The sequence below is a fragment of the Polistes fuscatus genome, unplaced genomic scaffold (assembly GCF_010416935.1).
Source record: "Polistes fuscatus isolate 324 unplaced genomic scaffold, CU_Pfus_HIC Scaffold5, whole genome shotgun sequence".
NCBI classification, from domain to species: domain Eukaryota; kingdom Metazoa; phylum Arthropoda; class Insecta; order Hymenoptera; family Vespidae; genus Polistes; species Polistes fuscatus.
Window position 1 is genome coordinate 11,918,512 of NW_025113129.1, and position 1,125,868 is coordinate 13,044,379.

The 1,125,868-nt window shown below is 36.7% G+C and overlaps 40 protein-coding genes and 10 long non-coding RNA genes across 132 annotated transcripts; 28 read left to right on the plus strand and 22 right to left on the minus strand.

The window, feature by feature from the left end:
• Positions 1 to 4,422: 4,422 nt before the first annotated feature.
• On the minus strand, positions 4,423 to 134,486 carry LOC122522554 (peripheral plasma membrane protein CASK). 13 transcript variants are annotated; one of them, XM_043643729.1, is made up of 22 exons: positions 134,195 to 134,486; positions 124,032 to 124,144; positions 123,443 to 123,548; positions 122,488 to 122,565; positions 120,499 to 120,677; positions 114,691 to 114,777; positions 110,761 to 110,936; positions 110,494 to 110,616; positions 108,528 to 108,717; positions 108,306 to 108,427; positions 106,922 to 107,101; positions 23,785 to 23,976; positions 23,288 to 23,452; positions 23,062 to 23,130; positions 12,056 to 12,085; positions 8,917 to 9,154; positions 7,605 to 7,661; positions 5,445 to 5,564; positions 5,214 to 5,330; positions 5,020 to 5,127; positions 4,774 to 4,949; positions 4,423 to 4,671 (listed from the first exon to the last, which is right to left on the minus strand). In XM_043643729.1, exons 1-22 carry the CDS (start codon positions 134,251 to 134,253, stop codon positions 4,492 to 4,494), a joined length of 2,865 nt encoding a protein of 954 aa, XP_043499664.1. In that variant the 5' UTR covers positions 134,254 to 134,486; the 3' UTR covers positions 4,423 to 4,491. The 13 variants fall into 13 exon arrangements, with proteins under 13 accessions (XP_043499664.1, XP_043499663.1, XP_043499675.1 ...); XM_043643728.1 differs by having other exon boundaries at positions 23,056 to 23,130; XM_043643740.1 differs by lacking the exon at positions 114,691 to 114,777 and adding an exon at positions 116,525 to 116,596.
• Positions 128,047 to 130,021, plus strand: LOC122522556. The gene is made up of 3 exons (XM_043643742.1): positions 128,047 to 128,123; positions 128,218 to 128,725; positions 129,043 to 130,021. Exons 1-3 carry the CDS (start codon positions 128,060 to 128,062, stop codon positions 129,716 to 129,718), a joined length of 1,248 nt encoding a protein of 415 aa, XP_043499677.1. The 5' UTR covers positions 128,047 to 128,059; the 3' UTR covers positions 129,719 to 130,021.
• A 368-nt stretch (positions 134,487 to 134,854) lies between the features above and the next one.
• LOC122522557 lies at positions 134,855 to 138,268 on the minus strand. Of its 6 annotated transcripts, none has more exons than XR_006305096.1 (4): positions 137,679 to 137,858; positions 137,324 to 137,467; positions 136,785 to 136,870; positions 134,855 to 136,705 (listed from the first exon to the last, which is right to left on the minus strand). XR_006305096.1 is itself a non-coding variant. In XM_043643745.1 (4 exons), exons 2-4 carry the CDS (start codon positions 137,352 to 137,354, stop codon positions 136,492 to 136,494), a joined length of 327 nt encoding a protein of 108 aa, XP_043499680.1. In that variant the 5' UTR covers positions 137,355 to 137,467; positions 138,247 to 138,268; the 3' UTR covers positions 134,855 to 136,491. The 6 variants fall into 6 exon arrangements, 5 of the variants coding, with proteins under 5 accessions (XP_043499680.1, XP_043499678.1, XP_043499679.1 ...); XM_043643745.1 differs by lacking the exon at positions 137,679 to 137,858 and adding an exon at positions 138,247 to 138,268 and having other exon boundaries at positions 136,785 to 136,866; XM_043643743.1 differs by having other exon boundaries at positions 136,785 to 136,866; positions 137,679 to 137,846.
• A 1,897-nt stretch (positions 138,269 to 140,165) lies between these two features.
• LOC122522559 (autophagy-related protein 16-1) lies at positions 140,166 to 514,796 on the plus strand. 2 transcript variants are annotated; one of them, XM_043643748.1, is made up of 13 exons: positions 140,166 to 140,639; positions 140,879 to 141,131; positions 141,256 to 141,418; positions 141,492 to 141,580; positions 142,384 to 142,437; positions 143,352 to 143,490; positions 145,730 to 145,835; positions 147,282 to 147,424; positions 490,956 to 491,076; positions 497,060 to 497,239; positions 498,066 to 498,150; positions 498,256 to 498,402; positions 514,147 to 514,796. In XM_043643748.1, exons 1-13 carry the CDS (start codon positions 140,510 to 140,512, stop codon positions 514,241 to 514,243), a joined length of 1,707 nt encoding a protein of 568 aa, XP_043499683.1. In that variant the 5' UTR covers positions 140,166 to 140,509; the 3' UTR covers positions 514,244 to 514,796. The 2 variants fall into 2 exon arrangements, with proteins under 2 accessions (XP_043499683.1, XP_043499684.1); XM_043643749.1 differs by lacking the exon at positions 142,384 to 142,437 and having other exon boundaries at positions 140,168 to 140,639.
• On the minus strand, positions 145,314 to 204,316 carry LOC122522561. Of its 2 annotated transcripts, XR_006305099.1 has the most exons (3): positions 204,161 to 204,316; positions 196,454 to 196,531; positions 145,314 to 145,816 (listed from the first exon to the last, which is right to left on the minus strand). It is a non-coding gene; the product is annotated as an uncharacterized LOC122522561 (long non-coding RNA). The 2 variants fall into 2 exon arrangements; XR_006305098.1 differs by lacking the exon at positions 196,454 to 196,531.
• On the plus strand, positions 189,647 to 208,951 carry LOC122522560. The gene is made up of 2 exons (XR_006305097.1): positions 189,647 to 190,446; positions 208,919 to 208,951. It is a non-coding gene; the product is annotated as an uncharacterized LOC122522560 (long non-coding RNA).
• On the minus strand, positions 294,905 to 353,106 carry LOC122522651. The gene is made up of 5 exons (XM_043643884.1): positions 352,707 to 353,106; positions 338,928 to 339,129; positions 304,177 to 304,513; positions 302,579 to 303,244; positions 294,905 to 295,519 (listed from the first exon to the last, which is right to left on the minus strand). Exons 1-5 carry the CDS (start codon positions 353,104 to 353,106, stop codon positions 294,950 to 294,952), a joined length of 2,175 nt encoding a protein of 724 aa, XP_043499819.1. The 3' UTR covers positions 294,905 to 294,949.
• Positions 514,797 to 520,529: 5,733 nt separating the features above from the next.
• Positions 520,530 to 555,573, plus strand: LOC122521861. The gene is made up of 6 exons (XM_043642569.1): positions 520,530 to 521,244; positions 548,268 to 548,473; positions 550,586 to 550,721; positions 552,615 to 552,748; positions 554,939 to 555,170; positions 555,396 to 555,573. Exons 1-6 carry the CDS (start codon positions 521,160 to 521,162, stop codon positions 555,470 to 555,472), a joined length of 870 nt encoding a protein of 289 aa, XP_043498504.1. The 5' UTR covers positions 520,530 to 521,159; the 3' UTR covers positions 555,473 to 555,573.
• Positions 543,911 to 550,480, minus strand: LOC122521862. Its single transcript, XR_006304940.1, has 4 exons — positions 549,697 to 550,480; positions 549,447 to 549,615; positions 545,086 to 545,641; positions 543,911 to 544,986 (listed from the first exon to the last, which is right to left on the minus strand). It is a non-coding gene; the product is annotated as an uncharacterized LOC122521862 (long non-coding RNA).
• Positions 555,574 to 556,335: 762 nt separating the features above from the next.
• LOC122521863 (prefoldin subunit 5) lies at positions 556,336 to 557,476 on the minus strand. Its single transcript, XM_043642570.1, has 2 exons — positions 557,152 to 557,476; positions 556,336 to 556,812 (listed from the first exon to the last, which is right to left on the minus strand). The coding sequence occupies exons 1-2, from the start codon at positions 557,354 to 557,356 to the stop codon at positions 556,532 to 556,534; spliced, it is 486 nt and encodes a 161-aa protein (XP_043498505.1). The 5' UTR covers positions 557,357 to 557,476; the 3' UTR covers positions 556,336 to 556,531.
• Positions 557,477 to 560,910: 3,434 nt separating this feature from the next.
• LOC122522569 (muscarinic acetylcholine receptor M5) lies at positions 560,911 to 591,596 on the minus strand. Its single transcript, XM_043643759.1, has 5 exons — positions 590,648 to 591,596; positions 581,261 to 581,439; positions 566,365 to 566,573; positions 565,980 to 566,168; positions 560,911 to 565,661 (listed from the first exon to the last, which is right to left on the minus strand). The coding sequence occupies exons 2-5, from the start codon at positions 581,356 to 581,358 to the stop codon at positions 563,359 to 563,361; spliced, it is 2,799 nt and encodes a 932-aa protein (XP_043499694.1). The 5' UTR covers positions 581,359 to 581,439; positions 590,648 to 591,596; the 3' UTR covers positions 560,911 to 563,358.
• Positions 591,597 to 598,810: 7,214 nt separating this feature from the next.
• LOC122522131 (aminopeptidase N-like) lies at positions 598,811 to 609,719 on the plus strand. The gene is made up of 22 exons (XM_043642943.1): positions 598,811 to 598,854; positions 600,246 to 600,299; positions 600,372 to 600,527; positions 600,634 to 601,274; positions 601,356 to 601,437; positions 601,529 to 602,219; positions 602,441 to 602,631; positions 602,720 to 602,887; positions 602,967 to 603,113; positions 603,219 to 603,294; positions 603,386 to 603,511; positions 605,566 to 606,155; positions 606,275 to 606,724; positions 606,802 to 606,985; positions 607,074 to 607,233; positions 607,299 to 607,380; positions 607,465 to 607,847; positions 607,939 to 608,216; positions 608,306 to 608,496; positions 608,597 to 608,908; positions 609,013 to 609,094; positions 609,188 to 609,719. Coding segments are annotated over exons 1-22 (5,280 nt in total). The 5' UTR covers positions 598,811 to 598,852; the 3' UTR covers positions 609,422 to 609,719.
• Positions 609,720 to 610,374: 655 nt separating this feature from the next.
• Positions 610,375 to 613,937, plus strand: LOC122522132 (thyrotropin-releasing hormone-degrading ectoenzyme-like). The gene is made up of 11 exons (XM_043642944.1): positions 610,375 to 610,874; positions 610,955 to 611,410; positions 611,496 to 611,679; positions 611,750 to 611,906; positions 611,991 to 612,072; positions 612,163 to 612,575; positions 612,644 to 612,924; positions 613,032 to 613,222; positions 613,284 to 613,583; positions 613,667 to 613,736; positions 613,800 to 613,937. Exons 1-11 carry the CDS (start codon positions 610,375 to 610,377, stop codon positions 613,935 to 613,937), a joined length of 2,772 nt encoding a protein of 923 aa, XP_043498879.1.
• A 1,147-nt stretch (positions 613,938 to 615,084) lies between these two features.
• Positions 615,085 to 616,259, plus strand: LOC122522133 (aminopeptidase N-like). The gene is made up of 4 exons (XM_043642945.1): positions 615,085 to 615,569; positions 615,661 to 615,844; positions 615,938 to 616,094; positions 616,174 to 616,259. The coding sequence occupies exons 1-4, from the start codon at positions 615,103 to 615,105 to the stop codon at positions 616,257 to 616,259; spliced, it is 894 nt and encodes a 297-aa protein (XP_043498880.1). The 5' UTR covers positions 615,085 to 615,102.
• Positions 616,260 to 616,368: 109 nt separating this feature from the next.
• LOC122522134 (aminopeptidase N-like) lies at positions 616,369 to 618,134 on the plus strand. The gene is made up of 6 exons (XM_043642946.1): positions 616,369 to 616,728; positions 616,825 to 617,102; positions 617,173 to 617,363; positions 617,436 to 617,738; positions 617,825 to 617,894; positions 618,003 to 618,134. The coding sequence occupies exons 1-6, from the start codon at positions 616,446 to 616,448 to the stop codon at positions 618,132 to 618,134; spliced, it is 1,257 nt and encodes a 418-aa protein (XP_043498881.1). The 5' UTR covers positions 616,369 to 616,445.
• Positions 618,135 to 618,625: 491 nt separating this feature from the next.
• LOC122522135 (aminopeptidase N-like) lies at positions 618,626 to 623,563 on the plus strand. The gene is made up of 11 exons (XM_043642947.1): positions 618,626 to 618,711; positions 619,431 to 619,867; positions 620,027 to 620,485; positions 620,577 to 620,760; positions 620,834 to 620,990; positions 621,060 to 621,141; positions 621,220 to 621,614; positions 621,707 to 621,984; positions 622,077 to 622,267; positions 622,338 to 622,640; positions 622,722 to 623,563. Exons 2-11 carry the CDS (start codon positions 619,443 to 619,445, stop codon positions 622,969 to 622,971), a joined length of 2,724 nt encoding a protein of 907 aa, XP_043498882.1. The 5' UTR covers positions 618,626 to 618,711; positions 619,431 to 619,442; the 3' UTR covers positions 622,972 to 623,563.
• A 1,125-nt stretch (positions 623,564 to 624,688) lies between these two features.
• On the plus strand, positions 624,689 to 635,393 carry LOC122522136 (putative aminopeptidase-2). The gene is made up of 32 exons (XM_043642948.1): positions 624,689 to 624,740; positions 624,792 to 625,200; positions 625,278 to 625,433; positions 625,529 to 626,000; positions 626,083 to 626,321; positions 626,405 to 626,763; positions 626,828 to 627,108; positions 627,207 to 627,391; positions 627,487 to 627,660; positions 627,743 to 627,895; positions 627,971 to 628,200; positions 628,283 to 628,667; positions 628,738 to 628,890; positions 628,985 to 629,465; positions 629,555 to 629,793; positions 629,869 to 630,230; positions 630,311 to 630,588; positions 630,662 to 630,795; positions 630,876 to 631,037; positions 631,125 to 631,271; positions 631,396 to 631,474; positions 631,547 to 632,091; positions 632,193 to 632,351; positions 632,425 to 632,715; positions 632,789 to 632,969; positions 633,104 to 633,206; positions 633,377 to 633,528; positions 633,637 to 634,295; positions 634,416 to 634,583; positions 634,677 to 634,829; positions 634,906 to 634,984; positions 635,077 to 635,393. Exons 1-32 carry the CDS (start codon positions 624,689 to 624,691, stop codon positions 635,326 to 635,328), a joined length of 7,872 nt encoding a protein of 2,623 aa, XP_043498883.1. The 3' UTR covers positions 635,329 to 635,393.
• Positions 635,394 to 636,038: 645 nt separating this feature from the next.
• LOC122522570 (aminopeptidase N) lies at positions 636,039 to 657,913 on the minus strand. 3 transcript variants are annotated; one of them, XM_043643763.1, is made up of 17 exons: positions 657,808 to 657,912; positions 644,364 to 644,722; positions 643,839 to 644,260; positions 641,799 to 642,171; positions 640,503 to 640,801; positions 639,555 to 639,713; positions 639,137 to 639,436; positions 638,803 to 638,986; positions 638,544 to 638,700; positions 638,391 to 638,472; positions 638,135 to 638,318; positions 637,867 to 638,074; positions 637,506 to 637,783; positions 637,212 to 637,411; positions 636,825 to 637,136; positions 636,661 to 636,742; positions 636,039 to 636,580 (listed from the first exon to the last, which is right to left on the minus strand). In XM_043643763.1, the coding sequence occupies exons 4-17, from the start codon at positions 642,156 to 642,158 to the stop codon at positions 636,431 to 636,433; spliced, it is 2,955 nt and encodes a 984-aa protein (XP_043499698.1). In that variant the 5' UTR covers positions 642,159 to 642,171; positions 643,839 to 644,260; positions 644,364 to 644,722; positions 657,808 to 657,912; the 3' UTR covers positions 636,039 to 636,430. The 3 variants fall into 3 exon arrangements, with proteins under 3 accessions (XP_043499698.1, XP_043499696.1, XP_043499697.1); XM_043643761.1 differs by lacking the exon at positions 643,839 to 644,260; XM_043643762.1 differs by lacking the exons at positions 643,839 to 644,260; positions 644,364 to 644,722 and having other exon boundaries at positions 657,808 to 657,913.
• On the plus strand, positions 648,986 to 653,602 carry LOC122522572. Its single transcript, XR_006305102.1, has 3 exons — positions 648,986 to 649,223; positions 653,208 to 653,273; positions 653,520 to 653,602. It is a non-coding gene; the product is annotated as an uncharacterized LOC122522572 (long non-coding RNA).
• Positions 653,609 to 655,634, plus strand: LOC122522571 (organic cation transporter protein). The gene has a single exon (XM_043643764.1). It carries the CDS (start codon positions 653,742 to 653,744, stop codon positions 655,437 to 655,439), a length of 1,698 nt encoding a protein of 565 aa, XP_043499699.1. The 5' UTR covers positions 653,609 to 653,741; the 3' UTR covers positions 655,440 to 655,634.
• Positions 657,914 to 710,887: 52,974 nt separating the features above from the next.
• LOC122522184 (lachesin-like) lies at positions 710,888 to 857,931 on the plus strand. Of its 7 annotated transcripts, none has more exons than XM_043643019.1 (9): positions 710,888 to 711,421; positions 711,509 to 712,514; positions 724,135 to 724,262; positions 767,751 to 767,914; positions 851,158 to 851,368; positions 853,137 to 853,196; positions 853,880 to 854,030; positions 854,323 to 854,483; positions 857,621 to 857,931. In XM_043643019.1, exons 3-9 carry the CDS (start codon positions 724,160 to 724,162, stop codon positions 857,728 to 857,730), a joined length of 960 nt encoding a protein of 319 aa, XP_043498954.1. In that variant the 5' UTR covers positions 710,888 to 711,421; positions 711,509 to 712,514; positions 724,135 to 724,159; the 3' UTR covers positions 857,731 to 857,931. The 7 variants fall into 7 exon arrangements, with proteins under 7 accessions (XP_043498954.1, XP_043498957.1, XP_043498955.1 ...); XM_043643022.1 differs by having other exon boundaries at positions 710,888 to 711,138; positions 711,273 to 712,514; XM_043643020.1 differs by having other exon boundaries at positions 710,888 to 711,134; positions 711,273 to 712,514.
• Positions 737,870 to 744,059, minus strand: LOC122522182. Of its 2 annotated transcripts, none has more exons than XM_043643017.1 (6): positions 743,987 to 744,059; positions 741,224 to 741,486; positions 740,832 to 741,101; positions 740,114 to 740,244; positions 739,766 to 739,931; positions 737,870 to 738,442 (listed from the first exon to the last, which is right to left on the minus strand). In XM_043643017.1, exons 2-6 carry the CDS (start codon positions 741,482 to 741,484, stop codon positions 738,041 to 738,043), a joined length of 1,230 nt encoding a protein of 409 aa, XP_043498952.1. In that variant the 5' UTR covers positions 741,485 to 741,486; positions 743,987 to 744,059; the 3' UTR covers positions 737,870 to 738,040. The 2 variants fall into 2 exon arrangements, with proteins under 2 accessions (XP_043498952.1, XP_043498951.1); XM_043643016.1 differs by lacking the exon at positions 743,987 to 744,059 and adding an exon at positions 743,571 to 743,670.
• An 11,004-nt stretch (positions 857,932 to 868,935) lies between the features above and the next one.
• On the minus strand, positions 868,936 to 931,204 carry LOC122522185. 7 transcript variants are annotated; one of them, XM_043643031.1, is made up of 9 exons: positions 931,053 to 931,204; positions 930,681 to 930,815; positions 930,427 to 930,602; positions 908,742 to 908,923; positions 884,632 to 884,842; positions 884,381 to 884,434; positions 876,522 to 876,685; positions 875,471 to 875,627; positions 868,936 to 869,145 (listed from the first exon to the last, which is right to left on the minus strand). In XM_043643031.1, exons 4-9 carry the CDS (start codon positions 908,901 to 908,903, stop codon positions 869,033 to 869,035), a joined length of 861 nt encoding a protein of 286 aa, XP_043498966.1. In that variant the 5' UTR covers positions 908,904 to 908,923; positions 930,427 to 930,602; positions 930,681 to 930,815; positions 931,053 to 931,204; the 3' UTR covers positions 868,936 to 869,032. The 7 variants fall into 7 exon arrangements, with proteins under 7 accessions (XP_043498966.1, XP_043498963.1, XP_043498962.1 ...); XM_043643028.1 differs by lacking the exons at positions 930,427 to 930,602; positions 930,681 to 930,815; positions 931,053 to 931,204 and adding exons at positions 919,002 to 919,570; positions 929,674 to 929,991; XM_043643027.1 differs by lacking the exons at positions 930,427 to 930,602; positions 930,681 to 930,815; positions 931,053 to 931,204 and adding exons at positions 919,002 to 919,570; positions 925,393 to 925,825.
• On the plus strand, positions 873,435 to 879,568 carry LOC122522188. Its single transcript, XR_006305001.1, has 2 exons — positions 873,435 to 873,501; positions 879,518 to 879,568. It is a non-coding gene; the product is annotated as an uncharacterized LOC122522188 (long non-coding RNA).
• Positions 931,205 to 931,270: 66 nt separating the features above from the next.
• LOC122522187 lies at positions 931,271 to 931,707 on the minus strand. Its single transcript, XR_006305000.1, has 2 exons — positions 931,407 to 931,707; positions 931,271 to 931,311 (listed from the first exon to the last, which is right to left on the minus strand). It is a non-coding gene; the product is annotated as an uncharacterized LOC122522187 (long non-coding RNA).
• Positions 931,708 to 931,871: 164 nt separating this feature from the next.
• LOC122522351 (DNA helicase MCM9-like) lies at positions 931,872 to 934,831 on the plus strand. 4 transcript variants are annotated; one of them, XM_043643409.1, is made up of 13 exons: positions 931,872 to 932,086; positions 932,163 to 932,304; positions 932,372 to 932,533; positions 932,616 to 932,741; positions 932,819 to 932,925; positions 933,011 to 933,227; positions 933,333 to 933,408; positions 933,494 to 933,651; positions 933,751 to 934,130; positions 934,202 to 934,264; positions 934,349 to 934,408; positions 934,481 to 934,632; positions 934,725 to 934,831. In XM_043643409.1, the coding sequence occupies exons 1-13, from the start codon at positions 931,992 to 931,994 to the stop codon at positions 934,775 to 934,777; spliced, it is 1,791 nt and encodes a 596-aa protein (XP_043499344.1). In that variant the 5' UTR covers positions 931,872 to 931,991; the 3' UTR covers positions 934,778 to 934,831. The 4 variants fall into 4 exon arrangements, with proteins under 4 accessions (XP_043499344.1, XP_043499343.1, XP_043499346.1 ...); XM_043643408.1 differs by having other exon boundaries at positions 934,202 to 934,408; XM_043643411.1 differs by lacking the exon at positions 934,725 to 934,831 and having other exon boundaries at positions 934,486 to 934,577.
• A 481-nt stretch (positions 934,832 to 935,312) lies between these two features.
• Positions 935,313 to 938,504, minus strand: LOC122522077 (secretory carrier-associated membrane protein 5A). Its single transcript, XM_043642884.1, has 8 exons — positions 938,285 to 938,504; positions 937,590 to 937,934; positions 937,334 to 937,397; positions 937,135 to 937,263; positions 936,902 to 937,058; positions 936,713 to 936,814; positions 936,484 to 936,610; positions 935,313 to 936,357 (listed from the first exon to the last, which is right to left on the minus strand). The coding sequence occupies exons 1-8, from the start codon at positions 938,339 to 938,341 to the stop codon at positions 936,193 to 936,195; spliced, it is 1,146 nt and encodes a 381-aa protein (XP_043498819.1). The 5' UTR covers positions 938,342 to 938,504; the 3' UTR covers positions 935,313 to 936,192.
• Positions 938,505 to 938,557: 53 nt separating this feature from the next.
• Positions 938,558 to 941,196, plus strand: LOC122522076 (NAD-dependent protein deacetylase sirtuin-2). Of its 4 annotated transcripts, none has more exons than XM_043642879.1 (6): positions 938,558 to 938,790; positions 939,768 to 940,016; positions 940,087 to 940,443; positions 940,517 to 940,712; positions 940,792 to 940,984; positions 941,059 to 941,196. In XM_043642879.1, the coding sequence occupies exons 1-6, from the start codon at positions 938,652 to 938,654 to the stop codon at positions 941,131 to 941,133; spliced, it is 1,209 nt and encodes a 402-aa protein (XP_043498814.1). In that variant the 5' UTR covers positions 938,558 to 938,651; the 3' UTR covers positions 941,134 to 941,196. The 4 variants fall into 4 exon arrangements, with proteins under 4 accessions (XP_043498814.1, XP_043498815.1, XP_043498816.1 ...); XM_043642880.1 differs by lacking the exon at positions 938,558 to 938,790 and adding an exon at positions 938,859 to 939,200; XM_043642881.1 differs by lacking the exon at positions 938,558 to 938,790 and adding an exon at positions 938,860 to 939,046.
• A 10,063-nt stretch (positions 941,197 to 951,259) lies between these two features.
• On the plus strand, positions 951,260 to 952,185 carry LOC122521978. 2 transcript variants are annotated; one of them, XR_006304962.1, is made up of 3 exons: positions 951,260 to 951,763; positions 951,832 to 952,063; positions 952,156 to 952,185. It is a non-coding gene; the product is annotated as an uncharacterized LOC122521978 (long non-coding RNA). The 2 variants fall into 2 exon arrangements; XR_006304961.1 differs by having other exon boundaries at positions 951,832 to 952,176.
• An 802-nt stretch (positions 952,186 to 952,987) lies between these two features.
• On the plus strand, positions 952,988 to 954,646 carry LOC122521956 (cleavage and polyadenylation specificity factor subunit 4). Of its 2 annotated transcripts, XM_043642712.1 has the most exons (5): positions 952,989 to 953,337; positions 953,548 to 953,751; positions 953,830 to 954,019; positions 954,123 to 954,466; positions 954,557 to 954,646. In XM_043642712.1, the coding sequence occupies exons 1-5, from the start codon at positions 953,163 to 953,165 to the stop codon at positions 954,559 to 954,561; spliced, it is 918 nt and encodes a 305-aa protein (XP_043498647.1). In that variant the 5' UTR covers positions 952,989 to 953,162; the 3' UTR covers positions 954,562 to 954,646. The 2 variants fall into 2 exon arrangements, with proteins under 2 accessions (XP_043498646.1, XP_043498647.1); XM_043642711.1 differs by having other exon boundaries at positions 952,988 to 953,337; positions 954,123 to 954,646.
• A 178-nt stretch (positions 954,647 to 954,824) lies between these two features.
• Positions 954,825 to 957,804, minus strand: LOC122521955 (drebrin-like protein B). Its single transcript, XM_043642710.1, has 5 exons — positions 957,367 to 957,804; positions 956,875 to 957,043; positions 956,554 to 956,786; positions 956,309 to 956,486; positions 954,825 to 956,228 (listed from the first exon to the last, which is right to left on the minus strand). Exons 1-5 carry the CDS (start codon positions 957,447 to 957,449, stop codon positions 955,464 to 955,466), a joined length of 1,428 nt encoding a protein of 475 aa, XP_043498645.1. The 5' UTR covers positions 957,450 to 957,804; the 3' UTR covers positions 954,825 to 955,463.
• Positions 957,805 to 958,013: 209 nt separating this feature from the next.
• LOC122522356 (BLOC-1-related complex subunit 8 homolog) lies at positions 958,014 to 959,315 on the minus strand. 2 transcript variants are annotated; one of them, XM_043643418.1, is made up of 3 exons: positions 959,231 to 959,315; positions 958,908 to 959,039; positions 958,014 to 958,748 (listed from the first exon to the last, which is right to left on the minus strand). In XM_043643418.1, the coding sequence occupies exons 2-3, from the start codon at positions 958,960 to 958,962 to the stop codon at positions 958,279 to 958,281; spliced, it is 525 nt and encodes a 174-aa protein (XP_043499353.1). In that variant the 5' UTR covers positions 958,963 to 959,039; positions 959,231 to 959,315; the 3' UTR covers positions 958,014 to 958,278. The 2 variants fall into 2 exon arrangements, with proteins under 2 accessions (XP_043499353.1, XP_043499352.1); XM_043643417.1 differs by lacking the exon at positions 959,231 to 959,315 and having other exon boundaries at positions 958,908 to 959,224.
• Positions 959,288 to 960,490, plus strand: LOC122522355 (translocon-associated protein subunit beta). Its single transcript, XM_043643416.1, has 4 exons — positions 959,288 to 959,375; positions 959,703 to 959,847; positions 959,918 to 960,232; positions 960,316 to 960,490. Exons 2-4 carry the CDS (start codon positions 959,704 to 959,706, stop codon positions 960,430 to 960,432), a joined length of 576 nt encoding a protein of 191 aa, XP_043499351.1. The 5' UTR covers positions 959,288 to 959,375; position 959,703; the 3' UTR covers positions 960,433 to 960,490.
• Positions 960,491 to 961,169: 679 nt separating this feature from the next.
• Positions 961,170 to 968,666, minus strand: LOC122522380 (nuclear pore membrane glycoprotein 210). The gene is made up of 15 exons (XM_043643455.1): positions 968,440 to 968,666; positions 967,964 to 968,235; positions 967,661 to 967,881; positions 967,421 to 967,561; positions 967,027 to 967,325; positions 966,664 to 966,954; positions 963,819 to 966,576; positions 963,397 to 963,732; positions 963,102 to 963,320; positions 962,775 to 963,027; positions 962,456 to 962,697; positions 962,239 to 962,385; positions 962,039 to 962,165; positions 961,907 to 961,963; positions 961,170 to 961,829 (listed from the first exon to the last, which is right to left on the minus strand). The coding sequence occupies exons 1-15, from the start codon at positions 968,637 to 968,639 to the stop codon at positions 961,642 to 961,644; spliced, it is 5,751 nt and encodes a 1,916-aa protein (XP_043499390.1). The 5' UTR covers positions 968,640 to 968,666; the 3' UTR covers positions 961,170 to 961,641.
• Positions 968,667 to 969,022: 356 nt separating this feature from the next.
• LOC122522385 (glycerol kinase) lies at positions 969,023 to 981,484 on the plus strand. 4 transcript variants are annotated; one of them, XR_006305043.1, is made up of 12 exons: positions 969,023 to 969,266; positions 973,314 to 973,607; positions 977,874 to 977,956; positions 978,351 to 978,609; positions 978,722 to 978,939; positions 979,066 to 979,278; positions 979,408 to 979,518; positions 979,622 to 979,878; positions 980,062 to 980,267; positions 980,372 to 980,683; positions 981,122 to 981,347; positions 981,406 to 981,484. XR_006305043.1 is itself a non-coding variant. In XM_043643469.1 (12 exons), exons 2-12 carry the CDS (start codon positions 973,358 to 973,360, stop codon positions 981,217 to 981,219), a joined length of 1,926 nt encoding a protein of 641 aa, XP_043499404.1. In that variant the 5' UTR covers positions 969,023 to 969,266; positions 973,314 to 973,357; the 3' UTR covers positions 981,220 to 981,484. The 4 variants fall into 4 exon arrangements, 3 of the variants coding, with proteins under 3 accessions (XP_043499404.1, XP_043499402.1, XP_043499403.1); XM_043643469.1 differs by having other exon boundaries at positions 980,372 to 980,515; positions 980,597 to 980,683; positions 981,122 to 981,484; XM_043643467.1 differs by having other exon boundaries at positions 981,122 to 981,484.
• Positions 981,485 to 982,268: 784 nt separating this feature from the next.
• LOC122522384 (E3 ubiquitin-protein ligase CBL-B-B) lies at positions 982,269 to 1,022,285 on the plus strand. 2 transcript variants are annotated; one of them, XM_043643465.1, is made up of 8 exons: positions 982,269 to 983,915; positions 1,013,053 to 1,013,199; positions 1,013,308 to 1,013,580; positions 1,013,730 to 1,013,952; positions 1,014,195 to 1,014,368; positions 1,019,566 to 1,019,830; positions 1,019,909 to 1,020,649; positions 1,020,787 to 1,022,285. In XM_043643465.1, the coding sequence occupies exons 1-7, from the start codon at positions 983,368 to 983,370 to the stop codon at positions 1,020,643 to 1,020,645; spliced, it is 2,367 nt and encodes a 788-aa protein (XP_043499400.1). In that variant the 5' UTR covers positions 982,269 to 983,367; the 3' UTR covers positions 1,020,646 to 1,020,649; positions 1,020,787 to 1,022,285. The 2 variants fall into 2 exon arrangements, with proteins under 2 accessions (XP_043499400.1, XP_043499401.1); XM_043643466.1 differs by having other exon boundaries at positions 1,013,730 to 1,013,949.
• On the minus strand, positions 1,007,893 to 1,011,530 carry LOC122522386 (probable phospholipid hydroperoxide glutathione peroxidase). Of its 3 annotated transcripts, XM_043643471.1 has the most exons (6): positions 1,011,409 to 1,011,496; positions 1,010,031 to 1,010,135; positions 1,009,174 to 1,009,273; positions 1,008,836 to 1,008,945; positions 1,008,301 to 1,008,392; positions 1,007,893 to 1,008,126 (listed from the first exon to the last, which is right to left on the minus strand). In XM_043643471.1, the coding sequence occupies exons 2-6, from the start codon at positions 1,010,095 to 1,010,097 to the stop codon at positions 1,007,911 to 1,007,913; spliced, it is 585 nt and encodes a 194-aa protein (XP_043499406.1). In that variant the 5' UTR covers positions 1,010,098 to 1,010,135; positions 1,011,409 to 1,011,496; the 3' UTR covers positions 1,007,893 to 1,007,910. The 3 variants fall into 3 exon arrangements, with proteins under 3 accessions (XP_043499406.1, XP_043499407.1, XP_043499405.1); XM_043643472.1 differs by lacking the exon at positions 1,010,031 to 1,010,135 and having other exon boundaries at positions 1,011,443 to 1,011,530; XM_043643470.1 differs by lacking the exon at positions 1,010,031 to 1,010,135 and having other exon boundaries at positions 1,011,409 to 1,011,528.
• A 1,603-nt stretch (positions 1,022,286 to 1,023,888) lies between the features above and the next one.
• LOC122522383 (peroxisome assembly factor 2) lies at positions 1,023,889 to 1,027,056 on the minus strand. 2 transcript variants are annotated; one of them, XM_043643464.1, is made up of 7 exons: positions 1,026,734 to 1,026,789; positions 1,026,481 to 1,026,666; positions 1,025,932 to 1,026,408; positions 1,025,636 to 1,025,862; positions 1,025,155 to 1,025,560; positions 1,024,753 to 1,025,052; positions 1,023,889 to 1,024,689 (listed from the first exon to the last, which is right to left on the minus strand). In XM_043643464.1, exons 2-7 carry the CDS (start codon positions 1,026,539 to 1,026,541, stop codon positions 1,024,070 to 1,024,072), a joined length of 2,091 nt encoding a protein of 696 aa, XP_043499399.1. In that variant the 5' UTR covers positions 1,026,542 to 1,026,666; positions 1,026,734 to 1,026,789; the 3' UTR covers positions 1,023,889 to 1,024,069. The 2 variants fall into 2 exon arrangements, with proteins under 2 accessions (XP_043499399.1, XP_043499397.1); XM_043643462.1 differs by having other exon boundaries at positions 1,026,481 to 1,027,056.
• Positions 1,027,057 to 1,027,164: 108 nt separating this feature from the next.
• Positions 1,027,165 to 1,034,512, plus strand: LOC122522381. Of its 6 annotated transcripts, none has more exons than XM_043643461.1 (15): positions 1,027,165 to 1,027,730; positions 1,028,127 to 1,028,316; positions 1,028,422 to 1,028,626; positions 1,028,806 to 1,029,002; positions 1,029,121 to 1,029,352; positions 1,029,441 to 1,029,597; positions 1,029,677 to 1,029,911; positions 1,030,010 to 1,031,015; positions 1,031,095 to 1,031,870; positions 1,031,961 to 1,032,124; positions 1,032,209 to 1,032,625; positions 1,032,720 to 1,032,895; positions 1,032,997 to 1,033,244; positions 1,033,392 to 1,033,655; positions 1,033,756 to 1,034,512. In XM_043643461.1, the coding sequence occupies exons 2-15, from the start codon at positions 1,028,177 to 1,028,179 to the stop codon at positions 1,033,928 to 1,033,930; spliced, it is 4,392 nt and encodes a 1,463-aa protein (XP_043499396.1). In that variant the 5' UTR covers positions 1,027,165 to 1,027,730; positions 1,028,127 to 1,028,176; the 3' UTR covers positions 1,033,931 to 1,034,512. The 6 variants fall into 6 exon arrangements, with proteins under 6 accessions (XP_043499396.1, XP_043499391.1, XP_043499393.1 ...); XM_043643459.1 differs by having other exon boundaries at positions 1,027,166 to 1,027,730; positions 1,030,007 to 1,031,015; positions 1,031,961 to 1,032,130; XM_043643460.1 differs by having other exon boundaries at positions 1,027,166 to 1,027,730; positions 1,030,007 to 1,031,015.
• A 2,508-nt stretch (positions 1,034,513 to 1,037,020) lies between these two features.
• On the plus strand, positions 1,037,021 to 1,039,418 carry LOC122521947. The gene is made up of 6 exons (XM_043642698.1): positions 1,037,021 to 1,037,200; positions 1,037,317 to 1,037,561; positions 1,037,649 to 1,037,971; positions 1,038,045 to 1,038,288; positions 1,038,389 to 1,038,669; positions 1,038,852 to 1,039,418. Exons 1-6 carry the CDS (start codon positions 1,037,119 to 1,037,121, stop codon positions 1,039,087 to 1,039,089), a joined length of 1,413 nt encoding a protein of 470 aa, XP_043498633.1. The 5' UTR covers positions 1,037,021 to 1,037,118; the 3' UTR covers positions 1,039,090 to 1,039,418.
• A 1,036-nt stretch (positions 1,039,419 to 1,040,454) lies between these two features.
• Positions 1,040,455 to 1,041,879, minus strand: LOC122521948 (protein lethal(2)essential for life-like). The gene is made up of 2 exons (XM_043642699.1): positions 1,041,696 to 1,041,879; positions 1,040,455 to 1,041,146 (listed from the first exon to the last, which is right to left on the minus strand). The coding sequence occupies exon 2, from the start codon at positions 1,041,086 to 1,041,088 to the stop codon at positions 1,040,564 to 1,040,566; it is 525 nt and encodes a 174-aa protein (XP_043498634.1). The 5' UTR covers positions 1,041,089 to 1,041,146; positions 1,041,696 to 1,041,879; the 3' UTR covers positions 1,040,455 to 1,040,563.
• Positions 1,041,880 to 1,043,912: 2,033 nt separating this feature from the next.
• On the minus strand, positions 1,043,913 to 1,055,068 carry LOC122522662 (D-2-hydroxyglutarate dehydrogenase, mitochondrial). 3 transcript variants are annotated; one of them, XM_043643940.1, is made up of 8 exons: positions 1,054,980 to 1,055,068; positions 1,046,794 to 1,047,058; positions 1,046,374 to 1,046,571; positions 1,046,056 to 1,046,249; positions 1,045,804 to 1,045,972; positions 1,044,987 to 1,045,288; positions 1,044,741 to 1,044,909; positions 1,043,913 to 1,044,644 (listed from the first exon to the last, which is right to left on the minus strand). In XM_043643940.1, exons 2-8 carry the CDS (start codon positions 1,047,053 to 1,047,055, stop codon positions 1,044,376 to 1,044,378), a joined length of 1,563 nt encoding a protein of 520 aa, XP_043499875.1. In that variant the 5' UTR covers positions 1,047,056 to 1,047,058; positions 1,054,980 to 1,055,068; the 3' UTR covers positions 1,043,913 to 1,044,375. The 3 variants fall into 3 exon arrangements, with proteins under 3 accessions (XP_043499875.1, XP_043499874.1, XP_043499876.1); XM_043643939.1 differs by having other exon boundaries at positions 1,046,794 to 1,047,068; XM_043643941.1 differs by lacking the exon at positions 1,054,980 to 1,055,068 and adding an exon at positions 1,052,784 to 1,054,031 and having other exon boundaries at positions 1,046,794 to 1,047,068.
• On the plus strand, positions 1,052,647 to 1,060,369 carry LOC122522660 (polyhomeotic-proximal chromatin protein). Of its 13 annotated transcripts, none has more exons than XM_043643927.1 (15): positions 1,052,647 to 1,052,772; positions 1,053,802 to 1,053,901; positions 1,055,462 to 1,055,896; positions 1,055,986 to 1,056,240; positions 1,056,324 to 1,056,620; positions 1,056,695 to 1,056,896; positions 1,056,980 to 1,057,209; positions 1,057,364 to 1,057,667; positions 1,057,759 to 1,057,943; positions 1,058,076 to 1,058,355; positions 1,058,452 to 1,058,706; positions 1,058,901 to 1,059,017; positions 1,059,102 to 1,059,249; positions 1,059,355 to 1,059,538; positions 1,059,796 to 1,060,369. In XM_043643927.1, exons 3-15 carry the CDS (start codon positions 1,055,513 to 1,055,515, stop codon positions 1,060,021 to 1,060,023), a joined length of 3,069 nt encoding a protein of 1,022 aa, XP_043499862.1. In that variant the 5' UTR covers positions 1,052,647 to 1,052,772; positions 1,053,802 to 1,053,901; positions 1,055,462 to 1,055,512; the 3' UTR covers positions 1,060,024 to 1,060,369. The 13 variants fall into 13 exon arrangements, with proteins under 13 accessions (XP_043499862.1, XP_043499872.1, XP_043499873.1 ...); XM_043643937.1 differs by lacking the exon at positions 1,053,802 to 1,053,901 and having other exon boundaries at positions 1,056,324 to 1,056,348; positions 1,056,418 to 1,056,620; XM_043643938.1 differs by lacking the exon at positions 1,053,802 to 1,053,901 and having other exon boundaries at positions 1,056,336 to 1,056,348; positions 1,056,418 to 1,056,620.
• Positions 1,060,370 to 1,061,869: 1,500 nt separating this feature from the next.
• On the minus strand, positions 1,061,870 to 1,062,901 carry LOC122522665. The gene is made up of 2 exons (XR_006305125.1): positions 1,062,390 to 1,062,901; positions 1,061,870 to 1,062,033 (listed from the first exon to the last, which is right to left on the minus strand). It is a non-coding gene; the product is annotated as an uncharacterized LOC122522665 (long non-coding RNA).
• Positions 1,062,902 to 1,062,941: 40 nt separating this feature from the next.
• On the minus strand, positions 1,062,942 to 1,071,415 carry LOC122522664 (dysbindin protein homolog). Of its 9 annotated transcripts, none has more exons than XM_043643948.1 (7): positions 1,069,381 to 1,069,463; positions 1,066,457 to 1,066,547; positions 1,064,218 to 1,064,452; positions 1,063,850 to 1,064,139; positions 1,063,612 to 1,063,767; positions 1,063,388 to 1,063,528; positions 1,062,942 to 1,063,307 (listed from the first exon to the last, which is right to left on the minus strand). In XM_043643948.1, exons 3-7 carry the CDS (start codon positions 1,064,271 to 1,064,273, stop codon positions 1,063,219 to 1,063,221), a joined length of 732 nt encoding a protein of 243 aa, XP_043499883.1. In that variant the 5' UTR covers positions 1,064,274 to 1,064,452; positions 1,066,457 to 1,066,547; positions 1,069,381 to 1,069,463; the 3' UTR covers positions 1,062,942 to 1,063,218. The 9 variants fall into 9 exon arrangements, with proteins under 9 accessions (XP_043499883.1, XP_043499881.1, XP_043499882.1 ...); XM_043643946.1 differs by lacking the exon at positions 1,069,381 to 1,069,463 and adding an exon at positions 1,068,883 to 1,069,245; XM_043643947.1 differs by lacking the exon at positions 1,069,381 to 1,069,463 and adding an exon at positions 1,067,101 to 1,067,890.
• LOC122522666 lies at positions 1,066,211 to 1,067,007 on the plus strand. The gene is made up of 2 exons (XR_006305126.1): positions 1,066,211 to 1,066,350; positions 1,066,471 to 1,067,007. It is a non-coding gene; the product is annotated as an uncharacterized LOC122522666 (long non-coding RNA).
• LOC122522659 (serine/threonine-protein kinase pakD-like) lies at positions 1,069,489 to 1,076,631 on the plus strand. 4 transcript variants are annotated; one of them, XM_043643925.1, is made up of 10 exons: positions 1,069,489 to 1,070,245; positions 1,070,466 to 1,070,566; positions 1,072,222 to 1,072,673; positions 1,072,745 to 1,073,028; positions 1,073,169 to 1,074,320; positions 1,074,436 to 1,074,845; positions 1,075,263 to 1,075,400; positions 1,075,500 to 1,075,665; positions 1,075,729 to 1,075,830; positions 1,075,918 to 1,076,631. In XM_043643925.1, exons 2-10 carry the CDS (start codon positions 1,070,473 to 1,070,475, stop codon positions 1,076,255 to 1,076,257), a joined length of 3,138 nt encoding a protein of 1,045 aa, XP_043499860.1. In that variant the 5' UTR covers positions 1,069,489 to 1,070,245; positions 1,070,466 to 1,070,472; the 3' UTR covers positions 1,076,258 to 1,076,631. The 4 variants fall into 4 exon arrangements, with proteins under 4 accessions (XP_043499860.1, XP_043499859.1, XP_043499857.1 ...); XM_043643924.1 differs by having other exon boundaries at positions 1,073,169 to 1,073,760; positions 1,073,845 to 1,074,320; positions 1,075,263 to 1,075,665; XM_043643922.1 differs by having other exon boundaries at positions 1,075,263 to 1,075,665.
• Positions 1,076,632 to 1,078,698: 2,067 nt separating this feature from the next.
• LOC122522663 (uncharacterized protein C1orf198) lies at positions 1,078,699 to 1,081,035 on the plus strand. Of its 3 annotated transcripts, none has more exons than XM_043643944.1 (4): positions 1,078,699 to 1,079,137; positions 1,079,417 to 1,079,455; positions 1,079,542 to 1,079,841; positions 1,079,920 to 1,081,035. In XM_043643944.1, the coding sequence occupies exons 3-4, from the start codon at positions 1,079,551 to 1,079,553 to the stop codon at positions 1,080,499 to 1,080,501; spliced, it is 873 nt and encodes a 290-aa protein (XP_043499879.1). In that variant the 5' UTR covers positions 1,078,699 to 1,079,137; positions 1,079,417 to 1,079,455; positions 1,079,542 to 1,079,550; the 3' UTR covers positions 1,080,502 to 1,081,035. The 3 variants fall into 3 exon arrangements, with proteins under 3 accessions (XP_043499879.1, XP_043499878.1, XP_043499880.1); XM_043643943.1 differs by having other exon boundaries at positions 1,078,699 to 1,079,135; positions 1,079,409 to 1,079,455; XM_043643945.1 differs by lacking the exon at positions 1,079,417 to 1,079,455.
• A 5,920-nt stretch (positions 1,081,036 to 1,086,955) lies between these two features.
• LOC122522138 (cadherin-related tumor suppressor-like) lies at positions 1,086,956 to 1,109,339 on the minus strand. The gene is made up of 21 exons (XM_043642951.1): positions 1,109,328 to 1,109,339; positions 1,108,704 to 1,109,057; positions 1,104,652 to 1,104,888; positions 1,101,972 to 1,102,361; positions 1,100,649 to 1,101,062; positions 1,100,168 to 1,100,500; positions 1,099,696 to 1,099,873; positions 1,096,184 to 1,096,364; positions 1,095,847 to 1,096,100; positions 1,095,299 to 1,095,729; positions 1,094,873 to 1,095,217; positions 1,094,472 to 1,094,801; positions 1,092,915 to 1,094,030; positions 1,091,439 to 1,092,831; positions 1,091,070 to 1,091,351; positions 1,090,683 to 1,090,987; positions 1,090,341 to 1,090,606; positions 1,089,810 to 1,090,253; positions 1,089,357 to 1,089,726; positions 1,089,073 to 1,089,288; positions 1,086,956 to 1,088,989 (listed from the first exon to the last, which is right to left on the minus strand). The coding sequence occupies exons 1-21, from the start codon at positions 1,109,337 to 1,109,339 to the stop codon at positions 1,086,956 to 1,086,958; spliced, it is 9,885 nt and encodes a 3,294-aa protein (XP_043498886.1).
• Positions 1,109,340 to 1,110,040: 701 nt separating this feature from the next.
• LOC122522630 lies at positions 1,110,041 to 1,110,590 on the plus strand. Its single transcript, XR_006305111.1, has 3 exons — positions 1,110,041 to 1,110,065; positions 1,110,316 to 1,110,403; positions 1,110,484 to 1,110,590. It is a non-coding gene; the product is annotated as an uncharacterized LOC122522630 (long non-coding RNA).
• Positions 1,110,591 to 1,125,868: the final 15,278 nt, after the last annotated feature.

Genomic DNA, 1,125,868 nt, shown 5'->3' on the forward strand with positions numbered 1-1,125,868 from the left:
ATTTTTTTTTTTTTTTATTCTTTTTCTTTTTTTTCGTTTATTCATTTAATTTTCTTTTGTTGCTCTTCTTTGTGTCTCCCCATGCATGCAAAACACTATCATACCGACGGGCTAATTAAGTAAATCTAACTTTTCTTGTTTTCTCTCTTCTTGCTCTTTTTCTCCATTCTTTTTCTCTCTCACGCGACGAATCATTGACGTTTAAATAATAAGACGCGTACACATATATGTTTTTATTCACATATGTACGATCCTACGAGATCTGTTTCGTTAAACACCTTCGACAATTTCTCGTGCGTAGACTACTTAAAAAATGTTTTAAACGTTAAAACTTCCTCATCGTCTTCTCTCTTTCTTCCTAAACAACATCGAAGTACCTGAGAGGATTGGATTTCGACTTATTTTTTTTTTATTTAATAAATAACATGATCGGATCCCCATCGAATCTTTTCTTTAGAAACGATACAATCTGTGAGTAATATAATACGAGCGTAATTCTATTAAAAATTGCTAAGTATACGCCAGTTATATTATTCGTATTTATATTAGGGTTGGTCGATTTATTTTCTATCCGATGAGAGTGCACCCCCTCCCTTCTTCTCCAGTTTAGCTCGAAATGAATAATAACAAATTATCCTCAAATTTCAATTCTCGTGTCTTTATATTGATAAAGCGTGTCCTAAGATTACACACACTTTTATTTATATTTTAAATAACATTAAGATTTTAAATGCTTTGAGAAATATTATTTTGTAGAAAAAGTAATGGAAATGGAACAAATTTGATTTCTGTATACAAAATGTTCATGTTCATTCGGGGTGCATTATACGCTTTTAATATTCTCTTAGATCTAATAATGATATTTCATATCGATAAACATAGATGGAATTTTGATTTAAAATCAGATCTCAGCGATACATATTACGGATTGAAATTTTAATCGTATCGCTAAAAGTTTTCCTGATTTTATCAAAAGAATAACAATTCGATTTTTATATTCGAAACAATGTATTCCGAATATACATTGAATTTGTATAGGAATAATTAATATCACTTCGCGTTTTAAATCATCTCGATGTTTACCGATATGAGATATCGTTTCGTGATCAAAAATAAAAGAAAATGTTTAAGATAAAGGATTGTAATTCGAAGAATGATTTATCTTTTTATTTATTTCCAGCTGAATAATTAGAGGGGATTCACTCATCAGATACAAAATAACACGACTACCCTAATGTATATTTTAGGAAGAACGTAGGAAAACGAGCGTATGTGCGTATATTTTATCGAGATCATAAAACACAATCACGAGTACTTTAACGTCGAACGTATTCGAAACAGAGTCGCGCGTGATTTTAAATATTTATTCCCTTTTTTTTTTTTTAAATGACTCTCTTTTTTTCATAACTTTTTATTCAGCAATACTCCTCCTTCTAACTTTATTTTTTTTTTTTAATAACGACGCTCTTCGTTGTCGCGGATAAATAAGATAACCGCGCGTTTTCGTCGCTTCCTCGACATCGATTTTATTTTTCCATATGTATTTATGTATATATGTGTGGTACGTATGTATGCGTGTATGTATAAGAGTTTGCGAATCGCATATTTTCTATTATCTCTCCTAATATTTCGTATTAATTAGTTTACACAAGTCATTTAAATCGCTTGCAATTGAATTTCACTTATAAATCTTTGTCCTCGTGAAACGTGTGTCTGTGTAGATGTGTGTGTGTGTGTGTTGTGTATGCGATATCGATGGGTAATAGTAATACGAACGTGTTATTTTTTTTTTTAATTACATACGTGCGCATTATTTTTCAGCGTGTTTCGCGTGTAATTTGTTTATGTGTGTGTGTTTGTGTGTGTGTGAGGGGAGAGAAATAGAAAGAAAGAGAGAGAAAAAGAGAGAGAGAGTGAGAGAGAAAGAGAGAGCGTGTGTGTCAGTAGCGTGTTAATTTTTTTTTTCATGTAATTATTATTTTCACGTAGTTTGTAGAGACTATCTATTTTTATTAGAGTTTACGTTTTTTTTATAAATATCTTATAATTAAGATGCGCCGCCGCCTTGTTCGCTTTAAACATCCTTCGATCGTGCGCTTTTTTGTACGAGGGGTGTTAACGAGAATATAACCGAGAAAATACATCTTGCGATCGACGTGTGTATGTGAGTGTAAGTGTGTATGTGTGTGTGTGTGCGTCTACGTGGCTGTTGTTGGGTGTTCGACCTAACGCCTTCGTTAGTTTTCTTCATTTGATTTAGCGAGGGTAAAACGATCGGCAAGGGTGATTCATTGGATACGAACGAAGCGTGAGTTTACAAGAGGGGTTTTGAACGAACAAACGAACGAAAGAACGAACGAACGTACGAACAAACGAACGGAAGTGGATTGTTCGTCGTGTCTGCAAGGCTTCTGCTGGGAAAAATAAAAAAAAGAAAAGAGGTGGTAAAACAGGGTTTGACAGGGTCTGAAACGGGTTCAGGTATAACTAGTAAAAGCTCGAACGTCGCGGAAGGAAAAAGTGTGAGCGGGATGAGAAAGGAAAGAAGCAGCAGCAGCTGAGTGCCACCACGCGCTTTATATTTTCTTTCTGTCCTTCGTGAATAATCTTTTTTTTTTCTTTTCTTTTCTTTTCTTTTCTTTTTGTTGGCGAAAGAGGCCTATACGCGTTTAAGATATTGGAAATATAGATAACTAGAGGAAACCGATCAAGTTTAATCGATCTACTGCTTAAACACTATTTGGTAAAACGATCGATTGAATCAAGGAGATGATTCAACGATTTATTTTTTCTTCTTCTTCTTCTTCTTTTTCTTCTTCTATAAGTTACTTTTTTTTTTCTTTCATTCTTTCATTCTTTCTTATTCTTTTTCGTTCTGTTTTCTTTTAAGGATTGTACGAACGGAACGCTTATTTTATTATAAAGACGTATTTCGTAGACGAGAATTCTCGTATTTAATCTGTCCGAATGCGTTCACCTTTCCTTCTTCCACAATTTTCTATATTTCTTCTTTCTTTCTATTCGTTAATGATTATCTTAAAGAAAAGGAAGATAGTGCGACAGTCAGCAAATACGAGCCGGCCAAATCGATTAACAGAGATCATTGTTCGATATTTAATAGTCTGTAATCTCGTTAATTCATTCGACCGATAATACGTTTTATATTTAATTCATCTTGTTAAATAGTATTCCGTGCTTTTTTTTTCTTCTTTTTTTTTTTTTCTTTTCTTTTAAATTCTTTTTTTATTCCCTTTTATTTTTTTTTTATTTCGTAGTCTTTGGTACCCGTAAAGAGGTCCTCGTTTGATAATAAGTTTGTCTTTTCCGCATTGACGCCGTGCGAAGAGAAATATGTGAATTAGTGTGATAGAGAGAAAGGGATGAAAGTAGAGAAGAAAATGGGAAAGGGATAGGGGAAAGGGATAGGTGGAAAAGAACACGGAAGAGAGAGAGAGAGAAAGAAAGAAAATGATAGAAATATGTATGCAAAAGGTATTAGAGTGATGATTTGCGGAGGAGTCACGTTAGTTCCGAAGGATAATAATTCTTTCGACGAATTAAATTTATTAGCGAGTTCGCGAATCGGTAGGCTTTTTTCGCATATCGCGAATATGTTAAAATATTTATGGGGGCGTGGGAGGCAGGGGTGGGAGGCAGAGAGAGGGAGGGGTTTTACGGGGGATTCGAGTGCTCGCGAGGAATCGAGTTTCGGATCGAACGAATTCGTCGATGTAAGTTACAGAAGATCGGAGATCCGATAGATTTCACCATAGACGTCCCCCTCGTATAGACGATGATCGGATAAGTGACTCGTTTTTACACGTGTAAACACTCATTCATCGAGAGAATAGGGGGGTTGAATATGTCTCTCGATTTGACAAAGCTACCGATAAGGGAGGACGTTCTCTCTCTTTTTTTTTTTTTCTTTTGATCGCTGCTTTCTCTTTTTTTCTTTAATATATATTATATTATATATATATATATATATATATATTCTATACCTCCGTGACCGATAAAAGAGTACCGTCGAATGTCGAGCGACGCTCATATATATTTTGAACACTTCACAAAAGGGGCGGGTGGTGGGGTGGGACACGGCGATTACTTCGTGTAAATTCGTAAATATAGTTCGTCTCGATAGATCCGACGATTAAAATCCGCCGCAGTTGTTTGTCATCACCATATTTTGTTGTTCCCTTTCGATTATTTGAAAAACTCGCTCGAGAACGTTCGATCGCGATCTCGATCACGTTTATCACGACGTTGTTCTTGTTGGTTGTTGTTGTTCTTGTTGTTGTTGTTGTTGTTCTTGTTGTTATTATTATTATTAATATTATTATTAATAATTATTAATTATTAATTATTAATTATTATTATTATTATTATATTATTATTATTTTTTTATTATTATTATTATTTTTATCATTGCTTCATTCTCGAGGAGCCATTGCAATCAGCGCTGACAATCTGTCGAGATGGCGAGGTCCTCTGTCAGTAGACCCAAGAAACCGGTACCCATTGTGGCGTCGTGTGAACTCGTTCGATCGCTGCCTCCAATTGGGCGATCGTTTCCTCAATGTCGTTGTTTACGATGGTCAGGTCGAAGAAATGTCCATACGCGTGTTTCAACATGTCCGATTCCTTCGCCAACCGTTCCAGGCTACCGTCGTACTACAAAATTACATTTTATTAATAATTACGAATGAAAATGTTTAACATACTTCTACGGGTAATATCATAAAATGTTTAACAATAGTTTATTGTTATACGTACGTCGGTGATGTTTTGAAGTACGGGTGCTGCAATGAAGACAACGTACGGTGCAAACTCGGCCGTACGTAGGACTTTCAACGCTTGCGGTTCAACATCCAATATCGCCATTCTTCCTTCTTCGTGAATCTTTCGAATAGTTTCCAATTTCGTTCCGTACATTGCATCCTCGTGCGTTCCTGAATATATCGTTCAAATTCATTTATTTATTTATAAGAGAATGTTGACTATTAATAATCTGATACTAACCATATTCGAGGTATTCGTTAGCAGCTATGTCAGCCATCATCTCGTCGTGCGACACGAAATAATAATTACGTCCGTTTTCTTCGTCGGTTCTTGGAGGCCTCGTTGTATCTAAACGAATCGTATTAACATCAATTTTTATTTTATTCTCTCTCTCTCTCTTTCTTTCTATTTTATCATTTTGAAATAATACTCACGCGGAATAGGATAGGCATATTTGTCGGGATGTTTAGCGATAATCGTATTTTTGATATGCCGACGACCAACACCGTGTGCTCCTAATAGAACCAGAGTCTTGCGTTGGAAGGCAGGATCTGTAAAAGAAAACAAAAAATATATATATATTATATAACATAATCATAGTATTTTCTTTTCTTATATTTCAAGTTATATTTCAATGTAAAATATTAATAACAATTAATACTAACAGGGAAGTTTGACGACTTCCTCGTAAGTGACCAGGTCCAGCTGATCGAAGACTGCGTTATGTTTCGCAAGATACTTGTCCTTGTATTGTTTCTTCTTACGTCCAAATATCGAGCAATTCACTGTAAAACAAAGATCAACGTTAACCTTGTTTGTAAAAATACAAAGTGACAGCGTCGACGATCTTATTTAAAATTAATAATAACTTTAACGGTGTATATCTGTTTCATTCGTTAATGTGTGAATTTAACAAACTCAGCCAGTATTATTTGTTTTTTTTTTTGTTGTTGTTGTCATTAATTTGTAAAAGCAACAAGTCAAGCTAATTCACAATGGTAAATTCTAAATAAAATCATTACTATGATAACAATAATAATAATAATAATAATAATAATGATAATTCTGCAAAGAGTATTGTCATAAAATGCTGGTACAGTGGAACTCGTGCAACTAATAAATTACTTTGCGAGCATTCGAAGAAAAGATCTTTAAAAAGCATACAATTGCGGCTTCATTTTCAGAGCCAAGTGTAAATCGATTAAATACAGTGTCTTATTTATTAATAACTTTTGTTTTTAAAGGAGAAGCTTCCTCGGGGTTCAGCTTTTTTCGGGCAGCTTGGTTGACTGTTCGATATACCCGCCGATGATGTTGAATGAACGAAGATAGAAACGCCGGCCACTCTAATTTTCCTGATGAACGTGGATAAAATGGGAAAATGGTTCTTCCAATAGAAGTGGATGATACACGATAAAGGTACAAATTTTCTCGTTTGTTTCGATTGATTGAAATCCTAATGGATTCGTATCGAGTCATCTTCCGAACGAGATCATTGACTCTTTTTCGATATAAACGAATGCTTAATCTCAATTCCCCCCTCCCCGCCTCCCCCAGCCCCCCCCAAAAAAAATAGAAAAAGCCAGTCAGTTCGTCTGGATATTTAGTTGAAAAGAAGCTATAATCGAAACAGGAGATGGGAATTCCCATTAAGAGGAATGTTCCAGCAGGTCGCAATAATAAAAATGTCAAGGACGATGTCAACAGGGGATAGGTCTCTCTTTTTTTATGCGTGAAGTTTCGAAAAGAAATGTCACAATCTTGTCTGTGTGTGTGTGTGTGTTTGAAACGATGTGCGCTTGTCGGCTTATTGCTTGTTAGTTAGTCAGCGAGAAGAAAAAGAGGAATTGTGCTACATAAGCGTTAAATGAAGTGCGTGACACGATTTGCTTAGGAGATATGGCATGCATCCCTTTAAGAAAGCAATACGTCCAACGGTTCAAGGATTTCGATGGTCTTTCAATATGTTGAAAAAAATATAAATTAATCGTCATTTTGTATTTTCATTTAATTTCAACGAATTAAAATATCATCGAATATAGTTAAAGCGAACCGTCGGTAATATCGTTTCTTTCTTTAATTTTCGTGCGTCACGATAAAGAATGAACGAGAGAGAGAGAGAGAGAGAGAGAGAGAGAGAGAGAGAGAAAGAGATAGATTTCAGCAAAGTGTTTTTGCGTTGATTTAAAAACACGACGGTTAGAAGTTTTTCGTGTAATTTTACGTTTTTCTTTTTCCTTAATAAAATCTAGAGAAATATGTTATATATATATATAAAAAAAAAATAAAATAAAATACAATATGTGTGTGTGTGTGTGTGTGTCTGGATCGAGTGAAAAAGATATATATATATATACTCTCGTGTATAATAAATAATTATTGAAAATAATTCTTCTCTTTTCCTGCAAGGTAGATATAAAATTGGTTGATTTAAGTGTACGCTGAAAAATGAATATGTTAATTATGTTGAATTTGATGTTTTCGGATTAGACACGAATGTGGTAAACTCGCGTTAATGGATCTCGAGTAGAGTGTTATGATTATTTTTTGATGAGCTAATTAAAAACAAGATTGTGATAGAGTATAAATATAACTAAAGCCCATATTCGAGTCGTTCACATCTCGGCTGTGTTATCTCTATTTCTGCAATAATTATCGAAGAAGACGAATATAAACGCGTGTGTTGGAAGCGTGGGAACGATATATATGACATAGTGTTTTTTTTTTGTTGTATTTTTTTTTTTTTTTTTTTTATTTGTTGTAGTTCATGCGACTACGCTTTCCTACATGACTCTACGCGTATCTACCTGAAGGCAGGGTCATACCTGTCGAACCGTCGCAGCCTTCGGTGTGAGAAGAACATCCTCCTTCTCCTTCAGCATCTAGCCCACATAACACAAAACAATATGATATATCATAGCAACCATCTATTACTTTTTTTTTAGTTGCTATCTTATCAGACTTTATTTTCCTCGATCATTATTCATCTCTGAATTTCTCCATTGCATCGTTGTTCATTCATTCATTCATTCGAATTTATTACTAATTGCAGTAACACGTCGTTTCTTTTTCTATTTTTTTTATTTATTTATTTGTAAGAACGATTATTTGTTTTCAGCTTCTCGCAGGTGCGTTTCCTCTTCTTCGTCATCGTACTCTCCTCTCCTTTTTTTTTTCTTTCCATTTTTATTTGATTATCGAGATAAAGTAGTTGGTAAGATAATGAAGGATTTCATGGAAAGGGGGTGGGGAGAGGGTGGGGGACACAACGACGATCGAAATAATAATTCGTCTTTATATATTCGTATCGATAGATAATCCTGCGATCTGCTGGAACTTCCGTATTTTAAAACGCATTTTATTTTTTATTTTTTTTTTGGTGCGTGTGCGTGCATGCGTGTCTCTTTTCGCCGTGTTTTTCTTTTCCCCCTCTCAAAAACACGGGGTCCGCGCATTTTCCTTATCGTAAAAAAAAAACAAAAAGACTTATTCTAAAATGTCATTCGATCTAGCCTAATTGTCATTGTGAAAACGACTCGCTACGGATCTCGCAATGATATTATTATATACGTCAATAAAATTCAATAACGATTCTACGCATCCTAAATATAATTATAACTCAGAGCATCAATTCATTGCTATACATATAGATACACACATACCTACATAGTATACACAGAACGTATATTTACGAACAGCTGTGGAATATATATATATATATGTTATCGATGAGATAAATTTATGCTTTGTTCGATTATTACGTATTCTTTCTTTCTATTTTAATTTAATGGTAAATTTACAAAAAAAAATAAAAATAAAAAAAGGTAGGATCAAGAGGAATAGGTGTGAGGGGTAGGGGTAAACGTAATCACGAGTGTTTCATATATCTTACGGTGGAATTTTGTTTTATCCCTGGAAAATAGCGATACGTGATACGATATTACGTATAAAAATATCGTAGCACAAATATTCTAGCAGCATAGGGGGAGAATTTTGCGTGCCAATCCACGAACGAAAGAGTATAATATATTTGTCAACTTTTTGTTCTTTTTTTTTTTTTTTTAAATTCGCGTGATAATAATAATAATAATAATAATAAGGCTTACAGAATGAAATAAAGAAAATAAAGGGGATTACCTTGTTCCTGTTTATTCTTTTCTATTGCCATACAAGCGATACGCCATTCCTGAAGTTCGGGGGAAGGTATTAGACCAGCGGAACCAGCCGCGTTGTCCTTACGTGCTTGCCACCAATGATGATCGTCCTTGCTAATTATTTGTAGTATGTCGCCGGTTTTAAATGCGATGCCGGCCTGTGCGCACGGTATTAGATCGTCTTCTAAAGGATCGTAGTCAAATTGCGCGCGTACGAATATCTGCGAATGCACACAGAGACAAAAAATATCGTTACGATGTTTTATCATTGGAGGAGATTGAACGAAAAAGAAAAACAAAACAAAAAAAAAGAAAAATCCAAACGAGGAAATATTTCGAATCGAAAGGTCGATCAACGGAAATAAATTAAAATTTCATGGTAATTGAAAAGAGAACAAACATTTTTTGTTGTTGGTAATAAAGACAAAAGAAGAAGAAGTAGAAGAAAATGACGATGATCGATCGATCGATCGGGTCTTGGATGAAATGTTAAAAAAACCAAAAAAGTAAAAAAAAAAAAGAGAGAAGGTAAGTAAAACAAAAAATACAAACATAAGGGCATTCTCTATAGACCGCAAGCTATGGTGATAAATTAAATCGGTCCATTGATCGTTCGTTTCGATCGCTGATGAGATCTACTATAATAAAGTGGTTGCAAAACTAAACAAACTATAAGTAAACGTATTTATTTTTTTGTTGTTCTGTTTTATCTAACACATAACTTCTCTTTCTTTTGCTCTCTTGTTTTTTATATTTTTTTGGGGGGGATTTTTATTTGCTAAGGAAGCAAAGTATGCGCGCGCGAGAAAGAAAGAGATAGATAGATAGATAGATAGATAGACAGATAGAAAGAGACAGATAGACAGAGTGAATGATAGAGAGAGAGAGAGAGAAAGAGAAAAATAAAATTGCAAGCTATCAGCTAATAATTCTTGCTAGAGTATGAAGCGTACGGTACGGATCAATCGTTTCCGTGATGGAAATGTTTGGAAAAATGATCGTACCGTTTTCCGTTAACAAACACGAAAAATATTAATCAGCGATCGAGCCGTGATACGACTTCGTCCTGTATAGTTATCAAACAACAAATAGGAATGGATAAATTATCAAAGAAATAGGGATTCAAATGATTGTTATAATTAGCAGCACTCTTCTCACAAAAACGAATCATCCATTGCGAGATTTGTGACTTTTATTTTGTCAAGTAGTATCACTGGCTTCTTATATTAATTCTTTTTTCTTTTTTTTTTTGTTTATCTTTCAATCATTACAATTGAGGGAGGGGGGTGCACTGCAAGGCGACGATGTGGCGAGCGGGATGAGGTTGATGATTTTTTTTTTTTTAATAATAATAATAATAATAATAATAATCAATCGATTGCATTGACAATACATTTACAACGAGCTACTCTCGTCGAGTGGTCATAACAAAACGGATCTATTTGTTACATAGATCTTGTTTAAATATAGTATCTTCGTATTTTACTTTTTTTTATTTTTTTTTTGTTTTGTTTTCTATATATTTGCATTTAGCCCACCAAAGGAAAGACGTCTTACGCATTAGCTACGCCAAAAAACGGATTTTATATTAGATCGACGTGCGTCTAATTTAGCGCATTAACGATAAAAGTCCTCTAGCGATAATGCAATATTTATAAAAGGACGAATACAGTTTACGCTTTTTTTTTTTTTTTTTTTTTTTTCTCTTTTTTTTTTTTTTTTTCCACAAGAAGCTGAAGCACTAGGTTGTTGCACATATTAAATATGTATGACGTATAAAAAACAGAGAGGAGACAAACGTAGATAGGCACACACGCAAATGTATGTATAATATATTACAATAAAATAACGCGCGCTGCAGAAATGCATTTATTCGGGCTCTACTTTGGCGGTGCGTGTAAATAAGAAGAAGACGTCGTTGTTGGAAATGTACCGGCGATTTACAATAATTTTTATCTTTTTTTTTTTTATACGAATAAAAATATATATGTATATATATATAATATATTGTATTACAAATATTCAATATTTCAATTCAATTTATTTTCTTTATATATATATGTACATATATATTTGTATATATGAAGGGAAATATTGTGCCTGGCCGGTAATAGATGATAAATCAGGTAAAGGTTATGAAAGGGATGCGAAGGTGCGATTCGATTTCGTTGCGAGCTTGCGGATAACGAAGGATTTATTAAAAAAGAAAAAAAAAAAGAATAAAGAAAGGATTATTATTACAGGGACGAAACGTTTTTAAATTTAATACGATATCGTTTTAAACGACATCATTACGATTTAGTAATTCTATTAAACAACAACATTTTTCTTCCCAGTTGAAAAGAAAATTCGTAGCTCGTAACCGGTGAGCGACGAGGAGATACAAATAAATTATTATTTCAATGAAACGAGAATGGAACACACGCAAAATTATGCGACCGCGCGTTGATCCACGGGATTGCGCGTACGTACTATGATGGTTGTCATACTTATTACGAATGAAACTAAATTAAAACAATAGATCATCGATTCTCGCAATCGATAAACGCACTCGCGCGTTTTCTAAGCTCGTATTTTTTAGAATCTACGCGTATTTTTATATTTGCATTTAAAAACCATGTATCGCGCGACAACAAAACAAAAAAAAAGAAAATAATAAAAAGAAAAAGAAAAAAAAAATATTGTCGAAGTAATGAAACAAATCGCGACATTCAATAACAACGGAATAGGTAGAAAGACCTACTTTTCTGCAGTGGCGTATGAAACGTGTTATAAGATAGGTGGAAAGAGAAAGATAGAAAACGCGCGAGAAAGAGAGAGAGAGAGAGAAAGAGACAGAGGGATAGAGAAAGAGAAAGATATAGAAAAGTAGAGAGAGAGAGAGAGAGAGATAGAAAGAAAGAAAGAGTCGAGGGTATCAGTCGAGTGGTGGAATAAGTTCGGAGGGATGGTAAAATGTGCGTGTGCCGGGTGTGTGTGTGTGTGTATTATTTAATGTAGAGACTTGTGTTATATAAATGTAGTATGTGTGTGTGTGTATGTGTGTATGGGTAATATGTAATAAACGCATAGCCTTCTAACTACAGCAGTCCAATCACACCAGATCAAGTGGCGGTACTTACTAACACTGGCAGAGGCTTAATCCTGAACAACTAGAGCGTTGAGGAAACAGAAAAAAGGAAGATCGATTAATTTTGTAATGTGTCGTTCAAGTCTTATCGAGAGAGAGAGAGAGAGATAGACAAATTTTTGTTTCGTATCATTTGGAAAGAATTTTTTCTGTTTTATTTTTTTGTTTGTTTGTTTGTTTGTTTTTTTTTTTTTTCCGGGTTTATTTTATATCTTTTCCCTGCGAGTTATTTATTATCTCTCGCTCTTTTCTTTTTCTCTTGTTTTTCGTTCTGCGTTTTATTTTTTTTTGTTTTAAATTGTTTTTTTAAATCGTCTTTGTTTTTTCGTTCTTTTTTTTTTTTTTTTTTTTGTTTGTTTTTATACGTATCCTTTCGTTTTCTTTTTTTCTTTTCTTTTTTTTTTTTTTTTCTATTGTTTGTTATTAACGAAAACGGAAAATGCACAAAACGTCGCAATTGAAATCAAACACCTATAAACGTTGTTTGCCCATACACGCGTCAACGCTTTCGAGATGCACGACGCTTGCTTGCTTGCTTGCTTGCTTGCTTGCTCGTGGTTGTTGTTGTTGTTCTCTTCCAGTGCATGCAGATTTTGAATTTTTCTTTTTTTTTTTTTTTTTAAAATGAAATTCCGTTATCCCTTTTTTCTTCGGGTTTTTTTTTGCTTTTGTTTTTACTACTTATTTAGTCAGTTCATTAATTAAGCACACAGATGAATAAAATGGGTCTCGTACGTTGTGGTACGAATTTTGGCGAGGGGGGGGAAGAGAAAAAAAAAAAGAAGAAAATCCGTGCTCGCAGTAGTACCGAACATCACACGCACACAAAATAACGTTATACACAACGAGCTATTGTAGTTTCACTTGCTCGGCACTCGTTCGAGATAAATCGTTAAGAAAATATCCCCCATACATTTTTTGTTTTTTCCCCCGTAAAGAGAGTAAGAAAAAGAATATACGAGAAAGTTCGTAAAATGTGAAACTACCCTCGTGTTCTAACGAAATAAAAATCGAAAATAGAGATCAAGCCCCGATTTTTCTCGATCGATCGACCGAGCAAGATTTACAAACTATCGAGAAACGTGTTTATTACAACACACCTTTTCGTTTCCATAAAAAAATCGTCTCTCGCGATGATCTCATTGCAACGGTACGTTTTCTCTTTCGTTTTCTTATTTGAATATAAATTTTGTATCGAGAGAGTAGATGATACGCGTATTAGTCGTTGGAAAGAAAGAAATGATTAGAATGAAAAGACAAACGAAAATACACGCAATGCAATATTGTCAACACGAGGAAGAAGGATAATATTAATTAGGATTATCAATAATTACATTCACGCGCGTTAATTTAGAGAAAAAAAAAGAAAGAATTAATAAATACAACTTATTTACAAAAGAACAATGAAGAAATAAGAAAAAATTACGTGCTATCCATGCTTAACGTATACAAAATTCAAATGGAACCAACATTTTTCTTTTGGAAATGTATGTATACATATTATCTCCGGTTGTTGTTGCACCGTTTCAACGAAATGCATCACGCGAATCGTTCGGTGTTCCAGTTTTTTCTTTTTCTTCCACAATAAGATAACAAAAGGATATAATGCATGATGATACGTGTGAAGGTCGGAACCATTTATATATATATATATATGTATATGTATATAGTTTGCTTTACGTGCATGAAAGAAGAATTCAAAACTTGACTACGTAGACACGAGGATTGAGAAAATGTGAAGGTAACGACAAACTGTATAAACGCGATCGAGGAGAGGAAGAGAGAAGGGAAGGAGGGACGGAAGGAAGGAGAGAGGGAGGAATTTTGATGAACCTTTAAATAGGGTAATAGATTTTTGGCATGGTCGATGTTGGAACAGCTGAGAGCACTCTCTAAGGTTGTAAAAAAAAAAGACAATTTCTAGAAAGTGATATATAGAAAGAGGTACTGCGCGCGTTATCGATAACTCGTCTGGTGGATTGACTGCTGCTGATGCTGCTGAATCCTCTTGTCGAATTTCCATTAGAAGGACTGGCACTCTCTGTATATTCTCGGGTCCAGAAAAATAGCAAAAGGTATTATATATATATATATATATAACCATCCTCCTCTCGTTGTTCCTGCTTTTCAAAATATCTAACACGAACGAAGGAACTTTCCATAAAGATGGATATTTATCGATAATGCAAAACGTTTCTTTTTTTTTTATGAATAATATTTTTTCCAGCCCCGTACCCCGCACCCACTCTACCATCACTACGATCCCACCCCTTCCCCGCGTTAATACGAAAATTTCACTTATGGTTATTCCCAAAACACTCTCTCTTGCCAATTTTGCTGCTACCTTTTGTGGAACGTCTCTTCGAAGGTGTGCCGTGGACTTAACCGGGTCCCAGCTGTTGACCAGGGTTGGTTTAATGATCGGATAATAATGACGATGATATTCTATCGAACAACGTTTTGCATACGAGGATAGGATGGCGAGGTTATTACAAACGGGGGATGGGGGCCGTAGAACACAGAGATATAAATTTTACCTACTCAATCATCCACGCTTACTGCAATAACATTTGTGTGAAGTGGCTTTGTAAGAAGTGAATTACAAAAAGGGGGAGAGAAATAGAAAGAGAAACGGAGAAATAGAGACAGACAGACGGATAGAAAAAATGATAGAGAGTAATAGTAAGAGAGAGAGAGAGAGAGAGAAAGAAAGAGAGAGAGAGAGAGAGAAAGAAACGAGACGTGGTTTGGGAATAACGCAAGATAGACAATGTGTATACTTCTGTAAAAGAAAAGTTAGAAAATTAGATTCCTCCACGGAGAAATACGGAATCGGATGCACAACGAGAAAATAATTAGCGAAAGAAAAACAAATATGAAGGTTAGCCATTTTTTCGAATGTCGGGTGGTAGGTATTTATTGCGCGATTAAAAACGTCGCAATGATAATAGAAAGGATAATAGAAAATTTGTATTTCTTTCGATAAATATTGTTCTTCGACGAAGAAACAAAATGATTCGTTTACGCGAAGTTTTAGTAAAACGAATGTGTCTATAGAATATAGTGTTTTTACTCGCGCAATTTATACGTACAATTGGACAACAACAAAAATAGTTAAATATATACATACGTACGGATACGGATGCGTATGTGTAAGATAAAATTGGAATTATTGGTAGTATGCGTTACTATCATTGATTTTATTTGTTTATTGCAGGCACACAGAAATAATGAAAGAAAGAAAATAGAAATAGAAGGAGAGAATGATAAATAGTTAGACATAGAGAGAGACAAAGTGAGTGATAGATAGAAAAAGAGAGAGAGAGAAAGAGAGATAGAGAGAGAGAGAGACAGAGAGATAGAGAAAGGGATCACGTTTATATAGAAGTTTCGTGTTACGAGCCGTGATGTTCCAGCAATTTACGCTTTATTATGTCTTCGTACAATATGCTGTCGTAATAACGCCGCCGTTGTGTAGCTGCCGTTGCGGTTGCTTGTTCTCTCTTTCGTAAATTTCGCATACACATTAGTCGTAACGGAATAGACGAATAGACAGACACGTCTTGTTCTTTTATATTTTTTTTTTTCTTTTTTAATTATTTTTTTTTTTGTGAAGCGACGTAAGCGAGATATATATATGTATATGTTCGGTCGAAGTCGTTTAAAATTAAAAATTTGTCTACGTATTTAAATAATTATATAGGATATAGTGATACGTATAAGGATTTGACGCGTTAGAATTCATAAGAATATGTAATAATATACATATATGTGTATATGTAATAATATCTCTATTATATTTTTGTTATGTTCGCTTATGCATTATTATTTATCATTTGTGTCGTGATAGTTTATCATTTGATATTCGTAGCAATATCATAATTCTTCGTCGCGAATAAAAATGAAATTCCTATGAGATATTCGCGAGATATAATCATACATACATACATATGTATATATATAATGTATGTATATATGTATATAACGAATAAGAAAATGAAAACAATGATAAAAGGGTAACTTCGCCCGTTGCCACCCTCTTCTCTTGTCATCCGATACGATGGAATGTAAACGGATAGTTTGTTGAACGCGATCTAGATTCGCGAATTCGCTATTTTGAATAATGCATCTTCGCTATATATAGCTAGGCCGGCCAAGCAGAAATATTTCATTGCATTGTCCTATCGATACCGTCGAAATGTTCTATCCCTCTGTGAATAATAATCTTTATATATATATATGTGTATATATAATACAATATAAATAGGTTAGCGCGTGTCGCATGATAAATTTGCTACAATGTTATATTTTTCTTCGCATCTAATCGAACCGATGTTGATTTTCCCCCTTAAAAGATCTGTTCTTCTTCTTCTTCTTCATCTCCTTTTTTTTTTTTTTTTATTTTCTTTTTTCTCTCTCACCGCATCGTAAATAATTCTCGGAGAGCGCAACCGCAATGTGTACGACAATAAAAAAGCAGAATTATTTTAACTTTTTAAGTTACATTTAACGCTCGATAAACTTCGAATCTCGTATAACATATAATATATTATATAGGCAACTTGTTATATTATAACTTCAACACACATCATATCGCTTTTATAAAATTCAATCAAGTACTCTTCCTTCCCCCGCGCCCCTTCCCACCCAATCCCTCTACTATATCACACGTATAAGCGCTATATATATTTTAACACGTACATAGCATACCGCAAAAAGGGTGAAGATGGGTGATACGTAATATATATATATATATCGAATCTAACTAAACTCGTACGTTCGTTCGATCGATCGATATATACCATCGTAATACATAGCTGGGATGATCTACAAAAGTGCACCATCGAACAACAAACTATAATCTTGATCATACATTACAAGTATGTGTGTGAAAAATGAAAAGAAAAAATATATAAATATATATATATATATACATATGAATATATAATATATATGTATATAAATTATTTAACACAATCGATAAATATTTACAAATCACAAGTTGTTGTGTTGCTCGATATATTTGACAGTGAGATTTAAATAAATCAAAATAACTAAAACGTTAAAAGGAAATAAATTGAAACACGTATACGAGAAAGGAAAGTTTTTACGTATTACCGCATATATATATATGTATATGTATATATATATATTTTTTTGACTAGGGACGACTAGAAGAGGATAGGTAAATACTGCGGCGGAGTTATTAACAGCTACACTTTTTTTTTTACCAACTTATTCGAAGTCCACGCAGTATAATTCGTTCTAGTCACGACGAATCCGCGACTTATGCGTGTTCACTTCGATTCTTCCACACATGAAACGGGAATTAATAATAATAACGATTAAATAGAATTCCATGAGAGGAAACGGTTAGGCCTGAAAAAACATAACTCAATAATCGTAAAAAGTAAAGAGTAGTAAGTCAAAAATGGAATTTGTTTAATTATTTATTCGCGTTTGTTTTGCGTTTACCCTCAGCAGCATGTTTCATAGAGAAATTTTCGCGTATGGAGTTGAAATAAACAAAAAAAATAGGAAGAAAAAATAGGAAAGAAAAGAAAAAAATTAATTGTTAACACCAAATTTAGGAACCAAATAAAAAAAGAAGAAGAAGTAGAAGTAGAAGTAGAAATAGAAATAGAAGTAGAAGTAGAAGTGGTAGAAGAAGAAGAAGAAAAAGTAGAAGAGTAGAAGAAGTAGAGTGATATATTATACACGATTAAAAAGAATAGAACGCTGTTCCGTTTTATGAATCATGTTCTTAACGAGCAATCAAGCTCCTACATAGATCGAGAACTAGCGTCGCTAATTAACGATAATGGAAAAGGTAGGTAATTCAGGTATCACGTATCGTATACCCATCGCGTATATAAAGCGTGCGAATATGTCGCAGAAAAAAAAAAGATAGAAACGAAAGAAAGAAACAAGATATAATATATATAAAACATTTCGAATAACAAAAGAAAAAAAAGAAAAAAAAAAAGATCGATCGAATACCAACGATCGAAAAATCACAATGCAAAATAGGGCTAATAATATCGAGAGAAAAACGAAAAGTATTTAAAAGCTGTTTCAAACGAACTTACGCAAAGATATGTTTTTTTTTTTATCCTTCATGCGGGTGAGGGTAAAAATGAGGGGTGTAACAAAAGCTTTTTTTTTTTTTATAATATGTATATATACGACAAAAACACAAACAACATTCCAAATAACAATATGTCGAATAAAACGTAAATATATATATATATATATGTACATATATATATATAGTGCATTCCTTATGTGTCTTTCCAACAAAATTATTTGCTATCGATAAAGAAAAAGAAAAAGAGAGAGAGAGAGAGAGATGTTCGAATCAACGATGTAAAAGAAAAAAATAACGATAGATTTAGAGATAGAAGAGTGGTGGGGGGGGTTAGGCGGGAACGTTGATATTTGAAAAATACAGAAAAAGAGATGAGAAAGATTCCTTCAGACAGATCACGTAGAAATAGATAAATAGAAACGGATAAACGAAGATAGGAGGGAAATGATTAATAGAATATAAAAAAATATATATATAGACATAGAGAGAAGAGAAGAAGTAAGAGAAGAGAGAAAGAGAGAAAGAAATAGAAAAAGGGGAATAAATAGAAAAATATTAAAGGAAAGAGAAAGAGTTAGAAAAAGGGGGGAAAAATAGGATAGAAAGAAAGAGAGAGACAGAGAGAGAGAGAGAGAGAGAGAGACATGCACGCGTCGTGGACTCGAAAGCGCCGACCAAAGCGTTTGTTACACCGCTCGTACCGAATTAGCGCTTTTTTTTTCTCCTTTTCCTTTTTTCTTTCTTTTTTTTTTTCTTTCCATTTTGTCTTTCCTTTCGACTTCATTAAAAAATATACTCGGTGTATCACATCATAATTATCTTTGACAAGTTAACAATATTGTCCTAGATGAATAAATTCGTTGCTTCACATGATGCCATATGCATTATTCATTTAAACGAGACAGGTCATGACGACTCTGCGACTCATTATTTCAAATTTTTATGCCATTGGACAAAACTCGAAAAAACTCGCATTTTAATCGTATTTTTACATAACGCGGCAAGAGAAAAACTATGCGATTGCTCGATAATGTGAAAAATCGCTGGTTTTAAGATTAATTTCTTTAATTTTTTTTCCTTTCTTTTTCATCATCATCTTTCTTCGAATGGGCAATTATTTGCCCGAGGGGGGAGGGGGACGAGCAAAAGTGGAACAAAACAAATAGTAAATATTCGATGAAATTTATCTTGTCAAATTTCGCAGCGAATTCATCTGCAACGGATTTAACAATTTATCGTTAATAATGCGAGCACTTGCATATCCCTTGCAACGATATCTCATGATTCATGCACACTGCAGTATCCAGCAATATATATATATATATATATTTATATATATATACATATATGCATACCCTAGAATGTTTTTTTTCAAATCTTTGCATTTTACTCTCGTCGCGCGTTTACTTTATCTCAATTAGTCGTCGTGTATATATTATGTTTAAATTATGTAACATAGTAAAATATTATCAAAGAAAATATTAACCGGGAAATGTAAAAAAAAAAAAAAAAAAAAAAAAATATACTAAGATACATAGCTCTCTTTTTATTTTCTCGTGGTGTGCATCGTGTGCATGCATCATACTAACAGGCATCATAAGATCCTGAAGGAAGTAAATAATCGATCAATAATAATTCTTCATCTTTCCTGGAAATTGCGTATCGAGCACGATACAGCTTTTCCAATCGATATTTATCTATATATTAAATCTATAGTAATAATAATAATAATAATAATAATAATCTTTCTACGCCTTGTTTTTGCAGAATTTCTAATAAACTATTGATCTAAAAAAAAAGAAATAAAAAATACAAGGCGATAACCTAAAAAACGGTTATTTTCTATATAATAAAGATATAGATATAGAAGCATGTTTCTATTCTACTGGTTTCGTAGGAGAGAAAAAGATATATATATGTAGAAAGAGAGGGCGAGAGAGAGAGAGAGAGAGAAATAGATAGAGACAGAGATAGTTAGATAGATAGAAAAATATATGTAAAGAGAAATAGAAATAGGATAGGATTCTTTCCTTTTCGAGGAAGCAATAAAATATAATTTGGATTAGAGTGTGAACGTTATACGGGTTAATAAGAAATTTAAAACGCGAATATGTACTACGGGTCCGTAATCGAAAGAGAGAGAGAGAGAGAGAGAAAGAGAGCGAAAGAGGAAGAGAGAAAAACAGGAGATAGAAGAGCGAAATTTGAAATAGTATTCGGTTTTACATATACATACTAACACATACGCGCATATTTACTGACCGGAATGTCCAAATCATGGGACGGATGAATTAATGGGTACGCGAATGACATCGGGAAAAAAACGTAAACGTTATTGTTCGAGGGGAAATAAAAAAAAAAAAAAAAAAAAAGGAAAACAGAAAGGCAGCAAATCCTCGAGCAAATCGACGAGCGGTTTGCGTTGGCCTTTCGATTATTGCGAATATCGAATAGTAGACACGACGCGCGATAGTACGAGACGTTATATACTTCGTGACGGGGAATTAAAAAAAAAAAAAAAAAAAGAAAAAGTAGGAATAATAATAATAATAATAATAATTAAAAGTATGCGAAAATGAATCGAACCGATAAATCGATCTCGTTTAGGATTTTATCGTCGTTCTTTCCTGAAACCAAGCAAAAAAAAATCAACAAATCGGTTTTCTACCTTGGATTATCAATTGGAAAGCTTAAAAGTCGAATTGATTTTTCATTTTGATCATTGAATCAGTTCGTTTTGTTCGTAGATGTATATATATATGTGTATATATATATATATATGTTTATGTGGGTGTATATATATATATATATATATACGTATATACAGCGATTTATCGAAACTCTACGTATATTTGTGGGAAATCGGTGAAATATTAGCAGCACGCTCCTCCAACAAACCGTTTTTCTATGGCACCGCAGTGAAAGGTAATTCAATCTATTGTAATATCGACTAGTATGGGATACGTGTTTCGTTAAAAGATTAGAAGACAGAGTATAGTGGTATTTATCTATCGATTCTAGAACGATAGATAAATCTGTGAGATAGATAGAGATATTTATTGAATTTTCTAAATAACTCGAAATATTGTAGTTTAAATAGTTAGTCGAAGAAATATCAGACGGGGATATAAATAAATTATTCTATTTATTATTATTTTTTAATGTAATAATAATAATAATATTTCTCATTTAAAACGATGATCTATATTTATTTAATAGAAATATATTTTCTACGAATATTTTGTAGATTATATTATAAACATTCGATTTTGTGCGAAGCAACGCTTTTTCCGAGAGACAATGAAAAAACTTCTAAAACTCGTCCATCCAACTAGATAAGAAATTTTCATTACTCGAACGTTTAGTTTTTAATAATTTTTCTAAGCTCATTAGAGAACGAACGTGTTCCAAGCTCAACGTTCTTAGAACATTCATCGACTGACAACACTTTTAATAGATTTTATCTAACATCGTGACAATCTATTTAGAATGAATTCTTTATCGATAAGATTATTAATTAACTAAAACACCAATGTAAGATCAAAGTCATCAACAAAGTCGCGAAATTTATCATCACAGAGGTTTATATAATATTCTCAATAGACACTAATCGTCTAACGAGTAATTATATTAACTTTTAATTACGAGCCGCTTTTATGTGACTACGCTGAAAACCCTGATAGTTTTATTACTTCATAGATTTGGTTTCTTTGTGACTAATAGTATATTATACGATAAGTAAAGCTTTTTGACTAGTAAGTGTTCTCTAACATTTAATAATTAAATCTAATACTGACTGAATCTCGGCAAACTTAGTTTCGGCCAGGATTTTCGAGTATTCAGGTACGTAAGGACGTAATAAGCAATGCATTTACATCATCGTAATATTATTATCATCTGACTTTGCTTAAATATACCGATAGCTTTCTCTACGTATACTTTTCGTTAATATACGAATATATTTAGATTTAAGACAAATCTACAAAATCCTCCTACTTGATTAATATTTACGAACGAAGGTGTCAATATTCATCCTACATTTGAGACGTGTATCATCGATTACGAATAATTTAACGATCGACCGTTCATTTTTTTTTACGAAGATTATTATATTATCTCTAATATCTTACGAAGCTTCGCTTAAAATCAATCTCACTTCCTTACAAGTAGATAAAAGGAACAAAAATATACTGAGAAAATAATAAGACCCGAGTGTGGTGGATCGATCTCGAGAGAGAAAAAAGTTGGGTGTTGGGGGTGGTGGGTTGGGGGGTGGGGAATAAATGGTATCGTTGAAACTTTCAATCCGAGTTAACAATCCGAATCTATCGAAAGAAGATAGATAAGAGAAGAAGAAGAAGAAGAAGAAGAGGGGGTGGGGGCAGAAGCAAAAAGCCATTATCGTTGTATTTTACGTATTGGCTGCTGATAAGAGGAGTCACAAAAGCTAGCTGACTACTAACCTATCTAGAAAAGGCTTAAAAAGTTGTCGAAGAAAAAAAAAAAACTATCGAAGAAAAATCGGACCTTTCCCCCTAACCCAATCCCTCCCCCCTACGCCCCTACCAACCCGAATAAGAAAATAGAGGATTTAAGATTTTCGCGAACGAAGTGCCGAGAGTGGATTCAATCGACGTCTCGGTGTACTTTCGGTCGAGGAGGAGGCGCTTTTCGATTTTGAAGCTTTAGAATTCTTCGAAGATTTATCTTTGCTCGTTGTAGAGGAAGGTACGTTGTTGTTGTTGGGGTTGCCAGAGGGCCCGGTTAAATTTTTCACCGATTTCCCGGATTTGTTCGCGACACTCCCGGAACTCGAGGTGCCCATAGAAGGCGTACTCAAAAGGTATAGGATTTTTGTTCTCGGTAGTTGGATTTTGGGACTGGACACGGATTTTGGGGCTTACTTGTACCTCGCAGGGGGGTGGCGCGCTCCTGTAAGATGGCACGATCTTGAACGTCACCGATCCTCGTGCTTCCCGCTGAAACAAAACGCGAACGTATTATTTATCATATCATCACGTGTAAAAAATGGGAGAATAAATTATTCGTTAATTATTATAATATGAATAGACGTATAAGAATTATTTGAAATATTTGATTGAATTAGAGGTGTGGGAGAGAGATGATCTTACTTACAAGAATTTTTTGCAAGGCATTAACGGACTGATTGGCAACGGGTATTCCATTGATTTCTCTAATTTCATCACCGACGTGAAGGGTGGCTTGTCTATGGATCATCCCACCGTGCATAATTCGTGCTACTACACATTTTCCATCTTCGTTCATTTTCAAAGTTATTCCCTGGAAACATATAATAATGAATACGATTATTATTCCAATATATTTACTAAGCGTTCGTCGATGTAAATTAATGTATAAATATATACAGTTAAAACCTCCTATAACACGGTAGATACGTTCCTAGAAAATACCGTGTTGTATGTTCATTATTCCTTCGCGTTATTATTTTATGGTAATTTCAATTTTAAATATGTTAAGCAACCATTGTGTTGTCCAGTGCTGTATCAACATTTTCGCAATATTTTCTTATCGTGTTAGAGGTAAACCGTGTTATAAGAGGATTACCTGTATATCGAAAATAAACGAAAAATGAGAAAGAGAAATAATCTTACCATAGGTTCATCCGTGTTCTTCTGGAATTGCACCAATCTGACACGGGTTACGTTTTCGAGGTCAAGATCGCCATTCTGACCGTCGAGGTCATCGCCACCATTCAGATACGGAAGTAACGGGGGTGGTGTTACTCTCGTAGCTTCCTCACCGTAAACCTCGTGGCCAGCCACGTCGTGAGCTTGCAACAATGCCTGTAATCGAGCATGAAACGAAATCATGAATGGAAACGTTCCAATCGAATGAGCATCGACGACTATGGGGGCAAAAGATATCGATATTATTTTCTATATGCGCTTATTTTGTTCGTCATCGGTATGGTGGGTAAAAAAACAAAAAAAAACAGAAAAGAAAGAAAAAAGCAACGCAACAAGGGAACAAAAACGTGTAGCAAAAAAAGTGATCTTTCATTTTGCGATCTCGACGTTGAATTTGAATATAAAATAAATAAAACGTTATTCTGAATTTCTAACGGAATAAAATCATACGATTGTAGACCACCCACTCCGCCCAGACCCCACCCTAACACGTTATCTAGCGTGGGACTAATCGCACACGCTAGGATAACGTGTAAACGTAGTTAAACTCAAAGGAGTAGAATGCTATTTACTTAAGCGTCCGGCTTACTTCCAAGCTTCGTCCCATTTAAGTCTCAAATATTAGCGGACACATATCGCAGGCCCAAAGTTGGCTAACGGTTTCTCTTGGATTATAACCGAATTCGCGGTTTAGTCGTACGGTCTTTGAATTTCCGTTTCTAATTAGTACGGATTTCGATTGTGTCGAAAAAATCAACAAGAGAAAAAGTACAAGATCGGATAGTTTAGAATTAAAATCAATTTTTAATCGAATTGTAATATACATTTTCGAATATTTGTATGATCAAAAATGTTCTTCGATTCGTTAAAAAGAGAATAAAAAAAAAAAAAACCTTTTAAGAAGAACATACAAGCCAAATGACAGTTTCAGCGAATCATTTTATTGTTAGCGAAGATTAAAAGTGGATTGAAAGACGAGAGGAAGAATTCTCGAAGAAGAAGAAGAAGAAGAAGAAGCAGAAGAAGTAGAAGAAGAAGAGGCCAAGCCTATCTTTATTCTCTTCAACGCTTTTACACTTAACGGATTTTTCTCATTCTCCCACGTAAAAGAACTTCACGAAACTACAAGTCTAGGAAGTTAAAAGGTATACTACCCCGTTGAACGGATCCAACTCTTCGGCAAATCTTCAATCGAACATTGAAAGTATAGAAATGAAAGGGGGAAAAAAAAAGAGAGAGAGAGAGAGAGAAAAAAGAAAAAAGAAAAAAAAATAGTCAAGGAGAAGTGTAAAGGAAATAAAGATGTGCACTGCTGACGATATTAACAAAGAAAAAGCAAACTAAAGCAAATACGTCTCGCGAAAGTAAACTGTGTTACCAAAGCTCGTTATTATTTGCCATTGCACGTGAACCATCATAATAATATTCGATACTCTCGAATAATGCCTCTTTTCCATTTCCTTTTTTTTTTTTGTTCCCTATCATTTCATTTATATATACATCAGTTTCCAGTTAGATGAGATGAGTATAAAAATTGGTTCCTTCGGTAGCACAATTCAAATGGTATGATATAAAAAAATAAATAAAACGCGAGAAAGAAAAGAAGGGAATCATAATGTCTGGGGACTCGTAATGGGTAGGGAATCGTAATGTTGGTAGGTACTTAAATGTGGATTAATATATTATAATATATAGTATATTATTAATATATTAGTATATTATTATATTATATTATATTATAATATAACAAAATAGATAAGACAAGATTTTCATCTTGTATACGTAATTTGTAACGTTTAACCTGTTATTTTTGTAACGAGTGGTGTACTCTCTCTCTCTCTCTCTCTCTCATGGAAAATTTAAAAGTGAACGTAGCACCACGTAGTGGAATAGGGCGATAAGGCATGTCGAACAAATAAGCGCCCTGTGAAACATCGAGATAATTCGTTGGCTAGTCGCCAATTGTCTGAAGGGTTCCGTCGTTCAGTCCTTAGTAGTAAGAGCGAGAGAGACAGATAGAGAGAAAGAGAGAACCTTCTCGAAACAGACGAATTTATGTGGACCATGTAAAACGCGTGTGCTTTTCGTACATTTACTTATTCACGTACACAACACTAGGGAGAAGGAAAACGTAGATGTAACAACCGGCTGCTCGCTCAGAAACGACTACGGCTTATTTGAAACGCTGCCAAACTCGTCACCTGCTTCACGTTGATAGTCGACTCCCTTTCTATTTCCTATTTTGCGTATATGTAATCTATATGTAAATCATACGTGATGGGTAAAGTAAATGCTGAATGAAAAGGGGACCACAGAGAGAAAGTAGATGTGTGTGTGTGTGTGTGAGAGAATAAGAGAGAAATAGAGAGAAAGAGAAAGAGAGAAAAAGAGAAAGAGAGAGAGAGAGAAGTTTGAGTGATAGCGTGCAAATGGTAGATACGGTATTGTTGCTACCGGAACAACATAACGAAAATCGTCAGACCGTGAATGCTATTCGACGGAACAAAATATTTGATTTATGCTAATACATCTGATTTATGCTATATTATCGAGATAGAGGGGAAAGAAAGAAGAAGAATGTAAAAAAAGACGAGATTAACTCAGTTTGATCGGTGTTCGAGTTGTTGGTTGAGCTACAGTTAATTACATCGAATCCATTGGGTATACCATTAATTAGAATCCGTTGTATTATCCGTCGAGAGCAGTGGTGACGTTCATTTACATTATTTTTTTCGATTTAAATAATATATCTATACGTGTACGCGTGTGTATATATTCGTGAATATATGTAAATATACGCGAACCAATGAAAATGTATAACGAACGGGAGAGAAAGAGAGAACAGAAAAAAATGAAATAAATGTTCATTATTAAAAACTTTGAAAATGTGTGTTTTGAAAAGCAATTACGTTCGGTTTGAAAAGTTAATCATTCTTACAATAAAATTAATGATCATTATTCGAGATGAAAATAAACTAACGGAACGCGGGAAACGTCTTACCGAATTAAACATAGAAAAGTGGTGTAATATAACGCGAAAGTTATCGAATAATTTCTCGATTTAATCGACCTGGGGTTACCGAGTATATGGTGGGGGGGAGGTGTGTGTGAGGTTTCAGAGAAACTTCCTAGTTTGGGTTATCGATGAATTGAATTTGAACGAGACAAATCGGTTGGTTTTAGAGGTAAGGGATATACTTTTTTTTTTTTTAAATACTTTTTTTATACTTTTAATACTTTTCTGTCGATAAAACGAGAGACGGGGAATATTTGGGTGATAGTTTGAATGATAGTACCTAAAGGTAGGGTATTAACGAAAATTTTGATGAAAATTCGATCGTGGAATCGGTACGTTTCTCCTCTCTCCGTTTACATGCGATGAACACACACACATACGCACACATACACTGGTTCGTGGCTTTCTGGATGAAATAATAGTACAAATCCGAGAGAAATTATTCTGCGGTGTGTCCAATGTAGCGGGCATGGGATCCGGAAACGAATTCATTTGGTTGAATGTTAGAATAGTACTTCTGTGGTTAGCAGTAACTACGAGAGGACCACGAACGAGATCGCTATGATCTTCGATTAATAGAATGGTTATACTTATATGAATATATAATTTTTATTTTTCATATTTTTTTTTCCCTTTTTTTTTTTTCTTTTTCAGACAATAAATTATAATTGCATTCGGATTTCTGTCGGATCATTCCGTGGCCAACGGAACGGTGGGGGAGGGTACTACACAATTTTTTTTTGGGGGGGGGTGGAAAACTTTGTTGTTTTACGACCATCAACGTTGATTGTACGATCGAGTTATGGTTGGCAAAATAAAATAAAAAAAATAGAAGAGAAAAAAAGATAGATAGATAGATAGAGAGAGAGAGAGAGAGAGACGCAAGGGAGGGGAAGATGATGTTACGGAGGAGACTCGTTATTCGCGAGAACAAAACTCGCTTGATTTATATTATACGACGTAACCAAATTTGTATACACGAATTTCCATAATCTGGTTGGATGGCACATTTCGTTGCTAGGTGCGCGGCGTTGTTCACTAGATAACAAGGATAATGAAATTTTCTGTGATTAATACTCGAAAAAAAAAAAACAAAACAAAACAACAAAAAATAAAGGAAAATAGAAGAACTTCATAAAATCGTTTAGGTACATGTAGAAACATTTAGATTGTATAAGTAATCTTTTTTAATAGAGTTAATATTCTTTCTCTCTTTACCGAGAGAGTTAGATTTTGTGATATCATCGAAGCAAAGATTCGCGGTTGGGAAAAGGTGTAAAGATCAGAACGATTTATCATCTTTAAAATATATCTCGACGTGTAAGACGACATCCATCTGAATCTAAAATTTTCAACGCACGGAAGCCACGAAGGATTTTAAAGGAGTGACTTTCTCATATATCTATGTACATATACATATACATATACATATATATATATATATATATATATATATAGGTATATATTTCATACATTATTGAACGTGACCGCGTGTTCGTTTAATGTATATATGAAGAAGCACACGCAAGAAAACGGAGATTCGTACACGTGAGAAAAAGGTACAAAGATGAGTGTGCTGACGTGAAGGAATTCGAGATAGAAAAGTAGTGATCTAGAGAAAGAAAAAGAAATAGAAGAGAGTCGAGAAAGAATGTACCTAGTGTGTCACGTTGATGTAAGTTTGTATTATCGAACAAAAAGAGAGTGATCGAAGGTGATTGCAATCGGTGAATGCATCAGTTTATGAAAGTTTCTTTGTGATTTCAGATTTTTAATAATTGTATTATATTCGTATTTTCATTTATAATAACTAATTTGATTTCGAAGGAATATTCGTTTAACGACAGATTGAAGAAAAATTAAAACGATAAAAGATTATCATAAGTTTCAGGGATGACTGTTCAAGAAGATTGGAAACGTAATTCAACGATAGACAAGTAAGTAGATAAGACATCTATTTATATCTCGGTTGGGTTGTTCTAAAGAAAGAAAAAAAGCAAGAAAGAAAGAAAGAAAGAAACGAAGGAAGAGATAAAAATTCGTGGAGTACTTTTTCAGATGAATTTTTCCTGAGAGGTTTCGTGCTACGGGGATGGTTTTACGAATGTAAACGCGCATAGTAAATATACGAAAACGTTTATGCACTTTCTCTCTCTCTCTCTCTCTCTTTTTCTCTATTACTTTATCTGTTCTGTGGGAGTTATAGGATGCCATCAAAATGCAACACGTTTCGTACTTACTCTCCCCGAGTATTTCCTTTTCGCTAAATGTTAAATTAATTCTCTTCTTTTTCTTCCACCACGACGACGACGACGACGACTAGGACGACGACGACGAGCAACGTTTAACGCATTTTACAAAGCCGGTGTTTAGTTAACGAAACGAAATAACGTTTCGCCACCGGGTTGTACACCCAGAGTATGAACCGATCGATTTGGTTAAGCTTTCATCCCGTTAAATAATTTACTAAGTATTGGCTAGACTCGACAAATAGCTTTTCGTATAATCGCCCATTCCCTTTTATCGTGTTTATAACGCGTTTATTCAGCCGATCCAGAACGAATTTAGATCGGTTTCAATCTAAATCAATTTATTTAGTCGTTAAGACGCTTAAGTTAAAGATTACGAAGAAACATAAATATATAACAACAAATTATTTTCATTTTCAAATGTGATCGCACGAAATATATTTTCCATAATCCTTTCCTGTCTCTCTTGACCATTTTGTTTCCCCCCACCCCATCCCCGCACCCACAATCATCGTGTCTTGCCTCGACGAGGAAACTTCATAGCTGGTGGCTTTTGTCTTCGTACGTAATTGCTGAAGTAGTTAAGGGAGTTTGTTGGAGAATGATAAGAAGAAGAAGAAGAAGAAGGAAGGAAAAGGAGGAGGAGGAGGAGGGGAAATAGGGAAGAATTCAAAATTGCTCTTTTTTTTGTCTCCCTTATCATTGAAGACATCTGAACCTCTTTCCAAAGGAAGGATAAATTATTCGAGGATCGCATGAATCTGATGTAAGAAATCTGTCTTTCCTATATAATTACTTCTCTTTGCGCCAAGTAACAGGAAGTAGCTTTTTGTGGATCGAAGTGACAGAGAGAAAGAGAGAGAGAGAGAGAGTGAACGAAGTTTGAAGATGTCGTTTTATACGCGGGAACTGATTCGCTTGCAAAGTTATGCAAATAATGAGAGGAAAAAGTATAGAGAATGATGGCGTTTTAATTGACCACTCGACGATTTAAAAAAAGAGATCGACGGAACGGAGATTTTATTGTTCCTGTGCAATATGTGGGTGGGTAGGTAGGTAGGTGTACACATCTCCCTGTTTTTCTCGCTTTAATGGTGAGCATTATAAAAAAGAGTACCGGACAAGTGGAGAGAACGGTGATAGAAGAAAAGGAAGAGATAGAAGGATAGATTAAATGGGTGGACGGACAGGGGGGACAGGGGGACGGGGGCAGGTAGGAAGGAAAAAAGATGGACTACCGCGGACAAGTGCAACGTGCATTGTCTCTCGAACTCTTCAGCTTTGGTTCATCATCAGCTGGACCGGATTAAAGTTGGACGTGCAATTTAAAAAAGTCGACGATGCATTAGAAATGTTTCATTGTTCGAAATATTACGAATTTCTATATCCCTTCCCCGTCTTGTCCAACCCTTTGTACAAGGTACCTGCTGTCCCTTTTTTTTTTCTTTCCTACTTTTACTATTTTTTTTTGTTTTGTTTTATATTGTCTCCCCCCTCCACGTCGATCTTTCGAGTTTTTTCTGTAAGGGCACTTCACGAACGAGTATCGCTACTCGATGTTTGAATCTAACGATCAGAAAATTTTAATCCATCGGACGAAACGTATTCTCTCGGATTTTTGCTTAGAATTATTTTTTTCTAACGTAGAAAAATGTAAGAGACGAATTAGGGGATCTCGGTAATGATATTCGAGTCACGTCGTTTAATTTCTTTCCCTCGCGTATACTCGTAGAACAAGAAATGAAGAAATTTAGAATCGTAATTAAACCGTAAAACATTTGATAATGAATAATAGTATTAGTCGAAGAAAATCTCCTAAATAGTTTATCGCATTTGTCTGACTTTTTATTATTTATCTTTCCTAGTGCAAATAGAAAATATCAAAATTAATCTCACGTTTTTATTTTAGAAAAGATACATTTTGTGCACTGTATATATATACGACGTACCTTATACGTATATACTTTTTAATGGCCAAATTTGATATATTTTATTTGCGAAACGTTTTTCTTTTAGTTGAGGTCAGCTTTCGTTATATTAAAATAATATCGAGTAAATGAAAAATATGTTCTTTCGTTATTAAAAACGTGGTGCAATATTATACGAAGTTAAACAAAATATTTTCGTAATGTTAATTATTTGTTTTTTATCTTTTAGAAAAAAAAAAACAAACAAAACATCTCCCTTACGATTAACGATGCAATTATTATTATTATAATATAATATCATTTTTAATCTATCGAAGAGTAATTTATATAATGATCAAAATTTGACGATATGGAAGAAAAAAATCTCATGTCAGTAGATATTTTCTCTCTCTCTCTTTCTTTCTTTCTTACCACGGAAAGACATTTCCATTATAGATTACGTCGGTTCTACCAGCATTCACAAATGATGTTTCAACCTCAGAAAATGTCGTTGATAATCAAAGATGACCCACGATAAGTTCAACCGTTCGAATATCCGCGAGCATGGAAATCGGTTTCAGCTTATCTCTAAAATTAGATTTTCCCTTCCTTTGGTAGACACAACGAGATCTAAAATCTTCTTCTCGGGGATCATCGGTTAACCTTGAAAGAAAAGTAGGATTCTATCGCTGTCGGTAATACGAAAACATCGTCGATCAATTAACGAAGTTCGTTGACGAGTTCGAATCTTTTTTACTTCCGTTCGTTGGTTTAATTCGTCTTTCGTTATATTAATATCAAACAACTCTGATCGATAAATTCGATGAAAATTATCCGAATTTACGTATCCGTGACGGCGTAAACTGTGATTCGTCGCGTTTCGTTGCGTCGTTCGCGCTTTTTGGTAAAAGAAATAACAACAAAAAATAAATGTTCGAATTTATCGTACGAACAATTAAACCAGTACGTTATTTCTCTCTCTCTCTCTCTCTCTCTCTCGTTCTCTCGCTTGTTATTGCACAAAAGAAAAAAAAGAAAAAAGAAAAACGAACGCGACAATCATTTCTAGTCTATTTGTTGAACGACACTTTTCAACGAGTATAACTCGAATCGATGTATGTATGGGAATAAACGATCGAATGAAATTTTCCATAAAATAGAGAGAGTTAGAGAAAGAGAGAGAGAGGGGGGGGAAAGGGACGGTTGAAGAAAAATAAGAGAAAAAGAGAAAGTTATGTAAGCTGAAATTACGACTTTTCCAAGGTATCCGCACCTGAGACCAAAAATATTATACAAGTAGTTTTAGTCGATAAGTAGTAAAAGATACTATATGATCAGACACGCGTTTCTACCGTTTCTCGCACACTGAAAAATCTGTTATTTTTCCCGTTCGTACGAGTGATGTATTCAATTATCGAATTAATGTAACTATAAGAACGATGTTTATCTTTATTGCAACAAAAATATATTATTCAGTAATCTTTCTCGTTGATCTTATTAAATGCGTTTCTCTGTTTAGATTGATCGAACAATTGATCAAAAACTCATTGTTCTCGGTGACGAAAAATAATAGTAAAAATAACTAAATGTCAATATAAATGATTTTACGATATGAATGATAAAAATATATCATCCATTTTAAAGTATACAATTCTTTAAAATATATCTGCGAATAATTAATCGATAATTAACTTAAACAATTTTATAAATCTCGTTAATCTTCGTTCCTATAAAAAGAAAAAACAAACAAACAAAGCAATAAAATACAAAATATTAAAAACAAGTAGTAGAAAAGAAGCTGCAAATTCGAAAAGGATGATGGGAGACTGTAGAAATAGAAAATCGTTTAAACCAAAACAATAAAAACAGAGAAAAAATTGATGACGGATTTTTGTTTGTTTGTTTGTTATCATGGGACTCACGTAACAAAGCATCGCACGGGATTCGTCGATGAAATCAGGAGAAGAAGAATGGGCTTAAAGATGAAGAAATTGTTCGAGTTCTTTTTTTTTTCTTTTTTTTTTTTTTTAAGCGTTCTTCTCCCTTCCCATAGGCCCGAATGGGAAAAAGAAAAATCTTCCAGGTTGATGGAGAGAGAAAAAAAAAAAAAGAACAGAAAAAATTCGTTCGGTGTTCCGACGACGAGTTTTAAACGCGCACGACTAGGAGAGAACGGAAAATTAATGGGAAAAAAAAAAGAAAATAATGAATTCGTTTTAATTTGGATATGTGAGAACCGTTCGTCGCGATATATGTATAGTTTGACGAGGTAAAGTATCGTTCGTGTTATAGCACCGGATGTCACCACCGTGCTCGCATGCGGACGGTTGCTCGAACACTGACTGTGCCGCGCTCTGCTGTCGACACCGTTCAGTTTCGACTTCCCGCCAATCCCCTTACACGTTTCTTCCCTTTGCTATTCCGTTCAAACTCTTCTCTTCCGCTTTGTTCTCTCTACTACTCCTTTATCCTCTGTATATCGAATTTTCAACCCCCTCCTTCCTTCCTTCCTTCCTTTTTTTTTCTTTCTTTTTTCTACGCAACCTCCTCCCTGAGAGAAAAAAAAAATACAAAAATCTTCCATCCTTTTTTCAAAAACAAGACGATCCTCTTTTCTCTTCCACTTTCTTTTTTTTTTTTTTTTCGTTTATATTAAACGAAAGATCAAATGTATATCTTCAAACGATAGAACGGGAATTGGATTTTAATATCCTTAGAATTAAGATAAAAGCAACAAAAAAAAGAGAGGCCTGTTTTTGATTGAATTTTATGCTCCTTCGTTGCTAGATAAGTATTTCCTTTCTATTAATTTGTTATTTTTCTTTTGAACGATAACACAATAAGAAGAGAAATTAATTGCCGAGTAAGAGATACGATTTAGAAAGAAAATTGTTTTCAGATAAAATCCAATAACTCTCTCTCTTTCTCTCTTTATCTTCTGAGAAACATAATATATATATCATAGAAATATTCTCTTTTATAATTTTATCCGAGTCAAAGTCTCCCCTCCCTCCCCCTCCTCTCCACCCATCGGCTTTATAATTGTTATTCGTTTATAAGCGTGTACTCGAGATACTTTGCGATACAAAGACAATAATTTTAAATTGACTTTAATTTCATTCGAATTATTTCGAAAATTATATCTACATACGTGTATTCGATTACTAATACACGTCTATAAGGTTTTAGGTACACCCACCATTGCTTCTTCTTGTACACATACACACACGCAGTCGATACATTTGGAAATCTGACACGTGACTCCTTGGATCTCTTTACGAGACTAAAGAGCCCAGTGTTGAGGTACCGTTAAAGTAAGTACCTTTGTATATGCCAAAACGAATGAAACGTATCCTTGTGTCGTGGGTATATATCGAGAGACTGATTCAATTTCATAGTTTGTCAATGTAAAGTATATCGTTTGTACGTTTAAACGTCTATTCGAAACAATCGATTTTATTTAAATATATCTATTGTTTTAATATCGTAGAGAAATTATAAAATGTGTCAGATTAAAATTGAAAACAGAGAAAAAAAAAAATGAAGTATAGAAAATATTTATATATCGTTAAGTTTAATCGAGACGGATGAATTATTTGTAACAAGGTATCATTGATTTGGATTGAAATGTATTTAATTGAATTACCATTTGTAACAAATAGGTAAACGTGATTTTAACGAAAGACGGAGAGGTTCAGACAATTTCTACTGATCGACGACCGATTTTGTCTGGGAGAAACCGTACGATCCCTTTAAGCCATCAAGCAATAAGGGGTGTAACACGAAGTTGAAGAGTAATTAATTTCCATCGACTTGACAAAGCACTTCTAAGCTGATACGTACTACTTCGGGGGGTCAGCCTTGCTCTACATTAGAAGCATCCTTTTTAACTGCGTGTAAATCAAGATTTATATGTATGTGTATATAAATGTGTGTATGTGTGAATATATGACTACGCGAATATTTCGTGTAATTAGGATGAAGATGAAACGGACACGTAAGCAATATTCCAAAGGCTTTTCGTAAATCCCAAAGGGTGATTCTATTAGAAGACAGATAAGTTCGAGTTTGAGAATTTTCCCCATCCAAAATTCTCCGTCGGGAATTCTTGAGTAGTTCGATAACGAGTTTCGAATAAACTATTGAAAGAGACTGCGGTTTAAAAGAAGGGGGGGGATGAAGGGTGGGTGGGTACCTAAACGACAGGGTCATCTAACTCTTTAATCTTTCGACTAAAATATGATGATTATAAATGTATTTACAATTGACGGACGGAACAAAGGTGTACCGGATATACCTTGGGTGAAATTTTATTCGGAAGTTTTTTTCTTTTTTTTATACGCAGCAGTTTTATTTTGAAAGAGGAGATAAAATGAGAGGAAAGAAGAACGAGAGTAAGATCGACTTACGAATAACGCAAATTCGCAAAGAAAGCTGTAAAACGATCCACCGTCAGGGAGCAAAGCACAGGTCTGATAAGATAATACAAGAACGAAAAGAGTCCCTGTAAAAGGCATCGTGCCTGTAAGGAGATCTCCTCGTGACCACCACGAGGACAAGTTTTGTAGTGAGTTGGTTTATACATATATAGGGATGTACGTTGAGTAGTACTTATATTATATACCTTACCTATCTACCCAGGAGCAATCGTCGGCAGAAAGATCCGCTTCTTCTCACAAATTTACATTCTTTTTTAAAACTCGACGGAGCATGAAATATGCAAGGGTCGCAAGGCATATCACAGAAAAGCATGTAATACGGGAGACATCGTTTTTTCCCTTCCTTTTTTTTTCTTTTCTTTTTTTTTTTCCTCCTCTTTCCTTTTTACTTTCTTTTGCATTTTTCCACGCTTCGCGTTGGCGGAGAAAATTGTACCTACTCTTCCCTCTCGACGGAGAAGAAAAGAAAAGGAAAGAAGAAGAAGAAGAAGAAAAAATAAAACAAAAGGGTTCGTAAATAAATTAAATGATAAAATGAAAACTCGAGGTTTGCGTGGGATACGAGATAGGTAAAAAAAAAAATAATAATAAAAAATAAAAGAATTCTTTTTCCTCTACCGGAACGGAGTCAACTATTTCAAACTCAATAAATTATCCTTTGACGTAACCACGTTTACAAAACAATTTTAAAAGCATTCCCTTTTCTTCAAATTACCGCGCTAGCTTGCGAATAGCGAAAAAACAGAGTCGGGGATATATCTATTTGACTAGTGTTACAGGGGTAGTGTTTCGTCGGTAAGTCAACGTCAGAAGCGAGCAACGCGATATAGTGTCGCAAGAGGGGTAGTTTTCCCTCGGGACATCGATTTCTCCCTTGTCGTTTGAAGAAACGCTTCCAGAGTTTACGCGTTTCGTCGTCCGATGGCGCTTTAACTTCGGCGCGAAACTTGCATCCAACTTTGATGGCGCTACTGACAAAAGTGAGGTTATCAAATATTTTTGAGAGAGAGTGGGGGCAAAATGGCGACATCGGTGAGGAAAACTATAGCTAGTTATCGAAATTATTTTGCTATTTAACATCACGCTTCTTGTATTTTTTTAATATCAATATTATATATCATATTTTCTCATTATCCACACGTTTATGGAAAATGCTTCGGAAATGAATTTTATGAATCGATTAATTTCATTCGTCGATGCAATTTATCAAAGGCAAATCACATTCGTATTCGCGGCCATATATCTACGTTTACACGGTCAACAACTGAAATTGACAAAATTTTATCGTCCCATCGACGTGGGAGTAGTTTTCGATTCGTTCGAATACATCGATGTCGAACAAACGATTAGGATGTGTATATAAACGTGTATAGTTAAACGATTTTTCTGACGGGAAAAATAATATGAATTTTTCTAAAAAAATTATTATTCTAGATTGATAAAATTTTTGATAAGTGTTTTCCGTCTCGGCCAGATCGAGAATATAAACGACAATGGGGAAATGTTCACGGGGTCGGGGGGAAGAGGAAAAAAAAAAGGAGAAAGCATTTCGTTGGGGAAAAAAATGGAAATGAATCCTTTGTGGGCAAAGCTTTGTCGAGTAAATTTTGTCGAGAACGGGGAGAGGTAGATTTCACACTGTTTGTTACCGAGTGCCCCCATCCTCACGAGGCAATGGCAGCATACAGCATGCGAGAAAGAAAGTGAGACGAAGAGATAGAGAAAGAAAGAAATACCGAGAGAGAGAGAAAGTGAGATTCTATGCTATGAGGGATTTAGAACAATGGGGGAAAAAATTGCGAATTTTCTTGACTTAGAAACCGGCTGGCAGCTTTTGTTCAACGACGAGTGGCAGTTTGTCCGTGTCCGAGCGCAATGCGTGTCCCGTTGAGATCTGTTGGCCGTCGATAAACGTTAAGCGTTTTAATGAAATACGAAAAAATACGAGGCGAAAGAGATAAATTGATTAAAAAAAATTACGCATTAATGCGATTGAAGAGGAGAATCGGTGCAAGAATAATGAATCTTTTTTAACAAAAAAAGAAAAGAAAAGGTTTAATCTTCGCGACGATTCTTCCATTTATTACGTTCCCAAGCATTTCCAGCCATTTTCTTTTTTGGATAGCCGACTTTAAACGTTCCTACGTAAATGCCGCGTAAATCATACGTCGAATAAACTACCCCGCCAACATAAAATTCATTGTCCTCGGTGAGTTTACCTATCTTGAAATGAGGCGCAGCATACTTTGCCGTTTTCATGCAAGTAACATCGTGCGAAATATAACGCGGTATAAAAGCGTGTGTCGTTATGCACGTTATAAGCGAAATAGGAAGAGCTAGTACGTTCGTATGTATGCGAGGATGAGTGCAAATATTAGTTTTGCACTGGACATTACTCCAATAACCGATATTTACCGATCACCCACTACCGATATTAACTTAGGACCCATCCAATCGCAAAACCGCATAGAATCGTTTCGAAACTGCTTTAATTGATCTTATCATGTCGACCAATGCTTGTTAAAATAAAGTAATAATCGGTAAACATTAATGATCGAGAGTCGTTTGTTAAACCACCTCTAATGAATTATTGAAATAATCGTTTCGTTTAATCTATCAGTTCTTTAATACGTTTAATGTCGGATGGTTACACGCTGGATTTTCCATTCCAACCATTGTTGGTTATTTTATATTAAACGAAACATTGTCGTGAAATAATTTAGAACATCGTCAGCTAATATTATGTATAAATTAATTTTCATATTATGGGTCAGTTATGTTCTCACGCGGCGCGAATTATTTTTCAATTAACAATCGTTTCTTTTTTTTACTAATTTTTTCACTTTTTCTTACTTATTGATATAGGAAAACGGTTGTATAAAATTCTCACGGATTTATAATTAATTAACCAAGAGGTAAGAAATAATTTCAGTTATCTGATTTTACAATGTAAAATAATATTTTATTATGTGTTCCGTACAGAAACGTTTGGTACACGAGCCTTTGGGCTATTCGTTGGATTTTCTCTCAAAAGTCTGTATATTATTATATAAAATATTTATTATTCAGAAATTCGTTGGAAGTATACTAAATAATAATTAAACAATAATAATTATATGTCATGTTTTATATAAACGATTATTTATTCAGACAGATGGTATAACTCGGCGGGGGTTAATTTTTAAAAACATTTTAAAGAAAATCTAAGAAGTCAAATTTTTTCTATTTTACTCGTACACGTTGTTTTTCCCATTCGTATACACCATATGTAATTTATATTATACTTTACACCTTTCTCTCTGTTCAGTAATGATTTTATTGACATTACAAATATAATAACTCATGTTTCCTAAGCATTTACAATGAATGCAATTACGTGATCATTCGTGGTTCGTGCGGCTTGAACGGAAAATCACGTGAAGATAATCCGGCATTAAACGTATCCAATAGAACAAAAGTTGGGATGCGTATTCAATGATTTGATTAACGCTAATGTACGGATTAACGGATAAGAAATTTTTGATTGTCAATGAAATAAATTATTGGCAACTTACGACGACAAAGTGATTATTAGGGATTACAAAGAGTAAGTGCAATGAAAATTGGCATAATTAAAATTGCAGTACTAATGCATACTAGTTTTGTTTTCATTACCGCGATTACCACTTAAGTATTGCTCGGTCTAATTTCGTCGGTAGAGTGTACGAATGCACGAGCTGCAAATATGCATACCTAATTACATTTGTGAATTCAAAGACAATCGTACACGTATGTTACACATTCAAACGTAGAACGTTGGAAAAACTTCGATCGTACGAATTAAGCGTTATCAACCAAATGAAACATTTCTATCTTGTGGAATAATAGGAAAGTTTCTTTTCAAATCAATTTTCGAATAATACGTAAAATTATCGTAGAAAATTACGTATCGGATTAATGAGAAAATCGATTTAACGTATTTGATTTTGCTAACGGAGCAAAGTCGTTAGCAAAACTTTTATTTCGAATCTCGAGTAATACGAATTCGTTCTTATTCGACACGGAAATATAAATCATTGGATTAATGATATGAAGAAAAAAAAAAGTGATGATAAGTACGGCGAAACTTTTTTATTTTTTTTTTTTTTATCTATCCTTCCAAAACGAGAAAACAAATTCACGATCTTTAAATTTCTTTGGCAAAATTTATTTACGTCAAATAAAATGTACTACTCTGTAACGTATACGATTACATTATCCATTCATAGAATATATTCGTGTAACGTTATAAAATGATTTGTATCATCGAAGTATCATGCAACCGTTTCAGATTCTAATGACCGTCCATAAAAAGTAAGAAAGAAATATATTGAGAGAGAGAGAGAGAGAGAGAGAGAGACTATTTACGATGCACAACGTCTACGCATTTACGCGAATATATTTTACGTATATTCCTTCTTACTCATAGAAACCATAAAGGACATTGTGGTAGTTGATTTTTACGAGTTACGCAAAAAGATTACTCGATATACATTTAGCTAACATAAAAGAGAGAGAGAGAGAGAAAAAGGAGAAGATATTTGAGCAGTAGCTTGCGAAACTCGTAAAATATAATAGCCACTTTCGATGCCACATTTATATTCGCATACATATATACATACATACATATTTACATGCATCTGCATGTAATATATGTCAGCGTTAATTTGTGAAATTGGTTAACTCGGTGATATAATTACCTATAACATGAAATAACTATAAACTAACTAATTAAAGTGTTAACACGAAGGTAGAATTTTATTATACTTCAACTAGATAATATATATAAATTAGAAAGAGGAGTAGTCGAGGTATAAAATTGAAATATGATTTTAATTTTAAGACAAAATTAATTTCTTCGATATTTTAATTTTCTTTTTTATATATATATATATATTTTTCTCCTAAAACTTCTAGTTATTTTTGTATAAAACGTAGAATTTGCACGATTCGACTAAATAATACGATTTTAAATAAGTATTTTAATGAGATTCGTTTCGATCAGCGTTAAAGTACCGTCTGTCTCTCTTTGATATTATGGTATTATCGATATAATCTGTGCTGAAATATTCGTACAATAAATAATTTCTCATCGAACAAATGGAAATCGGTTAATTGAACGGTAAGTAGGTATGCTGTTACAGGAAAGGAACAGTGTCATCAGAATAGTTAACGTGATCGAAAGGAATAGTTGATTATTGCTAGATTCAGTATTATACTTAATACTTTAATAAGATTGAGAATCTCTTTGTGGGATAGATATAGAATGAATCCTTTGAAAATGATCGTGTCATTGAAATTGGATTATTAACGTTATTCAAATATCAAATATACAATAGTGTAAGACGAGGGTAACAAACCACATTGTCTAAGAACTTTCTAAACTTGCATTACGCAAAGTCCTGACTTACGAGAGATTAAATGTTTCGTATAAATTCTTGCTTGTATGATGATAACGTAATGCAGTTTTACTTGAAAACTTACTTTATCTACTTGCTTTAGCGTTTCTAAGTGACAAAGATTAAACGAATATCACGAGTATAGCGTAATCTTTAATCTTTCTCACTGTATTTCGATGATCAATTATAAAACATTATAATAATAGAAACTAAGAAGTTGATATATGAATATATATATAGCGTTATAGACGTGAAATATTTTCTAACATTAATCAAACGAGACATTTGTCTGTCTATTTACTATTTTAACTGTCCCGATACACAGGTATTTTGAAAAGCGTAACTGGAGTATCGTGGGTTGAAATATGCACTCGACATTTTTCATATTCCATCGATGGGACCAGACCGGGACGATTAATTGATCAAATATTTTATGTACTAACATACATTTGAATGAGATCAACACGTTTGCTATTTACGAGAGAGAGAGAGAGTGATAGGAATAAAAGAGATAGACAAACACAATTCGCTAAACCACTTTAACAAAACATTTATTAAACGAGTAGGGAGGATAGAGGAAGAGTAAGAACGTTTTACGAAGGTAACTGTTACCGATATGCCGTATCTTTATTTTCCTCTCTCTCTCTCTCTCTCTCTTACTCTCTCTGTTCGAGTCGTAAAAAGAAACGAGATCATGGTAAATGCATGAAACTCCTCCTCGTTCTCCTCTTACTCTCTCGTGGATGCCTAACACTGGTCCTGAACGAACGATCAACGAGCACGAACATTAAAGCACGAAACATTTTACGTGAAAACAGTTAGCGAACATTAGAGATCGTCGTGATTCGCTGACAGTGCAGGTGACGAATTGCACTACTGGGATAGATTACGTTCGCCGTTGCACACCAAGCCACCGTGTCTGCGCGTTTACTCGTTCATTTCAACAAATGTATGTGAATGTATATGTATGTGTGTGTGTAATATTATACACAATACGTTTATATACGTGGGAAAACACGAATGAGGCATGAATTCGCGCGTAACTAAACGGCTCGCACAAATGATATTCGCATTAATGAATTGATGCACCACCTCTTCTACCGATTGAAAATTATATTCGATTCGTATTCATTGTTGGTGGATAAAAAGGAAAAAGAAAAAAAAGAAAAGAGAGAGAGAGAGAGAGAAAATAATCATTTCGATCGAATACTTTCCGAGCGTGCTATTGACAGGTATTAATCCGTAAAATGTAGTCGTAGTATAATATAATCGAGAATCTGCTACGATTTATATTCCGTTAAAACGGATGTTCACACCGCTCATCACGACTTTTTGATATCGTTTGACGTTAAAAACGATCATTATCAGTCGTCTAGTTGGTAGAAAAATAAAAAAAAAAAGAAAAAAAATAATAAAATGACAGTTTAATGAGTATTTATCGCTTTTTTATATCAACGATAGAAATACGCTGCTTCGTTCGGCAAAAATTTCGTCGATTATTAAACAATTGGGTTTCCATTTTCGTTGTAGCCAGTTAAATGATATTAAATCGTAATATATTTTACACGCTCGACTGGAAAATACTGCTGGGTGGATTACGATCTTTTATATTCGGGATACGTCAATTCGAATCTTTAAAATATTACGAGAAAAGAAACAAGTGTATAGACATTTAATACAATCTGAATATTCTTCGTTATTACATATATAAATATATAAATATTGTTGTTGTTGCTGCCGTTGAAATTTATTTACTTAAATTTATTTTTTTCAACAGTTCTGACGTTAACTAACGAAGCGTTGCTAAATGTCTGAAATTACAGCACTTTGCGCTCCGCTGCTTAACTTCTCAAGCTTGATCTTATTTGCAAAAACGTAAACCCTTCACTCTCTTTCTTTCTCTTTCTCTCTCTCTTTCTCTGTCCCTCTCCAACTCTTTCTCCCTTATCTTCTCGGGGTGCAACATCGTTCCGGAGGAAAAGAAGAGGTCGTAAATTAAGTGCACGCCTGGATAAAACTGAAAGACCGCTTTACTTTTCTATCTCTGATGAGCGTTTCAGCTGTAATATGAAACAACGTATCGTTTTCTCTCTTATTCTCCTCATCTTCTGTATATACCCTCTCCCCTCCCCCATCCCCCTTTTCTCTTATTCCGCGTCTCGTGTGCGTAGAGTTTCTTACTTGTTACTAGAAAAAAAAAGAAAAGAAAATAATCTTTAGAAAAAAAATTAAAGCTCGAAACGTTCATTTTCTATCCATCTTTTCCTTTTTCCTTTCTTCTTATTCTTCTCCTTCTTCTCTCTCTCTCTCTTTCTTATTTCTTGTCTATTTTCTCACGTTTTCGAACAGGTTGTACGTATATATATATATATATCTTTTTGTTAATATTCGATGTGGTGTTGGTTCCAAACGAAAAGGGAATATTACCTTCGTGTAATGTCATGCCTGTTAGTAGGAAAATTTGCTTGTACGTTGTACGTCGTAGATGTCAAGGTTTTACTTACGATAACTCGATCATCGCCATGACGATGGTTCCAGTGGAAAAGCGAATTGGGTCATTGGCTGGCCCGAAGCTTTGCGAACTTCGGATAACTAAAGCTGTTCCGTCGTATTCCCTTGCTCGTGTCACGATTTACGCATACGACTTTAAAGCGTACGATTCTTTTCAAAGCGGACGTTATGACTACTACTATTACGAAAACGACGACTATGACGACGAGGACGACGACGACGAAACTAGAAAAATGGGTTGAACGAAAATCTGTGTCAAATTTTTCCGCAGTCCTAGACTTGACTACTACTACTACTACTACTATTACTACTACTACTATTCTTAGTACGTTCATTCGTTCGACTAAGAGTTAGCGCGATGTTTGTTCTACTTGGTAAAAACGAGATCGCGAGATCAAGAGGAAAGAAAGTAGTTAAAAAAAAAAAAAAAAAAAAGAAATGAAATAGAAAAAATACAAATAAATTAAACTTTTTTTTATGTAATTATATCACCTTAAAACGTCGTAGTTATAGTCATAATCATAGTCGAGCATTCTCGGACACGAGAATCGTTCGTTCGATTTGAAAGACAATAAGAAATTTTATCGATAAACGTGGTATCGATAATTTCCACGAGAATTTCTCGTCCTATCGTAAAAAAAAAAGGTTTTTAATTGCAGGAATGAGTTGCTTATTAAACTCAACAATAAAAAAGAAAAAAAAGAACTAACTCCGACAAATCGGGACAATCGAGAACGACGAAAGCGTATTTTTTTTTTTTGGCGTATGTCCAGTAGGAACGTTGCTTGTCTCCCCCCCCCCTCGTTCCTGAAAACCTCCGCATCACGTTTCGAAAGGTTTATATTTTATTTCACAAAGGGACAGGTGTGTTTTATTTCGTTCTATTCACGTAGACGATAAATATAGGTAGATGGATAACAGTTGCAACACGTCTCTCAATGTTACTTAGTTTATTATATTTTCCTTTGAGTTTTTTACGCATCAAGCAGAAATTTTGAAGAGGAGGAAGAAGAAGAAGAAGAAGAAGACGAGAAAGTCTCGAGAGGTAGAGGTAGAACCCCCCCCCACCCCTATCCTTCCACCCCCTCATAGTATATTCCCAAGGCATCTTAAAACTCGTATTTCCGCATCGTCGAAATACACACGAGGAATCCAACGTTAAATATTTAATTGGTACTTTCGAAGTTGCGCAACCGAATCTAAATCGGATGACTTACGGATTCGTGAGGTTAACGTTGCTACTGATATTGTGTCGCGGAAATGACGAAATAGGTCACCCATGAGTTTGCGTCTGCTCCCTGCCCTGCAGGCTTCAACAAAGACCCCCTCTCCCACCCTAACCACCCCGTTCCACCACCGACAATTTTTCTATACATTGACAATATGATTTCTGTTCTTATATTAGTTTAGCATTTCCCCTGTTTTTAAAATCCTTCTACTACTACCCTTTTATCAGCCCCTATTGTTTTTTTTCTTTTTTTAAATCGAACGATCTCAAACGAATCGTACTCGAATTACGATCGATTCTTTTTCTTTCTTTTTTTTTTATTTCTCGGAGAGGAAAATAGTAAAACAAAGGACAACATTTTTTTGTTAATTATTGTACCTTTTTTTTTTTCTTTTTCCTCTTTCCTTCTTTCTTTTTACATTTATCTACGTTTTCATTAAGATCTTGATAAAAAAAAAAAGAAAAATGTTAAAAGTTTTCGAACGATAAAATAAGGGCAACGCGGGGATGGGTAAAGTTTAGTTTCACTTCGATTTTCATGTATCCATAGAGAAGTAGTAACTTTAGTTTGCCCTAGCCTCGTAGTATTCTCCTGTTAGTCGAAGTTGAACGAAGCTTACGGAATAACAGGGAGACTTGCTTAGAGGAGCTCGCTTAGAAAGTTGATCATCAACATACGCGGTAAATGAGATTTAGCTAGGAGATCGATGTTAAAGATAATTTATAGTCGAAAATGAAAGATGCTATATGGTGTCTAGAAAAAAAAAAGGGTAACTTAAAATAATTTCATAAGTATTTTTCTTAACGTTTTACCATTAGAAAATTAGATATGTTAAATATCTATATATATAATTAATAAATAGATATTTATTTATTATTTTATATAATAATATTTTATATTTTAATATATATATATAATAATAATATTTTTTATAATAATATTTTATATTTTAATATATATATATAATAATAATATTTTTATAATAATATTTTATATTTTAATATATATATAATAATAATATTTTTATAATAATATTTTATATTTTAATATATATATATATATATATATATATAATAATAATATTTTTTATAATAATATTTTATATAAATAAAAAATATCTATTTATTAATTATATTATATTTATATTTTTTATTTATAGATAAAATAGAAACGTTATACATGAGTTATGAGAGTAAATAAATTATTTAGTTTAACGAATCACTATCTCTCTCTCTCTCTCTCTCTCTCTCTTAATCCCCGTCATAAAAATAATTCATGGATCAATTATTTCACAAGTCCCCGAGACGGATTGATAATTAATGTTGAAACGCGTTGTTGGCGAAGAAAGTGGGCCGGCGTCGGGGTCGGATAATGAAATAATTTAAGTTAGCGCGAAACTTTTAACTCCTACTACAACGAAGACAGACATATATATATAAAATTTAACCGTAAGATTAATCCGTTAAAAGCATCGAAGAGAAGAGGAGGGGGGGTGTAGGTAAACGTTGAGAAGAGGAAGAGAAATAGCAGTAGAGTAGAAGTAGGAGCAGCGTGTCAAAAGATAGTTGGAAGAGGATGGACAAAAGTCATGGACGAAAAGGGTTAAGAGGGGGTTGGGGGGTTGTTCGTACTTGCGGTAGAAACCTTTCGGCTTCGTGCCAGGAAATGGACGCCGAAGCGTTAGTCGTTCCCAAAAACTCCTTCTCTTTTTCTTTCCTCTTCTATCAAGCATCGTTGTTACCTGTCTCTTCTTCCTTTACCCCCTCCCACCCCCCACCATCACCACCCCCAACCCCTAACCCTCGACGTAAAGCTCTAAACTTCTGATTCGACGTTCAACTCTCTCTCTCTCTCTTTTTATTTCTATTTCTCTTGACTTTCTACGCGTTTCGATTTACCGAGGAAAACTCTTCGTTCTCTTCTTCGAATAATCCTTGTACTACTTTTCAAAATGCAACCAACCCGCATCCATCTCAATTTTCTATCTCTCCGTCTTTATCTATCTATCTATCTATCTATCTAACTATTTATTTATCTGTTCCTTTTTTTTTTTTTAAACCGAATCTAGCGTATCCACGTAGCTTTCTTTTTCTTTTCTTGTTTTTTTTTTCTTCCCTTTGTTACCTTTATTCTCGTCAAAGGGAAAATTTCATTAATTTCTTTTTTGTCTCGGAGAAAATACTTTGTATTTTTAACAGCACGTGTGCGTTGCGTTAAAAATTTGGTCTTAAATGAAATTGCAAATTTGCGTTTCTTTCTCCCTCTTTCTTTTCTTCGTTGTCTAACCCTATTGCATATCATCATCTATGATAAATTTTTATTCGTGTAATTTACTTTTACGATCTTAGAATTTAGACAGATTGTTTCTCGTTATAATTCGATCGTTTTAAATAATTCATTAGAAAATTGCCAAATGTCGAGAGAATTTGTGGGATAAATCTTCTTCGAAAAGTATCATTTAGTATCCCTTACCAGATTTTACGTAAATTAATGATAAAACACCGAGATACGCTGAAATGTTCATCATTCTTGAAACTCGAAGTTCCTTGCATTAAAGATTCGGCGAATTTCTTGGAATCTTCGAAGTTTTCTCCACCGACGTACATCGATATTGCATTAAACTAAATGCTTTTTGCATTAAATATTTGCGAGCTTTTCGGGGATAGTTTTTGTGCCCGGAGGGCAATGAGAATAAATAATTAATTAATAATATTTAAATGTGTGTGCGCAATACTCGGTGATATTTAATAAATCGTAACTATAAATAGATAAGAGAAGATAAGAAATTTTCTGGCATATAATTAATCCAAATTGAATGGATTCGTGTTTTGCTGTCGTCAAAATTAATAATAGTTTTTGTTCAAACATAAAAAACCCACATTTTCAGATTAAGATGTTATACCTACTTTATTGATAGAGATATTCAGCGTGTTTTGTGACTTACGATTTAATTTAATTTAATTTTTTTTTTTTTTTTAAACCATATGTTTATTGCTTTGAACCAATACTACTATACTACTATTATAGGACTATTATACTTTTATTTATTATTTACTATTTTCTTTTTACATTTATCTACTTACTGTGCGTTGCTACTAATATAATGATAAGTTTAATAATAATTACACAATTTTAATTTTTTTTATCTATACATTATATTGTACTATACTGTAATTAATGGCCTTTAGGGAGCCTAGGCTCTAGGGTCAATAAAATATTATTAAATAAATAAATAAATAAATTTGTTCGTTCCAGAAAGGTGATTATTATCAATCATCCGTTTGATTCGTTAATTCGAGATTCGAGATATTATAATTCAACGAAAAGATTTATATTTTATCGAAAATCTTTCTAAACCACCATAGAATTATTATCGATATATAATATCCCGTCTAAAATTGATTAAAGTCAATCGAGAAAATAAAATGAGAAAATTCGCGTTGAGTGGTCTACAAAATTGATTCTAAAATCGACCACCACCTTCGAGTATTCGCCAAAGTGGAAGGAAGCATTGAATTAGCGTCGAACGAATTTATTCGGTTCGAAAGATAGATCGAAAAAGAAAATTATCAAATTAAAGAAAGAGAGAGAGAGAGAGAGAGTGAGAATAAAATGAGAATAAAAATTTAACCTTAGTGATAAAGATTGTCCTTCCATCGATATTTATTATCATCATCGTGATAATTACTTTCGTTATGTAAATCTAGTACAATTTGTTGGCAACTAACGATCGCGAATCAAGTCACGAAAGGTGCCAAGTAATCTTACGACGATATTGCTCTTAGTATGCCAATGTTAGAAATTTCTTCGTTTTCTGTCTCACTCTCTCTCTTTTCTTCATATAATTACAAACACCTTGGTCACGTTTTTGCATGGAATGGACTGAAACACATCCAACAAACATTTTTACTCTCAGCGACGATTCTCCTGACGTTAAAAAATTCACAAAATGAACTATACAAAATTTATACGTGTATTTTAATAGTTCTATTTCGTACGAATGTAGTTCGCAATCTCGTACTCTTCTCTCCGTTTCTCTCTGGTTCTCTTTCTGTCTCTTATTTTCACTCATGTCACTCAGTAATGCGGCATTCGGCTACAGCTTTTGTTCTCGCCGTAAATTCACAAGGGTAGACGCTTCAACGCACAACGCAAACACATTACATGGTATAGGTATATATATATATGTGTGTGTGCGTATATATGCAGAGTCCTTCGTTTGGATTTTAAATTCGCGACCTAGAATAATAATGAGATAGATACGATGATGTATGGAACGAATGAAGAGAAGAAGAAGAAGAAGAAGAAGAAGAAGAAGAAAGAGAAACCAAGGGAACAAACTTTCCAAGAACTCGTGAGCGTGAAAATACGAGAGAAAGAGAGAAAGAGAGAGAGAGAGAGATCAGACGACGACAATGAACTTGCAGTTGCCTAGGTTCCTAACAAACGACGAAACCTAATGAGCGAATTTACGAAGGTACCGAAATGAGAGGGACTTGAAAAAAGAGAACTGACTACATTAGTCGGTGTTATTACGGATAGACAACTACCCAGTGGACGATTATGTTGAAGATGATAATTAGGGAGACGTTCTGTTGTCATAAAGATATTACCAGAGAAAATGAGTATGGCAAAAGTAGAATTCATCATAAGAAGTGCCCGAGAGAATTGTTAAGTACGAAGGAGGATAGATGAAAAAGTTTAGTTGAAGAAAAGTTTATATATATATGTGATAAAGGTAATGAATCCCATGGAAGGTTGGTGGATCGATCATCTCACCTAGTAACAACGAGAATTGAGAACACGGCTTTGAGTAACCGCTTTTATTACTAACCTCATCTCCCCGGATAAAGTGTGGATCATATGAGACAAGTTTCAAGGGCCGAAATACCAACGAAGAGTTAAGGCTCAGCATTATTACCTACACGATGAAAAATGATGTTTCCGTTTCTCCGGTATGCCGTTGTGTGTCGGTGTAAAATAAAATAAAATAAAAAAAAAAGAAAAGAAAAAAGAGAAAACATCTGCGTGGTAATTCCTTTGAATGCGTCGGATTCTCGTTACGTTACGTAATATAAAAAAAAAAAAATAAGAAAATTTCGTATTACAATATAACAGTTAGATATATTTTCATGGAATTTTGTCATATAAGCTTTAAACGGCAACAAAATTTCCTAATATTTCAAGGTAATAATTACCAAGTCAATTTACTTTTCTTAAACAATGGTCGATATTTCGAAACGTAATTAATAACTTTGACGTTTTGCAATGAGTAAAACGGGCAATAGACTATAACGAGTTTCATGGTGTTGACCTAATTAAAATGAAGTCTCTAGCATTTATGAGTAAGTTATGTACAGGTATGCACGTCCGAGTTTGTGTATGCGTTTAAAAGAGGAAACGAGAAAGAGAAAGAGTAAGAGAAAGAGAGAGAGAGAGAGAGAAAGAGAGACGAGTAGTCGCCATCTAGTTTCGACTTTCACGAATTGTTCCCGAGATCGTAAATAAGGTATAATGACTTCCGTACTTGTAAGAGCTCGAACTCGTTTGATAATAAACCAAGTTCTAAAGGAAATTACTTTAGAAAGTGATGTAACAACGTAGAAAATAGGATATCGACCGGGTAAAATTATCTTAGAAAGTTCATTTTTAATATAGAATGAGCATGGGGTACCCACCCCTCTGGAAAAATAATTCACTTTATTATTAGGACAAACAAAATCATACAAGTAGTATTTGAATTTAATATTCGAGATATTTTTCTATGTTTCCTCAGAGAGCAAGAGAGAAAGAGAGAGAGGAGGGGGGACGTAAAATGAGCTCTTATGAACTTATTAAGGTTTTACGAAAGTGGTAGTAGAACACAGATGAGTTGGGAAACGCGTCGTTGATAAGTCGAGAATGACATCGAGCTTTGTGAGTGCTTGTGTGGTGGGGTGAGGTTGAGGGGGGAGGGTTGGTAATTAAGAGTATGACGTTCCTAGGGGAGAACCAAGCTGCTCCGCTAATCTACGAATTCGACGTAGTTTCAGAGTCACGAAACGTATGACGAGTGTTATCCGTACTATCTCTTCTACCCAAAGGTATCAAACGTGAGGAGAACTTCATGAGAAGGGTGGATATTGCGAGCCTGAAAGTTCTTGTCTTCGATTAAGCTCGTATAACCGCATTCCGTGAGTGCTGCTTATCCTTCCGATTAATTAGAACAGAAGGGGCTAATGCGCTATGTAAAGAAAGAGAGAGAGCTTTATCCGTTGAATTATGTAAGAAAAGCAAACATTTTAAACATTGTCGCGATGAACGCATATCTTTGTTTCTTTCATCGAGACTATGGATGAATATGAAATAAAGTTTAAACATTGACACGCTCGATTAAGTTTCCCATACACGTTAAACGAACACGCGTGTATGTGTATAACGTATATACGTGTAGAAATATAAAATATATATACAAGATAATGCCTACGTATAAATTTGCTAGCACGTGTGGGCTGAGAAAGTGCGAAGAAAACGATTTTATTCTCTCTCTCTCTCTCTCTCTCTTCACGTTAACGTTTGAGAACGTTAGATAGGTAAAGGGTCGGTACGATATAAGGTGAGTAGTTCAATAGATATGTCGGATACACGATGCAAAAAGGGAGGGATAAAGTCGAGACGTTTATTTTAACTTTCAATATACATACTCGTCTGTTTCTAATAAAATCATTGACTCGTAAACGACAAGATAATTTTTAACACGAGATGGTAGAGATAAAAAAAAAAGAACGATTATATATTTGTATACGAAAGATGTTTAATTTAGAAGAAAATTTGGTTACACGAATATCGTTATCGAACATTTTTCGGCTAACTTAGATAAACGAATGGAACGTGGTATGTGTATTACAGACACGCACCACGTATATACACTTTCCTTCCCCCATGAGTTTAAGCTTATTTGCTCTTTCAGAGGCACGACCCAGTTCCCTCATTCACTTCCGCTCGCATCTATTGCAAACCTGTCTTCTTCTTCTTCTTCTATTTATTTCTAACCGACAAAGAGTTTGAACGTGCCAACGCGTTGTCTCTCCCTCGGGGATCATATTTACAAAATTTAGGAAACGCGTTTGGAATAATAAAAAAAGAAAAAAAACAAAAAGGAAACTTTACTTTTACGATCAAACGATTCCCACTATTCTAACGAATTTTACGTTCGACGAAAGTATACATTATCGAATAAAAACACACGCAAAACCCGTTTATTTGCAACGTGAGATCCAACCAAATTGTTGTTTATTATTATATCTTTTCTCGATTGAGAGTATAAACAAAATGAAAATATATAAAAACCAATAGAGAAAGATAGATCAGAGAGAGAGAGAGAGAGACAGACAGATATGGGTTTATAAATTTTAAACGTCGAGGTCTGGTGCTAAAAGAGATAAATCGAAGTGAAATCAACGCTAGATACGCGTTTGCTTTATCTAACATAAAAGTGAGCATAGCGCATTAAAGCTGAAGATTTTCTCTTTCTTTCTCATTGTCCGTCCGATTTCAAGCTTGCTCCTACGTTCCAGCACAAAGGAACTCGCAAAACGATAAACTAGAGCTATCTGGATTTCATGGGTAATAGAAGTGCTGGCAAACGTAAAAGTACTTCGTTCTTCGCGTAGAGAGAAAGAGAAGAGAGAAAGAGAGAGAGAGAGAGAGAGAGATCGATAAGAGTTACGGGTGCTATCGACTGTTCTCTTTCGTTTCTCCTTCCACCTTCACTTTTCTGACTGTTTTTCTCTCTCTCTCTCTCACTCTCTCTCTCTCTCTTTTTCTTTCTTTTTATTTTTCTCTTTCTCTCTCTCTCTCTCTCTCTTTTTGTTTGTTCACAGGACACTCGGCAACCGTTCTATCCACGTCCACCGCGAACATTTCTACTACACACTTATTGTCCTTTTACGAGTATACTCTCTTTTCGAATTCTCTAAAAAAAGAAAAGCATTCTCTCTCTCTCTCTCTCTCTCTCTTTCTCTCGAATCGAATCGATTTCATTGAAGAGGAACGTTCTCGATGCTTGATGAATACCAACGATATTTTAGTTGTTTAACGAGTGCCACGCAAACATTTCGTTAACTTTAGGAAAATAACACAAGTAGATATTATTGGACGAAAATAAGTTTAACGTTAGTTAGTTCCTGCGTGATCCCTTTTCGTTATCGATATCGATCGATCTATCGATCGATACTCGTTCGTTCGGAAATTGGGAAGAATTGAATGAATTCTTTTTTCTTCGTATTTTGTTGTTAGTTTTAACATTGCGAAATTGGTCGTATATCTCGGGAATGAAATTTTCGAAAGGAAGAGAAGAAGAAAAACAAAATAACAACTTTAATATATAATACTTGAACTTTGTATTTTTGGGGTTTTTTTTTTTTGCTAAAAAAAGTTCATTCATCTATCGATGCTAAATTAATCCACTTATTGAGTCACGTTAGTGGTTGTACATCGATGATATCAATCAACCTACAGGTAAAAATACTTAATATCGTATCATCATATTTTCACACACATACACACACAGAGAAGAGAAATATAATACATATATATTCTCACGTACGATTCGATACAACTCTAGATTATTCCTAATTCTTACAAAGAGGAAAACAAAGATTTCTAAACAATCGTTATTACCCGTCAAATTATTATCACTACAAAAATTCAGTGTCCCCAATTCCCTATACTATTTCCGTTTAACCGAAGAAGCGTTTTTAAACTTGTGGGGGTGGGAGAAGAAAAAAAAAGGAATTCTTTTTTCCTGCATATATACCACCCCTCATCCACCTATTCATTATATTCTCTAATCTGTAACCCATCGAGAATGAAAAGTTTAATAGAACGGGATAAAAAAAGGAATGAAAGAAAAAAAAGGGAAGGAACAAAAAGATAGATAGATAGATAGATAGATAGATAGATAAAGAAAGAAAGAGAGAGAGAGAGAGAGATAGATAAAAGTCGATGATATTTGATTTTTCGATGGAAAAGTCGTAGCACTCTGATTGCTGAATCGTTAGGTGACAGTGGTACAAGGTCGATGACGGGTCAGGCTTAGAGATAGATCAGTGAATTGAATCACCTTTATCGGAGTAAGCACGGATACGGCTTACTGCGCGCTAGATTGGATATCTCTCTTCCAAACGTGATTCGATCCTACATAGTTTCCCTCTTTCTCTCCCTCTCACTCACTCTCATTCTTTCTATATACATATATACATATATATGTATGGGTGCGAAGAGTTACACGACTGATTTCATTGTCGTGCAACACCGTTTCCACGTCGTTGTCGCGAATCAGTTTTCAGCTCAGTTACTTCCGATGTAATACGAATATTCTCTTTTCGTCGTCGTCGTCGTCCAATTGGTCGACTCAACTCAACATCATAGAAGAATCAACGGGATTTGTACGAAAAATATTTTCCTCGTGTATAATTTTTTTTTTTATTTCTTCTTTCTTTCTATCCTCCCACCCACCTGCTACTATCCACCTTCTATTTATTTCAATCGTGTCCACTCACGCGCGTTTTATTTTTATCTCCTTCCTCCTCTTTTTTATTTTTCGTCGTTCGAAAAAAGAAAAGAAGAGAAAATAAAAAAAAACCACCGACATTTGCGGCGGTTAGGAAGAGCAAAAGCGTCGATACGCGCAAATGAATGCATTGTGACTCTTGACTGAAAGTAAAACGCCGAGATTGTACGTGAGCTTTCCAAGGAATGAAAGAATAAGAGAGAGAGAGAGAGAGAGAGAGAACGTTTCACTCTAACCATCCGTCACATTTTTTTTTTTTTGGATATACTGCCAAAGAAGAACGTTCGTTCTCGATCCATCGAAGCTTTTCATTGCACTCACGTATCTAGCAACTCCTTCCCCCCTCTCTCCCCCCACGTCTCGTCTCGTTTCTCTTCCGCATCCCGAAGGAACATTTTTTTTTTTCGCTTACTCGGTAGAAGTAACGCCGGAAGGATAAAAGATATTCCTAAGGAAATTTTGAAGATTCTTTTCTATCCATCTTCCTTTCATTTGGTTCGTTTAATTTTTTTTAACTCTTTAAGTAGTGAATACTTTTAATTGAAAATGTTTCCCAGGGACGGGATTAGTTTATTATTAGTACGATTGTTTCCTTTGATTGATATTATTATATAATCAGATTATAATAAATTTATTTAATATAAATTATAAATAATATATAATTAATAAATTATTTAATAATATTTAATAATTGAAGTGTTTATGTTTCTTATATATAATTTTCACGTGATAAAAGATTCAAAACAATAATCTATATAAGCAAACTAATATCACATTATTTTATATTCGTATATTGAAAAACACGTATACGCTGGGAATTTTTAGCAAACGCATATATGCGTGCATAACAGTCAAAATGGTTTAAAAAGTAAAAAATAAAAAAAAAAAATAAATAAAAGGCAAGTAACGGATCGTGATAGATAACGACGTTACTGTAATAATAGAAATGCAACGTTATTAGTCGATCGATGCAGAAGTAAATCGAAACGTGTCTAGAATATGCTTGCTTGTTCGTTGGGAGTGCTTATCACGCGCGAATGAAGCTTTCACGAACAGACACAAGAGACTAGCATTATTTGTGAGTAACGGTGCGGCCGACTGCACCTATTGTTTTTAAAATCGAGAATATTGTTGGTAGTGAATGTGTTATGGGTAACGTAGATAGGGTAATAGGTAGAGAGTTAGGGAGTAGGTTAGAAACAGGGTACGTGTTAACAACCGCAAGTTAAATCCTTTGTAAACCTGTCAAGTTTCCCTTAGATACGAAATTTATCAAACATAATCTACCTAAGTGAAAATTATTCGAAAAGGAAATAAACAAATTTAACGATATAATTTATATATCGATATATATAAATTATATATAATAAATTATAATATAATAATTATACTGGAAAAAAAAGTGATTCGATATTTCGCTCTAATTTTCTTTTTTTTTGTAATACTTCTCGATTGATTTTGTTTTTGAATTGTTGTTTTTCTTTTACGTGTTTTCGATGAATCAACGACGACTAAACGCGTGGATATCATTGACAAAAGATTTTTAACTTTCACAACAACTAACTTTTTGTATACATTTATTTTGTATTTGTATGTTTTTTACGTTATTGTCGAGTTATTGTTACTGTTATACGTTGTGCCTCGCAATCGAAAGGGATGTGTCAGGCTCGTAAAGAGAAACAAAAGAGAATCGGTGGAGAATGGGGGTGGCTAGGAGAATCGGTTAGAAACCGACCATAGAAATCTGTGGACTTTATCGAGGAAAAGGGAAAAAATGAAGAGAAAAAAAAAAGAGAGAGAGAGAGAGAGATAAGAATTTTTCTACTCTCCTCTCTTGATCTTTTTCTATCTTCTCCTATCCCTTACACTTTACCCTATCCCCCAGTAATTCTTAGATTTTTTTCTCTCGTCCTAGGACGAGTTTGCAAACGAGAGAAAGAAAAATAGAAAGAAGAAAAAGAAAAAAAAAATCTTTCGAAAAGAGATATCGCCCGAAGCTACTACTACGTAACACTGAAATGAATAAAGAGAGAGAGAGAGAAAAAAAAATCGTGAGAGAGAAAGAGAGAGAGAGAGAAACTGACTTTGTTCGATGATCGTTGAATAAAAAGAGGTGGTGCGGGATACGCAAGGAACGTTCGATGACCGGCAAAAAATAGAGAGTGAGGAATAGAAAAAGAAAAAAAAAATGAAAGAAAGAGAGAGAGAGAGAGAGAGAAAAGTGACTATTCCGAAAACCGTGGTAACACGCGCGGTTTGAGATAAACGTGAGACAATGTGGAAAGTTGTAAGCCCTAGGCAAGGTATCCGTTGGATAGTGCCTACTAACCGCGAAAAAGAATAAGAAAGCCTAGGCGTGGTTAGGTGTACGCCTTTTACAATACGAGCAACGTATCGCGAACAAATCCTGTACCCCGAAGGCATCCAATGTCGCGGCATAAAAATCCAATCTCACCGCAGTCCAAGAAGGTGGAAGAAATTTAAAGAGAAGTACGTATTCTCTCCCTCTCTCTCTCTCTCTCTCTTTCTTTTTTCTCTCATGACAGAAACAGGGACAAGAAGTGGATTTGGCAGATGTTTCCTAACGTGTGCCATTGCCACTGACACGAAATCAGGTTCGGAGCAGAGTTAGCGTGTAATTGAAAGAAATGTAGAAGTAGATATAAGAGTGAGAAAGAGAGGGAAAATGCGGAGGTAAGAATATCAAGAATCTTAAGTTGAAATCTCGAATAAGATGCCAGTTCAACGAAGATGGAAGAATATTCCTTTGTTCTCATTGACCAAAGTAAGTTATATCTATTTCTACTTTACTTTTTCTTTCGAATAATATGATATGAGAGATAGAGATAAAGATAAAGATAGAGAGAGAGAGAGATCTCTTTCACTATCACTCTTAAACATTTTTTCTTTTTATCTATACTATCTATCCTCTCTATATCTAGATCCATCCAATGTTCGTTCGGTGCTTCGAGATATGCGCCTGCAGACAGGATACGAGAGTTGGCTAGCATCCAAGCAACTCTCCTACCGATTGGCTCTACCGGTTTGTTCGTACTGCAGTTCGAGCTTCTCTGGAATGTTGGCCCGCATCCCTCCGACACCGACATCGAACCTATCTTCCCCCTCCCCTACCCCTCCTACTCCCTCTTCCTCGTCTCTTTGCATCGGTGGTATCCCCCGTCTTCCATCAGCAATTAATTGCTCTTCGTATAAATTCGTAGAATCGTCGGCGTGGCCCTTTCTACCAAACTCACGACTTATTGGGATAGTTTACGGAACCCGCAAAAGCTTCGATTTCGAAACAATCAAGTCACTCGGTGGTATTCGGCCAGCCTTCCTACGAATATCTTCCCGTACGAGTCAATTAGTTAATTAACTTGATTTATCGGTAAATAAAAAATAAAATCATTCGAGTTTTTGATGTTATCTTTTTTTTCTTGACGGTTAAAATGTAAGCCTTTTCACACGTTACACGTGTCGTTTTTGTTAATCGTTTATATGTACGATAAAAATGTACGATTTAAATGGAAGATCATGGAAAAAATGTATTCAACGTAGAAGTATTTGGAAATATCTAGAGAAAAAAATGGGTAACTTTAGTACAGATGATGAAGAAGAAGAAGTGGAATAACGGTAATGAATCAGCTGTTACAACGAAGATTGAACCGCGTTAAACAGGTCGCGGCACGGGTAATGGGATTGTCGCCATTCTTCGTGAGATCGTTCGGTTTAATGAAGTGGCTGATGAAAAGATCGTACGAAGAGCTTCGTTCGTTTTCCACTCCTTGCGGAGTCGTCGGTTAATGAGAGTGCAACGGGGGTGGCAGGTATACTTTTCAACGAGAGTCGTCTGACGGTGGAAACAAGCTTGTTGTCCGCGATGACGTATCGTTAACAGAAGACAAATCGTTACTTAATGGGTTTCTCTGTCATTCCAACTTGGACATCGGATCGTCGCGAGATCGTTCAACTATGGGATTACGTGACACTGGAAATTCCATACCAGTTTACGAGATATTCAATCCGATTCGAAGAACAAATACGTTCGAAGAGACGAGCAAACATTTTGTTTTTCTTTACTTTTTCCTTCTTATTAAAATACTTTTTAGTTTTAGAAGAAAAAAAAGAACTCACGAGGTAACTAGTCGATAATTAGTTATATAAATAGTTTTCGTTATCGATCGGAGAACTCTTTTTTGAATTTAAGTGAGATAGAAATTGAAAAAGAAACAAGAAAAGAGGAAAAAGATTGATTCGAGGAAACACGGAGAAGATTTTAATGAAACCTTAATGGAAATACCGAAGGCGCCTGCAAAGTGGATCGTTACCGGTGTGCTCTGCAAGTTGTCAAAGTGTATCCTACGGTTTCTACAACTAGGTAATCGACTAAACGAGGAAAGCCACGCGCAAACAGAGAATACACAGTCGGCGCCGCGTTTGTTAATAGCCTCTGCCGCATTCAAGAGCACTTGGTATTTGTCAATCGGCGCTTCCTCGAGAATCCTAAGGATCTCGACGAGATTGTTCGAACTAACCAAACCTTTCTTCTCGCGAATAGAATGCAAAAGCACAATGTTTAAATGCTTTATCGATAAAGTAACGTCGTCTTCGTCGTCATTATGCCAACTAAACAACAACAACAACAACAACAAACAGAATCAAAAACTCTTAAGTTCGATATTATTTTTGAAGAAAATCTATTTTTCTGTTTTTTTTTTCATTAATTAATATAATACACGATCTAGGTGAAACAAACATCTTTTTACTACGTTAGAAAACATGTCGCAGTAGTAAAGAGGAAATTAAATTTCTCGTCTTATCTCGTAAAAAAAGGAAATGGAAAAAGAAAAAAGAAAAATAACGAAAGTAGCGCTACAAATTTTTTCGCTCGTCAAAATATCGTTTGTAGCAGACGGAGTGGGAGGGGGGGTTGGGTTAGGGGTAAAGAAGAGAAGAGGGAAATGTTTTCGGTGGTCGGTCTAAGGTTCCTAAGCAAAGTTTTAATCTTATTTACTCGAGAGAAGGTAAAACAGCGAAAGAGTGGGGCTCTTTCTCAAATAAAACTCGACTTTCTTTAGAAATCACCGCACGAGTTTACGAAGGACTTTCCCTAAGTCCTCCCCCCCCGTCCCGCGTTAGCAGCACGTTCGAACGAGGAATTCCGCATTGCGGACTATCGAGACCGAATTCGCACATCGGCCATATACTGGCTGATGCCACCCACTTTGATCACCCCCTGCCTTCCCCCTCACACCCCCCTTTTTTTTCTTTTTTACATCTTTCTTTCACACTCAACGCGTGATTAATTTTTCACCTATAGCAAATTTTTTCCAAACGATTCGCGTCCTAGTCTCATTATAAAAAAGTTTGTGAATTTTTTTAAATTAATATCTAATATTTAAATAATAGTATTTAAATTAATATATAATATAATATATTACTTTGGAGTAACAAACAAAAACAATTCACTATGCAGTTTGTAACACAATAAACGCACGAACTTGTGGTTTACCTTAATATTTTGTTTTTTTTTTCTTCAATCGTAGTACGTCTGTCGCATGTGTTTCTTTAACGTGAAAAAAAAAATACAACGTAAATACCTATAGATGCATTATACATTATGTAAATACTCAGATAAAAAGAAACACGGCTTGAGTCGTACGAGATTTGACTCGAACTTTAGTAAACAGCATCGGAAAATATTTTTGTCTCGATTCCTATCGATATTGAGATATAGAAACAAAAAAAACCATGAAAAAAAAAATAAAGGCTTAAACGTCGAAGTTCGACGTAATACTTCCCAGAAGGCGGGTTAGTTTATTTTGCGGAAGTGTTTCGGCAAAACAAAGTCGTTTAGAAAATTTCGAACTATTACTACTACTACTACTACTACTATTATTACTACTACTATTCTTTATATTTGGTCTGAAGTTGGCAAGGAAGAAAAAAGGATGGAAAAAAAAAGAAAAGAAAAGAAAAGAAAAAAGTTTGTCCGTCCATATCGTTGAACTCCATCGAGGTCTGGTGAAGAAAAACGATCGGCCGTAGTAAGAAAACGTATGTGAGTAAACTTATGGTCGAACAAAAGATAATCGTAAAAGATGTTAGAGAGATAGTGTAGGTAGTAGCTAGCGTGTATAAGCCCTTAGGGATACTCCGAAGGGACTTTTACCACAATCTTTGTCCATGTGACACGAAGAAGAAGAAAAAGAAGAAGAAGAAGAAGAATAGAAGAAGAAGAAGAAATCCAATGCGACTTTAGCTCTTCTTCTTTCATCGTGCTTTGTTCTCTATTTTATCATCGTTATTTGCCAGTCTCGTATCTCTCTTTCTAACGTTCAAAGTTTAACACGGGATTATTCTTATACCTTCTTATAAAATACCTTCAACAAAGTAACGTCCATATCGGAAAAAGAAATTTGATCTATGGACTGTTGTATTACTATAATATGAAAAAAAGAAAAGGGTACGACGCGTAGTGGTAACACAGAGGAAATTAAACTGGAAGGTGAAAAGGAAGAGGAAGAAGAAAACTGAAGAATAGAAAGGGAAAACGTACAAAGGGTAAAAACGTGCAGAGAAAAGATTCTCTCTTTCTCTCTCTTTCTCTCTTACCAGCATCAACTGCTTCTGCAAATAATACATTTTATACGACTTAACGAGCCCTGAAAAACCCGTATAATCCTTTTTCTTTTTTTTTTTTTTTTCTTCTATTTTTCTCCTTCTAATTTTCGTCGTCTCTCTTTTCCTTTTTACTACAACCTTCTTACCGACTTCCGTTCGACTTTTACGAAAAACTCACTACGACCATGATGAAAAGCATACAATCTAAATCGTATCACGAGAAGAACTCGACGAGTCCTTTAATTAATATCCTCCTTTCTTCGATTTTCCTACGAGTAAAGAATTGAAAACGTCGACTTATTTTTTTTTTCCTCTTTTTTTCTTTTCTTTTATCTACCTTTCTTGTTCGACAAGATGCGAATCTCGGATCGATTCATTAATCAAACTTGATTGTGTTATATGAATCACGCTAAAGTCCAAACGGATTATCAATTTGTTACGCGTGACAAATTTTCTTCTTTTTTCAATTTCCGTTCAAATTAATTGGATATCGAAGATGAATAAAAAAAAAGGAAAATAATAAAAAATATTACGGAACGAGCGTTCAATTTATTCCGAACGAAGTAACGAGGGATAAACGTAGCCAAATACCGGATGAAATTTTTCTTAGACAGATTTGTCCGGTTTTTTTTTTCTTCGAGAGAAATCCATACGAAATATTTTAAAGAATATAAAGAATTATCATAGAGAACACACACACAAAAAAATAAATATATCATATTACTCAGAAGGGATGGATTTGCTGGACGGAAAATTCGTAGGACGTGGTAGAACTGTCACGACAACATGACGACCATCAGATTAGGTTGGAAAGTTTACGGGAGCTCAGGTGGCCAACTTTAATTCAATTTATCGGTGAAAATACCAACGACGAAGTTTCATGGTAAATTTGTTTCCCGTATCCGCTGGTACACACACACACACACTCTTTCTCTTTCTCTCTTTCTTTTCCTATCTCATCATTTTTGTTTCTTTTTGTTCTTTCTTCTGATACTTTTATTCGACGTACGGTTTCATTCTATGAAAAAAAAAAAAAAAAAAGAAAAAACAGGAACAATAAGAGAATCGACAGGTCCACGAAAGAGAAAGATATTACATTCATAACCGATTAATATTTCAATCGAAAGAAGAAAGTTTCTCCCGTAATGATTTATCATCCCGTGTGTTCTCAATGCCAACGTTCTATCACGTTTATCCAAACCCTCTCCACTCGTAGAGGGTAATTCGTGTAATGCTTTGGGAAAAGAAAAATGAAGGTAGGAGGAACGAATAAAAAAAGGAGAAGAAAAAATAAGAAAAAAAAGAAGAAAGTTGTTCGTTTTCCTAAAGTACGGATCGTTCGTTTACTCGTAGAATACGTTTCTCGGTAAAACTTCGCCATTCATTGGTGGAGAAAGGAGTGGGGGGGAAGGGAGGGAAAGGTTAGTAGACGATCGGTAAGAAAAATCGCTGACTCGTACTACTGCGATGCGATTGGAATTAAAAACCAAGAGGAAGTAGTAAATTTCTGCTACATCATTTCTTTCTCGTGGTTCCATGAATCAAGCCCGGTTGTTCTTTCTTTTGTTTTTTTTTATGCTTCGAATAAAACATTTAAAACAAAATAATATATATTTATATATACTTATAAAAAGAGAATAAAAAAAAGAAAAAAAAAACGAGGAAGTAAGATAAGAGCAATCCACTTCGATTTTAGGAAAAAAAGGGTAAGCGCATTTTAAAAATTAGTCTTCGTATTTTAATCCTAGGGTGGTGGTGGTGGTGGTGGTGCTCGTATTTGGAACGAGAAATTGCAATGGAATCGGTTAGAATGGTTTACGTTTTGAACGTGGCATTCGATGTGGAAGATGAAAAGCTCGCAGGAAGATGTGGTGGTTGGTGGTGCCTTGTGCAGCCACGAAAACGTTACACGAGAAAGGTATCTTGAGAGAGAGAAAAAAAAAGAAAGAAAAAGAAAGAAAGAGAGAGAGAGAGAGAGAGAGAGAAGCGTGGGTAAATATCGCGCTGAGGAAACAAATGGGAGAGGAAGAGGAGAGACAAGGGATGTGGAGCGTGGTAAACTAGAAGGGTCAGGTGACACGAGTGAGCCCGGATGGAAGTAGATAAAGGAAAAGAAGAAAGAAGAGGAAGGGAAAAAGAAAAAGAGGAAGAAGAACTCCAGTACCGAGAGAAGATATCTCATTTTTACGATTCCCTCTTATCCAAGGAGGCCGCGTTTATTTTGTTACAAAGTGGATAACTTTCCTCAACGGGTTAACTCTCGGAATTTATTACGAGTTTTCTTTTTCGACGTATTACGACCCTTAACACGACTTTGTCTCTACTATTCTCACGCTTTACTTTCGTTTATTGTAAAAGTCTATTTTTCGAGATCTTGCTAATATTGATTTCTTTCTTTTTTTTTAAAGAGAGCTAATTATTTTATTTATGTAATTTATATGTGTTTCCACGTAACGTTAATAGATAGAAATTGTATAAATGTTTTTTTTTTGGGATAAACGTTATTCGCGTGAATACGTTAGACGTAATGACCCCGTACGGGTTCATGGTATTTGAATGTTTCAACGTAGGACCCATGTCTCGTAAAGAAAATTATCCGGATGACAAGAAATATAATGGATATTAATCCTTTGAAGACGAATCGCACGGAGGGTTAGACGGTCCATGAAATTAAATGAATAGGGAAAGGGTCTCTTCTCCTCGTGTCTTCTTACTCGATACGTTTTATCATTCACCGTCTAGAATCGCGTTTGTATGCTTGAAAACTATTACGGGAACTCACAGATGGATAAACAAACTATTCATTTTCCTTGGCACACACATTAATTAAACTCGGTAGATGTCACGAGACTTGTCTGTCAAAGAGAGATAGAGAGAAAGTTTAATTACGCGGTACAATTATCAACGAGATTCTAACGTTACTGTAAAGAAAGAACGTAAAGTTTGATACACCTTCCGTTCTCAAAAGAGTCCTTTTAGAACACCTACCTTTTCGTATTTCGACATATTTCGTAAAAGCAATTCGTTTCTGATATTTTTACGAATCCCTTATTTTCCGTCAATTAACAAACAATCAAATTACTATTAATTCCAATAATTTATTAATTATGTAGGATTCGTGAAAAAAATTAGGACCGTTGGACTTGACTGGACCGGGACTCGAACCCGGATCTTCCGCTTTCCGGGCGACTGCCTTTAACCATTGAGCTACCAAGGCCCACCGTCCAATCTCTTCACGAATGAACTATTTAAGTATTCGGCTCGGAGGTGCTCGCATCCCACAATTATAATCATTTCCAGGCTTGTTTTATCATTTCTAATTGGGTTATCGTAAAATCCGACTAAATTTGAATAATAATAAAAAGTAACGTCCTTTGTGAGAAATAAATCGTCGAGCGTAATGATATACCGGCGTTACAGGAAGGTTATCTCACAATTCATATAAAACGTAGGATCGTATATATCTTTGCCAGAAAGGTACTGGTAACACGAACTAGCATTCTATTTAATGTACGTGATATTAGCGTAGGACTGCCATTGTAACCGCGTTACCGCGTTCGACGTGCTATAATGAATTAAATCGTTTCGTATTCGTGTCGCACACGTAGGTAGGACACGTAGATAGGTACATAGCAAGAGGAGTTGCACTCGGTGCATGCAAGCCACAATGCGTTCGGTGGTTTAACCGATAGCCCGATCATCTGCAAACAATGTTACATCGACCGCAAGTTTCGTCGAATATAGCGAAAGGACCTCGTAACTGATATCGATCCAAGGCTTTCTCTAATTTCAAATGTATATCTAAGGGATCTAGTTAAAGAGTATCCCTATTGTAAATCTAGGGATTTTCGTTTTAGAGAGGACAACAAAACGATGATGATTCTTGCAATCTCAACGGAATGTGCGTTCGCGAATTGAATCGATTCGTTCGAATGGAAGAGAAATAAAATACTAGCTTCGAAACACCGTTAGAATTAGGTTCTAGTCATTTGAACTCGTTGGTTGGTATGTTGTTTATTCAAGCGGCTCATCGAGCGAAGGTCAGATCTCTGCTTTGCTAGCTTTAGCTCAGTCGACTGTTAGCGATTCCAGCAATTCAATTTTCTATAGGATGGCATTAGGGAATGCGGTGACCGAATACCTTGCTGATCGTTAGAAATAGGGGGGGAGAGAGAGAGAGAGAATGCGGCTTGTTGGTGGTCACCATGGGACGTTAACTAGTCATGCTCTATCCGTTCAATGCTCCGACCACGTGGTGTTCTTACGTATATATATATCTCGATCCAATACATAATAATTATGTTAATCAATGAGTAGCCCGCTAGGTAAATGATAATAAGTATACAATTATTTCATCTTTAAATCATACGCGGAAAGGTTCATTCATTTTTTATCCGATATACCGGATGGAATATTGATGATGATGATGATGAAAAAAAAAAAAAAAAGAAAAAGGGAAGTGTTATTTCCAAGCAGAATATTTTACAACTTATTTCCACGACGCATTTCCAGTCGATCGCTTCCATCGTCGTGCATCCTTCGACCCCTACGACGAGCCTAACTTTTTTTCCAATAAAAAAAAAGAAAAAAAAAAAATGCAAGAAAATTTCTCCGCGTAATAGAAAAGTTACCGGTGACATTAAATTCATGAATATTCACACGCGTAACATGTCATATACCGATGTAACGTTTTCCATCTCGTCCGTCCCGTCCAAAAACGAGAGGGGAATGCATAAATTTGTTGAATTTAATACGAAAAGAAAAAAAAAAAAAAAGAAAAATACGAGAGGGAGGGAAAAAAGAAAAGTAGAGAATAAAAACAAATAACCCCGGATATGGGAGATACAATAGAAATTCGTTTCCAAACGATATTAATCCCAAGACCCTATCGGATAATCCTCGAGCTTGCTAAACGAATCCTATTTCCATTTTGTTTTCCCTTCGTTGGCTCCTTTTTCGGTCGGTGAACAGGATTAAAGAATTTTTCGAGAGAAGGGGGAAGAACAGGATATATATATACGTATAGGAGATTATTTTCAACGTTTTTCCGTGTACCCCGTTGCAAATAGTAAAACACATACACACACACACACAACACTGGCATCTGTTCCGTGCATTCGCCCCGTCTCTTGTCTCTCTCTCTCTCTCTCTTTCTTTCTCTCCTTTTCTATCTTTCTCTCACTAAACCAAGAGATTATAAAGACATACGGGTTAGTGCACAACCCAGGGTTTTAAGCTCTCCCACAATACACGTACACGAGGGAATCCCCTTTTGACTCATCTCTCTTCCATTCTCGACACTCGACACGCGAGCTATCTCTTCTCCCGTTGTGTGTCTTTTTTTTCATTTTTTTTTTCTTGTTCCTTTAATATGACCCGCACGATTTGCTCAGGAATCTTCCTTCGTAAGTTTCTCCACGATAGTACTACACCCTTACACGTGTTCCGTATATATATTATACTTGGAAAATCTCGAGTGAAGAAATTCCGTAAATCTTAAGCTCTCTTTACAGTTTTAACCTACCCTACGAAATTGTTCGATCGAATTCTCGATTATAAATAAATTAACGTCGGGTTATTACTACTACTACTATTACTACTACTATTATCTCGACCTACTTTTCAATTTTCTTAAACTTTCTTTATAGATAATTAGTCTTGAAAATAATTCGATGAGATGGGAGAGAAAGGGGGGAGTACGACATTATATGACTGATGAAAAAATAAAAAAGAATAGAAAAGAAAAGAAAAGAAAAGTAAAGTGAAGGAAAGAAAGAAGAATATGAAAGAACAACAACATCGACATTTCATGCAATTATCGCGAGGCAAAGCACAATTTTTCTTCTTTCTATTCCTTTTTTCGTCAAACCTTTGCTAATTTCATCACACGAGTATGTCCTTTATCATCGTCGAAGCGGTATTAAATAATAGTACCGTTAATCGTGCCACGCTAGCTAGATGATTTGGGTCGAGAGAGTAAAAGAAAGAAAAAAAAAGAAAGAAAGAAAGAAAGAAAAAAAAGAGTACCGTTAGCAGGTAATAGGTATGAACTTTTACACGTACTACGCGTTTCAACTTTAATAAGAACAGCACTGGGACGAATTTTTCTTGTTACACGTTCATTCCCAAATGAGAACACCCAATCCGTTATCGGGAGATTACCTCCTTTCCTGAACTGAGACGAATTTTTTTTTATTAAATCTTCTCGTGGCGTAAAAACCATCTTCCTTTTTTTATTTTCTGTTCTCACATCTTTAATAAAAAAAATACGTACGTTCATTGGGGGAGGGGGGTTGTTACTCGAATGACAGGGTGTTTCGCATGATTTCAAGTTTCCAAACTTCGAAAAGTAATCGTTATACGTTACAGATGTATACACCTAATCCAAATACGAAAATGAAGATAGTAAGAGAGTGATAGAGCGAGATAGAGATATATCGATGATAATTTAGGACAGCAAGGACGTCGAGATCGAAACCATGGCAACGACGTTGTACCCTGTACTTTTACTGCTGCTTTTAATTAGGAGTCTTTTACATGAAAATTAGTACACACGCTTCCTCAGGATAGACGAGCATCGAACGGATGCGACAGTAACAAGCAAGCGACCTTCTTCTCTTTATCTATTCCTTTTTATATCTCTTTCACTCACTCTCTCTCTCTCTCTACCTATCTTTCTCTAGCAGGATAATTGACGTACACCGTAATTGAATTGTTTCTTTTTCCTTTTTTTTTTCTTTCTTTTTTTCTAGCCGAGATTTCTCGGTAACTAATTATCGCCTATCATTTGAAACCTTTCGTAGATAGACGACAGGAACAATCGTATACCATTCAATCAAATAAACGTACAAACCAATGGTGCTAGAGAATTTCTTTCTATTTCTTTTTATCTTTTTTCTTTTTTTCTTTTTTTTTTTCGAAACCCTTTCACGAAGATGACCATCATGGAAAAAGAAAAAAAAAAAATCCTGACGTTCATCTTCATAGTCGAATGTAACGTTGGTAATGGAAACGTAATTAAAATCGTAAAAAATCGTATATTCGTAAAAAAGTCAAGAATTTTGTCATTCTTTTATCGTTTATTCCGACCGTGATGGAATTTCAAAGAAGACACGAATATCTCTAATTAAACTTCTCGACGTTTTTCAAATTTCAATTTATATTATATTTCTAACAGAAATCTGTAACGAACACGTAGAGAGACCATCATATTTTATTATTATATAAAATACATATATATATATATATCTACCTACGAGAATCAATTGCAATCTCAGTGAGTATATATAGAATTAAATTATAATTGCATTTAAATTAGATTAAAATTCGTATGGGACGTTTACCCTTACCAAGCTTCTGTATTATTAAACCTTTAGACATTGAGCTTCCGCCTTCATTAACGTCACTATTAATATGAGGATCCGTAGCTCTGCGATTGGTCCAGTTGCGTGCGACAAAGATAGACATAGGTAACACAGTCATATTAACGAAGTGAGAAAGAGAGAGAGAGAGAGAGAGAATAGTGAAACGTGACTCTGAGCTTGCAGTATGTAGCACTCTAGTGTACCTTAACGTGCACTGTTCATGAATACATTTGTTCTAGACCAGTGTAATGAAAGGCCGGTGGTGGTTGCATAAATAACAGAAATGCATCCACGAAATAGCAAGCATACTAGTCCGAATCTAGGAAGCAATGCTACCAGTCACGTGATTCCACGTACCGCGTTAGACGATGTTTTTCTGTCATTTCCTACCAACCCTTCTAGTACGAAACACCCTACCCCCTTCCCCCCCCCGCCACCCGACTGTGTATTGTCGAGCTATCGCAAACGCAGCTGCGCCGTTTAAACGTCCAAAATTGCGCGCAATCCTTTCCCGAAATTGCGCCAACTCGTTGCCGACGATATACGATACTTATTTTGCTTCCAGTTCAAATGTTTAAGGTTTAGAGAATGCGTTTGTTTTCATTTTTTTTTTGTTCTATCTTTTGATCTCTATTTCATTCTCTTTCGTTCGATAATTCGTCACTCGGGATTAATTGAAATTAATGCGAGCGACTCGATAACGAAAGAAGAATATTATTATTATTATTATTATTATTAAATAGAAATTTATGAAATTTGTTTTCCGTATTTCGAGATGGAAAAAAGTAAATTAGCATCCTCCCTTTTTTGTCTGATTGAATATAAAGCGTATTATTAAATTAATTGATTAAAAGAAAATAAGAATGAAAAAAAGAAAGAAAAAACAAATCAACAAAAGGATGAAATGATAAAAAGAATTAGGCGAGATTTTCGTGCTGGTCGTTCGCGAGAAGAGGAACGGAAACGTTGGCCGCAACAGCTGCAACCATAACGACGAACTGCTGGCGTTAATTTGGCTTCTCGATTCGGGTTTCTGGTGACACAAAACGTTACCGATAAAACCTATTACTGCTGATCAGAGAACTGTGTGACCTGGATTCGACGCGATGACTCAAATTTCAAAATAATATCACGGAAGAACGGATGGGGTGGGGGGCAGGGGAGTGGGGGATTGGCACGTTACACCAACAAAACGTACAAGTTTTACATCATTCGAAATCAGGGTGAACGAAAACGAATGAGAATTCGAGAGAGAAAAAAGAAAAACACATTCCGGTACACAAACGATCGTAATGTTTTTGCGGTAAACATTTCTCGTGTACGATAGAAAGAAAGAAAGAAAAGTAGGGAAAGAGAAAGGAAGAGAAAGGCTGGCTTTCTGAATTCCAAGCGTATTTATGTCGACGCTTAACATTGAATAACGCCAATCGAGCGTAAAAGGCAAAAGGGGCGCCGTTTAGGCGACCGTCAGACTGGCTTCGAATAATTTTTACGCGTTCTTTTCCATTATCAAAGAAAATTCGAACCACTGTTTGCTTATCTATCGATCTTTGGAAAATTATTAACGCTTATCTCTACCATCACGTTTGTTTCTTATTGTAAATACGAAAATTTATCTATCGAATGTATGAATTATATAAAAGATAATCTCTCAGATAAAAATAAAAATATAAGAGAAATATTCGATTGATTTATTCTTACTATTAGCTAACTATTTATTAATTTATAAAAGTACGAGTATATAACACGTGTACGTACTTGGATGATTTTTTTTTTTTTTCTAGAAAACGCGAATGGCAAACGAATGAAAGCAAGTAGGAAAAGCAACACGATGCGAAGCTCTTTCACGTTATTAATTTTCAGGAAGGTTGGCTTGTCAACGAGAACGGCAACCCTTTCCCAACAACGTCGACCGCTGTTAACGATTTTCTGTCAATGAAAGCCACTCTCGAACAGTTTCGGTGATGCCGCCGTGGAAAACATCGACGTAAAAGCGTTACTAATGTTACCTGTAACCTAATTTTTCCCACCTATATCCGTGTATTACACTCCATTCGTAGATTTGATTTCATTTTTCTTCGATCTAAACGATAAAACAATAATGTTTCCAAATGACAAATATAATAATAATAATAATCATAATAATAGTATAAAAACAACAACAGTGAAAAAGAACAAAGATAGAAAATAAGCCAGAACATTAGATTAGTTTTCTTATTATTATGTATCCAGGGTGGTCGCGTGGGTGCACTTTGTATGCATCTCATCGGTGTTCGGTAGGTATCCACAAAACAAGGATGCACGCGTTCGTTCTAATTGCGAGACATCCCACAGAGACTCGTACAAAGACCAACAATGATATTTCGATGTACGCGGGATGCATATACCACCACCAAAGTAAACTATGCATTATCAAACAAGATATATAGAAGGACATAGAGAAGAGGAGGAGGAGGAGGAGGAGGTGGAGACCAGTGGGTGAGATCGTTCGGACAGCCTCCAGGCTTTCCCCGATCTTCTCGATCCTCGTTAATCTGCCACATTTTAATTAACGGCCAGCAGCAGCATCTCTTGGATGGCGTCTCTGTCCTCCGCGTTATGAATTAATGCCGAACGGTTCCACTTCGAAAGTGCCATCCTCAAATTTATGGCAGGCAGCATAATTCCCCAAGGTAGTACTGGCACCACCAACACCAACACCAACACCACTACTACCAGCCAGCACGCGCTATATCCGAATATCTCTAAACGTTGCACCGATTAGACGTGAAACGGATCTAAAACGGACATAGGTACCTTCCTAGGTTGAATATTATCCGGTAAATCGCACATACGTGCGACGAGATACGAAGGACCAACCCTCTAAGTAAAGCTGTTCTTGAATATTCTTAAATATATTGCATTATTTAAATAATAACGATATCAATATATATATAAATGCAGTGTCACTGTGTTTGTTCGCGATAAACTCCGAAATTACTTAACAGATCTTAATGAAATTAATATAATTATGTTCTTGAATCTTCTTAAATATATTGCATTATTTAAATGATAACGATATTTATTTATTTATATAATAAAAAAATCCAGTGTCACGGTGTTTGTTCGCAATAAACTCCGAAATTACTTAACAGATCTTAATGAAATTAATTCCATTTTGTGTAATTTTTTTCAACTCTCCGAAATTATAAGCGAATATTAATTTAACTGCATTGAAAAACGGATATAGGTACACCTTCCTAGGTTGAATATTATCCAGTAAATCGTACGAGATACAAAAGCTCCTAGGTAAAGCTGTTCTTGAATTTTCTTAAATATATTGCATTATTTAAATAATAACGATATATATATATATAAATCCAGTGTCACTGTGTTTGTTCGCGATAAACTCCGAAATTACTTAACAGATCTTAATAAAATTAATATAATTATGTTCTTGAATCTTCTTAAATATATTGCATTATTTAAATGATAACGATATTTATTTATTTATATAATAAAAAAATCCAGTGTTACGGTGTTTGTTCGCAATAAACTCCAAAATTACTTTAACAGATCTTAATGAAATTAATTTCATTTTGTGTAATTTTTTTCAACTCTCCGAAATTATAAGCGAATATTAATTTGACTGCATTGAAAAAAACGGATATATAATATATTGAATATTATCCAGTAAATCGTACGAGATAAAAAGTCTCCTAGGTAAAGCTGTTCTTGAATTTTCTTAAATATATTGCATTATTTAAATGATAACGATATAGTATATATATATGTATATTGAATAAAAGAGAAAGAGATATGTAAATGCGTGCACTATACTAGCATTATATATAGTACCTGTACTTTTCTTTACTATGTATTTTATTTTCTTTCTCTCTCTCTCTCTCTCCCTCTCTCTTTATACTCGATATATATTCTAAAACTTATCCATATCCTGACATAATACTAACACATATAGACGATATATACGTGTGTGCGATATAATACACATTGCCATGAGTAAACCCTATTCGATATCGTCTGCCGTTTGATAAAGCGTTCGCGCATCGCTGCTATCTCTATTTCAGTGAACGTCTTTGATATTGATTAACCATTTGGCGACATCGAGTGGCCAATGGATAAAGAATGAGATAAAGAGAGAGATAAAGAGAGAGATAGAGAAAGTGAAATAAGGTAGGTAGGTAGGTGGAAGAGACAGATTAGAAGATAAGGTCTCTCGAAGGTAGACAAAAAGTATCGGTTGGCTGTCAATACTGTAACGGACGACTTTCTTAAAAAAAAAGAAAAGAAGAGAAGAGAAGAAAAGAAAAAAAGGTAAAGAAAAGGTGACATATGAAGAACGTGGGTCTCGTGTAAGAGAAAGATGACAATCTTTTGCATTATCAACGTGTGAAAAATCTCTTAGGTTCTGTACAGATAGAAAACTTTTGTCATCAGGCAACGAAGGAGGGATAGGTAATAGCAAAATTGGTTCAGTAGAATAGACTTTGTTCTCGAAGAAAAAGAGAAAAAAAAGAACCTGTTTGTATCGAGTTTGCACGAGGGATTTTGAAAGTTTATAAGTTTGGAAAAAAAAAATGGGGAAAAAATAAAGAAGAAGAAGAAGATTTCTTCCTTTTATCTTAAAAAGTAAATAATACGTCTCCGTGTTCGTTGCAAGGAAAACTTCTTCCCCTTTTTTTTCTTTCTTTTTTCTTCTTTGAAAAGTATTAATCCAGCCACTAGTGAACGGACCCAACACACTACGAGTGAAACGATACAAAATTTTCTTAACAACCTCTACTTCCCCGTAGATTTTAAAATAACTTTTGAGGAGATAATTTCTTACTTTCTTCTCGTTATACGAAAAGAGTCTTCTTTTACTATTTCTAACGATAGAGAGTGATATCTATATACTTGTTCATTGGATGAGTGGCAACTTGATCACCAACGAGACATCCCCGAAGGGTACTAGCCAACTTACGGGGGATACTCGATTTCGACGAAAAGAAAAAGAAATAACAACCTCTTTCCTTCTTTTTCTGTTTTTTTTTTTTAATTCTTCCTTTTATACCGGGGTCCTTAGGTTAAGAGCCACTTAACCTATAGAATGATTCGTCCCTGACATTATCTATATAAGATGAGAGAGAGAGAGCAACTCGTTGTTACTACCTTAGAATCGCCTGTAAACTTTCTTGCGCTTTAACTTCGATAACTTTGCATCATGCAAGGTCGTAACCTGAATGCAACCGTGCAGATACATTAAATCTCACCAAACTTTTGCAACACACACACACACACATATATACACGTACACCATGCTCGTTGTAAACCTCGTTCTTGTCGATACCATCAAATCTTTCCAATAGATTCAACACCGTATTAACACTGTCTTCGGTAACAACTGATAATACTGTTACGCGAAGCTTAAGCAGCTGAGAGTAATAGAATTGGCATGATCGATAATAGTAGTATCTTGTTCCGTGTATTCGATAAAAGAGAATTTTCAATGAAAAATATGATCAAAAGCACTCAGCTAATTATAACAGTCGGCCAACCAAAAGACAAAGAGTAGGTAATATATAGAATACAGTAAATGTAACAGAGTAAAGAGTAATGTAATCTATCATATGATATATATATATATACTATTGGCCAACGCGTTATTTGAACAACGGTGTTGAGAGAATTTAGTTATACTTTAATATACGATAATACTATCAATCTCATTAGTAGAATTGAAATTGAAATAAAGAAATAGAGAGAAATAAATATATGGAATACGAAAGGAAAATAACATTGAATTTAAGTATTGAAATAAATATACGAAATAAAATAAGTTTGATATTCTCGTTCGTTCGTTCGTTCAAGGTTCAATTTCGATTCTACGTTTAGTTTCGTAAGAGACTACTGCTTTTAGTTGATTCAAGAAGTCCGATGTGGGTTGTTAAATATTTACCGAGTGGTAACGAGGCGGTCACTTATCGTACTCGGAGATTATGCTAGGAACATTGTTCGCGATAATGAAAAGGAGATGGACTTCTCTCACGTAGAGTATAACTCTTTCTCTTATGGTATATCTACACGTACAGTTATACGTTTGTGGATACATGTAAGTACATAGTTCTACATATACATATACATATATATACCTGTCTATATAGAGATAGATATATATATCTATATATATATCTGCTTTATTCCCGATGAAAAGAGAGGTAAAGTGAAACGAGCGAACTAAGAGAAAGATTATAACGACGCTTCCGGAAGTGCTTCTCTTTTTCGCTTTGTAACGACGCTAATGTATTCCATTGAGGATGGGCACCACACCAGTAACCCAACAACAAGGACCCCCCCCCACCACCAGCCCCCCACCGTGTTTTGAATAATGGACGACGACCGGTTGGTTCTTCCTCCGTAGTCACGGATTTGTGCTCGTGATATAGGATGGTATGGTGCCACCCGAGCCAAATTGTCCCGACTGCTGCACTATTTAAAATGCTAAAGACCCTTCTGGCCTCCGAAAGTAGGAGACAGCAGTCAAGAGCAAAGGGATTTAGCTCAGGGATCATTCCCAGGACCTAAGGTACGAAGGGTCAGAGAAAAAATAAATAAAAAGCTGTTACTGTTAGGAGTCAGAGGAAGAAGGTAACCCTACCATATCATAAATTTCATCCGGTTGTAATGAGAAACTTATGCTTTTACGTATATGCGAGAGAAAAAAAGGTTAAGGCAAGTAATTAACCTGTGATCTTGAGGTAATCATTGAGAATCATTTGATATTAACTGTGAAACGAAAGTTTATGAATATAAATTGGAATTTAAGTATATCGTTTCTACGTTAAATGTATAAAGTTAGGTGAAAACGTGGGCGTGCCTTTTAGTGTGTTTCGTATTCTTTAAAGAGAAAAATATAGAGTTTCTTCTTGCAATATTTATACGTATAAAGTAGTAGCACATTGCAATAAATTGTTTTTTTACTGTTATAAATCATAATAAAACAACGTCGCAACTTGGGAAAACATATAAATTTGTTAGTTATTTATTTATCCCGTTCCCATCCCTGGGGTCTTATAAGTAAAACTATGCATATGTCTTTCCAAGACACCGTCCAAGACACCCTGTCCAAGACGGCGATCAATTTTTCACATTTTCACGTTCATTTATTTTTCATGCCCGATATCGATGGCGTTTCTTCGAAAACGGAATATTACTCGACGAGACCATCGCATCAATTGTAAAAATAATAAAAAACAATTCGTATATAACGTATTTTCCTCTCGAGCGAGATAAACGAGGTCGGATATTGGAAATTGGCTCGTTCCAACGGAATCACCGCGAATAATTAGAACAACTACGACACAAACCGAGAATAAGAATGGCTGCTGGTAATCGGAACGAAAGGATGCTCGAATGGGGTCCACCAAGCACCACCAATCCTGAAATTCGCGAGCTAATAAAAGTGCAAAAAGGGAAAACGGCAACCGGAAGTCGTGGATAGCCCGCTATGAACCGTTTATCTTGGCCGTACTTCCTAAATGTAGTTCGGGCTAAACAAAAGCTAGAAAACAACAGAACCGCGAACCCCAGTCCCGCCCCCTTCCCACCTCCCGCCTTTTCTGGACACCGACTGCGACCTTTTGTCTAAAGGAAACGCAATTTAGGTTGGCAAGAAACTTCCGTATACCGTTAGAGGAGAGATAGTGGGAGAGGGGGAAGGGGGGGAAATAACATCTCGATTGGATTATCAGCGTGTATGTGAAAACGTTTGGTACACTGTTGGTTTGGACGATAAGCAATCCCAATGGAAAATCCCGGCTCGTAGTCGAGTAACATAATTGTTGAAATTGAGTTTTCCAATGTTGTGATACAATCGCATGGTATCCATTCCTTTAATACCAGGTCAGTGTCGAGAATTAAGAGCTTAACTAAACGTTTACTCGATAAATGCAAAGTGAGGAAGAATAAAAGAATGAATGAGAGAAGGTACGATTCATTCAAAAAATTATTATAATTTATTAAACGAGTGTTATCTTTTTTTTTTTTCAAGGACGTTACGTTCATCCGAGTGAACGTGATTTAATTGAAAGGTAATTTTTGTATTATATGCGATGAAAATACTTAAATAAGTATTGTTCCGTAGATTATTATATCTCGTAGGTAGGTAGTTCATTTAACGCAATTGACTAACGTAATCACAAAGACCTTTGATAATTGCAGTTTGTCTGGTTAAAGGACAAAATTCTACTGTCACGGTACACCAACCAAAGCAATTTTTGTTGTACATACCTTTTACTTTACTCGATTTATCTTTTTCTTTTCTTTTTCTTTCTTTTTTTTCTTCTTCAGTATAATAAGTATCGGATGAAAGCAAAATAAATTGCTTTTACGAGAAGAATTTTAATTTTCTTTTCACGACACATAAAGAAAGCGCGTAAGCTTCTTTGGTTAAATAATAAATATGGCATCGTAAAAAAAAGAAAAAGAAACGTATATCGGAAAATTGCGATCTAGTGTGCTTTATATTCAAAGAACAACTGATTTTGTCGATTTTATTTCAAATAAAATACCTTATAAAGTTCGAATTCCGAGTATCGAATAATCCGATATTTCGAAAACTATTACGAAAGCTATTACTTACAATACAGATATCTCTAACACACGTATACAGAAGAGGAAGAAGTAGTTTAGCAAAATTCAAAGAGGCACACACCTATCTTGAATATCGGCAAAGTAAATCTTAGGGGTAGTTACCCCGTTATAGATGATTTCGACGCTTAGGTAAAATCCGGGCGTGATTTCACGGTTAGGGAGGAGAATATATACGATGCATATTTAGATTGATCTTGGATGTATTCGGAGCGTAATGCGAGGATGAGGATGAGCAATACCTGTATCTACGTACAAAGGGTTCCTCATAATGCCGACAAAGTGTGTTCGAAAGCAGTAGCAGCACTACCAGCCCAGTATGAGAAAGTCGGCCATCGATTAAACGCGCATCCGCAAAAAAGACGCTCAAAAAGGATTGGCCGAGCGAAAATAAACTACGATTGTCGTTTCTACCTGTGATGTACCACCTATCACTCTCTCTTCCTACATTTATTTCTTTTAGAAACAAAATTCTCTGATATCGATTTTTCTTTCAAATTTTCAATGATTTTCATCGTAACGATATCACGACGACGTCTTCAATTTTCTCTCATCACGAAAATCTCGTAAGAAAATGACGAGTAAATCCATTTTCCTAGGAATCGTGATCATTCCTAATGAATAGAAAAGAACTAACGTACAACAAAGACAAAGGACGAGTAATATTTTTCAATTTCTCGTGAAAAGTGAAGAAAAAGGTGGGATGACGGGTCGTTTGGTTTATTTGCATTTCTTCTCTACGTTATGATGAGCCATTAAACGAGCAAATGATAGTACGCTAAGGTATACAAAATGAAGCGTCACAGGGTAAAATCTACTCGTAAATCATTTCCACGGGTTCTCATTTTTCTTCTTTTTATCCCCCTCGTTTTGCTCTTTATCCTGTTCCAGTTACCACGTTTCACCTCACCGGACAAAATCCACAGCGTACCATTATCATTACGTATTTTCTTTCCTTTCTTTCATTTTTTCCTTTTTTCTGATATAAAATCGCGAAAGGGATAAAGCGTATTTCGCCTTTTCGCAAATGTATGCAATAATGGAAAGCAAGTTAAGGTTTGACGATGATTTTACGAGAAAATAGTTTATAACCGTTGAATACAGCATTTCCTCTTATACTCGAGTTGTACTTTGGTTTTGACTCTACCTACCGAAGCCCATTGTATTCTAACTTGCCACGAAACGAGAGTAGAAATTGTTATGTATGTGTGCAACTATCAATGTATATATATATATACACACACGTACATTTCCGTTGTTATTACACCGTTGTAATGTATCGCACTATAAATATTTAATTAAGTCATTAGCATTATGGATAAATATTACAAATATCTTTCAACCAACGTATTCCATCTATCTCATTTCGTTCTCGTTTTGTTATCTCATATCTATCTCATTTTCATTAAAAATAATTAACAAATGTATTAAATAAAATCGCGCATATGATGCGAGGATAAAATAACGCGAAATAAAAATTTCCGTCGTCAAATTTACCAAAGTTTATTATAAAATGTCAATGTAAATTTTAATAATCGCGATCGGATAGATTCGAAATTCAACATTTATCGATATTGGATAACTGCGACGAATCCTACACATCCAACATTTGTGACAAGATGTTCTCGCGTTAAAAGAGCAAAAAAAAAATTGATATTAATACGAATACATCTCGAGTATAATATATAATATGATATGATATCTCTTTTTATAATAATATACATGTGATATAAGAGAAGATAAATCATAAAATATATAATATATATGTGTTGGTAGTATATAATATGTTGGTATAGTGTTAGATGTACAATCATACCCATAAAATCGCAGATAGCAACGTTATAGAATTTCGTTATGTGCTAATACATCTACACATATATGTGTAATAAACATAAATCGAGATATAGGACGGGGAATCGATCGATTTCAAACGAATTCGTTCGAGAGTTACGTTCTCGTATAATAACTTATATGAAAATTCCTGTCGTCTGGTTTCTTGGTGGTAGAAAAAAAAAATAGCAAAGAAAGGAGAGCAAGGAGTACGAGAAGAAGAAGAATAAGGAATCGTCTTTTCGAATGGAAAGAGGTTGGATTAAGAAAATCCAATGTTTCACCACACGTGAAATAGGTCAGATCGTAAAGGCCACAACGTGGGAGTCATCAGTGTTTTATTTTAAGCATTTTGATATGCGAAATTCAACATCTTTTTCCTCTCTTTTCGGGTGTGGAAAGGGGGGGGAAGGAAGGAAGAGTAAGATAATATTCCTAGAACACACGATTTTAGGTCAGAACTTTTATCTCCAAATCCTAGAAGCTGAGAAAAAAAAAAAACGAGAAAAAGAGGTGAGAAAAAACGCGTTAGAAGATTCGAAAGGAAAAAGTTTCTACCATTTTATTCATTCGCGATAAGATTGATAGGACAGTTTAAAGAAAGATTTGAAAATATCGATGAATAAACGTGAGTCGCGTGTAACGAATAGAAATAAACCAAATAAAAAAAAAATAAAAAAAACACACGATTCGAGTTTTAACCTAACGACCGATAATAGTCTAGATCTAATTATAAATTAACGTGGGATTATTATATACCTATAACATCGTCGTCGTTGACGTACTGTTTCATAGTGAATGCACTCGATGTTAATAGGAAGGATTCTCATCAATGACGTTAATGCAAGAGAAATCTGGCTTGATCGCGTTCTCCTATGTCTCGAAACCTATCGACTTCAAGGACGTATAATCCATATCAAGATACGTGAAGCATTTCTAACATAACTATACATATACCGACAAGAATCTATTTACTTCGGCAAATTCTAATACATGAAATATTAATCCATAGCTATTCCATACACATGATAATCATATTGACAATGAATATGAGGATAATCTCGTTTGATGCATTACATGCAACGATAATGTAAAATACACTTTGTACACACAGATTTTAAGAAAATAATACAACGACACAAGCAATAATCTCGCTTATTTCTTACACGATGAAAAAAATATTTTATATAGGATCATAATAATCGATCGATACGAAACGATCTAAATAAAAAGATATATATTTAAATTATTAATATAAATTAATAATAATTAATTTTAATTTTTTTTCTAATTTTTATTAAAATTATTTATTTTTAATTAATAATAATAAATTCTCGGATGGAAATAAGATTCTTCATATTACGATAGTCTATTGTTTTTTTTATTGGCATATCATAGGATAGTTAAATTCTTTCCATTCGAATTCGCATTATTATCTTTAAATATTCATTCAATAATAAATATTTCCGAATATTATATTTTTTTTTTATTTTATAGAAAAAATGAAAAAAAATAGTATTAATAATGAAAATTAACGTTTACGTTGAAAATTCGTTCTAATTTGATTTACGACAGTTAGTAACGGCAAAATAACATTTAATTTGTTCATTAATTACACAAAACAAAGCGTTGATTCGATCACAATACTAATACAACGTAAATATCAAATTTAACGAGCGACGAGTTATTTCTGTGTTATAAAAGAGAACTCGAATTGCGTTCTTGGGAAGTTTTTGTTCTTTTTTATTATACAACGAAAAGAAGAAAAAAAAAAAAGATATTTCGCGAATAATATGCAATAAAGTTAAAACGTATAAACGTACATACAGTTTTATTGTTAAACACCAATGTACACGTCATTATTTCTTATAAAGAATCTCATTCCTATATTTTTATTTGTAATTTTTCCGTGTACGTTAGCAATAAAAGCATATTGCGATAAGTATAAAAGTATAGCAGTTGTATTTCGTTACTCTCCTCCAATACTATTACGTCAGAGAACGCCAATCAATCTTAATCCATTTTTCTCGCGGGCAACGAAACGCTTCGAGACGGAATTTCACGTCAATTTGGAAAAGAAGTATCTCATTCGTCGCCGTAAGCGTTCCATCTCGAGAGGACACTCTTTCCTTTTCTTGCAAAAAAAAAAGAAAAAATAAAAAATAAAAAGAAAAAAAAAAAAACCGATAGCTTTCCAAGTGCCAAAGGCGTACTTGAGAAGGAGTTATATTACTCTCGTCCAGCATATGGATTAACATTTGGCAGGGACTCTCGTTCAATTGCTAACGTTATGTTTTATTCAAAAGAGAAGTAGTAATTGAGGAAGTTTGTTGGAAATCTTTCTTACTTGATTACACGTCCCCCCCCCCTTCTCACTCTCTCTCTCTCTCTTTATGTGCGAGAGGAAGAAAAGGAGAAAAAATAAAAAAAAAGAACATAGTCGAGGGCAAAATTGGTTAGATTAAATATTGCACGTTCGCGGTTGTTAATTAGTAAAAACGTGGCGGAGAGAATTTTCCAAGGAGAATATTTTAATAAGTCAACGATGTAAAACAGGGGATAAAGAGAACTAAATTATACTATAGATTATAAAGTTGAAAGTACTCGTGAGGATAAAAATAGATTTAACACACCTATTATGCACGTGAGCGAAAGTCAACGATGGCATTCGCCGTTATCCGAAGTAAGGTAACAGAGAGAAGAAAAAAAAGCTACGCCTACGCCTATGATCAGAAGGTCAAGGTTTTCTCTCTTCTCCCTTATAGCTTTATTACTCGAAGCCCTTTAAAAAGAAGGCCACCACATCCGGAGAAGAAAAAAAGGGGGATGTGATCTTTCGAGCGTGAACTACGACGAGTAAGTTCATAGAAGAAGAAAAATCTTAGAGTCTAACGGGTGTCTAGAAAGTTGTCCAAGAGGGAAAGAGAGAGAGAGAGAGAGAGAGTGAGTGAGTATCAGGATATTTACCTGATGCGAGTGATAGTCGGGAGCAGCGCCGTTGAGGAACCTGAAGCGAAAGGGACTGTGCACGGGACAGTTGATGCGGAAGGGACTCTCGGCAGGTAATCTGGGCGGCGTGTGCGAGTGGGGCCCGTAGATAACGCAATCCATGGGTATAGGTCTTCCTGGTGCGTGTTCGAGCGATCGGCAAGAGTAGTTGACGGTCGGCCTTGGGGGATGATCGATGGGTCGACATGGGGTCTGCTCGATGCCCCCCGACGGGGGGGGCGGCGGTGGTCTGGCGTGTGCATCGTGAGCTAGCCGATGCTCGAGCAATCTCGAAACGTGTTCGACCGACCTGCAGCCGTGCTCGTGGGGTCTACCCAGGTGATGGTCGTGTACGTAACTGGCGTGATCCTTCAAACGACAGGGATGTTCTATGACGCGCATAGCGTGGTGTTCCATCGTATTGCTTCTCATGCTTGCCGCCGACATGGAGGACGTTGGTACGTTTCCTAGATGATCGTGAATCGGTCTTGGTTGTTCGGTACGTATTTGATCCATCATCTGTGGCCTACCTATAGCTTCCATGGACCTGCTCGATTGTCGACGATCCATCGAGCCGGTCCTCGCCGAGGAAGGTTCCATCATCGGTTGCCGAATAACGGAATCCGCCGATCTCATGGATTCCATCGACCTCATCGTTTCGGTCGTACGCAGATCGTGCTCGATCGGCCGCATCGGCGACGGATCGGTGGACCTGCACGATCGGTCCCAACATCGTGGCACCGTGTTCGAATATCCGATGTTACCACCGGCAATGCTACCGTTGCTTCCACCGCCGCCAATACCGCCGCCGCCACCACCACCACCACCAACACCACCACCACTGCCACTAGCTGCTGCTGCTGCTGCTGCTGCTGCTGCACCAACGACACCACCACTACCTCCGACATGACCTTGAGGCACCCAACCTCCCGCATACGGATGATCCATTTCCAACGCGTCGCTCCTCTTTCTCTCACCAATCGTAACGCCACATGGCCCTATCCGGTGCCATGTCCAATTATCCTCGTTGCCCGTTACCACCCTTCTCGACGATACTAAACGCGCGAACCAACACCGAAACGCACTTAACGGAACGTACCCGCGCCGAGCTGATGACCACCGACCTGAACCAAAAGCGCGACACGGATTTTTGACAGAGGGGGAAAAAGATAGGTCGACCTAGAACGAAAAGAGACGAGACGAGACGAGACGATACTAGGGGTTAGGGACGGGGGAAATAAAGCGAGCGAAAAGTCACGCGACGGAGGAGAGAAATTTAGAAGAAATGAGAGCGAGTGCGGCAGCAACGGAAACCCGACGACGCATCGCGGTGCCGCGCTCCCCAGCACTGAGCCTCGCGGCCTCGACTGACGCGCAGATCGTCCACGCAAACCGACCCACCACCACCACCACCACCGCCACCACCACCACCATTACCACCACCATCCACCTCTGTACCAGCTATCCATCCCTTCCAACCCCTCGACGAACGGAACGAACAGGGCTATCCACATCCGAGCGCCGACCCCTCTCTTTTCTCTCTCGCTTGCAGTGGCAGCACTGGCAACTCGGCAACTCTCCTTCTTCCTCCCTCTGGACCGCAATGTTCGCCCACCATCTTCGGTTTACTCTCCTACCCCGATTTCGACCTTACTAAACTCCCCCCCCTCCTATTCCACCCCTGACCCTCTCTATTTCTCTTTCCTTATCCCGCATCATCCCCCTTGCTTCTTCTTTTTTTTTTCCTCGTGGACAGTCACAGGGACACCCGCTGCTCTGCTGCTTTTTTCTTCTTCTTCTTCTTCTTCTTCTTCTCTTATTTTCTTTCACTTCTATTCGCTCTGATAATTTCGTTCCCTTTTATCTCTCATTTCGTCGAAGATCGCGACATTTCGCGTATTTCGTTAAATATAATAATATATCTTCTCGGATCGAGAGTAAACGTTACGTTGAATTGTATTCGATGCAGAAAATAGTGCATGTGCGTGTGTGTGTGTGTGTTTCTGTGTGTAAAAATCGTGAATGAAAAATGTTTTATCGATTTTACGATGCCTAGCTAGGCTACTTCTGATAACACGTAAGAGAGTACGCAGACCTTCCTCAGACTTTCTCTGTCATGATACTTTTAATGATTATTATTTATAGATACTTTCCCCTAGGGGGAAAAATATGCAACGTTTTCGCTTTCTCACCTTCCTTCTCGCTCATCTCTCTCTTTTTTTTTCTTTCTTTTTTTCCCCGGAGAAACATCGATATCTTTTCAGTAAGAATAACATAAAAATATAATACACAGATTATAAGAGACTTTTGTAAATTAAATTGCGTTTTTTTTAATCTTTAATAAATGTCTCTTGCTTCGTTCGTTCGTTCGTTCGTTCGTTTAAATAAAAAATAATTTTCTCTGAAAAAGCGGTTTATAGTCGAGAATAAGCACAAGTGTCCCGCGTTTTATCCGTCTTTGTTTTATTACCGACTTATAAGAAGAAACGCATATTACTTCGAGCAAATTGATTCAGATCAAGAGTAGAAAAGTCACAAGCACAATCTGTTACTTCTACGTTCGTACAATGTTATATTTGCAGAGCCACAGTTTGATTATCCTTTGTAAAACTTATCTCGTAGCGGTTTCGAATAGGGACGAAGGGAATAGGGAACACTTGTTTCTCAAGAAAGCCAAGTTCTCGGTGTTTCTAATTTCTTCGTTGCCGGTTAGATCGAAACGCCCACTTGTCTCCTAGGTCTATTTCGGAATAGAAATGGAGAAAGAGAAGAAAAGAGAATTAGAGAAAGAGAAAGAGAAAGAGAGAGGAGAGAAATATGTGTATGTAATCGTGCGAGGTAGTTAGACATTGCCACGAATGTGCATGCAAATGCAATGTCGAAAACGCGTTAGTATATGATAGTCATTTCACAGATATATATATATATGTATATGTATATATATATGTATTTGTATATGTATATGTATATGTATATGTCGTGTCTTCCTTCGCAAGGATTTCTGTTTACATATGTATGTATATATGTATATGTGTATATATGTATATATGTATATATGTATGTATGTATATAGGTACGTACGTAGGTGGGTTAGGCATGAGTTGAACTATCAAGTAAACGAAGAAGAACTCGAAGTAAAACGAGACAATTGATGATCCTTGTAACACTCGTATCCTGGAGTTGTCATTTTCCGGAAATAATCCATCGAGTATATTAAACGCCATTAATTCTGAGTGATTATCGTCGTATCGATCGGTAGTACGATTGCAAAGTGAATGGTTTACAGTTCACAATATCCGCTTTTCGAGTCATTAAGAGGATTAATGCTTATTGATAATCGTTAACAGCAGCAGTAGCAGTAGAAGCAGCAGACGATAGCAAAAGGATGATGCGAGAATGGGAAACGTTCCGTCTTCTTTTGACGTTTGTATGAGGTTGTTCCACGTTCGATCGAAATACATTGAAATATCTCGTATAGTTCGTCCCTTATATACGTAACCGAGTATATATATATGTGTGTGTATTGTATCTATCCATATCCTATACATAGACATTATTACATATCCTACATAGTTATTTACACATGTATCCAATGTATGTAGATTTTTGACGAGTCGTTCTTGCATACGAAAGATACGGCTAAAACCGAAAGTAAACGGTTAGAAATGCCATACTGTATATTTCGCAAGTTCTTTTCAACAATGAAAAGCTCACTGAAAGTTCGAACTTTTCTCGAGTAGTATACCGTACTACTTTCTTACAACTTCAACTTTCATTCTAATGGTTAAGACGTTTTGCGAGTTATCTACCTTATTTATGAATAACTCTCGCGAATCTTTTACATTTCTTCTTTTTTTTCATCGTTTCGATCGGTTCGTTGTATGTATTGTAGTATAAAAGTCAGAGAACCGAGAAATTATAAAACAACGAAATAAACTTTGAAGAGATACAACAACAATAAAATATTTGCTCGCGTTGCTCGAATCCGAGTATGGTCGAGTAAAATCTAATCGATTAGAATGACGTTATTGCGTTTATTTTGCCAATTAATATACATTTTTATACTCTATACAACGTAAAAGTTTATTTTTCAGCTTGTTTTTTTGTTGTTAATAAGACGTAATCGTGTTCTGCAATAAGGAGCTTCTCTCATAATTGTCAGTTGTCAAGTTGTCCTACGTAAATTTTTAATAAAGGAAAAATTATTGCCCATTTATGTCAATGACGATTAATGAATTGTTTTAGACTATGTTAAATGAAAAGATTATGCGTATAATGTTCTGTATTCACGAGAATGTACGAATGTGTTAACGAAGTGGACAATTTTTCTTTCTTCGAGCGTAATAAATTGAAAGAAAATGTTGAATGATAGTTCTTCATCGAAAGATTAACGACACGTAGTCGGTGTGCGTGTGGGTGTGCGTGTGGGTGTGTCTGTGATCTTAAGTTTGATCAAAGACAATATAATGATGATGAATGGGATATGAATTTTAGCTAATAATTTGGAACAAGTCCAAACGCGATAACGCTAAGCGAGAAGAAAATCCTCGAAATCCTGCTAATAATTTGAAAGATGAAACTTTTCATTTTTTTATTTTGAACCGTTGGATTTGGTACAATTGGTAGTTGAAGTATTCAATAGTAACCGGCGGGAAAAAAGCCAACTACTTTAACTGGAAGTTTAAAATTCAATTGAAGAAAATGAACGTTTGTTAGAGCAACACGTATTAATCTGCGTGGAAAGAAAGAAAGAAATAATGTTTGCTTCTCGAATGTTTTCATAAAAATTGCTTTAATGTGAAATTATTTTTATTTTACGAAAAGTGGATGATATTATATTTCTGAAAGTAAATACAATTTACTTATGTTGGTACTTTGGGAAAAGTGATATCTGTATAATGTGTTATATGAAAATACGGTAACATTATATGATGCTAATTCAATTTAAGGGTTTTCTGTGTACGTTCTGAAAAGTAATAAAAAATTTATTTAAACTTCCCGCGGTTGGTTGTAACAAAATTAAAAAATAAAAAAAAAACAATTAAGACATTCTAACTAATAACGCAATTTAACAAAATGTTTCCGTTAAAAATGATTAATAACAGTAATGAAAGTCATTGATTTCAAATAAAAAGAAAAAAAGTAAAATTACATGAAAAAAACAAAAACGTTATAGGTAAACGTAATTGCCATCGCTTGCTGGCGAAGTTAATAAATTTATTGCTTCTAGCGTTATATTTTCTAATTTAATTTTTCATAACAATTTTCTTCATGCAACTGTTAGTAGTACAACACAAATTTCAGTTAAATTAAAAATTATTTAAATACGTATATTTATATATTCGGATCGGAAGGAAAAGGGTTGGATTAAAAATAATGCTAAAAATGTTTCTCTTACGTAAAAAAAAAAAAAATTAAAAACCACGATATGAAAGAATTCATAACCGGATCTGGGTAATTTCTGCCACAGATCGGAAGCTTTTCATTTTGGCTATGATTCTCCGTCCTTGGTCGACAGTAAACGAAGACGAAAAAACCTATCGAAAGTACTTCGTCAGTGCCCACAGACTTTGTCAATAGGAAGATAGTACTCGGAAATACCAACATCCATCAACGAGCACTCTTCGATCACAGAGAGGATTTCATTAAATGGAGTGTTCCTAAAGGAAATAACTTCTAGCGACTACATTTTTGATCATAACATCGAGAAACATTGAAAGTATTCAATGGGATGAAAAATTAACCGCGAGATCTCCAGTATTCCAATTACAATGAGCAAATTTAATCTATAATGGCATTGATGTGAACAATCGAAAAGAATTCAACAAAATGAAATAACATACGAATGATTATTGTCTCAAATACTTAAGTGAACAAATTGTAAGATAGTTTAACGATCAAAATTTGCACTCGAGCGGCGCCGATACGTCGCCCGGCCAATTTCAAGTGTCAACTCAACCAAAACTAATTACAGAGTGTAGTATTTATCAAAGTTTGTTTTTTTTTTCGACATATAAATGAATAAACTGATGATATTAGATTATTTCTATACGCTTGTTTGTTTATAAATGTTTTTAAAGTACCTGTAAAATGTCTACTTAATTTGGCCGAAATCGTCTCGAGTTGGTGGTTCGCGCAAGCGAAGAAGGCCTCGAGTGCAAAGGATTAATCACTGACATCGGTATGTATAATTTTGAAGAATTATTAAAACAGATAGGTGAATATCAAAAATGCAAGCGATACGAGAGCTCGTTATAAGTTACGCATCGAGAGAGGAGAGGGGGGGTGGTTTGTTTCGATATTCGATTATTGATCCGCGAGTATAACGGGGACCGGTCGTAACATTTTTTTTTAATCCGAGACAAAAGTATTTTTCCTCATTCGTTAAAATATTTAACCGATTCGTTTTATTTTTATTATTAAACACGATCGTACGATGCGAATCATCGTTCCGAAGAGAAGACGCGTTACCATTAGAAAATCTAATACCCCTATGGTCATATAGTGGTATAGTGATTTCCTCTAGGATAGTCTCGATGACCTATTTCGAAGGTAATGACGAATTTTCGACCGACCCAAATTCACGCTTATCGGCTGGGAACGTGTTCTCGTGGCGTTGCGTAATTCTTAGCTTACCTGACGGCCCGTGTACGACGATCAACATTTAGCACCTAATATAATTGGCTTTCCTCACTTACCTGAAACACGCAACACGAGATAAGATTAGACAAGTATTATTTCCATATTAAATCATTTTCATTAATCGTATACCGTTAGTAATCGAGATCGATTATCGATTAAACACGATCGGATATATAATTTCTTCTTACATTTCGAATAAATAAGGTTCATTGACGTTATCGTCGTTTGCAAAAATCCAAGGCAATATCGACAATGGCGTATACGTGGAAATCAATATTGTAAACAAGCGAACGTTAAATTCACCGTGGTAACCGAAGAGTCAACAATTGGAGCCATTGTCATTGTGAATGCCTTGCGTTTGGAATCGATAAGCGTAGGGTCAATGTTTATGCCACTCTCTCACAGTCAGTCAGCGAATCGAGGATTACGCTTTCTACGATATTATTATAAACGAACATAGTTATATATATATATAACGAATTGTCTAAACAATTCTTCAAATTGTACAAATATTTCTTCAGATAATTCAAATGATTACCACCGAGTTCCGAAGTTTTGTAAAAGCCAAATCAATATGATATCTAAAATGCAGGATATCTCGTTTAAAGAAAGCAAGAAAGTAAGTAAGTATAACCTCGTTAAATATAAAACGTACCTTTCCCATTTTCTCTCTCTCTCTCTCTCTCTTTCGGAATTGTACCAATAATTTCAAAAGTTATCAGGACTAATAAGTAGAGCACGAAGTATGGCTATGGACAACTCTGTGTACTATAATTCTAATAGCGGTAATTACCGAAGGAGCTTCGGAAAATTTCTCTTTCAATGTTAAAGGAAAATTTAACAGGCAGAAAGGAGGCTACGGCAAGTTTATAAAGACAAAGAAGAAACGGTTCAGCTTTTATATATACATACATACATATACATATACATTATATATACTTGCATACATGCATATATATATATATATATTTATCTTCCGAAGGAAGCATTTCTTTTTCTTCCTTGGCTTTACCGGATGCGACCCAGACCGACATGGCCGAGTTCCCATTTTTCTCGTAGTCCATTATAAGTACGAAGAGTGCAGAGGAAAGTAGAAAATATTAGATAGAAAACCACGAACGGGGTCTAGGTTCCTTCGTTAGTGCGGCCTTAACGGCTATTTGATATTCAAGCGAAGTATTATATGTCATTTGATATTCGTTGTACGGAACAACCTCCGGGATACACATTATTATTATTATACTAACATACACTCGACTGCTACTGCATCTCGCCGCACCACGTTCCACACACACACACACACATATATATACCATAGGGTGCACAAATCTGCACCCTAGTTTCCCCTATTAAAATCGACTTCTAATTTGTTATTACAACCTAAACGGTCGGTCGGGGTCCCACGTTGCTTATGCGTGAATCTTTCCAAACGATATACACAGCTATTGAGAGCAATATGTTGTTTTCACCCCCCATTTACCGGTATCGTCTATATAACAGAAACTCCGATACGCGAATGTTGTGTCGCAGAAAAAAAAAAAAAAGGAAAAAAGAAAGAAAAGGAGAATAAAAAAAAAGAGAACAAAAATTGGACTTTATCGATTTCTCCCCGTCCTACGCGATACAGTAATTTCTGTGCCATAAAACGTGGATACATCGATAACACGAAACAGTTCTTTATTTTTCATAGTTCTGCTATTTCTCTCGCTATTATTGTTTTTTTTTCTTTTCTTTTTTTTCTTTTTTTTTCTTCATTTCTTTTCTTTTTCCCCCTTATTTTCATTTTCTTTCATTTTGAGAGAGACAAAGCGCCGGGTAAATTACTTTGGTGAACAAATTTATACTCTTTCTTTTAATCCAAACAGAATTATTTATCGTATTAATTTTTAGAAATATTGTTTTCCCCTCGTCTAAGGGGAAATAATAAAAATAATAAAAATAATAAAAATAATAAAAATAATAAGTAAATATATAAATATAAAGTAACTATAGGACATTCGATAAATTCAAAAATACGCGTGAAATATTTCCCGTTCAATATTGTGTTTACACTAAAAGAGTGACGAGGGGCTTGTGGGAGAGAGAAAGAGAGAGAGAGGGGGGGATGATTGACGGAAGCTTTTTTCTTTCGGTGATGTCCTCGCAGAAATGCAGAGATAGATGTTTGCGAGTTTACCCCGTCGATTCCAGCAGACCTTTTGACGTTGCACAATCGACAATCGGAGTTTTTTTTGTTTTTGTCTTTTTGCGTTACTCGAATGGAAAAAAGAAAATGAGAAAAATAGGGAAGATATTTGAGGATAAGAAGGAAGAAGAGTGAATCATTTCTATCTCGGGATAGGATAGGATAGGATAAAGTTGGAACTGCCATCTGTGTCACGTTAACGGCAGTTTGTAGTAACGCCACTGAACTAAATTACCCGCCAAAGTATAAAAAAAAAAAGAAAAAAAATCAAAACATAAATATAATATAACAATTAATTATCTGGTCGATTGTGGGATTATACAATTTTTTGAGAAAACATTTTTCTACGCGGGAAAAAAAACTGTTCCCCGTTGAACGTTTAAAATTATTTGTTCGTTCGTTTGCCGTAAACTTTGATAGAAAATTTGTTGTTTTTTTGTTTTTATTTTCCAAATAACCGATCGAACGAGACACGTGCGTAATGTTCCAGGCGCGAGACAAATGGTTCTTCTCCGTCAGTGGAATACTTCAATTTTTCACAACAAGCACGAGAGCCTACGGCTTTATCGATGTTGCTAAAGCACGTTTAAGCCGATACTACACAACGCAGTCAAGCACTTCGGCATCACGAGATAAGGAAAAATCTTCTACTAAGTTTCTCCTCGACACGAAGTACCATTAAACAGGAATCTGTATCCCCATCGATCGTCACGAGCCTTCGAGAACACTATTTTTACTTATTTTTCTTTCCGTTTCTTAAAATCACGAAAAGTAACACCCATTCACGAAATGCAACTGTTATTCAAAATATCCACCATCGAGTATATAAAATTGTTCGTAAGAATAAGAAAAAATAAAAAAAAAAGAATATACAAAATCTAATATGATCGACGTTTCAATTAACCTTTAAAAATATTCATCCATAATATATTAATCATAACGTCGCGAACACAAGGTACTACGGTCTAGTCTAAAGAGCATAAAGTAAAACGAATTAGTTAAACGTTAACGTAGAGACAGAAGGGTCAGACCGCAGTAGTACAAGTCAACGACATACGCGCGCTCAACTAATTTATTCTCTAGACTAATTGTACCTAGTTAGAAAAAGATATAAATATAGAGAAAAAAAAAAGTAGATAGAGAGAGAGAGAGAGAGAGAGTCTCGGGGTTCTAATTCGAGTAATAAATTTTACCTTGACATTTTGCCGTCTGTATTCCTTGGTCTGTGCCAGGTAATACTTGTAGACGTGTTGAGGTAAAGATCTCTTAGTTTCCTCTCCGATCCATCGATGAGGAGGATCTAGTCCAGGAGGTTTCGATCTATGAGATCCGGGTGAACGTTGACCGAGTGATGCACCGGGTGAACCGAGACGAGTTGCACTAGCGGATCGATTGAGCGCATAACCGGTACTAGGTGGTGGATGTGTATGGTAGTGAGGATTGGAGGCTGGTCGCCTATCAAGGATCTCGTGACGTCTCGGGGACGGTGTTTCGACGGAACGTTGTCGAATCGGTCGATGTTCCTGTTGTTGTCCGCGTAGATCCGTTTCCTGATAGGATGTTGTTGGATGGACGAGAGGTACGGAACGTCGCAGGGGACACTGTTGCAACGGTAGCAACGGCCTCTGGCATATCGCGCACGGTGGATAAACTTGAGGGTTCCACGAGTGGTAACAGCATCCCGGCGACCTGGAGCCAAACGGGTCCCTGGTCGCAGGGAGGTTCATGACGATCTTCACATCGCCACAATTCTTTGCTTGTCCTCGCCGTTCCGGCCCCCAGCACGTCGGCTACCTCCTCCACGGCCAGGTTAATTGGTTACTCCACTACCTACATTCTCACGTTTCTACTTTTTTTCTTTCCTTTATTCGATAATTGTCTCTCGATGATATTATAACAACGAAGCCAATGGCTATCGAGTTTATTCGCGATTGATCAACGTTTAGCATATTATACGTCGAATATTTAATGTTGAGGTTTCTTCTTCATCCTTGAGATTCATCGATCGAGATACGGAGAGAGGTAAGCATCGATATTTTTCTTTACACTGTAATATTTTTCAAAGCTAATATAACCCTTTGAATTTCGGAATGAACAATTTTGGCTTTTTTTTTTTTCTCGTTCGAAAATGAACCAGCTACTAGCGAACGCAAACGAACCGGTGATATTACGAGAGAACAAAACGTCTTCTCGTATACGATCGTGATCTATGCGAAAGATGTTTTATAAGAGAGAGAAGAAGAGAGAGAGAGAGAAGGGCCGACGCGTGGCTGTGAATACAAAACAGGCTGATAAAGAAGCTTGCCGCGCCTTCGTAGAAAAGCTCCTGTCCACGTAGAAAGCTCAAAGACCCGGAACCAGTCTTGGACGCGAGTCGTTTCGAAAATGGGATCTAAAAATTTCAACATGACTACCACTTTCTTCTACTTTTCTTCTACTTCTTCTTCTTCTTCTTCTTTTGCGTTTTTTTTCCGTTTTTTTTTTGGGAGTATGCACTTGCAAAATCCTAAGGATTTCCTCGATATCTTTTGAGGAAAATTAAGCACGCCTTTACAAAATAAGATGACAGAAAGGAAAACGATTCTGAACAGAAGTAGGTACTTACATTTCGAATATTGAGAAAGTAGAACACGTTAAAATATCGATACTACATATATATATAAATATATAAATTCGTGTAAGATCGTAAAAGTAATACTTGTATATTTTTCTCGTCATCGATCCTAACGCGTGAAAAATGTTTTTGCATCTATACGAATCAATGGAATTAATAATATGCGATATATAAAGTTATATAAATTGATTGTAAATTCTACGTATAAAAATATTATTCTCAAAACGCGTTTCGATGTAATCTGTAAGAGAAAAAGGATTCGCGAGTTTTTTTTTTCTTTTCTTTTTTATTTTGTTAAATGAAGAAATGAAAAAAATTGAACGAACGTCGAAAGTTTCTTTCCTCTTAAAAATTGAATAAAAATACTTAGAGAGATAATAGTAAAGTTTGGACGAAAGATAAAGAAGATTTTTGGGCATTTAGCCATAAAACGAGAAAATGCGTAAGAAGGAGCTTAGTTTGGCAGTCATTTCTCGTTTCTCTCTTATAGTCAGTCCATCCCTCGTTTCCTTAGACTTTCTTCTACGACTGTGTGTTATCGTAACTTCGTTTCTATGCATTTCCCTACAGATGATTCCTGCGCCTTGCCCATTTCCTTAAATTTTCCTTTCTCGATGTGTCTCTCCTCGAGCAGGAAACGAACGATAAACTTTCTTTGAGATTGGCAACGTCTCAAAAATATTCACCTTTTCCTTCCTAATATGTTTTCTTCGACCCAACCATTAGTACGAAACGTTGAGATCTAAATATTTCATCGAAAAATATCATCGATGATGTTCCAACAATCTGGCAACGTAAATCAGAAAATAGATAGCCTAATGAAAAAAAAGAAAATAAAGAAAAGAAAACAATTTCCATTTCCCTTTGTTAACAACGTGAGAAATGGCGTAAAAACCTAAGAGAAAGAATGCAAAATTAGAGATAGGTATAGATAGATAGATAGATAAAAGAAATAGAAAGAAAGAGAGAGAGAGGGTGTGAGTTAAATAAAAAAAAACAAGGGAAGAAATGTATGAACGAGGTAGGGGTGCATGGTGCTTTTATGCTTGATAGTAAACAAAGAAAAGCTCGATGACAAAACGCGCGCACAGTTTCCAATGCTTGCTTACTTGCTTGCTTGCTTGCCCGTCGTGAGAAAAAAAAACAAGAACTAGTAATATTGCCAAACTCCCGGAGGGTATCACCGATCGTATGCCAGAGAAAAAGAAACGTTGATTTCGCCACTCGTTCATCGGCTTATGAGCATGTACAAACGTTGTAGTAGTAAGTACTCGCGTCTGTGCAAGCTTTAACGAAGATGTGCAAGTATTCGCGAATGAATGCTTACAATCGGGAAAGTTTTTCATCTCGAAGATAGTCTTTGGCATAGATAAGAGACGATATTCTGATAACGTTGCTAGGTAAATAAGAAAATCGTCAAGATTAGTTGCTATTGGTTAATCTTGGATTAAAAAAGGGACAACTTGCATAACCCGTTTACACATAAATGTGTATAAATTGGGGGCGGAGCGGGGAGCGAATAATAATGGTGGAGGTGGTGTTGGTGGTGGTATTAAAATCAAGTGGATCGATCGAAATTTCTTATTTAATGGCTCGGACAAATGCCGGTTAACGTAGAGAAGAGTAATCCAATGCTATTACGTATTCAGTTCGGTAATTTCGTACGTAAGCAAGCTCATTCTTCTTGCTTATCGTTAGATCGGCTTGCTAATTGATTCGCGTGGTCCACAGCCTCGAGAAATACCAACAGTGTTGGCGAGGACACACACACACACATACACATACACACAAATGTGAACGCCGACGCGCGCGCGAACATATTCACACACATACATATACATATATTTATAAAAGAGAAAGAGAGAAAGGGGTAGAAGGTTCGTTCGATTTATAAAATAGCCTTCATAGTATTTGGCTTATATTCAATTTCTTTGTTTCTACGAACAAATACGTTAAAACGCAAGAGGATTCCGTGGGCCGTTCATTGACAGCTTAAATCATTTCGCTTCCAGCGGTTATTCGAAATTTCGTTTTGCCTTTTTTATTTTTCTTTTTTTTTTTTTTTTTTTTCGAAGTCGCCCTTATATTACCCCACCAGGCGCATACCGATCTACTTGATTTAGGTCAAAGCGATTTCGCGTTGGGAATAAAGGAAACGATATTCTGCGATAACGAGAACGCATAAATATTGTATGCAAAAGGTATAGTACCCCGAATTGGAGAATTTTTAACGTCGGAAATACTCGACTCAATAATAAAATGAAAAAGAGGAAGAAAGAAAGAAAAAAAACAAAAATTACATATATAAAAAGTAACGGGGGGGGGGAAAGAATTAAAAGGAAAACGCGCAATGGCATATGGGAGGGAGGGAAGGGGTTGGGGTGATCTGACTGGTACTTCGAATTATTTCAAAAGTCTCGTCTCGTACGTTTTGAGTACTTTTTCGATATCGCGCAAACGTAATACCGTGGATTCGATAGATAACGATAGATATGTTCTGAAATAGATAAGAAGCTTGAAAGAGCTTAGAGAAATCGGCAACGATACTACTGTTCTTTTAGTTAGAAGATTATCCGTTTAAAAATAAAAACCCACCCCCTCTTTTTGCAAGCTTTATATATTGATACACTCACACACACACAGAGAGAAAATATATTGAGTGATCGTGTAAGTTAAGGATTAAGTCTTGTCATATTTCTCTTTCGAAAAACAACATTGAAGTTGGAAAGAGAACATAAGAAAGAGAGAGAGAGAGAGAGAGTGATAGATAGAATTCTCTTTTGGCAAGAACGTGATCACCGAGAGTAAAGTTTCGAGGATGAGAGAGGTAAAGAAGAAATAAAATCGAAACTTGAAACTGGAAACTCGATGCCATCTCGGCTCTCTGGCAAGCACTTTTCTCCCCTGCTCCCATAAAGAATGTGCGTAGAGGGAGGAAAATCGTGGAATGGGAAAGAGGGTGAAGGATAGTGGTGAAGAATGAATCTTAAGACTGGGCAAAAGGCAAAGAAGAGAAGTACAAGAAGAAGAAGAAGAAGAAGAAGAAGAAAAAGAGAAAAAGGAAAAAGGAAAAGGAAAAGGAAAAGGGAACGGATGGCACGGATGGGAAAGGAAGGGTGTCGCTTGACTTAGACGGCACGATTTGAAAGAATAAGAGGGTAGCAGCAGCGCAGACCCATAAAGCGGAAAAATTTGCCAAGGAAAATCGCACCGTTGGCCCACCCGGACGAATCTTCATACTTTTTTTTTTTTTTGGAAGATTTCGAGTACTCGACTCGTTTCTTTATAATCCTAAAAACCCTTCGTAACTCCTCCCACCCTTTACCCCGGTATTCCCGCGGCCCGGCTAGGTGCTGCTTCAAAAATTCACCTATCCTCGTGGTTTCACCTTTTCTCTCTTTTTCCCTTACACCCCTGTGCACCACCCCCCTCCTCTCCACCGCTCGGTCGACTCCATCGTTCCGTCGTTCGTCAGCAACCTCTCTCTCTTCTCACCCCTTCCTTCCCTTCCCTTCCCATCCCTTCTCACCCCTAGCTCGCCTGCCGGTACAAAATTCAATCAATGCGCTAACGCGCAGGTCTGCTACGACCAGCAGCACGACGGCGTGCGGACTTCTCGGTTTTCTCCGGCCTCGTTTTTCTTTCGTTTACCCTTTTTTTCGTCGAATAATAATAAAACAAAAAAATACGAAAGAGAGAGAGTGTAGGAGAGAGTACGGGAGAGAGGAGAGAGAGAGAGAAAAAAAAAGGAAACGCAAATCTTCCTTGCTCTGGCTCGCGAGTAAAATTCTCCAGGTAAAATTTTCCGATATAATAATCGTCGATTTTTCTATTTTGTCTCTTTTTTTTCCTTTTCTTAAAACACTCCACGGTTATTACACGATATTCTATATAACTATCTTTTTATTTCTACCTCTCTCTCTCTCTGTCACTCTTTTACTCTCTCTCGTTCGCTCTCTCTCTCTCTCTCTCGTCGATAACGCAATCACGCAGGATTTTTCTACTTTTTATTTTTATTTCCTTGCCGATCCGAAAATTAAATCGATTGACGTTAACGGCGCGCACAGCAGTCAGTGTTGCGCCTCGTCGTCGTGCTGCTCTGTTTACCAATTTACGTAAATCCTCGACGGTAAAAGGAAAGAATATTCGAGCGGCAATTCATTGAGAAAATTGTGCTTGGCGCGGTTACCTACTAGTTTTATCGGGTAAGGCCAAATCGAATTTTGCCCTGTGAAAACAACGTACGTAGTCGCCTATAGTATATATATATATATATATATATATATATATATATACTTCCTCGATATATTGCGGAATATCGAATAGGCCCATGAACGATGATCATTTTTTTCAGGGTTTTTGTATTGTTTTTTTTTTGAAGTTATACTTTTTTTGGCGCGTTGGGAAAAATGTAATGGGGAGTAATTTTGTTGTTCCGAGTGTCTGGAAAAACGACACCATGAAGTTTGTCACATTATTTACGACGCGCGGCAAAACGATTTCAAGTATACGACATGAGTAGTTGTCCTTCTTTTCTTCTTCCCTTTTTTTTTTCAAGCGGGTCACCCATCCAAATACTAATCGTACTCAGCGCTGCTTGACTTAAATAATCGAGCGAGAACTAATGCTGTAACCGCGCCGTGGCTGTTGACGCGTCAAGTAATTCGATATATCTCTCTTATATTTAGTGTGGACTGATATCTATATTTTGATATTTTCTTTTTCTTTTTTTTATTCTTTCTTATATATATAATAATAATTATTTTTTTTTTTAAGTTATTTCTTTTCTTTGAAGTTTTTTTTTGAAGTTATTTTTGAGGTTATTGAGGTTATGTTCGTTTTGGTACGGCAAATAAGTATAACTTCTTACGTGCATACATAAGTACACACACCAGTTTTTTTTTATATAGAACGTTGTTAAAATAACGAAACGTTTTACCGACTACCGAGGATAACACGCGTATACCAAAAATTGAAATCCCTTGCAGATCTTTCAAGATCTTCCTTCCCTTCCTTACAAACACTTCATTCAACGTAGTGGCGTTCTCGTCGTAAAGAAGGGTGGTGGTGGGGGAAGACAGGGGGAAGACAGGAGGAAGAGGAGGGTTAGAAACGAAGGACACTCTAATAACGAGACAAGATGTACTCGTCCTTCGATATATAGTACTGGGTGGCACTCTTGAATGTCCTCCTCTCGTTCCATCGAGAGGCCCGAACTACTCGAGAATGAGACAAGAGGAATTCGGCCATTAGAAAGAGGAGCTAGCACCTACTATTATATCCGTCCGTCCGCTTGTCTGTCCGTTAACTGTCCGACTGACGTTAAAAATTTAATGAGCAGACGTCATGGACACGTGCTATCTCGACTCGTATTTACGGTTTCAAACTAATTAAGAATATCTCCTACCTACTTCGTTCGTACGTTCTTTTTTTTTTTTTTGCTTTTACTTCTTCTTCTTTTTCTTCTTCTTTTCCTTCTTTACTTTTTTATTTTCATGCATTACGTAGAGTTATATAAGGTCTTGTGGTTAATCGGAATGGAAAAAAAGAAAGAAGAAGAAGAAAGAAAAAAAGGGGAGAAAAAAAGAGAGAACCAGAGCAAGACGAATAACTATCTTAACGCAGTTTCTACGTTCTTCAAGGATTCCCTCAAGATCGGCAGTTATTTAAGCTTCATTTAAAGTTACCCAATTAGAACGTCATTATATTCGTTAAGCTCCCACTGTTGGGAATATCTTTCGACGATCCGTATCGCACCGACTATAAATAAATTTAGTTGACGGGATAAGGGGGGTGGTAGGGAGGGTAATAGGAGAGAGAAAGAGAGAGAGAGAGAGAAAGAGAGTTGATATCTTCTGAGAATCATACCGAAAGCAGCTCAACCAAGTTCACATGGGAAGCAAATCTGCATGGAAGAAGAGAAGGGAACGTGCAACTTGGTAAAGAGAATACGAATACGGTTAATGAGTGAAATCCAAGGATATCATTACAATTTCCTCGATCGTCGTATTCTACGTGCATAGATATTTAAATAACGTTCGCAATAGAATTATCATGCATTTTTCGGTATTCTTACAATTACGAATTTTCGACAAATCGTATACGATATAAATAATTCAACTAAGATCTCAAATAATCGATAAAAATACTCGCATTTTAAATGGCAGACGTTGACGCGATAAAACGCGAGAGATTAATGATTATTATTATTATTGTTACAATTTGTAAAAAGAATGAATAATAATTCAGACGAAATATTCAATGACCGAGCTCAGATGCCCGTAAAAAAATTGTCCTCGCTAATTTTATCGAATATTTTTGTCATCGCTTTGTTTGTCGAAAAGCTTTTTAGTAGTGGCGACGAAAATAAAAAAAAAAAAGAAAAAAAAAAACAATAAAAAAACAAAACGTAGGGTGTAACGCGAAGTAGAAAGTAACGCGCTCGTAAAGTCAATATTTGCTAACTTTTAGTAAATAAACAAGCGGATACCGCAGAAGATGGATAAAACATCAAACAACGTTACAAATTAAAACTTTTACCGCGTCAAAAGTTACTCGCTCGTTTCGTGATTTCTCTTGTTTCGTAAAAGTGTTCGAAGGGTGTAATAAAACGGTGGAATTAGTCGTATTCGTCATTGTCGTCGCGATGAGAAAAATTTTTCATTTTCCCGACGTTGAAGATCCTTCGTACAGTTTTCTTCGGACAGTTAAGAATAAAATAATAGAAAATACGAAAAAAAAAGAAGAAAATCGGCCTTATCTTTCGCACGCGCGCGAAATATGATAATATTTAAAACTTATTTACGAGTGAAATCAGTTTTTCCCCTTACGTAAAATAATAAAGTAATAATAGATTTTTTGTTTTGGCAAATAGAAATAGATAAAAATGAACGAAAAAAACGGAGGGAGAAAAATTGTTTAATAGATCGCATTACGAGGGACAATTTAAACTAATAAAACGTTGAGAGATAGGAGAGGGGGGGATGGGAGAAGGAGGAAGAGGAGAGAGAGAGGACCGTTCTCAATTAAACGGCATCTCGCTATTTTTCCTCCAGCCAAATTAATCCTCTTAAGTTAGATCGATTGCACGCGAGAGTTATTCGAACTTTGCTCGATTGCTTCTTCCTTCCTTCCTTCCTTCCTTCCTTCCTTCATTCCTCTCTTCATCATTCTTAACTTGTACGCTCTCTCGAAATAATCTTATTCTAATTTCTAAACGTCAATCTCTCGAATTGAAACCCTATCATTCAATTTCTAACTTTGGATATAATAAATTATATAATAATTATTATATATATTATATATATTATATATTATTGTTATTATTTTTGATATAAATTATATAACAATTTATAACATAGATAAATAAATTTAGATTAGTTTATTTCGATCGAAGGAAATAACTCTCCTAGAGTGAAAGAAGAAGTAAGAATCGTTGGAAAAAAATAATGTTCCTTAATAAAACTTTTTTTTATATTTATTATAGATTACAGAGAGAGAGAGAGAGAGAGAGAGAGAAAGCTTTTCCCTATCGTCGATGAGAGAAACAAGCTAACAGGGCCAGTGTCAAAGAGCGAAGATCGAACGATAAGAGCGAACTACTCTCAGTTAACCCGATGAATCGATTATTATGACGAGGAGAGCAGTAGAGAGATAGCAGAGAGAGTGAGATAGTAGAGAGAGTGAGAGAGAGAGAGAGAAGGGATGGTGGGGGTGGAGTTTGAAGGAGGAGAGATGGACCATCGATGTGAAATATGCTGGCAATCGGTGGAAGCTTGGTCTCACGGACGTAGAATATGGTTAGGCTTCTCGAGGAAACCGCAAAATTATTGGTTTTCGTTCAGCGTACCTTCCGAACCTGTCGCGAGCAGACTTATCAGTGTGCTCATGACCACCCAACTAACGAAACCATCGTCAGAATTGTATCGAATGTGTATGCAAGAGCTCGGAGATAATTTTATTTTGCATTTATGGTTCGGTTAAAAGAAATTTCTTCGCTACGGAAGATGGAAAGACTGCCAACCAACGGAGATAAAAATGAAGAGAGAGAGAGAGAGAGAGAGAAAGGAATAAAAAAGAAATTTAAAAATAACAAGAATCATGGAATGCGTTATCTAACGATGCAACATTAAGCTCGTTGAATTCTATTGTTCTCACTGATATCTTGCTTAGTTTTCCGTTCTTTTCTTTATTTCTTTTTTTTTTTTTTTTGCGAGCGTATTAAAATTAGCATACTTGTAGAAATTTCACGATGAAACGTATATATACATATATATATGTATATATGTATATGGGTAGATCTAGAAAATGTAAAAGCAAAATGTGTTTCGAAATAGCTACCTACTAGGATCGAAAGTTTTTTGTAACGATGGAAAAATGAATACTCTCTTTTTCGTTTTACATTGGTATACACTATGGTATAGCATTATCAACACGCGTGTATATACTACTATGGTAGTATACCTACTTCTCGATGAATACACCACGGAAAGCTGCCGAAGTATTAGCGAAGAATATATAGCGCGCCCGTCTCTATTCATTTGTAGACTACTATTCGAGATCAACGACCTCGCCGATGTACGATACAACACACCAGTCTTTTTTTTTATTAATGCAACTGAACCACCAAAAAAAAAAGAAGAAATCGATTTTGACGCGCGATCAAAGATATTCCATTAAAATTGCGTTATTGTGTCTATACGATTGTAAAACTAACCAAAATTGTCCAACCCTTTTCTCAATAGCAATTGATCGAACATTCGACGTATTTGAAAAATGATTTAAGAACGATCGAATAGTCCAATCGTCGATGCATCACAGATGTTTAACTCACGATATTCGTTTAAACACATTGCACAAAAAAGTGTGATAAGATCGAAGCAACAGATACCACTCGAGGAAATTTCGATGAATAACACAAAAAAATCTAAGGGGTAATACTCGGTCGGTAGTTCGCGAGCAAACCGACGTAATTTCGCTAGTAGACTGGCTAGAAATAAAATGATAAAAGGACTTTATATTAAGAAGGGGGCGGGGAAGGGGTGGGGGCGGGGAAAGGGGTTGGTTGCAATAAGTTGAATCTTTGCCAAGTTCTCGGCAGGATTCTAGGCGCCTCCGATAGTGTCGGAACGTTAGCGACTACGTTGGTGATAAAAATAACAAAAAAAAACAAACAAAAAAATAGTTTGGAAGTACAGTAACTCGAGAATTCTATCTTCGGTTCGTAGTCATCGCTCGATATTTAACCAAAATGAAAGTAAGATAGATAGATAGATAGATAGATAGAGGAAGAAAGGGTGAGAGGGAAAGAGGTGTGTAAGGAAATATTTCCGTATCTCATCGGAGGAATCTCTCTGACAATCGTACCGGAGTACCTCTGGTGCACTTTCCGATCTTTCCTTTTCCGGTTTCCGGTCGAATGTTTCTAACACGAGATGTCGATTGAAACGTCGGGTAGTTTGATCACAAAGAAGAAAAGTAGGGATGTCGTTTGAGCACACTAATATATATATATCTATGTGATAGTGTTGGACATTCACACATATACACGCACGATATCACGCGCACACGCGATTGTACGAATGTTGTAGAAAAAAGAAGAGAAGAGAAGAAGGGGTGAGATGGGAAAGGAAGGGAACAGAAGAGAAGAGAAAAGAAGAGAAGAGAAGAGAAACGAAGGGAAAGGGAAAGGGTGTCTCGTCAGCGTCAGATGGAAAATGCTCGCGAGAGGTCGCGGTTAAAGCTCGCAAACGGTACCGGCTGTTTACCGCGTATCCCGCGCGCGTTCCACCCTCGACTGCGTTCCACCATACGCTGCTACTGCTGCTCCTGCTGCTGCTGCTGCTACTGCTGTTACTGTTGTTGTTTTTCTTTTTTCGCACGGCATGATTCCGTGAAGAAAAGAAAAAAACTCGAGTTGAAATGGGGTAGAAAAGAAACGAAAAGAAAAAAAAGGCTAACGAATTTCAGCGAGTGTACGTAAACGGTTGGTGGTGTTCCTCGCGTTTGACCGGACGTAACGCACACGTGCCTACGAAATGACGAAGACGATGATAACGACGACGACGATGACGAGTGAGAAAGGTGGTGAGAAAAGGAAGAAAGGGAAAACTGGGATGAGCGTGACAAAAAAAGGGAAGCGAGAGAGAAGAGGGTTGGAGAGAAAAAAGGGGGGAAAGAGAGAGAGAGAGAGATAGAAAGATAGAAACAACAGCACCGGTGACGCAGAAGAGGCGTGCGGAACCGCGTCGGTCTCGATCTGCGCTCTGCGGCACACTAGCTCCCCGTTGCCCTGGCGCCCGCGCCCTCGCCCACCAGGCAGACCACCCACCCCCCACAACGTCACTTCCTCCTCCTCTCCCTCCTCCTATCCACCCCTCCATCGTCCAACATGCGACACGGCGCGCCACGCCACGCCACGCCACGCCACGCCACGCTGAAACGAAACGAAACGAAACGAGCCACCCCTTCGGGGTGAGACCGCGACCGGACTCCGGTCTTGTTTCTTCTTCCTCCAGTTCGCTGTCACTAACAGAACTGCGGTTACTATCCCGGTTCCCTCGGGAACACTTACCTATACAAAACGAATCAATCGTGGTGATTCAACGGAACCGTGAACCTCGATTAACGAAGCCTCGACACTTACCCTCGAGTTTTGGCTTTTTTTTTTAGTTTGGTTCGATTAATTTTTTCTTGTTTTTTTTTTTCTCTATCCGCTGGTAGAAATATCGAGAAGGGAAAGTTTTATCTTGTCCAGTCAGTTATTCTCGACGTCGTCGTTGTCGTTGACCGATCGTTACTCCTTAAGATAAACTTGGATTGAAACAATCCTACGACACAATGACAAAGACTATCGGTAGAATCGATCTTCCAAACCGTTTCCCCACGATTTATTCTATTCATTCGGGTCCGATCATCTCAGAACACGTTACTTGCTTTACGAACTCGAAGCCATTAACCGCAAGCTCCAGGACTTCCTCTGATCCTGTATAGTTACTAACGATCAACTTGGATGGAGAAGGACCTAACTTCTGAGTAATTAACTGTCTACTCTCTTTGTAAGATACCATACACCTCTGTATCTTCCTTTATCTGACTGTTACTCCAATTCTCGGGTGATGTAATAATCACGAGATGTTATTTGTTGATCACATCATTTGAACAATGATATCTCTTCATTTTCGTTCATTGAAAATATCGTCTATTTTTAATAAGTTTAAATTAATATTTTTGTTTTTTTTTTTTTCGAAACGCATATGTACGCGTACGAAATTATATTGATTTAAAAATAATTTTATTATGTTCGCGTAATACATACTATAATATTTTCTTTCTATTTATCGATTGTTTCTTTACTCATTGTTAGTTCATAGATTTAAAAAAAAAAAATGTTCAAATATAAAAAGAATGTTGAATAATGACGAAATGATAAATATTTGTACAATCGATATAAGAGTTTAAGTTTACTCTATCTAAATTCGTTTCATCGTTTCTCGTTGGATAACTCGATACTGGAAAACAAGACGACAGAATCCATGTAGAGAAGCACGTGAGAAACCTGCTGGAATTCGTGTGACGAGTGTCGTAAAACCGAGCCTTCCGTATATCGAGCAACAAGTGTAGGCCGACGATTAACTCGTGATTTTCTAGAGAATCGATACTGACCGACCAAATGAATTTCTTCCTTAACTCTTCTTCTTATTCTTATTCTCGTTTTCACTTCCGCTATTTCGGTATCTCATTCACGAAACTGTAATACCTTTGCTCTAGTATTCCTCCTCGCAAATGAAAAACCGAATTTAATTGTTTTTAACTTTCTACGCCGAAGGAAAAGTCTATTATTCGCGAGCGTTTTAAATGCACATTTCCTCCTCCTCCTCCTCCTCCTCCTCCTCCTGCAGTACCCGGTACTAATCTCATTGTTTTTCATTTACCGATTTTCCGGACTTCTAGGAATTTCTCCGGTTGAATCTCGACGCCTCTCGTATACCTCGTAGAAAACATGATAAAACTCATTTCACACAACGATGCTAGTTATATATTCCGTCCAATTAAATTTCGATCCTAACTTTTGCACGAAATTACTTTCAAATATATATAAAATCAAAATGCCTTTTATTTTATTCCACTTTTGGAACGTATAGAAAATTCTTCAACGAATACTCATTTTCTTTTCATTTTTTTCTTCTTGTTTCCTATCTAAAAAAGTAAACAGAAAAACTATGTTTTTTTCTTTTTCATATCAATTTTACGTCTATTTATTCGATAGATCTTTCAAATGATTTCGGAGGTGGGGAGGGGGAGAAGAAAAACAACGGCGTTGATTGAAATTTTCTTCGATAAAAATAATCCTAACGTCGTAAATTATTTCCAAACCCGTTGAAAGATAAATGCGGATCTTTCGATTATACTTTCCCCCCAAAATTAAAAGTGCTAGCGACAGACACCTAAACTATTTTCGTACGCACCATTTATATTAATCGAAGTAGGGCGCCATATCGATCTTACTGGAAACAGAGTAGAATGCCAAATATCTCGTCGTTTGAAGGACGATTTAACGATACAGTATACTTACACACTCACACACACATATATATATCTTTTCTCTACAATTCGTTAACTGCGAAGATTTTTTCGTTCAACATACACCCCAATAATCGAGACCATTGCAAAATTTCACAATCGAAAATTTCTACCGTTGTTAAAAAAAAAAAGTAGGTAAAAAATGCAATTTAAAAATAAAAAAAAAAAACAAAGTAAAAGGGTATAAGGTAACGGTATTTATCTAAACAGAACGAACGAACTTTAATTTTCTACTACCACCCTCCATTTCGTCGAGAATCGATCTTCTTCTTCTTCTTCTTTTTCCTTTTTGTGGGAGGGGGAGGGAACTGGGGGAGGGTTTCTCTTTTTTGTATTATTTTTTCCGTGTTTCCCTTTTTCTCCAAAGCTCTCCACTTTTCCTGTCTTTCACGTGGCTTCTCCTCTTCCTCTTCCATTTCTTCTTTCTCTTTCTCTTCCTCTTTCTCCTCACCAATCGTAGACTTTAGCTTTCCCGCTAGTTCTATCTCGTTCTCTGTTTCTCTCGTTTTATAACCCTCCCTTTCCCTTGAACCCTCTGATCCCTTCTCGCAACGGTAACTACGGGATTTTTAAATGAGAATTTTAACGATCGACCTACATTTCCATGCCCTATTTACGGCGTATCACAGGCAATGTCAAATTACGAGGTAAATATACTACTAGTCAACCAAAAGGTACTCTTCTTTACATAGATAGAATGAACGATACAGATATCTTCTCCGATGCATCAAAGAAAAGTTACGAGAAGTGAAAGGTGTAAGTAGGTATAGGTAAGTAACCTATGCGACAAATTTTGATCATCTTCTATCTTCTGCTTTATGTTCGTTTCGTTTCGTTGAACGAACCCCAATTAGTTCCTATGAATTATTACAATCCTCTTGACACGTTGCAGAGAAAGATTCAACTTGAATCATTCAAATTTATTTATATTTATTACGATTGTTAATCGTAGATGATATCATTGATACGATTTTGATAACCTATGAACGAAAAAGTTCTAAATAATTGTACCTGTTCGGTGATTACATTTTTAAAATATATCGTAGAAAGCGTAATATTTAAATGGGTTGAATGTCTCGTCATGTAAGATATCTTTATTAATAATGTAGGATTCGTGAAAAAATTGGACCGTTGGACTTGACTGGACCGGGATTCGAACCCGGATCTTCCGCTTTTCGGACGACTGACTTTAACCATTGAGCTATCCAGGGTCCACCGTCTAATCTCCTCACGAACGCCTATTTAAGTGTTTGGCTTAGAGGCGCTCGCATCCCACGATAAGAATAATAATGGGATAATAATCGAACTTGTCAGGGTACTTACCCTCATGTGCGGCTGCATCAAAAGTTCTTGAAGTTCTCGAAGATCAGCCCTATCGATGTTTCGTACCGTCGAGTGTTCAGCTTCCCGAAGGATCTCTTCCACTTCCCGCGCACGTTGAACAGCGTCCGTTTGCGGCGCTCGGCATGGTGTGGGCACGCGACTTGAGATCCTGTCGTAAAGCTGAAAACATTTATTTCCAATCAATTCACCCTGGAGAGAAACAAATGCTTTCGTTAAAAAAAAGAAACAAAACAAAAGTTTAAACGAAATCCATCGTATTATCCGTTTGTTTTTTTATTATCAACGGATTTGAAGCATAAACGGGCAAGAAAAGATCGAAAATCGTTCGCATATAAACCATTAGATATCCCAAAACGATATTAATTATTATTAATTAAAAAATACATATTGTTTATAAAGAGAAAAATCGCAGACCGATTGAACTCACCAGAAGACCAGCGATTTCTAACAAATCGGCGGCCAATTCGGCTTCGCCAAAGAACATTAACTGACAGATATGCATCTTTCGAAATGGAACCGATTAAGATCGAAGGATAAGATCATGCTCCTTTTGTTATGGTCTCGTTAACGTTGCATTAAGTGCACGTGTGAGACGGAGATAGAAAGAGACCGACTGAAAACACCGAGTTTATTCCGCACAACAACAACAACAATGCTCGCGTGTCGATTCGATAACGCGACGACCCCCCCACGATAGTACGTGGGATTTTGTTTATCAGGGCTCCAAGCTCGGCCATCTTGGTAACGTAGCGAGCAGCGCTTGCGCCATTTTCGAAAGTTCAAAGAGGGTGGTACGTACGGGGTAGCTGCTTTTTCCCACGGGATTCAAAAGGGAGGAGAAGTAAAGGGAGAAAGAGAGAGAGAGGTAAACGGCGGTGAGAACACCGTGAAAGACGGTGGCGCTTCGAGTTGGTTGAGGAAATTTCCGAATCACTTGGTTCCTCGTTGAGATCCCGTGAAAATGTAGGGAGTAACTTCATCGACGATACGTTGGATCGATAAGAGAAGGTAGAATAGCGAAAAGTTAACTTTCCCCTTTTACGGTACACACAGTCCATGCCATGGTAAAATTGTCTCTCTCTCTCTCTTTCTGTTTTACCCCCAGGAAAATGTATTATCTACATTGTTCACAGCCGATTCGATACCTACCCTCTTCGGTATCCACCAGTTTTACCTGGTGAAAATTAGTCGAAAGTGATCGCATACACAGACAGGACACAAACACGGTTCTGTTAGCGCTAAATTTGGAATAAATCCGTGAAATCTGTTCCCTTAGTTACGACCTTGTTTCTATCAATAGAAAACTCTCCCCCTGTTTATTACGATCTCATTAGTGTTTGTTATTCGTGTAATAATAGCGTACCTCTAAAATAGCACGAAGGCGATAGTCCTCGACGGCGTGAAGAATTTCACCTCGCGTCAGTCTACCGCTTTCTTGCAATACTTCTATATCGTCGAGCGAGTCCAAAATTTCAGCTACAGCTCCTATTGCAAACAAACGAATATATATTAACGATTGATATATATGTTTTTTTTTTCTTTGTTCATTTTTCAATATTTCATAAATATACCTGTACAAACATACCTGTAGCCGTTACCTCGTCGTCCCCGACATCGGAAAAACTGTCGCCATTTGTTTCCGAGTACGGGGCGTGCCACTTTGCCGAAGACACAGCTGCTTTTACGGCATCCTTCAATTTTCGTCTAGCGTTGAATTTTTTAAGTTCTTCTATAGTGTCACCTAAATGTACCCGCGCTGCTCCCTTATCGCGATCCTGTCAAATGAAATAATTTATATGAATATACATATATAAATGATATGTCCTTCATATACATATATACACACACATACACACACACACACAGTAACCAGACTACCCGAATAATTATTCCTGTTATACAGTTATGAATATTATATGTAATTACTTATGTACGTATGTATATTATTATTCATTAAATGCGACACCTGTCAAATTTCATTTATTCATTTATACCGTACATGTATAGGAAATTGATATACCCCATCCCACCCGTTCGTTTATCGAAAAGTTTAATTGTTTGACGTACGTCCTTCTCGTTCGAACGTTCGAACACAAATGGAAATAGACCCTTGAAAATTCGACCGACAAACTTTCTGTTTACATCAGCTGCGCTTGCACACGCCCGTTCCAGTCAAAACGATCAAACTTAAATATTTGGATTAAGTAAAACGAACGGTCTGACATATAGGTAAGTAGATATAATAAATAAATACTCGTCTTAGAGAGAATGACACACTGTCGTACATATCATCGATCGGTTGGGTCCGATGTAGCATATTTTACATAGTTGCCTTTGTAATAAGGTGCGTCGTGTCAAGAAGCGGGTGTCCCACTTGGAAGGCAATACTTGCATAATTTTATCGATAAAAGTATAATAATAGAACGTGGGCTTTTATGAAGAAAATGGTGAAAAGTTTTCGCACGAAAATCTCGCCATTTGAAAGAAAAAAGAAAGAAGAAAAAGAAATAGAAAAAAAAGAAGGAAAAAAATAACGTGCTCGGCATTTCACATAGGAACATAAACTTACGTGTACGTACGTACATGAATACATAGATACATACATACATACATACATACATACATACATACATAAGTATATAAAATCTACGTAGTTTTCGTTTATAGAATCGAGCCGAGGAAAAGTAAACGATGAACGTAACGGTTTGCTACGAAGCTGCTGCCCTCGGTAGTTCGTATGAATGTGGGCGTAAGTAGGCACGTAAGTAGATACGTATGTATATGTGTGTGTGTATTCCACGAACACGCGGCAGTGTGCGAAAAAAAGAAAATGAGAAAGAAAAAAAAACGTTAAGTGGCGCGGCCAAAGGTATACTTTACTATGGTTATTTTCATTAACCGCTGGAGCTTTGCCCTCACGATAACGATCGATAACCCACTTGCACGTGTATTACATCGATACACATATGGGGGGAGGGGTATACACGTACCGGCGAGTCTTGCTTAGGTCACTGACTAAATACCGTACCTCACGCATGGTTATAACATTTGCGCACGCACCCACGTTGCCAAGAAATGGCAGACCATAATAATAATAATAATAATATCTATACCGAAAAAAAAAAGAAATGTCAAAAGAATGTTACGATCTGACGTTATTATATCCAAGTAACGTGAACGCGTAAAGAAGACGGCTAAAAAAAAAAGACGAAAATAAAAATACGCTTTGAAACGAACCAGAGACGGAAAATATATATATATATAAAAACATATTATATAAATCAGCTTTTAAAAAACACAACCACCCTGTAGATTTATTTTCCAAGCAGTAAAGTGTGATCCCTTCGATCGGAATTATTTTTATTTCATCATAGCTCTTTATATAATGTTGCCTATGCCATAGTGATTTATTATCTCTCTCTCTCTCTCTCTCCTCCCCTCTCTCTCTTTCTCTCTCATAACATGTCGATGACGTCGATCGTACGTAGAGAACGTTGTGTCGTTCCTAATGGCATCGTCACCAGCCGAGCAAACGTACTGTTGTTACTCACTCTGAGCCATTTATGATTGAGAACTTCTTGAATAGTGATCCTATGATTTACATCCGTCGTTAACATTCTCTGTATGAGATCCTTAGCTGGTTCGCTAATAGAGTCCCACAACGGTGTTTCCATCTGCAAATTCGATAGAAAATTTATCATTGAAAATAACCATGTTTTAAACATATCTTGAAAAATTAATCTCGTTGTTCAAAGCCACGATAACGTGAGTAAGAATAAAACATAAGAAAAAATAAAAGAAGTATGTGTTGGGTATACCTGAACTCGTCCCCTACAAATTGCCTCCCGTAGCCTTTCGCGAGAACCCATAAATGGAAACGTGCCGGTGAGTAGAACGTGAAGGAGAACACCGGCCGACCAAACGTCACCTGGTTTCCCATATTGTCGACGTTGAATCACTTCCGGTGCCATAAAGTGTGGACATCCAACGCGACCTGCGTGATGACCGAGAACTTCATGAGAAAATAATGTGATAGATAGATAGGGGGGGCAGGAGGGACCGGGCCGTTCGTTTGACCCCATTAAAAGCATAAAAGCGTAGCCGAAAATGATAATGATTGGAAATTTTTAGCTGTAGATTTTTTTGATCTTTTTTCTTTTTCTTTTTTTTTTTTTTTTGCAAAGTAAGCTTGAAATGCGCTTTGAGTAACGACACTGTTTATTTTTTATGGGGTTTTTTTTTTGTTTCTCGATATGCATCATGCGCATTAATACGATGACGAATGATTACTCGCCTTATGGAAATCTTATGGGGGGGAAAAATGATGATAGAATGAATTAGAAAGAGAGAGAGAGAGAGAGAGAGAAAGAGAAAGAGTAAGAAAGAAAGAAAAGGCAGACAGAAAAGGGAAAGAAGAAATTTTAAATTAATCGAAAGTGTTTCATTTTTTTTCATCGACTGAATATGAGAGAAAAAAAATGAGAACGATGATTAATGAAGAGAGAAAAATGATTAGATTATTAAAACAAAAGAAAACAACGAGAATAGTTAATCAAGAAACAATTCAATCGTGTTCTCTCCTCACACTGTGCTTTTATTAACAAAGAATCGAGCTAATTTCGAGACAATCGACATTGGTTATAATTATCGAATAGGTGACTCGAGCAACTTGGCATGAGTTCGTGTCACAAATTCAGATCGTGAAACCGTAAACAGGACACGTAAAGCGACATGAAAATGAGACACGGGGTGTCGCAGCTTTGTGTTAAATGATTACGTGCTAATGCGTGTAAATTAATGCGTAATTCGTATCGAGAAAATATTTTATTATCGATTAAATAATCGTATTAGATTCTATATACATATATATATACATATATGATTATATATTTGTGCGTAAAAAAAATTAAAATTAGTTCCTAAATGCAATTTAAACGCGTAATTATTCGCGATGAGATTATCTATTCGCGAGAGAACTAACAAATACGCATATACATGTATGTATGTATGTATTTGACGTAATATGAAAAGTTGTAACACCGGGTACTTTAATAAATAACGTATAAACGTGTCATTTTCAATTTCAACACGTAAGTTTCACGTTTCGTTGGTAGGTTACAGCGGGCGACACTGGTTTTGTTCGTGAGAATCATTTTGTTTCTTAAAAGGCCAATTTAGCTCGTTGAAGTAATTAACTCTCGTTAAGACCTTGGCATATGTTCACGGCGGTCGTACTTTTCGCAACATCAAAATGACGTGAGAACTATGAAAGAACAACGTTTCTATTCGTCGTAACTAAACTTATTTCATTTTTTTTTTTTTTCAAACATAAACGAAATGCAATATGATCATGAAAATACGATGATGATAATGATGATGATTATGATTATGATGATGATGATGATGATTATGATTATTATTATTATTATTATGATCATCATTATCATATGAATGAGAACGATAATTAAAATTTAATTAAATATAAACGTATACGTTTAATAAATTTAATTACATCTACTACACGCTTTTTGTGGACATAATACTACAAATAGACATTAATATAAAAGTGCAAGGAAGATAATATGTGAAAAGAATTAAATGAAAAGCATGAACAAAATGTCGACGCTAAAGTAAATTGAGGATTTTCATGAATAACACATTTCAACATGCAATGCTTCAAATTCACGATGATCTTATTTCTTTGTCATTATTATTATTCAAAGAAATAAATAAAATATCTGATTGATTCGATTAATTTCAATGCAACGTTGCACTCGTAACAACAAAACCAACGACGATACGATACGATACGATACGATGCGTTATGCTGTTTCAACGATAAAGCTCTCAAATAGAAATTATTTCTATTTGCTGATATGCATTAATGAGTTCGATAATTAATTTTTTCAATCACTGGAATTAATCCGTGCTGATAATATTATATACCTAATTATACCGTTCTCGAATGTTTCAATGATAAAATTCGTTCGTTTAGATGCACTATACTTTGTACTTTGTAAGGAAATCAAATAATAAAGTATCGATATACATGATAATACAGGTATAACATATATACACACGTATCTTCAATTATAAATTTCCAACCGAAACATCCACCGAGATCGTATATTATATTTCGAGAAGATTATTCAACAATTCCAAAATTATCTTCATTTATTCTTCTTCGTGAAGATTTATTTTACACAGTAAGAATATAATCTCATATCTTGAGATATATTCTTCGAATATCTCTTAATTAAGTTTTAGTCGAGTCGAGAAGATCATAAGAAGACGAACATAAAAGCCATACAAATATAGACGGACACACAAAGAGACAGGCTAGTCTATTACTACGGACAATGACGGACAATAAACAGTCCTACATTTTTTTTTATTCGGACAATTATTATCGATCGATTTCACAATTAATTAAAATTAATATATAAAAGATTTATATATAAAAAAAAAAATAAAAAAAGATACGAGAGAGAAAGATAAAAAGAAACAAAACAAAAACTATCGAAGGGTTTATTACTCGAGATACGCACACGCGTATATATATATATATGTATATATATATTACACTCACATGCACGGTATGTATCACATGCATTCCCATCCATCGATAGCACATTCCTCATACTGCACATTTAATAATAAACACGTAATAATGAAAATTATTCTAGGAAATAACTAGGACAAACGGAGATTAACGTTGTAATCGTACATAGTAACGAACCCTTCGATTACTTACAAGAGAATAAATTTATATCATTTACATAGGTTTACTACTACGACGAAGAAGCAGAGCTCGGATCATTCTCGGCGCTACAAAACGGCGTAAACGTCGAAGGACAAACGGAGGCTGAAGGGGGGGGAGGGTAAACTGAAACTATAGAAAGGATAAGGTCCTCGATATTTTATTATGGGTACTTTTTTTTTTTTCATTTTCATCTCCAACAAGTTTTAGGGCAGCTCAACGGCACAAAAAATCTGTCAACTATATGCGGCCTGCACAATGACTTTTACAGGAGGGGTGGGGGGAACACACTACCGCACACAGCTTTCAAATGGAACTTCTATAAATACGCTCGCGATATATAAGTATATATATATAGATATATAGATATATTAGATTTATTAGAGAAGCGGGTATGACCGAACGACACGGGGGTAAAAAAGAAAAGTCCCTTAGCAATCGTGATGTCAAAAGTATTCGAGAGAAGTATCGCATTTTTTTTTATATAAATCGATTTTAAAACTTTTATCACGTTCGATAAAACGAGTGACATAATAAAACCAAAAATAAAAATAATGAAATAAAATCAAATAAAATTATATAAAATCAAATAAAATCAAATAAAAAGAAATGGAATGACAGATATTCGGATAGAGAATAAAAACAGTAAAAAAGATCGTTTTTTTTTGTTTTTCTATATTAAATGGACGAATTTCTAGTGATACTATACGTAAACTAAGTATAAAAATATATATCCTAATATACGAAAAACACACTCAAAGTAGGAAAAAAATAAAGAACGTATCTTTTCCTCTTATGCTTTTTTTTACGATCGTAAACGCTGTAAAAAAAAAAAAAAAAAAAAAGAAAAAACAAGACATCGAATATCGATGTACCCGTAAACACTTTGAAATATTTTATTCGCGGGGACATAAATTAGTTTTCGTCGAGTTTCTACCCCCGTGCGTTACGCCACTCTTTAACGGAGATCTTGCAGGCACATCAATACCAATGTTGTCCTCCGTGTCGCTGACTAGCGAATCCTCGGCATCGGTCAGGTCCTCGAAAGGGAAATTGCAGCTCGGGGAGGTCAGCCCTATCGAAACAACACAGAGAGAAAAAAAAGGAGAGGGAATATGTTTACACTCCTTAGGATTATATAACGCATTTTTCACGCAGCCTCTGCTATCGTTCGTCGATTATATTTAACGATTAGAGAAACAGAGATAGAAATAGAGACAGAGAGAAAGAGAGAGAGAGAAAGAGAAAGAGAGAGAGAGATAGAGAGAGAGATAGATAGATAGATAGATAGAGAGAGAAAGAGAGAGAGATGGTTTCATCGAACATCGTCGTTGCTCGTAGAAGACCGACCTGTACGTGATGCGCCGTTCTATCTTTCTTTCTTTTCTTTAACTTTATCTTTTAACATTTTGTTCGCATTTTATTTGACATTCCTTTTTTATAATATATCACTTGTCTCTAACGTTCTGTTCGTTTTTTCATTCGATCGATACGTGGAACATTGTTTCGGTTGTATGTGATATTATCCTTCACGATTTGTCTTACTTAGTTTTTCGTAGATATTTTTTTTTTCCTATAAGGTAAAGGATAGTGCAATCATCGAGTATAAAGTTTGATAAATATATATATGACCATATATCGTGTTAATTATATTATATGTGAGAGAGTGAATGATGTGTGTGGGCCTATGAAATGCGTTCGAATGTCGCGAACGTTCGCCATAATAGCGTCGTTCACCACGTCTGATGTGTTTTATTTATAATGGTGACACACCGACGATGATATAAATATAATCATACTGACATGAATTACATCGAGAGACGTTAATCAACATTGAAAGTGGATATAGTTCAATGTACGATGGGTGAATATGAGTGTGAACGTTTAATGTGTTTAGAACGATTGTATGTTGCAATTTAAAATGTATTTTATATGATCAAACGTGAATGGGGAAAAAAATATTATGTATAGGATATTCTCAGATGCGTGCTTTAAGAATGCCAATGAGTTCGAGTGAATCATGTAAATGAAAAAAAAAAACAATAAAACTTTCTGCGATAACTCGAAAAAGAGCTGGAAGTATTTTTTTTTCTTTTCTTTTCTTTTTCTTCTTCTTCTTCTTCTTCTCTCTTCGTTTCACGGTGAAATTCAAACTGGAACAATAATGTAATGAATAATTTAAGTAACGAAATACGTTGGAATTGTGTATCTACACAAAGAGTTTGGCCGAGGCTCAAGTGTTGAATCGCGTTTAAAAAAGAAGAAGACACGAACAAAATGAAATAATAAAATGCAAGCAACGGAACAACTTTTATTCCGTTCGTTTAATTTTGCCAGAAAAAGATAAAAACGACAATTTGTATTTACAATATATAAACAAATTGTATACTTTCGTCTCGTATTCGTTCCAAATTTGGATAAGTCAAAGTAAAAATTATTAAATCAATTGAATAAAAAAATTAATAAGTACAAACCATTCTCGTTAAATAAAGCTTCGATCATGAGTGTAAGATAGACGAGATTTAAACGAAGCTCTTATTTTTATTCTTTTCGAACTTATGAACTTCGTTGGCATATTTAAAGCACAGGTTTAGAGAGACACCCTATACAGAAAATGAGTCAACATGACTGATATCGTTGGTACGCGGAAAGCAAGCAAGCAAGCAGTGGCGGCTTCTAGAATACAGTAATGTGATAGGGAGACACGGATCGGGTTAAAATGTAGCATAATACAATCTGGGTTGACGTAATAAGTATGTGTAATATATATGGCGTGATGATACAAGGCTCCAGCGGAAGTGATGATTAAAGGTCAAGCTTACCCTCGCTGTCGGCCTTCAAGTAGAGCTGCCCCTTTGGGCTCAGACACTGCCGATACTCGGTCGTGTAACATTCTGTATTCATTCAAACCAAATTTCAGGTTATCAAATAACTCTCGTAAGAAAAACTTTATTCTTTCCTTGTCTGGTATATGCTAACTATGATATAATGGAGACTATTTTTCTTTTTTTTTTTTTTATGATACTAAGATATGCCCGAGGTGTATATGTTCAGAAGTAACGTTATGTTTTTTTAAAGATAAACGAAGCCAAAGTTTTGTCCAAGTCAAACTTTCATTTTAAGTTGCAATTTTTTTGTTAACTTTCTTATTATTTGTATGGATATTGAAACTCTCTTGTAAGGAGAAAGAAATCGTAAGGAAGTTGATCTCTCTCACGATGATAAAGAATATCTACTTCAAACAACTCGGCCCGTAAGTTCGCTTATTAAAGATTTACTTTCGAAAAAGGGCGCGGCGAAGGCTAAGTGTCCTAGTTCGCGAAAACGTTCTTCCATTGGTGCCTGTCCTACTCTTATACTGTCAAATTAGTTCGGAACTCTGAAGATTGTGGATGATGGAAACGGTGCTTGAAGGGATTTACTTCCTTATATTGTCGGCCAAATGTTTCGTACAATAAAGTATCGGGCTTTCTCTCTATATCTTCAAGAAAAACTAACTGTGTCTACGATAAAATAATGTAATGAACCCCTCAGTAAGAGAATTTATTTTCTCGAAAATATATTTAATAAATTTCAATAAATCACGCGATTTAATAAATCACTGCGATTTTGGCTGTGGAAATGAAATTGGATAAAGGATTATCGTTAATTTAATTAATCATTATTTTCATTAATATAAGTAATATCATATTCGTATGAACCATGTTAAAATGAATTATTTACAACATTAATATTTAATCTTAATAGATGGATATTATTTGTTTCATTCATTTTCCTTTAATACGTTCCGAAAGCTGGCAAGCAATTCGCGATAGAAGGAGTGCCGATCAAAGTGGATTGACCGACATATTAAGGTGCACTCTTTCAACAGCTCTTAACGGCAATACAACGGCACAAACGTGTATGTATATATATATATATAATAATTAAATATATATATGTACGTTATATACTTATTTCGCGTTGAAAACCCATTAGGATTCCTAAGAAGTAATCGAAATTATAATACATATATATATAGAGATATATTTCTACGTATTTCACCGCTTCAACGTCGTCTGGGCTTTTTATACAAAAAAAAAAAAATAAAAAAAAAAGAACGTAGAGATTTTTAAATCTACGATCGTTTGATCGTCGTGATATTTATCGTAGAACGGATTTGACTTTCGTTCAACGAAAGAAATATGCTGCTGCTTCTCCTCCTCCTTTTCCTCCTGCTTTTCCTCCTCCTCCCTTGCCTGGTTCGGATGGTTCGGTTTGGTTCGATTCTGTTCGATTCTCTTGACGTTGTTGAAAAGCACGCGATATCGAAGCGGTGGAAAAAAATCGTAATAGAGAAATACCAATTGAGAGGGCTGAATATTAAGAAGCAGAGAAACTTAGTGTGTCTTTTTAAAAAGGTACAAAATATATATATAACCGATAAAAGCCGTTGCATTCTGCACACCGAACACTCAGAGATTTTCAATGTGACGACTGCCAATCATCGATCAAGCCAGCCAGCCAATGGGTTCTATCGCAGAACAGGGCATTCCCACAAAGAGAGAAAGAGAAAGAGATAGAGAGAAAGAAAATAAGAGACCATTGAAAGAGAGAGAGAGAGAGAGAAAAAATGACAAGAAAAAAAAAAGACAAAAAAAATGGAAGGAAACCAAAAGAGACACACACGCACACACATACACACACACGCACGCGCGCACATAAAATCGTGTGTTCGCGCGCAATATCTTTGATCGGATCACACATTGTCGGAAATAGAACGAATCGATGTTCAAAAATATTGCATTAGAGGTTCTACAAAGGCACACATTGAATACCATCTTCCAAAGAGATACCACCGTATATATATATATACACACACACATATATAGATATATACGGTGTCGCGCGAACGCGCTTCTTCATGCTCGATTGTTCCGATTATGACCGGTACAGGCCGTCGCGTTAATTACACTGCAATTATGTAACGTACATGATAACTCGATGCAGAAATTTAACGTCATTTGCTGGCGACGATACCGCCACCCTTTGATCACGTTCTATGCATACTACAGGAAGTTTCATTAGCCACGATGATGGTGGCCATACACGCTCGAGTAAAAGCAAAAGGAAAACAAAACGAAACAAAACATAATGAAAAAACGAAAGAGAAAAAGAAAAAATGATTGTTACTTGGAACAACGTTAATCATCATAAGCTCAGTTTCCGTGTATGTGTGTGCGCCGCACACATACAAACTTATCCAAACTAACCCGTCAACAAAACAACATACTTTCCCCGAGTCCTATCGCTTTTACGTCATTTTCTTTCCGCTGAATTTTTGAAAAGTTTTCTTAATGCAGCCCCGAAACGTGGAGAAAGGAGGTCGAACTTGTACAACAACGATATTCGTTAAGGTCGTCGTTATCATAAATAATAAATTCTATTGACCGAGACGACAGAATTCTCTTTACGGGGCGGGGTTACACAATTTTATCTTCTGGTTGGTTTTTTTTTTCCTTTTTTTTTTTATTTATTTCCAGCGATTAGACGGTGATAAGGTTGAAAAAGAAAAAGGTTGAAAAAAAAGGCGAGCGAGTGAATGTTGTTCCCTTCTTTCTTAATTTTTAATATCTATTAAATCATAACGATTACGGCATTCAATGTGCGCGCGGTGTGTACGTGTACACACTCTTTCGCGATATTGGAACGCGAATAAAAAATAACTTCGATTGAATCATCGCGGAAGATACGTAAGTGGATGACACTTGAAAAATAATTAATATCAATGCGGAACTCAATAATATTCGATAATGCTTTCCTCGTACGGAATTGGTATTAAATATTGCCTTTCAGATATATAAAAAAAAAAAAACCGCTTTTAAAAGATTAAACGTTACGAAATATATATATATAATATATATATTTCGAGTAGTTAGGCGCAGATCCGACTATAATATTGAAAAATAATAAAATATGATAAATATATTATTAGTAATATAATATTATTTCTTAGGAGAGTGATGTTAAATTAGTATTAACACGACGTTGGCAAGGTTAATATAGTGAAATAAAGGATAGGTAGAGGGTGGACGTGATAATCAATTCCCCTTCGACGAATCTCACGCAGATTTCTTTCCTTTTCTTTTCTTTTTTTTCTTTCTTTCTTTTCGGTCGTATAACGTAATCGAAAAATTCCATATAATAACAAATCCGATAGACAAAGATTGTCGCCTAACCAAACTGTTTTCCCCGTTTGAATGGAACGCGCCCGGCAAAAGTGTTTTCTTATGGATAATAAACTTTCTTCCCCGGATCCCTTAGCTTTTCGTCGAAGGGAGAGAAAGAAATCTTTGGTGTTTTCGGGAAAAATAGGACGAACGGGATTCGCTCGATAGGCATGGCCAATACATTCTTCTTCTACCTTTCCATTCTCGAGAACGAATGGAACTCGAGCAGGAGTCAATACACCCACCAACGTGAGTGGGGTACATAAGTATGCATGTATATGTACGCGTATGTACATGCATCAAGGGAGAATGGAAGTGAATGACACGGGGATGAAAAAGAAAGGGAGTGGAGTAGAGTAAAAATTGCAGGGAAGAAGGGAAGGAAACAAGAAAGAAAAAAAAAAAAGAAAAAGAAAGAAAGAAAGAGAGACAGAGAGAGAGGGAGCCAACGTCGTGCAATTTTCTCCCTAAGGAAGATAGGAAAGAGAGAGAGAGAGAAAGAGAGATAGATAGAGAGAGAGAGAGTACATTAGATAGAGAACGTGTGTGCAAACACGGTCGAATCGTAAGAGAAGGATTGAACATACCGACACCGTTTGCTTGCGAGGATGCAGGAAGTTGCACAGCGACACCAAAACCGCGCAGCTTCACCGGCGCAGAATTTTCTTTTCCTGCTAGTAGGGCGCATTGCGGCTTCAAATCACGATGGATTATGTCGTTCTCGTGGCAGTAGCGCAATGCCTCCAGGATTTGTCTCATGTAGTGGCTGGAAAATAGAAGAAGCGAGAGGATGATGCCTGCTTTAGTTTACTTCTTCCTTTGTGAAAATGTGCGCCGCGGGAGCAAATACATATATATATATATATACAGCTCTGTATATTTTCAACCGTTGAAACGCATCGCACCGAGTTAGTATGAGCTCTTTAACCCACTTGCTTTCGACCCTGCCCCCCTGCCTCCCCCCTGTCCCCCTCCTCCCTGCCCCCTCTTTCTTCTATCAACGATTTCGCGCCATTGAACTTTTTCTTCTAAATAAGATTCTATTCTTCTTTATTCTTCTTCTTCTTCTTCTTTTTCTACTTCCGTAAATGTTGTTTATCTTTATTATATTATATATAGAAACTCAACTTATAAATCAACGGATAAGTATCCGTTTGTTTCTATTTGTCAGGATGAACCAAAAGTTGCGGATAATGCAATTTGTTCGAAGTTTATAAAATGACTTGATACGCAAGTGAAATATTAATACGAATTTTTGGTTTAATTTCTGATATTTAACGATCTGAAAATAAAATTATTCTCATTGAAAATGTTCAATATAATAAAAGGGTGTAAAATTTGATTGTCAATTGTATTCGTGCAGTTCGTAAAAATCATTCCGATCAAATATCTCGAGGAAGGCAACAAGACAACAAAAAAGAAGAGATTCGAGATATCTTGGTAGATAAGCTTATCATAGATGATTTAAAGGATAAGAAAAATTCAAGTCAGTTTCTTCTATTTCTTTCTATATCTGTCAGAGTATTCGATAAGCATTTCGCCTGAAGCGAAGTCTCGTGTAATCGGCCTTGTCCAGATGAAATATGAACCGTAACTCGGAGTCTAATGCGACACAGAGTTGTCGGTTGTATCGTACTCATTCAACATTAGTCGTACCAGTAGTTAGAGGAGTTTTAATGGGGACCCTTGAGATTACAATCTCACCGGTAGAGTCAGGATTTTCTCAATGCGAACGACGACCTCGCCGCGTTGAACGTTCGGTCTCGATTCTAAGGATGAATTTATCGAAATGAGAAAGTAAATCTTTGAGTTTTAAATGGGAAAAAAAAAAAAGAAGAAGAAGAAAAATAAAATTTCCCCATTTACATTTAATGAAAAGTACAAAGACCACGCGATAAAAATGACAAATGAGATCGGGACGCGTATTGCTTAAAGTTAGAAAAGGAAACTTTTTTTTTTATATACGTCTGACAAACGAAATTCAAATCTTTAAACCATCAATTATATTCAACTGGTAAAAGGATAGAATTTTAATCGAAACGAAAAGAGGGAAGGAGAGGGGAAGAGAGAGAGAGAGAGAGAAAGAGAAAAGACCAAAGAGGATTTTAAACGTCAGTGGAGGATGGGAGATTTTTAATAACTTCCGGAGGACATCCTAGAATATATAGAACATATATGCTGTTCATAGAAGTATAGATATCTATGTATATATATATACATACACACATACTAGTGCGTTGGTATGTGCCTATCGTACAGAGTTCGAGAGTTTAACTAAACCGTAGCAACCTTGATTGCAGCGCATTTCCCGTTCATGAAAGTAAAACGACTCGAGCGTAGGAATTTTCATAATAAAGAAAATAATACAAAGAGTACAAAAAAGAATAATAAAAAAAATAAAGAGAGAGCGTATTTGGTAAAAAAAAAAAAAATATGTCTTTTATGGAAAGGAAAAAAAAAAAAGAATTATTGAAAGGAAAAAAATGTTGTGCCATATAGTTACGTTCATTCGTCGTTTGATAATAAATATTTGGACATTTAAACAATAACGATCGATAGAGTTAATTTGATCTTACCTAGCAACAGCTTCGCTGTAGACAAAACCAGCAGTCGCACGTCGAACTACTTCAAAGCACAGATCCGAACCGTCCATACTGAAAGAGAATTGTAACGTTAATACATAATTTATACTACTTTGGTTCGTTTCTCCTGTACCGTTTGTTAATTTATCGTTAAACTTTCCCCATCGCTTTTGGATAAATCAAAGGGGGAAAAAGAAAATAATCATTTATCCGAATGTTACGTAAAACGCACGACTGAAACACTCATTTCTTTCACGAACACGGATAAATTCCAATTTAAGATCCATTTACTCGTTAATCCCCGTCGCGTTTATTTTCCCGACCAAATGCCTATTTATTTGAGATATTTTAGAGAATTTAACCGCGTGTATGTGTATATGTATAGATGCTGTTTAAACGCGAGAAAAAAAAAAAAGGGAATGAAAGTCGTAGGAAGCATCTTTGAGATATATAAAGGTACGACTGCTCTGAATGGGGTTGAAAAGCCAGAATTTTTCCTGGAAAGGTTTTTTCTAAAGTGTACGAGAATGAATGAGAAAGAGAAAAAGAAAAAGAGAGAGAGAGAGAGTGGGAGAAAGAGAGAAAGAAATTATTACGTGACTCTATCCTTTTCGTTCCCCACTTTCGCGTAAACTTTGTTCCTTTGAAATCCTTTAAAAATTTGCATAGTACTTCAGTTCAACGATATACATCATCCGATGGAGCGAAACGTCTATTCCCCTCTCTCTCTCTCTTTTTTTCCTTTGGCTTCATCAACAACAACGATGATGACAGTCTGATATATTTTTCAAGTCTTTTCCACTTCAAAGAAACAGGGAAAAACTTAAAGCTCGACCAGTTAAAATAATTCTATTCGCGAAACGGTCGTGCGTAGAAATCGGACACGGTTGTCTCAACAACGTTTTACGTCCAACTCGCGTTAATTTTCGTTCCAATTCGATATACTTACTATTCGAACACCATGTAGAGCATACCCTCGGAACTGTAAGTTTCGAGTAGCTCGACGATGTGCGGGTGCTTCAACATGTGACATATCGTGGCCTCGCGTTTTAAATCTGCAATAGGAATGATCTATGAGAGAATATTAATTCGATCGAACGTATACGTTAGATAGGGGGAAAAAAAAACCCCATGTCCTCGAGCGAAGCATTGTACGATTATTTATCAAGAGAAAAATATCTTGGTCATCATCATTTGTGATAATGACAATTTCAAACATACATATCTATCCGTAACACGATATCGTTTCGTATCGTTCGCACAATGCTCGCGACGAATCAGACAAGTCGAAGAACTGGAAAAGAGCGAATGCGTGTTCGCGCAATGGGGTAAAACGAGCTTTAAAAGAAGCAGATGTATATAAGTATGTATATGTATGTACATACGTATAAGTACGTATATATACATAGGGAAAGCCGGCAAAAGGGTCGGGAATAGGGTGAGCGTAGAAAGAGAAGGGAGAAAGGAACACTGTATGTTTCCAACAGTCGGCGGAAATTAATGGCTGAGGCGTACGGATATATCCTGTAGACACTCACCAGCTGTACTCAGGCCCGGACTGGAGGTGAACTTGGCCACGTCGACGATTTTTACAGCGAAAGTCTGCCTGGTCTGTCGGTGAATGCATTTCCGAACGACGCTGAATGGTCCCCTATGACAATGGAAGAGAAAAGACGTAAGCGATAATAATTAAGCACGCTAGGATAGACGAAATCACGTGCCAGTTATAGATAGGTACACACGTACAAGCATACACAGATATATATATATAAGTATGTACGTATATACGTACATAACTATGGCTAGCCATTATTGAGCCATAAACGAGCCTGTACATCCGCGGCAGACTTGAATTGGAATCAGAGATCGAGCTGTATTAAAGCCAATAACGGTCTGGGCAATCCGACGAACGCTAACCGCGAATGCATTCATCGAATGTGCCGAACCTCGTAATGGTTCGGGCGTTATCAATCATCGTGCTCAACGATGTAGATCTTAAACGCGTCAACGTTGGCAAAAGTACATCTCGATTATAATTATTTTCAATATATATATATATATATACATATATATTTATATAAATTGATAATTATAAGGAAACAACGAATGCTGAAGTATAACTGGATCATTATTTTCCTTCAAAGATATTCTCGTGTTCTTGTTTGATAACATTATTATTATTATTATTATTATTATTAGCATTGGAATTACAATTCCTGCTATATAAATCAGTCTCCCTCGAGAATATTCCTAGAATAATATAATTCGTATCCTATTACTCCTCGTATAAAATAAATCAACGACAGTGATTTCTCAGATTGGAAGTTAGAGATCGAGTATATCGTGCAATGCTTTTCCAACTGTCGGGATTCGATAAAAGCATCATTCGCGAACCGTCTGCGAAGGAAATTGATAATACGATGTACGTAAAAATCCTCGTCGTTTTTACATTGGACGTCTGTCGATAAACAGCAAAGCTAAGATATTCGAATATCATCGATTCTTCCTCGGTGAAGAATCGTATTCGTATCTACTCCTGTCCGAGCAACAAGTATTTCTCGAGTATTATTCTATTGAAGAAAAATCGCTAACCCGACATTCGAAGATCTTTGTCAAGAGGATTGATACGAGGAGTAGACGAAAAAAAAAAAAAAAGAGAAAGAAAGACATTTTCCAAAATGTTACGTGTATCTTTAGAAAATCGAGATAAATCGAAATTTTATAAGGGACGATGAAAGAACACGCGCGCACACGTAAAATACATTTGCACGAGTCAAACCCTCGATAATAATCCGCGCACGCGAACTTGTCGTAAACATTGGCACGTTCGAGGGTCTCATAAATATTCGAGAAGCATGTAAGCGAAATAACGTGGCTAATCCGCGGTGAACTTTTTTTTTCAAGCCCCTTCCCATCCCGCTTTTAACATTACGAAAAAGTTATGAAGTACTTCATCTTTCATATTTTCGGTATTAAAATTTTGGTCTTTCTCTCTGTATTTTTTCACTCTCTTGTGATACGCCCTTAACATAACAAGAGACTTAATAGGGCAGTCAGCTCGGTGGAGAGTTACCCTCCTTTCGTAGGAAATTATCGACACCTCTCCTAGTCCGTGCTATGCCGCGAACGATTATCGTTGATTCCTTACACGCCAACAAGCGCTATTATCTTCGGCTTTTTATTTTCTTGATCTTGATAAAATAATAATAATAATAGAACGATAATAGCAAAGGTCATTTTAATTAGGGTCAGAAGGTTGAAGGAAAATCCGATATAACCGGATGTATAGTTATCGTCAAGCAGATGAATAAAATGATCAAAAATTATTATACAAAACGAGATATATATTGATAAAAACAATAAAAATTGTCTACACGTTTATCGTTATATTCGTTAAAATGACTTTTATATATACGATATAACTTATTAGATTTGATTTATTGACACGAAATACGTTTAGACACGTTTCAATATGCATTGCTAATGCATCGGAGGTTAAAGTTGGAAAAATAAAGGAGTAGAAGCACGTTGAAATAATACAGACGAAATATGTGTGTGTGTGTGTGTGTTTCTCTTTTCTGCTTTTCAAAAAAAGAAAATACGATTACGGAAGAAGGAAGTAATAGTGACGGACAGTTGGCAAGATGCCTTAAGTTCGCCAAAGAGAGTGAAAGATTTTACGAAGAAAGTTTTGTCTGCGGACTGTGTTGTTATAATTTAACACGAATTCTTACAATATGAAAAGCAACACTCGTCATCGTAAAACGAGACGGATATTAACGTTCCGTCTGTTGAGATCAGTTGTTTCCGCATTATTGGACGTACATAGACATAATAGACACTCCTGACCAGGAATAGGAAAGAAAGAAAGAAAGGAGATAGGAAATTGACTTCGGTAAATGGGATTGCGAGAGAAAAAGAAAAAAAAAACAGAGAAAGAGAGAAAAAGAGAGAGAGAGAGAGAGAGAGATTTAGAAATAAATAACATCGCTGACACGAGCTCGTTGGTTTCAGGGATCCGTTTAACCGAGTGAAATAGCACTCAACGTACCCTCCACTTTCCTCTCGAACCTATTCAACCTTTTCCTTTGTACCCCGTGTTCTTGTCGTTTCTCTCTTATCGACTCGTACATGCATCTACTACCGTCGTATATTGCGGACAGACGAAGGGAAATATACAAATGCTTAGGGATAACGATTAAAAAAAAAAAAAAAAAAAACAACTCGGAGATTATAATACGAAAAAAAGAAAAAGAAAATATAAAACAAGAGGTAATTTCAGTAAACGTACGTTTCTTATTACGAGAAAACGTCTAGCAGCAACGATTCGTTGCACACAACAACGTTATTTCTTTTTATTTTCCTTGACTTTTTCTTTCTTTCTTTCTTTATTTATTTCGTCCGTTTTGTTTATAATCATCCTAGCGCGATAATTACTACGAGAGATAAAACGAGGAAAATTCAAGAGATACCCTTTTTTTCTTTTTTTTTTTGTTCGTTTTACTCATAAATGCGTAAGCGTTCGTCGAATTTATTAGGAGAGCACAGTCGCCGTCGTCCGTGAAATAATGAAATTCTCTCTAACGTCTAAATTTTAAAGTTTCCCGATCCCTTTCAATGTTGAAAGTTTTCGCCACGTGTCTGCACATCGTTGGAACAATGGGAATGAGTATCCAGTCACGTCTGCCGCGAGATCTTTTTCTTACGTTGCCGTCGAGTGGAGTAACTCGGTTACATGGAGTCAATCTTCTTCTTCCTCCCTTTTACCGAGTTCAAGTGGATCGAAGTTTTGCCACTTCGCTGCGATCAGCTCTACGTTTGTGTCGACCTCGATGCTACTTTCTCGCTACTTCTTCGATGAACAATACCAAATGAATTTCGTCCTTGATGCCTTTTGTTCGATATCTTATACCACACATTTTGCATCTTGTTTTTATATATTCGCAAGAGACACGTTTTTCTCTTTCCTTTTTGGCAAGCTCGAAAAATTCTATCACATTTTAGATTATCTAAATGTATACTGTTAACTGTATTACGTTCAGTCGATATAATGTTTTCAAAAAAAAAAAAAAAAAATAATAGTAACGCAATCAACGTAATCGATTTTATCTACACGCTATATACGGAATTAAAGATCAATCGAGAATTGATAAGACACGTGTTATTTTTCACAAAAATATATTTTTATCGTGAGTTTAAAATTGAAAACAATTACGAGATCGCGTCAAGGCGTGCGTTAGAATTTCCTATCGATAATTTTCATCTTACTTATATTATTGTCAATAGAATGTAAAATCATCTATCGTACCGTTAGAAAACAAACATTTTACTTACGTAATGTAAAAATAATTACCTACATTATAATTCATTAACTTTTTATTTATCAATGTGTATTCGATAGAGAGAATACAATTTTAAAATAATTTACCATCTATGACTAATGTCTCGGACAACTGTACAAACTGATAGGAAATAATAATAATCATTAAACATAAGTGAACAGTATAAAACAGGAGAGACTGATCCGTAATCGTGACAACCGATAAGAGTACATCTAACCAGTATCATGCTGTGGATCGTGATACACTTTATTAATATTTTATTAGTCGCAGGGAGATCAATCGAGAATGGTGAGTATGAAATATTTGATAAATAAATATAATAATAATAATAATAATACATTTCTCAAAATGAAATTACGTATCTTTCTTTATTTTTCTTTAGAAGATACAATTCATCGAGAATTTCCAGACTACGGTTGCAACCTGTCCATAAAATATAAATATGGTGATCTTAAAGAACCACAGCCATTAATTCTAACACGAAATGGTACTGTATCGAATATACTTTATCCCAACCTAAAGGGTATGTTAAAAATGCAAACAGGTCAGTCGATTTATATGGCATGTCCGGGTGAAACAAATTTTGTCAAAAAAACTAAATACCTTAAGGAAGTTAAAGCTACCTGCGTAAGGAATCAAATATTTAACGTTAATGGTGAAAATACTAATTTTTCATCGTTAACGTGTCATCATTTACCGGAAAACATGGCGAGGCGTACGAATTCGTGGTGCTACGACGACAAAAGTGCTCACGTTGAAATTGGTTTTAATTTGACTACCGGTTTCCTTCGAATAATAGAACTATGTCGCAATGAAGAAACCTATAATACGTATTACACGAAATTTAGGATGACGAAATGGATCGATGGATACCAGAGAAGTTATCCAAGGTAAGCGACCAGTTAACGATTTTATTTGCAAATAGAAACAGAAAAAAAATATGCGGGTTAACGTTATAAAGTAAAACACGCGAATATCTATCTGCTAGAGGTAGTAGAAACGGGAACGATAAACGATAGGAACGTTCGGTCTGTACATTTTTTCCTCCCTAGGAATATTTGATTTGCTTTTAAACGTAAAACGACGAATATATTCGAACCGAGTAAGGAAAAGTTCAGAAAAAGTATGAAAATTCGATTTGACCGATTGCTGTCACGTTTCCCTGTTCGTAATTTCATTGATAATTATTGATAATCTTGTTTTCCAGACCGTGGAAATGGACGGCCGGAGATTATTTCGGAAAGATAGATATTAACGGGCAATACGTCTACGAGAGGCAACTTCAAACGCTCGCGAAACTTTTGAATTCGACAGAATTGGCTAAGACCCATTTAAATAAAACAGAACAATTTCTGAGTCGGGGACATTTGACGGCAAAGGCTGATTTCGTTTACGGTGCTATGCAATCGTTGACATTTTGGTTTTTGAACGCGGCGCCTCAATGGATGTCTTTCAATTCTGGCAACTGGGAGGAGCTCGAATGGAATGTCAAAAAGTTCGCGTCCAATCGTTCTTTAGATCTCGATGTTTATACGGGTGTACACGGTCAAATGACCATGCCGAATAATCATGGCAAACAACAAGATATATATCTCTACGTCAATGGCACAACCAAAGCCGTTCCCGTCCCCAAATTCTATTGGAAAATAATTCACGATCCGCAAACTAAGAAGGGTACCGCATTCGTTGGTTTGAATCATCCCTTTATCAAATCGATCACGGAAGACATTTACATATGCAAGGATATCAGTTCGACGATCAAATGGCTCACCTGGAAACCTAAAGATATCAAAAAAGGTATCTCCTATGCGTGTACTGTCGACGATCTACGTAAGGCCGTACCGACTATTCCTAAATTTCAAACGTTCGGCGTTTTAATCTAACAATCGATAGGAATTATTTCAGAATACATATATCCTAAAAAGTATCAAACTAAAGAGTATGTCTACTCTATTTGTTACGTTCGATTATTTCCTTTGATCTTTGACACGTGCCGATTACTTCCTTGGTTAACGTGCTTGACCTACAAATCTAATTATTCTTTCGACGTTGTTGTTATTATTATTAATTATGTAAATTTGGAATAAAAACTTTGTAAATCAATTTATATTGTATTATCGCATGCGTCGCGTCTTATCGCGATAAGATAATTATTTAGACCAAGGGGAATAAAAAGTTGATTCAGCTGATATCGTAGGAGTACGTGATTTAAAAGGTTCCTCAATTATTATAGTTCGTACGAAGAAAACACTTACAATGTGATGTGCGCTACTGTACGATCAACTAATTGCTATATGATTTATTTATCGAATTACGTATATATCGATTAATTTTGAAACAATAATTGTACTAGGAATAACAATTAATTTTTCGTGCTGTTTGCTCGGAAAAGGGAAAGGGGGGGGGAGATGATGACACCTAAGGTAACGAAAGAAAAGAAAAATAAAAGAAAAATAATACAAACAACGTGATTCGTAGTTAGTTTCTTTTATCTCCGAAATAATTGTACCTTTTCTATTGACGCTAGATCTATCAGCACAAACGGTTTGCGTCGTTTCATGCTTGGCAGCTTACCAAAGCGAGCTCTCACAGAAAAGTAACTATGCGTCGTTCGTCGTCTTTTGCGATAAAGAGTTATTAACGATGAACCGATTGGCAAGTTTGTATAACGATACCGCGATAATGCTTTCTCGAGCCAAAGATGAGCTTCTTCTCTAGAGTCTACGGGTATACCGGATAAACGAGACGTTTCGTATTGACGTCAGAAGAAATCGATTTGTTACGTCGAAAGCTGAAAAAGCTTCGCTACTACGCTTGCTTCGAACGTTTCGATGGTATATACACATACATACATACATATTACTGTTACGTATTCCTTTTAAATACGCAAGATCGCATGGAAAACTTGAAAACTATGATCGTACAAGATAAAAAGTAAAAGGAAGAAATCAAAATTAAAATAGAATAATAAAGAAAATAGAACGATCTTGATAACGTGTTCTTCTATTACTAAAGAATACTAAATCCGATGGGAAAGAGATAGCCTTATAGCGCAATTAAGTTCAAGGACAAATTCCACGAGGAAGTATTTGCCCTGAGTTTTGAAGAACGCGTATTCTGTATGACCCTTTGCAAGAATTACCAAGACGAGAGAGAGAGAGAGAAAGGGGGAGAAAGATAGAGGGAAAAGAGAAGAAAAGTAGGACGAGCATCGTAAAAGCGGTGTACATGCTTAGCCGTACCTCGTTTTATACGTGTCGACATTGAGATTTTGCCTCGTCACTATTACAATCCTCGGATTTTCTAGGATTCTCTATCTCTATCTCTATCTCTCTCGGTTACTCTTTTTCTATCTCTCGATTTCGAATTTCTCGCCGAGAAGCGTGAGGAAATTTCATTTCGATAATTTCGTTACCGATTAGCTTCCCACCATCGATCTACCTTCCCACTTTCTTCATTCCTACATTATCTATATCTTATATATATATATATGTATGTATATACCTATGTACGTGCATACACATCTATCTATTTACGTACATTCGAACAACGAGTTTCAATTTCATTCTCTCCCACTTGGATCGTTAAATTTGACGAAACGGCAAAATGTAAACATCCCTTTCGAATAAACGTTTGAAAAATTACTATTTGCTCGGCCCATTTACGAAATATACGAAAACGTGGAAAAGCAAAGGGCACTCGTTAATGACGTTCGACGAAACGTAAACGAAAAATTGGTTACACTCTACAGTACTCTCTCTGAATACATTCGTAAGAGAAAATTATTATTTGCGACAAAACGAAAATATCGACTGTGTCGATGTGTGTTATCGATTAAACGAAAAATAAATTAATGGTTTTTTTTTTCTCAACTTCGATGATCGATTTTACTACTATTATATTATTATTGTATCCTACTTATGTTAATTCTCTAATTTCTAATTTTAAAAGAGTGAGAGAGAGAGAACATTTGAACACAAATGAAATCTCCCGATCGCTTTATTGTAATACAAATATAAAAAGAGTCTGTAAGAGAAACACGATTCACTGGACCGAGCTTTTATTCTTTCATAAAGGAATGCAGTGCATTCAACCTCTATTGACCGCAACTGACAAAGAATACTTCGTACATTGCTCAATTGATGGGTTCAAAGGCGATACTCGAATGAAGATCTACGAGTCAGGGTGCGAAGGTTTCGTCGGCCGTCACTTCGAGAGAAAAAGAGAGAATTAGAGAAAGAGAGAGAAAGAGAAAGAATTAATGTACACTATACTGTACATATAAATTGTATAAAGTTTCAGATAAACGAACGATAAAGTATCTCTTCGATGTTTACGGTCTCATAGAATTATATTTTTTTTCTTTTGTTTTTAATCTCGGTAATTTTTATCTCTTACATTCTTAAGATCGATTTAATGGAATGCTAAGAATAAGGTCGATGATCTTTAAAGAGTATTCATGTGAAATATTAAACAGTCGTACTATTGAAGAAGTATTATAAGTCAAGGAATACCAGTGATATTTATCTTTTCCTGATTAACAGCCTATCATTGTGGAAATTAATACGTACGTTGAACATAGCTAATATATCGTGTATTATACCAACTGATTACTTATTATCACGTCGAGTATTTCGAAAATGTATATAATTGTATAGTTAACGATTCGTAAACAATACTGTTGTCAACAGATGCGCCTTCATAATTAAATTTCATTGATTCTCAATTCATTTCTGAACGATTTAATTAACAATACACATACGTATATACATCTCCTTGATATATATCTAATGCTATTCGATGTGATATCCTAGTTTTTTTTTTTTTCTTTTTTTTTTTTTCTTTTTATTAAACATCATTGTAACAGAAATGCTATCAATATAATAGAAAGTCACATTAAACTATCTCTTATTCGAGAGCGTAGAAGCATATGAAACTATTACAAACAATGTAGACATCTTTATTCGAATATTTCTTTGTTGTCTGTAAAATCGATGGAAATATCGAATCGTACAAGTTCATCGAGCCTTTGACTATTCATCCGTGCATGAGCAGTCGAATCTATTCGGTTAAATGAACGAATTTACCCTTGAACAACGTCTCGCTTGTTCTCTCTCTCTCTCCCTCTCTCTCTCTCTCTCTCCCACTCTTTCTCTTTCGACGATGGTTAATTAACGAGTTTAGACGATAAAAGTATTCCGGATATTTCTAAAGTTTGATCTATAATCGAGTGAACGAGATACCTGTAAGAGTAAAAGAAATAATATATTTAACGAACGGATTTAATTAGTTCATTATAAATTTTACTGGAAGAATCATTGTGAGTTAAACTACGTACGATAGACGATATAAAAATAAACTTAATTAGCGCTAAACTGTGACGCGTTGGTCTATTCTAATAACGCGTCGGGACGTAATGAAAAATAAAAGACATCGTATATTTACTATTTAAAAATAAGACATCTCCGATAAGGATGACAAATCCTACCTATCGGCATTCGATAGAAACTTGAAAATGCTTCGAAAGATGTCCAACGTCAAATACTTCGACTATCGAAATGAACAAATCGAGTTAACCGTTTGAGCTTTATATTTTATGACAGCAACATAACAGGCCTGATACCTATTGCTCTTCGCAATGTAGAAGTCTTAAAAGTTGTTTTCTCTGTTTCGCTAAACGACGTGACTAGATGAAAGATCGATTCGGTTGACGTTTCAATATACTGTCGAACGTTCAAAAAAAAAAAACAAAATCATCCTACTATCATGGGTATTAAAAGAAAAGTTCGTATAAAAGAGAGTACCTAAAGGAAGTGCTTATTAATTCATCTAATTAGCGAGGTAAAAGGGCTGAAAATATTAAAATCGAAAAAATAAAAAGAAGAAATCAACATACGCACGCACACACGCACGCACGTATATATAAACATATATATCTTTATACGAGTCTAGACTTGTTCGTGATTGCGTACGAACTTGCGTGTATGTGTGTGTATGTATAAACGCGGGGATAGATAGATAGATAAATGCGGAAAGTAAGAAAAAGATAGAAATACAGAGATAGAGAAAGAAAGGGGAAGGGAAAGAAACGAAAAGGGGCGCGCGCGATAAAACTCGTAGCACGAAGTTGCACGAGCGGACAGAAGGCAAACCTTTCGAACACACCCCCTGCGCCGTTGATTCTCGCGCCTCCGTCTTCCCTCTCTCTCTCACACACCTGAAGGTAGTATATTCATAGGAGTGTTGGAGGGCGCGTGCGCATGCGCTCGCGAGCCCACGCACGCACGTACGTACGCACGCACGCAAGCAAGAATAGCGGAGCAGAGGCACACACGCCCTCGCGCGCTCACGTTACTCACTTGCCGATAATCTCGCAGAGCTCGTAAACTTCGTCGAAGAGAACTTCGTCGTCCGCCATAGTGGCAACCAAGAGGTATAAAGGAGAGTCGACTGGCTGAATATAACTTTGTCGTTTTCTCTAAGAGAAACGACGGTAGAATCAGCTACGACAACAAATCGTACGAAAGATGGATTATTATTCGTAAAGGGCGCGTATATGCGCTGCTCTTGTTAGACGACGTCGTCGTCGCCGTCGTCGTCGTCGTGGTCGTTGTTGTTGTTGTTGTTGCTGCTGCTGATGTGTTGTTATTATTATTGTTGTTGTTGTTATTGTTTTTGTTGTCGTCGTTTCCGTCGTCGTCGTCGGTGGTGTTGTTGTCGTCTCGTTGATTTTCTTCGATGCTCGCTTCTCTATTTTCTATGATTCTTGGCTTTTTGACAAATATAACAAGATTTTCTGAACAGAGAGAAAGAGAGAGAGAGAAAAAAAATACCGGGAAGGAGCGAGACGGAAAGTACGGCGTGAACTTAGTCTCGTATAGCGTCTTCACGTCCGTCTATGGAGACGCCTCTCTCGCTCTATCACGTATTCCGTGCCGGTTAGCCCGCTCCTTTTTCTTTTTCTCTCTCTCTCTCTCTTCTCCACTCTACTCTTCTCTTTCTCTTTCTCTTCCTCTTCCTCTTCCTCTTGCTCACGCACACGTCACACGACGCGGACGAGAACGACACACGTATACGCGGCGGGATTAGATAGTGCGAAGCACAGAGAAGTAGTCGTGGCTATAATGCAGCCGCGTTGACACATCGGGATTCTTGTCGTAGATCGTTAGTTCACGGGCTCGTTCCACGAGATCATTTACGGACACCTTTGACGAAAATGTTAGGCTAACGTTTCTCTCTCCGTCGGTAGAGAAGAAGGGAGAAGAAGAATGTGTGTCTCGTTCCCAAATACGTTCGTTTTTTGGTCTTCGGATAATATATATCTATCACCCTCTCAGATCTAGCGGAAACACAACACCGACACCGCCTTTCTACGACCTTGCCTTCCTTTAGCTCGTGGTGTTTTCGAGCTACTCGCTCGACGATCTGCTCGTTCCTTCTTCCTCGTACGTTTCGCCTACGTTCTTAGCACCTTCTTCACTGTCGATATATATACATATGTATATATATATATATATATATCGTATCGTATTCGTAATGCGTTAGAACGCGCGGATACTATAACGCTGTCTCTCTACACAAGGGGCACAGCTCACAGAATATAGTTCCTCGGAACTCGATAAGGATATTTCACAAGAGCTAGGTTTTTCTTCAAATGGTTATCGCCGGAAACGTGACTCGTACTTGCTCGAATCGGACGGAGCGTAGTCAATTCCCCGATCTCGAGATACGGTATAGGAGTTGGTACGAGAACCGCACGCGCTTCCCCGTCTGTCAAAGGAGACCGGGGTAGTAGATTCGTTCGCTCCGAAGCACGACTGGTTGCATAAAACGCGGCGGGCGGCTGCGCCGAACAACTGACTCCCTCTTTTACCCCTTCCCTCTTCTACGACCATCGACGAGGCGAGTAGCTTTCGCAGAGCATGGAGGGGCGGGCGTGGCGCCTCTTCTTCGCCTGTGGATAGCCTTTTGCATCTTGCAACGACAGCTCCTTTCTTCCTCGTCTTTTCTTATTCTTATTCTTATTCTTATTCTTATTATACTACCATTATTATTACTGCTTTATATTCCATTTGTTTGTCTCTATATTTTTAATATCTTTTTTATATCTTCTACGAACGATTATAATTAGATTCTAATCAACTTTATTTGATATTTTTGATTGGTAGCTTTTAAGATACTCGGATGATAAAATCTAATATATTTTTCAAAAGGTTTAATATCGGTAATTTATAAGTTTGTAATTGAAATTGTATTTTTTAGTATCATCCTCAATGTGTTACGTTTATGTTCTCGGTATGCTACGTTCCAAGAATGAGTGACACATTTTTTTAATTAATTAGTATACAGAAGCAGATTGCATGAAGAATTCAACTACCTGTTCCACTGATACATAGAATCAATGTGGATTAGGATGTAGGATATTGGCAGTCGATGCGTCATTGCATTATAAATATTTACGTAATATGAATATTAAGTTAGTAAATTTCAATTCTTGCACTATTAGTATTTTTGTTCTATTAACTGATAAAAATGTTCTTTGAATTATTACAATAGATTTCTAATAAGTGCAATAAATAAAAAATATAATATGTGCATCTCATCGTAAAGTACACATGAAAAATATTTGTACAAACACATACATACACATGTATTTCTAATAGGTGATTTTTATTGTACCGTAAGGTAATAGTGCTTCAAAAAATTCTTGTATATCTTCCTGCATCCCAAATACTGTTAAGACTGCGATGTCTTTTCTACTCGACCATCGTTCGTAGAGCTTATGCAAGTCGAGAGCAAAATATCTGGTTTTGTTGTAAAGATATTCTAAATGCTTATTATTAATTCCTTCCAAAATGACTATCTTCTCTCTGCGAATAAAGTTTGAAAAGTTTAAGAAATATGATTCTATCGTGTACATACATGTATTAATATGCAAGCATTGCTAACCCGGATTGCCTCCATTTATCCAAGTAATAACCCATTACGCTATTAGAATCCAATCTGCTATGCAGTGCTATCAAACCACGTGCTATCTAGAAATAAAAATATATTTTTTAATTATGCATATATTATACACGATTAAAAGATTATGATTATTCATACAAGGAGATTATCGAATATATTAGAACAAAGAAAACAGATATTCTATTTCTACCACAGCTGTAGCAGTTCCTTGATCCATGTTACAACTTGTATTCAGTATAGAATAAAAAACGTATTCTAAAGGTCCGATATTACTAACATTAAATCTTTTTTTAATTTTTCTACGCTTTGACCGAGATGGAACTTTCTTCTTATTACATACTTTATATATCTTCTTCCTAAAATTGTAACACGAGTGAATTTCTTCATACTTATTTTTATATCAATTTTATCTAAAATAATTATGAGACGTGCCAAGTTTCATTGTTCTAATATTATCTCCTTTGATAATCATTTATCCACATCAATAAAACTATGACTAATGTTTTAAAATACAATCAAACCTTCTTCGCACAACAATTTTGAAATTGTCATTTTGACTACATTCTCGCTTAGAATGGTCTTCGCGTTGATGCATCAAAGCCGAAGCTTCCTGGCTCGAACACTGTTTTGTAACTTTTTTCCTTGACATCTCGTGATTTTTAATTCTGCTTATATAACGAAAAATTTTACTCATGTTATACTTTATAAAATAATCCTATTCTTCATACTATTTGACATAAAAGATTTGTACAGTTTTAAAGGTTAAGTTAGAATTTAAAACTATAGTAACAAGTATTCTAACTTTATAATTGATCATAAATACATATTTGTTCAACGATAATAAAATATCTCCTTAAAAAAACATCCACAATGTACCATTTATACGCAATAATCCATGATATAAACTGTAATTTATATAATAATAAATTGCAATAAAGATCTACCAGTAAACATGTAACCTATACCACTAACAACACTTTTGCACTTTTGAAAGGTAGATAGCACTGGTTGTATATTCTTATAAGGTAACATTTTTTAGCATAATCATTTTTCTTTAATTTAATTATCATCAATTCCTGTACTATGCTAAACGATAATATTAATAATTTTACTAAAGTGTTAATAAAATTATAAATAATAAAATGAAATAAAGTCATTAACTATATAGTTTTATAATAATTGATTGATTCGATTTAAATATATTACATACAATTATGCACAATTATCGTCGTCTTGAAATTGTTATGAATATCAAATTAAAAAATAAATATAAAAATAAAGAATTAAATAATTACAAATTTTTTTTTTTCTAAAATTATGATAAAATAAAATTAATCGTCGATATCTGTAAGAGTTTCTAATATGTAGACTATTCATTATCTCTGTATAAAAGTTGAAAGTACATATAAAAATAATTAATTTGATAAGCTGTTTCTTTACCAACCGTAGTCACGCGATTGTTTTATTTACATCAAAGAATCGAGATCCAAGGAGTAAAGAAGTACATAGAAGCCCAAAAGTCCCCTTTTTTATCTACCCAGATTAAATTAGTTACTACCAGGACCACCAGTGGGCGAAAGTAGGTACGTAACACACTATAAAAGAATATAGTATTCTTTGATAGTATGAGATATTATATGATATTATATATTGTAACAGAATTTTAAATAATAATATTTAATTTTTAATGCATAAACATGTGTATGTGCCTTCAGAAATGCATTTATACATATATTTTTAAAACGTTCAAATAGAAGAAAATCTCAAAGATTTGTTGTTAAATCTAATGATTTGAAATACTCGTGTACGTGTGAGAAGCCTGCATTCTTAAAGTGCAGTGTATGTCGAAAAAAATTATGTTTTGTGTGCCTACACGACGAATACTTTCAATTTTACATAATTATTTTAATGTTTCTGCGCAGTGATGATTACGAGGATAAAATCTTTCTGTAATGTAAGTAAAGTGCATTAGTGCATTAAAATAATTATAAATTAATCGATGCAAGTGTCTACTGTTGTTTAAAAGCACGGAGAATATGATCTATGTACCGTCCTCCTCGAAATTCACCTTGAGACTGGCACTTTCTCTTCTATGAAAATTCTTTTATTGAAAGTTGTTTATATGACTTTCCGAACGTTGCGCATGTGTATAAAGGGAATCATACACCTAATACATAAAATTTATATATGTAACGTTCCGATTTTAGAATTTTTCTCATTTTTATGTAATTCTTATTCTCTTTTATTAATTAGATGGATTATTTCCTTTATATACATACGCAACGTTCGGGAGGTCATATAAACAACTTTTAATAAAAGAATTTTCATAGAGGACAACGTCTCATTTCAACGGTGGATTTCGAAGGGGACGGTACATAAATCATATATTCCGAGTGTTTAGACAGCAATAGACATTCCTATCGATTAATTAATAATTATTTTAATACACTAACACACTCTACTTGTATTTAAGATTTTCTAAATACATATGCATTGGTTTAAACATTAAATATTTATTAACGTACTTTGTATATTAAATAACTTCGATCTGATGTTTTATTAGATGAAAATTTTACCCCACTTCCTCGGAATCATCACTGCGCAAGAACATTAAAAGAAATATACCTTTGTTGAGAAAATTACATAAAAATTATAAAAATACGAAAATCATAACGTTTTAATCTTAAATTTTATTAATTGGATGTATTATTCCCTTTATATACATGCGCAACGTTCGGGAGGTCATATAAACAACTTTTAATAAAAGAATTTTCATAGAGGACAACGTCTCATTTCAACGGTGAATTTCGAAGGGGACGATACATAGATCATATATTTCGAGTTTTTAGACAGCAATAGACATTCCTATCGATTAATTAATAATTATTTTAATACTCTAATACACTCTCTTTATATTTCAGATTATTTAAACATATATGTACTAGTATAAACATTACATACTTATTAACATACTTTAAATATTAAATTATTAAGAATTCTATTACAATATAACTATACTATATATACTATCAAAAAATATATCATATATTATCATATACTATCAAAAAATACTGTATTTTTTGATAGTGTTATATCGTCATCGCGTTAAGTACCTACTATCGCCCACTGGTGGTCCTAGTAATAACTAAGTGAATCTGGGTAGATAAAAAGGAGCTTGTGAGGTTCTATGTAGTTCTGTATTTTTTGTTCACATTTATTAATTAATCAAATATTTTATAAGATAATTAAGTATTTATTCACTATACGTTATCTTATGCTATGGTTATTTACTTTATCGACAGTTTATTGGGTAGAGCACGTGTATCTTGTAATTCGATATATCGACTTGTCGTCGTAGAGCGCTTGCATCGTATCTCTCGATATTCGTTAAAATTCAGTATAGGTGTCTAGTGTTTGGTATCTTAGGTTAGGGTAGTTGTTTTCGTAATTAAAATCTTTTACCGTGATATTATTGAAATGTCATAACGTTGTAATGAGTTATTTAAACAATTACAGCGTTTGAATATTCACATACAATTTTATAGTGAATGATTGACAGTTTTTCGCGAATAAAATTCAATGCGTTATGGAGTGAAGATAGCCAAAATATTTTCTATAACTTTTTTTTTTTTCATTATTTTATCATTATCAAAGTTTTATTAAACTGAATTGATTAAGATTAAATCAAAGGGTATATTCAAGAGAAAATGGCAACTCACGAGTTGGAATCGTCATATATGTCCAGAAATGACAATAATTGGAGGAAAAACATTATTTCACAGCTTCGCGAAAGGAACAGGATTGAAACATTTTGTTTTTCTGATCTCATCACTTTACGTAAGCATCATTTTGATTTAATAATTATGTAAAATAATAGCATATTCTGTTTTTTATCTGTACTCTACTTTGTAGAAACATATATTATTGTAATGTAGACTTCAATATGTTAATGTTTGAAAGGATTCTTAATTAAAATTTCATGTAAAAATCATCTGTTCTTTCTACATCTCTACCTTAACTATTAATGTATATAATAAAACTATATTTGTATGATTAACGATGATTTTTTTTAATAGATAATAGATTATTTGAAAACGTAAATACACTACGTTGTCAAAATATGCAGTTGACAATATCGAATGAAAATTTAAGACGTGAAAGTTGCAACAGCCCAGGACCGAGTGTCAGTTCAGTTAACGAAGCACGCCTGAAACAAACTGAAGAATTAACCGCATTACACAAGAAAAATGGAGAACATATGCAACAAATTGTAGATCTTAATAAGAAAATGCAAGAAATGATAAAAGAACTACACGCTAAAGAAGCAAGGTATCCGTTGAATTTTGTCAATCCTGTTAACCTTACGGTTATTTCTTAATAGTACAAAATAGTATATGTTTTCTTCTAATAAGTTACAATAATCGTTATAAGTATAACAAATTTTCTTTTTTAGTCTTGCGGAATGTAAGGAAACTAACAGCCTATTACGCTCAGATATAGCAAAATATCTAGCTAGAGAAAGAGAATATGAGAGTATAAATCAAATGCTTAAAGATGAACATCAAGCTTTGCAACTTGCTTTTGCATCTTTGGAAGATAAACTTAGAAAATCACAAGTATGTTTAGAGCGTAAACATATTTTATTAACTTTATTGAAATAATATTATATATGTCTTAAAATTTTTGTAGGAAGAGAATCGTCAATTGGTAGAACGGTTGATTAAATACAAAGCAAGAGATGCAGAGAAAATGAACGAAGAAAATGATAATTTTTTAAAGTGAGTAACTTTATTATGTTACCACTCATGTAATATTCATATTTATTTATTACAATTACAGTATCATAGTTTAGAAATAAAAAGATATATTTTGACGAATATTTTTATCAAATTTAGAGATACTTATTTGTAAATATGTTGATACTATATGCATTACTCCCACTTGTAATTATTTATTTTGTTTATATCTTTTTTGAAATTTTCATATTAAATATTAATCTTGAATGCTTTGTGATTCTGATAATGCATGCATAAAATTTTACCATCTTTTATAATATAATAGACAAATAATATACTGTATTAAAATATTTTCCAATTTTAAAACTTTTCAAGTTTGTTTGAAGTAATTCAATGAAGAGATTTTATGTCTATGTTGTAAGAGATAAGGTATGTAAGAAAAGTAAATTTATAGTATAATGGAGTTGTATTTTTTATATTCTTTATATTGAACATATAATATGAAATACAAAATAGAAATCAAGTGGAGAGAAATTTAGTGTAATACATATTGCTTTTTTGTAATATTTGTACTATATATATATATATATTATTATATTTATTGCACCGATTATCTTGCCTGCGCCACAAATTTTTGTTTATTGCTAAACTAACTATTCTGCTTTGCTTTTTTAATGTAATATTTGAACTATGATAAACTTTTGTGGATAGTATTTATTTTTTGATTAGTATTAATACAACGATAATAATATTTAAAATAATGGGGCTTTCACAGAAAAACATCATTTAGTTTTTTCAGAGCTTTTTAGATTAGCATTTTCCACTGTTTGAAATTTTCTTTTCAGTGAGAGTTTTACCAGTCCAACAGCCTTTTTGATGAATACCATATCTAAATTTGGGTAAGTTCAATGAAATGAAGTGAAACATGTTAAGCTTTTTGCTAAATAGCTTAAAAGGCCACTAGCTTAAAAGTATTATGTTATGAATGTTTATAATTATTCCAATGTATGTACAATGGCTTACGAAAATATTCGAACGATCGCCATTAATATCTTAAATAATAGAAATATATATGTATATTAGATTTAAGTTATTATTTAAAGTTTAAATAGCGAACATTCGAATACTTTTTTGAAATTATGTATGTATTACATAAATTTGTTTTCTTGCACAAATATACTTTATCTGCAAATAATTTTTCCTTTAATTTTATTTATTATATTGCAATTTGCATATTGCATTGTTGTACGTATCAATTCCTCTAGTATAAGGAAAATAATTATTTAATATAATTCTTATTATATATATATCTTAGGTGATCATAAACAAACTTGAAAAGATATTTACTGATATGAAATGTGTTGAAAAGTTATGGAATATTTACCTTTGTGGGTAATAATCTAATAATTGTGTGTATATAAAATATAAGTATATAAATGCGTTTCCGCAGTAATACTTTTAAAGCTACTAACTTGGGAAAAATTACTAAGAAATATTAGGAAAAAAATCTAATAATTAAATGCTTGGCTCTCTCTCTCTCTCTCTCTCTCTCTCAATATACAGTTTGCTTGTGATTCGTATGTACGTATACATACACATACATATATATATATATACACATATATTTATAAGTTTTTAAAAAACTTCAATCAAATTATAAGAAAAATGGTGTGGTAATTACAATATACAATTTGTTTGTAAACTTTGCGTTTTTGTTATCGTTTTTTGATGTGTCCAAAATATATATTGATCATATTTAAATGAAAATCTTATCTTAATGTTATTAAATCTAATCTTCTATGTTATTTTACAGAAAACGACAAGCAAAAATGCAAAAAGAGTTAGAGGATGCTGCTCGTGATACACGACCTGTTAGTCCTGATAGATCGAGTTTAAAAGAAGGTGTTGCTGGTCTTCCTACTACAGTACCAACAAAAGTGTCCGTCTCATTTGTACGTTGATTTGTACTTAAAATACTAATTATTTATGCATTATTATAATCATAAGAATTTTAGTTCATATGGCTATTTACTATTGAATTTTATATTGATATTATTATCAAAGAATGCATGCCATAAATAATGAAAGCAAAGTATTATGCAATTATAAATACTTGTTTTTAAATCACAATATCAATGTTAATACGAACTGCTAATTTTCGTGATTAATTTCAAGTATTTTGTCTTCGTTTGTTTCATATTTTTATTTAAAATTTTCAAATTTTATTTTAAGAGTATATTCTGTATATTCTGACTATTTATTAACATATTATTTAGTAAAAACATTTATGCCATTTGTTCTAGCTATGTTTGTTGTATCATACTTGATATGTGCATATTTTATATCGCACATTATCTGATACATGCATTTTTCCTTTAAATAAATATTTTTCTTAGAAGTTTAAGAATAAAAGATTTGTAATCTTATTTATTAAGATTTAATCTGCATCAAACAAAGTAAGCAAATAATTATTTGTTCATAGAAATTGATTAGTATAAGAATCTTGTTATACTAATCAATACTCAACAAACTCTGTCAATATATATACATATATGCTGTTATGTGGCACAAAGTTCATTTTTCAAATTGATATTTTAATGTGGTATGCATTTTATTATCGTTGTATTTCTTATTTACGCATGATACATTTTTGCTATAGGATAGGTCTTTCAATTTGCATGAGAAAATAATATTATATCGATGAAATTCGGAAGCAATAATTTTTTTAAATATTGTTTTCCATATATATATATAGATGATAAAAAGTTTGTTGATAACCGTAAACTTTTCTTATTTCGAAATGTTTTTTCTTAAAAATTTATAATATCTATAAGATTTTCTAGTTACATTTTTTATTTATTATGAATTATGCCAAAAAGCATAATATATTTTTGTATTTTACAGATTCTAGTTTTATTAGCTTAATGTTCTGATTTATTTTGTATAGCGTAACATAGTGAAGCGACATATACAAATGTATTCTAGAATTATGAAGAGTATATTGTAATATGTATTACTTAATATAATGTTACAAATGCTTTTCTCTTGAAATTAAACAGATTTAGTTTCAAGCTTTAAATATATTGGAAAATAATGTTATATCTAGTTTCAAGATTACTTTCTTTGAAAGATATGGAATTTAAAAGCGGGAGTTGAAACGTTTCCGAAAAAAACTGTTCCAAACTGTTATACATATCAATTCTGATTGAAACAATTATGAGCACTGAAAAAATGTTATAATTGTTATAAATATAACAACTCTCATCCATATCGGTTTCGATTATAGTTTTCTAGAATCGATATCATATTGTTTCCATTTAGAGATTTTATAATTGTTATTATTTGATCCTATATCGGTTCTATAGAATCCAAACTGATATGGGCGAAAATTCTCATATTCGTAACAATTATTATATTTTTTATCGATCATCATAACCATTTCCAACCCCTACTTAAAAGTGCTCAGTCCATATAAATTTAAAATATAAGTAATTACCAACTGTTTTGCGCAATATAGAACTATAGTCCGAAAATTAAACGATTACGATTAGATTTTTCGACACTATTTTTATTAGTAAATTATCTATAATTTTCATTTTTCATTGGAAATTATTATGATATTTGATATTGTATAGATTGCGATGTAAATAAAGTTTTATGAGAGATAATATTAATATTAATATTATAATTTTTGCTTAATTATCATGCGTAGTTTTTAGAAGGGTTTACGGTTACAAATTTTCAAGGAATATTAAGTGAACGAATTTTATTTTTACATTTTACGTATTTTAATTGGAACAAATTAGAAATAATTATCAGTACTTAATGAAACTTAATTGTGTCGAATTAAAAATTTCCGCCATATTTTCTTTAATATTTGTAAAGTTTTAATTATTATATTGTTTTTTTTTAACGAAAAATTTCAGTAGGATTCAAACGAATATATTATTTTTAACAATTACATCAACTTACTCGTTATTATGGCGGAATGTAGATTGCAAAACAAAAGGTAGAAGTTTTTAATTTTCCACGTTTGACTCGACCGAATAGAAAGAATTTGTTTCGAAAAAGAATCCCCCCTACCCCCACTCCGTTATTTGTTTTTGTTTTTGTTAGTTTAACGTTTATTCGTGCGTAATGTATGCATGAATTCTTTAAAATTTATACGCCAAGTATTTATAACCCTTCCAGAATGCTCACGAGGGAGAAGTGTACGCTGTAAAATGGTCTCCAGTCGACAGAATCCTGGCCACCGGTGGAGCGGACAGGAAGGTGAAACTGTGGAGTATAATTAAAGGTAATTGGATAACCTCTCTTCTCTGTAAAAGTTTTTGCATAAACGTTTAGGCAAGAATATCAATAATACACTTTGCCCTTTGCATACTCATTTACCTTTACATTTTACGTGAACACTTTCTATCATCTTCCGTATCTTTATAAACGCGGTAACGTTTATAGACACGAACATTGAAACGCTCATTTGATTAATGAAGATGCACGTGTTAAGAAAAACGACGATAAGTCAAAAGGGTGAAAACTGATACGTACACACGAATTCGCAGTATATCCGTATAATTTTTTTCCCCGTTTTAAATATTCAAAGCCTCTCGGCAATTACGAGTTCTCTCAAGCGTAAAAGTGTGATCGAGACCTCAACATAATTTTCTCGATATAAAAAGATTGATCCAACGTTGGATTAATTATTATCAAATGTTAGCGTAACAGTTTGCTAATACGTTTACTCGTAATTAAACCGGCAATCGATAATTTTTACCAGTATAATCGAACGAGATCACTTCTCCTCTAAATCTTTTGCAAAATTTTTGTTAGATAGATTAGATAGATTAGATAAAAAAATGATAATATACAGTGTACGCATTCATTGAAATAGCAAGAACGTCGCAGAAGTTTCGGAAACGCGTCGTCGAGTTGCTTCGCGACATTCTTCCGGAGGGGTTTCTCTATTCCATCCACTTAATGAAGTATGTTAACGAATCAACAGGTTACCTTGTATAGCGTATAGCCGTTGTGTATACCTCGGCTCTCTTTCGCCATAGGGATGCCTATTAAAAGCCGTCGGCCTGGCTGCCATTGAAACCGTTTCTCCGCGTCCTCCTGCGAAACGCTTTTGCGAAGTGCGACCGGGCTCGGATATAATGCGCCGCACCTCGCGATAATCCCCTCGCCGCGTTGCAAATTGGATGAAGCATCTGTACTTATTGTACGGCTTATACACGCTTTAGTATTACCTATACATATATATACATATATATATACATATGTCTATGTATAAGACCTATTTCCTTTCCTCGTTTTGCGAGAACGAAATATACGACTTCCTCGGACGTTTGCTTCCACCTTCGTCGTATTTCCTTTTCCACCATCCTTCTTTCCTTCCTTCCTTCCTTTTTTCTTTTTCCCATTTTTTTCAACTTCGTTAATTGGCTTTTGTGCGCACTCGATTCATTTATCTACCCATCGAGCTGTCCACCTATCCATATATCCGTCTCTTTCTCTCCTCCTCCTCCTCCTCCAGCTCTCCCCTGAACCTCTCCCTCCCACCCACCGTTCAGTCCATTCCACCCTCTAGCATTCTCTTTATTTTCTCATCTGGTTTTCTCATCGTCCGTAAGCAATTAGGGCGAGTGAGCGTAAATTTAATTAGCCAGGGTAAAGGGACTGTCTGTCTGTTCTCGGGAAGGAGAATGAGACGTATGACCTCGATACGAAACTTTTGTTTCAGGCACGTCCGAATGTAAGGGAGTGCTCGTCGGTAGCAACGCCGGTGTAATGTCGGTTGACTTTGATTCGACGGGTACCCTCATCCTTGGAGCTTCCAACGACTTCGCCAGCAGGGTATGGACCCTCAATGATCTTCGGGTTAAGGTAAGTGATCTGATGTCACGCTCTGAAGTTTCAACTCTTTTTCTTTTCTTTTAACAAAACTTTCCAATCTTTTCTTTGCGTCCCTTTTTTTTTATTTTCTTTCTTTTTCCACCATGATACGGCATGATACGGCCGTCGAAAACGCTTTTTTGATCGACCATGCCGACTATGTTGAAACTTCACGAGAATTTCGTATTACGTAGATATAATAACCATTTTTCTTTTACATGTTTTACGTTAAGATTTATTAGCGTGTATTTACGAGAAGTGTATGTTTTAATAAGAACACGAGTTTATTTATAAAGTAAGGGATACACGTCGTATAGTTTTATACTCTACGAAACATTCGATCATCTGTCTTTATCTTTATAGATGGAGAATATTACACGTTTTCGCACTTAATAAGTATCTTTTTTTTCTTTTAGTTATCCAGTAATCGAAGTGCTTACAGGTCGGGGATGTTAAATGTATTTTATTAGTTTTTATAAAAACAGGAAATGAGGAAATGATGATCGATTACGATGGAAAGGAAAAATCTTGCTTTATTCGTGATTAAGGTTTTCCCCTTTCTCGTTCTATCTATCTTCCTCTCTCTCTCTCTCTCTCTCTTTCTCTCTTTCTTTTTCTCTAGAACGTCTCGTTATCCTGACAAGGTCTCTTCAAAGTGCCGCGAGTGTATAAAGCACCGTGATAAAGTATCGTGGGAGCGCGATCGTCATCGAAACTCTACAAAGCCTTCGACTATCGAACGAGAGAAAGAAAGAAAGAAAGAAAGAAAGAAAGAAAGAAGGAAAGAAAATATTTCTCCACTCGAGTCGATTTTTAACTCGTTAATATCCACTTACGTTCAGATGAACCTTCATTAACGTAACGCGTGACCTTATATTTTTCTTCTGCGATGAAAAAAGTGACGAAAAAAAAAAAAAAAAATAGAAAAAAAAAAAACATAAAAGAAATTAAAAAATTAGGAAAGGTCGGGTAGGTAGGTACTTCGTTAAAAGAAACTTTTTCGTAGGAAAAAAATGATAGGATTTCTACGGTTCTCTCATTTACATGCAACTCTAATGCGTTCCTTGTAGCCCTACGACTCCTCCACGGTTGATACACTTTACAGTAGACGACCGATGGTGGGAGGTAGAAGTTACATTAAAACTTCTAATGAACGTCGTGCGCGTCTACCTCAACGTGGAACTATTCGCGTACCACTGTGTAATTCTACTTCACGCGATACACAAAGCCGTGCTTTTGAGCGTCGGATCTAATTTGTACCCCATTCCCTCCCCCACCCCCTCCTCCTCCTCCTCCTACTCCCTCTCTCCCCCCGGAACAGTTACGCAACGTATTTATTCGTCGGGTTACATAATAAAGTGCGTATGTGAGAGAGAGAGAGAGAGAGAGAGGGAGAATGATAAGAAAAGAGATATGTACATTACTGTTAATATATGTATATGTATAGAGAGAGAGAGAGAGAGAGAGTGCATTAAAGATAAAACGATTAAGAGAAGAATAAAAAATGATAGGAAAATAAAGTAAGTGGATAAATATTATAATATCAGGTTGAAGTAGATAGAGATTGGCCGATAGTGTTCTACTTCAAACATCGTGTATTATTTGATACCTTGTATTCCAAAGCGATATCCTTAAACTTGTTTCAAGATTCTCTTTGATTCCAAGCATAGCCACTGGCATATTTAATATCGTCGTTTATAATCTTGACGTTGACTCCAAGGGACAACGGTGCAACATGCATACTGCAACGTTGTTTGTGGATTTATCAAAAATCTAATAATCGAGTTTGTATAGATTGATCAAAACGTTGTTAAATGTTTTTTTTTTTTCAATTGTATGTTACACGCATTCGTATCATAGACGTTTTTTTTCTTTTTTCTATTTTATTCAACCATCGAGTCCCGAGTTTTCTCCTCGATTTCTTTTTCCCTTTTTTTTTATCTTTTTTTTTTCTTTTTATTTCTTTTTTTTTTGAACGTTTCACCCATCTCGTTCGGGAAACAGGCCGCATCGAGAATAGACCGAACGACGGTAGGTAGTTTCATTTCGAAGATTGGCGTGCAACGGCGTGTAAACTTACGCCGAGAAAACACGTAGAGTGATTGACACATGAGCGATTCCAGGCAGAGAGTCCCATATCATTCGGTGAGTTATCTGGGTTGGAAGGTGTTACATAAATACGTATGTATATTGGTCATCTTATATGTTCATTCCGCAACGTAGTTTCATTTGGTATAGTGTATCGATATTTCTTTTATCTCGATTGTACTCGTTGAAATATTGAATAGATCGTTAAGTTGTTAACTGTTTTCTTAAAGCATACCTACCTTTTTCTTTTTCTTTCTTTTTTATTTTTTAATATTAGTTTTATCTTACGCGGTAAGAGAGAAAGGTCGAGCCTCTGTAGGTTGAGTTCTTTGACTTTGTCTTCCTCGCTGATCGTCGGTTAACGGTACCCATCGGGATATTAGACCACACGTAGTGATTAACAGGTATATCGGGGAGCAAGAGAAGGTGTAGAGAAAGAAATGGAGAATGAGAGAAGAAAGATAGAAATACATCGAGCTAACTCGAGTCCGGCAATTAGCCAGTTCGACCGGCGTTGAAACGTTCATTTGAAAAACGCGGAGGCGCTTACAGGCGTCGTCCAATAGGGTAATTTTAAAGTAACAGAATAGGCAGAGCCAGAGGCACACACCACGATGTTACCAGCCCCCCACTATTCAAAGGCATTACTTTCGTGCCGACCCCAGTAATTACCATGCGAAATTACCGCATTTTGCATCCTTAATAGGTATAGGTGGATATAGGTAGGAATGTCAGGCATGCCACAGGAATATCGCGAAATAAGAGAAGAAGAAGAAGAAAAAATATATATATATATAAACGGGAGAACGAAGAAAGGGAAAATCGGAGAATTAACTTTGACTACTGTGCGAGCATTCGTGTCCTTGTACGTACCTACTTATGTTAGAGCTCGAAGCGGATCTTCCTAGTGAAGAACGTTGGTTGGGTATATATATATATATATATATGGTACTATACTCGGCTTGATTGGTTCTCGACTTACCTTAATGATACATCGAGAATGATAGTGAGAAAGAAAGAGAAACGAATATTTTTCATTTACGAACGTAAGAGTTAATCCGACTACTCGAGATATCATACATTTATAAGTAGAAGAACGAACGAAACTACTCTTCTCTCGTTTCACATTCTATCTCTTTCTATTTGATACTTTTATTTTTCTTTCTCTCTCTCTCTCTCTTTCTTTCTCTCTTTCTCACTTTTCCCTTTCAGCGTATCCCTTAACGAAGATGGAAAGATGGTATAGAGGCATCAATTTCATCGAATTAAGATACGTACCGGTGTACGTATGTAATCTTTACTAGATCGCAGTAACTCATACGAAGAGGCCATTTCTCTTGACAAATTGCCAAGATTTTACTTTCGTCCATGGTTACTTTGCCAATTAAACATTTTTTAATACTTCTTTTTAATTTATTTTCTCTTTTCTTTTCTTTTCTTTTATTTTCTTTTTTATATAAATGATTATTAAAATGTTTCTACGATCTTTCTTCTTTAGCTCGTAGTAGCTCGTAAACATATTTTCCTTCTTAAGGTATTCCAAGACTTCGGACTAAAGTTTTACGACTTTATACGATTACGATGTTTAAACGTAGAAACATCGGGAAACATATTTTCCACTTTTTTTTTAAGTCTTATAATATATTTTATATAGAATTTTTTTTTTACTCGATAAAAGAACAAGAAACGCGTCTTCGAGCGATAACGTTCTCTCGGTCAGGTCTTGGAAGTTCTGTGTAACGTTCATGTTTCTATGGCGTGTAAACGTTTTGGCCGTGGGCCAACACAGCTCGACTAACGAAATCGGCACGTTTATATCGAACAATGCTTTTGGAATAATGAACAACCTGTAGGACATCGTACGATGCGTTCTATTACCGTTCTAAATGCTCAACGTAAAGATAAAAAAGAAATGATGAAGGAGAAAGATAAAAAGAGAAAGAGAAGGAAAGTCTGCAATACTTTTGACAAATAATTCGAAAAAAAATCGTCGAGATACTTCGAATCGTGCCGAATAGAAAATACATGTATATAAATTTCCTCGTACCACGGATTTATCAACGAAGCTTTGTTTCTTATTACATAATCCTCACGAATTCGCACCGTGGAAGATTACCTGAGGGTACGCGTGTACGATGCCATTCGTTTAAAGAAACATATTTCATTCCTATTTTCCGTAGCACTTTAGTGCTTATTTACCTGTCTATTAAAAGGAATTATTGCGCTCATAAATCAAAGATCCGTTCGTTAGAATACGCATGGCTTACGTAAAAACACGTAATCCCACGTATCTTAACATAATATGTACATAAATGCATATATATTTATATATCTATACGTATGTAACTCTATATATATACACACCTATGAGAATGTAAATACATTACTTTGATAAAAAGGAAGGGAAGCGTGTACTTTTGCGTTTTCTTTCTTTCATTTTTTTTTTTCGTGTATTTTTATTTCTTTTCCCTTGTCCGTCGTTCGTTCTCACTCTTTTCTCTATCTCTTTCTCGTACTCGGTTTATATATGTCTCTCTCTCTCTCTCTTTTTTCGCAAAGCGAAAACGCCTCTCTCGCACACTTGTGCTCGTACAGTCGCAGCAGCGTTACCGTGCCGCGAAAGTAATTAGTATTTACGTCAGTTTCAAAAGCACGTCGGTGCGCCTTTCTTTTATCGCACGAAAGTATGTTTTAACGTGACATAATGCAGAGAGCTACGAACTTTGCCGGAAGTCTCATAAAAGCGCCATGATAGCTGGACCTCGTTTTGCCTAGGCTCGATGTATCTCTGTGTGCATGTATGTACACACATATATATATCTATGCAGGTATGCATATGTGTTCATATATTCACGTGTATACGCATTTACGGATGGGGTGGTTTGACGTGGTAGGAGAGTGAAATGCGTGTTGGCTCTCCTATATATACATTCACGAGGGTGGAAATCGTAGGCATGCGCACGAATGCATTCACGAGATCATCGGCTCTGCGAATGGGTGTTGACCGTGTTCTATATCGGTTCGTTACTAAACAGAAATTAATGCTCCGTGTTACATGCGCGTCTTGAAAGGCATTAGTGATCAAATTGAAACTGACTGCTATTTGTTTTGGATCGTTGTTCAAACGACGGCTCATTTGTCGAAGGAAAGAAATTATTCGATTGTATTCTATTCACTGAAATGAGTTTTAATAAAGATATGTATTATGTGTATGTGTATACGTTTAATTGTATAAGAAATAATTAATTGTAATTATTTTTTAGGAACAAATTTTATATAAACATTTAGATCATTGTATTGTACAATACATTGATAAAATTTGATGTTTATTATACATATACGTACTTGAAATATTGAAATTTCATTTCCTGACGAGATTACTTCGAAAATTTATTCTCTTAACGAGAAACATATTTTAATATTACGGAAAATATCGATCGATTAAAGTTATTACTTAAAAGTATACGAATAGTCTGACCTTTCTAGGAAAATTGACTTATTGTCGATAATACGAAATATTGATCTATGAATAGTGAAACCGAGTGTTTATTAAACAACTTATTTTTGTCAAGAGAATTTTATCAGCCTTTCGTAGAGGAAAACAATTCAGTTTGCTGTTAGATTTCGAAGAGAACGGTACATCGAGCTTTATACTTCGTGCTTTTAAATTATAATATACATTTCTTTCGATTAATTAACAATCAATTAAGATAAATCGAACACGGTACGGTACTCTACTAATATTTTCTATCGTTTTAACGTTCCTGACCAGTCGTGACTTTCAATTGAAAATTTTCAATTAATGTAATATCTGATTGAAATTGTTTAATATTCGATGTAACATTTAATCAAATGTAACTTAATATTATTTTCATTTTAATTGAAATACTGATTTCGATACTAAAAAAATAATTGAATAACAGGAATATTAAAGGATTTTTCAAATTAATTCTAACATACATATATATATTTATACGATATTATTACACTGACAAAAAAATATATAAAATTATGATTACATTTTAATTGTAATATATACAGATTATATTAAAACCGAGGACGTATAACGTTTATATAAAATAGAAAATCGATGATGACTCCTTACGTCTACAGACTTTGCAGTTTTAGATTGCGAACGATAATGGTTATTTGATAAACATTGAAAAAACAGTTTGTGTTATCGACATTATAGACAAATAATAGCGTTAGACCTTCTCTGGAGTATATATACGCTCCAATTACGGCGTCCAGTGGGAATCCTGTATACGACACATAGATTCGTTTCTGATCCAAATCGGATCTAGGTCCAATTCTAGAATCTATTCCCAAGAGAAGAAGAACGTTGAACGTTTGTACTACGAGAGAGTTCGTCTGCCGTTCGTACACGACGAGTAGGAGGAGGAGGAGGAGGAGGAAGAAGAGGAAGAGGAGGAGGAGTTAAGTTTAAAACGTGCCGTGACCCGTGTGCAACACACGTGGGTTTCTCATAGTAGATAAAAGGGAAAGGAATGAAATCGGTCGTAAAGCGTAAGCTTTTACACTTTTGACTTAAACTGGTGTTGTGTGTATCCTCCTCTCTCTGGCCATCTCATATAACGCCGGCGCTATGCATCTACGGCATTACATTCACGTTACATTCACGTTACATTCAGTATTCACCAAGCTCATGAGCAGCAACGTTACACGGTGCGACGTTTTATCGACGCTAAAGGCAGAGGCAGAGGTAGAGCCAGCAACATCCACTCACTCTCATCCAACATCCGACGAGAGATACAAATGGAATTAAAAGAGTACCTTTGATGTTAGCTCTTCTTTTTCCTTTACTTTCCTTTTTTTCTTTTTTTTTAATTCTCTTTTTTCACCTACGACCACACAGGGACGATCCTAGGCGTTATCGATCTAACGAAATGTAATACAAACAATTAAATTTGTACTGCGATTCGATTTGACTTTAATTTCTAACACATGAGTAGTGGGAGATTAATTATTTTAATATGAATAAAATCGTATCAGAGTGTATAAGATTGTTTGCTTTTAAAATCAATCATTTCTTTGTAATATGTTTATGGAAAATTAATCGGAGGGAGAAATTTTTTTCTTTATCATTGTATATTATATTCTTTTTAATTATAAGAAGAGATATAAAACAATTTTTCTATCGATGTTATTTTTATTTTATTTTATTTCTATACGTTAAATATAAATGAAACGAAGGTATTTAATAATTAGATCGATTGCCTTGTCGTCTCGCAAAAGAAGAAAGAAGAAAAAGAAGGGGAAAAAAATACAAATATACGGGAGTCAATATTTTATACGTTTTAATTCGAAAAAATTCAATACTTCAAATCAATTAGCAAATATTCTTTTAATACGTATCGTATAAGGATTATCATCGACCTAGATAAATTCTTAAAATTCGTTTCATTCTTTCCTCTTTCTTTCCCTCTCTCCCTCTCTCTCTCTCTCTCTCTCTCTTTCAATTCTACAAGCAATCGCTTCATTCATTATTCGTTCGTACTAGTTTACGTGCCACTAACGTGTAAGCAATAATTTTCCGAAGACCGAGATTCCTTGCTATCTTCGTTTGCGATCGGAAAGATTCCTCAAGAAAGATTCCTAGAAAGATTCCGTACGTACGAGAAGATGGAAAGCATCATGTATGTCGCGTACACGGTTATCTGATCTACGTTATTTGAATTTACAAGTTTTGCACGGACTTTAATCTATCCTTATACTCCGCGAAATAAATAAATAAATAAATAAATAACTAAATAAATAACTAAATAAATAAATATATGTATAAAGTAAGATAAACGTTTCTCTCTCTCTCTCTCTCTCTCTCTTTATTTCCTTGTTCAAAGAAACACAACATTTTGATATACCTCGATTTTTAGTACAGTTTGATCGACATCGTTGTTAGGGAAACGTAGATTCAAACCGTCGTCGTGGCAGCAAAGTGTTTTCAATCAAAAGAATTTGAAACCACGAACTGTGTTATAGTACTAGTCGAAAATCTTAAGATTTGTTATCATTCTTTCATATTTGTCTTGAATACTCTGTTAAATTATAAAAAATGGCATTCCTGTTTCTATAAGTAGGTACTTACACGATAGTTATAAGTTAAAGCTTAAATTAGGCGTTAAACTATTTTCGATTCGGTGTCGTGTCTTCTACTTGATTCTAATGAACTCCGACAATTTCGGTCGTCGAATACCGATGACTTTCTCTTCGCTATTTACCTCCCCACTCATCCCTCTTCTTCATCCTCCTCGAAAAGGAGGAGTAGTCACCGTTCGGAAAACTTCCTCGAGAGGAATTTAATTAATCGTGACACGGTTTGTATGATGTTATTCGGAATGGTATGGTCCGTCGGCACGTTGGCCTTTCTGCTCCAGATATGAAGCGGTTTTCAATGAAAAGTGTCGTGAACTTTTACCATAAAAAGAAAAAGAAAGAGAGAGAGAGAGAGAGAGAGCAATCCCTATTTCCCGAGCTAATTAAATCCAGAGCACGGTTCAATTTCTCGAATATCGTATATTGTGTATACTTAAACGTTCGATATCCCTGATAATTATTATCAACATTACCAGCATAGATACCGTGATATTATAATTCCCTTTTTGCTACGATCATTCGTTTTCGAACGAAGCCACGAATTTCATAAGGTTTTAAATAATATCGAATAGGAGATGCACCGTCGTGGTTCGATTTAATATGTTTTCCGATCGTTTACGATAGAACATTTACTTTTTCTTCTTCAAAAATTAACGCGAGTCTCTAACGTGCGTATTTTTAAAATGTTCGTACCGAGTTATTCTTTATCTTTTTCTGTTTTTTTTTCTTTTCGATGGAAAGATACGCTTTATCTCAACGATTTTAATACTTTTACGATAGTTGGAAGATTTTTTTGGTGATTAGCGGCAGACGTCGTAGTCGTCATTTTCTTTGAAAAAAATCGATATCAATTATTCTTCTTAACGGTGTCAAAGGGAAAAAATCAAAGAAGAGGTAAGGTCAGTTCGCACGAAGAATTAGCTTTCTCCCCGAGCGCGTACGGACTGTTACAAACGAACGGGGGATTTTCTTTTTCACGTCGTTACGGGGGAAAAGGAGGTTAAAAATTAAAATGAAAAAAAAGAAAGAAAGAAAGAAAGAAAAAAAAAGAAAAAAAGAAAAAAAGTAAATCTTCATTCGAACGAGATGTTCGGTGAATCTCCTTGCAAATCCTCGTTGCTATAGTTACGATGAAAGCGGACAGAAATATCGACCGAGGAACTGTACCAGACGGACTTCCTCGGCTCGGTTGGCTAAGTTGAAGCGAGAAGAATAGTAGAAAGGGAAAGGAAGGGGGTAAACTGGGAAGAGAAAGGAGAAAAAGGTAATTAGTTAATTCGCTCAAGTATAATTAAGCGAGGAACCGGCTGGCTGCTGCCACCACTGGCCCCTACTTTTTCCTTATTCTGCCTGCCTGTTTGCTTGCTTGCTTGCTTTTGTTTCCGTTACTCTTTTCGTTGTGTTTCTCTCGAATATCGACGTTTCCTTTCCAAAAAAATCAAACAAAATAAAATGTATCCCGATCACGTGATACTAGTGATATGAAATTATGAGGAAAGATTTTCTTCTTCGGTTGTTAGACTGCGCGAGAGGTGAACGGGGGGGGATCTGCGTCGAGAATAGATGAACGAACGAACGAACGAACGAACGAACGAAGGAAGGAAAGAGAAAAGGAAAAGAGATTCGTTTTCTTGCGGATTCTTCTGAGAGTAAGATGGCGTCACGGTAAGGAATGATAAATGGCTAAGCACGGGAAAGATTTGGAGGACTTCATACATTTTCTCTACGGGAGGTGGTGCCGTCGCTGCTGCGAACTCTTTGGAGCTTGCGTGATGAACAGCCCGGGGACTGGTGGATCGTTCTCGTTGAAATCACGTTAACTGGAGGATCATTGCGCGGTGCAATCCGTAAGCCGGCTTTTCAGAGAATTAAGGTCCCACCACAGATATTTCGTCGAAGAAGAGAGGTCGGATCGGTAATATGGGAAAGAGGGAACGGGAGGAAGGGAGGGTGGGTCTCAAGGCTCGTTTGGCGTACGTCGGAAATCCCAGAGAAATTGTTCTCCGGGGTACTGTGAGGCTACCTGGAAATGGTCGATTATTTTTCGTAACTTCGGAACAAAGTCCAATCACCGTTCGTCCTCGTCCTCGTCCTCGTCCTCATCCTCGTCGTCGTCTTCGTCGTCGTCGTCGTTTCACCCAGGGTAATAGCGTTTGTCGTTTCGCGAAACGCGCGTCGTTTTTCGGCGAAATCAATGGAGAAACTCGTAATACCTTGACACATTCATTCGTTCGTTTCGTTTCGTTTCGTTCGTTCGTTCGTTCATTCGTTTCTTCGTCGAAATATTTCGCCATTCGCAAAGGGTCGTCCGGGAATGCTTCTCTTTCTCCGAACGCTAGCTAAATTGCTTTGCTGCTGACAAATTACCATTTGGAACTCCGCGTGTGCACGCGTGTTCTTTTTCTCTCTCTTTCTCTCTTATACGTCGTTCCTATATACTTCGTAACTCGCGAAACGACGTATTCAACGTGCGAAAAAGAGAGAGAAAGAAATGAATAAAAAATGTCGAGGTAAAATAATTCGATGCCGTGTGAAATCTTCGTTAAGACTTTTCTAATCGATCAATGTCTACGTGATTCGATATATCCTATAAATTTACGAGACACGATTATCGCGTTTTGTGAAGTTTAGTAGTCCCGTTCTGTAAGTATAGAGAAGTGTGCGATATATATATATGTGTATACTATGGTAGAAGAAACGTGTTGGTTGGTTGGTTGTGCATGTAAGCATCGTGACTCCTTCTACCGGCACGTTGAAATAGCTGTTCTTCTTGATGCATGGCTCCCAGATGAAGTGCGTCTTGCGACTAGACTTTTCAACTACGGAAAATGATCCACCTCTTTCTCTTCTTCCCGCAGAAATTCTTTGCCAACACGTTGAAGAAGTTTGTAAGGCAAATATTTTAGCTCGGCGAAGTGTATCAAAAGCGGTAGAGGCTAACTTGTTAAACTGTTTAAAACGCAAGGATCTATTTCGCTATCCAATATCAAGGGAGTAGTCGTGGCTCGAGCGACGAAAAACCACAGCATCATAATACTTCCTTTTTCTTTCAGGATCATAAAGAAAACTACGACCGACTGAGGAATATATATATACCTATCTCTTCGTATATAAAATTTTTTTTATCAGATAACTATACTCCCGTTAAATTAGTTTTACGAAAGTACGGATTTATACCTAGAGCTTATCGCACTAAAGTTATTTTATTAAACTACGTTTTATGATGCGAGATTAAGAAAGAAAAAACCTATTAAAGAAAAATCAAAAGGATAGATTATTATTATTATTATTAACCTTTTGCACTCGAGGAATCCTTTCTCCCTCGATACGAAACTCTCAGACACGATCAACTCGAGACGATTTGTTCCGCATATTTGATCGGAATTTCGTTAAACTATTTTCGAATAATTTCACGCACGATTAAACGTTCAAACACACATTTTTCTATATTTCAACATTTTATATATCTTTATATTTCGAAAAAGGACACTTGTATTGTTAGTTTCTTTTAGAATATTTTATAAATCAATCTACAAGATGCATGTATTATTGTCGAAGGAATTCACGAACCCGGTGTATTGCTCAAAATAAAACTTAAATAAACATCGTTATCGTTTTAAATTATCTTGTTTAAACCGAGTGATTTAAACCGAGAGTAAAACCTCTCGAGGGCAAAGGGTTAAAAGAGCGACGATCTTTCGAGCTGTGTTAGCTATAATATAATGGACGCTTTCAAAATGGTCAAGAGAAAGAGAGAGAGAGAGAAATTTATTACTTGGTACGTTTATTCTATTAACCGACAACGCCATTTTGCCATCTTTTAGGAAGAATTTCGAAAGGATCGTTTCAAGTGGGAGGGAGGAAAAGAGGAAGGGGGGGAAGGGATAGAGGGTCGTATTTCGAGCTACATTTTCTTCGTCTTCTTCTTCTTCATCATCTTCTTCTTCTTCTTCTAGCTTTTCCGTGCGAGGTCAATGAAGAGCGTCCCCAACGCTATTAACTTTCCAAACCAACTGCAAACTTTGGCATCTCTTAAGAGAGACACCGCTTTAAAGCGGTACCCACCGCGATATTAACCTTTTGTTTCTTGGCGCGTGCATCTTCACGAAACTCTCGAGTTTCACTCCCCCTCGGAGAATAGAACGAAGTTGCATCCTCGGTGTCAGATTCGGTGCCGTGCTATTCGAGAACTTGGAAACCGTCCACGCGATACTCCGTAAATAGCTTGCTACTTTCTCTCTCTCTCTCTATGTTTTTGAATTTCCACGTAATCCTTTCGCATAGATAACCGTAAGGAGAAGATAGTTTCGAGCGTAAATCCAAGCGCGTGTAAAGGGATAGAGCATATTAGATTTAACGTTAGATAGGTAGACGGGTAGAGGTAAGTAGTAAGTAGATAGGTAGTTGGTAGATGCATCAATTATGCATGCATCCATCATCTAACCAGTTGCGTACCGGTGACATCGATGCTAACTGTGTCGGCATATGCGTGTAAATACTAGCGCGTGTATACTTGTCACAGTCTGCTTGCAGTAATACATATATCTCTCTCTCACTCTGTCAGTGCTTAACCGTGGTGTGCTCGCGAGTGCAAGATGCTGCGGTCAAAGCGTCAGGTTGCTTTCCGAGCTAGACATGTCTCTTTGATCATTCCACGTTCTCCAGGTTCAGGAGCAGCTACTAACGTTCTGAGGGGTGGGGTGGGGGAAGGTGAGGTGGGGATTCACGGCGTCGTAAACGTGCCTCTGTGTAATGCCACTGGAATAAAGTCGTCCGTGGTTTGCCGTCTGACTACTACCATTCCTCGTTACCTCGAATAAAGGAACGAGGAAGGAGGAAAGGAGGCTGCTCATGGTGGAAGATAGAGGTGTAAGGGAAACGCCTATTACGTTACCTGTATCAAAAGCAAGAAGAGAAGAAGAAAGATCGATCCGTGGCAGTTTACAATGCGAGGCGCTTGAGATTTCCTATCTCTTCTAGACAGCATACTTGGCTCGAGAGAATCGAAAGGCTGCCGTGAAGAGAGAGAGAGAGAGAGAGAGAAGAAGGGGTGTGAGAAGAATAAAAGAAGAAGAAGAAGCAAGCAAGCAAGCAAGCCAAGCAGGCAGAGACGTCTCGGCGCGTTTGGTTTCTTCCTTCTCCTCCTTCCTCTGTTTATTAACTTCCGTTCCGTCCGTAAGAAAGAGGAGATAAAGAGGGTGAGATAAAGGAATGAGAAAGAAAGTGAGATCATGCGGGAAAAGTATTGTCCGCGTGTCCGGGTATATTCCGATGGTAGGTGGAAGGAAGATTTTTCTCGTTTCGCCGTGTGTTATTCGCTTACTCCGAGCATATATACCTTTTTTTTTTTTTTGCTTTACTCTCAAAAACAAGAGATATTTTATCTATCTATTTATCTATCGTCGTTGAGAAATCGAAATCGACCTGTCGAGAATTTGTCCAATGTTCCACGTTGCGTCTATTAATTATCAAGAAAGAAAGAGAGAGAGAGAGGATAGAGGATAGAGTGCAACTTTGTTTTTCTTTTTTTACATTGAATATCATCGAGCACCGTAAGGGTTGGGGCGGGGGCGGGGGCGTGGGGGCCGGGGGGGGTGGTTCTAAGAAAGCTATCGGATCGGTTCGAAGGAGGGATATAAAAATTCTCGATGTTATTCGATCGAGCATGGTACGTGCTCGCGATTCAGCATCGAATCGTTGGATCATCGTACGTATGTAAGGATGCTCAGTCTTTTTATTATCTTGTCAGTAAGATGCCTTACCATTCTAACACGGACCGGAGGAAATCTATTATTCCTACCTACCTACCTACCTTTACCTTCTTAAAATGTTGAGTCACGTAGAATTTTTTTTTTTTACCCTCGAATATCATCGAATCACGATCGATATAACAGTGCGCGTAAGTTTTCCCTAGAGCTTTAGAGAGGTGTAGTGGTGATTGAGAATAACGTGTGTGTGTGTGTGTGTAGTGCTGTCCTTAAGACGAGGGCTTCATCATCATCGAAAATGAAAGTTCATCGATTGGCGTTATCGATAGAGATGAAGAGAAATGTCGAATGACGATTGTATCGATCTATCGATCGATCCCTGGCTTACACAACGCAACGATTGACCTGCCAATCCTAAGATATATCATATTTCTCTTATCGTTGCTGCTCCATTTCCTTCTCCTAACCCTCCCCTCCACCCCCAAACCCCTTCTGACATCGTAGCTTCATTTTCTTCAACGTTTCTTATTTTTCGCGTGTAAAAATCTCGACGCCTCATCCTGTTATTTATTATTTCTTCTATTTCCTTTTAACGTTCTTGAATTTTCTTCTTCTTCTTCTTCTTCTTATTGCATTAAACGTAGCTTGCATCGAGACGTGCCGAGTTAGTTTTCTACCGGTCTTAGTAGAATTTCTTCAGATCGATTTAAAAAATGAAGATAGATATCGATCGTAGCAATGGCGTACGTAAGAAAATGTTTTGGTCGATTTTGGAAGAAAAACGAATATAACATCGGATATAAACAAACCGAGAACTCGGTAGAATAATTTAACTTGCCTAACGTATTTATCAGATCCAGGGTACGTTTCTTCTTCGTGCGGGGAGACGTTCGTAAGGATAGGTGGAGACCGATTTCGTTCGTTCCGTTCCGTTCCAATCCGTTTGTACCGCTTTAATGTACGAACAGGTCGAATCCATCAAGAGTGTCGACGGTAACGTGGTAGAGAACGAAGGGTAGGCGACAGGTAAAGAAGGAATACCGTGGTTGGGAAGAGTAAAAGTGCGCTTACAGAAGGAAGAATCCGGATAAACAAGTATAAAGTAGCCGCGTGCTCGAGCCGGATGTCACCTTTTATGGTCATCGTAATATGGTTTCATGTGGCTTTCCATGGAGGCCTTTACTTACTATGGGGCTTTCTATTTGAATTTTATATCCACCTTGTGGCATTGTGTCCAAGATAACTCTCCTCCTCTATTCTGTTTTCTTTTTATTTTTTTATTTATTTTTGTTTCGGCCCCTTATTTCTGACTTTATTGTTTTTTTTTTTACCCACCTTTCCTTTTTGTAAAACATTCTCGAATTCTCGAATCATTTTTTTTTTTTAAATGATTCTAGTCGACGACTGCACGCGTACCTTGCGTTTCCGTCGTGCGTCCACTTATCGATCCGTACCGTGTGCCATAAACCGTTGAGGAGGTGGTACACGCATTCGGAGCACAACCTGTTTTTTTTTTTTTTTTTTTTTTGTATTTTTTGTTCTTTTTTTTTCACCGATTTCGTTCACTCTCGCCGCTACTGCCGGATTATGCGTTTTGTCCGCTCGGTCAACCGTATCGGGTCGCGTCGGTCGTCCGCGGTCACGAACGCAATGTTATTCGATCATACTGGTTGGCGGGTACGTTTTGTAGTTTTAGAGGAGAATTGAGAGACAACCAATGAAATTGGCATCGTTTTGCGATCGTTCCGATTGCGAGGAAGATGTTACGCGATTGAGAAAAATCGACGCATGAACGTGCATACATGCGTGGGTGTATTTATATACGTGGAAGGGGTGGGGGGTATGAGTGTGGTATGCTTGAGCGTATATTATTATTTGCATAATAATAAAATCTCGATGTTATATATATATATAGGGTGGTACGCATGTATATGCACAAACGTAGAGATAAACGTGATAAGGGAAGAGAAGGGTAGTAGGATTCGATTCATTGGTGCGGACGATGAACGTAGAACGGTAACTAATTTAGCGATCGACAGGATTGTTACCACCCACCGTCGAACAGCACGAAATGCAAATCACCCTTTCGACGACGGATCGGTTGGTACTTCCGGGGGATCTGTCTGCTAGCACGAAACGCAATTCGTCGAGGAAAATAGTTCTGCGGGCTGCTAGCCCGACACCGATCGAATGCCCTCAATCTTCATCGCGCCACTTAAGGCTTACCGTAAATTAATTCTTGAGCTTTACCATTGAAATACAAAAGACGCCGCATAGAAACACCCCCCCCTCCCACCCCGTTCTTTAGTCGAATCTTCTCTATTATTTTCTTTCTTTCTTTCTTGATTTTCATGTATATTATTTTCCTTCTATACGAATATATTTAGAGTTTTTAAAATGATTATTATTATTTGATTTATATTAGATCGTTGGATAATATTGAAAATAATCAAGATAGAACAATATTTTCCTATCGACAATTTAATCCAAATATTTTCTATTAATTATAATTTTGCGATTAATAATTATGTAATATTCATTTAATTTATCACGATCATCTGCCAATTTTCTTAACGGTAAATTAACTTACCAATTTTATGTGTATAATTTATAATATTAAAGTCTATTTATAAAAATGAAAAAAGAAAAAAATGATTCTCTCGGCAGATAGAAATGATACGTATAAACACCAGTGGATAAATTAAAATATAGCGTAGGGTTCTAATGGCGGGTAGTTGTTATTAATTTGCCTCGTACATCACACGATTTCTCGTGGTATATGCGGTCCGTAGAGCAACGTTGGTATCATAGAAAAGAGGGTGCAAGGGAAACCATAGAAGTGGATGCAGACGCGAATACAAACCTCAAAGCCGCGTACCAGTGAGCCACCAGCGGTCGTGCGAAGAGACGACGAAGGGTCGAGACGATGTAGAGGGTTGCTAAGAGAGAGAGAGAGAAAGAGAAAGAAAAAAAAAGCATGCGAAGAGAGAGAGAGAAAGTAAGAGAGAAAATTGCCTTGGTTGGAAAGCTCGGAAAATCTCGGGTAAGGTCGTCGTGAATGTTGGTGGGTGTTGCTTGGGGATCCCTCTTGTCGGTATTAGATCCGGTCTGTTTATTAGCCCATTTACGGTAGACGCCGAGTCACTGGCATAAAGCATAAAGAAACACGTCGCGTTTATATTGCGTTTGGCCGAGAAGTCGCGTCGCACCGCACCGCACCATACCACGCCACATTGGGCCAATGTATGGAACAAATGGTGAGAAATTTATGTATTCATTTAACGAACTATTGCGAGCAAAATTTCACCTATAGAGTTTCTTCGAAAGTAAAAGAATATCTGTGTAGGTTGTTGCACCGTGAAGATCGTAAGAGAAAAATAGAGAGGAGGAGGGGGAGGGGGAGGTGTGATCATCGTAATAGTAGACGTTCGTAAAGTCAATTGTCGGTATATCTATCATACGAATAAGAACGAGAGAAGTCACATTTGAAAAATATTTACCTACTCCTCGTTTCTACATGGTTAAAGTACTTGTTTCCGCGTTACGTATAACAAATCAAGAAGAAGAGGTTTGCTTCTCGAGAGATAGATTCTATAATTTACGCTCGCGTCTTCTCTTATTTGTTGGCTCGTTTGAAAGGTCGGTGTAATAAGCATACCACATAATACGTAACGCGTAGTACAGTTAGGTAATACGTAGATCGTTGCATAGAGAGAGAGTTCAATGCACCTCTTGGTGGATACACTCGTTGTGAGAATTCATTTTCTCTTTATTATTCTCAAAAAAAAAAAAAAAAAAAGGCTACAGATTTGTGTTGAGAAGTACCTTTTACCTATTCGACTGTATGCAAAACTACTGGTGTATCAATGAGACGAGAGAGAGTTTTGCCTTTACTAACTGTATAATACATGTATGTGCATATACGTAGGTTTCTCTCATTGACCAAATCGCACGGAACACGTTGTGGCTCTCAACGGTTCGTTTTCCATGAAGTTAAAGAAGAAGCGCTATTACATAGAGGGGGGAGGGAGGGAGGGAGGGTGGTTGGGGGCCAAAAGGGTAGTGCTCTCCGTTCGACGATAGTTTTTTTCTCTTCCGCAATGTTTGCTTGCGTTCAACTTGCGCTCGGTAAATTATTTAACTAGTTGGAAAGTACACACATATATATATATATATATATATGTAAGAGGGTGGATAGAGGTTCCTAAGCTGTTAGTGGTTGGTAAAGGGAGAGAGAAATAGAGAGAAAGAAAGAGTTAGAAATAGAGAAAACAGGCAAAGCACCGTAAAGGGGAGGAGAAAAAGATCCGCTTCTTCTTAGGTACCGCTCGATGTTCGCACTCTCGCATCGATCCTCTTCGTAGGAGAGTGTGCGCGCGTGTGCTGCGTGCTGCTCATTCGATTCTATGTGTGTGGGCGTTGTGAACGAACACGCTGAGAATCGCGCGAACGTATCTAACTACGTAGGTACATAGAGAGATCGGTGGTGGCACGTATGCTAGATAGGAGAGAGAGAGAATGAGAGAGAGAATGAGAGAGAGAGAGAGAGAGAGAGAGAGAGAATCCTGGCCTTACTCTCCCAACCTATCGCGCGTGTAACTAATTGCGTTTGGATTCCGGCCACGATCGGCCGCGGTTTCCGGGGTCCGACTACGCGAATACCACCAGTCTCTGCTTCCGCGAATCGGAACATCGGTTAATTACTACAGCCTCGGCAGCGTAACGACGGAATATTCGAGCGGAATTCAACCTCCCGCTATCTCGCGTGAGTCTTCTCTTCGCCGATAGCGGGTGTGCGAAAGAAAAGAAAAGACATAGAAAGATAGAGGGAAGGGAGAGGGGAAACTGAGAAGCAAGAGTTGTTGATTCTCTCCATTTCCGTCTTTCCTCTCTTCCTTCTTCGTTGGTTCTATAGATATTCTCGAGAAAACTAAGATATGCTCATCGGAGAATGAAGTTTTTCGTTCGATGTGTTCCTTCTTCGTTAAATTTCTTAAACTTCGTTGGTAAAAATATCCGACACTCGAGTCCTCGAAATTTTCAAGGTTTTTCTCTTTACTTTTTCTTTTTCTTTATTTAACTATTTACATTTTTAAGCTCTATACGCTTTTCGTCGAGTACTCGGAAACATGGTCCACAGATTACTACGATTTAAACGTCAAATCTTGGTTTATCTACTACGTACGATAGATTTCAACGTTTTTCTAGACAACTATTTGCGCTAAAGTAAATACGAAAAGGGGAGAGCTTTTTCGCGTAAGAAGAAAAGAGGATTTCTCTCTCTCTCTCTCTCTTTCTCGTAGCCAAATATCTCGAGGAAAGAAAATAAGATAAAAATAAAGGAAAAAAGGGGATGAAAGCTCATCGAAATACGTTCGGCCTGGTATCACGTTGCCTGCCTGCTTGCATGCCTGCCTGCCTGTCTGCTGTTCCCTTTCCTGCTTGCTTGCTTGCTTGCTTGTTTCCCTGCTTGTTTCCCTGTCTTGCTTGCTTGCTTGCTTGCCTCCTGTTTCCTTCGAGTTATCTCTTATTTCTTGCTAGCAAAGTTCCCTTATATACAAGCCCGAGACAGGAGAAGTGCGGCTTCACGTTTAATAGTGTGGGTGTCAGCCAGCCACACTCTCTGACGTTTATGGTACAACCTGGTGACAAATGAAATGCCACTGATAAGGGACGCCCGGCAAATTAATGCGACGCTGTTGGCAGAGTAATATCGTCTCATCCTTCTCTAGCTTCTATAAACGAGAGACTGGAGCTTTCCGAGTCTCTCTCTCTCTCTCTTTCTTTGTCTCTCTTTACTCCTCTACCCTTCTTCGTCTTCGAGTGAAGATCAACATCTCTTTGAATTACGAAATGTCTTATCTTACGCAACTTCGTTGTTCGCATTGGAAAACGCGCGTGGTGTAATTCCGGCCACCCGTGATTTCTCTCTCACAAGGGATGGAATTAAAAAAGAAAGAAGAAGAAAGGGCGAGGAGATGTCACTAGAGTGACGTGTTCGAAATTCGCGGAAGATGGCGAATGTCGATGGAGTATTGGAATGAAATTTTTGTTCAATCATTTCCCCCCTCCCCCGTTTCTTTCTATTTCTTTTTGTATTATTTTTTGATTTGGATATTTTTATTTTTGTTTTCTTCTATATTTGTATGTGTGTTTGTATTTTGTTTCAACGTATTCGGAAAAATATCCTCGCGAGGATATTCGAACGTTCTTGTAAGTGGCGAATGACAGGAGCCATGCGAGAGAAAGAAAATCTCGGTAGCGTTGTAAACTCAAATTGAACTGTCCGGTTGACAAAACGTTCTGTATAAGGTACACGGATTAACGTTCACATATACATGGATGCGTATATATTCGTATATATATATATATAAGTTAAAATATACTACGCACAGTGTACGCACACGAATCGTACTATAATATCACGTACGTGGTTTCTCTCAACCGATAGTACGGACATCTGTTTTTAACGTCATTCTTGCGTGCACACACGTATACTATACGTACACGTACGGATACGATAAAAATTTCTTATTTTTCTCTTTCTTCCTATCCCTTGTCACGTTTTTCATCGATTTCCTTTTAGCCTTTCTCTCTCTCTCTCTCTCTCTCTCTGTGTGTTTCTCTTGATTTCCTCTCCTTTTTATTTTTTTATTGATTTCTTTTTATTTGAAATTTTTGCACGAAGAACTAATTCATTTTAGAGAAATCGAAGCAATGCTTGCTATTGAAAATAATAATAAATAACGATCGGGTTTCATTAATATAAATCGACGTATAATGGAGCTGGTAGATTGCAATTGACAGTACGGTGATTGGATAAGTTATCACCGAATAAAGTACTGCATTATGCAATGCATACACGCGAGCATCAACAACGTTTTACTCCTTCGTTTATATATCAAATGTCTCGTTCGTCGTTTTATGTGTATTTTAAAATATCATCTTTGCTTTTAAATATGCGTGACACTTATTCGATAGATTTGATTATTTAATAAGAAAGTTTATCTCTTTCAAAACATTTATTTTTCCAGTCGCAGAATTTTATCTTTTTCTTTTTTTCAAAAACGTAAGTTGTTAATTTCTTTCTTACAACAAAGTTAGGTTTACCGTAGTAGAAACTTTCCGTAAAATGAACAACGTAAAATATCTAATAAGATATTTTCACGAGAGTGTATTTTGAGCGGAAATCATTTAGCTACGTGGCCATGCATAATGTAAACCTTTAATAATATAACGTAGTAACTTATTTCGTTCCTACTTCAATGCTTTGCTACGCAAAAACGGTTTCCTCAAAGATGTGCTTATGAGACTGTTTGGAAATTATGTAGATACTTTATTCTGTCAGAAAGTAGATTCCAAGACGTCACGTAACAGGATGATACGAAAATCACGTTAACCGATGCGAAACAGGACAAGAGATCAACGACGAATCTCTCTCTCTCTCTCTCTCTCTCTCTCTCTCCTTTCATATTTTTTCCTCTTACAAAGTAAAGACGTTGTTATTTACAAAGCAACCTTTTGGGGTGTATCTCTCTCTCTCTCTCTCTTTCTTTTTTTTTTCTTCTCTCTTTTTCTTTTTCTAACAGTAAGAACATTCAGAAGATTGCAGGAACCGGTTTTAAAAGGTTAAAATAAATAACGTCCAATGTAGGGCAGTTTTCCCTCCCTCCCTTCCCTCCCCCACCCCCATTCCTCTCTCTTCACCTTTTGATACGACCAACAAGAATATTCCTTTTTTCCTCCTTCTCCTCGTTTGGAATTTTTTCATATTATAAAATTATACTTTTCCCGAATTTATACGAAAACCACGGGAGGAATTTCAATGAGCGGTCGAGGAGGAGGCGTGCCGCTACTGCCGGCTGTCGAGAGGGGGGTGCCGCGAGGGGGGCGGGTGGGGTGCCGAGAAAAACCCCGTTGCCTCGGTACTCTCGGCACGGTGGTAGTAGTAGTAGTAGTAGTAGTAGTAGAGGTGCAGTAGAAAAATTATGAGAGCGATATTAAATTTCAGCTGCGATTTTAATTATGGAAAAGAAAAGAAAGCCCTCCTGCGCGGAGGGTCGGTCCCTCGCTCGCTCGCTCAGTCGATGTGTTTTTTTTTCTTTTTTCATTTTTCTTTTTTCTTTTTCTCTATTTCTCTATTTCTCTTTACGCTCTTTCCTGACGTAACGAATATCCCGGTACGACGGTACACATGCGTATACATATTTTACTTATGTATTATTACAACGCGTGTACTTTACGTATCCGAACGTGGAAATGTTTTTAGTTTGGAAATTGTTACGTGTGTTTATTATTTATGATTTGCTCGAAGAAAGAAAAAGAAAAAGAAAAAGAAGAAGAAGAAGAAGAAGAAAATAGTTTATTTGTTTTATTTAAAATTGTTCAACTATTGACATTACCTGAAAAATTTTATAATTGAATATATTCGTAAAAAATGTTATAAACATTTACACATTGTTCTAAAATAATATGGTTGACTTTTTGTCGTTTCTATGCACGAATTCGCAACGATAAAATTATCTACAATAAAAAAGAATCGTATTTCAATTGAATTCATCAGTCTCTATCTTGTTTCGATGTTAGTATGCGTGCGTGTGTGTGTGTCTTATTTTCTATCTTTGTCTCTATAACTATTTTCTCTAACGCTATATCATATACCCCAAGCATTCATCGAGATTTTTCATCTAATTTTTAACTTTGATCACGAACGAGCGCACGTGCAACGGTATATAGACGCTTTCTCAATACACGATGGACCAAACTGTGCTTTTTTTTTTTTTTATTTTTAAAAGGTGTTCTCGTACGAATTCAACCCGAGAATCTATAAAACGATTTTATTTCGTTTGATCGATTTTTGAGTAAAAACGTGCGTTAGTTTGACATGTAAATTTCGTTCCTCATTCGTACATATGTTACGTAACACATACGTATCTTCTGTAATCTCAATTTCGGCTTATTTTAAAATAAGCCGAAAATTATAAATCTCTCTCTATCTCTCTCTCTCTTTGGTAAATTTCTTCGTAAATCGACGTGATATATAACTTTCATCCTTTTTTTTTTCTTCGAATTCGTTTCTTTTTCTTTTCTTTCTTCTCATAAAGCAGACTGGATAAACGAAAAGAAGGAAGTAAGAAAGGAAAGGAAAGGAAGGTAAGAAGTGGGAAAAAGATACGACTAAGAAGAAGAAGAAGAAGAAGAAGAAGGAGCTGGAAGGAAAAGTTTGTAGCGATCAATGAAATCGTAAAAGTTTTTGCCGCGTGCGCTCGGTGGCTTTTCCACAGGGATCACTGCCGGATCCTTCCGTTTTCCTACTCGTTTCATTTTGCTTTTCGAACGAACGAACGAACGAACGAACGAACGAACGATTTGACAGTGTCGGAGTGAAACGCAGAAAGGTAGTTTGACGTTAGAGATCTTTGTGGTAGTATAGAAGATTGTGAGGGTAAAGGGGGGAGGAGGAGGGGGGGTAAGAGGTGGCTCAGAGGGATTGGTGGAGGGAAAACTCGTGAGGTTTTCAACTTCATCATTTGCTTTGGTTCCTTTTGACATTCCACGGCTATGTACCTCTATCATGTACCTGGAAACGAACCTACCTTTTCCTTCAACGAAGCACCAACTCATTCTAGCAATAATGTTGCGGTCAAAGAGTAGTGGTACTTCCTACTATTTTCTCTCTCTCTTTCTTTTTCTAACTCCTTTTCTCTATTTCTCTCTTGATTTTCTCTTTCCACCCTCTCCTTTTACGTCCCACTGGTGTAAACTCGAAAATGTAAAAGTTAACTCTGTAAAGTGTAAAGGTTTTTCCTACTATCCATGATTTCTATCTATCTATTTTCACTCTCCTTTACTTTTGATTTCTTTTATTTTCTCTATTTTGCATGACCTCTCGAAACGTAACATTTTTTATTTCCATTCGTTCGCTAGACATTCGTCTGTTGGATTTTTAATACTTACGTATTAGAATGTATTTATTATGTTCGAATTCGCGAGATTTTCTTTTTTTTTTTCATTATTTATATTTCACGCAAACATTCTTGTTTCTATTTTTTTTTTCTTTTTTATTCTTTTACTCTCTCTCTACTACCTCTTTCTCTTTTCTCTCTCGTATCATCCAGCATTAAGTTTTTTTTATCCCTTGCAATTCGTTGCTGCTGCTCTTCAGTTTTTCTTCTTCGGGAAATCGTAAATGCTTCTTGTAATCTTTTCCTCGTAAGGTTTTCCCCCCCCCATTCCCTTTTAAAAGCGAGAAAATCGCGTATTTCGTTTTGCATCGCTACTAGCATCGTTATTTTCCTACGCTAACGTTATATTCTTTTCTTCGGTATTACCCTCGAGGAAACATTAAGAGAGTTAACCGATTCTCTTTCTCTTTATTTTTCTCCACTCGAGCGTATCGATTAAAATATTGCTTTTTGCGGTTTTTTAAGTACAAAGTTTTCGCGCATTTTGATCGTGAAACAATGTCCGTTGTTAGTGCGCTAACCGTGTTCGAGATAATTCGTTTACTTTACGACATCGTATACAGGAAGAAAAGTATTCGGGATCTAACGAGGAAGAAAAATATAAACAAAAATAAATTAAAATGCACGGGTTTTCGGCCTCGATGAAAAAATAAAGTCGAATGATGGTAAAGCTTACAAAAATATAGATATAACGTTATTCATATTTTTTGTTTGTATTTTTATTTGCTCGTATAATTACTGTTGATTGCGAAGTTTCGTTAATGTTTTTCAACGCGTGTGCATATTTTACATCGAACAATGAGACTTTGTTTGTTTTTTTAATACGTTCAATCGTGAAATTTGATCAACATTATTGCGGACTAATGGAAAAATCACGTTGAGAGAGAGAGAGAGAGAGAGAGAGTGGGGAAGGGGGTGGAGAGACAAATTTTTCGTAAATAAAATTTTCTTACTTTAAGCGTATGTGCATAGTGATTGTTTTTTTTTGTTAGATGGTATTAACGTTTGCGAATAGTACACATGTTCGTTGACATGCTGGCTGGAACAAACAAGAGGGAGGAAGAAATAGACAAAGCGAGAGAGAGAGAGAACACGTGTAAACAGTAAAAAGCGTCGGGAATTGTTTACAACGGTAACATTAAACATCCTTTAGTCGACTAACTCTTTCATCCCTTTTTTAGTATGATAAATATAAAGTTTTATTATCGAATATGTAAAAAAGAAAATTATAGGCAGATATAAAAAAAATCTCTCTGTTAACAATTTAAAAACAAATTTACTTAATATTGTATTGTAATATTAATAATATTGTATTATATATTATTGTATTATTTAATGTAATATGTATTATTGTATTATATTAATAATATTGTATTAATAATATTGTATTATAATAAGTATTATCGTATATGCTTAACATATTACACGTATGAATGAATTGGATAAATGCAAAATGAGTAATTAGGGTAAAAAATTGATCGAAAGATTTTTTTTGTATATTTTGTTAGGATTCATCTCGCGTATCGTAACGATTGTTTCAACCACACGTTAGGATGTCTCTTTGTGAGTAAGATTAACGGAAGGTTTCGAATCGATTTCGAGCTGTCCTCGAGGAAAGACGACAACGTTACGAGATCTCTCTCTCTCTCTCTCTCTCTCTCGAATGTACGGAAGAGCCAGTGTCCGGTTAGGATGACAAATTGTACTTTAAAGCGCTTACTGAAAGCTGTTCCGACGCATACCCGGAACAGACCGGATCCTAAAGCTCTGTTATGGATGACAAATCGTTGTAGCAGGTGTTTGGATGAGATGCGATCTTCCTTGGGACTTATTTGTTTGCTCGGAGCTAGAAGACCGTCGTCGTCGTCGTCGTCGTCGTAGAAGAAGGAGGCCAGAGGCTTCCGAAAAAAGAACGTTTTTCTAAAGAAACTTCCGACTTATATCTACTGCCTTATCTTTCCTCTTACTTCCTAAAATTGAAACTTTATCTTATCTCGCGGTAATATCGTTTAAAAGAAAATAATCTTTCGCATTCCTCGGATGAGATAGTTGATAAAATCAAAGTAATTTCATCTTCGAATTCTGCACGTGTATATGTGTATGTGCGTGCGTGTAATATTTATTGTGTTATAAACTGCATAACGAATAGTTATTATAGAAAATTTACATTGGAAATATTAATATAAAAAATCGCACGAATTTCACTCTGATATGGGAATATTTAAAGAATTTTTCTTTGACTTTTGGGGGAGATGTTTCTTTTGTACTTTTTTTTTTTGAAGTTATACTTCTTTTGGCGCGTTTGGGAAAATGTAATGGGGAGTGATTTTGTTCCGAGCGTCTGGAAAAACGACACCATGAAGTTTGTCGATATTTAAGACGCGCGGCAAAACGATTTCAAGTATACGGCATGAAGTTGTCTTCTCTTCTTCTTCCCCCCTTTTTTTCTCAAGCGGGTCACCCATCCAGATACTAATCGAACTCAGCGCTGCTTTACTTAAATGATCGAAGCGAGAACTAATGCTGTAACCGCGCCATGGCTGTTGACGCGTCAAGTAATTCGATATATCTCTCTTATATTTAGTGTGGATTGATATCTATATTTTGATATTTTCTTTTTCTTTTTTTATTCTTTCTTATATATATATATAATAATAATTATTTATTTTTTTAAATTATTTTTTTCTTTGAAGTTTTTTTTGAAGTTATTTTTGAGGTTATTGAGGTTATGTTCGTTTTGGTACGGCAAAGAAGTATAACTTCTTACGTGCGTACATAAGTACACACACCAGTTTTTTTATAAAAGAGTAAACACTTGCTTGGACAATTCTTAATAATAATACTAATAATAATAATAATAATAATAATGTTTGCATAAGAGGTCATCGGAGAGGAATTCAGCCTGAGGTAAAAATCGGGTACGATAAAGGATGATCTAAAAGGAGTCGCGGTAGGTATGTAGCCCTTGGAAGATAAGTAGTGGTGAGTAGCATCTCTTCGTTTCGCTAGCGTCTATACTTTCGGAATGAACGAAGATAGAACGATGAGAGAACGTACGATTCTATCCAACGAAGAAAGAAGAGTAGTAAAGGGGGTGGAGTGAGCTCTGTGGGTAAAGGAGGAAAGGAAGCGGTTTTCGAGAATATATGACACGGTCGCTTGCGATAAGGGATTGAGCATAATAGTGGCTCTCGCGTACCACGGACATAGTTAGCCGAGACTCCATGAAAAATACTAATGGGACGAGGTCGCCCGGCTCGTGGAAGTAAATTTCACAGGTGGATGGCGAGAGAGCACAAAAGGAGATAAGGCCCCGAGCGTGGTGGTGGTGGTGGTGGTGGTGCTGCTGGTGATTTTTCGAAGGTTTGCAATACGTAAACCGAACCCTTATAACTTTTTCCTTCCTCCTCTCTTTGCTACCCTCTTCTTATCCAAGCAAATTTATCAATAGTTAAACTCTCAATTATATTTCAAAGGTCTCTTTATTTCAAATTCTTTCTGCTGCAACATCGAATTCCTATTAAATAGATCTACCCGAAGATATAAGGTTTCAACTTTATTATATAGATACCTGTTAACTTTTTCCTCGCAATCAATATTTTTCTACTACTCGAACGCTGTTCAACGACGAATAAGGAGTCTATTGAGAAAAGAAAAGAAAAGAAAGAAAAAAAAAGAAAAGAAAGGAGAGGGACCTTAGAACCTGGAAGGAGGAAAAAAAGTGTTTAATCCTTGTCAAGGCGGACGAACAAAATCTGGGGAATTGTAGGAAATTAATGAAATGCAGATTGCATTTAAACGCGTTTGTACCCCGTCGTACTGCTTTCGTCTCGTCCGTTTTGCTAGCGAGTAACGCTGCTGCTGCTGCTGCTGCTGCTGCTTTTCGAGCAAAGGTCGTAGCTAGGGATTTAATTAGCGTTATCCACCGTGAGAGAGATTCGAGAAACGTTTCCCCCTTCCTCCCCCTCTCCACCCGTTCCCTTTCTCTTCCTCCACCTTCTTCTTCTACTCCTTCTCTTTATCCGACCCTACACCTTCGCCCTTCCTCCCCCTCCTGACCCCTCTCATTCTCAGTCTTCGAGTCCTTTAGACATTCCGGGTTTTCATCGCTTTTCGGAAGTTGTTAATTAAGAAGTCAACGAAACCGTCATCATAGAAGTACCCTCCTGTCGTCTAGCTTGCATTTCAGATCGCAATATCATTTCCACGGTGAAATATAAGTTTGGTAATGGTAAGGGAACGAGGGGCCACAGTCTAGGTGGGCATTCATATTCATTCAAGCTGTGCCAAGCAAATCCTTCTCTTCTCCCTCTCTCTCTCTCTCTCTCTCTCTTTTTGTTTCTATCTCTCTCTTTCTCATCGTTCCTGCGTGTACCCACGAGAATATTTCACATTTTGCGTATACGTGGTATATACTTCTTCTTCTTCTTGTTCTTCTTCTTCTTAACTCACCGGCCCCGCGCCGTGTTGTCGCACCAAGCCGGAGATGGACGCCTTTATATATTTAAATTTATTAGAAGATGATATTCGAGACCGAAAATGAATTCGTATCTGCATCAACAACGAGGAGAAAATTTATCTTCGTTCGCGTTGTGGCAAAGTCGTCTAAGGTATGTATATTTCCATGCGCGAAGATGTTCGTTCGTTTCATTCTCTCTCGGTTTGCTGCTTTAACCACCAAGATTCTATTTTCATCTTGCTGCGCGAGGTCCTAAGAAAAAACTTCTCGTTCTCCTATAAATCTAATTAATTAACCGATCCGACTAAACATTCGTCTCATTCTAGGAAATTGTAGTTTTCTAATGGTTGTTTCATTTCTATCACGCGTGAATTGCACGCGTGTATTTTTTTCTTTTTCTTTTTTTTTTTTTTAAAGCTCTGTCATTCATCTCGTCGCTCATACGGTCGCTGCTTTTAATAACATTTTTACGTCGAAAAAAGCTCTCAATTTCAAAATTTTCCAATAATTTCACATAACCGACAAAAAGATTAGGTACATACTATTGATGCATTATTCGAGAAGATATCTCAATCGAATCGACAGAAACATTTTTATTTGATATTTTATTTACCATTGGTAGCAATCGTGTAGTACCGTTTTGACTAAATGACGAAATGTGAAATTGAATTAAATAATATTTTTATACGAATGAATTCTTTTCGATATATATATATATTTTTTAAAATATCATCTAGAATTGTACAAAATCAATTTCTCTCTCTCTCTCTCTCTCTCTTCTTTTCTACTTTGAAATTGTTTGTGTTTCGTTTTTGAAGTATACGCGTAATGAAAATGGTATAAAATAACTCGAATAGTTGTAAAAAGTCATTCAAAAAAAAAAATTAAAAAAGAAAAAACAGATTGAACGTTGAAATAATGAAAATTTCACTTTTATCGAGTGATATCGTACAAATAGTGGCGGGTTAATTGTAATCATATTTTTTTACCATATATCCAATATATAAATTCACGTTTAACTGAATTCGAATTAAGCGGATAACACTACGGATGAGCGCATTTAACTTCGTAGAAGCTTGGAATCTTAATACCCGATGCCACGAAATCTTGTTCGCTAATTAGATTAATGGATAATGGGAAAAGTTGGTTTCCCGTTGACGGTTTGTTGTGTTGTTCTTGTTGTTGTTGTATATCGAAGGAACATAATATCGCGTAGCTTATTTCGAAGTTTCTCTAACCCCGTAGATATCCCATCGAAGTCTTTGCCGAGAGTCCCGAGATTCCTCGTTCCTCATTAAGAAGTGACTTGGACCGATTCGAGGAGTACCGCAGACGAGTGGCTGCTGCTGAACTGTCGGTGAATAATTATTTGCGATATATTTCCACGAACGCGCTCGCGCGTTATTACGCGAATCTAACGAGTTATCTAACGGTAGTATCATCTCGACGCTTATCTTAACGATAATTAGTTTTATTCGAGAATTAAGAACCCATAATCGTTTTAATGCTCGATTCACAACATTACTCGATTTCAGAACATATTTTTCTTCCTCTTTTTTTTCCTTTCTCTCTCTCTCTTATTCTTCTTTATTACCTTAGTTAATGTATCTTTTCATATACATAGCTTAAGCGTAGTAGGAACAAGCTGCGTAGTTCGATGGTATTCGGAAAGTTTGAGATCCGTTGGGACATAAGTGCGGTCAGTGGATAGGAAAGCAAACGAAGGAGCGCTAGATAGAAGGGGGCCTCTCTCTCTCTCTCTCTGTTCTCGCCCGAGTAACTTTTGGTCCTGGTAATCCTAAAATAGTGGTACTTGTACCGGTAGAAGTATATATACGTATATATATATAGTAGCATATATTAATAAGGACGAGGCAGCTAGTAGGGTTTGTGTAAGTATGTACGTGACTCGTCGAAAAGGGGGAATGAGATGAATACTGTAGAGAAAGGGGGGGGATGAGTTTGAGGAAGAGTGGAAGGAGAAGAGGATGGACGAGGAAGCTAGAAATAGAGAGTAGGGTGTGCGCTTGAATACCGGTGGCTTCGGCGGAATAGAGGAAGGGTGGCGAGGGCGAGGGGAAGGAAAGGGGAGTGATATGAAGAGAAGAGGGTGAGTGAGCTAGCAAACGAGCAAACTAGAGAGAGAGAGAGAGAGAGGGAGGAAGGAAGGAAGGACTGGTTGTGATTCTCTTGCCAGCTGCTCACGTCCCGATATGCACTGTATTAACGGCATAATATGCCGCACCACGCTCGTATCACCCACGACCAACATATCCAAGCGAGCACTTACCACCCTGCCGAGCCAACACAACCGCCCCCGTTCACTGGCACATCGGCTTTTCTCCTTCGTGAGGGAGTAGTACCACCACCCCACCAGCGACTATCTTCCTTCGGTCTATGATGTAACTCGCATCTTTCGCCCGTCATGAAATATTTAAGAGTTCATTCCCCGTTCTTTTTTCGTTTCTGTATTACCGTACCGGGTTTTCTCTCGTCGTAACCTAAGTAGATACCCTTTTACACGCGCGTGCATGTACGTATCGTACCCCACCATCACGTAGGATGGAAACGTACGCGTTTAAGGAGAGTGAGAGATAGAATGAGAAGAATTCTCTTCCTACTACGTTTCTTTTTCGATGGATGAAGGTGAAAAGAATTTACGGAGCACACAACGACAGAATTCACACGGGGCACTTCACTTTGATACCTTGCTGTCGTGTCGTTCCTATTACTACTACTACTGCTACTACTGCTACTACTCCTCCTCCTCCTTCTCGCACCATTACGATTTTTTCGTTTTTCACGTATAGCTAGTAGATACGATACGTTCGAACGTCTACCGTTATATCGTTTTCTTTTTTCGTATTTCCTTCTCGTTCTTCACAATTACGTTCGCAGACGTCCCTTCACGAGTTTGATCGCTTTTCGATCGATCGAGCTTGGTTGGATTAGAGTCCTGATCATAGAAGATCCCTGATACTCGTAAAACTTGTGTGTAGGTTTCAACGAACGTACCGTTCTTTGGAATAGAATCCTACGTTCTCCTTTCGTTTCTCCTTCCTTTCAAGAGTTGAAGAGTTGAACAGCTACGGGAGTTCATTCGTCTCTCTCTCTCTCTCTCGTCTTCGTTCTTTGTAAATGAAACGTTAAAAGAGAAAAAGTAACTCTACTACGTATATATATATATATACACATACGTGATAAGATGGAGTCACGAATATCGCATATAGGGATGAAACATTTCATGCTCGTATACGTAACGAGGTATAGGTAGAAAGAAGGAGAGAGAAATGTGCACATTGATTTCTTTGAAGAAAAGTAATGTAAATATTCATGATACCGTTAGAAGGATAAACTCGGAAAGACTATCGGTGTACAATCTTAGTAACGTAATAGTATACGTATATATTGTATATATGTATACATATCTATATATCTCTATATATATATATAACAAACACAAACAAGCAATGTAAGCAAGCGCCCGTTTCCATTGTCTTCGAGATGCCGGCTGTGCAATCTGCACAGCTACTACCAATGCGAATTTCCGTGGCATGAAATCCTAGCAGAGAATCCGAGCACGACGTCGTCGTACCCTTAATCACACTACTCTCCTCGAGTATTACTCTCTAATCGTACCCTAGTCGTTCTCTAAATCACATTAACTTCGATCTACCGTTTAAACGTTACTGGTTAAAATTCAGGAGAATCTTCGTTAAGCATTATATATTCTATCGATCCGTCGACAGACACCTAGAAGAGAAGAAAGAGAGAGAATGAGAGAGACAAACATAGACACGAAGTTTGAAATAGAAGACGAGGAAGTAATTTTGTTTCCATGTTAGTTTTCTCTCTCTCTTTTTCTCTCTAAGGAACGTAGATTTTCTTCGTTCGCAAATATACGCGGTATGTTCTTCGGAGCTTTATACGGTAGTACATTTATTTAAGGTTAGTAAGAAAATGAAGATTTTGTTGTTGAAACGATTGATCTATCCGCGAGTTAATTCCATTGGAATCGGATATATACTTTCTTCTTCTTTATACATACATACATACATACATACATGCACACACAGATCGTTATCTTTTTCTGGTTTTATGCGATGACAACGACAACGACAACAACGAGGAGGAGGAGGAGGAGGAAACTTTTTTTTGCATCGACATTGCGAACGGATCAGAAACAAGCACGGATACGTACTTACGCGTGTACGATCCAGAATTCTTCTATAACCGATTGCAAGTTAGAGCAACAACACGTTTATATAGATAACGAGTAAAAGAGAGCAAGGAAGCAAGCAAGCACGACGATGACGATGACGTATTTGAACGTTGAAAACGTTTCTAAAGAAATAGAAGAAAATAGAATAAAACGTAAAGTGGTTTAGCTATGAAATCGACACGGGACCGGTTCGCGTTCAACGTTCACTTTTATATGTCTCTTTTCGTTATTTTCTTTCTTCCGATAAATTGTACGACAACGTGTAACGGATGGAGTCCGCTTGAAACTCGTCGTCAAGTAGTTCGAGGACAGGTATCAGAGTTATAAAGAACTCGTCGAACGCTATACCTATGCCGGATGAACGATTCGGAGACAGCTTAAGAGCATTTATACTCGATAAAGATCGTGACTCTTAAGATAATGCATGTAAGACGGTGACGTACGACACACATATATATACAAATGCATAGGAAACTCGTTATTGATGACATAGTACAAATTGCAGATTAATAACAAGTAATTACGATTTTCTCACGTTACGTCTATTCCGGTGACAAATTTTATTTCTCTTTATTTCTTTATCAATCATTCGAAATTTATTGTCCTTTGAACACACACACACACACACGAACGAGTGCCGTTTCATTTGGCGTTAAAACACGTCTCATTTTTTTCCATCATTTTTCTACCATGTTTTCTCTTCCCCTCGCCTACCCTCCCCCCTCTCCTCTCTCTCTCTCTCTTTCTCTTTCTCTCTGTCTTTCCGTGTCTCTCTTTTTTTCTTTTTCTTGCAACGCACTTAACCCCAAAAGTAATTCCGGTGAGACGAAATTGCAGCACGTCGGCGTGAACCGTCGAAAAGAAATGTCATTTCGCAGGCTCCTCAGACTTTCTTCTACCTTCAGAAATCTCTTTCATACCGGTGCACGTATGAGTCTCGAGTGCTTTCGCTCTCCCCTTATCCTTCTCTCTCTCTCTCTCTCTCTCTTTTCTAGTTTGCAAAAAAGAAAGTATCGTATCGTCGAGTACGTTGTGTGCCTACATTCGCAATTCTATTTCCCAAGTAGGTACGTGTATATAGACATGTATATATTTTTTCTTTTACTTCCCCCCTATCCCCTCTCTCCCCGTCACCCCCTCACCCATCACCACTCCCCCATTTTAAACGGTAACGATGAAAGGTAAGGAGCAAATTATCATTTATAGCAATTTACCGGGGCCCCGTTTATAATAAAACTGTAAACGAGTAACGTGGCGCCCCCCCTCCTCCTCCTTCTCCTCCTCCTCCTCTCCCCTCCCCCGTAGCTAGGTGCTCTCTCGTAACTTTCGGTATTCATAACGCGTCGAGATAAACTCTCTGTCGAATAACGAAGTATAAATTCGTAACGAAGAAAGTCCAGGTGCTAGGTTTCGTGTCGTAGGATCGTAAAATTAAGTTAGGCGATTCTTTGCGCTTTTCGTGCACGGAATTCCCTAGGATATCTCTAGGAACGAACTTCGTTTAGGATTAATAAGTTTTTTTTTTTCTTCGTTCTTCTTTTTCTTCCTCCAGCCTTCCTTCTTTCCCGTTTCCATCATTTCTCTCTCTCTCTCTCTCACTCTTACTTTTTCTTTCTTTATTTCTTTCTCTTTCTTTCTCGCGTACACACCAAGCACATGATTTCGTAGTTCCCGGTGACTGGATACTTTAATAAAAGCCGAACGACCAAAGTACGGTATGGAAACGACGTTGACGCCGGGTGAAGCTCATTTTTCTTGGCTTACCGTAACAGGAAAAGGCCAATGGTCGTTTCACCTCTCCCCGTTCCAACCTGCGATCGTAAAAATAAGCGACGCGATTATTTGCACCTCGTGTTCTTTCACGATGTACCAAGCAACGGGGGTTGCACGGTATAATATCGCGACCAGAAAAAAACCCATGAGAAGAGAAAGAGATGAATAAGGGAAATAGGGAAGAGGAGGGGGTAAGAGGAAGAAGAAAAAAAGGAGAAGGAGGAGGGGGAGAGGGATAGTCTCGCAAAGAGAGATAGATATAGAAGCAGCAGTCTCTCTCTCTCTCTGGAAATTTCTCTGGTAAGAGTAAATTGTTTCTCTCACTATACACAGTATACAACCTCATAACGGCGCATACCAAGCTCATCTCGTTACTGTTCATAAACCAAAGGAATCTCATAGCTCTCGCTTTCATTGCTCTACTGGTAATATAGATTTCGCCCTTCGTATAGATATTATAAAAGAGAGAGAGAGAGAGAAAGTCTAAAATGAGATTGGAAAAGTAGACATTTCTAGTTTGTGTTACCCGTTAAAAGTATCGGCCAAAGTTTGGACTTATTTAAAGTGTACTTACTTTCTTCTGGTAAGTCTACCCCTTTCTAGGACGATTTAAACGCACATAGAAAAATATTCTAGTTCTTTCTTTAAACCACCCGAAGCGTAAAGATGTAATAAAGGATAGATAGAGAGAGAGAGAGAGAGGAATAGAGAGAAACGGTTTTAAATGAAACTTCCTGCGACGCGTTGCTCGACATTTCCAGTTACCTACTTTATTTTTGCAGCATTTCAAAACGTGTTATATAATAATGATTTACGTAATCCCAGATGGGATATTACTTTGATGAGAATTATGAATTATGAAAGAGTTTTCACATTCGAAGGGAAAAAAAGAAATTGACGATTCGAAAAACGAACGCGAGAATGAATTTTTTTGTTGTCCGTAGGTTCGATTCAACGTCCTTGCGTTTTTATACTTGCCGTGTTATAGTTGAAACGAACGTCGTGTAATCATGAAGAGAGAAAAAGAGAGTAAACCCTTTCCATTAGATTACATTTTCTATCGCGACAATTGCCCGAGTTGTTTACATCGTCGTCATTAAGTCCCTTCGAGCAACGATCGAGGTCTATCCATTTGCCTTCCTTTAATGTGCCATCGTTAGTTCCTCGTTGAATAAAATGAAATCCGTGCGTTGTAGAAAATTTCTTCTATCGTAGAACAAGAAGGAAGGAAGGAAGGGAATGGGTACAAGTTCGATAATTGACGCAAGAAATATCCACGTCGTTCGTCGACGTCGTCATCGTCGTCCGGTTTTACGCAAATTGTAGAAGAAACTATCTTAAGGTCTAGTAGTAGTAATAGTAGTAATAGTAGTAGTAGTACTAATATTCTTCATAGAACTCTTGTCGATCCTGATCGTACTCGAATTAAGAAAATAACATGAATCCTGATTTCTGCAAAAACATCTTGTAATAGGACTCGTGTAATATGTAAGTATTTGTTTGTTTGCATGCCAGATTTTTTTATTTTTGTTTATAGGATGCAAGATATAATATAATATAATGTTCTTCGATCTTTTATTTTTGATCGGATTGTATGAAGAAAAAAGAGAAAATACACGAACGAGGTAATAATTATTAGATTGAAGAAACTTGTGTGCGAGAAAAGAAAATAAGGATAGACGATAATTACTATTGGTTAAACAGTTAGCGAATGAATAGAATGCTGATGTATGTATTGGACGTTTTCTTTATCAAATTTTCGAAATTTACTCGTTACGTGGTGATTGACAATACAAGCTGCGCTTATATATATGCGAGGTAAGGAACAGAGAATTGAACCCTAAATTATTTATCCTAGTTCCATAACCTTAAGCAACGTTGCAGTATAACGTAATGGTAGAGGAGATGCGCGCGAGTGCACATACGTAGCAGCAAACAATCAAGCAAGTAACCAGCCAGCAAGTAACAAGCAAGCAAGCAAGCAAGCATGAAAGCGAGTCAGTGATTGTCGAATCACACTCGACGCAAATTTTACGAAACTCTTATCGAACCCGAGTCAACGACAACAACAAAAAACAAACTATCATCGATTCGAAATTTCGTTATTTTTCTTAAACTTAGTCGTTGACTCGTTCGTAAAAAGATTTTCGCATTAAAATGCAAGGCGACGTTTCGATATTATTTTTCGACTCGGAAATAATTTAGTACTCTTTTTTTCTCGATCGTGTCGAAAGATAGCTGAAACGAATAGAGAAATCCTCTGTTACTTAAATTCGCGAATTATATCGCGATTTTATTTTTTATTTTCATTATTATATTTCTACGAATCACGTAGGTAGGCACCTTTTTACGGACGATCTTTCTCGAGCGTACTCTTTTAAATAATATTAGTTAAATCTGACGATAAAATATTTGAGCAGGAAGATAGAAACGAGAGTACTGTGTGCGATTCAAACTTCGTAGAATGTTCCTAGGGAAACCGCTAAAAATCTGACGGACGGTTTAACTTGGTCGTTTCCTTTGCATCTCTCTCGTTGTACTACTGGATGTTGAGCATTCGTGAACGTCATTATGGCCGGCGTAAAAGTTCTAGTTTTTTTTACGCGTTGACATTACTCGTCCCATCGCATTTACCTTTTTCTCGCTTACTTCTAGCGTCTAGCGTTTTTGCTATGTTAAATTTTGACGAACTCGTTTGGAGCTCTTATCGCGTTTGTTTTACTTGTCTACGCTTCCGTCATGAAATTTTCATGAGATCTCTAGCCTTAGAGATAGATAAAAAAAAATATAAAAAAACATATATATATATATATGTATATCTTTATTTAGGATTTTATTTTCTCTTAAGTCCCTTGAGTATGATTATCACTTTATATAACAATGGTTTCAAAAGAATAAAATTCACGATTAGATTATACATACATGTATATATATATAAACACAACGATATCTCCATTTAATTAGCATTAGTATTCCTTTGTATAATGTTCAAGATGATTAGATATTCGACGTGATCACCATTCCTTGATTAGCTCTCGTTGATACCTAGCAGGCCCGGATGTTTCCTTCTATCGATTTAACTCTCTCCTGCTTCTGCTGTGAAAGAGCAGCAGAGGTGGGTGGGGAAGGTTGGGGGGGGGAGGTAGTATCTAGACGATCTGTTCTCGTATGATCGTATTGGTGAACTTTGATAGTGTCTGCGCGTGTATGTACAACCGCAACAAACAAGGAATCTCATCTTGGAGTTTGAAGTTTCGGAAGCGTTGCTAAATAAAGTGATACGTACGTACTCACGCTTAAATAACTTAAGAAAGAATAAAATCCCTTCTCCTTTTCGGTAGAATCATTAAAATCTTAAACGCGATCCAAGAAAAGTCGCGGGAAGCTATAAAAACTATCTTTTATTTTTCCCTTCCTAGCGTTATATCGTTCCTCTTCGTTCTACGTTGCCACGAAAGGAAATCTTTTTAGATATACGTTGGTAAATGCACAATTATTAATGACCAACGTCGAGTCGGCTACGTAATTAGAACGAAAGTAACTTCGATAACTATTTTAATTGAAAATGTAATTGCGTGTTACGAACAAATGAAATTGATTATACGCGGAATGTAAGTAGGTATTTCCCTTTTTGCGTGGCATACTTTTGACCCCTCCCCCACCCCCCTTCTAACGAAATAAAAATATAATAAAACACTATAGTTTTGAGTTACTCGTAGAAGAATAGGAAAATGCAATTGAGGTGGGAAAGGAAAACTAGTGGAGATGTGTTAGTAGAGACTCGAGAAACGTAAGAATTCTTCATGGAATGTTCTTAGATCGAAAGAAAGAGAGAGAAAGAGAGAGAGAGAGGAAAAGAAAAAGGGAAAAGAAAGGAAAAACGGAATAGTAAAATGTTTCTACAAGGGAGTTTCTTGTTTTTCCACCGTTGCGCTAGACCTACTATTTTCTTTTTATTTTCTCTCGGCACTTTCTCTTTCCCCCTTATTTCTATCTTCTCCTTTTGACAGGAATTCTTCTTACGGATGTGCAAGAGAACGGAAGGGAAAGAAAACGACGAACGACGGACGACGACGACGGCGTCAGCGGTTGACATCGACAAAATACCCAAATCTGTCCTACGTCTCGGTTTATTCGTTTCTTTTTATCCGTTATTTTCATATTTTTTGTTCGATTTAATATTTGATGCTCGAGTAAAGTAATATATAGTATCGTGTTAATCTTCTTCTAACGATATTCTTCAGATTCCAAGATGCCTTCGAGCAAAGCCCCCCTTCTAACGTCGATCAATCTCTCAAAAGCCCCTTCCCATATGATTTATGAGGTATTAATTAACGTTCTCTCTATGTCGAAATTAGCGTAGAAATCATCGAGTGAGTATGTATCGTGTGTAGTGTTACGTAATTAGTATGATATATACGTGTATATATATACGTACACCCGATATATTAAATTTTCATATTTTTTCCTTCCTTACCTTCCACGTCATTCGATATATATTTATATCGCGTTATTTTAATAGATTGATAAATACGAGCTCGCGGCTATGAAAGACGCTGGAGATTCAAAAGATACGCCGTTGTTGTTATTATTTTTCATAACGTTTTGCTTATATTCATTTGCGAGACTGCCGGTAAATTAGATATATATTTCACTAATGAACACGCGCGCGCACGGCACGTTCCCTATCGTAGTAGACAAAAGCTTTTATTCGCACGACTAGTATTTTTTCTTTATTTTTCCAACGTCTTAGAAAATGAGCAGGGTGCTTTCTCTCTCTCTCTCTCTCTCTCTATTTCTCTTCTTTCACTCGTTTCATACCTTCTTTTTTTTTTTTTTATTTTATTTTCCCTCCCCCTTTTGGATTCATAGTCGTGAGAATCGTAGACCGGTTAACCTCGCTCTGGCGCATTAATCTTCATGATCTTCACTCTTCTCTCGGAAACTCGAAGCGAAATTTTATCTACAGACTTACGGAGTACCGCGAACTCGAGTTAAGTAAGTTAATGCTCATACACAACGAATCGACTTGTGCGTGTGCGTGTATTCGCGATTACGAGAACGAACAATTTGGAAAATTACGGACATACAAAAATATCTCTTTAAGTTTCACTTGTATTTCTTTAATTCGTACTTTAATCTTCCTTTCTTTCTTTTTTTTCTTTTTTAAAGTAACTACTTTAAGATTTGAAATTAACGTTAAGGGCAAACAATCGGGTGGTAATTTGTGAAAAATATTAGGTATTAGGGAAATAATCACGAACATCCGGCATTTGCATTTTATTCGCGTTGTCAATCAATACGTTGTCTTAACTAACGAGAAAGAGAATTGTAAATGGATCGAGAGCTTTAGCAGATCTACGTGACACGCGATCCCCGTTCAACTCCCGGTGAAGTTGTACTCGACACACGGGTAGCGTGTTATTGAACTTGTAGCGATATTGACGGCGAGGAAGTAGAGATAGTTAGACGGAGAAAGAGAAAGACAAAGACAACGAGAAAGAGAGAGAGAGAGAGAGAGTGTATTCAACTGCGAGCAGGTGAAAGAAGGATAGAGAATGAGAGAGAGAGAGTGAGAGAAGATATTCGTAGTAGAAATTGCACCGAGATACACGACAAATCCCACGTGACCTTAACACGTCCATATTATCAAGAAGAGATATCACTGCGTTAATTTAACACGTGTTATAATATGAAACGGTGTTGGTGTTGGTGGTAGTTGTAGTGGTATATTGTAAATGTTGATCGAAGATGATTCCCCCCGTGTCGTTGTTGTATAATATATTTCGAGCCGACTTTCCTAGATGAACGACGAATTACACCGAGTACCCAATAGGCATGTCCGTTTTGTCGTAACGTCATCCACGTATGTCGGTCACGGATCCTAGTATCGTTATAGGGCTATTACAAATACTACCAATCTGGTGGTAGTATTAACCCTCGTCATTTGCATCGACTTCGATAGCACCCCTAAAACACACACGGACACATGTACACACACACACACACAGACAGCAGACAAGCCCATATCGATTTCGACTTCGATATCGATTGACCAATAAATATGTATAGGAATCCGTCCAACTCGTCCTCTGAATTTCCCTTTGCATGTGAGCACCTTCATCTTCTATGTGTTAGTGTGAGAAATCCAGGAAGGTTCATAGTACAACACACCCGGTAGCCCCCAACTATTGCGCATGGTCTAGGTAGGTATATATATGCCAGAAGAGACATACGTTCGAGGGGGGGGGGAAGGGATGGGGGTTCTGTGTACAAGTACATTATATACCGGCGATCGAGATTGTACACTCAACTCCTCGATCTGTGTGCTCTATCTATTTCTCTCGTCTACATTACCATTTCTCCACTCGTCGAATCCTCTCCCTCCCTCCCCCTCCCTCCCCCTTCCACCACCCTTCTCTTTCACTCGCTCTCACTCGTTCGAGGTAGCACACTTCTATCGTGCCTTTGTGTTTACCCTCCGAATCAGCGGATTACCGAAGCTGGCAGCCTTCTCTACCGAGTACACCGATCTACCACTCCTTTCCTCTCTCTCTCTCTCTCTCTTTCTCTCTCTTTCTCTCTTACTCTTTCTCTATCTCCCCACCAACGGCATTACCAACTGCGGTTACCTGCAGAGTGAAATTGATAGATTCGAGCTTTGCATTTGCACCGGGGCACCCCATTTCCATATCCAAGTACCTACTTCCGCATCTGAACCTTACCCTTTCTCCAATTCCTTTCCTCATTCCCTCTTTCTCATCTTATCTGATCTCATATCATCTCATTTTATCCCATCTCATCTCATCTCATTTCATTTCATCTCATCTCATCTCTCTTTCTCTGATATCATACCACCCGGTAGCACTACTAGCAGCAGCAGCAGCAACTGCAGCAGCAGCAATGGTAGCAGCAGCGGTAGCAGTTAACCATCAACCAGCTTGTAAATCTAGAGTTCCTATTCTACTCGCTCTTCTAGTTAACACGACAAACCGAACATCACTAAGAATCTTCGGGTGAAATCCCTAAGCGAAACTCCTTCTCGACGACCGCTTATCATTTCCTTAAGCGTTAACGTCGTAAGCCTGCAGATATGAGTTGCATTGAGAGCAGATGCGACTGATCGAGGAAACCGAAGAGGATCAGGAGAATCGATTTTACTATTATCGAAGACTAGGAACGAAAGGTAGGGGGGTGGATGGGGGGGCGTCTTAACGAGAAAGCTTGCATCTGCTTGAAATCAGTCTGATCTTATCGAATTTCGATAAGGATGATTAAATTTCGCTTAATTTTTTTGTTCAGACGTTTATGGTGGTCAGCTCATTTAGAATCAAACTGTACGTTGTAATGATACGTTTGAATGATCAACCGATGATGATTTGCGTTAAATACATTAAACATATATATATGTATTCATATGTATTTCTAGTTATTAACGAAACAATAGAGAAGTACATTGAATTTGTATTATCTCGCCTAAATTGTGTTACGAATCTGAATAACAATTAAATCTAGTTTTTCTCGTCGGCCATTCTGACACCGATTGCACGGTAGGAAATTCCATTTCGATTTTCCGCGAAGTGTGTTTCGTTTAAAATAGCATCCATTGTTTAAATCGTATTGTGAATATTTTTAATATTGTAACTTCGACGATAACATTTCTGCCGTACGACGAGTACATGTTGTTGAAATGTGGCCGAGGGCGAGGGCGGGTGTGCGGGGAGGGGGGGCGGATATTGATCAAATTATGATTCTCCGATTAACGTGTAATGCTCTTGAATTCTAATCCATTTACAATGTATTAACGATTTTGGTTAAAATGTGCATTAAACATTACGGCTAATATCGTCGTATTCGTATTGGCAGAGAGAACGATCCCCCCCCCCACGCATTATTCGCATCGTTTGTGACAATTTCCTCGTCGTTGCGTACATTAATTAGCGAAAAATAAATCGCACCCGGTGAGTTTCTGTTCCGTCCGATTAGTATTATTGGAGATCGTGATTGTCGATAAATGTTATGATCGACAATAATGCCAAACAATAAAAGGATACTCATTCCCTTTCTCTCTCTCTCTCATACTCTTTCGCTTTTTCTCTCTGGAGTATTTTAATTCAATATTTGCTTGTGTAGTTTGTGTGATTTGTTCCACCAGTTGAACATAATAAACTTTATTTCTCTCTCTCTCTCTCTCTGACACGCAATCCTTTATCAGAGATAACGATCTCGTCTATTCGCGTAAAAGCATCTCTGCGAGATTTGGAATCGGGAAGAACACGGGCAGGGGCTGGTGGGGGAGAGGGGAGGAGGAGGGAGAAGCAGGTGGACAGAGAGAGTTGGTTTATTCGGAGGACATTTTCATTGGTGAATCTCTAGCTCGTGTATACTACATCTTGACATGTAGTTACACTGTCGCGCTATATTTGCAACACAGAGGGCCGGTAAAATCAACAACCTGTGGATATTTGGCAATCTGCTTTGCGCGAAAGGGGAGAAACTACATCGAAATGGTAGGTACTCGCGCGTGCCTGCCTCGAGCAGCAGGAAGGAGGGTCCTGGAGTGTTGAGAATAGGAGGAAGAAGACCACGAGGAGTGATGTGTAAAGGTAGGATTGTGGGTGTACTAGCTGAGAAGGGTTGCCATACGAAACGGAAAGAGATGGATGATGAAGAAGAAGAAGAAGGTAAAGATAAAGAGGGGAAAGATGGAACGAGGAAGCACGGACGTGAAAAGCTATACTCTAGGTATCTCTAGAACAGCTGCATTGAGGGTATATGAGATATCGTTGAAAGTGATATGGCTGCAAGCAGTTAGGAGGTATCCTACGTTTCCCAAAGACAGTTTGTCGTGCGGAGGATACAGCAATGTTTTATGAAACATGGCACACGACGTCGGAGGTGTTTCAAATATGCTCTCTTTCTCTTTCTCACTCACTCACTCACTCACTCACTCACTCAGCTACTTTTCGTGCTTTGCATTCTTACTGTCCACGTGAATCCATCGTCTCGGACGAATGTGTTGTATGAACAGCTGTTTCTCGCATGCTCATCTTGGTTTTATGTGTTACAACAGTCGACGGGAGAAGAATCCCCACCCCCACCCTCCACCCCGTTCGTGTGTATAAATGCGTTTGCCACCTTGTGTTGCTTTTCCATGCCTCGAGGAATCTACGAACAGAGGGAACAGTGTACTCTAGTAATAACGTTGCGAATACCAAGCTCCTCTTCCGCATTATACTACTACGTCTACTTCGTTTATCCGTTCTGTCGTTTTTCAGGACTTGAAATTTGTCTCCGACCGATTTTTTTTTTCTTCGGATAGGCTTCGATTACGTGAAAAGAGAAATATGAAGGGTCTGAACCCAAATTTGCGACTAGGATTTTTTCGATCTTCGTTCTTTTGCCCTCTTAAATCGCGTTCCAATGTAATATCCCTGCTTCCGTAACCTTTTTTCTTGTTTTTTTTTTTTTTTATGTTCTTCCGACCGTTTTAGAATGGTCGTTAGTTTTTTTTTTCTTTTTTATTTCCGACCCTTTTGACAATCTTTTCCGTTACAGACGATGGGGATTTGTATTCGCAAAGGAATTTTCTACGATTGTCGTATTTTCTTTTTTGGGGAGACGATCAATGTAATTCTAATAAAGTTTCTGATATATTACATATACATGTATATATTATAAATTCACTTTTATATTAAAATACGAATATATATGTATATAAATGTTTGAAGAGTTAGATAATAGAGATTTCGTATAAAACGAGATAGGTGTTTGTTTTTCTTTTAAATGAAAAGCATTACTACATAAATTTTCATGACGATAACGAGTAACAGCGTAGTCCTTTAACGTTCGTCGAAGCGAAACGAATGATCTAACGTGAGTTAACGATAGTTCGAGGACTTTGCAAGAAGACACTGACTTCTCGACACAACCGTTAAATCTCAAGATTCGAGCGTTGAACTAGGACTAAACTTGTTCGTTGCACGATCACCACCCGACTCCTACTACCTACGAATCGATTTTAACTTATATTTAACTTATACTTATTTATTCATTTATTTTAACTATTAATTTTAATTATTTAATTTATACTTATTATATTTATTTTAACTTATATATTTATTAATTTATTTTAACTATTAATTTTAATTATTTAATTTATATTTATTATATTTATTTTAACTTATATATTTATTAATTTATTTTAACTATTAATTTTAATTATTTAATTTATATTTATTATATTTATTTTAACTTATATATTTAGATATATATATATATATGTATATTATAGTTAAAATATTCTTACATAGATTGTTCTCTTATATATATATATATATATTCAATATAAGTACCTATATATTTTAACTAACATATTTTAATGCACAGAGATTGCATCGTTAATCATTGTAACTTGTAAACCGTCGCGAAAAACGTCAAGTTATATTTTATATTCACGGTGAGAAAGTTCACTAGACGTCGGGTTCTGGTTCGACGTAAATTTCTCGAAAATCCGGTCAGACGATCCCCACGCTCATATCGAGATCTCTTGTCGTCCTTCGAAAGGTTTCGGTAAATCTCTTTCAGAAAAAATTATGGCCCCCTGGTAAGTCTCGACAATGCTTTTATTCAAATTCTAATAGTCTCTCTCTCTCTCTCTCTCTCTCTCTCGCGCGCACTCTCACAAATTCTTTTGATTTTTTTCTTTTAACTTTTTTTTCTACTCTTCTTTTTTCTTTTACACTATCTATCTCTTTTTTTTTATTTTTTTTCTTCTTTTTCTCGGGCAAGTACACGATTAATATAGATATACCGTTAAAATAAGCTTCCTCCCTTTATTATATCGGTTTTAACCGACCCAAGTAAAGATCATTTTACAAAGTGATAACGATAATCTAGCTATAATAGGAGATAGCACTTTCATATGACATACACGCGGTATTAACCTTTGTCCTTTAACTTTCTCCACCTATTACCTTTTCCATTTACCTACCTAGTCAATAGAAATGAAATGCGAATTTAGTCTATTCGGAAAATTCAATGTAATTACGATTATTATACGTAATTATCATTTTATGTATCTCCATACGAAAAGGTAAAGTTCAAATTTAGAATCCTCCCCATTTATATTATCACGTTAAAACACTATCTGACAGTAATATTAAGTTTTATACGTATTCGATATTTCGATCAATTATAATACATATAAAATATGAAATAGAAATATGACAAGGATAGAATAAAATTGTCTACGAATCTTTTCTTCTCTCTCTCTCTCTCTCTCTCTCTTTCTCCATCTATCTTTGCTTTTTTTTTCTGTTGGTTTTCAAGTAAAACCTTTTTCTTTCGTTCCCATTCACGGTCGAACGTAACACCCCTTTTTCACGGTTGTCTAGGAACGTAAAAGGACTATTCGGTGGAGGCATTAGCACTGGAATGTCCCGACCGAGAATATCCATCTCGCTTGCTGACCACCGTTTCGTTCTTCCTCGCAATTAGAGCCGCAAGCACGCTTCCGTGGAATTCGCGTTGGCATCTTCCCTTTAAAAAGCGCGTGTCTCTTGAATTTAAGAGGGTCCCCAACCTCAAAGAAAGAGAACTAGAGAAAGAGAGAGAGAGAAAGCAAAGGTAATTTCAAACGTCTCGCATCGCATCCAACACCGGCATTCCCATCCAACAGAGATTCGCACTGAATCACACGACTTTCTCCGTTCCGTGTTATTTCCACACACGTATCTAAAAATATCTACATGAATTAATTGGTATAATACTTTAATATACGTAAATATAATGCATCGAATAAAATATGATTACGTGATAATTAAGAAATCACAAGTGGTGTTCGATAATCTCGAAAGATCGTTAAAGTCGATCGAAGGTATCGTTAAATTTAACGACTGTAATAATAAGAGGATGTTACGCGACATCGATAAAATAATCACGATACGGTTATTTAATCGCCGACAAAGCCAATAATAAATTACAGATCGAGTTTTGTCTCTCTCTTTTTCTCTCTTTATTTATTTCTTTTTCTTTCTCCCCCTTCCTCCCTTTCTCTCGTTTTTATTTTATTTCTGTCAGATATGTTCCGTAGGTAAGCCCACACGACGAGTATGTTTTACTCAGAAATTTTATAACCTGCTCGTGGTAATGTTTGACAAGTACGACTACGAAATAAAAGAGGAGAAGAAAAATTTGAACGAAGAAATTAGGCGACTCGTTATGCCACCCTGAGAAAAATAAAAGAAAGAAAGGAAGAGAAAGAAAGAGTTATTTTTTTAAATTACACGTACCTACTTTGTCGTTCGTTACGCTCTTCATTCTCGGTGGGCTTTGAATTTCAACAATCCGAGGACGCTTGGATGCTGCAATGTCGTGCGCCTTCTCTCTCTCTCTCTTTCTCTCTATCTTCTTTTTATTTCCCTTTTTTTTTTTTATTTCCACGATGGATGGTGGTGAACGTGCGCGTGCGCATATCTGCGTTTGTCGTCGTCGTAGTAGCGGTTTGCATGCTACCTAGAGCTCGTACCAGAGGGGTAGAAGCAAAAAAGAGTGACAACGTACACTCGGCTTCTGTGGGGGTGGGTCTGGGAGTGGGGACACGGTACATGTATGTATGGTTGGGAGGGAGGGAGGGAGGGAGGGACTGGCGAATTGGTCCAGCACCGGCAAGAGATGGAAGAGCAGAAAAATCGTGGCATCATGCGAAAATGCGCATCCATGGTTGCTCTGTCTCTTCGTGGACCAGTTTTCCCTCCTCTGGTTCACATATACACGTGACTACTATTCGTGTGCGTGTACGTTCTTGTCTGCCCGTCAGAGCTAAATATATATATATATATATATAACACATACATGTACGTATCGTTCCATATGAGAGAGAACGTTCTTTTTCGCATTTTATTGCTCTTTGAACTGAGGCCTCTTCGTCTCGGTGAGATTTTCGTCGCTTCAAAGTCATTTCTCTCTCTCTCTCTCTCTTTCTCTTTTTATTTTTTATTCCTTTTATTTTTGTTCCCCTTTTGTCGACTTTATAAAAAATTATCCACGCTGTCATATCGACACGCGAGAATATCCTCAATGGGGTATACATGAAAGAGATATTAAATCCGGAATATTTTTTATCGCGTATCAGTGAGAATAACTTTGCGAATTTGAAACGGTATCTCGTTTATTTTTTCTTCGTTTATATACGGTGGTATATATATACCACAATATATACGAATTAAAAAGTTTCTACGCGTTGTTTGTCGTGCGTGTATGTGTGTATGTTGTGTGTGCGTGTTTGTTTGTTTGTTTCTTTTTTGCGTCGATATTCATCAATATTTTTTGTCCCTCTTTTATTTCTTTCCTTCTTTTTCATTGTTGAAACTAGTTAGTAATTCGACAGTTATCGATGTATCACGGATCGAACAATGAACATTAAAGTTAACTACAAATACGATTTCAATCGCGTTTTGATGTAATACGGCAACGTCATTGCCCGAACAAAATGTTCACGGTACGAAATTCGAATTCGCATTCTGTCGTGTCGATTGTATTTATCAGAAGCATCGTCGAACGTACGCTAATACGAAACAACAGTATGCGAATTGTAGGGAAGTCTCGTGAAAAAAATGATGAAAATAAAAAATCAAAACCCTTGTAATCCCGTCGAAAACACATCGTTGCTTTAGGATTTGCATTTAGGTTACGTAAATGTAGAAGATACTTTGTACGATAATCTCGAGATCGGAGAAAAGTAACGAAAAGAAATTGAGATCCGTAAAGGTTGAAAATGAACTAATTGTACGATCGAATTCGTTTTGTTTTCTTAAACTTCGTAAACTTTGATTTAGTCGTTCGTTGAAGATCAGTTGTTACTCTCCTTAATTCTACAAATTAATTTCTTTTATTTAACGTTATTCAACGTAACAATCCATGACCATGAATATATTCTTTCAAAATCAAATTCTAATTATCACCTGTAACATATTTTACTACTTTTCCAGTATTATTCGTCATATTAAATGTTAAAAGGCAAACATTTCGATAGATTTTTTTTCTCCTCCCTCCCTATCCCTTCCAACTGGCCTATTAACGAATGGATCAATGGTTTACATTTGCTATTATATACGATAAGTTTAAATCACCTAAGATTAGCTTTAATAGGTTTAAAAAAAGAACAAAAAGAGAGATGAAAAAAAGCCACGTGGTAAAAGTGTGCACGAAGTTACCAGCCGTATATAATCAACATTAATATCGATAATCGATATTCGGTTGAGCTTATAAGCTGTATGACATCATCCATAGAGGCTCAAGTTTCGGACATTTAGGTCCATTTTAACAATTCGCACTCCCTTGATGTACGTTATGTACACATTTACGTTACATATAGAGTATATATAGAATATATATACATATATATATGTATGTATATGTGTCGCATAAATGTATACGTGTGAATTCACTCTCTTCGATATCTGTAGAAGCAGAGAAAGAGAGAGAGAGAGAGAGAGAATCGAAGTTTAAAGGGTGATGTTAGGTGGGGGTGGGGGGTGTAGGGGGGAAGGTGACGTTCACCTTCGTAGCAATTTGCGCGTTCGTAGGTCGCTAAGGAGAAATGGGAAGCTTCGCTTTTCCCCACCACCACCACCACCACCACCACCTCCACCTCCACCTCCACCCCTACTACCTATGCTTTTCACTCACACTCTCCTCTTACTGCTCCTTCTCCTTCTTCTCCAGCTTCTCCTTTCGTAAGCTTCCGAGTTTCCGGGGCCGCGACAGCTGAAATTAATTTCGGCCGATTCAATTAAAGCGGACGACGACGACGACGACGACGACGACGACGACGACGACGCGTCGCTTTCTGCGATATTCGGAGAAGCCGTCGAAGAGACGGGTTGGGGTTGGTTGGGTTGGGTTGGGTTGGGTTGGTTGGTTTACGTTCTATATGTGTGTTCGGATACCGATCAGAAAAGCGACGATGAATTTCAGAAACTGAGAGACTTTAACGTGTAACACACACACCCTCCTCCTCCTTTTACCCCCTTCCCTTTCCCACTCCTCAAGGATAAACATAGCTTTTCGTTTTAAGTTAACTATATCTACATACTTGGAGGATTTTAATTTGAACACAGCAAAATATTAGATAAATCGATGATTCAAAAAACTTTATTCGTCGATCCAATTATTGTTTTCTACTTTTTGTAAAGATTTAGAAATATTTGTATAATTTTTGATCGAAGAGATTCAATCGAAGAATTTCGAGAAAGATTAAATATACCTTTGATGGTTGACCACACCTTTCCTGTGTTTTCGTTCCGCCTATTCTATAAATTAATTCAAACCATATCGGGCAAATCTTTTTCTTCTTTTTCTTCTTTTAAGTATCATTAAATCTATCAGAAAATAATAGGTATTGGAGAGTTTAAATATCTCTTTATGAATTAATCTAAATACGCCAGAGAGGATCGGTCAATCAATTTAATAATTTAATCATTCGATCTGAGTTTGAAATGACGTGCCGCGCCACGGAAGTTGTACACCTTGAATGCTATTATCGAACGATGACGCGGATTATAAGTTATAATCTGTAAGATCTCAATCGAGAATCTTATACATTATACACTACCGTACCCTTTATTTATCCTCATTATCTGTATACTCTCCTTTCCTTTTCCTCAGTTAGATCCTTTAGTTTAATATTTTATCCTCGTTCCTACGACAACCAACTTTCTCTTTTCTATTCTTCTTTATTCCCGTTCGTCAAATTTTACAATTTTTTAATACAATTCATTTAATTTTCATCGAATATAATATATTATTAATATTATATATTAATAAATAATATTATTGAAGTTATACTTCTTTTGGCGCGTTGGGGAAAATGTAATGGGGAGTGATTTTGTTCCGAGCGTCTGGAAAAACGACACCATGAAGTTTGTCGGTATTGACGACGCGCGGCAAAACGATTTCAAGTATACGGCATGAAGTTGTCTTCTTTTCCTTCTTCCCCCCTTTTTTTCTCAAGCGGGTCACCCATCCAAGTACTAATCGTACTCAGGCTGCTTTACTTAAATGATCGAAGCGAGAACTAATGCTGTAACCGCGCCATGGCTGTTGACGCGTCAAGTAATTCGATATATCTCTCTTATATTTAGTGTGGACTGATATCTATATTTTGATATTTTTTTATTCTTTTTTTTATTCTTTCTTATATATATAATAATTATTATTTATTTTTTTAAATTATTTTTTTCTTTGAAGTTCTTTTTGAAGTTATTTTTGAGGTTATTGAGGTTATGTTCGTTTTGGTACGGCAAAGAAGTATAACTTCTTACGTGCGTACATAAGTACACACACCAGTTTTTTATTACATTATATATAATAATTATATATATATTATAAATACAAATTTATTAGCATAGAAAATATCTTTTACATTAGATGATAATAATAACGCAAACGATATAACTAATCACGATCGGGAAAGAGAAATCAACATATTTTATTTGGATGAATAATACCGAGTTCCTGTATATTTTTATTTTGCCTCAGGTACGATCATACTTTTCCTGCTAATTTCTCGTCGTCGTAGTCGTCTCGTATTAATCGTTAAACAATATCGGTAAATCGATAGTTGAACATTTATTACTCTCGGGTAACCTACCCGTTAGGTATTTTTTACGAACAGAAGAGAAGAGTAGAGAAATGAAAAAGAAGAGAAGAGGAAATAAAAAAGAAATTAAAAAGAGTAGGTAAAATAAATAAATTAAAGAGAAGCATGAAAATATAAATTCTGTTGGTTGTGGGAGGGGATGGTGAGGGGTTGGGGGTTGGGGAGGGGGAGGGGGGGATAGTTCACAAAGTCCGTTATTGCAATGCGCATGCTATCCGCGCCCATATTGATTTGCCTCCCTTCTCCGCCTAACACGAAGAGAGAGAGAGAGAGAGAGAGAGAGAGAGAAAGAGAAGTTTAAAGAGTCTCCTAACCTGATGCGCGTGTATACGCATACTTTAGGGATATCAATCGACCCTTCTTCCTTTCCCTTTCCCTTTCCCCATCTTCCACATCATCCTAATGTGTCAGCACCATTTCCTATCTCTTTCACGTATAAGTTTTTATTTCACGTTTACCGATTACCTTAAGAAACTTATATTTGATTCTTATCGTTGCATTACTACTCCCTCATAGATTTCTTAATCCTATTTAATAAGTTAGTTAAAAAGTATAAAAGGGATGATATATTTTTTTGAACAAGATTTGAGTAGATTATTTTTTTTTTAAAAAAGATCTTTTTTCCTTTCTTTCTACTTTTTTTCTTTTCCCACGGAAAAACAATGTAAGATCGTTCATTTGTCGCGTTTAATTAACGTCGGAGGGTTTTTTTTTTTCTTTTCGTTTTGTTTTTTTTTTTTTTCTTTTTTAAGGGAAAAATTTATGTCGCACTTTTGGCAACAACGACGAAACGAGCAAGTTACTGCTTCGCATTCGGGGATATAGATCAAATCGAAAAAAGGATGAACGTCGTAGTAGAAAAAGGCTAAATGGATTTCGACGGCTTTCCCATACGAATTCTCTTCCTCGCGTTTTCTCTCTCTCTTTCTCTTTCTCTTTCTCATTCTCTTTCTCTTTCTTTCTCGCACGCGTACTACTTTTTTTTTTTTCCTTTCTTTTTTTTTTTTTTTCTTTTTTATCAGAACTCGAAATGCACGACATCGATGCATTTGCAGAATGCACGCAGTACCATTTATCTACTTTCGACAGACGGTATTTTCGGATTTCCATTTTCACAAATCCCTCAAGCTGCCATGTCATACTAGCAGATAATCATATCGATCGTTCGTCACCAACTAGTTTCTGTCTTTCTCTCTCTCTCTCTCTCTCTTTCTATTTTTCGAGCTTCATCGAGTGCCACTCTACACTATTTTCATGCGAAGTATGTTTTCAAATGATGGAAAACGGTGCAGATACGGTTCGTCACTTTCAGTTAGTTCCTTATGAACGATTTATCTTTCAAATTTCTATATTATTACGGACTAATTATCTAATATTGTTAATGATTCGAATTAATAAAAAATAAAAAATAAAAAAACGAATAAAATTACAAAATAAAAGAAGTAGACGTACACACCATGGGAGGATTCATTTTATTAAACAACGAGAACGAAGAGTAAACGAAGATCATTATCCTACCACTCTGATTTATTTCCTTTTTTCTTTTTTTTCTTTCTTTTTTGTCTTTTTTCGAAACGAGATAGTAGCGAGTAGAGAAAAGTCGATGGTAAAAGTTCCGAAACGCGCTTTCCCTATCGGCAGGAGGACATTTTATAAGGAAACTTTTCGCAACGAATCCCCGTGGGGAAAGTTTATCATTTAGGACAAAGGTCTGCCGCGTGGTGGTGGTGGTGGCGTACACTCGAAGGACTCTTTTGGACTTTTCTTTCGGGGGGATAGGAATCGAAAGGTGAAACAGCAAGAAAATAGACAAAGAAAAAGAAAGAAAGAGAGAGAGAGGAAGAGAGAGGGAGAGATCAAATGAGAAAAAAAGAAAGAAAGAAAAAGAATAAAAGTAAGAGAAGGACTAAGTAAGAGTACCACCGTATGTTCTTCGGTTGGTCGGACGGTAAACCCCGGTGGTAAAGATGGGAAACGATTTTTCCCTCTTCCGATGTCTCCTAAGATCTTCTACTTTTAAGATCGTAGAAGACATTGCAGTAGTTTTCTTAAGAACTTCCTAAGGATGAGCTGGGTGTGAGAGAATGTAGAAGGAAATAGAAAGGAAGAGAACATCAGCAACATCGTTACCGGTCATCCTTGTTCTCACTGGTAGTATATTTAAACGACCACCCCCATCGTTATTTCTTTTTATTTTCTTATTTATTCGAACAATCTAGAGTATACGGTTAAATCTTGAAACTCGTAGAAAAAGTAAAGAAAAATACCATTTCTCCTCGCGCGAATTTTTCCACACGTTTTTTTATATCTAACTTTGTTACGCGTTTCGTTTTTTTATAATAAATATATTTACGTAGATCGTAGTTTCCTCATACGAGACATCATCGTTCTACGAATTTAAAATCCGTTCGGATATTTTCACGAGAGAAGAGAGAAGTCTTTCAATTTTCCTTCAAAAGTCGGATCCAACTTTACTTTACTTTCCGTTTCATCGATCATCGTATTCCATCGTGCGAAAATAATCTTCGACATTTTTCTTTTCTTTTTTTCTATTTTTTTCTATTTTTTTTTTCAATGCACCATCGCGATCATCCTTAAAGTTTTTTCCACGACAAAAATATCTTTAACGTTTCACGACTTTAGGACCAATCTTGCCGTAGTCGAAGTTTCGATTATCGTTTAGATCGCTATCGAAGAACGAGAGATAGGAAAAAGTTAGACTGTAAGGAAAGTGTTTGAAAAAAAGAAAGAAAGAGAGAGTAATTCTCGCAACGTTGTTGATAATTTGAAACTTTTCGCAGAGAAATCGAATTTTTCCAAATGAGATGAGGCAGGGGAATGGGAAGGGGAAGAATTTAGGAAGGAAAAACACATAAAAACAAATAATTGTTCCTCAAAGCTTTCATTTTCCCCAACTGGTTCACGCGTAAAAGCGAATAAACAGAAAATTCTGTAGGAAAGATATAGACCACGAACGTTCGTACGTGCGTCGGGAACTTATATGTAGAAGAAAATAGAGCAAAGGGACAAGAAACGATTTTCCCGTCGCCCAACGTTTTATCGTTCCATAAAACAATGCTACCGTGCATGACTGCAGTTAAGAAAGAAAAAGAAATAAGAAAGACAAGAAATACGTGAGAATTACGATCGAAGGAATTCAAGGTAGCCATTATTCGACTACCATACGACGAAACTAGAGCTTTCTCATTCAGGCTTTTGTAGTATGTACAATATGTGTATGTATGTACGTGCGTACGTACACATATTTATTTCGGTTCCGTTGATGTACGCGAAAGCTTAAGTAAGATTCGTAATTGGATGCTTTTCTTGTTAGAGAAGAGTTCATCCTTTTGGTGTCCTCGCGTTTTCCTTCCGAGTAAAACGGATTAAAGTAAATAACAAAATAAATATAGAAGGGGAAAGAAAAGTACAAAAAGAAATAAAAAAAAAAATAAGAAAAAAGAAAGAAAGAAAAATAGTCTTATCGAATTTCTCACGCCAGCAAAGAGAGAGAATTTTCTTTAAGCTTAGCAAGAAGTCTCGTTCGTTACGTTCTCGGAAAATGAATTCGTTTCTACCAACGATTCGATTTAATTCATTCGACGTAGGAGTATCTACGAAGACCCTTACCAAATGAGCCAGGGCTGTCAAAGACTTCGACGTAGATGAGAGCTCTCAAGCTTTCCCATAACGTAAGCTTACTCGTGCTTTCCCTTTTCTACCAACCCGACATGGATAATAATAACACGAAGCGTACGATTCCCCCCTGAAGGTTGTAATCTATTAATCATAACTCTCCTGAAGTGTAGCCAATTCATCAGATGCTCGATTCCATGAGTAGAATTCTATCTTATTTAATTAACAATCCTTGGATACAATATTAATACGCGTTGTTTATATATACGTTGTTGATACTTACGAACGATTTCGAAACACGAATTACATTTTTTCTTTTAATTTCGCTTATAGATACATTTTATTTCTTTTTAATGGTCACGAATTTTCAGTAGTTTCTTTCGGCAACTAAATTTATATCGTAGGAAATACGGAGTCAATGTTAAATCGATATATACTATTATAGAAACGTTGATTTTGCTCACAGCCGTAGTAGGGCGTGGTACTTTGAGAAAAGGGATAAAAAGAGAGAGAGAAGAAGAAGAAATAGAAAAATATAGAGGATACGAGACAAACGTCGGCTTGATACAATTCCTGGCTAAAAGAAATCACAGACGGCAAGCAAAAGAAAAATCCAATAGCCGGAGTAATCTAGGAAGAGTTGTTCCTAGTCGTAAGGGAATTGTGTCCCTTTTCGTTAGCCAAACATCTCTTCGTTTCGCTTACTTGTTCGTTCATACGTACGTACGTTCGTTCGCGTTCACGCGAAAAGGACGTACGATTAAGGAGAAAAAGGTGCAGGATCATTTTATTTCAGGCACGTACCTAAACGTTCCGAGTTATCGTCCTACGGTGAAAAGTACCTTTTTCGGAGTGAAACAGACGGATACTCGGCCATCGCGGTATCGTTCGGCTGACCCTTTTCTATTTTGTCAGTTTGGTTTGATGAAAAAGAGCAGAGAACGTGAAACAAACAAGAAAAACAAATAAAAATAGTTGCTCGAAGAAAAAGAGGAAAAAATTATTATCGGTTCTTCCCGGTTCCTCCTCTCTTCTTTTATTTCCCTTTCTATCTTATCCAACCTTTAAACCAAATTCCTTCTTTCTCTCTATTGGAAAAAAAACAGGATCCGATAGGGGTGATTTTCTACGTTAATACACATGTATGCATGTACAATACATCGGGTCCACGACTACTAGTTTTCATTTCTCTCCCTCTCCCTCTCTCTCTCTCTCATTCTCTCGTGGTTAATGCTCAGCTGTATCGCCTGTAATTGAACTCGAGCACGCGGCCACGCAACAAAAGCCGCCGTTGCACCGGATTCGAATGATGGTTTAACATGTCGTCACCAGCCGTCGTCGTGTTGTATCTGGTAGGCGTGCGGCGGGTAATCATTACGATCGTACACGTAGCCCGCGGGACGCGCGTTACTCTCTGCCGGAAAGCCTGACAAGTAGAGCAAAAGAGAGAGAGAGAGAGAGAGAGACAGAGAGAGAGAGAGAGAGAGAGAGAGAACAAGGCGCGTGTCCGCCCTCGCCATCCCTCGTCGATGTTATCGGCTTGGTCCCGTGTACTCGGCAATTTAAATCAAGTTAATTAAAATCATCGTGCAAATTACAAATGACATTGGATATATTTGTTACACAGTTACATAGATCTATCGTAACTTAATCTAGTATCGTAACTCGAATGGATTTTCTTCCCGACGTATTATTTCCCGGAATCACTCCCACCCCCACCCGTTATCAACGACAAGTTTCTTAATATTTTATTTGTTTTCTTCTCAAACGTTCTTAATTTTGTTATAAGGGAAGAAGAAATAAAGAGAAATTAAAGGACAACGATCGTTAGAGAATCTAAGATTAAAATTGTTTTTCTTAATTCGATAGGAAACTAATTCGGTGTTTCTTTTAAAGCCTTTTCTTATTCGACCATTTTCATTATCTATAATACGTGACTACGCGATCTTCCACTCTCGAAACATTCGGATTTCTTGTCTCTCGAAAGGAAGCATAGAGAGAGGAAGAGAGAGAGAGAGAGAGAGAGAGAGAGAGACAGTCGACGATTGTCTTTACCCTCGGCAAGATGCTTTGTACGATCGTACCGGTTACATACCCACCTCCATTTCTCGATCTTCTCCGGATACTCCGATCTCCTCTGGTTTAGTCGTAGCCCCACGTAGTATACGCGTTGGATCGTTCACACAATGGTAATCGCACGTAGGTTAGATGATAGTAGAGTAGAGTAGAGTAGACTAGATGCGAAACATCGCTTGGACTACGATCGTCGTGCACGTTATTAGAGATATCGTTCCGTCCCATCCGGATGATGTCGCTCTTGCCAACGTAAATTGGTCGGACGAGAGAAGGAACAAGCTACGCGAGAAAGAGTAAGAGAGAAAGAGGATAGAGTTGTAATAGTAGTAGTAGTAATAGTATTAGTAGTAATACTAGTAGTAGTGGTAGTAGTAATAGGAGCAACGAGAGAACCGGCTCTCCTCTCTAAGCCAGATTAGAGATCCGTAAGAAAAGCATTGCTCGAGAGCTTTGTTCGGGTTCGGTCTCTGGTACGTTGTGATGAGCAATGGAGTAGCCGATAGCGTCTCTCTAACCTTCTCTAGGGAATCTACGAGTAGTTGTCGGTGCTTGTGCGATCCACCTCCTACGAATTTTCCTTCTCCCTCTCTCTCTCTCTCTCTCTCTTCCTCATTTTGACTTTTCGTCTCTATCTCTTGCTGCTGCTTTGTGTCCTACCATTCTTCGCGTGTTCCATACGCAGTTATATAATTCCACTTAATTCCAACTAAACTAAACTCACCATACGCTGGCCAGTCTTCTCCCTTTTTTCTTTTTTTCTATCCTTCCACCTAACTTTTCTTTTTTACTTTATTATACATTTTCTTTTTTTTTTTTTTGTCTTTCTCTGTATAAAATAATTTGTACGACACAGTAACGATCGTGGCACACCAGGCCTGGACTGAATTCTCTTGCGTTGAACATTTTTTCTTTTCTTTTCTTTTCTTTTCTTTTCTTTTGCACACCACCGTGTGCATTCCTCATTACGATAAATTATTGACACGAAACTAATGCCCTTCCGTGAGAACGAGTTCTTCTCTTCTGGATAAGAAAAAGGACAAGGAAAATAAGTCGTGAATCGTTTCGCCGCGAAAATTTGTGTAGAATATATATATATATAAAGAATATATATATATAAGGAAAGATTTTCAGTATAGCGAGTTCGTTATCGACGTTGAACATCGACGTCGGTGAGTAAACTTCGTTATAATTTGCCTCGGCGAGTAGTTCAAGCATGTCTCTCGAAGGCCCCCTTTTTTTTTTTTCCTCTTTACTTTAATCACTATTTACGTTGTTAAAATGTTTCCGAATTTCTCAGTGCATCGATTTTAATATATTACTCGTTCGTTGCTTTCCTTTTTCTTTTTTTTTTTTCATTTTTAAACACCGAGTAGCAGTAAAGTAGTTCGCGTTGCACCCTTGGAGCATGAAAATCTGTTAGACCTTATCTCTCCCGTTGGCTCCTTTGGATGTAATATTTCGGTCTGTAATACGATTTTGGAGTTTATATACCAAAAGCCACGTCCTTGACTTCGCGTATATCGTACTTTACTTGCCTGAAGGGATACCAAGGTCCCACGGTGAATAAAAATATTTCCTCCTTCTTTTTTTTTTTTTCTTCTTCTCCCTAACATTCTGCCCCGTGCTCGAAAATCCTCTTGCCGAAGTTCCTCTACCCTTCTATTATTTCTCTCTCTCTCTCTCTCTTTTTTTCTCCCCTCCCCTTATACGCGTATAGAAAAGGAAATCACTCGGATAAATGTTTTGACGAATTTGTCTTCGTTTGTTAATAGAAGAATGTCCATAAACTACTCGAAAAAAACACTAAATCGATAACCAACCAGTATTTCATTCGAATCAATACAAATCTCGATCTTTGATTTCATCATCGGAGTCAAACAGATAGGGCAAGTTCAATAAAAAAGAAAACTTACGAAGAAGTTCTGGAAAGTCTCGTTTGTTTTTTACAAGATAGTTATCGAACGAATTATCCATTCGAACGATTCTCTAAATGTGTCGCAAAATGAATCCGAGCGTTGGTTGTTTCGTTAGAAAATCGAAGATTCGGGGTAAAGTCGTCTTCCGATGGTTTGAATGATGATGATTGATCGTAAAATCTTAGTTCTCTCCCTCTCTCTCTCTCTCACACACGTTCACCCGTGATTACGTCGCTGATGCGTACGCTTTTTCTAGCCCGAGACTCGCGTTATCGGTTTTCGCATTATATCCGCGCGAAAGGTTTTATCGCGGCGTAAAGAATTCTGCGGCCGTTCCCAGCTCGTTTACAACGAAGTGCTTTTATTTGTTCACGGCGCAATGACGTCGTTATAAAACTACGCTACGGGCGATATATACGTACACACACACACTCACACACACACACACATATATACATATATATATATCTCTCCTTTTTCGCAATTTTAGGGAGTATACGGATGAATCCCGACGTGTATGGAAACACGGCACGCGTAAAGGCATTGTTTTTAGAACGAAACCAATAAACGATATTCGGGATCCGCGACGGAGAGAGTTGGGGGTGGTGGGAGGGTGGTTGGGGGGAGTGAGGGAGGCGTGGGTGATGGTATAAGGGGAGATAGGAGTTAGAGAGGGAGGAGAATGGATACGAATAGCATGGAGGACTTCGGTCCAGAAGGGGTGATGAGGATGGGGTGGGGTGGGGTGGGGTGGGGAGGGGGAATTTGAAGGCAAACGAAACCGTAGAGCTGGCTGTCTATCGATCTGTGAAAATCGATAGTCATGGCCGTTTATTCATCCAGTCGTTCGACGAATATATTGTTTCCGCAATTTTGTCCGACATTCGATACAGTTTTCTGCTGTACCAAAATGCCTAGGATTTACGTCGTCAAGGCTATAAATTTTCCCCGTAGAGAAGAAGAGCACCACCGTGCTCGTCTCGTTTCGCTTTTGGCGTTGAACGCGCGTTAAAGGATCGACCATCGTCGAACGTTGAACGTCACGTTCTTTGTTTCTTTCTTCTTTTTTTTTCTTTTTTCTTTTTTCTTTCTCTTTTTTAAGTTTCATTTTCTCTTTACCGCGTCCCGTTTCCCATCTTTCTTTTCCATAGGAAGAAGGGGCGGAGTAGTAGAGCCTTTTTTTTTGGTCCTTTTTCCGAGTACCTAATCGCTCGGCACGAAATCTTCGGGCAAACCCGGGATAAAATTCTTGACAAATATTTACTAGTTTGGTCTAGGGATATTGCGATAACACCCAAGCTGGGAGACACCTCGGTGTTAGCCGAATTTATGGTAAAGAAGTTAGAGTAGAAGGGTCGATAAAGGATGTCCGCTTAAGGAGGGGGAAGTGTGTGTGTGTGCCCAGGGGGGGGGGTGCGTTCGCAGATGGATCGTTTTCCGAAAGTAGCGTAGAAAAAGAGTGATTGATAGTGGCGTCAAGGTTGACTCGTTATTGGACGGTGCTAAAGAAGTCGAGGACAACGTCGGCTAATAACTATCGCGTTCGAGCGGAACCAGACACCTCCTCTCTGGTAGTAATAAGAGAAAGGAAGAGAGAAGAAATAAGAACGGTGGAGTGGGGGGGAAATATAAGAGAAGGAAAGAGTTGAGAAAAGATAGGGTGGGGCAAAAAAAAGTATCATTCTTCTTATCGAAAGGTTTATGGGGTATACCACTCGGAGAGAGAGAGAGTTTCTTTTCCGTGTTTCAATATCTCTTCACTCGGTAAATTGAGACGAATTCCAACGGGGGAACGATCGTTCCGCGCTATTTAAACGCGGATTATTTCGACGTCCTCTCTTTTTATTACCCTTGGCCATTTGTTCGCAATTAACGGGGGAGCATTGTAAATTACGCGCGTTACGACTTCGTTGGCCTGTTTATGCTCGATGGTATTACCTTTAATGTTTTAATCACGGTACATATAAGGTTCCTTTTGCACCAACCAACCAACTAACCAACCAACCAACCACCGACCAAGAATTATATTCGGCATTTTCTTTCGGTTTATTGCGTCTTCGTTAACGCGCCTCTAACGTTCATAGCAACCGTTTTAACTCGGAATGCACTCGCGAGTGCATATCGTAATAATTTGGGCGCGTTTAACCGATCTTGCGGTCTAACGAAGTACCGACATTACTTCATTAAAGTTCCTATCCATCAGGAACACCGTGGCTTTCTCACGTCTTACGTATATGTGTGGGTGTGTGTGAGTGAGTGTATGCGTACACATAGAAATGGATGTTCGTTAATACAAATTGCAGTAGAGTCTTTCTCTCTCTCTCTCTCTCTCTCTCTTTGACTATTTGCGCAACAGAAGGATATTATTTTGCGATTGTGCAGGTAACGTTACGATGAAATTGAAATTACGCTTTGTCATACATAACTCAATGTGCTAAACCGTTATCGAGCATACTTACGACGTAATCTTTGTTTTAATTAATTTTCAATTAAAATCGTTTAACGAAAGGAAATATTAATTGGAAAGGTGGGAACCTAGATCCCGTTAGTAAGATAAATAATAAAATGTAGAAGAGGAGGAGAAGGAAACATATATTTTATGTTAATTTTATGAGAACGATATATATATATATAGAGAGAGAGAGAATGAGACATAAAAGACATCGAGAGTGAAAAACTTGAGGAGGGATGATGGTATGAATAAATGAAAATGTTCGGCAACGTTTTTTCACGTTAAATAAACTCTCGTCCAATTCGTTGAGTTTATTTTATCGAATTTTATCCCACGCGCACGAAAGTTTTCTCGCGTCGTCGCAATTTTCATTCGCTTGTTAGAGAAACGCATTTATCGTTTAGAATAAAAAGAAGAAGAAGAAGAAGAAGAAAAAGAAAGAAAGAAAGAAAGAAAGATCAGGCGTGTATATGTGTATATACGGAAATACATCATAACGAGTTTTCAACGATTTTATTTCGACGTCTCCGGGACATCCGGGTGGTGGTGGTGGTGGTGGTGGTAGTGAAAGGGAAGGACGAAGGGGGGTTGGTTGTGCGTTGAACGGGTGAAAAAGAGGAATGATTCGTCAACGGTGGCCTTGATTTATGGCATCGTCTCGTATTCGAAGAATTGCCAATAGATGATGGGCTCCTCGAGGGAGGATGAAATTTTGCGTGCTTCTAGCAATTTTACGAGGGCGTCAGGTAAACGAAGCGGCGTCCGAGGAGGAAGATGAGGAGGGGGAGGGGGGTAGGAGAAGACGTGAACGAAGGGAATCCATCGAGGATAGACGAGACGGTAAAGTAGCGGGCTCGGCTAGAGTGAATAACGAAGTGGAAACTCTTCGACATCAGTCATCTGGGGAAGGGTGAGGTGTGCTCGGTTGGGGGGTAGGGGTAGGGGTAGGGGAAATTTGTATTCCGTTCGACCATCTCGGATCACCGTTCTGTAGCCTTATCGTCGCTCGGTCCATCAACTTGACTCCCAGTCCGGCGTTGCGAAGATCGCCCATCAATTTCGAAAGCAAACCCTTTCCACCATGGTTTGCCCCTTGGGAAGGTTTACGAGTTGGGCGGGAAGAGAGAGAGTGGGGAGGAGAGGTATTCGCGTCTTGAGAACTTTGAACCCGGCGACCTTGCTCGATCGTCATGCACGTGCGCAAGTAGAACTCTTCTTCCTCTCTCTCTTTCTCTTTCTCTCTCTTCGTCCTTGCCTTTCTCTCGAAGCGTGTTATTAGTATTGTGTACTTACTTTTACTGCACGGTAGTAGTGTTTACCTGGTTGAACCAACGTAGAGTTCGGTCTCCTTTCTTTTTCGAAATCGTTCTAGCAAACTTCTCGATGACGATTCACCGATCGTATCTCGCATACTACTCCTTTTCGAATAGAAAAGCGAAAGGTTCTTATAGTTTTTGTCTCTTTTTTTTCTTTTCTTTCACTCGTTCCTCTCTTTTTATACGCCATACGTGGAAAAACGATATGGGCGATGTATAAACTATGTAATGCTAGGATAGTTTATCCTTAAAATCGACGTATGATCTTTAAAAAGTGATCACGCGCGAGTATCATTTTCTTGCTTTTTTTTTCTTTTTTTTTTTTTGTAAAATCGAGAATAGAGAATCAGAAATTTTCGTCGGGGGATAGGATTTTGCTTTCGCATCTATCCTCATTTGCATCTGGTAACGCTCGAGCAAACAGTTTTGGAAATGGGAATTCGAATGGAAGTGGCGAGGAAGAGAGAGAATCGTTAAAACGCAAACGAGAGTAAAAAAGATGATGAAAAAGGGTGGGGGGTCGGGGCAGGAAGGAAGGAAGGAAGGAAGGAAGGAGAAAAAAGGGAGAAAGAAAGGAGGTTAAGAGAAAAATATAAAAGATGAACTAGGGGTTTTTAGAGAGATGGACAAAATTGAAATAGGAAAATAAATAAATGATGTAGTTACGTGTAAAGGACGTGAAGACAAATCGAGGATTTAACATCCGATCCTAGTAGACTACGACGTAGTCTAGAAATAACATGCTAGAACGCTTGTTATCGGTCAGGAAGCGAACGAACGAGAGAACGTGTGTATATACGAAGGGTAATAGAAGTGAAGGGAAGGGAAGGGAAGGGGGACAGGATTGCCCTTTAACAACGTGCGAATACGCGCGACGTTGGCGAAACATCGGCGCCGGCAACAAATCTTAGGATAACGAGCAAGCATCGATCGCCATCAACGGCAGTGGCGCGCAATCAATTCTTAGCAGCTGCCCTCACTCTCTCCAAAAAGAGAGAGTAAGGGCCGTTTAGTGCCCTTAACACGCACTTCAAATCGTTTAACAGCCTTTCCTGTACCACCACCACCACTACCACCATTGGTAGCAGTAGCAATGTGTGAGACTATCAAGGATAAGATAGAAAGAGAGAGAGATGGGAAGGGTTGGGTGAGAGGTGGAAGAGAAAGAGGAGAGGAAAAAAACAAAAAGGAGAAGAAGAAGAAGAAGAAGAAGAAGAAGGGTGGGTAGCACCCAAGTTTCTTCTTCTTCTTCTTCTTCCTCTTTACGGTTAAGGCGTCTTTATGCTCGCCCAGCTATCGTTGAGCACTCAACGCGTCGTTGCATGACAGGAAGACGCGTTAAACTCTATTTACGACGTGGGTACGTGCTACCAGGGGAAAAGATAGCGGAAGATGCTGCGAGGAGGTCCCGAAGAAAAATACGAGAGAGAGGGAATAAGGAAGAGGAAGAAGAAGAGAGAGAATTTTAGCTCGAGGTTCCTAAGAAAATTGAACGAAAAGATGTTGCAATGGTTTTTTTTTTTTTTGCTTCTTTTTGAGAAAGGACTGTGCCGGATCATGAAAAAAGGTTTAAAAGAGTTGAACTAAAAGAAGAAGATCATGAAAAGCGTTAGCAGTATAGTTCACTTCGCACTGCTAGTTACCTACATACATACATACATACATACATACGTACATGCACATTTTCGTTCTACTATGAGCTCTTACATTTACACTCCAGTTCGAAGAGCATATTACCATAACTTTTAACCAACGTCTGTGTGTGGTTTGTTTCTTGCTGTCGGTATAATTAAACGTAACGCTGCGTTGCCTCGCAAATGACAATTTTCTTTCCCTTCTCTTTACGCTTTGTCGTTATTTCATCCTGCTCCGGATCCTTATTCCTTTTCTTTTTCTTTTTCTTTAGTTTTAACACTTTCTTTCTTTCTTTTCTTTTTCTTTTTTTTTTTTTGTTTTGTTTAGTCGCTCGATGCTCTTAACCATCCCCGTACTTATTTTATTTCTCGGTATCCTTTCTTTTTTCCTCCTCCCCTGCCCTCCCCCTTGCCCCCGTTTTCTTTTCTTTTATCGCCTCTTTTTCTTTCGTTTTTTTTTCTTCTTCTTCTTTATTTCTTTCTTTATTTCGATTCATTTCCATTCGCGCCACGTACGGGGGAACGCGCGATCGAATTTATATATTCACGGTGTATAATGCCGCGTCTTTGTTAAAGCTCGAGGGGGGAAAGAAAAAAAGGAAAGAAAAGAAAAAGAAAAAATGGAAAGAAGAAAAAAAAAGAAAAAAGTGCGTACAATAGGAAGGCCGATCGAACGTGCAAAGAGAAACGGTTCCGCAGCTGCGGGCCGTCCAATTATTTCGAACACCGACGTTTCGTCGTATTAACGCGTTGCTTGCATCCTCCCGTGAAACGAACCGAACTGAGTAAATTTATTTAATCCTATTTATATATGTTTATATGTGTATATGTATATGTATATGTATCGAGTACCGTGTCGGGACTTTGATTATTCTTAACGAACGATCATCGAACAGTTCGTCGCTTCTTTCTTTATCTTTATGAGCTACGTTTTTTTTTTTTTTTCTTTGTATTTTTTCCTTGTTGTTTTATTCCCCTTCCCATTCCTTCCTCCTTTATATTTTTTCTCTTTCCTCGCGAGTTTCTAACTTCGCCCATGGGAAATTAAAAATCGTGCGCCGCGAGTTGTGTTTTCACTTCGAAGATATTTTTGCGTATTACTTAAAAAGCAACCCGAAAAAAAAGAGAAAAAAAAGAAAAAAAAAAAATTCCAATGCAAAGAGGAAGAGAAAATCATTGAAAGGACTGTCGCTACTGCTGCTGCTGTGTACGTTCGAGACGAATCGACATAGAGCAGCAGGTATTTTCGTAAAGTATCACGATCTTTTCGTCGTTAGAAGCAAACAAGCAAACCAACCAACCAACCAACCAACCAACCAACCAACCCTGGAGACATATTTTATCGTTCGTCTAACTCGCTCTTTGCGTTACTCTTCTGCAATGTACCTCCTTTTTCCTCCTCCTCCTCCTCCTCCTTTTTTCTCCTCATACTTCGTCTCGACCTCCTACTTCTCTCTCTCTCTTTCTCTCTTTCTCTCTCTCTCCCTATTCTCGAGAGCACTCTCTCGACTTTATTCAAAAGTCGACGACGTTCCCAACGGAATGGTCGCGTATCTCCCTCACCTACTCGATGCGACGAATCCTCATTTGCATTTAAACGCGCTTAAACGTTACGGGATTTCACTCACGATTTTACCACTTACGATAAGGTAAGCTCGATAATGGTAATAAAGATGGCAATTTGTCTGCTCGCACGTCTATTCGACGACATCGTGAAAGAAATATGGTTGGATATGATACGATAGAAATCCATCGATTTTATATATTTTTATCGATGTATTATAAATATTACGTACGATGTATTATGATTTATTACGCATCAGTACTCATAACATTTCGTATGCCTATCATAATTGCACTAATAGAATTTCCCAATCATTTAACCATTTCTATCAACTCATTGATCCTTTCAACTAATTCATATCGTCTATTAAATTTTGTTTAAACTCATTATAGAATTGTATAACTTTGTTTCTCTTTTTTTCTCTTTAATCGTTATTATTGCTACTTATTGTATACTTTTTATTTAAATCTTCATTAATTTTGTAAATATATTTATCTATTTATTTATATTTATTTTTATGTATTTTTTTTTATATTTTAATTTATTTGTTTATTTATATTTATATTATCTTTATATTATCTTCATCTTTCAATATTTATTCTGGTTATGTAACAATGGGTAATTCTCATCAATATTTAAATAAACAAATAAACAAATAAAATATAAAAAAATATATATATACACCAGTTACAAATAATTTAGTATTTTATTGACACGTGTGTGAAATATGGTTAATCAAATAAAACACCCGAACATTTACGATAATTATCCTTGCTCTTCCTTTAACACGCACGAAAAAGTATTCAATCGTTAAGAATAATTTAGAATTTATGTTGACACGAGCTTAACATCGTCAAATCAATGGAAAGAAATAGCGAGCCCGAAGTTACGTAACGCACGCGAACATTAAGGATAATCGTCCTTTCTCTCCCTTAACACGCACAAATTACAGCATATCGACGATTGTAGGAGCGTTTGGTAAATTACGAGCGAGCCGAGGTAGAGCGTTGGTACCCGTAAGCTCGCACGACTCGGCTAACAGTTTATTATCCTTGGTATGAGGCGGCATTCCGTTCAGCCATTTCCACGAATTCCTCATCGAGGGCCCATGCAACGGGCGAAAACCATTCTCACACGGCGCCTCGGGAAATCACACATTACCGACGCGTGAACGACGAGAGTATAGTACCAACCAAAGAGAAAGGATAAAGAGAGAAATAAAAGGAAAAATAAAAGAAGAAAGAAAGAAATAATGAAACAAGAGAAAATAAGGGGTGAGAGACGATTAGGAACCGATACATGGAAAACTATTAACTTCTCCTTTTAGAGCACGGTTTACGACGAATTAAGGGGAGCTTTGAAATACGTGAGTACCTTTTTCTCTATATGGCGGCAAAGAAAATAGTCATCTCCGTCGGCGTCATCCTCGTTCTCTTCTCTTATCCTCGTTTAGTATTCTTTTCCTTCCCCCTCCTCCCCATCCTTCTTCTTCTTCCAAATCGTCAGAGGAAAGTAAGAACACAGGGAACAACACCGCATACCACGAGGATATAGTCGGCTATATCGTTGGCTCTTACTACTGTAGATTTCTTTAGCAAAACCCCTTGGCAAGGAAGAAACCCTCCTCACTCTTATCTTTTCTTCCAGAGCCCACTAATTTCTGTTTTTCCTTTCTTCCTCGCATATTCTGCCTACGGCTTAACAACGATCTCTCTCTCTCTCTCTCTCTCTCTCTCTCATTCTCCTTTTCCCTTTCCCTTTTTTCCCGCCTTTCTTTCTCTCATTTCCTTTTGTTTTGCACGTTTTATTCTCTGCATTCTCAATGTTCGTGTTCTTCGCGAATGTGTATCCGCAAAGACTCCCGGCGGAGGCACATCTCTAACATCGCTAACGCGAGAGAGAGAGAGAGAGATAGAGATAGAGAGAGAAAATATTTCGTATACGGCGTCCGTCCTTTACTTTTGCCGCATTTCAAAAGCAGCATTCCGTCTTGATTATCTACCGCATTCCGTCATAAATCTCTCGGTATCGTAGTCGATTGGACTTAAGACGTAATCCCGCGCTGATTGTTATATATTGCCTTCGATTTACGTCCCTTCTATAACGCGAATGTGAACGCGAACTTGAACACGCGCGCGCGCGCGCGCGAGTACTCGCACGCGTTACTACCACCACTTCCACGTTATATGGAAATGAACGTTCCATCCCGCGCGTTTCAACATTTATTTTTGTTGTTGTTGTTGTTGTGGTTGTTTTTTTTTTCTTTTTATTGTAAAACTTCCACCTTATTCTACCTTTCCTTTCTTTCTCGTCACTTTGCCGCTTCTTACCCTTTGGCGTAGTACCACGCCTACGTTAAGATACCATACGCCAGTTCGACATATAGAATCGAAAGGATACCTTTCCCTTTTGTATCCGCATCCCTTTCTATCTATCTTTTCTTTCTTTCTTTCTTTCTCTTTCTCGTACAAGCGATAATCAAGCAAACGTCCATCCACTCTCATCGATCTACTTCCCACTTCCTCGTAATTCTACTGCTATTTTGCGCGTTATCGTTAGTTCGCGAGGTTTAGAATCGTATGCTAATGATAGAGGAAGAGATTGAAATTCAAAGAGGGCAAAAACCGTACGAGATATTCTTTCTCTCTCTCTCTTCTTTTTTTTTTCTTTTCCTTCTTTCTTTATTTCTTTTTCTTTGGAGGAATTCACTCGTTATCGATTTGTTCCCAAAAAAAGAAAAAAAAAAAAATAATCTTTAAAGTTCACGCCCTCCAAGAGGGGTTGCGGTCGGTTACTCATTTTACTTTATTTGTTTTCTTCTTCTTCTTTTATTCTTTTTTTCTTTTTTTCTTTTTTTTTTTTCAAGACACCCTGGGAGAGAGCACGCACCAGGATTTGCATAATTGCGAGCGATTGTTTGTCCCCGTATCATGGCCGGCGCATACATGCTCCTGAGCCATGGTGTGTTCTCTTCTGATCCTTATTCATATGCAAATGGCTGGGTACACCGGCGTAGAACGCTGCGGAATTGAAGACTGACGCTTACTGGTCCACACATCTCTCTCTCTCTCTCTATTTTATTCTCTATCCCTTTCTCTATGTCTGGCTATCGTTTCTAGGATTCTAGTTTTCCACTTCCTACTATCTATCTTTTTCTCTTGCCACGCAAGCTACGAGTACGCGCCGCGAGTTTTTGCGTTCTCTCTGTGTATGTGTGTGTGTGTTCCGCCCCCCCCCTATTCTTCTTCTTCTTCTTCTTTCCAGGTTTGAAATGGTTCTTTCTCTAGGCTCGATTTTAACCTCCCGCCTAGTTTCTCTTTCTCCTATTTTCTAGAGTTTTGGTTATATTTTCAATTCACCTTTCTTCTTCCCACTTACATAAACGTAACTCGTTATATATATATATATATATAATAACTTATTCGATCCAACTTAACTCTCACCACACCGAGCGTATTTGCACATGAGCTTCTAACTAAAAGCGAGGCTCCCTTTGTTAACGACTGTATTGGAATTAGGAAGTTTCTCTCTTCCCAACGACGTTAGATAATTATTGCCACGAGATAAATAAAGTAGGTAGAGTTTCTCTGGGCATAAGCGAACGTTGTTGAGTTACTCCCGCAACGAGCAAGAGACACCCCGATATCGAACTTTTCAATGGATGGCCCTCCCGGCCGGATCGATAAGGAGGACTCTCTTTAAAGTTAAATTAACGCGTTTAGTTTACATCTATCTGTTCTAAAGGGGTTCTAAAGGCCAGTATAATTCTAAGGAAAACCATTTTATCGAGTTAATCCAAGATCAAGGGAGAGAGTGAGAGAGATGATAATAGCTAAGAGTAGGTAGATGGATACGTCCGGTCTTTACGAAGCAACCGCTTAAGCTTTGTCTTCATAGATCCGAGCCCCTCTTTCTCGAGTCCGTAAACATTGTTTGCACAATCAATGAACCCGTGAACGTTACTACTATTACTACTACTACTACTACTACTACTACTCTTCGGCTAACCCACGTTTCTTCGACACGTGCTTCACACTCTACCAGAGGACGCACGTGCTTCGATTAATAAGAGAAATACTAGAATAGTAGTGGCTTTCGTTTATCTCCCCCTGCACTCCTCTCCACCTCACCCTTTTCATTCGTTTTCTCTTTCTATCGTTTGTAGGTAGAAACCTTCTTCTTCTTCTTCCCTTTGTCGAAAGCAACGTTGAATGCGACGATTTATTTTAATTTTGCGGAGACAACCTTGCGTTGTGGTGGTGGTGGTGGTTGGTAGTAGTTGTACAGAATTGCGGAGAAAGTGACGTGGGAATATTCTACGTTTCTCTCACTTATTCGCAACGTAGAAAAGAGTCACGTTGTTGGTGCATTCGCGCTTGCTTGCTTGCTTGCTCTTGCGCGCGCGCGCGCGCACCGTACCAGCGGCTACCACTGTCCCTCGTGTCACGCTTTAACCGTGCGACTAGAATTAACTTTACACGGTCATTTAACGCGCGACGTTCGTGCTAATTAGCACCTCGTTTAAACGAACACTAGCGAACTAATATATTTTACAATTTATGGGAGATACCGTTAAAAGGATAGGTACCACCTATCGTAAAAGCGCATGCCATTACCGACCACGCGTTTTTCATTACGTACGATAATGAATTTCAATATAAATTTCGTTACATTTTCATTCGGTTAAATGTCTTTTTATAATTTAGTCGTTCGTTCGATCGATCGATCGATCGATCGTTTCGATGATATTTCTTTATTTTTTTTACTTTTATAATCTTTTATCTCAAAAACTATGCGTTATTACGTTGATTTTCATCTATAGTTGGTAGTAGTAAGTATAATAGAAAATTAGGACGCGTCGTCACGTAGTCCAACGATGAGTAAAGTACATGAAAGTCCAAAGAAGCAAGTAAGCAAGCAAGTAACCAACCAAGCAAGCAAGCAAGCAAGAGGACGAACGAAGACGATGACAACGACAACACACTCTGGCACGGTCACCCGGACATAAATTGCCAGTGGCGCATAATGAGGGTCGTTTGGCCTCGTCAGCCCTTTAAAATCCCGAGTAACGGAAGTCGCGAGTGATTACCTACGGCGGTCATAAGGTTGACTCGTGTGGTCGTCGGTGCAATCAGTGAAACCTGCCGCGAAGCATCCGCAAACGTTGCAACCAACGAAGGATACAAACGCCATCGGTCGACTAGCTCTCTCGACATTCCTACTGTTGCTACCGAACGAACGAACGAACGAACGAACGAACGAAAGAACGAAAGAACGGACGAACACGTACAACAGTGAGTATCTCGACTCTACTCGTCGTCCATGGAATTTGCAAATTCCAAGCGCGAAGGGAAGAGAATCGACTTTGCCCACAACCACAATTTCTCTTGACATTTCTGAGCAAACTCTATGCGTATGCAAATGGTATCTCTCGTGTCGTTTCATATCATCGCGTTACGCATATACCTATGTATATATGTATGTATGTTTATATGTATGTATGTAGGTACGTATCTATGTACATAAGTTCCATTCGTGCGGTTGCTTCGTAAAATAGGACATAAATACTTTCACATAGTTTTTATTATTTATTTTATTTTCTTTTTTTTTTTTTAAACCTATCGCGAATAAAAGCCCCGAAGCTTCGTTTTTTCTTCGAACCATTTTTCGATTAAAATTATTCCCGCACCAATGGTCGTCGAGCTGTGGCGTTAAGTGGACCGGTGAAACGTCCTTATGGAATGGTTGATGATAATCTATAGATACCCCCCTCCTCCTCTTTCTCCTCCTCCTTGCCCCCCCATGCCACCCGTGTAATTCTTCTCGGTGGTACGTTGAAAATCTAGAATTTCACTGCACGAATGTGGAACCAGAAGGGAAAGAGAGAGAAAGATAGAAGACCGCACACGTATTCGGTTCACGAAAGATGTTCGCCACCAATCGGCAGCACCTGTCGACGACAGGTCGAGTACTGGGAACAAATTGGGAGCACGGCATAAAATCTCACCCTTCCTGCTCGTCCTCCTTTCCTATACGAATTCTGGCTATCTTCAGAGAGAGAGAAAGAGAGAGAGAGAGAGAGGAAGAGAAAAGAATCCTGGTGCCGCTATTTTCTCACTTTTAATATTCTTCCAAGCGCTTACAGTAGAAAAGGCACGCAGCTGTTTGCCGAGATAGCTCAAACCTATTTTCTGAAAATGCACCACGAATGCAATTCTTTTCTGGTTTTTTATTTTCCTTTGTCAATTTATCACATTCGTTGATATACAGTTGATAATTTATATATGATAATTGTTTTTATCGTTGTGCAATCGTATCTTATTTCTTTCCTTTTTGTTTTTTTTTTTTTAAATAACAACAGTTACTCGCTTACGTGATTTTAGACAATTATCGTTTTCGTTGTTGTTTTATTTTCTATAAAATAATAAATAAATAGGGAGAGTTATAAGACACACAGTGGAGAAGAGAAAATTCCTCGTCCGATATCGGACCACAATCGCGCGAAGGTTTGTACGTTTGTACCGTAAGTTCGGTATTAGATGTAGACAAGATTACAATGCTGCCGATATCGTGCATTTAATCTTTTACCAATCGATGACCGAAGTAAGAATACTGCGCGATGGGTTACACGTTGTCTTTTCTCTTATCTACTACTCCCTAACATATATTATTCTCGAAGTTGTGTGTAAGCTTTTCTCGTATTCGAGACCGAGACGAAGATATTGCAGGAGAAAAAAATTAAAAAAAAAAGAAAAAAAGAAAAGAAAAAAAACAGGAAAGAAAAAAAAATTCTTAACGGCAACCGGGTACCCGTTGTTGCCGTCTTTCTCGCAATAAATCCGTCCACGTAGAATTTCCTCGAGTATCCTAAAAGCGAGCTTGGACTAACATAAGCGTAATTTAACGTCTTTCGTGGCTTTCCTGTCCTCTACGACGTTAGCTCCGCGGTTAGCTGTTTGGAACGAGCTCACCAACACTATCACCAACCGGTGGCTGGCATCGTTCTACCCAAAAGCAGCAACACCGTCGACAATTCATGCGGAGGAACACACCTTTTAACCGTTATTAATTACGTCGTATTAATATAAATGCCCGGCTTAAGGAGAATTAATGTACCCATCCGCAATTTAGTCGCATCGTCGTAGAAAATCTGGACCGCCGGATTTACGCGGTCATTCGGATCTTGTTAGGCAAATTCCATTTCGGAATAGGAAATTATCCTACGCGCATAATGCTTTATTACGTTATTCTACTACGTATTTATCCATCCATCCATCCATCCATCCAACCATCCATCTATCTTTCTTTCTAAGAATATTCATTTTCTATTCTTATGATTAACTTAACTTACGTAAAAATATTTATAACGTATAGTTTATTTTTTGTCGTATTTAATTGCATAACGATAGACGGACGTTTCTCATGTCATATTTAAAATTGTATTCTAATCTTTGTAAACGAACAAGAATAAGAAGAAGAAGAAGAAGAATAAGAAGAGGTTTCGTTCGATAAGGAGTCGAGGATTCCGTTAAGCCGTCACGAGAGAGTTGGTGGCCGGCAGTTTCCTAGGAGGATTGGCTTCGCTAGAATAACGCGACTCTGGCGGTCTGTAAATAATCCTGTATCCCAATGTTCGTGCGCGGGTGGCAACGCATATATGGCCGGCGGCAGGAGCTCATATCGGTCGGATCCTAGTTTCATCTTCCATGCCGTGGAAGAAACCGCGCGCGCGGTTTGCCGTCTTCTACTGCATAAAACTCGCGACGTTTCTAATTTTCCCTCGTGGGTATTTTACCCAGAAACTCGGCACCGTCCGTCCATCCCGTTTTCTCTACCTACTTTCCTTATTTCCTAGATTTCTTTTCATTTTACAAGATATACGCAACAACATAAACGGTACCGTAACTTATTCGTGCGTCTCGATAATTTACGTTATTCGTTCCACCGCCATCACGATTATCACCACCCTCTCTCCACGTAAAGGCTTTAAGGAATTCTCTAAGTTAAACATATAAGAGATGGATATCGAGAGAATTATAATCGTTTATAGCTTTTGGCTTCTATCCTATCCGGCCTTCTTTCTAAAGATCAATAAAATCGACGTATTATATACTTTATAGGAACTACTAGATATCTATGGGATTTCAAAGGAGATCGTAGAATCTTTCCATCGATCGGTTTTCCTTGAATCTGCCCGTTAATTGAGGGTTTCGAAAATAGCTAGGAGTACGGTGGTACTACAACAACGCGGCAGAACGCCAAGAAAGGATTAGACTCTCCTGTGGCGTAGTTTCCAACGTACTCCTATGTATCTACTACTACTACTACTACTACTACTATAATATGTTATATGTTGTTAATTACGTTCGCCGCGCGAGGCAGATCTTGGGCTATCGTGAACAACCAGCGCGTAAGTAGTAAACGCTTCGCTAAGTAGCTAAGATATTAATAAGCTACCTAACGGAGGTAACCTCCTCCTCCTCCTCCTCCTTCTGTTGCTACTTCTCATATTCTATTCTCCTCTTCTTCCTCTTCTTCTTCTACTTCTTCTGTTCTTCTCCGTTACTCGTAAGATGAACTCGCCCACGAGGCAAGACAATTTTCCTTATCCTCGAGAGACCTACCAATAATTACGCTTCTGGTTACTCCAATCAGTCTCGAAATAAAGATAATAATACATATCGTTGAATTAAACAAATACGTTTAATTAGTAATCGGTAAAAGTATTCGTTTTAATTCATTCAAGATTAACCAATACTTTGTTATCGGTTTTAATGGAAAAAATTTCAATTTATCGTTAAATAAAATAGCCGGAGGTAAGGATATAAAAAAATGAGAATAAGTAAACATCGAAATATCCGGTCGTAGATTAACGAAACGATATTAACTAGCTTCTAATTTATTATATCGTCCCGATAAAGTAAAGTATCGTTGTACGATTGAAAATCAACGAGCGTGAAAGACTAACAAAGATATTTCTTACTCTTAGGTCGAGATTCTTATTCTCCCAACAATTTCTTATTTCCTCTCTCTCTCTCTCTCTCTCTCGTCTTTCCTGCGTTTGCAAAAGGCAAACAATTAAAGAAATGGATACGCAATCGTAACCGTGAAAGCAATAAAAAGCTACATCGCAGAAGAATAATACGGATGAGGAAGAGCGCGCACGGACGGTCGGAAGAGCTTTGCGCGTTGCTTGTAAAAATTGCCGAGAACCCTCCTATCTTTTTCTTGTCTTTTCTTTTCTTTTCTTTTCTTTCTTTTCTTTTCCTTCCCATTCTTTTCTTCTTCCTCTTTCCCCCCCCTCCTTTCGCGTAGAATTTCTATGGTCGTCGTATCGGCGCACATGTATGAGACAGATAATATCTTCTTGAGGGATTAAACACACCCGCATCCTTGTGCCGTGGTGTACGGTGATGTGTCCCATGGCCCCAATGACCCCATCTGCGGACTTCCCCTCCCCCCGCCCATCCCCCTTGCCATCCCTTCGCCATCTTTCGATTCACTCCCACCCTCTCCTCTCCTCTCCTATCCTTTCCCCCTTCTCTTCTCTTCTCTTCTCTTCTCGCGCTACCGCACAGACGGTTTGCACGTATAGTTTGTTCTATGCTTCGCTGACTTCTATCTCTCTCTCTCTCTCTCTCTCACTCACTCACTTATTTTCTTTCCTTCTTTCATTCTCTTATTCTCCCCTTTTTATTTCAGTTTTATTTTTCATAATCGGCTAGCGTTTTTCTTACCGACGGATGCGCAGGAACACGCAAGAAAATGTTTCGCAGATGTTTCGGATAGGACTCTCGTAGTAAAAGAACGTGTAACACCATTATTGTAAGTATATCCACATCTCGTGTTACACGAAAAGGGAAGAAAATAGGTAAAAGAATAAGGTGTTGTTCTACGAGCATAACACAAACGGAAATGTTCGCGTTACCAACATTCGCAAGAACGTCGATTAACTTTTTTGATCGTAGCCATGAAATTTTTCGAGGTCCACCAATTGTGGATCCAAAGATCGAGAAGTTATCACTTTTCAAAGATGTATCGGCATTGGGTAAGAGGATTCCCTCGTTTTCCATACTTTAGGAGAAGGAAGAAGATCAACGACAAAGACAGAACTACTATTCTATGATAGCTTTAAGTTTATGTTAGTTGGTTTATATCGCTTGCAAATGAACTTGTGCCAGCCACTAGGAATGTTGTTCGTCGAGGGTGGCCTTTGAAGCCTAAGCACCGTTCTAACCGAATAGTTTTGCATTTATTAAGACGATAGAGAAGACGATTCTAGCCGGGTCCTAACGGAAACAACCAATTGAGCTTTCTCGAGGTATAGTGAAATCATCATCCTGAGACACGAGAGATAAGGGAGAGTCTGTTTTTCTTTGTTGTTTGGTAATATGTTTTATTTCTATTGTTTCCATTGTACTTAAAAACTGAATCTTTGATACTTAAGATTAATGTTTGTTGTTTGTTGCTTCTTGGCAATCGAGTCTACTAACAAGCAGTGGTATCTTGATCAAGAGACTACGAGCAAGTAGAGAAAGATGAAGAGAGATAGATAGATAGAGAGAGAGAGAGATAGAGAGAGAGAGAGAGAGTACAAAGCTCTAACTGTGATCCTCTTTACGGATGACAGGAAGACGAGATCGCATAGGACTTGTTTCCATCCGCTTGGTCGTCCTTCGAAGGTATTCCATTACTGTGAGACAACGTTCGAAACATCCTGAACGATCCTTCTGTTCTGAGTATCGATCGGGTTTGGTCGAAGTACTGCCTTCGGTTAAGGATTCGTTGAGCTCACACGATACAGGATAGAGAAACAGGTGTCTCCCACGGGGCGTGTACAAGGACCATTCCAATAGTTAGAGGCAGATAACACGAATTACATGAGAGTATTTCCTAACATCTTGCGTATTCCTTCTTTCTCTTCGTGTTTCTCAGTTCTCACTCATCTCTTCTTAACAATATCCTTTTCATTGGACGATTGACTTCTTCGTTGGATCCTTTTACCAATTGGTGGGTGGGTATCACTCGTCCCAATGCTAGATTCGTGATTCGTATAAGAGAATATCCTACATTTTTTTCTTATTTTTCCCCTTTTACTTGGTAAACGTGAAATATCGAATCAACGTTGCGAGTATACGTGTCTCTTTTTATTTACAGAGGTATATTTGTATTATGTTATTCTTGCGTGTAGTTGTAGTATGGCGAATGGTTCGGTGAAAAGTTATATGCGTGTGCCGAGATAGACCAAGCTCTGGGATCGAAGAAGCCAACTCTCTCACCGAGATATTCTCGCGGAGTGGGAAAAGAAATTGGGAATTTCACGCTTCTGTTGGCCATTCTCGTTCCTATGCTTTCCAAGTGTAAATATATATTTTACTTTTATATATATATATATATATGTATGTTTTCTCTCTTGTGAGCTTTTTAGCTTTGCCAGAGGAAAAAGAGACATATACGTGTACACGTGTACGTGTATGCGTGTATGTGTGTATGTGGGATCTCTCCTAATGGTCGGAAGAGGGGGACACTTCGCCCTTTCATCTTACACCAAATCACACTCTATCGTACTTTTTCGTTTCTTTTCTTTTTCCTCTCTATCTACTTTATCGATAATGTTCCACCGATGGACGCCAGTTATCTCCCATACTTCGTATGGTAAAAGGTTTTACCAGTCTACGATGTCTGCTGCTTCTGCTGCTGCTGCTGCTACTGCTGCTGCTGCTGTGACCCTGAATAGACTAGTATCTACTACGCGTATTCGATAAAAGACCTTTTTAGATCGCGGATAAAAAGATTTTTCGAAAAGGGAGGGCAGGGTGGGGTGGGGGCTGCTGGGGGAATTGAATTTCGCTCGAAGATGACGTTAATTCTATTCCAAATCGGAGACCGATGACGACGACAATGACGTCTACGACGACAGCGCGAAAAGGAATAGTAGTAGCTTGTTCGATCGAATTTTCGTGAAATTCCGTAGCACACTCGAAACCCTTCCCCCCACCCCCTACTCCCCCATAGGTTATGCATTCTCGAAGCTTATTCACGATCGAGATGGATTTAAATTGCATTCCTACCTTTTCAATTTATTTTACATATACGCTCGGCGAATAATATCGGATTACATATCGATGTAATACAGCACGAATCATTGCACATCTCAGTAGTAATACACGTTTTACCTTCCCCCCCATCGAACCGTCCGACCATTCGTGTTTTTTCTTTTTTTCTTTCCACTCCCTCCTCCCTCCTCCATCCTTCTTTTCGTTGGTTATTGAAATATATAAAAAGAAACAACGATTTTCTCGATAATTAAATGCTTTTCGATGAAATTGAGTTTTATGTATTACCTGTGAGGACTCCATTGGGTAGGAGAAAAAGAAAAAAAAAAAAGATACGGGGTAAACGTTTCTGAGAAGTAACGTAGAGAACATTCGACAGTTTGTTCGTTCCTTTTTCTTTTGTTTACCAATGTTCCTTAGTTTTTAATGCTATCAGCGGCGGAGCCTTAATTAACTTGGCAAAGTAAAATTGCTTTGGTCGAAGTACAGAGACGCTGGCCTGCCAACGAGGTTTTCTCATCTCTCTCTCTCTCTCTCTCTCATTCTTTCTTTTTGTTCTTTTTTTTCCTGTTTTTTGTTCATCTCAACAGACACTCATTTTTGGACTTCATCCTCGTCGTGAAAGGTAAACTACTATCGATCGTAATTAGCTTCGATAACTTTGAAACGCAGGACGAAGAGAGAGAGAGAGAGAGAATATCTCGAGCTTAACGACTACAGCTTGTAACTAACGTAACGCCGATTAAACGTAAGGGAATAAATAATCGTTAAGTGGCTCGATAGTAATTTAACTTTCGTCTTCGAAGGATACTTGAAAGTTCGAGGATTTCGAGAGAGTGTATCCTGGCAGCTGCCAACCAGGTGGATAAAGTTGGATATTATGGAATATTTGCAGGAAGTCTAGGAATAACGGTTGAACTTACTAAAGATATTGACTTTTTTTTTTTTGCCTTCTTTCTTATTTTCTTTCTATCGTTCCATGGCGTTAACGCGAAATGTTTTAGCAATAGAGAGAAAGAAACCAAAAATATATAAGAATAGAAAAAGAGAAAGGAAAAGTAAGAAAATACACCGATCGGGGGTTGGTGTCGTCGATGCTTGTTGTTGCCGATGATATTTCGTCTCGTATTACTCGGATACGTCGCATTGTTTCGATTATTTCTCGATTTCACGCTTTTCATTTTCCCACGAGTATCACTCGATACGACGATATATCTACTCCTCTCGTATCTTGCGAACCGAAATGCGAGGGACAGATTGGATTGGTGTACGCAGCGAAGTGACTGGAGCTGTCTACTTCACAATAGACTTCCTTCCACTCGCGTTTTGTGTTGTGTTGTGTTGTGTTGTGCTGTTGGGTATCGCCCAGAGTCGTACTCTTCTTCTTCTTCTTCTTCTCGGTGGTTTGGTGAATCTATTTTACGGAAAATACGACTCATGAATACGCGGCACAACTCACTGAGATTTCCGTAAACGCGTATTCCTTCGGGACACCGAGGACGACGATCGTGGAAAAGCAAGCCCGAGGAATGGTGGGAGAGGGGAGGGAAGACTTGCTCGATACTAGAGGGGGGAAAGGGGTCGTTTCTGGCTTGGCATTGAATTAGGTATAGCTCTGAATGGATTCGCATTGGCACGGAGTGGTATAAAAGGAAAGCACTTACTCAGAACGGTAAGTGATAAAAGAGTCTGAAAAACATGTTTGAACCATGACTGGAGAGAAGGAAAAACAGGAAGAAAGAAAGGATGGATGGATGGATGGATGAATGGATAGAAGGAAGGAAGGAAGGAAGGAAGGAAGGAATAAGAAAACCAAGGAACGAACGAACGAAGAAACGAAAGAAAGAAGGAAAAAATAGACTCCGATAGGAATCGGTGGTAGCTAAGTGTTTCTATGGAAATTTCTGAGGTAATATTCTCTCTCTCTCTCTTTCGGTATGATAAAATTATGGATTTTTTTTTCTCCGTGGATGGAAAATAGATGAAGAAATCTAGTAGATAAAATAAAACCAAAATGTAAAAACTAGAATAAAAATTGTAGTAGGAAAATAAATAAAAATTCACTATACCGCTGCATTTTACTCGCACCGTGCTAGGATCTTTATTACAATGTGCTCCTCGTGGGATCAAAAATCGTTTAACTCTTTTTCCAAGGCTATTTTTCTGCGCGTATGTCGCACGAGTACGGAAATAAAGGGTCTCCTTGTAGTTGGAATGCTTGGAAAGAGGAACTGTAAGATTTCGCGACGGTGCGAGATTTCCTTTCTCCCTTTGCCCTTTTGTTTTCTCTTATTCTTCTTCTTCTTCTTCTTTTTTTGTCTTTCTCTCTCTTTCTCTTTTTCTTTTTCTTTTTCTCCTTTTTTCTTTTTTTATTTCTCTCACCGTCGACATTCATTTTCCTTCGCGGAAGGTACTTTCTCTTGCGGAAGCATAATAAAATTTCCGCAGAGAAAACGGAGGGTGGTTAGAAACGAACGCGCCGAGTGGAATTTACTTGTCTCCTTGGGAAGATTTTCCAAGAGATGTTGTCCTATTACGCGTTTGTACGCTTTTCCTCTCCTCCCCTTGCCCCTGCCCCCATCCTCCGGTCTTTTTCCTCGTTCCACGGTTGTTGTGTTTTACCGCTATGCTATAGCGAACGACGAAACTTTTGTTGATTCCGCAAATTCATTATACTTGATAGAATTTTGATGAAGCACCGAGCAAATGACTTGTTCGAATCTAGACGAATTTACGATAATTAATTAGCCGCATTGGTGGCCGTTTCTATTTTAAGTTCGTGGGGGTTGGGAAGGGAGAAAGAGGGGGAAGAGGAGGGAAAGGGGGGGAGTGCTTGACGAGGAAACGCGCCAGAGATAAAGAGCTTCGATGCTAGGTGAAATTGCAATACCGTTTCACGGAATGCATAAAGATGAGAGAGAGAGAGAGAAGAGAGATGGTGGTAAAGATAGATAGAAAGATAGAAATAGAGAGAGAGAGAACGAATCGTTGCAGAATTAGTACTAGTCAAGCTTTCCACATCCTTTTGGTACGCGTTTGCTTTATCGATTTTTGTCAGAGTCCACACACGTAAGGGCAGTGAAACTACTCTTTACGATCGATCGTCCAACGAACGACGGGTAGGACTCTCAGAACAAAATGAGACCTCGCGTAGCATAGCATAGCACAGCATAGCATAGGTCGTTCGTACGTTCGTTCGATATACACAGAAGACCGGTAGGAATCCTCTTGGAAATCGAGAGGTAGAGCTTAATGGAACGGCGCTAGAAATCGGACAGAGTTTCAAATCGCCGTAATTACGACTATTTTCCTCGTACCTTTTCCCGATGGCAACGCAAACGATAGAGAAGAAGGTTTTTGGCCTCGTTCGCGTGCAAAAAGGTTACGTCCGTCCGTCCGTCCGTTTTGTCGAGGGTTGGAGAGAATAGGGTAAAAGGAAAAGGGCGAAGTGGAAGAAAAAGCCGAAAGGAGGAGAAAGATGTAATTAATGGACTGTAGTGGTGGTGGAGACGAGTGAAGGGTAACGATTTCCAAGGGAAAAGATTGCTTTTATCGTCAAGGCCGTAGTGGATCTCGTTGTTCCTTGGTTGCAAACGACGAATGGTAATAATGTATTTAAGTAGTAGGAGAAGGAAAAGTAATGCGCGTGCGTGCATGCATCGTGTGTAGAAGAGTAGATCTTGGCTTGTTAATTTAACGATTGCTGTCATTCATGCAACGATACTCTAACATTCCGTTCATCACCGGATACACGGTGAGTTGAAAAGAGAAAACAAGAGTTCGTCTTACGCGGGAGAATCGGAGTTAGCTTGGTAATGATGCGACCCGCAGAGTGGCATCGATCAGAAGCATCCTAGCGATTCTAAGAAGGAATTTGCATTGGCAAAAGGATACTCGATATACATATATATATATATAGATGCTATGTTCGCGGAAAAGGAGGAAACGAGGAAGCCATTGGAAAAGAGAGAAGAGGTTTGTAAATTGGAACGATCCATAAAACGAGTCATATCGAAAACGATCTGACTAACATTTCCGTTCTCTTATTCTTTCTTTCTTTCTTTCTTTTTTTCTTTCTTACATTTTATTTGTAAAAGAAAAATACTAGGATATCGTCGTTTCGTTCTTTACGCGGAAAGTGAAGATCTTGCGTTTTCTCGTTTGAAAGAATTCCAAGTGACGGTACCAATTGACAGGGATAACAAATGGCTAGAACGCGTGAGTAACAGCGGGTTAAAGATAAGATCGACTCGCCGTTACACGTCCGGCCCTTCGTCTAACACGGCATAGCCCTTTATGATAATCACCGAGTGGCCGCGTGATTGCGAGGATTTGTTAGTACGATAAACCTTCGACGCTCGGCTATGAATTAGAGTGACGAGGGGCAGCGAAGAGGCCAATATCTACGATCTGAAATTCAATAGCCGATAAATAACACGCTCCGTAAATTCTATAATCGGTACTTTGTACCTTCTATACACCGCCTCTCCAGTTGAACGTTCCACGCGTAAGAAAGATAAATATGATCGTGTTACCGATCAGTGGATCGTCATCCGGGACTGTTCCCTTTTTTTCTTTTCATAAACAATAAGGGTAATCGTATTACGATTCCACTCTCTTTGATTATCGAATACAAATTGAACAGCGACTATACACATTTTCTTTTCTTTCTCTAAATTAATCTATAAATTATATTATTTTACAAGGATCTTTAGATAATATAGAAAATGTTAGATGCAATTAGCAACGATTTGATATTTTTCTAAATTCTCGTATACACCTTTGCCAATGATAGTCATTAACGTTTTTCGTTAAAAGTCATCAGAAAACTCGTGCGAGGTCGCGAATCGTGGAAAGAAATCTTGAAAAATCCGTGCCAGTGATATTCCATTACGTTTGGCGCATGGTAGAACGTGCAACAACCGCGATAGCTACGGGAGTTGAACACGTAGGGAATTTGTGTTGTGTCACGTAGTATTGACTATCGAATAGATACCCAACCACGAGAGGATAGAAAAGAGGAGAGAAAAGAGTAGGCTTCTTTCTACCGCGTGCTCTGCTCGCGTTTCTACTTTTGTATGTGCTCGTCGTATCCCGTGCACGAACTTGATCCTACGTTTCTTATGCAAACTGGCATTGGTCCAAGTTTAGGTATTGCTAGGAGGTGTCACTCGTGTCATAGCCGATACACCAGGCAAATCCCATTGACCTTCTTATTTCGAGTACACGTTTTATTTTATACAAGTATTTGATTTTCTTTCTTTATCTTTATCTCGTTCTTAACTTTTCGCCCGTTTATTCTTCCTTATCTTTAGATCATCTTAACTGTTGTACATAACTGAATACATCGTGGGAACGAAACTTGCAAGTACTTCAAACCGAAGACGACGAGGTCAATCGTGCACCGATCGGTGTATAAATCGAAACCATGGTCTAAAAAGTCTCCAATCTCAAGCAACAACTGCTACCCGTCTCGACTAACTGTCCTGTTAACCCATTAACCCTAGCATCGTGGCCTCGTTAATCCTCTATTTCTCTTGGCCGTACGAATACGACGACAACTACCAATACGAGTTAGGTAGTTACCTACCTAACATCGTCCAGTCACGTTCGCTTTTGCCTCCGTGAGATCCGGCACGATTGGGACCACGATTGTAGATCCCTTCTGATGTTCCTTATATTCTATTATCCTTATACTCGATCGATCGTGAATAATAATCGAGCTAGTCTTGCAAATCTGTAGACAAATTTTTTCGGAATATGCTCGAATCCGCTTTTTTTCTTTCTTTCTTTCTTTTTTGTTTTTGTTCATCAACGATCTTTCCCAAAAATTTCTTTTACCTCTGGAAAATTCAACAAAAACAAAAAAAAAACAAACAAAAAAAGAACTCGGTCACGAATATTCCGCATTGCGAGCACTTTGATGCGCTTGGTTATATTTACACGAAAGAATGGAACGCGTTGATCGGAAACTCCCTGGCTGGTTGGCTGGTTGGTTGGTTGGTTGGCTGGCTGGCATCGCGAGGATTCGTAGCCGAGTACAGCTTTGCGAAGTACATTATGTAAATGGCCTAGGAAAACTGGCTAATTAAAGTACGGGAATAAACTAGAAAAGTCGGAATTCCCGAATGGAACTTTCTACCAATTTTGCAGTCCCCTCTCCCTTCCTCACCCCCCGTTGCTCCCGGAGCTCCACCTTCTTTCGTTCTATTTTCACTCGGTCGCCCATATTCCAGGGTACGAACGGTCCCAGGCTCTTTTACCAGTGAATTCGTCGTCCTTTTGCGGAATCGAAATTCGATGACGAGGAGACGCCCCATTATTTTTTGAATCTTTAATTTCTTTTCGAGTCAAGTGAAGTCCTCTTATCGAATCGACGAGCAAACGAGGAATATCTTTTTTTCTTTTTCCTTTTTAAAAGGGGGGACCAGTTAACGATTTTTCCTTTCAATAAGATTATTATTATTATTATTATCATCAAGCGAATTAATTCTCATTTTTCCTTTTTAAATCCCATCTAGACGATTATATTTTATTAAACAAACGCGTCAGTCAAATGGAAGTAAAAACGTTTGAGATAAAAGGAAGAAAGAAAAGAAAAGATCAAAATAATTAATACAAAGAAGAGTGTGGTGGTGGTGGGTGGGGGTCAATCTCTCAGGAAAATTTTCCACGTTTCTGTCCCCACGAATTGTTTCAAATGCATGACCACCACCAGCAGCAGCAGCACCAGGACCGTTGCCACGCATCTCTCGATTTCCCCGTGGGAAAATCAGCAAACGAGGCCTCGAACAGCTGTAATCCTACCGGACGAACAATGGTAACCGACGAATATCAGGCCGCGTCAAGCATCGCCGCGGACATTAACGCTCTGCAAAACACCGGGAGTATAATCGATCGGTCCTTGCGGAGGTTTCATCATTGTTTGCATTTCGAGCGGTCAGGAAGGGGCTAATTCCGTGGAACGTTGGATGCTTTGGCTCCGTGCTAATTATTCCCCAGGCTCTTTATCCGACCTCGTTTTCTCTCTCTATCTATCTATCTATCTCTATCTCTTTCTTTCTCTATCCGTTCGTCTATCTCTTTCCATCTCTCTTTCACTCTTCCCTCTACCCACTACTATTACTGGTCCTATCTCAACAACATACGTGATCTACCTATGTATTATTTCGTTGGACATTCGACGTAAATAGCGTACAACGCGTATTGAATACGTTCCGTTCTTGATCCCATATGCTCGATACCCAGACATAATTCGTCACGTGATGTTTCGCTCGCAAAGTGCACATTACCTGTATGCGTTTCTTCAACTGGATCTATCCAGTCAACGGTCTGACTTTTGATCTCACTTTCTCGTATCTTCGATATATTTATAATGTGTTTATGTGTGTAACAATTAATAACGTAAAACAATTATTAACGTTCAACTGAGGGATTGATTGTTTTACTTAAAAGGAAAGAAAATTTGTTTTCGTATTATTTGCTTTGTTTCTTTTTGTATTGTTTTTTCTTTTCCAAGGACTAGACAATCTTTTTCTCCTCTCACGACGAAGGATTAATCTTAACTCATTGATCTAAGCGCATTTTTCTGTTGTAAGCAGCAGCCCAGCTACGAAGGAATACGAATGCACTCTTCTTACCTCGGATTACGGAAAAATATATCGACGCGGAAAATCGGTACCGTCGTGAATACGTTGGGAGAGAAAGAGAGAGAGAAAGAAAAGATGAAAGACTTAAAGAGAAAGAGAAAGGTATTAAATACTTCTCTCTAAAGTGCTACGTAGAAGGAACGAAAAAAAAAACCGAATGGTAGTAGTAATAGTAGTAGTAGTAGTAGTAGTAGTATTCGTCGTTGGTTTAAGATCCTTCGTGCATCGAAGTGGCCTTTCGTTGGCTACTTGTTCGTGAGACTAATAAATATGCAATGTCGCGAAAACACGAGAAGAAAGTAAAGAATGGAATAGAAGTGTCTCACCCTCTATTTTTGTCCTTTTTCTTCGTGGGAAAAAGTGGAAGAACGTTAGGTAGGTAGGAAGAGTGGTGGTAGTGGTGATGGTGGTGGGGGGAGTTGGGTTATGGGGGAGAAAAAAAAAAGGAACGTATATATATATATCTTATCCATTCGAAAACGCCATCCCTCCTTAATTGCAGGAAAATGAGAATTTACGAGAAGGTTGGAAAGATATTTTCTTTTTTTTCTTTCTTTTTTCTTTCTTTTTTTTTTTTCAACGAATAGCCTAGGTATTATATTTTAAAACGGTCGATTTCGTGAACTGCTTTCGAGCCCTGTCGATGGCTACACCTCGATGAAGGGTACATCGATATATCGTAAATTAGTACGTCAATCGCAGCTGCGACTGGGAAAACTATTTTCCAACGTCTCCTCTTGTTGACTGACGAGAAAATAAAATCGTCCTGGAACGTTCTGGAAAAATTTTTTTATTGATAATTTACGTATAACGGTGCCGAAGGAAAGAAAGGAAGGAGAGGAAGGAAAAAGAAAAAAAAAGAAAAAAAAGAAAAAGCGAAAGAGGAGGGGGGGGAACAATAAAGGTCCAGAAATATTTGCTCGATTTTGACCGGAACGAAATATAACGGGGACTGTTTTTCTTTTTTCCCCCTTTCTCTTTTTTAATCTTCTATTTTCCGTTTTCTTTTTTTTTTTTTCACGATCTTTTTAGTTTTCATCAGGTCGCAACAGCAGGAAAAAAAAAATGAAAAAACATTTATCGCAAGGAACGAACGGAAAAAAGCTACCGCGACTATTTAATTACGCGCGGTTTTTATTTATCGATCGTAAATGTTTATCGAATAAAGAGAATAAATCACGAAACTCTCTCTCTCTCTCTCTCTTTCATGAGAGAGTTTCTTGGAAATTCTTCACATTCGTCGCAGCAACCAACCCTTTGTACGAAAAAGAATTTCTATCATGGAATTATACGAGTGGGGAAGTGGAAATCGTATCGATCGGGGTATCGATTGGGGAAAAAAAAGATCCCACTTGAAAGGGGAATCGAAAGATAAAAAAGAAACGCGAGCAAATTCCATTGGTGGGAAAAAAATCTGTCGGCTCGTGGTCGTGTACGTACGTACGAACGAACGAATGAGAACGAACGTACGAACGAACGAACGAACGAACGATCGTCGAGTTATTTGCTGGCATCGTCGCGACCGCTAACACAACACAGCACAGCACAACACAACACAACGCAACACACAGAAAGAAATAACGTTTCCACGATGAAACGAAACGTGTATTCGCGCGAGCATGCGCCAAACTATTGTACAATACAATAGATCAACGCCCACAATTTTTCGCCGGGGTGGAGAGCAACGGGGGTAGGTTTTTGATGCATCGCCGTAATATCGGCGATACATTAATTCAAGGTGAATGGGAAATATATCAACCGGCCACATAATTTTCCTACCCTCGTCTATCCTTTCCCTATTTATTTCCCGAGGATCGTCGGCCGACCGCTTTTTAAATGTGCCTCCAATGTGTCCACGTACGAACCTCTCTCTCTTTTCCATGATCTATAGTGTGTGATACACATCGTATGTACTGGTAGAATGAGAGAGAAAGAGAGTGAGAGAGTGACTGAGTGAGTAAGAGAGAGAGAGAGAGAGAGAGTAGGAAACGGTTCTCGCATAGTTCGCGGAAATCGTGCCATTATCCGCTTAAACTCCCCTGTGGCTTTTTGTTAGCGAAACAGGTATCTCCAACGTTAAAGCGTGTTTCGAAATTGCTCCATCCATCATTTGATCTTTCTTTTTTCTTCTTCTTTTTTTTTTTTTACCTTTCAAAGTCCCTGCGTAAAGCAGCCATTCCGTGTGCTTTCGTGATTTCGAGAAGAAGAAGAAGAAGAAGAAAAAACGACGTGAGAGAAGATTCGTGCGAACGAGAGAAAGAGAGAGAGAGAGAGAATCCGTGTAACGAAATCTTACAACGTTTTCTTACGTTCGTATTAAGCCACAAGTATATTCACCTAAAGAGTTAATTCTTAAACCGAGAAAGTTAACTTCTTAGTCGTTAAAGAGCCACGCGCGTTAAGAGCTCACCGCTTAGACGCGAATGTAACTGAACTTTAGCGTGCGAAGGGTTCTCTGCTAACGTAAATTGTTGGCCAAAGGTGCGCCAGGTTTTGCTAAGATCGCGCACCGTAGAACAAACTTCGTTACGAGCGGCGGCGACGGCGGTGGCGGCGGCATCGTCGTCTTCTCGAAAAGCCCATAACCACTACGATTCTACCTACCACCTACTACTTACCACCCCGCCCCTCCCCCCCACCACCACTACCACCACCCTAGCAAAGGAAACTTTTCGCGTGGAGACGCGTTCGTGATAAACCGTTCGGTCATTACGCGCTCCACTCGAGCCAATTAAAACTTTCCTCAATGATAAATCCACCGTGGGGAGGGGGGGGGAGGGGTGGATATATAAAACGGTATTAGAAATTCTCCGAGGAATACGATCTTTAAAAAGAAACAAAAATAATCGTGCCTCGTCGTTGAACCCCTTCCCCTTTCCCTCCTCTCCTCTCCCCCTTATCCCACGGAATTCTACGCTCTCCTCCACGTTTCTACGTTTTCCACGAAGAGACGTTAAAACTAAACTGAGGGTCGAGGAATAGACAATAAACGCAATGAACCGGTTAATATCGTGTTTGTTAAGGTGATCGTGAAAAAGCCCAGTCCAGTCTGTAATACTTTGTTCAGTGGCTACCTTTTCCGCTGCCGCCGCCACCGTTTTACGAGCTGCGACCAAATTACTCGTGGAAGAAATACAAGCGTTGCAAAACCTCCAAGTGCTAACACATTGCATTAGGTGAAGGAAAGTAGAGTAGTAATGGAAAGGATTACCATTCTACTGTAACTTTACTCTATGCTTTTCCTCATCCTTTCTCGCGACTCGTCGGCGAGGTAATGCTCTTTGTGATCGTTCGAGCATGCGACACATACACACACACATACACACACATGCACACACGAATACACAAATAGATATCTTGGAAGTCTTCGAATGGCTCTCATCTCAGCAATACGTCGCGTAAGATCGTATGGTATATCCTATCAACGAGAAACCCATAAACCTAGTCAGTACTGCAGATAATATCGAAAACCTCTTACCTCTCGCTTTCTATACTTCTTTTACCTCGATTATGTCTCTCTCTCTCTTTCTCTTTCTCGTCGATTTAAGAGTGGACTCGTTCACTCACTCGTTTCTTTCCACGTCCAACGAACATCTAGAAATTTTCATTGACAAAGAATTACGAATAATGGGGTTTGAAGGAGGGACTTTGGGTCAGATGAAAATAGAATGGAGGAGAAGATCGTTTCGGGACCGATCGATGTTCGTAAAATCTCTGGCGACCTCTGCGATCGGCATTTGTATGCGGAAGAAATATCTCGACAGGATGCTGCTACGTTCCTAAGGGGGCGTAGAAATTGGACGCATCGGGACTGCAAAAATATTCGCTCGTTCGTTCGTTCGTTCGTCCGTCTGCCAGAATCGATTCTCGCTCTCGTACTAGTATACTTGGGAGAGGAATGTTATGGCGATACTTATTTTCCAACAAATTTTTACTCCTCCCATACGTGAATAAACCCCTATCTCGAATCCCCCCTCCCTACCCCCCCCCTGTTTCTTTTTTTTTCTCCTCGCGAAGAAACGCGCCGTCCAGTTTCGAATACTCAACGCGATTCCCTGACGTCAACTTTTTCCATCGAGAATTTCTGCTCAACACGTCCCCCACCCCGTCTAGCTAGATGCACTTTGCCACGGTGTGGATTTACTTTTAATTCGAGCATTTTTTTTCTTCTTCTTCATCTTCTTTCTATTTCTCTCGTGCACGCATCGCATGTCGTGGTCGTGTCTCGTGTTTGATGTGCCGAGCAAAAGACCATGAAATTCTTAGATCGAAACGGCAAAGCATTATGCACTATACGCGACCTCGTTAAAGATACATACGAGTGGTATGTAAAATATATTGAATGAAAGCTTTAAAGAGAGTTATTTCTTATACGAGTTTTTCTTTATAAGCCTTTCGATTTCTTTAGCTGATCGGTTAAAAGGTTGGAGACTCAAAAATGTTGTTCAACCCCTCTTTCTCTCTCTTTCTCTCTCCCTCTCTCTCTCTCTCTTCTCCCCATGAAAAATAAAATTTTTCTTTGGAACGAAATCATGATATTACTCGCGTTGCGTTATTACCCAGCTTTATTTTCTTCTATCTTTCTTTCTTTCTTTCATTCATTCATTCGCTCGCACGGAATCGCTTTTAAAGGCAAGCAAGAAATTCCCGCTTATCTCGATTCGTGCTCGTTACCACCATTAAAACACTTTGCGTCCGTCTGTTCGATTAAATTCGTTATCGTTACTCGTGCGTCTAACCCTACCTACCTACCTACCTACCTACCTTGTCTCATCTTGAAAATTATTTCCACTCTTTTTTCTCCCACTACCACTCCGTCCTTTTATCTTACCTTTTTCTTATTTAACTAATGTTTCTTTCTTTCTTTCTTTCTTTTTTTATTTTATTTTAAATAGGAAGCGCGTGCTTCTTTCAATTTTCTGACATAAAACGGAGTCGAACTAACTTAGTTATTTTTTGTCGCGAAACCATGAACGAGCGTCTTCCTTTCAATTTCCCCTTTTCGATGAAATAAACATGGTAAATCTACGTTCACATTCTATCTACCTAACTATATATATATATGAAATTTCTTTTTTGAATTTGCGAAGAAATCATTGGCACCCTCGAACGACTCCGTTCGTTGCCCTAACGCTCGTATTTCGTTTCAAGTTCGTTGAACTCGAGTTATCCCGGATTTTCCTCGTTTTATCCACCCACGGATGATACTCTTAGCACATTGTATATTTTTCGGGGTAAGCAAATATAACAAGAAGAGGGTCCGTTACAAATTGGATCATTTCTCATAGAAACTTAGAGCATCGTCGTCATCGTCATCGTCATCGTTGTCGTCTGCTTCGTCTAGGTAACTCAAGTGCCAACCGTGAAATACCGTAGCTCGTTGTGCAGTTACCACCAGCTTGCACGCGACCCATTACTTGCGGCTTTGCAAATGGGTGAGTGCAACGCGCGCATTAATGCGTACCCACCACCAACCCCCCTCCCCCCTTCTTCTCCCCCTTTCCCTTCTATCTTTCTCTTCGTTTTATTCACCGTCTCGTGCACTCTTAATATCGTAGCAGCAACCACGCGTTACTCCTATCTCCAGCAGCCGAAACTCTTCTCTCTGTCACCCCTCCAAGCCCCTCTCCACCCCTTCTCCCCCCATCACGATCCATCCGCTTGTCACAAGTATCTCATTACGGAATATCGTAGCGACTGTTAGACCGACGAGTTATGATACGTATTTCACGTTTCGCGAGATCCATTACTCGGTAAGAGCTAAATCACGCCTACTCGAGGAGTGGAAGAGAGTCCTCTTTTCCTCTCTGTTTTTTTTTCTTTTTTTTTTTTTTTTTTTCGAAAAGATACTTTTATTAAAATGTCACGGATTTATCATAGAAAATTGGTCTCTACCTTACCTACCTACTTTACCTACCTTACCTTTGATCGAACGACATTTGATAAAGCGCTAAAATACTCTTGTTACTTCTTCGTTATTATTCTTCCCTCATTTTATACTAGGGTATGCATATTTTTCTTTCTCTCTCTGGCTCTGGATTTTCTTGTCCCTTTTTGTTGCCAGACATCAATTTCGTTCTGGTGACTAGTAGTCCGTTGCGGATTCGTAGGAACGATAAAACAACACGCGCGAGTACGTTCGGCAGGAGCTGAGAGTCCGAGATTGAAAACATTCTTCTAAATCGAACGTTTGGGTAGAATGTATGTGTGTGTATGTGAGTGAGAGAGAAAGAGAGTGGTCTTGCTCTCAACATTTACTTCCCATCGAAAAGTTCGACAATCGGCGACAAAGAGGTCGGTCGAGACCGGACCGCGTTATTTATTTCGCTAAGTGCTCTCAATCGTTCGTTACTTGGCTCTCGGTTTTTCTCTTTCCCCCCGGTATACTCGGCTCGCGAAAATTTATCACCACGTACCAACGGGTACCTAGTAACTAGCGGCGTGGAAAGGGAGGGAAGGGGGTGCTCTTGTAACTTACGCATTGGTTGCTGCCACGAATAGTAGGCAGCCATAGAGGGGGTGGGTACGGTATCCGGAGATCGTCGTGAGTTCGGTCGGCATGGAAATTTTACGAAACGTGGTGGGACCAGGTGTAAACCGAGTTCGACCGTTATCGTAAACGTCGTTGTTCGATATACTCGTGAAAATTAATTCCACTGGGTGGGTGGTGTATGTATGTTAGAAGTAAAATGTCGATAAAGATATAAAACGTTTAAAACGTTTGTAATTTTTTGTCGTAATAATAAGAAAATAAGAGAGAAGAAGGAAAGAGGGGAAAAAAGTAAAGTTTAGAATCTGTAAGAGAATTTGCGAGTTAATGCTCGTTATAAAATCTTACGGTAGCTCTGTTAGGGGTCAGAGTATCAGCATTCATCGTGGACGATGAGCTTCTCAAGGATGCCGTCCGACGTGTTGTCCGACGTGTTGTCCGACGTCCTATGTGTTGGTCGCGTAACACGGATCGACCTTTATGGCCGTCCCTAATGATCGGCAACGCGAACTGCCGACGATCGTTTTTGTCACGGTCAAGGCGCAAGATTTTCACTTAGGTGTACGCAAACGAGACCCGCCGCCGTTGCAGCCGCCGTTGCAGCCTCCGGCGGCGACGAGAGGCCTCGCAACAACGTATTCAACTTCTTTGGTACCCTCGATCTCACAGTAATATCGTACGTGTATATATGTACGTGTGCTTGAAACTATGTTCGTTTCTAATATTACTAGTTCTTGAATCTAAAATGCGAAGACCGTCATTTAGTGTAATATACTTTTTTCTATGGTGTATTCAATCATATGTTTTTCTTTTTTTCTTTTTCTTTTTTGTTTTCTCGTCAAATTTTACGACTTTATTATTCGATTTGACGTGTTTCTTTATTACAAGAATATCATTTATTTTAAATAATCGCTTTTTTTATATATATATATATATTTTGTATGGAAAATTTGAAGATCGCGTCTTTAACATTGTATAAAACATGTTGAAGATGCGTAAATTTTTCATTTCCTTGCGACCGCATTACATTGCCGGAAAGGAAGCGGACCCGAAGGTACGCAAGGATTTTGCCGGACTCTCGGAAATGCTCGCTCAACGCGGTATACCACGACATCCTGGCGCACTATAGTATATCGCGAGTATTCGCAACAGTGGTCCGGTATTTCGTAACGATCTTCCTCATCTCTCGTTTCCTCTCAACACCTATGAAGACTATCTCGCATATTTGAATTTCTCTTTAACGCGTATCTATCCGTTCAACTCATTTTCGCGAGAAATTTCAATCTCTTCTTCCTCGTCTGCCTAACGTTGATTCGTTTCAAAAATCACGTCCAACCCAGGAGAGATAAATTTATTTTGAATAATTGAATATGCAAGATTATCGTTTAAATCAATTTCTAAATTATTACCCGACGTTATCGCGATAGATAAGAATCCATTTGATCTATCTCCTCTCTTTCTTACGATTCGATCGCGAATGAAAGAAAAAGGAAGAAAAAAAGAAAAGAAAAAGGGAATTATGCGCGTCATTAGGTCTCCGCATGCGAATTTTAGTCGGCATGTCCTATTCCGTCGTACGATTGCGATCGGATCGATGGGTTTGACTATGGTAACAGATAGATATCCTGGTCCAATCTAATCTACGATATCGATCACTGGCATTACTTTTCTTCTTGATCCTTCTGCGTTCCTCGAGGCACACTCTGCCGGCGTCGGGGGCGTCGGAAACGAGCGGGGCAACTCTGTTCTACAGACCGTAGAGATACATTTGTGCGTGAAATTCAGAGAAAGAGCTCGGTAGAACGACGTAGATGGAGATGCGGTAAAGCTAGAATTACGAGGGACGTATCGATATATTATTCCCCGGCAGTATCCACCATGGACGAGTCTGCGAACGTCGGATAGGCTTTGGCACGGCACTGGGGAGCAACAGAAGAAGAAGAAGAAGAAGAAGAAGAAGAAGAAGAAGAAGAAGAAGAAGAAGAAGAACCGTAATGACCGCGAGTGCCCATCTCATTCCCATTCTTGTACACCCCATGGCGCTTCGTTCGTAGTCTTATGCTTGTTGGATTCACAGCACCTTCTCAACTGTGCTCTCGAACACTCCTCGCCCTATTGAAAGTGTGTGAGATTTATACAGAGAAAGAGAGAGAGAGAGAAAGAGAGAGATAGGTCAGCCATGGTTAAATTGTTTCCGAATGTTTACGAGTACAAGTGGTCACGCGCAAGAACGGAAACTACCTTTTATATCGTTCGATTTTTCAACCACCGTGTACACTTGTGCATGCAGTAGCTTTGCATACTCATTCGTATATATATATATGTATTGATACATGACTATATAGCAATATACGAATTATTTTGTTCTTTCTCGTTCTACCAGTAGAAAATACCGTACTAATCCAGCTTTCGATTTTTTACGGTTGACTCGCGTATCCACGCAGGTTAGCAAATCGGTAGGCTTATGGAGAGATTTTTGCTTTTTATTTTTTTTTTATTTTTTTTTTTTTTTTTTAATAGAAAAGTATAAAAAACAAAAATGAAAGGGCGAGAGGGGCAAAAGGGGAGAATATTTTTCCGTTCGATAGGAGATAATACCGATGATATTTTTCGACACGAAGGACAAGCGGTAAATCAATTCCATTTCTCTATACTCGCGAACTATTCCTGACCTTATTTTAACATTTTTTTTCATTTTTTTCTTTTTTCTTTTTTTTTTTTCATTTTCTAGATCGATAGAAAATTCGGTTGGAAAATAGGCGCGCGAAATGTTTTCGTAGTGGGAACGAAGTAAACCGAGTGGGAGAAATGGGGTGGCGGCGGGGAGAGGGGGGAGGGTGGGAGGGAGATCGATGTAACGCGATTAAGGCGGATACGAAAAGCGGATAAAACCTTGAGGCTATAGGTACGATAACGACGAAAAACTACTACGATTTTCCTTCCCTCCCCCTCTCTCCCACCCCCCCAATCCTTTTTTCTCTCTTTGCTTTTCGTTTCGAATGTACAGTCACGTTCGATGCATTCGAATCTGATAACTCCGAAGAAACATTACCCGAATCACGTTTCTCGTGCAACGTTAGAACGACCTCCGTTAAAAAGAATTGGCGGAAGGGAAAGGGATGAGGAAAAAGAAAGGAGATTCTAAAAATAGGGCGGGGGGGAGGAGGAGGAAAAATAAAAATCGTAAGGTGTGGGGTCCGCTTCGGGAAGGTTCAAGCTCGCGTGTTCGTTCATTCATTGATTTCGTATAAATACCGGTTACGGCTTAGATTCGTGGCATCGAGACGACCAGTAGGATGCGGAGGAGAGAAAGGGAGGGGCCACAGGGGTACAGAGGGAGAAAAAGGAAAGTGGACGAATTCCGTGCACGTTTCTCCAACGTATTTCATCCCTCGGAGTCAAACCAGGAGCCAGCCAGCCAGCCAGGTTCGTTCGCGAGGTTAGGAGGGGGGGGGGCTGGGCCGTTACTTCGAAAAGAGTGGAAATAGAAATAGAAAGAGAAAGATTCTTTTCGTGGAAGTTAAAGGGGGGAAAAAAGGATAAGAAGAGGAAAATGGAGAGAAAAACAAAGAAGAAAAAATCTAAAGGAACGCGCTACTTCTGATACTCTTTACCTCTCTTGACGTTATTCTACTCAATTCTATGGATCGACTTTATCGTTCTCAATTTCTTATCGACAATCATCGAATTACATAGACCTAGAATTTAGCAAGTCTCCTTGCTCCGGGCAGCCAGCGAGTGCACAACTCTCGAGATTACGAAGGAAAGAAAGAAGAAGAATAGAAATAGCGGAGATCTCACTCGTAGAGATACGACGAACGGAAGGAAGTCTTGTTTGATGTTAAGAGAGAGAGAGAGAGAGAGAGAGAGGAGGGGGAAAAAAAGATGGATATCGGGCAAGGGTTTTACGCATTTTGCGTAACGCACACCTCTTACTCGTCATTTCCGTGCGGTTTAGTTCGGTCTTTCGAAGGGCATTCTTGGTGATCGTTGTTGCATGAGAGAGAGAGAGAGAGAGAGAGAAGAAAGAAAATGGTCGGAGCAGGGTAGGAGGGAGGGAGGGAGGGAGGGAAGGAGGAATAACTCGTGCGGTTTGGTACTCGTTCGGCGTAACAGAGGATTAAGTCATAACTCGTAAGAGCTTGAAGAAGGCAAGGTAAGGCAAGGTAAGGCAAGGTAAGGCAAGGTAAGGCAAGGCTTTCGAGGTGGATCGGATAATAGCCGTCTTCAGCTTGCGGGAGATGAAACGTTAGTCCATAAGATGCGGATCATTAAATTTTCAGCTTTTCGATCTCGCGGATGCGCTGCGGGCTACCGCGAATAGAATGTTCGATACGCCGGATATAAGGTACGCGTTGATCTTGCGCCTCAGATATTGAATCAATTTCTACGAAGTATCTCTCTCTCTTTCTCTTTCTCTTTCTCTTTCTTTCTCTTCTTAGCATCGAACGAGTTTAGTAGGAGAAAACGATCTATCCGACGTTTTGAATATTTATTACGGATCTTTTTCTTCTTCTTCTTCTTCTTCTTTTTCTTTTTCTTGCTGCAAGCAACTCTTTTTATTCGGGCTGTCTTTATCGACGTGCCGTGCCGTGCTGTGCAGTGGCGTGGCGTGCGTTTAGCAATTCACTTGCACCCTTTCAATTCGAAAATGATCCCATTTTATTTCGCATTGACGAACACTTGTATAATCTATAAGACTACTTCCAATATATCTAACCAATATATATATATATATACCTTCTTTTATCCACGAGATAGCGAAGAAAGGAAATCTATCGGGCATCTCGTTCATTCGCATTACTTTTTTTCTGTTTCCTTTTTCTTTTTTTTTCTTTTTTTCTTCTTTTTTTCTCTTCCCTCCTCTTTTCATTTTTCTTCCCTTCGAGAGGTAATAACCTTTCTTGTGGTCAGACCCGTAACATCATTTTCACCGTTGGACGATACCATGGCTCTCTTCTCGATCTCGATCGATCCAACAAACCGCGTCTTACTCTTCTTTTATCCTCTTCTACCCTTTAACTCTTTTCCTTCTCTCTTTTTATTTTTCTTCTTCTCGGTTTCTCGGTTTCTCGAATTCCCCGTGATAGATGAAGACAACAAAAAAAAAAAGAACTACCGCGAGTAGAATGCGACGCACGTGCGAGGGTCGAACATGACCGGGAAATATTTTGCGATCAAACTTACGTATAAGATAATATCTCTTCTCTTTTCCCCCCACCCCACCCCACCCCTCACCCTTACTTCTTTCTTCTTTTTTTATCTCTTTTTTTCTTTTTCTTTTTTTTTTTTCTTGCTTATTCTTACTATCTAACTCTCTTCCTCGACGCATACGTGTATTCCTATCTCGAAGTGTGTATGTATGTGCTTTGACAAACACTGGGACACGGAGAGTTACATTCGCCTCACCGACGTGCAAGATTAATGTTGATCGCAATATGCCGCGAGTCGGGTTTCGTAACGGCTTGTCATTGGTCGGTTAAGGCTCGTTAATATTTATTATGTCGACACTGCATTTATCATTGGACGCGCTCTGTCTGACACGCTGTAAGACCGACGGGCGTTACGATCTTTGTAAGTGGTTCCAAGATTTTTGTCCATCCGTCCGTCTGTCTTCCCGTCTGCCCTAAAAAGCGAACGTATGTACATTCGTTTCTTTTATATATTTACGAATAAACAACAACGTAACATAAATATTTTCAGAATGATCGGAAGAATTTTGTCAAGAATTATTTTCTTAGATGAAACATCAAATGTGTAATATACATCGATTTTTTACGCATGCGTATAAACAATTTCTCTAGGAGTAATAATAAATTGTCTATTATGTAAAGAATTGAAGAAATTTAAACAGCCCGATTATTATACGTAGATATATATTTTCTATTTTATTCTAAGCTCTGTTGCATTGGAATACGAAGAAAGTTAATTTTATTTGTTACACCGTTAAAAGATATAAAGAAGATAAAAAAAGAAAGGAAAGCATCTGAACGCGATCTTTCGTGGATCTGATTACTATCGCCTTGAGCAAGTATCTCAAGTAGCAGTTTAAATCGCGTTACCGCGATTATTTACGTACTTGGCGAAAACGATGTTCTACACCATCGGTAGCGCGTATCGTATACATTATTTATTAACGGTTAGACGATTAATTATATCGATGTATCCTTAATGTCCTAAGAAATAGCGAGGAACGATAGGAAATATGGAGGGAAAATTTTCAAAGAAAGTACTTACACTTAGAGAAGACGTCGGTGATTGAGCCTGGTCAGGGTTCTTAAGCTTTTCAGTACGATAAAGACTGGCGTTTATTATCTTTTACAGAGAAACTTAATAACTGGAAATAAAACGATTTGTATGTTTAACGTACCGTGGTCTAACACGCGATACGATAATAGTACTGTTGCATACTTGAATGTTAAGGAAGATCATTGTTAATACCGAGTACCAATAGTCTACCTAACGTAAAGACCGAGTGAAATGGTTTGTGAGAAACACGAGAGATACCTTTTCTTATATCGTTAAGTTTCTACTTTGTGGTAGGGATGATAGACTTTTGAAAGAGAAGATGCTTTTTTAATAACATAAGGAAGGATTTTGTAGAAACGGTCTTTGATCATTTCTCGTTAACTTACAAACGAGAGAGAGAGAGAGAGAGAAGTTTTTTAATTATATACTTTCTTCTTGCCCCCCGTGCGATTAAATTATCGACGGGTTCGTTTAAGTAAGTCGGATCAAAAAGTAAATAAACGACTCGTTCAACAAAAAAGAACAAAAAGGGAAAGGGAAGGAAGGGAAAAGAACAGGATTCGATCGATAAATTCGATCGAACGGAAACGATATCGTGTTTCGAAACTTCCTCCGTTCTGTTTCGATTAACTTCGATCAAAGATAATTTATTTAAATCTTAAACTCTCTCTCTCTCTCTCTCTTTCTCTCATGGCCGAATCGCGACAACCTTTCGCGGCCTGTATGGTTCACTTGATAGTCATATTGCGTGCGGCTGAATCTATCCGAACGGATCTACATGCGGTGTAGTATACATCGAATTCACTTTGACGCTCGAACGGGGAATTTCAGTTGAACGAGCTATACCAGTTAACGCAAACCACGTTTCTATTCCCCCTGAATCGTCGCCGGTAGTAGTACGCGAATTAATCATTTAACGTCGCACGTGGAATATTTACTTTAAACCGCAACGTGGGCTGGATCAAAATGTCGTAATGTGTTTGACCATAAAGTTATTGTTTGCCCATAATATTGCGTTTAATTTCCTTTACCCGCGTGTCGCTCGTAGAGCAATAAATCGGCTACCTAACATTCTCGATCGCATGGCCCACCACCACCACCGCCAAACCCTGACCATTATTTACAAGAGCCTCGATCATTCTCCCATTAGCGAATAGGAAACGCGCTAGCCCTAACGTTTGCAACGTCGATAAAACGTTATCATAAATTTAAATCTACGATGACGCCTCTTTACATTCAGAAAATCTAATAGAGTACACGTGTTCCGAGTATATTCGTGTTCGAGTTGTTCCAGCTAAACCATGGTAGTAGTACAATAATCGTGGTGCAAAGAAAGGAAGCGAACAGTATCTTAGTAAAAAAAAAGAAAAATAGAAGAAAACAAAATAATCCTCGCCTTTTCCCGTTGTCTACTACGTGCTCGTTAAGGAATTGCGGATAGTGCTACTTCCTTTCTTTTTCCTAAACGAAAAAGGAAAATGAGAATGAGAACGATAAAAGGGAAAGAGAGAGAGAGAGAAGAGAAAAGAATCGAATCCAACTACGGTGTAGTAGGGGGATCGGTTTCCTGCTCTCCAATGCTTCTACGTTTACCTCATGACTTTTGCGAATGATGATATCGCGTATATGCCTCTTTGAAAATTATCGCCGTATGAGATCGCAAAGTATCATTTTCAGCCGTGCCGTACCTGTACCTGTGCCACCTATCGATGTCATGCAATCTGTACCCCTCTCTCTCTCTCTCCAAAAAGAAAGAGAGAAAAAGAGAGAAAACCTGAAACAAACTGAAGTTTAGGAATCTAGATTTGCGTGTATCGGCTATCTTTCCTTTCCACTCTTATATATTTTAGCTCAGCTATGAAAGGAAAGGAAACGAACGTCGGGACAGCCAACCAGCGAGCAAGTAGCAGCCTTAGGGTTCTGAGAAAAGAGAATAAGATCGTTCGATGAATACATCATCGATACTTTTGAAAAGAACGTTAAAATAGAAACGGACGAGGTGCTAACGTTCCTTTCGTACGAGTGCCATCGAAGTAAAGTAATAAAACGAGGAGGAGTCGGGGGAGGGCGAGGAGGAAATGAAGGAACGAACGGGGGTAGAGGGGGGCTGGGGGAGGAAGAAAGGGTGGGCCCCCCGCAGTAAGCTAACGTGGATAACGTGCCCGCTGGCGAAGTACCTAGCTCTCGGGCTTTGATTTCAAATTGGAATTCGAATTGCAAATGCGTCGTTTGAAAAGTACTTTGAGCTCGTCGCGTTCGAAGGGATGCGGCGCGGCCGTACTACCATCGGGTTGTACCATCGGTTGTACCATCTGTGGGGGAGGAGGCTAGGGGGCAGGGTCGTGTTGGGTATGGTACGAAAAGGGAATGGGAACGAATGGGGTAACGCGTTTCTCCGAAGCTTTTCGAAGCGTTCGTTCGTAGCTAACGTTGCTCTCGTCGAGTTCGTTGGTTGCTCGCGTCGAACAACCAACCCCCACCCCCGCACCCACCCTTCGTTCGTTTCCTCAGAGGGTGTCACGAGCTTTTTACGATATCTTTAGAAAGTATTTCGTTCCTCGGCACAGCTTTCGATAGCGCGTACAATTTTCATACGTAACTTGTCGCTATGACTGACGTTACTTTCTTCTTTCTTTTTTCTTCTTTCTTTTTTTTCTATTCTTTTCTTTCGCCTATTTTACTCGGTTCTTTTTGTTGCCGCGGCGGTGGAAACTTCGAGCAACGAACGAGAGAAAACCCTCTGTCATGGTTCGCGAAAAAAAAGAAGAATAAAAAGAAAAGAAGAGAAAAGAACAGAACTTTGTTAACGAAAATATTTTAACGTGGAAATTTTAATATTAGGGACAAAGCTCTTTCGCGCGCTCTACCTATTTTTAATAGCAAGTAATTATTATTTTTTGCGCTTTAACGAATCTTTCGCGTAAACCCAACGTAGTCGAATGTTACGAAAATATAAGAGATATTAAAGTTTGATATTAACATTTTTCTTGCCACTATCAACGTATGAGTAAATAATATTAGATAGATACAAGTTGTTACGATAAAATAAAGTTAATAACCCTCTAATATCAGTTTTTGTAAACTTTACTTCTTCATATTTCTCGATCGAATATCTCATCCTCCGGTACTCGCGAATATAAACGTTCCCGTTGCTTCGTATACCTCTACTTTTTCTACTTCTTCGAAATATATCCGGCCATTTTCTACTCTTTACTTTTTCCACCATCGAAAGCATCATCTCTTACGATGATACCCGTGGACGTCGTTAGAACGAACGCGATTCTGCCCGCCCACTCGAACGAGGAAAAACACGGGAGATTTTTCTTACCAGATATTCTCTTGCTTTTACCATCCCTAGGATCTATGACTATGATCGACGATCTTAACGCGCGTATCGACGTATCTATGTAAGTTCCTAGTACAACCTGACACTGATCCTGATCTTTTTCTTTCTATTTTTTTTTCTTTTTTTTTCCCTTCATTTTTCCTTTTTTTTTTATCTTATGCTCGAGATATTCAACAAAACACGAAGGAAGAAGGTACGAAAATATCGAGAAATATTATATAACCGAGTCTTCTCTCATATAATTTTTAAATATAAAATGATGTAGGGGGGTAATATTTTCTGCTCGGAGAAAATCCCGTTTTAAAATTATACGGAATAATGTATCATATTGTATGTTTTTCAATATATATTTTTTGTATCCGTGAAGCATGCGTATCTCTCTCTAATTACTTATCAGATATATGGTAAACATTTTGTTTCGTTTATGCTTTCGCGTTCGTCGTTCTCTCCGTAAATGTTTATATTTAACTTTCGACTACAGGACTTATTTTTATTACATTTAATCTATCTCCGACAGTCGAACGGTGCAATTAACGCAATACGAGAAGCTGATCGTTAGAAAATACGATTTTAAAATCCTCGCAATCCACAGAGAGAGAGAGAGAGAGAACACTTTTAATTTATTATTACAAATCTAAACTCGAATAATTTACAGTGTAAACGTACTTAATATAATTGTCAAATACGATTATCTCGAAAAAGCCCAGTGTGTTTTAAAGAATGAATATATTACTCGACAATGTTTCTTTTTTTTTTTTTACAGAATCAACCCTCCCATCTGCCCACTTGTATATATATATTAATTTAAAATAATCAATATTTTCTTGCAATATAATATTTTAAAATTCTTATACACAGTAATTTATTTTATAAGATTATTTAAACTTTCAAATTGATATACGTTTAAAAAGATTCCCACTGTCCCTATCTAGTTTCTTACTATATATACTTTCTTGGTATATATATATATATATACATACACCAACACATTTATATTATTTATTCTTACGATTTAATTTAATTTAATTTTTGTTTTGTTTTTTTTTTTTAACCATACGTTTATTGCTTTGAACCAATATTACTATACTACTATTATAGAATCATTATACTTTTTTTATTATTTACTATTTTTTTTTTACTTTTATCTACTTACTGTGCGTTATCACTAATATAATGATAAATTTAATAATAATTAAATAATTTTAATTTCCGTTTTATTTTATCTATACATTAAATTGTACTACACTATAATTAATGTCCTTTAAGGAGCCTAGGTTCTAGAGTCAATAAAATATTATTAAATAAAATAAAATAAAATAAACTAACACATAGCGAAGAAGTAGAAATCATAAGAGAGAAAACTCGTAGGTAACTCGTCTCGGTTAAGAAACGTACTTATCGAGAAAAGTCCGTTATTTTCACGTGTCGTTACGGTTTATAAGCATAGGATGCGTTCGACGTTGCAACTTGGCGGCAGCGGTGGTGGTGGTGGTGGTGGCGGTGGCTGCATAGTGGGTTCAATGCACCGAAGAGAAGCGAAGAGAATGAGCGAAGCGACTCGACATCCATCCTCCATCGAGAGATATCTCAACGATAGACGGTCATGAGAGGAAGAAGATAGAATGAGAGAGAATGAGAGAGAATGAGGTGGGGGGGGGAGGTAGGGCAGGAAGAGAAGAAGGAGGAGGAGGAGGTAGAATAAGGAGGAAAAGGAAGAAGGACGTTCGGAAGGACGAGGACGGATATCGGCTTACAATTTGACACGGACTAGGTACCTGTCACCGTTAAGTCCGCGCAAAGAAAGATTTCGATCGTTCACCGCAGACGTTCTGTCTTCTCTTTTCCATTCTTCTCTTCGTATGGCGCTCCTTCACGTGAATTCGATCGACGTACTGCCTCCCTTAAACGAAACATTCGTCTCGATTATCTTCGCCCGTCAGACCGGACGCGGTGTCTTGGAAAAAAAAAAGAAAAGAGTGAGAGAGGGAGTGCAACGGCGAAGATGGAAAGAGAAGCAACGAGAGAAAAACAACAAACAAATGAATAAATCAATAAAATAAGAGGAAAAAAAAAATATGAAAGTAGGGAAAGATATAGAGGAGGAGGGACGGACGGACGGACGGACACTTTGACTCGAAATTGTTCGAATTTTCCTTTTCCTTTTATTTTCCCCCCCGGCAAGCAAGCAAGCAAGCAAGCAAGCAAGCAAGCTTGCTATTGCGCTCGAGTTTATTTATACTTATATATAGAAGTCAAGAAAAATACGATTGAATCGAGCTTGAAAAAACACGCTTGACGCTGATCGTTCGCATTAATGAAAGTTGACTTTTTTGCTTGGTTCGTTCGTCGTACTAGTTGTCTTCCTTGAGAATGACAACAGAAAGAGAGAGAGAGAGAGAAAGAGAAATAAGAGAAAAATGATTGTCTTAGTCGGTCGATCGTAACCAATTAGCTTCGTAGAACGTCAGGTCAATCTCAAGAGCGGGTCTTCTTTTAATCGATCGTACGAAAAGAATAGCCGTAGGACGATAAAATGGGTAGCGCGTTTTGCCTGGGCTTCTTCCTTCGATGTCGTTATAAGAAACGTTTTCTACCTTCTCCCACCACCACGTCCCTCAATTTCTCTCTCTCTCTCTCTTTCTCTTTTCCTCCTATGCATCCGCAAATGCATCCCTTGGCGCATCGCTTTACGATTCGAACTGGGCAATTTACGAAATTTATAGTCCCCTGTGTGCACCTCAGTAGGAGTCGGCGTTAACGAAGCTGGATAGAAAACGGCTCGACATATTATATTATCCACGAGATCTCATTGTTGCGTACGGCGTATACGGTTCATACATTATCGTTAATTAATTATAATTCGTGGCTTATACCAACCCAATCTATTTCTTTCTATTTATTTATCATTCAGTATTTATCGTTGATGAACCACCGGCACCCACGTAAAAGCATCATTCTTCTTTTCCCTTCTTCTTCTTCTTCTTCTTCTGTCTACCTACCTGCTTACCTGCCGATCGTCGGCACGGAGTCTCCACGGACTAGAAAGGTGAATCGGCTTCTCTGAGAGAAGGATAAATGAGACCGTACGATGACGAAACGTTTCGACAGGGCACCCAGTGCATACGCTGTGATTTGTTTTCTCGCGTTATTCTTTTACTTTATTTTATTTCTTTTTTTTTTTTACGTGGACGTACACAAGATCGGATAGTATCGGCGGAAATGAGCCAGACGTAGAGAAAATAAAATGAAATTTAGAAGAAGAGGAAGAAGAAGTAGATAAGGGATAAATAAGAGAGACAACAAGTGCGAGTGGATGAGAATTAGAGAAAGACGGATAGAGAATGAACGATAGAAACGAAGATACAGGGGTGGTAGTGAATCAAGGCGCCGAGAGAAGAGGACAATGCAGAGTAAAACAGAGATAGAGAGAGAGAGAGAGAAAGGCTCGGACATAGGCGGATAACCGTGTATAATGCATAAGAGAAGCGGGAAAAGAGTAACGAACTGGCAAGGTCGAGCGTGGTAGGCCAATGTCTCGTCCTCGTAGTACGAGGTAAACCAGCGCTGCTGCGACTACCTCGTGTTACCTTGCTGCAACTCTCTTTCTATTTATCCCACTCTTTCTAGCTCAAGCTCGTTCTATTCCTTTCCTATACCTTACCGCAGTTGCAGCTGCAACGGTGCAGCGCCAAACGACAGAGAGAGAGAGAGGACTGTACGAATGAGGCTACAGCATTGCAAGGCCGCACCGCAACCGCGAGAAACCGGCTAGAAGAGGAAGTACCTAGGAGTGGGAGTGATGGCGAGATTGAATGCATAGTGCGAGAGAGATAGAAGAGAGTGAATGTTGTATAAACGAAAAGAGTAGGAAGGAATGAAGTGTGTATGTGTGTGAGAGAGAGAGAGAGAGAGGGAGAGAGAAATCGTCGTGCATCGTCATTGTTACTCTTGGCTGAAGTGGAATGCGTAAATCACGGTCTCTCTCTCTCTTTTTCTATTTCTCTCTTTCTTTCTCTCTCTTGGTCGCTTATTCGTCCTTTTTTAAGTCGTTTCTACTGGCTTTCTTTCTTTCTGCCTTTTTTCTTTCTTTCTTCTTCTTCTTCTTCTTCTCGTCTCTTCCGTACATCCGTGAGGATGCATGCGTGCAAGCGAGTCCATTTCTTCTTTTACTTTTTGACTTACCGCATTACGCAACTAATTTGACACACTCGACCTGAATCCAACGAATAAACGCAAGCAATCCCTTTTCACGACAAGCTGATATTTATATCGTTAATAATCGATGCTTTCGATCGTAATCGTATTGTTATCGTGGAGAAAAAACACGTGTCTTATAACGAGATAAGATATTTTGTTTTTAAAATTTGTTTTTTTTTTTTTTTCCCGAATTTTTTCGACGAAATTATATTTACACGTGTATCCTAATACGTTTCGATAAAATAATAATCATTTAACAATTTCTCTCCTACCATCCTATCTCTGTTAAACATATATTCTTAGTTTCGTTTCTCGGTTTATAACGCGTTCCCGTGTATTAGATATTGTTTTAACGTTTAATACAATAAAACGAGTCAACGTTACCGGGTCGGTTGTTTAATTATCTGTGTAAATCGTAGCAACATCCGCGGAATATGTCGCGCAAATCCCGTAGGAAACTTCTCATATAAATCGCATAAAATAATTTTAGCGCTTGATGAGGAACCCATGAATGGTAGGAATTTAATTCCTATCATTCATATAGTTTGCGTGCGCGCGAGTCCGCGTTTCTCTTAGCATAGACCCCCGTGTTTACCGGCATTCCTCATACTACTCTCTTTAGAATGAAAACCGCGCCCCAACACTTCCTATCCGACTACATCATAATATTGAAATTTGATGCGCGGAGTCGATGAACGTTAGCTACGAGAGAATATGAGCTTGGCTCGTTTATATGGTATTAAGCTAGGAACGCTGATATACCGACGAGGTAGTTCCATGATGCAGACAAATTCACTCGCAAAAGCCGCATTAGTCGAGCCCCAGACTCGTACCCGATTTGCGTATCTGCCGCAACCACGTGCATACTTGAAATTCATAGATGGCGAGGGTGGGCGGACGATGAGTGAGTGTGCGAATGAGAGAGAGAGAGAGAGAAAGAGAGAGAGAGAGAGAATGGGATGTAGTAAAGCACTGGGGAATACGACTTTTGTTATAATGTTGCCATAATTACTAGCGATATGCGAAATGAATTCGAATCGAATGTACCGGCTAAATTGAAAGTGTCACGAGATTGTCTCTCTATATTTCTCTCTCTCTCTCTTATTTACGTTACCTTTTCTCGTCGTAATAATTCAAGAATAAACGAGAAAGAGAGAGAGAGAGAAAAGAAAATAATAAATTAAGTAAGTAACTTTTCTCTCTTTTGATTTCGATCTCGTATACGATTTATCGCGTAAAAAAATCTCCGAATGATTCGTCCCATTTTCGATTTCGAAGTTTGATAACGGAACGGAGACGCGTTAGAAACTTTTTCACGAGTTGATGATAAACCTTTGGAATTTAATTTGGAGTTAATTGTCGACGATTCCTCGAGTTTAACCGTATCTATATCATTAGTCGTATTAGCCGATCCTTCGGTTAGATTTTCCTTCGTTTAAGCCTAAGTACTTACCTATCATTTATAAACTTACCTATATCTACCTCCCGTAGAGAACGAACGAACGAACGAACGAACGGGACATATTAATGGGCTTTGAGCAAAATCGAAAAGATATTGAATGGGACGGTTCAATGAGGTATGGTTCGCTTTGCCGATAACCGTGATTATCTTCATTATCGAATAACTTCTACACTTTATATACGTTCTATACATAGCTACTTGGAAGATCGTTGGCGAGAGTAGTTTTTTCTTTTTTTTTTTTTTTTTTAATCGAATAAAAGAGGATGGACCTTTCTTCGCCCTCCACCTTTTTCTTTCTTTCTCTTTCTCTCTCTTTTAGTTTCTCTCGCGCGTAAATAGAAAAGAAAAGAAAAAAAAGGATTGAAATAAGGATCGATGCGAATAGTCGTCCCGTTTGTTCTTATTACTCGAGACGGTGCTCATATTTTCCGTTCTGTCGAGTGCAACCTTGAGAGATCGCCGCCGATATTCGTCACGGTGCGAGGGAGACTATCTCTCCTCATCCCCCTCTCGTCACCCCCTTCCTTCCTTCCAACCCGTATAATTTATTATTACCGCGAATTCAAGGAATAGTCACGGACGGGTTCATTAAGTCCAATCCCGGACTCGGGGCTTGGATTTAATCGGATGAGCGCAGATTACGATTGATACGAGAAGGACGCGACACGTACGGGAGACGTGACGTCGAATAAATAGGAGATTGCCTGGCGCAATGTGCTTGCTCGATGCTGGTGGTGGTGGTGGTTCTGGTGGTGGTGGTGGTGGTACTTGAGGAAAATAGTCGAAGAATCAAGTACGTTCGCCAACTATACCCGACCGTGTAACGAGACTTCGGTCAGAACGAACCAAGAAGAAAAATGAATGATTGATTTCGCGCGACCATCTTCTCATAAATCGTTGACCATCCTCATCTCCATCTTCTCTTTCTCTCCCTCTCTTTCTCTCTCTCTCTCTTTCATCTACTCCTTCGTTTGTTCCTTTATTTTCCTCTTCTATCGCGATTTTCGTTCCTCGCGAAAAAGAGACAACCGAAAATGGGCAGAGTAGTATATTCTACGATTCGCATTCGATCTATCGAATTATCCCCCTACGGAATCGTTTGGTTGCACCGTGAATCGCATCTAATGAGTCGGCGAGGCGCGTAATGCAAACGCGATTGGCGTTTGATATCATTTATGATTATTAGAAGTGATCTGTTCGTGAAGTTTTTCTCTCTCTCTCTTTTTCTCTTTTTCTCTTTTTTCTTTTTTCTTTACTTCGAATCGGCTCGTTGAAAGACGCTTATCCGTAGGTGAGTCGGATTGGTGCCTCAAACGTTTTCTCGGAAAGAATACTCACCTCGAGAATAGACTCCAGGGAAATAGTAAGGTTAACGGTTGTGGTAGGGATAGAAAAGGGCTGCTAGGTTGGTTGGTGGTGGTGGTTGAAGTGACGACGTAGGACGCTGACTTTTCAGCCCTTTTACGACTCACCTGGGATTCGACCGACTGGGAACAGACTCCGATTTCTTTTCTCTTTTTCTCTCTCTTTATTTCCTTTTTACTTGACCAACTCTAAAGGATAAGAGAGAAAGAGAGAGAAAGAGAGATAGAGAGAACTTTCAAAATCGATTTATCTTCTCTCCAACGTTACGCGACGAATACCAAATTCCGTCGTTTTCTTGTCTGTCCTCTTAAAAAAAAAAAAAAAAATAAAAAAACGATAGCCTCGAGATCGATTGATTAAATTAATTGCTTTTTTCTTAGAAAAGAAACAAAAGAAAAAAAAATATATATATATATATATTCCGCCTCCGGATCTCGAGTTAGGGAGAAAACGGTCAGCTCATTAACTTCGTTGGCTCGCGTCAGCTTCCTATCAAGATAGCCAATGTAATTGTTTGAAGGCAATCCATGAGATTTTATCTTCTCGTTAATCGAGCCGTAACTTCGATGGAGTTTCGTACAAGCAGGAACAGCAGCAGCACCACCACCACCATAACCACCATGGTCCGTTCGAATCGTGTTACGATTTGTTCCACGTTGTATTACTAATATATGTTAAAATATCCTATTACAATTCCCATGATATCAAATTCTATGTGAAGATATTCGTTTCCGCCAATTTAAACTCCTTCTCACCCAATAACGTGTACACTTTAATAGTCTCGTTACGTTATAAGACTCCTCCGCCATTCGAGTTACCATTTTAAGTTTATAAATATCTATCCGCTGGTTTCTTGTCTATTTTGTTCTCTTGACACCTCGTAACGAGGCCCCGATCTCGTTTATTATACTTTCAAAGTATTTTCTATCGATAAAACGCGATCTCGCCGTAACACGTAATAAGATACCCCAACGATGGGTGGAAACAAACGGCTAACGAACGACTATAACCGAGATTTTAATGAATGTACGTACGTTGGTTCTATCATCCGGCCAATAATTTTACACATCGACGGCGGCACGATCTGGAATTCATATCACTTTTGTATTTCCTCTATTAATATCTTTTTTAAGAATTTTTTTTTCTCTTTTTTTTTCTTTTTTCTTTTTTCTTTTTTCTTTTTTTTTCTTTCCATACGACATTCATCTCTCATTGGAATACGAGAGAACAAATTAGCCGGTGCTTCGTCAACGAGAACGAGTACACCGGCTATCCACTCGTCGCATAATAGACTAATTAGCGATAATACAATAACCAATGGGTCAAGCACCTCGTATTTGCACTTTTCCGCGTGCGATGAGCGTCACATTTCCGTTCAACATATGCTCCCAAATGAAAGTGAGAGAGACAGAGACAGAGAGAGAAAGAGAGAAAAAGAGATGAAAAAGAGAGAAAGACCTTTCACATATCTCAATATCCGTGCTCGTTCGATCCCTTTGTCCTTTGTTCCTCGTTTTAGCACGCTCGCATTCCCTTTCATTCCCTCGAACTCTCATCTTTCCTCCTCCGAGCCATCCCCCCTCCTCCCCCAGTCCTATTTTCGTTTTGCGAATATTTACACCATCGCGCGTTGCCCGTTTGTTACGCGGCGGGCACCACGTAGACCCGATAATTACGTCCTGGCCGTTTGTTTTAGCACTAATAACAGCCCTCCGACCCTCTCCAACCATTCCCATCTCTACCATCATATTCGATGTTCGTGGTACAACCCAATCCCGCACACTACGTTTTCTCTCTCTCTCTTTCTCTCTTTCTCTCTTTTCGCGAATACTCTTTTGCCTCTCCCTTTCTCGTCTAATAGTTTCTATAAGCTCACATTCGTTGTGGGTTATATTTAATCAAGCCCTTCGATAATTCTCTGGCCGCCACCGTCGACGATAAGGCGGCGGCGGTGGCTTGCTATCGGATCTTTTCGATTAATAATTCATCGCGGCGATACGGGGTTAGTGGAGGCGAACCTTTTTCGATATTATTCGTAATTGATCCGTAACGAGCCACGTGGGAGCATCGCCTCATGGTTAAATTCATATTTAATTATCGTTTACGTTTTACTACCTATCGAACTAAAAACCTCCCCTCCACCTCTTCGGTTCCGTTCTCTTTTAACAATTCATTACTTTATAGAAAATTTCTATGTTAAGAAAAAAAAAATTAATTGATAACGATAAAAAAATAGGTAACGTAATCTTACTGAGACTGTTACGAGACACGATTGATCTCGTTATTATTTTACAAGACGTTTTCGTTGTCGAGACAGTCGAATCGTCGTGTAAGCAGTCAAGGTCGATTGTCGTAACGCAAAGTCGGTCATTCTCTCTCGTACGATCTCTCGTCGATGTTGGGCTTATGGTGGTTAATCGTGCTAAAGTGCAACGTGCTGTGATGCGTACCCAGACTGCATACGTCAAGATATATTTGAAACGAGCCAGATGGCAATAAGGAAAAATAAAGTTTCCTTTCCTCCCCGGAGGAGAAGAAGCTCGCTCGTACCTACCTTGGGCTACGTTTTATATCGTGCCGTTGCATCGGCTACGGTAAAAAAATAAAAAAGAAAAAAAAAAAAAAAGGGAGAGAGAGAAAAAAAATAGTACACGTCGAGAAAGAAATATAGGATTTTTATCAAATTCGAGATGTAGCCTTGCCTCCGAGGAGAAGTAGTAATATATTACGGTATGAGAGTATAATTTTTTTCTTTTTTTTTTTTAAATATATATATATCCCAATGACTCTATCATTTTGCGTTCATACTCCAGTTCTTCTTCGTCTCTCTTCTCTTTTTTTTTTTCTGTAACTTTTCGTTTTTGCTTAGATCTGCATTAACTTTGATCGCTTAGAAAGCCTTTGGCGGATCGGTCGGGCACGTTAACGCGATTAAAACGTCCGTCTAAATAGTGCCAGTCATTGAATATGTTCGCGTTAACGTAAGACGATTCATCGATCATTATTCTCTCTCTCTCACTCTCTCTCCTATTTCTATCGCAATTTCAAACTACCATTCTTATCATGTATCCACGTCTATCATCTCGAAGAGATCCTTTTTCTTCCTCGGCGTGTCTCTCTCTGCACCCCCCCCCTCCTCACCACTTTATTTCATTGGCTCGAATGAAACGAGTACGAATGGTACGAGCTAATAGTATAACCAGGATCATTCCTTTCTTACTTCTATTTATCAGATGGCTTCCAAACCGAAATGGATATCGCGTGTCTCTGGCAGCTTCTCCTCCCGCATTCTCCCACACGTAAATCCTCTTGGTAATTACTCAAACTCGAACGTGCGGGTTGTGCCAAGAGGTGGTGGTAGTGGTAGTGGGTGGTGCATTTTGCAATTCGCGTCGCGATCGGTGGCGGTGATCGTGCGCGCGAACTCGATACCCGCTCGTAAGCAACGTGTGCATCGAAGCTACGTTTTCTGTATCTATTTCTCTCTCTCTCTCTCTCTCTTTCACACACACACATACAAAGATACACACAAACTCTGTATCTCTAGCTCTTTCTGCTTTAGGACATCGTATTCAAATGTAACTACGTGCTGCCGGTGACGGCGTAATATATAAACTTGTTATATGGAAATAGATGCGTGTTTTTACTGGCTTTCCAGGACGACACGCTAACTCGACTTCGGTGCGCACTCTCGGTTTGCGGTTATGCATGTCAATTTAAATACCCTAGTGGCATCCCTTCCCGTTCCCTTCTTCCTACCATTCTGTAGGATAGACCAGCAGCAGCAACTGAACGCGGCAAGCAACCCGGCAGCTCCTCCTCGTTACCAGGTTTGACGGTAGACGCTCGCCTCGGTGCCTCGGACCCGATATCCAAGCTGTTAATTAAGGACGTTTTCCCATTTGGCCTCGCTAACGCGATTCGTTACTCCGATACCCGACCGCCAAGGAGATCGTCGTTAAGGAGCCTTTTATCATAATTCGAGATCACTCCGAAGGTAGTTGGTTTTTATTTTGCACACGAATCCACCACCACCACCACCACTCCCTCTTTACTCTTACCCTGTTTTTCTTCTTCTTCTTGTCTCGTCTCGTCTCGTCTTGTCTTTTTGGTAAACCTCTCCTTCTCTCCAATTTAACACAAGGTTATAAATGAAATAAGAAGAAGACGAAAAGAGAGAAAAGGGATGAGAAAGAGAGAGAGAGAGAGAGAATTACAGGGACGAACGTTTCTTCCTTTTTCTACTTAATTATCCGTTATGATCGGCTGCGGCCGCGCACGCTCGGCGAATCAAAGTCGCGAATGCGTTTTATAACGCGTCTCGTGTAATTAATTCGATCTCGTTAAGGTTACCACGAAGTGGAATCTCGTCAAGTTGCTTTTAGACGTAGGAAAAGGGAAAGATGCGGAGAGTAGGAGAGAGAGAGAGAGAGAAGAGGAATAGGTAGAAGCTCGAGAAAGTTAACTTTGTCCAAGAGATATTCGTTATCGATCGAGAAAACGACAAGAAGTGACTTTTTCTTCTTCTTCTTCTTCTTCTTCTTCTTCTTCTTCTCACGACGTATCTTCTTACTCCGCCCTCGCCTCCGCCCCCTTTTATTCTTTTTGACTTTTTTCTTCTTCTTCTTCTTCTTTTTCCTTTTCTTCATCATCGTTCACAGTGGGCTCCTTCTTTTTCTTATTCTTCCATTTTCTCTTCGACTGGCAACGAACGAGGGTGGAGAATAGAGTTTCATCGCGTCTTTTAGAATTACCTTAAACCTTTCGGCCGTTAATAATTTAGGAGGACGGTTTGGGCTTGTTATAAACGAGCCAAAGTAGATACGTAGAGATATCTTTCTCTTTCGAAGAGGAAGAAGGAAGGAAGGAAGGAAGGAAGGAAGAAGGAAGGTCCTGTTAAAAATGGCTCGGTACACGCTTCGATGCTAGCCAAAGAGTTCGCTAAATTAAATTTCGTTTCAGGAATCGTACCCGGTAACGGTTCTTCTTTGCGATCATCGAGATGTCGTCGAAACGGCGTTCGCGCACGATGAAATCCCTCTCCTCTTCTCTCCTCTCCTCTTTTCTTTTCTTTTCTTTTCTTCGAATCTAATACTATTTCGAAAAGTTGGAAAAGTAGTCTCTCCTAGAAAGAGAGAAAGAAGGAGAGTATCCTTTCGAGCTCTGGCCTAATAAAGAGTACTTCCATTTTTCTCCTCCTCCTCCTCCTCCTCTTCCTCTTCCTTCTACTCCCCTCCACCTTCCCCCTCCCCCTTTTTTCTAGGAAGCTGGCATGGTGCGAGCCACTCATCTCGAAGCTTTTCATTACGTCTCCTCGTTTCGTTCTACGGATAAGCAATTTCCCGTCTATTATATCCTTTTCTCTGTGACGGTGTCAAAATTGCAGCAAGACTCCTCTTCCCTTTAAATTACCTTCCCTTCCCGGTAGGTACGACAAGAAGGACCATCAAGAGCGAGAGGACGGTCTCGAGTGTCATATCGAGTCGAGAGAATCGAGGATTCTTGGAAGTAAAGTACCACTTCATATCCTCTCCTTCTTCACCTCCTCCTCCTTCTCCTCCTCCTTCTCCTTCTCCTTTTCGCTTACTACACTTCACTTCGACGAACGCAATTCCATGCGGCGCAATTTCTATGGAAAAACGTAGCCGCGCTTGAGGTCGACGGAATACTACCACCCACTCCCTCCACCCATTCCCCCATACGTACGTAAAAATACTACAATATCGTTCGTTACAAAAGATATTCCACCGGTTACCGAACAACCTTGGGAAAAAGACAAAAATGTAGAAGGTTGAAGAGCGAAGGATCGAAGAAAAAGGGAAAATAACTCTATGCTATTATTCTTTTATCCTTCTTGATCCACTTTATTATAACTGAGTTTATTTCTCTCAGGGTGCAAGTTGATACGACGAATTATCTTTACGAGTATGTTCTTTAACATCGTCAGAAAAGATAAAGATAGAGAAAGATATAACGAACGTGAGAGGCAGTACTGATTCGTGATTCGATAAGCGTCACGAATCTCGCGAATTGGGGAGGGGGGGTGGTTGAAGGGATGGGGAAACTCGTATTGAGTTTATCGTGCCTCGTTATTAACGTCGCCCAGCGTTATACTCTCGAGTTAAACGGATTATTATGCTATAATTGGTAGAAATCATTACCAAATGGATGGGCTGTCCGTCGAGGTAGCAGAACGTTTACGACATTTTAAGGACGATGCACCGACCACCGGCTTTGAGAATCTCTCAATTACCCGAACGAGAGAAAGAAAGATAGGCGATAGAGAAATACAGGTAGGCAGCAGGGACAGGCGGACAGACATATAAATGAAAAAGTGGTATTGATGTGAAGAATTTTAATAAAACGTCGAGCTGTATATTCCATCTATACGCGTATATAAATTTTTATCAAGCTTCACAATTAGAGGAAATTAATTAAATATATTTTGATAGTAGTTTCGTTTAATAAACAAAGGACGGTTATTTTTCTTTTCTCTCTATTGAAACAAAAGCAAAAAGATATGTATGGGGGGGAAGAGACGAACAGCAAAAGAAAAAATAAAAAGAGGAAGAAGAGAAGAATGATTTCGAAAAAAAACAAATAGTTGATTCTGCGAACATTGGAAAGTGCGCACGCAACTTTGGTCGGATATCGTAGTGGCACGAGTTTTAATGAGTTTTTCAGGTAACACGATCCTTCGTCGTTTATAACTTTCTTTCGTGTCTGTATTATCGATAAAGCGAAGTGTGTAAAAGAGGAGAGATATGCCTGAGAGAAAATAAACGAGGAGAAAATAAACGTTAGAAGCATTCGTATCTGTCGAGAAGAACTCGCGTATCTATTCGCAAACGCTCGCGATGTGTCGAGCAAAGAAGAAGAACCGAACCCAACCAACCAACCAACCAACCAAGGTTTCAACCTGCGAGAAACGCAGCGGGTGAAATCATCCTGGTAGATCTTCTCGCGAGATATGACGAACGTCGTCTCCACCTTCTTCGTTGGTTAGTTCGTTTCGTTTCGTTTCGTTTCGTTTCGTAGAGAAGATACCTGCGTATACGCGGAGGCGCGCTTTACTTTCCGTGCACGTATGCACGCACGGACGATAATAAATAGCATCGTAAAGGAAGGAAGGAAGGAAGGAAAGAAGGAAGGAAGGAAGATACAGGCTCGTATAAAAGAAAGAAAGAGAGGGAAAATTTCAAGGGAGAGTGAGAGAGAGAGAGAAAGACGAAGTGATCTCGACCAGCGAAGAAACCTCGTATTTCCGACACTCATTACTCGCGTGACTGATGACACGTGAATGGAAGCCACAAGAAGAGTACGGACATGGTCCGTTTTTCTACATCTTCCTTCCTTCCTTCCTTCCCTCCTCCCTACCCTTTTTATTTTTTTCTCTCTTTCAAGATTTTAACGGTCATCCGAGAAATTGGTACATACGGACACACTGATTTCATAAATCATCGTTATCGCATCTTTTGATTATCCTACTTTTTTGCTTTCCTTTTTTTTCTTTACAACGACTCGAAGGACAAAAGACGAGACGAGAAAAAGGATAGAACGATAGAATTGATTTTGAGAGATGTCAAAAATCATTCGCGTTATTAACGATCGATCATTTGTTTAACCGGACTAAGAGAAAACACGTTTTCGTTTAATAGAATGTATGAAATATTACGTTCGATCATCATCCTTCGTTCAGCATTGGTCCGTCCGTCCGTCCATCTGTCTGGCTACCTGACCACACGCTCGACCTTTACTACTTCGGCTCGGATTTTCTCGCGTGTTTAACGCGCATGTGGCATGGGCACGCTTGACCCATCGACGCAGGATCGTATCCATTAGCCTTGCCACCTAGTGATTTTAATGAAGCCGCTTTTTGCTCCTATCTTCGCACGCTCTGTCTCAAGTATACGATCTCAAACAGTATTCCAAAGCAAAGTTTGCCTCAAGCTAACTCGCCAGTGAGATAGAGAAAGAAATAGAAACGAGAAGAAGGATGGAGTGAAAATAAAAAAGAAAAGAAATACGACGAAGAGAAGAGCAGCACAGTGATGATGACAAGGACCGAGACGACGTATACCTACACACACACATATATGTCTCATTGTATGAGAGAAAATCAGAGAGAGAAAGAGAATTCGAAGCCGATCGGATGAGCTGTGAAAGAGAGAGAGAGAAAGGTAAGAAGAGGAGGAGGAGGAGGAGGAGGTCTGAGGCTATATTATAATGCAATCAGGTATAGGTGGATGCGCTCACGCGAGACCCGTAATGAGCTCCCATGTTAGAGTACCGCGATGGTTACCGGACGAGGGCGGCTGGCCATCATTGTTTACTGCACCCTCTTCTCCAACGTCTCCTTTTCTACCTCCTTACATTCTTATTCTCGATCTTCCTCCCTAATCTATTATTCCTTACCGAGCTGCTGCTGCTGCTGCTGCTTCATAAACTGGCTTATCGCGCCGAATCGAGACGCGGAGTAGAGTGGAAGAACTTGCTGCTGGACGAAAGGGGATAAGGGCAACGTTAATCAGACGTGTCGTTTTTCTTTTCCTCTTCCTCCCCCTCTCTCTCTCTCTCTCTTTCATTCTCTCATTCTTTGTCCAAGCATCTATGAAACTACTTCCTTCCTCAGCGTGCCACGTACTGTCTATAGACGCTCCAGCAATGTATCTAACTCCCATATCGTCTCCCCACCCCCACCTTCCTTTCCTTCCTTCCTTCCTTCCTTCCTTTTTTATCGTGATCGATAAAACGACTCGATCGTGCGTTTGTCAAAATCCTGCGAGCAGCTATCGCGTGCTTTGAATTCCTCGTCGATCTGCTATCTCGATCAAGAGTCGTTCTCCTACCACCTCGGTTACTGCTCTTACCTTTGCTGGTGATGCTGTTGGTGGTGGTGGTAGTGATGGTGGTGGTGCTATTGCTGCTGTTGCTGAGAGTCACGTATCGTTGAGCTATCGCGATCGAACGTGCGTCTCTCTTACTCTCCACCTCTCTCTCTCTTTTTCTCTCTTTCTCTCCTTCTTCTTCTTCTTCTCTTCCTTTCTCTTTCTACTAGTCCTTAGAGCCTTGGAAAACTTAACGATAAGGATTAATAATTTATGTACCGCTGAGAGCACTCTCCCGTGGCAATAATTAGAGGCTAAAGGGCTGATAATTAAACGGTATTAGTAAATTGCAAAATTTCTCTTCCGGCCTTATCGATCGTACGTGTCGTTTTAAAATAACTTTAACGTAATATTAGTAACGCTCGATCGGAATTTTCGTTAGATATTACGTATCGCGTTTTCAACACTTCCCCTATTTGAAAATAATTTCCATTCGATTTTTAGATATTAATTTATCATCAATAATGCTATTGTATTAATAAATAACGCTTCTTTATTTAAAAATCGTTTATCTATTATTTATCAGAAATAACGTTTCACAGTGATTGGAATGTGAAAACAACGGCGTCGGTTAAATTGATTTTACGTGTACGACAAACAAATAATGCAAGTCAGCGTGTATATTTATCAATTATTTTATAGAGTTTAAATATTTTTTTTTTTTTCAAGTCATTCTTTTTTTTTTTCATAGAAATTTTCTTTTTCTCGTTTATCGATGTGTCATGGCAGAATATAAATGCATTTAAAAAGAACAAAATTTGAAAAGTACGCCGACTAAGAGACTAGGTCCGAAAAAACATGGACTCCCTTTGTTTTCTACCCCTCGAGAACGACAGTGTTGTTGGGGGCTCCGTTCACGTGAGAATACATCGTTCACACGGAACAAGGGCAAAAGCTCGGCCTCACGCCGTCATTTCCGTGCCGAAACAATGCCCGACTTTTCTCTCTTTTGCCCAGTTCTTTGAGTCACGAGAGATAGATATGTACGAATGCGGTTAGAATGCATTGTTTGGTTGAAGAGAGATAGAGAGAGATAGAGAGAGATAGAGAAAGAGAGAAAGAAATAATAAAAAAAAAAAACAAGAAGAGAAAGAAAGAGAATCAGGCCCCCTTCCCCTCTTCCCTATTCGCCCTTTTTTTGTTTCGTCAATTTTTCCCGATTCATTTCAAGTTCATCCTCCCTTTTCTTCCTCCCTTCTTTTTTTTTTCTTTTTACCACCCTCTTTTCATTTTTCTCTCTCCCTCTCTCTCTCTTTATATTCGTTCGTACCTATTCTTTTATGTTTTTTCTTTCTTTCTTTCTCTTTTCTTTTCTTTTTTTTTTTTTTTTTTATTATCTTCGAACGAATACAACTTTTTATCCTATCGTTATTGCAAAAAAGAGTGGGGGGAGGTGGGGAGGAAATGTATTTCTTTAATTCTTCGAGAACAGCTGTTTCAATATGAAAGAAAAATGAAGATAGCAACACTTGGTCTTCTACGGGTATTGGTATTTTTTTTATCCCCTCCTCTCCTCCTCCCCCTGCCCCCTCCTCCTCTTATTTCCGTTCACGAGTACAGTGAAACATTTGTATCGATCTATGGATTCGTCATTATGGTTACGTCCAATTCGTTCGAGAATTTTTCTTTCTTCCTACGATCTCATTTTCCCATAGCCATTCGTTGCGGAATCTCATGGTAAAGTTTTTTTTTCTTTTTATTAAAAATCACGTAAGATTAGTTTCGCAGTATAAAAAATAAAAAATAGAAAAAACCAAAAAAAAAAAGAAAAAAAGAATAAACTACCAGCTCATTATTCTTTGACGTCGATTGCACTGGATTTTTCTTTCGTTGTTGTCCCGACGCAGTCAACCATAAAGGCTCATTTTTGTTAAAGAATGAAGTCGTACAACAGATCAGAACATGGAATAATGGTGGTAGACTCTCGAAAGCTTTTCTCTCATTAAATAGAGATAACCTTTGTCAGTTATATTTCATCCGTTTCTTCTTCATTTCTTATCTTTCTCTCTCTTTTTTTTTTTTTTTATCATTTTCACTTGTTCTCTTTTTACAATACATCTCCTTTCTACTACGTCATTTCAAAGTCACGAGAATTATTTTTTTTATTTACATTCAAGGTGAAACAATTCCCACGCGAATGGCATGAATCTCGATCGATATATACCATGAATATTTTCACGGATGGGACCATTTTCGATTGTCTCACGTTCACATTTTCGATTTTCTCCGATGCACCTTATTTTCCTTTTTTTATATTCTTTGATGGACTTCATGTGTCGAATATGCATTACTCATTCTATTCTCTTATCTCCACGTGTCTCTTGTGATTTGGGATATAAGTTTCTGACAAATAAAAATCACAAAGAAAGAAAGAAAGGAGCCAACGAGGAATAACAAAATAGATATGCAATAGGGGAAAGATATATAACGGAAAAAGAACTATGGGTGCATCGATAATTTGATTTTAAAAATACAATCGGTTTTTCTTACCGACTTTGAGCATACTATGCTATGAAAATCGAAAAGAATTGTTTTTAAATCGAAAGGTTATAACTCGATCGAAGAATCTTTCTCTCTCTCTCTCTGGAAATAATTAAAACGCTTTGGGAAAATAACAATATCGCTTAAAGAAATAATGAAAATTTTTAAAACTGAATTACGACTCGAGACAATATTTAGTTTCTAAACGAGTTCAAATCACAGACGCGGCAGCAGGAGTCAAAACGTCTCTCTCTCTCTCTCTCTCTCTCTCTCTCTCTTTCTCGTTGATAAACAAAGGGAAGAGAACCCCTAACAGATTCGATTCGCAAACGCGTGCTTGTACGTACCAACCGTCTTCCGCTTTGATATCCTTCCTCTTTTTCTCGTCTTCGAGTGCTCCCTCTTCTTCTCCCTTTTTTAATCGCGTCTATCTTATTCTCGAGTGAGTGCAGAAACGCAAACCTGAATTACTCGTCGTCGCGTCTTATCGTAAGGATTCTTCTTCTACTCTTCTCTTCTTCTTCTTCTTCTTCTTCTTCGCGTTCCTTCATACGATGATCTTCCTTTTTTCTTTTCTCGCGCTTGCGTTACGCCAAGAGGCTGTAAGAGGTGAAAGAAGAAAAGTTAGAAAGGTAGGAAGTTAGTATACTCGCATTGCTTGCCAACTACGCGAACGAGGTAGGTAGGTAGGTTCGTCTAGGAATGGGTTGTTCGGTATTCGAGACGAGAAAGTCGAACGAAGATGGAGAGGATAGTAAAGAGGGTGGCTCTTGAGAAACGCACCGAGTACCACCTTTGTTAGTTTCATAATCATAATAAAGTCGAGCAGAGCGTTTTAACACCGGAGGGGATTTTAGTCGTGGTTCGGAAAATAATTTAAAAAAAAAAAAAAAGAAATAAAAAGAAAAGAGGAATAAGCGTAGAGTGGAAGGAGCTACCTCGCAAGGAAATAGTCAAAGATGAAAAGAGAGATAAAGAGTTCGAGAGAGAAAAAGAGAGAGAGAGAAAAGGATGACGATAAGGAAGAAAAGACGACGAAGAAGACGACGACGACAACGAAGACGACGTGGCACGCTCGTTTCTACCTACTCTCTCTCTCTCTCTCTCTCTGTTGAACTCTTTGCTCGCTCTATTGATTCTCTCTTTCGCACCATTCGTGTTTACGAAGAGGCAGATGATACTCCGATGGTATCTATGTTGCACGTTGCATGCAAATTCGATGCAGCATCGGTAGCCGTCGTCGTCGTCGTCGTTGTCGTCGTCGTCGTCGTCTCGCCTACCTCACCTCGGCTTCGAGAGTTTAAGAAGAAAAAGGTTCAACTTTTTCCTCGCGTCCCCTTTTATTCGCGTCAGCGTTACTCGCACGGTTTCTTGCGTGAGTAGGATTTAATCTATCCCGAAGGCGGCTACGGGTTGTAATTTTTAACCGTTCCCTCGAGTGCTCGCGAGCTTCTGCTTCTGCTTCTACTTCTACTTCTACTTCTGCTTCTGCTGTTGTTGCAAGTACGTAAGTACGTACGTTAGAGTTTTGCGTCGGATCTAACAACGACTCTTACTACTTTACCATATCGAAAGATCGACTGTACTCTCTTTCTCTTTCTTTCTTTAATGAAAATGCTCGCGAATTATCGAGAAAAGAAAGAAAGAAAGATAGAACGACGGTATGTTGGTGATGGTAGTGGTAACCGGGGAGGGGGGATTGAGGTGTAAATGGCTGTAGTGCTTGATTCAACGATAATTTATTTAGCGATGACCGAGCGGGTCATCGCCATTAAATGGCAGGATATTATGACGTTGACGGAATTTAATTAATGTTTTTATACCTGCACCACGAAGGCGTGACTATCTCTCTCTCTCTCTCTCTCTCTCTGCATGCTAGCTAGCCAGACACGAGTATCGTCTAATACGAAATTAACGAAGAGGGAACGTAGTAGTAGTAGTGGTTGTAACGCGATAAAGCTGCGCTACGATGCCACCGTGCAATGTACTTGCATCGATTCGAAATATCCTTCCTTCCTTCCTCACCCTTTTCTTTCTTTCTCGCGGCCTTGCACGCATCCTCTTTTCCCTGCCCCCTCCATCCCGCTCTCCGCCATTCGTCGTCCACCTGCTTTCCTCTTCTTTCTATTTTCCTTTCTCTATTTCATCGTCCTCTTATTCCTCGTCAGCAACATCTACACGGAGGGATAGTGTGTAGCAGTTTCTCAGGGAAGATTAAATCTGCCAGAAAGTAATTGCAAACGCAAGCACGGTGTTTACACGGAACTGATTTGCTCCATTACAGGTGCGCATTCGGTCCTGAATAATTTATGCGATCGAGAACTGCTTGTGGGTGGTACCATAATTCAAGAGGGGCATACATACATACATACATACATCGATAAGCGCATACCCTAGGTGAGTTTGCTCGTTCGCTAGCAACCTTGCTTGCTAGCTAGTGTCTAGCTGGCAAACCATGCGCGAAGCGTACATTTCGCATAACACGTATTATCTATACTCCTGCTGGTGTCACTTAAAATAGTACAATGCATACTACAACGTATATTAGATTTTTGTTTGAAAATTATTTTTATAAAGAGCTTGTTTAGGATTGAGATTATTTAGAAATAAAAATACATTAGTATATATATTTATTACGTATTTCATGAATTTTAATTGAAAACATTTTAATTATATTAAATCAATTAAAATTCTTTGATTGTGTATAATAATATACCATTTATGCAATAAGAATTTTTGACTAACCAAATAATCACAATTAACTTTTAAAGAAATTCCTCTAAAAAATTGACAATCGGTCATTTGACTGGTCCTGGAAAATAATTTTGAAAGATACTTTGTCATCAACGAAACATACTTTGAAAGAGCTGTTAGACGACTAAAATCAATGCTATAAATGGACAATAGATAAGCCTGCATATCTACAAACATAATCAGCTCGAAGTCATACATAGCGTTGCGTGGAATGAACTTATGGGACACCCTAATACATCAGAACGAAATTATTTAACATTCAAAGTACGTTAATAGGTATGTAATGTTAAAACCAATGAATATGTTTTTAAAAAATCTTAAATACAAGTAGAGTGTGTTAGTGTATTAAAATAATTATTAATTAATCGATGGAAGTGTTTATTGTTGTCTAGAAGTTCGGTTTATAGGATCTAAAGTCAAGTTTAAAAAAGTCATCTCTAAAAACATAATAGAAAAATATATCAAAATTATTTTCTATTTAAAATACGTTAATAGGTAATGTAATATTTCAACTAATATATGTGTGTTAAAACAAGCTGAAATATAAGAAGAATGTATTAGAGAATTAAAATAATTATTAATTAATCGATAGAAGTATCTATTGTTGTCTAAAAGTTCGGTGTATAGGATCTAAAGTCAAGTTTAAAAAAGTCATCTAAAAACATAAAAGAAAAATATATCAAAATTATTTTCTATTTAAAATACGTTAATAGGTAATGTAATATTTCAACTAATATATATGTGTTAAAACAAGCTGAAATATAAGAAGAATGTATTAGAGAATTAAAAAAATTGTTAATTAATCGATAGAAGTGTCTATTGTTGTCTAAAAGCTAGGTGTATACGATCTATGTACCGTCCTCTTCGAAGTCTCCTGTTAGACTGAGTCATTGTCCTCTAGAACATTACTTTTATTGAAAGTTGTTTATATGACTTTCCGAACGTTGCGCATGTGTATATAACAGAAATAATATTCGGAAAGTCATATAAGTAAACGTAAATAAAAGAAACTATAACCGTCTTTCATAGAGGAGACAATGTGTCAGTTTATTGTTTGATTTCGAAGAGGACGGTACGTCGTGCTTATACTCCGTGCTTCTAAGCATCAAGATACACTATTTTTAATTAATTAACAATTATTTAAGGTATATAGAACATTTTAATTTATTCTATTAATATTTATGATTATTTTAACTAGAATATATTTGTTTTAACGTTTTTACTTAGTGATTATTTTTAATAGAAAATTTTTATTTAATAAAATATCAGATCTAAATAATATTAAATTAATTCTAATACTAAATAACACATATTTAAATAACATTGAAAAAATAATATAAGCAATTGTTTAACACGAAAAAATCAATTATTCTTTTTGTTTTTACAGTTAGACTTTTTCCGTACATTATTTTCTTATGTAATTAATTCACTTGTCATAAAATAATAATAATTTCATTTTAATCTCATTTAAATATGTAACGAAAGTATATACATATATACTAATGTTTATATTTTTAGATCATTTTTATATTTTTTTTATATTTTATATTTTATATTTTTTTTTATATTTTAGATCATTTGTGATCATCATAAATAAATTATATCAATAATTTATTTTAGCAAAAATCTAATAAACGTAACGGTTTATACGATTTTAAGTAACACTCGTTGTACGATACGTGCCTTGCCAAAATAGGATTGGCACGTATTTGTACGTGGGCGAAACCCACGCATATATAATATAATATACTTATATAAATAAGACGAGTATATGCTATCGATTCGATATATCGATCTATTGAAAAATGACGAAAGCATGAAGCTGTCACGCACTTATTGCTCGATTCTTCCTTTCCCTTCATCGTTTTCGATCAGAAAAGTGTCTACCTTATGCACGTAGTTACTTCTTCCGATCAAGAAGACCCCTATTTACCTACCTTTCTCTTTCTCTCTCTCTCTTTCTCTTTTTCTCTTTGGCTGTATTATCCACCCACTACAGAATGCCGTTTACTGGAAGATTAGCCTTTCGAAAAGCCATCTTCTTCTCTAGTCTGGTAACAATGTACTTAGTGAAACCGGTTATACTTCGCTTGGTAGAAGCGAAAACAGGGAATGCAAGAAAGTGAACGTTGGTTTATGCTACAGTCAAGATTATAAACTTCTCGTAGAGCGTAACTTACGAGGGGATAGAAACGATTGCGGTTACGAATCCTTCCCTCTTCTTCCCCTTATTATCTCTCTGTCTGTCTCTCTCTCTTACTCGTCGAGTATCTTAGCTTTAACCTCGTCTTCGACTCGGTTTCATTCTCGCCAAAGGAGATTACGCGATACGCGAGTATTTTAAAGTGATTTGGATAATGCATTATGCAATTCGATCGGGAATTGTAATTTTCGAAATACGAGTATACAATACTATTCGTTATCGGATATCTCGCACGTATGTTTCGATAGTTCCAGGAAACGATAAAGAAAATATTGGACGAGGTAACTGAAAAACGATTCCGGAAGCAGTGATTTTACGATGTTACATAGGGTGACACTATTTCAACGTTTATACAAATAAAACTCTTTTAGAAGACAAGTTAGATGCTCGTAGTGCTCGCACCTTCATTCTGGAGAAACGGACTACAATAGGATTTCGTCGTTTGGTGTAACCACAGCGTCGAAACGGTCGGTATACCGAGGTCAAACGGTGGCTCTCTGTGTCTTCTAAAGTTTCGTCCTTTTCGAATAGAAACTTCGTCTTTGTAGGATAGGGTCAATTAGACGAAATTCGTCGAAGTTTGTACGTTTCCAACGCGGTAAACGTCCGACTTAGTCTTTCCAATGTTCTCGACTTTTCCTCGGAGCGACGTGAATTACGGTTAAACTATTTTATTTACTTACAGACCTTTCTATCTCTGATCTAATCTCTCTCTCTCTCTCTCTCTCTCTCTCTTCGTTTTGTCTTGGGTTTCATCTTTTCATTTCGTAAGAGAAAGTCTTGTAAATGCATAACAAATTTCCCTCTCGTATTCTCTCTATTTAAAGCATATATACAGATTCTGTACTTGTCGTCACATTAAACACAAAGACGCGTACGATAATTAGTTTAATTAATGCTACATGCCCGTATAATTAGGTTGCCGAGCACTTTACACGTATATATACATATATATATATGTACCTACAACATATCGTAGGAAACATAAGGAAGTATCGATGACTACTAAGCGCATCCTACTATCATCTCGGTTGTTTCTATCCAAGCTTCTACTCTATCTTTATTAATTTTCATGTTTACCATTTTTTAAATATAAATATAATAGATAAAGAAAGAAAGTGGGATATCTCGAAGCAACGATCTCGCGATTTTAAGTCTCGTTAATATAAAATCGTATTTCTTATCTCGCAAAATTAATATCCATCTCTCGATTATCACTAAACATAGTAGTACGTTCTTATTATTGAATTGCATTACATTTATTATTACGAAAAGTATATTTCATCGTGATCGATAAAACGAAAGAAAGAGAGAGAGAGAGAGGATCGAAGTGAATTCCTTTTTTTATTCGAATGTGTTTTTCGGTCTCGAAAGTAAGCCGGTCGGCCCAAGTAAATCGATAGATAATCGAAAGAAAAAAAAATACCGAGTGAAAGAGAGAGAGAGAGAGAAGTTCAGTTCAGTTCGAAATAGTAGAGCAACGGAGCCGAGCCATAAGAAATTTATCGGCATCTGGATATAAGACTTATATATCTGTATGTATGTATTCCGCGAATCTCCATTCGCAAAGTGGCTCGTTCAGCCTTAATACGGCCGACGTGGGATAGATGAATCTTTAACGAGGTCCCTTCTCGGAATTTCCCAGCACGAGCGACCAAAATACTCTAGGAAAGTAGCCGAATCCTCCTGCTAGGTAGATACTACCCTTAGTCCTGAACCTTTTCAGATAAATTCTCAATAAACGTTCCTTTATCCCGATATATTTGAGAAGATATTTTACATTATTCTCAACCATCCCAATTTACTTATTATCCGGAATAAGTAGAGGAGGAGCATTAGAAGAAGAAGGAAGAGGAAGAGAAGAGGGATTCTAAAACGTAATCTGAAAAGGGCTAATTCCCACGATTATAAAGGGCATGCACGCGAGAATAAGGATAAGACCCTTGTCTCTCTAGTTCGATATTCGTGCATGCGCATCTTTCTATCCCTATCCGTCTCTCTCTCTCCCTCTTTCTCTCTCACACATACACACATACACACATATACACACACATACACTCTCTTTTGCTTTCTCACCATCTCTCTATACCGAAGAGCTAACGAAGGACTTTCATAATTAGAAGTTTTGGCTTAATTACTTGAGTCTAGCGAAGCCAACTAATAAGTCCGTCGCCTCGACCGTAAGAGCCATGAGTCTGGGCTTGGGCCTTGGTCCAGCTTTCTATCCTTAACCCTTCCCCCCACCCCCTCCCCAGTCCCCAACTTCCGCCACCTCGAATCCACTACGTTGTCGCTTCCTAAATCTGATCTTCCCCTCCCTCTCAGTTGAATCTCGTTAGACACGCCCTATCTCGTGACCCTTTTTTTCTCTTTCTCTTTCTCTTTCTCGTTCTAACACTTACCATTCTCTTCTCATCTTCTATCTTTTTTTTTTCTTTCGTTTTATATTTTATCTATATCTCTGTCTCTCTTTCTCTCTCTTTCTTTCTCGTCACATTCGCTTCGTTACATTTCGCGATAATAGAACGTAGTAGCACCGGAAAAATGCGATTTCGTTTCTCCGAACTTTGGATCCACGCAGATGATTGAGTTGGCTCGTTGCTGGTACTTCTCTACCCCTCCCCCCTCCCTCTCGTCCCTGAAGCATTTAAGTTTTCATCGACATCATTCTAGATATGGGCGAATGAACGTGGAACGCGATTAACTTGGATATATGAATTTTGTTGAAAAGTATGAAGTATATATATATTTTTTCTCTTCAAATTCAACACCCCTATCCATGGGAATCATTCTTACGTTGAAAAATACGTTATATTCGAATATAACGTAAAAATTGTATTTCCTCGTAATTTTGTAAAGAAAGAAACGAGATAATCGTTTGTTCGTATCTATAAAACAACAATATAACCGTTGACGTTTACTTTTTATTTTATTTTTTTTTTCTTTCCTGCAAAGTAATATCCTTATTATTCCAAGCTTTGTATTGTTGGTTTATTCGAGTACGGTCAACCGAGCGAAAAAAGTATCAGTCTCCGGAGTATTACCGTAGAACGAACCATTAAGTTCAGTGCACGTAGTAGCCCATGGGGGAAACGAGCGAATTTACTCGCTCGGCATACGTCAAGAGGCCAACTTCGTTTCCTTCGTTTAGAACGATTTCATCGAATTTATTTATTTTCAACCTCGACTCTCCCCCTCCCCCCTCCTCCTGTAACGATCGAATTTTCTTTTAATTAAAACAAACCGAGCGTGTAACGTATATAAATAGATAACAAATAGATAATCAAGATAATTGTATAAATTGATTAGAGAAAAAACGATTGGATATATTCTTTAATAACATACAGTTTTAGAAAATATTCGACTAACTTTAGGACAAGGATACATCTATCCATCGAACATCCAACATCCATCCATCCATCCATCCATCTATCCATCCATCCATCTATCTAGCAAGAGCTCGGTTTTGCCTCTGGCTTGCAATGGAGATCATCGCGTTCGCGTATTACATTTTGTTCGGATCACTCTCGGTTTCCGTGGTAGCATAATATAAAAGCCACGGTGCACGCGTGTTTGCGAACGGTGATTTGCGCTCGAGTGGGCGTTACGTTATCCGCGCACGAGCACTGATCCGTAGGAGGATCCGCTCGGAGACGGGCCTGATCGAGAAACGAGCCATGGTAATGCGAAACATGATTACTCACAGGGAGATAATGCGTGTAATAACAATCGCATTAACCGACCGAGTGCCGAGACTCACGGTACGCTTCGGGGTGTTCTTCCCTCTATTACTACTTGCAAATCTTTCCTTCCTTCCTTCCTTCCTTCCTTCCTTCCTTACTTTCTTCCTTCCTTCCTTCATTTCTTTTTTCGAGTATCCTTTACTCGCGATTTTATTCTTTATTCGAGATTTACAATGCTATCAACGACACCCGTATAAACATCTACGTATTTGTCTTAAATACTTTTAAGACTAATTAATCTAATCGAATGAATACGATTATTAATTTTTTACATTTCGTTATTTTTAATACAATGATTCTCTTTATTCTATTTTATTTTATTTTAGTTTTACTTGGGTGTGTTTTTTTTTTTTTTTTTAAATTAACAAATAAATACAATACACAGGCTGTGTACGGTTGTACAAATGCGCAGGATAGACACGTATCAGTAACTGTTACCAACGGTGTATAGTTGGTTTTTTTTCTCTCTCTTCTTTTTATTATATTTTGTTATAAACCAAATCATCGAACGTGTTTTCGAACGTGTCGGTGAAATCTGGCGAGGAGTACTTTGAAAATATGATGCTATACTAGCGATTTTATTTTATTTTTTTTTTCTCTTTCCTTTTTTTATTTGAAAATGATTATCTCTCTCTCTTTCTCTCTCTCTCTTTCTCTTCTTATTTAAATGCATTGTTTGTATAACAGCCATGGCGTTGACATAAATGCGCATACGAAAGCATGAAATTGATTAAACTCATAATCAGAAGTCTGTCAAATATCAGATTTCATTGTAATTATTATATTTAGCGAACAACGCGGTTCTAAGCCCATGACAGATATTCGATAAAATGTATAACGTTGGTGAACACGACGGTTCATATTGGAATGGGTACGTACGATGGGACAAGATAAACGTGAAAAAGTTGATCCTTTCGAACGTGAAATATTCGTAGAGAATTAGCGAACGAATATGTCGAAGATTCGATCGATACGGTCAGTTTATTGGTATCTTCATTTGGATTATAACTACTCACTCCCTGATGATTTTTCAATTAAAAGTCTAACTTATTTTCGTTCAATTTTCGATTGTTACATCGTTGAAAATATTATTAATTAATTGTAATGCTCGATCGTATCGATGCGAACGGGGGAAAAACAAGATTGGCCGGTGGTGGTCTCGATATTTAAAGATTTTACGAATGATAGTTGATTTTAACGATTGTGCATGATGGTGCATAAATTTTATGATATTATAATTGATTGACGTCCACGAAATGAATTCGATGAATATTAGCTATGATGCTCTACACAGTCTATAAATTACGATTTCGCGAATCGTGGAGTTCAAAGTAAATGCACTGTCGGTGGTGAGGGGGACGGGGGAAGGGGATGCTCCATGCTTCGTTGCTCTCTCGCAAATAACTTTAGTTCCTCGATGCAGCAGGAAATGACTACGCACCAAATAATCTGATTTTCGTTCGGTTCGTTGTCCGGTCCGCGTAACTTCGCATTATTGTCAAGAATATTGTCAAATCGTAGTATTCTTATCTTAAATATATAAATTTTCATATTATATTTATTCGTAATAAATATAATTTTAATTGTACGGTAGTTTAGGGGTGATATAAATTTGCCTATCGATGATTCCATACGCGTAAAATTAATCGAAAATAAACGGGAAACATATTTTCGGTATATGAGTCTCTTCGTTAACAAGACAATTTGTCTTTTATAATCCTTTGTAATAACATGTAAACCGAATTATCATTCAAATTACTTATCGCTTGTCAATATTTTCTTTTACAATATTTTATTTGATTTTTTATCGTATTCAATGCTCTAAACAATGTTTACATTTAGCATCGTACCGCATGACTTATTTTTCCTACGTTTAGTTTGTTTGTATCAGTCGAATAGCAAAGTTGACACAACGGCAGCAGCAGCAGCTGCAGCAGAAACTGAATATTACAAACACGACGATTTTCAAATCGTCATCGTCCATAAAGAAAGGTAATAGAGACAATTTTTATTTATCAATACGTATATAAACTCGAATATAATTTAATGCGAGCGTATTCCACAGATTTTTTAAATAAACAGGATTTTTCAAACAACGTGATAGAAATTATATGTTATTTATTCGATTTATTTTAACGTGTATCTTCCACCCCGAATTTTCGCAGTTGTATTTTATAACGATGCAGAAGTAATTTTTTATTTTCTATATTCATAAAATCATTTTTTATAATATCAATAAAATTGATACTATTAAATAAATAGGATCGGTTTCCTCTTTTATAATATAGTTTTGATTTTGTGTCTATTATTTTCTATTTCGTAGTATCATCCTCCCCAAAATATTTATTTATTTATTTTTATATTTACTTTTTTTTTGTTTTTTCTTTTTTGTTTTTTATTTCAACAGATGCATCTATCCTGCGTGTATTTTACGAGTACGGGTGGGGGAAAAAACATTTCTCGTTGCAATAGCAGTCTAGCGTGAGAAATTGTAGGAATAAATATAGGTTAATGCTTTTCACGAAATTATATAGGTGCCAATGCCACTTTTAAAAAATTAATTCTTTTCAGCTTGGATTGTTAACTACGTATAACCAATCATCTGCGTGCTTTTTTTTTTCTTTTTTTATGAGTTTAGTAAAATAATAAATTATTTTGTCGTTAACGCGAGTCGAGAATTAAATTCTACGAATAAATGTAAGTTAATATCAAGAGAAATTATATATGTCAGTCTCTTCCACGAAATTATGTAGGTCAATGTATCAGTATGTCTCATTCACATCGAATAATACTTCAAGAACCAAGAGTCATAAAAACTTGGAATAAGTACCGTTTTAAAAATCAGATTATTCTCTATCTTCTCGTGAATACGTGCTTCGTAATAATACATTATTACAAATATAAATTAATATTACGTATAAAAATATTCTTTTTTCTGTCTTTTAATAAAAGCGATAAAGAAGAGAAAATAAATAATCTGCAAATATTTTCTATAATATTATTAAAATAAAAATGAAATTATGCAACATATATATATATATATAAAAGGTAACATTAAACAAGTTATTCGTTGTCTTTGAAAAATAGTTTTCGTTATGAAATCTTCGACAGTTAACAAACAAACTTATCTGTTTCGAAAAGCATTTTCATCGGTCACCTCTCACCCTTGTCATTCTCTTTCTCTTTCTTTTAACTTAAACTTTACGAAAGCAGGTTGAAAACTTTGAAATAAAACTCGGGAAGAACATGGACAATGTCTTCGTCTCGGTGCCAAACTCGCGATTAATTATTTGTTCGGTCGGGGTTCGACCTAGCAGCAGCAGCAGCAGCATCAGCAGCAGCAGTAGCAGCAGCATCCCAGGAGGGAGAGAAGGGGGTGGCCCGGAAGTTCCGATGAAAATAATTATATGAGCGATAATTAAGAGAAAGAAATTGAAGGGCGGAGGGTTCAAAAGAGGGAAACAATAGAAAATCGCGTTCGTCCGTACGCTGTCTGTATGCTAATCTACGAGGTGCTACAATGGAAAATGGAATTTATCGAAAGTAATCGCATAAAATTGGGCTTTTGTTCGGTCGAAGGATCCCTTCTCGTCAAGGTTTTCCCCCCCGTTAACTCTCTTTCTCTTTATCCCCCAGCTGCCCCTGTCCCCATCCCCAACCCCTCCCTCATTCGCTTTCACAATTTCAACTCTTCTCTCTGTTTCCTGTTCCTCTCTTCCTATTCCTCTATCTCTTGCTTTTGCTACTACTATCTCGGGCCAACGATTCCGCCATCGATTCAATATCGATGCCAGATATTTCGTGAGGGGAGGGGGAAGAGGAGGAGGAGGAGGAGGGGATATAGCTCGACACAATAATTCAGTTGAGCAGGTAATATTGGCGCGGTAATGGTCGAACCATTTGGCTGTATCGTTATGCTGCATTGGCATTCGGTGCATTTATAGAGCAGCCACCGGTCCGTTTTCAGCTAGCCAGCCAGCCAGCTAGCTAGCTAGCTAGCTAGGTCTGGTCTGGTCTGGTCGGTTTCAACCACCACCACGTTAACTCTTTTCCTCCCGTCGGATCTATTCGGCATTTGCTCTTTGTTCCTCTTGTCACCTCTTCCACCCTCGTCTTCGTTTCTCGTTACGCCCATTCGTTCGTTCACACGTAACTATAGAACGATCTATAGCAATGCCACCAACAACAGAAGCATAAGCAGAAGTAACAGCAGCAGCAGCAGAATCACCAACGTTCGACCTTTTACACGGGTCGCTAATGAAACGTTATCATTGGTCGATCTGTCATTACATACGAATCTCTTTCTCTCCCCCCCCTCTCTCCGACTGGTTTACAGTTCGTCGGATTCTTGACAGACCATTTCGTTAAGGTGAATCAAAAGCTCGTACGTTTATTGTGTTACGAATTGCATAATGGATTTTGCTTTTGTAAAATTTATTTTAAATTAAACAAATCTTTTGGTTCACCCTAATGGTTCAACGCATTTGGAATTTTCATTTGTTTGAATGAATTAGTGTTCCGTAATCTTCTTCCCGATCGCGATATTATCCTTTCCGGTATTCTACTCTCGATCGATCGATTTCTTCTCGACATGCGGAGATGATTTTTTAAACGATTTTCTTTCCTTCCAGCTGGTGAGGTAAGATTTTACGATCGCACGTAGGTATATCACCCGATAACGTTGATCTTTCGCCAAATTTTCAACGGATATCTCACGATGGTTGAATCATTTTTATCAATGTATACGACACTACGTGTTATTTCAGTTTGCGGATAAATTTGCGAAATGTATTTTAACCGGCTATCAATATTATCGTTTAACATTTTCCACGTTGTTGATTCGTTGTTTTTTTTATCATAACCCTATTCTTCATTACAAATACGAACTTAATGAATTTATGAATTAGGTACGCGGATGACAAAATTGTGTGGCTTCCTATTTAACGAGAGATTTTTTTCTTTTTGCTTTACTTGTTCTCTCGTTTATAATTCACTGCGATTATCGATTCCGATTAAGAAAAAAAAAAGAAAAAAAGAAAAAAAGAAAAAAAAGTCTTTAATTTGATTTCTTTTTTTCTTTACCACGAAAGAAAATGTCTGAAATACTTCACTGTTCCAGGGAGTTATTCTACTTAAAGAGAAAAAGTTCAACGTCGCGTTCGGAGACACACCGGGGCTGGCGGTTGGTGCACGGGATAAGCGTGTGAGGTCGGATAAAAATAGTTAACTAGCGACAAAAAGACATCCGTACCGAATAGGATTAGTGTCCCGTGGGAAATCAAGGAACACCGTGGAAGCTTTCTCGAACTTATTGTCCTCCGACCACCGATAAAAGCTCAACGCGCTAATTGTCACGAATTCCGAAGGCGACCTTCGGACGATATTACTTTCTGTTACTTTAGCGATGTTAGAAGATGGACGATGGGAGGATGATGAAGGTTGAAAAGAGAGAAAAAGCATTGGTTGTTTGTACCTTAGGTTTTTATCGAAGTTAGACGACGACGATGATATAAGTTGCGGTCTCCAATTGAATGATCGAATTAATCATGATAAAACAAGTTGATAATGTGGCTGTTAAGCATTGCGTATAGCGATAGACAACACGTAGTCATTTGCATTAAACCATCGAGGATATTTCGGAAGTCGACGAGTTGAAATTGGCTGTCTGGAAAAGCAAGTTAATTTTGTAAGTTCGGATCAGCGATTAGCATAATTGGCCGTGTGTGTATGTGGTCGTCGTTGGTAGTACGTGTACGGTAATAAAATTAGACAAACTCGGCAACATCGTTATCGTTCCCATTTCGTAGAGATAATAGGATCAGTACCTGCCTCGAATATTTAATCGAACGAATCGTATCGATTCTTAGCATTGCGTTTCTTTTCTTTTATTTTATTTAATACGATCGAATAGCGAACGATCTATTTCCGTTTGTTGTTCGATGGTAAATAAGCGGCGTCACGGAGAACGCTTATTTTCATCGATCACCACCGTACCCTTGCTCTCGCGAACGTTTCCTGATACGATTTCGTACGAGTGTAACCATTGAACGCATATTGAATCTACCTATCTACCTACCTACCAAGATTATGCTACGTAAGATGGAATAGCCATTGCAGCCACGTGGCTGGCTGCAACCGCAAGATCGTTTGCAGATAACACACGAGAACTCTCGAGGAGAAGATGCACCGTTGAAAGTGCATTTACGAAACGAAGATGGACGTTTACGTTAGAAAATAAATGTCGAAGAAGAAACTAGGTACACGTAAGCGCAAAGACGAATGGTAAATGTAAAGTGGAACGATAGAGATGTTCACCGAGAAGAGAGATTTGCAAACGGTGGGCGTATCGGACGTTTAATGAGTCTGTAATTAAGGAAGATCAATAACTATACCACGTTTACCTTGGCTCCTATATGTACAGTCTGGTAAGCATTGCTTTTACGAAGAAGAAGAAGATAGGTAAAAAGAAATACGTACGAGATCATTACGAGAAAAGATTCAAATATTCCGGTATTAAAACTTTTACAATTTCATTCTTTATTCAAGAGCAAAAGGATAATGAAAATGGAAAACTAATCGCTTTCGTATGAAATTTCTAATCGTTCAAGCAATTGCAATATTTTAACGTAGTGCATTTAAACGAAGAACAAAGTTTATACAACGAAAGTAAATGATAATAGAAATGTAATGTAAATGAATATAAATAATAGTATAAAGAAAGTTGATACGAATTATCTAAAAATAAATGTATCCATGAAAACAATAGCACATTTACGTTTTTATAAATCGAAAAAGAAAAATATTATGTACAAAAGTATTCGTGGCAAATAGAAATGAGTTTTCTTATTGGATACATATCCAAGCTAGCTAAAATTCTTTTTCCAAAGTGCCAGTTGGGATATGTAGTTTGTTATTTTCCCTGTGTTTCTTCTTCTTCTTCTTCTCTTCCTTTCTACTTTTCTTTTTCTTTCTATCGCGTATGTACACTATCAGCCCCAGTTCGTTGCTAGGTGTGCAGTTCTGCGCGAAGAATGTGGCTAGAAAATGTTCTATCTCTCTCTCTTTTTCTCTCCCTCTCATACAGTTTCTTCGAAACGCTTGTTCTCAAAGATAGCCAACCGAAACACATCGAAGGAAGACGAACGGATAGAGACAGAGACAGAGAGAGAGAGAGAGTGAAGACGAAGAGGTGTTTTCTTTGGATTTACGTGATACCACGTGGTATCCAGTTCGGTTGGATATAACCGACGTAGGGAAGCCAAAGGGAAGCCAAAGGGAAGCCAAAGGGAAGAAGGATCGAAGCTCTTCGACCTTCTCCTTCACCACACTTTGCCTCCGTTTCGTTCAGTATACTCAACCTTTCTTATTTCAAGCCTCCCCCTGCTTGCATTCCCTTTTGGAATGTACGCTTTCCTCTTGACAACGGTCCTTCTTACTTTCCCTCTTTTATTTCCTCTTTTTTTCCTTCTTCTTTTCCTCTCTTTTTCTCTAACTTCCCAACCTCTCATTTTCTTCCTTTTCTTTTTTGTCTATGTCGTACAGATTCCACTCTACTCACTACTTTTCTATCCTACACCCTCGCCCAGACTTTTTCCTATCTTTTTCTCGGTTCTTTTCGTATTTCTCGTACTTCATCTCTCTCTTCCACCAACAGTTTCTCTTTCCATCTTCTTCCGGTTTCTTCCCTCCCTCCCTCCTTTCCTTCCTCTCTCCCCAACGTTCAATGCGCCCTGTTCTTCTACTCGTACCTCGACTAACAGCCATTCTCTTTCCGATACAGCGCGACATTCCGCACCCTAGGCAACAAGAAAGTAGAAACAAGTAAACGCAGAAGCAACCACCCTCTTTCGTTCCAAGCAGTCGGACACTTGACTACCTCGACGTTCTTTCCTGGCATAGCTAGTCACTCCACCACCATCACCACCATAAACACCACCACCATCACCAGACTTGGTTTAGAACCTACACTCGTTTCACTATTTCTCGGTAGCTCAATTCGATAAAACGAAAATCTTATTTTCTTTTCTCTTTCTCTTGTAAAGTTCTTTACCGACACTTTCCTTTTTTTTCTTTCTTCCCTTACTAATCCAAGTCTTTCCAAATTGAAAATCACCAATTGAAAGAGAAAAATAAATGTTTCGATTCGAAAGATAACGCAACTCTTACAACGGTCTTTTTATTTTGATCGGTTTTTTCTTTTTTTTTTTTTTGGAGAAAGTAATAGTCGACTTTGAATTGCGACAAACGTCGAGAGAAATTGACGTAAAAAGAAAAAACAAAAAACGATGCAACGAGACTACGAATTCGATCTTTCGGGAATGAAAGACTCTTATTAGAGGAGGAGAAGAAGAAAAAAGCATTCGCTGGAAAATCATTTTCGATTGGTTACGAGTCCGAGAGTTATCGTGGCGTTAGGAAATCGTTCGATGAATTTTGAATTCGTCGTATAAATCGAGGAGTACGGAATAAACGTTGGGATAATTCGAAGATAGGAACAGAATTAGGTAGGAGGAATATTGTGCTTCCTGTTGGTAGAGTTGGTAGAGATAGGAGGTAGATAATTCCGGGGATGGGTGAGGGGGGGGGTGAGTAAGAGGGAAACGTCGATAGGGGGACGTTCCTGGCGTCTTTCGACTTTTGACAAATGGCTCGCAGTGGACATCTTATAGTGGAACGAGGTTCCTATTTGAGACGACGTATAGTGAATGATGATACCGTTTGGATAACAGCGTTTCCTTTGAGACATTATCCCGATCTAATAAGGTCGAACTTCGAGAGATCAGGTAGATCGCGGTTACCGCATTGTAGATCGCATCGACATTTCGAACTGTTCGCTTTGTTCGATTTCTATGTTCTCTCTAGTGTCATTCACATTGATTCGATACCGAGTGCTCTCTTCCAAACGAACGTATTGCGAATCGATCGGGCCGAGGTGGTGGGGGAAATACTATCGCAACTTTATAAACTCTTGTCTGCTATCTCTTTACTCATCACATTTTACATACGTTCGCTTCGCGTGCATACATATGTTAGTACGTATATGTTGCAGATAAATGATAAAAATGTAGATTTGATCGAATCATGGAAAATGTTAAAGTAACAACACTGTACTGGGCTGATTTACCTAAAGAAAGTAATTCATTTCATTAAATCTCTTTTAATTGTTTTAGTGAGACGATATTTAAAAGTATATTTATTTAGTAAACGATGTATTATTAAATGTAGAGTAGATGATACAACGATAATCATTGAAACAGAAATGATTTATTCGAAAAGAAAATAGATACTTATAAGCTGATATTTTTAAAAACATAATGAATAAATAATAATGTTCACATTCATTTTTATCAAAACATTTCGTTGATTCGTGGCTTCTCATAGAGCTGTTTTTTCATCTTTTTACTAAAATAGTTAAATAATTTGATTCTTTAATTAATCACTTACTTTCTCCGGAGAAATCATCTCACAGAATTGTTATTTTAATATCTTTCGCGAATTGATCATCTACCTCAGAGATTTAATCAATTTTCCATTTTAATCATTTCCCTTCGACATACCCATATTTACATATATCTAGTTATATACGCACACATTCATATAAATTTATTTAAAAGTTTGATTACGCTCAGATAGATAGTGTAGACTCGAACTAGCTAGATCATCTAACAAATTATGCGTCAAAAAGAGAATGACTCAGGCACTACGAGCATATGAAAATGAGAAACGATAAAGTTGGTAATAGAATTCGGGTTCGTCTTAAATTCGTATCTTTCTGGATATGCGCGCGACGCGATGAGAATATCGACGCCGGATTCTCTCTCTCTCTCTCTCTTCTATTATTATTCTACGGTTCTTTCGTATTATCGAACTCGGTAATAAATTTTTAACGATTTCGATTGGATGGCTCGTTTTCGCGTCTAGCATCTACCTACAGACGTTTCACCACCCGTTAAATCGATCATGATCAATCGCGTGATAAATCGCAATACCCTTTTTTCCCTTGGCCGTTTTAATATACCTCTTTTATCTTGGATAATGCATTTTACCTGGCATTAAATTTCTAATTTGAGAGAATCACCTTTGAGTTAGCTAGGTTTTTTACGTATTTTTAGAGATGGAACGGATCATCTTCGATGATAATACTCCTCCTGGATAGTTGACGAACACCGATCGAATGGAGATTTGGCCAATGGAGTTCGTTGGTTGGGTCAGTGGGTCTTCCGCTGCGGTTAACCGTGCTGGTACCGTAATGTCTCGGAGCGATAGGTCCTTCGTTTTTCAGGTCGGTCTTCTCTCCAAAGCATCGCAATATGACCTCGCGATCTTACGTCCTACCAATGCTTAGTTGCTTCACAATCGAATAACTGTAAACCATGGCTCGTCTATAAAAACCATCACGAGGAGGCCGTATTTTTAATTGTATCCCCGTTGATAACTGTGTCACGTGAACGATCTATAAGACAAAGTTAATGAATAAAGAAGAAAAAAAGAAAAGAAAAATACTATACGCTAACCGGTATCATAATCATATATTTTCATTTTAACGATTCGTATCAAGTGAGTCTTGGGAAACTGGGATACCTACGTTATAATCGATAATTACACGGTCCATCGATTTGCAAGTTACCGATAATATGATTTCGTGACGTTCAGAGAATCTACAAGCAGAAATGATTAGCGCCATTATCTTTGCTTCGGTTCATTAACATAGTCGATAATCCTTCCCATGGATACGACCGAATTGCACACGCACGATAAATTACATTGTGATGATTCTAGATCGAATTTGGATAATTCTCTCTGTAGACATTACGTTTATTTTTAAACGAGATCGTTCCAATACAGGAAATTCATTTTTCTCGTTCGCGTCTGAGATTCAATGTGTCTCTTTTAAAATAATCAACTGTTCGATACTTTGCATATATTAAGAAGATAACGACCAGGTGTAAAATCAACGAATAGAAATATCTATGTTTCCTTATTGGAAATTCATATCACACATCCTATGATCGTATTTGCTTGAAGAAAAAAAAAAACAAATCGAAAGAACTAAAGTTGTCAGATTTGTACGCATTATCGATTAAGAATTTTTTGTATTTTGTTCAGTGTCTAGTTTGTTTTTCTCTTTATTCGATTCTAAAACCAATGAAATTTTATCAAGCCAATAAAACGTTGGTATACAACAAGTGCGGGGGAGATAAAGTAGTCATAGTTTGAAATTTACATGGCTCACTTTAAGCTCGTGCTGCACGATGCACTCGATATTGACTTGACTTGACTCGACTCTCTCCCTTTCTAACTATCGAGTTTCTCGTCGTTTCTCATGGATGCCACCGATCCTTTCTAACGAGTCACGTCTTCGTCTAACGCCACGACAAAGATCGACCATTATCCTAAGAGATTCGATTTTAAGAACAGACTAAGTGCTTCCGCTTGTCATCGGGTTGACGATCTTTATTCGAAAATGGATCTTAACGAGATCTTTCATTTTGCTCAAATTTATGTAAATTAGATGACGCGTTTTCGTCAACATCGTATACATCTAATATGTGTCAACGATTCCTACATTATAATTCTTCAATTATATATTTAAATAATATTTTGTTAATTAATTGAATTAATTGTTTCGAATATTATTTAAATATTTTCATATTTAGATTTTAGATTTATGCGTATGCGTTATGTTAGATTATTTTTATTCACTTCTTCTTCTTCTTCTTCTTTTTCGGAGGAGGAGGAGGAGGAAGTATTTCCCGTAAAATTATGTAAATTAATATGGCTGTATTTTCTAAGATAATATAGGTATGAATCAGTAAAACAACTTCATTACTATCGTGGTAATGATCGTGACGAAAATTACTCGATTGAATAACACATCGAATGATGATGATGAAAATAATTTTGTCTCGTTGATTATATATTTAACGTCATTAAAAATCTTCATTCATTATTTCCTCTCGTTCCATTTCTACTTCCTACTAAAACGATATTATTTCAAGAAAACATGAAATGTAAAGGGGGTCGTCTTTGGCTACGGAAAACGATCATTTGCATCATTTTTAATGAGAGGAAAAAGATCCATCAACGTCTCTCGATACACGCGTAATTCTTATATTATAATGCATACGCACGCACGCACGCACTCACTCACTCACTCCCGCACACATAATTCACGCCTTTCAATTCGGCCATCAGAGGTAATACTTACCGTAATAACACCTTGATTGATATATACATACATATACATATACACGAAGGGATAAGTGTTCCATCGTTACGAATGCATATTTCTTTCGAGCATATTTTTAACTAAACGGTCGACCATTTGTGATTTAGTCGAGTAATTTAGAACGTTTTTTCGTGACTCGGAACGTTCGCATCCGCCATCTTCGTAGTCGTTATCGGTGTCTTTCTCTTGTCACTATGTTAGTTCACGTAATCTTCTTCGAATGGAGATGAAATAAAAAGTGTTGGAAGATAAAAGGTTAAAGGAAGTCGTTAAGACTTCAGTAAAGTGATTTAACTCACCTGCTATGAGATGGTCCGAATCATCTCTTTCTCTCTCTCTTTCTCTTTCTGATTTCTTCTATTTTTTTTCCACATTTTTTCGAATTATCTGGCTATACGAATATCTACGCGTCGGCATAATTTACGAAACGAGAAAGACTGTTATTATTACAAGTATTACTAGTATTAATATTATTATTAACTCGGAAATAAAACGACCAGGTAAAAACCTATTAATCCCGTAGCGTTACCTTTTTTTTTCTTTTTTTCTTTTTTATCTTCTTTCTTCTTTCTCTTAATTATATCCCATTAGTAGAAAAGAGATTCTTCTTGTGCTTACCTAGACGTCACGAAGTTAGCGTTCGTTCGTTGTGAAGAATAAAAATAAAAGAAAAAGAGAAAATACCTCGAAGAATTTTCCTCGAAAAATCAACGATTTGCTGTAAACGTGAGAGGAAATTGAGAGATGGGAATAGTAGAAATAAATCGTTCTCGTTTATTCGTTATAAAATGGGCTTTATTTTCTCTGTACCATATATGCTATGTACAACGTGTATTGTTACGGTACTGACAATGTATGACGCCGACCTTTCTCGGCTATCAAGGATACGTGTCGATAGTATAAAAAAAATGACAGTGAAAAGAAAAGAAAATGATGTAAAAAAAAAAAAGAAGAAGAAGAGAAAAAAAAAGAAGGAACTAACGAAGCACACGCGCATTCGTATATTACCTGTCTCGACGAATCAATTAAATTTGTATTTCATTTTTTTTTGTTCAAATCAAACAATTGTAATTATCATATCATCATCATTATTATTATTATTATAATTATTAAAAATATAAGAAAAAAAAAGAATAGTGATCGTCGTGACAGGGAGTAGTGTTACAACGAACGAGAATCATTGGATGCTACTTGCTTCGTTGGTTCTTCTTCTTCTTCTTCTTTTTTTTTTCTTCCAAAGGTTCGTTGTTTTATATCCTTTTTTTTTTTTTCTTTTTTTTTTAATCCTCGTATCGATATAACATAGCGAGAGATTATTACATTTAAACGTAGTAAAATAAATAAGCGATTACGCCAGGTGCGCCGATAATAATGTACGAAAACTCGATTGTCGGGTAAGCTCTGTACGTGACGGTATTATAAGCGATTATAACGTTTCGGGAATACGTTTGCGTAAAATGATTATAGTATCGAGTCGTCTCCGAATTAATTGTTTTTTTTTCGTCGAATCATCGTTGCTCGAAACTCGAAGAAAATAATCGTCCGAGTTTCGTGGATGATTACGGAAGAAAAAAAAACAAAAAAGGGAGGACGGACGGACAGACAAACTGATAAACGATGATCGTTCAAACGATCATTTCGATCGGTTTGTTGTACGACCAAGAGTTAAGGAGAAAAAAAAAGTTTAGATTAAAAAGAGAGAGAGAGAAAGCAAGGAGAGTGAGAGGGAAAGTGAGAGAATAAATGCGTTGTTTTGTCAAGGTACAGAACAGACTCGAGCTGCTTTTCGAGCTTTTCCACACTTATTTCTTTTTTTTTTTTCTTTTTTGTTACTTTTCTTTCCTTTACGACGAATCATAGTCGCGCACCTCAGGCTCGAGGACAAGCACCGACGTCTCTTTCTCTGCGTTCGCGAATACTTACGAAATGAGAAGCAAAGGTATGAGAGTTAAAAAAGAAAGGGGAAGAAAGAAAGAAAGAGAGAAAAAATACCTGGGTAGGGGTTGGGGGTGGGGAAGGGTTTAGAAAGTAGCAAATGGTTGAAAACAAATGTAACGTTTGTTAAGTCGAGAAATTGTCGTGGTTTGTGCACATTGGTGGTTGTTGCTTAGGGGTGGGGGTGGGGGTGGGAAAGAAAGTAGAAGGAGTGGGGGTGGGGGAAGAAAAACGTGTTCGCATAAGCGGAAGCGACGACGCCAACTACGTCGACTTTTTTGCGCGGCAACTACCCCTTTTCCTTTATACGCGTGTTTCGTTTACAAAATGAAAGAGATGTATCATCTCTCTCTTTCTACGTGTATACATATATATGTATATTATATATGTGTGTGTATGTACGTAAACAAGAGAGTGGGAGGAAAAAAAGTAGGGAAGAAGATAATTCCGAATAAGCGCAAAATCGTCGTCAAATTTTTTTTTTCTAGCGATCGTCCTCGAGCCCAATATTATTATTATTATTATTATTATTATTATTATTATTATAATTATTATCATTATCTCAATAGTAATATTATATTATCGTTATTATTAATATTATATTATTATTATTATTAATATAATAATTATTATTATTATTATCATAATCATAATTATTATCCTCGACGCTTTCCTTTCTTTAGAATATAATTAAAAAAAAAAAAAAAAAAAGAAATAAACTTACCACAGTAATAATATTAAAGATAGTGAAATAGTTTAATCGATACATCATTGCTTGCGCGTGTTTAACTCCCATCGTATACGACGTTTAAAAAAAAAAAAAAAAAAAAAAAGAAAAGGAAACATATAAGGCGGGGAATAAGAAAAAGTAAAATTAGTTAGTTAGTTAGTTAGTTAGTTAGTTAGTTAGATAGATAAAAAAAATCTTACGGACGACGTAATAATATCGGCAGTTTCCATTGAGTTGGATCAAACTTCTCAGCTTTTTTATTCTCGCACCTTTCCTTTTTTTTGTTTTTTTTTTTTGTGTTTTTTTTGTTCCTCGGTGCGGCTGTTCGTTCGATCAAGTCGATGGAAAGTGCTCGTACCTGTGATATCTTTCTTAGTTCAGCTTATCTTTTTTTTTTTTTCTTTTTTTCTTTTTGTTCGTTATTATTTTCTTGTTTATCACTTCTCTTACTTCTCGTATATTGCTACATGATTGCTTACTTACGACGTTGACGCGAGACATTATTATTATTATTATTATTATTATTATTATTATTATTATTCCTTGTATTTTTTTTTCTCGCGAATCGAAACATTTTGGTTAGTCGTTCTTTTTCTTTTTTTCTTTTTTTGAATATCAGAAAAAAAAGGAGCAAGCATGGATTAAAAACGTAGAAATAAAATAATGTTCCCGCGTCTGGTCGTAGACCGGCGAAAGTGCACTTTGCTATTACGTGTTTTAATAACAAATAACGCGTTGGCTAAGCACACGTTCGACGATACTATTAACTGAGATATTACGTTCGTTTAATATTACCGACTTATAACAGATATAGAAATGAAGAAGAAAATTAAAAAAAAAAAAAAAAAAAAAAAAAAAATAAAGGAAACATAAAAGAAGAGAAAAATTGACTCTACCCTCTCACCACAAAGCGGATTGAATAATATACTATCTCTTGCGTTAGCGAAAAATCCTTAAGAGTTTATTCGTAATTAAAAGCGTTCTTTTGTCGAGTTGTGACGCTCGCAATTAAAAAGATAATAATTATAATGATAATTAGAAGAAAAAAAAAAAAAAGTATATAAAAACTCATTAGGCACCAGCAGTCGGTATTTTTATTTGTGTATCGTACTATAGTATGGTATATGTGGTATGTATATTATATATATATATATATATATATCTTTTTTTTTATTATTTGTTTGTTATTCTTGTTAAAAGATATACATATGAAAAAAAGAAAAAAAAGAAAAAAAGACGAAAAGCGAATAGATGAATAAGCGTAGAAGGGTCGGCGGAAAGAAGATACGTGGTAAGAAAAAAACGAGCACTTGCTGCTGCTGCTCGCTCGGAAAATTAAGCGAGTTAAATTTCACGGAGGAAGTTCGCGATCGTTATCGAGAGAGTGAACGAAAAAGAAAAAAAAAAAAAAAAAAAAAACAAAAAAAGAAAATTAAAACAGAAAGAAAAAAACCGAACTAACTAATCGTGGCTTTGCATCGACGAAAAAGAAGGGAGCTTAAAAAAAAAAAAAAGAAAGAACAAAATTTTCTTCTTCGCGAAGGGATGGAAAGAAAGAGAGAGAGAGAGAGATTTTTACGTAATATTTTTAAAACAGCCAATTAAACTTTCTCGTTGTCTTTTTTTTTCTTTTCTTTCCCTTTTCCTCTTTCTCTTTTTCTCCTTGCCTTTTTCTCCGACGTACACTCCACCCCCGCGCTTCTTCCTGTCTTCCTCGTAAATTATATATAATCCAGTCTCTCGGCTTGGCGATTGAAATCATTACCGACGGCACGAAAGTAGAAATTTATAAACGAGCCGTGACATTGGGAATACGCGTAAAGATAGAAAGAAAGAAAGAAAGAAAGAGAGAAAGAGAGAGAGAGAGAAGAAAAAGGGTTACGGACACGGAGAGACTACGTTACCCCGACGTTGAGCGTACCGGACAGGTAGTCATTATCCACGTATTCTACTGGTTAGATACATACGTACGGGAATAAACCACGAGCACGCTTCCCTCGTTTCCACCGTAGACAAACGTCAAACAGCAGAACAATTCAAAGTTCGGCTAACTGTAAGGTAAATTCCTCTATGGCAATCCGCTTTTCATCTCTCTGCCCTTCCTCCAACTTCTCCCCCTTTCTCTCTCTCTCTCTTTCTCTTCATCCTTTTCTATTATCATTCACCCTGTCTGTTTGCCTTGACTAGCGTATTCTAATCTTCAACTTTCTCGATTAATTCGATTTCCCTACCACTTAGAGAGCAACGTCGAGAGAATCGACCAAGTCTTCTCGATAAGGTTAATCGATCTAAATTTACTCAGCGTAACTACCATCGCCTATGCTGAATTTCGATTGCTTAGCCACTTTGTTTTCTCCACTCTATCTCTGGCATTCATATTAGCTTCCACGTTCCGCCGGGGTAGTTCGTTCGAAACTAGGAATTGCTTCCTCCTCGCGTTAAATTCGAAATTAGTATTGGTGCGCGAGTGTGTGTCAATATTTAAGAATTAAACATGTTTTTAATATCATTCCATTTTGCCGATAATTGTTTCTCTTATTCTTATTAGAAACAGAGACGGACAAACAGACATAGAGAGACAGAGAGAGAGAGAGAATTGGTCGGTTCAGATTGATAAGGTCACGCGTTGCAATGTAAATTAAGCCAGGCACACGGAACGGAGATGCAGGACGTGGCTAAGGTTCAGTCAAAAGGGGAGAGATCGGGGTTACGTGGCTGTGGAGGAGATGGCTATCTCCGATGTGATCCAGAGCTACCATCATCCTCCTCCTCCTCCTCCTCATCCTCCGTCTCATCCTCCTTCTCTTCCTTCAGCATCTCCTGTAGGACCACCTCCCTTCCGTTCACCGGCTGTGGGTACATCCAACCCTATCAAGCTCTACCCTGCAAGCTTAGCTTAGCCTCGAGACACCACAAGAGGCAATTAACCTTCCGCCAACCCCTTTGCGCGCATATCATCCCTTCTCAGCCACGTTCTCCCCCTTCGTTTCCCCCCGTTCGTTCTCGCTTACTCTCCTTCCGTTTCGAGCATCTCAACCAGCCGGTCTCTCACGCGCTTTCCTTAACCCACAACCTCCCATCGCTACACCCGTTGATATCCTACTCGGAGCATCTGCATAATCACGCTCGATTCCCAATGCTAATTAGAGTCCACGTTGCGGTGCCCTATCCAACGTAGCAAATACACGTCGACCTCCATCACCTTATGAGCCCTTTACGCCACGCCCGTGCGTATCACCTTGGGAACGAAGGGTTAACGAGGAGAAGCCGGTTTGTCGGAAGAAGAAGAAGAAGAAGAAGAACAAAAACAGATACCCCATCCCTTTTACTTCTTCTTTTTCTTATTCTTCTTCTTATTCTTCTTCTTTTATATTTTTTTTACGTCTTCGTGCTTCTTCTTCTTCTACTTCTTCCTTAAACCACGAAACGACCGATCGAACTTTCTTTTCGAACTATCACCTTAGCCATTCTTCACGCTTACTTCTTTCTTTATTTCTTTCTTTATTTATTTGGAGAGATCGATCGTTCGTTCGTAGAAAATTACGATAATCTAAGGCGTTACGCAAAGTGGGAGTTAGAGAAGATGCACGAGCGTAAAGTTGCACCATTGCAAATAGCGCAACTTAGATCGATCGATGGCTTGGACAGAGAATGTTACATTGAATCATGTTTCACGTACAGATATTAAGACAAAATCTATTTATTAATATCTTTTTTCTATTATCTATCCAAGCCGTCGAGCTTAATATTTATATTAAATCAGACTGCGACGAAAAATTTCACGCGATTCCCGAGTACAAGGTAACGGACGAGTGCTAAAGCGAGATAGAAAAGATTACGTAGTATAAGAAAATAATGAAAAGTAAGTAAGTAAGTAAGATAAAAAGTAATAAGGATGATGAAAACGGGGAAAGGGGTTAAAGCTAAAGAAAGAAAAAGGGATAGAGGGCAAGAAGATAAGCATTTGAAAATCGTCCGTTCGTCGTGACAAAAGTCGGGACTCGCGCTGCTTCGTGCATCATCGTTACTACTCGCCGCCGGTAGTACCTACGTGAAATATAATATATAGTTTACTACGGGAGAACGAGAGACGCGTGAAAGAGGACGATGATCGAAGAGGGATTTAATAATTGAAGAAATGAATTCGTCGGGTTCAGAAACGACGTCCGGTGTAACCAGCGTCGTACAACTTACAGAGACTGTCGGTACGAGCGGAACCAGGTGAGTGCATACCTGGCACGGATACCGATACCGATAGTGCTTCCTGATTTTTTAACATTTGTCGACGCCGTTGCCAAGTGAAGGTCCATACCGCGATTAGGGCAATTTGCGCTACGAGAAATACCGTGCCGGCTACGATTGCCTCCCCAAGATTTATGCAAACTCCCATAGACGAACCGTTAATGTCTTCGGTGCTTTCGATGAAGACGGTGTCTCGCGTTGCCGATGTGCCGTTCGACGATTTCCCTTCTCTCTCGAATCCAAACTTGTCCGTGATTTGAATTGATTGCACCAACAGTAGATCTTCTCGGCTTTGCGATGACGTTGTCGAACGACGACGACGGCGTCTGCCAAACGAGATCACCGATCTGAGCTCTCCCGTAGCCTCTTCCTGATCGCACTGCACCGGCTCGCAACTCGGCATGCACGGTGTCACCAATGCACGAAATTGTACGACCTCCGAGCTTGGAAACTTGAACGCGTCGAAGTGCGACAGGAGAATCTGAAAGAGAAAATAAAAAAAGGACGGGTTATTAACGTAACGATAAAAATATTTATGAGTAGTAGTAGTTTGTTAGAGGGGATCGTTGGAAAATTAATCATTTTTCAAAGAGAAATTTCACGATCCTTTCGAAAACTTCAACTGCCAAGATCAAGGAAATAAGTAATAATAAAGTTTAACAACCCGTACCAGAAAACGGCATAAGACTTCTTCTTCCCTTCTTTAAAACAAATCGTTAAACGAAAATCACCGTATAGAACGTTAGTCGAGTTTCTTTGAACGAACGAAACGACCTTCTCGCGAATCACGAAAAACTCTGTAATGAGTGTTCGATCGTTAATTTGTACGCATCGTAATGTTACGAAAATAGGAAGCAAAGAGAAGAAAATATATTTTATGACGTACAACGAAATGACCGATATTATCAAGTAAAAGTACTAATAAGACTAACTATAACTAATAAGAATAGGAAAATGAGTAAGAAAAAGTACTTCGTTTTTTTAGTGATTTTTCGCGATAAGTTAACGCGGTTGCGTTTATCTTTTTCGTGACTCGTAGTCGCGAAAACGCGGACGTGGAATGAAAAATAAGAAAAGAAAGAGAAGGAACGAAGAAAAAAGAGAAAAACGATCGCCGAGCGTGCTTACGCTCGTGGAAACCGTTTTTGTTGTGGGGGTTGTGGAGTTAGGGGGGGCTTGAGGAATGGGGGAGGGGGGCTCCCTCGTAATTCGTACACGCTCGCGCGCATGTAAGGCCGACCGACCGAAATAAGCTTTGTCACATTAATCCTGAAATTCCTGAAAGCGGTCCTTCTCTCCCTTTCCCTTCCACCCTCTCTCGCCCTTTTTCACATTCTCCTACTATTTTCTCATAACCGAGAAGAGTTTCTCGTTCGTAGTCCGCGAATATAACCGGTAATCTTATCCATAAGTTACGTTCTCGCACAAATTCACGAGCGTTTACTTGAAAATCTAGAATAAAGAAAAATACTTAGAGATATTAAAAAAATGCTTTTAACTCAAAGAATAATCCATTTTGTTTTTCAAAGAAAATTCAAAAAAAATTTCAAAAAAAATATTTATATATATAAATATATGCGTGTAAGTGTGCGTGCGTGCACAGTCTACGGAGAAGAATTATTGGTTGGTTACTTAACGCGAAATGAGTAAGAGAAAAAGAATGATAGAGAAAACTAGATGGGATTAACGTTTAAAACTGGTTATTCCTTTTTGTACTGGCTGTTCCGGTAGGATTTTTTGCTCTTTATTAGGTAAGGCCGTATAACAGCAATTACACGAGATTATGACATGAGAGAGTGAGTGAGTAAACGAGAAAAAGAGAGAGAGAGAGAGAAGAGCCATAACTAAATCTCGTTTTTAGACTCTCGATTACCAACGAGAGGTCGTACGTACTCTATTCCTTCCTCTCAATCTAATGATCCTTCTCTTTTATCTCGATAAATGTTTAAGCGTTTTAGTCGAGAGAAATACTTCGCAAAATTTTCTCATAGATTTAAGCTAAATTCATCCGTCGCCAAGATCGATCTATTAATCGTTGATGAAATAAATACTCGGGGATTTACTTAAAAGAAGAATCGTACCAAGGGGGGAGGGGAACTCGGATTGAAAAATGAGTTCGATTTTTCTACTCCCGATCCTTTACCGAGAAAGAATTTTCATTGAAATTGTTTCCCTCTTCCCCCACCCTAGACGGTTAAAAATTTCTATTAGAATCACTCTCCACGCCCTTTTTCTTCTTTTTATTAGTCGATTAGTCAAAAGACCCTTTCTCGAAAAAAAGTCACGAGCCTAAATGGTGCCACGCGACCTCTAACGTTGTCGTCATCGTCATCCTTATCCACTCTTTCTATCCTCGTAATCTTTGAAAACTGGTTTCTCAGCGTATTACCAAGTTCATCCTATTTACACACCGGGCAACCACGTAGCTAAGTTATCGGTGGAAAATAAGCCATTAAAATATGCTTCGTTGTACGGCGTGTACAGCTTCATTTAACCGTACTTCTTCTTCTTCTTCTTTTGCATTGCGAAAAGATGAAGGAACAACAAACCTACGAAGTTTCATTAACTGGACATCACGTTGTCCAGTTAGATCAAGCAAAGGTCTTATGCTTGAAAGAGAAAAGAGAAAGACGAGTGTGAGGGGAGAAAATACAAAGAGAAGAGGAAAGTAGAACAACGAGAGAGAGTGGTTCGAGGAGGAGAAGGGTCGTCGGTGAATTTGATGGGTGTAAAGGGAACAACGTGGATGAAGAAGAAAAAGAGATCAAGGGACACCGAGATGGATGTTAACAAAAGAAATGCCATTCCGTGGCATCATCTGGTACGAGTCGACGCTAGAGTTTGAACGCGAAGGATCGTCGACGATGACAAAGAAACCTGACGACAGGTTTCACTCGAGAAGTCCGTTCATAAACGCACGATGCGGCGGTATCATTCTTCATACGGACGGAAGGCGGGAGGCGGAAGGGGGGGGGTTGGAGTATCCGCGATTCTCGTTTAGCTGACATTGAAATTTTTTCTGCCATTATTAGCAATCATTTTTCCGTTGGTTCGGTTTTCCAGTGAATTGAGGGAGGGAGGTGGGGCAGGGGAGGAAGAGGAATAAGAAAAAGGATTGATCGGAGAATTTTCATTTTCAATCAATTTTTTGCTTCTCCAAGATTTCTAAACAAAACAAAAAACGAGTAGAATGATTTATACGATTCGTTAGGAAACCTATTCCCCTCCCCCTTCGTCTCCCTGCCCCTCCGTTTCCGTCGATCGGCGGAAGAAATGTTTTTTTATCGGTAAAAACGATAACTCGAGGAAAATACGAAATGTGGTGGGTACTCAATCATAGAGAAACTATTTGCGTTTTGCAAGTCAGCCGTACGCGATGATCTTTCGCGTTAACCGACAAATCGTTTCCAACCATATGCGACTTTTGTGTTTCGCGAATCAAACCGTACAAATCTATCGGTAAGTTCTCGTAAAATGTACAATGTATCGCGTTGGTAATATGTTAGCGTCGTAGCGAAATGAAAATCCTTGATTTATAGTTACTTTCTTTTCTTGAAAACTAACACACACACACATACACGCGCACGAACACGCACGTATTAGATCGTCGTTTTAAAAATAAATTCATCATAGATCGATTGGTTCGAACACATATCGTCGTGCCACCATTGTGCATCGATTAATCGACGCGAATTCAATTTCCCGAATGATTTTCTTCGTTCCATTTAAAGAAAACTGTCCGTTTGTTACAATCGAATGTTATTCTCGATGATAAGAAAGAAACGGTGTGGTGGTGGTGGTGGTGGTGTTGGTGGTGGCAGCGTTTTTCTGGACGTTTTATTTTGAAACCCTCCCCCTCCCCCTCACCCCTTCGCGTAAAGCAGATTTATTCTTTCTGACTGTTCGAGTTTCAATCTCGAGCTTGAAGAGAACCTCTCGCTTCTCTCTTTCTCGATAAAAGATTACGTTTCGGAAGAAAGGGTGAAAGGGGGTGGATAGGAGGAAGGACGGGGAGGGGGGACCTGGCAGCTGCCAGGCGCCGAGAAATAATTTTGTCGAAAGGTTCGTCGTCGTCGTCGTCGTCGTCTACGACAAGACCCGAAGTAGATAGAACGAACGGTTGGTCGACGCTACCATTTTTCGTCTAGGAAAAACTTTTCTCGAGATGGTCGGTGTATAACTTGCCGATTGTTTAAACAACTAAGGGAATCGTTATTATGCGTTTCACCGACCGACGAAGAAGAAAAAAAAGAGAGAGAGAGAGGATAGGAATGTTTAAAAAGACCAGATGCCTTTCTTTCTTTTTCTTGTTTTATTCTCTCTTTCTCGCTGATGGCTTTTCGATGGTCGTTGTTGCAAACAACGAACGGGGAGGAAACGGGTGGGAGAGGTAAAATAAAAAGAAATAAATATGGGGAAGAAGAACGAGAAAGAGAAAGAGAAAAAAAAGGAATTGGTAGAAAGGTTCGCAGAGAAAAAAACGTGTGTCAGACGAAACTCACGTTGTTGACGAGTTAAACGATCCTCTCTCGTTTAAAGGCAGTCAAACCTATCCGTACATGCGTCCATTACCAACTCGTAATGACGTAGCCTACGTGAAACGGCCTTGTCACGTCACGGGAAATGCGATCGTCAACGTCGCGTAAGAATATACTATATCAAAACGTCGTTGGTTAGAAATATATTTTATATACGTTTTCCTCTCGGGTCGACGTGAGCGAGATAAGCTCATAAGCTCATAAGCTCCTCCGCGGCAAATAATCTTCAACCTTTTTTATTTTTTTTTTTTTTTTTCTCTAACGTTTCACTAGTTTTCGATAAAGTCGTCACAAAGGTAAAATCTTCGAAGAAGAAGAACGCGTTGTTGCTTACTAACGTTTTCTTTCAAATTACGATTCAGCACACCGCTGGTGTATACGCGAAGAAACGAGTTTCTTATTAGATTTCTCTCTCTCTTTCTGTTACACTGCGATTCGACGCGAACGAAAACCATCGAATTCCATCGAATATCAGAAGCTCTATTTCTTGTCCTCGTATATATTTCTTTTCTTTGATTATTTTTCTATCGTCAGGAAAGAATTCTCGTTTCGTAGTTTATTATAGATACTAAGATGAAAATTATACAAAAATACATGTTATAGTTATTCTATCAACGAACTCTAAGCGCAATAAGTATTTCGCGAAAGAGGAAGACAGGCAAACAGAAAAAGAAAAAGAAAGAGAGAGAGAGAGAGGGAGAGAGAGTCCAGTCGGGTAAAAAAAAATCGATCATTAGGAGAATCGTCCTGGCATAGATCCCTACGAAGTCATTCATTCGTTGGAACGTTCGAACAACATTGCTCATCATCGATGATATACCTTCGCCCAGATTTATTTCTTACCATCGCGTTACCAGATATAAATTCACTCTTCGTTTCTACCTTAGGACTGTTATTACTTGATAATAAAGCGATATTGCGCAGATCTTGCCGCGGCGCGAGCTAGCAAATGACGCGGAACGTCGATTTAACGAGCCGGCCTGCCCCTAGTAACATTTCTTTCTTTCTTTCTTTCTCTTTCTTTCTATCTTTCCTACTCCACCTACCCACCTTCCTCCCTTCCTTGCCCACCCCCACCCCACACCCCCACCATTCACTCTCCACGCTCATCTCGTACTTTCATCTCCGACCTGTCACGATCGTAACGATACACAACGCTCGTTTTCTTTCCCGGTACATAAATCGAAGAGAACCAAAGCCTCCGCCGCCACCGCCGCCGGATCGATAAAGATCGCAGCCCTCGAGGGAGGAGAACGACGAGAGGGACGGAGGGACGATCGACGAGACGTTTGCTAATAATTTCACGAGGAAACGACTATTTACTTCCTCGTAATATGCCCCCGAGAGAGAGAGAGAGAGAGAGGGAGACCTTTATTAGCGTTTCTTTCATTATGTTACTCGATGTACGATTCCCGTGCAATTAAGACTCTACTTGCCGATGAGTATAATCGAACTCGATGTGAACCGTTAATAATTCATTTCTTTTTATTTCTCTCTCTCTTTAACTTATTCGAATCTTTTCGTTCGAACAACGGATATACCAAGATTTATTTCTTTTCTCATTTAAACCTCCGATCATTTCTTTTCCGATTCCTCATTTATCCGTGATAAATAATACGAGATTGAACGACCTGGAGGGTGGGTAGGGGAGGGGAGGGGAGGGGAGTTGTCGGCGGGGAAGGAAAAAAATTTCTGTTCTCCAATAATTCATTCTAAATTTCTCGATACGACTCGGATCGTAGAATAATTTCTACATTTTCGTTAAATTTGTGACGCTAATAATCGTTCGTACAAGCATCAAGCAAAGACTGGCTGGCTTCCTAGTCAAGGGCATGTTATCGTCGAAGCATAGACGTCGAGTTGGATGACGATGGCAGTGGCGTACCGCTCGACGCGACCTATTATGGTACAAGGAAATTGCTTCCCGTCGTAAAATCCATCGAAGTGATTGATTAGCATAAAGGTAAAGAGAGACTGGCTGACTCGTGCCTGACTGCTTCTACTCTGTCTATCTCTCTCTTTCTCTCTCTCTTACACTCACTTGCTTTCCAACCAACCTCGTCAACTCCCGTAGAATCTCCTCCGTTCAATATTCTAATATCCATATTTGAAATAAACCATCTTGTCTCCTTAAACCTGTCCTACTACAAGAGTACCAATATTATCAACGTTAATAGTCTCTAATCGTCTTGTTATAAGCGTGTACGGTATCTTAAAGCTGGCTCTTAGGTTTGTCATTTTAGTTTCTTTTTATTAGCTTAGCCTTTTATTACGATAATATTAGCATTTTTTGTTGTCTTGCTAAGCAAAGTATCAGGGATAGTTGTGTCGAGATACTACATTGGTTTCTTCTGAGGAACATAAAAGTGGCCTTTTGTATACGAGTCTATCTATCTATCTATCTATCTATCTATCTATTTATGCATGGCTTCTGTTTGTCTTAGGAGAACTTCGTTCGTAAAAGCTTCGAAAGAATGAGAAAAGCAAACGAGTTCTATTGTAACGTACTCCTAGTGATCTGACACGAGGCGTGGTCGTAACGCTGACAATCCGCTGAACGATAAGAGTCAACATTCTTGCGAAACGATAACTCGTTAAAACGAATGGCGAGCACACTAATCGCGTTTACCGAGAGAAGGAAAAAGGTGGTCTTGGTAAAAAAGCGAATGTAGAAGAAGTAGATACGAGAGCGGATGGACAAGCGCGTGGAAGAAAGAAAAGCTTGTTTACTCAGTGCTATCGTCTAAGAGACGAACGCTTCTAGATTCTCTTAGTCTTTGCGATAGTAGTAGTAATAGTAGTAGTAGTAGTAGTAGTGGTCAAGATCGTTGGAACCTTTTACTCGTAACCGGTATTATTAGGTAGTTGAAATGTGTTGCGTTGAGAAGTTAACGAAAGAAATCTATTAAGGCAAACTTTGCTGACCCACGGTAGGTTTGTTTAAACAAGGATTTACAAGAGTAGGAAATGCAATATGTTACGATGTAACAGGTAGCACTCACCTTTCCAGAGGTAGCGGATTTGTAGAGTGGTCCCATGATGACGTGGTCGGTCGGGCAACCGTCGGAATCGATTAAGACGATTTCGCTGGAGTCTACGCCGTCCATGGCTACTAGTTCTCGAACGAAAATCTCGTACGGACTGTTGGGATCTAGAATTTCGAATTTGAGTGCCAATGGGTCGCCGACTTCGGCAGAAGGGATCGCGTCGTTCCCGCTACGATCGGTGATCTTCATTGCTACGTTCGGTGAATCGACGATCACTTCTTCCGACATAGCTGGGGTGATGTCACCGTGCACACCTAGGTCCACTTCGTTCGAGACAGTCTTATTGGTCAGATCGTATTGGCAGGTAACCGCTAATCCAAGGTCAGAACTCGTCACGATCGTGTCGTGATGCTGAATCACCACGTCGTTCAGATATCGGCCAAGACCCTGCTGTCTGATGTTGCATTCTAGGTCATCGTAAGCCATGCGTAGCTCAAACTCGAGTGCACCCTTCACGTCTTGCACGCACGAATTCGGCGAACCCTTCGCATAAACCTTTCCGTAGAATAGTTTGCTGGTTTGGATTCTAGTTACCATATCCCCGGCACGGCAATCGATAGTTACGTTGTAACACGAACTCAACTCGTACGTCGATGCTTCCGCCACGTCCAAATAAGGTTCCTGAAATCATAAACGTACATATATAATTCTCCTTATAAATTATTCTCTTTTCTTTAACGGTAATACCCATTGAAATAAATGATACACTCTCTCGCGGACAGATTTTATTCGAATAAAATAAATATATTATATGTGTTTGTTCGTGAGAATGACAAGCAACATTTGTCCGGCGTATACTATAACACTCGTCACGTTATTCGTAAATTTCTATGATTATTATACCCATGAAAACGATTAGTCGCGTAAATGAAATTTTACTAATTCATATTGTTTGAATTTGTAATCGTATAGTCACGTATATCGTCACGTGCATCTACTTAAACGATGCGAATAATCCAATTATAAAAAAAGAGAACAACGATTTTATTCGTTTATTCAAACAACGTATTATTCGACGTATCGTTAAATTACATATTTTTTTGTCGGCACAGGATATTTATTTAATAATTCATCCTTTAGAGATTACTTTAAATACGAATAAATTGAATAGATTTACGTTTTCATCGTTGGTTATTTTATTTTCCAATGTTCGTGAATGCATCCTTGGGAAACGAAGTTTCTTCCCTTTCTTTTCGCTTCAGAAAAGCTACCACCTACTGCTATTGCTGCAAGGCTCGACGGACAAAGCATCTGCGGTGGAAACTAGATTTTCCGCGAATACGCTCTACGGCAGACCATCTCGATTTGTTTTATGCGTACTCGATGTAATCGGGTTTTACGGAAAGTCTCTACTGTCCATTCTCTATACTACCGTCTAACACGATGAAACGAAACAAATGGGGAAACTCGCAAAACCGTTTCTCTGTCTCGGAATCGTTTTCTATGTTTTTAGAAATTCCAATTTCCACGAGTACAAGAGTAGACGTAGAAATTTCGTTTTACACACACACACCCACACGTTAACATGTATACAACATCTACCACGTTCTTACCTGAATATCCGAAAGGGTTGCTCTGGAATGATGGCTAAGACGGCAAACCATATCACCGGTGTCACCGTAATCGTAGGAATGGCAACGGAATGGCGAATTCAAGCACAATTCGCGACACTCGTCGGTCGTACCAACATCCTGGTAAACCGAATCGACGGTCTTGAGAATACGGCCGGTAAGTTTCTTGAATTCGCACATTTTCACCGGCTCCTCGACGCAGTGATTTTCGAGATAATCAAAGTCCTTGGCAGTTTGGAATGCGTTAGAACCGGCTACCGTTAATCGATCCATATCGGATAATTCGCAAGTTTTCGTGGCATTTGCATAATTGGCGGATCTGGAAAAAAATAAAAAAAGAAAATCAAATCAAATGCAATGAATACAATTATACTTTATATATATATATATACATAGATATATAAAATATAAATACAATTTAGTTTCTCTATATCAAATGAGATCTTAATTACTATCATAACTATCGGCATTGTATTAATTAACGAAAGAGGGGGAGGGGGGAGGGAAATTACTAGAGAGCAATTAAATATATCGATCTATATCGGTTCTTATTGCGACAGAGGAGGATAGTAGAATCGAAAACGCTTTTAATTATCAAGCAAAATATAAGAGGATAACGATAAAATCTAATGCGGTAGTAACAACAATCGTATATTAAGTTTATATCTTGCGCGGAACTCGCTTAGCTAGAATCACGACCGGTTTTAAACGCATGAAAAAGGAAATTTCAACTGCGATCCTTTGCGTAACGATTCGCGAAGTCATGTGCTCAATACCCTTGGTTACAAACGATCGAGATTTCCATCGAGGGCGTATGCAGCAGCAGCATGCACCAGCATTAGTACTTCCTCAGTAGAAAGGCTGGATTAGTAGCGAGGAGAGAAAGAGAGTTCTCGGTTTATCGTTGAAATAACCGTTCTCATGAGACGTTCAAAGAAAAGAAGAAGAAGAAGAAGTAGGAGAAAGGGATAGCATAATTGCAAGGGTGACACTCGCCGACGCAAAGCGTATCATTAATTCGCGAATCTCGACTAAAGAAACTTAACGGCTATCTTACAACGTATATCCTAACGATAATGAAATGTAAATGCGTTTATAGGACTTAACAGAAAGAGAGAGAGAGAGAAAGAATTTTTCTCAGAGGTAGGAGGACGTTGTTATCTGTTCAGTCGCAGTTCATTCGAGCATTCGTGGCTTCGAGCATCGCGTGCGACTCGTTCTCGAGGAAAAAAAAAAAGAGAAAAAAACCATCGATTTCTCGAAACGCCCTCGGAACTATCGCATTTTCTTCTTCTTCTTCTTCTTCCTCCAACTAACATTTCTTTTTTCTTTTTCTTTTTACTCAGCGAAGCCTAGAGGCTAAGGTAATACCTTAACGGAATTACGTAAAGAGAAGAGAGGTCTTAGGAGGATCGTACCGGTAGGTAAATCGAATGTGCACATCGACGTGCGCCACGCGACCTAATAGAATGCATATTTCACACGTATGCACGTAATAATAATATACGCGTTATACATTACTGAACTCAGCGATTACGTTCTATTATTCTTAATTATACCATAAAAGTGTTAGTTTTACAAAAAGTCTCATTACTGAGGAACGAGATCGCAAGGTTAATTACACCTCTGAGCGTTACATAGAGAAACAAATGGTACGTACATAGCATATACATACGATTTATTATAATATATCCATTTCAATATCATTGAAGCTCCTTATCCCGGACGAAGTTTCACTAAGATAACGTATGATTTTATGTATATCGAAAGAGAATATGTTCCAGTGTGAAGATAAAGAGAAGTAGAACAGCAGAAGGCAAAGTTTAATCGTATGGATTTGAAACTTCTCAAACCTAGCGCATTGTCTCTCTCTCTCTATATATATATATATCATTCTATCCTTCTCTCTCTCTCTCTCTCTCTCTATCTTTACGTTCTCGTACGCGTATTAACTTCGTCACAAAAGTTAGTATCAGTCGTCGAATACAATGAATCAGAATACACCCACTGGTATAACGGTGTGCAAGGCCAAATTTATTCCAACGTCGCACCATCGATTTCGGATTATGTTGCCTTAAGACTTGAATAATATTCATAGGTTGCACTGTTATGATTTCAATATTCTCCAGGAGGTATCTCTTTCTTTTTCTTTCTTACGCGTTACCCCCTCCCTCTCTCTCTTTCTTTCTCTCGTTTTTCCTTTTACGAAGAGAAGAAAAATCACTACGGTCTAACACGATCCGTTCGTGATAAACCCCTCGGCTTCCGTCGAGAATATAATCTAATAAACGCAAAACCCCCAAGTTCTTCTCGATTATTGGAAACCACCCTTTTTTTAAGAGATCGACCTACGTAGGACTTTACGCGTGTCTTATTTTTCCTATTCTTCTCTCGTTTCGACTCTCCCGAGTTAGAATATTATTTTACGAACAAAATAATATGACAAAATTTGATTTATTTTTTCCATACATCTAGCGAATAATTTCGAATAGACTTTTTAATTCGATTTTATACACGCAAAAAAAAAATAAAAAAGAAAAAAGAAAGGAATAATTTGTCTTCGTTTTTACGAAATCATTAGATACGAAAAGTATATCTAAGGAAAAAGTTTTCGAGAAGATGAAAAGAGAGAAGAGAGAAACAGGGGATAAAGGCAAAGGGATAAGGTTCCGAAGTGAGATATTATTACTCAAAGCCCTTTTATCTAAAGAGAAACTAAGATACGGGCACTAAAAGCCAAAATCCATGAACTTTTGCAGTCCCCTATATTCTCTCTTAGAGAAATAATTAATGAAAGAAAAAAGGTTTGCGAAGAGTGTAATGTCTACCGCGTGAGAATTGGGATCTAACGAAAACCTTGACCGCTTTTTCGAAGGGTTCAACTTTTTTCTTAACTTCGAAATAGAGAAATATAGTAAAAGTGTATTAGAAGAAAGGATGTTTGAAACTAACTCGTCAAATGTTATCGTCGTTGAAAGATGGTACGAAAAAAAGTCTTCCTACCAATGCGATGATACCGAGTGAACAAAAAACAAAACAAAATAATAAAATATAATACAAAAATACAAAGTTAGGAAAAATCTATCGTTCGATGATAACGATTTTTCTTTCTTTTTATCTCTCTCTCTCTCTCACTCACTCACACACTTTCTTTCGTAATTTTCTCTTTAAGAATCGGGACAAAAGATATGCCGCCTTCGTCCCGTACAACTTAGAGCAAATCTCAAGGGAAATTTTAACCTCCGAAGCAGATGTTAAATGCGAAGTTAACTTCGCCGAAGTGATGTCCCCCGCCTACTATTTCCCCCCCTCCCCCCACTATTCTCTCCTTGTGTTTTCCTTTTATCCTTCTCTCTCTCTTTCTCTCACTTCTCACTCACTCTTTTTCTCGTCTTATTCATTTCAATATTCTTCCATCCCCTCCCTTTCTGATTTTTCTATTCTTTCCTCTCTCACTCTCTCTCTCTCTTTCTCTCATTCTTTTTATATCTTCTCGAGAGACACTTTCCTTCAGCGTACCTATTCCGAACAAATGGCGAGACAAAAAAGACGTCGCGGATCAAGGCACGGGTACACCGTGGATAAGAGGAAGAGAATGACGGGGGTAAGGGGTGAAGGGGTGAGGAGGGGCTGAAGAGGATGAGAAAAGTGCAAGGAGTGGAACGGGAAGGCGGCTGTCGTTGGAAAAGAATTACAAGTGGCTCGCCCCGCTGCATCTCGATGAATCTCAAATTATTCGTCTCCCATGAAGACACAAGTGTTTCTCTCTCTCTCTCTCTCTCTCTTTCTCTCTTTCTTTCTTTCTCTTATTTTCTCGTTCCCATCTTCTCTACTTCTACTTCTACTTCTACTTTTCTTCTTTCTCTTCGTGTTCTTCTTGTTCCTCTTCCGAGCGACTTCTATCAATACGAAATAAATGGAAAGAGAAACACAGCTACGGTAAACTTGGCCGTGTAGTGACGTCGAGTGCAACGGCACGAACAACGTAGTCGTACGAGCTGTACGTCGACGTCGACGACGACGACGACGACGATGGTGGCGAGTTTCGCGTAGTCGATAGAAACAATTTTCTTCGCTTGCGTGCACGCGCAAGAAGCAAAGAAGTAAAGTTAGATTTTTCTCCTTTCACGAACTTTTCTTTTCTTTTCTTTTCTTTTTTTTCTCGTTTCTTTTCTTTTCTTTTCGTTTCTTTTCGTTTCTTTTTTTTTCCTTTTTACTTTCGTGTTTCTCTTCAAACACTTTTCACCCCCCTTATTTATAAACATATCCGACGATAGAAGCCAACGGGGTGAATTACTTTTCTCCCCCCCCGAAATTGATCGGAACGAAAGAATTATAGAAAGAAATGTTAGATGGATATAATATAAGATGCATTAGATAAATATTTCGAGATAAGCGTCGCGTATGGTCAAGAGTTTTCTTTTTTTTGTTTGCTACGGGTTAACGCATATCCAATATTAACGATGATTCTTCTAACTAAAAAAAAATAGAAAGGAAGAAAGAAAAAGCGGGCTGCGGAAAAGTGCGAGGTGAAATGAAAGGGGTAAGAGGGGTAGTAGATGCGACTAATTTGCATTATTCTTTTGTATTCATTTCCAGTTGGCGTGAGTGTACCGAGCGAATAATCCCAGCAGACACGGATAAGCGTATATATTAACGATTCTCTAGCAAAAAGCGGTTGCTCATGTGATGGTGGTGGTGGTGGTGGTCATAGTCGTACGCGTTCAACCGCGTTTCATATCTGCTACATTATTTACCCCCTGTACACCGAGAGAGCGCATAATATCCAAATTAACTAATCAGCTTTAAATTTCAGTGAAGCGAGAGATCTATCTCTCTCTCTCTCTTACTTTTTTTATCATAGGATAAACCGATAAAACTTATTGTAAAAATTCGGAAGCATTGGCAACGTCTATTTACAAAAAAAAAGTAATATACTTTGATATAACAAAACGTGATCTTTCATTTCCATAATTTCTTCCTATAACATAATCGTTCTATTAAACAAATTACATCTCTAATAAAAACAAAGTAATCGTTTCGTTAGATCAAACAACCAAATAATTATACCCCGTGAAATAAGATTTAAAAAATCTTTTCCCATAGATACGAATTCGTTTGTTGCAAATACCAATCTGCGGAGATTTTCTTTCTGACCCAATTTTGTTTTTGTGCTGATAATGACGGGTATCGATAAAAAGAATTAATAAAAGATCAACGAGAGAAAAAAAACGAAAGAAGAAAAAGATACAAAATAGAGGAGAATAAAAGAGTAGTATATTTGGTGGTTTTGAAAAGAGGGTCCTTTCTATGGGAACGTGTTATTACTCGAAAATATACGTCGTCGTCGTCGTCTACGCAATCCTGTGATGCATTGCGCGTTCAGCAACGATCACCAGGCGAGACGCCCTCTCTGGGATTCGAAATTCTTTCTCTCTCTCTCTCTCACTCACTCTCTCTCTCTCTCGTTCCCTTCTATCCGCCCTTCGTTCGAGATTGCGAGTATCTACCATAGCTACCTAACCCGACTATCCTTTTGCTCTCTCGCTTTTCGACAAATGGCCACAATTACGTACATGTGCTAATACATGGCCCACACTGCCAGTTGAGACTACCTCTCTCAGTCTCTCTCTCTCTCTCTCTCTTTCTCTTTCTCATTCTCTCTTTAGAAGAGAACAAAGTGCAGTACCACGAATTGCCGTTTACTCTCGATGTTCTTGTCCAATACTGCATCCCACCATCTCATATACCCTCTCTCTCTCTCTCTCTTTTTCACTGTGTTTTTTATTTTTTTTTTCTTGATCCTTTCGTTGGATGTACCCTCGATGCAACCCCTCCCTAAAGAGAGAAAGCAACAGAAACTCGTTGCTCGTCGACGTGTTATCCACGATGGAACAAAACGGGCCATCGCTTACGAGCTGGGTCGTCGTCGCGCTTTCTCAAGCTGTCGTCGTGATTCTTTACTTTTCTTTACTTTTTTCCCCCATTTTCTTTTCTTTTTCTTTTCACCCCGCCCTTCCTCTCTCTCTCTATCTCTATCTCGTTCTCTTTCTCGCTCCTTCTCGTTCTTTGCGGCGGTACTCGCGTTGAGAAGAAAAAGAGTGCGAGAAAAAGACTAGGGAAAGATACACGGGGGTGGGGGTGGCAGGGGGTGGAGGCGGGGGGGGGAGTCTAAGAAGGAACTAAGTGGTCCGTTGCTTTTTAGAAACGCTTCTGTGTTGTTCTCTTACAACGGACGAAGGTTTTAACGTCTCGCTTTGTCGCATGCTTTTCTTACCACCGAGAGAACGAAGAGGTAAAAAAAAAAAAAGAAAAAAGAAAAAAGAAAAAGAGGAAAAGAAAAATAACAAATAATAGGAAAATAGAAAAATAGAAGAAATAAAAATGGGGAAAGAGGAGAGGAGAAAAAGAAAAAAAAAAAGAGAGAAAGAGATGAACAAACACGGAGCGACGAGTAGAAAGAAGTAAAGCTTCTACGCTTTCGAAGATTTATTCTTCGGATAAAGAAGGATATGTCTGACGATTAGCTTCCACTTTGCATTTGCGTACTTTAAATATAAAGTTTCTCTTTATATTTCTTGCTAAAGCAACAATAAAGGTAGATATAGAGAAAACGAAAAAAAAAAACAAATAAAATAAAATAAATAGAAAAAGAAAAAGGAAAATAAAAATAAAATGAAAATGAAAAAGAAGAAAAGATTCTTAATGCAGATAATGGAGATCGAATACGTTGAAGTAATCCTTTCATTCTATCTCACAGCGATCTCTGCGCTGCACCCGACGATGATTCGTAATCTCATTTGGAAAACAAAAGTGTATACTTGTTTCCACCCTCTCTCTCTCTCTCTTTCTCTCGATCCCATATGCGAATGGGAATTCGATACGCGATAGATACGTAGAACGATGCTCGTTCAGGCAGCGCCAGCAGCCACAGTGCAATAAGGTATTTGCATTCTCCCGTTTGTAATCGTCGTGTATATTACGGCTATCATAGAGCTATCATGCGTCGTTAACATGCGCCGTTACAAGAACATTCCGATAGAAACGAATACTACGATAAGTGCGTCCAGCTACCGTCCTCTCTCTCTCTCTCTCTCTCTCTCTCTCTCGTTTTCTTTTTCTTTTTCTTCCTCTGTTTTTCTCTCTTTATATCCGTGTATCTCTCGGACGTTTTTTTCTTTCTTTCTCTTGTTGTATTCTGCATCATCTCTCTCTCTCTCTCTCTCTCTCTGTGTCTCTGTTTTTCTGTCCCCCGTTTCGTTCCGTTCATTCGTTCGTTCAGAATGTTACAACAACTTTCCAAAGCTCGTTCTCGTCGCATCTCTACGTTGCTGCACCGACTTCTCCTTCGGCCAGGTTTCTCTCTCTCTTTCTCCGTCTCGTTTCCTCCCGTCCCATTCGTATCTCCAAGTTGGGAGAGGCCGATTTGCATATGCAAATAGTACGATATAAGTAATTAATTCGCAATCAGAGCGGCGTTACCGTTCCGTTATATAGAAGAGATAGATGCAATTCATTACCCATGGCGATATTTACTAATTAGAACCCGCCCTGCTTGCCTGCTTGCCGGTGGGTGGATACCTACCTAACGATTAAAGATTCAGTTCTCGTTAATTATTATTCTTCCGATCTCTTTGACTTTTTTCTTTTTTTCTTTCTCACTTTTCTCTCTAAAGTCTCTTTTATTTTTATTTTTTGTTTTTTTTGTTTTTTTTTTTTTCATAAGATATTGCCTCCGACACGTTTATTCCGATCACGATTCACGCGGGGGATTCTCGATTGTTAATAAATTTGTATTAATAGGAAAACATTCTTCGAGATATTTTAATCGATATTAAAACGAGAAATTGAAATATAATCTTGTTAGGTGCGTAAATGCATAAGATCTTCCTAAGGTGAGTTGTTATACGACAATTTCACGTTCTCTCTCTCTCTCTTTCTCTCTTGTTTGCTATTTATATATCTGTCTCTCGTAATTCTCTCCAAGTCGTAGGATAATTGTTAGAACCTAGGAGCAGGGAATAGTCAAGGAGTAAAAGCTACAGTTGCAGAGTAGCATACTCCAGCCAATCCAAGAGTAGTAATATATTTTAACGTTCTCAGATTTTCGCGCCCCTTTTACTCCTCCTCCTCCTCCCTGTTTCCAGTGTAACGATGTAAGCATTACACTTGGCAATATTCATGGAAGAACTCGCATGACGAATGAGCGCGATTAAAATGAGATAAGGGAGTGCTCGAGAGGAAGACAACTAGGAGCACCGAACCGAATAGATCAAGTTGAGCCTGGAAAACGTTTTTCTTCTTCGTCTAACAAATAGAAGAAGAACAAGAAGAAGAAGAACAAGAAGAAGAACAAGAAATGCTCGACAAAAGGAATCTCTCGTAATTTTTTCAGTTACCTACGTCCTCCTTAAGTTGTTTTCTCGTTTCGTTTTTCGAGCAAAATATAAGGAAAAGAAAGGAAAAAAAAAGAAAAGAAAAGAAAAGAAAAGGAGTAAAAAAAGGAAAAACGGAATAAGAAAACGCACGCGGGTGTACGCTCTCTCGCGTAGCAAATTATGCAAATTGAAAAGGAGAGAAGAAAACGAAGTTTGCTATCACGCACTACGCTCACTCTCGCGCAATATTATGCATGGTAGTATGGAAAGGAGACTGATAGGAGTAGGCAGAAGAGGATTGTAAAGCGAAATACTTTAAAGAGAAGAGCCAGGTAGGATAAGTCGAGAAGACCCGAGAGCAACGAAACAGACAGGTAAAGTCATGTATTAGGGAGTACTGTCTGACGTTCTTGGCAACCGTACCCATTCTCTTCAAGCTCGTCTTCGAATGATTTATTCGGATTCACTATCGTTTAAGCTTAAACAAACGCAGAAGAAGCTTGAGATACTGGTCGGTATATTCACCTGCCTCTCTCTCTCTCCCTCTCTCTCTCTCTTTCTCTGATCCTCCCTCTCTTGTCTCATCCCTTCTCATGTTTATCCTAACCAGCTGACTGACACATATCGCTTATCCATCGAGTCTTCGGAGTACCCGTAGCTCAGCGGGTGGTGGTGGTGATGGTTGTGGTGGTGGTGGTGGTGGTGATGGTGGTTTCCATCCGGCAAGATGACTACCGAGTTTTCAAGATTATTTCTCCTCTAACCCAGACCAACAACTTTAAAACTACTCTTCCGCTTCAGCACCTCTCTTTATATTCTTCAACATTATTGATGATCTTAAAAGGAATATTTCTTTGCGTCGTTTCATCGTAGGTACTATCAATATTTATCTTCTTAGAAATTATCAGGATGAAATATTTTTAAATATTAATTGTAAGTTACAAAATTCTACGAAGAGATTCCTTTGATTCGGTATTACTGAACTTTCAATTTACGCGAACTAAACTTTCGAAATTACTATATATATATATATATATATATACGTTACATTTACATTCGACTAAAGTTTAATTTTTGTTTCGTTTTAATTTTTGACGTTGATATCAAAGATAATGCGTTTTAAGGCTATCGAGAACGATCCTTAATCGTTAAAAGAAAGTAAGAAGGTTGTTATATTGTATGCTAAAAACTCGCCAAGTCCATGAAACTTTCAGCACTATCTTTTCAACGATATTTCCTTCGCCTCCCTTTTTTCGCTCCCTTTTTTTTTTCGCTCCTACTTTTTCTTTTTTTTTTCTTTTTTTTTTCCCTACCTTCTCAATCGTATTTCTCTCGCGAACACACGACCCACGTTGTTACGTCGCAAATAAACGCAGTCTTTTTCTTTCTCGAGAAGAGGAAGTCTCCACCATGGGAATAAATTCTTAAGAATCCTCGAGAGAATCACAGGGAGCGGCGGTGATTTAATAGGCGCTCCGGAGCCCCTGACTTAGGAATTTTCTTCTTCCTTTTTTTTTTTTTTTTTTTTTTCTTTACCCTCCCGAAGCATCATCCAAGTAGGAGAAATCCGTCGAGAGAATGAAAGATAGAGATAAAAGGAAATTGATAGGAAAGGAAAGGAAAGGAAAGGAAAGGAGAAAGGGAAACTCTTTGGCTGACGGGTAAAAAAGCTTAGTGACACTTTTCCAATGACAATTGAAAAAGAAAAAAAGAAAGGGGAGAGAGAGGGAGAGAAAGATTTCAATGCAGTCGCGTTTACGATCAAAGAAACTACGACGATCGGAATTGAGATTCGCGCGCAAGCAACGAGAATTACTACTCGGTACTCATTTAATCGCGTTATAATCAGCGCGTACCTCTCTTGGAATCAGTCCCATCTCTTTTTTCTTTTTTTGTCTCTCAAAGCAGACACAACGATAAGGAGCTTTCCCCTCGAAACGCCCCCCTCCCGTTCTCATTGCTATAGGGAATTAGAAAGGTAGAAGAAGGGCTGCTAATTAGCAGGCAGCAACAGCAGCAGCAGCAGCAGCACCGTATAAACCGCAGGAAGGTAGTTGAAGCGCCGACTCAGATCGACGGCAAGCAACCAGGCAAGCAACCAGGCAACCAGACAGGCAGGCAGGTTGGTCTTAACGTGCTATTCACGCGTGCCACTGTGAAGCTTAATACGCAAGGTTGTACAATCCCCCCCTCCTTCTTGATTAACGGAGTAACGCGATACTCTGGAGACGCCGAAGTAATTGAAAGCCTTACTCGAAGGATGATAGCGATGTTACGGCTAATTAACGCTTACCTATCTATCTTCTGGTTGGTTCTTACGACAACAACGACGACAACGACGACTACGACGACGACGATAGTAGAAGCGGCGTCTACGATGAGCTTAGACAGGTAGAATAGGAAAATTCTTATGGGATTTCATCGCCCTAAGGGTCTCCGTGAGCGGACATTAAATGTCGAATGCTGACAAGTAACACTGTCTCTCTAACTATATAATTTGATTCCTCTGGTATTCCAAGAGCATAAGATGGTATTAGAAAAGTAAGGAATACTCTATATTTTTCGAATCGGAGTCCTCTGTCACTAACAGTTTCCAAGAACTACGACGACTACCACCACCACCACAGCGAATCTCTCGATCGCAGGTACCGTTCACGCGCGGAATGTAATTAACGTTAGTCTGAGGAACATTTATCGGCAAAAACCTACCACCCGATTGCCTTTACTCTCCTCACAGTCCTTTCTCTCCTTTTCACCATCGCCATCACCACCACCACCACCACCACCTTCCGTTTCTTCATCTTTCTCGTGGCTGCTGCCTGTTCCTCGTACTCGCCGTCACGGATAAACTTTCCTTATTACCAAGATCTTTCCTTTTCTATCTATTTCTCTCAGTCTCCCTTACTCTCTCTCTCTCTTTCTCTCTCTTTCTCTTACTTTACGTTTCGCGCGACCGTGAGCTTCGGTTAACGCTCCCACCGTAATTTCTTTCTAATGACCCGAGAACATGGAATTTATTAGTTTCGAAAGATTTTGCCGCGTCTTAGTCGCGAAGAAGCGTTCATAAAATATGATCGATGATGCTTCACTTCGCACCTGTCTCGGACGCGCTCGCTAATTTCTCCTACGAGGATAGAATAAGGAGAGAGAAAAGGAAGAAAGAGAGAGAGAGAGAGAGAGAAAGGCTGAGATAGGAGGATAGTACAAGGACCTTTCTCTCTCTCTCTCTCTCTCTCATTCTTTCTTACCATCTCTTTCCTTACAATTGTTTTTATCTCATAGCGAGAAGTTTTCGAAGGATCGATGCACCGAGCTACTCGTTTTTTCGCGAGTCAAAGACCAGGAAGAATGGAATGGAGAATCTTAAGGATAAAGATGAAAGATATCCCGTCGTGTTCCTTCATACATTCTCGTCTTCTCGACACAGACAGACAGAAAGAGAGAGAGAGAGAGAAAGAAAGAGGATAATAACGTTAGGAAGAATAGAAACTAGAATGTCCAAGCCGCCCACCGTTCGTACATTCGTACATTCGTTCTTATTTCTCGAATGAAGAAGAAGAGCCGGTGGGAACGGGGACGATTTTCTAGCTAGTGGTCTGTTGATTAACGACACGCGAATGGCACACAACGACTTAATCCCTTTGACGTCTGTAGTATTTCCTTTTAACGCACACACGTGTACCGACCGGGGCGCCAGTGGTTTGCTCGCGCGCGAGCGCGCTAGGCGCATTCGTTCTCGCGCTGGCTAGCAATCGTCATCACAATCACCGAGAGACTCGTTTTCTTCGTGTCCCTATGAAAAGAGAGAAGGAGAGAGAGAGAGTGAGATATGAGCACGGTTTAACGTACGAGCTGACAATAGATGCGGAAGCCAAGCCGGGACGACGGCCGACGCGGAGAATGAATGTTACATGAATATAGTATACCGTGTGCTGTTGTACGAGAAGACGACGGTCCACGATTGTTCGCTTACGCGTCGGCGACCAACGCGAACAAGAACACGCACGGGAAAAACATTACTCTACGCGAATTGCCGTAATTCGCCTATACCCATCATCCTTTCTCGTTCACTTCAAAGAACGTCTTAGTTTTCTATATGTCTCTCTTATTTTTCTCTCTCTCTCTCTCTCTCTCTCTCTATCTTTCCTTTAACGGAGAGTAATCTTTTACGTTGTTCGTCTATTTATTTATATATTTACACATATACATATATGTGTGACAAGAGACACGGAAGGAAATCGTAAAACGATTTCAATATGGGATCCTTTTATCCTTACGAAAGAAAATTACTTCTCACCGTTATTCGATCTATGCAAATTGTCCTTCAAAAATTCACACCATGACAAATTTAGATTTAATCTGCAAAGTGTGTAAATTTATTCATTTCTTCTTCTTCTTCCTCTTCTACTACTACTACTACTATCAAAGTTCGGGTTACATTTCTCAATAGATTTCTCAAGCATATAGGAGAACATTCCCTACGTGTTGGGGATTGTTTTTTTTTTCCTTCTTTCTTCTCTCGATTTTGATTGGCCTGTGCGTTAAAGTGATAAGACGTTAGGATAGAATGACAAGGATTTTCCCCCTCTCCCACCTCACATCCCCGAGAAGGAGCCCACCCGATTAAGGTGCAATCATCCGAGACATCGACAGCATTCTCAGTTTCACTCTCCTCTTTTTCTTTTCTCATCCATGTCATTCTCTTTTGCTTCACCCACCACCTACCCCCTTTTCTCCTCACCTCTCCCTCCCTTTCAGTCTTCCTTATCTTTTGCTCTCCTTTCCGCTACTTTCGAAGTAGCATGTTACGATCAACCATCGTCGTCTCCTCTTTACACCACCACTGTTCGAGAATTCCTCTTTGTGACGTTCACATACGTAGGAAAAGGGTAGTTGGGAGGATAGTAGCAGGATACTCCAGGAAGGGCAGAGGGGATTCCGCATGAATTCTCGCGAAGTCGATGTCTGTTGCGGAATTTGGACGAGAGACGACGAGAGTCCGTTGGTCCTCTCCTCTTTGCTGGATTTGATCCGCTCGACCGACTTGAAACTAACGAGAAGCTCTTTTGTCTTTCACTCACTCTCTCTTTCTCTCTCTCTCTTTCTATTTCTTTTTTTTTATCTTTCCACTCCTCGATCCCTCGTTGCCTCTTTTACTCGTTTTTTGCGATATGAATTTCACTCGCGACGATTTTTTGACTCTAAGGGGATCAAAATTGTTTCATCGTTCGAAAATAAATCATTTTTTGGATTATATATCATCGCATAGTTTTTTTTCTTTTTTTTTTTTTAGGTTACAAAAAGATTACAAGAGATTACAAGAGATTACAAAAAAAAAAAAGAGAGAGAGAGAGTAAAATATTTCTTTACGTATTATATTAAATTTGTACGTATTGTTTTTCCACTAACGAACATTTATCCGTTTGTATTAAAGTCGATTAGAAATCATATAGATATTTGGATAAAATAGTTTACAAAAATAAAAGTATTTCAAAGGATATTTGTTTTTTTAGAAATATCAGTCTACGAATATGAGACACCTTTCGTATATTTATTTATAAAGAAATTAGAGCTTAACACAAAAGAAAATATATTTCGTTGGATAGGAAAAAATATTTCATACGAATTGAAAAGAAAAACGCTATTACTTTCATGCAATAAAACGCTTGAACTTGAAAACAAACACGTTGCATTCGATCGGTAGTTGTAGGCGTAGGGGGGGGATGGGATAAGTAGGCAAAGGGTCAATTGCTAGGACTCGAGAGACGATCGCATTATTTCTCGAAGGTCGTTCGTTATTGGCTCGACATGCACCTTTAACCCTCCCCCTCCCCCTCCTCCTCCTCCTCTTCATCCTCCTATCGTCGTCGTTGCGCGTTCGCCTTAAGCGGCCAACGGAAATGTAACTCGCGAAACCGGCCACGGCGAAATCGTCGAAGGTAATCGAACCAAACAGTTTTGCAGTGGAGCTCACCTGGAAACGAATGGCACGATGGAAACAAAGGAAATTACGCAGGGTATCGTCCCTACAGATCGTCGGCGTGCTGGGCCGTGCTGCTGCTGTTGCTGCTGCTGCTGCTCTTCAAGTCGTTCTCCGTGCCTCTTTATTTCAGAGCAATACTCGTGTGTTAAAAATAAGAGTATAAGAATGAAATAAAGGAAGGAAGGAAGGGAGGAAAAGAGAGAGAAAGGGTTGCAGGCAATGGGCAGCAAAATAAACAACAACTACGTACGGAGGGAGAGCAATAACGCGAGTGTAAGAGAAATCTGCGCGTGAGATTCCGTTCTTCGTTAGTGTTGTCAGTAAGGATATAGAAAAGGGATGAGATACGAGATAGAAATAAAGAGAGAGAGAGAAAATAGGGTGGTTAAAAGAAGTAAAACGAGAAGAAGCATCTCCAACATCTAGCTCGCCGAAAAAGGAAGCCGTCCTGCGTGACCAGTCTTTCCTTGCGCACGTTTAACTGACACTGATACTTTACTCAGATATTACTCTTATTCCCTCCTGCAGAGAAGTTAAATTGATTTAAACCTTAGAACAAGTTCGTTCGATGGTAGGAACATTGACGTTGAACAGTGATTTTGATCATTACACTAAGCTGAAAATTAACTAACGAACTTTAAATAAACATCTTACGGTGAGGATTATTGAACGGGGTATGTTAGTCGAATTTCAAATATCAGACGGATAAAAAGATCTAAAGAACAGTACCTTTTGTAAAGGGATGAAAGAGAGAGAGAGAGAGAGAGAGAAGATTGGTTAGTGCGGTAGGCCGGTCTATGGATCGGCAATGCACCCCCCACTGCACCTCCATTCCTACCTAGAGGGTTAGGTACCTAACGTGGCCGTTGTGTGGCTAATGCTCGTTATCTCGACGTGTCGACTATCTAATGGTCCTCCGTAATGGCCGACCCCAACGATATATTGTCCATTTCTCGCAATGCGCGCTAACTCGTCCTCCCAATCTATGGCACTATTCCCGACGGTTATTTTAGCCACGTTACCTCTCTCCCTCCCTCCCTCCCTCTTCGTTCCTCCCTTCCTCTTCCTCTACGAGAGAGTTGCCGTCGATTTGCATAGGGAAATCGCGGAACCCTCTTTGACGTTGCACCCATTGCCGATCCTAGTGCGGTTGCAGTTTACTCTCTCTCTCTCTCTCTCTCTCTCTCTTATTCTGGTCGGGATCCCTCTCTTTACCTCCCTGACTTTCATTCTCTACAATCTCATCTTCTTCTTCTCTCTTTCTTTCGTGGCTCTCACGACTTCCGCTTCGTGCAGTACCGAGGAGTAGGAAAACGATGCCGCCGATTCACCGAGCGAGGGAGACAACAGACAATGCGAAATAAATATCATCCTATCGAGAAACTACGTTTGCTCTAAGGCAAACGTTCTCTTTCTTTTCCTCTTTCGCGGTAGACTTGCAATACAAGAGGAAGAAGAAGAAGAAGAAGGAGAAGATGCGATTGGTAGACGAGCCTCGAGATGTCCTAAGGATGATTACTTGACCGGGAAATATGATGAAATATTAGGAATCGCATTAGAGAGAAAGAAAGAAATAAAGAAAATGAGATAGAGGAATAATTCGATAATGCACTTCTAAAAGAATTGGATATTTTATTTTTGCTCAATGCTACGTCGCCATCGTTGCTCATTTGATCGTTTACTTGAAAAGAGAAATGGTACGATATTGAGGAAAATAAGGAACACGGTATGCTTGGAAAATGTCTTAATTGAAATTTGGTTTAAAAATTAATTACGTAGAATGAAATTAAAATATATTTCATTTATTTTATTAAAATAACATTCGTTATTTTTGATATAAGAAATAATAATTAAATGAATAAGATAGATAAGATTCAAGTGATAGATAAATTTGTATCAATTGAAGTTTCTGAGTGGAGTAACTTTTTGTTTTGGGACTCGTTCAGGATTAAGGACGTGGAAAAGGGTCGACGAATGACTATCGTACTATCGAACCTTTCTAAAAGTAGTCCAATAATCCAAGTCCAGATAAAATAATATTACCATTGCTAAGCTTTTAGGCAGAAAATTATACATCTTACATATAAGTTTGCATTATTACTCAACATAATTATTTTTCAAAATTTCCAAAATATAATTATATATCGTATCATTATATTTAATTTGTTTTATAACCAAAACAAAATATTTACATTGAAACGAAAGATTAAAATAAATAAGAAAAGTGAGAGAAGGGGTACCTCTTGCTTAACTGTATCGAAATTTCTAACGACATTGACAATAAAGAAAACGTTTCTCTTGTTTGTTTATTGAAAACTATAGAGCTCAAGCTTTGATATAAGCTACTCAATTCGTATAAAAGCCTTTCCTCGAAACTCTTTAACTATACTACCTTCTTCTTCTTCTTCTTCTTCTCCGTTCACCTTTATTTATTTCCTTCTCTTTCTTGAACTTTGATTTTATTCACCGAAGAAAGTCAACGAAAAGCACACGGAGAGAGCGAGAAAGAGAGAAAGAGAGAGAGAGAGAGAGGGGGAGGAAAAACGGTAGTTGAAATAAAACATCTCGAGTGCGTCGGGTCAACGAGCTTTCTCACTTAGAAAACCAACCGAATTGAAGACAGGACAATATTTCTCGTATCTTCGGGTTAAATCTTAACGTCACGTAGATTTGCGTTGTATCAAAAACTCGGGTTAAAATTAAACAACATTAAACATAAATTTCGCGCGATAGAAAGAAAGAGAGGAAGAGAGACAGAGAGAGAGAGAGAGAGAGAGATAGAGAGAAGGGAAAGGAAGGGAGACGAATGCTTCTTCGTCTTTTAAGTTCGCAAACAAAAAGAAGTAAGTAAAGTGGCTTCTTCTTCTTTGGAAGAACCATAAATTATGGAAACAATGAAAACGAGTTGTCGTTACGTTCTTCTTCATTCTCTCTCTCTCTCTCTCTCTCTCTGTGTCTCTTTTTCTTTGTCTTTTGTTCTTTTATCATTCTATTTCTATACAAGTCGCGAGCGTGTTCGTTAGAGAGAACACGAAAACCCGTTACGAGGGCAGCAACGTAATAGCGCGCTAATTATCGTGTCCCTTTTTGCGTCTAGTCGGACATACAAGGTTCGACACAAGGGGGGTGGGATGGGCGGACAACGGGGGGAACAGAGGGAATCCAGATATTTCATCACTAAATACGAATTCTATCAAACGCCTTTTTTGAATAGCTATACATCATTACTGACAACGTAATATATTGTATGGTATAATAATCCACCACGACGGTGGTGGTGTACCCACGTATTATTAACGTTAATTTGGGGTTTAGGTTGTTCGGCCCTTCATTCCGAAAACGCATCAGGTATATCATCCGACAATTAGCTTCGAAACTGCACACCTTCGAAAGATAATAAGAGCAACATGAGTGTTTTAATCGACAGGGGTACCCGCGATAATCACGATATCGTGCTTCGACGAAATTCTCTTTGGTCGTTTCTTTCGTGATTAGTAAAAAAGAAGAAGAAGAAGAAGAAGGACGAAAAAAAAAAGAAAAACGGGCAGGGGAAAAAAGGGATAGAAGGGAAGACAAAAAGTAGCGAGATAAAATGTAAGAGGAGGCTATGTGGACTGAGGGGGGGGTAGGGCAAGGGATCGAACGTTATAGGAGGTCCAAGAGAGCAATAAGAAGCTTTCTGTTACGAACAACTTGCTCGTATTTCAAGCCCTTCGTAGCCTTCGATCAGATAGAAGAATGATTTCTCACGATGTTCGTGTTTTCTTTTTTTGTTTCAGGTAAGTTGCCAGAAAAATCGAGAGAGACATAATCGTCGTTCCTACTACTATTCGACAATATTGGTAGGATTACTGGGAACCTTTCGTAAGTAAATATGTTTAGGATCTAGTTGTAGGATATTAAATTCGACCATATACCTCGGTAACCACGATAAGAGTTAGTTCATGTATCCTCCATCATGAGAAAGATGCGGATGATACGTGTTCGTTTCCATCTAGCTCTGACATAAGCTCGAAACGTCGAGCCATCTGTCGGCTTTACGAGACAAAGCCTCGGTATGACACTTGTTACGCAAATACGATGCTATTATTTTTCCCGTCGCGGGGACTAGTGTCCGTTAAAAACGACTACCATACTCTCACGAACAACCAACTCTCTATATTTCTGTTTCTACGGAATGAGAACGCGATTCGTATAGAGTCGCGAGGGAAATATTTTTTGAACGGGCCCACCCAATGTCCCCCCCTCCCTCTGCTAACCCTCCCCCACCTTCCCCTTTCTCCTATAGCCTCGTTCTCTTCCTATTCCTCTCATCCAATTGCGTCACTCGGCTACCTTCAAAATTAAAATATGAGTTACGTTCGAGAAGGGACACGCACACACGCGCGCGCGCGCGCGTCCACGAAAATAATCAAGTTCGTACGAGAGAGTACGATAAAACGAAACGAAACATATTCCCATTCGTTTCCAACCCGTTGGACAAATAAAAATGATTACGTTATCGTTGCGAGCCACAGGCGTTTTATTTGGCATTTGCAAAATGCGTTATACCGCTGTGCACTATGTAGATGTAATGACTCTTGTTTAATCTTCCTACTGGTATAAATTTCTATATTTCGAGCCGAACGAAAACGAAAACTATTTTCGAATTCTCGAATTCTCGAATGACACCTATTATCGTCATCACAAACGATTCTCTTTAACGTTTAAATTTATTTTATTTTATTTGTATTCAACATCGAATCGTATTCGTTTTTTTAGAAAAGAAAATTGTAATAACGTTAGATTTGAAAATGTTAGATTTCGTATTATCGCGAAATCATTGATCAGAGAGATACGAGTCAATTAAATGCAATTGCAACGTAACGCATTGTATGACAGCCCGAACGACGAGTTCGCATCTCGTATCCCCCAATTTCACGGTTACCTTCATATCGAACGAAGCGTGACGGCAGAGGTTCGGTCCGTTTTATCTGACATTTTTCTTACTCGGCACGCGAACCCAGTCAAGCTTCTTTAATTCGCGAGATATCGATATAACACAAAATCGAATTTCCGATAATGACAAACTATACGCTTCGAAAATCATCGTATATTTCGAAATTTAACTTGTAAATACCTCGTGACCGATTTGAAATTTATTTAAAAAAAAAAAAAAAACATACACAATCGTACATTATAATACGATAAAATGATACGTACACGTGTTTCCGCGTCTATCGAAATATCTACTTTAAATTCATTTCGAAGTACACGTATTCTCTCAAAAGTTGGAAATAGGAGCGAACTATAACTCGCACCGAGCGTGCCGACCACGGTATTACGTTTTCCGACGAGATTCGTTCGGGTGTGTTTATCCGTTTGTATACTGGCAAAAACGAAAATCCTCGAGAGAAAGAGTGATAAAGTAAGGTAGAAAGAGAGAGAGAGAGAGAGAGAACACGGGCGTCGACGGCAAAACGTGAATTAACTAGAACCTGCGGAGCGACGAGCATAGAAATAGGAATTGGCGGTGAGAGAAGGAACGAGAGAAAAAGGTAGAGAAAGAGAGAGAAGTGGTTGGGGGAACAGAAACCGGTGAAAATCGCTGCTTTACGCGGATCATAAAAGTTACAAGAGGGCGGGAAACGCGGTGCTCGACTTCCCACTCCATCTTTTTTCTCTCCCCTTCTCTCTATCTCTCTCTCTCTCTCTCAAATAGTCATAGTGCGCGTAGGTCAGAGCAACGAGCTACAGCAACGGCGGCAGCGTTGGGAATAGTTTGCCAACTCGTTGAGGGAGACTCGAACTCGATAGTGGCTAGCTCGAGGGGGCCGAAGCTTCGAGTTGGTCGGTTGGCTTTGCCCGGTTAAGCTGGTTTCTCTTCTTTCTTTCCTTCCTTTCTCAATTCGACTTCCTCTTCCTCCTCCTCCTCCTCCGCCACCGCCTTCTTCTTCTTCTTCTTCGTCGCTCGACAAAACCGCACACTTGTTTTTGCACTTTTACATCAAACGTCGATCGTCCGAGGCAACTCGATATCTTCCTTTCTTCCTCTTCTTCCTCGATCCTCGTTTCCTCATCCTCTTCCCTCTGTATCCGTGACTGCGAACCAGCCAAGGAAAACGAAAGGGAGGCTAACCGAGCAGTGATTTCTACGAGAGAGAGAGAGAGAGAGAAAGAGAAAGAAACTGAGCATCGAACCCGGTAGTGATGCGGCAATCACAGGATTGTTACATATACCACCATAGTTCCAACACACAGCATCAGGCACTCGGTATTAGTTCTCTGTATTTCCTACTATTTTCTTTCCCTTTATTTCTATCCTGTAACCTTCCATCTTCGAGTTAGCTTTGCGATGTCCGCCTACTACTATTCTACTCCCTAGCAGGATACGTCGGTTTACAGCTGTGATGTCACCAATTTCTAGCGTACACGTGCCACGAATCTCGGTCAACGATTTTTCACAGAATCCTTCTCTCTCATCCTATTCACCAAGAATTCGTCTTTTTCGCGAAATGAATCTCTCTCTCTCTCTCTCTCTCTCTCTTTATTTCTTCCAACAGTAAGAAAACGACCATTTCAAACAATATAGGATTAGGAGCTAGATCCTCGAGCTTTTCTATCCTGAAAAGACGTTTTCTACTGACCCCCCTCCCTTCCCCCAAGTTGCACTACGTTCTCTTTCATGAACTATGCCAGAATAGTTTGGAAATTCTTGTGGTTTTTCTTTACCCAGACCAATTGTTCTCCGAGTATATCTTTCGCACGTTTTTGATACAATTGTCTACGAGATTTGACTTTCCACTTGAAATCTTACGTTTCTTATCATCGTAGTACTTTACGTTTTAATACTCTTTGACACGGTCTTGAGATTTTTTAACTTGAGTTTACATTATGTTAGGTAGATGTAACATCGATAAAACATATGTCGAATCCGGTCTTTACGAAAAAGGCCAAGCCGATACCGGACGGTACTCGTCTCTTTATTAGGCATACATTCCGAGGAAAAAAAATATTTGCCGGAATAGAACTAGTGACTCTGTGTGTTCAGAAATGGCGGCTACATCGGCGGTGTTATTAACGTCCAAGCAAGCGAGTATAGGCGAGTCCGATCACACATCGGCTTCGTGATAAATCGCTTCGGTTGCTTCTTTCCTAACCTCCTCTTTCACCGTTCGCCATTATGTCTTGTACGTTTCATTACAAATTTCCTTTAATGTCGTTACCCACTCTCTCTCTCTCTCTCTCTTCTTTTTCTTTCTCGATACGTAAGAGGAAAAGATAAAGATAGAAAGATAGAACGAAAGAAAGAAAGAAAGAGGTAAAGGGGGATGCGATCGTCTATATACGCATAATAAAATATGCCAGGACTTAACTCGAATAGATAAAAGGAAGAACGACGATGCGAGCGGCGAAAGAAAAAGGAAAAAAAAAGTAAGAAAAAGGGAAAGGGTCAGGAGAAGGAGGAGGAGGAGGGAGGGAGGTACGAAGGAAATGTATTTATCGTGGAGGAAACGACGTCCCAAGCGGCCGAGTTAAAAGCCAAGCGACTCTCTCTGGTTGGATCCGCGGGATATTAATTCTTGTTACTCATACTCGTATCGACAAAAAGGAAAATAAGTAAGCGAAGAAGAAGAAGAAGACAACGATGACGACGATAGTAGGTTGAAGTAAACTCTTACGATTCTTCGATTGCAAGGGTGGTGATAGACCAGGCTACCTACCTAACCTTGGGAAATACCATTGATGCTTTTAACGTGGCGAACAATAAGTCCTGTAACTTCGAATCGATGAAACTGACAGTTCAAGAGAGAGAGAGAGTGGTTCAACTTCGTTCGGTATTAACGTTTCCTTCGATTCTATCTATCTCGAATAGTATTCATCCTATTCTATCTTTCCTCTCTTTCTAACTATTTTGTTTTCTTTCTTTTAATTCCTCGTTGATCGTTCGGTACGATTCAACGACGACGACGACGACGGGACTTCTCTTCTCTCAAGCGATCGGCTATGAGCGACAACGACGTTGCCTCCCGCGCGTACACGTGCATGTCGTGAATCGTAAGAAAGAGAGGAAAGGTATCTACGTACAGGTAGAGAAAGAGTAGAATGATAGAAAATACTTTCCACCCGATTCTCGAAGGTGGATAAGCAAGCGGATGGTAGTAGCTGGCCTTAGTAGTCGTACGACGCGATTCCTGGCTTATTTACGATATAGAAACCCTCGCAGATCGTTTTCGCTCCGTGTTCGCGTTTGCGGCCCATCGCTAATCAGCCGGTAGGTCGGTTGGTCGGTCGGTCGGTCTGTTGGTTGGTTGGTTGGTTAGTTGGAACGCTATCGCTTCCTATAGTCTGCATCCTGCTGTTGCTATTGCAGTTGCCGTCGATATTGGTGCTACTCCAGCTGCCGGTGCAGCTTCTTGTCTCTTTGTAACTAAGCACTACTACTACTACTACTACTACTACTACTACAGCTATCTAGTATCCACTTCAGAAGGAAGGGGAGTGATATAGGTGTTTGTGCGCGCATATTTATCGTTAGCTAACCGCTACGATGATACACGGTTGCATTCAAGGGTGAGCATTAAGTCCTCCTTCTCCTGGCCATAGTATGTCTATACCTCCTCCGACGTAACCTGCATTATCATCATCGGATTGGTAGCTTGCTAGTAAACGGGGTATGTAGGCTATCGGGTAAAGCTCGAGGGAGACGCGAGAGGGTCAGGACGAATAGAGACGAAGGACGCGAGGAACCTAGACACGATGAACAAGAGAATGTTCTCTTCCTCTTCTCTCGCGTTCTCCCTCTCTCTCACTCTCTCTCTTCCCTAGGTAAATTCAGCCGTTTACGTACACCCCTTGGGCTTGTCATGCGGCGGCTATCGGCCGACCGCGATCGAGAGACCGCCTGTATCCCCCAGACGCCACCTTGTTCTAGGTAGCTATGTCCGATCGGACAGGCATGAGCTCTTGCCGCCGCTTACCACCACGTCTGATATCCCCATTCCGTCTGTCTCTCTTTCTCTCACTCTCTCTCTCTCTCTCTTCCCTTCCTTCCTTCCTTCTATCTTTCATTCCATACCTCGAGCACTTCCCACTACTGATAGCTTATTTCAAACTAGGTGGATAGCTGTCCGACCAAGATATCTACAAGAGAAACACGCTGAGAGTATCCTCCCATTCTCTAAAACTCTCTCTCTCTCTCTTTCTCTCGCTCGTACTGATATCATTGAAAGCGTCTAGTGAAAGGAACGTCGTTGACAATTATTCGAATTCAAGAGATTATCCATCTTTTATCGTAGATATAATGTCAACTCATTTGTTTCCAAAGATGATACTCTATCTCTCTCTCTCTTTCGCGTTGCTCGGTAATCTATCTCTATCGCATTTGATTGACGTATCAACATACGGTTCAGTCCGTAAAGCTAGATTACTGTTAACATCCGTCGAGCGTGCACATTGCTCTATCGCTGTTCGCACTCTCCAGAGCATGCCAACTCTACGTGATCCCTCTATGTCGAGAATTCTCTCTTGCTTTCATATAAGTTAGGATTCTCCTTTGACGTATCACTTGTCCAATAGTATCTATGTTGTTTTGATATTGATTCATTTCAAAATGATGATAGACACTTAAGAATAAATGTATTTTACTCTTTCATATTTTGTTTTTTCATTTTAATTATATAACAATTTGTTAAATGATTTTCTTTAGAAATAAAATCTACATGCAATTTTGATATCGAATTATTTCGTTGGATAATTTCTAATGATTAGTAAAACACTTATAAAATGTCACGTAGGAAATAGCTGATAACGCGAAAGAGAACATTGAAAGAATGCGCGGAAGTGTTTACGCTAGGGCATCTCTAATGACCACGTTCCTACATATATATTCCCTTTTCTCGTTGGTCTTATCTCGAGTTCGAATATTCCTTCGTATGTAGCATCGTTTCGAGCGAGCTAATTGCCACGCGCGAGCCGTTACTCGTTCGTTGGATTATGCGAGACCGGCCAGTGCCGTTAATTTCGTGCTTGGCTCCGGTCTTAACCGCTTTACTTGTAAACCTGAACAGAGAGAAAAGGGAGAGAGAGAGAGAGAGAGAAAAGGGGGAATTAATAAAAGAAGAAGCAGAAGTCAAGTTAGTTTAAATCGATGTTCTTGGTACTTCGTATTTTTTCTTTTTTTTTCTTTCTTATTTAAAACCACGACAAAATCTCGAATGTCCGAATGAAAATTTATCGATTCTATCGATTCTATCGATTCTATCGAGAAAATACCAACACGCGTCACACCGACGTCTTCTTTAACGATCGAGTGTTTTTTCTACGACCTTGACCTATGACGTTGGTGACTTCGTCGTCGTTTATAACGTTAAAGAAAGAAAAATGATCGATGATGGTGACGATGATCGACGAGCTCGTACCACTTAAACGCCGTGTTTCTTACAATTAGTGCCTGTCGAAAGGTGAAACGAAAGTGGATAAGAGGATATTGTCTATAAAGGAGACTTACCTAATAATCGTTTCGAGTCAAACACCTTTCGATTTTAACATCTTCGTTTGGAACAATTTGCTTTAGACTCATTTTTTGTAGCTAACAATTCGTGGATTTCAAGTTGGAGCCAATCGCGACGAATTTTAGGCCTGTGCTGGTAGCTTTCAGATATATATGTGTGTGTGTGTATGTTCGAGCTTGCCGTTAGGTTGAACGGTGGACGAATAGAATCGATAATACGCATGGTCAAGTGGTTGCGAGAGAGAGAAAGAGAAAAAGAAAGAGAAAGAGAGAGATGTAGCATCGTGAACGAATAAATCGTAGAAATCAGTCACGTACTTCTATTGGCCTTCGGAATCACCGTTAAGCCATTGATCGCGATTTACCCCCTTTTACCCTCCCTTTTCTATCCCTCTTGATTTTCCAGCAATATTACAGGATCCCAGCGTACCGACGATTACCTAACCGTGATAGAAGCTCGCGTTGCGTGCCCGCTCGTTGTCGCTTGCTCCTCGACGTTCCGCTTCGATTGAAAGCAGTAATGCGAGATGATCCAATCACTAACGAGAGAAGATATGTAGGATAATCGATGAAACGATCCCTCGTACCAATCGATTGCCACGAGCATCGACGATTATTTTTTCGTATCATTATAATGAAATTATAATATTGTAACGTTCTTCTTTTCTGTTTTCATCTATTTTTATTCAACAGAAATTTATGCGTGTAATCGGAAGCATAAAAAAAGGTTCAATGTCTAATCTAAAATTAGAATGAAAATGTTTAAGTAAAGAATAAATTTAATTAACTGTATACCGACAGCTGTTATCATCGTTGCTTTTATAGACTTCATAGCTTATTCACGAAACATGAAAGAAAACGAGTTATTCCTAGGAAGTTGTTGCTGTTACTCGTTATAGTGAAACATCGTATAAGTGTATACACCTTGTTAAACATTCTATGTCTTCAAGTGTATCCGTATTAATTTCTTCGTAATATCCCATCTCCTATCTATCCGTGTCTATCTACAACATTTTATAGATCTAATAATAAAGTAAATTAGAAGAGAAAAAGAAAAAGAAGGATCATTTAATACGACATCGTGTCACTGTAATTATCCTTAGAGGTAAGGAGAACGAACGTTCGGAAGTTGCGATTTCGCGTAAATCGATGTGCTTTAGCGTAAGTGTAGGTGCCGGTAATGGTGGTCGGCTAATGACCAAAGTCTTCGTTTATGGTTAATTCGCGTACTACTACCGCAAAGTTATTAAGTCCGACGTATATCGATGACGCTTATCAACGACGAGGCCGTTCATCATGCGTTTCGCAAACTTTTCTACTAACGCTGTTGCAAGGTACAACCACAACCGCAGCTTTCCTCATTTCTAAACTTTATCATTGCGACCTTCCCAAACCCTTTATCTCTCTCTCTCTCGCTCTCTCTCACTCTCCCTCTTTTTGTTTTTAGTTTCATCAACCTATTTGAATTTTTGACTTTCCGTTACCAAATTCTCTCTGACCTTTCTCTTTTACACTATCATACAGGATGTAGATCAGTTTCATAACCATCGCATTAGCATTAACCAGCTCGTTATTATAGTCGTAGGATAAGGGAAAGTTATTGCTGGGATTAATGAAGTTTACCGAATGATTGATCGCTTTGTACTTACCGACGTTTAAAACCTTTTCAGGTTTACCGAACCACTAGTTACTAAGTCAGCTATACGAACAACCTATTCGCATTTCTTATTACCACTTCCTCCGTTATAGTTTTTATTCGCCACGTCCCTTTTGTCCCTTCGAATGAACCATCCTTCTTCTTCTTCTTCTTCTTATTCTTTAATTCGCTATCCGGGATACTCCAAGTTTTCTTTCTCATCGTGAAAATAAGATAGAAGATCTTTATTTACGGTGCGACGTATTTTTCACATTCTCGCGTATTATATTTTTTCTTTCTTTATTTTCTCCAATTTTTCTCTCCCCATTCATATTCGATCTCGAATGAAGTTTTAAAAGGAATGGAAGGGGGAAAAAAGAAGAAGAAGAAGAAGAAGAAAAAAAGAAAAACCTAAAGTTTCGCCTTATCGCTAACGAAGTCCTTTGGAAAAAAGTCGAACGGGTTTTCTTTTTTTTTTTTTTTCTTTTTCTTTTATTACCAAGCTTCACCTGTGTCCATTTTCTTTCTTTTCCTTCGTCGTTTCTTTCGAAAAGTTGATTGCGATGCCTGGTGCCGTCGTTGCTGCTATTAGAAGCACCGCCCAGAATCGATCGGTTTTTCACGCACACGCCCCCCCGTCCCGTCCTGTCGAGTAATTCTCTTCTCATTACGTTCGCTAGACAGCTCGTTTGCTTTGTAATCGTTCGGTTCTTCCCTCTACCCCCACCCCCGTCGTTCGGGTTCTTTAACCATTCGTTCATCGTTCTTTACGAAGATCGTACAATTAACGTGTCGAGTTTCTTCGACCCTTTAAGGAGATTCGAATTTGAACGTTCCTAAGATTCTCTCGATACTTATGGTGTTTATATTTTTTGTTCTGCTGTTGTTGTTGTTTTCCTTTCTTTCTTTTAACTTAGCTTATCATACTGCCGCGCTTCTCCTTAAGTGAAATCCGCACGTGGGGGATTACGATCGACGTTGGCAGCCCACCTGCCAGAGATAATTATTACTCGTTACGAGACCACCGTGATATTTCTGGGCGGTCCCCACCATCACATCCGCCTTCGGATCCATTCTCGAATTCGAAACGCCTCGTTGTTGCAAATACACCGCCGATCATCCTTTGGTTAAATCATCCGCGTTGGTGATTTCGCGCGAGCCTTTCAGACCGGAAGTTTCTATCGAGAGAGTAGTAAAGCGAATCCGAACTCATCGTTTAGTTTTCACGGTTGTCTGTCTGTTCGATTCACATCGATCGTACGTTACCGAATAGAGAGAGAGAGAGAGAGAGAGAAAAAAAACCCCAGAGAAATAAGAGACACTAGATCGAATAGTTTTTTCTCTTTTCCGATACACTTCTTTTTTGGGGGGGAAACTAATATAAAAAAAAAAAAGAATACTCGAAAATTTAACAACGAAAGAAACTTCCGACGCGAGTGACGACGATTGACCGATACACCCACGCGCGGAAAACCGCCAATGGTTTGTGTTAGTCGTTAGTTCGTTGCGCTACATTACGATACAAACGCCGACACACTAGATGCAACACGCTTGGAAATTACAGACCATAATACGTAAAGTGGTCTCACGACGAGCGTGCTTCACTATCCTATGACCCGTATATGCAGTTCTACCCTTTTTGAATAAATAGGATTATACCCCCGGCTGATGATACGAGAACGGGAAAACGAGGGTTGATGCTGGCTCTGTTGCCGATAAAATGCTGCCCTGAACTCTCATCCGTTTAAAGTCATTCCCATCGAATTATCGAGATCGTTAAGACCACTTTTAGCAGACCCTACAGAACAATTCGTTCGTTCGTTCGTTCGTTCGTTCTCTCTCATCTTCTTTTCTTTCCGTTTAAACGCCCCATTCCCATATTCATATCGTGTTCCACGAGAGTAGAAGATAATTAGAGAATTAAACGTTGAGAGAAGCAACTATAGAACGATATAACTGTTCATATTGTGTACGTGTGTTAAACATTTTAAACCTCTTTCATATTATCTTTCTCATGTTTTTCCTTTATTCTTTTCACGAGTCTTTACATTGTACTGTTGATATCGTTGATGATAACGAAACTAGCCATCAGGGATTTCTCGAGGAGACGAACTTTTCAACACCGAGATCATTGGCGCCCTCGAGTTGTTTCACTCCATAGGTATACTCTCTAACCTACGGGGGGGTTTCCTCGGCCAACTTGGCACACGTTCAAGAACGCGCCAGTGCAAACGAAAAGCTAGAAGTGAAAGAGAGATAGAGAGAGAGAGAGAGAGAGAGAGTGTACGATGACATCGTGTACGAAAGCGCTCGAGTTACCTCCCACGTACAATGAATTTCGCACTTATAATTGGATGTGTCGCACTTATGGGCAACGATCCTAATGGTAAGTGTACGTTGAGAGAGCCGAAAGACGTGTAACCCCATTTGTTTCTCTCTCGTAGAAAGCGAGAAAGAGAAATACGACGTACGAGTACCATGTTTTAACTTCGAATCGAAAGGAAGATTAATACGATAGGGCTCGCTTTTGTCGTTATTTATTGATCAGACGAAGAGAAAGCTTTTCTCTTCTATTATAAATAAACTCTCATACGTTTATCCGACCCAAACAGCCCCCCACCACCACCACCACCACCCTGCGCGTCTTCTTCTACATAATTTAATTATATTCGTCATAAAATTTCGTGTTGACGATCCTATTTTAAACGTGACAACGTAACGACTCAACCATTCGGGGATTCGAGAGAAATGCGATAGATGATATAAATTTTTGAGAGCATCGCTGCATGTAACTCTTGTCGGTGACGTTGCGAGCACGATAAACTCGTTTGTTCTCGTAAAGCGACGTAGCGTGAATTTTCGAGCACTACCTGGCCGGCCTCTGACAAAAACGTTGTTTTGTCAAGAGCATTGCAATTCGTTATATACATACATACATATATATGTATATATATAATTCTCTCCTTTTTTGATTTCACCATATGCAGTTCGGCCGAATACGCATGTACGTACAATTGAAATGAGTCCAATTATATTCAAGCCCACCTTCCGAATCATTATTTAGCGAAGATTTTTCCACCTTGCGACGAGACGCAGAAACGCGACGACGTTAAAGCAATTCGAATAAAAGTCCTCCCCAAGGTACTTTGCTTCTTCCTTCAACGTCTAGCACTCTTCACATCGTTCCTTCTGAAATCGTTGATTCTTTTCTCTTTTCTTTTTTTCTTTTATTTTCTTTTATTTGATTTTATTTGATTTTATTTTTTCTTGAACGTGTCCGGCCGCAAGTTCGCAAACGTCGCAGTCGCAGCTTCCCAACGTCACTTTTCCCTAGTCATGGTACGTAAGTGCTTGTTCCGAGGCTTCTTCGACTTTTGCGCTTGGCAAGCGACTTTCATTTGTTGGCGCAATGTGTTCCAAGGAACTCGATTGCAATGGGTACAAAAGAAGTATCGTAGTTGGGACCGTATTAATGGTCGAAGTATTCGCGTTTCGAGGATGCACCCTTATGCGTGTATGCATTATGTTTGCGAGAGTGGGAGAAAGAAGACGGGCAAATTAAAATGTCGAGTGGAGTACGAATGAAAAAAAAGAGAAAGAAAGAGAGAGAGAGAGAGGGAGAGAAGGATTTCGTACGACTCGATGAATTCAACGACAAAAAGAATTTTACGTCGATGCTGCATTTAAGAAACTTTACCTTAAGGTAAATCGTGTATTTCTCTCGATACGCTTCTCGAGAAATTTTCCACCAGCAGTTTAATATATGTACCATCCTGGCTATTGATTCTTAAGGCTTTATTTAAACTACGACTCAAAACAGAAGGTTCATTAGCATTTCACAATGCGACCGAACGATCGAACTTATTTTAATATTCCATCGGGTCCAATTCTTTCTTTCTATCCTCGTTCCTTCCTTCCTTCCTTCCTTCCTTTCTTCTGGCATTTTCTCAAAACTCATCGAACTTCTCGACTTCATTTCTCTGCACCTCAATTTTCATCTCTGCACCTCCTCCTCCTCCTCTTCCTCCTCCTCTTCCCTTTTTTCCTCTTTATTTTTTTTTTAACTTTTCTCTTTTCTCTCTCCACACCCATTTCTTTTTTTCCTTTCTTTCTTTTATACTACGGTCGAATTTTCTCAGCATCAGAACTCCGGGTGTGTTTATACGTTTATTTTCTTAAGAACAACACTTAGATTCTCAAATTCTTTCCCTTAGATCTCAGTATTAGAGGCATATAGAACGAATACAACGTGCACCATGGGCTTGTGCAAAAATACGAAATAACCAATCGAAATCCAGTACGTGTTTCTAGAAACGGCAAAATTTCTTCTATCTTATTCTCTCATCGTTTTCTATAAGAAATACGTTCGTGAATGTGTCTTGTAGTACCACTTCTACAACCTTACAATGGCGGCAAAAGTAACGCAAACGGTGTTGAACTTTTCGTACTATAAACAACCTTCTCATTAGAGAGAAGAAACCTTATTATACTCGAAGTATAAATGCCGCGCGGGACCTTGCGACGATTACATTACATTATTGTAATTGATTGCAGCACGTGTTGTAACCTCCGCGTGATTCTTAAACAATAAACTCATTACCCGTTAACAAGGAAGTTCGATAGGGTGCCGCGCGTCCCGGATAATAACGTATCTCTTTCTCTTCGTTTCATTCCGAGCTCGTAGTAGATGTAAGATGGAAAAGATGGAGGAGGTGGAGCTGGAGGAGTAAAAGTAAAAGAGATGGCAAGAGTTAGAAGGCTTGGTTCTGTTCGAACGAAGCATACAACAGAGAAGAGTATTCGCTATTTGATCGATCGTTTCGACCAGACGATCGTAAGCGCATTTGTTCTTCCTTCTCTCACCTTTCTCTCTTTCTCTCTTTCTTTCTTTTTTCTTTCTCTTATCCCCCTTATTCTTCTTCTTCTTCTTCTCCTTCCGTATACCTTCACGTTCGTCGACCCGATGCATCGAACGCGACCTCCTTCACACACACACACAACACACAGTATTCGTTTCTAATAAATGAATGAGTTCTAAGATAAATCCTATTGAATTTCATTCATTTATCTATTTATTATTTTAATTTTACGCGAAGATTAAACTAAGCAAGATAGAAAGATAGCTGGGGGAGGGGGTTGGAGAATTGGAATGATTTATAATATTCTTTTGGGTTAACATCGAAGAAGAACCAAAGTCATTGTTAATTTAATCTAAAGATCACCGTAATCTTGATACTTGTAAGTGTAACGTGTTCTTAGGAAAAAAATCATTCCCATGAAAAGTTTGAATACGGTTTTGCCGTATTACTGGTACGCCTCTTCACCGGGATTTCTTTCCTTTCCTTTTGATTCGGTCGACAGAACGAGCAACGCGGAGCAAAGAAGGAGCTGTGCAACGTTCATACGTATTATTCTTGCGTAATATCATCGTGGCAACTACTTCCCCGTTGATTATTCGCAACTAGAGCATGGAAGACCTTCTCGGGTCGCATGCCTAAAGTCCACGGGTTAAATTAACGAGCTTCTTCCTCCCTTTTTCTCTCTCTCTCTCGTTGTTTAAAGAGTACTTCGTTTCTTTTTTTTCTAACCTCAAAGTTACCATTTACTTATTCTTATTATTATCAAGTCCCAATAACTAGCTAATTCAAAAATAACGTTTAAGAAGAATTTATAACCCGTCCAAATTTCCTGTGATATACCTATTTTAATATTTTCATTTCTGGACAAGATAAAAAATCAATTAAATTATTATTATCTTTTCTAATAGGAAAATTATTATTCGTAAGATACTCGATGAAAATTTTCTCTTCTCTTCCGTTTTTTCTCTTTCAAATTGGACGTTCGAGGAATCGTTCGAAAAAAGATATAGGGAAGTTGTTGTTGGTTTTTCTCGATCATGTTAGTTTCGTTCTTGTCGCGATCGAGACGTATAAATATGGTAGTTCCTAGATGGTTCTGCGCGTGGGTAAGGAACCTCTCGACCCTTTCCAGCTTAGGGTCAGAGTCAACGTACAGCAGCGAGATTCGTTTTCAGAGAGACCTTATGCTTTGGAAGGCTTTCAAGGTGTGCACGTGCATTCGAGAGAGAGAGAGAGAAAGAGAGTTTGACGCGTCGGCGTGATACCGCGCAAACACGAACTCCATCGAAATCGGAAGACGCGATGCTACTCGGCGTCCTCTTCCGCGTGCTTGCGCAATGAAAAGAGCATCGAATGCATCTTCTTCTTCTTCCTTCTTCTTTCTTCTTTCTTCTTCATCGTCTTTCTATTCGTGCCGCTAATGGCTTTGCAGAGAATAAATTACGTGTCGTCGTCGTCGTCGTACTCCGTCAAACGTATTTTCGACGCACGCCGATTTATTCTCGTATTCCTCGGAATTTCGTTTGACACGAATTTCCAATAAAGAGAATGATTCGTGGTACCTACCATTTCGCGCAACCCACCCCCGACGAAGTTCATTTCTTCTTTCGACAAATGAAATTATTCGAGAGAAGACTTTTCTTAGACGTTTTCTGTTATGAAAAAATAGAATCTTAGGTGAAATAAGTCGGGAGGTAATAAAGATGAAGAAAATGATCAAGCGGCGAAACTATGCCTCGTGATAAAGAACGAGATGTCCATAGTTTTCTACTAGTTGGTAAATGGAACACGTGCTTGAAATATTTCATGCTCGACAACAATGAACGACCGAGGTGGGGAAAAAAACGAATGAAAATAAAAAGACAATAAAAATAGTCGGTCCCTTTTGCTTTCTTTGTATCGTCGGTGGTGGATTTAGCTTTGAGGAAGCAAGCAGCGCGGAAGAGGTAAAAGAGTGAAACGTCGGAACGCGACCGGGAGAGAAATTCTTTCGTATCACGTGTCAAAGGAAACAAAAATGTCGGACTGGGAGGGACGTGTACCGAACGAACGAAAATATTCCTATTTTCCCGCGCGAATGAGTTGTCTCTCTCTTTGAGAAAAAATCATAAGTAAATGATACGATCGAACATCACTCGTTTTGCTCACACCTCATACATCAGAGACTACGTATACTATAACATTTCGAATACGCGTATCGAAGTAATCGAAAACGATCGATCATTTTACGTGTAAAGTTAATTCATTGAAACGTTAGTTGTTGTAATCGTGCATTTCCTTTTCTCGTGGTTTTACTTCAGCACCTTTCATCGTCGTAAATGATTTTCGCACTGCAAATGAAAAAGGGAAAAAGAGGAAAGAAAAAAAAAAGGGAAAAGGGAAATAAATATAATAGATGTACCGCATGCGAGGCGATTATGGTCGTACGTTCGTTCGTTCGTTCGTTCGTAGAGTCGGTCGGTCGGTTGGTCGGTCGGTGAAGTTTATGAAAGAGAGCAATTAAATCGGCCGCGATGCGATCGACGTCGTAAAGTAAGTAAAGCCGAGGCGGCACCGTTCGCATAAGTGCTTAAAAACATTTACCACCCCTCTTAGAAAGGTGCGCGCGCGTGGCTCGTCCTTACTATGAAAGAACCGCATCATCCTACCTACGCCTTGCGTAATTACGCTCACCAACTGCCGTTGAGAGATGTAATCGCATAAACGGCGAGCGAACGAACGAACGAACGTAGGAACGAACGAAGGAACGTAGGAACGAACGAACGAGCGAGCGCCCCTTTTCTGTCTTTATCTATCAGTGAGAAGCGTACGCCGCCGCCTGCTAACTCGCGCCGAGACTAATAAGAAAATCCTGATAGACGTTATTGCGTCTGGTTACGCGCTGTTAAACGCTACTTCAAATAAAATCGGCTATGCTATAGCTGTATAGTCCCTGGTATAGTTATCTTTAAAATTACAACCTTATCAAAGTCTGTTAACATGAATTAACAAAATCAAGTACCCTACCTGTTTCTTATTTTCTTTTGTAAAAATCGACGAAATTAAATTTGGTTTGGTTTAAGAATCAAAGTACTATTATTCGTTGCTAAAAAGTGGACAGTATCGTTATCGTATAGAAAGAGAAAAAAAAAATAAAAGTTCCACCATATAACCCGAAATCGTAGAACCGTGACGTAAGATCGTTCTTTTGTACCCTCGGCCAAGGAATCCGATAACTGAAAATAGGCGTTGGACCGTGTGCATCATCTAAGCGTTGGTTCTCTTCTCCTCGTGCTCGTCCTCGTCCTTTATATCGCGAATGGTAAAGAAAAGATCGACGGGAAACGAGAGAGAAAGATCGGTTTGGTTGATAGTCGAATAGAAAAACGGTTCTTCTTTTACTCACCGACAGAGGAAGTCCCTTTCGCCTAGGCAGAGTTCCAGACAATGTTGTCGCGAGGACGCGTTCATGGTCCTGCGCGCGTGACCCTGAAGACGATGGCCCTGTACTCTGTCGATGCACCAAGCGCGTTCGCACGGTTTCACAGCGAGACAACTCTTCTGAGCGTAGATCGTGAACACTGGAAATTGCGATTGCGAGAGAGCACCTGAAACAGAATGACGGGGTCACGATTAGAAAAAGAAAAAGGCCGAGTTGAAGAGAAACCGAGAGAGAGAGAGAGAGAATGAACGAAGGATCCAAAGGATGTAAAGGACCGTTTGAATCTTTTACTTCCGGCAGGAGTCGTCGTCCTGTCGCTCTTTTAGAAGTTATTTCGCGACGCCAAATTGTAGGAAGAGACGTTACTTGTTATATACGCGCGTACTCGGGGTAGTTCGCATTACCGTAATCAATGCCTCGCTTCCTGGGGACTTAGGCGCGCAAGACAGGTAGCACTTACTGTTATAATGCGCTGGTATTACGAGATAATGAAGGCGCCGCTTGGATACTAAGTATTTCGTATCCGACCTACGGGGATTTTATCGAAGGATCCGATAGAATTATGCGACTTTCTCTTCTCTTCGTTCTCTCTTGATACGAACTACTCGAGTCTACGAATCATGTTCGTTCTTCTCTCGTAATACCCTCGGAAGAACCGGGTATACGCTTGATCTACGCGGTACACATATATATATATATATGTGTGTGTATACGTATAGATGAGAACGCAAATTATCTACAAATTTTCATCCTTCGCGAACTCTCGTGGAAACCAATTAGAAAGCGTAAAACGCTTATTTCGATAGGCATAAAATGTAATTTACCGATTATCGTACCCGTGCCTCTTTCTATCGTTTTGCCTTTCTCTCTCTCTCTCTCTTTAATTTTTCGCCTTCCTTTTCATTCCTTCTTCGTATACCCTCAGCGACCTTGATCCTCCGCACAGCGAGTAATCATCGACTCGATCAATTCCGCTATTTTACATGTTACCATCTCAAACCAGTTAAACGTAAACGGACGAAAGATGGACCACGAAACCAACCGGCTAGATTGGTTTACCTCAGCGAGCATCGTGTTTTTCGCGTACACCTGTTATCCATAATTATTACCGCAAATGCGTTTTCCGCGAAAGTCCATTTCCTCGTGCATTCGTGCGTTCATTCGTTTATTATACGATGTGAAAGTTTTCGAAATAGAAGAGGAAAGAATTTCTTTTTTTTCATCTCCTCTCCTCTTTCTTTCTTTCTTTCTTTTTTTCTATTTTATTTTACTACAAGATCTTTGCAAATACCTCCTACATTTTTCCGTATAGGAAAAATATTGTATTCCCTTTCTTTCTTTCTTTCTTTCTTTATACACGATTCTATTTCGCCCGGTAAACTAATATCATGAATAAGTCGATTTTACCATGTGAACTGTAGAAAAAGAAGCACACTTTTGAATTCATGCCAATATTTTCAATCGGTCCTTTTGCACCACTCAGAGAACGTTCTACGTGCTGGAAGACAGTGATACGTTCTTGGGGATCGAATCTATTCGTACTACGTTTTAAGGTCGCTTGTCTTTCGAATCTTTGCATCTTCTCTGGCAACTTGTTTTACCATAGTATACCCTAGGTCTCTCCGTATTTTACTTTCAAACGTTGTACTACCTTCGAATATCACGATGAAGGTAACTCTACATACAGTTTTATGGGTCTATGCAAGAATCTAATATATGTCATTCCAATTCTTATATGTTTTTACAACATTTTTAATCCTATATTTTCTTCATGAAAATACGAGTATAATTTAATACGATTGAATTAAAAGTAAATATTAGAATAGTTCGATAAAACTTTCGTGCTCATTAAGTTACTTTTGTCGCATATCAGGTTTCTGCGTTCACCTAGAAATTAAACGAAAATTTGCTCTAAACGTTGATCATTTGATCGTTGAAATACGAAAATACCTATGAGCTTTAATAACGTAAAATAACAGACAGAAAATAAGAGGAAGAGAGAAAGAGAGAAAACGGAATAGATAATAAAAATAATGGATGCATAAAGTTTCATGCAACTTGACTAATTTACATTGTAAACGGTCTTACATTATCGATATATCGATCATTCTTTTTTTACAAACAAAAAAGGAAAGGAAAGAAGCAAAGAAACCTATAAATAACAAAGTTAAAGTAGTCGTATCAGATGAAAACGTGTAAGTTCTAAACCGAGACACGTAATACTGTCTCGTTCTGTTTTCTCACGTGATGGCATGTCTCTAATTTGCGTGCATGCACAACAACGACACGAATTTAATACACGAAACATAGAGCAAGTCGTGTTCTAAGAGGATGAGAAGGGAACGTTCGAAAAACGTTAAAGAACGGTAACGTGCAAACGTGGCAAATTTACGAAGGAACACGCACACGAGGAAACGAAAAAAGAAAAGAAAAGAAAAGAAAGAAAGGAAGGAAGGAAGGAAGGAAGGAAGAAAGACGACGATGTTTATGTAGATTCCCTTCGGAACATAGTCAACTAGCACGCAAATCGTAACGCGAAAAAGAGAGGAACGATCGAAAATAACGTAATTACTTCAAACGCTTTACGCGAAGACTAAACTGCATATATTACGTTGATCGAAAAAGTGGACGATTGGTCTACAGACGATTCGATATACGAGATAAAAAAAAAAAGAGAAACCCTTGACGAATTTACGTAATAATATAACGGCTGATGTGAGTGAGAGAAAAGGGGAATGGGGAAGTAGAGAGAGAGAGAGAGAGAGAGATAGGTCGACGGCTCGTGTGCAATTTTTTTTTTCATCGTGCGAGCTCGACTGGAAGAGTCCGAATAAAAAGAGGAAAAAAAGGCTTGCAAAAGATAGAAAAAGAGAGGAAAAGGGATAGACCATTCGATGCGTTAAAATTATATTGTAGATCGCAGAGACGAGATGCGACTCGATCGGCAGCGATCATCGTAGCCGGTAGTCGCTAGAACACAACGTGAAAGAAATAGAAGAAGAAGAAGATTGTTAGATAGATAGATAGATAGATAGATAGATAGATAGATAGATAGATAGATAGAAAGAGACAGACAGATAGACGAGAATGAGAGAAAGAGAGAGAGAGAGAGAGAGCAGGTAGTTAGGTATGACGAAGGCGATGACTACCGGGCATTTCTTGGCGAGTGCCGGGTAAGCCGTGGTTCTAACCATGACTACGCTGCTTCGGCATTTACTCCTTCGGATTCGTTGAAAGGCTTCTTGCTAGCATGACTACACGACTTTTACGCACCTGCTTGCTTCTCTTTCTTTCTTTCTTTCTTTCTTTCCGTCTCTCTCTTTCCTCCTCGCGCTCTCGATGGTTGAACGAAGAAGGAAGAAGTCGGGGAGTGATCATCGATACGCGAGAGACAACGTTCCCTTCGACTACCGATGATGCTACGTGACGCAACTTTCTTTTACTTCTTGAACGCGACGACTCAACAAGGATTATTCGGTCCGTCTAAGGTGATTCGTATTTAAATTATGAAACGTTCGTTGCAAGCTACTCTGCCTGGTGTCGAACTAACGGTTGCTTAGCCTCGTCGTCTCCTCTCTTTCTTTCTTTTAAATGCACGAACCTATTGACTACTGATGGTATTTAAAGTTTCGAGTAGCTCTTAGAAAAATCCATCGTCTGTCGAACGCGGAACTGCTCGTTACATCCAGGTAACATCAACGGCAAAGTAAAATTACCTACCCTCCTCTTTCATTATGTTATTTTGTATCTTTAATAAACTTCGAGACGAGTAGGTACTTCGATTTCTTTTTTAAAAAGAGAGAGTTAAAAAAAAAGAAAAAAAAGAAAAAAGATTTAGATAAAATATTACGATGGTACTAGGCAAAGAAAAATCCCTTGATGTGCTTTTATCTACGGCGTATGTCGTGTATTATTTTTCGAGTGTTTCTCAAACGTTCTTGAATATCCTTATATATCGAGTTGCTTTTCCTACCGTATATTTAATATACTCTTTTATGTCTTTACTATCTTTTCCGCTCTATTTTCGCTTTCTTCAGCTTTAAGATGGCATTCGAAGAGAGGAGGGAAGCAAGCACATTGGCTCGCCTCAAGGATGCAACGAACAATAACACTTGGCTTCTCTATATGTTATCACATAACACAAGGAAGCGAGATCCTTGGTAGAATCCAATAACCACAAGCAGAGCAGCCCTGCCCTGGTAACACCCTCTAGGGACCCTATATAGTCCTGTAGTAGTAACAGATAGCAAGTTCTGTGCCACGGACGACCACGAAGACGTCGCTGTCGTCGTCATATACTTCTACCCTCCTCCTTCTCCTCCTCCTCTTCCTCATTCTCCTCCTCCTTTTCTCATACTCTTGCTTCTCTTCAGCGGAAGTGCGCACGGATTCTCTCTCCCTCTCTCTTTCTATCTTTCTTCACCTCTCCTTTACTCTCTAACTAGTCGGGTTATCTCCAACTATTAGCGCTCGACTCTATGCAAATTCGAACGGGCAAGCTGCAGCAGTGCCGTTCAAGCGAACCCCATAAATTTCGGTGAACACGAGTGATCTCGGCACTCTGTTCCTCTCTCTCTCTCTGTCTCTTCTTCTCTTTTTCTCTGTTTCTTATCCTGTTCCCACTTCCAACGTAGTATTCGTGGCCTCTCGTTTAACGACACGAGGTAAACGTATACGGAAGACGCGAGTGCACGCCTCGGTTGCCCCCCACGACATCGCACACACAAGTATACATAACGAACGTGTGAACGAGTCGGACCGAGTTTTAACGCTTCGGTTTTCTAGCCGATCGTGTAAATCGCTACCTTATATGTATTAACGTATTAAACGTATCTCGCAAATAATGTTCACGCCTGTAGACTATTTTCTTTAGGATTTCGAATGAATTCATCATTGTTAGGTTTAAATTATATTCCTAATCCGGTGTTTTTGTTCTATCAGCGATAACAACAACAACAAAAAGAAAAATAATCTTAGGAAAAGGAAACCGTGTTACAGATGAAATCACGATGTAGATTTGTTGGCTCTTAGATTGAGCCATTTGAACGATATTAACGGTGGACAAAGGTGGAACGTTACATCTGTGTATGTGTATGTGTATATAATATCCATGCGACAGTATTAATGCGAATCGTAGAGACTTGTATGCAATGAGCACGAAGTATTTAGTATTCCCGAGACATCGGGCCCACGGTACTTCCCACGGCTATTTGGAATCCAGCCCGTATATACTCTGTATTCTCTCTTCCTCTCTCTCTCTCTCTCTTTCTCTTTCACTCACTATGTCTCTTCTCCTTCGGTATTCAAGCACAGTCCTGCGACCCAACACGCAATGCTCATCGTCCGGCAGACTGTGTACACACAAAAAGAGAGACACGGTTCACCTACATAAGGCCCCGGTTGATCATTCAGAGGACAAGCCAACATGATTTCTTCGAGTATTAGAGCTCACCGTGGATGGCACAATTCGAGTTTAAGTGAATAGAAGACATCGGGAAAAGATTATTATCTATGTTCGTTCCCGTTTTTCATGATCCACGTTTGCGAGATTGAAGATGATTCCGTTTTATTGTTCGAGATGGCATCGTTTTTGTTCGATCTTCTCTCTCTCTCTCTCGCGATCTTTGTTTCTTTCTTTTTTTTTTTCATTCATAAATTTTCCCCAAACGTGCTCGTGTATTTTTCGAACGCGTGTCGGAGTGTTTTTTTTTTTTTTTTTTTTTCGGGATGTTTGGAAAGTTTGGTAGGAAAAATACGTAATCTCGTATTGGTTTTTTAGCTCGATGATGAAGAGCAAAGGAATATCGCGTTCGACATCTCGAAGAATGCTGCTAGCGAATAGTATTAGTTAGCTTGCTTGGATTGTTTACTCGTAGTTCGCGACGAGAAAGAAGAGGTTTTTCGAATTGGCTCGCTTAACTGTGGTGGTTTCGCACGTTACCCATCTCTTATTCTCCTTGCTGGGACAGCCATGTGTGAAATTGACTCGTGAATTATGTGTAATTTGTCACACCGGTCTGCCAGGTTCTCCGAGGCACGGCTTCGCGGTTTTACCGATGGCTGCTCTCCGTGAAAACGTCTCGCCATGCATCGACCGTTTGCCAAAGTTGTCGTCTTCCATTCGACTACGATCCTTTCTCCGAGAAAATTTCAGCTTTAAATCTTTCATCCTGACCTCTCTCTCTCTCTCTCTCTCTACCTTACATTGTTATGCCATCGACACAAATGCGACACCACTTTCTCATACGGAAATTGTATATTTTCTGATCGATTAGATTTATCATCAGCGATTTATAGTTATGCGAGGTTACGCGTACGTGAGTTTTACCGGACACGGACCATTCTAAGAATCGCGATAAACCCTTATAATCGTCCTTCTCAAATCGATTCACGCACCACGTACATCCCGATGAATATTTCATAGATCGCCCTGACTGAGAGAGAGAGAAAGAGAACTTCCGAGAATACGTACGGTCTCCTCGTACCCATGACGATCCTTTTCTGCATCCTCATTATTCTTCTCTATGAATGAAAAAAAAAAAAAAAAAAAAAAAACAGAAAAAAGGGAAAAATAACAAGAGAGCCAGTTTCAACTGTCCATCTCTTACGATAAATCGATTGATTCCCTTTGGAGAAGTAACAGACAGATACGTTGAAATCGCATTTCAAGGAAAACTATATGAGCTAAACCTATGAGGATTTTCTCATTAAATGGAATATCGTCGTTTCTGTGTCCCTGGGATTAAATGTAACTCACTCTTGTATTTTATATGGTAATCGTTATTATGCATTGATACCGAGGGTTATGGACGTGGGGCATTTATAGTCCTCCACTGTGAATCGCAAGATCGCATGTCGGTGGTATGCGGACGGGCTCCGTTATACGACGACAACGACGACGAGAAGGAAGATGATGGCGACGTTGCTCGTAATGCAGCGGTTGACCACGACAAATACGACTCGGTGAATCGTTAAACACCTTCGCGTGTCTCATTCTTTCAGCTGTCGACCGCATTCCCTTCGAGTCCGTTTATCTACCTTCCGAATACACACGTTTGCTTTAAACTGGGTCAAAGACAAATCTTTCTCCTTCGTCGTAGACGACTTTAACGCGCGTGACCGTACATTCCAAATTCCATCAAAATTTCATAATGCTCCGAATATATGCGCGTGACAAAATTCTAATCGGTTGGACACACACGTAGCTGTGCTGAACTTCTTCATATCGTCATTTGATTTTGTCTACCTTTTTTTTTCTTTCTTTTTTTCTTATCAGAAACACAGTAGAAGAAAAGTTTCTACACTCGCGATTAGTTTTATTTTCTTCTTCTTATTCTTCGTTTTTCTCTTCCCATTTTTTTGGGCAGCTACTTATCCCGATCTTTTATAATCTTAACTAAACTTTCTTATTCCGATATCGTCACGATTTTCTTTCCCTTCTCTTCCCCCTCTCTCTTTCTTTCTTCTAAAATCTTTCGAAACGATCAGGGTAGATATAACTTTACTAACGTATATGTGTGTTTCCTCGTATATGTTTATACGTACGTATAAGATGAGAAAAAGAAAGAAAGACGAGAGAGAGAGAGAGAGAGAAAGACGAGTGCCACTGTTGGTTGCGCGAATAAAAGCTGGATAAGAGTGAAAAATGACTTGGGTCTAGAGGCTTAGGCATTTCGCATAGATACGTCTAAGCGGGCGAACCTTAAGACGGCGATATACGATGGACGGTACCTTTTGTCTCTTTTGTCGGTTCGCCATGTAAGAGAAGAAAAATTGAGCTGGATGCTGTACGAGAAAGAGAGAGAGAGAAAGAGAAAATGCGCATCGGTGAGAAGGAAAAGGAAAAGGAGAAGGCTAAGGATGAGGAGGAGGAGGATGAGGAGGATGAGGAGGATACGAAATCACAAAGTACGATCGAACGGTAGAAGAAGCGGGCTCGTAAGAAGTGGAAAATGGCTCTTCTCCGCGTACATAGTCGCTAGAGCACTCTCGCCAGCGCATATCAATTTCCGTTCGCCTAGCAGCATCATCACCACCACCACCACCAACACGGTAGATGCACTTTTTCGATTCGACACCGTTACTTTCCGAGAGAAAACGAATATCCGGTAGATCTGTGTCTCTTTTACTTTATTATAATTCTATAGAAAATACACGCCCGTGTTTACTTTTATTGAAAATAAAAATATATGTTAGTTCGTTCGTTCGTTCGTTTTCTTATTATATTCTTTTTTTGTTTCATCTCGACAAATGGAAAGAATCAGTTTTTCGAGAATAATAACATGCAGGATTTGTCTTACTAATTTGTAACGGTAGTTGTAATACTAATACCATTACGATTAATAATAATAATAATAATAATAATAATAATAATAATAATAATAATATATCGAGATTAGTCTCGTAAACGGATACCACAGGCGAGAATCGTATCTCGGCCTTTATCGTTCGACTCGGGTTATATCGTCCAGAAACTAATTACCAGAGTGGTCGTCGCCGGCACCTCGTGTGCCAAATGGTTCTTCGCGGTCTCAATGTGGACGGTAACTACGACGACAAAGCAAAGCGCATTACGAAGAAAAGCTTAGAGTAGTAGAAAGAGTACTCGTCGTATCTCTGCATTCCACCTTCTTCTTCTTCTTCTTCTTTCTCTTTCTCTTCCCTTCCTTCCTTCCCCCTATCCCCTCCCCCTTCTCTCTATCCTCTAACTCTTTCTAATTCTTTCTCTCTTTGCAACTTTGAAACGTTCGTATCTCATCGAGTAACGGGCACGGATGAGAGTTTTTCGATCACGAGGCACCTCGTACCTGTTCGTCTTCCTCCTCATCGTCGTCGTCGTCGTCGTCGTCGTTCATCCATCCGTTGTTGTTATTGTCGTCGCACGTCAAAGAACGCGTCACGTACGTACATCGGTGAAGATGCAACAACAACAACAACAACATGGCGAGCGGATTTCTATTCGTTTCGCTATTAAGAAAAAAAATTCGATTTGCGGTAAAACCTTTTTTTGGGATAAAGAAGCGGTGATCTTGGCAGTGTCGACGACTCGAGTAAAGGAAAGAGAGAGATAGAACCATTCATGAATCGATGTTGTGTAGGAAACTCCTGTCAGAACGACATCAAAGCGTGACCGGATTTGTCTCGTTCTCGCTGGACACCGGCCACGATTCTCTCCGATCTTCAATCGTGTTTCTTTTTTTTTCTCCTTCCCATTTTTCTTCTTCTTTTCTGTTTCTTTATCTCTCTATTTTTTGTTAATTTTCTTTTTTTATTCTATCTATCTATCTATCTATCTATCTAATCTTTTGCTTTTACCCTCTTATTCTTCGTCGTAGTTGTCGTAGTCGTCTTCCGTTTCCGCTATAGACGGTAAACTTCTTTTCTACGGAAACGCGGACTATGTCTTCCGTTTCTTCGAGCCAACGTAATTAAACTTAAAATCGTCCGCTTTTCATCGTACCTTATCCGAAGAGTGCGAGCTTGGGGATGGGGCTAAATGGATGGGAGGAGAAAAGTAAAAGGTAGAAAAAGAGGTAGGATACTTTGTAGACGTCAAGCTGTCACGCACAGCCGTGGCCGTAGGTCGGATGCTACGAGTCACGCTCTATCCTTGAGAAAAGTTAACCCTAAGTACAATCCCTTTTGCATCATTCTCTTCCCTTTTCTTCTTCCTTTCTTTCTTTCTTTCCTATCTACTACTACTACTACTACTACTACTATCTACTTACTTACCTACCAGCCTACCAACCAACCAATCTTCTCACTCTTTATATCGCGCTTATTTCTTTCTTCCTTTTCCTACGTTATATATCGTGCCTTTATGCCACGTTAACGGGCAAACACGATCTTACACGCGATTGGCGTTACTTGAATATCGAAACCGAGTCTCTCCGAGCTAATTGTTTCGCCGAGTAAAATGGAACGTTGGTAGTCTCGCTGTTGGAAGTCTCGTCTTAAGTGATTTAATTACCGCAACCGAGATATATTACACGATTTTAATTACACGATTCATCGAACATACGATACAGTAGGATAGTTATCCTTTTAGAGAATCGTTAAAAGTACCTCCAAGAGAGAGAGAGAGAGAGAGAGAGAGAATTCATCCGCACGATCGAGGAAGATAGTACGAAGAAATTAAAGTAGGAATCCGTTATGAGAGAAAGATCGATAGAACGGGAAAGATAACTTTGGAAATATCGAGTTTTTCTATCCTTTTTTTTTTTTACCCCATAGAAACACGAACAACGGAGCACGACTTATATAATATGGTGTCGTAGTATCTCGGCGACGTTGAAATTGGGATGAAGAATGGGGTCCTCTGATGGGATTCGTTCCGCCTATGGTGGTATCCTACTACTACGGATTGCTGCGAACGCAAAAAGAAGAAGAAGCCGCGACATGAAACGAATGCCACGGCTCGTCGATTATTTCGAACGTTCTTGCGGCATTTTTGTTTTGTCGTTCGGCGAAACGAAAAAATTCTTACTGTTCGTTGGCAAAGGGGGGAGGGGAGGTTAAGAAAGCAGTTTCGATAAAAGAATCTCCAAAAAAAAAAAAACAAAAAGAACAACGAAAAATAAATAGGATTAATGGGAAACTCTGGTAAGAAAGTGTGAACCCGTGGAACGTTGGTGGTACACCTTCGACGATAAGAACTCTCGTGTTCGTAACTTTTTAAATCTATCGTGTGCAACAATCCTCATTCTATTATTCTATCCTACCGTCTTTCTTCAAAGTCCAATACGACGGTCTTTGATCTTCGTCTTGGATCTTGTACCTTATAAGGTAATGATTCATTTTCCAAGCTAATTTGCGCAATAACCCATTATAATGGTCTGAAAAGGCTCTAACGGGCAGCTTCAAAGATTCCTATGAAACAATACCGTTCTCTTACGAAGACGTAGCAACTCATTCGTTGTTTAATTAATGCTCGCAGTCCGCGCGCTTCTCTACGGCCGGCGTAGTTTATATTAATTACACCCCGGAAGATTCAATTAGTACGCCTCTTATTACACTTATACCGGTATTCATTATTCATGAGGAACCAGTACCTGTGGTTGCTGGCAGCTGACAATGCAGATTGTACTTTTAATTCGTTTTCAAAAGAAGTACGAAAGAGAAAAGTTTGATAACAAAAATTACGAATGCAATCGGTCGGGGTCAGTGCCTCCTTCCCCGACACCTAAAACCTCCCCCCCCACCACCGTCTCCTCCATAGATTCGTTTAACAATCTCTTTACTAAACCCGACGCAAGCCATCGATTTTTTTTTACAAATGTTTTTTGTTCCTTACGCGTTAGCTCAAATTGTTTTTTCTTTCTCCCCTTCTTCTTCTTCTTTTTTTTATTTTTTTTATTTATTCATTTAACTAGAACACAAATGTTGTTTCACCAAAACGATACGCGGCGGCGAATATTCACTCTCTACTCTTCAGCAAAATTCTTTTATTTTGAGCACACTGCGATGGGCATTATTCGTGTTGTCGATAACAGGAACGTTAACGCTAACGAATTGTCGAGTACACGAAACCACTACATTTATTGCTACCATCGAGGCGCATTAACGTTTTACTCTTTCGTTTTAACGAATGCCGTAGTATAATCTCGGAAACGGGAAATCTGCGTACCACTCTACTCTCTCTCTACCTGATTTTAATGGATATTATCGAGATTTAATCTTTTTTCTGTAAACCTTACGCAAAGTCTTATCCTAAATAAATGATAGCCAAGATTAAAAATTAAAGATATGCTATCATAAGCAAAAGGGTAGTCGTAATGGAATGGAGGGAAGAATTATAAAAAACGATTCGGAGGGGATATTGCTGATGAGAAGTGCATTAGCGATTACCAAGATTCCGAGCTGTTTCTGATCGATATTCATTGGATAAAAAGAATTAACTTGGAATCAGTGTCGCGTTAAAAAGATTTGCATCGATCCCCTTTGGACTCTTAATCTAATTCCGATCACATTTTATTCAAGATCCATGCTAGTTTGTTGTAAAAAAAAAAAAATAAAAAGAAAAAAGAATCGTACCTTCGATTATAATTTTATTCTCTCGTAAAAAAGGGATCGTAACGTAAACGTTCTCTTCCTTGAAAGTAATAAAATCGATAGAAACGTTTGCTCGAAAAATTAAGTAAGTATAAACGAGTACTACTCCTCCTTCTTACTTTCCATTGAAAAATATTCGAACATTTCGACGATGAGAACAAAGAACTCGATATCAAAAAGATAGAGTGACGAATAGAAAGCAAAACAAAAAAAAATAAAAAAATAAAAAAACTCGTTAGATTTCGTTATCGATCAGATACAACGTTTTCATTAATAAAATGTTAAATGTTTGTTCTTAGAATAAACGACGATAATTATTCGATATCATTTAAACGAAATATATTCATCATTTAATTATAATAATAAATGAATTATTTTTGATATTTTTCATTCTTGAAGGTTAACGAATCGAATTCTTTGGCAGCGATAAATTAAGAAAAGACAAATATATATATATATGATGTAATACCGTATTCTGAAACGTTTTATTATTATTATTAACGCATATAATGAAATAATAATGAGCTAATGAATAGAATAACGGTGATTGATAGTATTTTAACAAGACAAAAATTCGTCGACCGTGAAAGCATAAATCGAATTCGATGGTAACGATAAAGTTACGACCAGAGAGATATTTTTCGTAAGAGTCTCGGACTTATTTACATAAGCTAACGCTCGCTGTAAAATATCGTAAGACGGTCGTTATTATTCTTCTCGCGTATCTCGGAACGCGCGACTATGTCTGACACGCGTCGGTCTCTTTCCACTTAGAACCATGAACCGCTGTCTCCGCGTTGCGTTTGCATTGCTAAGCGTCTTGATTCTCATTCAATGGAAAAAAAGAAAGAGAGAAAAAAAAGAAAAAAGAAGAGTCATGAAAGCCGTTTAAAAACGTTCTCACCGCCTACGCGCCACCACCGTCCACGCTTTGCTTATTTACTTCCCGTGATTTCATCTTTATCGATAACGATTTCTACAAGTAGAACGATAATCTTTTTATAAAGAAAAAAAAAATTAAATTCTTATCATTGATTATCAATAAATATATTTCGCGTAAAGAGAGATGTTAATTGAGTTTACTTATTAAAAAGGAGGTCAGAGCGATATTTCTCAATGAAAAGAGTAATTGAATATTATCGGATAACTAAGAAACGTTAGATATACTTCCTTACGATCCTTTCAAATGAAATTATCGCTCTAAGATGATCGTAATAACATTCGAGAATTTTTCTTTTTCTATTTACGTTTACCGCGAGTAATCATTAAACGTTACGAAGTAAAATGACCTTATACATCCCGAAATACGGTTTATCCGTTCTCCAATTCCACGTAGGAATACTTAAACAAGCTCGTAGAATATTCGTAGCGATGCATATATACATACAACTAGATATCGTCGTCGTTCTCGTCGTCCTCGTCGTAACGTAAAGTTAAAAAGAAGACTACTACTACTACTACTACTACTAGAATAGTTCGTAGCGGAAGAAATAGAATCGAATAGTAGTAGTAGTAGTAGTAGTAGTCCTCTTTGGAATCGTTGATGTTTCTTTAGTTACCCGAAGAATTTCCCTCCTGTCCCTTCTATCCTACCACGACTCCTCCTACGTCCCTTTAACCCGTTACGGGGCCGTCCCCATGGTTCGTTCGCCGACGAACGGCGTTTCCCGGTCGATAACGATTCAATCTTACCTGGATTGCTGTCGGCGTTAGAGCTGAATAGGACGCAAAGACCGGTCTCGTAGTTGACCGCCTGGCAAGAATCGTTCGCTTGACAGGTTTCGAGACAGTCGGTGAGCATCAACGTTCCCGGTATGGACTCGAGCATGTTCGTGGGCGCGGTGTATACGTAGCCGGTGACCAACTCGAACCCGACCATCTCCGGATCGCATTCGTCCGCACCGGCTGACGGTCCGGTATAATCCGGGCCTGAGACGCTAGTGGGTACCGATGCCGGGGGCGGTGGATCAGCTGCGTGAGCGGTTTCCACTGCCTCGGCCACGTGTACCACATGCCCGAACCGAATGCTCGCTTGTAGAACGAGCAATAAACCGAGCACTTGTCGATTAAAGCACTGTCTTCTATTAGTCATCCTGATTGATATTTGATTAATCTTATCCTCGGAAATGTTCTCTTATCCTCTCGATTGAGTAATCTGTAAGAAAGAATAAAACAAAAGAAAAATTTCATTAATCCGACGTTTGGTTTACTTTTAAATGTATGTGCGGAAGATAAGATAGATTGTTAGATGGATGGACGGATAGATCTAAAGAGAGAGAAAAAAGAACATGTCTTTCCGTAAAATTAAAGCAGGTCGAAGTCGCTCGCGCGAATCGAGTTGAACGAGAAGAAGAGGACGCAGAAAAACATGTCGAGAGAGAACTCGATCCGCGAGTTTATGCGCCGTAATCGACGTCCATCCGCCATCGGCGCGTACACCGAGAGTGCGTGCTAAGGACGATCGCGTGAACGTCGTCGACCTCATTCCAACCAAAGGGAACGCCTTTCGAGGAATATACCGACTTCATTTTCGTCAGCTCTGTTCTTTTAAAAACGATCGACGTAAACGCACATTCGACGTTACCAAATTTTATTTTATTATTATTCTTCGGATTCGTGTTATTTTTTTCCCGCGAAACGGTTATACGACAAACTTATGGAAAAAGGAATGAAGGTAGGAATTAAAGGGAAAAATCTTACCTACGTTGATCGTTCCCTTTTCCTACCGAAGTAGCGCACGAAATTCTTTAAACTTGTATAAAAGTATGCGTGTTTAGGTATATATTTCTACTTCGTGGCTAGCTGCGATCGCGATCGGCGTGTCTCACAGGCGGAAACTAAATTCCACGACGAAGTGTTTTCTCACGAGAAGAAGAAGAATAAGAAGAAGATGTGGAAGAATAAGAAGAAGAAGAAGAGGAGGAGGTCGTAGAGACACGTTGGAAGGAGAACGTGCGCGCAGGCGTTCGCGCGATTACACACAATGGAGAAACGGTAAAACGCGCACACTGCAAAAGTTCAAGCGCGATAGTAACGACGGAAATAGTAATAGCAGTAATAGTAACAGCAACGAACAACGACGGAAGACGATGTTAAGTTGAAAATATATAGAAAAATGGTGAAGATTTTATTCTGAAATAGGACTACCGTAGTTGGCAGCAACCAGCAGCCAGGAACGGCGGAAGTATTTGTTTATCACGCACGCGTGTGCAGCAACCACTTCGAAATCGGGTGACTCGCGGGGCCCCGACGATTTTCAATGGAAATATATATATATATGTATATCTGTATATATATATTGTTTCCCCGCGAGATGTCGCGGCTTCTTTGCCGGTTTACAAGAAGCCTAACTACGAATGAGTTAGGAAGGAACGAGCTACTACTACTACTAGCAGCTAGCAAGAAGCGAGCGAGAGGATATAACGATGTCTACCGGCTGGCGGCTCTTAGGCACACTGCGTGTCGGATACACCTGGCCGTGTTCGCTCGGGCTCCTCTTCCTCCTCGAGCGGACCGAAGACGTCTGCCGAGTCTTGCGCGCGCGCGCGGTCACGGGGGAAGGGGGATTGGGGCCTCCGGAGGGATCCGATGGGGCCCGGAGGGGGTCCGGACGAGACTCTTGGGAGGGTATCGGAAGGGGCCCCGAGTATTTCAGCCGCCACTACCGAAGGAGGACAGAACGGTACGCACAATTCGATCGCGACACCATTCAAAACATTGTGTTCTTCTTTTCTTCTTTTTTTTCCCTTTCTCTCGTCTCCCTCTCTCTCTCTCTCTCTCGTACGTTCGTTCGTTCGTTCGTCGATCACGAAACACGCGTGTCTCGTCGCTCATTGTCGAATTCCTCCTTCCTTTTCCTTGTATCTCTCACTTTGGCACGATCATCGGACTAAATTTTATCTAACGGGAACATTAATGAGAAGGTTATACCTCTCTCTCTCTCTCTCTCTCTCAACCTCGAAACCTCTTTTTCTCTCACATATTTTTTGTTGTTTCTTTCATCACTTTGCTCAGCGAGCTTTTTTGTATTTTTCCTTTTTTTTTTTTTTATTTATTTATTTTCTCTCTTATCACTTTTATTCTTCCTTATTTTCTCCGTCTCTCTCTCTCTCTCTCTTTTTCTCTCTCGTTCCTTAAAACTTTTAGCTCGATGCCTTTTTGCTATCGCTTACGTGGATCGAAGGTGTATTCGAGGAACGGTATTTTCGTTGACCGTTGTCGCATTGTTGTAACACCGCGATCACCGCAAAGATATTCGTGTCGATTTTATGCGTGGGCGTTTCGAGTTCTCTGAACTCTAATGCTTTTCTCATAGATTTGACCTCGGCAATGGACGAGGATAGTTACTTAACTGTGCGACTTTGACCGCTCATCGATTTTCCGAAGACAACGCGGTTTGCCCACACGCATTTGATTCGGATAGACGCGTGATAATAATTGTACTACCGGTCGGGGTATTATTAATAATAACAATAATTATACCGCTAATGATCTTTTTTACGCGTACTACAAATTAAACGTACCTAGTTGTACAAAGAAGAAACATCATTAAAGAAGTTATATACCTCTACGAAGCGTTCTCGCGGCGAGAGTAATAATAATAATAATAATAATAATAATAATGATTATTATCGCAAGAGCTTTATTGTACGTGGAAGCAAAACGACATGGATATTCGCTCGGTCAAAAGGGCCCTTTACAATCGTAATTAATAATCACTAGCAATCGGCTTTGTACGGAATAACAAATGACTTCAACGTCTGGCAATTTTTCATATTCCGTCTGAGACCATCGCATATCGTAGTCATAGGTACTGCATAATTCGGTGCATTCCTCTAAGCGCTACGAGCTAAGCGCTGCTTTCTCTGTTTCTCTCTCTCTCTCTCTCTTTCTCTTTCTCTCTCTTTATCTCTCTTTCTCTCTCTTTCTCTCTCTTTCCTAACTCGACCACAATGTGGCGGAAGTTCGACCGTTCGTTTTGGAGAACACCGTTGCACCGAATCGGCTGCAAAATTAATTTATTTCGCGGGTGCCCTCGGAACGTTAGCTCGTTAAGGACTTTGGAATACGCTTAATCCTGTGAAGGGCGCGCGAAATAGCTCGACATACTCTTCGCACTTACACGAGAAATAGACTAAAAGAGAATGATTTGGGTAAAAGTAATTTCTTCTCCGTGTAGTTGCTAACGATAATGCTCGTCGCTCGGCGCTTGGAATTCTAAACGATTTATAAGACAACATTTATTTACAATTGTCCTGTGCGAAAATGAAGAAGGAAAAAGAAAAAGAAAAAAATGAAAGAAAAAAAAAACGAAGAAAATCCTAAACTACTATTATTATAATAATTATATTCTCAATCTAGTTCTTGCCCACAATAATATGGAGAATAGCTATACGCCGCGGCGTATCTAGACGTTAATGATCTCTACCGTAGTGTCGATAATTACAACTTCAACTTTTCTTCTTCGTCTAACTGGTTCGTAGAGGTGAAGTTTAAAAGGGAGGAAATGAAGGAAGCCGGCCGAAGCTTCGAGGAAAACCGAGGGAAATGGGAAAGAAGGCAAAGAGAGCAGAATGTCGGATGCACGTGTGAACATTGCGACCCGGCATTAAAAGAAGAAGAGGCATCAGTGTGTCTTTGGTTATGGTCTTGTGTTCGAACCATGTGCGGCTGCCGTAGTTGCCGCCGCCGCTGCCTATGTTCAAGAGAGAGAGAGAGAGAGAGAAAGAGATAGAGATACGAAACTCATTGAATAAACAAGGAAGAAGAATGAAGAAGAAGAAGAAGAAGAAGAAATGGAGGGGGAGTAGGAAGCATAAGAAAAAGGTTGGGAAGCGAGAGTGGGAGATGGAGTGTGAAAAGGAACGAGAGAGAGAAAGAGAGGAAGAATGAAGGAAAGAGTAAGAGAAAGAGAAAGAGAAAGAGGTAGGGCGAACGGAACTCGTACCAGGTGCCTACGCCATCGCGTCACCACGACGGTTCTCGGAGTAACGGTTTCTGGATGTCCCATTGGGTTCAATTGCGATCTCGAGCTGTGGAATTTCGCCGGAAAACGATCGTTTCAATGACTTGAGCTAGCTAGCTAGCTAGCTAGGTGGTACGAAAAGGAAAGAGCTTCGGATTTACGACCGACCGCTATCCGTTCGCCCTTGAACGTCCGTTCGACCCAATGTCCTGCTCTCGACCTGTTCCCCTAGGATTATTCGTGCAAAAGAGAAATTGAAATATAGAGACACGCGTGTATTATTTTTTCCTCTTTTTGAAGTTATACTTCTTTTGGCGCGTTTGGGAAAATATGATGGAAGTGATTTTTTTCCGAACGACACCACGAAGTTTGTCGGTATTTACGATGCGCGGCAAAGCGATTTCAAATTTACGGAATGAAGTTGTCTTCTTCTCTTCTTCTTCCTCTTTTTTTATTCTCAAGCGGGTCACCCATCCGAGTACTAAATCGTACTCAGCGCTGCTTGACTTAAATGATCGAGCGGGAACTATTACTGTCACCGTGCCATGGCTGTTGACGCGTGGAGTATCTCGATATATCTCTCTTATATTAACTGTGGACTGATATCTATATTATGATATTTTATTATTCTTTCTAATATATATAATATATCGATCGATTGAAAATATGTTTCCTTCCTTTTTTTTTTTAAATAATAATAATAATAAATTTTGAAGTTATTTTTGAGGTTATTGAGGTTATGTTCGTTTTGGTACGGCAAAGAAGTATATAAGTAAGTACACACACCAGTTTATTTTTATTTTTATCTCTCTCTCTCTCTCTCTATTATTTATAATTAAAAAATGTTTAATACGAGAGCAACAACGAATTCGATCGACGACACTCTAAATCATTTTCTTTTTCTTTTCTTTTTTCTAACTCATTTTACGAGTATCATTAACATTAGCGAACTTCAATCGAGTTTTTTTTTTCTCCTCTTCCGTTTCCTCCTATAAGACGTTCTTCTTATCAATCATCTATTTTGTCATAGACAATATAAAACGGTGATCATGTTCGTTAGCGTGTTTCGATGGGATAAAGAGTATTATAGTACTACGAAGAAGAAATGGTAACTCGTTAGCTTACAGAGATGCCTTTCAGAATCGTTGAAAATTCTACGGTATTTAACGAACGCGTTCGTCGATTATTATTATACGTCGGGTGGACGTAAGAAACATAGAACGGAAGCGGATGAAATCTTTCTCTCCTGTGTGGGCTCGCTCGTTTCAAATGTAACATGAAATGGGAACGAACGCGTATCTTTCTTCGTTTGTATTTCTATCTCTTACTCTCTATGTCTGTTCTTCGTGCCAGTGAACTTTTGTTTCGAGATACGAGTAAGAAAAAAAAAAATAATAAGAATAGAATAAAAAAGAAACAAGAAAAGATCTCTTAACGTTTCCCAAGACTTCTTTTGCTGTGCCTACGCGTCGTAAAGTTTCGTTCAATTATGTGACACGAGTCATGTATATAAAAATACATATATATATATATAGTAAAGAGAATGACGTTATCTAAGTTCGTCGGACTTTTGCATTAAGGAGGATCGAGTTGCTACGCGCGCTAATCAAAATATTGTATACTCTTTGACCCGCTTGGGCGCACTACCATCACCTGTATAAGGTGATCGCTGACGTACGTACGGGCCACCGAGGTAAAACATTAACGGACGCGCAACTTATCACATAACGGCGCGGCTTAAGGCTGTTCTCGATACTGGTATTCGGTCAAGCGGATTCTCAAAGTTATGCAGAAGGTTATAAGAGTGCATTCGTGTGTGCCGTCGTGCTCGTGTAGATTCCATTGGAGTTTCTACAACACTCCTCCTCCCCCACCCCTTTCTCTATTTCTCTCTGTTTCTATCTCTCTCTCTTTCTCTCTCTCTCTCTTACTTTCTTTCTTTCTTCCTCCGTTGGCTTCTTCTCTGTTCGCTTCTTCAAATTTATGGATGCAGCCCGCATCGTAAAGTCACTTCGAGTGATTTAATTCGTACCACTTTATCGCGCCGGCAGTCTCTTAAAGGTAATCCTAAGTCTCTAAACTCCTTTGCGGATTCTCTATCGTATCAGCCAAACGAAATATCCCGTGTTTCCCCCTCCCCTCTTACCCCCGTATCGTCTGGAGTACGTCGGAAAGCAAACGGTATACTCGATAAGAGTTTTTCCTCCGGGAAGAAAAAAAAAACCATAATTCGTCCCCCGTGTCGATTCGCGGCTTAAAAATACGAACAGATTCTTCTTCTTCTTCTTCTTACCTTTTAAAAATCGATATCGAGAGTGAAGTATTAAACATTGGTGGAAAATTGAGATATAATTTTTCCATTGTTTTTGTGTCTTATATCTACGTTTTGTTTGTTTCTTTTATTCTTTTCTTTTTCATTTTCTCAAAACAAGAAAAGAGGAAAATCGAAGGAACGGCAAGTTTGAAGAGAATCGTCTCGCTGGAATCGAGTTGGTGGAAGCCTCCATTAATGGTACGTTCCATGCGGGTTCGACGCGCCGTGTGTCGAGCAGGAAAATGCGAGGAGTCGGATAACCAGGAAACTGGTTTATGCGTGTCTGAGCTCCTCGCCTTTAAGTGGTTACTCACTACCATCTACAGTAGACAGACACACATACACAGACAGACACACATGTGCGCGCGAACGATCACGTACTTTGATAGAACGAACAAACTGAATGAGAAAGAAAGAAAGAAAGAGAGAGAGAGAGAGAGGACAAGAATTATTACTACTGTGTTTCAACTTCAACATTGAATTTTTTCCCACCCACCCTCCCCCCCTATCATCAACTTCTTTTTCTCGAAGTTTATCTTTATCTTTATCTTCAACTTCAACTTCAATTTCAACTTCAACTGTCAAGTGAACTTACGAGCCACTACCTACTACTACCAGGTGTACCTACTGCTGTTACTACTCGTATTACTAACTTACTAGACGCTACCAGAAGTCGGCTTTCCACGGGATCTTAAACGGGAAGCTTACTCTCCTGATTGTTGAATGAATAGAGAGAGAGAGAGGGAGAGAGAAAGCTAGATCAGGTCCAAGGATTTCGGAGAAGTGAGAGAATGGAGATTCTGGAATTCGTTGTTCAAAACTCCACGTTCCGGGATTACGAAGTCCATATCCAAACTGGGAGGCATTGTACATCGACGAGAGTCTAAAGTTGGTACGAGAAGCTGCTACCGAAGGAATCTCTAAACGTAACATCCACTATCGTCATCTCTCTCTCTCTCTCTCTCTTCTTTGATTGTAAAGCTTTCGCTTCGACACGTCTACTCTCGCGAACAAACTGTCGCGCGACTGGTGATGGATCTCTGGACAAGAGAAGCGGTACGGTGGTGGCATACCGAATAAAGGATGAGAGAGGGTAGAACTAGGGGTGTGAGTAGAACCAAAGTAATGTGGTAATTAAACTTTGGTCGCATTATGCGAGCTTCTGTCTCTGTATTTGTATATATACATATATATATATATATACCTTTCGTGTTCTTCCTCCCATTTCTACGACACTGTCGTCGAGAGATTGATGATGGACCAACGTAGTACACCCACGTTTTCTCTATCCATTCACTCTATTTCTCTCTATTTCTCTCTTTCTCTCTCCCACTTTTACCCTCTTTCATCTTTAATACGTTTCCTTTTTAGCCGTGCACACCCTTCTTCTTCTTCTTCTCTCCTTTCTACCTTTCTCTATCTCGACCTTCGCCACTTCTCTTTTCACAGCTTCTACCTTTCGGCGAATAAACCGGTAGGCTTTATCGCGACATTACAGGGAAGGTGGCGTGTTTCTAACCGTGCTTTCGTCTGCGATAAAAGATCTTACCGTGAATAAGTGGGAGCAACATTTACGATTCTATATCGTTACGGACTTTACTCTGCGAGAGAGAGAGAGAGAGAGAGAGTTGGATTATTTGCATAGGTTTTCCTATCACCCTAGGGTCCCCTCTTATGATGATGCCTCTTCTTCATTTTGCTTAGGACCCTTGGTTCTCGTCTCTCTTTATTCTTCTTTACTTTTGCTTCTGGCGCAGAACTCAATTCGATATCTGGATCTTGTTGTAGTCGCTACCGCAAAATAATTCTTCTATCACTTTCTCTCTCTCTCTCTCTCTCTCTCTCTCTCTTTCTTTATCACAGTCTTCGTATTTATATTATATCGACGTGTACTTTGTATTCGCGTTAACTCGCACGCCTCTAGGCGTTTATTTAAACGGATTTGTATCTGACGAGAGAGAAAGATACCAGAGAAAATATATATATATATATATATGTATATATCTAGGAGTAACACCTGTTCTCCTTGTGTATTTCGTGCTCCCGATGTCTAAAGTGATCCATGTTATGAGATCTCATGTTTTAATGACTGGAAAGAAATGTTCGAGTTTCGTAGAAACCGTTTCATTGGCCTTTTCTCTTATTCTTATTCCTATTCTTATTCTTTTACCTTTATCTCCTTTGTGAATCGCGAATCTATTTACGTTACTCTTATATTTGATGCTGTGCGTTTGAAACTGGAGGGAAGAAAATTATAATGCATAATTGGGATAGGAAGAACCGTTTTCTTTCTCTATCTATCTTTCTTTCTTTCATTTCATTTGTTTCTTTTATTTCTTTTTTACATTTCTTTATCTTTCACGTGGTAGAAAGAAGAAGGAAACGTTCACGCAAGGTCGTGAGACACCTGTGGGCTGGCCTGCCGTAATGGCATCGCTCTCTGATTGTCATTACCGTTGTCTTTTACGTTTACCACCTTCGCCTTATGTCTCTGCACACACACACACAAACACACAGACAGATACCAACCGTGTTCGTGTTCGCGATCTGCAGCGGAACCACATTGGTAATGTTCCTTTATCTCTCTTTTTAAATTATGGAGGGTGGAGAACGAGCGATTTGTGTATTAGGAAAGAATACGTCTCTCGTAAAATCCATCTCTGGACATTGAAAATGAAACCTTTCTTGCCCGTGAAATCATTTAATGTCGCTATTAAAAGTCAAGTACTACGAGTAGACGTTGTTATAAGCGAGACATAAGGGACACGTTCATCTTATCCGTTCTTCTCGTGTCTCCTTGCTCGTCTTTCCCTGCGATCGAGTTCATAGCAAAAAGGATAATTAACTCTAGCTACTCGTGGGAGCGTTACGACGTAACGGTAAGAAAACTTGTGCTAGGGACAACCGACGGTTTAGGAGAAGTAAGGGGAAACGATTAACCCGTTCGCGATCAATAATCACCGCATGTTCTAGATAGAAAGAAAAGGAAAGACAGAGAGAGAGAGAGAGAGAGAGAGAGAATGAGAAAATGAGAGAGACAAGGATAAATCAACGAGCTAGTAAATCTCGCGACCGTCAACGACGACTACTTTTCTCGATCGTACCAAAACGTAAGTTCACTACGCTCGATTTACCAAAACCGTTCAGTCGGTTCCTCTTTTTCGTTAAGCGACGTCGAGGGAATCTACTACTACTACTACTACTACTACTACTACTCGTAAGAGGATGGAAACCCTTTCGTCTCTTTCTCCCTTTCTCTTCTACCTCTTTCCATTTCTCCCTGGAAATAGCTGGAAAGGTTCTCTCCTCTCTTTGAAAACTTTTCCTCGACTCCTCGTCCCGAGGAACGAGAGTAACAGTTTCGTGCTATAGAGAAATCCCATTTCTCTTGGATCGTTATATATCCGTGCTTCTTCGCTATATCCGGTCTCCCGTTAAATCCGACATTAATTAATTCGATTTTCTCGAATGAAAAGTAAAGACCAGAGCCAACCACCCACCTCCCCTCCAACTAGTACGAAGATGTGCGAGGAGGCCTGAACGAGAACCTGTGTGTGTCTGTGTCTTTTTCTGTGTGTGTGTATGTTTATCCAACAACAATGTTTCGATCAAACGCGATAAATGAGACGCGAAATGACGCACGCGATGGCCGCGCAACGAATTGCTTCGCTCGGCTAATGCCTGAATAATGTACGACCGTGAAGAGAATAACCGTTGGCATCGTTAACGTATTACATAAACCTTCCATGCAACAATGCGTGCGGACGCGAGTGGTAGGCGGACGCGTAAATTCCAACGAGGCGATAGACGGGAACCATCCGAGACACGCATTTATGCCTGTTTGCTGTCCGACGAATTACTGGGATCCACTACTTAACGCGTCAAAAGCGTCATTTAAAACTTATCCCCTTCCCCCTCCCCGTCTCCATCCCTCGTCTCCCATCATCGTTTAACAATCTGTCAAAAATAATTGGTTTTAAATAGACTTATTTCGATGATTTATTTTACTCTTTTGTTTTTCGATAAGACGATTTATATCGAAGGAAATATGTAGTTATTGAAATAACGCCAAGATAATAATACCCTTTTTTTTCTTTCTTCCCCATAGACTTTTACGTTATATCCATTTGCCTTTTTCTTTTCTACCGTCTATGAAATTCTTTACTCATATCATCCAGTAGTCGCTCAATTTTACGCGAGAGGCACGAGAGGAATTTTTCCCTTTGACATGGCCTCTGCACTTTGCGAACTCGCTCTTTCACCAACGAGCTCGCACACTCCTCTTCTTCCTCTTCCTCTTTCTCCTCTTCCTCTTCCGCGTCCTTACCATCCGTTGATGGCAAAGCTTAGCGAGAAAGGAACATCGGCATTCGAGATTTAAATATCTCCGTAAAATTTCGGACGAACGGTTCAACGACGATGCAAGGAAATAAAGCACGTCTCTCTCTCTCTCTCTCTCTCTCTCAAATTCTCTACCCGTGTGTTGTTCATTTAACGAAACTACTCTTTAAAATGGATTCTACAGAATTCTCATTTCCTTTGGCACATCCTCTTACTCTACCAAACCTAGTAGCGCGTACTTACTCGTATTTTCGAGCTAATTCGTTCGTCTTTCTGGACAGGGTGTCGCACTTGGAATGTAAGTTTATCAGATGACTTCCGTCCAACCTCTTTTCCTCCCCCAACCCCTTTTCCTCCTTTTTCGCTTTCCCGCGTGACAGGAAAAGCGGTGACTGTAAAATCGATTAAACGCGACCGCTCGTTTCTTCAGCCTGGCGAAGGAAGAAGAGGAAGAAGAATACGTGCTTCCCTCTATTTTTGCCCTCGTCACTCTACCTCCCTTCCCCTTTCTTAGTTTCTTTCTTTCTTTCTTTCTTTTTTCAATTTCTCTCATTCCGTTTGGTGCAAAAGAAAACTCGCGAAAAGATTCATTCTCTTAACTTTTGGACGGTGCAAAAGTTGGAAATGCAGCGGAATAACTTCGCGTTCACGGAGCATGAATATTTCTCCTTATACCCCTGGCTCGTCTTCCTCTCATTCGTAATTGGACACACACGCGCGCGCGCGCGCGCGCGCACGCGAGCACGCCTTGCATTTTTGGTTGACTGCATCCGCCAAACTAACGAGACGGGGCGCCGTTTCTCCGATATTGGTCTCGATGCCGAACATTTCTCTCTCTCTCTCTCTCTCTCTCTCTCTCTCTCTCTCTCCTTTCATGTAAATGCTATGTGTTCACGTTCCTCCGACTTGCTTGCTTGCTTGCTTGCTTGCTTGCTTGCATGCTTTCCTATATTGGCCACCACCGATGCGTTACTCAGGATTGTAATCAATGAAATTGCAGAAACGAAAGTTGGCTCGCAATTCTGCCGACTGACCTCGGTCAAAGACGCGCGTCGCATTTCGGTAAATTTCGCCTAATCCAATTTACGGAAGCTAAATATTTGATCGTATACGGGGACGAAATCGAGAGTTAAAACGTTCGAGGATGATGCTTCGTCACGGTGGCACCCGTAAAACTGTCCCGTTATTTCTCTCTTTCTATTTTCCTTATGCATCGTCATTGAAACTATCAAACGGAGGAATATTCCGACTTTCTTCATAATTTACTCTATGGTACAAGGTTAATGATAAACGAAAATGCATTTCCTTTCATCAAATATTTTATACGATTTTACGTGTGTTGTAAATACGAATTAGACGCTCGTCTAAAATCTGTCCTATAATATGTGTAGTGTGTACATACACACACACATATATATATATATATGTATGTAGTTTTCCTTTTCACACGTTTAATTACTCCGCGCGCGAGAAAAGGGAAACGTTACGAATAACTCGGGAGAAAGATAAAAGACCAACTGGAAGTATTTTGCATAAACTATTAACGGTCCGTTAGAGTGTAGCTCCTCCGAGCAAGATGCAATATCCCGACAGAGAAAGAGAGAGAGAGAGAGAGAGAGAGGGTTCGGTCTACCAAGATAATCTATCGTAAATTCATATATATGTATATCTCTCTCTCTCTCTCTCTCTTTCATTCTCGTTCGTTCTTTCGGTATACGAGTCCGTGAACATGTTGCGGTTCCTTCTCGCGGGTGGTAGAGAACGCGAAACCATCGTCGGCAGCAACATACTCAGAGCAAAAACCTCCCTCCCTCCCCCCCTCTCTCTCTCTCTCTCTCATCATTGCTCATAATAATTATTTTCCCATATGCGCGGACGGTTCTACCTTGTAACGAACTTACTCGCGGTAGCTAGCGGCCACTGTCCACAATGATTTATAACAATTCCAACTACGAGCCTCATTCAAGTTTCTATCGCCATTTGCCGCCTCTCTATCTGTCTAACTATCCATCCATCCGACCTTTTCTACTTCTCGTTTTCTCTTTCTCTATTATTCGTGTTCTCTCACACATTCTCTCTTTTTCTCGTCCACTCCCACGTTATGTTCCTGGTCTTTTGCTTTCTAATTCCCTCTCTCTCTCTCTCTCTTTTTCTCTGTCAGTGGTAGTCATGGTCAAGGAGATTCTCGAAAGTCATCCTCGACTCTGACGCACCGGTACGCGAGTTTTCTCTCCTTCTATCCTCCTACGCAAACTTGACTCAATATTACGCGGATTACTCTCCTTAGTTCCTCCTTCCTCGTCCCGCAGGCAAGCCGCGGAGATGTTTGTTTTGACGTAAGACTCAATGCCCAAAGGCGACGTCCTTCTCCGGTACGGAAGAGGTTATTCGTGCCTCGGGCCTCAAACGTTATTACGATGTTTCTTCTTCTCCTTCTTCTTCTTCTACTTCTTCTTCTTCTTCTTCTTCTTCTTCTTCTTCTTCCTTCTTCTTCTTTTGCTTTCTCTGTTCGATAAGATGCCGACGAGGAAAATAGTTTGTGTGTTCTTGTTGTTGTGTTGTGTAAGTATGCGTGTATGAGAAAAAGAAAGAGAGAAAATAAAGCAGAGTAGAGAGAGGTAACTTTTTGTTAAAGAATGAATACGAAACGAACGTAAATGAGAGAGTTAGAGAGAGAGAGAGAGAGAGAGAGAGAAAGAGAGAGTAATTATCCTTGTATAATGATATCGTGGAGAATATAAATGGGAATTGAAGAGGCAAAGTAAGAACGCGTAAAACGTACTACAATCTTATCCTTTAGCTGAAAAGGATATTAAGATCGAAGATCTTACCTTAAGATCACGCGCCGCGATTAATAGTTCTCTCCTTTACCTTTTGCGAGAAAGAGAAGGAAGAGATGGAATAGGAGGAAGAGGAGGTGGAGGAGGAGGAGGAGGACAGAAAACGGAATGTCACGCGATCCCATGCTCGTAACCGTAGAATTTTCCAACTTGTTCCCGTAGGATCGTACCAGGGAGAGAAATATCTATATCCGTATCGTTGACGTATCCCCGGAGAGAGTCGCGTTCCAAACCCCGTTAACACGCGATTGATGTAACATAAGCAATATATATATATATGTATATATGCGCGCAAACTATCGTAAAAATTTCTTCTCGCTTGTACGTGGCGAGTTTAACGCGAAATCGTAGAAAATATCGAATCCCAACTACGTTAGGGGAAACTCAACGAAACTTAGTTTCTTGATTTAGGATGAATAAATCGAATAAAAAAGTCGATAAGGTCAAAGGCATCGTCGTAACTTTTAAGATATCCGATTTACGAAAATATATTGTATAGCGTTTGTTGAATTCTCCTTGTAAAAGCAATGCTTCGAGAGAAAGAGAGAGAGAGAGAGAGAGGGAGAAAATGAGGTGGGTGGTGGGTAAGAGGGTGAATGAAGAAGGGAAGAAGATATAGAATTTGCGGTGATCCACTTTACGAGAGCCCCTGATTAAACGTGCAAGAGATGCGCCGGTGCTGCCGCTGGGTACTTACAAGAGCGCCGCGGTATTCGAGGCACGTTTCCTCGACACTTTAACGTCGTAGCGCCGACATTTTTATCGCCTTTAGCGTCTCCGGCACGCTGCCGCCACCGCCACCACCACCACCACCACCTTTCTCCGTTCCAACCCTCTTCTTCTTCCCAGAACAACCACCACTCCTACCACCACCACTCCTACCACCACCTACTTTTCTTTCCTCCCGTCCTCCTTCTTTTATCTTTTTCTTTCTCCTGGTATTCCCCCAACCCCAACCTCCGCCCCCGTCCCCGCCCCTACAACCTTTCTTCCACCCGTCTCTTCTTTTCCCGTCAAGCGTAATCCCTTATCGTAATTAAAATTTCATCTACGAACACGCGGAAGATCGCTTTAATGCTAACAGATGGGATAACGTCCAGCGCGCAATTTCTACGAGATTTGTCGCCGTGAAGATTCTCATTGAAAATCCTTAATCGCCTGTCGCCTACCTCTCTTCATCTTTATCTCCATCTCTCTTATATTCTCTCTCTGTCTCTCTTCCTATTACGATTTACACAGACACAAAAAAGAGAAAGTTATTTTTCCCAAAGAAATGAGGATTGTCGAGAGTTTATAATGTTTGTCTGTGTGTGTATATGTGTGTGTATGTTAGATTAACCCATAGCATTTTTTCAACATAGTAAATTTATAGATTCGATAAGACCGCTCGGAGCACTCGAATGCGTGCTTCTTTCGATTTTACGTGCTGCGAGGACGTTAACCTTAGGCGACTCGGTTCACGAAAAGACCTACGAACGTCTCCCTACGTCTAGGGAGGATTATTCATCGGTGGCGATTAAAACTCGACGAGCGCTCGTCGATCATCGGTTCGTACCTTCGGACGATCTTACAGGTATGCGGACGCGATTAGTCGTATCATCCGATCGTATAGGGTTAAGTGTTTCCCAGCTGAGAATGCGTCTTCTTCGTTTGCTTGCATCAACTTTGGCTTCCCTTCGACGCTTCATCCGCTCTCTCTTTTCTCTCTTCGCCAACAGCCCCCTCCTTCCTCCGACCCCACCCCTTGCCACCTTTCTTCAACTCTATTTCTCCTCATTCCACTTGTTTCTCTTCTTCGTTAAGATACAAACCCACGACTACTACTACTAATACTATTACTATTACTACTACTACTACTACTCTTCTTCTTCTCGTAACACCGTGTCGTCGTTACCCGAGCCATAACGATCGGTCAACGAGGCACCGTTGGATATTAGTCATCCTTGGATACTTAGTAGCACCGCGAGAATACGCATGGAAATATATATTCTTCATTAGCGTTGCTCCGGTCTAAGCGGTTGGCTAATTACCCCGACGTTGTAATGGCGCCGAAAGATCGATTCTGGTGTTAAGAGAGGAAGCGATCTCAACGATATATTTTATTTTATATTATTACGACGAATTAAGATAAAATTCTTACGAGTAGTAATGCCGTTAGCTGGGATCGATTAAATCCCCTTCCCTTCCCCCCCCCTTCCCTTTCTTTTTTCTCTTTTTTCGACTTCGTTAGCGTTCCGGAAAGTCTACAAATGTCTATAGTTTGTTTGGAGGTAGTTTGGATTCTCAAACTCGGAAATTAATCGTCTTGAGAGTTAACGAGAGAAAGAACAGGAGAGTAAGAGTAAGAGAGAGAGAAAATCTTTCGAAATATTATCGACGTTACTCTCCTTTCAACGATCGAGTTTAGGATATCAAGTAGATTGCGATAAGTATTTCTGATTCGTCCTCGCGATAGGACTGGCCAGTTTTCCTTAAGTCGATCTCGAATAAGGAATTTAAAAAAACAAGAAAAGAAACAAGAACAACGGGATTGAAGTTTGTAGGAGGAAGAGGCTCATTTTAATTCGATAACGAACATACACGTCGTCGGTGTGCACGAGCACGTGAGCGAGTGAATGAGTGAATACGCGCGCGCGCATACGTAAGGACGAACTGCTAGGAATAATTCTCGAATAAAACATCGATACGATTCGGTTTACCGTTAAAGATAACAAGAACCTTCCGTATCTTTGCGTTAGCTTACGTACGTACGTACGTACGGTTTAAACGAGCGTGCGAACTCGGCAAAACACGCACCACGGTACTGTGGCACGTAGAGGCGTGTGTAGTATTCATACCATAGTTTGCTTCGCAAAGAGAAACTGAAAATGTTCTTTTCCTAGGAGACGATTCTCTATGCTCGGACTCGGGCATCATATAACCCGACGCGAAAATATAATTTCCGTTCTGAGAAACTCGCTTGGATCTGTCTCTATTACTCTCCTAGAGCGAAGTTACATCGAACGAATGAGCAAACGCGTTAAGCTCTCAGTCCTCCCCTGCCCCACCACCACTAACACCAACACCACCAACACGATCTTCGTATCTTTCGTAAGCACGAGTAGAACGTTTCCACGCTGCCCAGAAGCTTATTACTTACGGGCGTCCATATGCATATCCATTTAAATTACCACTTCATTGGCTCCCACCGACCTTTATTGTATCGCGGAAATTATTACTTTAATGACGAGCAAAAACCGGCTTTTACTATATAATACTAGCGACGATACGTCCCTATTTTTTGCTCCCTTTATTTTTCTCCCTTCATCCTTTCCCTTCTTCTTCTCTCTCTCTCTCTCTCTCTCTCTTTCTCTCATTTAACCATCCATCGCTCTCGCCGAGCCGGTTTTGTATACGGACACCGCTACGTTTGGCTTTTACGAGATTTTAGGAAGTTATTTCGAGCGGGGAATCGTTTTCGAAAATCTCGTCGAGAGTTTCAAAGAATTTACCGCGCCGGTATAATAATCGTAGCGGTTAAAATATTTTCTTCCTTTGTTTAAAATTTAATTCTTTTTTTCTTTTTTTTTTTTTTTTATTCTTTTATTCCATCGTCGCTCGACTAAACAAGAAAGAAGGAAAGACGGATTAGAAATAATCCGATCTAAAACGTACTTAATCCACTTGTTCTAATTATACAAGACCTCCTTTCTTTCTACGTATGTCTATTTTAACGAGGAAAATAATACGGAAAATCTCTTTTTTAACGGTCGTTATGCGATACCTCGAACGACGCGTTATGCCAAATATAGAGGATCTTTTTAATTGGTTCTCAACCTTTTACAGAGAAAATATATGAGAGACAGAGAAAAGAGATCGATTCCTCTCTCCACCTCCCCCTCCCCCTCCTCCTCCTCCTCCTCCCAACCCCAGCCCTTCACCACACCACACCCCACCCCACCCAACGTCCATAGAAATTCTGCGGTAACTTTGTTGCCGCTCCCGCGGCATGCACCGCTCTCACGGGAATTATTAATTTAACGACGGTGAATCTGGTCGACTTCCTTATTGCGAATGACCAAGGTGGTTTCAAGCTACAACCAGCAATCTTGTTCCCTTCTTCCCCTCCCTTCTTCCCTTATCCTTGAGCTCTCGCACAAAGATGCTCGCGATAACGTTTGAATAACTTTTATACCTCCCTGCTTTGCTAATATTATTTATGTGCTAATATCTAATCCTCCTACATGAATTAGGAACGATTAGGTATAAACTACTAATTCTTACCCTAAACTTCGACGTAATAAATCTTATACGTCTTCTATACTTCCCTATTGGAAAATATATTCGTTCCGCATGCCCCGTAGTTTTTTCTTTTTTAATCGAAAGCTTGCAACTTTACGTGTTTTTATTTCAACGAGAAAAAACTAGACTATCTTCTTCTTCTTCTTCTTCTTCGTGGAAATCATATTGACCGTAAAACTTGTACGTCTAATGACAGATCGTATTTTCCTGTATCCTCGCGAGTTCCACTCCTATCGTTTTTCCAACGACAACGACAACGACAACGACAACGACAACGACGACAACAACAAAGCTAACGGGGTAGACGTGAATCGTGGAATTATAAAATCGGCTTTGTCGTGGTTCGTTACACGAGAGCGGCGGGTTCATTGGCTTTTCATTTCTAAGCGAATATTCTGCCAGGTACGAAATACAATTCGCGCGTTGCAAATGGTTAAACGAGAAACCAACGGAAACCAGCTTTACTCGTTTTCCCGCAAAACGCGAATGATATTCCACCATAGCTTTTATAAAAGTCAACTATCTTTATGTTATATAATTTCCTCGATCGGCAAACGATAACATCGGTTGCGACTGTTGCCGTTGCTGTTGCTGTTGCTGTTGCTGTGGCTGTGGCGGCGGTGTCGGCGGCATTTGCCGTGAAAATAACGTAAAACACTCGTAGTATAACGTACATACATATGTGCGTAGTTACAACGATGATGCTTTTACGTAGAACCACGGAAATGGATTAAAGCATTTGCGTTATTTTAACTTCTCCTATAAATATATACATATTTTTCTATATATATATATATTCGTTTCCGGACATCCAACGATTTTCTTCCACGTTCCAAAGCGAAAGAAACGATCTTTCCTGGAAAGGTCTTTAACCTTGTGACTCACACTTTATGATCCTTACACCGGTCGATTCTCGATGTGTCTGTATTTCGAGGAGAATGAAAAAGAAAGCAGGCAAACGGCCAAGCTCTTGAGGGCCGACCTCCGGAATTTTCAATCTGCTATTCCACAAAAAAAGAAAGAAAGAAAGAAAGAAACAAAGAAATGAAAGGAAAAGAAACAAAGAAAAATTCTGTTACTGTACTTTATACATCCTCCCTTCTTCAGGTTCGTTCTTCGTGATCTTCGCGCAACCTCCTTAACCGTAAAAATGTATAAAGAAAGAATAGTACTGAACTCGATTGAATTGTCTCCGAGAGAAATAAAGATAAAGATAGAGTGAGAGAGAGAGAGAGAAATATAGAAAGTAAAATACACGCACACATATACACATACACACACAGATATATAATATAAAGCTCACTAAGCGAAAAGAAGGAAAAGAATATCTGTACCTTAGCATGACAATGCCTCGAGCTTCTCGTCTCTAATGAGTTACACGATGAGAATAACAGACGGAGGAGACTACCGGTAGAAAAGGATTTGAAAACTCCCGCGAGATAAAAAGCTTCTTCTTCTCTCTCGGAGCTTTTTCTAGTATAAATTTCCATAAGACAATACCACGAATATTAATAATTATTTCTTGCTCGTTTATCCGTGACCAACATTGACAACGACAACGACAATAAATGAATATTTTGTGTGTTTGTAACATTTCGTTGAAACAATTTCTTTTTATCTACGAACGAGATTAACGTTTTTAATGGCTTGGACATAGTGTGTGTGTGTGTGTGGGTAGGTATATGTTATAGTACTTAATGCGTCCTCATAGTTCCGAGAAATCTTTGGACAAAGAAGGACTTTCAATTTTACCGTTTAAACAAAACGCTAAAGCGTTTTTCATTAACTACGAAAATAGAACGGCGGCCTTTTCGTCGGTTGGTTTTCAATTAACAAGTCGCTTAAATGTTTCAATCTCCTTTCACACGATGCTCGGAGAAGAGTCCTAGCGAGTTAATGCTCGTCCTAATGGGCGAAACTCGGGATTTTCACTCATATACACTCTTATTTTCTGCTTCTCTTCGACTAAAACGTTTTCCCCCATTTTTCGAATAATTTTTGCTTACGGTACTCATCTTTAAATAAACATCGTCGCTTATTCTTCCTTCGTTTCTTCCTCTCTCTCTCTCTCTTCTCTTCTCTTCTATTCTCTCTTTTTTTCTTATTTACCAACGCTCACACTTTTTCCCTTTCCTATCTCTTAAAGCATACTCTCATTCTATTCTATCTTTCTCTTCTATCTTTCTTCTAATTCGCATCCCTTTCAAACATTCGCGGCCTCTTCTCCCGGTAATTAAACCGAAATTGAACTTTGTTTGCTAATGGAAAAAAACTAACGAACGCAAGTGTACTCTTATCCGCGAATATTTCACCTTGGAATAACGCGTACGCTCGCGTTTAGTTCAAGTTAATTGCCGCAGAAACGTTTAGCTCGAGCTACGAATTAGAATCCACGAGAGAGAGAGAGAGAGAGAGAGAGAGAGAGAGGAGAGAACCTTTTTATATTTCGTTCGAATAAAGATAAACTATATCATTTTGGATGATGATCCAAGTGGATGATATTGAAGTCAAAGAAAAAAGAAATACAAAAATGGGAGATACGTTATTTTGCAAAAGAAAACTACGCTAATCGCACGAAGATATTTTTAAACGCGACTCGTTAACTTTCTCCTCACGTTTGTCACTTGAAAATAATATCATGGAACTTTTGAAATAAATTTAAAAAAAAAAAGAATCGTTGCACGAATTATTTAACAAAGTATATCTTAAATAATATTACAAGAATGAAATTTTATAAACGATTATTTGCCGACTGGTCGTTGCGTTACAATATACAGCAGCTAACCGTCTGGCTATTTAAACACGGTTGCTAGGGGAGACACAGAGAGAGAGAGAGAGAGAAAGTGTTAAAGATGAGGGGTGGTGGTGGTGGTGGTAAGGGTTCGGAGAGAGCCTGGAAAGCAAAGCCGACGTAAATTAATATTCCCGTAGGCACCTCAAAATCCCGGATGTCGACCTTCGCACTTGCCACGCCCCGCGAGGCAATATCGCGGCCGTGTATTTTGCAGTTACGCGTAAATACGGTTACACAAGATTAGAGAGTGAATTAGCGCATTCAATTAACGTTTACTACCGCATGTATTTAGTTCTCTCTCTCTCTCTCTCTCTTACACACATTCTCTCTCTCTCTCTTTCTCTCTGCGTGCTACCTTGCAAAGCATCTATTTCACGGTATTTCTCGTAGCGACCTAATCGTATCGCACGTACTAACACGATTCGGTATAAGACTTGGGAAACGCAAGAATGGAATGGGAAGCCATGGAATGAAATATAGTATATCTCTCTCTCACTCCCACTATGCTTACCTTTAAGACCTTAGGCAATATCGAGCGTACGTGCATACCGTTTAAACGACGATAAGAGACCAGAAAATAATTTTATCATGAGAATTAGCGCAAACGGTTTGTGTTTTCTAACGTTTTCTCATTCGAACGTTTCGGCTTTAAGTACTACCTACCTCGCATCGTGTATATTTTTTGTCGTATTTGTATATATGCGAGTAGAAAACGTCAGTGTGGGTAAATAAAAAACAATAGGTAGTCGAAATGACTCGGTTCTAAACGACAACCACTTGTCAGGTAAACCTTTTATTATAATTCCCGTGGGACGACGTTCGTACGTTTCAACTTTGGCACCCCCTACCCATTTAACACTAGAAAATCGGCGAATGACAAGGTAAATATTCCGGCAACTACTACCGGAGTATGAAAATTTCAAAATTGTATGGAATGTACGTACGAAATATGATATAAATTTGGGAATAATATTTCGTCGATCCTCTAATTAGTTAAGTTAATATCTATGGTACTCTGATATACGAGGAAATTTCATTCTCGTGGTGGTTTTTCCGTCGGATATTAAATATATCGAGAAAACTAGGATAGGGTTGTCTCGAGTCGTCTCTCGAGAATTATCTCCAGAGGTTTTTGATATCACGTTTCGTTCACCTTACGAGTGAATTATTTCACGTATAACTTGGGCGTCGAATGAAAAAACGGCAGTGAGGCAGGGGGTTGAAAAGGGGATCCTTTTACCTCAGGACTGACACGATTACCATTAGTAGTAAGAAAATGCGAATTATTTTGTCTTACTTTGCTATTGGACAGATTTCATCCGTACGTGTTCCGAAAATAAAAATATTGCGGAGACAATAATAATAATAATCGTTGACTGTTTGTTTAAATTGAAAACTTGGAAACGTCGAAACGATAGGAGGAGAACGATCGATTGCAAAAATTTGCCGCGAGCATTACGTGTTACGTATACGTATATATATATATATATATATATATATTGTGATAACCTGACGTAGTGGGCCGGTTATTCTTTATAAAACTCGTACAAAGTTTTCAATATATCCAGATTCTATCGTTCGATTGTTATGATTTTGATTATTGCGAAATATCGCAATAACAATGTAACATATTGCTACGACGCAAAAACTATAATTGAAAGTAACGAAGATAGTAAATATAATACATTATTTAGTCTAAACAATTCCTGCAAAAAAAAAGTACGAACGATCAACATTGTTGCCAAGAATATTCGGGTTTTACCTTGATTCGAAGTAAGTAATACGTAAGCTTACGGAAACGTCGGAGATTTCGCATGAACGGGTATATACACGTACGCCTACAACAATGATGGTTTAATCGAGTCGTGGTAATCTAATTCTCCAGCTTTAGAGATACCACCACCAGCAGTGGCAAAGCACGGTGGCAAAAGCACGGTGGCAAAAGCACGGTGGCAGCAAAGCACCTTGGCAAGGAACGAAACCGCCGAGAGCGTTCCTCCTTCTAAACCTTTCTTTTTTTTTTTCATCTCTCTCTCTCTCTCTCTTCATCGTTATCCTTTTTTAGCTCTTCCGTCGTCGTCGTCGTCGTCGTAGTCGTTGCTTTTCTCGCTCGTCGGAATAAAATTAAACTCGGTCCAAAGAGCAACCGTTGCGGGCACCGTCGTCTCCGAGACAACCACCACGAGAATTCCCGCACGCACGAGTGCCGCTTTTTATCTAACTTCTTTTTCTTTTCTCTCTCTCTCTCTCTCTCACTCTTTTTCTCTCTAACTCTTTCTATATTCTCTTCCTCGTTTTTTTTTCTTCTTCACCCCTCGACCATTTCCGCGACATGAAAAAGGCGACGATTCGAGGAACTTCCGACGAGTTTTAATTAACGCGACTTTCGCCCTCCATGAGTTTGTCTTTCTCTGTTTTTTTTTCCTCTTTCTCTTTCTACCCCCTCCCACCGGGTCCCCTCTCCACCTCTTCTTCTTCTCTCTCTCTCTTTCTCTCTTTCGTTTTCATTTTTTTTGTTCTTTTCTTTTTTCATACACTTTTTCTATTTCTATTTGATTCCCCTCGCACGTCGTTCCACTTACACGAAACATTTTTCGTCTTGACACTAGAGCACGTCGAGGATACCTATACGAAAATCCACTTCGATCTTAACCCCACCCCCCTCTACCCCTATCCACCCACCCATCGATATTTTTCACGACTGGAATAGAATATTCATCGATTCGGTGTAAAAGACAAACGCCTTTACCCGGTTTCCTATTCGTTCTAAAGGGGGTGCGTTACGTGCGACAGAAATTACTTGCATCGGTGACGGGTTGTCTCGTACTCGTGTGCGAGAAAGATAGAGATAAAGAGAGATAGTGATAGAGAGTGAGAGAGAGAGAGAGTGGCGAGAAACGATCGTTTCCTTCACGTACAACGTCACGTAGCACGAGAGGAATACAAATCGAGGGGTTTTCACGTGCCACGGGGGTGGGTGGTCGGTGTTCACGTGGCGCGTCGTCGGTTTATACGCTGTCCACGAGAGCGAGAAAGAGAATGAGATAAATAGAGAGAGTATGTGTGTGTGTGAGAGTGAGAGAGATAGAGAAAACGACGTGGCCACGAAGCCGTCCATTTCTCCGTGGTACGGCCGGGTTAAATTTCTGCGACTCGGGCAACGGACGTTGACGGATGCATTGCCCAAAGAAATCGTGCTTTCGAGCTCGGCTGTCCGTGTTGAACGCTATCGTTTGCATGAAAAATCAGTGCGATCCACCTTCACCTCCGCCCCCCACCTCCATAGCCGAATCGTCAGATGCCATCTCGCCAACGACCGTTCTCGAGTGTCCCTCTTCTTACTCGGAGAATAGCTACTGTGTGTCATCGGAAAAATCTCTCCGCTAGACTAAAACTGAATAACGAACTTTCACGTTAGACGAACCCAATCAAATAACCAATCCCTTTTGCGAGATGTCATTTTCAAATGGAAATTTTAGTGACTGTTTTAAGAAAGATATATTATTCCACGTTTAATTGTTTCGCATTCGCTAAAGATTTTATATATTCGCGATAGTTTAATATTAATATTATCGGTGTTTCGTTGAATCGAACGAATGAAATTGATTTATCGTAAAAAAAAAAAGAAACAAAACTATAAATTTGTATACCTACTTGAACAAACAGGAAATAATAAATTCGATTTGATTAACTTTAATTACTTCTTGTTATCATTTATTAAGGAGTGTTTAACACGGGTCGAGACATTTGGTCGAAAGATTTATTTCTTCCTAGTCGTATCGCGCGTTCGTTTAAGAATTTATGTTACCAAAGCTACTTACTCATCCGTTCGATTGGTTCAACGGGGAACGAACGAACGAACTTGTGGTACTCTTTGAAATTCATAGAAATATCTTAGGAAAATCATTTAACCAAAGGTAGGTACACGAAACGTAGTATAACGTTAATTATACTCGATAGAAACATCTCTCTTTCTATCTCACTTGTTAAAGAATTTACGAACGAAGTCAACGATCTTATGGTGGAAGAAGGAATCCGGAAAGCGTTAGGGTAAGACGGTTTACAGCTTGGAATACACGTACGTCTACCGGCGGCGAATCCCCCATAACGTCGTTATCCTCGCTCTCTCGTGATCCAGCGTGAAACCCCCCTGGATACGTCGATCGCGATCGGGGGCTTTATGGATAGCTCGGATTCGAGATTTTTCGTCGAACTTCGAAGTGCAGATCCGCAACGCGGATTACTTCTCTCTCTCTCTCTCTCAATGGAGAAAAAGAGAGAGAGAGAGAAGAGAAACTGTAAACTCGTGCAAAAAGACGGCGTGTCTTATTTCCAAGTATGTATCTATCTATGTATGTTTATATGTCTCTCTATGTATATGTATATGTGTATACACGTATGCATAAATACGATGGAAGAAGTATAAGAAGAAGAAGAAGAAGAAGAAGTAGGAGGAGGTGAATCTGACGTGCGTGCACAGGGTGCATGTAGAACCGTACTCGATTTCCGGGCCGACGTTACCACCACCAGTCCACGAGGAAAACGTATCACGGTTCTAACCTTAGAAATCGTACCGACTGAAATGTATATGAAGCTCCATTGCTGATATACTCCGTTGCCTTTATAACGTGGCCGCGGATCGTACGAATGGACGGACGGACGGACGGACGGACGGACGGACGTACGGGCGGTGCACTATCGTTCCCGGAACATGTTCCAAACGTTTGCGTTTTCGAATTCGCACGTGGAACGAATAAGAGGAGAAAGGGTATACGAGAAACCTAGTCGGTAAAACGTAACGATTTAAGACGTCATTTAATTTAATGTTTCCTTTTTTTTTATCCGTTTCGCTTAAAAAAATGCGCAATTTATATCGCTTCTTTTTCTCCCTCCCTCCCTCCCTCCCACCATCTCTAAATCTCTTTACACCGTGGTCGTACTCGTGCTTTTATTTCCTTTACTTCTTTTTTTCTTCTTCCTTCCTTTTGTAAAGAACAGAAAATAAAAAAGGAAGGATATACAAAAAGGTGCTCGAACTCACTTCTCTTGTCAAAAGCTTTTTATACGAAAGAAATTCTATTCAAATATATATATATCATTTATAATGAATAAAATTTAAAGCAGCTTTTTTTAACCCATGCCAACTCGTAGAACTCGTACAAAATTGAACATAATTTATCATATATTTCTTTTCTTTTATTTAATACACGAATCAAATCTAAAAATCAAACAAACACCGTAAAACCGAAAAAGACCGAGTATTGTCAAATAAAATTGTCAGAAAAATATGATACGATTGAATTTTAATTTTATAACAATTCCCACAGTCTCGATCACCTATTCTTGCGATCAACATTATCCATTTCTTTTTATTTCTTTTTTAAATATTGTAATAAAAGCTACCGTTGTTTCCAATGCGTTATACCACAAAAATAAAAAAAGAAAAAAGCATCGAAGGTACCTATACAGAAGATAAATCATTGGTTGAGAAAGAAAGATGTGTGCCATAGAAAAAAGCATCATTCGGAGTCTCTTAATTGAGCTTTCGACTATACCTAGAAAAGTGTCTCGAACGGAACGGTACTCGTGTTAGGAGACGTGATCGGAATAACAATGACTCCGAGTGTGACGCATCACATGTCAGCTCTGAAACGTGCGTTCACGCGAAAATGTCGTCGTATGTGGAGCACCGTAAGCATATAACGAGGCTAAGGACTCTATTTCGGTATACATATAGTTGACTCGTAATATACCGTTGTTGTTGGATCGTACACTGTCGTCTCCTTTTCCTTTTCCTCTTCCTCTTCCTCTCTCTCTCTCTCTCTCCCTTTCTCCCTCTCTCATTCTTTTCCCAACAACAATAGGCGTTGCATTTAACGCGCGAGCAAGACTTTATGACCCATATATCCATAATCTGATAATCAGGAAGCACAATGACCGCGTGAGCGAGCAAGATAACAAAGGAGCCGTTAATCTGGCCGAAGAACATCGTCGGAACCGTTTTAATCGAGCTACTTTCTTACGGTTCATGAGACCACCACCACCACCACCACCACCACCACCACCACCCCCGCGTTATACCCTCCACTTAAGTGCTCCTTCCCCGTTTCCGACGTTACTGCATCTGACGTCGCGTCTGAAACGACTCAGACGAAAATTAATGGATTATATGCGCTCGCCCATCTTCTTACGCGATTTCCTAGTATCCGCTTTGATGCTCCCATTATTCGCTTGCTCTCTCTCTCTCTCTCTCTCTCTTTCTTATGATGCTGTCGAAGTAAACTTTTATCGCTTTGCTCTCGAAGAAATATTTCGCGAAAAATCACTACGACGAATACGACGAGAGAGAAAGAAATAGATCCCTTAACGAGATGACAACTTTTTCTTTTTATCCTAATTAATTATTTAGATACCTAAATATGATCAAACTTCGTTAACCCGAATTTTTTCCCCCCAAGTTCCTGCCGGCACGGATGATTCCTTGTTAGATAAGTGTATTAAAATATAGTTCGATGGCAAAGTAGTTTGGTAAAGTAACTCGAAGCCACTATCAAAGCGTGATACCCCCATAGGTATGCGAATTTTTACGAGTCGTTTTTTTTTTTATCCCGTCCTGCGTACTTTAGAGAAGAAAGGAAAAAAGAATAAGAGTACAGGAACAAGATTGCGTAGGAAGGGGAAAAACAAGGAAGATGACTTTCGAAGTAAGGAAGAAAAAAGTTAAGAAAATGGGGCGGGGAGGAGGTAGGGAGGGAGGAAGGGAGAAAAAAAAAGATATCAAACAAAGTAGCTAGCAGCACGCTAAAAGCACTCAGAGTACGTTCTTTTGTACTTCGAAGATTTCTAACGGCGATGAAACATTTAGCGAATGGCGTTGCATAATAACAGTCTTATTTATTTTCCTTTCATATACAAAATTCGAATTTATTTCAAGTTACATTCTCTTTCTCTCTCTCTCTCTCTCTCTCATAGTTCTTTTCTGTCATAGGTTCTTTTCTTATTTATTCTTTTTTTAATCGTTTTCTCTTTACTCGAATGTTACGACCGAGCAATGATAGGTAAACCAGAAGTTTTTCTTTTCTTTTTATATCATTTCAAACAACGTATAGATAAAACATTCAAACTGTCTGGAAGAATATTGTATTCTATTCGGCCGGTTGCTTCTTTCTAGATTTTCAATCTTGAATATTTTCCTTACCCGGTTCCTTCGTTATCTTCTCCCTCTCGATGTCATGAATTTTCGATGTACTTTACCGTGGTCCGGAAATGTCTGCTCGAACGAGCATCGAGTGAAATATTCCTAAGGTTATTTTCTCCTAAATTACCTTTTCTACTGTTCGACCTTGTACTCTCTCTCTCTCTTTCTCTTTCTCACCCTTAGGCATAATCTAAACGAAAATGGGGAAAGAATATCTCGGAGTCATCAAAGGTGTATGTATGCATGCTTTTTAACAAGTTTCCTAAAACGCTAAGCAATGTTTTTCTTTTTTTAAGAGAAAGAAAAGATATAGAAAAGAGAAATAAGGAAACGCAATATTTGGTGGTGTTGGTTGTTGTTGCGCATCGACCTCGATTTGCAGAACCCGACGTGCGAGATAGGTTCACTATTCGCGTTTTCGGATGGACCATACTATTGTACAATCTTCAAGCCGGAAAACTTTTATCAGGGAAATAATTTCGTTGGGGAGTTCCGTATGAAGTTTCTTCTCACGGATCTCGGCGAATAACTGTCCGAAGAAAAAGTTTCTTCCTTTCTCCGCGTCACCTTCTCCGTGTCCCCGAGAGTAGATAAAAGTTTCACCGATTCTAACGCGTACAAAACTCACTCCATCCACCCTGTGTTCTTTCGCGTGCGTGTCCATTCCAGGCGTATTATTATCGTGGTTTAAGTTTAACTTACCTTTTCGCGAGTTAACGGGTCGTGTGATTCTTTTGGAAAAAGTTCCGAATAACCGTTAGTATAACAACGAAATATTTAAGTATTTCAGATGTTAGAAACGATACTTTTAATAATTCGATAAATAACGATTATATATAAGTATATAATAATTAGAACAAATTTTATATTTATATTATTTAATAATATAACGTTTGAAAGCATACGAGTTTGTTATTTGCTCGTTGTATTATTGACTATATTGCGGTCATCGTACGATTGACTGAAATTATTTTAGGCAACATATTTGTATAATATGTTTGTCTCATAAATATTTATAATATTTACGCGTAATAACGAAGTATATATAATAACGAAAATATCGTAAATATTATTCATCAGTCTGGAATATAATTAATAAACTTATTATAAATTTATCATATCCCTATATATATGTTAGTAATAATAAAAACCATCGATCTATTATTACTCAAATTATTATTGTTGCCATTATAAATCCTATTTGCAAGGCTCGTCGATCCAGCTTTTTCTTCCCAGCGTTCTATTGAATCTTTCATGAAACACAAGTACCCGAATAATAGCGCTTACGCTTTATAGTAAATACCAATAATTTCTAGAGTTCACATGTACCTCGGGTGCTCTCGCATAAATTCGAAATATTCGATAGTAGATATATGTCTCTCCGTATATACACGAAACGAGAGTAAAACGCGATTCTCCAAATATAAATTTGATTTTTATTCGTAACCTAGGTTCGTGATCGATGACACGGGTAAGAATAAAAATCGTGCCAGATTCACCATTATTGCACTTTCCCATTCGAGTTGTTGTATCAATCTTTTCGTTCGTCGTATTAGCGTAAATTCCGATACTTAAAACGATGCAACGATGAAAATTACCTGTCGAACGATATGTCGCTTCGATATATACGAGAAGATGCTCGAGAAGAACGGAAAAATAAAAGAATTTTAGAGAGAGTGAAAGAAGGGGGCAAGGGGGGGAAGAAAGTACATACACGTGCGGTAAAAGACGAAAGTTGTGAAAAATGAACGCTTGCAGTCCGACCTCTCTTATCCTCGTACAAACAACTTTTACGTAGGTATCGCATAATCTACCTTCGGCTTCCGTACGAAGCCGCAACGAGCTTGAAAACAACGAGTATGAGGAGAAGAAAAAGGAGGAGCACGACGACAACAACGACAACGACAACGACAACGACGACGATGCTCTGGCACTTTAGTTGAATCGCGCAGGTGTATATCGGTACGATCATGCGCGCACGTTCCTACGTGCCCTCCCCCCTCCCCCTACACGAAGTCTAACCTTAGACTTTAGTAACTTATATTTTTATATTATTTTTTATCACCTTTGTATGTATATACTTATACGTAGATAATATAATACGTAGTTATGTACACTTTTGCAAAACCTTACTCTTAAAACGCGAACTACGTCTTACGGGGTTTTGTGAGATTCATCTTGCGGAGCGCGAATAATAATTTTCTTTCCCCTCTTCACTCACTCTCTCACTCTCTCTCTCTCTCTCTCTCTCTCTCTTTATCTTTCGTTGCTTGTCTCTTCTCTTCATTTGAAGACACACACGCAAAAGATTAATTCATCAACTGCATGAAACGTGCCTCTATGCCAAGGATTTTCCTACATCTTCTCTATGCACGCTCGTTTTTTGTCGCTCGAATGATCTTTCCAATTTTTACAAAAACAATTCACTTCGTTTAACGTGTTTCGCATGCGTGTTTGAAATACATGCGTTTACATGGTAGCTATATATATATATATATTTATATTTATATACTCCACAAGGTTTTCTCAAATTGTAACATTTTTCTGAACATCGCGAATTTCTTCTTACACTTTAAACACGAAACTTTTTAGTTTAGAAAGAAAACGTCGAACGAAAATCCCAGCAACCGGATATCAGTATATAAAGGAAAAAGCAAATTGGATAAGTTTGTCGCACGAGTCAGAGCGCGCATCGTTTTACAGAGGTTGGAAACGAAAAGGAACCAACGTAATACGGTCGGATGATCAAAAGAGAAATTGTTCGAGAAACATTCAACCCATTCATTTGCTACTATCTTTTCCTATCCCGTGTTAAGAACTATATCTAATACCTACCTACACGTATACCAACTTTATTCTACGCGTTTATACTTATTTTACATGTTTCTCATGTGCATTCTCACGTATGATTTCGTATAACGTCATAGTAAATTCGTATCGCTCGCATACTAAACGTCGTCTCTCATCGAGAAATTCCTATTTTTAAAGTTTCTCGTATTTAACGTTCGTTTTCTGCAAGAACAATGTGCCGTTGCACGACGACAGTTTCATCAGTCGTACCAGAGTGTCACATCTGTTTTACGCGGTGGTATGATCTCGTAAACGAACGAGGGGAGGTTGCAACTATTTTCAAACTAATCAAGTGCCGTCAAAGGCCGCGTTATCTTTCACAAGTAAACTCAACCTAAAGTGAGAAAGAGAATGAGGTATATCTGAATTTTCGGATGATAAAGCATCCATCAACTATTAATATTCTATCCCTTTTGCGATCGTATTCGTCTCTCCCGTGGTTTACGGTTTCAAAACGTATACACATTTTATTTCCATTTCTTTCTTTTTTTTTCTCGCTCGAACCTTTTTTTTATCAATTAAATTGCCAAGAAACGGACGATGGAAACGAACGGTACATTAAATGAGTATGCATCTCCGCGGTTATACGTAACAACGCAAGGTTTTATCGTGAAAAAGAGATAGAGATAGAGATAGATAGAGTGAGAGAGAGAGAGAGAGAAAATAAAGTGTAACGTTTTGTCTCTTCGTTTAGCTCGCTGGTACACGAACAACATTTTTCGCGTAAGTTTCGATGCAAACGATGCGAATCTATAAATTTACTTTTATTTAATATCTTCTTCTTTTTTTTTGTTTTCTTCTTTTTAAAGAATAATTTCATTAAATACATTCATGCGTTCGATATAGGTTGGAAATATCGATACGATCACTTACAATTATGAACAAAAAAAATTTCAACCACTAAAAACGTATCGACAAAACCGTGTATGCGTTAATTGACAATCGAGATAGCAATGAACGTACCGCTAGTTGAACAATGTTTTTCTTTTTTTTTTTATTTCTCTTTCCCCCCTCCCCCCCCCCGTCCCCCCAATCTACGTAGGAATATCTCATGCGCGTAGCAAAATCCAGTGGCGAACGCAAGCGCATTTTACTACGTAAACGTTATCCGCCGTCCGTCCCCCCTTTCCCCCCCTCCAACCCCATTGGTGGCGTCAAATGTTGACCTGCCCTTTTTTTCCTCCGTCCCCCCCCCCAAAGCTTCGCGCCATTTCAAATTTTATCTCTTATATTTTTTTCTCTTTATATCTTTATCTCTCTTTTATCCATTTCTTTTTCCGTTCCGTTTCGTTCCGTTCGCTTGTGCACAAAACTGGAGAACGATAAATTAAGGTGAAAAATCGTCGACATTGAAGTTTGCGAAAGGACAAAAAAATCGGAAGAGAAAAAGAATAAAAAAGGAAAAAAAAAAAAAGAAAATCCGACGTACGTAATATTACTTTCCCTTTCTCCTTCACTTATTCATGCATTCCCTATCTGTGATTCGTTGTGCATCCAACGACGTGTTAAATGGTTAACCGACGTGCCTGTCAAAATGACGCATTCGCACTTACCTTTGCAAATAGGAAGCCAATTACGTCCAACGTAACTTAATCAATTGCTTAGCTACGTATTCGTGTATTTCATAGAAGTTGTTCGTTGTAACTCACGATCGGTTTCAAGAGAAAATGATTGATAAATAGACATATATTGGATTATAGTGCCTAGGGAATGATCTTGATTAAACGGCTCCGAGTGCCGGAGGATGATAAGCTCCCTTCACTTTCTCTTCTTCTTTCTCACTCTCACTCTCTCACTCTCTCACTCTCTCGCACGCTCGTTTCGTAGATTCGATTTCCAAGAGGAAGACATGCATCCTGTTCTTTCATCTCCGATTTGTATCCTTGCATCGAGTTATCAACGAAATCAATATTCGTTTCGGTATCGTTATATCTATCTACAATCTGGACGACCTTTGAAACGACTTTTCCCAGACGAAACTGAGAAAGAATATATCACTGTGTGTATGTATGTGTGTGTGTGTGGTGGTGACAGGGTTTCCTCGTTAAAGTTCGTATATAGTCGAACGGCTATACTTTTCATTTTTGTTTGGTGCATTCCTCTTGGGGTAGAAAAGGGAACAAGCTTCGATAAAACAATAGTTGGTACACTAGTTGTATATATATATATAATATGTATTTTTATATGTATATGTATATGTATATAGGTGTGTATCTGCTATCTCGATGTGGCAAAATTCACAAGCCACGAACCGATAGCGATGGGCGATGGGCGATGGCGGTGGCGATGGCGATGGTGTCCGTGGATAGGCAATAGATAGGCAGTACATAGGCAGATATCGGTTTTTGATGAAATCGGGATTTGTTTGACGTTCGAAGCGTTGAAAGGTATCGTACAGACGACGCTAGCTAGCTAGCTAGCTAGCGGCAGCCAATGTCCCGGTGCCGGTTGCACGTCAAAAATTTAATATGCACGGTGCAACGGCCGAAACGTCTCTTTGTCGCAGGACCGACGGTTCTGGTCTACCCGAGGGAGACGCGATCGGTTACGTGCTAACGACCAGAGGACAAAATTCTCTACTTTATTTCTTTTTATTTTTTCTTTTTTTCTTTTTCTTTTTTTTGCTTTTATCCTTTGCATCGTCGTCGTTGTCCTTTCTTTTTTTTTTTATATACCTTTATATATATTTTTATTATTATACTATTTATTATTATACTTTTATATACTTTTTTTTCTCTCTCACTCTCTCTTTGATGCATACCAAATCCATGTCCATTTTTATTAATCGGTCGCGTTTGTTTATTCGAGAATGGAAAAGGGCGAGGAGGTATTCGAGTACCACTACCACACCACCACTATCACCACCATCACCATTACCATCGGTTTGTCGCTTTAACGAAATTACACTAAACTTTGTTTCATGGATTCTCGTTAATATTTCATCTCGAAATAGCCGGTTCGAATAAATCCGTAGGTATGTGAAGATGGGAAACCAACCAACCCCCAACCCCAAACCAACCAAACTCATTCCTCTCTCTCTCTCTCTCTCTACTCGCCATTCTTGTACCTCCCCTGCCCCCTAATTTCGCGTTATTTCACTTTATACGACTGGAGAGGTTGGATCTTTCAACGATGGAAATTTCAGAACAATGATTTGTCGTTTACTTTTTTTTTTATTTTTTTCTTTTTCTTTTTATTTTACCGTACATGAGTCTCTGTTTTTTTTTTCTTCTATTCTATTTTTTGGGAAAAACGTTATTATCGCTATTATATCTCGAGTTTGTAACACTCCTGTTGAACATGGCAATAAAACCGTAATTTTCCACGAAACGAGAATGATAGAGAAAAATAGTAGAGAACAACGCTTTGCCCAACGGAAAGTGCACCATCGACGAAACTCGGTGAAATCTCCTGTCGGACAAAAACTGGACGAAACCACGAAACGTTCATTTTCGTATGTATATATATATATACATATATATACATGTATACGCATTTACTATTTGGATCAAAGAGTTAGATATCATTTCTTTTTCTCATTTCTCATGAGTTCCCCATAGCTCGTTCGAAGAGGCGCTTTATTCGGCGGAAAAATATGATGGACCTTTCGCGAAATATATTAATATGTCGATTCAATTTGTAAAATGAATTGGAAAATAAAAGTTTACGTATATGAGTGTATGTATGTTATGAAAACAACATTATTACTGACACTAGTTTAATGATCCTTTTTAACTGAAGTTTTCTGCATTTTCTGCAACAAAGTTCAAAATAATGAATACTACTTTAGATAATTCGTAAAATTCGTTTTAAAATGGAAAGGCTGAGAGAGTAAACAACGAGCTTACTTTTTGATTAGAACGTTTAAACTTCATTAAAAGATAAAACCTATTTACGAAGTGATCCATCTCTACAAAAAATATAATCGACTGGTGCTACTTAAAAAAATTACGTTTCATTAAAAAAAAAAAAAGAAATGGAAAAAGGTTTACGAGTATAACTTATATGGATTGATATCGAAGTGATCGATATTCGTATGCTGTTGATTGTACCAAACGACGAGAGAATCGAGAGAGAAAAGCCACTCTCGAGGACGAGTATCGTTATACCCGATATTGGACTGTGTCTCCTCTTTCGGCTGTTATTGCGGTTCGCAAAATTATTCGTAATGGGATTTAATCAGATTAGTAGGCGAGAGCGTGCGTCATACGTTATATCGACATGTTCATGAACGGAATGGTAGTAGTGGGCAGTTAACGACCGATACATACAAATTTATTCAATACCCTTCCTCTCGTTGCTATATGTGCGTGCGTGTGTGTGTATGTGAGAGAGAGAGAGAAAGAGAGAGAGAACGAGATAGCACGAAAACGTGCGCATTCGATATACGGTATGCTTGGAATTTCTGTTCGATGAAACGAACGTACGTCTCGTTACGCGTTCGAACGGTTTACCGACAATTACTTTCTCACTCTACCTTTACAAACACACATACGTACTACTAGCCAATCTCTTTTTTTCTCTCTCTCTCTCTCTCTTTGTACAACGCTTGTAAAAGTTCGATATTTTGTTTCTTTTAATACTAAACAGGATATTTCGATGAAATTGGATTATAGCGATATATTCGTGATACTATTTCATTTTTTATTAATTTGTACTATTCTATTTTTCGATATAAAAACAAAAAGAGAGAAGAGTATTTCGAAAATATGATTTAAACAAAATCTATATATATATGTGTACATATGTGCTCATATTTATAAAAGTGGTCTAAGTCATATATTTCTTGTTTCGAGTTATTTAAAGGATTACATTTGAATATTAAATGAATTCTATACAATATTAAAATAAGAAACACTATCTAACAATTCATATTTGACGATATCGTGAAAATTACATTAATTTAATTTAAAATAATGTAGTATGAAATAACTAACAAACTTATATATTTTTTTATAATATTTTGACTTTGACCACTTTCATAATTATGGGCACATATATATTTGATAAGAATTAATATTTTTATTTGATAAGAAGATTAAGCGAGAAAGTAGAGTGCAGAGGAAGCAAGTTCTCGAGAAGATTACTCGATGTGGTATACGCATGTGGGTTGCTTATTCTCGAGTGTTAATCGTTCGAACGTCCTTATAGGGGATGATGGTCGCGAGTAGGTTCCCAAGCACATCGTGTCAGCCGGTCGTACTGGTCAGTGGCATTTTATTGCTGGCTGATGACGCCTTGATAGCCACGCTGTTTAATAATGCGCCTTTGCCACCGTCTTTCTTCTTCTTCTTCTTCTTATTCTTATCTCTCTTTCTCTCCCACGTAAATTACTACCCAACGACGTTTCTCTCTTCGTTTCCTTTGCTTTTAAATCGCCTTCGAAGGAACGGAACGGAACGAAACGGAAAAAGAGAAAGAGAAATGTACCGTTACGTTGCCTTCATTTCCAACAGTGTCACGTAGCCACTGGTTAACGTTGTCAAGCGATCCAATTAATCGGTTGCGATAATTAACGTGAATTACGTTGAAATTTAGGAGAACTGGGGAGCGGTGGGGAGTGGGGGGGAGGAGGAAGGGAATCATTGCGCACGAATTCGGTAGATTTTCGGTGTAAAAGAGATCATTAGGAATTCGTCCAGTATATAATAAATAGAGCTTCCATTGAGGAATGTTCGAAATGTTAGTGGTAATGCGAAGATACAAGAGAGAGAGAGAGTGAGAGAGAGAGAGAGACATTCGCTAGGATTCGTGGAAGTTAGGATATTACAATATAATTACGAGTTTCTCCACGATCAAAACCAAACGCGACGTATTCACCTAAAATACATTAGAGAGGTATTTGGAGTATTTCCTTGTTAAATACAGAGAGTCTATGGTAGATATATAATATTAAAATAGAATAGAGAAATTCTAATATTGAATTCGTGAAAAAATGATGAAAAAGGGGACAGGTATTTTAGAACGAACGAATAATTGATAACCAACCCCCCTCACCCCCCATTGACCTAACTGTAAAAGTAAAACGGGACGGTGCATTTAACTATACGCGTATAAACAAATAAAAAAACTGTAAAACTTGGACACCTTTCTCTCCTTTTCATTGTTCTCCTCCGTTTCGAAAGAATTCGTCATTCTCTCTCTCTCTCTCTCTTTCTCTTTTGGTAGTTCTTAGGATTGGTTGGCTTCTTTAAGTAATGCGCCCAACTCGCGGCTGCCTAGCGAGAATTATGTTAACAATGCCATTAAGGTTCGCCCGGAAGTGTCGTAGTATTTTTTATTTTCCCGGCCGCCCACAATTTCGTTCACAAGCGACTAGGTGTACAGAGAGAAAAGGTTGAACTCGAAGGGAAGAAAAGTAGAAGGAAGAAAAAAAAAAAGACGTTCGTGTAAGAGGAATAAAAGGATGACTGAATAAAGAGAGAGAGAGAGAGACAGACAGAGACAGAGAAGATGGAAGGAAAAAAAAAAAGAAAAAGGAAAGTAGGAAGAATTCTCTCTGGCTTCTCGAAAATTACGGTCACAATTCTTCCCGAGACAGATATTATTACAGCTCCCGCGAAACGCTTCTCTTCTAGTAGCAGCACTCGGTGTGGCGGGCCTTCAATTACGCAGAATGCATTTAAACTCGATACACCTGCCGGCAGTAGCGTACGAAGAAGAACATGCCGGGTTGTAGGACGGTCACGGTCACGAGAAGATCCAAACACTTCTCCTCCTCCACCTCCTCCTTCGCATCCTCCTCCTTTTTCTTCTCCTTTTTTTCCGAGAAAAAGTTCTATTTCCGACTTGAGAATGGCATTCGGATGATCTCTTCCTTCTCCCGTGGCAAAATATGCCATAGAAATCAAATCGTTTTCCGAGCTGAGCCTCCCTCAGCGTTGTCGTTTGTAAATACTCGCGGCGAACGAACGCCTATTCTCTACCCTCGGGTGAACTAACGACTTGATTGAAACTCGTAGGATAAACTCTCCTCGCGCCGCGATACTAAGTGAAATTCTCTGCGAGAAAATGAAGTAGGGAGAAGAGATTTGTCGAGCAAATGATATGTAACGATGAAAAAAAGAAAAAAAAATAGGAACAAACAAACGAAATAAAGATGATGAAGAAGAAGAAGAAGAGGAGGAGGAAGAGGAAGATGGGGAGAAAAGTAAACTGTACGAAAAGGAAATGGATAAAGATAAATACGTTATCCCCTCTAGGCAAGAAATAATCCATGTTTCTTGTTAACACGATGAACAGGGAAGTTTATCATCTGTCGATTGAGCTGTCTCTTCTTCTTCTTCTTATTATTCTTATTCTTCTTATTATTATTATTTTTTTTTTTTTTTTATTCATTCTTGTTTGTTTTTTCTCTTTTTTTCATTTCTTTTTGTCTTTCATTCTTTATTCGAATGTTACAACGATTCTTGTTACTATTTGTACAGAGAGAAGGATCCAAGAATTATTTTACCATAACTCGTAATCGATTTCGCGGCGTTAGGCGTCTCAATAAATCATTGGTAATTGCTGGCAAATCAATCATTCGCGATTGGCGAGTCGTTAGTAAAAGAGAAACCTGTCTCCCTAGAGGCAAGTCCAAGTGACTATGTACGTCATACGATGTAACTATGTACGCACGTATGTTATATACATAACATAGTATCTATGTACGAAAATAAAAATAGGATGGTACTATAAGCGCGAACTTATCATACGCGTTTTATCGATGCACCACGGAGACTGGCGTCAATTTTATATCGGTCGTTGGACCGATCTATCCCACCCCACCCCCCAACCCCCCTCGTCATTTCTATATGCAACTTTGTACCGAGTACTACGTACCGTAAGAACTTTTTTACGAAATGGCTTTTCGGAAAAGAACCATAAGCGCAGCCTTTCGAGAAAAACTCATAGATGACAAAAATATAAATCTATCCTTTAAGAGACAAGATTATTATCGTATTTCATTAAAAATAACTTTAACGTTTGTACAAAAATGTCTCGACTCGATTATTAATATAATGTTTTATAGGAATACAGATACAATTTCCCATAAAGATTGTTTTCGTAATATAAGTTTTTAATAAGTCATTCATATACGATTGGTGGTTATAATCGAGGCGAATCGTACTCTCTTGAAATATCTTCTAAGCCTCGAATCGAGTAAAATCATTCGTTAGCCTTTATACGTGGGAAAGCGTAAGAAAGCGAGGTTTCAACTTGGACGTCTTAAGTCTTCTGAGAAATGGTCCCTGCATTCTTCATTTCATTCCCTCGATGAAACTCGACTGTACATAAGAGAGAAAGAGAGAGAGAGAGAGAGAGAGAGAGAGTAAGAGAGGTCTATACGCGAGGTTGCTTCGAGCCAGAAGACAAAAGCCCGATTAACTTGATCAATGGTAGCTAGTGGATACCCAATGAAGGAAACAATACATCATACGCTGTCCCAAGAAAGAGAAACAAAGCCAACGAAAGTAATGTTTTTCTTTTTTTTATTCATTCCTCGCGAATAAAAAAGAAAAGGTAGGAAGAAGAAGAAGAAGAAGAAGAAGAGGATGAGGAGGAAACGATTAGTACGATTACTTTCGAGGTTAACATTAATGGCCCTTTTGCCGGCTGGAATCAAGCAATGTCGACCATTCTTAATCCCAAAGGGCACAGAAGCTTTTACTTATATGCTGATGTATTTCGTGCGCGCGCGCACTCATCTATATATATATATATATATAGATCGAGTTATCTAGGTTCTCCAACGTTGTATCACGAATAACGCTTCCCCTTCTCGCGTCCTAGGTTCTATCCCCTTTCCTCCCTGTTACTATCCCTACCCTACTACCCCATCCCCTTGTTCTTCTTCTTCTTCTTCTTGCTGTCTACTACTCTCACCATGATATAGTTATACATTATTCGATATTGCGGCATCACGAGTTCCCTTGGGACGATCTACTCATTGTATACCACGTTGCCACACGTAGAACCGAGACCCGTACAGCTGGTCCTCCAACAGGAATAGAAGTAAGAGCTGAGTGGACTTTCGCGGACAGAAGGGTGAGAGAGAGAGAGAGAGATAGACGAAGGGAGGGAGGAAGGGACGACTGGAAAAAGCAAGAGAGAGAGAGAGAGAGAGAGTAGACTTGGGAGAAAGGACGCAGCTACAATTCAATGTACAATGTTTGAACATTACTTGAATGCTTAATGAAGTCGTGTCTTATATCGAACAATGCCTCCAATGGTTCGTTCGTTCGCATCTAAATCCCCTCTATAAACCTGGGCTGCTTCTCTTACCCCCTCGTCTCGTTTCCCCTTTACCAATACTCCTTTCCTATTCTCTTCTTCTATCGATATCCCTTTACTTGTCTCCTTCCCACCTTTTGTCTGTATCTCTCCCTCTCTCTCTTTCCTTTTCTCTTTGTCTCCTTGTTCGATTTCATGTCTCAATTCTCCTTCTCCTTCTCTCTCTCTCTCTCTCTTCTTCATCGATTCTACTGATCGATCTCATATATGCCAGTGTGTTACCTCCCTGTTACGTGGTTCCCTTGACTCCTATCTTGTTCTCTAGCAAAGAGGGTGGCAAGGGTTTTAGACGTTATACAGAAATCTATTCCCTTATAGCTCTCGTTAACGCGACCCTCGTTCGAATAATTAATTATATTAGATTTCAGGTAAACAAAAGCAACGTTTAAAACGGTTAAGTAAGTTTTGTTCATTTTTCAATACTAGTTAGATCATTTTCTATGAATAGAAGAAACACGACTCGGTCTCACTTTTCTTCCATACGATATTCGAGTTACACGTATATGTGTATATATATATACGCATATAAAAATGAGGATTTATCGATCTTTCGGGAGTACGTTAGAGAGTATCATTTTTCGCGATTGGAGAAGAAAATAGAAGAGAACGTTGAACGTTGTAAGTTAGTCGACGACAAACGTAGGATAAAGAAAGAGAGAAAGATAACGTGTACGTTATACCTAGTTATTTCATCCACGAGCAACATCCAACTAGATCTCCGAGCGTGCTGTATTTCCAATGATTCATCTTGTGTGGTAGCTGACCGACGTTGTGCGGTACACCTGTGTGCCACGACGAAGGTGAACGACGAAGCCAACAGAGAAATATATGGATAGATTGCGAAACAGAGAGAGAGGGGAAGGGAGGGGGAGGAAGTGAGTACCGAGGGTGTAGGTAACAGCTATCTCATCTCTCAGTACATCGTGGACCTTCGTCTAGGTAACAACTGAATTCACCATTCGCGTTTATCACTAGTCCTATATACTATAGCTATGCGATAATACCAGCTGATACAACGTATGAACGAAATTGTTCCTCTCTTTTTCCAGCCATCATGACGACGACGATATCATCCTCTACCCCCCCCCTTTCCCCCCACTGGGGATTCTATACTCCCATACTCTTATATTTTCTTATTCTTCTATCGTGGCATTATATTATTGTGCAAAACGAGCACTAGAAGATTTCATCTTGATAGTTGTTTGACGATCACTTGCTCAAGCTTCGATTTTCCTGCTCAAACTGCAGTATAGTTTACTCGGGATGTATATTATTACCAGAAAAGGGGGACGGATTCTCTCTCTCTCTCTTTCTTTCTCTCCCTTTAGCTCCGAGGGTTTCGTTTTCACTCCGAAATCTCGGTATTCGATAGAAATCTGTTCGTCGTTGTTCGCGGGACCTTCCCTTCCTTAAATATTTTCGACATTTCCCTTATCAAGGTAAGAAGTTTCCGATCCACCCTTTTGGATAATAAATCTACATCTCAAAGTTTCTTCATCTTATTATCGATTACGAATATTTAAAATTAATCAAATTCATTTTGAAAAATGTAATAAGTACAAATAATATATTTTCCGAATTTCGAATTTTAATCCTAACTTTTAATTAAATAATACGAAGAGCTCGAACAAATTGAAACAATAGTAATAATAATAATAATAATGTAACATTGTTTGAAAAGTAAAAAATATCGAAATAAAAGGACATTGGGGGGTTTAAAAATCCAATGGAAATTTTTCACGAAAAAAAGAATAAAAATAAGTAATTATTATCCGATTCGATTCTCTCTCTCTCTCCGACTACGACGAGCACGCTGAAACGAAATGTTTTTTTTTGTCCTTTTTTCTTTTCATCGAAGCAGAGAAACGATTTTACTAGGAACGATAAAATGCATAACATGTAGACTCGCGCGTATATTGGACTGTCATAGAAATTCAAGACGTTTTTGTGCAATACGACGATGAGAACGTCTACGATGATGAATATTACGCATATTATACGACCAACCGAATAATCCCCGAAGCGGGGCGTGATATGGTTTGTCCGTTTCGTACTTTACCGATATTTGCCATACTTTTTTTCTTTTTTGTGTCGTTGCCGAAGCGCTTAGTTCATACGTCGTTAGTTCTGGGCAGGAAACGGTGCATCGGTACGAACCGTTTCGGCGTTTTATATACCGCTACGATGTTTGTTCTCTTGTTCTGGTCTTGTCAATAACAACGTGCATCCCATTATCAAAGTAAATCATGGTTCGCATTACTTCCACGCTTCGGTGCGAGTTAATACGCTTAAGCATTTCTCGTTGAATTACCGTGATCGTGCGTATAAATTTCACGGAATGGTACCTCGCGCGAGATGCAAATCGAAAATTTCTTTTTTTTTTTTTTCTTCGAATCGTGTTTCCTAACATAAGTCCTAACGATAAAGAAGTCCAAGGATGGTCTTCCGATATTGATCAGAGTTATATAATATTACTTTTATCAGTGTTAAGATCAAGTATACATCCTATCGTGTTCAATAAGTTGGTAAACCAATAGCACAACTTTCTAGCAAGAAAGTCCCGTTTTCACACCTTTCTCCCCTCTCTCTCTCTCTCTCTCTCTCTCTTGCTCTTTACGAGCAAGCTAGAAGGTTCGTTAATAATTAGCACGCGCAAGTTTCAATTCTATGATAGAGAAAACGAAATCTAAGGTTTCTATGGTATATCAAATTGATCTTCCTGTTTCTTGTCGAAACTACAAAGATCCCATGGCACCCTATCCAACGTTCTTCGATTCCGTAAAACGATCCGCGACACTATGATAGCTTGCGAAACCGGCACTTGGATGTTATATACGCGATATCAAGAAGATAACGAGTGCGAGAGAGACGATCGAAAGATCATCGGGAAGAAATTCTCATAGATCATCGGTGTCGGTAGGGGGTCTCCCATCTCGAACACAAAGATCATAACGATTCCCGTTATGGGGGATCTCGATACTTGCTGAAATGCGAGCTGCGTCGTCTTACTTCGATGGGGAAGATTTAATAAACTTCTTTCCCCTTTTTCTCTCCTTTTCTCTCTGTAATATATATACATATATGTAATTTCAATTTCATACTCTAACTAGTTGCTTCTCGTCAATTTATATATTACCAAATATGTGTGTACTGCTAGAAAGTTATATATATAAATATATATGTATACATGTATATGTGTACATATTAGTATAATATATAAAACGAAATATATTATTAATTAGTGCATCGTTAATAAAAATGAGTATATAAAACATAGTACGTAATGTAAATGAGATGATAAATAATATCAAAAAATATATATAATAAGAAATATATAATAAAATTATATTATTAATTAGAGCATCGTTAATAAAAATGAGTATAAAACATAGTACGCAATGTAAATGAGAAGATAAATAATATAGAAAATATGTATAATACCTAAAACAGGAATAGTATCGAATACGTCTGGTCGGAAGCGAGGAAGAATAACGACTGAGAAGGGAAGAAGTGTGTAGAGGTTACACTTATCGAAATAACGATCTCTCAGTCATATTATTTGTTTTGTTTATACATAAATCCGTTCTAAGGAGAGGTATCTATATTCCAATGTTTTCATTTTTATTCTATTAAAAATCTTACCGTTGAACTTTTGGTAAATAACATTGATCTTTTTTTCGAACGTTGAGAGATACAAAAACTATATCAGTGTGTGTCAACGTTAAAAATTGTGTAATTCAGATAATTCGCAAAACAAAAACCTTAAATTTTAATCGAAATAATTAGACATTTCTTGGAAAAAAAAAAAACATATAAGAAGAATAATTTTATTATACTCTAAAAAATTATCATAGTAATTTTATAAAATAACGAGATATATATATAATATATTATTACATTTTTATGCTCGCAAAGAGGATAATATCGTACGTATTTTATTTATCATTTCGACTTGGATATTCTGAAGGATCCCCGGCGGGCCAATGCGCGACATCACCGCACCCGTTTGGTTTCGTGTTTCAAATTAGTATTCGTAGCACTTTCTTGCAGACGGAGGATAGAAGTCCATGGGAAGAAAGGAAGGAAGGAAGGAAGGAAGGAAGGAAGGAAGAAAGAAAGGGACGCGAGAGGTAATGCGGTTATCTTGTAGCCGAGCATTATTTCCTCTTTCGATATCGAAACGATGTCCCTAGACTGTTTCCTCCCTCTATCGAAAGCATCCACCCACTTTCTACGTTATACATCTACCTACCACTCCTTCTCTTGTTTCTCTTCTATCCATTGTTACATTCAGCAATCCCGGTTACCGCTAAACCATACTTCCCCGATATCCGATATTCCGACTACTACTCTGCTTGCTATGCCTTTAACTCCAAGGTGCCGATGCACTTTGAGATTCTCCGCAAAACCGCTAACGAATGTACCAAGAAATGGTAATTGAGAAAACAAAGAGAGAGAGAGATGGAGAGAAAGGGAAAACAATAAGAATATTATTAGCATAATTCCATGTTCGGTAAAATGATATTATCTCCGATTGGAATTTAATTTCACAGCATATTGTAATATTCCTCTATCATAAATCATAGTGTTGCAAGATAATTATATACGAACTTTTGAAATCAAGCATACTCGATTAATTTATTATAACATAAAAAAAAAATATGTATTAACAAAATTGAATATAATTAACGATAAACAAATTCGCAGAACGTAACTTCCCACATTCACCCTTGTTTTCTTTTTCTACGTATGAATAAGAATAATATCTTTCAGAGCGTCTCGTACACCCACGTAAGGACTTGCGTCGAATGCAGCAAGATAGAACAACTACGAGCGGTTAGTTGCAAAGGCCACTGCTATCCAATGCCTTCCTAGATCGATGAGAGATGCGTTCTCTGTTGGTAAAGTGCATTCGTGGGACTCTCGATCGTTGTTCGTCATACGGACGTGGTGTATAGATCCCCGAGTAAAGAACTTAGAATTGTGAACGAGCGCAAAAGTTATTGAAGAGAAAGATAGAAAGAAATAAGCGTGTTGCTGAATGCATAGAGCACAGCATGTTGTCTCGCGAGGGGGAGGATGAAGGAGAGTTTTGTGGAACGCGCTGAGTAAGAAACACGCGGAAACGGGTGACAGTTCGTGCCTTGGCTATAACAGCGGTGCCGTTTCTCTACCATCGATTCTCTTTCTCTTTCTTTCTTTCTTTATTTATTTCGTTCTTTCTTTCATTCTTGCCTTCTTCTTCCTTTATTTTTTCTTCTTTCTTTCTTTCTTTCTTTCTTTCTACTTCTCTATCTTCCTTCGAGTTTCTCTCTCGGCTTCCCTTTTACCGAGATACACCGGCACACTGCTAGCCATCGCCAGCATCCCGACCGATCGCGTTCTTAGATCGGTCGACGACCACGAAGATCCGATAAAAAGCTGGAACGAGGCCTCGGGTTGGCTTGAAAAAGCGCGCACTCGCGATGTATTAGATCGGGTGACCGCATCGGTACCGTTTCCTTTTCTATCTTTCTCTCTCTCTCTCTCTCTCTCTATATCTATCTCTGTCAATCTTCTTTTTTCTTTCCAAGAAGAATTTTCAAATAGGTGGGTAGGAAAAATTTATCGTTCAATTTTCTATAACGTTCTAATCCCATTCAATCTTTATTAAATATTTTCTCTCTCTCTCTCTCTCTCTTTTTTTTTGTTTCGTTCTCTGATCTCCTCGATTCGAATGTTTTTAATTAATTAACATTAACATAATATCTCTCTCTCTCTTGAATATAAAATTTCGGCAAATTTTTCTAGAAGCAAGATTTTTCATTTCAACGTTCGAATCTGTAATTCTAATGAGATTAACGTTTGTATTATTCATTGAAATAAATAGAGACACGATTAATTAGTTCAATAAATATTAATGCATCGACTCGAACCTATTGTTGTATTTTCTTATCCACGCTTTGTTGTTTTTTCTTTTTTCTATTTACGATGACTAAAAGGAACATTTAAATTCGCTTATCAACAATGTTTTCCCCGAAGGTAAAAGATCGTGCGATATTAACGTTTAGCAAATCGAGATTCGAGATATAGACGTTTTCCGGACGAGGAATTTCTACTCCGTTGAAAAAAGTAGAGCACGAACGTACGAACGAACTAACTAACTGGGTGGCAAAAAGCGAGCTGGCTGCTACGGAAGATATCCTCGTTCACGAGAAACAGAGAGACTCCGGCGAAGCTCTTTTTATCGTTGAACTCTTTGCTCCGGCAAACGAGATTATCGCGGTATCGAATTCGATGGTGAAACTACTTGCGAACGAGTGGGATGAAATTTATCGTTCTTAAGGGCGTAGAAAGCAGGAGCTTAATCGCAACCGTCATCGAGTTACGCATTTAAATGAATTTCGAGTAAAGGGTGGTATCGTATTCATCGAGACCATATACTCGCAAAGCTTAGAGACATTGAGCCGAAGGAAGTCACGCGATTCCTAGTAGTATCATAGTAAATACTTACTCTCGCACGAAATAAAGAACACGCGTAAATAGAGAGAGAGAGAGAGAGAGAGATGAGGGAAGACACGTACGATCGTTAGATATGTAATAGAGACCGAAGGAGTACGTTCGAACTACAAAATTGCACAGATTAGGAAACGTACGCCTCTGAATTTCCATTAAACCGTAGCAGCAGGAAATGAAAAGGACAGACGGAGATACGTCTCCCCGTGTGTGCATGCGTATACTAACGTAAACGATCCGAGAGTTACACAGAGGGAGAGGAAGAAATAGAGAGAGAGAGAGAGAGACTACCCTAATGCCGATCCTATCTGCGTGCAAACCATTGCTAGAAGCGCGCGACTACCGCGGCAACTAATATCTTGTCCGACGCAAAACCGGAATACCGCTCTTAGGGATTACAAGTTGTATTAATTACGGACGACATTACGACGGTCAGATTAGAAATCGAAGAGAAGAGAAGAGAAGAGAAGAGAGGAGAGGATCGAGAAAAGGGGAGGACATTTCTTCTTTCTTTTTTTTTTCTCTTCATCTTCTTCCTCTTACTTTTCTTCCTCCTTTTTCTTTATCCGTATACAAGGTATCCGTGCATTTGCCTCTTTTAATTATCTTAGAGAGACGTATGTTCGCACAGCACGAACGAAGATCCTTTTCTAAAGTGGATAACGCCGAAGGACAACGATCGCCTAGAGCAGTTAAGCAACAGCACCACCAGCACCACGTTCTAAGGATTATCGAATAATAATTTTCAACGCTTGCTATAGTCGTTAGGCGTGTGTCGCAAGCGTCCCAAGCGCAATTCTCGATAAGCATTTAGTTAGATTCCCGCCCCCCGCCCCCCGCCCCCTCCTCATCCTTCGACAAATTTGTTTCTATCGCAACGACGATTAGTTTCGCTACGAATATTCTTCTCTCTCTCTATTTCTATCACTATCACTATCTCTATCTCTATCCGTTTCTATCCTGGCAAACGTTTTCTACATGGCAAATGAGAGTAAGAATTCAAAGTTCTCTTTAAGTAAGTACAACCAAGGAATATTCGTATCTCTAGCAATCGAATTTATGATCATCTTCGCTAATAACGATTATCGAGAACGAACGTCTTCCTCTCTCTCTCTCTCTCTTTTCTCTTTTTCTCTTTCTATCTTTCTCTCTCCGTCGTGGGCGATGATAAGCGAGTCGATTTTTAACGATCTTCCAATTTCACCCTCCGTTAAACCGCGTCATCGGAATTTCACGCGTTCTCATCGCACTACTCCTCGCTCTATAAATCTCGTGTTTCGATCGGCTCGAAAAATTTCTTTCGGTCGCGTTCCACAGATATGAGAGAGCGAGTGCGAGAGAGAGAAAAGAGAGAGAGAGAGAGACTACGTGATATGCGGTTATGTATATCCTTTTCAAGAGGCCACGAGCGCGTTGGAATTCGAGGCCGATCTTGTTCACTGTGGTAAGAGAGGATAGTAATACTAAAGAAAATAGATATATATATAGAGAGAGAAAGGAATAGATAAAAAGAGATAGAGATAGTCAAAGTTTCGAGTCTCGTTATAAAACGAAGCTGCCGAAAAGCAGCAGCTAGTGATTTACGGTCGCGTTAAGTTTTTGCTCTTACAGAGAGACCCTCCCTCCCTCTTTCTCCCTTTTCACCCCCACAACCTCATACCCTTTTGGAATACCTTCGTAGAACCGTAGAATTCTCTCTAACCTTGACCGTAGATTGAAAATCCCGGAACGAGCAGAGGAAGCAAGTCTCTAATTGACTCTGCTCGCTCGAGAGGAAATCTGGAGCTTGTAGTTATATTGGGGAGGACCTACTCTACTCTACTCTCTCTCTCTCTCTCTCTCTCTCTCTCTCTCTCTGCATTTTGGGAATTACTATGAGATGACGAAGCAAGCCTTTCCATGCTTTGCTAAACCAATAATCCGTCTTTCTATCATGTAGTAGATCCCTTCAACGGATTACATTCATCGTTCTATGTTGGTTTCTCTATTTTATGTTTTTGAAAGGCACTCGAGACTCGTCTACGTTTCTTTTAAAATTCATAACGGTTCTTTTCTTTTCAACTGTCTTCTTGCGAAATGGTCAACGTTCTCTCTCTCTCTCTCTCTTTCTCTCTCTTTCGCAAAGAATACGAGAGAGAGAGAAAAGAGAAAAATAATGAAGAAGACAAAATACGTAATAATGTTGTCTCTTCCGTCGATCGTTTTTCACGAGACTTTGAATTGTTTCATCCGTACTGTCATTTCGTTCGGTCGAAAACATATATCGGACTTGTCGTCGGAGTACTCGTTTCAAAGTCTCGGGACTGAGGTACGGACGAATAAAGTCGATTTTCTACAGTCAACAGAGCAAAAGAAAGAGAGTAGGAGAAAAAGAGAGAGAGAGAGAGAGAGGGGGAGAGAAGGATTGGGTCGAAGGGAAGGAGACACGGTAGTCGGTGATTTCAATTTGTGTTGATTTGACATCGGCAAACACAGACTTTTAGCCCTTTCCGCATTTCCCGTCTCTATTTGTCTTTCTTTCGCGCCTTCTTCCCATCGGTTCATTTAATCCTACCAGGCAGAACTATTTGCAGTATTACTTGCAAAATGTTTCGTTCTCGTTTCCAACGGGATGCATCCCTTTTAAAGGGCTGCCGGCGCATGCCGTTCTTCACCGAGCTCGTACTCTCGAGCGTTCGCGAAAATGAGGACACACCTCGACGATAAACGTAATTCGCGCCGAAGAAGGGGAAAAGACAAACGTTGTGGAACGTGCAAATTTGAAAAAGGTGAGAAAAAGAACTCACTCTCTCTCTCTCTCTCTTTCTGTCCTCGAGTCTCTTCCCCTTTTTTATTCCCCGTAGAATTCCCCTTCCTCGGAATCATTCCCCTTCAAAATCTTTTCGAATGTTTGCGAAAATTGCCGTTTCAACGTTTGCAGACGAGACGAGACGAGACGAGGAGATGATTACGTCTTATCTTACCGCAACTCGCGTACTATTTGCGGTCCCTTCGTGAAAATGTTCCCTCCTAGTTTGAAATAATTATCCAAATGAGAGCACGATTTCGCTCTTCTACCTTTTAACAGCTCTTTTCTCTTTACCTCTCTTCTTTACCTTTCGGTGTAAACCGAAATGAAAGAGAGCTGTGCTCCGCCCGAAGAACGCTGGCTAATTTTTTTTTCTTTCTTTCTTTCTTTCTTTCTTTTCCCCCTCGAATATAAAAGTAGATTCTACTTCGGGTTATCTTTCTATCTTCCAGATTTTAACCGATAACTTGCGTTGCTAGCTTAAATGGAAAATTGAATGTGTAAGGGAGAAAGAAAATTCCCTAGTATCGTTTAAATATTTAATCTTCTCTCCAGTCATTGTCGTAATTTAGATCGACTGATTTTACGACGATGCTTTTTTTATCGATTATCCGACTACTCAACTATCTCTATCCGTTCTACCTATTAATTGCGCATTATATGTTGTTTGTTACAGGTAAGCACGGTCCTCTTCCTTCTTTCAATATGCATACGAGAAATTGTTGGTGGTAAGTACTTTTTTCAGAAATAACACAATACGAATATTGAAAATAATTTACAACCGTTTCAATTGAATCTCTAGATTTTCTAAACGATAATAATTAATAAGAGACAATAAATTGCGACACAATAATTATAAACTACCTATACTATTTTAATACAAATGTGAAAAAAGAATCATCTTATACCGGTGAGATTCGAAAAAACAACAACGAACCGATATTTTTCCTAAAAAAAGTTCGCGCACAACGCAACACGATAATCGCATCGACGTCGATGACAAGTTGGATGATGTAGCGCGTCGGTAATCAAAAAGGACTTTTTTTTTGTTTTGATTTTTTTTGTTTCCTTTTTTGTTTTTTGCGATTCGCGAACTGGCTAACGCGCACATCCAGCGCATAAACATAGAAAACTTTTTTCCAGGTTCCGTTTATTATTTTACGCTCGTTAGGAGATATGACATTTTCGCGTAACGTGATGGATCGCGCGATGCGAAGCGAAAAGTGGATACGGAAATGGCGAAACGGTAAACTACCGTACGTTCCGGGAATAGCAGCCAACGTTGGCCGACCCCGAGTAGTATCGTCTTTGATGACTTTTGTACGTAGATGATTGAACGCACCCGAGGCTTGCTTTACCTACCTACCTACCTACCTACCTGTATTCGAGTCAAACAATTCCGCGGAGAGGAGTATAAGAGGAACAGCCATAATCGCGGTAGACCCTCCTTTTCCTCTCTTTCCCTTCCCCTTTCTAGAGATGGTTCTTCCGAAAGTTCGAATCCTAAATGACTCTCGGCCGCAAAGAACAAAAAGATGAGAAGAATATAATAAAGAAGAAGAAGAAGAAGAAGAAGAGGATGATAACCGAGGAGGAGGAGGAGGAGGAGGAGGAGGAGGAAAATCCAGAAAATTTTCTCTCTTTACCTCAACGTGGAATATCTCTTTCCTGAACGGATTTCCGGACGAAAGGGAAGATTCGTTTCTCGCTTCTTTATTCTTTTCCTCGTCTTGATATTCCACCGCTCAACGAGTAGGTAAAATTGAAAAGAGAGAAGAAGGATAGAAAGTTTCGATGCAGTATCCCTATCCTGGTTTGTTCTCTTCTAAACATTAAAATTGAATCTAACTGCACGCGTTTGTAAGAGTCTCGATCATTGCTATTGCATTCTGGTGGTGGAAGTTTTGACGAAAATACGAATAAGATATGATCTAAGAATTCTAATAAATATAATAATAATAATAATAATATTATTATTAGATCGAAAGAAATAATAGGAAACTTAATGGAAAAACATTTATCGAGCGTTACGTAGCTTATAAAATTTCTTATTCAAAAGTTACTATATTAAAATGGTTATAGAAGCGCACAAAGTTGTTCGTGAAACGTGGGTGGATGAAGGAAGGTGGGTGTCTCGTTTCAACGTGAATCAGTCTGTGGACGATCGTGAGTAACCACAGTGGAGAGTGAGCGAAACGATTCTACGGTGAAAGATAGAATTCATGAACGCTTGCGGGAAAGAGAGAAAGAGAGAAAGATAAAGGTTAGTAGACGGAAGGAAATTCTGAGCAAGGAATCGAGAAAGAAAGAAAGAAAGAAAGAAGAAAAGGAGGTGGAGTTGGTGGGTCACGACCCGGACCGCCCGGTCATAGAACGGATGCAAGCCACCGACCAACCGAGTCTCTCACATACATTAGGAAGTTTCTCCGAACTTTTAGCCACGGGTCCGACCGTGCTAGGAAGGTAGGTGGCATGGAATCGGATAGCCGGCTAACCTCCTCCTTTCATCCGTTCATCCACGTTCTCCTTTTCTCCTCCCACCATTCTCTACTACATCTACCGCCCACGTTTCTTCGATTCACGAGGCTGAACCGTTTCTTCTTCTTCTTCTTGTTCTTCTTCTTCTTCTTCCTCTTCCTCTTCCTTAGGGAATAAGGAAATGCTTTTCGGGCCTTTTCTTCCGGACCAACTTTCATTCCGAATAACGAAAGGGTTCGGAGTTATTAACGTTTCTGTCATGAGAGATGCGAGGAGAGAAGGAAAGAAGAAGTACTGGAGTAATATCCGTGGATATCACTATGGTAAACCTGGTAGATGCGAGTAAGAGAGAAAGAGAGAGAGAGAGAGAGAGTCAAGAACCTCGGATGTGGTGCCTGCGGCTCCAGCCACAATATTTTGCTCGATTACCATCGCAGGAAAAGCGGCTTGGTCGACCTGACTGAGGTTGCTAGCTAGGAAAGAGACACTAAAAGACTTACTCGGAGAAAGAGTGAGATAGATAGAGAGAGAGAGAGAGAGAGAGAGAAAGAAGGAGGGTTGCGGGTCTGTCCTTTCCGTTCGTCTGTCATAGAATGAGAGAAAGCATGGAGAAACGACAGGCCACAGCACACTACCCTTCTTTCTTTATCTTTCTTTTCCTCTTTCTCTTTCTTTGTACCTCTCGTTAGTATGCTAATTTATCGTGGCATTAAATTTTCGCGCCTCGCCCTTTGATTCCAATTAAAATTTATGTTATTATATATAACAAAGTGAAAACAAATTACCCGTTCTGTACGAATGTACCGTTTCTTCTTCCCCCTTCCCCCTCCTCCCTGCTCCAACTACCTCCCCTTTTTTTTTCTCTCTATCCGTCTCCAGGTCATCTCATCTTCCTATTTTCTTTCGCCCTCTCTCCGTTCTCCATTGTTTTCTCATTACGTGATTTGCCTCCGGAGTATCATGTTGTTTAGACAGAAATCTACCGATAGGATGGACCGTAACTCAAAACGTAACAGGGCATTTCATGATGAGCGTCGATCGTGATCCGATATCTGTGTCACGTATCTATCTACTAGTGGCATCTCGAAACGTCGTTACAGACGAATACTACTCTTGAATCTTCATGATATTTCCTCTGCTCGATCTTTTCCCTGTAATTTCGTGAGTAGAGTAGTTTTACAAAAATGATTGCCACAGTGAAATTTTACGACGGAGAATTCACGAACGTGTACACGGGTATGCCCGATATTCGCTCTTATATCTGGGTTCCCCCAGACCTCTTACTTTCCGATAATATGAAGAAGAACTAAACGTTCGTTCGTTATATTATTTATTTATTCTTTTTCTTTTTTATTCTTTTTTTTTTTTTTGCATATGGAATGAACGAAAAATTATTTCAAGCTCATCTAGCTTCATTTTTGTATATGTGTGAATCTCTCTCTCTCTCTCTCTCTCTCACATATAGAGCTTTACTTGTTATCTTTATTTATTCCGTGCATAAATCATGAACGTTTCCGATACGTTTGGAATAAATTTTAAAAAGATGCCCGCGGCGATTTATCCCCAACTCGTCGATCGAGTTTTCAAAGCCGAAGGGTACACCGAAAAGTTTTTGTATTAAAAACACTCCCACCTCTATGTTTCTCTCTCTCTCTCTCTCTTTCTCTCTGGACTTAAATTTACGCGACGATCCATCCGTCCATGGATAAAGAGATGAACTTTAACGAGCTTCGGAATGACCCGGTTACGTGAATATTCGAAGGTAACGTAATGAACGATAAAAATGCTCGTTTTCTTGGTACGTGCACCGGTGCACGTGCATCGGTTGCTCGAAGGTATATATACTACTCGTACGCCAGTATTGCCGGAAGTATCTCTCAAGGTATTAAATAAGCGAAACGATGACGTAAGCTTAATGACCGTGGGTACCAAGGCGCGCCGTTTAAAATCGATGCATATCAATATTCAGGGTAGCAGGTGGACTTCTCGGCTTGGAACGTCGTGGGAGGTTTAAGGAATTACGATAAAAAAAAAAAAAGAAATTAGATTCATGGTTCATAAACGTCTTTCAGGAATAGTAATTGCAATAGGGCGTTCAAGAACGGGGGAGGATGAATGAGGCAGTCGTTATAATAATTCTAGACTGCATCTTTCAAAAGAGTGTGAGAGAGTGAGTGAGTGAGTGAGAGAGAGAGAGAGGAGACTGGCGTACGGCTGGATGATAAAAATTAATGAGAAATATTGACTTTTCAAACTACGTTGAAAAATTACATTTTTAATGGTGACAGAAAAAACGAAATATCGAAACGCTTAAATATTTATATTTTAATACGAAACATATCAATCGTGTAGCTAAATAGACGCGAGAAAAAAGAAATTGATAAATGTGTCAATTAATCTTTGGTAAATGAATAATAATAATAATAATAATCGTTCGGTGAGACACGTTCGCCTTATTTTACGAACGTTACTTACTTTTTAACCGTTGTTGTAATAGTAGTAATAATAATCATTACATTCATTGAATTATATCATTCGTAAAGAAATATTCTGCAAAATGTTATTGATTCGTTTGAATTGTCTAATAGCCGTTTTAATACGGATCATAAATTCTATCGAGTACATTGGATTTCTTTCCCATTTAGGAAAGGTGAGGTTTGCAAATTCACGATATTCCTGGTGTATCGACAATGGGGGTTTTGCCACGTACGTTCGTCGAGAGTCGCGATGGTTTACGGCCACTTCAAAGAGACACTATGGAGAAGAGAGGAGCTTTGCCAAGTTGGTTCTTTCTCTTTCCCATCGTGAGAGCTTCGTATGAACGTTTCCACCAACCACGGAGACTATTTCGAAATAGGGCAAATTATTTCTCTCTCTCTCTCTCTCTCTCTCTCTCTCTCTATTCAGAAAGTTTTGACAACCTGCGAAGGGACCATTGCCGTCTGATACAAGTGCCACAAATTTTGCGTAGATTTTAAATGTATCGTGGCAGTTCACTTCCCATATACACAGAAAGAGAGAGAGAGAAAGAGAGAGAGAGAGAGACGAATATACACGTAAATGTAGAGGAATAGTAGCCCTCGGGCGTGTGTCGACTTTCTCTCAACGTATTTGTAATTCGCGCACGTTCGCGCACGCGTCTGGACCCACTTTATTGTCAAAATAATCAAAATGATTATTCGAGACAGGAATAGCAGAATTTCTCTACCACCTTTTTTATTTCTCTCGAAAATATTTATGCGTATCCCCGTACCCCTCTACACCCTCTTTTCTCTCCGTTACAACCGATCATTTCACTTGTATTCGCAAAACTCCCCTTCGTCAGATATACTTTTATTATTATGTTTCAAAATCAATCCTTTGTTATTTTTAATCATATTACGAGGATTCATCTAAACGCGTATTCTATATTTGACGCTTTGTCACGATAGAAAGCAATAATCACGAGTAACACTGCTGATACTTTTTGATTCCTCGTTAAAATCATTCTCCGGACACTACTCTGCTATTCTTTATCGAATATTTCATTTCGACATTGAACGATGGGTATTGTGTATCTGCTGCTGCTGCTGCTGCTATCAGAAAATATATAAAAATTTCTAGGCAATAAAATATAAAATAAAACGTGAAAATCGTTTGAGAATCGACGATTGAAATGAAAAAAAATAAAATTGGACGTTTTACATACTTGCGTATAAACGTCGAAACCATTGTCGATACGTTAAAAAATTCGCACAACGAACGCTCCTCTCTCTCGAAACGGCAGTTAATTTTCGCAAAATACTTTTCGAAAAAAAAGAAAAAAAAGAAACAAAAAGAAAAAAGCGATGCACGATATCCGATAAGTTTATCACGAAATTGTTTGCTCGATAACCCCACCCTCCCTCCCTACCTATCTACCAACCTACCTATCCATAGGTACGATAGATAGATCTACTTGGAAAATATATGACGTGTAGAGTTAGGAAAGATCTTAGAATGCGGAGGAGGGACGAAAGGTAAATAAGAAGAACCCCACGAAATAACGGTACCCAGAGGAAAGTCTCGTCTCGACTCCTCGTGAGGCACATCTCTTTCTTCTTCCTCTTCCTCCTCCTCTTCCTCCTCCTCATCCTGTTCATCCTCCATCTTCTCTTTCTCCTCAATATTATATTCCACCCACCGCAAGGATTCCCATTATCGAGAGCAGTCACGACGTATCGTCTACGGAAGAGAGACCCAAGACGGATCGTAACGTATTTCACTTTCCTCCCCGTAGGGCTTTGCACGTCGCGCTCCTTTTCCTTACCTCTTTTCCTTATGCAGCCGCCTTTGCCCTTTCGTCCCTCTTCCTTGTGTCCCTATCACGCTCGCGCGCGCGCGTCTACTACTTCTTCCCAGCTCGAACGGATGATGTATGCGAAGCTAACAATAAGCCGCATCCATCGGGGTTCCCTTGCACCCCCTTCCGACCTTCCTTCCCCTCGCACCCTCCTCTCGGCCCCTCGCCCTTCTCTACAGGCTTAGCTCTGCTCAAGACACGAGGAGGAAGCATCGTCTAATCGAAGGCGGAAAATCGCGATCGCATTATCCCGTGCCAGCACATCCGTGCTCTTGGTTAGATATATATATATGTATATTATGTATATATCAAGGTTCTCTCTTCTTTTCTCTTCTATTTCTCTTCTACTTCTACTTCTACTTCTACTTCCTTTTCGATCTATTCGTCTTTTACGAGTACTTCAAAGAAAACTCTACTACATATTTCTGTAACTTGTAGCGATCCTTTTTTCTCGAATGGAAAGCCGATATATCAAAGAAACTCACGTGAATTAAATGTAGAAAATGTCGCCTCTCAGAGAAATCTTCGAAGGAACGAAGGAGAACGATTTTTGTTCCCTATATCGCGATCTTTTGCGCGAAAGCAAACGCAAGATAGATAGACGTGGAAAAGCGAAATGGATGGAGAATATAATATAAATAAAATTGTGCGAGAACTCTGTGAGGCTGCATTTGTTGGACCGTAGGTAACAGCAAAAGGATTCGTGTGCATTTCCAGTTTCCCTCTCTCTCTCTCTCTCTCTCTCTCTTCTCTTTTTCTTGGCTGCGGATATTCGCTTCGATGCTAGATTGGCACTTGCCCAAAGCCGCTCTTTCCGTCTGTGCCAGCGTAACCGCAGAAATTTTTGCCTGATTAACGATATAGGTTTCGATATTTTTCCGTGTCCTCGCCATGATGTTATCCACCCTATCTCGTCCACCTTTTTCCACCCTCCCTCCCTATTTTTACTTTGCCTGTCTCTCACTTTCTCTCTCTCTCTTGTTCTCTCTTTTTTTTTTTGTAGCCACAAAACTCTACTCTTCAGAAATTCTTTTCCTACGTCAGTACAGTCTTTTACGAGCGCTACTGCGGAAAATACTCTCTCTCTCTCTCTCGTTGAAAACTTACGATTTTGCTTCAGTTTAAAGCGGAAGCATTTTCAGAGGTAGCATATGTTGTTAGAATAACACAGAGAGAGGGAGAGAGAGAATGATAGAATGAGAGAATGAGAATGAGAGAGAAAGGAACATAGGCGGTGCACCACTCGTCGTGAGAAAATATTTATCCTGCGTGACGTAACGTGGCCATCTATACGAGTAGAACGCGTGACGCCGAGGGTTCGTGGAGCATGCTCGTAATTATATGGTAATAATGCGAGTTGTGTTACAACCACGGACTACACGATGATAACAAGACCGATGAAGGGACCCTGAAAGGGGACAATGCTGGACAGCGAGCGGCTGTCTTGTTCGAACCTGGTTTCTATAGTCATCGTGACGTTCTTACGCAAAGAAAAGGTAGACGAGATTTAACGAGATAAATCCCCTAGTCTACGTGTTACAAGAGTAAATTAGATTGCACCTTTTCTTTTTTATTTATATATTTATTTACTTTATTACCTTTTATTCGGCATTCTTACTTATGTTGTTGCGTGAAAACGTTTAATTACGGTGAATCATGGATTCTCGATGTTTTGACGGAGAAGAAGAAAAAATAAAAAGAAGAAGAAGAAGAAGAAGCAATGCAATGTAACGAAGTATCAACCATGTTTCAACATAGCACCGTGTCGTTATCTCTATCACTGTGTAAGCGTTTAGAAACCGTTTTGAAAATAAATACAGGAGAAAAGCCATACGTACGTACGTACGTACACGTATGTATGGTCGCGGTCGAAAAGATGCGACCGTTAGAGAATAAATTGGAAAAAGACGGAATGAGACGAGGAATGAGAGAGTAGAGAGAGAGAGAAGGAAAGGAAATAAGTTGGCGACACGCAAAGTCTTCGTGTGCTTCCGTGTCCGGTGATACTTTCTTCGCGAGACTCCGACGTATTGCAGCCGGTCGACTGCATTTCGCGCGAACCAAGATATGCAATAGAAATAAATAAAAGGTAGGAGAGGTGGTATATAGAAAAAAAAAAAAAATTAAGAAAAAGAAAGAAAGAAAAAAGAAAAGAAAAGAAAAGAAAATAGAGAAAAGAAAAGAAAATAGAGAAAAGAAAAGTAGAGTTATTCGTCGAAAGAGAGGTCGTCCCTCGCTTTGCATCGCGTTGCACGCGTTCTATGCAACTCGCGCGGTTTGTACCGTTAACCATACTCTCTCGCAGCAAGCAAGCAAGCCTTTGAATATTCTCTTCGATATTCCTTCGAAGATAGAGTCCGCGGAAGCGAGGGTCATCGTGTTCTTCGCCGATTTCGAGGCACTCCTCTTCGCGAGATCGTGCTCGGTATTCTTCTTGTTCGAACCGATCTACGGTATGTTCAATAAATTTCTCGGTCTGCTTTATCCGTCAGGTTCTACCGAACATAAAAATAATATAGCATAAAAGCTAGATCGCATAATTACATCGACATATGATATATGTACGTATGTATACGTACGTATGTATGTAATAAAAGATGCGAACATCGGGACTATAAAACATAGACGCGTGAAAATAATTGAACAAATTTCCAACGATTATAATTATCGAAGATATTTTCAAACGAGTTCAAAGTACAACCGATCCCTACTATCCTAGGTGTACCTAATACTTTCGGAACAATTTCAATAAATATTGACACACACACATACAAAATAACACAATTAACACAAAAACTCATTTTATAAACGATGTTATAAAACGAACGTTAGTACAAAATTGTATTGGTTAATTTAATAGGAGAAAAATGAAGTTTTCGTTATCTCTATGGTTTCGCGTATCACGTATTACTATGATACACCACCCTGTATATTATACAGCTCCATCGGAGAGGTGAAAGTTAACGTAACGTGCAACTTGTAATATGTCGTAAAAATGAAATATAACGTGACGACGTAGAGGACTATAAGAGAAAACATCTACAACGCGTTCCGAGGAAGGTCGTAGCATGGAAAAGCGAGTCGATAACGTTTCAAGCTTATTCTCGTGTTCACGGGCGAACGATGTTCAGATATGCGGCTCTTGCTCGGAGATCTCTCTTCTCTCTCTCTCTCTATACATATATATGTACTTGTGTGTGTGTATGTGTGTGTGTGCAGTATTACGTGAAACGGGCCGACGGATGGACGGACGTGCGCGGACGTTAACGACGGACACGGCACTAAACGCGTAATTCACGGCTACTTGGGCACCCGATTGTTATCATCTCGCTTAACGTCGTGGTGGATCGTCGTCGTGGTGGTCGTCGTCGTCATCGTCGTCGTCGTCGTCGTCGCCCCGTTACCTGGAAAAACATCCTACTATCCTTTCTCTATCGTCCTTATCGCACGCTCATTTTTCCCCCGTTTGATTTTAATCTTTATACGATACTACAACAACTACTACTATTACTCGGGGCTCCTTTATATTTGATTAATTAAGGTTTTATCGACTCATTTTTCCCGTAACTCAAGATTTATCTTACAAATATTTTGACTACGTTCGGAACGACGTTTAGAAAATTGATGATAAAATATCATTGAAAGTATAGTGATTTTGTTTTGTATTATCTTTCTCTCTCTCTCTCTATACATATATATATGTATGTATTTCTTTTTATTTTTTCTTTCATAAATGTTGAAATACTAGTTTAAACGTATCGATTTATGCAACATTATTTGAACAGTGAATGCGTTAACCATCAAACGCGTATACGATGGGAACGACTATCGATTTTCGAGTTCGTCGCGTTTCCCCGATTTTAATTTCTCCCATTGGTATCTCTCTTCGTTGGTATTTCCTCGTTGAATAACAAGAAAGAGAGAAAAAGAAAGAAAGAGAGAGAGAGAGAGAGAGACAGAAGAGCGATTCTCTATCCTACAATGTTCACGGGATTTAATAAGCGAATCAATTTGAATATTTACAAGATTTATAAATCTCGCAATATACGATCTAAGGAAGTCGACGACGTGTATGGCGTACACGTAGTCCGCCCTCCACGGACCTCAAGTGCTGCATTCGGAGCGTACGGCGCGCATCTACATATATGTAAATGTATATAGTGCATCCCCATATATACATATGTATTATATAGCTGCAAGTGCTCTTTCATTGTACGCTTACCGTACTTTCTTTTCTTACCGCCTTCTTCGTTCTTTGCCCAGCCCACGGAGTACTACTCTACATCGATGATACTTACGTTCGTTGATAGTAGAAACGCGGCCGCCAATCCTTCTATAGGTTCTTACGTACACACATATACACACAGACACGGTAACACGATATATGCATCTCAACCAATACATTTATTATATATATATATACATACGTATTCTATGTAAGCAAGTTTCGTATTTCTTCGTAACTTGATTACGTTTCAAGGGATTTGTTAGTGTTACCCGAACCGATTGCGAGAAAACTTTCTTTTTCCATTTCATTCGTCTTTATTAACGTCGTAACGCACGTTTTCATTGCCAACGTATAGATCTCTCATATATAGATATATTATTCTTTCCTCTAGTTTCGTCTTATTTCTCATCGTGTAAATACAAATGTTGTGAGAAATGGCGTGTAAACATTGATATGAAGATATTAACAAATCCATCCACCCCTCTCCATCAAAGCATATCCTTCTAATCCGCTTACGGGATTAAAAGCTCGGTAAATCTAACCAAGATTATCCATCCACTTGTTCTATTCTTCTTTTTCTTCTAACCGTCCCACCATTTTTCATTTCACTGACCTCTTTTATCGGATGAAAGGGTGAATGAAGCAAAGATTATCCTCCTACTCCTCTTTCCATTATTTCTCTCTCTCTCTCTCTCTCTTTCTATATAACTTTTTTATTAACTTCATTATCTATCGTTTGTGTACTCGTAGTTAAATGTTCGCAATTTCATCCCACTTAGATGTTAATCCGTTTCAATGCATTCGAACGTCAAAATGGTTACAACAGTACAGAATAGACACTTAGGTAGGAATACATGCATATGAGCGGGTTCCCGAAATTTACTTGGATGTGTCTGGGTCCTGGTATACAATACGAACGTTTATCGAAGGTATATATATATAGGGTTGGAGGTGTGGTTCTTCGACCCCATATTGCGCAACTACTATCGAACGGTCTCTTGCTACTCGAGAACGTGGTGTGGCGGAGATATAGGAGAAGAGGGTGGAAGCATGAGAAGGGAGGAATATATATATATATATTAGAGAAGTAGATGGTTGTGGCTGAGGAAGTGGAAGAGAACTAACCAAGAGAGAGAGAGAGAGAGAGAGAAAGATATATAGATAGGTGGATAGAAGAGGAGAGGAGAGGAGAGCTCCGTTTCATTTGTTTGGTGTTCCTTCAGGGTATTAGAGAACGTGCCGACGGTACGTGGTATATCCGTATAGACAGCACACCTAATAGAAGCAAAGCAATCTGATGAAACCAATAAGCGTGAAGGAATGCAGGGTACCTTCTTCTCGTCTTCCCTTGCCTTCGTTTCAGGGACCCTCCGGGTCGTGGCTTCTCTTCTCTTCACTTCTCTTCACTTCACTTCACTTCTCTTCACTTCTCATCTCTTCTCCTTTTCTCTCCTTGATGCAACACTTCTTCTCCCATTATTCGGCTAACTCTCCCTCCTTTTCCTTATCTCCATTGCTTTCGCGTTGCTCGAGCTAGTCCCCCCGTTCGAGGCTTCATTTCGGAATAAAAAAAAAGCAACTTGAAGATCCTACGATTTGTGTAAACTGAGAAAAAGGATAACGAGGTAGAAGATCGGAAGTGGTTTGTGTTGGTAATACCGTGTCTCGTTTGAAACGTGCCGAGCCTCGTCTCTCGCGTTTCTCGTGTCCGGCCACGAGGAATTTGGATTTTTTTTCCATTCGTACCGTTTTGACGTTGAGATCTATGGAATCCGAGAAGAAAGAGAGAGAGAGACAGAGAGAGTAAAAGATAGAAGGATAGAAGAAGGACGTATACCTTTTAAACGGGGAAAGAAAACGATCAGAGTGGATGGAAAGGAAACGTTTTATCGTGGGTTAAAGTAACACCGAGAGAGACGGTGGAATATTTGAATATGATATTTAATCGGTCGCAGACTTAAAAAAAAAAAAAGAATAAAAAAAAGAAAAGAATAGACGTCTCTTCTTTCGGTTGCTCCATCTTTTCTCGCGATATTCGCCACCTTCGACCCCCTCAACTTCTCTTACTTGAGTAATATTATTCCGAGATAGTGAGGTGTCGGTAGTAAGGAGCTTCTCACTTTATGTATATACGAAGTATACATAAAGGAGTAACAAAGATCCCAACGAAGAAGAAGAAGAAGAAGAAGTTCGGTTACCCAAAGTTACTATAGTCTTTCTATCTCTCTCTCTCTCTTTCTCTCTTTCTTTTATTTTTCTCTTCTTCTTGTTTGTTTGTTTCTTTCTTTCTCTTTCTTTCTCTTTTCTTCTATTTCGTTCGACTCCTAGATTAATCTTCCGTCTCCTTCTTAGGAATTCTCCCTTTTGCTAACCCGAACTTTTCGGTTAGACGGTAAATGCGAAAAAGGTAAAGTGTATATATAAAGAAAAGTACGAAACGAGAAAAGGGAGCGAGAAAGAAAGATTCTGGGTGAAAAAGTAAAAGAATAGTAGGAATAGGGGAGGAAAAAGACTACTACGAAGACGACTTCCTGTCTCCGATGTCTTACGAGATCCATCTTACCTCTTTATTTCGCTTCGGTTCGACACTCGCGAATGACACGAACATTCTTTTGCACGTCTATCTCTCTCTCTCTCTCTCTTTTGGTAAGATTTTCTTCGTTTTACTTTCTAACACGGCTCACTATTATTCTTTCTATTCCTTACTTTTGAAAACTTCTTCTTCTTCGCCACGATCTCATCCTCCTACGTTTATATATTGAATACGAAGATTTATTTATACCCTGCGTATGATGAAAATCCGCGAGTAAGAAACGAGATATCTGCGTTTTAAAGAAACTTCATCTAGATAGGATCGAAGAAGAAACGAAAGGAAGAAGAAGAAGAAGAAGAGAAACGATAATGCTATTCTTTCGGCATAATGTTATTCCAAGTCTGAAGAATGGATAAAAGTGGATTCTCGGTAGGTATATATACTACTTATCGAGGAAAGAAATGGTTTGGTATTGATTATGCAAGGAAGCGTCCAATAAAGAGATAGCCCAAAGGCAATGAGAGTTTGTAGCGATTCTACTATTATTAATCGTGGTGCTGGGTAGTGGTGGTGATGGTGGTGGTGAGGAGTTCACGTTCCAACTTCTTAGAAGAAACGAAACGACTGTCCATTATCGGTAGGTTCATTTTTCTAGAATCTAAATTAAAGCGAGACTTTATTTCGAGTCTTTCTCGTTTTCCATCGATCATCTCGGTTCTATCTCATCTTTCAAATAATCCACCACCTACCTTTGACAAAAGTAACTTTAACCCCCGAGAGAGAGAGAGAATTTATTTTCTTATAGAAAATAGTTTTAGATATATACCGCGGCAACGTTTTAATATTCTACTTGGAAAATTGCTAAGGTACATCTCTCGATTCGATTAATCGAATCATCGATTAAATCGTAAGACCCACGCAAACGATTATTAGATTTGAGAATAATATTTCCTAGATCCTTTCTATAAACGATTATAGGTAACGTCATCATTAAGTACACCACCAACCATCACCACCACCACCACCACCATCGGGTAGGAGATCCGGTAATCTAACTTGGAGGAGGAAGATGTTCGCGGTGAACTCTAATTGGCTGACGTGTATCGAACACAGATTAGTATCGCTCCTTTATTTTCGTAGTCGATCAAAACCGATCTCGCGATCTATCGGTCGCTTACTTTCTCCCTCCCCCCCTACCTCTTACTTCGCACAAGATGCACGTTCAAAGAACCGACGAACTAATCAAACTAATCCAAGAACATTATCTGAACGCAGAGATCGACAAAAAAAAATAGCTACAATGATTTTTTTTACCGAAAATATCGCGTAAAGATCGAAAGCATGTAAGTATTGAGGATAAACCTAGCATACGTATTACATACGTATACGTAAAAGTTTCGAAAAAGAAAGAAAGAAAGAAAGAAAGAAAGGAAAAGAGAAGTAGCCGAGAGAAGAAGGGAACAGGAACGTTGGCACTGACGATACGCAAGTACGCGCAGTGGTTTTCTTATACTACGAGCAATGGGTGTAATTTCACGGTACCGCCGGTGCAATTCGCGCTTTCGATATGCCACAATTTCAACTCGTACCGTTACGCGAATTCCACGAGACGGAAGGAACGTAGAGAAAAGATGAGAAGAAGAAGAAGAAGAAGAAGTAGAAAACGAAGAAGTAGAAAACGAAGAAGAAGAAGAAGAAGAAGGAGAAGGAGAATAATACGAAGAATAATAAGAATAAAAAGACTCTAAAGGTAAAGCAGAAGAGAGTTCAAGCGAGTAACAACGCGCGCACTCTAGACAGATGTAACGTTGAAAGTGCATGTTTACTGCGCGCTGCACTGATGTAAGCTGTCGGGTAAAGGAAGAAGAGTAAAAGGAGGAAAGGTGAGAGAGAAAAAGAAAAAGAGAGAGTGAGAGAGTGAGTAGGAGGAGGGGGGGGCCGGAGGCGAATGAGTAATAGTCTACGTACATAAACGCAATGTTGCACCAACCAAAGACCAATGCTTCGGTGAAAAGAGTGGGGGGCAGACGGGAAAAAAGAAAAGAGAGACAAGGATAGTCATCGTATATACTAACAAACACGGTTTAAAAAAGAAAAAAAAAGAAGGGTGTCGCTTCCGGCGGATACGTGCATTGTTTCAACGGAGAAAGAAATTTTACTCTCTTTCTTTCTTTCTTTCTGTCCTATCTCTTTCTCTTTCATTTCACAATATTCGCATAGTAGAACGTATCAATCGCGTGTTTCGCGATTACATTACCCTCATTTCCTGAAACGATCGTCGATGTTAACAATGACGTTCGAAATTCCGCATTTGTGAATATAACGTACGTAGAACCGTGTCATCGGAGCTGCGAGTTTTAACGTGAGAAAAAAACTCCGACGGTTAAAAGTTTTGATGAGAAAAGAAAATAGAAAAGAAAAGAAAAAAAACGTACGAATCGTCGAAAAAGTACGTTCCTCCTCCTCCTCCTCCTCCTTCTACTACTCTCTCTCGTAGTCTCCTCGCATGTTTTTCGTTCCTAGCTTATTTCAAATTGGTTTCATTTTTTTCCTTCTTCTTCTTAAATTCAAATTTAGGATAAAAAAAAAAAAGAAAAAAGAAAGAGTTAACGCAGGTCCGTTCGCGCGTGTTTCTGTATACGTCGGCAAGAAGCTCTCGCTTGACGAAGAAGGCAAAACCCGTAATCTATGCTCGAATAAATCCTTCGTTCCAGATCCGGGGCTCTTACTTTCTTTCCCTTCGAGAAATTCATGATACTGTTCTCCGCCCTGGGAATATGCTGATTTTATGACTTAGCCGTTGCGTCGGTATGCGGCCATATTTTTCGAAAATCGTCGCTGCCATAAAGTACGTAATCGCGTCTCAATTTTCACTTTGAAAGGCGCACCTAGAATCTTCCTCCCGCATTCTACGAGCTCTCTCATGTTGGTGCTGCTAGTGCTAGTGCTGGTGCTAGTGCTGCTAGTGCTGGTGCTGCTACTACATCTATCTATCTATTCACCTCTCGTCGTTCCTTTTTCTCTCGCTGTCGGATCGTTTATCCCTCCCTACTTTTACTCCACTCCTCGCACCCTTCTTATTCTCTTTAATCGCATGTATTCTACCGTCGTACCGTTATTACATACTTTACACGTTACTCTTTTCGTGCCCTTCGTACCTTCCTTTTATGTGCTTTATTAAACGACGTTTAACCGATCATGCGATCATCTTCCGCACTTGTTTCTTAAGTATTATTACGAACTGTGTTATTCGACATAAATGATATCAACATTAAATTAAAACTACAAAAAGTACACACGAAAAGAGACACGAGGAAAAACAGACAGAGATAATGCAAGAAACTGAATGGGGGATTTTCCAAAGAACAATTTACTCTGTTCGAATTAATCCGCTTTCCCTCTCGTGACCAAATTTTTTCGTTGTTTTTTTTTTTCTTTTTCCGAGTAATCGAGAAACGATTGTCTTTCGTCCACTCGTTAATGCAATTTCGTTCGCTGATTACAAATAAATACTAATGACCGTATTTCCAGTGTAAATAAATCGCCAACGGTCGAGTTGCTATCGTAGAAATTAACAGCCACATAAATTATCAACAGTTGCATCGGGACAACCCGCGCGAATGAAATATGCATCGGGAATACTGATCAGTCCAGCCCCCCCCACCCCACCCCCTCTCGTTCGTTTTTGTAAATCCGAATCTATATTTCGGGTATTATACGAGAAAGGGGGTGGGGTGGGGGTGGGTGGAGGTGGCTCGTTCGTATTGAAAATATGTCGTTCGTATGTGCAATAGACTTTTCGGTAAATGCTCCAATAATGTCGTTCGATTTCTACCAGAAAAATTGTATTATCAGAAGAGTCGGAGTAGGATCAACCCGAAAAAGGAGGGATGCAAGGATATATTCTGACCTGTAAAAGGCAAAATAATCGTTCCAGTCAACGACAGATAAGAGATGTCGGTTGGGATACGAAAAAGGAGAACCAACGTTGAGAAACGTTCACGGTTGTGAAAGACACTTTTGGAACATGTTGCCTTTCAACGTTGTCCTTTACGACTTTTTAAGAAGTCACGACAAAGTTCGACAGGGAGTTCTAGCAACACAATGGCTCGCTGCCTCCTTCGAATCCTTCCCTTCCCTTCTCTTCCCTTTCCCTAACCCTTTTCTAGTTTCCACTAGCCCGATTTCTATCGACTTTCAACGCGTTTTCGTTTTGCGCATTATTTTACTGGTCAAACGTCTTTTCAACGTTCCTTCCGTTGAGGATTCTTTTGTTCGACAATTATCCTCGGATAAACTTTCCGCTTCGTCGAATAAGCCACTTCGGAATTGTCCTCGCGCCAAACTCTATATTTAACTTTCAAAGTCTAAACTATCCTCATCTAGGAGAAAAAGAAAAAAGTATTGTTAAGATTGGAATTGAAGGAATAACAATAAAAAAATAGTTGTAACAGTAGTTGAATAAAAACTTCAAGAATTTTTGTCCATTCGCGAAAAAACTATGATACGAATAATTTCTTCTACGTTATCTTACGAATATTTGTCCCGAGTTTAAAGAAATTGTCAAAATCATTCGAAAAGTTTGGTTATTTACAAGACCAAGAAATGAAAATAAAATAAACGAAAGGTAGTACAATACAAAAAAAGAATGCATATAGTTTATTTGATTGTATTACCATCGAGTATTATGAAAACGATGTCAGTGTGTACGTACGATATCAACGAGGACGTCGTCGCCAGAGGCGTACACCACCACTATCACTAATTCAACCCCAACGAGTTCATGTTGACCGATAATAATATTCCATTACGGTAAGCTAAGGCCGTATATCACCGGTCGTCACGCGGCCCTTTCCCTTCGCGTATCTTCCTAGACCTGATAGCATCTACATGAGGCGTTAATTACGTACCGTTCTACCGCGTTACACTGCCACTCGAGATATCTTGAAATACAGGAGGGAGGGGGGGGTGGTAGAGGTAAGCTAACATAAGCAAGGAGCACGGATGCTTAATTCCCTGTGTCTCTTTTTCTATCTGCCTCCCTCCATCCCCCTCTTCCCCCCAACCGTCTCCCTTTGCTAGGTCACCGAGCGTCCTCTCCCTTTCTATTTCGATTTTCATCTTCGTTCAACGGATATATGCTGACGCAAATATAAGATCAAATTCTCTAGCTTATGCACAGACGATAAACGATGAGAGTGATATTATTCTAAGATTGGATAGTGTAACGAATCTTCGTGTAAGTGTCTAGAACGTCACCGGCAAACCGGTACACGACGTTCAACGTAACGACCACGGATCCAGTTTAAAGATACTCGAGATTGTGATAGATACCGAAATACGTCTACTCTTCTTATCTATTTATATTTCCTACGTCAAGATGAAGAAATAAAAAAAGAAAAAAAATAGTAAAGTAAAGTAAAGAAAAGAAAAGAAAAAGAAAAATCAAATACGTTCGTTATTCTAAATAAAGTTTCTTATATTATCCGTTCTATGTCATCTTAACTTCGTTAAAGATTTTTCCATCGATAAGACGAAAGGTGCCGGTCAATTATGACATTCGTTATCACATTAATTGCTAAGTTTAACGCGTGCAATAATTAAACGTAACGCGAAACGATTTATTATATTATATTTTACTCCCCCCTTTTCTACATCATCACATGTAGACGATTAATAATACATATCGCGAAGGTTATAAATTATTTACACGGTGTTGTACGTATGTAACGTACGTATGTAACTTGTGTGGCAAAACGATAAAGCAAGTTAACCGATTAATTTCCAAGCGTTCGAGTTCTCTATGCTAATAAAAAATTATACTTCGTAAATAATTTCTTTTTTATATTCGCATTAAAAAAAAAAAAATGGAAAAATTAAATATATGATCGAATAATTCAATAATATCGTGCAACGAGAAAATCATTCTCTTATTTTTTTCTTTTTTCGATACTCTTACCCGTTTATATGTCGGTACGTGATACAAATACAAATGGTATCGAGAATGATCGATAACTTAGAGATTATCTAGAAGTATATCGTTTGCGAACGGTCGCAAGAAAAGTAACGATCGAACAGGAGTAAATATAGTCGCGAGGAAAAATGAAAATGCTCCTCCTCTCTGGTGCCTGGAACGTAGTATCCCTGCTGCTGCTGCTGTTGCTGCCTGGCACGATCATAAACGACGATATAGTGTCGGTCACGAGAGAAATCAAAGTGTAGTAAACGGGGTGAAGGAGGGGGGGAGAAAAAAGTTCGTATCGTACGTCAAGATGTTGAATCGTTCGAAACAGAAAGAGAGAGAGAGAGAGAGAGTGAGTTCTTTTCGGTCAACGTGTTACGACCCACGTTCGAAGGCTCGTTTATTCTTTAAAAGAAAACGGGCTCCTGGTATGTACTAGGACAAGGTGGTGGAGGAGGTGGTGGGACTGTGGGAAGGGGGTAAGGGGTAAGATGAAGAGGGACGAGAAATAATATCTCGTCGAGACGGTAAAGTTGCGCTCATAAAGATCGTCATGGTATCAAAACGATTCGACGATCGTTGGAATACGATACGTAGAGCAGTTATCGGCTAACAGTGATGGCGATATTTCTTTACGATCTAAACGGACGGTGGTCCTTTATTGTTAGCAGAAACGACGATAAATTTTCAAACATCTTTCCTACCAACTTTGACTTGTAATCGCGGGTTAGGGGCTGACTTACGTCATAAAAGTCGATCGGGGAATAAATTCGAGAGGATCGTTTCTAATCTACTCGTCTCGTATAATTCCTCGTCGATATTATAAACGGGTAAGAAATAGAAAAATATAAAGGAAACAACAAAAAAAAATAGAACGAATATAAAGAAGATCGTAAAACGTTCGATTTTCATTGACTCACTGTGAACGATGCGTGAATAGAAGTCGCTCGCTTGTTTGGGATCTTCCTTTCGATCACTCCTTTTCCTTTTTCTACGTTCCACTTGCTACGATGACGACGACGACGAAGTAAAACGACGATCCTGCAATCACAAGAGAAAAAGGTTGATAGTAACGTAGAATATGTCGTCGTTCGAGGTAAAACGCACGAAAGACGAATAAAGGTTTCTTTTTTGATCTATCTATCTCTCTCTCTCTCTTTTATATTGTATGTCCCTTACAATTATTTGCTAAAACGTTTTGCGAGTACATGGAAAAATCAATAAAATCTTTTTATCAGTTCTATCAAGCTTAAAGCAGAAGAAAGTATCGCTTATCTGCTATCCAGTTGATTGGTGTATTCGTTTACGTTTATAAAACTAGACTGATTGACGTTTCTTTTTCGATCAGCTTCAATTTTGTACCTACCATCGTATAAAAAGTAGTTTGTTTATGTTTTTAGAATATATATATATCTATATGCTTATATCTTTAGACGCAACGATATATACTTTGCATATTGTTGACAATTCCATGTCCTTCGACAAGGATGTCGAATACAAAGAGGATATTTTTCGCTCGGATATAACACACCTTATGAATTTTAATAAAACTTTCTATCGAACGGGGAAAGATGATACCCTTTTTTCTCTCAGCGACGATTTATATCGCGTTATTCGAAATTCGATTTAGGCTCTCGAGCGAGAGCAAAAGGGAGGGAATCTTTCACGTTTTTACAGAACAGTCAAATTTTCGATGTGTGTTAGGCTAAAATAATCGGTAGCAAGGAACGAAACGGGGAAGTATAGAGAACCGTAAACATTTCTTCTTTTTTTTTTTTTTTCTTCCCAAATGATACATTGCTATTCCCCCTTGGCGTCTCTATTATTACAAGGGAATGGCACGAGAGAAAGGTTAGAATTTAAATTCCTTTTCGCTTGGTTCACGGAAAATTTACATTAAAGAAAGTGAAAGAAAGTGAGGAGGAGGAGGAGGAGGAGGATAGAAGAAGTAACATTAATTCCCAGTTCAGCGCATCTCTCGGCGGACGTACGTAAGGAGATGCACGCTCGAACGTGGTTCGAGATTCATATTCCTCGTACGTAATAGTAAAGAGGTCAAAAGGGTTTCCCTGGATAGGTTAGGACCCAAAGAACCAAACGAAAATGCTAAAGGAGAGAAAATATATATTGAAAGAGACGAATAAATTTCCATTCAGTGGGAGAGACGTTAATAGAAGAAGAAATGGAAGAACAACGCGTGGCTGGATTAATAAAGTCCACGAAGATGAATAGTTCGACAAAAGGATTGATTTTCTTTAAGATCCTAATCAAGGTAAAATAATCATTTTCTTTCTCTCTCTCTCTAACGATAAATTCGTCACATAAAAATTCAATTCCACCTTTCGTGTCGTCGTCTTAAATACGCCAAAGTCTCACTTCACGCGAATAAAATTGACACTCGAGATTATACGATAGAAAGAGAGAGAGAGAAGAAAAAACCAAAACGAATACCAAATTTACGGTTACTATCCGTGATAAATTGGTCCAGTGGAATTTAAAAATAAAAAAAAGAGAGAGAAACTAGAGAGAGAGAGATATTCGAGATCTAAGACTAGGATTTAAATCAGGTTTTCTACTTCGTTAGCATAACGCGAATGTATCGAATAGTTGGCGCGAATAGTTGGTGTTGGCGACGAGCATCGTGTCTCGTTTCGTTTCGTTTCGTTTCGTTTCCACGAACGGACTCGTGGAAAAAAAAAAGAAAGCGTAGAAGTTCTTAACAGAGGTGTACTGGTACGAGTTGAAAGAAGAGAGAAGAAGGAAGAGAAAATCGGGATGAAGGGGACGGAGGAGGAGGGGGGGGGGACACATGGTGTGTGCCAGAACGCATTCGTTGGATCGATAAGGCGTTACTTTATGAGACGGCCGAAGTCGTTCTCCTGTGGTGGCTATAACGGTAATAACCGTAACATTAATAATTAGGATCGCGAAGTATGTAACGTGCCATCGGCTCGACTAATGCGCCCTGAGAGACTCGTAAAAGGAAAACGTTACGAAATCGAGAGACGCCGTTTAGCAAGCGAAGGGGATTTATCTTAGTCTCATCTTTTTCCTTCTCTCCTTTTCAAAGACTTTCGCTAGTTCTTTTTTTGTCTCTTCCTTCCTTCCTTCCTTCCTTCTTTATTTTCTCCATTTCTTTCCTTCATATTTATCTGGCACGTTTCTCTTCCCCTCCCCCACCCGTTTCTTTTTCTCTTCCTGGCAAGCTACCATATCTCTCGTAGTAGTTTTTCTATTTTTTTTTTTTTTTTTTTTTTTCATATCCGAACGTCACTTTACTCCTTTAAGGAAAATCAAATTGAACTCTTTTCGATACAAATCACTGGAACGTCTGGGTATCACAGTGATTTACTGTTTTCCTTAAACCAATTCGTATTTTAATGTATAACGATCGTTTTTACGCAAAAAGCTGACTGCTCTGGGGTACTTTGTTTGAACGTTAACGAAGTTACCTTTTACGAAGTTATCTTCTATCTTTCTAGCACGGTCTAGTAAGATCGTACTCGATTGGAATTTCGATTCGAAAAGCCTTTGACCAACGGATTTGGACGAATGGGATAGAACGAAAGGTAAAACGAGACCGAATGGCGTTGGTAGAAGAACAATACGATCATCTCTGGTACGGCTCTGCTACGTTCTCATTCGATTTTTCAAGGTAGACGTACTTGGACTAGATGCGAAAGCTTTCAGTGAGTACGATTCGCATTAACGTGTGTGTTAGAGGAAACAATGCTTTTCCACGAAACGCATCCTCTACTCTCGGATCCAGTTTCCTTCGCTAACGGTGCGAGAAAAGACGAGATCCAGAGAAGAGTAGAGAGAAAGAGAGTTGGATAGAATTAGAGAAAAAGGATGGAGAAGTAGAATTGGCCTTCCGCACCTCGCTTGCATCGTCATTCGATGCGTAACTACATCCAATTGCTGCCGTTCCTACGCCGAACCTTTTCTAGGAATTCATCGAGCCGTGGAAACTCTAACAGTGGTCGAACGAAGTGAGAAGAAGAAGAAATAGAAGAAGAAATGGAAGAAAAGAAATATGGAACAACAAAAAGACAAAGATGAATAAGAAGAAGAAGAAGAAGAAGAAGATGAAGAAGAAGATGAAGAAGAAATTGAGGAGGCGGAGGATTGCAGCCGGTTTTGCGTGGTTTATAACGCAAAGTGCACCGAAGTGCACTCGCTCGTGCACTTGCAACATTTGCCAAGTGACATATGTTTATACGCATTCGAAGTCCGACCTCGTAGTTTGCTCGATGTAAAATCCATCGCATCGAAGACGAATATGACTGGTAAGATTTTCTGCCTCGTGCGTGACCTTGCTACTCGAAACTGACGACGTTGCTTTTTTTCTTTTTTTTTTTTACCACGCTTTAATTTTCCGATTATTCGTATGTCCTCGCTCCAATTTCTTTTTTCTTTTTTTTTTTCGACTAGCCCGAAGTAATAGACTATTTTTTTCGTTTTGTTTTTATAGAACAAAGCATTTTTCGTCGTTAACGATTTAAAACCGTTCAACGCTTTCAAAGAACGTTCCGATGATGTTCGTTACGGTCGTATGCTTGTAAATCAGGCAGATTTAGGAACTCGTGTCATCGCGAGTGTCATTTAAATTAAATTTAAACGAAGATTTAAATTTCACGCTTGTAAATGGGAAGTATTAATCGTAGGTATCGGGGGAGCCCGGGGGATGGGGGGATTGGCACGTACAATTTTTTTTATTTTTTTGCTCGAAATTTTTCGTGGTTCACGATTTTTCGCGCGGTTTACTCAAAGAATATATTAAAATTTCATTGTTTTTTCGAAACTGACTGAACACACCGACTCGCGCAATTTTGTGTGCGAACTAATAACGCGGTTATTATAAATTCTATAGTAGTAACATAACCCGTCTAGTAAAGTAGCTAAGCGTTCTCTACGTACACGTAGATAATAGTCTAAAACGAGTAACCGGCAGGAAAAGGGCGAGGTCAGCTTGTCCGTCGCATATTAAAGACAGCAGCTCGAGCATGCAGCGGACTCTGCAGCCCTAACTGCTGCATCCGAAGTCCCTGTCTGTGTGTGTCGCGCTAGAAGGGCCAAGGAATGTGCATCTAGGAGTTCCTGCCTTCTCTCTTTCTCTCTCTTTCTGTTTTCTTCTTAAGTACCTCGTATATCCGGACTTATTGCCGTGGCGAACTATCGGCGATTACACGGAAGAGATTTCTTCTGGAAGAGGAGACTTAACTATCTTTTCAATTTCCCTTTTGTTTTTTTATTTCTCTTTATTCTCCGTCTGGAATGTTTTTCTTTCCAAAATAATAATTAAAAACAGAAAAAAAATATACAAAAAGGTAAAGGTTAAGTATACGGCAAGAAAAAAAAAGAAAGAATGAAATAAAGCTCGAGTAAACTCTCTTAAAATGCGATCGAGTGTTAGAATCGTTCAGTTTCCCTTATTTCGTTTTCTTGTAATTGCTTTGTTTGTCTCACCCACGAAATCTCAGAGCTTTGAAACTTTCTCTTGCTCGGTAGACTTTACACCTAACTACAAGAGAAGAGAACGTTGTTCTTTAAAACGTATATACGTGTGTGTCGGTATAACTTGCTTGTACACTAAAACATCGTCGGTATATCCCTCACGCTGTGAAAATCTTTCGACAAATCTTTTTGTTCTTTTATCAATTTTGTTAAACTCCACTTAATCGTTCGTACACGTTCTTAACGACTATTTGTATTTTTCCGTTAAATTGAAATATCGTTAAATGAATCTTTTAATTTAATTCATATATATATATATATATATAGGGTGTTAAATTTAGAGTAATATTTAGTTTGGGTAATAATTTAGTAGGTCAATTTAATTTATGCTTCTTACCGTGTTGATTTATCTTATCATCATTATAGATCATTACAGAGCAATGATCTATATGCATAAGTGATAAAGGATCGTTATAAGGTGTTCTCTTAGTATACGTATTATCGCATATTTCTTCGCGTTAATTACACGACCTCGTCGTCTACGACACACGACGAGACACGACGACGACGACGACGACGACATACGCGCTTATAGTTCATTCTCCAAAATTCGTGCATCCCCGTTAGCTAGCAACCTTTACAAAAAGGCGTTAATGAACAACCCCGGTACAACTTTGAGGTGATTCGGGTCTGGGCAAAGTAATATACGGAACGCCTGTTGTGACACCACAATTTCTAGGTACTTCCAGCGACATAATTAACGTCACGTGATCTCCAAGAAGCACCTTAATATCGTTATCGGTCAGAGTACACTGGTAGGTGCTTTGTACCTGCCACTGGGTTCAATACCGTCGGCCGAAGTATACGTCGGCGGTTGACCGTAAAATTAGTAGGACGCCTTGCCAACTTGTCCCGAACAAACTTGAATCTCCTTTGCGAGTAGTTACTTCCACCGTTAAATAACAGACTTTCAATTAGACGATCCTCTTTGAGAAAATGTTTTACGAGTACGAACGGACACAATTTCCTAATATCCATCAATCTCGAAAAATTCTTAATTCGTCTACAGAATTTCGTCGTAACTTTCTTTCTCTCTCTTTCTCTCTCTCTCTTCTTTCCTTTCTTTGCTTTATTTAAACTATCATCTTACCGAAAGCTCGAGAAGACGAATAATGTTACTTTTGAGCTCTCTTTCTTTCTTTCTTCCTTTCTTTCTTACGAAATATCAAAGTCCTTTCTCTTTTCCCATCGTTTCCTTTTCTTTACCTTTACCACCACCACCACCAACCGAAAATTCTTCTTCCTCTCTCACCTTCTTCTCAAGCGAGATATCCCACTCATAACGCGGCCGTATTCCACTACCCCGTGAAATTTCCATAAAGAGCGCCGACCTTCAGAAGTATCCGTACAAAGGATTACTTTATGAATTTCGCGCGAGATCTATTCGGCCGAGACGTGAATAATATGCACCTGCTGCAACCGTAGAATGAGCTACGTGCACCGGTTCGTATTAACCTCTCTACATAAGAGGAGTCACGTTTCTACCGAATATTCGTCCAACTCATCTCTCTCTCTCCCTACGCCCTTTTTTCCTCTCGTCTTCCTCATTTTCCTAGTCCAAATTCGTCCAAATTCTGATTTTCCATGCGCCGGGTTCAAGTACCGTCCCGCAGGCAGGACTTTCGTTACGCGAACATGTACTATGTCACGATTAAAGAGTAAAAAGAACAAAAAATTGTTATTCTCGTCATTCCTCTAAGTTCTCTCGTTCCTTTTTTCCTTTTCTACTTTTCTCTCTCCTTCGCTCTAAATTCTTTTACATTTTTCTTGGCCTTTTTTCTCTCCTTTCTTTTTTTTCTTTTTCTCTTTTTCCTTTTAGTCATTCATTTTTTCACCGGGGGAAATGTACAATGCACTTTGCCAAAAGAAAATATTTTTCCGGATCGCATTTCCTCGGTATATTTGTGTTGTAAAATTCATATGCTAAATAAAAATATAGAACGAAATATATTTTTCCTAATGTAACTGATGTTTACGTTAAATTAAAAATGTTTTTCCTTTACTCGAAACTCGTGCATTCAATTATTACATCGCGTTTATTTATGCGTAATAGAAAAATTACAAAGTAAAACATTTAGTTTAATGATAATTATATATATATACATATAGAATAGACAAAAAAATATAGTAATTAGTTCGAAATACATTTAGAAAGCTCGAAATGAACGGTACAGGAGATTAGAATCCGTAATTAGTTGTAAGTTACGGTCGATCTAACTGCATGTATTTGATGAACGCGGAAACGACCTTGCCTTCCCACGCAAAAGCTTTCTCGATCGTGGCACGATGAAATGAATGACATTAGTTGAGCCGAGTTTGCTAGCTAACGATACGACGGCATGGAAAATCGATGGGGAAAATAAAATGATCGAAGGAAAATAGAAATGTTTGCGACACGTATTAAATAACGATTTAAAATAATTGGAGCTTGAGTTGTTAATAGAAAAAAAAAAGAAAAAAAATCAAGAAAATATTAATTACTTACTCGATGATCAACGATAAATATAGATTAGGATTATGAACGGTTCGCGATCTGTGCGTTTAAATAACGGTCGTATTCGTTGACTTGACTTGACCGCTAGTCGAACCGAACTCGTTGCATAATAAGCGGTCCCTGCGTAATCGTAAAGTGTCGAGTAGTAGTAGCAGCAGCAACAGCAGCAGCAGCAGCAGCAGCAGTAGTCGCAGCAAGAAGGAGAGAGACCAGTTTTGCTGGACGAGGAGAAGAAAAAGAAGAAGAAGAAGAAAAAAAAAAGATCAAGAGACAAGACCCGTAAGAAGATAAAATTCCAACGTATTCTCGGAACGCGACTGACTCTTCAATGCAACTTCGAATACTAACGCTATACGGGAGTATCATTAAAGCAATCATTTTTTTGATTAAAAGTCAGTAAAAAGTAACAATTCAATCAGCTGCGCTTCTGTAGCAGTAATGAAAATGAAGTTATTTCGTGGATGATACGAACGAACTATCGCTTTCACCGTGTTTATTCACGAGTTTATATTTCCCATGACACACGCGCTTCAACATTTAAACGTAAATCCATGTTTAAATTAGAATCAATATTCCAACTACGTTGAAATACATCCCGGCATAATATAACGTACGTTTTCTTTGACACTTATATACAACGATTTTTCTACGAGTTTTCATTTATCGAAAGTTAAATGGGCACGTATCTGTAGAATCTCTTAGAAAAGCGAAGAAGCGCATCGTTTAGTCGACAAGCATAGATAGATCTATTTCTTGTTTATTTTACGAATTCCGTTCGAGTAAATACGTTTGTTATTTTACCGATTTATCGTAACTTTAGAGATTATTTCGAGTTATCCACTGTGTATTATCGCAAGAACGTGGAACGAAGAGAGAAACAAAGAGAAAGAAATATGAGAGAAAGAGAGAGAGAGAGAGTCATTGAAATAAACGAACAAACAATAGTTACCTAATTGCGTATAAGAAACAGCTCACTTGCCGTTTAACTCGGTTCTGGTACGCGGGCGTATTGCTCGAAACGACATTATACCCGGGTAAACGTCGTATCGTTTAACGGTACACCATCACCATGGGCAACCATTGAACACGTTGTCGTTGTCTACCATGCCAATAGAGTCGGACACTTTTACGAGTTAACGCTTACGAACCGCGAACGCATTTTCCATACGAGAAAACTCTCGACCCGTATACAGATAATACGTATGTACCACCCTATATATATATATATATATGTGTGTGTGTATATGTATACCAAACTAGTTGGTCAGTTTGAATCGCACGCCCACGAGAAGCAAGGATTAACGAGCTTTCATTGCAAGCTAATCCGACGATCGATAGGGGGAAACGAGTGCTAAGGTCTAGTTTAACAACTCGGACTTATTTTCACCTTAGACTCGATCTTGTTACCCCATAGCTTTTTTCCCTAGCAACGTCGATAAAACGTTATGGATCGCATTGGAGAGAAATAACGGTCGGCAAGGCTACGGATGGGAACTTTCCGCAACTTTTAACCGGCCGGCCGGCCGGTTGATATCCGCCTCACCTGATAATTCCTATCTCCGTGGAAATTTCTTTAAGATAAAAGGCAAACTTCTATCTCAACTTAACTTTTTTAATCTCATATTTTCTCTTTTATCTTGTCATACTCCTCTCGCATGTATGTATAAGTATATATTCGGACACTTTCTATTGAAAAATTGTGATGTACGTAGTGTCGGTTCGAATTTACACGGTGTAGAGAGTCGAGATCACGAGACCATGACCACGGTCACGGGAAAGGAAGTCGTCGGTGGGCCCCCGTGTGAAGGTGTAGCGACAAACGAGGAAAACCAGACTAACTGGACAAACAGGAACGGTGTATGTCGTTTACCAACAGAGAGAAATATACATAGAAAAAGAGAGAGAGAAAGAGAAAGAGAAAGAAAAGACAAATAGACGGAAAACAAGAAAGAAATAAAGAAATAAAGAAATAAATAAATAAATAAATAAAGAAGGAGAGCATTATCGGGCAAACTTTAATTTCCTTAATACATCAGCCAGTTGAGATGTTGAGAGAAGCAATTAAAATTCAAGGAGATATCTCCGACTTGCTTTAACTCTTTTCTCATTCCATCCTCTACCTTCCCTGTCTCCCTCTCTCTCTCTCTCTCACACACACATACACACTCACTCTCCTTCTATTTCTTTTCATTTCTTTGCGACCTTTACCGTCTTCTACTCCAGCTCATAATTCTCTGAAATGCCACGTGGTACTGACCCGACGCGACCGTTGTCCAGCCTCCAATTTCCTCCCGTTACCTCCTATCTATACCGTTGTCGCCTGTAGAAACACACGACGAACATGTAGGGAAGGAAGGGAGGGAGGGAGGAAGAGGAAGGTAGGTAGGTAGGTAGTGAGAAACACATATACATATATATTCGCTATCCCTGTCCCTGTGTTGTATGCCGCTCCTGTTGTCATCGCTTGCGACCCGACCTGGATACAAGCGACAGGGGCCAATGGCAATTACGATTATGGACCTTCGAGAGCAATGTGCGAGGTACTTCGACCGCTAACCGTGCTCTTAGCTATAAGATCGATCCTCCCTCTCCCTCTCTCTCTCTCTCTCTCTCACATTTATCCTCTTCTTCCCACTTCTCGTCTTTTCGTCCCTCGTCCCCGAGTACTAGTTTCTGATGTAGCGAAACACACGAAGCAGTCTCCCCGTTATTTTAAGTAATTGAAGACGTACCTTTCTATATATATATGTATATATATAGTATATAGTATATAGGTGTGTATATATGTATATATATATATATATAGACAGAGACTCGATTTCTCGGATTTCACCTAGGGTCCTTTTACTGCTTTCAAAGTGAAGCACGAAGACATTTTGGTTGGTCATTCGTTACCTTTCTCCCTTTGCTTTTCCTATTTCTAATCCTAGAGAGACTATAAAGATACACACATGTTGGTTTGGTTTAGACGTGTGGAGCCTCTTCTATTTCTAATTGTAAAAGAGTAGGGTAGAAAATGTTTAACGTTTGGATCCTTGAGGGAAAACGCGGTAATCCATTAGATAATACTAGTAGGTACACCTCCTCTCTTGGCAAACTTGGTTTAGAATATTATAGGGCTCTTATCGACTGTTAAAGGTTTCACCGGAAGAACATACGGCGACGACGGTGTTATCTAGTATTAAAGTAAAGCCGTCAGATTTAAGGTAACGGATACACCACGTTACAGGGGGTCCGCTCGCGCTCGTTTAACACGAACATCACGATCAACCTTAAAGGCAACGGTGAAGCTAGCTCGTGCCAAACGATTGAGAGTGGCTATATATCCCTGGTACACGGAGAAAATTGAATTAAAGTCACTTAAGTGTTTACCCACGTTCTCAATTATACACGATGAACCCTTGCCATCGAAATAATTATCTTTTGTAGTCCGTTATACTCCGGTACACGTAGGAGACGAAGAGATATAGATAGAAAGAGAGTGAGAAAGAGAGAGAAAAAGAAAGAAAATAAAGTAATAGAGCGTAGGTCGAATCGACTCACACACACACACACACACACATACACACACACTCCTCGATATCATCTCTTAGTATTCTTTCCACCTTGTTTTTTTTCTTTTCATCTCTTGCCCACCTTTCTCATCGATATCCTTTTGGTTTGCCCATGTACGTGAAAGGACTACTACTTACGCCTACATCGATTGGGACGACATCGAAAAGATGGCACACGATATTATAACCATACTCTGCTTATCTATCGTCCATCGAACGTTACACTGACCGCTTCGGTAAATTTCTACAATGAAGTAGAGAAAGGGATAGATAGATAGTTAGATAGAGAGATAGAGAGGGAGAGGAAAACCAAAGAGGAGAGTCATCTTCGATCGATAGGAAGTACGCAGTTAACTCTGATGTAATAATTACATGATTTTCTAAGGCTCTCGAGCACTCTCGGTGGGTCGCGATCCCTTCTCGGAAGTACGGGATCGTGCATTAGGAGGCAGGATGCCTCCTAATACCAAACGAGGAACACATTGATAGAACCGAATACACGTTGGATGAAAGCATAAAGACCTCTCTTGTCTGTGTGTGTGTATATGTATGTGTGTGTGTGTACGCGAACGGTTTCGATAGAATATCGAGATTTAAAGATGGTTGGAAGATACGGGACGATATTAGTCCCTCGATTCGTTACCATCGTTTCAAGATTATGTACTTGTTCTCCATTTTACGAATAACGGTCCACTCTCCTCCTCCTCCTTCCTCCTCCTCCTTATTTTCCATCGATATAGTGTACCCCGGATCTTCGTTCTTAACTGTAAAGTCGATTCGCGAACTATCCTTTTGAACGAATAATACCGTTTCGCGAGAAACTCTTCGTTTAAAACGAAGTTATTATTTTCACGAGACGGGAGTAGCTCTCGGGGGAAAAAAAAAGAAAGAGGTGGGGGGAGAAAAGAGAGAGAGATATCTCGTAAGGATGAGAAGTAGAAAATCGGGGGGAATATCATGAGAGTTAAAGCGGTTCGGGAGACAAATATTGACTCCCGGTGACGCGAAGAGCGAAACGCTTTTCGACTTTCAAGGGAACGTGAAAATCGGTGAAATGTGGAGGGAAAAGTGTGTGCAAGAGAGAGAGAGAAGGAGAGAGAAGTAGAGGCAGCGACATACAATGAGAACAAGATGGGACGTAAAAGAGTCGAAGAAATGGGACGAGGGAACGCGTGCATCGAAAATGTGGAAAATGCACGGGAAAAGAATTCAAGCTGGGAAGATATACTTTCGTAACACGCTTCCCCGCTCGAAGGGAAAAGTCTATCCTTCTCTATCTTATTTCTCTTTACGTTCCTTCGTTACAAATGTTTCCGTCCCATCGACTAAGAGTGCCCTTATACTTTCATCTTCTTTTTCTTTTTTTTTCTTCCGCGTTCTTATTTTTATACGTCCTATCTCGTTATCGGGACTACGGTTCGAAACTCTTCGAGAATCGGGTAGATATAAATTGAATGTTTTTTTCTTTTTTTTTTTTTCTAGCCAGGGAAAAGAAAATCGAACGAAAAATTCTCGCGAACGACGAATTAAAGAAAGAAAGAAAGAACAAAAAAATTAATATATATATATATATATGTATATGTTACTTAAAAATGCAAATAATTATGAAATATGCTAATTTAACGAAAATTATCTTTATGACGGTTGTATTAATTACATTCGACATCGTAGTTTTATTTTTCTTTCTCAACGTAGGGAAAAAGCAAATTTTAAATAGAGAAAGCGCCCCATGTTAGATATATATATATATATAATATAAGAGAAAACTCGAGAGGAATAAATATCATCTCATTTTCCTTCTTATTATTTGTAGAAAGAAACGTCTAAATAATAACATTGAATTATTTATTCTGCGAAAGATGGATGGACAGAGGAGCTTAACTCCACACTGGTCTCGGGTTTATCCGCACGAGTACGTTAATGTAGGAGGAGAGGCTGTTGGCTTTGAAAAGAGGAAGAAAATGGAAAAAACGAGGAAGAAAAAGAATTCTCCTCGGTTTCGCGTTATCTCCGAGAGTGCGCATACATTTGCTCCGCGAAGCAGTTCCGTTTTCTTTACTCTCTCTCTCTCTCTCTCTCGTTCACTTACTCGGGGTATTTCTTTCTTCTTTTCATCTCTTTCGCTTCTGTACTCGTATTCGCAATACCATTCCCCGCGCGCGTACCATTCCCGACCGGTAGACGAACCTAACTGTTCCGAATCGTTGCGATAATTTCGAATCTCGCATTCAAGGCGACGAACTATCTCTCTTATATATCTTTCTCTCTTTCTCGCATCTTTCTAGTTCCAATACAACACCGCGACGCCTTTTCTACTTTTTTTTCTTTCTTTCCCCCGAACCCGCAAACCGATCTCACGTTCATTCTCATACCTTCGCGCGTACCCCCCTCCTCCTCCTCACTTCTCCCCCCATTGTGCATGAATCAGACGAATGATGCTACATTGTTATAACGAGAAATTGCACAGCAACGATATGCGACAATTTCGAAGACGAACGGAACGGAAAAAAAAGCTCGTAAAATTCGGATGGGAGAACCAATTCGCGAATAAAAGAGAGAATCGATTTTATTTCTTTTTAAGGAACGATACTCGTTCCTTATCATCGTAGACGACCAATCACATTTATCTACAACGATTTCTTTTACTTTTATATTAGCATTAACGCGCGATCCTCTTTCGGATCACCGAGAATCAATCTGAAACTTATTACGGAAATTTTTCTCGTATTGTTTATTAACGGAAACAACGTTGAACCCACCCCCTTTTAGCTTTACAAAAACGATCGGCATTTAAAAGATGATAGGGGGAAGGAAGTAAGAACGGTGGGGAGGGAGGGAAGTTGGAAAGAGATAGAGGGAGGGGGAAGTACCGTAAGCTTTTATGTTGGAATTGATCACGGAGAAAGCATCGAAGTTGAGTTAGAAGGATGAAAAGTACCCTTAAGTACCTCCATCCTTTGAGTCTTTAATAATCCACCTCTCTAGCGGCGAACTTTGCGCCCGTTACGATCTTTCTTCGCTTCCTTCGACAAACAACTTCTGAACTTCTTCTTCTTCTTCTTCTTTCCTTCTATCTCTTCTTTTTCCTCTTCCCTCTTCTATTTTTCTACTACTTCTTTCTCGGTCTTCTCTATTCCTCTTAATTCTCCACCCTCGTAACATATAATTCCTGTTACACACACGGTGGAGAGTCGCATTAACGTAAAACATCGTAACAACGTGCAACGATAGGGCGCGTTAGCCCTTTTCGTTATATGCGTGATTAAGAACGTGTAAGAACGAAGGGAGCTTCTTATTTCCTTAACAACCTAACGCATCCGCGGCATCTAACGCCCATTTTCCTTAGACTTACGAAGTTAATGACGCTATCTTCAAGAATTATACTCGTTGAGATCGTGCGTCGTACTCTCTAACACGTTTGAATCTTTCCGGTACTATTCATTACTCTTTAATAATGATCTCTACGGGTTTTACTATTTCTTTTTCCCTTTCTCTCCCTACTCTCTCTCTCTAGCATCCTATCGTTGTCGTCGTCGTCGTCATCGTCGTCGTCGTCGTCGTGTGCAACACAACTAAAACACCGCGACATTGCACGATACCAACACGATGATCGTACATAGTACGAGGGAGAGAAAACGAAACATGGAACGAGTCGCGAAAACGACGCGCTTGAATGCACTTTCGACGAAGGATCCTTACCCTTTTCCATACCTCCTCTCTCTCTCTCTCTCTCTCTCTCTCTCTCTCTATACATTTTTTCTACTTTCTCTTTTCACACTCTCCAGTACTCTTTCTTCTCCCTTTACCTCTCCTACACCACCCCCGGAGCTACCATCCGTGGGATCGTAAATATAAATCTCTGGCATGTCGTCGCATCGTTGTTGTCTATGCCTTTTATTTTCGGCTCATCTAAGAGATAAGGCAGAAAGAAAGAAAGAGAAAGAGAGAGAGAGAGAGAGAGAGAAAGTATTCGAGCGTGTCTCCCATACTCTCGAATGACGAAGGTATACCAATGCCTTTTTCATTTCGTTTCTACTTCTACGAAGTATAGGAGAAATAAGAGGGCGATTTACGAGCGCGCGAAAAGGGACCTGTCTCTCATTCTTAGGTCCGTCGACCCTTTAGGTTCTTCTTTTTCCTCTTCTTCTTCTTCTTCTTCTTTCCTTCTTCGCAGACCGAAAGAATTTCTTCTCGGTCGATCGATAACCCAAGAGTCTTATTCGCGAACGAACGAATACGTACGAAAAGGAATTGGAATCCTTCCGGTGCTGTCGTAAAATCGCGGATGCTTTTCCCCCACCCCTCTTTTTTTTCTTTTATTGGAAACCAGATGAGACACACGCCGACCAACGACGACGACATATATACTACGATATATCGACAGAAGCTGCTTTTCTTACATATAACGTAAGACTATTTGTTTCCGAGTCTCAGTCTCGAAGAAAAATGATACACGATGTTTCTCTATCGATCTTACAAACTTCGTCATATAGAAACTACGACTAAACGCGTGTCGTCTAATCTTTTACAAAATTCACATACACACACACACACATAGTCTTCTTCCATCTATCGAGTTTTACGTTTCCTATCTCTCGAATAAATATTCTTACACTGCTCGTTTCCTTCTCTCTCTCTCTCTTGCTTTCAGTCTCTCGGCTGTGAAAATCAACGACGACGACGAATATCTCACCTTCGCCAACCGCCGACCAATTTCCTTAATAAATGATCCTATTACGAGGTGCGATGCCGCGGGAAAAACTAGCCGTTAAAACGTCTTATATATCATCTTAACGTGAAATTGGATATTTATTGGTGACAGATGGGACACGGCACTTCCACGGATCACGCCGTGCGATCAATCATATCGTAACGCCACGTGCTCTTTTCTTCTCTCACGTATCTATCTCTCTCTCTCTCTCTCTCCTTATTATCGTACTCTTTGTGTTCCTTTCTATCTCACTCGTTCACTCTCCTTCTCTCTATACGCATAATGAATCGCGCGAAGTGCACGTAATAGCGGGCTACGACCTTACGATGGTAGCAGCAGCATCACCACCACCACCACCACCGTTCTCGTTTTGAAAAATAACATGTAATATTCAAACCGTTCTACTCTTGCAACGAGCGAACTCTCCATTCTCTTTTACTTCATCTCCATGACTGTTCGCGCCTCGAGTAGAAGAAGAAGAAGAAGAAGAGGAAGAAGAAGACGACTAACGTGCTATTCCTTAACGAGGGGCCACTTACTGTGCGTAATTGTCACTTTAATAACACAAGAGAAATCTACCGTTTGTGATTATCGTCATTCTCTTTTTCGAAAGTAATAGTTAAGTTAAGTTATTGTTAGTCTTACGGACTAGTCTTTACGGACGACGTTTTAATATGAGTTATTCGATTTGAATTTGTCTTAAACTTTATATATATATATATATCTCGATTATAATTATTTATTATTATAAAACACGTAAAAGTGTTAACTCTCGAGAACGAAATAGGATTATATAAATTGTCATAGTTTTCTCAGAAACGTGTGTAGTTCGTTCGTTAGTTTGTTCATTCTTCTATCTTTCCTTAAAGTTAACGTCATTGTCGTATCGTTAAAATTGGATTCTATGACAAACGCATGGAACATGCCTTTAAGGGACAGAGACGCATGCATGCTCGCGTGGGAATATATGTTCTGAAACGTGCACCCACACATTCATGGACAGATAGACCCGCTGGAGTATACGTTCTCGATTTGATATGCCAGTAGGCATACAGACAGAAAGAGAAAGAGAGAGAGAGAGAGAGAGATAGGAAGAGGATGAAGGAAGTGGAATCTTTGATCCAGAATCTGTATGGTGTGCCTCGGGACTGTTTGATACGCGTCAAAAGACAACGCGCGTGCAGTAAGATCGATATAAATATATCCTACTGGCCTAGAGAAGATAAACCTTAGAAAGATATGAGAAAATCAAATGGTGTACAGTTAAAGAGTCGTAATAATAAGATGTAATATGAAATGGACCCTGATGGGCGCGGTAGATTATACTCGTTGCTTATTAGATTTAAACTTGGACCATTGGGTATTGGTTAAAAGTCGCGAAATGCCGCGGGGGGATTGTAACGGTAACGTCTGACAAATGACGCTAGTTTCTAAGGCAAATAATATAATGTTAAGTGGAAAAGGTACTTTCGCCCGAAGGGGGTTCTTCCCCTCTTTTGATTTTTCTTTCTTCCTTCCTTCCTTTCTTTCTATCTTTCTCTCTTCCTTCCACCAATCGTCGATCGAGTTTGCTCGGTTCGTTCGAGGACGACTCGAGGAGGAAGCTTATCCACTCGTTCCACGCGTCCCCATTCGTTCTCGGGAACGACTACTAGAAGAACAAGAAGAAGAATAAGAAGAAGAAGAAATGTTGAGGGTAAAGATCGACGGAACGTAAATTATCCTGGCAAATCCTCGAACCTTTCCTTCGCGGCATCGATGTGTGCGCGCGCGCGTGCACGCGTTAAGATTTCGCGGAAGATCCAAAGCAAGAGAGGAAATCTCCCTCTCTCTTTCTCTCTTGTTGTGTCCTTCCAACTCGAAGGAGAGACATCATTAATACAAGGTAGCAATTTATTACGAGACCGTCTAACCGTCTGTCTTTTCCGACATCGTATCTCTCCGCGTCGCAAGTAAGTCGCAGACTCGTCGTCAACGAGGGAGAGACTCTCTCCTCTCTCTCTCTCTTTCTCTCTCTCTCTTTCTCTCCCTTCTCTTGCGTTATAATCCCGACGTTATCTCGGAAAAAGGAACACGACGTACATGCAAATATATACTCTATACACGTCTTTTACTGTATAAGTATGTGTACATTTGTTATACAGTACTTATACATAGAAATGTAAACATTTTCTAAAGAAGACGAAAACTTGTTAGGAAAATAAAGAAAAAAATCGAAATTACGTAAGAGACTAGGAGACTAGGATATTTGGGAGAACGTGTCCAGATACATCTCTATAACGAGAGAAGGGACGGTAGGGTTTGGAAAAAGGGACGTTAATCCCATCGGGAAGGATTATACCGTCCATTTGGTGGAACGTAAACGCGAAAGAGCAAAGCTCAACGTGTCGTCGTTTAAATTGCTGCCTACGCACGTTAAAACGTTAACCCTTCTCTGTGCTTGCTTGCTTGCATTATCCTGATCGTCCTGTCCTTCACCTGGACGAGCTCCCACGACTGATTTGGCATGCTCACGTTGCTCTTACGACCCTTAAAAGTGGGGCTAAAGTAGAAATAATCGACAGAATTTTCGTCCGTATTTTCGTACGTCGTATAAAAACTTCCAAGTATTAACGCGAAAAAGAACGAAGATCCAGTGTGGGAAGAAGAAGAAGAAGAAGAAGAAGAAGATGAAGAAGAAGAAGATGAAGATGAAGAAGAAGCTCGTGGAAAAGGCCGCCGTGCCGGTGCGCGCTCCAGCCAATTAAACGTTATTCAGCGCGAAGGTTCTCTGGGTTGTCCCCCCTCCCACCCTCGCTCTCCCTCTCCCTCGTTTTCTCTCATCCTCTTCGACTCTCTTTCTCAGCCCTCCCCCTATCCCCTTCTTTTCAACCTTCCTCTCTTTCTCTCACGCTCACCCGCGAGGAAACTCGCGGCGGATATGGTCCCGTATCTCGATAGGAAAACTTTGCTCTTCGTTAGTGTCACTGATTATCCGAAGGAGGGTTATTACGTCGTGATTTACGCCTCTCTCTCTCTTTCCCTCTCTTTTGACTACGTTTTCTTTTTCTTCTTCTTCTACTTCTACTTCTACTTCTACTTCTTCCTCTTTCTTTCTCTCTCGATCGATACAACGAACCGATACTTTAACATGTACTCCTCGAGCGTAAACCGCGTGTAAAACGCGCTCTTCGTAGCCGTTCGAGCGAAAGAGAGAAGATGGATAGCAAAAGAAGGAAAAAGAGCGAAAGAGAGAGAAAGAGAGAGAGAGAGAGAGAGAATCGTAGCCGGTGCGATGCATCGTTCGGTTGGACACTCGGCTTGAAAACCGACGTGGCTCGGAGAGTTCTTCTCCGTTGAACTGATCCGCGATAAATAGTCGTGGATCGAATTCCTTTGAGTAACTCGGCTCCGTAAAACCCGTCGCGCTCTAGAAATTCTTTCCCAGTTCGTTCGGGCAAGGACGACGATATACCAACGCGCAGAGAGCTACACGGTTAACTGTTTAAGTCTTTTTAGCCAGTATAAATATTGATACAACTGTCTTTAGTCGAACTGGCGACTAACTGTCTATATCGATCCGGTTTCTAAACGATAAAAGTAGAACGAGTAATATAAAGTATTAAAGTACGTTGGTAATAATCTTACAATCGAAAGAAATCCTTCGTCCATGTGTATGTGTATGTGTATGTGTGGTATTATTACATTTGTCTACACCTCTTTGGAAGTTCATATTTATTTATTTAAACGGCAAATGAAATAATATAGATCCGATTGCATCTAAGTTTTCTATTATATGACAGTAACCGATTAAATGGCTACCACGATGAGTAGTCGTCGGTTTCTATTATTTTATGCGAGCTTACCAAAGGCTTATTAGATACGGTTCGAGCTACGTGCAGTATTGAAACTCTCTTCTTGATGGGGGTAAGAAGAACATTCACGAAGAGTTTGTACAAAGAGAAAGAGAGAGAGAGAGAGAGTAGAGGTACCGGTCAACGCCGTCAGGTGTAAGTCGAGCAAAGCGAGAGATAGGAAGACGACGACGACGACGAATGAGAGAGTAAGAGAAATAGAGAGAAATAAAGGAGAAAGAGAGACGCACGCGCGCACGCTCGTTCTTCGCTTAAAACCTTTGCTAGAGTGCTAGAGCTTCGGGCAGGGGATGAAACTCGATACCGAATCCGCCCGTGATTAACGACGTTTCACGCTTGCTGGACGTCGGGGTTCTTCTCTCTCTCTCCCCCTCTCTCCCTCTCTCTCTCTCGGATGCTCCGCAGGATTTGCGACTCACGAGATTTTCCTGGAGCATCGACCTCTCTTCTTTCTCTTCTTCTTTATCTTCTTCTTCTTCGTGATGCCCTTCTCTTCTTAGCCCTTCTCTTTCGTCCCTTTTTTCTTTCCTTTTTTTTCTTCCCCCTCCCCCAGAAAGATCGTACCGAATGCTATTTAAGTCAAGAACTTCTCTTTCCCTCTCTTCTCTTTTTCTCTTTATTTTCTTTCTCTCGAGATCGTGTGATCGGATTAATCGACGTATCGGATATCATGATCATTTGCTTATTACTCATACGCATCCACATTCTGTTACCTTTATCTCGCATTATCCTTTCGTAATCATTTTATCGTTCTTTATTACAGACATATAACGGGCGCCAGTTTGTACGATGGAATATATGTGTATATCGAAGTTCTTAGATTAAACCGGATTAATGTTCGATATAGGGATTTTTTTTATTTTCGAGGAGAAAAGTGTCGATGCGTGGTGTACGCCCGATGAAAAAGATAACTAAATACTGATAGGAATGGTTGGGTTCTTGTTATTCGATTTTTTTTTTGTTACAAAAGAAAGGGTATATAAATCTTCGGACAATCGTCGATATTACCGTAATAAACTTTTGACAATGAAAAAAAAAATGCGAACGAGTCTTCCGGATGAACGTTGTACGCGATTCTTTCTTTCGATCAAATGAAAAGAAAAGAAACGAAAAAAATAAAATTACAATCCGTATGAATTCTACAACGAGTACAGCTTGTAACACTTTTTTGTTAACTGTTCACCGTGGACTGAAATAAAAAAAGAAAATAAATATTGCAGCATTCTCACGCGAGTATAAAAGAATTCTTCGAGACGAATATTATTCCAACAACTATCTTGACCTCGGTCGTGTCTCGGTATAATTAATGACCTTCCATTAAAACCTTTAATATCGTACGCGAAATCCTTAGGAACGTTAATCGTTCATTTTACCATCTCTGATTTCAATTACGGAAGAATAAGAACGACTAAACGTATCCATGATGCGAACGAAACTGGTATAAGCGTGATACCTACGCGTCAAACCTGTTGACACACAGTGCATTTCATTATATATACGATATATGTGCTACCAAAGTAAATCCACGAAGAAAATGGGACGCGTTTGTTATGCGTGTCACGCTTTAAAGTCGAGACACCTGCCGAACGGTATATAACTGGAACATCATTTTGTATGTCGAACGAAATACATGCAGGTACGTGACTATAACGAAACGACGAATGTGCCGAAATTCTTGATCTTTACTAAAAAAAAAATACACTAATACGAATTAAAAGCACCAAAGGAAAGAGTTGTAATTAAATTTTAAAATAAAAAATAATAGCGATGATACACTTTCGAAAGTGCACGTCTAGCTCTAGCTAGCAAAGTGTTAAAAAGAAAATAAAAAAAGAAAAATGTCACCGACTAATTTAACTCGAGAGAAAATTTTATATTTTCATTGTAGTGGATAAAAAAAGAAAGGGAGGAAAAGGTGGATTTCAGGGGGATAAAAGATTTAAAGGATAGAAAATCGAGTCCATAGCGAGGTATTAACGGTACACGTTAAGCGGTACGATTCGTGCTATGTGGGACGAGTAGTTGTCTCGGTGATATATCAGTGACACGTGGGCATCGTCAGCCAAAGTGCTGCGACCTTATTCGTTGGCTTACACGTTCGCTTACACGTTAGCAGAAACGACCGACGTATGCAAAGCGGGTTCCTAGCAGCTAGCTCGTGTGATTCACGACTTTATCGATGAGTTTTACCTTAACTTCGGGTTATTCAACCTTTCCCCCCACCACCAGATAGATTATTATTATTATTATTATTATACTCTTCTATTTGTAAATGGCACGCGCCAAAAATATACGCACGCGACGTTTATAATCGTCGCCAATCATTCTTCTATTACATGACAAGCGGGTGTCGTAATAACGAAAGATTATCGCGTTAAAATGAGACTGCAAGGGGACTACTGAGATGCGAATAAATCGATTACCTTTTAACTGAATCTATCTACTCTCGTGCATATATACCTTTAAGATAGTCTTCGTTAAGGAATCGCGTTAGATGTAAATTGTAAATGATTAAAAAAACTGATAACACTTTTCTTACAAGAAGTATTATCTTACAAGCGTGTACGTATCTAATGTATGTAATGCATATATATATATGTGTATGTTGATTTTGTCTATCTCGTTTTCTCTTGAAGTTATGTATGTAGAAATGTACGCACATTTAGGTATCGTCCCCTTAAAGCCTTATCATTCGGACGGCCGCGTAATTTCGCGTCCCGCGTGACAGCACGATGCACACTCAGAACTAGGAAATCGTCCTGGTAGAAATGGTGAGACGAAGGAGACGAAGGATACAAGTCATACATATTCAACGCGTCGAGGGTAGCCGTAACACGAGGGGGAAAAGCATGGGTGCTGTTATCGCGTCAGCAGGAAACGTCATACAGTTTCGAATTTTCGTTGTAGAGATGCTTCGTCGTGGAAGGATTTCCCTTTTCCCCGTTCAAATTGCCCGTACCGCGAATGCACACTACAAATCTTATTCTCGTTACATATTCGTTAATGATTCAACAAGTCGAAAATTTCACTTCGCAGATTTTCCGACGGGCGAATAAGAAAACGTATTTCCTACCAGCGCGAAAGAGGGTGGATCGAAGTATTTTTTTTTGTTTCTTTTTTTAGGAAGATAATGATGTAGAAAAAGAAAAGAAAAAGAAAGAAAGTCAGTCAAAGGACATCAACGTTATTAAAACGGATTCCTTCGTGGTATTTTAACGGTCTTACGGTTTTACCCTATTATGAGAAGAAACTCGAACTCGTTATATTCGGGAAGTTCGCTCGGCGATTCTTTTTTTAACTCTCGAAACGACGACGATTCGAGGACATTCTTTCGTGCTGGCCAACTTACCTACCCGGAGATTGTTGATCGCCAGCCGAAGACGAGATTTCTCGTTGCATTCCCATAAACAAGCAAGCAAGCAAGCAAGCAAGCAGAATTACGCGAATCCAGGAGTACTACTTTTATTTTAAAAACCACTTATCGGATTAATAACAGTTTAGATGCGAACGAATTTCGTCGGAGGAGATCTCATTTTACGAGTAAGGTAGTCAAGCTCGGAGTTATATACATATGAAATATTTAATAAACATGATTACCATTCTACCGATAAAGAAGTCTCTCTTAATGATGAATTTTAACTAGCTCATTAAAATGGAATGTCCGGCAGAGTCATCCCATTGGCGGGATAAAATGTTCGCTTATAAACCGCAAGTTGTATCGGATCGTTGGATAACTCGTACGAATTATCCGGTTTCGTGAAAGGTACTGGTCTACTTTCTTCGAGAAATAGGTACGCGATATGCGTGATTCGTTGTACAAATGTACGACGAATAATTTCTCTCGTGTAACTTTTTATCCGTGTGTGTGTCTGTGTGTGCGCGTACTCGTGTCTTGGGGGGTAGGGGGATGGGGGGAGGATGATAAGAGCTTGTACGGTGCACAAGGTCACCGTCCACGACTTGCTACAAGTACGACGACGACGACGACGAACACGATAAGGAACCGTCCGTGAAATAAACACTCACACAAGACACATAGAGCAAGTGCCCTTTCCCTTCCACCCTTCGCTCGTTAGAAAGGTGCACCAAGCCGTGCTCGTGTTGTCTCGCGACTCTCGCATAATCCAGTCGGTAATCGGTCGCATATCTCGACGATATAAATCAGGTAGCCCGATCGAGGATTGCCCGATTCCCGTCGCAAGCTCGTAAATTACTTCCCGCATTTCTACGCTTATATACGCGTACATATATATATATATATCTATCCCGTGGTTAGACACAAAAGTCGAAAGACCGCAAACGTTATTTCTCTGTCTGTCTCTCTCTCTCACTTAGTTTACTCTTTGCTTTTACTTTCCAACTATCCCGAAGAATATTCTTCAAAACAACGACGATTCTTCTTCTCCCGTTTTCTTTTCTTTTTTATTTTTCCTATTTATTTCTTTCTTTTGATTTCATACCGAGATCAATGACCGCGTCGATAGTAGAAGCTTTAGATAATCCCTTCCTCGGGAAAGCTCGGTTCCTTTAGCAAAAGCAACCGGCTGGCTGGCTGGCTGGTTGGCTTGCTGGCTGGCAGGCAGGCTTTTACCGTCTAGTAATCGTCTGGCACTCTCTTCTACCGAGAAAACCACTACCACCCACTTTCCTCCTCGTACTCTCAAAGCATATAATTTTCAAAATGCTTTCGTTTCACATAAATACTACGCGTTTTCGCGTAGGATTGGTGTTCATTACTGCAAGACAAAGAGACGTTTGAAATTTTTCTTTTCTTTTTTCTTTTTCTTCCTTTTTTTCTTTCCCCTTAATTCCTAATTCGGCTTTCTCTCTCTCTCTCTTTTTCTTTCTCATTGTTCTCGTCCTTCTTTACTTTTAGTCGGTTTCTTTCTCGGAGAAAATTGTGCCACCTATTACGCGGGTGTGGCATTAGAAAGAGATGAAAGACAAAACGGTACACACATTTGTGGGTAGGGGGAGTAGAGGGGGGGGGAATTAATGGCGTGTTCGCCGAGGATAAAGTGCACTGTGTGCTATGCCAACGGAGAAACGATGAAAGAGTAAGAGAGAGAGAGAGAGAATGAGAAGAGGGAGTTTGTCACGATACCCCCACCCCCACCCCCCGAAAGCATTCTCTCGACCCTCTTAAACGGAGGGTAACGCTCCAGAGACTACCAAGAGACATAACTGCATTTAGTAAACACAACGTTAAGTTACGTTCTGCGGCACACGACTCCTCCTGTGACAAAACAAAGTTTGATACTCGCGCTCGTTTCCTTCCCTCTCTCCCTCTCTCTCACTCTCTGTCTCTCTCTTTACTTCTCGACTCTTTCGTTTCCATCGTCTTTTCTGCATCATCCTCGTAGGTGTCCCTTCTTCCACGAGAGATTCTCTTTAGTAACGAAACAACCACGAATTGTGTGTACCTATGAACCCAGACTCAACTATCGTAGAACGTTACAACGCAACGGGCCTGTTTATCCGGAAAAGCAATTACGCATCCTCCTTCCCGTTGTTGAATGCTGTGGCGACGACGGCAGCCGCAACTGAATACCGTCTAGTCGCTACCACATACTTTACATTAGGAAATTTGCTATAATTTCCAATCGTCGTTAAATGATCGTAATTAATTCGGAAGAAGCAAAAAGAAAAATAATAAAAAGTAAAAAAATAAAAACCATTCGTAAGAGTTATACCCTCGCAAAATAGAGGTATAATAAATCATAAGATAATGAGATAATAATCGTAAAAATGATTTGGAATATACAAATTTGGGAAGAAAGAAAAAATGTAAGAAATAAGTGAGAATAGAATTATTCCCGTTAACAATTGTTTTATCCAATCGATTATATTATATTCGTTAATATTCGATAAAAGATATATTATAATCGTATAGTACAGTAACGTAGATAAAATTGAATGCGCCCCTTGACTATTGTCATTTTGTATTCTACGAACACGGTAATAATCCATATATAGGGTGGTACTGGAATTAACACTAACGGCGCGACTCCCTGTCTATCATTTTGTCAACGTGCGTATAATCTGATGCAGTTCTAGCGTTAAATCATGCGGGCTAGCTAGAGCATTCCTGATAATCAACACGCGGTGGCGTCAGCGGCAATAGTGGAACGTCGTATGCGGCCATATAAATGCCGTGCACCAGACAATATAATCGGGGATACCAACGATTTCGCTTTAATTTACTCATCGCAAAGAGCTCGTTTTAAACTACGCGCGCGATTAATCTTCTGTTATTTCGCGATCTTGCTTTTCTTTTTTTTCTTCTTTTTTTTTTTTAGTCGTTTTTATCCGTCACGTTCTTTTTATTTTTATTTTTGTCTAATTTGAAAGAAAAATCACCAATAAAATTGACCAACTCGATAAAGGAACGTTGTTGTTATATTCCTACGACAATTATTTTTTCCTATCAATTACTATTATTAAAATCAATTCTACCGTAAATAATATAATTTTAACAGTGAACAACTCAACGACGCGTAATTGAACTAATGGATATAAAATCTGCGACAAACAAGCTAGAGATTTCATTTCCCAAGAGGTGGAAAAATTGAAATAATCAGGTCGCGACGATAAAGTATTGTCGAGTCTATTTTTTTTTCTTTTCTTTTCACCTGTATTTCTCTCTTTAGTTCGTTTATTATCACATCGATTATATATATATATATATATTTTATAGCTCTGACTCACGCGACATATTAGTTTAATTTCCTTCACAAGTACGACAATCATTCTAATTTTTATTCAACAATTGCATGGATAATATTATGCAATCTATTCCAAACAATAATTATATACATTCAGTGTTGTTTTTCTTCCCGGTTCGGTTCCGCCGACTGGCGTATGAGTAAAACGCAGATATTTGGAATGAAAGAAAACGAAAGAAAAAAAAAAAGAAGAAGAAATAAGTGCCGAGGAGAAATGTGGATAGAAAGAGAAAAGAGTAAAAAAGAAAAAGAAAAAAAGAAAAAGGACAAGAGAAAAAGGAAAAGAGAGGGACAGTCGTATTGCGAAGGCATGCGTGCGTGGAGAGCACATTTATTGCTGGCGTAAAGTAAAATTACCAGTGTAACTGCTGTTACTACAGTAGCAATAGCTGCTGCTGCTGCTGCTGCTCTCTCTCCTTTCTTTTTATCTTTCTCTTTCTATTCCTATGGAAAAGGTACACCTCGTATACTCTTTCTCCTTCTATCGTTGTTTGTCCTTTCTCTCAATATATCCGTCTCACTTCCTTCCGTCTTACCATCCGCTTTTCTACCCTTCCGTTCCGCAATGCAAACTTCCCATCGTTTTAGTTCCGGCTGAAGAAGAAACGTTTTAGGTATGCTTTTCCTAGCGAACCAATGGCAACGAGAATATGGATACGTAATATAATATCAATTCAATATGTAAGATTTTCTAAATAATTTCTAACGTGACGTATATTATTATTATTATTATTATAAACAACACAAATCGATTGAGATTATAGTGTTTTTACGTTAAAGATATAATTGAAAATATGAAGGATTATTTTTATATTAAGATATACCTCGAGAGAATTTGTAGCGTGTTACGTGAACGTAACGTACGAGCATAATTATCATCCGTTATCGTATTACGTGCATGTAATCTTTATTACCATTTTTTTTGAAAACAAGCAATAATATAATAACATGATTATTATTTAATTATTACAAATATACGTAAGGGCGTGATAATGAAAGGGAATTTTCACGTAGATTGCCGTACGAGAATAGGCAAGGTACATTACTCCTCGACTCTTTTCTCAACTTTGAGAATTGACAGCCCTCATTAAATGTCCTCCTCTTCCTCCTCTTCCTCCTCCTCCTAACTATTTGCAAAAAGGAACGATGATGACGACGATGATACTAATATTACGGCAAGCTTTTGCCATATATTTAATTGCCTTACAATTAGACGTAAACGTCATTAAGACGAGAAAACAAGAGAGAGAGAGAGAGAGACAAACAGAGAGAATTTTATCTTGCCTTAACTAAAAACACCTAGTTATAATTAAAATACCATCTAATAAAGAGAAATTAGCACTCAACTATAGCGTCACAGGGAGTGTCAGATTGTCAGATCCGATGTGAAATGCTCGGGGAAGTCAACGACCAGACCGGAAAAACGAATGAATGAGAATGTGTGGATGCGAATGAGAGACAGAAAGAGAGAGAGAGAGAATGAAAAGTGAGAAGCAGGAAAGCAGAGTCGGCAAAAGAAACGCTTGAAAGATAGAGAACTCGTATGAAAAAGAGTAAGAGAGAGAGAGAGAGAAGAACGGCGAGAATTTTGCGTTAGTCCATAATTTCCGAGTTCCACGTTTATATTGGATGAGTCAGGGGAAGACGAATGTTCTTTTGGTAACGCGCGGTGCTCATCCCCCTCGAAAGCACTTTGATACCACCAGGGTAGAAGCAACGTCGAGAAGAAAGGAAGGAGAGAGAGAGAGAGAGAGAGAGAGAGTCCATTAGTGGAGCCATCCGAATATTTGCAAAACGCGCAAACTGGGAGCTCGTGCAGAGGTTAAAAAGATGTGTAATATACTGGCATCACTTCCACTCAGTGATTCGTTCTTCCTTTTTCCTTCTTTCTCTCTCTCTCTCTCTCTCACTCTCTTTGAAACTGTCGCGAAGCTTTAGACTCGGGCAAATACGACGTGGGAGTAACGGGACTCTACTACCTGGTCAAGAGAGCCACTTAAAACTTTATCTCTCCCCCTTCTTTGAAGGTATTCCAACTCACTCCCCGTTCCTTCTATTTCTCTTGGACTTTTCAGGAGCGTGTGCGCGTATTATGCACACGCAAGATAATTCGACGTTCACTCTGGGGATCGACGACGTCTATCTTTCCTCGTCATCGTAACGGCCGCGAGCGAGGCAAGAACTTCATCGTCCGCATCGTACCGGCGAAAAACTTGATTGCGAGGCGTTTAATAGGCCTTCAACGTTCTTGCAACGGATTGCACGCGATATCACGATGATACCGTACTCGTTCCGCTTGAAAATTTAGTTGCCACATCTTCTCCACTACTTGGCAAATAGAAATCTTCATCCTTACTTTTTATTTTTTTTTTTTCGTTTCTTTACTTCATTTTCTCATTTCTTTATCGCACAAACGACGATCAATTTTCTCGTATAAAAGAAGAAGATGAAAAAAAAGATATTAAAGAAAAGAAGATACAGCAAAGGAATGAAAATAATTTTACAGAAGGAAGAGGGGGAGGGGGGGGAGAACTCAATCGATTAGGGTCAACTCTTAATAGAATTATGAATCATTCGTAATTGCTAGACGATAATAATAATTCGTTGTTAGAGATCATAAATGAAACAAGACGAGTAGTTTGCGAATTATGGCTGACGTTTATACTCGTTGAGAAAGATCGAGGATAACTCGCTAAACGGTCCTAGTACATATATTCTCTTCGCAATACTAATCTACGAGTATCTGGAGTTTTGTTTGTTCGATGTTAAACTTGTAACTTCTCGCGCTATCGTCGGTGCTCTTCACCACCACGACCGAAAGTAAATCATACGGGTGGCGTAAATCCTAGGGTCAAACAACTTCCTCGCGGCCACCTAAACTTTTTCTTCGATCGATTTCGAATAGTCGACGGTCGTTGGTTGTCGCGGAATGAGGGGGGTTTTAAACTTTCTGCAAATTTTTCTTTGGCTTCGTTTGAAATTGGCAGGGACGATACTATTATATATGATTCGAATCAAAGAAGATCTCGACGTTCTCTCTCTCTCTCTCTCGTTCGATTGTTTTATTGCTTGCCAAGTCAAGGCGGAACACCAACCGAATCTATGAAGTCGTTAGTCACGCTTCTTGAATTCGTTCGACTCGTCGAAGCGAGGCTTTCTCTCTTCTTCTTCTTCTCCTCCTCCTTCTTCTTCTTCTTCTACTACTCTACTACTTCTTCTTCTTCTTTTTATTTTACTTCTTTGCCTTGTTATCGTTCGACGGTAATTCGAGTGTCTTTAATTACGCGTCGAAAAGCCTGGAAACTGGCTTGATTGGATCGAAAATTCGCGTTTAAGGAAGGAACAGTCGCTGAAAGGTCAACGATTAATTCTAACTACGAGCAAAGCCTTTTCGATGCCCTTCGAATTGAACTATTTCATTCTCGATGACTTTAATTTATAACGTTACTATCTAAATTCTTCTACTATTAGGAAAAAAAAATCAAATTAAATTGAATTCTACGATGATTATGATATTTGGAGATTACCTCGAGTAACACATGCGCTAATCTCTCTTGGATTATTCAAAACGAGAGAGAATACGTTTTGGAATACTATAGTTTCTTGTTACCCTTCTCAAGCAACTCATGTCTCCCGGATGCACCGGCTTATATCCCAAGTCATTTGGATCTTGTTCATCCTTCCTGCCACAAATTATTTGCAATTCGCGTCACCGATGATGCAACAGCTTAAGAAAAAAAACTCTAATTCATCCATATACCAAATTTTTTTTCAAAAAATAAACCTTTTTCTCGAAACTCTCGTTAATATCAGCGGAACACCTATTTTCTAAAACTTTATCTATACTAATAATACGCTATTGTTAAACGTAATATCCTTCTTAACCAGTATTCGCAAGGAAAAAAAATTCTTCGAGGAACGTACCTTTCTAACGTTAAACTAAAGATAACTGCTTCCAACGGCCGATAATATTACGAATAACGATCGCACATTCAAGATCAATGGGTACTTTGACGATAGGCTTCGATAATTAACGTTCTCACGTAAATTCGAGAACGGTGGCGCAGCGGGATGCCTTTGGCCGATTGCAATGCACAAAAGCGATCGAGAGAGAGAGAGATAGAGAGAGAGAGATGATATTCGAATAGCGCACGTTATGAAACATTGCATCGGATCGAAGTTACAGTAGCCACAGAAGCAAGCCAGCAAGCCAGCAAACGTCCTGCACCTGCTCGTACGCGTTTTCATGCTAACGAGCCTGTAATATTTACATCATTTCCATACATTGTTCATATCCTCGTTACGTCGGACATGTAATCGAGGGCGAGAGTTCCGTAACAAGCCAACCGATGCACCTACTTCCCGCCTAAGGTCCACGGAAACACGCGCTGTCTCCGTTTCATTTCTTCGTCCTGTCATTCCGATCTGAAATTTCGTTTCGATCGAACTCGTAAGAAATTCGTCTAACATTTCGTAACATTTCTTGCCGCCCTACCTTCCCCCCGCCCCACCCCCGCCACCTCGAACTTTATTCCCGTTGAATTCGTTTGAAAAATCTACGAACGATTGGCAATCCTGTTTTGTTGCCTTTTTTTTCTTCTTCTTCTTCTTCTTCTTTTCTTTCTTCTTCGTTAAAATCAAACGGAACTATTTAATTATAAATTCGATAAGAGTCTGTACAAGACGCCAAGTAGGAGAACGTTATAACGGTACGAGTACGTTTCTATCCCCCAATCTAAAATCTTATCAGAATCCTTCTTCTTTCTATTCGTCTCCGACCATTAGAGTCTCTCTCTCTTTCTCTATGCACCTACCTAAGTAAGTACTCTCGCAATACAGTAACGACCAAAGATATCTGTTCCTTCTTCTCATGGGTTTTAACCCATCGCGGAAGTCTGACGCGCGTGCGCTATCCGTTTCGCATAATTTCGAGGAATAAATTAAACGAAGAATCTCTCTTTCTCTCTCTTTCTCCTTGGTTTCGCACTTGTCTGCTCCCAGAGTCCAAATTCTCCTTATCCTTTCAATCCGTTAACAAGGTGACGTTGTATTTCCTCGATTCCGATCACCGAAATTTCCGGTCATTGTTTTCAACGTGGCCTATGTATATCATGCGATGAGCATGAACGTTGTTGGTTGGTTGGTTGCTTGCTTGCTTGCTTGCTTGCTTGTAGCATAAAATCCTCGTGGGAACAACTTTTTGGTTGAATCTTTCTCTCTCTCTCGTTTCTTTTGTAATTCCTTTAGCAGGTAACTGCCATGACGTAAGACTCAAACGTAATATAAGGCCTTAACGAAGAAGAAGAAGAAGAAGACCTTCTTCCTTCTTAACGTTTCTTCGACCTGACCCGATTTATCCGCGATCATTCTTTTTTTTTTTTTTCCTTTTTTCTTTTTCGGGACACGCGCCGCAACCAATCATTATCCTTTCAAATCTTCCAACGAATCCACTTTACTTTTTCATGGAAACGATCGTTCCCGAAAACATAATTACAACTCAAACCTATAGACCGTATTTCTCCCGTTTCATTTTTCTTCTTCTTTTCTTACCAGAAAATTTCGACGAAACAACAACAACAAGAACGTTCGTAACAAGTTTCCTTTTTGACTCGGTCAGTCGAGTTTATTTAAGCTCGAGGCGGGTGGTACCTTGGATGCGATCGCGAAAAACGGAATCCTAAAATGCGAGAGGCTCACTTTGTAGATGTTCTATCTTTGCCGATTATGTCTTTAAGGGAAGGGGGAAAAGAGGAGAAGGGATGGGGGAAATGACCGTATACACGACGCTCATTCATTTACCGTGTCGTTCTCTTGATCGTTCGTTCCTATCAAGCAGACCATTAATTCTTCCGCGAGTCCTATTCCACAGTCAGATATATACATACACACATATACATATAAATACATTGATACACGGACGTCGCATACACGTTTCCCTCCCTTTCCTCTTTTCTTCTATCTGTCCATCTGTCTGTCTGTCTGTTCGTTCGTTCATTCGTTCTTCCGTCTTTTTCCAAACCCACGCGTGGAGCCGAGAATTGAGCGATACCGCCGTTGAATCTTTTCTCAGTACTTTGCACCGTTAACTTCGCGAAGGTGGCTACAGAAAAAGAAATAAAGAATGAAATAAAGAATGAAATAAAAAAAAAAATAGGAAAAAGAGAGAGAAAGAGAAAGAAAGAAAGATCATGCGATTCTTTCGCACCGGCCCACACGTGCCTCTTCGCGCGAGATCTTCCCCTGTTTATTTCTACTACTACTACTACTACTACTACTAACGACCAAGAGATAAGAAGTAAAGAAACAAAATGAAACACAACGAAAGAGTCATAACTGCAACTGGGAGAGGAAAGAAAAAATATTCTCAAAACTTTTCGACCCGGTAAATGGAGGCTAAATTCTTTTTAAACGAATAAAAACATACGTTTACGAGATAATAAACTTTATGCGATGAAAATGTATCTATATATAGATAATGGTTAGAACGAAATAATAAAAATTTTATTATCGAATTCTTTTGAATCAAACGCTATAGATTAATAAAACGTTCCTTTAAAACGCGATTAACGATTCGCGTTCGATTCAATTCTTTCGATTGAAATTCGTGAAAGATCGGCCATTAATTAATTAATAAAAAAAGATTCGTTATTTTTTCAAACGCGAATAAAAACAATTAAGTGCGCGAGAGTGTGCTTTATCGAATTAGTTATGCTCTCATCCGTTAACTTTTCTCGCAAAAAAAAAAAGAAATATTTTTCAAATTCATCTTCCGAGGGAAAATAAAGAGACAAAGGTGTGTGTTACGTTACGGAACGAATAATTCCTTGTAAAACTGACTAACATAAGTAAGTCGGATCGAACAATAAATAAATGCCGCAGGAGAATTTTTAACTTTAACGCGTCAGAATGAAACAAAAGGTCCTTTGACCCTGACCAAGAGAGAGAAAGAGAGAGAGTATAGTTAATGACCGATTACACGCTACTTTCTTCTTCGTTTATTCCCGTCGTTCTTCTCGCTCTAGGTGAGATTTACATCTGTGACGACGATGCGTGCAATGTTTCACATTCTCAAACCAACAATATATATATATATATATAATACTCCTTTCGTTTTGATCGTGAAATCTTACAGATACAACGAATAATAATCCACTATCGCTTTTTCTCTCTCTTTCTCTGTCTCTGTTACGACATCCTCAATAAAATACTCCAATTACGCGCGAACTTCATAATGCTAATTAGAGTTTGAGTAGTTATAAAGATTAATTGGCATTAGCACGTGGCAAGATTATTGTGCGCATTCATTGAACCAACCTTACCTATCTACCTACCTACCTACCTACCTACCTACCTGCTAGCAAATTATCTTTGAGTCACACGTAACGTGATGGCGATTCTCGTTCGCCAGCTCGGGCTATCGTGTAAAACGGATGTTCAACTCTCCGGGAAGGTGCATAATTTTTCGAAAGGTGGGGAGGAGGGAGGCGGGGGGAGGGTAGGGGGGCAATCGAGGAAGAACGGTACGACCGAAGCAGCCGAGAGAGAAGGAAGTCAGCCGGAAAGAAGTAGTGTCCGTACGAGTTGGAGTGAGAAGACACGAGGCAGAATACCGAGAGACGAAAAAGGGAGATCGCGAGAGAACACCGTTCGCGCGTTTCCATGAGAGAGAGAGAGAGAGAGAGAGAGAAAGAAACCAGACGAGAGACTTGGGTCGAACGGGTAGGTGTACCCAGGGGGCTATTAACCGTTCGCAAACAATGATCTAGAAGCGGAAGTGGCTGTGCACTCTTCTCTCTCTCCGCCGTAACGTCTTATCAGAATTCCAGTCTAACCGAGGACTCTTGGTGGTAGGGAAACACCCGAGAAAGAGAAGGAGAAATGCAGGCTGCCATGCCTCATTCGAGAAAAGGAAGAAGGAATAAAGGACCCTCCCACGTTCTTTTACAACCTTAGAATTACGATACAATTTTTTGTTTCTCTTTTTCTTTTTTTTTTTCTGTTCCAAAAACTTTACATAATTCTAGGAAGAAATTATTTCGTCGATAAATTACATTCGCGAGGTAAAGCTTTAGTTTCTCCACGCTTGCGACTGATATCACCGCACGTTTATCACACACACACAGACACAGACACAGACATACATGGAAAAAAGGAAGAAAATCAACATAACGTGTTAAATAAAGAACGCAATAACGCGACCGTACGACGGTATAAAATGTTGTCTCATATTTCGTTGGCTCGTAGAAGAAATTGGAGTCATAAAGTTTGCGGTACATTATAATTAAATTAAAAAAAAAAAAAAAAAGAGAAAAAAAAGGAAAATAAAATAAAATAAGGGAGAGAGAGAGAGTAGAAGGGACTTAGAGAAAAAGAGAGAAAGATAGAAAGAGAAGAATTGATGCTAGAACGCAGCCCAGAGTCGTGCTTTAGCGTAAATGAATATCACCCTGTCGTAATTACCAGCCACCGCGTGCGCTTTAACGGACCACTAAACGCGATCGTGCGTTTTCGTGCGGACGAAATAGCCAGTCAGTTTCCCCCCACCTGGTCGGAATATCCTCGTGAAAGAGAAAGAGATAGAAATAGTGGAACGGGAGAAAAACGAAACGAAAAAGAAAAAAAGGAACAGAACGGTGTGAGAAATAATGCGGAAGCTGTAACTCCGCGCGTCGTAAAGCGCCATGCTAGTAGACGCCTCGCGGATATCGTCCTACAAACGAAACAAAAAAAGAAGAAAGAACAAAAAAAAAGAAAAAAAGAAAAGAGTAGAAGAAAAAAATAAGAGAGATAGAACGAAGAGAGTAAACCTTCGAGATGAACGTTCCTCGCTCGCGCGAGTACGCGCGCGTCTTGCGAAAAGCGCGAAATTCGTATATAGAATAATCCTGGATAAAGAACAACGAGAGGACGACGTGACTCAATTTGTTACTTTCTCACGCTATAATGAGAAGCTTTCTTTCTTTCTTTCACGATTACGATCGAATTCTACGAGAAGAAGAAATTTTACGATTTCTCGGAAAGCTCTTAGGAGGAAAAGGAGTGAAAATAGTAGACGAACAACGGATATTCGTTCAACGAGAGAGAAAGAGAGAAAGAGAAAGAGAGAGAGAGAGAGAAGAAGAGCCACTTGCATTTTTTTCTCTCTCAACTCCATTGAGAAGTGTTCTTCGATTCGTCGTTAATCGCATGAGTTTTCAACGACGAGCCGGTGGTACTCGTTCGAGCACGCAACTTGTTCTTGCGTTCCCGTTATAAAACGTGCACACTGACGACGACGCACACCGTTCTCCTGGTACTCTCTTTCCTCTCTTATTCCCTCCTTCAAAAGAGAGGTGTATATACCGAGCGCGCCGATGTAAAGGGTGAAGCCAGAAGAAACTCACGCTTCCGTCCTATCTCAGACAGCCTTTTTAGGTTTAATTATTTTAACGGCTACGCCTCCTCGTACTTTGTTATTTTCTGTTTCCGTTCTTTTTCTTGCCGTATAATATATATATATATATATTTATTAACGAGAAAAAGAATAAAAAGAAACGGGGGAGGGGGGCGGAGTAAAATAAGAGATTACAATTTTTATCTCACGATTATTTAACGATAACAAAATATATATATATGTATGTATCTAATATTCGTCGTTCATTCTTCTAAGTCATTTCAAACTAAACAGAGAAAAATGATGATGATACGTCGTGAGATATATGTAGATATAGGTAAAAACATAGCACCTGCAACGCTTCGGGCGTCTACCCGGAAACAATCGCGGAAACGATGGCTTCCTCGTTGCTCGTGTCGAATTAAAAAAAACGGTACACGTTTCACGCATGAAGCGACGCGCTTGTAACGTCGAATGGAAGGTGCTGTTGGTGGTGGTGGAAGAATAAGAGGAGAAAAGAAAGAAGAAGAAAAATAAGAAGAAGAAAAAGAAAAGAAATCGATGAAGGAAAGAGAGGATGAGCATCGTACCTGTGGTAGTTCGTGCTACGTTTCGTCGAAATCCTTTTAAAATTGATTCGATAATTGAGTCGCATCTTCGTGTTTCCCCCTTCCCCTCCCCTCCCCACCCCTCCCCCTCACTCTCTCGTTGATCCCCGTTCCCCTTTCCCGTACTTTCTCGTAGAACAATTCGCAATGTGCACGTTCGCGCGTTCCAAGTTCCCGAACGTTTGTAAACGTTAACCCTTCGAGGTAGCAATGCCTTCCCTCGAATGCAACCGCGTACCCTTTGTGTGCTAATATCGTGTAACCACGTCTATGTCCTAGTAGACTTATGAAAATACAAACTTTTCTGTTCTGTTCTGTTCTGTTCGCGCGCATGGACGGTCTTCTTACCAAGGACTGAACGAAAGACGGTGGTTCTCATATCGCATTCGCAGCAAAATCGCTAAAGTAAAGAAAGAATTCAGGAAGGGTAGAATAAATGTTACGTAAAATTCGAGCAGAAGATAAATTCCAAATGAACACACGAGATTTTTTTTTTTTTCAAAAATTCTTTTCCCCTTCGCAAATGACTCGTTTACGTTGCAAAATCTAGAATCGAAAATGGGAATAAGAAGAAACGGTAATAACGAAGCAGATATATAGGACACGTCGGAAGAATTCGTTTTATAAAGCTGACGTCCTAGACCGCATCTTTTCCCGTACAGTATCGATATCGAATGCCTATCGAGGTCGTACTCTTTTATCTGCACTGGCCAGGACCGTCGACGTTCGCTCGATCGGTTTGTTAGATTACCGTCCGGGCAACGCGTTACAAGAGAGCACGTCCTTCCTCCTCCTCCTCCTCCTCCCCCCCTTTCTTCCCGTCCTTCTCCTTCCCACTATATCGCGTCGATCGTGTATCGTCGACGATGCATAACGCAATAATTTACGAGCAACGCGTTCTTAAGCTGGACATAACACAGGATACAGTACCCACGCGGCTAGGAAACCCACTTGACAGGCGTATATCGTTTCGACTTTCTAATTGACACGTTAATTTCCCACTCGTAGATCGTGATCTTAATCGAATCGGTGTTCAGGCGTCGTAGAAAAAGCTCCTCCGAGTGGAGGAGGAGGAGGAGGAGGTAGTAGTAGTCCTTAATCAGGCCCATGGCGAGCAAAAGCTCGAGGGTTCCTGTGTGTTCCTGCTATATTGCTTCCTCTTGCCACTCGATACTACCACCCAGCCCTGGGCAATTAATATTGTCCCTCGTAATATCTATCTTATCGTTCTCTCGTACGAGGAAGTAAAAGTAGAAGTAGAAGTAGAAGAGTAGAAGAAGAAAAGCTTTTCTAGGAAAGGCCATTCTTACGGTGTAAAAGATGGTCCCTGGATAAGAGAATACAAGCTTCTAGTTCCTAGAGTCCTTCTATACCTCCTATCTTTCTCTTTCCCCTAGACTTCTCTATTTCTTTGGAATATCGTTGATACTCGTCGACTCGTGCTAGTCGACTACTCTTAGAACGTCGTTCCGCGCAAGAAACTACTTCGATTATTCAAAAGCGTGGAAGTAGTTGGCCATTCGCAGACTCTCGGAGTATTTCGTCGCTAACTTGGACAGGCTGTTAACCATCAAGCTAATATATTCTCTCCTGACGGTAAAACTTTATCGATAATCCTTCGCGTGGTATGGAATAGCGGAGACACGCACGGATATAAGTTCAGACGAGAGGAAAGGAAGAAAGATTGTAGGTAGGTAGGTAGGTAGGTAGGTAGGTAAATGTCTTCCGGAAGAACACGAACCTACTATCCGGCTCGTTGAGTTTTTAGCCGGTACTCGATTAACGTTAACGTCGAAGATTTTGCAAAGACACGAGAACGACGACGACGACGACGATGACAGAGAAAAGCTGCTGATGCCTCCGCCACCTCCGTCTCTACCCGGTCAAGGACGATAAGATTGATTTACTCACGCTCGCTTCAACTTCCTCCTCCTAGGGTTTATCCAAGGACCTTAAGTAATCAATATCGTACGAAAACGGTAGTAAAGCTCCAGGTAGAGGGGTAAGAATCTCATTACCCCCCACGCTACTAAAGCCATTGTGCCGTCGAACTTCATTATCCGGACTAATTATTTCAAAGTTAGTCGAACAGTTCGCCACAATGTAATGGCTAAGGAAACAGTCTTAGTACCTTTGGTAAAGAGAAACGTGAAGTGGGAGTAAAGAGAAGTTAAGAGAAAATGGGTGTAAAGGATGGAAAGGGATATATCTCGAAGAAGGAGACAGACCAAGACAAGAAGATGCCGCGCTCTCGAAGGTTTAACCCTCTACGAAGAACATAATATCGGCCGGTATGAGGGTCTATCTCTCTTTGCTTTTGTTGCCATTCATTAAGGTAATTACAGGAACCGATTTTCCCGCGAATAAGCCACGATGCAACGAACAATTTAATACCGCGTCGCGCGGAACGTTCGCTCTTCACATTCGAACTTTATTCACTTTCCTATTTCTCTTTTACATCTTCTTCTTCTTCTTCTTCTTCTTCTTCTTCTTCTTCTATGAAGATTTAGTCGACACTTTGACATGACTATTTCGAGTAGCTGCATAACGTCGGTAAGCAAAGTACCGTTATAAATTGACGAGAAAACAAGAGAGAATGAGAGAGAAAGAGAGAGAGAGAGAGAGAAAGATGGAAAACTATCAGTAATTACAGTTAACCGAGCACGGAATTTCTCTCTCAAATTGCAATTAAAAATAAAATCGAATAGACGTTAGAGAAACACGATGATTCTACTACTATTCTTTGCAATAAATGAGAACATTCATACGAGTCAGTCTCCGCAAACACGAATCGTACTAAATTAAACTATCGAAAGATCTATAAACGATCTATAAATCGATCGATTTATCGATCGTTGTTACACGGAGGGGCAAATTTTCCGTAACGCGTATTTACAGGCGTTAAAATCGTTAAACCATCTCCACCTATATACAACTTCCTGCATTTCGCGCGCGTGAACGTTGCAACCCAGACGCAACGGAATCGTCTGCTCGCTGAGGAGATAAAGACCGGAAAAACAACGGTTTTACGAATCTCACACACTCGTCTCTATTTCCATTCTTGTTCATTAAAGCGTTGTCTCGAACTTCTTTCTATTCTATTCTATTCTATTCTATTCTTTTCTTTACTTTTCTTTGCGATTAAAAAAAAAAAAGGAAAAAATACAATTCTGTTAGATTTAGCTTAGGACAAAATTTGGATGGATTTAGATCGTCGAGAAGATCGATGTTCTAACTCTCCGCTGTCGTATCCGACGTCACGCAGCAGGAAAACACACCAACGTAGATCAGAATTTGTCTGGCAAGGGTACGGTACGGCCGTTCTCTCGTTCACGGAATCGTCGAGATGGAAAATTGTTTTTCCCGACTAACCGTAGTAGTTCAGCGTAAAACGTATTACACACACGTACCTACTTGGTGTCCGATAGTTGGTTGGTAGGTAGATGCGTGGTTATAAACCGTCGCGGATGAACCTTCATCGATTTAATCGGGAAAAATATAAAGCTCGGACGAACGCGGTTCCCGTAGATGATCGTCCGTCCGTCCGTCCGTCCGTTCGGTATCCGGCGAAACGTGAAAACGCGAAATGGAAAAAAATTTGTCCTAACCCGAGATGATGGAAACGGCCAGGCCAATCGACGTTATCTATCCTCGAATACTACCCCCCTTCCTTCTCCCCTGGCCACCTCTTCTACGTGGGGAAGGATGAAGAAAGAAGAGTAGGATGACGGCAATAATCGAAATTTTCCATTTAATTGGTAACGAAAAAAAAAGAAGAAAAAACAATCTCCCCTTTACGAGATCTCGAATTTTCTCTACCGGTTGGATCTGCATTCGCGAGGAGAGAGATCCATCTACGAAGGATCGAGTTGAAGGATCGAGAGGAGGAGGAGGAGGAGGAGGAGGATCTCCTCCTCGCGTCATTCTGAACTCCAAAAGGAGCTCTTAAAGGCGCGACCCGACGACAGGTAAGAGAGAAGTCGTCGACTCTTCGCTAGGGATCTTCGCCTCCGATCGCGATCAAAGGAACGCAAAGAGGAAAGCAAAGAAGAGGAAGAGGAAGAAGAAGAAGACGAAGAAGAAGAAGAAACGAGTCTTTGCGTCTCACGATCAAAATCGATCTTCCCTTCCCATCTCACCTGTCCCACTTTGACGAAGCGTGTAACGAAATTGAAATCCCGATTGGAGGAACTCTTTCGAGCGTGGAAAAACCGATTAGAAATCGTCGAGGTAAACCGAATCGCGAAGGAGAAGAAGAAGAAGAAGAAGAAGAAGGGGAGAAAGGGAAAGGGACGACAGCGGCTCTCTTAGCTCGATCGCATCACTTTTACCGTTTATTTCTTTCTTTTTTTTTTTTATTGTCACAAATTATCCACCTACCTTATTTAAATCTTCTCGGCGAGTTGCTCCCCGTAGAATCTTCTTTCCCCAGGACGTAGGGTGAACTCGAACGAGGGTTGACGACGATGATGACGACGACGAGTAAGGAAACGGTGGTGGTGGTAGTAACAGTAGGGTAGAAGAGGAAGCCGCAGAAGACGTGTCCCACACGCAGCAAAAGAAGGTGAAGAAGAATAATAAGAATAAGAAGAGGAAGAGGTAGTATAGTAAAAGAAGAAGAAGAAGAAGAAGAAGAATAAGAGGAAGGAACGACGAACAGCAGTGGCAACAACAGCAGCAACGGCAACGGCAGCACTCCGGGAGGCCGCCCTCTCTCTCTCTCTCTCTCTCTTTCTCTCTTTCGTTCTTTCGTTCTTTCCGTCCTTCTCTTTCTTTCTTTCTTTCTCGCGTGCCCTTGGACTTGAGCCCCGTTCACGGCCACAACCAACACAGAAATGCTGGGATTGCAAGGCGTGCGGCCACTTTTCCTGCCGGTATCCACCAGGTGGGGGGATGTGCCCGGTTGCTGTTGGCAGGTGGAATGCTCAACATCACCGCAACGTACTCACGAATTATTAGTGCGACGGGACGTCCTATGGAAGGGGGAGGCAGGCGAATGGTGGTGATGCTGCTGCTGCTGCTGTTGCTCCTGCTGCTGCTGTTGCTGTTGGTGGTGGTGGTGAAGGTGGAGGTGGAGGTGGCAGTGGTGGAGGTGGAGAAGAAGAAAACGAAGACGAAGGAGTCGCGATTGGAAGGGGGAAAGAGTGCGAGAAGGAAACGGAGAAAGAGTATTGCGAGAGATCTGCGAGAAAGAGAGAGATAGAGATAGAGAGTGAGAGAGAGGGGGTAGGGGGTGGGGTGGAGAGGAAGGGGGCAAGATACGACGGCCGATTCGGCCGATCTCCACCGTGCGATTTCAAGTACGTTCACCGGTTTCTGTGTTATACGCTTGCGAGCTACGACTCATGATACGACTTCGCTTCCGCGCTTTTCGCGGGATAACAGGAGAATCCTACGGATTTCTGACCTACGAGCGTAATAATATTCTGTTCTATGTTAAGACGCGAAATGAGATCGTCGTCAGCAGAAGCAGAAGCAGAAGCAGCAACAATCGTCGTTCAACGTTTCTCTATCGAAATCGCGAAAATACGATTTATTTATTTATAATATAATATATGTATAATTTCTTTTTTTCCTAAAAAAAATAATCTTATAGTAGAAAATATCTATACATATTTGTGTGTAGATATATTTATTTCCAACGATGAAAATAGTAACTGATACGATTATTTAACGACGATTGCGAACACTAATTCGTTTTTTTTTTATTTTATTAACTCGACGTCGAATATAGATCGTGGGAAGTATTTTACCGTGATAGGAGAAAAGAACAAAAATAAATGAAATAAAAAATATAAAATAAAATAAAATAAAATAAAATAAAATAAAACGGGTTAAGGCTCGAACGATCCAAGTTTTCGATAGGGAGAAAGAGAGAAAGATATTGGCATCGATGAAACGAAATAGTTTAATAAACTGTTTTCCGTAACTGCGATCCCGTTCTTCAAGTAGTAGCCGGCTCGCGGGACGTTAAAACGTATCGTAAATTTCAAGGCCGCTTTACTCGGAGTTACCGCTACTCGAAGCGACGTCGTCGTCGTTTTCACGATCGCTGATCTTGCGAGAGAGTCCTCTTCTTCTTCTTCTTCTTATTCTTCTTCTTCTTCTTGCGAATAACGAAGAACGAAGATAGAGGAAGGAAGACAGAGACAGACAGACAAACAGACGGACAGACGTGAGATAGAAACAGAGAGAAAAAGCTTTTCCTCGCGCTCATCCACGCGCGTGAGTCACGCTCGCAAGAATCGCGACGTCGTTAATCCTTTAAGTTATTGTAACTGAGAAAGGACGACTCCTCGTCTATCTGTATACGTGTGTATGTGTGTGTGTGTACGCTCGACTCGTTTCAGTGCTTGATAGTCGTCGACCTAAGAAGTAGAAGTAGAAGAAGAAGAAGAATAATAAGAATAAGAAAGAAGAACATAGACGAGTAGAGTTATGTGCGATGCTGTACCGCTCTTTTATCTATCTTTTCTATTCTCTTCTTTTCAATTTTATTCTTCCTTCCCGTTTCACCGAGTAGAGTAACGATCAAGAAAACTATTTTCTGTCCTAACTAATATAGAAGAAAATTTTCTAAACAACTCGATCGAATATCACCGATAGCAAAAGGATTCAAACCCCATCGTAGTACGAGTTGTTCGCCCTAAGTAAAAATTATGAAAAATCTACTTGCGGGCAAACCCATCCGCCTGATCGTCCACTAACGGGAACTACTCTAGGATATCGAGTCTAACGAAAGAGAGATAGAGAGAAAGAGAAAAAGAAAGCTTTTCCTTTTGTGATCGGAACCGGTGAGGTTGCCTGTTCTCTCCCAAGAGAACAGAGAACCTTAGATAAATCGATAAGTTTCACTCGTCGATACTACGACACACGTTCGCAAATAATTCTACGCGCGTTCCACAAATTTTCTTATTTATTTAGATAAACTGTCGAGAAATCGATACGAACGGTAATAAAAATTCAATTAGAGAAACGTCTACGTTCAATTTCTTCAAATTTTCTTCGAACGACGACATCGATAATCGTTGGATTCGAGAGAAATACGAGAATAATTTGATCCTACCCCTCCTCCCCTCCCACCTCTCTCTCCCTCCATTCCTCCCTTCCTCCCTCCCGCGTTAATTGATAATAAATCAACTTTCGACGAGCAAGTCGTAATCGCCGTCGAGGGATTAATTTTGCACGTTCTCAAATCTGCTTGATTTCTAACTGAGTGTGGGGTGGGATGGGGGAGAGAGGGAGGGAGGGAGGGAGGGAAGGTATTCGTTGATCGATGCCGTAATTAGCGTTCGTCGGTGAGCTAATATAACGAGATACGTGACTTACGATACTTTTATAATGAAGTCGGTATACGTAATTGTAAGATTAAATTGAACGAGAAGGAACGTACGGTTTTAACGAGCATACTCTCCTACTCCGATAAATGATACAATAATATAACTACATATTTCTTATTCACGAAGATAAGTCATCTAAAAACCACGATTATTATCCCCCCGCATAGATCTATTCTAAATCGTTCGAGAAACATAATAAAAAAAAGGAAAAATGTATGATAACGTTAAAAACAGATGTTGCAATAAAATTTTACAAATGTTTATTTGCTATCTTTCAACGAGTAGATTTACCAGGGGAGAGGTTTGAAAGCCACCCAAATTGCTATTTAATATTGATTACCCCTCGCGTAGCTTCATTCAAATAAACGGGCTCGTATACGTCTAGCATTGTATATACACGCACTATATACATAGAACATATGTACGTCCGAAACGGGAACACCATCGGAGTTGCCAGTTGTGCGTTTCGTGTATAATACAATATAACGATTCGCGAGTTAATTTTGCAGCCGTGCGTGAGGTACGTTGTGCAATTTGCAACGCGATGCCTCGTCGATAAACGATTTCCCTCTCTCTCTCTCTCTCTCTCTCTTCCTCTTTATTTCCTTGTTTCTCGTTTTGTTTTTCTATCTATCTCTCTCTCTCTCTCTCTCTCTTTAATACATACATACATACATACATTCTCTCTATCTCTCTCTCAATAATACTAAACATATTCGTTTATGGCGATTAAAATAACGAAATTGTCTTGTTTTATTTTTCCAACTGTGGTTTCGATTAATTAAACATCTTTAAACGATATAATTAATACTCGTAGCGGGTGTTGATATTATACGTAAGAAGAAATAAACTTATCGGTTAAGTATTCAGTTTCGATGTTCTAAAGTCGTAAACTTTGTCTCGTCGTTCTCATCGTTGACGATTACGTGTAACTATACTCGTAACAACAAAATGTGCGATCTTTCTATCAAACGATCGTCGTACTATTACCACCATCGAGAAACGTAAACGAGTCCGAGCTTCTCGATCAAGTATTTCCACTTACCCCGTATAACGTCGTAGTTGCAACTTGGAACGGAAATAACAATGCTACGTGATGATGATGATGATGATGATGGTGATAATGATGATGATGATGATGATGATGATGATGATGATGATGATGATCGTCGAGTGGTATTGCGAAGATATGATGAAAGAAAACGAAAATGATATACGAAATAATATGATTTTCTTTCATAGGACGATGCATTTTAAATACAACGGGTCAATTCTTTTTACAATTATTAATATCACTTCTCTATAATATTATAAAATAATTAAAATTAATGTATAACGATAATAATGAAAAATTAAAAAGATTGCATATATACGTAGTATGCACGGAAAATGGTACTGCGATATAACAATGAGAATTCGAGTTAAGTTAGGGTTTTAACTTTACCGTTACTAGTATATAGGAATAGAATAGAAAGCAAAATACTTGCGATAGTATGAGAACGATGAAAGAAGGCGCATCCCGTTTCTCGTTTACTTAACCCGACGTAAACGATGGGGACGCGTGTAAACACCGGTATCCGAAGGAAAAAGATTTTCTACGATTTCGAATTCGTTTTTCGTGTACGGGGAACGCGTATAAAGCGCCAAACTCGAAATCACTCAAAGTTAATCGACCGATCGAAAAACAAATGTTTACGCGACTACGAAATAGCGAAGAGTTTATAAAATCATTAAGTTCGTATAGCTTTCCTGTTTTCAATTAGTTCGTGCCGAACACACAAAAGGATCGTACTGTATATACAATGTGTGCATATGCGAATTCTATTGCTTTGGCCGGTTGGACGGAATTCAAACGTGGTTGTATCGATTTTGTCCACTGGTTTTGTCTTCGCATTTAAGCCCCCTCCCCCTCACCCCCCCACCCCCACCTACCCCCGCCCCAACACCCTCACACATCGATTTTTAACTTCGTTAAATACACTGATCGTGAATGAACGCGTACAATAACCTATGATGAGCGCGAAACAATTCACTCGAACACCTCTCCCCTCCCCCTCCCACCCTTCTATCTTTCCGTTTCTCTATGTCCCTACAGTGCACATTCGTAGATCAATTTCAGGTCATCGAATTTGTTTCATTTTCTAATCGCGTATACGATTCTTAAGATATAAAATGTTTCTCCAAATCGAACGCAAAAACTAATGCTATATTATTTCACCGGGTTAACACAAGTTCGCCACTTTAATTAGTTCCGTCTCATCTACGCACGTGCAACATATGTGGCACTGTAAGTTTATGTATATTCAAAACTATTTCCATCGAGAGAAAGAGAGAGAGAGAGAGTAACAAGGGTCAAACGTTTAACTCGCTTTTTGTCGAACGGGATCGTAAGTGGTATTTATTTCTCGATATATATATATATATATATAATATACGATTTAATGCTTTTGCGCAAATTCTTAATAAGCTTGAAGTTTTTTGTCCATTCGACTAATTAAAACGTTTGAAAGCGAGGAAAAAGGAAGTAATATGGCGGGGCCGCACGCGACGCACCCTTAATATTACTTTCCGTTAATACCCGTAAGTTTATGACTAATTATAGTGCATTTAATGGTGTTCCCGATAAATAACTCGAACATCGTCGGCTAAACTTTTACGATAGGGTGAAAGCGATAAATGGTTACGTTCGAGCTTGATATTATCCATAAATATATGTATATATATATAGAAACGGACACAAACGCGAGATATTTGTTTTCGAAATCGCGAAAAGATTTCATCGGGTTGTTCTAAGGTTAGCAGTGCATTGTTAGCAAAAAACAAGACCTTCCTTATCTCTTTTTTCTTCTCTTTTATTTTATCTTCCCTCTATCCATCTTCTCGAGTGCTTTCGATGTCCGTAGAAAAAGCGATCTTTAATGGGCTTTAGCTAACTCTCTCTCTCTCTCTCTATCTATCTTTCCCTCTTTCTCTTAACAAGACCGGTCGCTACTTGCGGCCTAATTGACTCTGTTTGTAATCCTGCTTATGGATCTTTATGAAAGGGAAGGTTTACAGGCGCGACATAAACTCGTATCCCCTTGGCATCCATCAACCAAGAGAACCGTGCCAGCTAAAGACCTCATCAGTTCCAGCGACTGTAAACACGGTGTGTCCTCGTGATAAGCCTGTCGAGTGAAAAGAGAGAAAACGGGAATGGGGGATGTGGGACAAAGGGAAGACTCAAAGTGTTCGCAAAAATTCGCATAATTCTTCATAAGGGACTACGAAAAGACTTCTTCCCCCTCCCTTACCCGCACCCTACCCCTACCTCACCAACCTCATCCTCCCCGTTCGCTTGAAGTTTCTTACCAGATTCTTATCTGATTGTCGCTGGATTTATCTAACCATCAAGAACGTGCGCGTGCGAGCATTGCGACCATAAAAGAGGTCTATTTTCGAAAAAAAAAAGTCTAATCTAGTCAATCTATTATTAAGGCGAGACGACTAGCTCTAAAGATTATTCCCGAGAAATTTACTTTAACACTTCTCTCTCTCTCTTTCTTCAATTTTCTTCGTTACAAAGTTATGTGAGCACGATACTTTTATTCCTACGTTGCACGTTGTAGGAATCCGAAACTTGCAGATACTCGCACAGAGAATTTGTGCTTAATCCACGCGTATATACCTCCAAAATCTTAGATAATAAACGTTATTAACGAAACATAGAAAATAGTGCGAATACTTTCTGCTATTTTTGCTTATTTTGCTTATATATATATATATTTTTTTTTAAGAAGTACAAGGATCTTTAATTCGAACAATGGAAAAAAAGAAAATACAAAATTGAAAAAAATGAAATGAAAAAAGTTGATAAGATCTTGAGAACAACTCGATAGGGAATTTCTCTTCTACCACTTACGTTTATGAGAAGCAAGCAAGCAAGCAAGCAACCAACGACAAGTTCTCGTTCCTTCGTGCTACATCGTATATCGCTGTTTATCATCGTCCGCTTTATTAATTAGTTTCCAGCCGTCATTAAGAAGCGTCGAGAGAAGAGAAGAGACGAGACGAGACGAGACGAGACGTGCCAAGTAAATTCGTGTTCGTTCCTTCTCTCTATCTATCTCTCTCTCTCTTTCTCTTTCATTCAACGTGACACACGCACGCGATGAACGCTCGAGAATTCCACGCGGGGTGCCGTCGAAGTAATAGGTAGTGGTGGTGGTGATGTTGGTGGTGGTGTTGATGATGATGGTGGTGGTGACGATGGTGATGGTGGTGGTGGTGTTACTCCCATTCTTGGCGCTAGTGGAAGACGAGGATTTATGTATAAGTTTCCTCTGGCCCTTCCCCTTAGCGCGTACGAGCCAAAGTAGCAGTGTATCCGGAGTATAATGAATCCGAGCGCGATAATCCGAGCGAAACTTCGCCTCACGAAGGTGCTTTTCCTTCCTTGGGAAACTCCTTCGGCGGACGCGGACAAATGCGAACAAATAATTATTGCAACGCGACGCTACGCTACGCGAAAGCGAGTGTCGCTTGATTCAGGTGGGTAGTGTCCGAAATGTTCTTAAACCACATTAATTACAACTTTTCGCAACAGTAGAAAGGAAGCGTGTAAACGTAGACAGGCAGACGGACAGGTAGAAAGAAAGAGAGAGAGAGAGAGAGATAGAGCAATCTTACAAATCATCCAAGGAAGATGTCTTATAGGAATATCAACTACCGTTTCTTGACACGATAGTTACACGTACATTGGCTGTAACAACTGCTTGCCGTTGCAACCGGAATAATGACAAATCAATTTCTCTCGATAAAAGTTTGCTGCCGCGGTCGACGATCGGCTATCATCGTCATCCCCACCCCCATCCCCACCACAAAGAACTTTTCTCTACATAACGAATAAACCTTAGCTTGTGTCCACTTCCTTTTCCCCACTTTATTTAGATCTTTAGTAATTCTCTCTCCCCTTATTTTATATTTTTTTTATTTTATTTTTTTTTGTAATCGCGTTACAACGCGTCACTCGGAAATCGCCCACGCCTTTTACGCCCCCGACGTTGATATCGTAACAAATTATACTCCTCTCTTTCTCTCTTCGTACAGTCCGGGATCGAATCGATGAGCCAGCGCATTTTCATCAAGATTTTTCCGTGTCGAATGACACGACGAGATCTATCGATCATCATCGGCGACTAATGATTCTAACCGTTTGAAAAGTAAAAGGAAAAAGCACGGATCATCGGAGGAGAAATAATATTGCGAATTTAATGGTCGATCAAACGTAACGATCTAGTTCGTTCCCGAGCGAGCTTTTAAACGTTCCGTTTAGAAGCGGACTGTACGTTCGACGCAAAGACAGGCTTGATGCATGGACCCGGTATAAACCGGGACCGAGTGTCTCCTTTTTTTTTCTTCTTCTTCTTCTTCTTCTTCTTCTTCTCCTAGTCTCTTTGCGGAAAAGCTGATCTTGTAACAAGTTAACGTAGTATAATATAAGAGAACGTATTAGAAATTCTAAAGTGTATTTCTAACGATATCAGTCGTTCAGTCACGGGGAGTGTCTTAACCTTGCACCAATTTATTAAACGCATCTTCATTAAGATTACTTCGTTAACTTAATAATCTTCCCATTTTTTTCCAATATCTACTCTTCTCCTCTTTCGATATTTTTGTCTTTTCCTTTGAAATATTTTCTTAAACGCAGGATACGAGTTGAAAAGAAAAAAAAAAAACTGCGGTAAACACTAAAAATAACTCGAAACTGACTCCTAACATTGCGAGCCGACAAACGAGTTATGCATCATGCGTTCTTCTCCTCTTCTTCTTCTTCTTCTTCTTCGTACGCTTCTACCGTGAACAGGATAGAAACTACTATGGATTCTACGTATTTCTCTCGTCCCTTTGTTTTCTCTACCTCGTGAATTTTGGATAAGCTTATCTTCGTTCTCGATCGTACGCTCGCTCGCCAGCCGATCGGGTGTCACGATAAACTAAATATAATAATCGTATCCCGATTATCTCGATATACCAGCCGTAACAGAGCTATGATCTCTCGAGTATTAAAATAAGAAGTTATGTTAGATAACTAAAGCGAGACTATCTCTATCTAACGCTAGATATATTTCTTTTTAAACCACCATATTATACCCACCATCGATAACTCTACTTTTTCTTTTCTTCTTTTTTTTTTTGTTTTTTTTTTTTTTTTTTATCTTCTCTTCTCTTTTCTCCCATTCCGTCATATTTTATTCTTTTCAAAATTCACGTGCGTGCACTCTACGGTGATATAACGAGACGATGGGAAAATCTTGTTATTTACTTGCGTCTCGTAGTAATATAGTTATCGGATGAGAGAGAGAGAGAAACAAATAATTTACGCGCGAACGAATCATTTCCATTTCCATCGTGGAATCTTTTTAATAGAACCTCGACTATCGATGCGTATATCGTACGTAAAATAAAAACGAGAATAATGGTTGCTCGTCGAATATGAAAAAAATTCGTACGCGTATATATATATATGTGTATATAAAAACCTACGTATGCGCGAGCGTGTAACACGTACGCAGGTACAACGAGATGGTTTTTTTCCAATTGCCCGTCAATTTATTCCACGCCCTCAATTATCGATGTGCCATAGAATCGGGTACTACCATACACGGAAAATTGACGGGTTCGCACTAACGAGACGCAAGACTTTTAACCCTGATGAAATTTCTATTAAATATAAAAGTGACATTTGCGAGAGCATACACCTTGTTGTAAATTGCGAACGAGTGAATCAATCAATCGAAATTCACCTTTAACGATTTAAACGACGACGACCACGACGACTTATTCTTATTTTATTCTTTTTCTTCATTTTCTTCTTGCTGCCTCACGTTTGCGATGCTTGCTTTACATTATCATCCATTATTCAAGAGATCTGAAATAATACGTATCGCATAATATGGTCAGCTGTAACAATTAGCTATTATTACTATTATTGGCATATTATCTCTTTCTCTCAGTTAGCGAATTGCGTAGTCTGATAGAATGATTCTATAATGCATGTTCACCGAATTACAGTTAATTACAATGGCTTGTGATTACAATTCGTTCATTCCAAGAGAATAGACGACTCTCGAAATAGCTTTGTTTCTAGTCTCGATAGATATTAATGATACTTTGAAAAAGAGAATCCTTCCAATTGTCCTCTTTGAATCGATAATATCGTTCCAAAAAAAAAAATAAAAAAAAGAAAAGAACGTGCATTGCCTACGCGTATGATGAAAACCGAAACTCGTATTTTCATATGGAAAATAATTAACCGATTCGTAGTATATACAGGGAGTATCGTTTAAAATCGTACACCGTTACGAGGCTTAATAACAATTTTTTGTTTAAAAATTATTGATATAACGTACCTAGGATAAAAACAATTGATAAAATAAATACATCAGTATTTTACAGTATTACATATTTACTACGAATTTGATTAAAAACCTATATTTATAACAAGTGAATTAAACAAATGAGAAAATAACGTATAGGAAACGCTTGTATTTTAAAATCGTACATATTGGTATAGCAGGGTTTTTTTCATGTCTAACAATTGATCAGCTTTTGTTTTTAATTCTATTAAAATGTTTTTTAGTAAGTACCATAATCAATTTGATATCCATTAAAGTAATAGTAATACAAAGTACATTTGTTTAAAAATAACATATCTATTAATGTATCAATAAAAAATCATCACTGGTCGGAAACGTTAAAAAAATACATTAGAATATTAGACGTACCTTAAATAATTGTTAATTCATTGAAAACAGTGTATATTAATGCTTAGAAGCACGACGTACCGTCCTCCTCGAAATCTAACACTAAACTGACGCATTGTCCTCTAGGAGAGTCGGTTATAGTTTCTTTTATTTACGTTTACTTATATGGCTTCTCGAATATTATTTCTGTTATACATACATACGCAACGTTCGGAAAGTCATATAAACAACTTTTAATAAAAGTACTTTCACAGAGGACAATGACTCAGTCTAACAGAAGACTTCTAAGAGGACGGTACATAGATCGTATACTCCGAGCTTGTAAGTAACAAAAAAAGCTTCTATCGATTAATTAACAATTATTTTAATACTCTAATACCCCCTACTTGTATTTAAGATTTTTTGAACACATATGTATTGGTTTAAACATTACACACCTATTAACGTTCTTTGATGTTTTATTAGATGAAAATTTTACCCCACCACCTCGAAATCATCACTGCGCAAGAACATTAAAACAAATATACATTTATTAAAAAAAATATATAAAAATAATAAAAATACTAAAATCAGAACGTTATAATATTAAATTCTATTAATTAGGTGGATTATTTCTTTATATACACGCGTAACGTTCGGGAGGTCATATAAACAAATTTTAATAAAAGAATTTTTATAGAAGAGAAAGTGTTAGTCTCAAGGTGAATTTCGAGGAAGACGGTTGATAGAACATATACTCCGAGTTTTTAGACAACAATAGATACTTCTATCGATTAATTAATAATTATTTTAATACACTAATACCCCCTACTTGTATTTAAGATTTTTTAAACACATATGCATTGGTTTAAACATTACATACCTATTAACGTACTTTGAACATTAAATAAATTTTTTCTGATGTTTTATTAGATTAAAAGTTTACCCCACCACCTCGAAATCATCACTGCGCAAGAACATTAAAACAAATATACATTTATTAAAAAAAATACATACAAATAATAAAAATACTAAAATCAGAACGTTATAATATTAAATTCTATTAATTAGGTGGATTATTTCTTTTATATACACGCGTAACGTTCGGGAGGTCATATAAACAAATTTTAATAAAAGAATTTTTATAGAAGAAAAAGTGTTAGTCTCAAGGTGAATTTCGAGGAAGACGGTTGATAGAACATATACTCCGAGTTTTAGACAACAATAGACACTTCCATCGATTAATTAATAATTATTTTAATACACTAGTACCCCCTACTTGTATTTAAGATTTTTTAAACACATATGCATTGGTTTAAACATTACATACCTATTAACGTACTTTGAACATTAAATAAATTTTTTCTGATGTTTTATTAGATTAAAATTTTACCCCACCTCCTCGAAATCATCACTGCGCTAGAACATTAAAACAAATATACCTTTGTTAAAAAAAGTGCTAAATTCAGAACGTTATAATTTTAAATTTACTTTGTTACGAATATTATTTTTGTTATACATATGTAGCCATAGAGAAAAGTTATATAAACAATATTTAATAAAAAATACTGTTACAGATGACAACGTATCAGTCTAACGATAGATTTCGAAGAGGACGGTGCACCGAACGTATACTCAATGCATTTAGATGAAATAATACATTTTTCTTGATTAATTAATAACCATTTAAGGTACATCAAACACTCTAAAGTTATTTCGCATCTCCACTTTTGCTTCTATAAACTAACGCATCTCCCATTAAATATCGAACGATGTATCTCATACATATATACATATATTCACATACACACCATACCAACATTAGAACTTTCTATAATTTCGTTTAACTATCTATCAAACGTGAGTCGTGTTTTTATATCGTTTCATAAAATTGTATCGTTACCTTTGCTTACAAAATTTCTACACACTTTAAAAATATATATAAACCAATTATATTTGATAAAACGTACGAGAGAGAGAACAAAAAAAATTCATTTATTAATTAACAAATATAATATGATATTACTACGTAGAACGAGACAAACGTTGTTCGAGTTTCGACAAAAATAATCTTTTTACTTGCCATACGTATGCTTTTGTCGTGTCTCGACGAAATGAGAAGAACGTAAACGATTAATGGAGAGAGACCAGCTGGTCCTTTACTTTTGGTTAAAGGATAAGAGAGAAAAAGGAGAGAGACTGGTCCTTACCTTCTGGCAACCAGTTCGGAATTCGAAGGCAAACCGAGAGTAGCTTTTAAAGAAGCGGACTGGTTTCGGCGGACAAAAGCGGTTGTAGGTGACGTAAGAAGCCCAACATAACGGCACGCGGCCAGTCACGCTAACACTATTGACCCCCATTCGGTGGACCACCGAATCGTTCCACCAGCAATTTCTTTGAAGAACTCAAGGGAGCTTGCAACGGAATGCATTCCAAGCAACGTGGAAAGAGGCAGAAAGAAAGAGAGAGAGGGGAGGGGATTCTTGCTCGTAAAGGCCGTTCCGAAATGCAGAACAGTTATACTCGTAGCAACAACGTACGTGTGTTTGCCCACGATCGGTCTTCACCAATACAAACGTACTTTTACTTATCTTTCTTTTCTCGAAACGTAGGTTTATATATATATATGTATATACGTATGTATGTGTGTACATATAATACGCGTGCTCACGACTCTGCTCGTTCGTGACGCAAAATTTTTCCACCCTCTTGCTCCTTTTCTTTACCTTCTCTTCCTCTCTCTCTCTCTCTCCCTCTTTCTTTTTCTGTCCTTCTTTCTCTCGCTTTCTATTAGTTTCTCGTCTATTCCGTCTTCTTCCAACACACCTTCCTTTAACGTGTCTTCGATCGGAAACGTTTTGCACCTTGCACGGTTTCAAACCCAGAAAGAAAGAGAGAAAGAGAGAGAGAGAGTGAGAGAAGGTGTTTTCTATCAAAGAAACTGCCTCACCCGGGCGTTAGCATGTTTCTATATAACGCGAACTACAGTTCGCCTCGAATATCGTTTTGTATATAAACGTTAGACGTCGAAGGAGAGAATATTGGAATATTGCCTACCCTATCCTATTCCCTATTCCCTACCAGTTCTTACCCTTTACCTGCTCCTTCTGTTACTTTATCTACCAACCGTTTGATTACAGTTGATTTTAATTGAAAACTGCAAGAGTTGAGATAGCAATTCTCGTAATCATCAAGATTGTTATCAACTCGGATGTTAAGAAAATGATATTTATCGTGGATTATATTTAGGTACGTCAGTGCGATATAATAAAAACTCGATAATTATTATTATTTTTGTTATTCTATCAAATGAAAAATATTAACCAATGATCAATCCCTTTAGAGATGACGCGAATTTAAATTTAACGACTCCCATCGTACGTACACTCTATTCTAATTAACGTTCATACAACCACCACCCAACCCGTCAGTTAAAAATACGAGGTTACTTGGGTTCCAGCGGCCGGCACGAAGCTATTTTTCCGTTACCACTAAACTTACAGAATCGACCGAGTCCCCTAACTCCCACCCCATGAATGCAAAATTACCGTATGTACAGTCGGTGCCGTTAAAACTACTCCGAAGCCAATTTCCACCTACGTCGTTCTCAACGTACGCGTTCATACAACTAACCTCCCTTTCGTTGAATAATTTTCACCTACGTGTTACATACATAAATACGTACCTATGTGAATACGTACACGCGTACGAACGTAATAACGAATAGAGTACTCAGGTGGCTGATATCACCGTCAAATTAATCGTCCCATTGTTCGTCCGAGAATCCTTCGATAACTTCGTCGGGCCTAATTAATCGATACTAATGAGAGAAAGAGAAAGAGAAAAAAAATTGAAATAATGAATAATAATAGACTCTTAACACACCGTATTCTTATTATCAATCCACGTGATCGCGTTTGTTACAACTTTTCCCATACTAAAAATAAAAAAAAAAAAGAATAGAAATAAAAAAAAGGAAAAAAAAAAATCGTAGGAGGTAACGATAAATGTTGAGAATAAAAGTTAGAATCTTATAATATAATATAACAAATGTTAAAGATATAATCCAACGAAATAGATCACGTTAATATCATAGATCGTAGATCTGATCCATGTAAGATCTAGGAAAGAATTTCGATATAAAGCGGAAAAGGACGTAGAAACTGCGGATGTTTGATAGTTTACGTTGTTGGTTTCTCGTTTGAAAGAAAATGGTTCGCATCTCTGTAAATTTTCTCTCTCTCTCTCTCTCTCTCTTTCTGTTTGGATAGGTGTGCGAGTGCAGCACACGATCATGCGATCCACGAATGAATTTGCATTAAGGTCGGATCGTAGCACTTCCACATCGTATCGCCGTTGCCGCGAAGCTTCTGCTTTTCCGCATTACCCACGTTTTTCCTCGACGGCGATCACGCCCCTGGCATGTGGTTTCCGCACTCCATCTACTTCTCAACGACCTCACCGAGCAACGATGATACGACAAGAAGAAGGTGAATCGGGCCACGAAAGAATTCCGATTCTCTGGAATTTCAATTATGTCGACCCTATATGTGTATCGACGAGAACTTCAGCCACGAAACTTCAGAAGTTCGCTTGCGAATCTCTCTTTCTCTCTCTCTCTCTCTCGCGTGTGACCCCGTCTTTTTCCTACTTTTTCATAATCCTCTTTTTGGTATCGACGAATTTTACATTTCTCCACGGAGAAAGTAAAGACCAATCCAACGCCGATCTTTCTTTCATTTTTTTTTGAAACATAGCTAATTTCAAAGTTGTAATATTTACCGTTGCTTGTTCTCTAAAATAATTCTACGAAAAGAGAATGATGTACTAAAAATAAAAAAATTATACTCTTTGCTGGTGACACGTGGCTTGTTTTTTTTTTCTTTTTTTCTTTTTTTAAAAAAAACATACGAGTAATGATCGTAGGTGTAGAGAAGAATGTCATTGTCCTATCAACGAACGAACTCGAACTCTTCTTTTTCTCTCTCTCTCTCTCTCGTTGAAACACGTCAAGTAAAATTTATTATACTCGTAATCGTAGATCGCACGACAACGATTCACGCACGCTCGTCATCAACGTTACTTGGGATTTCGTCGCAACGAGAGAATAAAGCGTATGCGAAGCTTGCGTATCTCGTAGAGTTTTGTTGTCGTTGTTGTCATCGTCGTCAGCTCCGAAGAAGAAGAAGAAGAAGAAGAAGAAGAAGATGATGATGAGGACCATCAGCTTCGTCTATTTATACACACACCGACGACATAAATGATCTTCTGGATAAAACGGTAGAAGAGGGATGCGTCGCATAAAGTTGAACGATTAAAAGAGATTTATCGATGATGATTTATGTTCCTTGATAAGGGATTTCTTTTATAACGGATAAAATGAGATTGAGATTGAGATTGTGATCGAAAGAGAAAGAAAGAAATAAATAAAGAAAGAAAGAAATATGAAGAAGTTAAAACGTATCGCGTGTATTTAACTAAAATCGAACTATTTACACGCCATTCGCGTAACACGCGAAATTAAAGTTTTCCTATAGTATTGTTTGGTGTTAACTCGCGGTTAGAATTTCAACGTGAACAAAAGAAAAAATAAAACTTTGTTAAGTTTTAAGAAGTTTCCGATAGCAGCTTTACCACGAGCTGCCCGATATCGTACGATTATTTTTCTTTTCGCGAAAACTAAATGAATCCAACGCGAAAAAATAAAAAAAGGAAATGTATATATATAGAAGAAAAAAATAATAAAAAACACACGGAAGGAAGATATGAAAAGGAAAAAAGAAGAAGAAAGATTGAGAGGAGAGAAAAACCAAAGCCTGGGTGATTTACCTCTGCGACCGGTGGGTGGGTGGGGAGTGGGAGGGGGGTTGTAGGTATACCATTGCTTATCGATCGAACGTTAATTGTCCTTTTTAAACTCACGCGACGTACGACACATTACACATAACATTTGTTTTACCAATCTACCTCGAGCTAACAAACTCGCTCCCTCGCTCTGTATATTTACTTCTTTCCTTTTTTTTTTTTTTTTATTTTAATTTTCAAAGAAAAGTATAACGCGTTTTCTCTTAACGAAATGAACAATTTTAAGGAAAATGGCGTGCAATCGAGAACGAAAGCGTTAGTTTCTCACACTTTTGGAGTTGGTTGCTGGAAAAGGCGAGGGTCGAATTCGCGAACACCTCGAGTATTCTCATCTAATTAGAATCTCTGGTGGTTTGTTTCGTATTTTAGTGGAACTAGCTGGAATCAACGAATTTTCTCGAAAATTAGTAAGGAAAAATTAAAAGGATAACAGAAAGAGAGAGAGAGAGAAGGAATGAAAGAGTGACTGAGAAAGAGAGATATCTCGTTTAACTTACGCGTGGTACGTGTGCGGTACCGATAAGAAGAGGATCGTTCCGGGTATCATCGTCGTCGTATAAGCCTGCAAGTAACGTAGTGTACGAACATGCTCTCTCGAGAAGGATTGCGCGCGCGTGCACGACGCACCGCTGCGAGTACGATGATAAAGGAAGAGAAGAATCGGAAGGAGGAAGAAGAAGAAGAAGAAGAAGAAGAAGAAGGATGATGATCGTAGAACGTTACCTGTGCGAACGAACGAACGAACGAAGCCAGCGAACGAACGAACGAACGAACGAATACGCGCGCGTACACACACAACACGTGTGCGTGTCGAGTCGGAAACAAACTAAAGAAGTAGGAAGGTGGTATCGCGGGAGGCAAGTAGGATAAACAGAGAGAGAGAGAGAGAGAGAAAGAATAGAAAAAGGACGAAACACTCGCAGCTACTAGCAGCCGACTAGTTACACGTATGAAATAATCTATTATCTGGAAGGGGAGTTATCTGGTGCGGGCATTGAATCGCCAAGGCCGTAGAAGAGTGCCTTCGAAGAAAGAGAGCGCAGTTCTGAGCGGTTCCGAGCAAGACGAAGCGAACTCCGACGGTCAACGAACTCCTTTAGCGATGTCGACGGAAAGAGAAAGAGAATGAACGGGAGGAGGAGGTGGTGGTGGTGGTGGAGGGAGGGTGGGAGGAAGAGGATCGTACACGTATGTATGTATCTACATTGTACATACGTACATACTCGGTTAAGTACGTAGAGCAGTCGGCCTACCGTTCGTCCGTGAGTTAACCATTCCGTTCTCCATGCGTTCCTCCGACTGCGGAACAAACTTCAAGAAATGTATTTTATCTTTCGTACTTTTCGAAATGGGAACCCGTTCGAACACAGTCATGTGATTCTTCACAATTATGTATTTATATTATATATATATATTCACCCTTTCGATTATTTACTATTTCCTTTTACAATTGTATAGTGATCGTAAAGCATCGTTTTAGAATTTTTCTTTTAGATTGAATATATGCTGGATAATATTACTACTACTGTGTACCTTATTCATCATAATTAGTGTACGATATCATGGACAAAATGATGTCATATATTATGTACTACTAGGTAATTTAAATACCTCGATAAAACACAACTCGTTGCAACATTTCAAACACGCATAATCGGAATAAAGGGAGTCCCGTTTAGATCTTGTTTCGTTTTTTAATTTTTCTTTTTTTCTTTTTCTTTTTCTTTTTTTCTCTAAATTCTCCCCTAGTTCTTTGCCACGTCGAAAGGTTTGATAATTAAATACGAATACAGAGCGACCGATTAGGTCTTAAAGACGTTAATTGAATATCGATTCGAGTTATTCTTACAGCACCGTTCATTTTCCTCGTCTTTAGAACGTTTTCTTTCCTTTTTCTATTTCTTTCTCTCTTTCTTTCTTTCTATCGTTCTCTCCGTCTGATTCTTCCTTTCTCCTTAGTACGATCCGTACAATGCTTGCCAGACGCCACGTTGTAAAACGCAAGGCGCCAGAGAATTAACCTCCCCCTTCTTCCTCTTCCTCCTTATTTATCGCTGGAATTCTTAGCTTCCTTGGATATCTTCTTTTCGTTGTGACTTATTCATTATGTTAAATCGGCAAACGACATACGTTCAAGCTTCCTTCTCTCTCGTTTCCCTTTTACATTAGCAACAAGGTCGCTATCACGAATATATATATATATATATATAGAATCGAAATGAAAATGTTCAAAAATTACGTAGAAATAAAATTATTCCAAAACTATAATTAAAATTTAAAAAGATCCTCCTCTCCCACCCCACCGCAACCCCTTACGCGCTCGGAACAAATTAAAATAATACTTATGAAATGCGAGCGTTTATTTTCGTTATTTTATCAAAAAGAAAAAAATATAAAAAAAAAAAGCGGAGAAAAAGAAAACCCAAACTCAACGAGCGAGCCCTCCGCAAGTATAATTAAAATAAATTCATTAATACATACGTTACATTATCCATTTCTCTCGTATTCACTAATAATATTTATGCTCGTATGAGTGAATGATAAAAAATAGTTGAGATTTTGTGGAAACAGCATATACTGGCGGTAGACGAAAACTCGGGGAAAAAACTTGGCGTAGATGGGAAACGATAATGGAAAAATAAGTGAGAATAAATTAAAAAAGAAATTATACGGGGGTATACTACACCGATCGTTCCTCGGAACGAACTGTTTCGAGATACTTATTGGTGTTGGTCCGTTCGTGTGAGTACTTTGGCCGTGAGGTATAATAAAACTCGCTCGCATACATATCGTACGGGATAAATATTTGTGCCGTAACAAACGTAACAAGCTTGTTTTATCGTGGTATCTTGGATGCACGCAGTGCTATTATGCGAACATAATTGCTATGCTTGCGTAATGTAGGAGTTAATCTTACGTAAGTCCAAACCGTTTTCTCTTTTTCTCTCTCTCTCTCTCTTTCTCTCTCTCTTCTTTCTACCACCTGTAAAATCTCGTAGAATAAATCATTCTCGCGTCGCGCATAGAATAATGCGATGTTGATTTAGGTTCAAACACGACCCGTAACCCGAAGCAATTGCCGGAGGCGTCCATGAATATTTAGTTGTTACGTTTGACCAGAAATACAACACACGAAAATGGGATTGTTCTGGAGAGAATGCAAAAGTGAAATGCAACGTTAACGAGGCAGTCGCGCGTTGGTTCGCCCAACGTTCGAACGTCAAAATCTTCGATTATGGGAAAATTCATCCGTGTTATTTCATCCGCTTTTTTTAACAAACAGAACATTTCCGTGGCAAGCCACCGGTAACAACAATGAACTTCGTGATAATATGATTAATTATACGCAAAGGTGCCAAAGGGATTTTTTCTCTTTTTTTTTCTCTTTTTTTTCTTTTTTTTTTCCTTTTTGTTATCTTTCAAGCGAATTAATTCAAGAGAAAGAAACACACGAGCGGAAATCCTCGTGCGTGTGCATTTGTGGGTAGATGCATCTGTATAAACACGAACTAGATGAGAGAAACGAGCACGAGTTCAGATCGTGTGTGTTTCTATGTATGTGTGTGTGTTTGTGTGTGTATATGTAGCCACAGCCCCGAGCATTGGCGAGAGCGAAGTGAGAATCGCAGTGCGATGAAAAGAGAGGACGTAGAGAGAAAGCGTAAGCGCGTTTCTGTGTGTGTTTGTATGTGTGTGTGTGTGCGCGCGCGAAAAAAGGGGAACCTCGAAAGAAAGGGAAAGAGAGAAAGAGGAAATGGCCTTTTCCGCCTTCTCGACGTTGCAGCCTTGAAAATATAGGTTGACTAGGCTCCGAGTAAAGGAGTTGAAGGAGGCGAGTGGTTGAATACTTGGGTCGCGCCCAAGTATTCTTCGATAAAAGCCTCCGAAGTAGCTTTGTGTTACAAACCAACCCTTCTGTAAAAACTTCTCCTTTCGGTGCAGGTACCTACGTAATACTTTTTGCATATTTCGTACACGTGCCATCGATGATTCGACGTTGTCATTAATTCTCGATAAAAAAAAAACAAAAAAAAAATAGAAAGAGAGACAGAGACTTTGGTGAGACTTAATCCTCACTTGTCATTTCTCTTCGTCATCGTTGTTATCCTATACGAATCGTAGAATTGCAAATAAACATTTTACACGGTGATAAATGAATAACGAGCTTTCGTCATCTTGCCCGAAATTAACTTCTTCCATAACTTAATGAATTTCTCTGTCCGAATGACAGAATAATAATACCAGAAAATTCGAGACGAGCATGGGGAATCGTAAATGGTAAATTGATCGGTTAATAAGAAAAATGAGAAGAAAGTGAGCGGTCACCGTTTCTTCTTTTATTGGATTCACATGATAGGACCATACTAGATCTAATAGGATGTTCGTTCAATGAAACGTATCTACTTAACGATCGTTCCGCTACCCCGAAGATCATAGATTTGCAATTAGAATGAACGCTCGACGGATTATGTGTAGCCGTTACAATTGACGTTTATATTCGGCTAAATGAAATTGAACTGTGAAGCTTAGCAAACATCGATGTATCGCGTGGTAATTGAAATTTCAACGTGAACCCCTTCTCGACGAGTTGCTTTCGTGCAGGTATTACGTCCATGACGAAAACTTCTCCCCCACCCCTCCCCCCCACTCTGAACTCAACGTATCGCAATTATCAGTTTAGAAAAAAGTACGAACGGTTAGACCATAAATCTCGACACACAAATGCCGCAATCAGTGACGATTTTTTTAACGACTCTCTCCGCTGTTACAATAATATTCGTTTAAATATTAATTTTGTTTAATCGCGATCAATTGAATTATTCCACCTGTCGTGCGACTCATATATTTCTCGTCAAATTATTGCCTCTCGTGGTACGAACGTAACGATAAATTCGTTTGTAATGAGCCACCGGGAACGAATGTTCGAATTATTATCGCAAAATCCGTAATATCGGATAAAGTTATGATACCAATCGACGGATATTTTTCATCGTTCGTTTATCTACCGTTCATTGGAACGAACGAACAAACTCAAAAGTCTATGAATCCCGCATGCGTACTAAAAACGTATATACCAATTGAATTTGGAGTTTCGTCGTCGAAGATCCTTTGAAAAATCCTCCGGACTACGGTTGTTCGTCCTGTATCGGTCAAACATCCCGTTAGTGTCCCAAAAATAAAAGTAAAATTAAGATTACTCGCGGGAAGAAGATCGTTGATCATATACCAGTTTTAAAAGTACGTTAATTAACTTCCCAGAAAAATTCGCTAAGTCTCTTAGTATTAATCACGGTAAAGTGTATTAATTTCTTCAACGATCTTAAATTAGTTACGGTAGTTTAGCTCACGGATATATAATCATAATAAATTTCATTGCTAAATGTCAAGACGGTACGGATTCGCGACGTTCGTGATGGTGGTGGTGGTGGTGGTGGCGGTGGCGGTGCTCACCGATTCTCTCTCTCTCTCTCTCTCAACTTTTTTCTTTCCCTCTTTCTACCATCTTGCCAATGGAAGAAACGATCTCTCCTATCGTCGTAAAACAAGCAAACGTCTTTGTCAATCGGACGTAATTATAAATCGTCGTCCCGAAGCCGCGTCCAGCAGCAGCAGCAGCAACAGCAACAGCAACTGCAACAGCAGCTGCGGGCGAATGCACTCACTCGATCGTTGTGTTCCGCTTCAGGGAAAACGGTTGCGATTGCGGTCTACGCTAACGAAGTGGCAGTGAAAAACGATGAGAACGTTTATATAGGCGAACCTTTGGTTCGCGTGCAGGTACACGTACACGTTGTACTGTCTGCAAACACAGGGCATATATGTTCCTCGTGTCCTACGATGCGAAACGTTTTCCGCGAAGGTATCGGTAAACGATTGACGATGCCGAGCCAACGACACCCCATTTGCTTACGTCCTCCCACTACCTTTCTAGCTAATACTTTTCTACCTCCCCCTCACCCCCACCCCACACCGTAGACCGCCATAGCAGCTACCTCCTATGTCACCGCAAAGATTAGTTTCTACTGTGTGTAATATCCTATAGCTCTTTTATTTTTCAAAGAAAAAGAATAAGAAAATACACACAATAAAGAAAAGATTAATGTTAAACGATATATTTTCGTAGAAACTTTACCAACTCGTTTAAATATACCGTGTCTGAAACAATTATTTAATATTTTTTTTTTTTTCTTGTGAAGAAAAAGAAGATGAAAATAGAAGATCTTGTTGAAATATTTGAATTATTATATCAGTGTAATATGATTTATATTTTAATAATTATGAATAATCTAATTATTTCGTTTCGCTATTATTTAAAAACTGTATGTATTATTTTTTTTTCATTATTTCGTTTTGATTCAGACGAAAAATGGAATTTGATCTTAATCATCGTTCACCAACTGACCGCTCGTAAATTTATTTTTACAGCTTGCGTAACGTAACAACCTTTTTTCTCAAATAAAAATTCTGAATAAACATTCTATGTCAAACTAAATTAATATTTAAAATGAAAAAAGAAACGTATTTTATATGGAAAAACTTATAAAACAGCGTGGTCGTTATATAATAATGTTTGTTGAAAAGTCGCGTATGCGCTAATTTTTGACATGACATTAATTGACTTTTTTTATTATTATTATTTACCCTTTACAATGTTGCTTACAAAATGTTAGAAAAAATTGCCCTTAGAACTGAAAGAAATGCTACAACGTTGATATAAACGAATAAAGAAGGATGACAGAGTTATTCGCAAAGAGAATTGAGATTTTCTTTTTCATCTTTAAAATCATCCGAGTATTACGGTATAAAAAAAAAAAAAAACAAAAAAAAAAAAACAGGAACGATAAAGAATCCTGTCAATAGAATTCTTTCTTATTCCCGCTTATTCGCGTAATACGTCGTCTGCTTTAAGAAGCAAAAGCACCTTGGTACGGAGCTTTCTTTCAGTTTTGTTTAAAAGTAAAGTGTGGATAAACGATTTAAGTTTTTCTACTTTATCTTTATTTCCTTCTTTTACTTTTGTTTTCCCTTTGTCTCTCATCCGTTTTATAGTCGTCCTCGTCCTCGTCCTCGTCCTCGTCGTCGTGGTGCTTTTCGGTGGAGAGTCTCTTGCACTCGTATACCGTAGTCTTTAAAAAAAACTTAGCGAAACACGGTGAGTAATAAAACGTAGGTCGCTAGTTGTTTTCCAGGAAGGTTACCGGCTCCTCTCCTTCGTGCTTTTTACCGTCTTTAATTGAACCTCCGTACAACTTGAAGGATCTCGTCCATATTCCCTTTCCCTTTTCCCTTCCCCCTACCCCCTCTTGTCCCCACCCCATTATTCTCTATCTCTGGAGAACCGCGTTCTCGCGGTGAAGAAGCAAAGCTCGGAACGTACGCACTATTCACTCTCTCTCTCTCTCTCTCTCTTTCTCTCTCGATGGGGCATCGTAGGACCCAAACGAAGGAGTTTATGATTTTATTGCGAGCGCAAGACGGCCCTGGACGAGAAGAAGAGAGCCAGGTTCCTCGTAAAAAGGACGATATCAGCCACGTATTCCGTAAAACCTTGCTCCGTATCTTCCCAGGATGATGACTCTCACCGCGTAGATGCGAAATAAAATGACGGTGTTGCATCGTCCTACGACCGCTATATAATATTCTCTCTTTTACCTACGCGGAGAGGATAAAAAAGAGAATATAAAGAAACTGGAAGGAAAAAACAAAATGAAGAAAAAAAAAAAATATATACAAGGAGTGCTGGTGTTGCTGCTGCTGCTGGTGCTACTGCAAATTTATCGCGTATTAAACAACAAAATATGTCTTCCCTGTCGGTTACTATATTAACGTTGTGAGATAGTTTGATAATATTCGTCGATAACATTTTTTTTTCCCCATACGCAGGTTTTTATCTTTTTTCTTTTATTTTTATTTCTTTTTTTAGATATCTCCTCGACAACAACGTCTCATTTTTATCAGGATCAATTATATCTTTGGATGTATTATAATATTAGGTTGTCCCATGAGTTCTTTCCGCGTCACCCTATGTATGATTTCGAGCTACAATTTTGAAAATAGGGCATAATGAGGCTTCCTGAGAGATGGATGAATGTAATAGAGTAGAACGGGTTCGTACATAACACAATAAATCAACCTGAAACAACAAATATCGTCTATTGATGTCGCATTAACAATAAAAAATTAGGAAAAAAGGAACTTATGGGACAACCTAATATATATATTATAAGATACGATTCCGAATTCGCGTTTATCCTACGATTTCGATTCTATTCGAATTGATTAATGGTTATTCACGACGTCCATAGAGAGAGAGTTAAGGAAAATTTCTAGAGTAAAACTCAATGAAAAGTTCGACACCGATATAAAAATCCCAACTTTCTTTTCGCTGGTAGAAAAATAAAAAAAAAAAAAAAAGAAGAAGGAAACACGAGAAAAAGAGAGAGAGAGAGAGATAATGGAGGAGAAGGGTGGGAGGGGAAAGAGGGGTCGATTGAAAAAGCGAGTGTACCCGGCCGTTTAACGTACGCTGTTAAAAATGGATTCACCCTCGTACTTTCCACCAACTTCTCGAGACATTAGATTATGGCACGTACCCTTAGAGTTCCCGCAACCCCTCTATCTTTTCTTCCCCTTATTCCGCTTTTCTTTTTTTTTTCTATGTAAGAAGGAAAGAAAAGTTTTTTCACGATGGTGGTGGAAGCCAACCGTTCGTTCGTTCCTTCCTTCCTTCCTTCGTTCTTTCGTTCGTTCGTTCGTTCCACCCTCTCGTTTTCTCCTTCCCCCTCCTCTTTATCTGTGTTTCTTTCACGGTAAAGCCTTTCCGGCTAAACTTCCGGACCATTAATTTACATTAGGACATTTTTCACGAGCGCTAGTGCTCGACTAAGCTCCTCGTGCACCTTCAAATTGGCGGTCGGTCTTCTTTTTAACACGGTTCTCTCATACACGAAAGTACTCTCGAGTCGTTCCGTGCTCTACTACTCCTTTTCCTCCTCTCTCCCTCTCTCTCTCTCTCTCTCTCTCCTCCCCCTGAAATCCTTCCACACTTTTATCACTCTACTACTGCTGCTTTTCTCTTGTCGGCCTCGCGCTTGAACTTCTCGTTTATTAAACGACCACGACGACGAGCTTAGAAAAATGAGGTTCGAAACGTTAAGACTAGGTGTATATGTATTTCAAATCGGATCGGAATTTCATTAGTTCAAAGTTCGATCATTTTGTTATCGTCGTCTTAAATCATCACACTTATCATCGGTTTTATCGAAAAATTGATCGACTCGTTTCATTAGTATAATTAAAAAATTGGGCCGTTGGACTTGACTGGACCGGGACTCGAACCCGGATTTTCCGTTTTCCGGGCGACTGCTCTTTAACCATTGAGCTATCCAGGACCCACCGTCCAATCTCCTCACGAATGCCTATTTAAGTGTTTGGCTTGGAAACGCTCGTATCTCACATTTATATGCTCGTGTTTATGCATTCAATGTTTTCAATGTTAAGACACTCTTTCTAAGTGTTATAAGAGAGAAAATCTCATTATATATTCTCAAATAAAATATACACTTTCTATATGCACGCTTATATATAAACATTCTTAAATTGTTGTTGCATTTATCTTACGTATTTTTGTCATCGATATTATTTATTAACTCGTAAAGTGGTAGTGGATATTAATACCAATGACGTTGCTGGTAAACGTTTCCCTGTCTTCTTCTTGTTACCAACTGACGTGACGGTGAAAATAAATGAAAAGGATTGAATGAAGAGACGAGTAAAGAAAATATAAGAGAGGCGAGAGATTCTAAAGAAAGAAACAAAGGTTTACGGACAAATTTCGCGCGTATTAAATGTTTACCGTTCGCGTATGCATGCCGCCGTCGTGCTGCGAGCGACGTTTATTACACGCGTGTCATCGTACGTGCTATTAAAACGAGAATGAAAGAGGAGGAGTGGGGATAATACCACGATGCATATATCAGAGACGACGTTGAACGCCGCTGTCCGATATCATGCATGCTCGTCGCAACGACGATTCGATATGTCATCGAGATATCGATCGATATCGTAAACCGTTCTTCCATGTTTATGAGATCGTTCATATGTCGAAGCGCAGAGAGATATATAAATGCATACGTATTTACTTACAAAAACACAAGCATAAAGACATAAACAAACAAAACGTGTATAAACGCACGTGTATACGTTTTACGTTCATCTATGCAAACTTATATATATATATATATATATACAGGGTTTATCCGAACGAGTGTAACAATCTGATGGGAAGTGATTCAATACGTATTTTTAAAAATGAGTTGAAAAAAGTAATAAAATATTTTTTTTTGTTTCACTGAAAGCTTCTCCCTTATGAGAAAATTATGATTGCAAATTCTAGATTTAAAGAATTTTTGCTAGTGTCAGATTTACGATAGCCATGAAAGGAACCGTGCGAAAATGAATCTCTGCTCTCTGTTTTTACTGGAACCATTTAAAAACCAGAGTTTACATTATTCGGTTGCTGCTGTTCCATCAAAAGTTAGCAATAGAGACTGATAGAGACAATCTAAACATAGGAGAAAGAAGTTGCGCATGGTTAAAAGCAAAACGTAAACATCACGGAGTGAACAATGAATACGAAAGCGTAAGCAAAAATAAAATCTTTTTAGCTGACAAGTAATTGGAGAGATAAATTCGGTGTACGCGTATTTCACAAATTCGCAACACGAAACACGAATAAATTACATACACGCGTAAGTTGTTAAACGAGAGAAGAGACCAACAAAAAATATATATATAATCGTAAAATTAAGTGAACAATTAATTAGATTGATAAAAGAAAACAAAAATAAGTAAATGAAGTAATTTCAATGTTTCCTTTATAAATGATAAAATCTTCCGATATCGGGGTCATTGAATTCACACCGAAGGAAAGAAAGAAAGTTGAAAAAGAAGGTTCTCTCGTTTGCCGCGCAAGAAGAATAACGTTCTAACGTTCCTTTATAAAAGCTGGTCTGCTTGCGAGTCGCACGGTCCACGTTCATTTCCCATTTCAAACACGTCGATACTTGCAACCGAGTTGAAGTCGATGGTAGAAAAGGGGAAAACCAACTTATGAAAGACCGTGCACGAACTAACGAGTCGCTTTCAAAAGTTTAAAGAAAGACTTCAAATACAAAGCGTCGGCTAGCAGAGTTCTTCTTCGAGAGCACCAGCGACTACTTCATATCGACCGTATAATCGGTCTCTTTCTGTTTCTTCGTTGGTCGGTCATCGATGCCACACCTTTCTTTCAAATTGTTTCTTCAAACGATAAAAGGAACTTTGTTCTGTTCGTGAAATAAATTGTCTCGTCTCGTCTCGTCTCGTTTCGTTTCGTTTCGTTTCATGGGACAAATAGAAATGAGTCATTTGATGTCACCTGTACACCTAGGATTATTTTATTTCCAATATTATTTCGCGTTAATCTCGTTGTTTCATTCGATAAAAAATGCTTTTATCATTTCTGTTTCAGCACACGCTTACGGGCCATTGCGGTAAGGTGATGGCGGCTAAGTTTCTTGGCGAGCCCTCAAAAGTAGTTTCGGGCAGTCACGATCGCACTCTCAAAATCTGGGATTTACGTAACAAGGCGTGTAAGTTGAATAAATCCTATACGCTATGATTGTATGTGTGTGTGTTTTTATCTATTATATTATTTCATAATAATTAATCTATTCAAAATCTATGAACGCGAAAAACGTTTAACTCTTAATTTCAACTACTAAATCCTACGATTTAAAACAAGTAATCCGATTTCCGTTAGACAATTCGATACGGTACGAATAATCTTCTATCAAAGAGTTATTAATAATCCGTTTTAAGGCAAACATTTGAAATATTTCTCGACAAAAAAAATTTCATTTTCTCGAATAAACATACGAAAAATATTATTATTTACCACGTAGTAAAAAGAATTTATCGAGAATTCGATATTGATATCTTATACGTAAAATTGTTTCGACTAACTTATACTATACCATCTTATTTATTTCCATAGATGAAAATGAAATATATTTTGTAAAAAAATCTTATCTCGTTCAAATGTTCGTAAAAACTGGCATATTAAAAAAAATGACAAACAAACTACTAAAGGAATATTAATTAAAATGTGAAATATAACGAGTATAAGGTTATCAAATATGCACATACGATGTATATCATTTACGAGCGTGGACACTTTAACGACGAAGATCGAATAAAAATCACTTCATCTTGATATTTTTCATCCAACGTCGACCTTTATATATATATATTTTTTTTAATCCTCGTATGTTAATAAACTCGATAAGATTAAAATACGCGAAAATACGGATTTTTTTTGCGAACCGTCAAACCTTATATCTTACTCGTTTTCTTTTTCTTTATTTTTCTTTTTACTCCTTCCTTTACTTCATATTAAGATCTCTTACCGGTTTCCTTTCGCATCTCAAAGGCTAATTTTTTTTATCCGTCGATCCATTTTTTAACGGGTGTATCCTCATCGCGATAAAAAAATGAATTGACAATTTCCCACGGTGTCGTTGAAAAGCTACGACGTATTCTCCTTCTGTTTTCCTCATTCTTCGCGAAAAAAGAAAAAAAGAAAAAACAATGGTCGATCCCGTACTAAATTGAAAATCAATTCAAAGATAGCATCTCGTAGGTAGGATGCTTTAGCTTGTAATTCATTTTTATTTTCCACTATATGTAAATAAATTCGATGATAGGGTGAATATGCTTTAAATTTTTCCAATTAAAAACGAGATATAAATATATCCACGTTATATATTTATATTTGTAGACACGTATATAAATATATATATATATGTAGATTATACTTCATTAGTTTCCATCTTTCTCACGTGAAATTTGTTCTCACGGTCGTTTAATATCAAATCTTTATGGATGAAATTTAACGATATTAATAGAGTAAGAACTAAGTACATTGTGGATAATATTCCAAAATGCAGACGCGAAAGTATCGCGACTTATCTCTTTTCTCTCTGACAACACGGTACGTAATGAAAATGAAGAGGAACGAAGTTGGCACGATCTTTCTCGCAGAAATTATTCTTTTCAACAAGTGGTTCGCGATAACGAATTACAGCAAAAAGAATACTATCGCGTATATATATATATATATATAAATAATAGGTACACATATATATATATATATTTATATATGTATAAGAACTTATATTTTTCTTTCGGATGCGAGGCATACTGAGAGAGTAGATTTTATCTCGAAGAAGGAAAAAGACATTAAGAATGGGAGAAAAACACAAGTGCTGATGGCAAAGAGAAAAGGAAATGAATTATACTATTTGTATTATCCTAGACCGAGAGTCATTGTTTTCGCGATAGAAAAAAAAAGAAAGGAAATATAAATAAAACACGTGATAAATCAAATCGGTAGAAATTACGCAATTGAGATTTGTAAATTGACAGAGGCTGGGGTAAGGGAGGGGAGAGAAGAGGAGAGAGTTCATATACTAATCTCGTTAAATGGATATCATCTTTTTCGAAGGATACCTTTGGTGATATCGATTTAAGCTAAGGTAAACAGGTTACTGCTGAAACTTCGATCAGTCGCGTTGAAGATATTATTGACAAAGGATTGGTAACTGCAGGAGGACGATATCGGCAACGGACGACCGGCAAAACTACGCTTCAGAAGGATAGCCTCGGGGTCCTGATCCGAAATTACATCTGACTCGACTGCCACGTTCGCACCGTCAAAGTTGCACACATCACTAGAAATTAATTCTGTTAGCCGAGGTATCTCGAGTGATCGATTATGCGTCGAATCGATTAGACTTTTTGACGATATTACGTACATTTTATAAATGACACGTTGATTTTTACGATAACGGAGATTATTAAAAATGACATATTAAAGTATGATCAAATGAATGATTGAAGGGAGCCAGGAACTGGGCCGGGAAGCGGGGTGAAAATAAAAAAGAGAATTGTTTACGTCAGAGAAGAATACCTGTCATGATTAATTAATGCTAAATGTTGCATTGTTACGATCGAATTGGAATAATTTCGAATTGGAGAATCGAACGTCATTAAAACTTGTTTCAAGCGTTCCCCGTATCCCCGTCATTAATTTTTCCTGGTTTTGCGTCATATGATTATAATTTTTCATTTAATTGACAATACTACCTAGGATGCAAATTGCAAACAGGGTATTTGTTAGTTGCAGTAGTCGTGATTATTGCGGGCAATGAGAGAAACATCGGCAGGAATTTGGAACATTCAGAAGTTAAAGCACCAGTCACCGAAAGCTAGCTAGCTAGCCAGTAGCGTAAACAAATCGTTGAGAAATACAATAGATGTCAAAAAGTTACATGATTGATACGAAAACTTGTCAAGCTCGATTATTCATACGAATCGTAACGGTTTATTGCACGTAATTAGTTCGCGTATTAAATCTCAATGAATAATTAAAAATAAACAGGTATATATATCGGAGATAGTGAAATTTTTGCAATCACGATGAAATCCGATCGAACGAGAAATTTTAAATGTTATGCCAACGAGATTTAAGAACGATTGCAAGATTTGTTCTCGACAAATAAACTCTGACAAAAACTGATCGCAACACTAATTTTATTCTCTTACTCTCCTTTATATCGTACCGATAAAATATCTCTTCGATAATTCTTATCAATGACATCGTTGCACTCTCGACGGTCTTGCAAGTCTCGCACGATCGATATTTCCCCTTTTCTCTCGTTCGCCATTCAAATAATACGGTCCCCTTAAAACCTTTCACTTTTAGTGTCGTTTGGAAAATTTTCCGTACCAACCCAAAAGAAGTTTCAGTGGTAAAAATTCACGGTACTGTTGAGAAAAACAGTGAACGTAGCACTATCGAGAGGGTGGAATAAAGGAGGAAGAAATAAAAAGAGAGAGAGAGAGAGAGAGAAGGCGAAATAGATGGGTGGTGAGCAAGGAATGGTGGTGGTGGTGGTGGTGGTCGTAGTGGTGGTCGTGGTGGTATGGTGGTAAGGGGAGAAAGAGACAGAAGTACAAAAGTTTCGTTGAAATAAATCTCCGAACGCAAGGAACGGACAATGGGAGTGCGCCGTTGAAAGGGCGTTTAAGCGTGAATTATTGTTTAGCTTGCGAGCTTTAAGACAAAAAGGAAGCTTAAAGCGGATCGGGTCTTTTCTAACCGCTCTATTTTCAACCCTTCGACCTGTCCCGTGTAATTTGGAGAACGGCGTGGCACGCCTTCCCGGACGGAACCGTGCCACGCAGAGAGGAACGAGAAGCTCGATTAATTACCGACGCCACGTACGTCGGGAAGTCTGTTCCGTCGACCACAAAATACACGACGTAGATTTACGCGTGCCTCTCCTACCGTGTTAGCACATCGAGTGAGAAATTCTCAGCCCTACGTTGTTGTCTACCGTTTCGCAGCGTCGATATCACCTTTGATTTTAACTCAATTCTTTTCTGGAATAAGGAATAATTGGAATTTTTCTTGTTTTTTTTTTGTTCTTTTTTTTTTTTTTTACAAACGACGACAAACGGAGAGACAATACGTTTTGCTAGTAAGGTCTGTTCTTTCTTTTTGTTTGTCTCTCTTTGGAACTTAATAGATTACCTTGGAAAACTGACGATAACATTTAAGGAAAAAAGTCTCCTCCTCCTACCACCGGCAAATCCGACAGGTGTTACATTTAGAGAGCTACGACTTCTTCCCACGTTGGTATATATCCGTACCTCTTCTTCTGAAAATGCCGGAGACGTTTCTTACACGTTGCTAGACTACGTCTCGTGATATCTTGAGATGCCTGGGCTTAGATAGAAATTCATTTGGTCTGGTAATCTTATTCGTTTTGTCCCACCGTTTTGGTAATCCGTTTTGCACTTAACGTTCTTATTTGAAACTATGCAAGAATTAATTCATTACGTCGGTGTGATCGTCATAAGCCGCGTTTAGAATGCACGTTTGTATTATTCAACGCAGATCGTTTTGTAACTCTGCGTTCATAACGGTTCCTTGATTAATCTTTAAACGTCCATTATCGACGATTTTCTACGTCCTCCTAACATTTATCTCTCTATCGTGTTTTATCGATAATACCTTCGACGTTGTCGTTAACTCTCCCAATGGTTAAACTTTTACCTTTTTCTTGTTCAAAAAGAAAAAACAAACTAGAATCGGTGAGCAACGTAACTACGGTCATTCGGTTGTACGTTGCCGGACACTTGGAAAGAAATGTTATTACTGGATAGAAACCAGCCAGTCTATTACCTCGTCCCAGTATTTGTTTCAACGTTTTAACGTATTTTCAAAGTTCAAACACTCAAATGCGAAGTATTATTCTCGAATGTTTCGTAGACACACGTGTTACCCTAGAAATTTGAATTAGCGTCTATTTATTTTACTTACTCGAAGAAAACTAGTCGGGAATAGGGGGCATTGAAAAACTGTACTAATCGAAAAGAGACTCGTTACCGGAGGAAAAAGAGAGCCTTTGATTCTTTTCCCTTAGTCGAGAATCGAGCGTGAAACACGCGAACACGAAGGAAGGAAGGTCCTCTGAGCTTGCTTTTACTTAAGCAAATTGCTCCCAGTGCTTTCTCTCTCTCTCTCTCTCTTTCTCTTTTTCTTTCTTTTTCTTTCTTTTCTCTTTATATTTCACTTTATTTCTTTCTTTCTTATACGCGCACGCGCCCATAAACGGATATAAACTACGAGGAGATTTAATTTTTTTGAATTTCACGCGTCGCACACCTCTCGCGTGACAGAATTTATGTAAATATTTCTCGCGTGGCGCTAGCTCGATCATTAATAAACACTACCTGCATACCACACACACACCACACACCACACACCATACCATTACAAACGATATTACTTTGCTTAGAAATTTTTTTTTACAATACCTAATTTTTTCCCCATAAAAATCTATGATGTCACGTCGTAAAAATAAATTAGATGAGACGATCGATCGAACGATCGAATGAACGAACGAACGAACGAACGAGAGATTACATTTTATTTAGTTTGTATACCCTTACGTTACGTGTAGCTCGGGTAAATAGGTAATATCTATAAAAATCGAAATGTTTGTGTGTACGACAATCGCAATAGTGAAACCTGCGCGCGGAGTAGATGCCATGAGAAAACGACGGAGGCGTCGCAAGAAGGTCGCTTGTAAGCGGAAAAGCCGTAATTTATCCGGTTTGCAGTCTTGATGTTGGTCGTTTCCGTGCACCATTCGCGATTTCCAAGAGTTTTACGGAAACGAGGCGACGCGAATGTCATTTCCCGACGTAAATTAAGTTTGAAATCCTGCTTATTTCGCCACGGGGATCGATAAAAACGACTACCGTAAGAGATTCGAAAACGTTACGATCAAATGATATAACGTTGTACTTTCAAATCTATATATAACATAATATATACTAATTAAATGAAACTACGATTCTAAATAAACCGTGTTATTATTTAACGAAAACTTTTATAGGTATATCTTATTTGAATATATTCTATTTTATTATATAAATCTAATGATATCTATTGGAAAAATAACATCTGTCCGTTAACGTAGGAATTTTGATTTGCTTTCAAAGGTACGGAAACTAAATTTACTGGCTCGAGTTGCAACGATCTTGTGACGTCGGACGGTGCCGGTTCAACGATAATCAGCGGTCATTTCGATCAAAGGATAAGATTTTGGGACACCAGAGCGGAATCATCGTCAAACGACATAATTCTCGAAGGGAAGGTTACGTCATTGGATTTATCTCGCGGTAAGTAGAATCATTTTCCACATTGGAAAGGTTTCTTCTACTACTACTTCGGTCAAAATTGCAGTTTCAAATGACCGACTAGCTAGCTAGCTAGCTAGCTAGCTAGCTATTCGCGAGAGGATTTAAACCGTAGCGATATTCAATGACAATCAATATCCCGTCGAAACAAAATGGTATTTCGCGAAGGATCAGATTTTTCGGCAGGGTGTACGCGTATGTATGTGTGTGTGTGCGTGGGACGCGTTATAACAGGACGAACGTGTATACAGAAATATCACCTCGCTTTTCGACGGTATCCCAAAGCGCACCGATTTTAACTCGGAATTCACTGCGTTGATTGAAGAGCTCTTTCGAGAGACATATATTGTCCTCCCGCATTTCATTAATCTCAGTAATACGAGGATAGAAGCCGAATGAAACTGTATTGCAACGACTCTAAAATTCTGCTCGATTACATCGTATCGCTCTAATGCTTTTCCTTTATCATTCGTCGTAATACATTATGTATACTACCATTAAAGTACAATATTCCACTCGTATATAGAGGAATGCACTCGACGAAACGTTTCCAAACGCAACTGCCGCAGATTTATACGTCGTAAAATGAGATTACACGGAATGTCCCTTTCGAATCGGCTGCGGATCGTCTTCAGTCTTATATGTCGGGTATATATTTGAACTAGCCTCCTTGACTTCTATCTGAATTTATAATTAATAAATCGCGACTTCCCGTAGATTCGATTATCTCTACGTTTCATGGATAAATATTAAATTAAACGTATGCTTATTTCTTCTTCTTCTTCTTTCTTTTTTTTTGTCTTTTTAGATACGAATTATCTTCTTAGCTGCGTACGAGATGACACAGTCAAGCTGATAGATTTACGAATGAAGAAAATTATTGGATCGTTTAGGTGAGCTCTAATCGATATTATTCGATTAAATGATCAATTATCTATTATCTGTTAAAAATATTCATTTTAAAGATGAATTGACGTATTTTGTTGTATCAAATATAGCGCTGACGGCTTCAAAGTTGGTTTCGATTGGACACGGGCAGCTTTCAGTCACGATGGCCAATACATCGCTGCTGGTTCTTCCGACGGATCCGTTTTTGTTTGGTCTGTAGCGACGCATATGGTTGAGAATGTGCTAAAAAATCACGCGTAAGTATGCCTTTTTTTATCGAGTCCCCCCATGGATTATCGATTTCACGTCCCAACCACGAATGCCTCGAACGGATAAAAGTGTGGAGCTCTTTTTAGTATCGATCGGAACATGCGTTTGCGATATTAAGCTTCCTACCGTTATAAAACTCACGTATGAAAGAGATTGTTCAAGTTTATACGCTATTTTACAGCCTATTTCGGCGGTGGCGGCGGCAATGGAAAGGCTTATTAAAATCTAGAATTTCGGTTACGACATTTCGTGCCAATACCAATGTATGTTATACGACTCTATAATACGGATTATTGGAAATGTTGCACAGTCATTTTACGATTAACATTTTGTAAACCATCAAATTATCTATTATTATTTTTTATTATCGTCTATCTTACGTCCAACGTATACCAAATGGATTTTGTCGAATTCTACGTAATCGAAAGGAACGCGTACCATCGAATGAAAAAAACCAATCGTTGTTTCGAGATACGTATTCGCGTAAGTGACAAATCGTAACGCGGCAAATCTCGGAAATTCGTTGAAAGCTACTTCGGAAATGGGGATCGCGATTCTAATAACTCCGTACTGATTTATGACTCGAGTAAAAAGTACATAAAACCGAGGAAAATAATATTCCACGAAAGACGAATCGCATGAATCACTGCCGTACGTTACATCGGGTAGAAGATAGATCGGACGTTTCTTAGGACGTGGACCATCTGTCAGGGACATTTCTCGCAAGGAAAGACGACGTATACGTATGCATGTATGTATGTATGCGCGTAGCATACTCGCATACATTGCTATGTATAGGTATGCTTTGAAGCATCACCAAAATACTCGAATGTTACGCTTCGACGTGGATTTTCAGAAATACACGCGCGACCTCCTTACGTAAGTCAATAATAATTTATGAAAAATTAAGTCTTATCTCTTAGAAACGAGCAAACTCAAAACAAATATGAGAGAGAGAGAGAGAGAGAGAAAATATCAACGAAATATAACATCCCTCGTAATTTCCTCCTTTGAGTTTTGATACGACAGAAGTAGCACACGCGTTCGCATTTCTCTCAAAAACATTCGATTAATGACATAATATGACCTTACATCCACTTTAACATTTCCTCTCGATGCAACGTTTCTATCATCTTCTTCTACATCTTCTTCTACATCTTTTTATTCTTGTTTTGCATCCCTAATCTCTCTCTCTCTCTCTCTCTTTCTTTCTTTTTGCTTCCTCATTCTCCCACAAAGGGCTTTGATCATCTAACCTGATGCGAATTCAACGTTGGTTGCCCTTACGCGAACGGACTAAAACGCTCGTAATTCTAGCAGGCACCTTCGAGTGCTGTGCATACCCACCTGACACGAAAAGTTTCGAAGTACTTCGAGGCTTCGTCGTTTCGTTACACGTACTAGGTACACACACACACACATATATATACGTTAAGGAGGAGGAGGAGGAGGAGGAGGAGGAATAGCACGCGGGACAGGCACCGACTAAGAAAATATTTCGACGTCGTGCGTTTTCCACTCAACTTTCGCGCAACGTGTATCATCCTTTGCATACTTCTATATTACGTACATTGAATGTATTGTCTCTATATCCTGAAATGACTTCGCTTTATCGCAAATTTATGCGTTAGCCGAGATACCCAAAAATTTTATGCCGTCGAGAATAAAGTTAGTTCATCGCTATTGAAAATGTCATTCCGTATGAACGATTACTGTCCGTTATCAACGCGTTGCATTTTAATGATAAAAATAGAGAGAGAGAGAGAGAGACAAAGATAGATTGGAGAAATAGGAAATGGTTTCTTAAAAAAAAAAATTATGCACTTTTAACTTCTCCGAATAAAGTATTTAATACCCGTGTTTATGTGTGCGTGTGAAAGGAAAGAAAAGAGAAATAAAATTTTCCGATCAATAGAAAAACGTCTGCTAATCTTTTCAAATTTGATACTCTTAACTTTATTAAGTTTAAGAGTATAGAAAAGTTGTTGTCTAACGATGCTCGGCTCTCTCATAAATTCCAGGTTCCTTATCGTAAAGTAGTCTCTTCCCTACAAAAAAAAAAACAAAAAAACAAAAGAAAAGAAAAAGATTGGTTGCACGAATTGGTAGTCCTACGTTTGGCTGGAAACGTTCTCTTTAAGTTTCGTTCTCTCTGGCCCGTCGATCTCTTATGTTAGTCCGTTCTTCGTCATCGACCTCCTCGAGTTTTCCCAAGGACGAAGAAGAAGAAGAAGAAGAACATCACATCCCATCGCATCGCATCACATCACATCACATCTCATCACGGATAAGGAAGGAAAGAGATAGATAGAGAGATAGAAAGAAGGCTAGAGGCCGGCGTGCGGCTAAGTACCGGTCGTATCGAAAAATGGCTTAAGTACTAGTCACGTATACGCGTTCTCGTCGTTGTCCGCGCGAGCGCGTTTCACTGTTATTACTTTCACCCCGCTCGGTTAGAGAGCTTCAACCATAGAAAAGAGAGAGAGAGAGAGAGAGAATGAGAGAGTAGTCCAGGTCGTCCTGGTTGTATCTTTCGCGCGATGTGGATCGTATAATTCGCATGTTGCTCGCACACCGCGTACGAGGAGAGCGCGTTCAGGAATCCTCGCGACTAACTTAATAAGCCCCTCGCCTTATCTCCCATTGCTTTATTTTCCTTACTTGTCTCTCTCTCTCTCTCTTCGACATGGTCTTTGCTACGTTTATTTTCTTCCCTTTTTTTTCCCTTTTTTCTTTCCTTCTTTTTTTTTAACCTTAACATTAGATCTCGCGCGCCGTTCTGTTCCGAACACAGCGAACGAACGAACGAACGAACGTACGAAACGAAACGAAACGAACGCCTCGCTTAATACGTGATCATCGTATCAAGCGTTACTTCTTCAACACGTGACGGAAATTAATCTTTATTAGATAGAAATGATACTACCAAAGAATGTCGTTTCCCTTTCTACGATACTTTCTCTTTCAATTTGTTTTCTGGAACGTACGAGTAATACGACCACGACGATTATGATCATCCCCCTGTGCTGTTCGACTTATCGTTCAACTAGAATACGAAACTAATTTCGATTTTTGTCGACGCATTTAAAATCCCACCGAACGAACGAACGAACGAACAGATCACATCGATCTCTCTTTTTTTATTGATACCCACCCCGCGACGATCCTTTTTGTTTTGTAGTTTTTTTTTCTTTTTTTTTTTAATTTATAGCAAGCGCATTTCGCACCGTTCTATAATTCATTTTGAGTTGTGACACTGTTATTTTCTAACCCCCTCTCCCTCCCCCTCCTCCCTCCCGCCCCCTCTCCTATTACCTACGCGATATCTGTCGCGGTTTAAAATGCGAATTCCAGACGTTCCATTTGAATTTTGCAGTCGGGCCAACGAAGCACCAGCACCCACCGACAACACCGGCACCAGCAGCAACAACAGCACCCCTGCTATCTCCTACCCCTCCAACACTTCTTTCTCGATAAATTTATCGAACTGTGCGTCCATACGCGTTCTTTCGTCTATCCGTTGCATCGAGCTTTGAACGATTACCTGCCGCGGAAATGATTGCGGAAATAACGCCTTCCGATTTTCCCGTGGCTGGCCCGAGGAGGTTTTAAAATCGTCGTCGGTAGATTTGCTCGCACGGTCTTCCTTGGAATATAAGTTTTACGCATTTAGCTCGCGGATTTAAATCGCATTAAGCGGTCAATCGACTTAACGGAATTAACTCATCGACATCGGCCGTGGCTGAGGAAAAATCTTATAAAACCGGTCGTAGGCTGTGCTTGCCAAGGAGATCGTAGATACGCGATCGTAGTTCGATACCATTCGATGAATAATCCCTGGAATTACGGAGCACGCGCACGTTAAATGTAAATAGTATCATTAAGTGATTTGCTTCGGCTTTTATTATAGCACTACCAAAGTGGCTTACGATGTACGTACGACACATCTAGAACATTTCTCTATGACTTCCGATCTTTTTCGAAATTTTATCGTACATTCCTCCGACTATTTCTCGGTACTTCGTAGATTTTCTTTTTTTCTTTTTTGTTCCTTTCTTTTTTTCTTTTTTCTTTCTTTCCCATGTTTATATGAGAATATCGTTCGAAACGAGCTTCAGAGTTAAAGAAAGTAAAAAAGAAGGGAAGAGGAAGAAAGAAAAGAAAAAAATAAATATCGCGCAAAGCGAACGTTCAATATCCTTCCTGCTCTCTTTCTACCTGGGGAAGAAATTAAAATCGATTTTACGTCGATCAAAAGTCATTCGTTCGTTCGTTCGTTCGCTCGCTCGCTCATTCGTTCGTTCGTTCGTTCGTTTGTTCCGCAAGCATGCGTACGAAACACGCGTGTTTCGACCGATTCGGTATTTAATAAAATAACATCCGCCGCCCTAGTCCCCCCTCAACCCCTCCCACTCCCCCCTTTTCGATACGTTGAAAATGTTTAACGATTTTACGCGGCCGGTAAAACAAAATAGATTTGTATCGGATTTAAAGGTATTCCCCTCGTTGTTAGAGAATTTCAAACGTCGCAGCAATGGTGGTAGGTGTACGTACGTACGTACGTACGTGCACCACGTACTACCACGTACTCTCGCGATATTCGTTTTAATGAATCGCCACGGTATTTTGGCACGATTTCCCTTCACTGACCTTACTTGAACTCCGAAATCCGCAATTGTTATTGGCCGATAAGCTAGCGCGAACGTTTGCGCTCTAATTTGCAATCAAGCGGCAGCAGTATCCGGGCACCAGCGGCAATAGGTACGCGAGTCGGAAGGCGCGGAATTTACTGCACGATCCTGACAAAGATCAGGACGTTTCGAATAAATAGCAACAGAGGAGTCGACCGATTAAACCTTCCTCCTATGCGTAATTAGTTTAAAGTGAAGGAAGGAAGGAAGGGTGGTGGTTGGTGGGTTCCTCGCGCAACTAGACTAAGCCTAGATATGTCGCTATTATTCCATTCCACGGCAATTAACTCCTATTTCGAATACTCGAATTAGTCTTCTACGATTAATTGAATAAAACGATACGAAATAAGATTAATCTGACCGAGGGAATGGATCTTCGGAACGGATGATAGAGAAAATACTATCGGCTGTTTTTCCCGAGGCGTGGTTAGACGGCTTGATTTGTGCACGAATGTCATAAATAAATAAACGCGTAGAGGTTGGCAGAGGGGGTGAGGGGAGGGGGGGAGAGTCGTTTGTATAAACGCGAATTGCAGCATCCACTATCGTTGCTAACGGACAAGTAAGAGCTCTCCTCGTAAAGATTACTATGCCATATTTCAGTCGCGCGCGCGCACGCACCCATTTACAATTTTTCCTAACTATTTTACGAGTGGAATGTCTATTCCCCATCCTCCCCCCCCCTGCCCGCATTTAGTATTGCCACCCTTAGCGAGGTTGCTTTTTCTTAGAACTCCACTACAATTAATGTATTTCATGCGTGTAACTTCTTGCCTTGCGTGTATTCTTACGCTTCCTCGTGTTAAACTTTGCAACGTCGAGGAAGGAAAAAGAAAAGAAAAGAAAAGAAAGAAGAAAAGAAAGAAGAAAAAAGTTCGGGACAAAATTCGAGCAAGTTTCTATGAATAAACATTAACCCCCCCCCCCTCCACGACGAATCCTCGAACGAAACGAGAGAGGAAAAGATATCTCGAAGCTCATCGACGCTTACCTACTCCAAACGATTTTCCGTTACTATCCCAAAGCGATACTAACGAATCGTTCTGGTAAGAATCGAGACACCAGTTTGTTTTCACGTGTATCGTATCCTTGGGAGTGAGAGTGCTATATCCTCCTTTAGCCCTCTTTCTCTTCCATTTAAAAGCAAGCATTCGCTTTCTCTCTATCTCTTTCTTTTTCTCAACGGTGGTTCGACATTTAAATGTAACTCACCTTCTGCTCTCGTGCAGTAATGAAAATTCAACGTCGTCCTCGTCCTCCTTCTCCTCCTTGTCGTCGTCGTCGTCGTCGTCGTCCCGAGAGGAAAACAAGTGGCACCGGAGACGGAAGTAAACACCGTCGAGCAAAAGGAATTAGATTATTCCTCTTACTCTTTCTTAGTCTATACAGGATCTTTCAGGAAGCTTCGATGAAGCTCCCATCCAATGCTTTTACGTAACCGCCGTTCAAGACCGACGCTAACTTTTACGACGAACGCCTATCTCGGACGGTTATCTCGATCCAACCGTCGAACTAATTACGAAGAAATTAGTAGACGTTCAAGATGGATTCTAATTTATTTTATGTTTCTTGCGAGTCCGTTGATGCTTAAGTCGCCTCCCAAGACGCAAAGAAATTTCCTATCTTCCTTTCTCTCTCTCTCTCTCTCTGTGTGTGTTTCTGTTTGAAGTTAACTGGAGCAACGATCGAAAGATGGGTTATAATCAGAGCTCGCCATACACTCGAGCAGACTTCGTCCATCTTCCTAGAAGCTTCTAGTTCTTGTAGCAACCTGTATAAGGATAAGTACGAGCCTACTCAAGACACAGGAAAGCAATCTCCTTAGCATCATCCCCTTCTCCCTTTTTCTCTTGTTCGGCTTCGCGATGAGGATCTAGCCGATTTCATTGTCGCTCCACGCTTAACGAACCGTCCAAAGAGAAAAGTAGACTAGAACTGAAATGAGTGAGAGAGAGAGAGAGATAGAGAAGAAAGTAGACAAGGTGAAAAGGAGATCAATTGCCTGGTGACACTGCTTCCAACTTAACTCGATTTCGTTCCAGGACAATGATCGGCTGGTCCTGCACGATATTATGTCATTTATCTTCGTCGTGTCTTCGAAGGGTCGCACCGTGCCGAGCTCTTTATCTGTTTTTCCCATTCTCCTTCCGTTTGGCCCAACTTTAGCTTGCTTGCCATCGGTTCCTCTCTCGTGCCAGGAGTCACGGCTTGGTACGGATATATAACCGTTGACTACTTCGTTGTCCTCGATCCGTACCACCACCACCACCACCACCCACCCAATCACCTTCCCCCATTTATCCCTAACCATCCGTTTTCTCTCTCTCTCTCTCTCTGTCTCCTCCGTTGCATTTCACAACCAATGGGCACTCCCTGATAAAAGCTTTCGATCAAATCTGACGCGCGTATGGATTTTTCGTCCGCTTCTCTTCGAGATTCCCTCTTCTCCTCCGTTCGATCTCTTTACTCATTTTCCATCCTCCTTCTCCTACTCCTCCTATTTCCTTTTATTCGAAAGTAATAATTTTCACAGAAGATCTATGTGTTATGTGGTATAATCGAAACGATTCTATCAACGACATTTCAATCAAACCTTATACTATATATATATATGTATATATTCAATCTTTATGAATCTATATAACTTGATATTCTCTCGCTTACACACGAGAAATGATAGTCGTTTATCCAATCTCATGATCCGATTGGTTGCCACATTCAACGTTACTCTTGTACCTCGTCCGGTCTACGGGGACGTTGAAAACGGAATTTCAATCTTCATCGAGAATTGGCAGAAAATCTAATATAATTACCAGATCGTAGATAAGATAAATAGATAGATAGAGAGAGAGAAAGCGTGAATAAGAATATTACCCGGAATATGGAGATTGAAAAGAAATCATCGCGACTCTACGACGTTCATCCAGTCGAGTCTTTATTAATTCATTTCTTGTCATCGCTTTCTTTAATAGTAACATAATTGCAAAACGTATTACATCCTGGCGAAGATGCATAGAATACAAGCTTTGAGACATACAAGAAATTCCAATAAAACGGGACGTTAGGAGAGAAATGACAGACATGTGTCATCGTATACGTCCGACTATTATACAATCAACGACCTCCTCCTCCCCTCCTCTCCTCGTCCTCCTCCTCGACGTTGCCGACAACGTTTCTCCTATCTTCCAGGAAATTTACTTACATTAATCCTTAATAGTATCAACGTGTCCTCACGTGACTACGTGTTCGTTGCTTGGTACGAGATCGTTGTGTCCACACGAGCGCACACTTCTCTTTGAAGGTACACACGCTTTCGTTTGAAGAATACAGACACCATTAAAATGACACAACGCGCTTTCAACGTTGGAAAACTTTCGACTAAAGGAAGACGTCGGGGAGGGAGGGGGTGAGGCTGGGGAAAGAATCACTTTAACCCTCTCCTACCGATAAACCCGATCGATTCTTCTTCTTCTTTTTTTTCTTCTTCGTCGTCATGGCGACTTATATATTCGAGATAGAAAATAAATTTTTCAAACGTGGACACCGATGATCGGTATAGAATCTTTACATTTTTTAGAAGATAAAGCGGCCGGCGTGCAATACGTGCCGCGAACTCGACGTATAGTTACCCATCTCGTTTTGTAAATCCTCTACTCCTAATGGGAAAATGATAAAGACGAACGAGCCATCGATTCCCCCCCCCCCCCACCTCCTCCACCCTTCTTTTGATCCTCCTTTTTCCCTCCTCACTCTTTTTCTCTTATTTCGCGTTCGTTTCTACTCCTGGCGAATTGGATTAGCTGCAGCAGTGATCTCGCACGCGAGAGCACGAGTTTCATGATTTATTACGATAAAAGAGTCGAGAATAGATACTTTGCCATCGTTTTGCATCGATCTCGTAAATAAATAATATATAGGAGCTTTTTCTATGTATATATATATTGAAGGGCCTTGAAGTGGCCCTCGAACGGGTTCAATGCGTCGACGAGATATGAGATCAACGAGGAATTCGACAGGTCGAACGTTTCTCGAACGTTTCTAGAACGATATCTCGCGAACTGTCGGTCAAATGGGAACTTCGTTTGAAATAGTGAAAGTGAAGTTGGATGGAAGATGGGTAGAATAACTCGGCGCGTCAGTGGTATCACTAACTTTCGACGTGGCACACGGAGGTGGAGTAGTAGATAGCCTTAGCTAGGTAGCAAAGTAAAAGCGAGAGTTTATAGCGAGTGAGTGAGAGAGAAACAGGAGTGAAAGATATTACGCTCGTATCACGTGTTGGAAGAACTTGTACGGTGATTCCGTGTAAACGTGTTTTTTTTTTTTTTTTTTCTTTTTTTTTTTTTTTTTTATTTAATTTTTTCCCGAATATACATGGCATCTCTCGAACGGAAATACTTGTACCGAGATAGAAGAAAAAAGAAGAAAGGGATTACCCGTTGATACAACTCTACGTTTACTACATCCATTCAAAAATCAATCGTGTTCGATCGTGTAGATCAAAAGTAATAGTAGTAGACTTTTTTTCGCTTCTGTAATATCCCATGGAAGAACGCAAACAATGATCTAGGTTGTATATAGCTATACGATATCATCCTCCTCCATAGAGATAGATTGTATAACTATGTTACTCTTCTTCCACGCGTAAAGCCATTATACGTGTAAAACTTTTTCGATAGTCAACCGGCACGTTCTCGCGATCATTCGTGCCACGCAACCTCGCGATTTCTAACTTCTTACTTACTTTAACGAACACTTCTTCTTCTTCTTCTTCTTCTTCTTCTTCTTCTTCTTCTTGCTATTCGATTATTACGATGACTTCTTGTTCAAAGTTATTTTTAAATTGTAATATTCGACGATGATTTCGTGATAGCGAATTATTTGATTTTTCGTATGAAGAAAATAAAACAAATCAAAGAGAAAAATATCTGACCGTAAAAGTAAATCACATTTTTGTTTTTATTTTTTCTTTCTTTTTTCTTTCTTTTTGAAAATAGTTTAAATCGAAACATTTTGTACGTTCAAGTTGTTCGAATCTCTCGTCGTGGCAGAGTACGACGTTTCGCATCATTTGCCGCGAGAATGACGTCGATCTAATCATCATCGTTCGTATTGTCGTTTCATCTCTCTCTCTCTTTCTCTCTCTCTCTGTCAATGCAACAACGCGTTCGCGAAAGGCAGCTTTATCTTTCTCCAGTGTGTTCGCGTCCTTCTGTCGCGTTATAGAAACGACACGATATACGTCAATGAGCGTCCCATTAGGCGCCACTATTCGTCGTACACAACATGCATTCGAATGCATTTCGCTCGCGGCTACGAGGTAAGATGGAAAGAGAAAGAGAGAGAGAGAGAGAGAGAGAGAGGAATAGGAAGAGAAATGGAGATCGATAAGCAGAAATCCACGATTGTCAACGCTATTCGAGGATATTCGCGTGATCGGTGGTCGTCTTTCGTAAGAAAGATCACTTGGACGTCTCGTTTCCGTGACACATCCATGGACGCGTTGAAACGACGACTTGCTGACCGGTTACTTCTCTCTTATCTATCTTTCCCTCTCTCTCTCTCTCTCTCTTGGTATTTCTTCCGAGATAGGGAATAGAACGATAGGCTTTGCGGTAAGAGACGCTGACGAATAGACACACGCGATTGGACACGGGAATATTTGAATCCGAACGGACAGGTGGTGGTGGTGGTGATGGTTCTGGTGATGGCGATGGCGATGGTGGGATACTTACTCGTTCTGCCATATGAACGATTAATCGGTTTCCGGTTGAAAATGTCGGAAAGTAGTTAGCAGGTATGATCGATGGTTTCCGCCGTGGGAGAGATAGTATAACTAAACGTTCGTGATCCAATTTCGATTTAGAAATCCTCGAACATAATCGGAGCAGGCGATGGCGGATAATTTAGAAATTCATTCGTTCGAACTTTTAGGATGACTAACGATCGATTCGAGTAAACGATTCTAACCCCTCCCCCTCCTCCCCCCCGAACGACGTGGTGTTCTCCTATCACATCTGGCAGTTTATTTTCTCACGCGCGGAACGGCTAAGCTTCTTTCCACCACAAAATCATTGCGGTAGGTAGTGTGTCTTGTACATCGGGACCGATTATGTTCCGCATTACTTGTGTACCTTAATACTTCCCTCCCATTCCACAAGCTCCTCTTCCTTCTCCTCTTCCTCCTTCTTCTTCTCGTTTCTCGAGTTCGCCGATTTATCGCAGAGACGCGACAACCGTGTCGAACGTGTCAACAGGTGGCACTCATCATTCCTCCTAACCATATCGCGTAGGATGTGCTACCGACCATGATAAAGAATACATTAACCGGAAATGTAGGTGTCGTTGTGAAGCTCCGTTCTTTCAGGACAGACTCCCCCACCCACCCCACCCCTCATCCTTCAAATCTTTCAATTCAAATCTCTTTGACATCCTATACGATCAAAATTATTCGATAAGAGAATCAAATTAATCTAGAAGAGTTATCGCGTAATAAAGTGATCTACGTAATTTCATATTTATTTTAATATATCTACATCCATATACTATATTATAATAACGTAACAAATTCGACAAATCTAGTATCTCCTCTTAGGTATTTGAAGAAAAATTATCAAGGGAAATAAGCACGCGTCCTACCGTGGCAAATCTTGAAGAATAATCGTTTTAATTATCTCCGGTAGGTTGTAGCGAGTAAACGCTCCATCTTATTTTTCTCGCGATGAAAGAGAAAACCGTAACAGTACTTATCCCATCTTTTCCATCCTTTAAGTGGTCCATCCGCAAATCCTCCTTCTCTCTCTCTCTCTCTCTCACTCTCTCGTGGAATCCTTCCTCTTCCTGTTCCGTTCTCATCATCCCTTCTTCGTTCTTTGCAATACTCACGCTTCGCATAATCCATAGCTCCTGGCTAAGATCTAAAATCCCGCGTCGTTCTTTCTCACTCTTTATCTACCTCTTCTTTCTGTTCTATTCTGTTCTGTTCTATTCTGTTCTATTTTATTCTGTTCCGTTCTGTTCCGCTTATAACGACGAGGCTCCGCTCTTTTTCCTATCCTTTTCCTCCCCTTCTCTTACCCTTCCCCCACGTTTTTCCCGTTTTCTCTTCTACCTGCTTGACAAGGTTTCAACCCCTCCCTCCCCCTCTCTCCCCGCCAGCCAGTACCCGCGTTGCCGTTTATACGTTAACTCCGTCATTTGCAAGAACGACAGACGACGAAAATGCTTTCACGTAGCGCATTTCAAAGGCACGCGTACTCCATCCTCCTCCTCCTCCTCCTCCCCTTGCTCCCTCTCAACCCACCCCCTTTCTTTACCCCTCTTCTCTATGTTGCTTCTCTTTGCTTCTCGGTCTACTCTTATCCTCTTTTACTTTTTCGTACGGTGACTGTTGGTAAGGGGAGTTGGAAAAGAAAAAATAATCCCCGTGAAAAGTCGAGTGACAGAGAAATAAAAAAAAAGAGGAAGAAGAAGAAGAAGAAAAAAAACAAAGTTAGAAGAAAAGAAAGTAGAGAAAACGTCGTTCTGGAAAGCTTATTTCCACGCTACTTCGGTAAGAACGGATAGTTCTCCTTTATCACGTTGGCAATATACATCACATAGGTAGGTACTACTCGCAAAAGGTATCCCTTCCTCTAAGAGAAACAGGCATCCCTCCCGTCGCTTCGAGAAATATCGTCGACGACTAGGATGCCGGTGACCGAGGTCGCCGTACTCACGACGGGTGGTGTTCGTCGCGACGACGACGACGACTACGAGCTTTCATAGAGCTTTTTCTTTCGGTTTTCCTACTTTTTATTTCCCCTCTTTGTGTGTGTGTGTGTTTCTGTGTGTTTTATTCTCTCTCTCTTTTTCGTCATGTACCTTGCACAGTTGCTATTTTTTCCCCACCCCCTCCCCACTTTAACCAACATACGTATATACGTACGTACGTATATGTATTATACATATATGTATATACATTTACTTGCAAAACACATATACATACGTAGGAGTACTTTAATTCGACCATTCGAATCGTATGTCTCATTTTTATCTCAAACGTTATTTTTTTGTTTAAACCTACAAAGTACCCCCGAATTTCGGTTGCTGGACGCGCTGCGGCGTATCATCCTCTACTGTTTTCCTTTTTTTTTTACGAGGGAAATATTTTGAAGGCTTAGGTTAACTTCCTCTTTTTGTTCGTCCGTCTGATCGTTCGAAAAACTCTGGTTAAAAGGGCTTCCTCCTCCCTTCCCTTCCCTTCCCTCGTTTTTCTTCCCTTTATTTCTCTTTGTTTATCCGTACGTCTCTTTCTCTCTCTCTCTCTCTCACGCACGCGCTTTTCCGTTTGTTCCGGTCGCGGTCTTGGCGTGGTTTCGAAAATTTTCCAAATGCCCCCCCTCCCTCCCTCCCTCCCCGCCCCGTCCACATGACCCTTTTACGATTCCGCGCGTCCTACAAATCACCTACGGGAATTCCCGCTTTATAGGCGTTTTGCACCGTACCAGCAACAGCAATGCTGGTTGCACCGAAATTGCGCTGCAATGTGTTGTTTTTTTTCTCTCTCTCTCTTTTTTTTTTCTCTCTCTTTTTTGTATTCCTCCCCCCAATCGCGCGTTGATTCTTCAACGAAACGGTTCTACCTCTCTTCTCTCTCTCTCTCTCTCTCTCTCTCTTTCGAGCAAGCACCAATACATCCGATAATGACCGTTTCAAATTTGCATTTAATTTTCCATCGTTCGCTCGTTTCATCTCCAAGTTATGCTCTCGTTACATTCTATCATAGATGTAAAACCACGAAAAATTTCATATTATTTCGATTTTTTCTTTTTTCTTTTTTTCGACGCTACAATTTTCTCGCGTAATTTGTAATTATAAGTTCATCGTTCTATTTGAAAATATACGAACGGCATAATGATTTTTATAAACTAATAAAGTTTCGATCCATCGAACGTGAAAACAATGAAAATGAGCTTCCTAATTGAATTGAAATTATAATTGGTAAAACGCGCGTGTTGTATACTTGTATTTTAATAAAGCATATATCAGGTAGGAAAACATTGTCGTAGGAAAAAAAAAAAAGAAAAAGAAAAAAACAAAAAAAATTATTTACCGAACGGTTGTACGCATGAATCGAACGAAAGTGCATTTGTATTTTAGGGGTGGCGGGGGAGGAAATATGTTTTTTAAAATAGCAACGCGTTAATAAACAGAATCATCGTATACGCGTACCTACGAGTAACGCGTTTACACGTCGTATAAATTTATTTATGCGAATCGGACTATTAGTTTAATCCTCTTGTCGAGATTAAATCTTTTGAACTAGTTAAAACAGAGAGAGAGAGAATGACACGAGAGATACGAAGATATATAATAAAATGAAAGCAAATAATTTATCGTGGGGGATTGCAATGCGGTATTATTCGATCAATCAATAATTATTTGAATAGCGTTAGATATAGAAATAAATGAGCTCGTTGTAAAGCATCCGTTGTTGGAGAAATGGAGAAAGAAAATGAAAAAAAGACAGACAGACAGGCAGACAAGAGAAAGAGAGAGAGAAAGAGAAATACTATCTTTTGTAACAGTTAGTCGGTGCCACAGCAATTCGTCCGATCCATTATGGCCTGAAAACACAATCTCCGTCCATAATTACCCTCGAATTACATTCGCCTCGGCGAAATCGGTTAATGTCACCCTTGGCGGATGACGTTGCACGTAGGCTAATTCCTTACGCTCCATTCGCACACGTAATAACGTTTCTAACGGTACCATAGCGCGAGTTTCAGTTTATTCTGTAAAACATTGTCGTGTGGTAGTGTCTTTCCGTTCCAAATTTACTTTCCACGTCGTAGCGTACGTAAACCTTTCCCGCAAAGATTCTCTTTTTGCGGTAAACAAGTGGGGGGTGGAAGGGGGTTAGGAGGAGGAAACAAAGAAATAGGGAAGAAGAAAAGCTTTCTTTATTGAACTACTACTACTACTACGACTACAATTCATAGTAATCTATTTAAACTTAAACGCCTTTTAATTGGTTTCATAATTTTTCTTACCTTTTTTTTTTCTTTTGTTTTGTTTTTCATTCTTTTCTCCTCTTAAACGACGATCTTTTCGAACCGAACCTACTACGAGCTTATACATTTACGAGTGAATTACTTTACAAGCAATTTTATAATTGGCCTGTTTTTTTTTTAATTATACAAGTTAATGTCGTAGTTTAGTTAATAGGATCAAAAAATATTCGCGAGATCCCCTTTGTATTTTGATTCTGACGAAGAAGTACGAAACGTTTTGATTTCTTCTTTTTTTTTTTTTTTAATAAATTCGGTCCCTTTTTTTCGTCACCAAACGACGAGTAGACAGAACGTTGTAACGTGTCATTATTTTTGTTTTGTTTTTGAACGTTTATCGAGTAACGAAAATTCAGGAGGAAAATAAAATTTGATTGTTTTAATGACGAGAATAACGAGAAAATCCAGGTATACGTTATAAACTATTACCAAATGTCGAGCTCACGCTTTTATCCGTTAGTCTTCAACGTCGTCGTCGTACAACAACATATCTCTCTCTCTCTCTCTTTTCTATGCGACCGGATATGCGGAAGCTTGCTTCTGTTCCGCGTTTGGAACTGTGCTTCGTTAACCCTTTGATCTCCGATGTCGAAGCACGTTTCCCATCTAATTTTTCACTTTATCCTCTGTCAGATGTAGCGTAACGTTTACTATACTTCGTCGTATCGTCGTTCATTTAAACCGTGTCTCGTTGAGTTCACTTGAAATAAACGTTTTATATAAACGAGTAGGCAACACACACACAAATAAAACCTATGGAAAATTCATTCTATATTAACGACAAAATTATACGCCTTGTTTTTCTCTTTTTCTATCCAACTAATACCCATAAAAATGCATTAAATAAGAAAACACATTGGAAATCATATTTCAATGTAATAAATACGATGATATCTGTTTGTTCCCTTTAATCTGATTTCTTTTTTCAATTCTTTTTTTTCTTTTGGGTCAACGTTCGGAAAAAAAAAAACAAAAAAAACCCATACAGGGCAACTGTGACGGCTGTATCATGGCATCCACATGGAACTTTCCTAGCATCGGTCGACCGTTCGAAGACCGTTACAATTTGGGGCGACTACGTTTGATAGGACGAACGATTCAACTACGACAAACGATTGTTGTTTCACGGCTGACGACTAGCGTGTTTTATCCTCTTCTACTACCATTCCTCGATTACCATTCTCGCTTGGTGGAACATTTTCATGGGAAAAGAACGAAGTTAACGTCGGGCACCACCATCCACCCCCATCTCAGCCCCCGTTAAACATAGGGCCACCATCGAGGAAAACAACAACGACGACGACGACGAGGAGGAAGAGGAGGAAGAGGAGGGAGGGGGAGGGATAAAGACGATAACAAATATAGTAATAAAAAGAAAGAGGATTTTTTCACGAGAAGAGGAATAATCAAAATCATTGGACGATTTTGACGTTACTTATGGTTGTAAAAGCCTTTCCCCCTTTTTCTTATGGGGGATAACGTTTCGGTGAGCTGTAAAGCGCCGCGGCTAATAGCCACGAACGAATCGAGAAAAGGGCTGTAGGAACTATTGTACATAAAGTTGCACTTATTGTGTTACTCCGAGGTTGTAAAGATATCCTTTTTTAGAGGTAGGGTAAGCAACAAGAACAACAACAACAACAACAACAACAACAACTACAATTGCGCATCGTGCTCGCCACCACCATCACCACCACCAACACCACCGTCTCCTGAGAAATCCGTGAGATAATCTTGTAGTTACTATTTCGAGATTCGCGTCTGGCGTCGTTGCTTTTTTAAACAAATTTCATTTTCAATTAAATAATATTAACATTTATATATATATATATAAATATATAAATATAAAAGCAATCGTTTGTCGTTAACAAATACTACGACGATGACGATAATCTATAACTATGGATGATATTCGTTTAAGAAAAAAAAAAAAATCATAAAAAAAAGAAAGAAAAAAAATGTAAAAAAAACAAATAAGCCAAGCTATATTTTCCTTCCTTTGATTGAATGCGAACGTTCGTCCTGCACGACGATTGAAACATTGATCGTCGACTTTTATATGATTCAACGCAAATATTATATTATATTAGAGACGAAAATTAGATGTATTTTTTAATAAATAAGAAAGCACAATAATATGTTAACGAGATATCGATATGCTGATCGCGTTTTATGAGCGATTTGTATGTTAACTGTAAGGAGATAAGTATCACAGTTCGCAAAGGATAATCTAACACTAATAGATCTAATGAATTACTAAATCGTTGAGAAAAAGATAATAACATTAATAATATAAGATAATTGTAAAAATGATGATCATTGTTTCGAGATATAAGTTCATTTTATTATGTTGTTATACGTTTTGGGTAATTTCTTTATTTTTTGTTTTCATTTTGTTTCGTTTTATATTTTTACGTCACAAAAAAAGTTTATTTTTATTATTAATTATATAATTTTACAATCAAAAAAAAAAAAAAAAATAAAAGAAAGACTCGATATTAATATTTAATATAAGTAATATTACTTTTGATTATTATTAAAACAAAACAAAAAAAAAGAAGGACGAAGAGTGGAATTATAACTTACATTGTTTTTTTTTTTTTTTAGTATTTTGCATTGCTCTTATAAAATGGCAATGTACTTTCGCACACAGTCTGATATTATTTACGATTAATCCACAAAGATCCTATTTTTTCATTCTTTCTTTCTTTCTTTTCCTTTCTTTATTTCTCAATATATATTTTAATAAATATGACATGTACGAACAAACGCGGTCTAATTTGTATACCGAACTTTTAATAGGTTTTTGATGGCGTTGTCGATTTCGTCCTTCGGTCACGATAATTCGTAGGAAGGGTTGATTTAAACAAGCGGTACCGAACTATCGCCCAATAACTTGTATGTACGTGACGAGTAGTGCAAACCGCCGATTACGCATGCAAATAGAGTATTATAATGCTGCAAACTTATTACGAAAATTCATCGATCGAGACGGCACATTCTAATTTTACTGTTAAATTCGTAAACTACGAGCGATTTTCAAAAGCTCGTTTTAACCTAACGCTTGAAATGAATTTCATTTCATTCTCCGTATTATTGTTTCCATTTAACTATAGATTTTTTCTTATTTTTTATTTCATTTTCGGCCTAAAAATAAAAGATTTGTGTTAATTCGTATTTATAGAATAGCTTCTGATTCGATGAATTTTCATGAATAGCTTGCAATGGTCTCGCAACAGCGCGTCTCGAACCAAACCGATTGCGTCCAAACCTATTATTTCTATTACTATATTTACTATAATATACATTGTACTTTGTCTTAATAGAAACACGTAACACTTACACGGATAAAACAAACGTTTGTCTCATTATTCTATCTTATTCTATCTCTTTATCACACTCACTTTTTACATTTTATCTCGTTCCTTTTTATTTTAATAATGTATAGACATACATGCAGAAATAATTGACACGCCGCATAAACACACTGATTATTATCAAAATAAGAATATTGTATACATCGTGTCGGTGAGACATGTAAATATAAACGATAAGTTTCCTTCTTGTATATTTTCTAAAAATTAGTATTTCATTTTATTCCTATACGACGAAGAAATTCCATTTATGTAACTTTTTATTTCAGAATAGTATAATAATGCATTATAATTTGCAAATAAATTAAAAAAAAAAAAATAAAAGAAAGAATTAAACGAATGTAAAAATACAAATTCCAATGGACTCTCCGTGGGATATCGCAGAGGTAAAAATCATGCCTAGTGTGTGTTTCATTTTAGTTCGATCGATCTCAAAGGACTAAATCCTGTTCCTATATCGAAGAAGACGATTTCCAGGACAGAGAAATAACATCAAAACTGGTACGTAAAGAATAAAATAATGATATAACGTGTATTAAATAACAATCGTAATAGGGGAATCGACGTAGAATATTGTACAATTAAAATAAACATTATCGAGCTTATGAGATATCCTAGTTAGTAGCCTTTAACTCTCTTAATGAACTAGTCTACTCTAATCTTGTATTTCTCTGTTATCCTCCCTTGAAAACGCATATCTACCTAGCAACATACGTACGTGGAATATATCGAGAAACGGTTTACAGGAACGTTACTTAGCAGAAAGAGAGAGAAAGAGAAAGAGAAAGAGAAGGTGTATCTGACAGAACCTAGCCAACATGGTTTCGAAAGCACTCATTAGTCAGTGAAATGCGGTCACGAAGTGACAACTCGCACATAGAATATTATACGGTCCAAGAACTTCCATCTGTGTACTCATATCGCGAAGCCCGCTAGTGAGACAGCGCGTCGTTACTCTCGCGACTGTTTGTAACTTTCGCATTATACACCCTTTGTCCGTGATTCGACAGTTTCGACAGTTTCGCAATGGAACGTTAGAATGTGCCAGACCGACCAAGCGAAAACGCTTGCAAACGACGTTAAAGTTCAATCGGACCGCCGCATCTGGGTCCACCGGCAACAATTTTTCTCCCTATTTTCTATCATTTTATTCTTCACTCTTTTACCAATCTTCTTTCGATACCAACGTACGAGAATATTTTTCCTTTCTTTTATTTTCATTATTTAATCCAATCCCCCTCCTCCTCGTCCTCGTCCTGTCTGCTACTTTGTTCTTTGTATCTAATTTTGTTCGCGAGCCGCAAGAAAAAGCTTGCGTTCATATGCGAGAAATAAATAGAAATGGACTATTATTTTGCGTATAAATACATAGATGCATTGTATGTAAACGTATATGCACAATCTCGCGTGTATATATATATACAGGGTAGAAAATAAATAAATAGAAGTAGTACGAGCCAACCGGAGTTACTTATCTCGCGCTCCGTATCGTGAGTTTTAGCATGAAGGGTCCGAGATTCGCATTGTTGATTTCGTACAAACGTAGATACTATGTCATGCATATGTATACAGGTATATGCGTGTATATCGTAAGTATACCTAAGAGAAAAAATACAACGTAGAATAATTGAAAAGTTATACGAATTTGATAGAATTAACATTACGTATCTTCGATGAAAAATAAAAACCAAATCTAAGCTCGTAGAAACATCGATAAGAAAAATCCACGATATCATCCGCGTTGTCGCTGAAAGTGAAAAATCTTTGGGAAAACAGAAATTCCGTTGAACAGGTAAGAAAGTGTTTCGGTCTGGGATGTGTTTGTCTGCAGTAGGATCTCGGCCGCTTTCACGGTCTGTCATGCAGAAAAATTGACTCGGTCCAATCGTTTTGCGGGTGAATCAAGGAGTCGAAACGTTTCCTTTAATCGCATCCTTTCCTCTCTAGCGTGCACTGTGCATAGCAGCTTTGAAGCTTCATCTGCAAGTGTAAGCTTTGTAACTCGTTTAATGAAAATTTCTGTTCGTTGCACCGTTTGCACGCACAGACGCGTTATAATCTCTGTTTCTCTCTGTTTCTCTCTCTCTCTCTCTCTCTCTCTAACTAATTTTACCTATGCGAAATCATCTCTCTTCCTCGCGAAGAAATTAAAGGCCGCCCAACACAACCATCGACTCTTCCTACTTTCCGCTCATTTCTCGTATAAACCGATCAAGTTATTCGAAGGCTTCGTAACGCAAGCATACTTTGCATCGTTGGTAAATCTTTCTCCCCCTCCCCCACCTCTCCCACTTACGAGCTTTCCAAAGATCAATGAAGAAATTTCACGCGAAACTGGAACGCTGTTCCCTACTCGCCGAGCCTCGTGAAGGAAGAAGAAGAAGACGAGAGAGGAGAGAAAGGTGAAATAATCGTCGATGATTTCCTAAACGATATTTTGCATCGATCGGATTAGTCTACGTCCGGTTCACGTTTGTAAGTAGGTATGTAGGTACGTACCAATCAATTTGATCTTCCAATCAGTGACTCAACTCGACTCGACTCGACTCATCATCCATCCGGTCTCTTAATTAACTCAACTCTGTCTTTGATATGCAGATGTATCCGTGATCGACAGATTTCTTCTTTGGATTATAACGAGGTCATTGCATCTATCTATCTGTCCTATTCGATTATAGAAAAAAAAAAAAAAGAAAAAAAAAGAAAAAGGATAATGGGAAATGAAGTTAAGAGGATGATGCGTCGAGTCGATAGTCGATTTTCAAGATAAAAGACGGTTTCTTCTTGATCATGATTATTTTTCGAACAAAGTTCACGTTTTAATTTATTATTACTCTTCCGATACTTCTTCTTCGTACTATCGTAGATCTTAATAAGAAAAGAATAGGAAGAAGAATAAAACAAAAAGAAGATGAAGAAGAAGAAGAAGAAAAAAAGGGACATTATATAAGTGAACACATTCTCGAACATCGTCCGTTACTCACGATATCGAGTGGCGAAAAACATTTGATCTGCCCCAACTTCTTGATTAATGTATCTCTAACAACTAGGTGAGGCTCGACCTTAATTACCGTAATTCTCCTTGATACCTATACGTCTTCGATGGACGAGAACAGTGATTAGCGCGCTTCTTCGTGAATCACGCGTCATTTGCATCGTAACGTTCGAAAGCTTTCAAGAAGGGACGACGAAGGAACGTGCTGCAACCTTCGCTAAAGTGATTCTTAATCGTAGAAGACTCCGGGCTATCTTATTTATCCTGTCGTTTACTCTTCCTCTCGTCTTCTCTCATTGAAAACGCATATATGAAGTAATTTATTGCACGCAACAACATTTAATATAACGATCACAAATCTAAATTACACAAAAATATATATTAACATGAGAAGAATCAAATGAAAGAGATTAAAAACAAAAACGTGTTCCTTATTTCGATCATCGAATTTCTTCAAAGTATCTAAAAGTATAGTAACATGATATATCTGTAAAAATAATAGTAAAATAACATTTTGTTCGTAGATTCGATACAAAATTCATCCCTACCCCCGCCCCAACCAAATAGTATCCTTTTCTTCGCGTGCCATAGTTCCCATGTGGGGATATCAATATTGAAACGTAAAAAAGATTCAATCAGTCGCGAAGTTTCAGCGCCAATCAATCACTCCCTCCTGTCTAGCCACCCATCCGTGGCCGCCACCTCTCTCTCTCTCTCTCTCCTTCTTCTCCTCTTACTCTTACTCTTCCTCTTCCTCTTCCTCCTCTTACTCCTCCTCGGCATTTCGCTTTAGGACGCGAAAGCTCTCTCGCGCGCGCAGCCCGCACTGGCGCGCCTGATCGCAACGGCGGCGCTAAAATGGCCGAGAGGGTTTTCCAAGAGGAACAGTGAAGATAGGGGTACATAGAGAGATAGGGATAGAAAGAGAAAGAGAGAGAGAGAGAACTACCGAAGCTTTGGGGGTTGCACGACGGAGTCGACGCACTGGAAGCTCTCCGTGCTTGCGGCGGGAGCCTTCAGTAGCCGCTCGGACGTCGACCGGAAAAGCTCCGGTGCGTTACGTCGTTTGTCCCCTTTTAAACGACGTTATTCGTAATCGTAGAAAAGAAAAGAAACGACGGCATCGTTTAATCGTCGAAAGAAAAATTTCTTATCCCGATCGAGATAATATATCATCGTTCGAAGTTTTATTTTTCTCTTCCCATCTCCGTTATTCGATCGCAACGGAATTCTACGCATTTTTATATTATTTTAAAAACATACAAAAAATAAGAAGAGTTTTTCTTCGATAATAAGAGAGAAAAAAGAAAAGAATTATTTAATTTTTGGATCGATGATCGAAGAAAAGTAAATCAAAGTTGTAATAAATCTTTCTCGATTCGAGATACCAAATAAGAAGCAAAAGGGTGACAAGTGTTATAAATATATACAGTGTGATTCGAATTAACGGATGGATCGTTATACGATTGTGATATGAACGTGATATTATACGCGGAAGTGTTGTTTGAGATATGAACTATCGTCAGTGATATCCGCCAGTGTCACGGAAAGGCGCTCGCGCGTTTCTGTGTGTTGTATGTGCTATTACGACGGTGGGGTGTGGATAATTGCAATCCGAGATCTATACGCACGATGATAAGTGTCGCGAAATACCGAGCCGCGCGTCCTTCCCTTTTCGTTTCGCTGCTTTTCGTCGTGTTCGCCGGCACCGTAACCGGTAAGAAGAAGAAAAATCAGTCTCGCGCGTTAAACCCTCCAAATTCGTCGGATATATTTTTTACATCGATCGAATCGCGTTAGATCGCGATTACGATATGAACATGATAATAATAATGATAATAATAATAATAATAATAATAATGATTTTGACGAGAGATAACTCGATAGAAACAAAAAGTATTGATCTATGAAATTTGATCTATAAGGATTATTATTATAAAAATCAATTTTATTACTACCCTTGTAATTCGTTAATTGATAGAACAGAACAATCGATGAAAACTTTGTCGATCTTTATTCTCAAAGATCGTTCCAGTCCGACGGGGGACTCGTCAAATCGATTTTACGTCAAACCTTCTGTAAGAAAAATAAGGAAATGTTTTTTCTTTATTCTGGGGAGGGGATGACACTTCCTTCGATCGATCTTACACGATCGATCACTTTAACTCGGATTCGTAGGATCGAAGGATGATAACATTGACCTTCTCTTCGTCATCGTCATCGTCATCGTCATCGTCATCGTCATCGTAGTTGTGTTGTTCGATCTCTCACGAATTCGTGAGCGAGTCTGCTCTTCAATCTTGATCAATCTTGCAAAAAGAAATAAAGAAAGAAAGAAGACTTGATCGAAACGGTCGTCGCGTAACGTTGCTCGCAAGCCGAGGGCTAACCTCTGCTCCGTAAATTCCTTCCGTTAACTACCATCCTCCTCACCTCTCCACTCCTCTCATCTCCACCCCTTCATCCTCGGTACGAGGGACACAGTACACGCCGATAAGAAAAACAACCGGCGCTAACCGTACTCCTCGTTCATCGTTTTCACGATGAAAAGAACACAGTATGTCGGATATGGTGAGACGAAAGGGTCCGATTTCCTTCTCTTTGTGCGAGACTAAACGTTAGTCGTCGGATGGGATTAAAGCACTCCTTTGTATATCGATATACCGAAGTTAGCTTACCGTTGTTGGATTAAAATGAAGAGAAAGAGAAATGTAAGAGTTGGAAAATAGAATAATAAAGGACGGATAATATATTGGATCATATTCGAGTCAACGTACATTTTTATTGCCAACAATTAGATACCGCGGGTTAAATCGCGAAATAAAAAATCGAATTATTTCATATCGCGATTAGTTAAATATCATAAGCGTATATTATATCAAATAAGAGGATCTAATCGAAACACATGTTATCGGTGTTAAACGAATGATATCTATCTGTTCTCCACCCGTCGGGTGCTTCCTATTCTCCCTGTAACGTTTGTCGGAGGAAATAAGAGAAAAAAGAAAAAGTCAAGAGAATAGGAACAATAAAGTTTCGAATCGTATCGGAGGTCGATCGTTTCAATTAATTGAGACGCGTTCTCGTCGGGAAAAACAAGAAAGATAGAGGAAACGAAGAAGGGAGAAAGAGAGAGATGGGTGGGGGATGAAGAACGAGGGAGGGGGTGGGGAGAATCGAAGGAAAACTACATAAAAATCGGTGCTTACCTGACTGCATTTTTTTTCCACATCCGCAAGTGGGGTATCTTAATTAAATCGATTTCGCAAGAGGGAAGGAGGGAAATGGTGGGAAGAGGGAAGAAGGGGAGGGGGAAACGTTCATCGAGACTCATTCGCCCGAACGCTAATATTCGTGTTACGCGAATTTGTTAAAGTTGGGAGGAGGGGGGGTAGTAGTTTAATTATCGGATTCTAATATAAATCCCAGATACGATTTAATAAATATATAAATTCGCTATTGCAAATATATATGTAATTAACGAGTGCAAATATTCGTACTTGTTCGTGGTCGTTTTAATAAAATTGATCGGATAAATTTTACGAGAAACAATCGGACGAACGGAACGAATATTTCCTATCGACCTCTCTCTCCCCTAACCGAATTTGACAAAAAAATTTAATTAAACGTCCTACCGCGGAATGATATTTGCACGAGGAAATTACGTAACAGAGTGTTTCTTTTGCAAAGAACACTCGTTTGCTAGATCGTTCTGGCCGATCTGTTAACTTTCTATGAGAGAGAGAGAGAGAGACAGACAGAGAGAGAGAGAGAAGCAGCTTCATAGTCTTTCTTCCTTCTTCGTGCTATTAAACGATGCGAGAGAAATGATTCGTCGGAACTTAACCGAGTCAAATATCTTTCTACTTTTACGATCTTAAGCGAAGCACCTTTCCTCTCTCTCTTTCTTTCTCTTTCGATCTTTTTCTCTCCACTTTCGAACGATTGAAATCGATAAGCATCGCAACTCGACTGTACCATGAAGAAAACTAAATGAACGATTACGAGAAACTCAATATTTTATCCTTGAAGCATTGAAAATGATTTCGAATGAACATTGTAATTTTTTTTTTTACGAGTCCTACCTGTCTAGTATTCTTGAACTATCGAAAATATGCTTCGATCGAACTTGCTTAAAATTTGTTTTTCACGAGCCAAAACCCGTCTCGTTCGATAAACCAACCAACGGGGAAGAATTTTTTCTTGCAGATTCGAACGAACGATTACAATTTTGTACGAACGACTTATTTTTTTTTTTGCTTAATCGAAAAAAAGGACAGGAAAAGAACAGGTAAAAAAAGAAAGAAAAAAAAGGGAACGAAGTACGAAGCGTTTTTTTTATCCGAAAACAATAGCTTTTGCGGACGATAGGATCAATGACGAGACAGGGATCGTCGAACTAGATCGCGCTTTTCGTCGGTTCTACACGCAGTTAAATATGATTGGTGGATTGTTGTTTTCCTCTCTATCTGGCTATTTGTTTTTTTTTTTTTTTTTTTTTTTGTTGTTTTTTCCCTCACTTTTCTTTCCTATTCTTTTTGTTGTTTTTTTAAATAAATCGAAAAAACACAAACCACACGATTCCGAGAGGGACATGTAAAAGCTATGAATCTTTTCGATTCTTCGTTGAAATAAACGCGTGTAAAATAGCCTTTCGCAGTTAATTTATTTTCTCTCTCTCTCTCTCTCTCTCTCACTCTTTATCACGCTTAGATTATAGAACGGAAAGATTCGCGTGCCGAGAGAAAAAGAAAAATAATAATAATAATAATAGAAAAAGAAATAAATAAAGTAAAGAAAGATAGAAATCGATAGATCGCATTTCTTTCCTTTCTCCAGGCTATACTAATATAAGATAAGCGTAGAAAAGGGGAAGAGGGGGGGAAGGAGTCGGCTATTTAATGGGCAACCCATTCGATGGGTAAGGTAGATGGGTAGATGGGTAGACACCATCGGAATATCGCAAGTGCGTGCTCGCTTAGGCGGTTGGATTTACGCGGCGGCATAATTAAAGTGTCACGCTAGGAGTAATGTTGATAACGCATAAAAGTAAGAAAATGAAGAATAAGAAGAAGGAGAAGAAGAAGAAGAAGAAGAAGTAGAAGCAGGGTGGGAGGGAGGGGGGAGGGAGGAAGAGGAGGAGACGAAGAAGAAGAAGTAGAAGAAGAAGATGAAGACCGGGGTAACGGTCCTATGCACACGCTTTTGTTCTTTCAAGCAGCGAAGGGAGGGAGTAAGGGGGAATGGGGGTTAAGGGGGTAAGGGGGTTTCGCCGTGTGAGAAATTAAGCAATTAAGCCGTCTATTTTACTACCGGAGATCCGAGTTTCAGACGCTAAGGCGCTCTTCCGATCTGGCTTGAACCTCCTCTTCCTCCTCTTCGTTTCCTTTCTCCTTCTACTTCTAATTCTCTCTTTCATTCTCTCTCATTCTCTCTCTCTCTCTTAAGCTTTGAGCGTGAGTAAGGAACGTGGCGCGTAGGAACGTTATTAAGATATCGTCGTGATGCTGAGGGAAGCGATTCTAGAGGTTGTGAAGAGAGAGAGAGAGAGAGAGAGAGAAAGATTTAATGACAGAAGAAAGAAGATAGAAAAAGACGAGGAAACACGGCTAGGATGAAGGAGTGAAAAAAAAAAAGAAGAAAAATAGGAAAGAGAACGAACCATTGGTGGAAAGGTGAACGAAGGCAAAGTTCAAACCCGAGACTTCTTCTTCTTCTTCGAAGTGCCTCTGCTCCTAATTAGATCTCATTTGTATGACTCTATAGCCAACCCCTTGAAACGATTATTAATAACTTTTCCCGAACGGTATTTAACGTCTCTTTTCATTACCACGGCAAAAGAACTAATTCTCCTCCTCTACGTGCTAATTATGTGAGCCAGAGAGCAAAAGCCCAAGCAGACCTTGTCTTTGATTTTAGTCGGTTTACCGAAGTCTGCAAAGTTGGTGGTGCGGTTTTCGTTCGGGCCAAATAACCCTCATCCCCTCCCCTCCCCATCACCACCACCACCATCACCACCCCCTTTTTCTCGGACATACCGATAACTTTTCCCTTACTTTTACCGTAAAACGGGGAAAATGGTTACGAAGAATGTTACCTCGCATGCGAACCCTTTCAAACTTCCATTCTTTTGCTCCTTGTTTTCTACCAAACGTATATATGTATCGTACGAGAAAGGGGAGGGGCAAAAAGGGGTTTATTTCTTTCCTCGTGTTACGTTAGAAAGACCTCCTTCGACCTCCTTACCACTATTTTTATCGATACGTTCTTATCATCCCCTTTCCTATCTCTTTTTCCATCTTTTCTTCTTATTTTTTTTCTTCCCTCCCGAACGAATACGATTAAAATACGTATTTTATTACGTGCTATGTAATAATATTATAATATATCGATTTATTTTAATCTCAAAAAAAAAAAAAGGAAAAAAAAAAAGAAAAAAGGATCAACAGGTGGTCATTAACAAAGATTTTGTCGCGCGTACCAAGTGTTTATAATAATACCACGTTCGTGTTCTTCCAATAAAGAACTGGGGGGGGGGGGAAATTTTGCTCCGGGGGTGGGGTAGAGAGGTAAAAAGGGTATCATGATTCATCAAGACGATATAATAATATTCTTTAAAAGAATTTCAATAGGTGGATAGGATCGTCGATCAAACCCGGCGATTCGTTAATGTCCGGTTAACGGGATTATCGAAATGATCGAGGGGGCGGGGGCGGGGGCGGGGGCAGCTACGGTGTGGGGAGGCAGAAGGAAGAGGAAGAGGAGGAGGTGGAGGAGGTGGAGGAGGTTGGTCGAGGATCTCGCGTTCGTCACGATTTATCGCGAGCACGCTCTCTTACGGTTTCGAGAGCGTGCCTAGCCAGAGAATTATATTCTCGCGTTGCTCATTATACGAGAATAATGTTGACGGAAGAGGCCGGCAGCAGGGGGCTAGGAGAGGGGCAGGAGGGTGGCAAGAGGGTGAAGGGGAGGGGGTACTTGGTGGTAGGGAAATGGCAAAGAAAGTTACGGTTTACATTAAACTTTTGATAAGATGTCCGCACTATGTTCGTAAAAGGGGATATAAAATATGGTTAAGTTACGTTAACCAAAGGGAAAAAGAATGAAGATCGGGATAGAGAGATAAAGAAAACGAGAACTATCCGTTGTGTTGGCCCGCGAGGCAAAAAAGATTCTACGATAAGCATGAACGACGACGACGACGACGACGACGAGTTGAAGAAAAGTATGCACGAAAGAGAAAGAGAGAGAGAGAGAGAAAATCATATATGTTGCAAATTCGTAAGATATTTTTACGTTAAAACAAAAAAAAAGAGAAAAAATATGATACGATGATTCAATGAGATGTTTCGTTGCCGACGATTAATTGTTAACGTGTCGTCTGTCAACCCCATTCGGCGAACACCATCGAAATTTTTCATTATTAATTTCAAGGAACTACCACTGTATTAAAAGCTCGATACGATGTTATTGGAAGTGGACTTTGTTTTGAAGATTAGATAGGAAAAAGTAGGGCTGAGGTGGGCGGGTAGAAAAGGAAACGAAGAAAGATAAGAATAAGGAATGGGCGTTACGTTGAAACGACAGATAAAGAGAGAGAGAGAGAGAGGAAAATATAGAAAAAGTAATCGAGAATAGTAGGATAGAAAGAGATAGGGAGAGAGATAGAGAGAGAGAGAGAGAAGATGGAAAGTGAGAAGAAGCAGAATAGGGAGACTCTCGAAGAGTGTCATAACCCCGATAAGCTGTTGCTGATTCCTACGGAACTTGAGCCGCATTTGAAAGGGAATCGTTGGGATTACCATTTACCTACTTCCAACTGAAATCCTTTTCCCAAACACCGATATCCCTTCGTAGGTATCAACGTTGAAAAGGTGGTGAAGAAGAAGAGAGAGAGAGAGAGAGAGGGGTGGGGAGTAGAATGAGAAGGAAAATCGACTATTCGAATAATCCTAAATCCACACCTTTTCGTGATTTAAAAATAACGCTAAAATAGTAGAGGAAAAAAATCTTATTAATCATTGGACGTATGCTAATGAGTCTTTCCTTACGTATTCGTAACGTAATTTGCAGCAAATAAATAAACTGCATTGATTTCGTTTCCGACGTTCGTCTGGCTTTCGTCCTAACCGATGAAACGAATGCACCTCGAGCGTACTATTCCGATAATAATAGTTTTTTCTCTTCTATTTGACTTCTTTAAAACCCCGGCTAACGGCATTTGACATTTGCAGACCCTTGGAATATATGATGCTACGTCTTTGGAAAAATTCGAGGAAATAAAAACTTAGCCCCTTTTATCGTCATACATACGTCGCGATAACGTCAATGTCGAAGGGGAAAGATTCGAAAAAGTTTTCGAACGATGTGTATGTATGCCACTGTGTGTGTGTGCATGTGTGTGTGGTTACATCGTTCAATGCGTATAATGTTTTATGAACACTCTTCCTAAGATTCATCGTAACGCGAATTGAAAACATTCTCGATCGACTCATCGATGATCGAACGGAACAAGGGATACTTACAATCGGATGTGAGTTTGGTTTGAATTATTATCTAACGTTTAGGATCCGGTCAATGATGTATATACGGTCATCGAAAACGCTGTGGGCGACTGCTCGCAACACGAGAATCGTAAGTGCATATCTCCGTCTAATGTAATCTTTCGAGAGAGAGTTTTCTTTTTTTTTTCTCTCTGGTGGGGAGTTCATTGCTGGCGTTCTCATCGGTCTATTCCCTTTCTTTATCATCTCAATGTGTTTCTTTTAAGAACCCCACCTCCCTCTTTCTCTCTTCTCGCATCAGCTCGCATCTGTCCCAAGCAGTCCATTTAAAATTAATAGGACGCGTAAGCGCCCACACACGCGAGAAACCCCGCTAGCACATACACACTCGCTTTTATTCGCGTTGACGTTTATAAAAAGATTCTCGCGTATGCCTACAGCAGCAGCAGCAGCAGCAACAGCAGCAACACGCGGTACCTTCATTTTCTCTCGTAATTACAAGAACGGATACACGCGCATAGTCCAACCACATAAGCACTGTACACCTATAACGTAGTGTAAGCAACGAGAATCGTACGATGATACCGTAACCTTCTTTTCCTTTTTCTTGTTCTTTTTCTTTTTTTTTTCCCCCTCCCCGTTTTCCTCTCGAACGAAACTTTCTACGTCGTACCGTGGACCGACTGAGCTAGAACAAAATCGACGGTACCGTGAATGCGCGCTTTAACTGCACCCGTATAATAAACTTTTTTAATTGAAAAGACTAAAAGATCAGGAATGATAAAAAGTTGGAGAATAAGGAATCATTCTCGTACACGCTATCGAAACATCGGTTAGAAAAACGTCTAAACTGTCATCCCACCGCGACGCAATATCATTTTCCCTCCCTTTTTGCCTTTTATTATTTTTCTTTTTTTAATTTTTTCCTCTGCGCATTATTTTTCTCTTTTTTATTTGTCTCTTCTTCTTCTACGTTTGTTTTGTATTACGAGAACGACGACGCATCGAAGTGCATTCGGATTACTCGTTGAAGCATCGCTCGACCCAGATATCGTTTCGTTACCATCCCCCTTATCCACACCCTTCCACACGTTAATTTAAAACTACTATACGAGTCTTTTTTTCTTTTGGTTAAATTTTGTCGAGCCGACAAGGAAAACTGTGAAGATCTATCTATCTATCTATCTATCTATCTATCTATTCGTCGTTCTCGAGTATCTTCGTAAAAATCGAGACCTTTTTCCTCCGAAGCACCCTTAATATCGATTCCAAGCGAGTATCCATCCCCCATCAATCGCGGGTTATCAATTTAGCAAATTGCTAATCGATGCACGGACTCGAACCTTCGAGGCATATTGGTGCCTGCCAGCCAGCCTGCCTGCCAACCTGCCTGGGCCAAGTATCAGGAGACGCGGGACGTAGACGTATGACGATCCTCAAACGTCTCCTATATATGCTAGACGATGATCATTCGAAACAACGACAGAGAGAGGGTGGGGCCCCCACTGGATTCCCATAGCGCGGTCATTCGTATCTATCAAACGTCACGCGAACGTGACGTTTACTAAATCGCTCGTATTTCGAACTCTAGCGTAGCTTTTGCCGGCCGATACTTTTACGGGAGTGGGTAGAAGAAGAAGACCACCCCCGACTCGATTTATGGTTCGCCGTTGACGCGACCACTTTAAAGATATTATTGCTAGGACGGGGCTATTCGAAAGACGGATGGCGGTCGAAACTAAACGCCAAGATAAGGAGAGAAACTAACGTGCGAGTAAATCTGTGAGGAGGAAAAGAGTTGGATATAAAGAGAGAGAGAGAGAGAGAGAGTATAAATTGTAGTTAGAAAATATCGAGAAACATAAGAGAATTTTCTTAAAGAACACTTGTATCATCTGCATCTTTATATCAAGAGCAATACTATTATTCTCGTGCGATATCATCGAAAGAGTCCCACGTGGAAACTGCTTTTATCTTTTGTTGATTCTCTCTCTCTCTCTTTCTCTGTACCTTTTATCTCTTCTTGTATGTATATATTCCGAGTATTAAGGTCGGTACGGCTTACAATTCCGTGAGTCGAGAGATTTGAGTTTGTACACAGAGTAGGTGTTCTCGTAACACACCACGACACGTCCAAATTGTGGAGAGACAGAGGGAGAAAGCAGCTAACTCATGGAGCGAGAGTGGTGCGAGTTTGCGAGCCAAACACACGTTCCGATATTTCGTTGCTCCGATGATTCTAGCCGTCACTCCGTGATACCCCTCTACTTGTATTATCGAAAATGTCACGGAATGGTAGAACGTGGTACGTATATGTTATATTGAAAAATAGCTGGCTGGATCGAGTGCAAGCCGAGTTGGGGATCATCGTTGAAATTTCAACGAACCGTAACCCTCGCTGAAATATTAAGTGTCGTCGTGATACTGTACGGATCTAGCGTATGTGTATGCGAGTGTGTGTGTGTGCGACGATCGAAAATATCAAAACTATCGATCACATAAATCATACGTTTGCGCTTGGTAACTCATGACGTATGCTCTATACGACCGCGTCTCGTCATTAAACGAACAGCATTGGGCGAACCATACGTGACCGCAACGAACACCGTGTACGGGTAACGCGATGCCAAAATGCAAACGCGAATAATCGAAATGAGAATGGCAATAAGAAAGTTTAGATTATATTTTAGTAGATATATCTTATTTGTAATTATTTCTTTTCGTTGTAATACAATACGTTCGTGTCAAATTGTTTTATACGAAACCTTCGTCGAGGTTTTGCCAAGAAATAACAACGTTCATTTATAAAGTACAGTAAAAGAGAGCGAAAGAGAGAGCGAGAGAGAGAGAGAGGGGGGAACTCAATTACGAGATCAAATGAGACGACCTTTGTCTTCGGTAAATCACAATCGATTGTCCTTCTATTTCTTTTTCTGAAGTCAGTTTCCTCTCTCGCTTCGGGGAATATATGTAGTAATACTACCAACAAGCAAAGTTAGAGGCGAGGCTGTTATGGGTTTCGACTACTTGAAGTTAAGCCATTTTTCGTTAAAGCAGTTTAAGGTGTCAAACTTGGAACCGAGTCGTGCCGTGCTGCTTCTGCTGCGTCGTCGTCGTCGTCGTCGTGTTGAGTTAAATTTTAAGGATCGATACCAGGCACTTCGGTAAAAGTCGTTTGGTACACCGATCGACTCGAAGAACGCTGAAGGAAGGTTTACACGTTAAGTAAGCTGCTTCTTCGTAGTAGAAGAAAGTATGAGTGAGAGTAAGAGAGAGAGAGAGAGAGAAGGGACGATATAAAAGGAGAAAGGAATATGGGACTCGAGTAGAAGGATAGAAAAGACGAAGTTTGCAGAAGCAAGCACTACGCTTTAAGAATTCTCATCGGGGAGGAACGCGTTGCAACGTAAATCCTCGTTTCCGCGAGAAATGCTCGACGATAAGAGGAGAATGATGAGCCCATGGATCGTCGATTCCACCGTCCTATATACTAATCCCTAGAAACGAGTTTGGGAAAACGTTGTCTTCTTCCTTGTCACCAGTGAAATCGATCGATGTTTCTTCGAAGTCTCAAATCCAATACGTTTAATGTAGATTCTTCAAATAGCTATTAACCAAATATTGAATGTCGAAAATGGTCTATGCTCTAGCGATCGGATGAAATAAAACAAAGTAAAATCACAGTATTTGAATCATTTATCGGTAGGATTGAAATCATAGCTAAGAATGGTAGAATATATATCTATCGTAGTATTCGTAGTAAGTGACGATTTACGAGCTCTTTTTAACGATTTTCTTATAGCAAAAAGTGGAACACTACATTTATGCGATCTGAAAAATAGATTTAATTGCTCGTTAAAAGAAGATGGTATTTACGTGGTACTTTTCCCTTTAATAGCATCGATCGAACAGCTTCATAAACGTTTTCAAAAGTTTAATACCTACGTCACGAGATGATTATATACATTTATATATATATATGCGAGAGATATATAAAGATATTTATACTTTTATATATATATAATCAAAGGGGTATTTGCTTCGGAAAGTAGCACTTCTCAGCGTGAAGATCGTTGTTCGTTCAAACGAAAGCTCTCAAACAAGAAGTTGCACGCAAACAGAAGGAACACGGTGGCTAGAACATTTCATCCTTCGACACGACTTTCGTCCAGGCAAAACCGTCCTTGCTGAACGCGTCGCTTTCGCATCGGTGCACTCTCCGAACTTACTCGAAATCGTTGTATCGAAAAGTGACGCGCTCGACTTTGCCATTTCCAAGATTCAAGAAGCGAACTTGACGCGAACGATATCCTAAAGGGTCATCCACCACCACCACCCCTTCTCACGAATTCTCCCAACTTGCTACTTTACTCGATTTCATCTCACGTAATGGAATTTTCTATATATCTATATATATATATACATGTATTTTTTATTTTTTTTCACTCGAGAGAGTTACTTTCACTCGAAAGAAATTACTTTCAATAGAAGTGTATATATCGATTTATTTACAAAAATCCAAATATGATATGTTCCCTTCTACGCTACATTATCTACAACATTATCCGCGAGTAGTATTTTATTTGTTGCCATTAAAATATTATATAGCAATGAATTACGGAAGTAGAGAACACAAGAGACAATGTAAAAGTAATCGATTATGTTCAACGAGTTATTCCTCATCGCCCACATATCATTTTCTCTTTCTATTCGTTCTCCTCTTTTAGACATCTTCCGTTAGTCGATGTGTCTTCGTTCATTCGTTCGTTCATTCGTTCATTCGTTCGTTCGTTCGTTCGTTCATTCTTTCGCTCATGCCTCATTATTTCTCTTGTCTTTTTAGCTCAACCGTATTCGCTCAAATCGTTCGGAAATTTGCGACTGAAGGATCAATAGGAAATCGAGTGAAATCATGATGAGAAGAGAAAGAGAGAGAGAGAGAGAGAAAAAAAAAGAGTTAAAAGGAAATCGTACGATATATTCTCTAGAAGATATTTTTTTCTTTTCTTTTCTTTTTTTTCTTTTTTCGAAAATAAAGTGACTTTTCGTGTAATCCCAGACAGTCGACGATAAATTACGATTAGATGCCGAGACTTCGATTTTCCTGAAGAATCGTGAAATTATCGAGAAACGTCTTCTAAACAGCCTTTCCTTCCTTCCTTCCTTCCTTCCTTCCTTCCTTCCTTCTTACTATTTTCTTTCAACGAAAAAGAAAAAAAGAAAACACGTAACTTTCGTCGAAGTTTCACCAAGGAATTCCATTACCGAATTCACGTTCGAACGAGTTCGTACTTTGAATTTACAAATTTTGTAAGGATTTCCATAGTTTTCGATCGTTGAAGGAGGCACGTTCTCTTAGCATTTCCGTATTTACGTATAATACGTATATATACGTACACATATATACATACCTACAAAATCAGCTTGTCGAGGATGATATTTCTTAAACGCGAAACGTGCCATCGACGAGTACCCTCTTTACAATTTGTTCGACTTAAAGCAGAAGGCAAGGACGTTTGTAAATCGTGTTGCTCCGTTACACAAATGTGTTTCAATCCTGAATCCTTTAGATCTTTCACTTGAGAAACAGAGAGAGAGAGAGAGATAGAAAGCCTACTTCTACAGTACGGAAATGAACGTTTTCTGTTAGTAATTCTCTGACCTGTTTTCCGTATACTCTCGTAGCTTTGCAACCTTGTCCTCATCGTGACTTGTTCTAACAGAAAGAGAAAGAGAGGAAAGTACGAAGAAAAGGGTTTCCATTTCATGAAAGGAGGAAAGAGAAGTCGACGGGCTAGACTAAACGAAGAAGAAGAAGAAGAAGAAGAAGAAGAAGAAGAAACCTCCTCCTCCTCCTCCTCCTCCTCTTCCCTTAGTAAACGTTGAAAAGCTGTAACAGGAGTTATCATCGCCTGCCGCGGTTGTCCATAATTTTCTGCTATTTACCGGATGTGCATAAGATGAGAAGGAGGCAATGAATGCATGCGCGTTATATACCACCTACCTACTTGTACGAACGAACGAACGAAGTAATAAAGTACTTCGCCGCCTATGAAAGAGAATCATTTTTCTCGCCAACTGTTTACACTTCATTATTTTTCGCGTATAGTTTACTCACGTTCAATTCCCAATCTCTTTCTCTCTCTCTCTCTTATTTTCTCAATCCTTTCATTACTTTTCGAATCGATAGAACACAAAGGAAGAAAAACAAAATACTACACCGGTTATACGAGATTTGTTAAAATATATAAGACAGACTCGCGATGATGTTAAACTAGAATGATTAAGTTTGAAAAAAAGTTAGCAGTTAACCTGGTCAAATATTTAAATCTTTCCGATGAATATTTAAAAATGATCTCGTCCCATAGTCATCGTATTAATATTTCACATAGATCCGCACAATATATGCGCGCACGTATGAAACAACAAATATCATCTTTCTCAGGCTCGCGCGGATGGTTGGATTTTCAGTTGCGGTAGTAATTTAATATCCGCGACATAGCACGTGCATTAACGATCTGCCATATCTCTTTCGATCTATGTTTTTATTTTTTCTTTTTTTTTTTCATCTTTTTGCTTCTCCCCTTTATTTTTTCTCTCTTTCTTTCTTGGACTGGATGCGTTACGGTTGGCTAGGAATATACATCTTCCGTTTTAATCAAGGCACGTTGCAGTTAACGAGACGGTTTTAAATATTCGGAAGGAAACGGTATGTATGTATGTATGTATGTATGTATATATGTAGATAGGTTCGTATAAACCGAAATTAGTAACGCGTGCGCGAAAAGCGTCGACGAGAAATACTCTCATATAATTACAAGCACAGACGTACGTTGGTAAATCGATGTACAGGCGCTTAGCGAATTCTCATAACATATATTAATATAGAATAAATGTATATATATATATATATTATACGTATGTTTCCTTATAAAGTTACCACGATCCACGAAAGAATATCTCACCTAACAACGGAATTCTTGTTGGATTCGTTAAATTGCTGTACACGTACGATTGACATGTTGTATCAGGAGAAAGACGGATATCGTTTTCGAATTTTCGCTAACGCAACACAGATTCCCAATAGAGAAGTTAGTCGTTATAGTTGTGTTGTTATGTAATCACGTTCGATAAAACGTTCTTAGAGATTCCTTAGAAGTACGATTGTCCCCCTACCTCCTCCCCACTCCCCCTTCACCCCACACGACTCGTATAGCTCCGTTAGGTAATAGCTAACGAAATAAGCGGAATAATAATATAAAGGTGGATCTTTAAATCGAAATAAGCACAAAATAGATCGAATCCCTATCGGGAAGAATTTTGTTGAGGCAATATAACGGTTTTTCCAGATATAGTTGAACGATATAGTTCCCGTACGCAACTCGATTAACTTTGTGTCAGAAAAGACGTGGAAGCTGATACGTCGATTTCTCGATCTAAATCCGATACGGTATATATATATAAATCGTAGGAAAGGGGATAACTCGCCACGGAAACTCGTTGCGGATGTTTTTTAAACGTTTTATCGAATTTTCATCTCGTCGTAAACGGTTAACGCGTTCGTCACGGATCGAACGAATACGATCCTAACGCGAAACAAGTTGAAAATATTTACAGAATGATGTTATATTCCATACAACGTATCTTATAAATGTTTGCACGTGTGCACGGGCATATAACAGAGAAAGAGAAAATTTCAACTGAAATGTCAGATCGTCTTGCTTACGGTGTTGGTTAAATTGAAAATCATATCCGTGAAAAAAATCTACGTATTTTTACTCGAGACTGGTGGTGGTGGTGGTGGCGGTGGCGACGTTTCCGCGTTCATTTTTAAGAGAAAACTTTTTTTCTATAATCGTGCAGATTTTTAAAAAGTGATAAGAGAGTTTAAAGAACGATAGTAGGGTGAAAAAAAGAGGTAAGGTGAGGTGAGGTGAGGTAAGGGGAGGAGATCCTTACAAAACGATATTATACCCACGATATCATTTCGAGGAGTAGAATTTCAACACATTCCGTGTATTTCTACGAGAGATTACCTTTAACCCCCCGGTAGGTAGGCGTTGTGGACAAGATACGTTTAATTAAAAAACACGCTTTCGCGTGGAAAGCTCGAAGGATGCGGGTAGTACGTGTGTGTGTGTGTGTGTGTGTGTGTGTGTGTGTGTGTGTGTGTGTGTGTGTGTGTGCGTGCGTGCGTGCGCGCGGTCGAGCGAAACGAAAAAGTGGGCTGACACGAAAAAGAAAAAGAAAAAGGGTGTGTGTGTGTGAGAGAGAGAGAGGGAGAGAGAACTTAGTGGAATGGGTGGGATAGGGACGATTTGACTCGGAAAGCTCGAGAGGTAGGAGGAAAGGTGAGCAAGCTCCGAACGAAAAGCAATCGCGTTAGAAGCGGCTAGCAGTGCACAGGCCACACACCAACGTCACCATCGTCGTCCCAATTTCGCGCGTGGCAATTAAACGTTATTCGTTGGGCACGCGGTCGAAGAGAGGAAATTGCTCAGTCAGGACCAGCACGATGCATTGTTGTTCTTTCCAATCCCCCGCCCCCACCCCCGGCCCCTTCCACCCTATTTCTCGCTTTTTTTCCTTCTTTTTTTTTTTTCCTATTCGCGTTCGTCGCGGATTTCAGCGGGACAACCGAAATCGAATATCACGCGTTTCAATTAAGCTTATAGTTTCGTGTACCCCTCCCCCCACTTCCCCTTGTCCAACCCCTCCTCCTTCCTCCGCTGTTGCTGCCGTTGCTGCTGTAGGACGACCGACGGCTAATTTCTTTTTTTCCTCCGACAACACGATTATCTGATATCAAAGGATCACGGGACCGTTTGTTTTACGTTTCTAACTCGAGGAATGAGATTTTTTGTCGAGTCTCGATGATTTCTCTTTTCTTTTCTTTTCTTTTCTTTTCTTTTCTTTTTCTTTTTTTTCATCGCTATTTAAAAGTTTACATTTTAATCCGACTTTTCGTCCCTCGTTATCGCTCGTGCTACGTGATAAAGGAAAATTTTCTTGTTTACGTAAGAGAGAGGCTATAAGAGATAAAACGCTTAATCTTTATGCTAATGTCTATATTTCAAGTATAAAAGAGACTTTAAGAAGATCTTCCACGTGCCTCCTCCTCTCCTCCCCAAACCCCCATTCTCACGCCCTTACTTATTTTTCTTAGGAAGAAAATGTCAAGGGTTACACGCAACCGCGTCGAAGGAGTCGCGCTACATGCAAATCGGACGCGAGTTACTCTCACCGAAGACCATTTCGAATTCTATCTAGTAATGCAGACAGTTCGAAAGCAATTTAAATTCTCCCTCTCTCTCTCTCTCTCTCTCTCTTTCGTCGTTGGCAAATTCAAATTGCTTTTGTAGAATTTCACGCGAGTACTATCTCTCTCTCTCTCTCTTGCTCTATTCGTCTTCTCTCAACCTAAATCGCGCATCCAATGCCGTCTACCATCCTCCCATCTCCATCGGAAATCTCATTTCCTATGCGGCCGACATACGTATTACCCAATTAAAATAATAAGCGTCGTAAGGAGGGACTTAATCGCGAAGGAAAACTCCTCCCTTGTGTTACATTACAGTCCTCATATTCCACTTAACGTCAAACAGGGGGCCAACATTAATCGTCCCCTAGGTTCCACTCGGTCGAAAAGTCATTCTTCCTTTCTTTCTTTCTTCCTTCCTTCGTTCGTTTCTTCGTTCGTTCCTTAGTTCGTTCGTGCGCGTCTAACGAACCTGAAAATGCGAAAGTGTCGGGAAAAGACGCATTCCGACTGACTGAGGTTAAAGAATGGAGAACGAATGGGAGAAAAAGTTGAACAGAAGAGGGGGGGGAGGAGTTAGTTCAAACAAAGGTTGAAGGGTTCATCGCGGATATCTCGTGATTTCCAAAAGGGCGAGGTGGTTAGTACGCAGGAGGGAAGGAAAATAAAAGGAAGATTGACCGAGTAGCAAGAAATAGAGGAAAAGGAAGGAGATAGAGAAAAAAAAAAGAAGAGAAGAGACGGAGTGGGGGGGCAAGCGGGGAAGGTCTAATCACGATTCGTGGTAGCTCGAAACAATGGTAGGTGCACTTTCTATGCAGACAAGTTGTAAGCAGTCAACGCGTCACGTAGCGTGGGTAACCGGAATTGGAAAGAATGCGGCTGACGCTGGGGGATGCGGAGGAGGGTGGCGATTATCGCCCCGGCTCATTACGCCTTCTACTACCGGAAAGTGTCGGTTGAAACCGTAAGGACTCGAATCGCGTGAAGCGATAAATAAAAGGTGCAAGGAGGCGTAGGTAGTGTAACTTTGTGCCGGTACCAGGCCGGAGAAAAGCGGATTCTTCAAGGCGGAACTCGTGATAGGGTTGGATGGGGGAGGAGGAGGGGAGAGGGAAGAGGGGAGTGCGGGTTTATATCCATCTATCTATCTATCTATCTATCTATCTATCTGTCTATCTATCGGTACTCGCTTCTCTCGGAGAAGATATCAGACAACGATGGCAAAAACGCAAACGACTAAGCTTGGAACGTGGAACGAAGTCATTACGAGCTACCAACGAGGATCGAAAGAAATTGCGCACGGTTGTTTCTCTTCGTTAATCCTCCGCAAACGGAATAGTATAATTATATACACGTACGAATATAAGAATATAGAGAAAAGGAAGTCTTATAGTATATCCAGGAGAATAATAGGTTTTTTTTTACGAATTTTCCTATTAACGAAAATTTATCGATACAAGTGACACGCGTATAGATATATCGTATATATATTAAATTGAACAAGTTGTTAATAATATGGTGTAAAGTATGTCTCTCTCTCTCTCTTGATTTTATGGGTTTTTTCTTTTTCTTTTTTCTTTTTTCTTTTAAGTATTACTGGTAAGTAATAACTATCGTTGGAATACGATTGAAGAAAATTGAAAGGTACCTTAGTGACGATATTTCTAAGATTATTCTGTCATATGGAAATATTGTGTAACTCTCTTTTTCTCCTTATATCTATACGATTTTTATTCTACTCTATATTTCCCGTTACTTTTTCTTTTTCTCCGACTGTAAGAGAAAAGACTGGAGAGATACGTCGTCTTTTATCATTTTATACTCTTGTTTTTCCAACTCGCGCGAGGACGCGTTCCATATTCCGTAGACTATCTTTCCCTTTTCTCTTAGCTTGTTGGTCCATCTCGTTCGACTTTATTCGCCGTCTTTTCTCCTTTATTTTCCTTCTTCCTTCCATCCAGTGGGTCGTATATTTCGTAACTTTTAGTAATCCCGTCGCTATTTCCTTTTTTCTCTTTTTTCTTTTTTCCTCTTTCTTTCGGACACAAGCTTTCACCCATAGAACGAAAGAAACGCAAACGTGGCAATGAGCTTTTCCGCAGTCCTTTTCCACAACTTCGCATTCGTAATCAGATTTCCGATAATGAATTGATCTCCCCCCTTACCCCCGTTGCCGTTGCCGGTCAGCCAAGGATTTCGTTCAAAGCCCAACGTTAAAAAGAATTACGTCTAACCGTAAACGTCTAACGAAATCAGATAACCAAGTCGAATAATCTTTTGCTTTTATTACTCGCTACCCGGTGCTACTTTGTTGTTGTTGTTGTTTTTATCGTTTTGTGCCTAACCGAAATCAAGAGATTAAGTTTCTTGATTGAACGACGACCATTTTAATTTGGTTCGCGTGTGGTACAATTCGTTGGCAAAACGTTAGACGACAATTTTCTTCCCGTTTTAACGGTATCATGTAAAATTGATTTCATCTCATTGAAAAATAAAGAAAAAACAAAATTCATTACTTTTCGTTCCTTCCCGTAAACAAACGAACAAACAAAGAAAAAGAAAATAACATAAAAATAATACAATCCCATTGACATACTTCTCTTCCTCGTCGTAACTCGTAAAGTATCTTTTGCGTGCAAAGAAAATCAATGATTCATGGTAAAGGATCTTTTTATATTTTTTTTCCTTTCTTTTCTAAAAACTTGTTTGCTTTTGAACGAAGGATATCGCATTGCTTTGCGTTTTATCTCGAAAAAAAAAAGAAAAAAGAAAAGATATTTAGTCTTTCATAGCTGGCGCCAACAAGAGTGGATCAACCGAGTCGAGTTTAGCCCTTTTACAAGTACGCTTTAACGATTGCGTAGGTAGGAAGATAGTAGTAGAGTTGGTTGAAATGATGAGAATATGAGTTCATTGTTGGATACGAACTATCTCTCTCTCTCTCTCTCTCGACGTACGCGTAAGGGGATTGCACCTTTATCCCCCACTCAAGTTCGCGAGCTTGGCATAATGTATGTCTATTGTTGTGTTGCACTCTCTTCCTCATAACATCGTGCGCGCATCAACGAGGATATGCATCGTTCTTTTTATTGCATTCCGTTCTCCCCTTTTACTCGACTCGCCCTCCTTCCCTCTATTTCCTATATCTATCCTCTTCCTTGATTTCTACCTTACAAAGTAGCATTATTACATAGGTAGAGGTAGACGTAACACAGCAACGTTAAATGTAGAAAAAAAACTTGAGAAAGATATATATATATTGGGTTGGCAACTAAGTGAGTGTGGTTACTTTAATAAAAACCTATGGGTCCCCTGGGGTACCTCTCTTTCTTTCTTTTTATCTATTTATCTATATATTTTTCTATTTTATTTTGTATAAATAAATAATTACGCGTAAATATTTATTATTAAAATAAATTTAATATATTATAATATATAATAAGTGAGCATGGTTATACTTAGTTTCCAATCAAAAAATCCGCAATCACTTAGTTGCCAAACCAATATATATAGAGAAAGAGAGAGAGAGAGAGAGATTTGATATTAATCGATTCGTTTAACGAGCAAACGAGAATCCCCGAGACACGATTCCTTATCGTGTCCGCAGAATTATTTCTATCTATCTATCTATCTATCTATCTATCGTGCGATACTTTAGCGCCGTTAGACGTCGTGCACAAAGAGACAGACTTTAGCACCGAGTTAAAAAGAGATAGAAATGGAGATACGTAATCTTGGGATTACATCGGATCCGACCAATACCACTGTCCCCTTCTTCCTCCCCCAACCCACCCCCACCCCTTTTATTGTGTCACGATACTCGTGACTTTAGAAATAAAAATTATGCGAAACCGGACGGATATTTATACTTTTAATAACTATCAATAGGAATTATATAATTGAAGTGATAATAAAGTTAAATATTTCTTTTTTTCTTTCATTCGAATTTTGATTTGTGAAATTTGAATAAAAATATATATATATAACGATAAATTAGATTAAATCGTTCATAGGAAATGTTTGATATCAAACTAAGTTGATTCTATTAAATCAAATGGTAACAATAGACTCGACTTTGTACGTCTCAATGTCTTATCTCGTATAAACGAGACGACGGTGTATCTCTGTTCCCATTTCGATTCGAACGAAGTTTATTTGAGATTACACTTGGCCCGAGGGTAGTAGCCGTGTTACGTAGAAGACTTCCAAGACGATTCACGATACATTGGGATTCCTCAGAGGTATTATATCGATGAGCGCAAGATTCACCCTTCTCAGTCTCTTGGAAACCAACAAAATTTCTAAGCCCCGTTCTATATCTTCCGAAGTAAGTCACCGACACTAACATCATCTTTCCACCACCAATACTAGCATTACTACCCTCTCTAGTAACGTCGACATTGCAGCCACTATCATCGCCTCAAATGGCTAAAGGCGAATATCGAGGTATGCCCTCGAGAACAGCGAGTAAATCACATTCATACGCAAACATACCGAGCATACTTCACGAAGTTAAGCTTCATCCTTATGTTCTCCCTCCTACTAGATGAAGAGCGGGGGGAGGAGGAGAGGATGATTTCGCTGGCATGCGTTACGAATAAGAGTAATGAAACACGGGAATAAGAGAAAATCACGAGAAGTACCGCGAAGATAAAAAACATATATAATACAATGGTATTCCATATAGATTGATATTACGATTGTTCTCCTATTACATTATTTCATCCTATAAGACGATACGTTTCTCTCTTTCTTTCTTTCTTTCTTTTCCCTTTTATATCAAAGTAAGAAATACCAAAAAAAAAGAAAAGAAAAAAAGTCCATATTTTCTCTGGGTACACCATGGGGATAGGGGTAAGATAGAAAGGAAGAAGCAATAAGGACAACGGCGAACGGTAGCGAATCGCTTTTTCTTGCTACTTTTTATTGCTATCTCGAAAGGGGGGACCACCGTGAAAGCGATTACTCGCTTCGACTTGCACTCGAAGAAAAGTAGGAAAAAAGAATGAACTGAAAGATTGAAGAAAAGGGACAGAGAGAGAGAGATAAAGATAAAGATAAAGATAAAGAGAAAGGGAAAGGAGAAAGATAAAGAGATCCTTCATCGCAGACTGCATACCTTAACCGCGAGCTTGCGCAAAATTCAAGAGAATCTTTCTCATCGCGTATGCGGTAAAGCTGAAATTCAGAAATGCGATGACAAAGCCGAACTCGTAAGCACGGATACGCAAAACTATTTCTACGAGAGAAGCTTAAATCTCCTCCTCCCCCCCTCTCTCTCTCTCTTTCTGAGAGAGGAGGAGGAGGAGGGTTCTTGGAATGCTTGACTGGCTAAGTTTATCGTAGTGCGTTCTAGTAATGGAGGTAATATACCATTTTTCTTTGGGAATATCTCGGTAAGACGAGCGGCTGAAGCCATTGCGTCCGAGCACGCAAACTCTTTCCATCCCTCATCCTCCCCCGCTGCGATTCTTTAACTTCTTGCATTCTCTCCCGTCGAGAGTTACTCTCTCTCTCTTTTTCTCTTTCTTTCGTTCGCGGAAGTACACCGTGGAAAAGGAGTCGGTTCAAGCAGTGGAAAGACGAGTGGAGAGTCTCGAGCGACCCCAAGAGGAACGAATTCCTCAAACGTCCACATAGTCGAGAGAAGAGAGAGAGAGAGAGAGAGAGAAGAGGACAAGACAGACAGACACACAGAAGCCGCAAAGCTCGAATCTGGATTTCATCATCCGAAGAATTCTTCTTCGTAATTCTTTCCTTAGTCTATGGTTTTCCTGTTGTGGTTTTCTCGGAAGCATCGTAGATCTTCCAGCGAATCATCAGTAACTTATGTTTTCGTTTTGATATCTACGTGCCTTTGTACGCGTTCGAAATCTGTTTTAAAAAGATTTTTTACGAATATTCATAATAATAATAATAATATTTTTCTACTCGTTTGTATCGTATTTTCCCGTTTCTGATATCGGGGGAAGGGGAAGAAGAAAAAAAAAACAAAAACGTTAAATACATTTTGAACGTTTCGAATTTTGCATCGAATACAGTTATTATACGCTTGGATAATACGTTTTCAAAGTAGGTATATTAAAAAACGGGAGTTAATTATTTACAGCGGATAGACAAGTTTCTCCGTTAAAAAGGGTTTATGAGCCGAAACGGATAGACGGAAACGCGGCATGGATATCGCAACGCTAAGGAAAACGACACGTTCCGGAATTCTTCGAACGGTAATAATAGAAAGAAAGAATAGAAGAAGAAAAGGATTTCTCGGTTGGTTCTATTGTAAAAGATTTTCAATAGGTGGGCCAGCGTAAATGGGCTACCCCAACAACAAACGGTGGGACTCGATTATACGAAGTTAAGGAAGCATCGTTCGACCGAAAATCGATCGGCAACCAACCAATCTCTCTCTCTCTCTCTCTCTCAATAATCCGAAAAGGATTCTTTTCAATCTCTCTTTGCTTACTACTTATACGTCCTTGATACAAAATCTCGGGATGGCGAATACGCGTCCCGTTTTATTATCAAGTTTCACGGATATTTATTTTCACCATTCTACGAAAAGAAAATTCTACTAACGTTTCCAAAAGTATTTTTCTAACTTCTCATTTCCTTTTCTATTTTTCACCATCTATCAGAAGTGATATTTCGTAAAACGCAACGAAGTATCTCCCGATGAAACTTTTCATTCGGATTGAAAGATAAATCGAGAGAGAGAAAGAGAGGAAATAAAAATAAAAAAAAACAAAAAAAAAACATGAAAAAACTCAAGCCAAAATCAAGATAACTTTTGAAAAGATAGGAATATTAATCGGTTACCTTTGTGATACACGCAACGATTTCCATGCGAAATTAAATACGAACGAATATATACGGAACAACGTGACTGGTGGTTGGTTCGTCGACGCGTCGACGCAAACATTTCCATCCGTGAGATTAAAAAATCGTATCGTTCCCCTAGGGCGAGCTTCATTGCGGCCGGTTGAATATATATTTTTTCTAAACTCACGTTTGTTTACTTAAATATGTATATATATATATATACACAGTTATATGTGTATTTTGAGAAGAATTCAAAAAATATCACGGACGTCAGTCAATTCCTATTACGCATGGGTTCTTTATTTTTATTTCTATTTATAATGTACGCATCGAAGAAACCGAATACGAACATTATTAATAATTTTCTATCTTGAAATAAATAAGATGGTCGAGATTATTAAAAAAGAAAGAAATCAAAATCGATGGTTGCATTTGAACGAGTAAATCGATTAAAAAGAATTTACCTCCGATCGAATAGTTTAGGGTGAAAGCTTAGTAAAAAGAATACTCAATGTCCTTATTTTGCCTCTTCCTTTCTTTCTTCTTTTTCTTTTTTTTTTTTCTTTTCTTTTCTCTCCCCAATCCCCTCACCCTTTCGTATCTTTCGTTCCCTCCAGTTTCTTTTTTTTTTCTTTTTTTTTTTTCACGAAAACAATAAAAGCTCCTAGAGGTCGGAGCTGTAGTAGAGTTTTTCATTTAGTTGAGTTTCGAAGGAAGAAAGGGATCTCATTTCAGAATACCGGGCTCTTTACGCCTTTGGCTTTTCCGGCTTCGCGGCCGTAGGGGATTTTGCTAAGGATATGCATAATAGTCGAAGGGGGCTTTTTAAAACACCCCCAACCAAAGCCCACCCCACCCACTTTGGATTTTCATCCTGCAAATAGATAAATAATTAAGCCATGATTACCGCACCACGGGATATCCTTATAATATAAGTTGAAATAAAGTCAAAACAAAAGAATCTTCTACTAACCTGTCTCTCCGTAGTAATTACAGTACAGTTTAACGAAGAAATGATGGTATCCAATACCAACAAACCTTCCATACATATACGTATATCTGTCTTATAGTTCTTCCTCCTATTACCGATCAAGACAAGTGAAACGAACCTCAGCCGACAGTGTGTATGTATATATATATGTGTATGTGTGTATGTTTTACTTGAGATATTTATCGTTCTCACGGCAAATTCCAAGGCAATGGATACGCCTGTGGTGTTTATACGGAATGGAAGTACTACTATTCAAATATTCCTTTACTCTACTACTAGAGAATCCGTCGCGCAGACAAGATGTAAACCTGGAGATGAAACATGATTCAACGTTTCCTGAGGATTATTGTACAGAAATAGAACACTTCCTTCCATTAACTTCTTCTTCTATTCTTCTTCTGCTTCTTCTTCTGCTCTTCTGTCCTTCTGTCTTCATCGTCTTTTGGACCTCAGAACAGTAGCAAGGGATTCCCTTTAAGAAGTATTGTCCTTGGTTAAATATTTAACGAATGTATAACGTTGTGTCAAGCGTGGATACCTACAAGGGAAACGATTTTCATTTTCTTATTTATTCAATAAGATAGAAAAATGTTATTGAAATTGTAATAAATATGCAATATATTATTTGTTCATCTATCTAATCTATTCATAATAAATAAATAATCATTAAAAATAATATCACACACAATGGTATGCAAAAAGAAATGAAATCGAAACGATATATTAGATCGGATCATAAATAAACTTTCTACTCCTCGTAACAAAGCTTATTTATGAATGCGTGTATTTATGAAACGTGTTACTTGGTAAAAGGTTTTTGCAATTAGTAAACCCCTTTAGTTCTCGTGCGCAATCACGTTGTCTCGCGGGATGATAAAGGAACGTTCGAGATCTCTCTCTCTCTCTCCATTTAACGTTTGCATTTACAACAATATATCTGTTAAAGATGGTAGAAATAGAAGGGTGAAGGGATTACGGGGGAGAGGGTTTAAGGGTTAAGACAGGTGGAACGATTTCGTATCTAACATCTCGCGGGCCTATTATTCTCGCGATAATTTAAGGACGAGTAGTTGTAACGCATGCACGAACGCACGCACGCACGCACGCGTGAATGCACGAATACACGCGTGAGCACACGTAGAATGTATCAAGGATAGTTTATGCGATTGCATTGTATACGGGCTTCTCTCTCTCTCTCTCTCTTTCTCTTGGTGTTATTTATGATAAGATTTTGCACCTTCCAAAAACGGAAGGTGTGCTTCGTTTAAGTGCTTCGCCATGATGCGAATAACAATAGCACGATTCCAACGATAGTACTATTACGGGCAAGAAAACGCGCCCGTAATTAAGGATTAGCGTGCGGTGATTAGCTGAGCCAGCAAAGGTATTTAAATCTCGATGGAACGATCTGTGAAGCGAGCTTCTCTTCTATTCCTAGATAGAATAGGCCTCTACGTCCTTAGCTTCGAAACTACCGATTATACTTACGCGCAGAAGCGATACTTAAACTACCTCACCACCGACGTCGGACGTCCCAATTAACGAGAAGTATCTTCTAATTAGCCACTAACCATTATTCTAATTTTCTTCAGTCTCGAACTTCATCAACCTTCGCCCCAAACCCCCACCCCTCCATCACCGCCACATCTCTTACCGTGGAAACGAGTATCAACGTCGATTCTATCGATTTCGTTTTCTCTTATTCTCTCTCTCTGGTGTGATGCTTTTTAAATAATAAAATAAAATGAAATAAAATATAAAATAAAATAAAAGTCAAAACGGGATCGTAATACGTGTAACGTAAATGTAACTTTAACGTACGTTACCGGTTTCAATTTTTATCTCTCTCTTTCTCTTTCTCTCTCTCTCTTTTTATCTCGTATAAAAATTAATTAAACAATGAGATTTATCGGTGAATAGAGTCGGACATCGACACGAAGCTCGGACTATTGGTGCTAATAAATCCACCGCGTTATCGCTCGAAATACGGTAATAGTATTAAGTTGATGGGCGAAGATCGAAAGCTTCTCCCATACCTGTCGATATTCGAGCTAGCTGACGGCTCTCTCTCTCTCTCTCTTTCTCTCTCTGTGCTCGTAGATTTACGGCATTCCGTTTGCTGGATTATTCAATAAATTATTCGACGACGTTAATTATCCGGCTGTCGTTTGATCGCCATCGAAAACCGTCAAGTCGTTAATGTTCTGAATAATCGAACTCACGGGGAAAATATAGGTATCTCTCAGAATGAGTTAATAAGGGAAATAACGAAAAGAAAAACGAGAGAAAAATAAAAGAAAGAAAAATGTGGCTTCATTAACGATTAAATCCACGCGTTATCCCTTGTCCCCCTTCGTAGATCCAGCTCACGTACATCGATCCTGTGAGATCCACGATCCCACGTACTACAGGACGAAGGGCTATACGTTGAAGAGATTTTTCCACGCTCCATTCGTGAGGTGAACGCCGATAGACGCCAATTTTCACACCGTTCCTACAGATAAGAGAACGCGTTTGGTATTCGATCGCGTTACTCGCATCTTTTTCACGCACGCGTTCTTTCTCATTGGCGTGGCTACCGATCCGAAGTTTGCACGATTTCATAATCTCATATGATGTTATCTTTATTCGTTACTTTTCCGAAATAATGAGAAAACAAATTTACCTTCTACTTGTTTCGACATGTGGAAACAAATTTATTTTCATTTTATTTTATGTCTCTTTTCTTTTCTTTTCTTTTCTTTTCTTTCTTTCGTTTTTCTTTATTTCGTAATAGCCTTGAAATAAGAGAAATTGCTCCAAAGTTTTAGGTTCGATGAAAAAGACGAAAAAACTTGACGCTTACGTTGTTGCTGCCCTCAGGTACTATCCCTTTTACTTTGGTCCACGTGACTTGCATCAGAGAACGTGAGAGACATAACTTGCACTTGCGCGTTGACTCTCTGACGTTGCTAGGATTACGCATAAAATTGTTTAAGAACCTATCTATCAATTTAACTTATCGCCAGTTAAACGATAAACTGGTCAGATCAAGTTGCTTTTTCGCAGACGAACCAGCGTCGACTTCGATGAAAACATTATATTCAAAGTTTTTCTTACGACAAAGATGCGTCTCCGATTGGTACATATATTTATCTGGAAATTCTTTTCCATCACGTTTTCAGGTGTTCGTGGATTGACAAATGTGTCGGTCGACATACCGGTTGCAGTTGCAGCTGGCACGACGGTCAACATGAGCTGCAGGTACGATCTGGAAACGGACTCTCTTTATGCTGTTAAATGGTACAACAAAGCACACGAATTTTTTCAATACGTTCCGAAAGAAGAACCACCTATACAAGTTTTCGGAGATCTCGGTGCCAAAGTTGTGGTAAGAATTTAATAATATTCAAACATTCACGAGATAGAAAGGGGGAGATTACGTTGCATTATAATATATAGATATTATATTGATCGCATATTCGTGGTTAGGTGTATCTATAATTAGCAACATTTTAACCAATAAATGGACTAGATTTGCGGTAATTAATACTATCACTATGTAATGAGAAAATTACGCGACAGTTGTTAATACGATAAACAATATTTCGGATTACGCACATTTTGTCTTGTTTTTACAACGCAATTCGACACTATACGAATTCGCATTTTTATATTTTAACCCCAAGATGAACGATAATTACTGTTTAAGAAAAACTTTCAGATTATATTCCAATTTATTTTATCTCGCGTTTTCGCGTAGACATTTTCTTAGCGTTTGTCTGTACACGTTAAATCGATTATTCCGGTACGAAGTTTACTATGTCAATGGCAACGAGAACGACGTAGACGATGACGCCGATGACGACGTACGAGTAACGTATTAACGAGAGGGAACCTTTTCAATGTAATGAAAAGATTGATAATAATGGATACGAAGAGAGAAAGATTGATCAAAATGTTCGTTTCGCTTGTTATTTTCGACATACGAATTTTCATCCGTCGAAAGCTGCTATCGCATCTGTTCGTTATTTTCAACCAAAAAAAAAAAAAAAAAATAGAAAAAAAGGAAAAAACAGAAGAAAAATTCTTTACAACAAGTAAACGTATAAAATCCAAGAATCGATAAAGCGTCGTGAGTTTGGTAATAACGGAAATGACCGTAGTTATCGGTCAAATTGTACGCGTGTCGAATGAAATCAATCGTTTGTAGAGAATAAAGTTAAACGAATACGTCGCGATAAAAATGCCAAAATCCTAGTTAAAAATAGTTTGAAAAAAAAAAAAAAAACAGCAGCTTAGCCGGAAAACACCAGGTAGGCTTGCTCGTGTTGCGTGCTTGTCGCGTCGATATATTTACTTACTTTTTCTCTTTCATCCATGCGACGCTTTTCCAATTAGATTTCACCGATGGAAAGAATCTACCCAACGAGAGGGAGCATTTACCCACGATTCGATAAATCTCGATACGCGTTTGTTGGAAGAGCCAACCGTACGTACCATTCGTGTAGATAGCACACATAGGGAATGAAACTAAAGAGACAAATATTCACCATCAATTCCTGCTATTTTGTTAAACGAATATATCTAATACATATACGTATATATACATACATAAATATAATACGTATTACACTGTTAGAAGGTTTTGTTCGATGCTTGCACGAAACTTTATCTTATAGTTTTACGATGATAAAACGAAAATAACGCGAAAGTCGAAAGTTCGTAAAACGCAGTAAGCGTATTCGAACGGAATCAGGTGGAATGTCTCTCTCTCTCTCTCTCTCTCGTCTCTCGCATGACGTATCAATAGAAGTACCAAAAGCTTTTTAACTTTAAATCGTCTCCATGGAATACATACTCTCGGTTATGCTCGATAGGAAAGAAGTAAAAAGGGAGTAGGACATAACGTATATAAACGAGAGAGAGAGCGAGAGAGAGAGAGAGAGTGAGAGAGGATGGATGAGAATTGGTCCTCTCAAACGGCTTACGATTGGTGTACGTGCCAAGAGCAAGCCGCTAGAGCGGGAGGAAAATTGATTGTGTGATTTATATCGCGCTCTGCCACTGGCAACATATAATTAATCGTTGTTGCGAGCTATTGTTTGTCGCGGACGAGCGAACGCCGCGAGGATGTCAAAGCGGACGACGAGTAAGTGCGATCGATTTGCAATAAATGGCATTTGCCGGCTGTGCTCGCGCTCGGTCAATCCCGCGGTCTCTCCTGTTAAATTAACTGAAAATTTCAACCGACGTTACTTTCTCTTTCTATCTCTTTCTTCCTCTCTATCTCTATCTTTTCACTTCCACTACCACCACCTGCCACCAACCCCCACCCTTCTCTTTAACTTTTTCGCTCGCGTTGTTATTTCGTTCGTTACTTTCGTCTCTTTGATCAAAATGGTCAACCCCCCCACCCCCCAACCCCTTCTATCTCAACCGATAAAAATAATACGTGTTTTTTTTTTTTTTTTTTTTTCATTCGATTACATTTATGTTTCAGACTAATCAAAGCAACGCCAAATACGTTACCCTGAAGGATGTTCAACCTATTAATTCAGGAAAATATCGTTGCGAAGTGTCCGAAGATTTTCCAACGTTTAATACCATATCGGTTTATGATTACATGCAGGTAGCAAGTGAGTATCAACATTGAAGTAATATTTTATGTACGATGAGGAATTATCGAGGTCGGTATTTTTTTAAAGTATGGAAATATGAATGAAAATTTGACTTGTAATTATATGTCGTGCACTTGCTATGATTTATCTGATATTTTTGACTTTTCTTTTTAACATTGACTAAAGAATAATTAGCAAGAGATTTGAATTTTTGATCGAATAATATAAGGAAAAAAATTCAAAACTCCTTTTTTTTTTCACCGTGGAGAACTCGAGAGACGAATCGCCGAAAAACACACAATTGTTCCAATTCTTTTCTTTGATTCTTTCTTAACTCTACGCATTTTGAAACGACATCGTAAAAATTCTTCAATTAAAACTATTTAGCCGAGTCGTCGGCATTCTTCTACGTTGTAGTCTATGAGGATAATCGAAAGGAATCCCTACTCGCCGTTAATTTAATTTCTCTTTCTCTTTCTCTTTCTCTTTCTTTTATTCTCATTTTAAATCCGTCTTTCGCCGGTTTCGTTTCAAATGAGCCTTTCATTACCGCAATTGATTATACTACATGGTGAGCGGCATTGTCACCGTAATCGCGATCAATTAAAACTCAGTTAGGCGAGGAAAGCTTGACAAACAGAGTAAGAAAGAGACGGAGTGTGCCAAGGAGAAGAACGAAGAAAGAAAGAGAGAAGAATCGGAAAGTTCATTCCCATAGTTCGTCTCGTGTATTCACGTTGATCTAACGAAGATCAAATACAAGTAGCGAACCCTTCTTCGAAGGGCTAAGGATGATTGCCTCTTATTTCTGATCACGAATCGCTCGTAAAAGTTCGATCATGCTGTTATCGAATGATTGTTCAAAATCATTTCTATTTTATTCTTTTCCATACTTCATTTATTCCTTTAATATTTATCCTTTTCTATCTTATTCTCGGTAAGTTCTGATAAAATAGTATCCCGTTCTGGGACACGTTGAAAATGGTAGATAAATATCGTTTTCTTGGACGTGGCCTTGAAAGTTAAAGGATTGATGCGGAAATCGTGCATGAGAAACGAAACAATTCTTGGATAGTTTAGAGGATCGTTCCGAGCACGAAATGTACCTCGTGATTTGATAAAAACAAGAAGTAAACAGGGGAAAAACGGTAGAGGAAGATAAAGAATGTGAGAAGGGTAAAGATAAAAGAACGAGAGAGAGAGAGAGAGAGAGAGAAATAAAGAGAATTTACTACCATCCTTGGTGCTTACTATAACGATTCTTTTACCCGTTCGCATATAATTTATTAGTCACGTATGCGCTCCTTTCGACTAGATAGAAGAACTTGTAACTTGTCGAACGATATATATACGTTCGGCGGAATCGATTTCCATTTTCAATTTTCGTTTCCCCATGACATATCGATGAGTTTGATTCAACGCGACAACGTAGAGATAATCCAGATTCTATCTTTGCTTTTCTCTCTCTCTCACTCTCAAATTCCATCGAATATCCTTCGACATCGGTTATGAGCAAAAAAATCGAGGTGTTGCGTCGAGAACCGTGAAAGTTGTCGTTACGTTTCTCCTTAGTCGCGCTACCTCGAGGCCATTAAATGCTGTAAAAAGCATCGTTCGAATTTTTCTATAAGGATTGCTTTTCAACTTGGCGAACAATGATCCTGACCCAGCGACTTCGTCGTCGCAACACCTTATTAGTAACGACTAGCTTTTTTCTACCGACTAGAAACGAACGTAAAAAGAAATGAAAAGTATAAAAAAGGAAACAGAGAGAGAGAAATGGAAAATAATGGAAACATAATAATGGTCAAAGAATGTAAAAGCTCATTATTACTCTCGACAAAAAGCTTTTTCTTCTATCGATAATGCACACCGATACACCCATTACGATGAACATTCTTTGATTTGTAGATCTCCCTAAAGGTGATCCGGAAGTGAACATAGAAAAGCCAAGATACTCGGTGGGTGACACGGTCAGAGGTAATTGTACCGTACCAGCAGGAAATCCTCAGGCTAATATTACGTGGACGGTCAATGGAAATCAGGTTTGTAATATGATCGCAAATTCGTTTATAATTTTTTTTTTTTTTTTTTTTTTTTTTTTTTTTTAATTTATAACCATATTTTTCAACGATCATAAATAGGCAATTTTTTTTTCTTTTATACTCTTTTCATATTTTCCCATCCGATCGATTTAGCCGCACTCCCACCCCCACCCCCTCCCCCTACCCCTTTCTCTACTTCGTTTTTACCAACCGCGTTAATTATTCATTGATACGCTTTATCACTCTATTATGTTCACCCGGCGTTAAATATATGAAGCTTTTAATTTAATGGCTAGATAAAAGTGGATCGCGAGGCTGAGGGCCGGCCGCCACGCTTGAATTTTAATTTAGAGATTTATACGGGCGCGAATTTGAAAATTACAAAAGTGAACGAGAAATATATATATTCATGTCGCGTTGTCGAATTATTCATGCGAACGCGAAATCCAGTTCGTTCTTTGTTTGTTTGTTTGTCGGCTTCTGATAAAACCACTTGGCGATGATACGATCGATCCGACGAATGTTGATCGAACGCTAATTAAATAGGAAATAAAAGTAAATGCGATCGCATCCTATCCCGATTATAGTTTTTTCTTTTCCTCTCCCTCTCTCTCTATCTCTCTGTTTTTAATTCAATATCGGATAATAGGGAATCTTTTTTTTTAAATTTGATACGGCAATATCATCCTCACTCTCTACGCGTTTATATTCAAAAAAATAATTTTGTTTCATTTCGATCGACGTGAAAGATTTTATTTTTCGGATATACTATACGATACCTCGTTAACGAAAAGACAAATGCTAATACGAGTTACATAAGTTTGTATCGCAATTTCGATCTTGTTAACACTAAGGACTAACTTTCTAAGATTGGTTTAGCGTTAATTCTAGAAATTGGTGTGTCGCGTGTCAGCCAAATCCCACGTACTAAACGTATCTTTATATGTTACGTAAACGATCGTTTTGTTAATTTAAATATTACATATATTTATAGTAGTAGTATAGAATTTTATCAAAGAAAAGTTAATCGACAAAAATCTCGTTCAATTAAAATTCATACTTTGCATTATCGTAGTCAGGTAGAAAATCAAAGAGAAAAAAAAATATATATCGACTTATTACGATCACATTGAAACGTTATTATAAGACTTTTCCGTGTACGCGAGTATCTTCTTTCCACGAGCGTTGCATTTCTAGAGTGGAAGTTTTATGGTCGCTCGTGAATTTTACGCCGAATCGAATGTTTCCAAAGTCTCGTATAAAGTGCGTTTCTATGTGAAGTATGCCCTGTATAAAGGCGATGTCAGTAGAATATCGTACGTATTCAAGGGAATCAAAAAAAAAAAGGAAAAGAAAGTTTACGATAGAAAAAGCCATCGTGAAAATCGTATTTCGACTCGATTCTTTTTTTCTACCCATCTTCGATTTTTTCCTAGCGAAAAATGAATATACATATATATATATGCGAACAAAAATCAAATAACAAAGATATACTTTTATTACACCTTTGATGTTAATTATTAATTCTATAGTTTTCAATCGATCCATTTGTTCGAAACAAAAATAATTGGTTGTGCGAAACAAATGTTGTTAAAGGATATCAAATTGCACGCTCGCAAATTGAAATAAAATATTTCTCGTTTAGGTATAACATAGAAGTTCAATCAAAAATATCAGTAAAAAGTCTATTTTGACGTTCGAATGTATTAAAAGAAGAAAACCGCTTACATATGAGTAGCAAAGGGAAGCCGCGCAAAGCCATTCAGGAAATTATAAACCGCCCGTAGATGATGCTCCGTATCGATACATTATGACAGACTTCATTTAATCCGGAACTCTCACTTCTATGCGAGCTAGTAATCTTAAACGTTTTATGACCATCCTAAGAATCCGATAAATATTATAGTTATAACCGAATGCATTGCAAATCATTTACGACCCTCTCGAAGGAGGCGTTACCGCGTAAACGAGTGGCAGGAAGTAGTAAGGATAATTTTCCATCTTTCTTCTTTCATACCTTTCGTTTTCCTCCTTCCCCTCGATTATATATATATATATAAGTCTTACGATAATAGTACAAAGGTCGTACGATACCTTTGGATTTTCAACCAATTAGTTTCTTACCATCCTACGAATTTATATATCCCTTATATTTAAACTGATATTTATACGTGCGTATTTCTTCCTAAGGTAAACTCATCCTTCGTAATAAACATCACGGACAAGTTCATCGATGATCATCACATGGCTATAGCTGGCTTGGATTTTGAGATTGCTTCGAACATCTTTACCAACGGCAAACTGCACGTCGTATGTAACGCCAACGTCTTTCATCTCTATCAGAAGAAAGCCGAAGTCGTCTTAATGGAAGAACGACCGATATTGGCTTCCGTATTGGGAACACGTGAATCTTCTTACACTGGTACGGTAATGTTAATCACTACAACGTTAATGGATCGCTCGATTATGTTCCATGTGTAACCGCTTTACTACTCGATTAGAAATCAATCGAACCTCTGTGTGTGTGACCTTACGAATAGAAAGAAAAAATACAAAGAAATAAGATCTTGTAGTAACGATTCATGATTGCAGTTAGCTTTGTCTTGTACGTCTATTTGCATTTACATTCGATATCTTTTTGTTTTAGGTAATGCAGCAAGACGCGTCGAGGAGTGGTTTTGCGCAAGTGTACTGGCCACCTTGTTGCTGTGCAATCTGAGATAACATCTGTGAACATCGACTGGATTTATGCGTACTACTGTGTCGAAGAGGAAGAAAATAAAATTGTTTGTAAAATTTCGAAAATATTAACACACGAGGGAAAATGGATAAAAAATAAACAAAAAAAAAAAAGAAAACGAATCAGATAGGGGGGCGAAAGAGAGAGGAGAGATGGAAGGGAGAGAGAGAGAGAGGGGGAGAGAAAAGTTTTTCGTTAAAATAAGTATCGAACGTATGTTATTCGTGTAAATAGGATAAAAAAAATTTAGTAAAATATCTACGTGTATGCGACATGCGTCATCTCATCGTCAAATGAGAAGACTTTGTAATCCGAATAAATATGTCGTATTATAATATATTAGGATCGACGATACGTCGCGCTAAAATATCGAAGAATTATTTCGAACACATTATATAATGTTTTTTATCCTCCGACAATGATTTTGATACCTCCTCTGTACCGTTGTACCCAATACAATGTGACCTATCACGTTTGTAGGGCAAAAACTGTTATCGTTCATAAACGAGGTTTTATTTCAATGGAAAATGAATAAATGATTCACCTTCGTTAAATCGTCGTTTTATCATTCCCATGCAATACCCGAATTTTCCATATGTGTATCTATATACCTTGTGATATATTTGCCATAAATACTGTCAAAGAATATAGAAATAGGAAAATGATTTATTTGTTTAGAAAAATACAGTCATTTTTATTATTACCATTTATTTGTGTGGATCACAAAAAAGTATGATATAAAATAATTCTTTTTTTAAAATATAGAGAAAACGAATTTCTGAATAATTATGAATAATGTAAAATATACAAGATCAGTAGTATATCTATGTAGAAATAAAAATTACAATTATGGTCAAGCGAATGAGAATATATTTAAATTGACAAAGACATCGATAAGAAGTTTACAAGAAGACTTATTATTATAGAAGTTCGACGCATTGTGTGCTCCTCGATGTACAATGAAACATAAATTAATGGAAATTTAGACGATTGAAAAAAATTTGTAACACAGAAGCAAAACTTTTCTATGTCTATCATTCAACCTACGCACGCTCTGTGATCTCTTTCTCCATTTGATTCTGAAGTTTCATTTCAATTATACTCATTGTCGCATCCCTAATTTTACTTTTCTCTAAACCGACTTGCTGAATCTTTTCCATTTGCTTCGTAACATATTCAACTCTTCCCTTGAAATATTCCTTCGCATCTTGTATGTTTTTTTGCACGTAGTATCCAGTTCCGATATCTACTAATACATCACTTGTATTTGCGAGCTTTCCAGTAACGTACATTGATCCGGTAAGAGGAACAAGTATTTCTTTCCCTATTAAATGCACAATAAATACTTGATAATCTTATGATCATACAATTAGTAGGTCTACAATAACTAGGATCTAGAAATGAACGCAATGCATGTTACACAGCTTAGTCTAATGATTATTTTACTTGGTAACGTAATGCTAAATTTTTCTACAATAAATAAGATTTGTTAAATTCTTCTAACATTTTCTTAATACATAATCTCTAACATTGAAAAAAGATATGAAAATTTAAATAGAATGAAAAGATATCTTGTTTCCTAACCTATAAAATCACATTTTACAAAAATAAATTATATAAATTCAGTTAATTATTAAAAAGTAGTAAAATTGTAAGAACTAACCTTCGACTTTGGGCGTAATTTTTTCTAAGCATGATCCAGATTCTAGGAATCTACTTTGTGCGAGTTTTAATTTGTGCAATGAATCTTGAAAGATATTGAGTTCATGATCCATTTGCTGTTTCAACTGCATTAATTGTTGTAAATTTAAATTAGAAATATCGATTTGTTGCATTTGAGAGCCTTCGGACATTACTACTCCTGACATTTTTAAACGTTAAATTAAAGATTACACTAACGTATCTCAAAAAACTGATCTGTAACACCGAACGTCCTTTTTTTAGAATACCCAAACATGGGTAAAACGACACAGACAGACAACAACGTTGTCTTACATAAAACTTACGAATATTTCCGACTGGCAGCACTTGTCGTATAAAACACAACTGCCATCTGACGAGAAGACAAAATATTTTTCGTACCAACGAATAATAATATTAAAAATAATATAAAATTCATTTTCATGAGAGAGAGATTATATTATCAAAGTATTATATGCATAAATTAAACAATATGTTACTCATTAACTATTTAAATGAATATTTTGTATTATTATAAAAAAATATTATGTACTTTAGTCGGTAATGTTAGTAACGCGCATGATTCATCGGTAAGAAACTTTTTTTAAGATTCTAAGATAAATAAGTAATAAAGAAATATCCGTTATTGTTTTTAGAAACATAACTGACTGTTTGAGTCCTTCAGTTCGACTTTCTCATCTACAAAATTAAATATATAATACTATGATCACTCGTATCCTTGGTTAGTCGTGTAAACACCGTTCTTGCCGACACATCGCAACCGTAATGTATAACGTAATTTATTTAATTTTCAAATTTATTATTTTAACAATAGATTCGCGTGGTAGTGTATTGATATTATATTTTTATTAATAATATAAACTAGTATGTATTATTAATAATAGAGTTTACGATAGAAATAAGATTTTTTAACTATATTATTTAACACTGCATTACCGACGTTAAAGGAAGTATATTTAATCGATTTAATAGTTATATATTTTTAGGAGAATATACAGTAAGAACTTTTTTTTTTTTAGAAGAACACTAATAGGAGAGGCGTTAATGGAATAAAAAATATTTGTTTTAATCGTATCACATTATTATTTTATTTTATTTTATACGCATCTTTGTGCTTACATACTCCAATGTCTAAACATATCAATTAAATCTAATCTTGCATATAATTGCTGACCAAGTTAGAAATAAAAAAATCTTCCCTCTACTTTATTAATGTATCTATGCCATGAGATAGTATGCAATTGTCGAACTTTTCCTTTTTAATATTCACATAAATTTTTATTAGATTCGCCTACGTGAAATGAAGCATTCGTTAATCGTGTACGACAAATATCTTTCGTCTTTTTTTTTTTTTCTTTTTTATTTTTCTTTCTTTCCTTTTCTTCGGATAAACATTGGCTCGAGGATATTCCTCGAAGGACATCCAAATGTAGACACGTTTGCGGACAGTTATAGCAAAGAAGGATCTCCAACGGCGGGAACAAGTTATTTTTTTCTTTTTCTTTTTCTTTTTCTTTTTCTTTTTTTGTGCGCTCTTAATCTAAAACGTATGTCGATATTTTGTAGACACATTTTTTTATTTAATCGACGAATAATATTTTGTTTTTAATATCGTTAACATTTTTTCTTTCTTTTTTAGTTTTTCCTTTTTTTTTATTTTACACGATCAGACGATCGTTCGATTTTTTTTAAGAGTGCAAAGTTGTTTTTTTATTGTACTTTCACGTCGTCTGTAATTACGTGCATATATTTTAAAACAAACGATATAGTTTCCTCTGACAATAGGTATCATCGATTTTTCTCGTCTTCTCATCGATAATTGCGTCGTATCGGGTAATAAATATTTTTTTTTTTCTTTCTCTTTCCGTTTTCTTTTTTCCTTTTTCACAATTTAAGCAACAGATCTTATATTAATACGACAATTTGCCGTTATTACATATACATTTCTTTTCTAATTTTTATATATATATATATATGTGTTGTATTTATATTAATATATAATTTATCGGAGGACATTACGTTTGCCATAGACACAAATGTTCTGTTCTTTTTTCTTTTTTCTTTTTTTTTTTTTATACACCTGACCCTTGAAAATTATTTTATAAACGTGCGTAGCTCTATACGTGTATTGACGATTGAATTGTATTTTGAATGATCGAAGAAATATATATATAAATCACGAGATGAACATAAAAATACGAAGTAGTGCAGTATGTAAAAAACACGTCGATTATATTGTTAATATTTAAGGGTCAGTGTGTATTAGAGATTGTCAAGCGAGAGCACGCACAAATGATATTGTCTATAATTTAATGATAATTAGTATCTGTTTCCTTTGTTGATCCCACGTAATAATCAGGATACATTCAAATATTACAATTGAATTGTTGTAAAGATATTTTTTTATTCCATATATTATGTATATTTTTATCATGATTATTTCTTTCTTTCTTCCTCACTTTTTCTTTCATTCTTTAACAAGCCAATCATATTTTTTTTTTTCCCATATATGTTCCTATAGTTAGCAAACAATTTCTAAATTTCTAGAAGCATCGATTCCTCTTATCGATCATTCAATCTAAAATATAATAATGTTAATACAATTTTCTATATACTTTATACTGTAAAATTTCGTTTTCTCGAATTTATTATAAAAGGTATCCTTCGAGCAGCTAATTCATTAATTACGTTATACTTTAGTTCATTAGCGGGGAAACGAGTTTCCGTATCGTTAGGCCAAATTGGAAAATGAATTAACGATGTTTATCATCACTTAGATATGCGCTGTGGAACAATTAACGTTCTTGCTCTCGATTTTGTTATTAACTCTTCATCCACTTTATTTGGAAAAAAATATTCGTAATAAATCACTTATAGAAGGAAATAACAAATTTTTATCCGGTAAGAATCGAAATATACATATATATATTTAATCGTTCTTTGATATGCGATCAGAATTGCTTTGGTCGTCGAAACTGACTTTTAAAAGATCTTTTTTATCTTTCTTATTACGTATCTTGTCTTGAGGTAGAGAACATTTGTTTGGGGACGTGAATAAGAATTGCGAACGAGAATCATGGATTTATTTCTTAAATGAAGAATAGAAACGTGTCGAATTTTCTATGATGTACCAGTCATAATTTGTAATATCGAGTACGTGTCACATTTTTTTTTAATATTCCTCACAGTTAATAGCGCATCCTTATTTTCTTGTTCTTTTTATTTTTTTGTATCATTTTTCTTTTTTTTTTTTATTTACTCATTTACAATAGGTACCTAATTTATATTTGCTTTATATAATAAGTATATATATAAAAAAAAGCATCATCGTAATTAATAGCACGACGTACGAAGACTAGGGTTTTTCGAATCGTCGAAATTGAAATATTATACATAGGCTTTATGCGGTTTATTATTTCGTGTTAATCGTTCATTTAGGACGATTTGAAAAACAATACTATTATATTATTATATATTATCGCTATATTTTATTTACCTAAATATTGCGCCGTTATCGATAACACTACGTTGTACATAATACAATTTTCTCTCTCTCTCTATACACATACTAATTACATCACATAACGTCAAAGCGACGCTATATTCTCTCAGTAATAATATCTTTGTACAAGAAGCGATTATTTTATTCGATATTACTCGTAGAGTTAATTTTATTTTTAGTAGTAGAATGATAAACGGAAGATGAGGAAGCGATTTTTTCTTTTGAGGTATTATCGATACAGCGATTTAAATTTTACGATATATAATATAATGTTATTTCTTTCTTTTTGGCTTAGTTAAGTGACGTCCATCAAATAAATTCTTTATTAAAATTCTTTCGAGCGTTTATATTCGCAACAAAAGAAATGATACTTATTAGCATTGGCAGTGAATTTTGGAATTTATCCAAATTTGCCAAAAATTTGTTAGCGCGTTTCCCACTCGGTAAGAATATAACAACTTAACGATATTTAGTTTCTTTTTTTTTTTTTTCCTTCGATACATTCATGTATGAAATGATAATTAATAATATTGACGGAAATCACAATAAAGTGTGAATTTTTCCATGTACACGTGTACACATCCACACACGCACACTTAGACACGCACGCGCGCGCACATAAAACATACACGCATGCACATAGTCATAAATATTCATTCATTTATATCCATGCATCTACGAATCCATGGATCAGCGCTTACTTGAAGCTTATTTTGCGCTTACTTAGCGCTTATTGTGCTTACCGCGCATACCACGCATCCATATATCCGCGTAACATTAAATTTCGATGCGTAGCAGTAAATAAGCTATACGGAAATACACCATATCGCGTGGATATATCTTTTGATTTTTCACAGTACATCGGAAATATCTATACAAGCAGTTACACGTATAACAACGTAGTTTATCTTGGCTTATGCTTTTCGGAAGGAGATCACTTTGATAAATAACAGATTTGAATTTTGAAAAGGAATCAAATCAAATAATACGTTATCAATTGACACACTTGTAACTTTTAACAAAATTCTTCACGTATTTCATTTATTTTAACACGATCGAATTAATTTTCTATTCTTTTTTCTTTCGTACAGCCGACCTCGACGTTCCCAAAAATAGTGTAACGAAAGTAAGAAAAAATTTTGGAAAATGGTAGTAACGATTGGATAAGATTAGCATAATCGTGTCGATCGATGATCGAAAGAACGATCTCTTTCGCTCGTCTCGATTGAAATAATATATTCGAGGAAGGTCAGAGAAAAAGGCCTGCGCATCGGTAGGCCACCCCAGGGCAGTGTATATCCGGATCCAATATGGCTCCACGATGAAATCCTCGAACACCCGGTACTTTCTCGAAACGAGCTGTTCTGACCCAATTCGTTGCTCGGAAAAAAATCAAAAAAAAAAAAAAAATAAAAGAAGAAAAAGAAACGAAGAGGAGTCGTTCCTCGTCGAAAGTTTTTAAATAGACTTTTTTTTCACTACCGTCGTTAAGCGATAAACACATTTTCGTCTTTTAAATTTGGAGGTCCGCGTACGATGATCATCGGTCAAGATCTGTGATACGAGATAACTAGCACGCATAGGGACCTTCTCACTAGGGTTAACATATTATTCTCTATTCATTATTTCAAGCATTATTTCACTTTTTGTCTTTCATGTGGCGAACGAAATGCCCGTTTTATACATAATTATATATATATATATGTGTGTGTGTATTCTCTTAATCAAACTTATTAAACATACGTTATTTAAGAGACTCGTTTAAATATAATCCTATCGCACTAAATTTTAGCATATTTCAAGGCTTCTCTAACAATTTGAATTAGTACATATATCGATTTTTATTTTCAGATGCTGACAGGTCGTGTTAAAAAAAATGTATTTTAGAATGATAATGCGACCTGTCTCGCGGAATGATGGGTTTTCCGTTTAAATTACTTTCTCTTCTGAGGATATTTAATCGCATGACCAAGGAAACATCGCGGCAACATATCGACGTTCTTCTGTACAGTCTTAATTAAGAAATAACTATAATTATGTATACCTTCCGTTCCCCCCTTTTCTGTGTGCTATCAAAGCACGTGTCGTTCTTTCATCGCAAAAGTCGATGTTTTCGAGCTTACACTGACAGTATACACATCAAAGGCGTAATTAATTATTATTTTTTGTTAATCGATACCGAGATACGATAGTTGCTTCATCTAAAAACTACATTACGCGATAAGATCTCAGCATATATATATATCTTTCTTTCTTTCTCTTTGTTCTTTTGTAACATAATTTTTTAACAAATATTCACACATATACAATATGTACACCCGAATATATTGATGTCGAACTATGTCAACGAAAAGAAATTCTTTTTTTTCTTTTTATTTTTTGTTTAACTATATACAAGAAGCTCGTAGTACATTGATTTAGTTTTTTCTTTCCACGAGTCCGCAGTTTGACTAAATTATTGTCCGGTTTAACCGCCATTACTATAAGTGGGAATATTTCGTTACGCGTTATGGAAGGCCTTAAAGTCGAGTTTTTATTGAATTTTTCTTTACTTTTCTTTTTTCATTTTCATTTTCATTTTCTATAGCGTATACCATATTCTCAAGCACAGAAGTAGGTACAACATACTATTATAATATTTTATCTATGAGACGCGCGTTGCATTATTTACGTCATATGCAGATCACCTTTAAGTATTCTCGTAAAGGTTTTCTTAAATTGTTGATTAGCCAAAGCATAGCAGAAAGGATTCATAGGGCTGTTTGCGTAGCACAAGAAATAGGAGAACATGAAGAGATGTTCATTCGTGCACGGAGGATTCGTACAAAAGCCTTCGACGAGAGCCAAAATGTGATAGGGCGTCCAACAGGCAACAAAAGCTCCAAGAATAAAAGATATCGTCCTGAAGGCCTTGCGTGCTCTGTTTTCCGTTCTTGACTTTTGCCGTCCCATTGTCGGATTTCTCTGAGTTTTTGCTTTCAATCGTTTGCCGATGGTTTTGACAAAGTCTCTTCTGGAACCACCTTCTTCCCCATTTTCGGTTTTTCTCTTTTTCGATTGTTTTTTCGTCTCTTGTCCGTCTGTTCCAGAGATCGTCGGTACCATACTACTCGAAGATGAATTTTGTGGTGGATTGTTGCTGATCTTGGTCGCTTGATCGGATAATCTTTCAGTAGCTTGATCAGAAAATCTCTCGGTCGTGCTGTTCGACGACTCAACGGTTTTTGATGTATTAATCACAGTCGTAACTGGTTGACGTTTAGTGTTTTCAGCTTTGACGGTTACTTCGGTATGCACTTTGCTCACCGTAGGAGATGTTTGAGATGCTGCGTTAGTCTGTTGAGTGATAAAGACACGGGGTGGATGTGTTTGACTCGAGGCATTCGACATTGCCGGTAATTGCTGTTGCGTTTGTTTGCTCGATAGATTTATCTGATTCGTGCCAGCTTGTTGAGTAGCTCGGAGGAGTGCAGCTTGTAACAAACTAGTCGTAGTTGCCGTGGAAACCGCGTTGCAGAGAATAGGCGACGACGGTGCGGTAGAAAGAGGATTCGCTAAGCTACACGAGAAAGATGAGGGTGGACTTTCGTAGGAAGGACTCGGAAGAATGACCGAGCTTTCGTCCATGTACCTCAAATCGGCACCGTCAAGGCCAGTTAAAATGTCGTATGTACCTTGACCATGACTGGAAACGACCAAGGATTTCGGTCTTTCACCGGACGACGAAGTCGAGGGACTTTCCGTTATCGGTGGGCTGCTTTGAAATTGAGTGGGAGGTGGTATGATATTTTGTTGAGAACTGTTCAACGATATTTGTTGGCTTTGAACTGGTGGCGTAGCATCCTCGTTCGACGTGGTCGTATGTTTATTACTATAAACGTCGATAGATTTTAATGATTGTTCTGGGGTTAATGTTTGACTACTGGATTTGTCTGGTTCTATAGGATTATCGGTATCCAGAAGACTGAGCTCCTGTATCTTCGGCAGTGTTTGGCCTTTCTGCGTCATCGTGCTGGATTCGCATATCGGACTAGTCGTCGGTAAGATTTTCTTCGTGGTTGGTACGTTTGTTTCAATCTTAACAGGTACGATGCCGTTCAATCGACCATTGGTGGCGAATACTTGAAGCGCACCTGATTGGACGACCAAGCCAGCGAGAGACGAACGTTTCTTGACGTTACTCAACTGTTGAGTCGGTCCGACGGTACTTTCTTCGTCGGAATCGAAGGCCGGGCTACTAGATCGTTCGGATTTTTCTGTTTCCGTAGGCATCGTACTCGCACAGGTAACCTTGTCCGCGGCATCCTCCGTTCCACCGGATCCCGAAACTTTGGATGACTTTTGTCCGCTATCGGCACCAGCTGTATTATCTTCTTGACCCCCCGACGAGCTCACTCTAGGCTTATCTTGACTCAACAAGGTACTTTGCGTTTTTGATATACCTATACCGGCCGCACGACCAGCCATTCCAGACATGGCACCGGCGCTCAATGCCACCATCGATTGCATTTTCCTCTGCTTCATTTCGCTTTTCTTTTGCATGTCATACGCGGTTTTATATATTCCTCCGTATAGAATGAAAAGTACGATTAACGTTGTCCAGTAATAACCGATTATAAGAGCGGTGTTGAACACTGGATCTTTGAGAAATTGCACAGCACACTGTCCCGGATTGAGATCCCTGTAACCGATGAAGTGTTCCCAACCGAATATACTGATGAAAAATAGAAGTGCTGGTATTATCCAAGTAATAGTGACCATCCAGATGACGCGATTCTTTGTTCGCCAACTGCGGTATTGCGCAGCAATTTTCACCGAGCAAAAGCGATCGATCGTAATCAAAAGGACAGTATACTGTGACACAAGGCAGACGGTGTAGTCTACGGATAACCATAGGTCGCAGAGTAGAGGTCCAAGGTTCCAATAGCCCATTAGAACATATACCGTATAGAATGGCATAGAGACTGTACCTGTGTAACAACGAAGATATAGTAGGATCGATCAGTTCTAGTATATCTCGTGTATGATGAAACAATCGTTCTACGGACCATCTATAACATCCGACCTACATCATTTACAACTACACTACTATATACTATTACTACTATAACATATCTGTCATATACCAACGAAAGTACGATATTAAAGGAGAAATAAAAACGAAATATGAACGGACAGCATGCTCTTTTAAACACATCATTTTTATTTCCATTCGTGTTTATTAAATTCTGAGAGTAAAGTCACGAAATATCATCATCATCATCAATTCTATTGAACGAAAATCTTACCGATGAGCATGTCAGTGGCAGCTAACGACGCGATGAAATAGTTGCTCGGTTGTCTGATGGCTCTGTCGACGATAAATGCCAATAATACAAGAATATTACCACCTACTGTTAGTAATATACATATTGCTAAGCATATAGCTATCAGGACCGTTTGCCAGAGCTCGAAGGGTGGTAATGCAGGTGCTATATCTGTTTGATAGAGAAATTATATATCTTTTTTATTAAATTTAATAATATCATTGACGTGTGTGAACATATTAAACACGTTAAAAACAAATGTTTTCGAATGAATCTAAATAAATGTGAAGAGATGTGAGATTTTGGCGCAAAATTAATTGGAAATAAATATACGATTCAACGAACTGTTTAATCTCAATGATATTACCCAGTGACGACGGGGTTGTTACGTTTCCTGGTATCGTGGTATTGGTTGCATTTGTTGGAAACCATTCGGGCAAAAGTTCCCCGTATTCACCGCTACTCCAACGTGGATCGTCAGGATCAGGCCAAGTTCCATTCAATTGGGTACATTCCGCTGTCAAAATCTGATTGTACACGTATCGACATAGACGTTCTCGTTGTCTTTTCAGTTTCCTGCAAATAGAGAAATAACGAAAAAGAAGAAAAAAAGAAAGAAAGGGAAAAGGAAAGAAACGAAACGACATCGTGTCAGTCAGCGTTCGTTAAGCGAATAAAAAGAAAACGAATAGAATCGAAATTGATATATAATTGTTAAACGTCGATAAAACGAATAAGACAAATAAAATAATCAAATTAATCGATGATTATTTTCTCAGGGGAATGTATTATATTCAAAAGTGTCATAACTTTTCATATCTTTTTTTGCTTTCTTATAATCTTCGATGCTTAGTACTACCATTGAAGAAAATGTGACACCGGTATTTCCTGACTCCTAGCCGACACGAACACCCCCATCTTCTTCCATTCCCTTCCCCTTGCTCCCCCACCTTATCCCCCTCCTTCTCTTCTACCCCATCTTCTCTTGTGCTCTATGAAGCGTCGTTGCAGTGGCAACACGAGAGGCGAGTCAAAGGCTGAATACACTGGGCACACAATGAGCTTGAAATAAGCATGAATGGAACCACATCTATCCCTCCCGTCACATACCGGTTCCGTCTCTGCCAGGCAAGAAACGATGACGACGACGACGACGACGACGCGCACCTTAAAGAGGGTGAATTCTTTTTGTCAGCGAAGATACGAGTCGACGATCCCGATTCTCCTAGCTAGTCAAAAGATTTCCCTCGGACCTCCTTCTTTTCACCCTTTACTTTTTTTCTTTTGTTTGTCACCATTGAATCATTTATTACTGCCCATTACAAGTTTTCTTTTTCTTTTTTTCTATTTGTTATTACTTATTTCATTATTTTCATTCGTATCGTCATTTTTGTCAATATATTTTGATACGTTCTCGTGGTTAGGATAGATTTGTTTGTTCGTTTGTTTGATATTAATTTGTTTGTCACGTTAAATTATTTTGTAAGACCTTGTGGTATTCTCGGTGATTTGGATTTCATTTGCCTTTCACTTTCATCATACTGATGCTATTTTTTGGGTATCAGTGAACGTCATTCTAACGCTATTTACAATAATGGAAGAGAGAGGCTATTATCATAGCGAGCTACTGGCGCAGATAAGGAAGCAGAGCGTATAAAAAGCCGGGAAGCAGTATCATCCATTGTTTCAATCTTCTAGACTCTGGAGACTAAACCCGTGGATCCGTATGAAAATAGTTGGAAAAGACAAAACGATTTTGTCATTGTTTTGTCTTTTTTATTCATTAGATTTTTCAGTTGAAAATAACTTTGAAAACGATATATGATATATATATATATATACAATACTATTTTCAGACAAACAAAGTTTTCTATTTTAAATAGCAATCAGTCGTGAATAATCATGCGTTTATTAAATTCCGTATTTTCTTGGCAACATTTTCAAAATAATATAAATAAAACGAGATAATCTATCTTTGTTATGACGAAATAATTTTTTAAAGGTATTGTACCATAACATAATTCGCTATTATTCGTTCCACGTTATTGATAGGGGTTCTTCTTTGCCACCTTTAACATGAAAGGGTCCCAAAGAAAGAGAGAGAGAGAGAGAGAGAGAAAGAGAGGGAGAAGGAAAGAAAGAAAATGAGCTGAATTTAGCATCTATAATTGTCTCGATAAGGAACGTCTTTAATTATCCTTCTCGTTTATAAGAAGTCACCGTAGCATGAGACTTTTCTCGTAATATTTTATTTCACATTAAATGATGTTCTCGCAAGGACTAAAGGGGCGAATTGAGAAATGAATATATCCATTTTTCGAATTGCTATTTGGTACGTCGTGAGAGATATGAACCGTAGATTAGCTTTGCTTTCGAACGAGAAAGTTCAAATGGGCGCGCACGTCTGAGCGCGTAATCGAGTAGAATCGCAAAACGAAAACTCATGGAAAAAGCTAAAGCTTTAAAGGGGATGACGAGAAGCTGAAAAAGAGGGTGCTCGATAGGCATCCATGATTTTAAACCCTTCTTCTTCCCTGGTAGATAGGGAAAATCGTTTTGTTTAATGAGTTGTAATATCGATCGGCTGTGTGAAATCGTTTGCGTTGGAAATCCTCGAGATCGAGGATTTCGTGCGGGATAAGAAATCGATTAGGGATGAGATTCGTAAACTTGTGTTCTCGAACGAATTGAATTATATTTTGGGATATGTGAAAGACAAAAATCCGGAGAAGCATATTATAATGGAGGATATGATTATTAAAAGAACCATTGAAGATTGTATTACCGCGAGATAGGGACCTTGAATAATTTTTATAAAATACGGTTAATATGCCGGCGATGATATTTTCATAATATAAGATTCCGAAAAATTCTCTCGAAACATTTTTATATTATCATGGATAATATAAAAGATAAGAGAGAAGGAAAATGAGAAAAGGTATAACAAGAGTCCCACTTCAAACGAACGAATTTCAGGAATGTACTCAGTTTCAGTTGAATACCAGTGAGATGTAAAGAGATTAGAATTCAACGAGAAGTAGCTTGAAAGAGCAGAAATAGGAAAAAGGAAAGACAAGGAGAGAGGTGAACGTTGAAGCAACGACGAGTGGACGAGTATGCAAAAATACAGCTCGGGTAAAGAAGGAGTACGGCTTGTACAATACGGCTACGCGTAAGCTTTCATGAATTTGCTTGGAAAGAAAGAGTGTATATAAGGTCCACTTGCAACGTGGATTATATATCAAAATATATATCTATATATATATATGAAGCTTACGTATCACATATATACACGTATACAAATACGTACATATTTGTATAGGTTAATTCAGAAAATTGTTATGTCTCTTGTATTAGTGCATTATTCATCGATGTATTAGTTATACGATTACTTGCTTAGCACGCTCCGTTTGTATCACGGATAAATTTAATTGGTCTAGCGGATGTATCGATTTATCGAGTACGTGCTACGAATATGGTGGATACATGAATCAGAGTTTATCGACGAGCACGAAAATGTAACAACATCTTCTCCTCTACCACAATTTATTTCCATGAAATTTCAATACTTGGACTTTAAACGTACCGGTATTAAAACTTAATCTTTTCTGCTGTCATAGTTGAGGAAATATTCAGGCTAGGAGAGAAGCAATCGTAACGTGGCTCCTTTCAACTAACACCGAAGAGGTACATCATCGTTATAATGAGACTTACTGGTGGTGGTAACCTGTGGATAGAACATCCATCTTCCTCGTGTGTATGTGTGCCAAGAGGGTGGCAAAAGGGAGCGGCTATATAAGTCTGCTGAGCAGAGGATCATCGCTGTGGAATGGCATGATCATACGGACGGATGAAGAGGGAGTGAAAAAGGGGTGGTTCAAGAGAGACAGAAAGAGAGAGAGAGAGAGAGAGTGAGAGAAAGAAACGAATGAGGGAACTGAAACGAACTGGTGGGGTGAAATTGCAAGGAAGAGAGAAGTAGATACGACATGGTAAAGGAGAGAGAGAGAGAGAGAGCAAGAAAAAGAGGAGAGGCAACAAGTACCTATCCAACTAGCATCGTTTCGACGAACGGTGAATACTGTGGAAAGTCGCGGTTTCAGCTCGTTCCTCTTCCATCTTCCTTTTTAGTATCATTGTGTTTAAATCCCACAGAGACAGCTCTCGTATTTTCCAACATAAATCTTTTTCCCATTCTCAGATCGTCGATCTATTATCGATTTATCGTTCGTAATTGATACTCGAATTCTCACGATTTTCGATGTTCATCGATTCGTACCGACGAAACCAGATGTTCGGCTAATGACGAAAGAGAGAGAAAGAAAGAGAGAGAGAGGAGGGGAGAATTTGAATTGTTCTATCGAAAAAAAATTCTATACGGGTATATAAACATTCGTTGGAACGGAATGCGTACAAAGATAGTTTTGATGGGAACGTCCGAAAGTATGATTAATGTCCCTACGAAATCTTTCATCTTGCCATTGACGAAAATGTTGGGAAAATAACTGATGAGCCTTTTATTTTTTGTTCTTTTTTATTTTTAGTAACGATCGTTAATTATTCTTCTTCATTGTTATTCCCCAAGTGTGTTTTTCGTGTATATCGATATTTTTGTTCTCTCTCTCTCTCTCTCTTTTAGAAAAAAATTGATATTCTTTCGAGTAAATCGAGCTAACGTGATCGTCAGTATATCATCTAACGCGCGCGCATTTTTCTATTTGCGAATATCTTATATCGAATAAATGATAGGTGGGAAAATAGGATAACCGTCGATAGCAACACGATCGTGGCGTAGCGGAAGGGGTGGACGGGAGGAGGAGAGGGGAGGAAGGTGGGGTTACTCTATTTTAAAAATTTTTTAGTACTATCCTCGAGGGTAATCTTATTTTTATTTTCCGCTTGGCTCTTACTCGATAGAACCTTTCAAGAGACTTCTATGCATGTGAAATACGTAACCCATAGCTCCAGGCTGGTATCAGAACCACCTGCTACTTCTTCGCGTCTCGTCTTTTCGTGACATCCTTTCCTTAAATTCACAGATATATATTCCTTCATCGAAATAGGCCGTTATCCGTTGGATAGAATTTTATCAAGAATTTCAAAATTATATACTTATGCATATATGTATATTATATATATATTATATATATATAATATATAGATTTTAAAACTACGAACTACACAGGTAGAATTATATTTAACGACGACCTTTCTTTAGACAGTTTCATCGTCGACCGCATGGTATTTGAAAATTATTCAAACGATAGGAAAAAGTCGATAATTACGTCGATAAGATCGTAAGTATTTGTTTTATCTAACCGAGCATTTGCATCTTGCATTTGCATACACGATAATGCGGTTACGTTCGATGAAACTTTTCCAAACTAACATCACTGTGCGGGTTTTTCATAATACCTATATATCTATTGTAATAAATAATGCTCCCTTTCGTATATATATTATTATTATTATTATTTATATTTTTTCCATGCAAAGAAAAACGTAGAGAAAAAAGCGTAAAGAAATACATGTAGAATACGTTTTCTCGTTGCAGTTATGAATGTTGTACTAATTCGTTTACGGTATCGCTCACTCAAGTTACATTTAAATAAAACTTTTGCCCGCGTGCTTTTTTTCCAATAGCCGTTTGTTTACAAATGTACGCGTAGTATCGATTTGATTTTACCGTCGTGTTTTATATTTCATCTCTTCTTTTTTCTTTTTTTGTCTCTCTCTATCTCAACGGGTAAATTCAAGCGAGTGCGTTTCATTTTTACTATAACAAATCTCGTATTCATTTTATTCGCGACAATGCCTTCGTCACTAGGATAGAGAAAGGTATTTGTATTAAAAAAAGAAAAAGAGAAAAAATAGTAAAACGAAAGAAAATAGTGAAGAAATCGTGCGAGAGAATACGTATGTATCTTTCTAGCAAGGATTCAATTTGATAAATGAGGACTTCGCACCATCGTTGGAAACCTAACGTCGGAAACCAAGAGAAAACGTGTAGAAGAAAAAAAGAAGAAATAGAAGAAGAAGAAGGACAAAAAATAAGAAAGAAAAAGCTGCGAAATATAAAAGGCAGGACTTTTGCGTGAAATGGTAGAGATTCCCTTGTCGGTTGCGGTTCGCACTCACATTTACTATTCTTTTCCATCCTTGTATCTTCATCTTTCTCCGGTTTCTTCGTTTTCCTCTTTTTTCTTTCCTTTTTTTTTTTTTATTTTTCTTTTCCCATCCCTTCTGGCGGATCGAGGCTCCGGCATTCGCCGGGCAAAATCTTGAGATGAAAGTAGAAGAAGAGAGGAAAGAGAAAGAGCTGGCAAAAGTATTCCTTGAGATTGAACATCGTTGCGGTCAGAAGTGAGAGAGAGAGAGAGAGAGAGAGCTTGGCAATGAGCCGTCAAAATTTGCTAAAAATTCGGCAAGTGCGCAAACGCGAAAAGGATTTTCCCGTGGTAGTTTCATTGCCTTTTCACGGAAGAGAACTTTTTGATCTTTACCCGCTAAATTACTTCAGACTTGGTCAAACTTTCTAAACCTCGGACTCGACGATTTTAATACTTCGATGTTGACGAAGTAATACAATGGTCTTTAATCTTTCATCGACTTTTCTTCATCGCGATTAACGTCAAAATCTGAGATTACAAAGGTTTTTTACTTCGTATACACGATTGTTCTACGTTTATTTTTTAAAGTAAATATGTGGGAGTGAATATTTGACAATTACGGTAAATAGAGATATGCCTATATTCTACATTAACACGAAATTGCAAACGTGAATTGGTATTGGATGGGTAATTGGATACAATCTGGTATCTATATGAACTTGTATTATACGAGATAACAGTTTACTATTTCGCATGTTAATATGATAAATATTATAGAAACTAATGAAAAGAAATATTCGATCTATCGAGCAAAGAGTAAATTGAACGAAATCTATCGAGAAGAAAAAATATATATAAATTTTTAAATGATTATCGTAATTATCGAAGAATCGAAGAAAAATGCAGAAATATTGTTCCATTTAGCTTGAGGAATTCATTCGAGTTTCATTCACAGTGAAAAAAAAAGACAGATCATCATCGTGCTTCCTGCCTATCTTGTGCTTGATCATCAAGCTGAAGCTTAATACAGGTGGCGGAGGAGATCAAATCGGATTTACACTTCTGTGGAAAGTAAGGTGGCGTTCCATAAATATCAGCGGAAAGGTTACAAGGGGTGAACGTGTTGCCGACACGTTGATGGTAAACCTGTGGTGACGTAGTAGACTGCCAGAGGAGAATCTCGATGGCTCGAGGGAATTGAACGAACCCGTTTAATAACTCTGCTAGCGTACGAACGCTTCAGGCGTGACACTGAAACCATCCTGGATGCGTTGAGACCCCCTAACACCCCCATCCCTCCTTCCCACACCCCACCCCTTCTCCCCGTTCGATATTCGAGCCAATGACATTGGCTGACAGCTCGAACACAGGTCTACTCAAATTGCATAATCACCATTTCGGTCTTTTTTTGTCTTCAAAATAGTCTGAATCGTTTCTTTTTTTCGTGTTAAAGTGTACGAGGAACGCTTGATTAAAATCCACCTAATCTATCTCTCTTTTTTTCTTTCTTTTCTTTTTTCTTTCTTTTTATTATCAAAGTTTCAACTAAAACTTTACATAATCAATCTTAAAGTACGTAAGACGGAAAAGTTTCGATCTATCGCGTTAGCTAACGACGTAATTCTTGTTTCATTATTACGCCGAGGACATTTAGAATTTCGCGTTATCTCTAAAACACGTTATTAAGGATTATTCGTTCATCAAATTGTATGTTGTTTTGTCTTTTGTGTTTCATATAACACCGATCGAAATTCACAGATATAGCGAGATATACTTTAGCGACTGAGCGAGTCGTTACATTATACTGAATTTTCAGAACTGGTTCAAGAACAAACGTTACAATTGAAATCTTCGTGGTATCCAACGGGGACTTTGTCCATTATCCTTATCTCTGACTAAATAGATTTGTCCGGTAGGTTTTGTTTTCGGTATTCTACCTATAGTTATATACCCTTTTCTTTCCTAATATCGTTATAACTATTCCATATGACCTAGTGCAAAGAACGTTCTATTCTTATGCAAAAGACCTTTTATAGACATTGATAGACGACTTCACTACCAAAGTATACATCACTCTGTCTATATTTCGATGATTGATAACGTGTATTTAAAAAGGAAAATAATTCTTATCGGAACGTTAACATCGATCAACGAAATATCACCATTGGTGAGTGTTAGAAATTTGATATAAAAAAAGAATTAAAACCCGTGTAGGAAAATATATATTCGAAATTGTAGCATAAGACGAGTTTTAAATATATATATGCATAGTTTAATCGTCTAGTATCGACACAGTTTACATTGCAGATGGGTGGATGAAAGGTAAAAACAATTGGATAGCGCAGGAAGTGAGCGCACACTTGCAATCGAGGATCCTCCCTTAACGTGCAGGTGTACAACAACGATCCCTATGCTTTGTACGGAAGTTTCCTCTTTCCCTCCCTACCGCTCACCCTCTTCATTATCACACAAAGACTTGGCAGTAATTAACGCAGCAAGGACGTTTCTCTTAACCAGCACACTACTATAGTTTCCTAGAAGATGAAAAGGTCTGTATCACAGCTTGCCACACTCATCTACTTGCTTTCGAGTATGAGAGGGAGAGGAGGAGAGAAAGAGAGAGAGAATGTATGCATCTACATCAATTTCAACCAATCACATTTCACCTAATAGGTCATTCCTTTCATGAACATGTTGGCACGTGGTTCGAATATTCAATTTCTGTGGATCGTAGTAATTATTCAAAATTATCCAAGATTTTGCTATAAATTCATGCTCATACATGGCGTAGATATAGTTGAATAAAATCATAGAGGAATATTGTATGTTGTTTTATGCGATAATTTAATGTAACAGTATAATTTTATAAATTTGTCTTATTAAAGTTTACAATTTGAAAACTTTCAATGGATATCGTATCTTAATAAAAGTTTATCTCTTTCTTTCTTATTTCTTGAAAAAAAGTGTATGCATGGTTCAAAAGACTTCCTCGTGCCTCGAGACATCGTTCATTGCAGTTTATCGATTCCTAAAGTATCTTAACATCTTAGAAATCTTGCTCGTCATATATTATTAAGCCGAAACTCAAGGAGATTTTCAGACAAAGCTTTCGTAGATTTTTCTATAGACCCCAAAACCAGGTCGAGCTGTGTGTGCAAGTCAAATGAATAAAAAGTAAACGATATATATAATAATAATAATAAAAAAAAGAAAGAAAAAGTAAAAGAAAAGAGAGGAAAACAATTTTGCAATTTGCAAATGTATTTTTATCTATTCGATTATTCACCACGCGTATTATCTCAATTTTTATGGTTTCCATGTCTTCTTAGTATGATCGAGGACGTGGGGATCGTTTGGATAGAGATTATTATTAAGATAGGATTGACCGAAAGTAAAAAGAAAAAAGAAATGAAGAAGCTTCGAAGAGGGATTAAAAAAAAAAAAATAAGGATACACGCGTCGAAAAAGTTTTACAGTGATCCTAATTATTATCGATGAGAGATAATTATTTGATAAAGAAGGAAGCCACTTAAATGATTAATAAAGTGAAGAATCTATGACATCGAAAGTTCGGATCGGTAAGTTCACGAATAAGTGACGTCTTTCCTTTTTTTTATTTTTTTTTTCCAAACATAGTTATACACGGAAGAGATATTACTGAATCATGTTTCATTTCGATAATTAATCACAGCTAATCTTGTACGGTATACTCTGAAAGTTAATTCAAGGAAATCATGGTGTTATGTTCGCACGAACGACACATCCAGGAAGTTGTCGAGTAGAAGACCGGGCTAATTGAGTTAATGAAAAATGAAGTGCGCCTTGCTTGGTCCCCTCACTCGACTTTGCTATTTCGGAGAACTTCAAAGTGCACTCTAATGCTTACCTACTATTTTTACGTATGTAATCAGAATTTTTGTGCAACGAGATGCACCGAAGGTATACATCAACGAGACGTAATTTGTCCTATATTTGATGATTTCCACGTTAGTTACTTGAAATATAAATGTCGACCGCGTGCTCGGTCAAAAGTTTTGATTAAAAACTGCACTAGAGCGAACGGATCGAAATATTATTTCTTTTCTTTTTTTTTTTTTCGTTTTTTGTCGTTCTTTCAAAAGAAACGAATTTATTCAGTTCGATTAAAATCTGATCGTGATTAAATTCTCATTATGAATACTTACAGCAAGCCTCGTAATATTAAACGTTACGAGTCAAAAGTAATCGACGTTTTAAATGTTCTGCAATAATCCTCGTATTCGGTTCTTTTATTATTTCATCAAGTTCGCGAAAATCCTATTTCTTTGAAATATTTATACGTTTTATTTCCCTCTTCATTTTCCTTCGAATCTCTTTTCGCAGTATTATATTCTCATTATTTTTTACAGTTTCTTATGAACCGTAATAATCCGAAAATTCGGTTCTCTCCGCAAGAAAAGAAATAGAAAATTTTACTTGGGAATATAGTAAATTTTTAGGAATGTTAGTTCAGCAACATCAGCGTATTTATCCACGCCACAGAGCGAATTCGTATACGTAGGATGTGTACCTAAGTCTAAGCATACATAAAAGCGCATAATAAAATTCGTCCTACTCAGCAGACTCTATCTTCTTTGAAAACTCGTTGACCTAAAGACGATGTATAATTTCTTAGGTTTATTGAATATGGGAATGTAACTTTTAAGTCAAAGTTTTCTTCAAAGAAGAAAATCCGCAGGATACGAGTGTTCCCTTTTTCTTGACATTCGAAAAACGTCTTTGACCAATTTTGGAAAAATCAAATAGTTTATTCAAATCTACAGCAAAACATGGGATTTCCTATTCTATGAATAAACATCCAGTAGTTGATTAAATTTAACTCACTGTGTTGTGTGTAATGTTTCTCAGTCTGCTGTTTGCATTCCCGAAAACTATGAAGTAATTAACACTGCTATTCTCTGTAGATAACTGTGCATAATTACGATACTACTCGATATCTCGAAAGTTTGGCCCATCTGCGCCAACTGTTAGATCAGAACACGAAAAGCAACGTATCGTTACTAATCTCTGATAGTGATGCAGTTAATTAACAATGTATTATATATCTTTACACAACAAATGAATCTATAATAACGCGTATATAATAATCGATATGTTTTATTAAATTAGAATTTAATGTTTCAAAAAAAACTCGATAGATCAGTATATTGAAAAATATAAATAGAATTTGAAAAATATTTCGAATATTAAGATTCTATGTTATATCTTGTTCTATATTGAGAATACTCTATCATTGTATGTGTGCATTGATTCCACGATGAGAACTGTTCGTTCTTTTGGATTTTTTTTAAAAAAATATTCGAATTTTTCTCGATATTCTCGAAGGTAAATTAAATATTCCCAGAAATTCTATGCACATCGACATAGAGAGTAGTATTCCGAATGCGGGCGGACCTAGTGTATGCATTTCCGTTTCGAGGCATAGGAACACGCGATTTGAAAGCGATGCGCTCTACTTTGGCACATAGATAACACACTTTTCCTCCTCGATTCCTCTTCACGGAAACTGAAAATTCGAAAATCGATATGTATGTCGTGGTGTCATACCAAATATACGTGTTTAATAATACATTGACTAAAATGATTACGTTATTTTTTTGTCCTTTCGTATTATTCTTCGTTCGCATTATTTTAACTTGTCTTTTTTTTTACTTTCTTCCTTCCTTTTGAAAATTATTTTCAATTTTCTTTACCATGCCTATGCGTGTTTTGTGACGTGTAAAGAACGATTGGAATGATCCTAGTGTATTGCTATCATCACGAAGTTAAGCACACTCTGGAACACGTACTACAAATGCCAGCGATTAGTTGGCATTAGCGACATTTGAAGGCCATTGTTTCAAAGTTTAACGTTAATACCCAACACGCGTTCGAATGATGAGAGAAGACAACCATGTTTCGGGTGCATTCAAATTTCCATTTTCAATTGATTATTCGTATTTCATTAATCATAAGAGATAAAATAAGAGTATTATAATATTTCTGACTTATCCGATTTTTTCTTGACTTTAAATAAAGAATTGAAAATAAAATTACGAAATCTCGTTAAACAAAATAATGTGAAATCAAACGAGCAGATATATTACGATGAATTTGTTTAATGTACTCGGCATTCACATTCATTTTTAATATCACGAAATAACGAATGCTGTTGTTTCGTACCCTTGGCATAGTGGCTTTTCAGCGAGCAAAGCTTTTTATTGTTATGGTTCATGCTTTTCGTACGGAGGATGGACAAAACGAGACAACATATAAAAACAAAAAAAGGAAGAACGAAAAAGAGAGGAAAACTTAATTATGCAAAGAGTAGTAGTAACGGTGTGATGATAATAATCGCAATATTAACGTTGATGCTTCTGAGAAGCTAATAATATGCGATTTGTAAACATAAATGCGTACAATAATTGAGATATAAGGTAAAGAAAAGATTCTACAGATTTGGAATTCGATTGAGAAAAGAAAAGATCGATAAATGACGTGGCCACGTGTCGTAGAAAATACAAGGGGAAAGTTTGAAAATGTTCGTCTCGATCGCGTGTTAGAGAACATCATACCGTAACGATTTTGCTAAGTTCGCGTGATTCTCGTAGCTCGCACGAAATTCGTTTTCTATTTTGTTAAATGACATCGGCCCCGTATACCTAAATCGTAACCGTGCCTAAGCCACTAAAACGTGTAACACACGCCGAACGAAAGTTACATACTCCTCTTCTCATCGTGGGTATAGTGAGTGAGCTTTGCAAAATTTCCGACTTGTAGTAGCAACTACTACCGATATTGCTGGTGGTAGGTCAAGGATTCTGTTTCGTCGAGATTAGTCTATACGAGTTTCGTTTTGTTGCAGCGATGTTCCTCCTTGATACATACGGATTAATTGCACCCAAGGCAAATCGATAAAAAGAAAGTTCTCCGTTGTCCGTAGATAAGGGAATTTGCATTCCCGCGCACATTGAGAATACAACGGAATTCAACTACCGTACCACGTGATAATGGGTTGCGGTCGGCACGATTGAAAAAGATCGATGTAAACCATAAATCACGATGGTCGGGCCTTTTTAAAAAAGTGTACCACTGTTTTTAGGACGACGAGACCGACTCAGCCCTTTCTCTCTCTCTCTCTCTCTCTCTCTCCCAATCTTTTAGGAAGGTATTGATCTACCGTTTACAATTTACATCCTACATTTTCATCACTGATACGTCATTTTAAAGTAGATTCCTTTAAATAGCAAATTATCCGTGAAAGTAAATGCGAGCGTGCATTATCGAAAAATTCCGTGCAACAGCTGTTCGCGGAGAAGGGGGACCCAGAGTGTCCATTATTTGAAAGTTATGCGCGTGTAATGTGCCCATATTGTAGAGAATAATTTATGACATTTTTTTTTTCGAGAAAGAGAGAGAGAGAGAGCACAGTGTAAGATAATTTATTCAAATCATACATTACGTATCTCTCATTTATTTCCAATTCATTTAACAAATCGTTCAAGGATATCAATGACTTAACTTTGTTCATTCTTCTCTCATTAAAGAGAATCTTTGAAATCGCAGTGAGGGGGTATGGGGGAACAACAGCAGAGTTGCTAGTTCAAATCTCTCGATAATCGGCCGAATTTCATTCGGTGCCACAAATGAATTTTCGCTTATCGAGACAGCTCTTGCACGATCGATTCTTATTTATAGCCTTCGAAGGACAATGCTACCGGCCGAAAGGAAACTACGACACGAGGTAGAGAGAGAAATAGAAAGAGAGAGAGAGAGAGCTTTTTCTTTTTTCCCTTCCGTCTATGAAAGTTCATTTCCTCCAGCATTGGTATATATATATAAATATATGTGTGTGTGTGTGTGTGTGTACATATGTCCTACAAATACTGAATGCATAGATGCACGGTAATGGCGCGTTAATAGAACGAATCGTGGCGATGTTATTGCTCCACGATAATGAGTATTCCAGGTGTTGAACGTTTGCCCACATAAAAGCTTAAAAGGCGTAAAATCCAAAAGCGAAAAATCGATCGTTTCAAACGATAATCGTTAGCACGATGAATTTGCCGTTCGATTACTTTCTCAGGTGTTTTTTTTCTTTTTTTCTTCTTTTTTTGTTTCGGACTCAAGCTCGACGTTACGAAATTAGAAGAAAAGCATTTTCGCAAGGTGTTCTTTTTTTTTTTTTTTAAATCTCTCTTAAACGTCGATACGATTATTTACGATGATTATTTGTGAACGATCGTTTGCTTGAATTATTACGAGACACGAATGTTTCCGTTTTATTCATCGATCATTATAACAACCTGTCGCATATTTTTGTGTATATGTGTGTGTATGTGTATGTATGTATCGAACGAAATAAAAGAATCCTTGAGTCGTTGAATTTCGTTAGTCGAAGCGAATAATCCTAATTGACTATTATTGAGAAGATAAAGAAGATGTGTGAGACAATTAGTGTTACATTTGTAAGTCAAGGACACGAAACTTTGTGCATCGATAATGTTTGAAACTTTTCACGGTATATATCATAAAATAAAAATATAATTTGGAGAGGTATTACGTTTAAATAAAGAGATCACGAATGAATTTACATAATAATAATAATAATAATAGCAATAAATTTTAAGACCGATTCTTTCGTGAAAAAGTTGAATGCACGATTTTAAACTCCGTATTCTTACCATCCCCTTTCACGTTATAATGAAAAAACAAACAACGATGAATATCGGGTTGAGAGTCACTGTTTCTGGTGACACGATTTCCCGACTTGTCCTTCGACGAAAAACCATTGGATAGCAATGTAGGTGAGATACGTATTCCGCATCGTGGGAAAAAGTGTTGCATGGAGAATAGAAAATAATATGCATGAGAGAGAGAGAGAGAGAACGTATTTCCTTTAGCGATAGAAACCTGCCATAAATATTTCTCGTTATCGTTCCTTAGCGCGCCTTGTTAGTTTTTTTTTTTACCTTTTTTCTTTTTTTTTTCGAATGTTTAATTCATAATCTTCGATGGTAATATTAAGAAATCAAAATAACCAATGCAAAGAAAATGATGGTAATTTGTAAATCTGAGATTAAAAGGAAAGAAAATAATTGTCCCGCGTTGTTTGATACCAGGTTGGTAACTCACCACCGGGTAATAAAGTCGGTGCCAATAGTGAAGATTGGTGCTGTCGTACGATTGACCTCGGTGCCGTTCAGGCTACTCTGAGTCCCGTTTACCTCCATTCCGTCGAAACGAAGCCACGGTGACAGCAAACTCAGGAGCCACCGCACCTTCTTTCAATGTCCAGTCATCTCTTGGACATTCTGCGAACGAAAAAAGATCAGATATCGGTAATCCGATTGCTGTTATTATTTTTACAAAATGAAATAGCATAATATATCAAAGATAAATAGAAATGAAAATGATCTTTTTCTATGCTCGCGTATAAATTTATTATCGATGATATATCAATCGAAATTTTAACTTCGATTACTCGAGGGTTGTTCTTCTTTTTTTTTTCTAATAAAATTTGTCACGAAAGAAGGACACTGTCAAGGACGATCCAAGGGAAAAATGATTAAGAAAAAATCTCGCGTATCTTTCGTGCAAATCTTCTAAATTCTACGATTGTAATGCAAAAACAAAATACAATCGTGTAGAAGATAATGGAAAAGGTTTACGTACTACATATTTTTTAAGAGAAACGTTTTGTTTTTTTCGTCGCGATCCATTTTATTGAGAATTAAATAGACGTTCCAGAGAATGATCGTTGAGAGTGGAATGCGTTAAGTACATCTTACGTATAAAAGAGCAAGTAACATTGATAGACGTATTACATATATACGGAATATAAAAGGGTTTTCTAGTTTTAAAGATTTATCATTTAAATGACTTACTCTATTCCAAGCTTTGTCCCTTATTATCGTGAAAAATGTCACGTTCGTGGATTTTCGTAATAAAGGAATTACTTACGAATGAGGAAATGAGCTAGCTTCCTGGATCGTATCGAATAGAAAATCTTATCGTATTTGCATGAATTTGGTTAGAAGTTCAAGCGAATTTCTGTAAAGCAAGCCATTGTCTAGAACAATTAACTAATCTTAGGTGTTATCAAATAGATGTGGTTTGCGGTTGGGTAATGGAAAATACTTGGAATTCGCGATAACGAATATGTACATACAACACGATGAGAATTAACAAGCTATTAATCGCAATTTGAAATTCTTCCTGCTAGGAAAATCTAATTATGTCTAATAGGTATATCAAGTTCGCTAACAAATTTCCTTCCGTAATCGATACGAGAAGCTTCTTTACGATTTGTTGAAACTAATTAAAGGAAGACGATGAAAGTATTAATCCTTTTTCTCTCGTCTTTTCCTTTTTTCACTTTGTTTCATGCTTTCATAACACTTGAAACGCACGGAGACACAATAAGTCCGTGTAAAACATTTGGATCGATCGGTGCATTTCCAGCGAGTTTCTCTCCACGAGTTTCGAAGAATTCTCGTTGGAAGAACATATTTATGTATGTATGTATGTATGTATGGATGTATATATGTACTCGTATACTTGCTACAGACGTACACGTGAAATAATATACAACACGCGACTCTTATCGTATCGGCGATATCTTTTTCGAGCGTTTCTGCGATTTTTCTTTTTTCCTATTTTTTTTTCTCTCTCTCTCTCTCTCTCGTTTTATGCACCAGTCCAAGTACATGCATATGAATGTTATACAATGTCAAGTAGTGAATCGTTTGTAGAGAAGGATTTCTCTTTTTCACGACCATCTTTCCAATAGTCACTTCTAAATTGCCGTCTTTCAGGCGTTGAGATTTTCTCATTGCTAGGATTCACAGAGAGGAACATTTTCATACAATTACGTTGACGAATGATCAGGTATCCTCTCTGCTATCGACCGAACTCACTTCGAAACAAGAGATATATTACTCTGACACTTTTAGAAAATATATTTTAAGAATTGTAAATCTCTTATGTAAAATTTTTATAATTATTCTCGGTTTTATAAATCTTATAATGCAAGATATCGATTTGAATTCATCCTATATTCTAATATTTATGAACTTTTGTTCTTACTTATCGTCTCCTAAGATTTTTCTTACGAATCCATGTGTAATGCGAACAGACTGAAGTATCCAATTATTGCTAATAATTGCTTGAGAGTTTAAATCTATCGTTTTTATTTTATTTTAAATTTTTTTTTTCAACTACTCTTGCTTGGCAGATCATAAATCCTCTCTCTCTCGAAGTTATTGAAGCGTATTTTTTGAATGTGAATTTATATTTTTTCATGATAATTATCTTATATAATATTATGGTGCATATCATGGTCCAGAGTTGTTCCAGATTATTCAGATTTATAAGAGACAGAATAATATATATTTTCTTGTATAAAATCGTAAAAGATTTCGTTAGAATTTATTATCGACGTTTATATGCAAGTAAATACGTTCTTTGTTATTCATCTTATCGCATTTGTTTCATGCATTCATTCATACGAACGCGAAACCCATGATTTATATATATTTTTTTTTTTCTCTTCAAGAGAAAATATTGTACAGGCAGTTTCCCGATATAATACGGCTCATACGAAAACACACGAGCGTGACTTTGTAATATGTGTCTATATACGTGAATGTTCATACATCGTGTATTCGTACGACCGATATGGTACATACGAAGCGACAGATAATGAAAATGAAACGAAGAGAGTTCCTCTCGTTGTAATAAAAAATAAAAAAAAATGAAAAAATAGTACTGTTACATACACATACATATAAATATATATATATATGTTTAGAGAACGAGTGAAAGCGAGAGAAAGGTTGCTTTGAAAAAAATGGGAACTGGGCTATTTGAATTTTCACGTTTTCTATTTTTTGTTAAAATAATCAAACTTCGTTTTCACAGATTGTTTATTGACACGGAATGCGAACGATTAGATTCGTTTTAGGATTAGACGAATTCGTCTACCAGTCCAGAACCTATCATCGATTTGTCTGGAATTTCAACAGGAAGTCCGCGTGTAAATCGATGCATGCAAATGTTACATGTATTTCTACGTATGCGCGACTTCGTCGTTCCATGCTGGAAAATGAAAAAAAAAAAAAAGAAGAAGAAGAAAAAAAAAGGAGAATGAAATTGCATGTAAATCGATGGGTGGATTCGAGGCACACGATAAAATGTGCCCATTGTATTGTCATTAGTAAACACATTGCGGTGGTTGAGGATATTAATTAAGCAAACTTTATGATTTATTTAGTATTAACGAGAAATAAAAACACTTTTTCTCATTCGATAGGAACGCGTTTGAACGTACATTACACGTATTTCTCGACAACGGGAAAAATCACGAGTAAAATCATTGCGAATTTAATCGTTCGTTTATCGAGAGGATCGTTGGATCGACAAAATTACGATGCGTTATTTAAATTTTATACATTTAATTAACACTCGATAATCTGAGACAAGACGCGAAACGGGAATAATGAAAAAATTAGTATTCGACAAAAAGTAGATTTCCGGTTTCTCGACTATACGCGGAGAGATGTTCGTTATCTCGAAGGAAAATCTTGGAAAACGGAAGAAAAAAAAACTGCGGGTGGAGAAAAAGTAGGTGGTTGGGAAAAGGAAGGGGGGCATTAGGACCGATTTGCAAATAATTTACTCGTTCTACGAACGTAAGCTCGGCTTTCTCTATTTAGTTTTTAGTAAAAGGAAACTACCGCTTCCACTTGGCTGACTCAATATTCCTTGTTGAAGGAAATGGAAGAGGATGCCCTGAAATTGGGGTCGATATATAGTACATAAATAAATTCCGTGGAGATGGAAAAATTCCGATAAGCCTATCGACTAGGAAAAAAAAAAAAAAGTAAAAAAAAGAACCTTTTCTAACCCGTCGAGACTTTAATGAGGTTCTATCTTCTTCCGTTTAACGTTGGCATGAGCAAGAGTACGTTAATCACGATCCTACGTTCGCCAATTCGTCTTTCGTTCTACGAGAATAACCCCGTGGATATACACCCATATATATTTTATTATATCCACTTGTATTACAAATAAACGCGTATGTCGTCCTTTTGAAATTTCAATCGATTAAACCCATCCTTGTTCATTTTAGTAATTGGCATGTTCGTCTATATAACGTTCCGATATGAAAATTAATTAATTGCGTATTACCCTTGAATTATCACGAGTCTATGGCATTTGGCATCTCTTTGTATCGACAAGAGCCGGATATCGTTTCCTTTGACGCATCGATTCAAAATCAACTCCATTTTTTTTTCTTCTCCTGAACGAGGAGAAAAAAGCTTTCCAAATCGTTAACATTAAAATGTAATCCGAAGCGAGGAATTTTTATTTTCAAAATAAATTTCATTCGAATAAACGGTTTTAAGATATTCAGATGGAACCTTATAAGACATGGCATTGTATTTTAATCCCTATTATTCTAAAAAACATCTTAATTTCTCTTATACATTGGAGTATCGTATTGCATTCATTTTCTCGATCATCCATCTCTTCCAACGATTTACGAATTTCGTCAAAGCCATCTACTTTTTATCTTTTATAACATTGGAAACGTAAGAAATACGAATAAAAGTGGTAGGACGACATTGTAAAACCAATGTAATAGAATATCTCTTTCTTTTTATTTTACCTTCTTCTTTCTTTCATTCATTTCTCGGCTTTTAACGATCGTTAGGATACTTCGACTCAAAATTACAAGATCTGAAAAGAAGATTTTTTTAATACCCGTTTCTCCCTTCTAACCATCGTTTGTAGTCCGAGTTGTTAGATTCTAGTTGTTGAAGATGTAATGCTCGGTTTGTGCGTTTGATCCTCCTCCTCCCCTTCCCCACTCCCTATATAAAAGGGATTATACAAGATGCTTTATAATTGCATCTGTCTGAGTGAGTTACGCACACATATTTCGACGTTGCAGTCGATATTGAATTTCTATAGGTGTTGTTCATGGACCAGTGGGAACATTGTAAATATGATAGCCGTGCTTCTCGACAGGTGGAGGATGTACGCACATTGTTAATCCGACGCTTCTCATCCTCCTCCCCACCGTACTCCCCCTACCCCGAACATCCTTGTCACGGATGATACGCTTCGAACAGAAATTTGTTCGGTAGTCAAGATAGGATCATCTTTACCCTTGCCGCGTACACTTGTTACGTTATAATACATTTAGATCGAAAGAAATAAAGATTAAAAAAAAGTAATATTAAACGTAACCCTTTGTAATTATATTTCATTATAATATCGCAATAATATTTAATAGGAAATAAGGAAAAATTATTAAAAAAAAAGGACATAAAGGATAAAGAGATAGAATTGAAGATTAATAAAAGACTTCGAGGAGGATAGAATTCTCTGATTAAATGGTTCCTACCGGATTTGAAGGACATTTCATTTCTTTTCCTTTCTATAGCTATATAATTACGAAGGATTATCGAGAACACGGGGTTGGGGATGGGGATGGGAATGGGGGTAGGGATGGGGGGAAAATGTAGGGGTTAACAAGAGTAGATTTCGTATCGGTTGGTTAACACATGAATATACTTTTTTGATCGCGATCTCTCGACGTGACGTGATGCACGAAACGAACCTTCAAATCTTTTTTTTCAATTTTGATCGACGTTCGTACTCCGGATCGGAGTTTCTATTCGGAATATTTTTATTTCTTGTTTTTTTTTTTCCAAGTCGTCAAGTTTAAATCACGTTCGATTCGACTTAACGAGAGATATTAGTCAATTTGAAAAAAAAAAAAAGATAACGATAAAGTTAACAGTTCGAAATCATCGTGGGACGATTAAAGGATGTTCGTTAAATATTATCGAATTATAAATTGTAGAAATTTTTAGAACGTTGTTTAAACGCTTATCGAATGGTATTCGTGACGGTTTTCTTTATATTGGATTAAACGTGTTTTCACGAACGATAGCGTGTACCTTTCTTTCTCTCTCGTGTTCCTTATCGAGCTGTCTCGCGAAATGTGCTTTACCTTCTCGTGATATACATATATAAGCCAGTAATCGTGATTATTTTACTTTGAACTTCTTAACGAAGCGCGTCGGCAAAGTTTCTCGGCTTTTTTTTTTTCATTTTTTTTTTTTCTTTTGCTTTAGTTTAACAATCGATCGTGATTTTATGAGATATTATTAAATACGAGAACCGATAAGAAAAAAATCGATCGTCGATATTGGAAATGAGAAATAAAAATAAAAATGATTTTAATTAGAATTTAAAAAAAAAAGAATAAAACGAGAGAGAGAGAGATACATTCGTTTCGATTAACGTATACGTGTGTTCCATTATTCTGATTAAAATCATTTGTGATTTCTTTGATTCCTTTTTTTTTTTCTTTTTATTATATTACATCACGTAGAAACTTACATAATGTTCTATTTATTCGGCATTAATATTTACACAATGAACGTCCACATCACTATGCTTCCATTTAAATAACACATCAATCGTTATGATTCCAAAAGAAACGGCACGTTCAATCTAGCGTATCTATGATTTGATCCAATCTATAAAGTACTCGTTATATATTCTTGTGGCATAACGAGCGCGTACGTACAATCGACGGAGGGGGAAGGGAGGGGAGAAAAAAAATGTTTCAATATTTGACGAACACATCTCCCCCGTCAGGGATTTTTATTTAAAAATAAAATTTCAGCTATACGAACGAAACGATATTGCTCCACTTCATTTGACATTTTAATATCAGGATATCGAGGTACATCTGCATGATGGTGAAACGTTATGAAATTCGTTATATGCGTTTTCTAACTATGATTACTCCTGGAATATGTTATTTTCCTGACTACGATTTAACATTTTAAATGAATAATTATGCTCTACGATATATGAGTATTTATTACAGTTGATTGCAAATGTTAGAATACATTTTACGATCAATTAAAATCTTGAATATTACTTTATTATCGTAGAAAATAATAAATAACATATTATAACGATGCATTATCGTTGATATTAAATTCGTAATGACGATTTATAGGTTTTTGTCGTACAAAGTACTCATATATATTATAAATATGTACATATATATTGTCCTTTAGAGTCTTCGACCCTCGTAGAACGAAGTGACCATGACGTAGTGTACAAGTGCACGTTTGTGTATCCACAAAGTATGAACTAATCGATATTTATCGATCTCACGTTCAGAAGGACGCATAAAGGAGAATCCTTCGATACTCGTGTTCGACCTAAAATTATTGTTATGCGTAGAGTTTCCGAGTGTTAGACCAACATGAGTCCCTAATTCCTGTCATTTTATTTGCATACGTCTCATCGTAATTTAACCTTGAAATTGAAATCTCGTTAAGGGACGGCGACATTTCCCTTTTTCGTCATTTTCTGATCAAACAGCCATCATTAATTAGATATAAAAGGGGTTACGAATATATTATTGGAAACTTTTATTTCGATTAAAATTCGTAAACGACTTTTAACGTTTATCGTTGAAATATCAAAGAGAAAAAATAAAAAAGAAAGAAAAAGGATAAACCAGATACGATCGTGCAATTGATTAATTCGAATTAAAATAGCTGACGAGAGAGAGAGGTGACGTTCTTAATGTTATACGATTTGATCAATAGTCATTAACAAAAGTTAATCAGACTCCGAGAGACATATTTGCGCGATAATAGATGACTAATTGCATTATTTGCAATCGAGTCTTTGATACTCGATTTACGAAAGGTCATAATTGTTGAATGGCTTGTACTACGACTACTATCGCAAGTACTTTCTCTACAATTTATCGTTAAGAAGTTCACCTAACATAATTAGAGAGAGAGAGAGAGATAGTAAACTTTCCGATAAAATAGTCGTATTTATAGTCATTAGGAGTTTCGAAACTCACTTCTATTAAGTATGACGTTTCTTTTCGTTTAATTGACATTTTTATTTTTAATCATACTACTTCCATTCGATTGTAGAACATCGTTCGATTATTATAGGAATATTGTTCGGCATTGTATTCAAGGCTAGAAAAGTTCTATTGAATAACCGAAAGGCTAATAGTAAATAGTTGACACAGACTGGAATAATAATGCGAAGGAATTCGCATAAAGTTTCGAGATACTCGTGGAGAATCGAAAATAGGGAGGTGGAAGGGAATATATTGCGATGGGTTCGCTAGGGTTTAAAAAGGGATTCGTAAGATGCTATCAATCTTCAAAAATAAGCTTAGAATCTAACCGCGAAGTTTAATTTCCCTTTAGTTAAATTTGGAATAATGTTCTTTTCGATTTGAGGTGACGCTAATGATACTTCGTGTTTGATAAAATATATAACTCGTTTAAAAGGCTCGACGATCATTGAGAATCGACAAAATATATATATATTCAGGGTTAGATGATTTAAAAGAAAACGCACGACTAAATTTATTCTCTTCTCAAAGTTCTTTACCATAAATATCAATTATTTTAACGAATTCAACCCAAATCGATTATGGGAATAAATTTATGATAGCAGAGAGGTTTTATATAAAATAAAACGTGAAATCCTTCTCCGACAGTAAGTAAGTTTTATCGAAAATAAAAAAGATCGTTCTTACGTTAAACTCGTGAAAAAGTTATCGAGAACTTTTTTTTTTGTTTTAACAACAATTCACAGCGATTTATTTTTCGTTCGTTGGATTTATCGTCGATCGTACTACTTTCCCGATAGATCTACCGATGTATAAAGAGTAATCATAGCAAGCGAAAAACTTAAGTTAAAAAATATTATTCAAAGTAAAACAAAAGATAAGATTTCGATGACAAGAAATAATCGTATATTTTGTCGCGATCTAACAAAGCGACGATCGGCTTTTCTATTCCGTTAGAAATCATCCCCCTATTTTTTTTTTATCGCGCTGGACTCGCTCGAACGGTCACGGCCGGTCCGATATAGGTATCACCGCCTGGTAGAGCAGAATAAACGGATCTAGAGTTCGTTTACATCGAGTTTAGCTTGAGTTTAGCAGGGTGAAACACGGTTGGTTCGTTAGTAGTATCGGTTGCTTCTCTCTCTCTCTCTCACTCTCTTGGTTGTTCTATGGAATTTTAGTCGTGCATTCCGTCATACGACGAAGAGGATCGAATGATCTTCCACGAATTTAACGTTACTAGAATTCCTATCCCTTCAACGTGAATATCCTACAGAGATAGATAGAGAAAGGTAACATTTAATCCGATCATCTATCAAAAAGATGATCGGTATTTGTATCCGAATACTCAATCTGTTAGATATTTAAGATTTTTTCTTAAACTTTAAGAACTGTTAACACGTTTTCGAAAATATACAATATTGTATATTATATATGTACTTTGGATAACTGTTAAATACTAGTATTATTACTCGTGCTACTTGCGGCTTTAAGTTATATCGAGTAAAACGTTCAGGTGGCAGGTAATCGGCGCGTCAGAAAAAGGGGCCGCTAACGCGAGGGTGTTACGGCAACAAGTAACGAAGTATGACGCTCACCTTGCGTGCCCTCCAGTCACGAAGGACTTTACCGAAGTAGGCCACGTGAAAGTTCACCTCTTAAAGTTCCATTCCGTCTTAGGACGGACGTTCTGCAGAGGCATTGTCCGTACACGTGTTGGACTTTTTCTCAAATTCTTTCTCTTCGATCGTTCCTCTTGTTTTATTTTTACTCTCACTTAATAATATTAATATCGATGACCGAGTCATTCGAATCTTCAGAAGAGAAAAAATCGTCTCTCGAAGAAATTTTTTAAAATCGAATAAAAATGTCCGCGTTTGTATTCGAACGGTCACGCGGTTTCTCTTCTTTTTCTTCTTCTTCTTCTTCTTCTTCTCGTTCGTATTTTCTTTGGCGCGTTATCTCGCGAGGATAACCGTTCTCTTGATCGCGTGGTAGGCAAAATAAATCACGTCGATCCTTTTCCCAAACGATCGAACGTCGTCGTAGTTGGTGCTGTCAAACTTCGTCATAGAATCCTTTTAACAGTTGTCACGAAATTGTTGATTTTTCCTTGAATACGTCGAGTTAACTTAGGACGCGAACGTGTACGAACAACGTATCGTACTTACGAGATGAGATCGATATTTAAAAGACACGCACGAACTGTAACATTACACGACTCATTTTTATTTTCCGAGATTTCTTGTTGCTTTTTATTATTTTTTTTATATTTGTTTTATGAAAAAAAACGCGCGAATGTTGTATCGGACGACGAGTTTGACGATAATCGATGACCGATGATTGATTACAACGATGATAATTATGGCAACGATTACTAGTGTGGAAGCGAAAGGGGTGTAAGAGAAATTAAAGGGAAGAAAAAGATCGAGATTGTAGTCCAGGTCGACGGACACGCGGCGAGGATTGAAGTGAGCGCCGTGAGTAACAACGTCGTCCAGTTTTCACCACCGTCGCCACCGTCGTCGTCGTCGTCGTCGTCGTCGTCGTCGTCGTAGTAGTAGTAGTCATAGTCATAGTCGTAGTCGTAGTCGTAGTCGTAGTCGTAGTCGTTGTAATAGTAGTAGTAGTAGTAGTTGTTGTAGCCGTCGCCAACCTCGTTCCGCGAGTGTGTGCGCTTGCGCATGAACGCAAGCCACCCTTCGACGTGCGTCCATCCAAAAGGGGGATGAATCGTTTTCCCTTCCTTCCCGTTATATTATCAATTCACCTAGTTTTCGTCATAATCGTTGGAAGCCTGCAAGCCTTCCTACAGTCGTACGAGTACGTAAATTAACAATGAGCTAACTCTCCTCGCGAACGATTGAACGTTGATATTTACTTGCGCGCATTTTATTAACCCTAAGCGATAATAACTACCTAGTAATTGTAAATAAAGAATTATAGATAGACGCTGGGATTCCTTTATATCTTTTTCCATAACTTTACTTTCCTTTTCTTCTGATACTTTCTTGATATATTTATTTTATAGATTGAAACTTTTCTTATTTCTTTTACTCGTCATTTTATCTATACTCTTCACTTTTCTATTATTTATTTTCTATTTTTTTCCTTTCTTGCATGGAAAACGAATAAGGAGCCAATTTTCTCACGCACCTTTCAATTCTCAACTTTCCTGGCATCCAAGGAACATAGTTCGAACGTTCCAAGGCATTTTTCTTCTCATACGATCATCTTCGCATTCCGAAAGCTTCGCCGAAATCGTTTCCACTTATGAAACTCGATAGCTCTTCCTATTTTGCCGATGAAAAGCATTCGTGAAAACGCATGCTTGGTTTACGTCAAAGAGAGAGCTTTAGCGAGAAACGTTCGTTCGTTCGTTCGTTATCGCGAAAACTTCTACGCTACGGCCTATAGGATTTCATTGAATGTAGGTAAAACGTCGGGAAGAATGGGAAAACACAAGAGTTGGTAATTAGATAGAGTAGTTGAGATAATTCTTAAGCTCAATGAACAACGGATTAAAGTTTTAATGTCTCCGTCTTCTCGTTTCTAGCGACATTCATATAAGTTAGAACGAATACGCGAGAATGTCAACGTACTTTAACAGGGTTTAAACTCAAGCTCACCGAAATTATAGCATTTAATTGCTCGTTAAAAGAATTAACGAATAATAGTTTTAATGAAACATTAGTTAGAAAAAAAAAAAAAAGAAATAAAGAAAACCTTTATAATTATCGATAAAAACTTTTTAACCTATTATATTAATTCTATTCATAAAAAAGAAAAAAATTCTTCCGATCGAACGAAGAATGCGGTTATACAAAATTAAAAACTTCGCATACCTACTCGATTTACCGAACGATACATCGTGACGTAACACTCCTACTGACGTAAAAAGATCGAAAGTAACTCGAATGGTTAGAACTTTAACGGCCCCCTGCCCCCGTTCTCACACATTTCTGCTGGCAGGTCAGCCAGCCCGATATTTAGTCCGATGTATTGTAAAACGAAATTTATTTATAACCGGGCGTGGAAATTTAAAATATGCGAAAGAGAACACTCCGGAAGAGCGATTGACGTTGATCGTAAAAAAAAAAAGAAGAAAAAAAAGTAGGTAAAAATAGGTAACAAGTAGGTACCCACTCAAAGGATTAATTTTATTATCCACTCCGTTCTATTATTTTTATTATCTCATTATTGGGAGTTACTCTCTTTAGCATCGACTACGAGTTGGTAAAAGAATCCGAATCATTTATGTTTAACACACATTCATTCGTTCATTCATTCGCGACAGAAGTATTGAATTCGTGGCAACGATATATTATTTCCTTCATAGTAAAAGTTCCTTCCCATCGTTTCACCCGTATTGGTGATCTATGCGTATGTATATGTTACGGTCAATGTAGTAATACGGGCATTGTATACATTGCCTTGGTAATCCCCCCCCTCTTTCCTTTCACTCGCAGCCACTGTAGAAAAGCATTCATTTCAAACAGACGCAACCCTAAGGCTACCCTCGAAAAAATTCTGACAAAATTTCAGGGGTGAAACGTTCTTCGCGGTCAGCGAAAATCGCGTTCGTTGACCGGAACGGTTAGCAGGAAAGGGTGAACATATTTACAGATGTATACATAATATATCGTGTCCTCTTGGGTATTCTTAAAGAAATATCTTGAGCTAATAAAATTCGTAAAAACTAAAAGTGCATGTGCATTATTTTCCCAAATTTTCTCGTATTCCACGCTGTAATCCATTTTTAACGAAACAAAAATGGTTCTAATTAACCCGTTGCTTGCTCTTATTAGTTACGAAAGATAAACTAACGAAACGATCATCCCCATAATATCATTGTACGATTAATTATTCCAAAAGAAAATTTGAATAAGAAGATAAATAAGAAACCTTATTTCTTTTCTTAAAACCGGTCACAAAAGTTTTCATTTGAAATACGGGGAAAAGAAGTACGTACGATAGTTGAAAATAGAATGGGAAATAGAACTAGACGGAAAAACTCGACAAATGCAAGAGTAATTATCCGAGAGTGGTGATTTTTGTTGAATAGTCCTCAAGAACCCTCCGATAAAAGGAACGTCATAATCGTAGCGAGCACGCTCATGAATGGAGTTAATATCAAGCTCGTGCTTTTTGGTTAGATCTAACGGAGGTGGGAAGGGGAGGTGGGGGTTCGCGAGGTGGACAGGTGGAAGCACCGGTGGGTCTTGGGAATGACGTCGCGAGGGTAGGTGACTGAAAAAGAAAAAAGAAGAAGAAAATTGGAGACGGGAAACAGAAGCAGAGATGTTACCGACGAGAGAGACGAAAAGATGGTGGTGGTGGTGGTGGTGGTGGTCGGTCATCGTTACGATGGGATGAGAAAGGGGAGAAAAGAAAGAAAAGTAGAAGTGGTCGGAGAGCCCTCTCATCATCCTCCGCTAATATTTACTCGTGCGAACACAAAAACCACTCCCTTCAAAAGTACGTACACCTCTTTCCTTCCTTCCTCTCTCTCTCTCTCTCTCTCTCTTTCTCTCCCTTTACCCTTTTTTCTCTCGTTGATAAAGATACGAGGAAGTGTCGTTCGAAAGAGTACGCTTAGAACTTTTAACAGTACCAGACAGAATTTCGTATCGTGATCGCGTCTACGAATCTGAAGATATTTTCCCAATGGGATTGATTAATAATAATAACTTCAAAGTGATTCCTATGTATATATAATATATATAATTAATAGTAAGAGGAATAGCGATGTTCAATTCAGCTTGAAATAGAATACCATTTCGAAGAGAGTAGGTATCAAGTTTTCTATCAGCACGTCTTCTTCCTACTTTCCGAAAGTGGTTCGAGCTAATTGCATTCTCTTGCAATATATTTTCTACGCTCCTATCGTAGATTAAATAAGAAACAGGTTTCATAAATGAAAATGAATTTTATCGAACGCGAATGACTACCGTTGAAGGGTAAAAACTTTTTAATAATATCATTTTCGATTTGAATGTGTCGAATATGCCTTTGTCAGTTATTTTTTATTACCCTACATACACACACACACATACACATATGTGTATATATGAATTAATTTAATGCAAAACAATAACGATATTTACGCGATAGATATGAATAAAAGAACGAACGAAAGAAAAGTAAAATAAAAATCACGTTTATTTGCACAATATTCAGTGAATTTTTCCAATATTATTGTATAAAGCCAATGGCTTTTGGCGAACCAAGGGACTGTCTATTGCAGCTGCTTCCGTAAATGAGAAACGAGGCTTTCAAACGAACTGATAATCAAATTATCGTGGTACCGAAGCCGATGTGCAAGCAAGTCTAGCAGTTTGCGCAAAGGCTCCAAGGCAACGTTCCGGCTCTTACTGTCTTTGCTTCCCCTTACTGAATTAGACTTCGGTCCTGACTAAACCGTTTGACTTCCTTTTTCCCTTTTATTTTTCTTAGCGTCTACCACCGTCGACGGCAGTCATTACGAGTACCACCCAGTCGAATTCTTCGTTTTGCTCTTTTTAAATAAAAAAAAACCGTCTATCCCCCTGATTTCTATTGAATTTCCCTTGTTTTTTATTTCTCCGAAGCGAAGGAGACTTTGTCAGGGCCTGGATAGAATCCTTCCTTTTTTGTTGTTGTTGTTGTTGTTGTTAGTCACATAGTCCAGAAGATCTTCACCAGGTCCCTAATATTTTCCGTTAAGGTACCGACGCATAAATGTTCGGAATATTGAACATAGGGTAAAGAAAAAAGAATAGGATGAGTGGAGGGGGGAAACAAGGGAGAGAGAGAGAGAGAGACGAAGGAAAAAACATTGCGAGCCTGGAATACCGTATACATCGAGAAAAAGGAAAAAGTCAAAGAAAAAGCTGGGAGTATTTAAAGAGTGTGCATTGCAACTTGCATTCCTCTAGGGAGATTGCCGTGTTTCCTTGTCAACACGGTGCATCTTCCGCATGATAAATAAAGACCGGTAATATAGTCGCATAAAAGTACCTACGTTTTGTGTATATTATGCATAGGGTTTTAGTCTATACAGTATAGAGACGAGCTTTCACTACCAAGATTTAGAGAATCGCGAAGGGCACCCGCTGTAAAAATATGTGCAAGTAATGTCACACACACAACGAAACTCATGCTTCTATATTTATTATGTGTGTGTGTGTGTACGTGTGTGTTTGTGCGCTAGTACACAGCACTGTTGAAAAACAATGCTCTACCGTGAAATAAAAAGAGCCGTGGGGTAAAAAATATTCCGATGCTTGCAACGTGCAACGGACGACGAGTAAATCGCGAGAGAAACGCGAAGAGACATAGGTAATACGAACAAAAATTCATGGTGGCAAATTTGACTGATAACAACGATATTATCAATAGACAGATTTCTTTCTTTTCGTTGTCCGAATAATGGATTTTTTTTGTAGCTGATGTCATTCTATTAATATCTGAGAAGGGGGATACGCCTATTGTATAACAAGTACTTTTGCGTAAGATTGCGAATAACTTTATAATAAAGCGCAAACCGTGTCTTTTTGTGAAAGTACTCGAAAGGACGACCAATGCGATAATTACTCGAAATAATAACGATGTTTCGTAATATCATGTAACAATTCGTTCGATGATCGATATGATTTGTTGTTTTTCGTAATCATTTTTTATCTCGTCTCTATTTCTCATTGATTATTAATAATATTTTAAATACGTGCTCGTTGATCTTTCATTATTTTTTTATATGCGTAAAAAGAAGATGCAGTATTACGTTAGTAGCTAGGAAATTATCGAGGTCTTTTATCGAGTCGAATAACGAGACTCAAGGTTAAACTAAAAAAACTTTAAATTTATCGATTTTGAAAATACTTTCCGATATGATAACGAACAACCGTGGCCGTAAGTAACCAGAGACCCGTCGTTATCTGAACGATTTCTACTCACGTTATAACAATTTTTAGTAATCGAGTATTTATTTGAAGGATGCCTTCTTTCGTGAGATCAAAAGCGTTCGTTCAGTGATACGAAATTAATCAAATTTTTCATGACAAAACAATCAGTCATCTTTCGATTAATGAATAAACGATTTCAAGATAATAGATAAGACGGTTAGATATCACATAATTCGTTTTTTTTTTTCTTTTCGTCTTGCGAAATATTATAACATTAAAGCAAAAAAGAATAATCACGATATTTCTATTTAAAAATGTTATTTTCTAAGAAATGTTGTTGATATTAAGAATGTTAAAGCGATAAATCATGATTATAAAGTTCAAGATGAGTTACACAATGTACGAATAATACGAGTTAAAAATAAACGAATAATAAGAAGCACGGATAACTTAATCAAGGGGAAAAAGAAAGTAAAGTCAAATAAATTCATTTTCTTGTTTAAATATTTTCTTTAGTAAAAATGTCTATTCTTCGTAGAAGAACTCTTCCATTTATATATATTATATTCACTATGATAGTCTTTAACAAACATATATTTACTTTTCGAATATGACATCAAAGTTAAAATTACCGTTAATTTTAATATTTATTACTATTTGAATATTTTAACTATTACAATTTGATCTCATCGTGGTTGTATTGTTCTTTGCTCTACAATGTCTTATAAGTCAGTTAAGCAATTAACTGCAAAATTCACTGCTCAAAGGGTTAAACGCGGCTAAGCCAAAGTTTCATTTCTCGAAGGAGTATACGTGGAAGCAATGAACTCATTTCATTTTATTTTTCGTGCAAAAACTACGTAAGATACAGTAAACTTCGAAAGTTTTCAACGTATGACTGCTTCATCATGGATTTTAAGTATCGTATATACCATGGCAGCGTATAATGGAACTCTATGGGACTTTTTTATTATGCAGAACAATCATGACTGGAATTTCCTCGGAGATTTTCGTTCTTCGTTTTAGCCTCTCATTCGATCAAATCTACTTTGAGTGATACGCATTCTTTCGAGAACAACATTTCATTCTCGACAATTTAAAGGTGTTAATAATTTGACCATGTTTTACACCAACAATTAAATAGTAAAAAAACAGTTGAAGAATGAGTACTAGTTACACGTATAACATTTGATGATTCAAGGTAAACGTATATACACAGACAAGCTCGTTAAGTCAACCAAGTAATTAAATAGTAGTAGTAGTAGCTCGTTAAATCCATGTAATTATTCATTTCGTAGTCGACCAGCATTGTTTAAATCCATAGAGAATTCTATTGTCTCATATGAAACCAAGAGACAGAAGGTAGAGAAAGAGATGGTAAGAAAGTAAGAAGAAAAGAACGAACGAAAATAAAGAGAGAAAAATCGTTTAAAGTGAAGATCATTGTCTGCGTAGTTACGTTTAGGTACACAGGTATATATATGTATAAATTCTTAAAAACAGATCGTGAATCCGAAAACTTCCGGACGAGAATTAATATTCTATATTTTATTTATTAATCTTATTAAATTTGTCTCTCTTGTATAATCACGATTGGTTTTGTACAAGATAATTAACTTTATCGAGTGATAATTTTTTGTCCTCAAATTTTGTATTCAAAATTAGATATAAGAAGCACGTACAAGATAATGATAAGAAAAGGAAAATAATATATTTTAGTTCGGATTTATTTTCGTCCGATTTGTGACAAATTTAAAATTACTTACTCGTATAAATGATCGAATATAATGATCGATGTTTTAGCAAAGAGGAATGACGACGATGATGCATCGAATTACGTGAGGTATGTTCGTATAAGTACTCGTGTACGAGCAAAGGTGGCACGTCCGTCAGAGAGCTTCCAATATCGAGCTATGTGGAATGTAAGTAAACACATTTACGAAGGCTAAGGCATACGACACGCTCACCTCTGTCTCCATTATATGCAAATTTCTACGAGTTGCATCGAAAACCTCAACATCGTTAACCTCTGAGAATACATCGTTTCGATTTCGCAAAAAAAAAAACATGAAAAAATAAAATACTTTGAAAGAAACGACGCGAGAACGTGTCATAGTTTCTTTCTTTTTTCAAAGAAAAAAACATACGTCAAAAATGAATCATAAATATAATAAAGATGATTGGTATTAAAGATTAATAGTCGGTTTCCGTAAGATTTCTTGACGATTAATACGATAACAAAAAAATATTATCGTTACGATGAATAAAACTTTGTACTTTGCTCGATAATAAGGTAGGAAATTTGATTAAACGGACGTATAATGAAATCTTATCGTACAATATTATTTGCTAAAAATAATTGCTTGATACCGATAGATAAATTCGTTACGATTTTTGTAATACATAATAGAAGAAAAATGATTGAACGAAACGTTACCAAAGCATTTTTTTTTAATTGTTTATTCAAAAGTATTATAATAATCCAGAATTTAGTAACACACTTTCTTTCCCGAGGAACAAAATCAGACTCTTAACTCTCAAAGCGTTCAATTTCTCGAGAAGTTGTCTGCGTCTCGCAATGATTGTTTTATTTATTTACCAGAAGTAAATATTTCCATTCGTAAGTTGCTTTGAATTTCTACAATCAATAGCATTCGATATATCAATGTGTTAAAGTACTTTATAAATGACAAAATAGATATCCGAAGATTAAGAGATCGTCTTGATCACGATAAAGAAATGCTGCACAATAAATAAATTTCATTTCTAATCGAGCCACGACGAAGCAGATTAATCTTTTCGAATCTTCGGTAAGTCGATTTTTCTATGATTTGTATCGTTTGTAATTGGCCAAAGCAACGTTTCAAATGAACGCAATGGATATTTTCTTGAAAAAGATAATATTAAGTTTCCTTGTTTATCTCGTTTTTATTGATTTGAATTTTGCGAGTAACGAGAACGATAGTCGATCAAACGACAAAATCGATGATGCGTTGATATACAGATTACCAACTAACGTAATTCCAATATCTTATGACCTACGAATATTAACAAAATTGGCTGTAAACGAGTTTGACTATGAAGCCGAAGTTCGAATAACGCTGGACGTATTGGAAAAGACAAACACGATAATACTGCATGCCAATATGTTAAGAATAGATAAGGATAAAACATTCCTATACAAAGGAATTGATAAAATTTCAATTCACGATCAATACATCGATACAAATAGACAATTTTATATCATCGAATGCGTGAAATATTTGGAAATTGGACGGTATACATTAATTCTTTCATTTTCGGGAGAAATCAGGGATGACGTGTTTGGATTTTATAGAAGTTCCTATGAGGTGGATGGACGAAAGAAGTGAGTCAAATAATATTATGTCTCTTATATCATCGAACTTCATTTATTTTCATATTTAAAATTGTTTACCAGATGGATCGGTGTAACTCAATTCTCACCAACTTACGCACGTCAAGCTTTTCCGTGTATGGACGAGCCACATTTCAAAGCAACATTTACAATAACCATCGGTCATTATTCTAATCAAACTGTTACCAGTAATACCAATGTAAAAAGGATTGAACAAATGTTGGTATATAAAAAGAAAAATATTTCGATTTTATGTAATCGACAGTAGTTGTTTCCAAATAGTTTCATATTTTCAATCAATATCATTAAATTGGAACATTTACAGAGACAATTTTTATCGTTTAACGACGTTCTCGACTACACCACGAATGTCAACGTATCTGGTCGGATGGTCGGTGCACGATTACGTGGTCGAATTTTCCAAATTTTCGAAAGATTTTAAAATCTGGACGAGAGACAGCATGCGTACGCACGGTAGCTTAGCTTTGAATCAAGGCTGGTTAATTTATTCGGCATTACGGGATTGGATGAAAGTGGAGAATCCGATTAAAAAGATGGATCAATTTGCCATAACCGATTTCAATTTCAACGCCATGGAAAACTGGGGTATGATAACGTATCGCGAATCGGTTGTCTTATTTGAAAACGAAACAATTCCAATGAGAAACATGATCAATGGTTTGACAACTATGGCACACGAATACGCGCACACGTGGTTTGGAAATTTGGTAACACCTGAATTTTGGGATGTCGCATGGTTGAAAGAAGGTTTCGCCTCGTACTTTCAATATTTTGGACCTTCTTTGATACAACCAACATGGAAAATGATGGACATGTTTGTCGTCGATTACGTTCAACCAACTCTTCTCTTAGATTCTACGAATCACGATAGATCCATGAATGGTCGAAACGTTGGAAGTCCTAATAGCATCATGGCAATGTTAGATTTTGTTACGTATAGAAAAGGTTTCTAAATTTTCTATTCGTATTATTTCCAAAATTATCTCTCGCTATAGATAAAATAAAACGTTTATTTATCGTCTATAGGAGCGTCCGTAATTCGAATGTTAAAACATGCGATCGGTGAAGATGTCTTTCAAAAAGGATTGCATTATTATTTGGAAGAAATGTATGTGTTTTTTTTATTGTCTAATCAAACTAATATAATATAATATATACATATAAATTAATCGGTGATAATGTTTAAAGGCATATTTTAGGTCGTATCGTGCAGCAAGACCAAACAACTTGTATCATTATTTGCAGAGATCAATCGATACGTCGTCGAATGAAACGAACAATTGTCAATCCATCAAGGACGTCTTCGAATCTTGGGCAAATCAAGTTGGATATCCTTTGATAATGGTGAAACGTAACTACACGAGACATCAGACATTGGTGTCGCAAGAAAAATTTTATCTCAATCGTGATAAGGAAAAAAAAATCAAGGACGGCGACAATGAGGAGAAACTTGGCGCATGGTGGATACCTCTGACCTTCGCAACGAGCTCGTCTATCATCGATTTTCAAAGGACTCGGACAAAGCTATGGTTGACTCCTCGAAATAAAAGTCTGATGATTCGTAACTTTCGTGACGACGAGTGGGTACTTTTCAACGTACAACAAATCGGATTCTACCGAGTCAATTACGACGAGTCCAATTGGAAGATGCTTATTGATCACCTAAGATCAAAGGAGTTTATCTCCGTTCCCTCGGTGAATCGTGCGGCACTCCTCGACGATGCTTTTAATCTGGCAAGATCAGGATATATAAATTATTCTATCCCATTTGACTTGTCCAAGTATCTTAAGAGAGAGACGGATTACGAGCCTTGGATAGCTGCCATTAATAATTTCATGTTTCTCAATCGAATTCTAAATAAAATATCGACGGTTCATAAAGCATTCCAGGTAAACAAAATGAATAAAACAAAACAACAAAAATTAATAAGAAAGCCACGGTTAAAGATGGAAAAGTAATTTCGATCGATAATTGCTCTCTTATAGTTCGTTTTATACATTTTGTCGTTGTCGTCGTTATTCGTTATAACGAGTCATACATCCAAGCCGGAAAAAAATGTTTTTTATCCCCTGAATTTCGTTAGTTTCTTTTCTTTGTTTTTTCTTTTTAGAAATACGCCGAAAATCTGATTCTACCTATATACGAGTTATTAGGATTCAAGGAGGATTTGTATTACAGTAACGTACGGACAAAACTTCAACGTGAGATCATTTTATCGGCAGCCTGTGCTCTGAATAACGCACACTGCCTCGATACATCGAAAATGTTATTTAATTCGTGGATTTCGGAGTCGAATAAAACGTAAAATGAGAGATTCTTATAAACGCGTTTTCTATCAATTATTATATCATTAAATATCGATATTTTTCGTTTATATTTCATTATTTAGAATATCAGCAAATTTGAAAAGTTTCGTCTATTGCATTGGTATACGTAATGGGAATGATGATGATTGGTTTACAATGTGGAACAAATTTCTCGAGACGGATTTACATATCGAACAAGAGCTTTTATTGTCTGCACTAGGATGCAGTCGAAATCCTATTTTATTGAATAAGTATGTTTCATAGAGTATCAATAAGTAAGTAGTACACACGTGTACCAATGAAAATTCACAAATCGTTACTTGTCGATAGGTACCTCAACCTATCGATTTCTCCAAGTTCGAAAATTCGTAAGCAATACAGATTTTCGATAGTTACTGCTGTTACGAAAGGTAATCCAGAGAACGTTGATCATACTTTAGAATTCGTTGAAAACAATTTCGAAAGCATTATCGATTCGTACGTATCGAATATATATATATGTGTATACATATTAAAACGAAGATATATATTTTTGATCAAAGTAAAGTAACTATAAAATAACTATTATTCTTTCCAACACAGACGGGGATACGATTTCTTAGGTAAGATATTTAATAATATAGGAGAAAGTATGACAACTATGGAACAAACGAATAAAGTAATTATAATATTTATTTATCATTACGAGTACGATAAATGTTTGTAATAAATCGTAAGATGATATAATGTACGACGTTGAATTTTTATAGCTTAATCATTTCGTCGAACAAAATGGGAATCGTCTCGGATCAGCATTGAAAGCAGCTAAGAAAGCAATTGAATCAGCCGGTGAAAACGCAAAGTGGGTCGAAAAATATGCTCCTATCATTGCCACAAATCTCTAATCTAATTTGTAAATCTGTACGCGTGTTGATATATACATCGTGTATAAAATATTTTTTTCTATTATAAGATATTTAACCATTCGAAGAAAAGAAATTGTTAAATGTGGAAAATATTTAAATAAAGTATCTTAGAGGAAAAAATAATTTTGTACGTTTATCTTCGAGCGTAATTATCTGAATTCTTTATCCCAATTTTTATCTTTATCTTAAATTTAATACTCGAAATCTTTCTGCCAGGTCGTTGCTTGTTAATATCGATTGGTTTTGTAAAATGGATGAAACTGTTGTAACGAAAGTAATTTCTGTATATCAATTGAATCATTCGCAAAGAAATGGCAAACAAGTTGAATGTTCTTTTTTTTCGTTTCCATCTTCGATAATTAAAAACGACCCAATATCTGTTTATCTTTTATAGAGAAAATATTTCCAACTTACAAATATGGATAATAATGATCGTTATACCTACCATTGCAATACAACATCGATATTCATTGAATCATATTTAAAATGAGACAAGATAAATGAATTTTCAACACTTAGTAATATACGCTGACGTCACTTTTTAATCTGGTACAGATAAAAAAAGAAAAAAAAGATTATATGTCTACGATTGTTATCAAAAAATACAATTTAATACTATTTCATGGAATATTTTGTTTTCGACAACATATACAATTATAATATTATGAATGTAATTGACATTGCATTATTTATACATTCATTTTTATAACATTTTCTTGTAAAAATTGTATTATTAGTTAGGCAACAACGCGATTTTGCTTAATTTAAAGTATAACGGATGAAATAAAATTCACATTTCTAAATTTATTACTTTAAAAGAATAAAGAAAATGAGACCTATATTTTAACGTTTCGTGTATGAACATTTTAACGATTTCAATCGATAAGACAACGAATCGAACCTGGCTTCACTCTTATCTATTCGTTCGATGCTCATTGGTCGGTTTCTATTGTATCTAAATTATCGCTTAATTGTTATCAACACTGATGAAACATTTTGAGGATTTTTTTTGCGAGTTACCTAAAAAATAGAACACTTAATGATCATCTCTCGACGAATATAATATCTTCTCCTGTGAACGACCAGTGCGATAAGATTAGAAGAGGAACATAATTTATATCACGGTGACATCGATACTGGTTTATAAAGCACGAAGATTTTTGCCGATAGGGTTTTCGATCAACAACCATCGACAAGAGGAACGGACGTTTATTCTCTTCTCATTTGTTTTTTCGTTTATCTTATAAAGGTATTACATATTTTATTATATTATATATTTATATTTATCGTGCGTATTTATATAAAACATTTATAAATATATATATTTTTTTTGTTCATAAGTTTGAAATTTTTTCTTCGCATTATACAGGGAGCATCCTGTAACATTGGAGAACAATTACAACTGTGTATTGTGTATGTGAAAGCAAAGAAAGTTTCAATTTCATTTTGTTCTCGAATTATAACGAGTATTACGTGTCGATATAATTCATTCGGAAGATAAATCATTCCGTTTATCATCAATTTACAAATATTGAATCAACGTTCGATCTCGTATTCTTATTTACAAACGTTTTTGTGGGTATTTCAAAACTTATCGCGTTATACAGCAACGACATACTTCGGGATAGTGTTGAACAAAGACTTTCTAGAAATTCGAACGATACTTGTAAAAATAGGCAAGTTGAGACAGTCGTTAATGAAATATCATCAGGCTCGTATTTCAATGCAAAGAGAATACCTTTAACAGTTCTTCTAAGGATAAACAGTACCATACGTGCATATAATGTGTCAGAGAAAACACTTTTGATAGTTAAATTAGTTGAATAGTTGCATATGTTTAAAAGAAATTTTTAGTTATTAATTTTTCTTCTTAAATACAGAATCGATCACAGTGAAGATTCACCAAATTTACAGGAATTCATATCTCGTTCATATATCGTTCATTAATTAAATATAATTAAAAATGTATTTTATTAATTAATCAATTGTTCGACAGAAATCAGAAATTTGGATCGTTGTAGTAGAAAGAAACATTACCTTCTGCCAAAATGGCTCTTTTGAAAGTATTAATGTCCATGGCGTTGCTCGTGGTGATAGCTTTGGCTGAATATCCATCACAGCATTTGAATACATTAAGAAATAACCAAGTTATTAATGAGAGGAAAACAATTGTTGATAAAAGCCGTTACTCTGAATATGACGGAACTCCGCCTAATTATAGATTATCTGGAAATATTGTACCAAAACATTACGACATTGCCTTGAGTTTAGACTTCAACAAATTCGAAATACCTGATTACAAATATGACGGAAAAGTTACTATAAATTTAGAAGCCACAGAAAAAACGAAAGAGATCCAACTCCATTTTACAAACTCTATCAGTTTAACGAAAAAACAGATAATAAAAGATTCGGCTAAGAAGGAGGATACGGATGCGATTGCGATAATAGATGTACAACCTGTAAATGGTACAGATATTCAGAAATTGATATTAAATAAAGAAATCGAAAAGAGCTCGACATATACATTGACATTGGAGTATAAAGGAATGATTAGTAATGTTGGTAAAGGATTTTATAAGGACTCTTACCTTGATGAAGATTTAAAGGAATGGTAAGATAAAGAAAAACATAAAACATTGATGAGTAAATTAAATTCATGTATCCAACGTTATAGAATTTTGTATTTGTTTCTATTATCCACTTATCTACGTTTTCATTCAATTCATATAGGTGGTACGTTGTGACAGATTTTGAACCAATCGGTGCCCGTAATGCTTTCCCATGTTTTGATGAACCACACCTAAAGGCAACCTTCTCTATTCAGATAAAATATAACAAGGGATATACAGCAATTTCGAATATGGATGTAAAATCGGTAAACAACGATGGAGATTTTGAAGAAACAGTGTTCAAACAAACTCCGTTAATGTCCACGTATCTCGTAGCATACGCGGTAACTAAATTTTCTGAATACGAAGAAAAGAATGTAATTGTTTATTCAAGATTGGTAAAATCTAATATGACTGAAAGTGCTAGAACTATTGGTAATAAAGTATTAGATTTTATGAGTAATTATACTGGAATCAGCTATACCATGGATAATTTTCAAAAGATGAAACAAATTGCTCTACCTTCTTTGAAACCGACTGCAATGGAAAACTGGGGTCTCATAACGTATAGGTAAGGAAAATCTAATATCAATATTTTGTGTAAGTTTACTTTTTTTCGTGACACTAAATAATGATTTTTATTAACAGAGAAACAGCTCTTTTGTACGACAAGAACCTAAACAAAACTATCGATGAACAACGAGTAGCGAGTATAATCTCCCACGAGTTAGCACATCAGTGGTTTGGAAATTTAGTAACTCTTAAATGGTGGAAATACATTTGGCTTAACGAAGGTTTTGCCACTTATTTCCAATATTTAATCACCGATGAAGTAAGAATTGACATAATTACAAAATTAAACCATTCCATTTGAATTGATGCATTACGGTGCGTTAATACATTCTTATTGTCTTTTACAGATCGATAAACAATGGCATTTCATGCATCAATTTAACGTGAAATCTCTCCAAAATGCACTTGCGTACGATGCAGAGAAATATAAATCACGGGCTTTGGATGCAGACCCATCTTCCGAAAAAGAAATTAGCAATATGTTTGACACCATTTCTTACGACAAAGGTAACTATCTATTTAAAAGTATATTTTATATGAATTAATGATTACGTAAAATTGATTTATTACAGGTGCTTCTATCATCCGAATGTTCAGTCACGTCCTCGGAAAGGAAAATTTTCAAAAAGGTCTAAAGAAATATCTTACAGAGAAGTAAGCTGACTTAATAATTAATCTTTATCGTAATCTTGAAAATATATATAATATATTGTTAAGTAATACATTTTAATTTGTTAGTAAATTTAAATCCGTGACATCGGAAGACCTTTTCAAACAACTCTCTACACTTGTAAAGGAGACTGATCTGCCGGAAAAAACTAAGTTTGCTGAAGTTTTTCAAACTTGGACAGAACAAGCGGGATATCCAGTAATTACGGTGACCGTAAATAGAAAAGACAAAAATCCATCGATCACCGTAAAACAAGAACCATTTTATATTGTAAAAGGAACTGATGCCAATAAGAATTCTTGGTATATACCTTTGAACTATGTGCAACAGAAAGATAATTCAACGTTCAGTGATACTTCAGTTAAACATTGGTTGTTACCCAATAAAGAGATAACTATTGATAAAAATATCGATGCGGAAGGTTGGGTTATCTTCAACGTACAACAAACTGGTAAGAGTCATGAAAAAATAATTGTCTAGATATTTATATTTTACTTCTTTATATATATATATATATATATTAATTTTGTTTATTTATTAAGGATATTATCGAGTCAATTACGATAACGAGACATGGGACATCATAGCCGAATATTTGTTAAATGATGATCTCAATAACATACATCCTTTGAACCGTGCTCAACTAGTCGATGATGCTTTTAATCTGGCGCATGCCGGATTGTTGAGCTACGACGTAACTTTAAAATTAGTCAAATACCTTGAAAAAGAAACAAACTACGTCGTTTGGAAGGCAGCGTTGAACGGTTTATCGACGATGAACAAACAATTAGGCTTAACTGATTTGTACAAAGAATTTTTGGTATATTTTAGATACATTATGAATTATTTTCATTTGCAATATCATTTATATTGAATGAAAATATAACGTTGTATCTTCGAACGTTTTAGATTTATCTCCATCCAATGGTTCATCAGTTATATAACATTACGTCAATGGTTGAAAGTGAGAATGATGATTATTTAATGAAACTTCTCAGAGTGGACGCGATAAAATGGGCTTGTGCTTTTGGATTGAATGAATGTCAAAGTCACGCCATTGAACTAGTTCGTCTTTCGTCCGAGCCAAATAACAATGTTACGTGAGTTTATTTTATTTTCTTTATTTTTATTTCAAATTTACAAAAAATGAAATTTTACAAATTATAATAATCTAATCCGTCGTTTAATAATTGATTCCAGTATTTCTCCAGATTTGAAGAAGGTTACTTTATGTGCAGCAGTAAGGCCTGCTACTAAGGATGAATGGGAAGGACTTTTTATTAAAGGATTGACAGAATCTATGAGTAATGATGAGAGAACAGAAATGTTCACTTCTTTGGGTTGCTCGTCGTCGCCAGAAATTTTGAGCAATTTCCTTCACAAATTTCTTAATATAGAACCTTTAAAGATATATTTCATCGATACTTTCGAAACAATATACTCAAATAATCCTGTTGGTGTCAAAGTTATTCTTGAATTTGTGGACAAACATCTTAAACAATTGAAAGCTGCGTAAGCAATTTAAAATTAATAATATTAAACTATATAATAGTGAGTGATATAAAATGTACAACACGTAAATGTATATGATACTCACAAATGTTTCTTTTTTTTAGTAACAATCAATTTGAGAAGAAACTATGGGATTACCTTTATGAATTTGCGGGCAGAATTGTTTTAAAGGAGGATGTACATTTGGTTAGAAATTTATATTCCTTTTTTTTTTTTATAAAGTTTAACATTAATTAACATTAATTAACATTTATTCATTTGTACTATTCTTTTTTTCAGCTACAAAACATTACTTCAGCGACCGGTTTAAAAGACACGGCCCAAATTCTGGATATTGCAGATAGAAACATGAAATGGTTCGAAAAATATGAAGCTACTATTAAGAATTATTTAATAACAAATAATAATCCAGTCCAACCAACGACTACAACCCAAAAACCAAATAGCTCCAGTTCTCTTACATTTACTACCACCTTAATAACTATATCTTTATTACTCGCGGCACTACAATAACAATCATTTTAATTTCAATGTGTTATTTGCAATAGAAAGGCACGATGAAAACATCATTTCATCATGCCGCGCATTATTCAATGTTGTTCTTTTAATTATTCTCTCTTTTCATTTTCTTTGATTATTAATTTTTACATTTTTTATATATATACCAACACGAACAAAGAAATTGTTACGGTGATATTTCATTGGAGAAAAGATATTTTTTTAACTGAAAAAACGCATTTGAAAATATAAATGTACGTTAAATGTGTATGTATATGTTAAATAGATATAACAGACGCAATATGATTGTAAATACCTGCTTGTTATAACCATTCATATTTATATAATTTAAATTAATAAAATATTACTACTTTATATTAGCGTGTAGATTTGTTAGTTTATTTTCAGTATTAATTCGTTAGATACTATGATTAAATATTACATTGATAATTGTATGTACGAGCGTTTCGTAAAGAAATAATTAGATGAATAAACTTTATTATTAACGATTGCAGAAACAAGTTATAGATCAAGGTTTAGAATTCGCGTATGTGTGAATAGAATTTTAATGGACAATCGTGCTTAGTCGCTTGTCTGAAAGCGCATGCGCGTTTATATAAAAATGGGATAGAAGTTTAACTCGTGAATTATTCTTTCAATCAGTATACGTGAAACATCGCCGTTTATTCCTAATTATTCTCGTTGAATGTTATATCGACGATATTAAATAAGAAATTAGAAAAAGATGTTACGAGAACATCATTAACGAAAGTTCTTTTCTTTTTTAATTAAACTACGTCAAAAAGTGATATTATAGCGTTATCTTTTATCTTTTTCCAAATATTACTTTGTATTCTCATTGAATTTGTCGTACAACATGGACTGTAAATAAAAATAGGACGATCGATGTCAACTTGGAGAGAAGAAAAATTATTATTATCATTAATTTGATATTATTGTAAGAAAACATGGAAAAAATCAAAACACTAGTCGGTTTGCTTTTGCTATTGGCCCGAAGTTTAAAGACGCTTCCTTTGGAAGATGAAAGTTCTGAGAAAAATGAAAATCTCGATTGGGAAATATCGGAAGAATCGTATCGTTTGAGTGGAAACGCAATACCGATACATTACGATATCAAATTAATACCGTATATGGAAGAGAATAATTTCACCTTCGATGGGGAAACGATTACTCGACTTAATCTGAAAAATATGACGCGGACATTGGATTTCCATTCTCTTGAATTAACATTTGACGAGACTGGCGTTTATTTGGAAAGCGAAGATGGTCAAAAATACGATCCAATTGATTTCGTTTATTGCAATGTGACGGAAATCATGACGATAAGTTTCGAGAAAGTTATACCGGCAGGTATCTATAATTTCTACGCAAAATTCACGGGTATTATCAATGACCAATTGACGGGATTTTACAGGAGTTCTTATACGAACGATTACGGCGAAAAAGTGTGAGTAAAAAAAAGACATAGAAAAATATTTATAACAATTTCTAATGAAATTTATTTGAATTCTCGCGATATTTGAATAGATGGTTAGCAACAACGCAATTTCAAGCTACGCACGCTAGACAAGCTTTTCCGTGTTGGGACGAACCTTCCTTAAAAGCAACCTTCAACGTGTCGATAAAACATCGAACGAATTACACAGCCCTTTCGAATATGCCGGTTCACGAGATTTCGACAATCGACGAGAGTGATGACAAAATGTGGACTCATTTTCAAAGGACTCCCATAATGTCCACGTATACTTTGGCTTTCGTTTTGTCAGATTTTGTTAATATTTCTAACACCGACGGTACGATTAGAATTTGGGCGAGAAGTAACATTCTTCCATTGATCATTTTCGGTTACAAGGTCGCTCTTAAGGCTTCCGTTCTTCTCGAAGAATATACGAACAGTTCGATGCTGATACCAAAAATGGATCACGTTGTTATTCCAGATTATCGTCATGGTGCCATGGAGAACTGGGGTCTCATAACATACGAGTAATCACTCTCTATGCTTATATTTATAAAAACTTCAATGCATCTTTTGTAATTCGTTCGATATGATCTTTTACAATTATTTCAGCGAGAAACTTTTTCTCAACAATCCGAATACATCCAGTGTTCACGATACAACTATGACTGCGATGATCGTTGTTCACGAATTGACGCATCAATGGTTCGGAAACGTAGTCAGTCCTATTTGGTGGAATCACATTTGGTTGAACGAAGGCTTCGCTTCGTTTTTTCAATATTATATAACTGACAAGGTGCATAAAGAGAAATTTGCATTTTGTTATATAAAATAAAATTATATTGACTCATTAATATATATTGCAGGTCTTTCCAAGTTGGGGATTCATGGAAATGTTACCATTTCATTTACAATTAATTATTCATGAATATAACAATAATTCTTGCGAAAAGCCAATTAGTTATAACGTAAACAGTCCTAAAGATATCGAAGACATTTTCGATGTCATACTATACACAAAAAGTAAGTAATCGAGATAATGAAATATCTGGTGTGTATTGCTATTTTAAAATGAAATTGATATTTTTTCATTATTCTCATCTGCAGCACAATCTTTATTAAATATGTTGCGTCATATCGTCACCGATGAAGTTTTTCATAGTAGTCTCATTAATTACTTGCGAAAAAAGTAAGCGAATAACGTTACAACAATAAAACTAATCGCAGTTAAGTCTAATGGAATTTTTCAATAAGATTTTTCATTTGAATTTTTTTCTAGTCAATACAGCAACGCTTTACCCGACGATTTATTTCATGAAATTCAAATTGGCGTAGACAATACTCCAGAAATATCACGAGGTGAATTTAATGTTAAAGAAGTAATGGAAACTTGGATATATCAAGGAAATTATCCTCTTGTAACAGTAAAGAGGAATTACGTTACTGGTGAGGCAACGATTACTCAAGAAATTGCTAAACAATGCATCGATAACAACGACACGATTTCGATTGGTAAATGTGATTTAAATGAGTGCAACGACAAATGGTGGATACCAATAAATTATGCAACAGAAACAAACACAAATTTTTTGTCCACGCTACCCGTTCATTGGTTGAGTCCAAAAAATGACAGTATTATTATTAATGGCATTGACTCCGATGATTGGATAATAATTAACGTGCAACAAACTGGTAAAGTGTTAATTAAGTTTTTAATAAATAAAAAACAATTGTTAAATGATAAAAGCGTTATTTTGTAGGACATTATCAAGTTAATTACGACGAGACTAATTGGATAAAGTTGGCAAAGTATTTAAATTCACCTAACTACGAAAAGATACACGTTCTTAATCGAGCACAGATCATTCAAGACTCTTACAGTATGATGGTCACAAACAGGATGAATTTGACAATATTTTTAGACTTGTTTAATTATTTATCACGTGAAATTGATTATATCGTATGGCGTCCAATATTAGAGATATATCAGGTCAATTTACATCATTTAATAGAAACTACAGAAGGTAGCAAGCTTATTAAGGTGAATAGTTGACATTTTTAAGAACTTTAATTTTATTCATATTGCATTTTAATATTGTATTCATATTTTATTTTCTTCTTACAATTGTTTATTTACTATTTTTACAGCCATATGCTCTCAATTTGATGAATAATTTTATCGAGAGCGTGGGTTTTGATTTTGATCATGATGATGACTACAGAACTCAATTGACAAAGTTACTAATTAGAAGATTAGCTTGTTCTCTTGGTCATCTCAAATGCATAATGGCGGCCAATACTCAAATGATAGAATTTTTGGAGTTTTCTAATAAAGATCAGTAAGTTTTCAAAAATATTGAAAATCATCAATGGTGTATTTATCAAAGAAACAATTTGTAGATATCCATCTGATCTGAAACAATGGGCTTATAGATACGGAATAAATAATCTCAACGAATCGATGTGGAATAAGTTATGGGATATAAAGAGTAATAATATATCGGAGATCTGTAGTTTTTTGAATTGCATCGAAGATGAAACTGTCATTGAAAAATATTTGAATATGACTATAGCTGAAAATTCACCTTTTACCGAAGACAACTGCATAGAGATTTATGAAACTTTATTTTATACCCGATATGAAACGATAAATTTGGTTACTGATTTCATTTTAAGAAATTGGGACGGAATTAATTCTCGGTAAAATAAGTGAAATGATTTGTTTCCAATGAAAATAATATTTTTGGAAAATTATTATTAATAAAAGTTCTTCTTCTTTTTAGTAACAAGTTACGATTGGAATTGTCCCTATTTATGATAATCTCAGCTACGGATAAGAATAAGTTACAAGAGGTTTGTAAATTTCAAAATACTGAATGAATATTTGCATTAATTAGTAACTTCATTTTATTTCAGATAAAATTGCATTTAAAAGATTTGAATGAAGATGAAAATATTATAAAGCACGTAAAGAAGAGGGAAAAAATTCTAACGAGTTATGAACAATTATTCGATACTTTTAAGGCATGGTTTAAAACAAAAAAATTAAATTAACAAGCAAAGTTACATTGTAAATTAACAGATATTCTCTATCGATATCAAACAATCGAAAACGATAACTTTAATGTAAATAATTTTCAATTAAAATAAATTATTATATATCAAATATATAATCATTTTCAAATTGAATAACTATTCTTAATTATTAAAGCGAAATTTCAATTGAAATGTCACATATTGCAAGATTTTTAATTCTAGCAATTAGAAAAATTGTCAATTTTCAATATTCTTTTAGTTCGATTATATAGTTATAAAATATCGTATAATTCCTTTCCACTATTTATGATGCGTTTTCATGTTTACACAATACAGATAAAACAATGGTCACCTGCGTCATACAGGTCACATAGGTCACATGCGTAAATAATGCATTTAACTATAAATGCTCTCTTGTGCATAAGAACTAACACCTCTCCTTTTACAAAGGTATTTCACTATAACACCGATACTTTTTCATGATATGCGTTATTCTCTAACTACTTAGACACAGTGTCTTGTTCGTGGGCTAGACGATCGAACACAATCTTTCGTAAAGTAAGTAATTAATTCAATTAATCAAAATTGAAATTGGAATTTAAAAAAAAAGAAAAGAAACGATCGAGAGAATAACATGTTAAGAAAATTAATAAATTTACTTTTCGTACTTGTTACCATCGAAGCGTTTTCCCTTCAATCGGCAAACGACAAAAATGTTGGGAACGAAAGTGATACGATTGTTTATCGATTATCGACAAACGTTATACCGATGCATTACGATTTGAAATTTGAATCTGATATAATGATGCCTGATTCTAATATTATCGGAGTTTTAGACATTAAAATCGAGGTTCGAGAACCAACGAAATTAATAGAATTAAATTGGAAGAATGTTGATATTAACGAAACGCAAAGTTATTTGAAAAATGAGAACAACGGTGAATCGTATTCACCTAAGGAACATCGTTACGATTTGCATAGGGAAATGTTAATACTCGTTTTTGACAATATCATCGAATTAACAAGTTACAATTTACATTTGGAATTTTCAAGTGCATTTTCGTCAAATTTACATGGTTTTTATCGACACTCTTATGCCACCGAGAACGGTGATAGAACGTAAGTTGAATCTACTGCTATTAAGACAAAGAAAAAAAGAAGAAAAGAAAAATGAAATAACATAATGTCAATCAGGTGGCTTGCGGTAACTCACTTTCAACCAATCAGCGCGCGTAGTACTTTTCCCTGTTGGGATGAGCCAGCGTTTAAAGCAACGTTCAACATTTCCATAAAACATTATGCCAATTTTACGGCTCTGTCAAATATGCCAGCTTACGAACGATCGTTCACTGACGAAAACGAGGATAAAGTATGGACTCGTTTCGAACGAACTCCGATCATGGCAACCAATATCTTGGCCTTCGTGATCACCGACTTCGAACATGTTTCTTTACCCGAGAGGAACACTACGATCTGGGCAAGGAAATCTGTCATTCCGTTTGTACGATTTTTGCTCAAGGTCATTCCAAAGATAGAAGACGAATTGACGGCATACATGGCAAGCGATATAATTGTACCCAAAATTGATCACATTGCTGTCCCTGATTATTCTAGCGGTGCTACGGAAAATTGGGGTCTTATAACGTATAAGTAAGAAATATATCGTTAATAATGAAAAATATAATATCAATTTATAGATGCTAGAACTATTAGATTAAATTCAATGTTTTGTCTATTGTAGAGAAAGTTTAGTAGTATACAAAGAAAATGAGACTAACACTGATGAAATGGATAGAATCGTAATGTTAATTGCACACGAAATGACACACCAATGGTTTGGTAATCTGGTTGGTCCACGTTGGTGGAAATATATGTGGATGAGCGAGGGTTTTGCTGCGTACTTTCAATATTACATAACGGATAAGGTAACGTAATATAACGTGAATTACATTACTGATTTTATATTTGATCTATTTTTTATACAATTTAATGTTAAATCATATCTTTCTACGATACAGGTATTCAATGAAACACGAATGATGGATAAATTTGTCTTGAACACAATGCAAATTGCTTTCAGCAGGGATGAGTGTCAGTATCAATATCCGATGAATAAAATTGTTAATAGTCCTTCAGATATTCCTAGCATTTATTCATTTATTACTTATCGTAAAGGTAGGTCAATCTCGCTGATCGATTTAATATTATCTTCAAGTGAATAGAACTAATTTTGTTTTGATATGTTCTTTTTAAGCGTCAATCGTTTTACGAATGTTGTCGCATTCTATCACCGATGAAATCTTTCGTGCCGGTCTTATCAAATATATTTATGAAAAGTAAGTCAAATTATTATGGATTGGACGTGTTGTTGACAAAAAGGAAAAGCAAATTGTTGTTCTTTTTTTTTCTTTCTTATATTTTTATATCAGTAAATATAAGACCGCAACACCAGACGATTTGTGGCGATCATTGCAAATTGTTTTGGACCAGTCAAATGTGAAACACAAAGATCTCGATATAAAATCAATGATGGATACTTGGACGGAACAAGGAGGATATCCCAGGATTGTCGTGGATCGAAATTACGATAATGGAACTATACAAGTGAGACAATTTAGTGGTACATTAGAGGAACAACTTAATCAAACGTGTAATAACAAATGGTGGATACCTTTGAACTTTGTGACTGAAGCTAATCCTGATTTTTCATCGACTTTACCAACACATTGGTTGAGTCCATCGGAAAATACGAAAACGATTGAAGGTTTTCCTAAGGATGGTTGGATCATCGTTAATATTCAACAAACTGGTATAAACTTAAATAGAAATTCTAACGAATATTGTGTTTTTTTTTTTTTTATTTTTTATTATACGTATATATCTATTTTATATATTTTTATCATAGGATATTATCGCGTGCATTACGATGAAGAGAATTGGAAGAGAATAGCACGTTATTTAAATTCCGATGATTACGATAATATACACGTATTAAATCGTGTTCAAATAATCGACGATGCCAAGAACAGTTTAATGGAAAAAGATATATCCCCTTCAACATTTGGAATGATAATAAATTATATATCGCGAGAAACCGATCCCTTAGTATGGAAACTTATATTCCGAATATATTCAGAATTTAATCATTTGAAGGATAATCCCAAAATTGCCGTTATCCTCAAGGCAAGTTCGAACAAAAATTACTGATACTAAAATGTTGACTAATACTAATGAAATTTTTCTTTCATTGCAGCCTTATTTACGGCGACTTCTTAATAACAAATTAAAAGATATGGATTATAAAGATAATCCGGAAGATGATTCTTGGACGATTAGAATGAAACAGATGATCAAACAAATTGCTTGTGACGTTGATGTTCCTGAATGTTTAGAAAATGCAACAGCTCAATTAGTCGAGTATCTTGAAAATTCGGAATCTATGATGTGAATATTTATTTTCAATAATTTGACAACAAATTGATCAGAAATAGATGATTAGTCTCGTAAATTTCGTAGGATACTACCAGATTCGCGAGATTGGATATTTTGTTACGGATTACAAAATGCGAACGAGTCTGTATGGAATAATGTTCTAAATATTTACGTGAAAAAACAGGAGAAAATGTATTTAACGTATCTCTCATGTTCGTACAATCGGACAATTTTAGAAAACTACTTGGCTATAACCTTTTCCGAAGATTCTCCGATTTCTAAAGATGATATTGATACCGTATTAGAAGAAATGGTGGCTAAATCCAAAATTAGCCTCGATACACTTATCGATTTTATTAGTCAAAATTTGAATGAACCATTTTCGAAGTAATATAACAAATATAATAATATCATTTATATTAATATCATTAAATATTATTTATTAATTTGATTTTGTTTTCGTTATTTTTCAGAACTGATACAATAACCAATACTCTTTATTTCATTTCATATCGAATAACTACGAGAGAACAACTTAAAAAGGTTGGATATTAAATCAATTTCAATTTCGTTTCTTTCTATTTCTGTGATAATTATTCGTGATTAAGATAACAAAGTTTATAAAATAGTTACAAAACTATTTTGTTACAGATGATAGCTATATATTCATCCAAAGGAAAACCATTGGATAGAATGATACATCATTTTGAGATGATTCAAGCCGAAATCGAGAAAAATATGCCGCTAGCATTAGGTCTCGTCAATGCTACTACAATCAATTAATGCGAAAATAATAGTGCAAATTTAATTAATAAATTTATCGAAATATACGGTATCTACCTCAATTATTAACATTGTTATTATTCAATACGAGTATCATCGGAATTCGTCGGGGGTAAAAAGAAAAAGTAGGATGAATCAATGAATCACAGCGATGCGAATTTTGTCGAGAAAAAGAAGGAAAAAAAAGGAGAGGAAGAGAGAGAAAGAGAAAAAAAGTATGAGAAATATATGAATGGGTGGTAGTAGGACTTTTCAAAGCAATGAATGAAACATTTCACGATCGTAAGCAATCGACAATTCTCGTGAAACTTCGTAATACTCGTGATAATAATACCGTCATGGCGATCGAACGAGATTTCAATAGACTGACTTTATGATGATGACGCGTATCGCGTGTGCTTTCTAACTTTTTAGTCTTCTTCTTCTTCTTCTTCTTTCATATCATCTACCTTTCCCCTAGTTTTTCCTTTTTATATTTCTATTATATAAAAATAGGCTATAATATTAAATAAATTATTCGAAAAGAGGTGTCTAGTGCGTCGTATTATAAAAGTGAGAACGCCCAAGGATAAAAAAGGTAGGTGGGTGACTCATAATGATAAGTGCTTTATCTCATTATGTAAAAATAAACATGCCGCAATTATTATCGATCATCTGAAAATAGCTCTATACCATTCTTTTTATCTTTATTTAATGAGCTATTATAAATATTTAATGATAATAGAAACGTTATATTGTGTATTGTTATTCAAGATATATTATTATCTAGAATTTGTTTAACAATTAATTTAACGATTCAATCAGCAACAATTAATCTTTCGCGATAAATCGTCATTGCAAATAAATTTATTATACACGAAATCAAATAATATTTGTAATAGTATATATATATATTCTTTTTAACTTGATCCTGTGTGTTATGATATTTTGAGATGTATTTCATTACCTACAAAATTATTTAATACGAATTCGTATATTGTTTTTTTTTCTTTTTTATACTATACGTTACTTTTAATTGATCTTTAAGAGATAACATAAATAATATTTTCGAATTTGACGGAAATATCGTGGATCATTGATTATCAAGAAAATAAATCATCTTCCCTTTACATATAATAATTATTTGTAATTCATTCAATCGAATGATAATCTAATCGCACAAGAGATCGTAACGTGAAATAAATAATTAATGAGATACGGAAATCAATCGTTCTTTAGTCGTAACAAAAATTTATTCTGATTTGAATTGGGAAATATTCCGAAAGCATCAATGCAATTTCATTATCTTATTTACAGCTGTCAACTACGATGCTTGCAATTGATGATAATAGTCAGAAAGCCGATCGATACAGACCGGAGAAAATTAATTATCGTCTGCCGGATGGCGTACGACCAACGCATTACAATATCAAGTTGACATTAAGCTTTTCAAAATTCGACGGTGAAATATCTATCGATCTCGTTGTTAGAAAATCAACTTTCGATATTACGTTGCATTGCGATCAAATTGTCATAAACGAGACAACAACTGTGCTGACTAATACGAAAAATGAACATTTAAAACCGATAGAACAAATTTACGTCAAGGAAAAAGAATTGTTTATACTACGTTTTACAAATGTCATTCAACCAGGTTGTTACAAGTTGCATTTCGCGTTTAACGGCACGCTCGAAGATAATTCACACGGTTTTAATAGACGATTTTTTACGGACGAAAAACAAGGTAGCTGCACGTACGTAAGAAATTTTGCATTATAGAAATAACTTTATCTATTGTTATCTTTATATCTTATCTAACAAACTTGAGTCATTGTATCGTAGTATAAAACGTTCGAAATAGATTGAAGAAAACGTCTTGCTTATTAAAATAAATTCAAATATTTTTTTTGCAGTAGATACGTCGTAACAAATTTTAAAACGACCTTTGCACGTCGTGCCTTTCCCTGTTTCGACGAGCCCGATATGAAAGCAACTTTTACCATTTCCATAAAACATCCAAAATTATACGTTGCTTTATCGAACATGCCGATCGAAGAACAATCCTTAATCGACGAGAAAGGATATCTTTGGACGCGTTTTCAAAAAACACCGATCATGTCAACGTACTTATTAGGAATCGTTTTATTACCAAACGATAGTAAACAATTTTCTAATTACGATGATACCGTCAACGTTTGGTGTAGACAAAATTGGTCCAACGCTGCCAAACTTATTCATGAAGTTACGGAAAAGACAAAAATTCAGCTTGAAAATTATACAGGTATTATTAAATTAATACCAAAGATAGATCACGTAATAATTCCTAATCATTCGAGTAGATGCACAGAAAATTGGGGCCTCATCGTTTACGAGTAATCATTATTTTATTAAACTTTATTTCCATTAATTAAATAATCTCATTGTTAATTAATAATAAATATATCATATTTTTAAATAAACCAGCGAAGATGATATAACATATGTGGAAGATTCTTCGGATACGTATAATGTAGAAATGATAACTAGACTCGTGGTACACAATTTAGTTCACCAATGGTTTGAAAATTTAGTCGGACCTTCCTGGTGGAATTATTTATGGTTAAATGAATCTTTGGCACATTATTTTAAATATTATTTCATTGATAAGGTACAGATATACAAAATAATATATCCATCTCTTGTTAATCAAATTGAGCATATATATATTATTCGTTATTAAGGCATATCCAGAATGGAGAGCATTGGAAATGTTTGTTGTGGTCGTTCAACAAACAATTACATTTTACGGGGATAATTATTCTTTTGTACAATATAAACCATACAAAGGCATTTGCCAAGAACCTTTTTTAGGCGTTCCCGCTACTATCTGTCATAAAGGTAATTAATGTGATAAAATAATCCTATTTTTTTTATATGTATTTTATCTTATAATCAAATATGTTACAGGATCATGCATCTTACGTATGCTTTCGCATTGTCTTTCTCAAACAATCTTTCATAAAGGAATAGTAACGTATCTTAATACATTGTTAGTGTTATATACTTTTAAATGCATTCTTGAATAAACATAATTTACGATTTGTAAATGAATGTTTCATTGTTTCAGCCAATACGACACATCTACGCCTGATCAATTGTGGAAAATATTCGAGGATACGATGAATTTAAACAAAATAAATATCAAAGAAATAATGGATACTTGGTTAAAGCAAAAAGGATATCCTCTAGTGACAGCCAAACGAGATCGTAATACCGATGTGATAATTGTAACGCAAGAATGTTTTAAATTATCTGATATCGATGACGAGAAAGATGAGGAAAATGACGACGACGAGGACGAAAATGATGTAAAATGGTGGATACCCATTAATTATACAAGCAAAAGTGAAGTTAACTTTTGCTCAACTTTACCAACGCATTGGTTAAAACCTCGAGACGAGAGTTTGACGATCGATAACATCAACCCGAACGATTGGTTCGTATTTAATGTGCAACAAACTGGTACGAGAAAAAAAAATATTATATAAAATACGATAAACTTGTAGGTACCACTGCTACGTTAAATTTATCGTGACAACGATTTTTAACAATAGGTTATTATCGAGTCAATTACGACACAGATAATTGGAATAAAATAGCTGAATATTTAAATACGGAAAATTATACGAAGATTCATCCGTTGAATCGAGCACAAATTATAGATGACTCGAGTTATATGGTTCGTACGAAACGTTTAAATCCAATTGTATTTTTGGAAATAATAAATTATCTATGGAGGGAAACAGATTATATACCGTGGTATTCAGCGTTCAGAGTTTTTGACACGTTTCAAGATTACTTTAAATTTCCAGAAAGTGGTGCCTTCCTTAAGGTACAAATGATATTAATCAAATGTGTCATGATTTTACGAACAAGTATACACACTTGATATTAAATAATCATAAATTATTTTGACTCTCGTAGCCTTACGCTTTACGATTGATCGATGGTCTATTACGAAATGTTGGTTACGATGAAAAACCAAACGATGATCATTTAACGAAATTGAAAAGAGTCGAGGTACTTGAATTGGCCAGCAAGCTTGGTCATTTGGAATGCAAGAAAATAGCTAACGTCAAATTGATAGCACATTTAAATGATTCTCATTCGAATCCGTAAATATTCTTTGTTATTTTAAATAGTTTAAATTGAAAGGAGAAAATATTAATTATATATTTCTTTCAGTATATCTACCAATTTGAAACCATGGTTATTTACTACCGGTATGAAAGAAGCCGACGAAGTATTATTTAATAAATTTCTCGAAATTTATAAATGTGATCCAAGCTTTATAAATTTAAATAATTTAAGTGGCATAGAAGATCCAATTTTAGTCGAGAAATTATTAAATTTAACATTAGAAAATGATACGCCGATTTTGAAGGACGATCGAGTAGACGTTTATCGTTCACTCATGTACACTAGCGTTGGAAACGTGAACGTCACTATAGATTTTATCATAGATAATTGGGATCAAATAAATGCTAGGTAATTTTGATATTTTCTTAACAAATTGGCGACGTCATTTCTACGTTTCAATGTTGCCGTTTCTAATTGATATTTTTATAGAATCGAAGACTCACATGAAATTGTTGAGACAGTAATCGGTGAAATTACATCATGGGATCAGTTTCATAAGGTTCAACGTTTTATTAAAGCGAACGGATTGAAGCAAAGTACAGAAGACGTAGAAAAGAATTTGAAAAAAGCGGAGAAACACGTATCAGAAGTTCTTAAGTGGATGGAAATGCAAAATTCGTTAAAAAGTATTAACGAAAAATTGGAGAATTTGCATTTAACGAATGTATCAAATAAATAAAATGATAAAAGTCTCGCCGTTCTTTTAGCTTCGATACTTTGTCGTTATCTTTTATTTATTAAACGATCAATGTTTCTCATTGACGATAGTTAGGTACACAAACGATGCAAAAAAATATTGAAAGTATTGGATTAGTATCGGAAAGTATCAAGTAAAATAAGTAGATTAAATTTATCGATAGTGATTGGACGATAAGATATAAAGTCAAAGTCCAAACGTTAAAATTCTACATTGTATTGTCTTTTAAAAGTCCCATGATTCTCCGATAAAAATTATGTTATATAGATATATCCGTTTATAAAGATCTACGAATGCAAAAAGTTACATTGATAATATTTATTAATATATCGTTCGAAGAAAGTGATAGTAATACAGCTGGACATCATACGTGTTATTTCTATCAGTTATCTACTTAGATAGAAACTTGTGCAAACTATTTATCAATTAAAAATGAATTATATTGCAAACAAAAAAATATTATTTAACTAAAGTGAAAGTAAAGCGCCTTTGATTAGTCGATTGTACCGGATAGTTGAACGTTTTATCGTTAGATAGATTGGAACAAATTGTTTTTAATTATTTTTAAGAAAAATTGAAATTTTTATATTAAAAAAATGTTATCGATCATTCTCCTGTATATTATATAAATAAAGTATAAGCATATATAAAAAGTGTAGAAATAAAAATTTCTGTGTTACACTAATATCAAATGTGTAGATTTTTGCACGTTCCTCGAAATCGATAATAGTATATTGAAAAAAATGATAAAATTAATATTGGAGTAGGTGATAAGATAACAAAAAAGATTATAATACTTTCTGATTAAGTATAAAATATATTATATTACTTGGTAGAGAATTGAACTCGAAACAGAAGCAGTGTAAGAACGACGTTTTATTTTTCGCGTAGGAATACACACGCGCGTTTAATACTCGTTTTAATAATGAATCACAGTGTTTAGGATAATTATAAACATAAATGAATTGAATAAATAATACTATTGTAACGTGTTATGAAGATAATTCTGATGCAATTAAGAACTTTATCCATCAGGGTACGTATCTAATAAAAAATACTTTATAAAATTTTTATTGTTAAATCTTCTTTACACTACTGATAAATTTAATCTCGTATTATCAGCATATATGCATGATAATATTGTTATTCATTTTGTATCATTTCTTAGTAGTGAAATTGGTAAGAATCTGCACGATGGATATTCATCGAACGTTATTTTTTATTGCAACCATCGCAATTATTTTAAAAAGTGGATATACGAAGGATATTTTAGAAGGTAAGAAATTTTTATATGACATAACAAAGATACACGAAAGCCTTTAAGTATATAGGATACTTCCGTGATAACGTATCAAATTTTTCGGGACGAAAAATACTCGTATAACCGGAACCATGGTTCGGAAAATTTATCGATTTGTTTGTCTATAAGATCATGGGGAATAAAAGAGGTGTACGAGACACTTGTAGTTAATGAAAATCCTGGCAAGAAATCTTGCAGTCTGCAACATTATCAGAATTTTTCTAGTTAAAGTAAATATAGTAGAACTGTCTGTGACGTTATCATGCCATTTGGAACATGCTATAAATGTATTCATCTTATCATAATATAATACAATGCAAAAGATAATATATATTTTGATATGAACTTAATTATTTGATGGTTTCGATCGATAACTTTTGACTAAGGCATTTTTGGATCATGGTACTTTATCAAAAATTGGTGCTTATGTTCTTTATCATTATTTCCAAAAGTTTGATACGTCAAATATTGAAACACTCTATATAGAATTTGATTTTAATAGGTTTAGATGAATCCCAAACATATGATGACCTCGCTTCGAAAGATTATCGACTGCCAAATTCGATGCACCCAACTTCGTACGAAATTAATCTATTCCCAAAGTTAATAGGAGATTTTTCGTTCCGTGGCGAAGTCAAAATCAATGTTACAGTCGATGAGCCTACAAAATTAATTGTACTTCATTATGGAAGTATATTTAATGTAAAATCGTCGGTTAGCGCGGAAAATACAAAATTGGACATCGAAGATGCAAGTTATGATAACGAGACCGAAAAATATAGTATATTGTTAAAAGAAAGTCTTAAAAAAGGAGATAAAATAGTATTAACATTAACCTACGATAGTTATCTTCGAAATGATATGATAGGATTTTATAAAAGTTCTTATATAACTGATGACAACTTGATTAAGTAAGTAATTATTTGTCCATCGTAAGCTAATTATGTAAGAGATTTATTTTGTTTTTTTTAAAATAAACATTGTTTAGATGGCTGGCAGCAACTCAATTCGAAACGACACACGCGAGACATGCTTTCCCATGCTTTGACGAACCGGGTTACAAAGCAACATTCAAAATAAGTTTGACACGATCCAAAGAATTTATTAGTATTAGTAATATGCCTTTGGAAAATACCCAGGAAATGTAAGAAATGAACTGTTTCGTTCTTTTTTTTTTTTTTGGTTTAAAATATGTCTATTAAATCATTCGTAACGAAAATATTTGTCATGCTATTCTAGTTCGTCAGATTTGTATCAGGACAATTTTAAGACTACCGTTCCTATGTCGACGTATCTTGTGGCATTCGCCATATTCGATTTCGCAAAAAATAGTTCAGAAACGTTGACAGTTTGGGCAAGACCAGACATGATCGATCAATCTCGTTATGCTTTGAAAATCGGTTCAAACGCATTGGCCTATTTACAAAAGTTATTCGACCAGCCGTATGAATTACCAAAAATGGACATGGTTGCAATACCTGATTTTTCGGCTGGTGCTATGGAAAATTGGGGTTTGATTACGTATCGAGAATCACGAATGCTTTACGATGAAAAAGAATGTTCGGTTGTTGCTCAACAAAATGTAGCTTCTGTTATCATACACGAGATCACTCACATGTGGTTCGGTAATTTACTTACACCATCATGGTGGAGTTACTTGTGGTTGAGCGAAGGTTTTGCCAGATATTTTCAATATTTTGGAACAGCCAAGGTAAATATGTCAAATAGATTTATCGTGTTTTCTTTTCTTTTTTTTTTTTTTCATTTTGATCTTCTTATTAAAATCATCGTAGATCGAAAACACTTGGAATATGGAGGGACAATTCTTAGTGGAACAACATTTAGCAGCATTGGGTGTTGATGGAATAGAAGAATCACAATCGATGACAAGAATAGTTAATAATCGATCACAAATTGCTGGAATTGCTGATTCTATTACATATGCCAAAGGAGCCAGTGTAATTCGTATGATGAGTCATTTCATTGGTATTAATAAATTTCATGAAGCTTTACGCTTATATGTTCGCGATAGGTAAAGACAAAAAATAATAACGACGGGGACAAAATAATTATTAAAATTGCATTCATTTGAGAGATCGATTAATTTTCTTTTAGCAAAACCAATGGCATCGTCAAACCTGAAAACTTGTGGTTAGCGTTTCAAAATACCGCTGGTAATTCAGATATTGTTATCGAAACTATTATGAACAATTGGACTAAGGAGCCAGGATTTCCCGTATTATCAGTCACCATTGAGAAAGGTAAAGCAACGTTAAAACAACATCGTTTTCTATTACGAAATCTCAAATCCACACCTGTAAATACGAATTGGTGGATACCAATCACTTATACTACGAAAAAGCAAACAAATTTCGTATCAACCGAAGTAAAACACTGGATGAAAAATGAAAACGAGATTATCTCTATCGATGCTTCTGATTCGGATTGGGTAATATTCAACGTACAACAAACTGGTAAGTAAAATACATTAATATTACTCGTGGAATAATGTAAATTGAATCGATACGTTGATTTCAGGCTTTTATCGTGTAAATTACGATAATGCTTCTTGGTATCGAATTATTGATGAATTAAATAGCAGTAACTTTACCAAAATACACGAATACAATCGAGCAGGTATCATCGATGATTTGTTAAATCTTGCTAGAGCTGGATTATTAGATTATCGTATCGCACTAGACGGTTTACAATATCTTAGACAAGAGAAAAATTATTTACCATTCAAAGCTGCATTCAGAGGACTTGATTATCTCACTCAACGATTTTCTGGCGACGAAGCTAATTACGTTTTGTACAAGGTCAATTTGCTAAAAAGTGTAAAAAAAAAAAAAAAAAGAAAAATAATACGAACATACAAAGAAACTCATATCTCTTTGAAATGATTTTTCTTCTTTAGAAATACGTTTTATCGCTCATCGAAAATGTTTATCGGGGACTCGGTTACGTAGATCGAAAAAATGACGATAGATTGACGGTACAACTACGACGAGAACTTAACGATCTCGCTTGCAAATTCGATCACAAAGAATGCGTTTCTAATTCACTGGAATTCTTCCGCAATTGGATAAACGCGACTTCTAGGTAAGATCATAATCGATATCGGCTTATTGACGATTATTATATTATTATATGCCTTATTATTACGAAATAATCGTGAAATTATTTTTCTTTCGTAGAAACCGAATCGAACCGAATCAACGATCGGCCGCATATTGTACGGGAATACTTCACGGTAATTTGGACGATTGGAAACTCTTATGGAATCATTACAAAACTTCCAAAGTGGTATCCGAACAAGTGGTCGTTCTAAATGCACTTGGATGCAGCCGAAATATCGATATCTTAGAACAGTGAGACATAGATTGAAGATTATTTTTATTCATTCGTTCGGCAATCAACAATCATCTTCTTAAACGTTTCTTTACATTTTAGGTATCTCCGATGTGCCATTTCACCTTACGAAGTATATAGAATTCGCAAGCAAGACAGTACCAGCGTATTTTCGGCCATTTACAGCTCGAGCGTAATCGGAATTAATACTGTTCTCGATTTCGTTGATAAAAATCACGATGCAATGGCAAAGTAGTGAGTACTTTGTAAATCACATACACACACACATTCAATATGATATTTAAATTATTATTTATCTTCTTTTTTAAGTTACGATGGTTACGATACGATCGCGAGTATACTCTCAGGTCTATCTCGATATCTTTCTACGGATGAATTAATAAATAAATTCGAAAGATTGATTAAGAAGCATACAGAATTTTCTAAAATAACTAAATCATTAATGAGCTCACTGGAATTAGCGAAATACGAATTGAATTGGTATAAGAATAATGTTGATCGTATTATCTCGCGGATAAATGATAATAATCATAAATCCGGTAAAATGTCTTCTATATGATAATTAATGAAATATTTAATTAAATACGAAATGTAATTTTGTAACTCTTTTTGTTTTTACAGACGATCCAATTATTGATGAATACCGTTTACCGAACAATGTTATTCCACAGAAATATATACTTAGTTTGGAACCTTTCCTCGTACCCGACAATTTCACTTTCAACGGTAACGTTCAAATTGTAGCGTCGGTCGTTAAGAAAACGAATAAAATCGTTCTACACGCTTCAAATATTACTGTACATAGCGTTAATGTAATGGTCAATAACGAAGAAGTCAATGTTACTGAGAGCTATGAAAGTATTTATGATTTTTTCGTGATCAAGCTCGAAAATGCGTTAAATGAGAAAACAGAAGTTAACATTATATTCCGATACACGGGCAATCTGAACAATGCAATGCTAGGATTTTATAAAAGTTATTACATAGACAGTGATGGAAAACAAAGGTTAAATGTTATTTAAATCAATTATATTTATAATTGTTCCAACGTGTATTAACTTTTTATTTTTGAATAGATGGTTAGCCACTACTCAAATGGAACCAGTCGGTGCCAGAAAAATGTTTCCATGTTTTGACGAGCCCGCGATGAAAGCTGTCTTTACCGTTGAAGTTTTGATACCGGATAGTTATCACGCTATTAGTAATACCAAACCAAGGGAGATCAAGAAGTTGAAGTATATATTTCATAAAATATTTTCTAAATAATTATGATAAAGAACTTTTTTTTATAGGATAATATAAATTATTATTGAAACATTTTAGAGACACTGATAAAACGCTGTATCGTTTTGAAGATACAGAATTGATGTCAACGTATTTATTGGCATTAGTGGTTTCCGATTTCAATCATGTGCATCATGAAGGTGAAAAAAATTACAAGATATGGTTTAGACCTAATTCGTTTAATGAAACATCTTATTCTCTCTCTCTGATGGAACCTCTTGTAAAAACCTACGAAGAATTATTGCAGCATAATTATACATTGGATAAGCTCGATATGATAGCTTTACCAGATTTATCATTCGGTGCTATGGAGAATTGGGGCCTTCTTACATTCAGAGAACAGTATTTACTTTTACAATCGGAAGAGACGAATATCCGTGATATTCAAACTGGAACTAATATAATATCACATGAAATTGCCCATCAGTGGTTCGGAAATTTAGTTACTCCTTTATGGTGGAAATATGCTTGGTTGAACGAGGGCTTTGCCACATATTTTGAATACTTCGGTACATCTCATGTATGTACATTCGAAATACATACACGTATATCAACTAACATCTCATAATTAAATTTTTGAAACATATTATCTTTATTATTATACCTTAGATAAAACCAGAATGGGAATTGGAATATCAGTTCGTCGTAAATGAACTTCATTCAGCATTTAAAAGAGACGCTTTAACATCTAGTCATCCTATGAGTTATGATGTCTCGACTCCTACGGAAATAGGAGATATTTTCGATAAAATTACTTACGCCAAGGCTGGAAGTGTTATAAGAATGATCGAGAAGACTTATGGCAGCGATGTTTTTTACGCTGCATTGCAAAATTATCTCGAAGAACGGTAGATTTTTATTGTGGACTTATTAAAATTTCTAATATAATTATCATCTCATAAAGTTACTTTTTAATTATTTAGAAAGTACAACGTAGCAACCCCAGAAGATCTCTACAAAGCTATTTCTAATCAATTAGCCGACGAAACGTCTGCGAATGGTGTAAGCAAATTTCTAAATTCATGGACAACTCAGGCTGGATTCCCTGTCGTCAATGTTACGATCGATTCAGATGGTTTGGCGACACTATCTCAAGAACGCTTTTTCTTGAGAAACGAAAATGGCGAATCCGTTGAAAATATTTGGGAAATACCGATCACCTGGACGTCAGAAAAAAATCCTAATTTTAACAACACGAAGCCACAATTTTGGTTAAATCAGATTGAAATGAAAATAATGACGGACAATAGCGAAGGTTGGAAAATTTTCAACATCCAACAAGCTGGTAAGTATATTCTCAATGCTTAAATTTTAAAGGTTCAACTATTAAATTAAAAAATAAATAATTAAAATTACGTTTTTTAGGTTATTATCGTGTAAATTATGATATCGCTAATTGGAAGCGTATAATTGACGCTTTGACTCAACAAAAGTTTGAAAAGATACACAAGGTGAATCGCGCCGCGTTAATAGACGATCTAATGAATCTTGCTAGGGTCGGATACGTTGATTACGATTTACTTTTCTCAGCTACGGAGTATTTGAAATACGAAAATGAGTATTTACCATGGCGAGCATTTTTCAATGGCTTGACGTACTTGCATAATAAATTCGAAGCACAAGAAATTTTCGAATCCTTGAAGGTAATTTTCTTGTCATGTATTTTTATATTTTTACGAGCTTCGTAATTTCCAATTCGTTTTTCGTCATTTTCAGCAACACGTCCTAAAACTGATAAATTCGATAATTGAAAAATCATTAAATAAAGAGTCTCAGTTATCTGATCTTTTACTTATGGAATTACACAAATGGGCCTGTAAATATCAAAGCAAATATTGCTATGAAATGATGTAAGTAGAAATATTCGACGAGGTTATTAATAATCATCCCGTAATTATCGTAATTAATAATCATTATGTTAATTATTCAGGAGATCACCGAATACGCGACCCGGTATATACTGTGAAAAGGCTAGAACATCATATATGTGGAATGACATTTGGAAAGCATACATAAATTCTACTATCACGTCAGAAAAACGTGTAATTCTTAAGGCATTGGGTTGTACCGAACATACCTATCTTATAAACACGTAAAATTATTATAATTATATTATTAGCTATTTATAGTTTTTTTTTTTTCTACAATTAATACAAACAATTTTTCTTTTTATTCAAAGGTTATTAAATAGAGCGATATCTGAAAACTCCGGTATACGATATGGAGACAGCATTGGGGTTTTCGCTTCCGTCTACGAGAACTCCCAAATTGGTGTAAAATCTGTTCTGAGATATATGATTATGGCGTTTGATAATATTTATAACTAGTATGTTATATTAACGTAATTTCTCTTTTTCAAGATATTTCGTTGTTGTTGATATATTCTCTTAAAATAACATATAAAATATATATTTATATATATTTTTCTAAAAAATTAAATTATATTATAGTTACGAAGATGAATCTGCAATCAAAAATATTATGGGAGGACTCGCGGAAAGAATATCAACAGAAAAACTTTATGAACAGGTATATATATATAGATTATCATCATTTATAATGGAATTAAAAAGAAAATAATTTAATGTATTATTATTGCAGTATAGATATGTAACGGATTTTCTCATTAGTAAAGTACCAACGTTAAATAATACTTTACAATCATATAACGATCTTATAATTTACGAACTTAATTGGTATAAAAAAAATATACCAAAGATATCATATTGGTTGGAGAAACTTTATCCTCTAAAAAATAATAATCGTTTACCGACAACACTTTATCCGCTTAATTACAATCTCTCGATTGCCATAAGAAATAATATGTTACTCGAAGGATCCGTTAAAATAAATATTCGAGTCGATAAACCAGCCTTCAAAATAGTTCTTAATTCTTATGAACTCGATATTGTTCCTACGGTGATCGTTTACGAAACTCCTATTGGAACCTCTGACAAAGATTTGAAATATTTTGACATCCTCGGTTATGAGCTAATCTCAGAAAATCAACAGCTAATCATTTACCTTACTACTCACATCGAAGTACCAAAAGTAACCGTGGAAATAGGGTTTTACAAAGTAGACATCTCTGATAAAGAAATGAAAGGATTGTATCGTGGTCGCTACATAAACAATAATGAATATCAGTATGTATAAAATTATCAGATTGTACTCTTTTTTAATTAGATCTTTTAAATGTTGTAACAAACATCTGGGCTTTAATTTTAATGTCATTCTGATTTTCTAGCACTTATTTTGCCACTTACTTCCAACCAAATTATGCCAGAATGGTATTTCCCTGCTTTGACGAGCCAGCTTTCAAGGCCAAATTTAAAATTCATATCTTACGAGATAAATCGTATAAAACTTTAAGTAATATGCCTCTTGAAAGATCATTTCCTAACGAGTAAGTTTCTGAAAATAATGAAACTTATCCATCTAGATCAGAAAATTGATTTAATATAAAATATTATATTTAGCACGCAATACACATGGGATATTTACAAGGAAAGTTTAAACATGTCTACGTATTTATTGGGTTTCGTTGTTTCCAATTTCGTGCCGATTAAAAACGATAAAGAAAAATTTAATATTTGGGGAAGAGAAGAGATCATTCAGTATGGTGATGAAGTACAGTATGCCGCTTATAAGTATTATAAAAGCATTAACCAAATTTTCGTACAAGAGGATGAATCGGAGAAAATAGATTTTGTCGGATTGCCAAACTTTCCTATAGGGGCAATGGAAAATTGGGGACTTTTTACTTTTAGGTAAACATTTAATTATTTAGCATTAAAACATATTTATTTAAGACACTCGCATTCATTGATTCTTTTTTATTAGGGAATCTCAACTCTTCTATGACAAGGATATTATACCTTTGTCAAGAAGATATTCCATATTGACTACAGTATCACACGAAATATCTCATAAATATTTTGGAAATTTGGTTACTTGCGAGTGGTGGAGTTATACTTGGTTGAACGAAGGCTTTGCCCAATATTTTCAATGGTTGCTTCTAGAAGTATAATCTATTCTAAATTGATACGATATTAAAATAAATATTTAATTATATTTAACATTATACTTTATATATACTAACAGGCAATAAATGAAAATGATTTTATACATCATTTTATGGTTAATGATATGCACGAGGTCTTCGGTGTAGACGGTTTCATATACTCTCATCCACTAAATTATCCTGTTTCGGATCCTAAAGATTTAAGGAAACCATTCGATATAATCTCTTACAAAAAAGGTATGCATCGAGATTAAATTATTCGTTGTTTTTCAAACTTTTATTTACTTACTTATTTGTATGTACAATAACAGGTGCTAGTATTATCCGCATGCTTCATTGGCTCATTGGAGATGACAATTTTTATTATATTATTAGAAGATATCTCAATAAAAATAAATATGGGATAGTTAATCCAGAGAAACTTTGGAATGAGATAGATGGCTATATTCGAAACGACCATAATTTAGAAGAAACAATGAATGAATGGGTCAATAAGCCTGGATATCCCGTCGTATCTATCTCTTACGATAAATATAATAAAAAAATTAGGATTACTCAGGTATGATAAAAAATAATTAATATTGATAATACGAAAGAGAAATAGAATTTTTGGAAAGAAAAATCTTGTAACTTCTCATATTATTACAAAACATATTTATCGTTCTAGCAACGGTTCCTGTATTACGCATATGATGGACCTTCTAGGTTCCACATCCCCATTTCCATAGCTACCGAGGAAAATCCAAATTTCTATAATACCAAACCACAATTTTGGTTAAGAACAACTGAAAATACATTTGATTTTGATTTGGAAGATCAGTGGATTGTATTTAATATTCAACAACTTGGATATTATAGGGTGAATTACGATAATACGTTAATGACAAGATTAATAAATATCTTAAATAGTAACAAGTATTCTACCATTCACGTGATAAATCGTGCGCAAATTATTGATGATGCATTCAATTTGGCTCGCGCTAGTAATACTTATTCTAAGGCTCTCAAATTGGCACTTTATTTGCGTCGAGAAAAGGAACATTTACCTTGGAAGGCATTCGGACGGGGTATTAACAATCTCTGGGAACATATAAGACATTCTGGAAAAATCGAAGCTCTTCAGAGATATGTGTTATATTTAACGAATGAGCACGTAGAAAGGCTTGGATTTATTGACTATTATGATGATTCTGATAAATTGGGAAATCTTAGTAAAAATAATCAATTAAACAGAGAGTTAATACTTTCGTTAAATTGCAAATTTGGTGGTAAAACTTGTATCGACGAGTCGACAAAAATATTCAAGAGTACTGAGCAATTTAAAACGTATGTATGATAATTTTTTATAATTCTTTTCATTACTCTAATATTTTTAAAAAAAAATCTGTTATAGATAAAATAATGTTTTAACATATAAGTAATATATATATATATATATATTTGCAGAATTCCTCGGAATGCCAAACCTGCAATCCTTTGTACTGGCATAAAACATACCGATCATAATAATTGGTCAAAATTATGGTCAGCCTATACAGAAACTAAATTACATTCGGAACAAATTCTTTATTTAGATGCTTTAGGGTGTTCAGAAGATGATATGACCCTAAATAAGTAAGTTTAATTACATCATTTTACGATTCGAACTAATAATATTAAATTATTAATAAAAGACTTTTTATAATATCTTATATTTAAACCTGATAGATATCTTAAGTACATCTTCAATGAAAATGCGTTAAAATTAATACGAAAAGAAGATATTCCAAGAGCCTTCGCATCCATATACACATCTAGCGATATAGGATGGAAAAAATGTTATGAATATTTAATTAATCATTATGTGGAGATTTATGACTTGTAAGTGATCGATCGATTATTATATTATAATTCACCATTGTACAATTTAAAACTTATTTATTTTGTATTATTTTAGGTTGAACAATCGGAACGACGTTGGCGCATTATTCTATGAAATTGTAATACGCATTCCAGATATAGAAACACTTGATAAGGTATTTTATTTATACACATATATATTTATTTCATTGTGTTATATTATTTTATTCACGCAACGATTTCAAAATTAAATTTTTCTTTATTTCAGTTTAAGTTCTTCATGCAAAATAACGAGGAAAATCTTGCACCAATCACAGCTACATTGTTAGAAGCTACAGAAATTGCAGAGAAACTAATATCTACAAATCAGCAATTGCCATCACAAATACAATCGATATTGCAAGATATACTTTATCAGATTAAACACGAGAAAAATTCAAATGGCAATTCAGGAGCCTCAAATTTAAACATCGTTTTCCTTACCATTGTATCTTTGATATCACTTCTTTTATTCAAGTAGAAATGATTTTTTGTAATATCGAAATTTTACTGTACAAAATTATAAAAAATAATATACGACAAACAGTGTTAAAAATAATTAAATTAAACTTCTAACAGTGACAATTTATTTTAAATTTAACTTGTTGGATATTGTTATATATATATGTTTAGATGTATCACACAAAATAAATATATGAGTACCTGTTGTGTTACTATTTGTTTTAATAGATCAACCCACTTTACAAAATATTTCTAATTGTTGAAAAAAGATAGCTGAGTAACAGCATTGACTATAAAAATAAAAAAGACCACTCGATTAGCTTCGATGAACAAAGATTTTATTTCTTGATCTTACTTGAACGTGTTGCAAGCACGTGAGATTGAGACAAACTCGACATAACCACGAAAACGAAAGAACGCGAGAAACAAAAGTAAGATCTGCGCATGTCAGTTGTGCGCGCGCAACTTGAATTTTCTTTTTACTTCTGCGCGTCACGCATTATCCTATGTAAATTATTTTTATTGATAATAACAATAACAAATTTATTCGTAATTAAGAAATCATACGTTCTTATCAAAATAAATCTTTTGAATTTTTTCCCTCCAACGAGTTAGTCCATAATATGATCTATACGTTCGTAAAAATAAAGATATATATAAAAATTGTATCTCGAAAGGATTTATAGAATGACGAAGGAAAAAATACTCTGGCTAATGTTATACACCATATTTTTTCTCAACAATCACTCATTGTTTTATTATTTATTTCACATTATATTATTCACGATTATCCATAAATCATCAGCCTCTTTCATATCATTGACGTATATTCTAAATATTATTCGTATAATACACATATTAATGTCGCGCACATATTTACAGATACATATAAAAACGCTTAAATATTATACTCTCTTGCGAACTTATTTAAACATTAAGTTCGGCAAATTTTCTTTTTTTATTAGCATATGCTTAACCAGAGTAAAAGAGATGCTAGTTGCAAAGATGTTTAAAACGTATTACGACTTTTAAGATTAAATGGCGTACCACGAGAATCCGCTATTTTAAATGCGGGATTGAACAATGATCGAGATATACCTATAGTAATCATTTGATCCGGATTACGCCGTGTTTCTTTGCAACCAATCGCGAATAGTCGCGTAATTATTGTCTAACCACCGTATATTCGCTTCAGCCTGCTCTACAGCTTGCTTGACGGTTCTGGTTGCACTACCAAGTTCGTTTTTGTTCTCCGCTATGAAATCGTATAGCTGTACGAAATGAAATATAATATTAATTACTATCGCAAAAGAAATGTTAAAATAAACAATTAGTATGTTAAAAAACTTACATCCTTGAGTTCATACTTTGTGTTGATACCCCTGGTCGCTGATTTAATGATATTGTTCATCAAAAGTAATGAAGTACCGAAACTGAAAAAAAGATTAAGAGACATAATGAACGATCCTATCGACCTAAAAAAATCAAAGAAATGATCAAATTTCAAAAACGTACTATTCTAATAGACGACTCCATTTGTTCCTGAGATAATTAAATGCCAAAGGATGACCGATAACGTTTCTAGCTACGGATCCAAAGACTCTCGTCGCGTCTTGCTTTCTGATACCAGAGTTCTCAGTAACTGCCCAATCTAAGTATCTACTTAATATCCAAACTTCTCGACTGCAACCAAGCGCCTGTAATAGCAAATCCTTCTCCGAGCCCACATTGGTATTTAAGTATCTTTGCCAAGCAAAGTCCCATTCGACTTGACCACCCGCCCGAATAGCGGTACAGTAGACCACACTCTTCAGGTTTGGTGAAATTCTTAATTCAAAAACGATCATTTTATTCTCTTTTTTTATTTTTAAATAAAAATAAGAAAACGAATTTGTTACTTACGGATTATTCGTATCAGGATCTGGCGTTTTTCGCCAATTGTAAAATTGATTAGCTGCATTACCAACGCAATCTTCGTGACCAAAAGTACATGCCCAATTAAGAACGTCAATTCTTGTAAATACAGTTAATTGTGGATCCCCAGGTTTGTCCGAAAACCCAACTTGCTTGTACACATTATCCAAAAGCTTCAGAGTGTAAATCTTAAAGAATAAATGACACATCGTTAAATAGATATATTCGATAATCAAAATTTCGATAAACATCGAATGAAAATTGACTAATGTTTTCCCGTACCCTAAATTTATCGTAACCAGGTAGCATTATTAACATATCGTCTAAATAATTCAATGCAGTTAGAGCAGATTTCCATGGCAAATAATCGGTTTCGTGTGCCAAATAAGATGTGACGTCTAAAGCGATCGAGTAATCTAGTCTACCTGCTCTGGCCAAATTAAGAGCATCATCGATCAACTGAGCTCTATTGATCGTCGATATGTCCCTGAAGTTATCCTTATTTAACTGTTTTATAATTAATTGCCAGTTACCTCTATCGTAATTGACTCGATAGTAACCTGTTAAATTCGTTTATTTTGTTTATCATTGACGTTCTATAAAGAATTAAGAATATCGGAAAAGAAAATATATATGAAAGTACCAGTTTCAAGGATGTTGAAAATAACCCATTGATGTGCGGTAGCATTTAAACTCGGCAAATTAATCGAAGGTTCTGCTTTCATCCAATGGTTAGGCTGAGTCCGATTGAAATTTAATTCTTGTTCGTTCGTGTACGTAATGGGAATCCACCAAAGTGGTTCGGGCCCCATCATAGTAATCATAGAACTATTTTGGAGCATGAAACGTTCCTAAAGGGATACAAAGTTAACGGAAACTCTTACAGATTGCAGATAGATAAATAAACCAACCTGAGTTAGAGTGGCAGCACCATTAAGATAATTTCGTGTTACGGTAACAACAGGGAAACCAGTTTGAAGGGTCCACGTATCCATAATTTGTTGGACCGTAATAGAGGGATCCAAAACCTTATCTTTATGCGCTTGTTTCGTAAGTGCGTTCCATAAATCGTTTTGTTCGGCACTTTGGTATGCTCTATATATATATATAAGAAAATATTAATTTTATTTTAATTTTAAATAACATCAACTAGATCATTATTTATACTTTTCTGTCAAATAATTCGTGAGTCCTCGTTTGAAAACATCCGTCGTAAGAAAATGATCCATCATCCTTAGGATAGAAGCACCTGTAAAACGTGACGATTAATGTAATCGCGATTGCAATCTTTTAATGATATATTTCAATCGTCGTGCACACCTTTTTCGTAAGAAATTCTATCGAAAATTTCACTAATCTCATCGGGATGTCCAACCTCTATCGATATAGGGTGCGATGATTGTAAAGCATCTAATCCAAAGACCGATTGCACATCGTTAACAACAAATTGTTCCAAAACCTTCCACGATGGTTCTACCTAAAATATCGTATCAATATTTTCTTTAGTAAAAAATAAAGTGACAAGAAAAAAGAAGGAAAAAAAAAAAACAGAAACAATTTATTCACTTTGACAACTGACCGCGTTCATTCCGATGTATTCCACGTAACTGGCGAAACCTTCGTTCAGCCACAAATCCGACCACCAACTTGGTGTCACCAAATTTCCAAACCATTGATGAGCCAATTCATGAGCTACCACTGTAGCTACTCTTTGCAAATTACTACTGGTTGATACTCGTTCTTGATACAACATAGCCGTTTCTCTGTAATCATATTTATCCAAATGATATTCCATATCGTAGAAATTATTCATCGATTAGACACAAACATTATATATAAAAAGATTATTAGATTACCGATAGTTTGGATAGAAAAAAAAAAAACAAACAAACAAAAACTTTTACGCGAGTTACCTGTAAGTGATCAATCCCCAGTTCTCCATAGCACCAGCCGAAAAATCAGGTAACGCAACCATATCCATTTTCGGCAGGGGAAACTTTATTTTAAAGTAATCCTCGTAATATTCGAGTATCTTCGGGCCGATATCCAAGCTATAGTGAGATTGGTTAATTGCTTCTTTGCGTGCCCAAACTCTGAAGTTTCTAGACTCCGATTTTAGCATTTCGAAGTCGGAAACTATAAAAGCTACCAAGTAAGTAGACATTGGTACGGATTGCTCGTAATGATCCCATTCGTACGTGGGTAGATTAGGCCTATTGATGATGATAATAATAATAATAATAATAAGTAAGAACGATTCCTGATTTTCTTACATATTTATAAATTATTAAATAATTCTCAAAATGTAAATGTCATAAATAAATATCTCACATTGGCTCGGGTTGTCCTTTTCTCGGCATATTCGAAATGGATGTCATATTTCTGGGCCGACCTATGCTAATCTGGAATTTAGCTTTCATGGCTGGCTCATCGAAGCACGGAAAGGCACGACGGGCGTCCGTTGCTTGAAACTGAGTCGTGGCAATCCATCTATAATTCAAGGATCGCGAAACCTTCGGTAAACATTCATCTGAAGGAAAACGACGGTTCTTAAAGTTTCACTGATAAACGCAATCTTCTTCTTATCACCTTCAGGCTAAAACTCTTTCAATAGAAACGATCTGTTTTTTTTTTCTTTTGAAGAAGAAGAAGAAGAAGAAGAAGATGAATTCTAAAGCTAGATAATATTGCACTATAGTCGATTCAAAAGACGACTAATTTTTTACGAGATCATTTCGAGTTGGAATAAGTTGAATGAACCCGACTTCGTCGCGTCCTCTTCGCTCAACTCTTCCTTTACTTTCGATCGGAGAAAGTATGAAATACATCCATACATAAAAGCATACTTAATATTTCGAACGTGAAATCAATGAAACTTTAGATCGAGTATTGGACTCGAGTAACATCGAATATTACACTACACACGTATCCATTTAAAATCGAATTTTATTTTATTCGTTTTCCCCTACCAACATTTATATTCAAAGATTTAATCTGCCTTGATATTTAACTATCGTATAAAAATAGAACGAGATAATATTAATTCGATCTATTGGAAGAGAATTTTAATAAGAAAGGGTTCTTATCTTAACGAATCGTATCGATGCATTCGATATACATAATACATTAACTATTTAGCATATTAACGATTATCCGAATTGATCGCATTTTAATGGCCTTTTTAATCGGGAATAAAAAAAGAAAACAATTAAAAAAGAAAAACGTTTAAACTCGTTTGCGATAGAAGATGGAATTATTATTGTTATGGGTATAAGTTACCTCGTTTGATTGCCGACGGTGTAGGAGCTTCTGTAGAAACCTTGAAGGTAATCGTTCAGATGACCAACGAACTTGAGATGCACCACGTATTGCTTACCCTCCTTCAACGTGTCCGACGTTTTAATCACATGGAACTGCCTTTCTGTGTCGTTTTTCTGCTCGACGATTGTAATCGGTTTTGTTTTATTACCAGACAGAGAAAATTCCCTTATACTTGTAAGGGATTCGTCGATTTTCATGTCGGTAGCATGAAGCGTAACATTGTTCGTATTTTCTGTTACGTTTACTAAAATAGTTACCTGAAAATTGTAAACGAATGTTTGTCACCGTAACGAAATAAACTTAAAAATTACCCTAACTTTTTTACAATCGACGAAATCGTTTTATAGAAATCTATGAATGATAAAAATAATTTTTTTTAAATTTAAACTTGCCCAAGGAAAATGTTAAAGTATGATCTTACTAAATAAAAGACTTTCTATTTCTCTCATTCCCATTCTCGTTGTCTTTAATCTAATCAATAAAAAAATCGATCTCTCGAATATATACTGGAAAAGGATCTAAAAGGATTTCAAAGAAAAAAGGTAGAAACAACATCGGCCTTTCTAATGATCAATGACACTTCTCTTTTCTCGTTGTTTACCGTTGCAACTGTTCAATGAGAAATGAAGCGGCATTCCTTACTTTCTAATTGTGATCGGTCAGCTGGTAGTTTCGAACAGGTACTTTCACCTCCGGGCTACGGGAGTTATAGTATCTTATACGTTTTCGTTCGAAACTTTAGAGAAAGAGACTGATAGAATGAAAAATGAAAGACGTTAATAAGAAAAAAAACCGAAGGAGAGAAGAGGAAATGCTCGAAGCCAAATGGGAAAGCGAAAATTCAATTGCCCGTTGAAATTGAATTTGCGAATTGTGAGGTATATATATATATGTATATCAATAAATTAAGCTTCATTTGTGACAAAATAAAAGTACGACAATTTCGTGAACAAATTCGTAAAACGTTGGAACTTTCGAAAATTAATCGGCCAAAAAGTTCGTTGGATTGTAAGCTAAGTGAAATTTGTTCCCAAGTATCTGGCACGTTCGAAATCGATTTGTAATCTCGATGGGATGAGAGAGAGAGAGAAAGAGAGAGAGAGACAGAGACATAATAATTTCCATTCGCATCGACATCAGTAATTGGAATGATAAAGCCTTTCTAACGTTTTCTCTTTAGACTATTAGATAATTATCTTATTCGTCTTCCCTTTTGATATGTAAATGTAGTTTAAGTATCAACGGAACACGTACCTCACCGTTGAAAGTGAAGTTTCCTTCCCATATGAAAGGTACGAGTCGTAACTCGTATGAGTCCGGTATAACCGATTTCGGTAATCTGACGTCGATTTTCTTTTTGTTCGCCGTGTCACCGGAAAATGACCTAGGTGATGGCTCGCCGAACAGATTATTCGCTTCGTCGCACGATTTTGTTTGTTTTTCTTCGATGCAGGGTGCATAATGATAAACCAATAGTCCGGTTACCACCAAAGAAATGAGAAATATTGTACAAACGAAGAATGCACCGCAACGAGAAATCGTGCATCCTTTCGTTCGTCCGAATGTTGTTGTGTGTGCATCCATCATTGCCAGAACCTCATGAGATTGAGTCATATCATGTGTGCACCTAGAAACGAAAGAACGACAATTTAGATTATTTCATATTTTTAAATTTAACAATCTTATTATTGTTTTTATTATTTCATATGAAGTCATAGAAAAATGTGTATACGTTGAGCGTTTTAAAATTCAAAATTAATTTAACATTTTATTTAATACTCGACCTAACTCGTTAATGATGCGAAACTTTACGAATGCAACGAAAAAACAACGATCCTTAATTCGCAATCCATACGATGTAATGGTTCTTTTTTTTCTTTTTCATAAGATCGAAAGATAACAATAGCTTACCAGTACTCTTTAAGATTTTACGATAAAACTATGTTTTTTGGATCATCGTCTAAATGAGGTTAAGGTAAGCAATCATTATAAGTAATTTCACGTACCACGGAGAACGTGTCAAGGATAGGAAACATAAGGAAAACGAGGATTCTTGCACCGTACTTCGTCGCTTTCATTCGTCAGAGATTTACTGAACTTGGACGTGAGAGTAATCGATAAGTATGTGTTGATTACTCAGTTGAAGGTGCAATCGATCTCTTGAATTTATTTAGTTACTTGCAATCCTTGCGAAGAATTTTCCATCGAAATAATACAAATATTATATTATCGGTTCAACATCCTCGTCGTTAATGATCCCTTTACAATATTATATCCTTCGAGAAATATAAGCTTAAGTATACCTATATATACATATGTGTGTATGTACTAGCTTACGCACGCGATACCTTACATCACAAGTCAAAAGGAAAACACATTTTATCTCTCGGCAAAATTTTCCGCTTGACTGTGAAGCCTTAAAAACTTTTTTCGATATAAAAAAGAAAAAAAAAAAAAAGAAAAGAAAAGAATAGAAAATAAGAGATAAGAAAAAAAGAAACAAACTTGTTCCTTGAAAGTCACAAGGATACAAGCTAAAATTGTCATACAATTTCGTAAGATTTTAAAACGAAATTCTTTCGAAGCTTTATTTTTGGTAAATGAATTGTTATGTTAAATCTTTGGAATGAGAAGCTCACGTTGTGTTTGTTAGAGAGAATTTAACGTTAACTTCAACGTCCCTTCCGGCCAGAGATTTACACTACGTAATTAAATTACTACAAGCGACTAAACAAGGATTGCATATGAGAGAGAGAGAGAGAGAGAGAGAAAGGGGAGAATGATGGTTGGGTTGCTTTAAAGCACTTCAACTCGTTGTCGCGTACCTTTTTTGCTTTGCTTTTTTTATCAATGAAATATAGAAAAATGTTCTCTCGTCAGCTAGATAAAACATGTTTTTCTTTGATTAACAACAATCAGTAGAATGAGAAACGCATTAAATAATATTAAGTACAAAAAGAATAGATTAGATATTGTAAGCTCTCCATCTGTAAGGAAGTAATCAAGAAATTGCAATTTACTCGTTCGCATTCTTAGTGCTAAACAGTACGATAAGCGTTTCATGTTTTTCCAAGAATATGCATTAACAAACTAACAGAAAAAGCCGACGAAAAAGTGAGATCATTGCTGACGCGTATATAATTTTTCTCTTTTAAAAGGAAACGAATTATTTTCAAAAGACACTCAGAGTATTAAAACGTTTTCATGATTCTCTATCATAATATTTCTTTATTATTATAATATTATTCTCTCTCTCTCTCTCTCTTTTTTTCTCTTCGTAACATTATCCTTTACCTCCTCGTCCTCCTCCTACTCCTACTCCGTCTCCTCCTCAATTTCCTCTTCCTTCTCCTCCTCTTTGTTTCTGTTTATGTTTTTTTATTATCTTAATACATTTCAAGTTGCCGTTTATGTCAATAACAGAAGATAAGATCGAAGATTTATTCGTATTTCGACGAGACAAACCAATAGCAGATACTAATAATAATACACAGGAGAACGAACGAAATAATTCATTGATTGTTCGATCAAACACAGTGCCGACTAATTATTATTATTTCACTTGGAAAATAATCACTGTCTCTCCTTATCGGTTTATCGTTTCAATTCTCTCTCTCTCTCTCTCGCTCTCATTAATTAAACGTTAATATCGTTATTGACTAATTTTGAATTGATAAAATCACTTGATTTTCTTCTCCGCGAGGATCGATAAATTCCTTCGAGACAAATTATTTCAATGATATTTCGATGTTAGTTTCGCAAAGAAAAAAAGAAAGAAAATAGAAAGAAAATTCCGTGATAAGAAAAAAACAAACTCACTTCCTTTATCCGCAAAAGAAGAGGTGCCTTGGGTGGGTGGAGGGGGGGGCTTTTGTATGGGGGAGGTAAACGAATTTGTTTTTCTTCCGAATGGTGGTGAAAATATTTGTTATTTCTTCTTGGAAAATCGTGAAAACTATAATCAGGATCAGTCGCGAAAAACACACCTCCGTTCAGCTCGAAGTTCCGCGCGCAACTGCCAAGGACGGGAGCCGTAATCCGGCTTCATACTTCTTCCTCCGTACTCTCCTTGCCATCGAAGTTTCCTGCTTGCCCATCTCGGTGGTATCGTTTTCCGTTCCTTCCTAACATCCTTCCTTCCCACCTGCATACCATCTTCCGGATAACCGTAAGAAGCCCTACAATCGATTTCCTGTAGGATTCGATATATTCCACATGCGATCTTTATTAGAAATATTCTTTATTTCCAAGGATATGATCTCTCTAACATATATTTTATGTTTTCTTTCTTTATTTCTTTACTTTCTTTCGCAATTTTTCCATTCAATCTGCAAACGAAACCGATTCGTATTTTCTAAAACTTACGAAGTAATCAAAAATATCGTTTTCTTTTTTTTTTTTTAATTAATTAAAGATAGATCATTAGAGAAACTTTTTGTTCATTCGCATTTTCGTATTCAATTACTCGACTATTAAATAAAATAATATCGATTACAACGATAATAATATAAATCGATAATATGTTCTTAGCTTCGTTAAAAGCATCGTGTAATTCGAATCCTTGAACCATGTTTTATGATAATTACAGAAATGAAAAGGAAACAAATTAATTGCATTTCAACAAGCTGTTACAGAGATTATTATTCACTTATAAATTTATCTAGATTTAAGATGAATCGGTAACGAACAATGTGTAAAATATTACAAGATATTTTTTTCTTCTCACGATTAATTAAATTACAACTCTACGACAGAGGATTAATGCAAGTAACGTTAATACAGTACGACGAGAACGTAAACAATGATTCTTTCGAAGATATTTTTCTATTAATAAACAAAATTATATACATATCTAATGTATACAATAATTTTATTGTTTTATTATAAACAACGAGTCACGTATTATCGATACAAACACATTGTTTCAACTGTTATAATATTATATTTTTACATCTAACGTTATCGATCTATTGTAATATTTTATACTGTTAAAACGCATGAGAATTTATTATACCTATGTTTAATCGTGCTATTTTGTAAAAGTTAACGATCATACATTTTATGATGTCAGTTTATTTCATCGTTTAACTTGCACAAATGTATAGGGCATGGTATATATCAAGCCAAGTAAACGTGTATATATCTACATCGATACGATAAATCGACCAAAGATATAACTTTCCCCTAACATATTTTTCATTCTTTTTTTTTCTTTTTTTTTTTTTTTCCGCATCTTTTAGCCCCGAAGTCACATATAATTCAAGTGTACGGTGATGAACGCTCTTAAAGTGGACCTATCATTTTCGTATCTTCATTTATATTATCGATTATATATATATATGAATAATGAATTTAATATTCGTTTGTGATACATTATTGTTTCATAACTTGCTATTGTCATCAGTTAAATTCGATTATTCATCCTGGTCTGGCGCTATTTCATTATAAAACCATTGCATATATGCGGTTAACAAAAGCATCTGAATGCCAAGGACAATTTTTTTTTGTTTCCTCTTTTCTGGAGAAAATATTCTACAGACGCGAAGGAATGAGTCATCAAACGAGTTATAATTAATGATATCTGTGTCATCAGGCGGAGAATCATTTCGCACGTTGAGTCATTACTCCTCCGACGATCGGAAAGATCGATGGTATTTTCTTATTAATCCTTGATCGTTCTTTTTTTTTTCTTTTTCTTCCACTCGAAAAACTGCATCATTTTTATAATTATAACGTAAGTGAATATATAGTTTCGTATAAATGTAAAAAATAAAAAGTCAGTTAAATATTTGCCGATAATAATAATTAAAAAAAAAAGAGCGCACGCACATTTTAATAATAATTCCTATAGAATTTTGTTCGCGTTCGTTCAAATTCGTAGTTTTAATTTGAGATAATTTATGCGAACTAGAAACGTTTGAAATGTGCAGACCCGAATCATAACGAAAATCGTATCATTGCATACAGTTGAAAACTGCTTTGCAATTACGCGAAGTTTGAAAGGGAGAGAGAAATTCTCTCTAAAAAAAAATACGTAATTTTGTTCAATTTATTTTGTATAAAAAAAAAAACTTTTTCTAATATTTATTCCGATTATGTGTATAACAATAATAATGTTGAATTATAAGAAAAAACTACGTCATATATTCATGACAATATATAACACGATAGCGAGATAAATAATTACATTAGTTTGAAACATAGAAAACAAGAATGTTTCGTAAGCAATGGATAATTTAATCTTAAGGATTAAAGGGTATAAAATAGAAGCGTGCGTACGAGTTAACATATGATCACTTTCAATTAACCAATTGTTGTGTAGCCAAGGATTGGTGATGTGCGACTTGTCATACGAGACAGAACAAAATTATTGAATCTTGTAAAAAAAATGTGTGAAACATTTAAAAAGAACAAAACATAAAGAGAAAGAATATCGTGCGAGAGAATAAACGAATTCAATTTTAACAATGATTAAAAATAAGATTAGCATTTTTTATCTTCGTTTTTTCTTCCCTTTTTTCTATCGACTAAGCTACGCTGGGTGAATTTTCGAAACAATTACTGTAAAAGAGTATCGAACGAAGGGGGGGAGGAGGGGGAGTGGGGAGTGGTTTGGGGGTTAAAGCAAAAGGATAGCTTTTATAGTTTCGATAGGTTAGACGATAATCGAATTTCTTGAGGAAGCACTCGAGATCTGTATGGGGGCGACTCGAAAATCCTCGTCGCACGTAATCCGATGCCGAAAGGAACGCGGACGTGTTGTTCCCCGTCTACGTTACAATTGGATCAAATTCCATCATTGTGGTGTACCCTTACCGAACACGAAACACCACCACCACCACTACCACCACCACCATTCATTGCCTCTGCCAATAGTTCGTGCGTATTAGAGGGGAAACGAATTAGACCTATCTTTCGTAATATGTGTACACATTCGTGTATCCAGTAAATACTATTGTTTAGGAAAAGAAAACTAAGTAAAACCTTTTAAAAATGTTTCCAAGGGACTGGGATAATAATTGTCTTTTATAAAAGTCGACTTATAAAAGAAATTATAATAAGAAAAGTCAATTATCTCTATAGGTATTAGTTTGCCGCCAGACAAACGGTAAACTCGGGCTTGTATTTGCTACTAGCACGTATCATTATCCACTTGGCACACGCACGCTGACTTCCTCCTTGCGCCTCGTATATATGCTCTTAAACTAAATCGTATAATTGGATGACGAGTGATGTACCTTCTGTGTCAACTCGTCCCTCGAACGAATAACTCGATCTTCTCTCTTATACGAGCCGACGTATCCTAATCGTTTTAAAGGACAAGCCTGTTTCAGGAATTCCTCCTCCTCCCCCCTCCCCCTAACGATTAACGATCTTTTCGATTTCTTTTTGGATTCTTGGATTCTTGTTTCTCGTTCCACAACGCGGTTTAATGATATACATTTATTTCGATGCAACACACGATTACAGCATTTAAAGAGATAAGATAATATATTTAGAACGGTTTTGATATTCCGTTAGGTGAGAAGTATTTTTTCTTTTTTTCTTTTTTATAATCTCTCCTTTTAATATGATAAGCAAAGATAAAAATCAATGTAATACCGTTTCAACGTGGATTGCGTGCAGTAACCGGTATATGCAGTAATTAATGCATTCGCACGGTACTTTCATACCAAAAGCGTATAGCATAACGAGTCGTTCGAGATAATTTAGATTTGTTTCGATGTTATTACGGGGACCTTCGAAATATTCCTTCAATTTAAATCTACAATGTGTCCTATATACTTCCTCAATTATTTCTGCTTCATTGTTCTTCAGTAATTTTGCGCACAGACACAATTTGCATATTATGCAAACCAACTTGTCTACCTCGGTGTATAAATTTTTAATTTTAATAAACTCGATCTTACCAAGAAGCTATTTAACTTTGACTACGCTACTATCTACTCTGAATCACTGAATTATTATTTAACAAATTAATTTATTTCCTTTTACTTTTATACATTTAATCAAAGAACAGGAAGAAAATCAAATATATAATATTTACCATGATTCAATGCTCCTTCTTTTCTTTTATAATTTTATTATAATTGTATTTATGATTCATACGTTATCTCTTAATTGAAAAGTAATTAATTTCAAATAATGAAACCCACAAGAATTTCGTCTTATACGATATAAAATTGTGGATAATGATGTGATAAGGAATAGAGAAAATAGTATAGTTATCATAAATAAACTGATAAGCATACATACACATACACAGATATGTTTGTTGAGAAATATATACGATATACCATAGATAACCATTGGAACAAGTACATGCAATCAAAAAAATATCATTCCCCCAAACATTTCGGTCGAATAATTGAGAAATGTTACTCGTCGTGTAGTAAATTATCCGCGATAAGCGCTACTTTCCTGTTATTTCATAAAGCTTGGAATGCAGTACTAAATTCCTTCACCAGAGTGCACGAAATCACCCGAAGCTTTGAAAACACGAAGTGTCGAGAGAAAGAGAACAGAACGATGTCGAGCTTTTAACGGTTCGCCCTTCTTCGTATTCTCTTTTTTTTCAAAATCTTAATCTTCATTTTCTTCTTTTGTCTTAACGTCAACACAGTAAACACACACAAGTAACACAAATTCATCCGACACATCCAAGAAATATCCAAATAAGTAAGTAAAAAAAATGTCTTTCATTCGATCACACTTCCGAATAATAATAAATGAATCAGTCAGTGGTTGGTTGTTCATCAGAAAAAGAAGAAAAAAATCTTTCCGTTTCCGATAAATCTCCACGTGACTGCATTATCGTACCGCGAGAACTTGATAAAATCGTGCGATAATAATATGAAACATACGTAAATCGTAGGAAAAAAAAAACAGAAACAAAGAAAGGGGGGGGAAAAAAAGTAACCGGTTTTGGTGTTTTATCGCGATGATAGGAGCCAAAGCTCCTTTCCCCGATTCTTGGTAATTCCCAGAGCAGCTCTTTGCTATTCGATAGGAGCATTAAATGTTTTTCCTCGGTCGTGTTTCTCCGGCGCCAGGCAGTCGGCAAACCGGATAGCTCGGAACGAACGGGCACACAACAGTTTTCTGCTTCTTCTTGCTTAGATACTTGCATATCTGTGCTGTGCATTTACGTGTGTGTGAGTGTGTATGTGTGTGTCTGTTGCATACAAATACGTTAAAAGGTAGAACGAAATCCATTTAAGCATATTGGATCACTAGGCTCTGCTTGGTGTTACCAAGTCTGCAGGTGGTCCTCCCACCCTTTCCACCAACCCCCTACCCCTTTTTAAAAATCCAATATTCCTTCGATTTCCCGCCCTTCTTTCCTACTACGGCGACGACGCAATGACTATAATAGAGAAGCGTCCTCTCGTTACCAACCGATTCATTCGCCTTCCAATCTTTTTTCCGATGGACAAGAACTATTCCTTCAGAGAACTTTCCTTTTTAATCTTTTATATACACACGTCTATTATTATTATTATTATTATTATTATTTAACAAAAACTGTATAATTTATTTCGACAATTTATATCACGGCGTGTGCGCTTTTATTTTAAATTCTTAAATTTCAATCTCATCATTTTATCCCGAGAGTTAAATTATTATCATCATCATTATCATCATCATCATTATCATCGATGCGATACTTTTCTTTTATCGCGGTGCTCGTAATTATACGAGTAAACGTTATCTAATGGGTTTCTAAGTGACAAAGACAAAGAAGATTGAAATACAGAATTGGAACGATGCAATGAGAAAAAATATATATCTTTGATAAATTCGGTTAATGGGACATTATCTTAATATTCTTGCAATCTTTTACGAAGTTAACGGTACGAGCCACGATTAAAAGAATCTCTCTCCCTGGAGCCCTTCGATTTCGATCGTTTCAATTTCAATGAACTTTTATTAGATTGTAAACGTTCTTTTCTCTTCTCTATCCCATTTTCTCCTTCTCTTCTCATTCTTTCTTTCTTTCTTTCTTTCTTTCTTTCAATGCTAAGAACTCGATTAAGAAAAAAAAAACAGCAAACGAATAGAAGAGAAAGTATTTTCTTTTCTTTTTTTTTTTTTGAAAAAACGATCTCAGGTAATTCGAATAATTAATGGAAAGAAGAGAGCAGTCACCCTACTCGAGAATCGAAATCCTTGAAGAAGTAGAATCGACTGACATGAGCGACCAAGCAAGCAAGCAAGCGAATGAAATTGCATCGTTTACCGTTAAACGTTCTCCCTGCTCACTTTTATCGAGCTCTTTCTGTACGAATGGGACGCATAACTGCTTAGTATCGCAATACAACGTTCATCTTTGAGCACTTGCTAAAATATATATATATATATTTATTTATACGTTGTATACGTTTACATAAATATGCACTTCTGTGTGCGAACGTGTGTTATGCGATAATCGCATCGTTCGCAAGAAGACTTTTATGGAAAAAGAAAATCGTAACTTCGAAGCTGTCAAGACATATTTTACATTAACATCAGACAATATTATTGCATTCTTAAATGTCGTCCGACAACGACAACAACATTTTTAACCTCGATCTTTTTTTATTTCGTATTTTGAATAAAAAGTCTCCTCGAGAGACGTTTTTTTTTTTAAATATTCTTCAATAATTTTACACATTGCTGTAAAACCTTATAAAATATTCATCGAGGACTGTATTTGTTCGCAAAAGAATTCGAGATTGTTGTTAACCAAAAACTCACGATATTCGATAATAAATTAGTTCGATAACAAAAGAACGGATATCAATAGCGTATAAAATTATAATAATTATGAAATATTTGTACATATTTCATTTTAATTTTAGACAATATTTTATCAACAATTTATCTAGTTAATTTCAAATTATCAAACGATAACTGATATTTAAGCAGCACGTGCTCATTCTTTAAGCCTATATATCGAGTAACGTAATCACTGAACACACTCGTGTACCTGACGTCCCTCCCCTCGAACACACGAGTTATCTGTCAATAGTCATTTCGTTGCTCAGAACGTTTTATGTTGATGAAACTGACGGCAGGCACGTGGATCGTCAAGTTGATAAGAGCGTTTCCTCTCTCTCTTTCTCTCTCTTAGGAGCACAATAGTTGATATCTAATGTCAAGGTCGAATTTTGTAAGATGTTAATAATTGAGATGAGCTGCCGGCCGTTCGAGTTATTTAAGACGATTAGTGGTTTCGCAGCTCGTTTAACATATTTATCTAATAACATCTACGTGTGTGTGTGTGTGTGTGCGCACGTGTGAGTTCGAATACGTTAAAAACACGTACGCGAGCTTACATCGACAAACGAAATTATCATTGCCCAGCCAATTACTGGCCGGAACAATAGAGAAATATGTATAACTACTACATAGTTGTTCACAATAAAAGATTACAAAAAAAATAACAGAAAGGAAGAAAGAGGTCAGCATACGAGTCAGCATACGTCACATTTTCCACTACTCTTTGCTACATAAGTTCATTGACATTTGAAGCCAGTTTTGCTACTACAGACTCTTGAGAAATACGTTGATCAGTAAACGTACATCCGTTCGTTCTTCCACGGAGTAACGGATCGGAGTAAACCTCGCCGTTGACTTACTACTCGCCACTTGCATCGGAGTTAGGTACTGCTAATGCATTCGCGTTTGACAAGAATACTAAGTGCATAGAGGAAAATGTTTAATCGACCGAATAGATCTATGAGATCAAATGAGAAAACCGGTTATTTGTTAATTGACTTTTACGACATTCATGCGAATAAGAAAAACAAGAATTATTTTTCGTGATTCTAATACTATGAATAATTAATAGTGCGAAGTGATTCGATCAAAAAAAAAAAAAAAAAAAAGAAAAAGGAAACAAAACAAAATATACCACTTTCGAAAATGAAAAGTATTTATTCGCGAAGGATAATTTATTCTAATAATTTCATTGACGTCATTTTATTCGGTGTCACGAACTATTTTAAAATAAATTAATGCTCGCGTCATTAAACTTAGAAAAATTCTTTTCAATATTACGAAACAATAACGAAACTATCTAAGCGCGTTCCGAAGGTCCTTTTTTTTTCTATTTTATTTTTTTTCTCTTCTTCGTTCCTTTCTCTTTTTTTCGTATATCATTGAGAAAACGAGGACAGTTCGAAAAAGTTTTAGTTCGTATATGAAAGTATACGAAAGGAATTCTAAATTGTTCGTATACTTTAATTTATTTAATGTCATCGTTCACAAGTTTTTTCCTATAATTGAAAGAGATAAGAATATTTGCTCACCTTGCAAATGGACATATGTTAATGCACAATATTGTTACGTTCGAGTTGACTCCACGTATGTCACAATGGCTTATTCTGACCTATGCAAAAACGATTGTCCTTGAAGATTGCGTGAATCGTACGTTAAAAGACTTTAGATATCGTATCGGTAATTGACTTCCTCAGACGCATACAAATGCAAAACGTTAGAAAATCGAAAGAATCGTCGATTCTTTTATTTCGAATAAATATTCCCATCGTTGAATATTTCTGTATGTAATGTAATCTTAATTTTGTTTCTTTTTTATTTTTGTTATAAAATATATTAAGAAAGAAAAGAGAATATCGTACTCGAGTTCACACTGATATGAATTATTTTTTTTCTTTTCAGAATTGAACGAACGAGTCTGAAGTTCCGACTCGTTCACTATCGTTTTCTATATCGTAAAATTATCAAGTAAGTTACGTTACGTTCATCGCAATTTCCAATACATATTCATATACATACGTATATACGTATACGATTATCATAATTCGATTTTTTTTAAAATTAGAAATATATGCAAGAACTAAGTAACTTTATTTATATAGAATTTTCAATAAGCTAAACTAATAAATAATAAATTGATAAATATTACGAGGAAACATTATTAGAATCTTTCATTAATATTATTCTTTTTACTCTTTTTTTTCTTCTCTCTAGAAAAAATGTATTCGAAAAGAAATCATCGATACACGTGACACGTGTATCGCAAGGACAACAATCCTTTCTGTATTTAAAAAAAGAAGAAAGATAAATATCTCCAGCAGACAGTCTTGAGTTTATCAAACAGCTTAGTTATACGTAGACAGTAGAACGAAGCGGTTCCGAAACACCTCTTACGGAATTGTTGGTTCGCATACTTTCGATTTCACTGACGACAAGATGGCGAGCGTCGATAATGATTTGGAGGAACTCATGGGACACCTAGGAGAATTTGGGAAATATCAATTCTGGCAATTTTCTTTACACATCGTTGGAGCATTGACTGCGGGATTGCATATGATAACATTATTGACTGTTGCCGCAGTGCCTGCTTACAAATGTGTTGTACCAGTAATCAAATCAACTCTGATTGACACGTTCGATGAATCATTGGTAGAAGGTAACGTAACCAACATGATAATGGAACCAAAAGCATTGACCACTTGTAATTACTTGGACGAATTTAACGTAACAAAACAATGCGAATCGTGGACATATGACACGGAATATTTCAAATCGTCACGTGGTATGGAATGGAATTTCGTATGTTCGCGTAGGTGGATGGGAGCCGTTGCTCAATCGGCATATATGTTCGGCGTGTTCGTCGGAGCCGTGACCTTGGGCAGTCTGGCCGATAAATACGGAAGAAAGATTATTTTTTACATCTCCGCGGTACTGCAATTGATACTCGGTACCATAGTTGCATTCGTCAACGAGTATTACACATTCCTCGTAGTTAGATTTTTCTACGGTGTCTTTGGCTCAGCTGGGTCTTACATAACTGGATTCGTATTGACCATGGAACTCGTGGGCGCATCTAAGAGGACCATGTGCGGTATAATGTTCCAATTAGCTTTCGCAACCGGTTTTATGTTGGTCGCTGCTTGGGGTGCTTTAATCAAGGATCGGACATGGCTGCAAATCATTTACGGACTCCACAGTGCATTAATGTTAGGACACTGGTGGCTCATGGATGAATCCCCGAGATGGTTATGGGCTCAAGGCCGAACCAAAGAGGCAGTGGAGATCGTTAAGAGGGCCCTAAAGATGAACGGAAATAACGTCAACTTAAATGGCGGAAAATTACTCGTGAGATCGCAGATAAAACAGAGATCCGAGGATGATCAAGTACATAGCGGAGTTGACTTATTGAAAACACCTAATCTTCGTAAGAAGACCTTGAACGTATGCCTCAATTGGTTCGCCAATTCGATCGTTTATTACGGATTATCTTTAAATTCTGGAAATCTCGTTGGGAATCCTTACTTGATGTTATTCTTGAGTGGTCTCGTCGAAATACCATCGTATATATTTTTGATATTCGTGATGGATCGTACTGGTAGAAGGTGTCTCGTCAGCACGTTCATGTTGATCGGTGGCTTGTGCTGCATATGTGCAGCATTTATCTCCAAGGATAACGATATTGGTGCAACGGTAACGGTTATTATAGTATTGTTTGGTAAAGCATGTATTGCGGCATCCTTCGCAGTAATCTACAATTACACAGCCGAATTATTTCCCACGGTGTTGAGGAACACGGCCCTTGGTATTGGATCAATGTGCGCTCGTCTCAGCGGTGCCCTAACACCGTTGATCATGCTCTTAGACTTTCTTGACCCAAAGGTACCAGCCACGTTGTTTGGTATAGTAGCCTTGGCTTCTGGCTTCCTGTCACTTTACCTACCAGAAACTGTAAATCAACCTATGCCGGAAACTATCGAGGACGGCGAGAACTTCGGTAAACACGACACGTGTTTTACCACTTGCTTCGGAAAAAGAACTCACCAATCTGTCGACACTAACGACGTTATTCTCGATCAAGTTAATAATAAGGAAGAAAAGGATAAATTGGATGAAACTTATCATAGTATGCAATAGTATACCTTTCATAGTATGCAAGCAGATTTATTTCTTTTTGTTTTTTTTTTTTAAATCATCCTCTCTCTCTCTCTCTCTCTCTCATATTTTATTTTTTTAACGAAAAATAATTTTAATTTAAGACAACGTATAAACTCATCCATATTTTATACGGAAATAATTTCTCTCAACTCAGGAACGTGTCTCGTAACATCGGGAAACAATCGCAACGAACGTATATATTACTTATTTTTTCTCATTCGTTTTAAAGTCATTTTGATTTTATGTTACATCGTTAGACAATGCATACGCGGAACAGGTAAATAAACGCCGATTGACGCCACCGCGATCATTATAAGATAAGTAATAAAAATAACTATAGTGCCTTTTATCTAGCAGTAATTCAAACTGGTTTTTATATATATATATATGTATGATTACGAACACATAGCGATCGTTTATTTTCCTCTTAAAATGTGAACACAACAAATATAATTATCTAATTGCAAGTTATGACCGTAGCAGTTATGCGACTTGCAAAGGATCGATTTAATCCGTTATTGTTCACGTTTTTATATAATTAATTTTTAATGGAAAATTCTAATGACAAATCTATAAATATATTTAAATATACATACACATATATAAATATATATAATAATAATAATATATTTTTACTATTGATATATAAAGAAAAACATTTATCCTGATTCTAATTTTTAACATATTAAAAAACAATATGCGAATATGTAATAAAATTGTAAAATAGAAATTTATAAAATATATTTAAACTAAAAAATAACGTGTCAAAATTGATGAAACATTTATTACTTTTTTTTTTAATTGACATATACGCGTCATCTATATTATATATATGTATATCGATTTATTTATAAGTCATCGGGTAGTGCACTTTGGCAAAGTTTCGCCGACAGTGCTAAAGTTAAGGACCGAACGAGATAAGGGAGCGAATGGAGGTTTAAAGCGCTTCTATGACCTTAATCGCACGAGATGCAATTCCAGGATGATCCCCTTATGAGCTATCCTTTGGTCTAGGTGGAGCTATCTCTCACACTCATTCTCACTCGTTCTCTCTCTCTCACTCGTTCTCTCTCTCTCACTCATTCTTCCTCACACTAGGTAGCCTATATCTTCTCACTTAGGTTCTATCCGCGTGTAACAGGCTAATGGAAAAAGTTGATCGTTTCGTGACGGTGACCCAACCAACAACGTTTTTCCAATCATAAAGTTTGAAAAACTGCGCGCGGCTTGGCCTAACTTTTTTGCTTCTTGTTTTATACTTAACTGTCCCTCTAACTGTTCCATTTTATTATTTTCTTTCGTATTACGAAGAAACAAATTAATACAAAGCAAAGAATTTCCTTTTGTTTCTTTCTCGAAAATGTTTTACTTTCCAAACGACAATTCGTGCGTTATGATAATTATAACACTTATTGTTGTTAGTCTCTCTTTAATTCTGATAAATGAAAATAATTTCGAACGTTTTGCTGTACAAGCGTTTGACATACTATCGCAGCGATAGAAAATTCAGGTTATGCCTTTCACTCGCGTTACTGGCTAAATCTATGGGGTATTTTTATGTAGTCACGCTTGATTGTTTTCTTACGTCGTTATTGCTTCAATGTTATTCAATGAAATTCATCTAATCGGTATTGAAAAAACAAATTCAATATTTTCTAATCGAATGTTTTGCAATTGTACGGGTAGATAATGATTGAAAACTTTCAAATATGTATAATTTTTTGTTTGGAAAAAGAAAGAGAGAGAGAGAGAGAGAATTATTCATTAATTATAACGTATAACGAAATAATACAAACGATTTTAATAATTTATTAGCATTTAATGTTACCCTTAACGTTTTGTTTGTTTTATTACAAAGTGCAGTCACATTTTTCGCTTTTTTCTCCCCGAAGGTTAAACGTATCACACAAGTAATTATTCTATTCGCGTACGTGTCCTGATAAAATGCGTGATGCACTGTGAATGGTTCGACAACATTAAACCTAAGAATGCAATAGAATATCCACCTAACGCGCCGCTCAGCTCAGACCTTTATCCTCTCGTAAATATCACGTGCCGACACGAGTGTCGACAATTTGTTTAATCATTCATTTTCGACGTAGCCAGTAGAAAAATTAACAGGATAATAATCGTCATTGCCAATGTTCGTCTTTGATATTTTTTAAACTTATAATAATAAAAATAAAATAAAAATAGAACAAATATTTAACTTTCGCTAACGCAAACGTTCGTGTTAACGAAAAGTATTTCGGAAAAGTTTTCAAAGATATGAAATAGATTTCTCGTCGCAATTCAAAAATAAAAAAATAAAATATATAAACAATAGGTCTATAAAAAATAGTCTCACCTGTGATATTAGACTCGCGTATTGCCATTCGTCTTTGATAATTCAGGTGGTACAAATGGTTGGACACCCAGGACACCCTGTACCGACTATCGCGCGTCGTCAACTGAAACTGTGCGTGCAGTTGCGTGCCGGTTAAAATGCTGAAAACATTGTACAAGGCGCGCGCAACTCTATCAAATATTCGAGCTCTTTGTGTCTCTCGAGGGACTATCGACCTTTTCCTGAATCTTCTTCCCTTTGGATGTCGTTATGCCATCATCGTGATCTCTAGTTCTGCAAACTTTACCAAATACTCTTTAATTTTTTCTTATCCCAAATACATTTACAACGTTTCTCGATGTAAATGATTGAAAAAAAAAAAGAAAAAAAGAAAAAGATGGATCAGAATCATGAGGGGGATAGAGAGGGGGTAGGTGACATCACCTCGTGATTAGTTTTCGTCCTCGAAAATCGACATCCTACCGAGAGAACAATGGCTTTTAATTAAGATGAACCTCCGATCGATTCGAAAAGGGCCGTACTATTCGTTCGACCGTACTATTTCTACTGATTAGATTTTCCTAAATTGGTGAGAAAAGTTAAGATCGATATTGAGGTAGGTACCTTTTCAAATTAGGAATATTATACTTTTTCAATTCGACTCGAGCAACGAAGCACATCATTGAATTCATTCCATTCAATCGAAAAGGATTTATAGTAATCGAAATTATTTAGATGATTCAAGCACGCGTTTTATAATCGTCATCGAATGACTAAATCTAACAGTATATCCTGTTACTAATTCTTTACCGCGAAAGATGTATAATACTTAAGAAGAATACGAAATAATAATATTAGAAAACAATGTTAAATCTTTTTCTATTATTTCGTCGTCGGGGAACGAAGTTATCTTAACTTGCGAATAATTTCTTCCGTTTCTTTTCGTCGCGACAAAACGCTTGCTTGGACAAACCTCGTAATCCCTTAAATAAGACGAAAGATTTTCTTCGAGCGTTTGCCAGTTAAAACAAAATGCATTATTAAAGAAGAAAAACAAATCTTGACGAAACATTTTACGAGGAAAAGTTTTGTTAAGTACTATACATCTCTATTATTATTATTATTATTATTGTTATTATTATTACAGAAGTGAGTATAAGTAGAAAGAACAAAAAACTTATTCAGAGCAGGAAACTTTAAGAAAAAAAGAATCTTTTGAAAACCTGATGGTTGCGAGAATCATCGAGAGTTGGAACTCCCTTAATACTTGGTACGCCATTTCATTAACAACCTTTCTCTCTTCCTCTCTCTTTCTTTTTTCTCTCTCTCTCTCTCTCTTTGTAGCTTTATAATGAAGGAAAATAAGCGACAAAGGGAGTGCGTAATTTTAATGCGAAATCAACGTCCTCGATATTTCGCAAGATAATCTTTAACATTAATAAATAACAATAGGTTGATAAATTCTTTTTTTACGAAGAAAAAATGATTCATTAAATTCTAAATTTTTGTTTATTTCCCTCTAGATATTATCATGAGGTTAATAAATTTAAGAGAAAATCATTATAATAATCATTATTGCGAAGACTTATTATATATCAATGTACATATTTTTAATCATAAACTTTTCCTTGTTACAACATGGCTCGTTTTATGCTGGTACGACCTCGTGATACGAAAATGAGGATTAATAAGTAAACGCTATGTAAAATAGAGGATATTAGATTAAACATCGTTTTCTTTGAATAATAACATTTTATAGTTGTGATATATTACATTCTTAAAAAAAATAAAACGATGATTTGTAACCGTGGAATTGAAATTAAATCAAAAATTATATCTTATTATAAAATTCTTAGTTACGTTTTCGAAGTATCTGGTTTATAAGATTCTTACGAGAAATAGCAAAAGAAAGAGATAGAAAATGATAATAAAAAATAAACGAAAATTCAATAATCTTTTTTTGTCTCATATAACGGTGTACATACATACCATAGTGATTTATAAACATACCGTAATCCTAATTGCATGAATAATGAACAAATATACGTAAATTTCCGGTACAACGTCCTATTAAAGTATATTATTAAATCGAAAATCGAATAGATATCTAATTAAAATATACACGGTATATGTGAGTAAATAAAGGTACTACGCATGGCATATATTGATCGCGTAACTTGCCCGGCCGAGTTTGCTTTTAATTATACGCTACCAGTGTCTCCGATGGAAGAAGCATCGGTGTCAAAAAGAAAAAAACATTTCATCTGGACATAGCATGTTTTTTTTTCTTTTTTTCGTTTTGTTTTTTTAAGATCGTTCCGCTTCGATTATGCGTGAGATGGGAGACTTGGAATTTTATGAAGTGTATAATTATTTTAATAATGCCCCACTTTCTCGTTCAAAATTGGTCTCGAAATTGGCATTAGGAGTGAATTTTTTTTTTTTTGAAAAATATTTTACAACAATAATATTATATTCAAAGATCTCTTATTATTTTTTTCTTTTTCTGTCGATTATTTATATTAATGTAAGAAAATCATATGGTATAGAAATGATTGCATTTAAAGTAGTATGTACTGACAGTTGTAAAATAAAACTATAAACCGATCATAGATTCAAAGAGAAAACATTTGAATACGTAAAACAATTCGGAAGGTTTCTTATCACTAGATGGTAATATAATTATCTTATATTATTTTAATAGATTTAAAAGATAGAACATCTAGCCAAAGAATATACAGAAGTACATAGAAGCTCACAAGTCTCCTATTTTATCTACCCAGTTTCATTTTAGTTACTACTGGGATCAACAGTGGGCGAAAGTTGGTTCTTAACGCGATGACTGTACAATTCTATAAAAAAAATACAGTATTATATATAAATATATAAAATTTAAAATTAAACTGTTCTGATTTCAGCATTTTCTTAATTTTTATGTAATTTTTTGAATGCTCCTGCGCAGTGATGACTTCGAGGGTAAAATATTCCTGTAATGTAAGTAGAGTGCATTAGAGTATTAAAATAATTGTTAATAAATCGAAAAAAATGTTTATTGCAATTAAAAAGCACTGAGTATATGTTCGGAGCACCGTCCTCTTCGAAGTCTTCTGTTAGACTGAGTCATTGTCTTCTAGAAAATTATTTTTATTAAAAGTTGTTTATATGACCTCCCGAACGTTACGCATGCATATAAAAGAAATAATCCACCTAATTAATAGAATTTAATATTATAACGTTCCGATTTTAGTATTTTTATTATTTTTATGTAATTCTTTCAATAAATGTATATTTGTTTTAATGTTCTTGCGCAATGATGACTTCGAAGAGGTGGGGTAAAATTTTCGTCTAATAAAACATCAGAAAAAATTTATTTAATGTTCAAAGTACGTTAATAGGTATGTAATGTTTAAACCAATGCATATGTGTTAAAAAAAATCTTAAATACAAGTAGAGTGTGTTAGTGTATTAAAATAATTATTAATTAATCGATAGAAGTGTCTATTGTTGTCTAAAAGCTCGAAGAATATGTTCTGTCAACCGTCTTCCTCGAAATTCACCTTGAGATTAGCACTTTCTCTTTTATGAAAATTCTTTTATTGAAAGTTGTTTATATGACTTTCCAAATAAGGAAATTCTATTTATCACGAATATTATTCCCGTTATATACATGCGCAACGTTTTTAAAGTAAGATACGTTCTAAAGAGAACGCGAGTGAGCAAGGAAAGATTTCACTATTACCCAAAGAGTTATATATTAAACAAAATGTGTATATTAACTATTGGTAAGCTGATATCCACTATTACCGATTGCAAAAAACAAGAATCTACTATAACTGAGCAAACGTGTTGAAAAATTATTGATCGGTTAAGTAGAAATTGAAAGTAATCAACCGAGTATCCAACCGACCAGATATTTCCAAAAGTACGAGTCAGTTATTCGCATAAGGTCTACTATAGGATATGAAATCTACGATCGATAAGACAGGAATCTACTACATAATTTGTCTTAATATTAATGATATAAAAAATGTTTATTGCTTCAATTTTGATTGGTTCAATAAAAAGTATTATATCGTGGAAATAAAAAATGTTGTACTCGTTAGATTACTTCGATATCTTTTTTTTTTTTAGAGAAAAATAGTAGCTATGAGGTTGAAACAAATGTATAAAACAATGATGACCGAGGATGAAAACTTTTAATTAAAGTATGCCATAAACATTTTCCATAATAATAATCACAAAGAAAATATTTAAGTGGCTTTTCTACGGTTAACAAAATCCGTATACGTATAGTTATAATATTATATATAAGCCTTTGAAGAATGAACGTTCAAGAGGAGTATATCGAGCATCGTTAATGTTTCGTATGTTAGTAGTGTTTCAAGTTAACGTTAGCGAAAGCATTTTGTCTACGGAAAATACATTATTTCACAAGCACGCGACGGTGCAAAGGAATTTAAACGGAGCTTTTGAAGACACATTAATAAACTACATTCGCCGCTGTAAAGTTTGGACGGTTGCTTATATTTGAAGGGTCACACGAGTGAGAAAATGAAATCTTGCTAATTATGTTAATTTAATAGAATCATAATACGTTAGCGTCGGGATAATCGTGAGCGTCTAATTAAAATTTCACGCGGAAGAGTTTTGAAAAGGATCTTAACTCGATACTTGAATAAAACTTCCTGGCCAAAAAGTAAGATGTACACGCACACACGCGCGCGCGCACACACACGCACACGCATACTATCATTTTTTTTTTTTTCTTTTCCCTTCGGCTACACTTTCTTTTCGCGCGTTCGTAGCGTTTTACGCTCAACCAACAAGGATATTCGTTATAATATGCAAATTAATGTACCACCAGCAATGTGTCGCATTCTCTTTGCATCAAGCGTATAAACCATGAAAAAATTTCAATTAAATCTATTATTCGCGGATATTATATTTAAATATTGTTAAATAATATGAAATAAACGTTCGAGCAAGATTATTCTAATTGTAATAAATCGTATTCCTTCGATCCATTTAGTATCTTACATTCATTTAAATATCACATTGTACTTAAAGAAACAAAATAAAATAAAAAAAAGAAGAAAGTTATTCGACAAAGCCAATAGTATCGCGTGCCACGAATTGAAATCGAGTTAAAACATCGATCGAATAACTTTTTTTTTAAATACCACGAGAATAGTAGATGGGGGTGAACGAACGTGACCGATTAAAAATTTGCATTAACGAAACAAAAATCTAGAAGAGAAAAATTCTTCTTAGCATTCGTAATATTTTCAATATATTTCGAAACGATTAATAGTAGATATCGGCGGTTATTTCGTTCGTAAATGTCGCATGGGATCGTTTTCAACGTCGTTTACTCCTTTCTTTCGATCATAGACGTGTTCGTTTCTCTCCTATGTGGTAGATTCGAGAAGAAGGAACAGATAGTGACCTGGAAATCGGAAGACAGTCATTATTTCGCGATCAGACAGCGATGATCATTCTTCAAGGTATTCAGATCAGCTGACTGATGGAATGAAGAGATTACTATCGAGAACCTGAATAAAGTAGGATTACTTAAAAAAAACCTACATATATAGTAGTTTTCTTAAAGCCTTAAGTTCTGAAAAAAAAAGGTTAAAAGAAGAGGAAGAAAATAAAAAAGAAAAGAAAGGGGGAAAGAGAGAAGGAGAATGTTCGCAGTCCATTTGTTTTGATCGGATTTTCAAGTGTCTAGCGATTTTGCAGCCGTAAGCTCCCGCAGGTGTCGTCAACCTCCATCGCGGATCTTAAGGTCTCTTCATCGTCTTTCCACTAACTCTACTTCTACGAGCAAATCTTACTTCCCCTTTTCGAGTACTTCCCTCTTACCGATCCAGAACTTTAGAATACCTCTTCATACTAATCTCTAAGAATATATATCCTTATACCTTAACTCAGTCGTTACACGTAAAATTTCGATTATTTTTCAAACTGAAGATTGGTTACGTGTGCGAACAAAGAGTCAGAGTGAAGAAAAAAAAAAAATGAAAAAAAGAAAATCAAACGATAAGGAGTAGAACTTTACCGTCTAGACGATATTGCCATTCACGCGGATCTTAGAAGATTGTTTTTCGATCGATTCTATTACCGAAACCAATCGTAAAGTCTATCGTGATCTTTACTCGTGAACTTTCGTTAAGTCAAACTAACAGACTTGTTAGCAAATGGTTTATGAGAGAAGACAGAAAGGTAAGAAAAAGGGTAACTTGTAAAGAGAGATAGAACGATGACGTTCCGATGTTTAAGTAGGATGTGTATGTAGTATAACGATTAGTTGTATACATAAATACATAGAAGTCGGGTGCACGCATTATGCGCAAGAGCGGATTGCGGCAGTCCGCGATCCTAGTCAAGCAATGGCACTGCAAAGTAAAGCATGCAAGGATAGTAGCAACCCTAGCAATGCTAGTATGCAACGAGCTTGGAACGGCTAGCTGGTTTCTGTGGTTTTCCACTCTACTGATCGGATGAAAACTGGAACACGTTGGCACGAAAAAGAGAGCGTTACTTTGTTAGAGTAATTACCCGTTGCCGGTGTAGGTTTTAGGTTTTAGGTATAATGGGCCCCCTCCCCCTTTCCCCCCCCACTCTCCCAACATTTGCCGTGATTCGTTGCAGTTACGTGGACACACGTTTAACAAGAACAATGATAGCGGAGTTAGGAAAAACTCGGTGGATATTAGTACGCGAGTTTTCAACGAAAATCAAACAAAATTTGCGTACAATTTTAACAAACGATTTTTTTCCCTTCCGGGAAATAGGATCTCGAAGATATTCGATTGCTAGCTACCACAAAAGGGGTGGTTAAGTATTAGAAAAATAATAAAAATAGAAGAATCGTATGAGAATGACGGGATAGGAAGAAGATCGAGGAAAAGTGTGTCCGTATCAAAAGCAAGAAAGGAAAAGATGTGCTATAATCTTTCTCTTATTTCGCATTGACTCCTCCCCCACCCTTCTATTTCTTTCTCTCTTTCGTTTCCTTTTTTTTTCCCCTCCTCCGATAGGGACTGTGATCTTCGACCGAAACTCGTTTCCCGAAGTGCACGAGTCAAGATCTTTGGATGTGTCTACGGAAAATAGAGGATGAAGAAAAATCAAAAGGAAGTAAAAAAAAAAAAATAAAATAAAAAGGAAAGAGAGAGAGAGAGGAACGAACGAAAGATCAAATGCTTCGCATGGGTTGCTTACCAAGATAATCTCTTTGCAGCGATCCGTACGTTAAAGGAAACGATTTGGCCGCTCGTGGCCTTCTTTCTTTCTTTCTTTCTTTCTTTCTATCTTACTTCTCCTATCAACCTTTTCTCTCTTTCTTTCTTTCTTTCTCTCTTTCGTAGAAGTACGTATCTAGAAACGACGGTTCTTGAAAGTCTAAAATACGTTTACGCTTTCACGCAGATTTAGCGTAGAAACGAAACGGAAAAAGAAATGGGATGCGGCGGTACCTTCAAAGACTTTTTCGAGAGAAAAAGGAAAAGAAAAAAACAAAAGAAAATAACGCGCGACGCCAACGCAAAAAAAAAAAGAAAAGAAAAAGGCTTCCGAAAATTTCACCGTACGAGGGAAAACTTCGTGAAAGATGACGAGGACGAAAACGTAGACGATGGCGTTGGTAAGATTTTCCAGATATTTACGAGCAACGAATAGGCAGCAAACACGCATCCAACCGAAGAGAGATATACTATATCCAACGAAAAACGAAATTGAGATAAGTCTTTTCTACTTCCACTTCTTCGTTCTTATTCTTAAAAGAAAAAGAAAAAAAAAAAGAAACTAAAAAATAAAGGACGCAATATTTGTATCTTTTTCTCTTCTTTTTCGATACACTTATTCTTCTGATACTTCTCCTTAATGATTATTCGTTTCTCAAATGAGATATTGTCAAATAAAATATAATATTTTTATTCGTGAATCGACGGAGTATGATTTTTATCATTCGTGAGATGATTTTACATTATCTGTTTTAAAATGGAAGTTTTTAATATAACGAAGAAATCAGAGACGATTAAAAATAATATCAAAATTGAGAATCTACAAATATAAATCTATGAATTTGATATAAAATCAATAAGAATATTCGCACGAATAATTATTAATTATTATTGTTTTATTTTTAAATCTTTCTTTTGTTTTTTTTTTTCTTTTGCAGAAAAGATAAAACGACGGAGCGACGTTAATTACCTTTAAATAACCCACGTCCCGTAAAAAACCTATATCCCTTATTACCAAGTTGAAAATTTAGATATTATCGATCGCGTTGATTATGTCGTCTCGGTTGGGTGCTCGATAAAAATGTAAAAATTGTAAAGGAGCTTACAGCTAGTTTCTACTTTTTACATTTATTTTGTGTTCTTTCCTTTTCGGGGTCCATTTTTCCCCCATTTTCTCATTTCTTTTTTCTTTTCTTTCCTTTTTTACATCATTCGTAGAGCTCGGGGAAACAAATAGGGCTTAAATTTCATATTTTCCGTGGCACGTGATTAAAACGAAATCCGGACGATTATTTTACGCAGAGACAGAAGCTCGGATTTTTTCTTTTTTTTTTTTGGAAGTGGCGAAGTGGGATGGGGTGGGGTGGGGTGAGGTGGGTGGCGGTTTTCTTTTTTTCATCACGAGGGTACCGACAAAAGCGAGCCGTGCGATTACGCCTAGATGCATTTTGCTTTTTTTTTTCCCTTTTTTTTTATTTTTTTTTTTTTCCCCAAGATAGCGAACCGGTGTTCGTCGCATGCGAAATATATTTGATCGTCGAGCACACCCGTGTTCCTCTATCCATCTCTTTCTATTTCTCTCTTGATCTCTGTTTGGCAAACACTTGTGAACGGTTTCATTCACGTCGGATTACAACGCGCACGACTGCCCCCTTCGTACGAGTGTAAGGCTTATGTTAGTTCATCATTCGTCCTTTTGCCAGAGAAGGAAAGCAGACAGGCAGGCAGGCAAGCAGACAGACGTTTAGGTCTCTTAACGCGAGTAAACCTATCCCTGAGAAATATTTCGCGAAAATACAAATGTACGATCCTAACGTAAACCACCTTCCCTACCAGTCGTAGATTAACTACGAGAGTTTATTTGCTCACCCTTATCCTAAACATAAGATAGCATCTCGTATTATATTACAAAAGAGTCAAGAACGGAAAAAGGGAAATAGTTCATTCGAGTTATATTATTCTACGTTCTACGATAATAAATTATCAAACAATTATCTGTTTAAATGTAACCATAAGATTTGCCACCCTTTTCCTCCCACTTGTCGAAGCAACGAATACTCACTTTTATTATTATTATTATTATTCATTATATTTTTTAGCGAAAGGAACAAACGAATGGCAAAAGTTCGGAAATAACCAGCCACACCGCGTAGTATTTTCCACTGAGAATAACAATCAATCGTCGTCTAATAAACGAAGCAGACTCGTACATCAAATACCCGTGTGGGCCCTTCCTGCTTGCTTGCTTGCCTGCCTGTTTCCCTTCGTCGCGTAATTCCGACGACGCCGTCGTTTCGGTAGAGAAATAGAATGCGAAAGTAACCGTGGAAAATTGGAAAGTTTCCGCGCGATAAAATCAGACTTAATTTTCAATAAATTCCTTCCCATTGGTGTGCGAGAAGAAAAGAATGGAAGGGATGGTAACCAGGGGGTTAGGGCGGGGGGAGGGAGATGCAAGGGAAGAGAGAAAGTTGAGAAGGTTAAGGAGGGAACAACATTTCGTGAAAAGAGACAGAGAGTTGTTCTTTGGTACCTCTCTCTTTCTCTCTCTTACTTTCACGATTGCACGGGTTAAGAAGAAGAAGAAGAACGGGGGGGGTGGGGGGAGGGGTGGTAAGGAACAAACAAACTAAAGGAAAATGTAATTTATTTGGCAATTATAAAGTTACCAGAACCGGCGACGCGCATAGTTGTGAATATTCAAATGCGATTACATCTATGAGCGCATAAATTATATAACGTCTACCTCGTACTCTGCCCCCCTCTCCCAACCCCACCCCCATCCACCCTTCTACCTCCTATGACTCTCCACAATGGATGAACCAAGTTAAAGGAACAAGAGAACGAGAACGTTCCCGATACCATGGATAATAGTCGCATGGATTTCGTCCTTAAACTACCCTCCGTGCTATCAAACGTGAGATCAAAGGGATTCCGTTTCAGCTGTGGTTGCTGTAACTAGATCTATGAGTAAGTTGACCGATCGCTATGATGAACGTACTTTCAGATAGAAGATGGATACGAAACTGCGTTCCAACGTAAGTTTACTTTACTAGCTTGAATTTCTCTCTACTCGTTCTCCTTCTCTCTTTCTCTTTGTGTATATATTTATTGAAGGTATATTTTGTTTTTCCTTGAATCGGTATTATTAGTTCCGATCTCATCGATTTCAATATTTTTTTGCAAATAAATATAATACCGTTATAATGAAATTCTGAACGTTATTTAAATGTTATATATAACTTTCTTTGATTTTAATTTGAATTTTGGTACTCGTTTCTCGTAATCTTTGCACTTAAGGATGTTAGTCAACTAGCTTAATAAATTTGATTGCTCTCTCTTTCTTTCTATCTCTCTTTTTCTCTTTTTTTTTTTCTTCTGTATATCCCTATTTCTCGTTACAAAGTTTCCGTAATGATCTAATATTGAAACGATAATTAGGTCGAAGGAAAGAAAAGACTATCGAAAAGATCGAAGAAATGCGAATTTGATTCGCGGAGATGATAGTCCTCGTAATGAGGGTCAAATAAAGCAGATCTGTGTTAGGTAAAGAGGATCGATCCACGGTTTTCGGAGCTTCACGATGTCGAATCAAAAGGAACTTTGCTTTCCTTCATCGGCTATTTAGCGCATCTGCCTTCCAACCATCGTGTAAAGGGAAAAAGGAAATCTTTCGAGTGGAGTGATTCAACTGAAATGAAAGCTACCGACCAAGGATTTTATAAATGCGATTCTGGTGCACTATTCACTAACTTTTAGAACGAAAATCGATTATGCTTATTTTCATTTTTTCTACATTATAAATAATGATCTATTTACGTTTAACTTTACAATCTCACGATATTTACGATAAAAAAATGAAAAATCTATTTGTTTCATGATGCGTTAACAAAATGAATAAATTACTCGATCGAAAAAAAAAACAAAAAAAAACAAAAATTATGTTCTATCGTTAACTCTAAACAAACGATTCAAAGAATCAACTTTTTCGACAATATTATAGATAAATGTGAGTAGGTGTTTGTAAAGAAGTAACTAGGACTTCGTAAAAAGGAAGAGTAAAAGAAAAAAAAAAGAAAAAAAGAAAGAAAAAGAAAGAAGTATTCATTTGAAAACGAATTGCAAGAGTATTATGGGATTTTCGATAAGCTTCACCGGCCGGAAATGAAACGTCCTTTGGCATTCCGAGAGAATTCTAGCAATCGTATCGAGTATTAGTGGTGCGCCGATTTCCTACGTATTACATTTCAAAATCCCTAGCATTAGTGAGGTGGTCAGACAAGAGGCTATTTGCGAGAGTTCGACTACGGGATCGACTGGAAAGGGTTGGCTGGATCTCAGAGATGGAACGACAGGAATGGCGATCATGTTACCGAAGCGAGAAGCTCTCTGGCTAACCAAGCTCTAAAAGTGGCCGAATTGGTGGGAGGAACTAAGCAAATGAAAGTGAGAGAAGGAAAGAGATAGACATACAGACAGACAGACAGACAGACAGACAGATGGATAGATAGATAGTTAGATGGATAGATGAAAGAGAGTGGCATCTATTTTTGAATAAAAATCTGAAAGAGGAATATCGATATATTCGATATATTCGCTTTTTTTTTTCAAAAGTCATAGTGTCGAACGAGTAAAAACAATGTTATTAATATTACCAATATTATTTCGATACCGTATTGCACGGAGAGAGAGAGAGAGAGAGAGAGAGAATAGATATCGGTATTTCAAGTTGCAATATAAAAGAAAGAAAGAGGAAGAAAAAGAATACATAAAAAAGCAATATATCGGCCGATTCATTTTTCCTCGAAGCTTTTGAACGGTAGATTCCTCTCCTATGACGACGATTCATCCAACATCCATCCCATGGTTTTTCTGGGAAAAACGGTAGAGAAAAACGTGCAAGCTGCTAACCGCGGGAATCTATTCTGCGGAGTGTCGAGTGAGGACGGGGGTTGGGGGTGGGGGGAAGGAGGGTATAGTAATTTCGTGCCATCTGCGGGAAGAGGGAAGGATCGCGAATTCTGTACCGGTAGTAGGATCTTTATGTCTCCCTCAAGCGTCGGATGCAGCATCTGGAGACACTCGTTCCTTAGTTCGAGAAAACAAACGGCATTTATTCGGTCAAAGTTCAAGCGCCCGTGAGTATTATTTTTTTAAATGGAGTTTACCGTCACACTTACCTTTTTCTTCTTCTTTTTTTTTTTTTCTTCTCCTCTATTTCGAAGCTCTATGTCATCCGAGAGAGAGAGAGAGAGAGACACACAAGCCCTTTTCCAACTTTATTTCTCTTTCCCTCTTTTTCTAAAAGAAGAAGACCAGAGTTACGTTATATCGTTAATGTCTATATATATATTTTTAAGAACCATCTTGTCCCTCGTAATTTTCTTGTATTTCGAGACTGGCGAGAAGACTGAGCTACGTAGGTAAGATAAATTCAGTTACTTCAAGAGAGAGAGAGAGAGAGAGAGAGGGAAAAAAGAAAATAAAGGAAATAGAAAGAAAGAACATACATATATATATATACAATGGGTGTCCTAGAGACCTTAATATCAGAGCTTTCCGAAAAAAAAGGAAAAAAAGGAAGAGCCGTTGCTTGCACGAGAAAATACTTAACCTTCCTCTCTCTCTCTTTCTCTCTCTCTCAGTTCTTTCAGCAACATCTATTCTATCATGGGTATTATTTCCCAGACATTTTCTCTCTCTCTCTCTTTCTCTCTTTCTGTTTCACTTGTTGTATTCTCAGAAACGTGTGCATGCGTAAACAACGGGAGAACTCAAATGGCTGCTAACTCAAAAACGAAACAACAGGCGCATCCGTCGGTCGTTAGTTACCACGAAGCTGAGTACGCCACGTCCTGCCAGGCCGTTTTGGAAATTCTCTACCCAACCCTCCAACCCTCTTCCTCTCTCTCTCTCTCTCTTTGTCTGTTTCTATCTCTCTTTACATTTTATACTACCGCCTTCCATTTCCCATTCTACGAGGCTCATTTCCATTTTGTCGCCGACGACGAGGCGATTTAAATCTCGGCGGTTCGATGACACTCGGAAAACATACGTCCGCCTACTAGCATGGGTCCATCCCCTTTTTGTCAATGCAAAACATCCCCTCGACCGATATATTTACGCTAGTCAAAGTGGACGAACACGATCAATAGAAAAGTTTCACTAATATAAGTCCGGAGTACCCAGTTTTACGTTAGTTCGTTTCGAAACGCGTGAATATTCGACGTGTTAGGTTTAAAAGTTAAGCTTCTAACATAAACCCTGAACATATATATGTAAAATGGTTTACGCACGAAAATCAAACGATCAGTTTGTAATAATGAATACTTATATCGATGTTCTTATCGTTTTCGAATGAAAATAATTGTTGTAAGATTATCAGGAAGTAACACGAAAGAAAACGAAACAAAGTCTATAGCCCAACAATAAGATCTTGTTCGTAGAACTCGAGTACTATAGATTGAGAATGATTGGTGTAAGTATTATGAACTTGATAGCGTGAACGAGCTGGTGGTAGCTTATTGAATCGTGAATCTAACGACGAGACGGGATACTAGATCCCAGAACAGCTATCGGATTACTAGTTAGTAGAAAGTCATTGTTGCCAAGATTTATACGATTACGAGTGAATTATCTGTAAAATAATTAAAGAATATACTTTAACGCGCAATCAGTCTCGACCGAACTCGCTCCTACAATTTATCCTCGTATTATTTCAATCGATTCTAGCGTGCAGAAGTCCAGATTAATAAATGGAAATATTGTTGCGCATTTTCGTCATCGCATAAACCGTGTAGAATTTTAAATGATTATTATCGCTGAAGTAGACCCACGGGAGGTAACAAAAGTGAAACAACAACAACAACAACAACAACAACAACAACAACAACGATAATAACAATGGAACAAAATAAATACAATACGGCAATACGGTTAGTTCGTTTGTTATGAAAAATATGAAAAATCACTAAAACGTATCAACGCCTGCATCCCTCGTGGCATCTATCTTATGGAAAACAAAAAAAAAACGTTTTCGGTTATTTATTATCGATAGAGTATAACAAAGCAAAATTATTGTCTTTCCCACACGAGAGACTATATATATATATTTTTTATCGTATTTCGGATCGTTCAATTTTCAACGCGACACCCGTCCGTCGATGCCCGCGTACATTTTCCCACGATTAAAGTTCTATCGAGGAGAGGGAGAGTGGCTGAGGGAGAGGTTGAGGGTGAGGGAAACAGGTCGAGTGTAGCAGCAAGCGAAAGGACGATATTTTGTCGTTGAAGCAAATAGCATCATAAAAATATCCATTATGTAGTTCGAAAGAAGCGACTGTATTAGCGTTCTTCTGGCCCTTTTACCTCGACTAATGGGAAACGCCTGTCGTTATACTATGAGAGATATAAATCGTATCGAAAAGAAAGGAAAAGAGACGACGTAATTTGACTTTGCTTTCTTCCTTTTTTTCACCCAAGCCATATCGCGTCGCGTACGCGTATTCTACCAGACGGGTAGCTGTTCTTCAATGGCGAACAGAAATAAAGAGAAAGAGAAAGAGAGAGAGAGAATATGTGTGTGTGTGTACGAGGGAGAAAGAAAGAAAGAAAGAAAGAAAGAAAAGAAGAAGAAGAGGAAGGGAAAGAAAAAAAAGAAACGACGAACGAAGAAGGATAAGGATGTCGTCTGGATTCCATTTAAAAAAGTAACCCGCGCGAAATGAGAAAAGTAATAGATGCTCTTGCCACCAACTTCCAAGCGCGATTCAACGCGTCTGCACTCGAATTCTCTCGTGCTCTGCAGTGGTGCGGTGCACTCTCGACTGCCACTCCTCCTCCTCCTCCTCCTCGTCCTCCTCTTCATCCTCCTCTTCCTTCTCCTTCTCCACCTTGCCGTGCAATCGGGTAGTGTGCTTTGAAATGAGGACAATAAAGTCATTCTCATTTCACTTCCCTTCTGGCACTTCATCGATTTCCCTCTTCTTTTCTTTCGTATTCCCCCTCGTCGTCGATACGAACGAAGGAGAAACGAAGGAGCAATAGAAAGAGAGAGAGAGAGAGTGAGTGAGGTTGAACAGACCTGAGAAAGAAAAAAAGACAAAATGAAAAAAGGGACAAAATCTCATACGAGGTGACTTCGTTCAAGGGCCGAAACATAAAACGACGCTTGAGTTCCTTCGAGAAACAACACTGAGACAAATTTTCAACCATTCGAATATGAATTTTCGTCCACGAATCCATCCCCTCCCCCCACTCTTTCACCATTTTTTTGTAATAGATGCTATCATCCAGACGCGAAAATTGTGAGCACGCGAAAAAGATAATAAAAGAGGGGATAGAAATTAAGACCGTAACGGAGAATGGTCCCCCCCTCCCACTTCCCCCCTCCCCCTCTCCCACCCCTCGCCACTTCCTTCCTTGTCCGTAAATTTCACTACTTTTTTCTCGATAACTCTCATACTAATATATTATCAGGGGAAGTTAATCTACGATATTCGACGATGAATAGGGCAATTATACGAGATGATTTTAATAGATTCACGTCGAACAATTTAACAGAGAATAACCACAGTCTAATGGCTGTGAATTAACGACAATTTTGTTTTATATATACGGAGATGATTTTAATTTCATAACTAAATTATAAATTAGAGTCAATTTCCTCCTATAATAAATATATATATATGTGTATGGTTAAACAGTTTCAATCGTAATATCTTTATCTATATAATTATAATAGAAAATTTTCGAACGAACGAATATAATAACGATAATTAAATTCGTAAAGTAAATTTGTCTGTTAATAGTCGATAAGAATTATATTATATTCCTTCGAATGTTTCATTAGAATCTTTTTTTACGTGTAACGCGAGGAATATTAAAAAGCCAGTTCGTGCGTAAAACAGAGTAGGTCCCATTTTGATATACGCGCTTTTCATGATAATGCAGTCGTGAATGTAGTGGTAGGGTTGGTGTAAATGCAACGGCATAAAGAGAGGAAAAAGAAAGCAAGAAAGGAAGAAAGAAAGAAAGAAAGATAAATAGGGAGAAGGGCGGGAAAGAAATTGGCTCGGTAGGATAGCGCAGGGTAAGCTGGTGGTAGAAAAAGTGTGTGAGTGAGAGAGAGAGAGAGAGAGAGACTAGATCAGCGGGGTAGAACGCGAAGGTTTGAACTCTTGTTTTGCCGTGGAAACAAAGGAATCTCTGATGACAAATGCGAAGCGTGCACGCGGTCAACCGGATTCGCAAGCAAAGAACTCGCACGAGAGAGTGTGTTGAGGGAAAGCCTGTTGTAGTGGTGACGGTGACGCCGGTAGAGAAAGACCCTTTCAACTAGAGTGGATGGATAGTGTAAGTGTTGTTATTCGCTTCACTGACAATACTTACAACACACTAGAACACGCTCGTTAGAAATAACTATCATCTATGAAAAATAATATGACACTATAGGAGTTGGTAACTTTTGGGTCGGTACAAAAGTTACTAGCATTATTCCGATTCGACGAGTGTATCGAGTATCCTTTTTTTTTTTGTATACTAACTATCTTTTTTTCTCTAATCATAAAATATGAATTAATTCGATTTCGATACTCGTACGAACGAACAATAATGACGTTTTAATGCTAAACGGATATATATTATCTACGGTCGTATTATTAATATCCAACGCTCGTTACAATTACAGTCGAAACTTTTAAATATTATTATCCCGTTCACTTGGGATTACGGATACCAGGTAGGATCTATCTATAAGCATGTATGATACGCACCGTATTTCAGTCATTTCGCGTGTATACGCTTCGCATAGATCGGATAGTATCTACCATCCTTCTAATAAATTATCCGTGCAGTAATGAATTGACTATCGCTATTCGATCGAATCGCCATCTCTGTCGAATGACACTGATAAGTCCTCTCTTACCGAGTTGATTAGATTCCATATCTTCTTCCCGTCATGCATTTCGCCGACTAATTCCGAAAAGGTTCGACTGCGTACATTTGGACGTAACCACGTTTAAAAAAAATGTACCGACAAAATCTTCTGACGAGAAAAGGCAAATGGAAACTGACCGAACAGGCAACGGAAGTATGAAACCAAACCGAACGCGAAGAGAATTTTTGTGATTTTTCGAACGACGACCGACGATTACGTTGATCCTTTTTGAAGCTTTATAATAAAAGCAAATGAATTTTATTAACGCATCACCTCGAATATCGAATAATCGTTTATCGGCAGGTACCGGTATATCCCCTTCGTTCTGATGAAATTTTACGCGTCATATATTTTGCAATCTATTCGACGCGATGAAAATTAATTCGCGTTGTACATATATGCATATCTTTATATAATACATAATATATACATGACCTAAAGAGATAAATGTATATACGTTAACGTTAATTTGTGAAATATTACGCGAAATAATGAAACTGAAAGTACGAAGAAAGACATGGAATCGCATACTTCAACTAAGTCAATTCAAAATGGAAATTTGATTGAATTTGAATTAACGGAACATTGGTTTTCAAAGTATTATACAAAAACAGTTTAAAAATTCGTTGAAAAAAGAATTGTTATATTTAATAATTTTGAGAGAAAATAAAAGAAAAGAAAAAAAACAATGAAAAGAAATTTATATATTTCGCACGAGACGAAAAGAAATAAAATATGAAAAGTCTCGATAGAATCGGTGAGAATTTAGTTGACAATAAAAAAGATAGAAAGACTTATATATTCGAATGATAGAAGACGAGGACATCGATAATTCCGACTGCGCAAAGACGAAGTGAAGTTGTGGTGCAGTTGCAGTTCTTCTCGCATCCGTCACACGGATAACGTCGAACGCAAGGCGGGGTACTTAACATGGTTTTCTCGAACTACGACGTGAGGAACTACTACTTTCGAGAAAACGACAGACGACTACGACGACGACAACAACGGTATCTTCTTTCTAACATGCGGTAAGCCAGGAAGAACGACGACGTGTATCGATTTCCAGACTTTATTTACATTCTTTCAGAACATTGCCCTCGATACCGAACTTCGATACCCTCGAAATTGCGGTCTTCTCGCGCCGACGCGTTCGCTTACGCGGCTCTTCTCTTTCGAGAGTACTTCAGTCGTGCTTCGAAATTACCTTCGATTTCGAGGACACGCTTGGTACACTCGTAACGATAATATTTGCTCGCAAGCCAATATACGAAACACTATTTCCAAGGATTTCCGAACGAGAGAATCTCCAAAAAACTTTTTCCCTTCGATGTAATACTTGACGATCTAAGAAGATTGGCTTCTACTTCAACTTTTATTAATTAATCTCTTTCCTTTTCTTTCCTTTTCTTTTCTCTTCTCTTATTTTCTTTTCTTTTCTTTTCTTTTCTTTTCTTCAATGCTCTCTCGTTACCCTCCCTTTGCTATATAAAGAGTACTTTTGTATCGAGAGAGAGTTTCTCCTGAAATAAAAGTACAACGGGGGGAAAGGGAAAAAATAAAAAACCATTCGATAAATTCTAACTTCTTTCCGACGAACAACGATAAGCATTTCAACCTTACCACCCACCACCCACCCCTTCATACCCTTCTTATTTTTCATTTTTCTTCTTATTTATAATTTACCATTTATCGTGTTATTCTACTTTTATTTACGATCACTCACTTTCCCCAGCCCCCACCCCCCCGTATTTATTGTTTTTCTTCCCCGTACCTTGCACTTGTTGCACTCTCTCGCGACGTTCTTCCCTTATTCTACTTCTTCTTTCATAATTTTTATCCCACCAAAAGGGCTTCGTCGTACGCGTGCCACGAACCACCACCACCACGTCGTTCGTTTCTGGACTACCGCGAATTAAACTTTTCTTCTTTTTTTTTTTCCTTTTTTTTTTTTTTAATTCAAAGTAATATTACGAGAAGCGTATTAACCGGATTAGTCTCGCGGTATGAGATTCTCTCTCTCATTCTCTCATTCTCTTTCTACTAGCGTTTAAATCCCGATACCGCAGTGAAACAAATGGAATTCGGTAATGATTATTCGAGTACGTTTGTTGAAACGACTAATTCTTCCTGGCAAACGGTGCCGTCGTCGGCACTGTTATATCAAATCCAATCGATCCAATATCCTATTGGATATTGAAGAATAATATTTGACAGTCTGGACGAATCCCTACTCTTTCTCTTTCTCTCTCTCTTTTCCTCTCTTTCTATCATCTCTTCTAATTTACATCCTTCGAATCGACTCTCGGATTCGTCCGAATCGATTTTACGAGAAAGAGAGAGAGAGAGAGAGAAATATGAAGAAAATTCAAAAAAGGAAATAATCAAATCGACAAGATGAATATTCGGATTTTTCAAGTATCGTTAGTCTATATATGCTAATTGAATCTGCTACCATTTGCCTGGTTACCGGAATAAGTTGATCCTTCCTTTTATAATTTTCTTTTTGTATAACCAAGTAAAGTAGAAATTAAATTTATTATATACTAGCACAGTTACGTCCTCCGTGTTCGTATTCGAGATATGATTTTTTTGAAATATAGATGAACGAGAATATCGTTGTAATATCGATTGAAATTTTACATAAACTTATTAACAATCGTAACTATCGAATACTATAAAATTCTAATGATATTTCATGTATATACTCGAATGTATATATTTCGTAATGAAAAAACTTTTTTCCTTTTTTTTCTTTTTTCTTTTTTTTTAAATTCGACAATTTATAACTTTCTCATTACACGCGAGAGATTTCTTTACGACGAAAGATAGATTCACACGTGCAGACATTTCAAAAGGATGTGAAAATTTGTATGATTTCCGAGATGAGTATGCTGCGAAACGATAGAAACGATACAAAGGGGGTGAAGATGAGGAAAATGGAGAAGCGACAATGGGGCATCGACCGGCATTATGAATTCCGCGTGTTCTATCCAGTTACCTGTATTCTAGATGCGTTCCATTTATGAATACGTAACGAAGCACTGAGGAAAACTGGATTGATCTGACGAGAGGAGAACGAGTGAAAGAGAAAGAGAGAGAGAGAGAGAGAGACAAACAGAGACAGAAATAGATAAAATCGAATAGACCTACGTCAAACTACGATTTCTTCGTTGAAACCATCGTTCGCATCGGTATTCTTTCGCGAGAAGTATGACACACAGTATTTCTCTCTCTCTATATAGATATATTGCACCCTATTTTTGTTTAGTTTGCAACGTCATATTACTTTCTTTGTTCACGAGCATGAGAAATAAAAGATCGAAAAAGAAAAACAACGGGGGAGAACGGAATAAACGAGAATGAGAGAAAAGGTAGTCGGATTTGTTGCGGGCATGGGCTGGGTTTGGGGTTCGGGGGTGGGGATGGGTTAGTGTAAAAGAAGAAAAACATTCGAATTGGGAATGGAAAGTGATATATAAAATATACGCTTATTTTTTCGAGGGATTCGCGGCTAGGATGGTTGCCGTTGTCGGGTCCGAAAGCAGGATTTGCTTTTGATGAGTTTTTCCGTTCCACTTGCTCCTCCATTTTAGTTTGGAGAAAGTGTATCGCTGGAATCGTGGCCACGGAATACCAATGTAAACGATCCCGATTCTGGAGAATTTTTTTTTTTCATTTCTATATCCTTCTCGCCTTATCCACGTCGCGTCCCATGGGAAGATACTTTTACGATACTTCTGCCCGTTCTCGAATAAGCCTGCGAGGGTATTTCTTTCCGTGGTTCAATCGTAAAAAGGGGGAAGGACACATACCGAAAAAACGAAATATAAACATTTGGAAAATCTTCTTCCGATTTCACGTATATGAATAAGTGTCTGCGTGTATTTACGTTTGATCTCAAATTAAAGCAACCTTTCCGGGTTTAGTATAGGCTTCAATGCTTTCAACTTAAATTTTAATGTTACATAAAATAAATATATATATATATATATAAAAAGAGAAACTAAAGACAAATTTGTACGAGATTACATTTACGTAAATATTCGTTCGAACGTGGGATATAATTTTTGAATAAAGATCAAACAAACGATTTCAATAGTTGTCCCGTTAAAAATAAGCAACCAAGAGAGAAGCCTACTAGGGATACGTAAAGAACCTGAGACTTTAGGAGCATACTAGCGTAACGTAGTTTCGTGGCTACGGGTTCGCGTTTCGACGAAAGAAATACCGCGAGAGAAAGAGAGAGAGAGAGAGAGAGAAAGATTGCATTAATATGTAGTAGCGGTCGGAGATAGGTAGCCGGTGGTGCAGTCAGTGAAACGTCGGGGTGGACTTTTAATGAAAACCACTGAGAAACGTACATACTCCAATCTACCGGATGCCTTTTTAAAGCAGCACAAAAAAATGTCGTTGAAAAGAAAATAGTAAAAAAGAGAGAGAGAGAGAGAGAAAGGGAGAGGGAGTAGACGACAGTTGGATAAAGAAATATGAAAGAAAAGTTAGAAAAGGATGATAAAAGATACTAGACAGGATCATAGAGCACACGTATCGTCATGGTAGTCGTCGTGGTGTTCATCAGTCGGCGAGACGTTTGCTTTTCTTTCCTTCTTTCAAGCTAAACTTTTTTGTTTTCATCGAGGATGCAGGAGGAGGATACGAAAAGCATTCGGATCGATGTTCCATCTCCAAACGATAATTAACCTGGACGACGGAAAATGGTTTTTCGTCTAGACTGACGGGAAAAAAGTATGGGACAAGAGAGAAGGAGACAAAAAGAAAAAAAAAAAAGAGAGAGAGAGACCACTACCCTTGCCATCATCGCCTGACCGATGATGATTATCCATTTGCAATCATTGAAAGCTAATTAGAACCCGAAAACGACACGTTAGTTTGACTCCGATGAAAAAGGAAAATCTTTTTCGACAGTTATCTGTCTGATATAAAACGACACGATATCGAAAGGAAACTCTCTCTCTCTTTCTCTCTCTCTCTCTATCCGTATCTGTCGTATAAGTTTAAAAGCGAGAAAGAAAAAGAGAGAACGAAGTAGTAAACGAAGTCTCGCGTTCTCTCAGGAATCAACGTGCATGTCTATCAAAAAAGTGATGTGCTGGAAGAGGAGAAATAGAAACGAAGGGAATGGGATAAAAAAGGTGAAAAGAGAGAGAGAGAGAGAGAAAAGGGAGATGGAAGGAGAGAGAGAATCCGACTGAGTAGTTCAATCCTATGCATCCCTGGTTCGTTCGAACAGTCGATCGATCAATCGGTCGCGGTCTACGATCGATCGATCAACGAATGCCACTTGGGTGACCGCCATCCCGCAACACTTGCGCAGACGATGGAATTATAGAGCTTGGCGACCCACATAGGCGGGATTATGTCGCTCGGATGGGCGCAAAGCGATTTCAAATCAAATATGGGGGCACGGACTGCATGGATTCACGGTATACTCACGGATATACGCAAACAAGACCAGCGAATCGAAAAGGAGATATAAATGTATAAATATAAATTTGTGCAGAAAATGCTTGGATCCTGCGAGTGCGAGAGAGAGAGAGAGAGCGAACGAACGAGCGCACGCTATCTCTCTCTCTCTCTCTCTCTCTCTTTCTTTTTCTCTTTCCATTCTTGTCGCACCCTTTTACTGATCGATGGAAATATATCACAAAGTAATTTGTGGTACGCGGCATTTGACTTTTCTATCCCACATATTTTTTTCATTTATCTTTCTTAAAACTATACGATATTCATTTGAAAACTCCTTTTTCTTTTTTTTCTGCTTCATTTTTATAATAATATATATATATACACGGTCAGTTCGTATTTATTATTCTCTTTTATTTCTTATAATATTTCTCTCTTTCAAAGAGAGAGAGAGAGAGAGAGGGAAAGAGAGAGAGAAGTCAAGGAGTTTCGCATATCTATTCGTCGTCACCCGATTTAACTTTTTTCATTTTTTTTTCTTTTTTATCAATACCTTTGCTAAAGAAAAGGATAGAGACAAAGAGAGAGAGAGAGAGAGAGAGAGAGAAAATTTATAAGAACGTGATGCGGCTAGATGTTGAAAGCAGAAGTGAAATACGCCAAACGATATATACTATTCTATAAGAAAAAGACTCCTCTAGTCAAAGTCAAAGCGAAGAAACTCCTAAATGTTATGCAAAGTTGATTCCGCTTAGGCGAAGACCCTTTTCTCTGATCCCTTTACTTTTGTTTCTACCTTTTTCTTTTTTTTTCTTCTTCTCTCTCTCTTTCTCTTTCTCTCTCTCTGCCATTCACATTTTCTTGGTATCGTTTCTTTTCCATTCCCTTTTCTTTTCTCTTTTTTATACTTTCCCCTATCTTTTTCAAACTTCTTATCGTACGACAATTCGCCGAAAATCAAATTTTTCGAATTTGACTTTCGTTTAAAACGATTTTCAATCTATAAATATATATAAATCTAAATTTTAATAAAATATTCAAAGATTGTAAGCTACGGTGCACATTAATACACTTCGATTATTTAATTTATCGAATTTTAGAGTAACAAGATTAAAAAAAAACAACGAAGAAAAATCTTCGTTCATTTCGTAAATTAAATTGATCGGCATTAGTTATATATGTACGTCGCAATTTCACGAACATCGTCCCCCGAACATCATCACTTTTACACAGACATTTATATTTCTTATCTTAGGAGTTCCTGCGAGACACTGGGAGGATTTTCATTCCCCGCGTTATCTCCGTGCGTGGATTTCTTCTTCTTTCCGTTTCTTCCTCCGACATTTCCTTTCTTTTCTTTTTTTCTTATTTTTTTTTTTTTTTACATACCTACTACTTTAGCGCAAAACATCACCGCCAAGATTGCTCCCATTTTACGAGCTTCACCGTAGGCTAAAACATGATATCCTATCTCTCCATCTCTCTCTCTCTCTCTTTTTCCTAGTTTGCTTTTTTTCTTTCACGATCGAGCTAATGGAAAATTGCTACTTTCAGTACTTTCTCTCGTTCTACTCTTTTCCTGCCTTTCCGTTATCCATTGCTCTACATCACATGCCATGTCCAAATCCATTCCAACCTTTCGCGACCGTATTTTAGTCGTTTACGTTTGTGTATGCACCGCCGATCGACGGTTATATGCGATTCCACGGATATGATATTACTTTTTTACTCATCGAGCTTTGCTGCGGTACCGAAAGTCCGTTTGATAAACGTCTTTTATATTTTGAACGTACCTTTTCCTTTTTTTTTATTCTACGGAAATATGCTGCTCGGTTGATTAATTTAATACGAAAGTAATCACTCCGAAAATCGAAGAGAAAAAAAAATAAAATACAACTTAAATTAAATAGCAAAAGCTAATTTACTTCGAATGAAAGATAGTATTATATTTTTCCGTATGTTGAATATACGTACGTCGTTTTTTTCATCTTGTTTTTTTGTCTCGTGTGAGTTATGACAGAGAAAGAGAAGAAGAAGAAGAAGAAGAAGAAGAAGAAGATGAGCGAGATACGAGTAATGCACTTGCCGAACTAGAAGATGCACGAGCAACGACGCTTTAGCTGCCAATATCGGTACCGAAATCGCATTTCCTTGACAAACGCAAACATAGAAAAGAGTAACGGGTTCTCGGGATAAAAAGCAATGTCTGTATCTGTCATCGTGAAAACTATGACGCGTTTTGCGTTGACGTTTTCTTACCTTATTTCTTCAAACGTCTTACGCGATATATATATATATATATATATATATATATATAGGGGTTATTCGATATCTATATATTTACGATATAAATTGTAACATAATTTTATATGATAAATTTGAATTTTGACAGACGATTATTATAAGAGATATTTTCTATGATTAATTATACAAATGATTTTCCATCGTTACCTCGATGTTCCTGATAGTATTTTAGATTGCTTGTATGTAGTTGACAATGTCTAATAAAGTAATAACTTCATGTTCGCTGTTTCCTCGGATTATAAACTATAAGTTCACGATGAAAGGAAGGAACACGTAAGGTTGTAAAGTCGAGTATCACGAGACATTCTCGTTCGTTGACACGATCTTATCGAGGTTGTTTCAAAGCCGACCATAAAAAGTTAAAGTTAACGTCGGCAAGAAATAAACCGGTGGTAGGAGCCAATGGGACATGCTAGGAAGCAACAAGATAATAAAATGTTAAAGAAGAGAACAAGTTTTCAGAGAGATGGAAAATGGAAAAGAAATATAACGAGAAATGGATAAAGAAAAATCACGAAAAATGAAAGAGGATCGCAAGAAGGGGATAAGAAGAGAGAGAGAGAGAGACGGGAATCGTCGAGGGAAAGGTCATACGTAAAAGGGACGAGTTTTCCGATAAAAGAACTAACGTAGAAAGAAAAACCTAACAAGTGAATGTAATTTGCTCGAATTGATCGAATATCATTGGTCAAGCGTATTCTACGTTTGCGATTCGTATCTAAAGGAAATACACTAATTACGCGTTTGGTTTATTTTTTATACGAATATTTTTATCTTTCATCGGTCGAGTATAAATGCATTTAATAAATTATTTTTCCCTTTAAGAGAATCTAATAAAAATTTCATAGGGAATGTAGAATCTGAAGTGATTCAACATCTTGATATTCTAGATATCGTTACGATTTTGATCTTACATCAAAGTACTCCTTTTATATTCGTTCAATAGGAATTTAATATTAGACCATCATTTTCCATATTCGCTCAATCGAAGCTATGAATTTTATACGACATATTAAAAAAAAAAAAAATACCCAGGTATTCGCCAATTTTTCTATTAAACAATTTATTACATACCTAATTATTATTAGTACCTTGTATAATTATGACATAAACGTTTGCAAATGTTATTTCGTTAGTTTTATTAGTCGAGAAACATCAAATTTGATATCCCAAGCGTCAAACTGAATCGCGCGAAGTTTCCGATAGTGTGAGAGAGAGAGAGAGAGAGAGAGAGGGAAAAAAATAGAGGAAGGTGCGAATACTTAGCGCGTATTCGACGAGGTGCTTTCCGAACTACGTATTTACGGGCGAATCGAATCGATCGATCGGCCGCGCGAATCTGAAAGTTCGTTTAAGCCCGGGAGCAGCGATTGAGGCCGTTGAAATCGCTCGTTAGCCAATGCGAGGAAAGTCGTTCCAACGATATCGACGATCTTTCGTTTGGATGGAGATCCCGTGGTACTCTCTCCCTACCTGAAAAGAAAAAAAACGAAGTATGAGAGAGCCAGAGAGAGAGAATGTACGAAGAGATCGACGAGCCCCGGGGAACGACTGGACCTTCTACCAACGGCTCGACGAAACGGTGGAAGGGAAGGTGAGTGAAAACTTCGCTTCGAACTTTTATTCGCGCGTACTTCGATTTAACGTCGGAAACGTTGGAAAAAGAAAGGCTAAAAAAAAAGAAATCTCTCTTTCACACACACACACACACACAGACACATAGACTCGAGAGAAAAAGGTGTGCGAGAAAGAGAGGAATGGGTGTTGTTAGTAAAAAGGACTCGGATATTCCCGTTCCACAGGTGAAAACACGTTGTCGTCGTCGTCGTCATCGTCGTCGTAGGTGCTATTTATTCTCTTTACAAATCTTCGTTTAATCCTTCGACGATGGGAAACTACTTCACGAGCAATGACGAGTTACACTGCGTGCTCAAACTTATGCAGGCCTCTCGCATACCGAATGAAGAGAACTACCCAGCCAGATTCGAGAAACCCTTTCGGTTACGGTCAACGTTACGAGAAACTATGTAAAAAGATTTTCAGCGTATCGTACGGTCGTTCCGCCTTTCATGACTATCTGATGTGCAACGGCAAAGTGATGGATGTTTATGCCGTGTACGACACTCCCGTTTGCCCTTATTTTCCGCTCGTATTCCTCCCTTCCTCTTCCTCCCCCCCCACCCCAGCCCATTCCTCTCTTATCTTATTCCCCTCTAATCCAAGCTCTACTTTTTCCATTTCGTTCGCGCGAACATAGAATATTGCTGTTCATTATATTTCCAAAGGAAACTACCGCATTCTCGTTCGGAACGTTCTGGCAAACCTAAAGAGAGAAACAGAAGAAACTTAATCTTCTTTCTTCTTTCTTCTTTCTTCTTTTGGAACGTAGCAGAGAGTACATGCACAAAGAGAATCAAAATGCACAGAGAGAAGTAAAAGAGAAAGATTTATAGCGAATTATCACCTACATCCTGGTAGGAAGTTGTAAGTAATTTTTGAACTACCAACCGGCTAGAGAGAGAGAGAGTATTATTCGTTGGCTTCGGCTGACCCATTACTTGCTGTCACTACTCGCGGCCGAGAACTTTACGGTCGTTCTTTAACGTCTCTTAGAACTCTCCGTAGAGCCGGCGTACTTTCTATACGTTACTACTTTCTTTGCGAGTTCATTCGCGGTGGTTGAACATTTTACGGTAGAGGGGAAAGAGAGCATCGCGTGTAAACCGATCGTCACGGTGAGTTTCTTTCACTCGGGGAAAATAATTTATGCCGACGTTTCCTTATCGCGATACCTTAATCGATAACACGTTCAAAGTTAGAACGTTCTTTGTCGCCATAAAATCCCTTCCTTCTTTCGTTAGTGGTTGTGGTGATTCTGCTGCTGGCTCTATGACGAGAGGAGACGATTGGCTCGAACCAGTAAGAAGTTCGATTTGGATTAAAGCCAAAATCGTCATTAGCCCGTAACACTGCGCTTTATTTGCTTTTATTTTTGTTTTCTTTTTTTTAACGTAACGTTGGCAATTATCACGGAATTCATGAGAAAATACGAAAACGAACTTGTAAGATTTGTGAATTTGTCTTTTATACACGTGTCGTACGTATATTCAAATAGAAACATTTCCAAGCAGTTTATCACGTAGCATTACGTCTTATCTAGAAGTATACGTCGGTTTAATAACTCTTTCGTCGTTTTGTTATCACGTGACAACGGTTTTGTTTGGCTTGCAACAATCTGAAAACAATTTCGCGGAGACGCGCACGTGCCCCATGGAAAATCCATTTACGTTGCCACGCAATCCTCGTAATTCGTGACTGTCTTCTACCAATAAGGTATATGTCCTAGGTGAACGTAGTTGGAATTATTCTGCAAGCTCTCCTTGATCGCGATCGCTTCGGGCGTTTCTACTAACGTACAACGCAAATTCGAATCGGAGAATTATTGCTTAAGTAACGATTAGAGAACGGCTGCACGCGCGTGCCGAAATAATTCTAACGCACATGGAATTAGGAATTCGTATATATAATAGGTTTATATATATATATATAATAGGAATAATCGGTTAGCCCGTCTATTGTGTATGAGCCTCTCTGTTGGATTATGCCTAGGATCGATTAACGGAGTAACCGATCGACCGCATTCGATTAACAGCTCGTGATGTATCCAGCTGCAATTAACCGCTTAGCGGTACGCTCAAATTACCCGATACAGTTTCTGCTTTCGGATTGTATTGATTTTCGTCCTATTCATTGACGCGAGGATCCATCGATTCGTGGTCCGTTTGACGAAGAGCATTAAGTCAAATTCACACTCGTTTGGAAGACTTAATGAGTGCTCGTTATTTCTTCTACGAAAATAAAAGAAGAAGAAGAAGAAGAAGAAGAAAAGAAGAAAAGTGCATAGCTAAGCGAGGAAACACGGACAGCGTGTTGCTGTTGCTGCTGTTGCTGCTTTTCTCCGCGTAGTTGTCGGTTTCAACTAGGTACGTTCCGGGTTTATTTTTCAAAATGGGGCCGAACGATCCGCTCGATATCTCGAGTCGCAATATTGGATCGACGTGAGGTAAAACGAAATACAGTTTTCCGACCGAGCGATCGTCGAAAAGAGGCAGATAACTGTCGAAGCGAGTAACGTTGCTACCTATCTATAGTACTTGAAGGATAAAAAAAAAAGAAGAAGAAAGAGGAAAAGGACAGAGAGAAAAGGGGACCGAGGAAAAAGATGTATCTTTCGTGAAACGGATAGACCGAAGTACGATGCGAGGTACGAGTGTACGCGGTTTTATATATATATAAATCTTTTTTTTTTATCTTTTCTTTTCTCCCTCATCCCCCACTCCGAACTAAAGAAAGAAAGTATTGTGAGTACTCTAAGAGGTTTCGATGAAAAATTCTACGATCAAAGTTTTTATCTTCTTAGCGAGAGAGAGAGAGAGAGAGAGAGATTCTCCTTGATACGAAACTCAGGAAACGAAATGCCCGTAGCTGTATCTTCGATGAGTTTCATCGGTTTACAAAGCCTCCCGGCGAGTTCGAGTGCTGGAAGAAGAAGAGAAGAGAGGTGAAGAGAGGAGTGGAGAGGAGAGGAGAGGAGAGGAGAAAATAGGGGAGGAGGAGAGAAGAGATCCTGCCTGTTTACCCGTCCACCCGCTACTTGAACTTTAAACTTCATAGGTGAGGCCGATCGTAAATCAAGCGTTTCTCAAACCGGCCACCTGTGGCATTGTGACGATGCATCCACGATGCATCTTCGCAACCCTTCGAAGACTCTTTTCAGCCGTGACATAAGACATCCTTCCTCTACGTCTTTCGCTTCATCCCCAAGGATTCGTCTTGGTGACAACGACTAATACAACGAGATAGCTCGATGTATTTCTTTCCTTTCGTGAATCGAATACAGCGAATTTCCAAGCAACGTTGAAACGAGTTTTGTAAACGAGAATGACAAGAGTAAATGAGAATTCGTTGCAATTAAAGAAATCTCTTTTATTTTTTCTTTTCGTAAAAGACTTTTAATCGAGTTGACATTTTTTTTTTTTAATTAATTACGCCGTCTTCTCGTCTTGTAAGATTTTACTACCGACAATCTTACATAGAAAAATAACAATTTGAAAAAGTCAAATTTTATTTTCTCTCCCCACTCTCCCCTCCCCCCGTTCCCACATTTATCTCCATCCCCGTTATTTTTCTTTAACGACGACGCGTGAATTCAACGGCAAAAGTATGCGCCACGTCGTTTTCTATTCTCGTTGCCGCGTATTTTCTTCCCTTATCTCAAATGCGTTCCTTTCAGCACTCGTGCGTGCTTGCTTGCGTGCGTGCGTGCCACGAGACGATTGTAAGAAACCTCACTCTCTTCCTTTTTACAAAATCCTCCGATAAGAATTCCGTCGAGTGACTTTTAGACGGTAGATAGATCATCATCCTTTCCCTCTTCCCCTCCCTTCGTTGTTCCACGAAAAAGATTCGATAAGAGAACGTGGAAATTGTCGAACTAATTTACAAACCAATTCCCTATTATTCTCGCATCCGCGATAATAGGGCCGAGCGTTTGGGGGAATCGAAATATCACCTAAAGGTAACGACGAAATACCGAACCGGAGAACTCTGCCGATCGTGGGGGTGGTGGGGGAGGGCGTCCCCACGGCTGAGACGTCGTCGTCGTCCTCGTCGAAGGAATGGTTAAATAATTCTCCTAGGGAATGAAAGTTACAAGACAAGCGTCCCCGTTTCACCGACCGTAACGATCAATCACCGTTAGCGTTATCTCGTTTCAGTCTCCATTATCGTTTCTAGAGGAGAGGGTGGAGACGTTTCTTCGAGCCTACTATGTATATTTCCACCCTTTCAGTCAGTGTAAGCGAGAAACGAAGGAAGAAAGAATGAAAGCAAGCAAGCAAGCAAGCAAGTGAGAACAGTCTTGGTATATGATTGTTATCGCGATAACGTTAATGACGAGAATTAATTACGAGAACGGGGCGTCGTTCTCCCTTTTGCCGAGTTAGACGTTGGCGGAAAAAAACGCGAATTGTTATTAGTATCGCGCATAAATGCGAGAGAGTGAAAAGAAAGGGGGTGGGATGTGGGTGGGGGATGGGGAGGGGGTAAGGAAGATAACTTCGACGAGAGATATTGAAGCGTGGAATGAGTAAAACGTAGAGATGTTATTCTCGTTTTCCAGCGTATACGAAAACTCCACCTTACGCTTTATTGTTTGCCGGCTTTTGCAAGCTCTTCTTTTAAACTAATCGTTATCCCGTTTTGTCGGTGTACGTAGAGAGAAGATATCGTAGAGAGGATCAGAGGGAAAGAGAGAAAAGAAAAAAGAAAAACGAGAAGGAGAAGAGAAGAAAAAAGGAATGAGAGAAAAAGAGAGCTATGACCTCCTCCTCCTCCTCCTCCTTCTCATCCTTCTCATCCTCTCTTTCCTCCGTTCGCGCGGAAAGTGCCGTAATTAGGAGCTATTTATCGCTGGCCTTGAGGAAATTTCTTTCGCGTCCTCCTTCCTTCCTTTCGTGGCATCTATCTTACTTTCTTCTCTCGACCCCCACGACCTATCCCTTTCCTCCTATCCTTTCTCTTCTACACCCTGTCTCTTTCTCTTTATCTCTTTCTCTTCTTCCCGTTCTTCTCTTTGCTCGTTCGTTCTCTGCGCTTCTTCCACGAGATTTACCAGTATTATCGTCGAGTAAAAGGGGCTTGGTAAAGGACCACTGCCGTTTAAAGCAAATTGTGGAGATATCGTTTTATAGGGCGTATCGTAAGGATTTTAAAGGGGTATTTACGATTCTTCGAGCTCTAATTGAACCGCAAACTCGAACGTTCCTGCGGAATACTATGCTTCTTGTTCTCCCGAATCGTTATTAATCGTTCACTTAATAATTCTTACGAATAACGAACTAATAAATGTCCTCGAACTTTTACAAATTCTTCTCCCTTATAATAGTATTTTATCTATTTAATATATAAAAATATATATATAGTTTAATGATAGTGGTAAGTATACATACATATTTGCTTAAATCGATAAAGAAGAGAGGATTTTCGAGAATGACGAAGAACACGTCTATATAATTCTCTCTTCGATCTCTCTCTCTCTCTTTCTCTTTACTTGCGCGCGCGCGCGCACATGCACAAGTAGTCGTACAGTGCCTAATGACGTCATTACTACACGCTAATAGCCACTTTCCAACAAGTTGCCGGGGGAAACTGAAACTGCAAGTTTCGAGAGGAATATATACGCCTCTTATAAGCACACACTCGTAAATAGCGGGAAACTATCGATCGTTGCATTAATACGTTTCTATTCCTCTTTCCTATCTTAACGAATTAATTTGAGGGGATAACAATGAGCGAACGATTATGGGAATAACTAAGAATCCTACAAATCATATTTGTCTTCATTTATATAATTGACTAAATAACGATATTAATATTATATTAATAATAATGCTATATTTATTTAATATAGATTTATTAAATTAAGATAGAAAATTGTATGTAATATTCTGTTTTACATAGAATTTTCATGTGATATTTTTCATTGTCATTGAACGACAATAATCACGACCACGATACTCGTGTATTCCTACATTACTGCGAATTACGCTTTTCTAGGAAAATGCAGTCAGGACACACACCAACGGGATAACGAGTTTCGAGAGGAACGCCAAACATTTACATACCTGTAGGTATATATCTATGCCTGTATACCTTTCCATTTTCCGTCTAACTCTGTTTCTCTTTCTCTTCCATACCGAGACTTGGCATCTTTGCGCAACAGGGCTATTCCAAAGTATTTGAAGCAAACTTTCGTAATAGTCCGACGTTATGCTAGCACGTGCGTTTGTTCCTAGCTTCACTTCTCTCCACTTTCCTTCTCTCTACGAAGGAAACGTGTAAAAACATTTACTCGCGTGCTAGCACATAAAGACAAATCCTTACGTATCCCATAAGAACGAGCACATGGGTTTGACGTTTACAAAGAGATTTGCTCGAATCGTGAAATTTCATTGTTCATTTTCCAAGGTTAATACAACATTTAAGAATACTTTCAAATATATCGTAAAACCGATAATATATTAGTATTTCAATGTTTTATCCGATGATTTTCGCGAGTAATCTCTCTTTACCATGGATATATTTCTAAATTGACACGAACGAAATATCTTTTTTAAAATTAACGTTTAAATACGTTTTCCCATATCAATTCGAGATAAATTTCAAATTTTATTCGAATAACGTAATTTTCATCCGCGTCCTATTCAAAAAGAGTTCATTTATATCGTTTATAAATGATATAATAATAAAAATTAAAATCAAAAATTTGATATATATTACGAACAAAAATGAGTATAAATTTAACGACGTTCAGCAGAGTAACGATTTTAATCGTTTTCTTTTTCATTTTATTCTCCGTCTATTCGAGAACATTTCTCGTGAAACATAAACAGCATCATTATTGTCTCTCGCAGATTCACGAGCGATCATCCAGCCTGAACAAACTGGCCGTTCTAAGCAGGTTATTTGCTGGAAAGAAAAAAGATAGAAAGTGAATTTGGTCGTTATTCGTTCGGTTGCTTTCATTCAGTCGTGCTTTAACGATATCATCTCACTCGTCCTTGTATCCAACCGTTCTTATCCTATACAGGGTGTTTCAAATAATGTACATTTATAATTGTAATAGTATCATTGACAAAAGAGTTTACTTCGTTTAAATATATTATTAAATACAAAATATTTAAGTACTTTGTATCAATGCAATTTCTATTTTTGATCCCAAAAGAAGATAAACTCTTGTTAAACGAATTTTCGTATACACTTCTCCGAAAGTAACTTAAAAATCGTTAATATTATTATTTGGAACAGCCTGTATAGCTACCACGAAGATTCCATGCTCGTTACGATCACAACACGCAGCTACTTGGAAGTAGATCCTTCTCTACTTGGTTGGAGTCTGTGAGCAAGTGTTTTCATTTGATCAAAGAACAGTCTCTTTTTCTACCTTGATCTCGAGAAAATCCAACTTTTTCGAGTTCCCGCACGCAGTTCTAGAATCGTCGATACGTTGCTACCGATTAAGCACCAAAGCAGAGTTCCTTTTGTGACCCCCTCGATTCATCGTAAAACCGTTTCGTTACGTCCTTTATCTAGTATTTCTTTTCGATTGAAGAAGAACCGTGCCGTATCTCACTGTCACCATTTTCCCCCTACTCTCTCTCTTTCTTTTTTATTCTCTTGCCATCATTCGATGACTTTTCTTTTTTCTATTCTTCGAACGGAAAAGGGGGCGTGGAGTTAAGACGAATAAAGAAGACTCGAATGGAGTTAGAAGAGGAAATAGGAACTACTGGTAGAAAGAAGATACACAGAGATTTGCTTTGATGTGGCCGTTGATATCGTTTCATTGGCCGCTGTAATGAGATTTATTGCAATCGTTGTCTTCTCCGCTTCTTCCCCTCTCTCTCTCTCTTTCTCTTTGTCATTCCCTTCTGCGAGCTTTCATACCACATCGTATATAACGGGTGTTATTATCGAAGGAACAACGTACTAACAGTTCAAGGAGGCTACGTGAACTAATTGAAGATACTCAACACACTCGAGTATCGTCTTGCTTCAACTCAATATCGATCCATATTCTCCGATAAATAGGTAAGGTACCTTCCTCGAAGTAGGTAGACGTAAAATCAGAGCAGAGAGAGAGAGAGAGAGAGAGTTGACGACCTCGAGTAAAAACGTCGAAGAATAAGTAAGAATCGTGGCTCGATCCGAATGAATTTCTCGATCGGTCCGGCACCTTCTATCTGATCAGCCTAAAACTTCCTACAGAGATCTCGTATTCCTTTATCGAATTCTTATCGCGAGAGAAAGAGAATGATAAAAATATCTACGTGCTTGGAAAACTTTTGCTAAATCGGTAAAAGAGTAGGAAGATAGAAACGAGAGTGAGAGAGAGAGAGAGAGAACTAGAAGAGAATGCTCGTTCGAAAAAGGGAGAGAGAGAGAGAGAGACAAAAAAAATAGTAGATAGACAGAAAAAGAGAAAAAGACAAAGAAAGGGAAATGGAAAGAGTATATAGAAAAAGGGTAAAAGATGCAGACAGAAATAAAGAAAGAGAGGAAAAATAGAAAAAAAAAAAAAAAGAGGATGGAAGGCGAAAGGTGTAGAAGACGAAACGCCTTATACACCTTAATTGCACCACCCAGTGTAAGCTAATGTCATTACCGCACACCCCTTTGAACTGGAAATTCAATTATTTTATAGCGTACCTTCTCTCTGCCTCCCTTTCACGTTGGGCACTTTAGGAGGAACTACAGACAGAGAGAGGAGGGGGAAAAGAGAAGGAGAAAGAAATAGAGACGGAGACAGAGCTAAGTGTCCAAGTTCTTTGTCAAGTGATATATAACTCCTCATTAGCGTTAAGAAATTACGGCTAATTTCAGTCATATCTTATGGTTCGTAAATGGGGCTTTGCGTTGTTTATCTTTCATAAACATATCCGAGACAGGTAGTTGTTCGAAAGCTGGCTGGCACTCCCCCCCCACTCCCCCGATCAACCACTATGGATTATTTATAAATCGAACGATAATTGAAGATGGATGAAGCCTTTAAATGAGAAAGATATAAAGGAAAGATGAGAGACAGAGAGAGAAAGAGAGAGAGAGAGAGGGTGGCCTGGAAAGACACGATAAGAGTCTTATCTGACTTTCAAAGGGCCCTTCACTCCCTTTGATCACGTCAACATGATACTTCTCCTAGTACGTGTGAATTCTAGCGAAACGAAGGTACGCGTGTAATCGCTTACTACCCTTTTTTACAAAACAAGCCATTTAGTTTGCTTCGAAGGCTCGATTATTCGAATAACTCTTTTTGATTTTCTTGATTTTTTTTTCTCGAGATATCATAAATGAAATCGAAGTTTACGTTAAAGAAGAAGACTTTGAAATCTTTCATCAGAATTCTTATTATCGGAAGAAACCATTTATTGTTCGATAGAAAATAATATAAAAGGAACACTACAAGAGTATTTAAATAAATCGTTCGAGTTAGCGAATCCATTATAAATCATATTAATTAAAATTTCAAAGTTCTCCTCTCTGATTTTTTGTTTTTCCTTGATCATCGATGAGCAGCATTCTTCCACGAATGCATTTATCTTTTCTATAATAAACATCGAGTAGAGACTCGACGTCGCAGTAATTAATACGCGGTTATATATAATTTTTCTATCGATCGAAGAAAGAAAGTAGAAAAACAGAAGATTAAGGTAAGTAACTTTTATCAAATGAAAATTTGTCGTTTAATTTGAGAAATCGTAAAAGATTATAACGAACGAATGAGATAAATTTCGTCAATGAATATTCTACAAAACTTTGATCCCGTTTTTAAATGAAAACAACGACAAAAAAATAATACTCATCGTTACGGATAGAACAGAACGGTGGGAGGAGGGGAGGGAAAAAAAATGACAAAAGTTTATTTCTTAAATCGTTTAACCGATGAAAATTATTAACCGATTATAATATTTTCACGATGTTTTGTACAATGGCCAAGAAATCTCGAGAAGTAACGGTACGATAACTGTCGGCCTCAATGGTAATTTAACGAGCAATACTTCGGCAACGTAATCTTCCAACGAAAGTTTCGTTGAATGTTCGTGCAACATTGCGCATGGATCACAAGAAGAGGATACTGCTGGAAAGTAGATGTGGTGACTTTATAGCGAATTTCCTAACCCTCTCTCAAAAGCCGGTCAACTCCCGTACGATCTACGAGCTTCTATCTGTTCCCACTCCTCCTCCCAACCCTCCCCCCCTATCCTCCTCCCTCATTCTCTCGGGAAACTCGCTTCATCTGAGAAGTTGCAGCCAGGCATTCTTCCTTCCCTCTTGCCACCCTTTCCTTCGCCCTTTCTCCGCGACTACCCGCCCCCGCTTTACCTTGCACAATTTCCCCTGCTCCGGTGAAGCCAACGACAACCGGAAGCAGGGAACTTCGGTACCGACTTCGACTTCGTGGGATCGTCGGATGGTGTTGTTGAAACTTTGGAGACATTGAGAAACCTATTTCTCTCTCTTTCTCTCTTTCTCTCTTTCTCTTTCCTATCTTTTTTATTTTTTTTTTTGTATACGGAATTCTAACTCGACGATACTTATACGATTGAATAGATACAGCATTAATGTAAAACTAAACGGGATACAATATTTATAAATAATCATTTAAACGATTAATTAATAACGATCGAACGTTTCTTGAATTATTTTTCGTATTAATTTGATACAACGATAAATAAAAAAAAAAATCAATTAAATTTAATCAAATAGTAGAATTTAAATTCGTTCGACGATACTCACGTTGCACCATAGAAATTCCGTGGACACCATATGCAATATCGGATACCGGATCTCGAGAATATTGCTGCGTCGAAAATCCATTTGGAAATTAACGAACGAATCTCTGAAATTGAAGGGAAAAAAATACGTAGGAAATATTTGCAGGTAATTACAATTGTATAAATTTAATGAGATTTAACTAGATATAAAATTATGCGTGTAATAAAATATTATTTAATTACGTAGGAATATAATATTTTTATCTAGAGTGAAAACGTTACGTCTTACCTTTATGTCGTTCCAAATGAAAATGAGATATGTAAGAGAGAGAGAGAGAGAGTGTGAAGAAGAGGGAGAAGAAACATAGAAAGAAAGAGAGACGATAAGAACGTTTGAACTTCGCTATAGGTCATACATAAACGGTTACAAACGTGTATGTTTATTTTCCGAAAATTCTCGAGCCGAGTTCGAAACAAAAACACAGTCAAACGTTCAACACTATCAAGGATAAACAGTAACGTATCTCATTCCTCGTCCGTCCTTCGACACGTTAACATCGTTAGAAGTAATGACGTATTATTAAATTATCTAATAATTATATTTCTAACGTTATAGTGTTCACTTTAATACTTTAATAAGTTTTTTACTGATATTTTTATGATACAATATTTTTTAATGTGTGTTCTGTCTCTAGAAATAATTTATAGGAAATCGTTAAACATAATAATAATTTCTCTTATCTTTTTCGTTTTTAAGATTTTTAACTTTGATCGAGTATTATTATATTTGGAATTTTTTTTTTTTTTTTAAAGAACGCTGTATATAAAAGTAATACACATTTATTAAAGTAAATTTTATTTTCTTTTTTTAGTAACGTAATATTAGAAGCTTTTCTATTTCTTAATTGTTATATATCATAATATAATATCACGCGTTTATATTTAATTTTTTTTCAACGTGAAATAGAGATTTGATAAAAATAAATAAGAAATTATTAATTAATAACACGTTTATTTGATTCACGCGAGTACATCATCAAGGAGGAATGAATTCTTCCATGGATTATCTCCAAAAAAGGAAATCAAGAAACTGGAAGATCATCAGATTACGCTACTTACTACGAAATAGGAGTGTTTTGGTATGTTTTTTATTTTAATTTTTAAAACTTTAAATACGCATCATCGTACAGTTCCATTTTTTTTTTTTTTTTTTGTATACGTGATATAACAATTGGTAACGAGTGAAACAAGAAATTACATTATTAAACTTAATTTTTATGCTAAGCCTAACTACGATGCATATATATATACTCATATTAAAATATGCATGATATTCTGTTTTTTTTTCTTAAAATTTTATCAAAATATTCCACCGTCTCCTGTAAATTTTGCACGATCGATATTTCCCCGTTTTTCACGAACCACTCAAATAATGCGCTCCCCGTTAAAACCTTTCACTTTTCGTCTCGCTCGGAAATTTTCAGTATTTCCCCGAAAGAAGTTTTACTTGAAAAAAAAGAAAAAAAAGAAAAAAAGAAAAACCAACAGAAAAAAAAAACACAGATAAGGGATTATATGACCGTAAATTTTTATCTTTCTCCAAAACGTATTTACCCGATGAAAGGCATACAAAGTAAATCCGTCATGTAAATTCCTTTTCCAATAAAAAAGTAAGCTCCTCGAATAGAGAAATGTCCCAGTTAGAAGCGACAAATCCGCTTGCAAAACGCTTAAGTAAGAAAGTCCACGTGAATAATTCGTTTTTGACAGATCGTGCTCTAGAAGAACGTCACGTGGTCATTAAATATGCGCTTTACGGAGAGGCATGTTTTCGTTTCAAGTTTCCTGCCCAGTGATTAATCCATATAGTGGTAGCCACTCTTTATACTCTCGTTGTTACAACGCGTTTACATTTTATGGTGTCCGTGTCGGTCTTTTGTAAGTGACACGGGTAGAAAGGAAGCAACGCGACTGATGCGTTGGATGAGAAAGCGTACTAAACGTGGAAGTGTCATATGGCGTTACTCTCGTTGCTCGGGAAAGTACGGTAAAACGCTCTTCTACAAAATGACGAAGTTTAGCAGTTATTTATAGGACCACTGCAATATGTACAGCATAAGACCCAAAAAAAACGATTAACAAGAAATACGAGCAAATAAAAAATGAAATGCTAATGCAAAAAATGGAACTGTACGATGATGCGTATTTAAAGTTTTGATAACGTAATGTATATATATGTACATATATATATATATGTATGTATGTATGTATGTATGTATATTTATACATATATGTACGTAAAGTTGATATTCACATTTATGGACAGCGGAATATTTATATAAAAGTAGGTTGTTTTATATAATATTCCCGGCGGATAATGAAGTTCTTGCTTGACAGAGGATTTCACCCACCTTTTTCCTGCATTTTACGTCGAAAGATCAAAATGAAAAACTTTAGCTGCCAGCCATCTACATAAGGTTTTTATTTCTAAAATAATGAAAATTCAAGTCTCTGTTTAAAATAATATTCAGTACGTTTTATTAAACACGCAGCTGCTTGAATTAAGGATTCTCAAACGATTCGCGGAACTACAGGGGGAATTTCTTTTTCTTTCTCTATTTATTATTCTATGTTAAAAAGAGGAGAGAATGTGTGTGTGTGTGTGTGTGAGAGAGAGAGAGAGAAGAAATAAAGATTAATATAACGCTTGGACGGATGGGAATGTCTATAATATCTTCCACGCGACATACATAATTACTTTCAGAAACATCTACGTATAAAAAAAGAAAAAAATGCAACGCAACGAACGGAATTTTTGATATTAACCAAATTAAATTATTAACCAAGTTATTTTCGTTAAAAAAAGAAATTGAAAGAAAAAAAAAAAAGAGAAGAGAAAAAAACACGAGTCCCTTCACATCGAAGTTATAACGATCCTAATTGATAATAAACTTTCTCGCATCATTTTAATCGATATCAAGACCTTTTCGTAATCGATATTCCATAAAGCAGGAGAATAGATAGGAGAGTCAAAGTTACGTTATCTCTCGACGTCGCAACGTTCAAAGGCAAAAGGCCCGTAGAGGAGTGACAGTAGGAAAGGGAGAAGGTGAGAAGGGGGTGGACGGTTGACAGGAACGGCAGGGGGATGGCGTGAAAGGGACGCTGGCATCTGGTACGGTTAACCTGGGTTCCGCCTTTAGCATGTTGTCGCGTCAGCGTTACACCCCTGCCAACCCCTGCTCCTCACGATTTACTGCCAAATAATATCTAAACACTCGCATTCGCTCTATGCTACCAGCAACGTCCTCTCTCGGTTGCTCTTCCTCTTTCTCTTTATCTTCCTCTTTCTCTTTCTCTTTCTCTTTCTCTTTCTCGTCCTCCAGCTTCTTCGTTTCCTTCTCTTCCTCCTCCTCTACTCCTCTACGGCTGTCAACGTGAGACCCTCCCATACTCTAAAAGCTCGTTTTCTATCCAACGAATTTCAGATAGCACTGAATGCAGATGGCTCACCAAACCGGTCTACGTAACACACATGTATCCATTGCGTTTAACTACGCTAAATATTTGCGTTGATTAACAATCCGACCAAAGTACACAGGACTACACCACGTGGCTATTCTACCATATATCTCTACGCACAAGCTTTCTCCTATTTAATCGCGTTGAAGCTTTTGAAACGTTCAACTGATTCAATTGAATCTATTCTAGAATGCAATTAGCTTTTAGAATCGTGTTCCTTTATCTTTAATTCAACATATCGCTTGATTGAAGATCCGAATGAAATGAATTGTTTTTATTAGATAAGATTTATTGTTAACGTAGACTAGTTTTCATTATTTTTAACTATTACAAACGCAATTATTCGGTTTGGGGGAAATAAAAAAGAAGAAAACCATTGGACATCCTGAAACTCAGCGTTCATTCTCTCCCTGGCACGTAGCAGAGGAGTCGAGGAAGTAAACGCGCTTGCGTCGCTGCATCTCACGTTGCTATCCGTGCAATACGGTGTTTAATATTGAGCCGTTTAAAGCCAGCTTGCGGTCGCAGAACATCGGCACTGTCGGTCGTTCTCCTTAACGGTTATTGGCTCGCAGTAATTCTCTAATCTCTGCTGTCAGCGGCTTCTGTGTTTCCGTTTCAATATGGCCGTCCTCCGGATTACGATGGAGGGTCACCATCACCTTCCTCCACCTTCTCAACCTATCCTCTCTTCCAAATGTTCTAGGCAACTGCCAGTGAAACTTGATTACTTCGAGGCTTATCGAATCACGCGGCCAGGAAATGAGATGAATTTAAGGACATACGCCAGTCTCCACAAATAATCTCTCGTCTTCTACAGTTCTAGGCCGTCGGCTAAACGAGTATGGTCTATTTCACCGAAAATGTTACCCATTATCCCTTCCGTATTCCGTAGAAACTTAATCTATCGGACTCCGACGAAATTCAAGTTTTAAACCGTTATTGCAGTTCGTGAAGCACCGTTAGCTCGCTAACAAAATTTCCGACTGATGTCAGACGCGTGGCCAAGCTTACGAGCATATACCTATCTAATAGATTGCGAGCCGTTCGTTCTCGTTCCTTCTTTGAATAATGCTCTTTCACACTAAACGAATTTGTTTTATGACCGTAAATTATGTTCCAAATGATTACCTCGTTATTCATCGATGACGCCAAAAGAGAACGATTCCAAAACGCAAGGTAAATGACCTTATCGTTATAAGCGTTCCGGTATTTACCGATAGTAGAATATTGGATCGAAGTGTTTGCCTTGCTCGACATTGACCAGTAATAGGTGCACGAATATATTACTTGATCCTACTTCAAATATCCCTTAAGCCTGATTTAAGCACCTATCTCTAAAAGCATATTCATGACACTGAATACTGATCATTGCATATCGTGTAACGCGGCTCGAGCTCGACTATGCTTTATTTTAGTTGGAATAATTGAATATCGGGCAACGATCTGTGAGGAAAGGTAGAAGCTAGTTTGATCGGGTAAATAAACGATAATGTCGGTTTAACGAGAATTAATAATTTCGATAGAAATTCCTCCATAACTTATTATCACGACGATCTTCGTAACTTTTACGATACAATTGATTATTAAACAGTCTGAGAAACTACCCTGTATCACTGATAGAACAATTCAATCTAATGGGTTGGATTAATTTTCGAAAGCTAAACGTGAAACACTGACGTCTTTAAATGTTACATTACGTTTACGAAGGAAACGATCCAATTAAAAACTTCTCGGAAACGTCGATTCCCATAAAGGAGAAGCTATCACACCTCGTAGAACAGCCATAGGCTAACGTATCAGGAAAGTTCTAACTAGCGCGACTAGATGTACTTCGTTTACGTCGCAAACTCATTTTCGAGTAAGAGTAGACGAAAAAAGGTATGGTAAAAAAAGAAGAAGAAGAAGAAGAAGAAGAAGAAGAAGGAAGTGTAAGAGAAGAAGCGACGTGGATCTCATGGTAAGCATATAGATCATCGGGTTTCATGGAATTTATCAGGAGACTTCTTTAATACGCGAGGTACGAGGTCCCACGTACTTTTCGTCGTCGGGGACGCATCGTCGGCCTTAAAAGTACGAGCTAGAACAAATTTATCACTCGGACGAGATCCGTTGAGAGAACGAGACTTTTCGTAATCCACGTTAAAGAGAAAGAGGTACCTGTCTTGTTGAAGAAGAGAAGCAGAGGAAAGAAATAGAAGAAGGTATTTCTCTGTTCGGGATAGAGTGTGCGAATTCTTTGGAAACGAGCTGAAGCGTAAGAGCTAAAGAGAAATAGTAAGAAAATGGGTTGGCGAGGGGATGGGGGGAGGGTTCAAGAGAGAGAGAGAGAGAGAGAGAAATAGGAAAAAAGTAGAAAGAAGTGACAAAAGAAAATGTCGATATTTGCAGTAGGGTGGTTCATGGGGAACGTTCGTTACGTCGAACATATCCTTGAAGTTTGATATCAAGAACGATCGCGAGACGAAGTAGGTTTACTGTGAAGGGAAACAGAGAAACGGAGAGTCCGGTACGGTATTGGTTCACCGTGGTCGTCCCAGCAAATTTCTGTCTTCTGTTCCGGCGTTCGACTATCCTTGATTCCTAAGCAAGAAATTCAAATAATCTTTCCTCGTCTTTCTCTATCACTTCGTCTCGTTTTATCCCAAAACCGAGCACGTTTCTGTTTCTCCGTTTTGGTTGCATCCCAATGTATTGGAATTCACTTTGGGGGTAGAATTAGATGGGGTCGGGGTGGACTAGAACGGTCCGACAGCTTGGGTTCCTATAGACTACAGAGAAATAGAAGCCACGTGAGAGAGAGAGAGAGAGATAGAGAGATAGAGATAGAGATAGAGAGATATTCAGTGTAGAAGGCTATAGTGGAAGCTGGTGACTGTTAGGGTAGGAATAAGTGAAAGCGAGGGAGAGAGAGAGAGAGAGAGAACAAGAGAAGGTGCAGAATAGTCGAGCGACGAGGCTTTACGATGATGGGGACTTCGACCGTAAAAGCCAACGCAAGACTATGCGCAATTCCTCTACCTCTCCTTTCACCCTCTCCTCTTTTTTACTCCTCTTCCTTCTTTTCTTTGTTTCCAGTATAATCTTTTCCACTCGACAAGAGATCTCACCGTGATCGCACGCGTACTCCCATAAATAAATGACGAAAATTTATCCAGCAATCTCGAATAATTATTTCTTTGTTCTATTTATCTTTATTAACGCGAAATCCTTTTAGCTTGTAATCGTAAGTCAAGTGTTTTTTTGTTCGATCAAGATGAAGAAAATGTTATCGCGTTTGCGTTATCACAAATGAGATATATTTTTAATCATCCGGTCATTCACGAAGTATGTATTCTCCTCGAGGTTACGTATATTACATAGTACATGGTGCACGCTAGAGGGCTACCAGGCAGTTGGATACCTACAACCTGCGTATGTATGACATGTATATATCTACATACATCGTCGTGTTACGTCAACTAGGTAACGGAATGCAGATTGCGGTCCGGCAACTGACCATAGTTACCATAGGAAGGGAACATACTGGAGTTAAAGGGGACGACGGTGGCACGTTATTCCACCGTAACAATCCCAAGGGATTATCAGTCGATTGAGAGAAGCGAGAGATAGAGGAAGAGAGAGAGGGGGAGTGAGAGAGAATTATTTTTAAAGAGACCAAGTCGAGTTGCCAACAATTGTGGTTCATCTTTACTCGATCATCCTTTCTCATTGTATCTATTCTACATTATGGTGAACTAGAAACGTTTCTCAACGTTTCTAAGAAGCAAAGTACTAGAAATTCTTCGATGAAAATGGCACACGAAATGATTCGCAATTTTCGTAATATGCGTAGGACTTAGAGTAAATAGTTCTTAAGCACATCGACTGAGCAGAAACTGCTCACGAAGAGACAGTTCGCAGATTCTGCTTCTCACGTCTGCGATATTCGCTAGCGACGCTAAATCCCAGGAAATTGAACCCTCGGGGCCATCGCCTTCGTGCAGTCGATCGATCGATGCGTAACACCGTCATCCAGATCCTTCGTATTATGTGAACGTTGAACAGCTCGTTCATCGTTTTAGGAAATATAATGTGTAAAGCATAGTTGGAAATTGTTTTCTAACTCTCAAGTTTAATTTTGCAAATTTGTTCACTTATATACACACACCCTATGTGTTTAATTATACGATATATCGAAAATAAGATGTCCGTTTAAATATGAAAAGATTAATGAATTTTTGTTTCTTTTTTTTTCTTCTCGCTAAAATATTACCGAAACGTTCTTACAATGGTCACGAGTTTATTCTCGACTTTAGAAGAAACTATATTGTTATGCTTATTAGAATGCCGAACATAAACGAGAGTTTGTACAATAGTAAGAGATTAATGATCAACTAACTCTCCCCGTATATTTCTCATGACATGAAATTCTGACAAGCAACTAAGCTGTTAAAATAGTTGGAGTAAACTGCATTATGTTACTGTTACAACATTACACGCAGAAGTAGGGTTCGTTTCTATGCCAGCTAAATAATTCATTAGAAAATCTTTCGAAAAAGAAATCTTATTATTTCTATTCAAGATTATAACGTGTTCTAGCTCATCCGTAGATATTAGAAGATTATTTCTCTCGATCCACGATAATAACCAAATTATTATCGAAAAATTCCACTTTCTACGTTCGACGTTTCAATAAGAATTCGAATATTTAAAAGTCGCAATTTCGAATTGTCAAGTAGAGATGAAAATGATTTGAGACGAGAACTGAGGGGGATAAGCATCGATTCTTTCTTCCGTGATGGAAACTGCAATTTTCATCGGCAGCTGATAGATCCTTGGGCTATCTTAGAAAACGCATTGCTAGGATTAATGAGTAGAGTTTGAGTTCGTCATGTGTCAGGGCGCGCGTAACGTGACTAACGACGCGAGAAAAGAACGGAGGAAATAGAAAAGAAAAAGAAAAAAAAAAGATAAGAAAATAGAAGAAAAATAGGTGAGAAAGATTCGTTCAGTTTCTTTCGACTGGTAGGAGGACTCCTTTCGAATGCAGACACAGTGCTACTCGTTTGTTTAAAATAAAATACTCCGCGATATCTTGTAGACAGGTAGATAGTAGGAAAGCAAGCCTGGATTTTCCTTAGATTTATGTTCCTGAAGATTTTAGCTTCTTACCTGGCCTGGATGTCTCGGGACAATCTTTTGAGTCGAGGTTTAAAAAGATACTTCGGCAAATCTTTTATCATGTTACTTAGTTAGAATTTTGTATTACGGTAATAATATATGTATTTCATCGTTTGAAAAATATCCACGATTTCGGTCATAAATCTAAATCTTTTGTAATATTCCAAAATCACGATTGAGAAGAAAAAGGATAAAAAAGGAAAGAAGAAAAGAAGAAAAAAAAAAAAACGTTCCCTTAGGTAAACTTACTTCGGCCGACATTTTAATTCGGAACCGTGTAGAGAACGTCTTCGCCACGTCGCACCAAAAATATTGTCTCCCATTCGCGATTGAGTTGTAGAAAAACGGGAGGAGAAAGAGAAAAAGAGAAATTATTTTCCCGAGTCGAGTAAAAAAAAAGAGAGAGAAATAGGTGCGAGCGAGCTAGCGCTGAAAATGCATGGAAGAAAGTTTCGTTCGGGTTTCCTCTGTTCCCGTAAAACTTACTTTCAACCACGCCCTAGAGTCTTCGCCGGGAGCAAATATCGCTATAGCCGGAAGGGTCGGAAAGTTTTGATTGTTCGAAAGTACCAAAATTCAGAATTCTTTATTTAGCGCGACGTATTTTTACTCGATTCTACGACAACTATAAAATGCTTTACATATCGGAAACAATAATTTTCTTTCTTTCATTTTTTCTCTCTCTCTCTCTCTCTCTCTCGAACCAATTTACAAGCGCATTTTTTCCCCTTTCTTTCTTTTTCTTTTCTTTTCTTTTTTCCCAAAACTTAATCTGATCGAGAAAATTCGCAAACGAAATAGAGTACTCGAAAGGTAATCTAAAAAGAACAAAAAAAGAAAAGAGATGCCGGTTCCAGATTACGTAGATACGTTCTCGTGCGTTTTTCGACCGTAGTAAGTCGTCAAAGAGATGAAAGCATCATATCCCAAGTTCGTGAACAAAACGACCACCTTTATTTTCTTGAAGATTGAAGCATAAGATCCGGGCTCGAGGAAAAAGCACGCTGTTCTATTATATCCCGTTGTTATAAATTCGAGTATGGTGAAGATATCTACTCGCGGTTGTGATAGTAAATTTCATTGGAGATCCGGTGCATCGAGGAAAGGAAGCGAAATGGTCCTTCGCTATGCATAAGTGATCCATATATTCGAAGTAGTGCACAAACTTGTCACTTTATTCGGTAACTACTCTGTCAAGTGACGCCTTACATGGATCCTTCTTTGCCTATCGCATAAACTCTACTTCCCAGTCCCTTCTCCTAGACTAGCGTGACCTACGACATCATCGTTTCGTGGCTGCTTCCTTCTCGTATAAACGAACGAAAAGAAGGAATGGGGAGTTGTATCGTACGGTTACGCTCATGCCTTTAAATCCTTCCGAGTGAACGGTGCCACCGTGAGGAACATACGACCAAGCAAACCACCCTCGGTGTTGTTCGCGCTAAGAGAGTGGAAGTAGCATCTATATATCCTCAGTCACGACACTACTTTCTCCCTCTTTCCACCCTCTACTTTCGTCTTTCCATTCCTCTTTACTCTTTTCATTTCTCTCTCTCTTTCTCTTTACTTTTTTTCTTTTCTTTTCTTTTTCTTTCTTTCGGTGTACCTTTTCAGATTTATTTATCGTCCGCCTCGAATCTTTGTCCCTGCCGACTATTCCTTACCGGGGTGTACAGAATTTGTCCAACCTCTGCCCTACTCAACCGCAAATTCGACGATCCCTTGGTTCCCTTTTTCTCTCCACGACGAATTTTTATCGAATATACTCCCACTCTCTCTTTCTATCTCTTACTTTTTATCATCATCCTTCTCAATTGGGTTTCACAATACTTTGATGTGTCTGAACTGGCGAGGGTAAATTTATCATAAAAAAAGAAAGAAAAACACAATATATTATTGGTACGTCAGATTACTTTAGAGTTTTTCTACTTCGATAAACTTTGGAGGGGGGGGGCCGAGGGTGGTTTTACTCTTCGCCAATGTTAAATTAGTTTTTCAAATAACAATACAAGACCCTCGCGTGTGATACGACTGGTACAATGAGACCTTGTTACCAAGACGTGCGTGTAGACAATTTCTTGTAACGTGTTATTTGGATTACGCAGCAATCGAAAGGTACATGAAACCTATGTCTATATTGCACTTTAATGTTCTTTACGTTAACGTCACTTTTTTACAAAAACTTTTTACACTGACCACGTAACTTTCCTCGAATAAAAATATATCAAAGAGTTTAAAGAAAGAAAGTTGAATAAAGTAAGTAGAAGAAAGAAAGAGGAAATAAAATAAAATAAGAAAAAAAAAACAGAAAAAAAAAAGAAATAGAAAAAGAGAAGGGAACGGACCATAGATTAGAAGGCACGTCAATCCAGAGTAGTACCAAAAAGTAAGGACGGTTTTCCCGATATTTTTCCTTTTACCCAAAGTCGCGGAGCGAGAGATCGGGAATACAATACGTATGAGCCAGGTATAATACATCGAATCGAGACGAAATGCCTTTTCACAAGTTCTTTTGAGCTTTCAAAGCTCGGAACAATATCTGACTTGAGATTGGGGTCGCGGGAAGTCCCTCGGGTAAGAAGTGTTATCTACGTTTCCCCAAGCCCGAAACGAGAGAGACCTCACTCCCCGCCTACCAGCATTCAGACCACCTTCAACCCCTTTTGCCGACCAAGCACTCACCTCCCATTTTAATCACTACTTCTGATAGCCTCGCCGATTGGATCGGGGACCTTTCCGTACACCCGGTGTACAGTTACAGTTCTGAAAGGCGAAGGCATTTTACGACGTGCTAACCTCACGTTACTTTAAGGATTATAATTATATAATATATATATATATCTTCTATATCGTAGCTAACAACAAGCAACCAAGTTAAGTAATTATACTTCTCGTTCTGGCTTATGGACAAATTTGAAATACATATTTTATTTCTTTGCTGATTGAATTCACAAAACATTTGATTTCTCTCTCTCTCTCTCTTTTTTTTTTCTTTTTTTTCTATCGCGTCACATTGTCGCATAGATGACCGATACCATCATATCGATTATTTCACATATTTGCTATACATTTAATGAAAAGATATTGAATTTTTTGTCTTTTCTTTTTTTTTTTTAGATACAGAACATTTTTGCCGATCATTCAATAACGATGGGAATTCGGTTCTTTCTCGAAAGAATTTCCATAGAAGGTTGTCAATTTCTCTGCAGATGCCTATTCACATTCTACGAAATGCATTCCAACGACTAATTTAATATGTATTTATAATGTTAATCGTTAAATGTCACACTTTGTCTATTCGTAGAGTTGCGATTTATTATTGCATTCGATGGAAAATTGTTGTCAGATAATTTTTGTTGCAATTAATAACGAAAAATGAGAAATACGAGATGTCGGTAATTTCTACGCGTCTTACAAGAACTTAATAATTCTTTTTATACTTCATCAGTCTCTGATTTGGAGCCCCATGAGAAACACCACCGATTTCACGTTGGGCGTTCAACGTGTTAAACATCCTTCTTACTTTCCGGACATAAATTTATTAAGTTATTTAACTTACCCAATTATAGTTAGAACGTCCAAACAATGCGACTTTCGTTATGCGATTATACTCGGCTTGTATTTATCTCCCGCCAAGACGTATGCAAGTGTGCAATGTTTCCCCGAGTATTTTGGACAAGATGCGATAGCTTTCTTAGAGGTTGAAACACGGCGCGTATTGCTTTACCCGTTCCTAAGTTGGAACAATGGACGAACTTGCGAATTGTTCTAACGTTTATTATGCTCCGTGTTTCTATTCTGTCTCTGGGAACGTTCCAAGATAGAACGAGAAAGGGGAACGGACAGAAGAGAGATGTTGGAAGATTGAAAAATAAATATTGTAAAAGTACGGGAACATTTTCTCGTAGAATGTCGACTTACGAAAGGAGAACGAAAGAAAGAGAAAAAAAAGAGAAAGAAGGAGAGAGAGAGAGAGCGAGAGAGTGCGAGAACAATATTCCATCGTACAAGGGTAGAAATTTCGCGAGAGGATTAATCACGTCGATGTAGCTCGATTATGAGGAGAGCTTAAAGGGAACACTCTCAGGTCGCTATTAAGCTCTCGATCGTTCAAGTACTTATTATTCACACAGGTCTAACAGTGGCAATTAAAATTTTCTACGATACGACGGGCACATGCCTCACGGGAATTTCATTTTATTGATATTTTTCCTACGCGTTAATCGCCCCGGGAATTGCGATCTCTCGACTACTAAACCCCCCCGCTCCGTCCCCACCCGCCACCCTCCTTTACCCAACGTAAAACTAAAAATAACGCGTCTCTTTTATTCCGTTAATCGAATCTAACAGTATATCGCATCACTATAGAGATACCAATTAACGAAGAGAAACACTTTAATGTTTTCGCGTATGAGAAAAGCGTGAAATGAAATAATACGCGATAATAAAAATTCAACTTATAATCACTGATATAGGCACCGTAAACATTTTACGATGGAAAAACTAAAATTATCGATTTATTTCGCGAAAATAATAATCTCCCTTCTTTTCTTTTTTTTTAATCCGAACGAACGAACGAACGAACGAACGAATGATGTATTAACCGTAAAGGTCTAATTCGTCTAACCGACATAGTTGACTTTAAATTGCCACTATGTTCCTTTCAACCGCTTTTCATGCGCTTGATTCGAGCCTTTACCGTCGCGCGAGAGTTTAAGCAAATCTTTTAATGAAAGAGCGGTCCAAAGTTTTCCGTGGCGTTCCAACGGAGCTCACGATTCACTGGAATTTCCTAATAGCATCAAAATCTAATCTTCTAGTCGAAGGATGAGGAAGCAAGTTAAAGAGAGAGAGAGAGAGAGAGAGAGAAACAGAGAGAAACTCAAATAAGGCCCAAAGGCTTCCTTGATGCTTAGTGAGTTCCTTGTTATTGTTATTGAGATGTGTAGATAGCACGTTTCAGTATAGTATAGATATATAATTATATGTATAACTGTAGGCAAGAGAGAAATAGAAGGAGGAGGAGGAGGAGGAGGAGGAGGAGGGGGTGGAGGCAGAACAGAATGGATATACGATCTACAGCAGTTACCAAGGGAAATGGTTGATTAGGACTTGGTAAAGGGTGCAAGGTGGTGCAAGGGACGGATTTGGTGATGTAGTCAGTCTGAGATGTAGCCGCAAGCTATGCATATGGAATGCTCCCTCACGAGCCGGTGGTTTGAGAGGCGTTAACAGGGGGCTCCCTTGATCCAGGACTGTACTATCTTAATTAATTTGCCTTTAGATTGAAAAATGTTAGGGGGAAAAATGTTACTTTAATTATTCAGATATCAGCACCTTTTACGATATTTCGGTACTTTCCTATTTCCTTAATTAATGTTTTCCATAGCGAGATTACCTTGCTGTTATTTCCTTTCTCTTCTCTTCTCTTATCTTATCTTCTCTTTTTCTTTTTCTTGTATTTTTCTCTTCAACCTCGTGCCATCGCTAAATCATTAACAGCGTTACGAGGTCATATGGAAATTTTTAATGCATTATGCAGTGGCCGCGTACCGCAAAGTTTACGAGCATTAGAGTTATTGAAAGTGTTGCTATAACTATTTAGGAAGAGCTAACTACTGAATTAACCGACCTCTCTCCTTCTCAGAATGAAAGTTCACACCGTTAAGAAAGTTCATAAGTTTATATAGACTTTAATTTTACGTTGAACTTCATCCCTGAGCAAAATCGCTTTAGTTTTGTCTTACTTACACTTTCGCGGTCAGAGCGCGAAACGTTAAGAAGCTTTGAACGTTAAGATTGAGCGGTAAACGGTAGACGGCGCTTATGCTAGAAAAGTAACCTAATGAAACTTAATTTTCATGCTATTCTGGTCACGCTGGAAAAAGAAACTAAGGAAAGGAGAACTTGAATATTCTCCAATTTCGTTTATATTTGATACTATCAAAATCTTATCTATGTCGAAACGGACAGGTGAGATTTACCGCGTCTAGAATTTAAGCTTTAGACTCCTCGGATATTTGCTTTGAGCGCGAACTTTCGTATAGAACGTGCCGTACTAGTAAAGTGTCGTCAGTAAAGAGAATTTTAAGTTAACGCCGTTGGTGCATCGAAAATTCATCGTTTTCGCGAGCTAGCATCGTCGTCCTCGTCGTCCTCGTCGTCCTCGTGTATCTCGTTTTTATAATATATTCTCTGTAAGAGGTAACAAGCATCGTAAGGGAGTAAGTATCGAACAGTTTTTTTCTTTGAGAAAACCGACCGAAAGAATAAGATAATTATTATTCTTCGTAGAATCGTAGAAAAAAAAAACACATTTGTTAGAAAAGTATACCGATGATAATGCGATAAAAAATAAAATATAGTAGTGGTGGTGGTAATATTAGGTTGTCCCATAAGTTCCTTCCTTTCTTTCTATGCAACTTCAACAGACGATATTTGTTATTTAAGATTGATTTACTGTATTACATATGAACCATACTTTGAAAGAGCTGTGAGACGACTGAAATCAATGCCATAAATGAATGCATGTCTACGAACATAGCCGACTCGAAGTCATATATAGGGTGACGCGGAAATAACTTATGGGACAAGCTAATAGTTGTGCGCAGGGTAACTGTAGGATGGTCGACGTCCCTGGCCGTTCGACCATCCTCCCTACTACCCTTGCCACTACCACCACCACAACCACCATCTCGGGGAGGGTGGGCTCGTAGGGGTGAGCGGCGGTGGCGGCGGCAAGGGATGATTTTGGTTTGGTTCTCAGTCGTCACGACGGCAGCGCCCTGCCGGAGGCTCCAGTCCGATCGCAGCATCACTTGCGGTGCTTTCGCGCGCGCGAATCTCTCTCTCTCTTTATCCGTCAGTCCAACTAACGGGAAACGGCTATTTCTTTTCCCCCTTTTTTTTCTTCCCCGTTATATATATATATGTATATATATGTATATATATCTACCTGAGTGACGTGAAACGCTTTTCTCTTTTTTTTCTTCCGTCTAAATCCATCCCTTTTTCCACCCCCCCCACCCGGGATTTTTTATTTTTTTCTTCTGCCTACTCTTTTTTTTTTTAATATTCACACTACTACTACTACTACTACTACTACTACTACTTTCATCTTTCTTTCTTTCTTTCTTTCTTTCTTTCTTTCTCTCTTTTCTCTTCTTCCGCTTTTCGCAAAGAGACAGAGAAAGAGCTCGAGATCGAGCACGAGAGAGAGAGAGAGAGAGAGAGGGAGAGGGAGAGGAACAACAGATAAGAGGATAAAACGCGCGTGTTACGATAAGAGAGAAGAACGGTCAAAGGGTTAAAAAGAAAAGAGTTAACCGTATGAAATACGACGCAACGTTCGTAAATAGTATTGGAAGATAAAAGCGTGTTAAGTGCAACAGATAAGATAATAAGAGAAGAGAAATTATAGTTAGTTAGTTACACTTGTACTTTTTATCTCTCGGTCATTTGTTTGCTTTGTTTTTCTGTGTGTGTTTTTTCTTTTTTCTTTTTTTATTATTATTATTATTATTATATATTTCGTTTACGATCATGTAACCCGCGAAGACGATGGGAAGAAAAGTGTTGTTGTTGTTGGAGTATCAATATCATCGTCATCATCGTCATCATCGTCATCATCGACGTGGACGACGCGGGATCGAACGATCGGATGATGTTTCTTATTCGCGCCGACATTCGCGAGGAGTTACGATAACGTGGGTTCTTCCTCGATAAATTCCATATTTTCTTCCTAAGATTTTGATTCACTCTCTCTATACATCTTCTTATTCCTTTTCTTCCAGCTATACTCCTTGTCGTAACGTTTTATCAATGAAATTTTGGGACTTGGTCTCAACCAGATCCACCGTCGGATTGGTTCCACCAACGAAAAAATTACCCTTGAAAATTTCTTCGATTTATTTCAAATCCTTGTTCCTATCTATACACAATCCTCCCCTCTACCCTCTTCCCCAATAAAAAGCAGTTTCATTGTTTGGTGTTATCGAGTGCGTTGCTACGTGATATTAACAAGAATTCGTCTCTCTGCCCCCCTTCAACCCCCAACTTTTTCACGGGAAGAGTATAAGTGGACTTATCGGTGTGCATTTTCTTATCTCTTATTCTCGAATTTGTTGGAAAGATTCGAAATAATTGTTCGAGCATTATAAGGGAAAATAATTCGTGTTACAATTGTGTCGCGGGGACTAAAATATATTATCGATTTAATCTATTGGAATAATCAAAACAGTGTCGGCCGCGTGTATCGATCGATCGATCGATCGATCTATCGTGAAACATTTGCGTGTGAACAGTGTATTTTATTGCGATAAGATAATAATAAGAAAATAAATCGAAATTTCGCGTTATTTGTCACAACGTTAATATCATCTTTGAGGGAGTCAAATTACGGAAGGTTGGGGGATGCGTGTGACGACGACGAGGGTAGTAGCTAACAACAACAACAACAACAACAACAAACAACGGATGTGTTCGTAACAAGAAACGATTTCAAGGAGGATTCACCGGAAGCTCTGCTCGTGTTCTCGCAAGCTCAACCGGGGGGTTTAGTGAATTAAAGGGCAGTGTGCTTTGATAAAAGTGAATGGATATTTCTTTGCATATGAAGTGCCACACGTCGTGTTGTTAACATCATCATCGTAGTCGTTGTTACATCGTTCTCGCGCCATTTTCATCATACCCGGTTCTTCCTCTTTTGTGTTTCCTGCTGAAATCGAAAAAATTCGAAGAGGAAAGGAAGAAGGAAACGCGGAGGAACAGTTCTATCTCTCTCTCTGTCTCTCTAACGAGGTAAAGCCGCTTTTCTTCAACTATTTTCTTCGTTCTATACTTATCCGTTACTATTTCTTTTTTCTTTTTTTATTTTTTTTTTCTTATACCTTTGTCTCGTCGTCTTCCATCGCTCGATTCGTTTTACAAATCGATTTTCTTCTATCTATAACACAACTCTCTCTCTCTCTCTCACTCCTCGACGTAATCTTTTGGGAAAGCCACGAGAAGGCTTTTCAATTTCAAAGGATTCCAACGAAGTTTCGAGCTCGTTCAAACACTCCAAAGGTATATTTTCGAACGGACGAAAAGAATCCCTTGTATGGAGACCTCCTACGAGAGTCGTTCGGTTAGAAAAAGAGTGAGCTTTGAGTTCTAAGGTGTAATGGAACTTTAATTCTGTTTTATATAGAAATTCGATTGGTTTAACAGGTGCGTCAGACTTCATTTTATTCTTTCGAAGTAAGTATTGTTCGTGTTACGAGTAATAAGTTTTTTTGTTTCTTTTTATATAATGTACTCTGATCTATAACAATATTATTTGTAAATTATAAATCAAAATCCATTTTTCAATAGTATACTACGATCTTTTCCACTTCGTCTTACTTCGAGCTTAGGATATCGATGTAATATCAAATAGAATTATAGCCATAATGTGATCCATTACTTGCACGTGTCCTAACGCCATCCATTTCTCAGATAGAAAATCTCGAAGTAGAATGTACGACGATTCTCTCTCTCCCTCTCTTTCTCTTTTTCTTTTTCTTTCGATTTTCAAGACATATTTATGATCCCATTGAAGTTGCACCCATGTTCTATTTCTCTCATTTGTGACCACGTGATTTAGAAATTTATCGAAACCCTATCTAATTTCTGTAGCAACCCCGTGTCCTAGGATGTAAATTAATATAGATCGAAGTAGCCACGTGTCTCTGACGCGGAACCAATGCGATCTTTTATACGAACGTTGGAGTAGAAAAAAAAGAAAAAAAGAAAAGGAAAAAAAAAGAAGTAGAAAAAAAAAGCGAGTAGGACTTTTCACCTCCTTTAGAATAAGTTTCCCCTAGAGAGAGAATCTTCTTTCAACGGCGCGTAAATTCATTTTCCACGGTGTGCAGCAACTATATACGAGGAACGAGGGAAGCATCGAAAAAAACAATTCCGGATGCTCCTTCAAGGACGGTACCGTGCCGTACCGTTACGAAGCCACCGAACGACGGGGTGGGGGTGGTTGTGGTGGTGGTACACCCCTAATGCATAATAATTAAATGGCCAGAGCACCCGATTTCGCTTTAGAAAAGTTCATTTCAATTTACAAACTGGTCGAGTTGATAATAATGTGACCACCGTGAGCTAGAGGAAAAATTCAATTCCCGTTATCACGGACACAACCCTAATGGATTCGTCATAAAAGAATGTTGACCGTCATAAATGGAAAAGGAGTTTAAAATCCTTTAATCTGTTTTCACCACCACCACCACCACTCGCCGTCGCGAGAGACCACCTCGTCCGGGCCGTAAAAGAAGAAGAATATGAGAAAGAAACGAATCAAAGAAGAGTGAAAACTCATTAAAATAAATACGATTCTCTAATTCGGTCTCTGGAAAACAACGTTTCACCCGTAGGAAGCAGATAACAGTCAAGTTATTTCGAATAATCCTTTCGTTTTCGTTATCACCAATAACGAGTTCCTTAATTTTAAACGGTATAACACAAAATTCGTATTTAAACTTTATACTTTTTTGGATGAAGAAAACTAACGTTATTATTCCTGTGCTTTCGATCGGAATCGAACGTAACGAAATTTAATGAACGCGTGTTTGTACAGAAATAAAAAAAAAAAGAAAAAACTGATAGCAGCAAATACTTGGATTTCTGTAACGAAAGGGGGCTTTAGGTAAAGGAAAATGAAACCATTAGAGGATTTATGAAAACGAGATCAATTAAAATGCTCGATGATGGTAAAATAACAAATGATATTTTCCTATCTGATTGTACGCAAGTGTATGTATAACGGAGTAATACGGGGTGGTAATATGGCCGACGGTAAACCGTATCGACGTCGTTTTTCTTGGACAAGAATTGATCTCGTTGGAATAATAGAACTCGAATCTCACAAGAGCCGAGCCGAGCCGAGCCGAGAAGAAGGATCGTCGAGAAGATGATGCAGGAAGGGTCGAAGGGGGAAGGTGGTGGTAGTAGTAGTAGGTTACGATTGGTGAAACGGAGAAGAAGAAGAAGAAGAAGAAGAAGAAGAAGAAGAAGGTGGAGAGGTCGACGGTGGGAGAGGGGAATCGAATAATGGGTGAATCTCGCGCAAAACTCGGATGATTGATGGAAGAAGCGGATGGAGGACAGAACGCGTGGGAGATGGTGGCGATGGTTCTGATGGTGGTGGTAGTGGTGATGGTGGGAAAAGATGGCACGAAAAACAAAAGGAAGAAAGGAAATATCTAAGTGTGTGTGTATACGTGTGTGTAGAAAGGAATGAACGAGTTTGCGTATGTGTGTGTGTGTGTTCGGAATAGGTCAGTATACACGTACATATACGTAGGATTTCTTCGATCGTATTCGAACGGGTCTCGATAATAACGATAGCAGTGTGACGTAGTGCGCTACTCCGTAGGTAGAAGAACCGTCGATCGTCCGTCTTTCGAATAATGAGATTTCTATCTTTTCGGAAAGGGAATATTTATCACTCGCGGATCGTAACGGGTAGAGGCGACTTCGTGCTACTACCATCCATCCGACATTCCGTTAGATCGTTCAATTTTCTTCTGAAAATGTAACGAGAAATAAGAATGAAGATACGTCGGGTGCACTTATTGTCATATATATAATAACACTTTCTACATTTTCTCGTATCGAGACACTGCTGCATTCATCCGTCACTTTTCACTTATATGTATATATATATACGTATGGTATATCCATGTATACGTATATTATATTTATTCTCATTTCGCAACGGAAAATTCCCATTGAAAAATTCACGACCGTTCCCATCTTTCTTTTCTCTGCGGTAATTTTTGACCTTCTTTTACGGGAGTAATATCCTTCCCTGTATTTCTACGAACGATAAAAAAGTTAACGTACGTATATACATACATACATACATACGTATATACATACATGCATACATTGTGCGTTGTTTCAAGTAAATTAGGGAGGACGATACTTAAGGGAAATATTCGTCGAGTTTATTCACTAACCGAGCAAGCTTAAATCAACCTAGGTATGTATTACACATACGTACACTTATACTCGTATACCTAGGTAAGATAATTTTTAATGGATTTGATATTACCCATATCTATTGCAGCTCATTTATTATTTTATTTGTCGAAATAATGAATGAAAAATAAAAAAGATAACTGCATGTAAAGAAAAATAAAAAAGAGAAGGAGAGAGAGAAAGAGATGAAACTAGTTCTAGCTAGTATCGGTTAGCGATTTTACGATCCTCGACGTTACTGTACCATACGAAATAATCTTATCGGTTCGTCATCGATTTAACGACGAAACGATGCGGAGGAATCGACCATAACTTTTGCTATATGTCGGAATATCAAAATACGAGAGATATTATTGAAATCGATTACTTCCTCGTGCAATCTCGGAGAATTTCAATTCCAATTTGTTGTATTGGATAAATTCGTGGTTGTAATAAAAAAGAATAAGAAAGGAAAAGAAAAGAAAAGAAAAGAAAAGAAAAATTGTACGAGAAAGTAAAGGGTATCTGTATCTCATTCATTGAACGTATTCTCACGAAGAATGGAAAGTGCAACGTGTCGGGCTTGGACGAACGCGTTGACGAACGCGCTGACGAAACGGGGTTGGCGGAGAGGTGAGGAGGAGGAGGAGGAGGAGGATCGCGCGGTTAGAATATATAATATCTTTTATCGTTCGATATTTAACGAGATACGGCGGCAGAGTACGGGCACGCGGGATTAAACTAATCACTCACGGTTTCGGAACAGGCACAACGATTCTACACGTTTCGCATCGAAGGCCGATTAGCGCATTTGTCATGCAGCCGGAGTATCTCGGGTTCGAGCGTAACCCATTAAAGGGAGAGAGAGAGAGAGAGAAAGAGAGAGAGAGGGAGAGAGAGGAAGAGAGATGAGTAGCACGAGTTCGTATGCAAGGACGACGACACACAATACAATGGCTGCACCCGTGCAAAGACGATGATTCGAACTCTCCTAAGTGAACGCCGTCCATGATCAATGGAAGGGATCATCCTATATATATATATATATATACATATATATTTTAGAGTAGGTGTTGTGGATGGGGAACCGAAGCGGTTCGTCATCCGTCGAAATTCTGCGCGTGACATTGTCCTCGGTTCCTCTTTCATCTCGTATCTCTGCCTCACATACAAACACACACACGTACTCACATACGCGTTTATACACACGCGGGGTCTTCCACTTTCAAGAGGGATTAATCTATAGCCATACACCACCAATGGGTGTTACCTCAATGCAATATGCAACGCGTATCCGCGAGGCTTACGGATTAATGAAGGATGACGAGAGAAATGACGGGTTTCACGCGTCCGAAATTACTACGAGCTCTCTCTCTCTCTCTCTCTCTCGTGTTAGTACTCGTGCTCGTGCTCGTGCTCGTTCATCTCGAAGGTAGTAAGCTTTCACGCGTGAAACATCGTTCAGTTGCGGAACGTTACGTGTATTACACCCAACACACACGTTTCTCGTTGAATGACGGAAAAGTACTGTTGTGCGGGGTATTATACCTCCCCCCTTCCCCCCTTCACTCTCCCTCCTTCCCCCTCACCGACTGTATCCTTGAATTTGTCGCGCGCGTAAAGATCTCATTTGAAAGCGTCGGTATAAAGTTCTTCCTTTTCCCCCACCTTCTTCTTTATTTTTTTTCTTCCCCTTTTTTCCTTTTCCTTTTTTACCCTCTCCCCCGAGTAAATGGGAGACGAGAGAGAGAGAGAGTGGTAAAGAGATACAAATTCTTTCGTGGAAAGAAACGGACGTTAATACTTTGCTTCGTAAAAATGTTCGTGAAATTGTGTTGGAAAGCTCATCGAACAAAAAGTCCGTGCGAGCCACTGTAGGAGAGGATACCTGTTGGGAAAAAAAAAATAAAGGAGAAAGGCTTTTTCCATTCTTTTGACGTTTTCATTGATAAAATATATTTCGTAGGATGGTACGCGTAGTCATCGTTCATTCGAAAGTATCAAATTTGTTCATATACAACGTATAAATATTTAAAGATCGAAAATAATAAAATAAAATTCTTTCGCGAATGTTTTTCGTATAACTTTGATTCGAGAATATCTTTTTTTTCTTTTTCTTTTTCTTTTTCTTTTTCTTCTTCTTCTTCTTTCAAGATAAAATAGTTCTTCGATCTAAAAACCCGTACGGTTTTCACTTTGTACGTAGATTATTCCGACGATTCGCGTACTTCCGTTTTATCGTGATACGTGTGCATAAATACAGGGTACATGGAGTGAAAAGTGCATATGAATTTCAAGAACATGACACGTACCTTCCACGGAAGAGGCCGTTTTATCCCCTTTTATTTGCACACGGCTCGTTAGAGGTTTACAAATGCGCCGCGTTCTCGCAACCTGTTTTTATCCCTCCATTCTTTTTTCATCCATCACCCCTTTGCTTCTTTTATTATTTTTTTTCTCCCCCCCTCTCTCTCTCTCTCTCCCTGTCTTCTTTTTCTTCATTTTGTTTTTCACTCTTCGACGAACGATAACGCAACGTAGAATAATATACATTATCAAGGTAAACAAGTAAATTTGGAAATTTACGATAATTCGAGATTTTTATACACGAGATACAACATACGCTTATATACCTATACATATATTGTTTTTTTTTTCTTAATTTAAATGAAAATAAATTGTAATTAATTAATTAATAATCATAACGAAACGATGAGAAAACGCGATACGAGCGTAACTAAATCTTCTACTCGATCAAATACGTATAATTATTCGACGTTTAATATCAGCATTATCAATAGTTACGTATCGTGTTTTCCGTGAAAAGAATTGTTAAAGTGTTGACCATTGCAGGTCAACCACCTCGAAAGAAGCATGCACTTGTGCTACTTTTCTTTTTTTTTCCACGTTTTTAACTAGAGTACGAAACAGTCAGAGAAAACTAAAGCTGAAACTAAAATATACCTTAGAAAAGTGGTCCGTCGAGTCAGACTAGACGTGGCATTCATGGAAGTCTCTTTGGAGGAATATTCCCATGAACGTCAGCACTTTACAATGGCGTAAAGCAACGAACAACGACCAATGTTCTGCTAACTAAACAGTCCTCCTAGTTTGTGAACACATCTAGTGTCAATGATAACCTTAACATTTCTTTCACCTATTAATCGTTTTAATGTAACTCATTATCAAGATTATTGCACTGCTAATAGTTCAATTCGACAAATTCGTACTTAATTAAACAACGATCTAGCCAATCAGGATGAAATTGTAAAATGGTGCACGATTTAACCAGGAAACTTAGATCGATCCTATTTAATTGTAAATCCATTACTTCGAGTAATATTTGTAATATATTGTTATATTCATTTAAATCATTTCAAAAAAATATCTTGTTTTATATGATTTAAAGGGGGGGGGGATTAATTTTTAACACGAATCTCGACACATTTATTTCTTATATTTTTCCCCTTCCCCCTCTGGATTTATTCTATCCTCGATTAATATTTACTCTACCTTATCACGAACGATTATACATTTTCCTACGCATAAATGAATAATAATCGGTAATAGTGGTAGATAGAAATTTATACGTTACGCTTATCTACAAGCTGTTCGAGTTAAACGTTGTGCGTTTGAGCAATATAATTAGAAGAAATTTTTATACTGTCGTGTATGTTCAAAAGTAACAATTAATTATCCTCAATTTATGAGCCGAAAATTTTGGGATACTAATGCAAATTCGTACCATTTGGAATGTTATTAGTGTGGCGAGTTTTTCGGTATCATTATATTTATTTTGTTTTCGTTTTTTCTTTTATTCGGTTCATTTGCAAAAAAAAAATAAATAAAAGACAAATAAAATGAACAGAATTCGCAGTCGCAGATTAATGAGATATGTCGTACATCACGTAGACGGTAAAAGTGCCGCACTGATCGCGTATCGCGTGAAGAGAGAGAAATGATATACATACCGTGATATAATAAAGCTCATATATCCGACGGAGTTATGGCTGTCGCGAGTCCCAAAAGAAAAAAGAAATATAAGAAGAGGAAATGCTTTACATTTGCTTATATTATGGACGATATAATACTCGAGAACGTAAGAAATCACGTTAAAAGTTTAGAACTTCTTCCTCACAACCTTGAAATATTCTATAAAACAGACTTGAAAATATATTCTACGTGAAATCTATTTAATATTTTATACCAGTCGTGGACAATGATAAAAAAGAAATGTGATATATTTTAATTTAAAGCAACGAAATAATTACGAATGCAATTTTACAAATAAAATTTCTTACGAATACGATAAATAATGAGAACGTTGAAGAATCGTAAGAAAGATATTCGTTAGTAAGTTTGAAAATAACATTCTAAACAAAAAAAAACGCAAAGAGAACAGAAAGAAAGAAAGAAAGAAAGAGAGAGAGGAGAACACAAATCGTTGTATATAATAATAAATTTCCAACCGTTATTGATAATGCATTTCTAGTTTTTATTTTGAAGAGTTTACCGATCGAATATCGAAGTCGAGTAGAAGTTTACATTGTTTTCGAGTAAACGTACATTCACCAGGTTCGCGGGTGTAATCGTGTAAGGTGGTGGACAAGCTGCTTGTAACAAATGGACCCAGTTGCATGGCGTAACTGTGCGGAATACGCAGGAGCCAGTGTGTTGGTTTTCGGCCAGTGCAGCAACAGCAACAGCAGCAGCAGCAGCAGCACCACCCTTTCGCGGCTCGTGTTTGCTCTTCAGCAAGCAAGCACGCACATACTACTCTCTCTCTCTCTCTCTCATTCTCTCATTCTCTCACAGAAGCTCTCTCACTTTCTCTTTGGTGGGAATACAGGCAGCGCATGTACCCGGAGCATTTTACGTAGCAAGCATAAAGCGAGAAAGCAAACAAAGTGGACGGTATAATTTCACAGTACCGGAATGACACGCTGATTGCAGCTGCGGGATGCAACTGCGGAATGGGCTTTGTATACGCTGCGACATACTGTCCGACTTTTCTTCTTCTTATTATTTCTTCTCTTATTATCTTACTCTTTTTCTCCTCCTTCAACGTGTTTGATCATTTCATTTCCCCTAAAGCCATCTTCTCGGAAACAAACAAATAAAAAAAATAGAAAAACAAACCTTACGTCAGTTTTTTATATTTCAAATAGAATCGAATCAGAAACGAAACGGATTCGATAAACGCGTTACCTGGGTTATACGTACAAATCAATTTCTTACTCACGTTTATTCGTTACTTATACAAAGTACAGAGAAATTTCTCCTTTCATTCACAATCTTCCATTCAATCAATCCAAGGAAGAAACAGAGAAAGAGAACGAAAAGTCATTCGTTTCCATAGTTTCGCTGTTCCAGTGTTGTGAGCATTGCTGCGAACGAGCGAATGATCTAATATATATATATATACCACTAAGAGTAACGAAATTTAACGTGACTGTTACATAAGAAAAGAGACGTCTGCTACTAGTAGTAGTCTCGATCCTTGTTCCAGAACCAATTCTGACTTTTGCTGCTCGCTACGTGAAAGGCGGTAATACAAGGGTGGTTACGGTTTCTGTCTCGTTTATACGTATGTGCTATTTCCATCTCTGTCTCTCTCTACTATTTCCTCCAACCCTCTCCTAACTTCTAGCAGCAGCAGCAGCAGCAGCAGCAGCAGCAACAGCAGCAGAGGAGTCGCAGCCACCGTCGGTGTAGATGAATATTTTACAAAAATGTATGCCTCAAAGAACCCAGTCATTCCCATTCACGGTTGCTCGATTTTCTAGTGGCACACGGCGCGTGCACACGTGCGGTGGGTGGGTGGGGGTGGGGGTGGGGTTAGGGTAGGGGCTGCTCGCATCGTACGTACATATTTTCTACGTTTATGCCTATGTCTGCTGCTGCCGAGTATACGTTAGTTTCTCTCGCAGACCTAGCATTATGTTTTTGTCCGTGTTTTATTTCTACGGCCTCGTACCTTTTTTTTTTCCCCTCCGCGTACATAGTGATAAATATACGTGTAGAATTGTGTACTCTCATATATGTAAATGTTAAGAAGAGAATTCTGGAAAGAAGCAGTCAGAGACTATTATTTATTTGTACGACGAGAAAAAGACTATCGGACTGACTGAATCCAACGATCGAATTCGATCGATAGGTTTTCTTTTCTTTTTTTTTCTTTTTTTTTTCTTTCAGAATAATATGCAGTTCGGTATTCACCGATCATTCGACTTACGATTCTTTTGAAAGATTAACTCTTCCGTAAGGAATACTGCGCAGTCATTCGTATCATTATCATTCAATCGTTTATTTTCCCCCAACTTCGAAGTATTCGTTTAATTGCAAATGGAACAAGAGTAGTATGCGTAGGAGTAATAAGTGTTCATTAGAAACGGTCGTATGCACACTCCAGATGAACTTGCGTTCCGGTAGCAGATCGAAGGAAACGCAAGTAGTCCCGTAGTCAAGTTGCTTCTAGGAAGAGAACAATTCCCTCCTTTAACCAACCTCTCTCTCTCTCTCTCTCTCTCTCTCTCTCCTTCTATCTATCTATCTACCTCTATCCTTACTCTTCTCTCGCTACAAGTGATGTTCACGCCTTGATACGAAGACCCAAAGTTCGCGGTTAGTGTTAGTACTATCTATCTGAAATTGTACGAGCAGGAAAGGGCTTAGTAACGACTTCGCAAACCTAAATTGGGTCTAACCTTCTACTCCGGATAACCGTGTAGTTATGATAATGTTTATACGTAAGCGTGCCACCACTGTGAACATGCACAGTTTGCATTTACCGGGGAAGTTTGAATGAAGGTAACGCAGAGGGCTACTGTCAATTCGATCGCTACGCCATGCTTAGAAATTTATGACCCGTGGAATCACGATTGTAGCTATGTTAATCAGGTATATAGGCGGGCGGATTACCTTGCCGGTGACGGTGATATTAATCACGATAAAGCAAACTCGTGCGTCGTCGGTGATTACAATGAAGCGAGTCTAGTTAGCAACTACTGGCCTCTCTCATTCTCTCTCTTTCTCTCTCTCTCTCTCTTGGCTTAAAATGCTCTCCGATGAAATCGATTTACCGATTCCGTCGACGGAACTCGATATTTCGTTACAATCGAGTTAACGACGAGAACGTAGAAACCGAACTGTAGAGAAGTTCTCGTTTGTGGTATGATATACGGTAACGTTTACGTAATGGATGTTAATTTGCATCGAAGTGAAAGAACAAGAGAGAATGAGAAATGGAGTGAGCCAGAAAATCAAGAGGAATATTCTTACAGATTACGGGCACCACGGTAAATGCTAAAACGAAAGCTACCTAAGTTTTGCGTTCTGGAACAGGAACGGAACAGTTAAACGATACGTATTTGCATGAAACAAATAGGGAGAAGGAAACGACATGGTGTTTCGTACGGAAACCTTGAGAAAGCCCTCATCTTGTAAGTAACTAGTCAACGTTTCACGGAATCCCGATGTGTTCGGTTACCTGTCGGACGAGGTAAGACTCGGGTTGATTCATCGAAAATTAATATGCTACGTTAAGCGGCCAACGTTTAAGCGAAAACGAAAATCGTGTTTCTAACGATGCAAACACTAGGAAAATGCTAAAAGAAAATGAGAGAATACCTACGTCGTAACGTTAGCGTATAGAAGATATATATATATAGGAGGGAAAATTTAAAATAGATTTGCTCGTGCGAAAAACTCGATGTCGTTTCTTTCCCATGCCGGAGCTTATCGCGGCTAGGAGTAAAGATAGTTACACGAAAGAGAGAGATAGAGATAGAGAAAGAGAAAGAGAAAAGGGATGAGAGAAAATCGTAAAAAAGATACTAAATGGCTGAGAAAGAGAGGAGAGAAAGAAATCGTATAAAAGAGTCTAAATGGGGTTGGGAAATAAAGAGAGAAAGAAAAAATGATAGAAAGAAAAAGAAGATGCATGTGTAGAAATGCTCATAGGTAGATATACCTTAAGATAATAGAACGACAATCGAAGTGCTCCCTTTTTTTCGTGACTCTTCGACGAGAAACTCTCTGTTCGATGCAGTTTCTCGTTGTCTCCCTTTAGATACGGCTTTCTCAACATTTCCGTTGAATATGTTCTACGAACAAGCACACAATGCGCTCGTAAGATTCGAATACAGATTCGACGAATGATAATACTATTCTGATATCGTGTTCGTTTAGGGTTTCGGTGTTCTAAAGCGAGATCACGTTTATGAGCTGTGCTCAACCACGATTAGTTGCATTTTACAAATCTAAAGATATAATATTTTTGTACTTTCCAAAATCTTCTCTGCGTTTGTTGGATTTAATAATGAAAATCTTATATTATTTCGACATAAGTTGTAATAATTATTATTTTTTTTCTTAAAGATTTATTTATCGTTATTTGTAAAAAATATTTCTTTTCTTTTTGTTTCAGATTTCCATGGAGTAAATGACACAGGATGACGATCACTATGAAGTATTATCGCATCGTACTTACACTTCTCGGGGGTACTCAACTCCTGCAAGCTCAACCATCGGCCTCACCGCTCATCAAAAGTATTGGTAATAATTGTTTATTACTTCTTTCTCTTGTTCACATTTATATAACTAATAGATTTAATTAACCTATAGATCATCAGTTATATAAAATTGGAAAGACAAAACGAAGAATTATTGATTATTAGCTAGCGGAGTCCTGGGATTATTAGCAGTTTGCTTATGCTGCTTGTGTATCGAGTATCTCAGCTTGTCGTGCCAGACAACGATAAGCATAAACGCTCTGTCATGCCTGCCACTCGATTCTGACTTAATGACAGCCGACCGACCAACCAACCAACTAACCAACCAACGATGCTGTTTTCTCCGTTACTCGTTTAAGCGAATTTCTGAAAGAAAATGAAAAAAAAAAGTCAGCCGTGCATTTTTCATTTCTCTCTTTTTCTTTTCTATTCTTTTCGTTTAATCGAAAATAAATTAAAATAATGATAAAAATCGCGAAAGGGGAATTTTTGTGCGTTAAGCATCGTGCGTCGTTTAAGATAATATAGTCTTTTTATTTGACTTTTTTCAAAAGAATTAAAATAGAATAAAAATATAAATCGGTGTCGTTAGATCGAGTCGAGTGAGCAACGGCTGCGAGCAATAGCATCCCTTCCCCCCCACCCCCTACCCCATTCTCCCCCGCCGAACGACGTATCCCCTTTTACGAAACATAAAGCTTCAAGAAAAAGTTCTTTTTATTTTTACGACCAAGTCTCACGCAAGTTTAACGGTGTACTGTAAACCAACCGACCCGGTGTAACTGGTCGCGTTAGAGAGATATCGTCGTAAAAAAAAAAAAAATAAAATAATAAAAAAGAAAGGGGTAGACCGCTGAGAAAGAAGAACGCAGATTATATCGTAATCCTTTTTTAAAAAGTTGCACGTTCGAGGCTTCTCCCTCTCTTTCTCTTTCTCTCTTATTCTCTGTGTTTCGAGACTTTGAAGAGGGTCGTCGGTTTCGTTGTCAACGCGTCTCTTCGGAGGTAAACTTGAGAAGAAGAAAAAATAAAAAGAAGATGATGTGAAAAGAAAGGACTTGAGGATGATAAAAAGATTAAGAAAACAAGAACGGCTAGTGACGTCTAAAGGAAAAAAAAAAATCAGAGAAAAAATGTAATCTAAGGATAAAATGAAAGAAGATAGGAGGAGAATGTTGTCTTTTTAATGAAAAAGAAGAAAAACAAATGATATTTTCTATAAGTTATAATATCTATGTTTCAAAATATCGAAATAATCAAGCTAATTGCTTTAAACGAATCTTAAACGAAAATGTTTTTCTTTACGCTAAAATTTTCATATCTCAATGATAGTTTCGTAGATAATTCTAACCGGTATGAAAAATTGCTCGTGTAAGTCGTGTTTAAACGAGAGACGTGGGGGGAGGGAGGGAGGTGGAAAGAAAAAAAAAGTAAGAAGAGGAGGAGGAAAACAAAATCGTCGGTTGGTAGGAAAAATTAGTTCTACCTCTAATTAATTTCGTTTTGAACGATTTGTTTTGATTTTTCTTTTTTTTTTTTTTTTTTTTTTTTTTTTTTTCTATTCTCGTTCGAGATGGCAAACGAATATAACATCACCGAAATGCCGAGTGTAGACACGCGACGACAGATATCCTCTATATAATTATTACGTCTATCCTCGTAATTAGTATGCCGTTTGGAGAAGAGTGCTAATGAAACACCCATTCGTTCGATAGCGAAAGAGAGAGACAGAGAGAGAGAGAGAGGAAGAGAGAGAGAGCGAAATGAGTGAACCAGATATCGAATGATATGGTACTGGTAAGCGAATGAAACGCGTGTCAAGAGAAATGACGAGTACTATCTATCTATGTATAGTGTCTACGTAATCACATCTATTGTCGGCTCGACGTCTGTCCTTTGGCTTTGACGATACGCTGAATTTAATATCCGCATTCGAGATTTTTCGCATTTCTCATTTAGACTTTATTATACACGGGAGACGAATCCCCCCCTCCTCCCCCCTCTCTCGACATTTTTATCTTCTTTCCTTTCGTTATCATATTTCCTCGTGTATTTTCATACCTCTGTATTTCGTCGAGTTTTCTTTGAGGAAAAGTCAAACAAACAAAAAGAAATATGTTATAAAATTACAACCTAAAGTTTCGCGTTAGATCGATTAATTTGAAATTTACCCGTTTACCCCCAACGCGACGATAAATCAAATTTATTTTGGAATCATACGTTGTTTTGTATACAAAATAATACAACGAACTAACGCTTTAGAGTGAATTATTAAATATTATTGGTAGATTATAATTATTACCATATTGCAATTTCCCCGAAATCCGATTGATCGTTAACGAAACGAAATATCCTTCCCCACGGATATATTCTCGTCTTAATTCATACCATGACGTAATTAATCCGTCCTATAGCGAACCGTGAATTTCAATTATGCGTTTTCCCTAAGAAAAGGAAAGGGGCGGTTCCTTCGTTTCGTACCGAAACCGGGTGGTCGATGACTTTAGATTTCTAACTTGGTGACGATAATTTTGCTCGTATCCCTTTAGAGATAGGAATCGACGTAAACGTCGATATTCGTGGTTAAATCGAGGAAAGTTTATGGGTGAACGGGGGCGGGATAGGGGGATAGAAGTTATGCCTGTAGCTTGACAAGGACGACGACGGTTGTCGTTTCGTAATGAATCATCCAGCATAAGGTGTTATACCGATTCATTCGTAGGACATCCCTATCACTCGTGTCGGAAGGTCGTCGTACTTCGGAATAGCTGGTGGTAGAAGGATGCGCGTGTTCGCATGCGCTTTACGTACGCGTGTGTTATGTACCATGCTATGTGACCGATGTCTCTAGCATGCTGAACACGTTTCTACGTCATTTCCAGCTTAATATATGTACGTAGAATTTCTTGTCTCGTAGACATGTGTCCGTCCGGTCGGACCAATCTCTTCTCGCCTACTATTTCGAAATATTACGAAAATAAAAGTACCTATGGTTTTCTTTTCTTTTTTTTTTTTCTTTTACGGCCTCGAAACTATTCGGTTAAATATAACGTTTCTTAAATTCGATGAATCGCGATAAATTATGCGAATTATTTTCAGCCCCGTGTATCACAATTATCTTTCGTAACATTAGATTTATACAAATGTTCCTACATTAAACGTGCATTTTTTTTTTTCAATTAATCAGATTCCAACGAATTGACGATCGTTCGTTACTGTCATTATTCATTTTTTTTCGTAAAAATAGGAAATTATTATCGAGAGACCACGATGCAATATATTCGAAACGTTTCGACCATTTACAAGTGACACGGTTACGGGTACTTCGATAGCAAATAAACCGACCTTTGCTGTTTGTACTTATTTATTTATTTACAGATACCCATTAGGTTCGTTTATAGGTATTGGAAAGTTATCTTATATACTTGAATATCAAAATATAAATATATATAGATAACTCGTAACGAAATTTTCATGCGATTCGGACGAACTACGTTGAGTACGATTTAAATAGAAAAATTTATCGAAGCGAAACGCTCGCGAATGGCAACTAGAGCGTAGGAGCATTATTTTTAACGAAGTTCGAGGCAAATCTCCCTCCGTTTGCCGATCGAAGAGAGTGAGAGAGAGAGAGAGGGAGGGAGGGAGGATCCAGACGGTATTCAATTTCTATGCGCACTTGACTCAGCAGTCCGTAGTAGCAGGTGCTGCAAATGAGTCTTTCCTTGAGATACTTCGAATCACCATCCGACGTTCGACCGAACGAGAACTAACTGCACTTAATGCAGGAAACAAAGTCTAACGCGTTCCCGATCTTTTCCACTTCCGTGTCGTTAGGTTTACTTATATTATTTCTTTTATACTTTTTTACCCTGTCAATAAATAATTATATTTGTTATTTAGACGAGGAAAAGAAAATAATCAAATCTTATCGAATTTCACTGTGATCCCGTTACGTTCGGATTGATTATTATTATTGTTATTCCTTCGAAAGAACTTTGATTTTTCGTTCACTTTTTTTTTCCCATCTCGAGTTTCTACGAGCAGAGTACGCAATTGATGAAGCAACCATTCTAATCCTGAGTTCCTCGCCCTCCTCCTCCTCCTCCTCCTACTCTCTTCGTGGGTAAAGACAACTTAGGTAAAACATTGACTCCCGCACTAATCTCGAGATAACATAATCAAAACTAAGATTACTATGCAACGCAATCAACCGTACGGGAAATGCTTTTTCTTTTGGATCGAAACGCCGTAGTTGATTGCTTTGTCGTAATTATTGTTTTGTTTAGATTACTCATTGTTTTAGATACGAAATTCTAACGTAGACAAAAATCGGGATAAATTAAATGAAAAATACAAGATCGTATTACATTCTTTCGAATTTCTATTTCCATTATTTCACACATCTTCTTTCAACCGAGACTTTCTCTCGAAACTATTATTAAAAACCACTTATCTAAAAAGTCAAGAGAAAACAATAAAAAAAAAAACTGTAGTACATTTTTCTTGTAATATTTTGTTCCCTTTTTTAAAAACGATAGTCGATAATATCGACGAGTGTTTCGTTTGGTCTGTGAAAGAAAAAAAAGAAATAAAATGTTCGCTTACTTTCCTCTTTCTTTCCGGTAATCTTTTTTAATCGATAAAGAAGTTCATTTCGGTGAAATGATAGAAAAGCCAAAAGAAAAAAAAGAAAACGTACTTTAGTCGGAAAGTGTGATCCGGAAATCTTTGTTCAGGAAAATGTGAGAAGAAGTAAGATCGATCGCGTATGGCTAGATCGAAGGTTTGAATGGGGTGTAGTAGAGGGTGCGAGCTAATGCATAAACAATGCGCCGTTTATCCGCATTGGGGATGCAGTTCCAATGAATAGTAAACCAGCTTACAGACATGCGGATAGATGGTCTCAGTCTGCTACGGGAGTACAAGCGTTCGTGGGTTGAGGATTATCGACGAAAAAGTACAACTCTTCTTGCACGATAACTCCTCCAAGCAAGGAGAAATGGGACAGAAGAAGGATACGGATGAACAAGAAAGGGAAGGGAAAAAGGAGAATACGAATATCATCGTCCTCAAGGATTCGTCTCGTCTCGAACGGGTTTCACTTACTCCGTCAATTCGATAGACACTAAATTACTCGTGGTTGACTGCCAACTGCACTCTTCGTTGTTATTTCAATACTGTATATATATATCTACTGCAACACTATATCTAATGCAATATAGATAAAGTACTATCTAGTACTAGATTATAGATAATATATTATATTATGTATAAATATATTACTAGATAACTTACTATATTATAAATTATAGTACTATATTAGATATATATATAGATAGGGTATACAGTATTATAGGATTTAATACAGGGTGTATTGTACTTTGGTAAATATTCTACCAATAAATTTATGACAAATATGGGAAAGTGTCTCGTTTCCCGAATGACGATAATTTGGAAATCGTTGTTTCAAATATTTCGAAATTGAATTGATTATAAATATATACATATATATACATAGATGTTTTTTTGAAAATTATTACATGTAATTTTAACGATAGCTTCACACTATATTTAATACAATATAAATAAAGTACTATCTAGTACTAGATTATAGATAATATATTATATTATGTATAAATATATTACTAGATAACTTACTATATTATAAATTATAGTACTATATTAGATATATATATAGATAGAGTATACAGTATTATAGGATTTAATACAGGGTGTGTTGTATTTTGGTAAATATTCTACCAATAAATTTATGACAAATATGGGAAAGTGTCTCGTTTCCCGAATGACAAGTATTTTGAAATTTATTGGAATTGATTATAAATATATACATAGATGTTTTTTAAAAATGATTAGACGTAATTTTAACGATAGCTTCATGAATTCAATAGCGATATTTCGAGTCAACCGAAACACGCAAACTCTTTTCTTATAGTTGAAATTTTCAAAGTAATCGTGAACGGAACGTAACAACGAACGCTTTGCTACAACCACACTTGCACTCATTCTATAAAAAGTCGATTCCACGATGGAAAATAAGAATAGTGCCAGCTCAGTGAAACGACTGGTTTTACAACGTTAATTGTACTTTTATAACGCAGAGATTAAATTTACTTTACCGAACGGTTACAATTGTACTACGAACCAATTGTCGCAAAAATTGTTCTCTCTCTCTTTCTTTCTTTCTATTTATCTAAATACATAATAAAATGTATATATTTGTCGAATCAATATACTTTGGGAAATATGACAGAAATTTATACGATCATTAATTTGATTTTTCGTTAAAATAGCATAAAGGATATTTTTTGTTTTTAAAAAAAAAAAAAGTATTCCATTGTTTAAGCATAAATTCGCGCATACGAAAAGACTGTTAATATCAATTATTTAAAAATCCCTTTTTATGACTAATATATCTCTTTTTAATCCGCTGGAAAAAGGGCAATGTTCGGTTGGTTGCTTAAAGAATAAAAAAAGGGAATATGTAAAAAACGTTTGGGGTGAAATACATTGAAGGAAACTCACGTTAATCGGCTCAAATTAAATTTCATATATATATTTATTAACATTTATTTATCCATTTGAAGAGTTTACAGGGTTTTTCGTACGAATGTTTCTCTTTTAAAGATACTACTCTTCACAGAGTTAACTTTAATAAAACATCTCTTATCTTTTTCGTAGAAAACAATTTCTTCCTTTCTAAAGAAATTAACTTAGTAATTACTTTTTGGAGAATTCTCTAATTCTTTGCATTTGTCTCGGGCGATAAAACAAAAACAAATAATACGTCCGTCCCGTAATCTTATTTCTCGTTGAATTCGTTAAAGCGCATAATATTTCAATTGTTCTCGAGGAATTACACGACGAAAGCGACCGTGCGTTCTCTCTTTTTCTTTCGTCCTTTCTTCTCTCTCTTTCTCTTTCTCTCTCTCTCTCTCATAAAAGTGTGGAATGAAAAAAATTTCCACGAATCCCGGTGCAAACGGGCAGAGATCTTTCCCCCTTAACACGCTCCCGAGCGATTAAACAAATTTTCGCTTGCATTATAAATAATGCGTAATAAAATAATAATACTAACGTGAAATACGTACGTATACCTGCGTTAATTAAAATTGAATTAAAGGGAAGAAGGAATGTAATAAAAGTACAAAAAAAAAAAAGAAAAGAAAAGAAATAGAGAAAAAAATCCCGCGAGAGTTGGAAAGAAAATTTTCTCGAAATGTACGAATGACAAAAGAAATGAAAGGTGAACCGAAAAGTTATAGAAAAATAATTTAAAAAAAAAAAGAAAAGAAAGAAATCTAGTAACTTTATCGAAAGGAACAAAATATAATATTACATAACGAATTGTCGCGCGTAACTTTGAAGATTGTTTTCGCGTTAACAAGCATAGACGCATAAGACCTTTTGCGATTCGTCGAATACGCGAGAAATTTCAATTTGCCGTTCGCCAAATTGGCAGAGTGCAGGTGTACGTATGGCTTTTAAGTTAATTTCGTAGATCGTTCGTCGCGTTTGCGTCGACGTTGCGCATACGATCGACGAGTTGTTTGTTTCTTCGTCGAATAATGTCTCCTTGCAACCCTCTTTACTCTTTCCCGTCCCTGTCCCACTCGTTGTCCCCCCTTTTCTCACCCTCAACGATCCCTCTCTCTCTTGGAAATCGTACTCGTTCGCCAACCCAACCCCGTTCGTCTGTATCACCTCCCGCTATTGGACCGATTCCAATTGCGAATTGAACCGTTCGTAACTGTTGAACGTGAATTATGGCGTTTATTTATTCTCTCCTACGTTCGGAACACCAGCCACGTACCGATTCCCTCTCGTAAGCCCCGGTCCTTCAGCACTTACCCTTCGAAATCAGCGCCGTAGTTCTGCGGACGTCGCTCCGATCCTCGTAACGACGTTGATTTCCCTTGATTATAATCGAATCGTTCGTCGAAACCCAGTCTCCCTCCCTCTCCCTCTCTCTCTCTCTTTCTCTCTCTCCTCGAACCGATACACATCAACGTAAATTCATGCGATACGTGCTCACAAACTAGAACGAAAATGTTTGAGGTTCATTCGTTTATGTACGTACGGGGTTCCATTCGAACGTACGTTTTATTGACGTTGATTGAATCGACAACAACAACAACAACAACAACAACAACAGCAATAATAAAAAGAGTGAGGGAAAAAAGAAGAAAGAAAGTTAATTAAATTAATCGAGTTTTGATAGAACGCGCCGGGTAGGCAGGAAAATAGAGAAAATCATTTGCTTCTCTCTCTTTCTCTTTCTCTTTCTGTTTCTATCATTCGATATACGTAATCAAAGATCCTCATTGCGGTCGACAGAATTACATCCTTAACGCGATTCGTTAAGATTCCATCTGTCTTCTGTCCACCCATCGAACGATCCTAAGATATTCGATTACTTGAGAATGTTCGTAAGTGGAAAAGGGCAGATCGAAATCGAATTCCATAGTTCAGAAGGGAGAGAAAAATACGAATGGGAGGATATAGGGAAAATTATATCTCGTTTTCTACGAAAATTGGAAATACGTCGAAATTTGATTACTTTCATTTTTTTTTTTGAGGAGGAGAGGGGAGTGAGTTTATATATAATACAATTAAACAATAACGTTTTAACGAGAATTATCTTATAATCGGTATAAGAGACACACATATGTGTGACACTTCGTTCACTCGTATAAGATACCATACAAGTTTCTATTGCTTTATATATTATTACTCACGGTTTATATCCTAAAGTTCCAGACGTTGGCTGAGTAGTTTATGAATGCCTGTCCTTTCGCAAGATTGCCGAGGCGAGAACGTAACTAGGTACGTGTTTATCAGCCCCCTGGTGGCTGGTGCATACTCGTTCGTAGGTACCTACGCTAACTGCTGTTGCTGCTGTTGCTGTTGCTGTTGCTGCTTTCAAGAAAGTTGCAAACCTCTCGTCGCTATCGTCTCGTAGAGAAACTAACTCGTTTCTTCGAAGTTCCAGTCAAGTATTTCCAAAACTATACTCTTCATTTCTAATTCTAAATTTTTACTAACATAAATTATACTATATTATCTAGCAATCATTCGTAAAATATGTTTATTATTAATGAATAAACGTTTAATAGGTTAATACTTTTGAATACGTTTGATTTATCAATTATATTAGAAATTAGTGGAGACAAAAATTTAATTTTCAACCAAAAATTTGGATCATCGGGGATGAATTAACCATAAGAATAATCCTCGATAATAATAATTCATGGTATATAACTCGAAGACCCTCGTGAAATTATCGTAGCGTTTCTATTCTAGATTCTACGAGTTTTCTCTCTCTCTCTCTCTCTCTTTCTCTTCTTTGACGAATATTCTCTTTCTCTTCTTTGACGAGTACTCGCTCACACGGCAGATATCAATTTTTACATACGACATATTATCGCATCGTTTCCTCCCAACAAAGAATTGCGAATGTTTGACATCCGCGACTCGTGTTTTCTATGAGAGAAGAAGAGGAAACTCGAGGAATAAGTACCTACCTTGACTCGCGTGCACTTGCCTTCGTCTCGGAATTCAAAAATAAAGGTATCATTTTTATTCCATTTTTTTCTTTTTCTTTTATTTTTTTTTTTTCCAACCGTTACTCACCGTATCGATCAGTTGCATTCAACGAATTAATACAAACGAACGACGGTTTTTGTTTTATTCAGAAGAAAATCAACAAATTTCTAACGAATAAAGTTGTTAACTACGAAATGTATAATGCAAACGTAGTATGACGTAAATGTGTCTGCAACGAGAAATAATAATAATAATAATAAACGATTCTTAGTAAAATGGTAACGGGTGAAATTTTTCAAATTCCACCTTCGCAACTACGAAAAATATTCGTCGTATTTTACAAAAGTATGTATGAAATATAATATTATATAAAATTATAATTTTAGTTGAGAAAAAAAATAAGTAACGTACGAACAGTGAAAATGTAAAGGAAAATCAAAACATCGGAAAGGTGTATTCCATCAAACAAAACATTATTATTGCTTTTTATTATATATATACTTACGTATCACGGTATTCGAAATCTTGGAATAGTTGGAAAATCGCGTGTCGAATGTTAGAAAAGTAAAGTTCGAAAGGTAAAAGTGGTATGAGTTCGTAGGAATAACGTGAACTCCCGTTATGATATTTGCTGGATGATTTTGTCGTGATTCCGAAGTTAACGAGAAACTCTTAATGGCATAAGTTTGATCAAACTTTTCTTTGACCGAAGTATGTCTGAAGTATCTCGAACGATATCTTAATCGTTAGATCTGAAACGTTCACCAACTATATCTACGTCTAATTGATCTATAGCCTAGCTATACATCAAAATCTTTGACTTAGAAACCAAGTTAAAAAAGATAGATCTTGCTTGGCAAAAAGGAACGAATAAAAAACGAGAGTTGGTGTTCTCTCTCACTCTCTCTCTTTCTCTTTCTCTGTTTAATTTTAAAGTAACGTTTTCTTTCGATAACTATCATATCGAGTTTAAGTGTCGCATGGAAATTGATCGATTAACTATCGATAAAATTGAAAAATGAAAAACTCTTGGTGAAACGCTCGTTGAAAGCTTAGTTAAACTAATCCTCTATTAAAGACGCGTTTAACGTTTTAAAGGAACGGGGTTAGACGTTTCGATGAACGATGATTGATGGATCCAAAGGATAATTGAAATTTTAATTGAAAGTTGCTTTAAAACGATCTGCGGTCGCGAGGAAGAAAGAAAAAAGAAGATTTTCCGCTGTCTTGTCGATTTAAAAAAAAAAATCAGAAAATAATAGTACGAGATGAACGCGAATCGGTGTCAATATTTTGTTAGAATCTTCGTTGTGTCACACATTTGTTAACGTTGAAATTAATCCTCATAGGCGTGTTATTTAACTACTTTTATTATATATTAAAAATGAATTATACGTTTTATCATATCACGTATATGAAACGTATAATATGATGATAACTCGCGTGCATCTGTCAAACGAGTAGAAATATTTTTATCTTTATTTTTAGTTGAAGATAACGACGTTTATTATATAATGTATAATACAGAGTATCGTTTACGATGCACATCTATTTTAATCTTATCTCTCAACTTTTAAAAGTTTTTTCTTCCGGCATATACACGTTAGCAACCTCCTCTTCCTCTTCCTTTTCCTCCTCTTCCTCTTGTAACAAATTAAAAAAGTGATAATCGTCGTCATTATCCGAACATCTTGTGAATATCCTTCTACAGTTTGCTCAACTATCTTCTATCCTTTTGTAACACGATCTATCTCGTACCAACCTTCCGTTTACTCCGGATACTAATTTCCACCGTGCAAGCATTCGACTTTCGTGAAAAGATAAATTTTCCTTCTACGCTTCTTTCATCATCCCTTCCAGCAGCCACTTAACATTCCCTCCATTAGATCCTTCTTCTTTGCACGGTATCTCTTCCCTTTTTTTTTTCTTTTTCTTTTTCCTTTTTACTTTCCTATCCTTTTTTGTTGTTCCGAATATCCTATTCGCCGAGCTTTTTATTATATTCCTCTCGTATATATATACGAAGTAATATTGCGTATTGCGAATTCCAAGTGTGCTACGTACGCGTTACGAAAATAACTTTCAACATTTTTTTTTTCATAAATCATTCCTCGTTACGATAGAATAATTTACACCCGCGGTAAAATATAAGGTGGTTGCGAGGAGGAGTTGGGGTTGGTAGGGAGGGGGGGGTGGAGGGTTGTTATACGAGGAGAAAGGAAAAAGGAAAAGTCGAAAATTTGGCCAAATTTACAATATATGCGAACGCACGCGTACATTTATATTTATATTCCGGTGCTTCGAACAACGAATGGACGCGTGGATAATATGCATCTGCATATTACCTAAGTAAAGGTAGATAATATTTATCTCTTTCTATAATATAATGTTTGCATTATACACATATAACCCACTCAGCCTTTTACGTAAAAACAACATCGCGTGCGACACATTAAATATATGTGATGAGAGTATTTTTTTAAATTCGCATACACCTCGTTAACGTTTCCTACCTAATCGCGTTTCCTTTTCCTAATTTTTTGTTCTCCTATTTCTTGCCCGTACACCTGCCCCCACCTGCCAACACCCACCCACCCTGAACTCCGGGCAAATTTCAAGCATTCGTTGCCCGTCGGTGTTGCTGAAACGCGATATACTTCAACATTCTGCCTCCCCCCTTCCTACTCCCCCTCCTCTATTCTATTTCTATGTTTTCTTTTTTCTCATCTATTACTTTACTTTTTCATCACCCTCTTTCCCCCCCACCAACCCCATCGTTCTTCTTTCGTACCTTCTCCGTTCCCTTCTGTGCAATGCGCTCGACGAAAGCATTTCCCCCTAAACCCCTCCCCTTTCTCTAGGTGCAATATAAAAAAAGAAAAAACAGAATCGAAAATCAGATTTGCAGCAGACGAGCGTGAAAACAAGCAAGCGTGACGAGCTTGAGTTAACAAGCCCGTTTTCCCTACCACCCTTTTCTCCTTCCTTCTCTTACACACACACACACACACACACATGCACACGAACATATATTCACGCGTAGAGAACACATGCGTATACGCACTCTATCGAAAGTATCAATCGGCCATCATTAATTTGTTCGTTTGTTTCCAATCACGTATACTACACGTCACGTTCTCTCGTCAATCTAATGAATAATATACTTGCGCTTGTTGCGTTGTCCTATTACTATATGAGCGCAGCAGCTCTAAAATGCAATTAAAAGTCGAGCGCCGGAGGAATATCTCCCCACCCCCAGTCATCCCTGTCATCCCTGTCCCACTCCCTCCCCCGCGAAACCTTCCAATTTTCCCCCGCAAATAATAACAATTAACTTCCGCAATTAATCGAGCGCTTGTTGTGTTGACACGAGGGGAATCGTAATATAATATCGAAACATCAATAACGGGGAATATAAGACACACACACGCCAAACCCGTTTTAACATGGAAAATTTTCTACGAGTGTACTACGTATGTATCTCTCTCTCTCTCTCTCTGTTTTTGTTTTAATTTCATTTTTGTATTTTTTGTTTTTTATTATTTTATTCGTTGCCTTTTTTTTTTTTTTAATTCACAATCTCATACTTCCTTCGCGTAACAGTTTTCCATTCCAATTTGTCTCTATGAAATTCACTATGTGCTCTGCACTCTGTGTATTACAGCAGCGCGTCATATTTTTGTTTTGTTTTACCCACCACTACGTATGCAAAAGTTTTTGTCACAACTGTATCATTATGTTTCTTGGTTTTATATATTTCTTTTTCTATCTTTTTTTTTTTTCTTTTTTATTATTTACATTTTTTTCGTAAGAACGCGCGCGCGCTTGTTACTCTTCTTTTCGTCGACACATCATTCGTATATCATACAATCTAGGAAATAATTTATTTTTATATCGTGCACACTCGTTGCCTATTAACGTTAGATTAACAAACGTGCTTGTTTCGTTTTTTTTGTTTTACTTTCAGTTTTTCGATTAACAATTTTTTATCAAACTCGTTACTCGTACGTACAATATTTTTACATCTCATATTATTATTATTATTATTATTAACCGATTTTATAATCTTTATCTGTATTTTTCTTCGACTATATTTAATTTATCCCGTTTATACGTTTGTAATTCCAACGATTCGTCGTTCTCGTCGTTGATCGTCGATAGACGAATCGATAGTTCGAAATCGATTCACAATCGATTCGAAAAATACATAACCCGTGTGTTCAAATAAAACACGTTACCAATAATAATTATTCATTAAATATCTAATAATCCTAATTGATCGTAATAAGGAATCCTCTTGCATATTACTTTACGATAAATATCGGTTTTATAAGCCGAATCATCGTAACCACCATCGGTGCCCATAATCTCGTTGATATCTTTCGCTTCATTTCTATCAATTAAAACCAACGGTAGAATAGCGAAAGAACTTATCATAGCCACTATCTCGTAATCATTGATACGCTTTTGAAGTTTTTCCATACTCGGTGGAGAGGTTTTGCAATCCAATTGTTTCATCATGTTACACAATGTAGAATAATATTCCTTTATTAACGTTTCCCTGTCATTTTCGTAAACCTCGTTGTTCGGACTGGTGCTAAGAAAATATTGCAAATCTAACGCAGGTGATCCGTAAACGCACAATTGAAAATCCACCTGCAACAACGGCCAGAAACCAGAAAAGATATTCGATTAATCGATCGATCTTACAAACAAAAAATTGAAAATGAAATCGGGGCTGTTAAGTTGAAAAGAAGAGAATGAGGGATTCGTGTTTAGGAAGTCGTCACCGGGTCTAAAGATCTATGTGCATCGTATTTACGTGTCCTATATCATTCTCTCTCTCTCTCTCTCTCTCTCTCTCTCTCTTTCATTCTGTTCTCTTCAATCGCGAAGGACGGACAGACAGGTTCCTTCCGGGTGTACACCTGAACGCGATCGAATCGAATTTATTGCATTATTCATAACGCGTGACAATACGAAGGGATCGCCTTCCCTTCTCCTCCCCTCCCTTCCCTTCCCTTTCCTTTCCTTTCCCTACCTTTCCCTTCGACGTCTAGTTTCCGAACATTTTTACCTTTCGTTATAAAGAAGTCGGTCTCCTCTTGCGTGGAACGTGGAAAAAGATCGCGAATAATTCTCGATAAAAATTCCTGTTAAATCTAGAGCCTAAACTGCCCCCCCTCCTCCCCACCCCCTCGTTGGTTTTTTTTCTCTCGATATCTTTTTCCTATGGAATTTGTTTATTTTTTCCATCGCGAGAAAATAAAGATACTTTATAATTTTTCGTCCAATTTCGTGATATCTTTTGTTATCTTGTTATTCGAATACCACGAACGCGATTTTTCCGAATATCATCATCTCCTATCTTTTGATATCGTCCAATCGTTTCTTTCTTTTTTTTTATTTCTTTTTCCGAACATGGAGGATAACAAAAAAAATACGAGCACAAGGACATAGATTTTCCTTAGCGATGGGACGGTGGGAGGGAGGGAGGGGGGTGGTTAGGGAGTAAACCTTTTGATCTAGATCTAAAAGCCGACGAGTTTCCAAACTAGGTGGCCTACATAGAAATAGAGGAAAAAGCTAGATTTGGTTTAACTCCGAATGTTTTCAACCTTCCGGCCTTTCGGTATTTACCAAGCTACATATTTACGTAGCCTTCTTGCAATACCAGGAAGAAATTCTTTTATGTTATACTTTTTTCTAGTAGTAAAATCTCTTACGAAACGCCAATCAATTATCTTATGTTGAATCAACCGAGATTCAGAAATATTTCGAATCGTTTTGGGCCGATTGAGAAAGTAACCTTTTTATAGCGATGACTGAACTTGTTTTGTTTAGTTTAGTTTTGTTTAGTTTAGTTTTTACTTTGACATTTTCCCGGTCGAGAGAAACGAAGGTAACTTTAAAGTCTACTATTCCGATGATCAAAGGGAAAAGGAAACGACCTAATGTAAATCGTATCGTTATACTCACAAAGATATGATCGATCGGTTTTCTTTCCTCGTTGTAACGAAACATCATATTATTCACCCAGAAGTCGCCATGATTTATAACATTAAATTCGTCGTCTCGTTGTTTTATTACCTTGCAAGTTTCGAAATAGAGTTTGTCCGATATCTTATCGATTTTCTCCGCATATCTATGAATTAATATAATCAAATTTTGTAACGTACGTGTGTAACGAATTATCATACATGCGAGAACGAATTAACAAGTTTTTATTTTAAAATTACGTGCAAATATTTAAACGAATTTGAATGAGATTACACATCGGATTGCAAAGTAAATAAAAACAAATAAATGTATTTATTAAAAACTCACTTCTCAAAGTTAGGCCAATTTTTTACTTGGGCTGCTAAAGATTTGACTCCAAGTGAAAAGAAGGACGTCAATTCGGGAGGATGCCCGTTGTAATATATTCCTCTGGTGTAAATCGTTTTTTGATTTGGTTCCTAAAAACATATTGGTATCTTTCAATAATTAATGTACATCACACGATTTGTAAAATAATTATTAGTTACATCGTATATCCGTTTACAAGGTAAAATCCACGACAAATCCACGGCATAAAAGCTTCCTTAAATTTTCTAAAGAAACAGAGAAGAGAGAAAGGAAGAAGAGAAGAGAGAGAGAGAGAGAGAGAGACTGCATCTAACATTGGAACACGTCCAACGATAAAGGGTAATAAGGGATATTGAACTTTAGTTATCCTCCAGGCAGACATTTCGCATGTATGCACTTTGATTCGAGCCACGCGAGTTTCGAACTCCCATTTGCGTGCACAAAATTTGCGGGCTTATGATAAGCATTATAATACTTTATACCCCCTAAGCTTTACCCGACGAAGCACACAAATTATTTCGTTCGTGGAATACGTTGACTTTTGTGTCCCTTCTTTGTTGCAAGATATATTATTAATTTATCAAAAGAAACAAAAGAAAAGAAAAAGAAAAAATGAGAGATTCGTTTCTTTTATTTTTCGTACTACCAGGTGAACAATATTTTATCGATAAATAAAAATAAAGTTCTTGTAGCTTACCTTTTCGCATATGGCCAAGCTACTAGCGTGAAATCTAGCCAATCCTCGCATAGCCAACAAGCAGTGAGTTAGGTCAAGACCGGCTTGACGATCAGCCATCCGAAATCCAAGAGGAGCGAGATCCTCTATCACTAGAAACACCGGATGTTCTTTTCGAACGTAGAAAATCCGTGCTCCTAGTATATGATCTGGTCCAACTAGGTCGTTCATCTTCTTCAACAGGTTCATCATCATCGACATCTCCGTATCGAAGATCATGGATTTTTCGATCTAGACAAACGTATTATAATATTATCGATCGTATCTTTTTCTCTTTGTTTATTTTCAATTTAAATTATACGATCGTTTAAATTTTATTATAAACAAACAAAAAATATCCTAATACCACCAACCAAATCTTTTTTCAACGTATCCCCAGTTGGCGCGACTTTAACAATGAGCGATGTTTTTTTCGTAACTTCTTGTCCCCCAGCCTGTTTGCATGAAATTTCAAGCAATATTCTGTACATGTCGCTGGTATAGTTGTCCCCCTTAGCCGTCGCGGGTTTTGAAAATATATCGATCACTCGTATCGAATCGTCGTTCTTCGCCTTCCGCAAGATATTTTCCAGGAACTCGAGGTTCAGCCATGGCAGTGTCTCCTCTTTGGCCATTTCTGAAATTGGAATTGGATTCGGAGAATTTTTCATCGACAAATCTTCACTTCTTTTTCAGTTGTGTCAGGAAAACTGTGGAAACGATTCTTTACAATAACTTATTGTCATAACTGGAATATATCACTATCATTTTTCTTTTTTTTTTTTTTTTTACTTTTCTTCCTAACCCTTAAACCGAAATACGCGAACCAATCCATTCTTTCAATATCATTTTTTATTTCTTTTTCTTTTTTTGTTTTACTTTATATATATTGAAATATCTTTCTCAAAAAGTTTTCACAATTATCGATACTCGTTAGATTATAATTAAAGATTCCAACAAAAAAAATATATTTGATCTTTTTTTAACTAACGTATTTTATAATATTATTATAATTTGTTGCATGATCGTATTAGACTTTAAACGTTAAACAGATTCAATTGCTATTACTTTAAACGAACATTCGTTTGTTCAATGATAATTGGTGTATTTAAATGACTCTTGCCTTGATGGAACAGTTTAATCAATCATTTCGTGGCGGATACGGTGGGCCACGTGTTGTATTTTCACACTCCATTTGTTCTCTTTGAATGATTTCAATTCAATTTATGTTGATACGTTATACTAAAGATATTTATAAAAGACCATACAAATAAAGGCATTTGAAATTTATAACACATCGGTAATATAACGTTTGATATTATCTTAGAAATTCATAGCAGATAAGAACGTCTGAATTCTTGAACAAATAATACAAGCTAACGATTTAAATATTTTTTTTCGTTAGATCTGTTATTACGGGTGGGGGTGGGGTGGGGTTAGGTGGAAAGACGATAGCAAGCATCTCACTCGTTTTATATTATGGGAACCAATTGAAGATGCATATCTAGGAAGAAGGGACGAATTGAGTTTTGCGACGAGATTAGTTTTACGAGTATGTTATCATCGAGGTCTCTTGCGTACGCTCAATGAACATTATCGAAACTTTCCATGCAACTTTTTCTCGCGTCTTATGAGGTCTCGTGCCCTTCTCTCTTTCTTCTCCGGTTCTTCTTCTTCTTCTTCTTTTTCTTCTTCTTCTTCTTCTTCTTCATTTTGGTAGAGAAAACTTGACTGTGATATAAAAACTCGTTTCGAAAGGTAGTCGACGTGAAGAAAAAGTAAAGATAAAAAGAAAAAAAAAAAATGTGAAAGTAAGCCCGCGGCATTCCTTCTCAGGAAGAAAAAAAATAAGAGAAAGGAAAGAACGTGAACGAGAAGGAGGGGGAAGGATGAAAAATATTTAAATCGTGATAAGAATGTATATTCTATGATTCGATTTTTCCTAGGTTCCCTAATGAAATTTTAAATAAAAATATTTCTTGATTAATGACCCAATTTAAATGAACTTTTGGCAACGTGTGTATTTTCAATCTGGATCGATAAGCACATATTTTCAGTTGATTTCACCGTTTCTGTTACCGTTACATAAATATACTGTTACATGTGTCAGAAAAATATCAAAATGTGTTAACAGCGAATAGATATATAAGATCTTGGACTTTTAAATCATTAAGTAAACATAAAAGTAAATATTTTATGATGATACCACTAATATTAAATTATATTCTATTAACTTTGTTTATTCTCTTTTTCGTTTATGTAATTCCAAAGATTATATTTTTCGAGATTATATTTCTTACATAAATTAAAAACTATGAATCATCCGAATACTGTTAATAATTTCAAACAAAAAAAAAGAATAAAACATAACACTTTGACGTGTAACATTGAATTCATTATTCAAATGACAATGAATTTTGATTTGCTTAAATTTAAACTAATCGGATATATGCAAGTGTATACATTTAAATTACATAGAATTATTTTAATATATCACTATAAAACAATAGACGAATCAAAATAGAATGAAAGTAAACAATGAAGAAAATAGCACGAAAAAAGTATAAGTAAAAGTAAAATGTAAAAGTTCGAAGCAATCGTGACATAACACTACTGATGCGTTTAAAAAAAAAAAACAACAAATGATTAATCGATGAGATAATTCTTTAAATGACATTTTATAGGAGACACAACGGTCACTTAGATTTCTTGTTCACCAACCTTCAGTAAATTTCAATTAAACGTACGATCACATTTACAAATGGTAACTTTTAAAAATCAATGATAACTTGTACTCTCTCGTTGAACGTCCAACGAACGAATGAGTAATTGTACGGTGCACGTAATATTTTATAGGCTGCTTGAGGCGATCACTCGAACTATTCATATCTCGAAGATTTATTATATGATTCCCTTTTGTACGAATAATTATTGTTATACTTGAAAAAAAAAAGAAAAAAAAAAATATTGCACGTAAAAATTTTCAAGCTTTTTTCAATTTGTTTATAAACACTTATCGCGTTGCACACATTCGCATATTTATTCGCGATTTAAAAATAAAATATATATATATATATATATAATAATAAAGTAAAACAATAATATGATATATTATATATCATTTATTACCAACCAACCTGAGATTGATCGTATTCACTAAAATTTAACACTTGGTTTTTCTTCGCTGCACTGTCTCTTCTCGTTAGAGTATCTAATCTATTAGAAATAATGTAGACAATTTTTCATTCGTTATTTATACCCTCTTGAGAATTCCACCAAATCATAAACTAACAGGCAGCGCTGTTAGTAGCTTTGTTAGTAACTATATGTTGAAATCTTTGACAATTCATTGAATCTGCTTGTTCACATAGATAAAGGTAATAATTATTTATTTCTTAATTACCTCTTATTCATATTATATAATACAATTTTCTTTATTTTATCTGACTCTTTTCTATTTCTTATTTATTTTGATAGTACGACAAATTAACAGATAAGATCAATTTTTATCTCGTAATACACTATTATTATTTGTTTTATTTTATTTTATTTTATTTTATTTTATTTTATTTCTTTTTCGAACATATACTGATGAGCCACAATTACGTTATATATATATTTATGTAATATATGATAAAACATGTGTAAAATTGAATTGTCCTTTATTGACTATAGTTTTTGTTCATTGACACGTATTAACCCATATTATACTTTCTCACGAGCAAAAGTCTTTTATATATTACCTTTCATTATTTTGATCTTACAATTAGGATATTGTGTTTGTGTGCATGTGTGTTTCATCAGTTACGAGAAGATTTTATAAGAGAATTTAAAAAATACTCAATATAATATTTAATGTATTTTTGTATGTGTGTTACATGTGTTTTATGCAAGTTCTTTTCTTCTTTTTTTTTTATGATAAAAGATGACGTATTAAAGCATCCACGTGACAGTGCGGGATTTCTAGATTGTAGGAACATAGTCCAAAAGTTTCTGACTAGTTTAGTAAAACGTTAACAACACTGACATATTATGTTTCCGTGTTTCTACGAAAACAGCTGGCGTTAGATCAAAATACGAAATAACTATTATATTATTATTATTTTTTCTTCAAAAATCGTATATTTAAACGTAAATTTTTATCACGATTTAATGTTATCCGAGGTAATTGTCACTCCATCTTAATCGATTAGATAAACTTATCGATTAAACAATGGTGATGTATAATGTTTTATTATAACATACTACGATATAAGTTTTAATTAATTGTTTCTGGGAAAATAAAATTCCAGTCGAGAGTTATTTTCAATAGAGTATCAAAACCTTTTATAAATTTTCCACATACATACGTAGACCACACTGACATATATATATATATTTATGTGATTTAACCACTTCCGAAAGATGACATTTACTTTATTAGAGAATAAAAGGGGCTTTGCAACATACGCTAGGAACGTTATATCGTATTATCCACGATATACTGAATGCATTACATAATTTGTTAAGTTATGACCTCTTACGTCTATTCAAGTTGACAGAAGCCAATTAAAGACAATCATAAAATTCCTTTATTAAGAATTAATAATGTTGGCACGTCATTTCAAATAATTAATAACTACACTTGTTATTTTAATTGCTTAAGGGGTTATACGCAGTTTCGAGGCTCGGAAAAGACGTATTTTCATGAATTTTTTCTAGAAACAGTTTTTATTTCTCAAAGAAAAGTGATGGTAATTCAAATAGAGCCAACTTTTGAGAATACAATAGCGCGTTGATTATGTAAAAATATTAATCTGCACCGCTCCTGTAGATGATTTCCTGAACGTCCTCTAAAAAAAGACGTTTGGCGGTGATCTTCATTTTGACGGTTTGGATTATTGAAATTAAAAAATATGGTGGATTCTTTTAAAGGATAGATTAATGCAGGTATTAAAACCAAGGAATAATAAAAATTTTGATTTTCGACAAAATGGTGTCTATTTGAAAAAAAGTTGTTGTTTTTGACTAAAATTTTCGCTCTAAATTGTTACAAAAAAATAGTAATAAATTTTTTAAAAATTATTCCTTCTAACTGCGTATAACTCCTTAAATCGCACGGTGGTTCAACAAATTTGTTAATTTTCGCTAGAAAATCTAATAAGTTTACTTTAACATATAAATCACGTATCTAAGAAAATACAATAAACGTTATTGTCTTCGTAAATGACTCTCATTCATCGAGATTTTAAGAGATTTTCTTATCTTACTAAAGAACTATCGTATAAAATTATCTTAGAAAATGATTAGTCAATCTTATGCGTCAGAAAAAATCAAATATTATTAATTAATTCCAATCGTTCAATCATTCAATTGATTAGAGACGAACAAACTTTTTTCTTTCTCTATTTCGTATGCATTTACAAATCGATACGTAAGTTCTAATGATACAGTCATTTATTTTATTTTCAACCAGTTTTTGTCCAAACTATAATTACCATATCGTGTTTTGTAACAAATAATACAAGGTATTCTTATCGTAAATTACGCAATCATAAATAATATATGCGAAAAATGCTATCTCATCGTAAATTACGTAATCATTAATAATATAATACTCGATCACGTAATCTATGTAACTAAGATTGTTCAAACTTTTACGACTAGTTAAAATGAGATACTTTTTGATTCCTTTATCTTTAAGCAAAAGGACAAAGATAAGAAATTATTCACATCGATAATTAAAATATGTAAGAAAAAATATAAAGCTATGCATTGTCTCGAATGAATGGTATCGATTCATAATATTCGAAATATAAAACTCGAGTAATTTTTTCTATACAATGCATTACTCAAAGATCATTGTACGAGAGAGAGAGATAAAGAAAGTAAGACATTTGCACTAAAACGTGCACATAAACGCGACAATTTATTTAATATCCATTATAATCCCCATATGACATAACAATAATATTTCGAACAATTTTCTGGCTAATACGAGTAACACTCGACCAGTTTACGAACCACTGTGCGGCTGCGGTTTTATAATGTAATACGACCAATTTATATGCTTATAAATAGACTCTTATGTGACACATATCAACTAGTTGAAATCTTGGAACAATGAAATTACACGATAAGTGAATTTTCTCGTTTGACCAATTGTTTGCAAACGACTCAATCAAAATCAATATAAAAATCCATTAAATTTCTTAAGAAAAAATCAAAGTACTTTCTTTTCCAAAAATCATAATAGCTAGCTAGAATGATAAGCATTATTCCAAATTGAGAAAAAAAGGAAGACGTAGACGATTTCGTAAGAATTTGCTTAAGAGTTGCACTCTTAAAGTGTTCAGATATCAATATAAGTTCTGTTAGAGTCCATTCCTTGTCATCGTAGTCGTAGTCGTAGTCGTACTCGTAGTAGTCGTATTGCAATTGTCGTGGACGATTGCGAGCACTCAAGTTGAATGCAGTCGTTACGTTTCCACCCTTCGTAGAAACTCGTCCCACGTCTACCATCCCCGATTGTCCTTTATCCAGAAGACTCAATACCCCCACACGTTGCTCTCTTTACCTTTCCTCGAGTATTCCTTCGAAAGACAGAGAAGGATAGAAAATAAAAGAGAGAGTAAGTGAGTGAGTGAGTGAATGAGAGAGAAAAAGGGAAAGATTCCCCCCCTCTTCTATTCGTTCCTCGTTCGAAACAATTGTATGGCAAAGAAAAGTAAAGTAAAGAGGGCTAAGAGGTGTAGTAGTAGGACAGACACCACCCCTATTACAACGCTACTCAAGTGTGACAATTTCTCATCGTTACAATTCAAAATCTGATTTAATTACCGTCTTATACTTTGACAAACGTGTTCCTTCTTTTTATTGTTTTTTGATTTTTCTTTTTTTCTTGATATTTCACTCTCATTTGCATTTTTATATTACGTTATTATCTAAATTGATCTTTTTCTTTTTTTTTTTACCGAAAAGAGAAATCGAGAGGACGGGTAAATGCACGCGCGCGCGTGCTCGTCCACGTATTTATATCACGTGGCATATTGAATCTTTTTTTTACTCGAAGGATTTATAAATCGAATATCGTTTCGAAAGAAAATCTGTAACGTTCGAGAACGAAAAAAGTATTAAATTTATAATAAGTTTTATTCGTGGAGATATTTCATTTAGGAATATCTTTTTTTTTATATTTATTTATAATTTTATGTAATTTTATGTTTTATTTTTTCTTTCCGTCCCAATTCCGTTCAATCTTATTTTTCACGCTCGTTTGAAATGAAACTCGATTTCTATATCTTATTTATCAAAGTAGTTTGATAAAAATAAATCACACGGAACCGGTTGTTTGTCTTTCACATGAGCAGATCATATCTCGTTTAAAAATCTCAAAATTAACGTGTACATTTATTTTTGATACAAGTTTATATTTATCACTTACGATTAATCAGATTTGAAATCATTATATAAAATTTTCTATATGAAAAACGTTATCAACGATGATATTGCGTTAGAACAAAATATAACTAGGTAACCAATCGTGCATGATTAAATACTAGTCGTCATATTTTATTTCAAAAAAAAAAAAAAAAAAACAATGTTTATTCGGATAACGTTAAAAGGATGAACGAAAGATCGAAAATAAAATAAAGTATGGGGGAAAAAGGAAAAAAAAAAAAGAAGATAAAAACAATTTGATCACTTTACCAAGATTATCTTGAAAATTTTCCAAATGACCGTCTATTGGTGGTACTCTCTTGGAGTATATGCTTTCTATAAAGAACTTGGGCTCTCATTGTCGTTATCGTTGCTGCACCCTCTCTAGCTGCAGGAAGTTAATCCAATCACCCAGCTCGTCCGGTTCGAAATATCCCTGCACAAAACTATACTACTACTACTACTACTACTACTACACAGAGTCGGTTGGTAGTATCTAAAGAAGAAGAAGAAAAAGAATGTAAAAGAAAAAGAAAAAGAAGAAGAAGAAAAAGGAAAGAAGAACTAAAAAAACCAAGAGAAAGAAAAAGAAAGAAAGAGAGAGAGAGAGAGAGAGATGCCTTTCCGAAGTCAGTCAATTTCGCGTAGGAGTCTTGCAATTTCCGTTATCTTTCCCACAGAAAACGTATCCACCCGCGGGAATATCGCGATCCGATGATATCATCTTCGTCCTTCTCGTATTCGTCGTCGTAAAGCGTGCCACCACCTATCGGAATAAAAGGAACGGAGTGCTGATAAAAGCACCGAGAGAGAAAGAGAGTGTGTCCTGATCATGATCACGATTTCCTTTAGATTTACATGCTCTCCCTTCCCTTATTTTTTCCCTTTTCTTTTATCTTTCTATTTTTTACACAGTAGCCAACATTTTGCTGACAACCAACCACCACCATCACCATCAACAATATCTTCGTCGTCATAGTGATGTTGAAAAGTTGAAAACCAACAAAAAAGGAAAAATCAAGTAGAATCTCTTTTTTTTCCTCTTTCTGGGGTCCCACCCCACCCTACCCCACCACCACCACCATCAACAATATCTTCGTCGTCATAGTGATGTTGAAAATCAACAAAAAAGGGAAAAATCAAGTAGGATCTATTTTTCTTCCTCTTTCTGGGGTCCCACCCCACCCTACCCCACCCCACCCTTAATCACATCCATCTTAGAAAATTCTTTTCACTCGAGAATTCGATCCTCCCATATACGTCATTACGTTCGTTCAGCCTATCGCCTTGGATCGTGCAATTAAATTCTCGCGGAAAGTTCATCGTTCGTCGTTTCCCCTTAAGAAGTGTGCCATTCTCGAAACGTTTGCTCCGAACGATCGAAAATCTCCATCTCCGTTGAGAATCTTTTCTGAAATTCTTCGTTACGGTTAACGACGACTACACGACGACGACGACGACAACGACGATTACATTAACGGCGTATGAATCAACGATCAAATCGAACGAACGCTTTGGATTTTTTTCCTTCTTCTTCTTCTTCTTCTTTTTTTTCTTGTTTTTTTTTTTTTCCTAGATGGTAAACCAGTAAATATGCGTATGCATAACGTTGCACGATATTTCCTAATGATTCCTCGAAAGCTCGAAATGATCGATAAACGAATACTCTCCCCCTTCCTTCTCCCCTTCCTCCCCCCACCCTCGTCCCGCTATATAATGGATCATCGTCAAACCAATTGTTATCATAGTTGTATATTTTTCTAACGAAAATTTATATTTCTTTTTTCGATATACGCTGACAAACGGATAACAATAAACGTTGAAGAAATGAGTACAAGGATCGATAGTTTCGTTCTTTTTTTATTTTTATTTTTCGAGTATCGTTCTCTTAAAATGATTCGCCTTGGCAATGGAAGAACGATGCACACTATCGCACACACACACACACACATATATTCGTACACATTCCTACAGTTCGGTTAGACGTATAGTATACATTAATGGATTATCGTAGATTTCAAATAGGAAGGATGAAAAATGTTGCGGTATTGCAGTGGAACACGTTTCTATAGGTTGATCCTTTCCTCGCGAAAGAGGCTTAAACGCTTACCTTGCGATTCAGGAAATCCTTCTTTTTCGACCTTCCGCGAATCTAAGCCGGAAAACTAAAGTTTCCGTCCTCCGTTCTTCTACACTTTCGGACCTTTTGCTAAGGGGACTTTTTGAAGTAACATATATATCAGCGTATCTTTCTAACCCGACCGACACTATCTCTAAACTCTTGGATCCCAGAGTCAACCTTATCGACTGTTTGCGATCTTTACGTTTCCAACTGATCTCTCAAACACGTTGTTTGTGGGATATTTAAATAAACTTTTCGATAAAACGTTCCCCAGGAAAAAAGAAAAGAACAGTAAATTATAAAACGATTCCGAGAGAAAAGAATCGAGATGAATTTGCTCTGAAAAACGCATACACACACACATACATAGACATACACACACATATACACGCGTATTCGCATTCCCTAAATTACTTTTCATTCTCTTCTTCTTGGTTGTATTTTACATGGAATGCATTAAAATCTGGGTAGAGGTATTCCTCGCGTTAGATAGGACCCTGACTACTACTATGTCATAGTAGTAGTAGTAGTAGTAGTAGAAGGTTGGAATAACTTACAAGATAGAAGAGAGATACAACGTACGACAATAGAGAGAAAACCATGTTTGGTTTTGCCCGTCAGCCGAGTAGAGTATCGTACAAGCTACCGTATCGTACAGTACCGTACCAACCGGCCAACACGTTAAATGAGTTCTGCATATAACAGGGAATATCGTAAATTCACAGCCACTAGGATAGCATTAACCTACGGTTGACTGGATGAGTGGTAGAATATAATCGAGCCGACTCGACCTGAAGATGACGGCCGGGATATTCTCATCGGGGTGGTGTACTTTAACCATTATCGCTATAGAAAGAGACACTCTCTTACCTATCCCCCTAAATTCGTTAGATTATCCATGATATCCTATGATTAATATTACTGGCGGGTGGTGGTCTACCTATCTTAGATCTTACACATTCAACCCTCATCGATTCTTGAATTAAGAAAGAAGACACCCTTCTTTCTCGTATCGTCCGTTAGATCGCGTATAAAAGCACATTTATATATTAATGATAATCTTTCGTAAGATAAAATATAATATTTTCGTATGGTTTTTGATAAATAATTGTATTACGATTGAAATATTTCTTGATATTTTAATGACATTCATCTCGGATCTATTAACCCTTTCGAGATGATTAAAAGTTCTTCTTCTTATTATTATTATTATTATTATTATTATTATTATTATTATTATCGATAAAGCGCGTTTTATTATGCCAAGTTAAAAGATGCTCATAGTATAATAGTAGTAGTAGTAGTAATAGAAAGAGAGTAATCGGATCGAATAACCGGCGTAAATAATTTATTTGGAACAATGGTATGCTCGTTCTCTATTTCTCTTTCACGGTTTAAAACGGTCTTTAAATAAAAGGAAGGAGACGTTAATAATCGTTTGCTCGAACGACAAAGTCTTAATGGGTAGTCGATAATCTTCGACTTGAGCCTCGGCGTTCTTAAGCGTATCGATTAACGCCATTAATATCTCGACGTCCTTCCCCTTTTCTTTTTCTTTTTTCTTCTTTTTCTTCTTCTTCTTCTTCGTAGATTCGTTGGTTCGTTCATGAGATACAGGCTACGCTTTAAACGAAGTAACCTTCTCGTCCATGCAACTATAGAACTTTCGTAGGAAATTAAGCAGACCGAACCGATAAGTTATTGCATCGTAAGAGTACTGAAAAGGCGAAGAAGAAAAATAAAAATAAAAAGGAATAAGAATAAGAAGAAAAAAGAAAGTAAGAAGATAAAAAGAAAAGGGACTAGGGAACTAGATCCTGGATTGGAAATAAATTTAATAACAGAATGAGAGAGAGAGAGAGAAAGACGCACGGATATCGAAAACCATTATTACGTTAGGAGTACTTCCAAAAGGAACTGTGTAAAGATTGAAATTTTGCATATCTGTTATCGATTTAGTTCGTAACTTATTTACTTTAAGAGCCGCGCAGGATATTTCGTGGGATTAATACTTTGAATTGGTGCACAAATTGTATCCAACCACGTTTGACCTATCTCTCTCTCTCTCTCTCTTCGCGTAATTTGATTTTCAACACCATTCGGTGTTTTTCCTTCGAATTCGTCGGACCGATAAATTCGATCTCTGGCATGATGTTCGATTGAAGGGCTTGGAAAACGGAACGCGCTTAGTGTCACGGGACCGTTATCGTAATTACATAAACTATGAGGATCCTAGGCATACCTACTAGATAACACGTTTGTCCGATCATCTCTACGCGACTATTCGTCGATTCGTCCTAGGGACGAACTTTAAACGAGTAATTAGGAAATGTGACACGATAGGTATAGGGATTAAATTCTCATCCCGTTGTGTTACTTCGTCGCTTTCTGATCTTCCTTTCGCGCCAAGGCTTAACGCTTTAATCTGTTTCCGTGCCGAGAAAGTTTTGTTCGTTGGATTTTCACGAAAGGATGATTAGGGGGGACCAAAGTGGGGCTCGGGGGCAAGGGGGAGGGGGTCGCAAGGAATTAGGAGGAACGGGAGGAAAGGTTGGTGGGTGGGTAAGGGACTGAGATACCGCGTGTTTGGAATAATAATTGTTGTGGTATATATGTGTGTGTGTGTGTGTGTCTTTGTGTGTTTTTGGAGATATCGTTAAAACGTGCCCAAGCATATTAAGGCGTTGCAGATAATTGTACGTTTATTGATTCTGATAGATGATATCACGATATATATACGCGTCTCGTCTAAACCTTTCGTAAAGTACGGGAATAGAAAGTAAAAGTGAAACATTTTACGTTGTCTTATCGACATCGGGAGAATGTCTAACTCGGAAACGAATTAACTCAGTTGCGAAAAATCGTGTCGAGTGATAAATTGAAATTAAAAATTCGTACGAATGGACAAAGATAGAACGAAAGAAAATTTTCGCAAGAAGGTACGAAGTTACGGTAATAATATTTGAAGGAAAAAAATTAAAAGAAAAAAAGAAAATGAAAGCACAGAGATTTCGGCTTGCAGGTTGACCTAGTATCTCGATCAAAAGTACGAAGTGAAGGAGTATCGAGCTGCAATGCTGGTGGTAGTAGGGGGTGGGTGGGGGTTGTGTGTTGTGTGTAAAGTTAAAGTGTGCCGTGCCCTTACTATAACTTGGACCACCACCTTTTAACAACCCCACGAAAATGGAATCCTTAAGGAAAAAAAGAAATAGAAACAAGTAGTAGTACTACTACTACTACTATTGCTACTACTAGGAGCATTACTCGTCTTGTTTCATCGCCAAACGAAAATCGTAGACGCCAAAGACGACAACGACGACGACGACGACGACGAAGTCGGCAAAGTCGGCGACGGCGACGATTTACAACCATCTGATTCGACGCCATAAAGGATTTCGAAAGAGGATACGCTAAAGTATAGCGTGGCTGCTGTTGCTTGTTGAGAATAGTTGTATAATATATACGCGCACGACGGTAGTTTCTTATTTACGAGAGATAAGTAAACAAAAAAAAATAGATTTGGCCGTTTCACGAAACTGAAAGAAAGAGAGAGAGAGAGAGGGAGAGAGTTGTAGATAACACTCCAAGTTATTTATATCTTATGTTAGTCGTCCCTTTAAGAAAATCTTAATCTATCTGTTAGCGATAACTTTTCGTCTAGCAACTTTAGTAGAATCTTTTTCTCGATAGTTTTCATCGCTCATTTCCTTACGTACGTGCACCTTCCGGATCTAACTTTTTCGTTACACTGCTATTTATCACTATACCAAAAGAGTACTAGTCAGCCTCTTCTTTCACATCTTTTCCTTTAACATTTTCCTCTTCTTTTTCTTCTTCTTCTTCTTCTTCTTTGTCGTACTTTTTCGTTTTCCTCCAGCTACAACCCTCCTCGTCCACCGTATCCTTATTCTACTTTCTATCTTCTTTCATTCCCCGTCCTCTCGAATCGCTTCCGATTTTGTTTTTTACTTGCGAACATTTTCTTCTTTCCTTATTTTTTCTCTCTCTTTCTTTCTTTTCTACCTTGCTTGTATCAAGCTTTTGCACTTGGTAGAAAGTAAAGGATGTACGAAGGAACGAAAGAATTAAGTTCGAGTGAGAAACGGACCCTGGTGGCACGATAAGGGCCGGAGGGAGGAGAGAGGAGGAAATAGTAGAGAAAGAGGGAGCAAGGGGAAAGGGAAAAAGAAAAAAAAAGAAAATGATGAAGAGGAGGAAGGGATGAGAAGGAAGGTTCGTATCCAACGAATATCACATTTTTCGAAGATGCCGAGCTCCGATGACACGAGAAAGAACGTTGCATCGGTGTCTACCTATCTACCAACCTACCTTATCCCTTAACCTTACTCACCTAACTCTATCCTATTTTTACGCGTTTTTCTTTTTTTCCTTTCTCTCTCTCTCTCTCTCTGCTTCGACGTGCGGAAGATTAAACTCCGTGCTTTTTATAACAACGTGAACAGTGAAGAACCCTACCGTGTACCTACCTACTTACCTTTCTCACGCGAGGCTATTTACCAACTTGCCATGTATATTGAACGATGTTGCCCCCCTCCTCCCTTCAACCCTTCCTCCCTCTTTCTTCTTCCTCTCTTTCTTTCCCTCTCTAGAGAGGGATAGAGATAGCAAGAATTTTATTATGAGATTGCACGAGAGGATAGTATCGTACTCTGGTAATTCGTAAAAGTTGTCACCTAACAGCTAAATACACTAACGTCATTTTTACACTTAGGAGAATAATATTAATCGATATTGCGAACAAATATATTTTAACGATGGAAATAAATGTATTGCACGATGGATGATGTATATATATATATTTTGTTTTTTTTTTTTTGTGGGGGTGGTAGTAGGGGGAATTGAACAAACTCCGATATTAAAAGAACATTTAATTAAAAATGTGAAAAAGATCAATATTGAGGATATCGTTTAATTAATTCCAATAGATGAAATAAATCATTTTTATATCGATTTCATCGCCTGTTATACGATTCTGATTTCCTTTATATATTATTTATATATATACATATATATATTAACTATATAAAAATCTGCTGGAACGTTCTCGTCCATATTTTTAAAGCTTTTTAACGCTTCTCAGTGAAACACCTTCTTTTCCTTTCTTTATTTTTCTTTTTTTTTTTTGTAACCATCCTACGTCAGCAAAAGCTCGGCATGCACCGGCGCGTCTCTTGACACGACTGGACCGGACCGGACCGGACCGGTACGGAACAGACCGTACCTCCGGCAAGCTCGCAGCTTTTACCGGTGAAAAATCTTCACCGTTGATTCTTATTTTAGAAAATTTTCCGACAAATTTTTTCTTTCTTGCTTGCTTGCTTGCTTGCTTTCTCACCTTGTCCTTTATCGGACGAGCACGTAAACGGGAAATTACATTTTTCTTTCTACCTGGCGTAGCTATGGTCGTCGTCGTCGTCGTCCGCCTCGCTACGTGTCTTCCGTAACTTTCGTTCTACGAAAAAACAAAAAAAAAAAAGAAAAAAACGAATGAAAAAGTAAGGATAATCTAAAATCATTGATACGTACAACTTCTTTTTCTTGATACTCTCGTCTGACGTTGTTAAATCCTTATATAAACCGTGTCTCTTTTATATTACTTTTATTAAAACATCTCTTCTCGAGATTTATTTTCATTAAATGAAAAAAAAAAAAAACCCGATTGCCCGGAATTGTACAACTAGATGAAAAACATTTTTCGATGACCAACACGCATACGAGAAAATTTATCTCTTTCTCTAACATTTATGAAAAGTATATCCGTACGAATAAAATGTGTTTGGTGGTAAATGAAGCAACGTAAAAGGACCAAGAATTGCAGTACACACACACACGCACACACATACACACACATGGAGACAACTCGTTTCCATGGGAATCGCATGAACTCTGGCGGCCGGTCAAAAATCATATCTCATTTTTGGGATGAAAACGTCTGCCTTTCTCACTCTCTCTCATTCTCTTTCTCTTTTTTTTTCCTTCCCCCCTTCGTTCGCAGCTCGCTGCACGAGCAGAGAGAGCAGTATTACCAGCAGAATAGGAAAAAATTATGCAGCTAATCAAGAATCGCGCGTCTGTCGGTCCCTAGCGCGATATATCACGGAAGGTTCCAACGCGAGAAATGGCAGGGGGTTGGGGGGTTGGTCGGTCGACAGGTCGGATGGGTGATTTCAACGAAATGGAGAGAGAGAGAGAGGGTTTTAGAGGGGAAAGGAAAAAGGTCTAGCTTCTGAAACGGTAGTCGACTCGTGCCTTTGCTATCCACCACTACCACCATCACCACTACTACTACTACCATTCCTGCCACCTTCCACGCATTTGACTTTACGAGGCGCCATCGCTCATAGAATCTTCGCTGCGATCTTTTGCGAGACCCCCTTGGGAGCTTCTGGATGAGGGAGAAAAATGTTCGAGCTAGTTGGATCGATGAGTTTGCATTAAACATCCAGAGAACCCGGATTTCTCGTGCTAACGTTATACCACGCGCGCACGTTTTTTCGTATCACTCGTGTCCAATGATTTTTCTGTTAAATCTTTTCTTAACATCTATATTATTTTATTTGATTATAAAAAGAAACGAATGAAAACAGTTCTCTCTCTCTCTCTCATACTCTTTATTTCATTCCTGTAATAAAAAGTAACGTAACCAATCGATTAAGTAAACAAATGACGTATACACACATTCGAACGATTGAAATAAAATTAGAATAATTTTCGTTAAATTCAATTTGTCAATGTACATTTTAAAAAATACGACAAATATAATTTTAAAAGAAGATATAGCAAAAAAGATTCTCTCTTTGGGAATGACCGAGAGGGTGTCTTTCTTTCTTTTTTTTTTCCTTTTCGGTAGGCTCCAAGGCTACTAAGAGTACGTGCGACTCGAGTCTGAACTAAGTGGAAAAGGAAAAAAAAAGAGAAGAAAAGAAAAGAAAAGAAAAGAAAAGAAAAAAGACTCGGGGAGAGAAGAAAAACGAGGACGACAATGGGGTCTTGGGTCGTTGCTGTTGCCTGCCGACTACGACGGCTATGGTGTGTTGAGGAAAAGGTACGAGAGACTCGCCCAGGGCAGTAATAATATCGGTAAGGTCGAGCTTATACTGCGGTGAGGTTTTCCCGATAGTTCGAAGCTCGAACTTTCTGACGAAGTTGTGAAGCTTTAAAGCGAAAGCTTTAACGGGGTTTCGCGCCTGACGAAACTCTTTTTCCCTCCCCCCTCGTTCCTGCGAACTTGCGTGGTCTTTCTCTGTGTGCATGTGTACGTGTATGTGTATGTTTTGCGAAGTATAAGTAAGGAGTCGACGTTCGAACTATAGTTCGAACTATAGTTCGAACTATATCTTAGAAATGGGGGGAAAGGAATAAAGAAAGAAAAAAAATACAAAAATATGATATGTTCGTAAAGAATACCAATGGTATTAACTTCCATAGCGAATGTACTTAGAACGGAATTCTCATATTATAAAAGTTCTCCGACTCCGGTCCTCCTTTTTCTATTTTTTTTTTTTTTTACTTTCCTTGGCCGGGTTGAAATTTTTCAACGCCCCCAGCGCGTTTCGGTAGTAGTAGTTTCGACAAAGAAAGGTTTCATTACAACGTATTTCATTGTATCGTAAAGAAAAGATCGTTATCGAAGTCTCTTTAATGGTCATCCTTTATCGGACCGTGTGCCCCCCCCCCTTTTTTTATTATTATTATTATTATTATCATAGAAAAAAGTTGATAAAAGTGTTAAGAAGCCGTTTGTACACACGAGGCGAGACCTACTTTCAATTTAGGATTTTTTTTTCTTGCTTCTTCTTCTTCTCTCTTTGTACGAATCAACTGGGCTATGTTGCACAAGCAGTATTCATAACTTTTTAGAGACGGATTACAATACTTTCTTTTTTTTTTTTACAACGAAAAGTAATGGACAAAGTGAAACGGAGATTATGGGAATATGGGACGTTTCGTCGAAGCTAAAGATTAAACTTCTCGGTAATATGCGAACTATTAATTAATTATTATCTCATTCTCCCTAGAAACATAATACTAGAAGTGAATTACACTGTTTGGAATAATTCGTGCATTTGGCGTACGTCGAAACGCAGTGCCGGCATTGCGAAAATAAATTTTAATATTAAAACGATTGTACGACTGATTATATTACGCACGCACACACGCATTCATTGCTAGTTCAAAATTAACAATTATAGTCATGCGACGAAGTTGACAATTAATAAGTAAAAGAAGAAGAAAATGAAGAAGAAGAAGAAGAAGGAAAGAAAAGAAATGGATTGTTAAAACGAATTCCGTGTAATAGAAATATACGATTATGGTAGATATGTGTTGTGTATATTCTCTCATCGTCGTGTCCGTGTCAAAACGAATTAGGCGGTTTGAAAATCCATTTGAAATCTCGGCTAAACAGAGTAAATCAGGACATGCAATTACAGAAACATCGTTTCACCGTCGCAACCTACTCCAAGAAGGGTCGGCAAACATTTCGGTCACGTCGAAGTGTAATGGTCAGTAAATAACAAATAACTCCGACTAACTCCGGACTCGGAGCTTCTTCTTCTTCTTCTTCCTTTTCTTCTTCTTCTTCTTCTTCTTCTTCTTCTTCTACTTCTACTTCTTTTTCATCTCGTTCTTCATTGAGAGAAACGGCCGTAGCTATTTCAAGTTCCGCGGAGTATACGCAGCACGCGGTGTGCTTTCTTAAATTCTTTCGACACTAGTTAAAGGAAACTCGAAATTCTTCGAATTACTTGTTCTTTCCCCCCTTTTTTTTCTTCCCCCAAAAATCCGATATCTCAAATAACCGTAATTTGATTTCTAATATAAATTCATTCCACCGTTACTCGGATACTCATTTTGTATTCCTAAATAAAACCACGATGTGAAAAATAAAAACAACGTAAATCGCGATTTCAACGATACAGAAACACGACTGGTCTAAAAATGAAAATGACTGACGAAGAAAAAAAGGATGCTTGCGTGGGTATCATTTACTCTCCCTTCGATGAAAATTTGTAAAGCGAAGAAAAAAGGAAAATTCCGCGTAGGTTTGCACTTATCCACCTTAAACAACGGGGTCGCAATTTCGAAGGAAGCCCAAGTTTGTCTCGTCTTCTTATTGTACTCGAAGGGTTTCGAGTCAAATGTCCTGCCCGACTCGAGATCCCACATACGTTCACGCCAACCCCTTAGAATCCTGCGATCGCTCACATCGACCCTTCGTGATCCCCGTACTTCGGTGGCACGTACATCTTGCTCTACATGCGAAAGGGTAAGGGAGGGTATACTCTACAGGGCGTGCTCTTCTTCCACCACAGGATTGGCCCTTCTCTCTCTCTGTCTCTCTCTCTCCCCCTTTTCTTTGTGAACGACGTTTCGGAGGACGTTCGTAAACTTGACCATTTACTTCGTACGAATCCCCGGTATATTTCTACATTACTCGCGCGGATTGACCCGAAAATACTTCATCCATAATAAATATCTAGCTACGGTGTTACGGTATGACGGTCTCGCGTTATGCGACGGAATATCGATCAATTTAAAGTTAGCAAAAGTGGAACTTCGGGTTGGACGATTCAAAGAGAACTCATCGAAATGAATGCTTGTCCGACTATCGAGAGTTCGCGTCTCGACCTAGAAGTACCATACCAGAAACTTCTAGTTGAAATATTTCCGATTTCTCTCTATCATCCTCGTTGTCCTACATATTTACACGCCTACTTATGTAAAAGTACCTATTTATATAAATATATAAGACAATTAATATTATTATGTGGATAAATAAACTGAAAAGTGTTTCATAATAAAAAAAACTGGTGTGTGCACTTATGTACGCACGTAAGAAGTTATACTTCTTTACCGTACCAAAACGAACATAACCTCAATAATCTCAAAAATAACTTCAAAAAATAACTTAACAAACAAAAAAATTTATTATTATTATTATTATTATTATTATTATTATTATTATTTTAAAAAAACCCGTGACCCGCTTGAGAATAAAAAAGAGGAAGAAGAAGACGACAACTTCATGCCGTAAATTTGAAATCGCTTTGCCGCGCATCGTAAATACCGACAAACTTCGCGGTGTCGTTCGGAAAAAAATCACATTCCTATCACATTTTCTCAAACGCGCCAAAAAAAGTATAACTTCAAAATGTTTCAATAAATATTGCACACTAATAATAAATTGCACACTAATCTCATCGTAAGTTATAATACATTGAATTGAGAATTAGTCGAAACACAAACCCGTTTGTGTGCTAGGATAGTTTAATTATTTTACAAATGTAACAAACTTATGTTTCACGTGACACGTAATATACGATTCTTGTCACGAATAAGCACGTATTATTTCTAAGCAACTACCGACAACCCCGTCGTCAACTTCTCGGTTCTTGCCCTTTATCTCACGATTCTTTCTAGCAAAGAGTAAACATGTAGCAGAGACTGCGAACTTTCGTGCTGTCCCCGGATTCTCTCCGTATTCGAGCTCGCGAGCTCGTTTTGCTTTTTGTTCCCTGGTATACAGGTACACTCCGCAAACATCTCGAAACGTGCAATTTCACATGGATTACAATACAAACACCTTACACTGGATTATTTGCTTTATCCAATTTACTTTACGATTCACAACCGCGACCCTTTTCACTTGGAGAGCAACTCTCTCTCTCTCTCTTTCTCTCTCTCATTCACTCCAAGAAAGGATAAATAATATCTTTGTTCTATAAACTTTTACAAAGTAATATTTTAATAATAGAATTTCCAAAACTCGTAAAATACTGTCGTAAAATTAAAAAAAAAGAAACGGGGGAACGAGAGACTAGAATTTAGACTTTAACGTTCAATGTGGATACGCGAAATAATCTCGTAACGTTGCATTTTTGAAAGATAGCCAAAAAAATTTGTACCACTGTCAGAAACCAAATATAACATCATTTTCTCTTTCAACAATAACAACAACAACAACAACAACAACAACAACGACAAAATATTCGCGATAAAGAATCAACAGAGCGAGAATAGAATGGAATGAAAAACAAATTTTCGTGAAAATTTCACTCACATCAGTTGGTGCAACAAGAAGAGATGAGTGTGTAACACAGTGAATACGTTTTCACACAAGGGAAAATCTATTTACGGTGACTCTATTTACGTAACATGTGCGGTACCCTGTGTAAACCATCCAGCTAATAGAATATATCCATGGATTTGCCCCCCGAGGAAACATAAGGGGTTCAGACCCCGTGACTGGTAACTACCCCCACTGGTAGCTAGCTGGGTATGTATCTCGTTATCGCAAACTCACCTTGCTCTTTCTCTTCCTCGTTTCCCACTTTCCATGGCATGAAACTTAACAATGCAGCTGCAAAAGCAACAGCAGCAGCAGCAGCAGCAAAAGCAGCTACCGGTGGTGCCTGGCACTGCTTCCTCCTTCCTCCCACCCCCCTCTACCACCATTTCATCGACGGAACCATACTCTCTCTCTCTTTCTCTCTCTTTCTCTCTTCTTCGCGCCGTTACCATAATTGCTAGGAAGACCCCCGTCGACCGTTAAATCTTCTCGTCCTATAATCTTCGTGGCTTTTCTCCGTGTCACGCGATTTATCCTTGTCTTTCCCCCTCAATTCCCGATTGAATCGATTAACTCTCTTCCCCCTTCCCCATACCCCCCTCCTTCTCTCTCTTTCTCTTTCTTTCTCTTTTTATCAATCGATTTTCTTTATTCGAAAGATCATCTTATGTCAGTTGACTCGAAAGATACTTCAAATGATGATTTTTTCACCCAACTGTTTCTTCTATCAACAACAACAGCAACTTGTCATACTTTTTTTATTCATCGTATAGAAAAATATTTCGTAAAGATTATGGTTCGCGTTTATTTTATACACGTTACGTAGGAATATTATTATCAGCATTGATGTTTTCATCTATCTCGTGTTATAACTTAATAGTTTTATTAAATACCTTAGACTTTTTTCGAAAGAAGTGTACGGTGAGAAGAGGGTTAGAGGAGAGGAAGGGCCACTTATCGCCTTCTCGGAGGAAAAAGTTCTACGTCGGATATGGGAAAGTTTCGGTTGAAAAAAAAAGTATTGCCGATAATGATGTTATCGATGCACGACAAAGGCTAAAACTACTCGGATATTATCCTACTCGTCGATACGAAACACCGAATAGTATCCAATCCCTTATCGAAAATAAATGTTCATGCACGTATCAATTACTAGTTGATAGAAAAATGTGAATTACGTTGTGAAATCCAAAATTATTTTACCTTGGATTACATGAAATTGTAAATCGAAATGTTTTTATATATTTTTTGTTGTTGTAGTTATTTTAATCTAAATCTATATTGTCTAAAACGAGGAAGACCTATCTATCGGAATAGTTTAAAATATTTAAATCGGTGTTACGCGGGCGTAAAGTAGCTTTCGTTAAAATAACATTTGAGGGTGGTAGAATACGAAGGGTCGTTGGCAATGGTGCTGCTATTGCTGCTGGTGGTACTGGTGGTGGTGGTGGTGGTGGTGGTGCTACTGCTGCTGGCGCACTGTTGAATATTTTAATTGAGTAATTAGAAAGCTACGTTTTCCTTGACTTCGTTTACGGCTACGCCAGAAGGCGGCGGCTTTCGTTCCGAGTACGAATTAACTTTCACTTTTAATACTTTTACAGTTTTGACAAAAGAACGAATGCACGAACGAACTAACGTACCAACGTGTGTAAGTACTTACCTATGTGTTACGAAAAAAAGGCAGTAGGATTTGAGAAAGAAAAAAAAAAAGAAACACACACACACACACACACACATGAAGAAAAATGAAAAAAAAAGAAACAAATAGGAGAGAGAGAACAAAATGTTCGTAACGCGAAATAGAAGACGACGCATTGTGTCAGGCTTTTAAAGCATCTTCATTATGCTAATGGCCACTCGTATTTTTTCCCGAGATCGTACGTATGCATAGATACTTACATACATGAATACATACATACATACCGATATGTGTGTATGAATCAGTCCGGTGAAAACTTCGAGAGGAGAAAGGATTTTTCCTCTCGTGTGTTTCCTTTTTTTTCCTTTTTCTGTTATTTTTTTCCGTGTCCTGTCTGGAGGAGGAAAATTTTCGAATTTTATCGGACGATATTTCATACTTTCGAGGGGACGATGGCAAAGGTGGTGGTTCGAACGGAAAAAGAAAACGAGAGGTAGGAACTATTTCGTATCCATAGCGCAGCATTCGAAATCGATGTAAATCGGGGAAAAACGTGTCGTGGAGAAGGGGGAGGGGGAAGGGGGGGCAAGTAAAACTATCGTCGAAGACAAAGTATTGGTGGTGGTTGTGGTGGTGGTGTGGAACGAATGCGTTTTCGGTTCTCTTCGTTCCCAGAGACACCGAAATTCGATGTTAGAGGGAATCAAACGAATACTACGATACTTTCAAACTATAAATATATAAAATCCTCGTCGTTTTCTTAGTCGTCGATTTGAAACTCCGAGACTGTATACCCTGGCACCACGGTGTGCTATAATCCCATAGAAAAAAGAAAAAAAAAGAAAAGAAAGTATAAAAAAAGAGCTCGTTCGAAAACTATTTTAGAAAAGGTAGTGGCGTCTTCTTATTTCCAACAGATATTTGTTTCGTTATTCCTATCGATATCGTTGATATGGAAAACGATAAACAAATATCGTTTTTGGTCGGGACTGTATTCCCTTTATTTTTCTATCTTTTAACAAAACCAAATCTAGATGTTTTCTTCCCACGTTAAACGTTTAAACCAAAGTGTGTATATATATATATATTTTCCTGTAGCACAGCTTTGAAATCTGTGTAATAAATTTCGAATAAAGTAAAGGGAAGAGAAGGAGGAGGTAGAATAAAAAGGAAAAATAGAAGGAAAGACACGATCGTTGACCGCAACGTGGCCAAATTTGAAGCCGAAATCGACGATACGAGACCACCCTTTCTCTATCTATCTATCTATCTATCTTTCTCTCTCTTTATCCTATTCAACGTTTTACCACCGAAAGGTATCGCCCTACCGTGCTTTTGGCCAAGTTCTCGAATCTTGGGGGTGCGGCTCGAAGAACTCGACGTACGTGCCGAGACTCGAAGGTACGAACTTTGGGTGCTTGCCAAGAGGCGTGGAACCTTGTTCTTTCTCTCTCTCTCTCTCTCTCTCTCTCTCTCTCTCTCTCTCCCCCCTTCTCTCTTTTTATTTTTCTTATTCTTATTCTTTCTTTCTTCTTCTTCTTCTTTTTCTTTCGAACTACTACGATATTTTTTCTCGGTCACCGACCTGTCAACGAAGTATTGTTCCTGCAAAACGAAGAAGAAGAAGATACACGCTCAAATTTATATATGCTGCACTAAAGGTGGGTCCTGGTGATGGTGGTGGTGGTGGTGGTGGTGGTGCAACGTATGCGGTTAGAATATGTACTAAAGTGTGCAACCACCGAGAAGGAGGATGTGGAGGCAAGATGTTGCCTCGGTAATAGTTTAGTTTGAAAATAGACCGATAGCGAAAGTAAATCCTATAAAGGGCCGCGCCCGTGTATCCCCGTTTATTCATTCCGAGATTTTAATTAGAATTTCTAGAAAACTGATATATTTGATAAGCCAAAGATATTGTTAATTCGTAAGTTTATTGTATCGAGACTTTACTTTGAAAATACGCAATGGATTGTTTTTACTTTTGGAAATTATTCATTTTAAAAACCCACGAATTTGTGTGGTTTCATCCTATTTATATGTTAAAAGAATTTTTAACGTCGCATAGCGTTGAACGTGGGTTTACAATGCAACTAATAACGATCCCGAAGAAACGATTGATCCTAAAAATAATGGAACGATCGATAACTTCGTCGAAGCTTTCTTCTTCGCCCTTCACCCCCCCCACCCTCCTCCACTACCCTCTTATTCCTTTATCTATCGTCTCCACTTTCATATTTCATATCTCTAAGCGTAAATCCAATCTGCACGGAATGAAAAATGTTTCACTCGGAAATTGTATGACGTATATCTCATATCGTAAGCTTTTACATGCCTCTGCCATAAAGCTCTTTCTATTTCTCTCTCTCTCTCTCTTTCTCTTTCTCTTATTTAGATAAATATCGTGATCATTTACGCGCGAATGGAAAAAACAACGAAATGAAGAGTGAAAGCATTTGACATACTATTATAAATGAATTTTTCATTATTTACTAATTGATTATCATGTATCGAAAGTATTAATAAAATAATCAAAGTTATTTTTATTATATATCACTCTCATAAAGCTCCAGTTTTCGATGGAAACATAAAATACTTTCGTAAAATTAACGATCGTACACAAACAAATGAATAAAATAATATCGATAGGAAATAAACAAAAAGTATGATAATAATAATTTCATATAAATTTGTCAACGAGAGAGAATCTCAGTCAATTGATTGAAATCAATGAAATTAATCTTCGTCGAAGATAAACAACTTACCTACTACTTTTCGTATCACAACTGCACAACCGTTTGATTACGTTCCATTCGTAAATGCACTTTAAACAAAAATTTGCTTTAGTCGTCGTCGTCGTAATTCGTCCCACGTTGCGAATGTGTGCTACCACCACCACAACACCGTTACTCGACCAATATACACACAACGCGGCGTATTTATTATCGTTTTTCGCTTTCCCGACATTTGTGAAAAGAAAGAAAGAGAGAAAGAAGAAAAAAAAAAGGAACAATCGCAATCGTTCTCAATCTATCCCCCACCCTGCCACCCACCTTCCAACCCTTCCTCCCACCCCGAACACCATCGACCGATTTTACCAGCAACTCGGAGGACCCTATCGACGCAGAAAGAGAGAAAGAGAGAGATAGAAATAGTAGGAGAAATAATTTTACGTTGACTCGTTGACTCGGAGTTGTCCCGCATTGCGTTCCCGTTTGCGGCTCGAATGCCTTTGAGCGTTTCTTCACAATACGCACCGATATTGCAACGATATCGTCCAACGATTTCCGACAATTTTACGTCTACCTGCTTCATACAAATTTCAATTTCTATATCCCATCGTTCACCGTCTCTCTCCCTCTTTTTTTCATCCCTCACATTCCCATCCCACGAACTAGCACAATGGCGAATTTTATCGAGCTTATCGTTCCCCACCCCACTCCACCCCCCACCCCGTACTCACGCAACTACATCGGACAAATCTTTCTGATTCTTTTGTTATAAATATTTCGTCCATCTTATTCGAATTTTTTAATAATGTGTTTGGAAATGTATAATAAAAAAACAAAAAAAAAGAGAGAAATAAAAATATAAAGAAAATGATTTCTCATTATCGGATGATTTAGTATCGAATAAAAATATCGCGAGATGCGTTATTTAATCTATTAGATTAATACTTTTTTATTAGATCCTACGAACGTCATACTGTTTCTCATCAAAAATATTTCACGCGTAGCGTATTTAAATCGATATAATATACATGTAAATGTATAGTAGGTAGAAAACACACTATCTCGGGAATACAAATTGAGGAAACACATTTGAAGATAGAGGAAAAGAGAAATGAGCGATAATAAAGGATATAAGATACGAACACGAAATAGAAACAAAGAGTGGGAGAATTGAAACACCGAAGTTTACTTATTGTTAGATATTAGTTTATAAACTATGCACGGTAATTTTGAGTTTCAAAGGAGACGTTATAGGTATAGAGGAGGAGGGGAGGGATGGTTGGGGGGAGGATAGATGGTATAGAATCGCGGTGTTCCATAACACGACAGTTAAAATTTTATAATGCACTCTTGACAGCGATAGCACAATGTATTACCAACTATCTCTCTCTTTCTCACTAGCTACTTCCTTCTATTTCCAGTACGTTCTGTACAAATACAATTACCTTGGGGCTGCAAAGTTGGCAAAGTTTATCCTAGACTACTAGGTAGGTCTCGTTGATCCTAGCAGAGCAACAACGGAAGGATGGCAACCAACTGTGCTCATTCGTTTCAGTCTCAATACCAATCCTTTGTCCTTCGAAAGTTTACTGATACGACTACGTACACGTAGTCGTTTTAATCCCAGGGATTACATTTGCAACATTTATTTCATTTATTTTTTTTTCCTTTTTTTTCTTTTTTCCTAGGCTCCGTTACTTTAATCTTCTTCTTCTTATTTTTCTTCTTATTCTTCTTCTATTTTTTTTTCTTTTTTAAGGAATATTCAAATCAATCAATAATAATTGCCGGCAAAAAGAAAAAAAAAGGAAGAACAAATAAAATACCTCGTGAGAATCATTGACCCGTTAGAAAATCGCGTTACAAACGATGTTTACCTTTTTTCTTGTTTTCGCAGGTGAGTCCGGCGGTAGCGTGAGCAGTCTGAACGTCGATCACGGAAAACCGACGAACTCGTGGGTAAGGCCGCAGTTCGATGACATTGCACCAAAAAATATCACTGCCATTGTTGGTCAAACGGCGGAACTGAATTGTTACGTCAAACATCCAGGCGATCGTGTGGTGAGTGTAATAAAACAACGATACGTACATAACATATATTCGCGTTAACGCACACTCCTGTCTGACTATGTGTGTGTTTCTGTGTATGAGTGTGTGTGCGTGTGTGTGTTTCGATATAATTTTCTTGCAAATAATTTCCGTTCCGGGGCACTTTCCCTCTCTTCTCGCGTGAGCTCGTTAGGATTTGCTAAATAGAGAAGCGATTGGTATCATTCGTAATTGCCGGTTTAAAAAAATAGAAAAAAACGATAAGAGAGTTAGTTCGCAAGTGCCTCGAGCAAGAGTTTATTCTCACGAACCGTTCGTCGTTCGTTGGGCCGTGTTAAAAAGTTATCATCGAAAGAATTTGTGATAGAAAAGGGTAGGAAAGAAGCAAAGAAGATTAAAAAAAAAATAAATAAATAGCAAGAGAGGATGAAGAAAAGAAATAGATTATGGATAACGATGCACGATGCTGCACGATATAATAACGCAAATTATGAGAACGCATGCGATAGAAATGGATATGGTGCTCGACTAAAAAATGCTTGTGGGATTTTATCGATTCGAAAGTTTCGATGCCTTCGAGCAGCCAACAAAAGATAGAGGGTGCGAACTCACATACATTTTTTTTTTTAAAAAAAGATTCTTCAATGGCACGTACGTGTGTGTTTGTGTGTGTGTGTGCCAACTAGTTGAAAAAGTTTGCCTACAGATTCGAGTAGTGCGACTCCTCGAATTCTATCGAGCACGAGGAGAGAACCTTTAAAGGTTTATGTATGAATAGTCTGACTGGCTGGTTGGTTGGTTGGCTGGCTGGTTGGTGGTTGGTTGGTTGGTTGGTACGTACGTAACGTACTTAACCCTATATGATTATCACGTGCGAGCGTTTAGGCGCGACTGCGACGAAATAATAATCGGATGTCAGCTTATTAAATAGTAATATTAAGGTAACTATGCTTTCTAAAATGTCTCGCCGGCAACGTCGTTCTCGGTGTTCCGCCTAATCTCGCGCTCTGTGATTACGATAATAGCGCAGGGATTTGCATTTAACGTTTTGGACGTCCCAAGCGAGAGAGCTACTCCGAATTTACTTGGTTCCTTGCTTGCTTGCTTGCTTGCTTGCTAGCTAACTACTATTATTATTATTATTATTATTAATATTATTATTATATTGTTTTGAGTAACAGGAGAAAAGGCATAAGCGAAAATAAAGAATAAAATGAGCATTTAGATAGATTGATAAAGAGAGAGAGAGAGAGAAACAATTGAAATAAAATTATAAAAAAATTCTTGATGAATATTTCAAGTGAAATTGTTCGAATAGCGCGGAATCAATGTTGCGGAAAATTTTCAAGGGATAAATTATTTATCGTAAACCGAAATACGGCAACGAGTGCGAAATCGTAATTGAACGGGATATATGTAGACCGTTTTCGCGATTCGTTCATTCGTTTGTTCGGTTCATTCGCATGTACCGAACATGTAACCCCGGTACTTTATAGTTAACTACATACGAACGATACACATATGGTATATAATTAAGCGTTTAATCGCTCGGTACTCGAAGATACGTACATTCGAACACGTTGGCGCTATCTCTCTCTCTCTCTCTCTCTCTCTTAAAACGTAATTTCACATAGGATTCGCGAAACGCGATAGATTTTAATTGTGTCAAGAAGTGGGGGGAGAATAAAAAACCTCAACTGTACTTTCTCCCTTTAAATGAAAGTCGGGATGCAGGGACTCGTCTGCTTTTATATAAATACAATCCCACAAATAAAAAAAAATAAAAAAACCTGTTTTCTTAAACGAAAACACTTCTCGCACCTTCTTCTTCTTCTTCTTTCTCTTTCCATTTCTATCTCTTTCTTCGAGTACATCAAGATTTAATCAGATTTTCTACCCTACGAGTTCTTCCACTTCTACTTTCTCCTCCTCCTCCTCCTCCTCCTACCACTTTCCCAATTATTGTAACTGCTTTGCAACTTTTGAAAAACTTGCCTCTTTATTCCTTTTGACTACAACACAAGGTTTCTGCTTTCACCGCCTGGTTCCATCCAACACAGTGGCATTATTCCATTGCCTTTACGGTTCGCGAAATAGACGTGGTCCCCCTTTCCCCCCCCCCCTCACCCCTTTGCCACGAATCCATCGTTATTCAAAATACGCGACTTTCGTCGTTCGTAATAATCTGCAATTATGCATCGGACCTCTCTCTCTCTCTCCGATCGTTATTTTGTTTACTCGCTAAGATATTAGAAAGTTCTTTAAGTATAACGTCGTAAATTTATTCGTTTCTGACGTGACGTAAATCACGCTCCCGTAGAAAATACGCTAACTTTCTTCGTCCAACTATTATTTTAATGAAATCTTGATATGCCTTTGGAAAGTGAATTAATAGTGCTCTTCAACTAGAATCTTTGGGATTGAAATTTTATCCTAGTAGTACATTGACATGTTATATATATATATATATAATTCGAATACGAATTACGTAGAGATAAAGGTACTATACCGTGCGAAATGATTATCGACTTCAAAAGATTTTGGATAATTGGGGACCCTTGCAAATTAGCAGCAGCAGCAGCAGTAGCAGCAGTAGTAGTTCCAATATGCATATCGACTCCGAGAGATATTCTAGTAAATTTAATGACCGTGTAACATTCACTTCCACCGCATATCCTAATGGAGTTTCACAGTGAAAAGCCGAGAGCACCGCATGTTCCTACTTCCCACACATGTTCTTTATGTAAAAGTAGATGATACCGTGGAACGCGTACCCATTATAGTCGTAAATATGAATATCTATTAAACGCTAATGTTATGGTCGAATATTGCACGGATACGAACTATAGTCATCGGATCTATTTAATTATATTAATACACCGCGATGGATTACAATGTCCTACGATTACGTACGATGGTATATATATATATAACGAAGTTATTACGAGATGAGAGAAGAAAATGTGTCTCTCTTCGTTAGAATTCGATTCGAATAAAATAGAATGGAAATATACTTTTTCCTTGATATCAAATTCATTATTATATATGGTCACTATAGTAAGTATATTCGAAAAGATGATGAAAGATATATTCTCGTTAAATTTCCTTTCCCCCTCCCCCTCCCCTCTCATAGATTTTATCTTAGAAAATTTGAAGGTAATAGTATGTGAGATACAAGCGATGTATATGTAATTGTAAGTACATACGTACAATGCATAAGTGAGATCATTCTGTGTGTGTAAGTAGGAAGGGTATGTGGGTAGATGAGTCTCAGCCACACAAGGGTTGCCCTTTAATTGCCAGATACGAGAGTTTCGACACACACAGAGAGAGAGAGAGAGAGGAAGAAGAGTGAATGTTGGTTAAAACAGGATCGTGCAAGTCTAGCAGGAGGTGGCTTCAACCTGGCTCCAATTCCAAGCTAGCTGGCTTTCAACCTGGCTTCGACCAAATGAACCGATCAAGCATACTCGACGAAGTAACTGCAAGGGATATGGGTCTGTTCGATTCTCTCTCTCTCTCTCTCTCTCTTTCTCTTTCTCTCTACTATCTATTGCAACGTGACTGCACGTATATATGTAGAGACGTTCTAACGTATAGCCATTACACGGCAAACGCAGGCGCCCACGCGTGAAACAGAAAACCCGTTCATAGGTACGCATCAACTACACGTGAGTCCGTTAATGATCAAAGTCCTTCAAGATCTGTTCCATGAACTCTGAATTGATACGATACAGTTATGTATATTGAATTATCTACTAGATTTCGGTAGATACAAATTTTTCATTTTACTTATTCGAATTTGTTAGAAAAATTCGAAATCCGCGTTATGGTCGTTCATTCAATCGTTGGGAGCTTCTCAAACAGTAAGAAGAAAATGGATAAAGAATAGAGGACTGGTGGCCCAATCCTCTGTTGAAAGACGAGTTAAACAAAAAAGATAAAAAAAGGAAGAAAAACTAGTCGATCGATCGAACGAACGAACGAACGAACGAACGACGACGTATTAATTAACGTTCCAGCTCTTCGGCATCGTTAAATGGCAAACGACACTCGGGGGCCAACTCGTCGAATCGATGACGATACCACCACCACCACCACTACCACCACCATCGTGGTGTTGCTTTCGAGAATATTAAAATCTCGAAAGAAAACCGACAAAGGTATGATCCAGGTCTATGAATCGCAAGTTTCAATCAACTTTTTTCTTCCCTTTCCTTCCTTCCTTCCTTCCTTGCTATTTTTGTTTGTTTGTTCCATTCCTTGAAACAAACGCGTGTTCCGTGATTAAACCGAAAGAAAAAAGAGCCATCGAGAGGAGAAAAAAAAAAAAAAGAAAAAAAAGAAAAAGAAAAAAGGTATCTAAGAGAGATTTTCGTAGGGAAAAAAATTGGTCTCATTTAACACAACGATAATCATTTTTCCGCGTAAAAAAGCAATAGCTAGCTTTTCGAAGATATCCTAGGAGGATGGATAGTTATCTTCTATTTCGAATCTCTCATCGATCTTTCTATCCATTTCTATCTCTGTGTATTAAACCTATCTCTGACGTTACCAAAAATATGATATTTATGCATCGCATATATCAACGAATTGCGACACATTCACCCCTGTTCTCCGTACTACCTACCTACCTACCTATCTACCACTACCACTACAACCATCACCACCATGTAAAAAGAGAACTCGAGATAACGAATTTTATTATAACGCTCGGTCCTTCGCAAATCGTAAATCTGTGTGCGCGTCGCTAGAAATGGTTGCTTGTGCGACTGGGGAGGCCGAAAAGTCGCGAGAAAATTTGTACGCGAGCACGAACAACAACCTCGTCCCGGGAAAGTAAATTTCAAAGATATTCGAAGAAAAAACTTTTTCGTTTCAGTCTCTGATTTGATTTTCTCTAGCGAATACGAATGAAAGACAAATTCATACGCGCGTGTACCGATTCTAATCGTAAACCCGCGTTGTGTTTCGCGTTAACTTTGTAAAAATTCTCTTGACATTTTGTTCAATTCGAAAACTAAGAACTGCAAATTAATCGATTAGGACGATTGTGCGTTTCGATCATCGCTGTAACAATTGATGTGACAATCATTTGACTATCAAATTACTATTAGTTAACGAACAAACGCGGTAAATGTAATTCACTTAAGTGGAAGGCTATGAGCAGATACTATATAAGGAAACAAAAGGTAAAGGGTTGATTGTTAAATTACCTCTTCGTTTGAAGAAAAGTGGACTAACATCTCTGCTCCCTTTCTCTCTCTCTCTTTTGTTCCGTTCTTCCTTTCGGTAGCAAGCAAAACAGTGAAATTGATTGCACGATCGTTCTTGCATCCACGGCTGAAATAGTTTGAATGGCTTAGATTTAATCGTGTATTTAAGCCGGTCGATTCTAGAGATGCGTAACTGCACAAGGAATTCGAAATGTGCGTTATCTGGAAGCTAAACGTATATATATATATATATGTATGTGTAACAGCCTGTGTATATTGCTATCTAAATATATGTATATATATATATATATGTGTGGCAACACATTCTGTACGCTACGTGCTGACTCTCTTCGTTTTCATTACGAGTAATTGATTAGCCGAGCCGCCGACATCACAGAAGACAAATCGAATCGAACGTCCAATACCTTCTCACCGCTTCTCACGTACAAAATCCTTCTCATTCCTTCCTCTTTCCTTGATTTTTCTCCATTTTCCAAATGGAAACACACCTCTCTATCGAACGAAATGTCCAATCGTCGTCGTCGTTGTCGTCTACGTTTAATTTACAATCAATGAATACGATTGTCAATATTAAGAAAATGAATAAAATGTGAATGTATTTTTCATATATACGAGAGTACAGGTGTAATTCTATACACACACACGCATATACATACACCTTAGTCTCGTGTACATCAATACATTTTACACACGCATGTGACTTACGAATGTAGAAAAGCTCAAAGAAGAATCTTTGTATGAATATGTGTATAGCAAAAGCTATTAATAGTCATGTACAATAAATATCGGAAAATACGTGCCAGAATATAAGAAGTAATGCGCTTTTAAGCCAGGACTCTCTCTCTCTCTCTCTCTCTCTCTCTCTCTTTCGGATAGAGGGGAATAGCCACTAATAACCGTAAAATTATTGCATTTGAAAATGTAGGTCGTTCCCGAACACAAAAGATCGCTAGTCGAGATAAACAACACCGTTCGATTCACCCACACCATTACTTTCTTTCTCTTTCTATATTCCTCTTGATACGTACTCATGGTATTACTATCATGGTAGCGCAAAGAATTCGGTCGTCGCTTTGTTAATATAAAAAATTGTTTTCTCGTTTCGCCAGCTTGTTTTTTGTATCAATATTTCTTTAGGGATTGTGTATTTTTTACGATTGTCTTTTTTCTTTCTTTTTTATTCTTTTTTTTTTCTTTTTAGTATACTCGTAGAAATATATTTCCGCGATGAAATTATTTTTATTGTTCCCCGCGTGAAAAATCTCTCCGCATATACGCGAATATATCTTAAGCATATTTTGCACACACATTAAAACGAATTATATTTAATAACGAACTAGACGTAAATGTCGCGAACAAAAACTAACAAACGAACATATTTTCTATGGACATTGATTACAAATAGAAAAGAATTAAATCGAGAAGGTGGTGGAAGAGGATGGTGGGAGGGGGGGCACGGGGAGCAGGGATAGGAGAGAAGGTATTGCAATCGCGTTTTAATTTAAATACAAATGAATATACGCGAGTATATATATATATATATATCCATAAATTGAATAGGTGATGGTGGTGGTGGTGGTGGTGCTATAGTGTATAGCATGGCAATAGCTTCAATAAACAAAAGACTATCGAGGTGTAATGTTCCAAGTGGCTCAACGGAACGGTGCGGCGGTGTACATACACCGCGATAGCCTTTCATTTCGCCTTGGTAACTCCGATAATTGATTTAACGCTGGATCAGGAAGGTAATACATATAACTGCTTTGTACGGTGGAACGGGGAGGGGGTGGGGTGGGAAGGGTAAAGGAAAGGAAAGGGAGGACGAGGATAAGAACGAAAGCTGGAAGAGAGAGAGAAGAAAGTGGGCGGAGGGGTGGTGGAGGTTGGGGGTTGCTCAGAAGAAGAGGTGAAGGAGATCTCGGCAACCGGAGAGGGGGAGGAGGAGGAGGAGGAGGAGGAAGGTTCAGCGTTTAAACTTAGTTTAATTAAACCGTGGATTTATTGGGTAACGCTCGATAGGCGCGCACGAAGACACTAACAGCGTGGTAGCAAAGGCGACAAGGTGTGGCTGTGTGTATAGTAAAGTATAGTTATATGTGTATAGTATAGTAACACCAAGTTAAAAGGGGTTGTTGTCGTGGCTCTTAACTTAACGCACTAGGTTGCTGCAACCTCCTTTCAAACGTATGTTTTTTTTTCTACATTCGCTATATCGTTAGTTGTATTATATGTTTCTTTACATGTGTTTATATATTTTGAGACGAGTATGATCAACGAATAGAATCTTCCGATTGGTTTTCAGAAGAAGAGAGAGAGAGAGAGAGAGAAAAAGCATCGATTTATCGCTAAGGGAAAATCCAGGAAGAGTTAAAGCCCTAAAATCCTTTCAAAAGGTTTACTCAAAAGGTACGCTTTTGACCCAAGTAAATTCTAATTTAATATCAACTTCCTGACAATTGTCTTTGCTTTTGTAATAATCGCCTAGGGAAATGTTCTTCTTCTTCTTCTTCTTCTTCTTACTCTTTGTTGGTGCATCATCTCGGAAATTACGAAAGAGTAAGAAATTCCGGAGAAGAAATACGATTTTGCATTTTGTCTCTTCTTTTAAAGACCTAAGAGATATAATATATTCTACATCGACACAACATGTTCCTTTATCGCTAATTGTATTATTCTATCGTTTGTCGAGAAGAAAGAGCAAATTCCTTCCCCTCCTCCCTCAGCCATCACGCACCCCCCAGTCTCCGTTTTTGACAAAACCACTTTTAATCAAAGCCATTGTTGCGTCGAGATGACGAAAATACTACTTGTGATAAACTAACCGGCTAACCATAACCGATCCACATTCTCTTTACGTACGTATTACAAGATTTAAGGATTATAATGTAAGGATTAAAACTAACGAATTATGATGCCCGGGAGTAGTGAAAGAGAATGTTAGAGGAACTACAAAGTGTGTTGTTTATTATCCGAGAAAGAGAATATACGAGAGTAAAACGGAGTGTACACATCGTTGATTCAAATTTGCGTCGAAATGAGAACACACGACGACGAGAGAAGAAGAAGAAGGAAAAGAAGAAAGAGAGACAAAAAAGGAAAAAGGTTTTTTTTCTTCGTTAACAATAAGAATCCATTTTCGATTGCACCAATATATATCTATCAGTAAAGTTTACACAGTCTCGAAAGGAAGGATTTTCGGTACATTACTTAGAACGTTAGTCGTCGTCCAACTCGTCTATCAGCACCACACACCAGTATACCTGCCGATTCCAATATCTTATGTTTGAGGATTCCTTATCGATCGATCGTTCGTTTTCTTTCTTCTTCTTCTTCTTCTTCTTTGTTTTTTTTCTTTCTCATTAAACTTTCGTCGTGTACCCTTTCCAAACGTATAACTTCCCTTTATTTCGGTATTAAGGAAAACAATGTCAAGAGTTTATTAGGTATGCTTTAATATCGAATAAATAATCGTCGATGTAATAAGAAAATGTGACGAAAGAAAAAGAAAATCTAAGAGAAACGGATAATAAAGAGAGAGAGAGAGAGAGAGAGAAATATCGATACTAGATAAGACGAAAGGAGTCTTTTATCTTCCAGCTAGCGAATTTCAAGAGAGTGATGGTGCCGAGGGAACGATCGTTCTCAATTAGACATATCTATATCATGAGAAAAGAGCTCGCAAAAGCCCCCGTGCTATCCTCTCTGCAAAATTCTCAAAAGGAGTAGAAAACTGGCTTACGACCGGAAAAGAGAAGTAGGGTGGTGGTGGTGGTGGTGGTGGTGATGATAGGCCGATAAAATTTCAACTCGATGCTAACGGATCGTTCGTTCATTTGTCTTCCAAATGAAAATGTTTTTTTCCCTTTCTTTTCTCTCCCTTTAGGATAATTCCGTTAAATGAAAGATCGTAAAAATGATTTTCTCAATATATAAGCGTTACGACGGATATCTCAATTTTTGGAGAATGGTTTTATGCAAAGCATAAGAAAAACTTTAACGATTTTCAATTTTAAATGAGAGAGAGAGAGAGAGGGTCGGTTACTATACAGTTACTTTACGTAAGTAACGTATTTTCTACTACGATCGATGTATCCTATTTCCATCCTGTTTGCGAATGGATATAAAATCGTGTGGAGAAAACGCGATGAATTTAACAGGAAGGATAAATCGTTTTCCGAATGGACGAACGATTTCGAAACTAAAAGCTACGAAGAGGTAATAGTAGTAGTAGTAGTAGTAGTAGTAATAGTAGTAGTAGTATTATTCTTCTCTTATTCTTTGAAGAAGATATGGATACCTCTTTTTCGCGTCCCTCCTATCCCCCCCACCTCTTTCCCCCCACCCTCTCATTCTTCTTCCCTCTTCCTCTTTCTGGCAGCAATTCTTCTTCACGGTGAAAATTCGCCGAGTAAACAGAAATGAAAGCGAGTAGTATTATAGTAGTAGTAGTAGTAGTAATAGTAGTAGTAGTAGTATTACGCGTGCGAGGGAAAGAAAACGTCGTTCGCGGCTATGATTATGGCGATGGCACGATGATAACACCAGAAGAGTTATAAAGAAACATCGTTCCTTTATATTTTTTTTTTTCTTTTCTTTCGAGCGTGCACCCCCTTTCGAAAAGAATGCGCTCGCGGAATACTAAACTACCCTTATTTACACGCCGTATACTTGGAAATATTACGACTACCACCACTACCAGCAGCAGCAGCATCACCACCACCACCAGTGGTGTTCTGGTAAAGTATCGTCTTTCCCTTCATCCTTTCTATATACATTTTTATTTTCTATTCTTAGTTTACAAAATGAAGCTAGTAGTTTACCTATCTACCTATATCCATCTTCTTCCTTTAAGCATTTTACAAATTTCTCATCTAAAAAAGGAGGGAACGGGAAAGAGTTTCTTTCGTAAATTGTTTTTTTCCAATATCGATAATTTACTCGATATATATATGGGAATGCTGTAATAAATTTTCCGTTCTCCTTCATTAACGAGCTATGGTAATGAGCACGAAAAAAAAAAAAACAAAACCAGCCCCACGGTTACTTCGATCTTTCGATTAGCCGAGTCGACTCTATTGGAAAGTGAGAAATATAAAATAACGAAGGGGGGAGTAAAATATATGGGAATGTCTGCTTGCCTGCCGGTGTGGTGGTGGTTACGGTTTCCTGCGAACGAGAGAGAGAGAGAGAGAGAGAAAATAATAAAGAGGAAATAAATAAATACCGAAGTGGCGTCCGAGAGAGAAATTAGTTTTATTATACCGTTTATAGCGAACCTACACCTACAGAAGAAGAATAAGAAGGGATGAAAACGGGTGGTGGGGTAGAAGGTGGTAGGGTGGGGATGGGTATAAGAGCTAACTCCATTGCACGTTGCTGCTCCTGCTGCTGCTGCTGCTAGTGTTGCTGGTGTTGCTGGTACTGGTGCTGGTGCTGGTTCTAGATCTGGTGCTGCTGAGGTTGCGAAGAAGGGGAAGAACCAAGAGCTGGAATGAGGTATGGTGGGTCGTTTGCGGCACCGAGATTCGACCGGAACGATAGGAAAGCCCGTTACTTCATTGAAATCTGACATATAACAAATTGCACGCTCACTGGATACGCCTGAAAACGCGTTACCAAAACGTACTCTCTCTCTCTTTCTCTTTCTATTGCTTTTCAATTATTGCATCGTTGAAGAAAGGGAGAGAAGTTGGACAACGAAATAATATAAATTCGTGTCACAAATGAAATTTTTCTAACGAATAATATCTTGTTGACCCCTCTACTCAATCTTGATTTATATTTTTTTTTTTTTTATTTATTTCTATATTCAATTATATTCACGATCATTCGCACGAGCAACCCCCAGACCACTTTCGATAAAGTATACAACAAAGACCCGTTTTCCAAGGAAGTTTTTACACAACCGACGAGAAGTAGTGGTGACTAAAAGGTAAAGTAAGATGATATTAAAACTTTATCTAGCTAGGTTCAATGGATGGATAAAAAAGTGTATCTTTTAAATATATACAGGTGATAATAATTAAGCATTATGAATATGGATCTCTTTCGAAAAGTTTCTTTATAATCTACCCATCTACCTACCCCTACCTGCCGCAAAAACGTAGCAACAGGAAAAAGGGTTGTAAAGTTAAAGAAAAAAAGGGTTTTCTTCGAAGGTAAGGTCCTTTCTTGACTTGACAGATACTTTCTATAGAGTTCAACGGTGTTCCCTTTCTTGAAGAAAGAACACCTTTTCATGGTCCACTTCCGACAGTGAAAGGTGTCAGAAAGTAGAGATTTTCCGAGTTACGTTCTATCTCAACGATTCTACGACGAAAAGTTCACCTTTTCATGAAATATCTTGAACGTTTGTCGATTTCATCGGGTTCATTTTTTGTTCTTTTTTCTTTTCTTTTCTGTTCTTTCCTTTTTTTCTTTTTTCAAGCTTAAAAAATATATTTCTTTTATCTTTTAGTAGGAGATCTCGATGAATCATTGACGTTCTAACGTCATCGTTATTCTCATGGAATCGTAATGTAATTACTACTTCGTTGAAACGGACTTGTTATTTCAATCATATAACACAAAAACAAGTATAACAACGCTGAAATGTAATTTAACAAGTTGAATGAGAACGAGAATTCGATTTGAAAATAATTTCCATAGGAAAATACATTTAGAAATGGTACTTCCGGAATCGTTGTTAGTAATTTTCTTGTTGTTTTTTTTGTTTTTTGTTTTTTTTTTTTCTATAGACCACTCGCGAACCGCGTTTTAAACTCGTAACCATTGGTTTCAGTTGATTGAAATCATTGCGATATACAAAAATACTTTTACTGGAGATATAACGTAAACCACGTTCGTACTAATATATTAAAACTTTATTAACGAACGTGAACATTATTCGTCGAATCGAAATGAGAATAGAAAAGAAGAAAAGAATAGAAGAAAGAAAGAAAGAAAGAAAGAAAAAGAAAAATAATAAGAACAACAAACGAGTCTTTTTTAATTAAAATCACCTAATAAAAAGGAAATACAAACGAGTATTAATTTATTAGCCGATAAAAAATAAATATGTCCCGCAAGAAAGATACAAAGTTTTTTTCCTCCCCCAAACTTTCTTTGGATCGTAATTCGCGTAACACTTTTTGTTGTTTTATCTTTTGGAATATAACGTTTATTTGCGAAGTTTCTTCTTTTTAAATGGGGGAAAGAAAGAAGAGAATAAAATTTACGCTCGATTTCCGCTAGAATTATCCGCTTTCCTTTTTTTCCTCTCTTTTTCTAACATTCGTACTTTCTCTCTCTCTCTCTCTCTCTCATTCTCTTTCTTCTAACTCCTAATGTACTTAAGTAAGTAAGGCATATCAGTGATGGTGGTAGTGGTATTCCAAACAAAGGAGACACATCCCTGTGTGTATGAAAGTTGTAGGAGAGAGAAACGATCTACCATTGTTGTCAAGTTAGGTTTCTTAGGAAACGTTATGCGATACGGTCCTGCGAAGTAAGAAAAGGTGCTATCAACGATGATAGCAGGAACGACGGTATCCATCGTCAGGTACACTGTGTCAGTCTAATGACGTACCATTGTCCAGCATTTCCCAAAGGATACGACGATACAATAAGCGTTCGTTCGTTCGTTCGTTCGTTGGAAATACGATAGCCAAAGCTAAAGGAACAAACTTTTTTTCGGATAAAAATAAGTCGTATCTCGCGTTTTCGTTTTCACTCTTAAAAAGAAATGTGTCCTAAGACCACCCCATCCCCCCCACCCACCCTATCTTTCCACTCCTACTCTTACATCTTCTTCTTATTTTTTTTTTCTTTCTTCTTTACCGTTAGCCAGCTACCTTCGAGATTTCGAAATTCTTCTTCTTTATCCTCTTACCGTCTTACATCCCTTTTCTTCCTTCTTCTTTCCCTTCCTCTCCGTCTCCTTTCGTTTTCATAGAAACTAAGGAAGAAAATTTGAATACTACGCGAGAGTGAAGAAGTTAGTTATCGTAAACGTAAATTTAACGCAATTCAAAGTATTATTTAAGATAAATTATGATAAGCGGCCGCGATACTCAGTAACTCTCCCCAAGCTTTTTACAAAGTTTGACGTTTACTCGTTTAAAGAATAATCATGAAGAGAAATAGAGAGATGGATGGTGGCCGCCGAGAAGATTAAGAAAATTTCCTTCCTTGATCTTATTTTGATGATCGAGTTATATACCCGAAAAATTGCGATCACGTTGTTTGTCTCGCGAATGAAATTTAAATCATTCCAAAAACTGCATTGGAAATAATCATTATCTTATCGTTATTTTTCAATTAAAATTGCATGCTAAATGCGTCCTGTACAAATACATAATCTACGCGTGTGCGTGCGTATGTGTGTGTGTGTGTGTGTAATTACATTCGCGTTATCTAACTGTAATAATATCAGGATTGAATTCAATTAATGGTAATTACCGATACGTATCTCTCTCTAATTTGGAATAATTAAAAAAGAAAAATATATTATTTATGACGTAACTTGTTTATTCGTTTTCGAATTTCTCGCGACAAAAGAAAGATTTACATTAACGAAATGGAATCGAAATCCGAAAGTCGCGTTGATTAGAAGACTAGAAAAGGCCCCTGGGCAAGGTTCAACCGGCTGGTGCACCCCGGTACTAAACTGAAAAACCGCAAAACCATCGAGGGGTTGGGGACAATGAAACCCTTTCTACGTTATCTACTTTTCGTGTCGGGGCTCGCTTCGGGGAAGACCTATTGTTTCAAAAGTTCACTAGGTGGAAATGAAAGAGTCCGATGATCGAGCCTACTAATTATTTAATCTCCTCTTCGCCATTTTCCTGCCCGCAATCTCAGGAATTTATCGAATACGACGTTTATTATACGATTATTTACCAATCTCATTCATCATACATGCAACCATTTTAATATCACATTTTCGAAACGAAATTATTTTATCTACGTGCCCTAACTCTCCTACCCCTTCGCAACATTTGTGTAATTTTCCTACGAACTAACCAACGTTAACAAAACTTTCTCTACTCGTTATAAATTCATTCTAACAACGAACAATAATTAACAAGGAATAATACGAGATGTGTGAAACAATCAGTCAAATTCTAAACGAAAATTGTCGAATTACATTAGAGCTTCATTATCGAGACCAAAACTATAATATAAAAGAGAAATAATAATGAAAGAAGAAAAAAAAACAAGAAAAAAAAACCCCATAGAATAATATTAATAGTCACAAATTACCGATCGTTTATTATCAAAAGTTTTGTTAGTTGAAAATGTACTTTAGAATTAATTCACCGTACTCGTTTCAAATAATAGATTTATATTAGCTGTTTTTCTTAAACTTCCTTCTCACCCCTCTTCCCCCCTCCCCCCATTTTTCCTCTCTTATTCTCGTCTATTCTTTTATTCTTTCGAGAAACATTTTTGAACGGACTAGAAGAACATAACGTATCCGGCAGACGGTAACACAACGGTGTTCGTGCAGATAATAAAACGCGAGTAGGTACGTAAAAGAGAGAGAGAAAGAAAGAGAGAGAAAGAAAGAGCAAGAGAGAGAGAGAGAGAGAGAGAAGGGCACGTGTGCGCGCCATTATTCCCGGATTACTTCGTGATGTTTATCCTTGCAAAACAAAGAAGCGGCATTTGGTTTTCCGCTTTTGTTTCGCCTTTTTTCTTTTCTTTTTTTTTCGGCGAAAGCATATTTTACGTCTCGCTTATTTACGTGCCTTGCGGTACTCTACAAATTTGTCAGATTAAGGGCACCGACAGGGCAGCACCAGCAGCACCAGTAGCAGCAGCAGCAGTAGCAGGAACAGCAACCGGCCTTTCGACGATAAATTAAAACCTTAAGCCCGACCGGTCCGCCTTTTCTTTTCTCCCTTTTCTTTCTCTCTCTTTAGAACTTAGGAAGAAAAGAAAGGGAAGAGAAGGGAAGGGAAGGGAAAGGAAGAATAAGAAGACCGGTGTGCCGGACCAGACCGCACGACTCGGTCCGGATAAGCGCGTTCAACGCGTATTTCCTTCGAGATTAGTTTCAACGTTTCACCAAACGAGCCGCCTTTGAACTCTTCCGGTTGGTCGAACACTCGTTGCGGCCCTTTTTTCGGTGGTTGTCGGTCGAGAAACGAATGAAAAGGGAGACGGGGTTTCGTGCAGAAAAAAGATAAGGAATGAATGAAGGAAACGAATAAAATGTCTATCTGTGTTTTTGTTTCTTTATATTTGTATGTGTAAGTGTGTATGTGTGTATACGTAAAAAGAGAAGCTTATTCTCGCGATTTCATTTCCGATTTCGTGTAAAAAAAAAAAAAAAGAAAAAAGAAGGGATGATCCGTTCCGTTATACGAAGAGAAGAAGAGAAGCACACGGATGACGGTGTAAAACGTCTGGTAAAAAACACGAGCCACGTGTTTCTCGTCGATCGTTTTCCCGCAAGCCGGGTCACGTTCGCGAATTTCGTATCGTATGCTTTTATGTTGGAGACAAGGAATACTACAAACGAAACGTACGTACGAATCAAATGGAATTAAAAAGTGATTTTCTTGACGTACGTACCTACGTACGTACGTATACGTCGATTCGATGAGAAAAATATGAATGGAAAGGGAAAGATAGAAATTTCAATGTTGACAAAAGCTCTTGGAATCGATCGAAAGAACGATGTATTATTTACAAAAACATTTTTTACAATTTCACGGTTATGTAAAGAAACAAATTTAGGGAAAATTGCGTATAGTTGGTAAATAAGACAAGAAAACAAAAATATTAATGAACGTTTAATGAAAAAATGAAATGTTTTTTACCTATTAGAAATGAGAAATACAATAATTGTCGAATCAACGAGTCAGTTTTCAAAATAACAAACGAATGATCCAGTTTTCCCGTTGATCTTCAAACGAAACATAATAAATCCTTAGTCTATCATAGGTGTACATCTATTGTACTAACTAGCAACCGATAGATCGTACAGGGTTAGCTGAGAATGTCAGTGTACGTTACTTAAAGAAGAATTACAATGGGCACGAATTAAAGGGCAATTTGCTCGGAAAGTAGTCCCGTCGAGCATTAAGATCGTAGATTTATTGCCGCAGAACTTTATTCTACTTGCTAGGATAAGACGGATAAAGAAGAAACGTTCTGCGAGGAACGGGGAAGGAGTGGTGGGGGAATAGGGAGATTGGGGGTGGATGGTTGGTTTCGAAGAATAGGGAAGACTAAAGATAGAAAGAGAGAGAGAGAGAGTGAGAAAGAAAGGGGAAAAAAAGTTGGCGGAATGAGGGTAGGTAATCCAACGTTAGAAGCTGTTTTATCTTTAATAACGCGAGAGATCAAAATTGAAAAAGACCCGAAGTGAATATAATTTTTAATAAAGAAAGCGATGCAGCGATAATATCGAGTTTCCATACATACACATAGATATATACATATATAAAGATGTATGCATTATTCTTTCTTCTTCCTATATAATTTATTACAGTCGTGGAAAAAAGAAAAAGAAATTTCGTTCGACGGAATAAACTTTTTTTCTCAAGCATTATCTCGTTTTCCATATCGAAGCTCAATCTTTGTTGTTATTATTATTATTATTATTTTTTTTTTTATTTTTATTTAATAATATTTTATTGACCCTAGAGCCTAGGGTCCTATAGGCCCTAAAGGCCATTAATTACAGTATAGTACAATGTAATGTATAGATAAAACAAAACGGAAATGAAAATTATGTAATTATAATTAAACTTATCATTATATTAGTAGTAACGCACAGTAAGTAGATAAATGTGAAAAGAAAATAGTAAATAATAAATAAAAGTATAATGGTTCTATAATAGTAGTATTATTATAGTAGTAATATTATTATTAATGTAATCAAAATTTGTACAAATGATTATTAAATATGATATCGTTACGTTTAACTATGACAATAAATGAGAAGAAAAATTTGGTTAATCTTTATATATTTGAACGAGAATCAAAATTCGTGGACAAAGATTTGAAAAAGAATAATACAATAGAGATAAAGGGAAAGAAAAAGAGAAATATAAAAAAGAAAGAGAATTGGAATACTCATCTCCTCTCTCTCTCTCTCTCTTTCGTAAGGTGGTCTCTCGCGAATCTTACTCGCTAGGCGGCTCATTAGCTCGCGGTAAATTAATAAGTAGTAGTTAGTTTGTTCTACGGCTTCATTTAACTTTAAGAGCTCGTCGAGTAGTAGACTGCCGCTACGAAACGGCGAAGAGCGGAAAAGCTGCGACTGGAAAATCGGATAGTCGAAAGAGAATTTCTATGTGTGTGTGTATGTGTGAAAGTATACATAGTTCTATACACGAACACGTAGTTTCGTTTATACTAAAGTCGTTTGACTACTTCTCTATCTCTCTCTCTCTCATTCGTTTTTGTAACTTAAGTGCGCGCGCGCAAAGAAGAAGAAGAGGTTTAGGATCCTATTCAACGTTTAAAAGGTACGGGCCGGCACGTTTCGTTCGCGTTAATTGGACCAATTCGAAGGTCCGTTTGTAAGTATACGAACCTACGTACGTAGATGGAAAGTTGAGGACACCTTTGCTTCCGAAATGACGATATTTCCCTAGAGAAAGAACCGTGAGAACCAAAATGAACCATTACAAAGTTTGACCTCGACGATTGGTGTGTATGTGTATGTGTGTGTGTGTGTCCCTTCTAATAATACTTTCCTGATTTTTCATTTAAACACGTACCGATTTTAAACTTTTCTGCGGAATAGTCAATAGTATAACGTAACTTTTATAAATCTTTTTACGATAATAATAATAGTATAGAATGAGAAATATTTGTCAAAAATAATTGTCGTTAAATCTATGCGCGAATAATATAGAAAAGGAAAAAGAAGAAGAAGATTACCCATTGGTTGAATTTCGCGTTGAGAAAACACGCCGATGATTAATATCCACGTGCAACAGAAGGGGATTTAAAATTCTTATGGAATAATGTTGCCGTATCTCATGTGTGTTACTACGTCCTAATAAAATAAGAAAATGACGATAGAATGTCTTAGAAATATACGTAAAGATAAATTTGTTTGCGAAAAAAATCCACAAATTTATTAGATTATTTTATATATGTATATATACACACACGCAATCCACAGATATTTGCATGTGTACGAGAATATTTACAGTTATCACAATGATATCGAGATTTGCCCTGGTCTCGTAAAGCTCCCCCTCCCAGTCCTTAGAAGGTTGGGCGGGAGGGGAGGAGGGAAATAACTTTAAACTCCGGTCGGAAAATTTAAGAAACGTTTTCGAGTGACGTGCCAGACTATACACGTGCAATACGATATCTCGTATGCTTTATTCATGGGTTATACGCTTGGGCCAGTGCCTCGTATTTTATCGCAAGTGGTTGCCTTGCCATAAATGCACCGAGTCACTTCCTCCAGTCTCTTTTCCTCCTCCTCCTCCTCCTCCTACTTTCTTTTCCGTTCCCTCCTTTTGCCACGAGAAACTCGCAATAAGGAATATCCGTTAAAAAAGATTTATTACGATCTTTGTTTTCCTCGGGATTCAATGTTTATACTCGTACAGTGTACACATATATATATATATATACATGAACAAATACAAAGACAAAGACGAATATCTAATTTAATATCAATTTTCTTTTTACGTTGGTTTAGTAGTAGTAGTAGAAGTTTTTGGCTCGGAAAACGAGTCATCTGTTTGCGTTAAAGTAGAAAAATAAAAATAGAATATAGGTAGGTATATCTGACATTTGTCTGGCCTACAGGAATAATGGTGGGCATTTGACTGAAATTCTATTTTTCTTTCTTTCTTTCGTTATCTATCTCTTCGTCTTTCCTCTCGTAACCGCAAACGGTAACCACCGATATCGGAGGAAGCCTTACACCATCGTCTTCGTCGTCCTTGTCGTCTGATTTCCAAGCTTTCGATATATCGATCAGAGAAAAACTCGACAAAGGAAAGACGATTATCGGTAGAGAAGATCGTCGGTGAAACGACGGAGATTAACCGTGCAAGATCGACTTCCGTTGAACGGTATTGCCGGTGGCGACACACACACACAACTATTATATTATACATACACACACACGCGCGTATATACGAGTGAACTTTAGATAAGAATAAGAGAGAGAGAGAGAGAGAGTGTATTGTATAATGCTTATCTTTGCAGAAACGTTATAAATTTCCATAATAAAAAGGGCCCACGGTGGTCAACCAAGTTACCTACTCTCCATTATCGTTCTCTTAGTGAGTTAGGCCAACGATGGAATCAAATCAGGGAATAATGGAAGAGGTCAGTGATGATACGTGTGGAAGAATTCTATGCGTTTTGGATAGAAAAAGAAGGGAAAAAGAAAATGTGGGAGGATAGGAAATGAGAAAGAGTAAGAAAGTCTATCGATCTTTCTTCCCCCTCTCTCTCTCTCTCTATCTTTTTCTGTTCTTCTACGAGCAAAAACATATGTATGCTTTCTTCCTTCCATTCTACTTATTCTCGCCTTCCCTTCCCTTCTCTTCTCTTCTCTTCTCTTCTCTACTCTTCTATTCTCTTCTATTCGGTCCTCACAAAGCACTCTTCTTGGCGTCGTGTTATCGTTTGTCATCTCAACTAGGTCTTTCCCTAGATCGGCCAAGAAGAAGAAGATGAAGAAGAAGAAGAAGAAGAAGAAGAAGAAGTAGAAGCAGCATCGATTTCCCGTTCATACATCTTCCTTCGAATGGTATACTAAACCACATCGAGTATCTTTCGAGTCCCCAGTCGAGTCCACTCCTAGACGAGTTTCCTTTCGATTATAGACATCACCCTCCTCCCTCTATCCCCTCCCTCTTCTTCCAAGTGAAAGACGTAGAAGAAAAGAAATAATAGTATCGAAAATAAAATAGTAATAGTAGTAGTAGTAGTAGTAGTAGTAGCAATGTGGTAAAATGGAACGAACCGTTGGAACGAAAAGAAAAAAAATAGAAAAAGGATAAAGAAAAGAGAATAAGAGAAACTACCAAACCCCCCTCCCCCACATACCTCCACCTTCTGCCCACCACCCTAACGCAATCTCGCACACCGTGAAAACGATATCTTCTACTACTACTACTACTATTTCGCGTTAGATTCTTGAAAATCTCCTTTGGGAATCTTTGCCGCGGGACACCTGCGCACCGAAAATCCTCTTCCTCCGAAGATCTTCCGTGCAGTCTCCTTTTTACGAAAAAAGAAAAAGAAAAAAAGAAAATAAAACAGCTATAGACGAGTGCGAGAAAATAGAGAATGAAACGATTGAAAAAAAGAAGAAAAGAAAGAAAGAAAAAAAATTCTTCTTCCAACGGCGTTCAAGAAACAGACGAGAAAATGTCGATCCTGGGATCGGCTTTGCCAACGAAACTACGACAAGAACGAAACGGAATACGGATGCTTGTACCACGAGTGTCTTGGGAAATGAATTACATAAATATATACGCGTACTATACTATCTCGTAAGAGTTATGGTCGCGTATTAATCGAAAATCCGTTTATCTGTCTAAATGACAAATTAATTTCAAAATTATTGACACTTACTTTTTTTGTCTTTTAACGGATAAAACAAAAAACAAAACGTAAAGATAAGAATTAGAAGATTGTTCGATGTTATCGGGTTTAAATCGTATTAATAACAATCCAAACTGTTAAACCTTAAACGATTATACGCGTATCCTTTAATTCCCCCCCTAATTGCATCGATCGTCTCTTCACAAGCTTTCTCTTACCAAGATTCTAATTACTTTCTTAGAAACTGTTCATTTTCCAATCTAACATCTACCTTAAGAAATAGTAATAGTAGTAGTAATAGTAGTAGTAGTAGTGGTAGAAACCTACGCGTCGAATTATGCAACAAATTAAAGACGAGTTCGAAAACGATAGGAGAAATCCTGTTAACCGAGAGATTAAACGGCCAAAGTACGATATTACCCGCGATGGCAAAGTAACGAAATTCATTCGACTTGGTAACCACGTTTTATCGGAAACTCCTGAGAGACCTGTACGATTTTCTAAAAAGAGAGAAACGAGAGAGAGAGAGAGAGAGAAATCTTTCAGAAGAACTACGTTTTATTTTAACCCGTTATTCCAAACATTAATCGAATTTTGTCGTTGCGTTTAAAAACGATACGAGAAAAAAACAAACAAACAAACGAAATAACGAATGATAGACGAAAGCATAACGTTAGAGAGAGAGAGAGAGGATAAGATAAAATATAAAAGATAAAAGAAGAAGAAAAAAAATATATATTCGAGTGGGTGAATGAGGGTGGGGGTGGAGGGGGTGAGGGTGGTGGCTCGTCGAAGGAGGATAAATTCGTTGAAGTGGATAACTGCGTTGTGCCAGGAACACTGCAGGAACACATCCGATTATTGGGAAGACGGGATTTCGGCATTTCTTTACCATCTTGGCTGGTTGCCAGTGGATGTTGTTTCCTGTCGTCGGAGGCCGCTGGCTCGGAAGAATTGGTCCGGTTATTGAAATAATGCACTTTTATTGCTCCTCGAGTTTCCTCCTTCTCTTCTCTTCTCTCTTTTCAACCCTATCCTCGTCGTTAGCTCTTCTTACCGATCGTGATTCCCACCTTCTACCAGATCAGAAATGTAGAATTTCGTGACGAAGAAACGAAAAGAGAAAAAGAAAAACGCGCGCACACACACACAAGTTTGAACCGTTGAGTAAACTTTGACCAGGGACTGCTGGAAGATAAAAGTTTTTCGTCGACTCTCCCCCCCCTCTCTCAACGCGAATTTCTTTACTTATTAGAAATGGTGGTGCTGGAGTACTTGTACAACGAATTAATTCAATGATAGACAGAGATATAATATAATAAGAGCAAGATGAGTTAGAAGTGAATCATCACTCTCTCTCTCTCTCTCTCTCTCTCTCTCACATCGATAAACTTTACCGTGAGCGTTCCCAAAACAGATTTAACGTACGTCTAACTATATATTTCCACTTCATTAAACTTTCCTTGATGAAATTCTCTCTCATCTTCGTAGAAATACCTAGGAATTCCTGGGGATAACGGGATTTTACTTTTACACACATAAGCACAATTAATTAATTATTATTATTATTATTATTATTATTATTATTGTTATTATCATCATCCTTTACTAACAATGATGGAAAAAAAAGAAAAGGAAACTAACATAAAGAAGACGACGAAAAGAGATACAAAAGAAAATAATATTACGATAGTTGGATGTAGACAAGCGTACAATTAATGGGTAATTATTTCTCGGGTGAATGTTTGCACGGTGATCTTTATTCGGAATACTACAAACAGTGGGCGGAGGTAGAGGGGGTGGGGGTCGGGGGATAGAAAAGAAGTATGCAAAGAACGTTGCTCGCGGGGTGGCAGGTGAGGGGACGGTGCGGTGCGGATAGGGGTGGGGTGGGGTGAGGTGGGGTGGCAGGTGGCTCGCTATAAATCTTCCTGGTCGTCGGCGGGTGCTTTTCCGGGAAAATCGTCACGGCTCGTTCTTTTTTTCGGCGCTTCATTCGAGCGTTTCGTACGCGTCCTAGCGAAATGTCACGGACGTGCTATCTCTCTCTCTCTCTCTCGCACACACATTCTCTCTCACACACTCTCCGCATCCGTCGACGAGTCGTTCACGCTGCGCTGAAACGGCCAATGAAAAAGATAAAAAAGAGATTTAAAAAAAAAAAGAAACAAACGGAGAGAAAGAAATAATCATAAAAAAGAAATAGGAGGAACAACGTTGGTTGGTACGTGCGAGAGCAATAAATAATTGCGAAAACCTTTTTCGATCGTATATATAATACAATCGCCAACGATATTATCTTTCTTTTTCCATACACTTCTTCTTTTATTTATATATATATACATAGATACTTCGTTTTCCTGCATTTAATTTATTTATTTATCTATCTCTTACTACCCGTTCGTTCATTTGCGAAACTATCACGAAAAATTAATATAATCGATTACAAAATTGAAGGGTATCTGTATATCTAACAATTTCTTCATATTCCAAACCTTAGAGCAAAATTAACTCAGTGAGTTGCGAGAGTCCAACGTGTACGTTCGTTCGACACATTTCTTCGTACGTAAACCTTCCCCTTCCCCTTGCTTTTCTCACCCTTTATTTTCCAACACACCCACACCACCCCTTTTCTTACCCGTCTACACGTAACTTCGTATCTCTAGCTTCTCTCTAACTCTCTTCATCACCAGAGGGAATTTCAACTTTTGCGGAAAATACCCTAGACGATGTAACAACCGTCAAAGCTCTCGAACTCTCCTCGTTTGGCTTGAGGTGCTTTTCTACCGTCGTCATCATCATCATCATCATCATCATCATAGTTCATCCTTTTTAATCCCATTCGGAATTATTATTCCAGGATGTTGTAACGATAAGAAACAAAAGAGAGAATATATTATTATGTAAGCTTTGTAAACACGCTTCATACTTTAATAAGAAATATTTTGTAATCATTACTAATTAATTAGCTAATTGCTAATTTAGAAACTGCTCTAATTAGCATTGAAATTTATTATATATTTATTCCTCATGCTGGTTACTTCGGTATAATATACAAACGCATAAACTAAAGTCAATGCGAATTTAATTTCTTTTTCAAACTTTTCCAAGATATGTTTATTCTTTTTCTAACTTTCCTTAACTTTTTTTGATCATTCGAATCTCCTAATCTAAATTTTTATTATCGACACTGTACGAACGATATCGAGAAACAAAAAGAACGTCGTAGTCGTCGTCTACCCTGTCCAGTTAAATTCGGAAAATTCGATTTTGGTGGGTGTTTCAAGAGGTAAATGTCGATTAAATTCGACGATGAACAACGAGATGTCACGAGATGCTTTTATCCATGTGTGTGTGTGTCTGTGTGTGTGTGTGTGTGTGTACGAATCGTATACACGGATTTGAACGAAGCGAATTTTCAACTCCGCATCGATAATGTGTTGAAAACTTGAAGAAGGAATGCCAGGAGGTGGCGAACGGTGTAATAAAAGCGGTGCCAGTACGAACAGCTACCGCATTGTCGAGGAGAAATATATTCCGGAATCAAATCTCTCTTTCTCTTTCTCCCATTTTATTTTTCTCTTTATCTCTCTCTCTCTCTCTTTCTCTTTTTTTTCTAAAAGTAGAACACTCGAGTATTGTGTTTATAATACTCGAGTGTTTAAATTATTGTTAAAATTGTTCGCGTATCGTTTCAACGATCCGATTAAAATAAATATTACTTATTATCTTATCGTAATGTAGAATAAAATTGAACAATATGTCGAACAAACAGATCGGTCTAACGATAATAATAATAATAATAATAATAGTTAACCTTCCTTTTGCTTTTATTCTTACCCTAATATATCATATTTAGGATCGGATAAAATGGATTGCCAGGGAACGAGCATAAAAGTAAAACGTTCAGGTTAACATACGACGGATACGAAATCGTATTAAAAAGAGAAGTACTTATGTAAGTTGAAGTATCTTTTATATATATATATATGTATAATAGTTATATATTCACATAACCATAGAAAATTGTGCATGGTTAATGTCGAATTATTGAAATTCCTTCGTATAACTAACTTTTCGCGAATTCGAAATCGCGATGTTTCCAGTCGCCGGAAGGTCCGAGAATAATACTACTGGGCTCCCTTTTCATACCTTCGACGAAAATAAATCTCTAGGCTTGCTCCCTTTCTCCAATTTCTCATTTTACCTCAGAGAAAATTTCATCCTAATTATTCGAAACTTTGGTTATATTCGCTAATAGCAATTAAACGTTAAACCACCACAGAAAATATATATATATATGTATGCGTATGTGTGTGTGTGTGTGTGTGTATATGTCTCGTTCGCAATAACACCGATGTGTTCTTCCTATTCGTTGCTATTCGTGTCCTGTTCTATCCTGTCCAGTACACTATGCTCGCATCCACCAAACTACGTTTTATAATTATTGCAATTATTTTACGCGAGTTCTGCCGGAAGTTGTACTTTAAACGATCGATCATTTAATTTGTCGGTCCTCGAAACTTCTGTCCCTTTTTTATTTTTTTTTATATATGCGATTACGATGAAACGGATTAAAAGTACTTTGTTCCCTTGTATTCGTTTCGCGCGTGGGTTTTGAGAAAATAAAATAAAGTAAAATGATAAAATGAAAAAAAAAATAGAAACACTAAATACATATATATGTATATATAAATATAATCAAAGTTTTAAAATGAAAAATCTCAATCCTCCCGCGTAGCGTACGCGATAAATATTTAAACTTTGACAAAAAAACGAAATAAAACGAATACGAAATTGAAATGGAATTTTAACGAAAATAGACCTGTTTTTTTTTTCTTTCTTTCTTTTTATTAAACGTATTTACGTAACACGTAAACAAATATGATTTATTAACGCATGATACGTACTCGGGGGAAAAAAGTTAGATTTAATGCGATATCTGTATTTAACGATTTCGTTTATTCACAAGCCGGACTCGACGGATACGATGAGATTCTTAAAGCTTAATTAGAAAAGCTTTCGAAAAGCTTTTCAAGCCGTACGTATTTCTCCGGGCCCCTCTCTCTCTCTCTCTCTCGCAGTAAAAGCGGAACTTCTTGAAACTTCGGAATTATCCAATTAAGAATTCGTAACGAAGAAATAGTCGCTCGTAAAAGGACTGAATATTAAAGTCGGCATTATTGCATATGAATTACAATCACGGCAAGAAAAAGAAGAGTAATAAAGAGAAGCAACGTCGGCATTATTTCTTTGCGCAAAAATCATCCGACTGAAATAAACAACCAAAATATTTCAACGAATTTGTTACATCTCTACTTTTTTTTTTGTGGATATTTTAAGTATTCGAAATAAACAAGTAGTACGGGAAAACGTTGAGATTAAAATTAAGTATCGATACGTTATTGAAATAACGTAACTCACACATGAAGAAAAATTTTCGATGATAAAAACATCACCGGGATCAAATAAACATGAATATATGGATGAGAATCGATATAGAATAATTAAATGAATCCCCTAATAAATGAAAATCCGATTGATATCGTATAAAATCGTATGGTCCCTTGAGGATAATCTCAACGAAAAGAAAAAAAAAGAAATAAAGAAAAAGAAACGACTCATTCATTCGTATAAACATTCGGACAAACTTCTTAGAAGGATAGCAAATGTTCCATGATGTGATATTCCGATAGAATAGAATTGTGGTAAAATATGATAGGAAAGACGAATGAATAATATACATAGAAAATATCTCACAACACAAACATATATAAAAAGAATAAAATCAGTCGAGCAAATTCACAAGAGGAAGGGCCAGCCAATATTTCTCCTAACATTTTTCACGCGTATCTTCTTACCAGCCGAAAAAAGAAAAAAAGAAAGAGAACAGTCATATTTCAAAAGCCTCCGGGATTCGAGGGGATTAAAACGTTCGAAGAAAATTCGATTCCGCGTTTGACTTTTATCGACCACTACAACCGAGAGATCGATATACTCGATTTTTTTTTGTTTTTTGAAGTTATACTTCTTTTGGCGCGTTTGGGAAAATGTAATGGGGAGTGATTTTGTTCCGAGCGTCTGGAAAACGACACCATGAAGTTTGTCGGTATTTACGACGCGCGGCAAAGCGATTTCAAGTATACGGCATGAAGTTGTCTTCTCTTCTTCTTCCCCCCTTTCTTTCTCAAGCGGGTCACCCATCCAAATACTAATCGTACTCAGCGCTGCTTTACTTAAATGATCGAAGCGAGAACTAATGCTGTAACATTACATGCCATAACAGCCATGGCTGTTGACGCGTCAAGTAATTCGATATATCTCTCTTATATTTAGTGTGGACTGTTATCTATATTTTGATATTTTCTTTTTCTTTTTTTTTATTCTTTCTTATATACATATAATAATTATTTTTTTAAGTTATTTTTGAGGTTATTGAGGTTATATTCGTTTTGGTACGGCAAAGAAGTATAATTTCTTACGTGCGTACATAAGTACACACACCAGTTTTTTTTTTGTTATTCTTTGGGAAGAATCAACGATCTTAACCGATACACACTACCACTACTACAACCTGATTCGATTAAAGAGTAAGGTTTCTCTCCGCAAATGCACGCGATTCATAGAGATCACGTTTTGGTGTTAGAAAGGCGAACTATTTCAGAAGGAAGAATCATTAAACTAGAAGTTCGCGCGCCCGTTCGTCTTCGTTTCCAAATTCGTCTTCCTCAGGAAGATGGAGTATCGAGTGAAGTCGAAACCCAGTTGGAAGATGTTGAGGGGATGGTAGGGGGATGCTGGTTGACTGGTAGGGTTGGTTGGTAGGTTGGTAGGTAGAACTCCAAGTAATTCCATTTGTGACGAACACAAACGAAACCTTGCACTCGATCCAATTAAACGAAACTCCCCGTTTACTTCGTTCTCAACGAGGGAAAGGAATGTTGCCTTTCGCGCCAACTAACTTTCTTTGAAAAACACTATGATGAGATCTTTGCGTGGACCGTTTAACGCTAAGATCTTTATCCTTTAACTTTACGCTTGCTAAGCAGACGATAATTTCGTCTAGACCATCCGTATCTTTCTTCTTCTTCTTCTTCTCACCTTCTTCTTCCTCTTCTTCTTCTTCTTCCTTTGCTTTGTAGGCTAGGAAACTTAATCTTTCACTTATAGTCAATAGCCCCTAACCATCTTTTAAGTCTACTTTAAAGTTTCAAAGGTAATTTAAAGGATTCTTCGTATATTCGATGAAAGATACCAGAAATACGTATATTCATACGCTTAATGTGTTTTTTTTAATATGAAACGTGTCTTTTTCTCTATTTCTTTCTTTTTAATAAACATGCATCAAAAACACGATCGAAAGATTCGTATATATTAACAGTTAACTTGATAAAGATTGAATTGCACTTTTGAACAGAATAATTCTTTTATTTTCAACGATAAAAATGAAATATACTTTCCAGGGAAAAAAAAATTCAAATGAAATGACGTATTACCAATTAGAATATTATCAGGAAAAAGAGATCGATTTTTCTCGTTTCTTCGAGGGCACGATGAAGGATTTGAAAATAGTAAGAGACCAGAAAAAAAAAAACACTTTATGCGCGTTGAGAGTCAGCATCCTCGTATAAATTCGCATTATCTTCGAAAGGGGTGGTGGTGGTGGTGGTATTCCAGCAGTGTTCCCCGAACGTTATCTCCGTTTCACGAATTTTTCCACATTCGTGCATCCTTTCTCTGTCTTTCTTCCTTCCTTCCTTCCTTCCTAGCGAGCTTCTCGAAGCAGCATTTCCTAGATCGCAAAATATTCAGGGAGTTATGTGTGTCTTTCGGTTCGGTGAGCAGAATGGCCATGAAATCCCGCCGCCAGTAGGAATTCCCTTAACACGTTTCGTGGATGAAAACGAGCTGGTACGAAGGAGTTAGAACGCTTCTAACGCGTTAGTATAGCTCTAACTCTAGGGCCTGGCCCTACGAGTGTATATGTCTATGTGTATATCTGTATATGTGTGTGTGTGTGTGTGTGTGTGCGCCGCAAGGCAATAAACGCCCGACGCCATCCAGTATCCCGAGAATGTTATATAAATGCTCATAAATAAAATTCCCATACGGTTCTGACCGCAAAGTCAGAATGAACACGAAAGGAACACCAATGATCGCGCTGGAGATCCATTCTTCTACACTCCCCCTCCCACCCCCCACCCCACCCTCGTTCTTCTTTTTGTCTATTTTCTCTCCTTAATTGTTTCTCTGCCGTTTATTGGAGGTTGAAATGTGCGTGATAACGCGTGCTACTAATAAAAATTTCGATAGAAGGAAGGAAGGAAAATTCATTTCTCGATAACCCGTTGAACTTTGACGAATATATTCGAACACAAAATTTCACGTATAGTCTACACATAATAGTACCCATGTTTTATAATAGTTTACTTCTGAAAGTTTCATCGTCAACAGGTTAAAAAGTTTGTTAAAATTTCGATAACGATTTTGATAACGTTCGACTAAATTTAAGAAAAGAAATATTTCGAAAGTGAGCTTTTGTTTGTCAACGATGACCATTTTTCTCAATCTCTTTGTAAACTTATTCTCTTTCTTTCTTTTTTCTTTTTCTTTCTCTTTCTTTCTTTCTTTCTTTCTTTTTGTACAATGGAAAAAGAAGAGTGTTGTAGGTAAAATGTCGTGGATCTACTTGCTAAACGTCGCCTTAAGCTGTGTCCGCAAGCTAAGTAACAAACTTTCGGTCGAACTTTTTTTCCTGAACGACTGCCAAGTGGTCGAGCGTAAAAGGGGTGACGTGGGAGGGTTCTCCGTTAAAAGTGAAGAAGAGAGAAATGGTAGAAAAAGAAGAAGAAGAAGAAGAAGAAGAAGGAAAAAAAATATCGAGCGAAGTAAAGTCGCTAACGAAAAGAAGAAAAGTAATGGTGGTGGCCAAGGAAAACGTAGAATCTGCCCTGCCCTATCCCTCGTTCGAGAACATTCGAGCCCTTGAGGCAGCTTCCTTCTGCCTAAGTTTTTCAAACCTCCCCTCTTTCCACTCTGACAAGTTCTCATTAAGCTCGTTTTCCGCTTAACATTAAGTGTCCTTTCTCGAGAGGACGAGGTCGACGAACGAAAAGGGAATACCAACTCTTCTTTCTTCTACTAAACCCACAAAAACCCCATACAATTTTCCATCGCGTGTGGATATACTTTTAATATAAATAATTCCGTTTCAAAAAACAAGTAATAAGAGTAATCGAACGTAATGTTCATACGAAAAAAGAAAAAGATAATCATAAAATATAAAAGTAATTCTTTTTTCAATTCGTACAACACACCGACCAATCACGAAATAAATAAATCAAATGACATCGTTAAAACTTTATAAGAACATGTATTACATTGGAAATGAATAAAAATGACGAGAGTAGGTAGAAAACTGTGAGTTCCCTATTTCTCTCTTAAAGGACCAAATTATGGGTACCATAGAAACGAAACGAAACGAGAGAAGAGAGTGAAGAGCGAAGAAGAAGGGCGGGCATCGTCCTAGACGTAGTTGTAACGATGTAATAGCCGAATTTTGATGATATCTTCAAGCCAAGCGACGACTAACGAGACACATTCATCAGTAGACGATAGGAGAGTTGTAGTAGTATTAGTAGTAGAAGAAGGAACTGGTCGTTGTTGGTCCTACCTACATCATTCTCATCTCTCTCACATACACACATACACATACACATACACTACAGTGAGTTACTACAATTCACTACCGAATAACGTACTTCAACATCGCGTCGCACACTTGTTACACGATGCCTGCCTGCCCATACAATTTTGCTCGTAACACATTCGCGCAGCTGCACACGGCACGAGCACCAGGATGAGGACGAGAAGGAGGACGAGAAGGACGACGTTAACTATTTATGCGATCCTCCATCTTCCACACAAGATAGAGACAACAAAAAAGTAACTAAAGAGGGAGACAACATTTTAGAGTAAATGATTTTCAACGTGACTCGTGTTCACTTTTAAATCATGCGTCTTCTTCTTCTTCTTATCGTACCTTTTAACTAATAAACGTCTCTATCTTATCTTCTTGCTATTCCTATATTCGTGCTTTGAGTTATTTTCGATGATGCTTCGAAGAACTATGATTTTAAGTTAAATTCTCGTCAATCAACAAAAATTCTTAACGACAAGGTTTGTTAAAGCAAATATTCGTACGATGTTTCTCTAATAATCGTAATAATTAATAAAATGTATTGTAACGCGTGTAATTGTTTAAAAATGATAAATGATCATTACGTTGCTAATTAAAATTCTTTCGAGTGAATACGCGTTAAGGAATTTGGAAAAATTTCTTGTAAAAGCAAAAAAATATTATGACGATGAGCGTGAAAGGATTAAAGTTAGAGAGAAAGAGAGAGGACGAGGCAGAGGGGGTGCTTAAGAGCAGGGACAATGTCGGCTGCTTTGATAGAAATTTAATTGGTCCGGTGCGAGCGATTTCTACATTATCGGTATCGCGCTAATGAAATATATCCCTTCCAATCGATCAGATTATTGCGTACCACGGCCACTTCTATGATTACAATCACGAATTAACTCGATCGTATGCCCGTCGTCCAATGCGAACCCCCCCCCCACACCCCCACCCCCCTATTGCATCACGAGCCACGCCCAATGGCTGCGTATTTTTTATTCTTTTTATATGTTTTTTTGTTTTTTCTTTTCCCAAAGTATAGGTACGAACGAAAATATCCGTGATATGAAACAAAATAAAACGTGAACAAATTTTTACAAATAATATCAAGAACAAATTAATATGAATTTCGTGTAACATGAAACATCGTGGATAAATTTTGAAAAAAAAAAGAAAAAAAGAGAGAGATAGAAACTCTTTCTCTTTCGCGAATAAAATTGCGAGAAAATTTTTGGTATTATTATGAATGAAAAATATAACAATGGGGAAACATTAACGAGTGAATGTTACGTACTTCTACAATTATATAATAGTCATGGTAAATTCAATGATTCATTTATAAATAAGTGCTCCTGCTGCTGTTGCTGCTGTTGCTGCTGTTGTATTGTAATAAACTTCTAATTTGGAGAGAACGGCATACATTTATTATATTTAGTAATATAATGAAACATGTAGAAGATACATAAAGGGAGTGGTGTAACCAACTTATTATGAATTAGGAGAAATAGAAGAAGGATGATTAAGAAGAGAACATTGTTGGGAAGACCTTACAGTAGAATGACACACTATCTTGAAAATCAATGGAACAAGTCAACCTGTAAGTGGAATATATTCGCTAGTTAAACATGTATTTATTCGTATCAGTAACGTACATACACTCGTGTTCACGGTAGGTTAACCATTTTCTATCTACTTCCGAATGCAAGAGTTTTTTTTCTCTTGATTTAAGCTCATCAACCCAACCAAGCTACCTTTTTTCGTAAAACAAAAAACGATGACTGCTGTTGTTAGAATTTTCTCTTAAACCGGATAACTTGCGACGAACGACATCCGATGTCGCAGCTTTTTCCGCTATTACCGATTTTTCTCTTCGAATTTCACGAATCGATTTATCCCGTCCACGGGAAACCGTCGAACAAACTTTCGAAGCTTTGCCGTAGTATTCCCCTTTACCACCCATCGTCGGATACCTTTTTATCATTCTCCAAGAATCTCTCGTCGCTGATACGAAACAAAACAAAATGAAAACATTGTTAATCTTTTCTTCTCGTAATCCCTACGTCTATTAATTCGTACTTTTTGTTGTATTCGTTAATTCGTAAAATAACCAGTTAAATCCTGTGAAATAAATATATCGACAAATTCAAATATAAAAGTTTACAGAATTACGTATTTCGATATAGTTTTTTAATTTGATCCCAAGTATACCAAAAAAAAATATTCTTTAATTCTTGTCCGTACTATCTCGTTGTAAAAAAGTTTCGAACCGAAAAATACAACTCATTCCATCGTCCCATTTTTATGTGTAAAATCTAAATGACTTTTTTCCTTTTATTTTTCCCTTTTTTTTCTTTCTTTCGGTAATAATAACGATCGTTGTATAAAAAAAATAACTGTTACGTTCCTTCGTAGTTTAATCGAGAATGCGCTGTAAAAAAAGGGGGGGATCGTAAGAACTAAGAACAATAAAGGGAGAAGATGATAAGGCAAGCGAGGAACGAACGACGAGAGATATGAGTCAATAAAGGGACGATTATATTCTTCTTTTAGTCTTCCTTCTTCCTCTTCTTCTTCTTATTATTATTATTATTATTATCTAATATTCGGATTGAATTTTACGGTTTGACAATTACATTTTTGATCGATCGTTTACGTGATTTTCAATTATCTTAGCAATGAAAATATAAAGCAAGAAAGAAAATAAGTAAACGTAAAAGGGTTCGTTGTTTTTATTCAGAAAGAAAAAAGGGATCGGTCGGGATTGAGAAAGAGAGAGGGTGTACTCGAAAGCCACCAACCAACCCACTCACCCACCTAGGGTAATAGATTATCAGTAGCTTATTTATGTGCTATACACGCCAATCAAGCTCAAATTAATTCCCTCGTTTGTCTTTGCGTCACGCGTTACCTCTTGCGAGGTAAATGCTTATCCGTCTGGAATCGCCGCAACGTCGGATTAATTGAAAGGAGAGATGGTGGATTTTCAACGCTAATAATTAGAGTATACTCCTACTAATCGCTAGAATACTCGTTTGCTGTTCGGTGAACGAAGTTAATATACAAAGATTGAACGTACGATGATGTCGAGATATTCCGTGTGTATACTTCGTTTCATTGCGGAGCAACTAACTTCGACTATACACAATATTAAACACTAATAATAAAGTACACAGGATGTTAATAACTTTTTCATGAAATATATACATTCCTGATAACAATATATATATGTATCTTTAATGGAATGTTACAATTCGATAGAATATATTAATATTAAATATTCGTGCTAAATTAATGTTGAAATAAATTAAAGAAATATATAATATATATATATATATATATGTATGTATATCAAATATAAATAATATGAAATTAAATACACGTACTCTTTATTATTATAATGAAGCTTTACGAGAATAAAGCTGCAAAAGGGGGTTTAATGATTAATCCGATGATTGCACTATGGTAACGGTTTCGATGAGTTGCTATAATCTACGATACGATACGTGTTCTTGCCGCAACGTCCCAAAGGAAATTAAACGGAAATCATAGTTAGGCAATGCTTTAAATGAAAAAAAAAAAAAGAATTTTCATTTGAAATATATAACTCGAAAGGGTTTCCATTTATTACATTCATTTTGATTTTAACCGATTCGTGTAACTGATATTCTCGGGAGAAAAAAAAAAGAAAAATCAATTACAACCTGACAAAGATGAATATTCGTATCAACGGTTTTTTTTTTTTTATAATTTCGTATGGAAAAAAAAGAAGTGCATTAGTAAAAATGAATAACCGTTGCGTATTCTTTAATATTTAAATATTTTATTTCAATTATATTAACGGAACGTTAATTGAAGCCTCGCTACTACTACGAATATTTGTTCATTAATTACGAGAAAAATATTGCACGAAGAGAGAGAGAGAGAGAGAGAGAGAGAGTACCGTACTAGAAGTATAAAGTATACTTCTACACGAAACGAATTATGAAACTGGGTTAAGTTATATCCATGTATGTCAATAATCTGAGACCGAATAAAAAAAGAAAATAAAAAAGAAAAATAACAGAAAAAAAAGGAAAGGAAAGAGGGTAAAGGCTAAATCGTTTCACGGATATTATAATCTCGCATTATTCCTCGCGTAATGTATTTGATTTTTTTCTTTTTTACCTCTCCGTTAGAACGAGAATCTCGTTTAGGGTATACTTTTTCTTTCAACCTCGTTTCTTTTATATTTATTATTATTTTTTTTTTTTTTTCAATGTCGAGGACTCCTTGATGTCTTATTCAACGAGAGTTCATTAATCTCGCGTTTATATATATATATACATGCATAATCATAGAACGATCATTGTACGGTACATTATAAAGGTATAACAATGAAAATAAATTGTATAAGAAAAAAAAGAGAAGAAAAAAAAAAATTAGAAGTATAATTGAAATTCTTATCTCGTGAAACTACCTTTGTGAAATATCTAAATAAAAAAAATATATATATATATAGTATAAATAGGAAGGGGGTAAGGCACGCAGAAAGAATATAGTTCTTAAAAGAAAACAATACGGGCGTGAAAGAAGAAGGAAATTGTTTGGAAAAGAAAGACGTTTGAACGTTTAAAGATGTCCTCGACGATACGAAACCTCTATTACAGTTCGTCCTCCTCCTCCTCCTCCTCCTCCTCCTCCTCATCTTCCTCTTCCTCTGAGAAACAACGCGAAGATACTTTGATCAGTGTACCGTCGAATCTCAGTCTTTTATCCTTCCTTATGACTTCGTTAAAATCTTTCACCTCGCTTCTGTCGAATGCAAAGCCATTTGAAATAATAATATGATCATTTCGAATGCTAGAAAAACCTTTCGTAAACGAAAACATAAGATAAAGACAATACCACCACCATCCTGGTATTGTCGAAAAGAATATGAAAAGAAAATTATTGAATTAAGTGAAGTATAACAAAATTAAAAGAGGAGAAAATATATTATTATTATATTGTAAATCGAGAAAGGATGTTTTAAAAGTTGCTTTATCCGAAAACGGTTGAAAACAAAAATACAATTGGTTTTTGTTTATCAAACTTTTGCACTCGAGGCTCTTTTTCACACTCGTTCGAACGAACCAGCAACTCGAGATGATTTTCCGCATATTTTGTAAATATTTTTTTTGTCAACAAAATATTATATATGCAGTATGCATATAATGCACTGGAATCCTTTTTAATAAGAACGAAATTAAGATAAATTATATTTCATTTTTAATCATTTTCTCGTATGAATAAAAATACTTAACAACATTGTACTCTTAGTTCCGGTTATTTTTTTATAGAAAAAATAATACCGTATATATGTAAATACATAAATATAAATATATATATATATATATTCTTTCATAGAATAGGAAAAATTTTCGATGGGGAAAACCTTGTAGGATATCGAGTTGGACAGTCGTTTTAAGAATGGTACCGAAGTTCGTCGCTTTCCGTGAAACGAGGATAACGGTAGAGGAAAACGGACGTTTGAAAATGCACCTGCAACGTAAGACGAAACTCGATCGATCTTACCGTTACGGATTGAATTGGAAATGAAATCCAATGCGACTGTAGAAGGGTATAGGATGAAGTACATACATATATACATACATACATATAGGTGTATGGGGGATAGGTACGTGTGTTTACGAGTTGTTCCGAGAATCTATCGTACAACTTCTTCCCACTTTCGTTAGATTACCATCGTATAATACTTATTACAAGAAAGAGAAAGAGAAATATAATGGAGTGGATATTCATTTCTTTAGAAAATGTTATTAGTCATTTTTGACACTTAACAAATAAATAAATATTCAAATTATTTCCAACGTCGCGTGAATTAAAAATAAATAAAATTTTGGATAAATTCAAGTAAAAAAAAAAAAATACTCGAAGGTCTAACGATATTACAACTTTAAAATTGTCTTATCTCGAACACTCCGTTGGCCATGATAAGTAGATATACAAGTAAGTAAAATCGTGCTAACGAAAACCACTAACGCTTAGGTAGATACGTTCGTAAATTCCTTCAAAAAGTTACTTTAGAATTGTTTAACAGTTTACAACTTTTCAACAAGAATCTCTTCATCATTCACTGGACGTCAAATGAAGTTAAAGTTTTCTTTCGTTGGTGCTTTTTTTTGAAAAAAAATTTTGCGAAAAACCAACGGGAAGAATCTCTTGCAGACTTTCTTTTCCAATTCGAAATTTTTTCAATATCGAAGAGAAATTTAAACAATACGCCAATATTTATGTATGCAAGAATAAAAAAAAAAAAAAGAAGAGACGAGAAGAAACAAAGTGGATAAGAGAGAAAATATAAAAGATGATATTTCTAGATACTAGGAAAGTGTACTTTGGTGACTTTGTAATTTCCATGCACGTTCGAATCCCATCGACTACTCGAATTTCCAATAAATAGTAAAGTAAGTCAAGACCAACCGAACGATCGGTCATGCTAAATCTAAAAAAGAAAAAAGAGAAAAAAAAAAAAAAAAAAAAAAAAAAAAGGGAGAGAAAGAAGAGAATGGGCTTTCTCGTAGTCTCGCCGTTGAAACGATGGCTTTTCCTCTTGAACGTACAAAACGGAAATGGGCTGATACGAGTAGGGGGTCATTCATCTTCCTCAACGTATGTGTCATCGTTAATATCTCTACCTAGAAAGGGCGGTTCTTCGCGATTCTCGAAACGATTCTGTTACTCCACCATTATTATCAAGATAAATCTTGGAAAGTGCACACCACCGATAGCGTCAATCAGGGTAATACGTTAATTAAGTACGAACCAGAGGGATAATTTTCATCCTATTTCTCTTTTCAACCTAACCACCAATTTCATTATCAGTCATGAGGATAAGAGGGGAGGGGGAAATTCTGTTTCCCGTGGGATATACAAAAATAAGGATTTATTTAAAATTACGTGAAACAATTAAAAACGTAAATGTTCTTTGATGCAATTATCTCCTCTTATTAAATTGTCAAACAAAAAATGAACGAACTTCATTAGGTAATAATCGAAGTCAATGTAAATGGAATAACGTATACACATTTTCAAGTAAAAAAAAAAATATCTTTCTTTCTTCGATATTACATTACGCGTAGAGAAATGCAAACGATTGTCGCATGCGTACGATTTCTCATTAATCTCGGAGACAGCAGAGACAAATTACTTCCTCTCAACCGATGGCCGTGCACTCGCACAGATCATTTTTAAAAATAGTATTGCAAAAATATAATACATTCCATTTATATTTTTTCTTTCTTTATTTTGATTATTCTCGTTCAGTAGTAGTAGTTACTATATGTAAATTACTTTTCTCCCTTTTTGGCTTATCTTGTCCCTTATATCATTCGACACTATTCGGCAGTGGAGAGGGTGGGTGGCGGCTTTCCGCGAGATTATTTTGAAAATTACATTGCAAAAAAATGCATACGATTTCCTATTAATCTAAGAAGAGACAGTAGACACATTACTTTCCATCGAATGATACGACGCGTGCATCTATACGATGGCTTTTCCTCGAGAAGATCATTTTTAAAATTGGAATTGGAAATCGCAAAAATTCCAGACGGTCTGTTGCGTTCTCTCTCTCTCTCTCTCACTCGTCAGAATTTATTGCAATCTCTTTCTTTTCCTTCTTCTTTCAACTTTACCACCATCGGTGTGGTATCCTCATCTTTCTTCTATCGAACGTGTTCCCATACGATAAAGAAATGTTCGATCGATTTCAAATAGGGATATATCGATTGGTACAATCACGAGTCTCTGTTAAAACACATTACCGACATCTCAAGTCCGAGAAAAGATGGGGAACGAGAATTTGCTCGGATGCAAAAGAAACAAAAAATATTCTTTGTATATCTATATAGTGTGACAAAGAACGATGATCGATATATAGAACGTTAGAAGCAATAATAGCAAAAGAAGATGGTAAAGCAAGTTTACCTATAGAAAATATTTTCCTTTTCCTCGGCTACGATAATATAATTTATATATATTATATATTTAATATATATATAGCAACTATTGAGGGCGGGATGATCGGAGTGTTTGCTTAATCGATATTCTCTGAACATTATACTTAACCTTCTATAATTTCAATAATTAATTTGATTTTACTAATTTATTCGATTAAAAAAAAAATATATATACTTTTCGCAAATATATCAACATGTTACTATCAAGTTTGCTTGCTTGCTTGCTTTCTCTATAGAAGGCATATGACAACGCTTCGAGTTATTTGAACGTGAACCAGCTGATATTAACACGATCGTGACTGGCATAGCATACTTGTATACATTTGTCGAAAATGTCCACTCGTATACATGTATGTATATAGAACGATTATAAAAAAAAATATATATATATATATATACACATAGAGAAAGAGAGAGAGATAATATGCGAAGAGCCCATTTCATACAGTTTATTGACACGAACCGATTCATTTTATTGGCAATTCCAATTATATTATGCTCACACAACGAGAAATATATCAATATGTACTCAATGAAAGTGATCAAAAATTTCAATGAACATTTCTTAATCCGTTCGATGGAATGTAATAAAGCATTACTTTACCAATATTCTAAAGTATTATATATATATATATTTAATAATTCCATCGAAATATTACACAAACGATACTAACAATGTGTATCTCAACTTAAGTAGATAAGTGTACGTAGAATAATGCAGTGTGACACTGGATATAAATGTTATTGAAAACAACAATGCGATAATATTCTACGAATCGAGAATTGTTATTCCGTTGAATATACGTGATCGCGTGTATATCCTGACTTATACCAAAAGCATATATACACACACATATATATATATAACGTTTCACAAAAATTGACTCCAATATCAATTCCACAAATTGCTTGAATAGCAATCTTCATGCGAGTAAAGTGAAAAATAAATGCGTGTAATTGTAATGGCTCGGAAATGAAATAAACATCCAACGATGAAACGTTGCGCTATGAGCAAAATACTATATATATATATATGTAGTAGTATATGCACACACAAGGCGTATCAATTTAAATGATATGGCCAAATATCTCGCTCAGTTGTTTTAACTCTATAAATAAATGTTTTAAATAAAGGGTGGTTACGTTATGAGGTAACGAGGAGGAAGAGAATGGGAGGGGGGTACGGGGACGGGGGGGTGAGTGGTTGAAATGATTAAAGAGGAAATTTAATATGTATTGCAGCCATTTCGTCGAGGACGACGCTACGTTGTCGAGAGCTTACGAGAGAGAGAGAGAGAGTCATAACAATTCATTTAAATGGAAATATTTTAAGTCTAATCAAAAAAAATGTTGGAAAAATTATTAATACGATTTAAATCCCACGAGCGGGGCATCATCTATCTACGATGTGTGTTACATTTTCATCGATATTTCATCGACTTTATAGGGAGGGTGGGAGGGAGAGGCACGCTAGCTGGAATATTCCGTATGTCATTTTATGCTGAGTCCACAATGCTGTTAGCGAGCTGTTCGCGAACAGTTCGCGAATTATGTTCACCGGCAGTATTGATGCGTATGCGAATAGCCAGCCAACCAGGCAGCCAGCAGCAGCAGCGTTCAGTGAACTGGTCAGCGAACTGCGAACAATGTTCGTACTGCTGATGGGGGAGGAGAGGGGGAGGAGGAGAGGCGAGGGAATATACCATCAAAGTACCAGTTCTCAAACTCAAAGCGTTCCTGAGTGTGTTTATAATACATTATTACGCAATCTTAGTGAATCGATGATTAAGAGGTTGCTTTCGAACTTCGACCTGTATTCGATCTAATACTAATTATCATCCTCAACTCATAGAGCGGAAAACATCGAGAGAATTAACTTACGTGTTAGTTAGCTAGCTATTTCTAGGTCTGCATTCGCGAATGATTCTGACCAATGTGTGAATCCAACCATATATGATTTCTATTAAGAGTACTAGCTCACACTAGATTTGGTATTTCTTTGAAAGAAGATATTCACCATGATGATATACTCTCGTCAACGATCGGGAAATTTAATTAAAATCGATTGCTATCTACGAAATGATAGAAGAAAAAAAAATAGATCCGTATTTCTCGGCATTCTTTATATAATATTTAACTTTTGTAATTATCGCAATTATTAATTGCGTTTAGGAAGAAGACAAATGGAGAGAGCTAACGAAAATATTGATTGATTGTTTTTTTTATATTTCTCTAGGAGGAAGAAGAAAAGAATAGGACAAATTTTGTACGTGTCGGATGGAATCCTCCCCCCCCCCCCTCCTAGTACAATACGACGTAGAATGAAATTCGTAACGCGCGGAGAAAAGAGTAGAAACAAAGTGAAAAGGGACTGTACCCGAAGATCCATTAGACGTCAATTAAATGCAACACCGATACGATGCTTGGCAATTTTCCATCCTTCTGTCGCGTTCTACGTTTCCGATAATCTGCTTAATATCGTTCTACTCTCTCTCTCTCTCTCTCTCTCTCTTTCTATTCTGTACATCTCGCATCCATTCGAGCTGATCGAACGGGCAAGTATTAAACCGCTCGATAATCGAATTATTCGATTTCCTCCTCCCAGTTACAAAAAGATACGCCAGTTGAATTTCGTACGAACGCGCTAACGAATAATACTAATAACAAGTCGACTATCTCTCTCTCTCTCTCTCGTTCTCTCTCGCTATCGGTGATTCAATCTCCGAAGCGTTTTCTCCCGGATTCTTCCATGAAATGAGAAAAATCTCCTAGAAAACGTTCTTTCTTAAATGAAATCAATATACGCATTCAATATAATCGATAAATCGAATTTTATTATCTAAATCTCATATTATATATTATATAAAGGGAAATAATTCAATTGATAATTAGAATCAAACATGCATTGATAATATTCGAATGAAAATTTCGATCTAATAATCGACGATAGGACAAAATTCACCAACAAAAAAAAAAAGGAAACAAAAGAAAAATCTCGAATTTTCAAGATACGAAAAATCTTGCGAACGATTGTCGTACAGATTGGTACGAAGATGTATATATTCGTGTAACTTTTTACCGGTTAAAAGAGATGAAGAAAAAGAAGAAGAAGAAGAAGAAGTAGGGAGAATAGAAGGAGATAGAAGGGCATTTCGTTGATTCTCTGGAACAATCCTCGAACTCCTTTCTTACGTCAAATATTTAGACACGGTGGAAGCTACCCCTAGAGTTGTAACTGGTCCTTCTATCTTCGTCTTTACTCGAGTAAGACTTCCTCTCTTTCTCCTTAACTAATACCCCCCTCTCCTTTCTCATTTCCTCTTGTCTATGCTTTACTCATCCGGCTCCTGTCTAATATTCCTCTCACTCTCTCCCTCTCTCACTCTGTGCTACTTACCATATTCTCTCCTATCATACTTTACTGTCAGACATTGTTCGCAATGTAATGCACATACTCGTGATTACGCGCACAAAATATATACTTAACGATGATACATAGTACCCTTCTTGTTTCTATTCCCTTTTCTCTATTATTTTTCTTCTATTTCTTTTTTTTATTATTATTCTTCTTCTTCTTTTCGTTCTCTTACTACCGCAAGATAGAAAACAACCCGAACAAGCAAGCTACCATCATTTTTACATGTCACGCTTAACTAGGTTCCTCCTTTCTTAATCGGTCGCATACATCGTATGTACCATTTAACTGTCACAAATGTCGTTTAATCAAGCTTGAACCATATCTCTCCAGACGTAGAAACGTGCCAGAATGTATTAGTATATATACGTGCATGCATACGTAGGGATAAACAAAAGGAGTATGAAAGAGAGAGAGAGAGGAAGAGGAGATAGAACAAAACAGGAGAAGGAAATCGTGCAAGTCGTTGGTCTAGTCCATTGGTTAGCAATTGTATCAAAAATACTATCGTCGTTGGGATCATCTAGGACTCTAACAGTTTCTCCTATTGTAGTTTCTAGCCGAGCGTTGCGTACTGTTATCCATCTATTCATTCCATACAGAGACACACCGTTGAATAGCAAGTTCCCATTGGTCGTTCTACCACTCAAAAGACGATCGAGCTTTGAACATAACCGTCCTCCTCCTCCACCTCCTTTTTCTTTCGTAATTTATCATCTAGCTTTTTCTTCGCTTATAGAAGAAGAAGAAGAAGAAGAGGATAATCCGGGAGTAGTAGTATACTCCCGTAGTAGAATCCTGGGAGAATATTACCCAGGGATGTTTGGCTCGTTAACTCGAAACGCCGAGAAAGTACGTGTTATCTATTTGTAGTGAAGGGTGGGGGGAGGCAAAAGGGAAACTATTTAGATGAGAATTTAGACCAAATCGTAATGTCCATAGCTGCACGGCATTTACCATTTCGCTTTATCGGTATTTCGGATAAGTGCTTTCTCGATTATTCGACGTTCTGAATCGACGCCCTTCTGTAATCTGGATTCTCCAAACGATTATCGTTGCTACGAGAAGATTTGCTATCGATCCACCGATTTGAGAAAGAGAGAAACGATTATATATATATATATACCATGTTCTACGTAAATATCCCCCCCCCTTCGTTCCGATTAATTCAAACATTTCGCTTTGCATTGATTTCTTTTGGTTTCTTCCCGTCAGCAGCAACGGCCGAAATTTCCCAGTCCGATTTTCTCTTACGTTTAAACATTTATCCGATCATCGGTAGAGGAGTTGAAACCATACTCTCGGTCGAAACGAAATACCAGTTCTGAGCTTTTGACTCCGGGAAAAGCTTATCGTTCAACTACGATATCCCCTTTCGGGTATTTGTCGATAGATGAAATTTATTATCGAATAGATGCCGATTATGCTTTCAGTTATAGGTCTGGAAATTCTCGTTATACCGTATAACCGCTTACATTTTGCATATTTAACGTCGAATAAACGTTTCAGCGGTTTACATGAAACATTAATGGACACGACCATTTTACGAAAAGGTAGTCGTAGGTAATCTTGTATACTTTAGTAACTACCAAACACTTTAAACGGTAATAATCAGCTGCAAAATGTCTTTCGAGTCCGAATACTCTTATGAGATGTACAAAGAGAAAGATAAAGAGAGAAAACTCAGACAAACTTTGATACAAGAGCAAGAAATAACGCAACGAAACCCAACCCAACGCAACACAACGCTCGCGTATTATTATACGAGCAATCCACTTAGCATTATGAAACTTTTACTCGTCTACCGTGAACGACAATCCAACTGCATGTTACCATCTAACTTTCTTTGAAACATGAAGCACGGCTTACGTTAGCTTCCTAGCTGGCAGGAACTCTCTCTCTGCGCTATCACTTTCCCTCGAAACATCACCGTGACGAGACGTTTCGCACACACACAATCTGACACATTTGCAATTTTGAAAGAAAGAAAAAGAAAAAGAAAAAGAAAAAAGGTAAAATATGTTCCAACATTTGTAGCCAATTTGTCAATTCTACGCGATTTTCTCGTTTCAATATCGTTTTAACATGGAATTGAATTCTCATTACTAACGAAAATAACAATTACGATATGTATTATAATTTCATAAGTGTTCGCGAGTAATTACCAACATATCCAATATTTTGCTCTCGTTGACTGATTTTATTTTATACAATAGAGATTTTACTTTATCTACATTTTAATTGCACGTTTAATTAATTGCCTTTCCCTATTTCCCTCTCTCTCTCTCTTCTTTCTCTTACTCTTCTCTCGTCGGGAACATTAATCTAATTAGCGAGGATGGTCTATCTCCGTGCTTTTGAAATATGCATCTTCGTTCGTTTATACGTATATAATATATAACGAATCGTAATCGATCGGAAAATAAAATCATTTCGAGATAAAATAATAAGGGGAAAAAGCTCGTTGAAATATTTCCCTTCGAATGAAAATATAGAAAGAAAGAAAGAAAAAAAAGGACGTAAGATGTCTTTTTAATAAAAACGAATAATAATGGTAAGATAAAATTGAAATGAATACGAGAAAATGATGGGAGAGAAATATTTTGAAAAGTGTCTTTTAAATGTTCACAAATACGCGTGTGTGTGTACACGGTTAACGTTTTCACAATATTAGTTTTATATATAAAGATAACTTGGCCCCGTTTGTTTCCATTCAAACGTCCAAGTAGTCATTCTATTTTCTAAACTTCTTCATTCCTACATTTGTTTCACGTTAAACGCAACTTACGAACCTGTTTCTATGTTTCCATTCATTATCCTAATATACATATTGGTGATCGTTCATCTTTCCAAAAAAACACAAACATATTAGTATCATTAGCAATGATATTATTGATACGAAAACGTACACGTTACATACGTCATACGTATTACTCATGTCCAATAGAAATTTCTTTTACAAACGTTGAATGATCGATACCTATTTCACGCGAATAGATCATTCCAATGTATTTTGTAACAAAGCTATCAATTAATTTTCCTAGAATGATATCTACTAAATGAAAATTAAGAAAGAACAACTGAAAAAAATATATAATACATCGTATCAATGTTACAGAGTATCATAGAAAATGTCTGTATACGTGTTACATAGCGAAAGTTTATATTGTTGCATCATAATTATACGAATCCTCATCGTAAAAGAATATTTTTACAACGGTAAAAATATACCTACCCGTATATTTTCCAAAGGGAATTCTCTCGTTTTATGACTTTTTCCGTATGCACTGCCGTATTAATGGCGAACGTAACGAATAACAACGGCACATTCCTACCCTCGAGCTAGAAATAAAAATAGACAGAAAGAAAAGTGATACGTTAGTAAGCATTCGGAAAGGAAAGAAAAGAAAAGAAAATTAGTAACTCCTACCCCCCTCCACCCCACCCCCTCGTAAGCAACTGCAAATAATACTACCGACTACGATCTGAGAGATGAAACATATATATATATTTTTTTGTTCCTTCAACATTCTCGGAAATGTACGTTGATTTTTTCGTAAGCATTGCAAAAAAGACAAAAAAAAATAAAAAACAACGATCGATAGTTTTGACACGAGCAAAATCTGTCTCATCGTATTTTCGTTTCCTACTAACGCACCTTCCCTCCTCCTCCTCCTCCCCCCCATACCCCTTGTCGATATTTTTCCTCGTGCTCTGTTTGTTTGTTTTTTTTTTTTCCAAATGAGTTCTTTATGGAAAATGAATTTTATCAGGAAATATTTTGGTATAATTCTCGACGAATAAAATAAACTCTTTTCGCGTCTATTCATCAATAGAATTTTATCGATTGTAACGTCAATTTTATCTATATGTGTACAATCCGTGAATGATAAAAGGAAATATCGAATCGGTTATTGAAAATGAAATCAATTTTTCATGAATATCTTTTTACGTATTGTTTCGAATACGTATATACAGGAATACAATTAACCTGATAAAATTTATTGCATATCAAATATAAATTTCTCGCGTTATATCATTTGGTACAAATTTTTTAATCGAGAACAATTAAACTACTCACGAACGAAAAGAAATATTGTGTTCGTAAAAGAGAGAACAAAAAATAAAAAATTATTTCTTACGTCGAAGAAGTATAGTTTCTTTTTTTTTTTTCTTTTTTTTTCTTACGACCCGACAAATTCAATCGCAATGAAAGATTTTTCCCTCTGTCTCAGTTCCACGTCTATTTTCTGTCAATTTTCGTTGAAGAATCCATTTGTAGCATTGGAAGGAAGGAACGGGCAAATTGTTGTGTTCCGCTTGGATGAGACTTTATTCTGCCCGCTTTTATGTGTCTTTTTAAAAAGGCAAAAGAAGAGAAAAATAAACTTTTTTCATCTTCATCTTATATTCGCCCTGTTGAAAATATTTTCTCAAATGTAATTCGACAAGCAACGACTGAAAAATATAACATTATTCGAATTATTTTATTCCGACACATTTAAATAGACACGTTTGTATCAATAGATGCACAATGAGAACGGGGTGAGTGGGAGGGGGTGGAGGTGGGGGTGGGGGGAGGGGGAGGGGTGGGGGGACGTGGGACTTTACGAGGAATGGAAATTTCGCAGAATAATGAGGACAATTTCGATCGGTTCTAGCAGCAGGCAACAAAGTAGGGGGAGGGAAGGGGTGGAGGGGAGGAGGGGAGGAGGAGGAGGACGTATCGTTTTCCGATAAAACGTTCGTCCGTTCGTCATAAAACGAAACGAGAGAATTATGTAAAATACTAGTCGGTCGATGAAAGACAAAAACGCGGAAACATGGTTCACCGTTCGCGTAAACATCGAACATTTCCGTTATCGCGATCTAGTTTTCGCAACACTTTTGCGAACGAGATATCCTTCTCGGTCTACCGAACTCCGTTTGAGCTTAGCGTAACAGAAAGCAATTTATCAAAGTTCGCTTTACCTTTTTTTTCTTCCCACCTCTCTTTTCCTTTCAGCTCCTCTTTTGCTTCTCTTTTTTTTGTTTGTTTGTTTGTTTCTTTTGCTTTTTCTTTACCTTCGTCCCTACCCCACCCACCGGTTTTTCTTTAACCACTCGTCTCGTCTCTTTCTACTTATTCTTCTTCTTCTTCTTCTACTTCTAGTTCTACTTCTTCCCCTTTTTATTCCCGTTTCTTTTTTCCTTTCCTCTTTAAGAAAGCAATAAATCGATGGCGGCGAGGTACCCGCGAAAAAGTTTCGCGCTGCTTCCGTGTGTTAGGATTGGCCGAGGGTGGTGGTGATGGGTAGGAACGGTGGCAATACTGTTGGATTTTACTAAGCCACAAGCCGAACCAACCGGCAGGTTGGTAGGTAGGTAGGTAGGTAGGTAGGTAGTCTCGCGAGAATGAAAACCTTCCGATATAAATCGCCTCGGGGCTCTAATTCTCACCACAGTTTATATGTTATTGCATTTATCACGCGTACGTGCCAGGAGTTCAAGTCGCTCGACGTGGAAGAGGCTACCAGCAGCAGCCGTTTGTTCGAAAAGCCGGAGGGTAAGAGGAGGAGTTGGAGAATGGGGTGGGGAGGGGAGGGGGAAGGGGGAGGGGAAGGGAAAAGGAAAAAGTAGGTAGAACGATCGTCCATGTGGTGGTTATGGTGGTGATGGTGATGGTGGTGGTGGTTGTGGACGCCAATGTAACACGCGCGGAAAACATACATTAGTTCGAATACACATACACGTCACGAGCATGAAAACCTATAATGAAATATCCACGTTGGGTCATAAATTTTCGGAGCTCTAGCAACGTTACTGGCGGCGGCGACGTCGGCTACTACTATTTGCAAATTGTTCAAATTGCACGTGAATCCACGGAAGTGTTGATTATCCTGCACTCCTGCCCCAGTCCCCCCCTGCCCCTAGGTAAAGGGGAAACGATCGACCACTAACGACGACATTTTCGTCGGTGTTTCGTCAAAGCGGAACACGATATTAAAACGATTTTACGAGCTACGATTTACATCATATACAAAATCAACACGCGGGAATACTTTTACTTTTTATTCGATAAACTTTCTTCTCTCTCTATCTATCTATCTATTTTTCTCTCTCTTTTTATCGACGTATATTTATTTTCGACATATTTTTTTGGTATCTTTCCGAATACGATGTCGTCGTATAAACTTGGCCAAGTATATCTCTACGAAGCGAATAGTACGTGCTAGCCGAATGCGACTGCTATTCGTTGAAAACGTATTTTCAGGAGATAAACGTGGATATTTGTTCGGTACGTTTTTCCGCGTAGAAACACCGATTGAAAATAAACTTTTGATAACGTGGAAAAGAGAAAAAGTAAGATTAAAAAAAGAAAAATATATCTGTATAACGCGTAGCATCAAAATTCACTCGAGCGAGGGAACAAATTTTTCGTGTTAGCTCACGCTCGCTCGCTCGCCTGAAATTATGCTCCTCGGCTCGTGGAAAATTTAAGTTGGTAAAAAAGACAACACCGTACGAGTTAGTTCGTGACAGAAGAGAGAGAGAGAGAGAAAGTACATCACCCCCAACGGAATTCGACGAAAAACTCTCTTTTTACACACTGCGAGAGGTCACGACACTTAGTTTTTAATGGAGTCCGCGGGACAACCAAAAGCTGCTTTGGATGTCGAAACTTTTTAACTCTCCTTCCCCCGTAAGTCATTTTTCCTCACGAAACGAGAGTTTACATTTCGAAACGCACCCTTGGAAGGAGACAAGAAAAAAAATACTATTTCTTTCTCTCTGTCTCTGTCTCGCACGTTCGTTCGTTGGTTGGTTGGTTGGTTCGATGAACGATGAAAAAGACAAAATGCCAGTTCGGTCTAGCGCCTCGGAACTTTCTCTCTACTCTTACTTCAATTACAAACTGAGCCGCCAGCACGTTGAACTGAAACTTTCCTCGTTTCTCGTCTGCACATTATCTTTCCCTCCCTCCCTCCTACCCTCCACCTTTTCCTCTTATGCACGTATATATACATAGAAATATATACATATATATATACAATAGGGAACAGAAACCGTCGACGAAGGCTTAATCACCGGGTAACTCTCGTCGAATCAAAAGCGAAAAAGCGTCGAAAGTTGAGTCGAATTCTCTCTCTCTCTCTCTCTCACTCAACCAACCCCTCTCTATACTCTCCTTGATTCCTCCTCTTCTTCTTCTTCTTCTTCCTTCTCTTACTCTTTTCATCAGTGTCACTCTCTTACTCGGCAACCTGGGTCAATGAGTAATTACAAGTGGGGCTTGGTGCGGCAAATGAAAATTAAAATTTGAAATGAATGCAAGAAATAAATTACAACTCCGTGAACCTTCCGAGATATTACGCCGAGAAGGCGTTTCTGGTTGCTGTCGTTAATGCTTCTACTGCTGCTGCTGCTGGTACTGCTGGTGCTGGTGATGCTGGTGGTGTTGGTGCTACTAACGTTTGGAAAGGAAAGATCTACGAAAGGAAAGGAAAAGGAGGAGACATTATTCCAATTAGGAAGTAGGTATTGGCATTAGTCCACTTTCTCTTAGCAAAGGAACGACGAAGTAACTCTCCTTCGGAAGTTGGGACTCGTTACTTATTCCTTTCTCGCTTAACGCGAGCATTGTGATAAAGAACGCGTATCTAAAATTGAAATAAATTATTTAAAGCCAATCGTCGTCGACAACGAAGATGAGCCAGCCAACGTCAACACTCTCAACGATTATCATTCCCGTATATGAATATTTAACGATTCTAACCGATTTTATACTTATATCGAGAGTAGGAATTTTCCACGTAGCAATATTTTGTCGAGAGAGAAAGAAAAAAGAAAAGTCTCTCGATTATTTCCTCCTACCTTTTTCTGCTGATCATTCTCGATATTTATTTTCTTTTTTAATACGTCGACGAGCAACGCGTCTCGTCCTTTCCCCCCCCCCTCTTCATCGATATAACAATAATCCTATATTTTCTCTTTCTTTTATATTTTCCTTACTTTGCTACGCTATTTGCTCGCTAATTACTCTACGTATTATTTCGTAATATATTAATAATCGCATTCGCGTCAATAAATACAACGAAATTCGTTGGATTTCATTTTCTTTCGTTACGTATCTTCGATCTTTAACGAGCTCGTTGCTTTTGTAACATATTATAGATTACCACGATATTGATATATAGACAGTTACAGAACGCTTGAATAATCATCACAAGAATAATGTAGGATGTGTTTTACATTAAAGTGTGAGAGAGAATAAAGAATAAACGTTTTTGAACAAAAAAAAAAAAAAAAATACATCTATCTCAATCGTAATGAATATACCGTTAACGATAACGAATAATAACAATTGTTACACACCTCTTTTCTATTACATTCGTTTCATTTTTCGTTCCCAATATTTCTTCTCTCGTCTACAATATATATATTTATAAGATAGAATTAATAAGAAAATAAAAAGCACTTATATTCTTTCGAGAATAAATTCATGAATCACAAACGTCGCAAAAAAATGTCGTAATTTATATGATTTCATCAAAATAAATTTACTTACTTCTCTTCCAACTGTAAAACCGTGTACATTCATAACAATGCACCTATCCGTCGTTTTCTATGGGTGGGGGGGACGGAGGGGGGCCCCACCACGAGCGACCAACGTTGCTTCGAACCTCATTAAATTTCTCAGATAAAATCTCCTCTACTATCCGCAACGAAAAAAAAAAGAAAAAAGAAATTCTACTCGATGGAAAAGTAACCCGAAGGGGTGGGGATGATAGAGAAGAAGAAATCTGAAATAAACGGCAAAAACTCTGGACACCGAAAAAGAACGATTCGTCGTAATTATCGTATCTCGAATAATTGCAAAACGTCTCGTTATCGTTTTCCCTCTGTTCCGAATTTTCCTCATCCCCCCCCTCTCTCTCTCTCTCTCTCATTCTTTCATCCATGATAGTGAAAAAGGTTAGACTTTAAATAGAAATAACTCAGCAAAGTATATGACGACGAGGAGGAATCTGATGGTGGTAGTGGTGAAGTTAGTGGTAGTAGGATGATTGTGTAACTAGTAGTGGTGGCTTTACGTGACCCGTTTCATTCTTTCCTCGTATTTTCCGGCTGACGTGTTAGATAGTAATATCCTTGCGTAGGTGGCAAAGGTGAGCCCTCGTGCGGCCGCACCACTCGTGGCGCACTATCACGCTTAGCTTAGCTTATGTTAATACCGAGCTAGCTCGTGCTGAGAGTGCATGTTATATGGATTAAAACGGACTTTTGCTGTACCCCCTATCCCCCCTTCCAACCCCCCTTCCAACCCCTCTCTCTCTCTCTCTCTTTCTGTCTCTGTGTTTGTTGGATACGCATACAGATATAAATATAATACGCATACGTCGATGTTACGTGTCCCCATGTACGTATATATCTGTGTACGTATGTATAGGTATATGTAAAAGCGTGTCTGGTAACGAGCACGTATCAAGCGAAGCGTTTAACGACGGGAGAAACGCGTTCCGTATGCGGAACGATCGCGCAACCGTGTGACCGCATCCCGCGCTAGGAAACGTTTCGCGCTCGGCTTAGTGCCTATGAATGGTATACACACCCCCGTTCCTTTACTAGTTTGATATTGAAAACGCGATCAGCGTGTTTACTTTACGACAACGACAACGACAACGAAAAGAACGAAAAATCAAACATCGTATTCGATATTCGTATCGTATCGAACGCAATGATATATAATTAAACAGTCATGTTCGATATGGAATATGATGAATTTAATGTTACGGGTTAAATATGTTCGATCGATTAAATTTTTACCCGTTTCTAAGGATTTGTTTGTTTTTTGAAATAATAGAAATATTAGAAATTAGTGATTTTTTCAAATGTATTTTATTTGATTAAATAAAATTGAAGAATTTGTCTGGCACTCCTGGAAGTAGCAACAGTTTCTAGTTTCGTTTATCTTTTTATCGAGGTTTCAAAGCAATCCTTGTGGCCACGGTACATCTCTTCTGGGACGACTAGCCTTTTTTTACTTGGTAGAAACGAAGGTGTTCACATTTTTGCGGTCGTCGTCGTCGGATTTCATTCGCATTTTTCGCGAGTTCGAGGTAAAAGCCACCAATTCCAACTCCTCCTACAATTTCTTTATTTCTCTCTTTCTTCCTATCGAAGTTCGACTTCCATTTACGGTACAGGAAGAGTCTCTCTCTTCCTCTTTCACTTCCATTCTTCCTTCCTTCCTTCCTTCCTTCCTTCTCTTAGCTCCTAACTTGATGGAGTGACTGTAACTCAACCTGTCGAACTAACAGCTGCGGGCGAAACTTTACGTCCAGTGTTACAATGGAATTGTCGAAGGAATGAGTATGTGTGTGTGTGTGAGAGAAAAGGAGATCAAGAAAAGAGAAGGTCGAGAAAATAGAGGAAAAGAAAAAAGAAAAAAAGAGAAATATAAGGGGACACAGCAGTTGCCTATGTTTTCCACTCCATTTGATATTTCTTTCATAATGCGTGGAAAGCACCCACCCGGCCACCATTTTCAACGAATTTTCGTAGCATACGTAAAGTAAGTAAGAACCGTTCGAAATAGTACGAACCACTCGAAAGTATACGGACGGTTCCAAATCTTTCATCTTTACATTCATGTATATTCGTTCATCGGCTCTTATCGAGCGTAAAAACCTCCTCCTACTTCTTCGCAATGTTTCTGCGTATGTGTGTACGTGTCTGTGTGTGTTATCGTCCGAGGAAGAAATATTATTCCCATTTCGACTGTGTGTTGCATTCGATCGATCGATCGATATCGATGTAAAAATACGAATAACATTCGAATGACTTCTACCTTGCTCCTAGATATCACAAGAAATCCAAACACAAAACAAAAAATGCGATTCTCACGAGAGACTAAGTCCGCTTCCATATCGAACGAGAAAGTCTCAAGAATAATGTACGAATTTATTCCCTAACCCGTGTCGAAATTTACCTCTAACGTAAGATATATTATATTATTTTTTTCTTTCTTCACTCTCGAGAATATCCTTCCTGATATTTTCTTCTTTTTTTTCTTCTCTTCCAAACGTTCCTCGCATGCATCAACTACGATAGGCGCAACAACGAAGGAAACATTTACCACGTGTGTGTGTATGTGTGTGTAAATTTCTCAACTTCAAAGATGAAAATATTCCTGTCCTGTTAGTACCAAAGAATTATATAGTCCAATACTAAACGCATTATTCTAGAATTTTGATTAACTTCGTTAACCCGCTTATGGCGATGCACCAAATTATATTATATTATTTTTATATTTTTTTATTTAATTAATATCATATTAATTTTGTTCTTTCTTCACTCTCGAGAATATCCTTCCTGATAATTTCTTCTTTTTTCTTCTCTTCCAAACGTTCCTCACACGCATCAACAACGAAGGAAACCTTTACCACGTGTGTATGTGTGTGTGTGTAAATTTCTCAACTTCAAAGACGAAAATATTCCTGTCCTGTTAATACCAAAGAATTATATAGTCCAATACTAAACGCATTATTCTAGAATTTTGATTAACTTCGTTAACCCGCTTATGGCGATGCACCAAATTATATTATATTATTTTTATATTTTTTTATTTAATTAATATTATATTAATTTTTTCTTTCTTCACTCTCGAGAATATCCTTCTTGATATTTTCTTCTTTTTTCTTCTCTTCCAAACGTTCCTCACACGCATCAACAACGAAAGAAACCTTTACCATGTGGTGTGTGTATGTGTGTGTAAATTTCTCAACTTCAAAGATGAAAATATTCCTGTCCTGTTAGTACCAAAGAATTATATAGTCCAATACTAAACGCATTATTCTAGAATTTTGATTAACTTCGTTAACCCGCTTATGGCGGTGCACCAAATTATATTATATTATTTTATATTTTTTTATTTAATTAATATTATATTAATTTTGTTCTTTCTTCACTCTCGAGAATATCCTTCCTGATATTTTCTTCTTTTTTCTTCTCTTCCAAACGTTCCTCACACGCATCAACAACGAAGGAAACCTTTACCACGTGTGTATGCGTGTATGTGTGTGTGTAAATTTCTCAACTTCAAAGATGAAAATATTCCTGTCCTGTTAATACCAAAGAATTATATAGTCCAATACTAAACGCATTATTCTAGAATTTTGATTAACTTCGTTAACCCGCTTATGGCGATGCACCAAATTATATTATATTATTTTTATATTTTTTTATTTAATTAATATTATATTAATTTTGTTCTTTCTTCACTCTCGAGAATATCCTTCCTGATATTTTCTTCTTTTTTTTCTTCTCTTCCAAACGTTCCTCACACGCATCAACAACGAAGGAAACCTTTACCACGTGTGTGTGTAAATTTCTCAACTTCAAAGACGAAAATATTCCTGTCCTGTTAATACCAAAGAATTATATAGTCCAATACTAAACGCATTATTCTAGAATTTTGATTAACTTCGTTAACCCGCTTATGGCGATGCACCAAATTATATTATATTATTTTTATATTTTTTTATTTAATTAATATTATATTAATTTTGTTCTTTCTTCACTCTCGAGAATATCCTTCCTAATATTTTCTTCTTTTTTCTTCTCTTCCAAACGTTCCTCACACGCATCAACAACGAAAGAAACCTTTACCACGTGGTGTGTGTGTGTGTGTAAATTTCTCAACTTCAAAGATGAAAATATTCCTGTCCTGTTAGTACCAAAGAATTATATAGTCCAATACTAAACGCATTATTCTAGAATTTTTATTAACTTCGTTAACCCGCTTATGGCGATGCACCCGGCAGCTAATTTTGTCGGATAATGGATTTTCATGAGAGAGTTTTTATTATTGCTCCAGGCGGGCCATTACCAAAAGGCAATTATGTGGGGATCATTACTTTCTAGGCGTTATACCGTGTGAACGTTATTACAGTTTTGTTCCGGTTAGAAAGAGAGATAGAGAGAGAGAGAGAAGCTCGGATAGGCTCAAATAAGAATCACGCAACGGTTAGGTAGGTTTCGAAATTAAAGAGACACGCGGAGTTTCTATTCGCATTTTTTTGTCCGTTCTCTTTTTTTTTTTTTTGTTTTTCTATTCAAAAGTAAAATTGCAAAATTAAATCACCGGAAAAGCAAAATGATTTACTCTCAGGAAAAATTCTGTGTCCGGGGGGACACAAATATTCGTTCGACCGGTAGAAATATTTTTCTTTTCGCGAGTTTCATTCGCGCGCCGCTCACCCACCGTTGGCATGCACTCTACGACAATAAAACTCTCCCTTTGTTTTCGAACGCTGATATGATAAAAAAAGAAAAAAAAAAAAAAAAAAGAAAGAAAAAAAAAAGAGAAAATAAAAGAAAAGCAACGGGACAACAAAAAAATTATCCAATTTTTACTGCAAAACGAGAGTAGAGTAGTTGCTTTGCCCCGAACAAAAAACCGAGATCCCCTTTCTTTATTTCTTTGCATTAAAAACGAACGAAAACGGAAAAAGAAATAAAAATATATATATAACATTCGTAATGAACTACGAGCTGTGCTCGTAGGGAGGGAGGGAGGGAGTGGGGAGGGGAGGGGAAATCCCACCTATATCCTTCGGTTATTCGAATTACCAATTTATACTGTCGGTTTTTATTATTAGCAATTTGATTATCCGATGGTGTTAATTAAGAAGACCGCAAAGGATATACGCTTCCCCGCCCATTCTCGATTCTAGTTTGCTACATTTTGCTACATCTAACGATTCTTCCGTTTCAGATAGAATTCCAAATTAATTGCGTGTGGGTTTAAACCACGTGCCAATTAGCATCGTTACACATTACGTTGCACTTACTCTCTCTCTCTCTCTCTCACACACTCTCTCTCTCTCTTGGTTCTGTACTGCGCCTATACTCAATTAAATAAATTGAAATTGTTTTCGAACTTTCTACGCGATAATTATAAATAGAAGAGAAAGGGAATTGCGCAAGGGAAAGATGAAAGAAAAAAAAAAGAAAAAGAAAAATTGTCGAAAGGGAAGCAGAGAGAATAATAACTTACACGAAGAATAACGTACACAAGTAGACACGTAATAAAATTTCAGATAGATATAAAATGTATGTATATATGTATTTATATGGGAAAAATATCGAGTTTTTGTATACCCTTTAGCTTATATATACCGGGTCGCTTTACTCAGCGTATATCTACTACTATCTATCGTGTCATGAATAAAAAGCTCTTCCTTGTGTTCTTCTCTAGCATATCTTTGATACGAATTTACTGGTAAAAGAGAACTTTTACTACATCAAGAGCACCGTATTGCGATAAAAGTAACGAAGGTAAGAGGCAATAAGTTGCATTACGTATCAAAGTACATAAGAAAATGTATTTCACTCTTACGAAAGTAGAGAAATCGTTTCTTACCAACGAGAATGAAGAGAAAATTAAAAAAAAAATAAAATCGAACAAATGACGAAGACAAATTTTTATATATATATAATAGAATTACTTTACTTTGCTTAAAATTTTAATTTAACATTTAAATCGACCTTTTATACCGTGTTTGACTTAATTAATAGCTCTTCATTTAATCACGGACAAGACTTCTTCTTCTTCTTCTTCGTGTACCAACGCACCATATATGAGGAATTCCATTATCCTAGGAGAGCTTCATAACCTCGGAATTTCAAGATAGAAGAGAGAGAGAAGGGAAAATTCACGTAGAATAGACCCAAGGGGAGAAACTTGTATGCGTATGGTCAGAAACGAAGATTGTCTTTCCGTCTCTCGTTGATAATCATTGCAACGTAGTATATTTCAACGATTATAGTTAAACAAAGAAGAAGAAGAAGAAGACAAGCCAATATTTGCGGCCTATTCAATGATACTAACCGTAAACCCACGTTGAAGCCTCATCGAGACAAGAATAAGAAGAAGAAGAAGAGGTTTATTCACGGTACAATGCAATATACCTCGTAGATTTTCTACAAAACACATAGATGAGAAGCTTAGCAAAGTTTAACGATTTCACTTTTCGTTTAAACAAAAAGAGGAGAACGAAAGAACAAACGACTCTTGATAATACCAGAGAAATACGTTGATAATATCTGCTATTTTACATGGGTATTTAACGAATTTTCCACATAAAGATAGAGAGACAGACAGAACAGAACGGAACGCGTATAGAACACCTACTAAATAAAATTTGATATTCGAAATAATCGGACATAGGTATCTTCTTTTTACCATAACCTCATTAAAATATTTACGCTCTGTAAACTCGTAGGAATGAGAAGACATTTAGTGGTGTTATTTACATCGACGAAAGTTGTTAGGAACAGCTTGTACCGTAGCAGAGAAAGTAGTTAAAGTCAGTGTATACGATGGCGTGACGTGGACTGGAACAATACGGCCGGTCCCAAATTAGTTCCAATGCCTGACTCTAATTCTGACTCTATCACTGTTTTCCCTGCTCGCCACTTTTGCTTTACCCTCTTCCTCTCTCCTCTCTTTCTCTCTTTACCTAGTCATCGAACCAACTCTGTATGCTGTATCCCTCGAGCAAACATATTCCTACACACATATATTTACATGTATTTACCCATACATTTATTTACCGTAGGTTTTGGTCGTCCAACTACGTAGTAGTAGTAGTAGTAGTAGTAGGTAGGTAGGTACCTTATTAAATTTCACAATTTCCACGAGCAAGCTTTTCTACGACCAAATCCCGATAACGTATATCCGCCTATCCATCTCTGTCCGCTTTTTTCTCAACCTCTACCCTTTTTTCCTCTATTTTTTCTTTTCCTTTTTTTTTTTTGTTTGATCGGACAGAACTCTCTCTCTCTCTCTCTCTCTTTTTCTCTCATTCTTCTCTACGTATCCAACCCTCCTTTCTTTAACGTCGCGAACACTCTGGAAAAATAGCAAGAACGAGGAAAAGGAGAGGGTGGCGAAATTTAACTTAGGAATATCAAGCTGAAAGAATGAAATCGAGTAACGTACCCATGATTAAAAAAAAAAAAAACAATCTATCGAAATTACGTTTACGCGTAAAAGCACAGGACGTGTAGTAATATAATAGTAAGACTTTTAATTCTGGCGTTAAACGAAAAGACGGATCGTCGGTTTGTCGTCGTCTTTGTAGAAGCTACGACGACGTTTTAAATTTATAACACTTTCATAAAATTGTAGAGAGAGAGAGAGAGAGGGTGAGAGGGAAGTGATTCCTTATTCATATTAGCCGACAAGGATGTGAAACGTTTAACCATCGTCGGATAGATTATTTTTAACATTCTATATGTTATAAAGTAGACGGTGAATGCGAAACCCCGAGGATTACTTTTCACGTTGGCTTCACGTATCGCGTTATTCGCAGTTTTCTAGTGAAAACATTGGCTGTAATTTATATCCACGTTAGAAAGCGTTATTTTATCGTGCCATAAAGACTCCACCACCACCAACACTACTGCCGGTTATGGTTAAACTAACAAATGTTATTAAAAGTGAGTAAAGAAGAACACACGTTTTAATTATAGGTATATCAAACTGTATGTTAATGTGTAAGCTTCGTTTACATCGACTTTTCATAAGAAGCGTCACATTTAATTATCTCCTAAAGCGATATAAATATATATATACATACATACTCTATACCTACGTGAACTAGTTCAAGCCAATGTTCGGGAAAAGTCTCGTCTTCGTAAAGTGTTCTTCAGAATTTAACGATGTAACTTGACGTACTCGACGATAGAACGATGTAAAAGAAAAAGTGAGAGAGCGAGACAGAGGAAATTCGTTTCAGGGAAATATTATCGTCGAAAATATCTGTTGAAGAAAGAGACTGATGTTTTTTAAAACAAGATCTCACGCTCTACTCACATTTGCGAATAAAATATCCTACTATAGGTTGTTACGTTTCGGTATAATTCAATGGAATCGGTTAAATACATTTAATAGCGAATGCTAATTTCAATTTATAATGTTTTAATATATGATGGACGCACATGATAGACACGCATTGCAATTGAATCAATGCAAACAATCCGTGTAGTTACGTACGTACCAAACCTCCGTGTAAAATATACACAAATTACTGTTTCTGCTTCATTTATGAACATTGTTTTGTATTTGTATACCTCTCAAGCGTTCTCAACCCGTATATTATTGATTAGCCGATCAATGCCTAAGTTGACATATCTGTGTGTGTGTGTGTGTGTATACGCGGGTACAAACATAACTAAACCGCATTCTCTGCACACACACACACACGTGCACGGATAGTTCGAGAGAAAAAATACAAAAAAGTGACAATTGGATTTTGGACAAATAAAACGAAACGTTATTACAATTCCGACAAATCATTTCGATTTTACATTCATCGAACGACTTTATCGTTTTTCCTTCCTTTTTTCTTTTTTTTTCAAACCAACGAAACAAAATAAAACTCTCTCTCTTTCTCTCTCTCTCTTTCGCGTACACTTTTATTCTCTATCATTCCTACGTTTTTCAAAAAATACGCGAAATTTTCTAATTCCAAAATTTGTCTTTTATTTCAACTTGAAAAAAGAAAAAGAAGAAAAAAACGTCCCTTCGTACGTTCCATTTAGACACAAATTTCGTAATAACGCGGCATTTCGTTGAAAAGCATTCGGCGGATTAATAAACCTTTTGATAAGCGACTTTGGTGAGTTTTCAAATTGTTAAAAGAACGCTTTATTCTCTCAGGCAAACTAAAATATCCACGCGAGAAGAAATGAAAGTATATTCGTGAGAGAAAAGATCGAGATAATATTTGTATGTAGTAGAAGAGAGAGAAGGAAAAAAGAAAAAGAGCAAAGGGAGAGACTGTAAGGTGGTTGGTGGTGGTGATGATGGTGGTGGTGGTGGTGGTGGTGGTGGTGTTGGGCGGGTGAACGAAGTTGCGTAAACCCGTGCGGCGAAGTTTCAAAGTTTGAATACGCCCTCGAGGCCAGCCGATAACGGCAAGAGTTGTGTACTAACCAGATATTACCTTGATACGTGTGTACTTCTCATTTATGCAAAATCGCACACTCCCATTCGCACGCGTGCGCGAATACACCTACAAACTTATATATTTTCTTTCTTTACTTTATACGAATTTTCATTCAACTCTCATTAACGTAGTTAGAAAACTTGACTCTTTTAATTTCTTCTTTTTTTTTTTTTCTTAAATTTTTTACCGAATATAATAGAATAAAGATGGATATTAAAGTATCTCTCTCTCTCTCTCTCGTTGGGAGTACGATCGTAAAGAGAAAACTCGTGCAAAAGTCGAATGAAAGAAGAAGAAGAGGACCCGGTTGGTCGGTGGTGTTGGTGGTGGTGGTGGTGGTTCGTTTACTCGAATCTTCTCATCCAGGACGTCCATAAAGTTCTTCTCTTACAAAGTGATCGAGAGTAACATTGAATTCCGCGGGACACCTGCAATCGTTATAAAGTTATCCAATGAAGTTATAGAATGGAGAAAGCAATTTTCGAGAGAGAGAGAGAAAGAGAGAGAGAGAGGACACTAGAGTCGGACGTTTTCTACTACTTTTAAACGACTAAAGATACTCTCTCCTCCTCCTCCTCCTTCACCTCTTTTTCTTCTTTTTCTTCTTCTTCTCTCTCTATCTTCTTATTCTCTTTTTATTATTTTCCTTTCTCTTTCGATAAAGACGATCGGACATTTAAATTCACGGAGAAACGGAAACTATGAGAGCTATTCAAAGACCGTTACCCTTAGACCCCCTCCCTTCCCCTCCTCCTCCCTCCTCCCTTCCTTTCTTCCTCCTCCACCTCAAAATGTGAGCCTCGTCTGGAATTCTCTACGTAGGGGAGAATTTACAAGGACACTGCCAACGTTATATCGCAATGAGCTTTCGACTTGATCCTTCAAAAGGGCGAATACCGAGCCATCCGCGTTGAGAAACGTACCTTCTTACCCTACCCTACCTTACCTTACCTTACCTATCCCACCCACCCACCTACCTACACTTCTTCTTTTCCTTTCCGCATTTTCCTCTCTTAAGGTTTACCAAATCCATTAAGAATAATATTCGTTCTAAAATAAAAGAGGGATCTCCTCCTCCTCCTCTTCCTCCTTCTCCTCCTCCTTCCTCCCTGCCCCTTGGCACGCGAAATCGAAAACGATTCGTGAATTCTCCTTTCTCCTTTGCTACTCGGAAAAAAAAATCCCTCGATGCTTTCTTTTTTATGTCTTCTTAAGCAAACGTTCCTGAACCCATTTGTATATGTGTATGCGTGTATGTGTGTTACCTTCCTACATTCAAAAATTCAACAACGAAACGAGACGCGTCGAATAACGAAAACAAATCGTCATCAAAGTAACGATTCCCACATCAACGTTTCAACTAATTAACACTTAATTACATTTTTTTCTCCAATTCATAATAATAAACCGTATGATACCAAAAGCGAAAATTAAAGAGGGGGGACGGGGCGGGAAGGGGGTGGTGTTTAAAAAAAGAGAGAAAAACAAGAATAAAAAAAACAAAAAAACAAAAATAGGTAGTAGCTTTTATCACGGAACGATTTCCAATCGATCATTTTAATGTATGCCCGATCGAATTCCGATAGCCCCGCCGTACGCCGTACGCGCCGGGTACCCGAATTTAGAGGCTTTTGATTCGATGCATTTCGAGGGCAAATTATTTCCCCGTTTATCCTCGTGCGAAACTGATATTCTCCATGGCGCGCAACGATTTAACGCAGTCTATCGAACAATATAGCTTGATACTTTCATTTCCTATATATTTCTCTCTTTTTCTCCCCCTCCCCCTATCCCCCTATCCCACTCCCCCCTATCCCCTCTCTCATTCTCTACCATGCCCTGCATCGCGTGGTGCATTTCGACGACAAAATCTATAGCGCCTACGTGCTCGAAACTCGACGAGCTTGTAACCACCCACCCTCCCCCTCACCCGTCCACCGTACACCGCAAAAAGCGAGAGAAAGAACGAAAAAATATAAAATGAGAAAGAGGGAGAGAGAGAGAACGATAGATTTGAAAATATTCCTAGAACTACTTTTTTATTATATTTTTTGTTCTTTTTGATTTTTTTTCTATTTCTTTTTTTTTTTATATTCTTTTTTCTCGATCACCTTACTCCAAGGTTACTAAAGGTTTACGGGGGAAAAAGGTTAGCGCGATAAATCGACGCGAGGAACGAACGAACGAACGGTGATGCCTCGTACATTATTGCGACATAAAATATATCCTTGACCAAAAAGTATATATCGGCAAGTTTTCCGATGATTAATGGACGCCGCCGACGAAGCCGCTGGACCAACCAGCGAGAGGAGAGAGAGAGAGAGAGAGGGAGAGATCTGTTCGAAGCAGAAACAAGAATAAATAGAAAAGTATAGGGCGGTTAAAAAATGTCGACTCTTTTAGTTTTGTTATTTGGTTTGTTTGTTTTTTTTTTTGTTATTTTCTATTACCGATCGTCGTCTTATTGATATCGGCATTGGTGAGACAGTTAGTACGCGATAGAAAAATAAAAATTGAAAAATAAAATAAAGTAAAAACGAAGGAAGGAAGGAAAACGTGAAATGTGAGAAGAATGAAACTTTACGCGAGATGTTAAAAAAGATTTGTTATCCTTGTCTCAACCGTACTATTACTTCTTTTTTCCTTTCGTGTTTTTTTTCCTTTTTTTTTTTCACGTTTCGCTAAAAGTAGTAAAGGTTCTTACTATAAATCCTAACCTAGGTACGTATTAGTTTTCTAGCATTCGTTCGGATAAAATTCTGGTGTAAATCCTTGGCACGTCCGTTTGCCCTTCGGCCCATGGCTCCAGAGAATGGAGTTTGCGTGCAACATTTCACCGATCTCTGCATGTGTATGTGTGGGGGGGTGAGGTGGGTGAGGGGTAGAAAGAATCATCTTAGTTTTAGTATTGCTCACACTCGACCGATTCGCAGCATCGATCTTTTCTTCTTCTCGCGAACTATAATGTGCCTCTCTAAAGTCAACTTTTTTTCATTAAAAAATATTCAATTGTTGTTCGCTTAATCGATTCTCCAATTTGTTTCGTATAATTATCGCTTGATTAGAATGTTATGTGAATCTGTAAAATGAACTTCACCGGACTATGGTTTCCCGATAGTTTCGGTAAAATCGCTAATTAAACTAGAGGAAGGATGCGTGATAAACTATTGTCAAAAATAAAATTAGAAAAAAAAGTCAAAGATTAACGGCACGCACGACAAAAGAATCTCCCCTTTCCTCCCCCTCCCACCAGTGTTTTTTTTTATTTATTTTCTTTTTTATTTCGGAGGGATCATTATCTCTTCTCCTCCTCTCTCGGTGGATGAGAATCGATCGACTAATTAATTAAAATCCGTGAAACGATAATTCCGTTGGATATTTCAGTGTGGAACGAGAACGAAGCTTCTGCTGCTGCTGTTGGTGCTGCTTCTGCTTCTGCTGGCGCGTTACTTCGAGCTACGGCCATTAATCGAATAACGAAAAATAACGAGGCGTACCGTTGACGAGGGTACGAATAAATTGGGTTTCATTAATTAATTGATCCGTGTAAGCCGTTAAAGTATTCGTCAGAGTAACTGGCTGCTGCTGGTGGTGGTGGTGGTGGTGGTGGTAGCCTAGTTTTTCTTCGACCGTTCTGAATCTTTCTCATTCTCTTTCTCTCTCTCTCTCTCACAGTGTCTCCTTGGATCCTTCTTTCTCTTCTTTTTCTTATCTCGTTCCCATTTATCCCCTGGCACGGAGAGAAACAGGAGATCGTAGCAAGGAAGGGGCGTTTCCATCTTCACCGCTAAAGGAGGGACACTTGCTTCCTACCAGCTACCTCTTCTTCTTCTTCTTCTTATTCTTATTCTCTTCTCGGAGTTGAACAAATGGATGCCGAGTGCGAGAAGACGACGTATAAGAACGCAAAGTGTCGAAACAAAAGACAATCGGTTATATTTGCGCTTCCTTCTTCTCCCTTCTTCTTCTTCTTCTTCTTTGAGGGGGAAGAACCCCCCCGGCGAACCGTGTGCCATTGCTCGCTCAACCAACAAAGGACAACAAATACCTTGAGAGCAACCTTGATCTTCTTCCTTTCTCAACGTCCCATCCGAAACTTACAATTAACGTGCTCGTTTGATAGACACTCGCTTTTACACACCGAATTCTAAATCTTCCCTTTGCCAGTCGCGTTATTTCGTATCGACAAACGCGTTCTTGTTTCTTTTTTAACTCTTTTGTTTTTTTCTTTTTTTTTTTTTCTATTTAAACGATATTTCTAATCGTTACTACTACGCGATTAATTCTCGTTTCTTTATTCATTCTTTTGTAAAATAAATCAAAATATAATAAAAAAAAAATATAAAGGAGAAAGAATTGCTCGAAAATCCACTCTTGATACTAACGCACGCGATATTTAATTATACCGATCCTCCACGATTCAACTTAATCTCTAAAGGGCTCTCTATCTCTCTCTCTCTCTCTTTCTTTCTTTTTCTTTCTCTTTCTCTTCCTCTCTTTTTCTTTTGCCCTTTTATCCCCGTGGATATTTCTATTCTCGCGTAGCGTGCCGCGCGTGAAATCTTTTAAGTTTAATTTATTCTTAATTAAAACAGCTTTTCTCTCGTTGGTCCGACTTGGTTGCTAAGGAAGAGGAACGTCGGAGGACGGTAAAGTCCTAGGAATTTAAAGAATAACTTGTCCGTCCGTCCATCTGTCCGTCCGGAATCTTTCGAAACGACAATTGTAGGAAAAAGAATAGAAAAAGAATGTAACTAGGTTTCACGGGGTTCCTTCGTTACGATAATCGAATTGTTTCAATATTTCAAGTTTATCGAATAACTTACCATTCGTTAGATCATTTTTCATCTTATCAATTGAAGAAAATCGAAGCAAATAAGCTCTCAGAAAGAAATAAAGAAAGAAAGAGATTTGTTCCACGTTATTCCGTCTATGAAAAGCATATACAAAGGATTTAAACGATAGTTTATGGTACTTCAATTACGCATGCAAACGTACCCATATTACAGCCATTATGTGACCGACGCGATTCGATTAACCCGAGCATAAACTCTTGAAGAGGGTACGGTCTATAACCATAGTGAAAGGAGAGAAGTTTGCTATACTAGAGTATGAGAGTATGAGAGGGTGAGAAAGGGCGAGAGGGTGAGCGCGAGATGAACGGGTATAGAGGTGAAGTACAAAGCTGTCGCAAACTACGCGCCACCAGACCAGCACCCACCACCACCACCACCACCACCATTGCTAGCAGCAACTAACTCGACCACCACCACCACCACCACCACCACCAGCAGCAGACTACCACCGAACCGTATTTCCGTACGGTGGATTCAACGCCATTGCCAGTGGCATTGTAATTGGTTGCCAAATGAGAGCTCGACCTCACCCTAAATCTTCTAAAGTTGCTTCCACCACCCCCACAATACCCCCGGAATCAGAATGCCCGTAATTTCTTTAGATTCTAAGACCTTAGATCGCGTAAGATGTGTTCCCTTTCCCTTTTCTCATATTCTCTCTCTCTCTCTCTCCGTCTCTTTCTTTCTATTTCTGGGCCAATCAAGAGCTTACAAGACAGACGAGAAGGATGGAACGCTAGAGACGCGAGAGACGAGGAGACAATTGGAGACGTCGAGCTTTTCTATCCTCGGGAAACTTTAGCCGAAGTGCAATATATCGGGGATAATACGAGTGGATTTTCTTCATCTCAAAGCCATTCATATAGTCACGTAGGACTGCTCTCTCTCATTCTTTCTTTTATTCCCCTTTTTTTTTTTATTTTCTCTTATATTTCTATTTATCTCTCTCTCTCTCTCTCTCTCTCTTTATTTATTTCTTTCTTTCTCTCTATATGTTCTTTATCCTTGTTGTGTTCGTCGTCAACAATTCCGACTATATACTCGGATAGAATATAAAAGAAACGTACGATCGCGATAAAAATATTTCGTTTGAATCCTGAATAAAGGACGGACACAAGAATCTTTAACTGTAATGATTACACCCCTTTATCTCTAAATCAAGATTACGAACGTTCCTTTTAAAAATAATAAAAGCTTGTTATTTTTTCTCGTATTATCGACACTGACAACGAGAGAGAGAGAGAGAGAGAAAGAGATAATACATTTCGAGATCACGTTTTTTCTCCTCTTCCCCCCCCCCCAGTTTTTATTTCTTCAAATGTAATAAACGCGTTCGAAGAGAGAATACACACACGAATGAGTTGTGTGTTCTTCGTATTTGTAACAGATGGACCAATAACGCATTGGATTTACACAATGCACACTCGCTATTTCTGTCTATTCCTATACTAACATAATAGACATTTATTGCGAGGGACGATCATTTCAAGAATGTGTTCGTCGTTGTCCTTTCCATAAAAATTTTCTAAATATGTTTCGAAACGTAATCGAATAATAATATCATTGGGACACTTTTCGAGAAAATGATCGAAACGTTTGTTGGTTTACTTTTTTTTTTTTCTTTTTCCACCATAATTTACGCTATGAACAAAATGAAGAGAGTGTGTATGTGTGTGTGTATAATATAAAGCAAAATAACGGGGAAGAAAATCGCGCTGGTTCAGCAGCAGAAGCAGCAACAGCAGCAGCAACAGCAGCAGCATCATCATCCTCGGAGAAAAAATCTGACGGTTAAAAGTCTATCGAAATTTCGATCCACCGAAAACAATGCTTCTTCTCTTCTCTTCTCGTCTCGTCTCTTTCAAAAAAAAAAAAAAAAAGAAAAAGGAAAAAGAAAAAGACTTCGTGCGTCAACCGTGCGCCGGTCCTCGCATTCCGCGAGCTAAACAAAAGGGTTGCTGCTCGCAGAGGAAGTCGTAACGAAAAGAAGAGAGGAAAAAAGAAAAAAGAAAGAAAGAGAGAGAGAGAGAGAGAGAGAGGGAGAGTTCTAGTACACAAAAAAGGAGAAGAAAGGGGGAATAGGGAAAGGGGGAGGGGAGCGGGGTATCAGCAACGGGGGCGGGTAGTAGTCGCTGCTTCGGCGAATCTTCGCGATGCACTTTTGCGTTTGATACGAGACAATGCAGGATGCAATGCGATGGGGGAAAAAAGGAGGGAGGGTGTACCAAAAAATAAGATGACGCGGCGAAAGAAAAAGAGAAAAAGAGAAAAAAAAGAAGAAGAAGAAGAAGAAGAGAGTTTGAATCGAGTTGACGAATCCGAATCCCGTGCGTTAACCCTCTCTCTCTCTCTCTCTCTCTCTCTCTCTTTCTCTTTCAGTCTGAAGCTAGCAAAACCTTAGAGTTCATTCTAAAAACGCGAACGTAACTATATGTGTATGTATACGTGTGTCTCTTTCCATATATACGTTTGTTTTATCTGGCCGAGCGTACTTGTTCGTGTGTGTGTGTGTTGGTAGATATATGCGTTCAGAATCGCGCGATCGGAAAAAAAAGGGGTGCGCCCCTTCTTTCTTTCTTTTTTTCCTCCTTTTTCAACTTCCTCCGAGTCTCCTCACACAGGTTTTTCGCGTGTGGGGAACTCGTTCGCTCATGGGCGCGCCAGTCATTAACGGAGATGATGGTTAGAGACGTGAAGCAGCAGAGTACCAACAGCAGAAGCAGCATATGCGGCTTGGAAATCATTTCCATCGGAGATACGTTCCTCCTCCCCCTCCCCCACCTCCTCCTCCTCCTCCTCCTGGTCTTTCGTCGTCGTCGTAGTCGTAAATAACGATCTGGGAGAATATTACGCGCGTTCTATCCTTTTTCCATTTTTTTTTCTCCTCTCTCTTTTTCCAAACCATTCCCCCATCTTCGTTTCTTCTATCTAACCGATTCCCCCTAGTCTACCTAACCAACGAGTCAGTCAGTCAGTTAGTCAGTCAGTCAGTCAGCCAGTCCACCAGTTCGATATACGTTTTTACTTGCTACGAAAGGGTTCGGTCGAAAGGGCCCCAAAGAACTCGTCCGGACGGCGGACGATTTGCGTCCGTCATTCCCACTTTATATTTCTCCTTTTTTATTTTTTTATTTTTTTCTTTCCCACACACACACTCGCACACTCTTCCTCAACCACCACCCCGACCCCTTTCAATGCGGCCGCACTGAGAAACGACTTTACCGATCGATCCTGTCGAGAATCACGGTGGCGGTTGGACCCTTAGGCGAAGTCATTTGCCACGTACTCTCGTCGAGCAGTAAAAGGGTTTTCATCTTCCTCTCTCTCTCTCTCTCTCAAGCGTCGTCGTTGATGAGAGAGCAAACTCTCTCGCATCTAGCTGTGTTATATTCGTCATCGGTTCGTCATCCATCTATCTATCTATCTATCTATCTATCTAGCTATCTATCTATCTATCGTATTTGCGTTGACGCGAGAAAGAAACTCTCATACGTCAGGATGTAATCGGTGAGTTTTCAAGCCTGTCGCAAGGGTCGAAGGTTGCGCGGGTTGGGAAAAGCCAGAGGAGGATGCATCGTCGTCTGTTGTCGTCGTTGTCGTCGTCTGTTGTCACCCTCCGGCTCCTCCTCACATGTTTCCCTTTCAGTTATTCTCCTCCTCCTCCTCCTCCTCCTCCTTCTGCTCTTTAATCTCCAACGGATGTCGAGATGACTGCAAAATTTCAACCGTTGAAAGGGAATTCGTCTCTTGCTCGCTCGAATGTTGCTTGATTTTCACTCTCTCTTTATTCGTATATGTGTGTGTGTGTGTCTGTCTGGTTTTCTATCTTCCTTCCTCCCTTTATTTCGACTTTTAAGTACCGAGTTCTGCTCGAGTAATCAATTTTATCAATTCGAGTGTAAAAACGTGCGAAAAAATTAGAATGGTAAATATATTATTAATGACAACCGAGTACTACGAGTGAAATGGATAGAAATAAAAAGAAATCAAAGATCGCGAGAGCATGGACAACGCGAATTATGTGAATCGAAATTGTAGGAAAGACGACCGAGAGAAACTTGGTTTGATGAGGGGGAATGGGAGAGAGAAATCGTTGCGCATGACAACCGTAAAAGAGTCGTTTGAAATGGGAGCAGCAGTAGCAGCAGCAGCAGCAGCAGCAGCATCGTAATTGGTGCTCAGACAAAAGAAAAGGGAATCATCATTTTCCCTTAAGGTCTGACGATGGGCATGGAACGCTGTTTTAGGTTGTCTTCGAATGTTGACGCGGGGGACGTTGACGTCATCTCGGACGGCTCCGTAAATGGGACTTTGAACGGGACTCCTGCCAGATACTACGACGAAATTGTTACGTAATGAGTCGTGTTCGCTTGATACGTTCATTGTCTCTTGTAATATGCAATAAGCGTAAATGTAGATAACATAGATAACATAGGATTTATATACTCACCTGTATATATGTATATAACATACATATATGTGTGTGTGTATGTGTGGATAGATATGCAACGCCTATCTCAATTATTTCGTTTAATAAAGATATTACATTTTTTATGACGAGATTAATTATTGGCAAAGATTTTCTTTATCGGCTATCGGTTCACATTGCCGTAGAATTACAACTAATCGAATACCAACGATATATATACCACCATATATCCAACATTTTACCGTATACCGCTAATTGCATTTGAATTCATATCCGATGATATACAGTTCCAATATCGTGATCAACCAGAGACAAGAGTCAAAGAATTAAATTAACGGTGTGTTTATTGATAGAACGAAGTACGGACAAATTTTAAAAGTCATTTTTGGAATATATTATATATCACCCATCTATACCGAGAACGAATAGTTACAAATTTCAAAAGATTAAATTATAAGATAAGAAATAAACCTTATGAAAAAGTCGAACATTTCTTTGCACCTTTCTCGTTCGTCATCGTCCTCGTCGTCGTCGTCTACGTTGTCGTCGTTATCGTCTTATCATTAAGGGATCTTAGGTCCGAGGAAAACAATCATTTATCATCGATTAATCTCTAATTGAATGTGGTAGGTCATCGATGGATCTAAAGAAAATGAAATAAAAGGTTTTCCTCTTGATTAAGCGGTTGCTTCAACGTGGCGCCAGTTAGTCCGAAACGAATGTTTCCGATTGATCATCTCATAGCTCGGAATGACGTATTATTCGGACAAGCTAGAAATTGAGGCTAAAAAAGGGATAAAGGATAGACGTCGTAGTGTGGTGTGGTGTGGTGTGGTGGGGTGGGCGCTGACAAGGCTTTCTAGAAATGGCGTTCCTGTTCCTGAAGGCTTATTAGCGAGCCCCTGTCTCTATTCTCGGTTCTCGTTCAATACAAAACGGACAAAAGCACTACTTTTGGGCTAAAGTGAGGATCGTTACTGGCTCCATTCTGCCCTTCAATCCTTCCACTATCCTTTTACTCCACCTACCCCTTCCTTTCTTTTTTTATTTTTCTACAATTTCTTCTTCCCTCCCCTACCCTTCACACTGCTTCCTTTTCCTAGACGAGGTCGAACGTTCGCGATTAAATAGCTCGCAGCTTTTTAAATTCTCCAAAAAGTGGTAGAGGGAGTGGCACAAAGACTCGCAGTAGTATAACTCGACGTTCAACGAAACGTGCAACAAGTTCGTGACTCTCTCTCTCTCTCCCTGCTGCGTTAAATAAAATAGAAAAACGGGAACGACGAATATACGTTCCGATATTCCTACGATGTGGAATCAAAAATCGATCGTCTTTCAATAAGTTACTCTCTTTCAATCTTCCTTTTTTTTTCTATGAGAAGAAAAAAAAAACCGATTATGTTTCCTCGATCGAAACTATTTTACTTCTATGACTTCTTCGAATGATTCTCGTTGACGATGCTCCGACAGAATGTATCACCGAATCGAAACTTCTTTTTCTGTCTCTCTCTCTCTCTCATTGGCAAAAGGAGTAATGAAAAAAGAAGAAGAAGAAGAAGAAAGGAAAAAAAAAAAGTGAAACGAAATATACAGAAGGAAGAAAGGAACGACGGTAATGACGAGCCGAATATAGACGACGTATAAAATCCGTCAAGCTTCCCTCATTATAATCCCTTAGGCACTCACCTAACCATTCCACCTTTCCCCGTTGCTTTCACCTCTTCCTTTCCTTCCCCCCCCCCTACCTCCCCCTGCCCCTCCACCCTTCATTTCGCCTGGTCTTCTTTCTACTACTGGTCCTACGCTTTTACCGGGGCTCTTTTGCAAACCATCGGACGTCGGGAACGTTCGAAGCGTTATGAAACGAATCTGAAAGGAACGATTTTTCTGAATGCAGGCCAAAAATTGCCCAAGGTAATAATTATTGCGGTGACTTTCTTTTAAAAATCACCGAGCCGCGAGTAACAAATGAAAAAGACAGAGCGACGTGAACAGACAGAGAGAGAGAGAAGAGGGGCTAGGGGGGGAGAAGGGGGTCAGAGGCAAGGATCGATCAGCAATTGGAGAAGTAAAGAAGGTCAACTCTGTGAAGAGGGTTTCCCGTTTTCTCGTCAAATCGAGATCCGTGCGATTCTAATAATGTGAAAACCCTGAAAATCGTTTCCCCACTCGTCCTACCCCCCCCCTCCGTTCCTTCTCTTTCCGTTTATATATTCCCGTTCCTCTCTCTCTCTCTTTTTGGTTCTCTCATTCTCTCGATCTATTTAATTAAACAGCAGCACGTGCAATCAGTATCATGTGCACAGTTACCCATTAAATTTATCGTACGATACGATCGTTTGTTCTTTCGACCGGCAGGATACGATTGAAACGGATATGCCCGTTAAAGTCCAAGTTTAATTGGAAATGACGGTGTCTTTTGTGTTTCCCCGATCGAGGATTACGATAACGAATTCGATTTTATATATCTCGCAGCATCCTTATTTGACGTGTATCTCTCTCAACGTGTATTATATTTCAAGAAGTAGGTATATATACCGATTTAGAGTGTATAAACGAAATGAAAGAGAAATTCTTTGTGATTCGGATAAAATCGAGTTAGATTGTTCTGAAAATAATTTCTGCCCGATATATATCTCTTCCCCGTTAATCCGTGAAATATTGGGGAAACTATTTTTTTATCTTTTTTATTTTTTTAATCCGTCAAACGAAACATGCTTTTGATCTTGAAAACAATCGTTGGACAAATCTACGATCGTTATGCGAAAACTATTATATATATATGTGTTTTTATTTTTAATCATAGTTTAACTTTTATTTTCATCCTTTTCTAAATTTCTAGTAGTTTCATTTTAAACCAATATTTCATTAATTCTAGCTTTTATAATTTCCACGTTATGTGTGCTTGCATTTTAGTATTTTATATATATATATATATATGAAATGATATATATTCGTTCCGCTGGATGAGCGTGACACAGGACAATGCCACTGTATCGTTCCTCAAAATCAATGAATTATCGAAACTTTCTCTCTCTCTCTCTCTCTCATCGTTCACGAATCTATGAATTCATTGATTTTGTCCATTACATTTCTGTTTAAATGCTTCAAGCGATATACACCAATTAATATTCATAGTTTTATTAATTCGCTTCAATATCGGACGTATTCATCATTATTTTATAACTAAATTCCAAGTAGAAAAAAAAATAAAATAAAAAAATCATATGCCATTGTACAATCGATAACATCAAAACCAGTATAGACTCTGTAATTATTTTTATTTTTTCCAATTACAATTATATTTTTCCCCTCCCCCGCCCAGCGAAATGGAATTTTATTTTTCGTTCCTATATTGTACGACTTTTAAAAAAATAAAATACATATTCCCAGAATTCTCGTTAGGGGAGGAGGGAAGAGAGAGAGAGAGAGGGAGGAGGATGTACGCCGACATTTATAAAATCGTTTACACAAAATATTCAATGTTACCGAACATTCCCCCGCCTCCTCCCCATCCCCCCAAAAAAAAAATCCATATGAAATATACTTTTCATCTCGCATACCTTCTCGCCGATATTACACGGCTTAAAAAGAGAATAAATAAATAAATAAATAAATGTGATGAAAAAAAAACGGTAGAAAATATCTAAAAAAAAAAAAAAGAGCTTGGGGAGGGGGGAGGAAAAAAGGGGGAAAAAAGAGGTAGAAGTTTTTTACGTTACTTCTCCAAGAGAGCATGAAATTTGTTGTGCGAAAAAGTACGGTAAGGGGTAGGACGATAGGGGTGGTAGAGTCGACCATGGTCGAGAGCAAAAGAACAGGGAAAAAAGAGAATGGAAAAGTAAGAAGAGGGAGGGGTGGTGGAGGGGGGAGGGGAAAAGAGTTTGAGTTTTAAAAACGCAATTTGAAAAGAGCACACCATTCGTAGTCGTCGTAGCGTAACGCGCGTACGATGGGAAGAGAAGGGAAGAAAAAAAAGGTGGGGTGAGGGGGTGGGAAGGGGAGGGGAGGGGAGGTTTTTCTCAACGCGACGAGGAAACACGAACTGAGACTGAAGTAGAAGAAGATCGGAGATGGACACAGGCGGCGGCGGCAGCAGCGGCGGCGGCACGTTTGCCGAGGGATGTTTATTTTTAGGGGATGCTCTCGTAGAAGCACCACCACCGTACTTTGCCGGGTACTCGCTTGGTCGAAGGAGCCGTTTGTCGAGTATCATATCGTACAACACTCGACCTTTCTACCCTGGTGTTGGTAATAATAGTAGTAGTAGTAGTAGCAGTAGTTGAAGCAACGTCACGAGCATCCATGTGTACCATCTCCACTACTACACGCTAACCTCGACCAACGCAACGAAGCAAAAGCTAGCTGGCTAGTTTTAGCTAGCAAGCTAGCTAGCTCGACCCCTCGAAGCTATCCACGGATAAGGGGATACTTTGTTTGCCTGCTACTCGACCATTGCTAACCTCGCTATACTACCTCTACCCTCCTCCCCCTATCCCCTACCCCTTCCCCGCCCCCCACCGTTATATGTACCTCTGTAATCTACGACGAAGCGCGAGCTATGAACTATAGCGTCGCCTTAACGAGTGTCATTAGCCCATACCTAACCTACCTCTTGCTGCATCTGCATTTCAATTTCTTTTTTTTTTTTATCCAAAGCCCCCCCCTCTATCACCCACCCACCTATCCTCATTCCCGCAGTCGCAAATTTTTATCGCAATTTTTACTCGCCTATTATCGATTTTCAAAGCATTTTTGTTTCCTTTTCCTTCGAAAATTCTCCAAAAAAAATATCTCGCTCCCAACGTGGAGCGGGGGATGATATTAATCGAAAAAAATCGGGTACGGTTTTTTCATCCAGCGAACAACGTTACACCGTCAAAATTTCATTACGCGCTAACGTTGAATAGATCGCACGAACCGACTCGCTTATTCGCTCACTCGCTCACTCACTCGCTCACTCTCGTCCAAGATCATTCGCCACAGGGGTAGTTTTCGTTATTATTATATCAATAAATCCTCTCACGCGTTCGCACATATTTTCACTGAATACAATCAGCACTTGTGCATGCGGTTCGGTCCTCGAAAAATATGTAACGAGTTATCGTGGCATCGAACTGACTGACCTCCTCCCCACCCCATCCCCACCTGACCCCACCCTCCACCCCTGACGCATTCGAAGCGATTCGATTTAGTCCGTTGATTCGATACATTTCCATTTCGTTCCTATATGCCTACAAATTCACATACACAAATACGCGTACACGTGTAAAGCAGTCCTATAATTACATATATATATATATATACATGAGCCTGTAGTACACACATTTCTACGTTCTCCATTATTTAGAGGTGCATTTAATTCACGATTAATGAGATTACCCTCTCAGTCTCTGCGAATACGCGTTTTCTATCCCAGACACTCTGACTTTAATCCGTTCGAATCGGGGTTCTCGTTAATTACTTTATCAGACTCGCTTAAGTGTCTGAACTAGGTTCTTCTCATACTGATTGTTTCCACTTGAAAATGAAAACAAAACAAAAAAAAAGAATAAAAAGGAAAGTTCGTTTGAGAAACTCGAGTAATGAAGGGGTTAAACATATACATATATATGTGGGATGCGAGCGCCTCTAAGCAAAACACTTAAATAGGCATTCGTGAGAAGATTGGACGGTGGGGCCTGGATAGCTCAATGGTTAAAGAGCATGCAGTCGCCCGGAAAGCGGAAGATCCGGGTTCGAGTCCCGGTCCTCCAGTCAGTCCAACGGCCCAATTTTTTCACGAATTTTTTCACATATATATAAGTAGGATATATGTATATATATAGATATATATATATGTAGGATATATGTATATATATATATATATATATATATATATATATATATATATTTAGGTATCTATTGATATCGACAAAGTTGTAGTCGTAAAACGCATAGGGAGACTTACGTAGCAAAGGTCTCGCCGTAGGGCCATCGAGGGAAATCGACGAAGGGTGAATTTTGATTCGTCGAAGGTCCGGGCATTGCCGTTATAAATTTATATCCACGCGTGCAGCACCAAGAATAAATCTGAATCGAAAATCCTTCCTGCAGGGAGTGGGAGTGGGAGTGGGTGTTGGGGTGGGGGTAGGGAGTAGTAGAGCGGCTCGTTTCGAGGACTTTCTTCTTTGGGAAAGGGATCCTCCAAGGCAGTCGGTAGGGTGAAGAAAATAACGAAGAGACGATCGAACCCAAGCGAGAAAAGCTGGGTGAGAATCGAGGAGAGGAGAGGACGTTCCGAGATAGAAAGAAAATATCGTTGTAAAGCTCCTCTCTCTCTCTCTCTCTCTCTCGTTCTCGTTCTCGCTTACTCGGGGTGCTGCTGCTTCGAATGCAAATTTAACTTTTTCCTTCTCGCGAAAGAAGAGCACAACTCCGGATGAAAAGGCGTAAAGCATGCCGGAGGTGGCGAGGCGCCGAATCTCACGAGCTTCGTGGAAGAGAACCAAGCGGGGTGGTAACAAAAAGATGAGGGGGGAGAAGAAAGAAAAAAAAAGGGATAGGAAAGAAGAAAAGAAAGAGTAACGGGAAGAGGAGGAGGAGGAGGAGGAGTAAAAGGAAGGAAGGAAGGAAGAAAATGTACGAGCATCCATCCCTTCGATCCAGGCGGTCTCGAAGCTTACGTAAGCGTCAACCCTCCTGTCTTTCAAATTACTTCTCGTGTCTCCCAGCGTGCGCAACTTTCAACGCGACTTTTCCGACAGGGAAATTTACGATTTTTCCAAACGTCGTTCCTTACAAGCTACGACCGAACGAGAGTGAGACAGAGAAAGAGAATAAACTAAAGAACGAACCAACGAACGAACGAACGAACGAACGTACTCGCGTAAGCTCGCTCGGCGGCCATACTTTGAAGCTTACGTAAATTGTTCCACCTCCGTACCCGGTGTAACGACTTACAATGACCTAAGCAGGACGATTTCTCATTCCGGATGAAGAGTAACGTCCCAGGGTGTCCTCCCCCTCCTACTGCTAGTTCGTATCTTCCTGTGCCCGACTCTTTCGTGAAGTAATTCGTCCATTTCTTTACATTCTCATGGTATTATCTATCCACTCTCTTCTTGCAATCCTTTTTTACGATCAAAACAAGACAATGTCGAGAGAATGGAACAACCAAAGTTACTAAGCTTCTACCCCCTTCCCCCTCCTCTCTCTCTCTCTCTCCCTCTTTCTTTTTTATTAGAACGAATCTTGTTTTACAAAGCCGAATAAAATAGAAAGAATACACCTATACATTCAAGTTTCTAAGATTTCCCTCCTTCAACGGGTCAAGGGGAAAAATAAAAGAAAGCGCTTTAATTAAGTACATTTAATAATTTAAGTTAGATATACTAAAGGGTGAAATACTACTGCATCCCTTTTGTAAGACACGGGGAACAAGGCGCTTAAACTGTCGCGTAAAATCGATGCCTCTGTTGGAGAAGAAGGAGGAGGAGGAGAAGAAGAAGGAGGAGGAGGCCAAAAGGCGACCTCGAACCAAGCAGAAAGAGAGAAAGAGAAGGAGAGGGGAAGGGAGAGAGAGGGAAAGAGAGTTTTCCTCTTGCGTGCAACTTTGGGCCGACCGAAATGAGACGATTTCTCATTCCGGACGAAGAGTAACGATTACGCCGTATCCTTTGTTGCTTCCTTCGTGGTCGCACGGCGGTCACCTTGGTGGCCCGAGCTCGTACTTTCGACCAACCTAAACCCTCTCTCTCCCTCTCTCTCCCTCTCTAGACTGAAATAACGCGTTTTGTCTCTCTCCCTTTCCTCTATTTATCTCTGTTTGATCCTTTTTTCCTTTCTCGTGTCGTCTCTCGAATTTTATTTAGTTGTCTCCGATGATTATAAATTAATAATCGATCCTCGTGCCTTACTCGTCATTTCGTTGCTTCCCTTCTTTCTTTCTTTTTTTCTTTATTTCTTTTTTTACTTCTCTCATTCATCAACCCATATTGCTCGTAAGTATACAAGAACTAATTATGCCGGTTGATTTATAACTTCTTACGGCAACACAACGTTTTGTTATATTATTGATCTGCTCTGGTTACTTTGAAAATGAATTTGAGACTCTTCCTCCCCTCCCCCCTCACCCTCCTCGCCCTTTTTCTTCTATCCTTCTCTCCCTCCTTTCATTGTTCAAACGTTAAGAACGTTCTTTAACTATTCAAACGTTAATTTATCTTCTCAAAGTCTAAAATGTCCCTTTCACTTTACGTTTATTTCAAATATATTACCTATATAGAATTGTTAAAGGGTTTATATTAAAAGCTACCTAAAATATCCACCACCACCACCACCTCCACCTTCCTCCGCCCAACTAATTCTGTTTAAGCTCGCGTATGAATTATTGGTAACGTTATCTCGAATCGTTATACACTTACAAAGTACCCATACCTATATAGAGATTTATTATTTTCGAGTGGAATTATCACCACCACACCCCTCCCTACCCCCTACTCCCTACCCCCTACTCCCTACCCCCCTCTTGGTTTTCATACCAAAGATACGTATAATCGGTTGGAAACTATATTTGTCTTCGAAAAAAAAAAAAAAAAAGAGAAACAAAAAATCGGAAAAAAGGTGAAATGTGTTCGTTTGTACAATGCTCATCGATCCAATCGGTCCACCACTCGAGTGGTCAAAAACGGTGGCATCTCGAGTACACACACGTATGCAAAAAAAGCCCTACTACTATTAATTGCAGCTATAATAAAAGCAAATATTCCGTTAACGATCTGTCATCGGAGGAATGAACGAGGGAAGCTTAGTTTGCCCGAAAGCCCGCGATCGAGCTTTTTTTTTCGAGTGGTCAATTGCGGATTTTTGTTTTCCTCGCGCGTTAACTGTTTTTCCATATACCGCATATATCTACCTGAAATTTTGTCGATTAATCGATACGATAATATTCAGTATACTCGCTTAATTTATAATTAAGTTTAACATATTTAGACAAGTATAATTATAAATTGATGAAATCTGATTAAATTAAACTTGTCGTGTTTAAAATATGTCGCATTTATATTATTACACGTAACTACTGTTTATGATTTTCATAGAAAAATAAAAAAAAAAGAAAGAAATATATATTACTTTGTAAAATAGAGAGAGAGAGAGAGAGAGGTGTTTTCAAAAAGCAAAATATATTTCCGCAGTGGTTATCATCCTTCTTTATCGATATTATTCACGGTGTCGTGTCGGTACTGTAATAACCAGAAGAGAATCCGTGCTTTCGAAAAGCGGCACGCCGTTATTCCCAAGCGCGACGCAATTTGTAACATCGAAAACTGTTCGGTAATTTACGTTGAAAATCAAATTAACTCCCGTGAATCTAATCTACTCTCTCGCAGCTAGTTCGGTTAACCTAATTTCTTTTTCTTTTTTTCTTTTTTTTCTTTTTTCTTTTTTTTTTTTTTTCGTTGACGCTTTACCGGCGCGCGAGCTTTTCGATACACGTCTCTCTCTCTCTCTCTCTCTCTCTCTCTCTATCTTACTCATTCCATTCTTGAAGCGAGCTTTCATCCTATATAACAGACTTCCGCCTGCAAAGCAAAATATCAAATTTGATGTTGCGTCTCTCGTAAATATTCTCCAAAGATTTTGCATCTCCTTTTAACCTAACCAACCGACACAACGGTTGCACATAATATTCGATAGTTAGAGAGAATAATTTTCTGAGATTAATTTTCTCTCTGAGTCTTTCAACTAAACCCTCTCTCCCCTCCCTTCCTCCGATACTCCACCCCATCCCACCGTGTTGTTTCCATCGTTTATCGAAAAAATAACAATTTATCGATTACATCACTGTCGAATACGATCTAATTAGGTTTGCAAAGCGTTGCTTATTATTAAAATAACTTTTCAATTTGAATACTTACGCATCGTTTTAATATCAATATTCAAACATACGTATTAATAAAACTATCAAAGCTTATATATATATATATTATTGTGTGTGTGTGTATGTGTGCATCGATAACCGATGTATAATAATTACTTAACGGTACTTAAAGCGTTAGACCAAAACGACGATACTTTTGAAAGTTTACGTACGAAATGCAACGTACACGAAAATCTACATCCTGGAGAGATTCGTTAATGTAAACGAAATAACATAGAACATTCGGATAGTCAACAGACACATATTCGATCCACCTGATTTCCGTAAATGGATTATACCCGGATGTTATGAATATTAAGTTACAAATGCGGTTTCCACGTAGCGTACTGGATTCGATTCGCACGAAAGTTAATCCATTTGATTGGCGCAAGCATTTCTAATTACATCGATAATAATTGAACATTCACTAATTGTTAATATACATAAATATATATATATAACATAAAAGTAGTCGCGTAATATATATTTTTTTTGTAATAATTCGAATAGACGATTGTTAACAATTTAATAAAAGAATTACAAAAAGAATAAAAACATTGAAGTATCTCACGTGCGAAGATATAAGAATTATTAGAAAGATTTTCGAGAGAGAGAGAGAGAGAAAAAAAATCAAGTTTTCCGAGTGGTGCGAATAAAAGGGACAATCGTAGTGGAGAGTGCGAGTCAGTCGAGAAAAAGAATAAGAGAGCGAGTGCGAGGATACGGAGAGAAAAAGAGAATAAAAAGGGAACGGGAAAGGAAATAGAGAAAATAACAAAAAAAAAAAAAGAAAGAAATAAAACGAAAGGAGAAGAAGGAGGAAAAATAAAAAAGAAGTAGGAGTAAAAGTAAAAGAAGAAGAAAGCAGAAAGCTTCTTCCTTCGTTAGGAAGAGGCAGGCAGGAAGGGAGGGAGGGAGGCAGGCAGGGAGGCAGGCAGGAAGGGCACCTTTCGGCAGGATATATGAGCACGAAAGAAAAAAGCGTCGTTACCGGAGGCTCATTAACGGGAACTACTCCCAAGACAACCCCTAGCAACACCTTCGGTTCCTGTCTGCAACCAGGAGAGTGAGAACCTTCTACCTTTCTCATCCTCTCTCTCTCACCCAACCCTTTTCATCCCTTCTACCTTCTTTCCTATCCGACGGCCCCATTCGCTACTTCGTTCCTAGGTTCGAGTGAGAAACGTACAGAGGTCCGATACTAATTACTCCCCACCCCCATAAACCCTTTTCTCACCCTTTCCCACCCCCCATCTCCCGTCTCACTCTTTTCCCACCTACTTTTCGCACTTCCTTGCGAAAAACCTCTTCTTTGTCGTCGTAGTTTTCCAGAAACCTCCCACTCCCCCCCACCCCACGTAATATCGATAGACGCTCGCCACTCCAACGTACTCTTCTTCCTTTTTATTTTTCTATTTCTATTTCTTTATCTATTTTTCTTTTCTTTTCTTTTCTCTTCGAGACGTTCGCGCTTCTTTCTTTTAACGCCTGCGAGACTTGGACACGAGTCAAATCCACTCTAAACTCTTTCTCTCCCCACCCCCCCTACTCTTCTACTTTACCCTTTTACCACTCACTCACTCACTCTCTTTTTTTTTCCTCATCGTATATATTCTAGTCAATCGTTAACTTTTACTTCGTAAATTTTTCTTTGCGTACGCGTTGAACGACTAATCAAATGTTACTTGCGTTGTTTTTTTTATTTTTCTTTTATCGAAAAAGTATCACAACATCGTCGTAAAAGAAACACCGATTATTAATTATCACTTTCTCTCTCCATCCAAGATTCGATTGGATCAAATAGATAAATGAGATATTATCAGAGCGATATACAGATAATCAACGAGATAAACGTTCGTTTAAGAATTACTCCGATCCTCGTCATCTCTCTTTTATATTCCCTTTTTTTACCCAGCAAAAACCCTTTGTTTGTAATCCTCGAGAAATCTTGACGTTAGATTTAAAAATAAATCGCTGAAAAAAGAAAAAAAGAAAAAAAAGAGGTGAAATCCTCGATGGAACACAACCCCTTTTTTGTACGACAACATTATCGTTGAAGAGAGTGGCACTTGACCAAAAGGGTTGGAAGGGATTAAATTGCGAGGGAGTATAGAAAGAAAGAGAAAGAGAAAGATAGAAAGAGAGAGAGAGAGAGAATGATATATCAAAGAACCGGCGTCGAAATTTTGAGGTGTTCGCCACTTGAACGTCTTCCTCTCGTACGGAAAGCGTACGTCACACTGGAGGGTTAGTCATCCCCAAGTTCGGTAGGGTGCTGTAGGGAATAATTAATGAGAGGGTGAGAATATCTTCTTCTCTGGGAACATACGTTTAACGATCCTCCCCCACCCCCATCGTCGAAGTAGGAAACGTCAGTGAAAGAGAGAGAGAGAGAGAGAGAGGTAAAAGCTTGAAAGATATCCATGGGGGTGGAGAAGGGATGGGGTTCTATATGTATACCATCTACAGATGTGCACCATCGTACGAGCACGTACCTCTATAATTGTTGGCGTGGCTCGAGGACAACCCTTAACGTTCCCGTCACCGTCCGATCCCTTCTCACGTTTCCCGGAACCTTTACCTCCCCTCTCCCCCTTTCCTTCCTCTTCCTCCTAATCCCTTCCTCCTTCACATTCCACATCCGATGTCGCTTAAATTCAATCTCTCCATGAGAAACTCTTATAATCAAATTTTTCATGGCTAAACCCCACCCCCACCCCCACCTCCCACTCTATTTAAATCGTCGATAAATTTCTACATCGTTGATTGCGATAATTTGTCTAATAAAATCATTTTCTTTGTAATAAAATAATATTACGATGAAATTATTATATGCAACGAAACAAATCGATGATCGCGAGACAATAAGAAGAGAAAGAAAAAATGATGAAAATACGTTCTCTCGTCAAATTCTCGTATCGATTTAATTTGTTAACGCGTTTGAAACGGTCGAATTTCATCGCTCGGAAATAACGTTCTCTTCTCTTAAAAGTTAAATTTCTCTCTCTCTCTCTCTCTCTTACTTTTCCTCTCTGAATTTTCATAAGGCAATAATCATTACATCGCGAACCGCTGCTAGATAACGGCAACGTAATAGTGGCTTGTCAATATGAAATCCCTGTATTTGCGGATTTGCTTAGTCGCATTGATAACAATCGTGATCCCATGATTCATTTATAATCTGATGCATTATGACGGTCTATACGTACCTATGTAATACGTCATGCTCGATGATACCGCATTATATCGAAAATTGAGCTAACAAATTGTTACGTTCGAGATATTATTCTTCAAAAATTATCATCGATTCCGTCATAATTCCCGTTACACGTCAATTATTATTATTATTATTATTATCCGATATGATAATTCAATTGAAAATTAATACCACTATTATACTACTACTATACTTTTTTTTTTTTTTTTTTTAAACGTTTCACAGATTTTCCAAGATTAGACACGAGCGGTTATGACGGAATTAACGAGCCCAGTCGTCCCGGTAAAAGAAAAAAAAAAAACGAAATACAAATGTAACGAAAGCAAATTTCGCAGCTTTGGAAATGTCGGGTGGGGGAAAAAAAAAGAAGAAAAAAAAAAAGAGAAGAAGAATAGGAGAGAACCGTTTGGCGAGATCGTGAACGGCTTAAAATGCTCGCAATTGCTTCTTTCCTGCTCGCACACATCGAGCTTAACCATAGACGCGACGATATTCTGTACGCTTCAATGCTTTTTACGATGCATAGTCCCAGAGAGTTGGATCGTTCGTACATGGCATTTTACGGTTAACTGGTACTTCGACCGTAATATACGATTCTTAAGGCCGTGTTCAAGATCTCGAAAGTGCAATAGCTATTATATGAAACGTTGTTAAGTTTTCAAGAGTTCGCCGTTTGAATATTAATGCAACGAACGAACGTTGAATCCTTTCCCCGACCCCACCATCCCCCCCCTTCTAACTAAGGGACGAACTTTTCCCTTTTCCATGTACGCTAGGTGCTATTATTTTCACACCTTAAGCCTAACACTTGTTTTTTTTAAGGTATTAGGCCTTTTGTTTATTTTTTTTTTAGACTAAACGTACAATAAAATTATGAAACGTTTAAATAAATAATAAATCATTTGTGCATTTGTGTGTGTTGTATCGTTGTAATCGAAATTATATTATCATATTATACAACATTATTTTTGTATTTTTCTTCTTCTTCTTTTTTCAGGTCTCATGGATACGTAAAAAGGATTTACATATACTAACGTCGTCGGTTCACACGTACACGGGAGACGCGAGATTTTCCGTTAAACATCCAGAATCTTCGGACGAGTGGACGTTGAAGATTGATTACGTGCAACCACGCGATGCAGGAATTTACGAGTGCCAGGTCAACACCGAGCCTAAAATGAACTTAGCCTTCACGCTGAGAGTCGAAGGTAAAATTTACTTTACCGATGAATATTTTCTTTTTTACGCGTCGCAAAGATAAAGTAAGAGAAAGAAAGATAAAAAAAAAAAAGAAAAATTAAAGGAAATGGAGTAGAGAAGAGGGGGCCGGAGGGGGGGGGGTTTATAGAAAAAAAGACGAAATAAAAAGACAGCGCACGGAATGAATAAACAAAATCGCAAATCCGTTTCGTAAACAAGCGTGCGCGCGCAATTCTGAAAAACAAAAATAAAAAAGACTAGTTTTGGTTTTTTACCGTGGTATATGACGCACCTTTGAGAATTATCGCGTTATTTTTCGACGAGTAAAAATAATATAATGATTTATGTCTCACATTTTTGCAAACGGAACACGCTCTCCCCCTCCCTCCTCCACGATCCTAACGAAAACTAAACGCCTAGCGTCGTTTTACCTCAAACGTCGCGTTGCTACTTTTGCCGACGCATAATAATATGCAAGTACGCATAAAGTTCATGAAAAGGGGGAATTATGCGGGATCCGCGATGACCCGTCCGTTCCTCTGCTAAAGAAAAAACAACAAAAAACAAAAAAAACGAAAAAGAAATAAAAAGTACGTATGATATACGGGAATCTTTTATACGATGGGTCCAAACGTAGGTTTGGAATACAGATAGATGACATATGCTCGCCTTTGTAGGTGCTTATCATTTGAGTCATGAAAATTGACGCCACACGCGTTTTCCATACACATGTATTTATGTATGTATGTATGTATGTATGTATGTACATTTACATCAAAGAAGACCCAATATTTTGTGTACCCGTAAGCTTGATTAACCCAGTCGCATATGTTCCCAATATTCTTTTTTTTTCTTTTTATTCCACCCACTCCTATTTTCAACTCCTCTTTTCTACCATCCTCACTTTTTTGCGTTAACGTGAATGCACACACACACACATACACAGACACATGTATATATATATAAAAATATATATAAAGAGAGAGTTTCAGTTGCTTTTCAACGGTTCTTTCGATCAACAGTAGAAATCCCAATGCGAAACATCATTCATTGTTCGATCTTTCACGCGATTATATCAGAGACGCGATAATAATTCGATCATTTTATCCGGGAGAATAATTGCACGTTGCTAGTAGAAGGAATTCCTTTGGAATTTATGATCTTTCGAATGCAATCGAATGCATTACTTTCTATCCGAGAGATTCGAAATGAACGATGCCAAAATGCGATTTGGTTGGAAGATGATCATCATCTCTACATACATACACACACACACATATACACAGATTGTATCTACGTAGACGAAACATACATACATACATACGTACGTACATACGAAATAACAACTTTAATTAACCGTGATCAATTACCTCTAATCGCGATGCGTTACACGTTCGATCAGGTTCGTAACTAGATCGGTTCGAAACTTTAGATCCTAGGAAAGACCAATTTTATTGCTCGATTCAACAATACGATCGGAATCTCGTCGGAAATGACGTTCGTTCTTTGAATCCCACCCCCTTCGTCTCGTCTCTCTCTTTCTCTTTCTATCTTTCTCTCTTTCCATAGAACACAATTTTATTTTCGTTTCGCTCGTAGATCCCGAGTTGTTCGCTGCGCTGACATGCTAGCTTGCTTGCTTGCTTGCTTGCTTGTTTGTTTGCTTTCTTTCTTTCTTTCTTGCTTATGCTATGGTAGTTTCCGAGCCCCCCCCGCCCCCCTTCAGAGTTCGACGAAATCGATTAACTCGCTATCTTTTCTGTCCTCCCATTCCAGAAAGTGCCCCTGTCCCTGCCACCACTGCACCGAACTCCATCCGACGGACATTCAACTCAGGTTAGAATCACGCAAGAACGGACTCCTTTTCCAGGCTGTCGATTTCTCGTAGCTCTAGTTTTCGTCATTTACTTTCTTTCATTCTTTCTTTTTTTTTTCTTTCTTTTTCTATGTTTCCATCTATGTGTATCAGTTCTCATCATCTTTTTTTTTTCTTCTCTTCTTCCATCTCTACCTTTATCTATCTATTTGTGTATATATCTTGATGTGATTTTGCTTTGTATCTAGTTTGTTCGTTAATGGTATTTACGTATACGTATATAAAATACGCTTTCGCATACATATATATATATATGAATCAGCACGCACACATCACGCTTTATTCATTCTTTTAAAATATCATCTAATAAATAAGCTCACGTGGAATGTTACGGTAAGAGGGATTTATTTATGAAAATGAAAAGAAATCGTAGAATTATAATCGATTCTTAGAGAAATCTATTACTCAAACTCTCAATTAAAATCATTAATTTTTAGACATAATTTTTGGATGATTCAAATAATGAGTCATATTCGTTTACGTTGTTCAATGTTTCCATTGAAAAATGACAAATAAAAACAACGAGAATTCGATAGAGAAAATCAATAGGACAAAAGGGTGTATGAAAATAACATTGAGAAATAATTGCGCTAATAAAATAATATTTAACGGGGGAACAACAATCTCTGACTGTGCATTGCAGCTGCTCAAGCAAAGATTCTGGGACAAGAGGACGTCTACGTGAAGAAGGGTAGTACGATAAGCCTCACGTGCACTGTTAATGTGCAAAGTACACCCCCAAGCAGCGTTGCGTGGCGTCACGGTGGAGCCGTAGTGGATTTCGACAGTCCCAGGTATTACGAATCCGTTCAAAAAATTAGTTCTAATTATTGTAACGTGAGAATTTTCTTATTATACAAACAAAACAAACAAAAGTATCATCAAACTGTATTAAGAGAATAGAAATTTGATTTGTTTTCTCGTTTTAAAAAATATCCTTCTCGTTAAAGTATACGAAAAAACGAGAGAAAGAGAGAGAGAATGTAAGAAAAAAGAAGGAGAAAAAAAAAGAAAAGAAAAGGATTAATTCAAAGTGACCAATTACGTGAGCTCACGAAAAGTATCAAAGTATCTTTGTTAATTCAGCTTTCACCACAGGGGCGGGATATCCTTGGAGACCGAGAAAACTGAAAGCGGCACGACTAGCAGACTTCTCGTAACACAGGCCAGATTGACCGACAGCGGAAATTACACGTGCACTCCTAGCAACGCGAATCCTGCTAGCGTTATGGTACACGTTCTCAACGGTAAGCTACCTTATTTTTTACATATATATATATACTCTTTTACCTTTTCATTATGTGTACGTATCATCTGTGTACGTATCAAAAAGAAAAGAATTTAATCTCGAATACGTACGTGCACACATATCTCGTATATTTAAAAATATTTTTTGATAAATAACAGAGAAAGAATGAGAGACGAAAACGTATTCGTTTTGTTTATGTTCTTGACCACTGACAACTCGGAATGTCGCGCATACATTTTTAAAGTTACGTAGCAGCTTCATTTAATCTCAACATATTACCGATCCACGCATTCGAGAACGTTAAATGAAAAACAGCGGATAAGGGAGAGGAAAGGAAGAAGAAATAAAAAAGGTAGGACACGGGAAATAGAAAGACCAGTAGACGGGAAGAATGAAAGACAGAATATGGTTCAAACGCAAAGTCCACCCCGTCATTATGGGTCTTCCCTCTCCCCTCTCCCCTTTCCTCATTTTCACCCCTCTCTCTCTCTTTCTCTGCATTTTCTCGTTTATCCACATTTATTTTCACCGTCACATCGTTTAACTGTTTTCCCTATTGAAATGTCTTTCAAATCCAACGAGCATGAAACTGTAAATATTTCTTTTTTTTTTTTCTTCTTTTCTATTTTTTCTTTTTGTTCCCGAGCAAATTAATGCTCCGGATGTTGGTTGGCAAAAGAGAAACGCAACAGGATACACGACGGACGCACCCGTAATAATAGTGCCATCATTAAGGTTCGATAAACTCGGGAGAGAGGACAAAAATGCGAGTACCACGGCAAAGGGAATTTCATTTCCGCGCGTCGGGTTAAGTGTCTTTTTCAAAAGAAACCAAGAGAAATAGAGAGAGAGAGAAATTAATAATGATTTAAAAAACTACCAAAGAGACGAAAAATTTCTCACCATTTTTTATCGAAATTTATTATTACGTACAACAAAATTGAATTTTAATTGAACCGAATTATCATTCGTAAAGGGAACAATAAATAAACAACGCTAAGTCACTCGTGTGTTAACTGCGAAACGGAAGAAAATCTCGGGAAAAATAATCAAAGGTAGAAAAGGTAGGACGTGGAAAGTAACCAAACTCGCAAAAGAGTTTTCTTCATCCTATAAACGAAACTTTGATGATCTTCCACGCAAGTAGGACAATTTAAAAGTTGAAGAAGCAAGTTTCTCTTTGCACTCGACGATTATTCGACAAATTCTCTCTCTCTTTGTATAATAATGGTTGATATGGGAGCCGCGGATCTCTCTTCCAGTGGAGTGGGGGGGAGTGGGAGTGAGGGGGGAGGGTTAGATGAAACTTTCAACGGGGTCCTACAAGTTGTTAACGTGCCACGAAGTATGACAATTCAAAAGGAAAGCTATAGCTGCCAACCGGTTGGTTGTTCATTCATCAAGCATTGAAATTTCCTTCGTTGCTGCTGCTGCTGCTACGTTTGACGTGGCCTTATATATTTGGGGTCCGTATATTGGGTCAGTGCCAAGTTATTCGGGCTTGGAGAACTCTCTCGCGATAACACGCGCAATATCTTGTTCGGCAAGTTCGACATTCCGGCCCTGTCGATCGGACACGGCTCGTTTGCCAAGAACATGAGCTGATGTTACGCCAAGGGAGAAGATCTCTAACGATAAGAGAAGAAGAGAGGGAGAGAGTTGTTTCGCGCTCGAACGAAGATACGTGTAGAATGGGGGAAAGTGGGGGTGGGTATTTCTCGATCGTAATCTCAATAAGGGGAGGAAAACATAGTAATCTTACGTGAAATAATTTTCTATCATTAAATCAGGATTCTGGTCTGGTTATATTGAAAACTAGTTAAACGGTTGATGATATTACAGATCGTTTCGTATTATTTGATATTTAATAATCCTAATTTGTGTTTGTTTTCCATTACTTATTAACGGTTCGTAACAAAAGAAGAAGACCGGTGTATTAGGTAAAGTAGTTTGTGCATGCACAATATATTCCGTCGGACGATATTGCTTTTCACAGAATAAAGCAATTGTTCTACTAATTGCTAGATAATACCTTCTCATTAGATCTATTTTCTATGAACTCGGACGGGAAAGATCACGTAACCTAACACGTGATATCCCCCTTCAATCCAGTGGAATACTACCACCACCGCGTGCGTGCGTGCGTGCGTGCGTATTGCATGCCTCGATGGAAGTTAATGCACGGCAGTTCGTCTGCATAATTAATTCACAGGTAACACCGTTCACCCGAATCGTCCGAACCCCGACCGTACGTACACCTACGCACTCAAGCACGCACGCACGCACACGGTCAAAACAACTAAACCGAACCGACCGATCAACCGATCCTCTTCTACCCGCGCCGTATTGGTCATCTGTGTTATTTCAAACACAGCTGATTACTCCGCGAAATTGACCGCAAATTTCGATTATTTCGCGATAAACTTTGGTTTATCCGAGAACACCAGCCCGCCACCGCTTGCACACGCTCGCTCGCCTACCCTATTAATGCAATTACTGAAAACCCTCTCGGTTTTAGTTTGCTTTCGTTACCAACCCTTTTGCTTGGTATTCGTCATTTTTCGAGACACCCAACAGATTTTGTCGGAACAAGCCACCGATGCTACGACTATTTCATTTTAATCGTTAACCCGATAACCAATAACTGTATTTTGAAACAACGAAATCTGATCGATGCAGTTTTATCGATCTTGTTTACGATTATGCAATTACTTTCTCTCTCTCTCTCTCTCTCATTCTGTTCATTCCTATATCCATACATCAATGTTCGAAAATCTTAAATTTCATCAATTTGATTAAATGTTGAAATTAATTCGAATAACAAAAAGAACCCCATATCGAACTGTCTTCTAAGAAATCAATTAAATTTACATATATGTGGAATGCGAGCGCTTCCAAGCCAAACACTTAAATAGGCATTCGTGAGGAGACTGGACAGTGGACCCTGGATAGCTCAATGGTTAAAAGCAGTCGTCCGGAAAGCGGAAGATCCGGGTTCGAGTCCCGGTCCTCCACTCAGTCCAACGGCCCAATTTTTTTCAGGAATCCTACATATATGCATAACATACTACGATAGATTGTTTAACTACCAGAAAAATCAGTGTTATAAATTGTGTTTTCTCAATGATGTTTCAGGTGAACATCCAGCAGCCATGCAACACGGTGGTAGTTGCGGCATATTCTGTTCCGTACCGATCATCCTTCTATCCGGTTCTACTCTTCTGATCTCGAACCTGCTAAGGTGAGCGGTCCCTTGTTGTGTGAAACATCGAAGCTAAACAAGATATTAGATATTAGAAATGAAGAATCGTCCTAAAAGAAAAAAAAAAAAAAAAAAAAAAGAGAATATTAATAAGGGAAAAAGGTAACTACGAGAATTTAAATCGATATCGAATAATGATATGATAATGATAATAATAATAATAATAATAATAATAATGAATGAAGAAGAGGAAAAGAAAAATACATAAGAAATGAAATAAAAGGAGAAAAAAGTAAAAATATAATCAAAAAGTAACATTAATCGAATCGAGAATAAAAGAAATGGGATAATTCGAAAGACAATTTCGAATGTGCGATTGACGATACGGGAGACAAAAATAAATAACGCGCACACGAGTGATTTGCTATGACAACCCTAAAAGGATACGTAATTTTAGTGACAAACAAATTCATACTTACGAATGTAATATCGTATTACAAAATCAATAGTCGGACTAGGAACGAAACCTAACGAACGAATTCAAAACCCTAATTTCTCCGAAATAAGATTGTAACTGCCAGTACGTGTGTTGTTGGGGGAGAAAAAGGGAAATATATCAACGATATATTCCCCTTTTTACTATTCATCTATTAAAAATCCTTTTATCATCGAATCAATTCCAATAATCTAATGAGGGAAAATTCGGGAAGAAATAATGATTCGTTAAGAATCATCGGAATGTGGTGTTTCTAATTGAATTATCGTCGATGATCGAGATCACATTATTATCGGCGTAACCTATTTAAATAAAAACAAATCTAGATAGTGGGATAAGTTAACATTTGTATATATAAAAGCGGATGTTTGGATGTTGTTATGGTTCGACGTAACCTCGATGTACAGACTAAGGCGTTTATATATAAATATACATATTAAATATATATATAAAAATATATATATATATAAATTATAAATAAAAATTATATCCGCGAGAAAAAAGAAGGAACGTTCGTTCGTTCCGTAACGTTAAGTTCGAAACTAGCGTTGTATATATATATAACTTATATATCTCTGATCGATCACATTATCGTAAACGCTCATCGCTTATCGCAGATTATAGTTAAAGTAAGAGAAAATAATCACACACACACACATGCTCGACGATTTTCCGTTCTTTTTTCTTCGATAAAACAATTCTATAATTTTTTTTCTTTGTTTTCCCCAAGCACGTGTTTGCCCCTATCTAATTATTTCTACATTGAGTTGAAAAAAATATAGATTTTTCTTTTCTAATTCTAAATTGTTTATTAAACGTTGAAAAAAAAACGTTTAAATAGAAAATACGATTGCTGGTTGTTGTGTCGTCTCTCTAATATTTTACATATCTTCTCTCGTTAAGAACAACGGCCTTCGATCCGTGGGTTTAAATCGTAAAAATATAAATGTCGAGTTTAAATAGTAGAAATAATCAAATCGTAACGAGGTGTTTATAGTTAAAAAAAATAAATAAATAAAAGTAAAAGTAAAAGAAAAGTAAAGTAAAGAAAAGTAAAGAAGCGCTTTGAGTTTTAGTTCTTTTTCTCGCAAATTTTATTTTATATTATTATATTATATTTTCTTTTCTTTTTTCTCTTACTCTCTTTTTCTTCTTTTTTTTTTTCCACGTTCCTGGAATATAAAACGAATACGCGTCCCCTCTCGAGAGAGTCAAATTTCCGAATCGAATGCGCGCTCGTTCGAAAACTAGATAATCGAATACGTAAACGTAACGTAAAGATAGAACTTAATTATTTGCACTATAGCATATTCCATTAGATATATATAAATATATATATATATAATAACGATTTAAAAATATAAAATTAACAAGAACGAGAAAAAAAAAATGAAAATCAACAAGAACAACAACAACAACAACAACAAGGACTATCGTAAGGCCTAGAATCATAAGACTACTTTACCTTTAAAATTATATAAATTTTTTATAACCTTGTGTGTAATCCCGGAGAGATTAGAAGAACGATGATAAGAACAAAATTAAAAAAGAACAAAAAATAAAAATAATAAAGGGTGCGAGAACGAAACGGAGATCGTAAGAATGTGCGAATGATAAACCGGATCGTGATCTATTATAATAATTAGTTCGTTGTATAGTTTATGAAAAAAAAAAAATAGAAAAAGATTAAAAAAAGAAAGAAAAAAACATTGAAATTTACGTCGTTGTGAAAGGACAATATCTTTAGAATCAAAAAATGAGAAGAGGAAAAACGTAAACCCGAAAAGAAAAAAAAGAAAAAAAAACACACAGAGGGAAAACTTCTTAAAAGCGATATCGAACGAGAGAACTGCGATTGATTGATTAATTGATTGATTGTTTGAATGATTGATTGATTGATTGATTGATTGATTGCAGAATGGTGTGATATATTATAACGCTTTTTGGATTTTCTAATTAAATGATATTTACAAATAATTAATATTGAATGAGATTCAATTTGTTTCGAGTTGAAAGAGTAAGAAGGCATTGAAAAGAAAAAAAGGGAGACAACGTTATGTTATTGACACACGTGTTGCATGATTGTAATAATTAGAGTGTATATTGTGCGAGGGAAAATTATTATGAACGAGGATTGTTCGTTTATTTGTTATAATGCATAACTTGTTAAAAGAAAAAAGAAAAAGAAAAAGAAAAAGAAAGAGAAAAGAACGAACATGAAACAACGAAGATTATTTCATTGGAAATAATTATTGATACGAATTGCGCGAGTGTTGGTTTTTCATTTTTTCGAAACTTTCTTCGTTGATTTGAATTCTATTTTATTTTTGTATTTTTTCAAACGATTCACGATAGCAGCGAAATACGTGAGGGGGGATGGTGGGGGACGGCGAGAATAACAAAAAAAAAAACAACAACAACGGGAATTTGCGGCCCGTTCTCGCACGATTTTTCGCGCACGAAATAATGACGACGGACGAATGAACGTAGAAAGATATCGAGAGATGAAATAAAATAATAACAAAAAATAACACACACACATACATACATACATACACTCACGAGGCATGCATACACACGTATACACAACAAACTACTAACGTGCAAACGATTATAGCTCAATTGTGACACCTAGCTCATTGAATATCTGCGACTCGTATCCTTACCGAAAAAAAAAAAAAGAAATATTGTACACTAATTTAACGAATAAGTCCTAGGGAAAAAAAAGCATTGTATATATTAAAAGAAAAAAAAAAAAAAAAAAAAACAACAAAAAAAAAACATAAGATTCATAATCGACACACACTGTATCACGTTATGCGCGAAAAGAGGTCGACGTAAATTTAAAGAAAAAGAAAAAATAAAAAAAAGGATAAAAAAAAAAACCAAAAATTATGCGAAAACCCGAGTGCAAGCAGCAGCAGCAGTAGCAGCAGCAGCAGCAGCAGCAGCAGCAGCAGCAAACACGAGCAAAAGTGGAATATGAATGATGTTGAAACGAGGGAGGAAGAAAAAAAAAAAGAAAAAGAAGGAGAAGAAGAAGAAGAAGAAGAAGAATACACATTAAATAAAAAGAAATGAAATAATATTAGATGAGGAAATACGAGGGACAGAAAATTATAATGCGGCGAGGAATATTATACTGTATAAAAAAAAGAAAAAAAAAAAAACGAAAAAAAAAGAAAAGCGAAAAAAAAAAACGAAAAAAAAAAAGTAATCATTGACGTGGAAAAACTGTTTGAATAATGTAATGATTATAAAAGCGAATTTCATTCTTTCTTCGCTTCGTGTCCCCCTTTTCCCCTCTTTTTTATTTTTTTTTTCTCTCTCTTTTTTTACCTTTTTTAATCACACCTTTCCCATTTCCCTGACAATTTTCTATTTTTTACCTCTCTATCTCTCTTTTCCCGTCCGTCCGTCCGTCCGTCTGTCCAAAACTCTTTCGATTTCCACAAAATCGTTGCAAACTTGCACGAGGAATATATGCACGCTTGTGCTTTGTGAACAAGTCCGATATTTCACGAAATTCGAGTCCTGTCGTGTCTCGATTTGTTCGCTGACTGATTCTCTCTCTCTGTCTCTCTCTCTCTCTCTCGGTTAATTGTCACATCGATGAAGTTCGAAACACGTGTATACAGAATAGATAGTCGTGCGATCCAGCACGCACGTTTCACGTGCCACCGCATAGATAGGCAATGCCTCGGCATTCTGCGCGTTTCAAACTAAATACAAAGCGCTAACCTCTGACAACTGAAAAACAATACCCGGTGTATACAGGTAACCGGAGTATAAAACAGGAAAAGGATAGTAACTAATAATAGAATATGTTATACATCAAACCCCTTCCTCTTCCCCCCACCCCCTCCGCTCCCTTTGCCCGAACAATTCGACCTGTTAATCGATTCAATTCGTTAATCAATATATCGCGCGTAATAACAATTTATTATTTTAATATTGTAATTTGAAATCGTAACGGAATAATATATATTACGAGAAATGTGTAAACAAAATATAAGAGAGGTAAAAATTATAATTAGCAATTTTGTAAAATTACTTTGTTAAAAAATTCTACCGAAGATGATTCGGACCACGCAACAGGGAAACAAAAGCTTTTACCAACATTTTCCGAAACCGTAAGTAATTATATGTTTGCAAATGTAGTATCAACGTACACCTCCTCTCCCTGCTCATTCGGCACCTATGGATAACAATGAATCGTTGTCAAACGTCATAATCACGATGAAAATCACGAAGCATTGTCTCTTCGTTACAATGCGGAAGCCCACACGAATCGTATACGTTAAATAATGAAAGACGAGTATTTCGAACTGGAGTTATTGTTGCTTTTAGTCCCGTGAATTCATGGATTTTTCTATTTTTTTCTTTTTTTTTCTTTCTTTTTTTTTGCTTTCAACGCAAACACTAGATAACGATTAACAAACACCGGCTGGGTGGAATTGTTTTTTAAATGTACGCGTGGCTTACATTTGCCGTCTTGTTTTCATTATTGTAACGCGTACTTTGAAAAAGAACAAAAAAAAAAACAAAAAAAAATATACAAAACGACCAAACAAAAATCTCTGAACGTCGATTTTGGTGAGTGCATTTTTATGAAAAATGCAAGTACCACTACTACTACTACTACTACTACTACGCGTATTACAGGATAATAGTCTCTCAACAGTGATTATATCGTCGATCAAAATCCACAATTTATAATACAATATCTCTATTTTTTCACCGGATTAACAACTGACCGTGATGATGTGAACAAAAATTCAACGCATCGGAGAATTGACCTTTTTAAGGGAGGATACTCCCTCCCCCAATGCTTTTTCTTTTCCCCTCTCTCCGTAGCTTTCATACTTTTCAATTGCGAACAAAAAATTGAAGGCAAGAAAGGAAAAGAAAAAGAAGACACGACCGAAGACCCGTCCGGTGGAAATAAAACGTCAACGTTAGAATCTCAGGAGAAAGAAAAGGAAATGGAAAGCAAGAAAGGGTGGTTGGTTGGTTGGTGGAATCCTAGGAAGTAGTAGATAACGATCGGCGAACAAAATCGCGCGTGATCGAACGACGGAGGGGGGAAGTACGGGAACGGGGGACAGGGGACGGGGGGTTTCTCGTGCGACCGATAAAGTATCAGCCGTCTATCCGGTCGTGTTTGTCGATATTTTATCGGTTTAATTGTTTTTCGATAGCCAAGAGCCATTCGAGCTTTTCACGGTGCTGCTACGGTTGAAAGGGGTCAGCGAACCAGTCATGGGGGGTGAGAGAGAGAGAGAGAGAGAAAGGGAGAGGTTGGGGTTGGGCCCACCCCCTAGAAACCTCTCGCGAGGGGGGTCACAAGAGAAGGGGAGAATCGAACATGGATGGAGTAGACGAACGAGAGAGAGAGAGAGAGAGAGAGAGAGAGAGTAGTTACTAGCGCGTTCGATGCTTCGGCTATTCGTTACAACGAAATTGAATCGCACGTTAACGGGGCAAGATGGCAAACACTTTATTGGCAAAACAATTTTTTTTTTCCTAACCCTCCCCTCCCTAACCCTCCCTGAACAGCGGTGGAAAACAGCCAGCCGAAATTAGTCGGCACCCGATCGTCACGGATACCCCAAAATTTGTCCTCGAACTACCCCTAGCTTAAAACTACCTTGCGTTGAACAAAACACACACACACACACAGAAAAAAAAATACCCATCGCGTTGAAACGAACCGTTTTTAGGATTTTTTTTTTGTTTTTCTTCTTTCTATTTTTTTTGTTTGGGGGGAGAGTTACACGTATAACGTATACACGGTTACACAATGTGTACTGGCAGCATACGCGGGATGAAGTTTCAAGGTAAAAATCCCCTAACTGTTCTGATTCTCTCTCTTTTTCTCTCTCTCTGTTTCTATAAAATTTGATCCTTTCTTTTGGCAATAGGGGGAAAAATAAAAATAAACAAAAAGAGAATTAAACGATTCGATTTTAGGAAACAAACTCGAAAATACGGTGCTCGCGAGAGCACGCACGAAATACCGATGATCCTGTAATAAGTTGATCTTTAATTCGAACTTTGGCAACGGGAGAATAAAACAGAGAGAGAGAAAGAGAGAGAGAGAGAGAGAGAGAGAGACAGAGAGACAGAGACAGAGAAAGATAGAAACGAAAGATAGAAATACGAGGTATGCGTGAAATTTATCGTCGCTATACGTGGCCACTAACGAATGTGTCCCAGAAGAGCCGAGAAGCAGCTGCCGGACACAATACAGTTTTCCAATTTTCAACTTCCCTCTTTTTCCGTTCGTCTTTCTCTATCCCCCTCCCCCCACCCCACCCCCACCCCGCGAATCTATTTCAGTGTCTCTTTTCCTCTCGGAGTAACTAGGTACCTCTTCGATTGGAGGAGCAAAAACCTCGTTCGATTCGTGCTGACCCAAACATCGCTGGGACGCACAAACCATCCCCCCCTCCCCTTCCTCCTATCAACCACCCACCCATTCACCCACCACCATTTATCGTTCGTTACTCGAGCAATCATAAAGCACGTTGATTCACGGTGTCTCATAAATTTAGTGTTATTTTATCCAGTTACCTTAGCACCGCTTAAGTGCCACCACCGCCTATCTCTTTCCTCTTTCTACCCAACAGCAGCCCTCCCCCTAGCCCCCCTTCCCCCACTGTTCTTCATCGTAACCGAATCGCAAACCTAGGACTGTTAATCTCTTCTCCCCCCAAAAACTGTCGCACGATATCTCTGCTCACGTAACGCGCATTTTAATCGATTAAAACTACCATTACACTGGATACTATTAATAAAGTCGAAAAAAAAAAAGAAATAAAAAAAAGCGATAAGCAACGTACGATAAGTAACACGTCGTTTCCTAGGTTTTTCTTTTTTTCTTTTTATTCGACGTATATTAATCCGTATATCGAATACGTTTGACTCGTGTACGAGTCAATTGTCAATTTTTATTTGATTCCAATCCATTCTCTTCAATCCTTTCTTTTTATTTTATTTTTGCGTGTGTGCGTGTGTTTACAAACGACAAAAAATACGTTCTAGAAAATAATATATTTGTGTTATCCAACGTATCGTTTTGATTCGATTATTAAACGAAATCTTGTTCGTATTGTTTAACGCATTTTTATGTTTTCCACTTTCATCATCATGGAGCAAAATTCAGCGCTTGAATCCGTTCGATCGAGGGTCTGGTTGGCTGGCTGGCTGGCATCGTCGCGCATAATCGTGCACCAATTCTGTCCACCACGTCCACGTCCACGTCCACGTCCACGTCCACCACGTCGTCGTCGTCGTCGTCTACGTCCTGGCCTAGATCGAAAGTTTACGCGAGCGCGTTGTCTTGTTATGCCAACTAAAGGGAAAATCGATATGTTTAATGGTAGCGACAAACTGTGCTGAAACGTTCGTTGTTACACGTACGCTAATTAAAATACGAAAGGATGTTACCGGGAGAATAATAGAAAACAAACAAACAGAGACAGGTAGACGGACAGGTAGACAGACAGGCAGACAGACAGACAGGTAGACAGATAGAGAGAAGGGATTGTTAGTTTCATCGTGTAGTAAAAGGGAACAATGTACAATTGACTGATACTTTCGATTCAATATAAATATAAAAACTATTGAAATTAACATACATACAGGTAACTCTCCTATAACACCATAGATAAATTCCTAGAACATGTTATATGAGATTCAAAGTTCATTATACCTTCGGGTCATTATTCGAACGTAATTTAATTTTTAAATATGTTATCCACAATGTCGTAGAAATACAATGCTGTATCAACATTGATTGAAATTAACATACATACAGGTAACTTTCCTATAACACCATAGATAAATTCCTAGAACATGTTATATGAGACCCAAAATTTATTATTCCTTCGGGTCATTATTCGAACGTAATTTAATTTTTAAATATGTTATCAACAGTGTTGTAGAAATACAATGCTGTGTCAACATTTGTCGCAATTTTTGTATCGTGTTGTAGAAGGATTACTTCTATATATAGTTAAAAAAAAAAAAAGAAAAGAAAAGAAAATATCAGTGAAAATAAGAAAGAAGGAAAGAGAAGGAACTCGATTGAGATAGGAGGAAGATCCTTTTCAGGACAAAATTGCCGGAGCGCCCTCGTGAATTTTATATTCAGAACATTACCATGCCCTGAATTATTTTTCAAGTTTTGGACAAGAGTAGCACAGGGGTTGGGAGGGGTAGGAGGGTAGAGGGGGGGATAGTAACTCTTTCCGCACGAGGTTCTCTTGTCGGTGCCCTCCCCCCTGCCCACGCTTCTCGACCCTTTTGGACCAACTGAGTTGAAAAGAGAGAGAGAGAGATAGAAATTTCACCTTCCATCCTATATACACGAGGTAGTATATATCTGTCACTTCAGTCGACGAACAAGATGGAGTATAAAACTCAAACCAACGACATTTACGTAACGCTTGTCACGTGCACGCGGAGAAACGAGGGTGAGAAAAATGGTGATGCGTTCTCCCACCTTCTTCTATCTTCTTTCCTTTTCTATCCTCTTCTTCCTGCAACACTCCTTCGTCATTCTTCCTCTTTTCCTCTCTCCCCCCCCCGTACCATCATCACGATCATCGACTTCTTCTTCGATGCGATAATGCGTTTAACTTTCAGGCACGAAACATCTTACCCATCTCTTACCCCCGTTTGCGTTTCGCATTTTATATAAGTAACCCCGTTTCTGTTGAGTGCCGTGCTATTTGAGGATAGGAATGTACAATAATAATATTAATAATAATAATGATGATAATGATAATGATAAAAAGTAGAAAGAAATGAAAACTCAACACTAAGAATAAAAATGTCTCGGTATTTTTTACTATGCCATTTTGTTTTACGTGCGACATCATTTACGATGTATATACATATAAATTCGCTTATTTATTTATTTATTTATTTTTGTATTTATATTTTAATACGATCTCGTTCGAGTTAAGAATAATTAAAAATGAAAAAATGAATAATTAAAATAAAAACGAAATATTATGTGCTTAAAATACTATGACCCTGATACATAATGTGCATTAGTTGGTGACTTATTTCTATTAAAAAAAGAAATATATATGTATATATATATATAAAACTAATCTAAAACTATAATCTAATTAACCTTAAACTTAATTACAATCGATTAAGATTTACCCCCTAAATTACGGGATAAAATATTAACGTAAAGCGTGTGAGATCAGAGCTCGCAGGATTTTGTTTTCTCGTCATTGTATCATCTCGCGTGAATTTTACTCATTTGGCCCCTTATTCTGCACGAGACATTTTTCGCTACGTATACATATTGGAATTTGTACGGTGTCCTAATCAAAAAGTATATTATGCGCGTCCTACGGAAACTAAGAAACAAAAAATACAAAATAAAAAGGAATAGGATAAATTGAAAAGAAAAAGAAGAAAAAAGAAAAAAAAAGGAAGAATAAAAAAGAGAATATAAATGACCGGACCGGGGTACTACTACGATACACGATATCAAATTACTTCCGCGTCCTTTGACGCATCTTGCTCACTTTAATCTTACTGGTCCTAAAAGCGTCATTTAAAGAGATGCTATCGCATGTTCGCAACACGGAAAGAAAAAGAAAAAGAGAGAGAGAGAGAAGAACTACCAAAGGACACCCCCCTCCCCCCAATGGCTTAGCACGACTATTACTACTCCCCCCCCCCCCGCCTGCTTTCTAAATTATTTCCGAAGAAAAAAATAAGTTAACGATGAAAAAGATTTAATGCCAGCCCTGCTTATGTGTATTAGTCCTTTTTCTATATCCCCCCTTCTCCCCTCTCTCTCTCTCTCTCTACTACCCTCCACCTCTTCCACCCCACCCCCTACCGTCACTTCAACATTTTAATCGTCATTTCGTTCTTATTAAAAAGTCCTCGGTCTATTTATTCGATCAAATGCTAGCCGACTTTTTGACCATTGGCTCTTGTACCATCGTAATTTCTTTTTTCCACTCTCAAAAGGTAGTCCGTGTTCTTTTAAAAACGCTAATTAAATTAACGACGGGAAACTTATCTCTAATCGGAAAAGGATTTTTAAAAGCAACTTTCTTCTTCGATTGATGCGAAACGAAAGAGAAGTGAATGAAAAAAAAAAAACAAATAAAATAAATGATAAAATAATATAGGTGAGCAATGCGTGTGTTGTAATATTTTAGACGCGTGTTTTGTGTGTGTGTGTATGTGTGTGTGTGTTTATAATCAAAATATGCAAAGTATAACAAAACGGATAGTGAATGCAACGTCGTAGATAATAAATTAGCACAGGCGAGTGGTGTTACGCGATTTCGTTACGAAGAATAAAGAATCGTGTACACAAATTATTGGCTTAAAACGTGAACGACAAGAGATGCGCTTATTTTCTACGTGGAACGACGACAACGTTTTAAGATATCGTCGTCCCCGTTTTCTCGCAATAAAAAATAAAAAAAGAAAAAAAAAATAAAAAAAGAGCAGAAAAAATATTTTACGAGACTCGTTAAAACGCTAGCGTACTCTACCTTTTTTTTTCTTTTCTTTTTTGTTTTGTTTTCTCTCTTAAGATTTGTACTTGTTGGTTAACGTCTTTTTTTTCTTTCTTTTTTTTTTTTTTCGTAAGGTACTCCCGACTTCGATGAAAATTATAATAATAATAGTAATAATAAAAAATATCGCGAAGAGCAACTTAGAAAAAAAAAAAAAGAAAAAAAAGAAAAGAAACGAGGAAGATAAAGAGATACAATAATTACGAATAAGAAAAATACTTTTTTTTTTTTTTTTTTAGTGTTCTTGACTCATAGCGGTAAAGTTTGGCCGTTTCATTCATTCATGCCAGTATTAGAAACCACGACAACGGAAGTAGAAACCCGGACCAGCGGCTGACGTCATTTCCGGAAGAAACGTATCCGGCGTCACGTTGCATGGCTTCCGTACGTTCTCCTGAAACAAAAAGAAAATAATAACATCGTAGCTTGTATGTGTATATACATATATATATATATGTATGTGTATGTAATAATGATACTACTCTTGACTAGGTTATTTGTACCGAACGTGTAACACGGTACACGTTCCTCCCTCCTCTTTTGCCCACCCTTGGCCGAGGACTCATTAATAAATGAGTATTTACCAAGAGAAACGAAACTAAACGAAAGGCAACGTGGAAAAGTACCAAGTTTCATTTCGAACGTACTTAACTTAGTCGCGGTTAATTTCAAATTTACCACCGACGATAAATCTCATTTAATACCACGGGGCACCACCAGCCGTGTAACAGAAAGGGCTGAAGCTTTGAACATCGATATCTATATCTGAAAATGTTGAAACTCTTCCCTTCTATTATATATATATACGTTATCATTTTATCTTCATTTTCCCTTCCATTTACTTTCCCGTAAAAAGAGAAATAAGAACGAACAAATTTTAATTTTTCTTCCGTTCTCTGCAAGCAATCCCCTCCTACTCCCCCCCCTCATCCTCGCAGTTATGAAAAATTTCTAAAACTTTTCTACGAATGATTCAACGACGAGCACGCGATGCTACTTGATGCATAATCTAAACACCTTAAACCCTCCACCCCTCACCCACCTCCACCCCCTACTACTACGTGCTCTTAACATTTTACATTCGAGTAATGGAATATTCTGTTTGCTTTTAAAACGCTTATCTGTTAGAAACGGGGGCTGGGAGAAGGGGAGAAATAAAACTAGCTTAGTTAAATGCAACTTCAAATGTTATGTGATTTTTATCGGAGTTAAGTGTAGGTACTTAAAAAGAGAACAAAAAAATCGTCTCACAAACAGAGATAAGTTGATACACGGGGAAAAATAAAAACTATAAACGACACGTAATAACTAAAAATATGTATCATTCCGTTCAATTAAATTTTTATACGTTACCTTATGTTTTTCATTTCAAACATAACTACACACATTTAAACGTAAAAATGAATTTTATTATTGAAAAAAGAAAGATGATCATATGCGGTTAACCTAAACCTAAGAAAAGTCATTTAGAATTTTGAAAGTATTCAATGTATTCGAACATTTGAGTTGAGGGTATGTGTCTAATAAGAATGACGATGGTTTGGCATTGGTAGGAAAGCCACGTCGTTACCAATACGAATAGTCCAGTCAATAGAGAGACCCGAAGCTAGTGGGATAATCGCTCTTACGTGTGAATAACGGGCTTTAAAGACGTGCGCTCATGGTACCTTGCACTATGTACTATGTACTATGTACTATGTATATATAAGCACCGAATGAAAGAGGAAATAGTGGAAGGGCATATGATTGTCGTACGCACGAGTCAAGTGAAGCACGTGCACGAACGAACGCGTGATATTCGCGTGTGTGAGTGTATCTGTGTGTGAAGGTAAAGCATGCGACGTGCCCTTCGCATTGCTAGAGTAAGCTTCGGTAAAGTGTCCGATGAATCAAATAGGAGTATAAGGGTGACAGAGAGAGAGGGGGGGGGGGTTAAATCCTTGAAGCACGTTCGATTTGCTACCGGCACTGGAACACGATAGTTGGACGATGCGTACCCCCTATTGCTTGCGGTTTGCACAATTTAGTCCGCATTTCAAGCTACGGCAAGTCTACTTAACACTTCCAATGGAAAGCTATGCGACGAAGAATGTCGTTAAATCATTCGTCCCATTAATTTTCTCTCACGATTATTCAACGATCGATGATACGATCGTACGACCTTTCTCCAAGACTTATTATTAAGATCATCGACTATCTTTTGTTCAATTACTCTCTCTGCCAATAATAATTCGAGATTTTTATTATGCTATCGGTTGTTTCTTTTTTCTTATTTTTTTTATACAAATTATCGTTCATAAACTTATTATTGCTAAAAAATGATTTACGTTCTATATTAATATATTAGATTATTAGATTTTATAGAATTATTATTATTAGATTATTATCTATAGTAATATTGTAAAAATGTGATAATTAAATGTAATAATGTGATAATACAAAAATTTTCGTGAAAAAGCGTAAAATGTACATTATTCATTTCTAAATAAAGTAAGGTATCAAATATTGCGTTCACTATCCAATTGAATCAATATGAAATGATAGGTTTAATGTTAACAACGTAAAAAGAGATAGAGCTTTTGGAGTTTCGGAAATCCCACGTGCGATTCACTCGACAACGCTCGAGTCATCGACTCAATTTATGACTACTTTAAAGATTTTTAAATATATATATATGTACATAGAGTAGAACGAAGTGCACAAGTTCACGACGAGTTTAATACCTAACGGGTCCCAAGGCCATCGTTCTACCTATCTCCTGACTCAAAGTCAATTTCTCTCTCTTTCTCTCTCTTTCTCTCAGTCTCTTCGTCTTTAACTTTCTTCTTCCTTGGTCTCTGTGTCTCTTCCACCACTATCTTCTTACACTTCTTCTTCTTCTTCTTTTTCTTCTTCTTATGTTTCTTCCGTGATCACATAATGAAAGACGTTATTAAATTCTACCATCTCAAATAAATCAATGCAGAAAGAAAGAGAGAGAGAGAGAGAGGGAGAGAGAAAAGAGAACAAATTTTCTTCCACGTTTCTCATCAAGATTTGATGAAAGAGATCTTTAAACGATTTATCAACCGTCGCGACTTTCTCATTCTCCATCATTCATTTCTGACAAAATTTCATCCCGCAAAATGTGACTAGCGAGCAATTAGTAATTTAATTTTTCTCTTAATAGCAGGAAGCAAATGGTAATGGTGATGGGAGAAGAGAAGGAGGGGGATGGGGGAGGGGAGGTCTGGTGTTCTACGAACTAAGAAACTAACCAAAAGTTATCGAATTTGAACGTTTCGTAATGAAAACAAATTGTAAACTTGTTCCTCGTACCTTTTTTCGAAAGAATACGAAAAGAATACGTAAATATAAAAATCTAAACATTTTCGCGTCAGAATTATTATAATAATCCGGTAATCATTGGAAATAAAAGAGAAGAAGAAAAAAAGAGAAGAGAAAGAAGAAAAAATACTCCGGGGCTCGTGTTCCCTCATTAAAGACGAGATAATACGATCGATTTTATATTTGAATTATTTACAAAAAAAAAGAAAAAGAGAAGGAAACAAAATAAACAACGAGAGAGAAGGGAAAGAAGAAGAAAAGAAACAACAACAACAAAAATGTGAAAAGAGTGAAAGAGTTAAACTCTTCGCGTTCAAACGAGTTTTCAAACGAGCAGAGAAGAATAAGAGGCAGAAATAGAAATACTTTCCTTCTTCTTCTTCTTCTATATATATATACGAAACGAAATTAAATAAATAAGAACAAAAGAGGCGTACGAAGGAAGGAAGAGGAAGAGGAAGAGGAGGAGGAGAAGCTTTATAAAATTGAACGGACGGACAGAGATGGGCCGGTGCTAAAGGAGTGGCAGGAGAAAAAGGGTAGAAGGAAATGATTCAGAAACGACCTCTCGCCGTTCTTCTTTCCGCGAATGATATACCCGAAGAAGTAGCCGGTCTGCAAAAAGAAGAAAAAAAAGAAAAAAAAAAAAGAAAAGAAAAGGGTGAAGGAAAGGAAAGTGACGGGCCAAACGGGGGGGAGAAGGGCCAGGGGAGAGAAAGGTAACGGTGGGAGGGGGGGGAGAAGGAAGAAGCGGCACTTGATTTGAGAGATAGCGAAATTAAAAGAGGGCACTGGAGAGAAAAACTTTGAACCTCTGTACCCTCGAGACTGAAGAAAGAACGAAAGAACGGGCAGCAAAAAAAAGAAAGAAAGAAAGGAAGAAAGAAAGGAAGAGAAAGAGAAAGAGAGAGAGAGAAGACTGGCAGGTGATGGTCGATGAAAGAAAAGAAGGGATGAAGAACCTTGGAAGCTTGGAAGGAAGGAAGGAAGGAAGGAAGGGAGGGAGGGTGGAGAGACCGATGGGACGAAGTACGAAAACTCAGTGATGTGCAATTAGGAAAATTGAATTCCAGCGTAATTAACTTTCTTAATTAATAGAATCGTGGAATTGTATCTTTCAACTGGCCGACAGAGAAGTGGTCTTGGCAGGCTGGCTCTTCCGTCATGAGAACGTAAGTGACGGGATTCCCGAGGTAGTAGCTGCGGTGGGGTTGGGGGGGAAGAAAGGAAGGCCGAGGAAAAGGTGGAAGGAAACGTCGTCGAGAGTTGCCAAGGGGTGAAAGAGGTTGGAGAGCAAATGCACTGCTGGGTGATGCTGGTGATGGTGGTGATGGTGGTGATGGTGATGGTGGTGGTGGTGGTGGTGGTGGTGGTGGCGGCGGCGCCGGCTGCAAAAGGGCTTGCTTCCAGAGCACTAGTCGTTGTAAGTTTTGATATATGCGCGACGTTATTTACGATCGCATAAGAATTAGCTCAGACAGCCACCGAACCAAGCAAGCAGCAGCCCCCCTCCCCCCCCGTCCACATCCCTTTCGCCTCCCGCCTAACCTCTCTTTTACCACCACCACCACCGCCACCCACCCCCTCCTTCCCTTTCTTCTCTCTCTCTATCTCTTTCGTTTGAAAGGTACTGCTACTATTCGGGGCTTGGTTCGCAACAACAAAAAGTAGTCTTCCTGCTAGCTACTGTACTCGAATCGCCTTTTATCGGCTTACCGAGCTCTGGTCCTATCCTAGCCAAAAATCCGCTGCTGAATCTTCTTCCCCAGGACCCCTCTCACCCCCACCGACCACCCCCTCTCCTTTTTTCCTTTACTTCCGCTTACCGCCCCCTCCCCGGCTCTCCTCTCCCACCGCGCAAATGACTTCCTTTCGTCGTCGTCGTCGTAGTTCTTCTTCGATCGTATAGTTTACGATGGCAAACCACTTTTATCGCGATGCGACGTGTTTTAGTATTCCCTCGAAAGACGATAACCAAACTCGATCGAAACGGAAAGCACGGTAAACCGATGCATAAAAGATAACTGATGAACTAACCGTCCTACTGGGTATAGAAGAGAGGAGACGACGAACGAACTAACGTACTTTTTCCTCCTTAAATCTTCCTTCCGTCAAAGGGTTTGCGAACGATTCTCGATGATACTATGATTTATCGTTTTCGAAGAACCCGAAACCAACCCACATCTCGCGTATTTTTTTTTTAACCGAAGCAAATTACCGATGCTGATGAGTCAATCGTATATATGCTTTCGTCACGTGGGGGGAGGGGGAGGGGGAAGGTTAATCGCGAACGAAAGAAAAATATGCGAGAACGAACGACTACCATTTTATTTTTCCCTGCAATCATTTTCGAAAAAGAAATACTCACGATAATGGAGAAACGCATTCTGCAGATTCGTCCACTCTACACTGAATTCCACCTGCATCGTTTTATCTCTCTACCCTATCTTACCCTATCCTTGTTTATGATTCCCTTTTTTTTTTATCCAACCCTCTGCTGTTCTACTCTCTTTCCTCTCAAAGAAACCCAAACCAGGACTCCTTCTTTTTACAGGCACGTACAACGCATTGGCTTCTTTTTTTCATCTTTATTCTTCTTCTTCTACTTCTACTTCTTCTTCTTCTTCTTCTTCTTCTTTTGCTCTACTTTTTCTTTCTTCCACAACCAACCACGTCGGCTTGCCAGCTAGCTAGGCAAATAGTTTCCGCGTGAATTATTACAACCGGCTTCTCAAAAGTTTTAAGTGTTTCGAGTAATCCCGAGGACGACGCGTGGCGAGCTTTAGATCGGCTCGAAAGGAACGGTTTGTTCTCTCGTATATATACATATATATATATATATATACGTTTTTCGATTTCACGACATACGTAAGTAGCTACGTACACGTTCGCATACGTTTCTAAAAATGCGAACATTTTTCTACAGAAACGAACGAACGAACTTTTCTACGACGATTTAAGAAATAAGCCCCGCAAGAAGCTTTCACTCTTACCTATTTTCCGCAAAAATCCCTTTTTCCAACGAATTGAAAAATATCTGTATTATATCCAACAATATATTTTATATATATATAAAAATAAATAAATATATATATAATAAATTATAATATATAATAATAAATTATATATATATATATATTATGAAAGTGGTCCAAGTTAAAATGAAAATAAAATAAGTTTATTAGTTATTTCACAGCACATTATTTTAAATTAAATTAATTCAATGTAACTTTGACGATATTGTTAAAAATGAACCGTTAGATAGTGTTTGTTATTTCAATATTATACAGAATTCATTCAGTGTTTAAATGTAATCTTTCAAATATCCAGAAACAAGAGACCACTTTCATAATTATGGGCACACACATATATATATATTTTATATGACGAACCTGGTTCGACTATCAGCATCACGGTATCCGATCTTCCTTCCGCCGGTCTGCACGAATACTTCCCCGTATCATTTTCCGTTAAAGCAGCCAAAGTCAATTCGGAAACTGTCTGTGCCGCTCCTTTTTCAGTTTCCACATTTATACCACCACGAGCTGCCTGAAAAAAAAAAAGAAACAAAAGAACACCCCGTTCGCCACCCCCGCCCCCCTTCGCTAGGTTTTTTTTACACAATGCTTTCGACGATCTTTCAATGACGAATAGGATTAATCGGTTTTTTTTTTTATTTTTCTTCTCGCATGTGGTGGAAAACCAGATGCGCGGTAGGAGGAGGAGGAATAGTGTCGGAGCTTTCGCTACGAATGAATGACTTCGATTTTTTTCTACGCAAAACCGAAAAAGAAAAGGGAAAAAAGTTGTATAAAAAGAGAAAGAAAAAAAAAGAAAAAAAAAATTGAACGCTTCGATAGAATCGGCCCGCGAAATCGTTATTACACATCGACGTTCATGAGCAGTTCGAAACGTACCCACCAATCCCTTCTCCCCCACTCGCGCACACACCCCACACTCGTCTCTCCCAGCTAGATGAAAAACTCGAACGAGAAAGGACAGTGTTGAATCTAGAAAAATTCATCATTCCGCGTATGTCTACCAACGCGAAAAAGGGGGATGAACGATGTGCGAGTCGTGGAATGATCGAACGGGGTGGGAGGGAGGGGAAACGTAAACGAAAAATCCGCGAAAGACAGTGGGGACGAGAACAAGAAAAGAATAAAAAAGTAAAATAAGAAGAGTCGAAGAAGAAGGAAAGAAAACACGTGACCCACATTCGCAATAATGATTTACGAGATTTCTCGCTTTACCCTGGGTGCTGCTGCTGCTGCTGTCTCGTGACAGAATTTTTTTTCCTAATACCGATAGAAGCATCAAAACCGAAATTTCATTAAAGAGCAGTAGCAGCACCACCAACACCAACCAGCAGCACCAGCAGCAACAGCACGTCGTCTATTCGTGCCGATAAAATTTGGAACGTGCCGAGAGCACCGACATTACCTGGAATGTTAGGAGTTTGTTATCCCGAAGCCATTGTACACCCCTGATGGGACGAGTCTGATATGGAGACGATATGACGCATCTTAGGGTGATCGTCGACCCCGATGACACCCTTTGCTCCCTAGGACCCATTATAGCCGCCACTGGTGCCGTACTTTCGTAACCTGAAAGTCATGTTCCAGCAAATGTCATACGTCACTCAGGAAAATTCGATGACCCTTTCTATCTATCTATCTATCTTTCTACCTATTTTTTTTTCGTATTGAAACTTTAATCTGTTACAACTGTCGTTCGATCTTATGCGAAATATGTGCCCGTAATTATGAAAGTGGTCTAAGTGAAAATTAAAAAAAAAATATATATATATATATTAAACTCAATGAATTCAATGTAATTTTCACGATATTGTCAAAAATGAATGATTAGATAGTGGTTGTTATTTCAACATTATATGGAATTCATTCAGTGTTCAAATGTAATCTTTCAAATATCTCGAAACAAGAGATATATGACTCAGACCACTTTCATAATTATGGGCATATATAATTTATTTTTGATAGGTATAATTATGAAAATAAATTTGATTTAAAAATGGAAAGAAGTAAAGGTAGAAAGGAAAGAGAATGTAAACTCAATTTATGGTAAAAGGTAAGTAAAAGTGGATAATACTAACAATAATTCTACTCGCTAAGAGATACTATTTATGTCTTTTTCTTCTTCTTCTCATGCTAATGCATCACCACGTTACTACTTGCTCGTTCGTCTTTCTTCTCCTTGTAACATAATTCCTTGTAACAAGGAGTCTTTCTCGTTTAATGGCGAGTCTTCTCGATGAAATAACGTTCCAAAAATCTTTCCTTAAGTTTCATTTAGATTAAACATTAATCTTTCGACAATTTCGAGTTAAATATTTGAATCGGTTTCTATCGACGTTTATAACGATTGCATTTTTTATTCGAATTGAACTCGCGTTATTAGAGATAATGAAATACTTGCTAATACTTTAATTGGAGCAATTGATAAAAACAATGTCACGTAGGATCGTTAAAATATAAAGAGACTAATGAGATCATTTAATTTCAGTTTAATATACTTTGCAGAGTTTTATTTAAATGATTTATGTATTAATCAAATTGTCGCAATCTAATAAATAATTATATTTAATTAGATAATTATATATATGAGATTAAATAAACAAATATTATCTTGAAATTATGATTTACGTTTTAGAAATAGTTTGGTATAAGAAAATATAGTTAGTTACAATTGAACAACTTTTCATTAATGTTAATAATAATTCAATTGGAATATTAAAAAAACGTTTTTCTCGTAAATTGTCATCAATTTCTCATCACTTTTTCCATCAATTGAATCTAAATATTATTTCAATTAATACGACAGAGAATGAATGTGCACAATGATAAGAAAGAATATTATTAAAAATATAAAAGAGATATATATGCTCGGTAACTTCGTCCAAAAAAAAGAAAAAAAGAAAAAAAAAAGCAAATACAAAACACTGGGGCATCGTAGTCGGAACGAAGAAATATTAAGCATGATATTTTGTTACACGAAGTAAAAAAAAAAAAAATGTAAAAAAATCAGATTGCGAAGAAACGAAAAAGGAAATGCATTCCTCTCTTAGATGAAATTCAAGAAATGCGTATAGGATGAACAAAAATTCATTTACTTTTCTACCCTACCTGTGCGTCTTCTCTTTGTCCATTACAGAAAAACAAACAAAAAATTATACTTAAGTAGAGACTTCATAAATATATACATATAAATATCTAAAAAAAAAAAAAGAGGAAATGAAAGAAATAACAAGGTCGTCATTATGAAATAAGTAGAAGGTATATAATGGATAAAGAAAAAAAAAAAAAAAAAGAAACGTCTACTTTCTTGACAACTTTCCTTAAACCTACCCTTTCGAATGAATATCTTTCTTTAAAAATAACAATGAGTCAGCAGAGTCGGGGGTGTCTTTTCTATCTACGTGCGTACCTACCAAAGCATTGTTAGCTTATACTCACTCTCTCGGAAAGAATAGCAAAAAAAAACACAAAAAAAAAAGAAAAAAAAAAAGAAAAAGTAAAAGTTCCGCTTTTTTTCTTTCGCGTTTCTCTCATTTCTCGCACTTTTTTTTGTATCCATAGTAGTAGGAATGGGTAGTAACAATAATAATAATAGTAATGGGTAGTAGTAGTAATAATAGTAATAGTAAGTTTGTCTTTCCGGATGATTTCCCATGGAAACGTAATTAGTGATTCCTCCCTTTCTTCCTCCCTCCCCCCGTATGTTCTCACACGATTTCCGTTTTCTGTTCGTCGTATTAATATTACAACTATCCCATCAAAATCACAGATCCCACTGGTGGTTCGGCATTTACGTATAAAACTCGTTAGAAAGTTTCAAATTCATCGATCGTATAATTTCGAGTTTAGAATGTTCAGACGTTAAGGATATACCTCTTTCTCTCTCTCTTTTTCTATATATGTGTGTGTGTGTGTGTGTGGACCAACGAACGATCGAAATTCACTTGGATAACTTCCAAAGATAGTAAGTCTCTCGTAGTTTGAATTCAATCAACGAACGGACATTTTTTGATATCTCTCGGAGAACTTTCTTCTCTGAAAGAAAAAGGAAGAGATCTTTGAGACAAAACAACCAAAAAAAAAAAAAATCAAACAAATCGGAAAGATCGAGATTATTATAAGGTTTTTCCTAATCTGCATTTCGTTAAGTTACATTTGGGTGGTGGTTTTTCCTTGTATCCGTCTTTTTCTTAAATTAATTAGTCAGTCGAGAGAAAAAAAAAAAAAAGAAAAAAGAACCTTTGGCTCCGTGTTAACGTTCGACGAATAATTCGATAAATATTTAAAAGCTCTTTTATTAAAAACTTTTCTCCTACCTTTTCGAGAATATCATTATTTAAAACCGTACTACTACCACTACTACTACTACTACTAACACTATATCTTTATAAATCGTTACAGAGAACGGATGACATTATTTCATCTTACCGAGAGAGAGAGAGAGAGAGAGAGGAATCGTAATCTCAATTCATTTAACCGAAAAGACATTTTCTCACGACGTCTCGTCGGCATATTAAAACGCGACCTACTTAAACTCACAGTTCGTGGACTCGAGACGAGAAGAAGAAGAAGAAGAAGAAGATATCTTTCCTACAAATTTGAGTTTGAAGTGCGAACAAACAAGGACGACGAGTTGCTGCTGCTGCTCCTCGTCTACGACAACAGGAGAAAAAGAAAAATAAAAAAAAAAGAAAGAGAGAGAGAGAGAGAGAGTGTCGAGAAAAGGTACCTCCTTCTCGGTACTACGCGGTGCTGTAATAATTCATTAGTGTTCGTGAGAAAAACAATGGACGGGAGAAGTGCCAGTTAGAGGGGAAAAAAAAAGAAAAAATATAAGAGAGAGAGAGAGAGAGAGAAGAAAGAAAGGGTCAAACAGAAAGAAACATAGAAGAAGATGATGAACGCAGAGTCCTATGATATTACTCGCATGATAATGTCAGGGATACGCATACATTACTCGAGAAAAAGAACTTAGCCAAAGACTAATTTAACGTAGGTGCACTCTCTCCTCTCTCCTCTCTCCTCCTCTCTCCTCTCACCTCTCTTTTCTTGTCCCTTGATAACTCCGATGAGTCCTGTTGGTTGACTGAGAAGAACCAACGAGAGAAGAAGGATGCTAAGAGAGAAACAGGGGGACAGGGGGTGGAGAGGGGAAGAGGGGGAGAGGGAAAAAGTGAGAGGAGATAGAGAGACCGTCGGTAAGGGCAGTACCGCAGGACTAGAGGGATTAAGGATAATCCTATTAGACTTAAATTAATCCCACAGGAACTGCATTTCACCTGGCGAAATATTACTTTATGCCGTTATTACCGTACCCCCCGTAGAGGTGTATGCTTACGCTATTTATTGTCTTTCTCTTTACCTTTCGTACCTACTTACAAATAAATATATATATATATATTTGTATATGTGTATGTATGTGTATATGTATCAGCGTTAAATTATATAATTCTAGTTAAATCATGGAAATCTTTGAAATTTTGCTAGAAATAATTAAACGTTTTTTCGAAACGTTAAGAATTTATTATTATAAATTTAATAACGGTAGTTTTTTTTTTTTTTGGTAAGAAAAATTACGATTTTATGTTTTGCGTGTGTGTGTTAATGTTTCGAGAATATTTTAATACGTCGATACATTAGTAATATCAGTTGCATAAAAAAACAGGCTCGTCATTTAAGAAACGAGACGATTGCTTCTTTTTTTTTTTTCTTTTTTTTAACTTCGAGATCATTGAATTTGTATATGTGTATGTATGTGTATGTATCAGCGTTAAATTATATAATTCTAGTTAAATCATGGAAATCTTTGAAATTTTGCTAGAAATAATTAAACGTTTTTTCGAAACGTTAAGTATTTATTATTATAAATTTAATAACGGTAGTTTTTTTTTTTTTTTCGTAAGAAAAATTACGATTTTATGTTTTGCGTGTTGTGTTAATAATGTTTCGAGAATATTTTAATACGTCGATACATTCGTAATATCAGTTGCATAAAAAAACAGGCTCGTCATTTAAGAAACGAGACGATTGCTTCTTTTTTTTTTTCTTTTTTTTTTAACTTCGAGATCATTGAATTTTCTATCTTTTCTACGATACGAATGTAAAATCCCGTTAGCGAACGACGACGAAATAAATCAACGACGCGAGGTATAAAAAATAATTCACGTCATCATCGGAGATATTATAAAATTTATAAAATAAAAAGAAAAAGAAAAGCTTTTTGTTTTATCATGAAAAAATAAAAAAGAAAGAAAAGGTCTCTCTATTTCTGTTACCTCGAACTTTTTTCGTGTCTCCTCTTCCTTTTTTTTTTCTTTTTCGTATCACGTAGGATCAAAAACTTGGTCTGACACATAAGTAAGCGATAACTGAAAATAACTTGTGACCTTTTAACGATATTTTACTCACTCTTCTCGCGGTCAAATCCCAAAAAAAAAAAAGAAAAAAACTACACGGTGAGTTAAAAAAATTCGATAAGTTTGCGTGAATATTTGATTGTCCTCTGCTTACTGCAATAATAATAGGAAAAAATATCGGATACCGTGCGTAAACGGGGAACGATTTCTTCGGGCAACCAACCAACCAACAAACCAACCCTCCATCAAGTAATCATGAAAAAGAAACGTTAGAAACGGGAACGGGGGGAGAGGGGGGGTTAGAAGGGTGGGGATGATGGTAGTGTAAAAAGAAAAATCGACGTAGTAACATTGGTCGCGCGTTAAAGCCGGAAAAGTGACGCACTTACCCTTAAGTGATTGATGTTCGTGACGTCGAACGAAGAATAAAAGGAACCAAAGTAGATGAGTTTTTAACGTGCAAACGAAGTATAAGATGATTGGTACGTTGTTATCGATATAACGAGAATATATGGGAAAGAATTAATATGATTTATGAAAGAGAATTATATCCGACAAAATTCAACTTATTCTTTGTTTTTTCTATTCTTTTCGTAATAGTTTTCAAAAACGAAAAATGATTAATAATATTAGAAAATTGACAATATCATTTTTATTCTTATTCGTTTTGTTTTTCGTGATGCAATTTTGATTGAAGTTAATTATTTTTCTAAAGCTAATTATTATTATTACTATTATTATTATTATTTAACTTTCAAAACGAAAAACGATTAATAATATTAGAAAATTGACAATATCATTTTTATTCTTATTCGTTTTATCTCTCGCGATGCAATTTTGATTGAAGTTAATTATTTTTCTAAATGTAATTATTATTATTACTATTATTATTATTATTTAACTTTCAAAACGAAAAACGATTAATAATATTAGAAAATTGACAATATCATTTTTATTCTTATTCGTTTTGTTTCTCGCGATGCAATTTTGATTGAAGTTAATTATTTTTCTAAATGTAATTATTATTTAGCTTTCAAAACGAAAACGATTAATAATATTAGAAAATTGACAATACCATTTTTATTCTTATTCGTTTTATCTCTCGCGATGCAATTTTGATTGAAGTTAATTATTTTTCTAAATGTAATTATTATTATTACTATTATTAAAGACAATTGTTAGATGGGTCTCTAATGCTATTACGAAAATGCAATTATTTGCCATTACAGATATTCAATAATCCCGTGTAAAATTTGAATACATTCCTCTTATGTTTCTAATTAGAACGTTCAGGTAACGTTGGCGTTTCGCCTATATACAGACATACGTCTCTGACGTTCATCGTTCGGTACACGAAATGCACGTATATAGCGATAAAGTTCCGAATAATACGCCAGCTAGGAGGATTTCATGGGCAATTACAGCGAATGACAGAAATATTGCTGTTTGCTGGCCGAAACTTTGTCACCGTCTACGTAGTGATAAACAGGAAAGCATACGCGATTCGCGCGTATAGACACACATACATACGCGCGTATTCGTGTTAACCTGTGTTCTTTATCCGAAATCGTAGGAGAAAATATTTTTCCAAATGCATTTAATCGTAGGAAAAATCGGCAAAAGTGAAAAAAGCTGTTTCTCCATATAAGTTGTTGCACGATAAATTTGATCCGAAAATTCTATCCTTCTTGCGTCACTTAATTTTTACTAAGAAATCAACGTACTACGCGACAACGTTTTTTTTTTTTTTTTTTTTTCAAATATTTGTCGCACAGTTATTCCACGAATAAAAAAAGTTTTTAATTTAATTGCCAGCCACAACGCGCGCGCGTACGAAGAATATACCGTCTGATTGTGAATACACGCGTACCATTTGTATATCAAACGCAAATAGAAAAATAGAAAATAAATAAATTAACAAAAAAAAAGAAAAAACAAACAAATATAAAGAAGAAGAAGAGATACGAAAACATTTCTAACGATAGAGTTGAGCTTAATTCTTAAAAATAATCGACAGAGGGAAAACTCACTCTCTCTCTCTCTCTCTCTCTCTTCCTTTCTTTATAAAGTTCTGATCTAGCTTTTATATCTTTTTTATATTTATTTCGAACTACGCGCAGTCAGAATTTATAAAATAAATGAATGATCGGACAAGCAAGAGAAAAAGAGATCTGAAAATAGAAAAGCAAATCCTATCTTCGATATTTCAAACAAATAATATAACTTCGTTCTTTCTTTCTCTTTTTCTCGTATCCTACATATCGTATATCATGAATGTCTCGACATAGAGAAACACGTTCTGAATCCACCTACGTATATATATATATATACGTATATACGTACATGTAACATCAAAGTGTTCATAACGAAATATTAAAATATCTATATTACGTATAGATTTAAGTACTGCATCGATATAAATCCTACATGAAAGAAAAAGTGTACAATAACGCGGATACTTGAAATATTTTGTAATATTCAATTTATTTCAATCCTAGATATTATATTTCGTTTGACAATAGTACGATAATAACGAACGAGATATCGGTTTACGTATTATACGAAACTGATATCGTATTGTATCGTAATATTCGAGCTAAAGTAACTGACTAACTGACTGACTAACTGACTGACTGACTGACTGACTCATTTGAAAATCAAACTAACGTTTACGACTTATCGCTTGAATTAGCTAGAAATACTTTACCAGGCACATTCGGCAAACAAGTGAAGCGCTTATATTTGCTATACGCTTGAACGTAGCGTTGACACGTAGGGTGGTAAAGGTATAGTTTCGAAAAGGGAAGCCCTATTGTAAGGTAGGGGGATGCGTTACGTTTGCACGGCCATTAAAAGCTATCTTCGTTTACGATCCGTTATATATCTCGTGCGTGTAATGTGTACTTACTTATGCGTGTTTGTTGAGAACGGGGTTCGTCGTAACCCTCCGGTTTATCTGCCTCTGAAAACACGAAAGCATTTATTGGATCACGTAATTGCGCCTAACGTCAAAAGCTCGTTAGATTGAAATATTTAAGACGTTTCTCATTCGACGATATTCTCAAATCAAATAAAAATCAAATCAAATTTAAACGACGTGTAAATCAATAAAAAAACAAAACGATATTGTGTACGTAATCAACAACAAAAATTACACACCTCTCACCGATAACTGAACGGCGTACATGATCTTCGGTTCTGTGTTAACTTGACATTCGTAAATACCCGAATCCGTCTTTTTAACGTTATCCAACCTGAGGGTCCAAGCGTCGCTCCCAGGAGTATGTTGAGGATTGAATCTCGTATCGCTACTGAAAGCTACCGTACCTGCTGTGAGTATATGAAGGTCTCTGATTCTCATCCAAGACACCTGTAAACAAACAAACCGAGAAGTAGGTCAGTATAACATGTTTTTCATAGTTTACGATTATTGATCCGCAAAAATAACACGCAAATTCCGATTTCTTGACTGTCTCTCTCTCTCTCTAACTAACTATTCTTTTTTTAAAAGTATTAAACAAATACAGGAATATCTTTTTCAAATATTTACCTTTTATCGAGTTTCAAATATCTCTCTCTCTCTCTATCTCGTTGAAATAAATATCAGCGAATGAACAAAGAAGAAAAATATTTGAGATGGATCGAAGCAACAGAAACAAAAAAATAAAAAAAAGAGGAAAAAAAGAATGTTATCCGATGTATGTGTGTATGTGTGTGTGAGAATATGGTTAGTAAACAGTACGTAGGCTTATCGGATCCTCGTATTTTTCGCTACTCGACCAGGCAAACGTTCGGATATTAGATATCCGGTTATCAGCCGGCAGTCATTTCCGGCCTATATCCAGTTACTATTTTCCCATTGGCCATTCGACGGTGGAACTGTCTCTGGTTTCATCGAGGTACCTACGCTCGAAAATAAATGTATCCTACCCGATGATTTGCTGCACCAACCGAATATCGAAAGAACTTATCAAGCCCTGCTACTGCTACGATTCTAGGTGCACCCAGAAAAATGGAAAAAGCTAAATCACGAAAAAAGCCGCCGTCGAGTTTTCCTCCTCTCGCACCGCTTCCACCCCCCCGACGACGACGACGACGACGAGGACGAGGACGAGGACGAGGACGAGGACGAGGACGACCGATGCTACACCGAGTAACGATTTTTAATAATGTTGCGAAAAGCCGCACGAATGGATCCCGAGAGTCGAACGAACTGTGAGATCGAGAAAAAGAGAGTGAGAGAGAGAGAGAGAGAGAGAGAAAGTAATAATCTCCGCAACAAAAAAAGAAGAGGATCTCACCGACCTAGCAGAGTATACCCCGACGATCTCGAATCGTATATACACATATACATGCCACCATATATATATATATACACACACATATACTATATACTAAACCAATTCGAATGTAAAAGTCGAAATATATTACGAATATTAAAGCTACCCCTCGTTCTGATGAGATTATCGATATAGTCTTACTACACCCCCCCCAGCTCTCCACTCTCCATTTTCCTCGTATCCCTCGTGAAAACTTTCGACTTTCGTTATAGAATAAGAATAGAGAAAAAGAGAAATGAAAGAGATTCGTTAAATATGGAAAGATGGGATGAGATATACCTACCCATGAGAGAAAACAAAACAAAAACGAACAAATGAAATACCAAAAGAAAAAAAAAAAAAAGGAAAAAAATTAGCAAATTTTCTCGAAAAATATTGAAACTATAGTTCGAGGTATTTGGTCGAGCGCCAGTGTAACCCCTAATATACGCCGAATGACCCCCGAAATACAGAGAAAAATCGGCTTTTGAGATCGTAGCAAAAGTCGAGAAGAGGAAAGTGCTTGTGAAGAGGGCAAACCAGTCGGAAGAAGGGAAATACGAGAAAGGTGGAGCCGTGGCGGCCCTCTCGACTCTCTTTCGTACTTACTTACTCGTCGTGTGCCGTCGTGCTTGCTTGCTCTAGAAGACTTCGAAGGAACAGAGGAAAAGAAAGAAAGAAAGAAAGAAAAAGATACGACTACTACGACGACTTGGGCAAGACGAGGGAGACAAAGGAGGGCAATACGGAGTCGGCATAACCGCTTTCATCTGCTACGTCGGCACAGACCGGAGGAATAAAAATGCGACTTCTTTCCAGTCGCTTCGTCGTTTCCATCCCCCTACTACCACCCTTAACTCTTATAACACTACTACCAACTACCAGCACCAACACACCAATGGTATCTATACCATCTTATAAAGTCTCTCTCTCTCTCTTTCTCTTTCTCTTTGTCTCGCAAACCATCGCGTTCCACCAAAATGGCACCTTATACGAGAAGCTTCTCTCTCTCTGTCTCTCACGTTCATCCCCCTATATCTCTGTTCCCACCTATTTTCCTTTCTAAAGTCTCCGTGTAAGTACGTGTAACAAGAAAAATCGAGACCACCTATGACGGGGCTAGTAGCCCGAGCTAGCAACGCGTAAATTAGACGTTCAACTGAGAGGGGGGGGTGGTTTCGTGCAATTTTTGAACTCGTTCCGTTGCACCGAGAATTTCTTCCTGGACACTGGTCAGACCGCAAAAGTGATCCTCTACTTTAGTTCTCTCCCCTTTCTCTTCTTTTGTAAACGAAAGAGAGAGAGAAAGAGAGGGTGTGTAGGTTTGTAACTCCGTGTGTTTGAACATCCCCCTTCTCCCTCTCCCTCATCGTCGTCTCTTTTCTTACGTTCATTGTGTTCCGGTAAACAAGCTTCCACGCAATATAGAATTTTTCCTCGGCTAGTTCTTATCGGTGTTTTCTCGTTTACCTTCTCTCCCTCCCTCTCTCTCTCTCTCTCACTTAGTTATTTCCGAGTTACTTCTATTCTACTTTACTACTAGAAAAGACAGAATTTTGTGTAGTTGATTTTCTTGTTCCGTACAATTTGTAATTTCGCGAAATTGCTCGTGTCGGTCGTAACATCTCCGGTGCTATTTGAAATTGCATCAAGTATAATTGCGTGTAACTCGGCTTTGTCGCGTTTATCAGTCTATTCTATTTTGAATGAAGCAAATTTCTCTCTCTCTCTCTCTCTCTCTCTATCTCTCTCTCTATCTCTCTATTGCAACATCAACTATAATACGCTACAACACAGAGAGAACTTTGATCGAGTAACAAACGGAAGAGCTTCGTGAGATTCCTTGAACATTATTAAAATCCATCGCGTTTACTTTCTCATCTCTGCTGCCATTTCGAGCAAGCAGATTTGACAATTCTGGTTTGACAATTCCCAGCACACTTATGTGCTCTTTCAAGCGTGCCACTGGAAAAGGGCAAGGAAATTTCTCGATGAATTAAGGAAAGAACCTCTCCCCCCGTTTTCTACTTCCAACGGTGAAAGCCTCAGTAGGAAGTAGAATAAGTGGAAGAAGGAGAAAGAGAGAAGAAATACAAGCTTCTATCTAACCCCCCACCTCCTCCTCCTCCCCCAGAGAATAAGAAGAAGAAGATCAAATCCACGATGGGTGTACTATCAAATCAATGTTCTTCTCTACAGTTTAACTATTTACTTCTACTCCTTCCATGAGAATCGTACAATTCACTTGCGGAGATCTTTTTGCGACCAAATCTTATGTTCATTTTAGTCACTCCTATGTCAAAGAATAAAATGTGTCTTATTGGTAAGGGGAAAAATGTAAACGAACATTAATATTTATAATAAAATGTAGGATTCGTGAAAAAATTGGACCGTTGGATTGACTGGAGGACCGGGACTCGAACCCGGATCTTCCGCTTTCCGGATGACTGTTCTTTAACCATTGAGCTATCCAGGGCCCACCGTTCAATCTCCTCACGAATGCCTATTTAAGTGTTTGGCTTGAAATATTTAATGTGCTTATAGTTAATGGACCACCCTGTATATATATGTAGTATATAAAAAAAACATATGTACGTGATCTTTTGAAAAAAAAAAAAACTATATTAAAAAATTGGATAAAATTTCGTCGCAATTATAGATACTTCAATTTGTTGGCTTAATTTTGACCATATCAATTTTAACGTTATATTCAATTCGCAAAAGTACAGGTAAGTATACGTTACGTAAAAATTTGTCGATTGACGAATTAAGTACTTCGATTAAAGCTTTGCGATTTGTACCTTGTTTTAAAGTGGCGCTACTTCCATAGAAAATTCATTTACCGGAACGAACGTTTTCAACGTCCGCTATTTTTTAATCCGATTTCATTTATCGGAAAAAGTCGAAACCTCTCGTAGGGAAAGGGTAACAGAAAAAATTCCCTTCGAATAAAGCAACGAACGACACCGGCCGGTGTCTCTTTTGAAGCCGATTATGAGAACAGAAGGTAAAGAGTATCATATATTTTCAAATTTTTAACATGTTGAAACAAATTTCCAACTTTACCGCTATTTAATTCGATGTAATTTATTATCGTTATGATCAAACGTGTAAAAGAGATAAATAAAAATATATCCTACGCATTACGTTTATCAATAATAAATTAAATTTCATGATCATTGTTTAGTTGCATAAGAAAATAATCTTCGTTGGAATATTCGCTTACAAAGTTAATTATAAAATAAAAGTCAAAATCTTGGCTATTATTTGGAATAGGATCACGAGATAAAGATGTATATCTAATCTCATCTAACCAACACTAATCAGAAGACAAACAACAGCCGGTGGGTCAGCGAGCTTTTATCGATTACCTTTATTGCATTACACGTTGTCTGTTCGTGACAGTAATGCCATTCGATTAACCATATGCTTCTGACTCCTGGGCGTAAATTAAAATAAGGCTAGGTGGTCGTTCTTCATTTGCTCGTTGCACGAATAATAAACAAGCAAATGAGAAATAAGAGAATATTAGATTTTAAACACTGATCCACGCAAATTAATCCTTCTATTTATATTTCTACAAAATATCGTATTCAATAATTTCTTTCATTAAAAGATCCAACAATTTTGCATTGCGATATGTGGTTTAAATATAAATAAAAAGAAAGAGAAAATAAAAGACATAGAATATTATCGCAGCGAATTTCCAGGGAAATGATTTATCGACTATTTCGACTCTCCCGTATCGATAACTGACTTCGAATGATTCACGATGCGCAACAAATCTATTTTATATTGTTATTGTATCGGATTCGAGAGTTTACTTAAAATAAGTTACGAATATGTATTTAGAGAACGTGCTTGTTTCTCCGTTGGAAGTATTAGCAACGTACACAAATACACACACACACACACACACAAACGTTACGCCACTTACTATCACAATGAAGACATGGTTGTAAGTAATGGAACACTGCATACTCGCGTGAGATTGTACATGCTATCGCTAGTACTTGCTCTTCATTACAACACTTCCTTCTATTTCAAATTATCCTTATCCTACGCTAGTAGTAAGCGCTTCGTTATTAAACATCAAAATCTAACAGTCTCGGTTTCAACAATACAAGGCTTCATGTCTTAAACGGAAATACGAATCCTTTTATAGTTGCGTAAGCATAAAACAAAGATACACACTTACACACATGCACACTGATTTTTTGATTAACCTTACATTTAACATTTACATCACAGATCGTATAGATAACATAATTAATTAGTAAACTAAACTATATATATATTTTTAATTGATAAAGTACCTAATTAAACATACATATCTCGAACACAATACATTAATTAATAATAACAATAATAATTCATTCTGCAATATAACGCGGCACGAACACCCGTAATTCAATTTTCGTTTAGAAAAAAACCATCGGACGGATGAATATCGGTAAGATTTTCTATACTTGATCGAAACTAATCGGTGTGTCAAATTTCGAAGGGTGACGACACCCAGCAAAGGGTCAAAGGTTCAAAGTTCTGTGATAGTCGACGAAAAAACGAACGAGTGATCGAGTAAGAGAAAGAATAATAGAACCAAAAAGAAAAAAAATGAAACGTTCCGATTCGGACCCCCTAACTATTTTGTAATCTAGGCCAAGGAGTACTACTACTACTACTACTACTACTACTTCCACTTTCAACTCTCAGTCTTTATATTTCGTGCGACCTTTTCGCGAGACTTTCGACTACTCTCTCTCTCTCTCTCTCTCTGTGCCTACACTCGAGCCGTCCAATTATTTTTCACCATTATCTGTAGGTACATTTTTTTCTCTCGACGTTTTTCTACTCGTTCTAACTCCTTACTCGAAGTTTGCTTTCCTTACGTTCCCCTTTTTCTTCTATTTCTTTCCTCTCCCCCCCCTCTCTTTAAAAGAAGTCAGCCGGCCGAATCGAACTAAGGGAAAGAACGAATCAACGTACGAACGAATGAACGAACGAACGAGTAAGAAATACAAAGAGAAAGAAAAAAAAAAAGAGAGAGAAAGAGAGAGAGAGAGAGAGATTCAAAGACATCAATTTCTTTGTCGCATTTTTCCTTCCTTCTAATATTCGACAAAGAAGAGAATCATCTTCTCGAGGGTTTAACTGGGCCAAGACGAAGGTCGACTCGACTTGACGACTGACGTAATATCGATAATCGATTACGCGATTTATGATCAAGGATTAATTCCCCATCCTCCCCCCCCCAACCCCCCAATGCTTTTCCTGAGATCCAAAAGAAAAATATTTAGTAAGATACGTAGCAGGAGTTTCACATTTATTACCAAGTGTCGTGAGACCTTTCGGAACACCCTTCTTCCTACCACCCACCCACCCACCTTTCTCATGTTGTTCGTTTAGTAAGTTAATAGCAATGTGAGAAACGAGTTTTCCCAAATTCCCTTGACTCTCTCTCTCTCTCTCTTTCTTTCTTAACGATATCGACGAACTCTCTTAAAGGTATACTTTTTTTTTTCTCTTATGAACCATTCGAGAGTAATGTTTCTTAAATCGAAACAAACGAGAAAGATGATACGTGAGGTGAATTATCGATTAACATTTAGACGATATAGATGGTTTTCGAGAAACTCGACGTTATGAGATAATCGTATCACGTAGTAGGAGACATCTTCTCAGGGCTCGATGAAAACGTTCCAATTGATGACCTTCGAATTCTTCTTTTACGGTCCTCTCTCTCTCTCTCTAAAAGAAATCGCACGTGGAATCGAAAGAGTAAAACGACAATATTCGTCGTCCTTTATCTTTCCTTATCAATCGAACACAATTATATTCTCCAAATTTATATATATTAATAATTTATTTGTTTACTTTTTAAAAAGAAAACTAATTTTGTTTTTTTTTTTCGAAATTACGTGCAACAAAATTTACTAAAAAAGAAAATGCAACGAATTAAATAACGTTACACGTATTAGCAAAGAAAAAAGAATTTCTTTAACGTAGAAATGCGAATGATAATCATAACGAAAAGAAAATTAAGCAAAAGCCGGTGGTATACTTCGGTTACACGCGCAAGTTGAGCTTTTCTTTTTACGATACAACGAAGGGGATGAGTGATGGGAGGAGGGGGGGAGGGGGAGTAAGGAAGAAATGAAACAGAATAGAGGTGCGAAAAGATGAAAGAGAAAGGACCGGTGAAGAAGTCGATGAGAAGGAAAAGAGTTAAAAAGGGGCGCGAGGGGGGGCGGGGGAGGTGGGAGGGATACGAAGAGAGAAATACTAGACGGTTGGTAGGAGAGACGTGAAACGAGCTCGGAACAGTTTCTTAACAAACTAACTTCGTTAGGACATCAAAGGTATCTTTTCGTTCGTACGTCGAAGAGAGAAGGGATTAAGGGAACGAGATCAAAATAAAATGGAAAGTTTCTTTCCCCCCCTCTCTCTACACCCCTCTCCGCCGAACAAACTGCACTGCGAATGCACGCCGACGAAAGACAACAACAACGACAACGAAAAACAGCAAAAGAAACACAGCCAACGAGGGATGAATAAAGGAGTAAAGGTTGCGAAAAAGAGAGAATGGCGAGGAGAGGAAAGTAATTCGGGGGAAAGTAGAGAGAGGAAGAGTGTGTTTTAAGGAAAAAAAAGAATATATTATTGCGGGGTAGGGTTGGGCAAATTATTTGAGAGAGAGAGAGAGAAAGAGTTTTACGTAACCTTGAATATTTAAAAGTAGAAAAATTAAAATGCGCGTGGATAAGAGGATACAATTGAAAGTATAAAGTGGGTTTAATATATTTTTTTGGTTGTATGTACCTCACGAATAGCGAGAAATAAAAAGAGAGAGAGAGAGAGAGAGGGAGAGAAAATGAGGGAGATGATCTTCGTGATATCGCACAAAAGGTGGCCCCGTGATTTAGTGGACGAACGACGATAGTAGTCTGAGGGTCATATCTCGTGATGGGAGAGGAGAGGAGAGGAGAGGAGAGGAGAGGAAAACGCAGGGGAGTGTATGCGGTCTTTGGGTGAAGGGTTAAAATGGCGGACACGAGGAACGTGCACTCCACTTCGAGGAAAATTTCCTCTTGCATACCGATGAGCTTCACTTTCCTAGGAACATCAACGCGACTTCTTTTCTCTTATTTATCATTCTTATACGTTCTTTTCCCAATTACACTTTTTTTTATACTTTTTTCTACGCGGATCGCGTATCGTTTGAAAAAATCAAACGAATCACCGATACGTATATAAAAATGCGCAACGATTTCTTACGAAAGTTTATATTATATATACGTAAACATGATGATTTTTAACGATTTATCGAAATGAAGAAAGAACTCTTTGGTAGAAGTGGCAAACGTTGGAAATCTTCCAAGAAACGTTCACGCACGATCTCGAAGTTACGACGACGACGACGAAGACGACGTTTCCTCCATCTCCATTCGTTTCCTCTCTTCTACGTTTCCTCCAGCTAATAATATTCTAAAGAGAGAGAGAGAGAGAAAATAAAAATCCCACTAAGTCAACTACTCGCACATTATCTTTCATCCATTACTCTCCTATTTTCATCCTTCTTTAACCTTTCTACCTCGTTTTCTCGTAGGACTCTACTTACGTTGGGATGATCGATGAGTCGTTAAAGTAACGGAATTTAAATTCCCCCTTTTCGAGAAGGAGGGGGAGAGGCGGGGGGGGGGCGTGGGAGGAGGGTTCGTTGGTAGCTAGCTGCTTCTTCGATGATATTTCTCTCCTCTCGTTCCTGCAATTTCGTTGCGAGTTGCTGCTAGCTTCCGAGCTTTGAACGCAGAAACGTTTGGTAACGTTTGGCTTTTGCTTGCATCGCGTGCACCCAACGATGCCTCCCCCCCCTCCTCCCTCATCTCTCGCAATAATTCCGTTTGAACAAACGAGGACAACGTTTTTCATGCCTCGACGATATAACTAATAATGTTTCCCCATACGCTACCCCGGTCGGTATAGTAATAACCCTGGATTTAATAACTACGAACCTATGGTAGAACTAAGTGATACCGGAAAAAAAAAAAAAAAAGAAAAAAAAGGAAAAAAAAAAATTAAATACCGTAAAATGATTGGCACCGGTTGGCAAATTTGAAAGAAGAGAGAAATTCGTTCAAAAATTTGACTATTTTTTTTTTCTTTTTTTATAACCCACGCTATCGACGTTGCTTTATTCTTTCCCCACCTTCCCCCCTCCATACACACATACACACACACACACGCACGGACACTTTCTACGTTTAAATTGGATTACATTCGTACCTCGTTCTGTTTGACGCGTTCGAAATCGTCGAAAAAGAAAGAAAAAACAAGACAACGAATAGAAAGTCCGAAACGCTTGCAACTACGAGCGAAATTTGCAACGTTATTTGCGATAAAAAAAAAGAAGAAGAAAGAAATAAAGGAAAAATAGGAAGATATTAATATTATCGGATTGTTAGGAATATTATATTAATTTTGACAAAGTCGATTAATAATCGTCATCAAACATACAACATCTTCGTTTTAACGGGTAGTAACAACAGTTTACCGTAGGTTTGTCTAAAACTGAAGCCATGTAAACGGCATGTCGAACACGCTTTAGTTCGCTTCTTGTTTGTTACGTTAAATTTTGAAAGGGAACGTAAATGCTCGAGAGAGACAGAGACAGAGAGAGAGAGGGAAGGAGAGAGAGAGAGAAATTTCAGACACCGTCGTCATAGTTCGTTCTCTCGACGTAACAACGACCAACGTCGAAAATGCAAGCCTGCCTCCTGCCTGCCTCCTGCCTGCCTGCCTGCAGGAAACAGCATAACAAATACTATTTGTCACGATTATCCTACTATTTGCCTCGGCTTCGTAACAAACGAATCCTCCCATCTAAAACGACATTTATTCGTGCAAACGAGAGAACAACGCCAAATTATCACGATTTACACATAAAGCACGTTTCGCCGCAAGTATCATTACGCTATGATAAACACGTTCAATTATAAAGAAAATATACATGTAATATTAATTTTATAATATATATATAACACACGTAATATTAATTATATAATATATATACAAAAGTAAGACGCAAACAGTGATTTAAGATCTACAAATAGAGCATATATATCGGTAGCCGTCGATAGCCGAGTTGATTAAATGCACAGCCTATGGAAAACCCCGAGCGGTCCAAGATCGAATCCAGTTGGGTTCGAAATCATAATCCTTAGTTTTGTATAGTCGGTTACACACACAACCTATATATATAACTATGTGCTGCTTAGAATGACACTTCGATCATGTTTCTTTTCTATTATATCACTTTTAAGAACGAAAGAGAAAAAAAAAAAAAATTAAAGCGAATACGCAACGTAAATAAAGAAGGCAGATAAAGAAGAAGAAGAAGAAGAAAAAAAAATATAAAAATATCGTCTAAAGCACACACAACGTCGAAATGATTCGCATAATAAAACGGGCCAAGTATTCTACCGGCAAATCCCGACCAAGCGTCGTCTCCTCGCTCTCTCAGTTCAAAGACCGAGAACTGCAAGCTGATAGAAAGAGAGAGAGAGAGAGAGAGAGAACTCGGCAGGTTTTCTTAAGAAGGATAAAGGCACTTAGACCACTAGGAGTTATGAAACCGATCCAGATCCCATCTCTTGTATGCTAGCGTATTATAATTAAAGCGGATTATCTAATAATTTTCGAGAGAGATGAATGCCAGGATCATCCGACGAACGTAGAGGAGCGTAAGAGCACTACCTCGTTTTATCTATCTTCTCTCTCTCTCTCTTTCTTTCCACCACTTTCCTTCACAGTTCGTTATCGGACGTTCTCTCTCTCTCTCTCTCTCTTTCTCACTCTCTACGGGAGGAAGAGTTTATCCCGGATATTCTTCTTTAATTTCTTAATCCGTCCACCTGCTTTCGTTAAAACTCTCAATACCTTGAGCACAGTCAAAGGCGACGCAGACAGTGAACTTCCCCCCACCCACCCCCTCAGCATTAAGATTTACGGATAGAGCATATAAAGCACGAAGCCACCGCCGATGCGATATAACGTCCGCTTTAATATGACGTATTTTAAAGGGAACGATTTGCATGATGAAGGGAGAAGAACTATGACTATAGTTTCGAGACACGAATCTAAAAGTAACGCACGCAAACCGGATTGAAATCTATGATTTTACGAGTCGGAGAAATACGCCTAGGGTAAGTATATACGTTATATAGGGTAGGTACATATATATATATATATTTATGTTTAGTTATATACTTCTTACACGTAACACGCACATACAATGATCCTATAGGATATTATATTACATATATTACATAGGTGTATCGAGGTTATACGATGATATCGTTCACGACGACGGTCTTTATTTATTTCGCGTAAACGGCAAGCAAGAGAGCTCTGCGATTCTTTTCCTCCACGTGTGAGAAGATTCGAGTAGATGTTGCTTTGACGGAAAAAGAAAAAGAAAAAAGGCACGGCGTTAAATTTCAAAGAGGAAACTCATTTGGAAGTTCAATGCCGGGCAAACGAGCCTCGAGGAAAAAGTATTTTCATAGTGAATGTGTGTACCAACCAGTCCGCCGTACCAACGGGGAAATAATATAGCGCTTCGACCGTTATACCAATCTAAACCATCGACGATGGTCTAACTAGCACCCTTTTGAAACGAGAACCAGGGGACTGGCTGGCTCTTGCAAGTGGATATTTCAAAAGCACCTGCTCTCGACGGCTTCGAAGAAAGGAATACGAAAAGCTGATACCCGCAGACCAAGAGTTGGAAAAGGCAACGTTCGACGGTTACCTCCTACGACCACCACCACCACCACCACCATTACTAACACCATCCCGATACCAAAATCGATTTTTACTCCTTGCTGGACTTGCTACACTTAAAAACTGAATCGCAACAATTTTTTTCTTCTCCTTCCGAATTTAGTTCCCGAACGGCAAACGTATCGCCCAGATCGAACGAACGTCAAACTTTTTCTCCAACGCCTATTCGACCCTTTTTCCCACAGAGTCAATCTTTTTTCTTAGAAAAAAAAGAAAAAAAAAGAAAAGACCCTCTCCCTTTCATACCGAGTTCCCTCATTCAAAATACATTTCAATTAACAATGAAAATATAAATGATCGATCGTACGTTAACGTCCGAGCGACGACGTATCAAAAGACATCTTCGATAACTAACGCGTCCCACATGGGGCTACTACCTTACGAAATCGGTTTATAGCGGCCCCAGAAAAGACCGCATTGAAATTCCTTTTGGCAAACCTTGCTCAACGAATCCACGATTCTCCCCGCAAGCAAGCACGCCGAAATCCGGTTGTGACTTGGACAAGGCACGGGGGGGGGGGAAGGAAAAAACAGCGAGTTGCGAAAATAGAAAGAAGGAGGTCAAAAGGAAGGCAGGAAGGCAGGAAGGCAGGAAGGAAGGAAGGAAGGAAGGAAAGAGAAATATATAAGAAAGAGAAGCGGGCGGAAAGGGGGTTACCAAGCAGGGGAGAAAAGAAGAAGAAGAAGAAGAACGGAGTAAAGCAAGCAAGCAAGCGAGATGGGAGAAAGGCGTGTCGGAGAAATTTATTTCACTTTCCCCGAGTCCCTCGTTTTTTATTCACCCTGGGAAATCCAGGATCATTTGAAATCAAGCCACGGCCCATCCGAGCTCCCCCACCCGTCCCCTCACTCTCTCTCTCTCTGTCTGTCTCCTTTCTTTTCTCCTTCGTATATCGGCAAGGAAGAAATCGCGGTAGTGGACAACTTCACCCTCGCAAGTCCCCTCGCTTCCATTGCCTTCATTCTCTCTCTTTCACTCAGTCACTCACTCACTCAGCTATCCTCTTTCTATAGCAGGACGGTTCTACTACACCGGGACGACTCGAATGGCGCTGATCGAGTTTTCATCCCCCAGGCTTCCTACTTCCGCCAAGAGAATCACCACCGCCAGCATAGCCGCCATCCTTCCAGTTAACCGACCACCCTCATCCTGATTCCTATTCGAGCCACACCGGGTTCGTTTATAACTTCGTTCCTTTTCGAACGATCCCTACGTCCTACCCTTCTACTCTTCCAACCGTGCCAAACCCAACCACCATCGCAACCTAGCTTACTCTCCCTTCCTTCTTCCCACCCTTTGCTCATCCTTCTCTTGCTTAAGCTCTCGTATGCGAACTAATAAACTACCGCCTCTCAGTTTCACCCTCCTCCTCCACCCCTTCCTCCTCCTCCTCCTCCTTACTCGTTTCGTTCTCTTCGCTCGGTGTTTTCTTTCGACCATCTCTTCGCTGTTCTGAAAGATCGCAAGAAAGGGTGGAAGGGATGGGAAGGGATGGGAAGGATAGGGAAGGGAATCCAACGTTGGGTTGGATTCTATCCTGTCGCCGACAAACGACGTTCATTCGGGACTCCTTGCGCATGCGGACCCTGGTACTACTACTCGAGAGGATCCAGCAAAATTACCATAACGACATACATATATGGAGGAGAAGTGCCGTTAGAAAGCGCGTACCGGTTGCTGGATCCTTCCTTTTACTGCTTGGAATTGAGAATTTCGTGCGACCTTGAAAGGTTCAAGCTGATACCACGGAGGACCGACCACCGCGGGGCATTACCAACACACACACACACACACACACCAGTGCCAGTTGGCCATAGAGGCAACTGATATACGCGCCGAGGTTTATGGTGGTAAGACTTTCGAATGGTAACCGGGCATGCCTATAAATCGTTCCGGCTTCCTTCTTCGTTTTAATGCCAACCCCATGGCAATGGTGGTGGTGGTGGTGGTGGTGCCTTTACTCTCTCTCTCTCTCTCTTTTTCTCTCTATCTCTATCTCTTTCTCTACCGGGATTTTCGTGTTTTACTGCTCCGTTTTTCGAGAGCTCTTCGTTGCACGCTAACGCGATATTAAAAGCGTGCTCACGCTTGGATTGCTTCTCTTTCGGAACTATGTATGGAGAGAAATCCCCCAAAAAATTACTTCGTTAATTGAAGTCAAAAGGTTCGCCAATAAAACCAAAAGAAAACCAAATAAATATACGTATACGTATACATACGTATTAAATGGTTTTACTATACCTATCCCTCCCCCGCAACCCCCTCCCCTTGACTCCCGCCGCGAATGCAATAGCGTGTCAGAGTCTCGTAGTAGCCATTCTTTTTGTACTTTTGTTCGATACGTTGACTTTTATCGTCAGGCTTTTATTTTTAACAGAGAAGGAGGGAGGGAGGGGAAGGGAAGGGGAGGGCGACACCAGTTCTGTAAAGCTTTTGTTGTAAAGCTCCCAAACAATCTCGGGAATGAAATGCTTGGCCACCCCTTCAGTGATATCGATTCGCCGTCTGTCGCGTAAACTTTGGCACCGTTACAAAACAGTTTACATAAATGCCGAAAGGTTGCAATAATTTCGAATGGCGAAAAGTTTCGGCCGATCGTACGTGACCGGATACGAAGGCATAGCGCCAACTGACAATTACAAATTCCTTCGAGCTACCACCCGGATTACGGATCACGAAAGCCCTCTCAAAGCCAGCCGTGTTTCGTTAGAGCAGAAAAGTAGTGGGAATTGAAAATCGATGAGATTCTTTCCCTTTCCTTCCTTCCTTCCTTCCTTGCTTCCTTCCTTCCTTTTTTTTCCTTCCTTCTTTCTCTTGCGTTGTCTCTTGCTACTCTCATCTTCTCCTCCTATCCCTACCATCTAACCCATTCCGATATTTCCGTCGATCGATCAGTTTACAAGAGGAGAAGCATTATCGCGATTGAAAAGATCACGATCGACGAGCAATATTCTTACGAATCTCTCTCTCTCTCTCTCTCTCTCTCTTTCTTTATTTGCACCCCCACTGTCGTAAAATATGACCGCGCTATGGAACACCGCAGCTTTCTCATTTCCTTCAAGCTACTTTTTCATACTTCTTCCAAGATGCGGTAGAAACATTCTCAACGATGAGAGATCTACTCCCCCTCTCTTTCTCTCTCTCTTTCTCTCCTTTGGAAATACGACTGGAATCGTTCGTAAAGCTCTCTCCCCCCAAGACATCGAACCGAATCGCATTCATCGAATCGCAAGAGTACATCGAGATACAACAACGTGTTTACTTACATTTCTATCGATATTTTATACCCTCAAGGAGGGAAGAACTCGGTCAGCCTTTCCGAGTTCGTTTACCGTAATCCAATGAAACGTATCTAAGACCCACGATTAGATTTCATCATCAAAGGCAACATCCCGAACGCAAATTTCGCACGATTTCGCGCGCACATTTGTAAAAAAAAGGAAACCAACAGCGATTGAATGGATTCGATGGGTCGGTGGTAGGTCGGTACCCAGGATAACAACATTTTCGAGAAAAATTTCGCTTGGGAAGCCTTCAAACGAATCGATATCCAAAGCCTCCTCCTTCTTCTTCTTCTTCTTCTTCTTCTTCTTTCCGACGTCCTGATTATCCGAGCAAACTCCGTTATCTCGATTCCTCGCGATAGAAGCTCACCTGCCCCCGGGAGACGAACCAAAACCGTTCGACTGGAAACCCGAGCACGGCAGACTGCCAATTTCTTCATCAACCGAACACCACTGTTGCTCTCCGAATTGCCGCGATCTCCGACATCGTCCGACATTAATTCTCTCTCTCTCTCTCTCTCATTCATTCCTCCTCGAAACAGACCTCAGACAGATTCTCTCATGATCTATCGCTAAGAATAAAAGCGAAAGGAATAAGGACGAACCGAACCGTAGATATCACCTTATCTTGACATTTTCTTCTTCGAGCAATCTCGAGTGAAAACTTTCTTGTCAGCCAAGAACGACGAAACGCAAAAAGAAGCCAAAGAAAATAAGAAGAAGTAGAAGAAGAAGAAGAAGAAGAAGATGGCAGACGAGTCAGTGACGTGCTTCAAAGGATGAGAAGAGCATCGTGTCTCGAACTTCCGTTTCGGAACTTTCCAGATTACGATAGTAGGGTAAGGTAAGGTAGGATAGGAGGAGTTTCCTATGCTCGCTGTTTATTAGCTGCGAAATTCTGGCTAACCCCTACCCTCGCCCCCTTTGGCCCCCATTCCTAACCTTTCCCGCACCATCTACTACATTCTATAACCTATTTCACCCAACGAACCATTTCCCACGACGCAACTCAGACGATATTATCCTAGACTCTCTGGGAGGTGTTCGACGAATACCAAAGACGTGTTCGCGGAACTATATTCGAAAGATTAGAAGAGTGAACCGATGCGAATAGACGACGGACCACCACCACCACCACCACCACCGTGCTGTTCTGCTGCCAGGCATACTATCAGTCTGCTTTTCGTTTCCACCTTCCTCTTTCATTCACACCCCATCCCACCCCCACTTCTATCTACTATGAAACTCGCACACAATCGCATACAGATGAACGCCGTCGTGGAACTCCAATCCTATCCGAGTTGTACTTTCCATCCACGAATTTTACTAGTATTGTCATGACGATGAGCATGACAATGAAATACATAAATATATGTATTTATTTATTTATTTAATGATATTTTATTGACCATAGAGCCTAAGCTCCCTAAAGGCCATTAATTACATTCGTGAAAAAATTGGGCCGTTGGACTGACTGGACCGGGACTCGAACCCGGATTTTCCGCTTTCCGGGCGACTGCTTGCTCTTTAACCATTGAGCTATCCAGGGCCCACCGTCCAATCTCCTCACGAACGCCTATTTAAGTTTGGCTTGGAGGTGCTCGCATCCCACAGTATAATATAATATATAGGTGAAACAAAACGGAAATGAAAATTATATAATTATTATTAAACTTATCATTATAACAGTAGTAACGCACAGAAAGTAGATAAAAGTAAAAAGAAAATAGTAGATAAATATATGTGTTATATACATACACATGTAAATCGTATACAGAAATGTAACTGCACAAACATATCATCAAAGTATTCTTCCAATGCAACGCGTGGAACGCATCGACGACTGCATTTTTACATCGAGATTACCGTTTCGAATATTCGAGGAGTAGAAATCTTCCGACGCGAACTTTCTCCGAACGACAAAATAAAAATATCAAAAGTGTCGGGGAAAAATCTAACGCGAGAGAAAAGGTAACTCCTCTATTTCTTCTCGTTCGAATTGTAAAAGAGATAACGGTTATACCATCCTCAGCATCCAACATGGATAACAGCTACGCAACCCCAAAGGAATCCATCTCGGATTTCATTCGTTTTATGCGCACCGTTGAAACCATAAAAGTTTACTTCGAAGTACCTTTTTATTGAGCGAAAATGGAGAGTTACGCTCCGAGACCGCGTGCAAGTTAGACGGGCTAGAGGTTTAGATGGTGTAATATCGAAGAACGTTGCTAAAAATCTTCATTTTATTTTTCAAATACCAACGGGAATTTTCATACCTCGTTCATTCATTCATTCATTCATTCCCTTATTTTATTCGCGTTAATATATATACACACCTCAATTTATTTTCGTAACATTACTTGTCCCCTAGACAAAAAAAATAATAATAATTACTTATTATATATAATATAATTCGTATGATTACAAAATACAATTACAAGATAATGTACAATTACAAATAAAATACAATTCGTATTTTTCAATACTAATGTAGTATAATATTACATACGTAATTACATAGAAAGCAATAATTTGTTCGTATAGGGTGAACTATAACGATAGGATATTGTTAAGATAAAATACAGAAAAGAATCACAAATCGAGCGTATATTTTAGTCGTCTCCCCCAAGTCCGACGCCTTTGAACGCACCGCAGCCCCATTTTTGCTCGAAAGCACGACCCCATGGGTGGCTTATCGTCGAAAGATAGACGAACGTCATACAGTCGGATTATCCGGATTTCAACGGTTCGAGATTGATCCTTCGTGGCTATTCGAGAAACGACGGCTCGGCAATTTCACGAATTTGCGACGAGCTCTCTCTCTCTCTCTCTCTCTCTCTCTCTCCTTTTGGGTTCTTCTCTTCTCCCGTTGCTCGTCGCAAACACGTTCCACCCCCTCAAAACATAGACATTTCTTCGATCGACCGAAACGAAATGCGTAAGAGAGTTTCGAAAAAGCCATTTATAAAAGAGGACGCTCGCGATTTCTACCATTTCAACTTATCTTATTGCACTTTTCGATTCTTTCATATTTATCGAGCGAAACGCGCCTCGGTTGAATTGTCGTTATCGTAGCCTTTCTCAAACCCTCCCCTTACCTTCCTACCCTCCTCTCCCTTCGTTTCTTATCCGAATATCGAAAGATTCTCAAGTATCAAACAGATCTAACGAATAATGTCTTTTATCCTTCTTCTATATCACAGTTACACCTTCTAAAATAAATAATATAACGTGTCTTTTAATACAAACAACAAAATATAATCGAGATATTATTACAATATCCACCAATTGTTGCCCAATTTGTTGCACGTAAATCTTAAATAACACTTCGTTTAATCAAATTTCCTACGATTTTTTAATTAACTGATTATTATCAATTTTTCAATAAAAAAAAAAATACAAAGAACGAAATAAATTCCAAAGACTCACACAGAGAGAGAGAGAGAGAGTTTTTTTTTGATCGTCGAATAAAACACAGAAAAACTCAAGCAAGCCAATGCTTCTTATCTTTCTCTCAATTACCGTAAGCCGTTCGATATCGCGTGGGTATACTGTGTTTCAAATGGATATATACGACATAACTTCGTCCTGGTCTCTCCTTTCGACAATCTCACCGGAAATGGTGTAGCGAAGAAGGACTTGGTGTAGATAGAAGAGAGAGAGAGAGAGAGAGAGAGAAGTGCAAGGGAAGTGGACCAAGAGGAAGAACACGGAGAGAAGGATCCGGGAATGTACGCGTCCGGAACATATATTCCAATAGAACAATGCGATACTACGATGTAATGGAGAAGTAAAACCAGTTTTCCTTCGTTCGATGAACAGAGATTCTCCTCTTACGATTCAATTTCTTCGCTTGAATAATGCCCGCGAGTGTCATCATAAAAGAGAGAGAGAGAGAGAGAACGCGAAATGATTCTCATAGAAAAAAGAAAAATATAAAGTCAGTCTACCTATGATATCCTTTCGCGATCTTCCCTCTTTATCGAAACCCTTGAAACCCATGAAAAGCTTGCATTTTCCGTTGCGTTCGTATTTCGATCGATCGTAACCCGAATTTCAGTGGTGCTGCTGGTGTTGCTATAGCTGTTACTATAGCTGTTACTATTGTTACTACTATTACTATTGTTGTCGTTACTTTACTTGCTAGCCCTGGCTCTACCAGTTATGGGGTCTCTGTTACCAACGTTGCAACTGAATCGCGAATATCGTTGTTACGAGGGAACGATATATTGTTTCGTTCGGGGTAACGAACGATACAAGTTTTTACCGTTTAATCGATCTCTTTCGACGGGCCAAGTCGTGCGTCGCGTTTTAAAAAAAAAAAGAAAAAAAAGCTCCTCTCGTTTTCTCCTTTCTGTTTGGTTCTATATATGCACCGATGGAAAAACACGCTTCGATCCTATCTCAAAAGCCATATACAAAGTGATACTTTACGCCCACGCAACAGGTACCACGTTACATCGCGGTATTACCTACGTGCTCAAAGGAAACACACGAGTGTTAAGTATGCAACGATGGTATAGGTATATACGACCTTGAGATATACGTCACAACCCTATTCGAACTATCCTTTTTTTCTTCCACCACCCTTCCACCCATTTTTAATATTCGTCGAAGAATATTGTTGTAATATTGTTTTACATTGATCAAATTAATCGATACTTTCTATACCAGTTTCTACATTTATATAGGATTCGTAAAAAAAAACTGACTGGACCGGGACTCGAACCCGGATTTTCCGCTTTCCGGACGACTGCACTTTAACCACTGAGCTATCCAGGGCCCACCGTCCAATCTCCTCACGAATGCCTATTTAAGTGTTCGGCCCACATTTATAATTCTTCATCATCACCGTTATCATTTTATTCTCTTTTTTTATTTCACGCAAATATAATCAAACGAGACGTATCGAAACAACAATAAAAAAACTACTACGAGTGTTATATATACTTAATTGCAAGATAAATAATTAATAGAAAGATTATTACTTTTCGGAATCGACTTACCCGAGCGTAACAATACATCGAACAAATTACTACGTACACGTTAGTGGTTAGATGTTAGAAACTTGTTCGGAATGAGTTAGTCCACCATCCACGAACAGATCGAATTTAGTCATCGAATACCGAAAGTGCTTCTTCGATAATGTTGTTAACGAAGCTTTACTACACTATGAAGCGTATCGCGAATAATTGCTATTGCCGTTCGTAATAAGCATCGAGAATTACCTTGCTTTTAAGTTTTTCTTATTTTTTTTTTATCTTTTTATAAGAAAAAATTCTTATAACACAGGTTGGAGAGCGTCGGCTCGGTAAAATATGCGATGTAATATTTCTATCAAGTCTTCTTCTTCTTCTTCTTCTTCTTCTTTCTCGTCGTCGTTGTTAAACAGTTTGTGCAAGCTCGTGACTTTATATTTGTAAGTATAATAATAATAATAATAATAATAATAATAATATCAAGCTCTTTCAAACGTTACAAGTTTAAAAAGAAGAAAATTATCTTACGTTCGCAAATTAAAGGAGACGTTTGATGCTAAACGTCAAGATCGAAAATCCTAGCTATTCGTGACGGTAATGAGGGAAAGATCGAAAGAGAACGTTCCAGGAGATATAAGCATCATTTCGTTTCGCAAACAAGTCGAGTTCGTTCGTTCCTTCGTTGGCTCTGTTAATTCTTCGAGTCGCATTCTAATAAAAGCAATCGAGAAGTTCGAAGAAACGCGAGAAAAATAGTCTCGTAAAATCCCCGACGAAAGGACGACGAGGAATCAAAGAAGGAAGAAGGAGACAACTATCGATAGTCGAACCAGTTTACCTTCTCCTAGTAGTTTCTTTCAATCTAGAAAAAGGGAACTTTTTAAGTTTTGCAGTTAAAGGGTAAAAGAATCTAACAACTCGATGGTTGACTGATCCCCCATCCCTTCTCTCCTTTCGTTTCATGGTAAAAATTCATTCGATAATTAAACGATGAAAAATCAAAACAAATTTTCTCGATACAACGTCGAAATTATTTTCAAATATTTTTCTTTTAGATTACAGAGATAACATTAAAAAACAAAAAAATCGAAAAGTAAAATCTCCTTTCTATCCTTTCATTCTCTCATATTTGGATATATTATATAGGATTATTTCGACGAGTTATATGCTAATAAATATTTAATATGTTACATAAATGAAAATATCAAGTAGATGGGTGCGCTAAAGAATTTTAATCTCGGTAAGAAAAGAAGGAGAAGGCATTCAAAGGATCGCCAATGGGGCCTTCCTTGGTATTTTGAATTTAAAGATAGTTCATCGCGATTACCCTCTTCAATTCTACGCCAAGGGAAATACCATAAAAAACACTATCAAATCTCTAATCAAGAAGTTTCGAGGAGCACGAAGTTCCTAGAGGAAAAGATGGTAAAGATCAAGAGGAGGAGGAAGAGGAGGATGGTAAGAACGAGAGACGGCGAGTTTTAGCTTCGACGAAGAAGAGAAGCAAATCGAGAGCCAAACAAAAGAAAAAGAACAAGAAAAAGAGAAAGAAGAGAATATTACAGAGAAAAGCACCTGAGTGGTCTGCGAGCCCGATTTAGCACGAAAACATGTTATTCCTTTTGTTGCACACACACAAACACACGCGTATACACGCGCGAGCGTAATATCCGAACCCCACCCACACTTTTTCCTTAATGAAATATTTAAACTTTTAAATATATATATAAGAAATATTTTTCCCTCGTGTAATCAGAATAAAATAATATCATTAATTTTTGAATAAAATAAAAATTACAAAAATATACATATATATATTTTCCACAATTGACCGTAATTATTTTCAAACAAAAAGAAATAAAAGAATTCGTAGATAAGCCGATCGTTATTAACACGAAAAATGGACATCATTCGACCGATCGAACGTTTTCAACGATAAATTATTTTTCTTGAGGGTCTCTTCGCCGTTAGGTAATTAGATTTATTAAGTCGGTCCTGTTTACACGAAGCCTCGGGCGCGTGATTTATTGAAGAGGACCCTTCACCGAGAGGGAACATCGTTGGAAGAGGACGCTGAAGGTTGCTTGTTACGAAGATTATGAGGTGAATTCTGTCTCTCCCTCTATTTCATTTCCCACCACCACCACTACTACTACTACTACTACTACTGCCACCACCCCCATTCCATCGGCCACCCTTCCTTCTCCTCCACTAACTTTTCTCGTCCTTCCTCCCTCGTCACTTCGTTTAATCAACTTCAATAAGCCTACTCCTGTAAGTAGACTAATCTCACTTTGAAGGGAAACTAACGTTCATTCTCTCATATTCTCTCTCTCTCTCTCTCTCTTGGTATTTCATTGGCCAAATTTCTATGAAGAAATTGGAGAATAGGAAAACGATCAAACGTGTATACTCCGTCCCCCACTCCCACCCCTATCCCTCTTTTCTAAACACGCATTGTCTACTTTACAAAACAAACTTTAATAAGTCTCGAAATATTATTAATCGTGCTTCTAGTTATAATCATAACTTTGAACTTTCAACGTCAAAACTAGTTAACGCTCGTTTGTCAAACTAAGCTCGCGCACTATTCAAATTATTTCTACATTTCCAGACAGATATCGTAATCCAAAGATATTCCAATTTAGATGAAAGAGGGATAGGCAACCGGGCTGCAGTAGGGGTAGTGGGGGGTGGGAGGGTGTTAGGAGAAAAATAATAATAAATAATAGGGGTTTTTCGGAGTTATAGAAAAATTGCATTCTCCTTTGTACGAAGTTAAAATCGCTTGATTCAAATCTAGCGTGTGGCAAGTGAATAAGGGTTAATAGTGTGGGAAACACGGTAGGAAATGGAAGGCGAGTCAGTTTAAGCGACGAGCGCACCAAAGTTATCTGCCGAGCTAAACCCAAAATCTCCCTCATAAAAGTGGTAAGGAACCCCTGTTTGGGGAAACAATGGTGCTGCTACTGGAATCTCCGGGTGGTTCGTAAAAGTTCGCTCGAACCGAATAAAGTAAGAGAGAGAGAGAGAGATAGTAACAGAAAATAGAAAAAAAAAAAAAGGCCAGCAGGGAGATAAAAAGAAAGAAAGAAAGAAAGAAAGAAAGAGAGAGAAATAAAAGAAAAGACGAACGAACGAGATTGGACAGAGCAAAGGAAAAAAAACCAGAGGATTCGTTTTTAACCTCTGTGAAAGCCGTCCAATAAATATCGCCGCTCGTTATTAGCGTTTTAATTCAGTCCAGTGACGGTAACTTAATCCGCGTGGCTGCCGAATAATCGAGAAAACGTAGCGAACGGGGGGTAGTAGACGAGGAGGGGGGGTGGCGGCGGCGGGAGGAGGGCCCAGTTTTTACGAACGATTGTGGGAAGAAAAGTCTAACATTAAGCCGGAGCAACCCCATCGAGAGACCAGCCGGTCGGAGCGGAGAGCACAAATTAAAAACTTCAGGAACGGTGGTGTTCCATTCGCGTTAGTATTCGCGTTACCAAAGTCCAACCAACCCTCTTTTGGTATGCATAAATGCTTCAAATAAATCACGCAAAGAGCTACGAAATTATTTGACAAGTTGGGAGAGAGCCCCCTCACCCTCCCCTTCCCCCAATACATAACCAGTAGCTGGACTAATTTTTAATACGCACAGATGCGACGATGTTTCTTTTTTAATAACGCTCCGGGAATATTATACCATGATTATAGTTACTTCACGATGACAACTTTCAAAAGGGGTTGTTTATCTTCTTTTCCTATTAATCGTTTTATAAATGATTATTACAATTTGTATATATAAATATAATAGTTTCTCGATGCGAGAGATGGAATAACAAAAAACAAAACTTACCACTTTGTCGGCCAATTTTCTAACTCGGCATGGCAGATAGACCGTTTGTCCAACGAAGGCCGTAACATTAGGAGCAGTCGGCTCGAAAATAGGCAAATCCGTGTCGACGTAATCGTTAGCGACGGGATCGTTGACATTCCTACGGGAATTTCCTTTGGACATATCGCGTACGTGAGCAGGCTCTGAAACAAAATCATTTCGGTTTCCACAATCCTATCATATTCTGGCATCTTAATATCCGCAGAAACGATGTGTTTAGGTAAAACGATCCCTTCCCCGTTCCCCTCTCTTCGACCGATCGTTAGTTCGAAACGGAAACGTAAAGAAAATTTCCGGTAAACTCGATAGCTTCCTCGACCATTCCCACTCCCCCTCTGCCCCCCCTGCCCCTATCGTACACGCGTTGTATTATCTCTAAGAGTTTCTGGAACGCAGTCATCGAACTCCGGTCTCATTCAAATGGCTGTCGGGGTCTATTCGAATCGCTTTCTCTCTCTCTCTCTCTCTCTCTCTCTCTTTCTCGTTAGTATACCTTCGAGCTATTCTCCATCATCATCGATCATCATCAGCGTGAGCGACGATACCATTGGTGTTTGACAGGGATTGATTTGAAAGGAAAGTTGGTAATAAAACCTGAGAGACTGTGACTTCGACTAATATACTTGAGAAAGTGATAGGTTCCAGCCTATAACCATCGTCTTTTCTTTTAACTTCTTCTTCTTCTTCTTCTTGTTTTCTATTTATATTTTCAGGATAGATAAAGCTAGAAAACGAGTTTTGCATCGATGAACCGTAAAATCGAAAACGAAAAGGGGAAGAGAGAATGAGGGCTTTTTTTTTCATAGGCCGAACGATATTTCCACGCATATTAACACTTTACAGGATGCGATCGATTAACTACTTAAATTAACGAGGAAAAAATAGATATAGAAAAAAAAGAAACAATAAAAGAGAGAGTAAGAGAGAGATAGAGAGAGATAGAGATAGATAGTGAAAGCCCGGGAATCTCGCGAACGCGTGTAACATTTGGTAATATCCGACAAATACAAGCAGGTAAATCCTCATACGTCAAGTGAGAATGCACGTTCGCTGAATTGTCAAACGAACCTGCGCAGAACGATATACTGACATCGTAATTTACTGGATCGACCATTTCGCATAAACAACATCCTTCATCCAACGCGTAGTCGCACGCCCATCCGACTATTCCTCTTCCCCCACGACGTGAATTTCGCGCGAGCGTTCTCGCAAACACGCATACGAAGAGAAACGAGGAGGGACAGAGACAGAGAGAAATAGAGAGAATAGAGAGAGAGAGAGAGAGAGAGAGAAATCCTGCCGACTCTTCGCAGAGTCTCCTGGCGCACAGATAACGCCCGTATACGCAGCATCCACTAATCGCGTTATACAAATGACTAAAATTCAGCCTTGAGCCTGGCGTTACCACCAACCTGAATTTCATGAAAGTTCTTGCAACGCTCTCTACCGATAACGTTAGATTAATCGACAGAAAGCCAACGCTATCGTGAATGGAAATGAAATATATTTCGAGCGCGTATGTAATATAATTCATCTAACAAATCGCCTTTCTCCTTTACGTACAAACATCTACCTACCCCCCTATACACGCGTTTGCATATACGTTTTACAGGCTTTTACATACTTTAAATCCTTAACTTTGTTACAATATATATATGTCTTGTTGACATATATGTATATATATACACTTTGTTCAAAAAAATGTCTTCTTATTCCAAGTGTGTAAAGAAAAATACCAAAAGCAAACGAAATATCTCGAATTCCAGGGTATTTCTTTTGAAAGGAAGGAAAAGAAAGAAAAAAGAGAGAGAAAAGAGGATGTAAAAAAAAAAAAAGGATGAAGAAAATGGATAATGCGAGTATAGTTTTTATCTTCCGTTAGGAAAAAATATTAATAAAAAAGAAAAGGAAAGAAAAAGGAAAGAAGATAAAAAAAAAGGATAAAGTATTATCTTTACATTTCTCTTTCCGCCGACATATTTCTCTGGGCGCCTCATCCTCCCTCTCCCTCCCTCTCTCTCTCTCTCTATTTTTCTTGCTATCTCTTTCAGTGGCGCCCTTTTAGAGCACGCGCCACGCGAGAAAGTGCCGTCCATGGTGCTGCTGGATGACGAATGGCATCTAAATCCACGGTTCCAACGTATGGAACGAGAGAAGAAAAGCAAGAATAAATTTCGGTTCGGGTAACGAGTAACGACGCGTGTCCGAGTTTCGTTTTCCCTTTGTAAATGTGTGTATGTACGCGTACGCGCGCGCGCGCACACACACGCACAAATATCCGACACTTCACACGTTCGAAGAAAATGAAAGAAGAACGTATTAGGTGTGTATCTCGTTCGAACGTTAAAAAACATCTTTTATGAGTTATTCAGAATGAACGCGCATTAGTGAAAACCACGAAACCGCCCTTTCGAAGTGGCACCACCACCACCACCACCACCACCATGGCACGTACTCACGCACGCACGTACGTACATTCCCCCAATATTTTGCCATGGAGTCCCGCCGAGATTCGACAGCCTTAAACCACCGCCGCGTAATTTCTCCCCATTTCCTGACGCACGAAACAATACGAACGAAAGTTTACGGCTCTGCTGGACCACCGAGAGTATCATACATTTTCAACGTACCGCTCGTAAACTGTGGTCAAACGTTACCTAACAGTCGCCAAGCCGCTACAACGCTATTACGACTAGCTTATTCGATCTTTATTATATTTATTTAATGCCTTTTTTATTTTTCATTTCCTTTTTAACACTAAACCTACCATTAAATCGTTCGAATGGACCGATCGTCAACTTTTCGATCAATCGAAAAACATTTTCATTACATAAATATAGGATTCGTGAAAAAATTGGGTCGTTGGACTGACTGGAGGACCGGGACTCGAACCCGGTCTTCCCCGCTTTCCGGGCGACTGCTTGCTCTTTAACCATTGAGCTATCCAGGGCCCACCGTCCAATCTCCTCACGAACGCCTATTTAAGTGTTTGGCTTGCTATACATGTGTCGTAAAATATATGAATTTTTGAAGATGGGTTATCATTTGATTTTATTATTTATATAACAATTATACGCGAAATTCGATACGTTTAGTATTAAACACTATCAACATTTTCGAACGATATTTTTATTCGTTCCAACGATATAATAATAATATTACGATTAAACTTTATCTCTATCATTAATTACGACTACCTATGAATTAAAAACGCACAAATTATTGTTATCAAATATTTACATTTATATGTATAAGCATATAATAATCGTCGAGTTGACGTATAATACGAAACATTCGCAAAAATTGAATGGCATACTCGGGTGCAGGATTAACTACTACCGGAAACTCTCATGGGACTTTCTTAGAATTTCAGATGACGAAGGAAGCCAGATGGAATTTCCGAGAAGAAGACGAAATGATCTTCACGCCCTGCAAATGGCAACATATCTCGACTCGTAATGGTGGGTGTGTGTTAGACACGTGCACGATTTTCTTGTCTACGAGTATCTGCATTCTCTCTATCTTTCTATTTATTTTTCATATTTGTAAACATTTTATGAATTTCTAACGAGCACTCGATAAACAGATATTTCATTCAATTTCAACAACAATTATTTGATAAGACACCACCTATCTCGTAGATAAAAATCTTCCTATAAAAACGATCTAAACTCTGTAGAAATATATTTTTCAATTCACCTTAAAGGTACACACCTTAGTTTTTCTAACAAATAAAGAATGAGAGATAAACAAATGGAAGGAGAACGAAAAAATAGAACAATAAAACAAAGAGCAGAAGAAAGAAAGAAAAGAAAGGAAAGAAAGAAGAAAAAAAAAGAAATAAAGACGAAAAAGAAAGTATATTTCCTCCATGAATCTGCCGCAAAAAGCAGGTGTCTCGCTTAGAGTGTTTGTTGGTATGAAGGAAAAGAAAAAAAAAAGGAAAGAAAAGGGAGGAGAGAAAAAGAGACTATGTGCTAGGTTAAAAGGCGACACAGAACGCTCTTAAAGGCTCGATCGTGCTTAAAAAAAAGAATAAAAAAAGAGAAAGAGAGAGAGAGAGAGAAAGGGTAGGGCAAAATAGGGGACGGCGCTAATAAAACTGGACTAAAGCCGGTCTCTCCAACTTTTGAGAAATGGCGAATAAAGGAAGAAACGGGAGAAACAAAAGCGGAAACGGGAGTTGCAAAACGGAAACGGAGAAGAGAAAGATGAGATGTAGAGGGAAGAAGTTTCTCTTCTCGACCCGAAGGAATTCCTCCTCTTTCTTTTTCTTTTACCATCTCTCTTTCTCTCTCTTTCTATTTTTCTCTCTTCCCCTTAGGTTCTTTCGGTCCCGTAAAAATCTACGGTGCAGCATTGACTCCCCCGTATGTGCATACACTCTCCTTATCGTCTAGGTACGTGTGTTTGTATACGAACGAACTGCTATCTCAGAATACGTATTCGTATATACGTGTAAAAGTAGTAGTAGTAGTCGTCCACGACGACCAACAAAGAATAAGAGAAGAAGAACGATCCACACATGGTTACCGAGAAGTTATGAGAGCGTTTGTTCCAACCCTTGGAAAAAAGGAAAAAGGAATAAGAAAGGAAAAGAAGTGCTATAAAGAGAGGAAACTAAATGCGAAAATGGTGCAAGAAAAAGGAACCGAGAAGAAGAAAAAAAAAATATTGAAATATCGTTCTCCTCCTTGATACGCTCTAAGAATTCGACTCAATATCAGCTATTTCCTCGTTTTATAAGGTTCACTGCGACAACATGTAAAGTATATATATCTATACTCCTTTCGATGTTGCATGACTGGCAAACAAGTAGCAAAGATCAAACGTTTATAGATGGAATCTGACTGAGTAAACTTTATGCACACTTATATTATATGGACAAGATTCTCCTTAAATTGAGTACTCTTTTATGTATATTATACTTGCGTAAAAATATCCAATGAACTTAGAAAAATGGAAGAAAAAGAAAAAAAAGGGAAAAAACAATGAAGAAAGAAAGAAAGAAAGAAAAAAGGTATCCCAACCATGAACCAGACGGAATCATTCTTCTCCACTAGACCGAGCAATTTTCTCTTTAACGTTCCCACGCTTTATTGAAAACGCCGAGAGTATAGGAACATCCAAGTTCGTAATTTGCACTGAAAGAGAGAGAGAGAGAGAGAGAGAGAGAAGTAGAACGATTCTAGCAGGAAACGCATTGGATCCAGTCGAAAGTTCAATCTCATCTACGTCCGCGTTTCGAGAGATATTTTGTTCTGATGCACTTATACCTTGCCACGAGTGAGATTGATTTTTCCGATTTGGAATTTTTTTTATATCGAGCTTGAAAATAGCTCGGACTTACCGGCAGAATTCGTATTAACAATTAAACCGGACTACTACTATCAATTTATTTATTACGAATGAATACGATCGAATGAATGCTACCAATGCTTATTATCTCATCGTAGATAAGAACGAATCTGAAAATGACAAATAAATGAGAAACCCTACACATTGTTTTCTCGATTACTCTTTTCAAAACTCAAACTACGTCGTTTTTTTTTGTCAATCGCGAGAAGAAAGAAATAAAAAATCAAACGGAATAAAATAATAGAAAAATATAAGTTGAGTAAGGTCGTCCGTTCGTACCAGGTATGCAGTTTGTCGAAATAAAAAGTCGAAATGATTTTGAACATAGAGGTAGGAACACATGGGCCATTGTTAAAACTTCAATGGGAATTCGTTTAACAAAAATCGAAAAGTTGACCGATCGTAAAGCGTCACTACTTTTTAAAAACAGTATCAAAGCTTTCAATCTCCAAAATGCAGCGTGAAAATTCCCGTTGAATTTTGAATATCCATTGTGACGTCACTTGAGCTGAACGTTTCCTCTTCCTCCTCCTCCTCGCCAAACTACTCTCCATCTAACACCGTTTTACCATTCACGAAAAATATGTTACAACGTACGTTTGCGAATACAAACAAAAGGGGGGAATGTAATACACGAACACACGCGTTGGGGAATATTTTTTTTTTCTTCTTCTTCTCTCCTCTTTCGTCGAACTTTACTAAATCCGAAGTAACGTTAATTTCAAGCAAAACTTTGATATTACTTCTCAGAAAATGGGAACGATTATCATTAATAAAATTTACTACTTCAAACTCGTCGTAAGTTAATCGATTGACTCAATGAAACTACCTGAACTTATTTAATTAATATTAAATGTAAAATAACGATAGAGAAATAGCGTGTCAAATATATTATAAAATATTGACATCATTTCTATTGGACATTGGGTTAATATTTTTATACGAAGAGATAAACCAAAAAAATCGATTGATTTAAATAAAATAAAAAAAAAAAAAATAGGATCGCGATAGAAAACAAAGTGCAATTTCCTTTCAAATTTCCTCTATCATTTTGATCTATTTTTATTTGAAAAATAGCAGTAACCTGTTCTAGTTGTCAGAATCATCTCTCGTATAAAATAATAATAATTAAAAAAGCAATTTAATATAATAGTAAAAATTCGTAGAATTTATTATTGAACGTGTAGAAGTGGTAAAAAACGTATACTATCTCTGACGTCGTTTAAAGTGTCTTATTAAAAAGGAAAAAAAAGGAAAAATAAGCACCGTTTTATTGCACCGAGAGAGAGAGAGAGAAAGAAACATATCTGGAAAAACAAATACACGAGGGCTGTGTCATCGCGTGTCGAGAATAAAAAAAAAGTAACCATTTATCAAGGGAGCTCCACTTAACGTGAGAAAATGTTCCTAATGTTTTCGACGAAACGTTAGAAACACACGTACGTGTTTGTCACCAAATATTATAAAACGATGAAATAAATTCAACGGAAGGAAAATTTGAGAAATTTCGATAATTACTTTCGAATTGGCGAAGGAACGGAGAGAAGGTGGGGGGTGGGGGGTGGGTTAATGTATCCAGTGGCTTAAATGTCAACACAAATTCGCATAATCAAAATCGTCTGGAGGTAGGAGAATACGCGAAATACTATCGAATCGTCGACAAAGTTGAAAGTTCAGTGAATGCATTGTAACTATCCCGTGTACTTCGTCCGAACTATGTACACAAGCATTAGATATCCAATATGTATGTATGTATGTGTGTGTGGTGTGTGCGTGCGTGAATACGCGTAAGTAAATTTGTACACGCGACGAAGTTCTGATTCACCGTGAAACGTTTCTTGCCGAGCAAGTACGAAAGCAAGCAAGCAAGCAAGCAAGCAACATCTAGATAAGCGTTCATGGAATTTGCCATTAGTTAATAGTTCGAAAATTGCTATAGACCAGATTTCAAAGCAAAAAGTAACATCTGCTTCGAGTTAACGCAACGTTGAAAATGATCGCTAAAACGGTATTCCAACGAACAGTATTCCTCTTCGTTCGGAATGAATTCTCCTTTTCTTTTTCTTTTTCTTTTTCTTCTTTCTTTCTCTCAATATCGTTTAAATAGAAAATCGAGATCTCTATTATCAATTCAAATCCAATAGGATCCAGTTTATCAAAGGTAACGTAGGGCGAGACAGAAGAGAGGAAGGGCTGCTTCGCTAACACACGAGAGAAAGCTAGTGAATCATTCTATGAGTATAAATTAGCTTACCCTTGCAACTCCGGTTAATTAATTACGCTAAATTGTCCTAAGAGTAAATAACTGCCGGCACCTAGGGCAGTCTTCCTTTTCCCTCTCCGTCCCTCCTCATCTTCTTGCCAGAGACCGCGTGATGCGTTTCCGGAAGACGAGCTACGTTCCCGTTTTGTTTTCGGTCGGACCGTTTACGATTCGAGCATTGTCTCTTGCCAAGGAATTACGACAAAGACGTGTTACGGTATCCTAAAGTGGCTTTGACGATTATTTTTACATCTAATTCACACATTTATACCATTTAACATCAACGTTTAAAGAAACCTTTACGTGTACGATAACATATATTATTAATTAAAAATAAATAAACACATTCCCCTTTTCGAAAAACACAATTCATCGTAATACAATGGAAAATAAAAAATAAAAGGGACCTGTAGAAATTAGGCTATCTCTTGGCAAGGAATTATTTTTACATCTAATTCACACATTTATACATTTAAAGAAACTTTTGCGTGTACGATAATATATATAATCGATTAAAAATAAATAAACACATTCCCCATTTTCGAAAAACACAATTGACCGTAATACAATGGAAGTTTGATATAAAAGAAAATATAAAATAAAAGGGACCTGTAGAAATTAGGCTTAGAACCATACATTCGTTCGATGCGCGCACGTTAATATATCTTAAGACTTCGTCCAAACACGCTCCGTTTAGCAGGGGGTGCTTTTGTCCGGGCGAATAAGTCTACTACAAGCAGGTTCCGAAGTTTCAAATACACCACCATATACACAGCACGTCTGTTCTTCGTACTTTATCTCCTGAGCCGGCTCTGAATGCAGAACGTGCTTTGCATCGGGGGGTCGGGTCTGGGTCTGGTCTCCTCCTCCTCCTCCTCCTCCTCCTCCTCCTCCTCCACCTCCTCCTCCTCCTCCTTCAACCACTTAGATACGATTATTCGTTTGAAAGGAATGCCCGCGAGTTCGTGCCAAGTAGAATTATAGTCGTTTTACGTTTCCCCACTTAATCCGCGAATCGCGATCGTTCTGATAACTAGTCTGCCCACCCCCCCTCCTCTCTGTCCTTTTATTGTTAAACGAATTCCAATGATAATGTTCCTAAAGAAGATACGAAGAACAAAAAAAGGACAACATATACCAAACGTAAGTCCCCCCCTCGCTAATGTATTAACCCCAATCTTTAACAAACGCTGACCTCATACAACAGCACGCGTTGGCCACGCGCAAATGCAACCGAATGGTAAACATTTACACCGCTAAAACCAGATGTTTAGTTCGCAGACCCGGTGATAGTACAACTATCTGCTGCTTTCGGTTCAAGAAACCAATTAAAATACAATCGTATATTTTCGGAAGTATATAAAATGGTATTTGATTGAAAATAATAATCGAATGATATATTGTTCTTATTATTAAAACGTTAATTAAAATCAAAATTAAATCATTCTTCTATATTTGTAAGAAAATAAATCGGCCCTGTCGTAGAAAGTAAGAAGAAGAAGAAGAAGAAGAAGAAGAGATGCGAAATAAAAAGTAAGCATATTGCGACGTCAGAGAATTTTTTTTCCCCCCGGTCTACACAGATTTAGCTGGAACTTTTCGTACATTCTCTAATACGTTGGAGAATACCAAAACTACACCGGAATATTTAAGAACGCATATGTGAATTTTATGGCACCACGTGCGTACCATAAAGAGCGAACACGTTCCTCGAAAAAATACAGGGCAACAAAGAAAGCCGGTGTAGGTGTCGCGGTCACTGGATATTTAGCTTTATATACAAACACACACGCGCACGCACATACACGTGGTTCGTTTTAAAAATAAATATCATTCAGAAATAAAACGTTATATCGCGATATCGGTTACGATTCTTCAACAAAGATACTTTTTCAAGGTTTCGCATGCTCTCATCGGTATATTCGTTTTTTCCTTGACATTTTGACGTTTTTAGCGGCAAGAAAAAAGACGTATGTGTGCGTGTGTGTGTAAGCAAATATATCGGTTACGCGTTAATATCTTAAAAATAGACAAAAAAATAAGTGACATAGATTTTGTAGTTTTTGATGGAGCAGCCTGTACAAGGTAAAAAGACATGACACAGCACATAGCACGAAGATTCGTAAGAGAAAAAACGGCATTTACACGCGACTTGTGGCACATAATGTAATATAAAAGTTCCTAGACGAAAGATAAAAGTCCAAGCGAGTTCTACGAACGTACATTTAATTTCTCTTTACAAATCTTGACAATTACACGGTAATTGTTAATAACACTCGCAATTTGCTCTACGTTGGCCGGTAATACACGTTGCATTTAAAACTCTCGTTCATACGTTTAATTTATCTCTATTTTGTGTACATCCTGAAACGGGAGGGGGTTGGGAGGGTGGGAGAGGGAGGGACACGTATTCCTACAATCCTACGAATAAAAATCTCGAGTGTAAATGCATGCGCGAGGTGACAGGAATACCTTCGACAATTCGTAGATGTTTTTGTTAGACAATTCTGAACTTGTATCCTACGTTTATTAAAAAACAAAAAGAACAAAAATTCGAAAAAGAAAAAAAGTCAGGGAGAAAGGTAAATTGGTTTACCAACCTGAGAGAATGGTTCCGGGCAGCAACGCACAGAAGCTCAAGTACGTAAGCAACACTCGCCAACACTCGTGACGTGCCTTTTGGCAGTAGTCCAGTTTTTTCTTGTTCGGTAGGCCACTGATTCTTGGCCCCTTCATCTTGCACGGTGCCGCATACTTTTCGTTCCAGCCACGTAGACACGCGCGTACACACGTTTACGCACACGACCCGTTTAAAAGGAACTTCGATAATGTACCCACGAGGTAATACCTTCAACCACCTCTTCCTCTTCTTCTTCTTCCTCTTCTTCTTTTTCTTTTTCTTCCTCTTTTTAAGCCCGCACGAGAAACATGAAATTGTGTAACGACCTCGAAACACGTGCTTCAAAAACGTTGAACTCGCGTACGTAGCTGTTACACCTTTCCCTTCCCTCGTTTCTTCGATTCATCGCTAAACTTCTTAACATTTTCAACTTTTCGCTTATCTCAAAAAAGATTCGCGACAGTTAACTTCACGTTTTATACGAAACGACGACGATGACGACGATCACCGTGCTCGTTCGTCGAGCATTCGAACGAAACTGCTGTCCTTCTAATCCAAAAGGAATGCTTAGTTTCGTCGATACGACCTTTCCTTCGTAAACAAACAACGCATCTCTCTTCTCTCTCTCTCTCTCTTAGAATTATTTCGGTTTCCCCCACCTCACACAGAAAAACACATTACAGTACACGAATTAAATAACGTAACAATAATATCATCGTCACCGTAAATATCCCCATTGTTTTTAACTCGACGATGATACTCGGTGATATTTTAAATTCTTTTTCCATTTTCTAACAAATGATATCCCATCGATTATATTTTTACAACACCGTAAATGCTTTATTTCGTATGATTACTCCTGTTAATTGTTAAATCTGTAAAATCTTATTTAAATTCGTTAATTATCAAATCATTTTCACAACGTTCGAAGGAATTTCGAAAAGTTATGGGATATATAATATCATCGTCACCATAAATATCCCCATGGTTTTTAATTCGACGATGATACTCCAATCTATTTTAAATTCTTTTTCCATTTTCTACCAAATGATATCCCATCGATAATCTTTTTACAACTCCGTAAATGCGTTATTTCGTATGATTACTCCTGTTAATTGTTAAATCTGTAAAATCTTATTTAAATTCGTTAATTATCAAATCATTTTCACAACGTTCGAAGGAATTTCGAAAAGTTATGGGAACCTTCTACCATACGCGTACGTCGATGGAACGATGGTGTCGAGTGAACAGCCAAGGAAAATTATTATTTTCTCTCTCTTAAAATTTTTTCGGTTTCCCCCCCACACAGAAAAACACATTACAGTAAACGAATTAAATAACGTAACAATAATTAAATGCGTTATTTCGTAAGATTACTCCTGTTAATTGTTAAATCTGTAAAATCTTATTTAAATTCGTTAATTATCAAATCATTTTCACAAGGTTCGAAGGAATTTCGAAAAGTTATGGGAACCTTCTACCATTCGCGTACGTCGATGGAACGATGGTGTCGAGTGAACAGCCACGGAAAATTATTATTTTCTCTCTCTCTCTCTCTCTCACTCTTGGTATATATATATATATTTCTTCGAGGGTACAACGTTAAATTGAACGTGTAGAATGTTCGTCGTGATACGATAGAATCCATTTCGCGCGCGATTGCCGATGTAAAGGATGGTCTTTTCACTGACACACCGCGCCTTCTCTTCGCTTACCTACATTTAACGGATAAAAGAAATACCTGACACCCTACCTACTCCCCGGTAACGCGTTGAATTATCGATCGCGAAGAAGGATCGATTTCAAAGTTGTTTTTTTTCTTTTTTTCTTTTTTGTTTGTTCAAAAGAAAAACGCGAACGATATAAAATCTCGAAATATCGATCCTCGTAAAAGAGTTTTACGAATTTTCTTTTACCACCCCTGAGTCCTACCCCCACCCACCCTACCACCACAGGTCTTTTCAACCGTGGAAAAAAAGTTCGTCGAAGTATCGCGTTAGAGAAAAAAGAAACTCCAAGATTAACTCCAATTAGCAAGGTTCGAAAAAAAACTTAACGAAAAAGGCCCTCTCTCTCTCTCTCTCTTTCTCTTTTTCTCTTTCTCGTTTTCTTTTTCGAAGATCTCCAGTTGGATGTCTAATAAAAGTCTCGAGCCACAAATGAAAGCCCTTAAAAGAGTAACTCTCCGTTGTAAAGTGGTTCCGTTTAACGATGCTTCCCTTTCGTTTTCGTCCTCGGGGCCCAAGCCCCTCCCCCCACCCTGCCCCAAGTGAGTTTTACGAATTTGTATTCATAAAAAGCAACGTTTGCTTGATTTTTTGACGCGTCGCGTAAAGGGTCGGGTCGGGTCGGGTCGATGAAAAGGAAAGAAAAAAAAAAAAAAGGAAAAGAAAGAGAAAATAAAGACAAAGAAACGTCAACCGGGTAACAATGACAATGCTGATGCAAGACGAGACTCGCAAATTATCCCCGAAAGGTATTATTAATTAATCCCCTTGTTAAGCCGCGACGCGAGAGAAACACGGGGCGTTGCAAAAGGGGGAGAGAAGAGATGTTGTTGCCTCGTGTGCTACTGGAGTGTGCCATTTTCAAGGGTTCCGTTAAGGGTTGAAAAGCCGAGGGTGGAAACACGCGTGCCTACCGTCGTACTTTCTCTCTCTAACAGCGTGAAAGTCGTTTCAAAGCAGTAGATATAGAAATTTGTAAGAGAATTTGTTGGTATTCGTGAACGTCGGTTTACCTTGTCACGTAACGGGGAAATGTTTCTCGAAAAAGCAAATTAAAATTTAAACGCACAGGTGTACGTGTATGTGTATGTGTATGTGAACTCGTCTTAACTACGTTCACACTGCGCCAAATTATTTCCTATCGAGTGAGAGAAAATACAAATCGTATAATAATTTGGAATATGAATCTACCTACACACACACATACACACACACACATATTCTTTACTAATGTAAACCCACTTGATTCATAATAATATTTTGATTTGAACGTTGTTCCAACGATAACGTTATTATACGAGCATCTTTGGACAAACATAGTATCGCGTTTCTGTGCCAGGGACCGTCACGAACTGTCAAATTTCTTGTAGTTACTTGCTCGCATGGCTATTTATAACGAAAGTGTACGAACGGAGTCGCGACGAGTGCACACGATGCAAGTCTTAACTATGTCTTTCTCTTTCCCTACCTCTATCTCACTCTAGTCACCTCCCACACTTTCTGGAATACTTTCTTTTTTTTTTTTTTGCTCAACGCGGTAGAACCGGTACTGGCAAAAAAAAACAGAAGCACCCGCAACGAGACCAGCAAAGGCCTTTCTGTCCTAGAATATACATAATCACCAAAGTTAATTAAGGTTTTGGAGATGAAAGTGGGCTGAAGAATAGAAATGAAAACTTAAGAATGTACCGGCACGAGAACGAGGAAACCAACTCATCCTGGAACGGATGTTAAATATACAAGATATCTTTAAGATATCAAGAAATGTTGTCGTCAATCTGTTCTACGAATTTTTTCAAACGTTTTTACCGATAAAACAATTATTTTTGGAAAGAAAATGTCTTGGTCTTTTATTATATTTTTTGATACTAATTCATTTGACGAGTATACAAGCTTGCTGTATTCCTCGTCGTTTGAAATATTGTTTCAATGAAATTCCATTAAGCTCGATAAAAATTCCTTAAATATGCACAGCTTAATCCAAACTAACGAAAAAACAAAAATAAAAAATAAAAACAAAAAAATAGAAAAAAAGCTACGGTGGTTCTCCATTTTTTTTCTTCTTTTTTTTTTTTTCTTTTAAAGTCGATAACAAATACAAAGTGCAAAATGGCGAACAAGGGGTGAGAAATTAAATCAAATTTTGAACGTGACATCGTTTTGAACGAAAGGGAAAAGTTTCGCGATGACCGTTCGCAATTTGAAAAACAGCACAAAGCCATAAAGCTTGGCCGTGTCGTTTATGCAATTTATTGTTCCTCCTTTTTACTTCAAAAATGCGAAAGTGCTCGGCCCGATGGACTACGGCTCGCGTTCCTTCCTTCCTTCTCTCCATTTCTCTTTCTCTCTCTCTCTCTCTTTCTCTCTTTCTCTTTGTCGGTATGTACGTTGCTACTTATTACGTCATAAATTACAGTCCCGACGTGAAATTGATTTATTATTACAGTAGATTTTCTTTAGGTGTGCGCAACAATATTCAACGATATAGAAAAAAAAATAAAAAAAAAAAAAAAATAAAAACCGTAAAAGACGATGGACGACACCGTATCATAATGCAACCTCAACCAACTTCATTCTCTTCGCAGTTACGATAACACGATGTATATATTACGTTCCATTTTCGTACTTACTACCATTTGTCCCATGGTATTTAGTAAAACACGAAGTGTCTCTGAACAAATACGAGAGACGAGTATTCGAGAGAAGTAAAAGTAATCTACCGAAAGTATATCCCGCGTAAATATTTATAGAAAAAGAAATTGGTAAAGTAGAAGAGAAAATGAGAGCGCAAAGTTGTTTTTTATTATACAGTCTTAAATTTCGCATAATTTTTATAAAATAATAAAGTAACTCTCGTTTACTAAAGATCATCAAATTTTAATAAAACAAATTACTATTTTCGCGAAAATTCGAAATATAGAGAAGGAGGAAAAAAATATATTATTATTGTTATTATTATTATTATTATATAGGAGAAATGAAGAAACTAGGTAAAAACTAAACTAAAAGGAAGAACAAAAAATGACTGTGGATATCGATGGAATACCATTTACACATTGGGCAGACGTAATTCGAGCGTAGGAATTTCGTTGTTCTCTTTTCCAACAGCAAACCATGCTACTCGGCCTGGTCTGATCTTTTGCATAACCGTTTCCCAACGAATGCGCTTCGACACAAACGTATTTGTTCAAAGGACGACTGTTGCATCGTGCCACCTATTTTCCACCTCGTTGCCACTCTCCCTTCCAGCCATTCTCTCTCTCTCCTCAACCCCCATCATTCTGCTGTTCGTTCTTCCGGTTTCCACTCTCCCTCTCTCTCTCTCTCTTCATCCTTCTCTTTTTCTCTCTGCTATTCCCTGAGAGCCTTTCTAGAGTAACCCTGCGATTGGTTTTTCGTGTTTCCCAATTCCTCCCTCATCCTCGAAATCCTAATTTCTCGTTTTTTATTCTCCGACTCTGCTTCTCTTTCTACCCTTTTCCTCTCCCTCCCTTCCACCCTTCCCCTCTCTCTCTCTCTCTCTTGAACATTCGATACAACTGGCCTATATCGGTCGACACTAGGTCACTCTCTCACTCTCTCTCTCTCTCTCTCTCTCTTTGCTACCCTCTTTCTCGTCATCCGACGAGAAACGAAATGGCCCTTTCGGGCGATAACAGAGAAAATCCCAACGTCGCTCTTACCCTCGGCCAAGCCCTGATTTTCAATTTCGCTCGCGTGGGACATAGAAATTCGGCAGGTTTTTCTTTTGCCACATTTTCCTCTCTCTCCCCCCCCCAACCACCCATAGTATACGAGCAAAATTTCGATTTTATTTCAATAGTGTCGTGTTTTATGTTACTCCCTTTATTATATATATATAAATTTAAATTTGATTTAACGAAACTTCGATTGTTCGATTACTATTTTAAATCGATACGCAAAGTATTCCATTCCTTTTCAAAAAAATTCTCCAAAGTGTTGATAGATAATTATACGCTCGATAACAACGTCAAAAGAATCTTTTTAAACGTTTCTAACAAGAGAGAGAGAGAATGAATAAATAAACGATCGAAGAGAGAGAGAAAACACCTGAATAAAAAAAACACGCGGTGTTGAGATTGCCCGGAGCAACGCAACGTGCGCTGAGCTAATAAATTCGCAAAGCTACGTTTTCGTCGGCACTACGAATTCTCTCTAACTCTAACAATAACCCTCGGCAAAACAACGACGACGACGACGAGTACGACGATGTTGTCGTCGACGACTATGACACTTTTCGTGGAAACTATCTCCCAACATGCAAATGCGTAACAATTTAATCGTCGCACCTTAAACGAATTGCATATTAGATCGATTTGATCCATCTACCTGAGTTTAATCGTTCCGATTTGACGAATTTCAATTTGTCAAAGAAATACGCCGATGAAAAAGAAACCGAAAACAAATAGAAACCAATAATCCATCGCACGCGTACAGGGAAAACCGTTTGGAAAAGTCGATAAGACCGTCTATCTCTTTCCTTTCCTTTATTTTCTTTTTCTTTCTATTCTTAGACACGGCACGCGCGAATATCTTACGAGGAGTTCGAAATTCCTTCGATCGCGCTACTATCGAATTACGTTATCCCTAGAGTGTGGAATAACTTTTCTCCTACTTAATTACCTTAGCTCGTAACTCACTGAGAAGAGGCAGGCGCTCACGTGGTCTTATCACTGAACACACAAACTCCGTGAAAATCACTGATCCCTTTCGGTAGAGAAGACACTCTCAGAACTTTCGACATGCCGAAGAAGTACATCGAAAACAGTGGCTACGAGAGGAGGAGGAGGAGGTGGAGGAGGACGAGGAGAAGAAGAAGAACGCTCGTATATACTAACAGATCCACTGGTCGACTCTTCCGTCCATGATGGATCTACGTGGTCTCTCTAACAATAAACTAAGATAAAACAACCAAGACATGAAGGAGGAGGAGGAGGAGGAGGAGGAGAAGTTAGGAGGATGTCGTTTCGTCGTCTGTGCGGTGAACACCGCGAAGAACAAGAACGAGATGAGGAGAAAGGGAGGAAGAGAAGGGATAAGAGGGGGGAGGGCCCCGGTAAAGAGGAAGGAGAAGGAAGAAGAGAGAAGGAGAGAAGAAAGAGGAATTAGAGGACACGAAAAAGAAGACGTGGGTTCGAGAACGTGGAGAGGGACCGCACGCGTTACAAAACAGTCTAACGGACTCTAACGCACTATGCCTGTGAGAAGAGGCACGCTATTAGTATGACGAGCACTATTGCTTTCTCTCTCTCTCTCTCTCTTTCACATTGTCAGTGTGATCCACTCGAGACACTCGCACGTACACATGCACGCACGTACACACGCATATAACACACCAATTTACGCACGGTAGTTGTACCTACGGTGTCACCTTATCGTAGGGTTTTTTTATACGATCCTGCACGCGCGTGGGAGAACACAGAGGGATCGGTTCAAGTTGCAAGGGGAACAACTTCGTGGACGGAAACCGTGCGCGGTTTATGCCCTCGGCCAATAACACATGTTCGTTATTTTCATTGGACCTCGGCCAAATATGAATGAAAGACGTTACTAAAGAAAATCCCCGTACTCGTTTCACTTTCTACGGGTTCGAGGAGCATGCTCTACCGGTAAGCCAATTTAACGTTTGGTCTCTCCTATTTTTCGATTTGAACGAGGATACGATGGTATTTGTAGAAATTCGAACACGTTTGTATACAATATAGAAATGATACTTAAGTATAGGAATAGCTTATTTTCCATAATCTTTTCTGATTTTGTTTCTTTTTTCCGATGATAAAGAAAACGGACAACGAGATTCCAGGTGAATCTCGTTTTCGTGTTATTTGAGAAAAAGAAAATGTTGTTAAGATTCGTGACAATGGAATAGAAGAAGTTATCGAGGTATCGTTGTAAATTTGGTCGAATCATCATCATCATCATCATCATCATCATGATGATGATCATCATCTATGCGATACATTCTACTAACGGGAATAAATAGATGAAGAGAAAGTAGGAGGATCAGGGTGGAGACGCGGGATATTATGCAGATAAAATATTCATGGCCATTGGAATCCTCGATCGGATCCGCCTTTATTTTTCGGGATGAATAGAAATGGTGCCACCCTCGTTGACCCGTGGCCCGCAATTCTTTTCCAACCAACGACAATGAGACGGAAAAAAGCAGAAAGAGAAAGAGAGAGAGAGAAATAGAAACCAAGAACGAGAGGCAAAAGGGAAGTGGGAAAAGAAACAAAAAAATAGAAAAAAAGAAAAAAATGGGCGCACGCGTGAGAGAGAGACCAAATCACACACGTCTATTGCATCGTGATTATCCTTTGTGAGCATTATCGACTGTACGAATCTAACCAAACCTAAAGTTCCATTATACTAGATACTATTCTATTTTTTTTTCTTTTTTATATTTTTTGATTGTAGTATATCGTCTTTAAACAAAAACCAAAAAAGGGAGAGGTAAAACGTTGTTAAAGGTTAATCAATCGAACAGATAAAGCTTTAACAAAAAAAGAAAAAAAACAAGCTTAGTTTGAAAGCTCACTTTTCTATACTTTACGATGTACTTTATATATCGTACGATCGCGATAGAAATAAAAATAAAAAAAAAGAAAGAAATTTAAGCAAATTTAATGGCGAGACCGATGGACTTAATTTCCGTTTCGGTGCGTAATAAAGTCTTTTCTTAAATGATAACGAATAGTTTTGATTAAATTCATGAATCACGTTAACACGGGGGGGGGGAGGGTTTGACTCGATCATGGAATATATAAGTTAGGCGCTATTAATTATAAAAAACTTAAAACTCATTAAGAAAGTAAAGAAGTTTTTAAGCCATCCCGATCGGCATTGTTACGAGAATAGACGAAAAAAAAAAAAGAAAAATAAAAAAGAATACTTTCGATCGAGTATCGTGAACAAGATTCTCCCGACCAAGTTTCTTGAAACCAAGGAGAGACAGACCACCCTTCAAAAGATAATTCAAGATTTTCAATAGAAAAAAGAAATGAAAAAAAAAAAAGAAGAAGAAGAAGAAGAAGGAGAAAAATATTTAATAAGAAATAAAAATCATTGGCGTCTCCTGCAACAAAGATTTCGCGGAACGTCAGAAAACTGTCTAAACCTTCGATATTTTTCTAAAAAAAAAAAGTCCGAAGGATATTAGCGAATGATGGATGTGTTTCTACGCTTTACGCGTTGGCCGCTGTTATTGCCTTGGCAATTTTCAGAGGGCCTTCTTCCTTCCTTGGCGTTCGAGCCCTTTCAAAGTTTAAGGTGGTCGCACAACGCGCGTCGAACTATCCCGCGAGATATCGATGTGAAAAATGATACCGAGAGTTCCGTTCACCGTAATGCCATCCCGTTCTATTTTCGATATCGGTACATACCATATAATGTTACGTGGGAAAAGCTTAAAACGTCAGTCACGTAACGATGGACGACGGAAGAATTTGACGCAAAACGTCTACGTCCCGCGAAGTAATGGGAAGAAGCTTAACGATATATATCCAAGAAAAGAAATCTTTTATGGTGTAACCACCTTTTATACTCTTACTTATTTTTCCTCTTACGATCCTCCTACTTTTTTTCTTCCTCTTTCTTCCTTCGTCCTTTTTTTCCTCACCTTCGTATTCGTCTTCTTATTCTTATTCTTATTCCTCCTACTCTTTCCATATTTAAAACTCTACGTTTCTCGCATAAAAATATAAATGTAAAACTTTCTTTTACCTGACGGCTAATTATATCGCATGCCTTATAACAAGGGTACCTCATTATCGTGATATAATTAGAAAAGCTCTGTAAGTCGTCAGTGAAAATCTTAATCCCACGCGAGCGGATTCCTAGGTCAACGACGTTCATTCATTTCCCGCATCTTTCTTTCTCTCCCACTTTTTCTCCGTCTCTTTATTTCTCTTTCTCTCTCTCGCACATATTCTTAAACCGACAATCAATGGCGTTATTAAGTTTCCCTAATTGGACAAATATTTGCTCCTTCGTTCTCTCATTTTCTCACTCTCCCCGTCCCTCCCCTCCCCCTCCCCCTCTCGGATTTAAGAGTTTGCCAACGTAAACGAGATAACGTATATGAGCTACCTTATGATACGTATGAATATTATATCGTATATGAACGCAAAATCCTAGATACTACTTTCTAATTGTAACATTTTATTTAATATTATTTCATTATTATCAAGTGTATTCGGGAAAAATAATCATTACAAATTTTTATTATAGCAAATTAGAAGATTTCAATTAATACGATGAATAATCGCAATCAGTTGCAGAATAAATCATTTTCGGTTAAATCAATCACAGTTTGCGTAATGTATTTATGCTGATCTGCATATTAAAAAGATCGTAATTAATCTGTAATAAAGGTACCAGCGGATAACATGTATACATTTAAAAATTAAAAATTAGTTTCATTCGAAAATACAATATATATGTATTATTATTATAAAAAAAAATTATTTTTCGTTTTATTAAATAATTATCTTTAGTTACTTTCCTATTCTTTTATTTATAAGAACATAGAGCACCGAAAACACCAAAAGAATAGAAGACGGTAAAACAATTTAGTATGTAGATGCATTAAGAACACAGTTTTGACGGAATTGGTATGTTCGTAAGCGTTTACACTCCAGGTGGTAGCATATAGTCTAGAGCAAGACTCAAGTTAGAGACCACACATAGGAACACTCCGTGGTAATCCTTTGATTACAGCCTGTTTCGAGAGTTAGGTGAATCACGAGGAAACGCGTAAGATGATATTCCTGAATGGAAGGGCCGGAAGCTGAAGCCGTCCTTCATAAGGGAGGAGAATACACGATGTCGCAGGAGAGAGGAAGAGAGAAAGGGACAGAGAGAGTGAGAGAGAGAGAGAGAGACAAACATCGTAGTACACACCAACTACCGGTTACCGCTTGATACGCTGTATATACGACTCTTGAGCACGGCGTAACACATCCGGTGTGTAGTGGTAACGAAATACATAGTAACATTATATCCGTGATATTCATCCACGGCATGACGTTACATGCTGAATACCCGCCGCTTGCCCATAATATGCATCCAAAGGTATCGCGTGGCATCCGAATTAATTTTGGTCTTGAGAAGCCTGCTGATATCATCAACGGTCTTCGGCGTTCGATTGACGATTAGTGATGTCTTTGTAAAGCAAATTTCCGTTCATTCCACACGAACGAACAAACTTTACTAGATAATCGTATCAGTACCTTGCTATTATCTGTCTATATATTCCTCGATAATTTAGATTACATACTTGTCGCGTGAACAAGATACATAAGGATATTATGCAAATCATATTAAAAGAAGAATTCAAAAATGATGAATAAAATAATTAGAAAATTTCGAAGGTCACCGAGACTCATCGTAAAACGCATTCGATCGAAATCACGCGCACGGATAGCCATACGGAAGCACCATAAAGCTAATGATCCCTAAGTGATCCGTACCACGACGACATGATGACTGTTGTACCAGGGAGGATGGGATTACGAGCAGCGAACGGAATGGAATGGTACATCCCATCATTATCCAATGATCCGACATCTCTTTACCAACTACTATACGTGCCACACCTCTGTGCACACGATCGTTTCCCGCGCAAAACAATTCTATTCTTAGCTAATACTTTACCTTCAAATTTTCTATCTCTCGCTAACTTATTAACATTGATATAAAGATGTCAGGACACGAAGACATTGCTATTATCGTTTATCAGTCAAACTGCAGCATCCGTAAGATCGTTGTACCGGTCATTTATCAAGCTCCAAAGCCTCGCTTCCAGGTAGATAGACGTACGCCTGGATCACCTGTTAAATAAGGTTTGTTATATTATAGATCATCATTAACCATGTGATCGAGTAGCTCTACCAAGTAAACCAACTTACGAAAGAAATCATTTGCGGTTAGACGAGTATCATATTCAACTTCGAAATACGAAGACTATGTTGAAGCGAACGACGATCTACCAATATCTGTGTAAGCGTATCTATCTCGCCTATCGATGCAATTGGATATCCTTCCTTAAATACGAAAATTTATAGATCAAAATAAAATATCGTTTGAGCGTGAGAAAATGATTTGTAAGATTTGAACGAATCTAGACAAAATCTAAACGATGTAATTACAAATGAGAATATACATTTATCGTTATATATGATTTTGAACGAGAAATTATCACCGAAAAATCATACTTTAATATCTAACCATTATTACTTAACCTCACATAAACCATCTAATGTTATAATGCACATACATACATAGGAAGAAGTAGTTTCGGACGGTAAGAGACCGTCTGCCGCGTGTTTTCCGGTCATTCGTCATTTTTAGCGGTCGACTTTCGGTCGATGAAGTATTAAATTATATTTCGCCACAATGATTAACGATCCTGAGATGTGTTATTAAACTTTAAAGCAAGCTGAGACATGAAATTCTTGCTATGGAGAAATGGTCAAACTGTTGTTCTCATCCTCAATCATTTTCCATTACTTTTACTTTATCCTTTTGCGTTAGTTTTAACTTTAATAACATATAAAATGATACAATATTTAGAGTAAAATTAATCAATAATTTATGTATATGATCGTCCAAAAAAATAAAATTGTATTACGTACCAAATGAATAATCTACAATGTTCGAAAGTATCAAACAGAAATAGAAGTTTCCTCTTTTATAACATATATTTTCTTTCTATCTTGTGCTATCGTTATTATGATACATAAGAACGCTTTTTAAACTTCTTTATCACTAATAATCACAAAAACTTTCTCCAAAATTGTTCACACCAAAACACAATCAAGCACATCTACGTCGAAATCGTTGAAAAACTAAATTTCAAATTAAACAAATGAAAAATGAAACTCTTGCGCGTGCGCAATAAATTCCTGATGAGCGGCCTTTTTGAATTTTATTCCTGTAATGTAATGAATAAATAAATGGCTTGAAATGAATTTATAAAGTATTAATAAATTATAAATTTAAATATTTATACTAACAAAACTATATATGAAAATTTAATATGAAAATTGATTGCTTTTTAAAGTAAAGTAAAAATTACATTAAATTCGACCGAGGCGCTGCTGTCACATTCAATAAAATTACAAGCACGTGCGTCAAGTTGCTCATACAATGTAAATATAACAATATTTATCTACAAAAATTGTCTTTAATTTTTTGACGTTTATTGGTATATTTTTGCAATGTTGGAAGATTATTTAATAAACCATCACTCATCTCGCCTAGAGCAAATATTAAATGCAGCTGAGGAATATGTGCATTATTCAATTTATGTGAAGTAAACATTTACTTATTTGTAATTAAATATATCTTGTTATTGATTCACTTTGAAAACGTTCCAAATATTTTTGTAGCTTTGTATCTTTATTCGAAGCTGATCCAGAAAATGCACAAAAGATCCTACGTCTTCCCAGACATTATTTACCATTATGCGATGAAGCAGCTATTAAGGTTCAAGAAAAAATAGCCAAACCGCATCAAATTGTAAAGAAATTGGTAATTAATGTTTGGATATTTTACATTAAAATTTTTTATATTCTATTCACATTATGCATATGTCTAGATTCATATTAGAATTACTGCTATTCCTATTATGATACAAGATGCAAAAATTGGTGAACTAGTTAGTACAAGTGGAATTACAGTTAGAACGTCTCAGCCTTCCGCTATAAAACTGAAGAAACGATACAAGTGCAAAAAGTGTAAACATGTCTCTATACTCAAGGTAGGTTTTTGTTTTTTAAACAAATTTTATATAATTTTCATTATATTCTATTACATCGAAGAAAAAATATTTTCTTTTTTAGTTTGAATGGGAACGACATATGTTTCAAAATCTTAAGGAATGTCAAGCGTGTCATTCAAAGAAGATAGAAGCTTTAAAAAATCTAGAACCTGATGATTGCTCCGATTACCAGGAAATAAAAATTCAAGAAAGTCTATAATTACTTAGAAAAGTTAATCTAATTATTGCATTTTATATTCTAATTTTGTATATTTTATTCAATAGGAACAAAATCAAAAGGATGCAAAAAAGTCTTGTATGGTAGGATTACAAATTATTTTACTGGATGATTTAGTCGATAAATGCAGACCAGGAGATAGTTTAGAAATAAGGTATCTTTTTTATCTGATTTATAATCAGTATCAATATAATAATCAATATCAATACGGTCTGATCATGTATTTTCTATATGTGAAGTGGAGTAATTATACGTAAATGGGGAACTTTGACAGTTGGACGGCAAGCAGAAGCAACAACAGTGATGATTGCAAATAGTATTTCAATACGTCGTAAAGTATCTGACACTACATTTTCCAATCAAGAAATGCAAGATATTTTTAAAAGTTATTGGCAACAACATGAGAACGATCCCTTGACTGGAAGAGACAATATACTTGCATCAATTTCTCCTCAAGTATACAAATTGAATTCATTCTAAATAGAATATTATATAAAATTCATAAGAATTTATGATTTGAGCTAAAATAACATACAATTGTCTATTTTTCTCTTTCCACAGCTATATGGAATGTATACAATAAAATTAGCATTAGCTGTTGTTTTAGCTGGTGGTGTACCAAAAACAAATGAATCAGGTGATTTTATATAACATATAAATATAAATTAAATAAAGATAAATGATTTCAAATAAAGTGTAATAAATTTTACATAAATGTACAGGTACACGCGTTAGAGGTGAGCCACATCTTCTTATGATCGGTGACCCTGGAACTGGCAAGTCTCAATTACTTCGTATTGCTTCCAAATTGTCAACAATATCTGTTCATACAACTGGTATTGGTACAACTGCAGCTGGCCTTACAGCTGCTGCTGTCAAAGTTGGTTTCCACTTTTAATCTCTCAACACTTATATAATTGGCAGTTATATTATATAAATTAACTATTAAATAAAATAAATACATGTTCAAATTATATAGGATACAGATGGTTGGCATTTAGAAGGTGGTGCTTTGGTATTAGCAGATGGAGGTGTTTGTTGTATTGATGAATTTAATACAATGAGTACTCATGACAGAGCATGTGTGCATGAAGCTATGGAACAACAAACAATATCAATTGCCAAAGCAGGTTTAGTGAGTACTTTAAATTCTCGATGTACAGTTATTGCTGCTATTAATCCAGATGGAGGCACATTTATAGATGGTGAAGAATGGAAAACACGCTTAGGAAATCCTCTTTTATCACGATTCGATTTAATCCTTCTTCTCAAAGATAATAAAAATCCAGAATGGGATGAAATGGCATCTGAACATATTTTAAAAACAGCTTATGAATTTAACGATACAGAAACTCAACCGTAATAAAATAATGTAAAGCAGTAATTTTACTTAAACAGAATATTATAACTATAAAAAAATATTATTTCAGAGATACAAAGCAACAGATAGATTCTGTAAAATCAGGACTATGGTCAGAGCAAATTTTACGCGAGTATTTCACACATATACATACTTTGAAACCAAGTCTTACAGTAGAGGCAGAAAAAGTTATTAGTGCAACTTATCTTTATCATAGATCCAATCCAAGCAGAAGAGCAGAACGAACCACTGTACGACTTTTAGATAGCTTGGTCAGGTAATATATAATTTAATAAAAAAGAAAAATTATATGCTGTCATTTAAATATTAAAAAATATTCGTTTCGTAGATTAGCTGAGGGTCATGCAAGACTAATGTTTAGATCAGAAGTGCAACTTATGGATGCTATAATCGCATCAGACTTAACTGGTACTCTTACAAGTGATATGGGAATTGGATGTCCTTTTCCTACAAATCCAAAGCATACATATCATTGTAGAGGTAAATTTCATGTATTGTAATATCAAATAATCATATTAATATAAATTAATTTTATAATTGCATATATTAAAATATTTTATAAACAATTATAGGAAAGGAGATATTAAGAACTCTTGATTTGCAAACGCTAGAGTCATTCCTATAATGTATTATACGTATGTATATGTAAAAACCAATTTATATGATTATAATATTTTTCTGAATATTTTATATATTTTTAGTCTGACATTTTATATTTAATTTTCTAACACGAATATATACATTTAATTATTATTTGATTAATGAATATCTTCAAAATTTTAAGTATTATAGTAAAATACAATAGTCCAAGGCAGAATTACAAGTATATATTATTAGTTTAGCAATTTAATATTCCATTATCTACTTTTTATGCATAAGTGTTTTGTAATATTATTCTCAGTACCTATATTGGCAAATAAAATAGTTTATACATGGACCTTTGGAGTTTTAATTTGTTATTAATAGCCGCAGAATATTCATTGAATTTTCTTAAAAAACATTACTAATTAATAATAGTTTTTATAATAAACAATAAATCTTAATATCGATTTATAATTAATTATAAATAAAACGGATTTTTTAAAACGACTATTCTATATAAGAAAATATTGTAACTATGAATCTTTTATCACGAGAATTTGTCGTATAGATATTAATTGTTATCTTAATTAGAATACTTATTTATTTAATATATTAATTGTCAATAAGTTGCACAAATTATAAGAAGTTTCTCTTCAATTTTTTACACTTTTATCTTTGACAATACGCTATGTCATCCCTACTAAAGATTAATATAACAAATTTTTTTATGAAAATTTCATCAATTTCAAAATAAATTACAAGTAATTTTCTCGGAAAATACAAGCATTAAAGTTTATGTAATATGAAAATTTCAATGTAACTTCAATAAGAAATAAGACTACATTTCACTATCTTATATAGTACGATACAAATGAAATGTGTACAATTTCAGAAATAATAGGAAACCATATATCATCCACAAAAATTCAGAAAATAATCAAACTATAACATACTTTAACAAGTTTATCACGTAGATGGATTTTACTCACTAACACATTTTGATTTAAAAACTTTCTAAAACTCAATCAATAAAAACATACATCAATATAACTATATAAATGAATCTTCCATGTATAAAATCTAATGCATGTAACAGATAATCTAACTTACGATTAAAAGCAGTCGAACAAAAATATTGATATTAAAAAAAGCGTATTTTGATTAGGAAATTTTCATCGTTTGTCTTTTATAATTATTAATTATTTTCTGCATAAATTGTATATAGTTCACTTTTTTTAATAAAGTACATACAATAAATGTGAAATAAACATAATTTCACATATTATATTATTTCTTTATAAGAATATATACTTCTGTGTAATACAGTGAATACTAATGAATTCAATGAAATAATAACAAAATAACATGCAAACAAACTTAGAAGATTTATGAATTTTCGGTATGATATGAAGGCAGGATATATTTCTATCCAAATGATTTTGTTAATTTAAAATGTCCTTAGTAACGTGGCTGAGCAGCAGCGTTAGCCATTTGTGTACGAACAGCAGTAGCTGCTACATTGCTTGCAGCATTTTGGACATGTTCATTACGCAAGAAAGTTGTAGCAAATTCTTGTTGCGCCTTTGATACACTTGCATCCGATGTTCGATAAATTCTATGAATCTACAATAATTCTCATAATATGATTTGTGAAATCATACACGTGTGAAATATGTATAACAAGATATACATCTGTAAGTTTATATATATAATTCACAATAAATATAATTTAATAAATAATTAACATACCTTAGTAAGTAAGAGAAGATCACCACCAGCTGCGATGATAAAACAAAAAGCAATGAGAAGTAATAATATTCCAACAAAAATGCCTGCCGCAGTTGAATTAAATGCAGTAATAGCTGTTATTAATCCACTGAAAAAATAATAAACATTCAAAATCAAATATATTTTTACATTAATATATTAAATAAAAATATGTAAGTAAAACAATATTTCATATATATATATTTATTACCATGTGCCTAATCCAGGTATACCGATAGCTTGTATACTTGTAACAATTAATTGAAAGAAGAAGACAAAGAAGAATACCATAAAGTTGAAAGAGCTATCATTCCTAAAGAGAAAATAATATGATTAATCAACATATTATTAACAAAATGTACTATTTTATATTTTTATTTTTATTTTTTAAATAACTTACTTAAAAGCTCTATATGCCGGTCTAAACCAGCACAGAAATGAAAATGGTGTAAACAAAATAAGATACAAGATACTAAGACCAAATGTTGTTACATCCTTATTATGAAACATCAAAGCAAATCCACCAACCACATTCAAAAACAATATTAAACCATGAACTGGAAAATCAAAAAATGTTTATATATTTTTAATTTCTCCCAGTTGCATTTAATAAAGCATAATAAATGCACTTACACATCCACAAATAATACAATTGTCTCACTATCTTTTGAAAGTCAGCGTGAATCTCCACATCAATATCCTGATAAAAGCATGGTTGAAAACAACATCTTTCAGGTAATGGTGGCCAATTATTTCGCCTTGCTAAAATATCACAACTTATAATTTATAGAATGATTTAAAAAAATAATAAAGATTTTTTAAAGACACTTACGAAAATATGGAGTATTCCTCATCTCTTCTTCTCTCCTTGCATTGCTTTCTTCCTCGGTTCTTTGCTGCAATAGATATTATATTTTTTTGAAATTATCTATGTACTATGACACCTATTGGAAATGGCTATACAATGACTAATATTTAATGGCTTAAATTGCTGTCCAAAATTTGTAAAAGAAAATGTGAGATTATATGCGTATAACATATTAAAAAATTTGTCTCGAAGTCCAATTTAATCTTGAATCTGTATTTACCTCTGCAGAAGGTGACAACGTGCTTCCAAGCACTGCTTTAACTGTTTGCTGTGGAGTACGTGTTGGTTTTACTGTTTCCTGTATAGTAGGCGGTACTTTCACTGTTTGCTGTGAAATACGCGAATATGGAGGCGGTGGAGTTTCTGATCTAAAGGTTGATTGAAAGGTTGAAGGTTGAAGTGTTGCTGGTTGCTGCGTTGCTCCAATTCCTCCATAAATAGGAGGATTGGATGCACCTCTGACTTGTGCAGTTCCTTGCGTTACTATCTGCTCAGAAAAAGGATTGTAATCTTCGAGGCCCTTACTAGCAGGTGTTGAAGCAACTGCCCTTTTTATTGCCGGATCCTATAAATATGTATGATATTAGCACGAATTATTTTCCATAGCGCATTGATCAATTTAAATGCAATACCTAAAATTAATATATATATAACCATGTGATAATTATTAAATAAAATAGATAAATATTGCACCGTACGGTAAGATACTTGCATGTAAATATTTGATGTTAAAGAAAATAAATTAGATAACAACACAATTTAATTTAATAAATTCACATGACATAATATAAATTGTCAATGTAAAATCCAAAATATAATAAATATTTAACCAGTATTATTTTGTTCTAAGTGTTTCTATTAAACATACATAATTCTCACTACTGATTTGACAGGAATGGAATTCTATGTACTTACCGAAAAAGGATCGTGAATAGTAGGTTCTCCAAATGGATTCTCATCAAAACCAGACATTTTTGAGATCGTGCACTTAATAAAATTTACTTTATCGAACAATTTAGAGTTATACAATGAACTAATAATGCGGAAATAATCTTATCTTAGGAAAGACTAGACTTCACAATCCATCTCTTTGCGGTTACACACGTCATGTCAAATTTTCGACTGCAATAATCCCTATACTCATTAAAGTGTTAACTCGTATATTCGCAATGCAGGAGACGAAGAATAAAAAAATATAGTGAAAAGAGAGACAGCCAATAATATCTTTCTCGTGACTTCCCTTTAACCGTTCTGAACTAGTGAAGTTAGCTTGCAATCAGATATGATTGGCGATTATTACATTCGATCTCGACACTTTCACATTTTACATTTTAATTTATTATCATTCACTCGTTTATTAAAAGTTCAATTAATCAAAATCAATATATTCAGGCAACGAAATTTGAAAAATAGATTAACAGGTAAGATCATGTAACTATTCTCGTTCTAACCTTTTTTTAGTTCTTAATTATGTATCAGTTGGTAGTACTTCTACTACATAGTTTAGTTCTTTTGTGCGCGGTTCGTATTCTATTTTATGCGCAGAAATTTACTCCATTTTTGTCTATAAATAACAAAATATTTGCAAACAATAACAGAAACGTCAGAAGTACTGTCTTCATAAATATTCTATTATTTGTCGAGTATTTTAATACACGTTATTGTAATCATTAAATGGTGTGTATGTTTAAGCAAATGTGTTTGTGAAGTTTTTGATCTCCCTTCTTACTCAATTATTTCTCTAATAGAGAAAGACTATACAGAAACGATTTTTTTTTTCAATTTTTTTATTTTATCAATATGGAAAATCATAATGACGAACAAGAAAAAGGTAACTTTTAAAGTAGTTTCAATGTTCAAATATTCATTGAAAATTATAAATTTATGGTACTTTGTTTTTCATTTATGTCATTATTTAGATTTTAAATTTAATTAATTAATAGCATTTATATGTATGTATGTGAAAATATCTATATATTATATAGAAATAATATATATTCTAATAAAATAAATGGTAAGCAACAATTTTTAACGTTTCTGTATCATTTTTTTCTCTCATTCATTTTTTTGTTAATAATAATAAATATTTTTTGTAAATACATTATAGAATATATACAATTATATCGTTATACAATGAGATGTATACAACAAGCAAGTGGAAGTAGGGATTCTTTTATTAAATTAGAAATCAATTGATTAAATTATTGTTCTGTTAACTCTAACTGCTTATTTAATATTTCATTTGAAACAAATATTCTTATAGTTAGGTAATTTTTATTTAATACATATTAATGAGAACAAATAAATTTGATACGAAGGACTATTGTACGTATATAATAAACGAGTACAATATATTTTTATATATTGAACGTATACATATCTATTATGCATTTATTAGACAATAATCCGAATGAAGAAAAGCCTGGTCCATCTTCAGAAAATTCCGAATCACAAGTGGAGCCAGAAGATTCAGGAATGGAAAAAATACGCAAATATTTACTACAAAAATTAAAGCTTTATGACTCGGATGGCGAACAAGAGTCAAGTTCAGTTCTTAAAGAATTAACAATAGATGGTATTGTAGATTACATAAAACAGAATCCAGATTGTAAGATTATAACAATGGCTGGAGCTGGTATTTCCACGTGTAAGTTAATTTATATTTTTCTTTAATCGCATTAAATGTTCTTAAAAATAATTTAAATCGTATGTTTTAGCTGCAGGAATTCCAGATTTTCGTTCACCTTCAAGCGGACTTTATCACAATTTAGAAAAATATAATTTACCATATCCTCAAGCAGTTTTTGAAATAGACTTTTTTATGAAGAATCCGGAACCATTTTTTACCCTCGCAAAGCAATTGTTACCTGAAGGATTTAAACCTACACCGTGTCACTATTTTATTCGTCTTTTACATGAAAAAGGTTTATTATTGCGTCATTATACGCAAAATATTGATACATTAGAAAGAATTGCAGGATTGCCGACAAATAAATTGATAGAAGCTCACGGAACATTTCATACTGGTCATTGCATTAAATGTAAAGCACCATATACGCTTGAATGGATGAAAGGTAATAAATCTTATTTACTATATAAGTATAAAATAATATAATGGATAAATACAAACTTTATATTAATTAATAGAAAAAATATTGGAAAGCGTAATACCAAAATGTGAACAATGTGAAAAAGGTGTAGTAAAACCTGACGTGGTATTTTTTGGTGAAATGTTACCTGAACGTTTTCATCATTTTGCTGAAAGAGATTTTTCACTTGCTGATCTTTTAATTATTATGGGATCAAGTTTGGTGGTGCAACCTTTCGCCTTTCTAGTTGACAGGTATTTTATTTACTTAAAATATAAATCACATTTAATCTTATTAATTAACGGTTTCTTAAATTCATTTGACTTGTTTAAGAGTAAGGCCTTCCTGTCCTCGTCTTCTTATAAATAAAGAAAAAGTGGGTATGCAGGATCGTTTATCCAGATTTTTAGGTTTAAATCAAGGTTTAATGTTCGACTCCAAAAATTCTAATTCCGGACGAGATGTTGCTTGGTTAGGTGATTGTGATACAGGCTGTCAGTTGCTAGCTGATAAACTTGGTTGGGGTGTATGTAGTTTTTTAAATTATCCGTAAATGTATACACAAAACAACATAAAAACTAATTCGCATTTCTTTTTTAGGAAGAATTGAAAGCATTAATAAAACAAGAACATGAACGTCTAGATGCAGAGAGATCCACTGTTAAGAATTCATGAAAAAATTGTACAAATATACGCGTAACAGGAAAATAAACTGAGTCTTTCAAATTTATTATCAAATATTATTATCTTAATATTTTTAAGCCTGTTCTTTACGCATAAAAATATCTTAAACAGCATTTATACCAGCAATAAATCCGGACGTCATTTTTAACTAATTTTATTGTATCCTAATTTGAAAGCCTTCTGTTTTTTAAATCAAATATAATGTAAAATAAAATTCTTTAAGTAATCGATTTATCTTTAGGACCTATTATTTTATCTGATTTATGATAAATCCACTTACGTAGATATAGCGCTACTAAAGAAGTGGCCGTTTAAAAATTAATAATTTTTCGATCTATTATTCAAGAATATCAAAACATTAAACAACCGATATTACAGTATAAAATCAATCGGAATGTGGATTATGAACGTATTTCCATTGATTAATTAACAATTATTTTTATACTCTAATGTACTCTTCTTATATTTAAATTTTATTGTTTAAATCTCTATACATAACATTACATACCTATTAATATACTTTGAATATTCAATAATTTCAGTCTAATTTTCTATTAGAAGAAAATTTTATGTTCAAAGTAATCACTGCGCAGGAAAGTTAAAAAGTTCTTAAATATAAACACAGTACATTAGAGTATTAAAATAATTATTAATTAATCGATGCAAGTGTCTATTGTTGTCTAAAAGTTAGGAGAATACGTACCGAGTACCTGCCTCCTCGAAGTCCGCCGTTAGACTGGCACGTTGTCCTCTATCCAAATATGACTTTCAGAACGTTGCGCATGTGTAGAAACGGAATAATACATCTAGTTAATAACATTTAAGATTATATATATATATATAACGTTCTGATTTTAGAATCTTTTTCATTTTTATGTAATTCTTATTCTATTCTATTAATTACGTGAATTATTTCCTTTGTATACATGCGCAACGTTCGAAAGGGCAGACAAACAACTTTTAATAAAAGAATTATTATAAAAGAGAAAGTGCCAGTCTCAAGGTGAATTTCGAGGAAGACGGTTAACGGAACACATACTCCGAACTTTTAGACAACAATAGACACTTCTATCGATTATTTAACAATTATTTTAATACACTAACACACTCTACTTGTATTTAAGATTTTTTAAACACATATGCATTGGTTTAAACATTACATACCTATTAGCGTACTTTGAATATTAAATAACTTTGATCTGATGTTTTATTAGACGAAAATTTTACCCCACCTCTTCGAAGTCATCACTGCGCAAGAACATTAAAACAAATATACATTTATTAAAAAAAATACATAAAAATAATAAAAATACGAAAATCATAACGTTTTATTCTTAAATTTTCTTAATTAGATTTATTATTCTTTTTATACACGTGCTCAACGTTCGGAAGGTCCTGTAAACAACTTTCACCAAAAGAATTTTAACAGAGGATAATGACTCAGTCTAACGACGAATTTCGAGGAGGAGGGATCACAGAACATATACTCCGATCTTTTAAACAACAATAGACATTTGCATCGATTAATTAACAATTATTATAATGCACTAATGCATTCTCTTTATGTTACAGCAGAATTTTATCCTCGAAGTCATCACTGCGCAGAAGTATCAAAAAAATTACATTAAATAGATAAAAATACGAAAATCATAACGATTTAATCTTAAATTTTATTAAATAGATTTAATATTCTTTTTATACACATGCTCAACGTTCGGAAGGTCCTGTAAACAACTTTCACCAAAAAAACTTTGACAGAGGATAATTACTCAGTCTAACGACGAATTTCGAGGAGGAGGGATCACAGAACATATAATCCAATCTTTTAAGCAACAATAGACATTTCTATTGATTAATTAACAATTATTTTAATATTTTAATGAATTCTTATTATAATTAAGATTGTTTAAACGCATATATATTTATTTAAACATTACCTAACTTTTGACGTACTTTGAATATTAATTAATTTTGATTTTATGTTTTAATAAACGAAAATTTTACTCCTTCCCTCCGAAGTCATCACTGCGCAAGAACATTACAACAAATGTACATTTGTTTAAACAATTATACAAAAAATAAAAGAATATTAAAATGAGAGCGTTATAATATTAAATTTTATTGATTAATTTTATTGCTTTTCTTTTATACACATGCGCAATTTTCGAAAAGTCACATAAACAACTTTCACCAAAAAAACTTTAATAGAGGATAATTACTCAGATCAACGGTGAATTTCGAGGAGGAGGGATCACAGAACATATACTCCGAGCTTTTAGACAACAATAGACGCTTGCATCGATTAATTAACAATTATTTTAATATTTTAATGAATTCTTATTATAATTAAGATTGTTTAAACGCATATATATTTATTTAAACATTACCTAACTTTTGACGTACTTTGAATATTAATTAATTTTGATTTTATGTTTTAATAAACGAAAATTTTACCCCTTCCCTCCGAAGTCATCACTGCGCAAGAACATTACAACAAATGTACATTTGTTTAAACAATTATACAAAAAATAAAAGAATATTAAAATGAGAGCGTTATAATATTAAATTTTATTGATTAATTTTATTGCTTTTCTTTTATACACATGCGCAATTTTCGGAAAGTCACATAAACAACTTTCACCAAAAAAACTTTAATAGAGGATAATTACTCAGATCAACGGTGAATTTCGAGGAGGAGGGATCACAGAACATATACTCCGAGCTTTTAGACAACAATAGACGCTTGCATCGATTAATTAACAAATATTTTAATATTTTAATTAATTCTTATTATAATTAAGATTGTTTAAACGCATATATTTATTTAAACATTACCAAACTTTTGACGTACTTTAAATATTAATTAATTTCTATTTTATGTTTTAATAAATGAAAATTTTACCCCTTCCCTCCGAAGTCATCACTGCGCAAGAACATTACAACAAATGTACATTTGTTTAAACAATTATACAAAAAATAAAAGAATATTAAAATGAGAGCGTTATAATATTAAATTTTATTGATTAATTTTATTGATTTTCTTTTATACACATGCGCAATTTTCGGAAAGTCACATAAACAACTTTCACCAAAAAAACTTTAATAGAGGATAATTACTCAGATCAACGGTGGATTTCGAGGAGGAGGGAGCTCCGAACATACACTCCGAACTTTTTAACAACAATAGACACTTCTATCGATTAATTAACAATTATTTTAATATTTTAATGCACTCTCTTTATGTTTCAGATATTTTTAATAGATATCTACTGGTTTAAACATTACATATATATTAACGTACTTTCAATAGAAATAATTTTAATATATTTTTATTTTATGTTTCTTTAGATGACTTTTTTAAACTTAATTTCGTTACTGAGCCAATACATAAATATAAAATATACCGATTACTTATATTGTTTTTTAATCAATTTTTGGGTCTTCGGAAGCGGTTACCTCCTCGTGGTTAGACCCGGGCAATGGTATTTTACTTTCAGTATAATGTTTAACATATTTTATATGTTATACATTCCATTGCAAGTAAAATCCAGCTAAAGACCGCTTACCATAAACATTGTAATGATAATTAGTTTCTTTCATTTTCCTAATAATTATCATATTACAATTCATTACATTGTTTTCCCTTTAATACTACCTTCATATTATATCCCACATTAAAATACTCGATTTATTTTATAGGAACACTAATCTTGTGCATTCTTTCAGACGTTTTTGACGTGCAGTGCGGTCGGTAAAGCACGTCTCGGTCGCGTTCGCGTTCGCGTTCGCGATAAAAAACTATTTTATAGTTTTTTATTTTCGTTACCGTCCAGCCATCGTCATCCTAAGGGTAGGAGACCCATCGGGCATTCATCACTGAAGATTAAAAGTAAGTATAATTTTTCTATGAAACATTTTCTATGATAAATTTTCAATAGTTTTCGATTACGACGAAGATATTAATCGTTCTTTTTCATTTTCTGTTTCAGAACATCATTGCAATCGAGCGCGTAGGCAATGAGGTACTCGAGTGTTTGCATCGTTAAACAAAAATCGGAAATTTTTCGGGTAAAGAAACTCCGAAAGTTTCTTTTATTCGGTTTATACGTGTGCCATCGTCATCCTAAGGGTAGGAGACCCATCGGGCATTCATCACTGAAGATAAAAGGTAAATTAATTTTTATATTAAATATTTCTTTAATAATTACTTATAATTTTTAAACGATAACAATGATTCTAATCGTTTTGTTTTTTCTTTTTCTTTTTCCAGAAGGCTAAGTGTATGTGTTAGTGTTTAAACTGCGTGCAATGCAGTTGTAAAAATTAGAATCAGTGTCGTGATCGCGATAAGAAACACGTAAGTTTCTGATTTTCGTTGGAATCGTCTACGGCATCGTTATCTTAAGGGTAGGAGACCCATCGGGCATTCATCAATCAAGATAGAAGGTAAATTCATTTTTCTATTAAACATTTCTTTAATAATTACTTGTTATTTTTAAATGGTAACAATGATACTAATAGTTTTCTTATTTTCTCTTTTTACAGAAAGGTAAGCAAGTGTTGGTGCTTGATTTTTGAACTGCGCGCAATGCAGTTGAAAAAAATTAGAGTCAGTGTTTGTGCGAATAATTAAAAAATACAATTTTTATCGCGAAGTAGAGTCAGTGTTTGTGCGAATAATTAAAATACAATTTTTATCGCGAAGTAGAGTCAGTGCATTCGGTCATCGTCACCCTAAGGGTAGGAGACCCATCGTGCATTCATCAATGAAGATTAGAAGTAAGTATATTTTTCTATGAAACATTTTCTATGATAAATTTTTAATAGTTTTTGATTACGACGACGGTATTAATCGTTCTTTTTAATTTTCTGTTTCAGATCATCATTGCAATTCGTGCGCGAAGCAATGTACCGGGAGTGTTTGATCGTTTTAATATAATTAAAATCACGGATTAGAAGCACGTTCGCTCGTTAATAATAAATTCGGTCGCGTTTCGCGTTCGTGTTCGCGTTCGCGTTCGCGTTATTTTTGAGATTTATATATTAAATTAACTGCGAGCAATGCAGTTAATTGCATTAGAGTTTGTTCGTATAAAATTATAGTTTTTTAATTTTAAAACAGTCGTACAGACTGTTCGCGAAGTAGAGTCAGTGAAGTGCATCAGTGAAGTGACCGCGTATCGGGAGTGAAATTTTTGTGTTTGCATTGACTGCGTGCAATGCAGTCTTTGAATTAGATTGTAGAATCAGTGTTTGTACGAATAATTAAAGTAACATTTTAATCGCGAAGTAGAGTCAGTGACCGGGCGTAAATTAAATTCGAATCATACGCGTATGTAGAGTCAGTGTTGTTCGCCGTATAATAAAAATTTCGGTTTCGCGATAAGAAACTCTTTTATAGTTTCTTATATTCGTTTACCGCGTTATTAGAGTCACGGGAGTGCGGGAAAAGTGCATCGAGGAATTCTCCCATGGATCTGATGGACGAGGGATGCAGCTGGACCATTGCTACGAAGTAGGAGTGTTTTGGAGCCACCGCAGAACTTCTAATGCTAATTGTTCATATTGCATACATGCGTCATTTTATTTTAAAATGCCACATATATGTAATATAACATTTAGCAGGTCGTGAGTAAAATTTAAAGTCCCTCCGGTGCTCAATCATGCCGAGGATGAAAGGTCCCAATCGGCACGAGTTACTGGTTGTAATTATTCCAAAAAATTATTGACGAGCACATGAGTGATTTCAAAAAAGGATTAGTCCTTTTTTGAAATTGCTCATGAAAACTGTATATTTTATTGTATGTTATATTATTAGTTCAGGATAGGTCTTCTTGTCTCATCGGTTAAATTCATTTAATTAACAGTGCAATTAATTAATGCACTTTTCTTTTTTATTACGTGTTTCGTTCGCGTTTAGTAGTGGTGAAATCGAGTATTAATTTACTCGATTTCGTCCAATAAAGCATGTAATAAATGTCTTACATGCATTGCTTCGTACTTAGTTTATTTAATCGCGATTTTATTTTTCGATATAATAAAAAATGAGCAAGAAGACAAACCCATTCGCGACGGATAGACTCTGGCAATTAAGTGGTGGCACAAAGCCCAGTTCTTTAATTAGAACAGCCAACTTAATCAAAGGAGTCGTCCGAGATTTTTTTTTTAATTTTTTTAAATTCTTAAAATCATTTTGAAAGTCATTAAAAATGACTTGTAGAGTCATAGCCCGCTTAGATTTATTTGAGAACATTTTATTATATTAATCAATTTTTAGTTTAGGCTTTTCAGCAACTAATATACTAATCCCCGTTTCTCCCCCCTATACTTTCTGCGTTCTCATTTATACGTGTGCCCAGGTGCTACTCGTATGGGTGAGAAACGGTTAGTATAGGTTTTTAGTTTTAAGTTTTTCCCCCCATTTGGCGTCTGTCATTGTGCTAGTGATTGCACGAATGTACATTGCACATGAGTGTGCGGTTAGGAATGTGCATTGTACATCGTTTCGCGATACGTAATACCGCGCTTATTATTTTTTAAAGTTATTGAATAAAAATAACTTGTAGAGTCACGCGTACGATACGAAATTTTTTTTTTTTAACAATCGTTTTGCATAGTAGAGTTACCGCATTTATTTGTGGAAACTATGATATACTCGTATATAACTAGTATGCAATATATACTAGTTTATACTTGTATTTTTGCATTAGTCATTTATGCAATAATCACTAGCCTTGACAGACGATTACAGCAATTGGTACGTACTCCCATAAATTTAGAAAACGCGTTTGAACTAGGGTGTCGGAGGTGCCCCGGGGCATGCTCTCTAGTTTAGGCTTTTGCACCCTGGTGGTATGTGTGAGAACCGTGGAGTGTGTGGGTGGGTATGCATGTGTATTTTTTTGAGCGAATGTGAAACTTTAATTATAAGTAGGTAGGACCCCGGAATGGCACGTGGCATACTTGCACTTTTCAGTGCGAGTCCCCACCTCCGGGTTTTATACGGAATTGTCACAAAATTCTATCTTTTTATTCTATCTTGCTTGACTTGTAAATCTTTTTTGTGACAATTCTGTAATATGCATTATGTATCATGATTCAAAGGGATTTGCAACCATTTAAGAAATTCATTTCTATTTCGATTCTATCTCGAACGAGATAGAGTCGAAATCAAATCCGCAAAACCTTTGATGAATTGATACTTAGTTTTAAGTATTATAACTAGCACTTCGCACTATCGCGATTTAATCTTTGAAATGTTTATATAATTCAATATAAAGAATAATTTAAATAAAAATATTGCAAAGAAATGCATTGCATTTTTAGTATTATTTTTATTTCAATTCGATTATTACTCGATAGTAAAAGTGCGAAGTGTTATTAGGTCATCGATTAGCATAATTAACTGCTCGGACATTCGATTAAATGTGCTCGTGTAATATGTGCACAGTCGATGAACTTTTAAGTTCGTTGATTGTCCACGAGCTAGGATAGCTAACGGGAAACGCGAATGCATTTTGTAATAATTAATAAATAGAGTCACCCCCTAACGAACATCGGAATTATTTGCATAAGATGTATGATGAAAGAAAATAAATGGAATTATTTCATATATATTGTAATGTGAAATGTATTTCATTTATATTAGTGTAATAAGCAGTTGAGAGTAATTGGGTGAAAATGTCTTAAGTCGTTTCTAAATTGTACGACCATAATTTGGCATATTATAACGGTTTGGTATTAGAATAGAATCGATACTTTACATGGTTAATAATATTCCTTTCGGCGATGAGATATCTCTCGACCAAAAGGTAATAATTATTTTCAATGTAAAAAGCTCAGGATGTTTTACTAATCACATTTTTCTTTTTCAGGGTTGTGTTAGGGTCGGTTAGGTTTTTTTTATATATAGAATCAGGGACGATTCTAATTCTATATCATTAATCGTTGTAATATGCCAAATTATGCGAATACTTTTTGGAACGATTGACGTTTTTGGTCAAAGATTCTTTTCATGCTCGCACGTAGGGAATGTCCGACAGTAGGCTTGAAGAAAGAAGAGGCTAAAAGCCGAAGAGGCCCCCACTTAATTGTGGCTCAAGAGGGCAACTACAGACTTAATGAGTTATTTTCAAGTTCGACAGCATGGTTGAATCTTGAAAATAGCTCGTTGGTCATTTGATATTTTTATTGTTTTATTTTTTTGTTTTGCTCGTCAATAATTTATAATGGTTATTAAGAATGGTAATAATTAAAATAGTTTGCTTTTTGTTACAGGTGACCATCGTTGGATTTGCCATACCACCCACCAAAGACCAAACATAATTTTTCCTAAAATAAATCGAGTATTAAGAAAATTTGATTTTATAAATGATATTTCATTAAAAGATAGAAAATACTTTAAAATCATGATAGAGTACAATACCATTCCCGAATTCCCGCTCCAATATCATATCATTTTCTGATTTCCTATTACACACAGTTTCCCCACTTTTCATTCTTCATTTCATTCGTAGAAACTAATTATCTTATAATGTTTTTTAATGTCTCTTTTATTTTTTTAGGTATTAATATTGAATCAATTATTATATTATATATTAAATTAATTTTCATTTTATTTTGTTTCAGGATATGATTAATTCCAATGCATTTTAAGTATTGGATTTTGATCTAGAAAAGGAATATGCTTTCGATGCATTCATTGGTTCTTCACAAATCTATACTAATCTTTCTGTTTTCTGTTTCAGGTTCGTTTCCAGTATTTTTTTCAATGGGTAGCGGGTAGATTCTTTCTTTTCGAAGAAAGGTCTACTTCAGGGATGCGACCCTGCCCACGCGAGCCTTGATTCTATCTTACTCCCAAGGATAGAATCATGTCCTTACCTAAAATTCCACCCACACCAAACGATCCTTTTCTTAATATTTTATTGGCAGGATAAATTAAGAAGATGAGGCAAAATTCTTTTCAAAAAGAGGCGAAAGAGGGATCAGAAGTGGACTGAGTTATGGTAAACGGTAGTATTTTAATATGTTTATTATACTTTAATATTGCATCGCACTCGTGAGAAAAATCATTATCAATGCACTTTCACGTTTTTACAGGTACCATGGATCATTCATTGTGTCTTTGCAAATCTAAAATAATCTTTTCTTTTTCTTTTTCAGGTTCGTTTCCGGGCCCACTTTTCGTCTTCTTCCATCCCCGTTTGATTTTTTTTTTGTTGCAGGTTCAATAGGTGGAGGATCAGAAAAGGACCAGCCGAGGACCAGCCGAGGACCAGAAGAGGACTTAGTCATAGTAAAATATAGTGTAAGGTAATTATTAGTATAATTAAATGTATAATTTTAATCTATTTATTCTTCTCCCCTTAGCACATTACACGCGTGTGACATTTATATTTAATGTATTTTATTTGTTCACAGATTCCATGTTACTTCGATTCCATTCATATTATATTCCTCTTTTATCATTTTTTTATTTGGTTTTCCATTTTTCTCTTCATTATCGATAGTAATTGTAAAGATTTTCCGAATAAAACTCTTAGGGTGGGGCCTAAAAGTGGGGCTCATTAAAAATCATTCACGGGGTGATCATTTTCATTTCATTTCTTTGGTTTCAATTTAATTCGGATGGGGACATCTTCAGGATGCACATCCCGGGTCTTCAGAAGCGGTTACCTCCTCGTGGTTAGACCTGGGCAATGGTATTTTACTTTCAGTATAATGTTTAACATATTTTATATGTTAAACATTCCATTGCAAGTAAAATCTAGCCAAAGACCGCTTACAATAAACATTATAATTGTAATTAGTTTCTTTTAACTTTCCAATTGACATCATATTCCTTTACTCCTTTCCTTAATTCCTTCTATCCATTCAATATAAAGAAACTAATTACTTTATAATGTTTCTTTAATAATTCTTATATTTTTACAGGTGGTTCTTACCTTTAGTTTCCCCCACCAACCATCATACCTTTCCTACTTCTTTCACTTTCTTTCTTTTCCTTTATATCAAGTATGCTCACATGAATTAGCATGCATTCAAGTGAGTTTACTTAACTTTTGAGGTGGAACAACTTTTAGATTTGTTTTTTATTCGCGATTTGATATGCATAAAATATGCATTTAGCATGGGGACCGAAGCGACACTTAGTCGATTCGGTCGCTATCCGTTAGTCAGGCCTCACCGGTCCTGCCGTTGGCACTATGGTCGGTCGACTTGTGAAGCCTAGGTCCCTCGTAATATATAATATTAAGATGCGTTGTTTTTTTATTCGCGATTTGATATGCATAAAGTATGCATTTAGCATAGGGACCGAAGCGACACGCATTGGCGATTCGGTCACTATCCGTTAGTCAGGCCTCAACCGTCTGCTGTTAGAGTAATGGTCGATCGTTGCGTGAAGCCTAGGTTTCTCGTAAAAAAAATTAGAGTCAGTGGATTAGTCCGATCGGGGGGAAACCACTTAAAACAAAAATCGTGAAAAGTTCCACCTTAAAAGTTCTACTTTTCCCTATCCTTTTCCTATTCCTTTTAATATTTTCTTTGCAGGATGAACTATGATGCCAAATTCCATCCAAGAGAAGGAGGAAGCGAACCCAAAGAGCACTAAGTTATGGTAAACGGTAGTAAAATATAATTATTTTTATAAATAAATGAACTTTTTTAATTCGTTTATTGTTTCAGATAACCATTCCGTCCAAGAGGAAGGGGAACAGGATTAGAAGATGACCAGAAGTGGACTAAGTTATGGTAAATGGTAGTAAAAATAATTATTTCTATAAGTAAATGAATGTTTTTAATCAGTTTATTGTTTCATATAACCATTCCGTCCAAGAGGAGGGGAAAGTGGATTAGAAGATGATCGGAAGCGGACAGAGTAATGGTAAACGGTATTATAAAATAATTATTTCTCAATGTAAGTGAAGTATTTTAATCCATTTATTGTTTTTCTTGTAGCATTGCACATGTATAATAGTTATTTTTAATGTATTTTCTTTATTTTTACAGATGCCATGGATCAACCAAAAATTATATACATTTATTTTTATTATACTATATTTTACATTGAAAATTATTAAATATAAAATATTCGTAACTTGTAATTTCCGTATGTGCATATATTGAAATTATACTAAACTGTATTGATTTTTAATAAAATCATTGATGTTACTTGAATTTTATTCAGATGCACTCCTCGTTTTCATCTTCTTATTCAGTTTTCAAACTTTTCTCTTAATTCTCGATAGTAATTGTAAGGATTTTCCGAATTAAACTCTTAGGGTGGGGCCTTAGAGCGGGGCTCATTAAAAAACGTTCTCGGGGCTTTCATTTTCTATGGTTTCGATTTAATTCGGATGGGGACATCTTCAGGATGCACATCCCGGGTCTTCAGAAGCGGTTACCTCCTCGTGGTTAGACCTGGGCAATGGTATTTTACTTTCAGTATAATGTTTAACATATTTTATATGTTAAACATTCCATTGCAAGTAAAATCTAGCCAAAGACCGCTTACCATAAACATTATAATTGTAATTAGTTTCTTTTAACTTCCTAATTAATACCATATCTTTTACCCTTTTCCTTGGTTCCTTCTATCTATTCAATATACAGAAACTAATTACTTTATAATGTTTCTTAATAATTTTTGTACATTTACAGGTAGTCCTTATCTATAATTTCCCTACTTATTTCACTTTCTTTCTTTTCCTTTATATCAAGTATGCTCACATGAATTCGCATGCATCAAGTGAGTTTAAAAATGACTTACACCAACATAAAAAAAAGTAAAACCTTACAAGCTTATGCATCGATACTCGATGCATGGTGGGGAGTGTTATACCCCTATTGCACTTTTAGTTGATGTTTTGTTCGTACTTGGCGCTGAAGTCGCGCATGCTTCGAACTGTATTGTCATCGACACTCTATGTATTGTGTTGTTATACCCCTGTTGCACTTTTAGTTGATGTTTTGTTCTTATGTCGTACTGAAGTCGCGCATGCTTCAAACTGTGTTATATGAAAGATATTTTATGTGTACATAATATAAATACTGCAGTTAGTTTAATTATAGAAATTAATCGTTTTAAAATGGAATTTATTGTAGCAAGTGTAGATAATATGAGATTCGATATTGAAATTGCACTTGACGAACAATATGGAGCTTTATCCTTACCGTTTGCTGGAATGGATAGTAAGTAATTTTACAATAAAAGGTTATGTTCTAAATTATTGTTTATAACTATAAAATATAATTAATATTAGTTAGAAAAAGAAAATATAAACTATATAATAATTAAAAATATCGTCAATTAGTTTTGCCTATTTGATTTAGATAATACAATGATTTATTTATTAATTTTTCTGTGATATTATTTTCTAAATGTAACAAAATAATTTGTAGAATCAATAGCAGCAGTATGTCAATTTTATCCAAGAGGGACGTGTTTAAAAGGAGTCTCTTGTCCCTTCAGACATGTAAGGGGTGATCGTACTATAGTATGTAAACATTGGTTAAGAGGTTTATGTAAAAAGGGTGATCAGTGTGAATTTCTACATGAGTACGACATGACCAAAATGCCAGAATGTTATTTCTATTCCAGATTTAGTGAGTATTTTTGTATGTTTAATATTTGTTATTCTCAGAATATAAAAGTTTAAAATGAATCATTGAATAATTCTTCAGATGCATGTCACAATAAGGAGTGTCCATTTCTACACATCGATCCAGAAACTAAGGTTCGTGATTGTCCATGGTATGACCGTGGATTTTGCAGACATGGTCCATTGTGTAGACATCGACATGTGAGGCGCGTTCTTTGTATGGCCTATCTCGCAGGATTTTGTCCCGAAGGTCCAAATTGTAAATTCATGCAGTAAGTCGATAAATAATAATAGAAATAATTATAGTTGTAAAACATATATTCTACATTATAGATACATGTAAACAGATTATTGTAACTTAATAATTATTTTCAGCCCAAGATTTGAATTACCAGCAGTGCAAGATATGCAACCAAAGGAAGGAAAGAAAGTTATGATAACTTGTCACTTTTGTGGTGAGGGTGGTCACAAAGCAATTTATTGCAATAAAATGCCACCCGATGTAAGAGAAGCACAAGTGAGACAAGAGATGGAAGGTAACTCACACAATCCGCATCATCATATTAATATGCACAATGGTCCACCCCAAAGAGGTCCTCAAAAACCATTGGAAGAAGTTACTTGTTATAAGTGTGGTCAAAAGGGTCATTATGCAAATAAATGCCCCAAAGGACACTTGGCATTCTTGAGTCACGCTAGTGGGACTAATAGCACAAGCGGTAATCAAAATCAAAATTATCGCAGATAATTGTATATATTTTATTTAAGTAAAATAATTATTATTATTATCATCGATTTCTTTTTCCCAGATTAAGATTACTTATCACCCCCCTGTCGAAATTTATGCATCGTGCGTTATTGTAAAATAGATTTAATACCATTACTATTATGTCTCGTAATCTTTAATCATTTTATTTATTACACATACCGAAGAATAAAACTGAAGATTATATTGTATATTGTATGTTGATAATAAAAGCAATTTTGTGCATACAATTACTAGGGCCAAGGATGTGGATATTATCATATATATATATATGTGTGTGTGTATATATATAATATCATGAAATTGTGCTATTTCAAAGTTTCAATCTTTATTGATTAAAGTATGGCGTGTACGTTTAAATATAATACTATTATAACAGGGCATAGTTAAGTAATCTTTACTAAACACATTGTGACTATTATATCATCAGTTCTGATATAGAATGTTATAAAAAGATATATTTACCTAAGTTTAGTTTCTTTATTTTTATAATGTAATAATACTTGGGAAGACTTTTTTCTTTTTGCTTCTTTTTTACGGAAACTAATGAGTAATATTCATTTAATAGTTTCGAAATCTTCCCAATGAATGTGTTATTGAAATATTTTTTTTGTTTATCTTGTCTAATACTATAAAATCTAGTTTTAAATAATCACATTACAAACGCGCTAAAAATGTGCTCGTGTTTAATTCTTTTTCCTTTTTTTTTTCTTTTTCCTAAAACTATAAAATGCATAATTTAATACTAAACAGTCAATTAATATTGCAAACATTTTACCTAAATTGTATCACTGTAAATCTTAATTTAACTGCCAATATCTTGAAATACTTGCTAATATTTAAAATTTTTGTCAAATATCTCTCACGTCATAAAGAAGAAAGAACTTTCGAATATTTTTGCTGATGTGTTTTTTTTCTTTTTCTTTTCATCGTCCAAAATATATCTTTTATCATGTCGCATTGTAATCAATAACTTCTACATAATTAGCTGGAAACAATCCATATGTCCCATCAGGACCCAATCCTTGCCACCAACCTTCGTCTATGGCATCTATGTGAGTGATTATATCACCAGGATCAAAAGTAATTTCTGTATCATCCGCAGCTTGATAATCATACAAAGCTCTCGCTTTCATACCCTCATTATTGGGATCAAAATATAAATAAGAGCCATCAAGCTGATTATATAATTCGTTATCTGTGATTTCTTCTTTATTTGTAATAGGTTGCTCAGTCTCTTGTTCATGTGAAGATATTTTAGAATCATTGGCTAAGACGACAGTATTTGTTACCGCTTCTGTACTAGAATTTACTAATACTTCCATATCATTAACCTTTTTTACTTCTACAGGTGTTGCTTCTTCAGGTTTAACATCTATGTATTCCTTTTGCTGACTTTCTTCTATAGCCTTTTTAACTGCTTCTACATGACCACCACTCTTTTGCGAAGAATGTTGAACTTGAGAAAATTTCATCTGACCAGCAGCCGAATTTTGTTCAAAAACAGCTCTAGCATTAATCGTTCTTTGAGCTATTAATTGCTGCGCTTCTTTGCTCCTTTGTCTTCTTAATTCCTCGCTTCTAGATTTATGATCATCATCATTATCTTCACTATATTGTTGACTAGCTGCCATACGATTACGTAAATTATTTGCTTCCTCTGCACGTTGCTCTGCTAACTTTTGTCTTGCTATTGAACTCTCCTTAGCAGATACCTGATAATATTGCAATAAACATTTGAAATGTTACGAGATTAAAAAGTCAACAGTTCAAAGAAAAAATTTCATTAACAAACCTTTTGTTCTCTAAGTTGACTTTCCTTCTCTTCTCTCATTCTAATTTCTTTCTCCAATCTAAGACGCTCTTGTTCATTTCGAATTCTTTCGTGTTCCAGTCTTTTCTTTTCTTCTATTTCTTCTCTTTGCCAAAACTGATCTCTTTCCGTTGCATTTATTTCTTGTTCCGGTATTACTCTATAAAATGAGGGATATAAATCAATTTTCAACCGTATTCAACTAAACAGAAAAATAAAAAACATACCGTTTATACGTTGTGCCAATTGGACCCGTGTGTGCATCATTTTCACTACGTGGTTCATTAAATTTATATGCAGAGGCGGTAGCTCTAGCGAGTTTCTCCATAATAGCATCAACTTCAACATCATCTTCGGAACGAGCGGTAATTGTAATATGAGCACCTTTTAATAATTTTTCTACATCTCTAATATGGTTTGCACATGTTCCTTTTCTAACAATAGGTGCACCTTCTCCTTGCTAAAAAAAAAATAAATAACATATTCACATATCGCTCATATGATGCGTATGCTAATGAAAATTATTTAATTCTAATAAAGCGTCTCACCCAATTAATGAGTAGACATTTTGGTAGACTTGTTTTAGTATCAATGACACGACAAAAGGCATACATAATGTGACTACTACTTAAACGATCAATCATTTCTTCTAGTCCACCGTTCCCCGTACCAACAACTTTCAAATTATTTGTCTGACCTTCATACCCAAATACAGCCCTGTAGAAACACATAATTCCTTCCAATATATGATAAATTAAAAAGATTAAAAGAAACTTAATTGCATAAAAAGATCAATTTCATTCAATTCTTTAAGAGATCATAAAAAATTTAGGATAGGTAAAAATCATTATGACTGTGTTCTTACTGGTAGTGACAGTAACTATACCTAATACATATATATAGAATGTCACAGAATAAAAAGTATTTAAATAATGAATGATATAATTAACATTAATGAATAAATTTGTATGTAAATTAATGATACTTTAGTTATGATGAAAGTAAAGTATTAATGAAGGATAAAAATTCAAAAATCCTACCAGTTAGTAGGCGACTTATCATCAACTACATCGTGCCAAGCAGCCACCAACGTATCTTTGTTTTTAGTTAAATTAATTGACATGTTTATTATGAATTCATATAAAATAAGTCAAGTGATATAACGAATGTTTTAACAGTGCAACCACTGAGATATAATAAAAGATGGTCAAAGACGCATCTTCACGTGTATCTCTAGGTTCGCTTTTCTGATTGCGTGTCAACGCCCTTTTGTTACCAACTATGGAACAATAATATTCTTATAATGTTAAGATTAATTATTTTTTCAACCAAATAATCCATTTCATGATCTATCAATGTTTTAATCTCTATTCTAAAGTAATTATATTTTAAATATTTTTTTTATATTATGACGTCTCCACAGATTCGCGGTTAGAACTAAAACTTCAGGCTCTTCTTTTATATACGAACTGTATTCAATTTTCGACACTTTAAGAATCACGTGGCAATACATGCGGATAAGCCATTAAATTCAATCATTCAATTTTACTTATTTTTATTCAGAATTTAAAAAATAAACTTTTTTTTACCTGTAATTTAAAGAAATGAGGGGTGGTAATAATTATTTTCATCAAGAAAAGAATATTTGATATATTAGGTAGATTTATTTTAAATATAATGCATGTTAGAGCATAAAAAATATTCATTACAGAATTTATAACACTAATAACATTGTTAATATATTAAATACAATTTGTGAACACTTGCGAACATCTATACGCAACAATTTCAAATGATATTCGCGTTATTTAATTTTTATTTAACAATTAGATCATTAAATATTATATTTGTTATTTAAATGCTAAGAGAAAATTCTAAGCAGACTTGTAAAACATAAATTACAAGAAAAATTAATTCTAAACGAATATAGAAAAAAAAATCTTGTTCTCATTTTAATTATGAACAGTATTAGTTCTTTGTAACTCTCCGGAATGCCTAGCATGATTCATCATAGATTCTACTCTATTCGCAGTTTCTCTAACAACATCGGATATCTCATCTGGTAAATGATCCAATGTAGGAATATGTGCTGAAAGTCTTTTGTAAACCGAATCTCTATTTCCATCCTTTTTATGCCTTCGTTGTTCTTCGTACTTCAATTGTTGCTTGAAGAATATAGCATTTTTAATAAACTCCAAAGTATTTTCAAAACTTTTTCCAGCACTGTGCATTCCTTTGATCGCACTAACTCCATACTCCACGTCATAGCATCTACCTAAAAGTTGTTGCTGAAGAGCCAATACTTCTACTCGCTTTTCCACCATCGGTGGTAAAGCTTTTCTAACGTGCTCTTGAAGCCGATAGAATGCTAACGATGGCTCGTTTGCTACTATGTGCATGTTCTCAGATATTCTTTCAGTTGCTAAAAAGTAATTATTAATAAATTGATATATAAATAAATATTATTAAGTATATGTTAATATATATATATATATAATCATTTTCTAAATAAAAAAAACATACAAACACACACATTTGTTTTTTCAAATATTACAGTTAAAGATTAGAGATATTTTCCAACCTTTCTTCACTTTAGTTTCTAATTCTTGATCAGGTTGATACACCTTAGCTGTCATTTTTTTATCAAAAAATTATTATTATTCAATAATAAAGCATTGACAACTTGTTTAAATATTCTGTTCTTTATTTTAACCTGTAAAGAAATATTTATTTCAATATTGCGTGTAAATTAATTATTTAATTTTATAAATTAAATGAGAAATTTTTATATTATTAGAAATATAAAAATGTAAATAAAGTAAACAAATGGCTGTCAACGTTATCAGCTGTTTTTAATGACAGTTAAAGCGGATTCGTTTTCGGCGCCATTTTCAATAACATTACCGGAAGTAATTCGTGTACAAGAAAGACATTTCCTTGATCGAAACGTGGCAGTAAACGGAGCGCTGTTGGCACTTGCTCCGATGTCTTTCCACACGCGTGTACTTTGATAGTATAGAAACTGACACGAGTGAAGCGGTCAAATAAGGTATGAATTTATCTAATTTAACAATATTTTCTATAAAAAATTCAATCAATCATTTACACATTTACAATTAAATAACTTTGATATTTAATTAAACAATTTATTTAATCAATTGTTGTCATTTTCTTACATAAAATTCAATGTAACAATAAGCTTTCAAAATATATTTTATGTTTCAATATGAAATAATAAATAAACTATGATTAATGTTATAGGATTTTTATAACAATAACATGTAATTAATATTTAAATGTCAAAAATATTTAATTATATTATGCGTATAGAATATTTATATTAACATTTGTTTCTTATTTTATTATTATCTTTTAGAATGAAGTGGCAAATTTTATTCGCAGCTTTTGCTGCATTATGCATAAGCGTATATGGAGAGGAAGAAGAAGAAGCTGCCAGGTTGTTAGTATCTAAACAAATTCTTAACAAATATCTTGTAGAAAATATGGATATTATAGTAAAGGTAAATGGTCATAACGTTAATTTATTTTATATGAAAAAATTTGTCTTTATTTAACCTATTATTTCAACAGTACACAGTTTTCAACATTGGTAATGCAGCTGCATTGGAAGTCGAAATAACTGACAATTCTTTCCATCCTGATCACTTCACTCATGTAAGCGGAGAACTTAATGCTAGAATAGATAGAGTACCACCTTACACAAATGTGAGTCACACAGTGGTTGTACGACCACGCAAATTTGGATACTTTAACTTTACATCCGCTGAAGTTTTGTATCGACGTAAGGAAGATGCTTCTAGACTTCAAGTAGCGGTAAGCAGTGAACCAGGCGAAGGACTCATCGTTTCGTTTAGAGATTACGACAAACAATTTTCGTCTCACGTGGTAAATACTTCTTCTCTTATTCCTTATAAAAAACATGTTTTAAAAGAAAAACAGTTTTATTTCATCTTATTAATTATTTTTAGATTGATTGGGCCGGATTCGCTATAATGACTTTACCATCATTAGCTATTCCATTTGCGTTGTGGTTTTCCAGCAAAAATAAATACGAGAAATTGTTGAAAACTACTAAGAAACATTAAGTGTGTGTGGGTTTTGTACAAATATTAAATTATAAAATAAAATTTAGGTAATTTGTAAGAAGATTTTCTTGCAATATCGTTGAGAGATCCAACCGTACCATCTGGTATATATATTTTATATATAATAGATATATTATTTATAAATATTGCCAATATTTTTATTAAATGATTATTGCATTTATATATTTGTAAAAAAATAGTTCATACCAATATTTGAGATTTATTCAAGAGTTGAATATTCTTTAAAAAAATTATTTTTCTTAATTTTTGTTAAATAATAAGAAAAGTACGTTAAGTGATCATATTATTTTACAATTTATTTGTTCGATAGGTATAATTTTCATTAGATTTTTCTTACGAACATAGGAAATTGTATAAACCAAAAAGTAAACAAATTTGAATTATTTTTCAAAACAATTTTTATTTTTAATTTTCATATATATATTGTCTTTTTATTTTTTTTTTTTTTTTCATATTTTCTCTATTTTTTTGTTTACATACGTAATATATATTATTGAAAAACTGAGTAATAAAATAAAGTGTTTTTGTAATAACATCATGTGATATATAAGTACATGAAAGATTTACATGTTATAAATAGTAAAATAATACAAAAATGGTGTTCTTTCTGTTTTAAACAGGAAAAATAAATGCCATAGGGTTTTTCATTCTCTCGTGTTCGACTAGGAAGCACAGACTACCCATCAATAACAATTTCTATTTAGTACAAACATCAATTACACAATTTTCATAACTTGTATTATTGATGCGTTTTATACAGTCTTGGTTGTTATACAAAATTTTATAGTGTAAAACTATATTACAAAATGTACATTATGCATATTGGTATGCAGATTTTTTTTATAAGAACTTTTACATATAATAATTAATAATTAATAATTAATAATAATAATAATAATAATAATAATAATAATAATAGTAGTAGTAGTAGTAGTAGCAGTAATAGGTTTCAACACATACAGTGAAAGATCAGTTAATGAACAACGCAGACTATGAACACTTTCACAAAAGATTTTTACGTTCAAATAACACCCCCACCTTACAGCGATGCTGTTTCGAACATTTGTAGACTTATTTAATTTTTTTTCTTCTGATGATCAGTTAATGAACAATGTAGGTAATGAACATCGTCTCTGAATAGATTATGTTCGTTTATTGACTACCCACTATATACCTTTTATGAACAATTCAATTTAAAGTTCTGTTTCGTCTAGCTAATGGCGTGAATAGACCACGAGGATCGCCATATACCGGTTCAAATGCTGAAAATGGTCTTAATGGTGAAGTTGGACTATGAGGACTAGACATGTTCGATGTGTTCATAGTAGGAGAATATGGCGTGCTGGTTTTTCTTACTGTCGGTGGGCATTTATCGACTGTAAGTGAAAATTATTTTCATTTTCTTTTCAATCTATTATTTTTACTAGTTAAATTTTTTAAAAGGAATACATACCAAATACAGATCTATTCTTGATCGTTAAGTCAACATTTGTCACTCTATTTTTCCATACTGAAAATAAGAAGAAAGTACATTAATTTCTCATGTATTATATAAACTCATAAAAATGATAAGAATTGATCTTACTGTAGAAACAAGTTATCACTATGACAGCGAATGTTCCAAATGTGTATCGATGGAAATATATATAATCAACCCATTGAATACCAGAGAAGGGCATGAAATGATCGTACTTCGAAATGCGAATGAAAAGCTAAAAAATAAATAGAAATATTAAGTAAAGTACAAGTATCATTAAATTAATCAATATTTTTTCTATTACTTACAGAAATATTTTGTTTCGTGAGTTCATTCGATACTATTACTTTTTGTCCTTGAATATCATCTTGATTATTCATCAAACGAAGACGAATTTGAGTCCAAGATTTGAATACCAATCGACCGCTTATGGTTATTCCATCGGGTACTTCGATCTTAAAAATAATTACAAATATTTTTACATTTAATATAATCTGAATATTTACAAAAAATAGTATAACTTACAGTAACGTGTTCCAATACTGATTGCAGTCCAAAGATTTCTAGCGTGGCAACGGGTACTGTTTGAGTTTGTGGATTGACAAACAATATTTCTTTTGTACTAATGTATATAGGTGGAAGATATGTAAGTTCTAAAGGAGTAGCTTCGAAATCACGACATCGTGCACTAATTTGGATACGAGTTTCTAATGTACTGAGAGGTACACTTGGTGAATCCATTGGTATTATATCACAGTAATAGAAACCTATAAGTATGAAAAATATTTTCTTTAAATATTTCATGTACTATCTTGCACGATATTAATACATATTTTATACTAACCAGTCGCAATGTTAAATCGAGGTTTCACGAGGAACATATCTTTTACACTTATCGAGCTACTAGGTATGAGTTGTATATTGCATGTGTATGGAAAAGTAGTAAGTGTGAACGAAGAAGAAGTTCTACATCCTCCTAAACCTCTTGATAACACGTTATTTTCTTTAATCTGTTCATCTTTACTTTTAAGTACAAGCGGTACGCTAAACGTTTCAAAGCCAGTTATATTTCTACCTCGTATCGGTACCATAGATACCTATAGGAAATATTAATATATGAAATATATTTTTTTAAACACTATATATTATTAAAAATATGAATTCATAATACCTTAGATATAGCTTGAACAGTTACTTCTATCTCGCTCTGCATATGAGTGGCAAGACTATGCTTTATAACAGCGTGTCCTACGTTTCGTGCTCTAGCTATTCCAGTTATCGGATCAATAAGCAATATTTCAGGTGCAGTGGACTGCCAATAACCTGGATCACCGTCAGATGAAAGAAGTGGCATAGAGAAACAAACGATATCGCCTATAGTCAAAGTAGCCTATAAAATAATATAATAATTGATTAAAATAATATGAATAATTTATATGATAAAATAGAAGTGTTATAAGTAGTACCTTTGTTGGAAAAACTATATCACCGAGTCTCATGTATACATAGTCAAACATTCCTTGATGATATTTATCATTAAAAACTTTAACAACTAATTCTCCATTTTCAATAAATTTAGTAGTTATCAAATTTCCAGGATTAATTATAAATGTTGCTAAATCAACGCGATTTAAAGTTGTCTTTACATTTGTTTCAGCAGCATGAAATTTCATACCAACATTATCGTAATATTCCACAATATAATCCAATTCCATTCCTTTCGGTAACATATTCAATTCTTCTCCACTTCTTATACGTAATTTTGAATGTAGAGAAAGCATCATGTAATGAATTGGTTTAACCTATGGTCAAAATTTATCACGTATTACATATTAGAATCATATTGTATCACATACGCACTATAACATAAAATATTACATTAACTTACATCAACAACAATGGTTAATATTTGTTTGACATTATACATTTCTACATTTGTGATAGAAATAATAGTTCTTCCAAATTGATCACCTGACTTGATAACTCCGTTATGAATAGTAACACTTTTGGATAGTAAATTTAAAGCGTTAGGATCCTTAGAATTATTTTGCTGTGTACTTGATATAATTTGGTACGTAATAGATCCATGCTTATCCCAATTAGTTTGTAGTTTTAACATCGAATTTGGAGCCATTAATATTACTGATGAACCACTTGGTAAAGGAGGATAAATTAAACGTAATTCTTCAAAAATTTCGATTTTCACAGATGTAGTATATGTCACTTCGTTTCTAAGACCACTTAATTTACTAGATGGTACGGTGACATTTAAATAAACAGTTACTGAACCAGCTTCCAGAGCTTTTGCTCTTATTGATACTTCATTTTGATAGCGAATATTTATTCCTGTACCTTCGTACATATTATGTAAACTTAACAAGTTAGAATCACTAGAAGACCACGAAAAAGATAATGGCAACTGCATAGATCCTATTATAAGTGGTGTTAAATATTCTGGGATACCAAATGCCCAAAGCGGAAAAGTACCTCCTATTTTCACCCGAGTTATAGGTGTTACAATTTTAACTCCTTCAAGGTACAATACATGAATGGTAGTATAGTCTTCGGAATAAACTATTTTATTTCCTTTAGCGTTAAGACCAATTGCTCTTGCTATAATTTTAGTTTGTCCATTTGATTTACCTTCAAAAACTCCGTTATGATCAATACTTAAAATTTCGTTATTCTTTGTTGAAAATTCGATTTCGGCGTTGGTTGGACCACCAATTGCTTGAATTTGATAGATTGTTCCAATTAATATTGTTAGATTTCTTGGATGTATTTTTAAAGGAAGAAAAACTTGAATGGAGACTGGTTCACTTTGAATTACTAGTTCATTTGCGTCACTGATAAAAATTAATTGCGTTTCACCTTCGTCGACACCATAAACCTTATATAGCACTTGATCATATGGTGGATTACCATGTTCGTTTAGAGATAGTTGTTTGATCTCGATATATTTGTTTTCAAATTTAGGTTTAAAATTCAATATGTCCAAGGATGGCAATTTAATTATATTTCCATTAGTATCCAATAATTTAAGTGAAGCTATTACACATTTTCCTTTCTCAATTTTATTGATAACGTCTGTCTCTATTACAGCTAATTGTTGTACTTCGATAGTAGCTTCTGCTTCTTTTGAAGGTAAACAAAGATCTCTTAATGATATATGAACTATTCCTGCTTTTTTTGGCTTAATGCTAATTACTTTTGTTGGTTCCATGTAACGAACATCAGCCACATCATTGGAACTTAAAATAAATTCGTAATATCCAGAACCCTGAGTAACTTCCAAGTAATATTTTCCATTAGGATCATTTAAAATGATCAATCTATTTGGATTAAGAATGGTATCGTTTACTAAAGTTATTTCTATGCAATTCTCTATTATAGGCGTTTCGATATTGCCTTTATCATTTTGCACAGGAAACGCAGGCCACTCAGGCGTTATTCGTAATTTTCCAAGTATATGCTTTTGATATCCAGTTATTATAGCACATATGGTAAACTTTCCAAAACGTTTAGTAAATACAACATTTTGATAATGTCTCTTTGGCAGAACTACTTGCATATCTGTAAAAGTTTCTTCTATGGAAGCGGTTGAAATTTCCATATGACCAGCGGCTGGAGGTTTTATGTTCCATTCGATGTTTAAACTAGTAATGTTATCAAATTGCCTGCCATCCTCGTCTTTAACTATTATAGTAAATTTTTGACTTTTATCGCTGTGAGCTAATATTTTGTCAGGATTTTTTTTAAGCGGACAACTATTACTGTCTTTAACTTCCGGTTGAAGATAAATGTATCTCGGTTTTCCACAAGTAACTTGTGTCGTTTGCTTCGCATAAGTAGTCTTACAATTTGGTAAGAGAGGAACGTTTGACACAGTATACGTTAATGTTACTTCTCCTAATGCTTTGCAAAGTACTTCAAACACAGATATATCATAGGATATACTTAACGAATTCATGTGCTCTGTTACTTCAGCAATATTTTCATTAGAAATTATCATTCTGCGCGAATAACTTTGCGATTTACCAGACCACGGATGAGGACCACCCTTGAACACTATTTTTCTGGAAGATCCAACCGCAAGTAACGTTTCTTTATTTTTAGGATGTACAACTGTTAATGGCTCATACGCTGATACAGTTATGTTGTCCGTTAAGTATTTTCCATTAGCATTGTATGCTACTGTAACTTGAGATATACCAATACTCGAACTTATTATTGTAATTACAGTGCACGATACTCCAATAGGTTGTACATCTTTGCTAGAATTCTGTACAAAATTACCATCGGGAATAATCGTTTCAAAATTGATATCTCTGCAATCATTTAATGGAATTTCTTTGCTATCCGATCCATTGGTTAATTTTCCATATAATGCAATATGCAAGTGTATAGGTTCGCCAACAGCTGCTTCGATACTGTATTCTATAATTTTCAATTTTGACGGTGGTAATACATGTATCTTTGCTGTATCTTTATTATACTGATTTCTTGACATTGCAACTATTATTTCTGAAGAACCTGGAGCCAAAATTCTTATGCCTCCGTTTTGAGAAACTGTTACTACGGATGAATTTCTACTTGTCCATGTATATGAACCATCACCACCATTTGCTTTTAAAACTATGTCATATCTAAAATAACATTTGAATTCATTACACACACATGAATATATTGTTTTTATAATAAAAAATCTGAATATTTAATATAATTTAACATACCGTGATTTACTTCTAGAATCCCACAAAACGGCTAATATACGAGGACGAACGGTTACAAGCGTGTGTATCACAAGTTCGACATCCGCAGAAAGTGGCGAAGGTAAAAGAATTTCTTTTCCATTTTTATCCATTATTCCATATAAAGTAGCTTTTACTAACATAGTTCCACAAGTGATAGGAACACCAACAAGATAAGTTCCATTTTGTGATACAAATTTGGTATCAAAATAATTTTTATCCACTTTAATAGATACTTTTACACCCTCGCCGATATGAAACTTGTGATCTTTACTAAAATTTAAAATAATTTATTATATAATTGAATTTTGTAATATATTCATTTAATATGTAGATTTAACATACTTGTCGTATAATTCAACAACGATCTCATGCGTTTGTCCTAAGATCAAACCCCAATTTCTGTTAGGTAAAACTGCTAGAGAAATATACGCTACGCTATTTATATTGACCACAGCCGATGGTAAAATAACTGGATATTCATCTCTAACATTTTTATCGTGTAAAAATACTTTAGTTCTGCCCATAGAAAGTGCATATGCATTACTTATGTCATTATCAATATCTAACATATCTGGATTTTCAGCTTCTAAGTAATATTGACTAGAAGGAAGATTGATTGTTTCTAAACGACCTTGATGAATCTAAAAAATATAATAAAATTTATTAGAATACTAATTACTATTAATCGATAGGACAAGCAGTCAATTTTGAATTAGAATTTATTGTACATAAATACCTGCATTATTTTATATTTGAAATTATCAAATTGCATCATAGTCACTTCGGAAGGGATAATAATTAGATTAGCTATAACAATTAATTCTACTTCTATTGGGAGGACATGTCTGTATTCTAGATAAGGTAATTTTACAGAAACCTAAGAAAAAAAAGTACAAGTTAAAAAATATTAATTTTTTTATGATTCTTACATCATGAGTCTCATACGTTATAAGGCAACGGGTTAAATATTAATTACCTTAGCTGTACCAGTACGAATTCCTTCTAAAAGTACAATGTGACCCTGTTTACCAGCTGCATCTAATTCTGCCACTGTTGGAGGTGTTTCGTATTGCGATTCTTGATATGTTAAGAAACGTAGAACATCACCAAGAATTTTGTTATCAGATTGAGTGCGTTTATCGAGATGACCAATGCTCCATAAAAATTCTATTCCGGCCAAAGTTGTAAATTCATTTCCTACAAAGAATATTTATATTATTTGTTACTAATCGATTGATTAAAAATTATACATTATTTTTAAAACGCTGTGAAATAATACCTTGTTCGTCATAGGCTCGTACTTCAAAAGCTTCAGGTGCTTCTTCGATGTATAACTCTCGTGTTGTAGTAACAAGATTTAAAGAAAATATTGCATCTATTATAACATCACAGCGTAACAATTGTCCTGTGTTAACATCTTCTGCCAAAACAATAGCTGTATTCCTTGTCGATTCTCTGGTTATAGTTTGGATCATAATACTTGATGAACAACTTTTATCAAAGTTTTCGCTTATTGGAATTAGTTGAATAATATCCAAACGAGAAGTTGACCTAAAAGTATTCAATATTTATCTTTAATATTTTACCCTGTAATTTGTAATAAATTTTAGGTTATGTAATAGATAATTTAAAAAAAAAAGAGAATTATTGTATTAAGTTAGAGTAAAAAACTATGTATATATTTAAAAAATATAAATCATTCAATAATGTGTTAGAAATGATCGATCATCTGTTAATCGAAATTATTTTAATCACCATTGATAACAGCCGCCATCGGTTACTTCGAGGGTAAAATTAACCGCAAAATCATTAAATACAGGTAACAAAACTCTCGGCACATTCAGCCTATGTGTCGTAACATTTTTTGTTCCGTACAGTAAAAAAATATAGAGGAATAATACATTATAAAACATATTTGTCGTTGAAATTAACCCCCGGTTTCTTTTTCCCTCCATGTGATCGAAGTTTAGCTAAACTTCCCGGCATTTGAGATAATTACAAAGATTCGATAGATCGATTCGATAAAATACATCGATATATCGTAATATCGCAAAGTCGAACAATCGATTATATTACAAAGTCAATTTCACACTTTACACATTTTAATGATTTTTTATTGAATAATTTTTCGTCAACTTATTAATAAAAATAAAAGAATTGATAAGAAAATAAAAAGTTTAAATTGAAGAAAAATATGTCAATTAAAATAAGTAGGAATTAATGAAGATTATATTGAAGCATTCTCGAAAGGCGGACATTTTGGTGTCAAATTGAAAGTAACCAATGAGGGATCGTCTTTGCACATGGTCACCTCCCAGAATGTTAGTTCGCTAGCAGACAGCAGCGAACCATGGCGTGATAAGGTTGTCTCTACACACGAGGAGTATTACATTCGTAACACTTGGCGCCGAATCGTACAATTGTAATCTTTGATCTCGATGTATATTACAAAAGAATTGTTCGTGCACGTGTGTCGGGTTAAAGTCGAATTATAACCGATTTCTTACCTTATTTGGATATCGATCGTAGTTTCTTCGACCACGCTGAGACGGGCGTTAGTCTCTCGCATACATTTGTTTAACGTGAGTATCCATACAAATATTATTATTTTTTTTCTTTTTCTTTTCTTTTTTATTAACATATTCATTGACTTAAGTGAAACTTATTCGAATACAATCGTCCAGTTTTTTTATACCGAATGATCGATCGGTTCGTTTTTTTTTTTACTTTAATATCGTCGTTTAATTCTTCACACGTTTTGCACCCGGTATGACATAACCATCCTAGAATTCCGTAGTATCTGCTCACTGCATCACAAAATTTATTTTTTAAATTTAAATACAAAATTCGTGGAGAAAATTTCATATTTAAATTATCATTTAATTGATATTGTACGTTTAAACGAGTTATGCATTTAAGTTTCGATAAATGGCGCGAAGACCTCGCATACCGTTATAAATTTAATTTTTCTTTTCTCTATAGATATTTTTATCTTTTAATACAAGTATTATCAAAGATAAGTAATTAGCTTTGTTTCCATCAATATCGTTAGATTAACTTGCCTGAGTATTTATAATTGATTATATCTCGATGTTCGAGCATGTTTTATTCTTTTATAAAAATCATTTGTATTTACACAGAATAGTGCATTAAGATAAGTGAAGAATGATATATCAAAATCTACGGTATTCCAATTCATATTGTTTTCAATCATTCGCACTTCAATTACTCAATCGATAGATGTAGGTCTGACATAGCTATTCATTATTTATATGTCTACAAAATTTAATTATAGACTTTAAAACCCTTACAGTCATTTATTTTTATAATTATTTTCAGAGAGATATGCACACAGAATTCTATTTTTATATTTATCAATAACGTTCATATAATTCAGAATAAATTTATAATATATTTCATTTAATCCTTTATATACAGGAGGGTTCCAGGTTTTAACGGCCAAATTTTGTCAGTATATTCTGTGGGCCTATATAAGAAACAAATAATGTTATATAAACATTGGTCATTTAAAGCTTTATTAATAAATGATGATCAAAATAAGAATTTTGCAGGAAATAGTATAGTAATATTGGACACACACACACACACACAACAAACATAACAAAAATAATAGTTTATCTCAAAATGTTCACCCCCCTTGACAATACAATATTAATAGCGATTGAACACAGACTTTGTTACTTTCCAAAGTTCGTTTCTATCTTGTTTTCTTCCAGTAAATTATTTAATCACTGATAAAACTGTATTCCGTAATGTGCCAGACAGCCATCCAGTTCTAAGGTTAAAACCTGGAACACTCTGTATTAAAAATACTATAATTATCTTCAAAAGAAAAAATCAAAAGCTTAGAAAAATAATATAATCTATAGATTGAACGTTACTTCGTCGAAAGCCGCATTACAATCGATCGTAATACCTGGCTATGCTTTGAATCTGCGCGCCACAGTTCGATGAATCACGTGGTTGGTTGAAGCGCGCGTTTGTTTCTCCATTTCTTCGCTAGATGGCTACTTACCTTTACTCTTTAACATTTGTTTAACACTTTTTCTTAACAAAATAATCATTAAAAATGATTTTAAATTGTCGAAAATTATTGTTAATATACTACTAATGTATAGGAATCGTACGGGCTTGGTAAAAATCGTATTTATTTAAGTTATAATTCATAAAATGAAGATCTTGTTGTTCAATCTTTCTCGCTAACGTTCGAAATAGTTTGGATTAGTATATAAGAAGGAAAAGGTATAGCTTTTATTAGGTAGTCTGATGCTTCCCAGTACCTTGGTGCATGTCGCATCAGAGGAATTTGAATATCCTCTTATGCGTACGTAACTTATATTTCTTTCTCATTGGCCGAATTTATTGGTCAAAAACTTTCCTTGGTGTGTTTTATACCTTTCTCGTGGATACATGAAATTTCGTTGGCACCACCCCCGTCCCTTGATTTGTCTTGGTTGGTCTCTCATTCTCTAGAATTCAACCGAATCAAGGGTACCAAACTGTGGAAGTGACGTTGACTATCTTTTGCAAAAATTTTTTCTTTTTTTTTTTATTATCTTTAACACTTTTATATTTGTACAATATTCTTTTTGTTATTATATTTTAATCTTTAGATAGATCAAATCATTGCCGATAACTAGTTTCTTATCTTTTCGTAATTTTTATGTTAGGCTCAAAACTTTTCAACCAACCAACGTGTGTAATTAAATTTGATATAACATTAGTTTCTATCAATCGATAGTGTTAATAGATAATTTTGAATTTGAATACAATAGGCACTCGTATAACGAAAATTCCCACAACGTGAATGACTATGCGGTAAAGATATTGCGATTGCTATTGTTTTTGTTTAACGCAAATTCTCGTAAAAACAAAATTTTAGATTGCTAGCATTTACAAATTAAATTTCTTTGAATCAAGCATTACATTGTTAATTTCATCGCGTTTGCGATTAAATTATATGAACGCCTGTGGTATTCATCAGAATTTGTATCGATCATCGTAAAAAATCGTAGTCAAGTTAGAATTATATTCTTAAACGAATAACATGGTCATATTTGTTAACACTTTTATTCTTACAATTAGACGAATGAAAATTAGCTAAGCAATGTATACTTATATGCGACTAAACCGAGTTACGTTAATTTCGTCAAAATGTTTCCTTTACTAACGTTAATTGATAACTCAATTACAGTCTTCTATATAATTGTATATAAAATCTAAAAAAGGAAGAAAAAAAGAACAACTAACTTGTATCCAATATCGTAAGGAGTCTCTTAATGTCGAAATCATCATGAATAAGTTTTTTTTTTCCGAACAATTAATTAACTACACGACTGAAGAGACCATGACCTGTGACCTGTTTTTGGTCCGAGAAACCCGATGCAAATTAATTCAAACGTCCGGTTACATTCTTTTTATATTTTATTTCGTGAACAATAACTCCAAGTTTATTCAAACGGAATTGTTTGTGATTTTTCGAATAAAATCCAAAAAGTCCAAGAATTTTCAAACTGTCTTCCATATTTTTCTTCGACATTGTTAATGAAATTTGATTTCTTAATAAAAACTAATATAACAGCAAGTAGTATCGTTGATGAGATTAGATTGGTACAAAGCTTTTTAACATTAGAACGACGATATGCCAATTAATTGGCCATGACCACGAGACATTTTCAAGAGAAAAGAAGACAGACGTACATATATTATTTTCTTTCTCTATCTTCCTTTTCGTTTCTTTTTTTTTCTCTCTCTCTCTCTTTCTATTACTCCTTAATGGATTCGACAAATCAAAAGAAGGTAATTTGTAAACCATAAGATTTATTACTATCGTCAATATACATTTATTTCTCTTACTACACTAATGCTTCTCTCTCTTTCTCTTTATTTCTATCTTTTTCTACACAAACTGCTAATGTACAAATCCGTAATCAAATTTATCTGGACACATAGAATCGAACCATGGGGAATAGCAACTAAAAGTCACATAATAAAACTCGAATCGTACAATCAAGGAATAGTACGGTATCGATTTACTTAAATGATTACACGGAAAACATCTCAATAATCTTAGAGATTTTTTCCTAACGAGGAATACATCTGTGTGTTATAAATATCCACAATGCTAATCAAATTTACTTAACATCCTTTTAAGGCAAATTGTTAAGCATAATAGGGGGAAGGGGAAGAGAAAAGAAAAAAAAAAGAAATGAAATTCTCCTCTCTACTCGTATTTCTATCCCTTTCTCTTTCGAACTAGCACGCGTGTCGTATCGTGTCGTTCTGCAACCGTTAAAAGGTGTGCCACCGATACGCGATTAGTTCTTATCAAAGTTCGCTGCCGGTAGGACTAGCTCACAAAATAATCGTGATAATAATCCTATTTCATCTTATTTCTATTTATTATTCCATTCCTGTTCCTTTTTCGCATATAAAAAAAACTATAGATATCATAAATATTCGATTAATCTCTTTGGTATCGTATTTCCAATTATTTTCTTTTCAAATCGTCATTTTCCTCCCCCATTTTAAATTTCCCGCCTTTTTAATTTAATTACGTGCGATCCGTTTCTACAAATTTTCGTATTTTGTTATATCTTTTTGTTTAGAATACGTGTAAACTCGAGTATAAACTCGAGGATTAACCAGTTTTATGGAAGAGGAAGAAGAAACGAAGAAGAAGAAGAAGAAGGTGGAAAGTGAAGATGGGAGGAAAAACGATGAAGAGGTTAGAGAAAATGAAAGTCAAAATGGCGATAAAGAGGATGAGGAAAACGGCGGGAAAAATGAGAGCAACAACGACACGTACGAGGATGACTCAGCGTTCGCCTTAGAGGGTATGGAATATACGCAAACAGGAAGGAAGACCAGTATTTTCAAGTACTATGCTTTTAAGGAGAAAGGTGAGTTTTTTCTCTCTCTTTCTCTCTCTTTTTCTTTTTACGAATATACTTAGTTTTCATTTTTACACTGCAAATTGTGATATTGAGATTGTAATATTGCAATTCGAGAAGACAAAATTAGTGTACAAAGTTACGAAAAAAGAGAAATTGATTTTTTAAACTTGGCCTTCACCCTGCTACGACGTCATGGGCGGAAAGACAGGTGTCACATATTTTTGGCTACTTCGATCACCTGCTAAAAATACTATAGTTTCTCAAATGTTAAAAAATAAAAACACAACCTTAAAAGCCTCGTTTGTAATATAATTTATCTATTTAAATGTCTTTAAAAATCACGGATGCTGTTTCCCTATCCTTTTTCCTTATCGCATAATAAATAACAATTTGTAGAATTTTCTGTTAGACCTTGGAAGAAATATTACGTCATAATGCCACAAGTCACGTGACTCTAGAATAATTTAAACATTTGAAAAGAGAGAAGGATGACCGAGAACACTTGGCAATCCAAAAACATTTATAAATCGTAACAAATATAGAAAATTTGTTTTCAAGCTTACGAATGCTTTTATATTTTAGTATCGTGCCGAAGTTTACGAAGTTTACGAAGCTAAAAAATATAATAGTAGTAGTTATTCGATCATGAAAAGTAAACGTATGCGAAACAATATTTTAAAATGAATAAATTGATTGTTACGCGGTGATAGAGACGTTGCGTGGTAACACGATTGTATATGAATGCGATTGAATTTGTCGTGTTAGTCAAACGTGTAGTGTCAACAGCCTTTAAAAGGAGTGTTCGTTTGTATATACTACTACATATGCATTCCATTATCGTGAAGCATAATTTTATCTGCAGTATGAAAGTAAGAAGAAGAAGAATCATTTTATATTGACAAGACAATTTACATACTTTTTTCCCTTGCTATTAAATCGACACCATTAATTCGTAATTATTAACGTCATTTTATTTCATGGTTAGGTCAAAAAATTCATTAAAAAATGCAATGAAAATTATTTTTATTTTTTGTAAGAATGTTGAATGATTCTTCCAGCATTATCTATAAATAAAACTTAATACTAACTCTGTTGAAGAAAATTTAGAAATAATTTCTGTCGCGTGTCAGTCGAAATTCATATACGGCACGAGTGTGAGACAAGGAAATAAACTAGTCTGACAGCTATGACGTATGCAAGTACGTAATATAAACAGGGTCGAGCCTTCCTCGGTCATCCAATCAGATAGCTCGTCTTTCATGCCGATGTGACGTCGTTCATCGCGTCTGGATAGATATATAGGGTGTCCTACTTTTATCTGTTCTGCAGTAGTATGATATCACAGTAAATCGTGACAGATAATAAAAAGAAAAATAAAAGAGAAAGAGAAATATTTCTCTTTGAACGGAAAAAGATTCTAATCAGTTTCCGTACAATACCAAATGAAAAAACAAATAATGCCACCGATATATAACACCTGTATAAATCAGTAAAAATTGAGGTTAAAATGTTCGTATTGATGAAAAGAATGCGTTTTGTATGCGCTCTTTGAAATGTTTTTATTCAAGAATTGTAGAAAAGAAATGGTACAGAAATTGCACGCAAGTGTGGTTTAAAACTTAGAGAGTGTGCATATGCATCTCTTCGTTCAATTAGAAAGTAGAACGTCACGTTGGCCTCTATTCGAAATTATGTCACGTCCTTTACACCCATTCATCTTTCATTTTGCATATTGCACACATACACGGAACTTATATACTCAAATGAATGCATTGTGTTTTTGTTGTAGTTGTTGTCAATAATTAATAATTTGAATTTTTCTTTTGACATAATTTAAAATGTACATTTTTTATTTACAATTAATAATTCTAACTGTAGTTAACCTAATGAAAAATATTTGATCTATCGAATTTTTGTCAATGCGTGGATATTACAAATTCATGTGTTCTTTCGAATATAAAAATGTAATATCTGGCCGCCATGTTGTTTTTATCACGTAACACGTTTTCGAAAGAGATAAAATGATTTCTCTGAAGTAAAAAAAGATGAACAAAGAAATTATACGAGAATTCATAGTTAAGTTCAATGAAAAATATGTATAATCTTATTTTCAATTAGATTTTTTTATATTACAATGCTTTTTTTTCTAGACAGGTTTCAAAGTACAAGCATAAATGCTGTATTATTTACTCGTTATAAAATTTACATACTAAGTACTTTTTTATGCACATTTGATCAATCAATTAGTACAACAAAATGCAATGCTTTCATAAATAATTGTCTAACAGAGATAAAACATGAATAAGATGGATTTTCAACTTTAAATCGAAAATCTCATCGATCATGATGTGATAAATAATATATGTACATACATATGCATAATATTAAAGCAGCAAAGCAAATTAAGATATAAGTTACGTAAAAAGTAAAAACTAGTAGAACCGGTAGCAATAGTTCGATACATTCCCTGACTCATACGTGAGTGCGTTTACTATATCTATATAGTATTACATGCACACATACATGTACATATACGATTATAAATCGGATCTCGCGAGGAAATGACCAATACTATAGGGTGAATCAAAAGTTCTTAGACATTTTTCAAAATTAATTACTTTTTTCCATATTTTTTTTTTTATACTAATTGTACTTAATTTATAAATCATAAAACAATATCAATTAAGTCTTGCTAATTGTAATAAAAGATTGTTTTTTTTTAATTCATAAAAGGAAAAAAAAGAAAGAACAGTGAACAGTGAGTCATATAAACGTTGATAATATTCAAATTTTGATGAGTTATTATCATTAAGTTCTGGAGGCGTTACTGGATGAAAGAATTTGCCTTCGAGATTGACGAATCGTAAGCTTCCATCGCATTGCGTCAGAGTATTCGAGTTCAGTTTAAAAAAGTACACATAACATACTCGCGCGTAGTACATTTCACCTCGGCTACTCATTTCTACATCGATAATAACGTTCACTAGTCGTTTGAGTTTGTCCTTATTTGAATTATTTTTTATATTTTTTTATATTTTTATATTTTTTTATTTGGTGATAATTGAAAAGAAGAGAAGAGAAGAGAAATCGTTTGATAATAAAAATAACAACGTTGTACTTGAAGTTTTACGTAATAATAAGAAAATTCGTTAGTTTAATCGAAAGTTGTGCGTCGGCGCCATCTTTTTACGGACGGTCAGTCAAATCTCACACTGTTCGAACTTTATTTCTTTTGTTTTTTTTTTAATTTATTTATTACAATTAATAATCGTGGTAATTATCATTGTTGTTGACATTAATTTGTGATATTGTTTGTAATTATTTAAACGATAATATTGTTAGATTAAAAATGAACGTAAGTAACAAAATACTGACTTTTGTTACGATCTGAAGTTGGCGCCGACGACATATTGCTTTTTACAAAAAATGTAATTAAGAAAATACATTTACTAAAAATTATTCGAATTAATTATGATTTTTTTTTTTAAACACGCAACGAGATTATATTTTTATTATTACGATTAATATATAAATCTTACAATTATAATAATTTTTTCCATTTACTTATATTTGATTTGCATGTAATTTAGTAGTGAAATAAGTTGTTTTAATAATAAGATGAAGAAATTTAATTTGATATATATTCAAACAAATTGTGTGATAAGAAATAAAAGAAATTAAAGGTCACAGATAATGAAGTTCTTCGAGAGAGAAAAAATTAGATTACGAGATGCTCGATCTCATTTAATCGTCTTCTACAAATATCATTCGTTTTCTATGTGAGAATTATTAGGGCAACTTAAGATCGAGATTTCGCGAGTATTCGACTTTTTTGATCCTTTGATCTACAATGATCAAAGTCAAAAGTGATCCGTTTAGATAAAATTTCCATTTGATAAATGTAATTATAAGAAATGACTAATCTTAATTTAAAACGTTCAAATTTAAATCAAAGTCTATTATAATCATTTTATATCAATGAAGATATTTGTTTAGTCTTCGTTTTTATCAATCTAATTTCGTATATTTTAAGTAACAATCGTGATTGATAAATAAATAAATATACATATATACTTGTCCATCTGTTCTCAATCTCAATTTTGTCGATAGAGATTACTTGTAAGTCATCGATGACTAACTCGATCAATTAACATCGAATCTATCTTTTTTCTTTTTTTTTTAAAATTACTACTCGAATATTATGACGAAAATAATCGTACTAAATACGTATAAATTTTTTTTTTTTATAATAATTTTTGTTTTTATTTTTAGAAACAATGCCGAGTACTTCAAAAAAACAACAGGGTCCACTGATCGGTGTGATAGACGTTGGTACACGGACAGTAAGATTTGTGGTAAGAATCTCGTCTATCATTTTTTTTATAATAAGTTTATTACATTTCGAAGAAAAGTTAACATCATCCGTTCTTATCTTGACGTCAACATGAGATTACGATTGGATCACAGACTCATCATTTCCGTTACGTCGATAACGTCGTATGAAGGTTAAAGGGGAACAAAAAAGGGGACTCATCTAAAGTTACAAAAATTATTCGAGTATAGTAACACCTACTCGTATATTTTAACGTGCATTTAAATAAAATATTCTTATAGGCAATAATAAAATAATTTGAATAATTACAACAATCGCAAACTCTCGAGTACAAATAAATAATACGATCAAATAAAATGCAAAATATGCAATTGATTGTTTAACCGATTGTTGCGTGTTTTTTTTTTCTTCTTCAGGTTTTCAATGCGAAGCATATAACGGAAGTAGCTTCTCATCAGATCGATATTGAGCAATTGAGTCCAATGGAAGGTTGGCTTGAAGAGGATCCGAAGGAAATACTTTTTGCTGTTAAGGCATGCATTAAAGATGTCATAAAAAGGTTTGAATCACTCAATCTCAAGGTGGAAGACATCATCACGATCGGTGTAACAAATCAGAGAGAAACAACTATAGCGTGGGATAGCATAACCGGTGAACCGTTCTACAATGCTATAGGTTTGTATTTCTTTTTTTTTCTTCTTTTTTTCTACACAAATCATCGATTTTTTTCTTTAATCTACCGTAACGATGAAATCTTCTTCTTTTCTTATTTTTTTTTTTATTTAAGTGTGGACTGATATCAGAACCGCTTCGACGGTCGATCAAATCATTGCCAAGTTCCCAGACAAAAGTAAAAACCATCTGAAACCACTTTGCGGTTTACCGGTCAGTCCATTTTTTTCTGCTTTGAAAATCCGATGGTTGAGAGATAACGTACCGGTTGTTAGAAAAGCAATGCGCGATAGACGCTGCAAAGTTGGTACGATGGACACTTGGATTATTTGGGTATGTTAAAACATTCTCTTTTTTTATTTTTAATGTAATACACTAATTTATTATCTCAAATTAAGATTTTTCATATAAGAAAGAGTGTAAAGAAATATTAATTCAAACATTTATCCTGTTTGACAGAACTTAACCGGTGGTAAAGATGGCGGACTGTACATAACGGATGTAACAAATGCTTCAAGAACGATGTTGATGAATATCGAAACACTTTCGTGGGATCCCACGTTATGTAGATACTTTGATATTTCAATGCAAATGTTACCCGAAATTAAAAGCAGCTCGGAAATTTATGGTAAAATGACAATCGGTCCTTTAGCGGGTATTCCCATATCGGGCGTAAGTTATTCTTACGTTATATTTAATTATTTCTTTTTTCTTTTTTATCTCCTTACTTCATTTTTTCTTTTCAAATGACTCTCTTGTGTACATACGCGTATACACATTTTTGTTCTTTTTTATTTGTAGATACTTGGTAATCAACAATCGGCATTGGTCGGACAAAATTGTTTGAAAAAAGGCCAAACTAAGAACACTTACAGAAGTGGATGTTTCTTACTCTGTAATACAGGAACTACGGTAATTAATAACAATCATTATGGTATTGTATTTGATTATTTTGTTGCTGCAATTTTTATTCCTTATCGTTATAACGTATTTAAAAATTGTTATATTTTTTCAGAGAGTTTATTCTTCTCACGGTTTAGTCACTACTGTTGCATATCAATTAGGTCCAAACAGTCCTGCTGTTTATGCGTTGGAAGGTTCGGTTGCGGTAGCTGGGGCTGCTATTAGATGGTTAAGGGACAATCTGAAACTTATCAAAGATGTTCACGAAAGTGAACATTTAGCACAAAGAGTATTTAGTACAGGCGATGTTTATTTCGTACCTGCTTTCACTGGACTTTATGCTCCTTATTGGAGAAAAGATGCTAGAGGGTTGGTTGTGTACATTTTAAATTATATAAATTCTTCATATAAATGTTAAAAGTTTCATATAAATTCGTATGATTCGTATTACCAAGACGTATTTCATCGTTGCCATGCCTATTTGGATTTATGTTTGATGCATTTTAATTTAAATTATGAACTTTAAATAATAGTAAAAAACTTGCTTTGTAGAATACTTTGTGGTCTCACTGCCTTTACTACGAAGCAACACATAATAAGAGCATGTCTCGAGGCAGTATGCTTTCAAACGAGAGATATTTTAGAAGCGATGTATAAAGATTGTGGTTTTCCATTAAAAAGATTGAATACTGATGGTAAAATGTCGACAAATAATCTCCTCATGCAATTACAAGCAGACCTTTGCGGTATACCAGTTTGTAAGTTTTTCATTCTTGAATTCTTGAATGAAAATGTTTCATCAAAATTATCTCATATTCATTTTTTATATATAATAGTAATAATAATGATTAATTTTTTTCAGTTAGATCCACTATACCGGATATGACTGCATTGGGTGTAGCAATGGCTGCCGGTCACGCGGAAGGTATAAATGCATGGGAATTTGAAAATGAAGAAATTGAAAGAGTTGCGACTGATACATTTTTACCCACTACAACACCCGAGGGTAAATTCATATCTTTATTCCAATTAGAACGTTCCTTTTACATTAATAAAATTATTTTCACATTTTTTTTCTATATTTTAGAGAGAGATGCTAGATATAAAAAATGGAAAATGGCAGTAGAAAGAAGTTTGGGTTGGGCAGCGGTTAAGAAGTCTGACCAAATGACAGGTAATATTAAAAGTATAGAGAAAACTAGGCTCGAGGCTCCAAAAGTATTCAAAGCTGCATTGTTTAATTATTTTTCTTAATGTCCACTTTACATTGTTATTTATTTTTGTTTTCTATCTGCCTTTATGTTTCTGTTAAATAAATGAATATTTTGATCCTTCTTTCCTCCTTTCTATCTTGATATTTTGCAAGTAGCATTTATTCGTATTGTGTTGTTTGCTTTTTTACAAATTTGAAATATTTGGAAACTGTGATGTGAACAAATCTTTCAATAAAAATATATTTTTCTAATTATACGTTTTCAAATATAAGTGCATTGATTAGAATTTAAAAAAAAAGTTTTAAAATATCTACACTTAGTGATTTTTATAGAATTCAAATATATATTTTGCGCTTACATGTAAATTATTAACGCATAATATTAATTTATTGTTCCAGATGAAAGATATTGCGTGTTAGCCTCAATACCTGCCAGCTGGTTCTTAATGTCGAGCTTTATCCTTCTAAGGTTTAGCCAATATTTAGAAAATCGGTGACACAACCGATACGTCACTGAAGTGATTCACGAGATAGATGGCAGATAGCCTAATCATAATTTTGAACAACATTTAGGGAAGATGACCGAGAGAGTTCGGTTATCAATTATAGAAAAGCAGTCATATTGGTAAGGGGATAACGAAGTTACGAAAGATTAGAAAAGACTTATTTTTCTGTCATTACAGCCGTATATTTGTTAAACAAAAGCTGTTAATAAACGTGGAGATACGATTAGTACAGAAATGGAAATCCAGAGAAAAGAAATAAGGGGAAAAATAGAAAACGAGCATGATGAAGTGACCGCTTCGATAAAAGCGTAGATCCTTCGACGTTTTAAGTGAAATAAAAACAGAAAAAATATACAAAAAATAATGAAAAAGTAAGAAAATTTAAAAAAAATTCCAAAAGCTTTGATTCCACGGTCAATCGTATACATACGATCAATTATTATGTTACATATATGATTTAATAGTTAAAAATGCATCATATCGTACTCTTGCCAATATAAAAAAAAAAAGTAAAAAAAAATTCAATGCAAATTTATCTGCCGATCATTCGTTTGTGATTAACGTTTCGAACAAGCAAACAAAGCATCATTTAGCGTTATTTTTAACAAGACTTACAATTAGTTACAATGTCCGACAAATTCATTTACATTTGTACTAGAGTTCATAATGTGTTGAAAGTATTTCAAAACCGATTATTTTTTACGTATATGATGATTTTACGATTATCAAATGATCGAAATAAAATTTCTTGTTTGCAGAAATCGAACGAAATATAATAAAATATGTATAGCAAAAATCTAGGAATATATAATTCTTTCGATTTACATAATTAGCAACGCAAATCTACATTTTTATCCTTCCCACGTATTATCTTAAAATAGATTTGTTTAAAAAGTTATAATAAATTATAAAAAGGACCAATAAGTAATATCAAAAAATGATTAATTATTATTTTAATATAAAATATTTCAACATACTTTTTCGAGATAAAATAACATTTATTAATATAAGTATAAACGATATTACTTATTGTCTAATCCGATAATAACAAGCATAGAATAAATAAAATAAAAGTTTTATAAAAAGTGTTGCAAGAAATGAATGATATTTAAAAGAACCGCGTAGGAGTGATTAGTGGCGCCAGATGCGCGCGCATACGTGCGGCGTTCGATCGAATTAGTTTGACGAGTCGGAAGGCAGCGCACAAGTAGCGGCGACGGCAGCAGCAGCAGCACGCACGTATAGACGCATAGAGGTGTACGCATCATGCCGTGTCAGTGTCGATATTCATCGCGCTACTTGTCGTTAATATCGCGTTTGTCCGTCATTTATCGTGAACGTTCTTTTATCGTTTCCATAATATTCGCCAAGGAAATATAATAATGCGGTATAGTGCGATATTAAAATGTTTAATTTCGTGGGAAATGGGAACTTTGGCGAAGAGGGAAGAAGCTACCAGTAGTAGCAAACTATTCGTCTTCGCGTCCTATCGTTAAAAAAAAAGGAAAAAAGCGACAGAGAAAAAAGAATCAAAGAGAGAGAGAGAGAGAGAGAGAGGAAAGAGAGAGTACAGGTTCTCAAAAAGTTAAATATATAAAGAAAAAAGGATGAATCATGTGTTGCTTGATTCGTTGGAACGTTGACACGTTTTAAATCAAAATAAGAAAATAGAAGAAAATACGAAGGAAAGAGAGAAAAAGACAGAAAGGAGAGAGTTAGTGAGAGAGAGAAATAACAGGAAGAAAAGCGAAGGAAAGTTTTCGGCCGAGCGAATGTTTTTCGACTGACAGAGACCGAATAGACAATTGTATCGTACATCAAGAAAATAGTAAAAAATAAGAAGGTTAGACACAAATCGAAATAAAAAGAGAACAACAGTCAAGGTACATTTAATCGAAAGAAAAAAGCGCAGACACGTAAGAAGTGGAGTAACAAGTGAGTATCCAAAAGTTTAGGGGTGCCGTGAACGAGAGCGCGAATTCGAGTCGCTTCCCCTCCTCCGCGTAAGGGGGAGGGTGGCGGGGTTGGTTCATAACTCGTAGTGAACGAGTGAAAGAAAGAGACACGAATAGATAGAGTGAAAGAGAGACAGAAAGAGAGAGAGAGAGAGAGAAAGAGGACGCAAAAGGCAACGTCAAGATGTCGTCGTCAGGGAATAGCAGCCGCGGTCGTGCAGTTTACATCGGCTCGATATTTCAAAAGTTGCAGGGTCGTTTCACGGACGCTATGACGCCGCCTAAATTGTCCACGGATAAGCGTATGCTGGACAAGACCTGGAAACTGATGGACAAGGTTGTTAAACTTTGTCAACATCAACGTATGAATTTAAAAAATTCGCCCCCTTTTATCTTGGACATATTGCCGGACACCTATCAACGTTTGAGGTTGATTTATAGCAAGTACGAAGAAAGGATGCAGATATTACACAGCAACGAACACTTTTGCGTCTTCATTAACAATCTCATGCGCAAGTGCAAACAAGCGATCAAATTATTCAAAGAGGGTAAAGAAAAGATGTTCGACGAGTCTTCGCATTATAGAAGAAATCTCACGAAATTGAGCTTGGTCTTCAGTCACATGTTGTCCGAACTCAAGGCCATCTTCCCGAACGGGGTGTTCGCCGGCGATCAATTTCGCATAACCAAATCGGACGCCGCGGAATTTTGGAGGGAACGCTTCGGTAACAGGTAAACTTTTTATATTCGGTATATTTATTTCGATTTGATTTTTAAAGTACCAACTTGTAACAATGATTAAGAGACAAATGCAAGCTCCCTCGATATTCTCTTTTCTTTTTTTTTCTTCTCGACGGTGTATTATTTTATAGGCTCGAGTATACCAACATCATCACTCTTGCAGTTTATTTTTTACCCGTGCTCACCTGCAACCTATCATCCATTCTTCCTTATCAACCTTTAGCGTCTCTCAAACACGAAACACCTGGCCAATCCCTCGTCCACGACACGCCGCATGTTCTCGAAGTTGAAATTTTTCTTTTTTTATTATTTTTATACCCGTTTCCGTACGCTACCGCATATACATATACTTATAGTTGTATGAATATGCAGTATGCATGCATAAAATGCGTAACGATAAATGAACGCATGAGTAAGTTCTCTTGTCGGGGCAACAACGCACGTGCGCTTACCTAACCTAAAAATCAGATCGAACTCGTTCTTCCCCTCCCCTTTTTCTTTTTTCTTCTTCTTCTTCTTCTTCTTTATCTCGATTTTATATTTCCTGGTATTTTTTTTTTTCAACTCGTTTCTTACTCGTGTAACTTATATCGAATGATAAATTGTTTGCTCTATTTAATATTTAATTTGGGATTCGATTTATATATATGCGATACTTTCCGAACAATCTAACAATATATAAATAGAAATAATAAATTAATAGGATATTTATATATGTATTTACGTATTTAAAATGGTATCGGAACATTTCACATAATTTAGATATCTTCATCTGTAATTTCCAAGAAATCCCACGCCGACGCAAATATTCTCGCGTATCTTATACATTTTTTTATATTATTTATTCGGATTACTTTATCGTAAGTTTTTTTAAGAAAAGAATTATTGAAAGATTTTTGATTTTGTGTAATAATAAAAATATGAGTATGTATACGTGTGCTTAAAGTACGTGCGAATTAGAATTTTTATTTCTAGAAATTTGTATAAAAATATTCTCATTAAATGTAAAAAGAAGTAAAGAAAGGAAGAAAGGAATTGAAAAAAAAAAAAAAGAATAATAAGACGGTTCGATTTGTTCATTAATCCATCGTTAAACCGAACATCTCTTTCTCGTGACGAGGTCGTGACCTATTCGACGACAAAAGGTTCAAGACGTGGCTCGCATTCTTATCGTTTTCTTGTCAATACTTAGCGTACCATCATTTTACAGCTGACAACGTTCCTTTTTTTCCTTCTTCCCTTTGTAAATCCTCGTAATTTCGATGAACAAAATAAAAAGAGGAAAAATCAAAAGGGTTGATAATGAACAAAAACATATTGGGACCAAAAGTTCATAGATGATTTGAGAAAAACAAAAAAAAAACACCGAAAAACACTTGACTCACCCTGTATAAATTTAAAAATATAATTACACAAATTATTACAAAGAATGTTATATATTGAATTACTCTTAGTGAATAAATTAATCAAAAGAAAGGGCAAAGTGAAGAGAGAGAGAGAGATATATAAAAAAAAAAAAATAGAAAGATTTATTTTTCTAAGAAACAAAAGAGATAGATAGCATTTACCTTTTCCAGTTTAAGGTCATGAATAATAATCATTATCATCATCATAATTCTTTTTTTAATATCACACATATATTTTCCACGTACTTAATGTCTTCCTTTTATAATCGACTCATTTTTCTCTCTCTTCTTCTTCTTCTTCTCCTTCTTCTTTTTTTTTTTTTTAATAATTAATTATAAAGAACCTTGATATTTTTTGCTCGAACATTACTCAATAAAATGTTATTACGTTAATAATGGTTCAGCGAATCTTTGGTAGTAAAAGGGGCCGGCCGATTAATCTAACATTTTAAAATTAACCGCGCGAACTTTCTCTAACGTTATTAGACCACCTCGAATAGAATTTTGCGAAATGGAAGAACCTTTAGCTAGTTTCTTAAGTGCGTGTAGAAAATGTAATGTTATAGGACACGGGAACAAGATGAGAAATGCAATTTGAATTAGTTATTGAACATTTTCTTCAAAGAGTTATACGCGTATAACGAGAGTTCAGATAAATATTCAAAATTAAATGAAAGAAAAAGAAAGAATATTAATTAATTTATTTTTTACAGTAAATTATTAATATAATATATGTATATAATCTGAAAAAAAATGTTAAATATTGATAAGAATAATTAATTATATAATCCACCACACACACACATATATATATCAATTAGAATAAAAATATCACTTGAAAATTCGATTAACGGGTCGATATGAATAAACCGGAAGTATCGAGAAATCCTTTCGTCGATTCGATAAGATCAATTTAAAGTCAAAGAGAAGAATTTTAATGATCAAGCTGATGTAACAGGTAGTAAAGTCTCGTACAACTACTTTTCATTTACATACACTCATACACATATACATATATAGAACATTCGATTAATTGATAAGATACATACTTAATATTTCGTGAACGTTTCTTATCATTTAAATGTTATCAAAGTCCAATCATCCGTTCGCTAATACCAAGAAGATGAATCGTCGTACGTCGTCTTCAATTTCCGGTGTAATCGACACGAGTCTCTTCCTTTTACTTCACTTTTGTCATGAACGAAACGTTCTCGATTTTATATAGAAGGGGACCAGAATACACCGTTATTCGAATATAGTTGAGACCATGGTGTTTCGTTCCAAATAAGGAAGAAAAAAAGAGAGAGAGAGAGAGAGGGGAAGATCGTATTACGAAATATTTTCTTCATCCTCATTTTCGAGTACGAAGATAATTTTTGTTGCCGATCGTGAGTTAACGGGAACACGTACAAAAAATCCAATTATTATCTTTTTTTTTATTCCAAAAAATATACGAAGTAGTAATTTTTATTATCGATATAATTTCTTCTTTTTTTTTTTTAATTTGATTTCATACAATTTCTTCATCATTTTATATAACATTTTGTTAATAAAATTTAATAAATGTGAAGAAATTTCTTTTTTTTTGGAAATATTTCTAACTTATTCCGATCGCGTTTTTCATTCGTTCGTGTTGAGTTTCACGTTTATTACAGTGTAGGAAGTCGAACGATCGTCGTAGTCTAAAAATTAATAAATTCTTTATGAAAATAGTGACTTTCGTTCGTTCAGAAACTTTTTTAGTAGGTCAGCATAAATAGTAATGAGATATTAACATTACTGTAACAATATATATATATATATATATATATATTTAAATATTTGATATCATTTACATTACTGAAACGCGTCTACAATTTATATAAATAATACTTTCCTAAGTAAGTTAAAAAAAAAATAAAACAATTTATTTTATGATATTTATTTTATACGAGTAAAAATAATATTATTTTATTTAATATTATATTATATTATTATTTAATTATATTAGTACATCATATATTATTACAATATATATCATGCACGTGTAATAAAAAATTGATTTAAACGATTACAAAACAAAATAAAAAAAAGAAAGAAAACATTTCGTTGAATTAGAAAAATTTTCAATGAAAAGTTTACAAAAATCGAAGGAGTTTGGTATAAATAAACTGACAATGAGTGAGTGAGTGAGTGAGTAGTGAGTAAGAGAGAGAGAGAAGAAGAAACGGGTCGAGCCAATTCATGAATGACCGTTTGCGCGCGCGCGCAACAGATCCTCACGATACTTTTCCCTCTCTTCATCTCTTTCTCTTACTATCCGTTCAATATATTTGCGTGAATATGTGTGTGTGTGTATGTGCGAGAGAGAGAGAAAGAGAGATAGCAGGATTCCCTCTCTCCATCTCTCTCTCTCTCTCTCTCTTTTTCTAGTTCATTCATTCAGACGCCAACTTTTTTCGGATCCGTCCACATCGTTGACCATATTTAAATCATATATGTTTTTTTTATTTTATTTATCCCCCCCCTCCTCCCCTATTCTCTTTTCGTATATATTTTTTTATTATATTTTATTTATTTTATTTCAATTTAGTATCATTGGTGCATTCGTGTATTCATTGGACATCTTCTCGTTAACCGTTTCGTAACGTGCATATTGGTTTATTTGTTTATACAGAAATTCGTTCGTGTTAAAAAAAAAAAATTACGAATGATATTCTTTTTTCGTCGTATATTCTGTGTGTGTGTGGTCGTTGAATATTTTGTTGATTATTTTTTGTTACTATGATGAAATTTTGTGCGAAATTGTGATCCCTTTTTTTTGTAATTCTCGATTTAATTGGTTTTCTTTTTTCCCGTTGGATATAACATTGTTCAATTTTGCGAAATAATTTCGTAATTTGTAAATTTAGAGTCCAACATTTGAGAAACGAGTAAACAAATATTTATATCTCCACCAATACCAACATAAATTAAAATACATAGTACTTGGTATACTTAATCATGTTATAAAGTAACTTGCTGTTCTGCAAATAGCAACAAATCCTTTGTTCTTTCTTGCCACGAATGTTTCACGAATAAATGCGATCAAAAAATTAACATTTTTCCTATTTAAAAAACAAAAAACATATTCACACTTGAGGAAAGAACCAATGTACGAATATTTCTATTCTTTTCGACTTATCGTCAAATGAATCATCTATTTTTAAATGAACAAAATACAAATATTTAACAAATAAAAGATTAATTTTTATTTTTGTGTCGTATCAAACGCGTAAATAATTTTCAGTGAATTTACATTTTCACGTACACACTTAAACGTTTTTATTTTAAATAATAAATCGATATTATTCACGATTTTCTTTTGATTTAGGCATAAATTCGTAAAATCATTAGGTCAGACGTAATATGATTTATTTTGGAAATACACGGTTTATTAGGGAATTTTAGAAACTGGCACACACACACACACACACAACACACCCACGTACAGGCGCACGCGCACGCCTACGGGGATATACAAGGAGGAGTACCTTTTTCCGGTTGTAAGTAGCAAAGTTTCAACGAACGCGTACGCATATGCTCGGTTTTACTCCGATATATTAATAGCATCGAAAGTTTTATCGCTTTATCGAACTAGATTGAGCTTCCGCCATTTCACTCCTTTCTCGTTTAACGAATCGTTTTTACGAGTATGTTCCTTCCTTCCTTCCTTCCTTCCTTTCATTCTTCCTTCGATACAATATATCATTTTATACATTCAATTTTGGAAAATCATATATGGAATCCTTCATAATCGCACACGCACACATACACATACGCTTAATCACACACGCGTATTTCTTCTCGTGTTTGTTGGTATATTTTATTCATTTTATTTACTTTTTCTTTTGTGTTTTTAGTTTGATTTTATTATTCTTTTAGCCACAAGGGTACATTAAACTTTCCAACGAATTTATTTCTATCTCTCTCTCTCTCTCTCTTTTTCTTTCATTATTACCTTTTTTCATTTACAAAAGAAAAGGATGGAAAGCCCGCATATTAAAAAGTCTGTAAATTGCATAATAAAATCGTGTATAGATATGTGTGTGTGTATGTGTTTTAAAGGAGGGTATATAATAGTTTTGAGAAAAGAATCAACTTTTTGTTATTTTTCTTTCGACTTTGTCGAGGAACAAAACTACTCTTCCAGTTTTTTCAACCCGTATGTTCGACGAAATTCTCTTACTCGTAAATTTGATGTACTGCGAGAGAAGAACATGTGTGTATATTTATGCGTGTATAAGGGGCGAATAGTTAATAGTTGTAATATATATAAATAGTTATAGTATATTAAGTTATTATATATAAATAATAAATGAAGTTATTAAATATAAATATACTATATACTAATTATAGTATATAGTATATTTAATAGTAGTACTCTTCCAGTTTTTTTAACCCGTATGTTCGACGAAATTTTTAAATTTGATGTACTGCGAGAGAACATGTGTGTGCGTGCGTGTATAAGGGGGCGAATAGTTAATAGTAGTAATAGTAGTAATAGTAGCAGTCTATCGAAATTAACTGTGCTGCTGTTGGTCGTTTGAAACGTAGGATGCGGGCGATTGCGAGACGATTAACATGCAACGAACCGGCTCGATTACGACGATGCGCGAACCTTCGGTTTCCGGTCAAATGATCCGCGGACATCCGGTCTTATTGCGTGCTCATACACAACGCCGGTGGTATATTCTTTTTTGTCGGTAACGTAGTACGCTTCCTTATCCTTACTCTTATCTTATATTTTTTTTAATTTTTTTTCCTTTTTTATAATTAACTTTCGTTTTTTTTTTCATTTCCCTTACCAAATTGTTGAACAAATTTTAACATCCTCGAAGGTTTCTTCTTTGTTTTTTTTTTTTTCTATATTTATTCGATCGGATATCCGTGAGAATTTGTTTATTATTATCGAGATTTCGAGGAACATTTTTTTTTTTATTGCTCAGCCTGTGGTCGATTGAATTTTTCGTTTTTCTTATTTCGTATTTTTTACAAATTCTTTCGTATCTTATTTTTACTTCGAACATTTTTCTTTTTTTTTTTTTTTTTTTTTTTTCAAATCGTATCCCTACCGCCGGATGTTTTGTCTCGGTTCGTACGTAGAAATGTATTATCTATATTCTTTTCCTTTACCGTGAAATCCTTTAAAGATAAGTAATCTACTGACAAAAAATTCCACGAATTTATTTCTCTGTTTTTATTTAAAAAAAAAAAATCGAATAAATAAGTTTCTTATTGCATATCGTTGCACTACCATTGCGAATGTACATTTTAATTATTAAATGCATAAACAAATTTTGTACAAATTATATTAAAATGTCTCTATTACACGTTGATATTAATTAGAAAAAAAAATTGGCATCATTTTAACATATCGAATTCTTTTTACGAATGATTGAATCAAAAGATTTGAATAATTCGAAATTATTTTCGTGAATATTTAACATCTCGTATTAAATGCGAACTTTTGGAATAAAACTTGATACATTTTTCTTTTCTTTTCTTTTCTTTTTTTTGTTTGTGTATTCATCTTCGAGAAACAAGATACGAATATAAATCTTTTTCTTTTCCATTCCTCGGGAAAAGCATTTCTACGGTAAGAAAAACGATCTGATTCACGACCGTGTCACGTCCCACGACATTCTCTTCCACCCACATTTCACCGTACTTGGTAATGAGAATGAGAAGGATGAAAAGAGATAGAACGAAAGAGAGAGAGAGAGAGAGAGAGAGAGATACACAGAGACAGAAACTGATGACGAGTTAGACGAGTTTACATTCTTCTATCCATCATTCATCAAATATTTCTACTCTCTTACTCCGCGAATATCTTCTTGCTTTCTTTCTTTCCATTTCTTCCTCTATCATTTTCTTTCTTCTTCATTATCTTAGTTTTTACAACAGTTCGTGTTTACCACTCATTATCTCTTATCTCTCTCAGCGAGATGTTTCTTTTGATTTTATCTTGTTGAACATCTTCATTCCACTTGTTCGGAAGATATTTTATTGATCTTATCGAAAAATATATTCACTTTTATTTTAAATAGAAAAGGAAAGATCTATTTACGTTTATATTTCTCATTGAATTTCTTCGAAGTAACGTTTTACGAGATCGCTGAAAAATTTTAATATTCCTATACAGGAGTAAAAAAAAGGGTTTTTTTCACATTCGTGATAAAATAAACAAAACGTTTCTTGCATTTCTCAATGAACGAATGAAACATCTCGACATTTATTTCTGTATAATGCATACACGTAATCCGGTGAAAAGTATAATAACGCGATTCGACTTGGGTGTTTTCGTCGGAGTCCCAAAAAGACGTCGAGGCTCAGAGTTGAAAGAGGAAAAGAGGGAAAGAGGGATTTGCACAAATGCGTTGGCGTTGCTGTTGCTTCGAGACGTATTTATACGTCTTTTCCGGTGTGAGATGCTCTTTCACGAATACGAGCAACGTTTTCTGCAAAAATTCGAACGTTTAATGAAATTAAGTAAAGCAGCAACACGTTTCAAGTTAACTAAATTAAGTTCTCTCTACTTCTGTCTATGTTTGTCTTTCTCTCTCTCTCTCTTTCTTTTTTTTTTATTATTTTTTTTAACATTATTCCGTTTTTCAATAGAACGAAAGAAACGTAAAATTCGTATGAAACTCGTAGAAAAACGTGTGCACGATATTTTGCTGTTAATGAAATCAACCCCCACAAGAGAGAGCAACCACCGTGTTTTATCTTCTTTTGCAGAAAATAATCCTATTTCACAATGGTACAATTATTTGTCACACTGTTGAAGCAATTTAATCGAAAACAATCGAGAACGAATAACGCAAATACCAAAGTATATGGGAAAATATCTGATGCAAACCCCCATTTGTTATTAACTTTTTCGATTAATCTCTCGTGTTCGCTGTTATTTTTCATACTTTTTATTTAATATATATTATACTTTTCTATGTATTCTCTCGAAAAAAAATTCGACGCAAAAATTCGCATATTCCAATCGAATTCTCAAATAATTTCTTCCTTCCCTCGTGTATTCCACCACCCACGATTCGGAAACTCCGTTTCTTTCTTTCTTTCTTTCTTTAATTTTGTCCTTTATTTTTCTTCTTTTTTCAAGCTCATCCATATGTCGTATACAAATTGGAAACTCGAATCAAATCCGTAATACGATTTTTCTCGTATCACCTCGCGTATGTGGGTGGATGGAGGAGGGGGTGTGCTGAAAAGAAAATTCATCTATTTTTAGTACCACCGTTAGTTCCAATAATTTCTTCTTACGAGTTTACCGAACCGAATACTTACAAGTTCACACGTTCTATGTAATAATTATCGATGAAAATTATTCGATCGATATAAATAAAGAACAAAATAATCTCAACTTGTCTCCAATTAATATTTTTTTTCTTTTTCATTTTTTATTACGTAAAATAAATCGAAAAGTTTATCAATCGCAGAACAACCTCGATGAAGTTTGAAACCATTTATCGTTAGAGAAAGTTCGACGTAAAAGGAACAATCGGTTTTTCACTTTTCAATTAAAAAAAAAAAAAAAAACTGAGAAATCCTTTGACTACTTCCACACTTTCTTTTACCTTTTTTTTATATTTATTATATTATATCAATTGGATTAATGGAGTGAACCGGGTTTTACTGTTTATTAAAAACAGATGTTGTATTAGCGTTGCGATAAATTCCGATTGATGATTCACTCGTGATGATTATTACCTTTGAAAGAGACAGGTAATCGGACTCGCGGAAGAACATGATCGCTTTTAAACATTCTCTCTCTCTCTCTCTCTCTTTCTCTCTGTCTCTGTCTTTCTAAAACGAGACAGAAAGCGAGGACAATCTAGACAACCGGTCAAACCAGTAACAATCGGCGGAAAAGCCGGATACGTCTGGTCACCCTACGTTGACATTTTACAATGGACATTATCTTTGCAATGTTACAAACAAAAGTTATCCCGTAAGTGTTCGGTATCTTTGTCAATGATACTTGGACGTCTTAATAACAAAAAAAAAAAAAAAACAAAAAAAATAATAATCCCTTAACATTTTACTTAAATTTTCTCCGTTATTTATATCTTTTACCCTTATTTTTCTTCTTCCTTTTTTTTTTTCTTTTCGTAATCCAATAAATCAAGAAAGAATTCTCTCTCTATCTCTTTTTCATTGTTTAATAAATGAAGAATTCTACTTACCATCTTTTTTTACGATCGCATAAATAAAATAATTCGTAAAAGTAATTTGTAGTTTTACTAGTTGAGTTAGACGTGTTTTATTTTCCTTTTTTTTTTTTCTTTGCCTTTTCTCTTTTTCATTCAGCCCGTCGACCGATAAAAAATCGATAGATGGAAAGGAGTGATAAGGGGAGAAGAGGAGAAGAACGTAGGATGGGGAGGGGGTGTTGCAGGTGGGTGGGGGAGGAGGAACTGTTATAGAATAGTAAAAAATTTTGGCACGTTACGGTTGCCAAGTTTAGTCGTACGAAACGAATCCTAGAAATTGAATTGTTCAAGGTCGTACAAATTCGAACGAGAGTTCATTCATGTGAACGAATAATAGATTCTTCTAACTTTTTTGATCCTATATATCTGTCTACGTTTCTCTCAATGAAACCAACACGTAGATCCGAGTTCTAATTGGTAGAAACGTCGTTCTAATTAGAATAGAGGCCAAGATTCACTGGGGGCTTATTTTGAAAAAGAAAGTAGTTGTTCTCTGTGCAAACAGAGTGGAACGCTTTAAATAAGAAAGAGAGAGAGAGAGAGAGAGAGAGAGAAAATTAAATATCTATTTTGATCCCATTTAAATTACAAAGAATGTAATTACAAAACTAAATAATTATTGTATCGATAATTGAAGCAATGAAAAAGAGTAATCATTTGATTGATTTAAAAGAAAAATGCTTTTTGATTAATGATCTAATTAAAAAAAAAATAAATAAAATAAACAAAAAATATAAAAAGTAAAAATTGATCGGAGACAGATATATTTTGTTAAATTTTGTAATTTTATTTTACGTGATACTTTAGTGTGCTCTTAAAAAATATATTAACGTTTAATATACGATTGATAATTAATGACAATTGTTAAAAAAAAAAAGTACAATAGGAACGATGACGAGAGTGATGAAATTTACGATCGTAGAATACGAAATACAAAATACGTGATGGTGTAGTAGCATACAATCGTTGACATATCTCCGGCATGTTTCTTCGTGCATTCTCTCCTCAAGAGCCAAACTATAGCCCGCAGGTTGCATCCGGTCCAACAGGGACATTAATTCAATCCCTGAAAGAATATACCCTGTGGGTAATTTAAGACGTGTGATTCTTTGAGATTAATCAACTGCTCTTCTCTCCCGTAGGACAATGACTTTTATTTAAATAGCTTGAAATTATTACACAGTCGTATGTAATATATATATACTTGCATGTAACTATATTTATGACGTAATATTACAAGGAAAAGGGGACACCAAGAGAATTAGGGAGAGGGGGGGGTAATTTTTATAATTATTTATTATTTTTTCTGTGTATTTGTTCAGATATTCATATCATTTTATTGTATATATTTATTGAAATTAATTTTTACTTAAATTAAAACTTTTTTATTTTATTTTTTTGTTTTCTTCTTCGTAAATACAATTTTTGCAAAAAGGAAGAAATATAATGAAACTTTTCCCAACGTGCAGAATATTGTAATATTTTTCTGACAAATGGGTAATGATACAAAAATAAATACGCCCGAGGCTACGTATCTGACATTTCGGTTCTTCGTCGGGTAGTTGTTTTCCGACGCATTACGAAGTACGAACGGACTATAAAAATAAAAATAAAAAAGTTACGGGGGGGTAGGGAACATATATGCAACATCGGTGATATCAACCGCGACAATGCCCAGTCCACATTTTATGCATATATGTGCAATATACAATTCGTCGTGAATGAAATTTTCATGCATCGCGTTGCGGATACTCGAATTTCATTCTTTGTGCGAGTGCCATTAAGTCGTTCTAAATTTGTTCAAATGTTATGCTCAATAGGAATTGCATAGTTAGCGTTTTAATATTACGAATAAACGAATATTTTTCATAATATTTTTATCTTATAATTTATCTTTTTTTTATATTATTATTTAGTGACGCAACCCTGAGCATTTGTTCGTTCGAAGAACTCTCCCAATAAAAATTCGAGCTTCAATTGTTTAACAAAAATCGAGAGGTCCGGGATTCGAACCCAGGATCTTTCGCATATCAAAAGAACGCTCTACCACTTGAGCCACGAAGACCTGTTGTTTTTTATATTGTATAATTTAAAATCAACGTTGCAGCATAGTATTCCGATAAGAAATGTTTACTTGCATTATCAGAAGTTAGTTTAAAAAGAAAAGGATTATTTATGAAAGAATCTTTACCGGTGCACTATAGAAAAATGATTGATGCACATCTCTTACGGGGTTAACGGTTACGGGGGTTAATAAAATAGTTCCTTGAGCGATGACGATAACGATCAAATATAAAGGATGACATTATACTTCTCCGTTTAAACGATAAAACATCGAGAAATAACAACCAAGACCTTTCAAGTATTTTCTTCGAAGTTTTTATTATCGGAAGAATCTTGATCATTCATCGATCTTGACGATTCATCAATCGTTGTCTCTAATGTTAGAAATGTAAACTCAACGATTTCAAACAACAACGACAACAACAACATTTCAACCATTTTCTAATCAGTCTCTCAGTACCATAAGATTAGTTAACACTAGATTTACGTACTGAGCCAATTTGACTCATTACAAAAATTTGTTTACCATATATAACTTAAATATTATTTTTTAAAAAACATATGTTGGTGTTTAGTTACATAATTAAATATACGTAAATATTAATTCCTCCCCATTACTCAATCCTCCATTATAACAATGTTTATAAGTCATTAGAAAAATAATGAACAAAATATCCGTAAATCTAGTGTTAATATTCATTACAATTATAGTTAATTATTTATAATAACAATTATAGATAATATAAGTTATATTTCATTATAAATCAGGGGTACAAAAAGTTTCTGAACAATTATAACGAATATAATATAATAACATAGATAGAACGAAAAAATAATAGTAGTAGTAGTAGTACCGAACCCGACTGGGGAGTTTCCTCCTGCCCTCTCACCCTTTTCCCGGCTATGCTAGCCGTCCGAGTTAAACTCGCATCCGGACGTGAGCCGAAGCGGAAGGAAGGGGTCGTGACGTTGCGATTAAGGCGAATTAAACTACCAAGAGCTGCACGAATCGAGGAGATAGAGATGCTGGAAGTGGGTGGTGTGGTGGTGGTGGAGGTGGTGGAGGAATAGTAGTATCCTCCTCCCCCTCCCCCCTTTATCTGCTTCTTCACCTCTCCCGTTAGGTTCCCCCGAACCTCCTCCCCTCATCTCATCATTCCTCTTGGTGTCATCGACGTCATCGTTGTCATCGTTGTCATCGTTGTCATCGTCATCGTCATCCCTTCCACTTCTCCCCCCTCCCCCTTCCCTCCCCCACCCCTCTCTTCCTCTTCTTCATCATCATCCTCCTCCTTCTCTTTCTTCTTCTCCTCCTCCTCCTCCTCCCCCCCTGTCTGTCGTACACTTATCGACGTGCAAGCTTTCGACTACTCTCATTGGCTCGACGAGTCTGCAGTCGATGCCAACGGGGTCCTCCATAGAAATAGTACTTTATGGATCTTTTCTCTTCCTCTTTCTCTATTACTATCTTTCTATCCCTTTTTTTTGTATTTGGTAGAAATTTAAACGTCTGATTTTTCACGTAGGAAATGATCTTGAGTAGATTTTTTTCTGTTTTTTTTTTTGGGAGGGGGAGGGTAATTTTGTAATGTGTTGCGATACTTCTTTATCTATTGTTATAGAATAAATTGTATTTTATTTGATTAGATTCGTAGTATCTTATTCGCGTGTTATTTTATTTGATTTTTTTCTTTTTTTTTCTTCCCCCTCTTGTTCTCGAAATAAGATTAAAATGAAATATATTGGAGATAGGAATAAAATGTGATAGACAAGATATTTTGTCAAGCGCAAATTTAAGCTTTGTCAATTCAGAAATAGGACAGATAGATAAAGGATATCTAGAAAAAGGATAGGAAGGGATCAGAAGGATGAGAAACGACGTGAAACGACGTGAAACGAAGAGGTGAGCTTTATCGATGAAGCTTTTCTTTTCCTGACTGACGTTTCGAGTCCTTGTCAAAGAGAGAAAGACTGATTGGAAGGTCTCGATTCTTTCCATCGATCCTTTTACGTATATTCGACTTTCTCTTTTTTTTTTTATTAAAAAAGACAGAAGGAAATCTTTTCAAACGAATAATTTCAGAAATAAATTCTTACAGAGGGTACCAAAAGATCATTATAAGAAATATTTTAATTATTCTTTCCTAAATATTTCACAATTTTATTGAAAAATAAGTTTACAAAGTTTCGATCCACTGAGACCTGCACAAAACCTGCACAACGTTAATTCTTGTAAAAAAAAAAAATAAAAACATTCAAGGAGTTCAATTTAAATTGAATAAAAAAAAAAAAAGAATAAGAAAGAAGAAAATTTTGTTCCAACATTTGGAGACTATTAAATTATCGAAACTTTTCTATACGCGTGATTAGATAAAGTTATAGAGTTAATAGAAGATATTTTTAGGTAGTGTGGAATAAAATAAAAGAAAAAGGTAAAAAGATAAAAAAGAAAAGAAAACCGATGAATAAAAAGAAGAAGAAGAAGACGTGCCCGTATTTCTACCCTTCGTCTTTTCCTTGTCACCACGTTTTTTTTTTTTTTTATTTTCCTTGACCTCATTGACGTCGACGTTAAATGACATAAAAAAAAAAAGGAAGAAAGAAAGAAAGACAGAGAGAAAACTTCTTTCTCGAATGAGGTCAATTTTTACGAAAAATGTAAATCCTCGAAGTAATCGAAAAGTTAATCTCATTCTTTTAATTTTTATTTTTTTTTTTGTTTTTTAATTTAATTCTACTCTCATAATCTCTCCCTCTCACGCGTACACACTCTTATACACGCCCATACATTTTCCCCTCTTTCATATTACATTTCTATCTATAGATAATGGTGCTATATATGTATACCTTTTCGGATGGTACCACCCACGCGATGAAAACTCGGTCGATCATGGAATTGACGTGATGCTAGAGCTACTAGTAGTAATAGAGAACAGGTATTAGAGAACGGTATTAAATTGTTATAATGAAAATCTACTAACTTTAAAGTATACTCTAAAAATATCAAACTAGTTTTTTTTATTTGTTTCATATTCGATTATCTTTCTTAATGATATATCTTAATATTAAAAGGTTTCTATTCTTAGTGCATATTTTGGTATAATATTACGTGCAATCGATTATTTTTAGTATCCTCATTTCCGGAGGAAATGTTTCCTTTTAAAATATATATCAGATTAGATGCTTGTAAGATTAATGAAAGTAACACGAAAAAAAAAATAACGAAAAATATTCTTTTTATATTTCAATATTATATTCAATATTTTCATTGAAAATATTAGAAAAGATAAAATTGTTTATGAATAGATAGATAGATAGATAGATAGATAGATTGATTGATTGATTTATTTGCAGTATGTTGGCCAAGTAAACGGACTTGCATTTAGAAAATAGACTAAATATAAATTTTATATAGATTGTAAACCTCTCATATTGTTTCCATGCTGTTTTCTGAAATTTAGTTCACGATTACTCGACTTTCTATATAAAAATATATATTTAAATATTCCCACACACACACACACACACAGAAAAAAAGAAAAAGATGATAAATATTATATATATATAAATATAAAAAAAAAAACGAGAGAGTGAGAGAGAACAAAAAGAGAACGAACAATTTCCTCTTCTGTATTTGTCGATGTTCAAGAGAAAACAACTTCTAACCAGCAAGTGGGTAGAAAGATATAGAAAAGGAGAAGAAGAAAGTAAGTAGATCCGTGAATGTAGTCAGGATTACTGAAGAGAAAAATAAAATAGGATTGAAAGAAAAAGAGAGAGAGAGAGAGAGAGAGAGATAGAAAGAGTATATAAGTAAGTAAGTATAAGTAAGTGAATGAGTAAGTGTATGGGTGAGTGAGTGAACGAGTACAAATACATTTCCTGAAATAGAACTGAATGGACGTAGAATGTGGTATTCCTTTTACCGATTTGTCCTAGAAAGAGATGTACTCTTAACTGTCTTCACATATATAACACCTTCCGAACTTATTTCCTTCGAATTTCATTTATCCTTGATGCCCCATCTCTATTGAAATGAACTATGCCAATTTCTATCAAAGGATTTAACGTAACAATATTCCAAGTAACAACGAACAAGAAAGAGAGAATGAGAGAGAGAGAGAGAGATAGTGCATACGAGTATGAAAATGGAAGAGAAAGAATGAATGGGAGGAAAGGGAGGAAAGGGAGGAGATATATAGTATGCTTTGAGAATCCTGACATCTTTATTAAAATTTGACATTAGGACATGTTCTCTTGTTCGATAATACTAAACTGAATTTATAATACCCATTCAATAAGGTAATAAGAGTGAAAGATAGAAAGGAAGACACTGAGGGGGCACATATCTTATTTATAATGTAATAGAGAAAGAGGATATCTCACGTATAATAGATTCCATGAATATTTATGAAATGCTATAATAATTCCATATACTCGTCTCTTTTTATTATTAGAAAATAGAAAGGGAAAATTTATTACTCTCTCTTTCTCTTTCTCTCTTTGATATTAAATTAAGAAATATATATATATATAATAATTATTATATATTATTATATATATATTAGAATATATATAATATAATTATATATATTAATATATATATAATATATATATATATATATATATATATTAATAGTTGGATTCACATGTGTTATTTATGATTTGTCAATGCATTTAAAAACAGTATATATTTAATATTTATGATTAATATATCAAATAGAATATATATAATTATTTGTCATTTAGATTTATGTATTATTTATATTATATCATAAATTATTCAAATTTTTTGTTCCTTTTTATTATACACGGTGTCTGATATTTTACTGTCAAACTTAAACACACACCCTGTGTTTATATATCTCCTAGTATTATTGTATATATATATATAATTTATAATAAATATTTTTTTATAATAAATATATATATATATATATATTTATTGATTATATATCATCCTAGTTGCTTTTAATATTACGCAAGAATCTCTCGTATGCATACAAGGTCGTCGCATAAAAACGGATCCGTGCACAAGGATCGTACGTAGAGAAATCGTTTCACGTTTATGGCTATGACTTTATATGTATACATAATGATACGTTATATACATATATGAACGAATATACGTGAGTCTATTAAAGAAAGAGCTTTGTTGCTGCTGTTGTTGTTGTTGTTGGTTACTGCTGTTGCTGTTACTGCTGCTTACTACTCCGACGACGTGCTGAAAGAACGAGAGAGGAAAAACGCATCGAAACTTTTACACCGGATCCATTTTCTTACCATGACCTATATTATATATATTAAATGATTTCGTGAGAATAAGAGAAAAAGAGAGAGAAACATATCACGTAGAATCATGCAAGTTCGATCGTAAATGGGGTTCAAAAGGTTTCACGGTCGTCGACGTGCAGACAGACAAATCCTTAATACCGGATTACATCCACCCTTTTTTCCTTTTTTTTTACCCTTCTTCCCTTCTTTTCTTTCCTTCTTTTTTTAATTTGAATAAAATTAGTACTTGGTGCAGATAACACGTATACCTTTCTTATTTTTTTTATTTTTTTTCGTTACACAGGGTAGATAGAAATTTTATTCGAAAAATATGCAATTGTAAATTGAATCAAGTAAATTAGTATGGGAATATTATTTAGTATTTTTTATATTCATTTTGCGATTGGATTAAAATATCCTCTCGTATTATAATATATATATTTTTATTAACATACTAAATTTGTTGAATATTTTTCGAATAAAATATCCATTCGTTATATTACCTTTTGATAACAACGTGAATCGTAAATTGTATTTACATTTATACATTCGTTTGTTTTTTTTCGATATAAAAATTTAATGAAAAAGATAAAAGGTTTTTATAGATGTGTTTAATTTAACTATGTAAAAATTAGTTAGAATTTCTAAAGCTCAGGAATTCTAATTACACTATGATAGGATGCGTTACCCTTAATAGCTCGTGACTTGCCGTTGTTATTCGAAAATAATCTGAAATTTTCACTTAAATCGTCTATCCTTTCCCCTTTACCGTTTACGTTTATCCCCCCACCCCCACCCCTCCCGTAGTCTAGGCTGAACAGACGAACGATGTCAAGAATTCACTGTCTACGTTCTTTGTCACTGTAAAGTAATGCTCTTTAAGGGGGTTGAAATACGTCACGAGGGTTGGCTTCTTCCCTAAAGCTCGCAAGGATTTCTTCTCTTTGGTAGACGGGGTGTGGGTGATAGTCGAGTGAAATAGAACAAGAAAAAAAAAATAAATAAAGGATAAGGGGTTGGAAAGGGGGTGAGAAGAACAACTACATCAAATTCTTCGAATAATTTTAACAGTTTTCTTTCTTTTTTTGTAAATATTCCAACAAATCTCTAAATTATAAACATTTAATGAAAGAATATAATTAAAAGTATTATTATTATTATTATTGTTGCTATTACAACGATAAGAATTAATAACAATCGAGCATTTAATTGGCAGATAATAAAATTGTCAACGATTTGTATTTTTAAATGATAAACGAGATTTATCGATGGTTGATTTAATTAAAACCTTTTGTTGGTTAGTTTTTTTTTTTTCTTTTTTTATAGTTCATTTATATAGTCGAAATGTCAAATAGATGGCACACGCCCACGCAAGAGGATATAACACGTATATTACTTTGATGAGGTAACTCGATAAAAAAGATAAAACGTTAGTTATCCACACGAATGAATGGATCTTCTCCCCTTCCTCCTCCTCCTCCTCCTCCTCCTTCTACTCTTCCTCCTTCTTCTTCGACGAAGGCACGTGCTTTATAAAAATAATTATTTTCTTTTATTTTATTTGATTTGATTTTATTTTCTTTTTTTAAACTAAGCAATAATACGTTTATCATAATAATAATTACATTATAATGATACTTTTTTCAATATTACGCATAATAGAATGAAAGGGACAATCAATGAAAATATTATCGCTTGAATAAATTTTAATATAATAGAAATACCTTTGGAAAAAATGTCGAAGGAGAGAAGAAATAGAAGAAGCATCCTTGAAATTTTTATTCCGCTCGTTCGTTCCACTGACATTTTACGTCGGATATATTTTTACTTAAACAACGTTTTACATAAACAAGATATATTATAGATTGTGAAAAAGAGAGATGATAATATAGATAATACTTGTTATACAATAAGAATATTTTTCCACAAGTTTTTATTGTTTGATTCAATTTAATTAATAACAAATAGGGATAGAGAACAAAAGAATAGAAATTCTTTCACTCAAATTTAGAACAAATATACTCCTACGTCAAAAACACGGTTACAATATTCATATTTTTTGTTTTTTTATTTTGTTTTGTTTTTTCTTTTGTTTAAACTTCGAGAAAAATTATTTAATATATCGTGTGGGTTGTTCGAAAATTTTCGAAAACAGAAAAACCACTTTCTTTTTGCGTTTATATTTTGGGGAAAAAAAACATTCGATTTATTTTCGTTAAAGCTCAAAACTTTTCAATCCACCCCCCCCCCCATCACCACCCGGTGTAATAATTTTCCTTTTCTTTTTTCTTTTAATTTATATTTCAATATTAATAATATTTTAAATAGAAATTTATAGATTGATACGCCTCAGACCTCCTACGCGTGCTGATTTTTATCCCTTCATTTCATTATAAAGATAAAAAAAAAACTATTGAGTATATACTTAAAGCACATAAACACCAACACACACATACACATATAGACTGATTTTATTTTCTATTTCAAATTTCATAATAAAAAAAAACGAAAAAGAAAGAGAGAGAGAGAGAGAAAATTACAGGAGCTTACGTTATACGTTTAAAATACATTTAGGATCCGATACTAATTATTAGATGCGTCATCAGTGCTAATTATAGGAACACGATAGTCTCTCCTGTTTATCGACCGACCAAGGTGCGCAGTATAATTTATTTATGTTACATATAAGAGAAAGAGATAGTCTACATAACAAACACACATACAAACATTCACACACGAAGATCTAAACTTTTTTCATAATCTTCAATAGAGGACTAATTACGAATGGGGGAGGGGGGAACGCCCACAATGTAAAAATTAAGGAAAATAAAATAAAGAAAAAAAAGAAGATAGGTACCTAATAGAAAATAATAGAGTAGATTATTTTAAACGAACGTAGGACTGAAGTAAATAGCGTGCTTTACTTTTCATTATTTCTAAATGTTTTTAATCTCTTTCATTTGGTCGTCGCGTTGAAGTAAATCGTTTAGAAAAACATAATTAAATATGAATAGAAATGCATATAACGTGTATGTATTTATGTATGTAATGTACGAGTGTGTGGGTATTTTTTTTTTTAAAGGTTAAGGTGTAACATTTCACATTCGTGTTATTTAATACACGTAGGTGTATTGATATGATAAAATTATCTGATATTAATAAAGTAAATATTTTATTAAATAAATAAAGATAGACTTGTGTATATATGAGAGGGTTCAATTTATTCGTGACATTCTATGCGCGAATTAAAAGTAAATAATATAATTTTATTATATAATTATAATAAAAGTAATAATACATATTATATAAAATACTATTTTTTATTAGATAAAAAAAATAAGTCATCTCGTGTAATTGAAATTTGTTCAAGATCTTGACTACACACACACACACATACACGCGCGCACAATTACTCTACGAGTTTTATCACTGACAATGAATAAAAAATAATTCTATTTTAATAATAATAATTAATGTTGTGTCTCCTTATCTTTTTAAAGTACACACGTGCGCTCACACATATAGATAGATATATTAGAAAGAAATATTCTTTTGTTAGCTTTGTTGCGCTAACAATATGTGATAAAGCTGTTAGGATGATTCATGCTCGTGATCGATAGAAAAGATCTATTTCAGAGATGAAAGGATAAAGAAAAGATTTGTTTAGGATAAAAGGAAAACCATTTTCCCGATATATACGTTTGCAAAGTAAATTTCAACGTGGATTTTTCATTCTACCTGGTATCTTTGAATCTAGCATTTACTATAGAAAGGGAGAATGCTTTTTTACTATAGCGTGTTAAGCTTGACTATAGGTAGAAATTGCTTTTTTCTCTCTTTTTTCTTTTTTTTTTTTTGGCTTCAAACCTTCAATACCCCTTTTTCAACTTCGATCAATTATTGGTTTCTCCCTTGCAATCAGTGTGCGAGTTACTAACACATTGAACATATATAACATATATTGCAGTATATAAATACATTACCTATCAAAAGTTTGGATATCATTTTCTATATTCGAAGCAAAAAAAAGAAACAGAATATATTTGTTAAAGAATTTTCTTCAAACATAATTCGACTTGTTGATATTTATAAATCATTTGAAATATCGATCAATGCATTAGATTGTTATATGAAACATTTTGAAAGAATTGCAAGCTTTCTGTTTGTAGTAATCATATATGTGCCCATAATTATGAAAATAATTAAATAAAATAAGTCAAAATTAAGAAATGTGTTTATTAGTTATTTCACAGCACATTATTTTCAATTAAATGAATTCAATTTTCACGATATTGTCAAAAATGAACCGTTAGTCAATATTATATAGAATTCATTGAATGTTCAAATGTAATCCTTTAAATATCTCGAAACGAGAAATATATGATTTAGGCCACTTTCATAATTATGGGAACATATAAGTGTTATATATAATGTATATAGTCATTTACATTACTCTACTATATAGAGATATAACATATTAAATATGTTAAACGAAAAGTAGCATAATCATCATTATCATCATCATCATCATCATCATCATACCGATGGCTCGTTAAAAAAGTTGCATTCTATGAATGGAGTCCGAGCTAGGCCGGATCAGTTGACGCAAGCAAGGACAACTAATTATAGCGGTTGTATATCGCAGCTTTGTGTTTTCATACGTTAAAAGTATACGCTCGAATACTCACTTTGTCTTTAGGTCAAACAAACAAAATAAAATTATAATGGTAATTGTATAAAAAATATAAAAAAAAAAAGCAACAAAGTTATATTACGTTTCACTTTAAGTAAGTGCAAACAAATCAAATTTTGATCGTATCAAACGAAACGAGACATCTCTGTAATCCAAATTTTCCTTCAAGCTCGATCGATTAATTTCAATCATCCAAGTAATTTATCATAAAACTTTGCTATTGGATAAAGATGTTAAAGTAATGATTTGTTAACCGGAAATGAACGTTCGATTTTTATAATAATTCGAATGAGATTGTACGATATCGTGCAGTGTTGTTTTCATTTACGATTTCAACGGGTGATGGAAGTGGAGGAGGAGGAGGATGAGGGGAGGAGGAACGTTTTCGAGCTGGCGTAATCGAGGTCACGTCCTCGAGATAGGAAGTTAATCTTTGATTAAGCAAGTAGATTAAACTGCATCGTATATATCATTTTCTTGACGTATCGATTCACACTATCGATCTTGTTTACCGGCAAAATCACGAATTTTTTTTCATTGGCCATTTAAAAAGAAAAATATTTATATATATATATCAACGAATTAATAAAGAAATTATTTACGATTGAAAAGGATTAATCCTAAATTTTATAATCAAGACAATATTTTAATTCCAACTAAAAAGACGAAATCAAAATCATTCACGTTAATTTAATAAACATTTCATTTGATACTAAAAACCGAATTCTGGAGGGGGGGGTCAGAGAGAATACAAATTATTGCATTTAATAATCATTCGATAATACTTGTTCAAAGTGAAAGAAAAATTGGGAAGGGGGGGGATATGTTAAGTTTAATTTTTTCGTTATTAAAAACCCATATATATGTTTGATGAATAGAATAAGAATGAGAATAGAATGATGATAGAAAGAAAAAAGAAAAAAAAAATAGAAATAAACGATAAATATAGGATTATAAAAATGAGAGTTACAAATTGAGAACAGTTTCTAATTTTTCTTATTCATTGAAATAGATCATTCTTATAAGGAAGAGAAACATAAACCATCGTTGAATGGATAACAGAGTTTAGAGCTGATTAAAATTATAAAAAGAAAGAGCGTGGGAGAACCCCTCCCTCCCTCATGAAAATATACACTCTTGTGTCATTGTCGTAAAGAATATAAAAATGAAATAAACGACTTTACTCCCAACGCGTAATTAATTAACGGTGAGTCAGTGTCAAGTACAATACGAGTTTTATGAATATAAAACTTTCCTTATCTCTCTCTCTCTCTCTCTCTTTCTCTTATTTTATTCCTGGGTCTTTTTTTGTTCAACGTTGTGCTAATAATCTTATAAAGATGATAATTATTAACATAACACATGTTTATTATCCTCTATTATTAAAAGGAAACAAGATTTGCGAATGATACATATCTTTTCTTATATTTAAATCCAATTTTTATAAATGGATCGTTTAAACGTGCATATAATAAGTGTGTTGATAATATTTATATTTATTTTATATAGATTATAAACATCAAAAAATATTCGACGACAAGTGAAATTTATTATTCGCATATTTGAGAGATATTTCAAATTAAACCGGTTGATTATTATTTGGAACCAATTTTTATTTGTAATTGGCATAAATAGGGTGAAATAGAAAAAACATGTTCGTCGTTATTTTCTGAGTATCAGCTACTAGTAACATTGATTATACAATTTTCTTTTTTATTATACGGTAACGATAAAATCATTTGTGTAGAAGTAATAATATTTATGAAAAGATAAAAAATTGTTCGAATAAGTGTTCTTGTTATATATATATATATAGAATAATATGAATATATTTAAAACTTTGGTGATAAGTTGGTTTGAAATTTTGAATAAATTAATTTGCGAGATAATAATTTTAGAACGAGAATTGATATATATATATATCATTTATCAAAAAACTTATTTGTTCATATAATTCTATGCGTGATATCACATTTATATCTATTGTAAAAATTTAATAACACACTAAACAATATTAATAATAAATAAGCAACAAAGTGTACATGCCGCTATAAAAATGGAAGCTATTTTAACTAATTAACACGATAATGAACGTAATCATTGTGCAAATATCGCCATGAAAAAAAAAAAAAAACATAACAAAAAAATAAAAATCTGTTTGCATGCAAGTAAAAAGTTAAATATGCGTTAATCTTTGATATATTTTCAAGCAAAACGTTATAAATGCTTTTTTGATATGACAAATCTCAAAGATAAACGTAATAAAGCCTTTTTCTTTTCTTTTCTTTTCTTTTTTCAATGAATTAAAAATATTTCTCAAGATTTTCCTTCAAGCTGCTAGGATCGACGTTAGGACCATGACGTTCGACTACTTGTCCTTTCTTGTCTACGATGAACTTTGTAAAATTCCATTTGATGAAACTACCGAAGGTACCACCCTGGTGCTTTTTCAAATATTTCCATAAAGGATGAGTGTTTTCGCCGTTGACGTCTATTTTTTCGAATAAATCAAACTTCACCTAATAAAAATAATGAAATACGATTATTAACGTTAATAAATCATATCTATAGTTTGTTTAATAATAAATTATCTCTTATGAACTTAATTAAATATTATTTTAATAGTATATAAAATTGCAAAAAAAAGTAATAGAAAAATAATTTAGTATTACAAAAAGAAATATCGGATTTACCTTTTGTCTGTCAGCGAAGCTACAAATGTCATCACTGTTACCAGGTTCTTGGCCATTAAATTGATTACATGGAAAAGCCAGGATACGTAGACCTAATAAATAATTAATAATGATTCGATAGTATAGCATTCGGAATCGTTGATGATTTTTTTCAAACGACAATATGACCCAATCAAAAGTTCTACTTTCGAGTATAAGTTTTTAAATAATTTCGAGAATCAATTTCATCCCCCTTTTCAATTAATTTTTAATATATCCACGCTCACATTTCTTTTTTGTCTGTTTCTTTAAATAAAAATCGAAAAAGAAATGAGAGTAGATAAAATTGCGAATTGATAAAAGATAAAAATAAGTTTGTGAAAGGAGAGGAAGATAAAAATTTGTAAATATGCAAGAGTGTATGTTCAATTTAAAACGGATCGTTGCTTTTTCTCTTTCTTTCTTTCTTTCTGTTTCATAACTTGGGCTTGTCGTCGTCGTAGTCGTCGTCGTAGTCGTTTAAACTGATTTGTGTTTTAAACTTTCGCTCACTGACCTTTGGATTCGGCGTACTCGTCGTAGAGTTCATTCAATTCCTTGTAGTTCGTCGCAGTTAGTCCGCACTTCGAAGCCACGTTTACGATCAAGCAAACATGATTTTCATACCTAATTATTTTTAAACACAATTTATATAACAAAATGTTCATACAATTTAACAAATTCAAAAATTCAATTATATTTCAACGTGATCTCTTTACTCGTTTGTCAGATTATATTTGATTTTGTTAAAAAATAAAAAAAAAAAGAACGGGATTTTCAAAAGCAAAAAAAAAAAGGTATTTTATGATTGAATTTATTTAAAAAAAAGAAAGAAAGAATGAGAAGAATACTCACTTCGACAGAGGAACTTCTTCGCCTTTAATGGAATTAGCTGTAAAATCGTAAATCGATGTGGCCGATTTGTAATCCTGATTTCCACTCATGTTTTCAACAGCTACAAAATTCAAACGAAAAGAAATAATTTAACTCGAAAGAATTGAGAGAAGATTAAATCTTTTTCTTTTTCTTTTTTTGTTTTTTTTTTCTGAAACGTTCTATAGCACTACATAATTTTTTTTTTTCTATGCAAGAAAAAGAAATTAAATACTGCATCGAAAGAATCGTTTGGAAAAATCAACCCTCGTTAGATTAAACTCGTTTAATATAATAGTTAGTCATATTTTGAAATTGAAACAAACACGCTAACACATTTATAAATGTACGATGGTGCGTTCTACAAAACCACGCACCGGTTTTGTGAATTTTTGCGTGCACATGTGTGTATATGTGTGTGTGTGTTGGAATTCATGGCATTTGTTATTTATGGCTTAGCAGAGGGGGTGTATGCGAGTAAATAGAAAGGAAAGAATTTGTATACAAAACGTAATCGTGTTCACGGAATATTAACAAACGTAAATTTCAACGTTGGAATTAGGAGGAAGAAGACTAACGAGTTTAAATTCCTTCGATTTTTTTTTGCTCCTATTATTGTTTTTCTCGCGAACTCGATTACATTTTATTTTTAATTTTCATTTTTGCTATTTTTCGATCGAATAATCCGGGAAAAACAAGTAACACTTTTTTAAATATTACGTAAGGTTATTATTTTCGGAATTGAAATGCACTCCGAACGATTATCTTCTTTTTTCCTTGTTTATTTTCATTCATTGAAATAATAATAAAAAAAAAGAAGGTTCGTTGAATTTACGTGCCTGTTATGGATCGAACGAGAAGTGGGAAAGCTCCTGGTAGCAATGCGAGTTTTTTGATCGCATGCATTTTCCCATTCGTGAGCGTTTAACTTGTAACGGGTGTTCCTGAAATTTGTAGTGCAAACTTTCAATCAAGAGCTCATCGCACTTTCTTAACTATTTTTTTTTTTAGATTTTTTTAAAGGACTCTGGTCTCCTTGCGGAATTTTTTATTCCGTCCATTTTTAAATGAATGATTATTTAATAGACAAATTGATATAATAATTAATTAAAAAGGAAAATAGTGCATCGTGAGATTTATTAAATTTAATCGTTAATATTAGAAATGTATTTTTTGAGAAAAAGAAAACTTTTTTTTATGAAAGATTGAGTCATTGGTTGGCACGCCGGTCGTGTTCATAAAACAGGATTTTCACATCCGCCTTTTTCAAATATCGATGTAAACCGATAAGAGATACTTTCCAAGAGATAACGCACACCTATCGCGTCACCACATTCTTAATCACTATAATTCAATGATTTTTCAAATACATTAGAAACAAACCTTACTCGTACGATACATCGATCATTGAGAAACGAATGAATGTGATTCATCAGCTATCTATTGTATCATAAATCTGACTATAATTCTGCGATAAATCATTCATTTCTTGACATAATCATATGCAATACATATGTATTACAACACGTACATATGTGATATGCATATTTACTCTAATTTAACTGCTTTCAGATTCGGCATTAACCCTAATCCCTTTTTAGGAAACCTTTTGCATTTGTTCAAAAGAAAATTCGGAATTCAAAGAAAAGTTGGGCGTTTGACGATGCTTTTCCATTAGTTTCTCTCTCTCTCTCTCTCTTTCTTCATATATACGTCTACATATGTATGTATATGTATGTGTACTGCATACGTAATACATATATTTTTGAATATCATCCTTGTTTTTCATATCATAAACTGCATTATCACATTCGAATTAGTTCGAATGATTACGCGTATTTAAAAATAAAAAATGATTTCTTTTTATTTTTTTAAATAAATAAAAGTGTTCAAAACAATAGAAGGAAGTGACAATAGTAAATATCGCGAAATTGATTTAATGATTATCGACTGGGATAAAATGAAAATATTTTTCTTTTCCCAACAGTCGGTAAAAAAAGTCTGTTACCGACCGCGCGTGATTGTAACATGTCGCGCCATCTATCCGACCAACGGATGTATTAAAATATCTTCCGTTACTACGTCGAACCTGACGGTTTTTCCTATCAAATTTCGTGTATTCACCTTTCCTCTTCGAAGTTATTTAAAAATAATGAATATTGTTATTAAAAAAAAGGAAGATCGGATTTTCTCACATTGTTGACATATTATTCTTACCGAAGAAAGATCGATGTGAAAAAAATATACTAACGAGAAGTAGCACAACACTTATGGGTAAAAGATAACCACGAACACAATCACGTCGCATTGGTTTCCTTCGACGTACTGACAAACCGATGAGCAACTTTCGTGTAATAACTGCATACGGGGTTGTGAGGGGAAGGAGGAGGGTTTAGGAACCGGGTGGGAATCCGTTAGGACGAATGCGCGCGACGATTTTCACGAGAACAGTAACGTAATCACTTCTTTTACATACAATTGTTCAAAATGGCGTTATTTTTTAGAATCAAAAATAAAAATCAATCGACGATTAGGTTTTAAACAACAACGACGAAAATAATCGTCTGTAAAAATATTGAAAATGATTATTTGCGCGATAACATTGATGCGCACGCATTTATATTACTTTGATTATAGGAAGGGGAAAAATGATATAAGAGGTGGGAAGTGATCAACCGTCAATAACTCACAATCAAATAAATTTCACCCAGAATACATATAAATATCTATTATTAATATTTCCTTAGCTTTTTAATAAATTAATCGAAAGAAATATTAAACTCGTTTCTATTCTTATTTTCTTATCTAACGTACCTATTTCAAATCATATTTTTGTTATCGTGTACATTTTGATATTCTATTATCACTATTAAATTATCTTTTTTTTTTCTTTTATCATTTTATCGTATGAAAATTAATAGTTCTTGTCCTCGTATATTACTTTACTTTATTAATATCACATACATCGATTATTATAGTATTTAAAATTATTTAATTTCATCCCAAGTATTAATTTAAATAACGATTTGATTTTTTTCAAAGAATTTATGTACGCCTACGTAATATATTATACCTTCCTAGTTGAAAGAAAAAGGTAAAAGTCCAGATTTACCTTCTTAAATATTTGATTTGCGAAAAAAGGCGATGACATGTTGCAATCCAACGACATATGTTCAACGTGACACAGCAATTTTCTTTAGAATGACCAATACAATGTCAATAGGCTTAAGAATTCTCGTTGCATCGATGTGAAAGATTTATAGATCATTTTTTCTTATTTTTATTTCATTTTTTTTTTTTGTAATACAAATTTATCGTCGTACAAAGCGGTAATAATAAAAAAAAAATACTATTTTTCTTGGGGAATGTTAAGGTTAGAGTACACCCGAAAGAATATTTGATTAGATCTCACGATTTACCCTTTAGTTTAAAGTTTCGATCGAAACTTGAAGTGTGTCTACTATTTTCAACACTAGCAGGTGTAAAACGTGAGAAAATAAAACGTAAGAACATATTGCGAACCTTGACTCTGGTATTAAACATCAAGGATGCTCAAGTTACAAAACAATACGTTATTAAATATCAAAGAACATCACACGTCAGTTGGAAAGCGTCATTTCTTGGTCCACATCGTTAAAATCTTTGATAATTATTATTATATAACTATTAAAAAATTTCCAGTTTTGAAAAACAGGGTACTGGAATCTCTCGATACTGTCCTGTCATATTCAAATTGTATTTTTGCCGCCAAAAAATAGGTCCCCCATTTAATTGCTAACCAAAATAATTTCTAAGCAATTTTTTAAGCTTGAATAAAAGAAATTGAAATAAAATGTAAATGTTTGTATTTTATTGTTACAGTACATTGGTCCCATGGAAGGTATTTAGACACGAATTAAATCAAGTGCATCAGATAAGTTCTGGATTGCAAGCAATGGCATTGAAATCCACGATAGATCTCACGTGCAACGATTACATCTCTAATTTCGAGTTCGACGTGTTTACGAGGTAAATTTTTATTTAACTTTCTTTACAAATAATCACACACACACTTTAATTGTTAATAAACTACATATATATATTTGTTTGATCTTTCTACCTTTCCCAAACGTAAAGATTATTTCAACCATGGTCGACATTATTGCGTAATTGGAAAATATTGGCTGTGGCGCATCCCGGTTACGTTGCCTTTCTCACGTACGACGAAGTAAAAGCAAGATTGCAAAAATATTGTATCGCCAAACCTGGAAGTTACGTATTTCGATTAAGTTGCACGAGATTAGGTCAATGGGCAATCGGATATGTCACATCGGACGGAGATATTCTTCAAACAATACCGCACAATAAAAGTCTTTGTCAAGCACTTTTAGACGGTTATCGGGAAGGCTTGTAAGTAAAAATAACAACAAAAAACTATTCCTACATTATTCGATTAAATCAAAACTAAAAATGTATTTTTCATTCGAATGAACTTATGTGTATGTTGTATGTGTGTGTGTATGTGTGTGTGTGCGAATTATGATTAAACGTTATTCCAGTTATTTATTTCCCGACGGTCGTAACATTAATCCGGATTTAACGTGGGCGGTACAACCAACACCAGAAGAACACATTAAAGTTACGGCAGAACAATATGAACTGTATTGCGAAATGGGTAGCACATTCCAATTGTGTAAGATTTGTGCGGAACATGATAAGGATGTTAGGATAGAACCTTGTGGACATCTACTTTGTACACCATGTCTCACAGCTTGGCAGGTAGCAGTATTTTTTAATTTACTATAAAAACATTTCATTTTTATATAATAAGATATTGTCAAAGGAGGGTTTTATTGGATTGTCTAAAAAGTTTCAGAAAATCAATTATTCTTTTACTTTTCTTATTCTGTAGCAACAGCACGAATCTTTTGAACAAGCCAATAATGAACACTAAAACAATAGTATATATAAATTATTATCATTATTATTATTATTATAAATTTGTTATAATCTTCTTTCCATAGGATTCGGAAGGGCAAGGTTGCCCATTTTGTCGAGCAGAGATCAAAGGTACCGAACAAATCGTAGTGGATCCATTCGATCCTCGAAGAACACATCGACCTGGAACCCTCACATCATCGTCATCATCATCAAACAGTTCATCAACCCCCACGCGGGATCTCGACCCCGACACCGAGGTATCCGACTAGGAGTAGCACCTACCACCCCTTCCTTTAATTATTACATGTGCTATCTGTGTATAACAAATTATCCCAAAACATACACACAGTAAGCTTTCATTTTCAAAAGAATATGCCTGACGATATCTTATTCAAACGCGCATTTTCTTATGATCTCGAATATTAAATTAGATCTCTCGTATTTGATCGTTAAATTTTTCAACGATTGATACGAGAGAAAAATTATTATAGGACATTGTCTCGAAATTAATTAAGACCAGTGACCAACAATCTAATCACCTCGAAAGCCACCAAATTGTTGTGTCATGTCGAATGCTGATGAAAACGAGAGAAAGAAAGAAAGAAAGAAAGAAAATAAATATATTAGATATATATTTAACAAGATAAATCTAAGGGGACCAATTTTTCCAATCTTGATCAAAGTTTTTCGCGCGAGAGTCTCGTTCTTTTCTTTTTTATTTATTTATTTTGTCGCTTAAATTAATTCGCAATTAATCTTCCAAGTGATCGATCGAGAATTCATTTGCCTGATTCAAAAGATAGCAAACAAATATTATTCTGAGGAAATCATTTGTTTCGGTGGTGATCATAAAAATGGATTCCAATTGTTCGAGTATGTTTGTATAACTTGCTATTCAAATTTTTAAATGAACATGAACAAATTATTCGAAAAAAACAAAAACAAAAAGTATATATGAATTATTCTTAAAACCACTTTCGTAATCACTGCCAATACATTCATCGTCGTGATCGATTACTTCGAAGCTCGTTTTTCTTCTTCTTCTTCTTCTTCTTCTTCCTCTTCTTTTTTTATTTTGTTCATCTCAATTGATCATCGAGCACAGTGAATGCGAATTGGCATTTTGTTTTCGCAGTGCGCCGTTGTTTATCTCTGTTATTTTTTTTTCTTTTCGTTTTCTTTTTTTTCTTTTTTACTAACAATAACGTTCGAACACTTGTACCATTTCTCGAAAAGATTATCGAAAAATCTCCTAGTTTTGTTCTCGAGTCATCCTGGACATAACCCTTGGAAGGTAGGTTCGCTTTTTTTGCATTTTATTAGGAAGCTGTACCATTCAAGGCTTATTGTACCAATCCACTGTTCTCTCATTTCATTGCCACAACCAACCAACGCGAATACTCGAGGGAAAAATCGAGGAAATTCAACAGCAACAACGACGACGACGACTACGACGATTTAAAATCCCCCTTTTTTTTCTTTTTTTCTTATTGCAATTAACTTTTTCATTGCTTTCTGGAGATATTACAGCAACAGCAACAAAATCTCATTTATTCCTCCTGTTTTGTCAGGACCGTATTTAAATTATTCAATGCCATAGGCGCAACATTTTTATATATAATGCTTCAAGCAAAAATTCATAAACACATTTTATTTATTTATTTATTTAATTAATAATCATATTAGTCTGCATTTTTATGTATCCTTGTTCATGTAAATGTAAGTATAAGCTTTTTCCAAACAAAAAAAATGTAGTCCCATAGAAAATGAGACTGCAACCACTGTTGCGCTTAATGCACTTTATACTAAATACGGTTCTAGTTTGTTATCCTTTGTCATTAAAGGATACTCATTTATCATTTAAGAATAGCTAATTATTCTCTCTATCGAAGAGTTTGCCAAGCCGTTAAAAATCATACAAATATACAAAAGTAATTATATTATTAAGCACTTTTTTCTGAGACGTGTAATTCGTTACATAAATACGATTAAAAAGATTTAATTAATATTTATCATCGCAATGGACTTTCGACGGAAAAGTATTGATCGATTAAAAAAAAAAAGAAACACAAACAAAAAAATATATATATAATAATAATAATAGTAATAATAATAATAATAATATTAATAATAATATTTCAGAAGAGAGAGAGAGAGAGAGAAAGAGAAAGAGGCCTTAGGGTCACGCATTAATAATTTAACTTATTATCATATTTTAAAATAATATTTTCTCTTATATAATATAACGTACATATACATATGTACAATGTATAACACAATGAATCGATCACGATAATTGCGATTATACCTATCACAGTATTCTGTATGGTTAAGGATCGAGCTTTAAATCGATTGTTCGTAAAATTTTATGAACATTTAATAACAACATAGTGTGTGTGTGTGTGTATATATATATATACAAGGTGTTTTCATTAACCCTTTGGCTACAGCATGCTTTTGCCACGAATTTCGTTTCATATAAATTCGCTCGTACATACGCATAATCGCATGGTACGACCCCTATATGGGTCGGTCAGTCGTTCATATGGGGCCTTTGCATGGACGACCCCTATATGGGTCGCTAGTAACGAAAGGATTAAATGAAACACTCTGTATATGTACATATATATATATATATATATATATATATTGATCGATGCAAAATTAGAGAAAGGAATGGAAAACAATATATACAAAAATAAGAAATAGAAAATGCATCATATAAAGAAGATGAGAAAATAATAGTTAATTAGTTAATGTGAAATATGTCAACGATTGTGTGCGTATTTGTGTAATCTGTTAGAACTTATTATACACACATATATATATATACTTACACATATATCCATCCGTTGTTGGCGGTAAAAAGAGATTGTGTTGTAACATGGTATCGTATTTTTTAAATGCGAAAGATTTATCATTTTAAGCGAATAATTTTTATCCACTTTAATTTTAACGAAGAAAAAAAAAAACGAAAAAAAGACGAAAAAAAAAATACTATTTATTATTTATTTCGAAAATGGATATACACGTATATTGTATATCCGAAGATTTTTTATATCGGTGATTTTTATTAGCACATTATATATAAACAATATCGATTCAAATTCTGTAACGTATATATATATATCAACGAATACTTTTATTAATGAAACGAATAATAATGATCTAACGATGACTTATTATTATTGAAATAATCGATAAATGAGCCACTGACTATTTTCTTTTTTTTTTTTTTTTTTTCTTAATTCTTTTTAATGAAATGATTTTTCAATCAATTTTTCTAATAGTACAAGACAATAATATTTAATATAATATCTCATTGTCCAAACGTGTTGTTACCTAATGTGTCAACTCCTAATTGTTAGTATTATTTATACAACAATTAACATCGTTAGCTGTTAGGTTTCGTCATTTTATCGCGGTTCATTTTACACAACACAAATTACTTTTTTCTATTCGATTATAAGATATTAGGGATATTAAAAGGAAAAAAGGCAAAAAAGAAAGAAAGAAAGAACAATTACTTTTCTCTCTTCTTTTTTATTTTCTTTTAAATAAACGAATGTTATCACGATTAAACAAAGAGAGTGTTTATACGGCACACGTATATATCTGTACAGGGTGTTGTCAAAAAAAAAAAAAGAATTGATTGATACTTACTGAAAATAATTTTACAGATAAATTTTTTAATGTCACGAGCCTTATTACAAATTTATTTTATGAGATTTCCTGAAGTATTAGTCAAACTTTTCTTTAAAAGAAAAAAAAGAAAAAACCAACTCGCCCTGTATATTTGTATACTGTAAGCACATATCCTTTTTTTAGTTGAATTTGAATTTGTAATACACGCTAAATAATTCTCTACAAATTCACGAATGATCTCTCACAGTAATAAAAACAACAAAAAAAAAAGGAAGATACAAATTTTTTAAATGGAAGAAAAATAAAATGAAAAGAAAAAAAAAAAGAAATGTTTTTCGCGGAGGAATATAATATTGTGTTGCAATTTTTTTGTTATATCGTGTTGTTCGCATGAGAAAGATTTGAATATTTATTTCATAACGTTATCTACTGGGTCCATTGCTCTCTCTGCCCGCTGCATGATCGAACTAATCGGTAATGTACATACCTGAGAGAAGGAGAGATGTCACGTGTTAGAAAAAAAAAGATATTAATTAAGGTAAGTTCACAGACCATATCTCCGCATTATGGCAATCTCTCTCGCTTTTATTTAATTTTCACATCATTTCTTTTTATATATATATATATATATATTATATTCATTTTTTTCATTTTTTGTTTGTTTGTTCTTTTTTAGCGCTTTGTAATAATATTAATAATAATTATTATGCTATACTGCCAACTTTGTAACGTTTACACGCTCTCATTTATTTCGTTTTAAGAATCTCAAAATGATGCATTTAACAAACACTATTTCTTGGCTTTTTGGTGATAAGATGCGATTTCGAATATTTCACTTCATATATATGTGTATAATATTATTATTATATTAATATTATGTTATATGTAATATAGTATATTTATTTATATATTGTTTAATTTGATAGAAAATTGTTCATTATGAAAAATATTTATAAACATGAATAATAATTAAAAAGAAAATTATTTGATTTAGCCCCTGTACCACTGCATAGTTTACACACCCATGAATACGGCCTTGATGATAAATATACTATAATAATATATAATATATATATTAATATATCTTTAAGAATAAAGCGTTGCAAATTATATTAATAATATCATTATTAATTTCTCTCGTGCAATGCTTTATCTTACTTAGAAAATATCAAATAATTATACAACTGCGTATTTTGTGTTATTCTTACAACAATCATATGAATCACTTTATCAACGTAAAGAAAAAGAAAGAGAGAGAGAAAGAGAGAGTGAGAGGGAGAGAAGAATTCATGTATCAAATAATCTTGCATTTCGTTGCATTCGCTAAAGCAAAAAGAAAAAAAGAAATATTTTTGAATTAAGATACAGTGCATGATCTCTTTCTATTTCACGTAATTATTTATTCCTACTTGTTATCTGTGTCAAATCTATCCCTGATATAATTTTATAATGTAAATATTTTCTATTAGTAATAATAATAATAATAATAATAACAATAATAGTTAATAATAGCAGTAGTAGTAGTAGTAGTAGTAGTAGTAGTAGTAGTAGTGGTAGTAGTAGTAGTTATAGTAGTAGTTATAGTAATTAATGAAAATTCGAATTTCTTTTCTCTTGACGTAAAAAAAAAAAAAAAGAAAGAAAAACCTTTACTCTTCTTTTGCTTTTCTTTTATATATATATAATTTTTAAAGAATTGAAGAATCATCGAATATAAAATAAAAACCAATATAGTTGCGTTAAAAATTGACGAATTTGTAGAACGAAGACATCATTAACGACTTCCCCCTTCTGATCTGGATGTTTTAGGATATAATGGAGCTAAGGAACGGACTTATTTGCGACGACTCGGATGACGAAGATGATAGTAGTCCAACAAATTCACCGATACTACCTCGAAGAATCGTACCAAGTCCACCGTTACCTCCAAGACGTCCATCGCCATCACCAACGCCGAGTAATCATCTTCGAAATGGTCGTTCGCATTTGGTTGTTCCGAAAGAAAACGCACCACCTCCGCCATCCTCTGTCACCGTAATTCTAAGTTCAACTGCTGATAGTCAACACAATAAAAGTAACTTTCCAATAACATATCTATACGAAATGTCATATTGAAATATTGATACGCGAGATAACAATGAATTTGTTGTAGTTAATAACGAGGTGAAGTACGATATGCTGCACAGAGCTTCCTCGCCATCGCAAATACCACCTGTACCACCTACGGTACCACCCACAGTAATCAGAGGAAGTAGCCACGTTCGATCATCTCATGGAAATCACGTATCCGCCATAGTTCACGTTCCACCGATATTACCGGAGAAAGGAAATCGTATTATTTCAAATAATTGCACAGCAACAATAACAACAGCGACTACGACGATTACTACTGCTATTACTACGGCAATGGCAACAACAACTGCCACTGCAACTGCAACTGCAACAACAATAACAGCAACAGCAACAGCAACTACAACAACAACACCCACTACAACTACAAGTTTAACAAATGCAAACAATGTTGTGCCACCGGTACCACCACCCTTATCCGCTCCGAGGCCACCAAAAGGAAGCAAAGAAACTTCGAAGCAAGATCACCAATACGAAAATACGATCGTCATACCCGGTACAAGGCAACACGTTGTGAAAAATATCAATCTCGAAGTAAACCGGGCACGTTTGACTGCTCTCATGAAGGCCAGGGATGATATTAATGGTCCAACGAGCAAACCGGAAGCTGCTGCTTACGAAAACGTTAATATTGAACATATCACCAGGCTCACCTCGCTTGGTTTTGCACAGGACGCTGTGATAAGGGCTTTGGGTATCACAAGGAACGATTTTGAAATGGCTTGCGACATTTTGCACGAATTCGCGACGAAATCTTGACCCGGTAATGCAACACTTTGATTTTTACCTATTTAATCTGCTATTATAGATCATAGATTTTTATTTTCTGTTTTCTCGATGTTGAAAGTATACGCGATCAATTGTGTTTTTTATTGTTGCTTTTTTTTTCTTATTTTTTAGGCTCGGCCACTGCTGGATCATGACCAGTTTTACCCATAAGACATTATTTTTGACGTGGAAAACGTTATTCTTCGATCGTGATATAAGATATTTAGAGACTTCTGTGGTATTAGGAAAGAATCCTTTAGCCAATTTAACTTCCTATCTATCTTATCAAATATAACTATCTCCCTGTAATATTTTTTTTTTTTTCATATAATTTAGCATCACACAATGCTAAAAATGTAATTGTATGAGATAACTAACGATGAAGATTGCATGATCGTGATAGAATAACATAAATGAAAAAGAAAAGAGTGAAGAAACGATGATATTCGTTGAAGTATATTATCTAATATAAAAAAAATAAATTATTTATAATAATTAATATATATATATAACAAAATCACTCTAACGATGTATAATCTTTATTGTTAGTTATGATAAACGTTATCAGAGCACGAAACTACGTACGCATCTCCCATTTGGAAATACCATGGTATTTAAAGGAAGCTTGGTAGATTTTGTGCGATAACTTGGGACTGACGAATTTAAGAGAGAAAAATAAAGAATAGTTATAATAGTACTAGAAAAAAAAAAGAAAAAAAGAAATAAGAAGAAGTAGAATAAAGAAAAAAGAACACGTAATTATTTATACCCGCCGAGTACAAAGTATTTTTTTGCGAACTTCACTTACCAACAAGCGTAACGTGCTACACACACACACACAAAATCTTTTACTTATTTTTATTTATTTTTATTTTCCCTTTTTTTTTCTCGCACAATTAACGACAAAAAATTGTTTCTAGATGTATACTTAAAAGTCAGCAAAAAAATAATTTTAATATTAAATTCAGTGCGGAGGTAATGATGATAATAATGACGGTGACGACGGGAATGATGATGAAGATGAAGGGAAAAATGACAATGAGAAAGTTACACGTACCATGTGTATATGCGCAAATACGTTTAACGTATTCATCAAATGTGATACTTATGTTTGATATGTGTACTGCAATAAATGCAGACCCCCTTTGACTGTTCTGTCGTATCCTATCGATATATAATTAACAAAAAAGATGATTATATATAGTTAAATGATAATTATCATTCGCGTTTAAACACTCCTACGCATTGGGATTAGTATATAAATTGGCTATGCAATGCTATATTGTTATCGATCCTTTCTTATGTAGTTTGCACAACTAGTCGATTATATGAATATATAAATATATATATTTATATATAAATAAATAGTTATGTATTAATATAACTACTCTGTAACATATATTTTTTATGTTACAAACTGTACTGATCCCATCGTTGACCTAATGATAATAATGATAATGATAATAATATTAGTAGTACGCGTTATGATCGAAAAGATATCAAAAGTTATTTTATTAATTTAATTTGATGATCGATAACCGTACGTATATCGTGGTAATAATCATGCGGATATTATTATTATTCAATTGTTATAAACGTCTCAATAACGATGCTATTCTTTTCAAACTTTATCTCCTATTTAGTTACTTATTGTTTTTTTTTTTATTATAATTGTATATCTCCGTTTATTTATCACATATTTTATAATTGTATATTTTTTTTGTATTTATCATTTACAAATCATTCGCAATGACACTCCCAAGTGGAATATATTTTTTTTTCTTTTTTATTTAAAATATCGCGTTAAGATTCTTATAACAATTTAATATTTTCTAATTCGCGTGTATAATATAAATGACAAATTTTGTAACATAAAGTCTATTTTAATAGCATCGCGCTCGCGAACTTCTATTTTCTACGGTCAATGAAGTAACGTTATTTATTGGATAATAACTTTGTTGTATGTATCATCATCTCATGACTTAGTTGAAATAGGAAATATTAAATTATTTTATCGTTAATTCAAATATCCACAACGTTAGATATATATTAATAATACTTTGGATGTTCTTGAAAGTCTTGGCAAAGTAATAGAGTTTAAGTATTTCTTATAAATAATATTCCAAAAAATTATATTTCGAGATTAAATATTACGGAAGTTACGTAAGAGGAATCGTATTGAAATTAAAAACATTTTTTCATTTCAATGTAATACAAAAATCTGGATGTTGTAGGCGCTCCAAAAAAAAAAAATATCTCTGTAATAATATATTCTATATAGAGCTTGTCCTACACATCATTCTACATTCATATCTATACACGTTGACCATGTACCAATTATATATGAAAAGAAAAAAGAAAAACTCTCCCCCCAAAAAAAAGAAATAAGAAAGAAAATAATGTCGCTTTATAAATTATTAAAGTAAATGGCACGATAAATATAAACTGGTACGCGCTTTCTTCAACCAAGTTTCTTATGATACTAAGATACGAAAAGTGCTTTTACTATAAAAGAAAAAAAAAAAAAGACAAAATTATTTGCATCAAAGGTAAAAAAGTTTTGTTGTTTCACTCTTATGCATATAAATATTCACCCTTTTACGCCATAAAAATCTACCTCGTGATAATGCCAAAGATTACATCATGGATTATATTTGAAATCGAACGAAGACGCAACTGGATTGAATATTATATTTACAAAACAATAAATTTAAATTTCCGTGTGCGATTTTTCAAGATAAAATTGATATACGTAACGTTTGTAACATAATTGTTTGCCCAGACGACACATTGAATTTTTTTAAGGTACACACGTATAACACGTTTGAAAGCGATCTTTAAAAAAAAAAAACAATTATTTCATCTATATTACATATCGCATTAAAATATTGAATGTGTTTGAAGTAAATTCACACGGCAATCCCTATCTTCAAATTATATATACGTCCTTATAGATAGACTTGGTAAGTTTAGCTGCCCTATTTTTCTATATTGTATATTTATCTTGCTGTATCGTGTACGTAATATCTTATTGGCAAAGTAGACAATTTCATGATCCATAAAAGTAGTTTATCCGAATATTCTTTTTATTCTCTATGATGCACTAGAGTTAAAAATTAATCGATTGGTGCAATATTTAGTATAGAATGTGTAGATAGATTTTTCTTTTATTTCATTATTTACTCTGTATAAAAATTGTTTTACTATCTTTCTTGAAATAAAAATAGAATACCGTTTATATAAAGGCCATGTATTATATCTATCTGTAGAATTTATTAGAGTACAACCTTATGTTTAGAATATTAAATAGAAAATATATATATATATATATATATAGTTAAGTATTGCTAAATATATTATTTTTTTTAAATATACATATGTACAAAATTTATCTTGAAATATTGAGAGTCTGAATTTATCTGGAAGAAAATTCCTTTTGCATTTTTTCGTATCTTCGCATTTCTTCTTTACTAACAGATGGACTCCAATTATGTATCGCTTGTTGAAAATCTGATAGTTCAACAATTACATGATTAAATTGTTCAAGAATATTTGTAACATTCTTGTCTGTTGTAGTATTATCCTGCTTATTATTGATAATATTAAGAGTCCTACGTGCAGCATTGAGCCAAGCATTGGAACAAATAGAATATAAATCAGCACCGGTAAGATTAACGGGTAAATCTTCTTTAAGTTGCATCAACTCGTTTCCATTATTTAAAAATGTAAATTTATACGTTAATGCTTTCAAGACATTAAGTTCAGAATCAAAATTCGAATGGATTCCAACGTATAACAATTTATCAAATCTACCAGGTCGAAGTAAAGCCGGATCGATTAAATCTGGCCTGTTTGTAGCACCTATGATAAAAATATTACTTGCTTTTTCAAGACCATCCATTTCTGCTAACAATTGAGAAACGACACGATCCATGACGCCACCGCTGTCTCCGTTTCTGCCGCGATTAGGAGCCAACGAATCTAACTCGTCAAAGAAAATGATGCATGGTGCTGCAGAACGTGCTCTTTCAAATACTACACAAAAATAATTTAAATTCATTATATTATTTTATTTATCATAATACAAATTTTGTTTACCTTGTCTAACATTCTTTTCACTTTGTCCGACATACATATTCAAAACTTCGGGACCTTTAATGGACAAAAAGTGAAGTTGATATTCTGTTGCAACTGCTTTAGCAATAAGAGTTTTTCCTGTACCGGGTGGACCATATAAAAGTATGCCAGATTGTCCAAAACCAAAATTATTCAATAGAGGTAAGCGAATCCTACGAATGATCTCGTGTTTTAAATCTTCTAAGCCACCAACATCCTTCCACTGTACTTTCGGTATACGTGGCATTCCTTTGCAATCCATATTTATCGATTGTATATATTCTAAAATAAAAGAAAAATTGTATTTAAAATGTTTATACTAAATAGACTGAGAAAGATAATATAATAAATAATAAATATTATAAAATATAGTAATAATGTTACCATAAGCTTTAACAAAGTCATCCTTTGTTAACATTATGGAATTCTCAGAACATTGCTTAGTTCTTTTACAATATATTTTTATGGCATGCAATGTCAAAGTTACTAAATCTTTATATTGAAAATCAGAACACAATTCAGCTATTTTTAATAAATCCGCATCGTAATTTATTCTTTGACACGATAACTGCCATTTTATAATGTCCATTCGCTGTTGACGATCCAAACTTTCCAATGTAATAGTTTCAGTAAATATTCTATGTAATTCACCAGGAATTTCAGACCCATCCGAAGTAGCTATTATTATAATTGGATAATTTAGAGTTTTACTGTAAAGATCGTTTATTTCTTTTACAAAAGCAGATACAGTTCTTTCGTCTTTCGTCCCTTCAAACGTTTTACCGAATACCTGTATAAATAATTATTATTTTTGTTAACAATATTTAAACAATTAATACGTATATATACGAAACATTTGAAATACCTGAATATTGTTCAAGCAAATTATACATGGCGCACATTTATTGGCATTGTGTATCAAAATACGTAATTTTGCTTCGGTTTGCGCTGATATTAAAGTTTGAATTTCTGAAAAATCTACATTGAGTAAATGCAAGCCCGTTATTTCCGAAGTTATTTGTACTATTTCGTTAATTCCAGAACCCGGTGGACCCGTTAGAAGAAACACAGGTTTTATGTGTAATTGGATATCTGTAAAAAAATATCATTTAATCTATCTAATAAAATAAAATAATAATAATATGGACACAAAGTTCTCACCAGATTTTATGAACGGTAAAATACAGTCTTTCAAAGAATTGGAAGATTCTACCAAAGTTGGCGGATAAGTTTCGAGATAATAATTATAATCCAAATCTGTTTTTGTAATCCAAATTAATTTGTCCAGTAATAAGTAGCTTTTTTTACAAGGAATATAACTATGGATATTATTAACTTGTATAAGTGATGTTTCTCCTTGCACAATAAAACAGCCTTTGCTGATCAGATCATTACCAAGTTTCTGAGCTATGATTTTAAAATATATCATAGACGGTATTTGATTAGTAGAATATATATGATCCTTTGCATATTCTTTTACATTGATACTGAATACATCTTTCCACCTCAAAAAGCGTGGTTTGGAAAAGTAATTTTTTAACAACACATCTATTAAGTTAGTTGAACAGTCATAAGGATTAGAAATTAGCGAGACTTTAACTTCGCTCGCAAAGTTAATGATATTATCTATCGTAGAAACTGAAAAATATAAAAATTGTAATTTGTTTTCATCTTACATCAACTATGTACATTGCAGCAAATTAAACTTACCAAAGAAAAGTTTATCATTCAAATCTATACAATCAAACAAATTTTCTAAATTATGTCGCATAGTTTCAGAAACATAAATTACATTTTGTTCTGTGTCTTTGAAAGGTATAATTAATACTTTATACTTCTTATACGATGACTTGCAACATAGATTAAACCAAGTTGGTATCGATGCTTTAATTCCATCTACGTTTGTTAATACGCATGCATAAGGATCTATGTAATCATTAACATGTTCAATTTGTTTATTTACCAAATGTTTCATAGCTTTATCCGATAACGTAAAGCAATGAATTTTTGTTCTCATTAACCTTTTGAATTTAAATTGCATGTAACATAAAAATATATAACTAAGAACAAAATAAGGATTTTGTCTCATATATGTTTGAATTAATGATTGTAAGAAAATGACATAAAATGACCACGAATACATTGTGTAATATATAAAGAGAAACACAGTTTCTAAATAATAATTATTATTAAATGAACAACTATTAAACCATTAACATTTGTTTCAAATATATGATTTACAAATCCAAATGTAAGTGACATCAAATAATTCTTTTACAAGTTTTATACATAAAAAAATGTACATAAATATAAGTAGTTAATATATTTAGTATAAAAGGAAATGAATTTCATATAATATTTATTATCATCAATAACACATGATATTGTGTAATCAATGCAAGAAGAATGTGAACCACTGTCCAATAACAAAGAATGACATCGTCATTGGTTAAATGTTTCTGTTGGAAATGAATTTGAAAAGACGTTGCGAACCACTGACGTGGCATCCTTGGACCAATGGGTATCAATTGTGAGTGTTGCTATAGTAACACACGTAGATCGAGAAGTTGCGGGATCAAAAACGAGGTCTCCCTCGTCTAACAGCTGTAGTACTTGCCTCCTCTGTACTGTCGGTAATTTTTGGTTACAGTAATTCGTGTTAAACTAACGTTTAAACTTTATTGAGCTCATCTTTCATGATTTAATTTATCGATTTCGTTGAAAGCAAGGGTATTTAATAGTGAAATTGTATTTTGGCAACAGTGTCACTTTACTTCTAGATCATTTGAAAGTGCACCGTAGCAGAAGACATCGAAAACCGTTGGTGGTTTGATAGTCGTTAAGTAGAAACCTAACCTAACATTGTCTACTACGATAGCGTCCTTATTGCAATTTTCCTAGCGAGTTAACTTCGAATTTAAATAACGAATGTAATATTAAGAATATTATGCACTATAGTGGTAAGTAAACATATTTGTATTACATCTTTAAACGATATTAACGATTATCTTTCGATTCTCTGCTCGATATATGCCGTTGTTTGTGTCACCGATTCTCGATTAACTGTAACACCGTTCGTAAAGATGCGTATATGCCGACATCGCACACTATTTCTTTATTTTTTTAATATTAATTACAATTTGTGACAAGAGAAATATTAAATTATCGTTACGCGTTTTAATAATATTTCAATCATATTTTTGTACCTCTGTTTTCGTATTAAATTTTTTACAGGTTATCAATGTAATCCTTTAATCGTGTGAAACATTTAAATGCCATTTGTCATATTATGCATTTTTGATTATTTTTATTTAAGTATATCTTATTTGTTTTGTAATTCAACTGAAATATTTTAGTGTTTCTTCTTCAGAGTGTAAAGTGAAAGAGATAAATTGTTAAGCAAGGAATGGATCCTGCAACTGTCATCGCTCTGTGCAAGGAAAACATTCAACCACTTCGTTATGGTAGAAATGCAGCTCAATTGGGAACAGCTTTAAGAGCACAGGAAGATGCAGAGACTCAACAATTACTTCTTCAAGAAAAACAGTATGATTTTTCTTTGAATCTTTATGACTTCTTTTTTTTCTTTTTCTTCACCCTTTATTAACAATCGTTGAAGAATTATTAAAAAGAATGCATACTTCATCTTAGAATATATGAAGATGCAATTAAAAACTATGAAGGAGACGATCCTTTAGAAAATTGGTACGAATATATATTATGGATTGAACAAAGTTATCCTAAAAGCGGTCATGAGTCGCATATTGGAAAATTATTGCAACAGTGCTTGGCGACATTCGAAAAGGAAACAAAGTATTATCAAGATCAAAGATATATACGTCTTTGGATCAATTATGTGAGTCGTTGTTTTTCTTTTTAATCTCTTGCACTATAATAAAGACCCAAACATGAAAAACATGAATCATGTTCGTAAATATGACACGCAACTCGGTGCATTAAACTGTAGTGCAATGGATTAAAGTAATCGATGAGTATACTTTCATGGAATAATTTATTAAAATACTTTGATTGTAGATAAGTATGCAAAAAAATCCCTTAGAATTATATCAACTTTTATATAATAATGGAATCGGAACGATGGTAGCGGACATGTACAGAGCATGGGCCTTTGAATTAGAACAAATAGAGGATTATAAACAAGCAGATGAAATTTATTTATTAGGCTTAAGAGCTCGAGCAGAACCGTTGGAAGAATTAGATTACGCGCATAAGTAAGAATCGCATTCACACTATAATTGTAACTTTTTATTATTATCAAGAAATTCATTGGCATATAGCATAATATGATCATTTAATAAATTAATTCTTATAAAATCGCACCACTCGTAGAAACTTTCAGTTAGCAGTAGCTCGTAAAACATTTGGACGCATGGACGATAGAGGTGATACATCGTTGTTTGAGCAAAGACAAGCATTTAGTTCATTGAAAGCAATCAAAGCTGGTAAAAAGGTTGGTACGATAAGAACTGGACATCGTGTGCGTGATTATTTACCTGGTAGCGTACCTCAGGTTACGCCTATGCCGAATACAAGACCAAATGCACGAGTCCAAATATATCAGGTAAAAAAACGTGATATTAAATGTTAAACAATATTTATAAACTTTAATATTCGAAGTAAATATAATATGATTTAATAAAAAATATTAGGATGATATGCACGCAGAGATGAAAGGTGCGAGTATATTAGATCATGTACCCATAGAAGATATGATGCATAAAGAAAATACAATTAAACCTGGACCATGGAGCAGCGGTACCAAAAAATCTAATTTGTTGTCATCTTCTGTTAAAACTGCCTTTAAAAGTATTTTATTCATTAATTATAATCTAATATGTTTGTATGTATATATGTATTATTTATTTAAATATTTCATTACTTTTAGTTCACGAAGATGATCAAGATGATAACGACATGCAGAAAATAAGATTGTTTCCTAATCATACATCATTTTTCGATGGGAGCAAATATTCTGAGTACATGCATATACCGGTATATGTACCAGATCGAACAAATGTAAATGTTATACTGAAACCACACTATCCTAAAGATATAGTTTATGCCAATAATATGGATATAAGTATGGAAGAAATTAGAGCTCAACATTATCTTCTTAAAAGGTATTTTATATTTTTATTGAATAAGTTTATTTTATCATTGGCTAATGCTTTTGAAATATTATACAACGTGACGACTTACATATCAATATTTTCAGTAGACAAAGCCAGGAGATGCAGAAAAAGTATTCTGACTTAGAAATAGATGATAAATGTTCAAGAAATGTTGATTTACAAAACCAGCCAAAAATAATGGACAGAGAACCTCAAAGTCAAAATATTACATTGCAAGAATTACAACAACATAGGCACGATTATATACAACAACAAAAAATGGTACAAAGACAACATAATCTCGAGCTTCAAAGAAGAGAAGTGGAACATTTAGAAATTGAAAGACACAGAATCCAAATTGAGCAACAAGAATTGCAAAGACAATACGAAGTTGACAAGCAAACTTTAGAAAATCAACGACAAAACGCGAAGCAGCAAGAATTAAAAAGATTAGAAATTGAAAGGATAGAAGCTGAACGAATTGAAGCCGAAAGAATCGAAGCTGAAAGAATTGAAGCGCAGAGGATCGAAGCTGAAAGAATAGAAGCGCAGAGGATCGAAGCTGAAAGAATTGAAGCACAGAGGATCGAAGCGGAAAGAATCGAAGCCGAACGAATAGAAGCGCAAAGAATTGAAGCAGAAAGAATTGAAGCTGAAAGGATCGAAGCTCAAAGAATGGAAGCTGAATTAAATACGCAAAGAAAATTACAAACGAGTTATTTGCATCCGCATCATGCGTCATCTTTATCAACGGATAATGAAGAACATTTGCTTGGGCAAAGTCTCACAGTAAATACAAAGGAAGCGATATCAGCTGTACAAGATTTATGGCATTCTCCAAATATTACCTCTGCTACACCACGTTTTCGTAATCCCATAACACCTCGAATGACAGATTCTAGAACAAAATTATCTTTTGACATTCATATGGATAGTTCCATGACACAGCATGCAATGTCTAATAAACATCATCAAGGATTTAATATACAACCTTACGAAGATCAAGAAAATCATCAAAGTTTTCATACTCCTCATCAGAGTTATGTTGCTCCGGCACAACACACGCCATACGGAAATCATGGATTACAAAATACTTATCATTACCCAATACCGGTATGATAATAATTTTTATATTTAAACAACAAATTGCATATAAATAAAAAAAAGAAAATAAAAATAAACTTTATTTCAGCATCACGATCAGCAGGTACAACAACTGTCACATCATCAACACCACCAAATGATGCACCCACCTCAACAACCACACCAACAGCCACACCAACAACCACACCAACAACCACATCAACAACCGCACCAGCAAGCGCATTCGTTGCATCATCAATCCCTTTCTCAGTCTCAACATCTTCAATCGCATTCGCAACTTCACCATTCGCATTCGCAACTACATCACTCGCCACACAATCAACATTTGCAACATCAGCAACATCACCCACACCATCATATGCAACAAATGCAACATCCTTCCTTTGGCAATATGTTACCAAATGATATCGGATATCAACAATATCCACCCTCATTGGATCCAGCTCTTTTACAACAAAATTCCGAACCTCAGAAACCATTACATTATTCGTCGTTCAACGAACCTAACGTCGAAGCTAACAAACCTTATAGAATGCCTCCTGAACTACCGTATATCAAATCACCGGGCATGAATCGTAGAGACTTAAAATATTTGGAGAATGCTGAAAATAAAGAAAATGCTATTGTTGTTGATTATAATGGACCACCTGAAGAAAACATGCCACCAAAATTAACAGAAGAAGATAGCTTGTACACAGATGATAATCTTGGTATATCACCTTTATCAGGACCTGACGAAACTTGCTATACCGAGGCATGCAATGCTTTATTAAGTAGTTCTACTCCTATGACTAATCATTTTAGACTATCGCATAGACCAAAGGATGTACCACAATTTTCAAACCAAAATGTTCCACATCACACGTATGTGTATTTTTCTTATAAATATATTTATAATAATTAACTTATTAATCTAATAATAATAATAATATATATATCTTTTTTTTTAAATAGAATTCCAGATGTACATAATGGTAACACAGATGAAAAATTAAGCGTAATAATGGAATCAACTAGAGAATACGTTTCAAGCAGCTCAGCATCTAGTGCTAATACAAGAACAGCTGCCTTAGGTTTTACATTAACAAGAGAAGAAATGAGTCTGATTAAAGAATCGGGTACGCGTAAGTATATATTCATTCGTCCTAGATTAAATATTGTGTATATTAACATTGATCATTTTTTTGTTTTACGTAATCCAGAACAAATTCCTAACGATTCTATACTAGTGGGCAATCCACCATACGAGCAAAAAATGCGCGCTCAAATTCAAGCTGTAAATGCTCAAAGTCCACGCACGGTACAACGAAATGTGGATCAAATAACATCTGAAATAAAGAATAATTGTGACTTACGAAAATCTATTACATTTAAAATGGACAGTGAAATAGACAATCAAGAAAAAACAGATACTATGGAATGCGAAGAGCATGAACCAATGGAACAAGTGGAGGAAGAAATCTTTCAACTTCCTTCCGGAAATATTAATCCTTTTGATAAAAATTTAATTGCCGGTCTTTTAAGAAACATGAAATTTCCGCAACCGCAACATGCAGAAGGATATGTGAGACTAAATACTAATTTAAATAAGCTTGTGCCTTCAACTACCATTACGCTTGGTTAGTAGACTATAAATAATATTATTATTATTATTATTATTATTATACAAAATATATTAGGTAGTGAATTAATTTTCTTGTTATTTTCTTAAAGGACCAGAAGCGTATAATTTGGAAAAGTGCCTTGGGAAAGGAATGTATGGAACAGTTTTTAAAGCAGTAAATATGCAAACAGGTCAGATTGTTGCTTTAAAGACCCAAAAGCCTGCATGGGTTTGGGAATATTACATTATTAGGGAAATAAAAGCCCGCCTTACAAATGCACATATGGTATGCAGTATGGACGTTAAATTAATAATTTTATTCACACACACACACACACACAATTACCATTTATAATTATTTATATTTTCGATTGTCATTGATTACAGCTTCGAGGATTTATGGATGTTTCAGTAGCTTATATAACAAATAACGTCAGTCTACTAGTTTCCGAATTTTCCAAATTTGGAACGTTATTATCAGTAACTAATCAATTTAAAATGTCCACTGGTAAACCATTGAATGAACCACTTGCTATTTTCTTTACTATCGAAATGCTTCAAATTGTTGAACATTTACATAAATGCCAAATAATACACGGGGATATAAAACCGGATAATTTCTTATTCATGCGATTGTAAGTATTTTTACGTTTTTAATAATGATTCTTTATTAATTAACCCTTTCGCGTAGCATGACCCATATATGGGTTGCTAGCAACGAAAGGATTGAACAAAACAACAAAATAAATTACATTTGTGGATTTGAATTTTATTTTTTATAGACCAACAGAAGACGTCAGACCAACGATACAATTGATAGATTTTGGATGTAGTATAGATATGAGCTTGTTACCAGAAAAAACAACGTTTACTCATGTCATTAAAACGGAAGAATTTACGTGCATTGAAATGCAAACTGGTAGGCCTTGGACGTATCAGACGGATTTATATTGTTTAGCGGCAACAAGTCATTGTTTGTTATTTGGCAATTATATGAGAGTGTCTAACGTTGGTGATCGTTGGTTTATAAATTCCAAGTTACCGAGGTAAGAAATGATTTTCAATTCGAAATAATTTAACAATGATTTTCCAATAACTAACACTTGCAATTTTAACTTTAAAATCTTTCTCATTTATTATACACAGATATGCAAAGAAGGCTGCTTGGGAACCGTTCTTTACAGAATTATTAAATATCGAATCGTGCGAAAAATTACCTGACTTGTGTAAATTACGAAACGTAATGGAGGAAGCTTTACCACCCGTGCCAGAATTACAAACAAGGCTTAGACATTTCTCTAATATACTCAACAACCGATAACGCTTACTTAATTTGCTAAAGCAGATATTATTATTATTATTAATATTATTATTATTATTATTATTATTATTATTATTATTATTATTATTATTATTATTATTGCCCGATGTGTATAGCACACATTTAGTAAAGAACCAACGTTTAATAAGAAACAACAAGATTAATATTATTGTACTATTTATTGTAAAAGTTACTATTATAGAGTGATATATGTACTTCACAGTTACAGTACATGAAATGCACGTTTTATGATGGCCTGCTTTGTGGAGGCTTTATTGATTTATAATATTGCTTGCACATAATCAATAATATTAGAAGCGTAAATTTTTATTATCTGTCGAATGTTTATCATCAATCTTCTAAATATTCTCTCTTTACCGCGTAGTTTTGTTCCCCTTTTTTTTCTTCGTTTAATTATATTACTATTATTATTACTATATTTTAATCTTCTTCATCATCATGAATATATGTCTTTCAAAGTACCTCGTGACATATAGTACCTGGACGTTAGAGTGTGTTGTCACGCAAAGTGTGTAAAAGAAAGCAGAGAATAATTGTATTATAAGAATTTAAGCAAAGAAAGACAAGAAGAATTTAGTTGGAGATATTGATAGTACAATGTTCGTGTGATAAATGTACGAAGGCACATTAAACATTTAGGGACATGCAACTGCAAATGTAAAAAGTTTAATCTCTCACGGCATAGTTGCATATTATACTCTATCTGTCTCTCTTTACTTAGATGACTAATATATAAAAATATGTATGTAATATTTATAATATATAGGTTTTAAATATATGTTTTCTTTCGAATCTATTCTTATCTCTTTTTTTTTTTTTGTTAATTTTTTAAACATCCAACGCAAGTTTTTTATGAAAAAAAAGAAAAAAAAATAGTAGAATATATATATACGCATTAAAATGCCAAATATTATTTAATTGTTCTTGGCACATTTTGTTTACATTTTTTGAAAAAGAATATTATTATATTACGTTTGGTACGTAATATAAACATATGCCTGTTAAACGACGATATAAATGTAAATGAAATAATATGTAAAACAGGAAGAAAACATAAGATATAAAATGTATAAGATGTTTCATTAATATTCCAATCAAATGATAAAAATCCCCTTGCTAAAATATTTCTAAGAGCTTCTATTTTGAATGTGTGCAGGCTTATTCTCATTGGTATCCACTAAACAGGCCTTTAAATAATAAGTTTTTTAAATATAGAATATGAATATGTAAGTAAGAATATATATATGTATATGTATATATGCATATATATATACAATAATATAATAATGAAATATTTCAGGTTTGTGTTCAAATCATCTTTCCCATGTTGAATTTGATAAAAATAAACAAAAACAATAGGCTTGCGCCTAATATATTTAAATTATTTAATTGTAATTATAACTACAATTATAGAAATATATATATATATATATATATATATATATATATATATATATAATAAATATATGAGCCGTTTATCTTAAAAGTGGCATGAGTCACTTGTTTTTAAATGAAGATATTTAAAGATATGCGTTTTAACGTATTTTAAAATATTCGTGCCAACTTTCGAGAAGATTTTACTTCTATTCGTTATCTCGGATATTTAGATTTTTTTTCAGTATAAATGATTTCGTATATTAATTGAAATATCATAATTTTTTATTACGAGACTTACGCCACTTTCGAAATAAATGATTTATAAAAATTACTGACTTATGTTTATTTTATCCGATACGTATATTTCTTTAAAATGTACAGAGATCCCTTTAAATTGTAATTTATCTTATAGTTGACTTGATTTTTGTTAAAAAAAGTAACTTATTTACACTACTTTCAAAATAAATGGCTCATATACAGATTATCATCGGCAACCTATTGTTTTTGCTTCACAGATCGTAATATATGATTTATTTCATTTGGATGATGCCACGTGTGTGTTTTAAATTTATATAATATTGACCTTTTATGTTAAAAATACATTTGCAATTAAGTACTGTAAAATATATTCATTATAAAACACGATTAAAGTTACATACATTAGATGCAAATTAATTCTATCTTTCTTTTTCTCTTTATTTATAATTGAATTTTAACACAAATTATATAATAAAATTTGCAAAATATACATAAACGTATCATTAAAAAAATTTTCTTCAATCTAATCTACAATATTTTTCATTAAAAATAATTTCAATAGCGTAACAATGCCAATAATATTCATTAAGATCAAATATAGATAAAATATACCTACATGTATACCTAAAATGACTGCAATGGCGTCATCGATATCAAAGTTATTTTAATTAACTACTTTTCCTCTTCGCTTAATTAATTCCATTATTACTAATATTACTAATATCGCTAAATGAAATCAGAAATTCAATCTAAAAATAATATATAGATACATACAAAAAAAAAAATATACGTAATTTTATATAAACACAAAAGCTTACATAACATACAAATGCATGTGCGTAAATTAATGTACATCGCGTTCTGGGAAATATAAAATAACGTAAGTTACAAAAGTATAAATCTAAAGTTTATCTTTCAGATATATTCAATACGTCCACATATTCTTGTCGTTACTTTAAAAGACCGAATGTCGATGCACTTTTAAAATTGACGTAATATATTTGTGTGTCCTCTGTACGAGGATTAGGCAGATCAACTTCCACTCTATAAAAGTACATGCATATACATGCACTAATGACATTATTAACGTATAAGCCCAATGATGTAGTAAGTTGTATTAGTGTTAGTAACTGGAATAGTAGTATTAGTAGTAGTAGTAATCTTTGAAGAGGAAATGCTAAAAGAAGAAGGGAGGAAGGGGGCCCAGATCCCAGATAAAGCGTTTGACCCTCGCCCCTTCAATGACCTGACAGAGATATCGTTAGACTGAAAATCACTGACGTATCTCTACCACAGTCATATGTGTGTTCGTCGATCAGCAAACAAGCCATGCTGTTGCTGATCACAGTCCTTCAAATATTTCGAAACGAATGAAATATAGTAGACTATGTTAATCGTATAAACGAAAAAATATTTAGTGAAAATATTCATATTATTTACTCGAGAGAAAAAGAAATTCATTCAATTTGACATATATTTCGTTGTTAATATACATTTATTATTTTATCTTGTTAGTTTTGTCTTGTACAAACATGAGAGTCTTCTATAAACTTTTCTTCCTCCTATTCTGTTCTTCTTTCTTCGTTTGCCAAGCTAAGGATATCAAAGTTAATGGTAAGTTTTTAACGTTTCGTAATTTATAATTTACGATTTTGTAATTAATTTGATAATATTTAAATTTTCTTTGTAAATTAATAAAGAGATTTAACAAGTGTTTATACATTTTCCAGCGACAGAAGCGGAACAAATAGCCGCCGGTGAGAAACGTCTCGGTGATCATATACGTGCGATCTTGAAACATTATCAACAACATGATCCAGTTGGATTACCCGGTGCACCAATACCCGATCCCATGCCAGTGCCCGATATGAAACATTCTTTTTCCATGTACACCATGACTTTCAAACAGATCAACGTTTACGGATTATCCAAATTCCGTATCGAAAATCTCAAATCTGAATTAGCATTGATGCAGGTCTTATTAAAATACATCTAAAATATTATATTTTTCTTTTTTATTAAATAAATAATTAACAAATGATTCTTAATTTTTCTTTTTAAGGTTTCGGCTGCATTGAGTATTACGAAACTTGATATTCGTGGATTGTACACCCTGTCATCCTGGCTATCGAGATCAGCTGGCAACTTTTCTGTTATATTAACAGGTGTAAACATCAAAGGTGTAGCAAGATTGGAAGTTGGAGCTGACGGTAAATTGCAAGCTCAGGACATTGACATGGATTTAACTTTTGAAAATATCAACATGAGCTTCAAAAATCTTGGCTTTTTGGGCTCCGTTTTTCAAGGTGTTATTAACTCAGTAGGAACTTTTATATTCGATAGTATTAAACCGTTCATTTTGAAAGAAGTTAATACTAATATAAGGTAAATATATGACTAAATTATGATCTCTTAATTAGATCAATTTAATAAGAAAATTTTATATAAATAATTGTAGAGGCGAGGTGAACAAACAGATATCGCAGTTGCCGCAATATTTCCCCAATTCGATATCACCGTTTGACATGGCGGTTTCCGAGGGTCGTAGGCAAGTTTCACAAATGGGTTACGATCCGTATAGAGTTAAGGATTATAGTCAAAATGTTGGTATTTTTACCGTTATGTCATCGCACACTTGGATCACCGGGTTGGCAAGTTTTTATCGTATGGGTAACATTACCCTTAGCATGGAAAATCGGACCGTAAGTTTATCATCAAATATCTAATATATTTAAATTCCGGTAATGTATGGTAGGACTCCTGACGCAATTAATTGAATTTTTGTTTTATTGTTTAAACAAGGTATATGCGGTTTTGGATATTGGAACACAGGAGATCGAGGGAAGAACGCATTGGGAAGTAAGCGTAATTGGTGGCGTCCTGTCGAGAGCAGGTACAGTGTCCTTCACCGTTCAATACTTCAGAGTTCAACTAAACCTAAGCCAACCACTTGACACACGCAAACGACCAACTTTGGAAGAACTCGATTTGGAATTAGGCAACATTCAGGCACGAATACACGGTGCCGGTACTCTCGATTATGTTATGGAAGCCAGCATCAATATACTACCAAATCTTTTGAGGTATTAATCGATTATCGATCATTCTAAAGTTGTCAACAGATCGTGTGTATGTTAAAAATGTTATACAGTAGGACCTAGATTAACCGAGGTTTCGGTTTACACAAAATTGTGTGATGTACTTTATTGTTATTATAATTATATTAATATTTGAATTGTTTAACAATTATTTATTTTATTTGTAGGTATCAAATAATGGACGCAATCGAGGGACCTCTGAAGAGACGAATACAAGAAGAATTAAATAACATAGACGTCGAGAAACTTATAAATGAAAAAATACCGGAAATAGAAGAACACGCGAGATTCTTGCAAGGATTACCTCCACCCGACGAAATTATATTAGAGGATCCTGTACCTCCCCAAATGCCGGACGATCTTACTCCGTTTTCGGAAAGCGAAGAGGAACGAGGACCCTCGTAAAATTTTCAACTTAAATAAAGAGAAAGAAAGATGTTAAAAAAGAACAAAACAGAAAAACTTTTCCAATGAAGTTTTAATCTTCGAAGAGAAAAAAGGAACCACGTAAACACTCGATGTTGACTTAGAGACGTTAATTTTAAAATATATTTAAATTCTGTCTTCCAATCAGGTGTGGCTTTTTGCCAGAAAGTTTGCTCGCTATTTACTGCAACACGTGCAAGTGTGCGTGCGTGTACGTATATGCAGTTAATACTGTAATGTAAGTCAACTATGTAACAGGTACAGGGAATGATAAAAATAAAACTTCCAAGTGTGATTAAAGTAACAAATTATCCTAGGATATGATGTAACATGTGCTCTGCTTGTAGATAAATTATAAAAGAGAATACGTAGGTAGTTACGTAAGTGGAAAAACCAAATTTGGAATGTAGTTTTGTTAGTCGTCGATAATGAGATTAACATTTTTTTTTCTCGATATGGAGAGGATGCATTGCTGACTAACGAATAATTAAAAAAACAATAATAACAATAACCGTAAGTAGAATAAATGGAAAAAAAAAGAAATTCAGAGAGAAAAGTATTTTATATATGAAACAATATTTTATTTATTGAAAAGCTAAGAAAATTAATAGTATATTTTCGAATATCGAAAATCACAATTTGGTTTATGACTTATAACAGGGTGTCTCAAAATTATTTTTATCAAGAACTCCAATGCAAATCTTTGAAAACAAAGAAACAAATCTTACACATTGAGACTTTAATATTTATATAATAAATTTATCTATTGTTCTGTTCTATAAAGTAAATTTTGTGATACCCTTTAAATATAATTATGCGTGTGTATTATATATGCATGCAGAAGATTTGAAATATCTTTTTCTTTAACGACACTGTTACGCAGTGTTATGCATTCGGTTCTATCGGCAGAATCAAAAGCTTATTTTTAAATAAGTATGAAGTCATTTTAATGAGACGTATATATACACATAAATTGATTTCAATTATTCCACAACAATGATTCGCAGAACGTACCTATTATCTGTGTAATGCATTATTAAAACTTTACTCTCTCATAAAAAAAAGAAAATAATTAATTTAATGACATTCGAATTAAACACAAAAAACAAATTAGCATAAAATAATACAGAGGCTTTCAAACATACTCTTGATTTTCAATGGATAACATGATATACAATGATTTTCATTTATATAAATGGCAATATAACTTACATAATTAAAACTACTACAGATATCCGCGAATTTTTGTTTGGAATAATTTTAAATTCATAAATAAATGAGAAAATACAAAAAAAAGAGAATGAGATTAAGAGAACAAAATAATGAAATTAATTAATCATTAACATTTCGCCAATATTAATCAGCTGATATTATTGACAATATTAAAAAAGAAAAAACCTTAATAATTAGGGTTTAAAGTTTGGTGGTTTGTTTTGTTTGTTTCTTTGTTATTTTAAACGCCTTTGATGGCTGGTCTGTTTTGACGTTCGATCGGAACAATTCTTTCCCCAGGAGCAGGTAAAACAAGTCTTGGCGCGGTTATACTTAAAATACCATCAGAAGACAAGCTCGGTTTAACATGGCCAATATCGTAACCTTTAGGTAATTGATATCGGCGTACGAAATGTCGCGAAATGTAACCATGTTGATCTTTTCTTTCCTCGTGTTTACCCTCAACGGTAATACATTGGTTATCTGTTCTAACTGTTATTTCTTCTGGTGCAAATTGTTGAACATCTACGATGACCCGGTAATTGTCTTGATCCTGTTCAATACTCGCCGAACCTCCAACTTGTTCTTCTATTTCCTTCCAAGCATTTCGCATAGGAGCGAAGAATTCTTTGAACGAAGTCATTGATGGCGGTTTCATGATACCATCCCGGTTTGCTAAACGATGAAAATGTTCGTCCAATTCACGATGATAACGGTCCACGTCGTGCCACCAGTTACGGAAAAAATCACTCGGTACCAATGCCATTTTTCTTAATTTCCTATTTCTTTTTACTGCTCTGTTTGTTTATTTGTTCGTAGAGACTCTGTAGGAATCAACAGAATGTCAAAGTTAACGTGACTATGGGCTTTATGTTTGTATCATCGATAGAACAGCATTTGGATCGCTTATATTTCGTATAATAAATGTTTTCAATAATATTTATTTTCAATAATTATTAGAAATAGAAGATTGGAAGATTTGAATTAATAATGTAAATAAAAATAATACGTTAATATTAATTAGATGTGACATTGACATTCAAACCGGTAAACATATTTTGATTTCTTACTTGCGTTATTTGTAACGTCGCAATAACGTAATTACGACGTTTGAATAATTTCAGAATTTCTTATTCAAAATGAATACTTTCGATTAAAAATTAATAGTTTATTTATCTAATTTCTCCACTTTTAATAATTTGGTAATTAAACCATTTTTAATAGAATCATAAAAAAATAATAAATTATCACGGTCACCTTTTTAAAAAGAAATAAAGCTGTCGATTGGTCAAAGCAAATCAGTGCGAGCGATATCAACCAATAATCGAACGATAGACAAATAATCTCGAGAAATGAAATTAAAAAAGACGTACCTTTGAAATCGTTAATTCGTCTTCCGTCAATCTCAACAATTATTCACACACTTGTATTTATTCGTTTCACTTCGTTAAATCAACGTAGTAAATACTCAATTTATATAGCAAGATGAACTCTTCGTATATCTCGAAGTATTCTGATCGCTTTTCGAACTTGAACTAACTGCGACGTACAACTCCGCCGCCGTTTTATATCAACCAATGATAGCCTTTCGAGAGATTTCTAGAAAGCACATGCGCATATCGAAGTTTCATTCTCAACGAAGACCTTATTACATTAATCACCCTAATGATAAAAATATCTTTGAAGTAATTAATCTAACAATTGTTTTTCTTTTTCTAAATTACTAATATAGATTGTATATTTTTTATGTTATTTTTTTATCGTTTTACTTTTATTGTAACTAAAGTTATAGTAATTTAAAAATTTGTCGACTTTATTATAAGTTATAATTTATGAACTATCATTTTTTTTCGATGTAAACATTTATCTTTGCGTAAAAATATCATTCCATTTTCAGTAAATTACTTTAGCCATTATTTTTAAACTATTACTACTTAGTACTCTACTAAATTTTATATAAAATTATAATATCATACGTAACAACATATTTTTAATTTGTTCATCATATTTTTTATATATTTGCATTACTTCTAATATTTTTAATAAAACAAATGATCGATTTTTCTTCATAAATTGATGATACGTGAAAGTAAACAATATTTAATAAAAAAAATAATAAAATGTAAAGGGATGGGGAAAAATATTGATTGAATACATCCCTGGCACGACTGCTGCTCCATCCAGTATCTACGACTCGCGTTAGTCGCATCTTTAGATCTTCCCACTCATATTCATGTGTTTCATATATTGTGTATTATTCTCTGCATATCTTTCGTGAAGCGCATAACGACGAAAAGATGTTTCTCGTTCTTTCCTTTCATACCAATGTATTAACGTAAAATAAATTCTGGCTCGATACGAAATGTTACTTTCTATATATTCACAAATTTGCACATCAAGACATTTAAATATTTATAGAAAATTCAACTTTTTCTATTCTAGATTTCAATAACATCCATTCAAAAGTATTTTAAAATTTAATTACGAATGAATTTCAAATAAATCGAAAATATTTGATTCTAATAATAAATCGGTATTTCGTACGTTTTATGTTACAATATTTTTGACAATGTTTACATAATGATAATAACATGTTTTTTCTAGAACATTCCAAGAATTTTCCAGTGTATTTTTAAATAGATTAGATTATCATAAAATGCGTTTCGATAATTATTACGAAAAGGATGAATCGGTTTATATTAAAAATTCAAAATAAAAATCCATAAAAGTATCATCTCTGTCAACCATTCTTGTATATGACAAATACGAAATTAGATGTATGACAATAATTATGCATTGAGTAATCATGCATATACATTAACTTGCTAATACGGATTAGGAGATTAATCAATCACGTCCAATTATAATCTAATGTTTATATGTTCTTTTTGCTATTTAAAATTATCTTCCTACAAATACGAGGATGGGTCGAAAAGTTTAAAACTTCGACAAAAAAAAACTTTAATTTTTTATTAAATTAAAATGAACTTGACCGAAACAAAAATTGTTTGTTAGGTTCCAAAATTTGCCTTTTTTTTTTAATTTTTAATTTATTCAAGAATTAAATTTCAAAATGCAACCTTGGCCGCACCTTTTCTTTACTAATCGTCAAATGTAAATGAATATATTTATGTTTCCTTTTTAATAATACGAATATAAATAAATTAAACTAATTTAAGGTTACGTTTAAATAAGAAACGAATAAACGATGACATTTAAGTCACACGTTGAAACATAATATTGGAACGTTAACGTCATTCTCTTTAGCTTTTAATACTATAGTATTTTCATTGCAATGGAATCAAAAGAGTCATCGAAGAAAATTTTCATCCTGGAAATCGTCCAAAAATATATGCTCGAACTAAAACAAATTTTTCACGCATTCGCGCTCGAGACGCCATCTTGAGGTTGAACTAGGAAACGTACGAACTTTCACGAATGCTCTCGATCATTGCCGAACTCGTAACGAGGTAAAATTTAATCTTTCTATTCGGTATTTTCTTTTTTAAGAACATAAAAATAAAATATTAAACATTATTGTTACAATTTAAGATCTATTTATGATTATTTCTTTGAGGTAGTCGATAAAATTTGATTACAATCGTCTTATATTACATAAGATAAGAAAATATTCTATTACTTTCTAGAACATTCTCGAAACCCATATAGTTTTTTTCAGTACAGCTATTATTTTAATAATAAATAGTAATATTGCACATAGTATCTATTGCAAAATGTGACCATTTTTTAAGACTTCTATTACAGGTACAACAAATCTAAAGAAATCTATTTGTAAACTTTAAATTATATGCGAATGTTAAAATCAATCAAACAATAGTTTATAGATTTCGTATGGATGTTAAAAATATTCATTAAAAAAATAAACTATGGCGCGAAATATAAATATATAAACTATAAATAATTTGTACTATGGAAAATTCTTTTAACAATTATCGATAGACAAATCTTACAATTGTCAATCAATATTTTTAGAAGATAAAATAATATATATCAAAAATAAATTTCCCGTATTATCCGTATTTTTTCTATAAATTAGGTGGGTTTATCAACAGGTTGTAAAACTTTATACGGATTAAGTATTCCTCTCGGGTCCATAGTTGACTTAAGTTGTTGCATCAATTCAATTTCCGATTGTGTTCTGCTCAAATGAAGATATTTAGTTTTTTTAAAACCTATACCGTGTTCTGCACTAACGCTACCGCGAACACTAGAAATATATTCGAAAATGAATGGTTCTAATTGCGCCGCTATGTCTTCCTGGTACGTTGGTATTGACACTTGTACATGAATATTTCCGTCACCTGAAAAACAAATATAACATTAAAATTAATATAAAATGAAATACGTAAGATTACCGTAAATGTAATACAATTATTATTATTATTAATATATCATACCTATATGACCATAACCACTTATTCTAATAATACGCGGATCGCGTAAGCGTTCTCTTAAAACCTCAACAACTTTATAAAAATATGGTAGTGGTAATGAAACGTCGTATTTAAAGACATATCCTTCGCGCAAAACACCTTCGCTAATTCTTTCTCTTAGAGCCCAGATATTCTGTAAAAAGAAAAAATTATTTTGATTTTAATTTGCCTTCGTAACATTGTAAAAATATTTCAAAAGATTATCGTCACCTTTATTTTCGTACTATCCGAAGTGAGAGTACCATCTTGCACAATATTTTCATTAAGAACTTTTTCAACGAACGCAGTGAGTTTCTCTTCGTCGTGTGCCATGTGACTACCGGATGTCTCCAACAATACGTAAAAGTCATGATCGCGACCATCAACCGTCAGCAATGGATTCTGAAGACCCAAAAGTTTAGTCGAAACATCGATCGACAATTTGTCCATCATTTCGCAAGAGGATAAAATTTCGGCCAATTCTTTCTTAGCCAAATGATAAATTTTCAATACGTTGTCAAAACTGTTCAATCCTGTTTCCAATAAAGACAATCAAAATCAATAGAATCAAATGTATGAACAAATATGAAGAAAGAAATAAACAAGGGTTGGGGGGGGTGGATGAATTCTTCTGATATGAAATTTTAAACGCGCTCACAGATAACGATCTCCGAATTTGCAACGACAACGTCGCGCGAATTAATTTTAGCTGTCCCATTTTATCGTAACGATGTTAATTCGAAGATCACTTGACCTTTCGCACATACCACGTTTATATAAAGATGCGAGAAAGTTGTGCTGGAAGTTAATTCGCTTTTAGAATTGTTTTTTTTTTTTTTTATTTATATTTTTAACAACCTTGACTGACACTTATACAAAAATTCAGTCGTCATAATGAAATTTTAAGATTTGATCGCGGTTCCAATCGGATCTTCACATAGAATGACTAATATTAAGAAAATACAAATTTTTATCGATATTTTATTACTTGGAGAAAATGATCGTATTCAATTCGTTTGTATTCAATTAGTATTTATTTATTACTTACCAAGAAATGCGACATTTATGGCTTTGGGTAGAGGCGGACATTGCACGGCGACTTTCGTTACAACACCCAAAGTTCCTTCCGAACCGATAAATAAATGCTTCAAATGATAACCAGTGTTATTTTTCTTTAAACCGTTCAAACAGTCCACGACGTCGCCATTAGCTTTTACCTGGAAAATAAATTTTTTTTTCAAGCGCGAATAAAATACAAATACGTAGTGAAAAATGTATGAAATTTTGCGAACGAACTTACTGCTTCGAGTCCGAGAATATTTCCATGTAAATTACCGTAACGAAGTAACCTAAGTCCGCCAGCATTTGTCGAAACGTTGCCTCCAATCAAGCAACTTCCTTTTGCACCTAAATCCAGGGGCATCATGAGACCAAAAGTGGATAAATGATTATCCAAATCCTCGAGAACGCAGCCAGCCTCGCAAATAATCACACCTGAGCCAATGATCGGAAAGAAAAAAAATAATTAAAAAAGAAAAACGAAAGGACAGGGTTGAGAAAGTTGATGAAAAAAATGGAAATCCATTTGAATGGCTGTTTCGTTTCCTTCCTTACCGACCTGCCATTTCATTAGTTTCGATGATCTTATTCATAAGTTTCATTGATAATACGATTTCATCGAATACCGGCGTACTTCCACCCACTAAACCGGTATTACCACTTTGTGGACAAACAGCTAAACGATTTTCATTGCAATATCGTAATATTGCTGAGACCTCCTCGGTTATCTTTGGCTTTAATACAACTCTACTATTGCCTGAAAGTTAATACAAGATTATTAACTCGCTTTCCGATACGCAGATATTTCAATTGACAGAAAACGCGTACCGTGGATGCAAATATTAAACGTGTAAGAATAAAAATTCATTCGTAATAATAAAAATGAGTAGAGAAACGAATCTTCGCTTTAATTTGATTTATCTGATAAAATATTTATTCGGATCTATTATTTAGTATGCAATTATTTTGATATACGTACCTCGAACAGTATTTGCAAAATCGATATTGTAACCATCGCATTCGTCGGGATCGGTGATAACGCGATTGCTATCGAGCAATCTTTCAAAAAAATTAACATGTTCGCTCGTGATCATGGAATATGGACCACGCTGTGTCTTATATCTTATCGATGTTAATTCTGGCTTTGTTTTTTTCGCATAGTAACTTCGACTCCCATATCCATGATTAACGTTCAACGTGCACGCCAAGATGCACTTTCGCAGTATTCTTCGCGTTTGCATTTTCTACAAGAGACTATGAATGTTTTTTATTACTATTATTAACGGTTGAACGAATTACTTTGTAACTCTTTTATCGGTCATTTAAATATTACAAAATATAAATAAATCAATTGTGTGTGTAATTTTAAAGAAAAATGGACGTTCTGATTTTCGCTACGTTCAAATTGCATTCTCTTTACCGTGAAATTTACATACACACGCGAGAGATAAAACCGAACGATAAAAATGCAATATTACGTTTACTATGTAAATAAATAAATAAATAAATAAATAAATGTATAGGTATATATTTATATGTGAAAATATTTCATTTGATAAATTCTCTTTTCGTGATCCACGTATGTTCAAACGTTTTATTAAATGTTTTATGGACGCATAAGTAATAGTTTGCAAATGTAATAGTGACACAGATAAATATTTGAATAATATTTTAGCGATATATATTATTACGAAGTTTTTTTATCGATCGCTATAATATATCGTTGATGATTTAAATGATAGAATACGGTTTGAATGGATCACATTGTCTGATACTATGTGATCAAAGAATCATTAACATAATGAATACATATGAAGTTTCTCAAGCGGACATTGTATCGAGTTACATCACGTAAATTATATACATGCATTCGTATTTACATATTTTATTATTTAAATATCAAAGTGTTTAACATCATTAATTGTTAAGAAAACATATAATGAAAATGTAACCCAACATTTTCTAGCCTCATACTTATCACCTGCAACAATGATTGGTCATACACACATTAACTCTAATTTTTTCAATACTAATCTATAACATATCGACTACTCGATGAGTTTATCGAAAATCGATGATAAAATTAATCGCTGATTGGAATAAATGAATTTTTAGCGATTCTGGCCCCTTTTCATTCTTTTCTCGAATCAACGAAGAAAAACAAAATGGCTACCGGTAACGGCACCCCGGTTGGTCTATACAAATATTTCTGAGCAATGAACTCTCTCCTAGCGTTTCAAGACGGAGATACAAAAAGACGAAAATAGGAAAGAAAGGAAGACACGAACCCAATAGAAAAGTAGTAGATATAAAAGAAAAGATATAAGATATAAAGAAAAGTAGCAAAAAGAAGATGTCAGGGTTCGATGGTATAAACGAAAAAAAGAAAATAGAAAAAAATAGTAGAAAATAGAAGAAAATATCTTCGGACGGTATCATAATATTCTTATCCTTATCTAAAGTCACAAAAGGCGTATACGAGTGCAAAAGAACAGCAGCAACAGCAGCGACAGCTGCTCAGTCTCTCAATTATATGTCCTCCTCCTCGTCCCCCCTCTACGCGGTTCACCACCACCCCTCTTCTTTTGCTGGTCGTCTACCTCCTCCTCCTTTTTCTTTTCCTTCTCCCTCTTCTCCTCCTCCTCCTCCTCATCGTCGTTCTCGACGAGTTGCTTCCATTTTCTAGTCGTTAATTCGCGGCCTGATCGACGGACATCGGATATTATAATCTACATCTCCACCTCCTCCCCCACCCCTCGACACGCAGAAGCGCATAGGGTCTCAAGCGATACGCCGCGTCAGTGTTACGATCTCCGAGCGGTGGGGAAATAAGGTCAGTACCAGAGCCGAGGGAGGAAATGTTACTAGACAGAGACAAAGCAAGGGACAAAGAGAGAGAGAGAAAAGAGGGGGTAATGGAGGGAAACCGAGAGAGATGGATGGACGGCGACCGTGCACGAAGGAGAGAGGTCGATCGAGTGCTGGACGAAGTGGGAAGGGAGCCAATCGTCGTAACGCCTCGTACATTGCTGTATATATACATATATATATCTTTCTCTTTCTTTCTCTCTCTCTCTCTATCTTTCTCTTTCTCTTTTCATATACCGTGTTAGGATGTGTGAATACTTCTATATACTTACACGATACATACATGCAACTGATTCAGATTATTTAATAGCATAGCAGCGTGTTTTGTGTCGGGGACACGTGATGGTAGATTATACTTAGGGAAAGAGAAAGAGTAAAAGAGAAAGTATAAGAGACATTGTCTAAAAAAGAAAAAGAATAATAGATAGATTGATAGAAAAAGATGCATATAGAAGGCTTTAAAAGATGCCCGATGAGGAAGGAAAATGTGTTTATGAGAGAAAGAGAGACAGGGATAGACGGAACAGAGCGGAAAACGAAGCGAGAGGGAGACCACCAATCGTCGCTGGGGCAGAGCGTATTGGTATGCAGGCGAAAGGAACGCGATCCTGTAGGGATTCGTTTTACTTTACTAACACATAGGGTAACTTGATATTCGGGAGATATAGTCTCTCCCCTATGTGTTGGCGATGGAGTTGGCGCACTAACACATAATATCGAGGAGAGGGAACATGCATACAGGCAAGGACGAGATTTCTCCATGTATGGCATACATTCGTGAGTACCTACACGTACGTTAAAGAGTATATGTATTTACTAATACGAGCAGCGACTATACTACTACTATTATTTCTACTACTACAAAGAAGAGTTATATTCGTGAATATGAGGAGATATAGCGCATTGCTTCCAGGGGGCGACGCATGCGCAAAAGATAGTTGGCTCTCGAGCCAATTCCTCGGTGGCGGGTCGAATCATTAACTTGTTTCCCTGGCAACGTTGCTCGGACCGAACCATTGGCCACAGGATTTCCCCTACTTTTCTTACTGTACGCTCTATCGGTGGAATCGGGAAACTACGAAGCTTCGACTCGGCTTCATTCGGCTGTATACGATATCGTTATATTCCTAACCTCTATCGTAAGCAAGACTATAGCGTCCCGTCACCAACACAATCTTACCAACACCAAGCGCGCATCAAGCTCACCAACGAGAACTACCAAAGTAAAAACGTTCCTCGTGTATAAACGTGGTCGTAAAAGCGGGATTGGCGCGACCGCGACTTCTTCCTACCCTCCGCAGCGATGCGTCGAACCTTGCGTCGAAATCCGAGACCGGTATCGGAAAGATGAACAATAAATCGATCCTATTTCTTTAACTTCTTTTATCATCTAAAATCTTATTCTTTTTTACACGATGACTGACTTACCGATCACCATTGTCTTCTTTTATCGAATAATCTCCCTGATAATGAGTCAATGAACAATATTTAATTTTTGATTTCTTATATTCTTGGAAAACAAAATATATAAAAAAGATATATGCTATCCAAGTGGGAGACAATATGTAGGATGCATCGAAACGTAAATATTTACGTTAATTTTCCATACACCTGTTTGCTTTTTATATTCACTACTCTACGTGACATTCCAATTATATGAAACTTAATATATGGACGAATTTCTTAGGATAACAGAAAAGTAAGAAAGAATTTTATTTAATACAACGAGATAAAGTAGAATAATCGTTGAATAAAACTTGACCATAATAGTTTGGGTTCGAATCAGGAGGCATCGATCGATCGTATCGATGTACCATTAGATTTCCATCTATTTATCTCGGAATACTTCAAATCGAATTTGATTATTTCGTTTATATACTGTCGATAGATTAATTAAAAAGAAAAAAAACTTGTTAAATTTATAATTAGACAATACCGATTGGATGAAAATTTTCTGTAGGACAGAGGCGGACCAATCGAGTACACGTCGACTCTACGGGGTTTCGAGTAGGGAAGTATAAACTCGACTTAGACAGCTGTGTCAGTGACGTAACTGGTCGTTAAAGACCCAGTCCCAAATCTCTCACGATTTCGATTGATCATTTTTTTTTATATCTTTTTATTCATCAAAGTTATGCAATTATATTTTGAAAATAATTATTAAATAATTTGTTAATAATTTATATATATTAAATTAATTAACGATGATAAATATAGAAAACAAATACGATTTTCAAAGTACAATATTTGTTGTCATATTTTTAATCATTTAAAATTAACAAAATATGATTTGTTAAAGTTTTAAATTATTATTGAAATAATTTAATTTTTTCAATTAAAGATATATGAAATAATTTATCTGTGTATATACTTTTAATTTAATAAGAATGTACGACTTGTAGATTTTTATTTTTATCTATTACGATTTGTAAATTTATCTCTGAAATAAATGAAATTATTAGGTGATAATAATAACGAAAAAACAGGAATCAGATAAATTAGAATAAATGCCTTTTGAAACTATACTGGTATACAGTTTGATAGTAGGGGAATGTAACATAAATCACGTACATTTTTCATACGATTTAATATGAATATTTTAATATCCTCAATTTGATCGAAAAATTATTGTTAATAAATTAAAGAAACATTTTATTAGAGCATTTTTTATTAGAACTTTTATTTTTTGTCTTTCGATCCACAATTATTCCTAAATTTAATTAATCTTTGTATCGGTTAGAAAACAAAACAGCAATTTTACGAAAAAAAGAATCTTCGATTTTTCAAACTCATAAAAACCTAAACATCGACGATAAGACGAAAAGAAAAATATATGGATACTCGAAAAGACAATAAGAGTAAAATATGAATACGAGGAAATAAGTTGAGCCTATAAAAAATGCTTTAATGAAATTATCCATAAGATAAGAATAAAAAAAAACAATAACTGTATTAATAATAAAAAAATGCCTTCAATGTAGGACAAAATTAATCTATATCATAAAAATATTATAGAAAAATTTGATGCTAAATACACGTAGTGTAATCTGCATTCATATTTTTGATAATTCGAGTATTTAAACTTCAATGAACTTTTGTTATATCTTAATAATAATAAAAATAAACATCAAAGTAATAAAATTATTTGATTCCTAAGATATTAACTGAAATATAAAAAAAAAAAAAACAAAAAGTGTATGAGATCGAAGATACAGGGGATATTCGTTCATAGGACCGTACCTGGCTGTATCACGAGGCTATGCTACAAAATCTTTGGTGGACTATAGTCTCGTGTACGTATACAAAGTCCAGTTGGTTGTGTTAGTGCTCTCAAAATCGAGTGGCTTGGGGCGAGTGTTAGTACCGTTACGAAGCATGCGCCCATAACCACGGTGTCCAATAGCCCCGCCTTTTCGACGCGAACTGATGCCTTTGGGATTTGTCCTCAGTCGACCAATCAAGGAAGAGCTTGTCCCGACGAGGGGTTAGGAGACGTAAGGGAAAGGATCGTTTTTGAGTTAGTGGGGGTAAGAGATCGGTTGGAAGGGGGACGATCCTTGAGGATGACGGAATACGTGCGGGGTAGTGGGGGAGGGTAAAGGGGCTGTCGAGAGAGGGAATAGAACACTCGTGTGCTTTGCGGGAGCAGGGAAACAGCAGCAACGAATGCGACGGCCGATACTTACAAAACTCTGCGACGTCGACGCGCTTCACGACGCTGTCTAAGGCCTCGAGGATTCATATTTTCCTAGAGAATCGAAAAACTTTGCTGGCTTTCTCATAGTTCGATTAATCCAACGAGTCAAAATAGTGTTCGAATCGTTGTTTTATTCGCGAAAGTGGTGAAGAGGAGGTGGAGGAGGAGGTAGTAGTGGAGGTGGTGTTAGTGTTGATGGTGGTGGTGGTGGTGGTGGCAGCAGCGGCAGTGGCGACGACGGCGGCGGTGGCGGCGGTGATAGTGGTGGGTGGTGGGTGGTAGTGGCGAACAACGACAGCACGACATCAACATACAACACCGAGAACGACAACGGTGGCTGTTCAGTGGCTGTACGTTCAGAAACGTGCATAGGTGTGACTGCGCAGTCGCTATGTGAGTAGTACCTGACAACAAGAAGAGTTTCTCCTATGAGCTCCATGGCTGCTTGCCTGACTCGAGACTTTTTCTCGTTGCCTTTAAGAACACCTTTATTTTCTTTCTCTCTTTCTCCTTTCATTCTCGAAATCGGATCAAACAAATTCGAGTTATACACGTTGGAAACGATCGTCGCGCTGGTCGAGAAGAACTCTGAACTTTTCTCGCCGCGTCCCGTCCGTTCTTCGAACGTAACACATTTTTTGTTTTTCTATATAATCCAATATGTCCGTTGATAGGAGGGGCGCGCTGTCTTTATCTTTCCTTCTTAAACGAACGTTTCTCTCTCTCTCTCTCTCTCTCTCTCTCTCTCTCTCTCTCTCCATCATCATTGTACGAGATCGTTGTAATGTGTGTAAGTATAAAGTAGGAGTCCCGCGCGCATTAACACGATTGGAAGTATCGTGAAGAATAGTAGGTATATGTATGTATGTATATATATAAAGCTTGACGACTCTCTCGCTGAGAACCGCGTGCTGCTGGCTATGTTATTATCATTATTATCGTCGTCGCGCCGTTATTGGCATTATGGCGAGATCCATGTTGCGTGCGTTTGGCCGCCCCCTGGAGGCTTCGGTATCTCGCTTCTCCCCTACCCTAACTTGTCTTTTCTCTTCTCTTCTCCTCCTCGTCCCTCTGTACTCTCTGAGCTCGCACACTCGCCACCATTTCCGTCTAATCCCACGCTCTCTCTGCTCGCCGGCTCCCTCCCGTTTCTCCACGCCTTTCAATCGCGTTTCCCGCTCAATCTTTTCCTCTTGCGTCTCTCTTCTCTTCCCCCCTATACTGCGACCCATCCTACCTTCCATTCCTTTCGTTTGTTCGCTCGTTCCTTCTCTTTCTCTCTCTCTCTCTTTATGCATTCTCTCTTTTTCCCCTACCCTTTTCTCTCTCCCTTCTTTCTTTATCTCCTTCCCCCCAACCCCACTTCGTACCAACCTACTCCTTTTTTTCCACCGAGACTAATTATGGTGGTCTCTCCGACAGACGGAGGACATTTTGTTCCCGAGTATTTTCAAAGCCATCCTAGCGTAAGATGGATCGCGTGGATTTTCATTGGATCGATATAGCTCTCCATATATTATAGGTAGGTACCTTCTTTACCGTTCGAAACTAATGAATTCTCTTTTCCACTATATTCTTCACGATTCTTCTTTTCTATTGGTCCTACTAACTTGCGATGGTATCGTGTTTCACTACGAATAGCGTCGTGTAAATCTCTCGAACGATTATATGAAATTTCCTTGAGTTTAGAAAATAGCTTCTTGTTGTTTAGGATTCTTCTTATCGAAATTATGCTTGTATTCAATATAATTATATTTTAACATATTTATTACAAATATTTTGTAGTGTTTTATATATAAATCACGTATTTAACTTAATACGCGCGGAATTATTATGTTAGTAGGAATGAAGTATAAATTTAAATTCCACCAATGATCATCCTTCATTCAATGTGAGTGGTTTACAATGTATCAATCATATATACGACATCATATACATATTACTAATTAGGGGGCTTGGATTGGTAAAACATTTCTTTGGTTTCGTACAATAGTGATAATGTGATTGGTGAATTCTAATTTTTTTACTTTTCATTGATTCGTTCAATTATGATTCGACTCAGAGGTTAACTTTATGAATGATCTTACGTTTTTCATTTTGAAAATGTTTAAATTTCTATCACGTTGCTATTCCTTTGTTTATTTTTTAAAAAATGTTTTTAATAATTTAGATTTTTACATAAGATGACAATGCAATATGTTTGCATTTAAAATCAAAGCAACGAAATAATATTGATTTACGTTATATTTAAAAATGATCCTTTAAAAAATTAACAACGATTTTCATACATCTTTCTAAACGTTTGATTTTCACGATCACGTTTTTTTTCTTATTTATGATCAAATCATTTCAAAGAATTTCCTAACCTAAACATTTAATTACATTTTAAGCTTTTCCAAAATTTTAACAATGGAATATGTTTTATTATTCATTTTTAAGCATGAGAACGAAATCTACGCTAAAATTAATCAACATAAGTGTTTTTTCTTGAGAATATCAAATGATATCATTTTTGCATATCTAACTTCATATTTTTCTAATGAAATAATTGTTTAATGTAATATAATGATAATCGATGATAAACTTAAGAAATTACTCACCTATTTCTGAAGAAATTGATAAATTTTTACCTTTCTAATTCTTAACTACTGCAACAATATGTGTTCACACTTATTAAGCTCCATGTGACACTGATCATGCTTGGTAAGACTCGAAACCAATATTAACACTATCTCATTTGTTTGAGGTTATGAATATGTGAATATTACAGAACACAGATTGTGCAATAGATGTTTGTCAAGTTCATTGATGATACACGATAACAACAAATAATGAATAAAAATTTAATCGATAAAATAAAAGAAACGAGTTGTGCCCAAAGGTCACGTGACCTTTTTAATAAAAAAATAAATAGAAATAAAAATGTTAACCAATACATTCACAAAGAAATTAAAATGAAATGATAATTTTAAATAGAAAGTATGAGCTCGAAAATGATTAAAAGATATATACTGATTAGAATAAAATAGTAAATAAAGCAATTAAGTTGTTATAATAATAAAATGTAAAACAATTATCGCAGTAACAGCACTGAAGATCTTCGGGTCAATTACTAAATTTCAAGTAATATCAAATGATGACTGCAACTCATGAGCTTCAACAACAACAACAAAACGTCCAGCAGCAGCAGCAGCAACAACAACAGCATGTACAACAACAGCAACAACAAGTGCAACCGCAACAAATTCAACCGCAACAAGTACAAGCACAACAACAGATTCAGCAGCAAGTTCAGCCTCAGCAACAAATGCAAGTACAACAGCAGGTGCAGCAACAAGTACAGCAACAAGTACAGCAACAAGTACAACAGCAACAGCAGCAACAACAACAACAGCAACAGCAACAACAGCAGCAACAACAGCAACCACAACAACAACAAAGTAATGGGCCACATAATGTGGTACCTACACAAGTACAAGTTCAACCACAGGTAGCAGCTAACATGCCCCAACAACAGGTATAAACGATATAAATACGTAATGAGATTTTTGTTGTTCTATAATGTTTAAAAAATAAACAAACATATTAATTATATATTTGTATCAGTTACAGGGAGCAGTTGCTGTGTCAATGCATCATCAGCAACAAGGTGTTGGTGGTGTATCTATGGCATTATCTGGTCAACAAGGTGCAACAACTATAACCACGATGGCTGCACATCCTCAGGCAGTTCAAGTTATTCAACAACCGATACAAAGTCAAGCATATCATTTGCAACAACTTTATAATACTCAAGCTCCATTATTGATGCCTGGAAATTTGGCTCTTCATCCTGCAGGAATAAATCCATCTTCGATTCAGGTATAAAGAAATTCCAAGTTATTTTAATAATCAATTTCTATCATTTTACATTGGACATATTTTTAAAAGGAGAATATCCATAGAATACTTTACAGGTTACAACAGCTGGTAAGCCTTTTCAATCTGCAGCACAACTGACACCTCATATGTTAACTACAGCATCAACACCTGACCAAGGTACAGGTCATCCTGGTGCAGGAGGGACTAAAGTTCAAGGATTTCCAACGAGTTACTTGCCTGTACCAACTTCTGCTACTCCTGATGCAGGACAAGCATTGGTTTTTGGACAGCTTGGCGTTTTAGGCTCGCCACAACCTCCACCCTCGCTACAACAACAACAGCAGCAGCAATCTGCAAATAAACAAGACCAAGTACAAAAGGTAATATATTATTTTCATACATACTACATTACTCTATAAAAAATCATATTAATAATATATGAATATTTTTTTAGTATACCACATGTACAGCGGGTACTCCATCCGGCGCAAGAGGACCAGGAATGCAATTTGCACTTTGGCAGTTTGCACCTCAAGTTTGGACTGGATTACAACCACCAGCTGTTCTTACTGCTGCTCCAAACCAAATATTTATTCGAAGTCCTACACAACCTGACATGTTCATTCAAAGTCCACAACCCATCCAAGCCCATAATGGTTAGTAATCGTAATTTATATTTTATATATTTATATATTTTTTGGATAACATTTGGTTAATCGTAAAAATATATTTGTTATAGCGTTAGCCACCCAACAGCAGATTCAAGGAGTACAGCAAATTGCGGCCGCTAGCGGGAAAGCCAAGGTAATGGACATACAACAATATCAAGCGATGAAAAGCAAGCAGAGCACAGGAGGACAGAGGCCACTTAGCATTTTACCGTCGTCGCTGCAAACTGTCAATATACGAGCTGCAAGTTCTGTTTCTACACAAACTGTTCATGAAGTACAAGTCACGGTACACGCACAGGTTACTATGATTAACATTTACATCAGTTAGGAAAAGAAATTTTTTTTAAGTGGTGTAAATGTGTCATAATGTATTGTAAGCTGTGCTTCAGCATAATATTATTGCCAAACTCAATAATGCCGGTATAATATATTTATCACTTTCTTCCCTCTAGAGTGGGAAAGTGAGCGGGAGCGGGAGTAAGGGTCGTGGTAAACCAATTCAATCGCCTCAACAACAACAACAACAACAGCAGCAACAACAACAACAACAACAACAACAGCAGCAGCAGCAGCAACAACAACAACAAACGCAACAAGCGATGCAACAACAACATCAACAAGTGTTCATTCAGCAAAAGCAACATCCTCAACAACAACAGCAACAACAACAACAGCAACAGCAACAATTACAACAACAGTATCAGCAACAACAAGTGCAATCTACCCAACAACAAATCCAACCTAAGCCAATGATGGGTAAGAAATATACTATGAAAATATATAGAGGTAAGGAATAAATTGATGCTTTTCATAATTCATTAAATGAATAATTTTCACTGTTATGTAGCAGGTATGGCTTTACAGCAACAGCAGCCACCTGGAGTAGTCTTAAGTAATGAACCAAGACCTATAATGCCTGTAGTATCGGTAGGAAGTGTTGGGGTTGCTGCTGCATCACAAATGAACCAAGTACAGCAACCTCAAATGTCTGCTGTACAACAGCTTCCAATACCGGTACAAAACTATTATCATGTAATGTATACCCTACTGCTACGACTATAACTATATATTATTATCATTATTATTAAATAAAGTAATTGCATTTACAAATAACACATGCAAAATCCTTTACAAAGTTTGTTTTAATTATCTTGTTTTTTTTAGGCTATCAATCCGACAATATTAGGCAATCAAATAGTAGGCGCAGCATCTCAAGTTCAACCTGTACCAATAGTAAATAGACCAACCGAACAACAGCCTCATGATCCTAATAATGCTGCGATGATGATAACGTCGCCTGATCGTAATCATCAACCTGACTGTCCGATAATACTACCATCAACAATTCTTCCTCCTGCTAACGATGATAATAAAAATATTAAAAAAGATGAAATTTTACCAATAACTGTGGAAGAATTACCAGTACCTCCACCAGATGTATCAGGTATGTGTATGATTTAATAAAACAAAATTATATATGAATTATACGTAAATACACGGAACATATTTGCATCAATGTTTCTTTTTTCTTTTTATACAGATACCGATAATTCCAAGCTGCAAATAAAAGAAGAGGAAAATAATACCTCGAAAACGGACGATAAAACATGTAACAATCCATTAGCTGGACTTGCCAATACAGTCAATTCTATTACCAATGGCGCAGCTAATGAAGAATCAACAAATGTTTCTGTAACTGTTCCTCTAACAGCAAGTAGTAAACATGCACCTCCTAAGGCTATGGTTAAACCTCAAGTTCTTACGCATGTGATTGAAGGATTTGTTATACAAGAAGGTATATATAAATATGTTTAATCCTTTTGTTGTTGTATGCTTTGATTCAAGTATTATGGTAAAAAAAAAAAAGAGAGTTCGATATTTGAAGGGTTTATAGTACTCGCCAAAAGAATATAAAATGTCTAACATGAGCCCTAAAATACAAATTTGCTTAGAATATTTAGTATTAATTAACAATATTTTTGTTTACAGCATCCGAACCATTTGCAGTTAATCGAACATCTTTGAATAATACAGTGGGCCAAGAAGCAACGAATATTTTAAATCGTAACAACTCGTCCGAAAAAGATAATCCCGATGAACCACCGAGTATGATAAATTTAATTACAATTGATTTTACTCTCTCGTAAAATTTGTCATATAATATAATTCGTATTAATATTTTAAATCTAGGGAAGAAACATGCTCCAAATTACAACGTAGACGATGATGGCAACAATACTCATGTTGGCAAATGTGAAAGTTGCGGTAACACGATAGACGAGCAAAATATTAAATTTAAAAAGGATAAACGTTTCTGTTCTGCCATTTGTGCGAAAAAGTTAGTGCAATTTATCATTATTTTTTTTTTTTTTTTTTTGCGTGATTAACATGAGCATACTTCAATTTTGTAATCGGTTATAATTATTGTTATATAAATTTGCAGTAAAAAACGTGAATCGCGTGAACGCGATGTCATGGAAAAACAATGGTCGGAAATGGAAATTGACATTAAAACTAACGATGTAGATAATAATAAGAAAAATGGAGAAGACAAATCGTTGTTAACGACTACTACTACTTCCTCCGTAGATGATTCCACTCCAAAAGTGAATCCTGTTAAATGGACGGTACGTCTATTGATCTAATATATATTTTTATTAACAATTTGAGTCCCAAGGGTAAATGTCAAGCGGAGCGACCACATAATCAATCGCGTATTGCATTTCAATAAAATGCCACTTTCCAACAAGAAATCTGAACGCTTGGTGCTCAAATGGTTAATTGTTTAACTTAATACAACTTGTTATATCAGCCTAATTTTTTTTAATATGAATTTAATAAATTAATTGAGATATGCAATGAAAATCATCTTTTATGTTTGTAGGTAGGAGAAGTATGCGAATTCATTCGCGGTTTACCAGGTTGTGCCGATTACGCGGAAGACTTTGCCATACAAGAAATCGATGGACAAGCTCTTATGTTGTTAAAGGAAGATCATTTGATGTCAGCGATGAGTATTAAATTAGGACCAGCATTAAAAATAGTAGCCAGAATTGATTCGATGCGTATAGAATCAATGTCCAATTCCAATCCTACATCTAACAGCTCGTAAATTATTTATCCTTCTGCATTTGTTTTTTATTTATAGACTCAGTCTAAAATAATCATTTAAGAGCTGCGGAGGGTTTTGTGCAAAAATTATTCAATTCAATAAGAAATGATAAATATTTTATTATCGGCAATATCACAGAAAAAATTCGTACTTGTGTAAATATTTAATTTAGATTTTAACGAAAGAATTTAATTCAAATAATATTATTTCTATTATACTCTGATAGGAAAGAACAAGTATTTACTGAATTGGAAAGAAGTGCATACAAAAACATAGGAAATAAAAAAAAAAAAAAACAGACGATAATTTTATAGCCTTAAGAATATTAAAGAGAATTCTGCAATCAGTTGGATTATACATTAGATCATTTTTCATTTCTTGTAATATTATTTATAGGATTATTGTAAATATTTGTTAAATGGTATATCATAGGCACGCAATTATATTCTTAAAAAGGAAACTACAATATTTGCCTAATATATATATATAAGAATGAAACATAGAATTATTTAAAAGTAACATTTCTACGAGATACAAGAGAAAATCATTGTAAGTCATAAATGTTTTTTTGTAAAATGTTGTTCGATCATATATATATATATAAATTCCTTACTTTTTACAAAATTTCTATACAATGTGCATTTCGACTTATAATGATTAAAACTCTCTTTTGAAATCATGTGTACATAACATATATATAAACGCAAATGGATCGACAAAATTGTGTTTATCTGTATGACGAGTGCCGTCATATATATTGTATGTATGAATGTTTTATAAAAAGTACAATTTTATAAAAAAAAAATTGCGTACAATTAACAAATAGTCAAGAATCTGAGTACAAAATGTGTCTATTATGCAGAATACAAGCATTGTACATAAGATATTTAGAGATACGTGCTGTACTCTGTGTTCAACAAATATTATTTTGGGTTTGCATTTGAATGAAAACGAAAAAAGACCATCATGCTCAAAGATCATTTTCAAATTGTAATTATGTTACAATTATTTGCTATTATAGCAGATTTGTAACATTTGAGAAAACATACATTTCCGGTACTCCTGAACATATATTTTGTAAATGTATCACTTACTACAGGTAGCTTCAAATGTATATATTAGATATAAAATGTTTATTTAATATACAAATTTTATAACAACATCCTAATTATTACGATCATTTATATGTACTTCCTATACATCATAGTCTTCTTTTTCAATCTAATTTTTTAAATGTATCATTTATTTATAGTTTTATAATTTTGTATATAATGGTAAGAAAAAAGAATTTTTATTGACACCATATGCGAAGCTAAATAATATTTTCATATCGAAGAAACTTTTTTAATTTTCTGCATAGAATATGCTGACACATTTGCCCAGAAAAACCTTTGACATCCTTTATATGTATAAATAAATTTAAGGATTCATATATTTCAACTCGAAAGAATCACAATTTCAGTCATTTTATTATAAGGAGATTACATTATGAAGTATACTTTTAAAAATAATTATCGCATTATATAATATGGTACAAGTAATATAAGATCTATATTTTTTTTTTTGCCAAAACCATGGTAAGATGCTGACCTACAAATTTGTGAATGATTTTCGCTTTCGCAGATATTTCAACGATAACAAATATATAATTATTATCCTACTTTTATTATATCTCCTTGGAAAAAATGATTTTAAGATGGACGGTGCCTAAACTACAAAACAAACTTTCCATGATTGTCTACGTTTGAATAATATTTTTATAATATTAGGTAGATGGAACGTTTTCTAAATCCATTCCTTCACTTAAAAGCTCTTTTTCTTGTTCTTGAATCTTTAATCTCCTTTCTGGTAGGGTATACATGAAATACCTAGCAGCTGAATATAATAACATTGCTCCAGTCACTACTGTTATTGTCATGCATACATTAACAAATCCCCGATGAAATTTATCATAATAATATTCCTTCTTCTTTCTTGTACGGGTTATCATATTTTATATTGATTTAGTGTCTGGAATAAGAAATGTTATCTATAAAGTATGAACACACTTTACAAAATGTGAATTATAAAATCTGATGCATTGATGTATATACAATAACATTTTTATGAATTAACATAATCTTATATTAAGACCTCTATTAAACAGAAAAATTTCTTTCTTAAAGTAAATTTTATTATATAATTTGTCAAATGTATATAGATGCATTTATTATTTACACGTTAATGAAACATTTACTAATATCAAACAAAAATTCGACTTCTTTTTTAACCACACAATTGATACTCTACATAAATTAACACTTATTGTTTGTTTGTATTTAATATTGAACTAAAATTATATTTTAAAATATTATAACTGTTCATACTTATATTTATATCTCAATTTATTTATGTACAAGTATTTAAACTTGATTTCATTAAAATATATTTGATATCCAACACGGTAATGCCATAAAACTGCACTATGTCAGCATGCATATACCACGATAATTCGAGGTAATGCCGCTAGATGTCGCAGCATTATTAATATTTCTCGCAATTATTTTAACATTAAATTTCAATGCATTTTAATGGAGAATTGCTTTTATGCAATTGCAGTTACATGCGAATATTTAAATGTTGTACAACATTATGCAATACAAATTGTTATCAACAATAGATAATTTACCGACAGGTGAAAGATTTAAGTTCAAAGAAATTATGTAGAGATAGCGTTTGTTGTCTCTTTAAATTATGAGATTAATTTACAGGTTAAATTAACAACAAAAAGTTCATTAAACGATCCAAATTGTTACAGATTATAGTATTAAGTAATTTTATATTTTTTTGTGTTTGTTGATAATATATATTTATAGAAAATAATTAATTTTGAACGTTATACATACTTTATTATATAGTATAATAAAATAAATTTCTAATTGTTTTTTAATATATCACATTATCTCTGCACATATCTATATATCGGTATTACATTTACTTATATGTAGTGTTGACTGCGAATCATTTTTCTTTTAAGATGATATGTCACAATCAATTTAATTGTCATATACGTATTATGCATATTAATGCAAATATATAATAATAATAAAAAACAAATATTATTCTTTCCTACAAAACAAACAAATAATAATATAATGCATTCAATTGAATGGGAAAGACAATGAGAGTGTCAAAGGATCAGGTCTTAATAAATGTTCAATTCTCTAAGAACTCATTAAACATTTGAGAATCTACATCTAATACTATTTCATCCAAAGATGGACCTTCTTTAGTTGTTGGTATTTCTGCAATTAAAATGCATACATTTATAGGTATAGATATTCTCATTAAATGAAATATTTAAATATAAAAGAAATACACGTACTAGGTATATGTCCTGTCGCTTTATAAGCTTCCAATTCTCCTTTAAAAACTTCATCAAAAGTCTCTTGACGCTCTTTTAACATTAATTGTTGCTTTTGTTCATGCTTCGATACTCTATTAATATGTTCATTTGCCAATTTTGCTAAAAACAAAAATATATATTTATATATCTTAAATAATGTAGTTTAATTTTGTTAATGCGTTAAATAGAATCGGTCAATGTACCCTGTACAGAATTAATTTCAGATAATCTTTTTTCTTTATACAAAGCCAACTGAAATCTGTGATCCAGTTGTCTACTCTGTAAATCTAGCATTTCGTTTAGATCTTCCAATCTGTACAATGCTCCTTCGACTTCTTCGAACATTTCTTCTAATGTTCCTACAATGATATTTCATTTGTTGAATTTTTATATTATTCTTTGCAGAATTATTATGATATCAACTATGTATGAAAAAAATACCTATTTGATCCATAAGATTTTGAATCCCATTATTTATCTTAGGAATGATAGCTAATGTGTTGTTTAAACACGTTATGTTATTCCATTCGTAATCCAATTTGTCGTAAATGGAAGTTACAAGAGTATCAACTTCTTGAGCTTTAGATGCATTCTCTTCCGCTAATTCGTGTAATTCGTTCCATTGTAACTGAAAATGATGCAAGATATCCGCGCCTGCATCATAATTAATATTTCTTGATTTAACAATTTTTTTCTGTTTAGGATTTTCGGTAACTGTTAAGCCCCGTATACTGTAACGTAAACAATATTTTATACAACTATTTCTGCAATTACAAATATTAATATTTAAATGATCATCATTATTATACCTAGCAGATAAACCTTCTTGTACTGTCTGAAATTTGTTACGTAAAGTCCCAAACATATTTCTGTCAAATACATTTACTTCTCATATAAGACAGAATAAATAAGCTAATATTTATCGTTTCAATTATTTTATAATATTTTAAAACATAACATGTGTAATTAAGCTCTGACCGATATAAAAGTAGTTTGTAAAAATTTTCTTATCGAAACATTTTACAAGCTACTGCTTGATAAGAGCTGAAACATAAATAAGTTTATGATATTAAACTTAGTAATTATTGCTAAGTTATAGTGTAGAATAATTTTATTATAATTATTATCATAACTGTTAAAAAGGCAATTTAATAAATTATCTAGATAATAGTATTGTTACCATTTTTTCTTAAGAAATAATTACATTAGTAGAAATTAATGAGTTAACAAAGAAGTATAAAATAATTTCTAATATAAGCAAATGCAATTCATTTGTAAGTTAAAACAACTACATTATTGAATTTCCATTGGACTTTGACCAAAATGAGTCAGTATGGCATTAGTAAAACCTAACAAAAATATAAAAGGAAGTAAAGAAGGAAGAGATAGAGAAGAGGAAACATATTTACATATAGTTAGCAATTTTTTTCTTGATTACGTTGTATTGTAATCTAATTCCACATAAATTATTTATTTGCTCCTAAAATTAAGAAATAATAAAAATACTTCTACCAACTATAATAGCCACTATCAAATTTATATTGAATGTGACATTGAAATCACAATCAAATAAATTTGTAAATATGTAAGTGTTACTATATTGCAATTAAAATAAAATGTTAATAATAAGAATATTTTAGTATCGCAAAAAGAAAAATTATACATAGCAAAAAAATTATTTACTACATTTTATACCAATATTTCAAATCTGATAGATATGTAATTATCTTTTATGCGATTTTCTTACAATGTTATACAACATTCTGCACTTTGTTCGATCTATGCATTTTTTAATGAATGTTAATTACTTGTTTACATATGACATTTGATTTAAATCATCCATTAAAGGTTATCATTAAAGCAGAAAAAAGGAAAAGAATATAAGAATAAAAAAACTAGAATAAATGCTAATAAGACTGTTTCACATATTGTAAACGTTATAATTTAATAGTCATAAAGATAAATATATTCATTTATGTATATAATTTTTTTTTTTAACAAGGTTCTATAAATTAAATTCAAAGACTCTTTCATGTACATAAATATATAAATATATATATCTTTTCTAACATAGTATTTATTTTCTAAACAAAAAATGGTGGATGCTATGTTGTATGAATGTAGTAGTAAAAGAAAATTATATTGAACATTGTATTAAAAATTATATTGAAAATTGCATCAAGATAAGTATATACATAAATACATTTATCTATATTTTTTATTTATAATTATTAATAAATTATCTAATCAATAGTTCAAATATAAATGATTATCTAGAAGTTGACTATACGATAAAGACAGTGGTGTAAAATAAATATGACGTCACGACAACTATAAAGCTGTTCACCAATTAAAGCGACTATTTCTGTGTCTCTTGCAACAGGAATTCTCAACACAAATCATGTTGCTCTCTCCTCTCTCTCTTGCTCACTCTGTGCATATGTATATGTGTAAGCAATTTGGCAACGTCGCTAAGGCTTAATCCGGCCAGAAGGAATGGAGCCTAGCAACCAACCAGTGAGGTCAACAAACGAGGTCAAATCACAGATTATTACCTGCGCAGTAACGACAAAAATAATGATGACACTGATGTAAATTCATGCATATTGCATTTTCGAATGTCACTATTTTTATCTTTCAATAAAATCTTCTTTTACTTTTCTATATATTCTTTTTGTTTCAGAAAAAAAAAAGATTAGGTTAGAACAGGACATATGTATATTTATAATGGAGAGTTTTAAATTGGATTTATTTTCGTTCGTTAACGAAAAAAAAAGAGTAAAAAAGAAATTCATTCATTTAAAAAAGTAATAAAAAAAAAAGAAGAAGAGAAAGTTGAAAACAAAATCGAAGGATAAAATATTAATGGTGTTGTATAAATTTTAACTTAAATGAATCCGGTTAAACCCACCAACAATGCAGCTTTTCGAAAAGGGGAAGAGGTAATATAATACATATATACACATTGTATATAGGACATGCGTGCGCATGTCCGTATACGTATATACAAATCTATTTTACGTAAGATAAAAGCGTCAACACACTTACAACAAGAATTTCAGAAGATTGTAGCTGAGAAGGGAGACGATGATAACGATGATACTTGGTGGTGGAGGGGTTGGGAATTGCTGAAACAGTACTATTCATCCACACATATGTATTTGGTATAGCTGGTAGATAGATTTTTATGAATACGAAGAAAGAAATTCTCTCAAAAGAGAGGGGGAGACAAAGAGAAAGTAGCAGAGCAAAAGGAAAATAGTTGGAAGGGAGAAGGGCGTGGCATTCTACAATCGCTGGAAATAAATGGAACGTATTGCACGCTAGCAACGTAAGCAACTTTGCGATACTCTACTATACTATACTATACTATACCAACGCTGCAGCAGCTACTTATGTCGTGTTATTTTTACATTTTCAGAAAGTGTTGGCAATTTACCGACAATGACAAATTTTTAATACTTTTTAAGTTAAAAAAACTATTTAAAAAATATATCTAGGAAAACTGTAACGCTAATCATACGTTTAAAAATTGTCCGATATTAATCACTATATCGAGATTAATATTTAACTCCAATATGACCTGTGTGCGAGAGAAAGAGAGAAGAAGAGAAGGTAGAGGAGGAGGAAGAGCTCTTTTTATAAATAGCAATTGTATAGCCACAGTAAAATCTTTGAGATACAAATAATACCCAAGGTAGAAGGTAAATGGCGTAGTAAAGTTGTTGGATAGTCGAAAATCCTTCAGACTTCTTTCCTCCCTCCATGCATTCAGCAAGCGTAAGTATATAAGTATTACTTCAGCAAAAACTCAACAGGAAGGGAATTAAAGCTGGAAAAGTTCTGCGCAACTCGTGACAGACGGGAAGTTAGTGGGAGGAGCAGCCGAGCATGGTAGGTCAACGGACTTATCGAAGCGTCTCTTCCCTCCCTTTGTCCCTCTACCACCTCTTTCATCCCTTACTCTAGCTAGTATATCATACTACTATATCGTGGTAATCCTATTCTCCCTTTCCATTTTGTTTCCTCCCTCTCTCTCTCCCTTTTTAATCATGGAGATCACCTCTTTGCGCATATTAATGCAGAACCTGCTCTGCTACTGATACTGATAACAAGCAAAGGACGAAAAACGACGGGTAGGGATAGGATCAATAGTCAATGCAATGAAAATACTGACCAGATATATATATATATATACCTACTACATATATATATTTAATTATCTAATTGCATGTCCCAGCTTTATTTATTAGAGAAGCGGAGAAATATGAAATGCAACGACGAACCGCATTTCGAAAGTATTGATCCGTTTGTAGAGAACGTCATTATTATTTATTATTCCTTTTACGAGTTACCCATTAATTTTATGTAAGCTTGTGCATAGTAATCGTTATAAATAATAGATGTTGAAACAACATCGCATCGTTAACGTTAAAAATGTTAATCTAGGCGATTTCGTTGTTATATTGTATTTTACGATATTATTGCATTTAATAATAATTATTATTATTATATATTATAAAAAAAGGTACACTTTATATATATTATGATAATAATTAATTATTATAACAAATTTTTCAAGCTAATTTAAAAGATTATAATTATTGCTAATTCGAGCACAGAAAGCTTTCCAAATGTTTGTTTGTGTGCGGGTGCAGTGTATGCACATGTGTGTGTATGCGAGTTTGCTGCACAAATGTCCCTGAACAGGCAGCACACTACCATATGTTACGATCAATAGAGACGGTACATTCGGCCGTTTTCGACATGTTCCGTTGAGTTCCCCTACTATATTTGTCCTCGACGACCTCCAACCATTAACGACCACGCCTTGCTTGCGTGCTTTCACGATGAAATTGATTCTAGAAAATGCAACACGTTTCTAACATTCCTTAAATATTTTCTCATTGCTAGTTATATTCATTATAAAAGCACACGCCTTCCTCCAATGCTACGTGCATATAATTTTTTGTTTGTTTGTTTGCTATTGTAATATATTTGTTTTAGGGATCGATAGAATTAGTACTTAAATGTATTCATATCTATCTGTCAAACAAAGTTGCTTATACAATATATATTGTAGATAATCGCGCATTAATCGATCAACATTGCAGCTATGATCGATCAATTGAATCTATTATAAATAAATAATTTTTCCGTCAATTCGTTGTTCCTCGTTCATAGTAACATGTAAAGCAAGAAAGTGACTATCACAGATCATAGTGGATAAACGAATGACTGACAGACGGCAAGTTTCAGCAATTGGTAGTAGTAGTAACTGCAGCAGTAGCAAACTGACGTTGAGGAGGATATAGCTGGATGAGAAGGGAAGAGGGAATTAATACAAATACAAGAGCGTTTAAACTGTGAGGAAAGAAAAGTGGATGGTGGAACAAACGAAGGGATGGGAGGAAAAAAGAAAAAGGGAGAAGGAGAAAATAGAAGTAGCAATTATCCAGCAATGTTGTAGATACGCCTGCGCCAACGTTGCATCATTGGTTCCCCATCCAGCTCTTGAATATATATTAGGTTGACTTAATTTCAATTCGAGCTGTTTTCCATCTCTCTCGCCTTTAGTTTCTCTGTCTTCCTTCCTCCCATCAAGGCGAGTCTTTACAGTCGTATTCATCCGCCTGCTCTCCCTTTATACTTGTTGGAATTTCATGCAAAGGGTTTACATGAGAGTGTACGCATGCGCCGCGTAACTATACAAGTAGTACGCTGTCGAGAATGAACCCTCAAAAACTGATAAAGGAACGCAGTACGCGGTAAGTGGTGGGGGAAGTTAAGCGAAAAGGGCGGGTGAGAGGTAGGTAGAACGTGCGTTATTCCTATAAAGATTGTCGATGAGGGACGAGGAGGGAAACCGCAAGCGTTAGAGAGTGGGAGAAGCCCGGCGTGGTTGCTCCAAACGGCGCACGCTGCTCCATGCTCGCTCGGCCATTCGCGCGCGCGCGCGCGCGCGTCCTTACAAAATACAACGGCAACTGAACACTCTGAACCCGACGTTGAGAACGCGCTTCAACAGTTCGCCACGAATTCACACTGAGTTGATTATTCTGTCGCGCGGTTTCATCGTGTGGCGCCGCCATATTGGCGGCTCAATATAACACGTACTAATAATAAAGTTTAGATAGAATACGAAACAGGTCTAACGGCGGCAGTCAATGTGTCGATTCTACCATCGTTGTACGGTCGCTACGTCAATGTATTATTTAAGGAAAATGCTGTGATCATGTTTTAACACTGTCAGCCATGTTTGATCAGATGCGAGAATTCGAGAGGGCCTTACTATTCAAATGATAACAATTCTCCATCGGATCGTCGTTTTTCTTTATTTTAATTTATTTGCGGACTTTTCTCTTTTATTGCTTTTTTCAAATTGTTAATCGACGTGGAAAATATACAAAGATAGACCATCGTATGGTGAAGAGCGAGCGAGAGAGAGAAAAAAGGAACGAATAGATTTGGCGCCCAGTCAGTCATTTTGACGCATGTTGGTAATTTGACTAGCGCGCGTATTTAATTGGTCCAATTTATCAACGAATATAATTTACGCGAATTCATTATATCAATAAAAGATCTTCGCTTGGTCAATGATCTTTATAAATATTATTAATGAATTTTTATCAATTATTGTGATGCGAATGATTTGTGATTATTGGAAAGCAACAATTGCAATTATCGAGAAACTTTGAATGCAGAACATTCGGTAACCGGTTTTTCGAATGTTTTGTTATTGTATAACATACAATAGTGTCCTGCATGGAAGTTTCAATACAACATGAACTTATGTTTATAGCTTTATGACAATTTTCATTGTTGGCAACAATGCCTGTAAGTACTATTAATATATATATATATAGATACATACATACACACATGTATATGCAGAGAGTTTAATAAAAAATTAAAAGAAGCCAAACAGTATTATCATAATCTGTAGGTAATTTATTATTTTATATAGTATAATAAAAGAACACTTAAGAGACAGTTACTATTGTAAGCGTGATTAATAAAATAATATTTAATACGAAATTTTTATTATCATTTGCAGATCGGAAATGAATGATCCATTAGATAACGATATTAAAGAATTTGGATTATCCACGAAGGGAAATTATAAGGATAGCAACGTGGATTTATTACAGGCATTTGGTATGTGATTGTTAACTAACAGTAATAAATGTATTGTCTTCATAAAAACAAATTATACTAATGCACACCATTTTGCAAACATTCTAAAAAAAAACATATCATGTACCATGTATATATACCTCAGTCTAAAGCTATCTTTTTCTTTGCGTTTAAACAATCTATAATATCTATCATAGTTTTACAAGTTACATTTTTCTATTAACTTTTTGAGTGCTGAATACTCTTAGCCGATGTGCTTCGCAGGGACAGAATGTTTCATTACTAGTGCGAGTTCTATTGATTGATTATATTAAATGCAAGTAATGATGAATTATAATGTTATTCTCTCAAATGAAATAACAAACAACAATATCGCTTTATAGCATTCAAAGGGTTAAAGACCTATTAAACTTTTATTTATTCTATACACTTCTTCTGTCTTAATTAAGTTCTTCTGATCTTTTGGCTATATCGTTGACACAACACTTTTGATTTTCCATTAATAATTCAATTATTCTAGACAAATTATATACATCTAAGAATGAATGATTCAATTCTAAAATTTACATTGTCGAGTCTTATTATGAAATAATTTACATATTATAAGAGTAACACGCAATTAAAATAATTGTATATTTAATAATAGCTTTATCTATCATGAATATATTTCACTACTTATTTCCTACTGTTTAATTAGTTAAATAAAATTTACATAAACACACACATGCATACACATATACATGTATATATATACATCATAATTAAAATATGTTATTATATATTCAGTTAATAACATTAGAAACATATGACAAATATAAATATTCTTACCTTATTTTATTTAAAGTAAGGTTAAGTTGTCTGTCCCCTCTTTCTCTCTCTCTTTCTCTTTCTTTCTCTCTCTTTTTCTCTTTCTTTCGATGATATTTTTTATCCTATTTTTACATACTACACATACAAAAGACTAGGTAAACACAAATTTCACATGCACACGGCAATAATAAAGTTTCACTCAATAGAATCGACAAGTCCGATGTTCAAGGTGTGTTAATAGGAAGGTAAATTGTGGCGGGAAATTCGTATATCGTTAAAACGAGCCAATAATATTCGTTCTTTAAATCGTATCGATTTGTTGTCCTATTTTTATTTAATGACAAAACAAAAGTTAACTACTCTTCGGTTATTAAACAGTTTGTATTATATTAATAAGAAAAGTTATTTCTCGTTTATATATATATATATATCCTCATATTTTTCTAGATCGTAATCGCATTGTTTTCGTAATTTGAATCTTTTAATCGCAAGTGGTTATCGATAAATGAGAATATTGTATGCTCCCAACGATCAACGAATCATCTACATGGATGTAAAGTTATGGTGATTTGGTGTAATCAATTTAATTAGACACAAAAGCGCGGCAAATAGTTTTAGATTGTTTTCGTTTAGTTTAATTAATATAATTATAATACAATTACATATAATATATACGTTAAATTAAACATATTATATATAATTTTTTCCTTTTTGTTTATCAATTTCTTTATAAAAAATTTTCTAATAAAAAGATTAAGGTTAGGTCATGCTCTTTATAAATTTAATTCTTTTTTTTTTTCTTATAATCCCCCTCATGTACGATGTTTACATTAATTGGGAAAAATAAACTACGTTTATTGTTACAGATGAACAAATAGATAAACAAACTCCATCTCATGATTTATCCAGTCAGCTATTTAATTGTGAAATTTGTGAAAAACAATTTGCTACGAAGAAGCTATTAAAAAATCATATTTTTACTCATCTTGGAAGAGCTCGCGTGGTACTTAAAAGAGTTTCCAATGTGAAAGTACTTAAAAGAAAACACAGCGATACCTATTTCTTGAGTTCAGAAAAGAGTCAATCTTTGAAATTAAAACTTAAGAAAACGTCTTATACTGATCCACTCAAATTAACGCTTAAGAAATCATCTGTGTCAGAAGACTTTATCGTAGTCAGTACTAATCATACTCTAAATACAATTAATTTCTCTACGGAAGACGTGGCAGGTGAAAAGGATAGAAATGAACAGAGTGATGCTGAAGAAACGGATAATTCAATCAAGCAAACATTCGAAAACGTGATGGTAGATCAACAGGTATGCTTTTTTCATAGATTACAATTATTTCTACGTTACATTGTTTTAAATTATATTTCTAATTTCTATAGGACGATTATGAGAATGCTAAATTTGAATCTGACAATGATAATTCTTTGGAAGAAAATGAAAGACCATCCTTAGATATTAACGAAGGCGATTCTGGAGTAGGAAGTGATATGGCAAATCCATCCGAAAAAGAAGATCAAAATGTTGATGATTTACATGGGACTGATAATTATAATAATACAGAAAAGAGGCTTTCAGAAATAGAAGATCATGAAGAATCAGATGCCTTAGAAGCAACATGTAGAGAAACAATAGAAAATCTAAAGAAGTTAGGAGAACAATCGAGGTAATTTTTTGATCATGTTTATATATTTATATTAATCAATTGAATTATTGTAAAACATTAACACTTTGACATCCGGCATATGTCCAATACATTTGCCACTGAATAGCGTAGAGTTAATTTAAAAATATACATATTTTCAGTTCTAGATCTATAAATCAGTTAATTAATAATTCTTCCGTTGATGAAGATAATGATACGGTGAATGAAGTAGACATGTTACATGATCTTGAAGAAAATCCAGCTATAAGCATTATTTCTAAGTCTTCCACATTTTCTAATCATTCTGTGTCCGAAGATGATCCAAAACAAGTAGTAGTAGATACAGAGACTGGATTTAATTGGAATCAATTATCTACAGATTTAACACACAAAGATAAACTTGGTTCAAAAGAGAATGAAGATCATGGCGAAAATTCAAATGAAAACAATATCGAAAATTCTACATCACTTTTACAAAACTTTTTAATGGAGAGACGTGATCATAGTGAATTGATATCAAGCAGTTTACCACCAGTTGAAACCGAATACGTTTCTTTAGAGAAATTAGCTGAAATTAGCATGTGTCGTGTTTGCAATGAAAAGTTTAAAGATATAACGCATCTCGATGAACATAGAAGTAAAGTTGGTCATTATCAGTGCAATATTCCAGACTGTGCCAATCTTATTTTTCATTCGCCGGTGGAAGTTTCTATGCACAAATCTCAAGTGCACGGAACGTCGCTGTCTCCAAGTGTTAGTCAATTGTCTCCCCACTTAAATACGAATTCTCCTCATTTAAATCAAAATTCGCCACATTTACGGCAAGCTTCTCCACAGTTGAATACGCATTCACCGCATCCTCAGTCTATGGAATCTCCATCGCAACTTAGTCGAAATTCTCCGTTGACAGCTCCTCATCAAACAAATTCACCAACATATAATGCTGTAACCAGTAATACGACTCAACAAATAATACAACCAGTTAGTTTCGACCAATTACCAGCACCTGTACAACAATTAGCTCAACAAGTGCAACGTATGCCTCTTCCACAAACGCAATTACCTCCAAGTCTTCCACCGGGAGCTAATACAATGATACCTGGAACAAATTACTTTGTACCGCCTCCAGGAAGACCACCATTATATAGAATTTCTGGTCCACATAGTATGCATTACCAGTCTCATTTATCTCATCTGTATCCACAATATGGACCTGGTCCATACCCACAAATGACTGGTCCTCCACAAATGCATCCTCAACTTTCTCAACAAATGTCACGTGGTCGATATCCATCAGTTGCACAGAATACAAGGTTATATATAATTGTAACAAATAAAGTACATTGTAATTGTAGTCTTTAGTATTTAGAATATTTGATTAGAAAATATATACTTTGATGTAAGTAATATAATTATGAATTTTGTTAGGTCGCCGCGTATACCTCAAAGTGGCACTGTTCCTCGTCAACGTTTGAAAAGACCAATGCAACAAGCAGTGCAGTTACAACACCAACAACAGCAGCAGCAGCAGCAGCAACAGCAGCAACAACAACAACAACAGCAACAACAGCAACAACAGCAGCAGCAGCAGCAGCAACAACAACAACAACAGCAACAACATCACCAGAATAACACTGTTGCAAAACAAAGAAGGTTAGATGTTTTAATGCCGGATAGAAATGAAGATGCAGATTGTCATGTTATCGCACAACAGAAGAGGAATGATGGATTACCTGTTATACAAAATGTTCAAGGAGCTACAACCCAACAAACAACCAATAGAAATGATTCAACAATACATCTAACTGATTCCATAACTCTTAGTGTTAGACAACCTGGTAAGTTGAACATGCAACTGATTGTTGTAATAATGTCAATAATTTTGAGAATATTATTCACTTTATTTCACAATCAATTATTATTGAATGCCATTATTGAAATGCTAATAATATTCTTGTCAAATAATTTTATTTTATGACGTTGTATGAGTGATTATTTTTTCATACTTTTGTATATTATTTTTGTATTATTGCATTTTTATATTTTCTATATTGATTAATTTTATTAAAGTGCCTCTTCTGACAAATATCTTTTTATTTATTTTTATTTAGTTATTGTAACTTTATAAACGTTTTATCTATTGCTATTAAATATTACTGTACATTTTGCTATATATTTCCATTAATTCGATGTTAATATTAAAAATAGAGAAGAGGTATTTTATAAGAATATAGAAATATATTATTAATTAAAAGGTTCTACTCCAGCTCAACTTCAAAATACATCAAATCCTGGTAGTAAAAAGTCAGATGCGAAGGCAGTGGCAAATGTATTGGCAGCTAGAGGTATTACAGTAACTCCAGCTGCAAATAAAAATAAGGCCAGTGAACAAAGTAAGCAGCAATCACCAGTATCGCAACAGAGGCCTACTGCGCAGCAGTCTTTAAATGTTCCAGCCCTTAATTTAAATTCAGCAATTTCTATTATACCAGCGTCACAAAAGAAGCAGCAAGAGCAAGGACAATTTGCTGTTCCTCAAAATAAGCAAAATAAATCGCTAATTGGTGATGTAGAGCGGCCACCTAGACCTCCTACGGTTGATTTAACTCAAGATAATCCGCCTCAAGTGCCAGTAATACGACGGGGAAGGCCTCCAAGGTATGTAATATATATTTATTCAAATTATATTTGATTTTTTTGACGCGTATATATTTATTTTAGAACATTACTCACTTGTCAAATGTGCGAGAAAAGTTTTCAAAATCAAGATATGCTGACACAGCATATGGCGACGCATAGATCAATAAATAAACTTCTTCACAAGTAAGCTGTATTATTATGTTCTAACAGTTATCTAAACTAGATGATGCAACAAGATGATTAATAAAAGTACCTGTATTTTATTTAAAGGTGCAATCTATGTTCTGCTCAATATCCAACAGCTCAAGCATTAGTTACGCACAAACAAACTTATCATAAAGAAGTAGAAACTTTGACACAAACTGGAAATATAGAATTGGCGATACCGGTAGTAGATTTAAAATCCCCGCACGTGTTAAATCGTTTAACAAATTTGGGAATTCAAAGTTATATACCATTATCTCAATTAAGTGCTCAAACGGGAGGATATTTTGGTCTACCAATAATAACGATAGATGGTGCAAGAAATCCTAATACGTGTAATTTAGGCGCACTTGGTGCTACATCGATACTAAGCCTTGGTCCTCTCAAACATTTGTCTAATAGGTAACTAGGAAGAAGAGGCTTTTTGGTAATTGTACTAATTATTTTTTACATTTTTTTCAATCACCATTATCTTCCTGTATTTGGGTAAATTCATATATTCTATTGTTTCTTTCCATGACTTGTTATCATTTTGATTGGTACATTTTTTTTCTTTTGCTAGTATGTGCATATTATTATTTACATTTATTTAAGTAAAATTTCAAACATTAATATGATTTGAATGAACAATATTCTAGTTTTCAGTTTAATATTAGAGATTAAGATTATCAGAAGAATTGTTTAAATTTACTTATTATTTGTAAATAGTTCTAGAGCAATATACAGTATTCTTAATAATGGTTAGAAAAACTTTTCAATATGTTTATAATAACACAGAAAGAGAGAGAGGGAGAGGGAGAGAGAGAGAGAGAGAAAGAGAGAGAGAGAGAGAGAGAGAAATACAATCAGTAAAGTATGTATCATATATTTACATATTCTGCACTATATAATATAATAGAATTTTTGGGAATGGTGTACTTCATGTACAATTAAAAAAAAAATTAATGTAATATATTTTTTTTTATACTGAAAAATACGAGAGTTAAGTCAATGTTTATTTTCATTTTCACGTAAAACATATTTTACACCAATAATCATTTTCATTATTTATAATTCATGGGATTTGCACAACATTTTTTCCCATTATTACAAGCAGTACAAAAAAAGCAAACTTTTTTAAAGTCATCACTTTGAATGTAAATTTAAACACATATACACATAACAATATGTATTTCTTTCTATTATATTTCATTGAAAAGTTTTATTTAAATATAAATTGAAACAGATGTAAGAGAAATTCGCGGTTTAATTTATGATAGTTGGACATTAAAGTTTCGGTTAATCATATTTTGTGTTAATAAAATGTAACATAAAATTTAGATTATAAAAAGTATAATGCGACAAGCAACCTACTATTATACAACTTCATGTTGTTAAAAATCAGTATTGATTTGAATATGAAGTATGTTTTGTTAAAATTTTTTATAATTTTCATTTAATACAAAAAAATAGACATTTACAGATCGTACACATAATCGTTAACATAACACATCGATAGATAATTTTATATTATATAATGCGATTCTAATTAACAGCATATAAAAAAACATTACGTTATTAAAAGAAATTTATTATTATATACAATTAAATTTGTGCTTGAGGTTTAAAGCAAAGCAAATCTATTTTCATAAATATTGAACAAAAATATGATATAAATTGAGAATATACACATTAGATATTTACTTCTTTGTTTGGATATTATTATAAACTCGCGCGCTTTTTCAATGTTATTGAAAAGTTTTTGTATTTTGCGACAATTCTGCATTTACAAATGCAAAATGCACAAACTTGCTGATGTACCTAAAGCAGAGATCTCTTGTCTGTTAATTTAATAAAATAGTATATCACAGAATTTTTATCCGATCATTCGTTCTTGTTGTATACAGGATGTAACCAAAATAAGAAGCTAAAATTTAAGAATTAGATTCCTCGTACACACATAGTGAAAAAAATAAAGTTTCCTTGATGGAAATACTTTATTTCTGAATTATACAATTTCAAGTATTATTTTAGCGTGCTTCAATTATGTTTATTTTATTTGCCACATTTAAAATTAAGACATCAAATAGTGCAACCACGTCTGCTGAATTTTTTGTTTGTATTGAATATTTTATGTGAAAAGATTTTAATAGAACATGACATCATTTCAACATAATCGAAGTACGTTAAGATTGTACTTCAAATGGTTTCAGTCTCATATTGATAAAATTTATTTCTTTTCTCTATGTATGAAGAATCTGTTCTTTAAATTTTATTGCGTATTTTCGTTATATATATCTTACTACTTGCGTCCAAATAAAAATAAGAAGTTCAGAAGTTATGAAATTAAAATAGCACGTTACTCACATTAAATCATACAAATTTAACAAACTTCATTGTTTTCTTTTTGTTTTGTTTTATATATATTTCAAAGCATCAAACAATGTATATAGTCACATTTTTAAAGAGGGACATACACACACATATACACACACTTAACGATACATTTGTTTATATAAGAATTTATTCATGAAATTTATACTTAGGTTTGTACATGAATGTTTCAAATGTACACATACCTACTTACATCTTATTTATAATAATTGATAATTATACTTAACAAAATAACAGCACTTGATTATTATTTATTATCATTCCTATTAATGGCATATTGTTATTTGTAAATAATTATCTTCCATTATTTTTGTTTGTTTTACACACGCCTTATATGTATTTGGTTCGTATATAGATTATAATAATAACACTGTCAGAGCAAAAGAAGTGTAAGAACTGATTCAAAATAATAATAATATTATTGTTGTATATATTTGTATAATAATAAAAAGCTGATCAATATAATATTTTGATTAAGTAGATAGATATATATGGGAGCAATCAGGTATTGCAAAAACAATTTCTTTCTTGTTTAATCTAAACAAAATATACTACAAATTTTAACAAGTAATTATATCTTGCATATTTATTATATACATCCTTATTTATATATTTTTAAATAAACATTATAAGTTAACATTTAATCATTGGCTAATTTTAAGCACCAAATTCAAAACCCTTGCTTTAATATCATTATTGATTATTATTTTTACAATATATGTTTAAAAAATTTATAGTTTTTTATATTGTACATTCGAAAACGCAGGTTGAACAATTGGATGTATTAATGATTTTTGAATTTTTCGCGCTAGTTTTATTATTCGAAAGAACATATTGAACTTAGCCAATCAGCGCGCGTCACTACCATGCAATGTCAGATTGTCTTTTGATTTGATGTGTAATATTGTGCGGTGTGAGTATAAATTAATGTTGTTCTTTTTATAATTAAACAATTAATTATTTTCGATGTCCATGTCGGAGTGAATAAAATGAACTTAATAATAAATTTGTTAATATGTAATTTGTTGTAACAAATAATGATAGTTTATACCTATTGATCTTGATTGATATAGACATCATGAAAGACAATGGAATTGCTTCTGTTCATATTTAATTTTTAGATTATTATAGTAAAAATTTATAATTTTTTGAATAATAATAATAGTAGTGTTATAATATTACAGTGTTATAGGTTATAAAGTTATTTGTAAAATTTCAAGAAAGAGTCTTGGTATGTGCATCTATGTAGAGAGTATTTAAATATTTATCTTGCATTTTTCAAAAGTATATTTCAAATTGTTAATTCTTATATTTTAGTATTTCACGATGAGCAGTGGTACACTAAGTTCCAAGGCAGAAAAATATTTTTATAGTTTAAGTCCTTTGGCTCAACGTATTGGCGAAGACATAACTGTGACAAAAGAAGCTTACGAAGGTCTTTGGAATACTTTGAGTATTTCAGAACGGAACCAGGCGATTAATGAAACTATCATTCAGCCCGAGGTAGCTTTGCAATACGCTGTTAAAGAAGTTGAAATTTCAAAGGAGTTACCTGATTGGTATCCGAAACTTCGAATTCAAACTGGTATGAAATATGTTATCGATGAAACAGGATCTGTAAGTATATTTAATAATTAGAATTCTTGAAGATCCCCCAACATTAAGTCTATACTATCTATGTCTGTCCTATTGCAGACATTAAAATGGCGAGACGAACACTCCGCACCATTTTCATTTATGACTCAATCTCAAATGAATTTAAATTTAGTAGATCCCAACGAAGATATAACATCCAAATGTCTTAGATCTCATTTCGGAGAATCTCCGCATTTTTCAAGCCCCATTAAATCTCAAAGAAATAATTCTAATTCCATTACCGATAATTATAATTCTAATCAAACTAATCGTTACCAATCCGAGTGTTATTCCAAAAGTTTGTTCGAAGATAAACCGTGTGGAAATTTACGGAACAGCGACATAGATACTGAACACTCTGAGAGTATATTTGCTAAGTTAATTAATAAAACTTCCTTATTAAAATTGCAAAATAATTTAGAAGACGATATGGAAAGTTTGGTACATGATAGGGATTCGGATAAAAGTCAATCCAATACATTGGTAGCTGTTATGCGAACAAAGTCAAGCGATATTAATGAATCAACGGCTCTCTTAGAAACACCTAGCTCTTACAGTAGTTTTCAGTCTTCTCAATTAAATCACGATGAGGAGGAAAGATGTATACCAAAGACTGGATTTGAATTTTTAGATAATTGGTAAATTAACTTTGATCATTTTTATGCTTATATACTGCAAGTTCAAAATCAAAGTATTCCTATAATTATTTAACTTAAGACTGTTTTATATATACATATATTTCAGTATACATGTAATTTAGTATTAATGACAAATACTCCATACATTTTATCTCCTCAATTATCATACTATATAGACTGTATTTGATAAATTATATTATTATCATCATCCATACCAGGGCTTTTTAAACTTGTTTATTCCATACTATTTTTTTTGCTATCATAAACTTATAGAAATACTACACGCATAGTGTTGCCAAACTAGTTTTGAATTAATTTTTGGTCGTTGCGTGTTCAAATTTCTGCAACCTTGCGTTACAGCCTACACTTTAAGAAGCCCTGATCTATACATATCGCTTATCATTAGTATTGTGTGTATTTAATGCATATAGATATAAAATATATAATGCAATGATATCTTTCATTGCTAAGTGTTAGAAAACATTATATAAGATTATGTTAATTGATCTAATATAATACATTTTGAGCTTTCATTTTATTTGCTCACAGATCTTAATATGTTTATTTTATTGCTAAGTGAACATTTTTTAAATGTACTATTATATTTATATAACTGAATAATATTGCCAATTAAGTAGAAAAAGAAACAAGATTTCATCATATAATATTTTGATAAATAATATTTGTTCGTCTGTATATATATATATATTTTGAGATATGTATTTTATTTTTAAATATTTTTATAGTAAACATTATATTTAAAACAAATTGTTTTGTAATTTTAATATGAAACGATATATGATACAGAGGCTATAATAATTTACTTAGATCTTATTTCAATTATTTGCGAGAAATGGAACATTTTTATGTTACATCTGAAAAAAAAAAGTACAATACAATAAGTAAGAATAAAAATAATAGTAATTAATCCTTTATGAAGGCTGCTTTATTAAGAATAATATTTTAAGTAATTATATATAATAAGAACATTTATATAAATAAAATATATTAAGTTTGTATATGTAATGTATAATGTGTACACAAAATATGCTTTTTTAATATTTAAAAAATTTATAAATGAAATTTAAATACACAGGATATACTTCATACATATACTTACAATTCGTTTGTTGTTCGTTTATAAGTATTGGTATATTCAATAATTTTTTATTTTAAATGTTTTGCAGTATCAAAATCAGATTAATACTCATTCAAGTAAGAATGATATAAAGTACATTCTATTATTATAGTTGAAATATTAAACGATTTCGAGATCAGATATTTTATTAGATGAAAATTTTCAACTCAAAGTTATTACTGCGCAGGAACGTTAAAAAAATCTTAAATACAAGTAGAGTGTATTAGTGTATTAAAATAATTGTTAATTAATCGATGGAAGTGTCTATTGTTGTTTAAAAGCTCGGAGAATATGTTCTGTCAACCGTCTTCCTCGAAAATCACCTTGAGACTGGCACTTTCTCTTCTATAAAAATTCTTTTATTAAAAGTTGTTTATATGACTCTCCAAATAAGGAAATTCTTTTTATTACGAATATTATTCCCGTTACACACATGCGTAACGTTCGGGAGGTCATATAAACAACTTTTAATAAAAGAATTTTCATAGAAGAGAAAGTGCTAGTCTCAAGGTGAATTTCGAGGAAGACGGTTGACAGAACATATTCTCCGAGCTTTTGGACAACAATAGACACTTCCATCGATTAATTAATTATTATTTTAATACACTAATACATTCTCCTTATATTTCAGATTGTTTAAACTAGAATACACTTTTTTAACGTTCCGCGATAACTTAGAATAAGAAAAAAATAATCTTGTCGCAACCCTTCACATTTTATTTCGTACAATGCCTTCATATGCTAGGTTCAAAACTTTTCAGCCCCTCCTATATGCAGTATACGCAATACATTTCTATTATATATAAGTATTTGTTCCGTGTAAGTATAAAAAAAATTAACGCTACCTTTCAAAAGTTATGACAAAAATATGCATTCCCCTTTACATAATAGGCTAAGAACTTGATTTTTCCATTGAAAAAGAAAATTTATTTTCATTCGCATTATTTTATTTAAATAATTGATTCTCACATAATTTGTTTGTGTATTTATTAAAAAATATTTTATTATTTAAATCTTTAATTTAATATGTGACAGGGTTAACGTGTGTGTCAATACATCTCTGTAAAGACGTTTCTTGTTTTGCATCAAATCTCCTTCCATATCTGTTTCGTTGCTCGATATTGTCGTTGTACCATCGGTATTTTCCATCATAGTCCAAGCGTTTGATTTCAAATGTTCTGTAATTTGTTTTTGTCCCAATGTTTCGTTGCCTTTCCATTTATTTGCAACTTTATTACAATCACATTTTTTTTCAAAATTTTCTAATTCCGTTACAACCGTATTAACGCTTATAAGTTCTTTAGATTTTTTCGGATAACTTTTGTTCAACCATTGAAAGATGTTCTGTTCTGTCTTTTTTTTAGATTGTTTAGATTGTTGTCGATTTCTCGAAGAACTTCTTCGTACTTTCATCGCATTTTTAGTTAACAATATTAAATTATTAAAATCGACTCCTTGATTATTTTTACGAATTTGTGAAGGATCTGTGTAGAGTTCTAATGGACGTTGATAAACCGGAATAGGCGTGGGAGTCACCTGATTTCAAACGATAATTATTACTTTTTCATACGTAAAACTTTAATCATTTATCATATATTTCGATTACCTGTTGAGGTCTTTGATTAATAGTATTCGTATATGTTGTTTGAAGTGATCTATAAATTGGTTGAGTAGCTGAAGTAACTGGTATGTGTATTTGTGCAGGAGCAGTTACTCTTTGGATCCATTGATGAGGTGTTCTCATATAATGATTCGTATCGATGCTTGGTAACATTGGTATAGGTACATTCTACACAATATATTAATAAATTATCAAATAAATGTGATTGGATTTATTCGCATAGATTATTTCAATATTCAATCTTATATTTACTTGGAAACTTGTCACCACTACAGTTTCGTAAGTTCTGTTATACGGAAAGAGTTCCTTTTGATAACTCTTTTCATTCAAAGATGGAAAATATTGTACAGGATTAACTCTTTGTTCTTTATGATTATTAAGACAAGCGACAGGAAACTTGGGAAAAAATTCAGGTACTTCTGGACTCAAATTAGGAGCCAAAGGTTTTCTCATTATTTCGTAACCATCCGTTTGAAATGTAGTCTGATGATAATCCATTTTTAATGCCAAAGGTTGATACTGTACAGCACAGTATAATTGTTGTTGGCCTTTGCAGATATTAACGCGTTGTTCCTGACGATTGCACTGTTGCGGTTGTTGTTGTCGTTGCTGATAATGCAAACGTTTGTTTGGAGTTACGAACAACTTTTGTTGTTGCTGTTGTTGTTCTATTTTCATTGGATTCCAAAGATCTCGTACATTTTCACAAGAAATGCATGCTTGCAATTGTATCTCAGTTGGTGCATCGATGGTATAACGAGGTGGTTTGTATTTGTTATATTCGCTGAGTTCAGCATTCTTTCCTATCGTATCCGAATCTTGGAAAATTATTGTATAATGTGTTACTGATAATATTTATATTAACAATTACTATTACTCTATTAACCTTTTTACCGTGAACATCACCTAGATGCATACGTCACGTTTTGTTTTTGAACGTATCACAGTTAAGGGGTTAATAATAATATTATATATATATTAGGTTGTCCCATAAGTTCTTAACACAGTAAATCAACTTTAAAAAATAAATATCGTCTATTGATTTCGCATAAGAAAAAAAGGTAGAAATTTATGGGACAATCTAATAGCATTGCAGATAAATAATTAAGAGGAAATACCAATATTACTATGTTTATAAATCGCAAAAGATTCTCCACCGTATCTTCTCGCCCTCTTCTTTCCATTCGAATGAATCTTTAATCCATAACGTTCATTCTGCAAAACATCATTCCAGTTTGTCTTAAAATGATGATGCATTCGAGTATTATTATATTCTTTTTGCAAGCAATCGGTAGACTGCAATTCCTTCAGTGCTGAGCTTTGCGAATAGAATTGATTAGAAGTTAGCGTGACTTTTTAAGATATACGAAATCTTGTAATTGAAAATATCGAATGGCTAACAGTTTAGGATTAAGTCTTCTAATGTTTCCTGAAATCAACCGATTGAAATGTTCTTCCACTTCGGGTAACATCCACGGTTCCGTGATCTCTTCCGCGTAGAAATGAAACGTATTGATAGATGATCGTACGTTATTTTCCGATTTATACATTTTCTCACGTTCCTCATTATATTTGTAATTACCGTATTTTGATAGCCGTGATTCTGGAATAACATCTCGGACGTGTTTCGGACAAGTAGCACCTTTGTCTTTGTATTTTTCAATCAGTTTACAACTCTAATTGTATATATTTATAATCATTATAATTTCCTTCAATTTATTTAACCCTTTCGTTACGACTTATAACAATAAAAACAAATATAAACGTACGTACCTGTATCCACAAGGATTGATTTAAATCCCGATATAAATCCTGTTTATCGAATACCCAAGTTTGATCAGCTATTAAACTTATGTTAGCATAAGCGCCATTTAAAAGCTCGTCGTCGAATGACGAAAATGATGATAACATTATCCGAACATCATAAATGATCAAACATGTTCCACGATAATCGATTGGGAATCTAAAGAACCGTTTAAAAAGGAATGCATGTTCGAGTGTGTGTTTCTTAATTTTTCCTAGAATACATACATACATACATAAATTATGTATCTCTTTCTAGATTTTAATTTATACCTTTCCTTTTTTTTTTTCTATGTTAAAAATTATTATTATTATTATTATTATAAATTATTCAATAAATTATCCAATATTATTATTATAATTATCCAAGAATATTTTGAGAGATACTAGAAGCAATGTGACAAGATTTATGATATGAATTTAGAAACTTTTTCACAGCTGACTCGATTTTTTTTGACAGAACACACTCGATACAACAGCAGACCCTTGAACGTTTTCATTTTTCTTTTTCTTTTTCTTTTTCTTTTTTTTTTTTTCTTTTTTCGATTAAAAATTTGTCAAATATTTACAAGATACAAAGATATTGCGAGCACGCGAACAAGAGTGAACGAGTAAAAGTAAGAGATAATTCTTCCTGTTTGTTTGTTTTTTCTATTTTGTTAAAAAAAATCTTATGCAAATTTTTTTCACGTTTATTACAAGTCATTACGCACATATACACGCACGCATACATACATACGTTCGTAGATTCATACATTTGCTTCTTATTTTTTTTTTTTTTTTGTACAGTAAAACGCGTACGAATTTATTTACAAGATTAAAGTTGATAATTTACAATCGTCGCAAACGATCGACGCACGAATTATATTCTATATATATATATATGTATATTTATATATTTATAACTATATTAATCATTATATTATACTAGGGAGTATGAAAAATCAGTCTGGTAGCTTCGATGGCGCGCTTCTCGCGTCGATAAACGCGAAGCTTATAAGAAGAAAAACATTAAAAAAAGAAAAAAAAAAGAATTGTTTATCATCAATCTATCTTTCTAAATCTTTCAATAAATTTTTCTTGCTTCTCTTTTTTTCTTTCTTTAACCCTTTCGTTACTCGACATGCATTGGCACGAGTATACGCATGATCTAGACCTAGAAAGGGTAACGAAAGGGTTAATATTTGTTATATAATTATTTATATAACGACGAAAGAAACTTTCAAAATTTAAGATACAATATTTACAGATATCGTTTAACGATCGAATTCATTGAATTTTTGTTTGTATCATTTTACTTGCTCGTCGCGCGTTGTAATTACGTACTCTTGTAATTAAAAATTATTATTATATTAAAAAGAAAAAGAAATAAAATGTGTAATTGTTAATGCGTCGAATATGTAACTAAATGTAACAATTATTTTATATTTCTTCTTTTCGGAGACGGGGGGAGTCTTTTTTTCTTTTTACGGACGAGTACCCGTGTTTGCAATGGCATTAAAATAATTGGATGACGATACATGATAAATACGAATACGAAAATTCGTTATAGAAGATTTATCTAATTAATCTCATTTAAATTCGCTTATATTGATGATCTGTAGATATTAAAAAGTATAAATCTTTCCTAAAAAAAAAAAACATACAACTATAACGCGTAAAGTAATTTTGATTAGAATATTATCGTTCGTTTATAAATGTATATGTATATACAAAAATTCACACGGAGACTTGTTAAATCCATCAATCTATATCAAATCCGTGTATGATAAAGAAATAATGAAGATTTAAATGTGTACGCTACGTGGACAGACTTTTTTCTTTGGAGAATAACGTCTCATCAATATTCTCACGTATTAATGACAATAATATTTGAATCATCAATAATCAATGTTATCAGACGTATTCCTCCGAAGGTTTGGGTATACTAGCTGGAAGTCTAAGGGTATTGGGTACTCGGTTCGCGCTGTCCGGCAGCTCGGCAATGTCGACAAAAACGCCGACGAGACTTTCGAAATTGGGTCCCCAATTTAAGAGATAATCCCAACTGAGTGCGGTTGTTGTGGTCGATGGCGAGCCATTATTGGTAGGCCTATAAAGACCACCCATATGGGTTGACAAATCATCGTCCGAGGCGACCAACGTGCTCAATGACCCACGAAAGGAACTGTCAAATCCATCGTAATTAACGTTCGGTGGTAATGGGGGTTTGGTCGATTGAGCTGATTCGTTGGTTCGCTGAGTGACTTCCTCGTCGTCCTGTTTGGTGAAAAGATTGTCGGATCTTTTGTCACCGACCAACGAACCATTGTCGTATTCGATTTCCGAACAGGTGAAACTATCATTCCCACTTTCGTCGGTGGTCGAGGAATTTCGTCGTTCCAATCTTTCGACCGGGGGTGTGTGTCGTCTGTGTAGATGAAGTGGTCCATGATTTGGTGGCCCCCTTGCTTCGCTGGACGAACTTACAGCGTCTAGAGTCGACACGAGACTCGATGTTCTAGGTCGGGAATTTAATCTTTCTATTTCTTCGGCTGTTAAACCCATTGGTCCGGACGATACATTGTTCACGGAATTTTCGTTGTTGGATTGTGGTGCCTTACGACTGGCTGTTAAATCCGATAACTGACTCATGATGGGCGAGTTTAGACTTCTTTCGCTGTTCGAATTTAAAGCGTCTTTGCCTACACCACCGGAAGACGAAGTGGTTGCTAGTAAAGCACTCTGTAAAGGTTTTCCGCTGATGTCGTGTAAAGTTAGGATTCTTGGCTGTTGAGCGGATAACTCGCTGCTCGGCGATAGCCTAGCTAAAGGTGTACTTTGTAGTAGTTTCGGTGCTGGTCCAGGTGGTTGATTTACGTTTGGTGGTGGCATCGCTCGTGGTGGAAACGGGCCAGTGTGTCTGTGTTGTTGTCCAGTGTGTTTGTGATGATTTCCATAATTTCCAATGGGCGGTGGGGTTGCTTTGTATTTTCTCATGCCATCTCTATAACCTTTGTAATGATAAACTATATCGATGTCACTCGGAGCGATGGAACTCGCATTTTCGAGATCATAGTGTTCTGGCATGTCAGGTTCCTGATTGTGTTCGTGCGAGTGAAGGGATGTTTGGGTCGGTGGAGGTAAAGGAGGATGTTCGTCTCTGATCGGTGGTGACTTAGTTACCTCTCGTTCGATTATATCCGGCCTTTGAGGCCTGTGCTCGCTCGTAGAATTAATTTCACGTTCTTTGTACTTCTTCGATATCAATTCCGGACCCATGTGACTGACACCCCTTAAATCCGATGCATCGGAAATATATGTATTTTCGTGACGCGACATGAGATTATCATTACCCGTGCCCACCATTGGATTACCGGTCATAATAGCGTTCGTATTTTTATTAACTACAGACGACGCTGATTTTTCTTTCTGACGTCTCAAACGGAAAACGATGAAACTGATGAGAATTGCTAATAACAGGACGGCGAAAAACACTACGACTAGGGTGATACCGATGTTTAGAGGATTGGGTGTTGTAGCTGTGCCAATGCCTATCGGTCCTCTGCATCCGGTTTTTATTTTTCCGTGGTATAACGCATCCTTGAAAATAGATCCTGAGCCGTTGAACGGTTGGAGCTCGTTGTTTATCGTGAAATTTGCCAGACAACCTTCAAAGCTCTTAGCGCCAGCACTTTGAGCATGATAGAAATTCTGGCTAGCTCCGCCTATCGATAGGACGGATAAATATGGATCGAGGAAATCGTGGATACTCGTCAAATCTAATTCGTCTCCTTTCGAGACACCGTCTAGGAGCAACCTCAAACCTCGAGAGTAAGCGTGTAAAGTTAAATTGTGCCAGTTACCATCCGCTAGTCCACCTTCGACGTGCATGGTCATGTTAACGGGAGAACCCAATAACGACGCATAGGTCAACTGACCACCCCGTAGCTGTAAATGTAAAAACAAGAAAAACGTTACTATATTTGTTCAATTTCTATTCCATCATATCTATTCTCGAAATATTGTCTTACCTCTACTGAAGTATAGTGTTTGTTCGTAGCAGCATATATCAGAATACCATCAGGTTTGATGGTACGGAACATAAGACCAACCGTTTTTGATATCGGATTTATCGTGAACATGTTTGATTCTTCCGATGTTGTTCGCTTCGAACGATTTTTGTACCACATTGTTGATCCCCCATAGAGAGATTCTAATAATTGTATTCTTCTATGCTTGTCTGAAATCTGTGTCGACGAAAATTGATAAGTAATATTCCACTGATGTAAGAATTATTTTGATGTTGCATCTTTACCTTGAACTCGACGTATCCATTTTCGCTCAAAGTGATAGGCTCGAACGCGCCATGACAATTAGGTGAAATTAGAGATCCGCATAGGCAAGTGACTTGATGCCACTTGTCGTAACACTTTGAGTTCGGCCCGCAAACAGAGACCAAATTTTTATTATTTTTCAAGCAAGGACTTTTCTCCGATCGACTGCACGTAGGTTTAACACCTCGCAATGCTAGCGGATTTGTCAGATTTAGAGATCTTCCGTTTATCGATACCGAATGCATGCAGCCAACGAAATCGTCGGAGTGTACTTGTCCAGGTCTTTCCAATACAGGGTCGACATTTTCAAGACCACCCAAGAGAAGAGGATTGTTGTTGAAATTTAAGGTCCTGTAAAGAACGTATCATTCATGATGCGATCATTCGAGATTACGAGAATAAATTTGGAATACAAATGTTGAGGAAATATTAACCCTATTGGTCCAACGTCATCAGCATAGCAACTTCCATCGCCAGGTCTGCAATCGTCACAAATGTCACCGTGTTCTCTGCACGTAGATACGCTCAATGAAATGACCCTTCCATTTCTCGTTGCTGTTACTTTCCACCATTCCCCATCCGACACGCTCTTATCATTCTTTATCGAAACCGAGGTAATAGCACTTCTTGCACCACCATAAGAAAATACGACTCTTCCATTAATTAATTCTAGAACCACGAAATCCGATCGTCCACCTGTTTGTGGTGCATAATTGTATAACAACAAAGCATCCGGTTTCGTTGTAGCAAACACTATGGTTATGTCGTTAGTGTTGGCATCTAACGCTGGGAACGTCATGTAAGAAAGTTCGTCGAAACCGAAAGTAGAACGTTCGCAGTGTCTTCCATAACGTCCTTCTGGACAACTACACCGATAACTGTAATGCATAAAATGCAATAAAAATTTCAAGATGAATACATTTAGAGGATAAATATTTTTCATCGATAATAGAATGATCAATTACCCTGGTTTTTCTCCGACGCATAGGCCACCATACAAACATGGGTTTGGTCTGCACGAATCCGTGATAGCTTCACAGTGATTTCCTCTGTAACCGGCACGACAAAGACAGAAGAAGCTAAAACTGTCAGGACTTTTCCTACACGATCCACCATTTCGACAAGGATTGTTGGCACACGCGTCCCCTCTTTCCAATTCACATATTTTTCCTTCGCGATCGATAGGACACGTACATTGAAAATCGTATCCCAATCTGCGACATTGACCACCCTGTAGACAACAAAATATTTTTTTTTATAGAACTTATAAATTATCCCGTAAAATGTAGCTGTTTTTTTTTTCTTACCAATAAGCAAGGATTCGGTGAACATGGATCTTGCCTTCTTTCACATTTCTCACCGGTAAAACCATCTCTACATATGCACATCATTTCATGCAACATTCTTGGAGATGTTAAAATCAGTGTTTGACTATCGGTGATCCTAGCGTCATCGTATATGGCTAAACGACTAGTACAACTGCCACCATTTTCACATGGCATATTTTTACATGGAGAATATCCAATTGTAAACGTAGTTCCATCAAACAGCGACTGGATTTTATCTCGATTACGTGTCAGTAACTCGCTAACTTCGTATTTCGTGCGATAACCTGAAGTAATAATGGAAATTGATGAGTCCTTGTTCAAACAAATGCGCGAAACAATTGTTAACATTTAATTTCAATACTTTACCTTGCGGAGTTTCAATAGCCAAATGAATATTGGCATTGCCATTGCTTTCTCCAAGACTGAAAATCGTTACGATATCGTCGACGTCGATTTCCTCTTGCAATAAATCCAAAAGTGCGCGATAATGTTGATTCAGAAAATCTTTAGCTGTTAGTTTCATGATTTGTAAGGTTACGCTGTTTTCTATCGTTGCATTTCTGAAGGAAATGAATTCTACGGTGACTTTTGATGTTACGTCAGGATGACGGCCGTCGTTACCGGATATACTCAGGGAATACCCGATACCTGTATTTAATAATAATAATAAGATAACAAATTAATTATGTATTATTTAATAAATATCATTACACACACACACATACACATACATACCAGGTGTAATTTTGTTGGTATGTAAGTCGCAAGCGTTTGGAATACTCAAAACTCTGGTGTTAGAACTTTGTAGGATTTTGCAAGAGTAAACCCCAGTGATGTCTGGATCGTTAGGATGCACATCTGCAATTTTGCCTAGTGGAGTAGCACCATTGAATGCATGTACTATTACATGGACAGATCGTGACGTCGAAGGACTATCGTTTTGATCGGTGACGATAACGGTAATTGTATGTTCACTCTTCATTCTTGGCACTCCAGAATCTTCAACTTCCACGACAAGATCTAACTGTGGCATAGTTTCCCTGTCCAAACTTCTCGTTGTTCTGAGGACACCCGAATGTTTGTCGAGCGTGACCATATCACTCTGCCTACCACCAACGAGTCTGTACGTGAACGGTGCACCATTTGGTGGTAGATCAGGATCAGTAGCACTGAGAGTCATGACACTGGTACCAGCTGGTTCATTTTCACTTACATAGCCGATTACTTCGGGTGGTTCGAAGATCGGACCGTTGTCGTTTACGTCAAGAATTTCGATATGAACGGTGGCTGTACCAGTTTGCGGGGGTGAGCCAGTATCTATGGCACCGACGGTAAGATCATAGGAAGATATGGTTTCCCTGTCAAGTTGTTTGGCTGTTTCTATGTCGCCAGTTTGCGGATCGACTTTGAACGCTTGGCCAAGATTACCACTGATAATGGAGTAGGAGAATTGATTGTTCTGTGGTCTTATGTCTTTGTCTACGGCTCTAACAGTTAGTAAACGTGTCCCGTGAGCTGCACCTTCCGATACGCTGGCATCGTAAGTGCTCTGAAGAAATTCCGGTGGATCGTTGCCATCTTGAATTGATATGATTACTTGAGCTTCGTCTGTATCGTTTCCACGTATACCACCACTGTTCTTTGCCATTACTGTCAGGACAACACGATTTTGTGTCTCACGATCGAGCCTCCTAGCAACCTTTATTATACCAGTTTCAGATCCTATCGTAAAACCACGATCGTTCGATGAACCAACGAACAGATAATACACCCGACCATCTTCTCCTGAATCCTGATCGGTTGCTTGAACTAGACCCACGGAAGTACCAACATCTGCACTCTCCGATACGTCCATGTGAAACACTGGTTGTATGAACTTGGGATAGAACTCGTTCACTCCTGTTATATGCACGCGAACGCTAGTAAAGCCAACCATTTGGGGACTAGAATCTGGATTAGCTGCAATTATGTCTAAAGTGTATTTGTTGGCTTCTTCGTAATCGAAACTGATCTCCGATGTTATCACTCCTGTGTTCTCATTTATACGAAAATGATCTTTTCCCGTACCACCTAGAATCTTGTATTCCACCACGGCATATTTGGGTGAATCGATGTCATGAGCGATTACCTGTTAACATAATTTAGTTGTTTAAACAAATGATTTCTATGATTTGTTTGATTAACCGATAAAACGGTGTGCGTTATACAAACCTGATCTACAAAACTATTTGGTGGCGAATTTTCTGGCAAATATGCTTCGTAGACGCTCTGATTGAAAGTCGGTGGATTGTCGTTAATATCCGAGACGGTGACGGTCAATGTAGCCACAGCTTGTTTCGGTTCGAAGCCCAAATCCGTCGCTGTTATATTTAATCTATACTTTTGAACGAGGTCGTAATCCAGAGGCTCCAAAATAGTGACTGCTCCAGTAACGGAGTGTACGAAGAATTCGTTTCTTTCATTTCCAGCTGATATTTTGTATCGTACCATACCATTGGGACCAGAATCACCGTCAACAGCACTGATCGTTAGTATGGTCGTATTGACCGGTTCATTTTCAGGTACTCTGACCTGATAACTCACAGCAGCGAAGGTTGGCGAGTGTCGATTTTCACCCGAGATTACCAAAGTTAAATTCACTTCGTCTTTTTGCGGAGGCACACCTTTGTCCACGGCACGTGCTTTCAGTACAAACGTTGTACCAACAGCGATACCGGTCAAACTTCGACGAACGTAAACCCAACCAGTTTTCTCATCGACCGAGAAGTAATCGGTCTCGTTGACGCTCACAAACGAATATCTGATCTCAGCATTTGCACCGAAGTCTGCCTCGTCTTTAGCACTCAATTGCATGATCTTCTTACCGACTCCGTAATTCTCAGGTACCGGTGAAAGGTAGGATCTCTGTTCGAATTTAGGCGTGTTGTTATTGGCATCTACAACGCTAACGTGGATAACAGTTTTTGAAGATAACGGTGGTTTTCCATTATCCGTTCCAATTATCGTCAGAGAATATAAATTTTCCGGAGAGGAGGGACGATGCGTATGCTTGTAACGGAGCAATCTTTTGCTAAATATATCACCGGTCGCTGGATCCACCGTGAAAAGATCCGATGGTTGTAAGAGACTGTAGGATATCACCGAATTCGGACCCTGTTTATCATTGTCCACAGCTGTCACTTGACCAACGTGCGATGCAGGTGGTTGCAACTCCGGGAAATGGAAATAGTAAACTTCTTCGTCGAATTCTGGTGGATTATCGTTCTGATCTTGAATCGTAATAGTCAATGCTGTTTCCGTTTCCCATGCTCCGTCGGCTGCGACAATCTGCAAAGCAACAATTTACTTGGTTATAAACATTGTAAAAAGTAATCGATACAAATTCGAATGATAGATCAGAAATCGCGATGTCGAACGCGTTTAATTTTATGCTATAGAAAAAAAAACTCTTTCGAAATTCAGCTTGACACCTCATATGACACATGACGCGTTTTCTTGCTTATCGTGCATTTAGATGTGCATGTTGAAATACCACTTTTTCTATCGCCAAGTGACAGGTATACTAATCTGTCTAAAGTATGTTAGGGTAAAATAGAAAGGGGGATAAAAAAAAGGCAAACAACAAAAAATGTTACACTTTCTATAGGGGAATAAAAGACAGGTGGTCTGTACTAAGACCAGTTTCCTTTTCATTCTTACGTTATTTCATAAGAGACACGTATTTTACCTTGCATTATAAAAACTTTCATAAATCATATTAATTTATACCTTTAACAAATATTCGTCTTGTTCTTCTCTATCCAAGTGACCAGCCACCGTAACGTTGCCACTTATCGCATCGATCGAAAACTTTTTTCCTGGATTATCCGTACAAATATAAGTGACGTTTGCATTTTGGCCAATATCCATGTCGCTACTGGTGATACGTATGACGAATGTCCCGATCTCAGCGTTTTCCGTTACATTAACGCTGTACAATCTCGTGAAACGCGGTGGATTGTCGTTCTTGTCCAATACCGTAACAATGACCATTGCCGTGCCAGTTAATTTCGGTTGACCTTGATCTCTGGCTTCAACGATCAATTCGTAAGACGATATCTAAGGGAAAATCAAGTTGTAATTATTCGGATAAGACTCGTCGAGAAAATCTAGAACAGTTCTAAGCTTACATCCTCTCGATCTAATTTCTCGTTCGTACTGATTTCTCCGGTATAACTGTCTATGGTAAAGGATTCCGAAAAATCGTCGACCAAGTAATAAAGTACTTGTCCATTTTCACCGGAATCACGATCCTTCGCGGATACTTTACATACGAATAATGGTGGATATTCTTCTTCTGGTACCGTTGCATTGTAGATGGATGCATCCATTATCGGTGCATTGTCGTTAGCGTCGGTCACGTTGACCAGCAACTGAACGACATTTCTTAATGCCGGTGCATCGGAATCTCGGACTTCGACCCAAGCTTCGTAATAAGGTGCTGTCTCGTAATCGAATCCGGATGCAACCAGAACCTGGACAAATAAATAATCATATCGTGTGTCTGACAAATGTTGTAACGTAGAATTAATCTAATTATATTAATTATGTAATACCTCTCCAGTATTTGGATCGATCTTCAAAGCATCCCCAACGTTTCCACCAGCTATTCCATACACCAGATTACTGGCAGCACCGTCCTTGGGTGTCGTTGCACTTAATTTAGTGATCACTCTTCCTTCGGGCACATCCTCGGGCAAGGTAAATCTGGTGTTAATGTTAGATCGAAAGTTGGGAAAGAGTTGTCTTTCCCACAAGTGTATCATTAGGTCGGCTGTGACGTATTGCGGTTCCGTGCCACAATCGGACGCTTGGATTTGTAATTGATATGTACTTTCGTCGCTGGTCAACTCTTGCGTAGCCCTTATCACACCGCTGTTAGAATCTATGACAAATTTATCAGCATCCTGTCCTTGTAGACGATAAACTATGCGAGAATTTAGACCGTCGTCGTCGTCCGTAGCTTTGGCACCGAAAACGAAGTCACCTATGTGGGGGTTAAACCCAAGAGAAATCATTATATGTAATTTGATCCCGGCATCCTTTAGACTCAGAGATTCACTCATGGAATACATTATTATATAGGACTCGTTAATATTCTTACCAGGCTTGGTTCCGCCAGGAACGTAAGCCGTGTATCTTGGACTAGAAAATCGCGGAGCATTATCGTTCACGTCCTTAACCAATATCGTCAAATTAACGGTGGACGCTCTTGGCTCGGTTGGACTAGAATCTCTTGCTACCAACGTTAAATGATAAACCGAGGTTTGTTCCCGATCCAACGGTACCAGAGTGAAAATTTCTCCGGTATCAGGATTAGCCGAGAAACGTTCAGCTTTCTCTCCCAATAAACTATACCTGTTTGCGACAAAGAACAAATACGTTGATTGATCGGATTTCCTTACTTCTCCTAGATCTTATAATGATTTCAATAAGTTTACCAGATCTTAGCGTTCAAGCCTTCGTCCCTGTCGGTGGCCAAAGGCTTTGTCACCCAAGTACCAGCTGGCAAGTTCTCCGTCACCGTAGCTTTGTATTCTTGTCGAGCAAATTCCGGACTGTGATCGTTCACGTCGAGCACGACGATCTTCACGATACCCGATCCAGTTAAAGGGGGAGAACCTGCAGTCAACGAGACCGGGAAAGACTCATTTAATGTACCATTTTACTGTCTCTTCTCGACAATGATTTCAACCAACTACGACCGTAGTTTAGATTTTGACGAAATTTCTTTATTATCATCAACGTTACCGGGGGGGGGGGCGAGAGAGAGAGAGAGAGATAAAAGGGAAAGGGAAAGAAAGAAGTAAGCCCGATATAGATGGACGTTATTCCTCGTACTTTTCACGTCACACGATTATTCTAGTCGATTTATGACCTCGGTTATGGACCGTTTATAGGAGCGTAAATCGGTTTAAGAGGGGTACCACCAAGCCTATCATTTCGTGGGCTTGTTATTATTTCTGAAAAGCGTATCCACGCAAAGAAGGAAGCCTTCCCTTCCTATATACCCCTCTTTCAGAGAGATTTCAAATTTAATCGCAGCTATACGTGCCACCGGTCTCTCTCTCTCTCTCTCTTTCTCTCTCTCTTTCTCTTTCTCTCTTCTTCTCTTTCTTTCGATCGATATTACAGAGTTGAAGATTCCTATCGAAGATTAAAGATTGCTAGAAATAATTCGGTGGGCACAGATGTAAAAAGTGGGATAAATAAATCGAATTATCTTCTCCCCCCGTTCTTATCTTTTTTTCAATAAAGGGCCTCTCGAAAAGGGGGCAGCAGGAGCCAGTTGGGAACAATTGTAAAAACAAAACCATAAACTTGTAGCACATTTTCGATAATTTACGATAGTTTCTTTTCCCTTTCTCGATTATTATTAACGTGAATTAGCAAATTGTTGTTGTTGTTGTTGTTGTTTAATTTCGTATTCCGATATGTAAAAATGATTGTCATTTTAAGGAGTAATTTTTGTCGTGAGTTACGATGAACTTTTTATCATTTCGCGGAATGATTATTTCACGAATACATTGCCCTAAGGCCAAACCAAGACAAAAGTATTTTCTTGGAAAAGTGATCTCTGCAATTGCAACCTTCGCATGACCGAAGGATAATAAAGCCTGTGTAGATACTGCCACGCCTTAATTATGATCACAAGGTGTCACGTATGGTTCCGATTGGAGATGCGGTGTAGGTACAATGCAACTGCCTCAAAGAAGAATCCTTTTCACACAGAGAGACAGATTTATACGTAGACGTGTGTATACACGTAGATATCATCTCATTCGTGTGTAGTAGACGTAAGAAAGTTGTACGTGTCCATTCGGTGCTGCATTGCGGATGCATCGATCGCGTCGGAATGAAAAGATTACTGTTTTTTTTCGTTCTTTTTTTTTTTTCTTTTAAAAGTACGCCTATGAAAAATTACGAACGCGCACAAAAAAGAAATAAAACATTATCTAATTGTTTAAACGATTCGTCGAACATTAACGTTCGCGAAAATAATTGTTGACGGATACAAAAAAAAAAAGAAAAGAAAAGAGAACCACGTTTCTGTCCATTCGGTTAAATTCTCCTTCGATATTTTTTCTTCGCATTTCATTCTTCGACGAGAACCGAACAATTCTTTTGACTCTTCGGTAAGATGCGTGGTAAGATCGAAAGATCAATATTTTCTATTCGATCGTTCGTTATTTCGATCGTTCGATCGTCCCTTACCACGTACGCGTTGGTACGAAAACATTTAGAGAAGACCCATACCCATCCTGCTGATTTTTCACTGAGAGAAGGTACGGTAAACCTATACCTACTCTTAAAATCCACAAAGAGAGAGAAAGAGAGAGAGAGTAGAGAATGATTCGTACGTTCGATCGGATTCGTTTGTGTGAGTGAGTGAGTTGGAAGATGCATGAATAAAGTAGAATATAATGTGCGAGCACACACACACACACGGGCAGCAGTACCCGAAAGATGCATGGTTGGCAAGAGAGTTAAAGGGGGGTGGTGGTGGAGGTGGTAGTGGGGGCTCGGTAGGGAGAGTAAGGTCCAGAAACGACATCAAGGAGGTAGAAAAGAATGAGGGAGGAAAGAGGGGCAGGGGGAGGGGGGGAGGGGAATGAAGGAGACCAGCACCAAGCCAAGAGGAAGGCATTCGAGACCGATTATCATAATCGCGCGTCATAACTCTGTAGGCTTGTCTACCTCGCCGGACGACCGATTGGGCCATCGGGCCCAACGTGGATGGCCTGCTGGTGGACCGGTGCGAGGGTGAAAGGAGGGGAAACCCAGACTACTGCCATCCTACGGTGGAAATAAAAAAAGATCGGCAAACGGCACAGGGGGGGGTGGGAAGGAGAGAGGAACTGCCCCCATCGCTTTAAGAATCTCATCGAACAACCCACAAATTTATATCCAATTTGTATATTACAGCTCATTACTTAAAACCACCACCGAAGATATTCTATGCTGATTTTCCATCTCGCCCCATTGTTTTCAAGGGTTTACCGACCGGAAAATGCGCGTTGGTCATATGGGAAATTTATCGGTCTGCAGTTTTAGGGGTGGTGGGAGTGGGGGGTCTTGGATACGCGGCAAGGATGTTTATACGTTTTATATTTCGTATTCATAAATATTAATTTTGAAATACGAGCTAATGATAAATATTGCGCTCGCCATAAAATATCTCTACTTGCAAAAAATTAGGTATACATAATAAGCACGTAATTTACATTTACGTTGTACATAAAAATGAATCGAGAATTTATTTCTAATCTTTAATGGTACCTCGTAGTAGGGGTACGACGGGTATACAACGATCGGCACTTTTTCAAGAGTTAGGGTACGTACGTTTTCTCAAATTTCTTTCTTTCGACACTTGGAACCTTTCTCGTTCCGAGTGCCAGATCGAGAATAATTGTCCATTGTTCACACTAATTCGCAAGCAGTTTACGCGGTCCCCGAGATGGGGGCTCCGGCCGGTCAGTACCGGAGTGTATATACCTACCCGCCGGCGGAAAAATGTTCTCTCTAAAGAATACCCAGTGGTTCTTTCAATACCGGTCTTTGTCCCGAGTACGAGGGTACACGCCTATTTAGCAGTTCATCCAGAGCGTTTGTATAAAACCTCCTCCTCAAAGATATATCGCGAGCTACTACTTTGGATCTCTTTGAAAAAAAAAAGAAAAAAAAAAAAAACCTACACCATCCTTTGCTTTCATTTCATTTCATTTCATTTCGTGAACGTTCGTCGTATAACAGGAATGGTATTTAACGTTCTTTCGTAAAATAATTCAATTGCTAATTGATTTGTAATTAAATTCTATCCTCATATCGCTGAGAAAGAAATGTTAACTTTAACGTGCAAATAAAGAGAACGAAGAAGAAGAGAGACCGAACTTTCGATAATCTCGAGTCGTTTGCATTAATGAACCATCTCGATGGAGTGGAGTGGACTTACCAGTGTCCATGGCTACCAGCGTGAGAGTGTACTCGGGTACCAATTCTCTGTCGAGTGGTCGAAGAAGAAATATGTCTCCGGTGCTAGCATTTATCCGAAACAGATCGGTGTCACCCTCTTTCAGGAAGTATCTAACTTGATCGTTGTACGGTGGCGTGTCGGCGTCGTATGCTTTAACCTTTCATCGACAAACAATGAACAAATTATTTAATAGGAAAAAGGGATAGATGCGTCGATGAGAATTAACAAAGAAAATATGAGATATTTGGGAAAGAAATTCGGATCGGATACAAAAGAAACGCGCATTTGCGAGCGAAGGTGTGCGTTCTCGCACGTGGTGACATCTTGAAACGTCTCGGATTGGTTGGTTGGTTGGTTGGTTGGTTGGTAATAAGAATCACCTTGCGCGTACCCATTAAAGGGAGAGACTTACGTTTTCTACGACGCAACGAGAGCGTATTATTGGAATTACCTGGATTACAAATCCTCCACCTGGCGGCACCATGTTCTCCATGACGTGTGCCAAATAAGGCGAGTCGAGAAAGAGGGGAGCATTGTCGTTGATGTCGAGGACAGTGATGGTCACTTGCGCCGTATCGCCGCGCGATCTTTCGCCAACTTCCGCTGCACAATCTTCCCCGCGAATAGTTAAATGATACCTAGCTTTGCGCTCGAAGTTTAGATTCTTGGCAACTCGTATTGCACCACCGTCTTCGGAAATGGTAAAGTCTCGATTCTCGTCGCCCATTGCTATGCTGTATCGTACTCTACCATTGGCACCTTCGTCTCGATCCATTGCCGATACCTGATGGAAAAATCATCGCAAACAATCTTGCTAAATTTAATCTTAAGATTTTCAAACTTTCAAATGCGTGTTCCGTTTACAACAGATTTGTCTACGATAATTATACGACGAAAAGAGTAAAAATGATTAGAGTCGAAAGATTAGTTACCTGAAGTACGCTAGCACCGATACTGGCGTTCTCGGCAACCGTTGCGGAATATTGTCTGGGATCGAAGATAGGTGAATTATCGTTCTCATCTAATACCATGACTGTGATGCTGGTAGTATTAGACCTAGATGGTTCACCGCGATCCTTCGCGGTAACTTCCAACGTATAATTTGATCTTTGCTCTCGATCTAAGGGTCCAGAAACGCGTAACAATCCGTCGACCGGGCCCAAAGTGAACGGTAGCTTGTCGTCCTCCAAGGAATACTCGACGTATCCGTTTCTAGCTTCGTCCCTATCGATGGCTTTTATCGCCATTACCACGGTATTGATTGGGGAATTCTCTATGATAGATATCTTCGTAGGTGATATGAATTCCGGGGACATGTCGTTTACGTCCAGCAACACCACGGTAACCTGTTGGTTATAGGTTGCGTTGCGTTGTCGTGAAATCGCATTGAGAAAACGAGCACGGACGATAATTAATTATGTATTAATCGATTGCATCCACAAATAGAAAGAGAGAGGGGGACAGAGAGAGAGAGAAACTAAAATATATGCACGTATGTGCGTATGTGTGAATCGAAGAAAAGGGACGGTCGAGTCGAGCAACAACACAGGGACGACGACGACTGTGGTTGGGCAAAATAAAGGAAGAAGTCCGCAGATAAGCTGGCCACGGAGACGAAACGCAACGATTTACTTTGGTAATTAACACGTTCACGCCACCTATAAATCAGGCGCGCTTTTATGGCCTTTCGGACGGAGGAGAGTCGGTATATCAAGCGCGTTTCTTGCTGAACTCTCGGAGCTCCCGCGCTCGTATTTATTCCACGTAACTCGACCACTTTCTTTCTCTCTCTCTCTCTCTCTCTCTCTCTCTCATTCGCTCATTCATTCGAAGGAGACCTTTTCTTTTTTTCTTCGTATACAAAAAAGAAAGGAAATAAAAATAAATACAAAAAACAAAAAAAAGAAATAAAGTAAAATAAAATAAACGAAAAGAAGAGAAGGAGGAGGAGGAGGAGGAGAAGAAGAAGGGAGAGAGGAAAAAGGAAAGGGGAAAAAATGTTATCAAGCTATATCCTGCATTCGCGAATCAAGTGGGAAGAAAAAGAAGAAGAAGAAGAAGAAGAAGAAGAGAAGAAGAAGAAGAAGCAGAGAAGAAGAAAGTACAGGATGTAATTTAAAGTTTATGAGAGAGAAAGAGAGAGAGTGAGAGAGGGGGGGAGTGAAGTTGGGACACCCGAGGTGTTCAAATTGAAGCGTGACATCCTTCCTTCCTTTTCACTCTTTTACGAATAGAATGAGAGAGAGAATACTCACCTGTACGGTCGAGGACAAAGGACGAGAGGGTGGAACGGCCGAGTCCGTTGCGCTCAAAACTAAATTGTAAAGTGGCTTCCGTTCTCTGTCGAGGGGTTTCCTGGTGTAAAGCGTACCGTTCGCTGCGACACCAAAATCACCGTCCTCGTCCCCGGCAACTACGGCATAAATCACCCTACCGTTCTCCCAAGAATCCAGATCTTGGGCGGTCACCGTTAAAACTGATGTACCTACGGTCGCATTCTCAACAATGTCCGCGGCATGCGGACCGGCCTCGAATATCGGTGCGTTGTCGTTTAAATCAACGACGTTGCAATAAACCGTCACAGTTGAGGACAACGCCGGTACACCACCGTCCGTTGCTTGGACCACCAGGATGTAATGTTGGATCTGTGAACAAATCATCAACGTGGAAAATAATCCTCTAGTATTGGAATGTCGAATAATTTCTGATAGATCGATCAAACTCGATCGAGATTTCGAGATACACGCGCGCTCGTCTCGTACTCTCTACCGTGTATTTTATTTATTAGAGATACGCGATGAGTTCTCATTATCTACGATGATTCTGCATCTTTTTTCTCTTCTTTTATTCTTTCCTTTTTTTTATTCTACCCTCGAATTATAGGATCAATGAAGAAATAATACTTTTTTAATTTGGAATGATTTAAAAAGAAAATAATAATAATAAAATATATAAAAAAAAGAGAGAGATAATTTTGTTGGAACAATTACAAAGCGATATTTGAGAATGGATGCAAAGAACTCTTCTTCTTCTTCTTTCCTCTTATGATTTATCGAATTTTTCCCGAGTCGGGCGGGGGTTTGTCGAAATGTTGTAATTATACAGTTGGGTTATTCTATTCCGGCGTGTCTCTTCTCTACCTTTATCTTAACGCGAAGACACAGTGTAGGAAAATAACGTCTTCTTCCTATTATCTCGTGCTCGTAACTGATCCCTTTTAAGGAGCAGAGAGTTAAACCGTTTTACAAGAACCGATGCGAATTTCGTGGAAGCGCCGAATTATTTGTTCGTTTCAAATGTGCTCCGCTCGGTGGATCCCCTTTTGCCCATCCGTATACGCATTTCACGGTCCGGTAATGATCCTGGCGTGTATCTGGGAACGATATTACGTTGATGAAGGGTTCTATAAACTACTCATTCTTTTTCCGCTGCTTCCTTCCTCCCTTTTTCTCACTCCTTTTTATCCGGAACGTGCATCGCTCGACAAGGGCCCCATGTGTATTTGTCGAATGGACCTTTCACTCGCTTCTTTTCGTTATACAGGACTCGCACGAGTCCAATTTATACCTTCAACAACCCGCCCGAACCCCATAGTTTAACATTATTTCACTTTTTATCATTCCCTACCTAAAACTCCTGGACAATTAACGACGTCCGAAATTTTCATTCGTTCGAATAATCGTCGCGTCCAATCGAATTATATATACTCGTTTTTTTTTCTTTTTTTTTTTTAATACTAAGATAAATTCAATTAACTTATATTTAATTATAATCTAATTGTTTTTTTCTTTTTCTTTTATTTATTTCGGTAAGATAAAAAACAAGAGTTGGGAAGGGGAGGGCAACAATTCGTGGCACCCACGTTTTCTACGTGTGCGTCTGTCTCGACGAAGTATAACTGAACGAGTGGTCGGTTGGTTGGTGTACACACGCCTAAGAATAAGTATGGCTTGTCTCCGAAACGTAGCCCCATGGACTGTCATTAAAAGCGTCTGTTCATCGATCTGTCTGACTGTTAGCGTTAAACCCTAAATTCTAGTGTTGCGTTAGAGCCGAAAGGTAATATAATAGGTGCGCTTCGGTTCGTTCAATGTGAAAGAGGCGTAAGCGCATGGTTATAATCGTTGCCTGGGGCCTCCTCGTAGTTGCGGACCTTTTAGCCACGAGTCATCTAACAGCGGAGAGAATTTCTGACTTTGCGATCGATAGTACCATCCTTCGATGATTTACTACCTCTACTTTTTTCTACGTCGCCCATCCATCCATCCATCGATCCATCGATCCAACCAATCGCTCCTATTCATCATTTTACTTTACGTTATATGCTAAAAGAATCATCTTCCAATTCTTCATTGTAATTTTATATAAAAAAAGGGGAGGATTTAAAAGATCCATGCATTGTACGAAAGATTCGATGGAAATCAATTGTTGTCAATGCGACTCAATCTTCCGTTGCACTTTAACGAAATGATTAGGACGATATTTTTGATTTGATTTTTTTTTTTCCTAGGGTCTAAATAATATTTTCTCACGATTAATTCGAGCGTGATGTAATAACGTATAAACTTAAATCGTAATTAAACAAAAATTGTTTATAATTCGATGATACGAGATAAATCAATGTTTGAATAGAAATATATCAAGCTTGGTTCTTTAAATAGAAACATTCCAACTCGTTGAAAGCATTGATACGTCTATTAATATACTTAGAGACATACGTATGCAAATGAAATTTAATAGGATACTTTTCTATAGTCAGTTAGTCAGCGATAAAGTTAGTCATGCATTGCTCGAGTAGTTGTTCTAATGGTCTAGTAGTAGTAGGTCGATATATCTCGATATTTCACGATGAAAAGAAACGAATAAAGAAATAAATAAATCAAGAAAGAAAGAAAGAAAGAAAGAAATAACGAATATGCGATTAGTCGTACCAACCTGTTCGTAATCAAGACTGGCGGTGAGCGTGAAGACGCCGGTGTTGGGATTGAGAGAAAAGACGTCGTTCGCCCAATCGGATATTAACGCGTAACTTAATTGGCTGTTAGCACCTTCCGCATCGGCATCGCTTGCGACGACCTGCCCAACGCGACTTCCCCTCGGCATATTTTCAGGTACGTCGAACGAGTAAGCGCTCACGTGGAAGGTCGGAGCGTTATCGTTCGTATCGGTCACCTGCAATCATTAAAGTTTCATTTTTTTTACATTACTTTTTACATCAAAATCGATACAAAAATGTACAATTATTATAGATTAGATATTAGATATCGTTAAATCAAAATCAAATTGATTATTTTAAATTTATGTTAATGTAATACAGATATTATTTACGATACACAAATTGATTCATTTTTATAACAGTAAAATCAAACGAATGTTAAACAAATTAGTATACGTAGGTGTGCACATTTAATTGGATTACTCCTTAATGCATATCTATCAAATACCGATAACATATTTATTTTCTGACGAATATAGAAATCCAAGAAAGGGGTGAGAAGGGTGGGTTGTAAGAAAATTCGCTTATGTTAGTAGATCAACAAATCGAAGAGTTAAGGAAGGGACATTCGTCAGGGTGACGTAGAAGGTTGATGACGAGGATGGTAATAGAAAGCAATTCGTATCTATCCATCGTCCAGCCAAATTGCCGGTGCAACCTGAGAGAAGGATAGAAAAGAGTTGAGTTAAGGTAAGGTAAGGTAAGGTAGGGTAAGGTAAGGTAAGGTAAAAGGAAAGGAAAGGAAAGGGAAGGGAAAGGAGTTGGGTCGTGGTGGTGGTGCTCTACGTCGTGTCTATCCACGGCGCATACCAAAGAGGCAGCAGCGAAGCTGAGCGACCATGAGCCGGCCGATATCAACCGGTGAAAGACCGAGCGGAGGCGGGCACGGTTTGATTAAGGAGGGCTCCAAGACGTTTGCAAAAAGTGACGGTGCCTCGAGAGACGCAGGAGAAGAGGATGCTTCCAGATGGAAACAGGTCGACGATGGATACTGCGAGCGAGTTGAGTAGAAGGGGGGTGGGATGGGGGGGGGCCTGTAGCAGCGGGACGAAGGAAGAAGGGATGTTGGACGAGGACGAGGACGAAGAAGAGGAAGAAGAAGAAGAAGAAGAAGAAATGGAGGAAGAGAAGGATTGGGGTTGGAGGAGGAAGAGGTTGCGAAGAAAGGAGTGGAGGTTGTTGGGTGCGGCGGGTGGGAGAAGGGGCAGATTCCGCAAGAGCGGGCCTCTTTCACGGGGCCCCAAAGAGCAGCAAGCTATGATCGGGTCTGGCATTCCTTTTGCCTTTAAGAGACCCGGATAGAATAGCCGCGTGCGTCTCGTGCCGGAGTCGGAGCCGGCAATTCGGTGCCTTCTTAGCGAACGGGCTCCTTTAAAAGAATTCCAGCCATTACGCGTCATAAGGATAATTTTTGCGATTGTCTCCGAAGGTTCCTCTCTTCTCTTCCTCTTTCTACTACTACTAATACTACTACTACTACTACTACCACCTTCGTTAAACGACCAACCGGCTCAGCGTTTTTTATCGCCTGGATCGTTTCGCCAGACCCCGAGTAATGAATTATAAGGCGGAGATCGAGGGGACTCTTCGCGGCTTTTGCTACCTCTCTTGGTTATCTTTATTCTTTTATTTCTTTCTTTCTTTTATTTATTTCCTTCTCTCTCTCTTTCTCTCGCATAACAGTGTTAATGATTGTACCGATGTACCTAACCACCCATCTATTACTCGAATAATTGTATTGATACATTTCTTTAGAATTTTGTTTACATCGACCGAAATTTTGCTTTATTTTCCCTTTTGAAAGAATTTGAAGAAAAAAAAAAATTGGTCTACGAAGTTGGTAGTATTGGTAGTTCTCCTTGATATTTTTCCCCATAGCCAGTCGCTTTTACTTCTCTTTTTAAATGGAATCTCGGCAAGCAACCCTCCTCTCCCGTCAATGACTTTTCTAATTTCTTTAGGGACCTTTAAAATGTATCCCGAGAATTCGAGCTTGAATGAGAGTCTCCTTTAAAGAGTGACTTTAGGAATCCACTATATACCACTTTATCTAAACTTTTAACGTATTTCTCTCTCTTTTTTTCTTTTTCTTTTTCCTTTCGTAAAAGATATAGAGCCTACAGTTTACTACCTGAGTTAGTTTGTAAGAGTCCTCGTAATGGAATAAAAGTTTCGAATTGTGTTGGAATAGACGTGAAAAAGAGTATGCGTCATCTTTCACTATTTCTTTCATCCTATTTCTTGTTCTTTCTTGTTCTTTTTCTCATTTTTAACCTACCGAGCGGAAATTCGCGTCAGACATTTCGACTCCATTTCCTTTTCATTCGTTTCTTTCTTTATTTCTTTTTTCTTTTCTTCTTCTTCTTCTCTTCCGATCGTCCCCAAGACTCTAGTCGAAGTTAGAATCGATCGTAAACGATGAACCATAGGATTTATGGATTATGGATTACCGAGTTGTACCTGGTGGTGGTGTAGTTCGTTTTCTACGAGCAAGTTTGTGCTGGTCACGGTACGCTGCTTAAACGGAGTATTACGGACTTTAAAGCCCCAAGCTTATCCAATTACTCGGTGTATAACGACGAGAATACCGGATACATTTGCGTATCGATATTACTATTCCTTACGATCGTTATGTATTGATAAATCACGTTTTTCTTCGTGCATTTATGTTCCAAATCATTTGTTCCGATTGATTATCAAAGAATTTCATTAGCAATCATATACACACACGTGTATATATTTTACAATTTATTATTATAGCTCGTATATATATATATATATAGTTAGAACAATGAACAATTTAAACCTTTATTAATCCGATTTTGTTCTTGCGAATACAATAAAATTTGATAAAAAATAAGTTAACAATTTTCTATAAAGAATACACTCATATTTCAAGTGGTTTTATCTTTTAAATATCTTTTACAATTCACATTTATTTTTCGTGAAAAAAAAAGAAAATAGAAACAAGAGTTGTGATAGATGTTTTAAGATAGATATAAAATGATAATGAATTGTTTGAAAAGAGGGTAAAACTCATAGTCGTTGTCTTTGTCGTCGTAGTTGGGGGTTATTACGATGCCGTGCAAGTATCTATCTACTACCGTCTCTAGTTTCAGCATTATCGGTTGTTACGAAACGCTCGGGTCAGACTATGGCGCGTTATTCCTGAAGGCCATTAATTATTCTTCGACCCGAAGGAGCCGTAAGATCGCGAGGATCGTTCGTTCGTTCGTTCGTTCGTTCGTTCGGTAGGGCTCTAGGATTTTTCTTTTTATTTTTCTTCTTCTTCTTCTTCTTTATCCTTCTTCTTTTTCTCCTTCTTCTTCGTAATCACGAACTTTGTGCTAAACCGTGATGCTCGAGAAAGTATTCAATGAATTTTCGTATACTTTAACCACCATTCTTTGCTAGAATTATTATATGGTCTTTTAGAAATAAAAAAACAGAGAACCACACGCGGGAAAGAAGAAAAATTCGTCATCGGTATGTTTGCATGTTTGATAATGGTTACTATTGAGCAACTGATTATACAGTTATAGTAGGAAGTTAAAGAATAACCTTTAGACTTCTATAACGTGTTTTAATGTATTACATCGTTCGAAAAGTATATTGTAATTTTAATCTTTTTTTTTTTTACGAACGATCTAATAAACCCTGATTGATGCAATCCTACTCGATTTGTCCTGCAACATTTAATTACTTTCTTTCTACTTCATTCGAACTTCTATCTCTAATTGACGTATTTTCACGTTCAAATTTCGAGATTGTTATCAATTTTAATTACGCGAATTTAATATATAAATATATATACATTTTTTATGATAATTAATATAGAGGAAAAATATATATTCGTCAAAATTTGGAACATAAATGGTAAACCACGTTTACTTATCGCCACCATCGATAGGAAAACTTTTGACGCGAAGATAAATAAAAAGAGAAAGAAAAGAATAAGAAAAAGTTGTCGAAAAAGAGGCGGCTTACTAACCTGTATGGTCAAAGTTATGTCGGTGTGTTGCAATCCATCGTCGGCACGAACCTTCAGCACGTACTTTTCTCTGGTTTCTCTGTCGAGTGCCTCGGCCAATCTTAGTTGGCCGGTGGTCGGATGCAACTTGAAATGACTCTCGATCTCGTTCTTTGATTCGTGCTCGTTCGTAGAGGTGTTAGGTCGTAATGGTGATACCAAAGTATATGTCAAAGTTCCTATGGTGTCGGGGTCGTAAGCTTTCAGCACGGTAATCACGGTGTTGGGCGGTGCTTCTTCGGAAATTTTAAATTTCCACGGACCCGGTCCCCACGTCGGTGCCACGTCATTTTTGTCTAAAACCGTCACGCGAACCTGTAATTAAAAAAACAAACAAACAAACAATAAATATCGATTCTTGACATCTTCATTTTTCGAAACCCATTATTACCACTCTTACGCTAAGTTGGAACGTCACTCTCGTCGTTCCTAATTTGCATTAATAATTTACCATAGTTTAGTTAACCAAATGGTTAAAATGACATCCAAAAAAAAGAAAAAAAAAGAATTAAATACAATTCGATAAGGGGAATCGATTCTTCCTCTTACTTCCAATTAATTCTCTTCCTTTTCTAATGACATCACCCTTAAGGACATTATCTATCAAACCAAAAGGATACAAACGAGATTTTGATCTTATTAATTCGCGAAGCGTTCCTTTTGGTGTCGCGAGAACTGTGCGAACGTTCGGTTCATATTTCGTCGAGTAATGAAGTGGATCTTTTTGTCGAGCTCGTAAGAAAACGATCCGCCGTAAAACACTCGAGAAATATCTCGAGGAAATGAAGGGAAAGGGGAGGAGGAGGAGGGAGGGGGAGGGTGTAGTCAGTGGCGAACGTTAATCAATTCCCCCGAATGGAACACAGAATCTTTTACCTTGGTAAGCTAAAGGAAAGGGCGCAGCACTTATTTAATGAGAATGGTAACTTAGTTTAATGCCCTTAAGCCTGAAATATAATTATGCGTAATCATATAGTACTATAAACGAACGTGTACGAAAGATAAAGAAAGAGGGGGGGTCAGGGGGGAGGAGGGGAGGGAGAAAAGAGGAGGAGGAGGAGGAGGAGGAGGAACGTTTGTAGTCGGCCGAAGTCACGTTATGCATGCGAAGAATCGTGAGAAAGAGGACTTTTTCGATTCCGGCCTTATGCATGTCTCATTTCATTAAATTCTCAGTCACGTCAGCGTTCGAGGTTTATGCGAGTACCAGAAGCCTCCTTGTTGGTATATCGGAACACGAAGAATAAGAAGAATAAGAAGAAGAAGGGGCAAGAGGAGGAGGAGGAGGAGGAGGAGGAGAGAAAAAAAAAGTAGACAAGTTTAGTAGGTTAACAACTATCTATTTAACAATTATTCGACTAAGTTCTCGGGATGGTTTTTCCTTATAGCAAAATTTCTAATCATTTTCGTTTAATTTCGATGAATATTTAATCATTTCTCAAAGCATTGACTTATAATTTAGTTAACTATTTGTAATAATAATAATAATAATAATAATAATAATACGTAATTTCATTGACATAGATTTTGTGTATTTTATATTTTTTTTTTGGTGTTGTTTTGTTTAATAAAGCACGTGGGCGAGGAAGAAAGCGAACAACGACGAGGAGGAGACTGCTGCGAACCCAAGTAATTGATATTGGAGTTACATAAATACGTCCGTAAGTAATTTCTATCTCTTAGAAATGAGAAGTTTAAAAGATAGTTTTTGAACGCATCCATCTTCTCTGTTAATAATTAGTTGGACTCTCGTTGTCATTGACGAAGTAGATGGCATCGATTATTGGCTAGGCACGTTCCAAAGTGAAAACGGATTTCGAAGTGGTTGTAATAAAGTATCCTAAGCTATATCGGTGTCTTTCTTATCCAGATATATATATGTAGTAGACACACACACACACATATCTTTGGCAAATAGCCGAGGCACGTTTCGCGGTAATAAATCCGACTAAACTAAATGGGAAGTCAATAAAACATTATAACTGTCCCCATTGTCAGAAAAATTGTGTCCAAGATGAAGAAGCACACGTAACAAGTCTTGGATGGTCGAGTAAAAGTAATAAAAAAAAAAAAAAAAAAAAAAAAAAAGAAATAAGAGAAAATAAATAGATGAAAAAATAAAAAAACATCATCTCGAGAGGAATAGATTATTCGTTTGTAATTTATTCGCATATTTATTTGTTGGCAACGTACGACACACACACGCATACACGTATACACACACAATATATATGTAAAATAGCGTGAAATACAGAGGCCAAAGATAAATTTATGAGAATTTGAAACTCTCAATTCGCGTGGATCGAAGTTTTTTTCGACCGAGCTCTTATCGAGTAGTAATTATATAGAATCGACGAGAGTCGTTAAATCGATTATCGACAGCCCGACGATCGTATCTATATTTTAACGCGGAACTATGCTTTCTCACGATCTTAAGATAAACTTAATAGTTGAGCATGTTCGATCGCGTATTATCGCGATAACCTTGCTAGAATCGATTGAAAATTATTCTTACTTTATGTAAATACGAATCGATAATCGAATAATGTATGAAGTAACGCGTTGCGTGCTTCTTTCCTTCTTTTTTTTTTTTTTTTTTTTAACGTATCCCAACAAAATCCATAGCATCTAATGAAAATTCATATCGGTTACGTATATATTTATCTCGATAAACGATTTGTCCGACATATACCAAATTTCTGAATGATATTGAACATTTCAAAGAAATGAACGAAGTATATGTATATATCTCCACGTAAAGTTTCGATTGGTTCGATTATCGAAGGATCACTGAGCCATCGGAGAGAATAATAATAATATAAAGAGGAAAAAAAATAGAATCGAGAAGAAAGAGAAAGCCAAGCTAGCAAGTAAAGCAAACCAAAGCAAAGCAAAGGAAAGCAAAGGAGCAAGTAAGTAGGAATGAAAGAAAGTTTAGTTTCTCTTTCTCAATATGAAAGAAGGAGAGAAAGAAGAAGAAGAAGAAGAAGAAGTAAAGAACACAGCGACACCGGGCAACGGGGCCAACAATAAGCGGACAAATCAGTGCGCTCATATAGCTGTCTCTCGGATATTTCTTCTCTACTTCGAAAGGAGTATCCGAGAGAGGGTATATGGGCGGTAAGAAACGCCCGGAGAGAGCATTCGGAGTGCAAGGAAAGATGGTATCTGCGTCAGCGCGGTCGGGGATCAGCGGATCGGATCGAGTCGCTCAGCGGGGGTTTCTTTGGGTCATGCACGAAGTGAGTCCCATTCTTCTGCTTCCCCTCCCCACCCCACTGCACCCCCATCCCACTACCCTACCACCCTAAAGTCCCCTTCACCCCACCTCCCCAACTTCGCTCGACATCCTCGGCCACGACTGCCACCACCACCACCACCACCACCACCTCCTTCGTCGATACCTTCTTCTTCTTCTTCTTCTTTCTCTTCTTCTTCTTCTTCTTCGAATACTTCCTCTGTGCCTCACCTCGAGTCTACGTCGTTGTCCCTTTTACCAAACGGGGTCCTATGGGTTCTCTATGAGGGGTCGAATCACTGACATCACCCGATTAATAATGTGTCTTCGTGGGGGCCCCCATAGGCCACGACAACGACGACGACGACGACGACGACGACGACGACAACGAGGAGGAAGAGGAGGAGTTTAAGGGTACACCATAATTCTGTATATATAACGGACCCGCAGACAATAAGATATATATCTATGATACGTTACGAGAGACTAATAGTTCCTTATATTTATATTTTTGTTGTTCTTTAAGTTAAAATATCGTCACAATTATTTGACAATGAGATAAATTTAAGTAGAAAAGAAGTAACATTAAAAAATTGTAGGCGTCACTGTCTTCTTCTTCTTCCTGTCATTAATGGAATTTGCTAAATTTGAATACATATTATTAACTCAGGAGAATTATATTCTTTAAGATTTATCGGCAGAGTTGCGTTTCTATGTCGGCCATCTTGATTCTTCCCCGTTCATCTCAGCTCTCTCTCTCTCTTTCTAAGTTTGGTCCTTTCTCGTCCTAAGCAAGAAATCGTCCTACACGAGAGAGAGAGGAGGCCTCATGATGGAGAGTTGTAAATGGCCGAGAGATGGAACGAGGTTTCATGGGTCGCATATAATATTCCCGTCACTCGTTTGTACTCCTCTTATGAAAGAGGAGAGGTTGAACACAGCGTGGACGTATTTATCGGTGAGTCAAATTGTCTTTGGAGTGACGGTGTCGTCGGAGGAAGAAGAAAACAGGGCTATTAGTCGTGAGTATCGTCGATATATCTTATTGTCTTTCAAAAGTTAAATTACAAGACGTCTTGTAAGTCAGGGTGGGCCCCTGCGTCTTCTCCTCTTCTTCTTTACAAGACATCCTTTTATTTACACAATAAGTATCAACCATCGATACAACCCAAACCATCATCATCATCATCATCCCTCATCCCTCATCCTTCATAAGTTAGAAATTTGACATCGTTACGATCTAAATTTCCCACGAATAGAATGTCTCATAGTTTAAGTAATCGTTTTTTAACGAAAGTATTTCAACAGAATTATATACGATAACCTTTTATTCGAAATAAGAAATGGTTTTTAGGTATAAAACAGCAGTTGGTCGATAAATGCGCGCAGCGAGTAAACATTTAAACTCGTGTATAGGTTTTGCGAGCTCGTTTGGGTTTCGCGAACGGGCTTCGGTCTCGAGAAAAGAGAGTACTCCGAGGGTACTGGCCGTAATTAATTACGTTTCGCCGACTTCGTAATCGATATCCGTGTCTCTCCTTTTTTCTTTCTTTCTTTCTTTCTTTATCCCTTGTGGTGTCCTTGAACTTGTCTCACCAGGGACCTGTTTATTCCTTTTTCACGAGTTCTTTCCGGTTTTCCACCGGTTCTCGCACATCTCATTCTCTTCTTCTTCTTCTTCTTCTTCTGTAAATTTGAATAGAAGTCGTCCCGATAGAGGGTGGTTAAAAGAATCGTTGCCAACCAAACCAAATCAAAGAAGAATTTCTAATTTCTCTTCTCGGGGAAGGCTCATAAAATACTACGAACATCGGAATAACGTAACGTGTATTAATGAGGATTCTTTATGCACCACTGAACTCCAGATCGCAGCTTCTCTCTGTTATGTAATCGTCCATAACCAGTTATCCTTCCTTGTAAGTATGTATCTTTATTACGAATGATATGTTAGTTAGCATGATATGTTGACTCTTTTGCATATGTACTACCTGGCACACTTCATCCCTTTTCCCTCTTTTTTTTTCCTCGCCCCCCCCTCTCTCTCTCATTCACTTACACTTTCTTCTCATTATTTTCATTTAGTTCTAATTTTACGACTCCTCGAGAAAGAAAGAGAAAGAGAAACTTCGCGTGTTACCTGAATTTCTGAATTTCTGAAGTTATACTTATTTTGCGTATCAAAACAAATATAACCTCAATAATCTCAAAAATAACTTTAAAAACGGCCATGGCGCTGTGATAGCATTGGTTCCCGCTCGATCATTTGAGTCAAGCAGCGCTGAGTACGATTAGTACTTGGATGGGTGACCCGCTTAAGAAAAAAAAAAGAGGAAGAAGAAGAGAAAAGACGACTTCATGCCGTAAATTTGAAATCGCTTTGCCGCGCATCGTAAAAATACAGAGACAAACTTCGTGGTGTCGATTTTTCCATGTGCTCGGAAAAAAATCCACACTCCCATCACATTTTCCTAAACGCGCCAAAATAAGTATAACTTTAATAATAATAATAAAAAGAAAAGAGAAAGAGAAAGAGAAAGAGAAAGAAAAGAAAAGAAAGGATCAGAGTTCGAAAGGAGAAGTTGGTGCCGGGAGTCCATTAAGAGATCGGCGTAAAATTCTTAACGACTCGACGTGTCTCGTGACCACGTCGGATTGTATAACAAATTGCATCAGCACCGTGTCCCGGCCGCTTCGAGCGGAGGAGATCCTAACCGAAAGGCGTCAAAGGAGGATCGTCGAAGGACGATGCACCTTGTTGGATGTATTCTTCTTTGGTGGGGCGGCGGCTTGCACACACAGTGTTGCGCATGCGACACACACCCTACCCTACCCTTCCCTACCCTTCCCTACCCTTCCCCACCCTACCCTACCCTTCCCCACCCTTCCTTCTCTTATTCTTCTTCATCTTCATCTTTTTTTTTTAATTTTTTTCCCCTTTCCTTTCCTTTCTCTTTCCCTCTCGTTCTGCGTTGTCTCGAGACGATGCAATTAAAAAAGAAGAAAGACCAGGGGGAGGGTGAGGGGGCTCCGCCGACCCGTCGAGGAAGCCCTCAAAGTTTCCACTGCGGTTGGTGACTCTCTTTCTCTTCCACGCAATATTCCACCCCCCCTCCCCCTACCTCCTCTTTAGATAAGACTTTACCCAACTTTAGTGCTTTTCTTTTTACCATCCCCCTCGTTCAGCTTTTTCTTATTTCTTATTCCTCGTCGTCTTTTTCTTCTCATTCTTCTTATTTTCATCGGCAGACGACTTTTCGCCGTCTCCCTTCGAAGATATTCCAAAGGGTATTGAATTTATACCGGGTATGCTATAAGTTACGGCCAACCGCAAGACTCGTCTTAAATGTCGTACCTCCTCGTGGAAACTTTTAACTAGCGGGGGAGGTCAAGTAAATGTGTCATGTAAGAAAAATAAAGAAATCCCATAACGTGACGCATCTCTCCCTTCCCATAGTTTATTATTATTATTATTATTATTATTTTCATTTCTCGAACAACTCTTATTTTTTAGAAAATAATAGTTCGTCATATTTTTCTACTCTAACGTCAGCCCCCTCTTCCCCACCCTGACCAACCAGTTTCGCTTTGGCATAACGTAAAACCAGATGATCGAAATAGGATATGCGTGAAATAGTTTGAAATGATTTTTACCAAGTAATAGAAGAAAAAATAAGCTAAAAGGATTTCTCATGTACCGAATTTCCTTAACCGTGTCACCGTGTTTCCGTTTTCTCTTACCCTCGGAATAATATTTTTCTACTCTCTTACCTACCAATCACACATACGCGCCTAATATTATGTATAAATGTGTATGTGTAGGTAAATACGTATCTACGAAGAGTCCGTGCATCGTAATTACGGCGAATGTGCAGGGTATAAGATAATTATACGGATGATTTTCAATAGGTCTCCCGTGGCAGGTTTTATTCAACAATAACACAATATGCAACTAATGCTTTTCGAAATCCTACCATATATTTTCTTTCAACTCCACACAACACACACTCTAACTCTAATTATACGATTAATTACGTTACTAATCGGAATGAATTCGAATCGTTCCGTACAAATTCACCAATTATTGCTCACACACTCACACGCACGCGGAATATCCCTGTTAAGTACGTTGTGTTGTTCTGCTTTTTTTTTTCTTCCGGTCGTTCAATTTGTTTTTATTATTTTTATAATATTTCGTCTATTTCGTTTATTCACAAATTTTACGCGAATAACCCATTGTTACATAAAGAGAAAAAGAAAACCAAAAATTATCGAAAATATAATAAAATAAATATTATGTAGAAAAAAAAATAAATATTATATGTACATAAAATATGTTTAAAAAAAAAAAAAGAAAAGTATTAGGTTCGCGTAAAGTTAGGTGTATTATCATGATAACAGGCTGCCTATTTTTTGTTAGAATAATCAGCATCCGTGCTAAAACCGAATTTAGCAGCAACCTCCCCCCTCCCCACTTCTTTCTATCTCACAAATAAGAGCCAGTTCCCTTCTTTTTTTTTCTTTCCCTCTCATTCTCTCTTTCTCTCACTTATGGACCATCGTTCAGGGCAGATGTTCTTTGTGGAAGATCCGTCAGGCCGTCCAGTGATGGATCATCCTTTTGAAAGTACGACTGAATCTTATTTTCATTTCGGACAGGTTCGCACAGGATTCGTTAAAATTATATTACAATACCGGTCAAACGAAGAGTAATGAATATTCGTAGCATTGACTGACCCGTGTGACGAAACCACTCGACTAAATTTTTCATACGCGAATCGCGACGTTTTATTTTTATTCTTTTTTATTTTCTTTTTATTTTTCTTTTTTTTTTTTTTTGCACCGAAACGAGCAAAACTACCGAGACATTTTTATCAGGGGGGGGTGAGGGGAGGGGGTTAATAACGTACCGTACGAGGTTACAATTACGTAAACTATTATCCAATTAATTAATTAATTAACTCGGGTTTTACGTATTTGGGTTGCCGTACAATTACAACATTTATTTGAAATAAATTGTAATTGGATATTAATTAATGTACAAATAATCATAGATCGAAATCAGGATTTATCTAATGTTAGGGTGAACCAAAAGTTCGAGTGCGTTTATCGTGTTACGAACAAAACCATTAACTTCGGAAATGTACATTAAAAATCGCACGAATTTTCTGGTGCATTCTGATAGAAAGGGTTTTGGTTAAACGCGTAATAATTAATACAAATTAAAGAGTGAAAATTTGTTAAAATTATAATTATCGCAATTATCGAAGAAGAAGAAGAAGAAGAAGGGTTGTTGTTGTTGCTTTTTTTTCTCCAGAGATTCGGAGAATATTCGTATTCGCGTCCCCGAGTTGTGTTGTACGATTAAACGCGCTTGAAATTAAAAAAAAATAAAAATGAACGTTAACCCAAAGTGTCCTCGGGGGGTGGGGAGGGGGAGGGGGGAAGGGGGAGGGGCCTCTTTTATTTTACTCGTTCGTTTCTTTCGGTTTCGAGTGCTAATGAACGTGCGACAAGTTGGTAATAATCGTCGAATTTATATTCCAACGTTTTTTTTGACGTGGCATTGAGCTCTCCGAGGGTTTTATCGTTCGAAATCGGAAGACCAAATTGCGTAATTGGCATGGCAGAGTAGAAACGCCAAACGATTTCGTCTCGCGTGTTAGTTCCTATCTGGGCCTGACGATCGGACCTCTTGAACGGTCCTTATCTTTTTCAATTCAAATAAAAAGACAATTAAATTAAAACAAGAAAATGTAATAACAATAATAATAATAATAATAATAATAATAATAATAATGATAATAATAATAATGATAATAAAGTGTCACGTTTGCTCTCGCATACGAACGTATCCCCCCCCTCTTCCCCCGATTTCTTTCTTTTTCTTCCCCCTTTTTGCGAATCTCATCGCGATGATGATCACGTGAACGGAAAAATTAGTACGATCGAATAAAATCAAGTGGTAAAAAAAAAAAGGTGCTAATGAAGTTCGCGTAATTGGGCCAGATATTTTACCTTACGCGAGTACCCGTTATCTAAACCGATCTTTATAAATAAATTAATAGGTTTGATAATCGGTTCGTAAACATTCGACGTTGCTCTGCACCGTCGAAAAGAAAAAAATCAAATCGGTTAATCGGATTCGGGGTAAAAAGAAACAAATAGTAAAACCGATCGAAACGGAGATGAAAAGATTCGATAGCTTAACAAAAAATGAAGAAAAAAAAGGAAGAAGAAGAAGAAGAAGAAGAAGATGACGATCAGTTTAGATATTTTAGAAGATACCCGGCCGTGGTGTTAATGAACGATTATAATAAACATCAATATCTATTTTTCTAATACGTTTCTTCTTACGTTGTCTTAAAAAAGAATTTCAAAGTTAGGTAGAGAGTATAAGGTATTAATTATGGTAGTAGCATCAGCATCAGCATCAGCATCAGCATCAGCAGCAGCAGCAACAGCAGCTGGTTATTAATCGAACTTTATCGAGGCGAGACGGTGAATCCGGTTCATTAATTTGCCGGACGAATTTGGGAAACGTCGTTGACAAATTAGGTAGGTAGGGAAGGAAGGAAGGAAGGAAGGAAGGAAGGAAAGAAAGAAGGAAAGAAAGAAAGAAAGAAGATCAGAACAGACCACGAGAGTGAGTGAGAGAGAGGGGGGAGGAAGGGGAAGGGGGTGGGGAAGATGAAGGGGGATAAATGAAAAGAAGAAGGTGGTCGATCGGGATGAGAAAAAACGATGGGAGGGAGTAAAAAGGGGCGATGAGGAACGGTGGTGGTGAAAAAAAATAGGTGGAACGTAAGTGGAGTGACGTGTGTGAGGAAGGAAAAGGATAAGAGGTTTAAGAAGAAGAAGAAGAAGAGAGAGAGAGAGAGAGAGGGAAAGAGGGGGGGGGAGGAAAAAGAATTAAAAAAAGAAAAAAAAAGGAGAGAGAAAAGATGAGGTGGGGAGGATTGTCTGGCTCGCTCACCTCTAACAACCTATGATCACGTTATTAATTGAAAGAAGACCGCCGATGCTACCGGTTACGCCACCGATTTTACGTGGCGCGTTATGGCCGCGTGGCCATCGTCGGCACGAGGCTCATTTTTTAACGGAAACACTCTCCTCGATATATAGATATATATATATATATGTATAAATATATTTTTCTAGGTGTGTGCGTGCGTGTGTGTAGATATATAAAATTGATGTTCGAAGTATTATCCAAGAGGGGGCCTCCTGAAAAAAGCTGAACCTGAGATAACGCGAGAAGAGTCTCAAGAATATGACCAAAGTACGAAGTTGCTACTGAAATGCTTCTGCTTTTTCTTCTTATTCTTCTTATACTTCTTCTTCTTCTTTCTCTTTCTCTTTCTATTGCTTACTGGCTGGCATCCCCGCCATAACAGCACACCCAGAACACCGCCACCATTTAACAACCGTCGTTGAAATCACCCGATCGGCTCGGGGAATACGAGCATTCCTGTTTCAACGTAAAATTCTTCGATGTTTCAATTATCCAAATTATTAGGGGAATAATCGGATATTAATTACGATGATTAGAAAATGATTATTATTAACACTTTTTTTTTCTTTGATTTTATTTATCAATCGGTATTATTACTCTTTCGGTTATTTTAAATAGATTGAATAATATGTACAAATGTTTGATAGTTGAATTACTAAATTGTTGTTTTTATCATTTTGATAATACTTACTAATTCGTATAAAAAGAAGATTTGTTTCCAAAGTTCGTAGATAAAAAGAAAAAGAAGAAGAAGAAGAAGGAGAATGAGAGAATCGCGATGAGAGAAAGAGAGGAATAGTATTTTTCTTATGAATTTTACATGCGAGCGAATGAAGGAACAACACACCGAAGAGGGTCACTCCTCACATGTTGGAATATCCACGCAACGGAGAATCAAATATTTCTTTCAACTGATTCCAGTCGAATGTATTCATTCGGAATATGTATTCGTAAAAATATATATATAAAATTTTCGTATGACCTCTATTTCTATTATACTAATCGTTGTGCAAAACTTTTCCTATCGTTCTCGTCAGTCAAACTAAAAGTAATCGGTAAAAAGAAGACAAAATTCGAAAGATTTGCGTTTAGTTCTAACAGGCGTGAGTTGTGTATACAAGTTTTATATAAGTAAAAGGGTTTGACGTGTGCGTGACTCTCGTTCCCGTATTCGAAACATGCTAGCAATCTCGCGTTAACCTCTTAATCGAATCAAGAAGATCCTTCGATATCGTGGGAATCGGATTTTCGTGATTTAATAAATCGATGATAATATTTTCTTGTTGTTTTTTATTTTTTTCAATAACCATCATCGTCAACCATTGGTTAATAACGAAGAAAGTAGAAATTTAATAATCTAATTAATTATTTAATCTAATGATAAGAGAAATAATAATAATAATAATAATAATATATACTTTAATTATATATTATTTATGATTTAGAACAAAAATATATACGTTAGAAAGTAATATAAGAATGTTTCGTATAAATTCTCCGTTTAAAATACGTTTCTCTAATTTGTTTCTTTTCTCTTTTTTTTTTGTTCCTTCAAGAAAGCGAATAAAATTAAATTCGAAAAGCGAGAAATATAATAACGTAACACAATAAATTAGTATTAGTAATATTGCAGGTATTTATATTTATATTTTTATGGGCTCGAAGTAGATGCAGGAAACGACTTATTAATTATTGAAAATCAGGGTACGTTGTGAAACGCGAGTTAATGGGTTGAAAAAAGAAAAGAAAAAAGAAAAGAAATAGAAAAGAATTAAGTAGAAACGAAATCCTGATATCCAGTAAACGGTGTTTATACTACATCCGCATATTCTTGATCATAAGAAACACTTGTATTTGCATCTTCGGTGAATAGATAAGCGGATATACGACATCCTGCGATGGCTTGCGAATGTATCCTATAATTCAAATAATCAACACAATTCGGAAATTGAAATCGAGGAAGCATCGTCGTAATGCTAGAAGTTAGTATATCTTTGCATTGCTCCGGGTCAGTTGTGCGTGAAAATCGTGGTAATATCAATTTTCTAAAATGAGATAGAAAAAGATAGAGAAAGATAGAAAGATATCAAGATACATCTACGAGATGAAAAGTATAATTTTCTAAGATTTATTAATCTTTTTCTTTAAGTATCCTAACAGTTCTTCAATTTGTAGTTTTAGAAGTAATAAAAAAAAGATACGAAAAATTAGTTGAAAGTTTGAAAAAAGAGTTAATTGAGTTTATTTTTTTTAAATAATGATCTAAAAACTTGTTTCTGCACACTTAGGAAATTGAAAAATATTCTCTCGCAATTAACGCTTAAAGATTATTAACAAGCAATCGAATGAAAAGTAATCGCACGAATTTATCACATTATCGATAGAAAAATAATATGAAACAAAGGATGGTAACCCTAACATTAGACACCATAACACTTTATCGAAAGTACTATACTACATATAACGTAAAACGATAGAGAGAAGAAGAAGATAATCCATCCGTTCCGCGAAATCGAGAATTAGATGGCCGATTAATTTCTCTCGGTGATGCTGTAATACCTGCGTGTTAGTTAGTGCCGATAACAGTCGTCAAATATTTCCTAATATCAAAAATAATATCCAAAACCCCATAACTTTTCAAATATTAAGGATACTCAAAATTCCGAAGTGTAGAAAATAAAAGTATCGAATAATTTCGTTCATTGGAAAACCAATTGATTAACAAAGTGATCTAATTAACAAATTATACATAACATTACTCGATCTTTATTTTAGAAAATAAAAAAACAATTGTTAAATAAATGAACTCAAATGCAAATATCAAAATATTTCGAAACGTACAAATATATTATGTGATTTACATTAGACCACTTTCGTAATCACCAATTCATATACATACATAAATATCTACACATATATATATATGTATGTATATGTATATCTTATTGGCCTTTAACCAATCACGTAGGAACGAGATGCTTTCGCCGGGTGGGCTGGAACATATCGAGCTTCCGAGAGAAAGTCTGCTTCGTCGATTATGAGAAGAAGAATAATAATAATAATAATAATAATAATAATAAGAATAAGAATAAGAAGGAAGGAAGGAAGAAATAAAGAAAGGAAGGAAGGAAGGGAATAAACGAGTATATGCGAGAAAAAGAAAAAGAGAGAGTGAGAGAGAGAGAGAGATAGTTAGAGACGGAAAGAGATAAACGTGGGTTTGTGTACACACACTGATATACTCGACACATAGAAAGTTCACTTACGTGGGATATGACACGCGTTCCACAGCGAGGAGGAAAAGAAGAAAGGAACGAAGTAGGAGGTGAAGGCGGTGGCGAGAGAGTTGTACCAAAGAGAGGGGGTGGTTGCTACTAAGATGGTTGAGATGTGTTGGTGATGCTGGTTATAGTAGTAGTAGTGGTCGGAAAGAACTAAAAAAGAGAGAGAGAGAGAGAGAGAGAAAAAAGAATGCGCTGGTCGAGCAACTCTCTTGCGCGACACGCTCGAACGTAAGTAAGTAAGTACATTGGAGCCGCATATGAGCGTGCAGCCGCATATGAGCGTGCAACCGCGTAAAGCACGTTTCTCGTAAAAAGGGTGGCTGGGGGGGGAGGACAGAAGTATGCTTATCGGAAATGTTTTCGTCGCTTTGTCATATACTACTACTACTACTACTACTAATTTTCCTAATGAAATATTTATCCGCTCTTTTTTTTAAATATTTTTTTTCTTCTATTTCATGTTAATAGACCAAGTCCAATTTTTGGGAGCCAACTTTGGTGGTCCAAACTCGTTCCTCTTTTTATATTTCTTAATTTTACCGTAAAAGTATTATATTTAATGTATTCATTTATTGTGTTTAGTATTCATCAAATCCCCGACAGTTTCTTTTTTTGTGTCAATTCTTCTGTCAGAAGAAAATGTTGAGAGGTTTTTTTTCTTTTTTTTTTTTTAGAATAAAAGAATCTCTCTTTTGGAACGTTCACAGTTCGGATACGCATTCCGTGTTGCGCGTTCTCAATCTTTTCTCTCTCTCTCTCTCTCTTTCTTTTTTTTCCATGTTCTATTCCTACCGTTTTACTTTTACATGCCGGACACGTTTCCTTAAATGGTCGAGAAATGACGAATAGTGGAAATTGTCTTGGGACGAGTTAGGTGTCACCTCGCGAGTTTGTACTCCGGTCATTTTCTTAATTGTGTAAACAAGAATTAAAACCTCCCAAATGTGGACGACGATATTTATATATATATAGAAAGTTCATTTGTAATACTATTCGAAATCTTAGTAGAAACTTGTGCAACGATAAGAAAAACGGAGGATTCGCGAAACGAATTGTTAGATAGAAAAGAAAAGAAAAGAAGGAAGATTGTGGTGGTACTGCTGATGCTGTTCGTTTTTGTTGCAAGAAAGAGAAAGAGAGAGAGAGAGAGAGAGAAAAGTTGGAATCCAGTGACAGTAGGAGGACCCTTCGGTGCCTACGCGACTGGCTGCATCGCGAACTCGTACGTGTAAATACGTATCGATAGTCGGTGGTACGTTTCTCGCATTCGGGCCCGAGGCTGTGGGCTGTGTGCGATAATGCACGGCATTCCTCGATTTTCTGCGTCTCCAATAACGTGGGTAGCCGGGGTATTATATTTGTGGCCACGACCTGGCACGCGTCGAGACCCCGCGTCAACTTTTCCAACCCATTCCGCGGTCTAGTTGACTTTTTCCATTCTCAACATATATTCTTCGCACAACACTCTTCTTTTTATTATCTCTTACTCTTATATTTTTTTAATATCAATTTTTTCTTCCCGTAAAAATTATCAAATTTGTGCTTATTTATGCAAACGAAATTTGTAATATCTTTTGAAAGTATACCGATTGAAATGTTTAACAGTATGTAAAAAAGAATAAAACATATTTAAACTCGAGTATATTTTGATATAAAGCAAGATAAGTGTAATAATTTAAAAAGATCATAGGTCAATGAAAAGTATATGAATTCAAAGATTAGAAAATCAAAACTGTTTTCCAAACACGCATGTACTCTCTCTCTCTTTCTCTCTCTCTCACCCCCATATAATTCTCACGTTCTTTCCTTCTTGGTGGCCTTCACCGTATCGTACCCGACGTTTCTGCTCTACGACGAGATAATTATTATTAACGCGGCGTCGAGAGTGCCAGTACTCGTTACCCTCAACTATATATACCTACACACACACATATATATCAACGTATATAGAAGTACATATATACATGGGATACCGTAAAGGTATAGAACGTTATCGTCGCGTTCCTTTGAAGTATATAAACTTTCCTTCCTCTTCGAAAAGAAAATCTAACTTAGAAAATGGTTTTTATCGATTAAAAATATCTCCTCCTTCTTTCATCTTTTTTTTTCTTTTTTTTTACATCAACGAATTACTTTCACTAAATACAAATTAATAAGATAGCAAACACGATTACATAGATTATTTCTTAACGCATAAATAATTTCTTAATAAAAACACTAGAAAAATCATTTACCTTTTAATATAATACACACGCACGCACACACACATACATATACATTTCTTCACGAACATAAACGCATGCGCATACACGCGCACACGTTTATACGCATCTAATATCAACTAAGTATTTACTCGCTTACATCGTCTAGGGTGGCGTGACAAAAAGCGGCGGATCGAACCGGACTAATCGCAATAAATGGACGGTTTTAGCGTACGAACAACCGGTAATTAGATTTTAATTTCATACTTATGTGTGCTATCACGCATTAGAGACTCCCGGTATATAAACTGGTTCTTCTCTTCGAGAAAGCGAAACGAGACCGAAAGGAATGAAGTTGAGGAAGCGCGAATGGGTACAAAATAAAATAACATTTTTCCTTCCAACCTTTCTCATCCTTCATTCATGAAAGTAAGAACAATTTTCGAATTTTTCGTCGTAACTATGAATCCAATCGTAGTCATAGTACTTCATATACATAGTTGAGACGAAATTTGAACGAGTAAGATGAGTAAAGTAACAAAAAGAAACAACGGGGAAGGGTAGATGGTGGTGATGGTCGTTATGGTGGTCGGGTTGGGAGGAGGAGGAGGAGGAGGAGGAGTACAACGACAATGACGAGAGGGATGGTGTTGGTTGTTGCAAGTATGTGGTAGTAGAAGACGGCAAGAAGAAGAAGAAGAAGAAGAGAAGAGAAGAGGCAGAGGACAAGGATGTAAATCATAATATGTAAATCCGTGTGATTTCGTTTGACTCCGGTTGGCTTGGGCATGGATGGGAGGATGGCATGGGATGCCATGGGATGCCATGGCGTGGCGGCGCTCCGAACTGATGGCCACTTGGCGAGAGAAACTCGAAAAGGCATTCCAGGGACTCGCGCGCCTCTCTTTTGGTCTCACCCGTTTTAACCACGGGGACGTCCTCCTGTGACTTTCTCTCTTCCCCCTACCGCCCCCTTTCTATCCTCGACTAAACTTCGCGAAAACGAACAAAAAGAGAGAGAGAGAGAGTGGGAGTGGGGGGGTGGGTAGGAGCCAAGAGACCAAAATTTGTCCTAGCCGTTTCCTTTGTCCCGATGCAAACTGAAATGCAATTCGCGTGTCTCTAGGATCTCGAAAGAAAAACTCTTGCGTGGGTTCGCAATTATTGTTTTTATTTCTTTTTTCCTACTTCCCCTCGCCTTTCGATCAATTTATTTCCATTCCGATTTGATTTGCTGATATCGAATATAAAAAAGGGGGGGGGGAAATAATTTATGCTCGTACAATGGGTACGTACCACCCCGCGCTCGCACGATGTTGGGGAGAGAATAATAATCTAATGAAAATGTGTGGCATAATCGCGTATACGCGCGAGAAGTTTATTAACGTTTA

Coding starts and splice junctions, on each gene's coding strand:
- LOC122522556 (XM_043643742.1), top strand. CDS start 128,060: ATGCTGTGGATCGTGATACACTTTATTAATATTTTATTAGTCGCAGGG. Junction 128,124..128,217: donor AGGGAGATCAATCGAGAATG/GTGAGTATGAAA, acceptor ATTTTTCTTTAG/AAGATACAATTCATCGAGAA. Junction 128,726..129,042: donor TACCAGAGAAGTTATCCAAG/GTAAGCGACCAG, acceptor CTTGTTTTCCAG/ACCGTGGAAATGGACGGCCG.
- LOC122522554 (XM_043643728.1), bottom strand. CDS start 134,253: ATGGCGGACGACGAAGTTCTCTTCGACGAAGTTTACGAGCTCTGCGAG. Junction 120,678..122,487: donor TACAGCGAAGCTGTTGCTAG/GTAAGATCAAAT, acceptor TCTATTTTCCAG/CCACTACATGAGACAAATCC. Junction 4,672..4,773: donor TACTTCAAAACATCACCGAC/GTACGTATAACA, acceptor GTAATTTTGTAG/TACGACGGTAGCCTGGAACG.
- LOC122522557 (XM_043643745.1), bottom strand. CDS start 137,354: ATGACAATTTCAAAATTGTTGTGCGAAGAAG. Junction 136,867..137,323: donor AAAATTGTTGTGCGAAGAAG/GTTTGATTGTAT, acceptor ATTTCTAGATAG/CACGTGGTTTGATAGCACTG. Junction 136,706..136,784: donor GATAAATGGAGGCAATCCGG/GTTAGCAATGCT, acceptor CTTTATTCGCAG/AGAGAAGATAGTCATTTTGG.
- LOC122522559 (XM_043643748.1), top strand. CDS start 140,510: ATGGCAACTCACGAGTTGGAATCGTCATATATGTCCAGAAATGACAAT. Junction 142,438..143,351: donor AATACCATATCTAAATTTGG/GTAAGTTCAATG, acceptor GTTATTTTACAG/AAAACGACAAGCAAAAATGC. Junction 491,077..497,059: donor GGATTTACGTAACAAGGCGT/GTAAGTTGAATA, acceptor TTGCTTTCAAAG/GTACGGAAACTAAATTTACT.
- LOC122522651 (XM_043643884.1), bottom strand. CDS start 353,106: ATGACTAATAGAAGACAGTGCTTTAATCGACAAGTGCTCGGTTTATTG. Junction 304,514..338,927: donor GAAAGGGACTTCCTCTGTCG/GTGAGTAAAAGA, acceptor ATTTTTTTCCAG/ATCCGCCAATTATGCAAATG. Junction 303,245..304,176: donor CAACCCTTTCGGATATTCAG/GTAAGAACGTGG, acceptor TTATGATTTCAG/GAACCTTATTTGGACGTGGC.
- LOC122521861 (XM_043642569.1), top strand. CDS start 521,160: ATGATAAGTGTCGCGAAATACCGAGCCGCGCGTCCTTCCCTTTTCGTT. Junction 521,245..548,267: donor GTTCGCCGGCACCGTAACCG/GTAAGAAGAAGA, acceptor TCACGTTTTCAG/GTGTTCGTGGATTGACAAAT. Junction 552,749..554,938: donor GGACGGTCAATGGAAATCAG/GTTTGTAATATG, acceptor TTTCTTCCTAAG/GTAAACTCATCCTTCGTAAT.
- LOC122521863 (XM_043642570.1), bottom strand. CDS start 557,356: ATGTCAGGAGTAGTAATGTCCGAAGGCTCTCAAATGCAACAAATCGAT. Junction 556,813..557,151: donor AATTACGCCCAAAGTCGAAG/GTTAGTTCTTAC, acceptor TGCATTTAATAG/GGAAAGAAATACTTGTTCCT.
- LOC122522569 (XM_043643759.1), bottom strand. CDS start 581,358: ATGGAGGTAAACGGGACTCAGAGTAGCCTGAACGGCACCGAGGTCAAT. Junction 566,169..566,364: donor AACAACCCCGTCGTCACTGG/GTAATATCATTG, acceptor TCTATCAAACAG/ATATAGCACCTGCATTACCA. Junction 565,662..565,979: donor TGCCACTGACATGCTCATCG/GTAAGATTTTCG, acceptor GTTGTTACACAG/GTACAGTCTCTATGCCATTC.
- LOC122522131 (XM_043642943.1), top strand. Junction 607,381..607,464: donor AAGAAATATCTTACAGAGAA/GTAAGCTGACTT, acceptor TTAATTTGTTAG/TAAATTTAAATCCGTGACAT. Junction 608,909..609,012: donor CTTAAACAATTGAAAGCTGC/GTAAGCAATTTA, acceptor TCTTTTTTTTAG/TAACAATCAATTTGAGAAGA.
- LOC122522132 (XM_043642944.1), top strand. CDS start 610,375: ATGGAAAAAATCAAAACACTAGTCGGTTTGCTTTTGCTATTGGCCCGA. Junction 612,925..613,031: donor AAGGTAGCAAGCTTATTAAG/GTGAATAGTTGA, acceptor CTATTTTTACAG/CCATATGCTCTCAATTTGAT. Junction 613,223..613,283: donor GAGTTTTCTAATAAAGATCA/GTAAGTTTTCAA, acceptor AACAATTTGTAG/ATATCCATCTGATCTGAAAC.
- LOC122522133 (XM_043642945.1), top strand. CDS start 615,103: ATGTCAATCAGGTGGCTTGCGGTAACTCACTTTCAACCAATCAGCGCG. Junction 615,845..615,937: donor AATATTACATAACGGATAAG/GTAACGTAATAT, acceptor TCTACGATACAG/GTATTCAATGAAACACGAAT. Junction 616,095..616,173: donor ATTTATTACTTATCGTAAAG/GTAGGTCAATCT, acceptor GTTCTTTTTAAG/CGTCAATCGTTTTACGAATG.
- LOC122522134 (XM_043642946.1), top strand. CDS start 616,446: ATGATGGATACTTGGACGGAACAAGGAGGATATCCCAGGATTGTCGTG. Junction 616,729..616,824: donor CGTTAATATTCAACAAACTG/GTATAAACTTAA, acceptor TTTTTATCATAG/GATATTATCGCGTGCATTAC. Junction 617,103..617,172: donor AAATTGCCGTTATCCTCAAG/GCAAGTTCGAAC, acceptor CTTTCATTGCAG/CCTTATTTACGGCGACTTCT.
- LOC122522135 (XM_043642947.1), top strand. CDS start 619,443: ATGCTTGCAATTGATGATAATAGTCAGAAAGCCGATCGATACAGACCG. Junction 619,868..620,026: donor GAAAAACAAGGTAGCTGCAC/GTACGTAAGAAA, acceptor TTTTTTTTGCAG/TAGATACGTCGTAACAAATT. Junction 622,641..622,721: donor TGGGATCAAATAAATGCTAG/GTAATTTTGATA, acceptor ATATTTTTATAG/AATCGAAGACTCACATGAAA.
- LOC122522136 (XM_043642948.1), top strand. CDS start 624,689: ATGGTACTTTATCAAAAATTGGTGCTTATGTTCTTTATCATTATTTCC. Junction 628,891..628,984: donor AAACCAAGGGAGATCAAGAA/GTTGAAGTATAT, acceptor GAAACATTTTAG/AGACACTGATAAAACGCTGT. Junction 634,985..635,076: donor ATATAGAAACACTTGATAAG/GTATTTTATTTA, acceptor TCTTTATTTCAG/TTTAAGTTCTTCATGCAAAA.
- LOC122522570 (XM_043643762.1), bottom strand. CDS start 642,158: ATGACTCAATCTCATGAGGTTCTGGCAATGATGGATGCACACACAACA. Junction 640,802..641,798: donor ACTTCACTTTCAACGGTGAG/GTACGTGTTCCG, acceptor TACAATTTTCAG/GTAACTATTTTAGTAAACGT. Junction 636,581..636,660: donor CAAAGTATGAACTCAAGGAT/GTAAGTTTTTTA, acceptor CATTTCGTACAG/CTATACGATTTCATAGCGGA.
- LOC122522571 (XM_043643764.1), top strand. CDS start 653,742: ATGGCGAGCGTCGATAATGATTTGGAGGAACTCATGGGACACCTAGGA.
- LOC122522184 (XM_043643018.1), top strand. CDS start 724,160: ATGACGATCACTATGAAGTATTATCGCATCGTACTTACACTTCTCGGG. Junction 724,263..767,750: donor ACCGCTCATCAAAAGTATTG/GTAATAATTGTT, acceptor TTGTTTTCGCAG/GTGAGTCCGGCGGTAGCGTG. Junction 851,369..853,136: donor CTTCACGCTGAGAGTCGAAG/GTAAAATTTACT, acceptor CTCCCATTCCAG/AAAGTGCCCCTGTCCCTGCC.
- LOC122522182 (XM_043643017.1), bottom strand. CDS start 741,484: ATGGCCAAAGAGGAGACACTGCCATGGCTGAACCTCGAGTTCCTGGAA. Junction 739,932..740,113: donor AATTGGCCTAACTTTGAGAA/GTGAGTTTTTAA, acceptor ATTAATTCATAG/ATATGCGGAGAAAATCGATA. Junction 738,443..739,765: donor AACCGATCGATCATATCTTT/GTGAGTATAACG, acceptor CCGTTGTTGCAG/GTGGATTTTCAATTGTGCGT.
- LOC122522185 (XM_043643028.1), bottom strand. CDS start 919,137: ATGAAGGGGCCAAGAATCAGTGGCCTACCGAACAAGAAAAAACTGGAC. Junction 875,628..876,521: donor ACAAACTCCTAACATTCCAG/GTAATGTCGGTG, acceptor TTTTTTTTTCAG/GCAGCTCGTGGTGGTATAAA. Junction 869,146..875,470: donor GATGCTGATAGTCGAACCAG/GTTCGTCATATA, acceptor TTTTTGTTTCAG/GAGAACGTACGGAAGCCATG.
- LOC122522351 (XM_043643408.1), top strand. CDS start 931,992: ATGTTGGAAGATTATTTAATAAACCATCACTCATCTCGCCTAGAGCAA. Junction 932,926..933,010: donor GGAGATAGTTTAGAAATAAG/GTATCTTTTTTA, acceptor CTATATGTGAAG/TGGAGTAATTATACGTAAAT. Junction 934,633..934,724: donor GCATACATATCATTGTAGAG/GTAAATTTCATG, acceptor AAACAATTATAG/GAAAGGAGATATTAAGAACT.
- LOC122522077 (XM_043642884.1), bottom strand. CDS start 938,341: ATGTCTGGTTTTGATGAGAATCCATTTGGAGAACCTACTATTCACGAT. Junction 937,264..937,333: donor GAGGAATACTCCATATTTTC/GTAAGTGTCTTT, acceptor GTGATATTTTAG/CAAGGCGAAATAATTGGCCA. Junction 936,611..936,712: donor ATACCTGGATTAGGCACATG/GTAATAAATATA, acceptor TTATTTTTTCAG/TGGATTAATAACAGCTATTA.
- LOC122522076 (XM_043642879.1), top strand. CDS start 938,652: ATGATTGGCGATTATTACATTCGATCTCGACACTTTCACATTTTACAT. Junction 940,713..940,791: donor TTCGCCTTTCTAGTTGACAG/GTATTTTATTTA, acceptor GACTTGTTTAAG/AGTAAGGCCTTCCTGTCCTC. Junction 940,985..941,058: donor CTGATAAACTTGGTTGGGGT/GTATGTAGTTTT, acceptor TTTCTTTTTTAG/GAAGAATTGAAAGCATTAAT.
- LOC122521956 (XM_043642711.1), top strand. CDS start 953,163: ATGAAAGATATTTTATGTGTACATAATATAAATACTGCAGTTAGTTTA. Junction 953,338..953,547: donor ACCGTTTGCTGGAATGGATA/GTAAGTAATTTT, acceptor AATAATTTGTAG/AATCAATAGCAGCAGTATGT. Junction 953,752..953,829: donor TTATTTCTATTCCAGATTTA/GTGAGTATTTTT, acceptor ATAATTCTTCAG/ATGCATGTCACAATAAGGAG.
- LOC122521955 (XM_043642710.1), bottom strand. CDS start 957,449: ATGTCAATTAATTTAACTAAAAACAAAGATACGTTGGTGGCTGCTTGG. Junction 957,044..957,366: donor GATAAGTCGCCTACTAACTG/GTAGGATTTTTG, acceptor GTGTTTCTACAG/GGCTGTATTTGGGTATGAAG. Junction 956,487..956,553: donor ATTGGCACAACGTATAAACG/GTATGTTTTTTA, acceptor CTCATTTTATAG/AGTAATACCGGAACAAGAAA.
- LOC122522356 (XM_043643418.1), bottom strand. CDS start 958,962: ATGACAGCTAAGGTGTATCAACCTGATCAAGAATTAGAAACTAAAGTG. Junction 958,749..958,907: donor AGAAACTAAAGTGAAGAAAG/GTTGGAAAATAT, acceptor ATTACTTTTTAG/CAACTGAAAGAATATCTGAG.
- LOC122522355 (XM_043643416.1), top strand. CDS start 959,704: ATGAAGTGGCAAATTTTATTCGCAGCTTTTGCTGCATTATGCATAAGC. Junction 959,848..959,917: donor ATATGGATATTATAGTAAAG/GTAAATGGTCAT, acceptor TTATTTCAACAG/TACACAGTTTTCAACATTGG. Junction 960,233..960,315: donor AACAATTTTCGTCTCACGTG/GTAAATACTTCT, acceptor AATTATTTTTAG/ATTGATTGGGCCGGATTCGC.
- LOC122522380 (XM_043643455.1), bottom strand. CDS start 968,639: ATGGAGGGAAAAAGAAACCGGGGGTTAATTTCAACGACAAATATGTTT. Junction 966,955..967,026: donor GTTGTTGAATTATACGACAA/GTATGTTAAATC, acceptor TTTAAATTTTAG/TAAAGATCACAAGTTTCATA. Junction 963,028..963,101: donor CTGTTCAAGCTATATCTAAG/GTATTATGAATT, acceptor TATTTCCTATAG/GTATCTATGGTACCGATACG.
- LOC122522385 (XM_043643467.1), top strand. CDS start 973,358: ATGGAAGAGGAAGAAGAAACGAAGAAGAAGAAGAAGAAGGTGGAAAGT. Junction 979,279..979,407: donor CGGGTATTCCCATATCGGGC/GTAAGTTATTCT, acceptor TTTTATTTGTAG/ATACTTGGTAATCAACAATC. Junction 980,268..980,371: donor CCTTTGCGGTATACCAGTTT/GTAAGTTTTTCA, acceptor AATTTTTTTCAG/TTAGATCCACTATACCGGAT.
- LOC122522384 (XM_043643465.1), top strand. CDS start 983,368: ATGTCGTCGTCAGGGAATAGCAGCCGCGGTCGTGCAGTTTACATCGGC. Junction 983,916..1,013,052: donor AGGGAACGCTTCGGTAACAG/GTAAACTTTTTA, acceptor TTATTGTTACAG/TACATTGGTCCCATGGAAGG. Junction 1,013,581..1,013,729: donor GACGGTTATCGGGAAGGCTT/GTAAGTAAAAAT, acceptor ACGTTATTCCAG/TTATTTATTTCCCGACGGTC.
- LOC122522386 (XM_043643470.1), bottom strand. CDS start 1,011,499: ATGCGACGTGATTGTGTTCGTGGTTATCTTTTACCCATAAGTGTTGTG. Junction 1,008,946..1,009,173: donor GAAGAAGTTCCTCTGTCGAA/GTGAGTATTCTT, acceptor AAAAATAATTAG/GTATGAAAATCATGTTTGCT. Junction 1,008,127..1,008,300: donor GCTTCGCTGACAGACAAAAG/GTAAATCCGATA, acceptor TATTTTTATTAG/GTGAAGTTTGATTTATTCGA.
- LOC122522383 (XM_043643462.1), bottom strand. CDS start 1,026,913: ATGTATTCGTGGTCATTTTATGTCATTTTCTTACAATCATTAATTCAA. Junction 1,026,409..1,026,480: donor GAATGATAAACTTTTCTTTG/GTAAGTTTAATT, acceptor TATATTTTTCAG/TTTCTACGATAGATAATATC. Junction 1,025,053..1,025,154: donor TGACTTTGTTAAAGCTTATG/GTAACATTATTA, acceptor CTTTTATTTTAG/AATATATACAATCGATAAAT.
- LOC122522381 (XM_043643456.1), top strand. CDS start 1,028,177: ATGGATCCTGCAACTGTCATCGCTCTGTGCAAGGAAAACATTCAACCA. Junction 1,029,912..1,030,006: donor CAACATTATCTTCTTAAAAG/GTATTTTATATT, acceptor CAATATTTTCAG/TAGACAAAGCCAGGAGATGC. Junction 1,031,016..1,031,094: donor CTTATCATTACCCAATACCG/GTATGATAATAA, acceptor ACTTTATTTCAG/CATCACGATCAGCAGGTACA.
- LOC122521947 (XM_043642698.1), top strand. CDS start 1,037,119: ATGAGAGTCTTCTATAAACTTTTCTTCCTCCTATTCTGTTCTTCTTTC. Junction 1,037,972..1,038,044: donor GAAGTTAATACTAATATAAG/GTAAATATATGA, acceptor AAATAATTGTAG/AGGCGAGGTGAACAAACAGA. Junction 1,038,670..1,038,851: donor ATACTACCAAATCTTTTGAG/GTATTAATCGAT, acceptor TTTTATTTGTAG/GTATCAAATAATGGACGCAA.
- LOC122521948 (XM_043642699.1), bottom strand. CDS start 1,041,088: ATGGCATTGGTACCGAGTGATTTTTTCCGTAACTGGTGGCACGACGTG.
- LOC122522662 (XM_043643940.1), bottom strand. CDS start 1,047,055: ATGCAAACGCGAAGAATACTGCGAAAGTGCATCTTGGCGTGCACGTTG. Junction 1,045,289..1,045,803: donor CATAAATGTCGCATTTCTTG/GTAAGTAATAAA, acceptor TATTGGAAACAG/GATTGAACAGTTTTGACAAC. Junction 1,044,910..1,044,986: donor CGGATAGTACGAAAATAAAG/GTGACGATAATC, acceptor TTCTTTTTACAG/AATATCTGGGCTCTAAGAGA.
- LOC122522660 (XM_043643927.1), top strand. CDS start 1,055,513: ATGATGACTGCAACTCATGAGCTTCAACAACAACAACAAAACGTCCAG. Junction 1,056,241..1,056,323: donor TAAATCCATCTTCGATTCAG/GTATAAAGAAAT, acceptor GAATATCCATAG/AATACTTTACAGGTTACAAC. Junction 1,057,668..1,057,758: donor CCAACCTAAGCCAATGATGG/GTAAGAAATATA, acceptor ACTGTTATGTAG/CAGGTATGGCTTTACAGCAA.
- LOC122522664 (XM_043643949.1), bottom strand. CDS start 1,064,273: ATGTTTGGGACTTTACGTAACAAATTTCAGACAGTACAAGAAGGTTTA. Junction 1,064,140..1,064,217: donor CAAGAAGGTTTATCTGCTAG/GTATAATAATGA, acceptor TTTACGTTACAG/TATACGGGGCTTAACAGTTA. Junction 1,063,308..1,063,387: donor AGCGACAGGACATATACCTA/GTACGTGTATTT, acceptor TTTTAATTGCAG/AAATACCAACAACTAAAGAA.
- LOC122522659 (XM_043643922.1), top strand. CDS start 1,070,473: ATGAATGATCCATTAGATAACGATATTAAAGAATTTGGATTATCCACG. Junction 1,070,567..1,072,221: donor GGATTTATTACAGGCATTTG/GTATGTGATTGT, acceptor TTATTGTTACAG/ATGAACAAATAGATAAACAA. Junction 1,072,674..1,072,744: donor ACGTGATGGTAGATCAACAG/GTATGCTTTTTT, acceptor TAATTTCTATAG/GACGATTATGAGAATGCTAA.
- LOC122522663 (XM_043643944.1), top strand. CDS start 1,079,551: ATGAGCAGTGGTACACTAAGTTCCAAGGCAGAAAAATATTTTTATAGT. Junction 1,079,842..1,079,919: donor TTATCGATGAAACAGGATCT/GTAAGTATATTT, acceptor GTCCTATTGCAG/ACATTAAAATGGCGAGACGA.
- LOC122522138 (XM_043642951.1), bottom strand. Junction 1,095,218..1,095,298: donor TCGATCCAAATACTGGAGAG/GTATTACATAAT, acceptor TTATTTGTCCAG/GTTCTGGTTGCATCCGGATT. Junction 1,088,990..1,089,072: donor AACACTATACTTCAGTAGAG/GTAAGACAATAT, acceptor TTACATTTACAG/CTACGGGGTGGTCAGTTGAC.